Genomic DNA, 1,073,330 nt, shown 5'->3' with positions numbered 1-1,073,330 from the left:
ACTCGTCTGATAGTGCGGCTGGATCTGGCGTAGGGACAAACCCTGGTGCTCGCGGAACGAGCTTTAATGGGTATTTGTATGTGAGGGTTGTCAAGGTGGGGTTATTAGGCGGAAGTAAAGAGAGGACGACATGACCCTGGCCCGGCTTCGCGATTGAAGACTCAAAGGGCGAGCGAATGGGCATTGCTGGTTGTCGTCTCATATTGATGGTTGTGTGTGAGGTGGAATGAGAGGTCTTTTATCGGGAAACTTGGAATTCAAGTTTTAAGAGACGGTGGGGGGGTGAGCAGCGGAGTGGAGGAATTTAACTAGACGGGGCGGAAGGACAAAGAATGTGCCAAGACTTGCATGCACTCAGTAAGGTGTCGGGGCGATGTAAGAATATGCAGGAAGCTGCAGCATGATGTTTTGCAGAGGCGAGTAGAGTTTTCTTTACCCCGGAATCATGGGGACGTGACTGGTATATAATTTTAGCCCAAGGAATGATGGCATCCATTAGTCAATGAGGAGCCCACCTAGCGTCGGTCTGGGTGGCTCAACCCAAAGACTATGTGTCAAGCGGGGGCGCTTTCTCACCTCTTGTGCATCGATTTTTCTTGGCTTTGTTGGACCGGACAGCAATAGACTGGATGGTGGACGCGGCGGGTAGTTTCTATGACACACTTATTCCCCACAGTCCGCCAGGTCCTGCACCACGTGATGAGGTTGAACCAATCATGACCCCTGTTGACGTGATCGTCAATCCCGTGACACCCCACTATAGGGACTTTATGTAATTTGTTGGCCTGAAGGCCCAGGCATCAATGCTCTGTGCTGCTGATTTGCACGGCCGTCGGCGGTCATGAGCCCATCCACTCCTCGCCCCATGGCGCAATTACACGCTGGCTAAGACTAAAACGATGATGAATATGTGGTCATTTGGCCATTTGAATCTAATTTTAAAGTGGCCTGGAATAGACTCATTCTGACAAGCGATTCATAATTCCCTGAGGATTCAAATCAAATATCTCGGCTCACCTGACACTATACACAGCCAGGTCCCGTCTAGCCCTGGCGATCTTACCGATCAGCAAAGTCCTTCCGAGGTCCGATCCACTGGCAGAGATTCGGGGTAAAGGGATTTCCTCCTGTGAGGAATTGTCCAAGATTTACGGAGGATGGACTTGAGTATGAGGGTGAGTAGAGGGGTAAGTTGGATGACTGGGGACAGTAAGTAATATACCAGATGCATGATATCAATTGATATTGTACTGGTATTTGCAAGATACTCCGGTACACTTGAAAGACTGGCTGCGATGAGCCGTCTCATAATTGCAGTACTTTCCCGAGCATAAGTATAAAGAGGTATCATCAATTAAAAATGTTAAACAATATTATGGTGCAGGTAACATTAGGCTACAAGCGCCCATACGAGTAGGTCACACAATTGCTCGGGAAATTGAGTATTAACAGCCCAGGTGGACATCCCCAGCAAATCGAATGTCTACCAATGCAAAAGCTGAGTGCTGCCAAGGTGGATATGCATATAGTGTATTGCGTTTACCCGCAGCTGATGATGCACTACGTACAGTACTTCCAAGATTCGGCAAAAGTTAACTACTCCCTGCATGTGTGAGATGTCCCCCTACATGTGAATTGTGCCTAGATATGCAGACTGGCCATCAAGGTCTTCTCCATTGTTTTTTGTAACAAAAACAAATGCGTGAATAGAAACCGGAAAATTGATAATGGATTCCAAATTAATAATTAAATAAAAAAAAAAAAAAAAAAAGAAAGTGACAAGAGGGGGATTCGAACCCCCGCCCCGAAATCGAGACACGGATGTTTGGATCAGGTATACCTGAACCGTGCGCCTTGGACCGCTCGGCCATCTTGCCAGAGACATATTTTAATTATGTCATATTAACTACATATGCCTAATCTATATTTAGTCCCAATGTTAATTTGATGAATCCAGGCACCAAGGCACTCAAGCGCGTCCACCTCCTTTCGTACCAGACCCCCCACCCTGAGTCTCCATCGGGCGCTGTCTATTCCCTCGACATTCTCATTCTTTCCAGCCGAGCTGTGGGGTATTGATCAGCTTCGAATTGTCCCCGGTCGCCAATATCTCACGCGGATTCCTTTCCCCCCGCTTGACGATCTATCTAAAATTCTTTACTCCCCTCGCACGGCGCGTTTCACGAAGCGCGTGTCTATCTGACGTGCGCTGTCGCGGCCTCAATCTATACCTCCGAAACCTTTTATTTTGACCGAATATTCCATCTGATTGTCACTAGTAACTTGCCTGAAATATTTTATTCATCATGGACATAGACAATGCCAGTGACCCTTCATCCACCCCCGCGGAGGACCGCCGCAAATCCGGTCGAACGACGCGACGACCAGACGTATTTTCTCAAAGCAATCATTCCGGACGCGAACAAGCACTCGGTGGGAAACGCAAGCGCGGCGATGCGCATGACGACGAGGACGATGACGACTTGTCTTCCGATTCGGAAAGCGATGAATCCTCGGATGATGCCGCGGACGAGGAAGAGATAAAAGCAAAGCGACGCGCCGCTCGCAAGACCAAAACGAAGAAAACAACATCTAGAAAAAGGGCTCCTGCATCGAAAAAGCCAAAGGTTGCTACCAATGGAGTCGGACGACAACTGGCCTTTCGGCCCGCCCTCAATGGCCGCCTATTGGCACCGCGTCCCCGGAATCCCAAGGTACGGCCTAGTCTCGCGGCGGGCGAGCGTGGTATCTATGGTAAGTGATCATCAGACGTGCAACCTTTTTCTTCTTCATCTAATCAATTCATTTGCAGCGGAGGTCTTTGGCAAAAGTAACAACGCCGATACCGCGGCCGCACAATGGCTGAATCTGTACCAACGCAACCAGTGGCAAGCTGTCCGGGATATTGTGAACTTTGTTCTGCGATGCACCGGCTCCGACCTGGAGATTACTACAGAGGAAGCCGAGGACATCGACAATGCGGCTGCTCGACTCACAGACCTCCAGAGCACATACCAAGACCAGGGCATCGCAGAATACCCTCTAATATCTCGCGCGAAAAAATATCGTGCATTCCAACCTGTTCTGGAGGAGTTCATGGTTGCTCTTATCCAAACATTCCACCACTCCTCAGTATTGTACACGGATGAGTCTCTACTTGAAAACATCCAAGTTTGGTTTACTCCCATGAGCACGGCCAATTGTCGCCCAATCCGGCATACGGCCACTATTGTATCTCTGGCGATTATGAACGCACTATGTGAAATCGCTCAAGAGGTTGCGACGACTCTGACTACTTCTCGTAAGCAGCTTGAAAGCGAGAAGAAAAAGAAATCTGTGAACAAAGGCAGAGTTGAAGCCATCCAGACGGCCATATCAGAGAATGAACAAAAGTTGCAACAACTGGATGAATTTATTCAAGACGGATTCGATGTAATCTTTGTCCATCGTTACCGCGATGTAGATGATAATATCCGTGCCGAATGTATCGCAGCTCTGGGCGGCTGGATTCGCTCATACCGAGAGCTTTTCTTTGAAGGTCAATATTTGCGATATATTGGCTGGATTCTCTCAGATGTCGCCCCGAGCACACGGTTGATTGCACTGTCACAACTGCTTCCCCTTTATGAGAAGAAAGATAATGTGGGTGTTCTCAATTCTTTCACAGAGCGCTTCCGTCAGCGTATTGTGGAGATTGCTGTCCAAGATGCCGAGATCACAGTGCGTGCGACAGCTATTGAGTTATTGATGCATCTTCGTGATGGAGGCCTACTTGAGCCCGATGATATTGACGCTATCGGAAGGCTCGTCTTTGATGTCGATCCTCGCATTCGGAAGACGGCAGGCCAGTTCTTTGTTGCCAATGTTCAGGATGCACTCGAGTCGATGACAGAAGAGGTGGAAGATGAGGTCAATGAAATGTTCCCTGATGATGATGAGGATGATTTCGAGTCTCCTAAGCGTTCGTGGATCAAGTTCAAATGCCTAGCCGACATCTTCCACGCCTACGACGAACAGGAGGTAGAGCAGCCAGAAACTACAGTTCCATCCCGTGGATTACTTCTAGGAGCGCCGGCAGATTCGCGATTCGTTTTGGCGACTGAAGCGATTTATCCTCATATGGAAGAACTCTCTCAATGGCAGTCACTCGCTGGCTATCTTCTTTACGACCACTCCCAAATTGACGATAGCCCAACCGAGGATGACTCCACTGGAGTGGTTCGAAGTCTGTACAAAATGCAAGAGGGACAAGAATCTGTTCTACTCGAAGTGCTTTGTGCTTCTGTCAAACTTCAGGTGCTTGACATCGCCAAATCTGACATCGATAAGCGGGGCCGTAAGAACAAAGCTCTAACGGCCAAGATCCCTGAGCTCCAAGAGGAGATCTCTCACAACCTGGCACAAATTATTCCCCAGCTTCTTAACAAATATGGCTCTTCCCCAGAAGCCGCATCTGCTGTTCTTCGACTAGAACACTTGGTTGACCTAGACACAATTCAAGACCTTCAGAAAGATGCTACAGCTTACTCCGCTCTGCTGAATGATATCAACAGGCAATTCTTGACGCACTCTGACCAGGATGTCTTAGCAGAAGCAAGCGTTGCTTTCTTACATGCCAAGAGCTCCGAAGAGATGCGAGAAGCCCTTGAAGGCAAGGTGCAGGAGCTGTGGGATGATCTCGTGGAGGCACTTGGAGCTTTGTCTCGCAAGAAGGAGGTCCAGAATGGCAACTCCATTTCCGACCCAACCCTGACGGAACTCACCAACGCTGTAACTCGAATTTCAAATCTTGCCGGCATCACAGACTGTACAGCAGTTTTAGAAACAGTGCCCACTTCTCGCTCAAAGTCTAAGAAGGATCACCACGAGGCTCCTTTTAATACATTGATTCACCTCACTGAGCGTGGCACTCTCGCAGAAGACGATGATGAGGATGTTGCCAGGGCAGAGACAGAGCTGGTCTCTAGTACCATCCGCACATTGTTATTCTACTTCATGTGGAAAGTACAGGCTTTGTCATCTGCCCTGCGGGAAGGCAAGGCCTCGTTCAGCACATCTTACTTTGAAGCACTTACGAAAAGTCGAGAAACTTTCTCATCTTCCCTTATTAAGATCATGAGCGAGCGATCCAATCTTGATGATCTGCGCTTTACCGCTGCCACCACCTACCTTGATCTCCAAACACTATTCAGCACCCTTCGCAACCTAGGGCAAGGCGTCGGAAACGACGAAGATGTCATTTTCCAGGCTCAAAGCCTCGTTCATGAAATACCAGCTGAAGCGCAAGCTATTCTCCTTCAGATCCACAGCATTACCGAGCGCACCTTCGCAAAGAAATCCGGTAAAGACCTGGAGCCCGGTGAAGACGATGAGCCAGAATCAGAAGATGAACCCGAGGACGATGAGGATGATAACTCTGACGATGAGGCCGTGAACACCGAGCGCCTACGTTCAAGCATCATCGCCGAGCAACGCTTATGCGAATTGACTGGCAAGATCGTTCTAGCCATTATCGGTCGAGTAGCCGATGCCTCTGGCTCAAAACGCGGTACCTTGAAGAAACGTCTGCTTCGCAATAAGGCTGGCTTGGGTCAGAACTACCGTGAGGTCTTATCATATCTTGAAGAGCGGAAACCTCGTCCTCCCCGCAGTAAGGGCAAACAGCCCGCAAAACCAGCTGGCCAGGGACAGACACCTGGTGCTGGTGCTGCTAAGGACTTCAAGTCTACAGAGCGTGTGGATGATGACGATGAAGAGAGTGATGCCGATGGTGCCGATGGTGCCGATCATGCAGAAGAGGATGATGAAGAAGACCTGCGTGCTCGGGAACTCGTCGAGGAAAATATTGATCGTGAGCATGATGAGAATGAAGAGCTAAACAATGGGACACCTGAACCGGATGAGGATGAGGTGATGGGTGACTAAATAATCCATTATCTGGTTACTATTATTTCTGTGCTACTTAGCTTGTTCTTTTCCCTTTCTGTTTCCCCATTTAAATTCTCAATTGTCTAAAATTTTCTCTTCTTTTTAACTTGTTCTGGACGGATAAGGATATTTACTTGTGTATGTTACTATGACTGATTTCTCTTTCTATTTTTTTCTTACCTCTGTATGGAGTAAATGGTACGTTCCCATCTCATTCTAGACCTGGATCTTCAGAGAATTGGTGCTTTCTAGATGTCCTTAGGACAACGTCGTATTGGTCTGGATGAATATCTGGCTAGATTAATTTGTGTGGCTAGGACGAGATGTCTTTTAGTTTGCGGCTTATGCCATTGTCCCTTATACTAAAAATTACCTATGCCAGAGATGAACGAAAATCTATAATACGTAATCTCTAGTTTATTATGAGACGATAAATCCGTCTTAAAATCGAAAAAAATGTTTTTACTTGCTCCGCGAAAGGGGAGATATTTGATGAACATATGGAAAGAAGAATTGGCTTTTTTTCTCTCTGGCAAACTGTGATAAATACGAGGAAACAGCGTATTCGACAATCAAGGAACAGAACGAACGAGACTTGGTTAGATTATCGGCGAAGCCTTCAATCGACAGGATAACTCGCTCCTGCTGCCAGTGAGCCAGTGATTTCCTATAGGCAAAGAAGAGCCAAAAGGAAGCCACTCGTAGTTGGAGAGGGTACGGGCTGGGGACATTAACATAAAAAGTAATAACGGGAACCGATCTTGCAAACAAAATACGCCTGTGTATGAGAATGCTAAAAAAGGGGGTGGGAAAGGGGGTTACATGACGGTGAATCTTATTTATCGTGAATCACAAATAGGATGAGGAAGAAACAGAGGATAGGGGAAAGTGAAAATCGTGACAAGGAGCTGAGGCGAAAAGGAAGCGGGGAGAAGATGGGGGAAATAGAATAAAAGCCCCTTGCCAATGTACAGCACAGGGTTAGCGAAACTTGGGAAATGTGATATGGGAGGAGTATCCAGTTCTTTACATGTCCATGGAGTCACCACCGTTAGCGAAGTTGAAGCCACCAGCGGGCTGCTGCTGACCAGTGCCAAGGGCGAAACCGGTCTGGGTCTGTTGAGGTGCGAGCTCATCAATGTCACCAGCAGCCTCATCCTCATCGGAGAAGTACTTCTCGATGATGTTGTAAGCCTTCATGTAGATCTCCTCGTTGGCATTGTTCTGGCAGTCGTGGATCTTCTCCATGCCACCGGCCTCCTCAATGAAGAGGGCATAACGGTTGACACGGGCCTCACCCGAACCAGCCTCCTTATCCATATCACCAACCTTCAGGATGTTCTCAAGGCCGTCCAGAGCAACTTGGATGATCTTGTTATCGGGGCAGGCGAGAAGGTCGCAGAGAGGCTTGATACAGCCTTGGGAGACGAGGTAGCGGATCTGATCGGGTTTCTGCAGACCACCGGAGGTGGCGTTGGAAATAGCCCAGCAGGCCTCCTTGCGGGTCTTGAAGTCACCGTTGGCGAGCAGGTTGATCAATGGAGCAACGATACCAGCATCAATGACGGACTGAATCTGGGTGGAGTTTCCAGCAGTGACGTTGGAAATAGTCCAGCAAGCCTCCTTACGGATGCCATCCTTAGTGGAGCTCAGTAGGGACAGAAGGGCGGGGAGGGAGCCGCAGTTAATGATGACCTGGGTCTGAACATCATCACCGGTGACGATGTTACCCACGGAGCGAAGCGCAGGGGTTTGGACAGAGGTGGAAGCGTGCATAAGGAGCTCCACAAGGCGGCGGGGGATGCCGGCCTCAATGACGGCCTGAATTTTGTCGTTGGCACCATCGGAAAGATAGGAGATGGCCCAGCAAGCGTCAATCAAAACTTCATCGTCAAGCATGTAAATGAGCTTAGAAAGAACGGGGAGAGCAGGGGCAATAGTGTTCCAGTCAGGCTGAGGAGTCTTGCCACGGCAGAAGTTGCTTAGGGTCCAAGTGGCGTTGCGGAGCATGCTCAGCTTGCGACCATCGTTAATGAGGTTCAGGAGCGGACGCAGAGCACCGGCACCCAAAACAAAATCACGGCAGTGAGGGCTGTCACCAGCAATGTTACCAAGGGCCCAAACGGCTTGCTCCCGAACATCAGGCTCCGGGCTAGCGAGAAGCTCAACGAAGATGGGCACAGCGCCAGCCTCGATGACGACCTGGGTCTGCTGGGCCGAACCAGAAGCAATGTTGGTCAGGGCCCAGGCAGACTCGAACTGAACCAAGGTGTGAGGGGAGCGAAGGAATTCAACAAAGCGGCTAACGACGCCGGTCTCGATAACACGCTCGATAGGAGGGTTGCGCTCCTTGGAAAGCAATTTGCGGAACTTAGTAGTGGCCTGGATTTGCTCCTCAACCTGTTCGGAGAAAACGCCCTTTACCATCTGGGGGAGTTCGACGTTGAGCTATAAAATCCAACATGTTAGCTTCGTGTTCGATTCTTCTTGTTATCGTGAGATCTCGATAGTGGGGCTGTGAATAGTAATGGTCCGCGTTGGAGGGGTCGGCCCCATGGCAACAGGGCGGTGAAAAAAAATTCCATGTCGATGATCGCATTATAAAAACAAAGGGCGAAGAGGAGTACGTGTACCAAAGGATGGTACTACGTTTCACCATAGCCCATTAAAAATTTCAAGTATGTGAAGCATAAATGGTGGGGGGGCTAGAAGCACTGAAAAAAAAATAGTAAAGCTTACCTCGCTCTCAATAGCACTGGCCTCATCGTCACTCTCAGTGGCGGCCGCCATGCCACCGATACCGATACCACCATCGCTAGTCTGAACACCGCGACGCTTGGCCATACCCTCCTCGCGCTTCTGCTTGCGAATCTCCACCTGCTGCTCCTCGCGGCGGCGGCGGAGTTCATCAGGGCGGAACTGGCCCTTGGCCTTGAACTGTGTTCGGCGGTGCTCGGGGATATAACGATCTGTCATGGTGGGTGTTTTGAGATTGTAAAACGAAACGCGCCTCGAAAATAATCAGTGAGAAAAAAAGGGTAACAGGGTTTGCGGCGCGCTGTTGATGGGAAGGAGAGAAGGGGAGGTAGATGTGGGGGGAAGAAGAGAAAGAAAGGATTCGTGTGTGAAGGAGGGGAAGATCATGTGACAGCTCTCCCCATTATTTACTGTCACCAACATCAACTTCTACGGGCTTTGTAGAACGAACTCTGGATGATTCCAGAAGAAAACGAAATTTGCGAGCCTTTGAAGATATTCTTTTCCTTTCTTGCAGTTCGGTTTGTCTGTTTTTCCTTTGAACGTGTTTTCTTACGATCTGCATAATGGAAATCCTTTGAGTGATCAACTGCTTTGCTTTGTCGCGTCCTTTTCAGCCAAACGACAACTAGCTTTGATCCAAAAATTGAAAGTCTACACCCAAAGGAGCCTCTTGACAGGCCCATCTGGTTTAAACAAACTGGCCCATCATGGCACCCGTCGAAGATTTGGTGGATGTCGCCACTGCATGTGCTAGGCGCGAGCCGGTCAATGTAGTCGGTGTCGTGGTCGACCAGATGAGCGCCATGTCTACCAGAGGGGGTTCATTCTGCATCACATTCGAGATAAAGGATGAGCATTTTGATGATCGCGCCTGGGAGAATAGTTTGAAAGTCAGGTACTTCGCCGACAATGAGAGTCATCTACCGCATGTACTTCTTAACGATGTAGTTTTGTTCCGCAACATTCGGGTAAGGTTTCCGTATAGTGATGGAATTTGGGAGTTCATGCTAGCAAGACACTGACTGGTGATGTCTAGATCACCAATTACCAAAATAGGCCACATGGAGTTGTTGGTCAAAATCAAAAAGTTTCCTGGGCAATCTTTCGACCAGAGATTGATGCCAGCAAAGACCCCGCTATCACCACCGGACCAAATGAGTTTTCTCCGACTTCAACGGAGAAGAAAAAGGCATTGGAACTACTGGACAAGGCTGCGCCTTTCCTACAGCTTCCCCTGGCCCGGTCTAGTCGACGAAGTGATCTTCCAGCCCCATCTTCCACAGTGATTGAGGCTTCCATCTCTTCCAAGAAATCGCAGTTCACGAACGTGACTTTGATAAAGGATTTGCAGCCTGATCGTTTCTGTCGGGTAGTCGGGCAGGTGGTTAAAGATCATCACTACGAGGGCGACAAGAGTACTATTTGGATCACCGATTACACAGAACAGGGCGACCTCCCTGATCACGAAAAAGACGGGGAAGACACCGGTAGTCATGGAGATCCCTACGGCCATTTGTCCAACAAGAAGCAGTGGCCTGGCCCATGGGGGAGGTTTACATTGCAGGTCACGCTTTGGGACCCACATGCCACTTTCGCAAGGAAAAATGTTAAAATAGGTGACATTGTTCTCTTGACCTATGTTCGACCCAAGTTCAGCAGCTATGGCGGACTCGAAGCTGCCGTTCACGAAGATAAAAGGTTTCAGAGAAATATTCATATCCAAACCGTTTCACCCGATTATGATAAGGACGCGCAAGAGCTCATGAAGCGTCGAAAGGAGTACTGGAAGATTCATGGCACAAAGAAAGAGGAGACCAGGCCCGCGAAAAAACAGAGGAAATTCCAAGAGAAGGCCAAAGAACAGCGTAAAGAAGAGGGTCAAACTGCACTGCCGGTGAAAGCAGCAGCAACAGCCCCAAAGACACAACAGAACCCTAATGTCAAGCCCCGTGAATATGGAGTTACAGAAACCTCAGTGGATTCCCTCCTGTCTGCTGAAACCCATATCATTTCACTCCCGGGTGGTGTCAGCTACAAGGTCCCCTTTCAAAATGTCTGCTACGCTCTTGTTGTCCGGGTCGTCGACTTCTATCCCCCAAAATTGGAAGACTTTGCGGTGCAAGTTCAATCAACATCTATTGTCGACCGAGACAGCGAACATATGGCCTGGGATTGGCGTTTCTGCCTTCTAGTCGAGGGTGTTGAACCTCTTATGAGCAAAAATCAACAGCGAGAACGAGTAAAGATATTCGTCTCTGGCGCAGAAGCTGAACATTTGCTATGTCTCGATGCCACCAAGTAAGTCTACAGACCCGGCTAAATTATGTCATTGTTAATCACCGAGATTTCTAACGTGAAAATATACAGTCTCCATCTAGATAGCGACCGATTAGATGAGCTCCGGGAGAAGCTTGCAATTCTCTGGGGTGATCTCGAGGAGAAAAAAAGGGGGGAGCCAAAGGATATTAAGGGTAAGCCATGGGCGCCGGTCAAGTGTTCAAACTTGCCTTTCAAGTGTTGTATCAAAGAGTACGGAGTTCCCTGTCGCCATTCGGAAGACACGGACGCCATGGCTATTGATGAGCAACTTTGTGTACAAAAGGACTGTTTCGGATGGGAGCGACGATTTTCCCTTTACGCGACGACGATTCATGACCAATCTAAATGATGCAAGAACTTCCTGGTGAATAATACTTATCTACATATGTCCTGATGTACACTATTACTACGAAAGCAGACTGCATGATAGCAGGTGATAATTCAAATATTCCGGAATTCTTTAATTCTGTTAAAGTATACAGTCCATACTCATAGTCCATACTAATACAAATTCTTATAGAAAGCAGTGCGTGCTAAGTCATTCGGACGATTTGGTCCAAACCCTGATATCCCTCCATTTGCCATGGGAAGATAATAACGGTAAAAAATTCAACGACCCTTGAAGTCCCGTTCGCCTCGCAACCCGACAACTCCGAAAGAGAATCTCCAAATCTACCATGAGTTCCCTGGCAATCTCTTAAAGACACCGATTTGAAAGCCCCCAACCCAAATGGCCCTAATTTAAGAAGAAAAAGAAGAAAAGCATAAAAAATCCCCGGATACAATAAACCAAAATTGCGAAACCTTTTGCCCGCCGAAATTGACAAAAACAAATCCGTGTATGCCCGGTCACGCTGAAAATTGGTTAAAAATGTACCCTTCGAAACGATAAATAAGACAAATAACGATAACGATGGTGGTGATGATCCGAAAAGAGAATATCAACTCAGTTAGAAAGATGGACTTAGATTTTAGTCACTTTGACGATATTGGTGTCTATTCCGTGGGCCACAGGCTCAAAGCGACAGGTATCGCCTCGGAAGCAGGTCTTTTTGCCTGGTTCACTCTGTGGGCAACGGTGACCATAAATGCATTCGGGATCATCACACTCCAGTCCGAAGCGGCAAGGAGTCATGCGTGCAATAGCAGACAAGATATGAAGCTCTTGTTTGGTAAGTTTGCGATCATGATCATGATAGCAGTTCTCCTCGTTAGGGCATTCCCCGAGAAGGAAATAATAATTGCACAACTTGAGCTTCTTCAATCTGTTCAAGTCATCCCGAGGGATGCTCTTGAAATCAAGACGATCCACACGCTGACCGTATTTATTTCGCTCAACTGATCTAACCGGTGTCGATCCAGAGGTTTTGGAGCGAACCACTTGGAAGTCTGGCGATTCATTTGACTTAACAACCGGTGGCGTTGAAATGGAGAGAGGAGCACCCAGACCGGAGGCACTTGTATTGGTGGAAGTGCGGGACAGGGGTGGAGGATTCGACAGTTGCTGGGATGGAGATGGGGTAAGCAAGCTCCTCGAAGGCAAGCTAGTCTTCCAAGGCGCAACATAAATGGGTGCTATTTTGGATGAACGAAAGATTTCTGGGAATTTGGCGATCCTAAATGATCCATTCACCGCATCCAGTTCCTTGTCAAATGTAATACCCTCCACGAGCGAAACACGGCCAGTCAGATCTCCGTCACTCAATGTATCTTGTAGGAAAGTAGCGTATTCGGGATTCGAGGCGCATCCTACAAAAACCTGGTGGCAATGGCAATTGTAAAGGAATACTTGGAACGTCTCTGCAAGGGAGGAAAAACGACAGGTGTTAGCTCGTGGAGGACTCCACTGTATAACGATTTGATGTCTGACAAACCTTGAATCTTTTCATTGGCCTTGTTCTTGGCTGATCCAATATCGACAATCTCCGAATATGACATTGTTTCATTGAATCCACGAATAAAATCATGAACCGTGGCAGGATCGGAGATGGTGCCACTCCGCACACACGTCTCCACAAATCCCTTCACATTGAGATAAAGCTTGACAATTATCTTGGGCGTCGTAATACTGGAGAGATTGTTCACCAGATATGTGTGCATGCCTGTGCAAAAATGTTTCGCGGCCGAGCGGCCACCTTCTTCGCCTAATTGCAAGAATTCATCCTTGAAAATTATTCCTTCTCCGTCCAAGAGCACGACGACAAACGGTTCTCGGTCCTGTAGAGAATAACCTCATGTATCAGTTCCATGGCCTTGTAAACCAGGGTTTATTCAGTGTCGCCCACCATAATAGTCTTGATCTGAGATATCTGCTGCATGAGTTCCATCTCATGCAACTGAATATCCCGGTTGAAGCGAGTTTCGCGTTCATGGTCCAATTTCTCGCGCTGAAAGGAATTCTCAAGGTCGGTTACTCGTTGTAGGAGGTCCTGTTTAGAAGCGCATCCGATTAGCTTTTTGGTCTGAAGCAGCACACAAGAAGGGATCAAAGGTGAAGCCAAGCTAACCTCAATGAGCTGGTTCTTCTGCTGGTCCACAGCACCTATCTGGTGATAGCGGTCCAGATACGGGGTAGAATCCATAGTGGAAAAAAATTATGAGGTTGTGTTGAAAAGAGGTGTAGAAATCGAGGTTGAAAGATCGAAGGAAGTTAGTTCTTCACATGAAGTTAAAAGAGTAAGAAGTTTTGGTGCGCGTTGATCGCGACGTCTCCCTTTTTCTCTGAAGGAAGAAGCGAGTCAGGCAATCGAGTCGATGATGATCCCACACCAGTAGATCAGATGAAAAATCTGATATATAGATTAATATAATTTTATCTGAAATTTAATCTTGTCGTATTCTCACTTTTGATCTTGATCTTGATCGTCTTAAAATCAATTTAATTTTTTTACTAAAAAAAAATCGGAAATTCCAACAAACGCGCTGGCTGACTCAGCTTCCCCGGTGTCCAAGTGGACCTTCACTCTTTCCTTAACTGCAACGTGTGATCACCCCTACTCGACTTCCTTCTCTTCTCTATATCACTCTTTCCCTCCCTCCCCCCCCCCCCTCCCCGCAAGATGACTCGCTTTGGTTTCCTCTCTCTGGCTTTGCTCTCACTCCAGGCCTTTGTTGGCACCGGCTTCGCTGCTGTAAGTTTTGACTCTTTTCGAATGAAACTTTAAAGAGTGCGTGTCGAAAATACAAGCAAACCTTCAATTAATTAACCATTGTGGACTTATAGGATGCTGAGAAGGCCGCGGAAGAGACCAAGTCTTACGCTGTTTCTGCCGAGGCTTCTTTCCCTGCCTCTGAGATCTTCGGCATCAAGCTCGTCAATGGTCACCCGACCCAGGCGATCATTGCTATCACCAACGATGAGCCCAACCCAGTCACCGTGAACTTCCTTGGTGGTGGCTTGTGGACCCAAGAGGAGGAAAGCAAGGCTGTCCGTAACCTGACAGCGACGCGTTATGGCGTCGAGATCCCCGCCAACTCCAAGGAGAGCGTTAGCTACAGCTTCGCCACCGAGATGCACCCCCAGGATCTTCGCCTGCAAATCGCTGCCATCATGGCTGATAGCGAGGGCAAGTTCTTCTCCGTTCAGGCCTTCGATGGCTCTGTGAGCGTGGTGGAGCCCGAGACTAGCATCTTCGACCCTCAAATGTAATTCCCTCTCCCGATTTCCAGATTCCCATACCGTGGTTATCATGACCAATTGGCTGACTTTGCATCTTTCCAGCATCTTCCTCTACTTGTTCCTCCTGGCCTCCTTCGTTGGTGTTGTTTACTTCTTCTACACTGTCTGGGTCGCTCCCTACTTCCCCCAGAAGCGCAAGAGCGGCAAGCCCACCGAGAAGCGCCCCTCTGCTAAGCGTGCCGATAGCGATGCTGTTGAGCAGAGCCCCAACCCTGCCGTCTCATCTGCTACTACCTACAACGCTGATTGGATCCCCACCCACCACATCAACCCTCCCAACGCCCGGAAGGTTAAGGGTGCCGGCAAGACCAAGGTTCGGGCTTAAATTTCAATGTACGATAGGGTCCTCTGCTCCGGTTATAGAAGCAAGGATTTGAGATGAGGGGAGGTGGAGAAGCATAGGGCTTCTGTCTTGAGACTTCTGGTATAATGGAGGAAGCGATACGCACAAGCGTTAAGTGCTGAAAATGCATGCCAACGCATCGGTTCGCCCTTCCTATTCTATGCTAGAAGCAATGTACAATGTTTTTAAGAAGTTGGAAATGCCATACCTTCTCCCTGGGCAGCCACTTTGGAGGCTCCTGGGAGACAGTAAGCTTGAATACAAATTTGAAATCCGCTTCCTGTCCCAAGACGTGATGTCTGCACAGGTCCGCGCCTTCATCGGTTTTAAAGTCTCTTCCATTCCTCAAACTCTTGTTCTAGATGCTTCTTCAACTCCACAAACTTATTCCCAAACCCCTTCCCGCAGCGCCAGCATACGAAATCACGCTTTAGATAACCTTCCCGTGTAGGATGTCTTCGTTCATCATCTGGCGCCAGAGGGAAATCCCCAATCGGCACCAAGAAAGGCGTCGCAAAGCTGTTGTAGTGCTTCCGATGCTTAAGCCGCTCGCTATACCTATCTACCGCAATAACATGCACATGTAGGTGGTTCATCGACGGGACCGCGTGGACACCACATATAATCTCTTTCTCCCAGTCTCGCCCTGCCGGCAATTCGTCTGGTGGTGGCTCCAAACTCAGCGCTTCTTGCCTAGCTTGCTCTTGTGCAGAGCACTTCCCGTACTTACGTCGTAACTCTGCAGCGGCATGAGAGCGTAGCTTATAGACCTGTGCCTTTACCTTGGCGAGGAACTCGGCGTCTTCGAAGGCGTCGAATGGATGGAGATGGGTTTTTGTTTGGTCGCGAGGGAGGAGAAGGAGATGCAGCGAGGACTTGGGGAACATATCATGGATTGCGACGAAATTCGAATCGTGAGATATCACTACACTTGACGGATAGCTCTCGGGGTTTGCGATATAAGCGCCCAGTCCGTCGCGCGCTGAAAAAGATTTGGGATTTCTCAAAGAGGATGTATGAGGCTTAGATAGTTTTTCCGGAGAAGGTTTTCGCTGCTTGGGTCGGGAGGAAAGGAGTTCTGTGACTTTGTTAAGTGTTAGCTTTGTAGTTCTGAATAGTATCGCGTGTATGATGATCTCACAGGCATCTCTCTTCTCCGAACCACCAGGTTTGATCTCTTCTGGTGAGAGTTCGCTGTCTCCTTGATTTCCAGACATCTTTGGAGCGTATATAGCGACAAAACCTGGACAGGACAAGAGCAGCCTTGGAAGTCGCAGGTGAAGAAGCAGAAGTCGATCATTACTTCCAAAGCTCCCCGCAAGCTGCTCAAAGCGGTCTAGTGCGGGACAACCCGCCCGATTAAATTGTGGATTTCAGACTTCAAACGCCGCACATCTGGGCAGACAATGGGTCCCAAAAAGAAAGCAGGGAACCCAGGAGGTCCGAAGCCTGGTACGAAACAAGCCAAAGCTGCGGCTGAAATCAAAGACAAGAAACCTACGCCAGCAGTACCCGAAGAGCCAAAGAAACCAAGTGTGAAGGAGGTGATTGGCGGCGCATCATGGACGGGCAAGTTACCAGTGAATATGCTCTCAGAGCATTGCCAGAAGCAAAAGTGGGAGAAACCAGAGTACAGCATGGTAAATATTATGAATCTTCCTAAGTGGCCCTTCAAGATTGAACAGAATGATTTCATTCAGATGCTGACTACAATTGCGATCAACAGATTCGTACCTCCGGTGGCCATGTATCCTCCGTGACGCTGAAGCGACTCGATAACAAAACCCATGAAACTATAGTCCTTCCTCCGTTCAAATTACCTCCATCGCATAAAGAGCTGGCGGCACAACCAACTGTTCTAGAGGCTCGCCATTTTGCCGCCGCGTGGACCCTTTTCCGGGTTTGCAATATGCGCAACATTCATATGATGATGCCACCGACATATCGAAAGCTCTGGAAAGAGGATTTTGCCGAAATAAAAGCAGCGGAGACTCGCGAGGGTAAAGGCTGGCTGTATGAGGCGGATCCATTCTTAGCCAAACAAGAACGAGAAAGCGCGGCTGCGGACTTGGAAAAGAAGAGGGCTGAGCGTGCGAGACTACAGGCTAAGGAGAAGGTTTCTTCAACAGATCTTGGTCTTGGAGGTGGTGATACCAAAAGTAAACGCATTTGGTCGCAGGCACCCAAAGTGGACATGGGCGCTCGTATTCGACGTGATATCGAAAATCTCTTGCGCCAGCATACTGTTTGGAATCCTTATGCGGTGAAAATCCCTGAAAATGAGAGAAGAGCAATTATTGAGGAGTTCTCAAAATTGGGGTTTCGACGGAGCCATGTGGAGGAATCTGTGGCCGAATGCAAAGATCGCGAAGAAGTCTTGGAATGGCTCTTGATCTATGTGCCCGAGGATGATTTGCCTCGGTGGAGTTTGCCTGAGAGATACTCTGCTGGCGTCACTCTTGCTGCTGGAGATCTTGCACGAGAGGGCAAGATCAAGCGACTTGCCTCTATCGGTTATCCCGCAGATCTGTGCACTCAGGTACTAGACAGCAAAGCTGGTGACGAATTGGCAGCCGCGGAGTATTTACAAACTACCCTGGCTCATGGCTCTGAACCCATATCTGATTCGATTCTTGAGGGAGATCCAGAGGCATGGGCAGAGGAGCAAAGTACGCTTGAGGCCATTTTTGGAGAGCGTTACAACCGCATTTCACCCAAGGTTTGCGAAATCAAGAGCGAGGCGCCTGAGATGCCAGATGGCACCATGTTCCGTTTCCAGGAACCCGCCTCGAACTACCCATCCACGACACCAATCATCTCAATTCTGGGCAATGGCTTTCCGGCTTATATTCGGCTTAGTGCCATCCGTCGAGCCGTGCAGCATGCTGAAGAACACTTCTTTGGGGAGTCCATGATTTTCAACATCATGGATTGGCTAGAGGTGAATCTGCCTAATATCGTGGAGAATCCAGGCAAACTTCGTGAGATCTCCTCAGTGACTGCTTCTCCTGCTGCAAACACCCATGAGATTCCAGTGCGCTCCTCTCGGAAACAGCGCCGGGGTATTGACTGGAAGGCTTATACGCCTGTCGGCATGGCGATTCGAGAAGCCTGGGAAATCAAACAGGATACTACGGCACAGATCGATATGTGCCACAAAAGACAATCACTTCCTGCTTGGAACACCCAAGACGCTATTATTGATGCTGTGAATTCGCATCAGGTCACGATCATCTCTGGTGAAACTGGTAGTGGTAAAAGTACACAGTCTGTTCAGTTCGTACTAGATGATATGATCAAGCGAGGCTTGGGAGGTGCTGCAAACATCATCTGTACCCAACCTCGTCGTATATCTGCTTTGGGTCTTGCTGATCGTGTCAGCGATGAGCGTTGCTCTACAGTCGGTGATGAAGTTGGATATATCATCCGTGGAGAGTCCAAAGCAAAACAGGGTAGTACCAGAATCACTTTTGTGACAACTGGTGTTTTACTTCGTCGGATTCAATCCGGAGGTGATGCAGATGGAAATGTTGCTAGTTCGTTAGCGGACGTCTCACATGTGGTGGTTGATGAGGTCCACGAGCGAAGTTTAGATACCGACTTCCTTTTAGCGTTGTTACGAGATGTACTGCGAATTCGGAAAGATTTGAAGGTCATCCTAATGAGTGCTACGCTCGACGCGGATATTTTTATGAACTACTTTGGTGGACGGGGATCCGTGGGCTTTGTGAATATTCCCGGACGAACTTTCCCTGTTGATGACTACTACTTGGACGATGTCATTCGGGAAACTGGATTCGCTCCAGAGCTGAATGAAATGGAAGATGACTTTGAAGACTCCCCGCGAGGCGAAGAATCATTGGGTAAGGCCTTGCGCAGCATTGGAATGGGAATCAACTATGAATTGATCGCATCTACCGTTCGATACATCGATGCTCAATTGGGAGATCGCCCAGGAGGCATTTTGATTTTCCTACCAGGAACGATGGAGATTGAAAGATGCTTGACAGCCATCAGGAGGATTCCACATGCGCATGCTCTGCCTTTGCATGCGTCTTTGCTTCCAGCTGATCAGCGCCGTGTGTTCCAAAGTCCACCCAGGGGCAAGCGAAAGATTATCGCAGCTACGAACGTAGCCGAAACATCAATCACCATCGAGGATGTAGTCGCCGTGATTGATACCGGTCGAGTCAAAGAGACTAGCTACGACCCCAAGGACAACATGGTTCGCCTCTCAGAAGTCTGGGCGTCACAAGCAGCCTGCAAACAGCGCCGTGGTCGAGCTGGTCGTGTACGCGCAGGTACATGCTACAAGCTATACACCCGTCAAGCCGAATCAAAGATGGCCCAAAGACCCGATCCAGAAATCCGCCGTGTGCCTCTCGAACAGCTCTGTCTATCTGTGAAGTCTATGAAGGGCATCGACGACGTCGCCAATTTCCTAGCCAACACAATCACTCCACCAGAAAGCATCGCCGTCGAAGGCGCACTCAGCTTCTTACACAGAGTCGGAGCCCTAGACCATTCCCGCCTTACCGCGCTGGGCCGTTACCTCTCCATGATCCCCGCCGATCTCCGTTGCGCCAAGCTCATGATTTACGGGTCGATCTTCGGTTGTATGGAGCCCTGTCTCACAATTGCCGCCATCCTAACAGTGAAAAGTCCATTCGTGTCTCTCCGTGACAAACGCGACGAAGTAGACGCTGCGAAGGCCTCCTTCTCCCGCCCCGGCGATGGTGACCTTCTCACTGACCTCTCTGCCTACCAGGAGTGGTCTGAGCGAGCCCGCTCCCAAGGCTACAGGCAAACACAATCATATTGCAGCGCCAACTTCCTGTCTCATCAAACTCTCCGCGATATCTCGTCCAACCGCGCCCAGTTCGTCACATCGCTCAAAGATGCCAGTCTTTTACCAGTTGGATATACCGACGGCTCGGGTGCTTGGAACCGCAACGCCTCAAACCGGAATCTCATCCGTGCGCTCGTCGCAGGTGCCTTCCAACCGCAAGTTGCGCAAATTTCGTTTCCTGATAAGAAGTTCGCTAGCTCGGTTACTGGTACTGTGGAGGTCGATCCGGATGCCCGGACAATCAAGTACTTTAACCAGGAAAACGGTCGAGTCTTCATCCATCCCAGCTCTATGCTCTTTTCTGCGCAAGGCTATCCTAGTTCGGTGGCGTATCTAAGCTATTTCACAAAAATGGCAACGAGCAAAGTGTTCGTCCGTGATTTAACTCGTAAGTTCAGCCCTCAATCCCTTCTATCTTATGTATTCTCTGGACCTTTGTGTTGGATTCTGTTGCTCATATATTCACTTCTAGCGTTCAATGCCTATTCGCTCCTTCTGTTCTGTGGATCGATTACACTCGATACAATGGGCCGTGGGCTCGTCGTAGACGGCTGGCTCCGGCTACGTGGGTGGGCAAGAATCGGTGTGCTTGTTTCACGACTCCGAACGATGCTGGATGAGGCGTTAGCTGCTCGGATTGATAACCCAGCTTTGGAGTCAGATGGAGGAGCTGGGGATCGGGTGATCGAGGCTGTGAAAAGGTTGATCGAGTTCAACGGACTGGATCAGTGATAGATTTTTTCTAGATTTATATGATGGTTTATGACAACTAGAGTGTATATTGCAAAAAACGAATTGACGCAGATTTATCTCATCTATGACAGCCTCGCACATGGTTAAACAAAGTTTTAGCAACGAACAACCAACACTAAGGACGAACAACGGCGAACCGGCTGCCAACAGCAACATTCCCCGCTCCCTCTGGGAAGCCGGTGATATTAACTTCTTTCTTAAAGATCAAACAATGGGTTGATCCTCCGTAATGAAACATTCCTATCTCATCTCCCTTCTTCACATGTTGCCCTTCTTGGACTGTGACCTCACATGACGACACTTCTACCATTCCAACAGCAATAAATGCCATCAAGCCAATGGCAGGATTGTCCGCATTGATCAATGTCACTGATCTCGTTGACATGGCTGAATTGTATGCTGGAAAGTTGACCAATCGTCCATTGCCGTCGTCGATGGCTCCCGGTGTAGAAAAATAAGTGCCCTGAATTGTGTAGGTCTTGACAATCGTGCCAGAGACTGGAGCATGCCATCGATGATAGTTAAATGCACTCAGTAGACCCTGGTAAATCGTGCCGCCAACAAATTCACCGGAATAGTTGGTGCCTAGCATCTGATCCAGTGAATATGTTCGACCCTTCATCCAGAAAGTGTCTTGTGCCTTTACATCTCTCGCCAATTGAGTTGGCTCGGCTTCGCAAGCCCCAACGATAATATTATCATCGTCCCCTCCTGCAATTGGTCTCATGCCGTCTCTGAATTTACGAGTGAAAAAATCGTCCCAAGACCGGAATCCGTGATACGGAACGTTCGGGTCGCAATCAAATATCTCATGAAATTGATACGTAGATCCATTTGTGTTTCCTGAAGCAGCCAGAGCCGTCAGAGATGAATTACTGAACCAGCCCTTTGATGGATCATCCAATGTAGCAGCAGATTCTGGTGTTTGTAAAAATTCACCCCATGCATCAAGCACCTTTTGGAAGATCGCGTTGACCTCCGGGTCGAGGAATGCAGCGAATCCACTCGGTGTGGCCATGTAGTCTCGAAGAAGAGCAGCCATTGGTAAACCAATCTGGTGACCTTTGCTATGAAAGGGAGGTGGACGGCTGATAATGCGGTTGAAAATCTGGAGCATGTGTTGATAATCCTGGATTTTGGCTTTATTTCCGGATTTTGTCGAGTGGCCTTGGTGAAACATAGATTGGAAGAGCAGTCCAATGCGATCGTTGGTTTCGATCAGATTGCCAAATTCCTGCAGTGTAGGATGTAGCTCTTGAGGCTTTTCCGATGCCTCTGTAATAATGTCCCATACCCACGCGACAGGGTCTCCATCATGAACGGATTGTTTGATTTCAAGTCTTCGCCATAGCTTAAGTTAGTATACAGCAATATTTACTCGACTCATATCGAATTGGACCTACCTTCCAAGTAGTTTTTTGTGGCTTATATGGTCCTAAAAGACAGTCAGTTTTCAAGAGTCGTGCTAACTTGAGAAAAAAGAATTCTAACGTTTGAATAAAGAGCGTAGGCCGACACAGCGATTGATAGCGCCCCAAGCGCAATTATGGTGCCATCGTTGGCCCTATTCCACAAGTTCAACATCTTGAATCCCGGCAATGGAGAAGATGGCGCAGGATTGCAGGTGAGCCCTGGAGTGCGCCCCGATATAAATTCTCTAGAGCCTAGTCAAAGTAACTTCTGGAGCAAATCCAGGCGATCACTAATTCTGTAGAAAGAGGACTATGGAATTCCTCACGCCGCACTAAAGAATCTCCCCTCTGCATATTGATCAGTATCCACACTTGAGCTCAGCTGTGTCTGTGGCGAGCTTTGCAGTACTAGTGCATTCCAGCTACATACATATGATGTATTCAGCTCCACTGATCAATACTTGCATACTAAATTATGGTATAGAACTTGTTCTACAAGTATTTTCGTATTTTAATTTTTTTCATTACGACTATTCATGCAAGGTGGATACCGGTTCATGCGGGAAAGTGGATACCAACACGCCACATGAAGGCTGGAAGGGACGGGTCCCGGGATACACGGGCTGTAAGTGCCACGTACGATCGATCTAGACGATCTACAAAAGCCGCTTGTCGCATGAATTTGTAGAATGTCGATCGATCTGTGTAGCTGTACCGATCAAATGGCACGGAAGCGAGAAATATCCACTCGCAGAAAGTCGGTGACAGAATTTGCAAGTAAAGCCGGGGATCGGCGCACGAACGGAGAATTGGAAAGCTACCCCGATCTGCCTTTACAGGGTAAAATTGTGGCCCACTCTGATATACTCAATCCTTAGATTTTCAAAGAATACACGTATACAGTACAAAAAATTGCAGGCACCGCCCAGGTAGCTTTAGAGTAATTTGAAATAATAACCAGCATACATCTTGTCCAGCTAAGACTCTTCCATTTAACGCCTTCCAAGGCAAATTGACATTTCATGGACAGACATTCGTAGATCTGCTCAACACCTCATTTGCGTGAAACACATCAAGATTCAGCCAGAAAGAAGGATCTTTTTCAACCTGTTCCATAGTCGGGCCCTCGCGACCAACGATCCACTCCGTAGCTTGCTGCAAGTTCTTGCCCAAGTAAAGATTTGTGGGCTCTCCACTAGCTTCACCGGGAGTCCCAACCTCTCCGTTCTGGAGATCCGAACAAGTATTTTGTGGGAAGAGGGTTCCACGGCGATCTTGCAAAGACTTCAAGGTCTCCTCTAGTTGTTCTATACGCTTGGTTGCCTGGGTCATCTTTCGCGAAGACTCTTCCCACATTGCACGTGCCACGACGAGCTGGGTTCTTGCCATCTTCTCTTCACGCTCCAACTCCCCATAATCAACATACGGCTCTTCCATTTTTGCGACGGACAGATTATAGTCATGCGAGAGAGGACTAGGCATCGTGGTTGGCTAAATTTTAAGCTATCATTCTAGTCAGACTAGTGCACGGCATGATGGGACTTTTAATAAACATGAACGGAGGAGTTGAAGTTATAAATATTAGTACCGAGTTTCACTCACCAATGTCGATTGAATGGGGCAGATCAAAGAGCACACAGTGGGGACACGCAATAGAAACCTTTGGAATTCAAGTTGGAGTTGATGGACGGACCAAGAGAAAGAGCTTCGGCTATATGTTCAATTGAAGAACAAAAAATATCGAGCCTCTCTACCTACCCCTCTTTGGCTTGCATCGAGCGTAGTATCCGCTTCTGCACATTGAAATAGTTGTTATTAATACAAGCATAAACAGTGATATATCATAAATACAAGGTTTTATTTTCCAACTCTTAACTAATATACAGCAGACACAGTTAGGCTCAATTCCGGATACTACGCTCAATGCAGGCCAATTCTGAACTGGCCTGAGTCTGGCCAAGAACTCGATAGGTCGATTCAGCCGTAAAGAAGTGGGGATTCAGCCGCAGGGAATCTTGGAAGTGGGTTTTAAGGTTGTTACCGATACTGTACAAACCTTGAAACATGCGGATAAAAGCTCCACTTGGCATTTCTATGTAATTGTTCTCTCGTGTTTTATTTTATTTTACCGCTATGGGCCGCTCGGCCTCGACGGAAATTTATGAGAAGACACTAATGTACTGAAGATTTTCACCTGTATTGAAGCAGGAGCTTCAAAAATCCATTTATTACGAAAAGCCACTAGTACTAGTGAACAGGAGAGACATACATATATAGAGGGGAGATCAGAAATACTAGTACCTTTTGCTTCTTGATCGGTCAGTTGTTCAGCTCCACTCGTTCGAATTCTCTTGCGGACCACGCGTATACTACGTTGAGCGCTCAAAGGTAAACAAATATCCTCTAATCTCTTCTCTTGTTAGAACATTGCTTAGAAACAAAAGCTTACGAAGGACATTAGTTATAGAATACTATTAGTCAACACCATGACTGCAACCAACCCACTGAATGTTTTCAAAGGATCAGATTCTTTAGCACAGTACTTTGAGCCTGACAATGCTCCTCCAGTTCCCTTGGTTGAGTTGCCCGAAAGCCTTAATCCACTGCGGGCAGATGGAGTCAGGATCTATGCGAAGATGCTCACGGCACTGCCAGCACAGAATGTGAAATCTTTGCCAGGTACGGCAGGCACCTCTACTACATCAATATCGCAACCCATGAGCTAACATACTGGAAGCACTAAACATGCTTTACACTGCGGGTGACAACATACATGATCAGCAAATTGTAGAAGCAAGCTCTGGCTCAACTATTCTGTCCCTTGGAATGCTCGCAAGAGGACTTTGGGGCCATGAAAACACAGCTGCTTATGTGACCAACAAGTCGCGTAGATCGCAGCTGGACATGCTACGATTTTTTGGGATAAAATGGTGAGTTAATGGTATCATAATACTGGACAAAAATGATATGGTCTGACAACGTGAATCTAGCATCCTGTACGGCGGCATTTCTCAGCAGAACCCAATGGATCCCAGGGGTATTGTGCAAAGGCTACAGCGTCTGGAAGCTGAGTCTTCAGATGTATACAATTGTAAGCAATATCACAGCGAAAAGGTATGTAGAAACGAGGCCAGCATGCTCCTCCTTTGCTCCCATATATTCACAACTAATCATATCTTGGAAAGAACTGGGAATCGCACGTTCGATGGACAGGCCCCCAAATATGGAAACAACTGCCCGAGATTACCCTCTTCTGCTCGACTGTTGGTACTGCTGGCTGCATAGTTGGGGTGGGTAAATATCTCAAGCCACTGAAGCCATCTGTCAAAGTCCTCGGGTGAGTCTCAATCATGAAGTGATTATATTGTGAGCAACAATAGTGAGCTGACACTACTTGCCTCAGTGTATATAATGTGCAGGGTGATCATACTCCGGGTCCTCGGGCCCGTACTGGATTTGAGCACAATCCTTTTCCGTGGCAGGGAGTCATCGATGATTACCAAGAAGTGAAGTCTGCCGACGCGTATCGGGCGTCGATGGCTCTTTCACGTCATGGAATCATCGCCGGCCCCTCGTCTGGACAGGCACTACATGGCCTTATAGCTCATCTTGAAGAAATGAAGGCCGCTGGTCGACTGAACGAACTTGTTGATGCGGAGACAAAAGAGATTCATTGCGCTTTTGTTTGCGCCGATCTCCCCTACCAGTACATCGACGGATACCACGCGAAGCTGGACGAAAGTGAGTTTCCGACAGTTTCAGATGAGGTAAGTTGGTCTTCCCGTGCATATGGTCTCGCATTATCTGATACACCTTTTTTACTAGCATCTTCTGGATGTGGATCAAGACTACTATGACAAGGCTTGGTTCCTCATCCCAGAGCACGCCATGGAATTTTTCTCCAAACATAACGTCACCAGTCCATTGTTTTGTCCCAGTGCACCTACCAAGGATTCCTTGTGTCGAGAATGTCACTGCGGCTCACACGTTGCAAATGGAGATAGTAGTAACAGCGATGGGTTAACCTTGATTGATTTCCGTCCAAAGGCAGCGTTTGACCAAGGTCATGTCAAAGGCTCGAAAAGCCTGCCCTTGTCGGAGACGATCGACGATTTCTTCGGCGATTCTTACGCTGTCGAAAAGCGGTGGCTGGAATTGTCCGATTTACTGAAACGGGAACCATGGTTATTGGAAAAGAGCTCTGGGCCTGTGCTGATAGTATGTACCGAAGGAGATACAGGGCGCATGGCAGCCTCGATGTTACGGGCCCGGGGACGGGAGGCTTTCAGTCTCGAAGGTGGATTCGAAGCAATTACTGCTTATGAACGGGGCGAACGACGAGTTTACTTTAGATAGGAAGGGACAACGCTGAACAATCAATGTACATGGCTGAGCTCGTGAGTATTTGGATGTCAAAATACAATTTCTGATTTCGCAATATTAGCCCACGGAAATACGATGTACCTTTAAATTGTTACCCAGGCTGCGCATGCGCGGAAAAGTGTAAAAAACAAACCCCCCCCCCCCCCCCCGCGTAGTTGCTACTCCCTCTAGCCTGTATCGGGCGTACGTACTAGCTGCACGGTGGCGATGTGGGTTTCCAGATCGACATTTCAAATCTTGGAAGCCCGTCGGCGGGGCGCACCACCTGAAGGTCTATTTGTAAATTAGCGCCGGAAAGGAGCCGTGAAGGTAAGCTCCGTGAATAAGGGTCTGTCTAAAAACATGGGAAAATGATTGGTTCTACTTTGAAGTCGTATCATACCAATACCCGATGTGTAAGTTACCTATACGTAGCAACTGGAACTTGAAATTTACTGTAAGAGAATGCTAGAGAGAACAGTCTTCTTCCAACTCTGAAGATAAAATTTGATAGTACCGAATCTCTTTCTTTGTAGGTCTTATAATGATCTATTGGACTATTTATGTTTCCCGCATCTCGCTTTGAATAACATGAATACTAGATATACATATGAAAATCAATTGGGCAGAGTGAGTCTTCTCGCCCACATATACTCGTAATCAGGCATAGCAGCCTGCACCCACTGGACAAGCTTTGCCCCTTCAGCTTCACCGAATTCTTTTTTCCATTTGACAGCTTCTTTTGCGAGCGAAAGACCCGCCGCAAGTTTGTCCTGTCTAATCCCATCGGATGCATGGAGCGTGTCCTTCATCCTGAGGAACTCCGGGTCCATGGCGTCCATCTTGTCGCTGCTCAACGGCTTCCAGCTGAACTTCGCTTTCGTAGAATCGAGGCCAACAGCATTACAATATTCGATCACAACTTCGGGTTTGGTCATAATATCATCTGCGTCTAACACGATTGGCCCCTTGTTCGTACCATGCTCGCGGCACAACGATTTCTGTTTGTCGTACCAGTCGTACATCATCCTAGACCAGCGGATAGTCATGTTGAATTTCAAATAACTGTTTCCACTCTCTTTGAAAGTTTCTGCAGATCCGTACCAGGAGTCTCGCATAGCCCGATAATGAGATGGAAAGGAAGCAATGGGGTTTCGAATGAGGAATGTCGGTGATACTTGTCGCAGGAATTCATTCGGGAGGATTGTTGGATTCTCGATTGGCATAGGGATCTCATCCTTGTCGTGAGAATCGTGGATCCATTCCGACTGTATCGCGGGATCGATGAGCCATGGAGCATGCTCTTTCACGAATAATGATTTGCCCATCGCATTGGCAAATTTCAAGTGACCGTCTAATTCTTCAAAGCAGTCTTTGAAGCATTGACTCAAGAGCCGTGAGTAGTCCTGCTCCCAGAGGGCCAATGGCCTGTCAAACATGCCCAACTCATGTCTCAATTTCAATGGTGGGTGAAAGTAATAACCTTCCTTGGTCTGAGCCGCAACGTCTGGTTGTTCAGAAAGGTTCAGGATTTTCAGTAGAAGGTTTGATCCAGTGCGAGGGTATGTAATCAGATAAATCGCATCTGGGCACGTATTTGTTTGTCGCATCTTCGTAGACGGAAGTCGAAAATCGTGGACAAGGTTATGTTTCAGTACAAGAAGAATTGAATCACGGGGATGATTTCAGTTGCCAAAATATATGAGATCACTCGAGCACAAGGTGCATTGCGACGGCCTTTATCCGTTTATCAAATGATTCTCAATGGAAACAACACAAATTTCTCAGGGTATTTACCCTCTGTAATGCATTTTCAGCGTCATTTTTTCCATCATCTTTGCCAAAAACGTAAATTACGAATCTCGATCGGCAATAATTTCAGCATATACCAACTTCATCAATCTGATTGCGCCTTTGGTATTTCCATGTACAGTACACGCACACCGTACAAGACCTTACAGCCAGCCACTGCAAACGGAATCTGCAATCCCACTTGCATATCGTCCTAGGTAAGTACGTATACATAAATCGGCACCTATGAGAATCATACACTCAACTCTTCGGTGATAATGTACCATATAGATCGAAATTTCCAATTTTAGATACATCGACAGCAGTATATGCATACCTGTACGACATTAAACTTTTATTCCCTGATCTTCGTGAACCTATGTAAGGATCCTGTGAGTTACATACTGTACCGTACGGACTCGGAGTACGTACCTTTACCTAGATTCTTCTTCCCGGGTTTATTCGGTAGTACCCACAAAAGATTTTGAAGCTAAACATGTGTTGGCGATCGGCAGGCCGAACTTGTGTAATCTTGGGTTCTTATTGTCTCCACACACCCGTGGATCAAATCTTGAGACTAACCGTGCACGCGCCCCCTTTGCGCACCGCCCAAAGGGGGCGTACACGGTTATTGATAAATTGCAGATCCAATGTGTAACCTGCTCATTCGCAAGTGTCTCCACATAAAATCTTGAGACTAGTGGTATTCTAGCTGTACATTTACAATTTTTCATGATATTGGTATCTTGAAAATCCAATGTGTTGCTCATTCGCAAGGGTCTCCACATAAAATCTCGAGACAAGTGGTATGTTGCAATTTGTCATGGTAACCCCGATTTTTTTGGAATTTTTTTTTTTTTGGATTTGTTAAGCCTGTTCCTAACAAGTAAACCCTTGCCTGGGAGTAGACTGACAGTCTCCACCCTTCCCTTCTTCAAACTACGGATGTGCATCATGATTCATGAAATCTGAATAGCTTGAACTACCGCCTCCCCCCAACTTGCCTCGCCTGGAGAGATTTTTTTTCATTTTGTCTCTTCTCAGCCAGTGCCTCAAGAAAGACAAAATGGAAGGCAACGAGCGAACGCCGCTTCTCCGAGAGGCGCGAGAAGATCCCATCCAAGAGCCCCGCGAAGAAGAAAATGCGAACTCTAAGAAGTCAACTGGCAGACTTGTCATCTATGGCTCTTTCATGGGTGAGTAGCATTTCCATTTAGTGCACTGTGATATATGTTTAACGATTGTATCTAGGTGTTTTCCTCGCAGCTGCCGATGAATCCCTCCTTCTTTCCACTTGGAGTATGATCGCATCCGAATTCGACGCGCTCTCGTATGGATCATGGCTATTAATGACTTATAACCTTGGATACTGCATGTCCTTGCCTGTGGTGAGCTTCCATCTATAGATGGCGTATGGCGCTTGTTCTCCTCCGCTCACACCTACCACTTTCTACAGTATGGCGTCTTATGTGGTTCGTTTGGCCGCAAAAATGTGCTTCTCGGTGCCTATGCTCTTTTCGCTATAGGATGTATTGTTTGGTACGTTATCTTCAGATCGGCACTTTCAGGCAGTACATTGATGGACAACTCAAAACAGCGGCACGAGTATGACATATACTCAGTTAGTGCTCGGAAGATTCATTGCGGGAGTTAGTGGCGGTGGGATGGTCTCACTTGTCTCAATTCTCATCACCGGTACTACTTCCAAGCCTATCCCCAACCACTCCTGGTACAGCTTCGCTCACAATTCGAATAGATCTCGTCCCCCCTGACGATGTACCCGTCCTTCGAGGCTACGCTAACGTTATAAATGCCACTGCCCGAAGCCTTGGTGCCCCGCTGGGAGGTATTCTTATCGATTCCATTGGATGGCGATGGTCATTCCACGGTCAACTACCTTTAATCGCTTTTTGCATCCTAATAACTATACGCGGCATCCCATCCGACTCCAATACAAGCAACAATAAGGGTGAACCGGAAGGAGAGACTCCTCGCCCTAGTTTCTCCGGTTTTGATTTCAGTGGCCTCATCAGCTTTTTTGCTGCCATAATCCTTTTCTTCGCAACGCTACAAGAGTTAGAGTCTGCAACTTACCAGTCCTGGCGTCTGGCGACTCTAATCTCTACCTGTATCATTGCGACTTTAACTTTTATCTTTATCGAGACATATTGGGCAAAAAGACCATTGATCAAAGTATCCCTATTTCGAACATCAACAGGTGCATACCTCGCGAATCAACTGCTGCTGTTATCTAGTCACTCAGTCGTGAGTTGGCCTCTTTCCAGAATCGACCCCCCCACCCCCCCTGTAATGTCACAACTGACACACGTCCATTTTAGATGCTCAGCAACTTTGTGCCGTACATCATCAGACTTCAGAATACCACGAGCCTTTTCGCTACGTCCGCGTTCATTGTAGGGGCAACCGGGGTTTCTGTTGGGTCCATCATTTCAGGTTCTGTCGTTAAAAGGCAAGTGGTTCCAATACTAACGAGAAAGACTTTCTAATTTCTAATTTACTTTTTATATTAGGACAAGGCGATATAAACCTATAACGGTCATTGCGGTCTGCGGTCTAGCGGCCACCTTCCTTATCATGCTTCTTCGCTGGCGAGTTAGCTTTGAACGATGGGAGCTTGTCTACTTGTTCCCCAGTGGTATTTGCCTCGGAATTCTCTTCGTGACGCAATTCACAGGCATGACTCAAACCGCCCCGAAGGAAGAACTAGCAGTGTGCATCACCACATACTATTTCTTCCAACAACTTGGTACCATTATCGGACCTGCAACGAGCGTAGTTATCGTTCAACACAGTTTCCAGAAACAGCTCGAAAAAGCCTTGAAGGGACTTCCGGCAGAAAAGGTTTGAATTGGTCCCTTGACCCCCTTGGCCTTATGATACATTCTTGCTAAGATGGTTCATTCTATAGTTAATTTCCAAGATCGTCAACGATGAAAGATTTGCTTGGAGCTTGAGCCCTGATATTCTGGCTATTGTCCAACGGACTTATAGGAATGCTTTCCAGTTCGCACCATGTGAGTAAATTGCTAGAAAGTGTATACACATGGATGGGATGCTAACCATATAGTGATCTCGATTGCGTGCGCTTTGGCCATGCTCCCTAGTGCCGCATGGTTGAAAGAGAAAGCGCTCGAATAGGATCAGATCAAGGATGTGTATGATGATGAAGAGAGAGAGAGAGAGACAGAGGGAGCTATAAATATGGAGGAAGGCGACCAGATGAACAGGCACCTCCATCTACTATCGACCCGAGGTCTCAATGTTGGTTCGATTCATACTATTGTTTTGGTGGGTTTGCATACTACCGACAGCCCTTCAAGAAACTTTTGAACCCGCTGAGAACTGCAAACATCCACTAGAGATATACATACTATCCAGTCGGACCACGCCCATTGCCACTCAATACATGTATAATATTATATACCGAGGTCTACGTCGATGTAATAACAGGCCAGCTGCAATTCATACGTGAACAAGTTAAATCTTCCAGTGTAGAAGTTTGTCATGGCAACCATATGCAAGTTGGTGTATATGTGGCAAGCATTGGCTCAAGATGAAACATCGTGATTTTCGCCATACCGAGACAGAAACGGCAATTGTTCTTATCCGAGTCTTTCATGCGAGTACATGGTTGCCGTAGCTACTAACGCCGCTGCCAAGATGTCAAACATATTGCCCTAACATTACAAACAACCTTGGAAACTTGGAAACTTGGAGAATTACAATAGAGATAAGCCAAAGCTATGCTGAAACCTAATTGATTCATTCTAACATATCTCCATGTGCAATAGCTCATAGCAATAAATGCATAGGAAACCGTAAAAAAGGACAGTATGGGGCTCAGCGTATGTTAAAAGCGTAAACTCAAGTAGAAACTAGAGAAGTAAAGGATTGTGATTAGTGCGGTGGTGAGAAAAGACCATGCTGCACGGATAATAGGACGAAGAAGATGCAAGATTCTCATGAGCAGAAGAGGTATGTATCGTGAGAAAGAAAATAATGGATCGAAAAAAGAGATTATGTGATGCCGAGAGAAACAGACCAACGCCTTCCGACCCATCGAACTCCCACCGCGTCCGGAAAAATGGCGTCAAGTCATCTCGGGATCGTGAGTTAGAAAAAGGGAAAAAAAGAAAAAAAAGAAAAAAAGGAACCGCCGCGAGGGTTAAAAAAACGCCAGCCAATACCCATCCATATTCACTCCGAAAATGAGATTCCCAGGAAGCACGATAACACAATGAGAAGAGCGATAACGAAGGTGGGGTATTTGTGGTTGAAGTAGTAGGCAATGTTGAAGCACTTTCAACTTGCATGTAGTTAAAATAAAACGAAAAATCTCAGTAGTTGGCCGTGCCATCTAGGCGTGCAGGATTGCGGAGGGAGGTAGGCGGTTCAAGAGCAAACTCGTTGCGAACCTCGGCTTCCACGAATAGTGAGGCACGCTTGAAGCGACGGTCGAGGTATTTCTCGTAGATAGCCTGATGGTGGCTTTGGGGGCTCTCGCAGCACTCGAGCATGGTGGTCATGACAGGAAGCAGCTGCTCGTAGGTGTATCCAGCATAGTATGCGTGGGCAGGAGTCTATCAATAATATTAGCAAAGGTTGGAAGACGCAATAAGCAACTAAATAGAGAACGGGATGGATACATACCCAGAATCCTTTGGCCAGCATCAAGCGGGCCAAGCAATGGGCTCCAGCGGCGGAAAAGCTAGGAGGCGTGCAGACAAAGCGCTCATCCATGATAGTGATCTCAATGAAGTACTTGGCTACTGTGCGGGTCTCGAGGTCGTAGTCATCAGCCTTACTGATGCGGCGCAGAAAGCTCATCGGGCCGGGCCATCCAAGCTCAAAGTCAAGGATAGTAAGCATGAAGCGTTCAGCCTTCAGGATTTCATCAACAGTGTAACCTCCATCGACCATGTAGACAATCTCCCGCACGGCGGGAGCATTAATTTCCTCATACTTGGCAGCGATGAAAAGTGCAGTGGCGCCAACCAGTTGAAGCTTGCCAAGGGAAACGATCTTGTGGGAGAGGAAGCGATCGATGTAGTTAACGCAGATATACAAGGTCTCAGGAAGCAAATTAAAACGGTGGTGCACTTGCACTAGCCAGTCCATGAGAACAGAACGCATAGACCATTGAATCTCGGCCTGGTTGGTCATGTAGTCAGCAACGGGAAGCATTTCGGCTTCCTTATTGCGCATGTGGAGAAAGATTTCGGAGCTATATTCTGCGACCATGGTAGAGTCGTAGAAGTCTTCGATTATATCTTCCTCGGTGCGCGTATCTTCGACAATGTGCTTAGCTTGTAGGATCTGGCGTTTGGTGGCTGCCGAGAATTGTGGATAAATTATGGTAGTGGTGCCACCTGTGGTATTATCTGTTCGGGAGAGAGAAGGGGCAGTTTGGCTATCTTCTTCTTCCCAGTACTCCTCGGGTTCAGAGGCGATTGGGGCGAGTTGCTTGGCTGAGGCAGCAGCCGCGGGCGCCTTGGACTCGTCGATACCATCAGAAAGCGTGGCATCCGACTCTAGTGAGGTTTTCGCGAGTTTTTCATAATTGGTATCTGCCTGCTCCGAGACAATAGCATTTGATTTCTCGTCTGGGATCGTTTTGATACCCTTTGCTACAGGCTGTTCCTCGATGGTTGATTCACTTCCGCGAGTAGAACGAACGGGCGCGGCTTCCCTATATGGTTCCTTTTCGGTGACGGGTTCCAGATGATTGTCACGGAAGATTGGATTGCTTCGCTTGGCAGACTTAACTGCTTGCGCTTTGCCGGCAGGATTTACGGGCTTTGTGGTGACATTGTTTAAGGCACCTTTGACGCCAGACACTGACATTGGGCGCTGAGCAGGCTGTGAGAGAGCTGGCTTCTCGGATACCTGCAAGGTCGGCTTGCTATTGAGAGCCGAATCGTCGCGACTGGCACGAGAAAGCTCCTTGGTATTGCTCACATCACCGAATGCCCGTCGATTTCCATTCTTCGCGCTTTGGGTCACGTTCAATGCTGACATAGATTTGTTACGCTGATGGATGGTTTTATTATTGTGAATGGCAGGTGGAGCGTTTTCGTCTCCGCGGACGCGGATACGCTGAGGCTATGGATCCATTGTGTCAGTTTGGTTGCGATGAATGAGCAGTGAGTGGTGGAACATCAGATAGGTCGAGTCGGGGCCCTTGATACCCATACCAACAACTCAAGGCTCCAACGGACTCGCAGTGAAGAATAAACAAGAGAAAAGAAGAGCTGAATACATACCTTCGCATCCATGATGATCGCTTCCCAAGAAATTGTTGTCGGGTTGGCGCGTAATTGTCGGGTGGGAGCGTGGAAAGAGGAATTGTTTACGTTTTGCTCTGTTGAGGATGAGAAAGGCTGCTGCAAGGCCAGTAGTGCATGATTGGCTATGCCAAGCAAAACAAACAGTCGGGGGCCTGCGCAGGCACAGTAAGAATCGGTAACGGGTACATACACGTAAAAAATGGAAACCCGGGCGACCAGATGCAGGCCTTACCTTGGCTTAAGCTGATTGAACTTGGAGTTTATGAGACCGAAAAACACAAGTAAGAAAAAGAATAAGGTTGCTTCGGCCTAAATGTAAACCGCGACAAACTAAAGAAATATCAATTCACTCGAAGTGAATATTGGGGTGGGTTCAAGAGATGCGACAGTACAATACAGTGACAATACAGCTATTTTGGGGCTGGAAGGAACCTTGGAATGACAGGCGGAGTTTGCAGTGTTTGCATGGTCCCTCGATTCCACGGGTGCCAAGACAACCTTATCGGTTTATCAGTGACGTCAGGAGCTTATCGTCACGTCTTCCCCAAGTCCCTCCATTTTGAATTTTTGCGAATAACATCTTCAACAAGGTGGAAAAGAGAGAAAAGTTTTTTACCCAGAATGTGCCACTATATAACCATTCTATTCCGATTCTTTCGCCCCATTTCCCCTCATAAATGGGCCCACAATCGCCATTGCTCATGTTCCACCCTCTCCAACGCGCTAGTAACGCGGGCCCACGTGATCTACACCGCTTTACAAGGACCCGGATCGAGCGGTAAACGGTTTGGCACTTTCTAGATCAGCCGAAGCGCATCCGAACTCGCTCATCATTGTGACAAAGTTGGGCATCGTTTCTGTGACCCGCTCCGAAAATCGAAGTGTGCGGGGTCCTCGCTCAATTCGGGTGTCCGCCTTTTCACTGGTTCTAAAAGGTTCCGTCAACTGCAATTCCCCTGCACGTTCTGAACAACTTTTTCGTAGCACGTTCCCTTTGGAGTCTTCTGAGCCATTCATATGCCGTAGCTTGTTCCTGCACCCGGAACAACCCCAAATTGCTAAACGCACTCCTTTTCCCGTATAGCATTTAGCATGATACGTGTAATGCGACACCGCTATCTGCCAGACTGCCCGTCTATCCACAGATGTACCTACATGATTCAAAGTTTATGCCCAAGAAGTAACTCGGCGCAATCTATATATCAAGTCTCTATAGGAGCTTAATTAGCTTAGGGTGTTTTAGAACCGTTAACTAATAACCTCTATTACTGCAAAAAAAAATAACCAGTATATTATATACTGTAATACGGAACACATTGCGCCCACTCTCAAGAACATGCGCCCCGAACCACCATCTTTCTACGCTTTGAACCTTCTCTATTCTCTCTTTGGTCCCTTTTCTTGTTCCTGCAAGGTTCGAAAGATCGGGAATGCTCTGAAACCCTCCCCCCCATCCCTTTTCTACTCTTACGTAGGTCCCGAGGAGGGGTAAACTCAGCCGGCGCAGATCATGCGAAACACGCCGTGATGGCCCTAAGTCATGCGATGGCCTTTCTTGGAGGGGGATTTGACTTCCTAATCTTTTTTTGGGCAAATGGGGGCTGCGCGATCGATCGGTTGAAATGTAATTTCTGGAAACGCCGCAATGCTGGGACCGAATCCCCGCGCTTTGCGATTTATGCTGGATTTCAGGGCGCTAAGCCTGGTCGCATCGAATTTTAGTCTTCCGAAATGTCGTGATGTTGTTCTGGGTAATGCGACAAGGATCTTCATGAATCGCATGAGGATTATAGTCGCCAATGTGCGACAGATGGCCCTTAGTTCCCAAAAGACTTTGAGGGGGGTCTGTTGCGAATCATGGGCCTTTCGGACCGTCCATCGGCTGTAATTTGTTGAATCTTATTCGGGCTTAAGCTGTTAAACAGAAAAAGGTTTGATTTCCGACAAGGTACTTACTGCTTCGGTACCCGGTGCGCAGATGAGCGAAGATGAGCGCAGAACATGGTGTCGCTTCCACTTAGAATTAAAATAGGATTTCACTCTTAAAACAGCTTGAATTCAGTCTTCTATGGAAGCTCTGTCGGATGGTTAGACAAGGTGTTCGGCGCAATAGCATAATAGTATCACCGAACTTGCGACAGCCTTGCGCAATGCGAAAATCTTGGCCTAAATGCTTGAGAATGAATGATTAAAAAGACTATATAAATTCCAAACTGATCAATTATTCTATAAACCTGGTTCTTTAGTTCGTTACCTTCCTGATGGGGGGGCAAAATATGGAATGTGATGAGCAAGCTTGAGCGGGAGCGCAAATCGCCATGTCACCGACCCAGACAAGCCGTTTCTCGCTTTAGGTGAAACCACATCGTACACACCCACTTAACCTTCTTCCTTCTCCATTTTCAACTTCAACCCCCGCTTTATTAACGGTGCATACGTTCCATTTTAGGTATTGTCGCTTTTCCTGTCGTTGAGGGTTTCTAGACCTTATCTCGGCTACTGGAGTCACCGCTGACATAGCCCACCCCCAAGAGCGCTTTCGTAGAAGTTGAACGACAACCCTCCTCCCACCCACAACCCTCCACCGCCACTCATCGTTCTCCATTTCGCTTTGCAGTAGACATTTCGGAGTCTCTGCGATCCAGTTGGAATCATTCAAATCTCTGCTAGGTGCGTCTACGCTTCTCTCCACCCTCTTCCGAGTCTGCTCTCTGCCTCTCGTCGTCTCCTCCCCCAAGGTTGGGGCCTACTCGGCTAGTCAACGATCATCTTTCCATCCTTCGGCGTCAAATATCATCTTCAGACTACATTCGAATACTTGGGATACCATTGTACTGATATTGGTTTGTGAATTTGTTCTAGGTCATCATCCTCTGCCTCTTCCGGTTCATTCTCGGTTGCGACGCCCAACGTTCCCCCTCCATCCCCATCGAAAAGCCCTGTGTCCACCCTTTTTCTTCATCGTCAACCCGGGGGTGGTACATCCACCTGCCAACCTGTCCGAATTCCTATAATTGTGGTAGGTTAGATGGATCCTCTCTCCCCTCCACACCCAAAAAAACCCTTCCTGTAGCCCCGGCCATGGATCCCATCCAAACTCGCCCCCCCTCTCCCTCATCCATCATGCGAAACAGTGGGTTGATGCAGTCATCGCTTTAGCAGCAGAGGACATCCTAATATTCTGGAACCGCCTATCATGCAAACGGTCCAGCGTGAAGGATACCCTGTTCTGGCAGAGCACCCGGTTGTAGTGGATGCCTCTCGGGAAATGGCGCTTAAAAGCCCCGTGCCTAAGAACGTCGCCTTCGAGTTGCTCTTGGACGAGAACTCCAAGGTTCGAGCTCGAATTCCTATGCGCGTGCAAATATATCCCCATGATACCACGGATTCGATTGTGACCACGGTCAAAAATTTCTATGGGATCTACGACGGTACCGCCAGTGGTGTAAGCTTCGAGGATGAACATGGAACCACCCTGATCGCAAGGTATGAGAACCTGAAGAATAACATGACGGTATATGTACGAGTCATTCCCATTCAACCGTATGCGGATCACTTCTACGCTGGTTTCTCTGTTGAGCGCAAGCGGCCGAGTCTGGGTGAGCCTTTCGGGATGGATTCTGTGGCGCCAGTCCTGGAGCAACCATCGCGCCCACCCTCTCGCCTTGCCAGGAAGCGCAGCACATCCCCATCTAATCGCAGTATGCGGAGCGCTTCTCAACACAAGCAGGGCTCTCGCAGTGGCATTAAGAGTCGTGGTTCCAGCCATGCTGGCTTCCCTGATCATGATATGCTCAGCGACAGCGAAGACAGTTATAGTCACAGATCTCGAGGCGACGCATTCGCTAGCTCAGAGATAAGTATGGAAAATATACTTCAAGACGGTCGTCGCAAACGACCAAAGTTTGACAGTTCGGTGAGTATCGCGCTATGGTTACACTACCAATTGTCCCTTTTCCATTGCTTTTTTTTTCTGTATTTTTTTCTTCCGTCCTTGGCTAATCATCTCAATATGTAGGAACTCCCACTTTTTGCTCCTCCTCAAGTCCCTCTCATTACCTCGACCTCTTCCATCTCTCCTCAACGTCGATCAGTCGGTCAAGAAGGTGCCGGCTCACCTTTTGCTCGTCCCACACATCGCCCATATAACTACCAACAAGCTTTGCCATCACCGCAGAGTTATGGCCATAGTGAATATGGTGTGCACTCTGGAAGGAACTCAGTCTATACGACGCCTATAGTTCCTGAAAATGCGAACCGTGTACCATTTAGCAATTCGGCTCCTCGGGTCAGCGGCGCTGGTATCCTGCCTACTCCAGACCCGACTATAGCAAGCTGCATTTCCGATGAAGATGTCGCAATGCAATTGATCCGCTTAGGTGATGCGTCCAACTTCTCTCACGGTCGCACATCTGCATCAACACTTGACGACGCATTTAGCGGTGCTGCTGACGCTGCCTCGTCGACTGGTGCCACTAGCGACGGAGAGGACTTCAGCGAGGAAGAAGATGACTTGCCAGCTCGTCGCAGACTTGAATCAAGCCCAATGCTTCCTCCTGGGGCCATCAAGCGTCACCATAAGCGCCTTGATGACATCCTGCCTAGCGCGGACAGCAGTGACCATAGTTCCGATGGCATCGAAGAGGGCATTAAAAGCGAGGCCGAGGATGATGCTCTATACAAAGATTTTGCTCCCAAAGCTAAGAAGCCCAAGAGCAGCCGCCCTATTTCAGTCAAGCCTCGTAGCCAGAAGCCTACGCAGAAGCCAAAGATCAAGACCACCTCAGCGCCCGCGCCCAGAAAAGCGTCTGATAAATCGGCCGCGCCTATCCCACCCCTCAGCCCAAGCTCCTCCCGCAAGGTATCTGGAGGTTCTGTTAACTTTCAACATCAGCTCGGCGCTGATGAGGAAGATCTCTCTACCAAGCCTCGCTGCCAACGATGCCGCAAGAGCAAGAAGGGCTGTGATCGACAGCGCCCTTGTGGTCGCTGCAAGGATGCCGGCATTGGCATTGAGGGCTGCGTCAGTGAAGACGAGGGTAATGGTCGCAAGGGTCGCTATGGGCGCCACATGGGTGTTCCCGTCAAAAAGAACGGCGACTCCCCGGACGACGAAGACGAAGAGGAGGAGGAAGCAGAAGAAGAGAGACTTGAGTTCCCACCAATGCCTGGTACTCCCTTGGCATCTGCTGTTTTAGCTGATAAGAACAAGAAGCGGAAGCGTTAGTCTCTGTTTACTACGTTGTCCTACCCACCTACACTACCTCTCCTTCATTTACCGATCTCTCTCCCTGCCTCCACCTCTACCCTCCTTTGACTTTCCTACCTCGCACATACAGGGAGATCCTCGACACTCCTTTCATCCTCCACCACATCCTATCATTTTACACTCTTTCTGTCCCGATCTCGATTTATACAAAGTCTAGCGGGTTGATTTCTTGTCGGCGTCTACGTGTTCGCGGATATTTTATTTTTTTTCCAATCACTCTCTTCAGACCTGTAGCTGCCTATTGTCCTTGCTAGTATCACTTTTAGTTGTTGTTTTTTTTGTCTTGTTCAAAGTTGTGTGATTCGAGCCGATCTTGACGGGGTGGTAAGATATATATACTTTGAAGGCTGGCATGCGACCAAGGGGCTAGCGTGGGCTGTACAAGATGTTATGGACTTTTTGTTCGTTCGCATGAGTAGTTTGGGAACCAATTTTGTTCTTCTATTATCTTCCTGTTCGATTTTCTAAAATTTGGCCTCAAAATTCAAAATCCTTTGATTTCTGCTGTATCTTTGTAATGCATGCCATGGCTATTCTAGAATTGTTCTTCTATATAGTCACGTGACCAAAAGCGGTGACAGGGCCCCGCAACATTTTTGGATCAAAGCTCAACTTTTTGCCCGCATGGTGATACAACGAACTCTACTTTTTTTTTTCTCCCACTCCTACACTCGTTAGACCTCAGCTTCAACGCCAATTACCCGATAATAACCTGTTCCGAACTAAATAAAACCCTACATACCGTTATCGAAACTCCTTCGCGGCACAGTGCCGCCCGCACAAGCACATAATGCCTCCCAAAGCGAGCAGTAGACGAACAGCCGCAAAGCCCGAAGCCTCAGCAAGCGGGGAATCATCACAAAATGCACCCGCAACCACTCAAGCACCCGCTCAAGGGACCAGCGCTACTCCAGGTCCCTCAGGACGACCACCTGTGCAACGACTCCAGACCTTGAAAAAACGAACTCCAGGTGGTAGCATTACACCCAGTACTACACGCTCACCTTCAGCGTTAGGCGGCGAGCCAGCACCCAAGCCATTCAAATTCCGCCCTAAGGCCGTTCAGCGAAAGACCAAAGAAGAGCGTGAGGCCATCGAGCGGGTTGAGCAGGAACGAAATGAAGAGCGTATGCGAGAAGCTGCTGCTATTCAGCGCGGACGCGGAGGCTCAGGTCGCGGTAGCCGAGGTTCTTTTCGTGGTCGTGGTGGTGCTGGAGGAATGGGCGCTGGAGGCCCATTGGGATCTGGATTTGGGGGTGCGTTTAGAGGTCGTGGTGGTGGTTTTGGTGGAGGCGGTAGTGGCAGTGGAGGTGGAGGTGGAGGCGGTGGTGGACGTAGTCGGATGCGATCTGGATTTACGGCGAACTCTCGTAATCAGGAGTATGATTCTTCTGATGATGAGTTGCGCGTCAGTATTGATAAGATCAATATTGATGAGGATGAGGATGATGACTTTGCGGATGATGTGAAGGGGAAGATGCCTCGACGACGAGAAAAGGGATTGCGTCCTGTTCGTGTGACGCGGCATGAGCATGAAGAGAGAACGGTCCATGTTAACATGGAGTCGAGCTCTACTAAGGCGGCTGAGATTCGAGCGCAGGCTCAGAAGGACGCTGCAGAGGTTGTTGATGATAAGTCTAGTCCGGAAGAGGATAATGTGGAACAGCCTCGGGTTAAGGAGGAGCCTTCAGACGACAATGATACACCCATGGAAGATGTGCCGGCTGTCGATGATGATTTCCTGCCAAGACAGAGATATCGTGTGCGTCGGAAGACTTCAGATCCATTGGAGGCCGAGGATCCGAAGAAGGACAAGAAAGAGCTTCCACCTACGGCAGTCAAGCGGGATCCTCGCGAACTACTGCGCACTAAGGAGGAGACTGATGAATATGATCGCCACGAGGAGGATTTGAAGCATGTTCTAGAGCTTCTCACCCATCAGGAGCCGGAATCCGATCCAGAACCGGAAGCAGACACAGAGACAGAAAGAGAGAAATCACAGGGCGCACCAGAGACAACTACCGCCGACGGTGCAGGATCAAATGAAGACGATCCCCCAATTGAAAAACTCGCCAACCAACATCTCCTTGGCCAACTGTTCCTCATGCAATTCCCACCCATGACACCCAACCTCACTATTCCCGGCTCTAAAGATGCCCCAGCATCAGGAACCACCCGACCTCAAACACAAGATCAACCAGATATCAAACCAGAGATTGGTGACCAAGACGTCGAAATCACTGGTGAAGGTGCAGCAGAATCTGACAGGCCATCTGAAATGATCACCGCTGCTGCGAATTGGTCCCTACCCGCAGGCCGTGTGGGCAAACTGAATGTCCACAAGTCTGGCCGTATCACTATGGACTGGGGTGGTGTCAGCTTTGAGCTCGACCGTGCTACAGGTGTTGATTTCGTCCAAGAAGCGCTTATTGTCTCTCAACCCGAGGCTGATGCATCTGGCCAGCCTCCAAAGGATGACAGACGGCACGAAGCTTGGTCTATGGGGCAGCTCTCCGGAAAGTTCACAGTTATGCCGAACTGGGATTCCATCCTATGATAACATGTTTATTTGATTGATCTCAAGATACTCATTTCCTTCCCCAAAACCAATCAAGAGAGCAAAAGCCGAAGACATGTACGCAGATTTAGATTTCACATACAATCCAAGATACCAATACCGTTCGGAGTTCACTTTATCACAATAACTTTTCCGGTCATATGGATTTGGCTTATTGGTCGTAAAATTTGATGGCGCGCATAATAGGTAGGCCCAGAGCATGGCGTGGTACCTGCATAACTGCATAACATGTTCGATCTCAAATTCCAAGCAAATAAGCATGAAGGTAGTTTATTTTATATGCACAACCTCGAGTAAAATTATTCTCATCCAACATGTCCATAATAATAGACTCAAGAATCCCCTACCAAGCCATCCAGCGCCATATTATTCCAATGTCCCGTCACCCTAAATCGACAGGGATTCACATCCCTGTCCATATGTCCCTCCGACAAATCACAAGTCTCAAATTTCTCCTATAGCAACATCCATTTGAACCTTCCAATCCCCGGGCCACCTGGTATTATTATCCACATCGTCGTCGTCCTTGATGTGGACACAAAATCACCACCGCCCAATTCCAAGATACCCCGCCATCATCTGAACAGATGCAACCTACAAGACCAATATATTAAGTCACCTACACTTGATAGCTCGGTGACAAAATCTATTGGTTTGTAGATTGCATCAATTTAGAGGAAATAAGGGTATCTTAAAGGATACCTGTTGAAACTTGAGACGATGAAGATCGTGATAGAATCATATGTTGTGTTGCGGGTTGAACGAATTTCAGCAGAAAGTATTACTAAGCATTCTCGCTTAGGGTGTGCGTCATTGGGTATTGATTTGGTGGTACGATTTACATACTATACTGGACCCAGTGGAGCCTTCAATATCATCGATCTTACTTGCTCCCTTGGGCCCTTGGATAATATGTAGATGTTTCAAGGTCTATAACATCTCAAGTCCAAATGCGTGGTTATTTTTGAAGGACAAGCCGGCGCTTGACTACCGCTTCTACCAGCCAAGGTGACCAACCGGCTCCAGTGATCGAATTCACCTCTATGGAGTATATTGACTATATTACCCTTCAAGTTAATATCTAAGCGCGTGAAAGGGCCGCTTATGATTTCAAATTGCAGGAGCAAACAGATACCTGTGCCCTATGAAAGCGCCAGTCCAAGGATGCCAACTTTAAATTGACGTCAGTTCCTACTGTCTAGGTACGGCGCACAACTATATCGGGTGAAGCAGGAAGAAGCATGCTTCGAGATACTGCTCACTTGCTTGAACCTATCGTCAGCCAGCAATCTCGCAGTCGATCCTTGTGAAGTTTCGAAACTTGCAAGATGTTTTGTGATCGATAGTTTATGCTCCCTACTATATTGATTTATAGCGCTAATTATGATTACAACTTTTTGAACGTCGGCTTTAATTGCCGAGACACTTAGATATGTTCCCAGTCTTTCGGGTCCCAGCTAGTGGGCTCGTGATCTCAGCACATTGATGTCCTTAATCATGACAGCCGGTTCTACATTTACTCACCCTAACGAGCATCCCTTGAGCTACTAATCTAATTATCACCCAAAACGGCGCTTTTCGCGAGGCCATAGTAAAATTGGCAGTACAGTTTAGCCAATCCAGTCTGTTCCAGCATTCTGTACGCACATAACTGTTATCAGATGGCAGATCGAGATCTAGTAAAAACATGATGGCCGCACTTAGTGCCCCTTTAAGCATGTATTTAGTAGGTATGTAGCACCTTAGTCCCAGCATGACACGGACCACCCTAGTATATAACCAGGGGATACAGTATCGGAGACGGTGCACGTTCAAGTTCCTAGAAGCATCTAATTCGTTACTTTACGAATACCGAGACGCTGGAGCCTCCGCTCCTAGCCCCTGTTTGCTAAGTATGCTAATTAAACCAAACTTAAATCTAGCTTGCTTCAAGTAGCTTGTATGCGCTAACACTAAAAACCGTAGACAGGACCCCGTATTCCTTATTTGGAAGAAACTCCGTGGACCCTGGGGCTATGTATGAGTTGCAATGTACAGATATGCGGCAAAGGAATAGAAGAAGGGCCAAATGTCATCATTTCTTTGAAACGCTGTGCCCATTAGCCTTCTTCATTGTGTTGGAATCGGGGCCGGGGTCACCATGGCATTTAGCTTGGCCCCGCTGCCCCACTGTATACTGGCCATGACGGATACCAAGACAAGACGAGACAAGATGAGACAGCTATGCATGAATGGATCCCAATGGAAAATTCCTATTAATACTTAGCCCCCTCCAATTGAGTCACTAATCTGTCATTTCAAATTGCCATTCCATTACCTGATCATACCCTATACCAAAACAATCGATATAATGTCCAACGAACCCGAACCCAAACCCAAATTTGAACCCGAACTAGAACTCAACGAACATGAGCCCCCCCAAGTCCAAGACCCATCCTGGCTCTACAGAACCATAAACGCCCTAAAAGGCTGCAACTGGACCACCCTAAACGAAACACACGTCCCACCCGTCAACCTCCAGGGAAACTGGATAATAATCACAGGCGCAAACAACGGCATTGGCTTCGAAGCTGCAAAAACATTTGCTACATGGGGCGCAAACCTTATACTTGGATGTCGGGAGCCTCCGGAATGGGAAACTCATCCCACGATTGCTGTTGAGGAGATTTTGAGCGCGGCGAGAGCTGCTGGACATGAGAATGTTGTTGAGTGGTGGGCTATTGATATGGGGGATTTGGATAGTGTGAATGCGTTTGCGAAGAGGTGGGTTGAGACGGGGAGGGCGTTGGATGTTTTGTGTAATAATGCTGGAATGGCGCCACATTCTGCTAATGAGCAAGCTGCTACGAAGGATGGAATTCAGATTTTGCATCAGGTGAGTTTTAATTTTTTCCCCTGCATAGATACTGTATAGCTTTGCTATATCTATGGTATCTATATTCAAACGTGATAAAGGTGTCATCCCGCTAACAACTTTGATATAGGTTAACACAATCTCCCACATATTCCTAACCTACATCCTGCTCGACTCCCTCTCCCTCTCCCCTGCACCCCGAATAGTCTGCACAACATCCTGCCACCAATTCCGCGGCTTCTTCACCCCCTCAACAATGAACGACTGTACAATCCGCCCAGTCCATCTCCGCGGTGACATATACGCAAACAACAAACTATACTTCCAAATGTGGGTAGCAGAGATGAACAGACGACTCCTCTCAAGTCCCAAATACAAACACATCACAATCAACGGGTTCAATCCCGGGTTTATCAATTCTGGCTTGTGGAAGTTTTCACCCGAGAACCGGGCTACGGCCATGGGAAAGCGGATGGAATGGACTTTGAACTTTTTTGTGAGTAGATTTGGGATTTCGAGTTATCAGGGTAGCTTGGGAATTGTTTATGTTGCTACTAGTGGGGAGTTTGGGGGGAGTTGGGTGCGAGAGGGGGGGGAATTATGTTAATCGGATTTGGAAAGCAGAGGCTATGCCTTATGTTGAGCATGAGAGGTCGAGGAGGGTTTTGTGGAAGGCGCTTAATGGGGAGGTTAGAGGGGCTAGGGCCGCGAAGATGGGTGATGAGGAGCTTGATTTGGGGGGACTTGAGGAGTTGGAGAGGGTTGGCGCAGGTGATTGTGGGAGGGAATCTAGACTTTAGGAGTAGGTAGTAACCTTGTATGATTTGATTTGAATGGGAAAAGTTGGAATTATATCGTGATGGGTCCTTTTATATTGTTCTGTAGCCATCTACTAACAAACGAGTGGTATGTACAGCTGGGGTAAATTCTATATTAAGCTGTCCAGCAGCGGGAAAATGAGACAAGAAAATCCTTTAAACGCCCATCTATGCAAAAAAAAAAAAACAATGAGTCTGAGCCGTATCTATCCTAGACGAAGACGGCCAGGTGTTGCACGTCCACCGAATAGACGGGTGACGCCATCATCTTCCGTGGTGTTATTGTCACCGGACATCCAACGAGGGAAACGAAATTGATCTCCTTGGAGCCATTGGGGCTTGTTGGTTGTTTCGAACGTGTTGCGAACACGATGAGCGAAGGACTGGAAGAAATTCTCCTCTTCGTCTTCTTCGCCGTCGACAATTGTGGGTGCGGCGACGGGTCGCTGGGAAGATCCAGGAGATCGAGAGCCCTCGCCACTAGAGACTCGGAGACGTGAAGAACCACGGGAGTCGGTCTCATCACGGTCAGCGGCCCATGTGGAGCGGGTACCACGCGAGGAGACGGCTAAGGAGCCGAATCCGTTTAGTTCGCGCTCAATCAGATCTCGACCTTCACGCCAGCCACCCATTCCGTATCCAGAGGGGTTGCTTTCGACATCATATAGTTCATCTTCGTCTGCCATACCGAAGCCGAAGACGTTCTTGATTCGGCCATACAGGTTGAATAGAGTGGCGCAGATGGGGAACAGGATGAAAATTGGGAAGATGAAATCGAAACCCGTACCAATGTATGTCAGGTTGATGAGACGACCCAGGAATTGATCAAAGGTGGTGGTTCCACGGAAATCTTTCGGCAGGAAGGTCAAAAAGTTGTACGCGATTGGTACTGTCAGGCGGGCAACTAGACTGGCGTACCAGCATGCACTCTCGCCGTATGTATTACGGCGCACAAGAGCTCGATTGCCCCAGACCTTGACGTCATTGACACCAACAAGGGCCGCAGAACACATGTACAACAGCCAAGCAGACGTTATGACCTGCTTGCCGAATCCGAGGGGCTTGGGATCTTTCCAATTAGGAACTATAGTTAAGCTCACGGCAGAGAACTGGGGCGCCACCGACTTGATCAACTCAGACCAGACAATACAGACGGAAGCGACAGAGAAGAAAGCTCCAAAGGCCATTCGGACCGATGGAATAATGTTCGAGTGCAGTTGGTAACGCAGATAGGGTGTTAAAACCTTGACGCGAGACCGACGAGGCGCCTGGGCAAACTCAAGTTTCTTGGAAGCACTCGAATTGATGATGGCTTGAAGATCCCCGGCGAGTTGAACAAGGCGATCCCATTCATCCACGAATCGGGCCTTCATATGCCGGGCGCGTTGTAACCGCCTCGTCAGATCAGCCAGATAACGCTCTGTAATGACGGATGGAACTGCACTGGCGGCTTCTGGTGTCTCCAAGATTGGGACTCGGACATCAGCAGAGCCAGAACCCTCGGAGAGATCCTCGATCCATTCTTGAAAATCGCGGGCAGTCCCGGTCTTTCGCTGTTGGAGCTGGGCGACTTGTGCATTGAGACTTTCGAGTTCATTGACAGCGTCCATTAAGCGATCGTGTACCTTGGGTGCCTGGGCTTGAACCCGTCGCAATCGACTGCTCACGTTACCGTTGCGGAATAGATTGCGGGGAATGGACACGAGACCATGTCCCATCAGGTAAATGGCCAAGACTAAACCCCACGCATACGCTAGCGCCATCGCTAGACCCTTGATGGAACTGAAATGGAAACCGTTGGATATTATGACATAGACTAGCCCCACCACGGCACAGGTCAAAACAATCAACTGGTAGCGGGCGTTTTGGCGGAAAGAGTAGATCAGGCGAGCCTTGGGTTCCCGGTATCCGGAGTCGACGTACTCGCCGAGTAAGGGAAGGATGGCCCTAATTAGTTGTTAGTTATGTCTTCAATAGTCGGTTGATTCAGGACGGAGAGAAATCTTGTACCAAGTTAGCATGAAAATGAGCCAATAGGCAATACGCCAGCAGACCAGCACCACCCGATCGGGTAACCAGATGGCTTTGGGACCGGTGCCGTCATCGCGCGAGCTGGACGCTAAATCGATTGGCACGAGTAGCACTACACTGGCTGGGAGGGCGAGGGCCAAGAATATAGGAACCAAGAGGTAGGCGGGTGTGGCTCGAAGGGTCAGAAAGCGGCGTAAGAGGAAGAGAACGATGACGGAAATTAAGATGAGGGCGAAGACGAAGAAGACGTTGGAGCCCACGGAGACGGGCGGTACGGAGACCGAGAACATGATTTAAAAACCAGGATCAATCAGACGAGAAGATAAGATTGTCATTGCGCGATCAAATATAAGGGTTCGAGAGAGGTGAGGGGGGCAATGTTGGATTTGAGGGACGGGAGAGAATCTAGTGGTGATGTATGGAGTGGGAAGATCTAGATTCGCATGGGGAATTATGGGTTAGGGGATGGGCTTTGTATGCGGGCGGTGTACGCTGTACCCGATACGCACTAGGCACTTACGTATGTGCCGTACTTTTTTTGGGGTTCAGGTACTTTGCAGCGTATGAGGCTGGCAGCGGATAGTGGAGTACGGGTATGTATATTCTACCAGTCACAGTACTGAAGAGAGTGGATGAGTCAGCACTTGAGCTTAAGGGGAGATTGACCAAGCCGATCCCGTCAATCCGTCAAATCCGCATTAAGCCAGATTCATTTAGCCCGGATTTGTATAGATCTATAATCTGCTCTCTGTGTATTTATCTTTTTGGAATTATAAGTTTAGATTAGAATGACCACGTCTGCATAATAGATATACATTTTGTGTTCACCCCCTCTACTATTACTACTCTTCTATATATACATGTACAGTACCTACATTCTCGGGGCTGTGAAACGAGATCCACAGTTATGACGACGCTGTGTTGGGAACTTCATTTGAGGGCCAAAAAGACACCAGTTTTCAAATTCAATTACTAGTAATTAAAGTAAAGCGTGAATCCAAGGGTTTACTACTACCCCAACTGGTCAAACTCTGTATAGTCAACTGGCAATATTGTCTTGCTGACCAAGAGTCACGAGATCTTCGAACCAGACAGAGACAGACAGTGTGTGCCTTGTGACCAGGCAATGCATTGGCTCCCTTCAATAACTTCAAACTTGAGGTTTACAACAATTAATTCTATTCTTTGTTGTTTTCAATTAACACCCGCATTTGGAGAATGAGAGTCTTCAACTTTTGAAGTTATTTTGGTCGGATCCCATTACCAGTGCTCATACATACAACTTTCCCGTCCCCAAACTCACTTGCTCCATCGCTTCTCCACCCCCCTTCTCTAAAAGCGTCCTGTGCGCGAAACATCCCCCCCCCCCCAACCTCGGATTGAATCTATAACTTGGGCTTCGTCTCATTCACCATCTGCATCTTCTAAGGTTATTTTTTATTCATCCGAATATCACTCATCACCTTTCTACTGATCTTTGTTTTATTCTTATTCCCTTCCCTTCTTTCTCCTTCATCTCCCCGAATTCATTCCGTCCTTGCTCTCTCTCTTGCCGTGGTGCAACTTGCCCAGCTGCAGCATCCCTGTCACGGATCCCAATAACCCTACGATTGCGCCCACTATTCTCATTCGCTGCAAGCCACGCCCAGGCTTTTGTCAGCGAATTGGGTCCAATCGACGCTGGTGCCCGAACGCCTTGCTTGTCCAGCCGTGCTGGTCTCTCGTTGCTCTCCTCCACTGATTTTCCTCCGTTTGGACCATTTTGAATTCATCCCCACCCTCCCTGATCGACTCGGCGCCGGTTCCACCCCAAACCACCGTTGTCTTTTCCTTTTTATTTTATTTTATTTTATTTATTTCGATTTGATTTCGATTTGATTGCGTTTTATTTTTTTGACGTTTCCATTCTCCCATTCTTCCTCTTCGGCCGATCTGCGACCTGGGTCACCTTTTCCACACCTTACCCACCCCGTCCCTGCATTCGCCTTTTTCGGTTCGAAACAACCTTTTGGAAACATCAGCAGGCTCTCTTTCTCTTTCCTCTCCCCTTCCTTCTTCCCTGACACGACAGCACCTCGTGACTCTACAATAGCGAATGCTGGTCGTCACACACGCCTGTGGATTATTCTCAGACCCCCATTGATGGGGCTCTCGACATGAATCCCAACCCTCAGTTTCCGAATGCCCCAGGCGGCGGGGGGATGCCCGGTGTCAAGCCCGGCATGCAGCCGCCCAATAAAGAGAATCAGAATATTATCATGAGCCATGTCGCCCAGGCGTTACAAAGTCAAGGTCCATTCAGTGGATGGAAAGCCGACGTTCTCTTAAAAGTTCGTGCCGTGAATGTTTGGCAAATGTGCGTATAAATTCGCCCCTCTGGCGCGCGGGCGCATCCTTCCCTCCCCGATCCAATTTGAGACCTTGCTGACGGTTTGGTTGCCTAGGATTACCTCACTCCGCCTAATCCAACCTCGTATTGATATCCAAAACGCCGCCAACGCTGCCTTGAGTTTCGAGCAGAAAGCCTTTATGAAGGCAAACGAAAGAGTTCGTTTTCGTCCGATCGGCGTTTTCTTTCCTTTCCTTAACCTTCTTTAAATACCTTATTTCAAAAACCCATACTAATCTGAGATTCTTGTCTCGTAGAGTGATTACGACCGCGACTGTAACGAAAAACTGAACCACATCAAAGATACCCGACAAAGACAAGCTGCGGTCGCCCTGAATTTTAACCCCCAAGGGGGCATGATGCAAAATCAGATGCAGGGTGGTTTCCCTCAACAGATGAATCGAGGCATGCAGTCGTCCCTGATGCCAGGTCAACAACAGATGGCGATGGGAATGAATGATCCAAATCAACAAGTCGCGATGCAACAGCGCCAGCAACAACAATCTGCCCTTCTTCAACAACAGCAACAACAACGAGCACAGCAACGCCCTGGGAACGGGGGGACCATTCCTGACGATCTAAACAATCTGTCGCCACAAGAAACCGATCATGTTTCTCGACTCGCCAGCCAAATGCTAGCCAAGACCTCTCCAGAGGATATGGAGAAGATCAAGCTGAACCTTTCGAATATGAGTCCCGAACAACGCCAATATTTGGCTCGCAAGAACATGGATCCTATGACATATTTCTTTCGCTCACAGGCTTTGAATCAACTGCGGCGTCACCGACGGGCGCGTATGGATAGTATGGGTCGAGGAAATAATCCCGGCATGGACCCCAACGGCGCCATGATGGGAGATCCTAGTATGATGAATCAACGTCAACTCTTTCAGAACATGATGAATCTCCAGCGTAACTCCGGTTTCTCGGGGAGCCCCGGCCAAGGGTTGGAGCCGAATGCTTTTATAGGCAACGTGGAAAATATTCAGGGCCAACAGGCAGACGGTCTGCGGTCGCAGGAAGCAGGTCAGCTAGTGGTCCCTGCGAGCTCATCACAGATGAACCAGCCACCCTTCCCCAACCAACAACAAAGCATGTTCCCGCAGCAGATGGGCCAGAACGGCCAAGGTATGAACAACGGTGGCATGAACCCTCAGCTCTTTAGCCAGCAACAATTCCAGAACGGCTCAAATGGAGCTCAAGACAGGATGCAATTCCAAGCTCAGCAATCGCAGGCCCAGATTCAAGCTCAGGCTCAGGCTCAGGCACGTGCTCAAGCTGCTGCAGCACAGAAGGCGCAGATTGCTTTATCAGGTCATGGCGGGCAAGCAAACGCCCAGTCACAAGGGCATATGACGCAGTCTAGTCCTGTCATGCCAATGTTAAACCAACCTATGGCTCCTAGCCAGATGTCCCCCGTTCAAGTACCTGGTGGTCAACCTCGTCCTCCATCGCGCCCACCAAACATGGGTCAACATGCTACTGGTTTACAGGGCCAATCTAATATGCAGGGTCGACCCGCGATCCCACCGGGCCTTCCACAAGCAGTTCAAGAACAACTTGCACAGATGACCAACGAGCAGCTACAAGCCTTCTTCATGAATCAACGTCGTGCTGCGATGGCGAGCAACATGGCCCGAAATGGCCAGCAACAGCCTGGCGCTATGCAGCAGGGGGGTTCGCGTCCTGGACAGGGTCAGGCCATGTTCAATGGCCAAATGGCTAACAATTCTGCAATGAGAAATGGGATGAATATGCCACAGGGTATGAACCAGACAGGATCCAATCAGCCACAGCAGATGCCAAGCCAGGGCTTGACGCCGCAGCAACGTGCTCAGCAGCAGCAACAACGTCAGCAAGAGCTCTACAAATCGCAGCTTCTACGCGCACAAAATAACGGGGTGGAGATGACTCCTGAGCAGGCCAAGGAAATGGATCGAGCTGCTTTCCCACCGTCTCTACTCAACAACCAGAACAACAACCCTGCACAAGTGCCCAAGCAAATCAAGACCTGGGGTCAACTAAAGCAGTGGGTTGCTGCGAATCCTCAAGCTTCAATAGGCGTTGACCCCGCAAAGCTGATGGTACTACAAAGGCTTCATTTTGGACATATTATCGCTGCTCGCACTGGGGGCGGGGGCGATCCAAATAGCCAGGGCCAAGGCATGATGTCACAGTCTATGCAAGCACCTCAAGGCCAGATGTCGAATAACCCGAACTTTGTCAATGGGCAGATGCAGGGTCAAGGCGATATGATTCCTCCAGTTCGACCGATCACCAATTCAGATGTGCAAATGGCTAGAGTGAAACTCGGTACGAATTCTAATAATTTCACCGATGATCAAATTCGCGAGATCTTGCAAAACCGCCAGAAGCAGATCTTTATGCAGAATATGCGCCAACGACAAATGAACGCTGGGCCTGGTATGCAGCAAGGTGGTCAAATGGCCCACGCAATGCCACAACCTGCTGCTTTTCCTCCTCCTCCACCCGCAGCTCAGCCGAAACAGCCAGCTGCCCAACCGCCACCAGTAACCACCGAAACACAGGCATCGAATACGAAGGCATCGACTGGAGGGCCCACGAAGAATGCGAAGTCTTCTGCCAAACAGGGTGCAAAGAACAGTAAAGTCAAAGTTGAAAATAATGAAGACACTCGCGCGTCAGCTACTCCCCAACAGCCTCAGCCGGCAGCTACTCCGGCAGCAGGTGCTCCTCCCCCTCGACAAATGCCTCAACTATCTCAGGAGCAACTTGCTTCAATGACACCACAGCAGCGATCGCAGTTTGAGGCCCAAGTACGGAGGCAACAACAAGCTATGCGTGCTGTGTCTATCAATCGGGCTACTGCAGAAGAGAACTGGAACAAGAATCTTCCTCCTCATATTATGGAAGTTGCGAACGAGATTTCCCGTAATGCTCCTCCTATTAAGCCCATCCAATTGACTGCTGAGCAGAAAGCTTTGATGTCTCAGCAAATTATGGAGAATTTGGATGTGATAAGCAGGATGGATGCGGTAGTCGTACGCGGCTTTGCTAATTCACCTGGCCACGAGAAGCACATCAGACATCTTCTTGCTATGCGTTTTCAATTGATGCGACAGTTCAAAGACACCCCAGAGTGGGTTCTCAATGAAAATTTCACCATCCAACCAGAATGGCTACAGGGCACCATTATGTTCATTCGGAAGTTTTTCCAGCTAATGATTATGAGCATGAGTAAACAGCGACCTAATCCCAATCAAGCTCCACAAGTTCCACCGGCTTCTGCTGGCCAGCAAAGCCCTGCGAATCCCAATGCATTGAACTCGTCGAATCTTAGTGCCTTGCAAAAACAAGAAGATGCTCTCCAAAACGCTCGACGCTCGTCTACTCAATCTGGAGCTAATGCTGCGCCCGCGCCATTTGGAGCACCTTCTCCACAGGGTGTTCCACACGCGTACGGCCCAGGCGGCCTTGTTGCCGAAAAGCTGAAACTCCCTCCACCCAAGAAACGAAAGCAATCCCAAGCTGGAACAGTTCTCGACTCCCCCATACAATCTAGCGGCCCTCCGGTACCTACAGCAGGTTACCAAAGAGCTATGGCGGATGCCAAAATTGCAGGCGCAGCCTTGGCTGGTGCTTTCAAGTGCAGCGTCGTTGAGTGTCAACACCATTTCCAAGGATTCCCGACACAGGTTGCCTTGGATAAGCATGTGGAAGAGAGCCATCAACCCGAAGAGGAAGAAATCATTGACAACCCTATGCAATACTATCTTGATGGTGTTTCCATTGGCCTGGGATTGACTACTGATGGCCAACAACCCAAGCAACCAATTGATCCTGCTACTGCTACCAATATCAGCACCAAATTGAGCGCAATGGCCTCCCCTGCCAAGCAGGGCATCCCCACACCTGTCACCTCCGGTAACACGCCAATGGCACGCGTTGCTAGTCAATTAGATGTCAAGGCGGCGTCTCCTGCTATGTCTGCTCAGCATATTTCCCCTCATCAAAACACCAATAAGAACATGAAACTCTCTCCCGGCAAACAACCTGGAAAGCGCACTCTGGATGAACTTGAAGGCAAGGACCCTTGGGCAGATGTTCCAATGAATCTCGAGAAGATCCATGACACATTCGAGCCTATCTTTGCAGGATGTAACGGGCTAGGATTCAGTCATGGTTACGACGCTTTCGATGAGTTCATGAATACAGAGATGTGGCAAGAGCAGGCGGCGGATAACACTCCTGACTCTCGTGACATCGCTCTGGCAACTTTGACTCCCACGGATGACGACCCTAAGGCAGGCCCCAAGGATCTTCCTTGGTATGATTGGATGCCATGGGATGCTGAGTCCACGAAGGAGGCTGCAGACTGGATGCGAATCCCTGCCGATCCTTCTGACCCGCTCATCTCGTCTATGTTGGACTCCAACGGAGGAGATGCTATGCGAATTGATTGGTCGAACCTCGAGCAACAACAAAAGGAAATGAACTTGGAGAATGGCGGCATTGCCATCGCTGCTCTGTGAGGCAGTATAATCCGGAATTTGACCGACCCATCTTACGACTTATCTTTTCTTCTTCGATCTTCTACTTTCTTTATCTCTTTCCTTTTCTTCTCTTCTCTTTTTCACCTCTTTTTACTTTGGTGGTTGCTACCGGCGTACATACGGATTTATGTCTCTATCTATTTTCATTTTGGGGCGAAGCGTGTGTACCATACCCGACACAGGAGTCCTGTTTTTTTTTCTTCTCAATTTCTTTCTTTCTTCTCTCTCCATCTTTCATTATTTTCTTCGAGCCATTTTCTTCTTCCCTACTGTTTTTATTACCCCTTCTGCTTGAGCCTTATAAGGCTAGGCACTCATTTTCTGTGATTCTCCATCAAGCTCAGCGGATGGCGTTCAGAGGACAAAAGATGGGATTGATACGCCGGAAAATTATGTGTGCTTCTTACTCTTCAGTGACTCTTTCAGCAAATACCTAGGTATCATGAGAAATGAATAAATCCTGGTTGTTAATATCTGAATCTGCTTTTCTCCTATTTCTTCAAGTAGTCGTACTAATGTACCCTGTACGAAGTAAATACCGCAGCAATGCACTGTAGATCCCGGTACATTCCCGATATCCAGTCGATCATCACGCGGCCAATCCCGCCTTGTCCCCCACCCACTCCCATCACGTCAGCTTATCAGCTGATCCTTATCAGCAGATAAGGATGCACCTCCGCTTTGTTCAACCCCGAGTTGAAACTCTTTCTCCTCATCGTTTGCTCTCCTCAGCTTCAACGGGCAACATGGCGAATCGCGCTTTAATCCCATTCCTGGTCACGATGATGCTCGTGACCGGGGTCTGCAATACAATCCTCAACAAATACCAGGTATGTTGTGCCTCATGTCGAGTCAAGTTGGCCCTGGCCACTTCACGGCAGCAGCTAACAACATCTTCTACAGGACATGCAATGTGTTCGAAACTGCGACTCTCCGGATCCAAAGGAGCATAAGCTTTTTGAGCAGCCGGTTATTCAGACGTGAGTTATCTTATTCTTAAATCGACAAATGCACCTTCACGACATGCAAAATGCATTCCCCTCTTTATTTCCCATAAAATGGCAGCAGACCGAGCGCTAATGACATATTTGTTACATCCAGAGCCCAAATGTTCATCGGTGAAATGGGCTGCTGGCTAGTCCTCGGTTTATCAATCCTCTACAAACGCTTCGTTGCTCCCCGTCTTTCTCATGACCCATCACCCCTCTTATCAGGCGGCTACCGCCCCATCCGCGGCGAAGACGGAGGCCTAGAAGACGACGAGAACACACTAGACGGCCACGACCCCGAATACGACGCAAACAAACCAGGCGAAGATCGAATTCTCCTCCGCGGATGGAGAATCTTCCTCCTCGCCCTCCCATCTTCCTGCGACATCGCAGGCACAACACTAATGAACATCGGCCTCCTCTTCGTCGCAGCAAGTATCTACCAGATGACCCGTGGTGCGCTCGTGCTATTCGTAGGCCTCTTCAGTGTTCTTTTCCTCCACCGCAAGCTCTTCCTGTACCAGTGGAGTGCTTTATTCGTTGTTGTTCTGGGTGTTGCGCTCGTTGGTCTTTCAGGTGTTTTATTCAGTGGAAATAAGGATGAAGATCTTGCGCAGGATACTGCTGCTGGTTCTGTTGATCCGGTTCAGACTATTGTTGGGGTTCTGTTGATTGCTTCTGCGCAGATCTTTACGGCGACGCAGTTTGTGCTGGAAGAGTGGATTTTGGAGCATTATGCTATGGATCCGATGGAGTTTGTTGGGTGGGAGGGTATTTTTGGTTTCTCGGTTACTTTGATCGGGATGGTCATCTCGTACATTGTTTTCGGGAGTACGGAGGCGGGAAGATATGGATACTTCGATATGGCTGAGGGGTGGCGTCAGGTTATCTCTGTTCCTACCGTGACTCTGTCAAGTTTCCTGATTATGATCAGTATTGGGTATGTTTACTTCAACTCCAACTTCACGATACTTTCTATCCAGCGTCGTTCAATCTACTAACATTGTATCCGTCAGTGGCTTTAACTTCTTCGGTCTCTCTGTCACCCGCACCGTATCTGCGACTTCCCGAAGCACAATCGATACCTGCCGAACACTATTCATTTGGCTCGTTTCTCTAGGTCTAGGCTGGGAATCATTCAAATGGCTCCAGGTAGCTGGCTTCGGTCTCCTTGTCTACGGAACATTCATATTCAACGATATCATTCAGCCACCCTTGAAAGCCTGCCTCCCCCGCGAACCTAGAGAAAGCGAGGCTCTTCTCCCCGAAGACCCAATTGAGCATATCTAGATTCCTTGATGATTGATATACTATTACAACTTGGTTTCATCTGGGTATTGGGCTATCTATTCAGTCTAGCTAGTCTAGTCTGTCCGTCCAGTCCAATCAAATCTTCCTCGGCACCCGGCTTTGTCTATCGTTACACTGCATTAGGTGCAGATGTATTGTAATCATTTGGATTCCGAGCGCTGCCGTGGATGATTCTGCATTCAATTTGTTGCCGGAGTACTGAATTCTGGGATATACATGCTTTATTTTATTTGCTTCATGCTTGTTTGGCGGCGTCATGCATTGCGATTCATCAGATCACTTTGCTTTGCTTTACTTTTTATTTCAGGGATTTTTCTTTCCATGATTGTTCTTGCTTGCTTAACTTCTAGACCCTTTGGAGCATTGCATTGGGATTCTTTATACTGATCATCTGCCGCTCATTCATTTTCAGCTATCAGCTATACTGAGAATAAGATTCATCTATCCAAATCTAAATTCAAGTATACACTGTAGTCTATCTATTTACATCATAATAAACCTTCTAAACTTCTTAATTGGAGCATCGTATGAACTTAACTAACTGATCAGGGCCTCCCATTTAAACAAAACCACATAGATTGCACCGTAACACTTGCTATGCGCGAATCATCTACTAGCATGTACAAGAATGTCATCAATAGATAAAACAAAGCAAGAATCAAAAATCTCTAAAAGGGGCATGGTGCATGAAGGGAAACTAGGTAAAGTAGGTAGGTAGGTAGATAGGTAGATAGGTAGGTGTATAGAACTGGGTTGTTGGGATTCGGGGGCGCTCAAGAAAAAATTAAATATTTCATCCGCCGACTTTTTAGAAATTTCAAAAGCCCATAGAATCAAATGCAAACAGAAAGAGAATTCGTTTTATAGGCTCAGGGTTCGGACCAGTCTACTTGATCGGTGACTGGGGCTGCTGTATCTTGGGCAGATGTGACACGCAGACGGAGACGGAGTTTAGGTGGCAGAGACTATGAGTAGGTTAGTGGGTGTTATAGGAGGTGGGATTGAGTCAAAAACTTACCCCGGTGACTGCTGCAATTCGTAGTGTTTGGGTGGCTTCTTCGCCAGACTCGATTTCTGCTTTGCTGATACCGCTTAGTTGCAGACGCTGGCTCTTGGGTACAGCAGCTTGCAGACCGACATTGGTGAAGCGCTCGAAGTTGGAATCGTTTCGGAACCGAGCCAGGATCTGAGCGTTGTTTCCGCTTCGTTGAACTTGGAGGGTGAGCACGAGACCGTTCTTGTTCAAGGCTGTGTGGGCTGGGGTCGAGGCGGAGACAGGCGCAGGCGATATAGATGGTGAGGGTGCCGATGCTCCCATTCCGCCGCCTAGAAGGTCCAATGAGGCCGAGGAAGGCTGTTGACCGGATTGAGGGGCAGGAGAACCACCGTTTGAGGAGAACATGTCCATGAGACCATTGTTGCTGCCCATGGGGTTCTGGGTGGGAGCTGGAGATGACATGCCTGAGTCGCCGCCAAGGATATCTGCCAGCAGATCGGCGGTGTTTCCTCCAGCTGATGACGGGCTGGTCACAGGTTCGTCGGAGCCACCGACCAGATCAAGAAGCAGGTCATGCTCGGCGGGCTTGGAGACCTTGGTGGGTTTGCTGCGGAGAACTTTGCTCTGGCGCTTCTTCGCAGGGGCGCCAAACACGCGCTGCTCCTCACGGATTTCAGGTGGAGGCATTCTCTCGAGTACACCTCGGCGAATTTGATCATAGCCGAAAAGGTTGGTATATTCAACTGCACGTTGCTGGATTTCGACGCTTAAATCGGATGTGCGGCTGGTGAGGAAGAGACGCAGGCGTTCGATCTGGGCAGGGTCGGACATGCGCACTGTCAATTTCATAATGGCAGTAGTGATATACTCGATGACGGTTTGAGTGGCGTAAGTACTGTTAAGAATGTTGGTGAACAGGTCGACGATGTCGCTCTCGCGGACTTCTTTGACTAGTTCTTCCTCCTCAAATTGACCACCCTGGAGCAGACTATCGGCGTATTCACCAATAGACCAAGTTGCTGCCAAAGTAAGACCCTCTTGTGAGATGTCCTCCTTCAAAGACGAATAAAGTTTTTGAACGGCATAGGTCTGCAACTCTGGAGTAGTAGCAATAAGACGGACAAACGACGACAGAATCTGTTCCTTGACGTAGTTCCCAGCCAGCTTGAGAACACGAAGGATGGTATCCATGTGCCAGCGCTTGTTTGGAGCGAATCGATCAGCGGCGATGCCGATCTGTGTTGTCATACTAGGCTTGAATTCGTTGTCCGCAACTTCCAGGAAAGCGAGCAATTCACGAATAAGCACTCGCACGTTGTCTTCATTAATCAGCATGAAACTGAGATCAAGCGCTCGCCGGCGAATGCTGATATCAGGATCCCGCAAGCATTCCAAGATAGTGTTGCGATGTCTCTGTACTGCATTGGGCTCGATCGCTACAACCTTGTTCAATGTATTCAATGCAACATAGCGGATATTGTTATCCTTGTTAGACAAGAATTTACCCAGAATGTTAACACCCAGAACTCTCAGGCCAGAATCGGCTTCGATATCCAAGATGGTGAGTACAGCCTCGTACAGGATAGCATTACCCACGTTCTTGGAGGAATCGGTGTTGGTAGCCACCTGGGCCAAGATATCGTTGATCATTTCACTGGTGGCAGCATCACCACGCGCCAATACTCGTAAGAATCGAAGAATCTTCACCTGAAGGAACGGATCTGTGATTCCTGACACATCGTGCTCCGGGGCATATCCCGATGTAGTCAGGCCCTTTAGAGCACGAACGAGTCCACCGGCGAGAGGTCGGAACATCTCAATCACACCTTCCGGGCCTTCCTCTTCCTCCTCCTCTGCCTCACAGAGATCCGTTGCGAATGTCAAGCCACACAGCAGGACACCATGGTTTCGGTCTCCAAGTAACGTCTTGGCCTTCTCGAGGAAGTGCTCGTGCAAGTCAGGGACCTTGCGACATATCCGCATGGCACAGATGGCGGCTTTTCGGCGAATATAAGGGTTGGCAGTGGACATAAGGTTTTCGACTTCGGGGAAGAGGTCACGAGACATTTCGATGGAGGCGATGTTTCCAAGGGCGCAGAGCGCAAGACCGACGATATACTGGTTTGAGTGATTGAGATCACTGCGCGAGGTTAGCATTGAAGCCGCATAATAATAGATCTATCCTTTACATACTTCTTCAATGAATTGGTGACAAGTGTCAAAACTTCTTGATTCTCATCCAGTAACAGCATCGTACCCAGGTAACCCAAACGCTTATCGGCGAACCGGTGGGAAGCGAGTAACTTCAGACATTCGATCTGACCAAAGTGAGTCCGCTCACCCAGTGTAAAGAGGTAAAGTAATTTGGCCACATTGTTCCTCCTAATGGGATATTAGACAACGATGTGCGGTGATTGGGGAAGGAGGTTGCGGTGTAGCTAACCGGATATTTGAATCATGACTTTCTTCTCTGAATGATGCACGAATGGCAGCACTTTCCTTCTGGATCACGGCTCGCTCGTCGGCAATAGTCTTTGCGGATCGGACATTGCGAATAAACTGCTTGACTGTTCCGGGGGTGGTGGGTTAGTCGCATCTTCAGGGGAGGAGGGGCGGCGGGCAATAATAAACTCACGAGAAGCCATGATGTAAAACAACCCCCGATCGGGGTTCAGGGGAAAGAAGGAAAAGCAATGAATAGATCGGAATAAGGTGAGGGAAGCAGCCCCAGGAGGATCAGGATAATTAGTGAAGCTGTATGACCTGTCTTCGTGAACTGGTCTGGGCTTAGTGATTTTGGGGGTCTTTTGGGTTGTCGACCTGGCTTCTTGGCAGCTAAGGGTGCGCTAAGCTCAGATTGGAAAGTCTTGGATTAGCTCATCATGGAGTAGTGGCCTGAGGCATACACATTTAGTTATCAAATGATCTTGGTCATGTGACCCCCACTGACCTGTGTTCACCATCAAATGACACGTGAACTCTTGATGCCTGAGGCCATAACATCAATTAGGCCATCTGTCAATGACCTCATTCTATAGTTATTTAGCATCCACGAGGACATCAAAACACGTTGCGGAACAGCGGGGTGTTGGGTTTTCTGACTCATTGTAGCACAATATCCCCTATGGTTACATGTCAGTTTGAGACTAAACTTTATAGAGAAACAGCACAAAGAACACGTCTAAGCTTTACAGAGTCGAGGGTCTCGGGTTTCAGGCTCTGTGTTCTCCAGGCCCTTGATTTGCACCGACAGGAACCGGTTCATCACGGAAGGATGGGCCAAGTGATCGAAAAGTGATCCATACTTGAATTCCCCGATATCTGTATCTCGATCTAGCATCAAGCCATAAGATCTGGAATCTTCACGTCCAAGTCCAACTAAAAAATTCTACATTACAAGATGGCCACTGGCATAGACTACCTCCAACCTCTAATGAAGTTTCCAGCTGTAAATTCCAAGAAAAATGGTTTGGCCCTGACCATTATAAAAGAACAACTCATACCTTCCCTTCCGTTCCATGGATGTATAACGTCCCAAGAAACGGAACTCGGAGCCCGGAGACTTGCTTAGATTCCTACACCTGAACATTCAATACTACCTACCTTGTAAACCCCCCCCCCTCCCCCCCCGGGAAACACCGGGAGAAACTTGCAGACGATAAACCCTGCTCACAATCCCCTCGACAATGAATCATATTATAAACGGTTCGTGCTAAAACTTGGCCCCGTCGCGCGGGTCATAAAAGAGTTGTAAGGCTGACCGTTGACGTAGTTAGTCTTGGCCCCCGAATATTCCACGTCGGCACTTCCCCATCTCCATCCACTTTTATAAAACAAAAAATACAACAAACAATTCCCGCTTTAAACTCTCACCCCCACACGGTCTATGTGAGACTGAATTACTTACACACGCATCACCGCAATTGCGAGCCTACAGGATGTCCAGCGCCGTTTCTCAGAACGGCTCTTCCACCCTGCGGCCGCGTGCCGTTCCCCTCCCTGAGAAGTCCGATGTGAGCCTCACCCCGCCGGCTTCTCTGCTGCCCGCAGATACAAGGTAAGTGAAATGAAATGAATTGCATATATCTATCAATTTGTATATTTTGACGCATTGGCTAATTTCTTGCCTGAATTGGTAGTGGTCGCTCTACGCCTGTCCCTGAAGATGCTCCTCCCTCAGCGCATTCTATCTCAACCGCCCGTAAGCAGGTGCGAGCTCGGAATCGCCTGTTTTATACCATCGACTATGTCCCGCGGGTATCTCACTTCGATCCAGATAGCGACTATCATAACTTTCGGGGATTTTTTATTCTTTTCTGGATCTCTCTTGTAATCATGGTGGTTACTACTGTGCTGCGCAATATCAAGGATACCGGATACCCGCTGCGCGTGCAGGTGTGGAGCTTGCTAAGTGCCAACGTATGGGAGCTGGGAGCAAGTGATCTAGCTATGGTACTTAGCTCGGGTCTTGTTCTCCCTTTGCAGAAATTGTACCGCAGCGGTCCACGCTGGATCCAATGGTCTCGTGGAGGAATGATCATCCAGAGTATTGGCGAAGCTATCTGGCTAGCAGTTTGGATCAAGTAAGTCATTTTACCCTCTAGTATAAATTCTCAGCTCTATACCATATAAAGCAACATCGCTAACGAAAGAACCTACTTACAGCTGGCCATTTATGCGTATCTGGACCTGGACCGCCCAGGTCTTCTTCACTCTTCACGTCCTCACAATCCTCATGAAACTCCACTCTTACGCCTTCTACAACGGTCACCTCCAAACCACCGAACGTCGCCTCGCAGACCTCGACAAAGAAGGAGAAATCTCTCCTAACGCCCCGGAACCCGAACCCTACCCGGAACCACACCGTCGTCGCCGTCCCTCGATGAAACACCTCTCGCACGAGGAACTCGATACATCAGATATAGACTCTCTCACCCGTCTTCGCGAGCACCTAGCTACAGAACTCACATCCCCACTGGGCAATATCTCATACCCTCAAAACCTCCACATAGCGAACTACGCAGACTTCCTCTGCTGTCCAACCCTTTGCTATGAGCTTGAATACCCTCGCCGACGAGAGCGCCGCTGGTCCGAGATCTTCTACAAGACTCTCGCTGTGTTCGGTTGCATCTTCCTTCTCACACTGACAAGTGAAGAGTTCATTGTTCCGGTACTCAGTGATGCAAATGTGCAGCTTCAGGCTTTCCCTAACATTGCGGATAAGGCACTCGTCTTGTCTGAGACGATTAGTATGCTCTTGTTTCCGTTCATGCTTACTTTCTTGCTTGTTTTCCTCGTTATTTTCGAGTATGTGCTTGGTGCTTTCGCGGAGTTGACTCGATTTGCCGATCGCCACTTTTACTCTGACTGGTGGAACTCATGTGATTGGTACGTTTCTTATAAAACACTAAATTCCTATGTCCCTATCCATATCTTCTATACAAACATCCACCTCCTTTACAAACTTATGCCTCATATATAAACCTATATTGATAATGTGATGTGTCTAGGATGGAATTCTCTCGTGAATGGAATGTCCCCGTCCACCACTTCCTCTTCCGCCACGTCTACTTCCCTGCTCGCTCGAACTTCTCAAAACCAATTGCCATGTTCATCACGTTCATTGTCAGCGCTGTCTTCCACGAACTTGTGATGGGCTGCATCACAAAGAAGCTTCGCGGGTATGGGTTCATGGCGATGATGCTGCAATTGCCCATCGTTGCAGTACAGAAGTCTCGTTTCTTCAGGGGACGAACGACCCTAAACGTGAGTTGTTTATATTTACAAGATTAATAAGTATTCTTGAGTTCTGACGATTATTTTTCTATCTAGAATGTGTTCTTTTGGTTCTCCATGATTTCGGGACTTTCAATCGTGAGTTTTTTGGGTTCCCTTTACCTTCATATTCAATCTATCTAACATACATATACAGATGTGTGTATTTTATGTCTTACTTTGAGACAGTGCGATTGATTTTTTTTCATTCTTATTGCTGGATGAACCCTTTGGAAATGATGTAGAGTATTTCTTTGCATATATTATATGGACTTTGTGAGTAGGATGTGATTGGGACTGTGTACCGGGTGAGAGCAAGCCTGAGGTTGATCAAGATACCCATTGCGGTTACTTTTATTTAATGTTATTCATTCTTGAAAACTTAGTACTGTATAGCTACTTAGTTTGCACATACATAGATAGTTGGTATATTGCGAATAAGGTTACATTGAAAATTTTAACATTCCAAAGTTTCTTATACATATATCTGTGAAACTGTCTAAATCCAAAATACGGCATACGCCAATAAGATTCTCTATTTTTGTTTTTATTTCCATTTTATAAAACAGACAAGGATTGTAAATACTACAGAACAATCTAGACTTTAAATCCAATAAAATATAAGCCAAAGAAAGCTTAATCATGATCGTACCAAGAGAGTTGACATAAATTCATAAGTTAGGATTCCCCTACGGTCCACGGGTATCTAGGTGATGTGGAGCCCGGGAGGGGGTAGATAAATCCCGAAGAAAAAGAAGCAGGTCTAAATCAACAAAAAAAGCAACAAAGGAAATAAAGGTCATCAATGAGCAAATTTGCGCCTCGTAGATGTGTATGATATGTTAGATGGCATGGAAAGACGTGAATGATAAGATAACACCGAATAGCTCTTCCCCCATGCGCCGACATAGAAAACAAGCCCCGGCCGTGGGGCATCACACGAACGGATGCTACCGAAACCATTTGAATGCTCAGAGTGTGCGGGGACTGGTAAATAAACCGCATAACGGAAATGATCATGGCTAGAAGCCTGAAGATTCCACGGTAAAGAAAACTCGAGCACAGCTCGTGTCAGGTATGGACAAGAAGGGCAGTGATAATATGGTATGTTGGATGATTTGCTTGATGCTGAAGTGACAAAGACGCAGATAAATCGATAGTGAATAAAAGATGCTGAAGAAAAAGTGTTGCATGGTCGTGAAGCTGTCGTAAAGGGATCGCATTACGCGGTACCCGCTGCAGTGCGGCGGGGGCGAATGTGATCAGTGTAATAGTAAGTTCGGCCTTGAGACATGGTGGGTTCACCAGGTCGGATCTCGGTGTATTTGATGTCTTCGTCACGAATGTAGGGGGCGAATTCCACATTGTCGTAGGTTCGATTGGGTCGCACAGAGCGGATCTTGATATTGGGAGATTGTTGCTCCTTAGTAGAAGATGGCTGGTAAGTGCTTGATCGTTTGGGAGTCATACGAGTATGCTCTCGTGGGCGCTCATCAGTCGACATGGTGCGGTGTTGTCTAGTCCTGGGGCTGGCAGCACTGGCAGCTGGGGTTTCGACTACGTAACGAGCCGTGACCTTAGGCGAGCTGGTCTTGAGGTTGACTTCTGGGGTGCTGGGAGAAGAGTAGCCAGAGTCATACTTCTCGCGTGACTTGGATGAACGTGAGGGAATAGGCTCGGCGGCCATCTTGCTAAGAACGTCCCCACGGCTGGAAGATTCGCCTCGCTTGGGACGCACAAATGCTGAGCTGGAGCGAGATCCACCGAAAAGTGAGGGGCGAAGAGTTGACTTGGAACCTGGCATAGTAGTTGAGGTGGGCATCTTGGGACGCTCATAGCGAGGCTCTAGGTCTTCAAAAGAATCGTGACGAGAAGACGAGCGGTTGTGGTTCGCGCGGGAGGACCGTCCCGAACGACGAGTTTCTGGTTCGGGCGAGTCGTAACCACGGCTTCGATGTGGGGACGCCCGAGTTCGATAGTTCTCATACTTGGAGCGTTCAATGTGTTCCTTGGAACGTTCGATATGCTCCTCGGCTCGATTGAGGTTTGCTTCGTAGCGCGGACGGTCGTGGATCTCTTCCTCTTCGTAGTACTCGGGTTCTCGCCGGCGAGAAGACTCTGTAGGACGGGGTCGAGATTCCCGAGCGTGTCGGGTGGTCTTTCGATAGTGAATTTCAGAGTCGCTTGAGTCGGAGGAGCTATGATCGGATACCACAAATGGACTAAATGTCTCGTACTTCTCTGACTGTTGTCCTCGTCGTTCCTTGTCGCGGCGTCGTTGTCGTTCCGAATGGGAAGCCTTGGTGCTATCGCGGGATTCCTTGGCAGCACGTTCACTACTCATAGTTGGGTTGGACGCTTTTTTCTTCTCTTCCTTCGCCTTGGGTCGTTTAACATATGCATCGGCCTTGCGAGAGGAAGATCGGGGCTCCTCGTAGACTCGGGGTTCTTCGTAGATCCGGGTCTCTTCAAAGTAATTAGAATCGAAGGGGACTCGCTCCTCCACGATGTGGCCATCACGGAACTCGCGCGAAGAAGCGCCAGATCCACGTGCTGAGACCTCGGCCTGTTTTTTCTTTAATAGGTCTCGTTTCTCTTGGGCGATGGCGGCGAGTCTGACTCTCTGATCGTAACGCTCCCGGCGAGTCTCATCAGAGAGAATTTCGTAGGCATATTGGACCCGTTGAAATTCGTCCAGGGCGACCCTTCTAATGGCCTCATCGGTGATCTTATCTGGGTGACATTTGAGGACTCGTTTGCGATGGGAGGCTCGGATCTCGGCCAGGGTGGCATTTCGGGAGAGACCGAGTTCGAGGTACGGGTCTGCCTCAGGTGGGGAAGAAGACATGATGTAAAAGATGGAAGGGGAATGATCATCAATAGCGATAACCCCAGGCAATTGGGATGAGGAGGAAGGGAAATGGGGTTTACAGGTAGTAATAGTACTGTTCGGAGGAAGGAGGGGAAAGGGAAAGAGGCGGTGGAGGTATGCGGCCAACCTGACGTTGACGTTGATCAAGAATCCACACTTGTCTGATCCAGAATGTACTGGGGCGATCAAGAGGATTCCAGAGTGGGAACGGGAATTTCAATCTTAAATAAGAATCTTCAATTCTGGGTGATTTCGGGGTAGTTTCATAAGGTCGGGCAAATCAAAAAAGCGAGGTACGACATCTGAGACGAGTTCAGTAATACTTGACTGCCGATAAAACCGAGTAACGAGTCACCATTAATCATAAGCTGGGGGCAGTCTGATGTTTTGTAATGCGTAATCCAAAAACGGGGAAATCGGTAATCAAGTGATCCGTAACATTGGACTTCTCTCTCTCTCTCTCTTTTTCTCTCAGGGGGGCGAAAATGGGCTAGGGGAACATTGTACTCCGCCACTTCGGGAAAATTCTAAATTCTAAAAATGCCAAAATGCCAAATGCCAAATGCCTAAATCAAATCCAAAAATCCCAAAAAAGTGGAATAAAAAAAAGTGGAAAATGGTAGGAAAATCGTGGCGTGGAGAGAGTTCAATTTACTGTTCAGGTACCTTTGCCAATCACTCTATGTGTGTTCCCCCCCGCCTCACTCCGATGCCCAACGGAGATATCTTCATCTTAAGTATTATGACTCTTCTTTGCAACCAGAATCTCTTTCAACTGAATTATCATTGAAAAAAAGTATTGAATAAAAGAAAGCAGATAATATAGAATAAATAATAATACTCAATAAATACAAATACAACACCCCCAAATCCGCATGATGACATATGGTCTACATGTTGTTTTTTTGGCCTGTGCGCGATATCCGATTCGTTGCCAGACCCAGCCAATGATAATGCCTCACTTTCTTTCTAAACCAAACAGCTTTTTCACTGTGCATTCTTGGTCATTCTTGGTCACTCTTGACCAGTGCAGACTGTGCAGTCTGGCTGTGTCTGCGCTTTCCTGCACTAAGAACCAAGAAGGTATAGAGCTGCGCAAACAGCGCAACTCCTACTCCCTCAGTGGGGCCATCAATCATCGAGACCCCAACAGGTATGATCATGACCAGTGCTTTTCGCCCCCTTGTTCTCCCCATTCATTCGCTCTACGCTATTGCGCTCTTGCGCTTTCTTACCATGATTTGCTGCTTTATCTCTTTGGCTTTGACTAGAAGCCCTGTACAGATGTACCCTGTACATTATTGCTCTTGATCTATTGGTCTATTGGCCCTTTTCCATCTTCCAATAGCCCCCAACACTTGTCCTGGCCACCCCCCCATAACACCCGCCCCAATGACACCTGAAGGTTGTTTGTAACCGTAATGCGTATTGATTTCGCATCTCTAGATTTCTCCGTACATGTACTATACACCGAGACACTTACCCCGTACGGCCGTAGATAAGTAGCTGATGTACTTACATCTGATTCATGACTATAATCCATCGAAATAGAATTTATCTTCCAGGATCATCCTATTGGGGTCTCCAGGCGTGCCCTTTCCCGCTCTCACAGCTGCTCAGCCCGGAGCCTGCGTACCTGGATTTCCGCGTGGATACCCCATTAGGTCTTGTCTGTGGAGTACGGAGTTACTTGTACACAGTCCAAGTCCACTCACTATGGAGTAGGTATACATGGATAATGTTTTGGTCCAGCCCTGACATGGACCCAAATATAGAAAAACAATTCATCATCGATTAAATTCTCAATTAAATCATAGTCAGAGTCATACTTCATCATATCCATACCTAACTATTAACGCTAAGATTTAACTCTTACTAGCCACGTTCGCGGAAAGGATTCCTTTCATGTCTACCTAGCCGCGGCTTGGACATGTACACGTACGTATCTAGGATACACAGCCATACTCAGCATCGCACTCCTAACTCAACTCAGAGATCACATCGGAAGACCGGCGATGGGTCTCTCCGCTAACCCCGACACTACACAGAACAGAACACAGAACACAAAGCACTAGATTTGAAAGAAAATTAAATCATCTGCCATCGGTCTATCCTAGTTCAGGGAGAGCAACGATCTCCCCACCCCGACACTAATTCAGCGCTGTCATCGGACCCGATTTAGCCCGCGGGGTCACCATCACAGTTAATTCCATCCCGTCCATATCAGCAGGCAAGGCTAGCTTAGCGATATCATGACTAGACATGACTAGACTGGACTTCATAAAAACCGAGCCTATGATTGTAATTGTGATTATGATTCATAGTACGGAGACGCCGTAGTTAATAAATCAAAAATGACAAATAACTAATGATGTACCAATTACCAATCAATTAATTGCTTCGAGTCCATTTCATCCATCCATTCTGCTTAACCAATCTATCTAGATCCAGATAGATCAAACCAGAACACCCGAGGCTCTTCAATATTCTTCTAGACAGTGAACCACAAACACAACTTGAACACAACACCAAGTTAGCACCTAGTCTAGTCATTCAACAATATCCCTTTCGCCCGCCCCAGTCCTTGTCATTTGACTAAATGTGATAGGAACTGCATTCACCAATCCCAATCCCAATCCCAATCTACTCCAGCTTTTCCATCTGAACCGCTTCACCCTGGCCTCCTCGTAATCCTCCGGTCCCAGTTAACCGCCTCGCTCTGGTTCCACGAGAGGCCCGCTGCCGAGACACTGGGTTCCAACCTTAATCCCTCATGTGGCTAGGGTCGGTGAATTCGCTATTGGACGTACAAGGCGGCTGTCCAGGAATATGGTCGTATTGTGCCCACTGCCCAGTGGTGGATATTAGCCATCCAGAGCCCAGAACGAGCTTTTTCTTGTTTGGGTAGATTGTGTGTACCCATCTTCCACTTACTATTACTATTATTTTGAATACTGGTAATATTGGTTGATAGGATTTAATTTATTCTTCTATTGGTTTTATTGTGCTGTCTGCGCATACCTGTGACAGCTATACTACTATGTGGCGGGGATCACTGGTGTTGGATGTATCTAGTGCCCAGGTACTAGGCGGGGTAAGGAATGGAGGAGGAAGGGGGTTTCGCGTTTCGCGGCTTCGGCTTCTAACGATGTTCTGCAGAGGAAGCGGGGATCGGATCGGATGCAGTTCTCCTGCGTCATAGATATTTAGCTCCTTGTTTCATAGAATTTTGGGAAGAAATATGATAGGACACGCGATGATCATGGAATCATAGAGGGAGAGGTATGTTTGTGTCTTTTCTAGTATCCCTGGCATTTGGCATTTGACACATATCTCCATTTTTACCTAGGTAATGGTGATATAATAGTAATAGTAGATTGAATTCAAAAGCTGAATCTATTCGATTTTATTTTATTTCCACGATTTACGAATTCAGTATGTGCGTATGACAACCTCGATAAATGGGATTATAGCCTCGGCCTCGTCGTTTCCAGACTTTAGCTCTACCATTCAGCCTTGGAATCCACTCCTAGGTAGCACGATCTACACACTAGTAACACGCATTAATTATCGAGACCCAATAATCAATTCTACATTATCCCAATATCAGTCAGGAGGATCAATATCGATTTAGTGTATGTAATGGTGCTTCGGAATGAATATTGATTGGTTCATACACCCTAAAAATCAAGTTGGGAACCTCCCAACATTTACCTGGACAGCTCTCTACGTAAGGCAAGACCAGTGCCTAAAGTCAGTAGACTAGTCTAGTCAAACGGCCAGGTGGGAAACGACAAACTCCCTGAAGAAGATCCCTAATGATCGGCCTCGAATGGTCACATCCGGTGTGTCAAAAAAGATGGTGGGCGGCCCGAGGGTTGGTTCATGGCTCTTCTTATTCCTTCTTCGCTCCACTCACGTCGTGCGAGGAAGCGCTTGCAGATGTGATTCGGGTTCTGGAACCAATATTAACTTTCAACAGGGAGCTGTTGCAGATGACTGAGATCCTGGATTGTGGGGATCCTGATCTCATTTCTTGGTGCGTTATTTTATTTTATTTTCTGTGGAGCGATGTGTCAGATGTTCGCTGAGATTGTACTCTATTGGCATGCGGGGATGGATGATGTTTGTTGCTTTGCATCCGAAGTACTTACTTAAAAGTGGAGAAGTGCCTCAGTGTTTGTTTGAGAACCAAGCTGGTTGGCTAGTTAGGAAATTTGGCTTCACTGGTTGCTTCATTTTACTCCATGCTTTATTTTGTTTGATGTATGCTTTTAGCTTTGAAGCTAGACTGGGCTTTTTGCTTTATTCCATCATAACATAGTATCGACTTTGGTGAAGCGAGCTTGAAAGGATCATCAGAGCCCGGTCGCATCATCCGGGTCCATTAGCCAGTCCTGCGGGTCCAGCATGGACCTTTCCCAAACGCTCTGTCACTCAAGGTGATGTAAGCGTTGTGCGGCTGCAGGTGGTGGATGCACAATGAGTGACTATCCGGCGAATCTCATGGGCTCATGCATCAAAGCGCCCAACCAGCTGTCGATGCGGCCAAAGCTACACTGGGGATCATGCACGATGGTGGGAAAGGATATTGGATCAAAGCAAGCCACCATGCATGGGCCATGCATTTTTTCATTGCCGTGCACCGATAGTGGAGGATGTCGGGATAAAGACCCCGTATCCAACTAGGACGAGTAGTTACATGTATGGGTATGTATTTTCGAGAAGAAAAGCATGGCAGGGAGCATTATGAGACGAAACAAGGCGGAACGAGATGAGATGGTCAGATGGGATGCAAATCACTTGAATCGTGATGTGGACGCGTGGTCGTCTTGTCGTACTGGGAGCTCTAGATCAATCACGATAGGTGTATTGAATCGCTTACCTCCCTGGTGAGGCCAGCTTGTCGCCAAGATGGCGGAATTGACGATGCAAGTCTCCCTTCTGAGCGTTTGCATTTGCAATGCAGGGCTGTCCGCCCTACCACTAGTACTAGTCCTAGTACTATACCCATGTTCATGTTCATGTTCATGGCTAGCTGCGCTCAAGCTCGGAGCCTGATTCAATGTCTCCTTCGCAGCTGATCTGAGCGAGAGAGACGGTGTCATCGACGTCTTGGTCTCAGGATTCAACGTGGAAGGCCGCGACAAGGCAGAGTAACCAGTGTTATCCAATCTTTTCTCTCGTTTACCTGTTAAGTCAATCAGGGCTTGTTTCTTGCTGCCCGGCGGCGGCAAAACCCCACGAGTGATGTCGTTGTTATCAATATCTGCATCTGCGACATCAAGTGTTCGCGATTGCCAACAAACCCGTTCGTAACCTCGACCTTCATGCACGTGGCCGCAAAGAGCTAACAGTGGCCTGATGCGGCTCAGGGTCTGGCGAAGCGCATCGCAGCCGTGATTTCTACCCGTTGGCTTTTGGTCACAGTGAGAATATGGCGGCGTATGCGTCACTATAATATCACTATCTATAGGGATCTGGTCCCAAAGGGCGCTTGTATCCTTGTCATTATCATATCCGAATGCCCAGTTTCCATCAAATTGTGAGTATGGAGACCCAAATAGTTTAAAAGTGGTATTTGGACCATTTTCGTGAGTCAGGTTGATCACTGCGGCCTGATGTCGGAGATAGATGACTGAAGGCGCTGCGTTTGTGACGATTTCGAGACATTTCACCGGATCCTCGAGGTGTGAGCTGTGAAATTCCTGCCCGTGTTTCGCATAAAACTCGGGATCTAAGGAAACGTCGTGGTTCCCTGTTGAAACTGATTAGGAAGAACGAAAGAAATAACAAGCAGCAATATTATATCGCTTAAATCACGCAAGTTCTTGTCGTGGCATGCAGATATCCACAAGAATCCAAACAAATATTAATGGATGCTGAGCACAGAGCCATTGGGCATCGTGTTTTTATGAATAAAAATAACCACGAGAGATAAACTGACCAGCCACGATAATTTTAATTTCAAAGTCGGTGTTTGATATCCAATCCATCGTTCGACGCAGCTCGGTCAAGCTTCCCTTGTTAGTCAAGTCCCCCGCGTGTATCAATACGTCTCCTGCCGGAATCTTGAACCCTGCTTCCATTGGCGTATAGCCATGGGTATCGGAGACACAGACGAAACGTGTTTTGCGCAACATTGCTCAGATGCTTGAGAATGAGACAGCTAGACTGGCCTGTTTTTTTCTTTCTTTCAAAGGCGCTTCCAAGATTTTGATCAATTATTTCAATCGCAGCTATGCACTGCGGTTTATGGTATCCGGTGGTGGCGCTTGGATTGCGAGCGAATGGGCTACACTGGAACCGAAATTCATAGGGCGCGCACAAGTGAATGCATGAGCTAAGGTAAACAAAAAAACACAGTTTAGATTTGATTGATGTGCACATGTGGTGGATATTAAAGCTTAGTCATCGGACCCAGTCTAAGTGCTTCGAGTTCATTTGAAGAACATTGAAGATATCCATAAATGATAGAATAATAATGGGCTTCTATTATCCTTTAGTGTTGATTTTGTGATCCAGGCCTCTGGCTCACGCATTAGGCCGATTCTGCGTTCTTTTCAGTTGAGCTCTTACTACCTCACCTTGGTTTTTGTCAATATATGGCCCGATACAATCATCCCCGATATCGACTTAACTGACACGCTCAACCGCTATAATTTCCGGTCCCACTGCCAAGACTTTAGCGCAGATCATCAATTGGGCGGGTCGCAATAAGTTAAAGACTACGTTAAACTACTTGAATAGTATTATAAAGCCGGCCCCCTGGAGCCTTGCAGTCTGGCCAATCAATTTCAAAAAGATGCTTTCCAACCACCAGAGGTAAGATAGAATGGAGGGATTTTGGAGGCCTTAGTAGGATTCAGCCGTTCAATTGGCCCGTGCATTAGCGCAACTCTCATAGATTAATGTCCTAGACATGTCTGGTAAGCACAAATTTCATTTGAGCTCCATGGGGCCAAACTGTGGGGCTTGAGATATGGCGACATCGTCTTTGGACCCTCGATGAATTGTTCTGTTGTTACTGCCAGAAGTAATTTGATCGGAAAGCTGCCTTGTCTAGATGGATATGCGTGGGTATGCGATTTTTAATTGCTACTTCCAACTTCTTCTCTTGGCATCTGAGCATATCCTTGGGCGAAGATCCATGTTGCATTGAAAACAAGTCTTGCCATGTAGTGAAGAAGCTTACTTCCAGAATAAAGAAACTGTAAATACTCTTGTCTGGTCTCAACTCCGAGTCTGTTGTCTTCACCCCTATGCTGTGGCTTGATTTACCAAAAACATTAGAAAGTCGCCAGCGCTAAGGTATGTGATAAAGAAATCCAGGTCTATACTATATCCATCAAATAAAAATTGTGCATTGTTTCTAGTGTATCTCAAACTTTCGCTTTCGATACACCCCTTGCTTCAATCATTCTTGCCATCAATTGGATACTTTTGACAGCAGCATCATGCGGCTTTCTTACATTGGACACCTACTTTCATTTATCAGCTACGGCACTGTCCTTGTTGACGCAATCGCTATTCCGGCTAGAATGAGCAAGACGACCTCAGTGAATTCGACCAATAGCACCCATGTAGAACTGCGGAAAATCGATTGGAGTGTCTCCAAAGGGGGTCTTGACGCAAGTCGAGATGTTATATTGGCAGCGTCAAGCTCTGTGCCAGCCATTGCTACAGTGCTTGGTTTGGTTCGGAAAGATAATGCTAAGAATTCTTGCGCTCCTATTAAAGCAAGCGGAGAATCCAACAACGGGCAGCAAAAGTATAACTTCAAATACTGGGTCACTACTACTGGGAAGAACTGCGACACCACGGCAGAAACCAAGACTGTGGCTGCGGCTCTGGATGGTGCTTGGAATCAGGTGCACAAGGACAAATATAACTGGGCTTGCATTAAGTTGAGCCATGGGGGTACTTGGCACGGGCATCTCGCTGTTGCTACTATCGGTTCTAGGAAAAATATCAACACCATGTGTAACTAGGGGATAATATTGTAATTCCATTTTTTGGAATTTCGAAGAAAGGCTGTTTCCTATATAGATAGAGGTATTCTATTATAGTAATACATCGGGATGAGTCCTGATGATAGCCGGCCATAGCTGTACTACAGTAAATCAGACAACATTGCTTCTACTAGTATAATGAAGAAAAAAGAAAAAAGAAAAAGGAGAAAGGGAGAAAGGGAGAAAGAGAGAAAGAGAGAAGGAATTGAATGATGCTGGTAGATCAGATATATTCGAAATATTCCCGTCCTTGAATCGGTATATGATAACTAATGGGTGTTAGGTGGTGCAAAATAGCGATGGTGCTGGACGGTGGGCCATGAAGTGCGGCTCGCCATCCATGATAGCTACTACGAGTGGAGAAGCGACATTTTGGGCATCAATTCGCAGACCCTCATATTCTTAATGTAATATTCTAGATCCTTATGGAGAGTTGGTTGGTGTTGGACATTATAGTAGTAGAATATATACCGGAAAGAGATCAGTGTATGGCAAACCATTGCCACTTCTACCTGTTTGCAGGCACGAAAGCACCGCATAAACCAGCCGAACCATGATCACATTTCCACGGTCACTAGGCTTTCTAGAACTTTGGTACGACCAGCCCTAAATCGTTGCCCTAAAGGTGGAAGCCCATTGGAGCGGCGAACTGGAGAGTCTGGTTTATTAGTCATCACCACGTTATCGAAAGTGGATCTTGGCAGATCACCTAATCGTATATCATTGGTTCACGTTAGGGCTATCGCCCTCCCGGCTAGTCCACACACAGTAGGCTCTGAACGGGGCTCGCTTAGCCCCTTCGCCTGAGATCCATCCGACTTCGTTGTGTGCGTGCCTTTGACTCCAACGACAACAACCGCCGACAACCATCCAACCCATACACACGGTGCAGAGCAGGATGTCCACCTTCGAATCTGTGGTGCGTTTTCACTTGTCTACACTTCTTTCCCGCGCCGACTACACCGTCAAACGCAACCTATCTCGAATCTATAAAACAAATCGCTGACATGAATGGTATTGAACAGGTCGTCATCGACGGCAAGGGACACCTCCTTGGTCGCCTGGCCAGCACTGTTGCCAAGCAGCTGCTTAACGGCCAGAAGATCGTTGTCGTGAGATGTGAGGCCCTCAACATCTCCGGCGAGTTCTTCCGCGCGAAGCGTACGTTTCAACCCTCCACTTTTTTCGTTCGGTTATGATGTCCAGCATGGGAATAAGATTGGTTATAAGAGGAGGATTACTGGGAGAGAGAGGAAAGGCGAAGGGAATGGATCAATCTACAATTTTCACGACTCGGACATACTGGAAATTTGGATTTGCAGAAACACCCACTGACATGAAATTCGACCTACAGTCAAGTACCACGCCTACCTCCGCAAGATGACTCGTTTCAACCCCACTCGCGGTGGTCCCTTCCACTTCCGTGCTCCTTCCCGTATCCTCTACAAGGCTATCCGCGGCATGATTCCCCACAAGACCGCCCGTGGTGCCGCCGCTATGGAGCGCCTTAAGGTCTTCGAGGGAGTCCCCCCTCCCTACGACAAGAAGAAGCGCGTTGTCGTTCCCCAGGCTCTGCGTATCCTCCGTCTTCGCCCCGGTCGCAAGTTCTGCACCGTTGGCCGTCTGAGCCACGAGGTCGGCTGGAAGTACCAGGACGTCGTCTCCAGGTGCGTATCAGCAATCCCCAATACCGGGATAATATCGAATCACATCATATCTTTTCGATGAAAACTAACTTATTTTGCTTTATAGACTCGAGGAGCGTCGCAAGGTTAAGAGCAAGGCTTACTACGAGCGCAAGAAGGCCGCTCGCCGCAGCCTCGCCAAGGCGGAGCAGGGTGCGAACGTTGACAGCAAGACCAAGACCCAGCTTGCTCAGTTAGGCTACTAGATACCAAACAAAGTGTGGCCGGTTGTTGTGTCTTGAGTGACGGGTCAGGGTTGGGATCGCGGACGGTTTTATTTCAGCGAATTTGAACGGCAAGCCGGATCGACCTTGTTCTTACGGACTCGGTTCCTTGTTTCCTTCCCATGAATATCCACATTTACTTGTGATGCACCATGAGTCGGAGACTCGGGGGACTGAGTTCCTTCGGAATTTTTCAAAAAGCAGAAAAAAACGGAGTCGCGGGACGAAGGGTTGTTCAAAATAGCTGGCTCCGTGGCGGTTTAATCCAAAATTTCAAAGTTCAACATGATCTTATGATGATGCAGGTTCATTATACTATATCACTATCTGGTCTTCCTCGTATTGATGCCTCCAGGCCTTCTAGGGTATATTACTATATTACAGTAATTAGAGAGGGTTTCCTCTCGACAAAATCCATATTCGACTTGGATATATTGGTGTGCGATACTCCACACTTACATTAATATGCCCAATGCATCATATTGCCAAAATTGCCAGTTCCTCACCCTCTAGTCATTCACTGGTGTTGTTGACTGATCCAACGTCCATCTCACAAACTGGCGTCGTAGAGCCGTAGAATGCCTCAATTCGATCGCCTATGACAATCTAGAACTTAACATTGCGAAACCTGAACGACCTACCCATCATGTGAATGGCCTAAATTAAGAGCGTAATTCGTGCCATCTGATTGTGTGGTCCATTGTGGAAGATCCACTAGTTCCCGAAGTCCCGCCTGAAGTCCCGCCTGTGATCCGCCTGCATAACCTAGGTTAACATGACTAAAAGGCGCTCTTCAGGGCTCCCCCGCATTTCTCTAACTGCGAAGGTAAAAGACTTTGCCCACTGCATTTTCCTCTTCTGATCGACTGCATTCCTTTCCTGCATTTTCCCCCTTGTGTACACCAAAGACCCCTATTTCCCGGTTTTCAACAACGATCGACATCATGTCTGGCGTCAAGTCTCGACTCTCGAGTCTTCTCGCCCATATCACTCCGCAATCCAGCTCGGCTCCATTCGAACACAATTTCAACCGCCATACGCTTTCGCCCACGTTCTTTCTGCCGAGGGCAGCTAATATCGAGCCTGATGTAAGGAATTATTGATTTTTTACTGAGATATTATTGTATATTTTGGCTTTGTCTTTGCTTTTGGGGCATAATGTTGTATGGTTCAAAGTGCTGACATTGGAAAAATGTAACTTAGGCAGAGGCAATTTACCATTTGACGGCTGATAATAAGATTCTGAGACGAACTTACAGAGAAACGGCGGCACATGTCAGTGGTTTTGCGTACTATATCAAGAAGCATGGGTTTCAGCGGATTGGTATTCTTGCGCCTAATACCCCCGCGTTCTTAACGTCTATTTTTGCAATTGCGGCCGCTGGGGCTGTCAATGTTGGTTAGTGATTACGACATACTTTTTTGAATAGACTTCAAAAGCTGATGATATTTGAAAGCGGTCAATTATCGTCTCAAAAAGGATGATATAGCCTATATCTTCGAGCATGGCGACGTAGATATGATCATCGTGGACAAAGAATTCGAGCCTCTCCTTGAAACATATCGATTGCAGAACCCCAATATTCCATTCCTTGTCGATGACGATGTCTACAGTGAACCTTCGACGCCGGCTGGAAATCTTGGTGCTGCTATCCAGGAGGGGTGGGAGTATGACAAGGAAACCGCACAAAATGGATGGGAGGGGCTAGAAGCTCAAGCGCCCGATGAAGATTCCATTATTGCCCTCGCATATACTAGTGGGACAACCGCACGTCCTAAGGGTGTGGAATATACTCATCGGGGCTGCTATCTTGCGGCATTGGGAAATGTGACTGAGTCGGGTCTTAATTTCCATGAAGGACGGGCTAAGTATCTATGGACATTACCTATGTTTCATGCAATGGGTCAGTGGTTTCTTCTGAGTTGGCATGGACTGCTTAGAGTCAACTAACAGTTCTTCATAGGTTGGACATTCCCATGGTCAGTCACTGCTGTTCGTGGAACACATTACTGTCTTCGCAAGATTGACTACCCGGAGATCTGGAGATTGTTGAAGGATGAAAAGATCACCCATTTCAATGCCGCGCCGACCGTCAACACTCTACTTTGCAATGCGAAAGAAGCTGAGAAACTATCGCATTCCGTTCGTGTTACGGTTGCTGCTAGTCCTCCAACGCCTCATCTTTTTGAGCAAATGACAAATCTGAATCTCCACCCTGTTCACACCTATGGTATGACAGAGACCTATGGACCGATTACTAAAGGCTACTATCTACCTCAATGGGATCAAATTCCCTTGAAGGAGAAGTATCAAAAGATGGCACGACAGGGCCACGGGTTTATCACTAGTCTTCCTGCTCGAGTAATCAAGACCGACGTACCTGAAGGGACGGTCATTGATGTTGAGCGGAATGGCCAGGAGATTGGTGAGGTGGTGTTCGTGGGCAATATTTGTGCTAGAGGATACTACAAAGATCCTGAAGCTACTCGAAAATTGTTTGCTGGGGGCTTTCTGCACTCTGGGGACCTGGCTGTATGGCATCCTGATAGGGCAATTCAAATCCTCGACCGTGCCAAGGATATCATCATCAGTGGTAAGTCTGACCATTCAGTCATGCTTCGTGGATATGGGCTTAGCAGGACTAATCAATTTTTAGGTGGAGAAAACATCTCGTCAGTGGCGCTGGAATCTATGCTCGTTACTCATCCCGATATCCTTGAGGCTGGTGTGGTCTCCGTTCCGGATAGTCATTGGGGTGAGCGGCCCAAGGCATTTATCACCGTGAAACCTGGGAAACAACTAGAAGGCAAAGACGTTATTGACTGGGCTCGTAACGTGAGTGATATTAGTAAATTCATGATTCCCCGGGAAGTGGAGGTGGTGGCCGAATTGCCCAAGACTAGCACCGGCAAGGTTCGAAAGAACGTGTTGCGTGAATGGGCTAAGGGATCTGGGCGAAGTGACGATTAGAGGTTTATTGGATTCTTTGTACATATGAGTCAGGGGTTAAAGTGATCTTATTTGCCCATATGGGCTTATAGAAGTGTAAATCGAGTTAGTTGGGTAGATTTAGAGCTCGATAGAAGCACTTCCCCATAGTCCGTTTTATTATGGAAGATCTCGGCTCATCTGGGCTGCACGAGATCACATCAAACGGATGCACAGCTGATCGTTAGATAATATCAGGTGGTAACAAAGCCATCCTACAAAGAGATCGCCTGAAATGAGACAAGAACCTTAGAATCTATTTTTGTCCTTTCATAGGTCTGATCTTCACCCCCCTCTTTCATCTGCAGTAGATTTTCCACCCTGGTTAAACCTGGGTGAACTTGGCCCAGCCCTCATCTTATCACCGCAGATAAGAAGTGGCTCGGCACCCACTCCGCGCTTGAACCCCATTGCCTCATCTCCTCCCCTCTCCCCTCATACTCATCTTGAGGTTCTCTCCCCTTCTCTGATCTCGCATTCGTCGGAATTCGAGAGGGACCCATGTGCAGGCTCATGCACGGTTGCATCCTTTCGTATTAAAGATATCCGAAACGCCACTCCCTTACGAGTTTTGCCTTTCCCGTGCGACTAAGCGCTGCGGATCCCACGCTACGCCCATCACCTTCTTTCTCGCCCCATCAAGCTTGAAAGCAGAACCCCTCCACATCCATCAGTTCCTTTCTATAACCGGCGGAAGATTTCGGGGGTTAATTCATCTTTCTGGTAAGGACGGGCGGTCTAGGTTCTTCCCTGAAATCTCTCGAGTCTTCGACACACCGCCCATGCAGCCTCTCTACAAGTAATGAGACATTGGCCCTGTGACGACGACCACCAAGCCTCCCCCCCATATTGAACCCTCATTTTTCAACATCTTCTTCTCATCAACGAACACATATGGCTCGTCAACGACCCGGGGCTCGATTAGCGAGCGAAGCCCCTTCCGAAACATCCTCTTCAACATCACCAGAACGCGCCGCAGATGACGACACGGACTTCTTCATGCCCCTGGCGAACGACTCACAATCCTCGATCGGAGTCGCGAATTTCCGCGACTCACACATGCAGAACAACCGAAATGTTTCCATGCCTCCGATGGGCCGTCTCCCGCCCGAGATTTTGATCGCGATATTTTCAAAACTGGTTTCCCCCGCAGACATGCTCAACTGCATGTTGGTCAGCCGCAGATGGGCCGCCAACTGCGTCGGGATATTATGGCATCGGCCATCTTGCAATAATTGGAACAATCTGAAGAGTGTCGCTGCGTCCGTGGGGAATCCAGATAGTCTATTCCTTTATGCAGATCTCATAAAGCGACTCAATCTATCCGCATTGACTAATGATGTCAGCGACGGGACGGTGGTCCCCTTCGCTCAATGCAAACGGATCGAGCGACTAACTCTGACCAATTGCTCCGAACTCTCAGATAAGGGCGTCTCAGACCTCGTGGAATGCAATCGGCATCTGCAGGCTTTGGATGTATCGGGCTTGGGTCATTTGACTGATCACACCCTCTACACAGTATCAAGAAACTGCCCACGCCTGCAAGGTCTCAACATTACTTCTTGCACTAAAATCACCGATGACGCTATCTTTGTCGTGTCACAGAGCTGTCGTCAAATCAAGAGATTAAAACTCAACAGCGTTGCCAATATCACAGATCGATCAATTCTTTCCTTCGCAGAGAATTGTCCTGCGATTCTGGAGATTGACCTGCACGATTGCAAACTCATTACGAGCCCATCAATAACAGCACTTCTTAGTACACTGCGTCACCTACGGGAACTTCGTCTCGCACACTGTACCGAGATTGGCGACTCGGCATTCTTGAACTTGCCGGAGCACCTTACATTTGACAGCCTTCGAATCCTTGACTTGACAGCATGTGAGAGAGTGAAGGATGACGCTGTAGTGCGCATTATCGGTGCCGCGCCTCGTCTACGCAATCTGGTCTTAGCCAAATGCCGCTTCATCACAGATCGATCTGTACAGGCGATTTGTAAGCTGGGCAAGAACCTTCACTATGTGCACCTGGGTCACTGCTCGAATATCACGGACACGGCGGTTATGCAGCTAATAAAAGCTTGCAATCGAATTCGATACATTGATCTGGCATGTTGCAATCGCCTGACCGACATTAGTGTACGGCAATTGGCTACTCTACCCAAGCTACGACGTATTGGTTTGGTCAAATGCCAAGCCATCACGGATGATAGCATTAGAGCATTTGCACTTCCTCCCCGATCTAGTCATCAACCGATCAGTAATCTTGAACGTGTTCATCTCAGTTATTGTACCCAATTGACTATGCAGGTGAGTTTATCTATCCTCCTATGCGAAGACTGCCGTACTAATCTTCCACCTTTCTTTTAGTCTATTCAACCACTGATCAACAATTGCCCCCGACTCACCCATCTGAGTTTGACTGGCGTCCCAGATTTCTTGAATACAGCCCTCACGGCATTCTGCCGTGAAGCCCCAGAAGAGTTTACGCAACAACAGCGAGACGTTTTCTGTGTGTTTAGCGGCGAAGGTGTAATCCGACTGCGAGACTACCTGAACCAAGACATGTCCATAATACCAGATGGGACTGAAGCTACCATGTTTGATGATGGCGAGGAACACGATGAAGATGCAGGACGAATGACCGGCCTGATGGACGCCACAGGCATCAACGACGAAGATTACATCGATGTCGAGACTTTCCAATGATTGATACGATACCCTCTATTTCATTTTCAATTTCAATTTCTGTTTCTGTTTCTCTCATCTATTATACAGGAGGCCCTTTACGATTCTGACTGTGATGGCATTGTTTTGTTTCCTGTTTTCCCCTCTTCTTTTTTTACGCCCTGTCTCTCTCCTTGTTTCTTCTGGAAAATGACTCCCCAGTTACATTCAAGCTTTGGAGTCGGGATCAAGTCGAAGTCGCAAGCTATCATATTTCTACCTATATGAGCGAAGATTACCCTCTACCCTTCGGTATTCTGTGTTAATCTTTTTTCTTTTTCTGTTTCTTTTCCTGGAAATGCATATTCTCGTTAGCGAAACGGGAGCCTCTTCACATTCTCAACCTGTGTTTCATTTACCTGTCTTGAATTACCTAGTATTCACGAACCCTCAACGACCTTCATGGTATGCCTTGATTTTGAACTTGTGGTGCATTATTTTTGTAGCTGTGGCTGTAGATGTAGGATCACAGATCGATCAAGTAGGAGCACGACAGGTGCAATGGAGGGGTTTGATCTGTAGCCTGGAAATAAAACATAGTTTAGATGTATGTGTCGTATCTCCAGGAATGACTGCACAATCCCGAGGTCTCTTACGTAGTACCAAGTATGGTGTATGTGTCAACCATTCGCTGCTGAACCTGCGATTTGCTTCTACAATCTAGATTAAGGTTACTCTGGCGTACTGTGGACTCCCTTGTCTCCAAGGTTTAGGAAGTCACTGGTATTCACGGTATCCATGAAGATGTCTGCATTGTATGTATAAATTTTATCGTGCAGATCATCTGTCTTTCAAGGTTCTCGCTATAAAGATAGTAAGTACCTGCTCGGGTACAGACCGTACATTATACTAGCTCTCTAGTATTTTGGTGGGGCTACATGCAACCAAAAGTTGGTGGCAATATCCAAGGTATGTAGGCGAATCACGTTAAATTACTAATTAATGGGTCTAATTAACAATAGTGTTGATTTATCTAATTTATTGAAATACAAAATGCAATCTTTGCAGGTCCCCCGCAGACGCGTTGCATTCATAGTCAGGTTCCTCGGATGATCGATGGTGCAACCTAAGCTCAGATAAACGGCAACTCCGAGCTCCCCGCATTCAAGTTCTTTGCTCCAACTTCACCCAACGCCACTCGGTCTCCCCCATGCCTTTGCCCAAGGCCAATAACCCACTGGCTTTTACGCCGTGGCCAGTCACTATCATTGTGACCGTGGTGTACCTGGCCCTACTAATCCCTGCCATCGTCATTCACGAAAATGTCCCGCCCGCACCCTCGACAAGCCCCAAAGGTCTGAACCTGACCGAGGCATGGTCCGATCTCAAGTCCTTGACCAGTGGCTTCCACCCCTACAATTCGCATCAAAACGATGAAGTTCGCTCATGGTTGCTCGAGCGCGTCAACGCGATCAGCCAGTCTTCCATCGCAACAGCTGAGGTGAAGACACCAGACGTTTTCGTCTTCGACGACCTCACCTCCAACTTGACCTCGATCGATGGACCAACCGGCGTGTACTTTGAGGGAAACAATATTCTTGTCTATATTCGTGGCTGGGAAGATAGTCAGGAGAACTGGTGGGAGACACCCGGGAAGTCACCTGTGGGCAAGGGTGGGGTGTTGGTGAACGCGCATTTTGATAGCGTGTCTACTGGATTCGGTGCTACGGATGATGGCGTTGGTGTCGTCACTTGTCTACAGCTGGTGCGATACTTTACGAGGCCTGAGAATGCGCCGCGACGAGGTCTAGTTGTGTTGTTTAATAATGGCGAGGAGGACTATTTGAACGGTGCACGCGCGTATAGCCAGCATCCGATGTCGAAGTTTCCGCATACGTTCGTTAATTTGGAAGGTGCTGGTGCGGGTGGTCGTGCTACTCTGTTCCGTAGTTCGGACACGGAGGTCACGGAGGCTTATGCTAAATCGAAGTATCCATTTGGGTCGGTGTTGAGTGCGAATGGATTTGAGAAGGGTCTTATCAAGAGTCAGACGGATTATGTCGTTTTTGACGGTATGTTGGGTCTGCGCGGACTCGATGTTGCCTTTTTTGAGCCCAGGGCGAGATACCACACCAACCAGGACGATGTGCAGCATACTAGCATGGGAGCGCTGTGGCATATGCTCTCTGCCGCAGTTGCCTCGACTAAATACCTCGTTTCGGACTCAACTGACCGATTTGATGGTCATGTTCGGGATGATGGTCTTGTGCCCAGTGGTACGGGTACTCGAGCTGTCTGGTTTGATCTTTTTGGGAGCACTTTTGCCGTGTTCCGACTCCATACGCTCTTCGCATTGTCCGTGACTATTCTCATTGTGGCGCCTTTGGCGCTGTTGGTGACTAGTATTGCTTTGTCGAAGGTTGACAAGATGTACCTTTTCCGCTCGTCTATGCGCGCGGAAATCGGCGACGAGAAGGTTTCTCTTCGAGGCTTACGAGGATTCTTCCGCTTTCCATTTCTGCTTGTTATCCCTACAGCTGTCACGGTTGGACTAGCGTACCTGGTGACAAAGGTCAATCCTTTCATTGTGCATAGCAGTACTTATGCCGTATGGAGTATGATGATCAGTGCCTGGGTGTTCTTGGCCTGGTTCGTGTCTTGTGTTGCTGACTTTGCTCGACCATCCGCATTCCACCGTGTATACACTTGGACCTGGATTTTTGTCCTGACCTGGGCTATGCTGGTTGTGGCTACAGTTTACGAGAACGAAGATAGCCTGGCTGGGGGATACTTTATGTTCTTCTATTTTGCTGGGGTTTTCCTGGCAACGTGGATCTCTTACCTTGAGCTGTTCTCTCTCCCTACGAAATCAGAGTATCTCGGATACTCCTTCCCCGGATCTCGACGACCTAGCGGGTTCAGTGGGGTTGGAAGCCGACCTGGTACCTCCTCTAGAGACGACCACCACGAAGATGAGAACGCCACTGAAGAAATGCCTACTGAATCTACCTCGCTGCTGCATGGTCAGCAAAGAACTACATTTGCCAATTATGTCAATGTATCTGGTGATAATGCAGATGAAGGGGATGATACCGAAGAAGAAGATCCTGATGTCTATGGACGTGAACAATCATGGAGCGCTTCGATGCCACGCTGGACCTGGGTCCTACAATTACTTGCTACAGTTCCCGTTATTCTTATGCTGATTGCTCCAATTTCACTCTTGTTGACCAGCGCCCTGCATCAGACAGGTCAAGATGGCAACCCGCAATTATTTGTGTACATTTCCATCGCTAGCTTGACAGCTGTGCTGTTCATGCCGATGCTGCCATATATACATCGCTACACCTATCACATTCCGATATTCTTACTCCTTGTATTATTTGGTACTCTCATCTACAACCTCGTTGCATTCCCGTTCTCAGACGCCAACCGCGTGAAACTTTATTTCTCACAGCAAGTCGACCTCGATCAAGGGAACTCAACCGCATACCTTACCGGTATGCCCCCATTTGTGGAAGACGTGGTCCGCAGCCTCCCCAGTGCAAACGGCCAAACACATTGTACTTGGAACGACGCTCTATCTCGTGCACAGTGCTCTTGGAATGGTCCCGAGCCTCAAGTTGTCCCTAATGATGGCACTTCCGATATCTCATCCAACCCTTCAGCCGACTGGGTCTCATTCAGCACCTCCAAGCCTAACAATATCGGCCAGTCTTCGGTGCGCTTCGAGATTTCAGGCCAGAATACTCGATCCTGCCGCATCATCATGGACGATCACCGTATCACAAACTTCAGCGTCATCGGTGGCTCCGCTCATGACAAGCGCTTCATCAAGAACTCCCGTGATGGCATCAAAGAAATCCGCCTATGGAGTCGTTCCTGGCAGAACAAATGGACTGTTGATGTTGACTTTGCTGAGCCAGAAGATGATACTTCCTTCATTGGCGAATCTACTTCAATCAAGGGGCGTGTTTCCTGTATATGGAGCGACAATAATACCCCTGGACTCATTCCTGCTCTCGATGAATTGAAGCATTATGCTCCTTCTTGGGCGGCTATTACAAAATTGAGCGATGGTTTGGTCGAAGGCTACCGCTATTTTGAGCTTTAGTGAAACTTCATCGACGGCTTTCGTGCTTTATTCGGAGTTAATCTCTAAGTTTTTGTGTCTTTTTTAGGGTGATATGTTCCCCGTCTTTATCTCGCTTTCTCTTAACCTAGGAGTGAACTGATGTGTATTTAAAATATGCCATATTCATAGCACAGTGATCCTACTTTTTCGGTTTCTGTTATGATTTCGTTTTATTTTTAGCTTTCCATGTCCGGAAACTTGACCCCGTAACTGATATGGGGTCACTGGCATAGTCCTCATCTTATCCAATTTGCGGGGAGAGCCAATTAAGTTCATTTAGGATACCATCGTAGTCATCTGCTGTATGATTCCTAGACAGAAATTCAACTTCCATACATTCATATGCATGGATTTGTATAACTAGCCAAGCCCCAAATTCTCTGCTTGGAATGTTCATGTCCGAGCTCAATCATAGAATCAAACAAATAATAAGCCCACGAAGATCAAACTCCCCCGATCCACCTAGCTTATCTATAATCTTCATTCCTCGAGACAGCCAAGAAAGCAAGCGACCAAAGCTGCCTAATATCCGATTCTGTAGAGTGAAAAGTCAGTAACAAGAACGGACTGGAGGAATAAATTAACATACCAGTCTGACCACTTAGACCCGGAGGCGCAGGCAAATCCGTCAACTGCGTAACCTGATACGTCCCATTCCGATATACCCAAGACCACATCTCCGTCGAAAGCTGCTCACTATTCTTCTCAATAGAATCCCAAAGCTCATTATAAGCAGCCTTAACATTCTCAAAGATCGAATCGTCCGTGCAAAAATCCGGCACAGCAGCCTTAATCTCCCTTCCACTCTTCTTCATCGAAAAGTTTGTCGAAACTTCACACCGTCCCATCTGCAACTCAAGTCCCTTAGCCATCATAGCTAGTTGCCAAGACCAAACAACTGTCCCATGGTATGCACCCGTAGTCCAGTTCTGGGCGTAAACGGAATTGTCCCCGAAAGCGGGATTCGATATCAACATCCCCACATCGGTCATGAGACCTGCTGGAAATTGGCGACGGATATTAGTAGCGGTTGAATTGATGAATGTTGATAATTGGGCATTGTTTGTTGTGTTTAGGAGGAAGTGGCGGAAGCAGTCGTCTGTATTCATTACTTCAACTTTGGATAGATTGTTGTATCCATCTAGAGCTAATGAGTAGAATGTTATGTCTTTGTCGATTGAGGAGGAATGGTTTGGTCCGGCGAAAGAGGAAATGTTTGCGTATGACTTTACGAGCTCTTGGGCCTTTGACTGGGACACGTTTACTTCGAAGAAATGGAGTGTTTTGTCTTCCCATATCTTGGCGTATTGGTCTGAGAGCTTGCTCCAGGATTTTTCTTTGTAGATTCCTTTTTTGGCGAGTTTGGAAATGGAGCGAAGAGCTGCGGGGACGAGTGCGGTGTTTACGTCGAAGGGGATGCGACCTCCTCCGATGCCTGGATTTGTTAGTTAACTGTCTGTGGTTGATAGTTAGAAAGGGGAAGTAAATTTACCGTATTCGCTATCTCTCCATTGACCGACAACTTGTCCTTCTTTGAGGTGAATGAGGTTTTCTCGGGTTTGATTCTTTGTAAAGGGCTCTGCTAGATGCATGATGCGCTCTGCGTTTATGAGGGCTAGTTGACCCCATGTCAGATTCTGGTTCGCTGGATTAATAGAGCCCGCCGTTGTGCTGGAGATTTTCGTTAATATTTTGAGTTAAATCAAGGGTCATTGAGGAGCTCACTTGAAGAATAGAGATACACGAGTCCTTCCGATTGGATTATCTAAGAAATATCGCTGCATCAAGATGGGTAGATAGTAGTCCGAGTCGATCTAAAATCATGTTAGTACTAGCTCACTTGTTCAATTGGGACTGTTGATAGAATACTAACCATCTTATAGTCACAACCCATAGCAGTACTGGTGATATTGCTCTGTAAGTTGGTCCAAGTCGCGTAGTCCCTGACAGTAAAAAGTCAATATAAGATTCAAAGAGGCGATACTAGCGTGAGGCGAAATCTCCAACTCACCCGATAGTCTCCTCATGACAAACACTCCCATCTGTGCGATTAACACGCTCCAACACAGCTCCAATAACAGCCTCCATAGCTGTACCATTCCCATTACTCAAAACAGGCTCCAGAAGAAGCGCAGAAATCATAGAGTCGCGCCCAAAGTAAGTCAAGAATCGCCAAGCACCCGCAAGTAATTTCTCCGAATATGACAAGAACGAAAGTGCAGTTGTCTGATCAGGCATGGTTTGAGTCAAATTCGCAGACGCCGCATTAAGAACAGCATTTGGCTTCAACGGTGAAAGCTGTGGATAGTTCATTTCTGCTGAGAACAGATACTCGCCTGTCTTGAAGGCTAATGTACGGTTGGTCACTGTCACCTTGCCACTTGAGCTGTTCCAGGGACGAAACGAAAGACTTGTCGTGGTCACATTGTCTAGCCATAATCTGTGAATTGATGCGCTGCCATCGCTGCTGGATGTGTATTCGAGGGCACTCTGGATTTCAGGGTATATGATACTGGCTCCTTCGACGAAATCACGAATTGTACGGATACTTCCTAGAATCGGCAAGGAGAGGATCGCAGAGGAGTTAAATGTTAGTATACCTTGGATTCCGACACTTGGGATCTGGGTTCCGGTAGATGAGGCATTGTAAACAGACGCTAATGGTTTACCGATAGTTGAGTTTAGTAGTTCCATAGAGAGAGTGCCATTTGGTCCGTCTTGAGGTGCAAAAAATGCACATACACCACTGTTACCAGCTGGCCATGCTACCACCAGTCGCGGGCTGATGTTAGACAGATTACTGTCTGGTAGAGGAGTAGTAATCACTGCTTGGGCAGCGACGTTGCAGTCGGAGTAGAAGTAGTTCTCGTAGGGCGGATCACTTAGAGATAATGTTGCGGGCGGATTAACACACTTTGGCGTATTGGAGCGAGTGCGTAAGTGCTTTGAAATTGTCAGTTTGTATGGGGTTGTTGGGCGTTCGGGGCTTGCGCCACTTACTACATCACCACTCGCGGGTGCGGAGAGCAGGACTCCCCCAATGAGGGATGCTAATCCCAGATGTGATTTCATGGCGAGGGACTTAGGAAGAGAATCTCGTAGTTAGATATTATTGGAGTGGACTTGAAACATTTATATTCAACTTTGAGCTAGGGACCTTCCTGAAGAAGAACGGAGAAGGTGGTTGACATTCTTAATGAAGTTCGCAGAAATGTGGGTCGTATATCCCCGTGGGGAAAATGTGGAGTGGATGACAGTTCAAGGGTTATGATATGTCCCGACCACCCTCCTATCTCCCGACGATTTGCCGTGAATTGATGTCGATCACGGATATAACTCGTGGCTACTTTCCTTACAGGCCATTCTTCCGCATAGGCATGAGATCGGCTGTTCAATTTTTATGCATCATGATCTTCTAAGTACGAGTCTTACATGCAGGAACCATGAGAGGGGTGACTTGGTACTTTTCTTCCTACACATATGTTCCGCGTACTGCACTACTTCTCTTTTCTACTTATACTTAGTCTAGAAGATATCAGAAAGAAATCGTTTGAACAGAAAATCAAATTGGTATATTGAGTGGGTCCAAAATGGACAAAGAACGAAGATCCCTCCCGGGAGCTGAATCGATAGGTATCATGTGCTTGTATGTACAGAACAGACCCAAAATAACATCTATATTCCCCGCGATTAAACCGTGCTATGCGCACTTCCAATGCCTCGTTCACAGTAAGCGTATATGTAATATTCTGTGTACCATATAGGTAGAAGTATTGGGGATGATCCGGGAATCAGAGGGCCGGGCGCGAAATCCGAAGGTAGAGAAGTAGCACGAATGAAGAAAATCTCCATTGTATTCATACTTCGAGCGACGATTGTGTTGAAGAGGTGATAAGGTTGAGGGTGAATATCACATGTCTCAATAGCAGGGACATATCTCATAAGCCGTGAATCATAAGAGGTAGAAGATGATGAAAGGTTCTCGCAAGCGGGTTCCTACCATCTTTATCCTGGTTTGTGTGGTTTCTCAGATAACCTCGAGGAGTGGCGCTCATATCTGACGAATGGGTTGGTGAAATCTATCGGATGAACGGCATGGGTATCGCTGGAGGCATCGGATGTGTTGGTTGGTGGTGAGTGTTCGAACATGGCGATTGAGATGTCGTCGGCGTCCATCCATGTTGGTGCGCGTTCGCGGTGGCCGGAAGTTGGCACGGCGTGGGTAACGTCCGAAGTGACACGGGTTGCATCGACGAAGTCGGGGAGGTCTTGGGGTCCTGAGAAGGATTCGGGTTTCCAGACATGGTTGTGGACGAGGTGGACTAGTTTACCGAGGACGGCGAACTCGAGCTTAAGCTTGATACTGTAGACTGTGCCTTTGAGCATTGTTTCCATGATGTAGTAGTTCATGAATTCGGCGACGAGTAGGCCCAGATCAAGGATGATGATTATCGTGTTGATTATGATGAGCTGCCACTGGATCTTGCGCTTGGTCCGATCTGGGTCGAGTCGAAGCATGCGCACAGTTTCCCAGATGTAGAGACCCGATATGATAAACTCTTGAATACAGAAGCCGGTCATTTGAATCTTTTCCATAATGTTGTATCCATGGACGTAAATTTCACGGGGCTCGGCCAGGTTAGTGCCAAATGTCAGGACGGTGGTTGGGATGTGTAGAATGACAGCGTTGATCATAATCATTGCTAAGACGCGCCGTAGAATCCGTTGATTGGATATAACCAGATGAAGACGCGAATATAGCACGAACGACTGTCCAGTAACCATACACCACCACCCAATAGTGAGCAAGGTAACAGAAAACCAAGTGGCGGAGGTCAAGTTGAAGAACTTCAGCAAGAAACCTAGAGAATAAGGGACCAGACCGATAGAGGACGAGATCAGTAAACTCCAGAAGTATAGGCCGTGGTACTGCGAAAAGGTGACAAAGACCAGGGTGACCAGCTCGAATGCGTTATACCAGGTAACACCAGCGAGGGTTGCGATGGTTATTTGCATACCCAGTGAGGTGCCCGTATAGCCGCCGGTGATTCCATCGCCGGCGGCAGTGCTATTCGCCATGGCTAAAGAACTTATGGTAGACGTAAACGCATACTGCGAGAAATTGGGAAGATTATAGAGGGATTTCAAGAGGGAAGAAGAGATCAGGTGAAGAGGCTGGCCTGATATGGCATATAGGTGCGAGAACGGGGCACAGAGTGGTTGCGGGGGGCTTGTCGATCGTGGGCTTTGAGTAATAAGAACGAAAGGACCAAGAAAGTGGGCCGTAGCGTAAAAGGAATGGATTAAATTAAATTAAAAAAAATGAAAGAAAAAAGAAAAGAAAAACCACTTTCTTCGCACGGAGGATCCATCTGGTCTACGGAATAGCAAATGAACGGTCGGAAATCGTCCGGGGGGTCTTTTTTCGCTGAGGGCGCAGGATTCGATCCCTGCGCCAACCCAACGCGATCCATGCTATTCTTGGGTCTTGGGGTCGTATTTGTTGCTCGTATTTTACTCAAAGTTGAATCTGCAAGTATGTTTTCCCTTCTAATTTGTGGTATTATCGTACAAGGTCCGGTACTGAAGTTCATTACCAGATCGACTGCGTCCACGTATATCGCGTCCATACTATACTCCGGGGAAATATCTCAAATCTCTCCTGTTTCCGATGTCTCAAACGTCGCCGAACCACGAGTCAGTGGGTCAGGGGAGAGAAAGGTAAATTATGACAATTACCCGATTGTCTTAGAAAATGTCATAGGCCATGGAGTATGGGGCATAAACGGATTACTATAAAGTTTAGAACCATTGTACAGTATCGAGTCATGGTCACCCAGTTCAAGGCCCTATTCAACCCCAGGTCAATTTGTTCGGTGACTTCATACCTATAGATTACCTGTATGTGCGCCCCCGAATCAGGGCATGTATGCGCGTGAATGGATGAAGTAGGGAACCTCCGCCCCATTGAATCCTGAGCAGCCCAACCACCGTTTAGCGCAAGGATCCGGGTGGGGCTTGAGCGCCTCGTCCATGCGGTCGGGACTCGCTCTCTCCCCGTGGAGTTTAAGCGAAATGGGCAACTTAAGGTTATCCTATTTCCCGTTCTTTCATCGTGGGAGAAGTGGAACAAAGACGGTAGGTATGGACGGAGCCCGCCGTACGAAAAAGGAAAAACCTATGATATGCCAGTTTAACAGGTCCACGGTTAAGGTGCCAGTGTCAGTGCTAGTTGGGATGTCAAAAAGCTGGAGAAAAGCGGTCTGCCCCACATAGCACCTGGTACAAATCATATTCGTGATTCCAAATTAACAAGGATCTCTATGGTTACTCCAAAAAGCTACCGTGCCTACAGTAGGTATTATATTAACTATATTGAGATGCCTGAGGCTCTTCTGAGCCGCCTGATCCGATCCATCTCATGCTTCACAAGTACCGTACAAGGTACATCCTCCGCCTCCTCGCAGCCCGCATTGGCCTCCACTGGAGCTCCCCCAGCTTCTCCAGTGGGGAGCAGGGCACGGTCTTTGTCACTCGTCACAAGCATGGTAATTGATCCTGTGCCCCAGTCTGAAACCTGAAAGACGGACACAAGAATAAAAAAGCCATCTATGTCAATTTCAATTCTTTGTTTTCTACTTTATATACAGGTAAACTTTCAAGGTCAGACTGTTGAATCTATTAATCGGCGAAGATCGGAGAGCAAAAACTATCGTAGAAACCTAAATACTAAACGCCTCGCTTAAATGCCGAACGGGACACTCCGTAAGGAGTAAATGGTAATAATAAAAAGAAGAAAAAGAAAAAGAAAAAGGCTCAAAAACAATAGAAAGGCCCAGACTGGGAGAGGAGCGTTACCCGCAATAATTTACCACGCCGGGGCGACGCCGTAGCGGAGTGGGTGCCCGTCATTCCCCGACACACCGACCCATATACAATCTAGTACGAAGTAAACCAGGGCATAATCGCCACCGCAATTCATGTCCAAGCTCAAATATTCTCCGAAATGAGCATCGAGACAGAAAACTCCGTGGAGTACGAACACATCGCTATTTCCAGTAACATTATGTCCTGAAACAGCCTTGGAATAGTCCAGCTGGGGTCCAGTCCACCGCATGACGATCACGATCATGATCATAGCTTTTGCGGGCCGGGCCAAGGCTGTAAGTGCGAGGATGAAGACGAAGACAAAAAAATGTCCACATCATAATGAGATCAAACAACAACCCCACGCCAAGAATAATGGCCACCCTCGCCATGCTTCTATTTCGGTATTTCAGTTTTCGGAGCCAAGAGATAGATCATCGTTATGATGTAGTCTGAGCCTAACATTGTCCAGCCATAGGCATACAGAACGATCTCTTTCGATTGATCTTCACTGTATCGTCGCTGCCTGCTCATACACATAGCTGTATGTAAGGCCAACCAGCTACTCGACTCCAACCCGTAAAAGACAAAGACAAAGTAGCGGTAGACTTGGCTTCGTTGTAACTGCACTTCGTATGCAGGGCCCCTACCTAGTGTCCCTGTTCTTGTGTAGCTTCAGCTGCGTCCTCTCGATCGACGCTTCCTCCCGTGGCAGACACGACACGGTCCACTTCGCCGCGGCACTCGGGCATCGCACTGCGCATCTCACGGGCCAACACATCCCGGAACCCGGCGAAAGCCTCCCGTTTCCCCTTTAAATCTTGGTTTCCGCGTTGAACTAGCTCGACGAATTCACGGGTGTAGATATCTGGGTTGCGAGCTGAGTCTACGTAGTCGATTATTTCGGGTGGGAGTTGGACGCCGGAGAGCGGTGGGTTGGAGGGGTCTGTGTTGGTCTCTGTCTGGGAGGGATCGGTCTCTTGGGTATGTGTTGAGAGGGTGGAGAGGCCGATTGTGAGGTTTTTGCTAGGGGGTGATCGTTAGTTTGGTTTCTCTCTCTCTCTTTTTCTTTAGTGAAGGGGGGATTGGGGGGCTTGGATACATTTTGCGCACTAGTTCTTGTTGTGTTTCTGGACCTAGGTAGCCGTGGACGGCGGATTGGATTTCAAAGAGGTGTTGGATTACATCTTTGAGGTCGTCTGTTTTCGCGATTAGTGCCGGTTTGGGGTGGTGATTATATAATGCGCATACCATCAACTGTCTTTAGTGTCACTGGAGCCATTTTGATCAATTAATGGTCTGTAATTGTCTTGATGCGCGCGATGAAGTTTCACCGTGGAGAGATCGATGTTGGAGAAGGCGGTGAGTAGTCGATCTGAGATGATCGCGATAAGAACAATCTTGATAAGGATATTTTTATTATTCCTGTTCACTTTATGAAGTATGCTTGCTATTATATATGATAATGATTAAAGTTGAGAAGATGATGAGTTATTAAACACTTCGATTCACTTTATAAGGCAGACGCAGAATATAATAGCCTGCTAGGAGCAATCCAGATAGTCCGGTCATGTCCAATATGTCACTATCTCTATATGCATCACTTCCGAAAATAATACCTTCTCGCGGCCCAAGGACACGCCCATATAGGGTCAACACGCTAAAAACCACACTAAAAGCACATCTATCGACATATCTTTACAGTTCCCGTGTACGCAGCTTCGGGTATTTAGCGACCTCAATCTCTGTCTCCATTTCGATCCCAGAAAGACTAGGAAATCGCTTGCTGAAGTTGGCCTCCCAATCCTCACCCTGTGGACTAATTGGCGTGCGATCTTGGCTAGTACCTGTTCCTGGCCGGGATGTATCTTGTCCGCCTACGCGGAGATTCTTCGGCTTAGGCGGAGCAGGCGGACGCGATGCGGCGGGTCGAGCCGCTGAAGAGGCAGTAGCCTGTGGGATTCCTGCAGGGGCACTAGCTCCATCCCGGCGATCTGGAGGAGCCATAGCGACAGCTTCACGACCACCATAAATAGGAAATCCACCCGTGGTGGAGGTTTGCACACCACCTTGCTTCGCCTGCAAAGCAGTGGTGTCGGTGTATTTTCCGTAGCCAGTTGCAGTCTTATTAGGCACAGGCGGTTTCTTAGTCTCGCCAAGCAATGTCTGTACTCGATTCTGTATGACTCGAGAACGTGGTCCATCGCCACCAGCTCGTCCGCCTCCTTCTTCCGCTGCCCGGCGTCGGAATTCAGCTGCCGCACTGGCCACTCGCTTCTCCTCCTGGGAGAGTCGGCGGCGCTCTAGCTCACGGCGCATCTCTGGAGAGATGTCCTCGCGTTCTACATCATCCAAGGGGTCATCGTGATAAGGCGAGAAGTCTTCAGTAGGGGAATCCAGGCTCTCCGAACCGATGACTTGTTGTTGGGAAATGGTCTCCTCGACAGATGGAGTTGTAGCTTGCTTATCCGGGTTACTGCTTTCAAAGCGGCGGAATGCTTCCCCAAATCGGCCTGCCAACAAGGTTTTGCCTCCAGAGAATGACAGCGTAGACAAGCTGCTGCGTTTGCTGTGCTTAGCTCCACTGCTGGAGCGTTTCTCCCGCTTTCGGTTGCTTTCTTCCTCTTCCTTGGCTCGTAAATAATCCATATCCGAAGAGATGTTGGCCTGTTCATAATCTCGGTCTATATCTGTGCGAACAGAGCGAAGTGGTGCTCCACCCTCGTATCGCGAAAGATCCAAAGATGAACGTGAAGGCTCAGAGTCCTGTGGCAACTCATAGCGAGATGAGGGTTGAACAGAGATAGGACGAGCTTTAGCAACTGCGGACCTCGAGCGTACTGCATGCTCATTTACATCCAGCGTACTGGGTCGTCGCAGTGTCTCCATGGAAGCTCGTGCGGAGTTGGAGTGGTGAGAAATCCGATCAGATGACAACCGGGGGCTCGGCACTGGCCTCAAATTCGATGAAGGAGGTGATGGTGCCTTCTTCTGCTCCTCTTGTGCCCACGGCTGGCTTGAAGGTCGCTCCTCATCTGAGGCCGGGAATCGGTAAATTGGCTGACTCGACAGTTTCTGCTCCGGAATGCGAGGAGTCTGAGCAGGAGAAGTCATTGTTCCCGTTGAAACCATTGCAGGCCGCGTGGGGGCTGGCTGATACAACGGGGCTGATTGACGAGCAGAACGCTCTTGAGAAACGGGTGTTCGAACAGGCGACGCTTGTAAGTGCCGATTCGGGGCTGGCTTCTGTCGTTCAGGCGATGCCCGTTTCGCGAATGCATCATCTGCCAAGGCGTTGGTGAGTCTCTGAGAAAGATCATCTTCCTCTGGTTTTGTTTCGTTGGCACTTGGCTCAAAGTCAAACCTGTCCCCTTTTTCATGCAGTATGTCGAACTGTTCCAATGACGGGAAGCGCTTCTCTGCCTCCTTCTTCCGAGCCGCACCATCTAAGGATGCAAATGGGTCTGACGACGTACTGGGCGAGCCACGGTAAGGGGAAGGACTTTCTTTGGAAGAATCGTGCTGGGAATTTTGTGGCCTTCCAGGGCGCCCTCGTCGCATGGGTGCAATCTCGGGAATAATTTGCGTTTCTTGCATAGGAGGCGAGAACTTAGCACCGACTGCAGGGGCCTCTACCGGAGTGGGAGGCAGTTCCTGATACTTGCGTGCTTCGGAAGCAGAACGATTAGAGTAAATCTAGACGGGTTAGCTTTTTGATCGTCAATACTCTCGGGGTTGTAGTACGAACATCTCGAATAGGAACCTCTTTTCCTTGCATCTTGCACGCTTCCTGTACTACTTGATAAATATTCGGACGTTTCGAAGGGAGCTCCTTCAGCATAGATGCTGTTACAGTTAGTAAAAGGTACTGGTTTGAAACTTGCGGGAATTGATTGCATATGTTTCGACTCACCGATCAACATCTTCAGCCGATCTGAAAACTGTGGATAAGAGGGGAATTTGAAACTGGCATTGAGAATGGCCATCTGTCCCACTTCCTCAAATGGAGTTGTATAGTAACATAATTTGTACAATAGCACACCCAAAGCCCAGATATCGCTCTTCTCATCAATGGGGTGCTTGCGATAGACGTCAATCATCTCCGGACTTCGGTATTGAAGAGTTGTATGTCTCTGTACATCGTCCTCGATAAGTCGACCCTCCGCAGCAGAGGTAGCGGCAGGGCGAGGTGGAGCTGTTGATCCAAAGTCGCATAGTTTATAAACGGATGAGCCTCCCGTCCGCGAAATCAAAACGTTTTCCACTTTCAGGTCGCGATGCAACAGGGGCGGCTTGAGATAATGCATGCAGGCTACACCCTCGGCCACGTCTGAGAAGATCTTGATGATCTCCGGCTCTGTCAATCGGTTTTGCAACCGGGTATTCATGAAGTCTATCAAACCGCCACCCCCGCAGTATTCCATGACTAAGAACACTTCGTAACCACCTCCACGCAGCTGGGAGGCATGCGAATCAATGTATTTCACAATGTGCCGATGACCCTTGAGCTTCTTCATGGTCTCTACCTCGGTCCGCATGCTGGCCAGAGCGGACTTGTCAGGTACAGCGACCCGTTTCAGGACTGCGGTCTCTGAGCCATTGATCGCCTGCGGCAACCGCACCACATAGACATGAGCAAAACCTCCCTCCGACAAGTATTTCTCTATCACAACGCGATGCCCGCCTACTTGGACTTTAGTCCCGGGGAGGAAAGTCCCTGGGGGAGCTGAAGCGGCGGCGACTGGATTGTACGCGGCGAATTGGCGAGACTGACCAGCATGGCCGTGATGGGGCTGGGGTGATGATTGGAAGGAGGACATGGCTGTTCGTATCGTAGGAGGAGGAGATGCCCTTGAAGGGCAGGAGAGTTGATGGCGGACGTTTCGAACTATCGATGCGGCATAAGAGAATGGGGGATGGATGCCTGGGATGGGGCCAAGGAGGACGGTGGAGTAGAAAAGAAGGGCAGTGCCTGACTACCGCGAGCAAGAAGGAAAGTCCAAAATAAAAAACCACAGAGCCTCCAACGTTTGACGGAGTGATTATGCAGACACAATGCAGAGAAGGGAATGATGGAAAGTCGGGGAATACGATCCAATCATCGGGCGCGGGTCACGTTGTGGTTCCTGTTTCCTGCTGGTGCACGTTTGGCTTCCCCAACTACGTATGTGGTGGCATATACGATACTCTGTTTGATCTGCTTCATGGTCTTGGTTTTTTGGCCTAAATAATTTTTTCGGACGATCCCTGAGCGACCATGTTCATTATATCTAACTGTATAAAGGCTTCCTTTATGACTTTTTTGACGTCGTGACCCCAAGCTGTCTTGATCAGGGTCCCCACCGCCTGCCCAGATCATGGGACATATACGAAGTATACACGGAGGAAATATGTGCACACATGAATAAATAGGACTATAGGTAAGTTCAAACGCAAGACTACGTTACATATATGTAGAATGCAAACTATGTTTAGCAAGGCTCGGTTGGAAACCGTGTCGTCTTTGCGGTCAACTTTGCGGTCAAGCGGGCGAGGGACGATAGTTCATATAGTGAGTGGGTCCACCATGCCGAAGTCCAAATTGCGAGGAACGGAAGGATCATGAAACTGGCTTAGCATGAATGACTACAGGCAGCACCCAATATGAAGCTGGCGGTTGATGTAGTGCTAAGTATAGGTATCTTGCAGTGGTAGACCATACACAGGTGAGTAGCCACCACGCCGTCATGTCATGCGTAACATATCAAGACTTTTACCCCTCCCCCTAGATAGAACTTCGCCCCCAAGAGTTTGGGGGTTGTCGCCCGCAAGAATTAGACCCCACATCAATGCTCGTATCTCCGAGGCACAGCAAATGATTCTGCATGCTCAAAATAGATGCCTGGATACGAAGCATGGGACAGAAGAGTGTACCAGCGGGGTGAGATATGAGAAATTCTTATGGAACGATCCCTCGGACCCCAGCACAGAGCAGGGAGTGACTCGAAGTAAACTTGTGAGCCTGTGTTAAACTAGTCTCAACTGGTAGTTAAGAGTGAAAGTGGCGCCGAAATGGCCGAACTTATCTGCCTGAGGCTCGCAGATCCTGCTGAGGTAATACATAGTGCGCTATCCCTCTTTTGGTAAAACCAAAACAAACATCTTCGAGTCCTTTCAGGAAGGTACATACCCCATAGAGAGGGCAAGAGCGACTCGAGATACAAGAACATTGATCTAAAGAGAAGCCGAAGGTTACTGATACATAAATCTCAACATCTAAGATACTGAAAATCATGTAAAATGCCATCAAAATAAGCAATGTTCAGACCAAACTGGTATCCCTAGACGCTGTGCCACTGGCATCCATTGCTGCCCACTAGACGTTGAATTTAGCCCCGCGTGGCCATGAGAAATCCGACATTTCCTAATAAGTGCCGAAAGATATTAAATCATTCAAGAGAGAAAAAGACACCTTAATCAAAACCCCTCTAAGGTGACATCGGACCGAGGTGCACCCTTCTTTCTGCTGTGTGTGATGGCCACGTCTTCACTGCATGGAGCCGCCGATCGTTAGCGGCTCCCACTTTCTCCTAGCAAACCGCTTCCCCCCCATAGCAACGCTCCCGGATCTTTCTTCTCTTGCGATCTCCCATACTTTCTCATTCCTCGGTTCCTTTTTCCTTGATCTCGAAATTTTTAATTGCCGACAAAACATATATACACATCTTTGCTTCCAATTCAACCTCACCTCCCATTTGACTCGGCTTCCCGCGCACTGAGTGGCCTAGCGCCTCAGTGCAAATATCGCGTTGCGACGAATATGATCTGGTCATCGACTTACTTTTGCGCTAAGAATTTGTCCTACTAGGACCGGCCAGGCCATTTGATCTCAGGAAAAAAGAGATACGACACGCCAGCAGAAATCGGGGTGCCACAGGTGGGGGAATTATAGTAGATTTGGGATATCTACTCCGCCCCAGGACGAGTCGCGACTGTTTCAACTCTTCGCATCTGCCTATATCCTTGAAGCGCTACCTTCGCCGCTATGGATGGTCCCCCGCCGCCTCCGCCGCCTCACGGCGAGAATCCTCATACTACTGAGGGCGAATACCGAAAATCTTCCGACCTGCCAACCGGAAACTACGATATCTTTGTCGTGCCACCGCACTCCTCTGGCTCCGGCTTCCTCTATCTACCCTCCCTACAAACAAACCGCAACAGCTTTCTCGCTGGAGCCGTAAGCACGCTACTATTGGTCATAGCCTGGTCGTTGATCTCACCAGCAGTCAAGACCTGGTACATTGCCGCTGTATCATCCAATGGCAATGGAAACAGTCCTATGGCTATGGTAGTGGTAGCTTTCGGGGTAGGTATTGTAGGCTGGGCCCTTGGAATATCGCAATCGAAAATGGATGGCTTCTTTGGTTTTGGCGGCAATTGGGGAGGTGGTCTTGGTGGTGGTTCTTCGGGAGGACGTGGAGCGGGAGCTGATGGAGCCAATGCCAACTTTGGTCATGGACAGCAGAGCAAAGGAGGTGGAACAGGACAGCAGCAGCGACAGCAACAGGGAGGGAACTATGGTGGAGGAACGAACTCAAACAATCAGTATGGTGGAAATCAACACCAAAATCAGGGTGGGGCTGATTCGAAACCAGATAAAGAGAATGAGGAAAATGAAAGAGAGAAGGAGAAGGAGAGAGAGCGTGAGCGTGAACAAGAACGGGAACGGGAAAAAGAGCGAGAACGAGAGAGAGAGGAAAAGGAAAGAGCTAGAGCAAAGGAGAAGGAGAAGAAGGATGCTGCGGAGCGTGAACGTGAGCGCGAAAGGGAGGAGGCTAAGCGTAAAGAGGATTTGCGTCGCAAGATGGAAGAGTTCAAACGCAAGCGAGAGGCAGAAGCGAAAGAGAAGCAGAGAAAAGCAGAAAGAGAGGCTATGGAGAAGGAGTTGAAGGAGCGTCGTGAGCAACTCGAGCGAGAAATGGCTGCTGCCAAAGCGGCGGCAGAGAAAGAAGCTCGCGAACGCTTAGAGAAAGAGGTTGCCGAAGCTCGTGCTAAGCATGAGAAGGAGGCTGCTGAGGCTAAGGCTGAAGCCGAAAGACTTGCCGCTGAAGCCAGAGCAGAGACTGATCGGATAGCAAGAGAGGCAAAAGAAAAAGCTGCCAAAGAGGCTTCCGAGAGGGAGGCCGCTGCAAAGGCTGCTGCTCAAAAAGAAGCCATGGCTAAGTTTGCGGCTCTCAAAGAGGCTGCCGCAAAGCGATACGCGGAGAAGAAGGCTCAGGAGAACAAAGAGAAAGCAGCCAACAACAAGCCTGCTAGCCCTGCAAGTGCCACAAGTGCACCACGTACACCTTCACCCAAGAAGCCTCCCTTCCCAACAGCGAGAACATCGGTTGAGGAAGACGATGCATACTCATTTCGACCCTATGATCGTCCAAGACGACCATACGGTGGTGCATCTGGGTCTTCTGCTTACTCCGAGTCATCATATGCCCCATCTCAGTCAACGGCTCACACAACACCTCCTCCATCACATCGTAGCTCATACTCAACCAAGGATCCTGACAAGATCGTGATCCAAGGAGTTTATCAATTCAACAACGCGTTCATGAAAACTCCAGTTGCTCAGCTGGTCTCCGGCCAAGGAATGGTGACTGATGGTCTCGTGCTGCGAATTACCACAGAAGGTCTCTTCGTCGATGATGATTTACGCGGTGTTGGTCAGCGTGAATGGGACGTCAAGGCGTGGACCCTAAAGCTCACCGAAGTCTGGTGCCCCCAGATGGGCGCACCACCTGCCAAACCCGGCTCCAGCAACCCCTTTTCCTTCCGTCGCGGTGCCTCCGCTCACTCAGTACCAACGACCGAAGAATCCGATGCCTTCGTCGTCAATTTACTCAAAGTCTGCAAGAACACCTGCCGTCTCGCGTCCCCAAGTGCATTCTTTGCTCGCAGTGCTACTGCCAGTGGAGTCAATGAAAGTGTACGCGCTCCTCCTCAATCCGAGTTCCGTGGCCTTCACGTTCTTCGCGCCAGCCTCCGTGACCAGGAGGGTAAGCGCTATGTCTTCGTGTTGCAAGACACCGAGGCATGGAAGGTCGCCATTGGTCTCCAGCGGCTCCGTGCTGGCGCTCTCGTGCGCAACCTGGGTGTAACCCACCTCCCTGTCCCAGATTGCAAGAGCGTGCTCAACGGACTTGGTTATATTTGAGAACAGATTGATCTATACTGGCTTCTTTTATGGTCTTTTCGTCTTATCTGCGATTGGCTACTGACGATTGGCACTTGGCAATTGGCATTCCTCCGAGAAACATCCCCCATTGGACTATATTGATCTTTCCCCATATTCCGTGTTTTAGCGATTGGTTCTTTTCATGTTTCATTCTTATTTTTATGCACTCATCCCTGCACTTTCATTTCCCATTAGCGGTGGAGTTTGCTGCATACTCTTCTTTGATACATTCATTCGCTTTTGGCTATGTCCTCCACACACATTTTTGAGATTCCCCCCTACATTTTGTTTATTGATGATGTTTTTTTGTTTTAATATTTACCCTATATAGTACAGCTGATGAGCACGTGGATGATGATGATGAAGCTTGAGTTAATTGGGGACGTACATAGCACAGACCATTATTGAAGTGAATCAGCGATATCGCTCTTATATTACATACATTCTTCCATCTGGCCACTCAGAATTAAATAGGTTTTACTAGAGATTCGGGACATTGAGATTGATAGACCTCATCTCACTTGTGGATATGACCTTTACTGAGCCCTTATACAAGACTAATTGACAGCCTGCAATCGAAATAAGTATAATCATGGATGAAGAGAATCCTCAATTCATTCAAACAGAAGCACCCGAAGAAAGATGTAATTGTAAATAAAACAACAAAACGCCAATTATGTTTGATGCATGGTATTCCTGTGTCCAGGTAACACACATAATCAATCCGAATGCATGCACCGCGCTCATTTATTCATTTCCATCCAGCACTCATGTACAAACACAGGCCACAGTAATGGAGGGCAAGGAAGAAAGAATAAGATGCGGATAGGATAAAGGAATAAGTGTATAACAACCAAGAATAACGGGGGTAAATAGCATAGCATCAAATCAGAAACATGTGTCTATCGTTGGGAATCATTTTGCTTGTTAAGCACAAGTAGGATAGGTGAGGTAGATAGTGTAGTGTAGTGTAGTGCCCCATGCCTTTTTTCGTCGAGAATACCGTTCTCGTCCAATACTTCTTTGACTCAAAGGGTAAATGTTCAATAAATATTCGAGCTGATCGCTTCCCGGACTAAAGTAGTCCAGGCCACTATGAGGATGAAGTGTGAAACTGTAATCGATGGTGTTGGAAGACAGTTCGTATGATCGTAGCCGTGGCTCATCTCATCGGAAAGGTATACTATCCCAATTATCCATTTGTTGGACGGAAGGCGTGGTAATAGTCGTAGGAGAGGGAGGTTGCGGGGAGGTGTTCACTTCGTTTAGAAGGGGAAGCCTCCGGGGAAGCCACCACCTCCGCCGCCGCCGCGAGACTGGCCTCCGAAGGAGTGGCCGCCGGCAGAAGCAAAACCGCCGCCGCCACCACCACCGCCGTTCATCATGTTGAAGAGGATGTTGGGGTCGATGTTGATATGGCTGCCGTTCATGCCGCCCATACCACCCATGCCGCCCATTCCTCCCATTCCACCCATACCACCCATGCCTCCCATACCACCGCCGAATCCGCCGCCGCCACCGAACATGTCGGAGGGGTCGATCAGGTCATCCCCGTTATCGTAGGCAGCACGCTTCCTAGGGTGTGTGTTAGATATCTTGTAATCAAGAGCAATTCTGGTAACAAGAGAGAAAAGACTTACTGTGGGTCCATGAGGGTCTCATAAGCCTCACCAATTTCCTTGAACATCTCATCACCTTGCTCACCATCCCGGTTCTTATCAGGGTGGTACTGGATAGCCATCTTGCGGTAGGCCTTCTTAATCTCGTTCTCATTGGCATCTTTGCCAACCCCAAGAATCTTATAGTAGTCCTTGCGCTGAGCCTTCTTCAGCTCAAACTCGGCCCGGCGGATGTCCTCCTGAATGCCCTTCTCAGATGGGTTCTTCTCGGCGACAGTCTTGTAGTCTCGGGAGGCATCCTCCCACTTCTCAGCACCACCGTAAGCCTTGGCACGCATCTTCAGAGCCTTCAGGTAATCAGGATCCAGACGCAGAGCCTCAGAGCAGTCATCAATGGCTGAATCGAACTCCTTCAGGTTAATGTATGCCTGAGCACGGTTCTGCAGGATCTTGGAGTTCATATCCTTGTTCGTGGGATCAACTTCCAAAGCTTGGCCCCACAAGTCGATAGCACGACGGTAATCCTTAGCCTTGAAGGCAGTGTTACCCTCTTCCTTTGTGCGGCTCAACTTCTGCACAATGCGCAGAAGCTTAATGGCCTGCTTCATATCCGGGTCCAGCCCGAGACACATCTTCAGCAGCTTGAGCGCCTGCTCCGTCTCACCGGAAGCATAGAATGCACGAGCACGAATCATCATGGCATCGGGATCCTGGCTGTTCTCACGCAGCAACATAATGGCAAGATCCTGCGCCTTACCCAGCGAGTTACTGTTGTTCATCTTCAACTGCGCCTCAGCGGTCAGCAGTGTCCACTTGCGAGGCTCCTTCACAGCGAATCCGAGTCCCTGGCGGGCCTGGTCAAGACAGAAAACAGCCATAGAGCCACCACGATCCTCGGCGAGAGTCTCCTCGGCTTGGCGGACGAACTTCAGCATCTTCTCGGCGGGGGCGCGGTCGGTCGCGGTCGCAGCAGGCTGTACCCGAGATAGCACATCAAGGGCCTCAGTGGCACGTCCCAGGCTTGTCAAGATTTTAGCCCAGCGGTGCATGATCTTTGCATTGTTGGGATCGAGCTCGTTGGCTCGCTCGATATCCTCCAAGGCATTGAGGTAATTCCTGGCGGACATGTGGGCTGCCGCCCGGTTGGACAGGTAGGCCGATGAGGTAGGATTGATCTCGATGGCTGTAACAATGGATGAAAAATTAAAGTTTAGCTTCTTGTCTTGACATGACAGGGCACGAGGGCGGAAATTAAACAGGTAATAGAATAAGGTCGCAGAGAAAGAAGACGAAAAGTCTTTGATGAGGGTTGGGGGTTGGATTAAAGCATACCCTTGTTGTATTCTTCGATCGCGCGAGCATAATTGCCATCCTTGAAGAATTTGTTACCAGCCAACTTGAACGAGTCGGCCTCACCAGCATCCGAGTTTGATCGGTGCGGAGGAGGGGTAGGACTGCGCTCTTGACCATTCACACCATTCTTCTGCTGAGTTTCCTGAGGATCGATGTCCATGGAACTCCGTTGATCATCCCGAGAGGCCGCCATAGCGGACAGACGACGGCGCAACTCGTCCGGAGGAAGATTAAGCGGGTGAGAGTCCTGGTCTTTCGAAGACCGGGTACCGAATTTGAAAGGAGGAACAGTTGTGTTAGACGAGGAGGAAGACCGACTGTGAGCGAAACGATTCTTTGTGGGTGACTTGGAGGGAGACTTGGAGGGGGAAGATTTGGCGGGATGAGATTTGGAGGGAGATTTGGATGTGGAGAAGGACGTTCGGGGTGAAGAGCCGGTACTGTCGAGGTTGTCTGTAGTCTTCACGGGCTTGGTAGATTTTGTAGATTTGGATGATTTAGAGGATTTTTCACTGGTCTCTTTCTCCTTATCCTTATCCTTTTTGAAAATATGGGCGAGTTGCACCATTGGGGGGGTAGGAAATAATAATTTTTTTTTCTGTGATCGAAGGACAACGAAGGCGGTAGAAACACCGAATCGGGGCGAAACCACGGTTACTTCCCACGATTATAATCAACTTTGTTCTTTACAGATTTCACTGAGCATAGCGTTCGAATCAAGTCATTCTTGAAAGTATTGAAGTCTCAGGGGGTTTGTTTTCTCGGAATGTCAATTTCGTCTGGGTTTTGGGAAAGCAGAAGCAGAGACAAGGTCTCGGGAAGGACAGTGGTAGAAGAAGGAGGGGAAAGAAAGAGGAAGAGGAAGAGGAGAGAGACAAAGTACGGGTTATTTTCCACTTCTATCACAGTCTCTCTAGACTCGTTTTTGAATTACTACTGGTGGACTGTTATGAAATATTCCCAGAGGCTGGAGAGCAGCTGGTCTGTGTTAGCGCGCAAGAGAACTGGAGACATGGAGTCACTAAATCCTCCCGCAGGATGACGCTGCACGTTGGGTCCAATGTGAGAAATTACTGAGAGGGGAATACCCAATTCGAGAAGCTTCTACATATCCAAACGGATGTTAAGCGGGCACCAGCCTCCCTTTTTATATCACACTGGTCTCCCCTAGGCCCGTCTAGTATGTAGGCACGCGGCCCGGTCATGCCAACGAGGCTATTACGAGCGGTGGAGAGATGATGTGGATCCGAGATGCAGTTTGTTTTTACTGGCCATGACACGCCAGCACTTGGACCAGGATGTGTCTCTTCCCCCTAATCCTTGAGAATAATCAAATGCAAGACAGGGGGGGAAAAGGAGGGGAATCCTGGTCGGGTCTACAAATGTTCAAACAGTGAGATTAGAATTATATTCATGCATTATCTATAGAAATTGGACTTTTTCGATGGTAAAAACACGAGAAAAATGGGCCGAAAATCCCGACAGAGAGAAAACCAAAAAAAAGAAAAAATATATTAAGCAAGATCGTCCCCAATAAAACTCTTTTGAGGGTAACTGGGTGGGGAGATGAAGGGGGGTATCAAATTGGCGCCTCATCGTCCAGGCACACTATGCAGGTTGTTCTCGTGTTGGAATGTGGTTGGATATTGATTTTTGCTTGCTGCTCTGATCATGGAATCCCGAGGTCTGTTCTGTCGACGTAAAATCGTATCCGATATCGTAATCCCGTACTCATTGATGCACTTTTGATCGTTCTATTCCATATTATCTGTCAGCATCAGCTGAGTCGTTCTCAGCTCGTCGACACATCAGGCACAAGACCTGAAACTGTCGCGAATCCGGGTATCGGTCCATCTTGCATTCGCATAACATATGTCGGACTAAAAGCATGACTGTCGTAAGAAGGTGGTGGTAAACCTTCAGCGCTGTCCGTATGAACACGGATATTAGCGTTTTGAACTTGGTTGAATTGATGAATCCATCCATCTGGGATAGCGCTAAAGGATGTCGACATAGAGGATCGACTCAGACTTCGGTATGAAGGGTTGCAAATTCGTGATGGCCATCGACGTGGAACCTCCCATAGACCTTCTTCTTCCAGCCAACTAAGCGGATCACAAGTGTGAGATCGTTTTGGTTGAGGTGCAGCCACTGGTGGCGATAACGAAGTAGGTGATCGTGAATGGCCACGATCAAAGTATTCCTGCACCAGAATCAACTCTTCGGGAGGGCTGACTCGGCCTCGTTGAGCGGGGGCACGTCTGAGCCTATCGGAGGATCGTGACGCTGTATCATGATCGGTTGTAGTATCGATATGGAGCCTGATTGGCTTCCTCGGTATTTGCCGTGAAGAAGAAGGATCAGCAGTGGCTGGCCTGGGCGGAAGAGGTTTCGAAAGTAGGAAATAGTGTGCGTCAGACTGAGGGTCTGGTGCGTCTTCTCGGATTGGAGACAGTGTGGGATCTGGAGGGAGATGGATCTCTGAACTTGAGTTGAGAATCGGAGGGCCATCGAGGGACGAGTGATCTACCAATGTTGGGACATGTTGGACTGTATTTCTCCGATCAAGAAGAGGCGGACCATCTAGAGACGACAAATCCATTATAGGAGGTCCTGAGCGAGACTTGGCAAGTCCGAGTCCCAGATGGCGTCTCTGTAGAAGCGCACAGAAGGGCATCTTATGGGGATTCGCCGGGCACTATATGGTCACAGTGCCCGGGCGCCAGGTAGGTAGTAGATCTGAGTAGGAACAGCCTTGGGAAGATATAACCCCTTCCAAGGTTTGCGACAGCGTAAATAGTGGAGTGTAGTAGTGGAGGGCTTGTGTCTGAAACCAAAAGGCTAAATGTTGAAACGAGCACTGAGGGTGTTAAGGCGCACACGACCATACACTTGACGGACCATGGATTTGGTATACAAAGACATACACTCGGAAGATGTGGATTATCTGGGTGAAAGTATAACCTTAATATTGCGACAAGGGGGATCGAATTTTCTTATATGAATGAATGGAGTCAGTCAGACTGCTGGTTGGCTTCTCAGGCCACCAGGGGCCGATCCTTAGTTGCTTGGTAGTGATCCTTGGTCGAGCGGGCCACTTAGAGCCTTATGAACCCCTCTTTCTGAATTCACCTTCCCAAGCATGGTTAGTGAATGGATAGGATAGAATCCTTTGTTTGCGCTGCGCAAAATTCACCGCTACATACCCACCCTTACCTGATGGAGCATGTCATCCAAAATAGAGTGCTTCTTTCCCGATTCTACGAAAGGAATACTAACCGTTGATTTGCAGCGGCGCCTCGTTCATAATTGGGGTCCGGGTATCCACTTCCCATGCCTCTACTTGTTTATGAGATGCTTTTGCTTTGACTTTGACGGCCTCTGCGGGGGTGTAAGAATTATTGAAAGCTACTCCGTATAGCCGATCCGATCCTTTTGGTTGCGAGTCGTATCTTGGAATATTTCCCGTGCTTTAGATCCTTGCTCAAGTGCTAGTCTCGCTGTGTTTCCGCAGATCGCGCGCTCCATAAAGCGGGGGCTATGGGCTACCGTTCCTGGCCTCAAGAAACAAAGCAGCCTTGGGGCTCGCCCTTCCTCCCGAAACTATACGAGTGATATGGTGAGACGTTTAGTCAAGTGAGTTTGTAGGCTTCATGATCTTCCTGAGCGAAGAGACACGTAATGGTGTAAAGGTTCGTGGCTCGTACTTCGCATTCTCGGATGGCTATCGCCGAATAAAATAGTATCTCACACCGGCCGTGTACAATGGATGTAGAGCAAGTGCGAAATGTTCAAGCAATCTTGGAAGCGGGCACAGTGACCCAGGCGCAGGAAGTGGGGCTGGCTATTTTTGGCGCACCAGCAATCTCCCCGATATCTCATCAGAAACTTTGTCTTCCCTTTAATATAATCGAGAGTTCTGTGCTCTACTACTGTTTCAAAGAGTCTTAATGTGCAGACCGAGTCACGGGATACGTTGACAAGCAATACGAAAAAGCCTTGCCACTATTTATACATATTATCCCGGACTATGGGAATAGAAGGATCTCATTTTACCTGCTAGTGCCCGCTGTACTCCGCTGTCTCCCACGAAGGATCAAGCTAAGTCCAAGGGAATTTTAGTAGGGATGATCATAATAATCAGGAATCTATTGAAGAGATTGAGGACATACAGCATACATAATTATGCATCAAAATGACGCATATATAGAGCGGGGTTTATTTTAATTTCCAAATTTATAGCAATGGGGCTAGTGTTCACGTCTATCGTCCGTCCTCCGAATAGTTAACCCACTCGGGCTGGGAAAGGGTGGCGTCGGCAAAAATCCCAATATAACAATCTACTGTACAAAAAATTCAATCTGATGTTAGATGCAGCGCATTCAATGACCTCATACGGGGCTTGTCAGATAAAGATCTTACAAGGTCATGGGGTCACATCTGGCGCCAATTTTAGCGAGATCCTCTTAGGCGCACTATATGCCTTAAATGTGCAAGTCAGCCCCTTTAAGTGGAAAATGCATATGGTGGCCCCAAGGGGTCTGAATCAAATAATAGTATTACTATAATTATGGAGTTTAGATCACTTATGCACGATATATCGTTTTATTTTTGTCATTGAGATGTCTTTCAACTTTTTTTCTTTCGTTCAGATCTCTGTATAGTAAATACTTCTCAGGTGGATCTGTCTGTATTAAGGAGGGGAGAACTCTGAGCAAGACTGACATAAACAGAAATATTCTCCATGGGGTTCTATACTGGATTTGTGCTATAATTCAGTCTTTTTCTTTCCGTTTGTGTCCTTTTTTGTAATCGGTAGCTCAATAAGTATGTTTGGATTGTCTGGGCATTATCATTAGTAAAATTTGTTCACGCGATATGTCTATTTCTTTGTATTCACGGAGGTTCCTGTTTCAAGTTGTTTGATTTACATCTCACTTATTTCTTCCTCTCTCCTCATTCATTAACTCTTTTTTCTTTCCTCCTGGGATCTATTCTCTATTTTATGCATATAACCCTTTGATTCGGTACAACTTATTGTTGCCTTCTATTTCCATCATTGCTTTCATCTGCATCGTTCTCGAGGCTTTTTTATATTGTTCAAATTTCTACGATCACCACTATGTCTATCTCGGGACGAAAGCGACTTGGAGAACACTTCACGCCCCTACATGTCTGATTCCTATGCCAATTCGATTCCCAAACGCATCTTTGCTGATTCTTTTCACAAATTAGTGAACGAGAGCGCATATCGTTCGAATACAGTCGATCTCGATCGACTCCGAGTCCCTACGAACCCGTTCCTCCCCGGAGTGGAGACGACCTAATTCATGAAAAAGTATACATGTATATCTTTTTTTATTCGGCTTCAGGAACAGTCTAGCCAAAATTTAAGACGTGCTGCTAGGATTGCAGCAAAACTGAGCCCAGTGTCCTCTGGATATTAACACAACTACGTCGGTTCCACAAGCCAATAGAAGGTCTCGCCCCGCCTCCAGGGCTCCCTATATCACGAGGAGTGAAAAGCCAGATACTGGAAAGCAGCTCTAAACAGGATACTGGCCGCTGTACACTCTCCCGACACCGGATTTCGCTATACAGGATCAGAACTTGGTAAATAAATGACAGAACCCAAAGGCCAAAAAGAGTAAAGCGGTAATGCTTCCACTGACGAAATCTAATGTCGAGAGAAGACCTGGAGAAGTTCTCAAGTCAGCATATATACGACGATATGCAAATGGCCTTTGACGACAACCCATCGCCTTTCACATTTCGATCATGATCGCCAGACGAAAACCGATCGCCTTTCGTTGAAAATCTGATGCAGATTCTCTGCCACAGATTGTTGCATATTGGTTTCATCAATGTCTTCGCGAGCTTGATCCTATTAAGTCGAACTTATTAAGCTGTAGACTGCTATATGTAAGGATGATCTGTCGATAGCGATTAGTGAGGATAATCAAAGAGTCATCGGAAAATTCCTCGATCACGGTCATCAATGCACGGAACAGATTGACTTCTGTCATCACCATATCCGTGAACATGTTGAACAGCGCCGTGATTGCAAGAACTGCGTGTTTCCCAGATCAAGATTCGGATTAACGATCAAGCTCCAGTGGATTTGATCAGACCAGGATCTCCAGCATGATCGTTTTCTTATCTACTATACTGGAAATGATTGCTCTAACAGACCTCGAAGTAAGCGATGGTTGGCGACGTACTAAGGGTGTTGGTTTTCATTCACTTATTTGAACTATTTTCTGTTCATGTTTTTGCTTAGTGTCTGCCTGATTACGCATTTTCTTTGTACCCCGAAGCCTGATACTGGCTTGGCTATTTTCTCGTTGTGGTTGAGGACTGTGTTGATGGTACAGTCTGTCCTCGAAGGTATACTGTCATCCACATCATCCTTACCCTAGGTAGTTTAACCTCAATGCCATACATATCCAGTTTTATCTTTCCCGATATCTATCTTATGTAGTCATTGTAATATTAGGTCCTAGCAACTCTTACTATCACTGGAGGGAACTTTTTGGATGACTGTGACGAGTTTATGGGGTACTTGGAAGGTATGATTATATGCAGCCTGGTCAGTTCAAGCTAAGCAGATACTGCGCATACTAGAAGTTCAATATCTTAATGCTAGACTAAGCAATGATGACAGAGAAAGATTTTCGGGCTAGTGAACTGTAACGCTTTAAGCGGGATGGCTTTCGGGCTTACAAGAGAATGGCGGTCTGTTCGATATCACGAATGTGAATTCCCTTGTGCTCGACGATGAGCCATTATGTTGGTTTGAATATTTCTAGTGGCATAATTCTTGCCCTGGCACGTTTGAGCGAAGGCATCATGCTGTAGCACGATCGCTCTATTTGGGCTTGAGTCACAGCCACTTCGACTGGAATTGAGTCTTAAGTTCAGCAGGAACATCAATGTCCTCGAGAGACAATATGAAACCGTACTAGAATTTAGGGCATACAAGAATTACCTAGATCTAGATTGTTTCACCTAATTTCCAGACAGGACCTTTAACGTGGGTATCGTGCCCCGGAGCCAGACCTAAAGAAATGACAGAGGATTGCAACACCTCACTAGGATTTAGTGCGATCCACTACACAAAAATAAGGGGCACACTACGTGTCAGAAAGCCGTTAGTCCAAACTAATTTCAATTTCAATTTCAATTCAAGAGATAAAGACCGGCATTCACACGTCTAGATTAAATTAAAGGAAAATAATTTGCAAAGTGGTATGGATACATTCAAAAAGGGTTACGGGAACGCTGGAAAGCGGAGGAAATGGTGAAAGCTGTCATGGTTTACATTAAGGTCGTGCTCTAGCCACCAAGCGCTTCACACAACTCCGAAGCTATCCAGGAAGCCCAAGAATAGGAAATATGTATATCAAGAAAAGCATGAAAAAAGGGGATAAAAGCATATCCAAATCAGAAGCAAGTAACAACAAGATATCGGTCAGGTAAATCACCAGAACCCAGTTAAATCACAAAGAAGCTCTCTCCGTTTCCACCGTACCGAACGTACCATAAAACCAAGCCATTTTGGAATAAACTACACACTAATGCCGCTATGCGACGCTAGCATGAGTAACCCATCACGGATGGAGTTATTTATGCCAGGAAGTAGGCGGCGGCAGCGGCCAGACCGGCGAATCCCATGGAGCCGGAGACAGTGCCAGCGGCGTTGAAGGGAGTGGCGGAGGCGGAGGGGCTGGAGCCAGCGGAGCTGTTTGAGGGGGTTAGTTTATATGCTTTCTTATTGGTTCAATTGAGGGATTCAAGTCTTACCTAGCACCAGCGGGGACGCTGGAGGAAGCGACGGGGGAGGGAGAGTGAGGGCCGGAGCCACCACCAGTCACAGGGGAAGTTCCGGAGGGAACGGGGATGGTGGAGTAGACAACGGTGGGCACACAGGTGGTGTGGGAGATGACGGTCCAGGAGGACTGGCCAGCGGGGGGACCAGCAGGGACGCTAGCGGTGGTGGGGGCCACGGCGGGAGCGGAGGTGGTCCAGCTGGGAGCGCCGGAGGGAGCAGGGGCGCTGGAGGAGGAAGGAGCAGGGGCAGGGGAGGTACCGGCACCAGCACCACCGCCGGGAGCGGAGGTGGTCCACTCGGAACCGCCGCCAGGAGCAGAGGTGGTCCAGGCAACAGGGGCGGTGGTGGAGGCGTGGGAGCTGGCGGGGCAGTTGGTAACCTCAGGGCCGCAAGAGGTGATGGTGACCTCCTCAGTCTCGTAGACAGTGGTGTCAGGGTTGGGGGCGGCAATGGCCAGGCCGGCGAAGAGAGCAATGGTAGCAGTAGTGAAACGCATTTTGAATGTTTGTGTACGGAAAAGGGCCGTTAAGGTAATTAGAAAGCGTAAGCTTTGTAAAGAGAAAGAATGTGAGTTGGTTAAAGAGTGGATGACCGAAGTCTAGAGAGTGACTGATGCAAATTGGCAACGAAGAATGGACTTGAAGAAGGAAGAAAGGAAGACGAATGGCACGGGGGAGCCAGGGGCCCTTTGTATGAACAGGGAGATTAGCCTAAGAGATCAGCAAAAGCCTCTTACAGCACCTGGTTTTCCTATTTCGCCCCTAAAAAAGAATAGGAGAAAAATAAAAAGGGGGGGAATAGCTGTGATGCACGTCCGAGTGTATGTAATTACTCCTCAATTACCAGAACTCAGTACATTTAGTGTCATCGGTGGATGCAGGTGTGGATACCTCATACAGTGTGGGAGTGGTGGGAAAGTGGAGTCATAGTCATCTATTCAGGTACCAGAATGGCAAATGAATGGGGTCATGGCAGAGTATTGGTGACTTGATCTATAGGTTGCCTCCACACTATTCTTGCAAGTACCCAGTACTCGAAAACTGGGGCTAAACATCGTTTGCACAGCCTGTATGGCGAAACTCCCCATTGCTTCATACTGATTGGATTAGGCCGGCGTTTGGAAGAACAGTGGTTTCATTGTGACCAACTTTGTTCCTGTAATTTACTTTGCCGCTAACGAGTGATTAGCGTGAGAACTGATGCCGATCCGCGCTATTTACTTTGACCCAAGTGGAGTTGTTGGATGAGACATAGACCTTACATGGAAGGAGGAAAGATCTCTTTTCTGGACAAAAGAAAAGATATTACTGTTTCTGTTCCTGTTGTTATTGATATTTTGTTATGTCTTACTCTTTCTTTGTCACCTCGAAATCCAAACCCATCTTGTCATCCACGGGTGGCTTGTATAATTGTATGTGCCGAGGAAATGAACCCGTTCTTAGTTGGTTTCAGCCCGCTTGCATTACACCAATCCACTCACTCACCGCTGATCCACTTGCCCGTTCCTGATTTCTGTCCACCACTTATTATCCTCTATTCAACCCCGATGGATCTTTCAATCTCCACTTTACCCCTGAGCAACCCGTGGTGCATTTCCACTTTGTCTTGTTCGGGACATAAACAACTTGCGCGCTCTGTGCCTGGGTACACAAATGGCGGCACGGTCTCCCCCGCGACGGTTCGTTGTAACCATGAATTGGACCATTAAATCTGATTTTCTACATTTTCCCCGGTCCAAGGAAACCGGTACGCCCGGCAAAGCCCAAGGTTCAATATCCCTAATAATAGCCACAGCCGATGGATATTAATGGATACAATATTCATAGATTGGGAGGAGATGAGGCCCCCCTCCTAAATAACCCCTGATCCTAATGATCCTAATCATTACGGATTGACTACGGAGTACACAGGTAACAAATAAGCTCAATTCCAAGCTTGTTCTTCCGTATGCCGTATTTAGATTCCTTATTCGCGTCTCAACACCGAGACCCTCTTCTTTCTTGTCCGAGTGGAGCCCCCACGATTGCAACCCGGTCTTGTCTTGTCTTGGACTCCGTCATACACCGAGTCTCGCTTCCTTGGAATTAAAAATTATGAAAATACTGTAAACCCCCCAATCCCCAATGTGATTGTTAAGCGAAACAGAGCCTATCAATGCATTTGCCGTGGGCCTAGCCTACTCGTTACGCCGAGCCTTCACCCTGAACGGCTAGTAAAGTTACTAGATCAGTCCGTTGCTTGACGGTGCTTATCCAAATTAAATCCCGATTAAAGGAGGAGCGAATCAAATCCTGCGCTTGTCATTTCAATGAGATGGCTTAGTCTAGAATGTAAGCTTGTAAGCTTTGATCTCTTGATCTCTGGGGGCGGAGCGAGTACCGTACAGTTAGTCTCTCTCAGTCGCAGTGTCAAAGAGTGGATTGAAGCCAATGGGCATTGCGTGCGCCGATCGGGGGTAACGCGTGATGGTCAGGTCCCTGCAGTGTGCATGATTTGCGTTCCCAGTTAGGTGATTTCCCCTTACCCTTACCCATTATGTACCTACACGGGGCACTTCCGCTGTACAGCACATCCTACCTAAAAGGCTAAATATTGAAAATCTCAAAATCCAAACTGTGCTGTTTGTAAATGTGTAACAATCTGGTAATCTGTGCGCAATGAAGATCTTCATCAGCGTGTTCGGCTGCTCGAGTCGAGACCTTCAGAACCGAGTCTGTATCCGACCATAGCCTGCAGGGATATGATTCACCTGCCAATCGTGGTCTCGTGCGCGTGCGCGTTTGCGTTTCTAAAGTTCATCGTTTTGTGTCTTTTGTCTAGTTGGCTCCATGATAGGGGAATGTTGTATTGTAGTTCAAAGAAAGCCCGAAGGCCTCGTGGCGCCCCCAGACTCCACATTCCTCAACTATTGATTTTTGTTCGATCTCACTGGATTGCCGTTGACCCCCTTTTTCATTGATAGCGCTGATTTTGAAAGACTTCCGGGCCTCGATCCGGTCTATTATTCATTTCGTTGACCGATATTTCCTTCCCAAGCATCGTACTTTATTTGATGCTATGTTTAGCACTGCGGAGCCTAGCCAAGTATTGTTTAATTGTATCCGTACATTTACTTACACTGAAAAAGGGGGAGGTAGCATTAAGGGATGGATAATAATAGTCCCGAGTGGATCTCATACTCAAAAACAAAATCGTTCGAGTTCGAGATCTAGCACAGACCTTATGGCGGTTTGTCCATGCATGTACGGTGTGGAAAGACTGTACCCCATATCCATATCGGTGTGGCTGCCATGTCTGCTAAAGAAGAAGGGGGTAAGTGCCGTCGGCTATGTACACTTGACATTTCGTGAATCCGTAATGGCCCTAGTTAGTTTTCTTTGTTTTTGTTTGTTTGTTAATACGTACTCCTGTGCGGAGTACTTACGAACCCAGCGGGATAAACTTTCTTTTGACAACACAGCGACCATGGAAATCGATGTGAAAACCGGCATTCAAAAACCAGTTTATTGCCATTACGTTTTGCGGCCCATTGCGCTTGGTTCTTGGCGATGGAGAATATACATGCGTGAAAGGAGATGAGGATCATTGCTCTGCAGGCTTTGCAGATCAGGTACGGGCGCGACCCAGGTCCGGTACCCGACCATGTCTGACGAGGAGCGCTTGCTGGGTTTTTTTTCCACCATGGATGCTTTTCACTGCAGGAGCAGAACATGATCCAAGTTTTGATATGGTGATGTATGGTATCTCAATTCGCAAGGATTGACCTTGAGCAGAACAGCAGAGACAATGATCGTTATTCAGGACCTCGCACCCGAACACGAATACTTTCTACCGATGATCTGCCGGCGAAATCGAATCGAATCCACTTGTGTCGTCCACGCGTCTGCTTTCCCTCCGTCGCCATATAGAAAAACTGACAACGCGGTTCTGTGCATATTCGATGTCGAGGGGAGCAGTTGAATGAGTATGCACTGGGAATGATGCATCACTTTCAATAACGCAGTCGGCTCTGAACCTGAACCCCTTAGCACCTCTGCATGCTGTATTCAGAGACACAAGAGGCCAGCCTGTGATTCAGCGAACCCTCCTCGCAAGCACAGCAGCGCATGGCCAAAAACGCTTAGCTCCTTGGTCGAGACCTCCAGCCTCACATCCGAGTAAGGCGTGCAGTGCAATCAAGGTACAAGTACCCTCAATGCGTCATAGCCAACTCTTTGGGTATCGTGACGGAGGCAAGGTTTGGTATAGCCAGACGAGGCTGCAAGGGCTGACGTCTAGAGCGAGTGTGGCTTCCCTTGCTCTATGGCTTCAGATGACCAACGGGAATTGCTATTTTAGATCTGTGGCTGTACATGTACCGGTATCCCGAAGAGTGGATTATGCTTATCGATTACAGTAACTCCAGCCCCAGCCCCAGATGAAAGTGGAAAGTGGAAAGTGGAAAGTGCCGAGCGTCCCAGCTCAAAGTTCAACGGTCTTGATCCGAAACCTTGGCCGTGCCACACTCAGCCACAAGATGTTTCATGCAAAGTAAGGTTGATTTGATGGGAGATTGATTGTAGTAGTCTAGCACAGCCATTGTAAGAGGTCGCAATGCCTATACGGTGTACAGTATGTCTGTGATAGTAGTAAACCGAATGAATGGATTGAATTCTGAATCCTACTTGGCTCAGTCATAGTGACGCATTGTAGGAGGATCAGCGGCCCTTGAATTATACCAAGTATGTATGTGCCCACGATGCAACTGATCAAATTACTTTCGCTGTGTCAACAGCAGCTCAGGCTCAGGCTCAGGCTCAGGCTAAGGCACAGGCCAGGCTTAATTAAGTTTCGCGCCTGAGCTGACTCGCCCCCATCAAGGGGTGTTGGACTTTGGTTCCTCAAATTCAATGTGTAGAAGGATTCTGAGCTGTCAGCTTGGATGTGCCAAGATTTTTCAGCCCTAGAACTCAGGAGCCAAGTTGTCTGTCTATCTTATCTACTCTACTGTACATGTGACAGCTACTGTTGGTACGTCTTATGTACGTCAGTTGGTTATGTGAGCTCAAACTAGCCCAATGCACATAATCACACCGGGCAAGAGGGGCCAGATGTACATGTACCGTGGTACCTCGGTACAACATGGTGAATTGTTGGTTTCTCGTGAACTGCGATTCGAAGACGGCTTTGGTATACTGTAATGATAATTGTTGGTTTTCCCTTTCTACGTGTAGAGTAAGTGGGGACTTATATCCTGATTGTGAGTTAGCAATGATGTCGATGAGCGCCACCAATATCATAGTGGATGGTGGTTGGCCGGGGTCAAGTGGGGATTTTACCCGGAGAAGAGTATTTGCGGCTTCAAGGCAACCATATATTCCTATTGGTTCTGGTGCCCAACTGGTTGTGGCTTGTTTGCTGCTATTTGGGTGATTTTGCATGCCGCTTTTTACATCAGGGATAAATAGGGATCATGGACTGGTACTTGGTTGATTGTTGGTTGTCATACCTACTAACTACTAGTATATACTCGGTAGAGACCTCGGGATATACCTTGGAACCCTGTTGAAGCTTGACTTGACAATTAAGACTGTAAATTCACCGAATTTTCTCAAAGCCTTCTAAAGGAAAGGAGACTTAATCAATTGTCCCCGCTGATCTTGAATTCGTCAGGATACATGTGTAATGCTGTGCATGCACATGTCCCTCTCTATCACATATCACGTGATAAAATACGCATCCTTGAGAATACCCGGACTGGATTCTACACTATGTATACAATGACTGTCTATCGAGAGTACAAAGTCCATTAAAGCGGCAACTTGGACAGCAAAGCCACAGCTAGGCATACATGACAGCACTCGCAAGGTGAGTATTGGATTTTAAAATTGCAAATTAGATTCGATGCGGTAATGCAAGCTGGAATCGTTTGGTTCCAGGCCTACATGTATATCCTCTCATACGTCCAATTCGCGGGGTCCGATCCATGGTTCTTAGGGAGAATTTAGTCGTTAGGGATCCATGATTGTTGGAAATTAACGTCTCTTTGTATCCAGGTACATACGTAACTCAGGGTCCAGATTACTTTTGCCTCGTAATGGTACCATATACATCGTCCATTCTATCATAAGCGAGAATAAGAATAACACTCCAGATGTCCGTAGACTCCGTAGACTCAACTCGTCTTCCTACTTTCCCGTCTCTTGTGCTTCTCTACATGTTTCAGCTGAAGGCGCCTTCTGAAACAGCCCCACCATCGCCCGTAGGACCCGATCTTGTCGTCGCCCTGTCCCACTCGGCGGCTGTGTTGCCGTCTATTAATATTCGTGGTGATCTTGGCTATCAAGGAAAGAATAGAGAAATCTGGACCAAGCTTCATGCTGAAATATCGTGAATCTTGAATCCATCATCCTCTCCATCTTCTCAGATATATCTCCGTGGTTTGGCAGGTGGAACCAAACAACCAAAATCGCGTTTTTTTTTTTCTCCTGCGCATTTCGCCCCGAGTCACCTGCTTTCCCCTCTCTCTTTCCCACCAACCCCCCCTGCACATTCGTTCCGCTCGCCTGTCCCTTTTAATTCCTCCCCAAACGTTCGCTACTGTCCAGGGAATTTCAAACGTCCATCGACACTGTGGCTACCCTGGCTGACCCGAACGAGTTGTTCTTGCCTGGCGATAGGCAGAACAATCTCGACATGTCGTCCTCCGTGCCGCTCTTGCGGACCCCGGTCCCTAGCAATCAGCGTAACAACGGCACTCCCCGAGCTCCCAAGCTCACACTGGGCATTCCCCCTTCCCCCAACGTCAAACCTGTCAATGGCAATGCTGTCCCCGTCATGACTGAACCCGCGCAACCGATCGCTGCTCCCTCCCGCCCTGCTCTTCGTCCTGCTCTCCGCCCTGCCCTTAGTTTGGCAACTCCGATGATCACCCAGAATGCCCCGCAGCAGCCAAACTATACATCCACCGGTCGTCCTGGCCCTCCACAATTATCTCTATCAACAGGGAAACTATCTACCGGCCGTCCGGGTCCTCCAGCATTATCTCTGTCTACAGGAAAACTGGGCGTGCATAGTCAACCTCTCTTAAATGGGAATGGTGCTGGTAATGGTCCGATCTCTGCCAACTCATCCGTATCGACGGCTGATGTCGCGAGGGGCCTCCGTGAGTCTGGCTCTGATCCTTCCTCTGCGATCAGCTCCTTCAACTCCGATAATGAAGGCGGTTCACAGTTAGAAGGTGAAGATGGTGCTAGCGCCATCACTTTCGACTTGGAGAAATTGAGCATTGAGAAGGGTCGACCACTCGATGTCGAGGATTTGGATGATAAGGGTTGGCACGCAGCTAGTGAACAAAAGAAGGTCGTTGAGTTGGGCAGTCTGGGTGAAGGTGCTGGTGGCGCTGTCACTCGGTGTAAATTGAAGGATGGCAAGACTGTCTTTGCTTTGAAAGTAAGTGGCTCTTGCAGATTACTCTCCAATTTGTTCAACAATGACTAACCCCGCGTCGCGATAGATCATCACTACCGACCCTAATCCCGATGTAAAGAAGCAGATTGTTCGTGAACTTAACTTCAACAAGGATTGCGCATCAGAACACATCTGTCTCTACTATGGTGCCTTTATGGATAAGACATCTGGTACAATCTCTATCGCCATGGAATTTTGCGAAGGTGGCAGTCTCGATAGTATTTATAAAGAAGTGAAGAAACTGGGTGGCCGAACTGGTGAAAAGGTTCTTGGAAAGGTTGCAGAGGGTGTGCTTAATGGATTGACCTACCTGCATAGCCGCAAGATCATCCATCGAGGTATGCATTCCTTTTCTCAAAGGAAGATAATCGCGATCAAATGACTAATGCATTCTCTAGATATCAAACCTTCCAATATCCTTCTCTGCCGTAACGGTCAAGTCAAACTCTGCGACTTCGGTGTCAGCGGCGAGTTTGGCACCAAAGGCGACGCCAATACTTTTATCGGTACCTCCTACTACATGGCTCCAGAACGAATTACTGGACAATCTTATACCATCACTTCCGACGTCTGGTCCTTGGGTGTGACTTTGTTGGAAGTTGCGCAGCATCGATTCCCTTTCCCTGCCGATGGCACTGAAATGCAGCCTCGCGCAGGTTTAATAGATCTCCTAACCTACATTGTCCGCCAACCCATCCCCAAATTGAAAGACGAACCACAGAACAAGATTAAGTGGTCAGACAACTTTAAATATTTTATTGAATGCTGGTATGTTTCGCTGAGTTCATGTTCATATCTTTCCCTCTCTAACTCAACTTCTCATAGCCTCGAGAAAGAACCTCCTCGACGAGCAACTCCTTGGCGGATGCTGGAACATCCTTGGATGCAAGATATGAAGACCAAAAAGGTCAATATGGCAAACTTCATCGCACAGGTTTGGGACTGGAAGAACTAAAAGCACTTGCTCCTGCTACACCTTAGTCCCTGTCTTGAAATTTTGTGTTTCTAGGATCCCACCTTTTGAATACATTTGAGCATGAGTGGCTGGACCCTAGGATTGACCTGGCTGTCAAGAACGAACTCAAAAACAACCTCCCCCCTACATCCCATCCCAGCATTTTTGTCTTCTCCTTTGCCTTTGTTCTCTGTTTTACAGTTGGCGTCCATCCATTTGGTCATGATGCTTCGTCCGGGCAGGAACTCGATGAAGCTGACTATCATTTTTGTCTCCTCATACCATACCCTGTCATTGCTTTCATCTCTCAGCGACATCGATATGAATTTTGATCTGGCTATGCTTAACCACGTACGATCCTTACGGCCCGATACCTACAATTATTGTCATTGCATCTTCTCATGCTTTGCCTGTTCTCTTCAATGCCTTTTCCATTCCAATTTCCATAACTTCCATAAGTCTCCTTTGACCTATATTGTTCCTTTTTCGCCCCCTTCCAAATCATCATCTCTTGTCATATTTCGAGCCTGGACATATCATTCTTCATTACCGCCATATACTGCTTTTATCTCTTTTTTCACCGCTGAATCTTTTCGTGTGAACATCTTGATTTGGGCATTAGTAAAGAACGATCTTTTTTTATTTTTTACTTTTGTTTCTTTTTGCTTGGGCCAATGCATATCGATAATTGGATGCTTGGGTACCTCTTTACCTCTACGCCATGTGGTGATATCAATTTGCTACTTGCCACCTACTAGTGTGTAAGTAATGACTGGGGCCTCGGTACTGTAGGTCTTGTAAGAGCTAGATAGGCTCAGTAATCTCGTGAAACAAATCAAACCAACTCTAGAAGCATATTGAAGATTCATGATCCAATATAAATTGATGTATGTCTTAAATTAATGACTCTCATCGCAAAACAAAACAAGCGCTAATATCATCGTCGCTATCATGATATACCTAAGTACAAAATACAAATGGCATACGGCACTCCCTCACCAGAAAGAGAGAGAACTAAAACAAAATCTTAAATAAACCCTACCGATTCACCGGGTCGGCACCCAAAACCCATCCAATCCCACTCGCCAACCCCCCAGTAACCATATTACTAACCATATCTCTCTTCCTCACACGTCCTTCACCATCATCCATAAACGCATCTCCGTCACCCTCACCACCACTAGCTCTAGCAGGACCAGAACCAGCACCAGCATTGCCTCTCAATGAAGACGCATTCTTATGCAACGCCATCGCCGCACCCCTCGCAACTTCAAATAGGCCCATAGGCGCCTCATGAGGATGCGAATGCGGCATTGCAGCTCTTGCACGCGCCCGTCTAGCCGCACGCTGCTGCGCCGTATCAAATGCATCGCGCTCTGAGTCTGAAGGCCCAAAACCACCCGGTACAGAGGAGAGGCTGTCGCCCTTTGCGTCCCAGAGGTCTTCCTCTGTTTGTTCCCTGGCCCGAAGAGAGGATATTTCCTCGTCGCAGCGGCGCCAGGCGCCGAGGATTTCGGGCAACGGATCCGGTGTTGGAGTTAGTGTTAGGGCTAGGGAGAGGAGTTCCATGCGTTGGGAGAGGTGGTGGATTTGCTTGCTTAGAGGTATGCTTGCGTTTGGTGTTGTGCAGCGGTAGCGGCCTGCATTATAGACTGCGCGCCAGGTTATGTCATCGGGATTTGAGGATGAGGATGGCGGTGTTGTGTTTGGGGATGTTAGGCGGGTGAGGATGTAAGAGTAGGCCGTGCCGAAGTCGTTGGATGTTAGAGCGGAGGAGATGGCGAGGGAAGTTATGCGGCGTTCGGCTGTTATGCTTGCGTCTGAGATGTTTTGGGGTTCCGAGGTTGGTGGTGGTGGTGGTGGTGGTGGTGGTAGGCCTGCTGAGACTAGGTTGCGGCCGATGGAGAGGAGGTCGTCTAGCTTTGTGTAGCTTTTTTGGTTTTGTTCGAGGACCTTTTCTACTAGGGAGATTGGGTCGTGGTGTACGCGGATGCTGACTGGTTGGAAGGGGACGCCGTGTTGGAGTGTCAGTGAGTAGAATGATAGAGCGTGTGTTGCTGCTATGAGAGCGTTGATTTGCTTTAGAGGGGCTGATTCGTGGAAATGAGGTTGGAATGATTGAAGACTATTGATTGGGTAAGTTAGCTTGTGTCAGAGATTGGATAGAGGGTAGATGGCGGATCACATACATGTCTTGTGCTTTCTTCATGCCGCCTCGAGTTCGGTTGCCATTGCTTGCGTTGTCATAGGCTGTGAAGATGGCTTCCACAACTGCAGCTTCCACTTGGGTAGGTGTAAGTGGCGCCTTCTCCGACGAAATGTATAAATCAACTACCAATTGATACTCTGCAAACAAGTTAGAAATGTATACATGTGTATATAGGATGTTTCTGATATTCATACCTTTGGCTTCAATGAGGGCTTTCAAGATTTCTGTTTCAACGATATCGTGCGATAGTTGCCAGAATAGACCTTGGTGAGTAAATGGTCCTTCCCAGCCATTATCGGAGTCCTCTGTTTGCCAATCTCGGAGCCATAATAAGTTCTGGCGAACAGTCTGCCAATCATTAGATGATCGAGGCTGCTTCACCGTAGATGCCACTACGCTCTGCAAATCCGCCATCTGTATCTCCTTACTGCTGTGAAGACACATGTTCGCTAATGCGCGACAGGGAATAACGTGGCCCAGGTCTGTCAGTATGCGCAAAGAGAGAAGCAAAGCGCTGGCAAAAGATATAGAGGAAGGCGATGGTGTCGTTAATGTATTTTGCGGCGCCATGAGGGCATTTTGCAATAATGAAGCTCGTGATGCGGAGGAAATCAACTCGGTGTCGAAATCGACAGTTGGAAGGGCAGAATCAGTTGTCGAAAGGTATGAAAATTCCTCAAGGCCAAGCAGCTCAGCAACTCGCGAAAGAATTTTAAATGATCCCTCGAGTAGATCATTGGATGAATTTGCCTGTGCATAGATCACAGATAAACCGGACTGGCCGTACCGATTCAATAACTCTTTCGACGTCTCTGATGAAATTCGACCCGCATCTTCATCATATCCACCCATATCAACATCTTCAGGTCCGCTCCAATTGATAAAGGCATTGACCACACTCTCATAGTCCACCAGACTGCGCGATAAAAGCCACAGGTTTACATGTTCCCAACCGGCCACCTCAATAGCCTTGGGTTTCGGTGTTTCCTGGATGAAAGAAATCGAATTTTCTTGAGCTGCTTCATTCAATCTGCGTCGCTTTGATCTGTTGCTTCCATAGAGCCAGGGGCCAATAAGTCCTCTTAAGTTGGTAACGAGATCCATATCGTTTCTCTCTGGGCCAGCGATAGACAGCAAAACATTGACCGCGGTCTGATCATCCAGCGACTCCAAAATTTCCAGTGATAATGTCTCGTCCCGATTCGGATAGTATTCGTAATTGAGTCGAAGAGCCGGTAGCAGGCTTGAGATCAGCCACGTCCGAAGCGCTGGCTGTTGGTTGTAGAAGGGGTGAAGAAGATCGAGGACGAGTGGTTGGAGGGAGGTTTCGGTATCTATCAAATGCGCGCGGTGAATTATAAATTGAGTCAAAGGGTCAGAGACACCCTCCTCCTCTTCGCCGTCCTGCTTAAGAGGTCGTAGACGGAGCTTCCGCACACGCTTTCTTGCTTCTAACTCTGTGAAGTCTTTCACGGCTGATGTATCTATCTCTCGGTCTTGGTCCGCATTATTCGATTCGCTGGTCAGCTGCTGAAGGGTGTCGACATATTGCGAGGGCTCTATGCTCTCAGGCAGGAATGTTAAGATGATGCGTAGGAGGCGTTCCAAAGGAAAACAGTGGGGGTATTGCGCTCGTAAGACGGGGAGATCGGTTATATCACCGCTTGTACAGAGGTGTGTCGCAAGCAGTATCGCATGGGCATCTGATAACCCTTCCACAGCCATGGCGATTAAGGGAGAGAAGTGCAATAATCCGGAGGTTCAAAGTGATCTGTATACGTAGCTGAGGATGCGGGTAACATGTACGGTGGAGCGCACGGGCCATGTCGGAAACGAAAGGGAAAGCGTCGCATCCGCGAACATCTAACCACCTTCTCTGCTGTCTTTCCGCCCACCACCTTGCCAATTCCTTTCTCTAACACTCGAAAATGGCTTCTGGATACGGCTTGAACGGCGGTACGTACTAACATTCCATCCTTATCTGCCGTGCGGACCCTGCGCGGGGGTCATCATGAGCCGAATCACATCTTGACGAGACCCTCTTCTCCCCACCAATTCACCTTGACTGACCTGTGATGTTTGTTTTTAGGTCAAAACCGCTGCTACCCCTTCTGGCAAGAAGTTCTCGGATGCTACGTTGTCAACTCCGGCGAGGGTGAAGCCGGCAAGAAGAAGTGCACGCCCGCTCTGGAGGATTACTACGAGTGCCTTCACCACCGCAAGGAGGTATGTATTGCTACATTCGAAGGGGGGATACGTGAACTGTTTGAAGATATGAAGGACATTTCTGATTGTTGGATTTGAATCTAGGCCCTCCGTACAATGAAGATGCAAGCCGCCTACCGCAAGGCCGAGGCTGCCCACCCTCGTGAGAATGCCCCGAAGGCAGAGCAGATTCGCAGCCTGGGTCTGCTTGGAAAGGAAGAGGAAGCCGCGGCAGTGCTGGCACAACGGTGAAATGGATAGCTTTGAAGAAAATCCAAGGGCGTGATATTTATCTTTTTCTCTGATGCGTGTGATTCCTTGCTTTTGCCCCGGATCATTCGTCCGGGTGCCTGTGACTGTACAGAAATACTCAATGTTGGTGACCAGTTGGTCTCGTGTTTGAAATGATACTCCGGATCCATGACAAGCTGTGTTTACGTATTACTTTTTAGGTCTTTATGTGTAGATTCTGTATCAACTTGAACCTCTCCCTCGGAACAAGCTCACAGAAGACAACCTTGCATTCGTAGGGAACCAGATGACTCTGCAATCAATTTATGGAAATCGATTCACAGTATACCGCTTGTTCAATTGTGCCTTCATATATCAAGACCTAGAACTTGCGAGGTTCTAATCTTGTACTAAATGTGGATGAAGCTTGGAACAGCTTTAATTTCAAGGTTTCGATGCAGGCGGAATGATGCAACCAACTCTAAAAGTCAGTGCTAGAATAATCCTGCCTAAGTAAGAATTTTAAAATGATAATAAAAACAATTGTTGATAGGTAGTTATTGAGCATCTATGCCGAAATTCTGGGTGTAACCTCTTGATTTATGTCATGTATATGAAAATATATAGTTCCCGCATTTGCAATATATGCCTGTTCATTGGTGAGGCACATAGTAGCTAGTAATGGGTATGACAGCTTACTCCATTAAATCAAGTTGATGCCGTGTACTAGATAATATTAGTAAACGTGTCTACATGAATATGCCACACACATATAGGATGTCTACACGTATTTTTGGGCGATCAAAGACATTAAATTATTGTCGTTGAATGACATGCTCGAGTAATCCCTTACTACATAGTAGCGATCATCAGGGGGATCCTCGAGTGTCCTAAGGCCATCTGGCATGTCTTGGCATCTTCGATGCAGCATTTGAGGATACCAAAGGGTTTAAAATTACGATGGGCTATGTAAACATGTTCAAGTCTTGGGAATAAAAGTGTATTGGAGGCTAGGATAGAATAACCGAAGCCAGAAAAAAAATCTCTATCACTGTCCTAGAGCAGCTAAAATCCACCATATTAAATCTCTGATCGAACGCGTAGACCACGTGATCCGAGCAAACCCGGGAGTGGAGGCCCAACCACGACTATACCCGATTTGGCCTAGCACCACACACCCAAACATGGACCGGCGCGCGAATCCAGAGCCCCCCAATGATATAAACCCGGCTGCGTGACCTCGAATCTCGCTCTTGTGTACTGAATCTAAATCCTCACTGCTGAGTCAGCTCCCGGCTTCCGGTGTTGGGCGTTGTCTTTTTTTTTTTATTCATTTCATTTCGCAGGCCAAGGAGAGGAGCTGAGTACGCTTTAATAATCATCAAGCTCCTCACCTCTTAGATTTCCTTTCATTTGTTTCATTTCATCAATTCTGGCGGTGCTGTTCACTCGGGATCAGAGTGACGGCCCGCCATGACTTCCCGGTAAGTTCATACAGCCAATGACGACGCGTCAAACACGTGATACTGACCCACATCTCTACAGACTCGACCGCTTGGTCACGTGAGTAACTACTCTCATCGCAGTGTATGAATTCTTGAGAGGATTCTCTGAATGCTGACTTTCTTTGACAGTTTACTTGAGACCGGAAGCACTCAGTTGATTCGCAATACAGCAGCTCAACAACTAGCCGATGTACAAAAACAACATCCCGATGAGCTCTTTAACCTCTTGGGTCGCATTCTCCCATATTTGCGATCCAAGTCCTGGGATACCAGAACTGCTGCGGCTCGGGCAATCGGTTTAATTGTGGCAAATGCAGATGTGTTTGACCCGAATGAAGACGATGGCCTGCCGTTAACATCTGCAGCCGACGACGAGGATGATGTGGAGATCAAGTCCGAAATTAAGTCAGAGGAGACTTTTGCCCTTGTGGATGGGTTCCTTCACTTTGATACATTGGACATTGGCTCCGTTCTGAAGTATGGAAAACGACTACTGGGAAGTGCCGGAAAAGAGTATGAATACTCACTGGCATCGATGGAACCTGCTGCACGTCTTCAACATCAGAAAAAGACGCTGACAGGCCGCCTAGGCTTGACCGGAGAGTATATCGAGGATGAAATACTTGATATACCAGAGATAGCCCCCAAACTCGCAACTCCCGCCCTACCAAAGCGAGAGTCTACAGTAGCTCCTATTTCGCGGGATAATAGCATCCCTGATGTGCCATCTCGGCAGCCTGCATCACCAGATTCCAAGCAGGAAGACTCGGGGCTCAGCAAGCGCCAATTAAACCAGCTCAAGCGAAAGAATAAACAGAACGCCAAAATGGGCGCGAGCAAAGTTCGTGTAGTAGACTTATCTTCCCGACGACCATCAGAAAACGTCTCCGCCCCCGCAACACCCCACCCTGTTAAGACAGAAAACGGCAATGATCAGAATGGAGAAAGCAAACCAGACTACTTCAACTTTGAAAAATCGGCCGAAGACGACGATCAAAAAATTGTCACAGAGTTCAAAGGCGAAATCGCACCCGAGCGACCTGTTATTCAGCCCGACCTTGTGGACCAAGGCTCAGGCTGGCCTTTGGAGTGCATGTGCGAATTCTTGACCATCGACATCTTTGATTCGAACTGGGAGGTCCGGCATGGTGCAGCAATGGCTCTCCGTGAGGTTATTAGGGTTCAAGGTGCAGCTGCAGGTCGCATGGAAGGCAAAACTCGGGCTGAAAACGACACGCTGAATCGCAAATGGTTGGACGATCTCGCCTGCCGCTTGCTCTGTGTTCTCATGCTAGACCGGTTTGGTGATTATATTTCCGACAATGTAGTTGCTCCCATTCGAGAAACGGTGGGACAGACACTTGGTGCTCTTTTGTCTCATCTGTCACCAAAGTCTGTTCGACTAGTCTACCGATCACTTTATAGAATTATCATGCAAACTGATCTTGGACTGGATCGACCAGTGTGGGAGGTTTGTCATGGCGGCATGATTGGCTTAAGATATCTGGTGGCAGTTCGCAAAGATTTACTTGTGAACGATGCCAATATGATGGATGGAGTCCTCGAGGCTGTCATGAAAGGCCTAGCCGACTTCGATGACGATGTTCGTGCCGTCAGCGCTGCCACCCTTGTTCCAATCGCCGAAGAGTACGTGACATCACGGGCCGGTACTCTTGGACCTTTGATGCATATTGTCTGGGACTGTCTTTCCAATCTTCAAGACGATCTAAGTGCCAGTACAGGATCCGTCATGGACCTGCTTGCCAAGCTATGCACATTCAATCAAGTGCTTGATGCCATGAAGGCGAACGCAGCCGATGACCCGGAGGCTTCCTTCGGCAAGTTAGTCCCTCGTCTATATCCCTTCCTCCGACACACCATCACAAGCGTTCGCTCAGCTGTTCTTCGAGCCCTCATGACCTTCCTGAAACTAGAAGGGGAAGACAGCACAAACTGGGTAGATGGCAAGGCACTGCGCTTGATTTTCCAAAATATGCTTGTGGAACGCAATGAAGGTGTTCTCAAGTTATCTCTTCAAGTCTGGTCAGAATTGCTCAAGGCCGTCGAAATCCATGGGTGGTTCAAAGCCGACACTGAAATTGCAAGCTCCATCGAGCCCCTTATTACGCTTGCGCTTGGTCCTTTCGGCGTTCCTCGAAGCCCCATTCCAATCAATGCGACCCTCTTCATCAAACCATCTGGCCTCCCCTTCTCTGTTGCCGCACCACCACCGCCACCGGCAAAAATATCGCCCCCTGCTACTGGTGGACCGGAGCCAGGCAAACCCGGCCGGCGTCGCAAGTCAGAAAAGAAGGAAGCCCCTACTCCCTCCACCCACAACGTGGATGGCCACATGTTGTCTGGAGACATCGAACTCATCGGAGCGGATACCATGCTTCGATCAAAGATCTTTGCTTCAAGAGCCTTGGGAGAATTGCTTTCTGTATGGGATAAGCACGAACTCCCAAGTTTCTGGTCTGAAATCATGGATGGCCTCAGTCTCTCAGCTTCTACTTCCCAGCTTTGCTCGGCTATGATCATTGAAGAATATGCTCGCTTCACTGGACCGGAAAGCAAATACACCTCCTCACTCACAGAGAAGATTCGCCCAATTGTTGAAGGCGACCGCCCATCATGGTATTCGGACATTTCAAGCTACCTTACGGTCGCACGAGCCCACTGCCACTCTTTGTTGAACATCTTCAGAGATCACGCACATGTAATGCCATCCCGCTTGCCAACCTTGGCTGTCGTGGTGCAAGGCGATCCCGAGGCTGGTCCTAATGCATTCTCACTCGCCGATGCCGTGAAGCTCGTGGGCCCAGACTTTGACCGCCTGAAGAAGAACTTGACACCTGCTCAGCGTATCACTGCCACTCAAGTGTTGACTGACACTCGCAACACTGCGCAAACCGCTGTCGACGATGCCTCTGGTATCAAAGACCAGCGTGACATGCGGGTCATAGCAGCTGCCGCAGGTGCATTGGTCGCCTTAGGTGATATTCCCAAGCGCCCTGGTCACATAATCAAGGGTATGATGGATAGCGTGAAGAAGGAAGAGAATATTGAACTTCAACAACGGTCAGCAACCGCCGTTGCAAGCCTCATCGAACATTATACTGCAGCTACCAAACGTGGACCTGTTGACAAGATCATCGGAAACCTCGTTAAATACTGCTGTGTGGATACCTCGGAGACCCCCGAATTCGCTCACAATGCCCAGCTAGAGAAATCAATCTTGTCCTTGCGCAAGGAAGAAGACCGACGCGATCACCCGGATGCTGCCAAGTTCGAACGCGAGGCTAAAGAAGCTCGTATCATGCGCCGTGGTGCCAAGGATGCCTTGGAGCAACTCACTGTCAAATTTGGCGCTGAGCTGTTGGAGAAGGTACCAAACCTTGCGGCACTGATTGAACGCCCATTGAATGATGCCTTAGCGGGTGAACTGCCTGAAGACATCGCGAACCCCGAGAACGAGCTCGGCCAAGAAGTTGTGGACGGTCTTTCTACACTCCGTGCCCTCCTCCCCAAATTCGATTCTGGTCTGTATCCTTGGGTCAATGGTCTCATGCCACTTGTTGCCAAGGGCTTGCAGTGTCGTTTGTCGGTGATTCGTTACGCAGCGGCTAAATGCTTCGCTACAATCTGTAGTGTTATAACCGTGGCAGGTATGACCATGTTGGTAGAGAATGTCCTCCCAACAATCAATCGCGCTTTAGATGTTCATCATCGCCAAGGAGCGATTGAATGCATCTACCATCTTATCCACGTCATGGAAGATGACATCCTCCCCTATGTCATTTTCCTTGTCGTCCCTGTTCTCGGCCGTATGAGCGACTCGGATAATGACGTTCGTCTGCTGGCAACCACTTCCTTTGCCACACTGGTCAAACTTGTACCACTGGAGGCTGGTATTCCAGACCCACCTGGCTTCTCTGAGGAGCTGCTCAAGGGTCGTGATAGAGAGCGGAAGTTCATGTCCCAAATGTTGGACGTGCGCAAGGTTGAAGCCTTCGAGATACCCGTCGCCATCAAAGCAGAGCTTCGTCCGTATCAACAGGACGGTGTCAATTGGCTGGCCTTCCTCAATCGCTATAACCTTCATGGTATTCTCTGCGATGATATGGGTCTTGGAAAAACACTTCAAACCATTTGTATCGTCGCTAGTGATCATCACATGCGAGCGGAAGAATTTTCAAAGAGTCAGGCCCCCGACTCTCGCAAACTTCCCTCGTTGATCGTTTGCCCTCCTTCCCTCTCCGGACATTGGCAACAGGAAGTCAAGCAATACGCCCCCTTCCTGAAATGTATTGCCTATGTCGGACCTCCAGCAGAACGAGCGAGACTCCAGCCCCAGCTTGCTACAAGTGATATCATTGTGACCTCCTACGATGTCTGCAGGAATGACAATGCAATTCTCAACCCCATCAACTGGAATTATTGTGTGCTTGATGAGGGTCATCTAATCAAAAATCCCAAGGCCAAAATCACGCTTTCTGCTAAGCAACTACTGAGCAACCACCGCCTTATTCTCTCTGGTACACCTATTCAGAATAACGTTCTTGAGCTTTGGTCTCTATTCGACTTCTTGATGCCTGGATTCCTCGGTACCGAGAAAGTCTTCCTCGACCGATTTGCCAAGCCAATTGCGGCAAGCCGCTTCAGCAAATCCTCATCAAAGGAGCAAGAGGCCGGTGCTTTGGCAATTGAAGCGCTTCACAAACAAGTTCTGCCATTCCTCCTGCGTCGTCTGAAGGAAGAGGTGCTGAATGACCTGCCCCCGAAGATCATACAAAACTACTACTGCGATCCCAGTGACCTCCAGAAGAAGCTCTTCGAGGACTTTTCGAAGAAGGAGCAGAAAGAACTCCAAGATAAGGTTGGCAGTACGGAGCGAAATGACAAGGAGCATATTTTCCAGGCCCTACAGTACATGCGTCGTCTGTGTAACTCGCCCGCTCTGGTTGTCAAAGATGGTCACAAGCAGTACAATGAAGTACAGACGTACCTCTCATCTAAGCGGTCTAATATCCGTGATGTATCACATGCTCCGAAGCTCTCTGCTCTTCGTGACCTGCTAGTTGACTGTGGCATTGGTGTCGACAGCCCAGCTGAGGGCGAACTCGATACCGGTGCCAGCTATGTCAGCCCACACCGTGCACTTGTCTTCTGTCAAATGAAAGAAATGTTGGACATCGTCCAAAACGATGTTCTTAAGAAATTGTTACCATCTGTTCAGTACCTTCGCCTGGATGGTGGTGTTGAAGCGACCAAGCGCCAGGATATCGTCAACCGATTCAACACCGACCCCAGTTACGACGTCCTGCTTCTCACCACTAGTGTTGGTGGTCTAGGTCTCAACCTGACAGGAGCAGATACTGTTATATTTGTTGAGCATGACTGGAATCCACAGAAGGATATTCAAGCCATGGACCGCGCTCACAGAATCGGCCAGAAGAAGGTCGTTAATGTATACCGTCTGATCACAAGAGGAACCCTTGAGGAGAAGATCCTGAAGTAAGTCACATTCAAGACACAATTTCCGTTCTATTTTACTAACATACTACTCTTCAGCCTACAACGATTCAAGATCGACGTCGCCTCCACGGTGGTCAATCAACAAAATGCCGGTCTAGGAACAATGGACACAGACCAACTGCTTGATCTGTTCAATCTAGGCGAAACGGCAGATACAGCTGAGAAACCAGGTGATCAGACCGGCAACGAAGTAGACATGGTCGACATTGATGGTGAAGTCAAGGAGAAGGGCAAGAAGGGCTGGCTAGATGACCTGGGCGAGCTCTGGGACGATCGTCAATACCAGGAAGAATACAACCTGGATTCGTTCCTGGCGACTATGAAAAACTGATCCAAGTCGATACATTGATATTGTGGTTCTTTTCAACTTCCCGTTATGATACCCCCAGCTCGATAAGGAGCATCTTGTCATCTTGTCTTGTCCGTTGACCTTGTCTCTTATCCCAACGATTTCATGTCATGTCTCACGTCATCATTCACTTTGCTTCTCGAAGAGCAATTCGCTAATAATTGACTATTAATCCTCACCTTCCCATTCTACGCTTCTAGCCTCGTGGCTGATTCAACTTTAACCATGCTGTTTGCGCTTTATGCTACTTTGAACCTCTTCGTGTATTTTTAGCTTGCCTTGCCCCCATGACCAACGAATTTTGCATGTAAATAGAGAAAATTTCCTCTTTACGCTTCGGTGTTTATCTGGATTCCTTAAATGTATTTCGTCCTAATCACGGTGCACTTAACCCCAAAAGATGTGTAAGAAGTATACTGGAATAGCGGTACCATCTGTCTACTGATAGATCTGCGATCTCAGCGGACTTCGATCTACGAGGTCTCCCTTAACAACAATTGACTACATACTACGCGAGAAAGAAAAAGGTTTGATTTTAAAGGCAATTAATTTGCAGAAGGTCATTATGTCATACATAAGCAGAGACGATGCATCCCAAGCCTTCTTGTTTCAAGTCACTCCCAACTTAGCATCTCCCGAAGCATGGAAAGCCCGGCCGAAAGATCATGGCTCTTTCTTGGAGCAGGATGACGCACAGGCAGAGCACACAGAGCCAGGACTGCAATGGGACTTCGCTTCTCGCGAATGGAAAGAAAGATATCAAAAAAGGCAACCCAAATGGGACTTTGAAAAAACAGGAACACCACCGATCATGCCTAGATTGAATGTTGTCTGGCAAAAGCAAACCATAGATCCACACCTAGGCGTCGAAATGATTCAACACCAAAAGACACAAACCAGGTGAAGCCGAGACAAAGGAACCGGAAAGAAGAGAAAAAGAAAAGAACCATGGCCTGAAGCCATGAGAGGTAATAAAATGATACATAGAACAAGAAGATAGAAAAGGCCCGCCTAGAGGCACAGCAATAGGCAGTGAAAAAAGTACGACGGAGGAAGAAGAAATAGTCGTTTGGCAAGACATCTTGTCAGGGACCACATGCTCTGGGATCAGATAGCAGTGGCCTGGCTCATTTTGTCCGATAGTCACGCACCAGGCGTTATGTCATTTGTACCGGAATGAGACCTAGGAGATTTAGGCTCGTCCCTTGGGCTTGGAGAGCATATTCAAGCGACTCAGACTCAACATTCCCGGACGCTTCTTAGCACTTGCGCTTGCGGAGTTACCGACCCGACCAGATACGGAGCGGACAGGTGTCTTGATAGGGCGAGACTTGACAGGGCTTGGAGTTGGTGGGTTCGCCTTCATTCGCTTGGTGCTGCGCTCGTCAGGCTGGGCATCGGCGGGAGGAACATTCTCAGTATCCTCAGCATTTGGAACATCGTCATCATCATCAACGTCGGATCGACGTCTCTTCTTGTTGCTGAGTCCATGAGAGATGCCGTGTGCCACCACAGGGAGCTCAGGATAGACATTGGCAGAGTCACAACCTTCGGACTTGCGGACATGGCGAATCGTGGGAGACTGGGCTTCGTTGTCGTTTGTATCCTCAGCAGTGGATTTTCGTTCGGGAGTGAGAGTAGGAAGAGTTGGGTAGAAAATCTCGGACAGATTAGAGCGAGACGGAGTGGTAGGAATCTTAGAGCGGGATGGAGATTTCTCTAATAATTGATGACGAGATTTGACACTTGGGGTGAATTCGACGTGCTTCTTCGGCGAGGGGGAGAGGGCGGCACCCGTCGATTCAGCCTGTCCGGCGAAGAGTAAATCAGGATTGAAGTCTGGGGCGGCTGCGTGAGTCCCAGCAGCAATCTTGGCTGGATCGCGAGAGAACAATGGCTGACGTCTGCGAAGAATCGACTTGAGATTGCTGATACTTGGCAAGTTACTCTTGAACCGAGGATTGAACTCAGTTCGAGGAGTCCGTGGAGATGCTAATGCCTGTGTAGTGGGGGAGCGCGCCAACGAGGGAATCAATGATGTTTTGGGAGCCTTGAGACTAAGAGAAACGGAGGCGGAACGTGCCATCGAGGCCCTGGTCGGCGTCATGAGAGAGCTTCGAATAGTGGAGCGGGGCCGTGCTGCATTAGCCTTGGGAGTGGCGGCCTTCTTGGGCGTAGCTTCTTCCAATTTAAGAACGGCTCCGTTTTCAGGGTGATCCTCTGGTGCATCGTCTGTTGGGTTGGGTTTGGCACGCTTGGCGGTGGCGGTGGCAGTAGGCGTAGGCACCGCAGATCGCTTTGCGGAGGAGGAGGATCGTGACGGAGACGAGTTTTGGGGCTCCGGTTCGTCCAACTGAGCCTTGGACTTTGTGCGTTTCAAAGATTTCGTCACAGGCTGGAATTTACCGGGACTTGCCCTGAAAGACGAAGCGTGATTGGCGATCGAGTCCATTTTCTTGAATTCGGCCATGTGCACATCACTGAAACGTCCGGCTTGGCCTCGTGGCTTTGCGATTTTCCGCTCAACCTGGGTCTCATGAGTCTCTTCTTCTTGTCCGTTCGAGTTTTCCAGTGCCATCTTCGCTCTAGTCTGCTTGGCCTCTTCACGAATTCTGTCCATCAGTTGCTTCGCCTGATCGCTGAGTTGAGACTCTTGTCCAAACTTGAACTCATATCCAGGCGTGCCGTACTGACTAGCAGCGGGAGAAGGCTTGGTCTTAGAGGGGGTGTTTTCATTCACGCCATCCTTCACGACATTTCCATTGGCATCTTTCTTAATGGGGTTGAAGCCGAGAAGGAGTCCAGAGTCAACTTTCTTGGTGGTGCTCTGGTGTGCCTTGCTGGGATGCATATCTTCTAAAGATGGACGAACAGCAGGCAGACCTGTTGGGGTTCTGGCCTCGGTGACCTTCTGATATGACTGTGTGGAATGGGGTATCTGGGTGCTTTTCTTGGTGACAGGCGTGCGCATGATGGGCTGATCATTGCTAGACGTCTCGTCGCGTTCCTCAACAGAGAAAAGTCGCGTGGTCCTATCTGGCTGTGGGGAAGATTCGTCACTCTAATAAGACATTGTTGTGTTAGTTTGCATCATATTCAACTCCGGCGACATCATCAGCCCCTCTCTTCGGGCGTTGCTAGGGCACGCACATCGGGAGACGCCTGGGTACGCAGGCGAGCGGAACGCCGAACCGCCATGGCAATGGGGAGGATAAGTAAGATTTGAAGATATTTGGAATGGGATCAAATGGAAGGTCGAGGGAAGGTATGGACAGAAGGAGTGGAGCAGAGATTGGGACAAGTGGTTGGATGTTGGGCTTCGGTCGAAGCGAGAAGTTCGAAATGTAAACAAACGCGCTTGACGTCACATGACTAATCAATAAACAACAACACTGGAGCATCAGGCGTATATTAGATGAGATAGAGGACAATGATTCTATGGATTTTCTAGTACTATTGAACATTTACAATAATCTTATTATCCGTACGAAGCTCCTTGATATTTCGAGCATATTGAGCTTCAGGCTAGAAATCTCGCTGTTGCGCTCCCCCATTAATCTTGGCAGCGCTTAAGCGGTCAAGGTGGAGATCAGTGCGGCTCTTGTCCCTTTGGCATCCTTCGGGCACATCGTTTGGCGCTTTCTACATACCAGTACGCAGTTTAATGAACATATTCAACTGCTTGCAGCTTGTGTACCTAACAGTGCACTTCATATAATTTTGATAAGATTTCGAGAGAGCTATAGCTTAGGCTTCCAGATACCTCGATTCTCTGCTCCATCTATCTCTCACACAAATTCACACTGCCCATACAGCATACAGCTACATTTCATAACCACAGCGCCGATATGCATTTTCCTGAGCCTCACATTCAACACCCGCATGGTGAACATATCCAAACAGCAATTTTTTTACATGGCCGAGGAAGCAATGGGGCCGAGTTTGCCGAGGACCTATTCTCTTCTGTGAACTCGCAGGGCCAAACTCTACCAGAAAGTCTACCACACATGCGCTGGGTCTTCCCGAACTCTGGCTCGCGATGGAATGTACGATTTCAAGAAGAGATGCCATCTTGGTTTGACGCATATTCGCTCGATCATATTGAAGAAAGACAAGAGTCACAAGTGGAGGGTCTCCGAGAATCGGTATTCTACATCCTAGACTTGTTGAACCAAGAAATTCAGCAACTGGGCGGGAAGTCTCATCGTGTTTACCTTGGGGGAATCAGCCAGGGGATGGCGATCGCACTATGGTCACTCATTTGCGGACCAGCAGAGCTTCAGAGTCCACTGGGGGGTGTCTTGGGATTTTGCGGCTGGTTGCCATTTGCTGGACAGGTAGAGGACCTATTGAAAGGATATGATGATACTTTTAACGTAGTGGACGCGTTAAGTAAACAACGACAGGCCTCGAAGTTACTTCTGGACGTCATTGCTGAATTGAACACCCCAAAATTATGTGACGATGCTGATATATCGGTGCTATCTACTCCTGTTTTTTTGAGCCATGGCACTGATGATACTTGGGTTCCCGTTGAACTGAGTATTCAAGCAACCCAGATACTTCAGAACCTTGGGGTCTCTATAGAGCGGAATGAATTTACTGGAGCGGAAGGAGATGGACATTGGATCAAGGAACCCGAAGGCTTTGACCAGATCACTAAGTTTCTCCAACACCAGATCGAGGGAAATGATTGAATAATGCCCAAGAAAATCGGTTATTATAGCTTCTAATGGGCTAAATACAAATAATATGGAACGAATGTACGTCTCATATACAGCCATGATGATTTCTAGATCAGAGTCCATCGTGTCGAATATCCATAACCGCATCGTCAACAGTTGGCGGTCCAACGTATTTATTGCGTCCCCACACCCAATACCATACTGTAGCTATCAAAACGAAACCCACAAACACGACTGGTGCATAGTTGACAGTTTCTGCAGTAACGGGGATAGCCGCGGGCATACAGAAGAGAGGCACCGCCAGGATGCTCCAAGCTGAGATTTGGTTTGGTCAGTCATTTCTAGTATAAGTAAAGGATCCATTACTTTTCAAACTCACCTAAAGCGACAATGTTACAAACGACACCGAGTGTTCCGAGATCGAAATTTCCCTTCTTGATTTGCTGGCGGCCCCCGAGGAATGACACGGCGATAGGGCACGCGTAGCTCACTGTTAAAGTGATGACACCAACTCCAGAGAAAGCGTTGAATGCAGTACTTGAGCCGAAGTAGATAAGACCAAGAGCAATCTCAACTACCATACCGAGCATCATCGCATTAAAAGGAACATCCAGAGTATGATTTACCTTTTTCCATTTTTTGGAGTAAGGGATACCACCGTCTCTTGCAAAAGCCCATACAGATCGCGACACAGCGGTGGTACATCCGATGCCACAGAGAAGAGCAAGGACGGCCAGTGGGAGAAGAAGCAGGAATGAACCAGTTGAATTGCCGATGGCAGATTTCATGATACTGGGGACAGGTTGACCTGATGGAAGTGCAACTAGCTCTGGGATATTTGGAAGCACAAAGACGATTGGGATCAGGAACACGAGACCCGCGATCGTGTTCAAGATGACTGTGCCGATGATGGCTTTTGGGACTTGACGAGATGGCTCTCTAACCTCTTCGCACATCCTGTGAAAAATGAGTATAGTCTTCCATATAAGAGGCAGAGAAGACAGGGAAATACGCACGATATAACCATTCCAGTTGATGATGTAGTATATGCAGCTTGTAAAAGTCCGACGCAGAATGACCACCCGACCGGCCAGCCTGACCGAGGCTCGAAACTTGTGAAGACGTACTTGGCGTCGTGTCTCCCGTTTTTCGCAATCACTAAAACACAGATAATAATGGCTAAGACTCCTGCAAGAGTCCAGAAAATCGCGAATGTCTAGTGACGGTGTGAGTTGAGAAATTAAATTGAAAGCCGAACAAATCTTACATCGAGATGGGGCAGCCATTTATTCCCAAGCGCGGAAACTGCGTTGCATAGGAATGTGATGGCTAGGAAAATCAGGAAAGTTTGATAGGCTGAAGCTTCGAAGATTCCTACACCTGGCGATTTCTCGAAAACGTTGACGCAGGAGATTATGAACTGGGCGGACCCAAAGTTCACGGCAAGAGTAATGGTGATATTGCCGACCACGTAGGACCAACCACATGTCCAAGCAACAATTCTTCGGTAACGAACCGGAGAAAGCATAAATGACTGGTAGTACACACCTCCAGCTGTCGGGTATACAGAAGTAATTTCACCTAGAGAGGCAGCCACGCAGAGAATAATCAAAGAGACCATCAGCCAACCCCATATGATGTTCACGGCACCACCACCCTCGAGAGGATAGATAAATGTCGTAGATAGACCATAAGGAATAGATGCAAGGACAAAAGACATAAAGGCGACTTGGAGCGTTGACCGATTTCTGGTAAGCTCGGGCTCGTAGCCCAATGCCTCTAGATGGCCATTTGCGGCTACCGGGTCGGACTGGTAGGGTTCGCCGCCATCGTGTTTAAGACTCTTTTGATTGGAAGAGGCAGGGGAATCCCGCTGATGGGCGTCCAGCATGCTATCCATTTTGTTCAGTAGACCATGAGGGGTTGACAGAAAACCTGGGAAATGAAATGAAATAGGAAAGCGGCGAAATCGAAGGATATTATATCCTCCTTCTGGAAAGGTTCCAAGACTCCTTTATGTACTGGTATTTCAGAACGAAAAGGAAAGTATATTATCGATTTATGGAAACTCTACTCCGTACTTAGGCAGGCGCATTGGGGTGAATAGATAATCTCTTGCATTAGGGGGCAACCTGCGGATAATGTAGGACCCCAACTGATCACATGAGCCAATCGGACTTGGACTAGATACCGACATCATGGCAGTGACAGTGACAGTGACATTGGGGCCGTCTTTCCTTGGGTAAGATTGAACGATAAAGCTGCAGCAAATCAGGAGTTTCCATCTGGTAATCAGACTAAGATAGGCTGTACTAGCGGTAATTGAACACTTGAAACCTTTGGCCGTTCGTACGCCCCATTTCCAGTTCCGTAGTACGATCGGCGCTGGAGACGAGGGACCGCGGTAATTACCAGTAATCTGATCACTTTGATTGGGCCAAACTTAATGACGTAGTGTAGAATGCGGGGAAATGCGGAGATACGGGAGCTTGGCGCCACTCAGTATGCATAAGCCGTCTTGTATTGGCGATCTTTTTAAGCGGTACACGTAAGATGATGGTTCAAACAAGCGAGAATACTGTTTTAAGTACTAAATCTTATAGTCTGAGAGCATTTTCGGTCTTCAGAAAGTTTGGAGGCTTGGGAGAATGAATACTGGCAGGTAGGTTAGCGATATGCGATAGAGGCTTGCGATAGAGGTCTGGAAAGCATTTATCGAGTCTGGAGCCCGTCAAAACCACGGAAGGTATTAGTTCCATTGCTCGTAATTATAAAAGTATATTTCATAATGCGAATAAAATACCACCAATAGTCACCTGGGTAAGATACAAGGTATCAAGTGCTTTGCTAGGATTATTTTTCTCACGTAGTCAATGCCTGACATTCTGTCGATAGAGATGTTCCAGCCCCCTTTCGGCTTCGATAGCGGCATAAACAGATATGCATGGGTATAATTGTAACCTGTGGGGCCGTATAGTTTGAAACTTGATTTGGAACCAATCACTGAACGCTTCTTGGGTCCCTGTCACTTAGATGGGCATCCTTGGAGACTAGTGCTGGCTCAGCTGAAAATGTGGGGAATGATATCAAGATCACCCAGTGCAGTGCCTAGATAAAAGGCTTATCTTTGACATGGATTATTCTCGGCACACGGCTGGTGCCCCAATTGGTCACCAATGTTCCGTATATCTTCCATATCAAATGCGGAGATTGTTTATCCCTCATTCATTACCTTTAAACTTTGTATGCTTATAGTTCATATCCAAGGAACCCAAGAATACGCTAATGCACCGCGGCTACGCTAAACTAGAAAAAGAGCCCCCTTAGGTCCTATCATGCCATATGTGGGTCCACCCTGGTAACAATTGGAGTAACCGGGGACTCTTCGGACATGTTCCTATCGGTTTCAGGTTGAAGGAAGCCAATGTTGAGCCCCTTAGTGCTCGTCGTTGCCTATGAAAGATAGGGTTTCGGGTGACTTGGAATTGACTCGCGAGAAAATTCCTGCGCGGGGATATTAAAGAAGGTCCAACTATTTGTTTGGCTGTTCCTGCATGAATGATAAGGAATGAGGGGGTTGACCCATTATACTGTGTATCCCCTCTTTCGAGTTCGGGTGTCAGCGATGCATATAAAGTACTATACATTATGTCAATTTTTCCTATTAGGAGATCTCCATCAACCCTGAAGTTCGAGCTAACATTGATAGTGATCGGCTATACCATTGAATGACTGCGAGTTACGATGTTAATTTCAAGTTCTGCAGACATAAAATCATGTATTATTATCCCATCATCGTCTCAAGATTATTTTCAAGCATTATGTCCAACCAAAAGTCACCAATTCCAGCATCCGCTCTACTCCAAGTTTCATGCACAATTCGAGACATGCGTTGCAATCGTAATTTTGGAAGAATCAAAGTGAGCTCTGACAACCAAGTGCTAACCTTCCGACGTGCCTGAGCAATTTCGACATCTAAAGAGTTTAAACAAGCAATTGGATTTGCCGCAGGACCGAACAAAGACTCATTGGAAAAAACAAGATCGCTTGAAATGCAAGTCAAAACTACAGGATGCATACATCTTGTTCCGGATGTTGGGGGAATCTGATCAAGAAGCGAAACAATGTGAAGTGCTAAGATTCGTCGTCCCTCATGAACAGACGGTGGTGTGGCATTTGCCTCGAAAAGTAGGGAAAAGAGAGCTGCTGGCTCTTGGTCAGATCTCTTGTTAAGCTGGAGGCGCTCCTCTAGAATGTCTGGGAAGACATGGTAAATTTGAAGTAGAGCAGTGCAGCGGTATGCCTCTGCGAGAGTGATAAAATGTGATGGGGGTGTGTCAGTGTCACCGATGTCAACTGGTCCACAATAGGAAGAGATACCAGTAAAAAGCATATCTTCTTCAAGCTTTTCGGCGGTTTGGTGTTGATCAATTTCTTCAACAAGGGAATTAAAATCGATATTTGTTACGTCAAGATCATCTCCGTGCGTGCGCTTAGAAATGCGGACGACTCGGACCAATTTCGCAACTTGATAGAAAAGGCTTATTGATTTGGAAAGTGGTCCAGTCCATGGGTGTGGAAGAGCTTGACCATCCACCAGATACACCGACATCTCATCATCCGGTCTTTCTAGAACCTTTTCTTCGTTCAGAAGTAAGGAATCCTCCGCCACGAAGGCCGCCATCATGTTCCAGTACAGTAAGCACTGTTGGAACAGCGGGTATTGCTTTGCAAATGTAGATTCTGGATTCTGACACATTCGTTGCTGGCTCACGAGATAGTCCTTCGCCTCTTTCAAATATTCCAGTCCTAAATCTGATGCATTGTGCCAGGCCGTTGTCAATCCTATCATAAGGAGGGCAAGGAAGAACTCGTCATCATGATCATCTCGGTGCAAGGAGCCTATACGAGGATTGTTTCGAAGACAGGATATGGCTTGCTGTTGGGTCTGAATCCCGATAGCTCTCATTCCCGGAAAGTCGTTAGCAAGAGATGCTGCGGCCATACTCTGGATGGCATAGTATATTGCTGCATTTTGACTCCAAAGACGACTGACAATAAGCCGGAATGGATTCAAAGGCGAATCAAAGGAGGACCAAGACTTGCAGACAAAGTCGAAATAATATTGGACTAAAATGGCCGGCATATGAATAAGAAAGGAGGGTATTGCCGTATTTGTCAGTCGTTGATGAAGACTTGCCAAACTATCCGAATGTGACGTAGATCTCGTAGCAGCTATATCATTCTGCCGCATACCTGTCTTGGTCCTGATATCCATTGATGCATCAATCGCTGGAAGCTGATCGAGTACTGTAGAGTTCGCTTCATTCCAAAGCTCCTGCAGCAAATTGGTGCTATCTGTGTCTTTCTCAATAAAACTATCATTCGTTTCTGGAACGATCGGTGACACTGGCGCTTCTCTCATTGGCGGAGAAACGCTTTGGCCTTGATCCTGGTCCTCAGTTTGAAAAACATGACGCCATTCCAGAGGCTTTTTCTGATAGCCAGGACATACAATGCCTTTTCTGACACATTCTTGACAGCTGGGCCTAGATTCATCACATCTACGCTTTTAAGGTAAGTTAGCAATGATAGCCAAGGCTGGGGCCGTGCATTGTTACCTCAACTTACACGCCGTTCCTTGCATTTCTGGCAGCCTCCTTTAGATTTAGGTCTGCACCGGTTCGGGTTTTTCTGCCTTTTCTGTCGAGCCGTGGGCTCACTTGAAGTTGGAAGCATCTTATTGTCTCTCCCAGAAAAAGGATGTGGGATCTCAAAGATTTTCGCATATGGGCAAGAAACACGCCTTATCATTATTTGAAGGTCTTCAGGTGATCGGGTCGGATGTCGCCTCCACCGTGTACCCCGCACATCAATTCCCGGATCGAGAGGCGTTCCCAAGAGTTCTTACACAGCTATGCCCAACGATCTCGGGCAAAAACAAACAAACCTGACCACAAAGAATGACGCCACCACATAAACATCCCTGATACTTTCTTAATTTTCTCTCGATTATTCTTCTTAACTCCCCGCAGGTTCGATGTCGTGGCATCACTCCGACCTCATCCCCTGGCGTTTTTAGCTGCCACATTCGGTTATCGAACCCGCCAAATAAGCTCCACCTAAGCGTTGGAACTAGTCCGAAGATAGCAGCTGAATTGAGATTCCGCTAATTAGAATACATACTAACTCCTTCAACTGTACTTTTGGGTTCTTTATTGGATAAACACACGTGCTGATCTACAAGGATCGCCATCCAAGCTTAGAGTAGAGTATAAACCTGTAATTTCTTGACTCGATTTTGAATGGTGCATCATCAAGATAGAGCGATAACCTGATGAAAAAAATTACAATCTTGCTCACTATTACAACTTACAACTAGCCTAATAGTGGTTATGAAACAAACGTGTTTGATCTCGCCACCATGTTGTCCAATCCAAGTGAATAGTCATAGTCGCTACGATTATACACCAGACCAATTCCTTTCCATCACGTATGAATATTTACAAGTCCATGGTAAACCCGGTCTAGAACATAGAACTGAAGGATTAAGTTGCAGCATGATCACTTTTCTCAAAACGCCTCGATGTTAGTACCGCCCTTATTGGAACAAAATTCTGGTGTTTTATAGCGACCAGAACCTTACCGAACAAAGAACCTCGGAGTAGTCATGTACGATATGAATCATTAATGAGCCGAACAGAATGTTCGGTCGCCGAAATTCCACAACCTAGACTCCATTTAAGCAAGGATATTCAAAGTGGCTTATCTTTGTTTCTCCGTATCTTCCGAGGCGTGATATCAACGGTGAGCTATTCCTGAATCGGCGACCTAAGGCTAGTCATGTGGACAAGTCCTTATCAGGCTGTCGTGGCTCCCGCAGTGTTACCGAACATACGCGCTCCGTACTATCACGACGATTACACAATGTTTGATTGAATATATGCATTTTTTCTTTGTTTGGTCAGACCGAGTGAATTTATCATTATGATACATTATGTACGATCTAGCAAATCAGAGGTAGGTTATTTTGGTTCATAAAGAACGTTCCGATATCATCCTCGCCATGATTTATTTGCCAAGCTTGCTCTAGTTGTGCAAGAGCGGTGGACATGACCCCCATTCCAAATATACTCACCAATGACTGTAAATATGATCTGATAAGCTCCTTGAAACGGTCATGATGCGCCATCATGCCAAAAGCAAACAGTGGCCAAGTCACCGTGGTGGACATGGGCGAGCTGGGAGATAAGCGAGATAGAATCATTTTGAGGTTCAGAAAAGATGCATCGAGACTTTGTGATCTATGACCAGAGAAATGAAAATCCAAAAGCAACAAAAGACTTTGCTGATAGAGCTCTGCACATAAAACCATGTCTTTTTCTTGGCTTTGTGGCCTCCAGCTTTCGATCTGGGCCTTGAGATAGTGGTATTGGGCTGTGTAACGGTCCTCTAGTGAGGCGATTTGGTTGGATGCCAACTCCCATAGAAGTTCTGAAACCTTTGGCACGTAAGTAAAGAGTTCATAGGCACAGCCACACATTACCCCAATATTGCTGCCCGTGAACACATTGGGATTTATTGTTAAAGACATAGGTAGTGCTGTAGGTTTATAATTCGTTGTGAACGATGCAAGAGATGCATTGTACACATATAGCTCCATGGTTAATGAAACAATGTTAGTTTGAGAAAGGCTGGACTTCGAACCGGACAAATAGCCCATCAAGTGATGTGCACCATCGAGATGGCCTTGCATTGCCTTCGGGTCATTGCCTCTAGTGGCCTTTATCTCGGTAAGTTAGTTTGATGGCTGACAAAGGAAAGTCCGGGCTTACCTCCAAAAGATAAAATATCAAGACGACTAGTAATATGTTCCAAATATCCTCGTCATTGCGACGTTCGCCGCGCCCACCAAACGCCATAGACAAAGCCACTCTAAGTTGTTTCAAAGCTCGGCGATAGCTTGACCAAGTCAAAGTTTGGATTTCTCGAGATAAATGGGGATTCCGTTGCATCAAATGTGTGCCAGACAGTGCCAAAATGGAATTCATGAGGAGCTCATCATCGAGAGCGGCTGGGAGTATCGTGTGCAGGAATGGGTTTCGGCTGTCCTGTAAACATGCCAGATGATTGGCAGTATCTTTCAAGTAATGGTCAAGAAGCGTCCAGGTCTCAGACACCGGTGACACTGACCCTGGTAAGACAAGATGGGAAAGCGACGAGGGAATCGTTGTGGTCGGCAAGTTCGGGCGCGCCCCAACAAATGCAAAGGCCCACGCATCCGATTCAGCTGCAGGCCGGGTGCTCAGTCCATGCAGTTGTGATGCAAATTGACCATCCTGCGTGCTCGGGTCAGGCCAAACACAACCGAGATTATTGCGCAAACAAGCCGTGCATATTGGCTTTTTTTCATCGCATTTCTTCTTCCGACGTCTGCAAGACAAACATCCAGAGCGAGATCGAGCCGCCCCCATGTCGACTATGCGTGAAATGAACACTTTATTCCATCGCGATCACTTTAAATCAATGACCAATTTTCAAGTGATTTCGCTGAAGAATGATAGATATCTTTATGACAACATCTTTCCCCAGATTCATAAATTTGGATCCATGGTCCGGTACAACCCCCACGCGAGCACCGTCCACGTGATCGGGAACAGCTTCCAACATGGAAAGACAAAAAGGTTTCGAGCTCCCAGAGGCCCACGGGTGCGAAAGGAGGCGGAGCTTCATGCAGGGGGTACTGGCCTCTGTGAGAATGTAGAAAAACAAAAAAGGTGGCTGCCTCATGTGACCCCTCTTGCATGGTCGCGCCTCACCTGACCGTGATCAGCAAGACCAAACACGTTCTATGTGCTCAGACATGCATTTGAAGTGTTTGGCGAAAGAGTTATGACCCCTTTTTACTTTCAACTGATCATTGAGCCCGATTTCCAAAATGGGCTCAAATTTCGCGCGTGCCCCTGAACGCGGATCTAGAGCGCGGATCCCGCGAAAGAGGGGAGATCGCCCAGAAATGTGGGGAAATGCTACATTTTGTAGCGCTTGCAGCGCGATAAGTGATGGCACTGACTTCAGAACTTTTGTAGATTCTTGCGAAAAAAAGCAAGTATATCGGAAACACCCGCCGCCGGGCTTCGAATGAATCAAAAGCGTCGGAGAAGCCTCCGGGCAACGAATGAGATGACATTCTTTTGAATCCTGAACTCAAGAGACGAAGAGAGAACAGTCTGGGCCAAAGAAACTATGTTTGCTACACTTCTCCGCCATATATATTATCAACCAACTTGAACGTAGCGTGACATAAACTACACATCTCATCGAACCTTAGAAACACCCATCACAAACTTGAACATGCCATTCTCACGCTCTTTAACCGTCGTCGGTTGCCATTCCGAAGGTGAGGTCGGCGATGTTATAACCGGAGGAGTCCTTGATGTGCCAGGGAAAACGATGTACGAGAAGCTTGTTCACATCTCTACGAAAAAAGATTATATGCGCCAACTCCTTCTCAACGAGCCACGAGGCCGAGCATCTATGAACACAAACCTTGTTCTTCCCCCTTGCGACCCCAAAGCAGATGCCGGATTCTTAATTATGGAGAGTGAGGAGTATGCACCCATGTCTGGATCCAACATAATCTGTACAACAACTGTGCTTCTGGAAACTGGGATGATTCCCATGAAAGAGCCCATAACCGAAGTCTCTCTGGATACTGCAGCAGGACTGGTGACTGTTACTGCAGAATGCGAGGCGGGAAAATGCAAGAATGTCGAATTCAACAATGTGCCCTCATTCGTCCTCGAGCTTGATTACAAACTCAAAGTTCCAGGCATCGGAGAGGTAGTGGTCGATATCGCCTATGGAGGAATGATGTATGTGCTGGTCGATGCTGCCTCTCTAGGCCTCAAGGTTCATAATCAGCACGCTCGCCAATTGGTAGAAACTGGGGAGCGCATTAAAAGAGCACTTGAGGCCGCTTACACGCCTGTACACCCCGATAACTCCGGGATTACAGGTTTCAGTGTTCTGGAATTCACAGAGCCATTAAGAATCGAAGATGGCTGCAAGGTCGCTGCGAATGCTGTAGTGGTTTCTCCGGGCAGGTTCGACCGGAGTCCTTGCGGCACCGGGACGTCTGCTCGATTGGCGGTTCTGCATGCCCGAGGCCAAATCAAACAAGGCGAGAACTTCAAGCATCGGAGTATCCTGGGTACCGAGTTTATGAGCCGAATTCGTGGGACATCTCGGGTTGGGTCTTACCCGGCTGTTCTTCCTACTGTCAAAGGTCGAGCCTGGATAACGAGCTTCAAGCAAGTTGTTCTAGACTCCACTGACCCGTTCCCAGAGGGATTTCGTGTGGGAGACCAGTGGCATATGCCACCAAATTGAGAAGGAAGCGCCTTTATTTGAGCGAGCCGGTTAATGGATTACAAAAAAGACGAATGTACGCTCAGTATTTTTCGTTCGATTTTACTATCATACTTGGAAGGGTCGCGAAGAGACCATGTAAAAAGAGGACAGTGGACGAACATATTTTTGTAATCTCTGTTTTCAATATAAATTGATGTTTTATTAAATGGACATGAAGAACTTCGCGCCGGGTATCGAATCAAAAATTATATTACTCTCCCTGTTGAGGACTGTGTTTCATCAGCGCAGACTCATTGGGCGAATCATAGGATGTATCAGGCGATCCCTGTTGAAGTGCCTGTTGTTCGGAATGATTGGAAGGATTTTTGTTGCGTTTACGAATATACCACCTAGATAAGGCATGTCAGTCAATATGAAATGCCAAACGGAGGTTTATGAAGAGCGCTTCTCTTACCCGAGGCCGATTAGAAGAGCTGCGAGAAACGGCACCCCCAGGCCAACAGTCAATCCAATAATAAGTTTGTTGCTGGTTCCATCGGTTTTCCCATCAACAATGCTGCCTCCTCCATCCCCACTTCCACTTCCAGTTGAGGTGGCATGAGATGTAGGAATATAAGAAGTGGGTGACCCAGATGTTGCAAGAAGGCGTCTAGCATTAGTTCCAAATTCTATAGCACTGGAGACCGTAGATAGTGCAGTCGGAGAAGTTGTCACCGTAGATCCTGATTGAATGGTGAAATCTGAAGTCACGACTCGCTGATAGGAAGTAGTATTCTGGAGATTGATAGGGCAGTTGATCAGTCCAGAAGAAATACAGTTAACGATTGTAAAGGACTCCGTTGAGGTCATGGCTGTTGTGGAATAATCATTTACCCTATCAAGCTCTGCCCGAGCAGTTATTTGGGCAGAAGCTGTTGATGTTGAGGTTGTCTTGGCCCCTGCACATATACTAGCCAAGGTAGTGTAAAAGACGGGAACAGTCGTATTGGGAGAGGGTCCCCAGACATAGGTATCGACAGCGACCGTCGCGCCAGCGGCAGCTCCGACAGCCATTGTGTACTCAGCAACAGCAGCTAATTCGCAGCCATCCTCCTCACCACTGGTGGACGAAGAGCCATTAACTTGCAGAAGAAAGTCGGCGACGTAAGAGAAAACATCAGCCTCAATACCACCACTGAAAGTGAGTACATCTTCAATGCTATTAGAAGATACTTCAATTCCAAGGCTTGCCTTCAAGCTCAAAAGAGCTTGTATAGAACCTTCGCCCTCTATTGTCACCGGAAGAAACTCATACATTCCACCCGGACTTTTGAACACGGTTGTCAGTAATATCCCGAGATCAAAATTATTAAAAAGTAGTAGAGATGACTGACAGTGATATTTTCGACACATTCGAATTGAACATCTCCAAGTCAAAAGCCAGACCATCTTCAAGCTTGATATGGATACCGCTTCCAATATCAATCTCAGCCTCCGCAATGAGAATTAAGTCCACACTGAATACAGCCCCAACTGTGAGACCGGGCATTGCAATTCCAGCGGGGCTTTCCGACGAGTAAATATTCAGTGTATAAGTAGAACCAGCTGACAATTTGATGTCAAGATCGAGGTAAAGTTCCAAATTGTCAAACTCAAAATGCACCTCGGCTCCTGGCAGACCAGTAGTGTTATCCAGATTCAAATCCAGATCGAGTGTTGGCCAAGCTGGAATATCTTCGATATCTAGAGTAGCAATATCTTTGACCACATCTTTAACGTAGTCTTCAATTTGATCGAAGGCTTGGCTGGTGATGTTCAGAATGTCATCTCCAATTTCATCGACCGTTTCTGTAAAATTAAAGCCCCCGGTGAGGGTAACGGCGCCATTAACTGTGCCATTGACATAGCATGTTGAACAGATGATACTGATAGAAGCTTGTGAGTCGAGTGATGCTTTTGCATTGCCCACGCTTCCACTCGTACTAGAGCTAGAAAATTTGAGTGATGATCTTTTGAACAAGTCTTAGAATTCCTCACCTGTCACCATATGTGAACAAAGTTGCTCCAGACCAGCTTTTAGCTATGGAAGTTGTGTTCATAGAATACACATTGTTACGAGATTGAAGTCTCGCCTTATGGAGGGCCCGCCCAATTGTATCCAGAGTGTCTATATCGGTCGCTCTGGGCGCATTCCTCGTTCGCAAAGCGACACTACCAGGGACGGCAGTCGCAATAATATCCAGGAAAGAAGAAAGACAAAGTATGCTGGCTAGAAAATATAGATTCATATCGATTACTGCTTGGAAACAACAAGATAGAAAATGATAGACCTTGGGGCATCCTGGTCCGCAGAGGCACCCTTTTTAAACAAATCTGGGACCCTGAGTTGGCGCGGATTCTATCCGGGGCTATAACCGTTTTAGTCAAATCCACCATCGTATCTGGCCCAAGTATCGTGATTGTGGAGATTTTACAGGGGGTGCGTAAGCCGTGGGGAGAACAGTTCGGGGGCGTGCATATCTAGTTCAAGACGGTTCACTCAGCTAGCAGGGATGTAGAATCCTCCGCCCCAGACAAAGTACGATTGAGAAAATATGGAGTCCACAGCATAAAATTCATCTGTAGGGAAGAACAGATAAACAAGCAACTTTTCCATATATCTAGAAGGCTATTTCTAGTGTGATCCTTGGCTGGAAGGGTTATCAAACTAAATACCTGGAGGTGAAGTTTATTAGATATTAGTCCAAGAACTACGCTAAGGGCTACGCTAAGAAAGAAGTGCATGGGGCATCCCGTGTTCACTACACCTAAAATAGCTTAGTCGGGGGCTTTGACTCAATCGTGAACCACAATCCGAGTTCGGCTATAAGAATTAGTTCATATCGGTACCCAATCTCCATGAAATGACTGAGAAAGAACCAATCAGGTCTCCGTCCATTCAGAAAGCATCTTAATACACAGCTTAGATAAAATCTCGATACAATACAAGCAAGTCAAATTATGAATGGAAATGAGGATTATGGATCTAAGGCGAGTGCAGCAATAGTCATGGAATGTCTGTTTAGTCACTAAAGAAAGAAAGTATCTATCTGTCAATAGACATTGTAGTGAGCTTCCATGCTTTATTCAAGTTCATCCACCCATCCATCTGTATCCCGCATTCCCCATAAGATCCCGTGAGTCCGCCAAGGGCATTGATCGATCGAAATGATCGCACGAGTAATACATTGTCATGTCATGTACATAGGCCGAGTTCCAAGTGACCTGAATCAATTCTTTGGTTAACACTGGCTCGGTCCTCAGAACGATACCTAATCACCTGGACTTACCTATCAGTTGCTCTCACATTGGTCAGCAAACTGCTTAATGTAGCCTGGGATGACCTTGTTCCAGACAGACTCATCAGAGTCCAAAGCCTTAAGTTTTTCACACTGAGAATCAGTAATCTTGAGAGCTCCAGCCAGCTGCTTCATGTGCTTCTGGTAAATAGGACCAGAGGCCTGCATCGCGCAAGTGCCCCATTCGAAGAGACCTTGGGGATCGTTGCACAGAGGCTGGTCACCCTTTGATTCACAGCTCTTTCTAATAGCAGCAAAAGCCTCGGTGCGAGTCTGGTTCAATAGCTGCTTGTTGCTGGTGGAGATATCCAGCTTCTTGTCCAAATCAGGAATGATCTGGGGGAAGACAGTGTTGACCAAGAACTCGTTGTGCTGGTTTATGGTGGCGCTGCAGTTCTTCACGCAGACTTCCTGCTGGAATTGATTCATAAGTTTAATGGGCTTGAATCCGATTGCCTGAGGGATTTCTAGACAGGCCTCGGGGATAGAGGGAAAGCCGGAGGGGATAGGAGGAAAGCCGGAGGGGAGGGGAGACTCGGCGGCGACAGAGGCGGAGACCAGGGTGGCCATAGCAAGAGAAAGGGAGAACTTCATTTTTGTTGGTCAATATAGAAAGGTAAAATTCAGTGAGAGGACGAAGAGTTGATCAGATGAATTGTGTCTTGTTGGTGTGTTTGATGATGTTTTGAGCGTGGAAAGCGCCAGGCTTTTTATACCCGTTTTCGAAGTGTATAACCTTCCCTACAACCTTGGAATTTGTATGAATACCTAGACAAGCATCTCCGGACCCACCTTAATGTTTGATCGACATGCCTCCAGAGACTCAATTCCAGGTCCATTCATGCACACCGCGCGCTTTTTGTTTTCTCGAACTCCTCAATGATTTCATAGTTGACTCCACTCGGAAGATCTCAAAAATGGGTTCTTTTGTGTTTTACCCGCCAGCCATTTCAAATAGACCAATCTGGTTGGGCCGAAGTCCTTCTATTGAGTCTTTCTATTGATATACTTGGTGTCCTATTTTTTTCCAATGCTCAATATCTAGCTCGGTGATATTGCCCTTGGGAGAAATTTTGTTGAATGGAGACCTCCCGATAGCCCGCGACAAAATGCACGTGGCTGATCATAAAAAGCCTCAAACTTCTGTTCTGACCTGGGTCATTTAATATTTGGTTTTACTTTGAGACTTTCTATCAGATATCAATAGGTAGATTCGTATGCTTTTCTAATGTTGCTTTAGATTTGTGGAATGAGCGTCTTCTCTGAGTTGATAACCTCCTCCGTAGGATAAAGAAATGGCTTTACCGATTGGAACTCTTGCATTGAAGCCTAGTATTTCGGTAAACGGTTGCCTAGATAAATACGAAAATTTGGTGGCGATTGATCTAGTAATCACCTAGTGTAACCACTTGGCTCAATCTATGAACAGCGTATGCAAGCGAATGAACATAAAAACCAGCCCAGATATTATAGATATTATGGGAGTGGAAGTTTAACAAGGCAGATAAAAGGGTAAATAGGTGGATCCGTTTCAAATGTTAGACGAACTGTAAATTAATCATTGAGAATCAGATGCTAAAATCCTTTCAAGTTGATACTGTTAATCTGGTATATTCCGCGATATGGATGGATAAGTGGTGTCGCGGAGCCTGTCGAAGTATACTAGATAGGATGCGTGGATAGAGCCCCACGGGAATTATACATGAGAAGAGATCCACTCAACTACTGATGTAGACTTTTAGCAGCTGCTTCCCTCATTGCCCGGGTACATGGGTCGGCTTCGATGCCTGCATGTGCCATTATAAGTGGTATTTTGAAGGATGACTCACAGAGCCCTAGAAGTAACAATTTTCCAATTTCGAATGGTGAGATTATAATCAGACATTTACAATATACCAGTTAAAAGGTGAGATAGTTGATATATGGAGGCTACTGCAGTTTGATACCTAATGATATATAGTGATGTCCTTTTCGAGAATTGTAGAGCGACAGGTCGGATGTGATTCACGCGCCAGAGAGGTTTCTGCAGGTTGATTGGTAAAAAGAAGGCTAAACTTACCATCATCTGGTTTCAGGGAGTAGGACTAGGGGAAGAGGGCAAAAAGATTAGAACGCATATAGCATTGCCTGGTTTCGATCCAGGGATCTCTGAAGAAGGGATTAGTGACTGTCTGCTGTGTGACGATCTTAGTTAGGATGACCTACCCGGGTTATGAGCCCGGCGCGTTTCCCCTACGCCACAATGCTGATTGGAGAAAGGGATTTCAATTTTGACAATATGCTTGGAAGGGAAACCGGACACTGTATCAGGATTCAAATACTGTGTTGATGGGCAGTGGGCACCTGGGCCGGAATCAAATGGTCTGGCTGGAGAAGATATGTAGTTTGATCGGTAAAAGATAGACCATATTAGACGTGGAAATTGGTCGCGCACGGCCCTCTGGGCGGCACTAGTATCAGCAAGTGTATAAAGAGTCCGGGTGATTGTGAGGGGAAAATGAAAAAATGAAAAAAGAAAGGCTAATAGCATTGCCTGGTTTCGATCCAGGGATCTCCGGGTTATGAGCCCGGCGCGTTTCCCCTACGCCACAATGCTGATTGGTAAGCAAAGATCCTGTTTTTGAAATCATACCTAGCCCCGGCAATAACCTTCAAGGAACTAACGGATTTTGTGAGCATCCAGAGTCAAAGATTCATTACATATCGAGAATTTCCAAAATTCTGGAATATTTCCAGCATTTTCGGAATGGGACTGGTATTCACATGATGAGTACAGCTTTAGCCTTCACCCAGTTTCACTCTCTCGGGCATGATGTCTGTTTTGTCAAAGCCGAATGCTATCCCTTTAATCGATCATGATGTCTAGAGCACTCAGTAGCCCTGCCTGCGAGGTGTCACTTGAATCTTATCACGACTGGAGTGGCAGATGTCCGTCGCAAGTCATAATATTTCAACTATTATTGGCCATTACCGAAGGGAGTGGCAATAGTGCTGTACGCGAGAAACTGCAAGAGGTTGGTCCTGGTTTGACAAATACGGAATTAGGGGCTCGCATCAGTCTTACTGCTGCTTTGGAGAACCTTGAAATAGGCTATAAGCCAAATTTCGCCTAACATTGGTAATAAATAGTTTATAGCCACCGCAAGAAAACGATTCCGCAGTATTGCCGTCCGCGCAGCCAAAACATACCTGAACCAATAAGCAATCGTAGTATATCCAAGTGGATTTATGGTCATATTGTTCTTTTTAAATCCAGTGAAACGAAAATGCAGCTTGGACAAGAGACGAAAGACTAGGACCGACTAAGTTGGAGTGAACTACAGGCATCTTGATTTTTCATTACTTTGGACCTTTGAACTTGAACTAATATTTTAACAGCGGTCGATTGGAAAATCATCTCGTTCAAAGAGTGACATACATGCGGTATTGATGACATGAATTTGGAATCTTTGAAAAGCAATTCAAAGCCCAAAAGGATATGTTTCTTCTTTTCCAAGGACAGTCTTTGGTTGGATGGTCTCAAGAGGCATAACTGCCTCCGTGCGATCGAACCAAACATATCCGTCAAATTGCTGATGAAGCAATGCTTGGGAATAATGAGATGCTCTCTCCGTTTCAGGACGATAAATCACCCCGATAAAGCGCTGAAGACGGCGCTCTCTAGCTAGAGCAGTATAGAGGGCAGTGTCAACGTAGCCCCTTCGAAGATCGAGAAGAAACCTCGGAATCCCTGAGTTATGCGCTATTACCTCCCAACTGTCATCTCGCGAAGGACGAACATCCATGATTTGCATGTCTTCATCCCATTCATGGGCTGCGGCAACGGTACCCGTGTGAGTACCACACCCAAGAATGGCAACATTTTCCCGTCCAAATTTCTCTCGGCATAATTGGCCGATGTTGAGTTCGCTACGGCGCATTCCCATGCTGGTATATCGAGCATCACCAACATGCGAGTTGTGAGCCCACACGATCGCTTTATGGGCTGGAGGTGGGCGATGCTGCATCAATCGATTGAGAGACTCGAACATGTGTGTATCTCTCAGGGTCCAAGAGCTGGCATAGCTCCAATACATTGCCTTGTAATATTTCTCTGCATCACGTACGAGATACGCGTTTTGCTTGACGCTGTGGTATTCGTCATGGTCACGAACGCCTTCAGTCACATATTCCAGTCGATTCTCAAATAAATTTCGCAAGATCTGCATAACATCGGCTTCGCACTCTTCCATTCCCTGGAGTACGGCCAGTCCATATGATGTGGGGTCTTCTACCCATGGGTCCAGACATCCATAGCGTTTCCGTGCCTCCTTGCCAGTTTCTGGATTCACTCTATCAAGATACTCGATAACTGCCCGGATCGACGTTCCCATGCTGTACAGGTCTAGCCCATAAAAGCCGACGCGCCGTTCAGGTGGTAGATCACTGTTCCAATTTCGCATCCACTCCACCAGTTCCTGCATCTCGCGGTTGCGCCACATCCAGGCTGGGAAACGATTGAAGGGCTCAAATCCTTTTGCTGTACCGCCTATTTGTGCTTTTGGGCCCGGTCGCATGCGAACATATCGGTCAATAGCTTCGGCGTCGGGCCAATCAGCTTCAACCGCAACCATAGTAAATCCGTGCTTCTCAATGAAACGTTTCGTGATTTCGGCTCGCGCGCGGTAGAATTCAGATGTGCCGTGACTACCGTCGCCTAGAAGCACAACTTGTCGATCACCATAATCGTCGAAGTAAGATGAAAAACTTCTATCCTCAATGGCTGGTAGTGGCTCTATGGCTCTATTGAACAACTCTTGTAGATCTGTCATGACCGTTGACAATCTCCGGACAGAGGCTGGACGCATGAACTGGTATCGTGAGGATGGGATCACAAGTTTCGATGTCAAATATGAGTGGGAACCCCTTGAAATAAGTAATGAAAGACACATGTAGATCTAAAAAACTTTCTGTACCAAAACATTAATGATTGTGAGGCGATATACTTCATGAGATCACACCGAGGTAACCGCCCAGTAATGATGACTTCACGTCAACCCCAGCCCGCGCCCAACCTTATTTCAATCACCAACAACGACTAGAAAGGCGAAAAGGCAAATACACTTGATGAGAATGACAGAGCACTTTATATGGTGTTGGCGACAAATACTTCTAAATATACCGCGAAATCAGTTGCAAGTGCACTTTCAAAGTGGCCCATCCGCACAGAAATTGGCACAAGCATGGCTCTCCCAATTAGCAGTCCATCTCCACGACTGGACCGCTTCCAACAAGCCATGGAATCAGTATATGGCAGCTTCAGTCTAATAGATGACCCGAAAAACTGGACTCCGCCATTGAAATCGGGCGGCCATCGCGGGCGATATTTGTGGACGGATGCATTCGGCGTGATTAATCTGTTAACCATGCACAAAGAGTACTCTCGCGCTGGCGGCGAAACTTGTCCTGATGACAGATATGTCCAGCTAGCTCGACGTCTCATCGAGACTGTCCACGATGTACTAGGTCGTACGCGAGATGCTTCATCGCGATTACCAGGTGCGACGGAATCGAATCCTCTTGGAGGTGGATTGCGAATCGGCAAGACGGATGAACACGGACCAGACAGTGATGGCCAATATCATCACTATCTTACGTTGTGGATGTTTGCGCTCAACCGGATGGCTTTGGCGTCTGGTAATATGGAGTATAACCGTCAGGCTGTTGAGCTGGCACGCGTCATTCACCCAAGGTTTTTTGTGGATCGATCAGCAGCCCGTCCGCGTATGATCTGGAAAATGGCTATGGATCTATCCGCACCTCTTGTCCCTTCCGAGGGTAATTTAGATCCGATTGATGGATTTGTGGTGTTTCGTCTTTTACAGGCGACTGCTCTTCAGGCTGGGGATGGGGAAGTATTGGCGGAAGAAATCGATGACTATAAGCGAGTAATGCTGCGAAAGGGAGAGCATTTTGTGTCTAAAGATCTCTTAGATCTGGGAATGACCTTATGGACGACTCATTGGTTCTCCGAGAAAGAGAACTGGGCATCAAATTTGGCAACAAGATGTTTCGAACAGCTATGTATGTTCCATCCCTTCTATTGACTGTCCCTACTCTAACACCTAGACAGACGATCTTTTTGAAATCGATCGGTATCTTAAACGGAATATCAAATTCCGTCTGGGTTTCCGTGAATATGGCACATGTCTTGGAGCTCAGTGCCAATCACAGCAAACAACAGATAAGGAGCGAGCTGTGGATTTTAAAACTTGGTCTGATGCCATCATCACGGCATGGGATCCGTACATGGAGTTTTCTATTTCCGAGAACTTTACCCCAGAAGACTTGCGGCCCATTACTCGTGTGATGTATGCAGCTGCTTTGACCCCCGGCGGTATGTTTCTCTTTTTCGACGTAGCATCTACATTTAGGGCTTGCTAATGTGTGTTTGAACACAGCATTCCATGCAGGATACTTAGGTCCAGAACCCCCATTCCCTGACAATCACCATATGTGAATACGCTAATTAAGCTTTACGATGATAGGAGGGAAAGTTACCAGCAGCGATGTATTTATAAAACAAATTAAGGAAAGTATTATCTAATAACACATTTATGGTTTAATGAACCTCTCAAGAGAGGACAGTGATCCACGAAGCAACGAGAATACCTGTACCAATGCAAGGAGATTGGAATGCATGGTTTTCACGCTGGTTACTCGTAGGGCGTAGATCTACATACATCAAGTTGCAAGTATAAATCGGACGGGAAGCCAGTAAACTTACAGAACCAGTCCATAGTGAACGGATCTTGAAGGATAGAATTATGCAGACCTTTGAGTACTTTCAAAGAGGGTAATATGCATGTGGGTGGTAAGTATCTGGACAGGCGCGAAGAGGGTATTTATTTCTTTTGTTTCCTCATTTATCCCACCGTCGATCAACCAAACTAGGTTTGATCCAATGTATGAGATGGCCAGTCAAAATCAATTTCTCAGACATATACAGTATACCATCACCCTAATGGGATGCATGGACGGTGGATCAGTGTGGCTTCAGCTGAGTCGGATAGCCTAGGGCGCGATATCATTTGCTCGAATGTTGCTCGAGAATCTACTAATATTAGCAAAGAGATGTAGAAAGACAACTTGAAGATCATTAGATCAAAATCCTCGGGTAGGTTAGATTCATACAAAATATTTCTCCACTTTCGTGAAGCGAGAGCTGCGGTTCTTCAGCTTACGAATTCACACTGTGGTGCGGCTATGCACCAGTGACTCCAATTAAAAAAGGCTAGAGGGTTTACTGGCACTTGAACCTAACCGGTGTCCACGGGTGACTGGATAAATTTGGAATGAAGCATGATTTAACGCCTGAGCCTATTCTTCAGAAAAGGTGTCTGAGAGTATGATACAAACTAGGTTCTCGATGAGCCTGAAAATGAGCATCCTCTAGAAGAGCGGTAATGATCTAAGAGGGAATTGCGCTAAGCAGATATTTTCGCGTATACATAAGTGCATGTTCAGAGGAGTATATGCAAACGTAAGAGTGAAATGTTGTGGGCCGAATTAAGCCCCGGGTACTCCGACAATGTCTCTCCAAGGAGCAAGTTTCCTCGGGAGTATGTAAATGGCATATACAGTGCTCAAGGCAACAGCTAAGCCAGACCACTATAAGGGGATAGACTGTTAGTGATAGATTCCATGTATCACAATAAGTACATCCGGGTTGCACAGATGACACCCAAATGCCTGCAGGATGGAAAGTCTTACCTTCTCTAGCCAAGTGTGGAACCAAATCGCAGTCATGAAAAGCATCCACCAACCCAGTCCTACAACACCCCAAACCAAGCGTAGTGACCATTTGACACCTACATCAGAACCTTCATCTTGGCCATTTGCCCTGGAAGAATTTGGATCGCTCGCCTTTCGCTCGTGTCCACTTTCCCCTAATGTGGACCAACCGAATGAAAAGGCCCCAACGCCGATTGCTTCAAAGGCGAGCAGTGCCGTGGCAAGAACAAGCATAAAAACATGTCCGCTTATATCGTGACCACCCCTCCAAGCCCCACCTGCCGCTTTGCAGGCCGCAGCAGAAAATAAAGTCTCTAGTTGGATAGTCGGGTTCGAATCCGCTTTCGCCTTCTCCACCTGCTTCAAGGCCTCCTGACACTTGCCGCCCGTGACAATAAAGCTTCGATCAATGATAGGCGCACCAAAGAACCACTGTGTCATCAAATACCAAACTGTCGTTGCGAGGGCATAGCGGGAAAAGGCTTGAATGGATCGGCGCACTCGTGTTTGTTGTTGGGACTGGGAGGAGGAGCGGTAGGCAGGGTGCGCAAGAAGGAGGGAGGCAAAAGCGGCTGTTGTCCACAGCCATCCGATCTTTACAAAATAAAGATTGAAGATATTGTTCTTCCGGGCAAAATAGTTGGCCGGGCTTTCAGATAGATGCAGGTCGGCTGCGAGAGAGGGTGCTAGGGCGCCGGCTGGCTGTGTGGATTGTGATTGAGAAGCTACTGCTGTTTGAGCTGTCGGCGAGATAGCAGAGAACAATGAACCCAGCAGCAAGGTCGCGGGGTATATGAGAAGAACGATGGGGGAGGGCGCGGGCCTAGCGGGTGTGGCCATTGTTGTTGGTTTAAGAAGACCTCAGTCGAGAAAGCCTCTTCGGGCTAAATCAATTCTTTTACTCGAATTCAACACAGAGAGGATTCAATTTTGGTCATGTCATAGGGACTGGGGGAATGGTCGAGTTGTGGTAAACAGGGAAAGTCACGGCCATGACAGGTGGAGGATGACATCAACTTCAATTTCGCCGAGGCAGAAATATTGGTGCCTGAGGCATCGATCGACAGCTGATAAGTTAACTATGGCTCATGAAATTTATGTCTCTATTCATTGATCTACTCATCATGTTCGGCGATTACTATATCTATACTATTGTTGGATACTATGGCAAGCAATTAATCTTGCTTTGAGTAGTAGTAATTTTATAGATACTGCATTTTACTTTTGGTCTGTCACTCATATTACAAGAAAGCGCGGAGTGGGAAGGAGTTGTACTTCACTAGCGCATTCATGAGTCGTGTATAACGAAACCAGGCTAGATGATATCGCGGCTGGATCCAAATTACCACCCTATGGCCATTTTTCGGGCTGCCATTTTGCCATGCCCATGCCGTGGCTCATATTGTATGGTAGAGCCGAAACCCGGCGCAGGCGGGCAGCAACGTGGGCGCATTAGGGCCCTATCCTTGCAGCGCGCGGAACTTGAACATGGATGATCTCCGCTTTTCGTTGTTATGAACCAGATTACCGGGATTCCCTTGGCAGATGGCTGATCAAGAGCGCACAGTATCCCGAAAACCATACGCAGAATTTTCTGAGCTGCGAAGCACCTGCCTTCGTGGCTCCAAGTATACTGTATATAATCTGCAAAACCCGTGCCAGATCCAAGCTAGATCTAGTAGTTAGTTAGTTAGTTATCGTTCCCTAAAATTTACATAAACAAACCCGAGAAAATCATTGTGAAAAGGGTTTAGTGCGGTGGATAGATTGAATTTGTGCATTGGGGCCTCCCGCATCGTCGGTATCTGTACCGTGTACTACGTAAAAGTCCCTCCAATCACTAAACGCAGAGTCCTGTAGGAGAGGAAAAGCGGTGGATCCATAAGTGAAACTCGCGTCACGACTTTTCTCATCTCGCACCCTCAGGATGGGCTTATTGGACAGGAACTGGCCCCCCTTTTTGTCGCAGTTTGCGGATCTGCATTTGACTTTGGACTAATCAATTTGGCAGACCCGATTATGCTCACCCTTAAGTAGGTTTGCCAGTATTTATCGGACTTTTGGCGAGCCTAACCCGCCAGCCTGGTACCGCGGCGGTTTCTTTGGGGCTAGGGCCACATATTACCACTTGTTCGGGGATGCGACAGGAATAGTTGAAGATTGCTGGACCCGACATTCTGGATCGCTCATAATTTGTCGTGTAAGTCGGAGGGGTCATAAGACTGAAGTCGGTGTGGGCTATTCACAGCTGCAGGCTTGCGATTCTGCAGTTTTATTTTCACCTTTCAAACTTGGATTCCTTTAGTTTTCTTCCTTGATCGTGACCGAAATCTCCGACCTGATCGTTTCATATCTGGAGAAAATAAATGCACGCCAGTATGGCAAACGGATCAGAACCCATTGAACCTGATGTTCGTCGACCATAGCATTGAAGTTAGCATAGTTTTATCAACTGACATATAAACAGCTATCGGATAATGACTCCTCATACCCGGGCTCGTAAGTGGGATGGTTATTGTGACAATACTTCGCAGTTGCTCACAATACCTTCAGAGACACGAGCTATACCAAAAGCATGACATCCTCGGCGTTAAACTACCAGTACGTTCCTTCAGCCCGTTTATCACCCCGCAATAAATACCTTATTTGTTTCAAGCGCTTATTTATCATGTTAGATATGAGGTGTGTCTAATTTATGCTCGCCTAATATGACCTTTGCTCAGTCTTTAGAACGGTCGCAGATATCATTCGTACCATGAAGGGGAATATGTTCTTGTATGTTGTTCCTGTCAATCCTTTTTTGACAGCGAACCTAATCTCGGTCGGGTTTAGCCTAACGATGAACAAGAGCAAGACCGCCTTGATCTGGTAAATACTCCCAGGTCCTATGCGTGTTGCACATAGACGACTGACAATTAAAACACACACAGAGTCATCATATTTATTCGATGCTTTTCAAAGGAGAGCTATACAAAGCGCCAATACAAAGACCCGGAAGAGTACTCGACCTTGGTACAGGTACAGGGATATGGGCAATTGATCTTGCAGAGTAAGAGGCCCATATAAAAACTGCTTTTTTTTCTCTTCAAAAAACCCCCCTTACTGACTCAACAAAGTGAATATCCCGAAGCAGAGGTTATCGGTAGGTGAGCTGTCTACTAAAATCCCGAGGACTCAGACTAAACTCGAACAGGTATTGACCTCAGTCCGATCCAACCCTCATGGTATGCTTTACAAAAGTCGGTCGCGATATAATATCCAGAACTGACTTCAGATGTCGTGTCCAGGGTACCACCAAATTGTCGATTTGAAGTTGACGACTTTGAACAACCATGGTCCTTCAGTTCTCTATTTGACTATATTCATGGACGAGAGCTCGAGGGAGCCATTCGCGATCACGACAAACTATTCCAGCAAGCATTCAATAACTTAAATCCAAACGGATGGTTTGAGATGGCAACAATGGCAGTTGATACCTATTCAGATGACGATACCCATCTGAATGCAACATGTTTACTCGATTTGGCGAAGCATTTGGACATTTCGTCAAAAACCTTTGGCAAAGACATGAGATCCGTCACTACGTGGAAAGAGCGTTTTGAACAGATGGGGTTTATAAATGTCAAAGAAGAAGTAATCAAGGTAAGAATATTATTCTCTAGGAGAGAATTCTATTTACTAACTTCAGGCAGCTACCCCAAAGCCCTTGGCCCAAAGACTCAAAGTTGAAAGAACTGGGCCGCTACCACCAACTTAATATGCTAGAGGCTATGCCAACGTACTCATTTGCATTATTCACTCGTATGCTTGGTTGGAAGCGCGTGCAGATTGAAGCCCTGCTAGCTGGTGTACGGCATGAACTGAAAGACCTCTCTAATCATTTGTACACGAAAGTGCACATAGTGTATGGTCAAAAACCAGCATGAGCCGCTACCTCCGCGAGTCTCTTACGATTGTATATAAACTAATAATTACGATGGAATGCCAATTCAGGAATACGAATAGAACTTTATAGACTGGTTTCATATTAACACTCAAACTTCATAATCTTGTTCATCAAAGTTGATTCCATGCAATGCAATTTATGCTCTTGGTATGCCGCTAACTAGTGAAGGGTATATAATATTCAACACACTAACATCAAATCCACAAAGAAATAAGGAAAAATCAAAAAAAGAAACCATCGAAAATTATCTATACAGCTCGATTGCTTTCCATGTCAGCCACAATACGAGCAAGTGACTCGGATTGATGCTTCTGAATATCAGTTCTCGTTTTTTCCCATTTCATCATCTCATCCATCTCTTGATTCTCATAACTTGGTTGTTCTCCCTCTTCCTGGTTCTTCTTTTGATCAGAGGACAAGTCTCCAGTGGACTGGGTCACAATGATTTTTGGTATGGGCTTGCGCTTGATACTCATCGAGCTTGCAGGCATCTCCGCAATTGGTGTCTTGTTTTGTAAAGATGAAGATATTGGTTCAGCAGGGAGCTCGAACATGACTGGCAAAGAAGCCGCTGCCTCCTCGTCGGCAGGAAGCTCCGTGAATGATTTGACTGTTGGTCCATCGACTGGAAGCTCCGACCGGTTGATTTCGTAAGTGCTGATCGGAAGTTCTGCAACTTTGACCGCAGGGCTGTCCATCGAAAGCTCTGCAAATGTATCTTTCGCTAAATTAACGGGAGACTTCGTTGCAGCTTTATCCACATTTTTTAAATGGCTAAGGACCTTCTCAAGTCGGCTTTGATATAGGACCAGACGAGGGTATTTGTCCCGGGCGCGTGCACAATCATGTTCCTTCCAGCGCTTGCGGCTAGAATAATTGAGATTGTGTTTCTTGCGCTTTTGCAGTACGAGGCGGTATGGCTCGAGGATTTGAGACATCCCTTCTACTGACTCTTCTGTGTCTGTGACGGTTGTGTTGATCCAGTTGTGTTCGATGTCACCTAGTTGAGCAGAGTTGGAGTCTCTTAGTCCTCTAGCTTGTTGCAATTGAGAGACAACCATTGAAGTCAACTCAAGCAGAGCCTTGGTCTGCGGAGTTCCCTCCTTTCGCTTTTTTATATCAAGGTCAATCGGGGGTGGCTTTGATGGGGCATCCGATTCCGATCGCGTTGTTAACGATGATACTAATGAAGGTACCGATGGGACTGACGGTTCGGACTGGGAAGACTCCGACGTCTTTATCGATTTTCGTGATTTCGATAATTTCGTTGATTTGTTCGATTCTGGTGATACAGTAGGCTGAGGTGGTTGTGCGGAGGCTGGGATCTGAGAAGGTGGTGGCGCTGGCGGGGGTTGAGATTTTGAGAGGGGTTCCGTTGAGGTTGAGGCAGGCTCAGCTGCTGGTAGATCTGATGTAGATTTATTTTCGGTGCTCTTGTCTTCGCCGGCCGTGATTGACAGCTTGTACAGCTGGTCTGTGGATTGGGATAGCATATTCGCTGAACGGACCAATCTCTCGGCAGTTGACTGAATATATCGGTTTTTTGAATTTGTCCATGAATCTGAAGAACGATGCCAAGCTTCCATCGTCTTTTGTTGGCATTTACCCTTCGAATCCGTCCACATATGCGAGGACCGACGCCACATATCGCTGGTTGACTGCTGCAACTTGATCGTGGATTGTTGCCATGATTCCGCTGGTCGGGCTCGCGATTCGAGTGGTGCCATGTCGTAAATATAAGGCCGCGAGTGTGATTACTGGCGTCGCATGAAAAAGGTTGAACTCGTGCACAATTCAGGGGCCAGGAGAGGCGGTCATGACAGGGGGAGCTTGAAGTTTGAAATCTCACAGGTGAAATTTCTCAGGCCGCCCACCAGGGCTTGCCTGTTTTATAAAAACATGAATTCTTCCACCGATCTACATACTCATTCTAGTGCTAGGGGTGTGCGGGCTGTCTTTATTGTATTTCTATTGGCTGAAACGGAGGCTGACGCACCTATTGGAGGCTTAAGGCTGACATATCGGTCAATGCAGCCCGAATCTATGCCAAGGTTGGCGTAGCTCGGGGCCAAAAGTTATATTAGATCCACATGTCCGATTTTATTGGATGTTCGTATATTTCGGACGAAGGCAGCTGTTGCGTGCTCCTCATTATCTCCGCAGTTACTATTTTTAATCCCGTGAAATGACTCGCTAGGACCCTGAAATCTTGGAAGATACAGGGTGCCAGCTCACCCCCTCTGTATAATCTTGGGAGTATCATATTCGACCAATCTGGAAGGCGTTCGGTCTACTGGCTTGATGTCATAACGCAAATTCTTGTTTTGAGATTCCGCGGGGTCTGCTAACCTTTTATCTGAGGAGCGGGTTGTATGCTATTGTTCTTTTCTACTTGGCCCCCAAACCCCCGACGGATCCCCGCGGAAATTTTCAACAAAATAACCAAGCCACCATCGTTATAACTTCGGCTCACTATTTTTATTGACCGGCTTCGCATCTTGTATGAGTCGCACGACGCCCTAGGCAAAGTTAGTCCCTATCAAAAATCGATAACCTTCGGATCAAGGGCATATCTACCTCTTGTACACATGTAGCAATTAACAGCCCACTTTGAGACCAACAGCTCTGATAGACCAAGCCTCGCCCTTCGCCTGCCCAGGGACTAGACATCTCAGAAAGCATCCAATCGTCGGCACGGAATGATTCTTGGTGGTGAAAATAAATCGAGTGAGACAAACTGACCATCATGCCCATTTGCTCATCGATAGGCGATAGAGATTCAAAATCTACCATTTCTTGCTCCGCCAAACGACGAAGAAACCTCGCTGCCTCCTTACTTTCCTCGTCAACCCCATTTTCAAGATCTTGGATCTTGTCGAATCCGCTGGCAGATGAATGACGAGGAGCTTGATGGGCTCGAGCCACTGTCCCGATAAAAAGACTATCAGACATGTAAGCCAATGCACATGAGTGCATCGAATGGTTTTCGGGAGTCGATATTTTGGCCCGAGCTCTCATCCATTGTCGAAATTTTCGGTCTTCTGTTCGGCAGCTAGATTCTGTTTCTATTAGCTGAAAGCTCAAGTGTGGTCATTGAAATTGACCATTTTCCATGCCGTCATTCCTTTGAGAGCGCGCGCATACCAAATGAAAGAGGGATTCGTATTGTCTCGAATGGACGATCTGCATCCCATAGTTTGTCATTGTCGTATTGAATTGTTGGGGGAACAAAATCTAGCTTCGGAATGCTATGAGTAATATGCCTCATGCTGGTCTGTGAAGATCTCATGAAACTGATTGTTGCTATGAAGATGAGACGTGTCTCTTGCTTAGCATGCACAACCTGCGTAATTCGATCACCAGCGTCATGAACGATTTTGACCTCATAAGTGACTGGAATACCGCCTGCCCCTGCAAATATAAACAGACTATGCATGCTGTGAACTATGAAATCGTCCGATATCATGCGCTGGCTTGCAGCCAGACTGTGGGCTATCAAGGCACCCCCGTAGACACCACGCGCCCCAGGTGGACTCCAGAGCGGACATGAATTTGTGAATATATTCTATTTCGGCAATTAATGTTTGTTCTCAGAGACTTCTAAAGTGTAAAAACCTTGCTTGCGCTCATACTTACTCCAGATTCATCGCTGAGCGGGGTAACCTCAATGATGTTTTCGATAGGAGATTTCATGATTCGAAGATCCCTTTCCTCAAAGTAATGGTATCTTGAGAATTCCTTTCTTTTGTAAGATCAGATCTAGTATCACAAAAAGAGAAGCTTCAAAATGTACAGTCTGCTGTTAGAAATTGAGTTGTACAAGTCAATTATTCAGGGGCCGAGGCTTGTCGCATAGCCCTCGGCCAAGATCGGCCAAAAACAATTGGACCCGTTTCCCTTATCCGCACTCACACCCTTCCATTATCCAACCAATTCACTTCGTACAATTTGAGAGATAAAAATTGGGTATTTTTTGAAAACTCATATAAAAAAAAACTTCAAGTACAGAAGTGGCATCATGTCGCACGTTCAAGTCACAACATTCTGAATCGAATCAGGCTATGCAGGGTTCTGGCGGCCTCAAGATCGGAGGTTTGTTAGTAAAAGCCATATAGCCCATAATATATGAATAGAAGGGCGTTATTGGTTAAGCTTCATCTCTGCATGATTCAGGCCAATCGATCTCTGGTGAAGAGTAATCCTTCATATACAAATAAATTCCAATAAGCGGGTCCAGCGTGTGACCACTTGTCCAAATTTAACGTCCATTCTTTCAATTTTACGTGTGTTTGAATGGACTAACTGCAGATGGGTGAATTTTAAATTTGGCTGAGAAAAGAACAGTATACATATATGAACAACCTGGAAAGGCACATAAAATCCTAAACCCGATGCAAAACATAGCGGAACAGAACTTAAAGCAAGAACACTCTCATGAAGCCCTCGTATTATCTATCTCAAGTCAAATCAGTAAACAGGTCGTTTTGACTTCGTCATAATGCATTTCCTTTAGTTCTGTTGCGGAGGCTGGTGTTGCTGGTGTTGCTGGTGCTGCTGGCCTTGATGGTGGTATGCGAGCGATTTCTCATCGCGGTTTTGAGAGCTCTGATGGGCGGGATGTGACTGGTATGGAGGAGGCGCATTTGCTGATGATCGCCCGGCACCCATGGGGGCATCCAGTTCGACACTGCGACTGGACTGTCGCGGAGGATAGCCACCGTTGCCGCCGTAGCCACCACTGGCATAAGCTGGGTAGCCACATGCTGGATCATAGGGTGGGTGCCCTTGAGATGGAGGTGGACCACCATAATGAGGCTCGCCATACATTGGTTGTGGTGGGTACCCAGCTGGAGGGTAGTAGTAATTGTTTTGAGGAGGCGGAGTTGAGTTCGACGATGAGTTATTGTTATCTTTGTTGTGCCTGAAACTCATAATGTAAGCTTCAAGAAGAGATATAAAGCTGACATCCAGGAACTTACTTTGAGCCCATCTTGTAGGCAGCACCTCCAATAAGAGCAGTTCTGATGAGACCCATGATAGCTGTTCGATGCGAAGTATTTGGGGTGGAGTGATTCGTAGGAATTGAGGTTTCAATGTTTGATTTGTGAATGCGGGGATGTGAGATGAGAATCTTCGATTACTACGTTATGAAGGTCATATTTATACTACTGAGAATTGCCAGTGCCTTACTATAATGATAACAGTCCACGGTAATTAGCGCAACTTCAAGGAAACCATTGACGGTGAAAGTCTCCACAGGATTAAACCTTAAATGAAAATAGTGGCTCATTCAGGCTTGAAATGGGGGACAACCCGATCCCGAAGTGCTCATTGTGGGGCTTCGTGGCCTATAAGCTTTCATTATCGTGGCTGAGATCCGCCACTGACCTAGCTGATTCCGCGTAAATTCAAAGACAGCATCTTTCCCGAAACCGAACCTCCCGAAACCGAAGTTGCCAAAACACTTCATCATATTGCACTGCCGCGCCACACGGCCCGAATATCAACTCTGCACTAGTATGCCCCCTCGCCTCAATCACCGTAAGTCAACCACAGGTTGCTTGCGGTGCAAAGCCCGGAAAGTCAAGGTAGGCAATTCCGATCTTTCGATGAGAGAAAATGGGACCAACAGGGACACAGTGTGACGAGAAGCGCCCACAATGCAGCCATTGCAATAGACATAATATAAAATGTGAATACCCATCATTGGCCACTAGAAACTATGACCCGACACATTCTAAGAGGTCAAATGTCCCTTTGCATCGGCAGCATGAGAGCCCCCGGCCTGAAATCGCGCCACATGGCGGACTGGCAGTTCTTCAAATGCGTCTCATGCATCATTGGGTAACATCAACGGCAGCGACTATGAGTTCCGCGCAAATCCCGGCCGTTCACCGGGTATGGACTGTGGTCGTGCCCGAAATGGCTTTTGATTACGAGCCACTTCTCCACACAGTGCTTGCACTAAGCGCTGCGCATCGCATCATTTTGTGCCCTGATCAGGCAAATTCTCTACGTCCAATTCAGCATGCTTACATTGACTCGTCTCTTCAACAACACCGTCCCGTTACTGCTCATCTGGATGGCAGTACCAGCGAGGCAGTCTGTGTAAATGCCATTCTACTTTCCTTCTACACCTTATACCTACGGTCGGAACCAGCCTCTGATTCCTATGAGCCCCCATTTCTGTGGCTATCTGTTGCACGTGGAATCAGGACGATCTTAAAAACGGTTTATGATCAGCTTATCGAATCAGATTCTAAAATAAAACCCTTTTTATTGGCCAAACCTATGGTCTTTCAAGGTGGCTTGGACATGTTCAAACCATCTGTTAACCCATTTCAATATATTCTTGAATATGAGAGAGAGATCGAGGATATCGACGAGAAGACTGAAGAGGCCTATTCAAAAACCGTTGAGTATCTGGGATACATATACACTGCTTCACAGGCCGACGAGCCTGCGTGGGTCCAGCGAAAAATATTTTTTGGATTCCCACCCATATCTCCTCGACGATTTAGTGAGCTTGTAACCGAGAGACGGCCACGAGCTCTTGTGATTTTGGCGTACTTATTTGCGCTGGGCAAAAAAGTGGACGATGTCTGGTGGTTTCGTGGAATTCCTGAGCGAGAAGTACGTGGGATCAATGGCATGATCCCTGCCAATTGGAAATGGGCCATGTTTTGGCCACTGAATCTTATCTCTGAGAATCCTGCGATGACACCTAGTGGGGCTACCACGCCGGGCGTTTGAAGAGTCCCCTCATGTTACTTAATTTAATTACACAACATAGCTCAGCGCTGAAAAATCACTCTTTCATAATTTTGTTTACTGGGAATACCCTGTATGGCGGAGTCGATTTGTCGCGGCCCTTCTTGAGTCCTCGAGTGCTCACGTATATTTTCGTTTTAGTACAGTACATTGAAGGACTCGCTGGAATTTATAGAGGGATGAAGGTGTTTCTCGCATGTTAAGAGAGTTCGAAGGGTGTAACACAATGACAACAGATATTCCCGTGGACTGCTGACGCAAGGAGAAGGAACTATTTTAGAGAGGCTGCAGGAGAAATGACACACGATCTAGACTCAAGCACAAGTTCTATTTTTTTTCTTCTTCTTCTTCTTCTTTATTATTATTATTATCCCTTCGCATGGTAACTAACGAAACGATTGCTGTATGGTAAGCTATATCAGATTCGAGACCACCCAGGGGCGTGACATCGTACTTATTTCAAGTGATTGATCGCTCGTTCTCGGTGTGGGATTTCAATATTCTACGGAGTTCTCCGGCATTTTTTCTAGAATCAAAACTAGGAGTGCAACAAGTTCGTACGTCAGAACGAAGTGAGTGATTTCATTGATAAGCTCGACACGGATCGGGACAGGGGGTCTTTACTCAAGCGCCCCCGCCAAGAAACTGGGGATAATCTTCGCCAATGCAGGTAGCCATCCGCTTCATATGGTTGGCTAGGAAGATTAATGTGAAGGGGGGAACATTCTCCCATTCCCCCCCTTTGTAGCCTGGCCCCGGGGATCTTGAATTAGACCAACCAAGCTCCTTGAAGACCCTGAGGGTCGGGTCTATTGGCCCCCATGAAGATGCGGCTTGACTTAAAACACTGGGCCCATAGCCAATGAAGCCCCTCGATACCCTTACATACGCATTTACCCAAAATACTAAACTATTCATGGTGATATTGTCCCCACATTGCACACAATGATTTGTTATCCCCCACTTCAGCCTTGAATGATCGTCACGCAAAGTTTTGATTCTTGGTCGTCTTCTTCCGATTCAACAAATCAAAAGCATCTACGACATTGTAGACCCACAAGATTATTTGAGATGTTTACAAAGGGGAATTCAAATTGCAATGACGGCGTAACACTCCTCACTTTTAAATTCTGAAGACTTTTGATTCTTCTACCCCTGCATACTACCCTGTCAGAGAATTTTCCCGTCAAGTCGTCCCTCAAGAAGCAGGCAGGCCTCTTCGTTGCATTCCTTAATGATTTGATTGCATTTCATCTCGCATCCTCGATCGGCTTCTCTCTTTACTCGATCTTCTACCAATCTTTTACACAATGGGCTTCACCCCGCCAACTGAAGAGGTCGCGTTGGCCAATTTGGTCTTCTTTGGGATCACAATACTTCCTGTTTGTTACTGCTTTTATATGCATAGGCTGAATGGTATCGGTCCTTGGCTTAATGGATTAATATGGAACACACTACGACTTGCTGGTAATGGCATTGCATATAAAGCACTCGTGACAACGGGATTGCCAAATATTATCACTCCTCTCGTCCTAGATGGGTGCGGTCTTTCGCCATTTGTGATTATGTGCTTGGCTTTTATGAAGGAATGGTGAGCAGTCCACTTCCGTGTGTCTCGATTGATGCTAATAGGATCCCGTTAGCAATGTTTCTATCCTCAAAGATCTTCCATGGTGGGTCGGTCACTGGGGCTTGCTGATTGCCCATGTATTATTGATTGTTGGTCATGCCGTTGGCATGGCAGGTCTCGCACGGCCTATCCTCTTGAAGGCCGGCTTTATCGTTTGGATCAGTGGGTGGCTTTACACAGGCTTGATGTTGGGAGGAAGCTGGTTCTCAGCCGCCAGTAAGCGAAGGCTTCCTGGTGAACAAATAGTAAGTGGCATGGCGACTGCGAAACATCGTATTCTCGCTATGAACTAACAATATCAAAGTTATTGTATGCTGCCACCATCGCTTGGCCTCTAGTTGGAGTCCGTCTTATCTATGTCACCTATGACGGCTACACATATGGCTTTTACGACCAGGGCAGTATTAGCGTTCAAGCCGTCTGTGGACTGCTTCCAGAGTTTCTGTGCATGACTATCTATCTGATCGCTGGTATCTGGACGCGGCATTTGTCTCTTGATCATCAGAGGCTGCGTCGGGAGGCGAGAGCAGCCAAGAAGCAGGGTAAAGATTTTCGGGATAATAGAAACGGGTCTGCCTCGTCAAGCACCGGGCCTTTGGACAAATACTCATCCCGCCCTGGCTCCGGAGATCTCCAAAAACCTGCAGTTGTTGAAAGTGTGACAAGAACAGTTGAAGTATAAATAATTTACTGTGATTTATTGTTATCTGTCTACATGATCTTATGCCAATGCAAAATTTATACATAAGCTCAGAGTGCAGAGATCTGCGATCGTACTTATTTGCTTTCGTCGAGTACATCCATATTCAACATCGAAGCCAAGCGTTACATTCGTGCAAAGTAGAACAACGGGAATGGCGAGTGAGATAAGCCTGTTGTTCTCGATCAAGCCTTCTTTTTAAGCACGCCCCAGACCCTAGGCAGAGGACTAAATTGTTCATCGGCTACTACAACTTCATCGGGATTCTCCCATTCCCCAGCTGCAAGTATATCCGGCAGGATTTCCCGAGTCAGCTGACAGCCAATAAATGTGCTCCATGCAGGGTTCAAGCAAGCTATTTTTCTATTAGCTCCTCCGCGCAACTTTGATGGCATCACCTTAGACGCGATACTCAGCACATACCTTGGGACACGGCCGTAAGTCTGTCCTTGTTCTTTTCATGCTCCCAGAAAATAAAGCTACCACCCGGTTTCAACAACTTCCATACTGCCTTCATCACGCCTTTGACATCTCCCACGGCGCATAATACCTGAATACTCAGTATAGTATCAAGACTGCCCTCTTCAATCCCCTCTTCTAACAAGATATCGCTATCTTCAACGCCACATTCAAGAAGCTTGTACTTATCCTGAAGACCAAGCTTTTTGGTCTTTGCGGCGATCTCGTCACCATAGCAAGGATTAGGGTCGACGGCATAGATAAATTCCACAAGAGATAGATCGAAGCGGTGGAGTTGATTACCTGGTCCGGGGCCAAGTTCAAGAATATTGCCTTGTGCGGAGCTAACAAGTGAGGGGACACAGGTCGTATCTTCATAAGCGATGAAGCCGCCCGCTAAGTATATGACTTAGTATCTTCATATAAGCAGAGGTATTTGGTTAAGGATAAGGAATTCACAGTTTTTAAGAAATAGATCCGCTGTAGCGATATTGTGAATTCGACGAGGATATTTCAGTGTGGCGAGTCCATCTTTACGAATGGCTTCTTTCAACGTGTGGAAGTGTACTAGTTTGGTTAATTAAGATGTATTGATATCTGGAACAATGAACTCACGTTGAATAGATAGCCAAATGAATTGAAGGGGCCGCAAGATAGCGTTAAAGCGGTCTTTCACACCCATAGTGCTTCGTGTATAACATGTCAGGACAACGAAAATCAGTCTATTTTTGTGAATGGTAGTGATGTATGAACTTACGCAATGCAATTAAAAATTCGTGTGGACAAATGTAAGTTAAGCGAGGCAAAATTACCTGATGGGGATCATAATATGAGAATATTGACCTATGTCAGATATGGAAAAGAGGGGAGAAAGGAAAAGAAACAGATATGAGAAACGTGTGTGTATAGTGTGTGGGGCACGTGGTGATAATATCAATCAATTGATATTGCTATCTTGCTTCGTCATCACGTCAAGATATCACGTTACTTCCATGGTTGAGTGGATATATGGGAAAACACTATAAGATGGACTATATGATTTTCCGGGGTTACAGCTGACAGGCTGCGATGACTCAAAGCGAGTCAACTTCACTCAGTGCAATCAGGTTGCGCATTAATTTGCGCATTAACCAGTCAGAGGCTTCGGCAGGCAGGAACCGGACCCACATTCGCAAGGCAACATCATGATCTATCCGCGCCTCGTCTTACTCATTTATTGGACCCTTTCTGAGTTTCAGTGGCTTTCATATATCAGGTTGTGTTCTCCAGATTCCTGGCCATTTCAATGGAACTAAATCTTGAATAGCGCCAATTGATATGCCGATTCTCAGCTTGGGAATTCCATGTTCCGTGGCTGACGAAGATACCTTCGGCCCAACAGTGAACAACTCGTGTCAGCATGGCTTCGATTTTACGCTATTATTCGAAGAGACAATCCTGACACTGCTTCCCCTGACAATATTTTTGGTTATTGCATCACTTGAAATCAGGAGACTTCATCATGCTTCCGAGAAAGTAGAGCGCTCATGGCGCTATGCGGCTAAAGGGGTACGATGACTCGATTATCTCAATAACAGCTATGATGTTGACTCAATTATAATTAGATTTTCCATTCAATGCATATCGCTCTTCAATTTATCATCTTGGTATTATGGTGTCAATCGTCTACTTCAAAAACTAGAGCGACCGTGCCAGCAGCAGTCGTATCTCTATCCGCATCCCTCTGTGGCCTCTATTTGTCTCATCTAGACCACTGCCGATCACTACGTCCTTCAACAATACTCGGGTTGTTTTTAAGCTCTACTTTGCTTTTTGATTTGCCTCGTATTCGGACTCTGTCATTTCTGCCTCAGAATGAAACGGTGACGTTTCTTTTCGTTACCACATGGGCGATGAAGGCTATTATTCTCACGCTGGAGTCAACCGAAAAGAGATCTTTATTGAAAAAAGCCTTTGCAAAAAGTGCATATGAAGATACAAGCAGTGTCTTGAATCGAAGTCTTTTCTGGTGGCTCAATATCTTCATGTGGAAAGGATCGAAAACTACTCTGACAATTGACGACTTGCCTGTCTTGGATGAAGACGTGAAGGCAGCTTCAAATCCCGAAGATCTTTTGAATAGATGGAACAAAGGTGTGATTGCGCTCAGAAATTGATTTTCATTGGATATTGATGACTAACATTGGATATTCAGCTAATAAACATGGGCCGAATGCTTTGCTATGGACTATGATAGCTCATTATAAATGGGCATATTTCGCGGGCTCATTGCCTCGTCTGGCTTATACTGGCTTCTCATTCACGCAGCCATTTCTTGTTGAGCGAGTTTTGAATTTTATGGAAGAGCCAGACCATGTCAACTCAAAGAACTATGCAAGGGGTCTCATTATGGCATATGCCATAGTCCATGTTGGTATTGCGGTATGTTGAAGTTCGATGGGCATATGTCTAGGCAAAATTCCTAACGTGATTACAGATAACATTTGCTGTTTACCAGCATAAAATCTTTCGTCTAACAGCCATGGTCCGAGGTAGCCTAGTGAGCCTGATATTTGACAAGACTTTGCGTTTGAATACATCTTCTGTATCGGATGCTACTGCAGTGACCTTGATGAGCACTGACATGGAAAGAATTCAAAACAGCCTCTTAGAGATGCATGAAGTCTATTGTAACTTCATAGAAATTGCGCTAGCACTATGGTTTCTCGCACGTTTACTCGGCATTGCAACTATTGCATCTTTGTCGATTGTCTTAGGTAAGTTGCTTCCATGGATTATTGTCTCCGAACCCACAATTGACTTCAAATAGTTTGTCTTGCTGCAACTGTGCCACTGGCAATTGCTTCTGGCAATGCACAGGGAGAATGGCTGGAGTCTGTTGAAGAGCGTGTTGCGGTGACTTCGAAGGTTCTCGGAGTTATGAAAAACATCAAAATGACAGGCTTGACAAACGTCGCAGCACGCACTCTGCGGAACCTACGATCAGATGAAATAAAGAGTGCAATACCTTTTCGGCTCTACAATGTCATCAATATCACAATATGTAAGTGAAGCACTTCTTTGTGTGGTTGTCAACTAACAAAAAATGCAGCATATGCCTCTTTGGCACTATCTCCTGTATTTGGTTTTGGAGTCTACATTTTTTTGGCTCGGGCGAATGACACAGCAACTATCACAAATGGACTTGCTTTCTCAGCATTAACTCTGTTCTTGCTTCTCGATATACCTATGGTTTCAATTGCTGATGGGGCAGAAGATCTCATCGCAGTTGTCAACTGTCTTCAAAGAATTCAAAAATATCTACTGGAGACAGAACGTACGGATCATCGCTCTATCGCCTATCCTGAAGAGCGCCCATTGATTAATTTGGATACCAATGAGGGTGGCGAGAATGGAGTTTCGCCCTGTGCCAAAGCCCGTGGCCTATCAGTATCATGGTCCATTGATGATGAGCCGATACTTAGTGATTTGAACTTTGACATCGATCACAACAAGATTACAATGATTGTCGGTCCAGTCGGATGTGGAAAGTCAACATTGTTAAAGGTGCTGTTGGGGGAGGTTCCAGAATGCTCTGGGCTTATATTTGTGGCATACCAGCACGCCGCCTACTGTAATCAATCACCGTGGGTTACTTTCGGTACTGTTCAGCAAAACGTTATTGGCGCATCTCCATGGGATCAAATCTGGTATGATCGTGTGATTCAAGCATGTGCCTTGCGGCTTGACTTGCAACAGCTTCCGGCAGGAGACCAAACAAAAGTTGGAGTTCAGGGATCAAGACTCAGTGGTGGTCAGCAAATACGGGTGGTAAGTTGAAATTCATGGATTCTCTCAATCAATTTTATAACTAACTCTGTGTCAGGCTCTTGCGCGGGCTCTCTATTCCAGGGAACCTGTTCTGATATTGGACGATGTTTTGACGGGACTTGACCGCGAAACGGAGAGCTTCATCCTGGAGTCCGTGTTTGGACGGAACGGCTTATTAAAACAAATTTCTCGAACCGTTGTACTTGCAACAAATTCTGGTGCGTGCCATTTTCACAATTAACAAGAGGGTTTCTGACCATTCAATAGCCCACCATCTCTTTTACGCTGATCATATCATTTCAATCGACTCGAAAGGGAAACTGGCCGAGCAAGGGTCTTACGAGGCCCTCTTTGTTGCTCGAGGTGCTGTTCCATCTATCTCTAACCAACCCGACGAGGAACAAGTCCACAGAGAACCAGAGGTTCTGTTTGACGAGGAAGCTCTGCAAGAATTGCATTTGGAAAATGACGAGATGGATCACGTCAGCCGACAGACTGGGGACTTTTCCGTCTACCTTTACTACTTCGAGAAGATCGGGTGGCGTTTGATGACTCTTATCGTGGCAAGTTCTGTCATGTTCACCTCTGGGTTCATCTTTCCTCGTATGTTACTACCCTTGACATGTTCATGCTTGTCATAAGTTGCTTACATCTTTATAGAAATTTGGCTTCAAAAATGGACCCAAGCAAACGAGCAACACCCTAACGAAAATATCGGTTATTGGCTCGGTGTCTATGCCGCTCTCGGCGTTTTTACGCTTTTGGCAGCTTTTTTTGGTAGCTGGTATGTAGACCATGAGTCTATTATTAATTACCACAATGTTGATTTTAATAGGGTCTTCGGTATGGTTATTGTTCCCAAAAGTGCACGCAAGTTCCATGAAGTCCTGTTGGAGACTACGATGAGGTAAGTGTCAATGAAGCATTAGACGCGACTGTACAATTCGGTTAACATAACCAAGGGCAACAACTTCCTATCTAACTTCGACGGACATCGGAACAACGACAAATAGGTATGGAACATGACCTCACTTGATGAGAAAGACAGCAGCTAATACCCCCATAGATTCAGCCAAGATTTGGAGTTAATTGACGATGAGCTCCCTTCGGCTCTCGAGTTAACAGTCAACGCCATATTGAGCTGTATCTTCGAAGGCTTTCTAGTCTTCGTGGGATCCAACTACATAATCGCAGCAACAATCCCTCTCTGTGCTTTAGTAATCTACTACGTTGCCAGATACTACGTCAAGACATCTCGTCAAGTGCGACTGCTAGATATCGAAACCAAAGCTCCCCTTTTCTCACATTTCCTCGAGGCGTTGAGCGGCCTAACAAGTATCCGCGCTTATGGATGGACTGAGAATTATCAACTACGAACTCAAATTGCCCTTGATACATCCCAGCGCCCATATTACATGCTGTCCTGCATTCAGCGCTGGCTCGGCCTTGTTCTCGACCTTATCGTTGCGGCTATTGCGGTCCTGGTTGTTTCAGGCGCCTTTGCGATGAAAGGAAATTCCTCGTTGAATCTACTCGGAATTACACTGTTCAATATTGTTAACTTCAGTTCAACTTTGCAAACACTTATCAAGGAGTGGACTGGTCTTGAGACCTCCATTGGGGCGGTTTCCCGTATCCGCTCATATGTGCGGCAAGCAAAAACCGAAGATCTGGATGGTGAAGTCGGTGTGGTCCCAGGATTGTGGCCACTGCATGGTAATGTTGAGATCAGAAATGTGTCTGCTTCATATGAGTGAGTAGAATAATAACCAGTATGGCTATAAACGGAACTAATATTTTCTAGTGGATCTCCGGAGCCCGTTCTTCGAGGTATCAATCTCAAAATTTCCGGTGGCGAGAAAATTGCACTGTGTGGAAGGACTGGAAGGTGGGTTTTCTCACGCAATATCTGTGTTCTGCATCTAACATTGGCATGTATAGTGGGAAATCATCGCTGATTTCAACGATCCTACGAACGCTCGAGATCGACAGCGGTGAGATCTGTATCGACGGGGTGGATATTTCCAGAATCCCGCGATCACACATTCGCTCATGCTTGAATACCATTCCACAGCAGGCTTTTTTCTTAGCTGGTTCAGTTAGGCTTAACGCAAACCCCCAAGAAGATGTCTCAGACGCCACTATCATCGAAGCGCTAGAGGCAGTCAACTTATGGACTTATCTCGAATCGAAGGGTGGCTTGGACACAGAAATGACCGACGAGTTACTATCTCATGGCCAGCAGCAACTTTTCTGTATGGCAAGAGCCCTCTGCAGATCTAGCAAGATTGTAATTATGGATGAGGCTACGAGCAGGTTTGTGCATTCGAATCTTAAACTCGCTGTACAGAAGCTAATATTGAGATAGTGTGGATTCTGAGACGGAAGTTCTCATGCAACAAGTTATTAGAACTCGATTCAAAGACCAAACTCTCATTACCATTGCTCATAAGCTGGACTCTGTTCTTGATTATGATACGATTGTTTTCTTGGATCATGGAAAAGTGATTGAATTCGATACACCACAAAATCTTTTATCGCGAGAAGACTCGGCATTCAAGTCTTTGTATGATAGTCTTCGGCGGCGACAAACCTGATAGATTTGGTCGGTTAGAATAGATATATTGATTTTGTCGCGAATTCGGTCTTACATTACGTTTCAGGCTACATTATGAGGACAAATTTTTAGATCAAGAACAGAAATGTTGTCATTAAAACTATATGCAATAAAAAGTAGATCTGTACAACTTAAGAAAGGGAGCTCTTTCATGAGTCTTGCTTCTTTATTGTAACTTGATTGTGCTCCTATTGAACACGAGGCAAGTCGGCCGAAAGAGGCAGCTTGCGGGATGAGTTACCAACATACACCTTCTTCGCGTGATCAGTGACAACCCAGTTCTGGGCTGGGACATCCCAGCTGGACAAATCACGGCGGGTCAGGGTAGCGGTCCACTGGAGCTTCTCGCCAGGGGCAATGGTAACACGGTCGAAGGCACGAAGGACCTTGGGTGGGTCGTTGGGACCACCGAGGGAGACGTACTATAAATTAGGCTGGTTAGTGGCTGGTGTATCAAGGACGTATTTTAGATAAGAAACTCACAAGCTGGGGAACTTCATCACCAGTCAATTTTCCAGTGTTGGTAACAGTGGCAGTGACCTGGATGAGATCCTCGAACAGACCAGAGTTGCCACCATTGGCACCGCTAGCGGGTAGAAGGGGCTGAGCAGAGCCATTGGTGGCACCGGCAGGAACATACTCATCGGTCTTCTCGCCGTAGTATGGGTCACCGGAAGACTCCTTCAGGTTGGTGGAGTTCAACCAGGGGTAGAGGTATTGGGTGACGCGCTTAATGCCGCTGGGGAACAGGTACTCGGAAACAGGGCCAACCTTGCCCAGTATAGGAGCAACCTTGGTCCAGCCGGTCGTCTTGACATACTTGTCGGCCTTCAGAGACTTAACTTTCAAGTCGGAAAAAGCGAAGTCGGTGTAACTCATACCAAAGCCGAATTCGTAAACAGGCTCCACCTCGTCCTTGTCGAAGCGGCGGTAGTCAATATAAACACCGTCGGTGAAGTCGTCCTGAGGAGCGTCCACGCCGTTGTTGGGCTCAGTAAGGATGGGAGCTCCGTAAGCCTTGCGGGACTTGCCCCAGGTGAATGGGGTTTTAGCACCGGGGTTGACGCGACCGTAGAGAACGTCCACCAAGCTACGGCCACTCTCTTGGCCGGGGAGACCAGCCCAGAGAATAGCGGTGATGTTGGGGTTCAAGTACCAGTCGTTAATCAGGACAGCGCTAGGGGTGTGCATAATGACAATGGTGTTGTTGCAGTTCTCGGAGGCAGCCTTGATAACCTGCTCGCCATTCTTCCAGAGAGTCATGTTCTTGCGGTCACCCTCGTTGCCGTCAACGTTGATGAAGCCCTCGCCGGAGTCAGCGTTCACAAAGACCAAAGCAGCGCTAGATTGGGCGGCAATAGCGGCGATTTGATCAAGAGCACCATTGTCAGTCACAGCGAAGACATTAGTCTGGCCATTGCCGTAGTTCAACACTTCGTTCTGAATGGCCTGCTCGGGAGTGATCAGGTAAGGGAAGTTAGCAGTACCACTGCCCCAGCCCATAGCCAAAGTGCCGTTATCGCAGCCACGGTCGGCGCAGCCGTTGGCGCCGTCAGGGTTAGATCCTGCATCTTCGCCTAGAATTCCGATGAACTTCTCATTGTGAGTCAAGGGAAGACCACCGTTGTTCTTCAGGAGAACAGTGCTGTCCGCGCCGATCTTGCGAATAACCTTGGCGTGGTCACGCTGCACATTGACACGCTCGTTAAGCTTGACGAAATTCTCATTGACAATGAAGTGCTCATAGCCATACTCGTCGCGTGTCCAGGAGCTGAAGTTGGGAGGAGTGCGGTGGCGGTCACGGCCGACCTTGTAATAGGCAGCCATAATGCGAGTAGCCATGTCGTCAATTCTCCATTCGGGGATAGTGTTGTTCAGGACGGAGATGGTCAGGTTTGTACCCCAGAAAGAGTAAGGGCTTCCCAGAATCACATCACCGGGCATTGACATATCCAGACCAGCAAGGGCATCACCAACACCACTGTGGTGAGCACCCCAGTCACTCATGACGAAGCCCTGGAAGCCAAGCTCGGACTTCAACAGCTTGTTCAACGTGTAGCTGTTGGAGCACCCATAGCTGTTGTTGATCTGGTTGTAAGAGCACATGATGGAGCCAACGCCAGCACGCACGGCATCGACGAAGGGCCAGAGGTAAAGCTCGTGCATGGTAGTATCGTCGATGTTGGAGCTGACACTCTCAGTGATGTTATATCCGTATCCTTGAGCTTCGCCAGCCTGGCGGAAATGCTCCTGTTCGTTTCCGATAAAGTGTTTTGCGCATGCAATAATACCAGCATCCTGCATTCCCTTGATGGTCTCGGCCATCATAACACCAGTGAGGACAGGGTCAGGGGAGAAACCCTCCCAAACGCGACCACCGTCAGGGTTCTTGCCGAGTGGGCCAGCGACAGGACCCAATTGCACATCCACACCCTTGTCCCGATGTTCCTCACCCATGGCCATACCGCGAGCGTAGGCCAGTCGCTTATCCCAAGTAGCGGCAACATTGATACCCGCAGAGAAACCGGAGTTATAGTCGCCTGTTCAATCGTTAATTTTCGAATCATCGTGTGGTTAGGTAAGATAGCTCCACATACTGTCACGAATGCCGAGGGGTGAGTCTTGCATGCACATGCCCCACATCCCAAGTCTGTAGCATATTGTCAGTCCGCGTTCTTCATGTGTACCACGCGACTCTTTTCTGGTATATTAAGCCTTACCTTGGAATCCCACCAGTTTCTCCGACACAGCGTTCTTGTTCCCATCTTGAAATTGTTAGTTATTCAGTAATTTTGCGAGGCTTTTTCGTGAATAGCATACCCAGCACCGGTTGTCAAGTTGACTTTTTCGGCCAATGTCAAATTAGAAACAAACTCGACGGCGCGTCTATGCGCCTCGGTCCAATCGCCAGCACCAGTCATCCATGGAGACGGGTAAAAGGGAGGAGAGTATGCCAATTCCTTTAGTACAGAAATTATTAACAACCTGGGCGAAAAAAAGCGGTATTAAAAATCATTTCGAAATGTTACCTTGGCACTAGCGACCGAAGCTGCACCCAAGAGGGTGGCTTCCAGCAAACCAAACTTCATGGTTGCGGTTTAAAGGAGAAACGAGTGAGATCCAGGGTCTCAAAACAATGAGGCTACTGAATGACACGGTGGGGATGGCGTAGGAGAGCACGGCTTCAAAAAAGAAGAATCCAGCCGTCAATGGGGGGAACCAGGCCAAATTTAAATGGTACCTGAGCTATTATTTACGGCAGACAGGGGAACATCCTATTTCGTAAATGCCCCCGCCCGGATTCCAGCACGGGGAAGCTGGGAAGTGTGGAAGTGTGGAGAAACCAGTAAGGATCGACAAATAGTCGGATGGTGCCTAGGGGCGTAATGCGATGTCCAACCCCATTTACTCACTCATTTTGGGCTTTTGTTTTTTTCTTGGCATTGGGGCACGCGATGGATCAGATCTACTGATTTGTTGATGCGTGTTCTCGGATTTTCCCCTTTGAAAGGGAGAAAGCAATGCGAGTGGCTGGACACGCGAGGAGATGCTTAAGTATGGACTGATGGACCCTGAAGCGCGTTCAAGGGGGAGGAAGGACTGGACTATGTTGATCCCTTGTATGCAGTCTTATCTTTACCACTTCAATGCTACAGTATACAATCTTTAAAATCTAGAAATTAACACGAACAGATCTCCGATTCATAATCCATCCTTCTCCATCCTAAGCAGCCAAGCTCTGGTGCCCGGGTAATGCTGTGCCGGACACTCTCCGCCTAAACCTCGGGAGCATACCACCTTCACCGCGCCACTCCTTGGCATACCTTCAAGCTCCGCTAATTCTCCGCCTCCCTTCACAAATTCCAGGAATGTTCTTGACAGCGGGTATATTATCTTCCACATTCCAAGGAGATTACCTGCTGCAAGGATGCGAGAAGAAAATACTGTATGTGTGCTCTCTAGACATCCGTCTTTGAAGTTTGCAAGAAAAAGTCTTGTATACCCAACAGATCAAAAGTGCCCAGATGATCTTCATTGATTTTACTTCATGCGGAAATCTCCGTAAGCCGTCATGGATATAGTTATGTGCACGATCCAAGCTCTTGGAAGGCGGGGCAGTAAGCATCGGCATGGAATACGTAGTATTTTCCTCCAAGGCTTCAAGTTGTAATTCCGGGTCCTCCTCGGGCGAGTCTAGTGGTTGAATTGATCTTCCGCTACTGTGCTTATGGAAGGTGGTAATGCTAGCGCTGACTCATCATACTACGTCAATATATTTATATACTACTATGTGTCAACAATTTCAAGCTTCAAAATTGACCCCCATGGATAACGTTGTCCGTCACACAATTTCCGGTTTGTATTCCGGTGTCCACCCGTGTCCCGGTGTCGGCGTGAAGTTGTGGAGACCGGGGTGCCGGGGTTTGTTGATGCGGGGCTCCATGTTTTAAGTTGCAGGCCGAATGTCCTCGGGATGAACTTGAGGAAATTCTAACTGTGGCGCCACATTTTGGACCTGTAGAAACACTTATTAATACTTCATAATGAGCCATAGAGAAGATTATATTGAGTTATAGGGCAATCACCATAATATAATAAGGATTTGATCTTCTTGTATTTGCTTTGGTATACATTCTGCTCACTTTGCTGGGCATTAGTATGAAGTCACTACGATTGATTCATGTTATAGCTCGGGCTCGGGCCATCGTCGGGCCAGCCCGATCCATTCACGGCATAAAAAATTTGCCGTGAGGTTGCCGACAAGGCCCAGTGTGTTTTTAAGATATGTAGTTCATGCTCGAAAATAGCTTCCATTGAAAGCTGTCTGTGATTTAGATAGCACATTCCACACTGCAAGCTTAACGCTGATAATCTCGTGAAAATTATTTTCTTCGCTATTAATCATTATTATGTTTAAAGCACATCGCATACGATTGTTAAATCTCCGATTATTTTCCCACCTTACTGTAATTAGTCGGACATTTGCTCGGCACAGAGTGGAGCGGCCTCCAAATTCCTCGCCTAAATTTCTCCGATGTACTGTATTCGTGCACGGCACACTCAAGCTAGATTACTCTGGGGTTACTCCGCACTAAAGTTTTTTTGATTGCGTGGTATCCACCACGAGTTTATTACTTAGGATTACTGGGCAATTTGGGGATATCCGGTGACGCTGAAGCCGATCTTTGCCTAATTGTGTAATTTGAAAGTAAGGTACCGGAGTCTGTCGCGAGGAAAGGCATTCGCTTTCCTCTTTCACGGGTAAAGTGACATATTGGTCTTTTCGATTGGGTTTCAGAACTTCAACTTGAATATTGTCAGGCAAATAGTTTAGAATCTGACTAGCCATCATAGTTTGGGAAACTGCTACCTCTTAAGAAAAGAAAGCTGGAAGAAATCAGCATTTACTCAACTTACCACTATAATTGTTGTCTGTGCCCAGAAGCTATATAGTTGGATTATAAAAATTCCTGCTTGTCAACCTGAAGATATACCCTTTCAAGTTCAAGTTCTTCATTTATTTTATTTTATTCTATTCAATGACCATCTACTCCATCCATGGCCCCAGGATTCACTACCTATATGTTGAAGAGGGGAAATAGGTCTATATTGGAGTACTAATTAGAAAAACCCATAGCAAAATATTAATATCTTTCTCTAGTCAAAGCAGGAAATTAGAATTGCAGAACACAAGTAAAAGAGTATAAGAAGTGTATATTTTCTAGAACTTATCGTAACGCGATGCTATATAACTACAAGAGATGAAAAGGGGATAATAAATCCGCCACCGCAAGGGTCATTTCTGGTTGGGTGGAGGTTTTCCCCATTTAAATATGAACCAAAGGAGAAGCATAATAGCCAGAACTGAAAATACCAGATATGGACTTCACGAGAGGATTCAGCAATATTTCTCCAGAACTCATCAGTCAGATCTTTGTGAGCATCCTCTTTTACAAAGAGCCCCAGTCTACATTGCCTAGTTGACCTTTTCATCAAGAGTTATCAGCACACGAGAAGACGCCTGATATGTCACCATCATCATATGCAGCTTGGATACTCAGCACAGTCGCATAGGTACCCCCGACAATGATAAAAGCTCCCGTGATAATCATAAACCATGCAATAGCAAAGGCGCAAGCCTCTTTTTTGCCACGCTTAGCAGCGGTGAAAGACCCGACTAACCAGTCCATTGTCGACTGACTCTCGTCAAGAGATGGTGGAGTCTGGCTCTCCACAGCCTTGATGGGCCTCTTCGAAATGAAAAAGAGCACCATGAATCCGGGAACCACGTTCGTGAAAATTGGATTGAAAAGTGCTCCCACCAAACTAAGGAAATCGCCGAAGAATGGAATAACATTAACGACTATAAAACCAAAAATAACAGTGACAAAATTTGATGAGGCCCATACAGCCCAATGCTGAGCTGTATTTGATTGTAGATGACGGCTTCCACGGAGGATTCTCACAAAAGAGTACTTTGCGGCAACATGGCTATATAGAACAGCTGTGACCACTAATCCCGGTAAGGCGATGCCGTACGATATCTTTTCAATCAAAATACCACCGGATCCTAGAGCTGGACTGGCAATGTAGCGGCCAACTTTGCCATATATTATTGAGGCGATTATGATATTTGTAAGAATGATGAAAATTTGGCCACATAGTAGCGACCGGGTAAAAAGATGCGGTTGCTTCATTTCGGCAGAGACCGAGAAAAATATGCCTGAGCCGCCCACGGCAAATAGCTGGTTCGCGACGGCAGACATTGCTTGGTAAAACGTCGTCTTCGGAAAGGCGCGAATCTCGAGGTCAATTGGGCCAGTTGCAGGTGCCACGGCTGGTCGATCTTGGGTAAGGCATGCGATTGCAGTTGTCCAAATTGACAAGATGATTCCAGCAACACCCAGCCAGCTTATCCATGATACCTTCTCTAGGGATCTAAATCCCGTGCCAATAATAAAAGACACTGCACATATCACGGCAAGGAAGACCATAGTACATGCTCCATGATTTGATAGAGCATTGAGGGCCACCGACACTGTCAGCATTCCAGCACCAGCCACCAAAGCAACATAGATATAATAAGCGACTCCAATGAACTCGCGGGCGAACTTTCCAAACAGTAGCTCCGCTGCGTCACTGATACTATGCATATGTGGAAAATACTGCCTAGCATTACCACAGACATACCCAGCGAAAGTGCAAATCAATCCCAAGGTCGTGAAGCAAAGTAGTCCTGGGAAGAATCCCAAGACATGAAAAGTCGACGGAAGGCTAAGGGCGCCAAGTCCAATCTGCAGCTTTGTGACTATAATCGCAGCCCCTTGCCATGAGACACCTCGAAAGTCAACGTCGCCATTTTCAACGTCAAATAAATCACCCGGGGCCTGTGTTGCAGGTTTATGGGGAGTTGCCTCAGCTACTGAGCCGATTTCAGGTTCATCGTGTTGGTCAATCATCTTTTCTGTCTTCTCCATGATAGAAAATTTGTCTATGAGAGCTGAAGGTTGCAAGGAAGTGGGCAGGTAGAATGAAGATTAGATTTTGGATTAAACATTTGGAATGGAGTTTTGGAAAGGCTTCAAGCCCCTGAGCTTCAACCACCTTATATATGCGGTCATAATATGACGATAAGTAACCGACGACTACTATTGGACGTTGGCCAAATGGCTTATCATCTCGGACCGGTCCAGTTTGACCTTCGAAGGATGCGGGGTGCAAATCTGGGGTAATCTCGGACGAGGGAGTTGACATCAGCGTATGTTATCTTTCCTGCTATGCCTTTGTACAATAAAAAAGGCGGTCAACACATCCACACGGTGTGCTTATTGCAATTAAAGCCTTAGGCCTGAATGATCACTGTTCGTTCCCATATGAGAGATGGGGTATCTCAGAATTGTCTCTTAGTTCCCAGGTAATTATGCGGACTGGGGCTAAAAATATCATTGGACTAGAACTGAGTGCCCTTGCATGGACCTACCCTTGCGAGAACGAGGTAAAGTTCAACGACCTTATCAGTTCAGCCGATTTTGTGAAAATTGTCCGAGCGCCGGATGTCTTGCCGAAGATTTACAAGGAAAGGAATCCCCAGATAGCTTTCCAGCAAGGCTCGGATACCTTTCCAGCGAGGCCATCTTCGTGTAGGTGGTCAGCCCTCACCGAATATGACGTGGAGGGACGGTTGGGTGGGTCAGATACATTCGGCCATTCCTTATGTTCCCATTTTGCTCTGTCCTATCTCTTTGTCAGACGAGGCAGTACCGGCGCTTCCGGCTGCCAGACAATTTAAGCACGATGCGACCGTTACACGCGTCAAGGTCATACATTAACAGTTTAAAAACATCAAGAGATTCATTTGGCGGGACTATATGAGTTCCGAGATATTCTCTTTCTATATGGTCCTCGACTTCAAGAGTGCGAGAACCTCTCATTGAATGATCACGTATTGAGTAATGACGTATTGAAGTGCTCTTTCTTCACGCAATTGTCAGCTGCAAGGTCCAAATTACTTTCCATAGTCTTTCAAGTTCCAACTTCTTAAAAGATGCCGCAGCATTGCCTTGAGATATAAAGGCGTTCAGAAGATGGCAAGTCAAAGCATAAAATCGGCAGTTAACCTTCTCTGGGTTAATTAAAGCAAATAGTGTGAGGAACGATGTTGCGAGAAACAGGCATTCTGCATCGAAAGGCAAGAAGCTATCTATTTTAATGTGAGAAAATCCTTATTATTATTACCCCGGGCGGCATACTTAGCTGCTGGTGTTTCTCTAACGCGAGCAAGATAGAGATAATGTTACTGGCTGACTTTGCTGCTGCATCAAGGAACTCCTGCAAAAGCGTTGAAAGCAATTCCTTGCCGTAAGGGAGCGGTGAATACTTCAATCTATATAAGACGATGGAGAATAGGGTTGATCTGGCAGCAAGGACAAAGCACTGGCGGGTGTTAAAAGGTAAGTCAATGAAAATCAATCGAACATTGTGAAGATACCTGGTTGTATGCTAGCATTAGAGATGCAAAACATCGAAACGTCTGTTTCTTTGGATTGAGAACCTGGAGAAGATTGACTGATTCGAGTTCTCGGCCCATTGCTGCAAGCTGTTTCAGGGTTGAGGGTAGTTTTTCAAAATTCAGCAGCAATTTCTCGTCGGAAAACTGTTCGTCTAGTAATGACATATAGAGGTTAGAAATCCCAATGTTGCGGTAACGTCAAAAATACTGATTAGCTTCAGCTTACCGTTTGATATATCACTTAGTAGAGATATCAACTTCAGATAAATCCCCATCATTCCATGGTAACCCTCAATGCATCCTTGGAAATTGCCCTGCAGGCCCCAGGACAAGGGTGACGCCATCTTTGTCACAGAAGAATAATAGACGCTCAGAATATGTATAGTAACCAAAGCTCTGTGACATCGGGGCGAAGCTTTCCGAACTGCCTGGCAGTTGAGTGTATCTTGCAAAAGATTACGAGATGCTGCAAATTGGCATGCAGCCTTGATCTGAGCGACACGGTTCCGGAAGTCAATATTCGAATTTCTTCTGTCGTTACAAAAAAAGAACACAGAAAACAGAAAACAGAAACAGAAGGTATAGAATCCCAACTTACATGTGAGAACGACTGATTCCAGTCGTTCAAGCCTTGGCAATACAAAGCAAAGCAACACCAAACTTCTATGGCGGTAAATGGATCTTCATACAATTCCTCGTCGGCAGGGTTTAAGGACATTGCTGCTCGGAAGTAGATTGATTGAGAAGAAGCGCTTGGGGTATTCTCATCATTGCGCGAGAAAGCAACTCCTAGAGCTAGAATAATATAAAAGTGGCGTTTCCATAAGGAAGGAGGTTGTGATTCACATTCCCAGTTTGCATAATAGCGATTTAAGCCTCGCATAAACGTATTCTCGTCAAAAAGATGCATCGTTTGGCCGATAAATAGCTGGACTTCATTTACCATAGTTATTGCATCCTCCATCAATGGAACGGATCCTGCGTCTGACGAATTGCCTATATTAGAGCCGATTGGTGTCACTTCTCTATGTTGAGGGATTGGCGATGAAAATTTCTCATTGAACAGCTCCACCAGCCTGCGAATGGAGTATTCGCTAAAAGACTCATCACGAGCCTGGTTTGTGCGTCGTTGATCTGGAGGGGTCAGTCTTTTAATCAGAGCATTTAAAGGTTCATTCAAGAAACCTACATTTTTCTTTGCAGGGCTTTCGCACGTGTTGAGCGTAGGTTTCCTTGCTCCAGTGATATCTTTTTGAATTTCCTCTTGCCCGTATATTTCGCTTCGAAGGGCGCATTGCAAGAGGCTCGCTAAATTTCACTTTACGTCGAGGGAGGTTGTTGGGATTCGATGTCATTTAGACAGTGTGGAATGCTGAAGCCTACCGGTTCCCAGACCAGCCCCAACTTCTCATAAGCGTAAAAATCAACGAATTTTGTCTTTCCTTTTCTTCTATATCACTATGTGTCTCTTACTCTTTTTTCAATCTGCTTTTTGTTCGGATGAGTTCATTCGGATAGGGTATCCGATGATTCGGGGAAAATGAAGAGTCGTAATTAAAATCCGCTTATCGCTGAGGGTACGTGGTACATACTATTATCTCGGCCCGAGAGCCTAAGAACGTAAACTATAGTAGTGAGGGAATGATGGAGTGTTGTGTGAATGGACACGTAGTTTTAAAATGTTGGTTTCAACTTCGAGTTCCAGGGTTGTCTATACGGCACAATGTCTTTTCATAGTACAGAATGAATTTATCGCTTTCTGAAGGCAAATCGACAATTACGGAATGCCACGTACATTTACACGTTTTTTATATAGTTCATCGGCTTCAAATGCAGTATATTCGAGCAGTTAGGAATTCTAATAGGGCATCAATACTATCTTACTGTCCAAGGTTCGACTCCAAGGGTCTGAGACTTTTCAAAGGCGTAAATGATTCTAATGTAAATTTGTGCCAGAGTCTCAACTATACTATTTCCTCAAAAGCGTGTAATATCCTAAGATGATGACATGCTCTTTGACTTTGCCGCAGCTGCAAGGATTGCCGTGGTGAAAGCAGATCTGACACCAAGTTTCTCAAGCTCTAAAAGTGCCCGAATAGAGCAACCACCAGGAGAGGCAATCTTCTCTCGCAAGACTCCAGGATGATCTCCTTCGGGTACAAGCTTCAACATTCCAATGGCACTGTTCACAACCAAATTTTGCACATCCGGTCTTTTTACGCCTTCAGCAACAGCAGCATCCAGTAGCCCGTCGATTGCGAGAAGCAGAAGGGAGCCCGCACACCCCACCAATACAGCACATATATCAAAGGAGCCTTCTGGCATTTGGTATGCGACTCCGACCTGATGGAATATCCAGTCGGCAATCTCCAAGTTATCCTCTGTGGTTCCAACCCCTGGGGTGTACAATGTCACGGCTTCGCGGATCTTGGCGGCCATATTAGGCATCGCACGAACAGCCTGCAATGAAGCTGTGTCCTCCGAGGCATTCTCACCAAATACGAGACGCCCCAACGCTGCGGTGGAAATACCGGCCATAATGCTGACCACGAATTTATCACGAAGGGCCTCTTTAAACCCAGACACAGCGAATACTTTAGCACGCTTAATAGGTTTCATAGCTAGTATAACAATCTCTGCGTCCTGGATTGCTCGCACATTTTCTTCTTTGGTGAGCACCGTAAGCCGATGCGAATTCACGCCCAAGGTTTCTTCAACGCGTTTCTTAGATGCTGGTGTACCAACGGTAGCGGTGAGGTGCTTCACACTGAATCCTGTTTCGCTTTTAGGTTCTAGTATTCCATTGGCAATTGCAGTCCCTAGAGTACCTATCAAATAAAACTTCATGTTAGACCGTCAATCTAAAGCGATGACTAAAGGGGGGTTCAATATACCACAGCCAATGATGGCGATTCGCAGTTGAGCGTCCATTCCCATTTTTGTCTTCGATCCGTTTGTTTGAAATTTCAAAGTTTTCGCAAATAGTTTTTCTTCATCTTTTTAACGCATTTTATACATGAATAATTTCTCCAATTTCGCCTTCCGAACGTGACGCTCCATGCCGCCCGAAAGCATAATAGAAGCGGGTCTCCATCTCGGTCCGAGAAGAGGGGTTCTACGAACCGATAATATTTCAAGTTGCTTGGTTGCGGCCGGACACCTATCCGAGAGAATTTGAAATTACGAGGTTTGCATCTAAACTGATGATTGGCATATCAGGTTGACACATAGAATTCATATACCACTTGGAGAACCTTCGAGTAGTTATTGCAAAGTCGACCGATGTACCGGAAACGATTAATGAAAGTGTTTCGGAAATGTTGATGGTGGTGCACAGTGCTGCCTAAGGCATCAACAAACATTTTAGCATCCTTCATCTGTAGATGGCTTAATTCATCCACGTTGATCGCTCCCTCCCATCCCCATTGGAATAGGAATGAAAAGGGCGAGTAGGATAGCTTTAAAATCTGTACAGATAGTATGTGCTGCAAGTATCAGGCATGTTACAGATAGTGGAAGCTTTATCAGAGGAATTTTGAGAACGGTTTCAAGATTCACAATAACACACTAGGACTAGAAAACTGCATATATCCGGGGAAGGGTTATTTCGACTTCGTTTTTTTGTTGTGAGTTATCGACGTCATTTTTGTTACAGTGCCGGTAGAACTATATTTTACTAGTAAGAATTACTATATGAGAAGAATATGACGTGCTTTTGAATCTCTTTAATTCTTGATGTCAACCTATAAGCCCACCGAAACTATTCGGGGATATGGCAAGTGCCTAGAGTTTCGCTGCTGCTAATATAGGACTCTTTGACGCAACGCAGACTAGAGAATCTCAAAAGGACATTTACTGAATTTGCCTTGTCGTTAGTGCCACTGGATCGAGCTCCACCAAATGGGTGAGCACCGATGATTGCGCCGGTGCTCTTGTCGTTGATGCAAAACATTCCAGCTGAATCTCGCAGCTGATCATCTGCAATTTGAATGGCCTTGCGATCACGAGCAAAAACTGAGCCCGCTAAACCATACTCGGAAGTCGTGTCGATGGTCTTGCAGATATCCTCGAAACCAGTCGGAGCGTTATCATCATAGATTTGAACCGTGAACAATGGCCCGAAAAGCTCTTTTGTCATGAGGTTCGATAAGTGGGCTTCATCAGACTCTTTCAACTCGAAAATAGCTGGTTGAACGAAAAGACCCTTTCTCCCCTCTGACTTGCCACCATAGATCAACTTATGACCATCATCTAGGGCACTTTTAACGCAGTGTCCAAATCTTTCATACGAGGCCTCTGAGACCATGGGGCCCAGTGGATGGTGTAATTCCTTAACATCCACACCATGTGTCATCTTATCCGCTTCTCGGATAAGCGCTTGTTTCAAACCACCATGCTCCCACATAGATTTGGGAACAATAAATCGTGACATGGCGCTGCATTTCTGGCCCTGGAACTCAAATGCTGAGCGAACAGCAGCAGAAGCAATCCAATCACAGTCATCCTGGCAGGAATTGTGAACAAGATGGAAGTTCTTACCACCGCTTTCGCCCACTATCCGGGGAAAACTTCGGTAGATATTGATATTGGTGCCGACCTTGGTTGAAAGACTCCTCAAAACAGCAGAAGATCCAGTATAGTGAAGTCCCGCAAAATGAGGACTGGAAAGAGCCGGCTCAACTACAGTTGTAGGATCTGCATGTGGCAAAAATTGAACAACACCAGGAGGCAATCCAGCCTCCTCCATGAGTTGATATATAATGTAGTTGGAGAGAACAGCCATTGGCGATGGTTTCCAAATTATGACGTTCCCCAATATAGCTGGTGTGAAGGCAATGTGAGCCCCCAAGGCCGTGAAGTTAAAAGGCGAAATCGCCAACACGAATCCTTCCAATGGTCGATAGTCCAGCCTACTGGTGGATGAATCATATTGCTTGATGGGCTGTTGGTCGTACATCTGCGCGCAAAAATAGACGTGGAAATTGAGAGTATCAATTACTTCGGCTATGCAGTCACCATCAGCTTGTCCACACGTCTTTCCTTGCCCGATCATTGTAGCTGCCATAAGTTTCCATCGGTACTTTGGGCTTTCCACGAGCTTCGCGGCTTTGCGGTAGATAGTAGCTCGGTCTTGGAATGTCATACTGGCCCAGGTTTTTCTGGCTTCGATCGCCCCTGGTATTGCCTTTGTCTTGATCGTATCCGAGTCTGCCTCGTGATAAACGGCGAGGGGAGGCCCATGACGATTCCAAGGATTCTTTTGTTCGCTTTTGTGACCGGTATAGATGCGCTCCCCGTTGATGATGCTAGGAACTTCAGCGATGCTTCCTTCGAGTTCAGAGAGGGCTGCTTTCAAAAGCTGCCTCTCTTCAGACCCAGGTCCGTATGCGAGCTGGAAAGAAATGTGTAAGTTTAGGATGCGATGATCACCTGTTCGACTGAATCGATCAAAGATACATACAGAACCGGCACTCTCGGGCTCTGGGTATTGAGCAAGGGGCATTGTGATTGCGATTGTGATGAAGGTGTTTGTCTGCTCTGCGTTCCTCTGAGATCAATGAGAATAGTATACATGAGATGAATGTCAGAGTCATGTCTGACAATTAAATGTAAATTTCTAGTGGCTCGGGCCGACAAGGTATACTGGTGATCAAAACCAGAAGATATCGGTGCCCCCATCCGGTCGCTGGCGGATAGGTCACCGGGCCAGCTAGGGCGCGGGGAAGCCTGACTCGGACCGAGTAACATTTGTTTGACAAAGGACCTCATACGGATCACCTCACCGTATCAAGGCTTTGAAAATTTATCTGTTAGATTTTTCCGACTTGGTTCGGGTGGGGTAGAGGAATTGTATCTGGGGTATCAGGGCTCAATACTACTGTACTAGTAGGGGCAACTCAAGTGGACGTAGTCTACGAAGTTGAATCTGAAAAGAACGCCCCATCTGCTCCCTTTAGTGACTAAGATGTTGTAAGTTCTACAAATTTATTTCAAATGGTCCTGGTCAGGGTATTCAATATCGTTGTAGTTTCCTATGCATATAAATAAAATACACATGCGCATTCACGGCTTTGGATATCTACACAAAGGGACTTGATGGACCTCCAGAAGTTCTTAGCAAATCATGCAAAGAACAGTTAATAAAACAGTGCTTCTATTATTTCGTCTATGGTTCTTCACGAGATTACTGTCGGAATGGAATCAGACGCCGCCCAATCTCCCGTCCCAATCGCCTCCTCTCAGCTGCTGCACCGCCTCGTCCTTCAAGAACGGCCTTATTCTCCGTGGCTCGTCTGGCTAAAAATGGAAGGCACTCCTTGAGATCTCCATAGCTCATTGACTACGCCATATAAAATGGGAGTAGGCCAATCGTTAGCAACGAAGTAGTGTGATGCGTGCATTGGGAACGTTTGGTGAATATTTACCTTGACAACCAGAGGGAAAATGTCTTGAGCCCGGATAGACCCGATGATTTTGTTCGTAAGATCATCTTTCATGCCTGAAAAAAGTAGTCATTGGAGTCAGAGACATGAACAGAAAATTGATCGAAGGTATTCCTTACCATAAAGCTGAGCAAAAGCAATGGTACCAGCAGCGGTATTCGAGAGCACAAGCCGATCCCCGCTACTGTCTCGCCTGGCTAAACCATATTTCTCTAACAGTTGAATACCAAGATCAACACTAATTGAGTTGTGTGTCGCCATTACAAAACCGACACTTGAGCGTCCAGTATGAGCGATCTCACCGGCTATGGTCGATATGGTTTTCTCGATACCGTAATTGTAACTGGCGTCGGTCTCCTCTTTGGTCGCCCAAACTGGACCAGGCCCTTGAAACCCTTGCTCTTTCCATCGAGCGCTTTCAGTAACCATATATGCGCCGCGAACCTGTTTGAACAGCAATACGTATCCTTTGTCTTTTGCTCGTTGAATCTGTTGGTCTAGTAGCTGAGGGTACCGCCGGAGATAAGCTTGAAATGAAGCGATGCAGGTGGCAGGGCCATCGATCGTGTTATACTTTTGCATAAGCTCATCTGTTAAGCTATCAATGACTGGCTGATACCAAGTCTGTTCAGCATCGATAACAATGCGTACGTTGTTGTCTCGAGCTTTAGTGGCAATGGTTTCCAGGACTTGTCGGAGTTGCAGCAATTCATTCCGGTCAGTATCGCTAACTTCCATTCCATCGAGTGCCGAATCCCAATCCCCATCATGTGGCAACCCAGGATAAGGAACATCTTTGTCAAGTCCTTTTTCTTGTCTGGCCCTCAAAATGGCCTTAGAACCGTTGTGAAGGGCACTTGGATTCGGCAGCAAGCCGGTAACCTTAATCCTCACCCAGCATCGATTATCCCCGTTCGTCGCAGAGGCGTAGGAATCAGGCCAAAACTGCCGAGCCAGTTGGGCTTGAACATCGATAGAGGATAGGACGTGCTGTGTCTGGTCTAGGATCAATTGAGTGTCCTTGCTGGATCCATTTAATTCAGCCTCAATGTTGTATCCCAATAAGGTGCCAATCTCTCCGTGTCGCAGATCCTTGATTTTAGAAGTGCAGTCGGAAGTACTCTCTCCCCCGAGAAACTGATTGAAGAATATTCGCATGACAACTGCATTTGCTATCGAAGATACAACCGGGACTTTTGAGAGAAGGTTGTAAAGGGGTTCGCTCAAGTCTACCCATGTGGGAGAGGAGCAAAAGGCAAAAGCGCTTCATATCGTCAACCATCGATTCGAACATCTTGCAAAAAGATCTTTGAAACACTTACAACCAACCGGAAAGTAGCTTCGACAAAGGAACAATGGAAAGCGCACTTCTATCGCGTGGGTTTTCTGAGCAATCGTCACTAGAACCTCGCCATAGTAGACCTGCAAGGACTAAGCCCGTACCACCCGCTGCAATAAATGTTTTCCTATGCTCCAATAGATGTCGAATCTTTGACTTCTCCGACCGTAAATCCGCTGATGAGAAGCGAACGTGAGAGCGTGGGGCCATCAGTAAAGGGCGTATCGTTGCCAACTGAGGCCCCTGGCGCCTCAAGAATAAGAATGAAGTCATAGCAACAGTCGCAAAATCTTATCGAAAAGAGTGTAGCAGAAAAGAAAGAGTTCCCGGTCACAGAATTTGCTGGCGGATGCAATTCCATAATAAGCTTGTTCGCGTAGTATCTCGGCCCGGCACAGTAGATGATAACCACCAATAACAAAGTCGCTAAGTAAAAGGAAGCTCATCGGTTAATAGAAATTCAGACTCTCGGTCCGATGGCTATCGCAGGCAGATATGCCTTGAGGTTCTGGTTCTAATCAGTCACTTCCATCGCGCATTTGCCAAACGGAGTCTAAGCCGCTATGCTTATCATGCGCCGGTGACGCCAAGAACCGGCATCTAAATGTCCGGTTGACATTAATGCAAGACTAGAAAACATGCGACATATTGGTTCAGTGACAGAGTATGATACTGAAAAGTGAAAAAAAAAATATTCTCCAAATGTGAATTGCTGGTCAAAGACATGGCCCGGGGACCCCGCCATCCAAGAACTTCCCTAGGATTCGTGGAGAATTCGAGCACCTGAACGGGGCCAGTGGAGACGGCCCGAGGAACCGCTGGATTTATGAGATAAGGCGTATTGAGATAAATGTGATCTTGATCTGCTTCATCTTCCATACGTACAGACTTCCCCCTCCCGAACTGCCCTCAACTCATGGCCATTGATATTCAGTTGTCTTCACCCACTACGCTCAACTATCGCAATGCAAAAATCTCAAGAAGACAACATCTGGGATCATCTGCCCGAGCAAAATATTGCTCTGGGTGCCTGTGAGGAGTCGAGCACAGAAGGTTATGATAAAGAGGGTGATCCACCCCAAGAGGACTTGTTCAATGCTGCAAATGCCGACGTCAACTTCCGTCAATTGAGCTGGCAAGGCGCTGCTGTTCTCATCGCCAAGCTTCAAATTGGTCTCGGTGCCCTCAGCCTACCATCAACATTCCACTCATTGGGATTCTTCCCTGGGATACTATGTTTTCTTGTCCTTTCGCTCATGACAACAATCGCCGGTTATGTGAGTGGTAATGCCCGCCAATATTACCCTCAAATGCATAGTATCGGGGATGCCTCGGAGATTATTCTCGGCAAAAAAGGCCGGGAGATCATTGGTTGGATATACTATATTTATCTTACTTTGGTTGCCGGCGCTGGCTTACTCACAACATCTGTTGCCCTGAACGCCATTTCCGACCACGGAACATGTACAACAATCTTCGTGGGGATTACTGCGGCTGCCACATTGTTCTTTGGAACTGTCTTCAGATCGTTGGATAAAGTCTCTTGGCTTGCTTGGGTGGGCGTGGCTAGCATATTTCTAGCAATCTGGATTACTGCCATCGCATGTTTGACTCAGCATACACCAGCAGCCGCCAGATCGTCTGGCGGCGGTCCGATAAATCTGAATATCCATGCATTTCCTTCTGCAGATTTCTCAACAGCTATGTCAGCGATATCCAGCCAGCTGTTTGCTGTAGGAGCTTCCGGTACCTTCTTCTCTATCTCAGCCGAGATGAAGCAGCCACACCTATTCACGCGATCACTTCTTCTGGGACAATCCTTCATTGTTCTTACTTGCATTACAATCGCCTCGATCATTTACGGGAAAGTTGGCCAGTATCTCTCAAATCCAGCACTAGGATCAGCAGGACCCTTGATTAAAAAGGTTGCCTACGGAATCGCTCTCCCTGGTCTGTTCATAACAGCAATACTGTGGAGTCACGTTGCAGCAAAATACTGGTTTGTAAGAACCCTACGTGGAACTCATCATCTACAGTCAAATACAGCGAGACACTGGGTGACGTGGGTAGGATCAATGACGGTTACTGTGGTGATCGGGTTTATCATCGTAGAAGTGATAAATTTCTTCAATGATTTTCTGAGCTTGGTGGGGGCTCTGATAAATCCCATATTCACTGCCATCTTCCCGGGCATTATGATACTGTTCTTTCTCGCCACAAAACCATCGCTATATAATCAAACAGGTCCGAATGACGGGCGCACATATACTATACGACATTGGCTGCCCCTTGCATTCAAGACATTCAAAGATGGTACCAGGGAGAAAGTTGCTGTTTTTATTGCATGTTTGATGATACTTGTTGGGGTCTTTATCACCATCGGTGGAACCTATGCAACAATTCTTAATATTAAGACCTCTTACAGCGAAGGTGTTTCAGCGGTCTTTTCATGCGCGGACAATTCTTAGGCTCTCCATTTTGTCGATCTTGCACCTATACCATGTACGCAAATATCACTGGCCTTAATTCTTCAACACTGAATATAACTTGAAGATGTCGACTTCACAGGAGATTTGCCTGTCGATATTGGTACTGTTTACCCGTGCGTGGGAATTGCCCCGCAGAGATTTTCCGATTGAGGATTCAATTTTTCAATTCCCAAGATGTAAGAGCTGAGCATTTGAGCTTCTTCATATAGTAATTGGTAGTGATGTTGTTAATATTAAGCGCATCATGTTTGATTAAGAACATTCTTTCCTCTCTAATTTTTGAGCAAGACAGTGGTGCAAGCTAATGCACCCTACTGAATTATCTAATACTAGCCTTAGAGTAGAACCTAAGAGTGAGGTGATAATATAACAATCTATATACAAGAATTTGTCAATTGATATTTCCCTCTCCGGTGAAGGATGGTATATCACAGAAAAACGATCCCTCGAGAATATTTGCTATTCCTTGCATATGTAAACTTAGACTCGGATCATTTGCCATCCCTATCAGTGGGTCGGTCTGTCCATTGTCGTAGGTATGCGTCGCGATCCCACTGGTCAGGACTTGAGCTGCTTGCAGGGCAAGAGAATCGTCATTTGGACCATCTGACCCCCTAGCTATAATATCCATGTTGATGTGCGATTGCGCTCTAGTGTCAGTGAATTCCGTTGTTGCCGGGGCCTTCAAGGGATCTAATAGATCAACAAGGGATTCCAGGTAGGCGGAATGTAAGGCAACCGTATCCTGTGGCGATTGGATGGACTGTCTGACCCTGTGAGCGATGTCTTGGGTTAAGCCAATTGCTGTGCTCTGAAATGAAGGACCAAGGATTCCATGTCCAGGAAGACAAAGCAACAAACAAAGAAATATTGCCGCGTTTGGAGCAAGCAGCAAAACCGCATCCGGTGCCCTTCTCAGGTCTTCGGTAGGAAATTCCATCAAATGCCGCAATACCCCAAACGCACTCTCAATGCTGCTTACAAGGCCAGGAGGATTTGGTGACAATGTTTCCTGAATTGTTGACAGGTCGATGTTCACCGGCTCATGTAGTTGTTCATTTGTCTGTTCCAGTGAAGAGGACACCGATGCCATCAGCGCCTGGCGAAATATTGCGGATGACACGTTCAGTTTGACACCATTTTCCCATACGGCCACCAGGTTCGTTAAATGAGCCTTTCCTGGATGTAGTAAATCAGGTTCAATGACCGAGCCATCGTGCCTCCTTTGAATACCTTCTCCTTGAAGATGATTGTTCCATTTCGCCCTCCATGAGATCAGCTCTGCATCCATTAGTTCCAATAGGCATGGCAACATATTCACAGAAGATCTCTGGACCAAATTTCGCATCTTAGACTGTATACAGCGTATATCAGCGCTGCAACATGCAGCAAAATCAAATGGCAGTGCATATGGCATCTTCAGCCATGCATCAAGATCACCAAGAAAAGATGTATCATCATCACCTTGACTGAGGGAAGCCCTTCGCATGAAAAAGAGACTCTGTTGCCGGTCCTGTCGAAACAATGCAAGCCAAATCCTTTTCTGCCGGGCCATTTGACGGCTATGGACGATACCGCGCTCCAGGTCTAGGTCGTGAAGGATGCGGAATGCGTAGCCACTATGGAGATATGAAACGTCGTCATCGGCATCCTTCCAACAGACGAGCAAATAAAGGGCTTGCATTATCTCTATGGACCTATCACCTTCAGCAAGGGCTCGCATAACCAAGTTTCGAGTCAAGCTGCAAAGTCGACTTTGCAAAAACTGGTCTGGAGTACGCTGTATCAAATTGTCGCTGAAGTTGGCAAATTTTGATGAGCAAAAGAGGATCGTGGTAAAAAGTAATCCATTCCGTCCTCTCACGCTATCGTGGGTATCGATGTGGGGATCTAGTACATATTCCCATTTTGCATTCATATGCACCATGAAATATTGAAACAAGGAACTCGAAGCTTCTGCGGTGAGAATTCCGCCTTCTATGGGATCCGTGATTGTTTGACCCAATGTCATGGAAGAGATATAACTTGGCATTTTTACTGAACCTGGAGGCCGCCAGTCTTCATCTGAACCTTCATGATGACTGTCCAATTTCAAAGGTCGTAGAAGTCTCGAAAGCTTTAGCGATGTAGGTGCCTCTTGAGACTGCCCAAATGAGTTCTGGTGTGCCGCGCTACCCGGGGTTTCGTTATTATAGTTATAGTCTCCTTGAGTACTGAATGAGGGACTATCTCCAGATGTGATAAAACTAAATGGAGACCCTCGTTTGCTCCTGACAGCGGCTAATGCGGTGACAATTCTTGCACGAACCGCGTTGGTGATCCCGGGGTGTTCATTCTGCGACCGCTGTTGCTGACCGTCGCCGAGATCAACTGTCGGGCTTGGGATGGGAAAAAAACGCTCGTCTGAATCGAGCCGAGGAGAAGCAAACTCGCCTCCAGTATACGTAGGTTCTGGGAAGGTGTGTTCAAAAAATTTGCTTTGGGTGTGCGTCTCACTCCCTGGACGTTGTGGGTATGGCTGAGCCCTCAATCTTGCTCTCTTCGACTGAGTGAACACACACTCGGTTTCATTTGTCCTACAACGATCACACCTGCCATTATTTGCGGACAGGAAACAGCGGACCTTTGCTTTTCGACATTCTAGGCAAGCACTAGAGTGATTTTATTAGAGATACAGCTGGAAAATGTGACCATCAAGCTACTAGCCCCATCCAGGTTTGACTCACACGGGCGCGCGACGAAGGTCTGTCGGATTTGAAGTCGATGGTGCCATTACTGCTACTTACTAAATCAAACGGGCCGAGATGAAGCGAAAGAAGACACGTCTGGTACAAATGGAGTGGGAGGGGAAAGGGCCCAACACGGATGCCATCCCCGAATTTTACCCCACGGATCTCGGTCCGATAAATTTGGAAGCTTATAATGCCCCTCCAAATTACTGATAAGATGCAGGTATAAGTACACTGACTGCACCAAGCCTCAAGATAATACGTCTCGCAGCTTAAATTCCGCGAACCATATTTTTTATCCTTATTACTCTTCATCACAACATGCCCGGTCGCCTTGAAGGAAAGGTCGCTCTTGTGTCCGGATCCACGCAAGGTTTCGGACGTGGCATCCTCGAAACATTCATCCGCGAAGGGGCCGTTGTCCTAGGATTGGACCTCCAGGCCAGCGATGGTTCTGTGTCAGGCTATCCAGAGCACCAAGCTTATCAAATCCAGGCCAATGTTGCTGAGGAGGATAGCTGGAAGAAAGCGGTAGGTTAGGCATGTTATTTGAAAAGTAGACAAATGTCTGACAGACATATTTTCAACTTACAGCTTGCAACATCGATAGCCAAGTTCGGCAAAGCACCATCGATCGTGGTCCACAACGCCGGATGGTCCTATCCGAACAAGTCGGGTCTTGATGTTACCGTGGAAGAATTCGATCGTCTCTTCAATGTCAATGTTCGAAGTATCTATCTCGCATCAAAGGTTTTTATACCTGAAATGAAAAAGAATGGCCCTGGATCTACCGTTGTTATTTCCAGTGAGAATGCCATCCGACCTGGTGCTACTCAAACTTGGTACAACGCTACTAAGGCTGGTGTATCATCAGCTACTAAGTCTATGGCTCTGGAATTTGCCAGAGATCAGCTGCGGTTCAACACTATCTGTCCGACCTCAGGAAACACCCCGCTCCTGAACAAGTTTGCCGGTATTGCGGACGGACCCGTACCAGCCGATATCATCAAAGCAAAATGCGAATCTATTCCAATCGGTCGCCTCGTTGAGCCATCGGATGTTGCGAATGTTGCTCTTTTCCTTGCAGAGCCCGCCAGCTCAATCATCAGTGGCATCGAAGTTCTTGTCGATGGAGCACGCTGTGTTTAATTGAATCATATATATAGATTCGAGTCAATGGCATGCTGAATCAACGAAGTGCACGCTAAGCATCGTAGACCTTGATTGCAGTTGGCATTTTCCAAGTTTTGGAATAATTACATACCAATGAAAAGCTGCCATATCAATAAAATCACACTTTTCAAAGCTATAAACAAAGGTTAGGAAAAAGATTGAGCGGCATGATAGTAATGTATAAAGAAGTGAGGCCTCAATTCCAAAAGCCCCCTCTGGGCCATCATGCACAGAGCAGTCCTCTAAATAAAGGGACGGGTAGATGCTGTAAATACTGGCCAACAAGAGCCTTCATGTTTCAAAACAATCAATAAAAACACGAACACTTCAAAAACTTCACATATCTTTATCTTCCCGTGGGTGTCCACCGAAGGAAGGTGGACTTTCCAACGGGATGTAGGGCTGTTGACGGTAAATGCCCACGGATGAAATTCAAATTATCGAACGGCATCCATTCAATTCATTGCTGACCCCAAGTATTGGCGCTGAAACCTTCTCGTGGGCGTTTTGGAAGTCGGTTCAATAGACCGAACTCGGATAACCTTCCGAGACCTTCTTTCTCATAAAAGACTGGTACAATCTTGTACTAGTTCGTTGGTCTCATGGCTTAGACAGAATTGCAACAAACAATTTTAGTGCCATTCTTACTTGACAACATGTCGTGTTCAGACTGCCTGGTCGCTTTCATTGGTTGCGGTAAAATCCCTCTAACCGGACCCTCTGTTCTTTACTAATTTTCCCAATAGGTAACATGGGAGGATCTATACTTCGCGGATTACTCGATGCTGCTTTCTCAAGTGGACAACACGAGAAAGATGAAATACGGCCGGTATCTCGCCTCATTGCTTGCACCAAGAGTGAGTCTTCCGCTGCACGATTGAAGGCATCTATCCCAGAAAATCAGCAGCCCTGGGTGAACGTAATCGCTTCACACGATGTGCCTATACAAGTAATGGCTGAGGCAGATGTCGTTATATTGAGCTTCAAACCTTTCATGGCCGAAGGTGTGCTCAGTTCAAAGGGTGTCAAGAAGGCATTGGCTGGCAAAATCGTGATTTCGCTTCTCGCTGGTCAAACAACGAAAAACCTTGCCAGAATTATTGAAAATGGAGACCCACATTCGAAAAATTCTCCTACAAATGTAAGAGTGAATCCGAAAATTGGAGCACGGTTCCGCCAATCTATGACGATTATTGAGGCATCGGAACCCCCGATTCCATCGACGGCCACCAGTAGTGTGGATTGGATTTTTACCCAAGTAGGTTGCATTAAATATCTACCTGAAGCCCAAATGAATCTCGGGTCAGTTCTTGCTAGTGCAGCCTTAGTTATCATGACTGTTCCAATTGAGAGGATGCTTTACGGATGTGTAGCGGAAGGACTCAGGCGACCAGATGCCCTAGAGATAGCTCTACGTTGTATGCGTGGGCTTTCACCTGCGTTAGAATCTGGTATTCAACCATCTGCTCTGCGGGAATGTATCTCATCTCCTAGCGGAGCCACCATTCAATCTTTATTAGCCCTGGAAGAGGCAGCAAGCCGAGTGGAGTTTTCTAAGGCAATCATTCCGGGGACGCGACATTTGAACAGCAGCTAATAACTTCCATCCATCACATGGAGACCAGCTGGCCCGCAATTTCTTCGATAACATTCATTCTCATTGTACTAAGATACGAGTGTAACAAGAAACATTCTCTCACGGACAAATTAAATTACCGGATACAGTCGACTCCAACATAAGCCATAGACGAGGACTTACGTAACGGACCTCGGAATATGCGTGTGTAAGGGGTCAGAAAGAGGTCAACAACTCACTTATTGTTATCGTAGGGTCTTGGGACGAGGATTTGAATATCTTTGAAATGCATAAATTGAGATCAAGGTGCATAGCGAGTTCCCGCGTGCGCACATGTGGGATGCGAAATCCCCAGGTGGCGCATACAGAACACATCAAACTTGGCGAGACAGGCTTTCCGGGTAGGTATCCGAGGACTCGTCATTCGAATCTGATCTATATAAATTACCCCTAATCCGTTTAAATATCGCCTTAATTGCTCATAAAGAAGCAGTCGTACTGATCTGTCCTCCTTTTGCCATTCATCAATCTCGGAGACATGCCTCTTGCACGACAATCGATCCGTTTCACCTTTCTCGGGTGTGGTAAGCAATATGTTCGGGTTTACTAGGTAGCAATCATGGAATCTAACTGCCATACTCTTCTAGGATTTATTGGAAGCTCCATTTTAAGAGCTCTCCTTCCATCGATCAAGCATGCTGGTAGCCCTATTTCTAAAGTCACCATTGCCTTGAATAACGAAGATGTTCAAGAACGACTCCGCGAGAGCTTCCGAGGCAAATTGGACCCTGCCACATTTTTGAGTCGGCAGAATGTGAAAGCAGTGAAGGACTCCGATGCTGTTCTTTTGGCGTTACCACCGGAGAACTTTCATGAAGTTCTAAGCGAGAGTGGAATGAGAGAGGCTCTACAGCGGAAGACGATTATAAGCATCTTGGCCCGTACAACAAGAGATGAGATCTCAAATATTCTGCAGAGCCATGGGAATTTCCAGTATTCTCCAAACAATAAACCTCGCATTATTCGCGCAATGCCGACGATGGGTGCTCAGTTAAAGGAGTCGGCAACTCTCATTTCAGATATTCGCAGTCCTGCTGAACAAGAAGCAATGGAGCTAGCAACATGGATATTTAGTACGATCGGTAAGGTATTCAACGTCACTGACGGCTATTTCGATGAAGCGACCGGCATGAGTGCTTTCACTAATGCAGTGACGACGGTCACTGTAAATGCGATCGCTCGACAGGCCGTATCTTCAGGCGTCCCGGAGGATCATGCTATATCTATTGCGTCTCAGTGCGTTCGGGGAACTGCTAGCTTGATGTTGGCAGGTATTAGTCCTGAAAAGCTACAGGAATCTTTATCGGCGCCGGGGAGCATTACTGGCCAAGCAATCTCCAGCCTCCAAGCCAGTACCTTACCATACACTCTTCAGAATGTACTTTCGACGGCTCTTGAAAGAGCAAGCGATCACTCAAAGTGAGAAGCGCCCGAGAAAAGGAGTGACTCAAGCCTTTCCAAAAAAGGGCAGGGTTAATCCAGACGTTATTAATAAGGAGATTCACTAGCAAGGTTCAATATATGTGACCAACAATTGCTGGACACTAGCGATTGAAACATGGGAAAAGCTGAGATAACTCTTGTAACCATATTGTCATGCGATAGAGATTTTTAGATAGACAGAATCGCCTGATATCCGCAGTTTCTTGGACCATAGTTCTGTCATTGGTAATACCTTCTACAATTCAGCTGGAGAGACAGACTCGTATAGTCGAAGCTACCCCCATGGGCCGACACGATACGAAAGAGCCTAGCTTCACTTAACATCCTTCTCGTATTTATACGCGTAATTGGGTAAAAATAAAGTAAAACTTCAGCCGCTTTTCATTTTGAAGTTTCTTCAAATTCTTTTTGATATTGTGATGTGATTAGATAAATATATCAAGTCAAATTCCCCGGTTGAACTCCACATTCTTCAACCCTGGATTCTCCCCCCGAATTTTTTTTCCCAGGCGATCTATACCAATCGACTGACGCTGTGGAAATACGCCAAGAGAGAAAGGTAGATTGATGAGAAACCTTCTTTATGGTCGGAAACTCGTAATACCCGCCCTGTTCATTCTTATATAAGCCCAGTCCAAGATCGACTTTATCCGGATGTGTGTCTGTATCCGCCTTATGCTTGAGGATATTCATGAAGTCTACAGGGGGCTTCTGGATAGAGGTAAATAGAGCCATTTTCGTCGTTTGTATCAGATTATTCGCGAGCTCGATAAGGGGCAGGATCAGCAAGAGAATGGAGGAGGAATACAATTCTCAAAAGCAATCGGATACATACGACACGTTAGGCAGGTCCAATCATCCGAGGAAGTTAAAGATTTTCTGACTCGGAGCAGGTATCCGAGTCACCGAGATGGGCAGCGTTCAGTATCCCCGAGTGTTTCCCCAGGACCCCCAACTTGGTGAGGATCTCCATATTGGGTTGGGACGAACCTCCACCTTCATTGTTACAAAAGCTATAAGAGCGTAGGCGTGACGGTCCGTGGCATAGGCTTGCAAAGCTCATCATGTTGTACTCTTTCAGAGCCAACCGTCCCACCCTTATCCGGTCGCTGCACCATGTGGTTCCTGGAGTTCAACGAGTGTCCTTGTCTCTCTACAAAGCTCCTCATTTTTGGAATGAGCCCGAGGTATGTACACTGTGCTATCCTGGCGTTGTTTTATCATGGAAGGGGTATTATGAATGTGGTCATTTGATCAAATGCTAATTTTTGCGATAGCAACAATACGCTCCCCCGAGCGAGCCAAGCTGACCGAAGCAATCTCCAAACTGAAAAAATCGCTTCCCGCAACCATCTCTTTACCTCAAAACGTAAGTTTTCGAATAAGATCACAATATCAAAGCCTATTCTCACTTGTTGAATTATCTAGCCAGGCAATTCCATCATCAAACAACTGAACCCCTCTGCCTACAAAGAGGTCATCGCGGAATGGCAGCCAGCAAATGAGCAGGATATCAAGAAGGCGATCGAAGTCGCGTTGAATGCACGGGAATCCTGGCAAGAAAGAACGCTGGAGGACAGAGCTGCTATTTTCCTTCGCGCTGCGGAGCTAGTTTCAACCAAGTACCGCTATGAGATTATTGCCGCCACTATGCTCGGCCAGGGAAAGAACATCTGGCAAGGTGAAATTGACGCGGGAGCGGAAATTTGTGGCCTACTCCGGTGAAGAATTCTATGAACGGAAATCTTGAAACCATGACAAACATTGTTCCCAAGATGGTATGTTCAATGCGCATTTGAATTACACGCCCAGCAACCACACGAAAGTCATCCTGGTAATTGGAACAGACAGGAATATCGACCATTGGAGGGATTTGTTTACTCAATCTCGCCATTCAACTTCACTGCTTTGGGAGCGAATCTCGCCTTCGGCCCTGCCCTGATGGGAAACACTGTGATCTGGAAGCCTTCCAATTCTGCACTCCACGCCAGCTGGCTTTTATACAAAGTGATGATTGAGGCTGGAATGCCACCAGATGTTGTTCAGTGGGTTCCTGGCGATCCTGAAATGGTAACTCGTGTCTGCCTCGAGAGAGCTTGCCGGTATCAGCTTTACCGGCTCTACTGAGGTTTTCAAGGGCCTTCTGGCTAAGGTCGGAGAAAACACGGGCAAGAACCTTTATCGTCAGTACCCTCGTATGGTTGCCGAGACAGGAGGTAAGTACTTCCACTTGGTCCACAAGAGCGCAAGTATCGACAATGCAGTCAACCAAACCATTCGAGGTGCCTTCGAGTACCAGGGACAAAAGTGCTCTGCTACATCTCGGGTGTATGCTCCAGAGTTAGTCTGGCCTGAGTTCAAGGAGAAAATTGTTGAACGAACAAAAAATCCGAAGGTCGGGAATCCTGAGCAATATGACAATTTTTTTAACTCTGTGATTCACGAAGCGTCCTTTGACAAGCTAGACAATGTCATTCAGAGTGCCAAGTCTGACCCTAAGGTGGAGCTTCTTGTGGGTGGTGAATCTTCTAAGAAAGAAGGGTTCTTAATACACCCTACTCTCAGTGCGAAACGACGGAAGACCCATGAAAGTTATAATTGGCTTTGACTCTTTTCGAAGTGCATTGAGTAATCGCAATCGTGGATTTTCGGACATAGTTTGCATCCCTGATGGGCATGACATCGTTACTTTCTGATCTCGCTCCTTAGTCTACTCACCAATCCGGGGCATGCAGTATGGTGACAATTAAAGCATACTAAGTAGTTTGAGAATTATATAACGACTTCGGACTGGAATCCCGAGCAGGTCTGAGGGGACTTCATGCTGCATGATGTCGGAGAATTGCCTTCGGTTATATTGAGATCCATTGTGAGACATATGTATTCATCGACCCGTCACTGAGGTCATTTTGCCTTGATCATCTGTTACGGGCATACTAACCCACAGAGTATTGATGGCCCAGGGAAAAACTGGAGAGGCCTACTATAGGTTCTTTCTTTCTTGGTGTGTCTGGCTACAAAACTACAAGTTCTCGTCTTGAGTTCTAACGCATGTAATCTAAAATGATAGTGCCCGGGCTCCGTTCATATGCATAAAGTTACACTCTGCCATTGTCATTTGGAACGGAAAAAGAAAAAAAGAAAAAATCGTTCTCCAGAAATAGTTTTACCCCGCGCCGGACGTGTCGCTCGCATGTACACACTGGGCACCACTAGTACGGACCCCGACCCGTAAATCAACCCTGTAGTGATATGCAGAGCACGGATGGTGATCCGTTTCCGTGCGTGATACATACTGTTACCTCAACTCTGCAAGCTCGCAACTTATTCTATTGCTTATCTTCTCTGTCAAACACGGTGTTTCTCGAGGTCAGCAAAGGTGCCGGGTAGGGGTCCGAATGACCTGCGTGCCGCGATGACAGGGAAGACTAGAAGTATATAGAGGTACCTAGAGATCAAAATAATATTAACCATTCTTTCTTGAAGCCCTTCTGGAAGCAATGTCTGAAGCATACAATTGCGAAATGATCAATATGCTACAGCTCCTGAGCCCACCCATTGAGACAAATGGAGTGGATTCAAAATTTTCTTTCGCAGTTCAAGAGCCAGACATGAACACAGAAGAACACAAGTATCTCACTCCATTCATTTCTGAACGTACGATCAATCAGTCACGTCCCCTCAAGGTCGTTTACATTGGCGCTGGAATATCAGGTATTCTGGCGGCGATTAAGTTCCGGGAAGCAGTACCAAATCTCAATTTGGTGATATACGAGAAGAATGCCGATTTGGGAGGAACATGGTATGAGAACAGATATCCGGGATGTGCATGTGGTAAGTAAACTCCCTTTGTTCCAACTCGCTGCCGTTGAAAACCGACTCATCGCACCCAGATGTTCCATCGCATTCATATCAGTTGAGCTGGGAATCTTGGACAGAGTGGAGTCATTTCTTTTCTGGTTCGAAAGAAATCCTCGAATACTGGCAGCGTGTTGCCCAGAAGTATGACGTTCGCAAGTATATGAAGTTTTCAACTCGCTGTGTTGGTGCGCGTTGGAACGAAACCATGAAGAAGTGGTTTGTCCAGTTATTCGACCAGATGACCGGGGAGACATTTGAAGACTCTGCTGATCTTCTCATGACTGGCACGGGACTTTTGAATGAATGGAAATGGCCATCAATCCCTGGGTTGCAATCATTTAAGGGTCAGCTACTCCATAGTGCATGCTGGGATGAGGATTGGGAGAGTCAGGTAAGGATTCCTTTGGCATGTCTTCATTTTACATTTACTGAACCATGGGCTAATCAATAAATCAAAAGGGAAAAAATATAGCAGTTATCGGGGCTGGAAGTAGCGGTATACAAATCGTGCCAGCTCTTGTGGACAAAGTCAAGCGGATGGACCACTATATTCGAAGTCGAACTTGGATCTCAAATCAACATGGAGGAGATCGACTCGCATTCAAGACGGATGGGAAAGGTGGCAACTTTGCCTATACAGAAGAAGAGAAAAAGGCTTGGCGAGACGATCCTGCAGGCTATATGAAATATCGCAAAGAGCTCGAATACGAGATGCAGACATTGTATACGAAATCGCAACGAGGTAGCGATCTGCAAAAGAAGACTCGCGCCCGGTGCAAACAAGACATGAAGCAACGACTCGTGAACAAGCCAGAGCTACTTGAACAGCTAATTCCTGATTTTCCACCCTTGTGCAAAAGACTTACACCCGGGCCAGGATACCTTGAGGCGCTCACTTCTCCGAACGTCGAAGTCATCCCGACTGGTATAAGGGAGATCACCGAGAGTGGAATAATCACGTATGATGGCAAGTTCCGTGAAGTCGATGCAATTATCTGCGCGACTGGTTTTGAAACAAACCCAGGTGGTGGATTTCCAATCATCGGCCGGGGAGGCGTCAATCTACGCCAGAAATATGCCTGTCGACCTGAAACCTACCTTGGGCTCTGCTCAGATGGATTCCCAAACTTCTTTCAATCACTAGGACCAAATTCTTTTCAAGGGGCCGGAAACCTACTGATTATGCTGGAGCAAGTTCATTCTTATGTGGCGCAGGTGGTCTCGAGAATGGCATTTGACAACATCGGATCCGTTGAGCCGAAAAAGGCTCAAGTTGAAAACTTCACAAAGTTCACAGAGCGCTATTTTGATCGAACGGTTTATAGTGAGGAGTGTGCGAGCTGGTATAAGTCCTCTGCCCCGGGATCCACTCTAGAGGAACGAAAGAGGGGACGCATTACGGCTTTGTGGCCTGGGAGCAGTCTTCATGCACTCCGCGCCCTGGAGAAAGTGAGGTGGGAGGACTTTGAAACAATTCCGTTCGATGGGAATGAATTCGGGTGGTTTGGAAATGGAATGACTCTTGGAGAAAAAGCTATCAGTGTAGACGAGGAGGCTGTTACCTGGTATTTGAAGTCTACCGAGTTTTTAGATGACATTGTTGCCCCAGGCGAACATTGAGCGAGTTAGTTGGATGGATTCCATCCGCCTTGATGAAATCAATCATTTTTCTTTCTTTTCAAAGCTCGTCAAAACTCAAACTAATTAGTTGGGAGGCTGATATCAGACCGTTATAAGATTGAACCAGAAGGACCAATCAATCTTTAGAGGAAATTAAGACTGATGAGAAAACTTTTAAGCGACATTTAACACTGATGCCATTTTCGATCGGTATAGGAAATCAGGCAAGCTTTTAGTGGATCTGAGCTCGATTGGGTCTAGTAAATGTATTTGAACTTCTAATTTGTACATTACACATGCAGAGAATATGGCTCGTTGGCTAGTGGTAAAGGCCAATTCAGTAAATCGTCTGCATCTAGCATTTCCACGACATCCATCAACTGAGACGGAGAGATTCTGTCGGCCCAAGTACTACCTTCTGTGAAGGGCTCTGTCTCCAGGGAACCAGGGCTTTTATCAAATTCTGGGCCTCTAAAATCCGATAGCTGCTGCTCGGTGGCTCTCTGGAGCGCCTCATTGAAGTACCGTGTGTGAGACTCGGTATCCGGCTGTTGCAATGATTCGTTCGGTTGAAACTCAAGTTCTGGAGATTGAAGCTCCGAAAATAAGGCTTGGAGGTGCATAAATTCAGTTTTCTGATCCACCGCAATGAGATTGCCCTCTTCAATCATCTTGTCCAGGATTTTACAAACGCTCTGCTGTGCAAAACAAAGGTTTTGATATGATGTGAGATTAATGGAATGAGACATTATAATGACCAATCCAGCTGAAACGACGCTCTCAAGGTCAAACGGTAAAAAGCTGTCTATTTTGAATGAGTGAGTCGCTCTGTGAAGGTGTTTGTGAGATAAAATACCTAGTATAGATTGACTGAGCAGTGCCATGAGGATATCGATAGTTCTCCTTGCCGAGTCTAAACAAAGTTGTAACAATAACTTAAGAGGAACTGGAAGCTGTTCATCAATGCGACCTTGCTCGATCCTGCCTTGTAAGAGACTGAATAGGAAAGGTCTGATGGCTAGCATGATACACTGGGTAAATATTTATCAGCAAAATCGGATTTGAGTCTCCCAGACCTGCAGCATACCTGATGATAAAGAAGATTCATATATCCTGCAACTCTTGAGATTCCACTCATAGCATCTTGCTCTGGGACAGGGAAATATGTACGAATGTCACATGCAACACTTGCCGCGCTCTGGAGGACTTCTTGGGTAGTCTTAAGCAGGTCAAACTTCAAAGAATCACTTTTGCGGTAAAGAGCTTCCTGGATGTTAGAATCTATCTTTCACCTCATGAGGTTCCCTAGACGTACCCTTGACTACGCGACCAATAGCCTGCGATAGTTTGACATGGATTCGAGCCGTGGCTGATTTGAACTGCGAATCGGGAAAGTATGGAAGTGGGGCAGTGATTTCCTGATCGCTCATTCCAAGAGGCGTCCCCATCAGAACAGAGAATTGGCGCTCGAGGATGAACACTGTCCACCAAAGGTAGCGACGCCGAGTCAATTCAGTTTCGTCATACGACCTTGCATTGATATTCACGTGGAAGCCATGGACTGTCAGTATCCGCTGTGCTTGGCTGATCTGGAAGGTAGATGTCAGTGAGATCATATCGAAATACCACTGAGTATTTTTGTCAAACGTACCATGTTATGAGCGGAGGTCCTCCAGTCGATACATTGGAGATATAATGCCATAGTGCATAGAAGCTCGCAGGCTTCGCATGGGCTTTTCCAAATGTAGCAATAATCTGGGAGTAACATAAACGCCTTTGCAAAGGTATCAGCCCCAGGAGGGGCATTGCCTTTATTTCTAGTTCCTGTAAACGCTTTCCCCAAAGATATAATGGTTAAGAAGTGAATAAACCACAGCCCCGCAGCCTGAATATTCTGTTCTGGGTTCTCATAAAACCAATGAAGTTGCCGCATGAACGAGGCTTTATCAAAAAGATGGAATAGTTGGCCAGTGTGGAACTCTGTGGCTTGTATAAGGTACACCGCATGATCCGCAGAAGGGAGTCCTCGAACGTCTGGTATGATTGGATTTCTCAGGCCATTCCACCCGAAATCGTATGTCATTGAATCAATATGATGAGCGTTACTTGGGAATGGACAGTTGTATACAGCTTTATGAGCCATTTGAAGAAGTCGCATTGTCAAGGACCAATTGGATGTATGCCCGAGGTAGTCTGCGAGTTGTTAGTGCGGCTGCTTGATTGTTCAATTGGGGAATGACCTACGAGAGTTTCCAGCAATGTCCATAACATATTGCGGCTTCTCAGTCAACAGCGGATTGACAATTTCAGCTTCATTTGAATCGTCTTGCGGTTCTTCAAGTCCAGGACTTGATAAACGTGAGTGACTGTCATCATTCGGCTCGATTGGAATGGGTGTTTGGCCAGTAATGTCACCAGCAGTGTCGAGAGAAAGATCTTTCTTTAGAATTTGTTGCTGCAGGGCTTGGTTCTGTCTTTCCAACTCATTTGCACGTCGTTTTAGCTCGGCAAGCCGTCGCTTTGTTATCTGTACCTTGGTTTCCTCTCCTGCAAAGGTGCACGTTGCTTGGCGATTTTCGCAATTGCTGCAGGGTGCGTTGCCCGAGCATTTGATCTTATGCCGCCGGCAGCGCACACAACTGAGTTAAAAGTAAAGTTAGCTCTGCAATCTTTCTCCCTTCATCACTTATCTCGAAAAAAAGAAAGAAAAGCAAGAAAGGATGAAGGTAAAAGAACGACCGACGCGTAGTCGTCATTCGGGCTATTGGACTCGGAAAAATTACTCACGCATTGACAACCCGTCGATGGGCGAGATTTTTCGATGGCTTGCCCATGCAGAAGGCCTTTAGATTGAACAAACTTCTTTGAGGTTCTACTGTGCGAGAGGGAGTATACACTAATACTGGCTTCCACTTTAAATGCGCTCGTCAATCTACCCCGCCTTTGAAAGCGTCAAGCACGAGACACGGTTGATCCAGCAACTCTAATCTTGGAAGATATCGGCAACACCATCCGAGCGCCCCGGTTGGTTTTGTCGCCACTTTGAACACCAGGAAAGCAGGACAGATAAGACAAGAATTATTGTTTCGAGCGAACTAGATTCCTAAGCTATGATAAAAAGGTAAGTGGCATTGATCTAGACGATTTGTGTGTTGTCGCACTAGCATCTATGTTTATGACTGACTGCTTAGGAGCCACTTGCCGGTCTCTAATCCCGGGCTCAGAGGCGAGCTTTAGCAACATCATTACTCCCAATCCAGCTTGTAGACAGTCCTTGATCAGAATTTCCAAAAATCGGGTCAAGCTTTGGTTTAGGAACCGACCATGGCTTCTCAAAATTTCCCCCCGTCGCGACAAAGTCCCAATCACCGCCACTGTACGCACCCATCATAGTGAACCCATCGAGCTTGAGGCTCGATAGCACTTCCCGGGGATTCTCAGTCTCGATACCATGCCCGCTTCCAGGTGATAGAAGAGCAAATTCGGCTTCGGGCTTTGTATTGTGTGTTTTGTGGGCTACACCCGCCGGGATTACGAAAACATCCCCTGCTTCAGCTTGCAGTACAACATCTCCAGATTCCCATGCGGAACCATGTGTGTTCTCATCCATATCTGGCGAAGTGTCAGCTACGCCGAAGCGTATATCTGCTGTGCCAGACAGAACGGCCATGACCTCATGTGCATTTGAGTGGTAATGGGAAAGCTGGGTGTGGCTGTAACGGAATATCCAGTGCACATTCCATCCGTTCTTCGTAAACTTGTCCCAGACCTCCCCAGGATCACAATGGGATGTGTTCGGCTTTTTCTTCAGTACATTTTTGTAGTGTAGCAACGGTCTGGGTGAGTTGGGGATCAGATTTGTCGGTAGTAAGTGGTATTTTCGAACTTCGATCGCCATTTTGTGTAGAAAAAATGGTCGCAGCACACGAATGATGGGTCAGAATTGATGTCTCACTAAATTAGAGTGTCGAATGAGCCCAGGTCTGCCATTCCACGTTCCGTACTTAAATAAAATCTGGAGAAACCGCGGGGTCAAAAAGGACTATGTGGGGTTCAGAAGCCGAAACATAGTCCTAGCGGGAGAGGCATCCGAACGGCAACGCTTCTTATTTTTTACTGGGGAGCCCACGATGGCAGAGTAAGTCACATTCGATTTACACACGGGGAACTCCGTTTTGGATCTATCCGACCAATCGTCAGCGAATACATAATGGATCGAAAAGCTGGAATATCAAGTTCCGTTCTGGCGTTATCAATTCACCGTCGGGTAGGGGGTCCGAGTGACTCTCCCTCTACTCAGCGGCTCGCGACCGAATAACGGAGGCCTTGGTGCCTGACTGATGTCTGGTTTAAAATTAAGCGGAATAGCGACACCGACGCGCTGAAAATTGATAAATGAGCTATTACGGTTTCTTCCATCGGCAATATGATTGAATTAGTTTCCATTTTGACGCTTTTAATGTACCCTATAAACTTGCCAGTCTACAGCACCTACCCTCCCACGCATATATGCAGGCTTCTGTCACGGAAATCTCAGGATATATCATGATGACGGGGCACTCATTGCAAAAGTGAAGCCATCAAACGCGCCGTAACCAAACCAGTATCGTTTTCAATAATACGATCACTCTCCAGGGGTATATCTAGGACATCAGGTCAGGTCCTGACTTCTCTGCTTATGTACCCAGCCTGGCTTTCAGTTTCCAGCCTGGTTTGCTCTTCTTTTCTTTCTCCGTATGTTTTCTTTCGCTCCGAATCTTATTTGCAGTCCCTTTTGTTGGCTTCGATCGTACAATTATCCTTATTACTATACCCGGGATGGTTACTTCATGTCACTTCCCTTGGACTTTGGGTATACTTGAGGCATCTTCGGTTTATCTTCATCGTGATGTCCCTCCAAGTGTGTCGAATGCCTTCAAGAGACAATGTTTCCAATACAAATGGGACTCGTTGCTTTCTTGACTGTCGCAGTTGCTTGCCAGCGAGACCTGAAACTACTAGCTTCCAAAATATGGTTTTGGGAAAATTCTTGGATAGATGTCCTGATTCCTTATGCTCTTCGGGACCTTTTTTTGTTTTCTCTTTTTCTTCTTTTTTGTCTTTTTTTAAAAGAATAGCCGGGTTTTTTTCTTTAGGGGGATGAAATGGAGTCTTTAAACTTAGCGAAGTGATGAATGTGGCTCTTTGCTCAGTCGGCCTGTCCAAGTCAATGGGATTCCCACAGGGTGCCCCCGTCCGGACCATTTCGATTGGGTTTGCCTGGCTCAAGCCAGAACCAGAAAAACAGGGGCTCTCTGGCTAAAGCCCACCTGTCCCTGGCGAGGTCCTCCGACGGCTTGTACGTGCAGCATAATCAGCCCAGCCCTTACTCCTATTCTTGGAGCCGCTATTATCTCGTACAGAGCAATGGCTTGCTGTATCTGGCCACTTGCAGTTTCCGCATGTTCCTCCCCGATGTCCAGAGAGGCGTGCACAGACCGGAAAGGAACAAAGAATCTTTGTCGATACATTCTTCGTGGGAGCGAACAAGAGATCAATGGTTCACCACGGGCACGCCGTTCTAACTTCCACGCGAATATTAATGATTCGGTAGACATTTATTAGTGATGAAGTGCGAGGATGCAAGCTGGCCTAAAAAGGGAAGAAGGCTCAGAAGCAGTTAAAGATTCCATTTAACGTAATATATTAATATATAAATACAGATGTGAACAAAAATGAAAATAAGAAAAGACACCGAAAATCTATTGTAAATGAGGCGCATGGAAATGCCAAGGCTACAATAAATCTTTATTTCAAAAAGATATACAAGTGCTTGCGTACGAATTATGACATAGAGATGAAAATTCTCGTTTGACATGGCGAATTCAACAGATCATAATGTGAAATTTTACTAGAGCATGCGGCGGCAGTATTTGAGGCAGCATGCCAAAAGTGGAGCACGCAGCTTATGGTTATGAACTAAGAAAGACCCAGAACAAGAATTGGAGCGTAGGTCGTAGGATCGATAATCTCATGTTATTATTTCAAGAAGAAAGCACAGTGAGGGACGACTGGTACGAGATCTATAGTGTTGAGATACTAAGCGTTGCCGAGAGTCTTGGTCCCGCTCCGGCAAAGTTTTAACTATACCCAGGAGTATAAGTTAGTTCCTGACATGTAGAATATGCCGAGCATTTATTTTATTAGAATACAGATTTATGTAGGTATAATCAATTTATTTCTCTAAAATTAAACGCACCGTTTCTAGAAATACAGCTGAAGATCACGCTCTCTTGCAGCAAGAACATGCATATTGCATAATGCAGATACGAGACTAGTTAGCCAAAACCGTGGTGGATGTAGCATTGCCCCGCACGGCACTCAGTGACGTGCTCAAATGTACTCAGTGAGCAAAAAGTGGCGAGGGGTGAGCACTAAAACAGAAGGGGAAAGCCAAGAAGTGGCAGAGGAAATCCGGTACCTAGGCTCTCAATAGTCTATCTTTAGTTCAAATACTCAGGTGTCTGAGACCGAGCGTTGCGAGCTATTAAGCGGAGGCCCCTCTATCTCAGGCTGGAATGGACCTAGAAGTGAAGCTCGAGTATCCCTTGGAACATGCTCCCCAGCCGGGACAGCAGAAGACGAAGACTGGCCAGCGTCACTTGGGCTTATTTGCGTACTAGCAGCCTCATGAGAAGAAGAATCTTCTAGCTCATGCCTTTCTGATGCCTGTAGCTCTTGTGGATGTATTCCCGACCCCCCAGACATCTCGGTAATATTTCCTGAGCCAGGTAGCTCGCCCACAGGCGTTCCGTGTAATTGCGATGCTTCTGGGCCAGCCAATTCTGCCGCTGGAGATTGTTTACCTGCACTGGTTGCTTTTTGCTTTCTCCTTCGATAGAAAAAGAACCAGGCACTGAGTGCAATCAAAATTACGCCCGCAGCCACTCCAATACCGATACCTGCTTTCGCGCCACTTGAAAGACCAGAAGAGCTCTCAGATGTATTTGTTGTCTGGACGGATCCAGAGTCAGAGTCCGAGTCACTCGTTGATGTCGGTGTTGCTGAGGCAACTTTCACTGTTGCAATATTGAGACCGGCAATTGTAGGCAGTGTGACGCTAGGATCAAGTGTCCAATATAAGCTGTTCGAAGTAGGACATGCGGGCGTCGGCTTGGTAATAGGAGAGGTTGTATTTATAGTGCAGGAAGCCCATTCTTTACTCAACGATGTGTAGTCACTAAGCAATTGGGGAGTTTGAGCACCGGAGGCTAATTTTGTAAAATTAACTAGACCGTAATCATTGCCGCTGCATAAAGTCAGTTCGCCAAACTGGGGCCCCAGGAAATATCTTGCCGAGTAATGAAACATACCTTTCGCGCCATTCGTAGATAACTGCACCACTCCAATTCCCAGACATCTCAGAACCAAAGAGAGCAGATTGATCCTTAAACTCGCGGGGTTGAACAGCATTGCATCCATCTTCGGAGAGAAATATCGGTACTCCCAGTACCCCAAACTCCGAATATGTGTCCTTATACCCGGAACTCGCGTATGTGGCATCGCCACACCAAGCATAAAGATTCAATCCGAAAAAGTCGATAGCCTCGCTGCTGTTTCCTCCGCATACTAGGTACTCCGCTACTTGTAACCTGATTTGTGCATCGTCATCCGTGGAGTACCCGAAAGGTATGGTGCGGTATTGCTTTGCGGCGGAGTATGCTTTCATGTCTCGAACGGCAGCTTTAAGAGACGGCGCGAGGGTATTTTCGTCATCTATTTTGGATTGTGAGAGAGTGAAGAATGTAAGATGATGAGACGCGGAGTCAAACCTTTATCAGAATCGTTGTAGTTAATAGATTCGATACCAACAAAAAACCCCAGCAAATTGTTGTACCCAGCAAATGCATCGACTACTTTGGTGAAACGCGTGTATTGTGTCATATCCCATCCTTCATTACTCTTGACCGGGGGAAAAAGTATCAGTATAAACCTCGATTTCATAACCTATTGGGCTCGAAGGCTCACCGTCGTGGCGTTCATGTCCGGAAGAGTCGCAAGGACATAAATTCCATTGTCTTCAAAACTTTGCATGCAATCATCATGATTCTTCGATGGATCAATGTAGTAAACGGTTATTGTGTTTGCGCCCAGTTTCTTCAGCAACGGCGCGTCGATCGCGCATTGGTCGGCATCGGTCAAGGCATCGCGCAGCGTTTTCACGTCTTCATATCCACTGTATGTGACACCTATCGCAAATTTTATGATCAATTCAAGACCAATGTCATTTAAACAAAAGAAACCTACCCACCTTTTATTTGCCATCGCTCCCCAGATTTTATAAATCCAGTTCCAGAGGTCTTGATCACCGGTAAACCCATATCTGAAGCAATGGCTGCAATATTCTCTGGTCAACAAACATGCGGAAGAGAATAATAGAAAGGGAAGTTTCGCGGGACATCATGGAAATCTCCGGATAACCAACGGGACCCCTATGGGATGCTCTTGCGCTCATTTTGACAAAACTCCACAGGGTGCTGCTCTTAGTGATATTTAGTTAGATTGGGATGGTTTTGATTTGTTCGACTCCTGCTGATCCTTCGCTTCGTTTGAGCCATCTTTTGGCTACGTGGGGGCGGAAATCCACCGCGGCCACGATGATCCCTGATCAGGGCCCACATATTTACAACGCTCATTTTGACAACATTTCGTAATTGTGCTATATCCAGTAGATGCATTTAAGAAAAATAAGCTGTCGATTCATAAGAAAAAAGAAATGAACATAGTCATCGTACTACTCCCAAGGAACTAAATACAGTAGGTTTGAAGAACCCCAAAGTTGCATGCACGATCACGGGTAGCCCCCGGGGCTAAGTCCAAGCCAGGGGAAGGGGCCATTAAAGAAATCTTGGAAATCACTGGGGCTCCACGGATTTTTGAGTACTATTTTAAGGTATACGGGGCTCCTGGATGTCTAATGCAAAGAAAACGATCAAGAATAAGTATAGCATAGAAGTTTAAGCCTCAGTACAGAGTTTTCAGGAAATTATGACAGTGTATAAATGACCACGTGTGATAGATTTGAAATTTTGAAATACTGTTGAGCCTGAAACTCGCGGCTTTGAAACACTAACTATACTGATGCTTCAATAAACCTGATGATCAGATTATTGCCCTACTTTCAAGCAAGTAAACCCATGCAAGAGATCACAATTGTAGGTTGCATTCTCAAAAAGCTAGATTATACTCGACTTCGCATTCAAATACTTATTTCAATGTGATGGTTGTTGTTATTGTGAGGTTGGGCCCTCTTGATGTGGATAATGAAACGAAATTGCTATCTCCGCCCGGAAAAGGGGGCCATTGTTCATAATAAGCCAAGATTGCCCTGTAGTCGCTCCACTCTCAACCCGCGCGGATAATATTTTGGCCTGTGAAAATCAATGAGAGCTTTGCAAAAAGCTTGCACTAAAACGGCTGATCCCAGATTGGCGCGCTCTTTTTTCCCTGTTTGTTTTCGAGTTTACTTTTCAAATCTAACGAGATTCGCATATTCCTTATGGATTTCCCGATCTAAATTTTTGACATTTATTGAGTGAAGCCAGCAGCAACAAGGGAGTTCGATTTAAATGTACATTACTACAGTGCACTCTGATTTGTTTGCACATAATGCGTTTTTCAATCTACATGGGGATCAGCCTTCTCTGGGCTGGATTCTCTTCCGCCGATGGTAAGTTCTTGGATAACTACCTAACGATCAAACCCAAAGATTTAACAGATATCCGCCCAACAGTATGCGATAAGGCTGTCAATATCACTAGTCAGTCCGACGCAGATGGTATAAGCTCCTGCACTACCGTTTCTTATATTACAATCGCCAATGATGTAATGGGTTCAATCGAGTTCCCCAAGCTTGAGAAAGTCACCGGCAATTTATCCACCAGCGCTGCGAACTTGGACTCACTTTCTGCCCCAAAGCTTGGAAGCGTTGGAGGCGCACTCGAGCTTTCGGGAACAGGCTCTCTCAAGAAACTGGACTTGAGTTCCCTGAGCAGTGTCGGTTCTTTCCTATGGTACAAAAGTGCAGCGGTCCCTTCGTATTCTTTCAGTGACTCTGGACTCACGACGGCTGGAAGTGTGTGGATAGTGCAAACTGGAATAAAGAGTATCAGTTGGCTCAAAGTGGAGACAATTGAAAATCTCTCGCTGGCATTGAATCCCGGCTTGGATACTGCCAACCTTTCTACGTTGAAAAATTTCACTGGTGAGATCGTCATTGAAGGCGAAGAAGCCGAAATCAGTATCAGTCTTCCAAAGGCAACAGCAGGTGCTAGTCTCGCGGTGGAGAATAGTATTCAGAGTTTTGAGTTGGACGTCATGCAGAATCTTACCAAATTGACAATGAATTCTACTTCTCTCACAGAATTCACGGCTCCAGAGTTGACCGAGATGAGAAGCATCGAACTTCACGGCAATGATCATCTTACGAGTTTCAGCATGCCAAAACTGAAGACAATCAGCAATATCACATACGACGACTACGATATTGCCACCAACTTCTCGTTCCCTGTGCTCAATACAATCGAAGAGAACGCAATTTTCTCAAGTAATCTTTCCGAGTAAGTTCCTTTCGAATCCTCATCATGCTCCCTTTGAGCCTCATTTCACTGAGCGGCAGTCAAACTAAACGGCAAATAGTCTTGTGTTCCCCGAAATCGAGCATATTTACGGGACTTTCAATGCCAGCGGCTTCAACTATGAAACAATGTCTTGCCCTGAATTCAGGGAACGTTATATTGCCTCCACTTACAAAATATACTGCAATCTCATCTCAGTCACTACCCGAGGCGGAGATTCCGGCTATTCAAGCACCGAATCCATCACAAATTCATCCAACGCCCGACCGACCACCTCGACCACTTCCAGTTCTTCCAGTGCTCCAGACTCAAGGGCCGATTCCGGGGAGTCTGGAAGTACCTCGAGCTCAACAGGCGGTTCTAGTAACTCAGGAGGTTTGTCCTCCGGGGCAAAGGCTGGGATTGCGATTGGTGTAATAGTTGGAGCGCTCGCCATTGCGGGAGCTGCATTCTTTTTCGTTCGACGGAGACGAGCATCGGGGGATAGCGAAGGATTCTTACAAAGCTCAGCCGCGGACAGGCCGTCAGAACTGTCTGCGCCTGAGACAGCAGAGGCGCCTAATACACAGCGCTTTGAGGCGCCGGGGTCACACTCAGAAATGTCAGCGGAGCTGGAGCAGCCTCGACCAAGGATGGAGCTTGAATAATTCATATACAAACAGGCGTGATAATAAATAATGTATAGAAGAAACACAATTTACAACAAAATTATTAGATTGAACTATGTCAATCGACAATTTCCCAATATCTCTGACTGAAGAATGTTCTCATTTGGCCAAATCTTGCAGAGGGATAGTGAATATTGCGCGATCCTCGTGGCAATCAACTCTGCAATGCAGATGATTCTATTTACCCCAGTTGCGATCCTTTTTATCCGCGTGATCGGTGGACCGGACAATGTCGAAATAAACTAGTCTCTCGCTGCGAATAGTGTGGGTGTCTTCCACTTGGTGCAGCAATTGTGGCACGTTTCTTTCTGCGGAACCACGTAAGTGGGAAGTGGTATGACGACAGATTTGGGGTATGTATCAGTCCACTATCGTCGATCGGATTTCTCTTCTCGATCTTGGCTCTGTTTGCGTCTCAGGGTCAGCATGTGGTTCATCAGGTGGCATCGAAGTCAGGGTGGGAGCACCTTTAGTGGTTCACTTCGCCACGATCTGCTCTGTGACATTGCTAGTCACTCGTCGATGTGGATTTGTTCACTGCAGCTAGTAATAGTCTCGAGCTAGCTATTGCTGTGGCAATTGCAACATTCGGGGTAGACAGTGATCGGGTCCTTGCAGCAACTGTTGGGCCTCTTAGAAAGCTCCTGTGCCTCTTGGAGTAGTATATGCATTCAAGTGGTTTGAAAGGTGATGCCAATGGCATCAATGAAATCATCCTGAATGGTACTGGGGTTCCAGAGTGACTTTGACGTCGATTGACAATATCAAATCCCGTTGCTAATATCATCCAACACTTGAAATAACATATTGTTTTGAACTCGACAACCTTCTCCTACTTGTCCTTTTTTAAAGCCAGCCCAAAGCCTTTGACGAATCTCGTCTGTGTCAATTCCCCGGGCATTGTACTGACGGACAAGATCTTCTGCGATCGAGCAAAGCGTAGTATTAAGGACATCTCCATCGGATGAGCATGAGTTTCCGATCTGTTGATCTGGAAAACATTCGCATAAAGATGGATTCTGAACCTGGACGTGAGAGGATGCTTTGACCTCCGGTAGTTGAACTTCTGGTGTTCTAATGCTTTCAGAAGGTGGCTGTAATCGAGCCTCATTAGAACTTGAAGCCGGCTCGGGCGATGGCTCTTCTTTTGGGCGTGGGGCTGCAGGAATTGCAACCTTTTGGTCTACTACAGTTCCTTGGCTGGCCAGATGTACGTATTGTTGGACTAGGTCGGGGGATACACCTAGAGATCCCAACAGCGTTTTGAGGTGGCGGTTTTCCGCCTCCAATTTCTGCATGGACAAGCGATATTCTATGTCTTTTTTATGGGCTTGCTCATTGCTGTCCCCTAATCGAAGTTCGAGTTCTCGAACATATTCTTGCTTCCTCGCTCGGCTTTTGCGCTGATTGTCGCGCACACGAGCCAACCGTTCCAGATTCTTTCCTACACGTCAGCACCCAGTTCACAGCACAGTTTGAAGGCTATTCCGTACCTTGTGGTCGTCTTCCATGTCTATTTCTGAGTGTCTGTCTTGTCCTTTGCTGCTCAGGAGGCACTCAGGGTCTGAAGTCTCTCAAAGTCTAAATCCACGCTAGACTGCTTTTAGGTCGGGTTTGATGCCTGAAACATAAGGAGTTAAACGTGACCGCCGTTCAGGTGTTGAGAAGAAAAGTCCCCGCACGGTGTACATGTGTTTCTACGCTATTGAATAGGGGCATCGGAGTCACCCTCGGTTGAATCCTGCGTGATTCAACTTTCCCAGCCTGCCAATACGATATAGGGAGTGCAGAGGGGATAAGATTTCCAATCTCACCAAAAGAGGGCTTTAAATTACGCCGATTGGATCGAGCCCCGGAATGCACGAGCCGTCTCGTGGGGTAAAGATCATGATACTTGTGTGATGAACCCAAAAGGCGAAGTGAACGAGAACTAACAGATAGGTCGAGTCCCACTTAACAAAGTGGTTGCTTTGTGGGAGGCAAATCTTGACCCAAAGCGTGTCGGTCTGCTGCATACCTGCCCGCAAACGAACACCTCGGGCGCTCGAACGACGTCACTGGTCGTCAATCGAGCTGTGGCATGCCCCCCCCAGCATTTCTCCCAGAGGCGCTAAAACAAACTAGTTAATTTCCTAATTTCTCGCACACGAACCTCTCTCCATTCTTTATAATCTTTGAACAGGATCCACCTGGTGCTATTCGCGATCGCGCGACTCTGTATACACTTGCGACTCGGTTGTGAACATCGCAATCCCCCTCCTTCATCCACCATGGTCTCCACTCGACATCATCCTAAGGAATTCCCCTCCCCTACGCGCGCCGCGAAGGAACTCGTCAAGTCCTCGCCTGCGCCGACCACCAACGGCAATTCGCGCAAATGGGTACACACGCCCTCGGTCGCGCTCACCCTCTGGCTTGTCTTCTCCGTACCGCTAGTCATTTGGGATGCTGGCTATGTGTTGTTGCGACCGCATAGTATGCCCGGTGGGCGCTTGCATTCTCCCCTCTGGACACCCTACGCGCTTTATGGGAGGATTGACTACATCTATGGCTGGCCCGCGTTCAATGCGCGCAATGGATTCACCGCTGCTCAAACTGCCCTGAATGTCGTCGAAACTCTCGGATACCTCTATTATCTGTGGATTGTATACCGACATGGCGCTACTGTTGCTAGTGGTCGCGGAGCGCAAAAACAGCAAAAGGGATTCTTATGGCTGTTGACGGGTGACAAGGTTGTCGCTGGTCGAACCGGCGCAATTGCGCTGATGGTTGCCTACACTGCATCCGTGATGACCCTCAGCAAGACCATTCTATACTGTAAGTACTGCAGTGCGCAAAATCTATTGAATCATAATTAATGAGAGCAGGGTTGAACGAGGTCTTCTCTGGATTTGACAACATTGGCCACAACGATGCTTTGACTCTTATTGCCTTATGGATTATTCCCAAGTGAGTTTCAGTTTCGCTCCCGTTGTATAAGGATTCTTACTCACAAAGGCTTAAACAGTGGTCTGTGGATTGTATTCCCAACATACAGCATCTACTCCCTCGGAGCAGAGATCCTGGCTTCGTTGGAACAAGCTACCCCCCGTGGTCGCGTGGGACGCCCCAAGGCCTCATAGTAGAAAGCCGAATCTCGAGAAGCGGCTAGTCAAGGTGGTCGACGGTATCAATGACCTGTAATTGAGAGGAAACGATGACTTCGAAAGTATTTGATGAACGGTTATGGTCACGACAATACCTAGAAATGCTATCCGACTAGCATAGGTGAGATATGAATAGCGTCGATTCAATCAAGTAACGGGACAATGGAATTTCCATCCTTTGTTGATTACAGCGTTTTATACAGTACCTTAGGTCAATTGCTTTGCGACTCGGGCCGAATGTGGACCACATGCAAGGAGCTCGGTTTTCACGCTAAGGATATGCAATTCATGATGGATATGGATAACCCTCGTGCTGTGTCCATATATAATGAATGATATAACGCAGCCGCAGTTTTACTGCGCAGATTAAGATTTAAAGTTCTCTTGAGACATCCATTTTTGTCACCATCGTACATAACCGAGTCCGGATGTAGCGTTGTAACCTTAGCGTGGGTCCCTGCACAGCTCTTTTTTTGTGACTTTTCTGCTTTGTGACTCTTAACGGCTTCTCTAATTCTCATAATCCGAAATTTGGAGTGCTAAGAATTAAATAACCAAAGGCGTGAATTCCTCGGTATCCGATGTAGGGTGTTGTCGAGCTTCAAATTGGTAATACTAAATCCCAGTGCTGCCAGTGGACGCTCAGTGCCAAGACCAACCCTCGCCGCCGAACCTTTCCCCATATTATTCGCCTTTTGCTCCTCTCCTCTCTCAAAAATCCCCCAACGCCCGACTCTGATCTGTCCCTGTATCCAACCCTCGCCCTTATCCCCGGCTACTCCCGCGCTTCTTCTGGCAGGGATATTTCCCCCCATCCTTTTTCCCCTCTACTCGCGCCGAACGATGCTTCGGGCTTGGGTCTTGGGGTACCCGCACCCGTCATGATCCCTCCGGACTCCGATGATTCGCCATTGAAAGCCTCTGGCATGGGCTTTGGCTTCACCCACGAGGACTCTACCGCTATATTAGATGATTTTGATACCCAAAGCCATGCAAGCTCCCGCGACCCCGGTAGCACACAGACCGTTGACCCCGCGGCGGGCCCCGACAACGGTACGCTAGACAGCCAACACGATGCCACTACCCGAGACGATGCGGGCGCAGACCCAAACTCGGCAAGCGGGGACCCAGCAGATAAGCCCCAATGGAGCGAACTGAAAACCAAAGCTGGTAAAGAGCGGAAGCGATTACCGCTGGCTTGTATCGCATGTCGGCGCAAGAAGATTCGGTGCTCGGGCGAGAAACCAGCTTGCAAACACTGCACGCGCTCACGCATACCTTGCGTATATAAGGTCACCACGAGAAAGGCTGCGCCTAGAACAGATTATATGGCCATGCTAGATAAGAGACTGAAACGGATGGAAGATCGCGTCATCAAGACGATCCCCAAGGATGAGACGAGAGACATGGCCTCTATCGGCAGGTCGGTGGTAAAGCCTTCTGCACCAGGTCAGTCTTCAAGACAACAGAAAAAGCGCAGCGCAGATGAGGCATTTGCCGCAGAAATGGATGACTGGACCCGTGGAGATCGCCGTCCGCCCCCGGATACGTTCCCCATGAATCGCGACATCAAGTCCACCGATGGGTCGGGACTTTTGACCGAGGGAGCGGAATTCTTGCCTTCGCTGGAGATACAGGAGCACCTCGCCGAGGTATTCTTTGATTGTGTATACGGGCAATCTTATCTCTTATTACACAAACCTAGCTTTATGCGGAGGCTCAAAGCTGGAACAGTCCCACCAGTATTAATTCTTGCAGTTTGTGCTGTCTCGGCTCGATTTTCAACGCATCCACAACTCAACTCAGAGCCCCCTTTCTTACGGGGCGAGAACTGGGCCAACCCAGCTGCAGCTATCGCGCTAAGTCGACATGACGAGCCTAACATCACCATTCTTACGGTCTTTCTTCTCTTGGGTCTTCATGAATTTGGAACATGCCACGGCGGAAGAAGTTGGTCATTTGGAGGACAGGCATTAAGGATGGCCTATGCCTTGCAGCTTCACCAAGAGCTTGAAAGTGACCCATTAATTGGCCAAGGCAACGGAAATTCGCAATTAAGCTTTACCGACCGGGAAATTCGACGCCGAACGATGTGGGCATGCTTCTTGATGGACCGATATAACTCCTCGGGAAGTCAACGCCCTCCTATTGGAAACGAGAAATTTTTACATATCCAACTACCCATAAAAGAAACTCATTTCCAAATGGAGATACCTGGGCCCACGGAGGATCTAGATGGGGATATCTTAAATCCAACACCCGAAGACTCCGGCCAATTGTCAAATGCCAAAGATAATATGGGCGTTTCGGCATATATCATTCGTGCTATTGTTATCTGGGGCCGCCTCGTTGACTACCTTAATCTTGGGGGAAAGAGAAAGGACACACAGCCCCTTTGGCATCCCGATTCGGGATACATGCGATTGAAGCGACAGATTGAAGAGTTCTCTGCTTCACTACCCGGGCATCTTATCTTCACATACGAGAACCTGCAGATTCATGCTGCCGAGAAGATCGCAAATCAGTTTTTGTTTCTCCATATAATTATTCATCAAAACATGTTGTTCTTGAACCAGTTCGCCATCCCTCTGTCCCCTGGAGGACGGCCACCCAGGGATATGCCGAAGCCATTTTTAAGCAATGCTGGCCGCGCAGCAGTTGAGGCTGCGCATCATATTTCAGTCCTTTTTGACCGAGCTTCAGCGTATCCACTTACAGTACCTTTTGCTGGTTATTGCGCATACACAGCTAGTACAGTTCACATCTGGGGCATATTCTCAAAAAACCCGCAGCTTGAAGCTCGGTCCAAAGAGAATCTCAGACATACTTATCGGTATCTCAACAAGATGAAGAAGTATTGGGGAATGTTCCATTATATGGTTGAGAGTGCCAAGGATCGGTATCGGCAGTTTGCAGATGTCGCTATTAAGGGATCTATAGCAACACAGAATGGTACTTCGCTCGCTCCAATGTTCCAATACGGTGACTGGTTTTCCAAGTATCCCCATGGCGTTTCACGACTACACTGGGAGGATCCAGATACCCGGCATAAGGAAACAGGCGAGGATGCAGTGATGGGCCAGAAGCCAGACCTGCAAAGCGTGGAAGATTTTTTCGCCAGCCTTTCACCAACGCCACAGCCCGCTCTGCCTCGCAAAGCACGATCACGAAAGAACAGCAAGTTGTCAGACAGTACTTCCAGTATCGATCAAACATCTCCATCACAATCTATGGAAGTCACTATGGGAAACACCCCGAGCATTCCAGGAAGCGCATTTCCCCAGCCATCCGTCTTCCCACCAAATCGGGCTATGTCATTCAGTCAATTCGACTTCAACGTCGCACCGGACCAACTACCACAACTTGATCGCCAATTTGTCTACGGCTCATTTTCGGACTTCGATCCTACAAATTTCATGCCTACCAATCCTCCGCCCATGCCTCCGCCACCTGTGAATGGAGTCGAAACGCATAGTGCAGATCAATCTCTTTTCAGTGGCCAATTAGATCCAGGTGCTCCATCTGGAACAGGTGAATACTATCAACCTAGCGCATGGTTCCTTCCATTCAATCTAGATCCTATGGGTAGCATGGGTGCTCCGCCTCCTGGGAATCCACCTCCACCAGGCCCCCCTCAGGCTTCGGTACCGGGTACCGCCAGTGGGGGTGGTGCTCCAAATGTCTCTGATATGTCTGGATTTGGCGGAGCCGGGAATCTACCCTTGAGTGCCTACGATCTAGGTCTGGGTGGGCCAGATATGGGTCAAGACTCGCGAAATGGATAATGTGAGCCATATATGTGTAATTAGCTCGAGGGATGAGATGTGATGTTTGAATATTGTTTCTAGCGAGCTGGATATTGGATTTGGGTTAATGGTTGGTGTCTATTGTTTGGATTTTTCATGTCAAAAACGGAGCTCACTCTTGTACATATTTCTGGCTCCTTTGTCTCTTTGAGAGATGTTTCCAAGGTTATGAATCAATCATTTCGAAACCAAAATGTCACTCCCTAGCACGATGAACAATGGAAGAGTATTATAAATGTGTAATGATATACCTTCTTTGTCAACTTGAATTGACCCTCCGGAAAAAAAAACGAAGCAAAGAGAAAGGAATCGGAGGATCTAAAGGCTTGCAAAGAATTAATCAAGAAGGTAATTCGTGAAAGCCGCCAATCCTTAAAAGCCGCTATAGAAAAGTTTGCGGAGAGGTAAAAACATTTGTTATTGCCAACTTGAAGAATTCTACTTTTTTTCACCTTCCTGTTTCTATCAGATTTCCATCAGAATTCACATAAGATTATTGCTTGTCGTAGGGGATATAATTACAGTAAGAGTCTCTGGTCGGAGCATTCTACTGAATAAGACATTGTATATTCTTACTATTCCTAGCTTCTATCTCGCTGTAGTATTACTTATCCGCCAGTAGATTCCCCTAATTGCACTATATTTACCGATCAAGTCATGGTCTGGATGCAACTTATGAATACAATTGGTACGAATTTGCATGAAAGACCCGAGCCACGGATACTAGTAGACTCAGAGCTTAAGATTGTCTGGTAATGTACCAAAATCTTTTATTACATTATGGCTCCGCAGGCCTAACCCGACACATCTCACGTACTATTCCAGCAACCTTGGAACATTCTAAGGTTCCAAGCCTCATTCTGATGTTCAAGTTCCAAGGCTCAAGTTGAAATGGAGCCCGAGTTTGAAGAATTTATTCCCGGCCCAACCTTGGAACGACTCGGGAATACTAGTACTAGTATATATATTCTAACGCTGGAGCTGGTCAAAAAGATCATGGGTCTGAGGGATCATACCTATTTCCAAGGTTGACAATATGATCACATCGATCACGATTGAATTAAAGCTCTGGGGCTATAGGATCTCAATCTTAAAAGTACCCGTAGCCGTCGCTGAAGGCTAAACCACATTTCTAAACAGTCCCTGTGTAGCGGGTTCTTGAGAGGGCGCCTGTTAGACAGAGATGTGGAGACACATCAACTTGAGTGGGGTATAGTGCCAAAAAAATAGGTCTCCACAACAACTAGCATCATTGGTCTAGTGGTAGAATTCGTCGTTGCCATCGACGAGGCCCGTGTTCGATTCACGGATGATGCATTTCTTTTTGCTCCTTTTGTAGTTCTTTTTCTTTGATGACCTCAATCAAGCCTTTCTCTTGTGGAGGATTTTCGGAAGAGCGGGAGCAACGGGTAGATCTTTGCGCAATTACAACCAGTAGCCCCATGCAAATACTCAGGAACTCGCCGCCGCCGGAATCCAGTCAACATCGTCCATAACATACCATATGCAAAATCTCGCATCCTACACTTACGATACCAAAAGAGCAGGCGCAATCCTTTTACCAAAAGAAGACAGGCCTTTGTCTATATCGTCCATTGTCCCCATTTGCAAAGCAGACTTCTTAGGCATATTTACTGGTGTAGTCCGTTTCTCAGAGGAGCTCAGTATAACCCACAGCATTCCTAGACCTTCCGAGAGACTTTGGCTTGATCATTCTCAAGTCACAGAGATACTGATCCAGATACAGGTGTCTAAACCTAGTAGTAAAGCAAACGTGTACCTTCATTAGGATATTTTCTACGGCGGCGTCGAGACACAGCCTGACATTTCGTAGCGAGTCTCTGTTAAAGCCATCAAACAAATTATGCCATTTAAGCCTCTAATTCGCAGAGCTGCTCAGCATGGGCAATATGAATTGCACTTATCGTCTGAAAATGCCGAAAGAGGCTTTCTCGAAATTGCTATACTATCAGCCAATAATTAACTATCGAAGCTCTGATTTGCTCTTCTATGGATTGTAGATGTGTTTCGCTCATATTAATTAGGGAAATTTAAGCCACTCAACGTCTAAGCGCTTTTCTCCTCTCTTATCCTTTTTGTGGGTTCCGATCGTACGCTACAGAGCGCACAGTGGTTGGGAGGCATGACCGAGAAAGAATCCCAATGGAGGCTTATCATTGAGGCCAATTGGTCGAATAAAGCTCCCCTGCTCCCTATTCGACTAGACATAGACAGCTCATTTACCCCGCTCGTTCCTCGTTTCGCCGCTCTTTTTTCCCTTTCAGCGCAACGTGGAACAGTCTCGCGTCGGCCCGGTTCCGTTCACGACCCGGGCGATCATCAGCACCACACATAAGCTTGTCGGATAAGTTATCTCCATGACCAAGGACCGAAGAGAAAGTAGTTACTCGTAGTAGTCCATCTACTGACTCATTGAATTTCAATGACTAACACTAAATTGCCATTCACTGCACAGATGACGTGTTCCGGCCGCTTTGCAGGACAACTCATACTTGCATTAATTACCCTGCTTCTCACCACTCCCGGCTATATTAGATGTAGTCAGGCCTTCTCTCCCTTTTATCTTTCATATAATTCTTCTGACATATTCAGAGATCACTTGATAGCCAGAAAAGTTAAAGTAGACCAAAAAATGGTAAAGAAGAAAACGAAACAGCGCAAGCCCAATGGGCTTCCCGGGCGATCCCTCACCCCTGAGATCTCTCCCAAAATTGACTATCATCGGCCTTCGTCATCGTGAGTTCTTTGAATCAGTAGCAACCAGCATTTTCTGACCTATTTACTGGCCCTACGAATCCCCTCTTGTTACCCTCATTATAGGAAGCAAGCGATATGACATTCCCGCTCATTTCCTTCGAAACTACCCAAAGTTTGCCCCTTCAAGACTTGGCATATCGACTTTTATCTTGTCCCATGTTGACGAAGATGTTGGGCATACCGTGATACACTTCTTATACACAGGTGGCTACGAGACGGTCAGCTCGCCTCTTGGCGGAGGCACGTCAGATCTCGCTAGAGAGTATAATAGGAGCGTTTTAGTCTACCATGCGTCAAGGGTTTGGGGTCTTACTGATCTTGAAGTCCTTGCTCAGCAAAAGATGCAGCACTTCGATGACGAGCTTCCTATTATTGAGATACTGCGGGTCATGAGGGGCGTTTTTTCAAGCCTCCCTGCTGGTGAAACTTGGCTTCTAGGTTACATTCAAGAAAAATTGCAGCGACAACTAAGGCCTAATGATCCAGGGCTTGATTTAGGCGAATTTTACGATATCATCGGCCAAGACCATAATTTGATAATGCGGTGATGAAATTGATTATCGAGATACTATCTATTCGTTTATCTTCTATGAAAGATCAGCGCGGTAAGCCACTTACAACAAATTAACGATATGCTGATCAGGCTGAACTAATGTTTTACGTTGTTAGTGAAGACACCGAACGGCATTATCTCAAATGAATCTCCTCTTCAAGGGCCTGAGCCTTCCCCAGCAGAGACTGGGTGTTTCCCCGAGCCTGCCCCCGAGCCTGCCACAGAAGAAACCGAGTCTTTCATAGAAGAGCCTGAGCCCGCTCCAGCAGAGCCTGATCCCGCTCCAGCAGAGCCTGAGCCCGCTCCAGAAGAGCCTGAGCCCGCTCCAGCAGAGCCTGATCCCGCTCCAGAAGAGCCTGAGCCCGCTCCAGAAGAGCCTGAGCCCGCTCCAGCAGAGCCTGAGCCCGCTCCAGAAGAGACTGGTGCTGAAGGAAATGGCGAACAGTGGAATATTCCCCAAGTGCCTGCTAATGCTGACGGCTGGCCACACGCTTCTTTGTTACCCGGGGGTACGTCTGACACCGAATTACTGCAGGAGGCTCCTGATCAGGGCCACATAGCGGAAATTTCATGCTCGGACTTAAGCCTGTACGAAAATTGGGGAAGCCTGTCTTCGAAGGAAAGAGCTAAGAGGGCTCGCAAGCTTAGGTCTAGAGGACTTCCCATCCCAAGCGAGACTGGTTTCATTTCTATAGTTGCAGATTGAGAGTGATTTAGGATAGCTCCAGCCAGGCAATCAAATCATTTACTTCCTATTCATAAATTTGTAAGGTACCAAAAAGGGGTATAGAGGTAATCCATGGGCCTGGGCAAATTGGGAGTTTTCGCTCTCCAGTTTAATGGAGGCACCAACGATCAGAAGCGGCGTCTATAAAGTCGATATGATTGGTTCGATGTTACTTCTTTCTCCACTTTGGAGTGGCTCGGTCCCCCCAAGCAAGTTAGGATAGCGAGTGCGGGTGGGTAATGGATGGTGGAGGGTAATAGCTAGACATAATTGGCTAAATAAGGCCGTCTTCCTCACTGAGAAAGGAGGTATTCACCAGATCGTGGGGATCGTCGCCGATAGCTCATACGGAAATTGAGGCACAGGTTAGGAAACGGGAGTTCAAGTGACCGTCTCCATCGAGAGATCTCAGTTGAATTCGAGGACCGCGGCTAAGGACTCCGGGGATCGTATACATCGTGGGTATTTTCGCTGGTGTGAGCACCGTGGCACATCCTAGGACATAGGAGTTCGAGAGACAATGTATATCGTGTGGCATCCACGTTGTACGACAATCGTAGCATCCTGTGAAATGTACCTTTGTTTTGCGCCTTTCGCCTCGGCGAAACGCTGACGATCAAGCGAGACGCCGACGAGCGCCCCACCACCAGCGAAAGTTCTACTAACAGAATATTCAGTAGGGAGAAGATTGTGATAGGTATAATTTTCTCGCTCCTGAATATTATAGAATTCTAATGTTATGTGGTACTGAAAGATATAACCCACAAATGTTTCACGTTGATAATTTCAAGTTCGGGTTAAAAATAGATGTCCCTAAAATTCTCAGCCAAAAATTTTCTCCCAGGAAAAATATTTTTGTCTCGAAATATTAAGCAAGGTAAAACTTTTCCATTTTATAATTTTAATGTCCATAAATATCCGCAGATCTTTAATAATATTCTCGTGAAATTTTGTAGATTCTTTATATTACGAGCTGAGAAGATTCCTACTCTCCAAAGATGCACATTCAGGCCCTCGTTGGAAAACTCCTGTCGGACTCGGCTCGTCAATCAGTCTGCTCGAATGTTCTAGAGCGGAGGACAGGCTAAATTTAAGATACAGGAGGGGGTATATCGTCGATTGTACTAGTATTCCAATACAGGCCTATTTCCCCTCTTCAATATTAATCGTCTTGAACATAAAAAATCATCCTTGTTTCCATAATTTCGCAGTAGTACAAATGTCAGAAATAATCTGCTGTGCCTTCTGTAACTCTCAATGTGTAATTCGCTCATTCTTTCTTCTTGTAACGTACAATTAATTCTCCGTAGCTGTTGATTCTTCCAACTCTTTTTGCTTCTTTCTTTCTTTAGCTTCTGCATCAGCTTGCTTCCACGAGCCTTCGTAATGATGCGTCACAAGAGCATCTCCTTGATCAGTCGGGTATCCATTTTGACGTGCAGCGAAGGAAACCCCCGGCATGATTAGAACGTCGCCAACTAATTTGGGGTGTTTGATACCCGAAAAGTCGCGATCATCGACAGTCCTGCCCAGCAGCTGTCCGAGACTTTCCAAGATAGCAATCGTCATGATCTTGGGACCAGTCACATTGACGACATCAAAGAGCATCTCCAGCTTGATCTCCGAAACAGGGATGTGGTTGGAATCGGCAATCTCTTTAATTTTGGCGATAACGGCATCGACAATAACTTGTAGATTGCGCGATGACGGCCGCGCTGAGAAAACCCAGTTGCAGAATTGCGATGCAACCTCCGTTCCCGGCCCTCTCCATTCAAAGTCAAATTCTAATCCGACTATCATATCGATCTTCTCATCCTTATATTCGAGAGGCACCCAATCGGACATTGGCTTCTCAGATTGGACATCTAAATCGCTCCAGTATCCGCCCTCAGCGAGGACGATCAGGTAACGAAGAAGGTCTGCCCGCAATATCGGTATTGGAAGGTTCTCGTAAACATCAACAATGTCCGGTCTTGTTTCCTGGTAATGTGCTCGAACGAAAGCCGCAGCCGAGAGATCGGTCAAAAGTTCGTTGCGGGAAGATGGATTTGAGACTGTCCAGCTGTCGATCCATTCATGTTGTTGCCCCGATAGATTATAAGTTTTGGCTGAATGCCACACTTTATCTGGAATGCCTTTTATGGAGGTATCAATGATAGTAGCTGGATATCCAGAGTGGACAGGTAATGATTTTTGAGGAGGAGCTGGTCGAGTTGAGCTTGTGTCACCCGTCGCAGTCGTATATGAAGAGGTATTGGGGCTAACTAGTGCCACGTGTATTGGGGCCCAGCCCGCATAAAATGAGCCAAAGAGGATCACAGCGATAAAAAAAGCGACGAAAAAGCGTATTGAGCGCGCAGACTTGGAGTTGGAGATTGAGAACATCGAGGCGGAGCTTCTGAAGGGCAAAGCAGCGCAGTGTATCAAGTCTAAATCACTGAGTCCCCAAGGTAGGTAGAAAAGAACAGTCCTCTCTCCTTCAGATGCGTAAGTAAGAGTCTGAAAATGAATTAACAAAGAGATAAAAAGGAATAATTGACAAAGAAGAAATCATTTCCCAGGGTCGAGATAGGGGGGTACCGTGAAGTTAGCGCTTTCAGAACTCAGCGCTTCGGACCGAGCAGAGGAGATAGTGGATTTTGCGAGTGGGAGACCCCACTGCTCACCATAACCCGGCGCCTAACATAAAATACGGGAACTATTTGACCCTCCACGGACCACAGTGGGGGATCGGTTCAACTGATTACTAGTGTATCACGAATCGACAGGGATGCGGCTTAGGTGCATTGGTCGTGCCGAGATCCGGGCCGCTGATTGGTTACTCCCTAGACCTGCGATTTAGATCTGCTGTTGATTGGAGGACTAACTATCCCTGCTGCTTTAGGTGCTTGGCAAGCAATTCAGAAGCCAGACAATCTCGGATTACACCGTAAAAACAGTAGGTAGTCGAACGCCTATTGAACTAGCTTGGTTGGGTGTAATTAGTGAATACAAGATTGTCCTCATGCCCATTTCCCATTCCCCCTTTCCACTTTTTTCGATGCGTAGTTCTTTTTTCTCGCAGTGCCCAGTATCGTGATTTCAATGATTTTGACCTCGTTCGCGCCATTTTCAGCATGGCTCATGATTGCGAGCAGCATAATATGGCCCGATGTGGTCTTGGGCCAAACTACCGCAGTAAATACGACACTAGAGAATGAAACTGGGTTCATCGGATGGTATTTAGGCCCCTCTACTAGTGAGTATAGCCCACAATCGCACTCTATCTCCCTTCCAGAAGGACTATAACTGAGAAAGCACTGTACAGCCCAAGCAATGACAGATCCACTTACATGGACTACATCTGGGGATTATGCACGTGGATGTTCCGCTACTGGCGCCTGCGCTTATGCCACAGACTGTGTGGAAAATAGCATTACTTATGATGACGGGGTAACATCTTCCTGGTGAGTCGCAAGAAGTCAAATCATGTTGGATACTAAGATTCGCCACTGACCTCGTATCTCTCTTTTCTCTGTCGAATCTAGCAATATATGTCGTACCATGACAATCTTCCAGTCAGAACCATATGCAACACCGTCCGCTAGCAATCTCTTCTGCGCAGAAGCCTGGGCCGCTTACACGGTATTTCGTGAATTACCAGCGACCTCAACCAGCTCAAGTATTTAGCCACCCAAAGTGAGAAGTGGTCGACTAAATAAACTGACTATGACTCTAGAATCTTCAAGTTCCTCGTCCACATCAGCGATCTCGCGCACAACAACTTCGCCTACTGCAACGGCGACGGCCCCATCCACTGAATCCCCTGCCACTACGGATGAACCACATAGTTCGAGTAAAGCCTGGATCGCGGGGGCTGTAGTTGGCCCTGTCGTAGGCGTTGCACTGATTGCGGCCCTTGGATGGTTTCTTTATCGTCAGAAACAAAAAAAGCTTCAGTTACTATCCGAGGATCCACCTATCATAAGCGCAAGATCTGGTCCATTTTATCAGCCGGAAGCATCGAATACAACTCCACAAGAAATGGATGCAGGCTATTATCCACCTGTTCATGAGCTTGAGCCGTTTTCTTACAAATAGGAGCGCCCCGATCGATTGGCGTGGTACTGGGGAACGGGAATGTTTGTATAATTAAATACGATGCTCCACGCTTTAGTTATGACCTTATGGGTTCTTAGAGATGGATTTGTGGCAAATTTCTTGAACAATACTATATGATTCATCATGTAAACCGATGCACCTGTTAGCTAGCCAAACTACATGTAAAATGTAGAGTATAGTATGAAAGAAAGAATATTCAACATAGAGAAGAAAGGGTCTAGTACTAGTACATAGTAGAATTCAATTATTCCGATCTAGCTATCGTAAAGGGGTCCCTTAAATCAACTTGATTGGACCTTTGAGGAATGAAGTAGTGCCATTATTTTTGACTCGACGCCAAACCGGTCTAAATATACACCTGCTTATGACACACACTATCCCACGTACTCGCTGCATGGTCATTTCCACCTCGAGGCAAGGCAACCGGCCAGGCGACACTTACTAGTACAGCCTCCGCATCCCCCCAGTCGGTTATGCCGGTGGCTTTACTCCAAGCTCGAGCTCGGCCACAAAACCATTCGAAAAGCCCCGCCATTTCTTTCTTACCGGGACAATTCACACACTTCATATCGATGGCTCTATGGTGGATTTGGCTCTTAGCCAAAGCCAAGGCTCCAATGAAGACTTTCCAGAACCAAATAGATTGACTGAGTTGGCCATTATCTCCACCAAGATCACCGTGAACCTGAGTAATGTCTTGTTTCATTATCAGAAGAAGGCGATAAAATAATCGGCACTCGAGCGGTTCACCTCCATCAGTCATGGCAAGAACACTGAGCACATATAGTTCCGCCGTTGCCCCTATACCACTCCACGAAGTGCGGGGAGGAGGAGGCTGGGATAAGTTTGTCTTGTCTGAAGATCGTACTTCGTTGTCATCAGATGCGAAAGAAGATACGTGAGCATCAACCAATACGGCTAGTAGCTCTGTCGGACCGCCTTCGTTCCACACTTGATTCAGATTGCGAGGTGTGGGATTGTTGTGATACCAATCCATCGTTGCAGTGATATACCTAATACAGTCAATGACTGGCGAAGGGTCTATCGTTTTCGGCCGACGGTCGATCGGAGGAAAGCTGAAGAAGTAAGGAAACATCCGCAGAGCTTTCAATCTCGCATGAAGGCCTCCGTGTTCCATTCTGTGCCATGTTTTAATTAGGCGTAGAGCCGCGGCCGAAGTCCCGTCGTCGTTTGGATCGACATCTTGGGCCTTGCAAACCTCTACAAAACCTGCCAGTCGGCTCTTCAAGCAGGCAACAAAACATGATACACTTTATTTGTAGTGAACGAGTAAAAGGTTAGTTTATGAATATCCTATCTCATAAATTGGAATACTTACAGAATAAGGTAACGATTAGTGAGCTCTATTGCTACATCATCAATTTTGCTCCAAGGGTCGTGCACTTTTCCACGAGTTTGAAAAAGGGCCATGACGCCATTCAAGTGAATTTCTGCTTCAGTAACATTGCCAAGACAAGCCTACAAGATGAGTAGTTAGGCTTTGAGTCTTTATGGTTGATTGCGAGGTATCAAGACTCACCTCAGCTAGACATATCGTTAAAATTTGTCGCACGCAAACCACGAATGTTTGAGAATCAGCAACTTCAAGCCATCTGTTGATTATGCGTATACTCTCAACCTTGTGGAAAAGAAAGGCAGAATCATAAGACCGCAAGTCACCGGTGTTCCAACAATAGTGTATTCCAGCGATTATAATAGTGCTTCGGAGTGCGTGTTTATCCAGATTGGCTAGGGCAAGGCTTTTGAAGTCCACTCAGCATAGGTCAACTTCAAAGTTAAAAGGAATGAACAGACCAGTCTTCTTTTGGATTTGACGGAGCTGCCGAGAAGGCGGCTCCACTTTGATAAACTGTATTCGAGCGGTTAATATTGACTGCATAAAGCATCGACAAAGGACCTACAGTAGTGGTATAGTTCTTGTGACTTAAATGGCATTTTCACGGGGAGCATGTCGAAGGGATCCAGCGCTGTGCTCGTCCTCAATTCTACACTGGTAATACTACCAGGTGTATGCACCGAAGCCCATGGAGCTAGCTGGCCCGGTGGGACCCTCTTATTTTCCAACATCCTTCGATCCCGAAGCGGGATAGTGACAGGTGGATATTTACATGATCTTTGACCAGTAAGACATTTTTGGCTGCCAAAATAGCGGTTAGCAAAGTATCCCGGTGGGTCTTTAATTGTCTCGCGGTAATATTTGATCATGCTCCCTTTACCAAGGCTTGCCCACGCAATCCAAACTTCACAAAAAAGGATGCACGTACCAATGTGGGCGTTGCTCATCGCATCGGATGTGGCGTTGCCTGCACGTTAGGCATCCCGTTCTTTTACGGGTATTCGGGTTTGGGGGCATTTCCACGGTCGGCTCTTTAGGGGGGAATTATATCCGCATTTAATAAAGACTGGTTAGATAATGGGCCTTTGAGTCTCCAACAAGTCAGCTCTAAAAACCTTTGACACGACGATATGGAAGCGAAAGGACACGAGTGCGAGTTTTTGGCCCCCAAACATCTGACAAAGGATTTTGCTGATTGAAACGCTAAGCTCGCAATCTCAAAGCAGTAACTGTTTTCGTGCAAGGTATAGTCACAGCTTTTTCATTTGTTGAGTGTATCTAGGGTCATAAGCACTTTTGTGGAAACACTTGCTTCTTCGCGTTATATTTTGGAAGAAGGTGGATATCGTTGGTTTGTGTGGAGCCGATCGACCATAACTTGAGATGGACGCTAGTCCTATTTTGGACGAATACTCGAGGCTGACCATGTAAGAAAGTATGGATTTCTGGGATATAAAGATCATCTATTGCCTCACATCATCGGCAAATAGAATTTCTTCTTATTTCTCTCTCAAATATTCTGTTATACTTTCCTTTTCTCCCTGGGATATAGCTGCTCCCTAAAATGTCTCATGAATTCCCACCATTGGCGGCTCTTCCGCACCTTACCCTCCACCAATCTGTGGAGCCGGAGCAGTTCGATGCGAGCAAAATTGTCAACGAGTGGCTTTCGTCTTTCACGTCAAATTTAGCCAAAGGACAGCCTGTTGATATCCTTGACCATTTTCTTGAAAAAGAGTCGTGGTGGAGAGATTTCGTTTCTTTTTCGTGGGATATCGCATGTCATAATGGAACCGAAGCCATATGCAGATATCTTAGTAGCTCAACGACTGGATTTGCAGAGGCGAAGGCAGACCAACCCGGCGTATTGCAATCGCAATTAGCTGATATGGGAGGACTGAGGTTCATCCAATCCGGCTTTACTTTTAAGAACAATTTCGGCACTGGAAGGGGTGTTCTTAGGCTAGCGAATGTTGGGCCTGCCCGATGGAAGGCATGGACGGTATTCACTATGCTTGAGCACTTGAATAAACCAGAAGCTCTAGACTCATCAAACACCCAACCTGACGAAGCCCTCCAAGTCTTAGTGGTTGGTGCAGGTGAGTTGGTCATGACCCCGCTGTGAGATAAAATTGCTAACCATAGTGTTAGGCCAATCCGGGCTTGCAATTGCCAGCCATCTGAAAGAGCTGGGCCTCAAGTATCTCGTGGTGGACAAAGCATCTCAACCAGGGGATTCATGGCTGGCTAGATATGAAACAATAAAGTTGCACACGCCTATCTGGACAGACCACTACCCGTTTATGAAATATCCAACCGACTGGCCTCAATACTTGGACCAGAAACATATCGCAAAGTGGATGGAGTACTATGAACATGCTATGGGTCTTAACATCAAGCATGACACTCTGGCGAGCAATATTAAGTACAATGAACTGGAGCAGCGCTACACCGTCGATTTGCAGGGCAAGAATGGCGATACCGTAACAATCAATCCCAGACATATCGTCCTAGCGACAGGGTTGTTGAGCGATATTCCAATTCGCCCTACATTTCCCGGCGAGGATTCATTCAAAGGGCAGATCTACCACACAAGAGAACATAAATCGGCGGCGTTGACACCAGACGTGCGGAATAAAAAGATCACAATCATCGGGTCGGGAACCAGTGCGCACGATGTTGCCCAGGACTTTGTTAGCCATGGCGCTGAGACTGTCACGATGGTGCAGCGCGGCTCTCTGTATGTGACATCTCTCAGCTCATTGGAAAACATCCAGCTTCCGCTATGGAAGACTCCTGGAGTGAGCACTGAGGATGCTGACTTGCTGGGAAACTCTATGCCAACGGCTGTCGTTCGTACTCTCAGTATAGGAGCGTCCCAGATGATGACCGCAAATGACAAGGTCCTATTGGATGGGCTGCAAAATGCCGGAATGGCTGTGAAACAGGGAGACCAAGGCGACAGTTTGGTTGATCACCAACTGATTTTGGCGGGTCATTTTTATATTGACCAAGGAGCAAGTCAAATGATTATTGATGGTCAGATCCAGGTCCGGAGATGTGAGCAAGGCGTTCAAGGATACTACCCCGATGGAGTTGTTTTGGGCGATGGGACGAAGGTTGAGTCTGACCTTGTTATCTTGGCAACGGGCTTCGAGCGTAACATCAAGGTTATCGAGCGAATTATGGGGAAGGATGTTATGGGTAAGGTTGGAGAAGTGTGCAGCTTGGACGATAGTCAAGAGCGAATCGGCGTAAGGTTTTATCCATTCGAAGAGCTATTCAGCCGGCTAACCACGCGTATAGGTATGGAGGCCGACCGGCATGCCGGGATTCTGGTACATGACTGGTAGCTTCATGTGGTCAAGGCAATTTGCTCCTCTCCTGGCCCTGCAGATTGCTGCTATAGAGCGAGGCCTGAACAGTTACGCCTAAGAGAAATCATGATGGGGTTGATGATGATGTGTTATATAGAGGAGGCCTCAAGAATCAAGGGATAGCAGAAATCTCTTGTCTGAGGCATCCATGTATCACCCCTACCGTGTATGTCACGGTTGAAGAATACAGGAACAAACTAAGATTGCGAAGGACCGACAAATGAAGGATGTAGTAAAGATACCATGTGAGCTAGAATGAGTTTTATCTACATGTGCAAGCTTTCTGTGACAGATGCAGAGCAATATTCAGTTCATAGTGATAATTATTATTTTTATTATTTTATTAATCTATACATTCCCATCATTTCCATCAAAATTAGTCGTCAAATATTATAAAAAAGTCCTAGCCAATGGTATCATCGGCATCCATGTGGGCCCGCCCAAATCTCTTAGACCGAGAAGGATTTGCCATGCAGGTTGACTTCAAGTTTGCTGACCCTAAGTGCGTTCGTTAGCATATATCAAAGAAAAGAAGTGCAGGAAGTAATCTTACTGTCGTTTGAACCAGGTGGGGCGGCGAGGGGTAGCTGCTGCCACGGAGGTTTGAGAGGCGTTGGCAGACTGGGCAACCGTGTTGCTTTCGGCAACAAGCTTGGGAGAAGTGAAGGCACCGATAGTGCTAGAGCGGGCAGAGCTCAGGTTGGTGCCGTAGGGGCCATCGCCGAGAGGAGGAACAGCAACCATCTTGTTATGTGAATTAAGGGTTGGGAGACTTGATTTGGTCTGGATGGCGAGATACCAAAGATGGTATTGTAGGAGTGAAGTGAAGAGTGAAGTGGATGATGGATGTTGTTGATGATATTGAACTTGCTGGTTGATCCAAGTTCTTTATATCTGTTTTCTGTTCCTCCTCTAGTATACTTCTGGTTAGGCTTTTTTTTTTTTTTTTTTTTTGCTATCAGTAGACGGCCATGCCGAAAATAACAACCCGGTGTATAACCGTGTGTTGACCCTGAATCGGCCCGTGGAATTGCCACCGGTCTAGGCCGATAGTAGCGTGATCGTCGGATCACCCGATCGAAAAATTTTCCTTGTTATCTTGACACCATCTAATCTGGGTTTAGCATCACACATTATTCTATGCGTGATTTTCGTTTGACAGGTCTCGAACCTTTAGAACAAAAATTGAATACCAATAAATCTCCGCGGATAAGGTCGGTTCGCACGGCATTCTGGTACTAACATGATTGGGTGCGAAGACTTGGCCTTGAGATAATTTGGCCCTACCTGGGCAATCTCGTTTAAAGAAAATATTTTTCCTAGCTAACGGGGAACCGTCTTCCACCAAACTGCCGAAGCAGAAAAGGGACCAACCCCCACTGCCTACTGTGGTTTAGTTTGCAATCGCCATCCACACATGTAGCAATGGTTTGCTATTATCACGATATTTGTTAGCCCTTAGCACACCACCTTATTTTCCACACAATCTATAAAATTAATTGCATATGGGATGCGCCCCTCAGTGCTCACACAATTAATTCCGTAGCATTACGAACACCACAGTTACACTAGACCAACATGTTGAATACTTGACTATATCAAAATCTTGTGAACCTACCCTAGTCATTAGAGATAGAAAACCGAATATTGTACATAATGAAATCAAACATTGGTTGAAGCTACAAGCTGATGGCTCCACTTGAGCAATAAAGATACATAGATGAGTTGAACCCGTGCACGGAAAATTTACACATGTGGGGCACTGCCCGTCCCTAGGTATCCTGAGGTATCCACTCTTCAATCAAGTTTCCCATCACTAGATGGTTCGCTAAATATTTTAGAAATCTGAACCATGCCCGAAGATGGCTTTCGGAGTAGCATATCCATGTCTAGCAGCACAATTCCTCGGAAGAGATTTTTCATTAACCATAGGCTCCATTTGAGTCATACTCTCGACGAATTGCATGGCAAATCCCCCGACTGATTCAATCCAAGCGATGTTAGATCGGTAGAGTTGAAAGCAGATTTGCGCTCCCCGAACTCATTCCGCATAATACTCAAAGTTTTTATTGACATTCTGCCAAGACTGTGTTAGCGGATGAGAGAAATTGCAACCACCTAGGATGCAACGGCGCCTCGAAACCTGGCAGTATCAGAATAATGTGGTGGTGATAGAGCGGGCCAGGGACTGATTGACTGAGGCTTTCAAAAGATACTGCGCACTTGTCAATTAGGATTTAGCATGGCTTGAAGGAACACTATGACCTACATTTCAACAGCCTTGGCAGTGTCCAAGTGTTCCCGAATTGCTGTAGTTGAAGGTGCAATATGGTGATATAATGATTGATGTCGGAGCTGAGATTGTGCTCTACCATGATATTAGTCTTTTTGTAGAAATCCAAGGATATCAGAGCCTTGAAGATAGTGAAAGAGATTGCAGGGTCCACGGTAATGCAGAAATTGCTATCCCATTGGTCTGTAACAGATGCAATACCTTGACACTCCTCAAGAACACGCTGCCAGCCTCCCCACCATTCGTTGCGTTGTAGCAAACCGGGATCTGCAAGCAAGGGAAGTAGCTGTGCCATTCCGAGTCGTAGCCCCATAAATCGCGACCTTCCAGTGGAGCTTTGTGGTACTATTAGTACTAGTAGAGCCACATACACATATGGATCTCGGCCATACCCGTGGTAGTAAATAGTCTTATCCGAGTCCTTGCGTTCTCCAGGGCTGCCTCTATAAACCCATAATATTGGCAAATCTGTCAAAGGCTTTTAGATCTGAATTTTCGAAATATACATGCCCAATACGACCCAACTGGACTTCAGATAGATGATCCTCGATAGTTGTAATAGTTAATAGTGGAAGTGTCCATTTTTGCCTTGTCTCGAGGAGAAGAGCAATCCAGTCAAGTATTCAAAGAGACATTGTTGAGAATTTTGCGACTTATGGCTTGTATGTTATTCCAGTTCGACTTTGGTTAAGAAGGACGGAGAATTGCATAGTTCATAAGGGCTATTTAATATAAATAAACTCGAACGGCGCCAATGATATTGCTCTATACTAAGTACAGTAGTCCATACACTCCGCGGAGGATCACAGGTGAGGCATTGCCCGGGGTAAGCAAAGGGCATCGTATTGACATAAGCTGTATAATACCTATTGATTCCCGCAGCCGTGGTATTAAAAAGTATTTTTCTTTTGATATTTGCCAAATTGAATGGAAAATTGTGAGACCGCGATAACGACGGGTGCTTAGGATCGTCCGCGGAGCAATTTTTGTGGTGGCCCCCAAAACCAGTACGTCACGGGCGTCAGATCGTAAGGGGCTTCATTCATGGCTTCTAAGCAAAATGAAACTTGGAAACTGAAATATTGCTCTCCCTCGTATTCTGTCAATCTTCCTCGCTAAAGAACCGTCTTGTCCATCTCTCTCGTTCCTGCGTCCCATATTTTCCCAGAGCTTACTATGTCGACTTTCAATTATCTTTTCCAATTCGAGGCAGATGACCAAGAGAGACTTTTCGCAAAATGCGATTCAACTGACCCGGTGATCGGGGCATCGGTCACTGCATATCCTGCCTTTGATGATTTGGTGGAGGATAAAAATTCGAGGACTGCGACCGTGGCAAAGGTTTCACCATCTTCCTGATCTAGACGACACCAATCCCGAAACTTACTTGGTATTTGCTAGCTACTACCCCCTCTTCCCAATATGAATCTTCCAATATACTGCGTCGGACTGAATTATAAAAGCCACGCAAAAGAGGCCAACGTATGTCATCCCGTCTCTACTAACTAGAAAATTCGGTTTAACACAAAATAGCTCAACGTTCCGGCAAACCCCCCATTATGGACAAAGCCTGCCGCATCATTATCAGCTCCAAACGAACCCATTTCTGTCAGTCGGTTTTGTGCTTCGCATCTTCCTGACTGGGAGGTAAATTTGACCGAGCCGTCCGAGTGAACGTAATTGATCACTAACGAATACTCGCCAGGGTGAATTGGCATTTGTCACCTCTCGCGATTGCCGAGACGTTTCACCAGAGGAAGCCGCACCCTATATTCTCGGTTATACTATTGGCAATGACCTTACGTGCCGCTTTTTCCAGCTCCCGGAACAGGCCGCTGGGCAGTTCTTTTTCGCAAAGGCATTCGACAAATTTGCTCCAATAGGACCTGTTCTTACGAGTCCAGATATCTTCAACAAGGGGCGAGCAAATGCTACACTGACCACCCGAATCAACGGCAAAGTAAAGCAAGATGCGATTATACAACAAGAAATGATATTTAACCCAGAGCAAGTGCTGAGCTGGATGAGTCAAAGTGAGTAGCTGCCGAGTCTTTTAATCGCATCCGATGAGGTTGTTTTGACACAAATACTAGGCACCACAATCCCAGCGCACACAGTGGTAATGACTGGCACTCCAGCAGGGGTTGGCGCATTCCGAAAGCCACGTGAATTTTTGAATGATGGAGATATGATCGAAATTGAAATATCTGGACTGGGCGTTCTAAGGAATCAAATAAAATTCGAGGATGGTCAAGATTCGATTATGTGAGAGTTCTCTCCTAAATCCTTGTTGCTCGAAGGAAGAGCACGGATTCCAATCTACTATCTACGATGATAAATCCAAATACTGATTCGGATCTCATTGGGTTCTTATACAGGTCACTTGCTTGGAAGCTAGTGAAAGGAAGGCTCTGGTATATGCTTAGCCCTTGGCTGATATAGACACCTCATATAAGGAAAAAGAAATCACTAGCCAACTACCAGCCTTCAAGCCCAAGTTTTATATGATAAACAGTATTTGTGATAATTAAGTATAAAGTTCTTTGTGCAGTAAAGGTGAATGGAAGATGATGCTTCAAAATATTTGTTTAATCGCATGATGTTTGGAGCCTGAGCTTCATTCTGTTTGAATGCACTGTTGAGACGCTATAACGCTCATTAGATGCTCCAGGGACCTTTTTAGATGGCCTACTGGCATTTAAAGTCTTTACTACTAGCTTTACAGACCCATCGGTGCTCTTGTGAGGTTGTATGAGCCGATTATCACACAGCAGATCCCGAAGCATGCAAATATCCATCAATTCCGTCTTGGATCCTTGGCCGCGCTCGGAACTTAAAAGGCGCTGTCCTAGCGTTGCCTGACCGTAGTGCGGATTCAACCATATGATAGGTACATCGGTCATGCGCATGATGTCGAGGTGCTCCTCAAGGAAGGCCGAATCCGTAGCGTTATCCTCAGCAAGACATGCCGTCATGAGAATGATATAGCCATTGTGTGCTCTTTGTCTGAGCTTCTGAAAAATGGGCGCTCTTATAGTACGTCGTAGCTCGTGATGTTTATCGCTGCGATCGGGTACCACTGCAGATACAGGGTCGATGAGTAGATGGTTGTCCAGCATAATAGTTCTGTCGACGGGCAATTGTTGTTTGACTTGTTTTAGTATCGTAAGCTTTCCCGTGCCAGGGAATCCGTTCAAAACTACAACAGCCCCCGTGCTGCGTGGTACACCGATGAAAGGCGATGTCGGAAGAGTATCCATGAGAAAATATTATTGACAGTTAGGATCTCACCTTGCTGGCGTATTTCTATAGTAGTACTTTCTTGAACTTCCGAAATGCAAGCTGCCAAAGGATTTATATCAGGCACCAGAATTAAATAAACACATGAGACAGTTTCATCCCTGTTCAAGTCTTGACATGAAGCGGAATCGTGGTGTGACTCATCGATACATTTTACTAGATTTAGTAGTATGTATTCCCATTTCCCCAAGGTTACAGCTCGAGATTCAAGTTGCGGTTATAAAATTCACCGCGACGGACCCTGTGGAAAATGTCTATAAAGATGATGAGAGCATATCTATATTTATATTATATTGAGGCTAACATACTAATCTCAAGCAATAACTTGAAATCGGCATGGATGGAACTCCGAGAGATACTCTTCTAACGTTTCAAGCTGACACTGCAAATTCAGGTACGTAATCTTAGTTCACCATCTAAAATTGGTAGGAATCAACTAGTATGTGTTGTTTTTTTTTATTCTCAAATAACAAAATTTTTTAAGACTTATTTTCTGACTATAATTCGCACGACAGTTGCGGGTTGTCAAGTGTAGCACTGTGAAGGCCTCTTTGCGAATGGATGCTCCCGAGCTTTCACCTTTTACACTAAAATCCAATTTAGAATGGAGTCGAATTCAGGTGTAGGCGCCATGCGATACCCGCGAAAAAGGGCGGTCACTGCATGTCAGCTCTGTCGCGCCCGAAAAACGAAATGCAATAACCAACGCCCCAGTTGCCGGGTCTGCCTCTCAGTCAGAGTCCCTTGTCATTATGCCGATAGAACTGATCATTCTTCGTAAGTGACCCAATACTATCAACAGCGCAATTGTTTAGCTAAAGTCTCATGAAAACTTGTAGCTTTGACCCAGCTAGTCTAGAGATTATTGATCGTTTGAATCGTATCATGACCACGCAAGAAGACGTACTGACTGCTGTGCGCAACAGTAACCTCGGAACATCTACAGAATCAAATAATTCAACGCCGGGGACTTATAGTCCTCTTGGAAGAACTTTTCTCTCCCAAATGACCATCTTTCTAGATTCTAAGAATGCATCGCCCTCGATCGCGTTTATCCTATCACATTCGGCGGTCGCTAAAACATCATGTAAATATGCACATGTGATATGTCTAAATGCATTAAGAGAAATGTACAATCCTATTTCCACATTTTCTTGAGTACATTATGCAGCTTCCTTAATTTTTTAACAAATATGCAAAATCGAAAAGCTTATATAAAATTTAACCTATAATTTCAATTTGCAATGTTCTTCAAATAACAGTTGTGATTGGAGTTTTACACCCTGGCCGTAAGGGTATTCTCAGATGGTGAACTTAGAGGCCACACGAATGTCTGCTGCTGATGCGCCGACGTGTACATTGAAAGTACCGCTGGGCGTAATCCAAGTTTGCTGCACAACATCCCAATAACTGATGTCTTTGCGGGTAGGATAGATCTTGCGATTCTGAGTCTCTCCATCTCGGATAGGAATAGCTACGAAGCCACGCAGAACCTTGGTCGGATTGCCTGCCTGCTCAGGCATTTAAAGATAAAGCTGTGCAATCTCTGTTCCGTCGTACGGACCGTCATTGGTGACAGTTACCTGAACAATGACAGCAACATTATACAAAGCCATGTCACCACCTGGTGCATTACCAATATATTCAATTGGCTTTTTCAAAGCCTTATCTAGCATGCCATGTTTAGAGACTTCAAGTGCTCCATAGGTAAAGTTTGAGTGTGACAGACCATGTCCAAACCAAAAACGAGGCTCGACTCCATTCTTCTCGAAGCCACGATAGTCGACTGAGATGCCTTCAGTATAGTTGATCTGCGGGTATGGCTGGGGATCAACGACTATATTGGGTTGTGCGTAGTCGGAGAGACTTTTGGCGATAGTGTATACTAAGCGGCCAGACGGGTTCACGTCACCATAGAGAATGTCGACAAGTGCGGGGCCAAGTTATTGACCACCGAGGTTCGCCCAAACGACAGCAGTCACATTTGGGTGTTCGATCCACTTCTGAATGATTCAATATGTCAGAAAGAGTACCGGTCATGGATGTTAAAATACCTACCTCCATATCAACAGGGCCAACAGCTTGCACCACGACAATTGTGTTATCGCAATTTTCAGCGACGGTGTTGATCAATAGATCACCATCATGCATCAATATCAGTTCCGGTCTAAGGATTCCCCAGACGACGAAGATACGACAGGAATACAGACTGTTCCACGCTGGGCAACAGTCTCCACCATTGTCATATTATGGCTGAAGGTCCAATCAACAAGCGTCAAGTCTTGGTTTGCTCGGTTGCGCTCAAAGGATCGACCAAGCGAGGGTCTATTTAAAACGCATCATTAGATAGCTTTGAATGAAAAAAGGCGTTGATAACTCACAAAAGGTTGATCCCGACCCAGAGCCCCCGGCTAGGGTCCCTTCTCCAATACCATGGTAAGAGGATCCATAGCATATCCATTTGCCGTTGACCATTCAATAGGCAGAATACCATCTCCATAACCATACTGATTAGGTCCGTACAGATTTGGCCCTGCAGCAGGTCCAAACAAGGTAATTGTAGTAGGCTTCTTCAAAAGGAAGACCACCTTTCCCTTCTGTGTTTTTGAGAAGAACTGTTCCAGCTGCAGCGATCTCACGAGCCAGAGTTCTATGCCGCTGGCTCTGGCTATTGACAATAGGCTTTCTTGGATCATCTACCAAATTTATATCCGGGTAGTCACGGTCTTGGTCCAGTTGGAAATAAGGAGTCATGATTCTAGTCGCAGCATCATTCAATTTCCATTCTGGAACGGATCCATTATTCACTGATTTGGTGAGATTGGCACCGTAAAAGCCCCAAGAACCACCGTTCACAGCTACTCCTGGCATGTCCTGATCCATTCCGGCCATGAAGCGTCAACGCCAGCTTTGAGAGCAAACCAATCAGTTTGAGTGTAGCCCTGGAAGGCCAAATGTGTTTTAAGGACGTCATTGAGTAAATCGGCATTTTGGCAAGACTGAGAGTTGTTGACATATGGGTAGCTAGCCATCACACAAGCAGCGCCTGCTCGTATGGCTTCAGCATAAGGCCATATCTCAACTTCATGCAATGTTTTGTCATCGATGTTGCTGGAGTAATAAGTACGATTGTATGATTGTCCATCATATCCTAGATACTGTTTTGCACACCAGCGGCCTGTTCTCCGATGACGGTCTCGTAACCAGCAGCACCAATCAAAAACGCGTCGTTACCAAATCCTTCAAAATTTGTCCCACCGCCAACAGTACGGCCGAGGGCAAGAACTGGCCCCAGAACGGCATGTGCTCCCTTGTTCTTATGCTCTGTAGCTATTGCGAAGCCACGGGCTCGAATAAACTCTCTGTTCCAAGTCGACGCAACTGTGACACCCGGGGGAAACCCCGTTCTGTATGAATGCGAATTGCCAATGCCTGTGTCGCTATCGATATAACAAAGTCCTGGGAAATTGAGACGGGGGATTGGCGCAGTTTGACCCTGACAAAGTCGGTTTGGGTTATTTGGGTCTCTGCGAAAACAATGACATTTGATTAGTCGATTTTATATCAATATAAGCTTAGGGTTGTAAAGCGTACGGAGGAAAGCCAGTGCCGTTGCTAAGAGAAACCTTCTCTTCCGTTGTCAACTCCGAAACAAAGAGCCTTGCCTTCGAAATGGCGACATCCCATCCACCAAGGCCAGTTATATTAGGACTGGGGTAAGAGTAAGGGGAGTCTGGTTCACGAGGGTAGAAATCATCTGGTTCAATGTCCTTCGGATCACCTTGTGCCGATGCCGAACAGGCAAGCCATAGAGCGAAAAGAGGCCTCAAGCAATGCATGGTTTGTTATAACTGTGATGCTATGGCTGGCTCTATATTTTCGAAGGCCATCTCTGTCTTTAATATACTGGCCCTGGAGGAGATGGTCATGTTGGAAGATCGCTCTTGGCCATATCGTTTCTCACATAAAGTTTGACAATATTACACTATTCCATCGTATCGACATCCCCAACTTGGCAATTCGTACCCCAGGTGCAAGCCTATGCCGATTCCCGAGCCCCAAGAAGCGGGGATGCGGGGAATGTGGAGTTGAAAATAAGGGAAGAGCTCAAGCGACACGGCTTCTTTGTTGAGCAAAATCTCGCAGCGGCAGAGGTATTCACTTGAAGTGGATCAAAACAATTAAGCTGAATGGCCAGTGGGGTAGAAACGCCCGGGGAGTTTCGGTCCTAAATGTATCCCCACTTATCTAAACACCGAAACTCCCCGGGAGCGATCGTCGCTTCTCCTCCGCCCACATGCCCCTCAGTGGCTCCGTCATAGCTGTTATTCAGCAAAATATTTTGATCAGAATTCTCAGCGTCAATATAACACACGGCATCTACCCTGACTCTCACTTAATTTCTGATATCGAGAGTCAACCCTTACGCTCACTGCTTATATTCAAAATGGCTGGCGAAAATAAAATTGTTCGCGTTGGACTCATTGGGTAAGTCTTTCATCTGCCAGCATGCCAACTTTTCCTAACTCTCTCAACCAGATGTGGTGAAATCACTCAAGTCGCCCATATTCCAACTCTTGGATTCCTTTCAGACTATTTCCAAATCACATTTCTTTGCGATGTCTCCCAGAATGCAATTGATCACTGCAAGGGTAAAGTTATTGGGCCAAGCCCGAGCACAACTCGCAACGCAGAAGATCTATGCGCCTCTCCAGACGTTGATCTTATTATGATTGCCAATAGCGATGCTTTCCATGTCCCCCACGCTCTATTGGGTCTCAAATATAATAAGTTCGTATTTATTGAGAAGCCTATGGCTCTCTCATTGAATGACGCAGACTCCATCATTCAGGCAGAGAAGGAGTCATCTAGCAAAGTGATGGTCGGATATATGAGGCGATATGCCTCTGGATTCCTCGATGCAATCAAGGAAATTGGCAGCTTGGACAAGATTTGTTACGCCCGTGTACGAGACATTGTTGGTCCCAATTCCTCCTTCGTCGGTCAATCTGGCACTTTCCCCAAGGTCTTCTCCGACTACAGATCGGAGGACTCCAACGAACTATTTGCCAGGACGAACGAGTTCCTTGAACAGGCGTTAAGTAAGGAACTCAATATTCCAGTCACGCCAGCTACTGCCCTTCAGTGGAGGCATTTGGGTAGCTTGGGATCCCATGATCTGAGTGCTATGAGAGAGGCCCTGGGTATGCCAACAGCCGTTCTTGGTGCTTCGCTATGCGCCACAAAGGGTCCCCCTTTCTGGAGGTATTCTAAAATATCAAATTCTTTCTGTGATCATTTCTAACGTCATTTGCTTCTAGTGCCCTTTTCCAGTACCCTTCTTTCGCTGTATCTTATGAATCCGGCATTGACGAAGTTCCCCGCTTTGATGCATCAATTGAGGTTTTTGGTGAACATAAGACCGTAAAGGTTTCTTTTGACTCTCCTTATGTTAAAGGACTGCCAACCACTATGCATATTCGCGAAAGACTTGAGGATGGATCTTTCCGAGAGTCATTAGTTCGAAAGACCTACGAGGATGCCTACACCCTGGAGATGAAGGAGCTTTATGCATTCGTTGCCGATGGAAAGCCGGCCAAAACGGACTGCGAAGATGCGAAGAAGGATATTGAGATCTTTGGTATGATTATGAAGGCAGGTCTTGCAGGCCAAGCTGGACAGAGCAACGGTTCCCGATAGGCCATAACAAGTGGCATGTTCTCTTTTCTTGTATGCTATCAATATATTTAGTTGATACCTTTAGATAAAAAAAAATTTAAATTTTGTTGGTAGCAATGAGAACTCGTCAACTACCTCAAATGATCCGTTTGCTCGACAAGTCCTAGGTAAAAATTCTAGTTCATAGTGAGATAAGATAAACTTGGTGCTCACAGAATCAGTATGGCGGCAACCTATATCTCCATTTGGCTTCACTACTATTGTATGCGGACTTCCAAAATCTCGATTTATTTCATAATTTTTATCTAATAATTCTTGTGTCACATTTTCTAGTTTGTACAAATTGACTTGACTTAGTGACAAGCATTCGAGACAGCACACCTAGGGCCGAAACTCCCCGTCCGAAACTCCGCGGTCTGCGGCAACGACTTCCGGGTAAAAAAACGCGGGGATGGTAGTTCTAACACTGTTCACCCAATAATCATCGATCTCCCTCAGCATTTGCAGCACTTGAGGGAGTCCCTTTTTGTTATACGTTACTCCTGTCCACAAGGGCGCGCAATAGAAATGGTCACTGGTCTGCCCATTATAATGGTTTATACATCTCTCATTTTCATACTGTTCACCTGCTATGAATTTCTAAATTTACGAATTCGCCTTTTCGACCGTCAGTTCTCGTCAAGCATTTTACATTCATTAGGCTGATTGATTTGGCTCGGGGAATTTACACTAGCTCTATTCCAACATGTCTGGCCAGCCCACCGTCACAGAAATGCGATTGCAAGGGGTCAGTTCGTCGGGAATCTCAGGCCTTCTACAAAACAAAAAGGTTTTCCTGGTTGCCTTATTCGCATCGTAAGTATGGTTTAAGAATTGGTATTTATTTAGCTCCGGCGGAGGACATGAATTGACAATTTCTAGTTTTGGTGGCCTTGAATATGGATATCAACAGGGTGTTATTTCGCAAGCCTTGGTAATGTCAAGGTTTAAGAGTGATTTGCCAGGTATCGTCAATTCATCGAGTGCTACGGGATGGTTGACCTCCATCTTGCAACTTGGGGGCTGGATTGGCTCCCTATCTGCTGGTATCTTGGCCGAGGTTTTCACTTGAAAACATACTATACTGAGCGGAGGCCTTTGGGTAATACTGGGGTCTTTTCTCTGTGCTGGTGCCCATAATGGGTCATATCTCTTTGCTGGGCGCCTTTTTACTGGCATTTGGGTTGGCACCTTTAGTGCTGTTGGGTACGTATTGCAAATGACCTCCGTCATAATTATGAAGATATTTCTGTATCTAACATCTGGATCTTTTAGCCCTCTATATAATGCTGAACTTGCTCCCCCTGAAATGCGAGGGCTACTAGTTGCTCTTCAACAACTGTCAACCACCATAGGAATTATGACTGCTTACTGTATTGGATATGGGACCAATTACATTGGCGGAACGGGTGATGGCCAGTCCGACTGGGCCTGGCGTACTCCGTTAATTGCCCAAGTAATCCCTGCCATTGTCCTTGTCCTGGGTGCTGCTTTCTTCCTCCCATCGCACATGCTGATCAACAAGGGGCGCGAGGAAGAGGCATTGAAAACACTTGCTTCTTTACGCAATCTTCCTGAAGATAGCATCATTCTTCGTTATGAATTCTTGGAAATCAAGTCGAAAGTGCTGTTCCAACAGAGATCGTTTGCAAGAAGATTTCCTCATCTTGCAGAGTCTGGCCACAGCGTTTGGCGCCGCGAGTTTGTACAATATACCAATATTTTTCGAACCAAAGCAAACTTCAAACGTGTGGCAATCGCTGGGCTTATCGTGTTCTTCCAACAGTGGAGTGGGGTAGATGCTATTATCTACTACGCCTCGTCGATCTTCCAAAGCCTTGGCTTAACTTCAGGCACTACTTCCCTTCTTGCCACTGGCGTCGTCGGGATAATTAACGTGCTGGCAACCATACCTGCTATTCTGATCATAGACAAGGTTGGAAGAAAACCCCTACTAATAGCTGGGTATATTGCTATGTTCTGCTCCATGATCATTGTTACTGTCATTGTCGCCAAGTTTCAACATGACTGGGAGCACCATGCCACTGCCGGATGGGCAGCTGTCGCCTTTATATGGATCTATATTGCCAACTTTGGATATTCGTGGGGTCCTGCAAGATGGGTGTTGATTTCAGGTAGGCAAAATCCCCCAATATCACAACATTCGACGCATGTTTATGCTAATCTTTTTTCCCGAAGAAATCTTCCCCCTTTCGATTAGGGCCAAAAGAACTTCAATTGGTGCATCATCTAATTGAATGAACAACTTTATTGTTGCTTTTGTTGTCCCACCAATGATAAGTGGAATATCTTGGGGAATGTATCTGGTCTTCGCAGCTTTACTTTTCCTTGGAGCCATTTTCATCTGGTTCTATGTTCCCGAGACCAAGAACAAAGCACTTGAAGAGATGGACGTGGTATTCGGCAGTGTCACGGCTTCCGAAGATCGGGATATCTTGGCTGAAGTGAGAGAGGAATTGGGCCTGTCACTTCTCCTAGATGGGGGTGGGTCGAAGAGTATTTCCGAAGACAATCAGAAAGAGGGTATCTCGGCTGGGCATTTGGAATCAGCTTAAAGTTACGCACTTTGGACACTGTGTCACTACCCAGGCTTGAGCAACGCGGGCTAAGATGAAACAGATATGTAGGGCCTCATTGCCTCTTCACTCCAAGTCGCTCTTCGAGGTTTGTCTAGGTAGATCTGCAAAATTTTCCAATCTATTTAAATAATTTCTTTGGATAACATGTGTTCAATCGTTTTTGAGCCACCGTAATATTTTGGATAATGCAGAGGCGTGAAAACGAGTTGTAAAATATTTTGGAGCTAATGGACGCTCTCGGCACAAAGCGCCATACCACTGGCATGCATTCAAACATTTTTGACAATGGTAGGTAGGCCGCCTTTAATGAAAAGAGCTATTGATATCGTAAAATGCTTTACTTCATGCGTTCCCCAAATTTCATATCTTCGCCTTATAGCAAGAAATTGAGTATCCACCATGAAATTACGTAGGTGGGCTTTTTGGCTTAGGGACATTATTCTACACGCCCGATTTGAGGGTAGAAATTGAGACTCCCGTTACGAATAAATATCTCCGGAACTCCCCGCAGTAGAATATTATGACCCACAATGGCAATCCGGAAGGTTGATTCTTCAGGAAATCACCGTTTGTTAGAATTAATGCGTGATGTGTAGTGCTCTGCTCACCCCACAGAGTCAAACAGCCAAACTAGATATAAAAGAGCTATTATCCCAAGAAAGATTTTTGTCATCCATCTCATCGAAAAAATAAGACTTTTAACCTCTTTTCCATCATCTTATTCTCTATGAAGCGACCACGCCTCTCTCAACATGGGATCTCTTCCAGAGCTGCGCTGGGGCATCGTTGGTGAGTTATTTCAATATTTCCACACACGCAAGCACCATAGTATAAGAAAATGCAACTAATAAATTGGATACACAACCACTGGCATGATTGCGTCTTGGTTCGTGGCAGATCTCAGTCTTCCTCGCAAGGATGCGCGCGCTCGGCACATCATTCAAGCTGTAGGAGCGCGGAGCGAAGCTAAGGCCCAATCTTTCGTTGAAAATTATGCTCCGGCGCTCGCACAATTGGAAGTAACATGTTATGGTTCCTACGAAGCTGTCTACAACGATCCGAATGTCGACATAGTCTACATCGCAACACCACACGCATTCCACAAGAAAAATTGCATTGATGCCATCAACGCGGGAAAGCATGTGATCTGTGAAAAGCCGTTTACAAACAACGCACGAGAAACCAAAGAAGTTATTGAAGTTGCTCGCCGGAAAGGTGTCTTCGTGATGGAGGGCATGTGGACAAGGTTCTTCCCCATTGTGGAAAAGTTCAAACAGCTTCTGCACGAAGCAAAGGCCATTGGAGAAATCAATCGGATGTTTGTGGATTTCTCTCTCGACATGCCGCTTCAGAACTTGCCATCGACATCCAGACTGCGAGACGTTGCGCTCGGTGCTGGCGCCCTATTGGACATCGGTATCTACTCTTTGACATGGGGCCTGTTGAGTCTGGAGCCCCCGGGTATCCGCGAGAAGGCAGAGATAAGGGCTATTCAAACTTTATCAGACGGCGTTGATGTTAGCTCTGCCATTCTTCTCCGGTATCCCAACGCCCCAGGTGGACGGCAGGGTGTCATTACCTCGTCAGTGCTTCACAAGACCGATGTTATCTTCGCACGGGTTGAGGGAAGTAAAGGTACCGTATTTTTAAGCGGCAGCGGCGCATCTACGCCGGATAAGATCACGGTCTCCCTGAAGCCATTACATGCTGGGCAGGACATGGCAGACAAAAGTTCAGAGGGCTTTGACATGCCGAAAAAAGAGTTGAGTTTCGAGTTCCAGGAGATGTGCGGTGGGAAAGGCTTTTACTACGAAGCCTATTGCATTGCATTGGATATTGCTGCCGGAAAGATGGAAAGCAGTATAATGCCTCTGGATGAGACTTTGAGGGTGATGGAAATGCTTGATACTATACGAGCACAGGGTGGTGCCAAATTTCCCCAGGACCCCCCCCAGCATGTAGGGTGAGGCAACAGATAATTCCGCCGGTACTAATGGGGAACTAATTCCAAGTTATGCGGATGAGGTCGGAAGACTAGCTCAATCATTTTATGCCGAAGTGGGACTTATTTCTCACTGTTCAAATTCTAGTCCGTCAATCACACCACCTAGCACATGCATGATCACAGAGAGTGGGGAACTGGGTTTCCTGTCTGCTCAGTTGTACTTCAAGCAAAAGCCATACAAAAATATCAATCCATCAAGCACACAAAACAACATTCAGATATGATACAGGTAAGGAGGTCAGAGTTTGGGGTTTCGCCAAGCATCCCTTGTCCCGTAGACTTCGGCGCCAAGGAATCCAAATCCAGCAACCCCGACCGAGATTCGGAATAAGACATAGAGCTGCACTTCACATATTTCGTTTCGTCTTGTGCTTCATCATACTTAAGCCGAGCCTGAACGCCCAAGGGGAAGCTCGATTACGATAGTTTCACTTCAGACATAGCTTAGTTGAAATTATTCAGCGCGTTTCGTAATGGATTAGCCTAGCTGGTCACAGTAGTCTCACCATTTGAAGGCAAAGATTTCATAACCTCCCGAGCTAGTCCCATTCTATACAGTGGTCGCAAGCGAAGGAGCTCATTGTCCAATCATCTTCAACAACCGGATATGAACTCTTCCTCTACGCTCTAGACACACAATTGTCCACCTTGACTCATGCTTCCCCCACCCCCTCATTCCCATATGTCTTGGTTCACCATTCACCACTGCAGAAAGAAAGCTCGGACCGTCTGACAGTTTTTGTCCAATAGGCCCACAAAAAAGAGCTTTGGAGTTGATAATGTTACATTAACCCCCTCATATTTCCGCGGATACTCGTATACTAACCTTCATCTGGCTACTTCCACTGCTCGGCTTGCCCGATTACACTGTCCACGACATCTGATAACAGTCTCAATGCCTGTCACCCTTAGCTATCGCTGCCAGAAAATGCATGTCTCCGCGGGGACCTCCGTTTACCGATTAGAATTTTCAATACTTACTGCCATCGATCGGATGAATTTGAGCATCCCACCCGCTGGGCTTGACTTCTTGGCGCATTGCCGAATGAACTAAGCTTAGTAAAATGGAGCTAACAAACCTTTCTCTCGGGGTTATCGACCTAATAGAGGTTATGAGCAGTTGAGCAGAAGTATTTAATATCGGTCCACGTATGCCGGGGGCATGCAGAAGGTTTGTGACGGATTCTCAATCACTGAACATTTTTAAAGGCAGAACCGATTTATTTGTCCTCACTATGTCTAGCGAAGACGACTCGATAACACCACAGAGGAATATCGAAGCACAAAGTGCATTTGCTTCCACTCTCGTGAATCATGATGATGTAGAGAAAGCCCAGCCATCGAAATATGGAGTTCAGTCTGAGCGGGAGCACAAAAGCTTGTTTGGTTTGAAGATCGCCACACCTGACAGCCATGCTGGCACGGATGCCGTATTTACCGCAAAGGCACAACTCCTTAACCAGGCGTTGTTGGACGTCGGCATGGGAAGGTATCAGTGGTTTCTTTTCTTGATGACGGGTGTAGGATGGTTCCTTGACAGCGTGAGTTACTTGCCATTCTTTGCCGCAAATATTGCAGAATATAATTAATGAACCATGGTTTACAGTTCTGGGTTATGTCTTTCTTGGTAATCGCTCCCTCTGCCAGTAACGAAGCCCAATTTTTCTTCTCTGGCAATAATGAAGACTACCTATTTATCAGCCTGTTTGTCGGTCTTACTGTCGGAGGTACAGTTTGGCCAATGATGTCCGATGTACTGGGTCGAAAGTGGATATTCACAAGCACTATCGTACTGATGGGGATGGGAGGATTAGTTGGTGCAGGCATGCCATCATTCACTGGCCTTTCTGTCGTTGGCTTTGTTGTTGGCTTTGCAGTAGCCGGTAACAAAAGTGTTGACGCTATAATACTTTTGGAATCCCTTCCAGCGTCCCATCAATATTTGGTTGCTATACAGGGTGTGTTCTGGGGTTTGGGACAATTAGTTGCTTCCGCCGTTGGATGGTGAGTTGAATCAAAGGAGGGCTTAATATATCCTTACTAATTTATATTGACAGGGCTTTCATCGAGTTGTATACCTGCGGTACCGGACCGGGTGAGAAAAGTGGTGCTTTCTCCGTTAAACGTGCACACACCAGCAGTAGCAGTTCCTCCAGCAGCTCATCTAGCAGTAGCAGCAGTGCATCCTGCCACTACGTCAGCAATAAAGGCTGGCGCTACGTCTGGTGGACATTTGGATGTATCACTCTTTTCTTATATCTTTGCCGCTTTGCATTCGCATTCTTCGAGACCCCTAAGTTCCTCCTAGCCCGTCGCCGGGATGCCGAGGCAACCCAACTGGTCAAAGATATCGCCCAGCACAATAATCGGCAAACTTGGATCACCGAAGCGTCTTTCGCTCGAATTGACTCTATCATCGATGGAACTGAAGACGAGCTTCGTACAAAGTCCAGGACCAAGTCCTTGTTCTCATCCACTGGTACTGTAGGCACCTTGTGCCTGACTCTCCTTTGGAGTATTATGGGCCTTACCTTCATCCTATACAAAAGCTATGTCAGCAACTACCTCTATCAGCATAGTGGCGTAATGAAGGTGAACTCGACCTCGGTGAATACTCCGTATCTTTACAGCCGCTATGTGTATGTTGCTATCTGCAGCATCCCCGGTCCATTATTGGCAGCCATTTTCATGGAAGTCAAAGGGATCGGACGCAAGTTTACCGGTGCCGGGGTAGCCCTCCTAACTGGGCTTTTCATGCTTGTCTCAACTGTTTCAAAATCACCAAATGCTCTTTTGGCATTCGAATGTATTTTAAGCGTTTTGTACTTTGCACAGCTTGCCACCTTGACCATCATCACCATTGAGATTTTCCCAACTCCCACTCGAGGGTTCTGCCTTGGATATATGGGCTTCTTTTGGGGAGTATTTGGAATGATCGCATGTGTTATTACTACATTTGATAGTACTACTGTTGCTGGTGGTGGCCCTGTTTGGTTCTGTGGTGCCATTTGGATCTTCATGGCTGGCGCTTGGGTCGCTTTGCCTGAAACGCAAGCGAAGGCCGCGGCTTAGACTGATCTCAAACCTGTTGCCTCGTGAACCGCATATTGACTCATTTTAGTACGTTGCTGGTTTGAGAGATGGACTATGCAAAGTACGGTAATTGTCGCAAGGGGCTTTTCGGATGAAGGGTTTAAGGTACGCTCGTGCGCTGACGCCTATTGCGAATAATATGTGGAATCATCCCAATTTAATTATTTGAAAATCGGTTTCATTTTTCCCATCAAGGAGCGTGCACTCCTATAACTATGTGAAGAAAAACGAATGTCTTTTTTGCTCATGAAAAAGCGTAGAATAATAGAAGTCTAAACGCTTGTGATTCCATTGCGAGCGCATGGTAATCCCCATTGATTGCAAGGATTGGGCCTTCCTGCGAGCATTTGATTGCTTCCGAGAGAGGTGGAGTCGGAGATAATTCATACCATTCCGGCAACAAATATCCTACTGGATGTTGGGTTTAGTTCCCCTTTTTAGTAAGCATGTCTGAAAAAGCGATTCGACTGCACTTTGCAAGAAACAATAGCACAGCGGGAATAGGTTGAAGCATCATTAATCATTAGGTAGGAAGCTATGGCCGCCTTGAGAATTCATAATACTCCCTCTGATAAGTCATATCCTCCGTCGAGGTCTTCTTCGCAACATCCATCCGTATATCTGTCTTCATCATAATCCCATCATGATCGGGGTCGGTATTACCGGCGGTAACAATGGCATCCTGGCTACCCAACGTCGTATCACCCAATCCTCGACGACGATGGCCTTTTCGAGGGTTTATTCGCTGCAGGTTGCTTGTCCCGGGCGATTTGGAGGTGCTTTCGTATTTGGCGGACTTCGGGCCGAAAAGAGAGGGGAGATAGGTTTTGAAAAGTATTGAGAGGGAGGGGGCACAACCACAGAAAATGGCTACAGGCCGATTGTTAGATATAATATAATAATGAGAAGGAATATACATACCGACGTAACCCTCGATTGCGCACCAGTTAAGAGAGTCAGCCAAGACAAGGTAGTAATTCGAGGTGGCGGACGTGAGTTTTGTGACAAAGTTGTATCGAACGCAGGCAGCTAATTATGGTATACACTTAGTCGAGGCCGAAGAGAGGATTGAAGGTAATACGCACCCGCGACAGACAAAATACCCAGGCCAAAAATTCCCAAAATCGCGGCCTTCTTGCGCCAATTGAGCTGCAATCCGTATATCATTGGAACTGGCAGAAGACAAGTCAAGATATCCGTCACAATGTTCAAGGCGCCATTAATTTCATAGAAGCTTTGCTGTGATCCCTCTGACATACAGTTGGGCGAGGTTGGATTAGTCCAAAACGTATGCACAGGGTGACATCCCGCTAAAGTTATAACAGTACTTGAGAAGGACAATCCGAAATTAATAAACATGACTGAAAAGACGGCCCAGCGCATATACTTCCGGGGATCGAGACGAAGATAAAACCACAGCAAGGACATTTTTATCAAACCTATTGCAGTCGTGTAAAGTACTCGCGTAGCATAGATGCACTAGCTTTGGTTAAAATTTTTATTTTTTTTTTGCCGAAGAATACAGTGCATACCTGCAGCATAGGCACGGTGTCGCTGTCCTTTATGGCGCTCGCGGGCTTTCCAATTCCATACTTGGCTCCGATCATGGTCGCTATTGATAACCCAAAATTGAGTATCTGATTGAATAACAGTGAGTAAGTGTCATTAAGAGTCGTTCCCGGGGTAAATTGTCACTCACGGCGCCAATTATCATCAAAACTAGACATTTAGTTAGCTCGTCCCTTGAAATAGTTTCGATTGACTTACTATCATCCGTCCCCACTGCGCGCAGCATAAAGGCGCGTACATATATGCGCAATGCAATGACAATGGAGTCAAAAACGATGAAGCCAATACCCACGCCGAAAATTGCCGCATGTCGACTTTCGGAATCGTGTCCTGCGGACGCCGTATTCTGGGCATTTGCCATCATCGACCTGCGATTGAGGGTAAAAACCGAGTGTGGGTAGAGGTATCAAAGAAGTCATGTGTACTTTGTAGTCGATCCCCTGAAAAATAGTTTGCCAGTGGAGGCAGGATTGCCCGCGGCCGGAATAACAATTTGAATCATCGTTGATTCTAGGCCAAAGGATTGCCCCAGCAGCTAATTAAGCACAACGGCTGATCGGCTGGGGCTAGTTACCACATAGGGAAAATACTGCGGCCAACCGTACGCGACTTAAAGGACTTAAAGGATTCAATGGCACTGAAAGCAATCGACCTTCTCATCAAAATGGTATCCACCTTCAAAGCGGAGTACGCAGCAAATAAATCGTCCTCTAGCGATCATTGGGGGGCGCTGCTCCATTGTGCCCAGCGATTTTGCTAAAACTGAATATCGATAGATACAAGTCCTCACATCGTTTGCTATCCACTCCACTGCGCGAGCGTAAGGTGGGCGACGCCGGTGCGTACCGCGGTGGGTCGCTGCCACCTGGGTACAAAAAGGAGGGCTGGGAACTTGGAAGGCACGATACATAATTCGGCCCCAAAACTCCACAAGGGGCGGGCGCACACCTGGGCATAGGGTGGGCGATTGATCGGCGATCCTTACGTTGGTTGGGATTGGTGCGGACCTCGGCTAGTGGGTACATTGTCTTCGTTTCGAGATTGGCGTTTAAAAAAAATCAGGATTTCGCTAGTCTTTGTTCTGCACACAGTAACCTAAACGATTCGGTAACCCCTTGGCAGCCTTAGGCTCAGAGGGTGCCGAACAAACTTTGTACACCAACAAAAAAAATATGCCTGGAGCAGCGACAATGGCGTTTCTCAAGCGATTTCCCCACAAACAAAATGATAGCCAATGACAGTGTTCGTGAAGGAAAGATGAGGGGTGTCTTAAATGGGCATTTACCTGTCAGTCGCCCAGGAGAAGGAACCTCTGCCCCGCACACATCGATGCCCTCTTGAACAAAACGATATAACTGATCAATTGTCGCAATGACTGAATCCAAGAATGTTGCATTGGTCTTTGGAGCCAGTGGTATCTCAGGCTGGGCTGTCACCAAATGTTCTCTCTCGTACCCCACACCTACCACTTTTGACAGAGTGATCGGCTTGACGAATCGGCCATTGTCTCTAGAGAAGAGCGGTTTACCGCAAGACCCTCGACTGGAGTTACATTCCGGGATAAACTTGCGGGGAAGTCTCGATGAAGTCCTCTCTCAATTGGAAGACGAAATTTCCAACTTGGAAGAGGTCACTCATGTATATTATCTTGGTGAGTAACGGAACTGCACGCACATCTCATAATCTAACCACTGGCTTATCAGCCTACTCCAATGCAACGGCATACTCTGTGGATGTGATGGCTATTCGAGATATCAACGAGGGGATGACTTATAATGCCGTGCATGCCGTCGATAGACTGTGCAAAAATATGAAGTTCTTCGTACTTCAAACTGGAACAAATGTTTGTATCAATCCATTATCTGCAAAATCATTCAGCTAATCCACAGTAGAATTATGGAGTAGCTGTGTTTCGCTTCCAAGAACATATCGAGATTACCCCTCCTTTGCGCGAGGATAATCCACGCATTTCTTCTCCTTGGGGAGACGAGATCTTCTACTATGCACAGGTTGATTTGGTCAAGGAAGCCAATAAGGGAAAGTCTTGGAAATGGTGCGAGGTTCGACCTGATCAGATCGTTGGTGCGTATCCCTATCTTTCATCTTTGATCATGCTAACATGACAAGTAAATAGGGCACGTTCCAATTCCTACAAGCATGACCTTCGTCGAACCTCTTGCGCTCTACTTGGTTCTCTATCGTTACGTGAATGGTCTTGGTGCCACCGTTGCCTTTCCAGGATCCTATGCGACCTACATGCACACATTTACGCCATCATCACAGGATATAATCGCCCGCTCGGAGCTCTATTTGTCTGTCGAAAAGCCAGATCAAGCTCATGGAGAGGCATTCAACACTGCCGATAATGACACTGCTGCACCATGGTCGGTCGTATGGCCTAGAATGTGTGAATATTTTGGACTCAATGGCCAAGGGGCAAGCCCCGAGGAGAAGATCTGGAAGAATATTGACAAGTGGTGGATCGCACATCAAGATGACTACGAGAGAATGTGTGAACAGTACGGACTGCAACTTCGCAGTATTTCTGAGTATACATGGATGTTCCTTTCAGTGGCTGTTGCTATGTTGGACCGCAACCGAGAGATGAGCTTGAATAAGATTCGAAGTGTAGGTTTCACTGAGGAATATCCAGTTGCGGATGGATATTTTAAAGTCTTTGATCATTTTGTCCAAGAGAAGATCATTCCTAGCAAGGAATCTTGGACTAAACAGATTGCATAGGGCAGAGAAAGCATCCAGGAGAAACCCGGTGTCCGCGGCTCTTTCAACGCGAGTATCAGGAACTTCGGACAGCGCAAATGATAGGAAAGCCCATCCATCTCTTGCCAAGCTATGCAAATAATACTCATAATCGGGGTTTTTAGTGACACCTACATGTCCAACTTCCCCAGTTTACGTTTCTTTATGTAATATCACTTATCTAGTATATCTAGTAGTCATATAAAAAGTCCCGTTGTGAATTTCGTCTAACGTGTCATACTTTTTCAACAATTTCTTATTTACAGCAAACGTCCGGCATGGATACCACCAGTAATCAAGAGATCGTCAGATGTATGATAAGCACTTGCGTCAGAAAGGAGGTATACAATAGGCACCTTAAGGTCCGTCCGATCACCCATTCGGCGCATAGGAGGCTCGTTGCTCATGATTTCTCCTAGGACTGGGAAACGACGACACTGGTCCAGAGTCATGTCCGTGGCCATATAACTAGAACTGGGTCAGTCTAAACTCGACAAATATTCAGGTTATTTTACTTACCCGGGTGATACACTGTTCACTCGAATATTTTTCGCCGCAAGCTCAACACCTAAGGACTTTGCCAAGGCTACAACAGCACCCTTACTAGAGCAGTAGTCACTCGTGGCTTGTCCCTTACTGGCAACATATGCTGCAATTGATGCGATAAAAACAATGGATCCCTTGCAACCGGAGTGGGGAGAGGGATCCTGCTTGTCCATCTGCGCTGCTGCAAGCTGTGCAGCATAGAATGTGCCGAGAACATTCACATTGAAAGATCGGCTGACAGACTCTGGTGCTCGCTCTAAGAATGGCTGATCGACACAAATTCCAGCTGCGGTGACCCTTGAAGGGTGAATTAGTACTTTTCCATCTTAATGAGGTTATTTAACGACATACAAGCCATGAATGCCACCAAAGTCCTTCACAATTTCATCGAAGCTCGCTTTGAGAACATCAAAGTTTGTAACATCACTCCTACGACAGATGTCATATTAGCTGAAAGATTCTTATCTTTGGTTTTCATATGTGAATACTTACTTGTAAAGCTTCACTTTAACCCCGTAGTCTTTTTCTAACTTATAGTAATGCTCGTGGGGTGTGTCAATGTAATCGATAATGGCCACATTGCCACCGGCTTCGGCGATCGCAAACGCGAAAGACAATCCAAGGCCACGACCACCACCTGTAACAACGACCGTCTTTCCCTTTAGAGAAAGGAGGTCGTGGATGGTTCGGGTGAGGTAACTGTCTGGACTTTGCGACATTTTAGACTGTATAGTTTTCGTGTGGCAAGACTTGAAAAGGGAAAGAAGGGTAGAATGATATATCAAAGTTGATATTGCGAATGGAGAAGAAAATGCAGAGTGATATTGTACTTAACTTGACGTCGGTTCACTGATCCCATAAACCCTCAAACGCGGAATCCTATCACCGCGGGATCTAAAATCCGACTTCGGGATCTCCACAAGAAATTTGCGGGGTTGTTTAGTCGGTACCGCAAGTTCCAGGTGAATACGGCTCAGACTTGTCGCACGGAAATTGGGGCCGTTTTAGATGTTTATTCAAGTCGGAATTATTGATGAAATTTACTAAATGTCGGAACAAATGCATGTGGAGAAGGACTCCAAGTCTCGGAGTGGCGATGACCGGCTTCCGAGATGTATTTCGAAGGACTACAAAAATGACATAGGCACCTGCAGTACAATATGAGCCTTATTTCCCAATTTCAAAAAGTTAGTTTTAATTTCGAACACTACTCTGATCGAATGTCTTAAGAAAGGACATATTCACCATGACTGTCACAGAAACCAAAAATGGGACGTTGCTAGCCAACGGTCAAGTCCACTTGTCAACTGAGAGCTTGAATGAAGATGATCGCGCCGTCTTAGCTTTGCGAAACTTCATCTTCGATATTTGCAACCAAAATGGGGGTGGCCATGGCGGTTCCGCTATCGGAATGGCTGCTATCGGTGTCGCCCTTTACAAGTACGTGATGCGATACAATCCATCCGACTCTGAGTGGTTCGATCGCGATAGATTTGTCCTCTCCAATGGTATGTTCTACAGCTCTAGCTTTCCGTTCAATTGATTAAGAAGCTGACTTCTGTCATTTCAGGACACACGGCGATGTTTCTTTATGCCCTCAATCACCTTACTGGCTTTGATAACTGGACTATGGAGGAGATTAAAGGATATGGAAGTGCCAAAACAAATGGCTATAAGACCATATGCCACGCTCATCCGGAGATTGAAGTACCAGGAGTTGAGGTCACTACAGGGCCTTTGGGACAAGGTATCGCCAATGCTGTTGGTCTAGCCATCGCGTCCAAGAACATGCAAGCAAAGTTTAATCGCCCTGACTTTGACCTCATTAAGTCTCGTGTCTATTGCATGACTGGTGATGGGTGTCTAATGGAGGGAGTGGCCCTAGAGGCTATCTCTTTGGCTGGTAGTCTTGGGCTCGACAACCTGGTCTTGATTTATGACAACAACCAAGTCACTTGTGACGGTCCGCTTGATTGGATCAACACAGAAGATATCAATACCAAAATGCGAGCAAGTGGCTGGCATGTTCTGGATGTTGAAGATGGCTCTTATGACGTAACAAATATTGTCACTGCGCTAAAGCACGCAGAATACTTGACCAAAAAGCCGACCTTTATCAATATTCGCACAGTCATTGGGCTTGGGACGGAACTAGCCGGTACTTTTAAAGCTCACCACGGGCCCATTGACAGGGTCAGCGTTGAGACATCAAAAAGGCTAGCCGGTCAAGATCCTGCTGTGACGCACGAGGTGCCACCAAAGCAATTGGCATACTTTCGCGAACGAAAGACGCACGGTGAAAGGTTGCAGAAGAGCTGGGACTCTTTAGTTGACTCTTATCGACTTCAATATCCTGACCTAGCCCAAGAGATGGACGCTCGGCGCAGCGGAGACTATGGATCAGCCTGGCTTCAGTCTCTCAAGGACATAAGCTCAAGCCAGTTTGATGGAATGGCAACTCGTGAAGTAAATGGTGTCATCATTGAGAAGCTCTGGGAACTGTATCCAGCATTGTGCGGCGGTGGTGCAGACCTGGTTAACTCCAACAAGGTGCCGTATGCTGCCAATGACGTTTTCCACCCTTCTGTTGGATTTGGCGGCCGCTATATTCGTAACGGAATTCGAGAACATGCGATGGCCAGTGTGGCCAATGGACTTGCAGCCTACAACCCAGGCACATTTCTTCCGTTGACGGCAACATTCTTCATGTTCTACATTTATGTGAGTCTATAATTTCGATACCCTAAAACGCCCCATAGAATCGTTCCAAAACTAACAATTATTTTCGCTAGGCTGCGCCCGGTGTACGCATGGGTGCACTCAGTGATCTTCCTGTGATTCACTGTGCGACTCATGATTCTTTTGCTGAAGGTCAAAATGGCCCTACGCATCAACCTGTCGAGCTTGACTCGCTATACCGTGCAATGCCCAACCTTACATACATTCGCCCTTGTGACCCTGAGGAGACTATCGGTGCCTGGATTCTTGCAATGTCAAAGCGCCATGGACCTACAATGCTCTCTCTGGGCCGAGATGCAGTCAGCCTCGTCTCAGGAACAGATCGCTATAAGGTTTCCAAGGGTGCTTATGTAGTTTTGGAGGCGGAGAATGCTCAGCTTACTCTGGTTAGCTGTGGAACAAACCTACACTATGCCGCTGCAGCTGCCAAGTCCTTGACTGAGTCTGAAATTATTACTCGTCTTGTGAGTGCGCCTAGTTTTGATCACTTTGATCAACAGGATAAGAAATACCGAGAGAGTGTGTTCCCATTGGATGGAACACCTATAGTTAGCGTGGAGGAGTATATCGCCACAACATGGGCGCGGTATACGACTGCAAGCATTGGAATGACCGGATACGGATACTCTGCCTCTAATCCCAGCAACTATGATCGATTTGGTCTCGATTCGCAGGGAATTGAAAAGAAGATTCGTGGGTATCTGAAGGACTTAGATGGTGGGAACGCAAGAATGGCAGGGTGGAGGCAGCTCTAAATTGATATAGTATATGTTTGTATGTAGTACTTTCATGATGTTTTTACAATTTAACCCAACACTACATTATACAATGAAAACTACTTTACCTGAAAATTCGTCACCTTTTTCACAGGGTAAAAATTAGACTACATTGTAAACTAATCGTGGGGTTTCAGTGAATGCCTAGTACTAAATAAAAAGGAATTTCTCCCCAATGAATGATAAAAAAGACTTTCAGAACATTCAAAGGCTCAACAATTTAAGATCGTACTATGAACATCCGATGTAAAACTAAATCCATGTACTGTAACTGCATATGATATTGCATCTAACATACATGGCTTGAGTCTAAAGTTGCTAGGCTACTTTATGACTCCCTGCTAGTCGAAATCAACAACTTGCTCAAAATATTCGAGGTTTTGTGGTCAACGGTTAGAATACTCTTCAATGCAAGAACAATTCGAAAGCCTTTCTGATTCGAGAGGGAAATAAACGTGAGAGGATTTGGATCTGCACGGTCGGACCTCCAAGTTCCAATAACTTGCCGCGACACTTCCAGTCTCAGCAACAGACATTCCGAATATTTTTTTCGGGATCGGGAATCCATCTTGGCGTCTTTTCCTGAAGATGACCCGGAAATTCATTCCGAGCATGTGAGGTAAATCACAGACCAGCATGCCCCGGAATGTGGATCCCAGCAAACACGGCGCGAATTTCCCCATGCTCCACACTTTCGCCCACTCGGACTTCAAGAAGCCAAGATCAAGCTTCCCCACAATTACGCCTCGGGGTAAACCTTTCTAGCCGTCTAAGAAGAAGGGGAGCTACAGAAACGGCTAAGTGTACAATGCTCTACACACAATGTCTCATGGAACTGGCTCAGACCGACTGTTCGGCATTATCATCCTCAAGACCACCGTGATCTGAATTCCGGAAATTGAAAGCCGCTTTACTACTCCGTGCTATTTCCTTCAGAACTCAAGATAAATGTTTCATTTCATTATTCACTCTTGCACTCATTTGAAATCTTTTTCAACAGTAGGAATCATTTCACAATGTCTGCCTACGCTAAGGAGCTCAATGCTATCATTATCGGTGCCGGTCCCGCCGGGATCGCTATGGCATACCGGTTGAAACATGACCTGAAATTTGAGGACTTCAGCATCTATGAAAAGCTGGATGGTGTTGGAGGTACCTGGAGAACCAACACATACCCTGGATGGTATGCGAAGCCCGTTGTATTTCTATTTCGAGCCAATACTAACTTGACAACTTAGTGGTTGCGATTTACCTTCCCATCTATATTCTTTCAGCTTCAACCTGAATCCAAACTGGTCCAAGGAGCTCTGTGAGCAACCTGAGATCCTTCAGTGTCAGCCCCGCCCCCAATCTAGTCCCAAAAATGGATAATTTACTGACTGATCGCGGCTTTAGACATGGACGATACCGTTGACAAATTCGACCTACGCCGACATGTACAGACCTCAGTTGAATGTATTGGTGCTACATGGCATAGTGACAAGTCCAAATGGGAGGTCCATCTGAAGGATATCCAAACTGGTCTGGAGTATGTGCGTTACGCTTCGGTCTTTGTGTCTGCTGTTGGGGCTATCTCATTTCCTCGTGATGTGAAGTTTCCCGGCATGGAGAAATTTAATTCGCCCATGTTCCACACTGCTCGCTGGGATCATTCTGTGGATTATAAGGGAAAGCGCGTTGCAGTAATTGGAAATGGATGCAGTGCTGCTCAGGTTGTTCCTGCGATCGCAAAGGATGCCGGCTTTGTCAAGCAATATGCCCGCAGTGGTCAATGGTTCCATGCTCGTCCCAACCATGTCTACTCTGAGATGGAGAAGTTTATCTTTCGCTGGATGCCCCTTCGACAGCGTTTGCTTCGCTTGCAGATTTTCCTTGCCGCGGATGAGGAAACGACCACTTACTTCCCGACTCCCAAGGGTCAGAAGGCGCGACTTGCCGTGGAGGAAGAATCCAAGAAATACATTCGCTCCATTGCACCTAAAAAGTATTGGAAGCACATTATCCCCACTTTCCCACTAGGTTGCAAGCGCCGCATCTTTGACCCAGACTACCTCGAGTCTCTGAATCGTTCCAACGTCGAACTCCTACCCGAAGGTATTCAGGAGATGACTGAAACGGGTATTATCAGCAGCTCTGGAATTAACGACGACTTTGACATCATCGTTTTGGCCACTGGTTTCCAGGTCGCCAAGTTCCTAACCCCCATGCAGATTAAAGGCGCAAATGGTGAATACCTTCAAAAGCAGTGGGACGAGTGCCGTGGTGCTCAGGCCTACTTGGGCACACATGTGCACAACTTCCCCAATCTAGCAATTATATTTGGACCCAACACATTCCCCGCAAACAACTCCGCGCTTTTTGCTGTCGAGACACAGGTGGCTTACGCTGTGGAGTCACTTTTCAAGCCTCTGATTGACCGTCGTGTCAGTATATTGGAAGTGAAGCAGGCGGCAGAGGACAGAGAGACAAATGCAATTCATGCGGAGCTGGTTAGCACAGTATTCGCTGGTGACTGCTCAAACTGGTACATTGGTAAATTCGGCCGCAATGCCGCATCGTGGCCTGGATTTGCACGTTCCTACTGGATGCGGACATTGTTCCCAGATTGGTCTGCGTTTAACATGATCGGTGGCAGCATGTTTTGGCCCTTCTACCGCGTCCGTAGGCTCATCAGATGCCTTTCACCTCTCACCCAGGCTTTACTGAGCCTCTTTGTGGTTGCTGTTGCTTCTCGACCGTCGGTCGCAAAAACGATCCCCGCTGTCATCCAAAATTTACCGGCCGTGGTAAAATCGTGGTTCAACCAATACATCCAGGCTTAAATCAACCTGGGGATGGTTCACCGCGGACCACTGTTTTGCCAGTTTTCTTATTTATTGGCTTGTTTCTCTTTTCGGAGTCACTGTTCTTTTCCTGGCGCCATTGTGTACTTGATTCCAATAATACTGCGGTTTGATCCATTACCTGTCATAAATATAAAGATTTTTTTCCATTTCAGATTTCCCTCCCTGCATATACTATTTTGGACCTGGTGTTAAATTATTTTTAACACGTGTCGGCTCTAAGTTTGCTTTTTTTCTCTACGATTCTTTATCTGCCCAACAAATAATCCAACAAGACCAGTGTTCAAGACTCTGCATTACGAGTCGCCCCCTGGCAAAAGTTGTGGACAACTTGCTGATATCTTGTCTAGGTAATCCCATGGGTTGTAGCGAGCGCTACAAAGATAATCATAGTCTTTCTCTCCCTTAGTGAAGAAAATCAATACACTGAATTTCTAGGTTCCGTCACCCCCATACAGTGTATCATGCTGCCCTGAGGAATATTAAGGAATTTAATTTATAGAACATTCACTATGACCAAGTTGAATGAGTACGGCCAAAGGGTCGATACTTCGATTAGAAAGTCTCTATATTATGCATGAGATGTCTATAAATCAAGCATATTTATCTATTCCACCAAATAGTAAACTTGGTGTAGTTATATCTAGGCTGTTGGGATAGTATTCAAAATAATTGGGGAATGTTTGAGAAAGAATTATCAATTTAGATATTCATTGCAGACCCAAAATGCAGATTTTTGCAATATCTTTCTGTCCAGACGAAACAAATTTAGAACTTGACAGAGCTAGTGTATAATTTTGCTTGTTGGAAGTGTGGTTTTACCAATAGGGCAAACTCTTTCAATCGGCTTTAAACTGCTTGGCCGGTTTGCTCTGTCTCTCATGGAATAGATGGAGATCAGTTTCCATTCACTTAGATAATTGGAGCTAGTGGAAATTGATGGGAATGTTGATAAATGTGGCTGATCCTTGAACATCCTGAAGTCTTGGCTCGGCCCCGCACGGAATTCCCATCCGATACTATTCACCATGCCGAGCATAAGCAAATATTCACGCAAATCAAAGTCCGTGGAGTAGAAGTCTCATTCCGAGTCGGATTCAAGTTTCAGATAGATACAACGTATAATAATTAGTACAATTAACGCGCGGGGAAAAGTGTATTTTTCAACATTCCAGAGGTTGTCCTTCATTGTTCAATACATCAACAAATCACAATGGGTTCCACGACTGTTTATCACGAACAAGCTCTCAGCAAGGTAAGACTTTTTGGCTTTTCTGAGAAAAAGAGATTTACTCTAATATATTTGGATCTTCAGCTTCAAGATCGCTCCCTGTTCATTACGGAGGCCTTCATCGATGGAAAATGGACAGGCAAAGAGAAAACATTCGACGTCTACGGTCCGTGCTCCCATAGTTTACACATTTCACACACGAGCTTTGCTCATACTTTCTCTAGAGCCATCGACAGGTGCAGTGCTGGGCCAAGTGGCCAACTGTGACCTGGAAGATTTCCAACGAGCCATTCAAAGCGCCGACGAGATCCAACCCATTTTTTTCTCCACGACAACGGGAGCCGCCCGAGGCGCTCTACTTCGCAAATGGAATGATTTGATTATTGCGAACAAAGAAGATGGTAAGATACTATATCTGGTCAATCAAAGACATAGCTATATCAGGCTAATCACGCTTTCTCACAAATAAAGTGGCCACAATTCTGTGCCTCGAGAACGGCAAGACATATGCTGAGGCTTTGGGTGAGGTTACATATGCCGCAAGTTTTATTGCCTGGTTTGCCGAGGAAGCTACACGTGCCTACGGAATGACTATACCATCATCGACACCCCGAACCACATTGATGACGATCCGCGAGCCCGTCGGAGTGTGTGGCATTATAACCCCATGGAATTTCCCTGCTGCCATGATTACACGCAAAGTTGCACCAGCACTTGCTGCCGGATGCTCGGTCGTCATCAAGCCACCAAGCGAAACACCGTACACTTGCTTGGCTCTGACCAAGCTAGCAGTACAGGCTGGCATTCCTCCAGCTCTGATCCAAGTGTGCCCGACCAAGAACCGTGAGGCTGCCACCGAACTTGCAACAAATGCTCTCGTCCGCAAAATCAGTTTCACTGGATCAACCAACGTTGGAAAGATGCTAGCCAAGCTTGCCGCTGGCACTTTGAAACGCGTCAGTATGGAGCTTGGAGGCAATGCACCTTTCATCGTCTTTGACGATGCCGACGTGGATCTCGCGGTTGAAGGAGCGATGTTCTGCAAATTCCGTTGCTCTGGACAGACCTGCGTATGGTATGTTATTCAATCTGAACAATCACTTAAGGAGACCCATGGCTCTAACTTCATTACAGTGCCAACAGATTATATGTGCAAAAGGGCATTGTAAAGGAGTTCACTGCAAAGCTTTGTGAAAAGGTGGCAGCCCTCAAGCCTGGACCTGGACTTGATCCATCCACTACCCAAGGACCACTTGTGAATAAAGCGGCGGTAGACAAGGTCGCAGAACATATAACAGATGCAATTTCCAAGGGGGCAAGGGTGGAGACAGGTGGAAACAGTGTTTCATCTCCAGGTTTCTTATTCCAGCCCACCGTTATTTCTGGTGTCCGACCGAACATGATTGTGAGCAAAGAGGAGACTTTCGGGCCTCTTGCGCCTATAATTGAGTTTGAGAGCGAAGATGAAGTGATTTCTCTGGCCAACGACACTGAGTTTGGCCTTGCCGGTTACTTCTTCTCCAAAGATGTGAGTCGAGTAATGCGCGTTTCTCAAAGGATGCAAGTTGGCATGGTTGGAGCCAATACTGGAAAGATCAGCGCCGCTGAAGCACCATTTGGAGGAGTCAAAGAAAGTGGCTATGGAATAGAGGGCAGCGCTTTGGGTCTGTCAGAGTACCAGAACGTCAAGAGCATTACTGTTGGAAATTGGTGATTCCAAAGCTCCTAGGTACTCCGAGTCTTACATACTATGACAAAGTGACGATACCTAGTACTAGTACTAGGTAGAGTCCAAAGCAAATATAAATTGGTCTGACATGTTCAAAGTTTGCATACCTTCAAGGTGAAATTAAAATCAATTGTACTGAAATGTTACACACTTGGCTATTTCCATTCACTACTAGTACCAGCTCGCTAGAAATGTCCGTCGAAAACTGAATCTAGTCATCCCTCATAGCAATCTTCCTTGCTGGTAAACTTAATGTGATGTTTCCAGCCCCGCAACTTGGAATTAGTGCGCGAGCATTCCTGGGGCCATGCTTCCTTCGCGGAGATAGTCCTTGAAGAGGCAGCCATATGTCTCACTCAATTGCGGGAGACCAACTCTATGGAATTCCATTCCGAAACGGAAACATATTGCCACAAAGACCCTTGTCAGAAAACAATTTAAGTTCAGCCGCCACTCCAAAGCTAAATTACCCCGGAATCCATATTCCAAGTTTCTTCGATCATCCATCTCCCCGCATTATTCAAGTTCCCCACGGGGTATATCTTCTAGCGGCACGACATCATTGGCATTTGTATTCTCTACCTCGCCCATCTCACGACATTCCCAACCACAAACAACAGGCACCACCTCATATCACTCTCTCAAGATGGAGAAAGACAAGCCGGTTCAGGAAGAAAATTCCTCAATCAATCTCGGGGAAATTCCTGCAGACGAAATTCGCCGGAGCTCTACTGTGTCGGCGAACTCGGATGGCCAGGCACCAGTCTGGGAATTGCGACGCACATACACTAAGAGTGGAATTTCGGGTCTTTTTGCCTCCAAATATGTTTTTGGGTGTGCTCTTCTCGCGACTCTAGGTGGTCTACTTTTCGGCTACGACCAAGGAGTGGTTTCTATCACACTGGTTATGCCACAGTTTCTGGATTCTTTCCCTGAAGTTTCTGCAGATGCGTCAGGGTCAGGTTTCAAGAAGGGGCTGATGACCGCCGTTCTTGAGCTTGGAGCTTTCGTTGGTAGCTAGACCCAACTCTCTTTGTTATCGTCGAAGCAGAACTAACATTTTATAATAGGTGCTATGAATCAAGGCTGGATTGCTGACAAGATCTCTCGGAAATGGAGTATCTTTGCAGGTGGTTGTGTCTTCCTGCTTGGTGGCGCGCTACAGACTGGAGCAAACTCGTTTGGTATGCTTACCGGGGCACGATTTGTTGGAGGTATTGGAGTAGGAATGTATGAGCGAATTTATTCCCTCCCTTGCGGATTTGACTAATTGGGACTAGGCTTGCTATGGTTGCACCTCTCTACATTGGCGAGATTGCACCCCCTGAGATCCGAGGTACTCTTTTAGTCCTTCAGGAGCTTTGTATCGTCACAGGTATCGTCATAGCGTACTACATCACTTATGGTACACGATATATTCAAGGATTTTGGAGCTGGCGTCTTCCGTTTTTGATTCAGCTAGTTCCAGCGGTGATCATGTGCTGTGGTGTTTTTCTGCTTCCGTATTCACCTCGATGGCTATGCCAGCAGGGTCGAGACGAAGAGGCTCTTGAGACCCTTGCCAAAGTTCGAGAGCATCCTACCACTGATGAGCGAGTATTGGAAGAATGGCTCGAAATTAGAGCCGAGTGCGCATACCAGAAGGAGGCCTCCAGCAAAAAGCATCCATACCTTATGCAGCCTGGTTTGTGGAATGCTTTCAAGTTACAGATCATGCTTTATGTCGACTGTTGGAAAATGCCAATCTACAAGCGAACCCAAGTGGCAGTAGGCTTGATGTTCTTTCAACAATTTGTCGGGATCAATGCTCTCATTGTAAGTCACTGCAAGGCCAACCTTATTTTCTTTCGCTAACAATTTTCAAGTACTATTCGCCAAGTCTTTTCGAAAGCATGGGATTGGATTACGAGATGCAATTGACTATGTCAGGTATCATGAATATTTGCCAGGTCGTCGCCTGCATCTGGTCTTTGTGGGGTATGGATCGCTTCGGTCGCCGCAAGCTCCTATTGGGAGGCGCAGTATGCATGTTTATTGCCCACTTGATCATTGCTATTCTTGTTGGGAAATATGAAGATAACTGGCCTGAGCATAAAGCGGCCGGCTGGGTATGTGTGGCTTTTCTTCTCTTTTTTATGTTGACATTCGGAGCTACCTGGGGTCCCATTCCATGGGCGATGCCCGCGGAAATCTTTCCCTCCTCCCTCCGCGCTAAAGGATGTGCGTTCGGAACCATGTCCAACTGGGGTAATAACTTCATCATTGTAAGTGATCATTTTTACGCTTCGCTATTAAAAAATAAATTACTAATAAATATAGGGCCTGATCACACCCCCGATGATTCAAAATATCCGTTACGGCACCTACATCTTCTTCTGTTGCTTCTGCGGTATTGCCCTCGTCTGGGTGTACTTCCTTGTTCCAGAGACGAATGGACGTACTTTGGAGCAGATGGACTCCGTTTTTAAAGATAAGAGTACTTTAGAGGAGGCTGAAAGACGGGCCGAAATTACAGCTGGCTTAAGACGTACTCCTGCTAGCCAACAGGTCACCCTTCCAGCCTAGGCTTCAATATCCCCTACGTTGGAGGCCAAGGCCTGCCCATGGCTAGGTTTCTGTATAGTCTGATTCCATCTTGTATTTATTCGTGGAAAGCCGACCAGCATTTTTTTATTAAGTAAATCAACTTACATGTCAATTTAAGTTAAGAATTCTGTCATTTTCTTCAAAACAGTATTTATTTATCTTGATTGGTTCAGGGATCCTTTCTGCCGTACAAGTAATTCTATTTGAGAAACACTGCAAAAAACCAAATGAATTTCTACAGTCATTGCGCTGTGATTTGGACTATTAGAGAAATCTACAAAATTATCCCATAATTGAAGAACTTCTAATACAGTCTCGCATAATCCTGATCCTTTATTTCCGTAACCTTCAAGTTAGTTGAATGAGGTTACCCACCCGTTACCAAAAACGGGGGATTTGTTTTCATCGATCTCCAGCGCTACGGCATTCGAATTCCGAACCCCGCATTAATTTATGGCCCGTGATTGGTACACTTAAAGCTTGTCCATGGTACCAGGTCCTGCACATCTGCGCGTCAAGTATTTGAGAACTTCTTATTATCTCTTTGCGCTGGAATGAATTTCTTCTATTCAACTAAATCATAGTTATAAATTAACATGCCACCGTCAATAACCCCTCCTAAGAGGAAATATGTCACGACAGCCTGTGATGCTTGCCGAGAGAGCAAAGTAAAGGTCGGAATTCGTTTCCCAGCAGGTTTATGCGAGCGCGGGCTCAATTTTACAAAAAAAAAAAAACTTGAATATTGAACATTTGAGCTGATTATTGTATACAGTGCGATGGAGCGCGACCGGCCTGCTCAAACTGCGAAAATAAAATGCGGGAATGTAAATACCAAATTGGATCTGATAAACGGAAGTATGTCTCACTGGCATTCGTGTTTCATTTGGATCGTTGCCGAGATGGAATTGATCGACTAATTGATTTTAGAATATCACTTCGTTTTGTTGTGGATTTGCTCGTCAATAGAGTAGATGAGCTATTTCAGTTTATCGTTGACGAAGGGCTCTCTCCTCCACCGATGTTCAACGAAAATGATACAGCTTTGAAAAACGCATTAGAGACGCTAGGCCTCGGCCATATAAAGATGGCACTAGAAGCTATCGAGACAAAAGAGAGACATCCGTCAGATTCCGACCATCCTGGCAATATTCAAACTAATTTAATCGATGAGGTCCCTAATTATGACGTGGACATCGGAGAACTGGACCCTGACATGAATCTGTTGATACAGCCTTTCATATCTAACATTGAAAATCAACCTGATCTACATCCATCTGATACAGCATCTTCTCATGGGGCTGCTTCTGATGGTTCATTCGAATTACTGGATAATTCATCGCCTGTCAATCTAGTGAAATGTTCAGAGACAGTCGCAAAAGAGCAATTTCCCGGTAGTGGAAGCCCTAATAACTGTGCTAACGCCAACGGTGTCCAAGTAGATCGCGAGAATCAGATCTTTGGTGCATCTTGGTCACGAAAGACTTCGAAACCCAGCATGCGTAGCGACACAGTATCCCCGCGTGCTGATCATACATGTACAGATTTTAACGACGGTAGCGAAATGGAGGATATCGTTCACCGACTGTCAAACAGAATGGGAAGTCTTCAGATCGGCACCGATGGCAACGTCCGGTACTATGGACCGACATCACACTTTAATTTGCTGCGGATGCCCACGCCGGATAATTTGACTGTGCATCGTACTGTCAGAAAGGATGGCCAGGATATTTTGAACCGTCTAAGCATTGGGAAGCATGTTCCGAAAGAGCTCGAGAACCACTTGCTCAACTTATATTTCACGTGGCAAAATCCAGCGATCGATGTTGTTGACAGGGGGATGTATCAAATGGCAAGGCAACAATGGCAAGATCATATGGAAGACACACCATACTATTCCGAGGCTCTCACAAATGCCATGTGAGTACTGAATGAGTCAACAAAAAAACAGAAGTTCTCTTGTTCATGACAATTGACTTTTGTTAGGTGCTGTCTCGGGGCAGCGTTTGAACCTCGCTATCATCCAGAATTCATCACATACCCGAAGTCAGTAGCCGATTTCTTTGCAGATCGTGCAAAGGCGCTTCTGGATATAGAGCTCGATTCTCCATCTGTAGCTACCATACAAGCTATGGTTGTTCTCAGCGGTCATGATATTGGATGCAAACGGGATTCACGAGGGTGGCTTTACAGTGGTCAGTATAGAAAGGCCATTCGCAATTTTACGTTTTAGATCACTTACATTTTTTTTATCTACAGGAATGGCCATGCGTCTCGCCTTTGATCTTGGCTTGCATATTGACATGTCATCCCATGTAGCTGATGGATCGTTCAGCCCAGCTGCCGCCGCGTTACGCCGCATGGTCTTCTGGGGGGCCTATAATCTGGATCAGTGAGAGAGAATTCGCGTCCATATACCTTATCTTTTGTAGTACTAATATGATAAATAGTCATTGGGGCTTTCTTCTCGGTCGCCCTTCCCGAATCAGCGTCGAAGATGTCACAGTGGAGATGCCTGGTCACGACCCGACTTGGGCACAGTCAGAAAGGTGGAATCCCTACGGCCTGCCATATCCAGTTGAAATTTTACAAAATGTGACTATTCCGAACCCTGTTACACTCATCAGCCAATACCGTGTCTGGCTTTGTCATATTATGACACCGTTGGGCCATGTGCTGTAAGTGACCCCAAAGGAAAATCTCCGGAATGGCCATGATTGACATGTCAGCAGATATGGAAGTTCGAAGATCTTGAAAGAGGAGCTTCAAGCCTTGAATGAAGAAACAACCAGTAGACTTGTGCACTGGATGACCAGTCTTCCGGCACCTCTACAGGTCAAAGCTGATGATTTACAAACACCTTATCTTCCCCATTTACTTTTACTCCAGTATGTCTCCTCTCCATGGCTAGGACTCCCCCCCCCCAAAGTACAAATGTCTGATTAAAATCTAGCATGCATTATCACCAAGCCATCATCCATGCACATCGGCCTTGGATGTCAACAGAATCAATTCAGCCACAACCTCCTAGGGGACCAGGATCTAGCCATGCACGGAAAATGTGCATTGATTCAGCAATTGCAATTGCTAGACTTCTCCGTATATACGAATCACACTACACCTTTCGCCGCATGAATATTCAAGCTGTGGCGATCACCTGTTCAGCAGCACTGATGCTTATATTTGCATTGGTTCTCCGTGGCCGTGACGACTCTGATGACACTGTTGCCCATTTGCATGTATGTTTCAGGGCCCTTGAGGAATTTGGATCATCGTGGGAGAGCGCGAAAAGGGCTCAAAGCTTTTTGCTGCATATGCAAGGGATATGGGAATCATGCATCCGGCCGCAGCGCTCCGGGAAGCGCCTTGCTTCCCAATCACTGAGCGATGTTTCAAGCAATCCTTCTGGGCCAAAGAAATATCGTTTATCCACGAGCCCTCACCCTGCGTTATCACGTGGAGGTGAAGGCAATCTGGTCGATTCTGAAACGGAGCAGTTTAATTGGCTCTGGGCTGCGAGCGTCAGGGAGCAAAGTCGCCAACCCATGACTAACTTCCGCCCATGATGAGAGCATCTGCGGCGTGGATTCTATAGAAATAAATATTCCCCAGGCATCAGGTTCTCAATCAGTGCTGGCCCAGCGAGTTGTTTTTTAACTCCTGGAATTATCAAGTTCGCAGTGAAAGTTAGACGCGTATTGACCCGTAGCGACGCGGTGTACATGCTACCGTCGCCCGTAGCGGTGTCCAAAGCAAGGCACCAGCCAGTAAGGCACCACACTATGAAATTCGAGGGGAAGAGCCGCAGGAAATCAAACTGAGGAAAAAAAATGCAAAATATCTACATTTTCGAGACTTTAGAGAACCTCGAAACAGCTACTACATGTATATACTAGTATCTGGTGCATTAGACTAGTATTTCGATATCAATTGTAACGGCATTTGGTCCACAGATTAAACCCAATTTGAAAAGACTCCGAGCTCTGCCTGTTCATATACTTCGAGACCTAATGGCAAAATAAGCTTGTTCTTCAACAAGTAAATTTCAAATGTTGGGCCGGCGGAGGTTTACGGAGAAGCCGATTTTCGCTCCTGGGTGTAGACCTGCAGATCAGTTGCGGAGACTAGTCCCGACTCATACTGGGCTCTTGGGGCTTACTCCAAAATCGCTCAATCGGTGTGTAGTTGAAACTGTATACTTGAAGAAGTCAGCGTGGCTTGATCCTTTACCTGCTCGATTCTTGTGGTGTTTCTATAGAGTTGCAATTTTCTTGACGGATAAATTCTTTACCTCGTCGATCCTTGGGCCATAGCTAAGCCAGATTGAGAAAACACCCTTCGTTAAGCCCATTAATTACGTGTTTGGACCGTGCTTTTCTCAAGTCAGACGAATACTGAGCGGAGTGGGGGCTTTCCCAGTGGTATAAAATGTCGTGTTTTATGTCTGGCTGTAGACAATCTCACAACTTTATTTTCATTGAATCGGAATATCAATAATAATAAAATGAGATTTGGTCTATTCTTTAGGACTGTTGAGCATTTTCGCTCTCTCCGTCGCAAATGCCACATCTGCATCTGTGCTCGGGCTCGAAGTGGCCTATTCGTTAAAGCGAGCTACACAGGGCATCAGTATCTCTGGAAACGGACGCAAGTTCCTGTCACAACGCTACTCCACAATGGCCGCACCCCAAATCGTGGAGCTTCGCGACGACAATTCTACAGTGTTGTACCCCAACACGGAATGGAATTCATATAACTCGAGCGATCCTAAGTCGATTCCTCTTACAACCTTTGTCAACGTTGACGGTGCGCGCCTTGGTCCGGATGGTCGCTACTGGGTAGAGTCGACGGCGGGGCAACTGGTATAAACGGTTCAGCAAAACTTGTCGGCGTGAATTTGACCACGAATGCTGTTGATAAACTCTACTACCTGGACGATACACAAGCCATCGACCGTGGACTTGATGATGTCCGCTTTAGCGCTTCGGGAGAGATCGCATATCTTAGCGACATAGCAGGTGCTCTCATTGTACTCAACTTGACAACAGGGCATAATGTCCGTGTTCTGACAAATTCCACCACGGCTGAAGCCTTATTTCCGATTATGTACAATGGTACACTGGTTCCTGGTAGCGTTGGCCCAGGAAGTGTGTCGACAGCTGGTCTAGATCAAATTGAGGTCTCCCCCGATGGCACTTATCTATACTACCAACCCTGTAATGGTGGTATGCACCGTATCAAGACATCCTATGTCGACTCTGTCTTAACCAATGCTACCATGGCTGCAACTCTTGGAGCCTATGCCGAGCCTTTTGCCCTGACACCTTCCACTGGGGGTACTACTATCGACGCTGATGGAAATATTTACGCTAGCGATACCAACATGCTTGCCATTTGGAAGATAACCCCATCTGGCCACTGCAGTATCCTCTTTCATAGCGACAAGCTTCTCTGGACCGATCTCATGTGGATTACAGCCGATAAGAAGCTCTGGCTGCCGGCTTTTCAGATGCGCCCTGGCGGTGACGGTCTTATGGCCACGGGCCCCAACTATATTTTTACCTATTCAATTAATGCAGGGCCCTCGCCTATTGATCATGTAGAGCTCGTCGGCAATCCACGGCTTGTGGTGTGTACTTAATGCTTGCCAAGCGTGGGTTGGGTGGATTCAAGCTCCCTGGTGCATCCTATGGACCTTCTGTCGATATCTGAGAGTACCGGAATGTTCACCCTTTTGTTGGGCTGCTTTTCAAATATTTATGGCAATTCAAAGATGGCCTTGCTAGGAGAGATCGCACTGCAGTCCAGCGATTGGTCTGTAGATGTCGAATGGTAAGCTGCTCTTTCCGCGTTCACGCGCAGGTCCCTACTAGCATCTTATACAATAAATTTCAGCTCATTATTGATTCCAGGTTTGACTAACTTTATCGTGACTGACTAGGCTTGCGACCGTAATTGCGAGAAGTGGCCGTGACTACTCCGAAATATTGCAAACCATCATTGACAGCGAGTTCCTCGGAAAGGTTGATCGATCTAAATTTGATATGATACAAGCCCGATACCCACAGTTCAATTTTAAGCAGAAGCCTCTAGATCGAGAAGGATCCTTGACAACAGATGGCAAACTTCAACCGAACAATAACACCTTTGGATTCTGGCTTCCGCACGGCGTGGATTCGGAAGAGGCGAGTTGTTTCACCAAAAGTGGACTTGGAAATTTCTTCGACCGGTTTGACGAGGCTGAGCGCATCTTTGAGGCTAAAGGCATCATAAAAGATGATGATTGTATCGATGTCGAGCTGGAATTCGAGGAGTCCGCCAACGAGGAACCGGAGGATGAATTGTCCCTGGCTGGTTTGCTGTAGAGTAGATGGAGATGAAGTTATCCAGACGAGTTTTAAAAGTTCGTTGGTTATGGGTGCATTTCCTCGGAAAGAAGAATTATGTATCAGGGTTTTCACTTCATTTCATTTGTATCTGCAGTTAGCGAAATGTTTCATTGATATCCTCTCTCCCCACCCTTCGAGCCCCAATAAATTCGACTCTCCCTGGATTCAGTACTTCTGGGTGCATGGATAAGAACAATACAATATTGGGTATCAACGTTGTGATTGCCCAGAGTTGCATGGGTGGGCTGAGATAGCAAGATGCCGTTGGTAAACCAAGCTTTAATGGAACTAAACCCTAGAGTATACTCTGCGCAAGTACGGGGGCTCATAGCGATCATCGAGAAAAAAGCCCACTTGCCCATACTAGATAACATCTAACGTCTATTACACCGCTACCTGTACTATAAGCTCTACATCGATAGAAAAAACAACTTGAAGTGGAAATGCAAATGGAGAAACTTTTATGGTCCAAATATTTTAGATTATACTAGTAAAGTCATTTAAAAAGGAAGAAAAATCATATCCCGAAGATATAGTATATCCAGATAGCAGGATTGAAGCTTAACTTCGAGTTGGCAATATCACACACATGCATACCGATCATACTATATTGCGGTTAGACTGGAACCCGTCTATTGTTCCGGCACATTCAATGTATTTGGTTTTAGACAGATCGATGATTACTAGAGAGTTTTTTCTATTACCGAGGAATCTTTGCCCTCAATTGCTAAACAGCTATGAAAGATTGGAGTCTTAATCATCCCACTCTTCATCCAGCTGATCTATCAAGCGGTTTTCGGCATCGACATCGCCTCGACCACCAGATCCTCCGCCTCTCCGGCCACCAATTGCACCGATAAAGCCCCCTCGGCTATCAGATCCAGCACGGGTGTAGCCTTCACGGGATGGCGAGCCTCTGAGACGAAGGCAATTGCCCAAGGATGAGAAAACTATGATAAACATGTCCTGTTTCCAGAGATGAAAAGATTAGCACATCATTAAATTGACAATGCATCCAGCAACGAATAAGAACGATCAAGTCTCTGGTCATGGATAGAGCAAAAAGTGGCGTACGCAGGAAATCGACTTCTTGGAGCGATGACTATCTATGTTGCATCCAATGTCCATCACAGCACCAAGTAGGAAAATTCAGTTCATCTGAAATGTAACAGACCCATGGCATCTTGCTTTGACCTCATGACAAATATACATTCTGCGATCAACACAAGGAATAAAGGAGACAATCGGCCAACAACAAAAAAAGCCGCACTGCGGGCCAATTGGTAGGCGAAAGATAAAGACAAGACCAGCTTTTAGATAAATAGCGACGGAAAGACCAATCGCAATCACTTTTGCGCCACACGTGTGACCGCCAGACCAGCTGGGGGACCTTTAATCTAGGCGAGAAACAGGCAAGCCACTGGAACCTTTGTACTGGTGCGTAGGCCCCAAATCACCGTATCTAGACCTTGGAGACCGACAGGGAACTAAAGCCAATAGACATACCTTGACAAAGTCGAACATGCCAGCCCACAAGCTGAAGTTAGGACATTGACGCCAGCCGCGTTGGTGCATAACGGTGCGTTGGTAAGCACAGCCACCGACCAGGTAGACGGCCACAGCAATGAGCATACTGAAAGTTCACATATTAGCGGGTATTCTTTTCCGGGGTCGCGATCGAATTTGCAAGAGGGTCCCTACATCACTCCAAATACGCCTGCGGGGCCCATTCCACCAGAATTGGGATCCACGGCAATTCCACCACATGCAGCAGAGCTGCGAACTTCGAAATAGTATGAGCAGGAGTCCATGGTACCGACAAAAGACACAGTTGCCTGGTTCTGTGGAGCATCGCGATCGCAAAGGAAGGACATCAGTGTAGACTTGGTCCGAATGGAGGCGTTTGAACCAGCACCGTTGTAGTCATCGGTACAAGGAGAGCCGTTCGTATAATTGAGGACGAGTTTGCGGCCGCGGAAGAATGGTTCAGAGGCTTGTTCACTATCGTGCAGGAAAAAGAATATATGTTAGCGCTCTGCATGGGATATAATTATCCCGAAAAGCCGACGTACCCCATTGAATATATCTTTCCATGTTGTTCGTAGAACGCGCTGATATTCGACCATCGCGACGACGGCACGCCCTCCACTGTTGTAAAGTTCTCCATCACTGGAGCGCATACATTCAATGTGAAATTGGCGGGGTAGTCATGCCCCTTAGCTGTCCAGCTTTCATCGCGATCGTCCGGCGATATTTTCTTGCCATTCTTCATTTCTGGTGGAGATAATGAGATAGGGTTCAGATCGTAATAGAGACCGCTAGCGGGTGAATGAGCAACACATGGCGATTCATCGTTCAGATGAGAAGAGCCCCCGGCGGCATAGGATAGTCCCAAAATGGACGATAAGAAGAAAAGCGAGTAAGGAGCGGAATTAGAGAGTTTCATGGTAACGAAGGAATTGCCAAGTCTTCGCGAAGACTTGACAGAAGGGATCAATAACAAATAAAGAACGAAATAAATGTCTATTTCTGAATAAGTAATTGATTGGGAGACCAGCTCTCGATTGATGTGGGGAGACGTAGTGGATTGTTGAATAGGAGAAGGGGGTTTGGAGTGGAGAGGTTGAAGCCTGAAACGAGATGCTAGTTGCTTACGTTGCATCACCTGCAGCTCCAAACTACCAAGCACGGACGGGATGCGGAGAAACAGGCGGGAGCATGGCATCCGACATCGTACGCGACTTGGCAGAAAAAAAGATTTGATATCCGCGTCTATTTATTCGCTGATTCTCCCCCTCCAGCTTTGGGATTAGTTCAGGGTTCATTGTTCTATTCGATCTACCTTTTCACCACCCCATATTGCCAATATGGCTCCTAAAAAGCTTTCCAAGTCGCAAGCCGGAGTCCAACCAGTTCCCGAAAAGCGCGGTTATGAATTCGGTGGACCGTAGGTTTACACCTGGATGACAATGCCAATGGCTTGTGCTGACTTATATAATAGTCTAGGTGCCTTCGGAATTGTCTTCGGACTGCCAATTCTCGTTTATGTCTTCGCCTTCGTCTGCAATGATGTGACAGGGTGCCCCGCCCCCTCGCTCCTCAGTCCCTCAACCTTGACCCTCGATCAATTGAAACAAGATGTGGGATGGCCGGAAGAGGGTATTACAGGACTCTTTGATGCGCAAGTGACATTGTGGACTTTGAGCTACTATGCCTTCAGCTTGTTCTTGCAGATCTTCCTGCCTGGCCAAGTTGCGGAAGGCGTTCCCCTGGGCTGCGGGGGCAGACTGAAATATAAGTTCAATGGTATGAACAAGTTCAAACTAAACCAATGAGCCTGTCGCATATGCTAACTGTCACCTTTTTGATTAGCATTCCCATCTGCTCTCATTATCCTCACCGGTCTGGCCACTGGTACCTATATTTCTGGTGCTGATTTCGTGGTGTGGACCTTCCTGTGGGGCAACTACATCCAAGTCATTACCGCAAACCTCATCATCTCTTCGTCAATCGCACTGTTCGTTTACGCCAAGAGCTTTTCAGTCCCTAGACCTGGCACGGCCAACCCTACCTCCCGAGAGCTAGCCCCTGGCGGCCACACCGACAATGTCCTCTATGACTTCTTCATTGGTCGCGAGCTCAACCCTCGTGTCAAACTGCCTATTCCATTTGTCAGTGAGGCATCGCGCACCATTGATATCAAGGTGTTTATGGAGATGCGCCCAGGTCTGCTCGGATGGACAATCTTGAACTTGTCCAACGTTGCTCATCAGTACCGTACCCACGGCTACATCACCGACTCAATAATCCTGGTCACCATTTTCCAGGGCTTCTACATCCTAGACGCACTTTACATGGAGCCTGCGATCATGACCACTATGGATGTTATCATGGATGGATTCGGCTTCATGTTATCCTTCGGCGATGTGGTCTGGGTCCCTCATGTCTACAGCATCCAAAGCCGCTATCTTTCCATCTTCCCTCTCCAGCTGGGTTGGTCAGGCATCGCTCTTGTTCTAGCTGTTACTGCCATTGGATACTCTATCTTCCGTGGTGCTAACAACCAAAAGAACCGATTCCGTACTGATCCCAATGACCCTCGCGTGAAGCACATCAAGTTCATTGAAACCGCCAGTGGGTCTAAGTTGATGACCTCCGGCTGGTGGGGTATGGCGCGTCACATCAACTACCTGGGAGACTGGACTATGTCTTGGGCGTACTGTCTCCCTACCGGGATTGCTGGCTATGCCATGATTGAAGCCGTTAACCCGGTCACTGGTGTTCTGCAGAAGCAGGCTGTGCAGACCCCGGAGGTTCGCGGCTGGGGAATGGTCCTTACGTACTTCTATATGCTTTACTTCGGTGTCTTGTTGATTCATCGCGAGATGCGTGACGAGGAGAAGTGCAAGAAGAAGTATGGCGCCGACTGGGATCGTTATACTTCCTTGGTCCGCAGCCGGATCATCCCCGGAATCTACTAGGCAAGACACGAACTTTCTATGGCCTTTCTTGCTGGTAGCCAATGAATAGGAGCTCTGACACTCCTGGCTTCAGACTCAAAAACTTCATTTTACATCAAAAAGGGTGGCTCTGTACAATTATTATGCGATTCAATGCCGCAATTAAACACGAGGAAAACAAACCCCGCCTCCATTATAGTATTCTATCGCTAGGCACTCATAGCTTACTATTTTAATTTAATATTTATCTTTTTTTTCACTATTCATCGTTTCCGCTTCTTTGGGTCAATGAGAACATCCAACTTCCAGTTCTCATCTCCCACATTTCGTGACCATCCCTTGAGAATGAATCTAGCATCCCGTATGGCTTCTTCGCGAACTCGAAGTGGATTAGATGGCTCACGTAGGGCCTCTTTTTGGTCCTTATAAGTCGTAAGATTATGATGATGTGGATGGGGTCCTTCATGAGCTTCGCCTTTCGTAGTGTCTACTTGTTGCGTTCTCAGCTCCTGACTACCATGGACTTTACTTTCCAGTGCCTGGAGGCTTTGCAAAAGAGCCCATAGTCTTGCCCGGGAAAGTGCCGAAGCACCCCGCGCAACAGCCGTAGAAATTTTGTGCCCTTGCTTCACGCCTGCAATAATAGTTTCATGGAGGCCGGTCTTGGAACGACGAAGCGAAGGCAGCTGCTTACTACCAGTGTTTGATAACACATCACAGATATGTGAATATGTCGGTGCCGCTGTCCAGACCGCGCTTGCACTTCCTGGCTTGCTCTTCTTCGGTATGGTAGAATTCTCGGCAGCCTCAGCCCGTTCAGGCAAAGGTGTGGACTTTGGCTTAGAAAACTTCCAGCGCGTCTCAGTTTCTTTTGCAGAAACAGCTAGAATCTCGAATGGACGGAATCGATACCCATATGAGTTTTCAGTGGTCTCGCCATCCCAAGAACGCCCCTTCAACTCTTTCATACGACCGTTCTCTCCAAAAGCTCTCTCGCATGCGATGTTACTAATCTCATCCTCTGGAAGAATGAGACCAGCCAAATATGCATTTTCAGTCGGGGCAATCAAATGGGCAGCCTGCCATGAGAGCAAAGAGGAGACCTGCTTTAATGCTAGTTTATCCGAACAAGACTTGCTGCGCGTCGACTCTGCATCTGTTCGTGCTGGTTTACGCCGTACAATTCCCAGTAATGAAAAATGAGCTCGCCCATCAAGAAGATCATCCTCAGCTGGGACTGCCCCTTCGTGTATTTCTGGATCTTGCTTCGGTGGGCGCTTCACCTCCCATGGTGTTGCATCTTCTTGTGATCCCATGCATAGTTCCATGCTACCATCTCCGCAAGGCGCACATGTGCAATACATATACAGCCTAACATCAGGTTGGAGCTCGAAAAGTGGCCAGTTTACTGATGTCAATGAATTCTTATGTTCATTTTTGACCTCCCTCCTACGAATAAAGGGTGATTGTGGAGGTGTAACATTGGTTTCGGCCTTTTCTTGGGACATCAGACCGTGGCATTCCGTCAAGAGCCAGTAGTTGAAGGCACGAATGGCTAGGATTTCTGCATGGCAATCGTGGAGAACAAGTCCCCGACAACGTGGCATATGAGATGCTGAGAGACATTTCGCTCCACTCCTTTGGGTTTATTAGTCAATGTAAAGTTATGCCTCTAGGGATAAAACTTGCGTGATAGCGATGCAATGTAAACTTTCAGAAGCTGTATTTTCACCTATGTTCAAAGTAAATTTATGAAATTCAAACTATTTACCATGCAAATGAATGAGTATTAATACGTACCCTTAACAGCTACTATACCCGTCATGGGAATCCACTCCCTCGAACCATCGGGAAAAATAGTTGGTTTACTGCGCGCGGGCAAGGCATCGAAATGCCCATGCACCAACACAGCAATCCTTGACGCCAGCTGTGTCGTACATGTCAATTCAGACATATGTACTAAGGAGCCCACTTCGATGATTAAATCCCGGGTTCAGATATGACTAAGAACGCGTTCTATGAGAGAAAAATAGGACGTGTGAATATGAAAAATTATTACATAAACGTTTCGGTGTTTCGACAATGTACCAGTTGACCAGTGCGACTTGAATATACGGTCACGTGCAAACCATTATCATAACTCTCCCCCGGCTCCGACCTCTATCTATCCACTTTGCCCACACACCCCAATCGGAATTTCCACCTTTCAAAATGGCCGACAAGCTCCGTACTCTCCAGAACCTCGAGGCGCTGCAGGCGCGCTACATCGGTACCGGCCACGCCGATACTACCAAGTACGAGTGGACCTCCAACATCATCCGCGACAGCTGCGCGTCCTACGTCGGCCACAACCCACTGCTTTCTTACATGTCTGTCGGTATGGGCGACTCAAAGGAGAAGGTTCGAATAATGATGCTGGAGAAGATGGTTAGAGGTGCAGGCAATCCACCGGAGGTATGTGTTTCCATGTTTCTTCCAGAACAAAGCGCAAGTGTCGATGCTAACCATTCTTCCTGTTTTCAGACTCAAGAATAGTATGTCAATCTGAGGATAATGATACCTACAAATCCGAACTTGCGACAGTTCCCATGCCTTACAATCACGCTGGACCCCGTTATACCCTACATGCGAGCTCGCCCACCAATAATATGATACCCGTTTTGATCTCTGTGGGGGAGGCGTACCATCCCTCAAATCTAGAATGGTCCTATATGACGCATCACCTTATTACTACGAGGGTAATTTCAATTATTTCAAGGGAGACTGAAAACGAAAGCAGGCCCAAATACCCTGGGTACTCCCTGTACAGGCGATTCGTGCGTTACGACAGTGAATCGGACCCTTGTACAATTGGAATACCGCGCGTGGTGGATTGAATGCCATAATGTAATGGATATAGGCCCAATACATTCTAAGTTTTGCCTAACCATACGTTCCATGCGTGTCTTATTGATGACAATGCCTACCAGAGGACGATCCCCTCTACTACTAGCGACTTTGTTGGTACAATAACACAGAAGTTATTCATATCTGCATACTCGAATTTATTAACATTAAACTCCAACGCTCTAGACGCCGAATAGAAATGCGTAGAACCCCTTGTAAAACACTGAGTCATCGAAGACCCCGAAAGAGCAAATCGCTGTGCTGTTCAAGACCCTTAACTAGTCTTCCTTCCTTGCTGCTACTAACTTCGTATTCTCCGCTTGCAAGGATGCAACCAGGTCCACCCACTTCTGGCGCTCAGAGCGCAACTTGTCCACTTCTTTCTTCAAGTCTTTGACCTCTTGTCGCAAATTGTCGGCCTCAGATCGAGACTTGGATTTTTCCGAGCGTTCAGCATCCTTACGCCGCCGCGTTTCAATCTTTGACGCAACCTTCAATTGACTGGCCTCGATCTTACGCAACTGCTTCAACAGCTTAGCTTCGTCGTTGAATAGCTGCGAAGCCGCCTTGTGCATATGAGCCGGCAATTCAGATGTGGGGGTCTGTATCTGGGAACCTCCTTGGTCTCCACTGCTACTGCTTTCCTGTTGACTTTGTTTTCCGGAGCTACTCGCCGGTGTTGCAGCTCGATTTTCCGCCGCCTTCTTGAGCATACCGCTCGTATCACTGTCTATTTCACCATTGAGCCCTTTCGTTGGTGTTGAGGGAAGGCTATGTGGTACGAGATGAAGATTGTCGATCTCGGAGCGAATCTTGTCAAGCTTGGACTCGATATCTCGTTTGCGGAGGGCAAGCTTTGCCAATTCTTTTTCGTTTGAGGTGAGCTTTCCGTTTTTCGTCATTTCCATGAGTTCGGTTGGATTGAGGTTGTTTTGGACCATGTCTTCCGCTATCGGGGTGACCACTCCAGATCTTCCAGAGGCTACTGAGGCTTGCTCGGGCTCTTTGCCAAGTGACTGAGTTTCCTGGTATTCCTTCGTGGTGGCTGATTTGTAACTGCCGCTTTCTGCGTCATCGATAGGTAGTTCCGATGCGTCAAATGCCCCTGGTGCAGAGCGCGGTGACCCTTGAGCGTGTGGCATGTAATCATAAACGGCTCTAGGAGCGTATCGTTCAAGGCTGGAGCTGATCAGACCGGAAACACTTGCGATCAATCCATGGTGAGATATATCCGAGTCCGTTAGGTCCGATTCCGAATCGCTATTCTGTCCTTCTTCTTTATCATCCTGGTGAGATTCTCTGGTCGACTCGCTTGATTTTGTGCCGGAACAATCATCCCCCTGGCTGGAAGTATCTTGCCCATTGCCTTCTTTCTGCGTAGCTTTATCATCCTGTATGGCCCAATCAACAAACTTGGCGGCATCCGCTCCTACGCTTCTTGGGGTGCCTTTATCAACCATCCACCTTGGAATGCTCCCGCCAGGGTCACTCCTAGTAACCATGATCCATTCAACTGGATTGGAATCATCCTCTTTCTCTTGGGCTTCTTGGTGCTGACTTTCGCCATTTGACAGTAGATCTTCCTTATTGCCATCTTTCTGCTTCCCGCTTGCACTGGATACACTGCTACTGCTGCTGCCAGTTTCCTTGTTCCTGGGGATCTCACGGATGAGCTCAACAGACTCATATTCACCCCGAGTGTATCCCTGCTTAATCGGAATATCAGGATGATTGCAAGGCTTAGAAATCATCAGCCAGCTGCGGCCAGTCTGCTTACTTCCACCAATCTGCAACCCAGAAGCCGATGTAATCATAAGAGTCACGAAGTCTCGCGGTGCTGTCGGTTTTGGAAATTGCGCGGAAACATGATAAAGCGTTAACTGGGCAATCACCGATCCATCTTCCCCCTTCACCTCCATGGTCTCGACTTTCTCCTCCGCTCCAATGCCGCGGATGCACTTGTCGGGCGTCTGTCCCTTCTCGATCTTCTTCCGATTAACCTTTAATGTCTCGTCGTACTCTGAAGATATCTTCTCCTGCCATCGAGTGAATGGCATACCCTCGTGGACGCTTCGTCTTCCGAACCATGACCCGCCTCCGTCATTGGCTGATAATTTCCACACATGTATGCCAAGGGGGTTGTCTCCACCCATCTTGATTGGTTTGCCCCATTGCTTTTGTAGAGATGTGACATCAGGATCTGTCTCGCCTACTCGAGCTGATGAGGGAATTACTCGAGGCGTAGACTGGGACTCGGCGCCGGTTTTTGTGCCATCGTCGTATGGCGGAGGATCTGGGAGTGACTCGGCTACCAGGCGACTTTGTTTGAATATGTCACTTACGTACTCGCGGAGCTCGTCTGGTGACTGGGGAACTGTGTCCCATGTCGTGGGCTTGAGGCAGTGTAGCGCATCGTGTAGAGAGGCCATGAGGGCGTAGAGGGATGGAAGGGCGGAGTATTCGGAAATAGGGAGAGAAATATAATACAGCTATCGCTTCGCAGCCTTTACCAAGAATAATATTAGCAAACGCGTCCATGGCATTCAGATGAGTCGCCGGTGGCGGTACAAAGTACGAAGCGCAGACATCACGCCATCTTGGTCTCGTCAAACAGGGGAACACTTACTATGTGGAAAATTCAAAGAAAATGCCTATTGAGATAGAATACCCTCGAATATTGGTAAGCTATCAATGCATGGAAGAGAACCGGTGCAAACAACAGGCGGTGCTGCGGGGAGTGTAAGTGGGATATGCGGTTGGATGTCCCGAAGTTGGTGCCTCGGAGGAATGCAAGCCCAATAAAGCAGCACTCAAGTAGCCAGACGAGATAATAAACAAATAACAAACTCGATTTCGCCACTGTTTCATCAATGAGCAGAGGAACTTGGACCTTGACTTGTGTTCAGAGCCGATATTCCAGTTTGCTTGGCGACCCCGGAATTCTTGACGTCATACCATGAGTGGAGCAGCCGTGCCACGAACTACAATACCGGTTACTTCACCATTATTACCCCTGATTTTCTGTAATACAGGGCTGATTTCATTCAAATGTTGTTTTGGGCTTGATCTACAAAGTAGGACCAGGTCTTGTTTTACGGACAATTCGGGGGATATGCCTATTCGCATATTTCAAATGTTCCGGCTTCATTACTACTATATCGAGCATATAGATCCTTAAGGAAATATGATACGTACCACGGATAGATCAAAGAGTAATATAACATTTTTGACTAATTACTTGATTTACATAACTGTGGGATCTGTCAAGGGGTCGAGGCCAGTATTCATCTTGTACCTTACTCGGAGAAAGGACAATGTGGTAGTATGCACCTTTCAAAGGGTTAACTCTAAAAGATACATACAAATTGGGGTTGACAGTTGACAGGTTGAAAAAAGAAGACAAGAGAAGAGATAGTCAGCCAGTGCGGGGGTCTTGCCTCCCGAACTTGACAAAATAGATAAAAATCCTGCATCTGATTCTCGGGGTCAGGAAAGGAATGAAATAAGCTCCCTCAACCTGTGAGAGAGCTCCCGACACACAAGCTCATCCAGTAATGCTCAAAGCCCAGCCTGGATGGTATAGGAGATGACCCTAAAGTGCTAACCAAGGTGTGTTATGGTAGAATCAAAAGAAAGAAAGAGCAGACCTGTCATTGAGCCATTCGTCGGAAAGGATGGGAGATTGGAATGCTTCCGGTCACAGACCTGAAGTTCCAATGCTCCATCCTTTCGCGCCCGGTGTTCGCCCGTGGCGAACATTGCGGGTCTAACGAGGACAATGATATGGGTTTGGTCTCGCTTCGCTTGCTCGAACATCGCACGCCATGGCAGGCGGAAAAAAGAGGGATGATCAACATCCCTGTCACATAAACTCGTCCCCCGACCGTCTCAATCAAGAGCAGGTGGCCAGTCTAGTACCCTGTACCAGAAGGAGAGTCTTTCGATGATAACCAACACGAAGGACACATGACGAATCCAGTCGACGATGGAACTTGACCGTTGTTCACCATGGAAACGTGACAAGAAAAGAAGACATAACGATGGGCATAGCACATCCAAATTCATATCCCGGCCGCGAGGCTTCCTGGTCTTCATGACATATATTTGGGACATGAAAAAAAAAAAGAAAAGAACAAAAGAGCCGACCCGCGCTTCTCGATGCAAAAGAAAGTTGCAGAGTAGAACAGAACGCTGACACTGGCTGAAAATAACGCGAACATGAAAAATCAAATAAAAGATCAAATGCCAAAAAGGATTATTCTGATATAATGCAATGCCAACGAGGTGGAGTATCACAGATGCACACAACTCAATCGAAGAACGCCGTCAAGAATGCCAATTAGTGGGAAAGTGAGCTGCAATCCATATGGCTGGGATTGCGCTTCCACAAGGGAGGTAGTCGGAGGTTTCCGAGTCGCACGAGGGAGGTCTGAGGGGAAACGATCCACGTTTTAGAACTCAGGGATAGCGACTCGGAGGCGGAGGGATGTCATCAGCTGAGGAATATATCGACGCAGTTGAACATGGACTCCCGGATTGTAGGATGTCCTAGATCGTGGTGCCGTAGGGCAACGGAGCGAAGTCTCCCCAACCGAACCCTCCCATGGTGGCTGCCGTACTGCATTGTTGTACAAGCATGCTAGGGAGTGGGAGCGGTGCCATAATCGCCGATGTGGTTACCATGTTGTCGTACGATGGGTATGGCTCGGTGGTGAACGGCTGGCAGTAGGATGGGGTCGGCGACGGCAACTGAGCATCACTGAAACTGAGACTAGCCCAAAGATTCGGGTTAGAATCATCCGTGCTGGCTGGACTGGGCGGCAGTACTTTCCACGACTCGATCGGTGCGGATGGTGGCATGGCAGAATTCCACCAAGCTTCAGGGCCAGTCGAACTAGGTAGGAGAGGGACTGGGCGCATCACATCCACCACCCGTGGTGGAGGTGGCAGCAGCGGTACGAACATGTTCGAGATAGAGTTCTTTGCCTCTTCGCTCAGTCCACACAGTAGCTCTCCGGCACCGTCCTCCTCCAATCCCTCCAAGGCTTCGACGTCGGTTCGATAAACAAACTTGTTGGCGGCTTGGACGAATTCCTCCTGTAACTTCTTCAGCTGGCTTTGCTTACCGGACCAGTCCCAGGTGTTGGCGGCGGCATCTGTTGAATAGATATCCTGGTGGTAGTCTATCAATGATTCAATCGTTTCCGGTGTAAGCTTGAAGGCTACCTCGTTTCGTGAGACCATGTCAACATGTACCACGTAGGCTTCGATATGAATCATCTGGTAGTTGAAGAGACCTTCCATGAGTGGGTTCTCATCCTTCCGCAACTCCGCTTCGGGAGCCTTGGTGAACATCATTGAACACAGGGTCCAGATCGCATTTTGCGACGATAACGTCTCTGTCAAGCATCGTGTATGTTGGGTGACATTGTTCAGAGGACGCTTGACCCGATTCACTCGCTTTAGAGTCGCCGTCAACCATGGCGCAACCTTTTTAGTCAGGACCACATTTGGGGAGGAGCGTGGCGCAAAGGCAGCGGCCGAAGAAGGAAGTAAGACTGTTGGCATTATGATACTCTGCGAATAGGTATGGGGATACGTCCGGCGTTGGCAAAGAAAGATATAAAAGAATGTAGTAAATAATCGAAGGCAAAAATCATAAAGGCAACATTCGCCCACACAATGTAAACACCGAGATAGTTGATATGAGTTGGATCAGTACTGGTGAAAGTTGTCTTGGAATGATAACTCGTTGAGTTAGATCGATCGCATACTCGGGAGGGCACGACAAGTTGTAGCGGTTCTTGGTGGGGCCAGAAAATTGGTTTGTTACTATTAATGTGCGGGCGAATGAGCGGAAAGAAAAAAAGGAAGAAAAAGAAGGGAAAATTAAAATATCAAAGGAGAGAACATGAACCGTGACGGATAATATAGAAGAGAAGAAAAGGTGGAAGAGCAGAAGGATAAGAATAATAATCGGAGGGGCGGGATCCGCGATGCCTGGAAGAGGCAATGCAGTGGAGATTTGAATTCGGTCTCTATAGAAAATGTGCATTAAGGCTAGGGCTTGTCGTATCTTGATGTATGCAGCTCGATGGAGCCGGGTATGATACAAGTAATAGCCACACCCTCGGACTCCCCGATCTGCGGCCTCCAGAGTTCGGGGGTTTCGGGTGGCGAATGCGCAGCCAGTACGGAGCAGTAGGAGTTGAAACCAACGCTGCACGGTGAGAACCAACCGAATTTTGAATGGATATAACGATTGCAGCAAAGAGAGATGGGAACATAGGTAGTAAATAACTGATTCTTATGGAGTTTATCTCATCTAGAACAGAACCTTGCAAAGATTACATAGATTACCCAGAAAAACACACCTAGGCACTTCCTAATGTTTTTTTTTCTTACTCGCACAGTATTTCCCAGTCTCACCTTGGGCCTGCGCGTTGCACGTCCATTTGGTGGGAGCCATATGCAAGCTGCTCCAAACTGCAAAAGCTAAGCCCCCGGTGATCCGCGCTGCGAAACAGAGACACCTTCTGGCCAGGTTAAAATCTTCCGAGTCAAGAAACTAATAGGGGCAAAATCTAATTCAATTTTATTATGGCATCCAACTAAAAACGAGGATATGGCGTCTTGGCCTGCATGTATCTACCATGTATCTCCTCCGCAGATTAATTTTTTTCCTACATGGATTTCATGCACCCCAACCTGTGCCTCTCTTCTCAGCTGGGTACTAAAAATTATCTTCACAAAAATACTTGGACTGTGCGATGGAGCAGTTCTCAAAGTTCGACTGCTTCTATCTTGGTAAAGAGAAACAATGGCAAACCGTGGAAACCTTGAGCGCCCATTGATGCCGCTAGTTATTACTCCACAAACCCTAACCACAATGATCTTACGCCCTATCGCACCCACTTAATGTATATGCCTGGGATCCCACGTTCCCATCTTTCAAATTCTAGATGTTTCAAGTTCCAATAAATAGTTAGGGGGAAACGTTATACATCAGAAAAAAAAAAAGAAGGGGCCAACAAAACATAGGGGTTGAAAAAATAAAGAAATAAAAAGGAGGTTACAGTAGATTATTCCCTGTTTGAACTTTTTTTTCCCTTTTGGACGAGTCGAAGGCCACTAAGATGGTGGGAATGGGACGACCTCAGCTGATGGAGGGTCGAGCAGACGTGGGGCAAGTTGGTCTTGGGCCGCTTCTGGTCGCGGATTCGTCGGCCACGACCGAGTCCGGCCGCTGCACTAAGAGCTGAGATCCCGGCTACGATCTGCGATTGGGCTGCACCTCGATGACCGGTCATTGCCAGACTTTTGGGGAGGCGCCCACTCGGCCTACGACCAGCGGTACGAAGTAACAATACCGGTTTTGTTGGTTCTTCAGGGCCCCGACTCCTTTGTGTGAGGGCCACATGATTGGAAGTGATCTCATCTCACAGAAGTGGTCCTCTTCCATGCGCGAGATGGCTTCTTTCGTGCAATCAGCGCCTTGGATTCCCACAACCTAGCACAACCCTAGAGCCTGGCGGCATATGATTTCAGTCATGTGGTCTGGGTGTCGCAAGGGGTGGGGGGTTTGTCAAACGGTTGGAATCGGCCTTGATAGAAGTTTCCAAAATTATTCCAAGTAAAATGGTGTCGGTTCAACAAGAATATCCAATTTTTTGCCATATTTTGCTACGCTTCGCTGGCAGATTTGTTGGCAGGTCTCGGAGAACGCGATGTCTGTGTGGAGTTTTCCTAATATAGGACTGTGTTGACTGAACTGCGCCTCACTCCGGAGCCGCGCCACGTCACTCGCCACTGACCCCACTGACCTGTGGCAGTGCGCATAAACACTATGAGCACAACTCCATGGATCTATACAATCAATGCATATGAGTACCGTTGAATTTTAGCGCCGAGCAGAGTTTTCCGTTGCGCAAAATGTTGCTAATTTCCAATCAATTATGCTCGAATGCTTGTTCTCAAAACCTCCTTCATGCACGTATACGCATCAAGTCCAGCTGATATGCAGCCTGAAATGCAGTATCGTGTGTCTAACTATATCACCGAGTATACCGTCCTGGTCACGGATCACTTTAACTTTTACTATCCTATAGTAGACTCTATACCGGAACTTCTACCAGCATCACTTGACAGCGTATGAGTCATTGAAGTGCCGATAGCGGCAAATTCGAAACTGAGCTGCCGTCATTCTCTTCACCGACAATGTACCCAGGGAGTTTTCGGAGCGATGCCCAACTCAATGTATAACCTGAACAGTTTGAGAAGCTCAAAATATTAACATTTTAAGTGAACGCTCCAAGTCTGCAGAACGACTCATTGTCTCAAAATCAAGATTCGGAATACTTGTCATTTCAGCACGGCACGTTCTCACGACTAGTCAATACAAGTTTTTTTGCCTTACTGCCTAGATAGGGACATTTAATATAGACGGACCACATTCCGGTATGATGTATCAAATTGTGTTCAACATGTAAGAATTCCTTGGGATTACTCTATTAGCACTTCCGCTTCTCAGGCCGCTCTACGCCGATCACATCTGCACATGGGCAAATTTGTGCATGGTGGCCCAAACTCAACTTCCTCATATTGCAGAAGCACATGCATATGTTCGTGCATTCTTTTTTCATTGATCTCGTCGGCAATTGTTGAAGGTTTTAGTCTGCGTTGCCGATAACTAGATGTAAACTTTCTTTTCTCGGGAAACAATAACCTGTACTATGTGTATGATTTTAGATCCTTGAATCCTTGTAGTCACACCCTAGAAGGTTATGGTCTCAGATAGTCACATCTGTTCACGTCTTTGCAGATTATGGAACTAGAAATCATATTACCCAATACTATAGGAGTGGATCGATAAACAAAAAATACCTGTGGGTATCTAATTTAAGCGTTGAAACTCGCTGCATGCTGATGCACGTTATAAAATTGCCCCTCGTGGAAAGATCGATAGTATTTGGGCATTCACTTGAGACAAGGCTGTGACCATATTCCTTGGACTCTTCTAGGCCCAAACATTACAATTACTGAATCTAAATCTAATTTTTTTTATCCCATAAGAAAACAATGTCATTGGGATTGTAGGTTGTGATTGGTGATAGCATACGGGAGGAGGCCCTTGCTGTTTACAGGAATAACATGCCCTGAATACCATGCATGCCAGAGAATTCAACCCGATGTAAGTTTTCTTCACATCATCTGGAGTGAGATCAAAGTTGAAAGTTTGATGAAGCGCTTGGGTGACGACATGCAGCCCCTTGGGCGGCTACAATAGAGTTTGTCACCCACCCTTGAAACCATCGCCCCATCTAAATCCACAATGTCATTCAATCTATAGAATCATAGAATTTCAAGAATTGCTTTCTTCTACGAATAAGCCGCGTCATATGAACCAGATTATCGAACGGCATATTTGTGGACAATCTGTTACAGTTTGTCATTGCCTCACTCATGGAAGCTTCACTCCGAACATCCGCCAATGTTTCTCAAGCTAAATTTGGTAACACTGAGGTCCGAATTGTGCGTAGAGATTGCAGGGCATCAGATTACCTTATTGGTATTAATATGATCATACCTTTAAAAATAATTATGTAACCCTTTTGTATACATCCTATTGTACTATGGCTCTCCGATATAGATTCAATTATGGATGCTGTGGCTTCAGCTGTTGCCCGGGTGTCCTAGGTACCAATGATGTACATATAATAATCCCGCATCATCGTGACAGTCGTTCTCTTTCTTTCATCGTGTTGGGAAATTTTCTGGGGCTCCAGCGCAAAACTTCCAATGTATATAGATAAGTCGTTGTTGGACATGATGAGCCATAAAGTAAGTTGTTGTTTTGAAGGACTCATATGTTCTGTCTAGTACTGATACTCGCCTTCCTGGCTCATGATAGCCAACTTTATTCTCTTTTCCTACACACGCCCCTTCTCACCCCCAGGTCAAGGTATTAGGAGAGGATGCGATACTATATATTATAGATGAGATAAACTCAGCTGCGGTGATATTTCAATATTTCAACGCCATCGATGACTTGTTTCTCTTTGTCATCATGTCAAAGTTAACAGAGCGGTAAAATATCTCCGTCGGATATTTTGTCGCGGTGTATTACCGAACCCTGGGACGTTTCCAGGGAAGTTGAAGAAATTGGTCACCTTTAATACTTGGAACTTCGGAATGATCATAGTCAAACTTACCATTGATTGCGACATTATAAGTGACTCTAGGGCCCAGCTCTTTGATGTCTACCTCAAACTCGACAGACATTGCCAAGCCAAGGTTCTTCCTCAAGTCTTGTACGCGAAATCATCTAATATCTTCGACTATCAAACTATCCTTTATGAACTCTCCTACCTATTCATGAAGGAGCAAGATGCAGAAGACCGTATTCTCTCAATCAAGCAATAATCAGATCCTCTCACGGCATATATCGACAGGTTCGACCAAATTTAGTTGAATTTCGCGGCCAATTCTTGTTCCATTCGGAAAAGATCTCTTCCTTCCGAAGGGGCGTGCATCATAAAGTTGGGATTCACCTGAATGAATGTGCTGTCTATGGCCTTCCGAAGACGATCCGGAGTTCATTTGCCTAGTCCAAGGGCTTTCTGGAATCCCTGAATCATTCTACGACGACCAATTGGACACCACCAAGTCTGCCACTACAACCCATTAGGACGTAGGACTATTCCAAGAAGTATCTGTATGTGACACTTCCAATACCCACCTATCTACTCTATCTGGGATAAGAATTAACTGAAATCGGCTTGTATGAGAAATATACAGACTAGAGTGGCTAACATCACAATGGGTGCTTCTGGTTAATTTATTGGCGGACTAAAGATACTATGCACCAAAAACTGTCAAAAAATGAATTTTTTTTAAAGAATGGAGAGAAAAGAAATTTCGATTTGTTCTTAAACTAATTGAATCAGAACTCTACATTCAAGCCCTTTTTTGTGCTGCGTAGTACTAGATCCTCATATGAACGTTTAATGGAAAAGAGGGGTAAAGCAAATTTAGAATTCCTAGACGAGGCTGACTTCATCCTATATGACATGTCCGCAAGATGTTGGCTTTCCTTGATCTCCCACCTGAAATTCGCCTAAAAGTATACGCTTACTCGTTGAACCCAAATGAATACGTAAAATGCTATCGAAAAATCGCAACAAATCCTATTCTCGGCTCTGCTTTCACGAGAACCTCGAACACTAGGTCTCTAAGCCCCCCACTATGCGATACACCTCGTCCATATGTTGAACGACATACGCCGACTATTCTTCTACTTAGCAAACAAATCACGTATGAGGCACTTCCGGTTCTCTACCGGATACCGTTGACGCTCCATGGAACACCGCAAACATACTTCGTCATGCGCCAGATGGATATTGCGGAATTTATTTCCGAGCATCTCCTCCAGAAAATTGAATATGCGATCCTACGCCTGATTACGCCTGAAAAGTTCTTTGTTCTATCGCTTCTGGATATCTGGGGTGCAGGCAATCGACTCAGAAGGCTGGATGTTTATCTCCCCGAAGAGGCAGAACGCAACAGCCGACATTGGGAAATAGTTGGAACTAGGGTATGGTTTGCATTCCATTTTTTCCAGCATTAATTATCACACATGCTAAATAGGTGATATAGCTCCGGACCTTTTCTAAAATGGTCCACGTAATGTTCCATGAAGCTCCCAATCCCCTAAGAGAGGATAGGGGATCTGATGGTGGACCTTGACAAAAGTCTAGTTAATTCCAGAGATTATATGCATTTCTGGGCACAGCTCCAGCAAAACTATGCGACCTCAATGGATGCGTGCTAGTGTTTGAATGAGACTACTATGTATTGCGGGTGCAACTACGAAGTAGATAGCGTCATATAGTATAACCCTGGAAATAACCTAGTTCAAAAGTCTGCTATGATACCAAAAGGTTTTGAAGATCGATATGCCGATCAATATTCAGGAACAGGAAGTCAGTAGCGAGATTTTTACAGGGCAATAATTGAAATCGTCCAATGAAAGTAAGTTAGTCTAAGAGCCACAACGGAAATGATTGCCCAATTTCTCCGATGATCTTTCTTCGGGGCTCGGCAACCATACGAACAACGGTATCTCATCACAAGAGAACCTTGGAACAACCCCAAGTCCGGGGTTAGTGAGTATGGGGGGTTGGCATTCCTCAGTTGAGAGGCTCAGCCCTCTATTCAAGATGTCAAGGAGGAACAAAAGAAAATGCCGAGAAAAACTGCGTTCTGAATCCATGAGTAAGGATGTGTTTATTTACGAAGATCGGCCTAGAACGCAAGGGTCACTTGTGTTAAAACGTGACAGTGCTCGATGAGCCACTCCGCATTTTGAAAAGCAGAAGTAAATTATTCTTTTGGTCACGCGAATATGGAAAAGGCTTGGCCAAACCCCATTGCACAATCCATCAAATTGATGATTTTTTTCTAATCCGGGGAATCGGCTCCAAATGAACCCCGACATTCCATTACGCGAACTCCACGGCGCCGATCATCATTGCGCTAACAGCGCGTGTGCCCCACTAACAAACGAGAACGAGGGATTTAACTGCTTTTCCAAGGTTTCGCAACAAAATACGGAAAATTCATAGAAGCTGGCCTTTTGTGGAAAATGGATGACATCTTATTAATTAGTCGAGGTTGAGCAGATATGGGCACTGGTACTAGGTAGCTGTTGCATTGGCCAAGTTCGGGAGTTCTGAGTCAATATATATAGATGAAATGCAAGCCACCCGAGACCCAATTGCCTAGTGTATAGTCTAAACATGTGTCAAACGATCTTGTAGTATATGAGGTGACTACCACAGGTAAACGGAAAGTTAAAATATTGGGGTTTCAACATCAAATGGGTTTATTTATATGATAATTTAAGCGAGCAATGCGGAGAGGACCTATCGGGATAGAGGCAGCCCAGATGGACCTACAAAGTCACGATTGGCGAATGAGAATGGAGTCGAAATGATGACCCTTTAGCACGGGCCTATTCAGATATATCCACCACTGAGACAAGATCGGCAATTCAATTGGTCCGCTCACCTGCCTTTCCATGCTAAACGAATGGAATGATGAAGATTCGAGCTACTGTTACATGCGGACATGCAGATCCCTAACACTATGGACAGTTCCTGACCCGATACATGAACTAACAGGGAGGCTAAAGCCCCCAGTAGCGAAAAGGCCAAGATATTATTGGTTGTCCCCGCAAGTCCAAGCCACTAATTGCATAGTAATGGCATAAAATATCCTTCTATCGGCAGGAAAGGGAACGAGCTTTCATATCGCGCTCGTCACGTTTCATCCCGCTCCAAGACCCTTGGGACCCGCCTTAGCCAAGGACCCATACATCCTATATATGAAGAAGCCAAAAAGGGAAATTGAGTCGCTGCAAAGGGAAAGGCTCAACCGCTGTTGGGAACTGACATCAGCGCAAAACACGGCATGGCTATGGATAGAGTCCGATCGACTCACATGTGGAGTATGGACGTCCTCGGCTCAAGCCATGGAGTGGACCTGGGGAGGGGAGTGTCAAAGACATAAAAGGGGCAGCATGTCTCTTTGTGCATTGAGATTGATTCTGTCAAGAGAAGGTTGCTCATCAAGCCAGCTAGCAACTCGTGTCTCGGAGACTAAAGTAACGGCTCAAGATGCGTTTCTCAGCTGCTTTCGTCTCAACGCTTGTACTATCTGGTACTGCGTTTGCTGGAGCTGGAAACCAGACAACTTCTTTGGAGGCATCTCCTTCGGCCCATGCAGATGCGGAGACGCTGTCAGTTACCCAGCATAATGCCAAAGCCGATACCGGGTCAGACGTTACTTCGCTAGCCAATCCCAAGGACGATACTTCTATCCCTCCTTCCACTTCTCCGGAATCACCAGAAGCCACCCCTCATGTCACAGCAACAGGTAACCCTAACGGGAATCAAGATAACGACAACGGCGAACCGACCGAGCCTCCAAATGCTGTATCATCGCAACAGACCATTCATTCTACCGCCCAAGACCCTGCCAGATCTACTGGAAATGGCAATGGTTCCATGAGCCCCAGCAGCACCGGTATCTCGGACTCTAGTGCTAGCACTCAGGATTCCCATGGTACTACGAGCCCGGGCTCAAAAACCTCAGGTACCCTTTCCACAGAGACAGCTACCGTGACTCGTACTGGTACTGCTGCAGGAAGTAGTAGCACTTATGACGGTGATCAAGATGACGACACTCTCTTCAGTTCTTGGGATGACTTTGGTGATTTTTTTGAAGGCTTGAAAGGTCTTTTGTCGCCCACGCTCCTGGAAGATATCGAATCTTTCTTTCATCATGTTGCTTGGTTACTCGATGATCAGACAACGACGAACACCAAAAATTTGATCAACACAGCTTCTGGTCTTCTCACAAAGAGCTTGATCAACAAGCTGGAGGGACTTTTGGACAATGCCAGTGAGCTGCTGACCCCTGAAGTGGTTAAAAATCTCAAGGAATTACTTCCAGAGCTTTCTCCTCAGCTTCTGAGGGAGGCTAGCAGTCTTCTTGATAACGCAAACAAACTGCTTACCCCAGAGACTACATCTGAACTTCAGAAGTTGATCTCGATGGTGGCACCAGTTATCAAACCAGAGCTCTTCCAAGAAGTCAACAGCTTGCTTACAAACGGTAACAAGCTTCTCACCCCCAAATTCATCGACGAGACTCGCGACCTGATTGGCACGGTGGCACCAGTCATCACTCCCGACTTGCTGAAGGAGGTGAACTCTTTACTTTCAAATGGTAATAAACTGCTCTCCTCGGAGTTTATTGATGAAACAAAGCATCTCATTGGAACTGTGGCACCGGTCATTACGCCTGACTTGCTGAAGGAGGTGAACTCTTTGCTTTCAAATGGCAACAGGTTACTCTCATCGGAATTCATTGATGAGACGAAGCATCTCATCGGAACCGTGGCACCTGCTATTACCCCCGAACTCTTGAAAGAGGTCAACAGCTTGCTTGGCAACGGTAACAAGCTCCTCACGCCTGACTTCATCAACGAGACTCGTGGTTTGATCAGCACCGTGGCCCCAATGATCACCCCAGAGCTTTTGAAAGAGGTCAACTCCCTGCTTTCTAATGGTAACAAATTGCTGTCGCCGAACTTCGTCAACGAGACGAAGGGATTGATTAGCACAGTGGCTCCCTATGTCACCCCCGAGCTCCTCAAGGAAGTGAACTCGTTGCTTTCTAATGCAAACAGTCTTTTGACTGAGAAGACAACCAAAGAACTGACCAACCTTTTGGATATGATTGGACCAGCCTTGACGCCGAAATTGTTGCAGAATGTATCCTGGTTGCTGGGTAACGGTACCACTTTACTCAGTCCGAGCTTTGTCAATAAGACCATGGGATTGATCGATGGAATTGCCCCTGTCGTTACCCCAGAGCTTCTGAGCCAGGTGGGAGGCTTGTTGAACAATGCAGATGAACTTCTCACCAAGAAGTTTGTTAACGAGACACAAATATTGATCGAGGATGCTTCTGACGTAAGTTGGCTATCTTCGATGCGAGATGACGTTTTTCACACTAACTTTGCTCCTTACCTAGATTCTTCCTCTGGTTACAAGCTTGTTGGATGCGCTCTAATATTCAAGTTTGAAACATTAGGTTCGGATCTATATAATCCACGTTCACTCATGATTAATGTTTGAGTACGTCTAATACGATTTAATTGATTGGAATTTCCGGATGTTCCACTGGAGGAGTTGCAAGACAGATGGTAGATCGCTTGTAGATCCGGGTGATATATTCGTCATTGTAATCATGAAATATATGAGTATCTGAGTTCGAGGTGATCGATTGGTGCGGCTCAGATGATACAGAGCGTGGCCAAGGGTGACCATCTCGAGAACGGTAGCGATGCATGCCCATTGTCATGGGACAAGTTCAAGCTACCATAGTTGGCCCTGGTTTGCTGTCTATAGCCCCAGTGATATACGACTGGCTTGTATATGTCGATATTGGGATCGATAAAAATATAGCCTCTGGCTATGTGTGACCAGTGGGTGGTGTCTTAGCCAAAAAAATTTGTTGGAGGTGCCCAATGGGATGAAGCCAATAAAGCTTTTTCGCGGACTGGAAGCGAGACGAGCCTGTGAAGTGATCGCTGGCTTTCGCCGGGATTCACCGGGGTGGTCCCAAGTTTTGACTCGGGTCATTTGTCGCTATCCGAATGTCAAGGGTGTCAAGGATTTAGATCAGAACGCTTTGTCGAAGTTGTTTCAAGATGGAATGTCCGATGCCTTCACTTGGTGGTATTTGGAGACGACCTTAAGCTCGGTATCTCTTTCCTTGTTCTTCTTGTCCATTTCTCTTTGGATATACTCTCTCTTCTTCTCAGCTTCCTCGATTTTGCGCTTTATTTCCTTAGCGGCCTGCTCCTGTGCTCTCAATGCCGTCTCGCGAGTCGGGAAGTCTTGTCGCAATTGTTCAAGTTCAGAATGCACATCTTGCTCTTCAATCGGTTGGCAGGTGATCGGATGGTAGCGATAGACTGGTAACGGCTCACTTGGTACCTGAATTTCAGGGAGATCGGGGTGAATGGCCGTAGTCCGGATTGGTGAATCAAGTGGAATGGCGGAGGCAGCCTCAGACGGCGGAGAGAGGAGAGAAGTTTCCGCTTTTTCCATGGTTAGGCTTTCGCTACCAACCCTAGGCTCGTGAATTGTTGTGAAATATACTAGGATTATAAATATAAGACGGTAAAGGTGGTAGATAGACGAGTGAAGATGAGAAACATGCGCAGGCAGGAGCGGGTTCCCACGGCTTGGAGATTCTGCCATAATCCCCACACCGCCCCATTTGCGACGTATGCGGGGAGACTTGCTAACCCCCGAACTTTCAGGCGCAATGAGGCTTATGCTGATATTAAATTTTTCCATTGAAACTAAAGTCATAGTCTTGGGCAGGGCATAAGTGGACGCTGTTTTACCTTTGAATTCAGCCTTGGGCAAGGTCACCAGCTAGCCGCGGGCCATTGCATCAGCCATAGGTCCTTTGGGCTCGTTTGCATACACATAGAAATTATGCAGGCCTTTGGTGAGTCTTTCGTCTCTGGTTCTTGGCTACGGTGCTTCCTTGCTGTTTTTCCCCAGTTCTCTTGGAAACTTGCTAATCATGTTATGGTACATAGTCCCAAAGAATCGGAGAGTAAGTTCCACTTTGAACAACTAGATGGAAAACGAATACTCACTAATATAACTCAGCCCCGGTTTGAGCTTGTTTTGAGAGTATGTTTCATCTGGATTCTTTGAAGGCATTCAAATATTGATATATCAGCAGATAATAGACATCAACAATGTTCCATTGGGCAATGGCACTGCGTCGGTGCGATGGCGTCTACCATCATCAAGTGCTGCCACTGAGAGCCAAGGCCACACGGACAAGGCACCCCTAGTGGATCATCGCGCATCGTGGAATTATGAAAAGACCTCTCTTATAAGGATTACTATTGACAGGAACTCGATGCTGCAAGAATGCGACATTAACTTTGAAGTCTTGCAAGAGTTTCATTCCTCGCCCACCAATGAAAAGAATTTACTTGGAAAGATCAAATTGAACCTCGCCGAATACGTGGACAAAGTGGAAGAGGACGAAGGTGTCATCAGGAGATATCTGATGTTCGACAGCAAGGTCAACAGCACACTTAAAATAGGTATTGCTATGCGTCAAATCGAAGGGGACCGCAACTTCACAACGTACGTCATTTCGATATTCCTTTAGTTCAACTACTAACCATCAACAGACCTCCATTGAAATCAGCCACTGTCTTCGGAGGCATTGCAAGGGTTGTCCACTCTGGAGAAGGAGGCGATTCAGATGATTCCGGTCATTTACCATCAATCAATACCAAGCCCAACGAAATGGCAGATATGCAGGATATGTACCGACGTACATTAGCCGCCTCATGGATGTCTAGGCCATGTGATTTACCCGCTGATAAGTTGATTGAGGACTTATTTGATGGCAGTTCTTGCTGGAACAATGATTCGCATAACAACCTACCTGACGGGCACCCGGGAGATGATCGTCAGAATAATTTATTAGGTGCAGAAGCCGCCGAAAGACAAACTCGCTCCGCAAAGAGGCTCTCGCCTAGTTTTGAGCGACGTCCCAAGAGTTCTTCTAGCTTCCATTCTGGGGGAAGCCCAAAACCCCCTGATTCCCATTCTACCTTGGGGTCTTCTTCTCATCATAAAGATGCCGACCTAGAGCATCCTTTGTATGATGGCAAAGGGCGGAGCTGGAAGAGCCGGAATGCTGAGCATGAACGTTCTGAGTTTTCAGTTCGAGAAGATTTGCGCAGCTGGGAAGTGACATCAAAGGAATAAATCCGTTCACACTTGGGTATCTCCAATGGTGTATACATAAACTAAAAGCAGACCATGTCGTGATCGCAGTACTGTGAATTAATCGCACTCTCATACATTTTGTTTGATAATAGAACATTTCTTCAAAAGAAATAAAATCATTATAATAGCGCTTGATTTCATCTTTAATCGGGAACATGATCTACCTATAAACAAAGTGCTGCATATCCCATCCAGAACGGGTGGGAACCAAACATGACGCCCTGCTGGATCTAGCCCCACCGGACGAGTCGGGGAATTGGGGAGCCGAAGCTGACCGTGATGTGCAACTCTTCCTCCCCAACCATCGGCTCCCCGCTGCCCAATAATTCTTGGCCCCTGGGGAATCAACATATTTGATCTGAAAAAAAGATTGTTTTCTTCTGGTACCTTGAAGCCCCACCCTTGGCTCGGCGTTTGCCGTCTTTGAAGTTGCTGTTCCCCTCATTCATTATGAAGGTCATGCGCGCATAGTGATTGCACCTTCGACGGCATGGAGAAAACACGGATTGCTAAGGTAAGTTCTCGATTTACAACAACCTCAACACTTCAATACCCACGAATATATCTAATAGTAATACTCTCATGGCGCAGGTTGAAAATGTGACCTTGGCCCGCCGGGCTGAACAGGTGGATGGCAGCCTCCACCTCACCCCTCACCACTTGATATTTTCCCACTTCCCGCCTCTCTCCAGTGAGGACCAGGCCAAAGGTGTCACCGTCAGACCAAGAGAGCTCTGGATTACCTACCCCATTATCGCCTTTTGTACCTTGCGACCAGCTCCCGCTGCATCCCGCCAACTCTCCTCCATCCGCCTTCGGTGTCGAGACTTTACCTTCGTCTGTTTCTATTTCACCAACGAGCAAAAAGCACGTGAAGTATTTGATGGTATTAAGCAGTGGACATGCAAATCAGGTCGCCTCGATAAGCTATACGCGTTTTCATATCAACCACCTCCGCCCGAGAAGGAATTCAATGGGTGGGACTTGTACAACCCGCGCCAGGAGTGGGTACGCCAAGGAGCCCTAAAAGAGAACTCAGGATGGCGTATATCCGAAGTCAATACCGACTATAGTGTAGGTTTGTTTAAAAACATATGCGTGTTCTATCATACTAATATTCTCGCTAGTTCTCCCCGACATACCCCGCATTGATTCCCGTGCCCTGTTCTATATCCGACAATACCATCAACTATGCAGGACGATACCGCTCCAGAGCAAGAATTCCTACTCTCACATATTTCCACCCCGTGAACAACTGCACCATCACAAGAAGCTCCCAGCCACTGGTAGGCGTGCGCCAACATCGCAGCATTCAAGATGAAAAGCTTCTGGCCGCTATCTTCTCAACTTCTCGATCAGAGCGTCCCTTGGCCAGTTTTGCTCAATCTCATTTAGAGAGGGAAGCATCCGATTCAAGCCAGGAAAGCTCAGGGTCGAATCAAACAGATCCAGATATGTCAAATGCTGAGGAAATCGAAGATGATATGCTAGCTGCGGCCCACGGGGACCCTGAGGAACAACGGCGTTTGATCTATGGTGCACAGCAGCAAAATCTTATTGTCGATGCCAGGCCAACCGTCAACGCCCTTGCGATGCAGGCAGTTGGGCTAGGCTCGGAGAATATGGACAACTATAAGTTTGCTACTAAGGCGTATCTGGGAATCGACAATATTCATGTCATGCGTGATTCTTTGAGCAAGGTGGTAGACGCCTTGAAAGAGACAGACGTGACGCCGCTTGGACCTAATCGAGATCAGCTGGCACGAAGTGGGTGGTTGAAACACATTGCCGGCATTCTAGACGGGGCTGGGTTGATTGCTCGTCAAGTTGGACTCCAGCACTCTCATGTGCTGATCCACTGCTCTGATGGCTGGGACCGGACAAGTCAGCTAAGTGCACTCAGTCAACTTTGCTTGGATCCTTACTTTCGCACTTTGGAAGGTTTCATGGTTTTGGTAGAGAAAGACTGGCTTTCGTTTGGACACATGTTCCGCCATCGATCAGGTCACTTGAACAGTGAAAAATGGTTTCAGATTGAAAATGAGAGAATTGGCGGCGACAGCAATCGTGGATTTGAAAGCAGCGGAGCAGGAAAGGCCATTGAAAATGCGTTCCTCAGTGCTAAAGGTTTCTTTGGTCGAGACAACAATAGTCGTGATTCGTTGCCAGATTCTGATGGGGAAATGCAGAGTTACGATTCTGACAGTCCAGCTAAAAAGCCAAATTCTGCCCCACGCTCAATTGTGTCTGAGAAAGAAGTCACGAAAGTCAAGGAAACCAGCCCTGTTTTCCACCAGTTCCTTGATGCTACCTACCAGCTGGTGTATCAACACCCAACTCGCTTTGAATTCAACGAACGCTTCCTGCGACGCTTGCTATATCATCTCTATGCTTGTCAATTTGGAACATTCCTGTTCAATAGCGAGAAGGAACGATTGGATACAAAGGCGAGAGAAAAAACTCGGAGTGTATGGGACTATTTCTTGGCCCGTCGAGAACAATTCACCAACCCACAATATGATCCTGAAATTGATGACCACACGCGCGGCAAAGAAAGATTGATCTTCCCCAATGCGAACGAGACGCGCTGGTGGAATGAATCGTTTGGTCGTTCGGATGCAGAAATGAATGGACCTCGACCTTCTGACGCCTCGGGCGCAAGCGAGAGTGAAAGTCCTGTCCCTCCTAGGACTTCGGTGCTGACAGGCATTGAAACTGCGCAGGAGCCAGTAAGCTCGGGAATTCCAGGTGCCAATGTTTCCAACGTTGCGGCATCGGGGCTTGCTGCTGTTACCTCTGGCATTTCAAGTCTTTCCGTCCTAAAGAATAACCCATCGGAACCTAAAGGAGAAGAGAACCAGAAGCAAATGGAAGTGGAAATGCAATGAGTTACAGAGGAGATTGAAAGGATCATGAACGACTGTCATTTTCTGGTCAATTTCGATATGGCGTACGTCGAAGTTATTACGTACGGAGCATTCTAGGATTACAAAGACACCTTCATCGAAGAATATTACCATTGAAAGCGATTATATACAAATGAAGAATGTTTTCCTCGTCTCGTCTTAATTCGTACACCCCGGATCTGAGACACATGGAAAAAAGAGATGTGGAAGGAACTATACGGTAGGCCACATAAAACCCTTAACTATACGTCATTGATGCCTTGGATTTTGAGGAGCTCCGTTTTGACACCTGTCCCTTAAGGTGTCAACGCTAGTCTTGATTTGTGCTGTAAAGTAAGCGAGGGTTGAGCCCTATCCCGATTGGGTGTGGAAGCCCTACGCCCAAAAATTCCCCACTAAATCAAACTCGCAACCGAGCGACCAACTTTCGACCTCGACCACGCCCTCCCCCTCGTCGACAACCCCCAATTCCACCAACCAGGAACGCAAAAATGGCCGCTGTCCAGGGTGCTATCTCCAAGCGCAGAAAGTTCGTCGCTGACGGTGTTTTCTACGCCGAGCTGAACGAGTTCTTCCAGCGCGAACTTGCTGAGGAGGGATACTCCGGTGTCGAAGTCCGTGTCACTCCCACCGTGACCGACATCAGTACGTTCGCCCTTCGATTTTCCCTACTGTGAATGAATATTGGGTAGAATTGGAGATATACAAGAGGAGGGAAAGGCTAGAATGTCTAGCATCGGAAACATCGACAATTTTGAAGATCCATCATTTGGAGGGAACTTATGCACGAATTTCGTGACCAAACGCTGACCGGTCGTTTCTTTCTCAACAGTCATCCGTGCCACCCACACCCAGGAGGTTCTCGGTGAGCAGGGTCGCCGCATCCGCGAGCTCACTTCCCTCATCCAGAAGCGTTTCAAGTTCCCCGAGAACTCCGTCTCCCTCTATGCCGCTAAGGTCCAGAACCGCGGTCTCTCCGCTGTCGCTCAGTGCGAGTCCCTCCGCTACAAGCTCCTGAACGGTCTTGCCGTCCGTCGTGCCTGTTACGGTGTCCTCCGCTTCATCATGGAGTCCGGTGCTAAGGGTTGCGAGGTTGTTGTGTCCGGAAAGCTCCGTGCTGCCCGTGCCAAGTCCATGAAGTTCACTGTACGTTTACACCAATCATGAAAAGAGGAATGAGGGGAACTACGTGCGGGCTTTCAAGGTTACCGATACCTTTTCTATGTTGAGACCGAGAACCCGCGCTCTTTTCTCTCACGTCCGCACACGATTCGCGCAAGCAACTGCTCGTTCTCTGCGAACATTTTACTAATATACTGTTTACAGGACGGTTTCATGATCCACTCCGGTCAGCCCGCCAAGGAGTTCATTGACTCCGCCACTCGCCACGTTCTCCTCCGCCAGGGTGTCCTTGGTATCAAGGTTAAGATCATGCGCGGTTCCGACCCCGAGGGCAAGTCCGGCCCCCAGAAGACCCTCCCCGACTCTGTCACTATCATCGAGCCCAAGGAGGAGCAGCCCGTTCTCCAGCCTATGAGCCAGGACTACGGTGCCAAGGCTCTTGCTGCCCAGCAACTCGCCGAGCAGCAGCGTCTGGCCGAGGAGCAGGCCGCCGAGGCCGAGGGTGGTGCCGAGGGTTACGCTCAGGAGTAAATGTTTTCTCTGCATTAAAACTGGCTATACCTTTTCCTTTCTTCCTGTTCTAACCTAACCTCATACTCTCAACCTCACGCAATCAAAATTACATGAAGACTTCAAAAAATCTTCGCCTTGACGATACCTTGTCATTATAACTATCTGTAGTCTCTTTCCTCGTGAATATTCTCGTACGAACCTGCGTAGGTACTATGCCTCTGATAGTACATAAATTTGATCTTGAATTACCTCTTCATTCCCACCTCTTCAGTCCCGCATAAACACGAAACTTACTAGAGCGACTCAAATGCTCCAACTTGAACTTGAGCAAACCCAGGAATATTCATGGTCCACAGTGCCCACGCAATTGATTCTATTTCTCCGGAGTCCGAGTCGAGAGGCCTGGGACTTATCCACTATGTACAACTTTAAACTAATGTTCGAGATCCCGTGGTCGAAATTTTGCGCATATGCCACCTGGGACCCGTTCATACCTACAATTAAACGGTTCCAATAGTACTGGACCGATATATATCTCAAAGACTCAAAGACTTTCCAAAGTTTGATCTTGTTAAGGCCATTAATTCCAACTTGAAGGTTTCAATGAATGCTCAACTAGGTATACCTAGGTATATCTCAACCCCCGGGCCATGATCGTTCGTGAATTCAATTATTTTACATGGATTTTTGAGATATATATTCCAACAAGCCATTGAGGTAGGTGTCATGATATAAAATCGTTTACATCCAGACCGAGTCTGTACTATGATACTGCATTTTGGCACAAGCCTGAATGAGAGAAAACTTAGATACTTGCATGAGACAGCTATACACCGCGTAGTCAATAAAATTTTAATGTGTAGTGCGATCTCGAAAATCCCTACTTCAAATAAATTTTAAACTCGACTCCACGTGGGGCGGTTATCAAAAAGTGGGTCCGGGTATATCGTGCGCTGGGTTAAGGGTGTGTTGGAAAAGAAACGTCATGGGAGCCGCAATGTAAACTTTGAAAATAATATGTGGTGTTGAAATAAAACCAGGAGTTGGGTAGAATTAGGTGGTATCGCGATATAGGTCACGCAGATGAGAGAAGAAGGTACGAGCAAGCGGGCTGGAGGGCCTGCTAACATTGATGTCATACATTGGCCCAAGACAAACAGGGCTGTCACGAGGAATGATGTTTAATTCAAACAGGAGGTTCAAATATGGAACAAGCTGGAGTCGAACCCTTGAAATAAAAGGGGTGGTTTTTCGTAGGGAACTGCTTCCCAACTCACTTTCATCTCTGACTCTTGAATACTTTCACTTTCATGCAAAACGGATTGTCATCCAGCACCCATTGCAAACACAAACACCCACCATAAATCCCAAAAGACAGATATAGATTAGAAGAAATAAATTTTGGCTTGTAAAAAAAAAGATGCCCACAAGCCACGTGGTAGGTCCGTTGCTAGCTTTGTAACGGCGCCATCCCCCCGCGTGGGCGCAGACTTATACTCGCCGTACCACTCCTGACTCCCACATTCATGGGTCCCTATGTACCTGAAGTGGGGGCTCGCAAACTCGCATTGGAACGACATAGGGGTGGAAACAACTGAGCTACGGGGCGGGGCTTGGATGCTAGGAGGCCATAAAAGCAATATTTCTGTTTAAAAGTTAGGAATCAAGGCATCAATATTACCGGATACACTGGAAATAGACAAACAAGGGCTATGCGTGCAATCCTTCAAGTGCTTTAAGCATGGTTTTCAATTCAATCATGTGGCCAAGTGAATAGCCTCAGTGAGCTACAGCAAAGGAACAGATAAGTAATGCTTAAAACTTTATTTTATTTCTTTTGGATTCTCTGTAGCTCTAATCAAGACATTGCATATCAACAAAGAGCACTCCTCATCATGTCATCATCTGCGTGAATCTTCACAGGGCATAGCTATATAGCCTACAGAAAAGGCTCGATGTTGATCTCAAGAGTGCTGACAGGTAACTTAAGATCGTACTTCTCCAGCACAGTAGGGTGCAGGATACCGAATTGACCAATAACGTGTTCCTTGCCGCCAATGCGGGCATGGATGGTGGCAGCATGGCCGGCGAAGTAGGTAGGGTCTGCAAACGGGGAATTAGCATCTTGAAAGTTAACGACAGGCAATATTATGAAGTACTTACTATCAAATTCCCTGATGAAGTACTGCGACTCAGCGGTAGCAGGGTTATCGAGTCCTTCCTCACCGATGATGAAGGCACTCTTGAGCATCGCCATCACACGGTCCAAGAGACCGTGAACAACCTCGAAACCACTGGTACGTCCGTACCAAGCAGCAGCGAAGTGTCGCTCATTGCGACTTTTGCGCTCCAGTGTCACATCCTTGAAAGCGACATCACTGACCTCGAAGATCTTCATGGGGACAGTGTGACTCTTGTTCTCACGGATTGTCTTCAGCAGACCGGGAAGCAAGCTAGTACGGACAACCTGGAACTCCTGAGTTTTAGGATTGGCCAGCTTGACAGCAGTGTTTCCATCGTCCTTGCGGTTCAACCAAGCAAAGCTCTCATCGTGTGAGCACAGGATCAGAGGGAGAACCTCAGTCCAGCCAGCCATGGCAGCCTCGACACGAATGATGTCAGATAGCTTGTTGATGGGGAGGGGCTGAGCAACAGTGCCAGACTTGCTAGGGAACGAGCGAGGAAGGCTGTTGAAACCGTAGGCGATGGCGACATCCTCCATGATATCGCACTGGTGAAGCACATCAGCACGGGTGGGAGGAATCTCGACCTCAACGATGTCAGGCTTGGTAGCGGAAGGCTTGGCACGGAAAGCCATCTTGGTCAGTCGGCTGCTAATATCGGCGGCAGAGAGTTCCAGTCCACAACATTGGTTGATGTAAGAGACCTCAGCCTCGGCAACACGAGGGGAAAGGTCGGGGGTAACACGAGACTCGTTATTGTGCTCTGAGACGATTCTGATGGGCTCAATGCTATGGGGGAGTTAGTGTGTCCCTTTAGAATGTTGAATGACATGCTACTTACGTGAAAGGCTCCGCAGTGTATTGAGAGAACATGGTAACTATCATGCGGTTCACAATCTCAAGTTTTGTGCGGTCAAGGGCGGTGATCTCGATGAAAACATTGGTGGTGTTGACGGAGATTTTGGAGTGATCGCCGTTGATAATGGGAGGAAGAGAGCAGACTGTTCGCTTCGAATCGTAGATGACGGGGTAAACTGGGGAGTCGCGAATGATATGCAAGTACTTGCCCAGCTGCTGGTGTTTCTGTTGTGCGGATGTATGAGCATTTTGACGGCATCCAAGATTTATTAGATTAGACAAACCTCGTAGAAGTTCATCAGCTCTTCACCGTCCATCTCCTTGGTCTGATTCAGAGGAGTGAACTTGATATCCTTGGGAGGCAGAGCCTCGTAAGTGAAGGGCCCTTGAATGGTGTCTAAGTCATGGGTACCGATGGAAACGAGGGTTCGTTGACGAGCCAAGTTCTGGTGAAGCTTGTCCTGTAGAGCAATGAAGGATGCGTAGCGAGCTTCGTCGAACTGAACATTTCGCAAGATGGCACCTGAGACGTACGGGCGGATCTTCGTGGTCTATCCGATAGGTTTAGTATTTGATACTAGCAAGAAATATCAAGAGAGACCTACATCTTCCTTAACGATAATCTCCTGCAGCTCTCCACTGGGTGGGGAAACCAGCTTGTACTCAGGCAAGGGTTTCTGGCCCAGGAAAATGTTGAGCATCAATTGGATACCCTCGAAGCAAAGCAAATCATATCTGTACCATATCTCAGTTTCCTTTCCAATTATGTGTGTGTGTTTCCGACGTACCGGTTGGCGGGGATTTCAATCTTAAGCTGTGGAGGCTCCTGCACGCCGTCGACGATCGGTCGCTCGGTATTGGTAGTCTAAAAGATGTTAGGACCACAGGCATTTGCAAATATAAGGATTTAATCAAGTCGTACATCTTCGTCAAGTTCAATGCCTGAATTATCTGTTAGCGCATGCCCCGCAAGAAACATTTATGATTTGACTCACCAAACTCGAAGCACAATTCATCGAACTCCTCCGTGGTATACCTAAAAAGAAAATGACAAGTCAGGATATGCAGGCAAATCCAGGGCGGTTTCCTTCCAGGTAGAAAAACATACTCCCGGCCTAACTCCTTGAAGAGAGCGGCCTTGTCGACTGAAATAGTGGGCATGGCGGGGGATGTTCGCTATGCGATGCGACACGAATCTGTTCGCAAGGTTCACTTCGGATTAGCAAATGAATGTTCAAATTGGAGGCAAGAAGACCTCACGAGTCTTTCTGGATAAATATAATCAAAGCACGTACCAATTCCAAGTCACGCAAAGAAACACACTTAGCGAGGGGAAGAGAGAGATATGACTCCGATCGGATAGAAATTCTGCCCGTCAAAGCCACCACCGCCACGGTCCCCCCCTCTTTTCTGATAGACGGTATTGTATGGTCACACTTCCAAGCACTTTGACTGACGTGGTGGGATGATTGCGGGTGGTGGTCTGTGCAGTACTGTATGTAATTTACACCAGCCGCAGTGTTTGGTCACAGAAAGCTCAGAGCCAGCACAAGTGGGCGTAAACCATTGCACGATCTCAGGGATATCCACGATTTCCAACTCAGCTACCAATTTATACCAGGGTCAGATAGAATTGCTTACGTATTGATCAACTGGAGGTGTGTTCCTTCTACTCTCATCCCGGATTTTGTTGCTTCCTTCCATCCCAGCTTGGTAGTCTGCGGCCCAAAACCCCACGAAACCTCGCTCCGGCCGCTCTCTCCAACTACCACTCCCTTTCCCTTTTCATTTTTGAAATCATCTTCACCGCGCGCGTCGGGACTAATTTTGCTGCGGACTCCAGTGCATTCGGTTTATGTTATCATACCACCTTTGAACGCAATTAATTTTTGTTTCGCTGGGTCGAACCAACCCGCTTCCGATATCAACCCTGCCCTCAGGACTGGGACCTGCTCGCTCCGACTCCCAGAAACGCCACTTAATAAACACAAGCTACACCGATACCCGTGATGGAGGGCCAAAATGAAAATGACGAGCTTTACCCTATCGCGGTGCTCATTGATGAGTTGAAGGTATGATGGATGATCTCTTGCTTCCCCCTCCATGCACCGCTCCGGTGGAGGGGCTATTCGTATGTGTCAAAGCTCACGCTCCAATCTCCTAGCACGATGACGTCCTCCTCCGCCTCAATGCTATTCACCGTCTATCGACTATTGCTCTTGCTCTGGGCCCCGAACGAACCCGAGAAGAGCTTATTCCATTCTTGGATGGTTGGTCCCCGCTCACCGACTTCTACCGCCTGGATGCGCCTAACATAAACTGTCCTTAGACTCCGTCGAGGATGAAGATGAGGTCTTGACTGCCCTCAGCGAGGAACTCGGTAACTTCACAGAGTATGTGGGAGGACCGGAACACGCGCACGTGCTCTTGTCCCCATTGGAGAACCTGGCAGCCATCGAGGAGCCCTTGGTTCGGGAGAAGGTCGGTGATACGTCACTTAGCGTTCGCCATGCGATTTTGCTGATTATAAATATAGGCTGTTGAGTCTCTCAACAAGGTTTGCGAGCAGCTAGATGAAAGCCAGGTTGAAGAACACTTCGTTCCCCTTGTCCTCCACCTCTCGAAAGCCGACTGGTTCACCTCCAAAGTCTCGGCTACCGGGCTTTATTGTACACCATACCGAAAAGCCACCGCGGCGACCCAGCAGAGCCTCAGACAACATTTTGGAGCCTTGGTACACGATGAGACCCCGATGGTGCGCCGACAAGCCGCGAACAACTTGGCCAAGTTTGTCAAGGAGATGCAGGCTCCTGTCGTTATCGATGAAATGATACCCCTTTTCCAATATCTCGCAAGCGATGACCAGGACAGCGTTCGCTTGCTGACTGTGGACATCCTCATTGCAATCGCGGAGGAAATTCCCAAGGAGCAACAGCCTAGTCATGGAGTGCTGTTGACTTCGCTGCGGAATCTATTTGAAGATAAGAGCTGGAGAGTTCGATACATGGTCGCTGATAGATACGAGAAGGTTCGTGTGCCGATTGACAGTCGGTTGCGGGACTTAGGGATTTGGTTGCTGATTTCATATATAGATCGCCAAGGCAGTGCACGAAGAAGTTATCACGCGCGATATGGTACCGGCCTTTGTGAAGCTTTTAAAGGATACCGAGGCTGAGGTTCGCACGGCGATCGCTGGACAAATTCCTGGTATGTAAAGCGTTTCCGTTCAGGCTCAACAATCATTAACACAATTTTCAGGATTCTGTACATTGATTGACCGCGACACTCTTCTCAATGAGATCATGACGAGCGTAGAGGATCTCGTTTCGGACCAGTCTCAGCACGTTCGAGCCGCGCTTGGAACTCAGATCAGCGGCCTCGCGCCTATTCTTGGAAAGGAAGAGTTCGTCACTTCCCACCCACATGAGAGAGACCATCACTAACATTTGATTATCAGGACAATCGCCCACCTTCTCCCTATGTTCCTTTCGATGCTCAAGGATGATTTCCCTGATGTCCGCCTTCACATCATCTCTAAGCTAGAGCAAGTCAACAAAGGTATTACTCGGTCTTCGTATAATTCAATATTGTGTGGCCGAGCTGACGTTTTACTCCAGTTATTGGCATTGATCTTCTCTCCCAATCTCTCCTTCCCGCTATTGTTCAGTTGGCCGAGGACAAGCAGTGGCGCGTCCGTCTTGCTATCATTGAATACATTCCTCTCTTGGCCAGTCAGCTGGGAGTTAAGTTCTTTGATGAGCAGCTGAGTGATCTATGCATGGGATGGTTGGGTGATACAGTCTTCTCCATTCGAGAGGCCGCAACCCAGAACCTTAAGAAACTTACAGAAGTCTTTGGGGTAGAGTGGTCTCAGGAGTCTATTATTCCCAAGGTGGTAGCTATGGGACAACACCCTAACTACCTATACCGGATGACAACATGCTTTGCTATTTCTGTGGGTTTTATTGACTTCTATAGTAACCTCTGGATTGTGCTAATCTTTTGCAGACCCTTGCCCCCGTTGTCACGCTTGATATCATCGATACCTCCATTCTCCCCATTCTGGACCGCCTGGTAGCGGATGAGATCCCTAACATCCGATTCAACGTTGCCAAATCTTATGCTGTTCTTATCGATACGCTTCGTCGCCTGCCGGCAGATAAGACCTTGGTTGAGATTGAGAAGTCTGGAGAGACAGTGACCCCTTCACCCCGGAGCCAAGAGCTTATCCAGCAAAAGGTTCTGCCTAGCTTGGAGAAGTTACAGGCAGATGATGATGTCGATGTCCGATACTTTGCTACCACTGCCGGTGGTATCCAGGATGAGGTCATGCAGACTTCTCCTTGAGAATATTCACAACAGGGAATTTGATTTCCATACAAATTTACTACTCTCTTCCTAGAGGGCTTCCCCTCATGTGCGCAAAGCGCAAACGCTCATGTGGATCATGGACATGGGAATCCTGTCAGCCTAGAGAATAGCCAGCTTTTGGGATGAGATGTCTTGACGGCGTTTTCTTTTCTTTTTTAAATGTAGAGGCTTTTTTTTGATCCATACATAATGGTCTCTGCCAGTCCGAGGTAGTCATAAAAGCAACGACGACAGCATTAATCTTTTTTTTTGGTTTGCTCATAGAAGTATCAACCCCTCTTATTTATTGTAGAGACCATTATATTTGATTCTTGAGTAAATTGGGCATGGATGTGTTGTTTGCAGATATCAACAATTGAACTCTACGTATTATGTAGCAATGGGCGAGTCAAATCCTTCTATTTGTCAGCGACACCGGGGATAACGTGATTCCCGGCTGACCGGGCGCCCCGGCTGAGCGAGCGACCCCACCAAAATTCAAAAAACCATCAATTTTCAATAACTATTAAAACAACAAAAACAATAAAATATTGACTATTTAACACGTGTAGGGCATTTAGTATAAGTATGACCTTTAATTCCACATCTAGAACACGTTATCTGCTGACGTATTGTAGGCATAGAAGGTAAAGCTGGCTCAGCCTCAGTTTCTGCAGGCACGTCTGGCAAAGATATATCTTTGCTTTTAGTCTGATTCTCAATCACCACATCATCTTTACCACTCTCCAAACCTCCAAATAGGCCTTTTTGAGTAGTAAATATATGCTTTATAGCACGTTTTTTGATTTGTTTTTTGTTAGTAGCTTCCAATTGGCTACAACGATCTTGGAGAAAAAGATGGTGATGAACGATTTTGATAGTCATATTACATGTCTTCTCAATCTCTCGTTTAATCGGTGACGATATGATTGATGACGATGATTCTAGACCTTTTTTGATCGAAGATTGCGATTTTGTGAATTTTGACAGAGTCTAAAGAGTATTGGGGTCGCTATCGCTGCCGGACGATATTGGTCGGTAATCCAAGATCTCAAGAGTAGGAAGAGACTCTAAGTATATATTCAACTTTTCTAAGACCCTATTAGGATTAAATGGTGCTAGTCTAGTAGCTAAAAAGCTATTCTGGATAGTAGAGCCTTTAAAAGTCTTTAATCTTGCATCTATAATCATTTCAAGAAAGTCTTCTTTGTCGATAGAATTGACTCTATTCCGCATCAAGTTTAAAACAGCTCCACTATAAAGCTTTTTTAACACTGAAAAACAGCCTACATCCAAAGGCTGTAAAAGATGGGACGCATGTGGAGGCATACAGATTGGAATAATCTGGTTTTTCTCGCAAAGTTGGTCAAATTCAGGGGTTAAATGACTTCTATGACCATCGAGGACTAGTAAGCAGTATTTCCCAACTCTTTTCCCAATATTTGGGATAAAATGATGCTCCAACCACCATAAACCAATTGTATTGGTCGTCCAACCATTTTTACTTATAGTTAAACGAGAGCCTTTTTGGTTTTGAAGAAGATAAGGTCGTAAATGTTCTGGAAACATTTTTCCTTTGAAAATGAAAAGTGGAGGCAAAACACTTCCGGAAGCTCGAATACATTCAATTATAGTGACCCATTCACGATTTCCAGCTTGTAAAAGATGTCTTTTACTATGGTATTCTGCCGAAGAAATAACCTTTTGCGTTGAACCAATACCCATAGCAAAACCGCTCTCATCAAAATTAAAGATATCGTCCGAAACAATACCCCACTTTTCGATTGTTCTTTGGACCAAATCAAACCATGGTTTAATAATTCGAGGATCTTCTGAAAGAGCTCTCTGATAGTCATATCGTCGTGAAAATCGACTAGAGAGGTTTGGACGTCGTTTAATAAACTCTGTAGGCCAATTTTTACCAATACTAGGCAGTAGGGTAGTAGAGAGTGTATTTTTCTGCGCATGGAGTAGAATATTGGCCATATCTCGCAACATAGAGAGACTAAGAGCTGCACCTCTTGAATCCATAATTAAACGCCAATCTTCTATTGAATTTTCTTCAATTTCAGAGAAAATATAGCGATTATGTCGTTTTTCAACACATGATTGACGTCCATTAAGCCGGGCCTTCAAAGTTGAGACCGGTAGTTGAAAAGACCGCGCAGCGGCAGCAGCAGAGGGATATTTACCATCTTTTATAGCTTGTATAGCTAATAAAAGACGACCCTCCTGTTCGACAAGCTTTTTTTTCCGATCAGAGCGTTGGGGTGGCATCTTTGTTGTGATTAAAAAAAAAGTACTGTTTTGAAAGTGGATTTTGATGGGGCCGCTCGCTCAGCCGGGGCGCCCGGGCAACCAGGAATCACGTTAGCACAAGTACGCCAAATAATCCAAACCGTACACGTCACCTTCTAGCATTTGCCAATTCTCCTCGATAAGCCTTATCACAGTTACTCGTACTAATGGATTCGAAATAAACCATTTGGAAGGCCCATCTCGTACTATTCCAACACCTCAACGACTGGAATATCCATCATCGGTAGATTTGAACCCCGGCAGTACCGCGGAACTGCATCTCATACAGGACCACCTTCAAGGAGTGTATTAAATCGGTCAAGATTATTATCTATTTTAATTCGCCACCCAAATCACTTTTACTCTCATACGATGGTGTTATCTTGGCCGTGGCAGTTTGTTTCGCTCTCCGAAGAGGAAACGATCCGCCGGCGAGAGCTGCTTGATCTACGAGGCGCCTTTGCACAATGGTCTGTCATGTTGGTCATTATGCTCCTCCGAGTCACATATCAAGGCTGGAAATCCATATCTCAAGCAAATCACGGAGCAGATCAACCTCGCCCGCCTATATCTTGGTGGAATCGGCCTCCCGTGACAGGGTGGCTTGAAACCCGGAAACAATATGCTGTGTGCGGCCTGTGGCTCTCATGGCTAGTAGACCTTTCTGTGTGGAACAGTGGAAATGGTATGTTTTGACATCTTGTGTTCTTCTCTGATCTCCAGGACTAGGCCTACTAGGCAGAGTGCAACCCATACTTACACTGTGATCACCCTTGTTATAGATTATCTCCATCTCACCAAGGCTCTGGGCCATGTTGCTCTCTCCCAGATACCCTTCCAGGTTTTGATATCGCCAGTAGCATACATATCGACCTCTAAACCTTCAGCACCATCTATCTTCTCATTCTTAACCACCGTCCCTCAGGGGACTCTCACACCGTATCACCGCCTATTCGGCCGCGTGGTCATTTCACCTCTGCTTTTCGGCCATGCCATTCTCTATCTTTCTTTCTTTGTGCAATCTAGTCACCCGGAGTTTGGTTCTCTCTTGGCAAAACGGATCCAGGATCTCGATGTTCAGTGTGGTCTTTCGGCGTTGACTGCGGCGATTGCTCTGCTGTTCTTTGTTCGTCCTCGTGGGTCGGCTAAGAAGGGAGTTGCTCGTGCCTGGGATGGAGGGTCTATGCAGGATCGTCGAAGAACTTTCTATTTCGGTCATATCTCGCTGGTTGTGGTACTTTGTGTTGCTGCTTATTTCCATGTTGCACAGGCACAGAAGTATATGGTCCAGTCATTAGGGGCGTTTATGCTGAATGGGTTTGGATCTTGGGTGATGGTGAAGTATGGGAATTAATTATAAGTTGCAGGTGTATCTGTTTGATAGAATGTTCATTTTGTGTTGTCCTTGGGGCGGTCTATATACTTCGTCCATAGCATTCATGAGTATCGGAAACCTTGGGAAGGACGCCCGGGTGCCAATGACAGGTTTTGTAATTTCTAAAAGAAGAATGACCATCGGCAGCTTCGACACCTTCAGCTACTTAGTCCTAGCCAGTTATGAATGGGATCGAAAGCCGGTCGAAGACCAGACCGGAAAGTGGAGAGGGTTAGAGAGAGGCCCGGTGACGGCTAGGTGGATTGGTACATTGTGCTTGATCACTAATCATGAATAAGAGATGGGTCAAAACAGGGGTACAGCTGGCGAATGCGGATATAAGTGCCGTGAAGATAAATGATTCCAAACCTTAGGATAGAGTGCGACCAGATACATTGCAAGCCTTATACGTCAGGTCCGAAAATGATTCCCAACAACGAAGGATTTGCCCAACTGGGTGTTGACTTTGTTCTGTCGTGGGTTTTTTTTTCATCAGCACCTGAAAGGTTTACTACGTCTAATTCTGCAGGTTGGAATGGCCATGTCTTTTCCACACGCAACCTTTGGGTGTACAAGAGCCGTCAGGTCATGCTATGTCTATGCAGCGGCTTTTACTTTCAGGTGCCCCTTTTGAACTCAAAGTCGCTCTTCCTGGGAAGTTCCTGCTCAGTAACTAGATAAACTTTTTGAACTCTCTGGATATCTTGGATTAGATGGAGACATTACCTCTATTCAAGCATGGAATAGGATCTGTCGCCGGTTTAACATCGGGGAATTGCCAACAGGAAGCCTGGACAGGTTACGATCTGCCATGCTTCCATGTATCCAGTGTAATGGGTAATTGTTACCTGACCGTCCAATGCTCGTTCATTGATTCCGGCTTGCAGAGTCGTAAATTGGCGCGGTCGTGATACTAAAACTATATGTTGGAACAAGACCGACCTGAGAAAAGGACAGACAGTCATGTTTTATATTCACCTTCAAAGTTTCTTACCTTCACTGTATCTTGACCAACGGCTACGTCATAGTTCCATGGAAATATAGACGATCGTTTAGATAGAATATAATGTAGAGTATGCGTTTCAAGCCACCCCCCCTGCGATATAGCCCATCCGCTACTAGTAGAGGCGCACTCTTGTATTAAATTCCAAAAAGGTGTCCCAGGAGTATGATGAAGGCACTCAGGGTACGCACAGCGGAAGATGCGGACCTAAATGACACATCTGGACTTCCTTAAGCAGGAATTGAATTTTGTGCCTTTCCTTCAGTCGAAGACATGACATGCAAACCATGGATTCAGCTATGTAGTTTCGCCAGGGGCCTGCCGCAACCCGCGGTCATTGTGAACGCAGAGAGCTCCCGCCGTGGAATTATAACGCCGATGGTTTTCTAATCCGAACATAAATTAAGGAAAATGAAAAAAAAGAGGACTACGCGTAGCAACCGTCAAAAGTGGGCAATCATGTATGTCAAGTGGCTTGGGACCATTGACGAGTAAACTGGGTCTGGAACGTCAGTGGGTGCTAGTCCCGGTTCCTCTGATGTACGTACCGTAGACTCGCATCACTCTGTTTTTCCTTTGCTTCCAACCACTCCTCCCTTCACTTCCCCGATTTATATATTATTTCTGGGTTTCCCATATTTTATTTTCCCAATGCCTTCCCCAGATGGCAGGATGCGGTCCCAACGCCTAATTCTGTTGCTCGCCATCCTGCTTTTCGCATGCCTCTCCATTGTTTACATCCGCCCGCCTGCAACCCCGGCAACCGCAGACTCCCCGCAACCACCAGCAATAGCTCATCCTACCCCCGATCGGATCAAGCATACCATACAACATACATCGCAAATCCCGTCGCAGGAAACGAAACATCCGATTGCAAAGCTCATCGAAAATGCCGGTCAAAATTTCGATCATACGCGATCGCGCCAATCTACTTCGTTGGCTCAGGCTGTGAAGGAATACAAGCGCCGCTACAATATGCACCCGCCACCTCATTTCGATAAGTGGTTCAAATTTGCTCAATCGAAAGGCGTTCAACTGATCGATGAATTCGACTCGATTTATCACTCTCTTTTGCCTTTTTGGGCTGTAAATCCGGCAACTCTTCGCAAGCGTGTTCACGAGACCCTCGGATTTGATAATGCTGTACTGGGAGTACTGATCCGTGATGGCAAAGTGACTCTGTCAGAGGGTGGCGGGGAAGATCGCCAGTGGCAGCGCGAGGCTACAGTGGCCATGATGGCGGGGTTCGTGAAATACTTGCCGGATATGGACTTGGTTTTCAACAGCCACGATGAGCCACGGGTTATCGTGCCTGGAGATGATCTTCAGCGCCTTGTGCAGATTGCTACGAACAATGTGATTCCTGCCGCTTTCAGTACCAAGCCCACGAACAAATGGTCTCCTCGCGCAACCGATTTAAACAAGGGAGACCGTCTCGATGAGGTCCGCGCGACTCAATTCGTTCGCTTTTCGCACCAACCCACATGGACACACTCCCGGACATCGTGCCCAGTTGACAGCCCCTCACGATCACTTGACGATGAGCCAGTAGATGCTACTCACTTATATGCCTACGGAGACTTGGGTTTCATTGCAAATACTACCGCTTTCACTGATATCTGTCTCACCCCATCCCTGCGACAAAGCTACGGTTTCTTTGACCGCGCGAACGCTTTCGATATCGTGACTGAGCTGTTCCCTATCTTCTCACAGAGCAAAATATCTAGCTTCCAAGACATTCTCTATCCAAGCCCTTGGTATTGGGCCGACCAGGTTCCATATACCCGGGAGAGGGACATGGACTGGGCAGCCAAGTCAGACCGTATGTACTGGCGTGGCTCCACAACTGGCGGCTTCTCGAGAGCAGGTGGCTGGCGCAGACACCATAGACAGCATTTTGTCGGCAATGTCAACTCCCTGGGCGCAGCGAAGACTCTCGTCCAGCAGGCAGACGGCGCATGGGTCCCGCAAATAGTTCGCCAAGAAGAATTCAAAGATTCCTTCGATGTCAGATTCACCTCTGTCGGCCAGTGTGATGCTACTGATTGCCGTGCGCAAGAACAATATTTTGGTGTGGTAGAGAGGGCGGATCGGCAGGATGCATGGGCACACAAATACCTCGTTGATATTGATGGTAATGCTTTCAGTGGACGATTCTATGCTTTCATGCATAGCAAAAGCTTTGTCTTTAAGACTGCACTCTTCCGCGAATGGCACGATGAATGGCTTAAGCCTTGGGTGCACTATGCTCCTCTCAGTTTGAAGGGTGATGAGCACACTGAGAGTATGCGGTATTTTTTGGCTGAGGAAGAGGGCCGGAAAGCAGCGCCGAAGATTGCAGCGCAGGGTCAGGAATGGGCGCAGAAAGCGCTACGGAAAGAAGATTTAGAGGTTTGGTTTTTCCGATTGCTCTTGGAGTAAGTTTTTCACACCTAAATAATTCATATTAGTGTTTGCTAATAACTCATTTTCTCAGATATGGACGTCTGGTGGATGATAACCGAGACAAACTTGGTTTCTCGCTATGATCGCAACTTGGAGTGCTTTCTATCTGCATACAAACCGGTGTTTATTTGTATATATCCCGATTTCCTACATCATCACGCATGCTGAATTGACTCAGAGATGTGTGGGAACTCAACACGATCATGGCGTTTTCTTTTTGGGTTCATTGTTTTATGTGTTATTATTCCTTTCCTCTCATGCCGTCATGTCGCTGTTATGTCATGTTTCATGCCCTTCTCTTATTATATGTCTTCCTCATTCCCGCTATTCATTCATGCAGCGTGCTCTTTTTCTTGCTCACCCAGCCTGTACCTACTTTTGACAACATTTGGAGATGGACAAGGCGTTTTACGGACTAGGAATTTGATTTGATCCGCTAAGGTGGACTTTCTGTTTCTCACGGTTGCTGAAAACCCCACATTTGGAAACGCATAGGCACCATTCAACCATAAGTACGATAAACTGCAGGTTTGGTTTATTGTTGTTTGTCGCTCTTGCTTCAAGTTGTACTCATACGCCCGGCCGAACTTATATTAGAGAGGATCTAACAAAGGTTTGTTGGTACCGACTTCATCTGCTCTACACCCTCCCAGCCTTGATTCAGATGTGAAATTGCTCATTTAACTTTATTTACCTACCCTCGTGGTTATAATCTTGACTTCTTCCAACCCCCCTTACTCTTCACCTCACCCTACTACTACTGGCCCACTTAGTCTACAATCATTTTCCCCAACTTTCTGCCAACCCCATTATCTGCATCCCTGTGGATTCTTTCTCTGATACCATTACTAGCTACATCATCCTCACACCCACGCCGGTTATTGTGTCGTTACTCAACCATACCATCGCCGACTTGTTCTCCCTGAATCTCTTCCCGAGAATTTTCCAGTCACTAGGCATCAAAATGGTCGACTCCAAGCCAACCCCCACGGCCTTACCTCACCTTCCCGCCGAAATCATCTTGTTCATAGGTGATGTTCTCCCCTATGAGGATCTGGTCTGCCTATCGTTCTGCAGCCGTCGACTCTTTGGCATTCTTTCTCAACTCTATTCTGCAGCCCCATCAGGACGTGATAGGCTCCCGTTACTGCGCCGCTTGGTGCAAGATAGTCCTCAATTTTACCCTTGCCATGTGTGCTTTGTGCTTCACAGATATGAGGGATTAGATTACGGTCTTTCTAGTCCTATCGACCGGAAAATTTGTGAGCTACCATGCTGGTCGAATGTATGGTGGAAAGCCGACTGGCTGAGATTGAAGACACATTGTGATGAACAGACGTGGATGCATTCCTATTACGATTTTTGCTTTCTTCACCTACAACTTGCCATACGAGCCGCCTGCTACGGTCCTCATGCTGGTATCAGTACCGATTCTTTATCTTATGTCCAAGTTAGACATCACCCAGAGAGATTGGCAGACTCCAACGAGGTCTCATTGTTTTCTGTGGATGCAAAGATCTGCTCCGAGCCTCTGACTCTTGCCTTGAGAATGCAAGATATAACTTACTATCGAAAATTGCGTCCAGATTCCTCAATCACTTGCCCAGGTGACCTGAACAAACTCTAGCTGCCAAGTTTCCTCTATCTTTGCAAACATGCACGCGTATCTGAAATCTACAAGGACAGCATTTCACCCGCATGTGCATATGATGACATACTTTCTTCTGCTTCTAATAATTGTCATCAATGCAGTACGGATTACCTTGTTGAAGTCCGCAAATGGGATTCAACCCACATTCTCGTCATAACAAGATGGATTGACTTAGGACCTGGATTTTCGACGGATGACTACCAATGGAGCTCCCATGCTGGAGATCCTAAGGAGAAGCGTGAACCAAATCTAGAGGGCCAGGATCTTAAGAACCGCCCTCAAAAGCTTTTTGACCCTCAAGCATCTGGACAGTCTGAGTCAGCGAGTGAGCTACTATCACGCAACCTTGCTTATCTTACGGATGAACGCTACAAAAAGGTCATGAGAAAAAGTGTCTCTCGGAGAGCTATATGGTGTTTGCCATATAACAGTGGACCCAGCTGCCGTTGATACTTCTCTATCAATTGATTGAATGCGAAGAGTGGACTAGCGTTATTAATCTAGTCTCGAGAGGCATCTAGAAGGATATCTTGAAAATATTCAGAAATAAGGCATTCATCAAAAGAAAATCTAGCAAGGAGGCTACCTATACTGGCCTGATATGATCCATTCTGTACGTAGATACTATGGTAGAGACATAGATTAATGTAAGGCCCGAGGAATATTTCAGATAAATTATAATAATATAATTTACCTAAGATATAGCGTGTTTTAAGTCACATCGATATTGACTGCAGGTGTCGTGCTCACGCAGTAACTTGTCCCGGGTGGCGTTTTTCCAACCCCTGACAGCCAACCCGGGCTCCGACAAGACAATCAACTGGATAAACCAGCCAATTTGCTCTTTTATGTAGGGAGAATTGCTTTCGATTAAATTCAATATAGATAATACAGCCAGTGACATAATTTAGAATGAATGAATCTCCAATTCATACCAGATTCAGGTGATTCTTCACGATGGAAAAACCCCAAAATCTCCGGAATCGTAAAAGTGGGGAGCTCAACGACTCAAGGTACGAAAAGCTCGGATCACCCGTCTCACCAGTGGATTCTCCCGATGAGGGGGAACATCCACTTTCCCCTCGATCGCCACAGCTTTTTTCGACTTCGCCATTGCTTCCCTTCTCTTTTATTCTCCGCAGCGGTGATCATTTTGAACTCTTCCTCCTTTCTTCCAAGCTCTCCTATCTCCCCTCTTTACCCCTGATTGCCACATCGACCGACACCTCGCACGACCTCTCGGCAGAATGCTACAGCGCTTGTGAGAGCAAGTCGTTTTCGTCCTGCTCGAACCTGCGTCCGGTCCAGGTACCACAGTTGCTCTGGGACCCGCCTTGCTTGTTTACTTTTACTGGCGCGGACCGGTCTAAACTGTCATTGGAGGGCAGAGCTGCAGAGTCGGCGCCTTAACTTGTTAAATATAGTCGGAGTTTTCTTGGAGGGGTTTTCTCTTTTTTCCCTCTTTTTTCCTTCGTCTTCTGGCTAGGTGATTTTGCGTGTTTGAGATCTACACAGCTCTCCCTAGAACACAGGTTGAATTGGAAGGAAAGCCTACTGTGTTTTCTTGTCTCTGGTGAGACACGCTTGGCAGAATGGGTTCCGAACACATGGGCGTTTATTGCACGGTTAGTTGAAACTGGGAACACAAAAGCAAATATGGCGCTGACGGTGAATAACAGCTCCTACTGAGTGACAACTACTTGCCAGGTAAATAGTGACATTTTATCCTGGCCGTGAGACTTGATACTGACTCGAGCTTCGTTAGGTGCTATGGTATTAGCGCATTCTTTGCGCGACAATGGCACATCATCCAAGCTAGTTGCGCTTTTCACACCGGATACCCTGCGGTCGGAGACAGTGAATGAGCTTCGGGTACGCGCCTATCTTGAAAACTGCCATTGTAACCTCGATTTAGACTAACATACTTATCTATTCAAGACCGTCTACGACGAACTGATCCCCGTTGACCCTTTCGTCAATGGAACACCCGCCAACCTATGGCTAATGGACCGACCAGATCTAATCGCGACATTTACGAAAATCGAGCTTTGGCGCCTGACACAATACGAACGGATAGTCTACATTGACTGCGACGTTGTGGCTTTAAGGGCACCGGATGAACTCTTTTCTTTGGATGTGAACTTTGCTGCGGCGCCAGATGTGGGCTGGCCAGATTGCTTCAATAGTGGGCTTATGGTTCTTCGGCCAAATATGCAGGACTATTATTCTTTGAAGGCACTGGCTGAACGGGGCATTAGCTTCGATGGAGCTGATCAGGGATTACTGAATATGCATTTCAGGGATTGGCATAGGCTGAGCTTCACGTATAATTGCACTCCTAGTGCGAACTATCAGTACATCCCTGCATACAAGCATTTCCAGAGTACCATCAGCCTCATTCATTTCATTGGTTCGCAGAAGCCGTGGAATTTACCCAGGCAGGTAGTTCCGATGGAGTCGCCGTATAATCAGTTGCTGAACAAGTGGTGGTCTGTTTACGATAGACACTATCGTCTACCTTTTGTAGGTGCTTTCGTTCTGGTGGAAGGGGCGCGACTAACTATGGAAATAGGTTTCATTTTCCCAGTCCGAGGGTACTCAGCAACTGACACGGACTCCAGGTCCTCACGTTCATTTAGTTGATCAACTGGAAGCTACCTCGGCTAATAACCAGATTCCAGAGATCCTCTTCTCTCACTATGATGAGAACGAGTCCGTGTCATATCGACACGAAGAATTCGCTTCGAACGAGGGGGTTCCTGCCCTGGTCTCTTCAGAGACTGTTCATGTCCAGTCACAGCCGGACACATGGCAACCGCCTTCCGAACATAATGAACAGTCACACCACGACCATAATGCACCACAGGACAAACCCTACACTACTGAGGTACCGGTCATGAGTGCCGTACCTCAGTATGTACGTGGAGAGGAGCATGTTTCAACTTTCATCCCCCCTGGGCCTTATGCACCACCTCCAGCGACTTATGTACATCACCCAACGCATGGAACTCAACCAGAAATTCAGCATCATCAACCGCAGCAGCACCATCATCATCACGAACATCACAAAGAGCAGCACCAACAGCATCAAGCACCCGATCACGTTGAACCCCACATCTATCAACCTCAACCGGTAGCGCCTCCGCCAGCTGTTGAGCATTGGCAACGTCCCCCCTCCCCCGAGCCTGAGATTCCCACTTTCGAGGCACCACAAGCGGAATGGGATGCCTCACGGTAAGATTTTGCTTTTTGTTTTGTTGGCAATTAACCATTATTTGAAGATGCCCTGCTTACACAAACTAGAGAACCACCACCACTCAACACCAAACCTGAGGGAGGCAGCCTCGAAGAAAAGATGTACACCATGTCCGAGGATACAAATCTGTTCCAACCACCCCAGTCGTACCCTGAACCCCCAAAGAATATGTACTACCAACTTCCCGAAACAAAGCCCGAGCCACAAAAAGCGACTTCAGTCTTCCCCTGGGAGAACCATGCACCTGCGCCAACTCGAGTCTTCGCACAAGAACTACCTGTCCCCCGCATTGACTCCCCAGAGCAGCCTGCACCGCAGAAAGTTGAGTTGCAGCAGTCCCCCAAAACCCCGCCACCACGTGCACTTTTCGAGCCTATAGCCGAATCATGGGAACACTATTCTCGGTCCAACGCTTGGGATGATGACCCCCAAATTCAGCGGTACATGGAGTCCATGCAACAAGCCCGCCACGGAAAACCCCAGGTAATCTCTGGCTCTGCACATGAAAGCTCAAGCCACAGCGCAAATACTAGCATCAGCACAAGCAACTTCTCATTCTCTTCTATTTCCACTACAACGGGTCCATCCTCTGGCCACCGGCCTAGCCTCAAGCTCACTGACTTCCCGACTGAATTGGAACGCCCCAGTCTCCCAGTTACCCCGGCACCGATTCATCGTAACAGGGCACTGGGGGAAGATTACGATACCTCTGATACCGTCCTCCCTACAGCAGAGGGTGTCCCGAACCAGGAGGATTGGGTGGGTGTCACAGTTGATGCATTTTCCCAACTCCTGAGGGCAACATACTTATTGTGGCGATCTACAGAATCCCCTGGCGCAGCTCGAAGAGCTCCGCCTTCGACAATCCGAGGCTTTGGAGGATCCGGAGCTCTTATTTAGAAGACTTTCTGAAACCCAACTACCGGATACCTAGGTCCCGAGGATCGAAGATCAAAATTCCTCCTGTCTTTTCCTTTCCCTTTCCCATTTCTTTTCAACTAACTTGGACATGATTGCACGGAATTCTGAATGATAAATCCTACCCCATTCCATTCCATATTCCATTCTGCCTTTTTCTGCTAATACGAATCCCCTGTCGCTATTACACTTGGTGATATACTACGCACTGAGCTCGTTTCCCTCGTTTTCCTCGTTTTCTTCATCATCTTCTCATGTTCTGTTTTCAATAAGTTGGACCCGCGTCTCTATCGCGTTTTGTACACTGCATCTGCATATTGCATTAGCTTCCCCGGAAATTGAGTTCCTTTCTGTATTCTCCACATGAACGTTCATAATAAACAGCACGTAAATCCCGAAAATCATTTCCGAGTTCAGAAGCATTATTCCGTACAGAGTTAACGCGCGTCAAATTCTATCCCGTGAATAGCGAGTCAGATCGGCTAGAAAAGCCCCATCAACAGTCCACAATGCTTAGTGACCTGCCTGTTCCGGGCACATTTAAAATTTGCTCTAGTGCAGCCGCCACAGCAATAAGCCAATCAGAGGTCGGGAATACGAGATTAAAGCCATTACCTAAGCAGCGCTATAACTTTAAACCGGTGAACGTAAAAAGGTTAATTGTGGGATCGCGAGAATAATATGCCAACCACGCGAGACTAGGGACCATTGAATGATCATTATTTGTTTGTAATAGGTCTTAGTTAAGCAAGTGTGATGCGTGGAAAAGAAGGAAAGAAAAAAACATGATGCTTAATTCCAAATTACTTATTATTTTTGCGGATGCATGCATACAATAGTAATGTACGCGCCAGATGGATAAAAACAGAATATGGACTGTGTAAGGCTTAATGAGAAAAATTGAAGTATTAACCGGGTGCACTGGATGGATTCAGTACGCGTCGGACGAAGTGTTGAATTCCTTCTAGAAGTATTTTCGGGGTGGTAGGGACCAAGTCCGGAGCCGCGACAGGAAGAAAATACAACCGTCGCCGTAGGTTTCACCCAACGGCACCTCACCGAGGCCACCACACCGGGATGAAAAAATGGGATATTTGAAAGCGAGAAGAAAATTTCATGCTGAAAATTGAACACAGAAGACAAATCATTTACATAATAGATGATTTGTATAAAGCACAAAATATCTAGTACATATCTCTGTGCTATACAGCTGGGCAGTAGTAGATTTGCCTCCACGCCTGCTCATCATCTAAGAATCATACGATAAACTCCATACAAAGATTAGCATAGCCGCAGCCTTGAGCGCCACAAGCCCAGCATGAAAAAACACACGAACTCAATTAGTCAAGATTGATCAATCCCGGCACGATAATTGGTTCTTCGACCGATTCTCGGCCCGGAGCCACATCTAACAACCAATAAGCGTCGCATACGGATCTTTTCGGCGGGTATTCCATGGGCCTTCGACGCCAGTCTTGTCCTCAGAGGCAAAGAATCGGCACGCGGAGATTTGGGGTAACCGAAAACTGAAAGCGGGTCTCTCACGTTTCTTTTATTAATGAAATACTACCTCGCGTTCCCTAGATCTTACCTTCTTCTCTCTCTCCCCGCTCATTTGGCAAATCCCCGGATTCTACCTCTTCCTACTTGAGATTTGATCTACTTTGTCTTGTTTTTGCTTCATTATGGATTCCGTTGCACCCCAGCCTCCGGCTTATGAGAATGATAAGATTGGGCAGCAGGAGCATGAGGCGAAGCGTGAGGCGGGTTTGGAGGAGGATTTGAATGCTCTTAAGCATGGGGAGGTTTCCGATGCGTTTGGTAATGAGGAATATGCTGAGATTAAGTATAAGACTTTGAAGTGGTGGTATGTATTTGGCTTCGTTTGGGACATCCTAAGATCGCGTGGCTAATCGTGACTTTATAGGCAATGCGGTCTTCTCATGATTTGCGAGTCTGTCTCGCTGGGTGTCCTATCACTACCCAGTGCCGTTGCTACTGTTGGTCTGGTTCCGTAAGTCCAATTCAACAATACCTCATTCACAATTGTTCAACCGGTTACTAACATATCTTTTATAGTGGTGTCATCCTGATTGTTGGCCTCGGTCTTCTCGCCACCTACACCGGATACAATATCGGTCTCATGCGTGAGCGATACCCTCACATCCAGAACCTAGGAGACGCCGGCGAGATCCTCCTCGGCCCAATTGGCCGTGAAATCTTCGGTCTGGGCCAATTTCTCTTCTGCATCTTCGTAATGGGCAGCCACATCCTCACCTTCCGCGTGATGATGAACACAATCACAAACCACGGCACCTGCTCCATCGTCTTCGCCCTAGTCGGCATGCTTCTTTCCCTCGCCCTCTCTATCCCCCGCACAATGAAGGGAATGACCTGGATCTCCTTCGCCTCCTTCGTCTCTATCTTCAGCGCCGTAGTTATCACCATGATCTCTGTCGGCGTCGAGTCCCACCCCGGCCGCATCATCCAAGCTACAACCGAAACAAGCCTCTACCACGGCTTCCAGGCTGTTTCAAACATCGTCTTCGCCTACTGTGCCCACGTCGCTTTCTTCGGCCTCATCGCTGAAATGGAGTCTCCGCAGGATTTCAAGAAGTCCCTTTTTATGCTTCAGGGCTTCGAAATCTCTCTCTACCTCACCGCTGCCGTTGTCATTTACTTCTACGTCGGTAGCGAGGTTTCTTCTCCTGCCCTTAGTGCTGCCGGTCCACTCATGAGCAAGGTTGCCTACGGAATTGCCATTCCCACTATCGTCGGCGCAGGTGTGGTAAATGGTCACATTGGTCTTAAGTACATCTACTTCCGTCTCTGTGCTAAGTCTGGCCTTATGCACCAGCGCAACTTCAAATCCATTGGTATCTGGATTGCTCTCGGTGTTAGCTGCTGGGTCGTTGCATGGATCATTGCCGAGGCTATTCCCGTCTTCAGTGATCTGAACAGTTTGATTAGTGCTCTGTTCGCTAGTTGGTTCAGCTATGGTCTTAGCGGTATCTACTGGCTACACTTGAATAAGGGACAGTGGTTCTCTTCTCCTCGCAAGATTGCTCTGACTGTGCTTAATGTGGCCATTGCCCTCTTTGGTTTGGCACTTTGTGTGCTGGGTCTGTATGCTTCTGGTACTGCTATTCATGATGATACTAGCAGTTCCAGCTTCTCCTGCAAGAATACTGATACTTGAGTGGGGTTGTTATATATCTTTTATTGAATTTTTGGCATGGATTTTGACGTTTTGCATTTGCATCGCATCATGTTTTGCATAGCTTTGACTCTATAGACTAGAGGATGCATACATATAGATTACTGGTTAATCAATTTATTATATTATTACATTATCTTTGAATATGACGCTCATTTCTGATAGAATCACTAGTGCGGGTAGGTTTGCAGATAGGTACGATGGTGCCAACGCATCTTGTTAGTATTTCGATTATGTCTGCCTATATTACTGCGAAGGATTTATCATTCATAGTAGGCTGCCCATGAAATGTATGAGATGATCCTTGTAAATCGATAATACTATAAATCAAAACCCTGTGAAGAAAACATGCCCTGGCGAATGTCCCAAAGCGAGGGTATTGCCATGTACAGCCGAACACTGAGGCCAAAACGCCAGAGGAAGCCAAAGGACCCATTCCTCTCCCAATCATACCCATTGCCCCTCTATCTTGATCTTGATATATGCAAGATGTATCCATGGGAGCTTTCTCATACCTAGACCTAGAGTCGATGAAAAAAGAGCCCAAGTTGGTGCTCAGATACAAATTATCCATCAGATGAGAAGGCCACGAACATCACTGAGCCTCCATGACCTTCCAGAGTTCGTATTTCCGCGCTCTACGTTTCCATAACCTCGGGTAGCTGGTGTATCCAACCAGGGAGCTCTTCGTTGGAGATTTTGCGGATAATTGACCCTCGTGGGGCAAATATCAGGCCTGCGCAGTATATCTGAAGGGGGCACTTATCGGCTCTTCCTTGGTTTTCAATAATGAAACGCTTTGCATCATGGATAAAGTCATGAATTTTATATTGATCTTCCTAGATACAACTCTGTAAGCAATAGGTAAAATAGACATATGCATTTGATGATGTGTTTTCATATAGCCGTGACTTACTGATAGCACATGCGTGCTGAGAAGATTAACCATTTCTAATGCTTCCGACGCAAGAACCACAAGACACATTGCCTCCAGCCTGTGTAAGGAATGAATTTGGAGAAATGAAAATGCATTTTCCACCATATTAGGGCTGTCAATACACTTTACTAGATGAAATATCCAGTACCTACAAGCGTACTGCAACTCTGGAGGAAGAAATTCATCGAGGGTTTGACGAGAAATATCTGCCCGCTCGGCCCCTTCATACCGAAGTCTACATATATTCTTTTGGAGCTTTTCGCACATATCAAGACAACTCTTTGTCAATTGATAGTGCGCGGCCAATCGCTTTATGTAGAAAGGAGTTTTTTGACGAGCTTCTCGATCAAGGAGGAAGTCCTGAAACGACAAGTGAAAGATTCGTATCGGGAGATCTTTGTCGTCAGGGATATTAGAGACCGAGTGTAATAGGCTTATTCTTGAAATGATCAATCTTTCTGAGAGTTTCAGAAGCCTTGCAATTGAAGTCACCGAAAGTGGGTTCTCGAGTACCACTATTGCACCGATGACTTGTCGAAACTCTTTAATTAATTGCTTGGTCTGATTCGTGTCCTGTCCATGAAGAATATGATTCAACACTGGAAGGTATGTCCCGTCTAGCTTTGACTTAGTTTTCTGATATGCAAGAATCCCCGGAAGAGTACCCACTGGGTCCCATCGGGGATCTTCAAAAACACGACATACAGTTGCAGCGTAAATGAATAACGGCACAGACATTTCAACCAACTTTTGGAAGGTCCTTTTACCAGGCCAGTCGTCAGGAAAGGGAGGCTCATGTTCTTGTCGTGTTTTTGACAGCCGGTATTCCAAGAAAAGTGATAGGTCATGCTGAATAGATTCTCTAGGATTGTCGTGAAGAATCAAATCTTTGTAGGCGTGGCTCGATATCTTCTTGAAACCCAGACGAATTGGAAGTTTAGGCCGACTAGTTAATATAATCCGGGGACGTAAAACCTGGCACTCTTGTAGTTGCGGTAGCAGTTCAAGCAAAAGCCGAATATCGTTCTCCACATCACATTCATCTAGTGCATCAATCACTATGACGACGTTGACAATTGGGTCCAAGAGAACGGACGACTCAACACTCAGCAATAACTGAAGAAGTAATGTATCAAATTGTTCCCTTATTCCCCTACTTCCAATATCAGGGTCGGCGTCGATCGCTTTTCGAGCCGCAGGGGCCAGCTGAAGAATGTTTCTCGCTAGCTATCTTATAATTGTCGGAAAGAGCTTTCTTGCGTTTCCACGATCTTTCTCGCCTCGTTTGAAAAGGAAGCTTGCTCCGAGAGTCTTCTTTCGTTTCAACCGCCTCGCCACGGTACGGGAAATCGTCGACTTGCTTGTCCCAGCTCTTCCGTTGAGCCAGAAAATGTACTTTCCGTCTGGTGACAAAGCCCATGCCCAAATATCATCTAGCAGTCCTACTCTCGTCCCTGGAAGACATTCAACCTCATCCCCGGTCGCATACGAGTCGAACTCTGCTCCAATAACCACTGGTAGTTTATCCAAAGGGTCTGCGCTTGATCAGCTAAGTCCGCTGACAAGGTAAGCTGACTACTTGCCATGAACGTTGGAGTGAGCATTAACCGTGCCACTGTTGAACCCAATTTCCAATCCAGTATTATCACCTTGGAAGTTTATCTCATTCGGCATCGCCATGGCGGTGAAATATCAAGAGTTGGAACTGAAGAGTACTCCGTGAGCGGGGTATGCGGCGGCGCGTGACTGCTTGCATTGACACGCAATAGCCCATAAACTTCTCACTGACAACTTCTGCCTCGTGGGGATGACACACTCTTTTCAGCGATGATTATTATGATGCTTACCGACCTGATTTGCTCAATCTACTGGAACGGACTTTCCTGACCTATTCATAAGAAAGCCAAGACTTTGATATAATCTTCTATAAATGATCTAACACAATATGACTCGACAAGTGCAATGGAACAGAAAATTTAGCAAGTTGTACTATGACCAGAAAAATGGTTACTGAGCAGTCATATTGAGATCATCCGTGAGTATCAGATCAAAGGGAAGCGCCAAACTCTTGCTATCTTGCTTGCCAATTTCGTGCGCCTTGAACATCTGTTTCCCCGGGTAAAGCAAGTTCGTCGTGAGGAAGTAATCCAATGAGTTCCACACAGGTATCTCAACTTTGGGCACTGGAACGTTGGTTGTGAGAATATTGGGAGGGACGTAAGACGACTTGGAGGTTTTAATGAAATTTTCGAACATCCGCCACGCGCCTATACTACCGCCCTTTGCCGTCCTTGTGCCGCTGATGGACCAGTTCTTGTCATTTTCCCAATCAAGACTGATAATGTTGGGGTTTGCTCCGTCGTTGACACCATTCGACCATTTCCCTCTGATCGCCCATTCAAAAGTCAGATAGGCAGTTCCCTCTGTGGCATACTTACCATACATCTCCGTCCGATTGACGGTCTGAATGTCGCTTTTATACACAATAGCTGCGGCATGATTGCTACTTGTCGCTATCCCACGATGAATCGAGACCTTGGTATTTTTTTTTGCATCTTTAGGTTTTGCCGAGAACTTGATTGCATCGCGCGTTCTCTGGTGTATACAGATACCTATGGCCTCCCCACATTCTTCACGCGGCTGGTAGTCTGCTGAAGCGACAAATTATCATAGACGTTATCCTTTCCCGTTAAGGTATGTATAGTAGGTTTTTGTTCCATACATTACGTCAAGAGTGATCGTATGCAGGGGTCAAAGTCGCAATAAATACAATAAGAGTCTTGGGACAGTTCGTTTCGCTGTAAGGTTCGAAAATCAATTTGTGTGTGATTAAGATGGAAGCCAATTTCGAATCTCGCTATTTGCCACATTATTGGGCTAAAACAACTGATAAGCGATAGCGACCTGAGGCAGTCAATACTTCTGCCCGATATTTCAGGCGGTAAATGACATAATTTCCCACTTTCTTGCCTCAGGCCCACACCCCGCCCTGACTAAAATTCAAAGATTGTGGTCTCCGCGGCCCTACAATTTTGTTCGCCACAACTTGCGCCTCGCATTTTTCTTTGTACAGGAATTATACCTCACGGAGAGCGTGACCTGTATAGCACCAACCGGGAAATCCCCCCTCTTATATTTCTCCGTCATTGTCGTGATTGCCATCAGCCAAAATGTCTACCACAATCGATAAGGTGAGTGCGACACTCGGTAACCTTCAATTTGCAATGGAAACATTACTAATGAGATTTTTACTGGGTATAGATCAAGGAGGTCGAGTCCGAGATGGCTCGGACCCAGAAGAACAAGAACACTTCTTTCCATTTGGGTATGGAACCCCGAACGAGCGAACGATCGAGCAAACAATGACGCCATGACGACCTTGAACAAAATTGACATTCTATGCAGGACAACTGAAGGCCAAGCTTGCTAAGCTCAAGCGAGAACTTTTGACCCCAACTAGCGGAGGTGGTGGCGGTGGTGGTAAGTCGCCTCATTCAGGCACTTGAGAAGATTTTGGTTCAATCGCTAAAGCGGATTCTTCTAGCCGGTTTCGATGTTGCACGTACTGGTGTTGCTAGTGTGTAAGTGACACAATTTAGTGCTTTTAAAATTCAACTGCGAATATATGCTTACAAGCGAATGCAGTGGTTTTATTGGTTTCCCATCCGTTGGAAAGAGTACTTTGATGAGCAAACTCACTGGTCAACATTCTGAAGGTTCGTTCGCTTTGCCCGTTATGGCATCTTTGCTAGAACAGTTTGAATACTGATTCAACTTTCAGCTGCCGCCTACGAGTTCACAACCCTTACAACCGTGCCTGGACAGGTCCAGTACAATGGTGCCAAAATTCAGATTCTCGATCTTCCCGGTATTATTCAGGGTGCCAAAGACGGTAAGGGTCGTGGTCGACAGGTTATTGCAGTCGCCAAGACTTGCCATCTGATTTTCATTGTTCTCGACGTGAACAAGCCCCTGGTTGACAAGCGAGTCATTGAGAACGAATTGGAGGGCTTCGGTATCCGTATCAACAAGTCCCCTCCCAACATCAACTTCAAGAAGAAGGACAAGGGTGGTATCGCGATCACCAGCACGGTTCCCCTGAACAACATTACCCCGGAGGTCGGTACTATAACTTCTATTTGCGAATTCAGTTAGCATATGTTGACACCCAGGAATAGGAGATCAAAGCCGTCATGAACGAATACAAGATCTCTTCCGCCGATATCGCCATTCGATGCGACGCGACTATCGATGACCTCATTGATGTTCTGGAAGCCAAGAGCCGAAGCTACATCCCCGTTGTCTACGCACTGAATAAGATCGATGCCATCTCCATCGAGGAGCTGGATCTCCTGTACCGAATCCCCAACGCCGTCCCAATCAGTTCCGAGCACGGTTGGAACATTGATGAGTTGTTGGAGATGATGTGGGAGAAACTCAACCTGTGCAGAGTCTACACCAAGCCTAAGGGCAAAGCACCCGACTACACAGCACCCGTCGTGCTCCGTTCCACCGGATGCACCGTCGAGGACTTTGTAAGTTATCTAGTCATCCACATGGGGTATCTCCTACTAACAAGACATAGTGCAACGCTATTCACCGAAGCATCAAGGATCAATTCAAACAGGCCATTGTCTATGGTCGCTCAGTGAAGCATCAACCCCAGCGTGTTGGTCTCTCACATGAACTTGCTGACGAAGATATCGGTACGTACTTTTGCTTCTTATTAAAGCATCTGATACATCAAATAAAATAGATTAAAAGCTGACGACGCTCGCTATAGTTTCCATTGTTAAGCGGTAATGGATTTCATTACAATGCCTAACTATTCCAGCCCGCTGCGCGAAGTGAGGGAGTCGATCCTGACCATGCTGAGGGAAGGCAGTGGTAGTTTGGCCTGTGCTGGAATATACCTACCCCTGTACCGCCATGCTGACAGGTACGGCTTTCGGGTTGCAGCCATATTCCCTGTAAGACGCCACTGAACCTCGTTGTGGTTTGGTCGCGAGAATCACTCTCGCACGGACAACCATGCCTATCGAATAAGGCCTCAAAGAGTTGTTTTAGGGCTCTTGGAGTGGAGATTGATCGCTGGGCTGTGAGCGAACATGCAATGCGCATGCGCTACTTGCTTCTTGCGGTTTTCAATCTTATCCCCTGGTGCCTTTTGAATGTATCGCCACCTGAGCCCACGAGGGCCTCGTCAAGTTGGAGACTTGCCCAAGAGGGTCTCAGGGGCAGCATCGAGAAAGTCCATGGGTGTCTTGTTGAGGGTCTTGGCGGGCGCCATGTTTCAATCTTGTTATTCATCTCAATCTTGTTTGTTTGTTTTTTCGACCCTTGTTCCCTTGTTTGGCCTTTGAAGCGACCGGGCCACATTGTTATGATTACCCATTATGATTATTTTTTTGTTGGGATGTGAGGGGAAGTTCTTTGTTCTCATGGTTCATGAGCGTCATTCAACAGATGAATCAGGCCAAAAACCAGAAAGCCCAAATCCAAAAAAAAAGTTCTAGATCCCAGTCTTTGCATGGTCATCAAGACCAATTGATGCATCCTCCCCAGAGTGGCGCCGCCTCCACTAGGACAACATTTAGATATGACGATGAATAGTCTCGACTTTTGTTTTTTTAGTGTCCCGAGTATCCATCCCCCAGGCCCTCCCGTCCGGCATCGAACAGCAATCAACCAAGAAAGAAAACCAAGCCACATTTCCCACCTTTCTAGGAGCTAATATGCGACATGCATGGATTGCTTACGCAGGGCCAATGGTGCCCCGGGTTTATAGTAGGAAGCGTCTATGACACTAGCAGACTTCGATATCCTTATCGGTACCAGCTATCCTTCTAGGGTTACCAGAGCATGCAAGCATCCCGTGCGATGCGAGTAACAGTAACAGCGAACTCCCAATTGGCGTTTCGTACTTCTCTTTTCGTGCCGTCCTGCACCATATCCCTACTAGTAATGATCTCGCCACTGGAAACTATGGTATTAAAGGAGGGGGCTGGATAGTAAGTTTCCCCCCTCCACCTCGTAGCCAAGTTTCAAGCCTGGACAAACCCCCAGTTTCCCTTTTTGCCGATCCACAAATTGCCACGAGTCGAGCAGGGTCGAGATGGTCAGCCCAGGTCAAAGCTCAACTTGATAGCTTCGACCCGGTCCCAAAGGTAATTATGGTGTGCATGCGTTGCAGAGAATAAAAGAACAAGAAAAGGGCCGCGACCTCGTGCACTGACCTGATACTACTACTAGCAGCTACCCACATCATCAATTTCATCTCATTCCCCCCGTGCTAATTCGGCAACGGTGATCGTGGTCATCTCATCCCGCTCTAGCATTTCGGGGGGGAAGCGTACACCCGCTAGCTCCACCAGGCTAAGGACTCCGAGTAACGATGATTTCCGATAGGTCCCCGTCGGGATATTGGGGCCAGAAGAGGGAAAACCGAAAATCGAAAATCATAAATGATATGTCAACCAGGATGTAGTAGATGAACCAGCCCCTCAATCTGGACCTCTTCCCTGCTCGGTACCAAAAATTGGATCAACCATGTCAAAAGTACTAGGCGGCCGTGCTTGAGCTTTGAAAACGTGAAAGATCTGCAAAGTTCGCTTCCGCAGGATTGACATGGTGCATTTGAAAAGAACGCCCAGTGACAAAATAAATTAAAAAAGGGAATGTAATCCACCAGGAACGTTGTTCGGGATGGAAACAAAGGAAGCAGGAAGAGAGGCACATGGGATGAAAAAAAACCCCACACTAAAATAGAATTCAAATAAATAAAATACACAACGAACTACAGCCTGAGTATGAACTATGATGGCATGAAGTGGGAATTTCGAAATTCCTTCGCCAACAAGCGGTGAATCCTGGTTGTAATAACGATGGTTATCTGATTTTACTCCTCCCCGTATGGGAACCGGTGACTCGCGAAGTACGAGGATTCGGGTATCACAGCAGGTGTATGGTCAGGTCTTTTCGAGGTATCGCCCAATAAGGGCGTGGTCTGAGCATTGATTTGGCTCTGAAATCCGTTCCTTGCGGAGACTCGCGGAGTCTGAGGGCCCAAGTGGAGTATCGCCCGCAAATCGACGATCTCGATAGGATATGCCCAGACCACACGGGGAGCTGTTCACGATCTGGTCCGTCCATGTCGATGCAAGATCGGCAGCATTTTCTAGCTTGCACTACGGAGTATGGTGCAGTTTTGGGTATTAAGGATGACATTCCTTTTCTGTGTTATTTTTTATTTTATTTTCTTCTCCGGTGCGAATTGAAATCCTACTGTATAATTGTACATGTACTTCGTGTTAGTAGTATATACGCTTCTTTCCATCAGGTGACTGATACAGCACCGATGCCGGGCATGTGGCTCTACTTTTCTCTCGTGGAGGATCCATCGGTCGCCCCCGTTGCATTGCATTGCATTACATTAGGCGGGCCTGCGATGTATTTCCCCCAGAATTGTTAGAGTATCTTACAGGCATGTACATGGGAATGAAATGGGTTCATGGCTTGGTGGAAACCTTGTAATAATAAAAAGATAGACCTAGATGTCAATTATGTCATGACTTTGACAAATTAGGGCTGTTTCGTCTCTTTTTTCTTTCTTTAAATATCAAATGTAAACCAAAAGAGAAAGGTCTCCACCATAGACCATAGTTCCTCCTCTATCATGCTTTTTCCGAAGAAAGTCTGCGATCGACAGAGCTTTGCAACTGAGCTTCCGAGATTGCAGGGAAAATCCCGCGGTGTGTGTGCATTACCGTTTGAGAATAATTAACCATCTTCTTCTTATTATCCTATTCAGGCCGATCGGTACCTGACTCGACCCAACCATCAACCCTGTTCCACGCAGCCGTGTGCACCTTGTGTTCCCCGACCAGTGTGTTCCTGAGTTCAACGGGGTTTGTGCTTCCTCGGAAATCTTCCCTTATCACGGCGTTTCCGTGCGATGATAAATTCAAGATTTCAAGGAACGGGCATATGACTGGCGAAAAAAGTGGATATAGATGCAGAAGCAATTATGGTAAGCCCGTGCGGTCATAGGGTATCTGATATTGAGGATTTTAATCCTGACCAGTCTAAACTCGTTTCTTCTTCTGCTCCGAAATCATCTCGGTCCCGTACGAGAAATCACTCCTGGCAGTATACTACCATTACAGACCACACAGAAAAAAGCCACCCCGTACTCCGTTCTCAAAACAAAAATAAATAAACAAAAGCACGATCGGCTTCAAAAATTTCCCATTTTCTTCGGAAACGATGGCGTCAGCCCACTTGGTGCTGATCTGAACAGATTCCACTCCCAGCCAAACAGCCTTGACGAGGCGAGAAAGGATGCAGGCTAAAGAATAAAAAAAAGAAAATCAATTAAAAATTCCCCAGTCAAGAACGACATGACTGGCGTAAACTAGCAAAGACACCGACGGCTAGAGACCGTCGCATTGGAGAAATGGACAAATCAGAGGCTTGGAATGGCCGTCAGCGACGGTTAAAATTCACGCCCCTGACGGGCTTGACCGTCAAACTTGGGGAGAGTTGGCAGGGAATTTGTCACTGCCGAGTTCCATTGTCGACTAGACATTCCAACCCCATTGAAATATTTGCATGGCATACTCGTGGGGAATTGATTTCGAACTTTTCAATAATTTTCTCATCCCTAGTCCAATTTTACATTTGTATCCCTCGTGGAGGTGGGAAATTTAGTTTGTTATACTCGAACAGGCGGGGGGAGACCATGAATTTGAGTCTTTCATTTTAGTAATTCTAATTCTGATATCAGCCTTCCTTTATAGTTTAGTCAACGTGGAGACCTAGACCGCATCCAAATTTTACTTATGAGAGCAGATCCTGATCAGTATGGGGGAACTACTATACAGCAACAGGGCCGCGGGTCGCGTAATCGCCAGCCTCCGAGCTGCACTTGAACTTGTATTGAATGTGTCTTATGTCTCATCGGTGTATTATTGCTAGAAGTTCATCCATAGTTTCTTTTTCCTTTCTTCAATCAGTCAATTTTTTTTTGCTTTTCTCCCCACCCAGGTTCCGTGGAACGGTGAACATCCGTGCAAAAAACTGTTAGAGAGGGTCAGACTATCCGCTCTTGACATTCTTGTTTACTGAAGGTTCCCGGGCCGGAGAGGACCGCTGTGGGTCGCGCAGGGAGAAAGTGGAGAAGACAAAAAACGAGAGAGAGTTAGCGCCAGAAAAGCACGATCGCATCATTGGGGAGTTCCCCCTCTTCGCCGAGAGGCCATCTCTGCCCTGTGATAGGGCCAGCCCCGGCGACCATGTTCGGCCCTTGTATTGAGCCCGTATCGCTCATAAGCGAATAAGAATAGCGGATTCGTCCAGATGAAGAGGGTCCACGCTGCTCTTCATTTGCCTATTTGCCGTGTCATCTTTCAAGGATGTCTGATGCGTTCGGATCCTGGTCGAAAACTTGGCCCAAATTAGAGAGATCAGCACGTCCTTCAGAGATCCCAGCCTACTCAATACGGTAGCCAAAATCTAGGGATTTGCGTCTCTGTGTGTCTGTTGCCCTGCTACTACCCCAATAATAATCGGTCCAGTCATGCGAGAGATCATTGCTTCGGCCTTCTTATTCGCAACTCTCATTTCGACCGAGGCGATGCATCCGTGCCCCTGGCAGCATCACATGGTGTGGTCCAGAAACTGGGATGCCACGCTCTCTTTGGCCGCTATGGTAAACTCGGCCGTTGAAGCTTTCATCCGAGTATGGGCTCGATGAAACGATAGTGAGCACCGCCGCAATCGCCTTTGAGGGCTATCGGTCCACTAAACTGTCCTGCCTGGCCTACACAGCGGATGTCATGCGGACTTTAGGTTCAGCGGTTTATCGATCCGCTATCTGGCCCCTAGCAAATCATGGGAGGAATCTTGGGGGTGAAGCTGCGAGTGAGTTCAGCATCACTTTCCTCCCCGCGGATGATCTACCTCTGATTGCTCGGTAGTGTGTGGATGCATTAAACTCGCCTCCCTGACAACGGCCAGTCAGGCTGCAGAATCCGACAGCCGTCAAATGGAGTGAAGAAAAGCAACCCGACTGAAGAGGTAAGTCCTAAATACAGCTGAACCACGGATCCCCTTGAGAACTAAGATGGTGGGGGACCCTCATAGTACCAAGGGTCAAGTATGGAGTTCTGGGGGCGTGATTGGGTACCCAACAGAATTGGGGAGGAATAGAGAATGGAACTATACCCAAGCCGCAAATCCCGGCCAAGTTGGATGAGAAAGATGAAGCTGGAAGAAATTAAAGAAAAAGAAAAAGAAACGAGAGATTTTTTTTAAAAATAATAATAATGATAATACTTATCATTATTCCCATTATTATGAACAGAAAAAGAAAAAAGACTCAAAAAATACATGTTACCATGCACGCATGTCCATGAAGATCGGACGTCCCGCGTTTGCCCTTAGAGAAAGCAACTTAAAGAACTAAATTCTGAGCATTTCGAAGAATACAATACCATGACCTGGTAATACGTTAACCAGGCCCCAAACGCACCTAGATGCAACCTCCGGCCACAATTATATCTCACATTGGACCAACCATACGCCGTTCCCCTCTCTATTACAGGGGCATTTTCGAAATTATTGCTGAACGCTGAGAGTTTTTTATTATTTTTATTTTATTTTATTTTATTTTATTTCATAATTATCATTTTCTTCTTTTTTTTAGTATTTTTAATTTTCTAAAATCATATTTTCGAAGGTCCCAGCCAATCAGCCCATAGATCGACTGATTCTTCTCGGGGCAAGAAGGTTATCATGGATTTCTCCGGACTGTGCCCTTCTCGTGCCAGTTGCAATCGAGATTCAACTCGCTGTGTCAATCCACACAATTTGGATCGCCGTGTGGTCTCGGTGGCCCTGGTTTTCTTTTAACTCCGTCCATTACCTTACCCGCATGCTGCGCACCCTCAACCCTTTCCCCATCCACCTTCTGCATATTGTATACAAACCTTCGCGCCCGTCTCTCTAGTACTTGACGACCTAGTTTGTTGGGTCTTAAGAGTCTCTTGTCGGCAATTCCGGGGATCCTTCACTCTTGATCTCTCATACAAAGCTGGAAAGCCCTTTTCCTGGCCCCTCATCTGTAATTTTATATACAGTTCGTTGGGTCACTGTGGGTGTGCGTTGTATGTGGAACATGCATTATTCCTCATTGTTTCACCTTTAGAATTGTCTCATTGTTTCTATTACCCGGAGATACGTCTTATCCTTATCTCTATCTTTATTCTTATTGAATTCTCCATCCCCGCTAGCAGCGCTGGAACCTATCACCCTCATTATCCCTCGGGGTGACTTCCCACAATTTTGGTTACTACCATCCATGGAGGACTCACCCGCCATGGAAACGGAAATTCACCATGCGCCAGAAGGCGAATTCCCTCATTCTCCCTGGACAGAGTTAGGCGCATTTACTTCCCCTCAGCATTCTCCTCCTATGCCCGAATATAATGGTTTCGAATATGGTCCTTCGCCCATTATGACCGTGGACCCCTCTTATGGCATGTCGCTACCGCCACCTTATGCCTCGATGCCTCTACCGATGCCCTCGCATTCCTGGCCCAGCATGCTCACTCACCAATCTCCTTTCCATGAAAATGGACTTCCGCCTACCCCAATGCCAACTGCCATCTCACCTTCTGAGCCTATACCTCCAGCTCCGAGTCGCAAGGCTTCTACTGGCGGCTCGACACCACGCAAAACCTTGACCGATGAAGATCGCCGACAAATGTGTCTATATCATGAGGAAAATAAGACTGCGAAACAAACAGATATTGGAGGTAAGATTGCAAAATCATATGTGCATTTCCTAGGTACATAAAGTGGGGGCTAGCTTGGCTAACATTGCATTAATGCAGCCTTATTTGGAGTTGAAAGAAGGTAAGACTCATCATGGGTCTCTCCACATCTTCTTTTTAACCTTTTTTTTTAACCTAACATGTATCAAAATAGTACCGTCTCCAAAGTTTTGCGCCAAAAGGAAAAATACTTGAATCCTGATGATGGAAACCGGTCGCCTATCAAGCGAACTAAGGGTCGAGTTCCCGATATCGAGAAAGCTCTATCAAACTGGGCACGGAACTACTCGCGCCGAGGCTTACCTATCAACGATGACATGATCAAGGAGAAAGCCCTTTTTTTCGCTGCAACTTGCGGCTGTCCTCCTGAGGGTAAGGATCGAGTACTGTCCACAAGCTGGCTCGAGAAATTCAAGCAGAAGAACAACCTGCTCGGCGCCAAGTCACGCAAGGGCTCTTTAGATGCTGGCCGAAGCGGATCCGTCAGCCCTACTTGCATCGACACCAACTGTGGCAACGTATCAGTCCTTCGGAGTCCTAACAGCCACTCTCCCATCTCGCCAACAAATATGTTTGGTTCGCCCATCTCTCCTCTCCAGAGCCCGGATGGAATCAAGGAAGAAATGGAAGCACTCCCTGAACTCACAGGTGGATATCTACACAATCATTCCAAAAGCACAACTTCCCTGGATACTAGCTCGACTGGAATGACGAGCCCAAGCTCAACTCTAATTTCCGATAGCCCTTTTACGCCGACAAGCCAGTCTCGTCTTCCATGCTCGGGTCCCAACACAAACCGACCGCGCAGCTCTACCTATCCTCTTGCACCCATTGACCCTACCTTGATCACTGCGGACCACTCAATGGATAGAGAGTACACCAAGATCGAACCAAACCATCACGTTGCTATTCTCGAGTCACCCTTGGACTTTGGAGATGAGGAAGCCCGTGCTGCGATCAAGGGTACCGATCCCAGGAAATTGATAAAGCGAAATCGCAGCAATCCCGAGATCAAGACAAAGTCTATGCAGCCACCTCCTATCGTTTCCAAATCCACGACAGTTTCCCCGATTAGTGCACCCGGGTCTCCAACTCAAGATGAAGCCCGCAATGCACTGGAGCTAGTAATGAACTACTTCCAACACCAACCAGCTGGTCTTGCAGCCCAGGAATATGTCACCATTGGAAAGTTGATGGAGCGTCTTGAGCTTGCCAAGAGCCAGGGACATCATATTCTAGGCGGTCTTTCTCGAATCGATGAATACGACGATGTTCCTCGTCTTAGCAAGAAGCGAAGCATCCACAGTCTTGGATGAGATATACTTCTGGCCCCCCATTTCGCACATTCGATTCCATCCGACCCGATCGATCCATTTTTGCATTTTGATTTTCTATCCACCCACTCCCACTCCCACTCTCACCCCTTATGCCCGTCCCGCTCCCCTATACTCTCTTTCAACGCTCCCACGACCCCTCTCCCTCCTTATCACGTCACGTTTCTTCAATATTCTCCCGGTGGATTATTTGTTTATCTTCATTTTTGATTTGTTGTCTCCCTTTTTTTTTTTTTTTTTTTGCATCTATCTGTATTCCAGTTTCACGTCGACACCTGGAATCGGCGAGCATGGAACGCCCCAAAATATCCAGAACATACATTAACAGAGGGCGACCTCGATTTTGCTTTGAATGGGGCTTGGACTGGCGCTGGTTACAAACAAGCATACGGCTTGATGGGATTATTACACGATTTCTCATCGCTTGCCTTTTCATGGTACAGGAGATATGGCACACGGGTTCACCGGTATATGGTACATGGTACATGGAATTATGAGCCTGGAGGCTCTTGGGCCATCTCGTGGAGTTTTATATCTGTTTTTGATTTCATTTTGATTGATTTCATTTTTCTTTGTTCGGCTTTTGGACCTTTGTCTCTTCTTTCTTTCCTTTATTATCCTTTATTTCTTTGTTCTTTGCTTCCCATACGCCATACCCATACCCCCCGCTTTATTTTTATTATTCCCCTCTCTTATTGTTTATTATTCTTCTTTCTGGTACTTTCGTATTGGCCCCTTTTTATTTTACTCCTTCTGCCTTCTTTCTTTCACTCTCTTAATTTTTTCTTTTCTGAATCTTTTAAACTGGGCCGCTCGCGCGGAAAGAATACTCTGACTTTACTGGGATCACCTTTTATAAGATCCTATCTGGTCATTCATGTCAGATTAATCACTTTTCTTTGGCTTTCTACCCTTTTTCATTGCTTTGCTCTTGGATGCATAACTGCTTGGTAGATTTGAGTTCTACTTGGTTTTGCTATGTATTCGGATTCGGAGACTTGTTACTAGTAGTTTATATTATACCCCTTGCCCCTGGAAATGTCTACTTATCCTTAGTCACAATCTACCGCGTGATTTGAAAGAAGAAATAAAAACAAACTTGAACATAATTACAATAATAGAAAATAATATGTGTTCCATAGGCATTATGGACCTCGGAGGATATATTAATCGAACTATTATAGCAAGGAAAGGAAGTGAATACTTCATTAGGAATATCGGCCGAAAAGACTTTCATAGAGGTATAATGCAGGTACAACACTGTACAGGAGTAAAGGCAAAATGCACTATATACAGGAAAGGAGGGAGTTGAACTAATTAGAGACTACTAGGAACTGGAGCTAGACCGCGGTCTTCCATCAACTCTGCCACACTACGCTCTGCCAGTTCAGGCAAGACCTTGACCAAAACGGTCTCTATGATGGAATATATGAGGTGTTTGTTGCAGTACTCATCTGCGAGAAGGTCCAACAGGTCCGTCTCGATCGTCTCAAGTAGGTATAATTCGTCCGGCCCAATTTCGGCCTCGTCATCCTGGTCGCCTGTGCGGGGAACTTGCTCCGCAGCGGTCACACTCCCGGGCCCTGGCTTTGACAATGTAGACGCCGGCAGGGATTTAGATTGTAGTGGCGAGGAAATTTTCTGTTCCCCAGGCGAAGGCGAAGAACGAGTCGCCTGGTCTCCGCCACCCTCGTTTTTCAAAGCGGGTGGGGATTTTCCGGAAGAAGAGATAGTGGTGAGCGAGGATGAACTCCCAGTGGTGGTGCTGCAGGTACGATCATGCCTGGAAGAAGCCGGAGCGCCGAAGAAGGCTCGTGCGATATTGAGCGGAATCAGACTCAGAAGGTTAGCTGCACATCGACGCTTGATTGCGGCGATCTCCGGGGCAAAGAGGAAATGTTTTTTCTCCGATCCGGTCGGTGAGGCTGTTGGGGGCGTGATCGTATCCGCCGTCACTGTATGCGATATCGTCAATCTTGGCGATAGTGTTGCTGTGGGCAGGTGATCGTTGACGCCACCGGTGATGTTACTAGCTAGTCCATTTGCACTAATTTGGGTGTTGTTGCTGCCGGTATTAATTTTATCAGCTGCGCTATTTCCAGCCACCACAGCAGGGATAGCCTTGATTCCTGATAAATTGGAGACTGGAGGAACAGGAGCTGTAGTAGCGGCAGCTATCGTGAAGGCTTTCCCGCTGGGCGTTAGTGGTTGCACGGACGAATGCGGAGTCGAAGCCGGGGCACCCGTAATTAGGACGGGAGCTGCTTGGGATACTGGACGGGCATTGGCTGGGAAAAGAGTAGACCGAGTTACCATAAGAAGGTTGGGCAACAAAGTGGGGGGCAGGACGTGCTCCTCAATGGTTTCTCGGATAAATCTGTGCGAATTCAGGTCAGCCAAAGATCTCAAATGATGACATCGGTTGAGCCGAAGAGACAAAAAGCAAAGCCAAGGGAAAATCCTTCAACTGCCCCTCTCTTGCCCGTGGAGCTACTGAGCCGGAACGTTATGCCGCTGGGGGTGTTGCTTCATTGAGAGTCCCACCGCTAGAAAGAGCTCCTGCTTGATGCCCATTAAGGCGATAGTAAAGTGGGGTTGGGGGCGGAGTAAGATCGGCTTAGGGGTGTGGGCAGGAGCTTGGGCCAGTTATCTGGTGTGTGTGACAAGGATCTTGCTCCTTCAACAACCTCCAGGCGACCCAACAAGCAAGAAAAAAAGTAAATGTGGAGCTCTGCCATTTTTTCTTATTGAAAAACTTTTTTTTTTCTTGCTTGGCCCTCTTCCCCTCTTCCCTCGCTCCCAGCGGTAAGATCCCAGTAAGATCCCAGTAGCGTGCCTGGCCCTGACACCAGCAGCTGCAGGCTTCATGCGCCAGCCTCGGTCAGGCTGCGAATTCGAAATCTCGCCATCAGGAATTTCGCTGATTGGATAATGAGCAGAAAATTCACTAGCCTCGGCGACGGGGTCTTCTTTCCATGCACGTACCCAATGAGGCATGGTTATCAATCGGTGGGCGATGGATCGGCATCAGACGGTTTCTGTTCGTGCATGCGAATTGCCTTGTCCGGCCGAAAAAGAGTTTGAACGTCCTTCGGCAGCCACAAACTTTCAGTCTTTTTTGGGGAATTTTTTTTTTGATGGCTGTGGCTTCGTTTGTTTTTTTCCCACCCCCACCTAGTTCTGACTCGTTGACAGCCATCGCAAAAAAAAAAAAAAAGAACTAGTTTCTGCAGATCGCAACTTCAGAACTCATTTTAGTCGAGCCAATGTAGTTCGCCTTTCACAGTCAACAAAGAGGAGCGGCACGGAAAGGGCCGGGCCCCGGCGCTATCACCCATTGCAAGTGGAAAACCAGACACTGTGGTGGATATGGGTACGAAGCAGCAGGACATAGGAGATACTCCGTGGAGGAATCCCTGCAATGCAAATCGACAATTCGCTCGGACCAGATTGGGGCAGCCAATCCGAGGCCAGAACGGCCCCGTCAGCCAAACCGGTAATGACAGTACCGGCCAGTAAGGGTCACCGTACGTTACCATCTCGGTTTCGTATTGGCGTTCGAAATATTTCTTACAGGATCAAGTGATCGCAGCTGCATGCGAGAAGGATGCCTCTTCGTCGCACCATCACTCGCACCAAGTGACATTTGTTTGATCCGAGTAGATCGTGGTTCGGAGATCGCAACAGTAGCTCCACAGTCGAGAGTTCATGCGGTCTCGGGAGGCCCGAGCCCGGATGTACAAAGCAAACAAAATATCAAGGAAAATGCTCCGGGTGTAAATAGACTAATAGACTCACCTGTCAAGGACCCCGTCCGTGTCACCAAGCTGACCTGGGCCTGCCAGGGTCAGATGCTGGATAAGGGCGAGGAGGCCGGATACCCACGGCATTCTTTGCGATAATCCAAGTAATTGCGAGGCCATGGAAGCCATCCGATATTCGAGAATCGGGCGCTTATTGGTGACGTTGATTGATGGCGACGGCGCAACACCCTCCTTTAGGAACTCTGGCGTTGCAGTGGGAAATGAAACACTGGCTCCGTGCGAGGATTCCTGCTTTGGATTCGATGCGACGCGGAATAAACCCGTCGCAATGAAACGTAAAGCAACGTAACCAAGATATAAGGCTTGGAGAACTTGCCATATCCATGCTGTGACTTGTGATTGGCTAGATGGTGGTAGATTAGTAGACTCGTCGTTGGCCGACAGAAGACCAAACTTCTCCAACCGGTTCTGAGGAGCCTTATTCGTTGTGCTCGAGTCCGCGGGCTTTCTACGATCTTTCAGCATCACCGTGAGCTTGGTAATGATTTCGTATAAGAAAGCTCCTTCACAAACCCTGCCACCAATTTCTTTGCCGAGTATCAAATCACCGATGACATCCCCAACTAGCGTTCGGAGACTGCTATTCTCAAGGTCTTCCGTGGGCAACAAAACCGACAGGGCTCCATGCGCCAATAGCCGTCGATATATGGCCTCGTTTTCGGACTGGGCGGCAATTGTATCAGGGTCTTCGAAATCGGGGACTGGTGACAGTCCAGGATGAGGGTTCAGTTCATGATAGAGTGTACGATGTGACGTCGGCAGTCCGGATAGATACGACTGTTGCTTGGATAACCTGTATGCTATAGAAATCGCCGTCAAAGTTAGCTCTTGTCTTGGTATGGTTTCGGCTGGATATAGCTGGTTTCATCGGAAGAACAAACGCCTGAGACAGTCGGGTCTTACAAATAATGTGTGCTTCCACCAAAGCTGGGATTTCATCTAGAACCAGTTGTATAGCATCAATCTCCCGGATTCTTTGTTCCAGAGCACGGGTGCAATGTGCAACAACTTGTATGATCTCATTGACGAGTGCTTGGTCCGAAGTGATCTTCGAATACCACGAATACAAAAAATCTCTGATTATAATAGCAAGTATAGCGTAAAGTTGAAAGTCGATGTCATTGGAGCTCGTGAGTGGAGGTAACAGCTCTTCCAGAGGCTGAGGAGATGACGCGCCGTGACTGCTTGTTTGGGGGCAGAGAACGCGTCGTATGAGGGCAGTTGTTGCTTTTTTGCTGGTTCCATCTATCTTCTCGTCTTGGTGAGACGCTCGGTCTGACTGCAATGAAGCAGAAGGTCGTTTAGAGGGCTGGTGGTTCTGTGAAGGCAGTGCTGTAGACCTGGAGCTGGAGGTAGTCGGTCCAGCTTTCAACTGCGAGATCGGCTGGAGGCCGGGGCGGAGAGAATCGGTCATGGCATCGTAGATACGTGAGGCTTTTTTGGAGATGATTCGGATGGGGTTATCGAGACTGATAATCTCAAGCTCCAGTTCCCTATGGGGTCTGGGGAACAACAGCTGTCACGTCACCGCAAAGTCGGCCTATCTGGGGTTTCCTGATGTGGATAGTAGGGCTTAGGGCCCAAAGATAAGGTCCTTATCAGGTGCGGGGATAAGCCGTGTTGTTACCTGCCGGGCCCCAGGTCGAATGCTACTTGGCCCCTTTGACTCATCAAATCTCCTAATAAACACTTTAACAATGACAGCCAGTGTAGAAATTGAAAACCCGACTCCATTATGGCTGGATTGCGATCCTGGTATGTCAATTGAAACCGAACAGCGAAGTATATAGCAAAACTAACTCTTATCAGGTCACGATGTATGTCTTGTTCTCGTCGTATGATTGTATCTATGGTTGGAAATGATGTATTGATGATTTACTCTTAGGATGCCTTTGCTATTCTGATTTCTGCTCTTCATCCCTCATTGAATCTGCTTGGAATTACGACTATCCACGGAAATGCATCTCTAGCGAAAACCACAGCGAATGCTAGCAGTGTTTTGGAAGCCATTGGCCGGCCCGAGATTCCTGTCTACCCAGGAACTTCAAAGCCATTCTCACGACCTGCTCTCCATGCTCCCGACATTCATGGTAAGAAAACACTCGGGAGACCGTGGATCGTACCATATTAAGTTATTTCATAGGTGAATCGGGCCTCGATGGGACAGATCTGCTTCCTAAGCCCTCCGTGGCCCCGATTACAGATAAGAACCCGATTTTGGCTATGCGAGATGCCCTTTTAGCCCAGCCAAAGGGAACTCCTTGGGTCATTGCCACGGGAACTTTGACTAATGTTGCTCTATTATTCTCAACCTTCCCCGAGGTTGTAGAGCATATTGCTGGCTTGAGTATTATGGGAGGTGCCATCGGTAATGGCTTCACAGCCGCTCCAATGAGCAAAATTCCCGGCGAAAAGTCACGTATTGGAAATGTCACTCCTTGGGCAGAATTCAACCTCTACGTAAGCTGTTCTTCCACGAGAGTCTATCTTTGGGAAGTAATGCTGATCCCCGTTATCTCACAGTGCGACCCTGAGTCATCCGAGGCAATTTTTAGCAATCCTCTATTGGCATCAAAAACCGCGATTATGAGCTTAGATTTGACTCACCAAGTTCTGGCTGATAAAAATGTTCAGACGCGCATTTTACATGGCTCCAGTGACCCGTCTAAGAAACCAACAGTTGTTCGACAAATTCTTCATGATCTTCTGCTCTTTTTCGCAGGGACATATGAGAAGGTCTTTGGCTTGTCTACGGGGCCACCTCTACATGATCCTCTTGCAGTCGCAGCCATTTTGTCGAATCTGAATCCAGTATTTGCCAAGAAGAATCCCGAGAAAGCAATCACATTCGACGACAAGGATGGTGAACGATTTGCTATTCACATCGTCACTGATGGTCTTCATGGCCAAGATGTGTCAGTTACTGGACAATTGGGTCGTTCTATTGCTACTCCTGTCGAAGGGGCCGGTGTGGCTGTTCCCCGTGGTGTCGATTTGGAGGCATTCTGGAACTTGATTTTGGAGTGTGTGCAATTGGCTGATGACTGCAATGTGGCTCGCGGGAAACTCGAATAGATGAGTGATTTATGTCAGCTTGAACAGTATGTACATTGGCTATCTGTCTGGTTTAGAATATAGAGTGAAGGCACTTGTACATATCCAATGCAAATGGGGACAAACTTCTCTTCTAATAGTAGCACGAGGCTGCGCATTCAACCTTGGAAATCGAGTGTCATGTTCAAGTTGATGACTCTAATTTCGACTACCCCCAGGGCTCGGTTATTGCAATCAGTTTATGATAACAGTAAATCATGCGATTCAAGGTATTGCACCATATTAGTAGTAGCCACTCAACAATACTACCATTTCTACAAGGTCCCACTTAGGTAATGTAATTGTCCATCTAAAGTCGCCCCGACATATTTCCTTCCAAGAGCGCTACTATATCCATGTTACTTTCTTTTCTAGTATAGGCCACCCATTTATTAACCACCAAAGTCTTAAAGCCCTCTAAATAAGCTATTAATTCCCCGAAGGATCAATAGACTAAGTTAAACATGACATGTAGGGGTCTAAAATGCAGTATGATGGGTGAGATTGGGGGCCGATGTTCTGGACCATGAAGGCCACTCGGAATTGCTCCGGAAATGGAGACAATCTTATAGTGACCAAGCTTTCCAATTAAGGGCAGATCACATCTAACTTATTTTTAGGCTTAACGGGCGATCCGCAGTGGTGGTTAAAGGCCCCGCCCAGGGCTGGAAGATCGACTGTAGTACTTAGCAAGTCGGAGAAACTGATAGATCTATGAGTCAATTATGTATGAATTGCAGGCGTCTATGGGGTTTCATATTACCCAAATGACTCACATGTATGCGTTCCAAGGTTTCGTGGACTGCTGTAGCAAATAACATGATCAGATTCACTGTTTAGTATATATATCGAAGTGTCTCCGCATTTATCCCTATTAGGCATCATGATATACTACTACCAAGTAGGGAATCCGCAGGGCGTCAATTCCCTAGTAAACAAACATTAACCAACAATATCCTGAGATCAAAACTTGAAAACTGATTCTTTATTGACAAAGCTACACTTACTATAGCTCCTTTGTTCAAACATTCAAGCAAGTGGCGTTTTAGCCACCAATTTTCCCGCGGTCAAAGCGAGGCGGCGATCGGACAACTGGGCGATTCTTATTGACTTTCCGCATTGCATGAACAAAGGCCCCTTTTAAGCATTGTGAGCTGAATCATAGCAATAGATTGGAAAACAACAGTAATCAAGTGCTCGCAATAATGTTTTCCAGTGGCGACATACATTTGTCTTCCGTGTCGCCTCGGCAGAAAGGAACCAAAGATCGTCCCTTAAACTGCGCTTCTCCACATTTTACGAAGATACGCATCTTCCCTTTACCTATCGCATGGTCTAGCCATATTCATCTCCATTTTCATCTCGCATTTCGTATTTGCTTTTTCTTTTCATCCCTATCCCTCCAAAATAACCTGTTACCTTATGTCCATTTGTTAAATCTCAGACCCCCTTGCTCTTTGCGCGGCGGATCCCGACTCACGAGGAGATGCCGCCTCCTAACTCCGCAACTGTATGTTAGAATCTTTTTTTTGTTCACCTACAACACTCCAACATCTCGCTTTCTACATCACTTTCTACGTCTCTCCCATCCCAACCCGTACTAATCCAAATCACTTCAGCACGGCACGCCGGCCTTGTCGCCGACAACGCCAGCTCCTGAATCGTTGTCGCGACGGGTCTCAAGCTCCGATCTCCCCGTCTTAATCGATGAAACCGATAACGCACACGACGAGAATGTAAACTTCCTTCGGTCTCGCTCCCTTTTGTACAATCCATTATTACCATCACTCAGTCGACATCGTCGCCGCAACTACGCAACGTCCCCTTCGGATCCTATCGAGGACGAGGAGGACCGTATGGACCTGGACGACCCCAGCAATTTACGCCTCTCAGTCGAGATCAACCGTCGTATCCCTATTGTCCGTCGCCAACGCGAAGAACCCAATCCCACAAATATGCCCACTTATGACGGTCGTCGATTAACCTCCCGGACTTTCTACGGTTGGGCACCCGGGTCAGATGATGAGGACGAAGCCCATCACCGTGGCGAGGAATCAGATGACGATCAAATCCAACCATTCCTCCATGCCGTGTCGGATCGCAACACATCATCGAGTCGTCCCCGAAGACATGAATCAACGACTCACTCAGTAGCTATGGACGTTGGGGATAGACACCAGTCATCAGAAGGGGTTAATCGTTCTCAAAGATCGAGCTCACCCATCTCCACTATGGAAGCACTGTTGCAGACAGCGAGGCGACAACCCAGGTTAGCTCGAACACGTACTCTCGAAAACTATCTTTTGGATAGATGGAACCGACCCATCGATGAACCAGAAGAAACCGAACGACCAACAGGAGGATCGGGCTCCTCTTCCTCCCGCGCGTACCGATACCGGCCTACCAACCGAAACGAATCACATCGGATGCTCACCCATAGCGACTTGCGAGCTCGAGCTACCGCACACAGACAAATACACTCTGGGGCTGCTGGGGATTCGCTTTTGAAGGACACAATAAACTACCTCGATCGCTTGCGGTACTCCAACTCGGTACAAGAAAGCATCAACTCAGCCCACGCGAAGGGGTTCCTTTCAACAGAGAACTTCTCCAGTGATTTCATCCTTGATACATACACCATTGCCCCGCCACCGCCATGTTCTTGGCTCCGGCCTGGGGTAATCTTCTCGGGTTGCCAGAGAGCAGCGAATGCGAGCTCTTCGGTCTTGCCACAGCGAATACCAAGTCCCCATGCTCCTAGTGAACCAGTAATCGTCAACGGAAACGATGGCCACAGTAACCCTCGAATCAGTGTTTATACCACCAGCGGACGTCGATACATGGCGAATAATACCCGGGACGAAAACTGGCCTGTCAAGGTCACCATCCACAATATCGACTACGACGAGATGACACTCTCTGGCACAATGGAGGCCTACAACATTCCCGATAAGACTTCTCAAACTCACGATGCCCATATTGTGACCTTCTTAGAAGGAGAAATAATTGACTTCAATAATCACACCCTCGAAACAAAAAACTTTAAAGCCGATGCAGATATCGATAGCACTTATTGGCGAGAGTTACCACCGTTCAAGGATTTATCAGATGCCGAGATAGCCAGAAATCTTGTCAGCCGGAAATGGATTACCGAGGAGCTGGCGAAAGGGTGGATCTTGATGCGATGGAAGGGTAAGTTCCATGCGATGCGTCTCCTTTCTTTCTCCCCATATTCACGATGTACTAACTTTTATTAGAGCGATGTTTCATTACCCCGACCGATTCGCGCCAAGGTCTGACAATCTCCGGCTTCTACTACATCTCTCTCCGCCGCGAAGACGGCCACATAGAGGGTCTTTATCATGATCCAGGCAGTTCACCATATCAGCAGCTATGCTTGAACCCTGAAATGGTGAAAATGAGCCGCCCGTCTTATTCTTTCCGGTAGGCAGAGCCGACTCGCGAGCCGAAATAAGTGCCGACTATCTCGCATGCTTTGCATCTCTTTTACTTTTGACTTTCATTTCTTCAGCGGTGTCAAATAATCCTCCGGTTCCGGTGCCCGGTGGGTCTGGGAAATTTTGATTCTTTCCACCTCAGCTTGGCGTTGGATCACTTATCTTGGGATGAAATTTGATATGATTCTTTGTCTTGTTTACTTGCATAGCTGGACGGTGTTCCATTCTACCTGTCACTTGGTTACTTTTTGGGGAATACCTTCCAGCGTCTTTCTACCTGCGATTTACCTATGGAGACAAACTCCATTATCACGGCTTTCTTCTTCTTCATTCATCAATTTATCGATTGAAGCTTTTCGATCAAAAATGAATTACATTATCGCATGGTCTTGTCGGTCTCATCTCGCTTCTAGTTACTCGTAGATAAAGCCCATCAGTAATACAAACGTAATGAGATCCACAATGTCTTTCTTCATTATCTGGGGTGCGGGGGAAAAGACCCTCTTCCCCATATCAGAGACTGAATGTTGATCTCCAGGGGGTATCCCTGTGGATGATCAAATCCGTAGCGAGCCTGTTCCGCTTGGACCTACCCGATCCCGCAACGGCTACACCCAAGATCTAAACAAAGGTTACATGGCCGTGTCGATCTCACAGCCACGAGCTTCCAATCTCGAATGTCGTCACAAAATTGGTGCAGCATAGTTCACAAACATGGTAAATCAATTATACATCATTATCACGTTCAAAATCTATTTATTTGCCGCGATGGCCACCAGATTGTGTCCCTCAATCAGGCTCGAAGACATCTTCAAGCGTAATGCATTTACATCATCTTGCTTTCTTGGCGGCTTTGGCTAGTCAGGCAGTTCCAGCTACTGCCCATGTGCCTCACCAGTTAAGAGATGAAGGCACCTGTAAAAAGACGACTGTTGCTATTCTGTACGTATCGGATAACCTTGGAACACGCTTCATACTATACAAGTTCCAAGTAATAACTTTCAAGATAGCGGTGGTGGCATTGCAGGTATAACGGCTGCAGTGAGTTGTCTCCTCGTCCAGTCTCTGCGGTATTACTTCAAATGCTAACTGCTCATAGCAAGCTCTTTCCAATGCCTCGGTCCACGATTTTGCTATTCTCGAATACCGGGACACCATCGGAGGCCGAGCTTGGCATAGACCCTTTGGCAAGAACCCACACACCGGGAAGCCATATACGATTGAGATGGGCGCAAATTGGGTATTCATGAACTTCCGTGGTAACGTGTCAACACGGGCTGAATTTCTTTCTGATTAGGTGCAAGGTCTCGGGAATCCAGGTGGACCCCAGAATCCTATCTGGACTTTGGTACGTCTACACATCGTGACTTGGTGACCTGTTCATGAACTAATCGATACAATAGGCCCAGAAATATCATTTGAAAACTCACTACTCGAACTACGACAATGTTTCAACATACAACGAGGACGGCTACAAGGATTACAGCCATCTTCTCACTGAGTATGACAACGCGTACGATATCGCCAGTATGAAGGCCGGTGAGATCCTCAGAAACAATCTTCAAGATCAGACAGCACAGTCCGGTCTGGCTTTGGCTGGTTGGAGCCCCAAGAAGCATGACATGGAGGCACAGGCAGTTGACTGGTGGAAATGGGGTAAATATCGTTTCGCCCCTTTAGAAGAAGATATCCCATCTGACAGGTTTCTTTCTCCTAGACTTCGAAGACAACTTCAACCCTCTAGAGAGCTCTCTTGTTTTTGGCTGTGCCGGTGACAATCTCACCGAAAACGTATTTAGCGACCATGACAACTTCGTTGTTGATCAGCGCGGTTTTAACACCATCATCAAGGGGGAAGCCGCCACATTCCTCAAGCCGAATGATCCACGACTGCACCTGAATACACAGATCAAGGAGATATCATACTCCGACGATGGAGTAACCATCCACAACAAAGATGGCAGTTGCGTAACAGCCGCATACGCAATCTGCACATTTTCCCTAGGTGTTCTCCAAAGCGACGAAGTCAAATTCACACCTACCCTACCTGAATGGAAACAAACCGCTATCCAAAAATTCACAGTGGGAACATATACCAAGATCTTCATGCAATTCAATGAAACTTTCTGGCCCACAAATACCCAATACTTCCTCTACGCTGACCCAGGTCTCCGAGGCTGGTACCCAGTCTTCCAATCGCTCTCAATGCCAGAGTTCCTACCAGACTCGAACATCCTCTTCGTCACTGTAACAAATGAGTTCTCCTGGCGCGCAGAGCGCCAATCTGACGAGAAAACCAAGCAAGAAATCATGGATGTTCTTCGGAAGATGTTCCCAGAGAAAAGTATCCCTGAGCCAACGGCTTTCCACTATCCACGCTGGAGTACCGAGCCCTGGGCCCATGGAAGCTATTCTAATTGGCCACCTGGAACAACTTTGGAAATGCACGAGAATCTACGCGCTAATACCGATCGTTTGTGGTTTGCTGGTGAAGCGACTAGTCCTACGTACTTTGGCTTTCTGCAGGGAGCATGGTTTGAAGGGCGGGATGCTGGGAGACAGATTGCTGCTGCTATGCAGGATCGATGCATTCATGCTAACTCGGCTAACTTGAAGGAGTGTGGTTCTAGAAAGCATTATGAGGTTTTGCATGGGACTTCACCTTTTGCTGATTACTCGGCTGTGAATGGTTGGACGGCGAATAGCTTCTTGGATAGTAACTCGGATTAGATTTATTCGGGAATATCCATAGAAGTGTCACTTTCTGTCTGTATTATTAGCCACACTAATTTTTAGCTAAATATACTTCTTGGATTTGGGTCCAACACAACAATTTACTCGTATAACTTAACTGAAAATATGTGATTTCCTATCTCTTATCTCCGGCAATCGTTTCCCTCGAGGTAATTCTGAAGTCCAATTCTCTGTAATTTTAGTTTGATTGGGTGAAACAACAAAGCTAAGACCAAAATCCAGCCCTATCAAGGATATCGGCTTTTCGGATGCCGCTACATCGTCTTATCTATAGCTTGGCCCAGGAACGGGGGCGGGACCGGCCGTCGCCCCCAACCCCACATCCATACTTATGATCCCCATTACTTCCATATCTTCTAGGTGGGCAAAGAAAGTGCCCTATCAGCTTAGCAAACATTATGGCTCCCGAGAATAATAAAGTCAGCCCCGATAGCATCACAGCTACCAGGCCGACAGATGTTGAACTAGCCCAAATATCCAGCCATCCCAGCAAAACCGAAAACCCATTTCTAGTAGCTTTTGCCGAGCCATTCGATGCTGACAATCCCAAAGACTGGCGTACAGGCCGCAAATGGGCCGTTACAGATGTACTATCCGCGACAGGATTCAATCGCATAATGGTATCAACAATCATGGCCCCTGCATTAGGAACTATCGCGAAAGAATTCAACATGAGCTCGGCTGAATCAGCAATGGCATTGTCTATCTACCTATTGGCTACTGCATTCGGTCCTTTGATTATCGGCCCACTGTCAGAGGTATATGGTCGAGAGTATATTCTCCATGCTTCTGGTGTTTGGTTTTTGATCTGGAACATGATTTGCGGATTTTCAAATAACAAAGAGATGCTGATTGCTTCTCGATTCCTGGCTGGTTTTGGTGCTAGTGCAATTTATGCATTGGCTAATGGGGTTTTGGGTGATGTGTGGAGGCCAGAGCAGCGTGGACGCTCTCTTGGCGTCTACGTACTCATTCCTCTGCTAGGAGCGGCAGTTGGTTGGTTTTTGATCTTTTTAGACATTATTTTTATCTTTGCTAACTTTGTAACAAGGTCCAATTATTGGGGGATTCATGGCAGAACGAACTACCTGGAGATGGATGTTTTGGTCAACTTCAATCTTCCAAGCTGTCATGATGGCCGTATCGTTTACGGCATTCCAGGAGACTCATGAACCTCTTATCCTACACCGTCGCGCGGAGCGTATCCGTCGCGAAACAGGTGACTCGAGATACTATACCATACACGAACATATCAACGCAAATCGATCAACAGTTAGAGTTCTTGCTAAAGCGCTCAGTCGACCAGTCCAGCTTCTAGTCTTTCATCCCGTTGTGCAGATATCCTCACTCATCTCTGCATTCTACTACGGGATCTTGTTCATTGTTCTCTCTACATTCTCCGATCTATGGACGCAAGGGTATCATGAATCTATCGAGATCAGTGGATTGCACTATATCGCCGTTGCACTTGGACAAGTCGTCGGTAGTCAACTTTGCGGAAAGATGATGGACAAAGTATATCAGAGACTTAAGGCTCATTCTAACGGAGATCCTGCTCCAGAGCTTCGCATGCCCTCTGTATTCCCTGGGTGTCTCTTCGGGTCACTGGGTCTATTCTTGTATGGATGGGCTGCTCATTACCGCTTACATTGGGCTGTTGTTGATGTTGGAGTATTCATTACGATGCTTGGGCTGCAGATGACTGGATTGCCGCTGCAAGCGTATATCATGGAAGCGTATCCGGAGCATGCAAGCAGTACTGGTGCTGCTCAGCAGTTTATGCGAAGTCTCACGGCTTTTCTATTTCCTCTTTTCGCACCGAAGATGTATGATACACTCGGCTATGGTTGGGGAAATAGTACCATTTCGTTGATTGGGATATTCCTTGGACTTCCGGCTCCGTTGATTATTTGGTATTTCGGTGCAAAGTTGAGGGCAAAGTCAGGAACGTTGAACTAAGTGAGATGTTTGCTTTGAAGGAGGCAGAAAACTTTGGTCTATTGATCTAAGTACATGTCTGTATGTTCAAACTGGCTTTCAGGGAGTGTTTGGGTCTGATTTATTTGAAAAGCTTGCTTTTGGCTCTGAGCTGTGGGCCATATGCCCTGAAGGCAATCGGAATCGGAATCATTATTGCGGCTAAGCATGCAAGTAAAGTGCATGCCCACTGGATGCCCATGTTTTCGAACATTTGCTTAGTGAATAGTGGAAAGCCTGCAGCGATCGACGAACGTAATATTATGTTCGCAGCAACAGTAGACGCTGCCCTGAAGTATATTATTAGCTATCAAACCAAACTGATATAGGTCCCCCTTAGAACACTTACAGTGGGAGATATGAATCAACAAGGTAGTTGAAACACGGAAGAAAAACACATAGCACGCCGAATCCGATGAATATTCCTGCCGCTGTTGGGGCAGCCCAGTGAATTGCAGGTGTGAAGCCTGTCCAGCCAAACCTATCGTATCGTAATAGGTGTTAGCTCAAATGTATAAAGAGAAAAAATAGAGGAACCTACCAAAATATGCCAATCGTAAAGACAGGTGCTCCCAAGATGGTAGGCGACAGGCGCCATTCAGGTACCGGTACATTTTTGTTCTCAGCAAGCTTCCGTGCGTAATTCTTATGTTGGGAGACAATAAATGTACATGCTAGCACCTGTCCGATAATCAAGCCAATAAATGGCAGTCCTTCAACTCCTAAAGCCATGCCATGGACATGTTGGAAGACGTAGGGATATGCCTCAAGAAGAGCATAAACCAAGCCATAGATGAAAGACATGTACATCGAAACAAGCAGAATAATAGGTTCTGTAATCAGCATTCTCAGCGGTCGTGTGAAGTACTTCTCCATAAGCTGCATGAAATCAATTTCGATCTTTTCCTGCTTCGCATGAATTCCCCAGTTCCCCGTTTGGCGACGAATGGCCACCGCCTTAGCGATGAGCAGACAAGGCGCATATGTCTCTCTCAAAAATACGACTGATATGACCCCATTCACAAAGCTCAAAATAGCCGGAAGATAAAGAGTCCATCTCCACCCCAGGTAGCTGGATGTAATAAACCCGCCGATGAAAGGTGCTGTGAACGGCCCAACGAACACCGTCAGCGCATATACTGAGATTGCCACGCCCCGATAGGTATTATCGAAGACATCTGCAAGCACACCGGGGACAACAGTGAGTTGGCTTGCTGCGCACATCCCGGCAAAGAATCGACAAATGATTAGTGTCTGAATATCCTTGGCAACGGCTGAGCCGATGGTGAAAATGCTACCACCCAGCATGGCGATGGTTAACGGCCATTTCCTTCCTCTTAGCTCGGAGGCAGGTGCCCATATCATCGGACCACATGCAAATCCGAGGACGTATAACGAAGTTGCAAGTGCTCCAACTTCTGAGCTGACGCCGAATTCTTTACTCGCGTTATCAGTCCCGGGCGCAAAAACAGCGCTGGTGAACGAAACAACAAATGTTCCTGAACAGACTAAGATTGATGTAAAAAGTCTTTCTTTCCCTCAGGCGGTTAGCAAAGTCAGCTAATTCATCATGCTAGTGTAAAACTTACTTGAGAGATAGTTTCCAGTTGTAAGGGTGTGTAGGATCGTCAGGTCCATCGAATTCAACGGCATAGCCGTCGGAGCTGGGCAACTGCGGTGGAAATACCTTGCCCTGTCCTATGGCCTTTTTTTCACTCATGACTCTTATCCTCTGAGAGCAAGTGTTTTGTTGTCGCGACAATACTGCACAAATTTCAGATACAGATTGGATTGGACGAGTTCATGGAGTTGGAACTTAGAACTTTCCCATGAATAAATAGTAAGACTCGATTTCCAAGTATTTCACGTGTGAGAAAAGAGATTTTACAAGTTTCTGCAGATCAATTTCGATTTGAAGTCATTGTTGGTCGCTGCTAGTAGCATCCACCCGTAAATCCCGCAATACCCGCGGATGAGCGATCGCACCCACATACTAAGAGATCACATTTCACTGAAACAAAGCTGAAGGTATAGCTCGGCATTCAGGTAGGTGAAGGCGAAATGGTCTTCCGATACTAATGTTTATCGAAGCCCAATAGTTACGGGACGAGTACCCAGCGTAAAACCGCATTTACGCCTTTTTATTTGTGATCAAATCAGAAAGTATGCAAAAAACAATGGGCCAAAGTGATTAGGACTATTTCATAAGAACTATTTGATAAAATCTAAACACCCCCGGTCCAAAGTGAAGACGTATCCATCATATCGGCATTTAAAAATTGATCAAGGTCAACGCGTTGCAATCCAGGTAAATCAGCAACAAGCGCTCCTAGCCAAGAATACTCCTCGGAGCTAGGCTGAAATTCAGACTGAGATGGAGTACGACACTCCGTTTGATGAACGCCAGAGCGGAAATTGAGTGATTCGCCCAAAATAGCAATGTCATCTTTTCTGCGCTGCTGATGCAGCATGACTAACAAGCAAGCAGTGCTGTACGCCTCTGCTAGTGCATGAGTGTCGTATATTGATGCTACGAGACTCAGCGTTTTCATTGCTTCTGGGAGCATTGCAAGTGACGATCGCGTATCCAGTGTCAAAAGAACACAGATTATTTGGAATGGAACATTCGCAACTTGATGCCATGGCGAGCAATTTGATACCATCTTAGAAGCGCAGTCTAGACCTTTCTTCAGAAGTTTCAACACTCTTTCTGCTAGATTTGATGAAATATCCAGGTTCTGTGTATGAATACGTCGCAGAACGCAAAGGACGAGATTGCATTGTGCAAGAACTGATGGAGGCTCGGTGTGAGTCCTGTCTAGGAGCTTGGGCAAAGTCAAAGTGAGATCGACCTCATCCTTCAATCCTCCTGGATCTAGACTAACGGATACTGGCAGGAGACCGAGAATTTCGTCAGTATAGTCCCCGGGCTTGGATAATGGTATATCCGGTAGATCACTTTTCTGAAATGAGACTCGAGATAGCCCTAAGTCAAATGACGTCCAGATATTTAAGTGATGGGCCACTCCTACTAATCGCTTTTTGATTTCCGGGTCGCAATCGTCGCTATGTGGAAGAATTGAATACTCCGATGGCGCGGGGTGGAAGCCCGAGGCCTCGAGCAGGTGCATGAGAGTGGAGCTGGCTATCCAGGTTGTATGTGGGGTGTCTGTAAGTCGAAGATAGATCGTTCTCAGAGTCCATCCAGTCAGAAGATCTACAGAAGGAGGGCCTGCTAGATGATACCTTTCTAAACAGTATCGCGCCATTCGAACTAGCTGGACTTCTGTGGGTGTGGCGGGTAATGAAGAGAACAAGCAACCAATAGCAGCAACTCCCGCTAGGACACTATCGTAGATATCCATCGAGGGGTCATACATGTTAATTGGGGAAAGGGCCGGCTGCCGCCGAGCGTCTAATCGTGCATAGAAGACACGCCGATCGATAAATCCGTAACAAGGATCCACTTTGTCGAAATAAAATTGGGCCAATTCTCTCATATGGGCAAGAGAAGTAATTTCATTGATAGATATATCAATTTTTGCAACGAAAGAGCTTAGCTTCCGAGTCCCAATATTCCAACCGAAGAGGTTAAGTTTTGGTGCCTTGGCTGGGTCGATCTTGAGGCCCAGTTTCCTAACGAATGCAGCGCCAGAATTCGCCTCGAGACGGCGAACCAGTCCCGATTGATCTGACTCCATAAGACCATCATCCTGGATGGATTTGGGAGACGACAGAGGCTGAGATTGTTCATTCGATGGTGACGGCTGGGCGGTTTGGGACTTTCGTTGTCGCGTTGGATAATAGCACTGGTAGCCCCATTCGCGGCAAGTAGCGCAGGGGTCCCCTCCCTCGCATTTCCTCTTGCGCTCTCTGCAAGGCTGACAAGCTAATATAACGCGTTTCCGCTTCAAACCCTGCATAGTTGTTCGAGCGACTCTGATGGCGGTCGGGCTCTGGTGGATGAATGGGAAATGCGGAAGTTGCGGAAGTTGTGGTAAGAGAGATCAGAATACTGTCAGCGTGAGGCAGACCAACAGTTACAACCTTGTCAATCCGTCTCTCAAATCCGAAGCACACTATTTAATAATGAGACAAACTTTTTTTAAACATTCAATAATATTTCCGGATCAAAAATCAATATGACTAACTTTTGGAACCGCTCATTGTTGAGGTTTTCACAAGTCACTCTGCTGTGCAGAAGCGGGTATTGCGGAAAGCGCCCCCTCGAATGACTTCATCTCTCAAAGCCTCGGTTTATACACCACAGAGTCCAGACATATCATGTGCAGCTAACGCAAATTCCAGTGCAATCACCATCGCCTTCATTTTATCATATCGTTCAACAATCATGGCTGCCAAACTATTATCCCATTACCCGTGGGCATCAAGCCCGTTTCTTGTTAGCGCGCCGATGCGGGTCTTCTCTGGCCCAGCACTTGCTGTCGCTGTCTCACGCGCCGGTGGCCTGGGCTTTATCGGGCCCGGGGTCAAAACTAAGGATGTTGGAGTCGATCTCGAAGAAGCATCGGCTTTAATCGAGAAGGCGCGCGCGTCGACAACTGCCTTCAATTTCTTGTCATCGGCAACCCCTTCTTTGCCAATTGGAGTAGGTTTTCAACTCTGGGGAGATGACCTAAATACCGCGGTCGCTTCAATCGAGAAATTCAAACCATGCGCAGTCTGGCTTTTTGCGCCCAAAGATGGCCCAAATGATTTTGACCAATGGTCACGCAAAATTCGACAGGTATCTCCCGAAATCAAAATTTGGATTCAGATCGGCACGCTAGGAGAAGCGAAACAACTGTTGCAGATATCCGAGAAGCCAGATGTTATTGTCGTACAGGGAGCGGAGTCGGGTGGCCACGGTCGGGCAGCAGATGGGATGGGCATCATGTCATTATTTCCCGAGATCGCAGATGCAATCGCAACCAGTCAAATTCCTTTAGTCGCGGCAGGAGGTATTGCTGATGGGCGAGGAACAGCAGCGGCATTGTGCTTGGGGGCTTCTGGTGTGGCGATGGGGACTCGGTTCCTAGCTTCCAACGAAGCGCGGATTAGCCAGGGATACCAAAATGAGGTTGTGCGCGCATCGGATGGGGCGGCGAATACAACACGAACACTTCTTTACAATCATTTGCGAGGAACCTTTGGATGGCCGGCCGAGTACAGTCCAAGGACTATCATTAACAAATCATATATCGAGCACCAGGGCGGTGTTGCCTTTGACGAACTCAAGAGGCTTCATGATGAAGCTTTGAAAGCTGGAGATGACGGATGGGGACCAAATGGCAGGCTTGCCACGTATGCAGGTGCCTCTATAGGATTGATTAACAATGTGGCCAGTGTAGCAGACATTGTACGAGGAGTGCAAGAGGACACCGTAAAGAGGATCCAAGGGACTGGACTTTATGGGCAATAAACAGATCCGACGTTTCTTGAAATCACGTCAATTGCAGGACACGTTCCTCTACAATTTTAGGTCAAAAGTTGATTACGAGGCCTTCAATCTTAAAATAGCAAATGAAGTACCTAGTCTATCTCAGAGAATTGATTCTACATTGCCAAGATACTTTTGTAGCTGGAGAAGACGATCAATAATGAAGATCTCGGCACGGCGGAAGCCGGTATTATAGATGGTTACTAGTACGAGTCCATCTTGGGTGCTTGCCTGTGCATTTAGTAACCATCAAGCGACGTGGTAAATGGACCTCAGGGAAAAATTTAAGCATGCTCATTAACTAGAGGGATAAAGTTCCAGTAGAAACTGCTGTATTTTCTCAATATATAGATACAAGTTGTAAAAGAATGGATCTCAAAGTTAGAGAGAAGAAGAAAAGACTGAAATAGGTATTTTTATCCTTGTTGGCCTCGGGATTTGGACGGGGTCGTGATAAAAATCTCATTCAGGGGCTTAATTGGAAGTCTGAGGAGCGTCACAGACCTTGTTGCCCTTCTGTTCACCCAATAAATTGATTGATTAGCACCTTTCATGATGTAGAAGAAATAGAAAACTCACAATAACCTGGCAGGTTTGCTCCTTGTGGCAGTCATCATCAGACTGGCACTGGTCACCGACCTGGTTTCGTAGTTAGTTTCCTCAATATTTCGAAGTAAACTAGATAGATTACTCACCTCACGCTTGTTCTGATCCTTGTTCTGAGGGGCAACGCAGGTGTCTTTGTTGCAAGTCAGGCCCTTAACACAGTCACCGGTGACCTGGCAAGGTCCGTTGGCCTGAGACTTGGAGTTCTGTAAAGTTTTGCGTTAGTTCCATGTCTTGATTTGATTTGCTTCTTTTCATTTCTAACCTCGCGCTTGTTCTTGGGTGCAATGCAAATGTCTTTCTCACAAACCAGACCCTTACGGCAGTCACCGGTGCTCTGGCATTGCTCGTGGAGACCAGCATCCTTTTTCTGCTGTCAGCTAGTAAATATGCTTTCGGTATTATCGTACACAACTTACAACATTACGCTTGCCCTTGGGGGCAAGGCAAGTGTTCTTCTCACAAACAAGGCCCTTCTTGCAGTCACCAACCTTCTGGCATTCCTGGCCAATCTGAGCGTCGGAGACATCACGCTGCTGCTTGGGGGCAACACAGGTGTCATCCTGGCCACAGACAAGGCCCTTCACACAGTCACCGGAGACCTTGCACTCTTGACCAATTTCGGACAAAGTCTTTTATTGATTAGCTATAATGAAACTTCAAAATAATAAAATTAAAACTCACGTCACGCTTGTTCTTGGGAGCAATGCAGGCGTCCTTCTCGCAGACCAGACCCTTAACACAGTCGCCGTTGGTCTTGCAGTCCCCGTTAAGGTGGGCAAGTGGAGTATCACGCTTGTTGTGAGAAGAGACACAAACATCCTTCACACACTTCAAGCTCTCAAGGCAGTCACTGTCGACATGGCAAGCTTCGTTCAGGTGAGCCAAAGGAGTGTCACGGGCGACCTTGTTAGCAACACAGTTGCCGTTCTTGTCGCACTGCTCGTTAGCCTTGCAGTCGGTATCGACCCTGCAGTTAGGAGACTGTTGGAAAGGAGAAGCCATAGCAAGACCAGCAAGCATGGCGGAGACAAAGATAGAGGTCTTCATTTTATCGTGGTATGTGGTAGAGAAAGAATAAAAGTGGAAGTAACGATTGAAGTGGTCAGATGACAAATCAGTAGAGAATGAAAGTTGTGTTTGATGAATAGTTTCAAAAATTCTCCAGAATCAATGAGCGTTTTATACCTTCTGACTCTCGCTGTAGCCGCATCTTCACTGGAAGGTTTTGCTGAAGCTCGATGATCTCAAGTTATATCCCGTGCCACGCGTTGTAGATAGCGGTTCCATGTTCTGCTACACGCGTACAAGCAATTCCCAAGTGGATTGCCGTCAATATATTGCAGGTGATTGAGCCATTCTTCACGACAAATCGTTGCCTGGGTCCACTACTCCGTATCAAATATCTGTCGAAGACCCAATAACCCCAAGGATAAGTGGATCATGGGTGGACATTCAAGAGCCTGGATCCCAATGGTTTCACCTGTACTCTGCAGAGGATTCATTTCTATATCCTCAGATGTATTTCATTAGTACTAGATAGAATGTTCAGATAAACTCTCATGCTTATGCTCTCATTGTGTTCCAAAGATTGCGAAATGGTGAATTTTGAAGTCACTCAACCAATGGAGATATTGAGTGGTGACAGTGGTCTCGGAGATGAAACTCCGAAACTAGATCACAACTTTAGCTAACCCCAACAAAAAGATCTGGAACTATAGGCTTAGTGGCTACATCATACATAGCCAGTGTACGTTGGCGCTTCGAATCCAGAACACCTGACTGGGCGAAGCTTATTTTAGAACGACGATCCCGCGCCAAGAGCCGGGCCACGACTCCACATTTCGGCGAAGCCAGGCTATTAATTAGGAACGACCCCACAAGACGGTCGTCAATAAAGGTACGTAATCTTCTTGGCTGGACCTTTTACTCCGCGTTAGACCTGGGCCAGTGATGATCGCTCCAAACATACGTGGCCGACTATGTACTTTATCTTGTTTCCTTCCCGCAGGGCTGATCATCATTGCCGATCTCATATGAAGCCAACTGGGCGCTTTTGGTACTCGTGGCTTTCGAATCAACCTTGTCCTAGTATATGCGATAAGAGAGTCGGCAATCAGTAGAATTTAAATTGGATATGTAGTAGTGAGTAAGCACATTAGAAGGATAGCATCGAAAGCCCATGGCTGCTGAGGATTGATTATTAGAGATAGTCAGGTGGATAATTTTGGTTCGAAGAGAATATCTCAAACCAGGAAATAGGAGAGTTTGTGGTGTTCAGCATACTTTTGGATGTGTTTTAAGCATGAGAAGGTTGGGGGTTGAGAAAATTGATATGTACAAAAGGGGATCTACATTGAAGAAAAAAGGCAACACCCATCACTGGCCATATTTGAAGAACGCCAAAATATGGAAGAATCTTTTACAACCCGTTCAAACCTATAGGTACACATTATAGATATCAAAGATCATCACATTAAAGAGATTGGTAGAATAAAGAACAAACCCATCACCCTTGACACTATCCAAGGATAATTGAAGCTCGGGTAGCGGACTTCCTCGAGTTTTGGCTCCCAGCCTTATTTTATCGATGCCATTATTTATATCCTTTTATCAAATATTCTCTTCACACACTCAAGGACCTTTATGATAAAGTTTTGTAATAAGAGTTCCTTGGATAGACAATATAAATTGGGGGGTCAAAAGCTGAGCGACATAACTCAAGGGTAAACTAAGTATACACAACGCGAAACCACTTTGACACAACCCCATTTCTCTGGCGGGTATTATCAAGTTGGAGTTGCAGGTCGTTGCAGCTCACCGAAGTCATATTCCCTAAGCTTTCTACTATCCTAAATTTACGTAGCTAATAATGTCGTGGTCGCAAACCTGCGTATCCAGAGAATATAAGCAATATTATGTAATAAGAGCAGTAGTGCTCCTGCAACGACCAGGCTTGGAATAATACTATAGTAATTACATACAAGGTAGGAGGGCTCATGATCTAACATATGAAGCATTCACTTGAGAGAAAGCGTAATCAGAGCGATATACTAGAGAAAGAATACTAGTATCTTATACTATAAATAGATCTTACAGGCCTACTATAATTTGCAAGAAAGAATATCAAAGTAGCCGATTATTGATAGTTATATAGACCTCATGATGTAATAACAAATCAGGCCGAGCCTTCTTGTTGCGTTTTCTGGAAGATCGCCCTTCAATTAGCGTCAACGGTTGCGTCGCTTTTTTCATGGCGATTATATCTCTAGTTTAGGCCAATCGAGCACCTGGGCATGGAACTGATGGATTGGTGCAAATTCGGATATTCGCGGGGGAGGCTACCAGTCTCCATAATATTCTCAGGGACCTGGGTAAACCGTGTTTATTTTGGGGGCTAATCCTGCACAAATTTCGGGTGGAAGTAGCGATCTTGGGGTTTGACGGGGCCATCTCCTGGCCCCCTACTTTTAGACCAGCCAATACAGCCCCAGATGAGCCTCATATCCTGAGTTTGACGGGGAGAGACCCTTTGCCAAGAGCTTGGCAATCATAGGGCTATCTTATAAGGGGAAGTGATCTGAGGGCATTGTTACTTGGCGATTTTTAGTACAGCAGGATTTCAATTTCGCTTGTGTTTCGGCCTTTTTAAGGATTTAAAAAGCGCCAAAACCCCTGGATTATAATTTCTTTTGCCCTGTTTTTCTTTATTTCTTCCCAAACATCGACCGTCCACTTTGACCATGTATCGAAGTTATCTATCATCTGCAGTTCTATGCGTTCTTGCCGCACGTTTGGCCTCTGGTTCAGACAACGAGTTCCTCCGCGAGAAAGTTGTCAGCATATTGCAGGAGAAGCTTACTCAAGACCCAAAAAATTTCACTCCCAGTATATATGAGTTCACTGGATCGTGAGTCAAATATCGCCATAATTAACTGATAATCAGGACTGACATTCGTTTTCTCTAGATATTACAATGGTACCACAACCCTTGAATATAATTATGAGGCCTTGCCGGAGTGTGAGAATTATAGCAAAAACGGCACCATCACTAGTACTTTTCAGAGTATCTTCTCCGTGGGACCATCTGTAGATAATACCACGAGCAGCAAGAGCCCTGTCAACATGCTTTGGGTTATGTGGGACGAGGACTTTGACATCGCAGACCACTGGCAGGGCTTTTCCGCCGTAAATGCCACTATGTGGGGGACCCCTCAAAGCGAACATGCAGCTCTAAAATGGCTTCTGCCGTCGTTTTCGTAAGTCAAGGGCAATACATCCATGCTTTCGATGTGTGATGAGACATGTAAGAATAGAGCAGCTAATTGATTAGAATTCCATAGAGTCAACCAAGATGATTGGATAATAGCAGACAAACTCCCAGATGAGAATTTTCCCCTTTCCATCATTGATACAGATGGCGACCACTACAAAGTCGAGGGCAATTTGACCTCTGAGCAGTGGGTCGGGATATCTCCAATTGCTACTGGTCCCTCGAAAATAGGCTTCTTCAAAGCTCCCGCCTGCAACGGATCTGAAACCATTTCAGCTTACGTGGACGTCTCGATGTTCTTGCAAGTGCAAGATGTCACCCATGTTGCGCCACGGGTCGAGTTTGAATTCGACAGTGAGAGTGCAAACGCCACTTTCAGCTACAATAAGTTACAGGCCATTGGATATTCCATGCAGTATGGATATCCTCTTTCTCTGGATACAGATGGGAATACCACCATTCCAGGCACTCTAAAGTTGGGAATGTCTGCATCAATCGATCCCTGGCATTCGGATATCTTGATTGGTGACAATGATACACCATCATGGAAAGCTACAGTTGGCTACAATGAAAGCTACTATGCGTACCCTGTCGATAATAAGAGTAGTGCCACTTTACACTCATCATCGGGTATGATGGCTGCTCTATGGGTGGCCGTGATGTCCACGGTCTTTATGTTGTCTTAATTGGAGAGCTGGTACTGATGGTAATTAATTCCCATTGATATTCTGGTTTCTTCGTACGAACGAGGGAGTCCACGGCGACGAGGTTTAAGGTATTTAGCTATAGATATCTTCATATTGATCTACATGCGGCACGTTATATTTCAAGGTCTCGAGCAAATTTGCTATTAGATGTAGTTTGTAGCCATGGTCACTTTAATATTGTACAGTTATTTTATCGACCTTTTAACAAGGGTCTTGCATCAACTCGAAACGAAGTGGTGCCCCAAAACCGGGGAAGAGGAGATCTTCACTGAAGAAAAAAGCTAACGCCCGCCGCCCGCCAGACGTGAAGAATGCCAAGATATGAAAGAATTTTTTACAAAGAACCAAAGACTTCCATCATCCACACGTCATCAAGACCAAAAGGTATCATGTTAGAGAGATCGGTGGCAGGTGCAACAAACTCGTCGCCATTGAGACCACTTGGGGGTAAACTTGGGTACCAAATCTCCATTAGTTTTGGTTCCCATCCTAATTTTATCGATGCCATCATTTTCATTCCTTTGTCGAAGATTCCCTTGTCAAACTCGCGGAGTGCCGGATTGGCTTCGGCAACCATGTTGGCACATTTTTTCATGTTGTAAATAATTCGTTCGATAATGTCAAGAATGTTCGCAGTGCTCCGGACCATGTTCCTGTCCCAGCCTGGATCCTCGAGGGTTGACAGCCTATAAAGGCTCACAATATTACGAGCAAACTGGAAGAACAATGTGAAAGGAAGTCCTTGATAAAAATCTGGAGAGAAAGATAACCAGACGTCTAACCAGTTCTTGGTGGCTTGTAGGGCTGTATAGAGGCTTTCAAGTCGTTGAAGCTCCGGGGAATATGGATAAATAGGGGTTTGTATTGCCCAGTCATGAATGACGAGTTCTGTACAATACAGATACATCAATATGGTTTCTGTGGTATGCAGTTAGTGTGGAATCTCAAGAAGAACTTGAATATAAATGTATTCTTCATTGATTAAGTGAGAGCTTACCATCACGTTGCAGATGCAGTGGAATTTGTTTTCGAATTGCATCAAGTTGGCCCTCAAAAGATTTGATGTAGATGCGAGCCTGAAATTGGTCTTCGCCATCGCGTCGGGCATGGTAAACCTTGTCCATTACTAACTGAATCCTGACAAGGTTCACCAGTATCTCATCCTCTGGGCACTCTTTTGTGTCCGTCAAGACGGCCAAGCACTCATCCATGTACGGATTCCATCTCAAAGCGTCAATTCTAGACATTGCCAACGCAACACTAAATAAATAGTTGAGATCTTTAGCTGGTTATGAAGCAAAAAAGGAATGGGGTTGGGATTGAAATATCTTACCCAGAACTGATGAGGAAACATCCTAGCACGGCCCTGCGCTCGTCTAGTGTTCTGGTAGGAACATTATTTTGTCGCCAGCCGACAGCGTATTTGAATGCCTGCATTGTCGAGAGGTCTTTTGGGACGGCCTTATTAATTCCCATGTCACAAACGATCCCCATGACAACATGGCAGTAAAAGTTCAAGAATGGCTTCTTTGAATATGTTGTCCTATGGATATAAATAGATTAGTACCTTCATGTATCTATTGCGCACTCTCAACCCCCATGAATTAAAGGGATAGAGCTTAGCAACCTACCATGATATAAACACCATGATTCCTTGGAGCATGTCCATACTTGTACATGTTCCAATAAAGACTTGTTGATAAATCAAATCGGTGATTCTTCCAAAGATACTTTCTCTTTCCTTGCAACCCGGAGTAGTGACGGCCATGATGCATAGCCAGAGGAACGGTTTATCATGACGAAGTTGCTCAGAGGTGACATTAGGCGGAATATGAATAATGGGAAGAGTTTTCAAATTCATTGATCGAAAGTCTTCAATTGTTTTTTGCGCTTTTTCAGGTGTTATCGGCAGGGAATTGCAGACATCTATAATTGAACTATTGGGTGTAGATGGAGCTGTCAGTTGTGGAGATGGCATTCCCCCACAATTAGGCTCAAGTCTAGAAGGCTGCTTTGAAGGTAGATTCGCTACTTCCCAAATCTCCGCGGGGATGGTAGTACTTGAGCCGGTAGTTTGAAGCAGCGAAACAATATTATCAAGCTTTGCTTCAAGTTGGGCCGTCTTTGAGGCCCCGGCGCGACCGTTTCGCTTTCGCGCCGATGATGACGGGCGACAGTCTTTTTTCAGTCGTTGACATCTATGTACAGTGAGCCACTATTTCGCGAGAAATTCGTATTCGAATACAATGAGTACTCACCTCTCGCATCCTCGTCCTGTTGGAAGTAACATGCATTTGCTTTTAGCTCGAGAGCAGTTCAAGCATGCTCGCCCGTAAGGCGCCGGGGTCCCACTTGGGCTAATACTAGATTCCATCTCCATACCCGTATATGATCGGGGTTTCACAGTAACAAACGGGATTCGTTCTTCGGAATATCTGCCGGTTGGGGTTCAAGTAGGACATATAGCCTGAATCCGGAGAACAAAATGAGATACGGTGATAAAGTGAGGCTTCGTCCGGGTCTCGTCCGGGTCTCGTCCGTTCATCACGGAGTTAGGGATTGGGATCATGAATCCCGATGAAAGTGATAAGATTTATGCATGACTCATCAAGGCCACCCTCAAATGGCCAATTACATATCAGGCTGCCTTTAGTGATTACCAATATGTATTCATAACACCCACACAGTGAACCTCGAGGATTTGAGCTTGAATAAAAAGCTGCACATCTTTTTATCACTAGATTTTTAGTTAGCCTGCGCATAATCTTTAACAATCATGAAATATATTTGGCTTTGAAGCGTAGAATAATTTCCATCAACTCGTTGACGAGGAGTGTACGTATACGAAGCTCATTGATGCCTTATGGCTGGAATGCGCCCGCACTTAGCGTCAGGGATTCGGGATTCGGGTTTGCGCACAGCCCCTATTCCCTGTCCATTATTGAGCTCCACGCAGTCCCCATCTATTGCATCTGGTATATCCACTCGCACAATAATGATTGTTGTAATTAAAACTTATAAATACATCCTGTAATTTTTATTTGTTAGACAACTGTCCAGATTTATTATTATATGTAGATTACATGTCACAGGAATACTATGCATCCTCAAGACAATAAGAGGTTAGCTTGGTGTGGATACTTGGCCGCAAAATGCAGGCCAGAGGGGTAAACCCCTAATCACGTAGATCTACCGGGGTTACGATTAAAAAAGCTGAATGGAAATCTCACTCGAAATCCGATCTCCTTCCGTGTCTTTCGTGATTTCTTTTGCGTCCTTTTCGTCCGTTTCGTAGGAAATTGTGAGCCTCATCACGTTCACACATACATAAAATGTTTTGAAAGTGCACTTTTTCAGATCAAAATTCTCCAAGAAGCGAGAGTTTACCATGAGTCAACAAGCTATAGAGAAAGAGTGGAAGGTAGAGTCTAACTCTATTCCTGCTGCTTCTGATTCCTCTAGTGCTACGACGGATCGCCCCTCCAATCCGGAGTTTTTCTCCAAAGAAGAAAATTTTGACTCCGGTGCTTCTGCGATGGAGCAACCAACTGAAGAACCTGGTCAGGATAAGCTTTCAAAGCAGGCATCCAAGCCTGGAGATCCTATTCCAGAGGATGAACGGGTATACCTGACCGGCTTCGAGCTTGTTGCCGCGATGGCTGCTATTGTCCTCGTCACATTTTTGATGCTTCTTGATTTGAGCATTATTTCTACAGTAAGTCTTTCATCTATGCCGAGACGTGAACATTTCTAACGCCATGTAGGCAATTCCCACCATCACAAACCATTTCCACTCCCTCGCTGATGTGGGGTGGTATGCCAGCTCATATCAAATTGCCAAGTATGCTTCTATGGATTGCTTTATCGTCGTTAATATGGATCTAACTCTTTAGTGCATGCCTGCAGCCTCTTACAGGCAAGGTGTACACCCACTTTAACACAAAGGTAAATATCTAAACATGCGGAGCTTATCGCAGCTCATCCAAGTTTCAGGTTGATCCGGACTAACTTGGTTACAGTGGAGCTATCTTGGCTTTTTTCTCTTATTTGAGCTAGGCTCATTGCTTTGTGCCATCTCCACCTCTTCGAAGATGCTTATTATCGCCCGTGCAGTAGCTGGTATGGGTGGCTCCGGGATGATGAATGGTAGTATAACTATCGTCGCAGCCTCGGTGCCACTCCACAAGTCTCCGGGTATGTGACTCGCCCTTCATTTCTTCGGTACCACTTGCTAACAAGTCTTAGCTATGATCGGAATTCTGATGGGCCGTTAGTCCTCCTTCGAATGCCCCACAGTAGCTCAGCAGTTCTAACAATTTATAGTCTCTAATATTGGTGTCGTTGCTGGGCCTTTGATTGGAGGTGCCTTGACGGAAAAGGTCTCTTGGAGATGGTGTATGTTTCACATTCTGTCATTGGATCTTAAATGGCATTTCTAACGTAAATTATTTAGGTTTCTATATCAACCTCCCCGTTGGAGGCTTAGTCGCATTGATTATGGCTTTTATTCGAGTTCCGGAGCCCCTGGTCAAGCCTCCTATTAGGCAGGCCGCTGCCACGATTCTTCAGGAGTTTGATTTAATTGGCTTCGCTCTTTTCACCCCAGCGGCCATTCAACTTCTTCTCGCACTTAGCTATGGCTCCGGGGGTAACTTCGCATGGGGTAGTGCAACGATCATCGGTCTCTTCTGTGGATCAGGCGGTACATTCATTGTTTTCCTACTCTGGGAGAATCACAAAGGGGCTAAAGCAATGGTTCCTTTGAAGATGATTGCGAAAAGAAAGGTCTGGTCAAGCTGTCTTCTCATGATGGGTCTTTCGGGGACAGTGATTATCTCAAGTTACTACTTGCCTATCTACTTCCAGTCTGTCCACAATGATTCCCCAATCAGGAGTGGAGTATCCATGTTACCCCTTATGCTTGGGCAGGTTGTGTTCTCAGTGGTATCTGGACTTATGAGTAAGTCAGAAAATATTCATGTCGAGTTTACATACTAACTAGATATAGTCGGAAGGGTAGGGTACTACATGCCGTTTGCTATTCTCGGAGGAGCTCTTGCCGCCATCGGCGGTGGCCTCCTGTCCTCAATGACACCCAGCACATCCACCGGCAAATGGGTTGGGTACCAACTCATGTCAGGTGCTGGTCGTGGATTTGCCTTTCAAGTGGTAAGAATATGCTTCTTTTTCAAATATTGGGTCAACGCTTATAGGATCAAACTGGCTAATGTTCAAATCATGCAGCCTATTATTGCTATCCAAAATTCTCTACCTTATCAAGAAATATCGATGGGGATGGCAATACTTGTGTTCTGTCAAACAATGGCTGGTGCTGTCATCATCACCATAGCGAACGTCATTTTTGATACTGGCCTTAAATCAACCCTGGTCACATATGCTCCAAATGCGAATTCACAGGCTGTGGTCGCAGCTGGTGCGACGGGATTTAGATCTGTTGTGTCGGAAACAGACATACCAGGTGTCATCAGAGCTTATGCGAAATCGTTCGATTATACTTCCTACCTGAATGCTGGAGTTGCAGCGGTTATTTTCTTATCTGCATTCGGAACAGGCTGGGTCGATATTCGAAAGAAGAAGAAGCCTTTGGAGAAGGTGTAGTAACATGCTCTTCTCTGATCATTTTTATGGCCCCGTACTTTATACGTTGGGTCATTAAATGAATGAAATCTCTACTTTTCTTTACTATGAGCGTATCTTTGGGCGGCGGGACTTATTTTCTCTCAATTAGATTTGTTTTTCTGGTTGTATGTCGCTAGACTTTTAATGCAATAAAACATTGAACACCTTTCGGTCTTAAACCAGAGTCTTTCTCAGGCTTTTTCCAATACATGGTTGATTGAGATGTCTTCTATTGTATGGATCTCATGTGAAGATGAATTGTGCGGGATAAAGATCTACACATCCGTTTCTTTCCTTCTATCGATCATGGCTCAGCGGTGGTACAAAAACCACGAATGTTATTGATCATATCTTAAACTATGTTGATATTTGATGAATCATATTTTCCTTCCCAAATTCGAATGGTCACCTGGATGTTATTGGAGATATTTGTTAACCCTTCTTGTGTGTCAAGCTCGTCAATTCTATTGATCAGCATTCGGTGTCATGATCACTTGCGAGTTCACTGGCTCACGTTCCTACTGTAGATCGATCGAGTTCAGAAGTCGCGGTACCCTAAAGCTAGCTCTGTTTGAATCAAATCTTCCAATATTTTCTCATAGCCGACATATTTGTGCTGTACACTTCCCAATGGTTGATTCCAAGGCTCACTGGCATATCTAATGATCGGGGCTACATTGTTGTGTGCAGAAGGTTGTTCTAGTATGTCTTGAAGCTGAGACCCTCGCAAATATTCAAGTATAAATAAACCCACTAGAAGCTTCCAAGGTTCAAGTTCAGGTTCAAGTTCTTCCATCTGCTTCATAACTTTAACTACAAGTTGAAAATCTTGGAACTTTGGCACTCGATGTTTCTTTCAAGTTCCCAACGCTATTCCTCATTCAATCTTCTATCGACATATTTCGCGATCAACTATCATTTAACTCGATCAAATATCCATTTTACGGACATCCACATTCTTATTCTCATCAACCACAATTTGATCACCATAATGAGACTTTGGAATTCCCTCTTGGTATCAATTGCAATTCTGATTGCTAATACCGACGCCAGCCCTGCTTCAAGCTCGCCAGATCTCTCTAAGAGAGCAGATAAGGGCATATTCTGCCCTTCAGCGTCGAAATTTATAACTTGCTGTAACACAGGCGCCGGGTGATGTTCCTCTGGTTACACTGGAATGCCCTACTGCGAAGCCAATCATCAACCATTGGTCAAATTTTGCAAAAAGGAATGTACGAAAGATGACTTGAAGCAATACTCAGAATATCTCTGGGCTGGGGGGTTGGGCCCTGGAGATATGAGGAGATTTTACCTAGGCAATGTTGCAGCAGGCTACATACTAGGCGTTTCAGCTTGTCACAGATATTATGGAACCCAATAAATATCATTTGTTAGGGTTAAACCGAAATTTCAAGTTGAACTTGGAAGGGTCAGTGGTACTCCTATTCGATATAGCCTTTAGCCCTGAGTATCTCTGGAAAACCCACTTTTGGGGTAGCCCTATCTATATCCAGGCTATAGGAAGAAAGGAGTCCGTGCCATTTTGGGTACCACTTTTAGGGCCATTTTCGTGATAGTCAAGATTTAGTATTCCGTATCTATGCAAATGTTGCCTGCTCACTGATCTTGGAAACCGTCGATCACCAGCTTTATAATCCTTCGGAATTCCACAACGAATCAGTCCTCGCATGACGCGAATAGTGGGACCGTTGCGTCAAGCTGCGGAATTCCGCAATGTCGAAACAGGACAATTTAAAGTGCATGTTGAGGCTTATTGAACTTTTTATCTTCAATCATCTCATATCTGAAAGTCCTAAAGCTTTCTCCAAATTGTTGATTGTTTATACTTGCAAATCTCCTTTGAAGTCCTCCAATCTACCTCCTTCCTCACAAATCGCCATGTCAAAAGAACTGTAGGGAAGCACCGCCCCAGTGGTCCCCACAGGGCCTGGGCTATGACACAAGCTAATCCTTACCAGAAATGTGGATGTCCTAGTTATTGGCGCAGGACCAACAGGCCTAGGAGCCGCCAAACGACTAAATCAAATTGTACGTGCGAAGTACCTATAGGAGATACAAGTGCGTGAATTTGAGAATCTTACTAACTTCATCTCCCACATACTAGAACGGCCCCTCTTGGCTAATCATCGACTCCAACGAGAAATCCGGCGGTCTTGCATCAACAGATACAACACCAGAAGGCTTTGTACGTTCTCACAACACTACGCAAATCAATCCCATCTATTCTTTTCTATTTTATTTTAATACAATATGATCAGTTATACGACGTAGGTGGCCACGTCATCTTCTCGCACTATAATTACTTCGACGATTGTCTCAATGAAGCCCTCCCAAATGAATCAGACTGGTTCACTCACCAACGTATCTCCTACGTTCGCTTCAAGGGTATCTGGGTTCCGTACCCATTCCAGAATAACATCTCTATTCTTCCCAAAGAAGACCAGGTGAGATGCATCGCTGCCTTGATCGATGCTGCGCTCGAAGCTCGCGTTGCAGATACAAAGCCTGCAAATTTCGATGAGTGGAATATTCGGAATGTTGGTTCGGAAATCAATGATATTTTTATGCAGCCATATAACTTTAAGGTTTGGGCTGTGCCGACTAGCAAGGTATGTATGACTTTAATTCATTACTGTCTGACTATTGTTCAGTTTTTCCTGTATCTCTACATTGGGTATATATCGGATTGAGCTAATTGTGGGATCAGATGCAATGTTCCTGGCTTGGTGAACGTGTTGCGGCTCCAAATCTGAAATCCCTCGTCAACAACGTTATCATGGATAAAGTCGCTGGTAACTGGGGTCCTAATGCTACTTTCCGTTTTCCTGCTCGTGATGGTACGGGTGGTATCTGGACAGCTGTTGCGAAGACATTACCTGATGCTAACAAACGGTTTGGAGAGTCTGGTAATGTTACCAAGGTCGATGCTGCAGCGCACAAGGTTATACTTCAGGATGGGACGATCATCAAGTATGGCAAGTTGGTGTCGACTATGGCTGTTGATGCTTTAGTTGAGAAAATGGGGGATGAGAAGGGAGTAGATTTTACACGGGATCTGTTTTACTCCAGTACTAATGTGATTGGTGTTGGTATTCGGGGACAGCGGCCGGAGAGAATCGGTGATAAGTGCTGGGTGAGTAGAACTTGTAGCTGTTTACATGATATGTTCAACTTTTTGGACTTGACTAATTTGTTGTGGTTTAGCTTTACTTCCCTGAGGATAATTGTCCATTTTACCGCGCTACTATCTTCTCGAATTATTCGCCCTATAACCAGCCCGCGGATGACGTCTCCCTTCCTACTATCCAGCTTGCAAATGGACATAAATCCAATGATGGACTCAAACCCGGTCCCTACTGGTCCATCATGTTGGAGGTTTCAGAGTCACCCCTCAAGCCTGTGAACCAGGAGACTATACTCGCAGAAAGTATCCAAGGATTGATCAACACTGAACTGTAAGTTTTGTTTCCAGTGTTGACTGACTAAAGCACGCTAATATTAAGTATTAGTCTCGATGCCAACGACGAAGTCGTCAGCACCTACCATCGTCGTTTTGATCATGGATATCCTACTCCAACGCTGGAACGTGATGGGGCATTGAAGGACCTCTTGCCTCATCTTTATAATCAGGATATTCTTGCAAGAGGCCGATTTGGATCCTGGAAGTATGAGGTTGGGAACCAAGATCACTCTTTTATGCTTGGTGTTGAGGCTGTTGACCATGTTGTTAACGGGGCTGTGGAGCTGACGCTTAATTATCCTGATTTTGTGAATGGGCGTCGGAATACGGAGAGGAGACTCGTTGATGGGGCACAGGTGTTTAAGCAGAAGAAGCAGAAGTTGGATATTCGGTAGATGCTCATCGCATGCGGTGATTGATTGGTTCAAGCTATTAGAGGGGTTCATGAGGGACTTTATATACGAAGTATAAAGCTAGGTAGATCGCATAACTAAGTGCACCACAATATCATGTTGCAACAGTCACTTTTTGTGCTCAGTCTACAATTGTTTCTTAAAATCTTAGATTAGATTTACGTGATACTACGCAGCAAAAAAAAAGTTCATCACATCATCGTGTTGATTTTGTCCATGGAAAAGACGCTCGAAACCACAGTACCGCACACCCGAGCAAACGGGGCATGACACAGAACCGCAAAGCGGTAAAATCTCACAAAATACAGATACAGAACCAAGAACCAACAGGACCATCCATAATTAATATCCGATCCCAACCTCGATTCCAACCTAAATAGAAATAGAAATCCTGATTCCGAACATCCTCCCCACCGTTGCACGACTAGTTCTGTTCAATTAAGCACAGAAACTAATCTACTGCTCGGTCTGGAAGTAGTTAAGGAGAACGGAGCGCTCCTGGGACTCCTCACCCCAGTCCTTAACAACGACGCAAGAGCAGTTGACGACCTTGCGGGCGTTACCCTCACGGTCAAGGGTGCCTATAAGCAAACATATTAGTAAATTGATCCAAGGGCCTGAGGCTGAAGTTGACAATGGTATGTCAGTTGGGTTGGGTGAACGTACAGAGACCGACCCACTCGCCCAGCATCTTTCCATCGGGAACCTTGATGAGGGGGATCTTGTGCTCGGAGCACAGAGCAATGACGAGCTTCTTGTAGGCATCCTCCTCGCAACCCTCGTTGAGGACACACATGTGAGCCTCACGGCGGTCGAGAGCCTTAGCGGCCTCACGGAGACCACGGGCAAGACCGTCGTGGATGAGGGAGATGCGGAGAACACCCTTCAGAGCATCGAGGACGGACATCTGGCCGGAGCCAGCGTCAGCGGAAACCTCGACCTCATCGGCGGCAACGGGGGGGTTGGACTGGGTCTCTTCTCCGTCCGACTGTGAAGAAGGTTGTTAGCATGGATGAGGGGCAATGAGGGGAACCCGGTCCAGCTTGTGCAATTGAGTTTGAGAATAGATATCAGAGGCAAAGGAACAGAAGCTGAGGATCTGGATGTGAATCTGGAGGTGAGGGTGAAACTGGAGGCCATGTTGTAGATTCGTGTTGTCGACTACGTTCGCGGTGGTGAGGTGTGCAGCTTGTCGTTTCATTGCTCTCATGTATATTCATTCTCTTTGCAGTTGCGTGACTGGTCGGGTTGGGCGAGCTGAACGTACCATTTTGATTGCTACTTTATGATTTGGGTAGCGGGTATGTGTTGAATGTCGAATGATCCTCGAAGAGGTATTTTATGGTGTGGAGAATAGATGTGGAAAAACACTTTGGGAAATTTCGAGTTTCTTTAATTTCGATTTTCGCTGTGTGTGCCCTACGCTTATGTCACCCATTCTGGTTCGAAGAGTGGATCCGTGTAGGGTCATGTGACTAGGTAGCGGACATGCCGCCTTCCGCATTGGGACTATATATACAACTATGAGGCGACATTTGAAGAATACACCAAAACAAAGTGCCTACAGCGAGGAACAAATGATTCGAATATTTCATCACATTTTGACCACACAGGGTCAAGACTACTCCGAAGTGTAGTAAAAAATTCGTTACACAGAACGCAAGAGGTATCATAATCGTACAATCAGAATCCATCCTTTACGCCTTTGGATTTCTGTCGATCGCGCCGTAATTTGAATAGCGAAGACGCTGCAAATAAGGAAACAAAAAGAGACTAGAAGTATGTACCAGGTCGAGAAGAAGGATACATATGACCATTGGAGATTCCGGTGCCATTCATTTCAGCCAAGGCTGCCGGTGTGTGACCATTGAACTGAGGAGCAATCGCAGGAGCAGCGGATGGCTCTGGGTCGATATGCATAGCTAAGAAGTCGTCGAGCCTGAGGCCGTGAAGATGAGGGATATGTGGTACAAGGTCCATGAAATCGGAAAGCTAGAAATGAAGTTAGCAAAAACAGTCCTGATGGTGGTTTAAAGTGTAGAAGTTACGACTTACCCTAATCCAGAACACATGTTCCATACCGAAGTACTTGGGCTCCGTCTCAGAATCCAGCTGCATGATCTCTCCAAACGATGCATCGCGATACTTAGGATCATCTGTGGGAACCAAGTGACGACGTGTGCATCGCCAGAGGTTGTTACGCTGGGTCGGAGTGGCTTTGCGTTTCTCCCAGCTGGCATACTGCGACAATTGAAGATCGTTTGTACCCAACAAAGGCGCAACCAAATAGTTCGGAATCCATTTCTCATCCGCCAAATCCACAGCACATGTAGGTTCAAGCTGCCGGGTGAACACAGTAACGAGAGGGGTGAACTTCTGAAGCCACTCTCGGCTCTTTCCGTAAGAATCATTGGAGCCTACAAGGTTGGCAGAGATGCGAAGACGGCCTGGAAGAGCATCGCGACGACGTTGCTCCTGAGCTTCCCGGTCACGGCGCATCTTCATCATGCGAGCTCGCTCTAGTTCAAGTCGCTTCTGACGCTCATCCTCGGCTTGCTTGGCTCGGCGTTGTTCGGCTTCCTTGCGTTTGCGTTCATCCTCCTCGGCCTTCTCACGAGCAGCCTTGGCAGCTTGCTCTGCTTCTTCCTTGGCGAGACGTTCACGCTCAGCTTCCTCTGCAACACGCTTCTCTTCAGCGAGTCGCTTTTCTTCAGCTAAGCGCTGCTGTTCTTCAAGGCGCTTCTCCTCTGCCAGGCGTTTTTCCTCTGCGAGACGCTTCTCCTCAGCGATGCGCTTTTCTTCGGCGACACGTTTTTCTTCAGCAATCCGTTTTTCTTCGGTGATACGCTTCTCCTCGACAATGCGCTCCTGCTCAGCCTTCTTCGCCTCAGCTCGTCGCCGTTTCTCAGCCTCGACTTCAGCACGGTTCTCATCCTGGGGGATATCGGCCACAGGAGTTTCAATTGATTCAGCGGGCTCCTCTTTGACATCGCCATTTTTCTTGGGGGGCTCAGCGCTCACGTGGGGTCGAGCTGCTGAATGCGACTTCATATCTCCGGATTTGCGCGGCGGAACTTCGTTTGCAATGCTTGCAATGTCTTCGCGGGGTCGTCGGGGTTTCGATTTGTCACCCTCAGCTGGATCTTCGCCTTTTCGGGGATGGCCATTTGGAACGTTCGATATTTTGTCCTCTGCTAGAACTCGTCGTTTCTTCCGGGATTCTGGGGAGAGTCGATCACTGTCTGCGCCTCGCGAACGTGACCTTTCAGGTGATGTATCGGGACGGAATCGTTTGAGGGAGATATTGGATTCGGGAGCAGCATCATTGCGTGACTTGGGGGCTTCCTCTCGACCTGAAAGAGAATCGGACGAAAAGAGGCTTGCGCGTCGGTCAGGTTCTTGGGGGCGCCTCCCGGGTATTAATCGACGTTTGCGAATCTCATCGGGGCGACTGACACCACTGGACTCGCTATCTCTGCGCGCAGAGGCTGTTGGCTTCGGCTTCGCGTGGTCAGGGTGAACGGAATCTTGATCGGCAGATTTAGATAGAGCTTTCTCCTTCTCCTGGGCTTTCTCCTGGGCATCACGATTTAACTTGGCGCGAGCGCTAATTAACCCCGCACGTTCCTTCTCGCGTCGCTTCTCTTTCATCTCCTTCATCTCCTTAATAGAGTCAACATCTTTGGGAGGTCGATTTATTTTGCCAGGAGGACTCTCATTTGGTTTCCTCGGGCGGGCAACAGGAGATGATGATTCTCTTCGAATTGGTTGTTTATCTTCCCCCTTGTCTTTGCGTGATAGTCGCGGTGATGGGACGTTCTTGCGGCCTTTGCCGCCGCCGCCTGGATACCTCTCAAATGCGGATTTAAGGATATTGTATTCCTCCTCCCAATTTTCTCCTTGGCGAGATCGAGAAAGTTCAAAGTATGTTCGATCTTCAAAGAGCCGACGTGTAGGGTTGAAGCTGGGTTGGCTGAGAATGAGGTTGATCACTGAGGAATTGCCTCTGCCTATAGCAGCAAGCATTGGAGTGTTATAACCGGCTTTCAGGCCAGCGCCACGCAGTGGGTTCGGGTCGGCATCCGCATTTCCCATGGCGTACATTAATGATAGCACATCGTGATGGCCGCCCTTCGCAGCCGCAATTAAGGATGCATTGTCAGCCTTTTGTAGCACATTTAAGATGCTTACTACCCCCATTTCGTCGCCTTTAGCAGCAAAATTCATAAGATTCTCCGGTGTTGGTTGTGTCCACAGCAGGTCATTTCTTGTCGCCTCGCTTCGGCCCGTCTTGCGGCGCCCATTAGGACCTGCAGTCGGTGGAGGACTTCGAGATTGACTGGCGGCAGATGCTCGTCGAGAGGATGGTGGCTTGCTCTCTGATCCGACTCGCTCTTCTGATCGTCGACCAGGTCGCGCATTGGCCTTGGCATCCGCAAGAAGTTTCCTTATCTCTTCGAACTCATCGTCGTTCAAATCGGTTGATACCAACTCGTATGGCTCATCTCCGGAAGCGTTGACAGTTCGAGGGTTTGCGCCTGCTCCAAGCAATAGTTTAACAACGTCGACATGACCATTTTCCACTGCGTCAATCAATGGAGTATCTTTATCGATATTCTTCGTATTAATTTCACATCCTGAAGCCAGCAAGAACTTGACAATCGAGGCCTCTCCGTTCAAAGACGCAATTTGCAAAGGAGTATTTCCAGCATTGTCAGGAATATTCAAATCATCGGGTCGTTCACCAAAGCGCATGACCACCTGGTCATGCTTTCGATCCGCACAAGCTCTTGCAAGAGGAGTTCGACCACTTTTATCGCGCAGCTTCTTTGGTCCCATCTGCTTCGCGGGTGACGCCGAAGCGCCCACCCCGGAACCCAGCCGGCGCAAATGAGCACTTGGTAACGGAGAACCACTCGCAGACGATGATGTCGACTGCCTGTCTTCGGATGTTTGTCGGGGGAAGGCAGTTAGCACAGGAGTGGGTGCTTTCTTCTTGGAGGGAATTTGAGATCCAGACGCAGATCGCTGATGTGACTGACGGCTAGGAGAGAGAGATCGGGTATTATTGGTAGGTCGGGGGAGGTCAAGGTGATGAGAATGTTTGGTATTTGCGTGTGAATGTGAACCACGGCGCTCGCCTTTCTCGTCCAAGCTGTCGCTGAAGCTTCTCTTCCTGTAAATTCGCGGCTTCTCGGCTTGGTTCACACTAGTTTCATCCAACACATTTCGTGGAACCGACAGCGAATCCTCGGGTTTTTCAATTTTTACGACGGATGGTGGTGATCCCGCTCGCTCCGAGGGACTGGGCGACCGAGAACCCGAATGCCTCCGCTCACCATCCACCAAACGTGGTCGCTTCCGTTGCAGACCATCGAGACCGTCGATTCCTTGACGCAGGGGATCATGACGAATATGTTTTCGTTTCTTTTCGGGGGACAGCGACTCTCGACCAGATTGAATAATTGTTTCCGCTTCTGAATCCGCCTTGGGACTTGGGGGGCCTTGTTCATCGTTATCCGACGCCCCCGGATTCGATGCCTGACTCTCGCGTCGTGAAGGTGAAGCAGACTTCGCAGGGGGAGCCGAAACGTCCGACTTCACGGGCGCAAGAGGTTTGGTACCGACATCCAGGGCAGCAGGCAATGAGACAGCCTCGACATCACTCATAGCGATAGCACTCGATGTGTGTGAATTCCGCTCGTCATTTTGGGAGATCAACGATAAGGGACCGAGAGTCGGCAACGCCAGCTCAGGCAGACGCTGATCACGCGAAGAGGTGAAACGTGGGCAAGACCGGCTTCCCAGCGACAAATATCGATGGATTAGGGGGGTTGGTTAGACTGGTGGCGGGAGTGGAGAGAATTTGGTTGGCAGTAAATATTATTATAAGGGTTGAATTATACCAGACAAAAGAAAAGAAAAATAAAAGCGGTGGAGGAGGAGGTGGAGGAGGTGAGGGTGAAATTAGAGGAAATTGAAGGTCGAAATTGGAGAAGGGGGGGGGGAAGGGAAGACGGAACAAGAGAGAGTAGGAAAAGGGAAAGGGAAAAGGGAAAAGGGAAAACGGGAACAAGTGAGGGAAAAGAATGGGGCTCTTGATGGTGGCCACCTTGAGATAGATGGAACTTTGGGATTTATTTAATTTATCATTTTAATATTATTCTTATTTTTGACTCTATTTTTTCCCCTCAATTTGTCTCATATCTTCGCCATGATTATTCTTGAGAAATAAAATTTTCCCTCCTTGAAATCCTCAAACCCTTTCCCTTCTTCTCCCCCCCCCCCAGAACGTCTGCGTCCACGGCACGGACCTTCTTCATTCCGGACGCAGCAACGGAGCACTTGAGAGTCAGAAGCCAACTGGTCTCCACTATTGGGTGGCGATCGCCTCGATGCGGCCACTCAGCTTCTTCCCAGCTTCGTTGCTCTTATCACAGATCCCACACCATGCGAAAGCCTGCAGAATCAAGATTGGATACGCTTAATTCCCTCTTCCCGTCTTCAAATACATCAAGTCAAGCTAAAAGCTAAAGTTAAGCTAGGATAAAACAACATCCGTTTCTAATTGAGACCTTAGAACCTTGGATATCGACGCCATAATAAAGCGGGACCGACCGGGGCGCACTTTTGCTCCCAGGGAAGGTGCAACTTGGAGGTCTCCACCTTCAGCTGGGATGCACCTGCCCATCACACAGTGCTCATGCATGTGACTTCCTTTCTACTGTACACTATACCTACGCTACCTACACTACTTACACTACTCTAAAGCCTAGACTTTATTTGTTTAGATCAACATTTCGATGATTCTTTTCTTATTCTTCGTTTTAAACGGGTATATTAAGTGGCGACAAACAAGAATACTGTATAAAAATAGTATAACCTCGGAATCCAGAATCAAGCTAAATCAGTGCCATCTTGATCACCATTAACCTTGACACTCACTTAGTACCACCCAAAAACTTCAATGTATTCCCCATCTTGGCAACCTTCAACACATCCCGATACGTCAAGCTCGTCCTTGTCTCTCTCATAACCCATCCCCCCTCATACGGCGCCTTCTCTCTCAACAAATCCCAATTACAAATAGAATGCGGGCCCAGATCCTCATCTCTCGTGCTCTCGGCGATCCCATGCAAAGAATCAGTATACAGCTTACCCCTCATAATCAGCAAGCTTCGTCGCTCTTGTAGAATTCGGAATCGCGGTCTGCCATGAAAATCCATAACCCCATCCGTTTCCTCTGCTCCCTCCCGTGGATTTTTCTCGTATATATCCAGGACTATTGGTGCGCCGAGACTCACAGTTGCCACGAGTGGGTAGTATGCTGCGCCGTCTTCGTGGGGCATGATCCCTTGTCCGGGCTGATACTCATTGACTAAGACATGGTTTGGTGTGCTGTGTGGTGCGTTGGCGAATATGCCTAGTTCCTTGAAACGAGGCGATATAATTGGATCTGTGAGCCATGATGGTAAGGGTGAGGAGAGTAGAGTGTTTGTTTTTGTGAGTGCTGATGGCCATGTTTGGAGACGGCGGTGGGAGAGGTGTGTCCAGCGTGGAAGAGGGGCTGATTGAACCTATTTATATCATGAGAATTCAGAATCTCTCTCAGTACCTAGTACCAGGTGGCAAAACTTACTTTATGCATCAGCCAAGCTTCCTCGTCCTCGGACACGAAATCAGATATGTAGAATGCATCACCAGACAACGGCGCAATGCGCGCCCCATCTAGATCGTAACTCATCAATCTGTCCCAGTACCTCTGGCTTGGCTTGGAATGAAATGAAATGGAACGAAAAAGAATATATCGGCGAGATCGTATAATGAAAAAGCAAAGAACGTTCTTTGCTGTAAAGACACAAGGTACATAATCTACAAGTTAATCCCATGTAGATGTGAGATGTACTGTAATCTGATTCCCCACGTCACATCCTGCCTCAGGCACAATGCCCCACCTCAAACAGTCGAACCCTTCACAACACTCTCCATATCCAACACACTACTATCCACCATGGCGCCGAAAAACAACGCCAAGGGCGGTGACAAGGGGAAAGCCACGAAAGGAAAGGCTAAAGAAGGTGGCGATGATGCTGCTAAGGGGAAGGGTGGGAAGGGCGCCTTGAAAGCTGCTACTTCGATCAATGTGCGGCATATTCTTGTATGTTTTTCCTTCGAGTTTTGGGTTTAAAGAGTATTCGATCGGCTGTTGGTTATATGATGGATTGTATTTGAAGGGGTATTCTGATTTTTTTTTTTTTCTGTTTGTTTTGTTTAGTGCGAGAAACACTCCAAGAAAGAGGAGGCGCTTGAAAAGCTGCGTGATGGTACAAAGTTCGATGAGGTTGCACGTGAGTTCTCGGAGGATAAGGCGAGGCAAGGTATGTCCTGTTACTTGAAATTATCCTTGTTTTTGTTTGGAATTTGCTGTGTTGGTTCCAGTGTGTTTGGTGCTAATGGTTCTTTATAGGAGGTTCATTGGGATGGAAGGGCCGTGGGAGTCTGGATCCATCTTTTGAGAAGGCTGCTTATGAACTTGAGCCTAGCACGACGGGAAATCCTAAATATGTGGAAGTAAAGACAGGATTCGGGTATCATATCATTATGGTTGAGGGCAGAAAATGATTGAAAAGTACTGGATGTGGACGTATAGCTATCTTACATCTTAGGACTCCAGCTGTATGTATGAAACAAATATGAATGATGATGCATTTCAGATTTCTCTTTTCGTAGATCAGTCAAGTTTATAATCGCTACTAATGTTTCTAATCAAAATCAAAATCGAACACGCCATGGTATACTCCAACAAAGAAAGATACAAGATATGATACCGAGTCTACTGCTCCTTCTTAGCAGCTTCGTCCTTCGCACGCTCCTTGGATTTCTTTTCCGATCTTTGTACAACAGCTTCGGCACCAATGCCGCCAAATACTAAGGTAATACCGAGCCACTGTCCGGCAGAAAGGGAGTGGCCGAACCAAAACACGCTCAGAAGCATGGTAAGCATCTTGCGGGTGACGGTCACAGTAACGAGAAGAAGAGACGAGAAGCGAGACAGTGTGTAGAAGATAAACAGCTGGCCCACGGCACCACAAGCAGCGAAGCCAAGGACATTCTTCAGGGCCTCGGGGTGGCGTTGAAGGAACGAGATGGCAGACCAAAGTTCTGTCTCGTTTGACGGAGGAATCGGGAAGGGGAGCAAGTTATGCAAGATACCACTCTGGGAAATATACGGCATAACCAGAAGATAGGCAGCTGTCAAAACAGTTGAGAGCACGTTCTGCGCAACCATCATCTGCGGTCCAGTGAAGCGAGTGTAGAGCTTTGGAGAGGTGAAGACGTGGTCTTGAGTGGTGTTGGTCAAACCATCCAAAAGAAGATTGATAGATAGCAAGAAGATACCCCACATCGAAGATCCGGAGTTATCCTTCTCTGCAGCTGCGGCCACCTTCTTGCTCGTGCCGGGGTGGTGTAGAGTGAATGTCGCAACGCCCAGAGTAACCAGCAACACGACGCCATACTTGTACAGCGGGTATTTCTTGCGGAAGATGGTCAAGTGCAAAAGCATGACAGGGAGAAGCTTGCAAGACTTGGCGAGAATGAAGGTGAGATAGTCGATGTGGGCAAGACTAGCGTATCCGAATGGCGAAGCGAGAGACGAGGATATACTGACTAGCAGCAAGGGGAAGAGGATTCGGCGTGTGGGGAAGATGGATGGGACGCTTTGGCCTTTTGGTGTAGAAACGAGGAGGTACACGAATCCGGTGAATGCAGCGAAGGAGGACTGAATGGTGTTCAGGACCAGGGAGTAGGTAAATCGCTCCGTTTGAGGTTCTGGGTCAGCGGCGCTGGTGGCATGAACAGGATAGCTGGTTGTTGTGATTGCTTCCTGAAGAACACCCCATGAAAGGCTTATAACAAATTAGATTCTGTAATTCCATAATATAGACATTGGACTGTAGACCTACAATGCAGCGTATATACCAAGAACGCAAATGAGCAGTTGCATTAGACCCGGAGTTTCGGCCACGGTTTCGGCCACGATTTCCACTGCTGCAGAGACCTTTGTAGGCGCATTTTCTTGTGGCTTGGATTCAACATTGGCATTGCCATTGCCATTGAAATGCTGGTTTTGTTTCTCTGGTTCGTTTTGCATCAACTGCGAAGAAGGGGTGCGCTGAAGTGGCGTTGTTTGCTTTTGTCGGCCCATTGCAGCAAATTCACGATCGAGAATCGGCCTCAAGATCAAATATAATGTATGTGTAAGATATATGCAGGATTGTGTGCACCTTATCTGACAGTCCGAGGGTATTTGAGAAGAGTGGGTATCCCTTGGACCTTGTTGTGTAAACTCAGAAGAGAAAAAAATAAGATGCCATGTGTTCTTAGTTCTCACGACTCTTATCGGCAATCAGTGATCGCCAGGGGAGCCGGCCCCACTCAACCCTGAAGAACACAGCGGGAGAGGATATGATTGGGACATGCAAGGTTCTCAAACCAAGCTTGAGCTACAAAACATTTAAAGTTAATGATATCGCGAAATTGTCTTGAATCTCAGGAATGGCACGATCCGTTCTCTCCTAGAAGTTTGTTCGTACAACATACCACTTTATTGGGAAGGCGGTCTATTATACCGCTCCTTCAAGTAGGCGGTGAATAGGCTCCGGCAATTCTGCAGAACTTTTGATAAATGTGAGTCGCAAATTCAATCTCAATTAACCCAATCTACCAGGCAAAATACAATAACCTCGTCCCAAAATGCCAAGCACACAAACAGTAGCTCCATCTACGGAGCCGTCAGCTCTCACAAAATTGATCGAATCTGCCTCTGCATCTGGAAATCCCGTCGAGGCAACCACAATCCAAATCCTGCACAACCTCCAACAGCAACATTTGTGGACAAATGTGCAACTTCACCACATTTCAGCGCCAGAGACCTCTCCTGAAACCCCTGTTGTCCCATTATTGATATCCGGTATCCCGCCCCATCGAGTCTATACCCATCCAGATGAACAACTGTACATGTTGGAAAAGGGTATTCGTGAAGACGATCTTCGTTCCGAACGGTTATTTGTGATTCCTACTGCTCAGAACCAGTCGTGGAGCTTGCGACGCATGGCTTCTGCATTCGATGCGATGTCGGGAATCGAGGTTGTGGAAGATAAAGAAAGTGAGCCTGAGGAGGATGCGGAGAAGACGAAGAAATTGAATCAGTACTATGAGAAGAGGGAAGAGGCCATTGCAACAAAGGAATGGGGCTCAACTCGCATGTTACTAGCTGTGGTGGACAAGAATATGGGTGGTGATGGGACGGTGGTTTATTATGTTGTGCAGGAAGGCGAAGTAAAGCCTCGGCAAAACTAGATCAAAGTCTATATATGAATATAGTATTACTCGACATGACACTGCAAATGTACTGCTACTACGTTCAAGGTATGTATGTTGTCCAAGTTGATTATTCACCTGGAAATTGTTTGCTCACAAAATATCTGCTCAGAAGTGAAGCGCCATCATTAAGTATTTACACAAAACATCCATCAAAAATCATGGGGTATAGTGTTTTGTCCCAACAAATATCAAGTTATAAAAGAAAAGGACGGGAGGTAAATCGAGGGGGAGCAAAGGCAACGTCAAAATTCATGGCCTTCTTCATCCCAGCAAGTTTTCGCCCTCGTTATTTCGAGCTTGTTCTTGTTCTTGTCGACAGCTTGAACAATATCTGTCGTACCATTGCTTTACATTGTCCGTGTTTTCAGCGAAGATACGTTGAGCCTGCGCTTCTGCTTCGTCTTGTTCGCCGCTACTGCCACCTCCAAGGAGGATCTCGACTTGGCGACAACGACGAACTTCCTCGCCGAGCCAGCGCTCCCATTCGGTCTGAATGACCTCCTTCTCAATATTGTTCACAATGCGCAGCGACACCAGGAGATTATGGCGATATGTTCCAAGTCGTTCACGAGTCTGCTGGAATCGTTTCGTTGCACTCTTAGTGACTGCATCTCGAGGTCCTGAGGTACTCAGGGACAAGGGTAATTCCGCATGTCGCATGGTATGCTCGTGGAAAGCTCCGAAGCAACTGCTAGCGTTTCCGGTCTGAGACCAGATCGTCGTGTTTGCAACTGCCTCATCAATGTCTCGGATATAAATGGATTTGGTCATGACCATGTTAGGCTGAACCCCAAGTCTAGCCATGAAATTCACTGCGTGTCGCTCGTGCCACCAATCCCAGCCATCGCGTGATGTATAATAGCCATTCATGAGCGCACTGGTGAGCAAAAGCACCAGAATGATCTTGTGTGCGCTCGCGGTCTTCCATGACCAGCGAACGACATCGATGAATCCCATCATAATCATTGACAATGTGCTTTCCAGGAAAGATAAGGATGTCTCCGTGACCATCTGAGGCAGAGTACGCTGGACTCTTGGCCTTCGGGGCTGCAGTTTCGCGTTCGTGCCCACACCATTGAAATGAGAAACATTTCCCTGGCGTCCAACATGACCAAATATGGTGATGGCCTTCTTGGTCCGACTATGTGCACCTAGACGGCGTACCTGGTCACTTGCCAAATCGATCAAATCCAATGCATCTTCTTTCAAATCGTCATTGGCCCTTACGTCGATCATACCTGGAACAGCATATTAGCATATGAAGTAATTTTTCTTTGACGAGGAAACTCACCTCCTAGACCGTAACTGGACTTGAGCCATTCAACCTTCGTGTAAATAGCAAGCTTACACTTCGACTTAGCAACAAAAGTAATCACAATCTTGCTGACCAATCTGAAGTGTCGTCGAAGAGGAAGATGCCAGGGAGTGCGCTTATCGGTGATCACATAGCACAGATGGTCGTTGAGCACGTCAATGATTTGGTAATCCGAGACTGGGTTATCCCGAGTTTGACCTGGATTATTGTCAGTAAATGACCTTGGAGAATCACAATCATGCTGAGCATACCGAAAACGTCTGGTTTTGCAATGTTGTAGTGGAGGTCTCGTCTGAGGTGGTGTGATTCGTTACTTGTCCAAGGGCCTTGTTTGATATCTTTAAAGAAAAATGAATTAGCATTGGGTCAAGAAAAGGCGATTGAATGAGGGTAGCATACCTCTGGCTTGTCTTTCATGAAGCATAATTTGCCAGACGGCACCTTTATCTCCAAAGAGGATGTGGAACAGTGCCTTCGGGCTAACATCAAGCACCTTTTCAGCTGTGAGTGCAATATCGCCCTGAGGCACATACTCCACAGGCTGGGTAGGAAGTCTGAACTTTGGAATGTCTCGCCCTCGCCCATTTTGACCTCTGTCCAAATCAAGGTCTTTGTCAATGTAGATAGGAGCGCGAATGTCACGGCCAACGGTGGCAAGGCGTGGATCATTGAATGTATCAGATGAAATATCTTCCCAACTGTCTGCGCTTGGCGCGCGATTATTGCTTCCATTGTCCATTTTGATCAATTCTTTCAACATCTCCTCGAGGCTTAATTGCTCTACAGAAATGGATGCGTGAATCAAAAAGCTTAGACGTTTCTGGAGAAGCTTGAGCGGTTCGAGGAACGTCTTGATTGCGATTCGGCCAGGGGTATCACTACCCAATGGTGGGATTGTGTGGAGGAAGAGAAAATCGCAATCTCGACCAGTAGCCGCTGTGACCTCTTTGATACTGTCTAGGCTAACACTTGTTGTCAATACAAGTCCAAAATGATGACTGTAGAAATAGATGTTCGTAGTTGTGACATAGGCTCTTCCAGGGAATTCCTGTGAATCGTTTGGACTCCAGGTTGCTCTGAAAACGAGGACCAAAGATTCCTCTGGCTTGACATCTGGGAAAAGCAATCGGAACTGAGCATCCTGAGTTCTCAATGTTTGGGGGTAAATGGCCGGAAATCTTTCTCGTGCATTATTCTTGACTGCATCTTGGGCCGCTTGTTGAATCTTAGATGCAGCCTCGCCGTCAAGACTGACAGTCTGTCTGTGACGCGGCCCAGACATTGGACGAGAGGTGTCAGTTTGGGGAACAATTGTTCGTTTTGATGAGTCGCTCATTGGAGAGGAGGGCATATCATCATCCATATGATTTCCATTGGCCTGTTGGGCCCTTTCCCACTGGAATTTGTTAAGGAAGCCCCAATTGGAACTTCCCCAAAGATTTGCCATCATTCCACTCGGCATGCCACCCGAGCTATCAACCATGCCTAGTCCAATGCCCCTTTCACCACTCACAACCACTGCAGCTTTGCTCATACTTGTGGGAGCTGGTGGGTTAGCAAGAGTTGGCGGGGCAAGACTAGATCCAGGCTCATCTAAATTGCTCAGGCTTCGTCCTCGGCCGGCATCTCTGTCTTTCACGTTGGCAACGCTAGCACCATTATAGGGCAAAATATTATGACTGGCCGAAATGAGGCTGGCAATTCCACCCGCAGGACCCGGTATCAAGGGTGATGCTGGCGGGGCGTTATTCGACTTGCGATGAAGGTCCAGCTTCTGGATAATGTGTGCTCTCGTAGATCCTTCGCTGTCATTACCAGTGAGTCGTCGACTACTGATTTCAGTGCTAGCTCTGTAAGCAAGACCATCACGGTCTGGGATTGGAAGTGTTGCACTGCGGTCCGGCCCATTTGACTCGTCGTTTGGATGAGGTGTGAGGGAATCACTTGGGTCGGCCGTAAACTCGGGAGCTGGGGGCTGTGAAATGGCAAAAGCAGGGTCTTGCACTGTCATCTTTCCAGATACAGACAAGTCAGTGCTGCTCGGATTCTCAAGAGCCTTTCGTTTGGCGGCTTCAAAAGCACCGATCCACTCAATCAATTCCTTCTGTGTCTCGGCTTGCAATATTATGTTATTGTTCTTGGTTTTCACTTGGAAACAGAATCGTCGCTCCTCTTGGGATGCAGCACGAACACTGCAAAGTAATACGCCGATGCGTTCACTTTCCTCGACACCACCAGTACGTGCACCTTGAACAAGGCACCCAAAAATGCCATGTTTCAAGAAGGCCCATCGTCTCACCCAAGCTGTACGAGTGGGCTTTCCGGACAAGGTTCTTAGGTTGATCCAGCCTTGTTTTTCTGGCTTTGCTTCCTTGCTCATGTTGAGCGCTGACATAGGACGAGAACCAAGGTAGGGAACAGTGGAGACAGAATAATCCTCTAGTTCGCGAGAGGGCCTTGCCACAATTTCAGCAGCCTCTTCAATCTGCTTTCTTGTCGCCAATAGTTCCTTTTTAGAGGACCTATCGCTTCCTTCCATCTCATGGACCCAACCCTTGACACGTTCCATCTCATTCGCCCACTTAGAGAAGGTCGCATTGTTGTTGTTATGGAATCCTCGGAACTCTCGCCATTGATCGAATGAAACACGGACGAGAAGTTTATCCAGGGCATTTCGAATTTGAGGTGTCTGGACGGAAAAGTCCATTGACGCTCTGAGGTAGGCCTTGCGGGCTTCATGAAGTTGGAATGCGTCCTCCCGTAGAGCAGATGTATCTTTTGATTTTGACTGGGAGGCATAACGCGCTTGCAAGTAGTCGTACTGTTTCTGGGTATTTTCGAGGGCACGGCGTGTATCCTATGCCGAGTTCACAGTTAGCCGCCCCGTACACAAAGACAAGTAAACAAACGCAGGGTATAGAGATGTCTATGAGTACCTTGAAGTGCCGTAGATCCTCATGGATGAAGGTAGTGATGGGTTCAGAAATTAATTGTCCCATTTTCTTAGTCGTTGTCACTAACCCACTCCACAGGTCCTTTGCGCTCTCCCCGCACCTCCTCATCGCCAGCAAAGTATAGTCGTGATCAACCACCGCTTCGGAGACTACCAAGGGGTGAGTGGAGTAGGAGAGGAAACTGCTGACAACATTCTCCAGAGCTAGAAGCTCAGATGAGAGTTTCGTTGCAGCTCTGGCATATCCGTCCAGCCATTTCTCAATGAACTCGAGTTGGTCACAAAGGTGGAGGGTCGTAGCGCGAAAGGTCGGGGAGTCGAGCGCAGCTTCTTTCAGGCCGACGGGACTATATCATTCGGCATTATATTAGTATTGGAGTCTGCAGCAAGCAGGTACATGCAGCCAAAACTCACACAACGCTCACAAGCTTCCCGACTTGCGGCAACGGGGTCTGTAATTGAGCCGACATCTAGTGCATGCCTCCGCCCATACACCTGATGCGGGCAAGGAAGGATTTGGGTGAATACAAAATCAATGATGGATTTCCGTACAATAGAGGCGCGTCTAGCAGGTAAACAGATGTTTGATGAGCCTAGAGAAAGCTGTCCACGTGCTGGTCAGCCGGGATTGAAGCCTCACGGTGAGATGATCTAATTGGCTACGTCAGGTTGGGGCTAAACGCCCGGGTGTCACGTGTAGATCTTACCCAAATTGTGGAGATCAACACTATCAACTGGAGGATGCACCGAGGTTGCGGTCGGGCGTTTTATTGCATATTATACAGTATGTTGGTAACTTAAAATCAAGATCTGATTTTCTGAAGCTTTGATATCTTCATAGGCTTTGTGAAATAATAACTTTGGAACTCCAGGGCTGTCGTTTGAGCGGCATTGCGCCTGCCCAGGTGCAGAGGCACTACAAAATACCGGTTATATATTTGATCCCGAGGTCATTTCCCTTTGGCTTCTAGATGGTACTTAATGCTCTTTTTAGCCCTACTAGGTAGGTTTCAGCCCTGGAACCCTTGGAAGTTAATAATAGAACCGTGTGAACTACGCAAAATTCATCTGCAATTTAATTATCTCAGACTAAAACTCGTGGACCTTATAGAATGTCAGGAATTCCTCCCAGGGTTTTCCTGTGGATACGCTCGTGCATACATACACCCGCCAATGCGATCTCGATTTTTTCTGGAATGATCAATTTTTCTCGACTGCCTCTATCGATGGAAAAATTTCAATCGTTTCAGTACCTAATGTTCTAATGTGTATACGGTGCTGGTCTAAAGTTGTGGAGTGCATCGATCAGTTCCCACTGTAGAACATAGTTAACTAGTTAAGTTAGTGAGATCCATGGGTCTGCTCACACCTGGTAATTCAGGCAATATACAGGCACCAACCTGGGCTGGGCGGCATGTATGAGGCGGTGTGAGATTTTTTTTTCTGCCAACCAACTCTTGCCGCAAAATAGGAAAGCGAGGTCAACTTTTTTGAGAGCAGTCTCATTTTACCACAATGGAGCCCCCTTCAAAGAAGATGCGCAAGCTTCTGGATGACGATAGCTCCAGTGACTCTGGCGATGATGCCGGTGGTGTGTCAATCACCAAGTCACCAGCCACAGATTTCAAAATCAACGCAGACTACGCCAAGCGATTTGAGTATAATAAGAAGCGCGAAGAAGTTGCAAGGTGTAGGTCTATTTCGAACATTGATTATTCGAAATGTTGTGTCTAACTTACTTTCTATTAGTGGAATCGAAGTATGGCAAAAACACTAGCATGGGCAACCGCCGCGCCCAAGAAGAATCCGAGGAAGAATCTTCATCTGATGAGGATGAGGATGACAACGCTGAGCTTGCGACAGTAGCGCTTGATGCAGAAATCCAGGCGACCTTGAATGCCATTCGCTCCAAGGACCCCCGAGTCTACGACACCAACGTCACGTTCTACACAAAGTTCGATGAAGACGAGGCCAACGCAGACCCCAAAGCGAAGAAGGAGAAGACTATGACCTTGCACGATTACCACCGCGAAAACCTACTCAGCGGTGCCCGGCCTGATGAAGAGGAATTTGTCCCTAAGACTTTTGCACAAGAGCAGGCCGATTTGAAAAATGATCTGGTCAAGGAGCTGCATGCCTCCGACGATGAGATGGAGGATGCAGATGATTTCCTGGTTCGCAAATCTGAGCCGGAAGTCTTCGAAAAGCCCGATGTCAAGTTAGATATCAAGAACGCCGAGAAGGATCCCGAAACTTTCCTTTCCAATTTCATGTCTTCTCGCGCATGGGTTCCGGAAGACAGACCAGAGCTTCACCCATTTGAATCCGAGGACGAGGATGAGGCAAACCGAGCCGATGCCTTAGAAGAAGCATACAACTTCCGCTTTGAGGACCCTAACAAACTCAACGAAGTGCTGGTCACCCACTCTCGTGAGGCTACAAACAAACAATCCGCCCGACGAGAGGAGAAGAGCTCTCGCAAGAAGATCCGTGATGCTGAACGCCAGCAAAAGGATGACGAGAAGAAAAAGCGTGACACTGACAAGAGTCGTCTGCGCAAATTGAAGACCGAGGAGCTTCAAAAGAAGGTCGAACAGATCAAGGAAGTCGCTGGATTCAGAACATCTGATTTCACGGATGATGACTGGTCTCGATTCCTCGACGATGCCTGGGATGATAAGGAATGGGAGAAAGAGATGGAGAAACGATTTGGCTCAGATTACTATGGCGAGGATGCCACCAAGGATAGCAAGAAGCACCCCTCGAAGCCTGAATGGGACGATGATATTGATATCACGGACTTGGTCCCAGACTTCAAGGACAAGGAAGACGATTCGGAAAATGAGAAAGATGATGATGATGAGGAGGAGGAGGCTCCTCGCCCAAAGAAGAGCAATACCCAGGATAAGCGTGACCAGAAGCGAGAGGCTCGCAAGGACCGCATGCGTATCGAAGAGGCCGTTGAACGCAACCTGGACCTGGACATTACCATGCTTCCTGGCGCGACCAAGAAAAACGCCACCAAGTTCCGTTACCGCGAGACTTCTCCCCAGAGCTTTGGCTTGACAGCACGGGATATTCTCATGGCCGATGATCAGCAGCTTAACCAGTTTGCCGGTCTTAAGAAGCTTGCTTCGTTCCGTGATGCTGAATTGAAAGCTAAAGACGAGAGGAAACTGGGTAAGAAGGCTCGTTTGCGCCAATGGCGTAAGGATACTTTCGGTGATGAGGAAGGTCCTGCCTTTGAATTTGGATCAGGCCCGAAGGAAAAGCAGGCGGAGGATGTTGCTGAGGATGGCATGAATGTTAATATTCGTGAGGGTGATGGACGCAAGAAGCGCAAGCGTTCCAAGAAGCACTGAGCGATGTTACAAAAAGTATTAAATTTTTAGCTCCTGTATGTATGCACTAACGGAGTATGGAGTTTCATGTCAATGACAATGTTGAATTCATATACAAATCAAACTTCAATTAACATGTAGACATATTAGGCAGGGCTTGGACGACTAGTTTGGTAATCTGTAGTATGCACTTATGTATAATTGATCCAGGTTTGAGGCATAAATATTGCCATACCAGTGGTAAGCGGCCTTGAACCCTGGACAGGCAAGTTGTTAGCTAGGAGCCCTTGCTATAGAATATCCCAGAGATGCATATCAATTGCTAGTACTTCACAAAGGATACATCTGAGTGCACTGGCAAAAAGAATCACCCCCTTACCAGTCCAATGGACTCGTCAATGTGATCCAAATTACTCCGTATGCAGGTTTTTCTCCGAATCGAAAAAAGCAAACAATCTCGCGACTAAGGGGTATCCCAAAAGCCAGCCGTGCTACTAAGACAATCGAATATAAGTAAACGGTTTAATATTACAACGAACACTCTTGACATAAAATAAATAAGCATATAGAATCAACATAATGCTCTTGATGTAGCCTTGTAGCATCAAACCAATAACTGCCATTGATCCCGGGATCCAAGCAGGGAAGTGGATCCGAGGCCTACCTATTATTGGCACTGCACGGAGTACCTGGCTATGCTTGGGTACATCGCATATGCGGCTCAGTTCCACTCTGAACCTTGTACTGGGTACATAAAAAAAGCACCGAAAAAAAATGTCTCATAATGCCAGTGGATTTCGTGCAGGAAAATTCTTTCGGTTTGCGCTTTGAGTATTTGGGGGCCCGAAAGAGAAGCATGTTTGGATCTTCATTACCGGGTTGTGCCATACAGTTCTTTGTTCTCTATTATGGTTATACTTAGGTAGTGACAAATTTTGAATTGACAATTATACTTGGGTTCTATGTATCTAATTATATGTTTCCCGCCTCTTCTCCGGGCTGGCCGAGTTTGCAAAGCTCTATGTTGACCTAGCAAGTTCAAGGATCCACTATCACAATACAGTTGAGCTCTGCTGGCCAAGTCTTCTCTTGTTAGGGAGACTTCTCCCCCACAGCTAATCACGGGTGGTGGATTCTTAATCTCCTCAGGGTGCCATTGGGGATTTATCGCCAGTAGTCTGTGGCAACCTTGGACGTGAGGTCGGGTCGCCTCCATCGGATACTCGGGGCAGGTTAAAAAGGAGTGTTGCCCCGGCGTGAGAGTGGGCCGGCTATGAACGGGGGTAAGATACGCTGGTACCAAGGCATGACGGTGTCCACCTGGCGCTTGGACACTCGCCGTTGCTCCGGGCTACGTGGTATAGGAGTAATTTGCATGTTGATATTGGGGGTTGAATAGGTGGATAGAGTGGGAAGAAAAGAAATTGAAAAGATCGTAGATATAGAATAAGGTCTCAAGATTATTTCTGTATGATTTGAACCTAATATCCAAGTTCTATGACTGTTCTTCAGTGTATCTTGGTGTATCTTGCTCTCATGCAGAGATTTTTTTTTCTTTCAGGCCGATCGGGAGATATCGGCAAGGCGAGTTGGCAATACAAGGCCAATACGGTAATACAGCTCCTGATTGGGCTTTAGTGTGCTGTGTTTCGCTTCTTCCCGAGTACGGCAGTATTTTTCTTCCCCCTTCCGCCCCTTCTCTCATCTCTTTTTCTTCTTTTTCTTCCCTTCCATCCCCGTCTTTCTTGACATCTCCCCATCTCCTCTCTTTTTTTTTTTGCATCTATCTTTTTGCAACCTTCAAAATGGCCGCCGGTGATGTTAACCAGGGCGACAAGTCCGTCTTCGGCATGCCCGTAAGTTCCTCTTCAACCTCCCTGTCACTCAAGTGAGCGAGCTTGTTCTCGTCGCACGCGCGTCACGAGACGATATCCTGGACATCCCATCCAGTGAAGAATCCCAGAGTGCATGCGTACAGAGCAAGGTTGTGTCTATTGAGATGGCAACTCATCAAATCACGAACAATGGCTAATGAAGAGTTTTCAGGGATTCGTCGTCGACTTCCTTAGTATGTGACACCTATGCAATTTTTCAGCCCCCGACTGAGAACTTGTTTATCATTTTCAAACCTAATTCGCCTCGAAAATTTTACTAACTGTTATAACAGTGGGTGGTGTTTCCGCTGCTGTCTCCAAGACCGCTGCTGCCCCCATTGAGCGTATCAAGCTCCTGATCCAGAACCAGGTTGGTCTACCCTTTCAAACTCTTAAAACAGGACATGGATCGATTGCCATGGATTCTGAATCATGGATTTTGAATTCTTAAATCAGCGGTGATTGCAATTGACAACTCGGGGTAATGTGCCGACGTTGTTTGTGACACCCCCTGATGGATGGAAATTTTTTCCCTCTTCGGTCCATGACGGTTGGCGACCGTGTCTTTGTATTATGCCTGGACAGTGATTAACATATAATTCCCTCTATAGGATGAGATGCTCAAGGTCGGCCGTCTCGACCGCAAGTACAACGGTATCGGTGACTGCTTCAAGCGCACTGCTGCCCAGGAGGGTGTTGTCTCCCTGTGGCGTGGTAACACCGCCAACGTCATCCGTTACTTCCCCACCCAGGCTCTTAACTTCGCTTTCCGCGATACCTACAAGTCCATGTTCGCTTACAAGAAGGAGCGTGATGGATACACCAAGTGGATGATGGGTAACCTTGCCTCCGGTGGTGCCGCTGGTGCCACTTCCCTCCTGTTCGTCTACTCTCTGGACTACGCCCGTACCCGTCTGGCCAACGACGCCAAGTCCTCCAAGGGCTCCGGTGAGCGCCAGTTCAACGGTCTGGTTGATGTCTACAAGAAGACCCTCGCCTCCGACGGTATTGCCGGTCTCTACCGTGGTTTCGGTCCCTCCGTTCTCGGAATTGTTGTCTACCGTGGTCTGTACTTCGGTATGTACGACTCCATCAAGCCCGTTCTCCTGGTTGGTCCTCTTGAGGGCTCTTTCCTCGCCTCCTTCCTGCTCGGCTGGACTGTTACCACTGGTGCTGGTGTTGCTTCTTACCCTCTGGACACTGTCCGTCGTCGCATGATGATGACCTCCGGTGAGGCCGTCAAGTACAAGTCTTCCATGGATGCTGCCCGCCAGATCGTCGCCAACGAGGGTGTTAAGTCTCTCTTCAAGGGTGCCGGTGCCAACATCCTGCGTGGTGTTGCCGGTGCCGGTGTCCTGTCCATCTATGACCAGGCCCAGCTCCTCCTCTTCGGAAAGAAGTTCAAATAGATGACTCGCCCCTAAAGCGATAGTCTATATCACCTTGTAGTTATACTGGAGTCGGGGGTGTTTCCCTGCCCCTAGTGTAACCACTGGGCGCGGGAAGTTGAGGTTGTGGGAATGGCAAAAGATAGATGCGTCAAGAAATGGGTTCGGGGGGATCTTGAAGCATAGAATGGTGTGATTCTTCCCTTTTATTGCCCGATGTACTTTACTGCCTGCAAGCTCTTTTTCTTTTTTCATTCAAAATCTGTACTTTTCTTCACATCTGTCTCCATCGTAAAGACCTTCCGATCGTATATTGAGTACCGAGTTCCCTGTTTCATCGAAGCTGAGGCCATGATGCTAGTCGACCATCCGTCAGCCTACGAAACCCTTTACTTCAGTTTTTGTTGTGTTTATCATGTCGCGTCATTGTAACGTGTCTTCATCTTCCCTCCTTTCCTTCTGACTCCGTGGCTTCTAAAGCATGCTCTGTATCTCCCTACATATTTTACATTCGCGACATGAGCTTACTACGGAGCTCTGTTACTACGCTTCGCTCTCCTCGCCTTGATAAGTTCACCAAGAAGAAATCCATAGTAAATTTGGCGGTAAAAGCACCATCTTAAATCATTCCAAGCCATGCTGTTACACAGCATCAATAAATGCGATATAGCGTGCATGCAAATAGGCAAACATCAACCTCAGCTATGGCCATAAGTCCCAGCATCTTGGAGGCGACTAAATTGGCAATGCTTCTTGATTTGACTATATTCCACTGGTTTGTAAATAGGTTAGTATGACAATACTAGTATAAAGTTACCAGTAAAACAACATTAGAAAATCCCAAGTCTACTACCTAGCTAACCACCCTATATTATAATTATTCCAGTAGACTCTAACCTCTCTAACTACCCTAAAGTTCTCCAATAACCCCCCTAATATCATGGGTTAGAATACAGCATGAATAAGGGATGAAATCCACAGCCCCATTCAGCATATTTTCCACTTGAATTTCAAGGCTCTCAACTTGAAGTCAAAACTCATCAAGATGCAATTTAACCTCTTGTCCCGCTATCAGTGGCCGTGATGATTCTCCCTCAGACGGCGGAGTATCGATTGTTGGCTCAACTTTGGTAAGCCAGCTATAATCATACATGTACATGAGTCAGAACTAAAGCATAAGCTAATGTCAATTTAGGAAGGGGTAGCTAAGACCCAGGAGAAGGTTGTCAAGATAGTTGACGAAGGTTCAGGCGATGTTTTCATCCATGAGCCCAATCTTGACCAAGCTCCCAATTAGTGAAGCAACGTCGCTTTAAGATCGTTGTGATCTTGTTCTGCTTAAGTTCAAATCAAGGCGTGATGTAAGTCAGACCACTGGATACTCCCAGTTGATGAGATAGAGACAAAGGCCCTTACGCTTAGATCTATGATGACTGACTGAAATTTATTTAGAGGTTGATCAGATATGCATGTTTATCACGGCTTGGTGGTGCCGAGAAGCTGAAAGAACAGAAAAAGCACTGTTCTCAATCTACGCGTCTATCAACATGTTCTTGCACATGTTCAATCCCTCCAGATGTTACCTATTCCCAGGTCTTCCCGATTGCATTTCACCCACTGGCAGTGAGCCATTATTACACCCATAGGTCTCGAAATGTTCCTAATAAATAATGAGTATTACTATCAGATAAACTTAGTCGAAGTGATAAATCAAAATATAAAATTGACCATCCTGGGTAAAAGACGGTATTTCTAACTGGCTTAACTAAGTATCATGTAGATCATAACTATTCGATGACCACGACCCTGAACACCCTCCAAGGCTGTAACATGACTCTTCCCTCACATATATTATCCTAGAACTATTCTAGATATACATTTCATTCATACCAGCTCATCCTGACTTGACAACCATAGCCCCTGCCATCACAGTGAACACGTCCCGCACGCCCCACACCTCGAACCGCACGCATGACGTCGAACCTAGAGCTTCTACTTCAACTAAAGCTCCTTGCCCCATACTTCCTCCTCCCACAACACTCATCTCCAAAAAAAAACAAACCCTCACCATGTCAGGAATTCCAACATACACCTCTGCGCCCGTGAATCCAAACAAGGAACACGACACAACAGCCGCTAAAGCCCCCGAACCTGAACCCGCCACCGCAACGACCGATACTTCAGTCCCTGCCCCAGCCCCAGTCCCAGTATCAGCAACAGCCACTGCACCCTCTTACTCCCCAATCTACGCAACAGCCCAAGACCCACAACCAGCCACCGCTGCCGCTGCAAGCTTACCAGCTCCAACAGCTACGGCTGCAGCCTCGAACACACACGCTCCAACCGCAACAACAACGCAGCCTATCCCTTCATCCTCAACCTCAACCTCAACTTCACCCCCAGCACCACAACCGGGCGCAATCCCCACACCCCCAGTAGCAGGGTATACACCTACAGCTGCATCGCCTGTCCCCCCACCTCCAAAAGCAGGACAGCTGCCACAGCCACAACCTCAATCTACTCACGCCGCACCTGCAGCATTCACCCAATCCTACTCCTACCAGCGTCCCTCCGTATCAGGAGCCTCTACAATCCCAAACTCAACCTCAACACCCTATTCGTCTGTTTACCCTGAACAACAACCTCAACGAGCAGGAGCAGGAGCAGGTCTACCACATCACTATCGTGGTGGAGGTGGCGGGGCGAATAATATTTTTCCCGATGAGGAAGAGGGATTCTTGAGTTCGGCGAGGGGTTGGATGCAGAGTGCGGGTAATAAATTGGCAGAGGTGGAGGCTGAGGTTTGGAAGAGGATTAATGATGCGCATGGGGGCGAGAAGGGGAATTGAGATGTATTAGGATGAGAGATATGGATTTGTGTTTGCTGTTTGGTATGGATGGTTGCTTTCTCTAGGGCTCTGGGTTAGTTGATGATTGTTTGTATCATGGCTTTAGGAAATATTTGATATGTGATTCGCATCGTGTATTTATGGCGTTATAGGGATATTGGAATAGTGAATACATTGGGTGGTTCAAGTTTATATGTATTGAGTGATGTGTCGTGATTTGTAGATTTTCATGGGTAGAAGCCTTCAAACTGATATCTTAAGTTGTGCCAGTGCCATATGGCTCTGATATAATGACCAAAGCGTCAAGCACCTAAGATCATGATGCCAGAAGAATCTTAGAATTGTGTACAAGAAAATCGACATTTACTACTGTAGAAGAAAGCCGAAGAAGTACATTATCTGAATGAGAGACAGTAATCTCACTTGATTTGTATCAATATCTGCTGAATTCAAAATTCCGATCAATCGATCGAATATCCAGAATCCATCAAAAAAACTACCTAAGACCAGGCCCTATATACTTCCTGGCCAAATCGAATAATACTATGAATAGGTATTATTATTCATCATCATCCACCCAAAATCTCGATCCCACAGAATGATCGAGAATAAACAAATCCATCCACAAATCAGAATCAAACCCCGGAACAGACCCGGAACCACAAACTCAGTGAAATCAATAAAGATGACCGAGAGCAACAATAACAACAGGTACTGAAGGAACCATTCAGCGAAAAACGAGAACCAGTACAGATCAGTTAAGACGACCGACGCATCGCATTCGCAGTGGTTACCAATCGACATTCTGATGGTAATGGTATGGAACCAGGAGAGACCCAAAGAAAACCAGATTGGAGAGTTGAGTTCAAGTAATTAAAAAAGTAAGGTAAAAGTGTGGCGAGTTCCACGGATAAAGGTTGAATCCGGGACTCGATGCGAAGAGGAACGAAGAGAGAGAAAAAGGGACATAACATGTAAATAATTGGAAACTTGTCGTGAAACCAAGATATGGATATGACGAGTCCCTGATATTGGGTATAAGCGGCTGTTCATTCAAGCCAGCTATCGTGTTCATGGGACGGGTCATCAGATCAGATCAGATCAGGTTGCAGGAAAAATTTCGATAGTAACGCCAGAATCCAACAGAGGTAAAAACTAAATCCGAACGTCGAATGGTATCCCATTTTCAGCGTCGTAATGTTGAAAGCGTTCCAAAATCAAATCAGAGGGAAGTTTGAATTGTCTTTTCTGATCGGTCGTAAGAAAAATAAGAACGTCAAAGCGGTCCGGACCAGCCTTGACGACCTCATTATGGAAAGAATTTATCGCACGAAGGGGGTTGAAACAATAAATAAAAAAACAACAACAAATAAACGCCAGCCCATGAGTATGCGAATGTTATAGAGCTTTACATAGAGCCCAAGCGTAGAAGCGCCTCTACTGCGGCGCGTTCCTGAGTGTCGAAGTGGTGGGGAGTGGATTTGGCCATGGTGGAGGTAGTGGGTCCGTTGGCGTTGGCGTGACCGAAAAGCCCAGAGGGAACCTGAAGAGGCTTCGCTCGAGCGGCAACATTGCAGTTTTGCAAAATACCCCCAGTGTTGTTGACGGACCGGGCGAGCAATGCATCCGCACCGATATGTGCCCAATCTTCTTCGTCGGTGACATCGCCTTCATCCCATTCATCATCCTGCAGGTCGTCCGGCGCCTCAGAGGAAGAACAGTATTCCCGATCGTCGCCATCTAGCGACATCTTATCGGCCTCATGCTCGAGCATGTCGAGATCCTCATATTCGCCACGAGCACCATAGTCTTCCCCATCGGCATATGAAAACGCGATCGAGTCACGACCCATACTGGCACCGTACGGATCCCGGCTGTCACGACGATTATCCCAGCCCGAACGACCTTCGATCTGCAGTCCACGCTGCTGGAATGATCCAGCCGTGCTGGATGGGGGCGATGACACGTTGAAGTTATAGGCACGGTCGCTTGCCGCCTGGTCGCGTCGACGCGCATCCCAACGTCCCCAACCGATCTTCTCAAAGACAACATCTCCTTCCTTACCACCTGCCTCCCCGCTGCCACGACCCTCGAGCGCGGCTACGACGAGCCGACGCGCCTTTGCAGGTGGAATACGCGAGAATCCCGGCACCGAGGTTGTCAAGTAACCCATGACATGGCGGATGGCCAGCGGGCCTTGCTGCAGCAAGATATCAGGCAAGTGGCATTTCGCCAGCATGGCAGGGGTGATGTCGCCGACACTGTCGAGATCAAGTGTCGACTGCAGATGGCTCTGGCTGTTCGCGTGTTCAACCGCGTCTTCCAGATCGATATCAGAGTCGAGCTGGGGCACGGTGGATAGTGGCGAGCCTGGCGACAGCGCACGACGGCCCTTGAATGCCTGTGGGGGAAGTGTAGGGGAAATGGAGTTGGGTGGCGTTGGGAGCATGGCCGGCTGTCCTGGGCGAGACTGGGTCTTGCCTATCTTGCCGGCACGAGTATGAGGGATATCAACAGAAGCGGTCTTGCCAGCAAGAGCCATCGCAATGCTGGAGTTGGACTGGAAAGCCATGATAGAAGATTGATGAAGAGGAAATGGGGGATTTGTCTGAAAAGTTGCGCGCGCATAGTCAGTATATGTGAGTCAGATGAGGACCATACGAATGCGACACAGCCGCACCCATGGTATTGGGTTGGGGGCACTTTCAAGTGGCGACCAGGGGGGAGGGTAAATACATTGGTTCTATTTCCAAATGCGGGATGTAGAATGAAAGGGAGAAAGAAGAAACAGTCACAAAGAACAAAGACACGACTTACTTCTTTTTGACAAGAAACAAAGAACCTGAGTGGTTTAAAGAGACACGCAGGTACGCGCGACACCAGTTTTCCACGTAACGGGAAATTAGGGTACGATTGCGACGCGGTAAGGAGTGTCGATCTAGACAAAGGATGACAGATCAAACTACAAAGAGGTTGCGGAAGAGCGTAGTTAACGAGGAGGGGTAGAGTAGAAGAAAGAAAAAGAGAAGTTCTTGGATGAAATGTATAGAAGTAATAAAATGGATTTGTGTGACTTTCTAGTATAGAGTGCCCCTCTCTCTCCTTGGAAAGGGAAAGTATGGATCTCCTATGACTCCGCAGGTGCTGCCCAGGCGCTGCGCGTGGGCGGATTGATTGGCGCCTCGTGGATCGCCCAGGGCCCGGGTGGTTCCGGGGTTCAGTGAGCGACTTACTATATGGATTTTTGCTTTATACTGTGGGACAAGTATAGATGGGCTCAGAATTAAGATATCTATGTCATCTTGACATCTTTTTGATGTCTTCCTTTTTTATCCTCTCTAATAGTTAGGATCTAATTAGGATATTAGATCCTGATTAGGATTCCTCTTCCCTCCACTCTGGTAGGAGGGAAACTAACCAGGGGCCCAAGTTCCTCAACGTACATCCGAGATCGCAACCCCCTCACGACGTTATCGTATATCCCGCAGGGCTGTAACCCTATACATAGTTATACATAGATATACATAGATAAACGTACTAGATCCGGAGGTACCTACTCTAGTGTATGTAGATACCTACCACGTACGTTGCAGAAGAAACCTTCTTCCACTTCGAACACTTGGTTGCGTACTGATAAGCCTCCTTCCCGGCACGTGCAGTGTCCTCTCACCACAGAGTGTAGTCACCTGGTACTGATCCCGACTGTCACTGGATACCACATTTCACTCTTCAACTTCATCTTCATCGCTTCACAATTTCAATCCCACAATAGATTTTCAACCTTTTATTCCAAACCAATTACCCCTCCAAAACCCACTTTCCCTTTGCATCCACTTTGCCGGCTCTTACACTATTATCACGGTCTCGACCAGCAGCACTTTGACGTCATCCCGGTACCAAGTACTTGACTATCGTGTACCCTGTACGGAGTACCGCCCCATAATCAATGGATCCAACGTGCCCAGATGAGTAAGGCTCCCACCACTGGCATTGGCACTGGTCAGCACATTCAGCTGGCCTGTAGTAAAAGGTCCGCTCGCACCTGCTCCACACTGCACTGCACGGCCACCAAAATACAATACCACTCCGACGCGTGTTCCGGATTGCGCTCTTAGCGCTGCCAATTATAATTCTAATCACGCGCAGCTGTGATTTACTAGTACAGCCAGTACATTAACTTTATCCAGTTATGGGAATGTGCGATGCGCATTTTCTCTCGCCTTCGGTCCCCGTGCTGAGGTATGTTGCCCGGTGGACCGAGCCCGAGGGAATGCAAGGCCCAGCACAGCACAGGTACCGTCAATCAATCTTGTTAAGTACACGTATACCGGAACACTTGTTCATAACCTTGGAAGTGGATGCTTAGATACTATGCGTGTTACTACATATCCATCCTCCTAGATTCCGAGGCTATCTTTCTTGTAAAATGACGCATTTCCTTGTTTTATCTCGTTTGGTCCGCTTAGTGGGGGTAGCCGTCGTGGGGTTCAAGAAGCCACTCCACAATCGTCCTAATGTCCTCCTTAGTACTGTGTGTGACTCTGACTCTGACTATATTACTTCGAATATGACTCCTCCGTATACCCACCGTACTCCGCACCCTGGACGTCTGCTGATTCACTTCACTCAGACATACTGAATTCCATATTACAACACGTCTGAGTTGTCTGTTTCGGACTATCCAGCCGTAAAACCCATCATTGGCTCTCTAGACTATTCAGGTATACAGTACGTACCTATAACTATCTATAATAGGTCACCGTAACACTTAGTTGTCATGATAAGACCCCGCGGAAATCGCACCGCACCTACAACAAACTTTCATCATGGAACATCCTAGAATCAATCTACAAAAATCCAACACAATCCAACACAAGAAACAACGCCCCTCCACCTGGGCACATAGTATTGTACAACTGGAAACTCGGGGTCCACTACCCGCTCAATGCACGGTTTGGCCTCCAATTGCTCCAACGCAGCAAATCTTCCAACCCGCTTCAACCAAACCCTCAAATCAAAGACCCCATCACTCAAATCTTCCCCATAACCATCAAAAAGAAATACACCCCCCACTCCTTTCACAGGATTCCCTTTCCCTTTCCCGTCCTCATCCGTATCCGTAAATCGAAACTCACACTCAACAACCTGATAATTCACCGTCTCATACGCTGCTAATTTCTCCGCATGCTCAATGCAAGTCACAGTATACACTGCTCCCTCCACATAACTATTCCCAGATCCTGAATTTGAACTCTTCATAAGAGCCGGATACTGTCTCCACATCTTACATTCATACCCATCCCTAGTGAGGCGGGCCGCAGCTCAGGCACCTCCTGGTCCCGATCCAGCTCCAGGATCTCAGTAAGCATATTCGGATCCAGAAGGGATCCATAGAAGAAGTAGGGGCCTATTGGGGCTGGCCGTGTCTCTTTGGGTAAGTTTGAATTGCGGGCTAGGCGCTCGTGTGCCTTGGTTTTTAGTTTGAATGCGGGTGATATCTTGCGCGGGTCTATTGGGGGAGGAGGGGGCGGAGGCGGGGGCGCTATTGTTCCCGTTGTTCCTGTTGATGCAGGTGGCGGGGGGCTTGGGCTTGGTAATGGGGTCATTTTGATGATGTGATGAGATTAGTGAGGGGTTGATGAGGTAAGGTCTTGGTTTTGGTCTTGTAGTAATGGATTGATTGAGATGGGGTTGAAATGATGGATGACACGGTGAATGTTTGTTTGTCTTGGGTAAAGTGGTGGACCTTTTGAGCCGCCTTCAACTAGTGTGGCTGGTATTGGTACTTCCCAACTTGGATAGGCCTATGTTTTTTGAGACAATGTCTCTTCAAGGAGCGTTTGTTTGGATTATCCGCCAATCAAGGGCCAGCTATCGTGGTTCAGCTTATAGCTATAGCATTTATCCTTTAATGGTAGCCATACTAGTTGTAACTTGTGTGGGTATGCGCTGACTGAAATAAGTACCGAATAAGTACATACTAAACACAAGTTCATTCAATTGATCATACTAATGGCTTATCTATATCAAGAGCTTCTCCATTAGAAAAGAGTGCGTAACGTACTTCGCATGATATGGTTCTAAAATTTGCATCAAGTAGTCCGTCCAGTCACTCTGCCATCCAGTCGATGATAGCAGCCACACTCCCATTTCTGACTATGATGTTTGGTGGTCGAAGATCACCGTGGGTGGATACAATTTTGTGAGACTTGGAAAGCATTCCATTGAGAAAACTTTTGATGTGGCGTTTTGGTGCACGCATTTTATATGTGTCAATCAGTGCTGTATTGAAATCTTTCGCGGAATTAAAGGATCCTAATGGAGGGTTATCAGTCTTGGTGAGAAAAAAGGGGAAAAGAAAACTAAACTTTTGGTCCCATACCTTTATCGTCAGGAGGTTGACAGGCTGTGGTGAAGGACAAGGCCTTTGTATATGGAAACAATATGCTCAACACTATTCATGTGTCGAATCTCCTCGATGTAGTTTGTGAGTTGTTCAAATATACGACATTTGGACGATACGTCAAGAGATCCCCAAGCGTTCTCGAGTATTTCGCCCCCGACAAAGCTCATAAAGATATAGGCATCGTATAAGCTTCCATAGTCACCAATGTCATGATCAATAGGCCCGTATGTTGAATAGGCGAAAACTTTCGGTACAGGTACCGCGGTGTTTTTTTTGCAACATACATCATGTTTCTAGCCTCAATATTATTGAAATCGGGTCCAAACTTGACAACCACTTCCGGTGATATCTTGACTACTGTGACAGCATGACAAAAAACTACATTATCTGGATCTTGAAGTAGCTTTTCCACGGCGTCGAGATCCAGCACGTCAAAGCCAGGTGCAGTGTATTCGTTATGTGTTTGTGGCTCGAGTCTCGAATTGGTCTCGTTTTTTTTCTTCATTTCAACGGGAGACATTGTGTGTGTAAAGTTTAGGAGAGTCACAACTTGAAAGTGCGCAGCATGCAATGTGATCTCACTGGCATTGAAGCAAATTACTAAGCTATAGAGATGTCTGGTGGTATTTATCCATTATCTACCTCTTTGCGCTATTGAAGGCTACTAATTGTAATGGTGTAATTTGAAAATCAAACAAATCAACCTTGGAATGCCTTCTGAAGAAGTTTGCTTCTACGACACCGGCTGAATATAGGACAAGCTTTACTCCTTTGGGTAGACGATTTTCCCGGCGCGGGGTTGACGACCGTGGCTAATATGCTAATTACAAGTGCATTTACCCCGAAATATCTTAAAAGCCCTGGGGTAATTCAAGCACTTGTAAAAATGAAGATCCCGATATTTTATTAGTTTTGGTTTTTCCGCAGTATTCGAAATGAGGAAGATCTTTGGTATTGGTCTGTTCTTGGCTACCCTCGCAAATGCGACGGTAAGCCCTAGCTCGATAAATTCGGATATCTCAATCATTATTCATAATGATTTGATGCGTAGGTATCGCATCTCTGATTGGAGATGAGTGTCTTGGCTGATTAAAACATAGAGAATACGAGCTCATTAGCCAACTCTGGAGTCCTGCTGCTTGACCCAATGCCACTACAGAAAGCTATCGAGACATGTAAAAGTCTCAGAGAAACGCTGTGGACATATCAGACAGGATTTTCAGAAATAAAGAGTGATCTGGATTATCTCATTTTTCAGGGAAAGTATGCAAATAGCCAGGACTATTGGATTGCTCCTGTCCATAACACCCCATCCACTATCGACGTGAATGGAAAGGTTCAGAAGGCATCTGCCAATTCCAAACTTCCAGCAATATGTACTCAATCTGCACCGTACTCCAACTCAGAGATTCAAGATACAAACTCGACCTGGCAGGTTTCGGTTCATTCGAACAATGAATATTTGACAGGGTAAGCTGGTGGCTACCTTCAAGGCAGAATAGAGACTACGCTGACCTCATATCAGATTTCGCGATCGGTTCAGTTTTCGCTTTCTTGGAATAAGATATGCTCCGAATCCGAAACGGTGGACATATTCCCAGCTCTATGAAGGAAATGGAGAACATGTTTCAGCCCTCAACTACGGTTCCGAATGTGCGCAGCTTTCAAGCGGCGCAGAAGACTGCTTCTTCCTCAATGTTTGGACTCCATTTTTGCCAAAACCAAACAATAGGCAGAAGAAGGGACTGAAGCCAGTGATGCTCTGGGTCCATGGTGGTGCATTCACAAGTGGCACTGGAAGTGATCCTACGTTCGATGGGGGTAATCTCGCTTCACGGGGAGATGTGGTTGTAGTCACGACCAACTACCGCTTGGGAAATTTGGGATTCCTCGCCCTCGATGATGGAACGACTAATGGAAATTATGGCATGGCAGACCAGATTACTGCGCTAGAATGGGTGCGCCGTAATATCGAGGACTTTGGCGGTGATCCAGACCGAGTGACTATATTCGGACAGTCAGCGGGTGCAGGCTCAGTGAGAGCATTGCTTGCCTCTGAAAAGGCTCGGGGACTGTTCTCGAACGCAATCATGCAAAGTAATTTGGGAGGTGTAGGATATGGGACGACATACTCGAAATACTATACTATTGCCGAGGAAATGGAGGTTGTAGGGAACGCCATTCTGAAGGAAACAAATTGCACATTTGCAAAGTCGAGAATCGATTGCATGAGAGAACTTCCAGCATTCACAATCACAAATTTGGCGGACAGTGCCAGATATCTTGTTGTCGATGGCGAGTATCTTCAAACTTCCGAACTGGGTCTTACAAGTCCAAAAACCACAGCAAACGTACCTTTACTTCTTGGGACAACGAGAGATGACGGCTCACCTTTCATTGACTTCCCTTCAAGCGATGAAACGATCCAAGAATTCCTGAGTGAAAATGATCTTCCTTCGAATGTAGCGCCCAGCGAACTCTTCCCAATTCCATCAGGTGCAAACTACACGCTCGACATATTCAACACATCCTCTCGAGTAGCTACAGACGGTATGTTCCGCTGTATCGATCAAGCAACCGCATATGCAGGATACAATAACAAGATATTTCCGAAAATATTCTTCTATGAATTCAATCGTACCTACCAGATGCCAGGGTGGTCGCCGAATCCTCCTCTCTGCCAAGCACCGTCCACAGCGGAGTCTCCGGATGGTGATCCAAGCCTGGAGTACTTCAAGTGTCATTCTGGAGAACTGTATTATGTGTTTGGCAATGTGTTGAGGATCGGACTTCCGTTTCGGGATGATCTTGATTTGCCGTTTGAGCAGTATATACTTGATTCCTGGGCGAGTTTCGCTCGTTCTGCGGATCCGACACCTAGTTTGGACTTTTTGGAGGCAAGAGGGTATGTCAATACGACTCGGCAGATTGAAGAGACGGAGAAATGGTTGCCGTTTCAGGGAAATCAATATAAGATGAGGAGATTGCAATGGCCATCGGAAATGGTGCAATTGGACGAGACCCTTCAGTGTCGGGCTTTGAATCTGTCGCTGAGTTATTATATATGAGCTGTGCAGGGCGCGTATGCTTTTTGTTGTTTCCTTATCATATGTGAAATTAAAGGAACATACTTTCACAACAAAATGTCATGAAATGGGAATACTTGGAACCATTGAAGTGTCTGGGGCGTAGCGTCTTGTCATCAAAACTTCTAGGCCCGGCTTGATCGGAATGAACTTCGCTGCTGAGCTTATTTAGGCAGGCACCCCCTCCTTAATCTATATACGTCGCTATGACAATCTCCAATGATCCGCTCTAGGAACTAGGACAACTTGGTCGAACTCTATTATATGCCCATACTAACTTGGATAAGGCCAAGAGGTTTCCAGATGGTTCCTTTCCTCTTCCCTCTCTTCTCTTTCATCACCTCGGATCCCAACTGCCTCCATATTTCCTTGACAACCTCGAATCCTCATGTTCCGCACACAATGTACTCCTATTGGGAAGGATATACCCTGTCCGACAGACTTGAATTTTCATTCGTCCAGATAATCAGCATACTCGCGTTTTTGGCTTTTATTGGAGGTCTTACTTGGGCTTCTATCGCGGTTTTGATTCCTCTTCTGCGCAACTGGGAAGAAGAGTCTGGGAAGAAACTCAAGGTCGTTCCCAAAGTTCTAAAATATGTTGCTCCACTGCTGCCAACATTGCTTGTGACTGGGGTGTTAGCGGTGGTACTCCTTTCCTAAATGTTGCTGTCCACTGGAATTTCGTTGAGACTCGGATGTACTAATTATGATGATTCATTGGAGTCTGAGGTTGGAAGTTGTGATATACCCAGATGTCTGTTTCAGGTTCAGCTTTCTTACCTGTGGTACAAATCTTTACTGTGATATGCTTAGTGGCACTTACTGTAATACTTATTACTGCAGGCATTGGGGTGCTCATGATGCCTCTTGCTTTTTGGGTGAGGGATAAATATGGGGAGACTTCCGGGGTCATTCTTTTCTTCTGGGCAAAATGCTGCGTTGGCGAAGTCGTAAATATGACCAGATGACTGTCTGTGTTCGGCTTTGGGCGCTAAACTTTTTTGGTACAACTTTATTCGTTGTTGGATCATCAGGCCGGGGACTTGAATTCCTGCATCTTTCTTCTTCTTTTCATCCTCTCAATGTTCTCGGCCTAAATGAAATTGTATATTTTTTTGGAACCACGAAGGAAATGGATATCAAACGTGCTGTCAAAAATCTTACTTCTGTTTTCTTACATGTGGTAAAATTGGTCATTGTGGTAAGCTCGATGGTATCACCTGCGCTACCTATGACTGCAGGTCTGTTGATTCTTATGGTTCCTTTGTTAGTCACCTGAGAAATGAGAATGGATGGATGTACATGGTCCCTCCGGTGTGTTTTATTGCACTGACGCCAATCGTGTGTGTGGTTGCGCTGTTGATTTGGGCCTTCGATCATCATATTGCAAAGAAAGGCCAGAAGTCGAGCTCCGATGATGCAAGTGCTAGGCTATGCTAGGCTACGCTAGTTTCTAAAATGCCGATCATATTGTTGGCTCAACGAGGCCTGTATCAGGTCATAATGCGATGCACGTTTGATATTTGATATGCATGTGTACGTGGTATCACAGTGAAAATTCAATATCAACTGCTGTGATGCTGCCGTGGAACGTGGTTGCTCGGAATGATGTTCACCGCTACTTTTGTATGGTAGCTAGATCTCGAGTCTTCCATGTATTTAGATGACGTCCTTCTCCCGGATCTTGGGAAGGAAACAGCTCTTCTTTCTTGAAAAATCTACACAGCTATTCTCCTCATATATTTATATGCTACTTTGCCAATTCCCCCTAGCTTAATTACAACATTCGATACCTGAATATTGTTGTCTTCGGAAACGGATTTGGCCAAGTTGCACTTATGGCCAGATGACTGTTCCAAGTTCGGCTCTGGGTGCTAAGACAATTTGGTCGAACTTTATTAGATAGCTAAAAATAAGAACTTGAAAGCTTTTTAACTACTTCTCCCTCTTCATCTCTTTCCAGCGACCCGAATTTACACAGTATTTTTATGTTCTGCCAGATAACAAATTGACTCACGAACGTTTCCTTGTCAATCTTTCATGGATATGCCATCGCGAAGGCAATAGAACCAGTTACTATATTTGCCCTTGTGCTATCGACTGCGGAATACTATTTCAAGTGCTGATCTTCACTGGGAATAGCTAAGACTGAGATACCAGAGGGTGGTAAGACCTAGGGCAGTTTAGGGAACGGTGTTGATCATGTGAATTGGGTATTAGCGCTCGCGCTGAGAGGCCAGTCAATCAAGATGTTCAAATGTTCCTCATCAAGTGTTCTCTCTCGTGTCGCGATCATATGCTCAAGCTCAAGTAGGTCCACTTCTTGCTTGACCTGCACGTTCGATTTATATGCCCGCGCAAGTTCATGCTGAGAAGCCGGTTGAGAGGGATGTTCTTCAATTATAGCAATATTTATAAAAAATCCCTGCTCTACACACCCTGTGGTCCTATGTACTGGACAAGCACAGACAGGAAAATGTATAGGCAGTTGTTTGTAAATCTGGAAATACTAGTAATATCCGGATAGTAATCCGTATACCATCCGTCGCGACTAAGTGCTGCCACTTTTTTTTTCACATTAACGCGTGGATATGATTAATAAAATATTACATGTGTCAATAATAGCCTGCGCGAAAATTGACAGAAATTGACGTCATGGGCTCAGCTGAATAGTATTCTATCCCATACCACGAGTGGTAGTGTTCGCTAGAAATCCAAATTGATATACCCTGACACCGGTCTAACCGGATTAGGAATACGAAGATCAGTACTAAATATTTAAATATCGAGGACTCGCTTGATTTTTTACAATACAAAACAGTGCTCCTAGGTAGGAAGGGATATACTTGATGTTAGGGTGGATACCTGTTTAAAGCTAGGTCGACCTGCGCCCTCTTATCGCACTACCCCGCGCCCGCATATAAAAATCGATTGTGATAACATTTTTTCATTAAACAAACATCAGCCTATTTTATCATCCAACAAACATGTCTAACCCAGTTGTCTTTTTCGACATTGCAGTCAACGGCTGTAAGATTCATCCCACGATTGTCCATACAACTAACTTTGCTGATACACAACAGCCCCTCAGGGACGCATTATTTTCGAGCTCTTCGCCAACGTCGTGCCCCGCACAGCTGAGAATTTCCGTGCCCTTTGCACTGGTGAACGTGGATTCGGATATAAGGGAAGCTCTTTCCACCGCGTGATTCCGCAGTTCATGCTCCAGGGTGGTGACTTCACTCGTGGAGATGTAAGTTTAGTAAATTTGTCGTGGATGATGATTGATATTAATTAATATTTAAAGGGCACCGGTGGACGATCCATCTACGGTGAAACATTCCCCGATGAGAACTTCAACTTGAAGCACACCACTCCTGGTCTTCTCTCTATGGCCAATGCTGGTCCTGGCACGTAAGTTGTCAGACCTTCTTTTTTGATGTGCTAGCGTATGGTGCTGATATGGCCACTAGAAACGGCTCGCAATTTTTCATCACCACCGTTGTCACTGATTGGCTCGATGGAGCTCACGTTGTCTTTGGACGTGTTATTGAAGGCATGGACTTGGTACAGAGCATTGAATCTCTTGGAACCGAGTCGGGTACACCCCGCGGACGTGTCCAGATTATCGAGTCTGGTCAGCTTCAGTGAGCGTAGTGAAGTAGTTTGAGGGTCTGGCATTGATGATGTATCCAATATAGTCGGTAGACATTCACTCATGAAAAATAAAGGGGAGTCGACACTCCCTAAGTTATACCGATTCCTTAGACAACAATTTTACTTTTAGAAAATTGACTGTTAGGCATCTTTTTATCTAACAATATTCTCCTTAAATCTTGAGAGAGAAGAAGATTTTACTTACATTGTATCATGTAGGTTCGCGTCCTGTCTTAATGTGTCTATCTCATACCAATCCCCGATAGCGGTCTTGAGACTGAAACGACAGTATCATAACTATGTTGACAATGTAATTGGAAGGCGTTCCCAACCTGGTCGTCGTTTCTAAAAGAAAAACCTTTTTATTGGAACTGGCGAGGTTGTAAGATAGAGCATGGAAGCTTTAGATAACCGACAATAAGAACCTAAAGGCTTTTGATTTTCTTCCCTCTCTTCATTTCCTGCCAGATGAACAAAATGGATTACGACCGTGTTGTCGACAACCTTCTTAATGCTCTCGCTACGGTATTGGGATGGGTTGTTATGATCGGCCTTGTGTTATTGATTGTACTGGTTCTTGGTGGTGGTGGCTTTGCTCTTGCCGATTTTGTTGTTGAGTATGCAGAAGAAAAGTGTGAGCAGCCGCTGAAGGGTATCCTTATTGTTCTAGGATATATTATTGCACTACTGCCAATCGCGGATATGGCTGCGCTGTTGATCTGGGCATTTACACACTGAATACTGTTGGCTTTGGAACCTCATGTAATGATGATGATTTGAATATTTATGACGTTGCTTATGTCTATTCTGGGGTTCGGCTTGAGGTGTCAAGCCAATTTGATTGAACATCTCTATTTTAATATGCGTCTTTCTGAAGTTTCTCCAATTCCGCTTACTTCTTCCTCTCTTCCTATTTTCATATCGAGACGTATTAAATTCTCACAGCCCCGGGGAAAGAGCTTCTTTGGAAGTACTCAGTACAATGGATGCGGATCAAGTTGTCACGAATCTTGCGACTGTTCTCACTCTACTGCGGATCACGACGGGCATACTAGGTATCACAGCGATTATTAACACAGCTCTTTTCGAGCTAGTTTCATTTTCCGAAGATCAGCAGCTCCTTAAGAACCCTCTCAATGCGTTGTCAGTGCAGGTTGTGATTCTTTTGTTGCCGACCCAGATTTTGATTGCGGCTTTTATGTGGACTTTCTTTTGGAGGAAGGTTGACCATTGCAACTCATGTCCACAGGTTGGTTGAAGGGATTGTATGCAGGCCAGGAGGCTCATATGGCTGTTCAGTAGCAGGATTCAACTTGATTACTATGTTTGTTCAACATCCTGGTATGGAATGATTGAAGGGTTGCGTGTTCGGCGATATGAGAAGGAGAAGTGGAAATCTAGGAATCTTTCTAAATCCTCAAGTTGCACACTGGCAGCTTGAGAGACTGTACGTACTTTAATATGAATCGAGCAATTCACTAATTATCTCTTATTATCACTCGTTTCGAATGTACCCTCGCTATGCATGTTAACCAGGAACTTGAAATCAATTCATGACATAAAGTTCAGCTCTCCATATACTATATGCTAAGACCTCGGGACCATTTTCAAGCATTTTTCAAACATATCTATTTTTCGGTCAACGGAGAATTGTGGAGAATTGTATCAGCTGAAAATCCCTACCTAGGTACTATGCACGTAATAATTAATAATTAATATATCTGACAACCAGCATTGACGAATAAGGCGAAAAGTCCGATCCGGAACCGGGGGAGCCACGAGCTAGTCTCAAAAAAAGGCGTGGACACCCAAGGAAAAGGTGGTAGAATATGGCGAGCGCTGAAAAGCGGAGACCAAGCCTCGAGATGTCATTGCACGATTGACAAAACCATGACACTAGATTTCTGCTCCACAAAATGAGTTCTATCGTGGCTGGTAGGGGCAATTCACTAGCCGCGGCAAATTTTTACAATGCCACTTCGCTTAGAACCAAAACCGCCAATAATTTCCCTTTACATACGAGGACAAAGCCATTGATAAATGAAATTTTATGAAATCACAATAAAAATAGGACCAAGAGCCCGGTACTCTTACGCGGCCCCCTGAATTTTCTATATTAAGGGTAAAAGGTAGAATTTTGGCGAGGCGAGATGGGCTAGAAGAACTATGGAAGAAATTCATCGCGTGTTCGTGGGCTGTTTGACTTAATCGGTCCTTCCGGCTCCACTTGTAAGATCTATAGGCTCGCAGCCGCCACCCAGTACCCCTCGTTCTATGGTTGCACCGGCCCTCTCCACCTGAAACTGATCCAAAAAGTGAAAATAGCCCTTTTGATGGTGCGATTCATCCGATGGGTACCGAGCCTTCGCTTTTCGGAGTTATATATGCGTGGGCGCCTATTCACGCCCACATGGTTGTCTCTTCCGGTGTTTGATCTCTGTCATTTTCAACATCATGGGTCTCCATGATCGCTATCCTGCGTACGGTGGCCGTGGCCCCGGCGATCTGCGACTAGGAATTGGTCTTGGTGTGGTGGCGACTATCTTTATGGCTATGCGAATTTATGTTCGACTCAGAATTAACAAGTTTGGAACAACGGCTTTGATCTGGTCGCTTGTCGCATGGGTATGGGAACATGAATATCCATTAATGATTATAGGAAACTCGTACTGATTCTCGAATAGTTCCTTACTGCTATTACGCAGACCTTCGGTGTTATCTCCATTCTCCACGGTCTCGGAAACAAGCTCGAGGTCGTGATTGCTACTAATCAACTTGGCAATTACCTTCTTTTCACATGGATAACGGTATTCTTCTTCAATATGGCCATTCCAATTGGAAAGGTTGCCGTGGCTGCATTCCTAATTGAAATGAACAAGCAGGGCAGTACGTTACTCTTCCCCGGCCTACCATACTGAATACACCTATCTAACAATTTCATTTCCAGATCCAAAGATCCGCCGAAGTCTCGTCGCCGTTGCCGTTATCAACATCGTCCTCAACATCCCTCAAGTCATCCTCCAATGGTTCCAATGTTCACCACCCTCCGCGTTATGGGATGCAACAAGACAAGACCAGTGTAACCATACCACAAGCGTGCACTACACTTACTTCGTCGGAGCAGTAGCCGCCCTATCAGACTTCTACCTCGCCATCATCCCCGTTACAATGCTCGCCCCTCTCCGGATAGACCGCAAGCTGAAATGGGGGTTAAGTTTCCTCATGGGCTGCGGTGTTTTCGCCGGTGTAGCAGCCATAGTCCGCACATGGGCTGCAAAGTTCATTCTAAGCGATGACCCACCCTGTAAGCTCTACCTACCCATCTCTTATCTACTTACACATTCAGTATTCTTGAAATCAGTATGCTAATATTTCCACAGACGGTGTCGGTACCCTCTTCCGCTGGGGTGAAGTCGAGGAATGGGTCGTTCTCATCACAATGTCTATTCCACCTGTCTGGCCTTTATTCCGACCACTGACTACCCGCTTTATCAAGTCGGGAGGCTCCTCCAGAAGTCCAAATCAGTATATGCAGTATAACCAGTATGGATATAGGTCTAAGAATGGGGAGATGGGATCGACTGCTGAGCCGCCAATCGTTACTACTACAATTTCTATCTCGTCGACGAAGGGTGTTTCGGCGGCTGTGGAGCCTGTGGGGGCTTCTTCTTCGGCGGATTCTATTTCAAGATATGATGAGGAAGAACCGGAGACGCCACATACTGTCTTGAGTCACGGTGGTGATCCGGAGGGGTGGGTGGAGTTGTCTCATTATAAAAATCGTCACTCATGATTGATTTGGGTGGATTGTACAGTGTTCTTGTCTTGCGTTATAGCTCTTATGTCTTAAGATGAATAAAATAATTATAATTATACTTATGTTGTAGTCTCCGTTAACTAGTAGGCCGATGTGTGATCGCGAGTTGGATTTGTAGGAATGGTTGACGACAGCTCTACCTGCAGTTCATGCCAGTGCTTTGCGCATGGCCTTTGAGGCTGCTATGTATATACATATTAAATATAATACATTTCCCATTCCTCCTGGCTTTTTCTCTTGTCGGTATTGCAGTGACCTACTTTGTGCGGTTTTAGGATTGGTAGGAAGAAGGCAACGCCCCAAATGTGCGTACTAGTTATAATATCTGGAAAAAATGCCAACCACGATCTATACATAAACACATGGATTTCACATATCTACAAACCCACAGGAATGCGCATGCCCTCTACGAACCTACATTATGACGCAGATTGAACGGGTTTAAAGTTTTAGTCAGACATGCTCTTTATTTCCAGGAGACCGCGAGAGAAAACAGGAACGAGACGCCGGGGTTGGTCGGGTCAAAGAGGCTCAAGAGATCAAGATATAGGAAGAAAAAAAGAAACTCCTATCTCAGCCAAATACAATGTTCTCACATCATACTGACAGGAACGGAAGTAATGGATGGAAAGAAAGCCAGTCTCGTCCTTATTCTCTCTCGCTCAGACTCTCAAGATAATCCTCCTCATGCATAAACCGTCTTATCCGCTAGCCCCATCTGGTCGTCATGATAAAAAAAGTAGAAGAGGGATGGTGGGAAATAACAAAAGGAAACGTATAGAATCGCCGGGACCTAGCTCCGAATTTTTTTTTTGAACGTCATCTCAATTTTGCCCTGCTAAGCAGATAATCTGATCTGATCTTAAGCAAACCAAAAACGACCCCCGAAACACATTAAGCCCTGTTTGGATTCCGTTTACTCCTCATCAGACTCCTCCTCGTCAACGGTGGTCTTGGCAATACGGTCAAGATCACGCTGGCCGGACTGGGTGATGCGGCGGCCACCCTTGTCCTCGTCGGTCTCAAGGACACCGATCTTCTCGAGGGCCTGGAGGGCCTTGCGGTCGACGGAGCCGGAGGCATCGACGTGGTGGGCGGGGCGGGAACCGCGGTTCTTGGTGGAACCGTGGACCTTGCGAAGACGGCCGACACCGACGGTCTTGCGCATGTAGATGTGACGGGCACAGGCGGCAGCGCGGACGTAGAACCTGTGAGAATTTTCGTGTTAGATTTGGTGTTTGTTGGCGTAAAGATCGTTTTTTGATCGTGATGCAGATCTTACCAGTCAGCGTCCTGGGGAGGAAGCTCGTTGGAGGCAGAGGTCTTGACAGTGTCAACCCAGCCGGGGATAGGGAGCTTTCCCTGACGCTTCAGGAAAGCAGAGTAGGCAGCAATGAACTTCTGCGCCTGTTGATAGAAAAAAGAATACGTTAGCTTCGCGTGTTCATGCACAATATCTGGTCTTGGCGAAAAGGGCGCAAATTTGCATATCTGTGTCGGGTTCGTCTCCGGTGGCAGGGCAGTAACAGTAGCAGTGTGCGTGTCATCTCTTGTCGTGGAGGCTCCCACTGTGTGCGAAATACATATCATTTCATCTTCATGTTACGGATTCAATATCGAAACAAGTTCAATATCACCCCCCGTATCAAGTCAAGAATTCAATGCCACAGTTCCCCATATCGCAGCCTGTATTTCCTGACAATTTGCCTGCTCTTACTGCTGTTGCTGTTGCTGCCGATCGCAATCCTCCATTTGGCAGAGCAATCCCCTCGGAAACGAACACAGACACACATATGCAACGGCGAAGAACCAGGTAGACGAGGGGTTGATCCTGGGATCAGCGAGGACACTTACGTCCACATCGCGAACGGAAACACCACCCATTTTGGCGACTTGTAGGAGGGCGTAGGGATTGAGAGAGGCGTTGGGCGGGAAGTCGAGGTGGGCAGGGTCGAAGTCGAAGAGTCCAAAATTTCGAGACACACACTCTCTCGCCCTGGTTGGGTTGCGCTGGCGTCTGTGTGGTTCGCTTAGCCTGTTTGGGTTTAGCCGTACCCTAAGTGTGGGTGCCTCAGAAACATGGTTGGTAGATCACATGACCAATCCCGATAGATGTAAGGCATTAAGGCAGAAACTATCTCTTGGCATTTGGCTGTTACTGTTAGTTAACTAACATCTACTACAGTCACCCCAATAAATAATCCTGCTTGCTACTTAGGTAGAAGCGGTGGGTTTTGAATACACGTCTTACATCATATTCCACTTCACGTCTTTCCAATGGTTGTTCCACACATTGGTCCAATTGTCTCTCGTAATACTTTTACGAAGATAATTCTAGAGGCTTAGATGATATTGTAGTTAAACTCCGAGGTGTATATCATTAGGCTTTTATGAAAGCTCATAGGGGTGTGATTCTATAGGCAGACGGTAAGGAGTGTAAAATTCAATGTGGTTGGATGAAACAAGTCAAGTACTTAGGATGATTCGTTCATCATTAAATTGTTATTCACAGGTTGGTTGGTTATGTCGTTTCTCGTAATTGCGAAGGGAAAAAAAAGAAGCCAGAATACAAGAAAACCCTTCGCCAAATGCCCTCAGCCCATTGAGTTCTCCTGTCCATTCTACCCGAACACCAAAAGCCAGAGAAATAAAACGAAAAAAGACGAAAGAAATATGCAAATGAGAAATGAGAAATGAGAAAGAGATCTACAAAGTGGGGGCTCTCTGTATACCCAAGTGATAGCGAGCATGAAGCTCGTCAATGAAATGCCCATGTCGAATACCGGGAGGTCGACACTGATTGAACTCATTGACCGCATCTTCAACACTATATCCAAGTTTCTCAATCAAATAGCAGACAATAAGAAATCCTGTCCGGTTATAGCCATAGTGGCAGTGAACGCCAATTAATGGACGTGGCAGAGACGGGTCGTCTCGTTTTTCCATTTTGTCATCGATATCTTTCTGCAGGCGATCAACTAGTGCGATGAAGTCACGGGCTTCGTCGGGTGTCGGTGGAAGCTTTGAAACGGTAGGATGCTTGCAGTAGCGGACGCCACCTTTCTCCATTTGTGCGGGGCTGTAGACTGGGCTCTCATGGCTGATGTCGATTACGGCATAGATGCGATCGCGGTATTCTGCAGAGAACTTGACTGGATTGTGCTCATCGTCTACCTCGCGGAGCATTTTCATGGCGCGGAAGGTATTGGCAATTGGGTGAGAAACTGGAGCGACCTTTTGCCATTTGGCAAGGTTCTTCACGTCCCATTTTCCTGATGTGTTCAGGTGTTGTAATTGCCAGCCCAGTCCTAAACGCTTGTCGATGTTCGAGGAGAGGAAGTCCTGGATGAGACCTGCTAAAGTTCGGTATGTTGCACGGTCGTAGAGAAGAGCATGAGATGCAGGAGCCGGGAAGATGGCTGACTTCACTAGTCTCTTGCGTTCGTAGGATGTGTGGACAAGGGCAGGTTTTTCGCTATTATAACCCTGGCTGAATGATATGTCCTGAGTGGGGGAACCATTGGCTGGTGTAGACAAATGGTCATGGACTCGTGCAGCATCTGGAACAGCACTGCTTCCAGTGGTATCAATCTTGGTATGGGCAGATGCGTTGCCAAAATAATTGAGAAGCTTTTGGATCTCCTCTGGCTTGGTTACCGCATCTGATTCTCCGCCAACCAAGAGGATTGGTATGTTAATGCCAGACCACATTTTCTCTCCTGGCATACCTCCAAAAGGTTCTGTTTCCTTGTAAGTGGGAAGGCAGCCCCAAAGCATACGGCGCCATACAGGGGTCTTGCTTTGTTTATTGAAACGGACCTGAAGATCTCGTGTCTCTGCATCTGCATCACTGCCTACCAATCTCATCACACTATTGCTTTCCATACCACCACGTCGATCCCAGGCTCGCCACAAATCAATTATGGGCCCAGGGATGTGGAGAAGACGAGACAGGGTCTTTGTTTCCTGTTGGGAGGGTGGTGATCCTTTCGGGCACACCGCAATCAAACCAAGGATATGCTCTTTGAGAGATGCACCAATGGGTGAGGCCGAAGACGCAAGCAGAGCAGCCTGAGAGCAACCCATACTGTGGCCGATCAGAATCACGCCTTGATCTGGGTCTCGCTGTTGCTCAATTGCCACTGCCAATAGCTCCGCCAGGGCCTCTATCGTGTATGCACTCCAATTGGTTGGTGCAAATTTGGAGAGGCCGCATCCAGGCAGATCGATACCAAAACATGACCCAACGTTCGACAAACTTGTAAGAAGGTGATGAAACTGCGCGAGCGATCCACCGAGTCCATGAACAAAGACGAGCAAAGGAACGGGGGAGGGTTTAGTGGGAAGGCGATCTAAGTGCGGGTGTCGGCAATAAAATGTTCGGACTTCGGGGTAGGTAGTAACGGATGTGGTGTAGGATTTGTAGGACGTGAATTTTTTCAGGATACCCGGGTCTGTTTTGAATGCTATAATCAAGTTAGATGCAATCCGAATTTCGTAAGCGCAAACTTCGACTCACCATCCGAGCTTTGCTGCTCAGGCGGAGATGAGCGCTCCTCAGCTGCCCGAAAAGGCTCTGTCCCATGTCGTAAGGATCCGTTACTTTCATATTCATCGTCTTCGTAGTCATCGTCAGAGGAAGTGAGAGTCTTTGAGGACGACTTGGTCGAGGTCTTGCGGATGGACCTCTGCGAATGATTGTCTTTGCTTGACGAGCGTCGCCGCCCCCTGAAAGAAGACAAAATTCCACACCCGGCCATCGTAAGGATACAAGTAATGACAGCTACTTGACTCCAATTCACTGAGTCATTCTTTGTGGGAATGCGAAAGATGTTTGCGATAGAGGCGAGAGATGCCTGTTGGGCCGTCACTCGCGCGGAATTGCAGAGCTGCACAAGTGCCGCGATACCCGATGTGGTGGCCGAATGGGAGGAGATGGACTCGTAAAGAGCAGAAAGGGTGCTGGGCGAGCCATCGTTCCCCATGGCGACTGAACAGGTTTATATCGGGGATCTGTTCAGCAAGGAGCCCCCAAGGTTCTGGGCCCCTGGGGATCTCACCCACGCGACGAGACAAAAGATCCTCTTTGGATAGGAAGTGAGTGTTCAGTGCCCCGGAATCCACCAAGACCAATAATCGTGAGTCGATCAGCAACGTTGAAAAGAGGTTTATGGATTTGTGAAGAAGATAAAAAAAAAGCAATTAACCTCGACCAGTCAAAAAGCCGCTCAGTACCCGTGGGGGAAACAACGTGACTCAGAGGGTCCACTTGGGGTGGATGACGCGGTGGCTCAGATCCAGTTTCACAACAATAGGGGGGAAGAGATAAGGGGGGATAGATGTTCCAGGGAACAGGATCAGCACTTGAGAGACTCCTTCTCATTACGAGACCTTCTAGAAGGCGGGTTTCACGGATCGGATTCAGCCTAGTTCCACGATGAAGATTGATTGGATGATATTTGAAGTGTATCCGTCAATAATGTTCCGGATCGACAAACAGCAGTATGTACTCCGTACACTATGTACTACTTAAATCAAACCACAATAATATACTCTGTAGTACCATTGGGAGGTTCTACCCACATCCAAGGTTACCAAGGCTATACGGAGTACAGACTCCAGGGCTACTGGCAAACCGGATACTCACATCAGCACCATCTGTGTAGGGTATACCAGTCATATGAGAGGTGTTCGATCTTGTTACACGTTGGTCTTACTATGGGCCACACCTATCCAATAATTGAGAACTGATCGTCAGTGGCCGGCCTCTCTCCCTGACCTTGTCGGTGAAGCGCAAAAACATACGAAGATCCACATTTGACCCCTGATTAAATAATGCTTCCAAGTCCTGAATATTCCTTCCATATACAGAGTATACTGTTACGTATCATATGATGTAGGATATATTCTGTGTATTCTGCATAGCAAATACATATGTACTCTTTATTCATAACTTCCTTAAAACAGATCCGTCATAGCTCCATGCGACGCATCACCCACCAAACGTGCATACTTAGCCAGGACTCCCCGGGTAATCTGCGGCTCCGGCGGTGTCCACTGCGCACGACGCTCCTTAAGCTCCTCATCTGACACCGCCATTGACAACTCATTCGTGTTCGCATCAATAGTAATCACATCCCCATCCTTAACAAGTCCAATTGGTCCACCAACAGCCGCTTCAGGCGTGATATGCCCAACAATAAATCCATGACTAGCACCCGAGTACCGACCATCAGTAATCAGAGCAATATTGTTCAGCTTAGCTCCCATCAGCGCGGCACTAGCCTTAAGCTGTTCCGGCATACCCGGGCCACCCTTAGGACCCTCATAACGAACAATTAGAACCAGGTTTTCGCCACGGGGAATTCGGCCCTCGTCAAGCGCATCGTTTAATTCGTGCTCTTTGTTGAATACTCGCGCCTTACCGGTGAAAGACAATCCTTCTTTTCCGGTGATCTTGGCAACTGCGCCACCGGGAGCGAGATTGCCGCGTAAAATCTGCAGGTGGCCTGTTTCTTTGATGGGGTTGCTCAAGGGGCGGATCAATGTCTGCTCTTGTGGCAAGGAGGGCCATGATTCCACGTTCTCAGCGAGTGTCTTGCCTGTAACGGTCGGGATGCCACCGTCTAACAGACCCGCGGCGATGAGAAGCTTCTGAACAGAGGGCACACCGCCGATCTCATACAGATCGGCCATATAGTACTTGCCACTGGGAGACAGGTCCGCAATAAAGGGGATTTTATTGCTAACGCGCTGGATATCATCCAGTGTCAGGTCGACCTCCGCTGTGCGCGCCATAGCTAGGAAATGAAGCACACCGTTTGTGCTACCGCCCAGCGCCATAGTCATCACCAGAGCATTCTCAAATGAGCGCTTGGTAAGGAGATCGCGGGGAAGAATGGCCTTTTCCATGCAGACCTTGATGGCGTCCGCTACTTTGACGCACTCTCGCATCTTGGAAGGCGAGGAGGCAGGTGTAGATGAGGAACCGGGCAAAGACAATCCCATAGACTCGATGGCCGTTGCCATAGTGTTGGCTGTGAACATGCCACCGCATGCACCTGCGCTGGGACAGGCATTCTTCTCCAGATCGTCCATGATCTCGTCCTTGTTCTTGCTTGTGTCACCGCCATCGTCGGGTTGGCTGAGGGTGTCATATGCGTATGCACCGGCTGCCTCGAAGCAGCTTGATACATTGATAGGTTTGCGGAGGCACTCGGAGTATCCGATATTGATGGTTCCACCGTAGATCATGATGGAGGGTCGGTTGTGACGGGCCATCGCCATCACGACACCGGGCATGTTCTTGTCGCAGCCGGGAATGGCGATACAGGCGTCGTGGGCCTGGGCACATGTAACTGTTTCCACGCTATCGGCGATGATCTCACGAGTCTGAAGTGAGAATCTCATGCCTATAGCCCGACGTAAAAATGTTAGTCTAGGCTATTATTGGGACAAGTAGTAGTGTCATCAGCTTGTAGAACCTACCGTCATTGCCCATGGTAATTGCATCAGAAACACCAATGGTGTTATATTGCCATCCCAACATCCCCTTCTCCACAACGGCCTTTTTAACCGTCTTTCCCAAATCCATCAAATGCATATTGCACGGGTTACCCTCCCACCAAACAGACGCAATGCCCACATGGGGAGATCTCGCCATTGTCTCCTTATCCGGAATACCGGCCGCATACAGCATAGCCTGTGATATATTAATATGATTTTACGAGACCAATTGGCAAGAATATAACACACCTTTGCACCGGGGAAATCATGGCCCTTGGTGATCGTCGAAGACCATCTGTTGAGTACTGGCGAGCCATCCGGATGCTTGGAACCAGCCGGTAGGTGAGGGAAACTGATATATTTGGGTTCCGACATGATGAAGATCAAGAGTAAAGCTATTCCTGAGGGAAAGAAGATCAAGATCAAACTCCCCAAACCTTGGGGAAGATATAATCAATTGTGGTGCTGCCAGTGTGGGGTTCGCACTTCAGTCCGACTTGTGGACCCCGCGTTCCGCAGACGCTGGCCACTCAGTGATGCCGGATTTCAGAGCTCGGAGTTGCGCCTAAGTAACCGATTCTTCCATGGCTGGGACCTCGGGAACTATACTGTAGATCATGAAGTGGAAGCAAATATTGTAGGAGATACCAATTCCGTCGATGGTAACGTCATCAACGGTTAAGCTCCGCCGGCCATGAAAACCGATCGCATATTTCATTTTGGTAGGCAATTCGACTTTGTACCTATACTGCTAGATCATTGAAATACTATAAAAAACTTTTGTGTCAAATCGACTTCGAACCCAAAATATACTTTCGCTCACAATGGGTACGGATATCATCGTGGCTCAAATGATCGGCACGCTGGGCTGCGGCATTACAGCAGGTAACATTGTCGTCCCGGTGTTGTAGAGAAAGGATGAATGGCCCCTAGACTATACAGGTACTAAATATTACACAGGTGGAATCATGACTTTATCAACAATAAGCATTCCCAGCCTAGTCCTTCCAGCGCGCCAACCCACCTCCGCCACTATCCCTTCCCACGAACCCGGAACACCGATCCCCCATTTAACCCACCAATGGCTTGACCTCTATGAGCGTGGAAAGAATACTTTCCCGCTAATAGGTCTAGGCGCGTCGATTGCAAATGGATACCTTGCCTGGGTATTGAGAGATACCCCTGCGCCCGATTCTGCGCTGATGGGATATGGTTGGATGGGCTGTTACGTCACAGCCATCGCGTCGACGATGGGGTTGGGTGTTTGGACGCTCACGGCGATGAATGAGACGAATACGAAATTGACAGCCATCGCAACTCGGGATGATGCTGCTGTTGCGGAAGGGACGAATGAAATGGTCGTGGGTGAACAGGAGAAGGTTAAGCGGGCGAAGGAAGAGTCTGAAGTGCCTGCTTTGCTAAAGAAATGGGCGGAGCTGAATCTGTGTCGAGCGGTATTTCCTTTCGCGGGCGCAGTGATTGGTTTCTATGGGGTTGTGTTGTTGAAGTGAAGAGTCATTTGAAAATGTATGAGTATAATGTATGTAGTATGTACAGGGTAGCTCCGGGGTGAGCGGGTATCGTTGGAGCTTTGTGAGTATTATGTATGACCGCACTTTGGACATGTATAGTAGCTATACAGCCCGAAAACCGTATAAATAAACAAGATAAAAGAATCAAAAGATTCACTTAAAGGTGTGATATCAGAATCAACTCTTCTCAGAGTGTTCCTCTGAAAAGCCAGAGTCGCTTTCGACGGCGTGTCCATTCTCGGTTGGTTTCTCTTCAGTGGACCATTGGTTTGAGTGTTGCAATGCCTCATCGGCACTGATCTCTTTCAATGGACTCGCCTTTTCGGTATCTTCGTGAGTGTCGAGTTTCTCATTGAGATCGTGGTCTTCATCCATGGCGAAGCCGACAATCTTCCCTGTACCAGGTTGAGACCGGGCTTCTTCCAAAACATCGCCGTTCCAAGGCTGACATTTCTTGACAACCTCACCGCAGCGAAGGCAAACCCATCCTTGGCCCTCTTCGCCTTCCAGCTTTTGAACAACGCAAACAAAGCAGTAGATACAGCCGCATGGGACGGTTTCATAGGGGTTGGTAATGTCTGTTTGAGCAGATCCCGAGATGCCACCTGAAGCCGAGGCTGCTAGGACATCAGTTTCAGAGGTAGATGTAGGGTTTTGGTCCCGGTAGCAGATGGCGCATGTACGTTCAGGCAGGAATGCCAATTCGCCTTGCTTTTCACTAGACTCTTCCTCATCTCCCTTTGATTTGACCGCGTTTACCGTCTTTCGCCATGCTCGAGAAATCCATCGGCGCCAGCGACTGATTCCGACAAGAGGAAGAAGGAACAACAGGAACTCGGTGAAAGCATGCCAGACCAATTGTCGGTTGAGGTATTCGAATGAGACCTCTCGACTGGCCTGTGCGGATGGTGCTGCAAGACGGATTCGTAGGATTCTGTCGACTAATGTGCGATAACGGCCATTGACCAAGAATACAAGGAAGGATGCAAAGGCAGCGATTGAGTGTGTCGTCGAAGCAAGATCCGTGAGGCGGGAAAACATCCGAACTTCCTGGGATGGCTGAAAAAGAGCTGTTAGTATGAATCACGTCCAAAAGCCAAGAAATGAAAACAAACTTCTTCGTAGCCACCTTCTTGCCCAATCAACCAACTCTCCCACTTATCCCACGCATAGCGACCACCGACAGTCAACAGGCCGTACGTCGTCTTTTGCCATTTTGTGGGAGGGGATTGTACAGCGCCGCTGCTGCGACTATCGGTGTATCGGAGACCCTGGAGGGCAGCACCGTATGACGCGTTATGATCCCATATCGATAACTTGAAAAGAATTGCTCGCAACGCAAATTGAATCTCGTGTGACCAGTCGTCTCGCATCGATGACTGTTCTCACTGTTAGCAACAGCGACCTGAGTTACCAGGGGACTCGAGCTCATAGCATACCCCAAAGTATTTTAAAGCATCTCCAACCTGTCCCTTCAATAGACCCAGTAATTCTTCATCCAGCAGTTCGGAATCAACCTGACCCACTCGAAACGCCGGCTTGGTTCCTTCTCTTCCCTTCACTGTGTTCCAGAGCGCCCATCCTGAGCCTGGTAGTTTGTTCAACGGGTACGGCAAACGTTGGACCGTTTGCGGACTGATCGGAGAAGCTCGTTGTTGTTCTGCCCGTCTAGCACGGGATTCTGCCTCGCGTTGACGGCGTCGTTCCAGCACCCGCTCCTGAGCAGCTGCAAAGTTCGTTGAGCTCATCGTGTCATCGTGGTTCGAATGATGCGGAGGAGAGAGATGGCGGAGACCGAGTGGTGGGCGGGAAGCGGGAAGCGCGCGTGGGTCTCGGCTCCCCCAGTTTCGGTGCCGAGGTACATTTCACGTGACTCTGTGTCTATAGATCGATGCTTCCATATTGAGAATATCATAGGTTAAATTGCCTTTTCCCTTTGATGATTTACTAGATTCCACTGATAGAAAGATAACAAAATAATAATCTCTTTCAAAGTTATACTTTCCTTTGTTCATGTATACATAGAGGCTGCAGAGGTTGTACCCTCGGTCAGCAAGCCATGGGAGATTCTCTTGGTCGTTTCTGTTGGACATGCGAGAGTTTGATCGTATTATTTCATCCATATATGATATTTCCTAGTCATAGATAGACCATACATCTATCGGGACAAGCTCTACAATTATCGACTGCCATGTCAGCATCTAGACTTTATGAGACCTGAAACCACATCAACATCTAGAGAAGTTGCATCAGTACCTATTTAAAACGATCCGAGGAGTTTTAGAAAGTTCCCGGCCTATTTGAAAGGAGGGACTAAGACAATTGTTGTTATTATGATGTGTTCCGCCCAGTTTCAAAAGAAGGACAAAGCTAGTCAAGGATTTATGGATTTACTACGGGAAAAGAATGCGAGAAATGCGAAGTTGTATGTCACAAGTATGATAGACAGGGCATTTATAGTCGCATGTTGAGCCCCAAATAGAACTAGTAAATCCCTTATCCTCATTCAATATCATTGCTCGATCTTCCACTTCGATAGTTCCACTTTATACAGCTTCTCTTATCCATCCCATCCTATCACCATGAGCCCCACAGGAGATCCAAAGAGTACCAAGAACAATTTTCCTATGAAGGGATCGAGTTGCAAAACTGAAAAGTCAAATTCGGGAAAATAATTCTGAGAGAAACATCAAAAGAGCTGCTCAGTGCACCCAGATTCGATCTATAAGAAGACGGAGAAAAGGTGCAAAATATGCAAAGAGTAAGATCCCTTATCATGAAGCTCCACATTTCAGTTAAGATGATGTCCCTACAATTACATGTTCTGCATAGGGACGTGAAGGGAGAGGAGAAGAAAAAGAAAGCAGAGGCAGAGAAGCAATCTAAGCAGAAGAGTAGGGAAGAGAAAAGCGAAAGAGATACATTTATTGATGCGCTTTGACGATTTCTACTTCAATATGATCTGACAAAGTAGTATAACTGTTGTTTTCTGATGAGATCTGAGGCCGAATGAGTTTGGGGACACGTTTCTTAGGATTGTTCAAGGATATCTTTTTGGAGGCTGTGTACATGATGTGACCTATTCTAAAATTCATACTTGGATCTCCACTGTGGAGTTAATTCAATTCGTTTATGCTCGTCCCAAGTTTGATATTAAAATATATCCAGAGAAATAGTAGAAGACCAAGTTATAGAACTGGTACTAGATCCGCAGGACCGCATTATCCAGGAAGCGTAAGAACTTTGTTGGCATTCAAGGTTAAGATCGGGGTCATGTCTTGGCCATGTTGCCTAGAAATGGCGCTGGCTTTGCACAATCTTATTCCAAGTTATCTTATGCCAGTGAACTTGTTCATTATTTGCTGTGACTCACAGATGACCAGATAAGAGGCACGCGAAGGATCCGGAGCTAGAGCTAGGGCTGTGGCGGGTCGGGTCGGAAGGTGAAGTGCACTATCCGCCGGCCCCATGGGGAGAGAACGATTGAACGTTAAAGTGAAGATCTACCCCGACCTGGTAAATGAAACTACTATTACTATTTTGATACTCGCTCAGTTCCAATACTCTATCAAGTCAATTCAAGCCACTTACGCATTTCTCACTCTGTCATCTTATGGAAGCGCCTGCGACTCATAAATTTTATCCACCGACGAGTTAAATTTACTGAATACCGCTACCTACTGTGCCTTCGCAGATTGAACAAGATGTCAGACAAAGCAAAATCTCACTTCGAGGACACCCCCAATGCCGAAGGATACTATGGTCTATTTGGCGGTAATCATTATCCGGAAGAGCTTCGATCTGCACTGGAAGAATTAACAGCCAGTTATCAAGAGCTCCGTCAGTCGCCAGAATTCCAGAGTACTCTAAAGAAGGCCCAGATTGGATTTCAAGGACGACCGACCCCAATTCATTACCTTGAAAACATCTCGAAGCAAGTCGGAGGCGCTCAAATATTCGTCAAAAGGGAGGATTTGAACCACACAGGTGCACACAAAATTAACCACTGTGTTGGCTTCGGATTACTCGCCAAACGAATGGGAAAGACAAAGTTGATCGCTGAGACTGGTGCCGGTCAACATGGCCTCGCACTAGCATCTGCAGCTGCATACTTTGGTCTCGAATGCGAAGTTCACATGGGAGAAGTGGATATCAGCAAGCAGAGCTCTAATGTGGGGAAGATGCAGCTCCTCGGTGCGCGCGTGGTGCCAGTGAAAACTGGCCAGTCTGCTCTGAAAGATGCTAGTGATTCTGCATTTAATGCATATTTTGAACAGCATGAACATGCGCTTTATGCCATTGGCTCGGCTATTGGCCCGCATCCTTTCCCGATGATTGTTCGAGATTTTCAGGGTGTTGTTGGTAGAGAGGCGCGTGAGCAGTTTACTTCCCTTACAAATGGAAGTTTGCCTGAGCATGTGGTTGCGTGTGTTGCTGGTGGTTCTAATGCGATGGGTATCTATACGGGCTTCATTGATGATCCGGAGGTTGTTTTACATGCTGTGGAGCCTTTGGGTATATCCGAGGAGCTGGGAAATCATGCGGCAACGTTATCGTATGGACGGCCTGGTACATTGCATGGTGCTGAGTCGATTGTGATTCAGAATAATGATGGTACGCCTGCTAGTGTTTCTTCTATAGCGTCGGGACTTGCGTATCCGGGTGTTGGGCCGGAAATTGCGATGCTGTATGAAGCTGGGCGGTTGTCAATTGGAAGAAGCTTGGATAAGGAAGTTGTCGATACATTTTTTCGTATGGCGAAGTTTGAGGGGATTATTCCTGCGTTGGAGAGTGCGCATGCCTTGGCGTTTGCGATTCGGTTGGCGGCGGAGCGTCCTTCATCTGAACGAATACTTGTTAATCTCTCGGGGCGTGGTGATAAGGATGTTGATTATGTGCTTGAGAACTATAAGCCGGCTGAATTTGTTTGTTGATATTGATTGCTGTTTATGTATCTCACGGATTGGTCTAGAAAGATATAATACAGTTGGTAGGATATTGGACTGGAGAAGGTAGTATCTACTCTGCTGGTTCATATGTGACTTCCAAGGTTACCGCGTTTCTGTAATCATTGATTGTCGTTTGCCCTAGGCTGCCAAGTTCTATATAGGTCCGTAACACTGCAGGCTCAGCTGACTGCCAAGGACTATGATACCCCTCAATAACACTTCATGGATATTGTCAACACAGCTGAATTGGCCTTGGTAGGGCTGGCGGGGTATTTAAAGTCGCGTGTCGAAGCCCCCAGTCAAATTTGAACCAGTAAATCATTGTTCCTCATTTTCTCTCTCAAGAAGTAAGCTCAAAACCACTATGTCTTTCCATGAAACCTGCTTAGATATCCGCGTCGAAGTCCGCGGCGATCACACTGTTCTTCTCGCCGGTGCTGGAATCGGTGACGATGCATACGAGCCAGCAGAGTTGAATCTCGACGAACATATCGGGAACTCAGATGGTAGGTTCCGGCGATCAGAATATCAATCTCACAAAAAATTGACTTTTATACTTCCTTAGGGTTCTTCACCTGGGAAGGTGACAGAGTTACCGAAAGTGCCGAGAATATCGAGCTGAGCTTCTGTGACGATGGTGTTTGGTTGGAGGCAGATTTGCCTGAAGTTGATGGCGGGGAAAGAGGCCGCCAGGCAATTAACTTGTCAGAGCATATTGAGAATCAGAATGGCCAGCTAGTATTTGTTGGGTTCTAAATGCGGCGGAAGTTGTACCTTTGCATACATGAATACTTTGAAACAGCTTACTGCAAGTATGGACCGGAGTGACCTTATTTGTAGTTATGATTAGTAGAGTAGTAATAAGTTATGGCATGAAGTGTCCCTTAAGGTAGCAAATTGATCCATGGATGCAATTTGGTGATACCTGCGGTACCTGTGTTGTCCTTGAATATAGATTATGCGTTAAGTAAGCTCTCTTAACTTTAACCTGGAACTTTGCTGGATAGATAATTGATCTTAAACCAAGGATGCAAATCACGTTAAGTATCTATCTTCCAGAGTAATTCCAAATATGCATTAGCCAATAACCATCCTGGTATAGACATCGTGCTTGCACATGTGCTGGGAGTGTGTGACGAACCCTTGAGCACTGCACTTGTTGCCTTGATGTTTACCGGGGAGTACAAGAGATTTAAGTGTTTCTATAGTTACAGAGATGGATGCAGCATTATAAACATCATAGTAATGAGGGATTGACTCAACTGACCCAGGCTCCAGGGCTTTCCCGATCTGACCACCACGTGCCCTCTGTGTTCACTCTTCTTCACTTCTCGGATTATTTCCTCGCCTCTTTTCTTCCCTTCCTTCACCTCCTTTCCCCATACCCCACGCGTCTCACTCTCCATTTCAACATACCACCGTGGAAATTTGCAAAATTTACAATTATTATGATCGCGCGGCTTGCTCCTCTAGCTTTGGCCGTGGGAGCTCTGGCTAGTTTGGCTACTACCTCAGAGCCGGCTCTTTCTGAGATCAGAGAGGCCCAGGCGACCACTCTCCCTGAAGTCTCCACTTCCAATTTCGAAGGCGTCGCGTTCAAGCGTTTCTATCAGATCTGGCTGGAAAACATTGTAAGTGGTACCCTTATATGCGTTTTCAGTTCTTCAATAATGACTTTTTCCAGGACTTTGAGGATTCTGCCGCGGATAACAACCAGGAATGGTTTGCTTCTCAGGGAATTCTACTGTGAGTAAAGAAAAAGAAGTTTGGACTCAATGCTCAAGATGCTTATCCACCGGACCTAGGTCCAACTTTTACGCGGTTGCTCATCCTTCAGAGCCCAACTATTGTGCTGCTGCCGGTGGTGACACCTTTGGAATGGACAATGATAACTTCCATCAAATCCCTGAGAATGTTTCTACCGTTGCCGACTTGCTCGACACTAAGTCCATCTCATGGGCCGAGTATCAGGTGCGAATAGTCCGATCATGTTGATTAATTATCTGAAAGCAATGCTAACCAAACCCTTCAGGAACACTCCCCTTTCCCAGGCTATCAAGGATACAACTTTTCCAATCAAGAGACCTACGCACCCGACTACGTGCGCAAGCATAACCCTCTGGTGCTCTACAACTCTATCATGAGAAATGACAGCCGCGCGCGTCAAATCAAAAATTTCACCGACTTCGATAGTGACTTGAAGAACAAGAAGCTTCCTCAGTGGGCATTCATCACTCCCAACATGACCAACGATGCGCATGATACCACCGTCAGATTTGGCGCAGCCTGGGAGCGGAGATGGTTAGAGCCTCTCTTGAACAACACCTATTTCATGGAGGATACCGTTGTCCTTCTGACTTACGACGAGGACAGAACCTACAACAAGACCAACCGAATCTTCAGCGTTCTCATTGGCGGTGGTGTTCCCGAGCATCTCAAGGGTACATCAGATGATACATTCTACACGCATTACTCCACCATTGCTACTGTTTCTGCCAATTGGGGTCTTCCCTCTCTAGGCCGCTGGGACTGTGGTGCAAACATCTTTGAGTTCGTGGCTAACAAGACCGGCTATGTGAACTACAAGGTCGACACAAGCCATCTCCATCTGAACAATACTTACCCTGGCCCCTTGTCGGATAATTCATACTCCAAGTACTCGAATGTTTGGCCAAATCCGGTCACAGAGGGTAATTGCTCTGCTGGCCATGGTGTCTTGGAGGCTGTTAAAAAGACCTATGAAAAGACAAAGCCCACATACAACTACACCTTCCCTTTCCCATGGAATGAGAAGTCGAAGTACAATCTCAATGTCACTGCAACTCGGAAGGTGAATGGAACTTCCACCAATCTGACTTCCACTGCAAATAAGACAAGTGCCGCGGCTATTACGACTGCATCTGCCCATAACGTTCTCTCTGCAGGACTTGTGGCAATCTTTGCCTATTTGCTCCTCTGAAATGTCATGGGTGACAGATTAGCCTGCATATCTGTATGGATATTGCTGGTGAGATGGTCGATGTTATTGAGATACTCAAGCTTCACTGGGCTGTAACGCCATATCTTCTTATCTTTTAATGGGCTTCTATCTTTCATTGCTTTCATACTGATAGGGAGTTGAGGAAGATGGATGAGTTTTCAACGTATCTCAGGGACTATGAGCCACAGTTTATTAATTGACTAGCTACGAGGAACGCAGTCATGAGTTTACGAATTGCAAAAAACAAAAGAAGAATATTTCTTTGAAACAATAAAAAGTATCATTGTAAAATCTTTCCTGTATTGAAAAGTCTTTAATTCGATTTGATGACAATCCGTTTTGTCTGGAGATACTAGTAGCTCTCAACAATATCAAGACATTCGTCGCAACAAGAACTAAATTGAAATATCTTGAATCTTTCGAATATACCATTTTTCATTAAGCTAATACACTTTTGATTAGGTATAGGCACCGAAATATCTTGTGAGGTACTAGTCTCGAGGTTTGTCTGACCCGACCAGGCTTGTACTACGAAAGTCTCTTCGATCCAATCGAAACTCATGAAATATGTGATTTTAGGCTGTAGAACATTGGCAGTGTTTAATTTTTGCTTATTCGTTATACAAGGCAGCATATTTCTTGCACTGCTGATTGGTTATCAAATTCAGGAACACGCCTCCCGAGGCCCAGTCATGATTATTGAAGTATATGCTAGAACTATGGAGAACAAATAACCCGAACTAACATTAAATTAAAACTTCCGATTGGGAGACTTAGTCTTTAATGAACTTCCGACTCCCATATTCTGTTATCTGAAGGCCAAAGTTGTTGCGGCGACATTGCCGTGAGCATAGGGTACAGTTCCGGTAGAATGGAGTCGACGGCGACTCGAAAATAACCGGAGTATTCCCCATTTGGGACTCGGATTCTATGATCAAATGACAAGTCCAATGCATAAACCCACGGTTTATTATTTGCCATAGACTCCATAGCGACTCTATCGACGACTAGACAGATACCAGTGTCAAGGCCTGGTGGCACTCCCTCGTTATCCCAAAATCCTTTGAATGCTCTGTCGTGGTAAATAGTCAACACATCTAGAAACTAACATTAAATAAATAGAGGGGAAGGAGAATGGCCTTACCTTTGAATTTGGTGGTAATCAGCATTATGTAAATCCTCATCTTCATAGTTTGGTATAAGGCATTTGTCTTCGATTTTCGTTCCTCCACTAGCCCTCTTGAGCGAAGCATCCAGTCTCTGGTGAAATTTCTTATCCCACTGCTCCCAACGCTGTGCATTGGAATAATCGGTTCGGAAAACCATGAATCCAAAATCATCTAATCTGTTTCGCTCCACGACTTCCACGACTGGGTCATCATTGCTCTGAAGAGCCGGTTTTGTCCGCTTTAGTGATAAATAAGCCATTTCAGTGTGGATTTGGACTGGCATGACCGACAGTAGAGCGAAATCAGGGGTGGGGGATTAGTTGCCGGTATTAATTTTGCAGGAAAAAAACGAATGGAATTGAGAAATTATGGGGTTTCTGGGGTTTAAACGCGGGCCACTCCCTTTTATTAAAAGCTTGGTTATGTTGCTATTCGGACCAGCGGAGTTGGAAGAAAACAAGTTACTAAATAGACTAAATCTGCGACAAGCCAGAAAGAGGTTTTATTTCGCCTGTCGCGGTAGTATAGTCCTCTGAACTGGCGAGAGTAAACCTGGCTTGGGCCTCCACTGGGCGCCAAGGCTATATAATAGCCTCTTTTATAGGTTAATTAGGCTTAGGGTACGGAGCAAAGTACCGATCTTCCCTGATCTATAGTCGTGGCCATTACAGCCACCACTCGAAGTTTTCTGAACATTTGGCCAGAACATCCATTTATGAAGGTCTATTCTTCTGATTTGCACAGGGAACCGGAAATCAATTCCTTATAATGCCATATTTGTATTCATACATCGTAGCGACCAGGGGTTTAGAGGTCAAGGCTTCATAACAATAATAATACAAAACTTTTACTCCACAACACCGCGGCGCTTCATGTCTTGCAGATTGAGGGCATCTTGATCACCGGGGCGGTTCTCTGAGTCGATCTTCACGTTGTCTTCGGGGCCTCCGGTACCGTTGAACTGGCCAGCAGTTGGGAGTCTAGATGGATCGGAATCGAGATTAGAATTGATTATGATGTAACTGTGGTACTTTTGTCAAAAGAGGCGTACCTTCCGCGGTCATCACGAGTGCCACCTTCGTCTTCGGGGATCTTGCGGTGGTCGCTGCCAGATGCAGTAGAGCCAGGTCCGTATTTCACATCGGCACCGTATTCGGCAAATCGCTGAGCAGCATTCTCGTTGACACCGGACTCGACGGCTGAGATTTGTTAGAATGTATGCAACATGATTTCATGTGTTTCCCTGGATGGATGCTCACTAGAGTCACTCTTATTTCCAAGACCTTGCTTGGCCTGGTAGGAGTTGAGGTCTTTCTCAGCATCATATGCGGCCTTGCGCAGTTCTTCGAAGTGAGGAGCCATGATTGTATGTTTTTTGAATGGAGTTAAAAATTCTGAAAATATAAATGAAAGAGGGATTATTGAAAGATGTTCGTGGATTAAATTCGAGTATTTTAGCTCTACACTTTGGAAGTCATTTATACTTGAACCAACAGCTTTTAATTTTAGTTGCATCATGTAGATATCATAGACATGGCTTCTGTTCCGCCAATGAGAGTGATGAATGCGACAGATATCATCCTGGCAGAGACAAAGCTGAACCTGTCAATGAGAACCCTCGAAAACAAGGTTAGGAGCTATGATATCGCCAGGACCCTCTCTTACTCATCGCAGTGACTTCATGGACTCCATTTGTCAGTCTAACCCGATTTGGCCCTCAGTTAGGGTTCAGACCTAGGGCTTCCGCCGGGCAGGGAAAACTATACTTCCGGTCCCGCGGAGGGGAGGATCGCGGTCAAGCTTAATTGTAGGAAGGTTGGATGCGTTTGTTGATTGTCGCACCGAATCGCTGCAGATCATCCGAGGTCCTTATTTATGGACGACCTCTTCTAACATCGATCTATACTCCTCGCAGGCTCTACTGTAACACTTTTGAGCTGGTCGTATCGTTGATCTCAACTTTTCTTTTTTCTCGGCTACCGCCATCATGTCACACGCGATCGAAGTGCCGGGCGAAGCAAGCCCATTGAGCTACCAGAATGTAGTAAACACTCTGGTCATGGCTGCTAGCTCTAGTCAACAACAGTTGAAGATGGGAACTGCGCAGCTGCAGGCCTGGCAGAAACAGCCCTCGTACCATTCTCTGCTCCAGGTACGTTCGTCGTCGACTTTGAAACAAACCCCGTGGCCCGACATTAGCTGATCTCCACGATTAATAGGATGCGTTCTGCGATCACTCCCTCCCGACCGAAGTTCGATACCTTGCGATTATCCAGTTGAAAAATGGCATCGATAAGTTCTGGCGAAAAACAGCAACCAAGTACGTTCCACGATGGGCTTCCCAGGACAGGGCCCGAATAAACACAACTAACAGACAACGAAGTGCGATCGGAAAAGATGAGAAAGAGACGATCAAAACGCGCGCCATGCAGGCTGGCATCATGGAACCGGCCCGTGCTCTCGCCCTTCAAAACGCCTTGCTGATTGCTAAGATCCTTCGATATGAGTTTCCTCATGACTGGTGCGAATTTCTTTAAATGAGGTTACCATGATGGAGTATATTTAACTGACTATGTCAAGGCCCGATGCAATCTCTACCGTCATCGAATCCCTCCGATCCTCCACGCAACCTGGCGCCAACCCTCTTCAGCTTCCTCGCACGCTCGTCATTCTTCTACAGATCATCAAAGAATTATCTACGGCGCGGATACAAAGAACCAGAGTGCAGCTTCAGTCCGTCTCACCCGAGCTGTTCCATGTGCTGGGTAATATCTATGTGGAAAAAGTCAATACTTGGGTGTCAATCTTAGAACATGGAAGTGGCGATGAATCATCTTTGCTGGAAGCAATTGAACAGAGTCTAGTCTCTCTCAAAGTTCTGAGACGCCTCATCATCGCTGGATTTGAACATCCTGGTCGTGATCAAGAGGTTCAAAACTTTTGGACTTTGACCTATGAGCATTTTGTAAAATTTCTCTCGTTGGTGAACGAATCAGGAAAATTTCCCGACTCCATCGAAAGAGCGATTCAGAAGCATATTCTGCAGCTCTCTAAGCTTCATGTTGAAATGGCCAAGACCCATGCAGCATCTTTTGCGCACTTTGCGCACAGTATTGACCTCGTAAAGACCTACTGGAGGGTGCTTCAAAAGCTGAGTGAAGTCTATGTAAGTCTTGGCGTTGATTCCGAGACTGAAGGTCAATCTTTACCAGAAAAGACAGGTCTTCGGGCCTTGCTTTTGATTAGAGCCTGCGCACAGATGGCTTTCAATCCGGTGCATACCTTCAAATACCAGACTGCGGAAGATAAAGATGAAAGGAAACTGGCAGTTGAGCGGATCAAGACTGAGCTCTTCACTGACAAATTCGTCTTGGATACTATGGAACTTCTTGTTACGCAATTTTTCAGATTCCGAAATATTGACTTTGAGGAATGGGAAGAGGAACCCGAGCAGTGGGAGAAGCGCGAGGAGACGAGCAGCGCATCTTGGGAGTTCTCGATCCGCTCATGCTCTGAGAAGCTATTCCTCGATCTTGTTATTCACTTCAAGGGTCTACTCATTGATCGCTTGCTTGATGTATTCCATTCATTCGCAAGTAAGTTTCTACCATTCAGCTCCTTTGACCTCCTAGATCTTTCGATTCTAACTAAATATTGCAGGAACCGATAACCGCGACGTCATTTTGAAAGATTCGTTGTATTCTGCGATCGGACTAGCCGCAGCTAGTCTTGAACAGCACTTGGATTTTAATACCTTCTTGGAAGGCACTGTTGTTCCTGAAGTCCAAATCCAAGACCAAGAATACAGACTCTTGAGGAGACGTATACCCATGGTTCTTGGGCAATGGGTGCCCATCCAGTACGAGAAACTGAATATCAATGCTGTTTATCAGATCTTCCAGCACCTCTTGAACAAGGAAGACCCATTGAATGATTTAGTTGTTCGCATCACTGCCGGTCGGCAGCTGAGCCAAATCCTGGAACCGTATGAATTTACACCAGAGTCCTTCATTCCATACGCACCGTCCATTCTAGGCAACCTCATGTCTTTGGTCCAAGATGTCGACGTTGCTGAAACAAAAATGGGATTGCTGGAGACTGTCAGGGTTGTTGTCGTGAAGATGGAACATCACGTAAGTCTCTCCAACCTTTTTTTGATGATTACGATGCTAACTATTCTCATAGATTGCTCCATTTTCGGACGCCATCTTGTCACTGCTTCCACCCCTTTGGGAAGAATCAGGGGACGAGCATTTGATGAAACAGGCTATATTGACACTCTTGTCGTCCCTCATACATTCGCTAAAACAGGAGTCTGCTCGATACCATTCACTTATTCTGCCTCTCATCCAAGGATCTGTAGACCTCAACTCTGTGAGTGTGGAATATCAAGAACTATTTTCAACTTGAATAAGAATGTCGCTAACATCGCATGATATCCAGGAAACATTCATATACCTAATTGACGAGGCCTTGGAGCTATGGGCTGCTATTATCATGCAGACACCCACACCAGCTTCGCCTGAGATTATCTCGTTGATGCCTGCAGTTCTCCCTATCATCGAACAAGGAACTGACAGTACACCTCAAGCTCTGAGCATCATGGAATCGTACATCTTCCTCGCACCACAAGAGGTCCTCCGTGATGGAGTCCGGGACCAGCTATTGAGCTCCTTGAAAGAAACACTTTCCTACACAACTAAAATGCGGACCGGAGTAGTTCCTCGCCTCGTCGAAATGATGATTCGAGGTGCTGCGAGCGTCGATGGCGGAAGCGAGTCAACATATAGTATCATTTCACGATCACTTCTCGAGACATCCTTCCTCCAGTCCCTTCTGGAGGGCTTGTACTCCGCCTACGAAGCTAGTCAGACATCTGGACCCCATAGAAAGGTTTCAAATGTCGTTGGTGTCATCGAAACAGATTACTTCTCTGTTCTTGCTCGCTTGGCGCTCGGAAACCCTACCATCTTCGCCTCTGCTGTTGCAGCCGCAACAAACTCCACCGAAGAACAAGCTTTCCAATGGATTCTCACCGAATGGTTCGCACATTACGATAACATAGGTAGCACCAACCAGAAGAAGTTGCATGCCTTAGCTCTTACCCAGCTTCTGACTCTGCAAGGCCCACCTCCATTTATCCTGAATCACTTGCAGTCCTATTTCACCATGTGGACTGATATCATCGTTGAACTCGCTGAGGGTGGCTCAGACCCCAATGCAGATTACCTTGTTTACTGGAACGCAGCCAAGGGCTCAGAAACCGCCAACCCAGAGAACACGGAGGAAGTCGAAACACCCGAAAATCGCCGACGAAATGAATGGGAATCTGCGGATGCAATCCACCAATTCCCAATGCGTGATTTTGTCCGTCAACGCCTGGAACAGGTTATCCATGCGTGTGGTGGTGCACAGCGCTTCCAGGAAGAGTGGCTGGTCAACGTTGATGGTGAAGTGGTCTCTGCTTTCGGTGCTCTGGGATTGATATAAGTCAGTGTATCTTTCCGAGGGACGGTAGGAAGTTTTTGATAACCTCCATTGTTTTTCTTGCTCTGCATTGCGTCTTTGCATACATACGTGCGCGTTGGCATTTGCATTCAAAATCTCCATTTCTTAGAATATTCTAGCAACATACCCAATTTAAATCCATTTCTGATCATTTCTGAGCCTATTACGCCAAAAGGCATACTGTGATAACTCGACTTCAACTAACAACTGCCCACAACCATCCATCATAGCCCTTCTCACCGACTGTCTGCAAAAGAACAGAATCAACACCAGGCTCTTTCCCAGCCTTCTCAATCATCTCTCGACTCCCCTCAACAGACGGGTCAGAATCATCAAAGTCTACCACCTGACTATCTTGAACCACACCATCAACACATATAACCGAGTTCGGCTTGACAATCTCCCGCGCAAGTTGAAAATACCGCCAATCATTCCCCTTAAAATCATCGATGAAAAAAAAATCGTACAGCGGCCTCGAGCCGGCGAAAACCTGTTCACGAACCTGCGTCAGAACATCGACTCCATCACCCTCAAGCACTTCAATCCTATTCACTAATCCCGCATCCTCGATATTTGCTTTTGTCACGTTGGCACCCCTGGGGTTCATGTCTATAGTAGTCACTTGTAGCTGTGGATTCTCGCTCGCCATCCAGATAGCAGAGTACCCGCCCAGTTTTCGACTTCAAGGACATCCGTCACGCCAGCTACCCGACAGTGTAGAGCAAGGGATTTCCCCCATGCGGGGATGAGGGAATATGACGGGAGTGAACTCATCCAGGATCTTCCTATGGTATCTCGGAGCGCTGGAATATTTGTTCGTGAATATGGATACGTGTGAAGAAGTCCATATTTTTCGACGCCATACCGCTTTAACTGCTCTGGCGTGTAGTATAATCTGAGTTTTGCGCCTAGCATACTTATGGATAAAGTATACTTGGACAATCTGGTTGTGGTTGAAATGGGTATTTCGGTGACTGAGAGAAAACTGTAAGGGAAGAGCTTTGAACATGGATACTATGAGAAGTTTTCTAGTATTTATAGCTGTCGCCAGACAACGTCCAGAGATAATTGATGACTTTGAAGGTCTTTGTTCGTATTGGGCGGAGATTGCCAATTCGGGGATTTCCACGAATGTCGGTATTCTCCGTATTATGCCTGAAGATCATGTCGTAGAGCACTTAGTAGTCTAGCGGCCGGCCTACTATGAATACATATAAAACTAGGCCAATCAACTCGATATTGAAAGTCTTCGAAGCTTGGCACACCACAACAATGGAGTCCATTAAAATCGATCGCCAATCTAACATATCCATAAGACCCAAGAGCTAGGTCCTGGAAGATTCCCTCTATTATGAACATGCATACTTTTTTAATACACATCGACCTAATCTGCACCCACAAGACTCTCCATACTGCTTGTATTGGTATGCTGCTCCATACGAGCGGACTTATCCCAAGTAACCTCCAACTGAGTAGTCATTGTGATTCCATTTTTTGTATCCCCTCGTGTAGGTCCGTAGCCCCCCTCCGCATCATTAGCCTCGACAAGAGTAACGTTGCGTTCATGTTGGTTACGGCTGAAATTCGATGCATCGTGAAGATTATACCCCTGTCGAGCACGACCGCTGCGGCCAGTAGAACCATTTTGGTAGCGACCTGAAGCACCGAAGAGTTTAGGCAAGAAACGTGCGACTAGGGGTTTGAAAGATGGTGCACACGTGGCGACAAATGATAGACCGACTTCGATTGTTGAAACGCAGAAGAGGACTGTGTGGGTGTAATTTTCAGGAATGTGTCGATCGTAGTTATCGAGGAGGATCACGCGGACAACACCTGCAGTAACGGTTCTGGGATTGTAAGAATCCTGTTGATAAAGCATGACTTGATTACTTACAAGAGACCGAATGATAGAATCCCGATTAGCATTATCTTCTGGTTCCATCGCATTTGAAGCTCGTATACGATCCATGTTGGCAGCATTAAAGCGAGAAAATCGGTGAATATGGAGACCGAGGCTGTTCCGGTAACAAAGTTGGCGAAGTTAAGACATTTTGCGTGAGGGTACGCGGCCGAATTCCAGTTAGAAGCGATAGGTAAACAGTGGAAGACTGTGATGAAAAATGTGATGGCAGCTGAAACTCCATTCAAGATCAACAATGCCCAGATGGCCTGGCGCACCAACTTTTTCTGACCGGTGAGTCGAAGCAGGAAAAGAAGGATAGATGTTTTGACGAGGGCTAGGATTGGATTGTAAATGAGTTCAGTCTGTTCAGTTTTAGCAAAGAAAAATTTTCGTCTCCTTTGAAAATCCTGGTTTGTTCTCATACCGCGTAGGCGTATTTTGAACCCAATATAGTAGGGGCATCTTTTGGAATATCCCCGACGTTGTATCCAATGTAGGTATAGATAATTACTAAATGATGATAAGTCTCATATTGCACCACCTGTCGAAGTGGCCCTGTCGTGCGAACCTTACCTTTATAAGATGTGAACGTCTCCGCCCAGTAAAAGATCTGCAGATCTATCAACCTACCGAACCCAAAATCTGAGCAGTTCGAGAACTTACAATTGCAAGACAGATAACCCAGTCATCTATTTCGAGTCAGAGTACTCCTCTGAAAAGCACAAGGGGAGAGATTGAGCCTACCTGCACCAAATGATCTTGTCAACGCTCGGCTGTAAATTCGTAGCACCACAGCCGCAGTTGCGACGGCAGGAAAGCCAAAGATCAAGCCAATAGCTTGGGGTTGTAAATTGTCGCTTGAACCCATAATTAAATCTCACACTTTACTCTGTATGAACATACTAGTATATTCAAATTGTAGCTGGCGATAGAAGAATATTCGACTCGGCGGCGCCGGGCTCTGTACATAAGCATCAAGCCCCTATGCAATGAACTACAGTCTTGTCTTACTTAGGTACATGATTCAAAAACCTGTTTCTTTTCGCATACTCCAATATCTGGACCCAATCGCCGCATCTAATCCTGGGGGCAACCTAATTCTTCCTTCAGGGCAATATCGGTAACCCATAGTCGATGCTACTGGAAATTTATGAAACTGCCAATACCAGATTTAGCCAGATCTCATGTTAATCGGTCAGTATGTGGTATTTTAAGTGGTGGTGGGTCTTGAATACAATACCTTACGCCGGTGCACTACGCCTGAATAGGACAAAGATCCATATGAAGACCACATCCGAGTGTTAGTCCGCAAAATTCCACCACTGGAAGGCCGTATTCAGGATCAGTGAGTGGTAGGGTTTCAAATCCTGCGTCCTTTCGACCTTAATTTCCTCGGCATCTCCCCCGTAGACGCTAAATAAATTGCGTGCCGTTTGAGTTTCACCATCGTGTTTACTGATTTTCTTAGATTGGGGCCGGTGTTCTTCCGAAGCAACCCCAAGAAGTCAGGAAGAACAGATTTGACTATTTATCGATCTTTGGGTCGATCTCATGATTTAAGATCGACTGTTTATCCAGATGTATCGACACTCTGGGTTCAGAACTAAATTGATCCAAAAGACTTTGAAACACTCCAGAAATAACTGGATTGTGGTCATGTCGCGTGAGCCTCGAGGATTCTTTTGCGCTAAATTGCGCTAACGGGATAATGAGCAAGGGTTGCGATTGCGCTGTCGGTAATAACAATTCTAATATCATAATACTAGGTCAACTAATGTATTCATCGAGAGTGCCCCCGCATGCGGCGTACACTACTAGTAGCTGCGGGTTATTATGCAAGGCAATATACTGTGCCGCGTTGAAAATTTCTGCGGGTTCAAGTTGCACTGCACGCCTTGGGCATTTTGCATGCCACATATGCATTGATTGAGAAGAAATTATGAAAATCATCTTAGAAACTTGAGACTTAAATCTCAAAGCACAACCCTAAAAGGTACTAATGACTCGCGAGAATTCCAATTATCTCGCCTGACAGCTTTGCTCATTTCTCATGGGCTCTAACAACCAAAACAAAGTACGAAAACACGGCCTTGGGAAATGTGGCTGGGGTTCTTTAGGAGACTAGATCACGCTAGAAAAAAAAAGAAAATAGTAGGCGGCAAATTCAAGGGATGAAGCATGCGAGGTTTCTACCGACCATGCCTAAGGAAGTATAAGCACCGTATAAATGTTAGACAACCACTCTATAATCCGTACTAAAGCGACGGGGCAATGTGGCGTTCGTCTAGCCCTCCAATGAGCACTATTCGTACACTGGATCCTGCATGGTTGTCGGCACTGGTCCTTGAAGACACAAAATGGCTTGAACCTATGGCAAATCCAGAACTCGGCCGTACACACTTAGAGTTCGGTTCCGTTTCCGCGTGGCCAGAAGTGCCGGTTGCTGTTAGCAGATTCAAGCGGTGGTCCCGCTCAACCACGTTATTGACAGGGGCTTTATTACTCCTTGGCTCTTTACATCCTATTTATTTTGTTTCATTTTGGTTCTCTTTCCCCCTGTGTTTATACCTTTCAGTTTGATTGTGATCATCAATTGCAATGAAGGGTATCTGGGGTCTTGGCCTTGTCGCCAGCGCATCGCTTGCTGCTGGGGCAGCAGTAAAGACTACTGTAGCAGCCACATCTGTATCGGATGCTTCATCATTCTCATATGAGTCAATTCAATTGACCGACGGCGTTCTGAACGATGTCTCGACACAGCTGCAAAATCAAACTCTGGCGAATATGTTCGCCTTTGCGAACAACTCCGATTCCTCCAAGCAGACTAAGCGAAGTCTTTCCCATAGCTGCAAAGTGATGCCCGGTGATTTTCTATGGCCTATAGATCTAATCTGGGACATCTTTGATGCCTTGCTTGATGGAAAATTGATCAAGACTGTTCCACTTGCAGCATACTGCTATCCAGACTGGCCAGAGTATGATGCTACAAAGTGTGAGACCATCACTGCCGACTGGCTTACTTCAAATTTGCATATGTCGGATCCCACTTCTATTATGTTGCCGCTATACGAGGGTCGCTCGTGCTTGCCTTCGCCGTATAACTATACTGGTACTTGTACACAGGGCGCTTACCCAACGTACGCTGTTAATGTTTCTACCGTGGCTCAGATCCAGCTCGCGGTCAACCTTGCTCGCAACTTGAATCTGCGTCTAGTTGTTAAGAATACCGGACATGATTTCAATGGAAAGGCCTCTGGGAAGGGTGCTCTCACTATTTGGACTCATTACCTCAAGGACAAAGAGTACTATCCGTCTTTCAAGGCTGCCAATGATTATGTTGGTCCGGCTGTGAAATTTGGCTCCGGTGTCCAGGTCTGGGAGGCTTATGAGTTTGCCAAGTCTGTTGGTCACTCGGTTGTCGGTGGAGAAGCTGTTACCGTTGGTCTTGGTGGTGGCTACACTGCTGGCGGTGGCCATTCTCCCTTGTCCAGCATGTACGGTCTGGCAGCTGATCAGGTCCTGTCTATGCAAGGTGAATGAATTTTCCCCCACTCCACTCTTCATGTTTGAAAAGGTTTCTGACTTGGTAACACGCAGTTGTTCTGGCTGATGGCCGCTTCATCACTGCTAGCTCAACTGAAAACTCGGATGTTTTCTGGATGCTTCGCGGCGGCGGTGGCAGCACTATCGGTGTCGTCACCTCACTTGTAGTGAAGGCTCTTCCCAAGCTCGAAACTACCTCCGTGACATTCAACTTCACAGTCAACGACACCCCAGGCCCGGACGCCTTCTGGGCTGCTGTGAAGTCGTATCTTGACAACTTTGAGACATTTGTTGATGCTGGTACTTACGGTTATTACTACATCGGCGCTAGCTCGGCTGAGATTGGCACCACGTATGCTGGCGACACAGACTACTATTTCCGCATGGAGTCTTTCCTCGCTCCAAACATGAGTCTATCTGAGACCAAGGCCCTTGTGGCTCCCTGGTTTGAAACTCTTGACAGCCTCAACGTGACTTACACCCCTTGGTGGAACACTGCCGATAACTTGTATGATTTACATGCTCCCTTTCGTGATCACGTTCTCAAGCATCCAGCTAATAATCTTCTAGCCATGACACCTGGGAAGTGTCTTTTCCACAGGAGTATGTGGGAACAGATGTTGTCAAAACTGCATCCCGCCTGCTACCCCGTAGTGTGTTCCAGTGTGATGACCTCCTAAATCAAACCTGGGTCGCTTACAAAGACGGCGTAGACAAGGTACGTAAAGAAAAACAAGAAAAAATAGGGGAAAAAATAGGGGAAAAAACTTACTAAACAAAAAACCAGGGCCTGTTCATCGCCGGTTTCCACATCAGCGGTACCGGTATCGCCGTCGAGCCACCAAAGGATAACTCCGTGCTACCCGCATGGCGCGATACCCTGACCCACGTAATCTTCGGCAGTGAGTGGAATTTCACATCTTCCTGGGACGTGGTGAAGAGCAGATCGCTCTTCGTTACCGAGTGGATGGATGTACTGCGTGAGATCGCCCCAGACTCAGGCGCATATATGAGCGAGGCAGATCTTCTTGAGCCAAACCAGCAGGAGGCTTTCTATGGAGTAAACTATCCTCGCTTGTATGAGCTTAAGCAGAAGTATGATCCTACGGGGCTTTTCTTTGCTCTTACTGCTGTTGGTGCTGAGGATTGGGAGGTTCAGACTGTTGATCCTCTGCCGTACTCGTGGAACAATAATGGGCGGCTGTGCCCGAAGTCTTCTTGAGGTCATTTGGGGTTCAAGAGGGTGACATAAATTTTAGTCTTGGTATATTTGTATCATATTGTAAATTTGTACCTGAATACGAAAGTTTGTCCGTTCTAGTAACCTCCAAACCAAATAGACCACTACTAGCATGGTCTATAATTTGTTTCTGTCTTAAGTTATACCGGATATTTATGAAATTTTCCAATCCAATATTTGTTAATACCCGATTACCGGTTGAGAAAAAGATGTCATCGTGTTTAGAAGCCTTATGAAATAACAAGTTTAATTCCGAATCAAGACCCTTCCAAGTAGGGTTGGGCTAACTATACTCCTAAAACTCCTAATGGCTGATTAGCTTGCAAAACAAGCTCGAAAAGTCCCAGCAGCCTATTCCGAACCAACTCCAAACAAAGAAATCCCAATTGAAAAATATAAAACTGAAACCGAAAAGAGAATTAAAGAGGAACTCGATCTGATCTAGCACTGGCCGGGGAATTGACGGCTAGTAACGGGGTTGGGGAAGACTCCTCCAGCAATCTGCTGTTGCATATCCCACTCAGGAGCACCTTCAGTCTTCCAGGTCCAATACAACCAACCAGCACCCTTCTCATAAGCATCGAGCTGGGCTTCAATAAACTGGCGAATGTTGTCGCGGTCCTGCTGAGCCAATCCATCAACAGTTCCAGTAAACTTTCCGTCACAACTTCCGATTGCCTGGCTGCCCTGGTAGCTTCCGTCGTAGCGAGCCCCAATTCCCTTGCCATTGAGGTACTTGGCACAGTCAGTCATGGCACCGGTCCATTCGCCGACAATGGTCCACTTATCACTGGTGACAACGTGCTGGTTGACAAAATTGCAGACATTACTGGCGTGGGCATTGACATCCATTGCAAGAAGGCTGCTGTCGAAGACCTCGTAGTGGTGAGTGTCCATCATAACATACCAGACACCAGTCGACTCGCTCATAAATCCGTTCCATGACTCTGTAGGCACAAATCCGTCGTGGAGAACAACAGTAGTGTCCTGGCTAGCCTCACGAATAACTCCCCAGGAGTCATAGTAGTATTGCTTGAGGCCATCCTGGTTGACACCTCCTGGAATACTTGGTTCATTAAGAGCCTCGACAGCAGTCACAACATCGGTATCTCCTCCATAACGCTTAGCCAAGGCCTCCAGGGCAGGCTTGGTGTTTTCCACATTGCTTCCTTGCTGCCATCCAATGGAGCCTCGCTTTCCACTGTTGTCAAAGCCATTCTGGGAGCCAGGGGCTGAAAAACTGTTAGAACAAGATACGATCTGCAAGTAGGATTGTGATGTACTTACCACCGTGAAGATCAACAAGCACCTTGAGGCCGGCACCTCGTGCCCAAGCGATCGCATTATCGAGATGCTCCAGCTGGCCATCAACATACGGGTCGCCATCCAGCCGCTCGAGGGCCCAGTATCCAACAGGGATTCGAACATGGTTCATACCAGTGGCAGCAATCTGGTTGAAGTCGTCTTGCGTGATGAAAGAACTCCAATGCTGCTCCAGAACAGCGCGGCATTCATCTTGGCCCAAGACAGAGCAAAGAGACCATTCGTCAACTGCTGCTGCACCAGCCGCATCGAAAATTGAAGGTGTAATCCAGGGCTCCAGAACAAGCCAGCCACCCAGATTAACACCACGGACTTTGTCACCAGTACCGTAGCCAAAGAGAGGGCTCCTATTCCATGAATGTTAGACTTTGCGATAATACAAATTACTAGAATATGCCAATGTAAGGCCAGATCTGCAGTCACTCACACTTCCTTGGATGCTTGGCCCAGTGCTGCCAGCAGAGACAAGCCCAACAAGGTCTTCTTCGAGAACGACATTCTAAAATTCCACAAACTTAGTTAAGCCCAAAATTCAGGAGGCTGGGATTCAGGAATGAAATGAAGAAAGAATTGTGTGAAATGGTATGGCAATCGGCTGCTATAAGTAAATTCCATGTCGATAGTTGCATCTTGAGATGGCCGGGTGCAGTCTGAAACGCCGGGAACAGATATATTGAGGAATGGGGATACGAATCATCACACACCTTTCGCTGTTTGTTTGTAGATCTTTTCTTGACGCAGTATCTGTTGTTTTCTGACGGTCTTCCGGAATAGATGGAATCTCTTCACCGGAAGCAGATGAGAGTGGGTCCGGGGAATGTGGAGATGGAGTTGGTAAAAGAGGTCCGCCTTCGCACTAGGTTAAATGTCAAGGAGTCAGCCCGTTTCAGCTTGTTTGGATATGTGTCAGTCACTATTGTGAAAGCTCTGGGTCCGACGGAAGGATTCATCGCACATGCAGCTTGCAGCAAAGTGGACCTCAGGGCTGATGACGGAAAGAGGCAGGTCACAATTTGTCGGGGTAGTCCCAAGTGGAGCACAGTGATTTGAAAATATTGACAAGAAAGTTGTTTGTATGAGAGAGAGGGGGGGGTTGTGATGCTTCAGTGTTGTGGTGTTGCAAATGGTGCCTGCCTTATTTGTGAGCAAGCGCTGTCCACTTGAGTCGCTCTTGTCTCCTGCGGCTCTCACGGGTATTACTAGTACTACCACCCACTATATAAGTCTGACAGTCTTACTGTTAAACGCTTTAGACTCCTTCTTTACGATCAAACAAGACGAATACCAATACTATTTCCATGTTGAATATTTTGTTCGAGAGTAGAGCTAACACCCTCATAGTCGCAGTGTTGAGACTGAGCGCTACCGTTTGCGGCATAGAGAGTAAGCCTGCAGCCTGTCAAACTTCAGCCATGCGAGGGCGATCTTCCGAGAAATGTGAAGATTTAGCTGCCGATCAGCTTTTGGTCCATTGAACTAGATCTTTTGATCTACAGTTCACGAATTTGCTGAGCTAAATTGGGTTTCGGGAGTGTCTGCGAGAATCCCGATAGTTGTACTTATGTACCTCTTGCGGTCGCCTTGCTCTCTGAATCCGATAAAGTTCCCGATAAAGTTCCCCGCTCTGCAGATACACATCTCAGAATAATAACATTGTTATCCCAAGCTGTATGGTTTAATCTTGGTTGTGCTCTAGGTCATATCCATGGGTAGTTCGGGTATTTCCGAGCTGGAGTTGACATCCAACGGGCTTTTCCGTTTCCGGCAATCTATCTATCATGTGTTTGACGGATGGGATGTACTTTTGAGGGGTACTTTAACATACTCGGTCACCGTGACACTTGGATCCCATATAGAGGAGGATCTCGCTGATCAATCTTGGTACTATGGTATCGTCTCAGAGCCAGGTTCCTCCGCGGCCGAGATTTTGCAGGGTGGGGGTTTGCACCTGGGGGGTCCTCGCTTGTAACGTTAAGATTGCAAAGAATGCAGGTCAGGAATGCACGTGTCCTACGTGGCTCCACAGTCAAGCTTGATTTGGATGTTTATTGGCAAATGGGTACTGGAATGCTACAATCTAGGGATCCAGCATCTCGGGAAGAACAACCATTGGAGGCTATCTCAGAACAGACCTTTCTCCATTTACTTACTCTTCACGACTCTAAGATGCACAACAACCTTGAACTCTCGAATAGTTCATTGTGCACGCGATGCACGCGACTGATTTTTGATTCTCAAGAAATATAAATATTTGGCCATGAAAGATTTATGGGATTCATATATCTCTGTTCTTCCTTACAACCTTCTAATCACCAAGACAATTCACAAACACTAGTATTATTCAATCTTTCAAATCCAATTTCTTTTTAAGTTTGTGAGATTGACCTCTATCTACTATTTAAATCCCATAGAGCTAGAGTTGTAAGTTTAAGCACACTTTTTCCTCTCCCGGCTGAATGGGACTTCTAAGGTCCTTTAGAGGGGCTTGGCCCACTATACTACCTCCAGCACATGGACTCGGCTTAATCGGAATAATACAGGCTAAACTTTCGGGCTTTATAGTGTTCCTATCCAAACTTAGAATCTTTAAATTTGACAAACGAACCACCTTCTAAATTCGGCCATATAAAACGTTGGAAGTCGGATATGATACGATCCAGGTAAATACACAATCTGCATAACTATATTAATTATACATTTAATTCCGGATGCTCGAATCAAATTGTTCTGTTGAACGAGACTGAGAATTGGGGTTCGTATACTTCGTATGCACAAGGTTTCTCGGGTTGGGGATAGCGCGGGCACTAGTCCCTCGCTTATAGTAATAGCCCACGCTAGTTGGTCCAATTCCCCCTGACAAGCCCCATCAGTCCCGTCGTAAGATTGCCTGCTCCCCACGTGGTGAACTACTTGAAGGTGATTGAAGCCAGTTGAATCTTCCATTCAAACGGCTTCTCTTCATCCGATTTGCCGACAGTCGTTTCTACGCCACAATATTTGCCGACATCTGAGCGGTGCAATGGAATTGAATCATCGAGCAGGGATGTATTCGGGTATAAGAGGACTTCCGGCTTCCACAGCAGGCTGATGGTTTGAGACGACTTAATTGATCCTTCAAAGATGGGTGAATTAAAGGCTGCTGTCGTGGCTTCTCTTGCCGTTGCCTCAGTTGCGCAGGCAAATGCAGTTCATCCGCGCGCATCTCAGACTCAAGCCAACTGGTTCCAAACATCTCCCGATAATTATGCTGGTCAGGAACTGATTTCATTTTGACAACTGAAAAATCGCTAATCCTCTTTTCAGGTACAATTGAGACTGGTGCTGCTCCCTTCCTAGCGCAGACCAACCCAGCACAATTCGGTCAGGCTACTTATGTGCCTAATGCTCCTCTGGAGACGTCGGAGCCAATCCAGGGCGCTAATGGCCGGAACATCTTCCATCTGATGGGTGATCAAAGGTAGGATCAAAAATCACATTTTTCGTGGATATCACCAAATATCTGACTATATATCAAAAGCCCTTACTTCTCGCCAAAAGAAGGTTTCGGAGTAGACGAATACCCTCTTCCTAAGGGGGCTAATATCACCCACATGCATATGCTTCAGCGCCATGGCTCCCGCTATCCCTCTTCATCCGAGGGTTTAAGCTCGTGGGGTGTAAGTATCGCCAGCGCCATAAAGAATGGCACTGTTTTCAAGGGCGGGCTAGATTTCTTGAATGACTGGACCTACAACTTGGGCGAAGAGATTCTCGTTCCTGTCGGCCGACAAGAACTCTTTGACAGCGGTATCCTCAACTACTACAACTACGGTCATCTTTACGACAACTCCTCTAAAATTGTGGTTCGTACGACTTTGCAATCTCGCATGTTGGAAAGTTGCGAAAACTTCCTTGCCGGTTTCTTCGGCCTCAGTTGGCGCGATAATGCCAATATTCTCGCTACTGTTGACTCTGCGGTCACCGGTGACTACGCATGCACGAAGGAGCTTGAGAGTTTGGAGTCGATCGAGACTCCTGTCGGTACATGGATGGAGACATACTTGAAGGACAGGACTGCGTATCTCAAAACTTTGACAGGGTCTTACGACTGGACTGTTACTGACACTTACCACGCTCAAAGTTTGTGTCCGTATGAAACTATCAGTGTTGGCTATAGTCCGTTCTGCGAGCTATTCTCATACGAAGAATGGGAAGGGTATGAGTACCTCATGGATATTGAATTCGCTGCTATGTCTGGCTTTCTCAGTGCTACCGGCCGTGCACAAGGCAAATACTGGGTTGAGGAATTCTTGGCTCGAGTTGAGGGACACTTTGTCACTGCTCCTGCAAACCAAACTGGATGCAACATGACTCTCGATACTAATCCTGTTACATTTCCCCTCAACCAAAGTCTGTACCTTGAATTCACTCATGACGCAAACATTGTTTCCGTCTTGACAGCCTTCGGACTCACTCAGTTCTCCGATTATTTACCACTTACCGGGCCACCGAGAAACCAGCAATTTTCTACTAGCAAGCTTGTTCCCTTTGCTGGTCGACTGAATATTGAAATCATCAAGGCACCACATGAAGTGTCGACTAAGCGCTCTAAGAAGACCAAGACTGCTGATTATGTTTCCGGAAGTGGAGAAACTTACTACGTGCACTTCATTCAAAACCAGCGAACCATTCCACTCCATGCCAGCTTTGAGGCTTGTGAATACCGGGATGATGGTTGGTGCGAATTGTCCACTTTCTTAGAGGTCCAAAAGAAGTCTCTGGTTGAAGCTGAGTATAGCTACGCTTGCTTTGGAAACTGGACAATGAAGAGCTACGGGACAGTGAGGAATGGTGTTCCTGCATAATTTGTCAGATCTTTCAGTCATTCACGGGGAGCCATAGCGGCCAGCGAGAAATAACCCCCTTGGCCCTATATTAACATTTACCGCATAATACACCGCTATCTGTACTGTAAGCTCGACACAAATAGAAAAACAAGTAGAAATACAATTAGAAAGACCAATGGAAAGATAAAGATAAATACCTTGTATAAATGTTCCATATTATACTAGTAAGCTTGTTTCAAACGAAAAAAAAAAGATCATATCTTAAAGATATATCTCAGAAAGAAGATTCGAAGCATAGTTCGTGATATCCAGGACCTATAGTTGGAGCCCTGGGTGTTGCTGTATTACAGGTATCGTGGTTTTCTGCCGACTATGAGCCCCCGTAGTCACGCACCTGTACGAACCAAACCCTAACATTTGTATATAAGAAAGATGTTATCACGTGCTTCGGCTTTGGCCACGATCTCGCTTTCTCCGTCTCCGATGCTCATAACAAATTATCACACCGCCGGAACTCAAGCGGCCCCTATGCGGGGAAACAAAGAGACCTGGAGATCCAAATGGCCAAACTCCGGTACAGAAAAGGCAATCAGCCAAATGCCAGCGGAGCCGTGGACCCATACCTCCCAGCCACCCAATCACACCAGACCGATCGTCGCGCCAAGTCAAGATGAGGGGGGACGAGGTCAGCTTTCACTACTCTGCTTCATTATGTGCAGCCGCTTATACGACAAAATGAGACCCAAGCATACCACGTCTGTGCGGGAATAACAATCTGTCTTGTGCGGGAGAAAATGCCTTGCTGTTGGGTCTTAAGAGCGCTTCAGCCCGCCGAGACAGAGATGATCTGTGCGGCTGCAAGGGATTCCGTGGGGATGATCGATCACCTCGGCGAAAACAGAGTGCCGAGAATCTTAGTCACGAAGGATTGAAAAAGATCCGGGGTCTACGGCTCACATATGTCATGATGATCTACTGGTGCATGGAGTCAAAGAGAAAAAGGATAAAACCTGAATCAAATCACGACGGAGATGCAGATGCCGTGCTACGGCCGATGGCTCTCCACAATAAAAAGCACGCGACCAGGGCTAGGGAGCGAGTGAGATTTGCATTCCAGATACCATGCGTTATTGAGTTTCTCTGCGCTGCATTTCCGATGCGCTCTCATTCGTCGTCTCCTGGCTCCGAAATCTGGTCCAGAGGTTAATGAGTCAATAGATCCGGCCGATAATTACTGTCAAATCTTTCGGCTTGCAATGGAATCAACTATTGTAAAAAAAGCGGTTGAATTGCTTGTGTTTGAATCGGTGAGAATATCAGTATTTCTCCGGATTTTCCCCACACCGAGCCATCGTTACGCTTGTTTAGTTAGTTGGTTTTCAATTGGGACGCACCTTCCAGTCTGGGCATTTACTCCACCATGCCTGCCAAGCAGAAGTCGCCCTTTCGAATACTTCCTTCTTAGGCCCACTGCACACCGTCAGCATTGTGTTTTGGTCTGGAGCGGAATCCCCTGTAAGCTCTTGTGCGGGGCTCATTGAGTTAGTTTATGTGGGGATTATATCCCTCGCGAGGCTGGGCAGAACCAATACACATACCTTGGAGTGCTGTAATAGCTCATAGGGGTCTTTGGTCTCCTTTCCATTCCTATCCTAGTTCGATGCGATGGACCGACTTCTCGGTATTCTCGGCTATATTCAGGGTCCGGCATAATGTAGCATTGAGCATAAAAGCCAAGAGAGCGCGCTACTACGGGTAAAATGTTTTCTTTTTCTTTTCTGGGATAGTTTGTTGTAGCCATCTCTTCTTTCCTTGCAGACTTTAGTCAAGTTTGTCAATAATGCATATCCTAAGGAGTGTTGCGTTGTCCCTGTTGGCGGGCACTAGCCTGGCACATCCAGGAGGCGATACTGCAAGATTATCGGCGAAGCAGCCTCGTGCTGCTGGATATTCTCTCAAAGAGCCGCCTTTGACGACACCATGGACAGATAAGGTAGGCACTGATCCATGGCCTGAGTATCCACGTCCACAGTTGCAACGATCCGAGTGGCAGAACTTGAATGGTATCTGGCAGTATCAGAATGCGTCGGGTCTTACTGCTGTTCAGAATCCGCCATTCGGGCAGGAACTTGCGCAGGAAGTTCTTATTCCGTCATGTCTTGAGAGTGGTCTTTCTGGTAGGTTGCTCAGTGATTTTTCTTTCTTGTTCGAACATGAAGTTGACCATTCTTCACAGGTATCATGGGTGAATTCACTTTATACTCCTGGTTCTCGACAAATTTCAAGGTCCCATCAGACTGGAACGGTCAGAACATTCTCATCAACTTTGGAGCTGTCGATTATGAAGCCACAGTTTTTGTCAATGGAAAAAAGGCAGGCTTCCATCGCGGTGGATACTTCCGTTTCTCGCTTGATGTCACAAAGCTCTTGAAGTCCGGTCAAGAGAACGAGCTGTAAGTTTCTGAATGCCACAGAAAAAGAATAAAGAAACTCACCTCAAATTAGGCTTGTCTTTGTCCACGATCCCACTGATGATGGTGATAATGTTATTCCCATTGGAAAGCAGACTCTGCACCCAAGTCACATTTTCTACACCCCGTGCAGTGGAATCTGGCAAAGTGTCTGGATTGAGCCTGTGCCTTCGAACCATGTTTCCCGACTTGACATCGACGGTAACATGGAAGGACAAGGTCAGTTACCCTAGCTAAGTCCTAGGCTTCACATTCTAACTCCATTCAGTCAACATGACCGTACACACTTCCTCGGTAAACACAACGAGCAGTGTGCGAGTCGCAGTGCATGATGGCGATAAGGTGATCGCGACTCACCGCGGGCCGACAAATCAGCCATTCCAATTCAAGGTTGACTCTCCCAAGCTTTGGTCTCCTGATTCGCCCAATTTGTACAACATCACTGTTGAATTGGGCAAAGATCAGGTCCAGAGCTATACTGGATTCCGTACCATCGAAAAGGGCACAGTCGACGGTGTTGTTCGACCATTATTGAATGGAGAATTCATCTTCATGTTCGGCACCCTTGACCAAGGCTTCTGGCCAGATGGTATTTATACCCCACCTACCAAGGAGGCGATGGTCTACGATCTTCAGGTGCTGAAAAAGCTTGGATTTAACATGGTCCGCAAGCATGTAAGTTAATTCTGTCTTGACGAGTTGAGCAATTTTGCTGACAACTCCACAGATCAAAGTCGAGAATGAGCTTTTCTATCGTGCTTGTGATGAGCTGGGTCTCCTTGTTATTCAGGACATGCCTGCTCTGCGACCTTTGCAGAGCAAGACCCTGTCTAACTGTACTTCCCAGACTTATCTTCCAAATGCCGCACAGCAGAAGGAATTCACTCGCCAATTGGAAGTGCTAATTAATCAGCATAAGAGTTTCCCTAGCATTGCAACCTGGGTAAGTCTGCGCAAAATGAGAAAGACGCCATGTTGAGAAATAACTAACAATGTTCTAGGTTATCTACAACGAAGGCTGGGGTCAAATCACCAGTTACTACCCCGAATTCGCGTTGACCGACCTTGTTCGGCAGTTAGACCCGACCCGATTGATTGATTCAACAACTGGTTGGTACGACCACGGTGCGGGAGATTTCAGCGTAAGTCTAGCCTCTTGACACATCAACCCCGTATCATATTGAAATAACAAGATCACTAACTTCTTTCTAACAGGACAACCATCACTATTCTGACCCGCAATGTGGTACTCCGTTCTACTCTACCGCCTCAAGCCCCTACGATGATACCCGGATTGGATTCCAGGGTGAGTTCGGTGGACTTGGCAACAATGTCTCCATTGAGCAGTAAGTTTATGATTAATTAATTGCAACCCTCCTCAGAAAACAATCTAACAAAATTCAGTCTCTGGAACAATCAAGCCGCAATTGACTCGATCAATCAGACGTATGAGCTGGATCTTACTCTCGAAGCCTGGAACTACCGCAGCCACATTCTCCTCAACGAATTGCAGAACCAGGTTCGACTCTTCGCTTGCAGCGGTGGCGTCTGGACACAGACCACCGACGTGGAAGGCGAAGTGAACGGACTTATCACCTATGACCGTCGTCTGTCTCGAGTTGACGAGGACCAATGGAAGAAGGACATCCAGGGTCTTTATGATGCCGCCAAGGCGCGAAGCAACTCGACCATGTCTACTTGAGCGGTGTAAATAGGTACAAATCCATGCACTGGTAGGATATACAAGATGTTAAATACATATTCGTGATTGGTAGCAAGAGCGATCAGAAATCTATTTCTTTATTGTATACTTTTAAACTTTCGCCACTTTTATCTCGCGTTGCAGAAATGTGATGTTTAGATTACCTGAGAGATGTGATGGATAGCTCACATTGCAGATTTTTTGATACATCGGATCACATTTCCAGCATTACCTACAAACTCGACTTATATCCAATCATGATGGTTGAGGTCTGAGAGATCTGTTTCAGATGAGAATGGCTGCAGCTGTCACTTTTCACCCGGAAGTCAATTAGATTAGCCCGGCAGTTGTTAAGATCAAAGCTCCTCTGCCGTGCTGTAGTAGAACGCGGGGCAAGTACTGGATTGGAATGGTCTAAATTGCAATCAGGCGTCTAGGCCATGAAAGTTTAAGTGATCAGCACAGGGATTGATCCTCGTCTATTGCGTCTGTCTGAGAACGTCCGTAGCGCGTCTCAGGTTGAGCACTAAGTGGATAAGATGAGGTCACGATATCAGAAATTCGTTTTCCGTAAATCTATCACCAGAACGAGACAAGAAGAGAGAAAGAAGAAAATGAAAAGAAGAAAGAGAAAAGATCAATGGCTTTTCTACACAATTTTATTTATCCATTCCCCCTTTTCCTTATTCCGCCCAACTCCGTGCCTCGCGTCCAACCGGAACTGACCCGTTTGATCAGGCAATCTAACAAAATCCACCGAGTCCACCCGGACTCTCTTAGAGAGTCAGGCCACGCCATCACACGGTGAGAAACCGATCCATCGAGTCTAAGTCGGATGCCCTCCGATACTATTTTGTCCCCATAATTGCCCAAATAACCCGTAGTAGCCCCTATAGCCTCCTAGCGTGGCTTAACTACTGCATTTTTTCACAATCTTATTTTTTCCATTTTGGCATAGGACCCACCTAACGTCCGAACCATTTAGCGCTTTTCTTTTTTCTGGAAGTAATCCTTCAGGAGCATAATTTGGTTATCAAAGGGCCTAAGCGGCAAAGGCGTTTTTCTGACGTTTCATCATCCTTCTGATATCATGCATAACGGATAATTCTACATCACATCATGATATTTGGATATCCAATTCATTCCTTCCCCCTTTGAAGTTAGAATTGAGGGAAATGAAATATGCTTCACGCGAACAAAGCGAAATAATCTAATGTAAGACTTTCTCGCCCCGACCCGTCGGCTCCGAGCTCAAGTGGGACTTTTCTTCGTCTCGGTTGGAAAACCGTTGGGTCCGCTGTGGAGTTTGGGGAGACAAGCCAGGTTTTTTTTTTGTTTACTGTGATGCCTGGCTGCATCGGGATCTGCTTCATGCATGATTCTTGTTCTTTTCTGTCTTGGTGTGGGTTTTTATCAGGGATTTAGTTCCGATTCGTGCATGTGGAAAGGCAAATGGGAAATGCTGTAGAATGCAGTAACCTTCTACGTGCTGAAGAAAAAAGAATACGAAATGCGACCAAAGCGCAGCCGCGCACCATGTAGATTGGTAACAAATAATGCACCACGGAGATGTTGGTTGCTTGATCGCCGCGTCTACTGGCACGTGGAAACGTGGAATATTGTTTCACGCTCGACTAGGTTGCTGTATGACAGGAATGGCGGTCCGTGGTCCTTTTCCAACCCTGTCACGTCCTGGTGGAGGAGATTGCAAGGATCAGCCCACACTTGCCGCTGCCTTGTTATGTGTGCCGCGGCTTATTGCCTGGGTTTCTGGGTGGTGTGATTTGATAATACACGCTGGGGAAATCACCTCCATTTGGAGATGAGTTGACGTACTAGATCGGGCTTTTTCGCTCATCTTGGTTAAAGTGCCGCTCCACTCTGTGTGGCAGAGATGGGGACCCCCTTGTGATCGTTGGGATTTCGTGTATGTATTATTATTATCATTTTTTAATTTTTAGTTATTTCGGGAGCCGATCGGATGGTTTGGATGAGAGAGCTTAAGGTATAAAGGAACTGGTTATCCTGCCATGCGACAGCCACGAGGAGCCCCAGTTTTCTTCAAATCGTCTTCTATCCTATTTCTATCCAATTAGTCTTTTGTTGAGATCCTTCTGGAAAAGTTCTCCGGTGTTCAAGCTCACTCGAACTCGAACTTTATTTGCATATTCGTTCATCACAGCGCTGCAATGCCTCACGATTATGGACTAGGTCCTGGCTTTGAGCCAATGCATATTGATCGCAAGTCACTATATGTCAATCTTGAAGAGCGAATCAAGTATTTACACCATTTTATTGAGTGGTCCTCCGGTATGCCTATGATGATATACTACCTACTACAGCATGATGAAATAACTAACATTATCTCCTAGCTGATGTCGAGGCCCTCCAACACGGAACCAAATACCTCAAACAACTCATCCCGGCCGTCGTCAACATGGTATACAAAAAGCTATTAGTATACGATATCACCTCGCGCGCATTCCACACCCGCACAACCGCCGACGAAAGAGAACCAGACGAAGACTATCTCACAGAGGAGACACCACAAATTAAGCGCCGCAAGATGTTCCTTCGATGGTACTTGACTCGTCTATGTCAAGATCCCACTAGCATGGACTTCTGGCGATACCTGAATAAAATTGGGTCAGTCATTTCTACTCACCCTCAAGGCCTTTTTTATATGGAACATAGACTTGAATTTCAAAGTGAAACTTGAATTGAACATCCACTAATGCATCCCCCAGACAAATGCACTGCGGTCAAGAACGTCTCGCCCCTTTAAACGTGGAATACATCCACCTCGGAATCTGCCTAGGCTACATCCAAGATATCTTCTTCGAAGCCCTAATGTTTCACCCCCAACTCTCCATGCGCCGCAAAGTCGCCCTCGTCCGCGCAATCAACAAAATAATCTGGATCCAAAACGATCTCTTTGCCAAATGGCACGTCCGCGATGGAGAAGAATTCGCCGACGAAATCTCAATGTACAGCTTTGGGTCCGGGAATAGAGAAGGTTTTCTCGCTGGAAAACGTATTATCGGTAGTAGCTCTGGTAGCTCTGTTGATGATGATCGCTCCAGTATTGCCGATAGTGCTAGTGTGGCACCGTCAATGCAGAGTGTTGCGCCTTCTGAACAGTCTTTTCAGACTAGTGCTAGTGTGCAGTCGGATCAGACGGTAAATACTGCTAGTACAGCTACAGGGAGTGGACCGCAAGATCCTGCTGCTGCTATGATTTCGGCGTGTCCTTTTGCTGATTTTGCGAAGAAGAGTTCGTCGACTGAGACTAAGATTTGGGCCAATTGAAAATTTGCTAGTGGGGGTTTTAGCAATGATTTGATTTTCAGGGTTTATTAGGCGTGTTGGATATTTTTGAGATTGGCGCTGGGGGATACCAGTATATATGATTCAAGTTTGCGATTTGCATTGATGGTGTTGTTGGTTTTCTTTGTTAGGGTACTTGGTCTGAATCCCTGCCCAGGTGGACAGCATTTCTTATAATTCAGAATCTTGCATCTTTTCTCTTCTACCTCTACCTCTACCTCAACCCTAAGTTTCTTTCTTCCTCGCTCTATCTCTTTCGCGGAAAGCCTCCGGTCCCCTTTTGTCAGCGGTTAGTGATTCCACCTCTTGAACATAAAACTGGTCCACATCCATGGATCTTCATGGAAAGAGATTTCGGGTAGGTCCCCCCACTCCGGAACTAATTCCAGGCAATTAACATGTACCAGCGAATCCAAACCACTACATATTTCCCCGGCTTTACGGCGTTCCAAGAACCAACCAGACGGAGATAAATCTCGGTTTACGTCAAGTTACACACACATTAACTGCTCCACATCGCCGCTCCACATATCCCTCAATTGGGCAAGATCGACTTCCCGACCAGTGCGACACCGAACACCAACCCCTCCAAACACCCCTCAGCTTAAATCAGCTTCAATCTTGCAAAACCCCCCACCAAACCAAATCAAGAAACTTATCCCGCTTTGCGCTGCTACTATAGTCTATCGCCATGTCTAATATTGGTTCTAGACCCGTGACGCCGCTCATTATCAATAATGAGTCCGTCCTTACAGACATCAAATTTGATGTCCAGGCCCCTGCTACCGGTGAGCTGTCTAGCTATTGTGCCGGTGCTTCGGTTGAGGATGCGACTCGCGCTGTTGATAATGCCCACTCTGCTTTTCCGGCGTGGGCTAAATGGAAGCCCTATGAGCGTCGCGATATCATGATGAAGGCGGCTGATATTATGGAGTCGAGAAAGGAGGAGTTTATCGGGTACCAGCGTGAAGAGACTGGTGCTGGACGTCCTTTCTCGGAACACACATTTAATCTTGGTGTGGCTTTTATTAGGGATTTCGCTGCTCGTATCTCGACTATCGAGGGTGTTGTGCCTAATGTCACGAGGGATGGTGAGGGTGCGATGGTCTTCAAGGAGCCATATGGTGTTATCCTATCCATTGCGCCTTGGTGAGTTTGATCATTTTTTTTCTCTCCCCTGTCTTCCTTCCTTGCTACCCACCTGCAACTGCGACGTATACTGTTTTCCTATCTTTGTTCCCCCTAGCCCAGTTCGCCACCTGGCTCGTATTCAAATATGCCACGTTCCGATCTGTGTAACACGACGCAACTAACCACCTTGCAGGAACGCACCCTTTGTCCTTGGTACTCGCTCCGTGGCTCTGCCTCTTGCTGCTGGAAACACAGTCGTGCTCAAAGGCTCTGAACTTGCACCAAAGTGCTTCTGGGCTTTGGGTGATGTCTTCCGTCAAGCTGGTCTACCTGCTGGATGTTTGAATGTGATCTATCACCAGCCCTCTGATGCTGCTGCTGTTACGAACGCGCTCATTGCACACCCGGCTGTTCGCAAGATTAACTTCACTGGTAGTACGATGGTTGGATCGATCATCGCATCTACTGCGGGTAAGTATATTAAGCCTGTGCTGCTTGAGCTGGGCGGAAAAGCATCGGCTATTGTCCTTGATGATGCGGATTTGGACAAGGCGGCTATGAACTGCGCGCTTGGATCATTCATGCATGTATGTTGAGTATCCTTTTTTTTTCTCTCCCTTTCGTCTGATCCGAAACTGTAATGGGACACTGCTGACAAAAATACCAGTCTGGTCAAATCTGCATGTCCACAGAGCGTATCGTGGTTCAGCGTGGCGTTGCGGATGAATTCAAGACTAAGCTCGCTGCTACCGCTGAGAAATTGTTCGGTAAAGATGCCCCTGCTCTGGGTCTTGTTAATGCCGCCGCCGCGAAGAAAAACAAGTCTCTTGTTGCGGATGCTGTGTCTCGTGGTGCGAACGTACTGTTCGGTGATGCAGGTGCTAACGAGAGCCGCGATACTCTGATGCGACCTATTGTTGTTGAGGGAGTCCAGAAGGGTATGGACATGTATGCGACCGAGTCATTTGGTCCAACTGTCTCACTCATGGTGGTTGACACTGAAGAGGAGGCTGTGGCATTGGCAAATGATACCGAGTACGGTTTGACATCGGCCCTGTACACAACTAATCTCTTCCGTGGATTGCGCGTTGCCAAGCAGATCGAGGCTGGGTGAGTTTAAACAATACTGAAACTTCTCTGATTATTGGTTTTTCTTTCTAACAATGTTTCTCTTTAGTGCCGTTCACATCAACGCTTTGACCGTTCACGATGAACCTGTTCTTCCTCATGGTGGATGGAAGAGTAGTGGATTCGGTCGTTTCGGTGGTATTGCGGGCTACGACGAGTTCCTGCAGACCAAGACCGTTACCTGGCATGAATAAGCAAATAGTTCAAAGTTTTCTTTTTTGATCTAACTGGACACATGTGGCGGTGTTGGATTACATACATTTCGGTTTGATTTGGTTACTTGATTCACGAGGCTTGCATTCGTTTACCCATCTTGGGATGGGTCATAAGGTCGATTACCTATCGTCCTGGTTGATGATAGAGAGTGGTAGTAAAGCCTTGATTGGCAGGGTGAATGGATACCCAACTCTACTGTACAGAGTACACGAGATATTGATGAAATAAATATGACCATATACCAAACTATTGGCTTGGTAGTTTGTCTACGTGCAGACAAGCTGATCAATAGGAACGACAGGAACGTTACTGTTAGTCAGAGGGCTTCAAGTTCTTGTTTGTCGAGCCTACGTTAGCGCTGATGTGATGCCAGTAGTACCTACTGTACATAAGACTGTACATAAGAGGTCGGCAGCAGACTATGTACTCTATACCTCCTCCTGCTATTAATATCCTCACATCCACCAGCCAGTCGATTCTGTCAAGCCATTTCGTATTCAAGTGACTAGTCATGCGGGCCCACCAAGTCGATTCGAACCGTGGACAGGTAAGAACCGGGGTAAGACCCGATCCTTGGAAGTCCTCGTACTGGGAACGCAGAGTCCAATGTCTTCGCCTGACACCTCATTCACGAACCAAGATTCAAGAATAGATTTATGAGTCCTCGCGCCGTTGATGGCCTCGTTTCGATAGTCACTAGACCCTCGCACTTATCTTCTCATCTTTCGAACTGGTCACTCTAGCGGACCCCACCGGAGACTAGTCAGCCGGTGTTGACCGAGGCGGCTTGGCAAGGCTTCGGACCCTGTACAACACTGTGATCGATTTACCTGAATGGGATAATAGGTACATGTATGGACAAAGAAAGGAGTCAAAAGGAGTGATTGCAGACTTTTAATCTGATTTTAACTCTAATCTCCCGATCGGAGGCCTAATAATCCTTTGTATTGATAGATTCTCAGTATACAGTATAGGTCTAATTTGGATGAAAGAGGGGCAAAGCCACAGCTGAGTCACTCCGTACACCGTACTGTAGACCATCTCAATCTTGTTCTTGTTTGATTCAGGGATAAAAACGAGCATCATAATAAGACTCAGATCAAAAACAACGCGGATCCACACCCGCGTTCTGGCAATCAGGAACAGGAAATGGGCAAGTCAACGTGGCGAATCAGCGCGTTTTAGCTCGTGCAGTGAGACAATCCAAATTTCCCGTTCAAAGTCTGTCTCAATCACCCAATCAGAGAGTTAGAAGAGTGTAAATTGGATTTGTGCCGTCATCGCATCGGTATTTTATTTTCTTTCGTTTTTTGGTTTTTTTTTTGGGACCTGACTTGGACTTTCGTACCCCTGATCAACTGTTGATCTTTTCCAAGGGTATCGAGACTCCGAACCAGTGGGATCACCGTGTTGGAGTTGATGGGTTCGTCAGGGTGGGTTGTGGGGGTTCGGCCGTGATCGTCTGGATCGTCTAATCGAGCGGGATATCCTGGTTACAGTCAGTATTGAAGTATTCTGTATTTGTGGCATTGGTGTTAACCTTGGGAGCATGAGAGGCTTTTAGACAGTCTAGATGAGTCGAGTCTAGAGTATGATTGGATCAGGAAGAGGGCGGAAATTGCACTGAAAGCCACCTGGCAGTGTTGTTCCTGCAGCTGCAGGTACAGGCACAGGCACTGTGTGCCTGTGCCTAGTTCTCCCGGATATTCTCCGGTGGACGTGCTTCTCTGCTTCTCCACTTGATTTATTTATTTATTTATTTATTTACAGTACAGATGTACAGTGTATTTGAAGCACACCATCATTAGACTTATAACAAGATGGGATCAATCATGAAATCATCTCGATAATACTTTCCTCACAAAGTAGGTGTAGATGATTCACCTGGTCCAATTCCAATGTATAATGATGTATATCTAGTCACCGGTGGATTCTTTCTCCCTAGTTCTTCCGCACACCGTCACCTTAGTAGGGCTCGGCATGGCACATTTTTCAGGGCATTCCAGGGTCTAGACAAGGAATGAGTGCGATGTTTACTTTTATTCTTTTCTATTTTCTACTTTACCAAGAGTTCAGAACTCAAGGCCCCAATCTTAGACCTTCTTAGTCCTCGTGAGTCCACTATGGGTCGTGCAGCCTTACCATACACGAGCGTAACCCACGAGCCCCCGGGGCCGCCCCCCCCACGAGGCCGATGTACCGTCTATGGTTACCGTCGCATTTAACCCCTGTTCTTTAGGTGGGATCAATTGTATTCTTGTGAAATTAGTTTAAAAAAATATATTCAGAGTAATAATAGACACAGAATAGCTGGGTAAAACACAACAAAATTAAATATTCCATGGAATACTTCAGACACTGTCTACAATGGCACATGGTGAGAGGCATGTCACCACCGAGACACTTCTGTTTACCTACAGGTACAGATATCCTATATTTACTTTTCGGATCAACCAAACCTTCCACAGTTAGCTTCATTCAAATCTTACCTCTAGTAATCACTATACACCCAACTGCGCCCCAAAAAGCCACCGTTTATAGAACCCTCGCTTGGAACATCCCATGTAATCAACCCCACTATACCCGCAGATTCCCAAATCTGGTTGGTCCTGTACATGCTTGGCCTTGGGCCCTGATGGGGCTCTGAAATGCTCTCTCCACTTCATTTCCCTTCTCTCAGGGACGGACGCATTGGCCCTGAACGGGCCTTAGGGGCGGATTGAGGGGAGATTTGGGATTGGCTCCTTCGAGTGAGAGCAAAACATAGTTCATCTCCTCCTTTTCTTCCCTCTCTTCTCTTCTTTTTTTTTTTCTTCTTCTTCTTCCATCACTCACGTTCATTCACTCTTTTTTCAAAGTCATTCTTTGCTTCCCGGCCACTCTTTTGCGCCATAATTCCAACTAAGTCATTCTTTTCAGAATATTAATCAACAATCAAAATGCGTTTCTCCACCGCCACCGTTTTCTCGGCCCTTGTTGCCTTCGCTTCGGCCTACACCCAGCCCGACTACAACAAGTCTCCCGAGGGTAACCCCATCTCCTCCCCTTCTCTCCAGGAGCAGGTTCAGGAGGGTAAGCCCTTCGAGATCAAGTGGGAGCCTACCACCTCCGGCAAGGTCTCTCTGGTTCTCCTCCGTGGTCCCTCTACCAACGTCGTGCCCATCCAGACCATCGTCGAGGACATCGAGAACACTGGCTCTTACTCCTGGACCCCCTCTACCAGCCTGACCGCCGATACCACTCACTACGGTCTCCTCCTCGTCGTTGAGGGTACCGGCCAGTACCAGTGGTCTACCCAGTTCGGTCTCAAGGCCGCTGAGGGTAGTGATGACGCCGCTACCTCCACCATTGTCGATGGTACCACCACCATCTGTCCCGAGACTGAGACCGCTACCCCCACCTCTACTCCTGCCGGCACCATCGTCACTGTCATCGACAACGAGACCACCACTATCTGCCCTGAGACCGAGAGCCAGACTCCCGCCCCTACCGCCTCTGCCTCTGCCACCCAGTCTTGGTCCACTGTCTACCAGTCCACTGAGATCACTACCACCATCTGCCCGGAGACTGAGTCCAGCGCTCCCACCGTTGCTCCTACCACTATTCCCGTGGTGCCTTCCAGCTCTCTGAGCCGCCGTCCTATCCGCCCTACCACCACTGCCCTCGCCAGCAGCAGCGTCCCCGTTGTTCCCACCGGAACTGCTGCCGTCTCTCCCTCTGCCACTCCCTTCAACGGTGCTGGCCAGAACACCATCAGCTTCGGCGCTGTCGTTGCTGCCATGTTCGCTGTCATGGCTTTCTAAATGAAATGTCTTGATTGAGATTGAGAGTTATGTCATGTCTGTCTCTGGCGAAGGTCCTGTTTTTTTTTTATCTCTTATCTTTCTGAATGAACATCTCTTGGATTTTTTCTGGCTTTTCTCACCTATCGGATGGGATATAGTTAGTTTTGTCTTTTGAGTTCTTCTTTCGATCTTATCGATACATATTGATATGGACCTGTTCCTTTTTTCTGAATTCTTTTTTCACCTAATTTTCTCAGCTGCTTGTATTGTTTCATACCCTGTTTCGTTCTTCGATTGTATGTGAATGGAATTCAAGTCAGCTACGCTTGTAATGTCAGTTCCATCAATGATGCCTTTATGTTCTGCTCTGCTTTTCATTGGGTAGAATTGTACTGTAAATGAATTGGATTTGCTTTGTTCATATTGAAAGTGATCTCTAGACAGACCAGACCAGCTTAAACTGTATTCTCTGTATACCATACCTTATGATCATCTTATCATACCTAGCGCTGGAAAGTTATAGGTGATATCAGGTTGAGTTAGCCTGTGCTCAGGTGCTTGCCGGTACTCCTGCTTCTACCCGTATCTATACCTAGCTCCCAACCTTGGAGTATACTCAAAGATACATGATACATGATATCATGTGTTGCAATCCTGGTAACCTTGGAAGTAGCAGATGATATCAGAACTTAGTAGCATTCGCAATCGCATTGAACGAAAACATGAAGCTGGAATGGAAGAAGAGAGAGAGGATAGCTGCATGGTGAGATTACTAAAACTCTCTTCTAAAAATCTCTGCATCGAGAGAATCAAGAAGACAGAAGCTCCATTCCAGAGACGTGGCTCATATAGAACCAGTGTCAACCGGTTGCGTTTGCCCATCAGGAGACACCCTATGGGATATTTCCGAGTCTGGTAGGACTGGGATTCATCAACCACATCTAATGTCCTCAGTCCCTTATATAGTGATACATCCACCAATTAAACACCTGGGCAGGCTTTTTGGCCTAGTGGTATATTCGAAGAGGGTAGCAGACCTAACTAGAAAGATACATAGGTACGACGCAGCCCCTTGGGTTTGAAACCGACTGGGAGATTGTTATCTGGACAGGGGAATTTTGAGGTGTTCCCTAGACCGCAACCAGGCAGGGCTTCAGTTGATCTTAGATACGGTGGGCCTCAGAACCATGCCAGACCACCAATATGGTGCATTCGTGGCTTCAGGGGCGCATAGCAATAAATCTAGAAAACCCACCAAGGGAGCACCTAGACTGGCTTTTTGGCTTAATGGGATTATCCAACATATTTAATGTCCTCCGAGTCGATACCTTATCTGGGTTCCTGGAGACCCTTGTCCTTCTCCCTGCCCCTCTTCTCCTCCTTCAAGTTGTTCTTGTATTCGTCCTTGCCATTGTGACGGGGCTTTGTGTGAAATCGGTGCTTTGGGGATGAATGAGGGTCCACCGAGCCCTGTTAGTGACAGTGATTTTATTTTATCTTATTTTGGATATTGGTTTGGGTTTGGGTCTGAATTTGGAGTTGAGTTGGTGTATGGCAGCTGCAGTTTATTTTTATTTTCTGACTGCCTTTGGAATTTCACTTTCTCGATTCCCTGTCATTTCTCCAGAGCTTGTATCTCTTATTTCTCTACTATTCTATTTTTGTTGGCCATCCAAGTTGTTTCCGGACTTTTTCGAAGGACTATTGGGTCTATGCTTGTCCGAGCGCTAATCATATCAAGTCCTGAATTAAATCGAGAAAATATGGATGCAAATCAACAAATATGCGAGTAGGAAAATAGAATCAACCGATGCCCCACTACATGCCTACTTGCTGTACTTTTTTACCTTGTACTTTAACAAACTGAACCTCGGGTTCCAAGGTTGTTGGAAAGAACCTTAGAAGGCAATGCTGGAACACTGTATACTTCTACCCCACTCTAATTGGTCAACCAAACCCCACCATCCCCACCACGTGACCCCGATAAGTCGATAAGGAATTTTCCCTGACAACGAGTCTTTTCCACTATTTTCCAGACTCAAACCCTCATCCTCAAAGTTTCTCAACCGAATATCCCAAGTGTACTGCTGGCAGTGCTTTACCATTCATAAATACATTATACACCAGATCTACAATACACATCACAATGGCCCAGGGTGCACTTAAGAAAATCAAGCCTTCCACGGGTGGAACGAAGCGGTACGTCTGATCCGATCTTCGGTCAAGAACAAGACGAAAAACAACAACAGTACAATATCGGGGAATGCTAACTTATGTATAATTAGTGGTGGACTCTCAGCCGCACGAACAAGGCCCGGTGTCCGACAGATTGCGCCTAAGAAGGCGGGACTCGTCAAGACTGCGAAATTGACTAAGGTATGCATGCCACTCGATGCCATGCCATTTATGTCTATGAGACTTCATTGGCTTTTTTAGATGGGCATACGGCTAATAAGACGACTTATAGAAACTTACTTCGGGTCTTGTTACGAAAACGGAACGCAGTCTTGCGTCGAAGGCGGGACATTTGGAATTGTTGGCTGGTGGAAAGAAGGATAGGTTGGAGAAAGAAAGGAAGGCTGCTGCGGCCGCGGGGAAGAAATAAATCAGTTCTTTTGGCTAGCGGTTAGGAAGGAAAAGAAAATTCCTACCAGGTAGTACAACGAGTGTTGTGCTGTACTGTTCTGTTCTTACGTCGCAGATAGCGATTTCATGAATTCGATACCCTGTTTTTGGCTTTGACAACTTTAGTCGAGTCTATTGAATTGATTCATAATTCTAATCATAATCACTGCAAGGCGATAGCGATAGAAGCTAGTAAGTAAAATAAAATAAAGTAGTAAAATAAATATATAACAAGAAGCCCATAAGTCCATGTGTAGAACATTCCAAACAAGCCGCTATTGTTGAGAATTAACATTTTTGAGTTTGAGCGGCGGTGTCGTCAATCGTTAATAGTTGTAAAGGTGTAATATATCGTGATCCATCGAGTCACAGGATTTCCAAATGAGAAACAGCCAAGGTAATGAAATAAATGGGGAAGAAAGAGGAGAAGGTGGGGAGAAAATCAAAATAAATGAAACACGAAAGAAAAAGAAAAAAAGAAAAAGGGTATCTATAATTTGTCCAACTCCTGTCCCTGTCACATCTTGCCATATCTATGATGTGCGAATATTTCTCCAATTAGTGCTTGGAGATCTTGCTGGGAACGCCGGCTTGCTCGATCAACTCTTGACCATGCTCCATCCAATTCTGGAAGCCAAGGTCGGTTGGGTCCGAGGGGAAGTCGTCCCACACTGCGTTCTCTGAGTCTGCATATGAAGACCATGTGCCCTTGGGTACATCGGTGGTCGACCATGAGGGCAACTTGGCTAGAACGCAGGTGTAGTAGACATACAGGATGCGACAAAGTAGCTCAACACGGTCAATGTAGTGTTGCTGACTGGGGTCGGGAGTTTTACCACCGTCACCTAGTTGCTTCCACCAAGAAACACGCCATCGCAGTGAAAGCAGGATGTGTCCTAATTCGTTCAGGAAACGAACATGGGTCTCGTGGGAAATCTGCTTCCATTTGATGTTGTAGAAGTCTCGCTCTAGCTTGCGGAAACCTTCGACTTCCATCATACGGCAGACGATACGTGACAGCTGTGCTGCGAGAAGAATGTCCCGTCTATCGTCGGGGTTGTTGATGTCCATGTCCCGTTCTTGGCCATTCTCGTCGAGAGGGACAATGGTGTATTTCGCACGGCTAGGCATGTTGTTCCATTGGGAGAGCAAGGACTAGATGAATGGGATATCTTGTTAGGTTGGAGCGCAAAGGAGGTTAAGGACTAATTGGAAACTCACGTATGCTTGCGTCATTGGGTCACAGTCCTTGACACAGGTCAACCAGTTCTTCGACTTGTCCTTAGATTCAACAATGCGACGATCAATGAACTCAAGGAAGGTTGACTTCGAGTTGCCATTATATTCGCTCAGACTCTTCAGGAAGCGGTATGTCTCACCAAGGTCAAGAACATACAAAGAGCCCCAAGCCTGACTGGCGCGGATGTTGAACCGCCCCTGGCGCTCACCAAGGAAAGACAAAAGTTGACTCATATCGAACTCCGAGGGAATTTCCATTCGCACTCGGCCACTGCCATCCAATGTCGGATGGTTCACAGCTCGTTGAGAGATGTAGTTGCAAGTTCCGAATTCTACAATGCTGGAGAAACAAGCACGCGCACACGGTTGTTCATGCAGTGTGGGACGACAAGCATCGCAAGGCGAGCTTCCATCGCACTTGCGCTTGTTCAATCGGCATTGGACACAAGTATCCTTGTTCTTTCGGCGCGCACCGGCGTTGGCCCTTCCAACCATGCTCAGCGGACCTTTGCGACGAGCGCCCCGTGGGGGCGAAACGAAATCCGCGGATGCAATAGAACCACCTTGGCCATCTTCTTGGACAATCTGTAAAGGCTTTGATGGTCCCTGGTCGATGGAGCCCTGGGCGTTTCGGTTCTTGCGCTTCCGAACCGCTCCTGTGGACTGCATAGCAAGAGGCATAGGCCGACCAGAAGGACGCGGTGCAGTAGCCGACGAATTTCTTGGCCGCGAAGGCATAGTGCTGAGCAGTGACTCGGAGGGAGACTCACTGACCATAAAGGCCGTGGCCTTGGCTGTTCCAAAGTGCGACTGCTCCGGAGAACCAGAGTCCGGTGTAGGAAGCGACCACTGAGCAGTATCATTCAGTTGGTGCTCTGCAAAAGCGGGCGGGTCCTCACTTGTCGCCGAGAACGAGCATTCGTAAATCCCCGACATATCCCCGGAGACCGAAGAGTTCTCTGACTTGTATTGGAAGCCGTCGGGACCAGTCTGAGTACGCTTCGGCGAGGAAAGCAAGGATGGAGGGGTCATCTGGGTAACAGGTAACTGCGATTCCAGATTATTCAACCAGCGTGACTCAAGAGACCGAATAGACGGCTGCTGAAAGTCACGCAGCGATTGATCCTTGCTGTTATTCTGAGGCTCAAGCGCGAGTTGAAACGCGCTTTGTCCTGGAATGTCCTCCATCGAGATGCCATGAGGAATCTCCCATTGCTCTGGGATCATAGGGAATCCCTGTGGCATTTGTTGAAACATCATGGCCTCATTTGGGGGGTCCGAAAATCCCTGATCCTGGGGCATTTCACCTAGATCTTCGACGATAACAGCACCATTCGATTGTGTCGGGCCTTTACTATAAGGGTACATCATAGCCGTGTCGAGGGGCATAGTTGATCCTGACGAGCCGAACAGCTGGAAATGAGGCCATGTCTCATCGGTGTGAAAATTGTCATCAGTCGAGGAGGGCTGAGTCCGAGGACTAACGGTGCCACTTCCCGTGCCTTCAATAGGAGCGTCAACAAAGTTGAAGTTCTCTGGATTCTCTGGATTCAGATCACGCTTTCTAAACAAGGATGCCATAGTGGTTAGCACAGGATACTTGAGACGACGAGACTTGTATAGACAAGGTCTAGTCTATTATAGGACAAGGCAAAGCGAACCTATTCTCCGGGCGCTGGCGATCCAGCAGCGAGGCGGTTAGCGGGTCATGGAAGGCCCCAAGGTCCGCAACATCGGCGCATTGGCTAGAGTCCTGGCTGGTGTCCCATTCGGGGGGTTGTTCATATCCTAGATGTTCCCACGACGCGACTGAGAAAGCACCGTTGGTTTGCCAATTATCGAGAATTTTGGGGTCAATCCCCGCAGCTGTTCCGGTACTTCCACAGTCCATACAGGATATGCAGGATGGAAGATGATGGTGGGCGGAGACCAGTCCGAAGAGCAAAAGTCCCAAAAAGATGAACTTTTTGCGACTTTTGCGCGGTCGGTGATGTTGGAGGAATGGAAGGCGAGGAAATTCGTAGTTGCGACGAGCAACTGGGAGGTTTTCGATGAGGATCTGATTTGGGGCGTATGAGAATGGGAGTTGTCGAGGGGAAAGGAAGAAGGCTGACGGAGTTTCCCCACCTACAAAGTTTTGCGAGTTGCGATCGCCTTTAGCGTGTTTTCCGCACAGACCGCCCGTTGAGGTTCCTGGGCGCTGATGGATTTTAAATGCGAGGGAAAGAGGGGGGTTAGTAGTTTGGATTATGGTAGATTTGATGAATAGGTCTTTTTTAAATTTTTTCTCTATTTTAAAAATGCTAAATTTAATGATGATCGTGGTTGACCATCAGATCCTGGTGAAAATACACATAGTCAAGACACGGACTGTCGATCGCCGAACACACGAGGTGGACTGATACGCGAGTCCCTGAGAGGGTGGGACCAGAGTGTCTTCCAAGGTTTGAACCAATTGATAAGTACCAGGTAAATGGTCTTGGCCATCAATCATAAGTCATAGGTATAAGTCAGACTAATTGATCATCAGTCCCACTTGTACACTGTGAATAGTGTAGTGTTGAGTATAAGTCAACACTAATTATGTACATTGAGGTCATACAGTACATTGGGGTGCATACAATTCTGCAGCGATCCGAAGTACCTGGGCCCGTATACTGTACGGAGTAAATTATATTAACCTCTTAACACTCAACCAGGATCACTGGAAACAAAGAATATAGATCACTGGTCTTTTCAAGTATATTCTTCTCATCTATGCTCCCATATTATTATTCTATTATTATTCTAATATTATCTCAAAATAATACTCTCCAATATATCCCACATACACTGAAATCTCTGCATGACTAAATCTGGCTCACCGAGACTGCCACTTCCGGCCAACGAATGCTTTTACCGCTGCCTTTACCGTTTCCCCATGAACTTCCATGACCTCGGTGACCACTCCGGGAATCGTTGATGATGGCTCAATGCTTACCCAGTATCTATAAGTTTGGGGTAACCCGATCTCGTGGGGTGCATACTTGATTTTTGCTTTTTTTTTTCTGTTCTGTCCTTTTCATCTCCATACAAAATATACGTTCTATACACCATACACCTGCATTGGAACATTCAAAAAGCCGCAAGGAGGAAAAAGACTCCCCGGAATCCCACCGATATTCACTTATATACCCCGAGAATTGCTGCATTTTACTTCATCGCACCATAGACACATCTCACAATGCATATCCTGGTAAGCAGCTCCAACATCATGATGAAATAGGCCCTGGTTTTCATCCGATACCTGGGCACTAGTACCCCCGGGGCTCAGCTCTATCTTACTCCCCCGCCTTATCCGAAATCCCTCATTGGAACTCCCAGGGCTTGGCTTGGAACTTGAAATTCCAATTCACTGTCGCATGACCTGAAAATCCCATACGATCGTCCTTAAACAAGCAAAAAAATTACCTAGCGACTTACACTGCCCCAACTCTATAGGTTGTCAACGACGATGGCCCCCCAAACACCCGCCTATCACCCTACATCAAACCCCTCGTGGCCCAACTCCAAAAAGCAAATCACCTAGTCTCAGTCGCTATCCCAGCCGCATCCCGCTCCTGGATCGGCAAAGCCCACTTAATCGAAGCCTCCCTCACAGCCAACTATATCCATCCTGACTCTTTCCGCCCCGACGGCACTTGGGATGAATCCTACACAGACTCCACCTCTACCTCCGAAGCCGAAGCCGAGAACTCATGGGTGGTAATCAAAAATGGTACACCAGCCAGCTGTGCCCAGCTAGGTCTGTACAATCTCTTCACTGAGCGCCCACCCATTGACCTCGTCATCTCGGGCCCGAACCATGGCCGCAATGCCTCGACTATCTACAATTTGTCCTCGGGGACAGTTGGTGGTGCTCTTGAAGCTGTGTTCTGTGGGAAGAGAGGTATTGCGATCTCCTTTGGAAGTAAGGATCCGCAGACTGATGATGTTATTGCTGCTGCGGCGAGATTGGCTGTGAAGGTTGTTGAGCATTTATTTTCTGTTTGGGATGAGAGAGTTGAGTTGTATAATATTAACATTCCTATGAGGGAGGATGTGGAGAGTAGGCCTGTTCTTTATACGAGGACGTTGCCTTATTATTGGTCGAGGGGGTGTTTGTATGCTGAGACTGAGAAGGAGGAGGAAAAGAAGGAGAAGGTTAATGGGACGACTAATGGGGTTGTTACGAATGGGGTGCATCATTGTAATGGGAATGGGAATGCAGAGGTTAATGGGAATGGACATGTTCATCCTAAGCAGCAACAGCGCCATTTTAAGTGGTCTGCTGATTTGTCGGATATGAAGAAGAGGTTGCAGAATAGTGAGGAGGGGACAGATGCTCATACGGTGTTGAATGGGTCGACTAGGTATGATTGTGATGGTTTATCTTGTTTTTGAGGTCTCTTTGCTAACTTGTCTTTTTTCAGTGTGACTGCGCTGCGGGCCAACTTCTGGCATGTCCCTGGTCTTGAGGGACCGATTTACCTGGATCAATAAGCGGTGACATTGGTTCGGTTATGCATAATGCATGTCATGATTCCATGGTTTGTATTTCGGGCGCTAGGCTTCAAGTTTTCTATTGCATTTAGGAGCATATATCAATTCATAATTTTCGTGGGTTGAAGGGAGCAGATATATAGACCGACGGCGTTGTCTTTCAAGCTGTATATCAACTACTTTGGACAAAGCGAAGACAACCTTATGTATACACCATGAAGCAGCATTGACAATTATCGATGTGATGGTTATGAGCAAAACGTATAATCGTACGCCTTGAAAAGTTCGAATGAAAAAATTGAAAAGAAAAGAAAAGGGTGTATCACATAAAAGTCACGGCAAAAAGAACACTTTGCATGAAAATTCTAGACCGCACGAGCAGCTTCACCAGCGCCACTCTCAACAGTAGTTGCTTGTTCTGCGCGCATCTTGCCCTTCCCAATACCACCCTCACCAACGCCCATACGACGAGCAACGTAGCGCTGTGCAACAACACCAGCAGCTAGCGACAGAGTCTCTTCAATCCACTCCGCGACCCACTCACGAGGATCGACACCGCCGCTCTCAATAATCTCCGCAATAGCCTCAGGAACTTCAGCATGTGCAACGCCCGCATCTTCAGCTTCGAGATCCTCAGCCGCCGGAGCCGAAGCATCAAGCCACTCAATCCACTTCGCAGGGACAGTCTGGGAGATCGTGTGGAAAGCAATTCCATGAATAGGATCATGAAGGTATAAAGCGAATGAAATCACTTCCTCAGGCTCATCAGTCTCAACAGCACCGGTAGAAGTCTCCTTCTCACCTGAAGCACCAGCCTGGAACAGATCTGCCGAGACAGTCTGGCTAATAGCCTGGATAGCGAGGAAAATATCACTGCTGCGAACAGGGTTCGACTCGCTTAGTACTTCACTCGCTTGCTTCGCTGCTTCTTCGAGTCCACCTCGCGACGAGAAGTAGTCTGTCGCGTAGGATTCGGCGCTGGCGCGCACTAATTTAGATCCCTCGACTGTGCCGGGAACTGCGTTGATAGTGCGAGGCTTTCCAGGTGTCACGGTGCGCCACCAGGGGCCGTCGTTCCAGCCTGCACTGGATATGTAGCCGCCGTCCAGACTGCGCTTGGGAGAGGACTCCTGTCCTCGTTGGATGACTAGTAAGTCGCCGCCTTCGACTTGGGCCATTACTCGTGAGAAGACGGCGTATACGAGCGGGTCGACACCGGGGTATCCGGAAAAGTCGTGAGTCACATGGATCTGGAGACGTTCGTGCGAAGAAATAGGAGGGGCAAGAGTGTGGATGAGGTTGGTGAATGTTGGGATAGCCATTTTCTGAAGCTCGCCGCCTATATAATAGTTAGATCAACGATTGTAAATCGAACCGAGAGAGCAAGACAAAGAGAGTGTTAATAGATAAATAACTTACCGAAATCACGAAGAGCACCAACATTACCCTTTACCTGCTGAGCCCAGCGCTGCGCTTCCTCGTTATTTTGAATTTCCTTAACTGCGGCCTCAGCCTGCTTCATAGCCGCAGTAGCTGTCGCACTAGCCGTAGCAAAGATACTAGTTCCCATACCCCACCATCCACCACCCTGCTGCTCCTGCTGTTCTTCTTGCTGTTGCTGTGTTGCCGGTGCAGGTGCATTCTCCTCTACCTTAGACTCCTGCTTTGCTCCAGCACGAGAGGTCCGCCCAGTCTCCTCGGACGGCCGAGAAGCTTTTTCTTCGGTTCGCTCAAGTGTTGCACTAGGACGAGGAGACCGAGTCATTGATCGGGGCTTATCGGCTGAGAGACGCGGGGTCCCTGGTCCACTGCTTGGTCGCTGTGCAGCAAGGTTGTCAAGCTCAGCTAGGACATCTTCCTGGGCCTTGGCGTTTGTGGGGGTTTGGGAGGTCTTCGACGCTTTTTTGGATTGGTTGATGCCTAGGTTGTCGAACTGAGCGAGAAGCTCATCGCTGGTGGGCTTTGCACCCTTTGGAGGCATTGTTTCTGGTTGGGGAGGGATGTGTTTTGGTCAGGAGAGGTGACGACACTGGTGGGAGCTCCCGAGGCGGCGTGTGGAGACTCCGCCAAGACTATGTTGCTTTCTATGGTATGCGGCAGTAAGGTTAGATTGAGTAGTGAGATTAATAACCTCGAGTCTTTGTATCTTCAATAGATGGTAATATGATTTATAGCAGATGATCTTACTACTTACTAGTTTCTTCTTCTTTAAAAAGAGGGAGATTGTAGTCAAAAGAAAGTCTATACCTATCCATGCTTCCTATCAAGAACCTTTAAATAGGGAGTAGGTTTCCAGACCTCAAGCTCTGGAGGATTTGATTTGACCTTCGGGGCTTGGAATTCGCCTGTGGCTCCAGGCTGATGTCGGGTACAAGATAGTAAATAAATAGTATATACATGTATGATATCCGTTGACTGGCAGTGGTGAACTTAACCCCATAGTAGTAGATTGAATCCAAAATCTTCCGGCCATCTTTCAGGTACTAACTTAGCCTAAATGGAATGAGGCTTTATATTACATGACGCGGTTTTGTCTAGGCTTTGAAAAAAAAAACTGTCACCTCACTTTTACGGTGTTTATTATTGAGTTTTTACCATTTGATTTGCCAGAATTAAAAAAGTATGAGTATAACTGGGGATAGCTTGCACTGGCAGGGACCGCGAAGCTTTCAAGTTCCAAATACATAGAAAACACACGATCGCTTGCTCTCTGTCTCTCTTTTCTTCTGATTTAGCGTAGTGTTTATGATCACCATGTCATTTTCTCACAATATGATCGATATTACTGTAAGCTATACCCAAAGTTGTGGGGTATGACATTGGCAATAGTGCATTATGCTTGGGTTGACGTGCACGTATACAACCAAGAGAAGAGAGAAACCCTAGAAATAGTCCTGGGTAGGTATGCTTTCAAACCCTTGCCGGGGAAAGTATCATATTTAGGACCTTCTACAGTATCGGTCTTGATTCCAACCAATTGGAGTGGCGGTGTAGATGGCAGAAATCTGAAGCAACAGCAGCCACCCGAGATTCCAATCAACGTATGGGGTAGTCATTTCGGCATCTCGTCCCGCCAAAGGATGATCGAATTATCTCATATCGACCCGACAGCATGGTTCAGATGCCTCATGTCGATCGTATTATGTGCTTTACAGGAAAATCTTTTTGTTCAGTGTTGTTGAGGTTGAGTATAACCCGCGAATCAGAACCAAAAAGTAGAAAAGTTGTTGATCCCGCCAATCACAGGCTCTGAATGTTAAGTACAAAATCAGGATACTAATCAAATAGTCCCAGGTACAACCTTCTAGTTCTTTCCGCAAGCATTGTGTCATAAAACTCAGATTTTGAAGCTTCCATGGTAGTAAAGGCGGGAAACGAACCTACCGGGGTATGTTTTATATACTCCTTCGTAAAATAGTTGCTGTTTGTCAAGTAGGTCATCGACTTTGTATATATCTCGAGGCTTAAAGATACAAATGAAATGAGTACTAGAAGCTAGGGCCAGAGGGCCGAATGTGACATTGTCGATCTTTTCTCTAGCGAAGTTTCAAAATTCCCAAGAAAATCCCTTTCGCGACCGTAGTACAAGTGTTCACGAGTCATGATCTTGAATCTCCCTTGCTTTGCTCTATATTATGGGTAGAAAAAATCCTTTCCCAATGGGGCGTGGAACGGTCAGAACCTGCGATCATCGTAGTCCAATACTTTACTAAATCTCCACTCTGAAATACGAAGCAGAAAAAAACACCAAAATATCGGCAAACTGTCCGTGAATTTAGTGTATACTACATTATCGGCAAACAATCCACTGATTTAAAGATGAAATATATAGAAGGAGTGATCTACCATATTCATATCATATATATTCTACGGATTAACTGATCTACCTATCAATGTAGCTCGATCGGCGCGTTCAGCTGTCCTTCCAGCAAAAATCCCCACCTCTCTGCACTTCCGCAAATACGGAACGTTCATTGGCGGTAACTCAGGCCGGAGAGCCGACACGACCGCACTGGGAATTCAATATGTTAAAGGTCAACAAGCCTAAGTAGTTTAGTTGTATTTTCTTCCGATATGTCTTTTCGACAGACTTGCGCTCATGATTAGCGATAAAAATCGAAAAGAACCTATCGACTCTTCGTCTGGGGGCACAACAGCTCAAAATGATGATCCGGGGAATCAACCACATCGGCATAGTGCCCCTGCAACGCCAAAACGGCATACTATTATGGACTCTTCATCAACGAAATCAACAAGGGGCGTCAGACCAACCCCAACACTAGGAAATATTAGAGTCAATTCGAGTTCCAAAGTTGCAATTCCTCGTCAGAGTACTGGTTATACTCCTCGTTATAACCGAAGAGTTCCTCGGGCTTGTGAGTCGTGTAGACAACGAAAAACGAAATGCAGTGGAGATACCCCTGTATGTCGACAATGTCGTGAATTACGCGTTCAATGCCAGTATCCCGTGGGATGGAGGGACAAGATGAAAAAGTTTGTGAACTACAATCCCTCTCAAATCTCAATATGGGAACTATATATCTATGTACAATGAATTAACAATATGCTAACCTACAATTACAGAGAAGTCGACAGACTTGAAGCAGAAGTGCAGGATTATGAAAACTTCCTGGAGGATCTACGATTGAGTGCGGAATCTCGAACAGCAGAATGGGTTAAGAGCCTGATGGACAAAGTGTGTTTCTTCTACTATACTCTGGGGCTGTACTAATATTGTCCTTGAAGTATGGGTTAAAAGGGGATCACAAAGAGCACAACCAATTTTTGGCGGCAACCCCCCAAAATGAGATGGAAGCCGATGAGCCATCGCCATTATCATCAATCGGATCTTTAGAAGCCATCGATCGAGTAGACGAGGACCCTAATCGGTCGGAGCCTACTCGAACAACCGGGGTGGTGGGCAAGAGTTCTGAAATAACGTGGATGCAACGAGTTCAACAAGAAGCAGAACAACGAGCCCAAGGACATCCGGGAATAATGGAAAGCCATCAAGCTGACGAAGAGCAAAAAGAAGCATTTTCTCTTCATGCATTGAATTATCACCTTGACGACCTTGATATCTCAGTTTCGGAACCTGTTCAGCTATACGCACTGCCACCTCGACAACTAGCCGATCGACTCTTTGACGAATATTTCACCAATACACATCCTTTCTTCCCTATTCTCAGCAGACCCATTTACCGTGTGCAATATCAAGCTTTTATCGACGCTTCCTCGACGCCTAACTTCACCCGACCTGGCGACAAATGGCTTGCCATCTTGAACATTATATTTGCCATTGCGGCAAAACACGCACATCTTACGAATGCTCCATGGTGTGGAGAAGATAATGATCACTTGGTATTTTTGACTAGAGCTCGACTTCTCAGCATGAATAGCGATGTACTGTTCAGTCATCCTGATCTTCAACAAGTCCAGGTCGAGGGTTTGATTGCGTTTTATCTTCTTGCATCTGACCAAATTAACAGGTAAGTCGAATTCTCTAATACGCTTACAGACGACTGGGAAAAGTGAGAAACATCAGTTCGAGACTAATTTTGTTTTTTACAGGGCATGGAGAATTTCTGCGCTGGCAGTACGGTCGGCAATCACCCTTGGCATCAACATGAAAATTACCAGCACCAAAACATCCAGTGTCACCAAAGAGTCTCGGTACAGAGTATGGTGGTGCCTATATAGTTTCGAACATATGCTTGGCATCATGACTGGCCGATCGATTTACAGCTTAGACGGAGGATACGCCACACCCTTACCACTCCCATTCGAAGAAGAGCAACTACAAGAGAATCCAGCAGCTGCAGAAGTTCTCAACAACCCGACATTACGAGATGCATTGATAGGAAATGTGATGGCGAGTTCGTGGATCCGACCGACCGATGGCAAAGGCGATTTCCACAGGACTCGACTTCGCGACCAAACGTGGCTTAAGAATCTTCCCATCAATTTCGGACTCTGCTATCTCTACCATAGCGACTTGACGGTTGTCACCCAGGAAATTCTCAACAAAGTATACACCACCACTGCTGTTTTACTTCCATGGTCAGATATTGAGAACCGACTCGAGGACTTGAGATTCCGTATCGATTTATGGAAATCAAGTCTACCTATCTCTCTCGATTTTATGCAAGAAAAGAATGACGATAGCCGAGATCAGCTTCGATGTAAACTTTTTCTCGCATTCCATTACTACAGTGCTCGGATTACATTGGGAAGACCGTGTCTCTGTCGACGAGATGCAGGACAAAGCAATGCGCCACAGACATTCAGCCACACAATGGCTCTTGTTGCGTTAGGGTCAGCTAACGGCATGCTCGACTTGATTCCCGACAAACCGGATGTTGTCCAGCTTTACCAAGTTTGTCCATGGTGGAGCGTACTTCGGTACCTAATGCAAGCGGCAACCGTCATTCTTCTTGAGCTCTCATTTGGCTGCGTTCATAGTCCAGAAGAGGAAAAGAAATTCGTCTCACTCTCAAAGAAATCCATTCGTTGGTTCTTCGCCATGTCAGAACGTAGTATTGGTTGTCGTCGCGCGTGGCAAATTTGCGACTCTAGTTTTCGCAATCTTGCTACTGGCATGAAATATAATACTGATGATCTTCCTGGTCAACCGAATCAGCAGGAACGTACAACTACTGATGCTATGCCTCAGTATAACGCTGAGTCGAGTCAGAACGTGCCTTCTGGAGACTACTTTACTCAACCAACGGAGGATCTTCATCTATTTGATTCTGTTCAAGTTCCTGAGGCATCGGATTTCTTGCCGAGCTATTTTAATCTCTCGACGCCTGATCTCATGTCAACGACAAATGGTCATACTGATATGACCGATGATTCATATTTCCCCTACGACCCTCTCAGCGGCGAGTTTATAAGATCTTTCTTTCCTTCATCGGAGGAAGAGAGCAAGAGCTAAACTCCGCGGAAAAGCTTGCATCGGATTAAGAAGATGGGATGGATAGTCCAGTAACTGATCTACATAATCTTCTGATATGAGCTGCTTAGCTGCTTCTATTGTTTCTTTTTCGTCATGGCGGTTTTTTGTTAGCATGATTGGTCTCCAAGTGATAAACGGTGATTGGATGATTGTCATTTAGCGCATTAGCATTCCTCGGGATAAAAAAGCATTTGCATAAATTTAAAGATATTAGCATTCACTCTACTCCAAATTTAGTCTCTAAAGTGGTTTTTATGATGGATATCGTACATTAGAGAAATCCCAATTAATTCAACAAGTTCTTTTCCGAAAGAAATATCGTTGATACCCATCATTATAACTGTAGTTTTATAGATCTGAAGTGGGGCATCTGGGTGGGACCCAATAAGCTTCCCCCGACGACTTGCCGACTTGACGACTACATCTAGACTAGAGACTAAAAAATACAGATAACTTTTCATGGTATACGTATAACCTTCTTCACGTCAAACCCATTCTCTGTCTTCGAATTACTCCAAGGCAGTACATATCCCCGCTGATTACTCACAACCCTTATACCATTCTCCTTAAAATCAGTAGTATAATGAGTATGCCCGAATACCCAGACTTTCACCTCGCCCATTACCTGCGATGAGACATCAGTCCCAAAAGCAACACCCCAAGGATTCAGAGCATGCTGCGGGCTCGACGTCCCCTGCAACAAAGGAGCATGATGTGTCACAACAAGAATATGCTTTCACTTCGCTTTTCAGCCTTCCCATTCTCATTCTCCTGATTTATCACCTGTATCTCATTCAACAACCAAGAAAGATCTGAATCATGTCTTGTATTATGGTCATCAACAGATCAGTCTTCAATTTTTTGAAAATCTTTCACTCTGCTTCGGACAATATCTGTCAATTCAAGAGTCACTTTTGACCAAAGTGTACAGCCTAGAATGGTCACCGAGGAGTCTGGGATATCGAATCGTTTCTGGTGAAGAATGATCAATTTTCCATTGAAGCAGGGTTCTCGTTCAAGTTGTTTAGCTTTTTCTAGTTCGGATGCGAAAGTATCGTTGTAGAACTCGTGGTTTCCGGGTATGAGGAAAATTAGTTTGAATTGGTTTGTTTGATTTTGGAGAAGATTGCGATAGTCTTCGAATAGTCTTCGTTGTTAGGCGACAGATGTCGTCTGCGAGGATGAGATGATCTGCACATTTAGGAATTTCGTAGGAAGGGTACTGTTGTTTATCTCGAGGTGGAGGTCGGAGAGGACCTGGAATGACGTGGAAGACCGGTTGAAGGAAAGGTCGTGCTTTTTGGAACATTGCGTTACTCTAGGATAAAGTAGAGCTGGTTGACGCGGCAGGTGTGGCTATTAATGGGAGCGGTGTCTTTGGGCTTCTGACATCTGGAGGTGCTGCCCAGGTGATTAGTCTCATGTTATTGGCGCTGCATAGGGGTTGAATGCATACTATGGAGCCCGGTGGCCAGAGATCGGCCCCTTCCTAGACAAAAACTATCAACTTGCTCCAATTTCGACGAATCTAGATTAACTAAAATACCTACTAGCTGTTTAATCAGTTAGATCCGGTCACAGATCATGTTGATCATGATCTACTGTATTACATCATCATTGGTTAAATATTGTACCATGTTAATTATGAATCCAACCGTTTACGAGTCAAGTTCCCAATGTTTGTCAAAATTATCCGGCCAGGAACTGTTTATGCGGTCGGTATCATGCAGTCGCATCTAGAGGACATATCGGAACACATCCGTTGCGGGTACCGGCTTCGATGCTTCGGCCAATGCTGCGGCCCGCGGGACTAACGCGGGGTCGGCGATAAAACAAACTAGACACTCATGTGCTGTCTTGCCTATTCCAACTCCAACTCCAACTCCAACTTCAAAGAATTGAGTTCCCGATACACCAATCCCTTCAATAAAAGTGGGTGTCTCCCCCTCCACCTGGGACTGGGACATGGTGTACCAACTTGTCCAGGCCCCTCGATCTGATCTGATCTGATCTAACTGATCTACTCACTAACCCACCCATGATAGACCCAAATCCTACCCACAAAAATCATCCACAGAAATCACCCACACAATGCGTCTCCCATACGTCCCAGACCCCCCACCAACCACAACCTCAGACGAAGCAAGAATCCTATCCGCCGTCCAAGCTCGCCGTGCCCCTAACCCCCTCCTCCCACTAGACCTCGCCCTCCTACACTCCTACCCCGTAACAGAAGGCTGGAACTCATTCATCGGCGCAATTCGTACCAAAACAACTCTCTCAACAGTTATTCGGGAACTGGCAATCTGTCGCGTGGCAGTTGTGAATGGTGCGCTGTTCGAATGGGAACAACATGCCCCGCTATTGCGGGAGGGTGGATTACCTGAGGAAGCGATGAAGTTTATTGGTGATAAGGAGGCCAGCTTTGATGATGGAAATGGTGACTGGCGGGGTTTGTTGAGTTTGGATCAGAGAGCTGTGCTGAGGTATACGGATTCTATGACGACGACTGTGAAAGTGCCTGATGAGGTGTTTGGGGGGTTGAAGGAGTGCTTTTCTGAGCGGGAGGTCGTGGAGATTACGGCGACTGTTGCGGCTTATAATTGTGTTAGTCGGTTTTTGGTTGCGTTGGATGTTGGGGAGAAGAATCATTTGCATTAGCGCTGTCTTGGTGGAAGAGTTCAAGTTGTTCAAGTTGTTGTTTGGGGATATAGAGTATAGATAGCCTTGAAGAACTTCAAAGTAATTGGGGATATACATGTATAGTTTAAAATCCAAGGCTCCATTTCAAATTATTTTGTATCGCGCTCCAAGGTGCTAGTACTACTAGTACATATATAGATGCATAATTGCTTTTAGTTCAAGACCTACTGTGTAATGGCAAGATAAAAACAGTTCCATGACTTCAGTGGGAAGTTGGTTATTTCTATACATCTTAGTAAGTACTTTGTCGCGTGCAAAACATTCAGTGTATTTCCTTCTTTTCTCCTTTCGGGAAATTTATTTCATAAGAATAATTGATAAAGTCAACTCGAATTTTCTCGTGGCACAACCGCGGAGAAATAAAATATCGAATGTTGGACAAAAGACCCTCGCAGTCATGGGTTCGCGATGTCAGAATTCGAGGACTGAGTTCGGCTCAAGCGGCTCAGACTTCTTGTATATTTCTACCAGTTGCTCCACAATATTCCCCAATTCTGGAGAAGGACTCCATAGGTCAGTTGATTAATTTTTGACTCGATCTTTTCTCATCAGCTACGTAGACTGCCCTTGTTATCTTGGGTGGTCACGGTGCACAACCAAAACAGGACACCTTATATTGGCGGTCTGTGCTTTAAGACAGTCGAAGATCCGGAAGTACAGTTTAAGGGGCTAACAAAGGAATCTAGAAGCCCGGGACTGAGACTGATTGGGGTGGGAATCTCTTGTATGTTATTGTTTTGTGAATGGAATATCCAGACTCGATGATTCGAAGATGAATTTGTTTTATTGTCTTTCTAATTCTTTTACTTGTACATGAGTTGGCTCATGTGGTCCTCATAGTTCGTTAATGATGGTGGAAAACCCTTGCAGCGGCAGGGGCTGATTTTCCCGATGAGAAGCAAAGGACTCCCTACTATGTTCAAAACCAACGAGTGTTATTCCGGGACTTTTTATATGTTCAATGTATACTCTTTAGAAAGCCATTGAATTGAGAGATGGATAAAACTGGGATTGTCATTCCCCTTTTTGCTAACAGGGATTCATGCCTGAAATCGCCCGCCGAAAATCTAAAATCTGATTTCGTCAGGCCCACCCGAGGCCGAGAAACGGGCGGATGAAAGGAGGTAGTTATGGGGGGAATGCAGACGTAGAGAATAGGTAGATCTATAGAGAATAACCTGAAATATACATCGGTCGCGATCTAGTATAGTCATAGTCTATTGTATTTTCACTAAACGGGGGCGATTCAATTATTCTGACGTCGCGGCTTACAGTGAAGTTGGCCTAGTAGATAACCGGGTTGTGATTGGCTGAATCAGGCAATAACAGTGGGACCCGCAAGTTGTAATGGTCACTACAAACTAAACCACGCTTCAATCTCTTTTCTTTTCTTCACTGTTGCCCTTCATCATTAACTGCCATCCATCTCCTTCTAACTAATCCCCCGAGGCATCGTCTGTTGGGACTTGTCAACTTAATTTCTCTGTGCCTGTTCTGCTGTTTCCCCCCCCCTTTCCCGGTGCAAGATTCCTCATCGTTTTTTTCTCTTTTTTTCATCTCAGTCTTTACTACTGCGCTGTCTTGCATCCTGCAACCACCGCTCTATCACGGCATTGTCTATCTCTAAGATCTGATTCCTGATTTGCGCCGTGTTTGATTTTCCCCATTCTTATCTTTTTCTTTTTCTCGGAGGTTGTGGCCGTGAAGCTGAAGGGGAATTCAGTTTATCGCCCAGCCTTGGTTCTCCCAAAGTACACATCCCTGGCAGCCGCTCTCGCGACCAAGCGCCGTCTGGTACAGCGCCTCGCGTCCGGCCAAATTGATGTGCCTCGGAATCATAGAGACCTTTGCGATCCATTCCATTCCGCTGTCTATCTTATGGTACGTATTTGTCGCGTGTGCGATTACTATTTCCTCTCCGTTTCTTTGATTTTCCTTTTTTTCTTCTTCCTCTTATGTATCTGGCACATGTACACTTTCGGGTCAGATCCACACAATTTGCCGCGACCGTGTCTACACCTACTTCTACTCTCTTCTTGGATGAAAACATGTTTAAAATATGGATGATTTAATCGTCTTTGTTTTATGTCATTTCTTCCTCGACGATACTCTTTTCTAGGCGTGACTGAAACCTGGTGGATGTACTGATCTCACCATATGTACCTCCTGATCTGGAGTTCCCGCACCTCGATTTACCTTAACTGGCGGGCTTGGCATTACAAGCGAATCCGGCTAACCAAACTATACAGAGACTTTGCATCCATTCTTCGATCATCATAGGGTTTCGATCTTTTTTGATAAACCCCTGTGCGCCTTTGATTAGATTTTGACTTTCTAAATTTGTCTACCTTTCTTTTTTTAACTTCCTTCACTTCTGCCAAAAATGGCCCCCATTCCGCGGGGCGATTTGGACATGGACAACCCGTCCTCCGACGTGGGTGACAGCCAGGATCAGGACTCGCCCATGCGCCGTCAGTTTTCTGAGCCATTCCGTCCACAATCCACATCTACCCAAATTTCACAGTCTCCAGAGCCCGTGGCTAGGAAAATGAAATGTGATTGGTGTGGGAAACTCCTTGAATTGCCCACTGATCGATTTATGTCTGCCGATGATTTACTCATGAATCACATCGCTGATGCACATCCTGAAAACCTTTCATTTAATTATGATGGGGCGGAAGATGATGTTGAGGTTGATGCTGAGGAGCTTGAAATTGACGACGAAGGTATGAATGACACGGCCAATTTTGACGAAACTGAAGAGGCCTACCAAGCCGAAGAGGTTGATGATATGGAAGGCGTTGAAGAGGTCGAAGAGGCTGAAGAAGGCCTAGAAGGCGAAGAGGGCTTAGAGGGCGAAGAAGGAGACCTGGCTGAGCTGGTTGAAGCCGAAGAAGGCGAAGAAGATGAAGCTAGCGGAGATCAACAATACCAAGAACCGGAAACTGCCGCTACATCACAGGTCAATGGTGACCATAGCGAGGCAGATATCGATACCTCCAAACCATCTAGCAGTGTGAATTTCCAGGTTGCGCCCAAAGCTGAAGGGAAGCTGGACCGACTTGAGTGGCTCTCTAATCCCAGAACTGCATTCTCCGAAGACTATCGTCGACGCCTGGCTGAATGGCAAGAGTCTGACATAAAAGACCGCCTGCCAAAAGTTTGGACTGTCCACAAGGCCGCAAACTTTTCACCTGACTACGACCAAGAGATGGCCAAGGCTGAGGCAACATGGCAACATGTATTCGGCGACAAACCCAAGAAGAAGGATGTGGCGTTGCCAACCGTGCGACCAAGCCCATACAATACATCCGAGACTACCAAAGGACAATTTCTCGAGCTTGCTTCATTCGATGACTTAATTGAAATTCTTCGAAAGCCCGATAACCTTTCACCTGACGAGCTTTATGCAATGACCGAAGCTGCTGCAGCTGCGATGAAAACCTGGCAAGACGAATACATTGCTCTCGACAAACTTTACACTCGAACACATCGACACCACCGAGCTCCGCTCACCAACGAAGCCAAGCGTGAGCAAATTGCAGGCAACAAGAAGCGAACAGGACAGCCACTTGCTCGAGTTCCGGAGCATGAACGCGATTTTGAAGATAAGAAGGAATCAATTCTGTATGGCTACAAGCATAATGTTTTCGCCCAAAACATCAGCACTGCCGTCAGCTGGGTTCCTCAGAACCCTTTCGTTCAAGGCGGCTTTGTTCCCACTCCAGCCCAGTCTCGAAAGATGGCTGCGAAGGTTGCTCCTGAAGATCGTAATCCTGATGGCTGGACAGTCATCCCGCGTGATGGTGTAGACCTTGTTCCGAAATTGTGGGAGCCCCGACGAGAACCAGTGTTAAAGTTCACTCGCAAGCGCAAAGCTGTGGAGACCGAGCCTACCAAAACCGACGCCGAAGAAACACAGAATGAGTCTGATAATAACAGTGAGGCGACAGAAGAGGATCCTCATCCATTGAGACGACGCACCCGCGGCCGTGGTGGTCGCCGTGCTACTTTTGAACCTTGTCAACCTGTCGAGACTGCTCCAATCCCCACCCCCCGTGGCCGTGGGGGTTCCCGAGCCCGAGGTCGTGGCCGTGGCCGAGGAGGACTCGCGCGAACAGCATCCTCGCGCGCCTCTCTTGAGACGACTCCCCAGCCTCCAACATTCACACCGGTCTCGACTCGCGGCCGCGGTCGCCGAGGTGCGAGCAACATTGTTGCCACGCCACAAACAGCACACATTGTCGAAGAAGCAGTTCTACCCCAGCCCGAAATCTCGCCCATGCCAGAACCTACACCACCCCCTAAATCCACGCCAACTTTGAAGCGAGATGCGACAATGGAAGAAATCGAAGAGGCTCGTCGACTTAAGATCGCCAACTCCAAGAACCCCAAGCGCACCAAGGCTATGTTAGACCACTGGGAAAGGTTCAACCGCGAGGGCCGTATCCGCAATCCCAAGCGGTCAAAAGCACAAATCGAACAGGATCGAACAGATGACGATGGTAAACCTATTGAAGAGCCGCGTCCTGTAGGCCGGCGCCGAAAGTCTCCGTCATTGGCACCAATCCCCACTGGAAATTTGGCTCCGAAGGCCCCGACTGTAGCTCCCATGCCCGGTCATTTGGGACCTGGACCAACCTTGCCATCTCTTGGAAGGATTCAGTACGCGCCTCCCAATCCGTTTGCACCGCACCCACAGCCGCACCCGCAAGCGCACCCACAGGCCCATCCACAGGCCCATCCACAGGCCCATCCACAGCCCCATCCACAGGCTCATCCGCAGGCCCATCCGCAAGCTCATCCCCAAGCTCATCCCCAAGCTCATCCTCAAACCCATCCACCGACTCACCCTCAAGCTCACCCTCAAGCTCACCCTCAAGCTCACCCTCAGGCTCATCCACAAGCCCATCCGCAGGCTCACCAGGGCCCGCCGCCGATGTCGCATTATGGGCCATTCCTGTACAACCCTTATGGCTTGCCGGGTCCAGTACCGGGTCCGCACGATCATCACCGCAGATGATCGCTGTTGCGAAAGAAACGTCCGGGAAACTGAGTCGAACTCCCCACTTGATATAGACACGGCATGGCAAAGTTAAGAAATAACCTATTGGGTTATTTTCCAGATGATTATGGACATGGGATCCGATTGCCTAGTGCCTGTGAAGAGACACATGCGTCTACATTCGAAATAAGTGGACAACAAAGTTCAACACTCTTGCAGAAATCACAGCCTTCTGCAATGTATTATTCTTGAGATACATTATTCAAGCCGTCCAATTGCCTGTCATTCCATGTTTTTGAATGGATTGAACACATCATTTTGTCTTACTGGAAGGTGGAAGGATTTACGTGTTTTCACTTCTGGTTTCAGAAGACCGCCAAGGTCTTCTTCAGACTCTTTTTCATTTTTTTGCCTTTGAAATCATTTACTCTTGCCGGGAAATTTGCGGGTCGGCGTTCTGGAAAAGATTCTATGGGAGTCTTCATTCTTTGTTTTCATTTTCTCATCTGGTCTTGGGATACTTCAAGCACTAAAAAGGACCTGTACATTCTAATGGGAAAGCTGGCTATCTGGGATATGGTTCTGATCTCAGGAGCCTTGGCTGAGCGTGTATTCTATTTAATTATTTTCCGTGTATGATAGGGCATCAAAGCAACAAACATTCATGAATATTGATAATTATCTTGGCAGCCTGAGGAATCAACTATGTAGCACGTGCCACCTTGTCATGTGACCGATTCCGGTTTGCATCACTTCCAAGTCCAAAGCTTCGGACGGTCGCTTTGCGACGATCTTCACGTATACTATTGTATCTTCTACCCTCCTCTTTATTTCACCATCTCGATACTTCGACCCCAACTCGCTATTCTATTTACTTTCGCCCGCACGCATCACAATGGTGAAGAAGAGACGCGGTCCCTCCTTGGACGAGCTTTTGTCTCGACCATGGTGCTACTACTGTGAGCGCGATTTCGATGACTTGAAGATTCTGACCCTACATCAAAAAGCCAAGCACTTTAAATGTGAGAGATGTGGACGTAGATTGAATACTGCCGGAGGTAAGTCTTTCCCCGAATTCCTATTCATTCAGTAACATTATCGAATGTGACTAACATCTCTGCGCGCTTAGGATTGTCGGTGCACATGAGCCAAGTCCACAAGGAACAACTCACGGAAATTGAAAATGCATTGCCCAACCGGGTAGGTCTTGATGTCGAAATCTTCGGCATGGAGGGAATTCCAGAGGATGTCCTCCAAGCGCACCACCAGCGTGTGGCCACTCAGTTCCAGCAGGCTGAGACCGAGAGGCAAGCTGCTACAGGTAATCCCCCTTCGGGAGCCAGTACAGGCGGACAACCAGCAGCCAAGAAACCGAAGCTTGAAGCTTCATCGGACCTGAAGAAGCGATTGGCTGAACACCGGGCAAAGCGCGCCGAGGGAGCTGCTGGTGGTAGCAGTGGAGAAGCAACGCCTGTGGGCGCAGGACAGACTCCAGGACAGACACCGCCTGTATCAACGCCTACGCCTACGCCGGGCCCATATGTGAGTACAAAGCCTTCTTGGTTTAGCCATTTTCTTCCGATCTCCAGAACTAATAAGTACCAGGAACAATCTTCCACCGCTTCTACTCCTGCAACTATACCGACTATACCTGTTCCCACGCCTGCACAGCAGTACTCTTATCCTCAACCATATGGAGGCGTCCCAGCGGCGGCACCACAACTACCTTATCAGCAGCCCGTCAATCTAGGTTATCCACCATTCTCGCCAGCAGCCGCACAGCCAGTCCCCGGTGTTCCAGTTCCAGCTTATCCTCCTACTGGATTTCCACCTCAACCATTTCCTGGCCAACCTGGCTACGGGGCTCCTTCTCCATACACCCCACAACAACAGCACACACCCACCGAATCCATCACCCCCCGCTCCGGCAGCTTACCAGCCCCATCCGGTCTACCACAACGCCCATCTTTCGGCGCACCTTCAGTCAATGCACAGCAAATGCAACAGATGCACATGGGTCATCTACCCCCACACCCAACAGCCGTACCTGGCTATTCCAATGGAGAAACAGCACAAGTTCCCCCACCTGCTACTGATACTCAATCGGGCGCGGTAAAGGAGGCAGAAAAGCCGACTGACGGAACGGAGAAACCTAGTAAGAAGGAGAGATCCAAACCAACCCGTATGATTTACTCGGACGAGACGACTAGCCCCGAAGAAAAAATGGCTCGACTCCCTCGATACGCATTCTCGCGCGATCGATTTCCGGCGGAAACGACACTGGGTGAACTACAAGGTTCAGCGGTGACGGGAACGATTCGAGACCAGGACACGGTGGTCGACCCTGCGCATTGATTGATCCGATATCAGTCATTACCTCCTTGATTGCGTTTTCTATCTTTCTTTTCCTCTAATTCCCTCGATGGGAGATTATGGATGGATGTCTAGAATGGATAAGGACAAGATGGACAACGGACTCCAGCTAAGTTCGACACATACTCTAATTTCTATGAGCATTTCTTTCTATGGCTGGTTCTTTATGTTCTTTATGTTCTTCTTCTTCTTCTTCTTCTTCTTCTGCTATTACCTGCCCTGATCTATCAGTAGTTCTGGCGAACAATTTCCCTACTCCTCCCAAGAGCCATCCCAAGAGCCAATCAATGCAAGAAAGAAAAGAAACTGGTTTTCTTGTCTTGTCTCGCTGGCGATGTGCTTGATGATCCTCGGTGAGTCCTATCGCTGAGCGCGATGGGCCCTTCTCCCTTTTGTTCTTGGAGGTTCGCCGGTGCTGAGCGGGTTTCATGGCTATGAAGGATTTGACTGTACGTTATCTGCCCTGATTCTCATTTTCATCATTCTGTCCCTCTTCCTTTGTTCCTGTGGCTCTTATGAGTTCTAGGGTTCGAGGATCTTCCCAAGATCTCACGATGTCATTCTACTCGAATGTAAGTTCTTTATCTCGCGGTTACAGGTAGGGAATCAAGCAATCGTGATTTCCATGGTCCAACTAAAACAAGTTCAAATTTATATTCAAAGCAACCTTCCCTCTCAATACGTATCAAATCAAGCTGTACTGTACAATCATGAACTGAAACAGATAACTAATTTCATCCATTGTAATAACCTTGGAACAGAGTGGAGTATCTCGCTATAGTACAGACAAAGGGTCAAAGAGTCGAGCAGAGCAACCAGCCTCAACCTCAGGCAATTAAGTCTGGCCCTATAACTCCATAATAGACCCATAAGCTACTAACAACACAAATAGAAATATCCCAGAAGCCTAAGCCCTTCTATCCTTCCACGCAAGCGCAAAAGTAATAATTCCATAAGTAGCCAAAACAGACAATCCAACAGGAACCGCCTTCCCACCCGTCTTAATAGCACGAGGAATCGAGCTTCCACCTAGCACAGTCGAGGCAAGGAGACCGATTTCCTCGCCCCGGGATTGTCCATTGCTAAGACGGTAGTATGAAAAGGCGTAGAGCGCGCCGACAGAGAGTCCTGCTGCGATTGAGGGGATAGAGCCGGTGCGGGCGTAGCCGATTGCGCCTCCAAGTGAAGTGAGGAGGGAGAGAGCTAGAGCGGAGTTGAGGGGGGGTTGTTGGGTAGACTGGGTCCGTTAGCGATTTTCTGGGGATTGAGGAGGCTTGCGCATACCATTTTGTTTTTGGAGGAGAATTGAAGAAGTGTTTGGTTGAGGTGGTATGTATGGGGTGATCGTTGGATTTGGATGGAGCTCTGGTGGAGGGATTAGTAATGCCAATGACGTGAGATTAAAATTAAAATTATGGGCCGAGGTTTTGTATACGATGTACATGTTAGACAGTATCGTACGATTTGGTTATGAATTACTGTGTTTCTACTAATGTGGTCTTATTTAAATTTTCAATTTTTTGTTCAGACTTGAAACAGGTTAGTCTAAAAATAATCTTCAGGATATCAAAGGATGCACAAATATTGTACCGAAGCTATCAAAGAAAGATAGATATTAAAGGATGAGGCAAAAGTATCCTTATTCGAATAAAGAGTCTATTTTCTTTATACTCTTCATATAAGTGAGCCTTGACTCGAGGATTTCTGTCTTGTAAATTTCTCTCCCTACATAGCTCTTTTGCTGCTAGAATTCACCAAAACCAGTTGTCTTCCAACATGCCTACCAATGTTACTCGCCATCCAAGTTATACTTGGTATAAGGGAAAGACTAAATATGCTTTGGAGCTTCCATGTCTTCCAGTAGAGGTAAGTTGGCTATCTTGTCTTCCGAAATTTAGTTATGAACTACTTGTTATAAAGTGCTAATTCGTGAGCTTGAAGAAGGGCGTTGCTGAGATTTATGAATCAGAGCTTTTTTGCCGTGTATTTGGTTGCATTAATTCTGTAGGTTCTACCGTGTTTCTAAGTTATGCATGAAGTTGTTAATATGTATGAATTATTATCAGACAAGATTCAGTAATACAAATAATCTACGCCATCATTATCAAAGAATACATCCCGAAATTACACTTCTTGCTTCTCCAGGTCGTCCAGACCATCAAACAGAGGCTAGGGCAGTTGGTAAGCTTTTGAAATGTTGATATTTTTGCTTTCGAAATCCTATTTTAACATTCCATTCTTAGCGTTCTATACCATGCTACAAGATGCATTTAATCAACGTCGCGGTACTCAGCCTGCTAGTCGTATGTCATCTCCAAGTCCGAGTCTTCCTTCGATCCCGATCCCCATGGGTCCAGATAGAACAGTGCGTTATATACCTTTTCAATCTATACGGATCATTAGTTAATAAACTGTTTAGAACCACGTTATCCAGAAGCCTGCCCAGAAACGAGTTGTCCAGAAACCTGCTCAGAAACTCGCTATCCAGAAGCCTGCTATTCGGAGGCCAATTATCCAGAAACCAGTTGTTCAGGAGCCTGTCCTCCAGAAGCCCGTACCCGAGGAAGTTGATCAGAAAGCTGCTATCTTGAAGTCTGAGATCACTCAAGATCAGAGCGACCCGAAGACTTCCGGCCACTCTCCTCCCTCGATAAAACAAGAGTACCATAACCATTCCCTGTTGATTCACCATGAATCTGTTCCTCCTCATCCTGATCTTGCTGCTGCTCCTGCTCTTCCTCCTCCACATCCTGATCATCCCGATGCGGACCATCCTGCTCCACAATCCAAAAAGCAGGAACAACACTCCATAGAGCTAAAGCACTTAGCAGCCACCAAGGAATTATAACATATCCCCGCTTCACACCATAGGAAAACGCAGCTCCAATAACTGCTGGTCCTGCCGCGCGACCAAGAGCACTCACACTAGTCCCGACACCATTCAAAGTACCAAGAACAGACATAGAGGTAGCAGAGTTTGTGAGCAAAATTGTGCAGCAGGGGATTCCGAAGACGACTGTGCATAGCTTCGCAAGCATGATTAATAGGACAGCGGGGATGCGGAAGGGATCAGGTACGAGAGCTGTGAATGGCGTAAGGAAGAATACGATTGGCATGCCGATTGCGGCGGTTTTGAAGCAGCGGAGGATGCCGAGACGCTTTGCGATGGGTGGGAAGGCGAGGAATTGGATGACCATGCCTACTATTCCGATGATAGTGTAGTAGATGCCGATAGTTTGGGAATCTGTTATGTATTTATTAGTTCATGTTCAGTTTTTAAGTGTTTTTTTTATAGCAAGGGTCTGTTTGAATTTGATTGAATCACTTACCAACACCAAATCCACCCGCAAACTTAAATGGTAGTTGTACGTCGGGGTTGTCTTTGAAATCTTGCACAGGGTAGTTCAGGAAGGCAGGGAAAACTGCATCAAATGCCATGCCAAGTCCTGAGGTCAGCGTGTACGAGGTGAGAATTAAACAAGACTGTGGTGTAAAGATTTGTGACCAGCTAGGCCGTGAAGCAGGCTTAGATATCTTCTTCTTCTGATCTCGAGGAAGCAAAGTCGTACGCTCTTCATCATCATTCTTCGCCTTTGTACTTCGTTTCCTCCCCGAGGTACACGGACGAGTAAGCGCCTTACCAAGCTCAAGCCCATAGTCTCGACGGTTCTTTTTCGTCTCCAGCGTTTCCTATATCCTCATTAGACAACATAATCCCAACTAATGTAGAAAAACCAACTCACCTCCAAGAAAAGAATTCCATTCGAGATTCCAACAACGAAGAAACAAGCCGAGGCAATATTAGGCAGTGCAAAAGGATACTTCTTCAGAAATCCACTATGCCCAAAAATACCAGGATATTTCTCTGCAGGCCACGCCAACGCACCACCAAATGCCGGCCCGAAAATACTTCCGATAGTCCATACCAGTGGCATAATACTGAAAGCTCTCGGTTGAAGCTCGCGCTCTGGTACAATCTCCGCCACCATGGTGCGGATAATTCCCACGTTACCGTTCATGAAGCCGATAAGCGCACGGGTCGCGAGGACCATGGCCAGGGAGTTTGATAGACCGAGTAGAATGGACAGAATCATTGTGCAGATTAGGCCGCTGATGATCACTGGTTTGCGGCCTATATAGTCGGATAATGAACCCCAGGGCACGGCCATTATGGCTTGACTCACCGATGCGACCGCAGAAGTGAGACCTGCCCATTTGGCGACTTCTTGCTCGGGGACGCCGACATGTCGAATTAATTCAGGCTGTTGGGGGTATTGTTAGTATTCTTCACATATGGAGAATTTGGAAAGAAGGAAAATTCGAGTTGCTGAGAGCGGTATAGAGTGTGGGGTTGGTTGAGATGGACTCGAGAATCGAATTATGCTGTATGCTCCTAACGAAGCGATACACGCTCAAGGCGGGACTTACAAGATACGGAAGAATAGACGTAAAAACGACTGTTCAGACAAGACTCTTAGTAAATGCTTCTCAAGCACGATTTCTCTTGAAGAAATCTCTGCAACCCGGTAATAGACCTACTAGGCTCAGCGAATCGGCATATTGCTAGATGATAGAACTTATAAGCTTCGAGTCATTTTATTAAAACCGAACGGAAAAAAAAACACATACCCAAAATCACGAGCTGCTTAATAGGCAGCCTGGGCTTCTGCATTCTCTTTTTTCCTCTTCTCGTTCGGCGTAAAACGTCGAACCGAACCAAACCAATTCTATAATTACCCCCAGTAAACACGCGAAAAAATTAGACTAGAGAAGGGGAAGAAGAAACAAACGACAAGCCGAAGATTCGGATCGATAATCCGCAGATCGGCAATGGACTGCTACTAAGCAGTACGACGACAGGGGACGTGGGCCACTCAGAGTGGGGTTCTGGTGGGAATTCAGCCACGGCTAGACGCCCCGCAACCGGACTTGTCGCCGTTTTGCTGGTCAGCGGATCTTGGGTGTATCTACCTCGTTTTTTTGTCCAATTGTGTGCTTTTGTTGGTGTCTGTGGTAGATCACGAGCTCTTATTATGTATGGTATTTTTGATTTGTGGGTCGATGTGCATATGTTTTTACTCTACATGGTGTAGATGATTGATGCATGGGCTTATCTAGTCCTGGATAATTATCCGATATGAGCTATATGTATACGAGAGAAAGGAAATGAGGAAGTGATTGAACTTATATTCATTTGGTGTGAGTAAAGATTAGATATACTGTGGTATCAAGCCAGCAACGTATGCCCATATGCTGAGGGGGTATAGGTGATGTAAATGTCTTCCGAGGTTCAAATGTTGTCTATACATGCCCGGGTCTGCTTACTTTAATGCCTATACCTACAATATGCAGGATGTCATCACTGTCTTACCATCGCATCGCCTAGGCAAAATCATATATGGAACTAATGACAGGTGTCAGGCTCGACGCTTGCTTCATGTAGAAAAGATCTCCCGGAAAAGAGTATGCACTAAAAGAGGTATCACGATAACGAAAATACACAACCGCTGAAAGAAAAAAGATGTATCTTGTAGACCCAATCGCAAATGCCATATCAAACAATGGTAGCGTAATATATGTGTATAAGATATCCCTATACCATGATAATGTCTTCGGGTTCTTCTAGAACAGGCACCACATCGTCTTGTTGAGGGTTAAGTTTTTGGCCGATATCAATACTCTCGCGCATAATTTCACGCGCGACATCGGTCTGGACATCCATATCTTCCATGATGAGTCGGAGAGCAAGTTCAGGAACAAGCACGGACTGTGCATATCCCACAACACCAACTTTGGTAATGAGGGAATCGTCTTTCGCAAGTCGACGTAGTTTGACAGAGAATCGGTGCATGACTGCATCCAACCTATCATAGTCTGTTAGTTTGTCCGAAATAATCCAATAGGCGTAGCTTTGCTACCTCAACTTACATCTTCTGAGCTCCTTTGGTTCCATAGTATCCACAGGAAATCGCCTCGATATTATTCCCCGTAAGAGAAAGGCGAAGAGCCTGTCCAGATTTCTGTGCACTTTCCAAGATATTCCGATAATATGATGGTGCTTCAGCATTGAGATACTTTTCCAAACCAGGGTAATGCCGTTGTAAGCGCTCTTCAAAGTTGGTCCAATCGATCTCGGGATACCCTTGTGCTTGCCATTCTTTTGTAGCAGAGTCTTGTTTATGGGAAGCGCAGAATCGTTGCTGTTCCCGGAGACGTTGTTTAGGTAGAGCCTGAAACTGTTTAAGCATCTCGGGGTCCACTTCTGCTTTGCACATGGGACATAAGGCCTGGCGGGGTGGTAGTGGGTCTTCTTCAGAGTAAGGTAGATCTGGAGAGCTGGGTAATGTACTGAGGGATGAATCGGAGGAAATGTCGATTGGTGCGAGTTGGGCGTCTCGCGAGGAGCCATCCAAAGGAGAGAAGGATCTTTCGTCGAAAATAGGCGGGACTTTGAATTTGGGCGAATCGCCGCTCCTTTTCTTCTTCTTTGGTTTCACGGGACTAGGCACGTCGATGTTTATAGGTTCCCTGAAGGTAGGCATGTCTTCTAATTCTGAGTCCCCGGATGATTTGTCTGCTCTCTTGGCTTTCTCTTTATTTTTAGATTTCTTCATAGTCTTTGCACTCGTCTTTGGAGAAGGCTTCTCTGGTGTTGGAGCGGATCGAGCGCTAGATGTAGGCGTCCTTATGAACGAAGGCTTATTGCGCATGAATGATTTTTGCTTTGCTCGCTTGGAGGTTTGGGATTGAGACCAGGAAAAAGGGCCTTCCTCTTCCTCCTCACCACTCTCTCTCGTGCTTGAAGTTCGTGCTAAGCCCCCCTTCTTGTTGAATGACTTTTGCTTTCCTGAACCGTAACCGCTTGGCCCCGACGCTGGCGACGAATTGGCATTCGCTGCGAGCTTTTCTTCCAATGTTGGCCCCTCAGGCGCAATGGGTCTTCGTAGTTCGTCATCGTCGCTTGGCTCATCCTCAGTACTAAGGGGTTCTGCGTCGATCGAGGGCTCACGCTCCCTGCGCTGCTTCGTCTCGGCTGGAGGAGATCCGGTGCCTGATGGTGAGGACTCTGGTTTGTTAAATGTTGACAATAAGTGCCCTCCTTTCAGAGTAACGTTCTTTTGTAAGGATACCGACGCATCTCTTGGCGTTCGTATTCGTTGAGCGTTCATTATAAGAGTCGAAGGGCGCGAACTGCCCAGGTGGTTGCGGAGGGAGATATGGCGGAGGTTGGAGGTGAGGTTGGGGCTTATGCTCCGATCAGCATAAAACAGCCCAATCACCGAGAATGCAGGATTTATTAAGAAATTGGAAAACTAAAATGCAATCAGACGCACTTTTATTAAAATTCGTGACGTCTTACCGGTGCAGTCCGATTGACAATTAATTGACGGATTGGGGAACAAAGAGATGTGAGGGGAAACGCGCGACGCGCGCGACTTCTATGGGGACTTGGCTCCACTCTGGACCGTTAAGCTCTGCTATACATGACAGCCGTCGGCCGGAAACTATACAAAATTCTCCTGCGCCTGTGCAAATAAAAAAAAAACAAAGCAACAAAAGAAAAAAAGAAGAAGAAAAACAGAGCTGTACTCTATATCGTGGCTTTAGGTTATAAGAGGCCTGTAACATGACCAGACAAACAAAAACAATGAAGAGCCAATATTATACCTGTCGTTACTCAAATGTCATTGAAATTTCGCCATCTCCATGGTCGTCAGCCCAAGCATTGTGCTCGAGCGCTATATCACCAACTGGAACGTTACCAGAATTGCTGGTGTTAGGTAGGCTGGTTGTAGATCTGAACCCCGGGCGGTTGATAGGCTCAGGAGAGTATCGCGGTGGTGGTTCATGGTATGAGGTGTCAAAGGTCATTTCAAGTTCGTCTTCTTTGTACTCCGAAGGTTCATATGGAGAATGACGGTCTGTGTTCAACCTAGGCTCTGAGGCAGTTCGAGTGACCGGAGGAGGTTCGAGTGTATCGGCCTTGCTCTTTTTAGACTCTTTCTCGTCGGGCGGAGGCACAGGGTCCGAAGAAGATACTGGTTGCGGCTGAGGGTTCAAGTCGAGTTTCATTGGCGGCAAAGTGGATTCTAGCTGTTTCACTTCGATGGCCTCTGAAGCTAATTCGGCTCGGATTGCTTCGATATCGAAAAGTACAGAGCCGGGAGCACTACCAGCCTCGCCAAGGTCACGCAACGGGGAATTTCGATCAACATCGTATGTCTCCCATGACTTCTTCTCTGCCATCTTGCCTCGTTTGAAGAGACCAAATCTTTTCTTTTCTGGCTTCGCTTCAGCCTGTCGTCTTGCGTCGTCGATCTCACGGATCAACTCTCGCTGCCGCTCGGCATGATTGTCAGGGTCCGGATCCTCGATCTCGGCAAATTCATCATCCAGAACTTCCCAGCCAACCTCTCTGAGGAGACGGGGCATGGCAGCTCGGTAGTCCATGTGACCATTGACAAGATCGGTTAAGTCGAAGTTCTCGATTCCAGGAATGCCCTCGATGGGAGCGATGCCAGAAACACGCATAATACCACCGCTGGTAGCTCGGAAAAGATAACCCAAGATCCAATCGTTAGTGGAATATCCATTCACAAATCGACCAGATACCACGCTGCGGGCTTTAAGATAGTCATCTTTATTCGCCACGACCGGGGATCCAAAAAGATAGACATTTTGAATCAGACCATGAGCGCCCTTGTCTGAAAGTTCTTTCAAGCAGGAAAAGATCAGCTTTGCACCCAGCGAGAAGCCAAGCAAGGTAATAGGCCGGTTCCCGAGATTTCGGTCTTGTAAAGAATCAGCCATGATTAAACCTGCGTAATGGGAACGAGCCAATGAGACGTTCCAGGGGTTATCGATGAGATAGGAAAGTTTCGTAAGAACAAGGGGCAGTTGCAATGATGCCACGAGGGCCATTAAAATGGTATTACCAAGAACTTGTTGCAGACCTTGGGTCAAGGCCTAAAAAGTCGGAAATACGTGGTTAGCATAAGAAAGGGCAAGGGAAAAGAAGAATTTGGTTGGACCACTCAAAGTTGGTGAATCTTACCTCCGTTGCAAGGATGTTAATCGTGTCACCCATGCTGCGCAGCATTTCAGGTTCCCAGAGAACGGAATAAATGTCACCCATTATAGGGTCCACAGTACTGTATGGCAGCCGGACGTCATCGACCTTTCCAGTCATCCAGCCAGAGACAGTCACAATAAGATTAAGCTTCTTATTGTTGTGGAGGGGCCGGTATTCAAATGTTTGAACTGCTCCAGTACGCCGATGTGAAGCCCTCATGCCTATCACGCTTCCACCGACAGTAGCACCTGAGGCGATCAAGGCAGTACCGCCTACACCTCCCAAGAATGTACTTGTACCGCCAATTCCCACAGTTGTCAATCCAGCAGCAAGACCAGCTCCAATAACTGGGGCCAGTAATCCAGCAGATAAACCAATGACCAAGCCACCGCCTACCGTGGCTAAGCCCATGAGCATATACTTGCGTTTCTTTGACATTACTCGTCGTTTTTCCATATGATCCGTTTCATCCCAGTTCTCCTTTTCTGCCTGTTCTTGCATTTCGAGTGCATCTGTCACTCGTTTTTCGAATCGAGAGATCTGTAACCATGTCACATCCATGGCTGCTCCGACTCTTTCTAGTAATGTTCGCGATCGAGCATCGTAGGCTGAGTCTGCAATGAGCACAAGAAACAGATCACACAGTACCGTCCATCGAAGATCAATGTCAATTTTATCAGACGTAGGCATTTGAGACGGTGTCTGGACTTCAGGGACTACACCTTCGCCTTCGTGGGCCTCGTATGGGGGAGGAGATCCGGGTTCTGACGAGCCTGCAGTATCAGAAGACATTCTGAATCGAGGATCCGATTTGAGTGCAGGAGATGAAACTGAAGATGTTGATTGTCTCGTGTCACTCTCTGCCATAGGGTTCTTGACTCGTGCATTCTGCATAAGTGGTGGGACTAAGTCCCCAGGCTGGACACCATGTCCCGCAAGTTGTTCAATCATGATTTGCTCAGCAGAATTGATATCCATATGGGCATACAATCGACCCATCATTGCTTGTCCCCATTTTCTCATGTTTTCGGAAGCCTTCTGCAGGGCCTTCTTAGAGCTCTTCGTCTTTGGTAACGCGGCTAGTTCAGAGTTTAGAACATGTATTGCGAGTCTGACCACGCCAACATAAGCAATCTTTTGAGTTTCATTGAGAAGATCTTTTGTCGCTTGTAACTGGTCCATTGTATCTCGAAGTTCTTCACCTTCAAAGCCTGCTGAATTGCCTCCAGGATCCCGGAAAAGGTAACTCGTATCCTCATCCAAACTGGTCGCGGACTGAGCATCTTCGTCTAGCTGGACTCGAGTGTAGCCTTTCCCAGCGCCACCTAGGCCTTGATAGACAGCTTCATCATCCTCCTCTTTTGCGCCACGAGCAACCAGTCTTCCGTAATCGTCATAGTAATCAAGCTCTCCAAGGGCGGGCATAGATTTCCAGTCTTCGGGCTCTTCTTCCTCTTCCTCGTCGCTCTGGTCGTGAGCGTCTACGGGTTGAGCCAAACGCATGTGCGACCATTCCGAGATCTCGGCATGCTTTGGCTTCGAGGTCGAGGTTCGGGATGTAGGAGGTTCATTGGAGGCTGGTTCGACGGGATTTGCTGGAGATAAAGTCTTATTCTGTTGAGCTTCAGCCTTCGTCGCTACGGCTGCATAGGTTGGTGGTGGTTGTTCTTCCACGCCAGTAGCTCCAGTTGTGGGTTCAGCTTTTTGGCCGATCTCTGCCTCTTTATTGTCCACCCCATCTATATCTTGTTTTGTTTGCGTATCAGCTTCCGGACTGTTATCAGCCTTTGAGGCATGTTCCTCCTGGGCTTCGGGGTGATCGTCGTTATTTTCGGAGCCGTCGGGGGGCCGTTCAAGTGCCGAGCGTTTTCGAATGGGCAGGCCGAAGTCGTCTACTTCTTGTATATCATTTGGAATTTGGGCGTCTCCCTCTTTCGTGCTTTTCATATTGTCCGCCTGGGGGTTTATATTTTCGTCCTTGTTCTGTTCGGAGGGGTTCGTCGCTGGTGGTTGCGGTGTGTTCGACGGGGTGGTTGCAGTGGTTGCAGAAGCTACAGGCTGGTCAACAGTACCACCTGCAGCGGACATGATTGCATATGGGCCAAAGATTTTATAAGTTCAGGGTAGGTTGAGAGTATATAAATCGGTTTAAGATCCTGATTCGTGATGCTGTGGTGCTTCCTTCGCACGTTCCTCATACAAGCTCGAGCGGTCACCCATTCGGACCGAATCTCGAAGCTCCGTAGCTTTCAGGTCGTTCGTTTTCTTCAGTTCATATAGACTCCAATCATGGACCCAGTGCTGGTCATCGGACTGGGGAAATCTCTCCGCAGATGACGATCGGTATTTGGCCACGCGGAAAAAGGAGGTCGCGAGGGGCGGAGACCATGCGGCGGGGAATGCCACTGACGCACTCAATCTTCAGGGCGGATCAACGAACAGCCCTACAGCCAACGAAGAAGCAAAAGTAACCCTCAAAAACAAAATAAGATGTTATTTTTATTTTAGATAGTGATCAGGTGAAAGAGAAAATACAAAACAACATTGAATAATTGCTAACATGAGGAATTGGACATTATGGGTCCGAAAGCGGAAGTGGTGGCCAACTGGAATGCTACAGACACTGTATATTAAGGAGCCAGGTAAAATGCAAACAGAACATGAAAAGTAAATCATATACTGTCATATATTAGGCCGTTAGTTTTGTCAAGAATAAAATCAGGATTGATCTCTCGCTGTTGGAAGTAAATCGCCGTGTTCTAGTACTACTCATCATTGATAACACCGCCTCTGTTGAAGTATGCCCAGGTGGGAGATATGGAGACATCTATGAATCCAAGATATACACACAAAAGAAAGCCCATTTTAGAATTGACACAAAAATTTTAAACTTTTTGGCTTATTGCCGGAGGAGTTGGCATGATTAGTGCCTCTCTAACTCGATCCATACAAATACAGTACGAGATATCTATCAGCGACTACTACTATCCTATCTCCGAGAAGACTTCACGAACATGATTCTTCGGCCCGGGCCATATGCATCCAGTTTGGCCAGATAAAAATTTGCAAAGCTACTGGACATCAGAATACGAACACGCTGTGGAACGGCCGCCTACTTGTCGATCCTTCAGCGCAAAGGCCTCCAAGTCGATGACCAAGGCAGTGCAGCCAATATACTTTTTGTACATTTCGCCCGGGTTTCTTTGATTTGACGGGGAACACAAACAAGGACCCCCATGACTAGTGCTGAATAAACTCAAGATCGGCTCTTTTGACCCTTTTCAGGGCAAAGTAGACCAACCATAGCCCGTGTAGGCTATCGGCGTGGCGTCATAGAGGGGCTTTGCCTTGCTGACGGGCGTCGAGTCACTTGATATGCATACACAAGGCTTGCGGCTCAATCTTTCCGCGTCAATTAGTAGCTCCAGGTTTGCCGATGCATCGAACATGCATATCATACCGACTTGGGATCTGCTGTGGCAACTTGACTTGACCTGAAACCCACTTGAGTTAGTTACTGTGTTCTCTTGACAAGTTACATCTACCTATTCGCGTGGGTGAAACTAAACACACTTGACATTTCTCACTTGGTATAATGACTTCATGTATGACTTCTGACTTCTGACTTCTGACCTCTTTACTAACCACAAGTTCCTCATGACAGACGCCGACGCTTCGCTCGTCCAAGTCGCTGGTGCGGGGTTTCGCCTATCTCTTCTTCTTAATGCTGCAGCCTGCCAACTAGCACAATCAAAGATCGAGATTCACAGCATCGCCAAGGGCATTTCGCTCTTCGCGTCGACCCTCAAACATGTACCACAAAGGTTGGACGCGTTGAATTTAACCACTTCATCTGAGTTTACCAAGAAAACACGTGAGATCGCGAGTCAGGGCCAACTGGTGTTCACCGATATCAACCAAATGCTGGATAAATTACAGGTTACTGATGCCGACGAAGAACTGAGAAATCTTCCCGTGCAAGAGCGGCTGAAGTGGTGCTTTCGGAAACAACACGTCACATATCTACTGGCATCCCTCGAGTCTCTTAAGCTTAGTTTGATTGTGATGCTGCGGATATTGGAATTGGCACAACTGACAGGTTCGAATATTGAATCGACTGGAAATGGACTTGCGCCAATCGAAACAGGAGATGCTATTGCGCAGGAGAAAGCAGAAACACAGAACATGATCATTATTCGATACTGGTCCGTCAAACGTCTAGATAGAATGTGGGACTTGGTGGAACAAGAGGCCCTTGATGCTGCCAACAATCCCACCAGCCAGAAAATCAACTATTATCACTCTTCCTCCCCTAATACCCCGTCAGCAGTGAGACCATTGGTTGCTACAGCCAGGGGTCCCGGTGTTACTAAACTTCAAGCTTTGACATTTGGGGATATCGATATAGGACTCAGCAATATCGAACGATCTCCTAAAGATATGGTTCAACTTTCTGAAAATGCAATGAACCGGCTTTTGTCACTTTGGCTACCACCATTGGACACCTCGATCTCGCGAAGTCATGAGAGATTTGTTCACTATTCTGACGAAAACAGCCTACCTCAGGTTTCTATCTCCTCTGATAGCGATGATGAGTCTCAGGATCAAGAGCTCGATGGCAGGGCAATTCGCGGTTACTACTTGGAGGGTACTACGACCGACTGGAGAAAGCCTCAGTCCCAACAGGCTCGATATGAGGCGGCTCAGAAGCGCCAGCAATACTCTGGCTATCAAGCACATGTAGAAAATGATGACTCGGAAGCAGAAGAAGCTCCGCAACGGCAGGAATCTGTTGAAGCAAGCCTTCGACCAAACCTTGCAAGCGATGGAGGTGAACCGAGATCTGTTCCATGCCAGCAACCAGGCTCCAGTCACACAAATGGCGGACGTGTACACTCCAATAGTTTCTCATCTGGTTACCCAACTTATCAATCTCAGGGTCCAGATACCAGAGCACAACCTTACGCCAACACTAGCTTCCCACCAAACCAATCTATCCCACGTTCTCAACCCCCACCGCCTCCATCGCATTCTTCATACGCCCCCCAAGCCTCACCAGGCCACCCACCGCAACAGTATAGATACCTTGCGAATCAGGAATATTATGGAAGCGCCCCACGAACTATCCCAGTCAACCCCAATCGTGCCAGTATGCCAGGCCATTCACCAAGAGGTGGCTCACCCAGTGCATCTGAGCCCCCCTGGCCGCCCCGGTCACAGGGATACAACAATGGATCACTCCAGCCTCGGCACCGCCAGTCTCTTTATCCACTTTCAACATCGTCCCCGGAGTCTACCCTCCGGCCATCGCCGCCCCGTTCGGCCCAACGGTCCCCGACTCATTCCCGTCGATCTTCACGGGAAGAAACGAGAGGCCGGAACAAGGAGCTGACACGCACCGCAACTAGAGGATTCGCGGGGATCGGCGCTATCGGCGCATTCATGGATGCGCTAGAAACGTTCGATATCCTCTGAGCCGTTTAACAGATGACATGCATGTAGTTCTATCTTCTTTTCTTTCTAACGTGAGAAGGTGAGGCAGGATTTGATTTGATTTTCACACACAATGGCGCCTTTAACGAAATTATGACTTATGATTCATGGCTTTTCTTTACATTCTTTCTATCCGTGAATTATGGCGTTTTCCCCTCCTGCTCTTTCTTTACTTTCTGGATGGACTCCGATCGAGCTAATGCCAAACTGGATCCCGGCTCCACCTTCTCGGAGTGAACATGTAACTGTACAATCGCAATCCCTGTCGTTACAAAAGCTTTTCTTATTACAAATTTTTTTTTTCGATTCTGTTTCTCTCAAGTAATAGAATGTACATGAGCATTTATTGAATTTTGACCCAGGAGTTCTCCGTTTTATAACTAAGACTATCTTTACCCTCAAGCCTGTATCTAATAGCGGTTCGCTTTAAAGACCTGCCTATAGAAGTAATAAGTCACCGGATACTTCCAGCGCCGATATATCTGAATACGCCAAATACGAAATACCATATCTGGAACCATAGAATCAATAATCAATATTATCCACCTGGGTACCTATAAACTGTCTCACTTTTACCCTGCATATCGGACTGGAGAGTCAATCCGGTAAACCGTTGTTCTGCGGACTTCCGCGTCCGCCGATGCTGACACATTTGAATATAGCATTGTACTATTCCAGACACTATGACATACTGGAGATAGGTATTATCATATCATTACTTATTTAGTCGTTATGTGAAGGTCTATATTTGAATGCATTCATAATACAGCTAGGCTTTTGCAATTTTGTGTCCTAGAAGCTTCCCTGAAAGCACATGTTAAACATATATGCTGCATATGGTGATAAACTTTAGACCAACTCACAAATCTATATGTAATTTCAATTTGATATTGTTGGCAAGTAGATCCCGACGCTTTCTATACACTAGATTCATCCTTTTGTGGAATCTGCTCTAAAGTGGCCCCTTCTAGCAAAAAGCGCATTCTCGACCTGCCGATCTGTTTTCTGAATTGTTACCTACATTATACTACCTTTTATGCAACTTACAAGCATGTGGATATCAATCACAATTCACAAATCTATCTGTGTCAATTCTTAGATATAGAAGTAAGTGTACCATCTATTGAACAGCTCTTGCGTGATCCAGACGTCATGATACACTAGGGGATCAATACTCCCCAAGTGCTGATTCATATGATTGGTGACTAAATCCTTAAATACCTAGAGTACGGTTAGCCCTGGAGCATAGGAACCAAGGAATCCAACAGTTTGACACCGTATCGAGCTCTTGTGGGTCTGTTGATCTGCTGAAACTAAAGACCCGTCGCCGTCGAGTATCATTGCGCGAACTCCCGACAATACTGTAGGTATCGGCCGATTGTCTGAGATTTAGGTACACCCCCACGTTCCCATCACCGCAATGTTTTAACACTGTCTTGACTTGCCATGGATCGTTGATCTCAATTCAGAGTTGAGTGCACGGTCTTTATCTTTCATTTGTTTACACTGACTGGTATAAGTCAATGGTTTAATTTTGATTGGTGGATTAATTGTGTGGAGTTCTATACTTTTTACACCCATGGACAGAGTCTAGAAGATATCACATTTACTCTACGTACACAGCCTGCGTCAGATTTCACCCCGCATAGCACTGTATCTGAAGCTCAATGCAATCGAATCGATTTCTAATGGCATGCTTTAAACTTTATTCAGTTCAAAGATTGTCCGAGCCACCATCGTATCGCAAAATGTAACCTATCTCGCCTCTTTAGCTCGGCAATCAATTTACTAATATTTACATCTGCATATGTACCTTGGAACTAGAGGACCCAAAAAGCCTTTATAATCACGACATCGAACAAAAACACCGACATATTGTACAGTGTGTAAGTATGTATCTTCCAGCCAAGAAATTGGTGATATCAGGACCCATAACAAGTAAGATTACCCACCGCCGGCCCTTTTAGCCTGTTCTCATTTTCCCGTCTATTCATCGGACTGGACAATCAGCCCGGTTAACCGCTGCGAACGCGGAACTTCCGCATCCACCGACCCTCCGATGCTTCGGGCCATGTACGTTTTGGGTATATATAGGTCTTAACTGGTTAACGGCCGGACTGGTGATGAATGGGGAAAATGGTGGGTATTCTATTGCGAATCCTGGTTCTGATTTTGGGTTTACGGATTGGGTTGTTGGTTTTCTGACTTATAGTTCGGCTGGTTCGCTGTGGGGCCTTGGTTTTGTTTCTTTTTTCTTTCTTTGTTGAGGTTATACTTGAGGATCTTGATTTTCTTGTGAATGATATGCTCACTACTCTTTACGTCTTAGGCTTGAAAAGATCTTCGAGCTTGGAGATTATTTCCTTGTTCGCTTTGAAGATTGATTGGCTGAAACTTGAATTTGCACTTGAAATTTGCAATATGTGTGAAGTATGTGTAACCGACTTGTCTGTTATATGCTTTCTTCCCTCTCGTTTGCCAGGGATTCTTTCTTGTTTTATTAACATAGATATGCGTATATTCATTTCTTTTACTAATGAATCTGCTAAGCAGCAAACACTCTCGTGTTTCCACCTCAACATCCTCCAGTGTCAAAAGTCCGGAAGAGGAGGCATGCCAAATATACTTCCATCCGGAAGCCATCCGTCCAACTCCATGCCCGTCCCAGGCCCATGGCTAGCACCCTGAGGAGGGAGTCTCTGTGGGTCATATGCAAACTGTGGCGGCAGTGAAGCTGCCTGCGGATAACCACTAGGAAGGGACTGGAAGAACTGATTTTGACCATGACTACCGTCCATGGGCCACATGCCCACACCGCTCATCGCAACATACCCATCACGCATGTTCTCAATTGGTGCCATATTCGGTACACCGGGCGCCACAGAGAAAGAGCTATCCATATGCGGACCGGTCATGTGTGCCGGGGTCATTGGCTCAGAGCCTGCTGCCGGGTGATCGGACACTGTAGCTGGAATATTACTACTAGGCTCGGGTGATGATCCAGAGTACCGTTTCTCCAGACGCTCGTACCAGTCTCGGCCCTTGACTGCTACGACTTGATACCACCGAGTGGGAATTTTGTATTTACCGCCGCCGCTTGCTTCGCCCAGTTTGTTCGACATTGCTTCGAGGTAATAGCCCACGTTCACGGCTTCCGGTGTGACAACTTCTCCTAATGCTCCTGTCCGCACTGAGAAATGGATCTTCAACAGTGATGTGACTGCCATTGTGAAACGTGTGTACATCAGGTTCGGCAATCGGCGCATCGTCTCAGCGCTACATGTCAGGATGGCGTCTAGGAGTTCGTGGGCGGCGTTCATCCACTTCACATTGATGTCGATGCGGATAACGCTCATTGGTGGCTCTTGTTGTTTACGGTTGCCGTCGTCGTCGAGTGTTGGGAGGGTGAAGTATCGACGCTTGACAGCGTCGGGGTCTCGATAGCCCTCTCCGACGCCTAGTTCATACATGGCAAGGACCGCAGATCGATATTCGAGGATCATCGGCACTATGGAGGGAATGTTTCAGTGGGGAATGTTTCAGTGGGATACAGAGCAGGTGTTAAGATCTCCCTTACCGGTGAGCATGTTGTTCGGAGTGTGATTCTTCCATGCTTCCATTCGCTTATCAAACCACCGCAGTACAGCCTGCACGCGTGATTCCGTCAACGGAGACGAGGCGCTGGTGTCGTCCAGGCCAAACGAAGACATAGCTTCGTCAGTGATGCGTTGAAGCTCAAACCACACGGCTAGTCGTTGGTCTGTTCGGTGGGGTGATCGCTCCAGTTGATCTACGCACTCGGCCATCCAGTCGTTGAACTGGAGTAAATTTGGACGGCGAGTCTTCATCGCAACACTATTTACAACTCCAGTAAGACATTGTACCATTGTTGCTACGAGAATCAGAATCACTTACGTTGATCCTAAATGGTAGCATCCCAAAACAGCCCTGGCCTGCTCCGCCAAATGCTCATCATGCGGCTCCGACTTTTTGCGATCGGACTTCTTCTTTGTGATACGCCTCTTCGCCGCAAGCCCGATCTCCAGTGCCATCGTCGATGCGATATGAGTGTACTGGTAAAATTGCAGCCTCAAGGGCGATCCAGGCGGGAGGTAGAAGATAATCATCAACAGCAATGCCTGGATCAACTCTAACGATTTTTCTCCCTCGATGAAGAACTTGTCTGCATACAAACGAACCATTTCACGATTCAAAACAACCGCTAAGCCTGCATCGATGGAAATGGCCGCCGCGGAGATCACGGAAAGAAACAGTATTGGCTTTGCCTGTCGGAGCTGAGCTGCAGTGGTATTTGAAGGCAGAACAACCAAGGGGAAAATGCTCGACAGTTCATGGATGAAGAATGCCACCAGCTGCTCTGCATCTTCGATAGAGATGATACCCCGATCGATGACATCGTCGGCAGGTGGTTCGCTCGACTCCGTTGCAAAATTAGCATGCAGTCCCGAAAAGGTCGGAGGTGCTGAGAGTGGACCACTCCCATGCATGCCGGGATGCGAAGTGTCGATGAAATTCGGGGAGTATTCCATGAACTGGGCAGAGTCGGACGTATCCCCGGCGGACTCCGGGATGGGTCCTAAGCTTCCCTGAAAATCCATTTCGGTGGACTCATTGTCCTGAGAATTATCGCTGTCATCGGGAGATCCATGCTCGCTTTCTTCTCGAATCTTATCCTTGAGCAGGGATCGCATCATACGCATCTCTTTCTCAAGTTGGGCCACTCTGGAGTCGGTCCGCTTGCGCGGCCGACGCCTTTGCGGTGCGACGAAGACACATGTCTTCTTTCCCTTGGCGCAGCGCTGGCATTGGTTTGGCGTAGATGGATTGGGCAGACAACGGACTTTGAGACTTCTGCAGGACTCACAGGACCGGTTGAGTTGTTGTTGTTGCTGTGATTGTGATTGCGGGGTCTGAACGGAGCTTGCTTCACCATGTGGAGTGGTGGATGACTCTGACATGTTCACACAACAAGGAATAAGAAGATAAAAGAATACCACTAGCACTCAAAATTGAGGAACCGAGAAGGGGGGCCAGGGATGTGCAATGCACAGATATGGAAGGGCAAAAAAAAAGTTGGGAGTCAAAGTTTGTCAATACGTGTTATTCGGCCAAGGAATTTCGACTCATTGTATCGAATGCAGATGAAGATGTCGGGAAGAGCAGCATGGATATGATATGAATTGCCAGGACCAAGTACCGAGCAGAGGTATAATCGGACGACAATCTTTCACAGGGGATCATAGATGACACAGGATTCTCACAATGACGGCCTCTTCCGCGCAGATGAAAAAGAATAATAAACTCGAACAGGGCGAAGTACAGCCCGGCTTGACCGCAAGCATGTGCAAAGTCGCCAATTGCATTCGAGGGCCGAAGCTTAAAAGCGCGAAATGTTAGGTAAGTCAAATGGATTTCAGCGTAGAGATCAATTGGGACAGGTTCTTTAGTTTCCACTTTTTTTGCATGACACTCCACTTCAACTGTCACCCTCAGAGCTGCCTGGTGCCTATGAAGAGGCTCCGTATGGGATAGCGAGGTCGTGTGTGGGTATTTGGGGCTATTTGTGGCCCCTCTCTCCGTCCCCAGGGATCCAGTCATCCAGGTACGGAACTAGAAAAATTCAGGGTCCAACGGGTCGGTGGCTAGATTAGGGAGGAACAGGCACCAACCGACATAGTCGCATGGAGTTGCGAATGAGAGGTTGTCAAGGACGGAGTCGAACCCTAAAGTTAAACCTGACGAATCAGGCTCCTTAATCTCCACCTGCAATGCCTCCACTCTGCCATATTAACTGGGGCCCATTGGTCATGAAGGCACCAGGATTCGACGGTTCCGACCGATTATGCCCAAATCGAGTGCAGGTTTCAAGTGGGAATTGCAGTCATTCTGTGCCATGCAGTGTCATCCAGTGGCACTGTGTGGCACTCGCTTGGCTCAAACTCGCTGTTAATTGCCTGATCAATTCCGCGAATTTCCCGGACGTGAAACAAGTATGGGAATCCGGGAATCTGGGGGACGTTTGAATTTTCGGGGTTTTCCCTTTTGATGCCTCGGTATTTTCTGAACTGAGTCAGCATCAGACCGGGATATTCAGAATTGTCCGATTTCAATTTTAGAGATAATAACTAAGATAAGTGAGTATTTGTAGACAACATGCCTACTATTACTAGTCATTCAAGCTATATCAAAATGAAATGTCCAGAATTCACCGAAAATCACCACCACAAATGTTCACGTATAAAGACGTAGACCTGGCAAGACCATCTCGATATGAGTACAAGTCTCAACTGTTCAAAACAACAGAATAATTATTATTCGAAAATCAAGGCTTACTGCTTGCGATTCTACTCAACCGCGAATGGAAGAATTGAGATCTACGAATCGATACTTACATACAAACATCATTCATCATGAGCGTCGCCGATTTAATAGACAAAATCAACGCCACTACCGATCTCCTTCCAACTCTTCCAGACGCCGAACGACGACAATTACTGCAAGCGTGTGAAAAACTCAAGGAAAAACTAGAAACTCCATTCGAAGCTATCGCTCGCCTTGTTTTTTCGGTATGTCGCACTACCCATAGTGCAAAACTGTATCGAGTCACCGCTTCCAACATCTAACCATAGTAATATAGGGCCACCAAGCGATCGCTGTGAGACTAGGTATCGATTTTAAATTATTCGACGCGATAACCGCCAAAATTGGCCAGCCTGATGAGTCGATCACGATACCTGAGCTTGCAGAGGCGACTGGTGCAGACCCGCTGCTTGTCGGTGAGTCCTGCATAACACCCAAAAGCGATATCACAAAAAAGCTTACAAAAATGGATAGTGCGACTATCGCGGTTCTTGACTGCCATTTCTGTGATCAAGGAAGTAGCTGAAGGTCGATACAGCTCGACGCCATTTTCTAATGCACTGGTATCAACTGCGCCTTTGTCATCTGCTGTGATCCATGGGTAGGAGATAGTCCCTATTATTTAGTCAAAAGTTCAGGTTTTTTGTTGACATGACTATGTAGTACCCATTTCATGTCGGTATTGGCCAAGCTTCCTGAATATTTCAAGTCAAAGGGTTTAGAAAGCCCCGGCGATGCTTTCGACGGACCATTCCAATTTGCCATCGACTCTCCGCATTATTTCGACTTCTTGAGCACAAATGCCTATTATGGACAAGCATTCAACACGACAATGACGATGTCTTTCCGTCGGAGAGGGAAGGACTGGTTCGAGTTCTTCCCGGTCGCTGAGCGACTACATGTCCCAAACGATACCGACACATTAATTGTCGACATCGGTGGAAGCCAGGGAGAGGATCTTAAGAAATTCAAGGCCCATTTCCCTACCCTACCAGGCAAACTGATCCTACAAGATCTACCAGCAGTGGTTGAAGGCGCGCACGACCTACCTGCAGGAATCGTGGCCCAAAAGTATGATTTCTTCCAGGTGCAGCCAGTGAAGAACGCCAAGGTTTACTTCATGCGAACTGTTCTGCATGACTGGCCCGACAAGCAGGCTGCACAGATTCTGAGCCAGATTCGCGATGCAATGGGCCCCGACTCTGTGTTGCTAATTAGTGAAACCATGCTACCGAGAACAGGTGTATTGCTTTCATCTGCTCTGTCCGATTTGCAGATGATGGGTTCGTTCGCGTCGTTGGAGCGGACTGAAGCACAGTGGCGGGCGCTGCTTGAGATAGCTGGCTTAGACCTCGTTCAGACTTGGTTACCTGATGATTGTGATGGAAGCTCCCAGGCGTTAGCTGATCAGCCGGCTCTCTTTGAGGCTCGAAAGAAAGATGTAATGGAATAAATTATGTACTATGTGAGCATAAAATGTATACTACTATGTGGAGTGGAACATCATCCAGGACAACTTACGTATACGCCCTCCGGTCCAATAAGAAGTTCGCCTGAGTCTTTGAATGATGAGGATTTTCGTAAAATTTACTCTATATGGCGTTATACAAACAATCTACACAGTATATTGGTGGAGGCAAAGACCAGGCGGGCAAGGGGCCTGGCGAACCCGTGGATGGACGGGACAACTAACTCCGTGCGGAAGTCGTGGACATTTAAGGGGGGACGCGTATGCAATTTTACAAGCTTGAGCCCGGGGGCTGACTAGAAGATTTGTTTGTATTTTTTCTTTCTTTTAGCGGTGATTTGTCCGATGGCTATAAATTAAACCCCATGCGATCGAAATGAATATTCATAATTGTAGCACGCGACAGTACAAAATGCGTCATGACTATTCGCCATGTCGTATACAGAGGCTCACGTTGATCTTTTAAACCGTTCAGTGCCAATTTCAGCCTCTTTCACACTGGATCGGTGGACGTGGACAAGCCTCTGCGATGTGGGTCCTGGCACTGTGGCGGGCCACGCAGAATCTGTCGATTCAACCGTGGAAACGCCGGTTTCACAGCCACCATAGGTAATGAAGGCGAATACGAAGACAGCGGACGTCAGCACTTTTCTTAGCGTATATTAGAAATAATAACACAGGATATCAAGATTACCTAGCTAAAGTATAGTTTATTGAGGTGGCATTTAAGAACAAAAAGTAGATTTGCAATCATGAGATCAATTTCCCCATCAGACTCTTGTAACATGTACTTCGTACCTACTCCCTATAGCGGAGGAAGACGGAGCGGACCCTAAAACCCTGCTAAACCAGCGTTTGGATACGACATCGTACATCTGATACGTCCCCCTGGCCCGTTGATAGGATGGGAAAGACGATCAGAACGGGAATCATGTCCAAATGTAATCCCCCAATGGATTTTTTACAGCAAAATTAGAAAAATCGCTTTAATTGGTAACTGTCCACACGAGATTATCGTCCCTCCCCCTCCCCGGCCCCTCTCCACCCTGCTTGGCCCTGAGACGCCCCATAATACCTCGTCTTCTTTCTACTCCGTATCTCCTTTTCTCCTTTGTACATTCATTACTCGCCGTCCTCTTGGGGTGTATATACTCGAATTTATTGGCACCGTGAAGCCCTTCTACGCACTACCCCCTTTTACTATCTGCGTCGCACTCCCGATTACCCGCCCGGCCCGCCGCGCACAACAGCCTTTGCAATCCTCCTCGTACCACATCCGATCTCGTGTATATAAGAACGAGCGGACCATATTTGGACATATTGTACAGAGTCGGTGAAGGATACATACTATTAGCGATGCGATTCTCGGCCCTGGGCCTGTTGGGGCTCTCTGGAGTACTGTCGGCAGCTGCAGTCTCCTTAGTCCATGGAGAGGAACAAGATTGGAATCGAGACGAGTCCACTCAGGAACCCAACTTCTTGAGTTTGCGACCAAGTCTGGCCCATCAATACGATAGTGACAGCAATATTCCCAAGGAGAAACATTTCGGTATGTACCACCTACCCCATCGATATAGATTGATCGACCTGGGAAATCTTGAGACCGTCCCAATCACGCAATTTTAGCTGACTCGTCATCGCTTTTAGTGGAATCTAGGTATTTCAACTTTGCATCAATTGGAGACTGTTAGCCTCAGATATACTAACTTTGAATTTTGTGTAGCTTCCATTACCACTATGACGGTCGGTATGTATTTGTCGCACATTCCGATCCACATCGTCGCAAATGCTAACATTAATTTCTCCAGATTCGCGAACGAGACCTTACCGGACGAAAAAGTCGCTCCTTACCTATCCAACTTAATCCAAACCTACCTTGCGACAATGGACTCGATCGGCGCCGAGACATGGATTATGCATGGAACCCTCCTCTCCTGGTGGTGGAATATGAAGGTACGATGCGACCGCACATAGCACCAGGAATGCCTGCTAATAATGGGAATTGTTTAGATCTTCCCCTGGGACAACGACCTGGACGTTCAAATCTCGGAACCAACAATACACTTCCTAGCCGAATATTATAACTTCACCGATCACCATTTCGAAATTCCCGGCGTGGAAGGTGGTCGCACCTATCTCCTCGAGATCAACCCCTTCTATGTCGTCAAAAGCACCTTGGACAGGTTGAATGTGATCGACGGGCGATGGATCGACAAGTCATCGGGACTGTTTATCGACATCACGGCTGTTCGCCCAGATGATGCAAAGCGCCAGCGCGGACATTCTGAAGCATTGATGTGCAAGGATAAGCACCATTACGATGAGAGCGATATCTTCCCTCTTCGCGAAAGCTACTTTGAGGGGGTGCCTGTCAAGATTCCTTATGCTTATACCGAGCTGCTTGCTGAGGAATATGGTTCTTCGTCCATGACCAAGACCACTTTCAAAGACCACCATTTCAACGATAAGACCAAAGTCTGGGATCGTCTTACTTCAAAGGTGAAGCGCATGCTTCGACGAGGCTGGCGTGGTGATGACCTGCCCAAGAGAAGCCCTGGCACTGAGCCTGCTATACGCATGGATGCCGTTTGAAACACGATCTTCGTCAAGGCATTTGTTTTTTTCTTTCTTCTTTCTTCTCTTTGATACTCCAGTCTTTGGACTCAGCGTGACCATCTGGGAGAAATCCCTACCTTATCTTTTTCTGCATTCGCATGGCGTTGGCAGTCATCGTTTTGGATCTGGACATAACACTTTTGGCATTTCTTGTACCAACATGGTTTTGCAATGTGCACATAATTTTTCTTCTTCATGAATATCCGGACATTTTCATCCATGGATCACATGTATATGAATTTCGTCATATTTACTCAAGAGCTGGGGTTTAATGATTCAAATCCCTCTAAAAATCAAATATACTGTGTTGATCTATTATATTAGCGATTCCTTTTTTTAAGTGATATGATATTCACCGACTTGTGCAAATTAACCTTCCCTGTGGAATCAGCAGCGATTAATCTTGTTGATTTTGTAGTTTCGTGAAATAAGGTTGAACAATGTCTTACTTCGGGGATAACGTCTCCACGCCTAATCTGGTAAACAGTCCCGAGCTGACTAGCTGAGTCATTTCTAACTTTCCAAAGTCACATGGCGCATTTTGGCCCCTGCTATTGCAGCCTGAGCCTAGAATCTTAGTTCAGGCCATTTTTTTGAATCCCTGATCTCTTCCTTATCTGATGGGAGAATGTGGCAAGCGAGATCTGACTCTCTTGCACCATGTCGTTCCACTCAGCTTCCCCGGAAGGGTTGAACAACTCATCCACCAGTGATAATTCTCCGAACACCGTGCAACATAATATCCCCGCCACCGCCCCGCGCCCGTCAACCGACTACTCCACTTCGCGAAGCTGTGTAACATGTCGTCGTCGCAAGGTTCGCTGTAACAAGCGCTCGCCTTGTTCCAATTGTGTGAAGGCTGGTACCGACTGTATCTTTCCTCCGCCTGGTCGGGCTCCGCGCAAATCGAAGCGCCCGCCCGATGCGGAGCTTCTGTCCCGGCTGCGACGGCTGGAGGGTGTCATTGAGCATTTGAGTGGGAAGAACGGCGAGACGGGTTCAAATTCTAGTCTGTCGCCGACTCAGATTCTTAATTCTACTTTTCCGAGTGCGCCTCAAACCAATACTACTAATACGACGACATCACCACCACCACAATTTTCTCATCTCCCTACAACTACAAATACAAATACAGACCCGGCTTCCTCGGCGGATGCTAAAGCTCAGAATGGCGTTTGCCCCTTTGAAGATAGTGATCCTAAGAAACTTGCACCGCGCAAATTTGAAAATGAGTTTGGAAGACTGGTGATTGATGAGGGCCGCAGTCGCTATGTGAGCAATCGGTTATGGGCCAGTCTTGGGGACGAGGTATATACATTTCAGCTGCTAGCATTTTTATATGTGTGACATTCCGCTGACAAATTCAAGGTCGAAGAACTGCAAGATATTTTGGATCACTCCTCGTCCGAGGAAGAAGATATTCCATCTCCTGAGTCCTCCCACTCGGGCTCTCACGATGGATTCCTTTTCGGATACTACTCCCTAGCACATTCTCTACGAGAGTTCCACCCACCACTCCCAAAGGTCTCAAAATTCTGGGAAATTTACAAGGAGAATGTTGCACCTTTAATTACCATTCTCCACAAGCCGACTGCTAGGAATCTTTTAGTCGAAGCCGCACAGCACCCCGAGGCCCTGGATAAAAACTCAGAAGCTTTGGTGTTCGCCATCTATCTGTCTGCTATTGTCAGCTTGAAACCCGATGAGTGCCTTGAGAAGCTTGGAGAAGATCGAAAGGCGGCAGTCAAACGTTATCGATTCGCTGTGGAACAGGCGCTGTCGAAAGCAGGCTTCCTCAACACTCAAAGCTTGGTACTTCTACAGGCCGCCGTGCTTTTCTTAGTTTGTGTCCGCCGAGAGGATGATTCGAAGTTTGTTTGGTCTATGGATGCTATCGTTCTTCGACTTGCACAAGGTCTTGGTATTCACCGCGATGGAACTAATTTTGCGCTGAAACCATTCGAAACGGAGATGCGCCGTCGGCTTTGGTGGCATATATGTCTCATGGATATCCGATCCTCTGAGGATCATGGAACTGATCCGCTCATTCACGAGAGCATGTATGATGCGCGAGTACCATTGAATGTGAATGATGATGACATCTATCCTGAAATGACCGAGGCACCAGTGGAGAAAGAAGGATGCACCGACATGACATTCTGTCTCATTCGCTGTGAAATCACAAGTGCGCTGAGACGGGCAAACTATACCTGTCCTGGCAGCCGATTCAGGATGGGTGAATCCGCTCCATCCACCGAGCGTTGTGAACGGATGATTGAGATCATCAGTAACCGGGTAGAGGAACGATACATTAAGCATTGTGATATGGATATTCCTATCCACTGGGCAGCTGCAACAGTTGGGAGGCTCATTCTTGCCAAGCTGTGGCTAATTGTGCATCATCCTATGACCCGGAAAGATCGCGCCACAAACGTATCTCAAGCAACTCGCGAGAGTCTATTCCTCACCGCTATCGAAGTTCTTGAGTTCGGTCGACTTCTCGAAGCAGACCCCAAAACAGCTAAATGGGGCTGGCTGTTCAGGACCAACATGCAATGGCACGGAGTCGCCTTCATCTTATCCGAAGTATGTGTCCGACCAATTTGCCCCATTACAGATCGAGCTTGGAATGCCATCAAGTCCATGTATTCGGACTGGAAAGCTCAATCAACTCACAAAAAAGGCATGCTCTGGCGTCCACTCGATGCCTTGATGAAACGTGCTGCCGCTACTCGAGCCAAACAGCAACAGGAACTGCGGCAAGACTTCGGAGTAAACCCACCCTCCCTCAATAGGTCTATACCTGATTTCGCAACGACACACCACCACACTCTCCCACAAATTCATATGCCCTTACAATCCCAGACTGTAACATCTGGTCGAATCAATAATATCCCGGTCGCTGATACTCCTGCTAATATTGATCTCAGCGTTGGTCCATGGGATGCTTTGCAAGGCATCTTCCATGACACAAATATTCTGGCTCCTATTTCCATGGAAAATTCCCAAATGGCCTATCCCTCTACAAATTCGCTTCCATCGGGGGTATCATTCAATTTTAATACTACTCCTTCGATGAATAATCCTTTCATGACCCAAGAAAACCTTTCCGACAACTCTCCACTGAGCTGGGAAGAATGGGACAAAGTCATGCGAGACTTCCAAATGGACGTTGAAAATGATAATTCTGCAGCTGGAAATGTCTCTAGTGTTACGGAATGGTTTGCTTAATTGTATCATTTCTGGTGTTCTTCGAGGGGCATGTTTTAACTCGATTCCGGTATGGGCGTTTTGGTAAAACACCACGAGGATCTATCTCTCATACTCATGCTTGTTTATCTACGACGATTGATGATTCATTTGGCCCGTGGCGTCTAGTACTCTGACTTCCCTTTTCTTCACCCTACTCACTGTTTACATATTATGATCTTCTCTCTTAAAGATACCACTTCTTCCAGATCCTGTGTTATACATAACCAATAAAATTACATATGATCTAGAAATTTGGAACTCTTCCAATAAAGCTTATCCCAAATTCACAAATTGATCGTTTAGGGATGTGCAATTCTATAAGCCAAGGTAGTCAAACTACTTCTTTAGCTTGTCAGAGTCTTCCGGTTGAAGTAGCAATTTCAATACATTGCCATTCTTGCCAGGCGGCTATACATCCGCTACCATTGGCCACCTCATTTCATATCTCCCATTAATATGGACTGGCATTGTAGACTAGAAATTTTCATACATACTATATACAATCAAGAAAAATTACGCTCAACAATAAACACAGTAGATTGCCCAGGTGCACTTGCCAAGTATTGTATACTCCGATGTGGGTCCAGCCACACGTGACTTCATCGATAACGAAGCTCCCAGCTGGCATCATTGATATCCCCGATGGATCTTCCACCCCACGCCATTGTTTCCCCAAACGACTCCCAATCTTCCTAAAACACATATTCGCAGATACGTGGCCGCGAAGCTCCACGTAACTCTTTAAAAAGTCTCATACACCTCGAAATCCACTCAATTCCATCATCATGCCCGCCAAACGCCACGCGGCCTCATCTACCGCCGCACCAGCACCCTCAACAACTGCATCTCTCTCCTCTGGCCCTGCAACCCTCAAATCCAATTCCTCCGTCTTCGACATCGCCGGCCATGTCTGGCAACAGTACACCGCCAACACTTCCCAGCGTACATTGCTTCTGGATGCTTTCATGGCCTTCCTAGTCCTTGTCGGCGGTATTCAGTTCGTATACTGTGTTCTGGCTGGAAATTACGTACGTTGTCCCTTGTTTATTTCCCAGTACCATCGAGTTCAATATTCAGCCCCTGCATTTATATCTCAATTATATCTATTTACAACAGGACTAATCATAATATCTACCCAGCCCTTCAACGCCTTCCTGAGTGGCTTCAGCGCTGCAGTCGGCCAATTCGTCCTCACAGCTTCGCTCCGTATGCAGACTAGTGATTCGGGCGCTACCTCTTCGTCAAAGCCTAGTTCGAAGGGGAAGAATGCCCGTTTCGCAGATGAGGAAGAGCAGGAGGAGGGCATTTCGCATGAGCGTGCATTTGCGGATTATATCTTTGGTTCTCTGATTCTACACTTCTTCTGCATTAACTTCATTAACTAGAGGGGTTTTTGTGGATATCGCCGTTGAGGTGAGCGAGAACACTGTTGGTGTGAGATTGTTGGATAAAACTTACCCTGTGGGGATCGATGTATCCCGGTTTTCTGTGCTAGATGACTTCTGATTCCTCTGATTAACGCTTCGAATCTTTGGCGTGCATGTTTCCTTTTGTATACAATACCAATGCAGCATATTAAGGCTTCATCTTTTGCTTAGTGTTTCTGTAATTCTTGTAGTTGATAGCCTACTATATGGCGGTGTATGTTTTCAGATATTGTAGTATGTCGGCTTTTGGGAGTATCTTTTGGGTATCTTGTTCAATTCAGGGTTGACACCTGATCTACATAATTCAGGTAGACTTTTATATTACACCATAGGTATAGCAGAATCGACTAATGGACTCTATTCCATATGTTCAAGTGGGTGACTCAAAATGTTCGCCCTGGTCTCCGAGGAATCTGAGGCTTTTTGACCACACTGCCTCCTGATCCACCGCCACCATTTATACCGGGTCGAGAGGAAGAAGAGGCAGATACGCCTCCGACTTTACCTGGTCTCTTGATGATCGGACGTCTTACAGCAGACCCTCCAACTTCGATTTCTCTCTTGCGTCGAGTGGGATCGCTGCGCTCTTCATCGCGTTTCTTCATAGCTGCAGCACGTTCACGATCCGCCGCCATTTGCTCTTCAATTTCCATGCGCTTGTTGAATTCTAGTTCTGTAACACGTCGGTCACGCTGGGAGTAACCCTTTTCCTTGACAGAGTAGAAAACACCACCAAGCTCGGCGAGCCACTAGGTTTGAATTAGTTAAGGATTCGGGATGTAGGTTTAGAGGAAATGTTAGAACTTACATGTGGGTCAACTGCTGTTACAGTAGACATGTACTCCTTAGCGGTCAATATTAATTCGTGGTAAACGACGTATTCAGGCACATAACCGAGCCCGTACAAGGCACTCGTTGGATGTAAAGCCATAGTCACGCTGGTGCGCAGATTGATGAATTCACCAATTCCCTTCACACGTGCGGCTTGGTGGTAGAACCCAGAGCAGATGCATTTCCGGATGACATCCCAATCAGTGCCGCAGCTGGTAAGAGGCAGTTTTTGTTGATTCATGATATCGTACAACTGGTCGCGAACTTCCTTTGCACGTCGAAGTGTTTTTCCATGGAGGAAGTGACGGGTACACCAACCATCCGAGAAGCCGTTGGATTTCCATTGAGAATATACGTGAAGTAAAGTAAGATGGTCTGATTCTGGGACAAAGAACTTCTCACGAGCTGAATCAGACTCCTCTTGTCGCTCTTTGGGACGGTAGAAAACATTTGGCACAGAAAGCATGGAGACAATAGTCAGCATTTCCTCGCTGCAATCGTACTCATCTGAGGCCATGATGAGAAGCTTGGCAAGAGGAGGATCCATTGGAAAAGGTGTCATTTGACGACCTAGCGGGGTTAGGTCGCCCAGGTTATCCAATGCCCCGAGCGACCAGAGCTCGAAAAGAGACGTAGAAATCGTTTCCTGGGGAGGTGGGTCCATGAAGTCAAAATCCAAGAGGTCCTTCACTCCAAGCGATTTCAATAGCAAGACAGTGTTGGACAGACTGGTGCGCTGAATTTCGGGAATTGTTGAGATGTAAAGCTCGTTCTTATAAGCGGTTTCGGTATACAAGCGGTAAGCTTTTCCAGGGCCTGTTCGTCCAGCACGTCCAGATCGCTGGTTTGAGTTGGCCTGAGAGATTGGTGTTATTTGGAGGGTGTCCATGCCCATTTTCGGATTGTACACCTTAAGCTTCGAGTATCCGGAATCAACGACAAACATGATACCGTCAACAGTTAAACTAGTTTCTGCAATGTTTGTAGCAACGATAACTTTGCGAACGCCCGCGTCCGCTCTTTCGAAAATCTTTGCCTGTTGCTCTGCTGGCATTTGACTGTAAATCGGTAGAATACTGAGAGGTGAGGGATCGTTCAGCAATTTTAAACGCTCAGCAACAAGTTCGCATGTTGCTTCGATGTCTTCTTGACCAGTCATGAAAACTAGAATATCGCCCTGGCCTTGAGAAACGTGGATGGCCAAGACCTGCTTGACTGCACTGTCCACATAATCTTCACAAGGGGTTCGTGAGAAATGTGTATCGACGGGGAAAGTTCTGCCGGGAATAATGAACTCAGGAGCTCCACCGTAGAAACGCGAAAATCGATCTGCGTTCATGGTCGCGGAAGTAACGATCAGCTTGAGGTCCCTTCGCCGTGTAAGAACCTTCTTTAGAAGTCCCATCAAAACATCTGTATTCAAAGCACGTTCGTGGGCTTCATCCATAATGATACATGAGTATTTATCCAAATCGGATTGTGTGAGAGACTCTCGTAAGAGCACACCATCGGTCATGTCTATTTTAACAATGTTAGAGATGCTCGAAATGTTTAGCAAATGAGTTTGTTAGCACGTACACTTGATCACAGTTTCATCACTAGTACAATCCTCGAAACGAATGGCATATCCAACAGTGCCTCCTAGGTCCACTTCCATTTCCTCACTAACACGTTTTGCGACACTCATAGCCGCCACACGGCGAGGCTGTGTGCAACCGATCATGCCAAGCTTCGAGTAACCGTCTTCGTGAAGGAATTGGGTCAACTGGGTTGTCTTTCCTGAACCTGTCTCGCCAACTACGATCACAACCTGGTTGTCACGAATGACTCGCAATAGATCCTCGCGTACCGCAAACGCTGGAAGGTACTCTCGTTGTTCACGCAAAGTTTTGCTCCTACTAAATGAGCTGGCACCGCCCTCCTCTTTCTTCAAGTGTTTCGCAAACTTGTTACCTCCGCCTTTATATACTTCCTCCACAGGCATGGCGACAGCGCTGTCTCCTTCATCTTCCTTGACTCCCATCAGGTTTCCCAAAGCTGTGCCGGCCATGTTCGTAGCTTCCTGGGCCTGCTTTTGGCGTTCGCGTTGTTGTCTCCGTTCACGAACGACTTTGCTTCCCTTCCGACTAAAAACCGCCATGTCGCTCTGCGGATCTCGAATGGCGGAAATCGGCTCCAGCTGCTTGGTGAAAATCGTGCGTCCATCGAGAAAGGGTGGTCGAAGGTCGTGGACTAACAGGTGAACTCGAGTCGCCTCCTCATCATCTGGCATGAAGTCGCCTTCCATGTTACGCCTCTGCGCAATACCAGACGTGAGCATGCGATTTGTCTCCCAGTCGTCATTTTCCTTGCGCCTAGCATCTCGTATTTGATGTGGGAGGTGCGAATCGCCTTTTTGTCTTTTGGCCGGTGGGCCCATATCTTGACGAGACATCTTGGTGTATGTTCTCCTGACCTCCGGATCAGGGCGACTCGAAATCGGACTCAAAAGCGCGCCGGGGTAGAATGTTAAGCTCGATCAAGTGCAGTTGAAATGTCCGATCAAACAGTGCAAACTGTTATCAGTCACGTGTTATGTACTAGTAGACAGGAATCTGTTGACCGTCTAGAGATGGTAACGAGATTTTTAGATTTTTATTCTTTCTAAAAAGAGAAGATAATAGTGAGAAGCTATGTTCATTATTCTAGTCAGACTCCAGTGCTCCGTATGCTGCTTCGTACCCTAACTGTATTTATACTTGAGTAGGAACATTGATCGCTTTATCGGAACACCAAGCAGCGGCCCCGCATCGTCATTTCAACTTTTGAGCGTCCTGTGCCGCATTGCTCCAAACCATCCTCAAAATCCCCCATCGCCACCATGTCCAGTCAAAAGCAGATTGACCCCAAGAAGCAGCAAGGTGAGACTTTCTTCTCATGGTATCATCGAGACGACTATTGCTAACACGCGTTCCTCGCTCCAGAGCTGCAGGTCCAGTACACGACCTTCAAGAACACCCTTCAACAATTAGCATCGAAAATTGGCGATATCGAGCAAGAGGCTGAGGAGCACAGACTGGTCATTGAAACCCTGAGCCCTCTCTCTGAAGACCGGAAATGCTTTCGCATGGTGAATGGGGTGCTGGTCGAGCGCACTGTTAAAGATGTCCTCCCGAACCTCAAGACCAACTCAGAGGGACTGCAATCAGTGATTGAAGATATGTTGAAGCAATACAAGTCTAAGCAAGGGGAGCTGGATAGCTGGAAGGTGAGTTTGTCTAGATCTTTCCGCCAATATATATTTATGTCAACAGAACAGTGCTAATCTATCCTGTCACAACATATAGAAGAAGAACAACATCCAGGTTGTCCAGCCTTAAAAAGCATTTGATCAAGCTGTATAATTTGATTCACGCTTCCTCCAGGGCTTTGGGCCTAGCTGCTTAACTGGCGGTCTATGCATATGGAAGAGAGGTATCACAGGCGTCCAGGGATACGAGACAAAGACTAGAGCCTAGCATAACTCCATTTTAATCATGACGGAATATGAAAACAACAATGACACAAGCCCATATACTATGTTTGCTGGGGTCAATGCAAGCCTAGATGCCTGACCCTCAAGAGGCCTATGCGTCGGGCCTTGAAACTCAAGCGATGCAGGGGAGTCAACTATGCCGTCATGACAAGTCATAATTCAGCAGACAGGGCTTGCAGATGGCAACCTTCTTTCTTTCTAAGGCGAAAAGGTAAAAAAGAAAATAAGAAAATCGTGATGTAGTGTACTTTTTACTCCATAGTAGGTGTTTTATATTCTGTTCTAATGAGTCCTCAAGCACTTTGGGGCGGGATACGGAGATGTATCATAAATACCGTATATTATTTTGGTCCAGTGTTCATCGCTTGAGGAGAGCCGTAAATACCCGTAAATACAACACTCCCGCAATCGACCGGAAGCTCGTCGCTCGCTTTCGACCCTTTTCTGCTTTCTTTCTCCTCAGGGTTTCTTCAACTCGTCATCCTTTCATTATCTTGGTTCACAGAGACTGAATTTTAATTAAATTTCCGATCCTACAATCCGGTGACTGTGGTGGTCGAAAATTCGATACAAAGGCCTACATCTACATTATCTACTTGGTAAGTAGCCAACCCGGAGGCGTCCTTCGATCAGGGAGTTCTGGTTCGCCAATTGACCTCAGCGTGGACGGGGACCCTCTTCAACACCATTCGCGCGCTCTGACCTTTAACCATAACCCCAAGACGAATCGGAATAAAATAAGTTTGACAATCCAGTTCTTTGGATCTCCTCTTTACCCAAAAAAGGTAGCTTGACATGCCCCCATCTTCCCCCTCACCCCTGCGCAACGTGCGACCGTCGGACAGTTGGGCTCCTCCCCCAATCCGACCCACTCTCGACACTTTCCGTGTTGCATCCCGCGTCACAATCCAGCTGGCTTTCGCGAGGCGCGCATAATTGTTATTTGGCACTGCAGTGACTGGTGCAACGCGATCGCATTCCGCTTGACCGCTGAAACCCTCCCTCGATTTCTAATCCTTTCCTTTTTCGGTGCACAAGAGCTAATCGGGTGTCATTGCGCGCGTCGCCAGTACAGGAAGCCACAGCGCATTATTGCCAAATCCCCCACTTGGCTGACGTTCCTGCCTTGAGTTTGCTGTGTGTGAAGCGGTTCGTACCCAGCCAATACCTTATTCCCTCCTGTTTCCGATCCTGTCATTCGTGTCGGGCTGTCTGCATCGGAATTGATCGCGCGCCGGGCATTCAGATCTGACGTGGTCCTGCCAACAGAGCAAATATACGCCCCAGTTGTTGTCGCCCGATCCGAAGTCTAGCGCATTTTTCAAACCACTCATAACCATGTCGTCGGCCTCACCATCCAAAGAGCCGGAACTTGACCCCGAGGTTCAGTCGGGTGAAGAGCAAGACCAAATGGACAAAGACCAGCACGATCCGACCGGACAGGGACAGGGCGAGTTTGAAGTGAAGGAGCAAGATCGGTGGCTCCCGATTGCAAATGGTTAGTTGCGTCTTCGTGCATCTCTTTTCTGTTGTTCTGATTTGCGCGTACCTTACTGCTGGCCGCTGCCGGTTACTTTTGGCCTTCCCCGCCTTTACCATACACACGCCCTTTCACAAACCCACCCAACTTTATCTCCAGAATAGCGGACTTTTGCTATTTACATCTCCTCTTTGCTTGTGTTTTGAACCCCGCGCCATATACTGCCGTATTTTGAAAGATATAATACCCCTCACGATTATTCTCTTCATATGACCTTTCACTCATCGCATACGATGACTCTCGAGTGTCTCGCTGTGGGTTCATGATGCTAACATGCGATTATCATAGTTGCTCGTATCATGAAACTCGCTTTGCCCGACAATGCCAAGATAGCAAAGGAAGCAAAAGAATGCATGCAGGAGTGTGTGAGCGAGTTCATCTCGTTTATCACCAGCGAGGGTAAGTCACACCCAGGAAACCGCTCGTTTTGTTCTGATATTGACTCTTCAAAAAGCTTCCGAGAAGTGTCAGCAGGAGAAGCGCAAGACTGTTAACGGTGAAGATATCTTGTTCGCCATGACATCCCTTGGCTTTGAGAACTACGCTGAAGCTCTTAAAATCTACCTTTCCAAGTACCGCGAGGTAAGCTTTCGTTTCCATGAATGTGATGCAAGTGCATGCGCTAATGTTTATTGTAGACTCAATCAGCCCGTGGTGAGAACCAGCCCCGACCTGGTAGCAGCGGTTATGGCGGTCCAGGAGGAGGCGGTTCTCAGGGCCGCCCTGGATTTCCAGAGGCAGGAGATGGTGCCAACAGTATTCTGAACCCCGGTATTGATCCATCTGAACAAGACGCATCCGCATATGGGTACCCTCCCATGGTAGGCCAACCTCACAATGGTGCTGGTGACTCATACTAGACGTTGAGTGTTCAAACAACGGCGTCGTTGACTTTTGATTATTGATCTAAATGACCGCATTGTGAGATGTGCGGAAGTCCTTGGTGTCGTTCTACAGTGTCAATTCATTCGCGCTCTGTACTGATATTGTGTTTTTTGAACATGATGTACTGGGCACAGGACTCGGATTCGGCTTATGCGTGTTGGGTTTTTTTTACTGTTTTGAATCACTTTTTTTTACCCTTCTTTTTTCTGGCGACATGTTGGTTCCTGCAAACGAGGGCCACTTGTCTGGTATGTTATGGAGTTGTGATGGGAATTCATGGGCGGATATATGATCTGGGCGACCTTGTATTTATGATGTCTTTTCTCTCCAAGTCCACTAGGGCCGCTTAGAAGCAAGACAAACCCCCTGCGGTTACAAATCCTCGATAAGCCCTGTGATCAGCCCTGTTAACCTCCAGTATCATGATTGGCCATATAGTTGCAGATGGACCCAATTCTCACGCTACTGTACGGAGTAGATGTTTGATACTAGTTAAGGTTCCTCCTAATCCTTCCGTTCTTATCTCTTCGGCAAAATTCTCTACCTCTTTGTTTTGATTTTGACTGTGACTTGCTTTCCTCTAATTACTGCATTTCCTCCTTACAATTCATTAGTATAGATGCAGTTCTAGGGTTTCTCCAACGCTTTTCTATTTGTTACATAATCCCACCGCCCACACAAAGTTCTCCGCATCCACGTGAGCTCCACCGGACCCGATCCCGCAGTTCTCGCTTTCCCAAACTTTTTCGCTTTCGTTGTCGCATGGAGAGTTTCTTTAACCTCGGGTAATCGTCTTTGCTTCTCATGATGCCTTGAAAAATACAGGCGTGATTTGTTTCTTCATCGAAGAATGCAGATGTTTGGTCGATCTGCACATGGGATGATGCCAATGATCCTTCTACAATGTCCACCCCCAACGATAACGCCTCCTCGCCGCTCCCGGGCGATGGGGTGAGCAAGCGCAAACAAGGTAAGACTCACCTCATGAGTTGATTGTAGGAAGAGAATTTCATAAGGAGTACCTGGGTTTCCCCCCAGGTCATACAATCCCCACCTCTGCCATTGAATTGCATTTCGAGTGACCAGAGATAACGGACTCGCTAACCGATGACTCAAAAAAAGCTCTAGGTTCCGCTGCCTGTGTTCACTGTCACCGGCGCAAAGTTCGCTGCGATGCCCGAGTCGTCGGAACCCCTTGCACAAACTGTCGCACCTCCGGCAAGACTGATTGCCGCATCCATGAAAAGAAAAAACGACTCGCTGTCCGCTCGATTCTTGATCCCGTTCCGATCCGATCTCGGCCTTTACCGACATCTGATCATGCAGCCAACCCTACAACTTCAGCCGGCACGCCGCTGCCGCCAAGCTTTCCAACTGCATTTGGAGGCAGCCCTGCGATTGGAAATAACCCCCCGCAGCAAACCTTCTTGTCCAATGCTACAGAACCATTTCGCCAAGGCCCAGACCTGTCACACGCCCACGAGGCTCACACAGAGATGGAGCAACATCTTGTGAAACTGATCGATGAAGAAGAATCTGGCCAAAGAGAAATCCAAAGGGGTGTTCGCGCTTTCTATGTCGGTCATGAACATTCGAACATGTCATTTTTGATTCGGCAGCAGCGAGATCAAGATGATGATGTATATCATTTTGCCAGCAATGAAATTCCTAGGAGGCAAATGAAGACTGGTCATGATCAACTTTTGATGGATGCGCTTACACTTCCCGAACCGGCACTCGCAGATGAGCTGGTTCAAGCATACTTCACCTATGTTAATCCAGGGTATCCAATTGTTGACGAGGATCTGTTCATGGCACAATACCGAAATCGGGACCCTTCAGATCCCCCTCCTGTTTTGTTGCTTCAAGCTATACTTCTTGTTGGAGCACACGTCACTCGCGGAAAAGCGGAGCGCGATGCTTTAAAAGAAATATTCTTCCGCCGTACCAAATATCTGTTCGATAATCGCGTTGAGCGAAATCGAGATATTTTAGTCCAAACTGCCTTGTTATTAACTTGGCATTCGGATAGCTCTGATGATGATGTAGCTGCAGACGCTCACTTTTGGGTCGGCGTGGCTGCTCGAATTGCTACTGGCTTAGGTATGCATAGAAATCCAGTCTCAAGTCGCTTTGTCACTCGAGACAGACGAATGTGGAGACGATGCTGGTATATCCTGGTCCAATTTGATGTGATGGTCTCTCTTTCATACGGACGGCCACAAGCTATGTAAGCAGTCATGCTTTATCTCTAATTCTGGATTTTCCACTAATTTCGTTCTTTAGAAATCTCGATGACTCTGATGTTTCGCCTTTAACACCGGCTGACTTTGAAAATTGTGGACCCCGTGTGCAAGCCGAGTTTGTGATTCACTTCACAGAACTATGTACTATGATTTCCTACTTGATAAGGGATCGGTTCGGACTCCGGGCCAGCGATGAGCGACGAAAGGCCGTTCTTCAGGAAGCCGATGAATCTCTCGCAAATTGGTCGTTAAAACTCCCTGATAATTTACGTCTTCGAGCATCCGACATGGACCCATGGTCTGCTATGCTACATCTCACCTATAACAATTTCTTAATTCTCCTTCATCGACCTCATCCAAGAGCATCGGCCTACTCTGATGACTACGGTCCGCACGACGCAGAAATTTGCAGTGCAGCTGCTGGAGTCATTGCTTCTATCTTTGAAGAACTCAGAATGAACGATCGACTGAAGTTCCTGTGGTACACCGGTGTCCACAATCTGTTCACAGCTATGATTCAAGTTCGTGTCGAGCTTCGCTTTTCCAATCCTGTTCTTGCAATCAACGCCTTGCGCCGATTCGACTCCGCATCTTATTCCTTACGAGAACTGGCTCAGTACTGGGTTCATGCAGGCACAATTCTGCGACTCTTTGAAAACTCCAAACGTCTCCAGGAAGATCTTCGCATGGCGACTACTGACCGATCCAAGTCATATAATGGAATTTCGTCTTCCAGCAAGATTCCTCTCACAGCCGTCGAAGCAGCAGCAGCCTTACAAGCTGTACATACACCACGCCCCATGTCATTTGGCGTACCCACCCCCGAATCAACACATACTCCTATACAGCAGTCAACACTATCGCCGCAACCTACTCCACAATTCGATAATTGGATTACAGCACCTCTTCGACTTAATGTTGGTCCATTGGAAAGAGACCCATACTCGAGTGCTTCGAATGCTATGCAAGTGGATCAAATGGATCAAACTCGCGATTATCCCGACTGGAGACAACTCTTTTCCTTCACGGATTCTGAACTCGCGATGCCGATGGCTGGAGATGGTCTTCTTGAGTTAGAAAACGAATGGAGGCAGATTTATTGGCAGGATACGCCGATGGCAGATCTCATGCAAGATGGAAGCTGGATGCCGCCTGCCTAGTATCTCTTCTTGAGAATGTACATGCAAGACCGGGATATATCCAGGCTAATTTCGAAATGTCTATCAACCTCCTCTCATCATCTTATATCTACCTAAATACCCCACATTCTCCATCACACACTACTCGTGACCTGACGACGAAACGAGACTACGCAAGGCACGGATGACCGCAAGGCTCTCAAAAGCTTCACCACGATACCATGTCTTCATTATATACACCGTTTCTTTTCACAATTTACTTCATAGAAATACATAAAGATGTTTATAAGACAGTTGCGAAATATTTCCGAGCGTAATCACCTTTAGTTCTCTGCAATTCTAATAATGACTGAATGCTCCCCGGCTATGCAACAATGGGACATGTACATGATCATAATCCTCCATCCTGAGCTGCAGTATGCCAAGGGGGGATATAATGAAGGCATCGTATCTATTAACCAAAGATAAACCGTTTCCAATTATCAGCGAGCTGCTGAACACCTTTTCGCAGCTCCCAGCCTCGGATCTCACACACTTGACGTGCAGCTTCCTCAAGTAATTCATCCATCTGCGTACCAGCTGTATGGAGATCACTCTCGATCAAAATGCGATCTTCAGGTAACATCTTAATCACATCACACACCTTCCGTAGCCCCGCCCCAGTAAAATTAATCACAGCAGAAAAAGAGAAATAGACATCAGAGGGGTTCTTCTTGTTCATATACTGCCGAATAGGCTCCACAGGTCCAGAATACGAATGCATACAGATGCGTGGAGGAAACTGCAGCGGCTTCAAATCCTTCAAAGAAGCTTCTTGTTCATGCTCCGAGTCTTCTGAGAGCGCCCCTTCTGCGTCCTGACGCCTTTCCCTTTGTCGCCGTGACAAGGTAACTTTTTCATGGCCTGCCCATAATTCCTTCAAGACATCGAAGACAGCACCATGGGCTTGTACACTGTGTACCGAGACTGCTCGCTGCATCTCGCCCGCGAGCTGAAGCTGGCATTTGAGCAATGCCTTCTGATGCTCTAGTTTCACTTTATACGGGGAAAGAGGTCGGCCCTCCCTTGATCCGGGCGTAAGTTGTTCGTCGCGGCTACCTAGTTCTTTCACGGTCCATGCACCAGGTAATCGGAATGATTTATCAAGGCCAATCTCTCCAACAAGGGCATAGGGATGAGATTCCAGCCGCTTCTTGGTGTCGGCAATAAGTTGTGAAATGGGGATGGGTGTTGATAAGAAGTTGAGAAATTCTTCATCCTCAACTACCGACGGTGCGAGGACAGCTGTGTAATGTTTCTTCTTTGCATCTATATCTGTCTCTGTCTGTGTCTGTGGCTGCGGTTGTGGCTGTGCATCTTGTGATGCTGAATCGGTCCCCTGGGTATTGTCGATGAGTATTTGATGTGAGAACCACGGATGCCAGCCAAAGCAAGGTATTATCCGGTCTTCTTGTAGTGGATTCTGTGCATTGAGAGACTGTGCGGTTTGCTGTACAAGCTCTTGATCTTCACCCCGGGTACCCATGACGGTCAGTGCCCTGGCCTTCATGTGGGGTATACTGGCGATAGAGGCCATGGTGTCGGTGGGGTGGCAGTGGGCGTCGTAAACGCCGATGTCCCATGGAAATTCATTGTTGGAGGACATGATGAAAGGGCAAGTGTGAGAGAATAGGTTTATCCATTGACGTTATGCGCGTTTGGGCGGAGTTTCAAGGTTAAGGTTGCTTTGCCAAGTCGGGTGGGGCTTCTTGGTCGGAACTGCCGCCGCTTTTACAAGGATAGTATTTACTAGAGCCTCATGAGCCTCGTTATAGTTCTGACGCGCATCGATAGCCCATTATATTGCTCAAAGATACAACAGTTTGGTATACTTAAATCGCTAGTACCTTGAACCTTCTTTTTATCTGCATCTCTACTTTGATACCCATTCCACCGGATCTAATATCTAGATTATGGTACTAAGTCAAAATTGCTCATCATTTGGCCATCTCAAAAGACGACTCCGTTTCCCCATCTGGAGTATGCCAACCTGCCAATCTGCCAATGGGACACTTGCAAAACTGAGGGTTGTCTTATTAAAATTACAGTATAATGGTGAGTATAAGTAGAAGGAGAGCGGTTATTTTCCGATCATTTGCTTACTTGGTCATTGATATTCGGATTAGAAGTGCAATATAGTCCAAGACTACAACTTTTGTGACACTACGAGAATCTTTGGTAATCTAGGGGACAAAAATTTATTACAAGGACACGTAGCCGAGCTCATAATTGATAGTCTAGCCGGCGCAGATAGTGAAGGGCGACCTCAGTGTAAGACAATGACTCGGTAGTGGTGCCAAATTGGGGCCCATGGTTGAATCGCTGCATCGCGCCCTGGAGGTGAAAAAGTTGAATCACCATAGAAAGGGCCATCAGGGTATTGCACTATGCATTTCAGCTCGGGCTCTTCATTCAATCTTTGTGTCCTCCATGTTTCCTCCTGATATGAGATATCTAGTAGGGCGATGTGCTTCCAAAGATAGAGGGGCCAGTCCCGAGAAAGTCGAATCAGCAACTCTGGGTTTTTTTTTTCGTTCGCTTGTGTTTGTCATGCTGAAATTTATGCGGACGATATTTGGCATGGTGAAAGAAGACTTCTTGGTCGAAGTAATACATCAGAAGGTGATTGCATAACGCGAGAAAAGCTAAGTCGATGGGCGACAGGAAGTCGGCTACCATGAGCAACAACTCAAGAGGAAGGCCAGTCAGCCCCATCTTTAGCTGCGTCTGTCTTGGAGCGTGTCTGGCTTGAAGCGTGTCTGGTTTGGTGGGTTAAATGAGATGGCTTTCCAGGTTTATAATACTTTGAAAGTCTTTTAGCTAAGCCAGAGATGGAAAGGAGAAATTGTGAGAGATAGAACACGCGATGTGATGAGGCGTATCATTATCACTAACATCATCACCACGTGTCGGTTCTGATCATAGCTACACGTATATATAGAGATCAGAATAACTTTCTATAATATCAGGCTCCTGAGTTCTAAGGCTAATAGCTTTATGATGCGAGTGAATGGATTGAATACTATACAGGTGTGTCTTTGCTTGCCCAGGTGATCAGGTGAACTAAGCGAAATGATACGTTTGTGCCAAGGATCATATTGGTTGATTGATGATATAAGTTGTTTGTATTTGAGTGTTTGAGTTTCTGAAATAGTCGCTCCAGTATAATGATTGAGGTTCTCGAAAGAAGATACCTCGGGATCAAAGCCTGTATGTAGCGTCCGAACGAAAAACAACCGCGCCGAAGCCCTAAAGAGAAGAGAAAGAGGAAGGAACCTTCGTTAAGCAAGCAACATGATGATGTAGGCACCTGTATTGGATCACGGGACTTCCATATTTAGCCCTGGAGATATCCTCAAGTGCTATTAGTTGGACTTTAGTTGATATTCACACCATCACCCTATTTTGCACAACTATGAACCTCACAACCCTCGAGAAAAAACACAAATTGCCAACAAACCAAAAACATCTGAAGATGGACTTGACGAAGCTTCCTCTTGAACTCTTATGGATGATAGGCGGCTACATATCGCCCGTTGACTTGGCCTGCCTCGTCTTATGCAACCATCATATGATGTATTGCTTCAATAACGATGTTTTCTTCCACAACGATGCCCCGCGAGAACAACAATATCAACGAGCGCCAAAAAAATAAAACTTCTCAATCAAACGAGATCCAACTTCCCCGCTCGACTTTCTCAGAATCTGCCGTTATACTATCACTGCTATATCTGGCAACGGTTTCATTTTTGGCAACGGGTCAGACGACCAGATCTTCGATTCAAGTTGCCAAGCTGTAAACTGAATCCAAATAATTGGAATTCAGATTATTGGAATAGGTGTCTGGGATATCCTTTGCTTCATGACCCTGACCCTGCAATGATATCTACCAGATCCACTTTGTTCATGCGCATCTTGTTATGCGAAGATTCTTCTATGGCCCACAATTCGGAAGGCCCATTGAGTCACTATTACACACCGAGGTCAATACTCATGATCCAGGAGAAATATCTAGATATCATGGTTCACCTGCTATGACAACTCTCATGTCGGTTGACGCTCGGATCTGCTCTAACAAACCAAGTCTCTGCTTGAGAATACAGATGATAGCCATGGCAAATGCCGATGATTTGCGCAGTATGGTCACTCTCGGCCCTATACCTGGCTTTATAGGGGTATGCCAGCATACTAGTAGCGCCATTCTCGAGACTCGAAATGAATCGTCACACCAGCAACAACGCTGTATAAAATGTAGAGTATCGTGGATGCTAGAGAGGGTTTATCTGGGGAAAGAGGAATTATGTCTTGTTCTCACCCGGTGGATTGACCTAGGGCCATGCATGCATGAGCTTAGAAGATAATCGGTGGAAGGTTCAACATCGCTTTGGGCCTCACATTGAATTGGCAAAACATAAGATGGTGAAGAATACCCGGTCACGATTCGAAAATCATGATCCCAGTCTACTGTCAGTGGCAGCGCTACGTCGGCGCAATGTGACACTTCTTCGGTGGGGGGGGGGGGGGTGAAAGTATCAGACTGTTATGACCAAAGTGGGAGATCGGAGCTGGTTCGTCGCTGGGAAAAGAAGCAAGCAACTGTGAGGATGGATCAGGCATTACAAGATGACCTGCAGAGATCATATTCCAGAATTCTCTTCAATTGCTAGTAATCAAGAGCGGCTAGAATATCAGTACTGAATGTGACCTTGAATAAATTAATGGCCCGTTAAAAGCAAGTCGGATGATGTAAGTGGGGGATTATCACATGCATGTTTTTAGAGAGTCCAGACAAATAAAATCCGAGAAACCGCGACTGAAAACTGTCGAATCAGAGTCAGAAGATTGTGCATAAAGACCTGTGCAATTGCCCTTGGAAAGACTTCTGGAAAGACCTGCACATAAGCATGAGAACAAAGCTAAATATGGAACTTTGTGTACACTCAATGCGGGGGCTTTAAAAGGAAGCTGCGACCCCAGCCTCCTTCCCCATCTACCCCAGGATGGACTTCGTCTCCACCGTATTAGCACTACCAGTGCTCATACTTATCTCAATCCCCCTCGTCACCTCAGCATGTCTAACCATCACATTCGCCCTTTTCACTCTTCTCCTCCGACTATCAGTCGTCTACCTTGAACTCGGTTACGCAATAGTCGCCAACTTCTTCACCCTCCCGACATCTACAACAAGTTCATTCTTACCTTTCGCCCCCTCCGAACCACAAACACCAGTATCCGGTAATTCGAGACGAAACTCCGCCTACAGTCTCATTCAGTCCCGTCGAAATAATGATCCCATCTCATCATGGACTTTCAACGGACTTCAAGATGATTATTCTAAACGCAAAAAAAAGAAAAATTACGCCCGGAGTATGATCGAGGCTCATCATCTTGCTTCATCGTCGTCCTCGGTAGAGTATACTCGTATCCCTGTTAGTGGGGATGAGAAAAGGGATTTCGAAGGTGTGGGTGGTTGGCGCTCGTACCCTTCATCGCGCTCGAAGCCGCGCAGTGTTAATGGGGCTGAGAAGCCTCTTAGCTCGGCTTCTTCTTCATCTGCTCATAGTATTCTTGGGGAAGGTGAGGGGGATGTTAATGATGAGATAGATGCTGATGAACGCGCTTGGATGTCTTTAAATGATCGCCTTGAGCTTCCGTCTCAGGTTATCACTTTTGGAGCTGGATCTGCGACGCCATCGGCTATGAATAGCCCGCGCACCGGGTCTATGAGTAGCTCATATGCACTTATGTCGGCTTCTTCAAGCTTTTACAAACCACCTTCGCATTCAAATGCACATACACATGTCAATACCCAATACCCAGCGCGTAGGCATCATCACCGCTCACATACAACCTCTGCACTCTCTACGGCTGATCTTCGGAATGGAAGCGGTCTTTCCCTTTCGCTGTCTACGAGACCAGACCATATACCAAGTCGGTCGGTCTCACCGTCAACAGTACGGCAGTCCTTCATGCAGCCTTACTCTCCTATGCAACGATCTTCCATGCGCCCGCTACCGACTCGCACTGCGTCGCATATAGCTAGCTATGGCGCTAGTGAGGTGAGTGGAATGACCGGAGGAGGTGGTTATTTTGCATTTCCCAGGCCTGGTGGAGCTCCCGTATCGTCCTATTCGACTATGGCGAGTCCTATTTCTAGTCGAGGAGCTTCGCCTGGTGCTGGAGATCGTGATTCACCCTCACAGCTGACTCGTTTCATGGCACATTACCCTACTAGTGTGAGACATCGGAGGCGGAGTCTCTCGGGTCCTCATGCGTGGGGTGATTCTATTGGGGAGCGCCTGGCGTGAGGGTCTAAGCTGAGAATACTGATCTCTGACTATTGTTGCACGGCATAGTAGTTTGGGATGAGGTGCATATGTCGTACCCAAATTGTCTATTTTATTTTTCTGTACATATTGAAAGCACATATGGCTGGAGAAGAAGATTGTAGATATGAAGCATCACGATGATGCTGTCTCAATGTTTGGATCTATGTCTAGAGAGAAGATATACAATATATAGGAAACAATCTTGGGAAATCACACAATCTCCAAGGTTCCTGCACCGACGCCGTAAAACAGTATGAAAACACCCCACTGGGACACGAAGGGTTCCCAGTTCCCGCTCTAAAGTCAATTATTCGTAGATGATCATGCATCATGATAATGTACAGCCAACAGGTACACGCATGTTCATGATCGACATAATGGGCTTATGATGACGCCCTCTCCCGCAAATCAACATCTTCCATCTCGGACAAAATCACCCGATTGAAATCTTCCCATCCATCCAAGTATAGATGATGTCCTGCTCTCTTGATGACAACAACCTTAGCAGATCCTTGTTCTTTCTGTCGTTCTTCAGGTGAAGCATCAGCCAGTGCCCGGCGCTTCTCTTCTTCTAAACGAGTTACAGCAGCATGGCCACCGGAAACATCCATCCAGTCGTGGTCACCATACATGAAGACAATGGGGAGACCAGTTTCCCGTCGAGCAGCTGGAGGCTCAGACGGGGCATTTGAAACAGAGACAGGAGGAGGAGTGGATGCGTCTTCTGGTGTGGCCTTTTGGCAAGCAGCCTTTGCGAGGATAGAGCACGGAGAAGAGGTAGCCATTGTAGTGGTTGGAAGTGGGCTATTGCCCGATTGAATCAACTGGCGTCCTACGCCATCGATGCGACGAATGAGAGGGCTGCGTGCAAATGCGCCAGGTGCGAGGATATACGCCAGCGCATATTCACCACTTCCACGAAGACTGAAGATAGAATAAGAGTAGTCGTGCAGTGCCTTAGCTTCTTCAGCGGGGAGATGTGAAAAGCGACGCGACGTCCAGCCTGATACTATACGTGGACCGAAAGGACCTGTCCAGCGCACAAGACTAAATGGGGAAATATTAGCTTCCCATAAATAAGCGAACCATTTCGGCATATTCCGGCGTGGTGGCTCCTTTGTCTTTGGATCGGGGTTTCGGCCCGTAATGAAGCTTCCATCGCTGGTCTTTGGTGCTGTGCCTGGTGTTGCTGCTGAAGCTGTGATTTCTCGTTGGTCCTGGGTTAGTTCATTGGGGAGTGTGGAATCAGATGGCTCGGTCACGTCTGCAGTGACTGCGTATGGGTCCTCGGGGATACCGACGGGGGACGCAAGGATGAGCTTATTAAGGTGGCCGGGGTACTTAAGAGCGTACGCAACGGCCATGTAACCTCCAAGACTATGGCCAAGGAGAGTAAATCGATCGATTTTGCGCTTAATACGCCATTCTTCTAGCGCGTCGACGAACCATGCTTCAGCTTCACGAATAGCTTCTTCGCGCTCTTTGGCTTTAATCTTGAATGGTGGACGAGTGCTACGGCCCATGCCTAGCATATCGAGCGCATGAAGTTGCCATCCCTTCAGACGACTCAATGGTTCGAAGTTCTTGTAGAAGAATCCCAGACCAGCTCCGTATCCGTGTAGCATTACGAGGTGCTGGTCAGCTTCTTCACCGACTCTCTCCACTGAGAATTCGTTTAGAGCCCGATATTTCCCGCTTAGCTCCACCATGCTGGAACTCCATCGGCGGGGGCCGTAAGGATCATCGCGAGAGTTGGTGGATATTTCGCCTTGCTGATTGTGGTCTGCGGTTTGGAGGCTGCTCGGGATGCTTCCATTCGGGAAGTCTGATGTTGTACCTGTCTGTAGGTGGGTCGGGACTTGCTGACCTAGGTACGGTAGGTAGGAAAGAACTTTGTGTTCCGCGTTGGCGGCAGGTATTCGAGCCCACTATAATCATGAATTGTTTGTTAGCGTTACGTTCGGATCAAAAATGATCTAAATATAGGTATAACGTACCCATTGGCTGAAGCCTTCTTTGTATCCCAAAGGGAAGAATGCGCTTGCGGCTTTTGCCCCAGCAGCGGCGCGAGTTGCATATGGGGTACCCTCAGGACGCTGTGGAGATGAGCCGCGATTGTTTTGGCCGCGGACATCTGCCTCAGACTGGTTAAGCGATTCGGACGCCATTGAGGAGGATTTGCGACGCCCAGTCGAGTAGGTGGCAAAGAATGTCAGAGGTGGAGTATAAGCCCTCCGTAGTCGTAGGCGGGGAAGATGGAACAGTTTGGCTGGATGAGAACCAAGCTGATAGATCTTTACTGTCGCTGGAAGAATATAAGGCACAGTGTTCATGGACAGGTGGTTGAAGAAGTCGACAGAAGGCAAACGGCGAAACCTTAGAAATTCCCGGAGACAAATGGGCCACGCCGCTTAACCCCGACAAGGCAACAGACGCATACGTTATGGAGAGGTATGAGCTATAGAAACCGGATTTCGTGAGGAAACCTTAAAATAAAAAAAAATGACAGCTAGACTTGACAAGAGAACGGCGTAGAAAGAGTAAACTCCCCTGGTTCAATCTATACCTCGGTATATAGCGGAGTATGCGATAGATGTCAAGGGGAGAGAAGTGGAAGGCGGAAGCCGAGAAAGCAATGATGTCGCGATCTGCAGATTCCACTTCACACTTCAACTTCCCGAACTCACTCCTTCTCCTCCAGTTCCTCAATAAATTTGCGAGGATGACCGCACTGGGCCGCGTCGGCCGTTAATTTACACGGATCGTTGTTATCTGCGGGATTATCGTCTTATTTACCATGACAACTCCTTTAGACCAGATTGTTAAGGGCGCAGCGCCCGAAGCCCGCGCTCCTACACCAGAACCCATGACGAGCAACTCTACACAAACTACTTCATCTACAAACCGACCTTCGACCCCGGACCCCCTGGCAACTCTCCCCTCTTCGCCGCCCCAAATCTACTTGAACCTATTGATCCTTGAAGCATCCCTGCGCGCACAGTACCTGGCCTTACGTGAGCGACGTCGGCAAAACACCTTCTTTCTGTTACTCCTGGCGGCATGGATCGCCTATTTTGTCTATGCATTGTTTCTTCGCCCGCGAGAAGATGGCCGCGGAGTTGGTGGCTCGGTTTATTGGGTGGTTGAGATGGGAGAGAAAGTCGCCCTACTTGGTGGGGTTGTAACTGCTCTGCTTGTTTGGGGAACAGGGCAGTGGGAACGTGGAATCCGCTGGCCACGGCGCTGGCTCGCTGTTGCCAATCGTGGCCTGCGCAGCATGAATACAAAGATCATCGTCATACGAGGACCATGGTGGCAGGAACTGTTATCATATGTGTCGTTCCTATTTCCATTTTCCCTCCCATTCTTCCCCTCCCCCTCAGGCAACTTCCATTTCGTCGAGCGTCATCCTTCCGATAAGCGCGGTAGTCGGCAGCATTATCAGCAGTATTACAATGGTGGGGATAGTGAGACCGGGCTGGTAGAGGAAGATCTCAGTTCTGGAGGTGACTATATCCGTCTTCTACTGCTGCCTAAGTCTTTTTCACCGGAGTTTCGGGAGAATTGGGACGACTACCGTACGGATTTCTGGGAGAAGGAGAATGAGCGCCGAATTCAGCTGCGTCAGAAACTGCGCGAGCGCGAGCGCCAACTTGCTCAGTCCGAAGGCGGATGGCTTTGGCGGCTTGGTTTGGGATGGCGTGCTTCTCAGCGTCGACGTCTGGTAGCAGCGACTTTGCACCGGTCTTTGGACGGAGAACCGCCGAAACCTCGCCATCAGCATCATTCATCTATTTCTTCTCGGCTTAGTCAAGATCATAGACCTGTGCGCCGTCCTGAATCTACCCATTCTCGTACATCATCTTGCAGTCCTACTCCTGAGGATCGGCCTCCTTCGCGATCTGGGTCTGGACGGCCCCGCCGTGGAAGTACGACTCCGTCTTTATCGGGTACTGAGCAGACCCCTCAACAGCGAAAGCGAAAGGGTTCTAGGGCCTCGCGACGTGGTCCATCGCCCCTAACTCAGGCACAAGTCCGAGAGGGTATACGGACGCCATCATTCTCATCCGAAGAGTCAGGTATTTTGCCCATGACGGAGAGGGATAAAGAGACTATACCAACTTCTGTACCTTAATTGAATCATACTATCTATATCACAAGAAGCCAAGGCTTTATATTCATGCTCTTTATTCACTATTCCATTTGCATGCGACTAGTCCCTACCCTGGTCTACTTTGACTACAGTAACTGGAGATTTGTCATTAAGCTAGCACGTGCAAACCACATGCATTTAGATCGTATTCCGATGGGTCCTCATAGATCCGATAGGTATTGCAAAAGATCCCAGGAGGCAGCTGCAAGATCCTTTGTCGAGTTTCTTTATTCACTCTGCACCCTTGCAATGAGGCGTATATCCATTTGTTTCAGTCTGCATATAATGAAAGGCTGATATAAAATGCAAAGGTTAACTCACCCAATGACTAGCAACAAAGAGAGGCCGCCTATTCAGAGACCTAGATGCACGTCATGACCTATCAAGGGATCCTATTGAATAGGCATCATCATATGTCAAACATTATGCTCGCTTTGTTATATAAAGGGCTAAAGAGTACAAGACCTATCGCGCACTATGCTCCTGTTAGAGCCAAAATCCGATCTTTCTATCCACTGGTAGATACCCAAGCCATGTCTGATATAGACTGGGCCAAACTGGCCCAGTACCCCTTCTTCATTGATCGAAAGCATCCAACATCAACACAATGCGACGATATCGCAGAATCCATCACAGGCGCTACGCAGATCAAATCAGTAGACAGCCTCAGTGAAATGTCCTACTCTGTTATCTGCAACAACTGTTCCTCGCTTCCACTAGACCGCGTTGTGGTATTCCGAGAGAATAATTCCAAGGCGGAACTTATCGACTACATAGTCAAGCTTGCGAAAGATACTTTTGGGCCCTTGGCGCCTGAGTCAACCTACTATGGTAAGTTGGCGAGGGCGAAGCCGTCACTCTCGATCTATACTATGCCTTGTCAGCCTGGGATATCTCTTCTCGGTGCCTTACGGTGCTCGGTAGAGTTATCTCGACAGCAAAAAGCAAAACAAGCCAGTTTTATTCGTGATCTTGCTAGGTATGTATGCCCTTTTCCCAAGTGTGTTATTTGGATATCATTATCATATACTCATTTATTTTAGGTTCTTCGCTTTATCTTGGTCCAACAAACAACCTATGAAACCGCAAGAGCTGCTCTACATACGGCAAACAGGTATCCGCCACCAACTACGCCAATTCAAGCAATTTGCTCCCTCTATTTTACCGACTCACATGGTCGATGGACTCATCGGTCTGCTCCCTACGCTTTTCAGTGAAGAGTACGGTCTCGTATTGACGAATGGGAATTTATCACTTACGAATATCCGAGTTGATGAAGCGACCTACGAGATTACTGGTATCGTTGACTGGTCCCTCGCTAAGGTCTTGCCATTCGGTATGGATTTGGATATTCTTTGGCTTACAACAGGGTATATGGGGTTGAGACAATGGAAAAATTATGAGTGTAAAGCGTTCTTTCTGAAGTGTTTTTGGGATGAGTTCTGGACGAGCGTGGTGCTTGAGCCGCATGTTGATCGGATGAGAATGAGGTTTTTGGCGGAGCAGGCTGCTAAAATTGGGGCTTTGTTGAGGTATGGGTTTGTTAGACGGAAAGATGGGACATCGGATAGTGTTGTTTCGGTTTCTGATCGGGATGGTAGACAGCTTAGGGCGTGGTTTGGGGTTAATGCATAGAGTTTTGATATTAAGGATTATGATGGCTAGAGACCTTTGTTAGATAGATTCTAAATTGGTAAAATTTGACTGTGCCAATTTTACATGGATTGATAGATAATAGATACGGGGATGAACTAGGAACTGCTCATATTAAACATTGAAATGCATATATCCTTAACACATCGACTCTTTAATCCTGAGTCGATTGACTCCATACTCCGTACACGAAGAGAACTATGATATCATCCCAATGCAACGACTACAAAACATGCTCGTTAAAAGACCGGTTTGGTCCAGATTTTGCCTGTGGTATGCAGGGCTTAGATACGGAAGACATTCTCCTCTTCCTCGAGGAACCTATTCGATAAAAGTTAGTTTGTGATAGGATTATCAATATAGGCATTGGGTAACTCACATCAGGAGATTCTCGTCGTTCATCTTCGTCAGGGCCTGGAAAGCCTCCACCTTGGGGAATACATGTGCAACACCATGGCTGGGAGACTTCTGAATGGCATCGTTAACCTCCTTGATGAGGACATCAACATGGGTCATGTCTTCGTCGCCGAAAACACGGTTACCCATGAGAGGACCCAGGATCTGTCGGAAGACTGCATAACGGGCAGGAGTGATGGGAGCGGCTGATGCCGATGTGGACTGTGAGTTGTCGGTCTGGGACTCCACAAGCTGTGAGGCAGGTTGGGAAGATGCAACAGACATCTGGGATTCAGTTCCCTGGGTGCGCGTGTTTTGGCTAGTGCGAGTAGTGCGCGAGGCACGTGGACTAGCTGTGAAAACGCTTGAGTCTTCTGTTGTTGCACCAGTGCTGGCGGCACCACGGGTTCGTGTATTAGAACGTCCTGGTGTGGTGGATGCTTGGCCTCGGAAGGGTGTGTCATCGTCATCGTCATCATCAAGTTCGGGGTCGCTATCCTCATCTGAACTATCCTCGTCAAATGTCTGGACCTTGCGACGCTTGCGCCGGCCGTCTTCTTGCAACTCCTTGAACATAGCAAAGCGCAGAATAGCTTCGGCGTGCTTAGCATCCTTGTCGTCAACACGGTTGGAGAGACGAGCCTTGGCATGAGCTGTGGACAAACGAATCAAAGTTTCAAGAGTACGGGGGGTGATGGGGGAGGTACGACGTTTGTTGCCGGAGATGTCCTCATTTCGCAGGGCAGAGTATGCGGCAATGATGTGGTCGGCAGCACCCTTGGTCAGCACAGGCTTGACTCGGGACTTGGCGTACTGAATATATTTCTTAATGAATGGAATGCTGATGATTTCCACGTTCTTGTTGCGGTTGCGACCAGTTGGGATCATGCCACCGTGAAGCATGACATTGAATTTTTCAAAGACCTCTGTTGGTTGATTAGCATCTCCACGGTCCTCGATACCAACGCCCAGAGTCTGGTTAAGTTGCTCGCGGACAGGAGCACCTTCTTCAGTTCCAGGCTGGCGGTATCTGTGCATGCGCAGCACATGCTCAGAGATTGTGCGGTCCTTGGCGTCTTCAATATCATCTGTCACCACGAACAGCAAATCGAAACGAGAAAGCAGGGAGTCTGGCAAAGCAATGTTCTTGTGGGGATCTTTGTGGGGGTCATATTGACCAAAGACAGGGTTAGCAGCTGCCAGAACACTGCATCGAGCATTTAGACTGGTATGGATACCGGCCTTGGCGATGGTTACAGTCTGCTGTTCCATGACTTCGTGAATAGCAACACGATCGACATCACTCATCTTATCAAACTCATCAATACAGACCACACCACGGTCACCCAGAACCATAGCACCAGCCTCCAATCGGCGTTCGCCAGTCTCCTTATCGGAAGTGACAGCGGCGGTCAAACCGACTCCGGAGGAACCACGACCAGTCGTGGCGATAGCCAACGGGGCAGTGTTCAACACGAAACGGAGAAGTTGAGACTTGGCTGTTGAAGGATCACCAACCATCAGGATGTTGATATCACCACGCAAGTGAGTTCCGTTATCCAAGTTCTTCTCCATACCACCGAGCAGCATCAGCAAAATAGCTTTCTTGATGTAATCGTGTCCGTGAATACTAGGTGCCAAAGACTTTGACAACAGCTCAAAGACGTTCTTCTTCTTCGAGATTTTATTGATGTTTCGGATATCAGTATCGGTGATCGTAGCCTGCGCAATACCTCCTCCGGATTTAGACGAAAGCTGGATAATGTTGTTGGCCATAACAATTGTACGGAAAGTTGACGAGCTGCTTCCAGCATTGCGGTTTCCAAGTGTTCGATAAGTTCCGACCAACTGTATTCTGTCGCCAGGCTTGGCCTTGTCGACCAAGTCATCGTCCAGAATAACGTCCACGCTTCGGGGAAGCTGACCCGCAGGGGCTCGCTCGGGCATTTCTTGGATCGAAATGGACTGGTGGTCCATATAGGTCGAGTAGCCGTATTCGGTGATAAGGGGATTCTTGTCCTCATCTTCTTGGGGGTAGACGTTCAAGCTCGTAGCGCCACTCGCGGTCATAGTCTGGTCCTTGTATTTTCTCGCTAAGAAACGATCTTTCTTCTCGCTGTAGTGCACACTCTGGATAACCTTTGGTCGGACCAAAGAGCATTTTGTGACAATTCCCTCGAGAGATACCATACGGTTCAAGTGGATGGATCCCAATGTGCGGGGATTACAGGAAAATTCTCCGAACGCTCCAACGTATGCGCAGTAGTAGTTCTATGATCAAGTATTGAGTCAATTGGTTGATCACTCCGAAGCACATCTTCAATTCCGAAATACTCACCACCTCGTCTGCAGTCTCCTTGGCTGGCCTTTGGGGCATGGTCTTCACGACATCTTTCAGTGCTCGGTCAAAAGCTTCTGAGTATTCGAATGGGGAGGTGAGAAGTCTGCCACCAGTGAAAAAATACAATTAGCAAAGAAATCCATTATGATATGAAAAATGGCTATGCATACCCTTCAGCAAGTTCCTGGCTGTGTGCTCGAATTTCGTCGATGCTGACCTGTAAAAGTCATCAGCAATCAAATGGCACCATGATAAGGGGATGACAACAAAACGCACTGTCAAGCGACGCAAGCCTCGATTCAACATCACCACAATGTCTGCTCGGTAGCTAATTGTATTAAGGTCAGAATAATGTTATTTCAGCGCAATTTCAATGAACGAACCTGCGCGCCCGTGCATCATCTAATTTTCAAGAACCATGCTGTTAGCCAAAAATTTCCCTGGGTTTGTTTTCCGTCTCGGTTTTCTTTTTCGGGCACATACTTGGATCGAGAAATTCGACAGCTGCGCGCACACGATCCTGCGCGAGCTCATCGTTTAGTTGAACGCCTTCCATTGTATCTGGTGGGGGTCTATGTGGTTGTGGGATGCACCCGAGTCGAGGAGGTTGGAAGGGGAGAGATGAGATGGGGGGTCCCGATCAGGTAAAATTGAAACGCGTGGATCCACCGACACTTTTGCACTGCTGGAACGCGTTCTCGCGTCTGCTTATGTCATGCGACGCGGGGCGCTCTACATGTACCAGTTGACTTAGAAACATTGGAACGTTGGAACCCCTAGTAGAATGATTCTTGTCACTATCCAACTTGAAAGTTGCAAAACTAGACCTTAATTACTCTCGTACAGCCAACTATCGTGCCATTGCTTTCCAGAATTCCGCGTATATTGACTCCGTTTCTCTACGTTGGTATCTTATGCATCTAAACACCCCAACCCTTTATCCGGGTATGTGTTTTGCTCTGCAATTATTACAGTCTTTATGATCAGATTTTTCATAATTCTACTCGTTTCTTCTCATAAGCTTATTTGAATTTCGGTTGTGTTTGCTTGGCAAGAAAGTGACTATCTTCGAAGTAAAGTATTGTTTGATTGTTTTAGATTTTTCTAGCAAAGGAATGACAAGATGAGACAATATGATAAGTCCCGCAATTCAAGTTTCAGCAGCAAACAGACGTGTTGAGAATGTCTGCATGGAAAACAGCGAGGAAATGGGCGAAGCCATGCCGCTTCTCTTTCATGTTGTGATGTGATACTGATTAGGTCTATGGCATCACTTGTGCCCTGTTTGCAGAATTGTCAACAGAGCCAACGAACACACCAAAGAGATATACTTACAATGGTCTCGATCTTAAGGCTATTTGACCCAAGGGTACCAAGCTCTTATGTAGCCGAGGATAATACTCGATAGGCCTCCAGCGGTCTCGATGTTCCAACCTTTCGTGGGGATAACAAGGCCCGAGGGAGGATCATTGGTGATCCTGCCGTGGCTACTCAATGCCAGCGGGCTGATCAACTCCTGATTTGAAGCGATCTCGTTGGTAAAATATCCTTCTATTCTCCCTGTATTGGACTCAAACCATGCATTCTGGGCGGCATTGTAAAGCCAAGTTCTGCAGCAAAATTTATAGCGTCGTTTATAGACAAAGATAGCTGACTCGGACGGACAAGTGTAGGTATCCGTAACTCTCGTCAATGTCGAAGTCTCCATTGTATTGAATGATTTCTCCTCTATTGAAGCATTCACTTCTGCAGAGACTCCCCAGCCACTGAATCCCGCGCTGGCCGAGACTGAAGTAGAAACTTCTTTTCCGCTTGTGGTCGTCATGCCGATCTCAGTCGTCATTTCCTTTGTTCTTTCGCCTTTGCCATCATTATCAATACTGAATTGAAGAGCCCACTCTGCTGAAAAAAGCTCGACATCGACGATGACATTGGACTCGGTTCCGTCGTCCAGGATCTTGCGGGTCTGGCCAACTAGAACAACACAGTCCGCAACATCCTTGAGGTTTCTATTCGCGGAAGTAAGTTCACTGGGATCAAGGATAATTCTGTCAGCAAAGCTCCTGGTTTGGGTCATGATGCTGGTAAGATAGAAGTAGTAGAAGTTTGAAAAATAAAGGAGAAGAGTAAAGGAGAAGTTGGAATCTGAAGTACCTCTGGATGGAAGCCCTGCCAGGTATTTAACTATCTTGGAAATCCGGATGTTGATAGATTTGACTAGCTGCCAACGCGATCTAGTTAGCTTGTGTCAGGAATGAGTAGTCAGCAGTTTTTTAGTAAAATTGCTTTTTGAAGGTAGTCTTTCATTGCCCAATTGGCGTACTTGGACATCAATTCGTGTCCACCACGGTGGTGTTGTGACAATATCTCACAGCCTTGCAGATATTCAGCTGCTGTGGATGTCCACTAACGTATGTGGAAGATTTGGCAAGAAAGATTCCTTTGATTTATATCTATATCAACCCATAGAGATGCGGTTGGTAAGGGCTGCCGTATGCCTTCGTACTATCCAAGACACTTGATTATTGAAGTGACAGATTAGCATAGTACAAGGCTAAATCTTCAAATCGATAGGTGTATTGGAGATTAATCCATCGACCTTGCAAAGATAATTTGATTCACAATGCATAGGACACAGGTTCTCGTATAAGAATTTATCATGAGGTTTAAAATTTTCATGTATGTACACTATGGATCGAAATCAGTTTCACCACTTGCATACAGAGATTCTTTCTCGAACCCTCCTCCGAAACCCACTATACCTATTGCAGTTACTGCACCCCTGACCCAGCGTCTTGGCGGTATTTTCATACAGGCGTAAGTAACAGAATAAAAATAGATGGTGTATTAAACTTGTATGGCTTCAGCAACTTCTAGAATATCCATCTTGCAAACAAGTCAAACGGATTTCCCCTTCGGTCCAGCTACACCCCCTAGAGAGCAAGCGCAAAGATTTTGGAATAAAGGTCTGGGGCACGGTAGGTATTAGGAACCGCACGGGACCTGTTGAATTGCATAGTTCCTGGAAGCTAGGTGGCCTATCGTCGAAACCTAGGTCCTCAGAAAATGGTGGTAGTAAAAATTGAGGTATCCTATGCTAGATCATTCACAGTCATAAACAAATGGCTATATGATGTGTAGTTTGAACCGGTGGACAGTGACATACTGTTTAGATGTAATTCTAATGCTTCTCTCTATAGTATCTGGAGAAGCTTAGCTGAGCTGATCTGACCGTCTGGCTCGGGTCGATCTGTTTACTAAAAGTTATTAATCTAGCCCCGTATGAATCTATAGCAGTCTGATCCCCACTTTTAGCACCGTAATTACCTGATGATGACGTGGGTTGTTTGTCTGTTTATTCCTCCTTGAGCTGAGAGTCGAACCACATCGCTTCATATGAGATGTGCGAGATATATAGTTATTGATATTGTATATATACAATCGGTATCATTCGGTGGGAACAATCATGGGCTTCAGATAGGGGATAACCACGGCTCAAGAGAATTCTATGCTCCTGGTAAACATAGAAACTCAAGGTTAGCCTTTATTGACTAACTATCCTCTCCCTGACTAGAGCGACCGGAAACTCCGCCCAGCCCCTTATTAACGGTCCTATTCCTACGTGATCCAGATTTTGTCCGTCGCGACACATTAGTTGATCGGATTTATTACAAACGCTCGGTCTCTGCGTCGAGGACAGTCCTGGTCGGTCTCGGCGGTATCGGGTAAGTGTGGAGTGACTAATAGTACGACCCCTTGCTCACAGCTCGAAGGAAATCCCAACTTGCTATTGAATACTCCTATCAGGTCCGATCTAAATCGTCTACGACGTGGGTTTTCTGGGTCCATGCCAGCAACGAGGGCTGTTTTGAACAAGGTTTCCGGGACATCGCAGATCAACTTAAACTCCCGGGGCATCGAGACCTTAGAATTAATATATTTTAAGTAATCGAGAATTGGCTTCGCGATGAGAGAAAAGGAAAATGGATTTGTGTTCTTGATAATGTCGATAACGAGTTCCTTTGCTCACTTCCGGCGGATAGAAAGGACCCGGTGAAAGCGCCAATGAACGCCCTGATTAAACTACTATTAGAATATATTCCCAGGAGTCCAAATCTGTGTATATCGATAGTAGTAATTAAAACAGAACAAAAACAACAATTACACTACAAGTATTTTCTTAATATATGGCTTTATATATTACTGATATAATACACTAGAAGGGGTAGGGATATTCTTTTGTGTGCTTTGTTCCAAAACTTCGGAAAGATATTATGGGAGAAGACGTTATTGGCCCCTGGTTGGCCCTAGTTTGGCCCTAGCTACGCCTCAATCAATTTTTTTCTTTTTCTTCTGCTTTCTTTCCTTGCGTGTTGGCATTCTTTATCTAATTCCCTTGGCTGCAACCCCTTTCTGATCCTAGCGGTGAATATATAATGTTGACCCCTGGATTTGCGCCTCAGATAGTTAGTAGTATTACAATATCTTATATCCTATTTATAACCCTATGGACCGCACCAGCTTCCTGCTCCAGTCTGTACTTAGGTGAAACCGGCTTTAATACCTACGGCTCCGCTACCCTCGACTACCTACTAGCATATGCTCCCGGATATGGAATAAATTACAATAGAAGTATCACCTGTATGCCACCAGAGGCGACAATGGCTTATCAGATGGAGGTATTAAACCCACAGTTTATGGTCGTTGAATATGGTCCTTTCAGTTGTCCCGGGTCATGGTTTGAGGCCCATACAGAAGTCGGGACTTCGTCAAGTACTACCACAGTCTGCTGTCCTTCGTAAGTAATCTACAGCGCTGTAGCTTATCGGAAAGCATACTGATTGTACAAAATAGAGGCTATAGTTTATCAGTAGGAACTGACTGGGATACTGCGACTATTACAGCATGCTCATCGATGGTGATTCATGAGACGGTTACGTATACTTATGATAAAAACGGGACAGAATTCATAACCAACACCACAGTTCCATCCGTACATATGCCTGTAACGGCCGAATATATGCGGGGAGTGAATGTCGCATCTGCAACAGCTACCCCGACTTCTTCATCAGAGAGTTCCTCATCAGACGATTCGCATTCATCTAATCATTCCCTCAGCGGTGGCGCTAAAGCAGGGATCGGTATCGGTGTTGCAGTGGGTGCTATTACTATAATTGGCATCTTAGCCTTTATCTATTTCCATCGACGACGAAAACAGCGTGATGTGCCAGGAAGTAAGGATCAAATTACTGAATTGCCGGAGTCTGGAATTCTTCGAGTTCCCCCGCAAGAAATCCAAGGGAACACCAATCGCTCTGAACTAAGAGGAGATATACATCAGGTCCACGAAATGCAGAATAGTCAGGTCCGATCTTTCTCTCCTCAGGAGCTTGACGCGACAGCATATGACGCCGAAGAGAAAAGAGAAGATGAAACTAATTGACATCTGATCATCTGGTCTGCAGGGGGTATCATTATCACTATGAATATTGAGGTTAAGCTCAATTGAACACTTGACCAGATGTGTCACATCTTACCCCTTGCGATTCGCCGTTGTTAAGTGTTCAGGTGTCCAAGCTCGATCTACTGTTGAATGACAACATCAGATGCGACATTTTCAATGTGGCAATTTCGGTTACATTGATTGTGAAGAAATGTTATGGACCTGGGAGTTCGGGGTGCCTCAGGTGTCTGACAAACTACTCCGGAATGACCGGAAATCGGACAGTGGTGAAGACGCTGGTTACTACGATGGGAAGAGGTTCCGCCATCGAGAGGTGGAACAAGAAAATCATGTAAATAAGGAATTCTTTGATTGCTTGGAAGCAAGAATTACGTATGGGGTGGTGACAGAGTGGGAGCAGACGAGGAAGCAGGTGCGCACCGGGGTCTGGGTGCGCGGGGAGAGGCGTGACTCGCATTCTTTTGGATTTTTCATTTTTATATGGGTTTTTGGCTTTGCGTATAACTTCATTTTTACCTGTTTAGGCAGCTTCATCTGCCTTCTCCTTTGTCAGCTGTGGGTTTACTGTTTACTGGCGTCTGGCTGATTCTTGCTTCCGACGGAGGAAGCGCCTGCATTATCATTGCGACTATAGCTAGATAGCATCAGGTTAATAGAATATCATCATCATCATCATCATCATCATCATCATCACCTCAGGTGTCTGAGGGGTTGTGTAACAGGTTGAGCTGGTGGTGTGGACTCGGAGTTCGGAGATTTAGGACTGCGGGGTTTGTTAATTGCGTTTGATTGCGTTTGTGCTGTTTGCTGCACGTTCTATTCTCTTCTCATAACCCTTCACTTTACATACAACTCAGGTTGCTTCCAATAAAATTTTGACATTTCTATTTCACCTTTATTTCAATTCTTCGTCTCTCGTTTCAGGGCCGATGCGCGCGACGCGCGTCTTCCAGTTCAATACGATTCAATACTTGCAACCCTATGAATCCAGAAATGGAATAGCGTGCTTAGGGCTAGGGTTCGAGAAGAATTCCATAAGTACAAAGTGGTGAAACTGATTTCGACCCATCCTGTAGAAAGGGATGGATATTGTACATTGAGGTGATATAGATACAAATGCTTAGCTATACAAAGTGACAGATAAAAGGAAGAGGAAATGGGCCGCGGGGAAATTTATAAATGTACATGAAAGGTGGATATCAGCCAACCTTCTCTGTGCGGGCTAAGGATAGCTCAACCGTTCAAGGTATTCGCTCTTTGTTCACATTAGGTGTGTTCTTCGGTGCCTCAGGTTTCTGGGTTTGACTTTTGAGAGGGGGTTTGCCGTAAGATCCGTCGTCGGAATGAAACTTTCCGAAAGTTTGGCTTTCGGGGTGTTGGTCTTGGAACTTTGAGAGAGCTGAGTCGTCTGCTATGCGTTTTCTGGTAGCCAAGTTGGGTCTGGAAATCAAGCATATCTTCCCTTTTGAGTAGGTTCTCCCATTTCTTTGCGCCGGGGGTGCGAGATAGCAGGTTGGGTTGAGTCTTGGCTTTGGTACCAAGCTTCGCCGCCTTCTGGTTCAAGAGCTTATCGCTTTCATGCCCCTTAAGTGTATCCACAGTCTTGCGGCGACGGAGACGGGATGGGGAGCCAAGGATACCGCCCTCTGCGATGCCACGTCCCCTGGGGAATGGTTTCCGCTCTTTCTCAGATTGCCTCTCACGCTTCCGAATAAGAATACCTTGGAACCAGTCACGCAGATATGGCATTTTACTGATTGCCTCAACCGTCATCGGTGCGATGGCAAAAAGGTCGTCAAGCTGATGCCCGCCCTTTGTGATAGTAGTCTCACGAATTTGCTCTAAAGCAGCAGCGAGGTACACCACCATTTTGTATGTGGGCTGCATGAACTCCGGTGCGACGCCACTCCAGTACTTGGTTGCCTTGCGCCCGAGGAAATGTTTCGAATGTTCTGGTTCTGAGGGATTTTCAAGTAGGTATACGCCTCTTGGGGTTCCAGGGGGCTTGTAAGTCTGCCCCCTTTTAAGTCGCTTCCACCCTGGCCAATTCGGCATGAATATTTCCTCGTTCAACCGGAAAGCCTCAGACACGTTAGCAAATTTATCGGAGTCGGCAAGCATTTGGACATAAGTTGTCCAATTGAAGGTTGATAATTCAAAGCCAGCTGCCTGAACTTCAGCGACAACTTGAGCAATTTTCGGGAGCTTATCTCGGTAAGCCAATGAACGCATGTAAATGTTGAGGGGCTTCGAGAGAGTGAAGCGGCGCGCAGGTATGATTTCTGACTTGTGTCCTTCGGCAACGTTATCAACAGGTGCCCTGTTTTTGTCCGCCATTGGCAAGAATAGAGATGAGTCAGAGAAGAGATCTTCTTCAGAAACAGGCTTTCCATCAGACGCCAAGGATCTCAGAAGAGGTTCAACGTTGATTCTGCTGGCCAACTTAATGGCGCTTGACATTGCAAGTTTCCAACACTCATCAACTTCTTGATGTTGGTCCGCCCTTGAATGCGTGATCATCATAGCACTTATCAGGCGAATTGGAGTGGGCATGTTTTCTCCTCCATCCTCAGCACTTGTCGGCATATAGCGCTCGAACATTTCACGAGCTAGGTCCATGGCACCCTTGGAACCGTACCGTTTGATAAGGTACTCGTGGTTCCAAGTGTCAAAGGATTTGGCGATGGTCTCCTTACGGCCTGCTGCTGATGGAAGCATGCTTACCAGCGAAGTCAACCCACGCTCGGATATTGACTTAAGGAGCACCTCTTCCGCTGTCTTCAGGCGTTTTTCATGCTGGGTTGACTTTGAGTTGACATGAATCGCTGCCTCGAAATTTCGAATGCTTGAGGCTATGCCGGAGTCAGGGAAACGTGAGTAAATCTCTCTCAACAAGGCTTGGGCCATCTGAAGATTGCGGACTTTGATAAACCCAAGCAAAACTATAGCGTAATGGACCTCTGTAGCATGGATTACTCCACTCTTATGCATGCGACGCAGGGTCCTGCGAGCCTTGTCAGCAGAGCCAATCAAAGACATACGGAGCAGATCAGCTGCATGGGTTGTTGCATCTGGCGTAAATCCAGCACGGTCCATATGCTCCATCACTCGTTTGAAGGATTGATGATCAATCCTGTACGCATACTGCATAAGTAGCGTGTTCAATAACTGCATAGGAGAGCCTTCAACCTTGGAATCCAAGCACGTCATAGCTAATTGTTCAGCCAAGTCCACACGACCACTGCTAATATATGCCTGAGCAACCGTGCCAAGCATCGTCATGGTAACAGGCACCTTCTTTTCTTCTGCTTGTTGTAGAAGTTGGCGAACGGCAGCAATGTCACCTCTGTTTGCACAAAGGCTCATCATGATGCCGAATGTATGAGAGTTAAGCTGGACCCCGGCCTGAACCATTTTTGAAAAGTGGGAAAAGGCTCCCGCCAAATCTTCTTTAGCCGCGTAGGCTGTAAGAACGACATTCCAACAGACTGTGTTCGGCTCAAGGTGAAATTCGGCTTGAATTCTTTGGAATTGATTGAACGTCTCCGGCACATTGCCGAGCACCGCATGCACATGAAGCAGCGGAATCAACAATTTACGGCTCTTTGGCTTACCATAGTCTGCCACCAGCTTGTTGAATACAAGGGTTACTTGCGACACATCTCCAGAGCGAGCGAACATATTCATGACATCCTTATACTGCTGGATATTTGGTTTTCCATAGAAGTGCGTTAGTTCATTTAGGAAATAGAGGACATTTTCTGCCATCTCAAAATGGATAAGCACTTTCAGTTGGCGAGACAAAAGCTCTTTCCGCGCGTGATAGTGCACATCATGTGTACGCAGTTGTTTGTAGAAGAATACTCGCATCTGGTGGTAAAATATAAGGGAGCGCGCAAAGTCCAATCTGGCGGTTGACGACTGGAGGGTTTCGATGATATTAACATAATGCTGGAGGCTCGAGAGACCCAGACGGCGAGACTTTTGCATAATCGTGTTTAGGACATCCATTGGGGTGTCCTTCAACATATTGAGAGAAGTAGACATGCGACCTAATAGGAATTCGGTGACATCTCGAAGATTCTGAGGGTCAAAGTCAGATGCACTCTTTTTCTCCATGAGATATGTCATCAAGCCTTCTATTTCTTCAGGGGCTATTCGGATCTCATTATTGGGTAAAACAATCTGCGCGTCCTGCTCGTCGTTGAATTGAGAACGAAGGATCCATATCTTCTCTGCAAGGGCCCATTCATGAGCCCTGAGAAAATGTGTGAATGACAGAGCAAATATAGGTCGCCCACGTCGCATCTTCAAGGCATAAGAACATATCTCAACCAACTTTTTCGGCTCTTGGGATTGAAGTTGAGAGTGAGTGATATTGAGAAAATCCTCATCAGAGGGATTCTGCAATTCTGAAAAGGCTTCCCATGCCCGGTCCAGATCTGTAGGTTTGCTTGACTTGCTCAAGCAGGCACAGAGCTCAGAAAGGGCCTCTCGAGGGCGGCCGGCTGCGATGAAGAGCACCCAGGCATTATCAAAATGTTTTGGTTTCCTTCGCCGTGCCCTCAAGTGTTTCCATAGATCCTCCGTGGCTTTTATGGGCTTGGGAGATGCATATGTATGATTGTCCTGCTCTAGATGCGTTCCTTGTGGCTGGTAGTCGAGTTCAACTGGTTTCGTAAGACTCGAGGCCTCTGAAACGTACGTTCTCCGAAGACTGGAAATCGTCCTTTTTCGCCGGCGTAATCCCACTCTCTTAGGAAGACGACACAGACGAAATTTATTGGATTGTTGAGGCGTCGGAGGGTACAGGAAGTCAAGGAATGGCAAGTTGGAATCGGCAGGACTTCTGCTTCGAGGTGAGATGTTGGAAATCAGATTGGTAGGTTGGTCCGGCGGGTGTGTAAAGGCTAAAAACCAGTGGGTGGCATCTCCTCCGGTATTATGTTTCCAGAAATGTCGAGATATCGATTGCCTCGTTTGAATGCCGGCCGTAGAATCTCGAAGGAAACGCCGACCCGCGGTCTCGAAGTAGCCAGTGGCACGTTCGAGCATTACCCCCGATCGTCACGGCGTGAAAACACTAAAACCACCAGAACAATTCACCAAATCGCATCATATCGTGTCCAGAAATCCTCTGTATGTCGTAATTAAAGAGTAATCAAAGATTAGCAGGCAGCAAATCGAGGTGGTTCTGCGGATGCAGACGTTTAAACAAAGCTGTTTGGAAGGTGTCACTAACCCAATTCGCAAAGGAAAGGAGACGCGATGAATGGAGAGGATGCGCAAATCTTAAAGTTCCTTCCTCTCAATTTCAGCTTCCAAATAATAGCAAACGCAATGGAGTTGCTGACCCAATATTTGCTAGCAAAGGGGGTCAAACGAAAAAGATCCGTTGAAAATAAGAAGCTTCCGCAATGGAAGAGGAAAAACCCCGGCACATCGGCCCATCTCGTTCTGCCCACCGCCTTCGTCGCAACCCACCAACTGTCTACTATTCTTGCTCGGTCCTCCCCTTCAATTTCCAACGAGAACACTCAACGAAAAAGATGGAGATCACCGATTATATCTTCAAGGAGCGAGAGGAGGTGCTCCTCGCTGGAGATTATAATGCTTACCGGGCCCACGCCACCCGCAAGTTGCACAAACTGCACAAGAAATTAGGCCAGGCCACGGCTAAAGGCCGCAAGTACACTGCCAAACCAGCAGTGACTGCTGAAAAGGTTGGCGACAATGTTGCGTAAGTATATTTCAATTGTCAGCTGGTGTCTTTTTATTGTACTCATTGGGAGTTTTTTTGTTTCGTATAGATACGCACATCTGCTGCTCCTCAGTTCCGAAAGAGCATGGGCCCAAGCTATGCATATGAAGTCAACACACTCCGCAGACCCATCGGCCAAAGGCATCTCTGGTGCTGCCCGACGCCATATTATCTCTCGGTTGCAAAAGGCCTCTGGATACGCACAACAACTTGTCTCTTTGCTTCATGACCAGTCGACCTCTGGGGCAAATGATATTGATATTCTTGAGGCACGAGCCTACCTTGCCACAATATCCGGTGCTTTGTCCCTCGAGAAGCGTAAATGGGAGCAATGTCTTCATGATTATGCCATCGCAAGGGTCATCTACACGACTCTTGGCCAGAGAGTCAAGAAGGATGCCTTCCGGGATCTTCTTACGGGCACTGTTGACCCCAGTTTGCGCTACGCCGCTTACCAGATGAAGCTTCCCCGTTCGAAGCCAACTTCCTCGCTTGCAATTGAATATTTCCCGTCCGATTCTGAAATTCGGTCTGAGGTAGAGAAGATTGATCCCGCTTGCTTAGCCCAAGAAGCGGCAGGCACACGGAGAACCGCAGATGGTGAGGTACAGAAACTTCCAGAGTCTGTCACCTGGAGATCACGGACTGTCCCATTAGAAGATGCGTCAATCTCCCAAGCCTTGGCCTCGGCTTCAGCTGCTCAGGCACTCCTAGGTACTTGGTTGAACGAGGCGGGTCGCTCTGCAACAGCCAAGGACCAAGCTGCCGAGTACGACAATGTTATCATCGCTAGTCAGGATGCCGTCGATGCCACAAAGTCTGCCATTGATGATCTCGCCAATGAAGGTGTTGATGCTGGAGACAAGCGGATGCAAGCCCTGCAGATAACCCGAACTTCTGTCAATTACGGTCTTGTCGGATGGCGAATTGGTCGCAACCGGGTCTTGTGTGGCAATAAGGACGGTCTGGCCTTTGAAGATGACCAGGTCTCTGCGGCCGGCAAGAAATCTAACCAAACCGGAGGCAATGGCAAGAAGTTGAACCAACTTCGGGAACGAGTTGTGCTATATGACTCGACCTTGCAGAGCTTAGAGTTCATTTTAGAGTTACCAGGTGTTGCTGCCGATTCAGCTTTTGTTCAGGATCTCAAAACCAAACAACACTATTTCCGTGCTCTCAGGTATGTTCATAAACTTAGCTACCTCATTCCCTGATGAGCTTCTTCATGTCGTCATGATCTGTTTGAATTTTTCAATCCCTGGCTAACCTGGTCTTCTCTTTAGGTGCTTGGCCGTTGGACGTTCTCACGGTATTCTAGGTAAGACCACTGAAGCACTGGCACTCTTTGCGCATGCTTTTGATCTTATTAAATCCGCGACACCTCAGTCATCCGTCGAATCGGAGGGGCCACCACGACTTGATGTTTCCCAAGCACAGTTTAATGTCTTGTGTGCTACTCTCCAGGGACTGGTTGCCCGGTACCGTGGGCTTGCTACTCTGGAGCGATTTGATAGCGACTCCAGTGCATCTCAGCAACGCCCTCTGGTTGAGCGCCTACATCAATTCGGCGCGAACCCAGATCTGAGCAATCTGGTACCTTATCCCCCACAGATGCAGGCTGTTCCTGTGAAGCCGCTCTTCTTGGACGTGGCATGGAATTACATCGACTACCCACGTGTCTCAAATGCTGAGACAGAAGCTCCTGCTGCGACTGCCGCTGAGGAGAAGAAGGGTCGGGGCTGGTTCGGCTTTGGTCGGTCTTAGAGGTATTAAATGTACATAGTGAAACACCCTCGGGGGTCAAAATGATAATGGCATAACTATACATTAAATGGGAACTGCATATCTCCACCCGGGCAGCATCTGTACACTGTAATCTGCATAAAGCGCAATTATCCAATGAAAAGCAGTGTTAATCAGCTATGTAATTATGCACGTGCCATGCGAACCCTCATGCCATGCAGCAACCAATCAACGAGCTCGGGATCTCTCTAGCCGAGTCACGCTATGGCTGATTCTGATGACCAAGAACTAATGTAGGAGAGTATTATGGAGTATACAATTGAGAACTCTCCGTATGAAGTATGAAGTAATGATGGGTAGGGTAGATTGACTACTTGAGATCGATCACTTTTACACGGCATAATTTGGGGACTAAATATGCATTGACGCGCATAACAATGTTTGTTCAGGTTGAACCAGCTGTGATAGGATCTACTCCGTATTGATAGGCATTAAGAAATTTCTTCAAGGTCCGTATAGATCACTCGAAAAATGTCGGTAATGAGCAACATACAATGAGAATGAAGTAAAATGAAGATAATGAAAGGAATAAAGCAACCTGACAATCATCATTCATCTTAATTAATAAGTAATCATGCCTTGGCAACCAATAGATGTGGGACGAGGCGCATCATTGTCCCCCCAGTGGGAATTGGCGCCGGCATTATTGGCGTTCCCGCCCCTGACCAATTTCTTCCCCTCCCAATCTCCGATCTGCACTCCGGAGTCTCCTTTTCCTTCTCTCTTTCTTTTTTTTTTTTCTCTTGTTTCTGTCTTTCGTTCCTTAAAATAGAAACCCTTCAAAAAAAAAAGAAGTACCGGGTCTCCCTCACTGGTGACCACTTCAGACAGTATGGTCAACATCACTGGGAGTTTTATCTCGCCTTCGGCGGACGCGACAGTATCTCCCCAATTGATCGCGTCGGCGGGTTTCTTGGCCGCCATTCTGGATGGCCTCACTATTTGGAAGCTGCTAGGAACTCTGTTCCTTGCGGCCGTTGCCTACGATCAATGTGAGTGCGCCTATTCTCGAGGCCTCTTGAAAGATTTCATATTCCTTTGTTCTGATCTAACAATCCCTTGTCAGTTAAATATCACTACTATAAGGGAGCAATTGTTGGCCCTTCCTACAAGATTCCATTCATGGGACCTTTCCTCCAATCCGTCAATCCCAAGTTCACCGAATACAAGGCCAAATGGGACAGTGCCGATCTGAGCTGCGTCTCCGTCTTCCACAAGTGAGCAAACCCGAAGGATCCGCGCAACCTATTTCTACATGTTGAATCTTCAGCATGTCTGTAATTATGGAGTCTTGCTCTATTCTTTAATCTCAACTCTCAACCCTGGACTCGATATACTAACAGATCACAATCTAGGTTCGTCGTTATTGCGTCTTCCCGTGACATGTCCCGCAAGATCTTCAACTCTCCCGCATACGTCAAGCCCTGTGTTGTCGATGCTGCGCACAAACTTCTCGGCAAGAGCAATTGGGTCTTCCTGGATGGAAAGGCGCATGTTGACTACCGCAAGGGTCTTAACGGTCTGTTCACTCGCCAGGCTCTGACCATGTACCTTCCCCGCGTTGAGGAGGTCCTGAACGACAGTTTCAAGCGCTTCTTGGAGAAGTCCGCTGCCCTCAAGCACGAGCCCACTCCTTGGATGCCCGATTTCCGTGAGCTCATGACTGCTCTCTCTTGCCGTACCTTCGTTGGTTACTACATGTCCGATGAGATCGTTCAGAAGGTCGCTGACGACTACTACCTGATTACTGCCGCTCTGGAGCTGGTTAACTTCCCTATCATCTTGCCTTACACCAAGACTTGGTACGGTAAGAAGGCTGCTGACATGGTTATGGCTGAGTTCGCCAAGTGCTCTGCTAAGAGCCGTGCTCGCATGGCTGCTGGTGGTGAGATTTCTTGCATTATGGACGCTTGGGTCAAGGCCCAGCAGGACTCTGCCAAGTACCGCGAGAAGGTTGCCAAGGGTATTGAGGTTGACTCCTCCGAGAAGCCCGCTCAGGTTCTGCGTGACTTTTCCGACTTCGAGATTGCCCAGACTATTTTCACCTTCCTCTTCGCTTCCCAGGATGCCACCAGTGCCGCCTCTACTTGGTTGTTCCAGCTGATGGCTGATCGCCCTGAGGTTTTGGACAAGGTCCGTGAGGAGAACCTTCGTGTTCGCAACGGCGACCGCACTGTTCCCATCACAATTGAGCTGCTCGATGAGATGCCCTACACCCGTGCCGTTGTCAAGGAGACTCTCCGCTACCGCCCCCCCGTTATCATGGTTCCCTACCTGGTCAAGAAGGATTTCCCCATCACCGACAAGATTACCGTCTCTAAGGGCTCTATGATCATTCCCTCCGTGTGGCCCGCCACTCACGACGAGGAGGCCTACCCTAACGCTGACTCCTTCGAACCTGAGCGCTGGATCACCGGTGATGCCGAGGCACAGAGCAAGAACTGGCTCGTTTTCGGCACAGGTCCCCACTACTGTCTGGGTCAGACCTACGCTCAGCTGTCTCTCATGGCCATGATTGGTAAGGCCAGTATAGAGATGGACTGGGAGCACACCCCTACTCCTCTTTCCGAGGATATCAAGGTGTTCGCTACTATCTTCCCCCAGGTATGTTCTCGCATAATAAACCACTCCATTTTTTTCTTTGGTCTGAACAATTACTAATAATCTACTTTAGGATGATTGTTTGCTCTCTTTCCGTCCTCGCCCATAAATTCTTTTTCATTCCAGAGCAACCCCCAAAAGCCCTGAAGCTGGAACCAGGCCCCAACCTCCGGATAGAAGGGCTTAGGTCACCCAGCTGCGGCCCTTCTATCCTGGAGATGGAGCGGTCCTTTTCACTTCATCATATGTTCTCAAGTTCATTTTAACGGGTCAGGTCGCATCACGGGTTGAGATGGGGGATAACCCCCATGATTGTTCATACACCATGCGATTGCCATAATTTGGAACAGCTGGAAACTCTGATACCCCATGCTTGTTTTCACTTTCACTTTCCTAAAATTCGAGCAACCCCGCAACCACCCTTTTAGAATAATATTAATTCACGTTTTCGTCATTTCATGATCTGATATGCCTATCTTGCTGTGTCTTTCTGTCCTCAATCTAAAGTAGAACCTCGAGAAGTTTTTCCACTGTCTCTTAAGTTATCGAGTTCTGCATTAGTGCGATACTCTGTGTACATAGTACAATCGAGAATAGTAAGTAGAATGATGGGTAGAATGATGGGTAGACAAATGTGTATTAGTAGTATGTGACGGCGTCCACGGGTGTCGAAGAACGTGGTGAACTTTGGAAGAAGTACTAGAAAACTCAAGTGCTCAGTAGGGGCCTTCAAGATATTTCATGTCTGTTCTCTACTATGCATCAATCAATTCTATAATGAGTCTTTGAAAGGGATCATGTGATCTAATTTCTAACTAATCATTCAATCATCTTCATGATATTCAAGTTGCCAGGGACCAGTATATAAAAATAATTCGTACCGCATTCTACCCTCACTACAACAAGTTTAGTTCTTAAACATTTCCTTTGAATCCACACATATAATTATACAGCCTATACCCAAGATTTCAAACATCCATTTCAAGAAGTTGCGCATTGTGAGGCTCAACTTCAGCATATATTATATATGTGAATCAACAAACTTTGAACCCAACCAAGCAGGCGGTGTCCCCACTGACATCACGACCTCGGGAGTTACCTTGAACTCCGCAACTCCCGGTGCCTTGAACCTCATCCACATCTTGACTCCGAGCAAGAGAATCCCACAATGGCAACCATGCTACCATCCACAATGAGACGCTCAGCCACAAGTATCTCATATTCAGCCCTGAAGGCATCCACTCGCCAACCACTCCTCCAGCGCGGCTGTCTCTCCACAACAACCCGAGGAATCAGCTCTCTACCACCGAGAAACAGCCTTCTCACAAGTCACTCATCAAGCTACAAGACCAATACTCAACTCCAAAACAAATTCCAATGTCAATCGCGCCGCCAAATCCGCTGGAGTAGCGATGAGTCTGCGCCCCAGCCCTGGCGCAAATGGGGGTTTGAAGAGGTAAGCAAATAAGCAAATACTCATCTCATACACCCGCACCATTTCGGTACAAATTTATATAAAGATAAGGACTAACTTAAGAAGATCAACACCGTTCTCCCTAGTTCATCATCCAGTGACCCATCCCACAACCCAGTTATTCTAATCGATGTCCGTGAACCGGCCGAACTCAACGGAACGGGTATCATTCCTTCGGCAATTAATATTCCGCTCGCGTCCCAGCCTGATGCGCTCTATCTCGAGGCTGATGAATTCGAGACTCGCTTTGGATTCCCTAAGCCAGTTATTGAGAAGGATCAGCAGATTGTGTTCTATTGCAAGGCTGGTGTGAGGGCTGAGGCTGCGGCGCAGTTGGCTGTGGCGGCTGGGTATGATGCTGATGCTATTGGCATCTATTATGGGAGTTGGTTGGATTGGGCGAAGAATGGGGGGAGGGTTGAGAAGTGGGAGGGCGATGATTTCTGATCGTTCTGATTGCTTGTAATTGTTGGGACTGGATCATGAAGTGGGCGATTGATTGTACATAGATAGATTTGCATAACTTGCTTAGTTAGTGACTGACTGTATGCTAGTTTGAGAATCTAGATCGAGATTCAGATCAAGAGCGATGTAAAGATAGAGGGAGGATGCTCTTTAAATCAAAATCTAACAATTTTCATTAAAGAAACTATAATAGGAAACAAAAAACATTGCTGGTATAAACCAGACCCTTCTCACATTGATGACATGTACAGGCGACTTGTATTCTCCTTGCCTAGTCTAGGTCGTGAATGGTATGTCCATATCATGATCAAAAACATCAAAAACTTTTGTGTCGCTTTTTGAATATATGGTGTCATTGCATCAAAAGAAAAAGAAACTTCATAAGACATGCCACATTTTCAAAACATGTTAACTATTTGCCGACATAGCGAAATAGGAACAAAGTTCAAGTAGGTAAGGAAGGGCTGTCAGACAAGACGAGATGTGAGCGTATTTGAACATCTTCGGAAGGGATCATGCCCTTGTATCTCCTGTGAGAATTGGTGCGTCAAGCTCAAGGAATATCGAAGACGGGCTTGAGCCTCTTCACCAAGCCCCACTCTTCCATCGTCACTTCATCACGGTAGAACTCCTTCAGTGTGTCGATACTCTTACGGGAGATCTTGGAGTAGAGGTGGTCCTTCTCTTCAAGGTGACGGCCATACAGCGGTTGGTTGGGACCCTCGATCTTGATGGCAACGGAGGGTTGACCCTTCTTGCAGATGGGGATGGCCTTGTGGTCACGCTCGATAGATGTACTGTAGATAAACGTTAGATCAAGTCAAACATTTCATGGAAGATGGGCGGGGAGACGAGAAAGCAAGACAGAAGAACAGAAAGCACTTACACTCTACCAAGGTCGATGACCTCTCGTTTGCCCTCAGCATTGGTTCGGACAGCAGACAATGGAGTATGCATGCGCAGGGCACCGTCAAGAACATCAATACCAATGACAATAGGATCCTTCTTGTTGAAGATGGCAACAGGGGCGATAATACAGGGGAAGACAGCATTCAACTTGCTCTCTTCCTTGCGCTGCTCGGCCAACTCGGCCATGTGCTTGGTGAAGTCATCGAACAGGTGGTAAATGATGTCAGCAGTGAAGATCTTGACACCGACATCAGCGGCATAAGCAGCAGCTTCCTTGTCAACCTTGACATCGAAACACAGCATGACAGCAAACTCCTTAGACTTCTCCAACATAGTTCCAGCCATCATGACATCGCGCTTGTAGACGGGACCGATGGAAATGTTGGCCACAGGAATCTTAGATTGTTTCAAGAACTCAAGCAGAGCCTCCAGGGAACCCAGAGTAGAAGCTTGAACAGTGACACCACGGTTGTCAGTAGCGACACGGCTCAGCAAGTTCTCCAGATCGGACATGACCTCTTCCTCTAGATCCTCCTCGTCATCATTAGGACCAACGACCAACAGACGGGAACCGGCAATGGCGTTCTCCAGGTCGTTGGCGGCAATCTTGACACCAAGAGCGGCCTTGACCTCCTTGTTGTGCACATACTGAGACTTGAGACGCAGTTCCTTGAGGGGCGCGGGTGTGAGCAGAGCTCGAATATTTGTTACAATGGGACCGTTAAGACCGCAAAGTACGATTCGGTCACCCTCACGCAGGATACCGTTGTTCAACACAACGTCAATAGTGGTACCGAGACCCTCGATGACCTTGACTTCCAGAACGGTACACTCAACCTCAGAAAGGTACATAAGAGCGTTAGTCATACGCTCCTGGGTGAGAGTAGTGAGCAGCTTCAGCATGTCAGGAATACCCTCACCAGTGTGAGCGGATGTGGGGACCAGAGACACGTATTTGGCCATGGACTTGTTCTCGTAGAACAGCTCGGAGTTGAAACCCTGCGTGGCAAAGGCAACCTTTGTGGCTTCAAGACGAGTACGGAATTCGTTCTGAACACCCTTGTTCTGCATAGCCAGACTGTCCTGGAAACCGTTGTTGTCAATCTTCTTCCAGCCGTACAGACGATCAATCTTGTTCAGGGCCACAATGAAAGGAGTCTTGCGGTCACGCAGCAAACGCATAGACTCTAAAGTCTGGGGCTCGAGACCGTGCATGATATCAACGACCAGAATGGCAATGTTACAGAGAGAAGAACCTCTTGAACGCAAGTTGGAGAAGGACTCGTGACCAGGTGTATCAATGATCAAGAGACCGGGGATCTTGAATTCAAACTTGCCATCCTTGTTCACAACGGCAGTCTTCGTCTTCAAGGCATCGACAGGGAAGTATGTAGCACCAATCTGTTGAGTAATACCACCAGCTTCTCCCTCCTGCACATTGGTCTGACGAATCTTATCCAGCAACTTAGTCTTACCAGTATCGACGTGACCCAGAATACAGCAAATGGGAGAACGAAGGTTATCTTTCGAGCGAGCTGCAAGAGCCTCCTCGTGCTGCTTCTGTCTGCGCTCGGCAGCTTCGGCCTTTCGCTGAGCGACAAGTTTCTGGGCAGCAGTCTGCTCCTCGTCCTCGGAGTCATCTTCAGAGGAAGAGTCATCCTCAGAGTCATCCTCGAAATCATCCTCGCTCTTCTTTTCTTCCTCGGAAGCACCCTTGGTAGCAGCAGCCTTGGGCTTTTCTTCTTCGTCATCAGTGGGGGCATCCCAGCTATCTTTAAGATCATCATCTTCCTCCTCGGCGGCCTTCTCCCAGTCATCAACATCTGCCTCCTCCTCAGGTGCCTGAGCAGCAGCGGCGGCAGCGGCAGCTTCAGCCTTAGCCTTCTCCTCGGCTTCCTTTTTGCGGCGTGCATCTTCAGCTTCGCGCTGCAGGCGAGCCCGCTCGGCAGCAGCTTCAAGATCAACCTCCTCTTGTTGTTTCTTACCGCCCTTCTTCTTACGGTTATCATAAGTAGGGCGCTTCTTCTCTGCGCCGCCATCCTGAAGTCCAGCAACTGCAACGTTACTACCGGACGCAAGCATCTGCTGCAGACGCTTCTCGTTGCGGTCCTTGGCCTCCTTCTGAGCCTTGGTCAGAAGCTTACCCTCCTTACGCAGCTGTTCCTTGCGTTCACGCTCACGTTCCTTCTTTTTCTGGCGGGCCTCTTCACGCTTGGCTTCTTCCTCGTCGTCTAATTTCTTCTGGGCTTCAGCAGCCTTCTTCTCCTCCTCGGCGAGGCGATCCTCCTCTTCACGCTGTTGACGGAGCAGCTCTTGCTGCTTCTGGAGAGCGGCCAAATGAGGGGGAAGCTTCTTCTTCTTGCCACCGGTTTCCACAGGGGCAGCGGCAGCAGCCTCTTCCTTCTCAGCCTTTGCGGCGGGCTTAGCGGGTTCATCCTTGGGAGCGGGGGCGGTCTTCTTCTTCAAAGCGGCCTAGTAGAAGTGCAAATGGCGAGTTAGCAAACCAATCAATCAACGAAAATGATATTTCCCTAGATATAGCACTAGGTAGACGTACCTGTTCCTTCTTACGTTGCTTCTCACGCTCCTTCTTCTCCTTCTCCTTCTCCTTCTTTGACTTCACGCGGAACCCTTCCTCCTCGGCTTCTTCAGCAGGAGCAGCGGCCGCCTCCTTGACAGCCTTCTTAGGCTTTCCAGCAAACACATCGTCCTCATCGAATGTACCTTCCTCGGGTTGCTTGCTCTCGAGGTCGGCAGCAGGGTCCTCACCCTCAACAAAGTCGTTGGCCTTTCCCTTCTTTGCCTTCTTGGCCTTGTTCTTTCGCAAAGCAGCCATCAGACCGCCCGCAGCAGGCGCGGCCTCACCATTGTCCTCTCCAGCCTCAGCATCATCGCTGGCGGGGGTTTCAACAGCGGGGGCAGCCTCTCCAAGATCGGCCTCCCAGTCTTCATCCTGGCGCTTGTTTCCCTTCTTCTTAGGAGCCATCGTGTCGGTCGGCGGGGTTTTAGTTTTAAGTGCGTTTGTTTTTTTTTTCTTCTCTTGCGTTATGGGTGTTCCGAATCCGGGAGGCGATCGGATAGACGCAGCGGGCGCACAAACGGAGCTAACCGTTCACTTGCGGAATAGAGAAAACCGGGGTGGAATAAACTGCGGCCGCGCAGGGACGGAGAATAAATGTAGAGGAGGGAACTGGTGACGTTGTTCCGTTTCCTTTCGAGCTCGAATCCCCAAGAATGAAAGACTGGTTTGGGTGGCCCGAGGGGGATGGTGGGTGAAAAAGATTTCGGGAAGAATCACTTTTGGTGGGGAATGTAGCCTGACCTCACTCCACGGTTGCCACTGGCCTTTATTTATAGATCGGCTCTACAGTTTAGAACCATATCTGCATTTTCTTCCTTATTTTGATCTATATGATGAATTATTATATTAATACTACTTGAAGATACCTTTTTTAGGCTGTTTTTGGGCTTTGAATTCTTGTGACCTCCTTTTTAATCGTCTCAGGCATATTAATTAATCTCTAACTACCGTTTGAACTAGTCTCTCCTTCTCATTAAGAAGAGCACACAATAAAAAGTAGACAAGTGACGAGAGGACTGCTTCTAGGAATTGCTTCTATATCTTAGAAAGAAACGTCTAGAAGTTGCCGAAGCCATGCAATGATCGCTTCAACCGACGAGCCTCCTACTACTTTTGGAGCAAGGTCGCGAAGAACAACATCCATATGATTGGATTCTGAACCAGGTCTGAGCGATGCAATAAGTTGACCAAGGTATTCTGGGCTGAGCTTGGAAAGCCTCACAAGGACATCACCATCAACATGCTGTTTGCTCAGATCGTGAAGATTCGTTCGCCGCACTCGCTTTTTAAGGCCCGGACAAATGGTTTCATCTCTGTAACACAGATTCTGCAGAACTCTGAGCAGATCTAGTTGGTCAGGACTTGGCAGCACAATCCGATAAACAGAGCCATTAATGGTGAGTCCATAGTAGGAACCATCACGTTGGCCTCCAGGAGCAAAACGCAGGACAGACCCAGGAAGATTCGCCTCCAGCCCAGTCTGGCGAGGATTGGTTTCCTCCAAGCTTCGGCGTTCTTGATCAAACTTGGAAACACTAATATGACCGCCACGGTGGCTTATAAATAGCACTGGTTTGTCGCCAAGGCGAGTTAGGTGTTGAGTCAATCCATCGCGCAGAACGGAGTCCCAGGATCGAATTGCGAGAGTAGACCCCTCGTTGCTGAGATTGGAGGACGGAGAAATCACTTCTAAAATTGTCCAGGAATGTCGGGAAGTTAGGACAAAGATGAAGTTCTCATGGGTGGTTATGGAAATTGCTGCAGATGGAAGCTGAGTCAAAGCACTTCGGTGCCATTTTTGAGTTGCATCTTTGGCCGCTATTGGGATGAGACGGTTTCCAGCTCCAATGATAAGACTGTCCCGATAGGATACCAGCGCACGAACTGGGGCGTCCATTTGTCTAATAAACTGAGTCGTGCAATGTATCTGGGATGGATCGGCTGGGTTTCGCCGAGGAGATAGCAAAATAAGATTCCCCTGGTCGGGATCACGATGGTGAACAGCAGGCATGTGTGTACCAAGTGCGACCATGTGATAGGTCTGTCCATTTCGTTCAAAGACCCAATCTAGGATGCAAGTAATTGATTCACCAAGAGCTGATACTGGTCTCCACGGGTCATGGGGTTCGCGTTGTACCACTGGGATCTGTGAGTCCGGGTCGACAATCTGTATATGGGATCTGAAGGACTTTGCAAATGGCGTTTCGGGGTTATCGGAGTCGGGAATTTCAAATGACACGATAAGGCGTTGTAAGAGAGGTGAATATGTGAGTCTACGCGGCGTACCAGGCAGATCTATACGTCGTGGGACCATCTTGTAATCCAGCTCTAGGGAGCAAATGAGGAGTTCGCGGTCTGCGAAGCAAAAGAGTGGCCCAATAGGAACACTTGGCTCAAGAGGTTGAGCCACGACAAGGCCGAAGCCATATAGCGAGGTGGGGAAATAAGCAGGCTATAAGAGCGTCATCAGTGACTTGGACTTTTTCTCAATGGGAACATCGATTGATATTTATGATTCAGGCTTACCAGATCTCGATCTGCGATCCACACTCGGCGGATGAAACAGTTCGATGGAAGGCAGTCGGGGTTGTATGAGACGTGCCAAAGCTCATTGCCACATGTGAATAGGGCAAATGAGCCTTTGTCTTGAAGATGGATGGAAGTGGTTCCAATACGATGTGCTTCCTTTTGTTGCAAGGCTACACAATTTGCAGGTATTAGCAGTGCGCTTGACGGATAAATACTAAGTAGAACAGCCCAAGAAGGAAACCAGTTCTTACCGATCAAATTATTAGAATTAAAGTCAATCTCAAATGAGACAAGAATTCCACTTCGTAAACCGCAAAGTAGGAAGGCCCGTAAAGAGCCATTTGGAGGTGAAATCCGTATGGTGGCAAAGCTTTCAACAACAGTCGAAATGTCGGTCTCATTGTTAAGAGAGATAGAAGTCTCAAAAAGATAAGTGATCTTGTCGTTTTCCAGAAGGAAAACAGTTATTGTGCCGTCGCTATTTCCTAGGAAAATGAATGACATGTCACCAAGCTTTTGCAGGGAAAGGCAGATGGGCTCTTTTTTGATTTCGATTGGCTCGCTAGCGTTCAAGCCAACATGATCATTTTCGAGCACGACGCGGGTGGCGTAAAGATACGCCTTGTCCGCCTGTCGAACAGCAGTAAGGACAGTTGAACAGGTTCCTTCCACGGTCACTGCAAGTATATTCATTTGATCGCCAACAGTGCTATGTGGCATAGATTTATTCATCTCAGTATTGCGAGTGACAAACAAATGCGTACCAGTCTCCGTGATTTGAATGAGGATTCCATCTGGTGTGAACCCCGCTGCTAAACTCGGGCCACTATGCAAGCCTGTCTGATCCTCATCTAGGGCACTGATACCTTGGATACTCAAGTCTGTGTGGAGAACTAGAGTTGAAACAGGGTCGCTCATGAGGACATAAATATTGCCATTTGTGTGATCGAACATGGTCCACATATCTCTGATACTTGAGAAATGTTCAAGTGGCACGGTAGTTCCCAACTGAGCCTCAATGCCCCATCTAAATTCATGAATAGCTCCGCTAAAGGGAGCGGATTCAGAGCAAGTAAATAGACGATTCTGTGACATACCATGGAGAGACACATCTCGAGTCTCTGGAGAGATAATGTCGGCACTTGCGGCCGGAGCCCAATTAAGGAAGCGCTGGAGACATTGCGGGCCAGCTCTGGCTTCTTGGACAAAAAGTCCCGCGTCGCCAGTGCTACCTCCTGCAAGAATGTAATCACCACCTTCGCCTTCGCCCATATCGAGAACGTCAAATGCAGTATCCACGTCACAGTGGATTTTACCAAGTGAAGTTTCTGATTCCAGAGTGCCTTCGTTGCCGAATTCCAAGAAGTGAACCCAGCCGTCCTCCCGGCATACATAGATCCCGTCATAAGCTTGACTGTATAGCCAGTTGCGGGCTGGTCGGGCCCAACGGGTCCATAATGCGGTAGCATTAATATTGGAGTCGGGGGCTGGAATCTGATACTTTGTGGGACGAGTTGAGCCATCCGAGGGATAAACTGCCATGCCTATCGGGCTCACAACCAGAAAAGACGATTCCTTTGTCAGTGGAATAATCATGGTCGGAGCCTTTTGCTGCTTCCTTAATTTGAACTCTCCTATCTCCGGGTCTGAGGCATGAAGGGCTTTGTCATCCTTCCAGGTGTACGTCACAGCATACGAGACGCCATCTCGTTGTACGATGAGAAGCAAGATAATATTCCTGTCCTTGGCACTTCTGGGATAAAGAAACTCCATGAACATAATAGATCCATCAAGTCCGAAATAACGTTCCTGTGTTTTGATATCAATATGCATGTTCTTTCCCCACCTATGAAGAGCTACTGTGCAAGTCATACCTCTTGTATCGGATCAAGTTCTCCCTTTGTCATTTGCTTTTGGGCCTCCTCGGGAGATATAAGTCGCAAAATCCCAAAATAGTCCCTTGACGCACTAACAGCGACTGCGCGAGACCTGTATTTTGGTTAGCATATATCATTTGGGAAATATGAAACAGATTACAAACTTTGGATCAACAGCGATATGCTTGCCGAATTTTAAGCCAACAGAAACTCCTTGTGGAAACGGTCGACGGAATGTTACAAATTCTTTCCGATTGAATGGCGAGCAATACAAGAACTGTAGCTCTTGCATGTCCACTGAGAGAACAAGAACTTGCGAAGGGCCATCGTATGGATCATCCGATCGGATCTGCGACTCCAAGGGAAGCTCGGCGGTCACATTGAGCACTTTTGCCCCAAGAATAGGACCACGGAAATCTGTTTTTTGTGCCACATCCGCAAGATAGCTGGCCTGGACGGCTTCTTTAACTTGCACGCTTTTTTCGCCTACAAAGACGACATCGTTGTGGCCTTTGCTTCGAATGCGAGCAGGAAGAATCCATTTGATCACTGGGCTGGATAAGATAGTTTGGGTAAGAAGCCCTTGAATTTCACCGCCATCCAAGGGGCTCAGGCTCTCCTTGGGCAACGTAGCGCCGTCTTTGTCGCCGGTCATTTCTAGTCTTTTCGTACACTCACTTATGGGGCCGGTCAGAGAAATAAGGAGTGAATAGTTGTACAAAGAACAAGTAAAGAATGAAGGGACTTGTTCACTTATTGGTAGTGTTGTTGATGTCAATGCCGCTTAAATATTCCATGCAGGTTTTATGTTGCATTCAATCTATGGCAAATTCAGGGACATGCAAAGCTGACTTTCTCTCATTCTGTAGTAGCGAATAGAATGCAGGAGTGATATGTAATGAGTTCTTAAGAGCGCGGAGCTTAGTAGCCGTTAGGCTCAATGAATGCCACAGCCTTCAGAGCATTGAGTTCGCAAGATGCCAGTATCTTGATGTTGGCTAACAGAGCTTCTATAGCCATGTTAGTACTTTAACAGTCTACCTTGATCAAACATATGCGAGAATGATAGAAAGCAAGCAGCAAAATATAAGCCTGAGCGTATACCACTGGGATATGATCCATTCATGGATATAGGGGATAAGTATGACCGACCTTGTTGACGCTCAAGTGTAAGAATAGCTTCAAAAGATTGAATATCAGCTTCAGATATTGTAGCAAAAGAGTGAAGATGCCAGTTGAGGTAGGCTGAGAATATAGTAGCTGGAGATCATCAAGAGCTGTTGGCACCAGCGGGGTGATTTTCCGATTACTGCTGGGACAAACACAAAGCAAGTCGGCGGTGGATGTAGCCTGAGGTTAAAAGGATACCCAGATCCTGCCCGATGGTGTATAATTTTCCAGTCGTTTTCCCCTACAGTGGTGAGATCTGAAACAGCAGAGGTGTATTTCACAGGTCGAGTTGTTCAAGCTCCAAGTGGGAGGGATCACGTTGGGCGTGTGGTCATGGTGCCTCAGGCCACAATCTTCGACCGCGCTTATCTCCTCCACCTGTCTTGCATGTCAATCCTCCTTTAATGATCAATTCTAGTGTAGAATCCAAAAACCTGAGTCAGAATTTCACTTTTATCGCGAATACTGACCTTCCTGGGGATCTGCAAAAAGATTGTTTTTCACCACTCTTGGGTTTAATCTCATCACCCGTATCCCTCTCACTGGGCCAGGATACATAACATAAATCCACCCTGATTCGGAACAGATGGCCTAACTTCAACTTGCCACCCAATCCACGAAATTAAGTCTTTTCCTTTGTCTGAGAATCAGCGGTCTCTGGGCAACCCCTTTGCTTCCGATTTGTTTGATTTCCAGCAATGGCGCCCGCGAACGATGAGCATATAGTCACGAGCTCCGCGCAGGGGTCTATCTCTCACAATGACGACAAAGACTCAAATCATCCAAGCGAGCTATCCAGCAAGGTCTCCAATGAACAGTTAAAGGAAAAGTTCCACTCGGACAAGGCAAACGCGATCCGCCAAGCTTGCAGTGATCGAGATATAGAAGCCTTAGCTTCTCATGCAACAGGCGAAGGTGGCCTGCTGGAGGATGAGCTCCGAAGAATAGCTTGTAAGACAAGGCGGTCGATTCACTCACTGATTGGAAGGTGGCTAATAATGTAAATAGGGCCAATCCTGTTACGATGCGATGGAGGTATGCAAGATGACGATCATCTAAAACCCTCAGGTGACCTGCCACGGCATCCAGACGAAGAGCAGGTCCATTTAGACGTCAACCGTGCATTTGTGTATTATCCAAATGATCTTTCGAATCAGGCAATTGCCGAAAAGAAAGTACAGTTATCGGATCTAATCACCAAGATTCTCCGAAACTATCCGATGTTATGTTATTTCCAAGGGTACCATGATATTGTACAAGTATTCCTATTGGTTCTAGGCAACCAAGAAGCGGCATTGGCAATGGCTCATGTTTCCCTCTTTCGCATCCGCGACTACATGCTCCGAACATTATCTCCCGCTGTCAAACACCTCCAGCTCATCCCCGCAATCATCGAAGCTGTTGACCCCACCCTGCGCCAACATCTCGCAAACATTCAGCCCTTTTTCGCACTAGCAGCCACCCTCACCCTGTATGCCCATGATATCCAGGAGTACAGTGACATTGCCCGACTTTACGACTTGTTGTTAGCGAGAGAACCGGTGGTTTCAATTTACCTATTCGCGGCAATCATCCTGCACCGTAAAAAAGAGCTCATGGACATCCCACTTGATGAACCAGAAATGCTCCATTTTACCCTTTCCAAACTGCCCCAGCCATTGGATTTGGATGGACATATCTTGCACGCTGAGAAGCTTTTCAAGGATCACCCTCCGGAATCTTTGCCGTCTGGAATATGGAAAAGCATTTCTCGATACAGTGTGCTCAAAACATCACGGAATTATTTGTCTCGGGGGTGTACTGTGCAAGAGGCAATGCGACTATTTGAGCAACAGGATCGACAGCTTCGGAATGAGGAACGCCGGAGGCAACTTGTTGAAATTGTATGGAAGAATCGGAGAACGATGACTTCTATTGCGGTAGCTGTTTTGATCGGCGCGGTGTCCTTTTACATTCGCAAGAAGGGACTGGATACATCAATTTGGGCCTGTTTTCGTCAAGCTAAAGCTTTTGTCTCCGCATTTGTATAATTCCCTTTAGTTTTGGACTGGAATTGCGGTTGGATTTGATGCCTGTATGTATAATGAAGAAAAAGCTGGTTTACTTATGAGTTATGTAGGATATATCTAATTTGTTGGTAGTGTTTCAAAAAAAAAAGTATTGTAAGTAACAAAAAAAGAGAGTGCAACCGGAGGGATTCGAACCCTCGCACTTTCGTACTGCGGAGAGATATTTCCAGAAATAATTCTGATTACCTAAACACAGCGCCTTAACCGCTCGGCCACAGTTGCTTATTAAGGAAAATTATGCTATATGATAATATGAATTTTTCCGAAAATATTAGGCTATTAGAGCTAAAATAGGCATTTCTACCATCTAAATAGCATCTATATACTATTATATAAAACCCTGGTTCTATAAAGAGAGTGTATTTAGTCTACCCTAGGTTTCTTGATTCGATTGAGCTATCTTCTAGGGTGACTAGGATGTGCAATTCAATATCAGTCCTCTAAGCGGCGTCTGTCTATGCTCGGGAATATGGCCAAAAGTTGATATGCAAGATTATCGGGGAAAAGGTTCCAAAGTGTAACCCCCTGTAACATGAAATGACTCGCTCTGTGGAAGATTTCTTAATATTGGCCACCTCCCTCCATTACGAGGAGTGCCATCTTGTAGTATACACATATTTAAAACATTGATATGGAGTACATTGATGGATATAGTACAAACCTGGTCACGTGGTAAAGTACCTCAACCACTCATATGGAATCCTCATAGTGCCCAGGTGTCCACCAATGAATGGCGCTAGTAAAGCTGATGTGTACACTTCCACCTCCCGAAGCACAACCAGCTCTCACCCCAACTCAAACCATCCACCATGGCGAATCGGGGCTATGACGTTGTTGTCGACGTGGACGCAGAGGTAAATTCCCTGCTACTTAATTAATGAAATCCATTCTCACACTCCAACAGGGCGACCTCGGTCACACCGACTTACAAGAGGACCTTGAATTCCACCCATCCAGTGAGCAGCACCCCGATGCATGAGCGCACAAACACCTCACAAATAACGCTAGAAACATCTTCCTAACAATTCTATATTTCTCTCCGCGCAACAGATTTCGAGAACGATCAACGCACTGCCAAAGTCCAAGGCGACTCTACCCCGTTCCTAGGTGGTTCGTCATCCCGCGCCCGCGACCGTTCCCCTGGCGGCACCCCAACCAAGCACACCTGGTGGTCAATCCACTACTACGAGCGATTTTTCGATGTCGACACAAACGAAGTTTTCCGCCGCTGCGTCGCAACTCTCTACCCGCGCTCGAACTTCCTTGATGTCCTTGAAGGAAACGCGGACCTTTACGGACCCATCTGGATCGCAACCACGGTGGTTGTGATTCTCTTCTTAACAGGAACTATCTCACAATGGCTATCGAATAATGACGATAAGCATTTCGAGTACGATTTCACTTTGCTATCTGGTGCTGCGGGTTTGATTTATGGGTACACTGGTATTCTGCCCATTGCGCTTTGGGGAGCTCTGCGCTGGTTCGGGAGCTCAACGGCTGATCTGATTGAGTGCTGGGCTTTGTATGGGTATTCGAATTTGGTCTGGATTGCTGTTGCGCTTGTTAGCTGGAGTCCCCTTACGGCTCTGAACTGGGCTCTTGTTGGTGTTGGGTTTGCCTGGACGGTTTTCTTCTTGTTGCGCAATCTGTACCCTGTGCTTAATGCTACTGATGCGAAGGCGAGCAAGATTCTTTTGATCTTGGTTGTGGTTTTGCATGCTGGATTGGCTATTGCGATCAAGATTCTCTTCTTTGCGTGAGTTACCCTCTCCCTCCCCTTACCACTGCTCATTCGGATATGGTGCTGAGCCTTGGTTTAACTGTGGACTTTTTACTGATTTATACTCCCTGTACAGGCATGCGAGCCCCGTCTCTAAGAAGAACGAGAACAAGGGCGATGACAATAACGACAACACGCGCCGTATGATGTTTTAAGCAAGCATCAGTCATGAGAGGAGGGGTAGAAGGACTTTTCTATTACTTGTGTCCATCCAATATGTTGAGTTCTGTGTTTCTTATAGTGTGGCCTAAACTGTGCCATGCATGTATTGTAACTGTGTCCATAAGCTGTTGACAGCTTGATCAACCGCAATATACTTCAATCAATCAATTGTTCCGATAAAAATGTAGCGGCAGTAGTTCGATAATCGGGCATATACGAGAGGTGTCATCATAGTGCGGGAACTGATATGTATGATGGGCGGACCCGCGAGTCTAGAATTATAAAAGTACCCTTCAAGTCTAACTAACCAGAGTTAGGACGTCAGCGGATCTATCCTGATCTTCCATGACCTCTACCCCACTATCTCTTAATTCTAGCAAATGGCACAAAGTAGAGTGTATGGAATAATGGAAGTTTTTGAACTTTTACTTCAATTCATGGATTGCGACTGGACCCAAGAGGAGCCAACTAACATAAGTATGACGGTGGCTGTGATTGTTTCATCATTTCTAACGCCATGTAAAAACCTCTCCATGTCGCATCCCAGCCAAACCCCAGACCTGGAATCTGCACCACAACACACCGAGCACAACACCGAGGAGCGAGTCGTCTATTTGAGCTTCTTCTTGGGGCGGAGCTGGTTGGTGTGACCGCACTTCTTCTTACGGCAGTTGGTGGCACGGGGAGGGAGACGGGCCTAAAGGTATAATGTTAGTTAATTTAAACTTGATGGGTTGATTTCGTTATTGTTAACTGAGCATCGCAAAAAAGCGATATCAGGCAAACAAAGGAACAAAGAAACGGCGTCCTGGTTGATTTGAGGGTTCACGTACGTAACACTTGCGGCAGATGGACTTCTCGCAGTTGTACTTGGAGGCAAGGGCCTTCAGGGAAGGCTCAATAATACCACCACGCAGACGGAGGACAAGGTGAAGAGTCGACTCCTATAGATCATGTTAGTGGTTGTTCGTATTTCGCAGTTCATGTCGCACAGGCCATTCTGTTCGTAGACGCATCGAATCATCGGCGGCATTGGCATTCCTCCTCTTCCGTATCCTAGCAATCATTCCCAATCAAAAAGATCTTGAGTAGAGCGCAGTTCCGATCGATCCGATTCCACCATGGATACACAGCCCATACCCCTCCAAGCCAACCGAATTTCGAGCGAAAAAAAGTATTGAATGCCGATCCGGAATAGGAAGTCCTCGTACCTTCTGGATGTTGTAGTCGCTCAGGGTGCGACCATCCTCGAGCTGCTTGCCGGCGAAGATCAGACGCTGCTGATCAGGGGGAATGCCCTCCTTGTCCTGGATCTTGGTCTTGACGTTGTCGATGGTGTCGCTCGACTCGACGTCGAGGGTAATGGTCTTACCCGTCAGGGTCTTGACGAAACTATATCGGCCGTATTAGTGGCATGTTCTTGCTCCATTCTGCTTGTTCTTGTTGTTTCCGTGGGGATCATCTCGATTCAAGATTGGCGATTGGCGGGCTATCGGGAGTTTGGGATGACCTACATCTGCACTGAAAGCGAGGAAAAAGGTAAATGTTAGCTCGTTATGTTCACATAGTCTTCGGGAATACATATAGACGGGATTCAGGGCACGTACTGGTTGCGAGTTTTCGTTGGTGTCGGCGGTCGGTCGCTGGGTTCGAGGCGGAGGAGGCGATGACAATTTGAGGAATTCTCGCTTAGCAAAGGTGGGCGGGCCGCATTTACCCTAAGCCCTAGTGTTAGCAATGCAATTTTGCCTTTTTCGGAACAGTCACGTGAGTAACCGCGCCATCCTTGTTTGGGTCATTTAATCTCGGTGCGTCATGTACCCACTTTGTACTATGGACTATGCCCAAGGACTCTTTAGTGTACGTACTTCATGGAGTCGCTGAGGTTCAAAGACTTGTTTACCCATTTGATTATCCTCTATTTTCTCCACAATTTTGTTGTTATACTCAAAAAGAGCGAAACTTGAGGTATTATTTCATTAAACGTAAATTATAAAATATAAATCGCGCCTTAATGCATGCCATAGCCTATCATAGCCCTCCTTCAACGTCCAATCCTGATAATTGTGCGGGGAGTTCATCCATATCGTTAAAATACCCCTCACCATCCCCAAAAGGATCTTCTTCTTCCTCGTCGTCAGACTCCCGTCCATGTTCAATGTAGTCTGTCCGTCTCTGGCTATTTTGCCATTTCGAAACTCGCCATTCAGCTCTTGAGACAACTCTAACAAGATATGGCAATGAAACACCCCCAAGCTGAGCAGCTAGCTGGTAGAAGACTCGCGGTGTCTTCGGAAGACTGGATTCCCATCGGTATCGTTGAAACCACATGCCTGGTCTGGGTGTCCTCTTTCCTTCTTCAGGAGGAATCGGGGGAATGGCGAGTATACTTTCATTCACCGTTCGCCCCATACCGTTCAAGAGTTCATTTTCATCAACGTTATTTTGCGAAGCCAAACGATTGTTGTTAGAGTTCGATGGATCTTGATTGGCTGGGCGAGAGAGGGGGAACATGTCGGCATTTGGATTCTTGCTCGTGGTTTTGGTTAACCAGTTTTTCTCATACCAATCCATGTAGCCGTCTAGTTGCTCAGGTTCCATCTTTAAGACATCTCTTTCGGTCACTCCAATGACCTTTTCTTTTCCTAGTATCCCATGGGGGTTGTTTTGGGAATCAAAGTTCTGCTGCGCTTGTAGCCACTTATCCCAGTCTATACCCTGAGCAGCGGGTTCGAAGGCCGTGATCGGGTGTCTCTCTAGATCATCAAATGGGAATAGCAATTTGGTTGCTAAGACAATGAGAACCACCAACTGAACTTCTGGAAGATGAAGCCCATGTATCCGCTGCTGTTCTGGAGGGATATTTGGGTACGTGAATTCGAAGTCAAGGAGGGTTTGCAATGTTTTGGTGATCTCATAGACATCAACTGCCATCGCGTTAGTGTCTGCACATGGGGATTTTCAGAAAAGATAACATACTTGGAACCCCTAATCGTTTGATATGGCGATATAAGATCAAGGGGGCGTTCAATGGTGGAAGTTCAATACCGAATTTTCGTTGGTAGAAGACCGCATTATCTCTAATGGCCCGATGCATATAACGCATGTTGGGGATTTTCTTATTTGGGATATATTAGCGGGGCTCTTTAGTGAGCGTTGAGTCCGTTTCTTGGATGGCTTACCTTTATATTAAGTATACCTAGAAACTCCGATGGCAGTTTATTCCTGATCTCCCCAGGGACATATCTGAGTGCCCGGATATAAGTAATTTCCTGCCGAACAATTAAGCTGCATGGTGGAAATAATTAGCATATCGTAAAGAGAGAGAAAAGCAAAAGAGAAATTGGGCTGAGAGCAAGCAAGATGTCCACATCGACTATAGGAAGCAATTGGGGTTCAAGTGACATACCGACGAAAGTCGTAGATGCAAACTGGGAGTCGCATCAAAACTGCTGCTAGGTAGCACGTAGCAATGGAATCAACCATTCGTGGCCATTCGAGAAACCTTGAATTTGACTTGAAGGATAAATTATCGGAATCATCCGTTTCTGACGGTGAAGCTTGGGAGCTGAAGAGCTCAGTCTCACTCTCCGGATCCTCATCCGCTGCAGATTGATTGATTTTCCGTGCAAGACCCTGAAGCCTCAGAGCCCAGAGATCACGAACTACTCCCTGTACAGTGTGTTAACTCACTATATAAAGCCAAGTGTATACTTCATAGCTGATAACTACTTACCTCGAATTGTTCTGGAAACCCGTGCCCATGAACTAACGTGTGGCATTGTTTCCACAAAATCAATTGATATCCCTGCAGTAGAAGGGTACCTGCCTTTCGGCCCTGAGCAGCTATATGCAGGATAAGTATGTGGCATAGCTATTTCAAAAGGAAGTGGTGCATACTTCTTCGGGACTTTGCTTCTTTTTCACGTTTCACTCGATGCGTTTTGCCCTGAGTTCCAAAATCATCGGGATCCTCTTCAATTTGTTGGCCCTAAATAATGACTTTAGTTTGAATTCTTATCACCCAGATTTCTCTCTCACTTCTCGAGGGCTAGAAGAAGCAGATAGAACCCATGCATACCTCTTGCAAGTGTCCCCGGCGACAGAACGTGAGACCGTTATCAAGATAATATTTTCGTTCACGACATGATTCTTGGCCGCAGACGCCTCTCGTGACATACTCCATGCCGAGGCAGTAGGGTCATGCTGGTTGTGAGGATGTTGGGGTTGACGGTCGGAACATAGAATTTTTCTGCCTTTTCAGCGACCGCCGATTTAACGTGCACGCATGCACAACGTCGTCGCATTTATAGATGGCAACTCGAGAAATAAAATAGCTACAAATATACTAGCCAAAATACGTCTTGATCTACTTTATTTTGAGTCTTTACATATAGAGCTTACCAACTTGTAATTAATTTTGAGCTGGTAAAGTAATTAATGGGTAACCAATGGCTTAGCAAAAGTTTACTTATTTAATTCATTCGTCACACTATCATGATATGCTGAGACTCAGAACTGATCTTCGGACAACACGTATCATGCCAACCAAAGCAATCCTTGTCGATGCAGCCTACATTCCAAGGCTTAAGATGATGGGAAATAAGATCCGGAAAGCAAAAAAGACTTTCTGTCAATTGGCCAACGAACCAGAACCGTCATTGAACCATTGAAGATGAATTTTAAGGGATATAAAAGACCCTTGTTTTTTAGGGGGTAAACGTAACGGTTGACATAATATGTGAAGATCCCAGGATATGGCGTTTATTTGGGAGCCTCCTTGGCATCAATGGCACACTCCTCACCCATGGCGGTCTGGATGATGACGTCTGGGAATGGAGAGTTAGCGGATTTGGTTCCTGAATATAAAAAGAGAGAAAATCATGCATGTCGCATAATTCGAGGCTCTACTTACTGACGTCCTTGCCCTCATCCTTGAACATGCGGACAATTTGCTTGCCAACATCACCATCGGGGACCTTGACATCATCCTTGGTGTCACCGTCATCCTTCAGGAGAGAGAGGAAGTCATCATCGGTGATGTCCAGCTAAGATTAGAAAAAAGCCCGATTAGCTCAAATATCCTCGAATATTCTCAAGCGCAACAAGAATGCATAAAATAGTTAGAAAGACTCACGAGCTGGTACTCCTGACGCTTAACGTGGGGAACGTCCATGTTGTGGGTGGAGGGAGAGAGATCCTCGAGCTTCTTGCCAGTGAAGATATCGATGGCGACCATGTGGACCTTGGCGTGACCGTGCTTGCCAGTCTTGGAGGTGGACATGTCAACGATCTTGCAGGGGCGGTTCTTGATGACGACGTGACCGTTCTTGCGCAGAGCGGAACACTGCATGGGGTAGGTGGTCGAGGCACCGGCATCAGCGGAGTCGAACTCAACATCGTGCTATTATAAAAATGTTAGTTATGAATCGCATTATATACGGGTTTCGTCCGCAAGTCTCTTGAGAGGGGGTTGGTAGCGTGGTGCGCTGGTAAAAAGAGATGTGAGCCCCTCTAGATGCGGGGCTCACACAGGTGGACTATGATACAAAGGTGCATGGTGGGAGAAAATCAGAGGGAAAAGTTGCAGGGGGTCGATTCATACCTCGTCAGCCATTTTGAAAGAGTGGGAGTGTTTTGGGGGGAAAGGGATATAGAGAAACAAAAAAGATGAAAGGGTGGAAGGGAATGTAGAAAGAGGGAAGAGGAGATTTCTCGACAAGAAAAGACAGAAAAAGGCTTTGTGGTGGGGGGCTTCGTCGCTATTCCGCTTTAGGATTAGCGTGCCCGGGGCGCGGTTTGGCTGTTTGGCTTCATCGTGACTGGATCAATTGCTGGCCCCGGACAACACCGTGCAACCTTCCCTTTCTCATTTGACTCCAAATCCAACACAGTTTCTTATGTGTATTCTTTCAGGTCTCGATCATGTGGCGTGACCGCATTTCGGGTCAATCGACTCCCTCCGGAGCTAATCGCAATCTCTCTTTGCCTCGGCGCTCTTCATCCCAATTGTCTCAAAGCCCTTATAACGCCCGTCCCAACGCTACCTCGAGAGCATCCTCGACCTCATTACTTATATCTGCAAATGACTCTACAACTTCTCTTCCTGGAACCGCCCGGTCGCCCAGTGGGCAAGGTGTGAGACAGACGAGTGCACAGCGATCACGCCCAGCAGTTGTCCCCGATCCCCTAGAGGTGTTGAATGGAATTATTCGGAAAGAGACCCAGGATAAAGACGTACCGCAACTAGGCATAAAGCCATTCTCACGCCCACCAGAGCTGTTGGAAATAATCGAATTTGATGGACTGAGCTTAGAGGAGTTTTTGGCCACAAAGGAACAAAAGCCGACCAGAAAGTCCCCTAGCAGTGATGTCAATGCGCAAACCATTCAGCAGTTCGAACAGGAGCGGGATAAATTCCAGGATCTTCATACATCAATTACCGGCTGTGATGATGTCTCAAAGTCAGTGGAATTGTACTTGAATGATTTCCAGAACGAACTAGGGGCCGTGTCTGCGGAGATTGAAACATTACAAACTCGCTCTACACAGCTAAATGCAATGCTGGAGAATCGCAGAAATGTGGAGCGTTTGCTTGGTCCAGCGGTAGAGGAGATTAGTATCTCACCAAAGGCTGTTCGGGCGATAGCTGAAGGTCCCATGGACGAGAACTGGGTACGTGCTTTGAATGAAATTGACGCTCGATCGACAAGTATTGAAGCCAAGGCATCCTCGTCAGCTGGCTTTAAGGCGATCGAAGATGTACGGCCACTTTTGATTGACTTGAGGAATAAGGTAAGCTGGCAAACCCAAACAAAAACACCTTGCATTGACTTACCGGTTTAGGCGGTTGAACGAATCCGGGACTACTTGGTTTCTCAAATCAGGGCGATGCGATCACCCAATATCAATGCGCAACTCATTCAACAGCAGCGGCTTGTGAAATTTAAAGACCTTTTTACCTATTTATCAAAGGCTCATCCAAACCTCGCAGAAGAAATTTGTCAGGCATATATCAATACTATGCGTTGGTATTATACATCCAATTTCACTCGTTACCTTCAAGCGCTTGAAAAGGTCAAGGTATATCCTAGTGACCGAAACGAAGTGCTCGGAGGCGACACCTCTTCGCACAGAACAGGTAAGACCACATCCATTTCTCTCCCCCCGACCCTGCGATAAGTGCTAATAATTTAAAGGGAACATCCTGCCTGGCGGCCGAGCTGGCTCTGCTGCCCATGATCCCTTTTCCTTGGGCCGACGAATTGATATCCTCCGGAATGGGCACCAACCGGCCATATCATCTTACCTCGCCGAGGAGAATAACGCCTTTCATGGAATCGAAGTGCCGTTTCGGAATTTCAATACTGCTCTGGTAGACAATATCTCTGCCGAGTACTCATTTCTTACTGAGTTTTTCTCTTCCTTGACATTTCACCAAATCTCGCGCAGGGCAGCGGAGATTTTTGAGCAGGTGTTTAATCTCGGACGAGCCCTAACCAAAAAGCTCATCGACAGCACTACTGACTCGCTGGGTGTACTGATGTGCGTTCGTCTGAACCAACACTCAGCCTTTGAACTTCAGCGGCGTAAGGTTCCCGTTGCAGACTCATACGTGAACGGTATCAATATGCAGCTGTGGCCTCGTTTCCAAGTAATTATGGATCTTCACTCAGAGTCTCTCAAGCGCGTCGGATCAAACACTGGGCGTAGCGCGATGTCCGCTCTTTCCATCGCTGGTGGAGACGATTTGAAACAGTCATCCGCACCTCATTTCTTGACTCAGCGATTCGGCCAGCTTCTTCATGGTATTCTGGTGCTGAGCACCGATGCTGGAGATGACGAGCCCGTGTCGAACAGTTTGGCTCGCCTCCGCACCGAGTTTGATTCTCTCCTGGCGAAGCTGAGTCGAAATGGGATGGACGCCAAGCGTAGAGAGCGCTTCCTCTTCAACAATTATTCGTTGATCTTAACCATCATTAGTGTATGTTTCTCCCTTTCCCATGTCATAGTTTACTTGAGTGCTTATAGCTTGTTTAGGATACCCAAGGAAAGTTAGCAACTGAACAGCGAGTGGTAAGTTCTATCTTATCAAGTTGTCTTCTACCCAATTGGCTAACGTCTTCTCAAGCGTCTGAATGAAATGCTGGAAAGTTTCAACAAGCGTTAGTTGATTGTATAGCGGTACCGGGGCAATTTGGACATCCCAGCTCCGAGGTCTGCATAAGCGTCTAGATTTTTCTTCTCTTGAATAAAATATTCTTAATCCCTACTACCATTCCATGAGAACTGTAACTGTCTCAAATTTGGATGATTTAATCCGGATTATTTTCTGCCGCGACATACGATAATAAGGCTCGCGCGCATTGGGGTGGAGACGCTCGGCGATTCTGCGGAGACAACCCGTTGATTCCTTATTCCCTCGGGCGATGCGATCCCCCACCGAACCTCTCCCATTCTATACACCTTAAAAATGCTGGCACATGGAAAGCGAGCACCAGCCCTTCGTCGGTTTTTTTCAAGTGCCAGAACCTGTAATGCCGACTTTACCCATGCGGTGAGTTCCACCAACGATCCTCATAGGCCCTCAATTGACCCAGATTAGGTTATTGGCGGCGGCGTCGTCGGACTTGCAGCTGCTCGCCAATTAGCAGCACGCGAAGGTACTTCGACTCTTCTTCTAGAGAGACATGGAATGCCAGGGATGGAGACGAGTAGTCGCAACTCTGAAGTCATACACGCAGGATTGTACTATCCTCCAGACTCCCTGAAAACGAAACTTTGCATTAAAGGCCGAAACATGCTTTATGAGACATGTGCCAAATACGATATTCCCCATCGCAACACCAAGAAATGGATTGTTGCCCAAACAGCTGAAGACTGGGAAGTGTGTCTCCGACTACATAAACATGCTCAAGCTTTAGGCGATGCACCAACTCGATTCGTCACCGCCGACGAGGCAGCCCGCCGCGAACCAGATGTCAAAGCCGACGCCGGTATCGTCGAAAGCCAATCAACCGGTATCGTAGATAGTCATACCCTAATGACCTTTTTACGCGGTGACTTTGAAGATCGCGGCGGCGACTGCGTGTTGAGAACCCGTGTCACAGATGTGGAGTACATCCCCGGTGAGGGATATAAAATCACCGCTGTCTCAGACGAAGACGGCTCCGTGACTTCCATCACAACCGAAACACTTGTAAACAGTGCCGGACTTGACGCATGCACCATTAATAACCTCGTCCTCCCAACAGAACGACACATTAAACCTTACTACGCGAAGGGAACTTATTTCTCATACGCCTCTTCTCGTCCTCGTACCAGTGTTCTCGTTTACCCTATAACTAAACCTGGCCTTGGTGGGCTCGGTACCCATCTCACTTTAGATATGGGTGGTCGAATCCGTTTTGGTCCTGATGTGGAATGGGTCGATAATCCGCATGATTTGACCCCTAGCTCTGCGCGTTTGGAGCAGGCTCTTCCTGAAATTTTGGCTTATATGCCTGGTGTGAATGTGGGATCTATTGCGCTTGATTACTGTGGTATTCGGCCTAAGTTGAATGACGGGTCTAAGTTTCAGGACTTTGTGATTCGGGAAGAGGAAGGGTTTCCGGGTTTTGTCAATTTGTTGGGTATTGAGAGCCCTGGGTTGACGAGCTCGTTGGCTATTGGTGAAAGGGTTGGTGATATATTATACAAATAGTAGCCTAAGATAGTTAAATGGTCATATCTAAAACCACTCGGAGCTGGTGATAATCATTACTATTTCAAAAACAAGTTTTTATGGGTGTATGTTTTAGAGACAAGCTAATATACCACGAACTGAATGATCCAAGTTCTAGGATTTGGAGAAAACAGCTAGACAGCCGAAATGTATCTATGTGTAGTAGAACTTATTGATTTGAAGTTTCAAAGACAGCTCGATTGCGAGTCATATCTGAGGACATGGGTAAAAAGTATGTATCAAACACGAGGTATCTCTTCCATAAGCACATCGCTCATTATGTGCAGAATATAAGAGAACTTCTTGACGGTCCACCTCTTCCCAGAATCCTTGAGCAAATTCGCGTAATCAAGTAGAATCCTGCGAGCAGACTGGTATCCGCCATGAAAAGGCACACCCCGAAGAAATATCGTAGATCCATTGCGAATGAAATTTATCGTGGGATCATTAGCTAATGAGGAAGATTGGCTCCCCCTAGGTTCCATAAAGGAAGTAAACCCCTCCAGTCCCACTTCCTTCCAGTCAACATCATCCATCAACTCGATGCTCCCAGCACCGGAGGGTATGACCGGAGAATCAGGAACCATGAACGTATACAAGCCCAGTACAAGGGCAGCAGAGAAGAGAGCAAAAACCGAGTGAAAGGTTGGATGATCCGAGGCTCTACGATTGGTCATGGCTTTGTAAATATGAACTGCATGCAGACAGGCTCGTCTGGCTGCTGGGGTTTTTGACCACTCCGCAATATCTTGTAGTGCCTTTCGTGCTGGCTGAGGACCACCTCGACCAGCTGCAAGATCGAATATCTGGGGATCGGCCGTCATCCCCATACACATGTGGTGCCACATTATCAGTGCATTGGGATTGAGCTGTTGAAGGACATCGCTGTATTCTGTTGCGATTTGAGATTGAAGAGATGGCAGGCATCGAGCCCGACCATCCATTGCGTATGTATGGCACGGTGCGAAGGGCCAGTGGGCGCGGTCTGAAAGAAGGCGGTAGTATGCTTCTGATTGGCGTAATTGAACCATTGAAAGAACCGCTTGCATGCCGAATTCGTGCATTGGATCCTCTAGAGTGGGTATTTTGCTGATCTCTGACGGTGCAGGCACGGTTGACATGATGATTCTTTTGCCTTCGCGAATGAGCTGTGTCCAGCGTATTGATGATGGTGCATTGAATAAGGCCTCGTTACAAGGCATGATGATTTCAAGTGAATCGGGTGCAACGATTGGATTTGTTGAAAGGAGGGACGAGAACCAGGAGTCCAAGAGAAGAAGGCTGATGATGACCCTTTTCGTGGATTCTACCTTGCTCCAGGCCTTCCATCGCGTTTCCACGTCGGGAACGGCTTCGAAGAGACTCATGTCAAGTATTTGACCTTGGGACGCTGCGAAAAGGCCATGTCGTTGGGCGGTCTATAGAACAGAAATTAGCAAAGGGTGCGACAGAAAGGGTTTCAAAAATTGATAAATACCGAAATAAGGTTGACGTATAGCATTTGGCTTTGCTCTAAATGCGATTTTTCCTATGGATTGTCAATAATTATCGCGCATGATGGAACCGAGAGTGAACTCTTACTCCTGTTAATACAGCGAGATTCAAGAAGAGAAAAGCCGTCGAAAAGGTTGATATCACATTAGCAGGAGATTCAGCATATGTTGTGCATCTCTCTAGCTCAGATGCAATTTGTTGCTGAGTATGTGTAAAATTCTTCAGGACGTAAGTGGTTGTACCCTTTGTATTCATCAACATCATCCCAATGAGACACATCACATAGAGATAGGGCAGGTCAATATTCTTTGCATCGAATGTTGGAAGATGTACACAAGGCACGAGGGGATGAAAAGTTCTGAAAAATAAGTCCAGTGCCATATCTAAGATCTCCGCGGGGGGAAGGAATAGGCAAAAGTGGCCGACGTAGCAGGAGACACAGCGTGTGTTTGGGGATAGAATAATTCTTCCTGGGCAAAGGCTGCTTGAAGACGACGCCTACAGTCATCATCAATTCCATAGCGTGAGCCTTGGAGAAAATGGGTTTCGTTGTGAAGGTCATTAGACTCTTTAGCAAAAATATTATCACTTCGGGTCTGCACAACATCCTTCCACAGACTGTTCATTAAGCGGTCGGTTTGATCAGGCACAGGCCAAAAACGCTGCACCTTGGAAAAACGCTCGCTGGGGATATTGTCGCCCCCAGATTTGCTACTGTCAACCGAGTGGCGATGTTGGTCGGTAGACATGGTTATGGTGTCTGCAAACGAGAGATTACCCAGATCCATTGATCCATGATTCGAGCCTATATCGGTTTGCGGCTCGAGCCATAGCTGCAGCATCTCAGTACCATTTCGCTGAGCAGCTTGCTCAGCAGGCGTCACTTCGTTCCAGCCGAAGTAAGGCTGTGGTTCATCAAGCAGCATAGGGTGGATATTGGAATCGACTCGGCCATGCTGAGCAGATACATTTGCTAAAAAGTCCAATGGTCCTGTCGTAGGCAGTGGTGGTGTTGGAGTTGTAACATCGCTTTGGTTCTTTGCGACATCCTTTGGTTTAGTTTCTTGGTTGTGGCCTTTTGCATGCCGGCTTAGGACGTCACTTAAAATTTGTTAGAACTTCCTGTTTCTTAGACCATATCCATTTCGTTTGAGATTTACCTTCGTGAGAAGCGCTTTTGGCACACAACACACTCATAGGGGCGTTCTTTCGTATCTAAATCACGCGTCAGAGACGAACAATTTTGTCATAGGATTGAGGAATTCTTACGACTTCTCTCATGGCGTTTCCAATGCTCAGTCTTTGTAAATTGGCGAGAGCATACGGTACATTGTTTGATGGGCATGATTAAAGATACATCATTACTACTTGTACTCTTCTGAAGACAACGGTGGCGCAGGAGACGGAGGAAAACCCACATCCTGGACGTGCAATCCCCGTACCCGCGAGCTTCCCCGCTTATCTTAGTCATCGGGATCTGGAGCGACCAATCATCAAATCACATTTATTTGATGCATTTAGCCATGGAACTATACACTTTAATTATGAATACGGTATTCAAGATAGGTTGCAAACATTTCCATATACGATCAAAATATATTCGTCATTCATCTGGTACTCACTACACAGGGATAATTATTGGGGAAAAGATGGTAGACTAAGGACTGCATAAGTAGCTTCATGGCAGTGATAGATCCTTTTGTTTTCACAGTGAACCTATAAAGGAGAGGAATCCAAGCCCTACAACATCGTAAGCTGCGTTTCGAAAAGCTCACAGACCAAAAATACGTATTGTATCAATATACCCAGTCACCATACTCATTATGAAGGTAAGGTCGCTGATTGTTGTTTAATCACTCTGAATATCCAGATTATTCGATCGGTAAGTATAGGGAAATTGCGCCTAGACCCTTGATCAATCAGCACTATATCAATACTTCGCAGTGCTATAAGCATGATGATGTGGTGGAGCCTAGGCAGCCTTACTATAGAAGTCACTTGCACCCATACATCTCCACTAATGACCAACAGAGCTCTTGCACATCATGGATCCATTCAATAGTCTGATAAGGGCTCGTTTCGCTCTCTCCGATAACTTTAATATTTACAGGATGGTACACATGGTTTAAGTAGTGACGCCGAGCCAAATCAAAGCATGAAATGAAATTTTCAATCTATTTCGACCTTACTGAACAAGCTCCTTTCTTAGGTTGTGTGAAAAGAAAGGGAAACGAAATCCAATGTTCAGCTAATTAAGTCTTTAGCTTGATACTCCACTCAATAGAAGAAAATCATAACAAGGTGCTGATGAAATTGTATACGAATAAGAGGGACTGGCCTGGTGGTGTCAAAGTCACTAATAAAGAGGCGCTAGGCACCATAATTATGGGCAAATTGTACTTGTCTTTGAAAGATCCCGACCCAGCCACCTTCAAATTAAGATTTTTCGAGTCAACATCTATCACACGATATGCAGTAGTTTTTGTCACGTACACTATGGACGAAAATTTCTTTATCTGCCCAAGATGGTCGAAAATAAGAGTACGAGATGCTAAGCCGCCCCACATCGATCCAGTTATTACTATTGGTCAAAATTAAACTTCAACGGACTCTACCCGATAGACTATTCTGCTTCGGGAGAGAAACACGAGTACGAGATCGATCTAGCGACCCTGTTTGTGTCCGCAAATACTCCTGAAATAGACTACAAAATCCTATATATTTGTCTCAATCATCTCTAAAAAGTTTTGATCTTCAATTACTTACACCTGTGTTGATTCTGCATTCAAAAGTTATTCAACATGATGGACTTCGTCTTTTATTATTACAACCCGTCAACGGCAGCTGCTGTCATCTTTTTGGTTCTATTTGGCATTAGCGCCGTACTGCATACCTACCAGCTTTTCCGCACTCGAACATGGCTCATGATTCCATTTTTACTCGGTGCTTATAGTGAGTTCAATTCGACTTCCTTTTGCCTATCATATGAATGTTGCTAATCATCTTTCGCTATTAGTGGAAACCATCGGTTACATCGGTCGTTTACTATCTGCGCAACAGGCGCCCGATTTCACCAAGGGTCCTTACATCATTCAAAGTCTTTTGATTCTGATCGCTCCTGCATTCCTCGCGGCTAGCATCTATATGCTCCTTGGTCGAATTATCCGCATGATTGAAGCCGAAAAATACGCGCTTATCAGAGTTTCATGGATGACGAAAATATTTGTTGCTGGAGACGTACTCTCTTTCCTAATGCAGGCATCAGGTTAGTGCAGCTTTCGCATTATTTATTTTTATTCGAATTAAGCAATAGCTAACATGAATTCAAAATAGGTGCCGGTCTCATGGTATCAAGCTCAAGCGGCCCCTCGCTCGGTGAAAAAGTCATTATCGGCGGTCTGTTCGTGCAAATTATCTTCTTCGGTTTCTTCACAATCAGCGCTGTTATCTTCCAGACACGTGTCTCTCGATCTCCAACTGGTCGCTCGGCCGAACTACAAAAAGTTTGGACTAGTCACATGGCCACCTTGTATACCACGAGTATCCTCATTTTGGTCCGTTCCGTGGTCAGGGTCGTGGAGTATATCCAGGGCTATGATGGATTCCTGATGAAGCATGAGGTATTCATCTACGTGTTTGATGCTCTCCCCATGCTTATCGCTGTGGTGGCCATGCAGTACGATCATCCATCTGAGATTAATTGTATTCTTGGTCGTGGGGAGGTCTACAGCGAAAAAGTCATCAAGACACGGAAGTATGTTCCTGCTTCTGTTCTTGAACTTGGTGAAGAACGAGTGTAAGAACATGATTAGAGCATGTGCTTGATGTCTTTTTGTATAAATTTGGGAACGGGTACACGGTCTTTTCTTTTGTCGGTTAAATTCATTTCCAAAATTCAATTTCATGCCGCTATGATTATCAATTATTCCAGTTATAAAGCTCTAATCCGGATTTTATGTATCCGCGCCGATTATATTGAGACTTGCCCATTGTATATGGGGATGCCAGACGGGATCTAAATGATCCCTGATGTCTAAGAACACCCTCCTGCCCCATGATGATATGCACCAGTTTTCTCGGGCCATGTGGAGGAAAACACAATAATGAGCCAGAACAACGAGCGCAAGGGGTTTCTGGCTTTGAAGGTCCTCGAAATAATCTTGGGTCAGTCGAATAGCCCAACCACCCGCCATAGTCATAGAAGTTGGCTTATCATATGTGAAAGGAAGAAGTCCACGCATGGATTCAATTTCACGAATGTAGGATGGGGAGCCAAGACCGCCGGCTTGGCTGCATTGAATCAGTAGGTGCTCAAGTTGATCCAAGGCACCAAGAGTGTCCATCGGGATAGTGACTTCGGGGCGGAAGATGCTGAGAAGAGGTGCAAAATTGCTTTCCCGTAAAAACCCTTCTTTCGTAACCATCACTGCTTGAACCCCACGAGCCAGATAGAAGACATCAGTGAGAGAGCTCAAACTAGGTCCATCCTCCTCTGAATCAACATTAAGAACACTTGCGAGGCTAAATGCGAATGCCAAGCTAGCAAAGGCCATCATGGCTTTTGCGTTTGAAAGAGCAATGTTCTGGAGTTGAGCTGTGAACATAGAAAGAGCTGTATTCTTGTGCGCTATGGCTAAATCAAGCCACATTACACGTCGACCGTCTTGACGTAGGTAAGCGAGATGCAAGGCCGACAATGCTAAAATTCCATGCATGAGAAATGGTTCCTTCAGGCCTTCCTGTAGCACAAGCATCTCCCAGACTTTTCGGGTCTCTTCATTGCGCGCAAGCAGTCGATGAGTATGATTAATCCATTGCAGAATAAGCTCAAAATGATCCATTTGTAATAGGGGGCCCGAAGTTTCATCTGAGCTTGCTGCTCGAGAGGAACCATTTTGAAAAGTTTCTTGCGCTTCAGAGCCCCTTTGTTCTGGATCTTCTGATGGCGAATGGGCATCCTGGCGTTTCCGACGTCGATTTTCAGTGAAAACGAAGGGCCCGTTTCCAGAGTAGACACATGTCTCTTTTCTCTCCCCACAATTCCCGCATATTGGTCTCTGTTCATCACACTAATTTGTGCCGAATGTCAGTGTCCACAGGTCAATGCTGTAGCCTGGTAGCTACTTAGTAACCGAATGGATAGTATACCTTGACTCTTCTGGTTTTGCAAGTTTGGCAACCATGCCGAGATTTAGTGTGACCCCGGCGTCGATGCATCATTGTAGCGCGGTAAGTATATAAGCTGGGTATCTCAGTAGATCAAGCCAAAGGCGACATGAAAAGCGTGCATGTATAAATGATGAGTCTTTGACTGAAGGCGGGCCCTTCTGTGGTTTCATGACATTCTATTGGCGGACCTTATCTCACCGCTATCATTCTGCCATATGATTTACCCCCCAGTTAAAGGATTTTTTGTGGGTATGAATAGAGAAGTTGTATGGTGTGATATTATTAGGAAAAGTGATCTCAGTCTAGAATAAACGGACAAATCAAGATGTGAGTTTGAAAGGTCCATTCTACTAGGCCCTGCATTGGTACACAATATTCCCGGACTTATATCTTATATGGGCTAGAAGCCTTTAAATATGTCATATAGCTGGATTGAACCAGGTTTTTTTTTCTCGTAATTAAACGTACAATCAAACGATAGACGTGATATTAGAGCTGCTTTGAGAAAAACTCGGAGGTCCAATCGCCTGCGTATGCGACCAATACTAGTAAACCCAACCCTTGTAAATGATAGTGCCTTTCGCCACCTGTTAAGCGGGGGGAGGAGACGTAGTAGTAGTGCCGTCGATCCAAGAATCTGGGGCCCTGGGGAAAAACACGGATGGTTGAGGATATCCGGGTCGACTAGAGTTCGGATGTTGTCGTTTGATGATAAGTGCAAGTGCCGACACCGACAATTGCGAATCTTCCGTGGGCCTATAGGTACCGAGCCCGCGTTCCGGCGTAAATTACGCGTTAGATTACCATGGATTTCCGACCGGATTTCAGCAGTTCAGGAGACAACGTAATTTTCGCTGTTCCCGTGACTTGATGACTGAGACAGGTTCAAATGTTTCTGCAGGGCAAACAGGGAGTCTTCATCTTTATTATATGTTAATCTCTTTAGGATCAAGGTCGCATGATATCCCGCTTGTTACCTCCACATTTTCTTAATGGATTTTCCCCCAAATCCCCCCACACGGAACACTTTGTCCCCCCTGCTTTTTTCAGTCCGGCGTAGTGTGGAGAACGGCATCCGATGCGGCAAAGCAACAATCCGAGATGTGGGGAATACGGCCGGCTAAGCGTTTTTTCGGCTCCTCTGGATCAGTCCCTAACCGAAAAAGTTGCGGGTTGGGGCAATGGGGTAGATAGCTTCGCGAGGATGCTCATTTCTTCTCCTTCTTCTCTCTCTTCTTTCTGCTGGCTCAGAAACCACTCGTTTTATCAAGTGATTTTTCTTAGGCAGTCGACTCATCATGTCGCGGCCTCTCGCCCCTGTGATGTCGGTCTTCCGTCCCATCTGGCGACGGAACTTCTCTGCTTCTACCACCAAGAGCGCTATTAACAAGCTCTGTGGCTCCGCACAAGATGCCGTCAAGGAGATGAAGGGTTCCTCCACTCTCCTGGTCGGTGGATTCGGTTTCTCTGGCGTTCCTCTTACTCTGATCAACGCTGTTCGGGACCGTCCTGATGTTACCGATCTTACCGTTGTTTCTAACAACGCCGGCATGCCTGGCGTTGGTCTTGGTATGTTGAGTGGAGATGTCTCAATTGAGTGAAGAAGAATTGCCACTAAGAAGCATTTGTTGGAAATAGGTCAATTGCTTGAGACTAAGCAGATCAGTAAGATGATCGCTTCGTTTATTGGCGAGAACAAGGTGTTCGAGAAAATGTATCTGAGCGGTGACCTGGCTCTGGAGCTTACTCCCCAGGGTACCATCGCTGAAAAGTGCGCCGCTGCTGCAGCTGGCGTTCCGGCTTTCTACACTCCCGCGGCTTTTGGAACTATCAGTAAGTTTGGGATTGATGACACAATGGCTTTGTACTTGAGAGCCGGAGGCTGACTTTCGTCTGAAATAGTTCAAACTGGTGAACTTCCAGTTCGGTACAACAAGGATGGCACAGTGGCAGAAATGTCCAAGCCTAGGGAGACTCGCGTTTTCAACGGCAAGGAATTTCTTTTGGAAGAATCGATCTACGGTGACTACGCTCTGGTTAAGGTTCACAAGGCCGACAGACTTGGCAACTGCCAATTCCGCAAGTCTATGAACAACTTCAATGAGGCTATGGCCAAGAACGCCAAGGTTACCATTGTCGAGGCTGATCACATCGTCGAGGTTGGCGAGATTGACGCCGAGGATGTTCACCTGCAGGGTATCTACGTCGACGCTGTCATCCAGTCTGTCGAGGAGAAGCAATTCGACAAGATCACTTACGCCAAAGATCCTTCCGAGCTCATTGCCGGTGGCAACAGCGAGGCTACCGCCCGCCGTGACCGCATCGTCAAGCGTGCCGCCAAGGAGTTCAAGGACGGCATGTACGTTAACCTCGGTATTGGTATCCCTCTGATCGCTCCCTCCTACCTGCCCGAGGGTGTCGAGGTCGTCCTGCAGGCCGAGAACGGTATTCTGGGTCTGGGTGGTTACCCCAAGCCCGGCCAGGAGGACCCTGACCTGATCAACCCCGGCAAGGAGACTGTTACCCTGAACCCTGGTGCCTCTGTTTTCGGCTCCCACGAGAGCTTCGGTATGATTCGCGCCGGTAAGGTCGACCTTACTATGCTGGGTGCCCTCCAGGTCAGCCAGTACGGTGATCTCGCCAACTTCATGCTTCCCGGTAAGGTCAAGGGTGTTGGTGGTGCCATGGACCTGGTTGCCAACCCCGAGAAGACCAAGGTCGTTGTTACCATGGAGCACACTGATAAGAAGGGCAACGCCAAGATTCTTCCTGGTAAGTTTCATCTAAAATAATCTCTACTGTATCGCAAACAAAGTCTAACAAACAATTTCAGACTGCACCTTCCCTCTGACCGGTCCTCGCTGCGTTTCCACCATCATTACCGATCTGGCTGTCTTCGATGTCAGCCCCACCGAGGGTCTGACTCTGATTGAGCACGCTGAGGGTGTCACCGTTGAGGAGATCCGCAGCAAGACCGTTGCTCCCTTCAAGGTCTCTGCTGACCTGAAGCCCATGCAGCTGTAAAAATTGCATCTCATAGATTTATACGATAGAAGTGGGTCTGGAACCGGTATCTTGTTTTATCTGCGAATGTCAATATTCCCAACTTTAGATTGAAAATTGATTTTTTAATACTATTTACGTGCCTTTCTAATCTGAGGAACTGAGCGGACTGGGCTACGACACTCCCACAATGGTGAGTATTAGTGCTGAGGTGCCATTGATACATTAGGACCGAATAAATTGAACGGTATATCCGCCTCAACTGCCTGGGTAGATTCGAGGCACATTGTCTCAGTAGAACAATTCCATGGGCCATCTAAGCCATGGGGTTTGCTCCAAAAGGAGACAGCGTAGACAGGACAGCCATTCAGTGTATTAGACTGAGCTTCTACCGTAAAATTATGAATCCGAACATGTTCCGGAGGTAGACAGGTCTCATCAGTCTCCCACTTCAGGGGTAGACTCAGGTGTTCCTCTTCCTTTTCTTTGATGCGTGCGAATATTTGATGGTAATGCTTTGACTCGAAGAACCATTCACGCTTAGGAATCCGCAGTAGTAAATCTAGACCACGCTGGCGCAGTTTCGGCCAACGACACTTCCAAGCACCGGCATGGAGTGCAAATATAAGACCACAGTCTATATTCATTGTTCTGGAGAAATCATCTCCAGACTTCTCGTGATCCAATACAATAGCTTCACAAAGTCGAATTAACTCCTTGTAGTCTTCGTAAGACTTGTCCCAATGACATTCTGTTTGAGCTTGATATGCGATCATGCTGAGCTGCGCGCTTAACTTGATGAGATGTAAAGCATTCGCCGATCGTTGTTCTTTCTTGCCCCACGAGTGGCTATTCCGATAGACCAAATCGTCAACGCTTCTATTCCACTTTTCCATGGCGCCCTGACCAGTGTCCGATAATAAAAATACTTCAATATCTGCTGCACTTTTATTCTCGCACTTAATTTCGGGATTGGCTGTTGCTGCAGCTAGCATGTCCAAGAATGCATTTCTAGTCTCTTCTAGTCCTTCGAATTTCTTGGCCAGATGAAGTATTCCATTAGAGACGGGATTAAGCATAAATTGAACGCGACCCCCATTGCAAGGTTTCATTATGCTAAGATTGAAGAGACTTAGGAGTGGTGCAACTTGTGTTTCCATAAATCGCGATTCGGATGATGGGTACCTTCTACCCCAAGGGCTTTTGACTCGCTTGGTTTTGTCGCGCCATGAATTTAGAAGGCTTATTCCACTTTTGATATGTGTTTCTGCAGCGATTCTATTTCCATGGAAGACCTCGAAGCAGGCAAACAAGACACTTGCTGTTGCGACAAAAGATAATTTATCGGGGTCAGATGACGCCTTTAGAACAGAGTGAATTGACCGGTTATATAATTGGAGATGAAGATTGGAATTCGAGAACGATGTATCTCTGCTTTTTGAAAGCTTTCCCGTTGCTGCGCGCTCATGTAAAAAACCGATGGCCCCAATAGCTTGGCGGATGGCGGGCTCTGTAAGGCTGAGTTGCAGTACACTCCCCTGGAAGAAGGCCTCGCCAAAGAAGCCCGCTAACTGGGGGGCGGTCTTGAGAAAAAAGAACTCTAAGGCCTGTGGCTCAGCAGCAAATTCTACCGCAAGACCGGGCGAAAGGGCTTTGGGTAATAATGCTCTGCTTGCCTGAGGAAGAGGAGTAGATGGTTGATACCCCTCACATTGTCGATTGGTACTTGTACACCTGTGGATGGTTTAGCTGGGAAAATGCTAGATCGATAGGAACAGAAAAAGCTACCGAGCACAGCATGGCTTTCCCTCATCACATTTGACTCGCCGCGCCCTGTGGAGACCACGTGTCAGTCAGGCTTTCAGTAGAAGAGTGCTGGTGTTTAGTGTCACTGACTTGCAGGTGATGCAGCCCGAGCGTACTTTGGGCTTACTGGCGCGTTTCTTTTTGATGGGATCTAGAAGACTTTCTTGGTCCACAACCAACATCTTAAAGCCACTTTTGCTCATGGGCTTCATTGAGAAAAAGCCCAGTGATGCCACGGAGGTGATCACCCCTTCATTGCGGCTGAGCCTAGAAGTGGGGGCCAGAATTCACGTGCAATGAGGCATCACAGTTTATTCACAGACGTGATGCAGTTTTTCAGCTTCCCAGGTGAGTTTATCGTGGCTGGCCACTTCGAAATTGCGCCATACTGCTTGTAACTCTCCTATATAGAGATGCGATTGGTCATTGTCATTAATATAAGAATAATCAAGACTTGCCCGGCTTTCTCATCATTTTGAGCCATTCAAAATTTAAATAAAAAGAACAGTAGTAAATAATTTGCCACTTAGATCATTCGAAATTCAATCGAGACAAATCATTTAACGGCTCAGAAACAAGACAGGCCTATTATTCAATGGAATTTAAAATTCCTAGGACCCTTATATCGCCCCACAATGGAAGGTCTTAATGAAGAAAAAGCATAGACCCCTGTCTACAACGCTACTGCATTAGCCACTGGCATGCTCTATGGCTGACACAGGTTAGCGAAGATTTAGGTTTAGACTCGGGAAAACGACATAAGTACATAATCCGGGGTTCGTTCTTCACGAACTATCTCCAGAGGGGCATGTGTCTTTCAATACATTTCGGGCAAATTCTATCTTGGCCAAACCCATTTAATGACGATTCTTCAAGCCAGTGACGTACCTAATTTACCATCCTTTTAAAAACACCAGTATTCTAAAAAGTGTGGAGTTTGACTATGCCGTTAACAGGTATTGGAGATGGCACGGTGTGGGTCCAATTCTATCATGGCGTTGCAACCAACCCGGGTGGATATACCCCGATGTAATATAGAGTGGGCCAGATGCTGGTCCCCGTGCGTTGTTCACATAGACCGTTGGTTGGCCGGATATAGCAAAGCGGTCCCTTTAGTTCACTGAATTTTTCAGAATAACCGAGTAGATCGGCAATGGCATGCCGAGCAGAGAATTGGTGCAATCTCAAGGACAATTCTCCATGTCACTGACAAAATTACCACGTATATCACGTTTTTGTTAGACTAGACTCTATTTACATTTGTCAAATAAAATGATATGAAGCTTAGGATTTATATGATTCAATTTCTTGGAAATTTGTGCGTTTTGATTAATTTGTCTGTCATGAAGGGTAGACTGAATTATATGGCGGAAGAAATGGCTGATCCTCTATATATGAAGAACCAAGATGTATACTTTGCCCATTATGATTCGAGTATTGCCAATCACTGGAGAACAACTCTGGGACATAGAACCTCTCTGAGAATTGATACTGGGTGATGGTCCCGATTCCTTGGAATGTTGAATTCCCATCCGGCGATAGTGCAAACGCACTCGTGTCTTCCTCTCCCTCTTGACCGGACCACTGAGAAGTCTCATCCCATTGAGATATTATTGAGCCTTGACGCTGAATATCTTGTAATTGGGGTTGGGAATCTGAGCCCGGAAACGACATCGGTGTTATTGCGTGTGCTGGTGATGCAACTGATGAGCTGCCGTTGCTTGTAGGTGAAAGTTCTCCCTCGAGTTTTGCACGTTCCAATAAAGCCTCACGCGAAAGCCCTCGGAGGGATTGTATCGATGAATTGGGGAATAGAAGCTTGACAATATTTTCACAATCTTCCTTTTCGGTGGGTTTGGCTGTTTGTTTTTGGCTCCTGCATCGTGTCAATCTCTGCGAAAGCCTTTGGAGGTGTAGACATCACATACTTTCGACCTCTTCGACGAAACTCGGGAAACACACACTCAACGTTGCAAGCTATGCAGCCTGAGCAAGGGTGGGTTCCAATGCATTTTGTTTTCCTTCGTCGGCACTCTACACAAGCTTTGGAGACGATGGTTCGACGACGCTCCGTGGGATTGATACTATCGTCTGGAATTACTCCAATGAAAGTATTGAACATCGTGAAATGCCTGAGAAATTATTGATGTCAGGATGGATATTAGGTAAAACATCTAGTGCTGACAGACATTCTGAACCAGTGTCGCCTCCCACGACCGATAATATAGATAATCCGGGGCCCCGCATACAAAGCTTGTGGGCTGCCCAGAAGAACTCAACCACGGATTTACTATATTTGCTGCCCAGGCGTGCATTGACCATAGGGTATAAAAACCATTACTTTCCGTTGACGTGATTGGATGTCTCTTCCGATTCGTCGTTCTATGTGGATATAGGTCGTTGGCACTTTAGACAGAAAGTGGATCTTGGCTCCTCCAATGCAACCCTCTGATTGTGGTCTCGTATGTTTCCATTTATCATAAATAGCGCTGTAAGACGTGTTGTTATACACCACAACCTGATCATGAGCCCTACACATCAAGCTTGGAGGTAAGCACTACAAGTCCAAAGATTTGCTACTCCACTTACCTCAATGCTCTTGTAATCAACATATTAAGAAATTTACAAAATGACGGGAGGGCTTGCGTGGTTTACGAGGGTTGCCGATCGCTTGCGCTTGGACATTCGCCCCTTTTACCATGATATTAAATACGGACTTTACGGTGATATCGGTATACTTCATGCCGATTGTGATGCACAATTCACTCGGCTAGATCTATATTGATGCTGGTTTGTTTGAAGGGTTGCCGAAAACTTAAATCTAGAATGCCCGGTGAGTAGATTTAGGTAAAGTTTCGGAACAGCCCGCACAGCGCATGCATAATACCTGCTTTTATAAACCAAGACCCTGCTCGATACAATATATTGGCTCCAAGGTTATTGCAAGGAGTGTTGGTGACTTATGGTAAGCCCCTCTTTTGCGTATAATCCCGTATAATCTCGTTTGATGTACTAGGAGGAATGATCGTCAAGCTACTATCAGTTTACGGCTGAGACTTTGTGGTGTAGATGTGGAGGAGTCAATATGGTTTGTACTATGTAAATGCCGAACGATACCACTTGATTTTACTACGCAAATTTGAAGCTTCTACTCTAGAAACCTTGGAATAGTGTCGCTCTATTAGCTTAGATATCTGGAGAGTTCCCAAGGTTCCCAATAGATACATGATTCCTCGACTTTGTTTGGAAAAAACTCGAGGCATTCAAGTTGGTTGAATGCGGAAGAGCCACTGGCAGTGAAATCAGTGCTGAATTGATACAGGAAAAAGTACTTACGTATTTTAGTATTGTTGGAGGCTGGGCCCTGAGGCACTATGATCTTAGATGAACGCGAGCCTTTTATGCTAATCAATACCAATGTTTCCTTTATAAAACATGCTGGCAATGTAATTCGTTGAGGTATAATGAAGATAATGAGCTAACTGATACGAATTAGTATGTCCAAGTTACTATGTATTGCTTCGTGCCTGGGCGGCGGTATAGCCTCGCCCATACTAATTCTAAACTAGTAACCGATAATGACTAATACCCGTCTCCTCGATCAATTGGATAAGCCTAGTACTATTACGAAGCCTTTGTATACTTCATACTTGAATACGAATCATCATGTCTAATCTCTCATGACTTTTTGGTGGTTTGAAAAAAAAAAAAAAGCAAAAAAGATGCCAAAGGAGGGAATCGAGCCCCCATCTCCTACAATTCCATTCCTGGCGTTGCCTTGGATTTTCTACCAATATGCCACAAATACCAAGGGCACCATGGCCATATGGAGTAGACGTCATACCACTAGACTACCTCGGCTAATTTGATATATTACCTCGGTTTAACTATTTATCCATGCCGGTATTTTATTACCGGACTAATACCGAACTAGTCTTATACTGGAACCCCACTAATACCGAATTAATACCAACCCAATACATTACCAATTTCATGTAGTTTGGAGAGGACATCCACCCATGCGGCTTAAAGAGTATAAGATCCCAATACCTTCCAAGACTCTCAATAATCCACCCTCCGAAAGAGTTTTTTATTCATATCGCATTATTAATACCAGTAACTTTCTATCCTTGTATTTCTAGCTTTGTCTCTATCCTTCACGCAAGGCTGTAAGCCGGCCTTGAATGGGTTCGGCTACGAATAAATTCGGATCCGAGATCTCCGGATCCGAACACGTTCTATATCGAACTAAACTAGACATGAACTATATAAGAACAATAAACTATCGACTTGAGATGACTATCAACAAACAATCTTCTTCAGCAAAAGATCCTATATATCTTCAAAGTCTATATTCCTATCTTTTTATTCAAAATGCGTGGACTTGTAATTGGCGCAAGTGGCCGAACAGGCAAGCTGGTTATCGATGAACTTCGACACCGAGGTAAGCACTTTATGAGCGAGATAAGACTCCTGTCTATCAATTCCCAATATAGCAATAGCTAAAATGTTAAAAGGTCATCAGGTTACCGCCTTGGTTCGCAACCCAGACTCAATGAATGGATACGACGTCGATATCGTCAAAGGTGCGTGAAAACAACAAACTGAAGGCCTCTAGAGGCAACATCTAACTCATAAATAGGTACACCGACTAATTTAGTCGACGTGAGGGCAGCTTTCAAATACGGACACGCAGACTTTGTGATCGTTACTCTTAGCGCACCTCGAGCCAGTGATAGCCCATTCGCTGCACCAATCTCTCCACCCCGACTCATGGCTGACTGCAACGATAATATCACTACAGCTATGAATGAGTTTGGAGTTTTCAAGATCGTCGTTCTTCAAGCACTTGGCGTCGGCGCATCATGGGACAATATGTCCTGTGTCTTGCAGTTGTTGATGAGCAAATCTAACATGCGATTCCAATACGATGACCACAACCACACCGACCGCGAGGTCCGCCAAAAGGGAGTCACATTTGTTTTTGTTCGGCCCGCCAGGCTCGTAGACAGTGATGTGATGACAATCCGTGATTGGGCAAATGATGGGAAGGGCATACCCCTAATGGCATCCTGTAGCAGGAAGAGTGTGGCAAATTTTCTGGTTGACGCTGCTCTTGAGATCAAATACGACAACAAGGCGCCTGTGATCTCAAATTGAAATTTAGATTGGATTGAGAACAAAAGAAATGGAGAGCTCGAAGCGGCTCCATATAGGCGTGCATGGGGATTACCAAATTGTATAAGAAAATTGTTTCCTCGTTGGTTTGCATACGTTCAATTGCCATTTATTTTTGTATACAGCTTCAACAAGTTAATAACAAGATGCCCTCAATTTTTCTCAATTTTTCTCAATTTTTTTTTTTCAAATTCTAGTTCCTAGCCTTGTGTTAACGCACTCAATTAACATACGAGACTTTAGAGTTGGGGCCAAATATGGCTTGGCATAGCTTGGCGTCGCTTACCTTATATTCATGACCTTGATGAATGAGGCTCACGTTCCCCATAATTTTGCATTTTGCACAAATCACTTTTTGATCCTTTCATCATAGTGGATACACAGCAATGGACATACCACTCTCGCGTAAAAGACCGCGGCCAGTCGTGTCATGCTTACGGTGTAGAGACAAGAAGCTGAAATGCGATAGGGTCCAACCGACATGTGGGAATTGTTTCAAGGGGCGCCTGGAATGCGCATTCGTCGATTCGCAGCATATAGTGTCGAAGCGCGTTCAAGTAGAAGCCGGGCTGCCGGCACACTCGGAAACGAACCCAAACATTGGCATCATTGAAGATCTGCAGCAGCGGATGGTTAGGCTGGAGTCTATGTTGGCGGTCAAACCTCACACTAGCAACTCAGTACCCGTGCAGGAGTCTTGGTAAGATCGAAATCCTTTTTCCTATTTCAAATCTCATTAATTCATCATTCCAGGCCCCGGACAGATACATCTCAGTCGAGTGCAACCTATCTAGGAACTTTGGTGTTGAAAGGGAATCGCTCTCGGTACCATGGACAGCAGGATAGAATCACGCTATTGAACCAGGTAAGTGTCTGGTTCCATAAATCTTGATCTGAAATTGAAAGCTTATTTTTTCTTGGATCAAAAGTTTCCGGAGGCAAAGACGTTCATTAACCAATCTTTGACTGATTCAAGCTTGGTGGGACTAGCCAAAGAGGTTCAATTCCTTAAGAACAAGTCCCAGACCCTAGCGGAAACACCAGAATCCTTCACAGGCCCGGGCATGGAAACTTTTCCTGAACTTCAGGAGTTGAAGAGCAATTTACCTTCAAAGTCAGTCTGCGATCGTCTTGTCGCGATCTACCAAAGAAACTTTGAGAAGGTCCATAGGATTCTCCATGTCCCTTCTTTTGTTCGTGATTATAACAATTTTTGGGCTCAATCAGGCCAGGATATTTCATTTTTATCCATGTTTCTGCCCATTGTGACATCGGTGCTTTTGGTGTCTGTGGTTTTCGATGGGCAATCTCCTTCTTCCCCGTATTCATCTACGGATTGGGATTACCTGTATCATAACGCGATCGCTGCTGTTCAAGCCTGGATGCAAAAGCTTCCCAGAAAACAGAAAACAGAAATCGCAACATTGCAAGTTGGAGCGCTCATTTTACTAGCCCGTCAGCTACATTTAAGACCGCCTGAGGAAATATGGAGCGAGAGTGGATCATTGGTTCGATCAGCAATGGTCATGGGCCTCCACGTGAATATATCGCAGTGGAAGGGCTCTACCCCCTTACACGCGGAATTGAGACGTCGTTTATGGATTACTATTGTGGAGATGGATCTCCAAGCCTCGATGACAGCAGGCATGCCTGTAATCACACCAGACATCCCTATCTCATCTCTCATACCATCCAATTTGAATGATGCGGATTTTGACGATTCAAGCAACGCGTTACCACCACCTCGATCACTGGATGAAGAAACAGACTCTATTTATCAGATTATACTATCCAGATCTCTTGAACAGCGCATCAGAGCTGTTCGCTATACACACAACACAAATCCCCAGGATGATATAGGAGAACGCCTGAGACAGGGTGAAAGGATGCAGGAGGTCTTAGACCAGATTCCCGCCTCTCTTAAGCCAGATCACGATTCTGAAGACGTTGAACTTAGATCTTCTTTGAATCGAGTCCTTCTAAGCGTGTTCATTCGCCGCCCTCTCGTATGCCTCCTCAAGCCCATGACTTCCGGTAACAAAGTTCAAGGAAATCACCCTCTACTCCCCGAAGTCCAACGCATGTGTCTCGAGTCGAGTATGGCAATTTTATCATACCAAGATCTTTTTGATCCAAACCTCTTGGATCTTGATATAGCCGACTCGAGTGGATACTGGAATGTTTTCCAAAAATTCTGTCAAAGTGACATTTTCTGGGCAGCATTGGGTGTTTGCGAATACCTGAAATTTTTGAACATACAATCTTCGATCCAATCGCCTTCGAACGAATTCACGAGCGAGAAGAGTCACAGAACAAGCAATCACACAGGAAGTCAACCCCCGTTACATAATAAGGCCACTCTCATCCGCCAGATAGAAATCACACTCGACAGTCTGACCCGTCGGATCGGCGAAAAGGGAGCCAACATGAAAGATGTCCTCCTGCTATCCGTTGTTCTTCAACTAGTTCGTGCTCGCGGACCATTGAGTCAAAAGGAAAGTCGCATGTCTGAAGGTGCAAAAGATGCGTTGGCAAAGTGTAGACAAAATCTATTGTCCACAGCCAATGAAGCTATCCTTCCTTACTTTGATAACTCGATACCACAAATCGTATGTTTAAACCCAAGGAATCGTATGAGTCATGCTAATCTGTTATTATTTAGTCAACTGAAATACATGAGAGAGTGGGAACAGCATCAGACTTACCTGACTTCTTGCAACAGTCTGCTGCACTTGCTGCTGAGTTTGACACTTTCCAGAGTGATCTTTTGGCATTTGATGATGCTTCTTTCATGTGGAATATGTGAACGGTGTAAATCATCTAACATAGCTCCAAGAGATGTCGGAGGTAGCCGCTCAGTTTTGCATAAGGAAAACAGAGGACCCAATTCCATTGTCTGAATTATCGCATCGTGAATTGGTGAAAGTACAGCTTCATAGTAATGTGGCAAAAGGAGCTCAGTCCACAATCTCAAATTTTGTGAGATGGCCAACCAGTAAAACAATGCTCTTCTTTGCGGGAGCAGGGTATATTTCTCTATGGAATGTATCACAGACCTCCGAGTCGGGCCCGAACTGCTTCACAATTCACCAGAAGAATTGCGAAATCGTCTTCGGTTTGGTCGGAGCAGGCGGATCACTGTCAGGCTGCATTTCCCAGTGGAAAGGTTGAGAGGATTGCGGTAGCTCCTCGTGAGAGTTGGAAAGAGTTCTTTTTTTTGGAATTGAGCCCTGATCCGCTTGTTTAAGCCCTGCAGGCAAGATCTCCCGTTTTTGAGGAGGGCTGTGACTCTCAATTTCCATGGGTAATTTCCTTTTGATGCCTCGAGACGCCCTGGTCTTCGTCGAAGTGACAGGCTCGTGGGGATAAATATTATCGTCGCTGCTCTGGCCGATACATGCTTGTTGCCACCCCCGAATATTCTTGAAAGAGTCCAGCGGGTACTGGGACCAATCTTCTATTCCTCGTTTTTCTAATCTTGCCAGTGGCGCATATGATAGCCCACTGTTCGTCTGGTCAGGTAGAATAGACTTTAATCGTGCATCTGATATTTCAGGAAGAAGCCTTAATAGCAACCCTTCTGTAATTTGAAGCCTATGTTCCAATGATTCGACATGTCCCTTTGCGGGTCCTCTATATCAATTGTGAGTGTTTAGTTACCCATATGAGTGGGGGCTCCACTTACTTACCGGCGTAATTGTTCAGGCCATTCACATGGCCGATTGTATTCGAGACACTGTCGACAGACTGGCCTTTGTGCTGTCAGTCAATATTGCATCATTGAATTTTGCATAGATGGATTACCTACTTTTCTCCGCTGCACTAAACTTGAAGGGTTAGCATTTCGCCACGGAACGTCTTGGAACAAACAGCACCCACCTTTTGCTTTTTGGTTCTGCAAGAGCCGCATGCGACAGTAATCCTGGAACTTCTTTTCTCGTTCGAAGGCATTCTATTCATCTGGTAGTATGATTGTATGTGGTAGCGAGAGGGAAAAGGAGGAAGATGGCAAAGCGGCGAGGCAGTTTCCTTCGCCTGAAAATTTAGCCGAAATTTTATCCCGGACGCGGGGAACCGGGTCTACTACGTCTTCTATGGACACCGACGGGTACATATATTAGATCGTCGCTTCGTGGAATATAAGTTCTTGGTTATTTATTATTGTTTATCTTGACTTGATTCAATCTATCCTTTTGTCTACATCTTCCCAAATTATCTTCGCCCAAAATGCCCTCCTACAAAATTGCTTCTATCCCGGGCGACGGAATTGGCCCGGAGGTAACAAGTGCTGCTGTTGAAGTCGTGGAGAAGTTGGCGAAGAAATTGGGAACATTTCAAATCGATTTCACACACATTCCATGGGGAACAGAATATTACAAGAAGAATGGTCAATATATCTCCGATAATGCACTGGACGAATTGCGTCAATTCGATGCTGCCATTTTCGGCGCAGTAGGCGCCCCAGGTAAATAAAATGCTACTCCCTTCTACAATGGACTTCATATCTAACATTTCATAGATGTACCGGATCACATCTCTCTCTGGGGTCTTCTGCTTGCTATTCGAGGTCCATTACAACTATACGCCAACGTGCGTCCAGTTCGAACATTCCCAGGAACAAAATGTCCTCTCAACACGGCAACCAAAGGCATCGACTGGATGCTTGTGCGCGAGAATAGCGAGGGAGAATATGCCGGTCAAGGCGGCAGATCTCACATTGGTCAGGAGTGGGAAGCGGCTACCGAAGTTGCGATATTCACACGAGTTGCCATCACGCGCATCATGCGATTTGCGTTCGAAACGGCTCAATCACGGTCAAAGAAGCACCTGATAGTTGTCACTAAGAGTAACTCCATGCGAAATGGCATGGTTCTCTGGGATGAGATTGCTACCTCAGTATCCAAGGAGTTCCCCGACGTGACCTGGGAGAAGATGTTGGTGGATGCTATGACCGTGCGAATGGTCTGGAAACCAGAGTCTATCGATACTATTGTCGGTACCAACTTACATATGGACATCTTGTCTGATCTTGCTGCTGCGTTGGCCGGTTCTATTGGGATAGCACCATCGAGCAACCTCGACCCGACTCGAAAGAACCCATCTGTGTTCGAGCCTGTTCATGGAAGCGCGTTTGACATCACCGGGAAGGGCGTAGCGAATCCAGTTGGAGCATTCTGGTCCGCAGCTGAGATGCTGACTTGGATTGGTGAGAAAGATGCGTCTGATAAGTTGATGAGTTGTATTGAGAATGTTTGTGCTGCTGGTAAGGTGACAAGGGATTTGGGGGGTCAATGCAATACGAAGGAAGTTGTTGAGGCTGTTTGCGCTGAGATCGAGAAACTTAAAAACTAGAAATGTTCTGGACCGAAATTCTTTATTTTTAGCTTAACTTATTACCATGAATAGACTTTAGAAGTTACTACCAGTCCTCATGAAATGTTCCGAATCACCAAATCACTAGTATAATCGCGTCAATCGCGTCAATCGCCTAATATTTGCTTTCGAACGGATACCTGCATCTTCAGTCCGAAAGTGAATAGTCTAATCAAACAATGAGATCATTAGCAAATTTTGTCAAAAGAAATCTTTCTCATGACAATCTTTCGCCCTCCACATATAATCGTGAACTGAAAGTATAGTTCTATAGAACCCGATGTCAGCCGATGGATCGATTGGTCATCACGTGATTCACGTATGGGGAAAGAGAGAGTTACACCTGCCGCTGATGGTAAACTCTATACAATGCCCCGGTCACAATGGAACGACCCGATTTTGCTCCGGGGACGTCGGAGATTGGCTCTTTGACGGCCCATTCCAATGAGGACTCACAATTCGTCGGAAGCTCCAGCGGCATCTATTTTATTAACACAGTCAAGCGGGCATTCTCCAACGGCCTAGACGATGCGGGATCTCAAGAAACCGAGTTCCCCAATGCCGAGTCTACACTCGTTGGTGCAGAGGACTCATATCTAAATAAGCGACAAAGAATGGACTACAGAAGTCTTCCAGGTTCCTCCGCAGGCGGCGAGCCTTTTCCGCCGTGGAAATATGACCCAGCTGTCGCTTCTTGTTTGGGAGCCGCACCATCTGCCACTATTGCCAAAGAGCTGATGGTTCCATATTTTAAAATATGGCATTCTCTGTTTCCATTCTTGCACGGTCCGACCTTTCTGGATGCGTTTGATAAATTGTATTCCAGCACGTCCATGGAGGAGCACCAGTCTGCTGATTCTACTTCTGGTCACCGCAGTACTTGTTGGACTATTATCTTGCAATGCGTGTTCAATCTTGGGAGTATTCTTCGACCAGACTTGGGTCTTCCTTCTGAATCGAAGATCAGGTCACCCAGTGATGTGAATAACCTCCTTTCAACATTAGCGCATAGGCATGATATTGTCTCCCTTCAAGCAATGCTAGCAATCCAAGTCTACCTTGTTGCAACAATGTCGTTACGGCTGGCATCCACATTTGGAGGATGTATACTTCGCTCCATGCTACATGCAGGTCTGCATCGCTGTCCGTTCAGATACAGTCAACTCTCTTCGCATGATCGACAACTAAGGAAACGTATCTTCTGGTGCGCTTATGCGATCGATCGATATCTCAGCCAGGCACTTGGATTGCCACTCGGTGTTCAAGACTCGGATATTGATGTCTGTCTACCATTGTCACCGGAAGTTCATTCGCCACGACTAATTCAAGACTTGAGCACATATTCCTCAACTCCGAACGGTCAGATGGGTGCAGTCCCCCGATCTTCTTCGCTACCGGAAACTCCCGAAAGAGATCTAGAGGTGACTGAGCTACAAAAGAAAGAAATCATTATAGCCAGCTACGTCGATTCCGGGACTTTGACAGGGCGAGCGCTGGAGTTATTCCATAAATCGATTCTTGTTCGCTCTGTTCGTCGCAGCTCGGTACTATTCTTGGTGACGGATGTTCATAAATGGTGGAATAGCTTGCCGCATGATCTCCAAGGGAAAGGTCATGGACCAGGCAAAGAAGACAAATCAGATCAAGCCGAGACCCCCTTTGATTTCGGTCCGTTTTTCACTGTGTTATATCAGCATCTTATCTTGATCATTCATCGTCCATCATTATCATTGGACCCATCAAGCGCGGAGTTTTGCTCTGGACTTCAAACATGCATTGGCGCTGCTCGAGGAATTATCGCTGCGTTAAAAACTCAGGTTCACAATCAACAACCTCTTTTTTGGCCGGGTTTCCTATCTGCCGCATGGATGTCAGGGTTGGTCCTGGCCTTTGCATGTCAATTAAACCAATACGTCCTTATGAAAGGGTTACAGTGAGTTAGCGTTATACCCGAATATTCTTTTTCATATTTTGTTGGTCACAGATACTCATTCTTTACAGAGAGATTGACGAATGCTCCTTATTCCTTCTTCGCATGTCTAGCCAATGGGAAACAGCTAGACAATGTCACCAGGCATTATTGCTATTGTCTTCTAAAGTAAGACGTGATCAGCGCAACATGTCTAATCCCCACGCATATGCCTTGAGGACACCCGACAGGGAAGCAGCTTCTGCGGATCAAGATGAACTCCGAGATCAGGAAAATTACTATCAAACCAACGCAAGTCCCTATGACGCGTTTGTTCCGGAGCCACGACCAGAAATAAATCCAATGCCTGCTCGATACAATGAAGGTAATACACATTCTACTGTAACCGAAGAGCTAGACTTCCAAAGTACGGAAGCTGGGTACTTGGCTGGAGGATCTAGTTTTGACTTGAATATGGTTGACTTACTTGACGGAGCCAATTTTGATTCCTTATTTGATCTTATTGGGCAACAATATCCCAGCTTCTGAAAATTACATTTAAGGTTCTTGCTCGCAAAAGTATTGCAGCGGCTTTTGGAGAGGAAGAAGCTGCCAGGTTAGACTCGCTTTCCTGGTGGTTGAACATAACGGGACAAAAGCTGTATACTAAAGTAGCTAGGACAGTATGTCGTCTCACTCAATAGGCTGGGACTACATGACGATGAACATAGGGATGCGAAAGTGGAATTATTGCAGCAAAGCGGGCCCAAGGCCATCCCATTCAAACCAGTTTAAGGTACTGCGACCTCAAACATGGGTAACTCATCCATAGCTCTATGTTACAATTGTCTGTAAAATAAACGAAAAAAGAAAGTACGAAAAAGAAACTCCCTCCCATAATAAACGGTTCAGAAAAAAAGAGTAGATCATAAAAACCGCAGATCCAGCGCCCAAGAAAACTTTTACCGACCCCAAAATACAGTGCCGGTTTCCCTTGTGCATACGTGTGGCTGGATTCTCGTCGATCCAAGCAGGGGAAGGGAAAGGAGCTCTGAGAACCGGAGATGTGTACTAGGTGGATAGAGGAGCGGGGGAAAATGGAAATCAATGTCGTGCCGCGTTCCTAGACACCAGTAGGTGACACTGCCTAACACAAGAGAAACTTTTCAAACCGAGGGATATCAGGGTGTCGATGTAGAAAGGAAAGAGACAAGAAGGAAAAAGAAAAAAAAAAGAAATAGGTCATCAAAACGTGCATCCAGGTCTCCGAGCGGCGATGCGTAAACTGAGGAATTCAGTCACGATCGTCGGTGATGATGCGGTGAACCATTCGCGAGAAAGTCCATTTAGGACTTGTTCTCCTCCGAGGAAGCCTCCTTAGCGGCCTCCTGGGGCTTGGACTCGCCAGTCGCCTCACCCTCGGTACCCTTGTTCTTCATATACTCGTCATAAACGTTCAGGGCCTCGTCAACCTTGGCGCGGAGAGCATCCTCTTCGTCGAGCCTAGTGGAACATAAATGTTAGTTAAAGGTTCAAATTTGAGATCAGATAAGGGGTAAAACTTACAGTCCAAGGAGCTCGTTGTTGTCCATCTCCAACAGCATACCAGTAATCTTGCCAGCAAGCTCGGGCTGCTGAGACTGGATCTTGGGGTAGAGAGCCTCGCCAAGCATCTGCTTCTGCTGAGCGGCGGGAGCGGCAGCGAAAGTCTGGTGGTTGATTCCGCTGGGAGTAGCGGCGGCTTCCTGGGCGGGCTGACCGGCAGGAGCGGGCTGGCCACGGCCACGACCCATCTGAGGACCACCACGGCCGAAGCCAGGACCACCACGCATCTGGCCCATAGGCATACCAGGCTGGCCACGGCCACCGGCACCACGGCCGAACTGACCCTGCATGGGGTAGCCCATACCGTTAGGCATGCCACCGGGGATCTGCATACCCATAGGCATACCATGGAAGTTGGGGGGGATTTGCTGGTTAGGACCCATACCGCGGCCACCCTGCTGGGGGAAACCGCCGGGGTACTGTCCGGGACGTCCGCCAGGGACACCCATAACCATACCAGGCTGAGGGAAAGGCATACCACCACGCTGGCCACCGGGCATGAAGCCCTGCTGGCCGGGTCCGTAGAAGACGGTAGGCTGCATGAAAGGCTGGGGCATACCAGCGGCGGCAGCGGCCTGCTGCTGACGAATGGTGTTACGGGCCTGGATGCTGGCCTCGAGCTGGCTGCGACGAACATCCTTGCGCTGGGCAAGGGCAACGTAGAGGGGCTTGCCGTTGATCATACGCTGGTTCATCTCGGTAACGGCCTTGGAGGCCTCATCGGGGCTGCTGAAGCAAACGAAACCGAAGCCCTTGCTCTTACCGAGAAGCTTCTTCTCACCCTTCTCGCCCTCCTTCTCCTCGTCTTCCTCACTATTCTCTTCAGTCTTCTCCTCGCTCTCAACCTCCTCCTTCTTCTCCTCTTCCTCCTTCTTCTCCTCACCCTCCTCCTTGATCTCGCCCTCCTTGACCTCCTTCTCCTCAGAGTCGGGGGTAGAGCTGCCGTCGGTCAAGCTGTCACGCATGACCTTGGCGGAGGTGATGTTGCCATAAGTGCTGAAGAGGTCACGGAGCTTCTCGTCGTCGATGTCATCAGCCAGGTTCTTGACGTACAGGTTGACACCCTGGTACTTAGAGGCCTTCTCGACGCGAGCAGCCTCGTACTGCTTGCGGAGCTCCTCCTCACGCTCGTGCTTCTTCTGAGCACGGCCAACGTAGAGCTTCTGGGTCTTGATGTCCTTCTCGTTCATCTCTTCAACGGCGGCCTGCGCACTTTCGTGGGTAGAGTAGTTGACGAAACCGAAACCACGGCTCTTACCCTCCTGGTCGTGGCTGAGAGTAGCGGAGGTGATCTCACCGAACGCCTCGAACATGATGCGGAACTCATCATCACCAATCTCGGTGTCAAGGTTCTTGACGTAGATGTTGGTGTAGTTAGCCTTCATCTCCTCGAACTTGCTCTGGCGGTCCTTCTTGGAGATGTGGTGACCGACGAAAACCTTCTTGTCGTTCAGAAGCATGCCGTTGACGTGCTTGATAGCGTTGTTGGCAGCCTCGGCGGTCTCGTAGTGGACGAAGCCGTAACCCTTGGAGGTAGCAAACTCATCCTGGGCAACCTTGCAGGACAGAATGTTACCGAAGGCAGCGAAGGTATCGTGAAGGGCCTTGTTGTCAATGGCATTGTCCAGGTTCTTGATGAAAACGTTGCCCTGGCCAGTCTTGCGCAGAGCGGGGTCACGCTGGGACCACATGATACGGCAAGGCTTGCCCTTGATGAGGGTGTAGTTCAGGTCTTCAAGAGCGCGCTCACCATCGGCTGTGTTGTTGTAGTTGACGTAGGCGTAGCCGAGGGAACGACGGGTGACGGCGTCACGGCAGACACGGATGGAGGCGACCTGGCCAATGGAGGAGAACAGCTCGTAGAGCATGGCCTCGGTCACAGAGGGGTCAAGCTCACCAACGTACAGCGAAGCGGAGTGAGGCTGAGCGTTAGCAGCAGCGGCCTCGCTGGCGCTCTCGGCGGTAGTGGAGGCAGCAGGGGCACCGTTGGCCTCGGGGGCAACGGCAGCGGTGCTGTCAGCAACAGCGGGGGTAGTGGTAGCTTCGGCAGACATTTTGAAGATTTTTTGTTTTTACTACAAAGAAAAGGTTTTAGCAAGCACTCACTACGTCAATTTCAAGACCGTGATGAATGAGGTGGGGTGAGAAGGGGGTCGTTCCCCGTTACACGGCATTTCCCTTTGCTGGGAAGCCATGTAGAGATCAAAGAGGGTGCGAAGTAGGGGGTAAAAGAGGAGATTGCTCATCCAAGCCACGAGACGTTGTTTGAGGCAACAAAGGGAACTTCTCGTGTTTTCCCCCATTCTTTCCGCGTGCTCTTGATAGAGGAATCCACATAGCTGATCCAGGAATGAAGATTAAGAAAAGAAAGCAGTTCAAATCAAACTGCTAACTCCCAATTTCTTCGTGGCGTGGGCAGAGGGGTCGCAAATAGGGAGGGCTGTATTTCCAGGGCGTCACTAACCTTGACGGGTGAATGAAATTCGACACACCGCACAATGGAGGGGGAGATAAGATAGATTTAAATTTTTTTCGAAGTTTTTCGATTTTTTTTGGGGATTTTTTTTAGGCTTTCGAGAAAAAGATTCGAAAGGAAAAAAGGATTCCCTAGAAAGAGAGGAAGAGAGGGGAAAGCAAGAGGGATGAGGGAGAAATTAAGTGAAGAAGGCGGTTTTTTTCCAGAAAACTCAGAATGTGAGTGCCCCCACTATGCTCAATCAGGCAGGCGGTGGGATGCTGCTTTAAGGGTTTTTCTTTGTTGGATCACGGGATCTGTACCTACGTAGTGTTTGATAACTATACTCTATTATGGAAATTTGGATAGCACTTCTTCCTGTAAAAAGTTAAAAATGATTCAAATGAATACAAAAGACACGTCAACATCCAAGTCACAACCGAGAATCCACCCACACAAACTATATACTGCGATTTCCAGTTGTTTGTGTCCACCGGCATTCCTGACCCGCGGCAGATCCTCGTTCTGCAACCAATGAGCTGCCCGATATTTGCTCGACGCCAATGCTATGCATACACGAAACACAATAAGCAACTGTGGAACGTACATACAAAGAAAAGAAAATAAGAAAATGTGAAAAGGCTGACAGAAGCAAAGATTCATATCAACTCAAGTCAAATCCGGCCCCCGCACTAACCGCATACAGTAGTTTGGTTCGGAGCGTCTCGGCAGTTGCGTACCGTGGCAGTTTTAACAGGTTCACACACGTACTTGTGCTGGGAAGTCGCTCCTGATCTTCACTTGAGTCGCGAATGCTGAATCGTGGGTGTAGATGACTGAATCCGAGTAGCGGGGCCCGTGGAGTGGAGGTCACAAACCGGAGCACCTTTTGTCGTTCCTCGGTAGTCATCTCGTGCAATACTTTCCAGAATAGTTGGATTGTAGGGTGCTCTTGATTATCATCTCCGATAACATACACCCCACCATACAGTGTGTTTCGTCGGAGATCCTCTACATCGATATCTCCGGTTTCTCCACTCACCAACGTCTGCAGCTCAGACTGGTTGAACATGGATAGCCAGGAAGGTTGGATTATTTGCCCCAGGCCCATCAAAAACGCGTTTGTTTGTTGCAACGGCTGGGCCTGTAGGCGATATCGTGCGATGTATGATATATAGACAAGACGGTTCTGGTTCGTGACGGGAATTCTCGAGCCATCGGGTCGCAAATCCTTGGTGACAGTGCGATTATTTGATCCCGTCACGGGGATGGTGTCGGTGACAGTAAAATCAAGAGCAAAGTCCTCCACCTCGCCCGAGTAGTTCTTAAGTTTCAGCTAAAAAAAGATTATAGTCAGCATTGCGATTTCAAAGATCCAGCTGTCGTGTAAAAATACTCACCAAACCTTGGTACAAGGCTGCATCGAGGTCTTTCAAATCATTCAGATTGGCACGGTAGGATGACTCTTTCAAAGCAGATCCAGTGCCGCCAGTCAAGGCCCATTTCAGAAGGAAGAAAGGCGCGAAATTGACATCAACCAAGATCCCTTCATACAGACACTTGCCAATGACACGACCAAGAAACTCGTAGCGCCGCAGCATTTCCCGTACACTTCCTGTCCATTCCGGGGTCCCTTCGTCTATTCCATTGCCTCGTAACTGGTCCTTGCATTGCTCAACCGCGGTAGGGTTGGGATACAATAAATGCTGATCATTCTCTGCAAACATTCTAAGCCCGTCGCCTGTCTGAAAGGCTTCACTAGTGATGCTAGTTAAGAATTCCTTCGTCACACCACCGCCATCAATACCGGCCTCCATAGTTCCGAAGCGGTCGATGAAGCTAATTTGGATGGGCTCCTTCAGGCCGTCACCCAGCGGATAGAACTGATCTAATGCGTCATCAAAAATATGTTCTCGTCGAATATCAGCTTGGTGTCGAGCAAGGATGTCTTGGAACGCAGGGTGGCCGTTCATCATCTGTCCCATGGAGGCCTGAGCGATAGATGCACGCCAAGAGTCTGGCTCCACAAAACCATGTCGACGGCGGTGTTGATCATGGTAGATGAATTCGCGGAAAATTTGAACACGAGTAGCAAATGGAATGAAAAACGGCATGTTCCGAAGTATTTCGAGTCTAGGTGCAATGGCTGCCAAGATCCGGCCACGCGCAGCTCGCTGTTGATGTCGTCTTAAAGCCTCGAAACGAATAGTCTGTTGAGCATGGCCTGTTCCAGCCAAGCCTGATGGCTCATTAAATCGGCCGCTTGATTCATCGTCCATAATATCGGCATCCTCAGAATCCTCTGCCCGGGCTTGGAATTCGTGTCTCTTTTCCTCTTCTGCAACGACGGAAGATATGAAGCCTTCCATGTCAAATCGGCTGGTCATGAGCCAATGATCTTTAGGCAAGAACTTGCGACGCGAGCTGGAACAATATCACGTCAGTATATCGTTCTTATTATCATTGAAAGGGGGTAGAATTTACTCTCGTTCATGGAGCATTCGCAGCAATCCTGTGACCAGACCTTTGAAGTACTCAAGTGGGATTCCAGTGACCCCATGAAGATAATTCGTTTGACCTTTTGTTTCGAGATCCTTGGTACTTGGAAGCGGGGGAACATCGGATGCTTGGCTGGTGCTATTGAAATAGCTGCTAAGACTAATGGCAGTGGGCTTAAACTCCGGTTCACTCAAGTCGACGGCATTCCAATAGAGAGTGAAAGCGAGATTCTTAAGGAAAATCGTCATATCCTTGATGTCATTCAGAGGAAGGGCACTCTCCCTTGTCCATGAAATTTTGTCATCTTCTGAAGATACGAAGGAGGAAGTGCTTGAGAAGAATTCATCGTCATCCATAACTTTCAAAACAAATGTATAAAGCTCGAGGAAAAGAAGTATGGTTGTCCACTCTTGATCCCGCTGAGCTTGGGGCATATCCACGGGATCTTTGGCATGCTGAGGTAATTGCAACAACGGCAGCACTTTTGTAGAATCACTGCTGATGACCTGGAAGATGCTACTAGATTTGGATGCCTGCCAGAAATATTTGATTGCAGGCACTTTCGCATCTGGTTGGCCAGAGACATGTTCTCCAGATGGTGCCGAGCCTAGATACAGCCACATTCGGATATCATCTCCACGTCGCGGGAAAATCCTCAGCAGATTTAATGCATATGTAGCAAGAACTCTAGCTTCTTTGGATGCGTCGGTTTCTTCGGTCGTCAGATCGGGCCGGGTGAAACGAGATGATCTAATAGGCGAGAGAAGCCCAGTAACGCTACTCTGATTCACTAGGCCGGTGACCTGTTCTTTGATAAATGGGTGCAAAGAACGAGCACCAGTAGGAGTGTCCATCTCATTTGGTTCGTCAGCCTCTAAGCCTTGCATGATCTGTGTCGCCGTAAATGTGAGGAGATCAGAGATCACGGTGACAAATTCTAGCTCCGGCGCTCGAGTGTTGACTTCGGCGCCCAATCCATATCGATGAAAGAAAATGAGGTATGCAAGTAACCACATCCGAGCGTGTACATCGTCTATGGCATGGGGTTCTTGGGCTATTGAGCCAAGGCGGGCCGACACGGCAAGTGCAAGCATGCGGTAGTTTATTTGGTGGGCCAGCCCTTCCAATTTCCCTAGATGCGACTCAAGGTCGGGGATTGTGAGATAGTGCGTTGCAAAAGACTCATATGCTGATATCGTTTCGGAGGTTATTGGTCGCAGAAGAGCAATCACGCCATCCTTGAGATGTTCAGCGTCGATAGTTGGAATCCAGGTTTGGTCAGATTCGTTGGAAGGTGTCAGATTGGTCGTCAGGAAGGCCATAGTATCGTAGTAGGTATCTGCAATTCTTGCCATTTGTTTAGGTATTAACCCAGTCAAGAAAACTGCTGCACGAAGCAAAGGCTCAATAACATGTGCAGGAACGGAGGAGTTCGAAGAGTATTTGAGCACACGCAGCACAACGAGAGCCAACCGTTTAAGAAGTTTGGTCCATTCGCCCTCACTAGCAATTGTAGGAAGTGTTTGAAAAGTTCGTTCGAGTGTATCGACAAAGTATACGAGTCGGAACACATCATCTGTCTGCCTCGCAGAGACGAACTGCACCAATAGCCGCAGTTGGCTTAGGCACTGGTCTGCAGTCGCGTATGGGGCAGGACGGCGTAATGGGGTCCCAGGTTTGATGTTCATGTCACCTAGCATATCTCGCTCGTTCCCATCCCACTCTAATCTCCAATCTCCATATGTTGTCCTCCTATTGCTATAACCCCTCCATACCCGCTGAATGGTCCGGATGGCATTCTGCTTCTCCCTATCCCGCTGTCTCTGTATTCGTTCCTGCTGCGCAATGGCGACAGCACTCTGTGGGTTCGAAGCATGCGGGGCCGGTCGGCTGGGGGAGCTACCGGGGAATGTAGCGAAAGGGTTGGAGGTGCGGCCGCTCAGGTTCACCTGCCGTGGGCGACGAGAGCTACCAGTAAAAGACTGGAACATGGTGCGAGCCAGTTGCCTTGAGGCAAGGACTGTAGTGTAGATAGAGATCTAATGAAAATCAAACCGCTGTAGATGCTAATAAAAGGAAGAGATGCAAGCCCATCTCGCAGCGTCGGCAATGAATGCGAACGTGAAGAACTATGACATATCGGCGATCGATATGGGCGAGCATAGCGACCTTATCGGATCGGATTCATGGGCACGGGCCACGCACCGAAATTGCCGGAGACAAGCGGGATTTCCACACTAATGCGACGCACCAAGAGAAGTTCTTGTGAACTAGTAAAAGAGATACATTTATTCTAATTGGAAGAAGAATAAAGTAGGTAAAAATAATTACGAGACTTATTGTTATGCATTGAGATCAAGCGCTTTAAAAGAGATGTTCTATAAGATTTGTAAGAGATCGCCAGATATCGGGCATTCCAATTTCATGATGCTATAGCCATGAAAACCGGAGCACGCATGAGGCATACATCCACTGGCGCTTGATGCTGCCCTTAGAAAAGGCCTGGTCGAGGCCTTTTATTCAATCAAGTATGCTGTACATATAATACATAGAATGTGCGATCGGCCAGCGAGCGGAGGAGGTGTAGATCAGAAGATTGGCCGTTCAAGAGTAGGGTTGAAGGAGGAGGGACTATGTTGTTTAATCCCTGCAATACACTGTCAGCATTCTGAGACTGGGTGATTATGAATATGAACTCCATCGAACTCACGATTGAGGAAATGAAGGATTTGGTGCGCAATGTATTTATTGGCTGGATTGTCCGGCGTTCTTCGCTGCTTCGCTCTGGTTTACGACATTCTCGGCGGTCTCACGCTCAACAACCTCCTCGGCGTTCTTGTCTCCCCAGATGTTGAGATAATCTTGTCCCTTCAAGCTATCAACCACTGTGACCGTGCGGCCATTGCGATTGATCTCCTTGAAGTATTGATCGCGTTTGGCCTCCACTTTCCTTGAGACGAAAGGTGTGAGCTAAATTTGAAATTAGCAATGGCTAAAAACCGTTATAGCAAGATCGATACGAACTCTGAAGCTTGTCAGGTCATCAGGGACGACATATGTTCGGACTTTCTCCCAGTTGATCACGTAGTTCCCCTGCTTGACAAATTGACCCATAGACCCTGTTCGGGTACCCTTATAGTAGCCCTTGTTGGTCGCCTTGGTAGTTAAGCGCAGACGCGCCATCATGGGAGCTGAAGGTTTAACCATATTGACGACAATTGGAAGGGCGTAGACACAGCAAACAGTGGGCGGAATGATGAACGGTTGAGCATGAGAAATCCCACGTCCGGGCGGTCAGCCACCGCCAATCTCCGCGCCGAGAACTTTTTCGCAGCAAAAAAAAAAATTGGACGGAACAACCAAACCAAACATCTTTGAACTACGCTCACATACAGAGCCATTTTGGGGCTCAAATATACGAGGATCACACTTGTGGAATCTTTCCTTTATTCATAATAGTGACTCGCATATAATAATCCCACCATGCCTCGCCAACAAACGATTTCGCGGGGTCCGAAAGACCGAGATGCTGCTCCCAAGCCAGCCCAAAAGCGCAAAAATGGCCGTGCCATAAACGCCCTCTCAATCGCCGAAAAACAAATTCCCAACAAGCTGGGTGTGCGACGAACTCGTCTTGGTTACTACGATGACGGCTCGAACCCAAAAAGATACTCAAACCGTGACGATGACGAAGATGGTGATGAAGAGGGGGATGTACCAGACTACAAACGCCGCAGATTCAACACCGCCCCCGATAATGAAAGTTTGAATGGTGGCAGTGATAGCGAGGGTCACGAGTGGAAATTAGGACAAGTGGACAGTGACGACGACAGTGAGCTAGACAGTGATGAAGCTCTGGGAGAAAGTGACGAGGAAAGATTCGAAGGCTTCACATTCCGCGGAAGCTCGACCACAAAGTCTAAATCCAAGGCAAAGAAACCTACAAAAAAGCGCGCGGATGTCAACTCATCCGAGGAGGGCGAGTCTGACGAGGATGATGATCTTGGTGAAGACGCTGTGGATCTCTTGACTGCATGGGATATGAACACTGCAGAGGAAGAGGCCGAAGCAAAGAAAGCTGCCACCAAATCTAAAAGGCCTTCTATGGGAGAGGACAGTGACGAAGACTCAGGCTCTGAAGGCGACAGCGAAGAAGACGAAAGTGATGATGATCAATTGTCTTTTACTGACGAGGACGCCGATGATCAGGGTGATGGCCTATCCAAGCTTCAGGACTTTGTCGATTCCATGGACACAGGGCGCCGTACGAAATCCACCCAAAAGTCGCAAGAACAAGGCAAGCCTTCCGAGTACGGCTTGACCTCATCTCGAAAGTTAACTGTCGCCGATCTGTTGCCATCAATCACAGACTCTCGTCTCAAGGGCTCTTTGAAGCACGTTGACGCTGCTCCCAAGGAATCTAAGGCCGGTATCCCAGGAAAGCTGGATGCACCATTAGCGAAGCGCCAACAGGATAAGCTCGACCGCTCCGCAGCCTATGATAAGAGCAAAGAAACCCTGGACCGCTGGATCGAGACTGTCAAGCATAATCGCCGAGCCGAGCATCTGGTTTTCCCCCTACCTGATCCGGATAATGAGCAGGTCCACCGCATGGATTCTGCCAAGCCTGCCAACGACCTGGAAGCTACTATCCAAAACATCCTGACAGAAAGTGGCTTGTCTCAAGCAAATGGCCAGTCCAACGAAGAAGAAGTCCAAGGCTTCGAAGAAATCCAAGCTCGCACATTGCCTATTGAAGAGATCCAGGCCCGGCGTGCCGAATTGCGCAAGCGCCGTGACTTGCTTTTTCGTGAGGAAGTCCGTTCTAAGCGTATCAAGAAGATCAAGAGTAAGGCCTACCGTCGTGTTCACCGTAAAGAGCGTGAGCGTCTTGAACTGCAAGAAAAACAAGCACTCCTGGAAGCCGGTGTGGACCTGGATGAAATGGACCAGGAGAAGAATGAGCGACTCAGAGCTGAGGCCCGTATGGGTTCCAAGCACCGAGACAGCAAGTGGGCTAAGAGCTTGAAGGAGACCGGGCGTACTGCCTGGGACGAGGAAGCTCGCAACGGTGCAGCAGACTTGGCTCTCCGCGAGGAGGAGCTGCGCAGGCGAATCGAAGGAAAGAGTGTCTCGCGCGGAGATGATACTTACCTTGAATCATCTAGCGAGTCAGAAGGCGACGAGGACCCCTGGGCCTCTGATGCTTCTGATGTAGAGAAGCGCAAGGTGCAGAAGAAGCTGCGCGCTCTGGACAAGGAGGCCGATACTGAACTTCCCAAGGGCCAGCATTCCAATCTCTTCTCAATGAAATTCATGCAAAATGCTGAGGCGGCTCGCAAGGAAGAGAACGACGCGGAGGTCAGACGTCTTAACCGTGAGCTTCACGGCGAAGGCTCAGAGTCTGAAGCTGAATCGGACGTCGGCCGACGAAAGTTCGGTCAGTCCAAGAAGACCGACGCCAAGCCTCAAACAAAGGCCTTGCCCAAGAACGAGCTCGAGGAGACAGCTGGCTCAGATGATGAAGATCAAGATGTTGATATTGTTGTCGATCGTCCTGTCAAGCAAAAGCCTGCCACTTCCGCCCCATCTAAGCCAACTTCCAAGCCTTCAGACAAGATGTTTACCCAACAACCAAAGGAGACTGCCGTCGAAGAAAACCCTTGGCTGGTTTCAACTGAACGTACCAACCGTCGCCGAACAGGTACAGATGCCCACGAGGCGATGGAGATCACGCTGGACGATGAAGAGCCAGAAACATTACAAGCGCAAGTCTCATCTAAGAAAACCAAGCCAGCCAAAAAATCTCAGCAAACTTCCGCCAAAAAGGCTTCTTATTCCGATGCCCAAAACGACAGCGATGACGAAGATAACGTCCCTGTCCTGCTCAAGAACCATGATCTTGTTAAGAGGGCATTCGCTGGCGATGAAGTTGTCCAAGACTTTGAGCAAGAAAAACTGGACACCATTGAAGATGAAGGAGACAAGGTTATCGACAACACCCTTGATGGCTGGGGAAGCTGGGCCGGTGAGGGCGTGAGCAAGAAATCCCAGAAGAACAAGAAGCGCTTCCTGACCAAGGTCGAGGGCGTTAAGCCTGAGCAACGAAAAGATGCCAAGCTCGATCGTGTGATCATAAATCAGAAGCGTGTCAAGAAGGTAAGGAATTTGTTCAGATATCATAATATTATGGCCACATACTAACAACTCTTCTACAGAACGCCAAGTACATGGCTAGCACATTGCCTCACGAGTTTGAATCCAAGGCCCAATATGAGCGGTCACTACGCATGCCTCTGGGTCCGGAGTGGTCCACGAAGGAAACTTACCAGAGTGGAACCAAACCTCGTGTCATTGTGAAGAAGGGCATTATCAAGCCTATGGACAAGCCTATGATTTGATGAAATCTTACAGCGCATTGACATCATGTAAATTCTTTATTCGGTTAGCATCTACATGGGAAGGGCTGTATGGAACTGCCATTTCCCGATCAAAATATCACGTACATAGATTGTGTTTCTTTTATAAATTCTAGTTCTGGTGCTACCTAATATAACCTGTGGAATGTCTGCCCAGGTGTTTTTTTTGGTACTACATTTTTGGAGGAGAGGATTGCCAGCAATAGAAATAAACATATATCTGTGTTTTTAATGTGTTGTTTGGTCAAGCAATTTCTAAGCCTATCAAGGTTTCATATCTCGTCAATTCATTGTACCATTGTCCCGCCATTACCCGAATATGTAAACGCCAAAACAGGAAGGTTAAGTTCTCATCCAACGGAGAGTCCATCATTTCTGCTCCGTATTGTCTTTCCCAGCCTGCGCCAGATCGTCTGTTTCAGCCACAGGAAGATCCAAATCAATGACCCAAGGCGCGTTCGTTGCCCTATACGAAAGCGTACAAATACTTGCATTCACAAAAAGCGTTTCCCCACCAAACTGCAATGGCCTATCACTTTCGGAGCTTATATCATAAAACGCGCCCCGATTTGCTGCCATTTCTTCTTGTGGCAGAATAATAGGCTCCTGCTTGACTCCTCCATTGGCGAACATATCCCAGGTACCACGAACAGCACCCCATCCCTCATGAATATGTCCAAACAGATAGACACGAGGACGAGATCTTTCTGCAGCACGAAGAAGGTTCTTGCACCCAACGTGGCTATCTGTATCAGATTCTCTTTGATAATTCACCGAGTCGTCCCCGACACGATCGAGAATACCATATGGCGGGCCATGCGTGAGCATAATGTCTATGTTTGGATGATCTGGAACGGGATTCTGAGGAGGGGGGTCTATCGAGCCTGGACGGGGGAGGTTGTAGCGATCTTCTGAGCGATTATAGGCAAATGCCCAGCGAAAAAATTCAGGTTGGTATGGAGATGCGTATATAGTGAGCTTGGCGCCATTTGATAAGATGAATGAGTGGACTCCCTCTTCCAGATATCGGATGCCTGCGTCTCGGGCTGACTGGTTTGTCCATAACTCCTTGACGTGACGGGTATATGATTGAAAGGCCTCGATGCGAGGAACATTGCCAACCCGGATTGTGCGCATAAGAGATTGCTCCTCATTTTCGAGTGCTGATTGTGTAGTGTCTAGCCGTACTGGTATGCGGTGCCGCCGGTAGCCGTAGCTTGAGTAGTATTCTTCGTCGAGGGTGAGGTCGTGATTGCCAGCAATTACGAGCTTTAGTTCGGCCTTCGCGGCCTTGAGCATCGAGATGGTCTTCTCATATTCGGCGGCGAATCCTTTTACTGTGAGATCGCCTGCGTGGATGAGGACGTCGGCTTCTGGAAGCGGGTTTCGAAATGGGTTGGATGTGAAGGATGCGGGGACGGGCGTGTTGGTATGGGTGTCTGAAATCATGCAAATGCGGGTTTTAACCCGCTCAGGCATGGTCATGATAGGTAGTTCGATTCTCTATGTGATGGCTTTGGACGGAAAGGTAGGGTTGTTGAGAAGGGAGAGTTCAGCAGAAAAAGAAAGATTGGGATTAATGTGACTCCTCGGTCGAAGCTACCTGGAATGTTTGCGGGGGCAAAACGTCAGCATCAGCCGGCCCCATCTCTACTGCATACGTTTACATGGAGAATTACAGCTACTGTAGATTTACAAGGGAATAGAGAAGAGAGGTGACAAAAAAAAGAACAAAAATAACGTAAAGCAGGAAATCATTCCTATGGAATAGACGGCTCAGAGCTCTACAGACATTGCATCCGCAGATGCCCAGATCATGAAAGTTTTCTGGCAAACATAGTCGAAACTCCGATAACCACCCGTGCAACGACAACCCATGCGGCACCCAAACCGATGGTTTTCCCTTTTGTTTTTTCGTTTACTTGCGGATCGCACGCTGGTAGAAAGCCAGCTCCTCACCCTCCAGGATGTAGCCGTCAACACGGCCGGACTGGCCGGGACGGGAAGAGACAACAGCGTACAGACGTCCGGACTCGAACTGGCGCTCGATGGCACCCTCAACCTTGCCCTGCTCGGCGAAGCGGGCAGCCTGCTTCTTGGTGACAGACTTGCTCTTCTTCTCCTCAACGACATCGGTCTTCTGCTGACGACGACGGCCGATAGCCTGGCCGTAGTGGGCCTCGTACCATTGACGGAAAGGAGCAGCGTCGATCTGGACAACGGCGGAGCGGGTCAGGGTGTTGGTGCGGACCAGCTCGTTGTTGGAGGGGTGGAAGGAGACACCGATGACACGGGTCTTGCGGGCAACGCCCTCGGAGCCCCAGGAGAAGTTACCGGACTCAAGACGGAGGGCACGGTACTTCTGGTTACCACCACGGGTGCGGACAAGGTGGATACGCTTGGTACCGATACGAGTGTTGGCGGGCTGGCGACCCTTCTCGAAAGCTCTGTTGGGGAACAAGTCAGAAAATTGCGGTTCAAGATGTTGATAAAGTTGAATCGCTGGTGATCCTCCGTGTTCTTCCAATGTGACTTGAAAGACACACAGAGAACACATGAAACACGCCACCACTCCGTTCCATGCAGACAACACCGAGAGAAAAAACTTTCGAACTCAATTGACAGGTGCACCGTACCTCTTCTTGCGGTAGAAAGCGCGCTTGGCACCAGTGGCGCTGCGCTTGTGGCGAGAATCACGAGAAATACCCATATTTGCGGTTGATGAGGGGGTCTGTTGAACAGTAAAAAATTAGAACTTTTGCCCTTCGATATATGTACCTCCGACAATCCTCTATTTCAAAACTTCTGATAGGTCTCGAGCGGAAAATTCAGGGCTTAATTCATTGTGTCTGGGACGGGTTGGCGATGTGTCGAAGGGTTGTTGAGGTTGATCGTGGGCAATCTTGAAATCGAACAAGTCCCGGTCGATAATTTTTCTTCGAATGGCACCCGATTGTCGACTCGGACGAAGCAGAAGGAAAGAAATGAAGGTTGCAGAGCGGTTCGAGAGGAAAACTCACCTCTAATTCTGCGTCCCTTCACCAAAAGCAGAACTATTGTCGATAGGGTTGTCGTTAGGAGATGCTGTCGTGGAGTCCGTCGAATTTCGCAAGGCGCACTGTGTCGCTCGCTTGTGCGGTTGCCCTAACTGACACTAGTTCGTAATTGGACTAGCGTGGCTTATCTCATCGCATCCACAAGTCCCGTGACATGTGCCCTCGATTGATTACTAATGATATCTTATCTGACCCTAGCCAAAGGCGGACGCGGTTGTGTACTTTCATGCATAATTCGAATTTACTGCCATCAGGGTCATTGATTTAGAAGAGCAGCATTGGTCTAAGACCCTTTGATGTCACTTTAGGTGGCCTATATGCAACGAAATCACATCCACTACTCTTTCTTTCCGTCCTTCTTCGCCTCCTGCTCCTTCACAAACTGATCAATCCGTCGGAAAGACCCATACCCCTCTATAAAACACGAAGCCGCCCACTTGCACCACAGCCCAGACAAGACCGGAACGCCGTGCGGCTTCAACTTAAGGACAGCGAGTAAAATTGTCTCGAGAGTATGAATCACCGTGACAGCAGGGAACAAGAATGGCTGGATATTGTAGACAAAGTGGGCGAAGTCAGGGACGTACTTGTAGCCGAAGTTTTCGTAAACGAATGCGCCCGGCAGCAGGTTGCTCTGCTGGAAACAAGTTACGTATGTGAAAAAGGTAAGCCCAAAAATCGCGATTTGGAGGAATCCCTGTGGAGCCCGGTACTCCGTCAGGGTGATTTCGGAGCGGCCCAGGCGGTAGAGGCTTTCCTTGTGCAGTGCGACCAAACGACCACGGGCTTCGGTGAAATCTTTCATGGCAGGCTCGATGGGGACGTGGTAGCGGGTGCCGTTGGCTTTGAGGATAAGGCTGGAGAGGGTGAGGTCTTCGATCTGAGCGTTGCGCGCCTCGCGGGCACTGATCTTGTTGAATGCTTGGAGATAGAGCTGCAGAGAATCGCCATGATCGGCGTTCATGTGCTTGATAATGAACTCCTTCGACATTTTTGCGAACAGCTTGTAATAAGAAAAAAATAAATTACTGGAGGTCGGTTGAAGCGATGAAGATGAGCGTGAGGGGTTGCGCTACTAGGTAACTAGAATTGTTGTCTAGGCAGGTGGGTTAGGGGCAATTGGGTGTTGTAGAAGTTCCCATTTGAAGGATGGATGCGCTGTTGATCTGCGCCAAGACCTAGCCTCGGCTTTTTAACCGTGCTCAACATGTGTGTACTAGAGTCCACCTGGGCACCCAGTTAGAAATTCTATCCACATTTTTATTACAATCGAGTTATTTCATTTTTATCTGATATTGAGCTTAGAGCTAGTATTGCATCCGATTTTGTTCATATCTACGTTCCAGCTGTCCAGGCAAACTCAATAGTACTGCTACCTCTAGGGCTAGTAGTACGTGTAGGTTGTCTTTAATGTATATTTACTATACGTAGCACCTAAATCTTCAAGTTGGAATCGCAAGATGGATACTTTTTTTTTTTCAACATTTGAAGGTTGAATGAATAGGTAGGTGCTACATACTATATAACACTATGTAACAGATAGTAAGAACTTGAAAGCCTCTAGACACAAATTCTGTTGGGACTTTTCATTAGGTTCAAGTTCACGATAGTAGTTCGGTTATGTAGTTCGCCCACGCGTTTTCACACCGCAACCTTGAAATGCTCCAAGATCTCGGTCCAAAATTCAATCATCATGTAGGTACGGATGTAGGTGGAACAATTATGATTTGACACTAACGATGGCAAGGTTTCTTGGCTCGGAGGGACATCTCGGACCAATTATCAATTCAAACGGGAATATATACATTTAGTTACAGAATCCAAGAAATGGAAACCGTGTGCCACGCCGACAATAGACCATAAGATTCAAAGCAATCCGAATAGCCAGAAATAGAACGGGGATTAGACGTTTCGGTCGTAGCTCTATGGGAAAAGAAAAGAAAAAAACGAGAAACTAGATGCGAATCAAATGCTGCGAAGAGGGAAAACATGGATCGTGACAATCATGAGCATCCATCCAAAGGCGAGGAATACTCCGCGAGACCAACGGGAGATAGGAAATATAACACAGTCGACTTGGAAGGTTGGTGGTACGGATCCGTTATGAGGATGATTTATGCACTGCGCCCAATGTGATCAACTCCTAGTCTCGGTTGAGCGCGATTCATTGCAAGAGGAAGAAGGATAGGGATTGAGAAAACTTACATTAGAGCAATGGTCAGATCACCGTGGATTCGGGCCTTGAGCTCGATTTCGATCTCCAAATTCAACTCGAGCTTCAACTTCATACCCTCCTCATCATCGATACTTTTCTTCTTCTCATCAATCACGTTCATACCACCGCTGGGGCTCCAATCGTCCTCTCTGCGCTGCATGATTCCGTCATCATCGTCGGAGTATTCATCGGAATAGTAGTCGTCTTCATCTGAGAGCTCTTCCAGCTCATCTTGTTTCTTTGGAGGCTGCTTTCGACGACGTTGCAGTTGTTGTTGGTTCTGAACGGGAGCCTCCTGCTCTTCCTCCTCCTCTTCATCCGAGTAATCATCATCGGCGCTATCGTAGTCCTCGCCTGACTCGTAATCTGGCACTTGGAACTGTTTCTGCTTTTCCTGGGTCTTCTCGGCGGTAGCCATGGCGAATATTTACGATGACCCTGGAAAGTCGGAGAGTAGGGAAGTGAGTAGGTAGAAGGTAGTAGGAGGTTGGGAGGTGTATAGAATATATTCCGGGGACCGAAATAGAAGACTCGGGCTATGGAAATAGAACAAATGTTGAACTTGAATAAAGATTGAAAGAAAGAAACAGAAACGCTAATATGATTTCAATCTAATGGGCAGCTAGAGCAGCACAAATTAACTCGAGAGGGACAGCATCATGATTTGAGCAAATGACGTTGGCGGCGGATGGTCTTCTACTGTTGTGTATTTTCCGTCATACACTGACCCTTTGAATTTCCACCTAAACCCACCCTCGTCATGCAGTTGGCGTGTTCCACTTTGGGGATGTTCCGTGGTCATAGCCAGGTCTATTTTCTGACACCCATATACGGGAATAGATCTACTCCGCCGGCCGAGAAGAAATCAACATTGACAGACGCTACCAAGGGTATTCTACGCCACCTGCCATGGCATGCTGTGGCAACAACGGTTTTTCCTCGTGGCCTGAACCATTTTTTAATGCGTGCTGACGGTTCAACTGTGGCTGACCCAGTAAAGGAAGGGTCTATGCAGAGACCGTGTAGCCTGTGGTACAGCCATACAGCCAACAGGGAAGAAAAAAAGCAGGCTTGGACCGTCAGTGGCGTCATATGCCAACTTTTACACTGATTGCCGCGACACGATGGAAACCTGCAACGGTCTTACGTCTACTTAATATATAAAAGTGGGGCACATGGAGGGGCTGCCAATGCCAAATTTGCTCCGTGATTGTCATGATTGGCTCCGGTGGGTGTGGTGTACACCACCGCTTTTTGACATGACTGCTTGTACAACTCGGACTGGAAAATTCAATTAGATTAATTCAGATCTAAGGACCGGCCTGAAACATTATACTCCCTGGACTTTCTCCAACTTGCGAAAACAAGTCGCTTGCTCCAGACGGAGAGGTTCCAGCCTGATCCCTGCGCGGCACCAACGTCATACCTCAGCTTCCTCCCCACATCATCGCGTCAAAATCAACTTTCCATGGAGTTCCCAGTATAGATTGCTTGCAATTGGGAACGGTCGTCGTACTTCGAGCCATACAGTAATACGCCTTGAGCCACACTCTGTACGTCCCTGGCCCAGCCAACCCTGACGTCGGAGGCGGCAGGCAACACGCTCATCGGTGCCGGTTTTGTGCACTTGGGTGGCTCCATGATATAAACGACAAGCGTACAAGCACTTTGTCCCGTCCTGTATTCCACATACATCATACCTCATATGGTTTAATCTTATCCTAGTTACTTTACGCATTCCTGCAGCCCGCCCACCCTCGCACCAGTGACGCTTTGTCCCTCATAACCCACATCTTCTGCTACAGATCACTTCATATTTGCCCCTCATCCCATCTTCCCCTTCTTCTTTTCTTTCCACTATGGCTGATCAGGAAGCACAATCTCCTAACCCGGACTCTACATCTACCCCTACCAAACAGAAGCGTACTCCTCCCAAGCTTGGAAAGAAGTCCCCTGCCAAACAAGAACAGACTCCACCTCCTTCAGAGCAAGGACAGGACGAGAAACCAGAGTCCAAGGAGGATAAGACCGAGGATAAGCCCGAGCAAGAGCAAGAACAAGAGCAAGGAGAAGAACCAGAGCAGGAAAAAGAATCAGAGGAAAAGCAAGAACCCGAACCTCGCAAGCAAGAGCCAGACTCGGACGACGAGAAAAACGAAGACCAGAACAACGCTCAGCCTGAACCTGAACCAGAACCTCAGCCTCAACCTGAACAACGTCGTCGCCGACGTCCCCGTCCTCAGCGTAATCAAGAGTCTGACGTCGAGTCTGTCAAACGCAGCGATATGGAGGGTCAACAACAACAACCCCGTCAGCGCACCCGTCGCACCCGTCAACCCCAGCAACAGCAACAGCAAGGTGGAGGTCCCCTTGACGCTCTTGGTGGTGGCGGCGTAGACCAAGCAGGCCAATTAGTCCAGAACACCGCTGGTAATGCTCTGAATGGTGTCACCGGGTCAGCAGGCAAGGCTGTCGGTGGTGTTCTCGGCGGTGGACAAGGACAAAAGGAAGAAAAGGACGACGGTGGTCGTGACGAGCAGCTGCGTCTGCGACTGGATCTTAATCTGGATATTGAGATTCAACTCAAGGCGAAGATTCACGGTGATTTGACTCTAGGATTACTGTTAGTATTCTCCCATTCCATTTATCCCTGCGTGACGCATTTTCCAGAAGAAAACTTCCTAACTGACCCTACAGTAATTAATCTGACCTGGCTCTAGCGACTAGAGAAGCATTTCATTATCAGCTTCTTCCTTGGTGATCTTCGAGTCTTTATTTATTATTTTGATCTCAATATATTCTCGCGACGAAACGACCTTCACGCTTACGGTGATGCAAGATGCAGGATATGCATGGCTTGGCCTGGCTTGTTTTTGATTTTTGATTTTTGATTTTTTAGTTTCTCATCGTCCCTTTATACCTACACTAGTGGATCGCCAGGCTATTCTGCTCAATTCCCTAGATATGGTTTCCATGTGTGTTTGATATTGAATGTACAGTACAATATTCTCCCAGACATAGTAGCTGGATTTGGCGAATGGGATAATGAAGACTTTACACTTACAACTTCGATTTTGTCATCATTGATCGATGGCCTGTTATGTGGGTAAACTACCTGGTATTAGGTATATGTAGTATATGCGCTGCGACGTAATGAGATCATAGGTAATGGTACAATATACATTCATAAAGGGTATAGTAGATGTATCTAGTGACATGTATTGATACGTAGTTCGCAGATCTCTATTGAGTTGCCCCTAGGACTGTGAGACCCGGGTACTCATGTGGAACCTCATTGAAGACATGCCCCACCTTACAAGCAGGGTTAGGCTAGGTAAATCGCTTGATTATATTCTCATCTAGGGTCTCTCGGCATATTTTGAAATGGACTGATTCTATTCTATTTCATTTTCATCAATTCAAAAAGGAGACATAGTATATACAATGCCATGTCAATCTATTAAACTTCGCGAATCCTGAAAACATGAACCATGAGACTTATATTACGCAGCCCACGACTGAATCAATCCACCTCATAAACGAACAGGGTACCACCAAGAAGTTCTGGTATATTCAAATGAATGACCTCCAAAGTCAAACGCACAAAATCACAGAAAGGAAAGAGAGAAGAATAAAAAGGTGAACGGCACCTTTCACAGAAAGATGAATGAAGAATATTCAGAATCCCATAGTTTACAATCCCGCAATGATCATCAAGCCGTACCCAAGCGTGACAATCACCACGAAGGACATGATACTCGAGGGGACACCGCGAGTAAGGAAGTGCCGGACTTGAAGGTATCGCTGACCTGTTTGCGGGACTTCCGCCATGATCGCAGCTGTGAAAAGTAAGTTAGTATCAATATATGGTAGGAAGGTGTAGACGAGCACATACTCATATTGGGGAACCCGCTAGTTGGCAATCCCATGGCAACAGAGCACATCAAGGCGCTTGCCATGACGAGCAAGTTGGGGTGAGGATCCTCCATGCTGACGCCGATTTGACGGACAAGAGGCAAGATGATCAATGCTGCAACGGTATGCGAGATGAAGGTGGCGATGACAAGAATGAGGGCGCAAACGATGAGGAGCACAGTATATAGACTGAGATGTTCAACGCGAACCGTGATTCCGGAAGCAATGGTGTGTAGGAGGCCAGATGAAGTGACGGCCTTGCCCAGGCAGAGACCACCAGCGGCAAGGATGATGATGGTCCAGAGGAAGTTGTTAAAGTCTTCTTTGTTGAGGATACCAGTACCGAAGAACAACACGAGAGGGATGATAGCGATCACACCCATGTCTCCGAAGATATGCTCGAGTTGGTGGCTAACACACCAGAGCACAATAGTCCCAAGGGTCACTGCACTAATAAAATACTGGATGCCAGTGAACCGATCCTTAACGGGGCGCATCGGAATAACAGTTGTATTGCGGTTGGGATGGAACGTCACCAACAAAAGACCCCAGATCAGTAGGATTGAGATGATACAGACGGGCAATGCGATAAAAAACCAAGTACCCCAACTGATGTTGGGGTGCATATTCTGTAGCGCAATGATGTTCTGGGGCGATGCAATTGGCGACGCTGCTCCGCCAACATTGGCTGCAAGGGCAATACCTAAAACGAGTGCCTTGGCGAAATCTGATTCCGCAGGCAAATTGCGCAAGAGGGGTTGGATGATAGAGTAACAAAGGACAGGGGAAGCCACATTACTGATCCACATACTCAAAAACATGCTCACAAACATGTTGGTCAGCAAGACAGTATGCGGTTTAGATCCGGCCTTGCTGAGCACAAACATAGCCATACGTCTGGCGATGTCATATTTAGAGAGCGCTGCAGCAATGGTGAAGCCACCAAGAAGTAGCATAATGACGGGAGTCCACATCGCACCGAATACCACACCAGTTGCCTCCTTGGGGCCCAATCGTTTTGGCGGATTGTCGGTTGATCGCATAATCCCAAGAACCACAACCAAAAATGGGATCAAAAGAGATGTAACGAAAAGAGGAATGGCCTAATGAGAAGAAAGTCAGAAACAGAATAAACCAAAGTTGGGAGTAATAAGGGGTGCTCTCTCACCTCAGTGGCCCACAAAATGCTCACAAGCACAAGCATTGCCAAGCAGTTTTGCTGTTCAGCTGTTTCCATAATCTGCAGTGAAAGCAAAGCACCGAAGACAGCAAAACTGAGAACCAATGTACCAAAGCTCAAACTGCAAAACCACAGTGGGAAGTGAATTCGACCAAGGGGTGTTGAAATCTCCGTTGTCTGGATTTCTTGCTTGTCGCCTTGACGACGCGCGGTTTCTGGGTCTTCGTCGGCTCCAAGTAAAGTTTGACGAATACCAACATTTAAGGCTTGACCACGACGTTCAATCGCAATCATCTCGCGCCATACAGTGTTTCGCTCCCACACCACATGTTCACGTAGATGTAAACGTAGCTCTCGATTAGCCAACGAGCGATTACCCTTTGTGACTATATCAGCGTACACGCCCTCGACCTTGTCGATATACGAATCAACAGTTGCCATCGTGCTTTCAGTGAAAGGTTCCGCTGAATTCACGACAGAGTTGAGATAATCCCGGCGCAAACTGCGGAAAAGAGTCTTATCATACTTCTTCAGGGCTTTGGCGAATCCGGTCTTGTTCAATTCGATGAAAGATCTGAGCTCACGAAGGGTGACATAACCTTCAACGAGACGCTTCTTTAGATCGACACCAGCATTATAAAGAGCAAGGAACGCTTGGTCACCGATTTCAGAGCCCGCGAGTCCTCGACTGCTTGCCTGTCCAAAGTACGCCGAATCTGATAGGTCACCGGGTTGCACATCCGTTGTTGATTCCCCATCTGTCGACTGTCTTCTGTTTCGCAGATTTGCAAGCGAAGAAGACGGTTCATCATCACTGTCTCCATCTTCATCGCTAGTAGCGCCAGTCTGACGTGCTTGGGCGAAGCCGCCACTCGTTCTTCCACGGCGAGAAGTGGCCTTGACAGTTGTCTCGCTAACAGGATCCATATTGACACCGTCCGTTTCGTTGAGATATACTATGGCATCTCGCATCAATTGTTCAGTGCGATCAAAAATTTCCGCTTCTTTCTGGTCATAGAATACGAGAACCTTTTGCAGCTCGGCATCGAGGGCACGCTTGAAAATACCGTCCGGGTTGGTGATTTGAGGGCCGAGCAATGGTGCCGACTCGACGTCTCCATTTCCTTGGCCTTCAGGTCGGTTGACTTGTTTCTCAAGTGTATATATCCTAGAAGAAACAAATAATTAAGTTCCGAATCAGCATTCGATCAAATTCTCCATCCCACGCTTCGCGAACATGCATAATCCTGTGCAATGTGACACCCGCACCCGGTGCATCAGGAGCGGTACAAAATAACTCAAATGATGACAAAGAGATATTTAGGTGAGGTGCGATAACCCCAAACTAGCTGTTTTGAGGCCCACACCACAGGAAAGGGTATAACCCTGAGATGAACTTACAATTTCTTGAGATTGCTATACGCAATATAATTATTGCTCCAGTCGGGCACCGCATTGAACTGAATACTATGCGAGAACTTCATTTTGTCTGCAGTCTCAGGATCGACCTGGTCTTGAGCCTGATTTGCTCGGTTTGTTCGATTCGCCCGATTGTGAAGCGCCTCTCGCCAGAACCTGAGGGGAGTAGACCGGGCGCCACCCCCAGGGAGCTGATTAGGTGAAGATGCTTTCTCCCACGCTGTGTCTTGTCGTGCCCCAAGTCCGTCGAACGGCCGTGAGTCTGTGGAGGATCGAGATGGCCGTGAGGCACGCGGCGGAGGGTGAACACCGGCCGATGTGGAAGGCGGGACTCTTTCTCTAGAAGACTGGGTGACGCTGAAATCGGCGAGCTCGAAAGATCCACGACTCGAGGAGGAAGCCACTGTCGCAGAGAATTAGGAGGGGTATTCGGTTATGCGCAATTGTGCCAGCAAGAGGGGCCCGCTTGAGTCAAATGAGTAGGTATTGCGGGGCGCTAGATAAATCGAGCTGTGGTCAGCTGGGGCCGCTTGCGTGGGTTGCACTGGTGGTCAGGCTGGCAATGAGCAGTGCACGGCAGATCGAAGCTGGGATTAACGCTGAAATATTTAGTCTCCGAGACACCAGCCAGATTATGATACCGTCGGCGAGGTTGTATTCTTGCAGGAGCTTTTTTTAAAGATGTCGCGATGAGCTCAGGGACCGTTGCTTGCCTGATCGGGAATGATCTCTGATAAGCTGAGTAAGCCATATACAGCCTATCAGGCGCAGGCTATAGCAAGCATTTTAAATGGCCATAGCTGAATACAAGTAAATTCATGAACAGGCCTAGAAGGTTCTTTTCTCATATGTGAGGGTATCGTGATCTTTATTCTGGAGGAAATGTCTGAAAAGGTAGAAAATACCCAGGAAGAAAGTGTACAAAAATGTACCACTATATGGATCACGTCAAATCAAATGCGGGCAAAAACTAGATATACTACATGTACAAAAAATGCCGAGGAAATAAAGTGCTGATACCCAATTAAACATACATATATGTGAGCCTTATTATCTCACATGTGATTGGACTACCGGCGACGAGGAGCAATACCCAAGTTTGCACGGCCAGAGATACCAATCTTGTGTTGCTGGTCTCGACGTTCCCATACACCACTACGACCCTCTGCAACAGCCACCAGTTCGTTGGCAACACGGTGGGCCAGTTGCGCATCACGGCGCTTGTTTGATCCATCAATGATCCACTTGATTGCGGCGCGGCGACGCTGGCGCAGGGCGAGCGGAGCGGGCACCTGTACAGCTGTACCACCACCAGCAATACCCTTCTGTTGGCGAATTCGGAAAAGCGGTGCCACGGAGTCAATAATCAAGGTGAGGTAAAGAACAGGGTCGAGGGGCAACTGAGGGCCGGGAGGGCCACCAAGGAGGGGTCGGCGGGGATTGATGTTGGGGGGAGGTGCGGTACGGAGGTGATCAAGAATAATAGACATGTTCTAAATTGGAGGTGTTAAAACAGATCTTGCCAGAATGAACAGCTTAAGATATTGAATTTCAAATTGACATACCTTCTGTGCCCGAGCTAGTTTGCCATCATGCATCAACATCTTTGTGAATTGATCCTGCAGCGAGTCGTAACGCTTCCGAAAGTTGGCCTTTTTGGTCGGAGCAGGTGGTTCTTCAAACTTGAGGCCCTCTGGAATCTTCTCTGCGGCCTGCACATTGAGTTGTCCGATCATATCGGCAAGGATGGCAGCTGACATATCGTCATTGGCTCCAAATTTCTCGGTCTCAGGGAGGTAGCTGCGAGCCGATGTTGAGAACGATCTAGAACCACCCTTCTTCTTGAATTGTTCCTGCATAATCTTGGGCATGAGCTTGCGGGCCTTCTCGTCGCGCTGGAGAATCTGTTCGACGGGAGTTCCTTGCTCCAATTCTGGAGAGGAGGGCTGTCCATCACAACTCTTCTCCTTCTCCATGATCCTCGACATTTCTGCGGCCTCCTCTGTGACAGATGGAAGAGGATCTTGTGTGGGGAACTTCTGCTCATCGGGCTGGATATTCTTCGAGTCGTCCTTCGACGAGTTCCATCTTTTCTGGACTGGGGTAGACTGCTCGGCGCGGAATCGAAGAGGCAAAGTGGTACCACGGGGTACGCCGGAGGGCACGCTCGATTGACGGAGGGCATTGGCAGCCCTGTGGGCGGCAAATAAGTTGAGTCGGGGAGGCATTGTGTGTGGCTGTGATCCGGTTGACCACCTTGAATTGGAGTGATCAAAACGAATGATGAAATCTTGGCTAAGCTGTAGGCGGTCTGTAATTTTGCCAATCAATTTCTATATGCTTACATACGGGTGACCACAGCGCCCAGAGGGAAAAGCGCATTATGGCCTATATTAGACGGGCAGAAAATAACGATACCTGTAATACAGTAACACCCTGATTGGCCCAAATGTCCCGAATATCACTAAGTCAAGCTTCAATTCTACTGTCTTAAGATGTATCTTCGAGATGTAACCTTTCTTCCTTTTTAAATTAATTTACGAATATATTTCAAAGTATCTATGAAATATGTTTCTCTCTTTGCCTTTTAAATTGTCTTCCTACTCGTCTTTCTGCTTGTTTTTCTATCTATGTAGAGCTTACAGTACAGATAGCAGTGTACTAGGCGGTAAACGTTAATATAGGGCCAACAGGTTTTTTTTCCCCGCTAGCCACTATTTGGATGGCCTGGCTGGCCTTAAATAGGGAATTATGATGACTCATCTTCGCCGCATCCTGCGATGAAGAGTGGGCAATGAACAATAACTAACCATATATCTCTAATTCGGCTCACGGATTGGTTTCATGATTCTGGTTCTCTATTGAGAAATTCGATTCACTCTTTCATTCTATACTTGAATAAAAGTTTCATTTCAACACTTATACAACGGGTACATGGGACAACAACTCTCGAGGCATCGGGAACATCGAAAACTACAGAATTTCGTCATGCTGCATATTGAAAATAGTGTTAAGCCGTTGATTAATCCAAGTCACACTTAAAACTATTTGCTAAAGTCTACTCTTGTGGCACAACCGCACAGGGCTCAATTGCCAGTTACCTATTCATTTGTTGCCACCCAGGAACTTGAATGATTACTATGTTGTCCGACCTGCCCTCGGAGATTGTGGTGCATATCACTATATACCTTCCCACAATCAGTGGTGTGACCAACCTCGCACAAACCTGTCAGCGACTGTATAAAATTATCAACACGGAAGAATCATCAATATTCCGATCTTTCGTTCAAAATAAATTTCCATGCATTGAAACCCCACCTTTGTGGAAAGATGCAGCTCGTGCACTCACATCGCGATCACGAGCCCTCGACAAACTTGGGATTATTGGCCGATTCGTGATCCCACCTCAAGCTAATGCAACAACCCGAATAGGGTTTCAAGAGCCAACCCGTAGGGACAATCCCACTCTCGGGTACCGACCAGCTATAGACTCATATGAAGTCTGGCATGGCGAACGCTGGACCGATCGACGAGAAGTGCTTGCGTGGGGTGCGGGCCACCAAATCGTTTTGCGATCCAAACAGTCTGGAATACAGTCTAAAGAACAGTGGGTGTCCTTCAACGATGTTGAGGAGGCAACTAGCTTTGATGATGTCTGTGGATTGCATCTTCTCAGAGATGAGAAATGGAGACAGGATTCCGGTGTCGAACATCTAGTTTTTGGCCGCTTGAGAGGGGAGCTTGCGCATGTTGAACTTTCTCTAGACACAGCCACTCATGAACATAAGCAGAGATTCAATACAAATGGGCTTAGTTTGGAACAAACAGATCTAAGCGGCGATACTCTGGCCGCTCATTTTGATAATGGATCTGTTGCTCTATACACACTGAATAGTGATGAAAGCGAGATTGAGCCATTCGCGTGGGCTGGCTCCGAATTAGATCCCTTGATCAAAAGTCGCTACTCGAAGCTATTATCTCCTTTAAAGCTAGCTATTGCGACTGGTCGACTTGAAAACTCGCTCTCAATCAACATAATCTCGAATGATGGCGCATGCATATACAGAGAAATAGGCGTTGATTCCCTTGATCTCGAAGACCAAGTTGGCCGATCAGTAAATGCGGCTGTTACTGCCATCGCTCCTCTCAATACAATTTCATGCAATGGCTCTCCGGGTGATGTATTTTTGGCTGCATGGGGTGATCGTACAATAAGGTATGTCGACATCAAACCTAGTTTGATGTATCCAGAGACACAAGCTAATCTTTTTGTTCACAAGACTTCATGATCTTCGCTCACCGCATTCCAACGAATCAACATATAGAGATACAACCGACACCAACCTCATTTACAGCGTGCAACCCTTTGGCCACGATCGTTTTCTAGCTGGGGCAGGCGGCAATGCCGTCCTCAAAATCTTTGATCTGCGCATGAGTAAAATTTATAGTTATCTGGATGCACAAGTCCCACCCATCCAAACCCAAACCAGCATCTCTCCAAAAAGGGCAGAAAGACCTGCACCTCACGGGCCTCGCAAAGACTTTTCCCTGTTCCTCTCAGCTCAGCTCCCCTCAGCTACACCGGGTAATCTTCGTGCCCGTAGACGCGGCCCTTACCGAGGCCCAATTTATACCATGTCCACACCATCGCCATCGTCACCAACAGTATACACAGGTATTGTGGATGGTGTTGTTCGACTGGATTTTGCTTCGACGGATGATTTGACTGGGCCATCCCGCGAATGGTTTGATTATGATTTGAATATAGAGAAAGGAGGACAATCCGTTCCTGTTGGCACGGAAAATGTGCTTAGAATAGCTGGGTATGAACGGCCGGACCAAGATGATTTTACGACTACTTCTAAGCTGCGAAGGCAGCATGAATGTTGGTATCTCGAGGACAGGCATGCAACCAATGTGGCAGAACCTGGCTGGGATCGGCGATGGGAGGCCCTTGAGCAGTCTGGCGCCTGGAGAAGAAGGGACGGATAGGTATAGGGGGACCATGGCGCCCAGCGGGGAAAATTCCCTTGGCTCTATATTGGTTTCTACCTTCTAGTATACCGCTATATGTGCTCTAGGCTCTACATAAATAGAAGGTCACTTGGAAGGTCAATTAGAAAGACAATTGGAAAGACAAGTGGAGATTCCCACTCTAGGACATCATAGTCTTCCGTGGATAGGACGCAAGACGTCACGACAGTAGATGTAGATTGAACGATCAGTATATAAAAAATGTTGGCTCTGAGCTAGATTGAGATTGATCCTGAAGGCTCTAGTTGGTCATACGAAGCACAGATTGTATAGTTCAGCGGAAAGTAATTATTAATAACTTTAATGGTATTTTGAAGAGCGAATATCTTAGCAAATAGTAATCGTAGAAAAACCGTGTCATAGCTCCGTATGCGCCATGCTGAGCAAAAAGGGGTGGAAATATTGAGAGGATAGTGGATATCGACAAGCCTCCTCATGTGTAAATGCGATGGGAAGAACCTTTCAGCTCGGAATAGCAGGCAATTATGCCCAAAAAAGACTTCTTGCCAATGGGACTGAGCGAATTTCCGTGCAGAATGATGAACACTGTCCGTCCGGAGAGGAACACCAGACAAGCCAAGCATAAATTAATGCAGCGAAGAGCAGTCAAATAATTTAGTCATCGAACTTGAAAGACTTTCCACCACCGATATCGATGGGGCCACCACGGTAGGAGCCGCGCTTCTTCTTGTTCTTCTCCTTTGTGAATCCCTTTCCACGGGTAACAGAGAGGTCGGCAAAGGCACGGTCGGCATAGGCGTAGGACTGGTAGTCGTTGTTGAAGCCATCGAAAGGAAGGGCACTCAGAGCAGCAAGGGGAGTGGGGCGAGCACCGACGTGCTTCTTCTTTGTCGAACCATTGCCGGGGACAGGGCTTGCGCTAGAAGAGGAGGCACGTGCATCTTCAACAGCCTTGTTGGCGGGAGCGTCAGACGCGGAAACAGTAGCACTTGAGTCAGAAGCGCTGGATACGGTGACGCCTCCTGCCTTCTCATCATCAGAGCTATCATCCGACGAATCGCTGGAGGAGCTCGAGTCAGACGACTCAGGGAGAGGAGTCTTCTTAGCCGCCTTCAGAGCCTTGGCGTCGGTCTTCTTAGCAGATTCCTTCTCAGACTCGGAAGAATCGCTAGAGCTGGAAGAATCAGAATCAGAATCAGAGTCAGAGTCAGAGCCAGAATCGGAGCTAGACTTCTCAGACTCAGAAGAGCTAGAAGAATCGGAAGATTCAGAGCTGGACTCGGAAGAGGATTCAGCCTTCTTGGTGGTCTTGGCCTTCTTAGCCTTAGGAGCGTCACTCTCAGAATCCGAATCCGAGCTCGAATCCGAGGAAGACGAGTCGCTGGACTCAGCCTTTCGCTTCACGCCTGCTGACTTCTTTGCAGCAGGTGCAGGTGCAGGAGCTGCCTCTTCTTCATCCTCATCATCAGCATCGCTGTCAGAGCTAGAAGACGAGGAAGAAGAGGGGGAAGAAGAGCGGGTCTTCTGTGCCTTGGCGGGGGTTGAAGCATCTTCCATGTCGACATCAGAATCACTGGAGTCGCTGTCTGAGTCCGAGCTGGAGCTGCTGTCACTCTCGCTTTCAGAGCTGCTACTAGAGGCGGAGGCGGAGGCCGAGGTAGATTCAGTAGAGGAAGCCTTCCAAGTCTGGAACATCTCTACTAGAGAGGGAGCATTGTCGGCATCAGTCTTGGTTCCGGCCTTCTTCAATTCCTTTTCAAACGCGCTGTTGGTGGTAGCAAAGCCATTGGTGGACAGGAAAGAAGAGACAGACGCCAGAAGCTGCGCGGGAACAGACTTGCTGCTCTTGGTGGGCTCGGTCTATCGATTGAAATGTTGATGTTAGCCTCACTTGCCAGATCTTAACAGTGTAGAAATTATATCTTTACCTTCTTGACCGAAGTCTTCTTTTGTGATGAGTCTTTGACCATGATCGCGAATTTATTAGGATTCCGTAGCAGTGTATCCTGAGGTGATCAAGCGGCAAGCGAGCCAAAATAGAGTGAACGAACGAACCTATTTACAGGAAGTTGCCATCCAGGAACAAGAAAGAAAAAAAAGTCAAAAAGTTGTGCCAAGGCGGTGAGCGCTCAATTTAGATTGAGACTTGTGATTGGCGGACCTAAATGGGGATATCGTCGACCATGTGGAGTCACCTGGCAGTAATTATGCCTCAGGCATCAGTGCACTTACTAAGTTAACTACTTGATGAGTGGGTGCCTGCTATTGAAAGTTGGTTATTAACGTTTGACAGCAAACGGCGATAGATTCATATAGCTCAGTAATTTATTATTATTTATTTTTGAGTTTTCCAGTTTGACATTACTTGAGCTACAGACCTGGCCAGGACATATTGTACGTATAAGTATATGTAGCCGTTGCAGCCGGATCAACTTGATACTCCGCTCCCACGAGCTCTCCCTCCGCCTTGCCCGCAACCCCAAACACTGATGAGCTAATGCCCTGTAATCACCGACAGCCATCTCTTAACACCACAATCGACCGTGTCGCCGGCTCCGACTCCCTTTTCTCTTCTACGGGAACACTGCTGCTTCATTTTGAAGCTACTCGGAGCTGTTCAGTTGAATTCAGGCAACGTATGCATGCGGGACTTCCCGCCTTCACTTGGCCTGCTCCAAACATCATACTATAGCCATGATCCTTTGATTTCGCCAACTATACACATCAAGCTTAGTGTCGCATCAAGAACAGGATCATGAGTGCCCGGGAGCGCCCTCGCCCTCCGCCCTCGGGCGACCCCCGCCGCGGTGATGCTCGTAATGGCTCTGGTGATGGGTCCGCAACGAGAGCAGAGAGGTTTGAAGATGAGAAAAAGCGCATTATTCAAAGCTGCTATTCAAAGAAGGACACGGATGGAACATGTATGTGATCAAACCTTGAATTGCCCCTTGAACATTGCAAAGAGGCCTTCCACTATCCCGCAGCCAGGAGATGAGTTGAAATCGCTTGGCCCCCTCCTTGGATATCCTGAATTGAAATTAAGATACGAAACACAATGTCCATAGGCTAATCGATAATCTCTCTAGTGGTCGAATCATACATTACACATGTCCGAATTGTCGAGGACTCAGCACACCCTTCAGCCCCTGCCCCGCCAACGTCGGCACCCGAGAACAAGAAACCGCGTGTTATAATTGTTTCGGTCCGGAGATCTGGCAGAGTACGAATGCACAAAGCTCGCGAAAACAATGATGGCACATTCTCTATCGGCAAAACCTGGATGCTTGACGATTTATCGGCAATTCAGTCCTATGCTGCGTTGGTACCAAAGACGCCGGCTGATCAACAACATAAGGAATGGGCGGGAAGTTCTGGGTTTGTGGTTACCATAGGCAAGCCATACTACTGGAATGCCCGAAGCTCCAAAGAGAAGGAGTTTTTCATTGGCAGCTTAGTAAAGATCTACAAAAAGTACACAGGAGGCAAATTACCCAATCTAATTGGGTTTGATGAGAGAGAACGGCAAGTTCTGGCAGCAGCAGGAGGCCCCTCAAGCTCTTCAGGCCCACCCCCACGCGCTCCTGGCGTGACGCCGCCCCCGGATGTAACGCCTCCTCAGCAGGCATCCTCATACGGATATCAAGGCCGCGACCCCAGTCGCGATGGGGCCCGGGATATTGCGCGGAAGCCTTCCGAAGACCCCATGCCGCGGCAAAAGAGCCGTGAGCAACTGCCCCGTCCGAGCACTGGAAATAATAGACCGGCTCCATCTCCTTTCAACCTGGCATCGAACCCACCACCCCCCGGACCGCCTCCAGCCCTTCCTCCTCCACGCAAAGAATTAGAGAACAAGGACCCATCAGTGAAATTACCCTTGAAGGACGATTCTAGACCGTCCTCATCTCGCGGCGGTGATGGCCGCCCTCCCAGGACTCCGACGTCTGAGTTGGCAGCTCAATCCGCCGACAACCTTTCGCTCCACCAGAAGCGTAGTGTAGATGGGCTGCGGCCTACTACACCTGGATCATTCACTAGTGATATTAGAGGCGCGCCGGTAAGCCCCAGCAGCAGTCTTGGCCCAAAATCGCCATACCGGGAAGTTGATCAAGCACCAACTCAAGCACCAAATCTGGAGCCTTTGCCCCAGCCTGTGCAAGAGAAAATCGTATCTGACGAGCCCCAGCCGGTTGTGCCAGCCGAGGAACCCGTCAAGCCCGTGGAAACCGACAGAACGCCATCATCGCCTGTTATGGTCGATCCGATAGTAGCCGCGGCCGCGGCCCAAGTTCCCGAGCCTACTTCAGCCGCGACAGAAGAACCGCAAACCGCGGCTGACCAACAAGCTGCCGAGGATGATGCTGCAGCACATCGACCAGGCCTCGGCCCCATGGTCAAGAAGAAGTCTGCCATGGAGATTGCAGGCGCGTTCCGCAAAGCTGCAAATGCTTATGGCGCTTTCAAACCACGCCCTGGAGGCGCTGGCCAGCGCCTATTAGCGGCGGCAAAGAAGCAGCAAGCTGAACAGGATGAGCCAGATGGCATTACGGGTGTTGTCCCAGCTCCTTCACTTAGCCGATCTACAACTGAGGTACCGAGAAGCCCTATTGATGAGCACATTGATCGCCAAGCAATCCCATCATCTGCTCCGCCGGCGGAAATACCACCAGCAATCCTCCCAGCTATTACACCAACAGTTGAGGTCACTCAGCCTGATATTGAAGTCACCTCGCCTGCCCCTGAATCTGTTCCTCTTCCTGAAAGAAGTCAAGATTCGCTAGCCGACATCGTAAAAGTTGACGACCGCTCAAGATCGCCATCCCCAGCAGCCAGGGGCCGTCGACGAAGACGCGAAGACAACACCGTCAAATATTGCCAGGCGCTGGGGATTGAGCCCAGCGTACTTGATGGACGAGGCATTGATTTTGATGATATTCTCACAGATCTTGGGTGGAATGGCCGCCTTAACGACGAACAAAAGATTGAAGATTTGGAAGCAGACGTTCGACGTGAGATTGGTCGCGTTGAGGCTACCAGCTGGCTTGGTAATCTTGAACAGCAAGAAGGCAAAGTGGAGCAACTCGCCGTTCTCATTGATAGGACCATTGAGGAATGCGAAGAGCTGGAGGGTCTTCTGACCTTGTACTCCCACGAATTAAATGTAAGTCGCCAAAAGCTTTATAGTCTAAGAGACTCATCAAAATGCTGACCCAATTGATACTAGACCTTACACGAAGATGTGTCGTATATTGAAGCCCAATCCCAAGGTCTGCAAGTTCAAACAGCGAATCAGAAACTCCTCCAAACCGAGCTCCAAAATCTACTCAAAACACTTTCTATCTCCACCTCTGAGCTTAGTCCACTCAAGGAAGCGTCCCTCAGCAACCCCGATGGATTGAATGAGACCGAGAAAGCCCTCTCCACCCTTTACAAAGCCATGCTCATGATTGATGCAGAGATTGGACAAAACAAAAAGCGCCTGGTCGATGCTAGTGTTGGAGTCTATGCTAATACGGAGATTGGCCAAATGCGTGCCATTAAAGAAAAGAAGGAAGAATACCGCAATGCGGCTCTGGAGTTCCTGCAACAGCGTCTGAAGCAGTTTATGGCTATGGCTTTCAAGATGGCGGAGCAAAAGCGGGCAGATGCAAATACCTCTGCTACCAAAGATCCCATGAAACTTGATGGTTTTGCTCGCCAGCAATTCCGCGCAGAAGTATGGAGATATAACCCCTTGATGATGTTCACCAAGGAAGTCAGCATGTCCGAGTGGCACGCTTTGGTGAGTCTCTACGAGCAACAATCTAAACCATCCTATCAAAGTGAGTTCCGCGAGAACAATGCGGCCTGGAAGAAGGCGGCTCGCAAAGTAACGGGAGACGAGCAGGAGCTTCTGTTCACACACCAAGAAAAGGAGAAGGAGGGAGAAGGAATCACTATGGCGGCTCGCAAGCTTACCGTCCGACGAGGCAAGACTGTCCGGGCAGCAGCTGGTTTCCGATTAGCGTCTGGTGGGGAGAAGAAGCCCAAAGGGAAGGTCGAGCCATGTGAAGCATTTGCTGGAACGCTCCGCGAGACCTTGAATATGATTACTGACGAGCAGAATTTCGTGGTGGAATTCTTCCACCTGAATTCTCTGGCCAATGTTGACTTCTCCGACATGGTGGCTGCCGCTTCGCCCGAGGGTCGACAGTGTCCTGATTTCTCCGCTAAGCAGTCGCATGATCCTGATCGCGATATGGCTAAGCGGGTTGAGCATATTATGGACGAGGTCTATTCGTTCTGGCCCAATGACATGCAAAGCATGGTAGACTGGGCTATTCAAGCGGACCCTCTACAAGGAATTGGAATTATATTTGCTTTGGAGTCTGCTATGGGTGATCTTGACGATACAAACCAAGAGTTCATTATCCATTCCTTGCAGAAAGTACATTCTCGTCTGATGGGCCTGTACAATCGCTTTGTGGATGAACAGATCCGAGGCATTGAGGACACCAAAGTCAAGATTAATAAGCGCAAGGGTGTAATTTCCTTCATGCGTGTGTTCCCCAACTTTTCCAATGCTGTTGAGACCATGTTATCGCACCCAGGTGGGGATATGTGTGATATTCGGATCAGCGTCAACGATGCCTATGACCGCATAAACCGGGCGATGTGGGAGTCCCTCAAATTTATTGCCAAGGAAGCACCCGGTCAACCACCCGGTGTGACAGCCACAGCCGGCGACCCCGAAGACAAAGAAGTCCTCAACTACCACATCCTCTTGATCGAAAACATGAACCACTACATTGAAGAGGTAGATGTGCATACCCTGCCCGTCCTCGAGCGCTGGATGGCCCGAGCTCATCAAGACTTTGACGAGCACATGAAATTGTACCTCGATGCCGTGATGCAGCGACCTCTAGGCAAACTCCTAGATTTCATCCACTCGCTCGAGAGTCTCCAATCATCCGGCAACGGCGCCGACATCGCCACCCGCGCCAGCCACTCCCGCATGGTTGCCAAGAAAGTTTTATCATCATATGACTCGAAGGAAGTCAAGCGTGGGGTTGAACTGCTCAAGAAGCGCGTTGAGAAACATTTTGGTGATGCAGATGATCCCGGATTAAGTCGTAGCTTGGTATTGAAGGTATTGCGAGAATGTGAGCAACGGTATGAGAATGCGTGGGACCGGACCCGACACTTGATTGATACGGTGTACGAGGGACAATTGGAACTGGAATGGCGCAAGGAGGATGTGAGTGCGATGTTCCGGAAATGATTGATGCCACTGCCACATGCAATTAATGTTTCTCTTCTTTTTATTTTATTTTTTTTACTGTGGACATGGAGCATCAATCAGCAGGGCGCTTCTTGGGTTTCACGGCGTTTCAAGTTCCTCTCTCTCCCCTGTCATATACATCGATTGCTGTCATATATAGCCTGGAGGAAGAAGATATCACTTTTAGCATTACCATTCCTCTTTCTTCCTTTTTTTTTTTTTTTTTTTTTTTTTTTGGTGTCTCAGTCTGATACTCTTGTAGTTCCTTAATTTAACCCTGAACAAGGTTATTATGGGCAGAAAGTGGGTGAATGCATGATTGGTGCGGGTCAGGGAGAGTGACCCACTGGTTCGAGGCCAAAGATGAACTTGAAGTTCATTTTAACAACTTTTTTAACACTCAGGGGCACGCGCTGGTCTGTGCTTGACGAGATCGAGGATCGTGTGATTTGATTTACGTGACTGATATTTATTTAATTGTTTATCACTATTAGTACTGAATCTGTAGCTTGATCTAATTTCCCCCTTAATTCTGGATCCCGTCAGTGGCTTGAAGCTTCCCTAGGATAGGGAACCAGACATAGATGAACAGAAGCTGCTCACAATACAAGATAGATGACTCAATTGATATAATACCACATGATAAAATATGACAAAATATTGTAAAATATATCATCAGTATTAAATATATCAGTAAATACTCCATTTACTCCCACTCACACAGTTACAGCTGAAATGAATCCTTGGAACCCCGTATAGCACCCCCAACGCCAATTGGTCCGGTGGAGAACAGAGAGTGTGAACGAAAGAGAAAAAACAGCTGGACTTCCATTTTCCTTCTGATCATCATCTCCTCTCCCTACCCTTTAATTCTATTCTTCTTCTTTTTTTATTTATTCGCATCCTCAATCCCAGGTCCCTCTTTAATCCGTGAGTTCCTCCCAAAGCCCCCTTCCCCACTGTTCTCGCCAACGCCCAAAATCGTCTCCACCACGCGAAACTCCTCGCAAGGGGCGGGCACGGTTGCTCCAATCGCGCCAATTTGAAAGACCCTGTGAAGCTTGCGCCTGCAGTTGCATTGTAACAGACTTTCTTGCGGTCTGCGCCAGCATCTAGCCTTGTCTTTTTATTTTAACAAGATTAAAAGAAAAGACAGAGAGAACACCTTGGCCCCCAAGACCAGACCGTTGCGCAGAACATGGCCCCTAGTGCTTCTTTTTTTTTCTAATCGTGAAACCATTTAGTTGTCGCATTCCTTTTTCTCCATTACGCATACGCATTTCTTTTTTTAATTCTCCTCCCCGGACCCGATAAGGTGGATCCTCAATTGAATGTCGCGTGTCATTGAGACAGAACATTCTTGGCTGTGATTCCATTCCTTCCTCTCTCCGTCCCCCTCATCCCCCGAATTCTTTCGATCGGATCTTCAAGAGCGACGTGGGGGAGATCTGGCAGCACACGACCCATCCCGGCTTAAATAAATAATTACCTTCAGCCTCTGCTGAATCGGAATCGACTCCTCAATTCTTCCGCAGCCATGCCCTGGCGGCCGCTGCCTCGCATTGCCTTTGCGGTGGCCATATACCCCTTCCACCCTTCCTCGCCCGCGGACCTACCCCTCGAGCTCGGCGATGAATTGTATATTATTGAGCAGGGAGGATCAGATGGAGAATGGTGTCGCGGATATCTAGTTGCGCCGCCCTCGCTATTAGCGGGGTTAACCAGCACCAAGGGTCAAACGCTGGAGGCCCGTGTCTTCTCCGGCATTTTTCCACGGAACTGTGTTGAGATTCGCGAAGTACTCGGTGATGGAGATGGAGTGAAAGCATTAATGAATGGCAATGGAAATGGCGACCGGAAAAGCATGGATCGATTCACACCATTGGCGTTAGATTTTGAGGTCCAGTCACGGAAAAGCGTGGCCTATTCGATGGGAGAGTCACAGGCTGGCGGGGAGGTGTCAGATGTCGTGGTTGCGAAAAAGGGCAAACCGGCACAGATTGTGATCCAAAAGACTGATGAACTTGATTTGACGAGTCCAAGATCCCTTCAGGCTTATCCGAATAGTTCGATTCCTCATACGCCGGTTTCTTTTGCGCCGAGAGATCCTGATGCGCCGAAGCCTGCTGCGCCCGTGCCCATGCTTAAGATTGGTGATGAGACTCCGACTTCTCTTACGGAACCTTTGGTTGATGAGATCGCTTCGTGTTTAAGGGAATGGCATTCCACTAATTTGCATGAGTTGCTTTTGGCGCGACAGTATGATGTGTTGGAGGAGATGTCTACGATTGTTCAAGAGTTGGATTTCGCTAGACGTCAATTGCTGCATAATGTGTTAACTGGCAAGGAGAAAGAGACCCTTCGTGATGAAACGGTGTGGAAACTTGTTAAAGCGAATAAGATGCTCAGTGGGGATATTATCGTTCGCGATCCTGATGAGAGGGGTCGACTGTTAACTGGTGAGGATTCGGCTATTCGTCTCGCCAAATTACAATCTGAAATGAGCATGCTGGATAGTCAACCCACTAGCTCTTCAGATACTACGGCCTTACATCACCTGCTGCTGGAGATTAACGCTGTGTCTGGAAACATCCCTGGTCCAGTTTCCCTGGCCATTCAGCTCTTCTCTCGATCTGACTCTGGCACATTCAGCCCGCTTTCAGAGACATTCAGTCTGGATATTCCGTCACCAGAAAAATTCGTCAGCTTGACACAAAGTAATAAGTTAAAAACACTGTTCACAGAACTGGCCGCTACAGATATTGGTGATGGCTCCGCAAATGGTCGCCAGCTTTACCTTGCCACCTCTGTTCGGGCTGCTGAGATGCGCTCAGCTACTGAGAACACCCCTGTATCACGATCATCTATGTCTAGAGAGAGTCCCGTTTCTCCAAAAGCGGGTAACGTTGGTGGTATCCAGCCATCAGTGAAGGGAAGCTTACGCACAAGGCGTAGTATGATGTGGAACCAAAAGACTCGCGGCAATACCAGCATGGACGGTGCACCAAAGCCTAATCTTCAAACAGTCCCCCGATCCTCCAGCAGCACATCCTCTGCCAAAGAGCCGGCTGCTCCACAACCTGCATCTACAAAGGAGTCCTCGACCATCCGAACTATTGGTGTTGGTATTCTAGAAGTTTCGCCAATTCTTCGACAAGATCGCGATGCTGAGCAGATCATCAATATTTGGTCCCCTTCACGTGAAGGTGAAGAGGGGGAAGCAAATGCTGATGGATTTCAGAAACTGCTTAATGTTCTCTTACCCAGCCATAATGGCCGTTATGTGCGCTCCGATTACGCTGCCCGTCTACACCTTCATCTTCACCCCTTTGCTAGCCCTGACCCTGAAACGCTTGTACGCGAAAACCCTACGATATTGCATGATGTTGTTCAGACAAGACGTATTGGGTTCTCCAAGGCCCCTACAAAGCCCAGATCCGATATCTATGTCTCTCTATCGCAAGCTGTTTTCCCAACAGATGCCTTACTGTCCCACCCTACGGCCGGTCAGATTCCCCTGCAAACAATGACGGGATTGCAAAACCTGCAACTTACAATGGAAGTTCGCGATGCCGCTGGGGCACGCATAGACAAGAGCATTTTCCCATCATCAGCCAATGCATCGAGCACGGCTTGGCGAACTACGGTCGCTGCTAGAGGCTCGCCTTGGAACCAGACCATTCGTCTCAAGATACCCACAGAACAGATACCCGGATCGCATATTATTATGAGTGTGGCAGACGCACCCGAGTTCCCATTCGCTTTGGCATGGATGCCTCTTTGGGATCACCAAGCTTTTATCCGTGATGGCAACCACTCGTTATTGCTTCATGCCTACGACAAGCAGACCTCAAGCATGGAGAATGGAAAGGGGGCTTATCTGAGCCTTCCTTGGAGTGCGCTTGGTAAGAACGAATCCGCCAAGGATGAAGCTCTCACGGGCCCATTGGCTACTTTGCGTCTGGAGACACATTTGTGCAGTACCGAATACTCGCAGGATCAAGTCATCTTGAGTCTGTTGAACTGGAAGGAGCGACCAGTCGACGAGGTGCTTGACACTCTTAAGCGACTGCTCTTTGTTCCTGAAATTGAGATTGTTAAGCAGCTGCGTGGCGTTTTCGATGCACTGTTTGGTATCTTGGTGGAGAATGCTGGCAATGAGGAGTATGAAGATTTGATTTTCCACAACCTAGTCACTGTGTTGGGTATCGTTCACGACCGCCGATTCAGCCTCGCACCATTGGTTGACCACTATGCCGATGAGCAATTTGACTTCCCCTTCGCCACGCCGTGCCTTATTCGAAGCTACCTGCGCCTGTTGAATGCCCCCACAGATCCCTCACAGTCTCGTAACTTGCGTGCTGCTTTCAAGGTTGGCCGGCATTTACTCAAATTCATTATCAATGCTCGTGAGCAACAAAAGGCCAAGGAAGAGGGCATCGGAATCACCACAGTCCAGTCAACTTTCAACAGAGATTTACACACCATTTTCAAATCAATGGAGAACCTGATGAAGAATTCCAATCCGGCATTGGTCGGCAGCAAGACTTTGATTGTCCAGCACTTCCACTCATGGCTACCAGAGCTTTCCAAGGTCTTTGGACGTGACGAAATGATTATGATTGCGTTAAGTTTCATGGATTCATGCAAGGACGTAACTGGCATGCTTGTATTATACAAGTTGGTGCTTATCCAGAGTTATACCCAGTTTGAGATTTTCGCATCTGGCGAGGAGAGACAGACTCTTATCTCTAGCTGCGTGGGCTGGTTGAAGCCATACTGGGGTTCTACCGCAAGTGTTTCAGATCAATATCGTGACCAAGTTCGACTGAGCAGTTCCATCGTTGCCCAGCTACTTACACAACAAGATGCAAGTCTGTACGATTTCATGCCGAGCATCGTTTCTTCTTACTGTGCTATTTCTACTGAAGGAATCGAGGACACGGAATACCTGTCGCTGCTTTTCAGCAAGGCCTTCCCCTTCCAAGTTAGAGTTTCTAAGACACCCCAGAGATTCGATGAGTCTTTGGTAGAGCTTTCGGCTCTTATGGCGGCTTTGGCCAAAGTTCTGTCGCCCAAGACTCCTAATCTTAAAGAACTGGAGCTTGCAACCTTTATCGCTCAGGCTTTGGAGGCCCACAACTCTATTCTTGATTGCGAGGCGTACCCGGAAAGCTGGTTCAGTATTCATGTTTACAACCATCGCGCTGCTATTAAGAGCTTGGAACATTTGGCTTTAATCTTGATTGAGAAATTCCTTCCTGCGGATGAGGATGCTGATACATTCGACACTAAGCTGTGGGAAGCATTTTTCATCACGCTGTTGAAGGTTATCTCTAGCGAAGCGCTCGCTCTTGAGACCTTCCCCGAGCAAAAGAGACGTGCTGTTTGGAAGATTGCCGGCGATGTTCGCGAGCAGGGAGCTGATCTGCTGCATTCTACATGGGAGGCTATTGGCTGGGAGACCACTGACGATGAGAGAGAGAGGTATAACCTGAAGCGGATTGGTGGATACCAAGTCCAATATGTGCCGAACTTAGTACCTCCTATTATTGGCTTGTGCCTCAGTGTTCATGAAGGTCTGCGTCATGTTGCTGTTCACATTCTCCGAACAATGATCTTGAGTGAATGGGACTTGAACCAGGAGATCTCGATAATTGAGACCGAAATTATCTCTAGTCTTGACTCGCTATTCAAGTCTAAGCACATGAATGAAAGTGTCAGCCAAAAGATTTTCATTGGCGAACTACTGGATCTTTTCGAGGGTGATGCCGAATCCGACGAGGAATTGTTCAATGCCGTTAAGAGTCTTATTTCTACTGTTGATGAACTTCTTGATCTTTTGGTTGCTTCTCAGAGTAGCGTTTCGGTTCAAAGTCTGCATGCGCTGAAGCTTATGGAGTACATGAAGGATATGGGCAGAGAGGATATCTTTATCCGTTATGTGCATGAATTGGCTGATGGACAAGCTGCTGCTGAAAATTTCACGGAAGCTGGCTTGGCACTTCAGTTCCATGCTGATCTTTACGAATGGGATGCTATCAAGCCTTTACCTGAAATCATTACACCGACCTTCCCTATTCAAACAGCATTTGAGCGGAAGGAGGCATTGTACTTCTCTATTATCCAACACTTTGAGAATGCGATGGCCTGGGCACCTGCTTTGGCTTGCTATAAGGAGCTCGCTGCTCACTATGAATCTACGACAATGGACTTTGCGAAGCTTTCACGAACTCAGAACTCTATGGCTCGAATTTACGATTACGTTGCTAAGGGTACCAAGCAGTTTCCTCGATACTTCCGCGTTGTTTACAAGGGTCTTGGCTTCCCTCCTGGCTTCCGTGATAAGGAGTTTATCTTCGAAGGTTCAGCGACAGAACGTATGGCTTCGTTTGTGGATAGAATGCAGCGTGACCATCCAACTGCGCAGATTATGTCTTCTTCTAGCGAGATCCCTGATTATGAAGGCCAATTTCTTCAAATCAGCAGCGTTACTGCTCATCGCGATGTTTCTCATCCCGTGTATCAGCGATCGAAGGTTCCTCTTTCTGTTCGCGACCACCTGTTGATCTCCAATCCGACTCGATTCTCCGCCACGTCAAGGAGGCATACGACGAGCTCGGATGTGCGTGAGCAATCTGTTGAGAAATTGATCTTTACCACTGCCGATCCCTTCCCGAACATTCTTCGCCGAAGTGAAATCATCTCGGTTCAGGAGATTGCCTTGACTTCCTTGCAGACTGCTATTGAGAGGACATGCCGCAAGACCCAGGAGCTGCACATGCTCGAACGACGTGCCGCTTCTGGTGAAGATAACACATTGTCAAATCTCACTGAAGCGTTGGAGCAATTATTAGATTCGCGATCTTCATCTTCGAACTGCGTTGCTTCGTACCGGAGCTTTTTGAGCGGTGCACAAGGCGCCAAGGACAAGCTTGATGAGACAGATGAAGAGGGTCTCGAAGACCAGGACGAAGATGAAGAAGAAGACTTGCCCGAGACTATGGACCCAATGGAGAATGCACTTGCCGTTGCTCTGATTGACCATGCCCTGGGAATCAAGCATGCACTGGCACTATACCAACGACCTGCCCAGCAAGCAACACAAGCAGAGCTTCTTCGCCGATTTGAGAATGTTTTCGAACCCGAGTTAGCTTCCCTAGCCTCATCACCACCTGAGCATCAGTCTCCCTCTCCCTCTCAAACAGCCCGCCAATCCCCTAACTCAGAAATTCGCCGAACCCCCGCTCAGCGATCCGTTAGTCCTGAACAAGAGCTTATGCGCCAATCCCGTACAAATGGTCATACTCGCAAGCGATCTGAGCGTCAGTCAGTCAGCCACCGTATCAGCATCATGAATCCCTTCAAGCGCCACGGAGGCTCAAATTCCATCTTCACAATCCAACAATCAGATATCAAGGCCCAGAATACCAATACAGCCGAACAAGAAGACAGAGACGACGACGACGACGCAGCAACTATCCACAGTCGCGCTACAAGCCACTCACGTGGTGGCAAGAGTGATAAGCGCAGAAGTTGGTTTGGAGGAGACAAGAAGCACGGCTCTTCGCCTTCAATTGCAGGCGTAGGAATAGGCATAGGCATGTCTGATGAACCTACTTTGAAAAAGAAGCCTTCCCGAAGTGCATCCCGTGATACAGCTGCTCAATCCACTGATGGACGCAGCCGCGCAGGCTCTCAGCATCGTGCTGCCAATACCGCTACCGCTACCTCAACTACTACTACTTCTGATCGACCTGCCGCTACCGCGAGTGGTGGCTGGTCCACATTACCATCTACCCGTGATTACTCCCGTCCTCCAACGAGGGATAGTGCACATGCTCCTCGTGAATTATCTATAAATCCCAATAAGGCCAATGGAAATACAACCCGCGTCTCGTCGATGCCGATTAGTCCTACGAATCCTAATGCAGGTGTTCGCGACTCTGTCTTTCGACGATTTAGCCTTCTCAAGGGCGTTGGTCGGAAGAGCAGTCGGATGGATTTTAAGGCGAATGGTAATGGCACATTACAAGAGGAATAAACCACCACCTCCTTGCCATATCGACCAATTCTGCCGTTTCTTTCTTGTATTCAATTCAACTTAATTCCTTGATCTTGAATTTCCCTTTTCTCCTTACAATTTCTTCCTATCTTCCTTCCTTACTCTTCTCATGTGATTCACTACTTAATGTACCTTGCCACTTCTTTCCACTTCCACTTCGACTTATGTTCACTTTCTCTCCCTTACTATTTTTTCCCTTTCCTTCCTTTCCTTTTTTGTCACCGTGGATCGGGGATCTGTCTTTCAAGTGATTGTGATTTTTGGTGTTAAGAGATAGATACCATGTGTTTTAGTCTTATCTCCGCATAGTCTATACAGCTTTTGATTTTCGACATTTGTACACTATATTGAATTCAACTTTCAAGTTGGCTTTTGTCAACGTTTCTTTGAATCTAACTAACTAAATTATGTAGTAGAAGAAGTAGGTAGTAGAAGTAGAAGTAGAGCTATTGTTTGCGTTGTAGGAATCATGATTCTCCATACTACTAGTAGCCCTGGAGATATTGTAACGCGAAAGGACGTTAACGGGCTTCACGGTACTATGTATATAAATGGATGATATTCATTCAAGTTCTCAGCTATAGTGTCTATCAAATCCGCCTCAAATCAGAACATAATGTATAACAAATAAGCTCATCATCCGTCTGGGCATCATGCTAGGTTAAAGCTACTGTGTGGTCACCTCGCCATCCGCCTCGATAAACTCAATGTGCTCATGGTTGGCGAACATAGAGACACGGTCCTCTGGAAATTCAACTCTAAATAAATAACCAGCATATTAGTATCAATTATGCTATTAAGATACCGTACTTTCAAGCTTGATATTCCGTAGCGCCTGGGATACTCACCCAAAGCCCTTGATAATACTGAAATCTTGTGTAATATTTCCTCCTTGCTCTTCGATCTGTTTCTTGAGACTGTCGTTCACATGAGAAAGTTAATCATCTTTCATTTATAGGGAGGGTCAAGGTGAAGGTCAAGAAGTGCGTACGTCTGGATCTGATCATCGGAGACTCCCTCGTGGCATTTGACCTATGACGTTTTAGAGCGGAGGTTAGTAAGATGTTCATCATGAGTACCTCGGGAGATGAGGATAGGATAGAGTAGGTGATTTAGATAGGAGGGTGAGAGGAGCTGCTTACGATGAAGGACGGCATTTTGAAAATGGGTACTGCTTTTCTGATGAATAATAGATAGATGGGTTGAGACCTCGAATTGTAGGTATGTTTAGTAGTTGTACTAGTTGTAAGTTGAATGGTGAGGGTGAGGGGTAGAGTGGAGTGGAGCGATAAGCGACCAGTAACTTTATGCTGTTCACAGACCTACTATGATGACATCGGAAAACCAGAATGATGAAATCTACGTGCATATTGCTGATTCCTTGGAAATTTAAAAAAGAAAACGAGTTTAGATCTATTATCTCTATTCTGTACATATACGTATACCTCTACATAGCTAGGCGTGATGATCAGACCGGTCTACTGCGTAGTTTGACTACGAGTATGTACATCCAGGACTGGATTGAAGTTTATTCAACTTTAGAAAGGGAGTTGAACCATAGAAGATGGGTGGAGTATAGTATACGCATTCATTTTTTTAGATTTGTATGTATATCTTTATTTCATAGTGCATCAGCTTAGGCTTTTGCAACTTTCCAATGTTACAATCGAGATTCCAAAGTTTTCGTCAGAGACTCCAGTGACTCGAATCACTGGTTACGTCAATATTTAGAGATGGTATTCTATCATACCGTTTATCTGAAACTAATACAGACAGAAAGAGAGAAAGAAAGGATAAGTACTAGTGAAGCAAAAGTGCAAAAATTGCCAATTTATTCTGTAACACTGGGAGCACTACTATATATCATGGCCCCTGAGTATGCATATCAACTACTACATACTCAACGTGTGCCACCAAATATATTGCCATAATGATTCCAGTATGAAGCAGGCATGAGGTTGGAGCTCCTAGGTATTCATGTAGATCCCGAGGTTTACTACATTGATACCTATGCTATTGCTGCTCCCGCTTAGTTCAAGTTCAGGTTGGCAGTCAGCTATAGAAAGATACTGAAATACTTCCTGGGGTTTTGACGCTTTCTCCCCAACTTGACTATTCCTATTTTCTCAATACGGGAAAGCACTTGCCAAGGGCTTTCGGCATTTTTCTTTCACAGATCCAATACTACTAGTAGATATAGAACCAAGAAATTGTTTGGAACTTATACTCCCTAGGAGTTATACTATATGTAATCTTAAATGAATACTGTGTAACGCGCTTTCCTCTTTGGATTTGTTAGCGCTCATTGTTATTGGCTATTGGCTATTGGCTAATGGCTATTAAAGTTAAGATGCGTAGAATAGGGATAGATTAGATGATACTAGGTCTTTGCTGTATTAAGACTGGCGATGGTCATTGTGCGACGTGGGTGTGAAGGGTGGAAGGAGGGGTAAAATCAGAGAAAAGGCGGGACTTTGAAGGTACCAAGATGGTATTTACTTGGATATGCTCATGGGATATGGAGTAGATAGCCTGTCTTTAAGTTTCTACTTGCAAGGGGTATAAGTGCACATACAGATGTAGCTGGTTTGGTGGTGAGAGATTGCCGATGCGCTTGTCAATGAGGGGCTAGCTCCACCTAGACAAAAAGGCGGTCATATTATTTATGAGTGATTTGAGCTATTTCCCCAGCTCCAATTCCAATGCACTTATCCTGCGACATCCGTGAGCTATTGTGGCAGTGCATTGTCTTGGCCCCCAGCATGAACGAATCATGACGCAGCACCGAGGAATGAAAAGCGGAGAACTTCAACCTTTGAACGCCGAAATCAGCCAAGCTCCATTGCCAAGGTCTTATGCTGTCTGCTGCTCTCTGCTGCTACTCGAACGTTGAAGAATTATTGAGGCTGTGCTTGTCTGTGCTCTCTGTCTCTACAACGTTTGACTTTCTTGCTCGTTTCATTCCACTGGCACCACGGATCACAACCCCGCTAGCCACCTATTACGTCGCGTCAACCACGGATCCTGTGGCTGGAAAACCCCGCTAATTCATCATTCTCACTTGGTTCAAAGCTTGGCCCTGAAGAGAACTCAAGTCCCAGATGTGTAAGTGAAGAAGACTGCTTCCCTCTTTCCCCGCCACCTTCCCATTACCCTCTGCTCTCTGCTCGCTGGTTCCTGAACCTCTACTGAACCATTGCAGCTTCCGTCCAATTCCGCAAAGAGTTTCGAAGCCATACCTTCGGCTCGGACAGAAGAATGAGCTCTGGAAACGGCCCGCTTCAACCTAGTGAGCACACGTCATTGCTCTCTAGACCTTCGTTCAATGGATTATCACCCCATGAACATGAAGACCATGGCAGCCACCACCATCACCCGAAGGACAATCGCGTCTGGGTCCGATGGCCCTTACATGTTGTTCGTTTGACCTGGTTGACCCTGGTTCGTGATTATGTCAATGTACTACTCATCTTTGTGCCCCTGGGTATCATTGCGGGAGCCCTGGGGTGGGATTCCTCCGCCGTTTTCGTTCTGAATTTCTTCGCCATCATCCCGCTCGCTTCTCTTCTGAGCTTTGCTACGGAAGAACTGGCAGCTACGATGGGTCAGGCGCTTGGAGGCCTGATGAACGCCACATTTGGTAATGCGGTGGAACTCATTGTAAGTTGTCAATCATTGGATGCTCCCAGTTCTATTGCTCTCAATCGCTAACCGTGGGAATTATTTTCGCCGGATTATAGGTCAGCATCATCGCACTCAAGGATAATCAGATTCGCGTCGTCCAAGCTAGTATGCTGGGCAGCATCCTATCCAATATTCTTCTCGTCTTGGGATGTTGTTTCTTTGTCGGTGGTCTCCGATACTCTGAACAATCCTTCAACTCAACTGTTGCCTCGACAATGTCCTCCTTGATGGCCGTCGCGTCCGCCTCGCTCATTATCCCAGCTACCCTTTATGCTGCACTGTCCCAGTCCTCCCACAACGCACAAGATAACATCCTCATCTTGTCGCATGGCACCGCGATTATCCTCCTCATCCTCTACGTGATGTATCTCTACTTCCAGCTGCGATCACACGCTGATCTCTTCGAGGAGGCCAACGGCAGTGACACCGAGAATGGCGGCGGCGCCGAGGAGGAGGAAGCCGAGGAGCGCTTGCTGACTCCATGGGCTGCTACTGTCGCCCTGATCGCTGTCACTATCCTCGTCGCTATATGCGCAGACTACCTAGTAGGCAGCATTGACGCAATCGTCCAGAAGACGGGAATTAGCAAGACATTTATCGGTCTGGTGCTGATCCCGATCGTCGGTAATGCAGCCGAGCACGTTACCGCCGTCGTGGTCGCGTACAAGGATAAAATGGATCTGGCAATTGGCGTAGCGATCGGTAGCAGTCTGCAGATTGCCCTTTTCGTGACACCTTTCCTGGTTATTCTTGGATGGATCATGGGCATTGAGATGACCCTGCACTTCCAGACTTTCGAGACTGTCGCCTTCTTTATCTCTGGGTTGGTGGTTACCCTGCTGATTCAGGATGGAAAGTCGAACTATCTCGAGGGTGGCATGTGTCTAGGATTGTATGTTCCTGAACCCTTTCTCAACCCTCTTTTTACCCGTCTAACCTTTTCTTCTCCAGATATGTTATTCTCGCTCTTGCCTTCTACGTTTACCCTGACGATGTAGGTGAGGGCGCTAGCGTCATCAGCAACATTTTCAGCTGAATTGGAAATAGTTTAGTGTACTAAAGCAAACGGACCTTCGCCTGCTCATGGCTCGGCGGTAGGATCTGCTGGGCAGAGTATGTCTATTTTGGATTTTTCAGCCACCACTATGCAGCCAGGTGCTTTTCTTGTTGATATCCGTTATTTTCTTTACTTGTATCTGTCATTTTTATTAAAACATGTTAAAATGCCTCTCATATTTCTTTATGCTTGTATGTATCTACTCATTGATCTCATCGCACAAATCTCCTACCTATTCCAATCTTGGTCTCATTGAGGCCTATATTTGGCAATTCTGAGTCACGAAAGTCTTTCACACCCTCGCCAAGGCTAATAATCCAGCCGAAGAAGCTCTCAGCGCGGTAATCCGAATTATTCCCTCCGCGGAAAGCATCCGATTCTCCATTATGTCATTTGGAGCTTATCGTAAACCCTTATCTCTTTCGCGGGGAAGACAAGTAATATCTTCAATCTGGTTGGATACACTTACATCTAGCTCATTCATCTAAACCCCATCCATCCCACTTGATCTGCTCCTCGTCTACAACACCACTTTAGGCATCGTTCGGCAATTCGATTTCCCCTCGCGCGGGGTTAGGATTCAATTACCTAAACCCAAGAAATTGCGGAAAAAGATAAGTGTCCGTGGGTTCCACAAAGCGAGCAAGCACCACCATAAAAACCATCAGGTATAGGACAGCTTCCATACATAAGGTGTTTGCGCCTATACCAAGAAGCTCAGATGACCATTTCCATATCTTCATTGGTGGCCGTTCTCGGTATCGCCTTCATCATATACAAAGGCATTATCTACCCAGCGTTTGTTTCGCCGTTGGCTAAAATCCCAAATGCACACTGGAGCGTTCCCATATCGCCGGGATGGATGCTCTGGAAACGGTTTCACATGCGGAATAATCGGACTATTCAGGCTGCGCATGAGAGGCTTGGTCCAATTGTCAGACTTGGACCGTCCGAGCTCTCTGTCAATTGTGTTGATGAGGGCATCAAGTCTGTGTATACGGGTGGATTCGAGAAGCATGAGTGGTATCCTCGAGTCTTCGGATCACTTGGGTAAGTTAATACACTTCTTTGCTGACTCGAATGGAAGAAACGGTCTCAGCTAACCCGACCATAGGACGGTGAGCATGTTTACCATGGTGGACACGAAGACACATTCCACGCGCAAGAGGATGCTTTCAAATATCTACTCGAAATCAATGTTACAGACTTCGCCGCATCTGAAAGTCGTCTCGAATGCTATCGTTCATGACCGTTTGCTCCCAATTATTCAGGAATCAGTCGAAAACGACAAGTCAATCGATGCCCATGATTTGAACATGGGTCTTACCCTAGACTTTGTTTCGGGGTATCTCTTCGGTCTCAGGAACGGCACAAACCACCTCCAAGATCATGCATTTCGCAAACACTGGCTACATCTCTATCTATGTCGCAAGCCGTTTGAATTCTTCCACCAAGAAGTTCCTAGTCTGAACGGATGGATGAATTGTATCGGACTGCGCATTATTCCGAAATACTGCGACTCTGCAAACGCAATGCTCGATGCCTGGGTTTTGGACCTATGCGCCAAAGCAGTTGAGTCATTGGATTCGACAGATCCGGCCGTTGAACCTCTTGTATACAAGCAGTTGAAACAGGGACTAGACAAACAATCCTTGAAAGAGAATGACTCCAAGCAAGATCCTGAGCAGCAACGTATTGACATTGCGTGTGAGATGTACGATCAGCTTACAGCAGGTTTTGAAACTAGTGCCGTGGGACTAACGTATCTTTTCTGGGAATTATCAAAGCACCCGGAGGTCCAAGAGAAGCTGCGCGAAGAACTACTGACTCTTGACCCACCGATCTCTTTTCCTCAGAAGCTGGAACTGCCATCTGCCAAGTCGATCGATAGTTTACCGTTGCTTGAAGCTATTGTTACTGAGACGTTGAGGCTACATGCCCCGATTCCTGGCATCCAGCCTCGGGTTACTCCGTCGCCTTCTTGTTCTCTGGCTGGACATGACAATATTCCACCTAATATCCGGGTTAACGCACAGGCGTACTCTCTACACCGCAATCCGGTTGTATTCCCTAGCCCCGAATCTTGGGAACCTAGAAGATGGGTCAAGGAAGAAAACTCCACCGCTGAGCTTGAGGAACGCCGCCGTTGGTTCTGGGCATTTGGAAGCGGAGGTCGAATGTGCGTAGGAAGTAATCTTGCGTTGCAAGGTATGTTTCTACTCCCGTTAAGATGCAGCATATGCAGTTGCGATACTAATGAACCCAGAAACGAAACTTGTCGTCGCGGCGATTTACTCCAATTTCCGGAGCACAATAATCGACGACACAGACATCGAAGCAATCGATGCATACACAGTGCATCCCAAAGCAGAGAAACTGATGCTGAAGTTCCACGCTGTATAGCTCAAGGCAGATCAAGAAGAAGTTAAGATAATCATACAATTGATTCTTTTGAAAAGCTGAAAGCTATGCCATATTCAACACGGTAAATACTGTACAGATACGCTTAGTGCGCAAAAACAAATCCAACTCCATGCAACAACCGTAGCCTAGTGCATCCTATACATAGTCAAGTCATAGGACACTGCAGTGTGGCTGAGGTACTCGCAAGATACATATCCCAAACTCCTGTAATAATTCCGTCTGGGCTTGTTTTAGCCCAGCACACCGTCCTTCTTGCGGGGTCCGACGACCTTGGGGTACATTCTCATGAGGTGGTAGTTGACGGTGTTCTTCTTCTTTTCTTGCGATTTCTGGATTGGAAAAGGTGTGTTAGTAAATTCGTCTCTCTCATGGGGGTAGAGTATGGGATGGGATTGGTTGTTTCATACCGGCGCATCGGCGCACTTGCGCAATTGCTGCTCCAGACCGGCGCAGGCCTCGACTCCGTATCCTTGTGAAGCCCAGCAGTCTGTTATCTCGTTAGCTTATGGTCTGTGTGGCCAATCGCAATAATAATGCTGATATAAGCGCATTGCGAATGTTCAGATCGAGAAATGTCAGGGCGAGACGTACTCAGCATGGAGGACATGATAGTCGTGCAAGCGTTCTGCTCATTCTGGTTCGGACGGCGGACGCGGAGGTGGTTGATGGAGTTGAGGCGGATGGGGTTGAGACGGGTGCTGACGTTCTTGGGAGGCATGGTGACGGTTCCGAGTACTCTCAAAAGTGAGGAGAGTGGGACGTTGTGAAGAGAATGGATAATGCTTGAGGTTTGTCGCTGGCACAAAATCCCTGGAAGTTTTGGACTCCGCGGAAGTTGGTGACTAAGCGGGTTTTTGTTCATTAACTAAGAGAATCTACATGTAGTTGGGTGAGATGATTGTTGCTACTACTGACAGCGTGGAGGACGTTGGGAGCTCTTTTTAGCTAAGTTTTTTTTTAATGAATGAATTTGATTTCTTGTGAATTAATTATGCTCGGTGAGTATCTCTATGGTACTTGGTACTCATCTTCTTTCCGTGCGCGTGGAACTAAGTTCCGTCACCCCGTCACCAAACATTCAATTTGAACAGCCATTAAATACCTAGGTCTTTCATAAAAACGTGCATTACACGCTTCACGCTTCCAAAAATGACTACCTCCCGCTGTGTTGCCATTCAATATGGATTTGGTGACGACAAATATCTCGAGAATCTGCGTACATCGACCAACAGGTATACCTATCAGCCCGGAACAGAGGAGTTGGATGAAATCATACAATCCCAAAAATCTCACCTAGAAAACTCCCTGCGCCAACTGCGCCAACTGCGAGATACTGCAGATAGATATGACCTTCGTGGTAACCGTAAACTTGGAGGATCAGAGTATATCGTCTTCTTCATGAATAAACATAATTTCGAGCACGAGTTTCTAACCCAGCTAAACATCCAAACATCGGAGTCCGCGCGGCTTCAATCCACAAATCAACATTCTCATCCTTAAAATGGTGTGGCGCCAGCACACAGGATTAGTTATGGGATTCAAAGACGATGTGATCCTGCAATTGACAGACATGGGCCTGATGTGCTCTGTCCATCAGTATTTAGCTGTTGATATGCATGTAGGTGGTGGACGAATTAAACAAGCCGATTGGGGAGTTGGTCCCACGCCCAAGAAACAAATCAGCCTCACCGGCCTACAGTTGTGATGGTGGTTGGCCTGTCAGAGGGTCAATCGCGGGAGGAAGCTATGCTCTGGCCTAATCCAGACCAGGGCGGTGCTCAAATCTGCTTCACTGGTACAGTGCAGTATTCCTTCCATCGACGCGAACTGAAGATAGATAAATGGCAGCGGGATCGAGGTCAATCGTCCAGCGCTACAGTTACCGAAAGCACGGTTATCTCGGAAGATAAAGTAGATAACGTAATCACTTTTTCGGCCTCTCCGTTCACCATCCATTTTGACATTTTGTTTAACCGCCGACCGAACCGGAATGAATCCGATATCGTTGTCGAGGAATAGGAGCTTCGTGAGATTGCGAGCCTCGTGTGGGATTCAACATGACCGCGTTGTCACCGCCCCCACATGCCGGCGCTGTGTCCCAGAAACCCATGGCCGATACACTAGCTCGTTGACGAAGCAAGCGCAGAGTGGTAAAGATGATAACGAAATGAATGATAAGGAAGATGGGGAAAAAGGTGCCATGGCGCGACGGCTGTCTCAAATGACAGAGGATGCTTTATTAGAAGGTGGAAGCTCGGCGCGTCGCAATATACAGCACGCGGGTTTCTCGGAGGACCTGAAGAAACAGTTAGAAGAACGAGTCAAGGCGGCATCATTCAAAAGTGAACATGCTGCTGCACACTCAATTCTCGATATGCCTGTATGTTCGTACCCCTAACGTCACATTTGAAACATGGTTTACCCACACGTCTTTCTACACTAGTCGTCTGCAGGCCAAGGCACACGGGAAGCCGCAGCAGCTCCTACATGGACAGGCACCGAGAGCCTACAAGACTCGGCTTTACGCATGCTTGACGACGCAAGCAAACCCATCCGCACACCATTCAAAATACCCAACCCGGTTAATCTCCAGCCCGCGCCGAAACCGAAGCATTCCCCCGGTGTCCGTATAGCCAAAGCGAAAGAGCGCACATCCAACTACGCAATGAGCCAAACACCAGGTCTCTCAGAAGAAGAACGAGAAGAAATCCGTAACGAAATGCGAGAAAAATTAAATCCTGGTGCGCGTAATATGCCCATATCCATACAAGGTCTTTCGTCTCTCGCAAATGAACGGATAGAAGATGCCATAGCACGAGGACAGTTCGAGAAAATCCGACGTGGGAAGGGCGTCAATACCGAGACGGATCATAACGCGAACAGCGCATATATCGATACTACGGAGTATTTTATGAATAAGATTATCCAGAAGCAGGAGATTGTACCGCCTTGGATAGAGAAACAACAGGAACTCGCTACGGAAATTAGTCGTTTTCGGCAGAGGATACGGGCTGAGTGGAGACGTCAAGCTGCACGACTTATTGCTAGCCAGGGCGGGTCCTTGGAGGCGCAGATGCAGCGGGCAAGAGCTCATGCTGCTGCTGAAGCTCGTTTATTAGAGAAGGATAAGCTCGAAGCTGCGCTACGAAATGAGACTACAAGCATAGACGGCGAGGCTGTTGTTTCGGAGATAGCAACCGATGGCCGCATTGTCTCGAAAATAGAGCCTGATGTCGCTGCTGAATCTCAGGTCAGCGAGAAGGGGACTGAAGAACTACCTCATTTACCTCCGTTACGAGATCCGCAGTATATGAGTATCGAGCGATCATATCATGAGCTTGCCGTGAAGCGGATAAACAGCATCACACGATCTTATAACCTTCAAGCGCCCCGTTCGGCACAGAAATCCTATTTCAATCTTGAGCGGGAGCTGAGATCTTGCTTTGCAGATGTCGCGCCTAGTCTGGCTGAGGAAATAAAGCGACGTGCAACGGAGCGGACTCGTGGGCCGGCGTCTGCCGTTGGTTCCTCGTCTAGTGTATTTGGGTCTATTGGACCCAACCGGCCAGTGGTTCGGGTGTATGAAGAGGATAAGACCAAATCTTATGGTCTTAAGGAAATGTGGCGCGATATCTTCTCTAAGGATGGCTAGTCGTGGAACTTGAATTTGTCTGACAGGATAGACATCTTCGCAGACATCCCGAAAGACATCATATAATTACTATCAAATACAGCGATGGCTGCCAGTATTCGAAAATCTGTATCAGAATTGAAAAGCGATATATCCTACATACTGTCATGAGTAGCAACTTGAAACTGTCTTCGTTTCTCTTGATACTAATTATAATAAAGTAGACGGGCTTCAGACTGTTCAACTATCATCGATGAAGTAGACCTCGCTAAAGTCATAACACTGATTCACAATATTCACAAAGTTCCTTCGAATGCCGAACGCAGCATAGTGCAATGATACGTCGTGCAACCTTTCAATCCAATTCACCCTTCTCCAAGTCGATATCTCGTCCTCGATCTGTGGTACTTCGCCGTTTCCAAACATTCACAATCCAGATTACAAAATAGACTAAGTCGAATGTCGCAATCATAAGCACGGCTGTAACATGCAAATATCCGTATTCACCAAAGAAACCGAACGAACATCGTGGGGTTGCCGAGTTGGCTGTGTGGGTTGCGCTTTCTGGCATCGTGTTGTTTGAGAATTGAGTGAGGTCACGCTTCAATGGAATGATAAATTGATGCCACGGTATTTTGGGCCAACTCCCCTTTGGCCAACCGGCTTGGCCCAGGTCTGAATCTCCGAACGGTAGGCGTGAGATCAATTCCACATCATCCACCCATATCTCGTTGATGGCATTGCCTTGTTCGTAGAAATTGGGAGACTTGACACCGGCAATGGCAGAGACGTTGTGTCCCATATCAGGCGAGGGATATTTCTGTAGAGTAAACTGATAGAATTGGCGACGAATGGGACGGTAGAGTAGAGTAATCTAATGGGATTCGCGATGAATGAGATGGCAGGGTTAAGAGAATCATGATGTCTTGAATCAAGTAGATGTCGGTATGCTTTGTTCATGGGTGGTGGAAGGAGCGAAGTCTGTTGGTGATGGAAAAAAGGAAAGAGCGAATGATGGAAGTAAAGGGCGGATATTATCACGTGCCCGCAACTATATAGCTCACATCCAGATTTCAGAATACTGAGGCTATACACAGATAATTCTGGATCACGGAATACACTGTAGACTCAACTTATTCATAGATCAGTCCGAGCGCATCTGTATGGTGCCAAGACCAGTTTTAAGTGGAGAATGCCGATCCACTTCGGATCACCTTCAATCACCTCTTTACCGATCCTGATTGGTCCCCACCGAGTGACAACTGTGCATCCCGGCGCGTATTGACGGCCAACGACAGGCTCTCGCTCATCGCATTTTCGTAGTTTCACCTGCAGCCCCGAGAACTGCCTTTTACCTCGTCACACCAGAAAGTTCATGTTTTATAACCAAAACCCCCCCTCCCCTATCGCCCCATCACCTCCTGGAACACAATGTGCTCTTCGCTACGTCCAGATTCGCTGACATTTCCACGCGGTATGTCGATCAGACAAACAGTGACCTGCACCTGCACTTAAATTTGGGCACTTTTTTTTCTTTTCCCCACTACATCCTCTCCCTGTCACAGGAACTGGAGATGACTCCTCCGGTAGCCTCTTTCTCTTCCCTCCTTCCTGCTATTTCCCTCCTCCTTGTGCACATTAGTCCTGTGTCTGGTACAGAAGCACATATCCAAATCCACAGAAGTGGGATCATCCATCCTCCTGTGGACAAATCGCTCCTTGCTATTCAAGTTGGAAGCATCGTCGCTTCATACGTGATCTTTGTTGCTATCCTCTTAGGTCTTGTGTTGTTTGTTGGACGACGACTGCGTCGAACTGTCCAGTCATCCAACTTCTCACTGCAGATGGAGATGCTAAATCCTGTGAAACCACCTGTTTCTATGGACCCAAGCCCCATTACTCCCATCACGCAGAATCTTCCTAGCCCAAGCAAGTCGAGTATCTTTACCTCTTGGGGTAGTATTCCTAGAGGAAGCCGCCCTTCCCACGCATCTATGAACGGCAGTATGGTTACCGTTGATGAATCAGTGATTGCCTCTGACCGGCAAAGGGCCGACGACGAGATGGAGAGGCTATATGCAGCTGTCATGGAACATGATGCTCAGAAGGCTGCAGGTGTCAATGTTTCTTCCGTGAGACACTCGGATTCACAGACTGGATCCCCAGATAGCCAGTACACCAATCCATTTACCGACCGTGCAGCTTCACAAGTTTCTGTGGCAGCAGCGCCTCCCGTTCCACCAAAATCCCCAAGACATACAAACCGTCTGTCCAAGCTGTTTAGCTCAAAATTGGCAACACCTTCCAACCCAGATGCTGGAAGACTCAAGTCACCTAGGCTGCCTATGCCTATTCGCAAGCTTGGCATCTCGTCTCCTTTGGCATCGCCCGATGTACATGCAAGCTCATCGTATGCAAATGATCAACAGCCTCTCTCACCAAGGCTCTATATCCCAGGCCCCCCTCCTAGTGCCCCAAATGCCCCAGGCTCTTCTTTTGCTCCCCGGCAGGGTATTCCACTTGGTCAAGTCATGTCTCCAAGGATTCGTACACGAGTTCCTCCAGCTCCCCTTACTCTGACTACTACTACTCCCACTACCGCATCGCCCTCTCAGCCCAAGTCATCATCATTGCCGTTCCGTGATGCCTATCCTCAACAGAGTGCGCCGGCAACAAAGACGACCTTCCTGGAGCGACCTGTTAAGCGCAATGGGCCGGTCACGGGCATGCCTACTCCTTATACCCCGTATATGCCCTTTACTCCTGTGACCCCATTCACACCCGGAAGAACAGTGACAAGACGCCAAAGAAAGCGCGAAGAGAAGGGTAATGGTCTTCGAGTCTTGCATGAGGATGACTTAGTCAAAGACGAGGGCGATATGTGGGGTTAAATTTTGGACTTTCTATTTGGTTAATTGGCGTAAATGGATGGAGGATTATTCTATCATTTATATACACTGGCTGTATTTTCCATTTTGTTCTATCAAAGTCACCGAGTCAAACTCACTTTTGATCTATTTCTATTTTCAAATTATTTACTTTTTCAAATGCTCAGTCCCCTTAATGATTGCATCCGCATAATCCGATCTACTTCCCGCTCTCTCGAGAGCTAAAAGTGCCTGAATAGTACATCCCCGCGGCGAAGAGATGCTTTCACGAAGCACAGCTGGATGTATCCCCGCCTCCAACGCAGCTAATAGCCCACGAAGACCATATAGCGTCATCTCCATAGCATCAGGCCTCTTAATTCCCTCAGCAACACATCCATCCAGAATACCCTCAATCGGCACCGTCATAGCTGCCAACGCCGCACCAACCAATACAGATCCAACTGGCATCTGACTCTCAGGCAAATACTTCACCCACCCAACCTGGTTGAACATCCATTCCAGGATCTCCTTAAACACACCCGATAAAGGCTCATCAGGCTCCCGAATAATAGTCATCGACTGCCGGAACTGCGCACCCATATTTGGAATAACCTGAACAATAGCCGCAGCACCGGCTAACCCCGATGTACCTTGGATAATCCGATTGAGGTTTTTGGGCGACTGTCCAGCGAGTAAACTGATGACGAGCTTTCCTTTCAATGCTTCTCTAACGCCCTGAATGCTTAATACATCCTCCGCCATGAATGGCTTAAAGCCCAAAACAACGACATCGGCTTCCTTCATTGTCTCGACGATTTGGCCGGAGACAACCTTTACGTGGGGCTTGTGTTCCTCCCGAAGCGCGGCTTGGAGACGGTCTGCCGAGCCAACTGATTTAGTGCATGCGATGAAACGGGAGATTGGGCATGACTCTGAGCTTGCGGCGCCGCCGGAGAATGCTGCGTCGAGAATGCCATGGAGAATGGCACCGCCCATATTTCCTAGTTGCTATTAGTTGGCGTGGAGTTTGGGGCAGAGAAAAAGAGATAATTACCGCATCCGACGAACGCGACGGATTTCTTTTGGGTTGACATTACGCACAGATGCAGTGCTTTGAAGTTATGAATGAAGCTTTAAAAAATTCCAAGAAGCGGAGGAATTGAGCTGTTCTTGTAGCGTCGGGGTGGGCCCCCGATGATTCGGCAGATCTTGCCGCGGGGTAGGTGTCGCCGTGGGCTGCATAGGATGATGGCGTAGCTTTTAAGTCTTCTTACTCAAATTGAGCCTTATCTTCTTGGGATGCTGGCAAACACCCCAAGTCTACTATTATTTCAGAAGAATATTTATTGTAATAAAAGGCACTAGGTATTGATATATTAAATATTCTGTTAATACCAAGCAGTCAATTTGTTGATGTCGGTTGCGTGGACCGATGCCGGAGTGGGGTAACTTAATCAAATCCAGAGGTTGAAGGGCTATAAATTCCATTGCGCCTATTGCTCGAAAGACTCGAAGTACGTTGCCGATGTGCAAGTGGATCTTGAAACCAAGCCAAGTCGCTGTTCCCATTGTGGTCGGTCTATTTCTCATTCAACACAGATTCTTGAGCTAGAAGCATTGAATTGAGCTTATGATTTGCAGAGAAAATGCGTTTTGAGCCTTTTAGTATTTTAGTTGCAGGACAAAATTGACACTTGACCTTACCATTGAACAGTTGAAATAAATTCGCTTGCTTTAATCGTTTAGTAAACCAAAGCAGGAGGCTCAAAATTTCTACTCCACAGATATAACATATGGTGATTTCTAATTACTATTTGATTCAACTATAAAACATCGCTGAGCGGATAATTTGGCATAATTCAAAGACCCTGAATTACTATCCAACCGCCATCTACACGGCGATGGACTTTGCAGCTAAATCTTTCCAAGCTCAATGTAAGCGATATGCCGATATTTTGGAAAGCGAGAAACTCAAGGGTTACCAGATCTATTGTTTGGAAGCTTTGGAAGCTTTAACCTATGTTGTACTAGTGATTTTGCTATTGTGTTTTGAATTAATGTTAGAATTTTGTTCTGTTTGTGATTGAACTGTCAATCCTTGTGAGCACAACATCCCATAAGAACCACCCAGCCTCCTACGTCGTTGAAGTGAGATTAATGTCTATATAGCAGTTATGTCTCCTGAGAATTCACCGAGCATGGAATATGAACGACAGAGCTAAACTGAACAAAAGATGCTTTGAAATAGGGTATGGGTATATAGCTGGCTGTATTTAGCAAACCACAGCTCCCAGGCGCCTGACAATGAGAGGTCGTTAAATAATCAAAAAATGAACTCTTTCGTTGTGAAACCGTAGGTATTATTGTATATGGTATTCTCGAGGAGTAAATTTCAACGGACTTTATGTGTCTTCGTAATACTGCTCGGGTGTAAATGATTATCGCGTTGGAGGCAAAGAGCCCATAGTCACAGCCCAAAGCCAATCAAGTTGTTCAGATTCAGATCCCATCTGTACACTATCTTCACCATGCGAGCTCATAGAGCCCATGCCCACGGCAGAACTAAATGAAGTTCTGGATCTTTTAGATCCAGGCGAGTTTGAATGGTCTGAATGAGCAGCATCCTGTGATTGAGAAACCACACGCTTGCCTCCTCTGTAGTGCCGTGAAGACCTCTCCCAGAGGCCCTGCATATGGAGCAAAAAGCTTTGTGCTCTCTTCGCGCTTTCCCAGGATGACCCGAACTCTTCTAAGGCTCGGAAGCAGACATTGAGATTCTCCAAGGTGCTTTGGTCGTTAGACGAGTTTCGATAAAGGGCTTTTGTGAATATAAGCATCAGGGCTGCGGAACAGGTGATTGCAACCGCTTGAACGCTTATCCTCTGGAAAGTGTAGTATTTGTCGTAGATATAGAGAAGTCTCGAAATCGCAGTGGCAGACTCTACACACATTTTTCTTGCGTGTACATAGCCTGCTCCCTGTTGAGGCTGTGGTTGAATTCCATTTTTGGACATCCATGGGCGATGGGCGTGGATGATGGCTTGGTGGTAGTAAAGACTATATGAGATTAGTTTAGTGTGACACTGCTTTTAGGTTGAGGCCTTTCGTACTGGAGCATCAAGATGTGAGGTAGTGGAGGTGAATTGCACTCTGCCACGTTTACCTTAAGGCATTCTGGCAGATTCTCTTTCCAATCAAGAAGTCTCTGTGTGGTTTCCGCATTCAACTGTTGAAGAGCTTCTCTGGAAATCTTCGATGAGCCGTAGCTAGATTTCAAGTCAGCCATAGAAACTACATTGATTTTATTGTGCCTTACAGAACATGACCGAGGGGTGTCATGATTTCCGATAACCTGACTCTGCTCAAACTCAACAGCGACGCTGAGTGGGAAAGTGACAGACCTGCGGGGAATGCAGTAGGATGAGGCAACCCGTAAGGACTCCATCGCTGAGGCTCCACTCCTCGTGAAACATGCCCGGGCTTTGGAACGGTAACATCTTCTAGATTCATCCTGATTGGACGACCGAGAAGGAAACCCCAATGGCTATAGCACGATAGAAAAAAAAGCACGTTAGTTTTGACCAGACAAGTTAAAGCATTTCACTTACTGGTCTAGCGTATAGGCACCCCAAAAGACCATGCTTCGTAAATCTGCCTCCGCCTCACTGATAGACCCGTTTGCGACATACGTCGACATATCCAAATGCAAGCCGAGATCAAATGCAAGGCGCATCGCCATACCTAGAGGTTATTTATTAGCATCACTGGCATATCATGGTGGGTCGGTAGTAATCTAACCGCTATAAAGCCATCCCCTTGCATCTCTTCTGCATCCAATGTCATGTCCGCTAAGAACAACCATAGCCTGCACTGTTGCAACTGTAGGGGAATCGAGTTCAATTTCGAGAAGAATCTTCGCCCGATCTGCGAAAAAGTCGGACAGTGATTTTGGATATGTGATAAATGTAGGATGGTATCGTGCCTCGAAGGCAGCACCGAGACAGCACCTGAATAGTTAGCACTATGTGAAGAAGTCTTAGTTTTCATGTAATGAAACATACATAGCATTTGTTAATGCGTCGGAGTAGTAGGGTGTGTCTTCCATATGATTATTCCACTGCTGCTTTGCCATCTCATACATATTGCGGTCGACCACGTCGATAGAAGGACTATGCCAGGTGAAAAATAAGTTCGTCAGATGCTCTTCCATACCGGGAGGAACTTCCAGATCAAGTCCCAGGCGATGCAGATAATCCCAACCGTCTTTTCGAACAGTACGATGGACTGTCATGTTATCGGGTGTAGGCATTTGTAACAGATTGAAGTGAGATGTGGGTCCGTAGTATCTGAATCGACCATCTGAGCCAATCTGAAGACTCCCCATCCGATCGGATAGTCTGTGGACAATATCTTCTAAGTCGTCGCTGTCCTGAGGATTTGTTTGAAGGATGCTGCTGCCTTCTGTGCCTTTAAGTGAGGCGGGTTGGACCGGATTTGACTGTGGTATTTGGCGATTATCATGGGTCGTGCTCGAGTCGCAAGGTATACTTGTATTTGATAGGGCTTGAAGATCAGATTCGCCCGTCGAGGTCAGACTCGCCTGGGAATCATCAACTGGATTGTCCGCAGTGCGCAGAAACGGTTCGTTAGAAGTCCCAGGAAACGACGAAGATGGATCAGAATGGAGTTGATAGGAGTCTTGATGTTCCAAGACCATGAATGGCTCTGAGAGTAAGTCTATTGTTGAATCAAGATGGTCCATATCTAGGTTTTCAACAACGGTCGCTTCGTTTGAATCGAAGACTTTATGGTGCTGTGCTCGGAGTTCATGAGAGACGGGCCTATCTCTCGTCTCCATCTCCTTCAATGTCATTTTTATGTGACGAAGCCCCAAGGTATCTAAAGCATGTATTAAGGCTGCCTCATTGGCATCGAACATGGATGGCGGCGTCAGTTCATGATAATTGATAAACTGGTGGAGCTCATCTATACGCTTCACCAACAAATCAACCACGAACTTTAGTGATATCCTATCATACTGTTAGCCGGAGTATCTAGACCAAGATCTTGAATATAGCGCTTTCTCGTCTTACTTTCGCTTGTCAGTTCCTGTCGAATAATTACACGGTCGCATTTTGTGTTGACAATTATAACAAGATGGACGAACTCCATCGCACTGTGATTGTCAGTATCATTTGTATCCTGGTGGGGGTGTTCCCTTGCAGTTGTGGAAACCGGTTTCTAACCTTCACTTTGCTCTCCCGACATGTGTCGCAGGCAGTAGTCACATATTTACGCTTGCTGGGGAATTTCTCTAAACTCATCCTGTCAGGTTTGTATTGGGTGTTTCCGGTATCCGGCGACAATACCGGAGTCAGTGAAATCAAGAGGCAAAGCTGGTCACGTTCATCATCGCGGGGGTAGGCGTGCGGCGGCGGCGGTGGATCTTTTTACCCCACGGGGATAAGCTTTTAACCCAATCAGCAGTCAGATCCAGCTTTACACTCGTCCGTACTCGCCACGAGCAAAATTAGTAGCGAAACTTTGCATAGGCGATCGTGTATTGAATTCACTGCGCTAAATAACACTACATAGATAGAAAGGCTAGTGAAGACACTACTGAAAAGACAAGTAGCGAAGTATCGTTCCTGAATACTTGAGATTATCCTAGTAAGTTTACTTGAAAAAGGAAAATGGGTGAAATTCGTGAAGGACGCAAGATATTAAACCAAACAATTTGTAAATTCAGTGACACGAAAAGTGAGAGGCAACAGCCGCAGAAAGTCGGTCACGAGCACTGGGTCCTTTGGAAAAGAGACTTCCAGTCGCATTCATTGAGCCCTGAACACGGGCACCACCATTGAACATAACGTCTGCAGCGGACGCCAAGGCAGTCTCTTGGTCGACTAGGTTATCGTACGTGTAGAAAAGACGAAATTCAGCTGCTTCGTGAATGAATTGACGCGGAATGCGGTCGTTGGTATGCCTAAACGCGTTGAAGAGGTTGACCGAAGCAGATGATATTGTGAGAGGCGCACCTGAGTCGTCACCACAGGAACGAATTCATCGCAAGCTTCGACCTGCTCTTAATAAGGCAATTGAGCCGTTCTTGATAAGGCTTTCCACAGCCTCGATTGTAGCATCCAAGCCAGCTAGTGGTGCAGCAGCCACCCTTGATACCTTCAATACCTTGCATCAGCCCTTCGATAGGTCGACCGCCAAATGCAATCGTGCGTAAGCCCTGAGCCTTCATGAGTTTAGCAAAGATGGAACAAGTGGATACACAAACTTCACCGGTGAGCTATATTACTGTCGTTCAATGAACAGACGCAAAATAGTCAACGATATTGTACAAGAATGATATCTCCGGTAGTCCAGCCTTGAGTCTTTGGATTGAGTGGAATTTCGCCACATCCACATACTATCTAGACGGTACACCTTCTGAAGGTTTCTATATGACCACATGTGTAACTTGGAGTACTGGGTTCTTTGTTGTTGGACGCGATCCCCTCAGCCCACATATTTCATACCGCGTTGGATCTGGTCTGCCAGCCTCAATAGGGCATGAAAAGCAAGGCTAGAATTCTATATTTACTCTTTTTATCGCAGTTACTCACTTAAATCACGGAGCGAAGAGAACAGATTGTTATTATCACGCTGATTTCCATTCCCAAGTGCCCATTTTGCCCGTTACATTAAAACCCGAAAACCCCGGTCAAGACTGGTATCCAGCTGTAAGAAGTCTGCCATGCGACCCAAGTGGTCTATACCCCAGAAACCTTCCTTGCTGCCTTCGGCATTGGCACATTCAAACCATGGCAGCCCAAAGGCTCCGGAATCGAAAGCTCGCTGGGTGTTGTTGAGCGGCAACTCTTTTGCGTCTGGACTAGCTAACTAGATATCGATGTTAGAGACCTCAATTATTCAGTAGAGAGATTTCCGTACCTTATCCTTGATGTGATTTCTAATTTCTGGAGTTGTCTCGTTCTCAATGACGGCCAAGAATCGCTCCGGAGTAGTTATCTTTGTGTCTCCTTCGGCCCAGAAGACATGATAGAACCTTGCGGAGATTTCCAAAAGTTTCTCTGGTACTTCTTCGTCAATCAAGCATAGTGCGGTCTGGATATCGATAGTGGAGGTTGGGAATCCTTCAGGCACGGCCTCAGTCACCGGAACGCCAAATCGGTGGCTCCAGTACAGCCGCTCCCGCTGAATCCACTGCAGCTTGTCTTCATGTTCATGATATTATTAGAAATATTTCTAATGATGAATACGGTTTGGAGCCATAAAGGGTCAACATATTACTCACTTTTTACTGCTAGTGGTGGAGTATTCTGGCATTTTTGGAACAGATCGCGGAGCAATACTGGAACGTAGTCGATTTGGCACTTGGAAAAAACGGGAGAGTTCTGCCAACTATGTCAATTATGCTGTCACTTCACTAAGATAGATGTTGTTTCTTACCTTCAAGACGTACAGCCCAATATAACTAAAGGGGCTTCCGATGTCGTAGTAAAATGTAATGCGAGGGGATGCCATGGTGAATTGCAATTTTGAATGCTATAAACTCGACATTAGAGGGACCATAGACTTCATTTTATAACAATTTACATTTATTGATTATCCATCAATGCTACTCTGACTCACCAACAGCCATTCTCAACATCTGTAGGGGAAAGATAGTTCAAGGGATCTTCCTGGTGGGCAACGGTAAATTTGTTGAGCTTCGGGATTTGTGGAAGGAATTATCCCCGACGACTCAACAACCATCCGCCTTCGGAACCATGGAACTTTCTAGGTTTCTGCAGGATCTTCCAATAAACCCCTGATCTACTATGCCAATCGATTTCGTGTAACTGATATGTAACTGATATCTAGATTGACTAGGTTATGATTTCTTTTGCCCTTTCGTAAAGAATTCGTGCGATGTCTGAAAAGGAGATTGACTTTATTCTTGTATACATTGCGCAACTATTAATTTCGACCAATTACAACTCCAATATTAAAGTCTTCTACTAGAACCATCTAAAATATTTGTATTTATCACCCCGAATCCTCAGCCACTTCGAATTTACTCAAGGCTCTCAATCTCTTCCCGGTCAGGAAGAATACCCATGGTACTGGTAAAAGTGCGATAGCGATAAAGCCAAGTAGGCTCGACGCCCATCCAATATCGAGCTTTGTAAACACTAATGAGGCAGTTAGCTTGAAGTATCTATGGATGGCGTCGTAAATTTGCTTACTTTGAACGGTGAACAGCGGGAATGCAGCCGCAAGTCCATATCTCGCCAGGCTATTTGCGCTCATGGCGCTAGCTACGGTCAACCCATGGTAGGTATCAACGATATATTGTGTCGTGCTCACGAAGACACACAGATTTCCCCACGCAAAAAGCATGATTGCGACAGTCGGGCTCGCCCAGTTAATGCTTGCCTTGGCGGTCCAACCAAACCAGAATAGACCGATCGGAAGCCCAATACTCCCAATCAAAGCAGGATAAAGGCGAAATTCAGCGGGGACCTGTCGTCCCTGAAGCTTCGCTGCTTTTCGACGGTAAAGAAACACGTCACATAGTAGTACCGTGACAACCCCAAGTAAGCATCCGACCACTATGGCCAGAAACACAAGTCCCGAATCTTCTAGACCAAACCCGTAGACTCCTCCGAAAACCAAGGGGACGGCAGCAAAGAAGCAGAAAAGTGTAGCGAATTCACATGCCACATATAAACACACAAAAGCCACGATAGGCTCAGTAAGGAGCATTTGAATCGGACGAAGAAGAGCGACCGTTGCAAAGAGTCGAGCCTTGGATGACAATGGTTGCGATGGAGGGAGTGGTAAGCCAAGTTCCTTAGCACGCCGGTGCTTTAGTACTGGGTGAAATGTCTCCCGAGCCGTAAGGATGGTGATCATTGTAAATATAGCGAAGAATAACAAAGTCCACTGCGTCCATTCCCAGCCCTTGCGAGCTACAACAAAGCTGCCGATAACCGGTCTATTTCATAGTCAGCGACCCATTCCCATTTTTCTTCAGACTGTAGGAGAGACTTGCCCTAAACCAGGACCCAAGAATGGTGTCAAAATGAATATCGTCGACGGAATCGCGCGTTTAATTGGCTTGAAGGTTTCGTTTATCGTACCAGCAGCGATGGCTAGCGACGGCGCGAAGCAAAACCCAGAGAGAAATCGCAAGACACATATTCCTGCGAAAGTTTTGCTAAATCCCACACCGAGCGTAAAAAGACTACCAAGTAGTGTTGTGCCGATGTAAACTGGGTATCGCCCAATCGTCTCGGAGAGAGGACCTCCCACGATAGGACCCAGTCCTAAAGCGAAAACATAAAGAGACAATGGTACAATGGCAACTGTGCCACTAACTTGAAATTCTTCCATGAACTGTGTATGTGCTGGCGTTAATATCGATACACCAACTGACCTGCAGATATTGTCAGCAATGTGCCAAAGGGAAAGTTCCCACGAAATCTTTTGTCAGAGTTGCACTAACGTCGTGAAGGCCGCCGATGCGATCATTAGGATCTGTTGAACTTTCCATTTTGTCGGCCAGTTATACGGGTTGCTAGGATCTTCGTCCCAGTTCCATGTGGAACTGTCCCCAGAGGATTGGGTTTTCTCTGGTGAAGCTCTCTCGATATCTGGTTCAGATTCTGAACGTGGCGATGTATCGCTCAGTTTCTCTTCGGCTTCTGATAGCCCAACAACTCCTTGAAGTTTAGGCATCTTGCGAAATGTATCACCCTTCACAAAATATCTGAGTAAATAGGCTGAAAGGGACTGAAGTTATCGTCCAATAATCGATAACGCAAGTCTATAATTCCGTGTTCCAAACTTGAAGCCAGCACTAGCACTACTATTAGTACTACTAACTTTGGAAGGGTGCTGGCATGTACTATTACATACCTGGATCGCGGCAGACGGCTCGGTCCTCCATAGGCGCGAGACGGCATCTATCCTTTAAGCACCTGATCAAATACGTGCCGTCTCATCTGAAGCTGATAAATCAAAAATAAATCGAGCGCCGTTAATACATGTCAAAATTCGACCAAGTCCTGCAAACAGGAGTGTTGTTTTGGCTGCGAATATCGGATTATTCAACAACGCGCGGGCGACGATACTGATTGGTCAGATCCCGCAAACAAACCGAGGAAAGCAATATTCGATTATTCAACAGTTTGTTGGGTCATAATGGGTCTGAAGTTTACGTTCTTCGAGAGTGGAAACTGTTGAGGAAGAATAATTCAAAGGGATGACATCAAGCAAAGAAACTATGGAGCCACATAGGCTTTGGGCGCGGCTCCTAGCCTCCACCTGGGACGCGTGATAATTTCTATAAGACATTCGATACCCCTTCATTATCATCATATATCATTCAAATCCTAGCTGTTGCAAGGCTCTACTTGAGCATGTCGAGTTTGCCCTGCTGCACGATGGCTATATCGCAGCCGTCGAAAAGAGGGACTAATGTGTTGCTTGTGTCCACTTCGGGCCTCATTCCGGATTGAAGTATGTCAGAGAATGGTACGGGGACATGAAGGTGAAAGAGGGATGGGAATTAGAATATATTGACCCATCATCATGTACTTAGATTCTTAACAGAGAGTATCGCTCAATTCAGGACGGATTCTACTCTTGTTTTTTTTATTCGCAGAGCTTCCAAGTTTACTTGTCTGTCATCCAAACTCCTTGTCAATTGAATGTACAGCTTCCTATTGGTTGTCCGGACTCTATCTCCACTTTCATCCTTGACGGCATTTTTGCCGTGGTGGGTCTTTGCCACCAACAAGCATCTGCTCTTCGAGTGTGACTTACTTCCTACTGTTCCCCGAGTAAGATCATTTTAATTTATTGCCTGTACTGGAAAATCATATCCAATGACTTCCAAATCAGCAGCAATGTCACTGCGTGAGTCCTTCGGGGACAGGAAGATTCCGGATATCTCCCGCAAAATCACAGCATGCGTTTCTTGTCGGAAACTTAAGGTACATAACCTCCAAGCCCATAGGTAGTAAGACAGGCAAAGAGCAAAAATGGGGCTAATTCTATAGATCAAATGTCATATGACCAATAACAAGCCGCCTTGCAATCGTTGCAGATCACGCGGGACTGACTGTACGCTCAACAAAAGTTTGCAGACACTACTAGAAGGTGATGCTTCGTATGTAATCATTGATGGAAGATGGATTCTAATTCGAGATACTAACACATGGTTACAGATGGAAAGAAACGATGGAAAGGAGAATGAATACGCTGGAACGATTATTTCATACACAAACACCGAATACCCCCGGTTTTCAAGCGTCCTCTCATCCATCACAGTCTTTTCCCATTGCAGAAGAACCGGAAAATAGCCGACTTGAAACAGCCACGATCCAATCTTCAAATCCTGTGGATCTCAACTTATCATGCAGCTTAGGCGGCTTTCCTGCTTCCTCCATGACTATCTTCACTTCCAAGAGTTCTATTCCCAATTCAGTGCCAGGGGCCGATTTAGTTTCTGTGCAGTTGATTCCAACCGAGACACTCGATGATCTCTTCAACTATTACAGGGAGAACATGGACGATCATATTCACCAGATTCTCACTGATACGGATACATTTGGTTCCATCCGTCGAAGATCGACTATCCTTGCCTCGGCCATTTGTACCGTTGCTGCATTTTCATCGGGCTCCAAATATTATGAGAACTTCTTGAAAGCCTTCAAATTAGAGGTATCTGGAAAATTATTTTCGGATTCTTACACATTCGATGATGTCCGGGCTCTCTGTTTAGGAACTTTGTGGCTCCGTGATGTCTCAAATTCACTGAATGGACTAGGTAAGGTTCTTGCCTGGTTGTATTCGGATTAGTATCCCAATTCTAACAATTTCAAAGCCGTTCGCATAGCTACCGACTTAGACCTTCACAGATGCTTAAGCAAAATGCCTCATGTGAAACGGGAATGCTACGATCGGACACGACTTTATCTCCTCGTTTACCTGTGTGATCATCAGTGCTCTCTCAGCCGGGGCAAGCCACCATTAACTCAAGATTTTCAAGAACTCAAATCCCCCGGAGACTTTTTAAAATCGGAACTTGCGACTAATTCCGATCTACAATTGATTAGCCAGGTCGAGCTTTGGTCGATAAGTTCCCGTGTGTTTGGTTTGTTCGGCGCAGATGTGGATAATTGCCCTTCCAACGAGAGGCTTGCTGAGATACCACAGTTCGCCAAAGCTTATGAGAAGTGGCATCATGAATGGTCGGATCTGTTAAAGATTGAGAACAACCCGAACAGTGTCTCAATCTCCTTGTTCGACCACTATTATCATTCTGCAAAGCTTTACTTATTTTCACATGCTTTCCGTGGCCGTTCATCTCGGAATTTGGAGCCACCAGGATACTCTTTTTTTAATATTGATCTACTGGAGCAGCATGCATTGGAAAATGCTCTATCTATAATATGTGCTGTTGGAAATGAAAGTCATACCTGTTTACAAAATCTACCCTACTATTTCGGAGCTGTGACCACATTTGCGTCCGTCTGCCTCGTGAAAGCCGTGGGCCAAGGAAGATCAATAATCTGTCAGAAAGATGGCCATAATGCGACGTACCATTTGCGGAATTTGGTAGATACTTTTCGGTCTCCCTCCTTTTCAAACATGGTCACGTATCCATTATGTGGGATGGCAGATACCCTTGATGCAGCCTTGGGTGGCTTATCTCAGCCCGATCAAACCGACCATTTAGACATGGGATGGAGTGGGGTTTTTGGGTTCGATTTCACATTCGAGGGACCTGATATTTTTACACATGATTCTACGCATGCCGGCTGCGACAGTATAGACCCAAACGCCCTTTCATTGAATTAAACTAGTGGTTCAATACAAGGTCAAAGATATCAAAGTTCCTCCATCTCTTGCCCTGGAGACCGTCTCCATCGCAGATGGGAGTCGACTTCAGTAATGGAATCTCCTGTTCAGATAATCCTCCATGAGAACGCAATCTGTGACCGCCCAGCTGAGAAAGATCATGTTCATCGCGTCTACTTCCAATGACAAAGTCCGTCTTAGCTATCACAACAATGTCTCCCTCCCGATCCAACGGCATCTGAAATAAGCCGCAAGCTTCCTTGCCACTGAGTGCAACTTCCACCCCAGGCAGATCTCGACAATCTGCGATCATGTCATCGACAGCAGACTTCTCTTTCAAGTGCACGCGTACAAATCCACCCAGAGCCCCATGGTGCTTAACGAATGGATCTGCAATTGGGCAAATAACCCTAGCACCGCTATTTGGCCACCTTGAAATCAAAAAGTCTTCGAGGAATAGGACATTCGGATTTCCGTCCTTGTCGGACTTGTCGTTCATTCCATGATCACCCGTTACAGCCACATTGGCTCCAAGCTTGACGAAATCGCGCAGACGACAATCAATGGCATGCATGAATTCATTTGCTTGAGCGGAATTTGGGGCATATTTATGCTGAATGTAATCGGATAACGTAAGATATAACACGTCAGCCCGTTTCTCCTGCAGAAGCTTCAGTCCTGCATCAAGGACAAAGAGAGATAATTCGCCGGAATATTGTGCGGGAACTGACTTCCCTAGCCATGATGAAACATCCTTGATACCGTGCTCTCTCTCCGTGCACTCATCCGCACATTGCGCAGAGAAGCATATTGACCGCTTTTTGGGACAAAGACCATGGTTGATTATCTTTCTCAATTTATCCTTGGCCGTGATGGCTGTTACTCTAACTCCAGCATCTGCTAGCTTAGCTAAGATGGTTGTTCCGCGGACCATGGAGTCATCGAGGATCATATGTTCCTTCCCCGTTTCTTCGTCGAGGTAGTAGTTACCAGCGACTCCGTGGGTAGCAGTGGGTGCACCTGTTATGATTGATAGATTGTTGGGATTGGTCAAGGATGGCATGGCACAGTTTGCTGTGGTGTGGAACCCGTGTTTTAGGAAAGATGTCAAGGTTGGTAGAACGCCATTTGCAATGCCTGCTTGGAGATACTCTGGGTCGAAGCCGTCGATGCAGACTACCACTGTTGGTTGAGTTGGGATCTTGTAAATCCTTCCGTGAAGATCAACGGTCGAAGCACTTGCTGTAGCGATGGACATTTTTGTTTTTTCGAAAACTTGAAGAATGAGCTATTCGATCCAGGTTTCAATGATTTATGGTGGTTGTGAATAATAAAAAAGAATTTGAATTGAGTTTTGAAGCTTCATCTCTTTATACCAAACCATACGGCTTATATGCCGTGTAACGGCATGAGTACCGGCTGTTGAACAATAGTTTGAGGCGGCATTCTTGCCGTCAGTCCTGTAGACATCTCCGAAGACTGCTATTAAACCCCGAATATGCACACTTCTTTTACCTCTTTGCAGGAGTTCAACTGCTTATTGCTTTGGGGAGCAGACGCTGGACAGCGTATAGGAGGTAACACTAGTCCAAAGACATAGCGGGGTCCGGGTCTTGGCAATTGAATCAGCATTAATATGTGAGACCTATAGACCCAACAGAATCCTGTGTGATACTACTTCGACACTTAGTCTAGACCTTTCATGCTGTGATCGGATTGGTGTTACTGCTGGTGAACAGTATCCATGGCTTGCATTAGCGTTACTGCGTCAGGCTCGAGCGAGTGGGTTCATGTGACGAGACTTGCATCCGCATATCCAATTAAATTGCATATTTGGACGCCAGACTAACATGTCGACGAGAGGGAACATTGATGGAGATTGAGAATATGAAAAAGAAAATATAGTAAATATAGAGGGCGGACATTGTAAGTATGCAATAATAATGACTCTGTAAGCTTCCTGGTTTCATGCGTTGATGATTGATGGATTTTCAAATGTTCAAGTCCCAAGGATGTTTCCAAGATTAGGATGACCATGATGTACGTGTATAGATATGCAGGAGTCTTCTAGAATGTTGACAGAATGCATCCAGCAACATTCCGGAAGCTTGAAGGTTGATCCGGATCTATGTAAGGGATGGCTGCCTTAGGCTGTCACGATCGGCAGATCGGCATCGCATGGCCGCTTTAGTGTGCATCGCTGGATGCGTCTTGCAAAGAAGAGCAACCCGTTTGTTTATCTGTCATGTAGAGATTACAATATTTTCACCCTCTCCAACTTGCACAGACCCTTTCAAGTCATTCGACAACTGACAATTTGTGCCTTGTGGGTGGAGATTCATTTCTATTGCACCATCGGCGCTGATCACCCCCCGCTCCCCGCCTCTAAACGACGCGGCTGTCGTCATCTTCGGGAAATTCGATTCGGCCTCAACGAACCGGAACTGTTAGAATCGGAGACATACCCACGCCTTGCGCCCGACTTATTCTTAGCGTGACTAGGCACACACCCCTGCGCCAAAAAGCAAAGAATAAATCTAGACTTGGCGGATTAGACCCGCCGTTGTATGTTTCACTTATCTTGGCGGCCTACGCGGGCAAAGTGGCGGCTTTGTTGACGGAGATAACAGGATAACAGTTTCAATCCCAAAAATTTATGACTCTTACACTTCACTACACTCTCTCCTCTCACCAAATATCTACACTCGCTGAAATTGAATCGAAACCGCCCATATGCCACTCACAGTTCTTACTCGATCAAACCTCCGCGAATTACTCCAATCCCTCTCCCGAGACGAAATTCAAGACCTTCAGCGAAACCTCGCTTCAGCGCTGCGGGAATACTCGACCGGGGCTCAAGATAAGGGTTGCTCAGCTACATATCAGCCGCAGCGAACGGCTATCACGCGTCAGAATGGTTGCACAACCTTGTTCATGCCCGCCACCAATGGAAAAACAATCGGAATTAAGATGATTTCTCTACAAGATGGCGGGGCAGCGGGGTGCCAGGTCGAAAAGCCTGGCTTCGACGGCAACGAAAGCGACTCTGGCTCTGGATCTCGGAGACGAGGTTCTGCCCGGAACTCGGTCGCTTCTCTTTCTTCGGACATGAGCGAGCTCTCAGTGGGTTCTTCCCAAGAAGATGGAGGCTCCATCAGCCCCATGGCCACGCCTGCAAGTGGGGGTAGTAGTACCGATAGCTCAACACTTCTCTCTGGTTGCGTGAACCAACAACCCGTTATCACAAATGCAAATGTCTCCAAGACTCTTGGCGCTTGGCCCGGGGCGGGGACTCGTGATTCGTCTCCGCGGGGCAGTGTAACCCTTCTCGATGGGGAAAGCCTGCCATTCGCCTTGATTAATGCGCATGAGCTTACGGCGTTCCGGACAGCGCTGGCTTCGCTCATGATTTTTAACAAGCGCAAGAAGGTCCGCACTCTGCTCGTATTCGGAGCTGGAAATCAGGCTTATTGGCATATTCGCTTGGCGTTGACGCTTCGTGGGGATGATATTCGGAGAGTTTACATTGTCAATCGGTCCTTTGACCGCGCTGCAAAGCTGCTTCAAGATATCTACTCACCTGAGAACGCTTCTTGGCGCGGAGATGCGAAATTCTCCGCAATGAGCAGTGACTTTGGAGAATACAACCGCATTCTGAAAGAGCATGTTCGAAAAGCGGACGCGATTTTCTGCTGCACCCCATCCGTGAATCCATTATTCCCGGCGGAGTTCCTTACCTCTCGTGAAGGACGTCAGAAAGGACGTCTCATCATGGCCGTTGGTTCTTACAAGTCCCATATGACTGAGATCCACCCCGACATTCTCCGCGATGAAGTAAATGTAACGCCTCCTCACAGACATTTCCACAAGCACACTCAACGGAGTGGAGTAGTTGTCGTGGATAGCCTAGACGCAGCTATCAAGGAGGCTGGTGAGATTGTTCAAGCTGGTATCAAGCCAAAGCAATTGGTTGAACTGGGTGAACTACTGATGGTGCGTCATGCCACGCTCAATGATGAAGGTGAAACCGAAGACAAGGGTCTGCGCGAGTGGGCGGAGAAGGGCAATGTCATTTACAAGAGCGTTGGGCTGGGTTTAATGGATCTTGTCACGGGAGGTGATTTGGTGAAGTTGGCTCGGGAGCGTAATCTGGGGACAACAGTTGAGGAATTTTAGGTTGATTTTATGTTGTGGCTTTTTGCATTTGAGTCCATGGGCAATTCGGATACCCCGCACCGTTTTCCAGTTGTTTTATCTCTTTAATTCTAATTAATGCATCTCAGCTGATTCAAAATACTGGACCTTCATATCTTCCTAAAATGATAAGCCTCTCAAGATACCGAGCATTGACCTAATTATTCCCTGGTATAGTACATTGAACTCGGAGCATCAAAACTCCCCTTCCGTAAGGGTACTTGGAAGCTCACCTGCTCACGACCTCAAGTCAGGCTAGAATAGCAGGTAGTTGACTGCATCATGATGTTTAAATGCATGTGAGCTTTACAGTAATATGTTACTCTTTTCTATCAATCCGAGTCCCCACTGGCAGCCCTGGAGGACTCGTGACCTTATGAAAATCTATACACCGGAGCATTAATTTCTACTTCTATACTACATGTTTGCTAGATTGATTATTAATTTGATTTCAAATGTTCCATAATCTATCTCCTAGTCGCACTTCTTCATGAGATTTACGATATAGCCATTTCAAAGTGACAGGTGGGACTTTCCTGTGTCTCTTTTGTTGTTGGGCAATGTAATCGTTTTCAGAGTAATGACACCGTTTTGAGAGCAGCGACATCGTTTAACAGCAATGACACCGTTTTAGCAGCGTGTTGGCAGCGTGTTGGCAGCAATGACATATGTTGAACGTATTGAGAGTAATGGTATCGTATTCAGGGCAATGACATAACCGTCGGAGTAATGACACAGTCCTTACGGCAATGGCATAGATACTTTATTTCCTCAAGTCCTTCCTAGTAGCCAGATGATCTGCATCAATCCTCACCATTGATATATCTATATTCTCAATCCTAACGTGAAATGTTCAATTACTAGTACCTCATTTATTCCACTATGCCCTACTAGACTTCTTCAGAAGCATCAAGTCAACAAAACCTGCTAAATGGGATGAGATGGCTTTGATCTGTAGCATAGTCTCGACTCTATCAACTCATTTGACGATTTTCTTTAGCACCCTTAGATCCTAGAACCAGAACCCTATTTTAACCAAATAGTCTACATTAAGATATGCCGAACCCTGGTCCAAATCTGGTGTATTTTAACCTACCACTCAAAAAGCTATACACAACCGAGGAAGAACAATGCCGACCTCTGGACGATCATGCGGGGTCTTCCCCGCGTTCTAGTTCCATAAGTCGGTGATTCTCGGTCTTATACAAGCTTTTAGACTATGTTAAGGTTCATCCTCTGCAAACTCTTTGAAATATCTCCAAATTCGAAAAATTCTGAGTAGCAACTATGGCTACCAGCCCAGCCACCATTATCACAAACATCACCCGCCGAAGAACTGGCACAATAGCCCATCTCACCATCTCTCGGCAAAATAAACTAAATGCCCTCAACACGGCCCTCCTTGAGAAATTGCCCAAAGCAATAGAAGATTCCGCGTTTCAAAATGCCGATCTTCTCGGCATAGTTCTTACAGGTGCAGGGAGTAAGGCTTTTGTTGGTGGTGCTGACATCGCTGAGATGGCAGCGTTGAGCTCCCCTTCTTCTGCCCGAACGTTCATTTCTAAGGTACATGAAGCTTGTGATAGTGTGAGACAATGTCCTGTGCCTGTTATTGCGCGGGTAAATGGCTATGCACTTGGGGCGGGGTTGGAATTAGCTGCGTCGTGTGACTTTAGAATTGCAGGATCGAATGCTGTTTTTGGGATGCCGGAGGTATGTATAGATGCTTCTCTTCTCCAGATCCTCATATGGCCATGGCTAATTGTCACGATGACAGGTTAAGATAGGGATTCCTAGTGTTGTTGAGGCGGCTTTGTTACCTGGTTTGATTGGGTGGGGTCATACGAGGCAGCTTCTTATGCTGGGAGAGAATATTGATGCCCACGAAGCATTACGATGGGGCCTTGTTGAGAAGGTCACGGAGCCTGATAACCTCGATGAAGGTGTGGAAGTCTGGCTGCGTCAGCTTGAAAAGAATGGACCATTAGCTGTGAGGAGGCAGAAGACTCTCATGCGAACTTGGGAGAACGTATCTATGGATGAGGCTATTCGCGCAGGCATCGGTGCATTCGGGGAGGCCTTTCTAGCAGCGAAGGGAGAGAAGACGGAGCCAACAAGAATGATGGAAGCTTTCTTTCAAGCCAAGAAAAAGGGTAGTAGTACATGAGCATGATGTTTGTTCATATTCAACTATTCTTTAATCCTAACACATTAACATGGTTCAAGTTTCTGAAAACCCAATCTAAACAATTATGCCAATAACCTGTACAGGTTAATTGTACAACCCATCAGACTCCGTCTATCCAGAAATACATATCTGTAAAGTACAAGCTGTCTCACGACATTATAGAAACGAAAAAGTCCACCACCACCAAGGTTATCATTATGTATGTACCCCTTACAGCTTGAAGCGCAGCAAGTTGGAAATCATCTCACGACCAGTGATGCGAGTTGTAGCCCACAGGGTGGGGAAGTCCAGAGTGCTGGAGAAGGTATCGGCGTATCCGAAGAAGAGCATGGGAGGGATCCAGCCGCGAGCGTACTCGAGCGCGAAGCAGGAAGAGTCCATCTTGTACTGCTTGACCTGGCCGCGCTGCAGGTGGTGGACGCTACCGGCGGGGTAGACCTCCGGCTCGAAGGAGCCAGGGACGTAGGCCAATTGGGTACCGGAGAGGATGTTGAAGTAGTCATCGGCAGTGTGTCGACCGGTGTGGCCCTCGGTTCCGATGGCAGTTCCGAAGATGATCAGGTACTCGGTGATACCTAGTGAAGAGATAAAGTTAGCCAATTGCGACAATGGAAGAAATAATTGCTTCGGCACGGTCGCATTAGACCAATGAAACCGCGCCCGTATAGAATTCACATACTGGCATGGATAATGTACATAGCGCCCATAGCACCACCAGCGTTGTTGAACACCCACTCCTCCTCAGTGCTCAGGTAGTTGGGTCCAACCTTCTCCTCCAGCTCGGAGACAATGTAATTGACGATGGAGCGGGTATCTTCGCCATGGGTCTTGATCGCGCGCTGAGAAAGTTCGTGCAGATGCTCAGCGTCGAAGATGTAGAACTGCTCCAGGCGCGCGTCGAGGAAGCTGTAGACGGCGGTGAAAAGGGCTAGGAAGATGGCGAGGAAGCTCAGGTTCCGGATGGAGAAGCAGCAGCAACCGCAGCCGGAGGCCTTCTTGTTGGAGGAGGACTTAGAGGGCATTGTGAGGGTGGTTGGATGGGAAGGGGAGTTGAGAGACGCGAAGAACCAGAAATTTAAATTCTCGAGAGAAAAAAAGCCAAAAACTGCCCCTGGCGACCCCGGAGTTCCACTGTGGGGCTCTCTCTGCAATGTCCTTGCGAACAACAAACAAATAATTAGGAGAGTGATTCAGTGCCTTGATTAGAGGAAGGGTGTTGGAGAGTAATCCTGTGTTTAATTTCAAGAAGCATTTTAGTCTTCTCTAATCCCTTTTATATCATTTGTAGTCTCAATTAATGCGATGTTGCCTGCAATAGATTGATGCGCCCGCGGACCCCGAATCGTCCACGCCATTTCGGATCGCCTCAATCCGAATCATATTGTAGCTCATTGGACGTTCATACAATAACATACGAAGACATGATCTTGGATCTGCACTTAGAAAATAGCTCGATTTATCAGCAATCTGGCTCTAAGATTACTGGTTGCCTGTTCATGATAAAACAAGTGTATGGCCTTGGCCTCGAATCTATTCTTTCCACTACATTTCCATAACACCAGCACTGCTTCCCCATCTTCTAACAATCATGAGAATTCTCCAAAGACAAATCAACAAAGACTTTTTTGGCCTAGCCACGCGTGTCATCTTCAACCGAGGATCGGTATCCCGGAGAAGGTTCTCCCAGTCCAAAAGTGTCCGCTCCTGTGCATTCGTGAGGGCGAAAATATAAAAGTCGAAGTCCCTATGACTCTGTTAATAACTTGAACTGCCAGTGGGCATGATAAGAAGAAAAGATAAACAAAGTAATTTCAAAACGTACCGAGATTCACGTTCTAGAAGATAATGTGTCTCGCCGAAATCTGGAATTATTCTGTCGTTTATGACAATCTTCGATCCATACTTCAATGCGGGGATCAAACCCTTCAGAATCTTTATGGCATACTTGTTTGACCAGTCATGTAGAGTGTGCCGCAGTAGGTAGACATCGGCATCCTTGACGGGCTGTTCTTTAAAGAAATCATGCACTTTGAATTGGACACGACCTTTAAACTCTTGGCAAATTTTCTTCTCTCCTTGAGCCACGGCTTCACTGAGCTTGACTATTTACTTGGTATGTATAGGAAAAGTGAGAAGGAAGTGACTTCAAGTTGTACTAGTACTTGCCACCTTGCATGGATAATGGTTTATATCGTCTTACCGGTTCACTGGGGCAAAAAAGCTATTTCTTAAATAGTTTCCTTGGACCTTTTTCTTTGTCAAAATCACCGGGGTATACCCAGAAGCAGGCTTGAAGATCATGATGAGGCAGAATTTGATGAAATTCGAAGACTATGCTCTTTCCATACTTCCAAGTTCATTCACCCCTCTTACGCATTTAAATGGACAAATTATACTTTCCTGACATATTCTTCTGCTTTTATTGACTGGTTTTCACGGGCGCCGCAAGATCATTTTATATGATAAAGTTGAAACAGTGCCATATCAGAATTTACTGATCTTGTACGCGAGGTTGATCCACTAAATTTAAGTAGTTAACTATGGATCTAGCTGACATAAATGACAGGGATTATGTATCAAATTCCCCGTCAAATTTGTGGCTTACATAGTTCTCTCATGTGATTCCGGGGTACGTCGCTCTAAAGTATTAAAGGTTGGTTAGCCTTGCTTTCTACCAACGACACTTTCTGGGGGAAAGAGAAGATGGAATAGAAAGGAAAAATGCCATTTATTCCAACAAATCCTAGGACAGCTTGAGATGAGAAAATAAATTCCCACGCGATTCAACCCTGTTCACATTCCTAGTGTCTCTCATATACGATTGGTGGTATGTCGCTTGCCAATATGTCCTTCTCAAGGCGTTAGAAATACAAGTCTTTGCCGATAATAAGCTTTATGCCTGAAGAATACATCGCTTTTTACATGAGCAAATTATTCGACGTTTTATATCCTGCTGATCATGGCCCACTAGAAAACGGGCTCTGCTCCGGATCAGCATCCGCTCACAGCATATAGCCTAAAACCCCATACAAAGCCATCAAGCCACGATATAGCGATGATTCAAGATTTTACCTCATGTCGAAGGTGTAAGCAGAGGTTATGATGATAATGTGGCTTGAAGATTCGTCACTAGATTTCTTTAGCGTCGCGTAAAAAAAGCTAAGCCTGCGCGACATTACGTAGGTTTCTTCAAGGCCATTTTCGGCCAAGTTTCGCAGTGAGATAATCCACCACTGGAGATCAAGATTCTTTTTCACCTTAACTTGTGGAATGCACATAGATGTTCGTAGCCCCTAAAGCCCACAGACTAAAACCCCCATTAATTGACCTGCGAATGAAGGAACTCGGTCTGGCCAATCTAGAATATTCGACTTGCATGACAATAATTCCCCTGTAAATATTTGACATCGGTCGGAAGATCTTCGGAGACGTCAAATATGAACAATTTGACCCTGTTTCTCCATCTGTACTTTGGTCCGTTGCGGGCCGCCGCCGTCGTCTCAGGTTCCCCACACGTCCGGAAATATGCCACAAACTGCAAAGTGCGCCAAACTCAAATCCTCCCCCTAGGGATGAGCCCCAGTCGTGGAAAAATAATCCTCAATATGTTACAATGGAGGGTTATCATAGGCTAGGGGTTTGGAAATGCAATTGTTTTTCCAAAGACTCCCTTGCCTGCTATTGGCGTGGTCTGCGTTGAAATGGCATGGACCATGTTTTAGGTGTTTCTATTTTGCCTAATGTTTCTTGTGGAGCTCCGAAGATGACAAGATGAGACAGGACTGCTCCGTGCTTTATACGGAACACTGATTGCGGACGACCTTCCAGATGCAATTCAGACCCCGGAACTCAGGTATATTCGAGTATATTTAACCTCCCGTCGATCCCCATGTTGATTGACACTGATCATCCGTCGATACTATCATATCTCTTCTTTGGTTTACTTTATTCTGAGACTGAATCGTCACCATGAAGTCCTTCCTTGCACCATTATCACTTCTTGCACTACTTCTCGCTGGCGAGAGTGCTGCCGCAGTTGTACCTACCAAGTCCATCTCCAAGCGTGCCGATAGCTGCGGTCAATGGGACACCATCACCACCGGTAGTTACATCGTCTACAATGATCTCTGGGGCGAAGCCGAAGCCACCAGTGGCTCGCAGTGCGTTGGCGTTGACTCGCTAAGCGGCACTACTCTCGCCTGGCATACCGCATGGACCTGGGCTGGTGGCTCGTCCGACGTAAAAAGCTATGCCAGCGCTGCATTGCAATTCACCGATAAAACACTGAGCAGCATCAACACTATCGAGACCACTTGGAAATGGAGGTGAGCAAAGATAATACAACACCCCGATATGGTGCAATTGGATTGTTTTCACTAATCTTATGATCTCCTACACAGCTACTCTACCACCAGCATTGTTGCAGACGTCTCATACGACATGTTCCTTGCTGCTTCCTCTGGTGGCTCCAGCGAGTACGAGATTATGGTTTGGCTTGCAGCTCTGGGTGGTGCGGGTCCCATCTCCTCCACTGGCTCTGCAATCGCTACAGTTACCATCGGCGGTGTGTCGTTCAAGCTGTACAGTGGTCCCAATGGCTCTACTACTGTGTACAGCTTTGTCGCTTCTTCAACTACTACCAGCTTCTCCGCTGATCTGAAGGAATTCTTCACTTACTTGATTGACTATGAGGGTCTTAGTTCGAGCTTGTACTTGACTGATGTTCAGGCTGGTACTGAGCCGTTCACTGGTAGTGCTACTCTGACTGTCTCTGAGTACACTGTTGCAATTGCATAAATGACTAGTTGAAGAGCAAGATACTTTTCGTTTGCCGGTGTGAGGTGGATCTTCAACTTCTATTTGTGAATATGCATTTTTTATGTACAGGAAAGGATCTGGAATCAATTCTGTTCAAGAATACATCTAAATTTTAGTAGTAAATCGTTATACTTTATATTCGGATTATAACCCCTATTCTCAAAATGGTCGTATATTATACTAGTAGTATAAAGGTTATATTGTCAAAGCAGGTTTCAAGGTACTATAAAGCTGTTAAGAGCTTGAAATTTATAATACCAGCTCTTTCAAGAAACAATTCAATTTTTCGTCTCAACAATATTCTAGTACAAAGTTTGCAGTGTTTGTACATTCTTTGGTGCATCAAGATAAGTAACACTTAAACACACTCGGTCTTGAGGCTAACAAGTGTAGTATCAATCTCAAAGCATTGCTTGTCGCTGTCAACGTCGACAGTCTCATACAGAGTGGTATCATCGCAACCAGAGGCAGTGTAAGTGCTGAGAACAGCGGTGGTACCGTCAGCGCATGCACCAGACTCGACATAGGCAGTGAAAGACTTGACGGGGAAGTTCTCAACGTTGACGCAGGAACCGGCATAGGCATTGGCAGCGTCAATGCTAGTTGTGTTACAGCCGGCAAAGAAGTAGGCAGCGTAGCCGACAGTGGGGTCAGCAACAGCAACAGCCGCAAAGGCGGCAATGATGGACGTGATCTTGAATATTAAATTAGCATCATCATGCACAAGGTATGGTAGATAGCTCAAAATGTAATCTAATATACCTTAATCATCATATTGGAAAAGAGAAGGTTGGGAAACTTCTGTAGGAGTACGATTGTAGTGTAGTTGTTCCTTCTGAAAGATCTATCTTCTATCTAGAAGGCCAGATGTGTGCCTTTTTATAGTCTTCATATTGTACTCGCCTAGACATCACAGAAACTTCTGGGTGGTTTCAGCTGATGAACGGGTAGTATGCTTTTAAAGTACTCTAACTGCATTTAGGTAGACACCTACGTATGTCCTGGCCTTGGCGTCTATGCAGTAGCCATACAACAGGTTAGCGTTTCGGGGCCTACAGATCTACTAGCCGCTGTAGTCTAGTATTTCCAACAGTTCTGTCAGCTTACAGTGGGCACAATAGACCCTGATCCCTCTGTCTGATCGGAGTCGATTTTCGGCAGTTCTTTCACATGTCTCAGTCAATTCTTCTTCAATGTAGTTCAAGTCCCTAGTATCTTATATTCATTAAGATTCAATGAATTTTCTATTGTAGAGTAGAATTGCTTATCGTGCACATATGATGCATGCTAAAAATATTCCCCGTTGCTATGCTTCATCGATTAGACCGTAGCCGAGTAGGGCCGACCCGGGGGCCATAAACTCCGAATCAGCACAACGCTCTCATAGGAAATCAACATCGGCAAAAAACACTATATAAATATCCGTTACCACTCGTAAGAACTATGTAATGATTATATAGACACTCTCTGAGTAGTAGTGGAGTCAATTCGTCAGTTTCCAGTACGCTGCCTAGCTTTCAAAAGGAAGTGAAGTGTCTTGGCAAACAGCTAAAATCATAGTAGAGTAGCTGGATAGGGCTAGATCGAATAAATTCGGGCCTGACACTGATGATTCCCGAGGCTAGAAACTGCATCAAAAACAACCCTTCTCAGTGCATGTTGATTTAATCAAAAAACGGACAATCGTGGATCTAAAAGCCCGAGTCTGTCATTGTTACGTGAATATACTAGTCTATTTTACAATTTAATATTGGATCCCAGTTTATCTTCAGATTTCCCCATATTCGAAGCCATACGTAGCGTTCCAGCTGCGACCCACTCTAGGGTTCCTGTCAGCAAAGCCACCTCGAAAGAGACTAACGATGATTCATTTTTCGTCTTTGTCCCATGTTCACCGTGTATTGAATCAAAACTGTCGTTCTAACTAGCTTACTCGCTTCAATTTGCCAACCCTAGGAATAATGTGAGATCCACCCACTAGTAGAACATCTTCAAGGGTTGACCTTGTTGCTTTTGCCGTCTATTGCCATCCATTATGATCCTGTCAGTTTGAATAGATAGCTATAGAATCACCGTATACAGCTTCAGGAATTGACTAAACGAGTATCAAATTCCGCGGTGCAATGTTGTCCCAGAACTTCTTGCCGCCAAGTCCTTTATTTTCGGAGTACCACAGCCCAATTCTCTCATACTCGCCTTCTGTTCCCATGACCGGTCGAACAAGAATGCCTAGCATTACCTCTTGATCGTCAATGTTGTAGCTACGGAGCATAAACGGCTGATCGAGAGTGGTCCTGGTGGTCAAACCATCGATAATTGACCGATCGGGCCTCGGGAATATCCAGTCTCATCATGAAAGCAAGATTGGTAGTCCCAATCCAAGTATAAGTGGGCGATGTACTCGCCTTCTGCAGACAATAGACTGTAGTTGAAATTAATACCTAGAAATTTAGACATGCCCAAAGATTCGAGTCCCTCGGTGGTAACCCTGGCCTTGCCTGTCTCGTCGACGGGTAATTTGAAAGCTTTGGCTGAGATCACAAGTCGCGCCTTTGATACACAGCCATATAGATTCAGCTTATCAGTCACAATGTCGGCATGCTGGAGGTGCCCAACTATTGTGTTCCACTCGAAAACAGCAATTTTCCTAGCGAAGACGCTGATGTGGTTCAATTCCATTCGTGCGTACAAAATCTCAAAAAGAGGACTAGTACATTTAGCGCAAGGCTGGCTGCTTCAATTATGAATGTTTGACCATGCCCACTATTTGCTTTGTACTCGCCTCAACAAATACCCCTCCTCCCACCTGCTGCTATTTGCCTTGGCACCAGTCGATAGTCTTTGGTCGGACAAAAAATTGAATATTGATTCTGGGCTCAGTATGGGGGACGGTAGTCATATGCGTTCAATGGCGTCTCGGCCAATATATCTATCCAAGGTTGAAAAAAGAGAGAAATATATGGGTGCGGTTTAACAAGATGTCGGACGGTCGATTAAATACCATGAATCAACTGCTCTAACATGATAACTGGGTCCAGGCCCTTTGATTGAGAAAGGCCAAATTGCATTAATGCTTGCAGTCAAAACACAAACGGTCGAGGCATTTCGAGTGTTGGTGAATACCAGCAAATGGATATGTATCGGTCGCCGAGATGCGGAATGTGTAGGTGATCTTGTGTACACTGTATAGAAAAACCAATGATCCTTCACAGAAAATAAATGAGCCCTGGATGTCTTACCTAGACATTATCTATACATAAGTCCTTCCATGTTGCTTGACAAGGGATTTGACTTTTGACTGGTTTAGCGATAGTAAAAGGCTATAGAAAGAAGATCTTAAAAGGAGAAGCCCTGGTATGTAGGCACAAGGGGGTTTTCCCAACAAAACTCCACCAATCAATACTCGTACCTCTCAATCGTGTTTTCCGCCACAGCGATCTTAATTTTACGAAAGCTGCATTGAAATCGTCACCAGCTTGAGCTATTCAGGGCCGCAAAATGGAATGTTTTGGACTTCTCATGTTGGGCTCGGGCTGTGTTGACTATTCCAAGCTTTGTAGACAGTAAATCACGGCGTTTGAACGAAAGGAAACAACCTCTATGCCAGTGATAACTAAATGTTTATGTCTATTTCCATTCAAATGATACTCTGAGTAGGATCGATATTATATGTTTAGTTAAGTTTCTTGGGTAATACTCGGGTGGCAGTCTGGTATTTTGAGCTGGTCACTTTTATCTGCGGATACCTTACCGTCCACACAACAGATGCTTGACATGTGTAGAGGCCAGCTGCGACAGTAATCTCAGCTTTATCTACCTCATTATAATCCATCATTCAATATTCTATAATTGTGTCCAGGTGCTTACTAGAACTTGAATCTCGTAATTCTTGATTCTTCGAGTTGGACGTTACAGTTTTGCCGAACATTATAGTAATATATATTTAATGTATTTGGTCACGATAAATTTGTCTTCAAAGTGATAATTTCTTTTCAAAATTGTTCGCAATTGATTTATTATGTCCACGGGTATATCCAGAGAGCAATCCGGCCACGCAATTAGCCCTTATGTAGCATTTGGGCATATATTGACTGGAAAGGTGATTTGTGTCTTCCTCGGTTCTACATTGTCTACTACAACTTGCGGCTAAACTCCCTAGACAGCTAAATCTGCTAATTGAATTTCATGTACAAAACTTCGATTAAGTAGTTATTTACTGCTAGACTTCTATTTCGTACTCATATAGTATTTCTAAGACAAATTTTGGTTATGGTCTTGGTAGCAGGATGATGCATTTGCCGGTCGCAACTACGGAGTTGTGGATCCTTATGTCTAGCCGCTGGGAACTTAACATGAGCGTTCCTGAAACCAAGACTTATGCCACTCTGAAACCACCTTCTGTTTCATTAGCACCACCGCTCGTCATCACTGCATTGAAAGCAGCTACAATGCGGACCTAGACAAAGCCCACCCTCAACAATGACGAAAAGAAATCCTAGACCCACCGTGCACGAGCGACACGCTCATCAACCCAAAACCTCCAGTCTGCGTCGGCCCCTCAATGCAATGCGATTCAAACCCAGGTCAAGTTCCCGATCTAGTCTTTGTCCGATTCCTTTCCCCTCATCTGTAAAACCTTCGCTACCAAGAACCGACGTCAATTGTAGCTTGTATTGCATCGTTAGCGGGGAACCTGGTCTTCAGAACTGCCGGCGCGTAGGGATTTCTAAGAATAACATCAATTCTATCAATAGATTTAGCATTCCCGTGGGTCATTGATAAAATTAGTAGCTTCCTGCATCGTTGAGACCCGACATGGTGGAAAGAGAGCGCTTCGTGATGTGAAGAGCTCTGTAAGCGCTGGCATGGAGGGGACGGGCGGTTATATAGGTACTAGGACGAGCACCCAAAATAGTAAACAGTGTTACCTAGAGTTCGCAGTTTCTTTTTTTAGATCCAGCCTACATCTAAAGGCTTTACAGGTCATAGCTTAGCCAAGGAAAGATGCTCTAAAGTCGGAACATTGCATGCATCAATAGCATGGAACAGAGTTCGGGAGATGATAGACTATGCTGTACATGCATGCAGAGTGCTCCGTCTGCAACCTGGAGGCGGGAAGAGGTACCTAAGAAAAAAAGGAGGAAACACAAACCTTGGAAGAGATGGTTGATTGAATCGATAGATCGAGTGTAATGCAGTATTCCAGTATTTCGGTCGCTAATCCATCTAGGTTTCCTTCCTTTCTTCCCAACCCCTCTTAATAATGGGTGGGAATAGTATTAGGATTAGGATTAGAATTCCATGAACCTACGCACAGAATACAATCGAGGGGAAAAATTGATTGCCCTCATGCGAGGTGAATACGCTATTGTAGCACCTATCCATGGGTCGTGTAGCCCTGTACATAATTAATTGAACATTGATCGCGATCATTTGGTATGTTCTTTTTTCTTTCCCTTTTTTCTTCTTTTTTTTTGTTGCTCCTTTGCGAGTCCGGACCCCCTAGAACACGCTTCGCGAGACCCACTACTCGTGGCGCCGTGTGACAGGGGTCATTTGGCATCCGAGGCGAATCCTCCGCACGGACATCACAGGCACAACCGTCACAGTTGGAGATTGTGATTGGGTCAGGGGGGTTGTCCACTTCCAACACAGCGCCAAATTGAAACGCGACTTGCCACATTGTTCCATAGGTCGATTTGGATTTGGGGCATGATGCCGCGATGTGCTACACTAGTTCGTCTGGGTTCAGCTGAATGAAGGTGTTGTTGGTTTGTTGGTGGATTTCTATGGAGTACCGGATTTGTGTCCAGGATTGAAGGAATGGTTCCTTGGTTGGGTATTCCCCCTTTCTATTGGGTTGAAGATACGCCATGTAGATTAAATTCAGGATGTGTATAGTGTATAGGGTGCATTGCGTAGGATGAGGTTGGTTAATATTGCATCCTAGAAGGGAAGAGGGTTCCAGGGCCAGGGCCAGGATTCAAGGTTTGATTCAATCCTGGCATCCTGTGGTCCGTTCTCTATGGTGGGCTCCATTCTTTCCGGACGTGTCAGAGGGTGGGGAATCTGACCTGGCATTTTCATGGAGCGGATGGGATGATGGGATTCCTTTCCCCCGCGTCTCGCACCAGGAGGAACTTGAGACGGTCGCGAGTTTCATCGATGATCTAAAGTATATCGAGTGGGAAGGCTGGAACCTTTCGGGTCCCTTGGACGTAATGGGTGGATTGATTTGTTGGATGAGTAGCCCTGGGTGCTCCGTAACTCCACGAAGAGACTTTTTGTTCCTTGGTTTTAGTGGGGCCCGGTTGATCTCCTCGCAGGGTGGAGCCTACTATGTTGAGGGATGTAGGTGGATTGGCGATCGCCCCTCAATCACAGGGATCCTCTTTTTTCTTTGTTTCCCTTTCTCTGGGTTATTTTTGTTGAGGCCAGCGCGTGTAGAGGTTACTAAGAATAGCAGATTGAATTTGAAGTGGAAATACAGTGGTTGGGAGAGATATAGAGGAATGAATAGCATCATTGTACAGTAGAATGCGGTGGTACTTTGTTCAGGCAATAATATTAAGTTATGGCAATGTACATCAAATGAATCTAGGGATAAACGAGCACAGACAAGTTTGATAGCAAATAGTACATACCCGTAGAGTAGTAAACTTTGTACTCCGTATCGTCCGACAACTAGCAAGTGTACATTAGATACATTAGTTTTCTCAGCCGTGTACACATTAGCTCCACTACATTCCAGACTAATCACGTCCCACCAGGAGGTAAAGTCTCACACTCCGCGCGCCAACAGAAGGTTGATGTCAGATCCAACTATGCAACTCCCCCTGTTACTTCCTTTTCCTCCCCCAAGGCGCTATGACTGGCCCAGGGTCCTTGCAGTTGGCTCCTATCCAGCCGCCTTGGATCTTGGGGCATTTTTAATTAGAATATTAAATTCGACGAATTATTATTTTCCTATTTTCCCTGGCGCATACCGGAGCTATATCTAGTCCTAGGATTCCCCTCCAGATTCTTCACGGGATTCATCCACATGCTCAACGTCGTCACCCTCTCTTTATCGTGAATTATCTTGTTGTTTATAATACCTCTTTAATCATCCTCCGATTTCATTTTTCGACTGTGTTTCGCAAAAAAGAAAGATTCACTAATTATTTCCCTCCCCTGCAAAGATTTCCGTTCTATTGCTTCCACCAACGTATTAAGAGTGGGCTTTGTCTCTCGGCTTTAAATTCTCCGCATCGACAGGTTTCAGTTGGAAAACTCCATCTCTGTTAGGGCTATCGATAAGAAATCAGGTTGACACGACAACCTCATCCTTACTCCAACATTCTTTTCCTCATTTAACCACGACGACTTCTCATTTTTCCTGCTGGTCCAGGAATTCATCTGATTGTGCTTGATTATTGTCTGATTTATTGCCTGATTGTTTTGTCTGGTCTTCCAACTTCTTTGTCTTCCACCACAAAGCAATTATTGCCTTCGACACTTTCGACAAAGACATTCACTTGAATCTGTCTCAATACGTTTCCGTCTCCTACTTTGCCAATTGGAATATTTTATCTAGTCATCCAGCTTCTACCTTATCCCGTTTGATTCCTCTCATCTTTCCGCACGACACGATCAACCGAGCAGTCTCAACTGCTTCCACATGTCAATTCACATAATGCAAAACAATACCTCAGCGACAATGTCGCTCAACCGAGCAGCTTTGGACGAGTTCGTGAAGGAGAGAGTCACCCGTGACATGGTGGCGTATTTGGCCAAACAAGCTTCACAGGTCATCCGATGTGAGAGCCATGTGACCAACTCACTCAACCAACATGGCCAGCCGACTCCTCCAGCCACCCCTCCTATGGACCCAGAAGACAACCTGCCTCCATTACCCTCTACCGAGGCATTCATTGCTTCTCTCGTCGCCCGCTCGCAGGTCCAGGTGCCCACCCTCATGAGTTCACTCGTTTACCTCGGTCGTCTGCGTGCTCGTCTTCCTCCCGTCGCTAAGGGCATGCGATGCACCGTCCACCGGATCTTCCTCGCATCGCTGATCCTCGCCGCAAAGAACCTGAATGACTCCAGCCCCAAGAACAAGCACTGGGCACGATACACTGTGGTCAAGGGATTTGAAGGGTTTGGTTTCTCCTTGCCAGAGGTGAATTTGATGGAACGTCAGCTGCTCTTCTTGTTGGACTGGGATACTCGTGTTACCGAGGAGGATCTTATCACTTATCTCGAGCCCTTCCTGGCTCCTATTCGTGGACGTCTTGAGTTACAACAACGCCAACGCGAAGCTGAGGAGGAACACAAGCGCAAGCAACAGCAACATCGGGAATGGTATGTCTGCACCTCCCACAAATCTATTCACCACTTTACTCATATGACTCTTAGGCGCCGTTTGCATTACTCTGCGGATCTGCTGGCCAGCCGCCTCCGTCGCCAGAAGGCTGAAGCCCGTGACAACAGTCGTCGGGCTGGAGTTGTTGACAACTCTTCCCGCCGTCTTCCCACCCACGTCTCATGCCCAAGTGTTCGCGACGTCCAGTCTACCCAGTCTCTTGCTGAGACTGACCGATACAACCCCTACAACCGTCACCGCACATCGCCTCACCGACCCACTCGTTCTATCTCTCCCCCATCTATCCGTGACGTCCCCGCCCTGTCTCACGCGGAGACCTTCAACTCGCTCTGCTCTCGTTCATCAAGTGTTGCTCCCAGCTCCCGTGGTACCCCCGGAAGTATCAGCACTGTTTCATCCCATGGCGCTGATGACGTGATGCTCACCGATGCCAGCTCTAGCCCATCAGTCACTTCACTGAACTATAGCTACGTGAATGTTGCCGCACTCGACCACAAGCAATCGTTTGAGCCCATCCGTCAACCAAGCAAGAAGATGAAGGTCCACGGTCACTCCACCGGCGGCTTCGTAGCTCGCTTTCTAGCGTCCGCCACTGGCTCCTACATGGGTGGACGTATTGCTCGGCCTCACAATTAATTTCGAGCTGGTCTCGACTACCTGTGACTGGCGTGCCAATTATACCCCGCACCTGCTTGTATACCCAAAGCAGGTGCAGTTTCCTTGTGCTTTTCGTCTCTTTGTTGTGCTCTATTTCCCTTACTCCCCACAATTTATTACATTTTATTACCCCTTCTTGGCAAAAAGCATTTCACCCCGTTGATACGCATATTGTGACAATACCATTCCATAACTTGGCGGATCCTTAAACTGGACCCGTCATCCCTTCCCATGTTCGAAATATAGACATGCTTTACATTTATTTCCTTCCTCAACATCCTTTTCTGCATGTACTGGACCGGTTTGGCGTTCTTAGGTTTATTTCCTCGTCTGGTTTTGGCTCTGGTCCCGGTTTAACTTCAATGACATACCCATAGAAGTTGATTTTGTTTACCTGGATGTACTTATCCACATTCCGCTTCGCGGAAATTCCATAATGCAACTGCTACCTACTCATTTCAAACTGGCTCCACTTAACTCCACCTCTTTTAATTAAGACACGAACATAAGTACTGCTCTTCAAATTCCGAGATCCCTGCAAAATAGATCCTTGCATTACCCGTTCCGAGGAACATCGGTACCGGTAACTCAATAGCACGTCTCACGAGGCAAAGAGCTGTATGTCTCAACGGCCCTGCAAGGATGCCGCCACCGGCTCACCGTCGCTCTCGCGATAGCCAAGAGTATTCAGGTAATGCAGTTATAATTGAAACATGCTTCGCCTACTAGTACTTTTATTTACTAATGCACAGATCCACATTTTATTGGATTATTTCCTTGTATGTCTTGCTAGTTGGCGGTGTAGATATATTAACATTATCGGGACGCCTTGCCAGACTCCCCCTAGCACGAGGGAATAAAGCTGCATCTGCAAGCTGTTAGTCCTTATGTTCTTTCTTTTTTGTCTTGAGAGGCACTTACGGATAATATTGGGTTGATGCTTGTTGCGTTTATTATGGAGTTCATCCATCCGATGGCAGTGGGTGGTATTGATAGAGCCCTTAAGTGCATTGTTGATATGTGGGGACCTTTTGGTTTTCGCGAGAATGTGGCGATTAATATCCTATACGAATTGTATGTAGGCTGTGGTGTAGTGCTTTCTGATGTATTGGAATGATTCTGGTGGTTCGCAATTGATCTATCAGCGATCATGATGTCATTCACACTTTTTTGCGATCGGCGAGCGATCGCTGTTCTCTTGTCTTCTCTGTTCTTACGTACCTTGAGGAGGCTAGGACTGCTAGAATGTTCTTTGAGTATTGAGCTACTGATATGAATAGGAAGGTAAATGAAACCGAAAGTTTGTGCCTCGGAATGTCGGGTTATAAGCTACTCAAACCTTCCGGCCGGCGATATCGGATCGGCACTTTGTTTCAAGAAGCTAGTTTCCAGGACGGTGTAAGATAAAAGGCATGAGATTAATCAAATATGTGCGTGAGCTCAAAAATGAGACGAAAGGCCAAGTTATGGGGACTGAAAGCCTTTTGTGCCTCGGCGAAAGATATGAATGATATGTGCTGGTGCTATCGGTCGGTGTGGCTGCGGGGCAAAGGTTGGAGTTGTTGGGGGCGATCGTTTTTGCCAATGTTGGCTTTGAGATGGACTAGTCATTGTAAGTGTACTTAATACCATTTTACGCACAATTCTCTAGTCGCCTGGAAAAAATATCCTAGTTCAAAGATTGCATTAGAGGGATGCAGAAGAATAGTGACTACATTGTGACACTGTGGCGGGTTATCCGGCAGCGGCCATATTGAAGAGAGAAAACGTTTTTTTATTCCATTTTAATGTCTGAATACTGCCAGATCTATCTCATTCCACCTGGACTTATAACTCTGTTTATGCTTTTATACTTTTATACTTTAAAATTCATTTCATAGATGTGTAACGTGGAAATGGACAGAGATGAACCGCGGTACCAAGAGGTACGCCCCACATCCTTAGCCTCTCAACATACATGAAAAAAACCAGCAAAAAAGTCCACTAAGATGTCATAGTGTGTTCGATATACCAATCAAGAGCGCCTTAAGCATGATAGGCGATTTATTTCTGCAGACCTGCACACCACTATGGGTCTTCGCTAATATCTGAACACCATTTCTATGTCATTCATGAAAATAATAGGACAGGCCATCTTGTTGATCCCTACTCCACAAAACCGCTCCCAATAACAGAAGAGATTCCTTTCCGCTGCAATATGGCGAATGGGATGCAGTCGCACAGACAAAGCCTTCATAGTGGGTATTCTGTCATAAATATGAAAACTTTTCTGGACCCCAGTTCAAAACTGCAACACCTGCATCTTGCATCAGATCTTAAGTTTATACCTAAATAATCGCTCAACATGGTCAAAGTTGCGCTTATAACGGGAGGGAGTAAGTTTACTTAGGGACTAATACGTCAAGAAGGATCAGACTGACAAATCAAAATAGCAAGTGGCATGGGCCTCGATGTCGCACAACAGCTTGATAAAACTGGTGCCTGGAAAGTCCACATCATCGGGAGCAACAAGGAACGCGGCGAAAATGCAGCAGCTTCATTGGAGAACACCACATTTCATCAAGTGGACGTGAAAAGCTACGACGAGCAAGGCGCCGCATTTGATGAAATCTTCAATGAACACCAACGCTTGGACTTTGTTTTTGTTAATGCCGGCATAGCCCAGAATGTCAACACAATGTATACATACCATGATACAACTGGCATTCCTCCACGGCCTATCCCATCTTCAAATGGCATCGAAGGTGTACTTGATATAAACCTTACAGGGGCTATCTATACCTCTTACCTGGCTATGCATTATTTCCGCCGATCGCCAGAAGAAACGAGAGGAGAAAGACACTTGATTCTCACATCAAGTATTGGTGGGATATACCCATGTGTCCATACACCGATTTACGTAGCAACGAAACGTGAGTATAAGCTTCAAGCTACTCAGACTCGTACCTCTGGGTGCTGAATCGTATGGCTAACCTGACGTGTTTTAGACGCGATGATCGGATTCACTCGCTCAATGGCACCTCGTTTATGGCGCGATGGTATCAAGATGAATGCTATTTGTCCTGGAACTGTGATAACGCCCCTATTGACAGATGAGATTAAAGCTTTTTTTGATAAAGCGGCACTCATTAAGATGAGCCATGTTACGGACGTCGTGTTCAAGTGTATTTCTGGGCATGAAATGACTGACTCAAAGGGTGTTTCTGTTCCGGCTGACGAGCTTTTTGGAAGATCTATTTTGATTTCTGTGGAGAGATTCTTTTTTGTTGAGATGCCTGAGCTGTTTGATGAGCCGATGCGCATCACTTATAAAGGTATGGTCGAGGGATGTCTTTAACGGGAATTTGGAGGGACATTCTGTGATTTAATCAAATATGAATTTCTCTTTCTATCTTTCTTGAAATAAAGGAGTCTTCGTCTTTGTGAATAGAATGATCTCTCATCATCTACTTATTCAATACCAAGCCCAAGAGATTCAGACTCTTCCCCCCCCCCCCTTCGAATTGGACAAAAGTCTCTCTCCGTTCTTCAGAAAGACTTCGGTAGATGCCGACCCAAAGCATTGCCTCAGACCATATTCTAGTTCTTCGCTCAATGACTTAACAAGAGGAAATGGTGTATATGGATAGTCACTGCCATAAAGAAGTCGCGAAGAATGGACAACTCGGAGGAGCCCATGAATTTGATCCGGAAAAGGGAATCCAGCTAGGTCAAAGTAGAAGCGGGTTTCAAGCATGCGCTTTATTTCTTCATTCGAGACTCTATCTTCATTCAGAAAAACAAATGGAGAGAATCGCGCAATCCGAGACAGAACGGGTGGAAACGTTCCCCCACAATGAGTTATGATGAACGTTATACCAGGACACCTGTCAATGGTACCAGATGCTATGATACTTGTCAATGATCGGGTTGTGTCGAACATGAATTCCAGTACGGGACTTGCTACCCCGGGATTTGGAGTGACTCGGGTCACGGAGCCGTCTTCACTCCGTAAATGACAGCTAGTAGGGTGAAAGAATACGATTGCCCCTCGCTCGCTTAGTTTGTCGAAGACGAGATTGAATCTTGGATCCCCTGGGTAGATTCCGTGGGAATTGGTCAGGATTTGAAATCCGACTGCACCTAGGTGATCAAGCGCGTAGTCGATCTCGGCAAGGGAGCCTTCGACATCAGGTAGAGGAAGCGATGCAAAGAATAGGAAATGTTCACTGTGGTCTTTGCATATTTTTGACATGTCTTCATTCACTTGGCGGGTTAAGGCTCGAGCGTCCTGGTCGTTTCCTGGTGTCAGGTGTGTACCTGGGGAGGACATGCTCAGTACTGATTTTTTGATGTTGAGACTCTTCATCATGCTAATGTGGGAGTTCACATCCCAGGCCTGGAAACAATCAGAATACTTCACTATGCATCCATCGTCAGCTTGGAACTTACAGGTATTGCTGGCATTCCATCAGGATGTCCTTCCCCCGCGTATTCATTTTTCAGGCAATATTCGCGGTATGAGGGAGGTACACAGTGGACATGGAAATCGATTTTCTCCGTACTTGATCTCATGGTGTCATACATTTTGACGATCTTCGATCTTTGAAATTTGATGTTGCTATTGGCTGCTCATTTGTTGTAAATCTGCGGTTGATGGAAAGAACCGGTAATCCCTGTCGCCAGTCATCAAGGGGGTTGCCGGTTTGTTTTGGCGTGAGACGAGCTTACCGAGTACGCGAGTGCTATTCATGATCTATGCATGTCTCTTGATACTTTAATAGCCCACACTGAAATATTCTAATAATAATTCTATTTCGCTATGCCTTTGTATCCACTGCTAATATGACTGTCTTCTATGATCGACTGCAGGTCCACCCGATAAATAACCCTGGGCCCATATTGAGTGCTATATGAAATCAGACCTTGGCACATCCATCGGCTCACTTATATGTCCCCTTGCAACTAGTAGGCGTGTCTGTATCAATTTGAGAAATCGATATGTGTTGTCCAGAATAGGCGTTTGGACTCCTTTCTCCCGAGCGATTCGCAAAGCATTCCCCAATATGACTTCAACCTCAACTGGGTTTCCTTTATCAATGTCAACCAACATGCTGGGTCGGAAACAAAGTTCAATGGGCGTCTTATTAACCATTTCGTCAACGATGTTCTCCCCCAAGTCATATCCGTCGGCTTTGGCAATAGCCGCCATCTCAGCCATCGCTGGCCTAATCAAACTGTATTCCCCGCCACATCGTCGAACCGCAGCATTGTCAAGTTGTGTAATAGCGCATATGGGGTTATAAGTGCCATTCCAGATGATCTTCCTCCAGCGATATAGCATTATGTCATCGACTGGAACTGCATTAACCGCTTTGCTTCCATTATAAGCTGTTGTGAATGCTTCTAGCCTTTCCTTCTCATGCTGAACATCCAGCCGTGGATTGTGAAACGCGCCGATGTGGAAATGATCTGGGTCATCGTGGATAATATGAGCGTTTCTTTCATGAGCACCAATGTAGCTTGCGCCAGATAGAACCACATTTGTTGGGAATGCTTCGATGAATGGTGGCTCAAGGTACATTCCATTTTGCATAAGGACAATTGTAGTATGGCCAGGTGTTATACTCTGAGCGATGATCTTGGAGATATTGCTGATCTCGGGTACTGTCTTCATAGACACTACCAAAAAGTCGAAAGGGTCATTTGTATCAGCTTCCGGTACAGCATTGATGACTGAAGATCTGTTAACATCGTAATAAACAGGGGGCACGGATGAGAGGTCCTACTCTGACTTGGTCTCCATCCCGATAATTTTCCATGATCAACAGATTCGATCTCAAATCCGTCACCGGCCACCTTTTCGTAGTTCGATCGTAGCACGAGAGTAACATTTGCCATCCCAGACCGTTCAAGGGCAACACTTGCCATTGTTCCGACTCCTCCAGCCCCCACGACTAGCACTTTGAGTTTTGACAAGGACATTACTGTTGTCGTGATGGGCCTAGGAATATCGGAATTCCTCACAACAATTGTCGGTTCTCAGCATTCAGTTTCAGATGAGTTGAGAGGATGGAAAAGCCAGTTAATGTTAATTCTCCTTTCTTCGATGTCTTCTGGTGGGATGGTCCATCTTTCCCCCCCCCCCCCCACCATGATAAACTTCAAGTTCATTATGTAAGTCCGCGTAAAGCCGACACGGAAGCCGCATTCAATCGCGCTCATGCATATATCCAGGTCGGCTTTTTGTAAAGGTAATATCAACGTGTAGCCGGAAGAAATTCCTTTGTACCCTGCCTCAAAACCATACAGCAGCATTGAAGTGATTCCCTTTTATTGCTGGCTAGCCAGCATGTAGACCTGGACCCAGAGGGACTTGCACAGTGCACATCGGAGACGGAAGAGAGAGCTCGATTCCTCCACTTTATACAGCGGCGAAGTTAACTGGCTGACAATTCAAAGTATAGATTCATCTTCTCCACGCGTCTGGATTTTTCATTGCGTAATCTTGATCGGCCGCTTGTTGGGATCATACTGCAGTCAAGATACAATACAGCACAAGAGGAGTCTGCCGTATTGGGACAAATCAACAATACTGGCGGACTCTATTCCGCTCGTCGTATACAACATTCAGTCATGACCAGCTGATCGGTTCTAATCAGCCACCCAAACGACTCATTGACAGGCCAGATAAGCGGGGGTGGGGAAGCCCATCGCGTTTCCCCAGTCAACAGTGCCAAGCCGGCCCGTTTCATTGATTCTAATTGGCCCGTCCCTATCACCTTCGTTGATCTACCCCACACGCTCAATGGGATACAAGATAACACCCTCGGTCGCCAGTATCTCCGCACGTCAATGCTCCAACTATACTTTAAGAACATGGCCGACCTCCTGTCGTCCAGAGGTGCCGCCCTGAGAAATTTCTTCCTCTCAGAATCCCCTTCCACCAAATTGAACCAGACATGGTGAATGAGCAGCACGACAGGGATGAGACCTTCTGGGCCCCCGGAACGGTCGCCCTTGAAGATGGTAAGTGTGATTTCAATTCATGGCGCATCAGGGATGGCATCTGATTTTTACAGTCCATCGCACCAGAGATCAACTAGTTTTGTTCCCGACTCCTTCCTCCGACCCCAACGATCCCCTCAATTGGTCTACAGCTCGCAAAGCTTTGAACTTCACCTTGGTTAGCTTTTTTGTCTTGTGGACTTTCGTGCAATTGGACATTGGGTTCACTGCATGGGGCCCCATGGAGACTGAGCTAGGCTTCTCGGTTGATATTCTTAATGCCGGGGCAGCTGTTAATTATGGTGGTCTCGGAATTGGATGCTTCTTCTTCATCCCTCTCGTCCACAAATATGGTCGCCGCCCAATTTATATTTTTAGCGTCGCACTTCAACTTGCATCCTGTGTATGGCAAGCTGAGATACAAAATGTTGGGGGGTTCATTGGTGCCAATTTAATCTCAGGCCTAGGGGGTGCTATCAGTGAGATTATCGTGCAGATCACCGTGGCGGACCTGTTTTTCGTGCACCAGCATGCCACTATGAATGGATGGTTCGTCATTTTTCAGTCTGCAGGAGCTTTCCTTGGACCCGTTGCCTCTGGCTACATTGTTGACTCCCAAGGTTGGCGGTGGATGTGGTGGTGGTGTGTCATCTTCTTTGCCGTGACACTTGTATGTGTTTTGTTCCTGTTCGAGGAGTCCAAATATATCCCTGTCATTGACGGCCAAGTCGTGATTCCTCAATCTGATACACGAAAGGATTCCATCAAAGATAGCAAGGCTCCGAATCAGGCCGACGACGATGCTGAGGTCTCTCATCCTGGTGTGCTCGCTAGCCAGGCTAGGATCAACCCCAACATCAAACCCAAGACATACTGGCAGCGGATGCCTTGGGTGACAGTCTCCTCAGAGTCCATGTGGCCCCATTTTACACAGCCTATTGTGACTCTATTTACCTTTCCGGCAGTAACATACGCTGCCATCACGTATGGATCGACCCTGGCATGGTTTGCTATCATGACTTCGCTCCAGGCGTCGTATATGCTATTGCCTCCGTACAATTTTAATGCGATTGGAATTGGCCTGATGAATCTTCCTCCCTTCATCGGAGCCATAATCGGTTTTCCAGTCGGTGGATGGCTCAGCGACAAGTCAATCCTATGGCTTTCTAAGAAAAACAATGGTATTTACGAACCAGAGATGCGTCTCTGGCTTGCCTTGCCGGTTGCCATATTCGGCCCGGCTTCACTACTCATGTTTGGTTTGGGACTTGCCTATGTACGTTGATATCCCCCTTTCCAGCTTTAAAGTCTATATATGCTAATATAATCTAGGGCGTTCATTGGTCGCTTTTGGCTGTTGGATTTGGTGTTTACGGCTTTACTCTGGCCTCTGTCAGTGGTATCTCTCTATCCTATCTTATGGATTGCTATCAAGATGTTTGTCTCCCATTTCCATTCTTTACCTCTTTTCGACTTAAACACTAACCTCAGCCCAATATAGGTTATCGGAAATGCCCTCGTGGGAGTGATCTTCATGCGCAATATAATTTCAGTCATCGTTCTGTTTGTACTAACCCCCTGGGTCAATGGTATGGGCATGCAAAACCTTCATGTTCTCTGTGCCATGGTCGCGTTTGCTATATATCTTATTCCCGTTCCACTCTTAATATGGGGCAAGAAGGCAAGGGTTGCAACTGCAAAATCATACCGGGCAATGGCCGAGAAGCAAGTAACTCATCGTGCTGTTTAGTGTTATCTTTGATCCTCCAGGCCAAACTCGGATGTCACTGATCACTGGCAGAAAGCATGTTTGACGGAGCTCACATCAAAGGCTGGCTAGGCTTTAAAGTTAAAGCCTGAGTAAATGTGTGATTTATAGTGGTTTTTTGTTATATCTTCCTTATTCATGTCCCCTCTTTCTCACCATATCTTACAGCCCTGATCTACTATTAATCTCAGATGAGGTTCTATCATCCTGAGGAAAGTTGATGAGATACTAAATCGTATTATACCCATACTATGACTCATACCACTATATAATATCAGACTTTTGGCAAATACCGAAAAGCCATTATAGATATTAGAACAAGGAAAATGAACATGGCATGAGTACAATAAGAAGGAACGTAAGTAGTATTAGTGAGCTGCACTTCATTATAAATGTAATCTTGTGTTCTTACAGCAAATATGTCGTTATTTTGCTGTCACCCTGAACCGATATCCGAGTCGCAATTAGAAGTACTCTCCTAACTCGAACCAATAGAACTGGGTTTGACAATCTCTTAAATCCCACATTGACTTTAGTAATCTGGCAGTCTTTATCTGAGCCTGTTTTGAGAAAGTGATAACGGATGGAATTTGTGCCAAAGCAGTTTTTCTCCTGTCGTCTCCAAAGGCTTCAAAGCAGGCGGCTAAATAGGCAAGCGATGTACACGGCACGGAACGCTCAGTAATTCGAAGCACAGTGTTGAATTCCGAAATCATGTCCCTAGATAACCTCTGTGCTTCATCATCGTGCTGACCAAATGGGTATCTCAGTCGATGGATAATGAGCAGTCCAGCTAAGCGCAGTATCCTGGCTTGCGTCATTATGGTGACGACCTCATCCCGAGATAGTCGTACGAGGAAGTCCGCTTCAGGTGATGGATACCACTGGTCTACCGCGGCCTTTGTCTCCATTAACCGAACAAAGATTCCATCCCTTTGGTTGATTTTGCAGTTTCGAAGCTGATCAGCTGCCTCGCATATATCAAAGAAGAGAGGGAAAAGCGGGTAGCTTAGGCCGAGATATCGGTCAATGACATTGCCACGTTGGCTGGTATCTAGCCTCCAAGCTGGTGTTTTGGATCGGAGTAGACATTCAAATGTCTCCGTGCTGACAAGACACATGAAAAGATCCATCATTGGCGATTGGAAATTGATAAGGCTTTGGTATTGCGATTTGATGATGCTCAAAGTGTATTGGGCGATAAGATAGGGCTGGCCATCTGTAACGTGCATCGCAAATGTTATCATTGCTACACTGAGAATGAGCATTGTGGTAAGGTCCTTTTCATTGGATATTTGGAAGCATCGCAGAGATGATACAGCTAAAGCTGCCCGTTTATGTCCGATATCCATGGTCTTGTTCGTATGTTCTGCGAACCGGTCGCTGAATAACACAGCAGCGCAGGCTACAGAAGCATTTCGTAGCTCCGGTATGGGTTGGATGAGATTCTGCACAAAGGAAGTGTGGTGTGCCTCGTGGAAGCTCGGACCCACTAGGAATTTATCTAGAGGCGAAGGAGCAAGAACATCTTTCATGAAATTCAAGAAGTGTTTTTCCCATTCATCGAGGTCGGCAAATATTGTTTGATTGCTGCTTAGCCCGGCGTTATACGGTGTGGGTGAATTGGCTAGAATAGCTTTTGAAAGTTGCAGTGAGGTCCCAGAACAGTTCGAGCTTTGTGCGACTGGCAAGCTGTATGATATTTTCTCTGCGGCTCGAGGTTTTCTTCCGGTCTTGGCTGGGCTCCGTATCGTTTGGCATTCCTGACCAAGGCGTGAACATCTTTCGCATGGCGCAGAATCGCTTATTCGTCGGCACTTTTCCTTCACTGCGTGGCATTGGTCGCATGCTCTCTTGGGAGGAGAAGTAGCAGGCATCACTGCCTCCTTGACAGGTGTGGATCTTGTAGTTTCTGGTGGATGCAATTTTGCGACATGGTATATTTTCTGGTGTTGGTTAGGCAACAACTGTATTGTCCTTTTGATAAAGCAGGTGGGCCTGATTAGTATTGAGAATGATCTCATGGGGATCCTTGAATCGGTAACATGAAAGGTTTCAATGCCGGGCTTCACGCCATGAATAGCTACAACTGGATTTAGCTTTGGAAATACGATAAGGTCGTGTGTACCTGCCTGTTATGGCTTAGCCCTATAATAGCATTTGCGGGGGAACCGAATGAAAGATAACAAGATGGAAACATCGCCATGGATAGTCATGACTTTAAATGCGTCATTTTAGGCCCACGAATTAAATTGAAATTTATCATTGGAGTCATTCATATATTGAGAGTGTTGAAAAATATGTTGATTTGACCATGATTGCTGATTGCTCTTCATTTTCTAAATTACGACTTAAGTGGATTCCAAACATCCTGAATTGGGACCCACTAAAGGTATGCTGCACTTCTTACACACGATATATGAGGAAAAATCAGTAATTTGCGTTTAATTACCACGAAGCTCTAATAACACAGCTCCCAAACGATCGATCACTTGTGTCAGGCATCTAAGGCAATCTCTTCACCGATATACTCAGCAAGCGTCAACATCTTCTCTTCTTGCAATCTCCTGCCCAGCAATTGAACACCGACCGGGGCTCCGTCATAAGTATCGGCATCATCTGCGGAATTGTCAGATACCCAATCATCTATGTAAAATTTAGAGGTCAACTCACAGCTCCAATCGATATAATCGTCCGACTTGGATGTGCGATCATCGGACTTCACATCAACCATTTTATCGGCAAATGTCACCGGAATCACCACACTTGTATAATCTAGGACATTCACGAAAGCTGTATAATTGACTACTTTATAGTGATTAGGGATGGCCGCTGCATGTGGTGCCACGGGAAGCAAAACTCCGTCAATGGGGCGCCCGGTGCCAGTCAACCTTGCCGTACTGTTCCAGTAGTCCATGTATTCTTTTTGATAATCACGCTTGGACACATTGAGGGCCGCGATTTTAGACGCACTCAGCTCATTGCCACCCTGTTTAACAATTACCTGTGGGGCTTGCGGCTCTCCGGATAAACCTAGATGATGCTGAAGGTTCTTTCCTCCGTCCATGCCAAATATTTCGCCCTGGGAGAAGTTAGGGATCGGTAGCATCTCGCTTTCTCTTACGGATGCTCACATACAGCTATTTTATTGCCTCTGGAATGGGACGGCGGACTCCAAGAGATGACAGTATGACCTAGTCGTTTCAAAGTTTGCTCAACAAGCCTCATTGCCCTCGCGACGGGCGGGTGTACACGGTTCATGCCATCATGAGGCATGAGCCCAAATGCTAGAGTTGATTTCCCTGTCTTCGCTTGGTCAATGAGAGAACGTGTCTCTTTGGTTATAGACTCTCGCCACGGCAATTCTAATACAAGAGGATCATGGTACCACGGTTGTGCCACCAGTATAGATTTGAAGATAAATGATAAGGAGCGTGCAGTCTGCGCAAGTGGGCCTATTACCGACAGAATCGAGCTTTGCCCATCCATAGAATTTGCAGCACCTTGATACGGCATTCTTCCTGACGAGGGTCGCAGTCCATAGAGAAAATTAAACCCAGCAGGGGCACGCACACTGCCACCTATATCAGTCCCGATGCCAACAGGGGATCCCCTTAAGGCGATTAAAGCTCCTTCCCCACCGGAACTTCCACCGGAAGAGAGCAGTCGATTCTTGGGGTTCCATGTATAGCCGATGATGTTGTTGACTGTTTCACCAGCCATGAGTGTTGCTGGTACGCTAGTCTTGCAGTAGAGTACTGCGCCGAGACTACGCAGCTCTCTTGTGAGCTCGCTTTCTTCGGACTTGTAGCGTGGGTCATCTCGCTGGCCTTCGAATGTACCAATCCAGCCTATGTAGCCCATGGTCGTTTCAACGCTCTTGATGTGGAATTGATCTTTCAAACTGACGGGCAATCCATGAAGCGGGCCTGTGGGGCCTTCATGTTCTGCGAAATATTTATCGAGCTTCCTTGCATCTTCGATCGCTGCTTCGAAAAAAACTTCGTGTAGACAGTTGACCTTTTTATGGTTAGCTGAAGGTTCTTTTCTTATTATTCACCGTCTCTTCATGACTTACCAATTGATGGGCCAAAGCCGCGCGATGACAGAAGGCTTCTGTTACTTCAACGGCGGACCAACCGCCAGATGTGGTTTGTTTGGCAATATCCACGGCATCGGACTCAGTAATCTCAATTTCTCGCTCGTTCAAGTATTGTTGAATATAACTTCCAGTGACATCCCGTATTTCTGTTGCTGGGGGAGGCGGGGTTGCCAGTCTCCACTTTTCGGGGATAGCTTTGAGGATGGCTTGTCGTTTAGCCTCTCCTTTAACACGCCAGTTTGGATTGACGGTCATATTAGATTTGGGGCAAGAAACGATGACCTGTTTGAAAATGATATCGACAAGTGGATTGTCTAATTGGGTTTGGTAAGTGCCAGTGGGAAATGTTGACTCCTCTCATCTTTCATCACAACCGAGGTTGAGGTTGTCTTGATCGAAGATTCAGTTTTATCCAATCACAAACATCACAGCCCGACCGCTGGCCGGGCTCGAAATACATCAACCAGATAGCCTTTTTGAGAGAAATATATATATTTAATTCAAAATTGAAAGGTTTAGTAGCATGAATATCGTAAGTAGTAATACTAGTAGACTTTGGCGCGGTCCATGAGAAACGGGGCCCGCCTGGATAGTATACTGTGCTTTTCTAGAGTCTTTGAAAAAGTCTTTGCTCAAATTAGGCTTGTGACTACTAGTAGATGGAAAGCTCTTCGCTCTCAATAGGAGTAATCTTAGTAGGTAAGACATACTAGTATTTCGCTGAAGGTAAAAATATCCTTGGAATTGCAGGTCTGATGTTATACTAGTAGAGAGAAATGAACATGGTACCTTTATCTTCCGATCCTTAGCAGGAGATAAAAAGAAGTGATAAACACCAAAAATGGCCCACTATTTACGCATCATTCTGATGCCGCCCGCGTTCAATTATGCAACAAGGAAAAGGAAGGGAATTTGCCCCCAGAGTGCCACTCCCGACAGTCTATCTATATAGTATTTTGCCGATAGTGTCACGTGATCCTGTCGCATGTTACTATATCCTGCTTTCCCATAACAGATGACACAGAGAATGGATTGATAAAGATGCTAAGAGTTTGATTTGCTTAATTGGAATGCATTCGAAACCAATTTCCAAGATAACAGATCCAACTTCTACCGCCGCGGTCGGCCTACCTTGAATTTCTTAATTACCCTTGCTCCAGCCCAACGACAGCTCCAAAACAATCCATTTTCACCGATTGCTCCCATCGTTAAACATGGCTGTTGAGGACACCCCTTTGTCAACCTTCAATGTTTTCAATCCAAGTACTATTTCACTGCCCGACACAAAAACCTCGAAACCGGTACTTCTGGAGCCTTATCATGTGGACTTGCTCCCTGAATACGGATACTTGAGTCAAGAATTCTTGATTTCTGGGGTAGCTCATGGCGAATCATTCTGCACGCGCCTGCTTCTTCGTCGTCCAGCAGATGTTAGCAAGTTCTCTGGGTTTGTCGTTGAGGAGCCGTCTCATTTGTGGGGTGGAACAAGCATTTGGCGTCACATCAATCGCTGGCTTATGCGCAATGGTGAGTGCAGCCCAAATTAATTCCCGAATAAAATGGTAAAGAATGTCTAATAACATTTGCTCAAGGCCATGCTTGGTTAGAAGTTGATTCACAGGCTCCATCGGCTATTGGTAAAATCAAAAATGTCGATCCTAAAAGATACGAACAAATGCATTTCATTTCAGGCCCGACTTCAGATGAATTCGCCGACAGTATTCCATTCGTGACCGATGTTTCCAAAGAGATGCTGACGGAAACTTACAATGCCTTTAAAGCCAAATGGTGGCCCGCGACCTTGCAATCCCCCGAGATTCTGGCAGCTGCCTCCCACACTTTGAGATCAGGACAATTAGGCATAAATGCCCGTTGGGTCGTTCTCAGTGGGCTTTCTCAAACAGGTGGAGTCACAAGACGTTTTATCACTCATTGTTCGCACTTGCGCCTGCCAGATGGCGCATATCCCTTTGAAGGTTATATTCCTTGCCAATCTGGCGGTGGTGCGCTTCCGGATTGTGCGTCTGCCAAAATCATTGAGCTGCTGGGAGAATCGGAATTTCCATCTGTCCGGCTACCATGTGGTGTGAGCGGGCAGGTAGATGGTATATCTCACCGACGTCCGGACAGTGATGGTTTTCGGTTGTACGAAATTGCGGGAATGGCTCATCGCGAGTCCCGCTATGCTTCAGCAATTGATCTGAAGCGTTGGTCTGTGGCTAATCTCAAGGGAGCGAAATGGAGTACCTTTGCGAACTCTTTTATCTATCATGCTGTCTTTGAGTCCATGTTCACCTGGGTTTCCAGAGACATGGCTCCACCGGCTAGCTCTTACATTGAGGTCATTGGAGAGACGGATGAGATCAGGCGGGACGATCATGGGAATGCAATGGGTGGCGTGCGAACTCTACATACGGATGCTCCGCTATCCCGACTTGTCGCTGCAACACCGAAAGGCCGACCAAATTGGTACTGGGGTAGGTGAGCTGGAATCACGCTTCGTCTAATCAAAGCGCTAACATTGTCCCAACTGCAGGGTCTGAATGGACATTCTCGGAAGACAAGTTGCGTAGTATCTATGGATCGGATTTATCGTATCGATTGCAGGCTGGTACTGCTGTTGCAAGCCAGGTTCAATCAGGCTTCTTGCTTCCAGTAGATGCAGAGGTCCTTCGTCGGGAAACAGTGGAAATGGTGAGCTTCTCATAACATGGATAGTATATCACGATGCAGACAAGAATTGTCCTTAGTAACCTCATCTTTTGAAATTATTGATTAATTTGTTTCTCAACAACTTTGAATAATAAACTTAAGGTGTCAATCTTCTGGCATTTAATACTGGAGTATATCACAGCCTTTTCAACTCGGCGCCATCTAAGTAGCTTTGCCAGAATATCGGCAGGTCTTGGTGAATCTATCTGTCACCGACGAATGTCTTAAGGGAAATTCTCTTCCGCATTTTGGATAGTATATGTGAGAAACTAAAATGAGGGATCGAATCTATTTCAAGATTAATAGTGAATTTCAGAGATACTAGTGCTTATGGGGTGAGGTGCGAAGGTAGCTCAAGATAGTCGGTCGTGAATTCAAGTTGCAAAACCAAAAGAACAACATCTTCGTTTACATAGTGTATCTAAAAGACTCCCATTGCTCCCAGTCGCTTCTGTCACTAAATTCCGGTCTGCCGGAAATTGAGGACTCTTGATTGCCCTGGCAGAGCCGTTCCCGTCGCCTATTCTCATACTTGTACCAAGATAGCTGGAAGATCGGCACAACTATCATCAGGGCATAACATCCCACTAGAATGACAGTACCGGTTAATTTATGACTGTGATGATGAACGGGGCTGTGTAATTACTTAGCATCTTGAAGGCGAGCTCATATGTCGGGGCTTGGCTGTCGAGAAAGAATTCTAATAACAAAATCAGATGCTGTTTTATATTATATCCATAATGAGATACTTACGAGGCCCTGCGACAAGTCCTGCGGCCCAGCCAGCGAAAATGATACCGTTGGCCGTTGACTTCTTTGTATTTCCAGCATAATTCGAGGCCATTAGGCCGGTATTCAAAGTAAAGGACATCGTATGTCTGGAACAGTTAGCAATCATTTTCGGCGTATCCAGAAATAGTTCACTTACGTGTATGTCAGGTAATATCCAGCTAACCTTCCTGCCTGGTTTGATTGAGGCAGCGAGTGAAGCAACGATGCACCAATCAACGGTGGCACGGAGACAAGCATAGAAAGATAAAGACGGAGATCCTTCTTGTGGGACGCAATATATGAGAATATCAAAAATGTTGAGAGCTGAATGACAGCGGCTGGACAAGTAGAAACAAGCGTAGTTTGCAAAGTCGAGAAGCCAAACCCTTGCACAACTTGACTCGAAAACTTGGCTGTGTTAACTTTCTATCCACGAGCCTGAGAAGGATGATCCATGAACCTACCTGGCTAGCGAATGTTGAAGGCATTGTATTTCCGCTATCATAATGCGATTAGAAAGACAATTTTGTATATATGGCACGGCACTTACACTGCAGTAATAAAAAAGAGAATCGTTTGAGGATCGCGCAATGCCTCCCAAAATTGCGGCCATTTCCATTCATTATCGGATGAGACGGTTTGGTTTTCTCTGACTCTTTCTAAGGCTATTTTCTTTTCTTTCTCGTTTAGCCATCGCGCATTTGACTGATTATCGGGCATCAGAAAAATGAGGGAAAGTGAGAAGGCGAAGCTAAGTGCGCCGAAGAACACAAAAAATAATTTCCATGTAGGAAATGAAGGGTGCACTGGGATATTAGTAATTGCCAACTATAAGCATATTTTTGATGTACAAACTTGATCCAAGTCCATACGAAATCAGTCCCCCGAAGAAGTTTCCAATCTACGAGGTGTTAAAATCTCTCCATGCCGCGACTAATTGATTTGAGGACAGTCACTCACTGGAGTTCCACCAAGCCAGAATGCAGTTCTGAAGGCCTGCTCTGGACGGGTCCACCAATTACTTGTTACAATGACAAATACTGGTCCGATGATGCTTTCCACGATTCCGAGAAATAATCGAACGGCGACTATTCCGGCAAAGTTGAAACAGAGAGCTAAACATGGCGATTAGATATAGCTCAAGTACACTCGTCATGAAAGATGAAGAGAACATACGTGTGAGGAGCGTGATACAAGACCAAGTAAGCACCGCGCCTGAAATAAATTTTCCCGCGTGTTCTGGGAAGCGTTGTACCTAGCAAAGTAAAATGGTAAGCTTCTTGTTGTCCTAGCAGGAGAACATAGTAGTATTCTAGACGGAAGGACTTACAAGTTTTGCCCACATCATAGACCCGACCATATATCCAAGATAAAAGACGCTAGACGGTCAGCTTCACATTAAATTCTAGAGGTACTCGTGAAAGTCTTCTCACCTTCCAAGCCAGCTATAATTAGACCCTTCCAAGTGCAATGCTTCCTTAATGCCAAATATACTGCTGTAGTTAAGAAGGGTTTTATCAAGGAACTTCGATGGTTAGTCTTTTTAACGGAGAGTTTGATGTCAAGAGTAGTAATCATACCGAGAAAACATAGCACATGCATAATAGCGGTAGAAGGATAAAATCGATTTTTCTCTTTGTTCGTTTTTCCTCATCTTGAGTGTACAGAAATAACTCATTTGATTCTTCAACGTATACATCTTGAATTTCAGGATCTTTCAATGTACAGATACTCTTCTTTTGTGGCGACTCCGTCTGCCCTGGGTAGGCATTCTTACTTTGAGCCATTCTCGGGGAAAACGGCATAGACTCAGATTTGGGCGGAGAGAATTGAGGGAGTAGATCTTACGACACAAACCCCGGTAAAGGGGCCTGTTTAAGGAAACCCATGGAGGTCATATCTGGGGTTGTGGGGTTAAAGTTCGAGATAATCAGTTTGTCGAGCCGATAGTGTCGGATATGTCATGTGATACTGTCGCATCGGCGTATAACGAGGACTTTCCGACAGACATGGCAAACCATGGGCCTGTACGGGTATGTACCAAAGGAAGTATTGTCCTGGAAATTTGTGTCCATTCGAGGTGGATTTCTTTAATCGCTGTATTGAGTCAAGGTTGAAGGTGCCCATGGCATGGATTTTATTGCTTGTCGTTCTCGAAATTGTAAGAAAATTTCGACTTGACTCTATTTGAAAAATCTTATTGTATTGTATCCCTTACGAGGAAATTCAAAAGGAATATTCGAGCGCAGAGGGCGCCTGGATAATAAAGCTGGGTCATAATTCGAGCGCTAGACTTCATTAAATGAGAAATTTTCCCTTGAGGCGATCCATCAGAAGGCATACATCAAGTTCGTCGTTAGTAGATCGAGCCTTGACTATTGATTCGAGGAGTTCATGAGTTCTACCGACATATGTTCCCCATTTTTTACCCTTTTCGAGGCGCTCCAAGACCCAATTGCGGTGAATAGGGTCCACAGTGCAAATACCGGCGAGGAAAAGGGACGACGGTATCAAACAGGATGGAGAGTTGCTGCGAGAAGGATCTTGTTGTAATTTCAATTGACAATGTAGAACACGAGATACGGAATGCTCCCATCGAATGGACTTGAGCGGCTAATTATTATCAGCTTACTGCTCTGTAGGGACTCCAAGTCAAAAAGAAGGGACGCCGGTGAAACTCACGTATAATAGGTAAAGATACAGTACAGAAGAATGGAGAGCTGCCATAACGAGATATTGAGCATACGTTGACGCTTCAAGGACAGATTCAGTTATCATAACTTCATCTAGGTCATCACCCCTGCAGCTCATTTGATATTCCCATTGACGGATCTCGTGCTCGATATGTCTATGCAGCGAGCGTACCTCCTCTGTACGTACCGGAGAGCTGATAAGATCTTCACTCTCTGTCTGAAGTCGTAGACGCAAGTCAAGCTCCCCGACCTTCATTCGTAGTATATCAGCGCGAAGCAAACTCACCAAGGCATTTGATGTCGATCCAACATTCTTGTCATGGTCAAATATAAAGGACATGGCGGGTATATTTCGTAGAGCCTTGATTAACTTTCCACCTCCGAGTCGATAACATGAAGCTCGCGCGTCTAGAAGAGCAAGTCGAATCACAATTCTTTGAGCAAGGGAGAATGGGTCGTTTAAGGCTTTTTGGCCCTTCTCAGATAAGGCAGTCTCGGCAGCCTGGTCAATGAGGCTATGTAATGAGCTGATATCGCCCGCGAGGAGGTGTATTCTCTTAGCTCGAACGAATAGGGCCGAGAGAAGGCTATCAGGCTCTGAAACCTGTCTTTTGCAGGCCTCAAATGAGTCGTGTGCTAGTTGCTCGAATTTGGATGCTTTTTCAAAATATTTGGGATATTCCAGGGCCAAGTGAGAAGCGGAAAATGCCAGAATTGCGTAGAGAAGGGGCTTAAAGGAGAGTGATTGTGAGAATGCAGTTGTGTATAAATTGTTTGCACCTCTCGGATAATCATCCACTTTTGCATAGCCTGTCATAGTCGCGAGGTAATGTTGAATCAGATGCTGTTCATCAACTCCTAGGCTAGATAGATCACCGGAAACCGTAGCATCTGTTCTTATTTCGTCGGCAAATGGAAAGGATTTTCCGGGTGTTTGAACATTGTTCAAAGTTGGAGGTACATCTCTTGACATCGTCTCACTCGCCATGTCGCCATCGGGTAATGAGAATGGCGTGTTGAAAGAGGGTAGTTGCGCGAAATCCAAGCCCTCCCCGTTAAAACTCAGATCGACTGGATGAATATCTAGGTCAAAGTCAAGGTCGAATGGTAAGTCTCCGAGCATATCGACATAAGTATCAAGTTCAAACGAGGCAGATTGGGCAGAGGATGCGCTGCCCTGTTCGGATGATCTCAGCACATTGGTGCGTGTCACAGCGTCGTCGTCTTGTGATTCAATAGCCTGAGATGGCCCATGAGGCTCGATATATGAGGCTCTTGGGCTCTTCTTATTGATTTGAGAGCGTTCGCGCCTTATTCCAATTGTTTGTCGCCTTTTGGGGGGTGGGTTATAACCCTCCCCGTTCAATGGAGCGGTCCATCGGCATTCGAGCCCCAGGCGCTTGCAAGGATAACAGCTGGAGGCCTCATCAAGACTTTCTTGGTTATCCTTGTCTTCAATCTTGCATTTCACTTTCCTAATTTTACACGTGTAACAACCTATCGATGGTCAGTAGAGGATAGATTTGAGCCCATATCAAGAAGGCTTACCGGTGCGAACTCGCTGTCGTGGGGTTGAAGCCTTCGGAGGGGGCATGGACATCGGGCTCTCTAAATAAATAATGACCCCGAATGGTTTTCCAATATTTTCAAGTCAAATTTGACAAGACTTGGGCAATTTTGGATTGATTTCAGTCAACTAGAGCATATAGCACAACTGTGAACAGATGACGGAGTCCCGAATAGCCTGATGAGCCACGGTGGTCACGTGCACACGATGTGTATGGGAGACAACCCACGCCGCGAATAAGGTATATCAGAATATATATGACGCTCGCGATGATTTTCGTTCGTTTAAACTAATGAGCGACCAGAAATACTAGTAAGGCATGACAAACACATGGTGTCTCTAAGCCACTGATCGCCTCAAGGATTAAAAGCGGCACCCCGGATGTTTGATCAATGGCTATTGTTCGCTTTTTGTTTTCGTTTTTTTTTTTTGGCTTAGCAGAGACTTGGATCTTGGATCAATCGCTCGTCTGTGCCGTAAAGCATGAAATTTGTCAAATCTTGTGTTCATTGGTGAGTGCCTCTTTCCATAGAATCCACGGTTATGAGCCCTGCAGGATGTCGCAAGTGAAATACGACGAAGCAAGAAATAAGCTTAACCCAAACTCGCCATCACACCATCACATTCTGAGAGTCAAGGTCCACTCGCTTCCATTCGAAGATCTTGCACTCTTGGAGCGAGACTTAGAGTGACCTTGGAAGGTAAGATCCCATGAGCAGAATTGGTGGAACATGAGAAGTCAAGCCCTAGCTGCGTGTTTCATCTTCCAAGCATATAGGTGGGTCATATGCATCGTGTCTCGTTTACTCGCGGGTACGTGGGTAACCGAAAAGTATAGAAAAGAATTGGGATATGATCTTCATTCGTGTTCAACTTGCTGCTTTTCCAAGCATGCGAATATTCAAGCAATAGCCTCCAAGAAACCCTAACTCTTCCGTGATATTCCATGGGTGTTTTCGAGAAATCGCGTGTTTGCTCATCGGCCTGTTTTTCAATTCGCTCGATAAACATGTGCAGTTTTTAGGTTCGCTGAAAGTCTTCGAGACCAGGATCCTGCATGAAGCGGTGTGAAGCCACTGAAAGAATCAACTAATGCATTCGTATTCCTGGCAAATAATTGCAGCGCGTGTGTCCATGTTTCGGTCAGTGCAGCCCGCTCATTATCATATTGATGCGAGTTAGAATGATGAACATGGAAGGAATTTCATGTGGAGGGCCGTAGCGCTTTGCACAACCATCCCGACCAGTCTAGTCCCTCGGAGTGGAAGGGAAATCCCAGCAATGCAAGGTAAGATAGGACACTGCCACAATCAAGCGTGCATGGAGACTATCAATTGCCTTTTTCACTTACATCCAACCGCTGTCAGTGATTGCAGTGTTTGATATGAATGGTTCGTGGAGCTGGTGGTCCTTGCGCTGGTGGTTGCACAACAGGAGGTTCCCCTCACCTTAGCTGCATGTTCCTGCACGCGCCCAAAAATGGGCACAAAGCACCGAATATCTTCATGTTCGAATCGAAAACCCAACAGCCACTTCGGCATTTTCTTCACTTTCGTCGCTATTTATTACTTCGGTAGACCCACCTTGACCTCCTATCAACATGGAGTTTTTGGCTATGCATATTTTATCCCTCGCTTCTCCTGACAAGGTCAAAACCACGAGGCCAGAAGACATCTTCTAGGAATTCATGATGATATGGGATTACTATAACGGCAAGACTCTGTTCATTACAGGGGGAACAGGGCTTGTTGGTACAGCACTTTTGTATCGGCTGTTAACTCAGTCGTCGCCGCAGCATGTATACGTATTGAGCCGAGGCGGATACTCGTGAGTTCAACACATTCTTCCTCTTTTTCTTCAAAAAGATTGTTTATGCATAGTACATAAAAATCAACTTTTAAGGCCGCCTATTAATGATATGCTGTTTAGAAAAGCAAAGGCAAAATGGTCCGAAATGCTCCCACCGCATCTTGCAAAGGCGCTCTACGAAAGCAAATGCATGACCATTATGGATGGCGAGCTTGGAGACACCGCGACAATGAATCTTTCCGATGAAGAGTTACAGATGCTGAAAAAGACTGTCCATATCATCATCCATGCCGCGGCATCTATCGAGCTCAAGAATTCACTTCGCGAACTATCATACACAATCATTGCGCCTACATTGTGTCTAACACAGTACGCCATGAAGTTTGTCAACCTAGAACGCTTTGTCTTCGTTTCCACGGCATACGCCAACGCTCATCTATGGCAAACAACCAAATCCACCGACGTCGCCGTGGACGAGAAAGTATATCCATTGAGCAACGAAACAGAAGGCGAAGCCTATGCAGGAGCACTAGAGATATGGAAAAATGTTCAGAAGACGGGCACTTCTGACGAGTACAACGCCCACAACTTTCCATGGCCATATGCCTACGCCAAGCACCTGGCAGAGCGTCTCGTCTTAGAAAAGGCAGCCCAGAAGAATAGCCTCGATAAAGTTCTTATAATTCGGCCTTCAGTCGTAGGACCAGCCGATAAGTTCCCAATGCCAGGCTTCACAACCTCATACTCGACCCCATCCACAGCCTGTGCTGCAGCTTACGCAATACACCCAGGTCGAAAGATTGTTCTCTCGACCCGATGCGAGAATCCAGATAAAGACGCAACCATCGACGAGGTCCCCGTTGATGTTGTGGCAGATCGACTGCTAGCTCATGTGGCATTGGGTTCGAGTGGATGTGTCCATGCTGTCAGTGGGGAAAGAGGGAGACTTCGGCTCGAGGACTGGTGGAATGCGTTTAAGAATGAAAGAAGGCTTCCTTGGAATATCCATCCTGTTTGGACTTCAGAGGACTGGCACTCCAAGAACTTGCATCATATAGCGCGGAATTTCAAGATTATTGGGACGTCCTTCGCGTTTGCTGATGGGAGGACCGATGCAGTGGCTGAGCAGCTTGATTCTGAGGCGAGGGAGGGACTTCATCTTTATGCCGATCGGTCGAAACCGTATCATCATTCTTTAATTCATCGTCGACATCATATTCACAATGCGGCGAGGCAAATTGCGAGGAAGAGCCGGTTGCCGGTTTGTTCGGTTGGGCTTTTTTGTCGGAAGGGGAAGCATCCTGCCACTTTACAGCTGAGTGAGAAGGCCGCGTGATACTGTGGATAACTTGGAAAAGGATAATAAGTTTGACTTGAACCTGTGAAGGTTTTCAAATCCCGGTAGAACGAGGACTGTCTTTTCTTGTCTTTTCTCGGTCTCTTTCAACTTTGTTGCCTGCAAATAACTATCTTCTCTTCCGCCGTCTATACTTCAACATTTTTTGCCAGCGATATATTTACATGTGCGATTTTCAAAAACATTTCTCTGAGATATAGTAGTAAAGTAATCAAAATGTGCCATCAGTTTAATTTCGAAATAGCGATCTCACGACAAACTATATCCCTCTACAGCGTTAATCTAATCACTGTAATCGAGGCTCTCCAGTTGGCCGCGGCACGGGCCACCGCGGGGAAAAAATAAATTCTTTTTTGCCCCTCAACACGAACACGATCTTGATCTTAAATTCTTTCTAGAAACACACCCCTTCAATACCCAAACACCATGGCACCAACAACATGCTTCAACTGCAAAGAAGCACGAGCAGTAGTCATTCGACCGAAAAACCGGCACAAACTCTGCCGATCCTGCTTCATCGAGATTTTCGAAACAGAAGTCCACGAAACAATCACAAGCTCCAAACTATTCTTCCCCGGCGAACGCATCGCAATCGGCGCATCTGGCGGAAAAGACAGCACTGTCCTCGCTGCCGTCCTGAAGACTCTAAACGAACGATACAACTATGGTCTTGAGCTAAGCCTACTCTCTATCGATGAGGGAATCCGCGGATATCGCGACGATAGTCTTGAAACTGTGAAGCGCAATGCGGTACAATATGATATGCCGTTGACTATTGTTGGATATGGAGATTTATACGGCTGGACTATGGATCAGGTTGTGGAACAAGTGGGCAAGAAGGGAAATTGCACTTACTGTGGTGTTTTTCGTCGCCAGGCGCTTGATCGTGGTGCTGAGAGGTTGGATATCAAGCATGTTGTTACGGGTCATAACGCGGATGATGTCGCTGAGACTGTTATGATGAATTTGCTAAGGGGGGATCTACCGAGATTATCACGGGGAACGAGCATTATTACTGAGTCTGGGGCTTCGGATACAAAGCGCAGTAAGCCTTTGAAGTATGCGTATGAGAAGGAGATTGTTCTCTATGCGCATCATCGACAGCTGGACTATTTCAGTACTGAGTGCATTTATTCTCCTGAGGCGTTTCGAGGTAGTGCGCGCACTTTGATTAAAGATTTGGAGAAGATCAGGCCGAGCTCTATCTTGGATATTGTGAAGAGTGGTGAGGATATGGCTGCGCTTGTTCCGGGACAAACGGGTGGTGGGAAGAGTTGCAAGTCGTCTGCTCCTGCCGCTGGGAATGGGACTGCGGACGAGGAGACTGGTGGATGTGGAAGTCAGAATGGTCGATCGAGTGGTGGTGAGATGGCTGCTATGGAGCAACAGTTGGCTTCGAATGATGGGGCGGAGGCACGGGAGACAGAGATCAGAATGCCTAAGAAGGGCAAGGTTTCTGTGGGGGGGAAGAAGATTAAGACTCAGACGCTTCAGCACTGTGAACGGTGTGGCTATATCTCTAGTCAAACTATTTGCAAGGCTTGCAATTTGTTGGATGGCCTGAATCGCAATCGCCCTAAGACGGCTATTGAGGTTGGGATGGAGGATGAGGAAGGTAGTTCGACGTTAATGAGGCAGATGGAGCGTGTTCAATTGACAAACAGTTGAGTTTGTTTCTGTCATACATGCGACCAAAATACCTGTCAAATCTACCACCCACCTAGCCATTAGCGGCGTCATTCCTCGGCGTGCGGCTCAACAGCTCCCTGCAACAACGCAAGCCGGCCTGGCATTTGCCTGTCAAGTGAAGTCTACCCCAACTGCTTCGAGTTCTTTGGACGATGAAGACCGTCTCTTCGGTCACTGTCAAACGCTTCAAGCTAGAAAAGTCGAACAAAATACGGCGACCCGATAAATTGGGCCACTCATGAACGACTGTATAAACACCTGTCACAGCTATACCACGGGTCACATATCTAACCCATGACTTCGAGAATACATAGAAGAGACATAGAAGAGAATCCATATGATGTTACATACTCCATATTTTATACAAGTGATCGAAAGTAGTATACAATCTGCCCCGAGGTAGCCTAGTTCAACCTCAAGCACCACATCTCCCTTCGCACCAGTCCAGTCAATTGCACCCACCCGTATGCACATTCCTTCCATATAAATCTCAGAAACCAAGCAGTAGCCATACACCGAGTATCAGTTCGAGCACAACATTGATCAAAGCTCAAAGCTCAGGAACCTCAACAAATTCCGTTCCAACTCATCAGACAAGGTCCTGTCCCAGTCCACACCTCAATAATGAACGATGATTCCATCAACTACTCCTTCCCCTCAGTATGCAACTCAGGTAAATTAAACCCAACCCGTCTAGCAGTAAGACGAATCCTCTCCTCATCATCCATATCCATACCGGGATTATATCTCCGCAAAAGCTGCACGTATGTTCGCTGCGCGCGAGCGTATTTGGCCATTTGCTCCGCCTCCTGGAAGCGAATGGAGCTCTCTTCTGCTGAGGATGGGAGCGAGAAGGGGATCGTAGTAGATGTGGATGAAAATGCTTCTGTGGGCTCGTTTGTGTTTGTGGAGGGATGTTGTTCTTGTGAGCGGAAGAGTGTTCGGAGACGGGTTTGGAGGGGGGAGGGGCTGGCGAGGGTTCTGCTCCGAGCGGGGATTTCGCGGAGGAGAGCGCGGTAGGTTGCGCGGATTTGGGAGGTCGGTTGTGTCATTTTGAGGTTGGTGGGTGTTTATGTTATGTTCGTGGTTCTATGGTGATGGGTCTCGAGACAGTGCCGGCTTGGGATTCTGGAGGGTATCACGTGACTTTTATCGGTCGTAGTATGCGGTACATGTTAAATAGGGACTGATAGTTCATAGCACTGGGATTGAGTTTGTATTGCTTTTTTCGGGTCTTTCGGAGTATGTTTAATATTCTCCTTCTAAGGTATTGAGGTTTAATTATAAGAGTGTAAAGGGATGGGGCTTTCCGGCTGAAATGGTGGCTCATCAAAGCTGCGACAGCTAAGAGGGAATCCTCGAGTCGCGATAGAAATTCGGTACGTAGAGCTATATAGCTACTTATGTACAAATGGATGGATCTCTGCCATTAATTGGCACCAGGCATCATATCAATCGTGACATGGATCCAATCCGACCGAACGTAAGCAAAAACAGGTAATATATCAATCATATAAGCGTATCAACGTGAGGAGGGGTATGGTAGATGGATCAAGGGTAGAGAGAGATGAGGATGTGATCGTCTAGTCTTGACATTAAGTCATTGTTCTCGGGGAGAAGTAAGAGTCGAGTCGAATATGTTTCTTTAAGCACGCAGCCAGCCGAACTTCTTTCGGACGGGCTCGCCACTTGTGGACGGCTCAACTTGTAGACTGCGGGCGTACAGGTCCTAGATAATGTTAGTTGGAGCTCGTAAAAAGAAAACAAAGAAAGAAAAATGCTTACTTCTTCGTCGCCGGAGAGCTTGCAGTCTAGAATAAGTCGTTCCACGTCCTCGGATTTCTGGGCTTGAGGATGCGGCGTCTTTTGGCTTCGTTGGATACCAAGAACTACCTCACCCATAACCTCGAACTTCTTCCAGTTGATGCGAGATTTGTTTTCCCCGATAAAGGTCTTGTTTCCCTCTTCTGCGGAGACCAGATCGCGGCGATGCAACGGGAGGAAAGGAATTCTTTCGGAGAAAGAGTTTTCCCAGGCCAAACGGTAAGAAGAGTGACTGCGCTGAGTACTCATGATAATCACAAGTCGCATGAACTCCTTCTGCGTTTGGACAGGGATCAATTCTCGGGTTTGGGTCAACCTATGCACAGGTGTACCGTTGATGGCGGCGATGAAAGCACCGAGGGCATTGTAGTTATTGTGACGGCGGAGTTTCTAGAATGCAAAGTTAGCTAATTGCATAAGAACGCATATTGGGTAAGACCTCACTATTGCGATCATCATGAACTTTTCGAGACATCTGGCTCGGTGTTTGGGCTTATCACGGAGAAGGATCATGCTTGCCACAAAGAAGGCAAGGTGATTGAACTGCTTGATCATTCGGTTGACGTTGTGCAGGCTTTTAATTTTATCCTTATCCACGCCTGAAATGCTCACATGGCGTACGAGATCTCGTGGTCGGAAGGAGTTATACATGACCCAATCGAGACGGGTAAGTTGCCGCGCAAAGTCTTCTTCTGGAGTTTCCATGAAGAATCGCCATTGGATCTTGCTAAGGGGATTCCTAGGGTGTAGCTCAATTCGAAGAGCTTCTTTCTGTGCTGCTTCTAAAGTCAAGACGGTGAAGGATTGGTTAAGTGTAGTAGAGGGTTTGTCGGCATTGGATGAGATCGACAGGGTTCCTGAAAGGCGAGATGTTGAGTCGTGTGGTCCATCGCTGAGGTCTAATGCGCTCATGCTGTAGATGGGATCTTCTTCCTCTTCTTCTTCTTCGTCATCATATGTACTGTTTAGGAATGGCACCGGGGAGCTTCGGCCAGAATTGTCGAAGAATGTCTCTGTAAGACTTGAGTCATCTACATCGCCGTCTCTGAAAGCCCAGCCAATATCGTCATCTTCCGCATTTGTGTCAAGGTATGAGCCGATCTCTTTGGCGGCGAACATGTAAAAGTGGCTTTTCTCGAGGGTGGTGACGAAATCATGGACCCGTTTTCGTGTTTTGGGGTGAGCGAAATCTCCGGGGTAATCAGAGGCCCATTGAGCGATGACATTTAATAATCGCAGCTGGTCTGCCATGCGAGCAAGCTGATCTGCGTTGCTTGTTTCGTTTTTCTCGAACCGACTAATCAGGGCATTGAGGAGAGTGGCAGGGGCGGCGAATTTTCGATAAAGGCAGAGGAAAATGACTGCAAATTTTTGGTCCTGCTTGGACATAGGTAAAGCAACAAGGCGGTCGATCAGGTCATCTAACGAGAACCCAGCGTCCGCGCTGGAGCTGCTCTCGCTACTTGGCTTGGGCCGAATAACACTGGTAGGGCTCTGGGGAGCCGACTCCGCTTCGTCCTCCATATTTAAAAAGCTATGAAAGCCGTCCGTGCCTCCACTGGTTCGCCAGGCGGATTCCATACGTTGCGAAAAGCTTTGTTGCTCCTTACTTGGAGAGGTCTCTATTTGTTCAGACGGTCGACGGGTATTCATCCGCGTCCCGGAAGGAGTTTGCGGTCGCACCGGTTGTGAATTACTTCGAGCATTTCGAGACGAACTGGAAGCATGCTGTTGCGCCAGATTGGAAGGCGGAGCTTGATCGGTGGGCGGTCGGTAAACCCCGTTCCCCTCGACGGACCGCTCCAAAACCGACGTTATCGAGCCGCCAGCGGCTCCGGTTAAAATGGCGGTAGGGATTTCTGAATTGGCTCGAGAATGATGCCAATCATGGGGTGGGGTAGGTTGAAAAGACTTGGTGGTCGTCCGAGGCGGGGGAGGGGCGGGAGGAGAATTAGTTGAGGTGTCAGACGGTGCGAGGTCTGGGGGGCACAGAGACACGAATTAGCTCGGGACCAGGAAGGATGGGAAAACGCCACAAATTTTTAATCCCAAAGTCTCTTTTGGTGCTGCGGACTCTGTGCTGGCTTCGTGTTGGGGCTCCTCTGTCGATCGGTGGACTCTTGACAGAGGAAGGAAAAAGGGTAGCGAGATGCTACTACCGCTGACCCACTTAGTTCACTAAGGGTCATGGCTCCAGCAACAATCCTTTGAATTATTCCATTGTTGCCAAGACAAAGAGGATCCCCATAACAAAGCCAAAAAACAGACAAAGAAAAAGAAAACGCAAGGAAAAAGAGGAACTCACCTGCTCGAGTGGAAATTACAGCACGCAAAACAAGAGCAATGCACATTTGTTGGGATCGGGGCGATTCGGGCGAAGTACGGTAGATCTCGTGTCGGTCATGAATAGCACCAAGCTCACCATCCTCTGGGCGGAGGTCACATTTGCAGGCAACCAGCAAGAATGGCAGTGGGGATGCATCAAGACAGTCTAAAACACACCGGGATTCCAAGTCAACATCGGTAATTCCGAGAGGGTGAACGGGGAGCTTTTCCTAATTACCCCGGATGTTCGGGGAGAAACATGGAGAAGCACCATGACGTTCTACTAGGGATATACCGGGAATTGTCATTCCCAAGGTCCAATAACCTACCTATGAGTTCGGTTGATTCCGCCAGCTTGTCCGGCTGGGTTGCATCATGCAGCACCAACACACCATCCACATTGGGAGAAGAAGCATCCTTTCCCAAAGGTGGCCAGATGATATTCTGCTTCTCGTCGAACTGGACTCGTTTCAGATCAATTTCCAGTAGTCGCACAATATAGACAGCTCCATCTAGGGACATCTTCTTTTTGGTCGAGTAGGAAGAGGGGTTACTCTTCATGTCCAATGCCCATTTAATAAAGCTCGTCTTGCCGGCATTATCTCCGCCTACGATGGCGATCGTCACTTCCGGTAGGTTGGCCCTGGAGGAATCCTGTAGCTAAGTTATCGGTACTTGTTAGTAATCCGAAAATTAATTCTCCTTCCATATTAGGATGCTGGTATATCCTTCCTTCACAACAGACATTCGCTGTGGCTCCCTAGAGCCTCGGTTCAATTTGGGATAATGTTCACACGCACCGACTCTCTAGAATTTCTTGACCGAGACCGCCTGGGTGTTTCGCTGCTCGGAATTTCCTCTTCCTCCACCAATGTCTGATCCAATTTAGACCCAGAACCTTGCCTGCGATTTGAATCCACCTTGCTTAGGCCCTCAGATGGGGCTGAATATGTACGGCCACCCATATTAGGCCGTTGTGGAGCTGGACCTGAAGCTGTAGATGCAGCTGCAGGCATCCCTCTTGTCCTGTCGCTGGCAGCGCGCTCGTGACGGAAGTGCTGATAAGCCATGGTATGTGGATGACGGTGGGCCTAATTGGAAGCGATTGAGGGGATGCGACGATTTCCGAGGGGGTAGAGGAGCGTTATTGTCTTTGTTCGAGGAGCCCGCACTGCAGCGCATCCATTGTTGCCTTTTCGTGGGATAGATCAGATTCGTGGGGCGACCCGTCAGAGTAAGGCAAAAATGGCGAGCAACTGGTCCATGCAATAAATTCTTATCACGAAGCAGCTGTCGTTAACAATCGATTGAATGACATTGAAACCCGGGGAGGGGGATAAGGAGTGGTAAATCACCTCGGAGATAGTGGTTTGGCGGGCAAGGATGAACCGTGGTACGTGGTACGGAAGCTCTGCCCCTAATATAAACCGAAGGAATACAGTAGGGCAGTACTAAGTAGGGAACAAGCAAAAGATCAAGAAACAAAGAAAAAGAAAAGAAAAAAAGAGGTTATTCCTTTTAATTGACAACCCCAAGGATGGACAGATCACAATAACACGATTTACTGGAATTATCTTATTGTTTTTCCCTTTTGTTTTATTATTTGTATTTTTATCTTTTTTTTTCTTCGGATCCAAATCCTCGTTTCTTATTGGAGTCGGGCATTCGCCGTAGTGGCCCCCGTTCTCCGGATCGCAAGCCCACTCCCCATCTGACTTCGAGGCTTCCGAGGTAATCATTCGTGCTGATGGGTCCTGGAATTTCAAGCTGAGCTGAAACCCGGCATTATTGTACAGCTGTTAAACTACAAGATCGACGTATGGAGTCACAGAGCCAAAGCCCACAGACGCTCGGTACGTGGCGCCGCCGCGACGGAATACTAGAATTGACCTAACTCAACATCCCAATCTATACTAAATCCTTTTTATCCCCCGGAATACGGGGGACGGGAGGCTGCGCTCCTCGCTTACAGAGGACAAAGATGTCCATGTTTCTACATTATATCGTATCCGTTCAATGTCAGGTGCTTGATAGGGAATATGAATAGGTATTGTTTATTCAGAATGAGAAGTGTCTAGTCCAATTATGCTGCAGAAAGAGTGATGCGTCGTCGGATTCGTTCAATTTCCAACGACGAATCTCAGTCCAGCTGCAGGCCCGGGCTTACTATGGCCTCTCACCGTGCATGATGAGATCAACAACTCCTCACGGTCCTTCTGAGAGAAAAAAGCGAGGATCGGGTCGGGGGAAAACGACCAAATCCCCCGAACGTGATGAACGTGCAGTGCAGCACCACTCACTGTTTGTGTCTGGTAAAAAGTCCCTTCGTTGAAATGAAACGAAAACGAAAACACGGGCTGTGCGTGTTCGACTCTATTCCCCATGTGTACTCCCTAAGGCAGGTTCTTCTCCCCAATCGTCTTGGTCCGTCAAGGCCTGGCCACTAAGCTCCGCTCTAAAGGGGGGCAGCCTTGTTAGTTCAAGTATTGGGCCCGCTAAGGAATGCGCTATAATGGCGCTTGCTCAACCGGGAACCCGGTGCTTTGGTTGCGTAACTCGGCTTGGTTTTAGCCTGGACAAGCCCCCATAACTACGCAGTAAGAGACCTAAAAGTGCCTAGGTTACTTTTGATCCTCTGTAGATCTCTAGTCACGAGAAGTGGCATATGAAGATGTCCTAGTGGAGGGGTGGTTCTCATGGATACTTCCAGTCACCCGAAGTCAAGATACTCAAAAATGGGACCTTGTTTCATGAGTGCAAATTATCTGTTCACATCTTGGTGGATTGGATATAACTGATGTCACTAGTAATTAATCATACAATTCATTGTCCCGCAATGACTCGGCAGATAAAATCCTGCTAAATAATATAATCCCAAAAAGGCCCATGAACCCGAAGCCTCTAGATATGCTTTTGCTTTGGCTTTGACTTTAACGACAAACATATGCTTATCCTTATTCTAATGACTGTGCCGGTGTCTGTCCCTGTTCCTGTGCCGAAGGGATCTGACCCCCCAACCCACTATTAACCAGGTTCAAAAATTGCATAAACGCCTCGGCAGGCACCCCAGTCTCTGTTCCATCTTCACAATCCTGCCTCATCTTCCGCACCTTCCCCAAAGCACGATTAAATCCTTTCTCGGCAGTCCAAGGTCCCCGACTACGACGCGTAGAACCCTTCCCTCCCCGACCATGCCCGCCCCGTCCTCGAGTCGGCGGATTATACCACTCGACCCATTCCTCTTCCTGGGCTGCACGGTAGATCTCGGCTAACTGGGTACGTAGCTGTGGGTAGCGCTGGAGAAGTGTCTGGATCTCTGTAGAGCTTGCTATAGCTGCAGTGGAGGAACCGGAACGAAAACCACTGTGTGGACCTTGGCCTTGGCCTTGGATTTGGTCTGGGATATTACCCGCTTCAGGGGTGGTGTCACCATCTGCGATCGAGTGTTGAAGATTTGTGGCTGAGGCTGATGTCTCGGTTGTTTCCTCGATCGTGTTCGCTGGGGTCGTTTTGGGCGCGCAATAGATCTTATGGGATTGGGTACATGCAAGTGAGCAGCTGTTTCGGAAAGAAATCAGTTTCAAGTTTTCAAGTTGTCAAGGTTTTTGGAGCTTGCCGAGGCTAGCTTTGGCTTTGGCTTTTTCGCAGGGTGTAGTCGTACCTCATTAGCCCGCATGCTGGGCAGCGGTATTTGGATGGTTCCGAAGAACAAACCTCGCAGGAACCAGGCATTTTGTTTTATTCAGACCGGGACCCTGTAGCAAACACGTTGCCCATCATATTTGATCCATAGATCTTGTTTGATTTCTGATGAGGCGGTAGGGCAACAAACACCGTGTTTGATTGCTGGAAGCTTGCTTGCGCTTTAAGCTAAATTTTTAATTTATTTTATTTTCAAGGATTCTGCCATCGCGCCCCGCACACCCTTGGTTTCTTTCCCTGGAGCGCAGATCTCATTTTCCACGTGACGAGATCGCCAATGAGAAAAAGAAATATTTAATTTGTATTTGATCCACCTTGAGTTTAGAGTATTCTGCTGTTCAAGACGTTCTTCACTATATCTCAAACCGTGGTGGATGGATAACATCTTCACTGGGTTGATCTCCCGCAACACTCCAGATTGATGTCGATGGGTCCTAGCTACAGAACCAACCTAAGCCAAAAAAGCCATATCAAACATGGAAAACGCCCCATATAGAACCAATGCGTGCAATACGTGCCGACGATGCAAATTGAAGGTACCAATAACCTATTATTCATACCCCACCAACACCAAATCATTGGCATAACGTCGCGCATAAAACCAAAGTGTAAGTGCCCAATCTACGAAGCATCCAATCCTAAGCCCTGTCTACTCCTACATAGTGCGACGAGACCAAGCCCATATGCATTCGGTGCCTGAACAACGGCCACGTCTGTGCTGGATATGAAAGGAATCGTATATTCATTCACAACTCAACTGATCGTATGAAAGTTCTTGCTCAACGGCCTCGACACCAAACTACAGGCACAGATACGCATACAAGTACAAAAACGCCGATTGGAACAAATGGCACGGCATCTGGACCGGTCGATATTGAAAACCATCTCCGTCACTTTAACACTAATGCAGAAATTAGAACGCAGGTCGTGGCGAACTTTCTTAATTCCTTTTCTCCTTCGCCGTTGATTCGGGATGGGAAAGTTGGCGGCGTACTGCATATGGGTCGTACTTTTCGGATTTTTGTTGGACAGAGTCCTGTTCTTGATAAGGCTGTTACTGCTCTTAGTTCGGCTTTTCTTGCTAAGAGGAGTCGAGATTTTCCGCTTTTGCAGTATAGTGCTAGGCTTTGTGGGAAGGCTTTGCAGATTGTGCAAGGGAAGATTCGCTCTGGACGTCGTTGTGGGCAGGATTCGTTGTTTGCTACTGTTTTCTTTCAGTTTTATGAGGTGAGCTTAGTTTAATTTACTTGGCTTTTATGGGCGTTCTAATTTGAAAAGCAAAGCTGATTAATTCCTCGCCATTGGGTTTTAAGGCGTGGACAGCGCATGTTCAGGGAAGCAATGCCATTCTGGGCCAATATTCGGATTCTAGTCCCCCACTGTGACGGATCATTTGTTTTGGCGTTAGTTAAAATTTGTTACTGTATGTTTGTCCTCTTGGAAAAAGAAAGCTCACTTTTACTGTCTGGCTTGTGTGCTAATGTGGTTGATAGCGACACCATTGGATTGCGGAAGTGCATATATTCCTACAGTGCTTTCTGGAAACGTCCAGCTTTGCATAATCCATGGCGAGAGTCGGTAGATGTCATTCTTGACTTGATAATAGAATGCTCTGCCCTTATAGAGGCAGCCGACTTCTTGATACAACATGGACACCGGGATCTACAAGAAGATATACAAAATGGAGAGCGATTGCTTCATGGCTGTTTACAATTGAAAAATCACGTTGATACCAGCTTCTGTGAGATGCAAGGGAGATTAGGGGTCCCTTATTCTTCTCCAATTCAACAACCTTTCTGGGGTACCATTGATACCTCCATTCCAAAGGACATGTTTCCTGATGCTATCGAATACCCATTAATAGACCAGTTACTCACGTTCCTTGGCCGATCAAGGAGCGAAATATATTTTAGAGTGTGGGATATTCCATCTTCATCCACGACGGGGACTCCATCATATGCTACCTGGCCCTTTGCGCTCCCAGAGGAATTCCTTGGGGTTGCCGATCATTATGCAGTTTGATATGCCGGTCTGCGAAGTTTCTTGTCCAGCCCGAGACAAAGGCCATGGGCATTCGGATTCTTCTCGTGCCGTTTAGCCAGGTTACTCAATTTTATCATAGTCGAGAAGCTATTGAGAAGTATAGATGGCGTCAATCGGTTTTTATGGTGTTTTCCCGCTTTGGTTTTGGAATTGCGCCATTTTTGAAGGATATGATTTGGCCTAAGTATGAGGCTGCAACTAAGAAGAGGCTGCCTTTGTCAGCTTCAAGTTGATACCAAAAAGCATCTCAACTCAGTCCTTCCTCAGCGGCGGGACATCGGAATCCTGACTTACATTCGCTGCAAACCATGTATATACCCATCCGCTGTATTGATTCCAAAATTTTCATGTGATAATACAAAATACTCTCAAAATGCAAAACTTGAATATTTTCACAAAACACAACCAACGGGCTCGTCTCATTTCTCAGCACGAACGCCCTTCCGAACTTCGGAACATTTTGGTTGCAACACCTCGCCACTGATTGGTCGATCTATATCCCCATTTGTCATCTCAAATCACCTGACTTTCCCATTGCGTCAGACCCCCGGGCCGCGGCGATTCTTTTCAAACATAACTTAACACAACATATTAGCCACCCCATCTTATCTTTATTTTGATCGGTCACCCCAATCGAAAATACAAGTTAAAAAAGATGTCAGTGAGCTCAACGTCCACAGCCATGCTTCGGCGTGCGCTCTCCAGCACTCGAGTGTCAAATCCTATGGCCAAGTCCAAGTCCATGCGACCTGCGCTTTTCAATTCATGCAGAAATGTCTCGAGCGCTGCTCGCTTGCCTACTATTACAGCTTCAGAGTCTCGTCGTCGACCGACAGTGCGACCTTATCAGCAGCCTATCGCGTCGAATGGAGTAAATGGTGTTTCGCCAACGAGCAAGCGAACTATTTTTATTCAGACGGAAAACACTCCTAATCCCGATGTATGTGATGAATCCTGTCTAGCACCACGCACCCAGTGATTGCGCTTGTGATTATGATTCGAATACTAATCGCTTCAGGCCCTCAAATTCATTCCCAACCACCGCGTCCTCCCAGAGAACTTCCCAACATCTTTCCTCGAATACCTCTCTCCCCGCTCTACTCTCGCTCCTCCCCATCCCTCTCCCCTCGCCGCAAAACTCTTCGACGTCGAAGGCGTCACATCTGTCTTCTACGGCGCAGACTTCATCACCGTAACAAAGATGAGCGAACACAACTGGGCACATATTAAGCCCGAGGTCTTCAGCTTGATTACTCAAGCTGTTACATCGGGCGAGACTATCGTTTCCGTTGTTGAGGGTTCGGATGCCGAGTCCGGACAGGAGGTAGAGGAGGATTCACTCGCTTATAACGAGGATGATGATGAGGTTATTAGTATGATTAAGGAGTTACTTGAGACTCGTATTCGTCCTGCTATCCAGGAGGATGGTGGTGATATTGAGCTGAAGGGTTTTGAGGATGGGATTGTTATGTTGAAGTTGCGGGGTGCGTGCAGGACTTGTGATTCGAGTACTGTTACGTTGAAGAATGGTATTGAGTCTATGTTGATGCATTATGTGAGTTTTGGTCCTTTCTCTGGTCAGGTTGGGTTGAATTGGTTACTGACGATGGTTTACTACAGATTGAAGAGGTTAAAGGTGTTGAGCAGGTGATGGATCAGGAGGAGATTATTTCGATGCATGAGTTTGCTAAGTTTGAGGAGAAGTTGAGAGAGCAGAAGGGAGCTGCTGCTACGGCTTCTTCTGCTTTGGATGCAGCTCCTTGAGATGGATGATCTCATGCCCAACATTTTCGCTTGTAATTTATGCTACATACCACTCTTTCTAGATGATTGATAATCAAAATGCAATTTGGCGTTATTATGGTCTGAATTTATGCGTATCTTAGTATAGGTATATTCTATCTCAAAGGTTTGGCTATACAGTATGATAGATAATCAGACGAAAGTTCAAGTTGTTTTCTTCTATTCTTTAAATGAAACAATTGCACGTCCATTATTCTTCAGCTCACCTAGTAAAACATATCCTTTACGGTCTAGAATCCAATAATTACGCACATATGATCTATGATGTAAACGCACCGATTCAAGTCTCTGAGTGGCCGGGAAAGATTAGGCATGAACCGAGGTTGGTGGGATTGGGTACCATTTTAAGATTCTTACACATAGATCTGTATATGTGAACTTTCAAACCTGTTTAAATGACACATGGTCAATCATACATCCATGGATATATACTAAATGGATCCATCTGAAGCAGGTTTCTAACGTGTGGCAGATATAAAACACCAAGACATAATCACCAATTAGAGTCTCTGGCAAGCTTCACGGATCAGATGTCAGTCTCATTGAACCATTGAACCTCACTCATTCCAGCGAATCCCGACGCAGATGGAATCTTTTTCTCCTCGCCCCCTCACTTGGTGGCTACGATTGCGGGGAACTTTGAATCACCAAGTGGGTTTGGGTTTAAGCCCATGGCCCAGATGCCTTCCCGCCCGTTTAGCGTCTCTTTGTGGTGCTGGGATCCCGTCATATGGTACTTTGGATCTATCGCTTAGCTGAATTATAATATTGCCCCCCTCTTTTATCTTTTCTTTCTGTTCTGTCTCTGTAAGTAAGTAAGTAAGTAAGTAAGTAGATTGATATTTCTTTGTGAGCGGGGAACTGCACGCTATTGCGGCTGTCACCCCACTTACGTCAATGACACGACCAACAGCGTGTGTCAAATGAGCCAGCCGTGCAGGACATGGAAGTAACCCGGAGGTCCGGGGCGGCTGGTGATTCGTGCCCAGTTCATTCCATCCCAAGTTAGGTTCGGGACTCCTTGCACCTGTATCACTTGTATGGATTTGTTTTGTGCCACTTGCGACCGTTGAGACTTGAGATGCTCGAATAACTTCTCTATACTGAATGTGGGTTGGGTTTATGTGTACGGGACATCTTTGTGTGTGTAGTGCCTTGATCCAATTTCTCCCTTCCCCCGTGCATCTTGCAGAGGCCGTGCCCGCGGGGTGGGTATCGCGTGGGATTTGAGGATTGTACGTTGCCAAGTTCGTTTGATAGCGGGGCGGTTAATGCAGGTGAGCTCTCCCCGCAAAAAAAAGAAATACAGTAGAATGAGGATCAGCCCCTCCTTGACCTTGTGGGAATCCATTTGTCCCCCACCTTTTCTGGGTCTCTGGGTCTCTCGTTTAGTGAAAAATCAATATTATCCGGGGAACCAGGCGAATCATGATATCAACCCTGTACAGTGTGCAACACTAGGGGCATGGGCCGTGCGAGGTAGCGTCTCAGTAGATTAGGTATCGCATGAGTATTTGTGTGAGTGCGTACATAAATACTTGGACTCTCGGTCTCGACTCGGTGGGCTGACAGGGGTTGCATAGCGGCTTGAATGACATTGAATGGAGTCGCTTCCGAGGAAGGTCGCTTCATAGACCAGTCAAAAGCGCAGTTTGTTCGGCATCTACCTCCACTTGCTCAGAAGTCAAATCGTCCAAATATTTAGAGAGTGACATTGTATCACTAGAAAATCAACCGTGGTCCGTGTCCACTGAACTTATTCGGGGCGACGTTGCCAGATCCGGTTCCCCCCAGTAGAGAGAGAGCACTGTAATAGACAGTAATAGACAGTGTTACTTATGTTACTTATGTTACCCCAGTTTTCTTCTCTCTCATTCTTCTTCCTCTCTCTCTCTCTCTCTCTCTCTCTCTCTCTCTCTCTCTCTCTCTCTCTCTCTCTCTTCCTTCCTCTCTCCCCTCTTCACGCCTGTCCTTTCTTTCTCTTTCTCTTTCTCTTTCTTTTTTTAGTTTCCTGTTTCCTGTTTATCTTGCTCTTTTCAACCATGCACCACATTTAGAAGGGATTCGGTTGCTCCACAACGTCATCCCGTGGTCACGCTACCCCAGCTCCCTCCAACCTCCCCGAACCAATTTCCACTCTCCAACCCGGGGTGGCGATCATTCAATCTTCGCGATCACAAAGAATTCCCTCCCTCCCCGCCCCCTCCGAAAGCTTTAATCTCATCTCTTCCTGGGTGTTTCTGAACCCCTCCCCTCACATCTTGACTCTATTCTCCTCCCCCCTGCTTCTACCCCCTCCTCCCCGCCCGATCCACCCTATCCAACTGGGCGATCAGCCCCATACTACCCCCCCTCCGAGAGCTTCCTCGGTCGCGGCCCTCTTGTGGAGACCTAGGCCACCATCCCAAACTGCGATCCTGACGAGACCCACGATCACCTTAGATTCCTTAGAGTGGTGAGTCGCAACTTCTTTTTCTGAATTGTGCGCGCGCGCATCTGATACTTATTCGATCCCGGTCGCGACAGATACGATTACGATCACAACTGCTTTTCCGTTTGTTCGTCGATTCTATACCTGTTTCCGGTTTCCGATCACTCAAGGCGCTTCGTGGGGAATTCACTTGGGTCCAAGTGTAGACGCATTCTAGATCATACTATCTCAGGTAGGTCAGAGTCGCTGCCGCTTCGCTTTTCTCCTTCTCCTGTCGCACATATCCGCCACTCCTCCCTCCTCTCTGATCGTTTTCATCCGTCACCACAACATTGGATAAATTTGGATGGAAATCAATGCTTGAGGACACTTGTCAGGGCTTTTCTAAGTGCCATTCGGTTCAGTTTGCTATAATACTGCATATTGCGCCGGGATCTTCCCCGCTTTGGCCACAATGAGGTCGCAGTCATGCCACCCACAACTTACACGTGCCCCGCGCATTCGTGGATTATCTATGCCTACACGTTCTTCTACCGCCATTGAAATTTGTTGTTTTTTTCTCCTTCTCGCGCATGAAGCTGACATGTCAATTTCTAGTGTTGCACATAGCGCATTCGGCTACACACCCATTGTGTCTTCCTTAAGATCGAAATTGGCCTTTCTCTTCCTCGCTGAGCAACAAGGACAAAGACTGGTGCTTTGTTTCGAATTCTCATTGCCTACCTATAGGTTTTACACAATACATTCGCAATTAGTTGCTCCCTAAATACATCACAGGTGAGTCGAGGCTCATATATCTCGTTCGGCGTTCGAGATGCGCGACGGTTATGTTGCAATGCTTTGACACTTGATACTTCGCACATATGATCGCGTGTGCAATTGAGAAGGATTGAGCTGACCCCTCTCCAGTTGATACTATTCAGACACCATGACCGCGCCATCTAACAAACAACCCCTCGGTTCGCAATCTGGCACGCTGCCAACCGCGACTGCCACGGCAAGGCTCGAAAAGAGCCACCCCGGAGTCCGCCGCTCCACCCCAGATTCAGAAGCACTTGCCTCCTCTGACGATGACGGAGACCACACGTTATCACATCCTATCACAGCACCCCATATCAAACCAGTGCGCCGGACATCATGGTTGAACGAGGTCCCCATTTCAGTGCAAAGGAAGCACTCCTTGCCTGGAGGTCCCCTCTCTTCTGCTCCCTCTAACCCCGCAAGCCCTGCAACTGACCAACCGCCATGGGTTACGAACCCAAGTCCGGGCCTAAGTGGATCATTCAATTGGAACCAATCTGGTAACAGCTCGTTCCCTTGGGGATCAGGCATATGGAATTCAGAGTCCCGCAAGGAGCCTCCGTCGCGTCTGTCCGAGATGGTACCCTCTCCGACCATGACCAATCCTCCGCAGTCTGCTGGTCCCATGGGAGATGAAATGCTCAGCCCTATCACTCGTACTATCTCTGGCGAATCGGCCATTCCTTTCTCTATCCCATTGCATCCTACTCCCAAGACTTATCGCTCTCAATCATACTCCGTCGGGCAAATGGACCCTGAATATCTGGGGACGATGGCGAAGGCAGGAGGCGGTGCGCAATACCCCAGCGGTCGTTCTCGAGGCCCCGGACAAACATCTGCCGTCCAGCAGCGTGGACAGCGACCAAGCGTACTCGGCGAACTGGGACATGATCCCGCCATGCTTGGTCGTGTTCGCGAAGACGATGATGGAGATGAGAGCCTGAACGGTTCCGAGGGAGATATGAGCTACTCCGCCAGTCAGGCCCGACAAATCGAGAAACTGGCGCGCGAAAATGCCATACTGCGTCAAGCTGCGGCCGCGGGCCAACTCGACAATCGGTACCGTGATCGTGCTTCTTCTTCCGCCTCAAACACCGGGATTCATTCAGTCCATCGGATCCAAGGTGGTGTTCCAGAAGATGAGATAGCCCCCGATGACCTTGGAGAATTGCGCGATGTGCACTCGTACAATGTGCTTGGCCATTCTAATACTAGACGTCGATTCTCGGAACATTCAGCAAACATCGATCCGCAGTTCTCATCATTTGCACCTCCCTTGGAGAATCGGGCACTAGAAAGTGTTCGCAAGGCCCATTGGCAAACAACGCTTGGTTTTGGAGGCACTGGTGATATGTCGCAAAGCCGTCGTCATTCGTTTGCTGATATTCCAATGCGCCATGACTCCGTGAGCTCAGTTGACTCCCACAACACTGCAACACCTCGTCCTGGACTTGCAGACCGCCATGACGGTTATGGGAATGTCAATGAGTTTGGAAATCCCATGCAGTCCCAATACTACACTCATGATCAGACATTACGCGGCGATGGCTCTTCTGGTCTTCCCACTGCTCTCAACCAATACGCAATGGCTGGAGCCTACGGTCGTCAACCTCCAGCACTATCCCATGCTCATCAAAACCAGCTTTTGTACATTGTCACATTCAAGTGTCACCGTGCAGACGTCTTCTACATTCAAGAAGATACCGGTTTACAAGTTAAGACTGGAGATTTAGTGATTGTAGAGGCAGACCGAGGAACGGATCTGGGAACAGTCGTGCACGCGAATGTTTCGCTCCAGAAAGCCCGCGAGCTGAAGCAACAGTACGCCGAGGAACATTACAAGTGGCTTATGATGTTTTCTCGTCAAGGTCAGCTCGAAGGCGCTAATGTGGCTAGCCCGGGTCTGAATACCCGGAGTGCCACAGGCGGAATGGGGCCCCACGCGCATGGCGTCCAAGAGACATCCGCCGATATCAAGCCCAAGCTTATCAAACGTCTCGCCCAAAATCATGAGATCCTGACCTTGCGTGACAAGGAAGGTAATGAAGCTAAAGCTAAACGTGTCTGCCAGCAGAAGGTTGTTGAGCACAGACTAAATATGGAAATACTCGATGCCGAGTTTCAGATGTAAGTATTATTTCTATTGTCGTGTTCAATTCATGGCCCGTGTTCATCAACTAATCTGCTTATACAGGGACTGGAAGAAACTTACTTTCTACTACTTCGCTGATTCTTATATCAATTTCAATTCCCTGGTCACCGATCTCTTCAAGATCTACAAGACCAGAATCTGGATGTCTGCCATTAACCCCGCTTCATTCGTGACCCCGCCAGGTGCTGGTCTCCCTGGACCAGGTGGAATGGCCAACCCCCTATACAATCAAGATCCCCCTCATTCGGATCGACGTCACCAGCAGGAGCGAGGATACGGGGCCCGAGACCTTGATACAGGCCGGGATATTCCAAACCCCGTCGGCGTCCTCCAGAATGCATTCACCGACTCTTATCAACCATTTGGTCAACCCTCCCGTCAGGATAGCGGCCAACCCGACCCATTTGCCCCATACTCGCCTACGAGCTATGGTCCCTTGGAGACGGGATTTTCCGACTATCCCCCGGGAAGTTCTCCTAATGCCCGTGTGCACCCAGGACAGAGTGAATGGGCCAGCCGCTTCCAAGGCCTGTCGCTCAACTCCTAATTGTCTCCTCTCTACCTCTACTCCCCTTCATTCAATGTACAACTTGAACATCAGGGATGTTCTTTTCCCCTGGCTATTTTCTAGTTTCCTTATTCTACGAAAGAGATTCACCCGCTAGACCTATTCGAACTTTTTGCTTATTTTATATTTGCTCTCAATCCAGTATTTTCTCTTGCTTTTGTCTTGCCCTTTTTTATCTTCTTTGCCCTCCATATTTATCGTGAGTTTGTTTCGAAAGACTGCTTCTAGTACACGGTTCGAGATTTGCCTGTTCATTGTTTGACTCTGTACTACTTTTGTTAAGTTAGAATTCATACCCCGAGCCGACGCAACTCACAACGCTCGCACGGTCTTTACTGTTCTCATGCCTTTTTGACCTTCACTGCGCTTTCCGATCTTTCGCTTTATTCCATAGACACGGTTATGACCAACAGATTTATGTTGACAATCAAAACTGCCCTGGTGGTTTGCGCTGCGCGCGTCGTTTCAAGATTTTGCAAATTCTTACTTTGAATATTAATTGATTTCCATATTCTGAAGATTGATATTTCTTTCTTTCCTTCGCTTGTGGTGGGATTGCTAAAATGCTTTTTCCTTTGTATCTTTCTTAACTATACTTGATGCTTGGTCCATGCTTTATCTATTCATAGCCTTCTTGTTCCCCTTTTTTGTTTTTCTTGAAATTCAAAGTTTTTGTTGTCTGTGCTATACAAATTGTGGGCAACGGTTGTATGTTCAAAATGCAGGCAAACGACAAGATCAGATAGGATATAGGTATAGTAAACTAGTTAACAATAATTGTATCTCAATTCAGCGTTAATCAATTAATCTACATCTACATCTATATCTCATATGAAAAAGAAATTATACTACAAAGATACAAATAGCCCATGATAAATCAATCTATCAAAATTCCAGACGTTATACACAATCCATATCATGAATACTCTATCAACAAAATAAAATGCCTCCTCCATCCTCACTCTACTCCACATCAAGCAACCCCCCAACCCTAATCGGCTCAATGACAGGCAACTCAATATTCTCCATCAAAACATCAGGAGCCCAATGCACCATCCCAAACCTCAACCAATCCCCATAAGTGCCACTCACAACATCACTCCCCTCATTCCCCCTCCACAAAGACCCAAGCGTACACTTAAAAACCTTCAAAATCAACCCATGCGCTAACTTAAACGCAAAACTCCTCTTCAAACACGCCTCAACAATCTCCCTCGCTGCTTTCTGATCATCATTCTCTTCCTCTCCAAATCCCGGCAAAGAAAGAGACATCAGATCAAACGCTCTCTGTCCATCCCAGTTCGTAAACTCATTAATAAGCTGCGCCCCATCCATAAACGGTAATGCGTAGAAATGCTTTCTGCAATATGCCGGTCCATCCCAGTTAGATGCTGGATCGACGATTCCCATAACAGCCGTAGCTGCTTGTCCCTGGATAATATAATCCGTTAACATTTTCCCAGCGTCTTCTGCTGAGATTACACTTCCGTCGTCGTTTGTTATTGTAAATGTTCCTCCCATTAGGGGTACACCGCGTAGTAGTGGAGAAGAATGTGTTCCTTCTGTACTGAGTCGACCACCATTTTCGTTCCAGATGCCAAGTAATAGCTCATGACAACGAGTAAAAAGTTCGTTTCCAGGCGCACAGCCCATAAAATAATTCGCAAGCGTATATCTATCCTCTTCACCCGTTGAATAGGAAAGAACTTCATATGGTGAATTCTCATCGGCAATGGTTTTGTTCCAGAGCGCGTCCAGATCACCGATTTGCATTAAGCCGACATCGGCGTAGACCCCTCCGTATTTTAGTAATAGGGGCCAGCGAACGAGATCAGATGTATGTTGTAGTGCGTGGGTTCCAGATAGTCTGTTTTCGACGAATGCGGAAGGGAATATAGATCTATCGTGCGTGTCGAGGTAGTTTTTGACATTGTTAGGTGAGTTTGATAATTGGTCGAGGACTCGGATTGTCCAGCCTTTTTTTGTGAAGCGACGGTGCCAGGCGCGGACTGTTCGTTTTGTGTAGGGGTGCATTGTTGGATAGCCGGAGTGCCAGAAGAACCAGATGTTTTTTATAGATGTTATTGGGGGTGGATTGAGGATTTGGTGATCTATTAGTTCGTCTGGGCGGAGGTCGAGGGATTCGCTTGGGAGGGCGTGGACTCCTGGGGGAATTGGGTAGGGTAATGGACTCATGGTGGGTGATGTGGTTGTGTGAGATGCGAGCATTGGTTAGGTTTCCAAGGTTGTTTGGTTTGATGAGGATATGATAGTTTGGTTTTTGGATAGAAGTGTAGGTTTTATAGTTCTTTTTTTATATGAAGCGTGCTTTCTAGTCCGTTTATCGCTGGAATTGGTAGCCAGTGATATTATCTGTGTCACAATGAGTAATAGTGAATGTGCGATTTGATTGATTCATTGAAGCGATTGGGTCCACTTATGGAGCCGCTAAATAGCTTAGACTCGGAATTATTTGACTGTCCGTATCATTGCCGCGTCGCTATCGAGATTACAGTGTGTGATTCATAATGGTTTGTGAATTCCCAAGATAGTTGAGATATGATTGAACTATGGAAGATAGAGGTATTCAATATAGGAAAGAATTATGAATCTATGCATAGATAACGAACAGCATCCCGAGGCTGCTCCAATCGTGCAAATGTTCTGTGCTTAGATACTACTTGCTTTACCTCTCACCTGCAACTCTCGTGAAGTCGTTTAGTACTCTACTACGTATAAGGAGTTGTGAACATGCACAAGTCAGCTGACAATAGTGAACCAGGTAAGTTGAGGTAGCTCAACATTGAAGACACCTCTCACTGTCACCATTATTATCTTTCCGTCTCACACGTCTTGAACTTCTTGAACCCGGGTGACAGGCCTCCGGCGTAGCCGGCGCTAGGCTTACCTAGTCGATCATAGGCTCTAGCCGCATGCCAATCCTATCAGCGGCTCAACCAGAGCTGTATCCGGTGCTAATACAGTGCCCATAGCCGATGTTTGTTGTTTGCTATATGTGCGCGAGCAGGATTTCAACGACTGATCTTTGGTCGCCTTCTACGTCATTAGTCACGTACATCAAGAACATTGAATAACCTTGTCCAAAATGAAATCGAAAACAGGCATCAAAGAAAGTACTGGCGCCATGAGATACCGAGATACCCTTGGAAAGTTCTCGGCTGATATCTGGGGGTTTTGAGTGCGTTCGCGGCTCTGGAGTACAGTCGGCCTTTGAATGAAACGGTGGTGTCAGACGGGTACATAGACCTGGAGATATTACCACATCGCTGGCTACTATCCTTATATTCCTCTTCCGTTCATCGCCCGAGCCACAATTTGATTCAATTATAGATTCAAAGGTTATAGCTGCCAATAATAATCAATCTCAAGCCCATTTATCATGCTTCCCTTTAACCTTTACATCCAGCATCTCCTCATGGAAGTTGCCCTCTCGTCTCGCCCTTCTTAACCTTTTCACTTCATCATCTTCCAAATTCCTTCCAACAAGCTCCTCCAATTCCTTCTTGCTAATCTTTTCGTATGCCTTTGATTCCTTTGAGGCCCGAAGTCGCGGCTTGAATCTTGCCTGCATCCGAATCCGCACACCAGTCTCAAATGAAATTGTCTCCGCATCACCACGGATCTCTACGCCAGAAGATGCCTTAGAGCTCTCCTTAACGCACAAGAAAGATTCGGCGTCACCACCACGCGTCTGCAGATAAAATGCACCACCAATATCGGGGGAGGGAATGACGATGAAGGATTCGTAGTGTCCGACGGCGGAGGCAGTAGCGGACATGATGCCGTGGTTATCGCAGCTTAAATACCTAAAACGGGAATATTAGCAGCCATTCAAGAAGTCCAGCAAATAAGTTACTCAGTTCCCTTAGCCAGACAGGGGGAAATATAAAAGACTTTTCAACTTACTTTCCATGGTGTCCCTTAAAACTATATCCTTCTGTCCCTGCAACCTTCGTCACAACCCAAACTTGTCGTACATCATGTGGCTCCGCTGTCTCCGCATTCCCGTCAATGAGGTTCTCCAGCTCACTCGCAAACACTACCCCATTCGCATCGCTAGCCACACATGTAGCTTTATCAGATGGTAGAACCAGCACAATTGGGCCGCCTAGATCACTTGGCGCATCTGCGGATACCCAGCTTGTGTCGTCGGGTGGGTTTTCATTGTCGGCTTCGGGATCGGGCCCAGTGGTTTTGCGGGTTTTTGTGCTCGATTTTTCGGGATCGTCGCTGCGGACCTTGCGCTTCTTAGGCTTGTCGCCTTTAAACGTGAGGGGTTTGACCATCTTTGCGGCCTCCGGGGTATCTTATGAATTTAAGACTGGTTGGAAAGGGAGATTCGAGGTAGAGCTTTGGGCTTATCGTTATCGTTATCGCTATCTCTATCGCTATCTTATCGCGAACTAATGTGGGTCTGATGAATTTCATTTGACGCCTTCTGTAGACTGTCGTTCATCCTTCTTAAGATTAAATTTCTTGTGAGAGCTACGGAGGTGGAGAACTGTAGCCTCCCAAATAACTACGCAAATTGACTTGTGCTCGATAGGGGTTGTCTCTTGTAGACTTGATGGAGGATGGTGTCTCTTGTAGGAATGTCTCTCGGAAGGGCCTCACACCCACCTAGATGCCTGTGAGCGAAGCATCAACCTCAGAGCACACACATGCAGCCCGCCAGTGACCAGGCAGTCGCACACAAGTGCGAAAGGGATTGCGCTGGTGGTTAGAACACCCCACACATTCATGCTGGAGCAGTTTACCCCAACTTTAAATCAAGATTGCGTTGGTGTACGACGACGGGGCATATTGGGCCTCCGATGACGGGACCCAGAACGAAGGCGCGATATCGATAATGTTGTAGGGGAGAGTGAAGACCGTTCGCTGCGTGTTATTATAGTATAGGGCAGCGAAGACTGGCCCGCTGGGAAAGAGCGGCTACTAGGAAGAAGGTTGAGAGTTGCTAGAGGACGGTTAGCCGAGAAGTCAGACACAAAGAGCAAAGGGGAAGTTACTAGCGAGTCAGCGAGTCGTGGCGTTCAAGCAGGTAGAGAAGGATATAGCGCCGCTGGAATGGGGAGAATTCGTGTCTCCCGCGTAGATGCCAAAAGGTAGCGAGGATATAGTTGTAGTTAAAGGGGGCAATCGACGTGTAGAGAGACCTATACTTGCGGCTTTAGGTCGTCCAGCATCGCTCGCATAAGCTATCGACGTAACCATTGTGAAAGTAGATATAGAGGAGGACCTCGATAGGGTAGGTTTGTGAGGGATCCGGGTTAACGGGGGGGGGGGGGGGGGGCTCGGTGATATCCTGAAGACAGCCCACGCAGAAGGAGGGTAGGTAGAGTATTGGCCAAGGAGCTGCGTCGAGGCGAGCACTTGAGGGTCTCAATGATATTCAATTGTGAAAGGTTCTATATATAGTCGGATCCTCGGGGGAAACACCCAGAGGAAAAGGTTGTATCCCGATAGGAAATGAATGGTAATCGTGGTGGGATCCGGGGAATAGAGTAGGTAAGTAAGGTAGGCGAGGAAGGATGCTGTGGAATCTAGTGACTTATACGGTTCTAGTAAAAGAGAGCCAAAGAGGTCAGTATAATGCTAGGAGACTTCACACCCGTATAAAAAGAAGTGCACTCGATCCATGGATAGTAGTAGCAGGTACTATACCGGGACTCGTAACCTGATGGGAGATTGGGTGTAAGGAAGAGAGAGAGAGACGGCAAGAGGAAACATGGCTACCTATATATAGTGAGGTACTATTAGTACTAGTGGTATGAATGAAAATGACCCTTCAAAATTGTATTGTCATATCAATTTCCAGGACGGGACTAATAGTTCGAGTCTAAACTTACTCTCATCAGAGAAACTTGAAATGCCTACATAGTATGTAGTAGGTATATAAGTATTTATTGTAACTTTATCGAACATCAGTCTCCGTAAAGCATTCCTCATCCAATTACCCATCATCCTCTTTTGCAGATAGTATGCGAGAAATATAAGGTTTCAAAGGGTTATAAATATAGTGCAGAGAAGATGTATCAAACAAAGTATAGCTGGAAGGTAGAAAACGGAAAATAGCAGCTTGAAGGCTGGTAGGATCTCTAGTGAAAGAGCAGCATTAAAGGAACGAGGGGATTAGTAGTCCACGGGTATGCAATAGTGGCCCAAATCGTCAAAGAACGACTGGAACATTCCCAAAGTCTCCTCATGAGCTACCTAAATCATATAATGATATTTTACAACTTGAAAAAAGAACCTGCAACTTAGCCACCAATGCTAAAGACTTTCTGCGCCTCCCATAATAAATAAAGACAGCTCAAATTTCCGCACCACCAAACAACTCCCCTCAACTGACTCCATTTCGGATGATCAACAAGAATATAAATTGCCCCATAAGCGAGTCTGGCAACGGTATAAGATAATCCAGCCGTATTTATAACTCGTGTAGACACACCCGCTACGGACGCAATACCCAACCCAGCAACAAACAGCGAGAAACCCTCAACAGAGTTAGAATGAGCAGCCTCATTTCGCTTCAGCATATCATATTGACGACGTGTAAGTTTTCCTTCGCGGATAGCAGCTTCTCCGTATTTTGCGAGATCTTCGCGAGGCGACACATTGTGGTCTAGGCCGTACCATTGCTTTAAGGTACGGGATGACAGGATCCCGTAAGCATAGACAAATTGGAACCCTAAGAAGAAGGGACTGTAGTTTGGTACTGAGTCGGCTGGGCCGAAGAGGCCGAGTGTTGTTAAGAGAGACATGAATTTTTGTATGGAAGATCGAATCCAGGATAGATGTTTTGGGGGAATTTAGTTATATTTCGAAAAATTCAGACTTATTTATATGGGCAAGCTAAGATTTGGGGTCCGAAAGTAACAAGCGCCACCCTCGCGCTATTTGTACAAATCGGGCCGAATAGAGCCCGACTATTCCGAGCTTATGTTCAAGAAGTGGAAAAACTATTTGGTTACTGTTCTTGTTTTGACTTATGATTCTTTGGACTATTGATGCATTTGTGGCACCCAAAAAGGAAGAATATCGATAAGTAATTAAATGATGCTTCTTAATTGAATCACGATCTATAAAACGTTCTCCGTCTACTTAGAGCTAGCGGTAACCTTGAGAGTAGATTTGAGTGGCAGATCCCGACTGGATGAGCCCACGTAGATCTCATAATTTCCACTTTGCAATTCCCACTTCTGTGCAGTCACATTCCAAGTACTGAGATCACGTCGGGTCAGCGGGAAGGAAACCTGGACCGATTTACCTGCAGGAACAAGGACCTTGTCAAATCCACGAAGCTGCTTTACAGGACCTCCTGGAATACCGACGTAGATCTGAGCAACTTCAGCTCCTGACCTGCGTCCTGTATTCTTGATAATGGCAGTGACCTTGGTCACAGTATCCCACAAATCGACTTGACCACCTTGCTCAATAACACCGGTAGGATAGGCAGCGATGCCATTCTTCACGGAAGAAACTTTGAGGTTTGAGAAAGAGAAAGTGGTGTATGAAAGACCATATCCGAATGCGTATCGTGGTTCAATGTTCTTTGCATCGAACCACTTGTAATCGGGTAAGCACACCTTCGGTGAAATTGGACTGGGGGTAAAGCTCGTATGGTGTGACAGCATAATCATGCCAGTATGCTGGGTAGTCAGTCTCGTTCTTGGCGACAGTGTATGGAAGCTTGCCGCTGAAGTTGCTGTCACCGTAAAGCAGAGATGTGATAGCGCGACCTGAGTCTTGACCGGGCAGATGGGCAAACACAATAGCAGTAACGTTGGGGTTCTCAACAAATGATTCGACCATGCGAGTTCCAGCGTTGTGGATTATGACAATAGTGTTGGGGCAAGTCTTTGCTACCTTGGCCACTAAAGCGTCTGAGTAGCTGTCGTAAGTTCCAGAGCGGTCCACTCCCTCAGAAGCAAATGCGTTAATGAAGACGAGACATGCATCAGATGCTTCCATAACGCCAAGTGTGTTTGGGTTAACACCTGTATCCCACATAACGGCAGTGTTGTCTTGATAGGCGCGTTGCTGAATGGCGTCAAGAGGTGCACTGATGTATGGGCCTGCATTTGCACCCGAGCCACCACCAACGCTGAGAGTACCATTAAAGGCTACCTGGTAGTCCAACGGTTCATCGATATATTGGCCGCCAGAGCCGAAGAGACCAGAGAGCGCCTCTATCTCAAAAAGAACGGGCTCGTAACCCATTTCCCAGGCATTTGACACAAGGACATTGTTAGGCATGAACTCTTTAGGAGCGGTAGCATCCCATCCAAATACCGAAAGCAACTTCGGTTTGCTCAGAGGCAGAGCGTTGTTCACATTCTTTACAAGTACATGGCCTTCCACGGCACCCTCAAAAAGAACGGGCTTAGCTTCTTGGGTCAGCGCATTGACAATATTATGGGGCGCGCTAATGTTGGGCGGCATTCCAATACCAAGTTCAGGGTAGCTAGGTGCATCCTGGTTCATTTGGTACCATGCTGCAACAATTCTGTATCCAACTATTAGTCCATTGGAAAAGTCAGTATCGCATGGGGCAATCGTACCTAGTTGCCATGTCATCTAAACGAGAAAGAGGAACGCTGCCATTGGTGACCGCTTCGGTGAAATTAGGTCCCCAGAAAGTCAGTCCATTGGGCATTGCCATGTCCAAGCCGGCCAAGGCAGCGCCGACACCAGAGTGCTGACCGTACCAGTCAGTCACGACGAAGCCGTTAAATCCGAGCTCTTCCTTTAGCAGACCGTTCAAGGTCTTGCTGTTTTGGCATGCGTAGGAATTATTAATGCGGTTGTAGGAGCACCTGGTTTCGTTAGCTTAGCTTACTATTTTGCTGGAATTGCAGAAAATCCTACATGATATTTCCGGCACCTGCCTTCAGTGCATCTTGGAAAGGCCATAGATAGGATTCATGCATTGTCTTATCATCAATGTTGCTAGACACGGACGCAACAGTTTCATTGTCTGAGTTGGTGGTAGGGTTTCGATAGGCTTCTTGTTCGTATCCAATAAAGTGCTTGATGATGTCAAATGTCAATGACAATTCTACGGATTGGATACCAGGGGTTATTTTATTCCTCGACTCACCTTGACACTGGCAATAACACCCTGACCTTGCATACCATCTACCGTAGAGGCTGCGAGTGCGCCACTCAGATACGGATCACTAGCAACACCTGAGAACCATTAGCACGGTAAATGCAAATAAGCTTGGAGTACACAAACCTTCCCAATTTCTTCCATTGGTGGTAGTTCTTCCTAACGGGGCAACTACAGGCCCAAGTGCGACATTAATACCCTTAGTGCGGAACTCTCCAGCCATATGCCAGCCGCGATCATGGGCAAGCGACTTGTTCCAACTATCAAGATATTATTAGATGCAAGTTTCGCAATAGGGCTCATTAAACCTCTTACCTAGCACCGACATGGATTCCACTTGGATAACTATTAACAAAGTCTGCCATGCGAACTCCATTACCCGCATCCTGCATACATAGTCCAGGAAATCCAAGACGTTCAATAGCTCCAATAACCCCAACGCAACTGGTAGTATCTGATGTGATTCCGTATGTGAGATTGTTCTAGCCTATGGTCAGTTTGTGAACATGCGCTAAAATTTTCTTGAACCCTTACCTTCTCTTCTAATGTCATCTGAGCAACCAGAGCTGAGGCCTTCTTATAAGCCCCAGCCCAGTCACCAGATCCTGTACCATTTGCTATACCTCACATTAGCTTTCTCAATGCAATGCGCGTTGAGCAGAGAATGGACCTACGTGAGGGGTACACAGCCGGGGACTCTCCATAGAAATGAGTGTCAGAAGTGATTTGGCCCTCAGTATGAGCAAGTCCACAAAGTGAAAAAACGGCCAAAGCCAGAGCGGCCTTCTCTGTAAACATCATGATGGTGTTCTGCTAGCTAGCCTGGACTCTTCGAGAAAACCACCTCGGTAAGAGGTCGTCATCCCTCTTTATATGCATTTCCGATCCCGTTTTGTTTCTTTTCCTTAACTCCGCAACAAAAGTCAATCTAGTGCTGTCATCGGTCAGCTCATCGGCGTAACATCCTGAACGGACTAGGGGATCTCCACGTTGGTTGCCTATTTGATCTATCTGGGATTGTCCATGCGCATGGACACTCGCCTAACATCTCCCGCAATAATTGATGAGAGTTCATTTGTGCAGTGGCTAACCCCACATTTGTGTTTATTATGCTCAACTCTATGGTTTCTGTGGGGTTCGCTCAGTCCTCCTTCGGTGACGTTATCGGGGTAGGGGCTGGGTAAACCTCGGGAGAATGCAGCCCATGGGTACGGCGTGTTTAGAGTTCTGAGCTTGATTGTTGGGGATGCCATCTGGAATATTCTATCAACTAGAGTTTCATCTTGGAGTATTGATCCATCGCCTTTTTTACGGCGTACCCGAGCACTTGTACTGTGTTATCTATATACATTCTAACATGAAAGTCCCAGTCGAATCAAATATCGTTATTTGGGGAGATACACTCCGACCAAACAAAGAAAGGCAATCGACGGAGAATTATCGGATATGTAAACGAATCTTCCAGAGAACTGCCATGTCTAGCTGCCGAAATCCCGCTTGTTTACGCCGCAGCTGACCCAAAATGTGGAGAGCATGTTCCGACTGCACACCCTGCATGCGGGGAGGAGAATGTGGGGCCCCACGAAATCCGGGGTTATAAGCGAACATGTGTGCATGGATTAAATTGCTATGGAGGATGTTTTAACATAAGCAAATTAGAAGAAATATACCTGTGGGCCATATTCTCAGAAATAATGATCGACTTGTCGTCGTGTCTGTGCAAAAGTTATATTGATTTCGTACCTAGTAGTATTGCAAGACGGCGCGCGGGAAAAGAAACCAAGGTTAGCCAGAGCTTAGCAAACTTAGTTCTGGCCCCTCCCCGCTTAGAGTTGCCCCGGCGAAGGAAAATAACTCAAAGGGGTGGGTAGATCTTGGGCTGTAAGAATGCTCTAGAAATGCTTTGACATGTCTTTGCAATCAGATATATTAAAACAAGATTAGGCTCGGGCTTTGGGCTTTGGGCTTTGGGCTTTGGGCTTTGGGCTTCGGGCTTTGGGCAATAAAGCCGAACTCGGTCGGCTTGTTTCCTAGGAGAGTCTTAGAAGAAGCTTTCGATGACTTGGTCATTCGACCGGCCGCTCGCCGGCTTTGTCGGCTAACTTGCCGGTAGAGCCATGTTTGTGCACACTCGGTGAGAGAAGCTTGAAGAACCACCAGCCACGTATTCAGGACATTACGGGGTTTCAGACTCGCTTTTTGACCAAGCCCCACGAGGCTCTCGTGGCCGTACAGATGTCATGGGCGGCAAAAAGGCAGACCACCAGACGCGAAGATATGGCATATTGCCTCCTATGATTGTTCCAGGTGCATATGCCATTACTGTATGGTGAAGGCAACAAGGCCTTTGAGAGATTACAAGAGGAAATTATGAGATCAAATGACGATGCCTCGATACACATCTGGGGTAACAGGGCTATTCCGGCTATACCAAGTTGGCAGAAACACCGGAATAACAGTTCGCACTATATTCTCTGATATCGTATTCGTTCACGACACAAAGGTGGCCGCATAGTTTCCCTTTGATCTTTTGACACGCCACCTTGGATTCTAACGAGTTCCCTCTGCAGGTCAGAACTCTGTACACAGGACCTTCAGCTTCCTGGGGTAAGGCTAAGGTGCCGACCGCAAGGGCAACAATGGTGGCTAAAATGATTTTCATAAAACAAGAATAAGAAAAAAAAAAAGGTAGTTACGGAAATTCCTTCTAATCGGGCATTTATTGACTCAGACCTTTAATGCCCGAGTGACTTTAGTGGATGGCTTAGTGAGGTTTGAGCGATATGATATATTGATGGGAGCACAAGTGAGCAGAAGATTGATGAGAGGAGAAATTTGAAAGCTTGTTGGTTAGCAACCTACCCGGGGACGAGCAACAATTATAGTAGAGAGAAACGCAGGGCAGAATTAGTTTCATACAAGGATCTACATATATATACAGATTAGTCGATACATTCGACAAAGTGGGGCTCACCTAAGACATACCAATGGGAGGTCCCTAAAGATGTGTAACTCCCAGGCATGCATAGGTAACGTCACGGAACTTGGCAGAGATTGCCAGGTAAGCTTTGGGCTCCCATGACGATTCGGATGAAGTAGGTTGTCTGTCATTTATGCCACACACATATAACTACCTGCATTTACCTAAACTTGCCGTTCCTTCGACAAGTAAATATTGGATTCAGGATGAGGAAAAGATGGGAAAACTAAAGACTTGTCCATCATCAAAATATGCTATATAATATAGCCGGGCTATGGTGGCCAGTTGTTCTGAACATTTTGTGGCAAGGGAGTGCACCTATTCAATATGCGATCATAGTGGAGATCATCATGCAATAAATGTCCCAATGTGGAGCCTGCCCAGGTGCGCGTACAGTTTCGGGAATCTTCGGTGATCTGTTTTTCAATACCTACAGTTTAGGCACCTTGTCGATCACTTATCAAAATCCTGGGAGCTGCGGGTTCACGCAGGCATATCCACTACATAAGTTAGATGTGAGTCTGACCAGGAGAACCTTGTTTATCGCTTGAAACCCCAGAATAGCGCGATGATCTGTAGCACAGAGCTCAACATTAGCTTCAGCCGTAGATCTACATCTATCGGTGATGTAATGTGTAACGTGGAGCATAAATGTACAACATGAAGAACCTGATCTTGAGATGAAGATCTCAGTGAACCTACCGTCTAGACTACACCTGTAGTATATACCTGAGCAGGGTAGGTAGAACAGGGTCCATCACGTGGGGAATGAAATCGATAAAAGTGATGTAGTAGTTATTCCTTGCCTTTGAGTGGCTAAAGTCCTAGCCCCTTGCATTCGAAGTATGTAGTGTTTGACCTAATCGGGTCTAGTGTCTCGGGGGTTAGGCTTTATGAATGATGCGGATACTATAGGTATGCCCTTCTTTTAGCCAACCAGCTATTAATAAAAGTGGATTCTAATATATCTAGGCTAATAGAATGTAGGTTTTCTATAATTATTATAATAAAGTCAGAAAATATAGCCCACATTAAATTAAGACTTTTGTAGTATAACTGTAGTATAACTAGGGAGGAAGACTCGGGACGGCTATGTTTGCACTGTTTGCATGTTTGTGCGGTTTGACCCACTCTCGGATGCAGACCAATCAGTTGATTGGTCTGGAGAGTGGGCATCCGCCTACATGTATGTAGCATAGCTCATAGCTCTCTCTCTTCTTCCCTTTCCCTCAACGTTGTTATTCGTTGTTCTTCGCACTTTTCTCTATCCTGGTAGACCATAGGCACCTCATCACAATAACTAGACCTGGCAAATAGGCATACCGCAGGGCAGCTTGGGTAAGGACCAAGTCTAAAATTTCAATCTGTTCAACTATTGTTCAATACCTACCTGCAGGGTGATGATGGAAGCTAGGTCAAATTTGAGTCAAGTGTTTTGCTTTTACGCGTAATAAGTTGTATCAGTGGAATATGGTCGTTGCTGCTATGGCCCTCCCTTTGAACCCATCCGAGACCGGGACAAGTTGCTCTACATTGTTGATTCCGTGTTACTTGCGCCGCATCCAAAGTTCTTCCGCACTACTGATTCTCTTGAGGTAGAAAACCTACTTCATTTCAAGCCTCCATCCTTCATCAAGGGCCAGAGAGGCCCGACTGCGCATCTACCGGTGAAAGCCGACCCAAACTACGAGGGACTTGTGTACGCTATTCTAAACATGCTCAGCAAATGGGAGTATCTGGCAATACCGTTGATATCCACCAGCTGTGGGACTGACTTCAGCGGAAAAGATACCCAAAACGAATACTGGCGGCCACTTTGGTGCAAACCCATCATACTGGTTCGGGGTTATTTGGAAGACGCATGCTATGAGGAAATGCTCATTCGCCGTCGCCCCAAAATTGCGACCTCCTTCTTCAATCTGCCATTCCAAATGGATATTAGGTATTCAGAGAAGCTCATTCTAAATGGTTGTTACCCGCCCAGCCCTGTCCGCAACATGTTAGTTTTGCTCTCAAAGGATCCATTTAAAGTATATAGAGAGGGCTTGGTTGAGAAAACCGAATCTCTTGTCGAGCATGACAGACACGTTGGCAGACGGTTATTTTACATGGATGTTAGTGCCGCGGGTGAATTTGCCCCTGTACTACTTGTTGTGGATTATCGTCTTGACCCATTAGACCAGACTACACCCTGGACTTATACAGGAGAGCCAACCTGCGCTTGTACCTTGGAATGTCGCCTCTTTCAATGTCTAAGCGGTACGATCACGATACAAAATCTGCTTTTTCTCATGGAAAGAAAAGGTCCGGACGAATGGAAATATTGGAAGGAGATTCCACATATATGGCACGGAATTCACAAATACTACAGTGTGAAAGGCTGTGATGAATTGTTGGATATTCGTGTTAGACAGGCTTGAACTGAAAAGATGCCATCTATCGTGGTAGAGTTGGTCCCTCGTGAGTCAGTGAATATTGGAGGAAAAGACCGATCCGATAACTCCAAGCGAAAACCATGGCGACTTTTCCCGTCTTCATGTGGGAATACATTCAAGTTTGTGGGCATCGAGAGTTGGGCAGATTATCTCAACACCTATCCTGACAAGCAGTACAAGGACTTGGAGAATTTCAGAATACGCATCGATAGTATGCGTGGCTCAAGGAGGAAAGGGTTATTTAGCGATAGGGGTCTCGTTGAAAGGCCTACGAAAGGGGATTACAAGGGATATATTTCTGATGAGGATGATCAGAGGAGCTTTGAAGATGATCAGGAGAGTCCTGAAGAGGATGACGCTGGGGAGTGAGATCAGGATAGCGACGAAGATTTTGAGCGAGATTGGAAAGACAGAAAAGCCATGAAACACCGGTACTCGTCATCAAGTGGTGGTTGTTAGCCTTATATCAGGATGGAATACACTCCGTACTAGACGTCTATACTATCTGCCCCCAGGTTCTCCAGGCATGAATTATGTCTGGTTTTTATCTTATTTGCTCTTATCCGGAAAAGGAAACCAAGAATCGTCAAAGGAAATCCGGTATAGGTAGTTTGGACACGCTGGGGTAAACTCCCTTACTTAGAAAACCTGGTCATCGAGAACAGACGCGGTGTGCCGAAGTAGAAATGCTATTTACTCATGCCAATACGTTGAACAGAAGGATGTATTTATCAAAAAAGGTTCTGAAGCCCAAATGTTTGGATTGGAGCTGGAAATACACTCTCTACTAAGCGATAAGCAAAAATATGCCTGGTGTGGATTCCAGAGCGGTATAAACTCCCCAAATGCAGTCTCTGTGTAACAGCAAAACAGAAAACAATCGATAATCCGAGGGTAGCCCACCAGTGGGTATTACCAGGGTCCAACGTCACTATCAGCCATAATGGATCAAAGTCCAATGATTGTCGAGATGGGAGAGGGGAAGCGATATCATTTCAGACCAAAGCCTTCGCTGTTTGTAACTGCATCCCAAAGCAGTCTTTGAAATTTCTCACGGCTGGCATATCGATATAAGCTCAGTGTGTTGAAGCACGTTCGTGCTGTAGGATATCGGGGTGAGTCGTCACCGAGGCAAGCGAGACGAATCGAAAGACTTGTAGCACCCATGGCGGGGATGCGATCACTGCCAGTTATGAATGACAGTATCTTTCGCTGTGATGCGGGTGGGGCCGTTTCGAAAAGGTCCCAGAACCATTGAACCACAGGGATGGTTTCAGGGTGGTGCGATGACCAGTTATCATATGATGCAACAGCTCGTAGGGATGTTACATCGAGTGGTTCGTCGGAGCCGCGAACAAGTAACTCAATCTCTTCAGCTCTGAACAATGATAAGGCATTGCCGCCACAAACTGTGAAAAAGCCTCGCTTGAATGGTTCGTACTGCCTAGCCACAGCAGTGTCAAGAAGGTAATATATGTATGCATCAACAAATTCACGGCGATTTGAATTGGTGACTGGTCTCTTTTCACCTCCAGCACAAAGAGGCACGTTGATAATTTCACCATATCGCTCAACCTGTGCAACAAAGTCATAGCAAAATGTCTCCGCGACATCTCCTTCATATTCTAGGAGCATGCGGAGTCCTTTTGCAAGTGCAGGGCGATACTCAGCGAGGTCTTCCAGTGTACACTTGAACTTTGGACGCTGGAAGGTTGCCGTCTGTGGAGCATTGGTTTGTGGAGCCGACGCTAGCAATTTCCTGAATGCAAATGGCGGCAAGTCGACGTCGAGAATAGTCGAATTGTAGATGGCGAGGCCAAGCAGAACTCCAACTAAGAAGAACTGTTCGGAGGACTCAAAGCAGAATGGGTTGAAGTAGCAGTATTTAGAATCATCGTCGTATATAAAAAGCCCTATATCCAGTCAGTTCAAAGGTCGATCAAACAGAGGTATTAGGCGTTTACTCACCATGATGTGGATCAAAGACCTCTCGAACAAGTAACAAGAACCACTCTTTTCGGAGACCTCCTGCATCGATACCTTCTTCTCCAACGAACTCAATTCGAAGTCCCTTCTTGATCTCCTCTTGGCCCGAGCCCACAACCTCACTAACGCCCCGTAGGCTGTCTTCAGCCAGACATTCTCGCCGCACTTTCAGCACAAGAAACTGGCTAACTGGGCGGGAGTTAAGTATGCTGTTGAAAAAAGCCTCTCGTGCCTTTACCTCCATCTGGCGACGTGCATCATGTTCAAGAATATGGATTTTTGCCCAAATGCTGAGGAAGAATGGATACTGACAAAACGAGAACTTTGAACCTTTCGACTCCCAAATTTCGAAATCGGATACAAGATCTGAGTAATCCAACAGTGTGTTATAAAATGAGCTGATGGGAATCATATATTCTTGATCGCGCGCAGAATTGTTCATAGGCTCGGCGAGACGGCGCTCGCTTGGGCCGATATCAGGTTTGCGCGATGGCTGTGAAGTGTTCGCTGTGAACAGTAAAGACATTATCCTTGATGCAGCTCTAATTTGCCAATCTTCAGCATAGATTCTAGGGGCCTCAGTCTTCTTAGGGGGCGCTTTGTTTGGCTGCCGTCGACTGATAGCAGCATGTAATTCAGCAGGCGTGTTGCCCGAGGCACTAGCAAAGCTGGGTATCAACTCGTTCCCATCTTTCTGGGGCGCATTGCGCTTGCGACCATGCTGGCGGATTAAACGGTATGTTACGAACCCACCGGCCAATTCAACGAGTCGTTCAAATTGATTTGGTGTAAACCGTGCAAACCATGAGACGAAATAGTGGTGGCAATCATTAGGCAGATTAGACATCAGACCCAGGATTCGTTTTAGAATGCCGTAATGATGATTGGAACTTCCAGGGCGGGCAACTGTTGCAGAGGCATCTTTACGAGAAAACTTGCCATCCCTTGTTGTTTGTCGTTGAGTATTCTTTGGATGAGATGGACGTCGTTCATCCCTATGCGGTTGTGGAGGTGGTCGGGGCGCAGAGTAGGCGAGTGGGGAAGACAACAGAGGGTTCGCTAGTAGTATAAGCAAGAATCGGGTATCCTCTGGCTTCTTGAGCTCTTTTCGAGGTCGCTTCAAAAGGTTTTCGCTAGCTTTCATCAATGCTCGTTGGAGATGCAATCGAGATGCATAAATATCCTTTTCGATCATGGAAGTATCAATTGACTCCCATTTTCTGTATCTGACTGTATCTGCTTCTCCGCGTGCTGAATTCGGTCTCTTAGAAGCCCATCGGTCAGCCCAAGAGCTACCTGCGGTCAGGACTAGCTGGTACCACTGGTTGAGTTCAGTCCAATTGATACGAGGGCTTCGAGAGGATACCGATCGAGACTTATGCGGCGCTTTCTCTTTACCAACGGGAGGCGCCTGTCCTTCCGCGTGCCCCTGTGTTTGAGCCCACTCATGCATCCACCAAGTTGAATTTTCTCCCACGTCTCCCAGGAGTAGAGTTTTCGCGTCAGGTTCGAACACAGGCACGTTCAAACTAGGTTCGTGTATAGTAGTGGGGTCCAATTTCATTCTTGGAGGGTTGCCACTGCTCGCAGATCGGACTGACTGCTGATAAACAGGGAAGGACACATTGACAGCTGAGCATCCTTTGAAAGCTGAGATAATGTAGTTTTCCAAGCGCTTGAATATCAACGGCTGGTCCTCTTTGTCTTTCGCATCCGGATCTGTATGTCGCGCCGGCATTTGCGGTCGGTGATCTGGGGTTGAACCTTTCTGTAGATCCGAATTTGCACGTGTCCGTACTATTGGTTCATTTCCTGTCCGCTGAGCAGCATTTGGTGTTAATAGGTTGGTATTCTCCCTAGATCCATAGAATCGATCGCGTTCATTGGAGATGGACGTGCTCCGGCTGCGAGGGTCTCGCGGCGCTGGCGCTGAGAGGAAATCGTGCTTCGGTCCTGCCGCGAGCGATGATGGTAACGATTCTCCATCAGGGCAATCTCTTTCTGTACGTTTGTCATTTGGTGCTTGTTCTAAACCAGAACCATCAAGAAGGCTCTGGAAGTACGCTGAGAGACATCCATCTATGAGACGCCTGGTATAGCCGATTGACAGAGGAGCATCTATACTTCATTAGCTACATTCGAGCAAAAAGAGGCATCCATGAGCAATTACCCGGTCTCGGTTCATTTGGCAGGCGTTGAAGCTGAGCCTTGGGCGGGTCTGGAGGAAGTGGTTTTTGTAGTCGCTTTTCCAGTTCTGGGTCCACTCGATTATTTGTCTTCTTCGGTGGCTCCGCGTCAAGATCTGTCACCATCAAGCAAGTAGTGCAGCGATAGGTGTTCAGATGACGCGGCCAGCGGACGGTCGAGTTACAGGTCTGACATTTGCCCTCTGCCAGGTCACCTCCAAGTCCGCCTTTTGGTACATCCTTGCGAGGACTTGTCGCTAGTGGTTGAGCCGGGTAGGTGACCTCGTCTGAGTCCGAATCCGAATCCCAGGTCGCATTCTTCGGTTCGGCCTTGTCACGCTTCTTCCCAAGCGTAGCGAAAGGGAAAGGATGGCTTATAGAGCGGTGGTGAGCACGGCGGAAGGGACTTGTGGGCGATGTGCCATTCATTGGAGGCATGATTTGGTCATTCTGAGGTTGCGATGGACGTCGCAGAGGGGTCGCTGAGGTGGAGAGCAGGGAAGGTTTCGAGCTGGATGGTATTGGCGGATTACGTTCAGATTGGGTTGGCATAGGAGCACCTTTGTTCGATCTTCGCGGAGTGAAATATTCAAGATGGAGCACGGTAGGTAAGGAGCTAAAAGGTGGAGCTTGGACCTTCCGCTGAACGCATCCAAATCGATCGTGGGGGAGTTGACGATAGCGAGGGACCGAGGAAGGAGGGATAGATTCTTTGTATAGTTATGTGCGTCTTCCAAAGCCAAGTACCTAAATAGATAAATCTCTTATCAAGCACCAGGCTAGGTCAGAGGAATTTAAACAAAGAATGAAAGTGAGACGATTGTAAAGTGTATGTTCATAGTCCTTGGACGGATTTGGAAGCGACTAACGACATCTCCGAGGTGGATGTCTTAATCAGCGGGCACCCTTGCGACTACATTAGGTACCGACATTTCGATCAAGGAATCGATTGATCTACATCTGACGCGTGGATAGAAATGAATCCTTGTAGAGACTAGTCCATTTTTAGTGCCATTTCATAGTAACAAATACCCACTCTAAGTCGACTTGGGTACTTCACGCTAACTAGTGGGGTACGCATGAGATTGTCCATGTGCGGCCCCGGGGGCGTTCTTTTTAGGTTTCTTAAAATTGATCCCGGTAGACCCTAAGTGATACAGCATACAAGAAACTAGGTGAGACTACAATCACCATGCTACCAATAGTAGCTCTACAATACCGTAGTACCAGCATGGAGGTGAACCAGTCATACATACTTCGTTAATCAAGGGGGAATTCAACATAAAACAAGATGGCTTTTTGGCTAAAAACAGAGCCTTCCGGTCTGCATTAAGGTCGAGCCCAAGGCTGATGACACAGTCTGGGTAAGAAGTGATCGAAGAGATAACCACATGCAGCCAATATCCTCCAGCCCATACCACTCCAGTGCACTAACGCACTTAACGGTAACGCCAGTAGCTCTGGGTGTTCTGGCGCTTCCAGGTGTGGCGGCGACCGGACTTGGTGTTGTTGTAACGGTGACCCTTGTTGATACCACGGGACTTCTTGCCGGTGGCAGTGAGACCACGAGACTCACGGTGCTAGAGAAAAAATTTTCATCAGTATGGCCGTTCCAGATATCGAATTCGAATTGGCGTGTAGAATTTTGTCTTACCTTGTGGACGGGGTTGCAGATCCAGTTGATGCGGGCATCACGGCGGATAGCCTTGTGCTGGGGGTCAACGAGGATGACCTCGAAGTACTTGTAGGTGGAGTCCTGGTTGATCCAGTAGGAGTTCAGGACACGCAAGTTGGCGCAACGGCGGCCGACACGCTCCTCAGCAGTGGCACGCAGAGCACGCTGGTACTTGAGCTGGTTGACACCGTGGTTGGTGGGCTTTCCGTAGGTGGCACCCTTGGGCACAGGGCGCTTACGGCCACCGCGGCGAACACGGACGCGGTAGACGACGTAGCCCTGCTTGGCCTTGTAACCCAGACGGCGAGCCTTGTCGGGGCGAGAGGGGCGGGAAGCACGGTGAATGGCGTTCAGCTGGCGGAGCTATATTGATGCACTCTCAGCAAAGTTCAACGAGTGTATAGCAAGACACACGACCATAAAAAAGTCGTTTGCGTGCCACAACCATTTCCGCCGCAGATTCGTTCAATTCACCCAGTAATACCAAAGTTCAGGCATTTCCTTTGGCTATACGGAGACGAAGCGCTCGGCGGGAATGTTAGGCAATCGAGGATTCGGGGGGGTTTATCTCACCTCCCAGCAGCGAACGCGGAGCAAGAACCGAATGACATCGGACTGCTTCTTCTTCTGGATCTCTTCGACGTACTTAAGGGCACCCATCTGGAACGGATTGAGAGTCAGCGATTGGAATTGGATTGTAAACGATGCCGTATGCGAATTATGGATAATTCGTACCTTGTCGGCTTCACAGGGTCGTCGGTTGTCGTTAGTCGCAACTGCAAAGAAAAGTTCAAGCAGAGAAGAGGATTGAGGGTTGTGTGTGGGACGCTAAAGATTAACCGAGTGTCGGTTTTGCGCCAATCAGATACAGTGACCCATTTATTCCTGAATTCGGAAATTTTAATGCCTCAGGCTTTACTATTGCCATCCAACCATGGTTATGTCAGATTGTGTGCTTAACGAAACCAGTTTCCTGCAAAAGTATGCCGATATTGATATGAGTGAAAAGATAATAAAATAGTAATAAAATAATATGACACTATGACACTATGTACTTATTCATGTTCGTGATGATGAGCTTAAATAACACACATATGCAGCTCCTAATATAGCCTCAAATCCCGCTTGCCATGCAATCAACAAAATATCTCCCATGGGATCGGGAGGTAAAACACATGAAAAAACTGAACACTGATTGACTCCATCGCTCGAATTCATGACAATATTCAACAGATCTTCCCAAGCAACTTGAAACACTCAGCTGTAAAACTTATTCAGCGCGGCGAATAGCCCGAACCATTTCGTTTGTTACAACAATATTTGTCGATCCCAGTGGCAAAACACTTTCTTTGCACAGGGGACACCGAGTACTACGCTCAAGGAGGAAAGGGTCGATACAATCCGAATCAAAGATATGGCCGCATGGTAGCTCACGCACAACCGAGGAGCCAACAACGAAATCCTCAATGCAGATGGCGCAAGTTGTCTGAGTATGGCTCATCCGGTAGGGATGAAGGCTGGGAAGAGGGTAAGCTTCCTGCTCATCGGTGCCTTGGTTGATAACAGCAGCCTCGGGTTTCCTTATTCCAGTCACATGAGGAGAAGGTGATGGAGTGTTGAAGTCAGGCGAAACTGGCATTGGTGGGATGCTGGGGTCAGGCGAATGAGAGGTTGACGATGAATCTGTACTTTGATCGTTCAGCTCGACCACTTCCGTCTGTGCCTCATCTTTTGCATCAGTCGCCGGGGAGTGCGGATAGGTAAACAACGGCAAAGCTTCCACAACATCTCGAGGCACTGTCAAAGGTACTGCCCGAGACACTTGCCCTCCCATGCTATCCAACGGCAAAGCCTCGACATCCAGTTCCCCAGCATCAATTCGTCGTTGAAGTTCCGTCCGCAGCTTTCGTTTATGCCAATTCCACAAAGCCCAGAATATGAAGCTCAAGGCAATTATTGCTCCTATGACTCCGACCAAAAAGAGCGTGAAGTTTGGTTTGTCAGAGCTCAAATGCACTGTGCCGTGTTAGCATTATGATCCGAAATCACAAACCGGGCTGATAATATCATCACCTACCACGTGGAAACATAACGAATAGTCTTTTGTCGGGAACTGAGGAATCGTGCGTCGACGAATTGGTCGTGTTGCTTGTTTTATTGTGTGATGATCCGTATGATGTGAGTTCGTGCATCAGGGTCGCCCCGGCGGGGCCTGGCACACCATATACAGGAAAATCATTTTCAGATCTCCATCGCCCACGGTCATGCAGACTCCAGATCGGATCACTGGGTGGCGGAGGTATTCCAGTATTGTTGCTAAGTTGGAAGAATATGGCGGCGTCGGTATGGGCCTCCCGCGAGGCAGCCAAAAAGGCCTGAGTACATTCTGACGACACCCATGGGGCGATTCCAATGACCGGATATCCAAAGTCTGACACATCTTTGTAACGTGTAACGTTCTCTGGAATAAAAGGCTCTACAATTTTATTGCAAGGATCTTGAGGCGCAAGATCCGGAACAAATAACAGACCAGAGAAGTTTTCAGAATCTGGCAGCCCATGGTCGGAGAGTGTCTGAACGGTTCGATCTAGGACGAAACGAAACCCAACATTTTCCTATAAACAAAGATCATTAGATCGGGATTCTGAAACCTGATGCATTCCAGGCATCGGGTAGATTGACACTCACATTGACTGAAGATGAGGAATTGGAGGCGCTGCCGGGGCCCGCAAATAGCGTGGCAACTCTCCCCTTACCATGCGATGAATATGACATGGCTGTTGTAGATCGGGATCGAGGCGTTTTATGGTATGCGGAATCCCCTGCTGACTATCAATTTGAACACTCCACAGGGCCAATGGATGAGAGAGACCTGGGGGTGCTTTCTCATAGTGCTCTTGCTGGAAGAGAAGGCGTAAAGAGAGAACGAAAATTAGAAAAGGTTCATGACTACGGCTGAGATTTTATTCAAAAGTATTCTGGCTGTTGGACTTGATCGATCCCGGCGACTAAAGCCAAACATAGAGCCCAAGATGAATTCCCCATCGGTTACGGCCAAAAGAATGCAAAGGCAAATCGGGACCGGCTCAAGAATGCAAATAGATCCCTAGCCACGCGACACCAAAGTAAATAATTTCCCTAAATCGGACAAATTAAAAATTAGAAACATGAAACCTGCAAATTGCAAATTACTCGAGAAAGGAGGGCTTAACCTTAACAGAAGATATATAGGGAGATCAGGCCGGATTAGGGCCAATGTTGCCGTTTGCGGATTGCCGGCTGCGGCCATGCGATCGTCATATTACGGCTGTGTTAATGAACTTGATTTCCTGCTCGGCGTATCTACAAAATGAATATATCTTAAGAAATCTTTGTAAATATATGATGAATTTACAAATACTTGGTGTAAATATTAAAATGCCTTGCTACCCATAAAAATTCGAAAATTGTGGTTGAACTCGCAGACAGATGGGCTAGTATATATCCATGCCAACAACACCTAGATACGAAGTTCATATCCATGCAGGAAAACCTAAAGTTACTTTTTACAGAGAATTACTCAAATCTCGATATTGTACCAATAAGGGACTTACTCAATAGGCGTATTTCTAAGCCAGAATATCGAAGATTACTTCCATAACTACACGTACCTATGTGTATAGATTTGTGTAGCGCCTTGGCATCAGAGTAATGCACATCCACCGCCTTATGTGCTAGTTTTAGTGACCGCCTCACGTGCCGTAAAAATCACGTGCTATCATCCCCAGATCGAAGTGTCGCGACTCATGGCTTTGATCTATGTCATCTTTGATTATCCAAACCACATTTCCTGTGGTAGTTCCAACTAAGTTAGATCGGTGGAACTTCTCTTTTTATATTCTTTGATCTGGGAGTTGTCAGCATGTGTTATCCCATCCTAATCGATACCTGAAGAATACCCTATATCAATACCCTCGGTCGTTTATCAAGTACAACAAACACCTTTTATCCCCGAGACAAGCCGTTGAAATCGAATCGTGAAAATGCCATCCGCATATAAGAGCAAAGGGAAAGGTCGCGATGCGCGCCGATCGCGTAGTCGCAATACGACACCCTCCAACGCGGGAGGTGCACCGGCACTCCCAAGCTACCTCGAGACCGATGTAACGAAGCTCATTGATATGGCCCAGGGCCAATATACGGACCTCCTAGACCTTGTTGCTGGACCGAACATTCCCGACTCAAAAACGTTGGAAACATTGGTGGAGCATCTCACTAGTCTTAGTGACATGGCAGATAGCCGGGGTGAGGTGTTCAATGCAGGAATGCGAGAAATGTCACAGAAGCGAAAGGACGTAGTGGAAGACCAAGATCTCAGTCGTGAGGTTGAAGCGCGTGCGAAATTGAAGAGAGAGACCGAGGAAGACGATGATACAATCCACAAAGCGAAGCCGAAGAAGCGGAAAGAGCGCGCAAGCAAGGAAGAGCGACCGTTAAACCATGGGGCACATGAACTAAGTCGTCAAGATGGAGCCGAAACGAAAGTAGAAGGTGGTAAGTCAAGCATTGTGTCACTGAGGCTTCCCTTGTTTTTGATGCCCGCGCCGCCTCCACTCCCACTTCCATTTCTGTCCCCTACTCCACCTTGAACTCCCTCTCTGTTCAAATCTCTTCAATTCAACCCAGAAACTGACCCAACCCCAGCTGCTTCTCCAGTGTTTAAAAATTCGAAAAACGCTGCCTCCGATGGGAGTTCCTCCCTTTCCCCTCCCTCAATGTTATCCCCGAATGGCCCTGCGGGTGGGAACGATGGCGCTGCACCTGAGTCCCCCGGGTCGGACTCGAGTGATTCCTCTCACCAGCCCGAGCCCCAGCCAGCAGTACCACAGGTTCAAGTGTTTGGTAAAAACCCGTTGAAATTCGATGATCCCACCGTCTACCACATCCGCGACATTCTCCCACATATGACCGACGATGACAAGAAGGAAATCTTTAGCGTTGCTCGCTTCCCCAAGACCGACCTTGCTCATATGATGGCTGGTATTGCGCCTGATAAGGACTTCAGTAACGCAAAACCTTCCAATCAAGTCAGCGCAAATACCTTCCAGGCTTACATTGAACCATATGTTCGACCCCTCATGGAAGAGGATATCGCGTGGCTAAGAGAAAGAGTAAGAGCTTCAATTCTACTGCCATTCGGATGGCTCTGGGTAATTTCTTTGACTAACTTTCTCACTTCTTCTAGGGAGATCGTGTGTCACCTTTCATCAACCCGCGCCGGGGAAAGAGAAGCTATCGCCAGGTCTGGGCGGAAGAAGATGGTGTATCCTACGACCAAAGCCAGGACGAGAAAGATCAACTCCCATTGAACCAAGGACGCGGTAGTGTTGAAAACTTGACAGATGAAAAACTTGAGACCAACGAGGTTTCCATCGGTCCGCTTCTTAGCCGTCTCTGTTCCCTTCTACGATATGAGCACCGGACTTTACCCGAGGATACAGCCACTTCAACAAATGGGGACTCAGTTGCACCAAATGGACTAGGAGGTGGAGAGGCAATGGACTTAGACCAACCTAATGGTAATGGCGAACCGGATACCACCAAGCCAGAGAATAAAACTCTTCCACCAGCAACAGCCTTCCGCGACGCCAATCCCAACGAATTCAAGACCTCGGTTGCAAAGCTCGATCACGCCCAGCTTGACGAACGTGCTAAGGCAGAACTGCGATACATCGGGTTCTTGGGACCCGATGATAATCCCGATTACGATGCTCATTATGACGACGAGGTATCCGAGCGTCTTCGACTTCTACAAAGTGAACTCAAGAAACAAATTGTCACGAATAATGCGCGCAAGGCCCGTATCCTCAAAATCGCCCAGGAGCACATGGCTCTTCTCGAGTTCACTACTATTCAGGATGACCTTGATACTCAGGTTCAGCAGGCTTATCTCAAGCGCACCCGGACAATGGGCAAGAGTAAAAAGGGAGCGCAAGCTAAGCACCGCCCCGGTGGTGCGGGTGGTGGTAGCCATGTCGCGGGTGTATCACGGCCTGCTGTAGGTGATCAGGCGAAGACTGTCATGGATCGTCGCAAGCGTTGGAATGATGCTTTCTTGCCTATCTTCGAAGATATCAAGACTACGATTCCGTCAGAAGGAGAAACAATCTTCGATCCTGCGACCATGGCCGAGCATGAAAAGGCCGAGCTGGAGAACTGGGACGAAGAATAAACTTACTTCCCTTCTTATTCTCCCTTCATCCTATCTGTTTGTTATCTTCTAGCGGCTTTCTTTGCTCATACTTTGTTCTCATCCTCACATGATATGATACGACTGGAATGATGGGTTGGCGCGGCGTTTGCGGATTCTTGTGTTCTTTTTCTGTATCTTTTCTTTTCACCGCGGTGCTGACAGGATTGTAATCCAATCCGATTCTTGTTCTGTTGCCAGGGTGAACATATTCTGTCCTCTTATGTCTCAAATATGGTGGAAACACGTGTATCTACATGTACTCGACTTTCACAACCCGCAGATACCAATTTTCAATGGACAGAAAGTTCAATCACTATCTAACTCTACGACGACAACTTTTCTAACAGCAATGAAACAATCCATAATGATCAGGGTATCTAGACGTAAAACAAACAAAATCCATCACCGATGAACAATCAATACCTCCCCAGGATACCTCTTCAACCTCACCGTCAACTCCCTCTCACTAACCTCCAACTCCGTACAAATCTGATCCAAACAATGTTCCCCATCAAGATACCTTCCAAAAACCCTCTCATCAAACCAATCCTCTTCATCCTCCTCAAAAAGCCCTGTCAAGGGCACATTCCCACTCCTCCCCCCACTATGAAAGCTCCCCGCACGCTCATGGCTCTCCACACCCTGTCTCCCCATCGACGCAATAGGCGCCTCCTCCCCAACACTAGACGCCGCATACGGCGTATTATTCCCTGTCGTCGTACGGGATGACGGGCCAGCTGATAGCTGCGCTGGTGTGTTTGCCATAGTCCCTGGCGTGGAGAGAACATTACCACTCCCATTTCCATTCGGCCCAGGAAGAAGCGAGGAATTCCGTGGTCCTGCTGCGGGTTTCCCAGTTGCTATCGCGTACTTATGTACACGGTATAGAAAACCCTTTATCACACCGAAGGTTATGAAGCGTCTTATGTCGATATTTGCTAGTTCCCGACTATGTGACGAGTACCACTGCTTTATACTTTGGCCTTGTTTTAGAGCTGCGTAGAGCTCTACAATACCCACACCATCGACAACAGGTGTAGCCTGTGGAAGCGTTTCGGAAGGATCGATATCAAGATGATGCGCGGATGTAGGTGTTGTTGAGCTTGCTCTCGCTCTTCCTCCAGGTATGTCTTCTTCATCGCCTAGTACGGGCCAGATTTCCTCTGCATCGAACCGGGATTCGTCACGGGAGACTGAGATGCTCGAGGCCGGATCTATTAGTTGGCTTGGAAGTGAGCCTGGAGGAATGCTCGGTGTTGTTGTACTGATGCTTGTGGCGAGAGCTGCTGTTACGGGTGGTAGAGATGTAGGTGGGGCGAGAGGGTTCTGGGGAGCGAAGCGTGTGTTTACGTAGCGGGCACATTCGAGTTGCATTGCTTCGTCTGAAGCGATTGTTGTGCTGAATTGGGCTGTTGGGGCATATATTGCTGAGAAGGAGAAGATGTCTAGGAGGAAGACGCAGCCGTAGTATAGGAGGTGGCGGATTGCGCGACATGTTAGGGAGAAGTCGGTATCTGCTAGGGTGGATATTATGCGGATGCTGTTCACGCCGTTGATGTGTGGGACGACCTGGGTCGGTTAGTTGGGATTTTAGGTGCAGGAGGGGAGGGGATCGTACTCGTTGCATGGTTAGGTCCCAGTTCTCGTCCATGAAAGCTTGATAGCGTACTGTGAAGAGTGGGACGTACCAGGCCTTGACGGCTGGTGGGGATGGGTATATGGGGAAGAGCTTTATGTTCAATGTGTTAAGCTCGTCTGCGTACTACCGGTTAGTTTTTGGTTATGATAGTTTGTTAGCAAGGAGAGTACATACCGATAGGGATCATGCACTCGCAGTAATTGTTGAGATCCTCCATCAACATCTCACAGAGACTGTATACTTTGCCCTCGCCGCTTTTTGAGAAATCGCGCGACAAGAACCCACTCTGTTCTTCTAGGGCATGCATCAAGTCGGCCAACTTCTGGACCACACTCTTGTATGTACTGAAGTCATCCTCTTCGGAAAGCACCAGACAGAAATTGAAAATAAACTCATTTCTGTCATAGCGAGGAGACTTCATGCAGATTGGGTATCCCAGAATTCGGTATCCATTTGTGCAGACCTGGAGCAGATTACCGCAGAGCTCCTGGCGGGGTATAACGAAGAACGAGATATCGGAGAAGGTGAGATACAGATCTTGCGACTGGGCTGTGGCGGACGGAACGATCGCTCCATCGGGGACTTGGTGAACAACCTTGGGACCTAAATATAGACAGAAATACAGTTAGTATAGAGCCCTTCCTACGCGTCAAGCCCTGGGTTGGGTTGGATCTCTTACCCTCCTGCGTGTCGAATTTGCTGTAGAAGATTGCCTTGATCATGGTGGAGCTACTTGGCACCGAGACTAGCAATCACGCCAACGGTGGATAATACGAAACACCTAGACAGCTCTCGACACAGGTCTAGTGAGAAGTATTGGCCTTGGTGGAAGGACTGCAAGACATGGCGCCGTTGCAGCGATACGCGGTCAAGCTGGGAGATGCGGGAGTCCAATCGAGTTGCTTATCGGCGGGTCCACGGAGCTCCACTTTCTGTCAATCACCTTGATACATAGAAATACGCAGTCACAGATTACTATTTGGTAAGTGACGATTTTTACATGATGAATTATGGGGATAGAACTATGTTTTTGCATATAAAATAAAATATAAATTTCGATTTCGAACAAGTAAACTTGATAGAAGCGGCGTAGATCTGTAATCTCCGACGAATTGGAGCCAGTCCGTATCAGCAGAAGTGGTGATCATTGTTGGTCGTTTCATGAAGGCTAAGAAGGGTCAAGAAAGAAACGCGGAGAAAAAAGCGCCGGGACATGCAACCCATTATCGTGATCTCTTGAAGGTGTCTTTTTTTTTGGTGTTTTTCTGCTTTGGTATTTTTGATTTAAAAGCCTGTCGGAGCCAAGATGTAAGTCGGCTCAGCGCGCCTCGCCAGGAGTGTGATTCGAGGATTGGGGAAGAATGGGACTTGAAGCGTAAAGGTTCGAGGTCGTGTACAGGAACGATTCTGCAGAAAGAGTATTCGCCAGAGGCAGAGGAGCCTCATTTGTATGCTCTTCTTCATATCGTATCGCAGATATCGGTACTTCGGGTAACAAGCTCAAGTGCGCATCGGCTCGAATCCCATGAAGCATATCGCTATACGATCCTCGTTCCCTGGATTCCTTCAGCCATTGTTCCCAAGCCGCATCCAGCGGCACGTCAGCACCCTGATCGCGTGCCTCCACGTTCGCAATCAATTGGTGTTGTAGTGGAAGACCACAGCTGGTCACCTCTTCGTCGCTAGAATCTTCGTCGTGTTCGTGCGATCGGTAACCGGAGAAGACACTGGAACTACGGGTGTCGCTCGCTCGTACTGTATCGTCGCTGCGTGTCTCAATAAGTTGGTCATAATCGTCTTCTAGCCCGTAGAAGTCATCGTGTACTGTGATCGAAGGTAAAGGGGTTGGGGTTGGTTGCCAGGTGCTATGGCCGATCGTGTCCCGCACAGTTGTCCCTTCCATCAGCTCATACCGCGCCCGCGCTGATTTTGTGCCCTCCCAGCAACACATATCCATCATTTCATCGTTGGTCAGACCTAGCTCGTCGAAGGTCTTGAAGAGTCGTCTGTGCCACTGGAATCGACCGAGTCGCATGCGGTGCGGACCATAGGAATAGTCCAGGCCTGGATATTGTGCTTCGATGCAATCGAGATGTCCATAGAATCGACTGGTTTCCAACCTGACTTCCGGTACTAGCTTTTTAACGACAAAGGCGGCAAATGAATCTGGGTCATTGGCGCTTGGATGTGGGAAAATCGTGTTGTGCACGAGCTGAGGGAGTGATGGTTTGCGCATGGTGGCGGGTAAGAGAGAAGAGGGCAATAGAGGATTAGAGAAGGGAAAAGGGAAGGCTGTATGTAAAGAAAAGGGTCAAGGGAGAAGCAAAATTCAACTAGAAACCCAAAGCGCTGGGCAGGCGCTTCAGCCTCTAACAGCCGAGGGGGGGGGGGGGAACAAAAGTGAAGGCGATGTGAGACTCGGACTCCCGCAGTGGGGAATGTCTAGATGGCACTAAGTAAACAAATACATGAAAATGGAATATGGGATGGAGAATGTTTTAGGATGTAAATCAGGGATGAGAAGAAAAGGAGAAGGAAAAGGAAACAAAGAGAGAAAGATTATATTAGGCAGTATTGGTGTCACGGTGAGTTAATATGATGTGTTGTCGCTGCACGAACAGCTGGTTCGGGTTCTGCTGATTCCCAATCTCCACTCTTTCTCTCTCTTCGCCCTACAATCCTCTCTCTCTCTCTCTCCCCCTTCATTCCTCTCGAATCCAATGTCGACTTTCGATGGCATTGTCTCAGGTAAGACAATCTTGGCATATTACCTTCAAAGCTGACTTGCTATTTTTATTTTATCATTTTCTAGAGTTCCCCGAAATTCAAAGTAAGACTCAATTCCCATCAGCACAAGTCTCTCATACTAAGATGCATTACTCTATACAGTTGATTACTTTCGGCAGAATCCAAATCGGCCAGCACCCCTGGCCTGTTTCCTAAGCCATGTGCATAGCGACCATCTACAGGGTCTAGAGTCCTTTCGAGCTCCATTCATTTACTGTTCCCCGGCCACTCGTGAAGTAAGTTCTGCACTCTACTACTACCTCTGATTCGGATGTACTAACCATGGTGACAGCTACTACTAAGGATTGAAAAATACCCACATCGAATGAATTTCCAAAAAGGTATTCTAGAATCAAGACGACTACATTACAAACATCTCGGGAAAATACTGGTCAGTCATTTATTTTCAAGGCAAATATTAAGAGAATACGAGATCTGAGATCTGACGCTCCACATAGCGTCCCATACCACTTAACACACCAACAGATATTGAACTCACACCCAAAAAACATGTCAGGGTCACTCTGTTCGATGCAAACCACTGCGTGGGAGCTGTCATGTTCCTAATCGAGGGGAGTGGCAATGCTGTGCTCTACACAGGGGATATTAGAGGTTAAAACTTTCTTCATTGGATCTATCACAAAATTAACATTTGACAGCTGAAAAATGGTGGACCGATGCGCTGATCCGACACCCCCTCTTAATACCATACACCCTGGGGAAAAAGCGACTGGACAAAGTCTACCTCGACACAACTTTCGCTACTAAATCAAATCCCCTCCGAGAGTTCCCATCCAAGGCAGAAGGGCTATCGGAGCTTCTTACGAAGGTAGAAGCTTATCCAGCGGAGACGATTTTTTACTTTCGGGCCTGGACTTTCGGTTACGAGGACGTTTGGCTCGCTCTTTCGGCGGCATTAAATGCGAAGGTGATTAAGGCTTTGCTTTATTTTGAAAAGTTTTCGCAATCCTCTGAAACCCAGACTAATCGTCATTTAGGTTCATTTGGATCGATATCAACTCGGTCTTTATCGTGCTCTAATGAGTACATCTGGAGGAAAGGAAATTAATGAAGCCCATGCGCTTTGTGGGTTCGAGCTGGGTAACAGATCTGTCGCTGGTTGTCTAAGCGATGACGATGCCAGCAGGATTCACAGCTGCGAACCGGGTGTCTCGTGCAAGGCTGCTCGTGGTCCTAAGACAGTATACATCACCCCCATCGTGAACCGTACTCGGGAAGGCGACGAGATCCCAGAGGCCGGTGCTGGTGGAGGCGCGGGAGATCTATATCAAGCTCACGAATTAGAACTACCGGATGAGTCTGCCCTCGCTAGGCTAGAGGAACTTTGTGCCCGGCACATTCACGACCCGGAGGCTTTATCGAAAACACGAACTGCATTGCTAGAGGCGTTCCGGTCACGGAAACGAACATTATCTCTTGATCGATATGATGTTCACGATGATGAAATTCCTCTAGAACAGCTGGTAACGAAGCTCAGCCATAGAAGTGGCGATAACAAAGACACCAAAACCGACTCTGATCTCCCTAATACAATTGTGAGTCTCACATTCCCATTCCGATATGACCCTTCCTAGTTCTAACTTGATCAGAATTTCCCTTACTCCCGCCATTCATCCTATTCCGAACTGTGTCACCTCATTGCTGCGCTGAAGCCAAAAGATGTCCATCCCTGCACGGTAGATCCGTCCTCCTGGTCCGAATCAGTCTCCATCCGGTACCTGTTTGGTCACCTCTGCTCAGGAGAGAAGTTTTCCCATGATGATCACATGCACGATATACTAGATGCTCAATACGACGAAGAGCATCATGCAAGAAAGCGAGTTCGGTACAATAATCATGATGGTAATGGTAACGAAAACGGAAACGAAAACGATATCGACGACGACCTTGCAACCCAGTCTTCCCAACGAAGCAGCATGCCCGAAGAGCCTACTTTAAATACCAACCGAACCCCTCTCGCCCAATATCCAGTCGCAACCACCATTTCAGACAGAGCCGCAACCAGACACAGTGAGATTCAAAAAGCACACCGCTACCTACATGAAATTGCCGACTCGGACTTATTACAAATCGGTCCTCTGCCTTCATCTTTTCCTACAGAAAAAGTAAATGCTTCCTTTGTTTCCAACACCACTTCCAACGGGCACACAGACCAAGATACAACTACATCCCAGGATCTACCGCTCATCCCAACTGATACCAACGAACAACAACAATCACAATCACCACTAAACGAGAGTCAAATAACAGATACCCTCACATTATCTATAACTAAATCTACACTCGCTCCATCATCGCCCGTAGACGCCGATGCTGCTCTGATGGCATCTGATTCTGATTCTGATTCTTCTCCGGAGATATCTCCAAATGGAACGCAGGGGTCTAAGATACGACGAAGTGCTGGGCGAAGAAGAGTTATGGCGCGTTTACGTGGTCGTGTCTCGGCTTATCTTGCTGCTTCAGATGGGTCTTATTCGGCGTGGGAAGAACATTCGCTTGTTTCGGCGGGTGATAACCATGCTGAGGAGACGGAGTTATGAGGATTGTGACCTGTGAGAACACAATACAAGACAGAGTGGTGGTGACTTGGTCAAGATACTTTGTCAGTCAGTCAGTCGCTTATGGGCTTTTATTAAATTTTTTTTGTCTTGTCTTGTCTTCAACCTATTTTCCCCCAAAATGGGTGCATGCGGTGGTGAATTGCTCTTATTGACACCCTGCTGGCACGGGCGGTTTGTATGCTACTTATTTCGGTTTAAATTATCTACATATCATACAGTATACCCTATTCATATAATGATTAACAAGGAGAAAATAGGTTTGAATTTAATCTAGTTATTATACCCCGTACCTACGTTCCAGCCTCGTCCTTATAGGGTGTAGGTGGGCGGATGCGACCTAAATTGTAGGTACGGCGAAGTCCGCCGTCGTGGGTCCAGTTTGCCGAAAGCCAGAACGAAGCCGAATCCCGGCGATCTCCTTGACATAGCGTCGTATTCAGCATATTAGTAGCCTAGTAATATGTAGTCTAGAAGGTCGGTATAGTATAATCAAAATAGTGGAGCTTTTGCCAGTAATAGAATGAGAGGGGAAAACTTGAATAGATTGAATAAAGTCATCACTTTCGTGTGTAGCTCAGCTACCTACATGCAAAACAAACTCTTCGCTATGAGAACATAACAACATGAAAACGTGAACATGAACATGGGAACTCCCCGAATAGCAGACGCTCTAAGGAGGTATATAACGGGGCAATGCTGATGGTGAAATTGGGGTTGCGATCAAAGGCAGAAACAATGGAGGGGAGGGGATATGAAGAAGAAAATGAGAACAGTATAGCTAGCATCAGGGAGATTGGGGATGGGATAGGATAGGAGAGGGTGTGTAGGTGTTACAAATGTAACAATTCCATCCTGAGCCCCATATCTAGAAGATGTAGTATGCCTGTGTCAAGGGTAACTCGGTTGAGGGCTCAGCGTCGCAAAGCATATTATCTGCTTCAACAGTCTAGTATGTTGCATTAGTATATTGAGTCATATATTTTTTCTTCAAAGAGAAGATGTTAAATAGAAGATGAATACTCACATAACTCTCAGGATCGACCTTCATCTTCGGCATCGCATCATTAAACTTCATATCCTTCTTCCCCACATTTCGACAATTTTTAACCGCTTCAATACGTTTCTTCAGACCGTATGTTTGAACAATTCCTTCATCGATAGAAGCCTGGGAAACGAACATAATAGATCTGCTAGGCACACGAGCACCGAACATTGGGCGTACAATCATAGGCTCGATGGTTGGGATTGAGGCGTTGGGATCACCCATCTCAGCAACGGTGATCATACCGCTCTTTAGAACTTGAACTGGCTTTGTACCGAATGTGCTTGGGTTCCAGAGAACAAGATCCGCGATCTTCCCCACCTCCACACTACCGATTAAATGGGCCATACCCTGTGCCAAAGCAGGGTTGATGGTGTATTTGCTAATGTAGCGCTTAACGCGGAAATTATCGTTGTTTGTGCCTTCGTCTTGGGGTAAAGGCCCACGCTGAGTCTTGTTCTTGTGTGCAGTGTGCCAGGTGCGGAGGATCACTTCACCGCAGCGGCCCATGGCTTGTGAATCGGAGGACATCATGCTGATTGCGCCTAAATCGTGGAGAACGTCTTCGGCTGCGATGGTCTCGGCGCGGATACGGCTCTCGGCGAAGGCGACGTCTTCGGGAATATTCTTTGATAAGTGGTGGCAGACCATTAGCATGTCGAGATGCTCGTCCAGTGTGTTGAGGGTGAATGGGCGAGTTGGGTTGGTGCTACTTGGTAGGACGTTGGGGTGCTCAACGACGGAAATGATGTCCGGGGCGTGGCCACCACCAGCACCCTCGGTGTGGTATGTGTGGATTGTACGGCCCTTGAAGGCTTCGATGGTCTGCTCTACAAACCCGGACTCGTTTAATGTGTCGGTGTGAATCATACACTGCACATCATAGTCGTCGCAGACTTCTAGGCAGTTGTCAATCGCGGCGGGGGTAGAACCCCAATCCTCATGCAGCTTGAGACCAGCTGCACCTGCCTTGATCTGTTCTTCGATGCTAATGCGGCCGCAATCATTACCCTTTCCTGTAATACCAATGTTGATGGGCAAGCTATCGCATGCCTGCATCATCAGACGGAGATGGTTCGGTCCCGGCGAACAAGTAGTAGCATTGGACCCGGTACTAGGGCCTGTACCACCACCCAAGAATGTAGTAATACCCGAAGCCAGAGCCTCGTCCACTTGTTGCGGACAAATCAAATGAATATGTGTATCGAATCCACCAGCCGTGATAATCTTGCCCTCGCCAGCAATCACGTCAGTTGAAGCACCCACAACCAAATCGGGGTGTACACCGTCCATGATATCCGGGTTACCAGCCTTTCCAATTCCAGCAATCAGACCATCCTTTATACCAATATCAGCCTTGTAGATACCAGTATAGTCGATGATCAGCGCATTTGTTATAACCGTATCAACACACTCTGCAGAAGATCGCCCTGACGCTTGTCCCATTCCATCACGAATTGTTTTACCACCGCCAAACGCACACTCGTCTCCATGGCTTGTCATATCGTTCTCAACTTGTACCCATAGATCGGTCAAGCCAAGACGCACCAAGTCACCTGTTGTCGGTCCAAACATGCGAGCGTATGCATCTCGTTCCATCGAGAATCCAGTAATCAAGGTAGTTTCTGCTGTTGGCTCGGGTATATGCGCAAATCCAGCCACTTGAAGCTTTGATAGGATCTCATCTGCACGGTTCATGTCCACAGGCCCATTAGCCAGCCAATTTCCTCCTCGAATGACCTTGTGGCCGGCGATTTCAACCAAAGTCACGGTCTTGGTGTCACCGGGCTCGAATCGAATCGAGGTACCAGCCGCAATGTCCAATCTATATCCATACGCTCGAACGCGATCAAAATGCAATTGAGGATTTGTTTCGATAAAATGGTAGTGCGATCCGACCTATGAAGAGTACCACCTCTGTTAGTCCATCGTATTCATAATGTGTTCCGCGGAGCGTTTCACTGGTACATACCTGGATAGGTCGGTCTCCTTTACTCATAACCTTCAACTTAATGCGCTTTCGCCCATCATTCATGAACACTCGTGCATCCTTTACCGGAATAATCGCGCCCGGCATTTTCTCTGGCAGGTAATCTTCGGGATGAGGATCCGGGAAGGCTTTTGGTGAGGGAACAGGCAGGAAGCTGCCATACAAGGCACGTTCGAGGTCTCCTTCGTCGCTACTGATGGGATGGTGCACAGTAACCAAATAGGTACCTGAACGGAAAGTTCCTTCAACCTGAAGCTCGACAAGAGTGGCGATGACAGAAGGCATGACATGTCGGCGACCGAGCAAAGTCTTTCCAATAGACATCAGATCCGCAACGGAGTAGTGGCCATCACGAATGAGCTAGAATAGCACAACACAATTAGTTAGCTACATTGTCACATCATCTCGGGCTTGCAATGCCATTGGCTGGAATAGAAGAATTTCGATATTGTATCGATATCCAAGACACAGCCCAAAAAAAGTGGGGATCGCGTACCTCGTGCAGGACGGATGAGATCAAGGCCTGCAGGCAATAAAAATTAGCGTCGGGGATTCCCACCACATTTGGAATCGATAACCCATTTGCACATTGGAAGACACGTACCACTGCCTCTGCATGATTGAGAACGACACCCCGAGCCAGGCGCCTTTGTGCTAAAAACCCAAGGTTCGCGATGGTGAGCTTATCCAGCTACATAGAAAAGCGGTGGTTAGTGGGCACTTGAACTTGAAATTTCCGGGACGTTTGGAGACCAATTTTTGAAGTTGCTTGGCACAGCGATAGACCTACCTCCTTCGGAACAAGCTGCATGATGCAGTGGAACCCGAACCTCTGGCTTGGCGTACAGAACAAGGGGATAGGTGTCAAGAACAGAGTTTCGTCCTGAAGAGATAGATATATCTTCGCACCCCCGGGGAAGGTTGGAAAGGGTGGCTAGGGATGTGGGGAGGGGCGGACGCGGTATATTTCAAGTCGGAAAGTCGTGCAGATAACAGTTGATAAGGCTCTGCCGTGCTGGCCGATTGGGTGTCGAGCTCGGCCGTGTTAGTCACGGTTTTGCTAATGGTTTTTTGTTTAATCCGGACATTTGGACCCGCTGGAGAGGCTAGGTAATTTCTCGAATGAAAATTGTGGATTCGATTTAGAATTAGAATTAGTGTTTGGCCCGTCTCTGGTAGGCTACCTCGGAAGTATATGAATATTGTGATTGCCATTAAAAACCCTACACTTTTTCATAATCGAACACGAAAGGCGCCTCCAGGGAAATAGTTTCCGTTGTAACAAGAACAATAACATGAAAAGAAATGAGAGAAAAAAAAAACAAGAGAATGTGAAATGGTGACATGTCCACGGAGCCAAGAGCAAACGGTTTCAAAATACATCATCGCCTCATCCTGTTCACTTAAGCCTCGCTCTTGCGCTTCTTGCCCTTGCCCTTGGTCTTGGCCTCGGGGGCGGTTGTCTCCTTGACGGGCTCTGCCTTCTTGCGTCCCCGCTTAACTGGTGAGACCTGCTTGGTGGCAGACTCTGGCACCTCCTTCACGACCTTGGCGTCACTGCGGCGGCGCTTGGTGCTGCGAGGGGTCTTCTCTTTGGGAGGGGGAGAGGGGGAGGACTCCTCTTCCTCTTCATCCTCGGAAGAAGAATCGGTCTTGTCGGCGTCGGCACCAGCGAAGTCCTGCTGCAGCTGTGAGGCGGCAGGGTCAAGGTCATCCTCTGTCTTGCGATCACTGGTCTTGGACTTGTAGGCAGCGACATCGCGCTTGTACTTTTCATAGTTCTCAGCGTAAAGGTCCTTCCAGATCTATTGCATATTTGGTCAGTAAAATTCTTCCTCTTCCTCTTTTCTTTCTTTCTGTTTTGTTTTTTGGGGGGTAGTGAGGTGGTGGGGAAGTCATGGAATGGTTTACTTACAGCCTTTTGGGGCTCGTCCATCTCCTGCCAGCGCTTGGTACCCTCATCAGAGACATCCTTTGGCTTGGTATCGGATCCCATTTCACCTGCAATTTTATTACGGTTGTTGTGCATGTACAGGAAGTATGGGGTCAGAGGGCGCTTAGGCGCATTAGGGTCAGCGGGGGTGCGCTTGCGCTTCTTAACACCGGCCTCAGACTTGGCTTCGGGCGTACTAGCACGGAGAAACTTGCTCGGCTCAAGATTAGGAGGCGCAGCTGGGATGTTGATCGTGGCGGGGCCACCAGCAAGAACACTGGTGGTGTGCTCAACATAAGCCTTGGTCAGATCATTTACGTATGTCTGAAGACCCATCAGACGCATGAGAACCTGGATATGTTATTAGTCTTGATATTCAAGGTAGAGCTAAAAGTTTCACAACACGACGCGACAAATAATTTCAAACATTGCAATATTGGGCTTGGAGCTTGGAGCTTGAGCTTGGGCTGTAGGACCAAAACGGGCGCATGGTATCTTCAGACGCGTTTCAGATGAGGTTTTCTTCGAAAAACTTTCTGCCGAGTCGCGATGATATTGCGATGCACAATTTAGTGTTTGGCTATACTCAGAGCCGTGAAGGCGTGGATAGCAAGCATCTGGGCTAGGTGCGACGCGTGTGGATGGGCGCGTTGGTGGGCGCACCACCGGAACAACAACAAGCCCAGTATCGCAAGCACAAAACAAGCGCGAAAAAAGAGATAATTTCAAGGACCAAACGGACGAAATAAAAACTTACTGCATTGTTTGCCTCTCGAAGTTCAGAAGCGTTAATCGAGACCTGTTCGGCCTTGGGATCTTGAGCAGGAGCCATGGTGATGCCGAATGGAAAGGTATGCCGGGAGTGAAAAAAAAAATCTTGGGGGCGAAGAGGGGGGTTGGAAGTGGGAGAGGGGCCGAGAGGGGAGCCAGAGGAATAGGGGGGGCCTAGGGTGACGAACGGGAAGCACGGCCACTAAATACCCGGGGCCTGCTGGAATATCTGTGTGTCAACTGTTTAAGCCCCGGCATGCTCGGTCATGGGTCACAGCCCGTCGCTGTTTTGGGCTTAGGGGCCCCCGGTTCTCACAATGAGTTGGTGTCGCCTCACCCATGCGGTAACCCGAAGGCCCTGACATAATGGACTTTCACACCACCTGGGCGTCCTCGTTGAATCTAGAACTAATTTTGGGGTGGGATCTTCTTCTTTTGGGCTATAAATATCCGGCTTATGTAGCCAACTGTCTTCATCTACTTGAAACAGACTTTTCTGGACGGATTTTGTTGCTTTTTTCGACCTCCAGGCCTGTATGAATACGTATTTTTGTTGTCCTTGTAAGCTACGAACATGAATATATATTTTGGCACCACCTCGGGACAGCCCGGGCCCCGAGTAACCCCTCCTCGAGCGGGACCTTGGAAGCCACCTGCAGCGTCCTTGGGAATATTTGCGACCGGCGTAACCACAACCTCAGTACTATTGATACCTAATTAAGGATACACATAGATAAAGATAATACACATGAAGCTAGTACATCTATTATTCAAGAAAGAAAAAAAAAAAAAAAAAAATTTAGGTGTAAGAATATCGTTTGCTATACCTAACCGGCCCCACAATTTTTCTTTCACAAAAATAATGAACCCTCGCTTACGAGGGTCCGCCACCCATATGGAACAGATCACCCATATGGAACATTTTTGCTAAATCGTACTACAACTACTATTTACCACACCACCATATAGTTAATTAATTAACTAAAAATAATAAACAAATCAATCAGCCATTTTAATATTAGAATACAAAATCAAGTTAATTTCCCCGGCGTTTTTTGGCTCTTCCATGCTTCCTAATTTCAACCAATATCTTCTTCCACTTCCGCTTCGTCTTTTCTTGATCGGCTTTTTCAGTCAATTTATATTCTTTTAGCTTCATTTCTTTGATCTGGCTTGAATTGATAATACCAGTGATTTGCGTATAACGGCGAGAAGCATCATATCTAGCGTGACGTGCTCCCATAATAGCTTGTGTAGAATCGAATTCCCGTTGCAGTTGGACAGCCAACATTGCCTGAGTCTCAGCACCCTTTACAAGCTTTGCTAGCCCTTCTTTAAAACGTTGAGTAGTAGGATCATATTGATTAATACGATCGCTAATTCTTCGAACTCTCTCAGCGGTTTTTGGGGTGCTAAACTCAGTATTTTGTGAGTTAACTGATGGTGTATCTTCCCGGGATATATTATCATAATATGGATCGTACGAATCCAATTCATCGGTAATAAGCTTAGAATTAATTGGCCAAAGGCCAGTTAATCTAAACCCAAGCTTGATTGTATGTGGCCGGAAGGTTTTGCGTCTGATTTCACTGATTGAATGTAGGAATTCATCCTTTGAAAATTTACGGCATCCAGTCATTGTAGCCGCCTCAACTGCCTCACTATGCCAGTGTTTATATACACTAAACACTCCAACATCGAGAGGTTGTAGTATATGGCTAGTATGTGAGAGTAAGAAGAATAGAATGATATCATTCTTCTCACAAAATTCAACAAATTGACGCGTTAAATGTGATCCAAAACGATCGCATAAAACTAGCCTCTTTTTCCCAATGGTACGAGAAATTGTCCATTTATGAAACAGCTGAATCCATTGATATGCTAATGTATCATTGATATAGCCAGTATCAGTTATAGCAAGATGCTCGTCGTCTTCAATTTTATCAAACCAACGTAGTAATGCTTGTTTAGCGCTTAGAATAATCAGCGGTGGGCATGTAAAGCCATCAGCCGAAACAGCCTCTAAAACAGTGACAGACTCGCGATTGGTAACTGAGCCATTAAATAGCTTCTTTTTTGGATGTCTTGTGATAATAAATTGATCGCGACCGACGCCAATTTGGAAGCCAGTTTCGTCAAAATTGTAGATATCTTGTTGACAGATGCCATATTTAGCCACTATACGTTGATAGTCTTGAAACCATCTCTCTATAACGGATTTATCCAGTGCAGTAGCTCTTTCAACATCAAGAGCTCGCCGACGTCGTATATAGTACTCAGGATACCGTTTAAGAAAACGCTTTAGCCAATGGTCGCCAATTTGTGGGGGATCTGTGGTGGTGTCGGTATGATCTTCTTCCAGAATTGAATCGGCAGCAATAGCAATTTGACGGCGATTTATTGATGCTCCGACCGCATCAAAATAATCAATATATTCACATAAAGCCTTCTCCTGTGCAATACTAAGCTTCCGGCCATTAGGTTGTCGTTGGAAAAGCGATTTTCCACCTTGCCAGCGCCGACGAAGACGGCCTTCAGGAACCGCGAATTCTCGCGCAGTCTTCCTAATATTAGGCTTAGATTGCTCAGAGAGAGACTCTATTGCCAGCTGAATCTGGTTCTCTATATCTTTATTGGTTTTAGGCATTGTTGGTGGTGTGGTAGATGATAATAGTGGTTGTGGTAAGATTTAGAAAAAATGTTCCATATGGGTGATCTGTTCCATATGGGTGGCGGACCCTCGTAAGCGAGGGTTCATTATTTTTGTGAAAGAAAAATTGTGGGGCCGGTTATATGATCTCAAAATCCTCTAGCGTACAATCGCGCTGCGGCGGGGTGGACACGGCAAGAACACGCTAAAAACCAGAAATACATCGAAAATGTACACAGCTATGATATGCAGTCTATGCCGGCTCTAAATATTCTACATACACGTAATCTAGAACTTGAAGACTTGGTCCTTGTTGTAGCCAAGCTCCGACAAGACACCGCTGAGCTCACCCTGGTCCTGGGGGCTGACCTTGGCGCCAGAGATAGCCTTGTAGAGTCCGGGAGGACCGCAAACGAAGAGCTTGACGTTCTCCTCCTTAGGCTCGGGCAGGACAGTCTTCAGCAGCTCCTTGGTGATGAAGCCCTTACCACCGGCCCAGTCCTTGGGGGGCTGGTCCAGAACGTAGAAGGCGCGGAAACGCTGGGGGTAGGTGTTCTCCAACTCCTCAAGCTCCTTCTTCAGAAGGATGTCCTCCTCCTTGACGTTACCGAAGACGAGAGTCACCTTGGTGCGGTCATCGGGGTTCTTGAAGATATGGCGGGCAAGCTGGTACATGGGGGTGATACCAGTACCACCGGCGATCAAGGCAATGTGGTCGTGCTTGTTGGGGGTCCAGGGGTACTTGACGATGGGGCCCTTGAAGGCCAGAGTCTGACCCTCGCTCAGTGAGTGGATGTGCTCAGACATAGGACCGTTGGGGTAGGCCTTGACGACCAGCTCGAGGTAACCGGGTTGCTCTGTGAGAGATCTAGTCAGCTGTCTGATGGCATAATTAGAATGGGAGGGGTAAAGTGAGCTCACCCTCATTACTGGTAGGAGTGTAAGGGCGGAGTGTGAACTTCTCCTTGCCCTCAGGTTTGAAGCGAGTGAGAAGGGCAGCTGTAATATCCGACGTTAGTAAAGATCCCTCCCTCCAGGAACAATAAGAGAATACTAACAGGCAACAGGGAGACCACCAATGGCCTCCTTGTCGTCGAATTCGAAGCGAACTCTCTTGGTGTTGTGGCTCAGAGTCTCGACAGCTCCAACCTTAAGGTCCACCCAGTCCTGGCCGTTGAAGACCTTGGGGCGGTCCTTAGGCTCAGCATCAGCAGTGGTCGAGTAGCGATAGACACCGGCACCAAGACCAGCGAGACCCACCGCGGCGTAGATGGGGGTCAAGTTAGACTTCTTAGGAGGAGGGGGAGGAGGAGGAGTGGCCTCAGCAGCCTTGGGAGCGGCCTCTGCGGAGTACTTGCGGAAGCTCTGAGACAGGATATTAGTTTAGACCGGAGTGTTTTGGAGGGTTCAAGTTGTCAACAAACCTGCTTCAAGGGCTGCGCGCAGCGGAAAGCTTGACGAGCAAACATTGTGGCGGATAAATTGTGGTTTGGGGTATGTCAATGGGGAGGTGAAGGAGTGTAAGAGTTGGAGGTAAAGAGGGAAGAAATCGGATGCGAAAGCGGACAGGGTTGCTCGGGTCTAATCGCATGACGCAAGACGGTTCCTGGAACGTCGGATATACGATATTCGCCATATTGCGTAACCGGTCTTGATGTGAGTAATATTGCAACTGATCTTCTTGATTAATAATTGATACTAACTTTGATGTTTTAGAGCAATGTGTTCTTAGTTGTCTAATTTGTTGTATAATTTTAGCGATACTGGATGGGAAGGGCGGCTGTGGGTTGGCCTGTTATAGGCCCCCAAATCTGCCCGCTCACTATCTCATGCGGGACCCTGGAGGCCCCGAAACAATGAATCCAAACTCCATGTGTTACTACTATGTATAGCGATATTGAGGGGTTATCTACGTGTTTTTAATAGCGTGAAGTAGGCCCCTGGGCTATACGGGTAGTGAGCGTAACAAACTGTCACATTGAATAAACTTTGGAATATCATAGATAAGTTCAACAGCATGTCTCCATCTCGCTTATCAAGAGCCTTCTTTCAGTATAGTAAACTGGCACGAGTCTCTATTTGGCCATTCTGGGTGCTCGGTAGGTCATGTTGATATCCCGATGAAGAGGCATTATACCTCTTGTTCGAGAGGTCCGATTAGACCAAGTAGTGTTTAATTGTGCCAATCTACAATCCAGTAAAAATCATAATAGGACCTGATTGCTTCCGCCTACGGAGTGCAGAATGGGAGAAGGAAGAGAACCCGATAATTTTTGTAATTTAACGTCAAGATGCCACTAAACGGGACTAGAGACACCCTCCCATTTGACTGGGTACAAATAGGCCGTTTCCGCGCGACCACTTTCTTTCATGCATGCTATGGCCATGTCGCAGTTATTCATCCACACTCCATCCCAAAAAACCCAAACATCACATTTAAGCAAAGGTGGAAGGACGAGAGTAGGCAAACAGCTTCTTGCCGGGGTTGGCAGAGCGGTGGGGCAGGGGGAACTTGAGGTTCTTGCCGAGGAGCTGCTTGATGTAGGGGCGGCGGATGCTCTCGGGGTCGGTAACCTCGACAACCTTGAGGATCTGTGACGGGAATTGTTAGTTAAAATGATACAACCGACTCCAGGTGAAGAGATGAAACATACGTGGACGGAACCGAAACGGGCACGGTGACGAGCAGCCATGTCCTGGTAGAGAGCCTCGACGGCCTCGGTACGGCTCATCTCACGGAACTCCTTGTACATGTTGTGAGTACCGGAGCGAGAGTCATAGCGGAGCCAGATACCGAAGTTCTTGACCTTCAGAGGACGCTTCTCGGTGATCTAGAAAAAGCGATCAGTAGTTGTTCACTGATTTGAGAGAGTATTCAACACATACGATGTTCAAGCTGACGACCTCACCGTTGGACTTCTTGAGCTTACGGAGCTGAGCCAAGAAGTACCAGAAACGGGACTTAGCGACAACATTGTTGGGCGCAAAGATGCGCATGCGGTACAGCTTGGGGGTGGGGTTCGCCTCGGTGGGCAGGTGACGCCCGATAACCTGGTACTCGTTAAGACGCCCTATTGAGAACCCGTCAGTTATGGCTCGGGATAAGTTTTGCGTTCAGCGATTCTCCTCGAACGTGATGCGATGATATGCGATTGCGATTTATGAAAATTTTGGTGTTCGAGAAAGGGGGCGGGATTGTCGTGTAGAAATTGGAGATTGGGATTCCGATATATTTTTTTTGTTCGAGATTGGTCTGACCACAAGATGAAAATCCCCCAACAGTCCGGTCGCTCATTCGTCATATGTTCGTTTCCCTTGTCGCTTTGAAGTTTTGCACCATTGTTGAAAAGTTGTCGGTTCCGTATCATATTTCGTTCATTGATCGCACGCACACACCGTAACCGTTCGAGAAGAATGCTGGAATAAAATCGTTGGAAAAATGGTCACTCACCCATCTGGAATTCGAATGTTAGCAAAAGGGTTCGATCGAGGTCAATATGGGGGTGTACTGACTGTGATTGTCGCTGTGGTGGTTGAGTCGTTAGTGTGCCGGGGAAGAGTAAATCTGGAAGTGTGTTGCAAAGTGCTTAGGGCTATCGCCCTTCGGTTAAGCGAGTGGATCCGGATTAGTCAATCTAGTCCCAATCGGGAAGGGACCGGGGGCTGTTCCTTCCGCCACAGCTCACCAGCCACACCGCCTTCGCCCCACGTTCGACTGTTTGACTTGTATTCCCGCGGTGAGTCTCAAGGTACCTGAGCTGGGTCATTCTTTGATCGGTCGAAGCTTGCCAGAAGTACCGAGTCTGAACGTTTTCCAACAACACTCCCGAACCCCTCAGTGTATCCGTTTCCAAGCGAACGGGTTACGACTCACCATGAACCCCCTTGGGCTCGATTTTAACAGTGCCTACTTCGATCAGTCTGGCCCGCAACTGGCGGCAGTATTCACCCCAGACATCTACAATGGCCGGATACAAACCTTCTACGATAGATCCGACGACGCGACTTTGCCAGTTTCATTCAAAGAGGCCGCCTTCTTATTCAACAAGAAACGTCTGAAGGTGTCAAAAACCGAACAAAATGCTTGGGTGGAGGTTGCTGTGGAATATTGGAAAGCACTGGACGAACTATTTACGTACCAGAATCGCCAGCCCGGAGCTAGTGCGGTTGTGATATTCAATGCCTGGAAAAAGTTCGTCAATGTGCTGATCAGAGGATACTCGGGCTCCTCCTCTTTTCCTGCCTGGACCTTGCCATTGTTATATATTAGCGGCAAGTACTTACGTATCTTTGCGATTAAGGCCGATGCCGAAGTTGTCTCCCAAGGCTCAGCAAGCTTTGGGTTCCAGGATGACATAGCTGCCGATTTCGAGAAGAATGGGAACTTGGAGGAGGCTGCGCGAATTATGAATCGCATGTTCACATTATGCTTGAGTGACCGGTCAGTATCGACTATCTGGTAATGGTGAACTTTATTACTGATACCCGCTTAGTGCACCCATTGAAGATTCCCGCAAATGGGGCATTTACAACACTACAAATTTGCTTTTCAAAACATATTTTAAGGTTTGTTTGCAAATCAAATTAACACCGACATGTTCTAATTTGATACAGATCAATTCGGTTGGCCTCACTAAGAATCTCCTCCGCGCAATCAATGCCCAATCGCATGACTTACCGCCATTGGAGGCATTCCCAAAGTCTCACATCGTGACTTTCGAATATTATGTTGGCGTCATTCACTTTTTGGACGAGAACTATATCGAGGTTAGTAGCATGGTATCCCTTACATGTGACCTAACCATGCTAATCGAGTGTGGTAGGCGGAGACACACCTGACATCTGCTTGGAGGATGTGCCACCGACAAGCTCTCAAAAACCGAGAGTAAGGATTTGTCCATCCTGCTAATTGAACTCTCACTGATCTGTATAATAGATTGATTCTTACATACCTCATTCCTTGCCATTTGGTCACAACCCATACTCTCCCCAGTCACCGCTTACTTGCTCAATTCCCTCGCCTCGAGGCATTTTTCCGCCCTCTGTCCAATTGCATCCGAAAGGGTGATCTCGTCGGCTTTGACAGAGCCATGAGTGCTGGCGAGGAAGAATTTGTAAAGAGGCGCATCTACCTACCTCTGGAACGTGGACGGGATATTGCCTTGCGCAATCTGTTCCGCAAAGTCTTTATCGCTGGTGGGTTTGAACAGGCCAAGGATGGGCAGCCTCCCATTCGTCGAACCCGTGTACCTGTCGCAGAGTTCGCCGCAGCATTACGTATTGGGACCCATGCTACAGCTCGGACTCGAGTTGATACTGATGAGGTTGAGTGCTTATTAGCCAATCTCATCTACAAGGTTAGTCACAAGGTAACTTAGCGATGAAACATCAAATACTGACAAAAATAATAGGGTCTGATGAAAGGATACATCGCTCGTGAACGAGGCATCGTCGTGTTAAGCAAGAACAATTCTGCTTTCCCCGGGACTGGTGTCTAAGCGGGCGCCTGACCCATATTGAATTCACTACCATAATCACGAGTCCCAACGCATGAAATTTAGAGACTTGCCTCCAGCGCACTCCTACAGGCTTTCGCAGATACTTCTTTCTACACATCGACCTAGCCAAAAATTAACCGATCACAGGCGTCTGACTAGCGCCCGCCTTGTGCTGACTACTTGATACACCTCTAATTTCAGATCCCATAAAACTAACTCTTATGATGCCCACGATTATTCTATCCTGGGGATAATAAAGAGAACGATCAATTGGATATGATCCCTCAAATTAAAGATACCACATTTTATCACTGCGACTGTATTATGTTGAAATACCAAAAGACCTTCAATAGGATTGAACTTTCAGATTACAATTAGCGTCATCCTTCAAAAGTAGTATTAATAGTACATGGGTATAGAATGGAGTAAAAAAGCGAAACAAAGCCGCCAGCAAACAAACAGTAAATAACAAGCACATCCAAATAAAAACCCACCAGCAAAACCATCCACTGAATAGATCACCTAATCTTTCCTAGTCGCAGCGGAACTATAAGTCGACAAAGCCCCAGGATCAGCATCATCCTAGAAACCAAAGTTAGAACGAAGCTTTCACGAAACAAGATAACCCTGTAAGGCTCTCAACCCCCCTATCAAAGCAGTGCTAAAGAGAACTTACCATATGGTTACACATAGCAACAAACAGATCGAAAAACAACTTCCCACCCCGTTCCATTTCCATCTGCATAGTCCCACTTCTCTTAAACGTTCCCCGGCACCGAATAATTAGCGCAAGATAATGGGCTCTGAGCTTCGACTCTGTATCAGGTGTATTCGCATACGCGTACCGCGCACTCGCGAGAATAGTGTTCACCGTGATTCCCGTGTGAAGGCCCTGTTTCCGAAGTGCCAACCGCTGAAGGGAGGGAAGGTTGAATTTCTCTGCAGCGCAACTATATCCAATCATTAGCATGAGCTTTCATCTTGGCAATTCTTTCTCGTTTCTTCTTTCTCAAGATAGGAGTTGATGGTACTTTCAAATACAAACCACTTACTATATAGCTGTATCCCGTAGAATAGTCTCCCTGATACCTTGATGCCAAAGTGTAGCACCTGGGGTCTCTCCGTCTGTCTCTTCGGGTCCAGACTCTAGCTCCCATGTCTTGCGGAGTGCATTGTGGCGGAGACGGGGATAGTAGTCGCCTTTGTATAGATACTCAAGAACACAGGATAGAACCTCTGGTTCTTCATCTGGGAGATGGATATGTTTTCTGGGAGTCTGGACATGGGCGTTCGCCCGAGATGGAGGGGAGGGGGTTTGTGAGCCACATTGGGCTGCGAAGTAGGATGATGAGGTCAGGATTGTTTCGTGGGCGGCAAAGAGGCGGTTTGATGGACCGACATGGAGGAGGACGACTGGGGATGTTGAGGGCGTTGGTGAACTGGAGGGTTTTATAGTTAGTTAAAAACTATGGATTATATATTTTGTTCACGGCTGGGTGAATTGGATGTGTATTGGGAAAAAGAAAAATGGGGTTTCAATGAATCGTCCTCGTGGAAGAAAGAAGGTTCACTTACGATACATCTGGAGGGTAAGTTGGTTTCCGTCGTGGCTCTACCTCTATGCGCCTTGATGCGCTGCTAGAGCGGGAACTATCCCTTATATTTCGTCGGGACTTATGAGCCGCCGAGGAAGCTTTCGTAGCGCGATAGCGAGTGAAAGCATTGGATGGAGTCTGGGGAGGATTCCGTTTGGAAAGCATCATGGAATTGTTTCTTTGAATTTTTGTTTTCTTCTTCGTTTTTCTTTCTTTCTTTTTTTATAAGCGAGATGCAAATAGCAATGGGAGAGTAGTGGGTATAAAAGGTACCCAGACTCGATTGACAGATAGAAAGAGATAGAATCTGAATCTGTCCGAATCAGATTCAGGGGCTACAGAGCTCTATTTATACACAAGTTTCAAAGATTGCACCCGGGTAAATAATTTCATGGGGTGAACTTGTACGCCCGGGTTGGTCACGAATGTACCTGACAGGATCTGACGGGGAAGTTATGACGCAAATACGTGTTTGACAGGGCCAATATTACCCAAAATGGAGACTGTTCTGACTACCTGACGCGTCATGACGAGGTTCAAACGCGTAAAGGGGCAGTGGAGTGTCGCCAAATGAGCGCGTGGTCACGGGACGGAGTGGACCAATAGGGGAGGGGATTCGGGTTAGTGCAGGGAGAAGTGGAGATTTGGGAAATTGGAAAATGAGTTCTTTGTTAAGTTGATAATACGGGCTAGGGAAAGTGGAGACTTGGAAATTGGCATAGACACTAGAGAGTTCTTTGGGTGCTGAGAAGGTTATCGTGCACGTGCATACGGAGTACGGAAAATTGGGGCAAAGGAAGTAAAAGAAGGTTAAATTCAAAGCTGGGTGCCGATTCCGTAATCAACACCGAATCCTAACGCCAGTGATATGTCCGTAGAGTTGCTCAATATGATTGTGCCTGCATCAGATACTGGAGGGGGAAAAGCGAGAGAGATAGAAGGGGGAAAAGAGGCGTAAAAAAGTGTGCAAAACGCTCAAAGGAAAATCTTCCGAGCATCCCGCGGATGGCTTTCATTGGGACAGTAGGGACACTTAAAGCGATTACCCTTGCTGAGTCGACGCAGTGACTCTTCGGCGATGACATGCCCGCATGGCATCATCATTGGTGGATTCTCATCGGTCGCCTGCTCCTTTGACACGGGACAGACAAAGATTGAGTGAAATAGATAAGACGGGGGTAGAGGGATTTCGACCTAAAACGGAAATTAGTACAAGGAAGTAACGTAATGATGCGAGGGGATGGACAGGGGCAGAAATGGCATACTGGAAGCTCATTTTCACTGGTCCATTCCGTGTGCTTCGATTTCATGATGGTCTGTAACTTCAAAAGTGTGGGCAGCGCAATCGCACCCGCCGTTGCAGCCACGTAAAGTGGCGAGTCGGCTGAGAGACCAAGTAATGAACAGAATTCACGGGTGAAGAACTGTGCCACATCATCCCATGAAGAGGGATTGTTAAATATGTTTGCATATGGTGATCCTCGAAGGTTCTGAGTGAAGGCCATAGCTCCCATCAGCTGCTGAACTTCCCGGAGATAGCGAGGTATAAAAGCGTGAAATTCCACCCGCGCATAGGCCATGGCTGCTTCCAAATTTCGAATACTTTGGTCATCGGACTCGCCATGGAAAAGCCACACGAACTGCAGGCGGCATAGCTCGAACTCTAGATTGCTGCCGCGAGACTCGAGAGCTTCGCGATTTTCTCGGGACCATTGAATGGCTGGAAGGAGGTTCTTCTTTTCTTTAAGCTCGTGAAGGATGTAATACATGGAAGAAAATTGCCTCCGGATCTCGTCGGAGGGGACCTCATCTAAGAGGTTGGTTGCGCTCTCAGAGGTTGAACGACTTGAGTCAGAATCGGACAAGTTTTTTTGGTCTGAGATTTCGGATAGAAATGTTGCAGCAACTGAAAATTGTCCTTCACGGAGAAGGTGCATCGCAATCGCACGGTCGATCAAGTTCTCTTGCTTGGAGAGGGCATCGAGCTCGGTACTGGGGAGAGGTCGGTCCTTAAAAAGCTGCGGGGAGAGAAGAAAAACGGTGTGTTAGAGAGAGAGAAAAAGGGAGAGAAAAAAAGCAGAGGGTATATCGTCAGAAGAACAATAGAAGTGAATGCTTACCTTGTCAAGAGACTTGGTGTACTTGTTCAGCCCGCTATGAGTTTCCTTCAGATTATCATTGAGAGACTCAAAAGATGCCTTAACAGGGTTCTGTAATTTAGCCAGGGTTACGGCTGCTTGGTTTGGGTCTACAATAGGCCATGGAAAAGGTGTCAGTGAGGGATACATTGGGTTGATTATGGACCAGTTTCAAGTCATCCGGCGCTGTTACTTCCAAAGTATCAAAGATTGGGTCACAGAGCACTAACCAGCAGCAATAGTATCCCGGGCTGATTGTAGCATGTCAATAGTGGATTGCACATTTTTGAGACTCTGAGCTCCCTTGAGCTTCTTTGAGAGCCTCTCATGCTCTTTCTGTACGAGATCCATGGCGTATGGATGTTGGTGGGTACTCAAATGCGGAGGTGAATTGCGATTACCGCCCGAGTCAACCGGCGGCCATATGTAAGCCGGCAGGCGAGGGGCTGGCTTATGCTGTTTAAGAGCCCCAGTTGCCCGGGTGCTGTAGCATGGGGTGTATTTTGCGCTGATATGACGAGGGGAAGTCGAGAACCCACGAAGCTTGGTGGAACATTGGAGTTGGACTATTCCGGGTGATCGCCCGCTTTACGCCATTGGGATACACGTGACTGTATCGGGAATCAACTGATCCGTGGATGAGATAGCTTATCACCAAAGACTTCACAGAATTGAGATAGATTTGGAAAAGGAATGTTGGAGCTTCACTAATCCCGTAATTCCGATAACCTACAAGTTTGTAGTGAGAGAGTTAGAAGTCATGGTTGATTCCATGCGCAATCAAAGCAACCAAGGGCACGTGAGAGCTTCCAGACGTACTATTCCTCTTTGGGATACTTAAGAAACGATGACTCATCTTCTTGGCAACCCGTCATCTGTATTCCAATCAAAGCCCATCCACAGGCTACGCGCCCCACTCTCGCTTCCACTAGCGCCTTTAGGCTCCGGGTATAAATACTTTCTCCCTCCCTACGCCCTTCCTCTTCTTTCCTTTCTTTTCCATCCTAGTGCACGGGTTTTACACGCATCAGTGAGGAGACATCCGAGATCGTGTTTTTGCTAGTTGAAAACTACCAAATTGACTGCTCCATCTGGTCCTTAGGGATCGGATGGGAATTTTTGAAAAAAACAAGATACCTGACCTCCTTGGTTTTCCCATCGAGTGTTCACCTTACTCGCAGTACCCTCGCGTCTGCGCTGGACTGTTCGCGTTTTATTGCAACGTCCTCGAGTAATGCTTGGTCTTCTTTTCACTACTGCTCGTTACCCTTGTTGGTGGCCTGTAGAGAAGAGATTCTCATTCTTTGCTTCTTTCACTACCGTATCTTAATTATCGTGTAACTTGAGCTGTACTCAGAAAATAGCCCCTCTGAATCCATATTTTACGCGTTCTCTGCGCGCCCATCGAGTTGGCAACCAACCCGTCGACAGAGCCCTGATCTCCAGCACTAGCATATTGCCGACAGTAGTGGTCGGTCGCAAAACACTCCGTAGCCCGTCTTCGCGGGACCCCTGCATTGTGGTCCCTTAATGTTGAACCCTAGAAGCCCCTGATTGATGCCTGATGGTGACTTCACCGCCTGGTGACGTCTCCCATCCTACAGTATCCGGGATTGTAGCTACACTCAGTACAACGACGGTTAAGATTTACTTTACTTCACTTTGACCCTCTCTTCTCCTGTCGCTGTCTGAATATGGCTCAAATGCCGTGTCTGGGCCCCTGACTTGCGCTGCTCATTTAGTGCTATATCAACTCTAACACTCGGCGGCGCCTCCCTAATCTGGGCCGAGGCGTGGCTTGAGCTGCGTGGCTCAATGGTACTCTCTATTCTACTTACACTCTGCTCCTTTGGGCTGTCTCCTCGACGCCCTGCGTCTCGAAGTGACAACCAGTCGTCATGTCGGTCAGCGCAACGGCCACAGCGGCCACAAGCCATCGGGAATCCTCCAAAGCGTCGGACCTCATCGCAAGCCCCGCCTCGAATACAAACGGCCAAGGCCTCGACCGATTAGTGCCGCAGGGCCACCAGAGATTCGTCTTCACCGATGCAGTCGCGCTTCGCTATCTGGAAGAGGACCCCTCTACCGATGTTCTTCACCGCCGAGCAACCCTGCAAGGCTACGAAATCTACATCGTTGAACAATGGGCTTGTTCTCGAGTTCATCCGACCTTCGTGATATCGACATATACCGGTGACCCGTCACATACTGTTATGGTTGGCGTGTTAAGTGTCCCGAACGACGAAACTACGTGGTCTCCTCGACTTAAACTTTACTTCGACGCTGTGAAACAGTATCATGCCCGCAAGAAGGAAACACCACTTGGAACCGTCATGGTGACAGACCTCGGTTCTTTCCCGTCAGCTCTTACTGTTATACCAGTTCCGGAGGGAGACCTCAAGAAACACAGAGAGGAATTCATCGTCAATGAGAACTTAAAGCGACTGGGTTGCGCTGGACGAGCGGGTCTCAAACTTCAACCTCCTTTACCGGCCACCGAAGCCAAATTCTATCAGGTATATCGAGCAAGTGAGCGGGTGCCTCTCTACAATGCGGTGATGGAGCTGGTGAAACAGTGCCAAATTGCCTTAGTGGTGTTCGACAAGCTAGCCCCTGAATATGTGGATGGCCTTCTGTGTGATGTGACCGAGGCAGCTATCGGTGATTGGTGGGGTGATATCGGGGCTGATTTATACAACATCGAGCCAAGTGACGGTGTCCTTGGCCCAACGAGTGTCTCTGCTATCTTGGGAACGCTCCTTGGGGCTCGAAACCGGTTACACACGTATGGCGCCCAAGTGGGCAAAGATGCCTTTGATATCGACAATCTCAAACGTGGTATTGGAGGATTTCAAAAATCACAAAAAATGGAACGATCACGGAGGCTGGACCGAAAAACTCTAGATCGTCTACATCGCGCGACAGCTAAGGCTGCCAATGCCGAAGGGTGGACGGACGCTGTCAAGTCTACCATGGCTGAGCTCAGTGGACAGGGTGGTGAGATGGTCATGGGAATGGTTCGTGGCCGTGAAAAGGGTGGTATTGCCGACATTGAAACCCTGGATATCGAGACATTTATCCAGTGTTGTTACGGATCAAGAGCAAAATGGCTTTGGCTTGGGAAACATCGCAAGAGTCGGCCTGATCACTCTTTCGTTCGCGCATCAACATCGGACATGATGTTCACGACTGATGACCAAGGCGGTTATCTTTGGACAAGCCGAAAAAAGCATTCTGCAGAGGATTTGCCAGCTGAGCGAACGGGCTCCAGTCACGACCGGCTGGGGAAGTTGCCCGAAACTATTCATACCGAAGAGAAGGACATTCGCAAGAAAGGCGTGAGTGGGAGAGTTTCGGATGCTCGAGCTGGCTTGGGTCGTTTCAAGGATGCAGTTGGGCTCCCCGGTCTACGCTCACATCATAAAAACCCTCGTGAAGGCCCGGAACTGACCCATGATATTGCCTATAATCCATCTATTGAGAGTGATACAGAACAATCTATGTCTAAAACCAGAACTACTACTGGATTAACGTCTGACTCCAAGCTGGATGGGGATCTAGAATCTCGACCAGAGGATGACCAGAGCACTCACCCCTCCGCTGGAGCCGATTTGAATACCGAGCTCAAGCCCCCTGAGATCCACATTGACCCTGTACCTACAAATGTAGGAAATGAGCCAAATATTCAGCAAACAGACCATCTCCCAGCCCCACAACCACTCGCTGGGGTAGAAGAAGAATCGGATCTGGAACGCGCAAGAACACGGTCTACAGTGGCCTCAAGTGAGCAAGGCGACGCAGATGACCCAAAACCAATATTGGCCTTTATGGCCCTTCGCCGCGCCCAAAGCTGTACAGAGCTTCGAAGCATTGAAATTGGCTCCGAGCGACGTAATGACCGATGTCCAAGACACCTGTCCTTCAGTCATGTTGAAGAAGTAGTGCATGCTTCTACATCATTGACCCAACCACTAAAGGCCAATGAAAATTCCACCTTGGATGACCTAGTTACTCAAGAAGACATTCTGGCATCAGATGCCCGTATATGCACTTCGCGAATATTGGAATTGGATAAGCAGACTGCTCCATGGGTTGAACGCCAAGTGGCATCTGTGGATGAATTGACCAGCACCCTCCATGACCAACACGAAGAATTGCACTCGATCTATCTGGAGCGCTTTGGTGATTATCAGCGTCTACGAGAGAGATCCAGCGATCTCCTGACTGACGAGAATTCTTACCTGCACGACAGTGTTAAACGGGTCGAGCTACTCGGTGCCAAACTGGACTATGAGCTCCATGTCCTCGAATCTAAAGTTGAAGACATGGAGGAAGGCTTGACCGATTTTGAGCGACACATAGTCAATGTGGAAACTCGAGTTAAAGGTCTACTTCAGGGCGAGGAAGAACAAAGCACCTCTTGGATGACTTGGGTTCGGCAATCCCTCGGCTTCCCAGTCTCCTCATAATAACCCTTCATGCGAGGAACACGCGTGTACGATACATTGTATTCTTTTCATATCCTGTTGGATTTGGATTTGCTTTTTTTCTAATCCTGTTTCCCCCAATTTTCCTATTGTACATAGATAGACCGGCGTTCCTCGCCTAATCCAAATGTGATGATATTAACGTGTCCCATCACGAAACAAAAACAAAACGACCTCCGATGAGCGACTTCCTCCATCTTGGTATAGTATCCAATATATGCTCTCTAGAAGGTTTCAGGGGTAAATTGCATTGCGATGAATTGACCAACCGCATTTTCTGTCCAACACGTCATGTAAAGTTGTTGCTAGGTGGTACTTTACATGAGACCCTGCTGCTTCTGAGCAGCCTCGCCCTGCATCTTCTCGGAGACCTTGATGTTGACGTCGAAGAACTTGGAGACACAGCGGTCGAGGCAGACGGACTCGCCCTTGTTCAGGTCGCCCTCGCGGTAATCGACGGGAACACACTTCTTGGTGCAGGACTCGCTCAAGCTATTGATGAGTAGTACATGTTAGTGCGTCATTCAACAAACAGGGAGGGATTGAGAGGGATTGAATATCTATTTCTCTGTGATTTATTCGGAGCGTCTTACCGGGAGAACATGTCTGAGATCATGTCAACCTCAGTCTCGGCCTGAGCAATCTTCATCTCCGAGGACATCTTGGGCTGACCGCCGAAAAGGAAAGACATGATGAATGAATATAGAGGTTAATAGTGAAGTAGCTATGTCAGTTTCTGTTAATAGGCTATCTTCAATTCCAATGATAGGGGATACATACCTTTTGAAGTTGATAGTGATGATGGTGGTTGTCAGGGTCGATGCGGACCGGAAGTTCCCAAGTCGAGTTTGGAAGCTTGGGCCACCCGAGTCTTGTCCGCCCGAGTTTTTCCTTTTCTCCCGCTTTTTCCACAATTTTTTCTTCTTTCCTTTCTACTCTTCTTCTCTTCTCATTCACGCAATGTGAACTGCGAATCTCGATTGCAAATGCATTCAATTCGCTCATGGGCTCTCTCCCATGGCTTGGAGGGGCTACGATACAGGTAAGAACTTTGATTCTTGTTATTTTATCTTATTCATTTCTTTTCCACCCTATCATGATGATATCTACCCTCTGCTTCAGAACCGCTGCAGTTGATGCTCTCACGAGTATATGAACGCAACGTACCTAGACTGATCGATTCAATTCAATTGCTTAACACTTGTTTCACAATTATATTTGTTTGGGACACCAAGCTGACCCATTTCAAAGTGCAGGACGCCGTTTTCAATCCCGTTTCCAGCCCATTATCCGGGCTCAACTAACAAAACAGTCTCTCCGAAATAGTAGCTCTGTTTCATCTTCGTCTCCGGAAAAGGCTTTTCAGGAACGATTGCAGCAGGTTAGGTCTGCTGTTAAGGACCCGTACCCTCGATTGGCAGTGGATCAGCGATCTTTGAGCTGTGCAGAATTTCGCTCGCGCTATGAGGGATTGGCCAACAATGATTCTGTAGAAGACACGGTCGTCATCTCTGGTAGGTCGCGCCCGTTGTCCTGGCCAACTGGCCTTTCTGTCCAATGTCCATTGTACTTAGATTAGATTAGGTAGAATACGTACCTACCGCCTCGCGGGGAGCAAATTGATTTTCTTCGATATCGTGCAAGATGGCCAAAAGATTCAAGTGATGTGCAACAAGGGTCGACTCCAGAATATCGAATCCCAAGAATTTAAAAAGTTGTATCGTCTGCTTCGTCGCGGTGACGCGTTTAGTATGTTTTTTCTTTCTATTGTTTATCTCCCCTTGCCATGCAGAATTTTCTGGGCCTGGAAGAAATCTCCAACTAAACGATTTATCTCTAGCTGTAACTGGAAACCCGCATCGTACTGCCCGTGGCGAACTTACCCTCAACGTGACGGAGTTGCCTCAATTGCTAGCGCCATGCCTACATGATGTTCCTGTTCATGATGTTTCTCATGAGATCTCGCCGTACCCCCGCCATGTCCAGTTCCTAGCTGATCCTGCGACGGCGGATATTATTCGTGCCAGATCGGTTTTGACTCAATACCTGCGTCAGTTCTTTGTGGATCGCTCTTTTATGGAAGTCAGCACACCTATCATTGGGGCTGTGGCGGGAGGTGCGATTGCCCGTCCCTTCGTGACCTCTGCAACGGAGTTTCCAGAACGCGAATTATCACTGCGTATTGCGCCGGAGCTGTGGCTGAAGCGATTGATTGTGGGTGGATTTGATAAAGTATTTGAAATTGGCCCGTCGTTTCGCAATGAAGGTATGTCTTATGCTTGCTACTGCAACGACATGAATATCACTAACTAACTACTGGTATCAGGTCTTGATAAAACCCACAATGCAGAGTTTACAACCTGCGAATTCTATCATGCCTACGCCAACCTGGAAGATCTAATGCGCACCAGTGAAGAACTTCTCTCCGGAATGGCAGCTCGCATCCACGCATTCAACAAAGATAATAATACCCTTAACCCTACTAAGGTCAACTTTGACGCACCATTCAAGCGTATCGACTTCATCACCGGCATCGAAGAAGCTATCAACCAGAAGCTGCCCGATCTGAGTGCCGCGGACGCTCTCGACCAAATCCGCTCCCTGTTCCATACTCTTTCCCTCGAGATCCCCGAAAACCCTACCCTCCCCCGTCTCCTTGATGAACTTTGCAGCGTCTACGTTGAACCGCAATGCATAGACCCGACCTTCATCATCAACTCACCTGAGTGCCTTTCTCCACTCTCCAAATCATTTACTCATCCTGTAACGGGCCAATGTGTTGCCGCGCGCGGCGAGCTCTTTATCGAGGGCAAGGAAGTGATTAATTTATATGAAGAGGAGAATTCGCCTTTTGAGCAGCGCCGCAAGTTTGAGGACCAGTTGCGATTTAGTCATGCAGTTGGTGAGACTGGCGAGATTGATGAGAGTTATCTTGAGGCTTTGGAATGGGGACTCCCTTCAACAGGAGGATGGGGATGTGGCATTGATCGCCTTGTGATGCTGTTCACGGGTGCTAAGCGCATCGGTGATGTATTGGCCTTTGGGAACTTGAGGGCTGTTACTAGACGTCCTGGAGTGACTGCGGCATAGCCTTTTTTAGCCATTGTGATAGCGTTTGTTTAGTACGATAGTCTTTAATAATGTATCAACAACATCAAACTCCACTCATCTTCATTGGCCATTATGATTTCTTTGACATACAACCAGTAATAAGTAGGCAATTGTAATTGCCCACTTGTCCACTTGCCCGATTTATCAACCCGTTGCTAGCCGTACCTTATCGGTAGCCCCCGTTAGCATGAAGCGGGGAAAAAAAAACATGGCACTTCTTCCCTAACCTCAACAACCTTGAAAATATGAGTGTCAATCAAGCAACCGTGGCCCAAGCGGTCACTGTTAGTCTCAAAGATCTTGAGAATGGTGAGAATATTTCCTGTATTCATACATTTATGCGACGACTAGCTAATTCGTAATAGGGACCGTCTCTTTCGATACCCTCACAGAGGCTTTCGGACCAGCATCCCTGGGCATTATCGTCGTGAAAGACTTGCCAGAGCACTTTGCCGAACTGCGTGCTAAGGTTCTTTCAAATGCATCTTATCTAGCAGCTCTTCCGGAAAAAGAACTAGGTATAGCCCTCTGACTCCTAGTGCTATCAATGCTGTCACTACATAGCAATCATAAAAGAAATTTAAAACTAACAAAAACTAACAATAATAGAATCCCTCGAAAGTCCCGAGTCAAAATATCTCGTAGGCTGGTCCTGTGGGAAAGAAACTCTCAAATCAGGTCACTTCGATACTCTAAAGGGCTCATACTATGTCAACTGCGCCTTCTACCAGGATCCAACACTAGCCAGCGCACCAGCAGAGGGATTCCCCGATCTACCCCAATACACAGCGCCAAATATCTGGCCAGACGCCGGAAAACTTCCAACTTTCAGATCAAGCGCCGAGGATCTCTGCTCGCTAATCATTCAAACTGCAACACTTGTAGCGCGCGCCTGTGATAAATACGCCGAGGCAAATATCGACGACTATAAGCCTGGTTATCTGCAACGAGTCGTTGAAACAAGTCTCACGACAAAGGCTCGCTTACTTCATTATTTCCCTGCTACCGAACAGGCCGAGAAACAGAATAATGATGATGATGATGATGATGATGATGATGATGACTGGTGCGCTACACATATAGATCATGGTTGCTTGACTGGTCTTACATCTGCGATGTTCCTTGATGAAGCAGCATCGCCGCCAATACTTGATTCTATCTCTACCTCTGACTCTGACTCTCTTCCCATTTTGCCTGAATTAGAGAAGTCTCCTGATCCTGCGGCTGGGCTGTATATTCGTTCGAGAACAGGTGATATTGTTAAGGTGAATATTCCGAGGGCTTGTCTTGCTTTTCAGACTGGGGAGGCGTTGCAGTTGATTACGAGGGGTAAATTCCGGGCTGTGCCGCATTTTGTTAAGGGGGCTAAGACTGTGGAGGGAAGGATTGCGAGGAATACGTTGGCTGTTTTTACGCAGCCGAATTTGGGAGAGGAGGTTCAGGCTGGTTTGACTTTTGCGGAGTTTGCGAGGGGGGTTGTGCAGAAGAATTATTAGGTTAGATTATGATCCTGTGGAAGTCTTTTTGGTTGGTATCGTTCTATTATCAGATACTGGGATGAATATCATGTAAATTCTTTCTAGATTTGGGAGAGGACATTGATCAGATATGATTAGGGGTTATGAGATACAACGCCCGCTCAATACAACGCCCGCTCAAGTTGAAAAAGATTAAAGAACTAAGTAAAATACCGAAAATTCGATTGCAGAGAAATATAGTATTCTGGGAATATGGCGAAGAATAATATATGAATAAGAGAAAAGGGAAGAGAAAAGAGAAAAGGAAGGAAGAAGCAAAATGGAGAGCGAAACATGAATGGAGGGATGATCACATTCGGCTTCTATGGATGCGGTGTATATGCTCTTCCAGATTGTCTTTCCGGTTGAAGCCTCTCTTGCAATGAAAGTACGGACACTTAAAGGCACGCGGCGTGACATGTTGAGTTTTGATATGTCTTATTAGGGAGCCCTCTGAACGAAATGTTGTAGGGGACCGGCAATCCTTCCATCCGCATTCGAAGCTCCCCGAATCGTCGTCGATGTAGCTTAAGGTCATTGTCAACAAGAATCCCCCAAATAGATAATATCAAGACTTACTGCGCTTTTCTCTGCGTATGATGGATCATTGTTGGTTCCTTCTCAGCAATACGAGCTCGCGATTTCGTGATCTTTGTTGGCGGAATGGAAAAGGCAGCTGTGGGCTGAGGGCGACTTTGCATAGAGTTCGTAATCATTGGCTGTAGAGGGCTGATTGAAGCCGAAAAAGGATTGGAACAATCAAGGATGGTATGGTGGGAGTAATCTTGGTGATCTTGTTGGATAGTAGATACTGGTTCGGTTTCTGAAGATGGCCAGGAATAATTCAAAGAAACATTTGAATTTGATTGGTCTTCGAGTGCGTCTGTAGGCAATATGCTTGACCTTGCCAGCAGATAGGGTGGAACGAACTTAGATGGAGACTGGAGATTCAAACGGTCCTCATGAATTTCATGGTTTTGCAGATTGAATTGTCCCCAGTTGTTTGAAAAGCTATCATCTTGAGACCACGCCATGATGGAACTTTTATGAAAAGTTCTTAGCCAATATGGTAGGGATGAAAGTTTGAAATAGCAAGAGGGTATACGGTAACTTCAAATGTTGAAGTGCAATGCTGAACGAGTGTAACACTCGAGGTCAATATATTGATCTAAAGAGATGTCGTCACTCAAATCTTGGAGCTGGAATTGATATTCGTAAAAGGGAGAAAGGAAGAGTCAGGAAGGATCATGAAGAAAGTCGCTTGGTAGATCGACGTGTTACCGAATTATGAATATAAAGAAATGATAATGGAGAGAAGAGGCTATGATATCCCAGAAAAAAAAGTGGGTAGATAGCTGGTTTAAGTATTGGGGAGAGAGATGACTTTAGGAAGAGAGATGGCACTTCTAAACCACCACTAACCCCTAATTATTTAACAGTCATAAAATAAAACATGGTGGAGTGGTGCAACAGCCCAAAAGACGAGGTTCGTATCAGAAACGACCGGACGGGTTTGTATGGCCAAGGATCGGCGCGAGGAATGATCACGGCCGCATGCGGTAATTGTCAGTGCTTGCCAGGTCGCAGGATGGATGGATTCGTGGTCGACGCGGCGTAATGAAGCCACCTAGCCCGGGGGAATTACAGTAATTTTGTGGGTGTCGGTCAATCACCATGTCTACTCAATGGTAAGCGAAAACGTATTCTACAAAATGTCACGAAATATGCGGCTGAATTGACGGTTTTCTTGCTGTACAACTGTTGTGAATATTACTTTGATGGATCCAGTGAACTTGCACCGTGTATGTTATTCTAAAACCTTGTAATCTTCATTTGTTTGGGACCCCAGATTTATTACAAGGAGTTGCCAAGGAAAGGAAAAAAAGAAAAAAATAGAAAGAAGAGACAGGAAGTGAAAAGAAGAGAGGAAAAATATGAAGAAGAAGAAGACCCCTTATATTCGTGGAATTTTGATACTAGCATAGGATATCTATTGGGTACTGACTTTGATTCCTAAAATTCATGTTATTGCTAGCAACAAAAATCGAGATTAGATTCTCTACAAAGGTATTACTGTGCTCGCTATCTCGACTCCCCGCAGTGACGTCCAAGCCAGAAGAATCTACTTAGCTTCAAAAAACCCGAATGGGGCAAATATACCGATCGTCTATACGATCAAATAGCATTAGAATCGAAATTGTAGATCTGATATCGCTGATTACTCTAGAATGCGTATTTCCACCTCGGTGCTCGGCAACTTAAAAGGTCGAAAGGGAAATAGGTATGGAAAACGCCCCCATTACGCTGAATTTCAAGTATTTTCATACCAGGTTTAGGCCACTGCGACGTCTTGAAAATCTCTGCGTTCTGCAGCTGCAAGCCACCGAGAATACCCAATCATCATTCGACAACATCTGAAGTTGGCTGCAGCAGGGATCGAAGTTGGATGCAGCAGGGATCGTTGGGAGTGGAAACACGGCACGCATGCCGGTCGGATCTCTGGACTCCGGAGAAATCGGCAATTCGGGATGCAGCGAGCTAAAACTCTTGGAGTAAGTCTTTGTACTGTATAGAGTCTAGCGGGAAAAACCCCCTTGGCCGTACATTAACTTTTACTGCCTAGTATACCACTAGATTTGCTGTAAGCTCTACATAGATAGAAAAACAAGTAGAAAGACAAATGGAGAAATGTCTTTGATGATAAGAATCTCGCGGGATTATACTACATCTTAGAGAATAATCAAGCCGGCTAAAGAGAACAGAAAACATTGATAGACTTCTTCCTCAAGATATTGAGTAAATTTGGTCGAGGAGGTTACAAGAGACAATGGTATAAAATTGGTTGAAGAATTCCCGAGGTCACCAAGCTTCAGATCTTATTGACTAGCAAATCATTCACTTTCGTGAAAAACAACACAAAATGCCAGTTTTTCCAAGAAACAACAATGATCCTAGAAACCGAAAAATTGATAGACCCGAAGTAACCAGGAGAATCACTTTGAAGTACCATGCCGTCCGGGTAGTAGAAGTGCTCTATTCACACTGTTAGTATGCCTAAGTCAAAGGGAAGAAAATAAATTCTCCACACGAGTCAAAAGAATGGAAGTGGGTGATTTACCGTTAGGCACAAGTTATGCACGGAGGCGTTGTTAATCATAAGCACCAACAAGGCATTTGACAGACTCCATATGAGGACCAGATTCGTGCGGAAAGTTTTGTAAGAGTCGCTCAAGTCAATCTTCTCCTGCTCGACGGGAGGCTTGAACGGTTTTAAAGCGCGCTTGACGGTCTTTTCAAATTCAGTATCTATATCCGCCTGTGGTTGATCGGCCTCCTCGACGAAATTGCTAATTGAGGGACGAGAGGAGATATGAGTCTGTGCCGAGGGAAGTGCGGACAATTGATCGGAGCCTTTGGTACCCCAAGATACATCGTGCCAGTTGCAGAAGGCATACACCATCAGCACATTGATTGAAGAGGGCATACCGAGGAAGTAGGCCCACGAAGATGTGAAAATATGCCACGGATCAGCGTAGAGGATGCTCGCAAAGATATAGATACCATATGTTGAGACCAAGGCGATCAGAACCAGGCCACTTGTTGAAGCGAAGAGCGAATTCAGAAAGCCACCCACCCCATTGCTGATGTCGAGGCTCAAGCTTCCACCGGAGAAAGCTTGTGCAACAAGATAAAATGACAGAGTCAAAATGTATAGCTGCACCAGGGCAAAATATACCAGTGCTAACAAGTATGCAAATTTCGATCTGGTGATAATAGTTAGCGGTCGTTGAGAATCAGCATGCTGCCCCTCGCTCGCCTGAGCACAACTTCTAGATCACTCACCCCTTTGGTCGATTGCCTAGTGCCAGTACATATTGCTGGATGAGGACAGCTAGATATGTGGCTTTGACTACATTGTTGAAAATTGGAGTCACCTCATTACCGAAGGGCCAGCCGTGATATTTGTTTGTCGAACTGGGAACTCCAACAATGTCCATGATTACCGAGGTTGTTAACCAGTAGGATGCTTTAGTACGGTTAGTCGCGACCTTGAGGCTATTCCATCCATGATCAACTTACCAAGAGAGAACCAAGTCATCACGAGCTGGAGGAGATTGTAGGTAAGCTGCACATGCAACCATAACAGTCTTAGGGAATTGTGACCACTTTTGTAGATCCTGGTGAAATGCATGATCGAGTAAAGACCGGCAGCAAATGAGCCATTGAGCCACCGTCGCCTTTGACCAAGAAACTCTGACGGGGCTATATCATCTCATTAGTTTTGATACACTTCTCACCTGTGTGTTTGAGGGAAGGTACTTGCCTTCCGGTACGTCGGTCTCCCCCTTTGAAGCCTTCACATAGGTCAAGTGCCAGCTAAATCCGGCTTTCGCAACAAGCTCGAAGCATAGAATCCGGTCTTCCGCAAGAAACATATTCTTCTTAAAAATATTCATACCCTCGATACCCTTCCGACCTAGCCTCGCAGACAGTGTATGATCACCATGGAAATATTGCTCTAGCGGCCGGCCCATGATAGCCCGATAACGATACGCCGAGAAGGCGCCAGGCAGAACACTCACATAGCCAAAAACGCTTTCCAAAGGCTTATCCAGGATGTTTGAAATCTTGTACTCGAAGTTTTGCGCCGCAACGATAGGATTGAGGACCTTTTCCCATCGCCGGCCAAGGAGTGCATGGATCTCTCCACATGCGCCCCCAAGATGCTTATCGTTATAGAAAGCCTCCCATAAAGCAAGCAGGGATTTGTGGCCTGGTTTGGTCCCTGCGTCGATGAGAATACACACTTCTGGATTTAGGATCCGACCGAAAGCGTTGAATAGCCATCGATGTGAATTGATCTTTTTGCTGTTCTGCTGTTTCAAGCAAAATATCATTTGGACGGGCGATAGATTATGGATAGACTCATCGCCCATGTGCGGTCGGATAAGCTCTTGTGATGGAGTGACAGACAGCTGTGTTGTATACTCAAACTAGAAAATTGTCAGTCTTTAAGTAATATAACCATGCTTATAATAACCCAAGATTAGGGAGTTCTAGACGAACGATATGGGCCACTGTCCCCCTGCCATCAATATCTCCCTTCATTATTCCATCCTGGTAGATGCCCACAGTAGCCAAAACGTCCAATGTGTCTTTATCACATGGGCCGATCCCATCAAAAACCAAACATACGACAATCTTTTGCCATGCAGGACCCCCCTTATTCCAGAACTGAGTCTTCTTCAGATTGACGATGTCGCGAACATTTTGCATGACCCCGTGTAGTGTCCGAGCGGTAAGCACTTTGTCTTCGTTGTAATAGGTAATGGCTATCAGGAGCTCGGTATACCGATTATACATAGCCGCTCGGAGATTGTAGCCTTTGTTAAGAGTAAATTCATCAGGATCGCAAGTTGCGGCCGTATCTGGAGTGTATCAGTATGGGCCAGTAAATCTAACCTCGATCCTCTATATAAGACTGACAACGAAGATGAGTAAATTCTTCCGGTGAACTTCCTGAGTCATTTAAATACTGCGGCTCGATTGCGTTTTGGATCGCGCTGGGAACTGGATATTCCACGCTCAAGACTGTACCACGAATCAAGTTGATTTTGCGGGTTGGATACCGTCGAAGCCGACTGGCACCAATTGTTTGTCGCTGTAGCCATCCTTGAGATATTGTGTCTTGCGTATCTCTAGAGCGTGGAACGGAGATTCTAGAATTACTTGGATGGAGGCCATCCGCATGATTCAGAAGAGATTTGCTGGAGTCCGTCTCTGGGTATTGCTCAACAGTTCGATAAACTTGAGGAGGCTTTAGAGATGTAGTGTTGACTGTCGAGTTGTACAATGGAATTTCGTGAAGATGCGAGGACCCGGTCAATTCCTGTTCTTGCTGTGAGACCACATGTCAGAAAATGTGCTTCAGCCAAGACTTTAATTGTATGGGTGTTGCCTGAAATTTCGATGAGGAAGGAGGCAAAGTTTCACTCACCGGAACATAATCATCCTCATGACCAGGAGATACAAGATTCGAATGAGTGTCCCTTGAACCTGGATACAGGGAGAGAGGATAAGTGAGATCTGGATCTTGATCCATCTTCAGCCCAGCAGTATGTTCATTAGAAAGGGGAAGTTATTTGAAGAGAATGATGAAAGAATGATAAAATACAGGTGAGGGTAGATATATGAAAATGACAAGTTGATGAGAGCCTGAGAGATGTGAGGTGCCTGGCTTGGTAGCTCAGATGATTCAGGCGCCCTGGAACGGCAACATGCATGATCATTCGAGCTCTAGCCGGTCCCTTTTCAAAGCATGTATCTTACGAACAGGGAATAATGGGCTTTACTTCCATGTACTCGGCGATCCTGCATTTCTCTACCATGAGAGACGCTTCATTGGTCAATGAAGGCACCGCTATCGTACCCAGCCAGTCAACGATGACCTGATCCACTCTTGATTTATGCTGGTAGCCCCAGGTGGTCATTCGAGAGTTTCGATTCCCAGTCTACATTTTGGCAACTGATGCCATAAGCTACGACACACAGCTACAAGCGAGCCATACAAGAGCACATTCGGCGAGTGTGACCTCAATGGGGTCCAACCATCTGGGTAATAAGAAGAAATCCGACTGTATGTGGATGGAACGCGCAAGAGAGTCCTGAGTGGCTGTAGAAGTTGTACCAGTCCAATGCTTCAAGTTTACATGACATTATTAGTTGACATATTATTGGTTGCGAATAAATGGAAGCTCTCTCTGGATGCACATGCATGAATTATAGTTAGAAGAACCGCTGTTTAAGTTACCATATTAAACCTTGGCTGAGCCAGGCCCTGCTGAATAGCATACCCTTCATCCCGAATCAAATAGACCAAGTGCCCCTTAGATAGGAATCATGAATCTGTACGAAGATAACAAGGAATATTGGTAGACCCATACCGAAGTATCTTGAATAACGAATTGCGAAAAATGGTATACCATATAGTCCAAGCACAGTGGTCTCATGAGGGAGCAAGAATAGCCCCGAATGGAGGTTCTGGGGTAAACAGCAAAGTACCATCAAGACGGAGGTCACGATCCCAATTTCTTCACTGTATGGTTGCGAGGTTTGGCTCCGTGTAAAGCTCAGGAGGTAGACGGCAGCGAAGAGGATTCGAGCTATTATTGAGTGAACTGAACTAGGCTGTGCGTATCCGATTGCACCTCCAGATACAAGAGTGATTGAAATGGCCAGGGCTGTATTTGATGGGATATCGAATGGCTTTAGTTCACCCGTGCGTATATAGCCAGTTGCAAATGTGACCACGATGACGGTCGTGAGATGGATCGTCCATCTTAGAGAATGGGGTCGGTCTGGTAACTGGAGACCTTGTGTTACCTGTTGTAATCAGTTTAGCTTCTTTTCAGGATATTACTATATTTGAGATGAAACCACTCACCATGTTCTTCTTCTTCTTCTTTGCTGTGTTATTTGTAAAAGAGCATTTAGCAAGTGATATTCAGTCGGTTGCAGATATTTGAATGCCTTGACTGCTGGGGGCCTAACTTTGGATACGTCACATCTGCTCTGTAGTGATTGATTGTGTTGAAGCCCTTACCCCGCATCTGGGTGGGCCATGATGGGGCTCTGTGCGAAAATGAGAGAGATTCATCATAGAAGGACCCCGGGCTACATAAGCGAACGTATATTCATAAAATTCAAATATAGTCAAATTAAGTGCTTTCCTCTCTTTATCGTCTGATATGACTAAAACCTTTCGGGGGGTATATTGCCAGTTTGTTCTTTTACAAATGATGTAGCATCGTTTTACTAGTTCGGACTCGTGCCATTCAAGTTGTTTGTAAGGATATGTCAGAAGTGATTTAATATAGAAAATTCAAGATAGTATGAAGCCAAAACAGCTAGACAATACGGCTCTAGTCGACAATTTCGTGTATTTGGTCATTCATAGACCTCTAGGCCAGCCTCACGTCCGGCAAGAGCAAATGCCGGAAGAGCAGAAAACCAACCTGCGCGTGGCGTACCAACACTTTTGTAAGTGAACTCTGCATCTTCATCATCAATCACTGTGACTTTAATCCCACGCCCAGTAGCAGCGGCGTCCGCGAGAAGTTGAACGCGGCAACAGTTTTCAAGGGTGTTAAACCAGAAAATACAGCCCTCGATGGTTTGACCAACGGTCAAGATACCATGATTTTGTAGAATTATGGCTTTTCTATCACCAAGCGCTTTCGCAATAGTGTGGCCCTCCTCCTTTGCCAGGACAACGCCTTGTGATTTATAAACGACATGATCTTTGTAAAACGCACAGGAATCCTGAGTAGATATATCTATTTCCTGACCAAGTGTGCTGAAGGATCGACCATAAATGGAGTGCGAATGCGCTGCACACAAAACATCCGGTCGAGCTTCGTGTATAGCAGAATGAATCATAAATGCCGCAATATTCAGTAATCGATTATTGCCACCGTCAATAACGGTCCCAGCATGGTCCACCAGAATCAGATCAGACTTCCTAATGTGGGAAAACGGCATGCCAAATGGGTTGACCCAGAAGTGATCCGGTTTGACGGGATCGCGGAGAGTGATATGGCCAGCAACACCTTCATCGTATCCGTTTCGTCCGAAAACGCGGAAGGCTAGGGCTAGGCGACCTTTGAGGTATTCGCGCTCTTCATGCTTGTCGCTGAAAGTTGGCGGTCTAGGAAGTTTCTGAAGGCTGACTTGGACTCCACGGGTAGTGGCTGTAGCTCCTCCGTCTCCATGATCTACATCGTTGAACTGGATGGCCTGATTGGGCTCCGTCACAGGGGCTGTTGACAGCGAAGGCGCCATTATCGCGATGAAAGATTAAGGATATCTTTTGAGATCTCAGGCTGTACTTAGGAATTTATTTTCTTGATATCAAGAAAAGATGGAACACTGCACCTATCCCTGTGCCTGAGTGGAGCTGAGTTATAAATGACAAGAAGTGATTATTTCTAGATATGCCCCTCCTATTATGAATCTTGTCTCCGAGGCATGGACCTCGGCAATGACAAATAAGGAAGTGCTCAGACATCAGATTGGAGACTGACAGTCCATGGGCTTAGACCTCATACAAGAGTTTGCTACACGAGCCGATCATCCGACAGCGATAATGTGATCCCCGCAATCATTTTTACTGCATTGATTTGTGGTGCCCCATACTGAATTTCACTATCGGCTATGAATATCTGTTTTCACCCTAATTTCACCCCGAACGAAAACCAATGGGCGTTGCTTAATTGCAAATGATCTTCTACTCAGCAATTCCAGATCGGAATTAAAATTTAGCCCAATGCAGCATGCGCGGGGTGTAGGCGGGGTGTAGGCGGGGTATGGCAAGCAATGCAGGCTTTCAGGAAACACAACCTGGTTTATCGCAATGAAGTCCGAACAGTCGTCTGGGCTTTTTGAGCGGGGTGAGTAGATATTATGTGGGGCTACGGTTTTCCAAGGTTCTCTTCGGAAAATGCAGAGTATTTCCTTTTCTGCATCTTATATTCTTGACCTCTAGCCTTTTGAAAGCCGTCTCCTTCTTGGGGTAAATACGGTGGCCATCAGGAAACATACGAAGTTACTGGATTTTATCATGTTCACTCCGCGTCTCAAATGATCTTCCTACCCCCAAAGTAGATCCATTTCTACGATCTTCACAGTTTAAGCAAAGGGGGTGCCCAAGAGCTCCTACTGTGAGCCCCAGCCTCTTTTCGTCTCTTAAAAGTGGTTGTTCGTTTAGAATTAGGCAACCGAAGCCCGAATGTGGCTCTGGATTTTTTCCTTCTAACGCTATGTCCAAACTCATCTAATTGAGACACACTCTCCTTGTTATAGCCAATGATATTTCGCGAACGATATTATCGAGTTCTCTTTCAACTTTCTACCCTATGATCATTCATATTGCTGATAAATATCGAAATTAGAGCGCTATTATCTCTGGAAATTTTGGTTATAATTTCCGTAAAAAGCACAGGGTGCTAGTTTTGCTGAGGGTTTCTTCTTTAAGGACTCTGTACAAGTCGGATGCCTGAGCGTTCCATACTAATATTACGTCTGAGATGCCTGGGATACTATGGTAAAGCCCTGTTTTTGCGACATTATGTTTAATATATTTGTACCAAAACGCGTGAAGAGGCTAGAGAAGAAAGTAACACCACGCTTTGAAGTAATAAGCGGATGAAAATGTTATATTTTCCTGACAAAAAGAAATATCCGCCATCAACCTCATCACGCTTCGTATGTGGTAGCAAGTTCAATCTCTTGATGAACTTTTGTATCTGGGAGGAAGTCCCGAATGCATTTCCATTTGGCTGCTGAATTGAAGTAGTCGAATGAGCCATAATTTGCTGGGAAGCTTGATTTGACCCACAAAGGGAGGAGTTCCCCTTCCGGAGCCGATATAGCAGTGATTTGTGGCTTTTGAACAATGTTCTGGGCCCGCAAGGGTGTATGAATGATGAGGCGAGGCTGCTTTTGACGGATCGTTTCTTTCTCTATGTCCAACGTCTTTCCTTTGTCATGATCGTCCATAATTTTGTGTCCAAGCACCGACTCCATTAGGTCCTTTCGGGTAATGATGCCTAGGACTTGATTTCTTTCTTTTTGGCCCACAAGAAACATTGTATATTTCTTTTCTTGGAAAATCTTCAAAAGATTCAACGAAGTAGTCCTGGCATGTATAACCGGGATGGGGGTCCAGTCGAAGTTGTAAACCCGGCGACAGGATTTTGGGTTGTATTTTAACAAGAGTTTTGTGGAAAGTACTCCGATGATATCCTCGTGATTTCCGGGCGCATGTACTGGGATTTGGGAATATCCTTCCACTTTTATACGATTGATTGTATATGAGTTCACGACGGAATCTGCGGGAAGAGAGAAGACATCGTTTACAGGCGTCATGATGCTTGTCGCTACCTTATCCATCAGACCAAGAGCACCATGGAGCATTCTCACTTCGTCTTCGTGAAGGCATTCTTCTGGCTTTCCCAGTCGCTGATGAAGCGAGAAGAGAGTCAACAATTCGCTCCTTTTGTAGCTTTTCAAGTGGCAATCGCCAACAAGGCCATCTAATAGCTTTCCGATTGGCCATGCAAGCGGTGCAAGGAGGTACATGGACACTGATACGAAAGGACCCATATATGCCCCGATGCTGAGAGCGTGGCGAGCGCAAATGGATTGCGGGATGATTTCGCTGAATATCACAATCAAAATAGTACTGCCGAGTACTGCTGATAGCCCGCCACCGACGACTTGATCTAGTATAACAGGCAAAGCTTCACTGGCGATAGAGTTTCCCAGTAGAAGCGTTACCAAAAGCCAATGCTTCCCCTTCGCCAGAAGGGCGATCACTTTTTGCGCGTTTTCCCGATCGACAGCGTCGCCGGAAAATGTGATCACTCGGAGAGAGAGTTCATCTTGAGTCATCAAAGCGATTGTGAGACCTGCGAATGCCCCACTTATAAGGACAAGTGTGGCTGAAAGGCATAAGTTGAGCCATAGGTCTATGTCTGCCATATGCGTTTGTCTTCTTCGATGAACAAGAAGCGTAGCGGTAGTCACATTCGGGCGTTGGAATTGTCACTTAAATTGAGATTGAGAAAAATCCATTAGACAAACTGCCAGTCCTAACATGTGGAAAACAATCAAATGCCGTTCTCCACGGTGGCGATCGCTGGAATGCCATCGTGCTAATTCTACCGAGGGCTAACCAGTTGAGGTTAGATAGTTTAGATTCGAAAAGAATATGAAACCGTATGAAGCAAGTGATCTCATGTCGAGATAGATTCATAGCCCTGGCCGGCATAGAAAGTCTTCCGTGTGGATCGTCCCTTTTCGTGCTCGTTTTCGTCGGCGCATAACGTCCGCTGGCTCACGTTGCTGAAAGTCAATGATAGCCAAGAGAAATGCCACGGGGTGTTACAGTCAGCGCTGAATGGTTCACGGCTCGGGAGATGTGGATATCTGTGGGGATAATGGAGTGCGGATAATAGTGTGACCGGGTTACGACCTCTATAGTGTTCGTTGTGGCCCAGATTTTTGATCCGTGTCAAGATCCACCCATTCCGAGCAACAACTAGGGCTCCGGTATTCGCAATGCCAAGGGACTGCAGACACGTAATTTGAATATGCAGTGCGAAGAGATGCTATATTGTTCAATCCATCTGATCGACAAGGGGCCTCAGGAGAGAGAGACTGGATTGAAAAGACAGAAAGCGTAAAGTTGTGAGGTATTACAAGGTACATGTCACGGTAATATCTCCAATCAAACCGACATCTACAACTCCCGAGGTCTCTTTGGAAAATCCCCTTGCAGAGGCCGAGGCTCTCGACCAACGACAAGTGGCATATTGCGCAGGTGCTACATTTGAAATGTCTTTATACCTTACAGGTTATACCAGGAAACAAATCCACAACACTAGCTCAAGTCACTCATCTAACAACCCCCTGGGCAAAGAGAGTGGATGGCTTTCGCTCGATTTTCGCTGCCGAGGTGTCCACCATTCTGAGCTTGGCCCCAGGCTTTCCAATTATTAATATCAACATGAAATTCTTCAGTATCGTCTATGACTGGTACATGTTCCCCAATCGTTGTGTGCTTTTCCAATTTCAAAATAATTCAAAAACCTCTTATAGTTTAGAAAGTAGAATGGAATTAATTTAATACATGCACTTCACCCTACTGATCAACATACATTATGAAACCCCTCGGAGATGCCCCACTATGAAAAGTCTCGTCGGAGTAAAGCCTGCGGAGCAAGGTCAGAGTAAGAAGCACCAATGACTCTGCTCTTCAAAATTAGAAAGTGTCACGTTGAATGCACAAGTGGAAGTCTCGGTAGAAGGATCAGGCGAGTTCTTCTCAGCCCATCAGCTCTTATTTGACAAGTCGATTTTTTGAAGTCGGGCTACAAATCTCGCATATCCCACTGCGACTTTTTCAAACCATATATCCGTGACAATAAAGTAGTCCATAACATTGAAACTAAGTGGCAGTGTGCATCTTAGAAGAGTCTTTTGATCCCCTAGATGGTTATATTAACACGATAGTAAGTACCTAGTTCGGATCTGGGGCCATTTTGATCCATACCGATAATAACTCCTGCGGGGACTCGCTGGTCTCGGGAACCCACCCATGCTCGTACATACATATTACTGGCCTCATTCTGATTACCATTCATTGTATATTTTCCCCTTCCAACGATCTTGAATTGGCCGCCACTAATAATCTATATGATTAGTGGAGCATTTTGATGGACAGGGCTGAGTTGCCAGCGTATTGTAAACTTACGCTGATTGTATGATAACTTCTTCATCTAAATGTTGACAAGCATCATATTTATCTATTAATATACCACGGACTGTCTGTTTCGTGGTGTGGGTGATTTGCAAATAGCCGCTGCCAAACCATGGAAGTGTCTCGCAAAGATCGGACCGAGTCTTATAAATAGTCAGTACTACAGCATAAATATAGTATTATAGAATGCTCAATGCTTACCTGTGCCCAAGCAGGAGGCGCACCGGCACATTCTATCGGTCCTCTTCTTGAAGGATCAATCTCGTCAGCATTGACGAGCTTTCTGATCTCTGGCTCCGAAGACCCTTCGTCGTCAGCACTACTGCTCTTTCACTTCGAAGACTTTTTGTTAATGTCCATCTGATTCATCTCGTCCGTCTGATTTATCTGATCCGTCTGATCCATTTGATCCATCTCACTTGCGCGATTTGAAAGCTTTGATCTACTATCCACTTATCAACTAAACATGAGCTGACTGAATATGTCAATTCAAATCGGTGAGTATTCTATTTATTAAAATAACGATTAGGTAGATATATATGATAGAGGTACTATGTCAATTTATAGATTGAGGTGGATGATACGCTAGGCCATTGTACAAAGCCACGCTGAAACAGGGAATATTTTTTTTTCATCGTTCCCGAAATAGGCGAAGCCTTCAGATCACCATTGCCCATGAAAGAGAACGGACAAATACCACATAATATCTATGGAACTGTCTCAAAGAGACCCATACCTCTGATTTTTACAGTACACAGAAGCCTCAATATTCCTTCGTCGCCAGATGAATTGAATTACCTATCAGAGACAAACATTGAATAGGATACCTTACCTACGGCCATACGCCAAAGAAATCAATACATCTCAAACTGATTCCAAAACCCTCGAGATGAAGAGGTTAATGCGGCTTTTGTTCATTCGTGAAATGATTTCCAAACCCCTGCTATGAACTCGGCAGTCATCTTGGTAGCATTCCCTGGGTATTGTACGAGAACTCATTGACTCGGTTTATAATGCGACATGAGCTAGTAGAATGAGCAGAATGAATGACCTATAGACAGCTCTTGATCGTAAATGTAAAGTTGTTGGTGTTGAATCGCTTCAGTCTTTCTCTTTTTTGTCACCAGGGCAGCCATCGGCTACAGTCTGTAAGTTACTTTTTCCGATACTAAAGATTTACCCCTCTAAATGCTCTAACTGAGAGAATCACGGAGAAAATGCTGGTGCTCGCATAAATGAACAGAGACAGTGCTCTAGGAAATGAGAAAAATTGCCACGCCGCTGCTTTACGATCAATGATTCGGCATCAGGGGAGGAGTCAATATTCTCTTGCTAGCTAGCCCTCTGACTGCTGCATCTTTCGGAAGCCTTGTATCTGCTGGATGGCATTTTGCAATATAAATAATGGGGAGGTATTGCATACAGAAAAAAAGATTATAAAGAACGAATGGTTAGTGTAATGGAAGTTACATCTTGAGGCTCGGGTATACCAGAACGAACCGTGTGCGCTTTGCTTGCAACGTAACTGCCAAATTACCTTATTTTATCAGAACACCCACCCCCCCGGATCAGGTTTATAAGATTGTAACAGCCCTTTTGGCTTCTTAAGATAGAGCTTTAAGTACAGGGAGTAAATAAAAGAATGAAGTATGCTGTGATGGTCACAACGAGAAGTTGAGCTTTATGAGGCGAGTCTGAAGATGACGTTTGCCAATATACAGTCACATACGTCGCATCAGTTGGTTGTGCTTATTTGAATAAACTATTTTATATGCATGGCTCTGTATTTAGGATCGAGAGGCATATTTTTCCAGAATTGAAAGTTGTCTGATGTTGCGTAAGTTGGCAAATCGGATCCGTGTTAGTAGTCTCCAGGAAGGAGCCAGAAAATTCCCGACGGGCAACAAAGTGACATTTCAATGTTTGTTAAAGGGGTAAGCTGGACTCAAATCTTAGTGATGCGCTACTGTAAAGTAATGGGTATTTCGAATATTTCGTCGGCGGGACTTGTTTGGTAGCTTCAAAAGCTAAAGTACAGTCTAGGCAGAATCAGTCATTTTTTACGAGAGGCAGAGGTGTCAGCCTCACAGAATAGCACGCGATCGGACTGTGAAGGACATAATGACGAAATGAGACACTCAAAATCGTTATTATTTCAACTTTCTTTCCAACCTTCTTTGCTCCGGGAATTCATTTTCTCGCTATTCCTCAGTAGCTCGACACGTCACGCAGGATATTGTTGACACATACACAACATAGGAGTCTTTCACCAAAATAAGGAACAAAAGCTGAAAATAGAAGGAAATTTTTATGCGCTGCAGGAATATCGCGTATATTCGACTGCATCGTAACTTGGGACCATCGTGCCAGCTGCAGACCCACGATCCAATTGTGATTCCTGAAGCTTTCCACAAAGCCCCGCGCCCAACTAGATTGCCAGACATTAATAGAGCTGTTCTACAGAGAATTCATTCGCTATTTATTCTGGTTCGCGAAGGAATTGAAGTTGTCTCCAGGACCCTGATCTTGACGTGGTCATCATCCATAGCCTATGTAACCTCGAGTGCGCAATCTTCTTAACTAAGTGGTTACAACGAATTCAAGGTGTCCAAGGTCTTCATTCAGAAAAAAAAAAAGGTTGATGAGCACGGTTAAAAGTATTATTGCTGAAACAAAGCTTGTGCATGTTGTACACAAAGCTCCCAATGAGGTACTGCGAACGAAGCAACTAGTTGTGGCCGTCATAGGATTACTTGCCGAGACACTCAAAGGAAGCCATGTCTTTGAGCTGGCCGATATCTTCTACAAAAGCCTGGAATCTTACGCGAATATGATATATTCTACTTGGGACATAACCCGTCCCAATGGCATTCACAGCCCTCAGAGGCTACGTCTTCACTGGTCTGTGACAGCTACAGGGGAGCATAGCGGCCAGCAGGAAATGTCACCCATGGCCCTATATTAACTTTTAGTACACCGCTATGTGTACTGTAGGCTCTACACAGACAGAAGAACAAGTAGATATACCAGTAGAAAGACCAATAGAGAGACATCTTATATAAATACGTACTTTGTATTATACTAATCAGCTTGTTTCAAACGAAAACGAAAGAATATAGTGAGTATCTATGTTAATTTGAACCGGCTCACCACGTCACTCAACAAAGGCCAGTAAATTTAAAGCCAGGTAAGCTGGTCTCCGTTATGACTTAGGAGCAGACCGCTATCCTTGGCATCCAGGTGCTCAATCACTCGAAGACATTTTCCAACACTCTCTTCAGGTAAAATTTGCGCCTTGCATTCAGGTTCCCATAACTGGAATTGCTTCAGCATCGCTTCGTCTGCTTGAACCACTTCAGCGGGCTTCTCTCCTACAATGTTGTCAGTATCGAAATTGTTCATTCTGAGACAAAGAGAGCTTACCTTCCCATGTGTCTACCCATCCAGGGCTTAGCGCCAACACCTTGATACCTTTCGGCGCAAGTTCTGCTGCGTATTTGGCGACCTGAACATTCATTCCAGCTTTCGTGACAGAGTATGCAACAGCATAGCTGACTCCAGTCTTATTGATAAAAGTTACATCAGCCATAGCAGTGGATATGTGTACGATCTTCTTCTGGGTTCCCTTCTCGACCAAGGGCAAGAAGGCATTTGTCGTCCATAGGCCGCCGTAGATACCGGTACTGAATGATGGTTCAAAGATTTCCCGGATAGCCTGAGCATCAAATGGTAGCTGGGACGGGTTGTAGCCCATGCTGGCCATGTCAACGGCGTTGGAGTTGTGGATAAGCACATCTAGTTTACCATCTGTGATAGCGGCGGCGGCTGAGGCTGCCTCAAGAATGGATTTTGGGTCCGTGACATCGCCCTTGATGACGTGCAAGTTTGGATGTTTAGATGCCAGCTCAGAAATGTCGCGTGATGCGGGGTTTCGCACGATAGCCAGGACTGTGTTGGCCTCATCGGCAACGAGTTGACGGACGAATTCTTGGCCAATACCCTTGGAGGCTCCGGTGATGGCGTATGAAGACATATTTGTTGTTATTTGAGATAGATAGACTATGGTCCAGTTGATGTGGATTTATTGACTGATTGATTGTTGATTTAGTTTCGATGTTTGTTCACTTGAGCTACCTTTATACTTCCCTCTATACTAGAAACCAGCGGATTACCAATCGGTCCAACCGGACGATCCGTTCCATCCGACCCAACTGATTAGCAATCCGTGGCCACTTCCATGCAAACCAACCGGGTGTTCCGTTTCCCCCGCAAACCCATTTGAGCGATAATGAGCGACACAGCATCTACTGTCAAGAGAAGGGCATGTGTGGTGTGCACGGCCGCCAAAGCAAAATGCACGCCGCACAGCCTGAACCTGTGCCGGAGATGCGCCCGCCTGGGGAAAGATTGCACATACCTTGACCTTCCACAGACGAAGCGTAAGCACAGGACAGGACCGAGGTGAGCATACCAAACAGATAGTTGTCCTTGATATTGATTATGGATATAGCCGCGTGGAGTTGCTAGAGAAGAAAATCGACCAGCTGAACTCACAACTCGCTGTCTTCTCCCGACCGACCGACCAGCTATCGCCTGGTATTTCCAATGAACTCACCAATGACTTGAATTCCCCAACAAATAATCCAGACTCATCTCGTTCTTCGCAGCTCGACCCAGAAGACATCTCCGCGATGCTAGATGCTGCGAATGAACCATCTCACGGTCGCGATCCGCCGACCAGATCTGCCCTGGAGGGCCAGCCGTCAATCGTTGATCGAGGCCTTTTGAGTGAAGCTGAGGCTGACTACTTCCTTAAAATATTCCAGCTGGAATTAGTCCCTAGGTTTCCCTTTGTGTTGCTTGCACAAGGTGAAACAGTTAATCGCCTAATGAACCAACAGCCTTTTCTATTTTTGTCCATTGTGTCCGCGACCATGCGCAGTGGGCACCCTCTGCGTACGACTGTCGCGGAGGAGATCATGAAGCATGTCACTATGAGAGTTGTGGTACAATCGGAGAGGAATCTCGAATTGCTTCAAGGTCTCTTAGTCTGCAGCGCATGGTATTCGTATCCCGGCGAGAAACACCACCCCCGGCTTTTACTGTTGGTTCAGTTTTGTGTTTCCATATTATATGATTTGGGCCTCCACAAGAAACCTAATTTAAAGTCTGATGAGCGCCAGGCCCTGCTTGGTACTTATTGGCTGTCAGTCGGGTAAGATTCTCGTTTCTAGGGGATGGAGTTTCGGCTAATCATGGATCAGTCTCTACGGTACGCTCGGTCGGCCAATTACTATGAAGCACGATGCTCAAATCAACCAATGCCTTGATAGTATCAGGTCTACTGAGCATTTTTCAGACCGTTGGATTGCACCATTTATTCACCTCCAGTCCTTTTTGGCAACAATGGATGAAGTCTACGCCTTAATGCAAGCAAGTGGCGGAAAAACACTCGTACAACTTACACACGATTCTCTGCAGCGACAGTTTGATATTGTGAAGGTGCGCGTAGAACAAGATCTTGAAAGCTGCCCGTCGTCAACAGGTTCGTTTTGAATATACCTTCATTAATGATGATTCACTGACCGTTTTAGGGAATGCAATACGTGTTGAAATCAAATACGTGGAACTGCGCCTCGAAGAGTTATCGCTCCATGAGCAAATGTGGATTGCAGAACCCGACTGTGCAGTTCGAATATCAATGCTGATGGCTGTTATTCAACAGAGTAAGGAGCTCATTCACACTATCATAAGGCTGCCAGCGTCGGATATCTCCCGAATAACTATACCTGCATGTGCACACATATGCGCCGCCGTTGGTTATATGCCCTCTGCGGTATTAATCCTTCTCAATCTAATTATTGGCACATCTGACCCTGGCGTGGAATCTCAGATGAAGGATGTTGTTGATTTAGCAGACTATTCAAACCTGCTTACAGAACTTACAAATGCGATGGAGGCACAATTCGATGGGGTGTCTGCCGAGAACAAAGAGACGGATGTTGTTGGTAGCCTTTGCTCTAAAATGCGACTTCTGTCACGTTGCTACCCATATCAAATCAGAGCGGTTGCTCGGAGCGCGCCGCGACAGACCGCAAGGGACGATACTACAATGATGACAGTTGATTCCAGTCATGATCCCATAGAATCTCAAGCGTCAAGTTGGCCATCCATATACAGCGATCTGGAAGACATTTTTTCGATCGATGATATAGATTGGGATTCTCTGTTGAGCAATTTTACTGGTTTTACCTAGAAGAGCGCATATGCTGTCTTTGAACTGTGATTAAGGTATCTTGATGATGAATGCTCAGAACTGCTACGAGCAACCGCTTGTATATTTTATACCCAGAAAGAATAATCAAGGGAATCAAACTTGAAACACATACTATCAATTGGAGCAAAGGATAATACCTACATCTGGCAGACGTAGGACCTTTGAAATGTTTGCTGAGTCTAAGTATGGCATGGAAATGCATCTGTCTCATATAACCGAAGTTTTCGCAAGTATGGTCTCCAAAGTATGTTAGTCTGTTAGTGACATTGAGAATCAGCACCAACAAAGCATATCTATCGCATATCTAGCATATGAACGATCGGGCCCGACGGGCGGAACGGATGCTCCGGTGCCGACCGGGAGTTTTAAGGAACGGAAACTCCGCTTCGAAATTTGGTTCTACTCGTTCGATCATGCAAACATGCATTTTTGTACCTTATACCGTGCCTTTTCGAGGCGCTAGTGACTCTCCTATTCAGTTGATAAAATGGCGTTGGCCTATGCCCTTAGCACTTTCTCGGTATTATTATTGGTCTGGATTGCTGCTCGCACTCCGAACAGTGTGCTTCCGTTCTTTACCCGCGCACTTTTCGGTCCCCAATAACAAGTAACCAATTAAAAACAGCTTTTCCCCGCGACGCATGTATATTTAGATTTTGGGGAACTTTTCTCTCATTTTATAAAACATTCGAGGTTAAGTAGAACGAAACTCAAAGGTGCTTATTATAGGTCTTTTGGTCTCTGACCGTGAACGATCTGCGCCCGGAAAGATCCTATTTCACAATGAAAAAGAGTATAAACTCGAAGGAAAGCATTCGTAGTTGAAAAATTAGAACAGAGTTAGTCACCTTCAATGTTCAGTACCAATGAAATAGCAGAGAGAAATGTTAGCGTTTATCTCGTAAGAAATAAGAAATTGTTACAGGGGATGGCATCAGCAAATCAACCCCAAAGAAAAGTGCGAGAGCTAAACGAGGTCTTGTACAGAAGAATTTATTTTAATTTGACTTCAACGAGAAGAGAGAACCAAGAAAATGGAAAGATCTTATCTCACAATGAAAAAGGGTAGACACTCGTAGGAAACAATTTCACGTATGAAGTGGAGTCGCCTCTGTAAGCCTTTATTTCCATGTTGCAGCCACTGTAGCTGTTGCTCCAGAGCATCCGGTTGGCACAGTATAGCTTCGATTGGGATCACTTTCCCAAACAATGCTTCCATCTGTTTCTTTCTTGATGAACTTATACTCAAAGCTCGTACCAACAGGAAGGCTGATTGTACCTGTCCAAAGTGGATTTGAGGATGTGTACGAGCTTGCAGAAAGAGCGATAGCTGACGATGTATCCCATGATCCAAGTTGGCTAATAGATCCTGCGATATAGACGTTCTCTCCATATGTAGTCGTTACCAGTTCATTGAACTTAACGGATATACTTGTTGCTGCTGTGCACGTTGAAGTTGTCGTAGTAGTCGCAGTACTGGTCTTGCTACTACTAGTGCTGCTGGTACTGCTTGAGGAGCTAGAGCTGGAACTTGAGCCCGAACCCGAACCCGAACCAGACCCGGTGATGGCTATGTCTGCGCAGTGTAGATACACCTGTGTTGTTTGGTACGAGTTCCATCGGAAGCGTAGCAATGTGTGATCTGAACCATAATCTGGAATCTTGATCTTCTTCGTCACCGTATAACCACCCGAGATAGTTGTTGTGCAGGAGAATTCTGCAGCACCATCGACGCCCTCGCAGCCGCGGTTTGTATCGGCTGAGAAGGCATTGCAGGTAAACCAATCATTTCGATAACATGCTTGGTCAGAAGTACAATCGGGGTTATACCCACATGTTTGTCCATCCACATCCGTACATTTAAGTTCACCCGCTAAGAAACAATCTTCCGCGGCTTGCTTCTCATCATTGCTGGGGAGATAGTCCGGATCAAGGAATAAATCAACAAGCGTTTGGTTTTGGCAGATGCCGTAGGTGAACATGCCGCCGTGATCTCCATTGTTGTCAACACACCATTGAACCTCTACAACATCTCCACCAGTATAAGTGGCGACAACTGAATTTCCCCAGTATTCACCAGGCTGATTATAGTCCACGCTGACTCGCGCATTGTAACCGCAAGGTCCACTTCGGCCGACTTGTGCTTCTTCTAAATCAGGCCATGCCGTTACTGGTTCGAGGATAGAGCACTCAGGGCATGTGTCAATTCCAGCCTGCGAATTTTACATGTTAGTAAGTGGATGAACCGGGCCTGGTATGTGACGGGTAACAGCAAGGCATACCTCGAATCCGAGACGTGTACGACTGGAAGGGATTGTCAAATAGCCATGGGCATCGACGAGTACCAGGACTTCAAGAGCAGCAAAAATGGATGTCGCCTTCATCATGGAATTGTTCACGCCAATGGGTTATTTGAGGTTCTCAGGGGATCTTTGGGGCATTGGCAGTATTCCATCATGGAAAGGTTAGTATTTATAAACCCGGCAGTTTCATAACAAATCAAGATATGTGCCATGATCCCATGTGCCACGGACATATACCTCGTCTCAGGAGTTCCAAGACCTTGGCAGCCTCGCTTATGCACACCAAGCATTGCTAGTCGTGTAATTTCCTTGAAGAAGCCGATAAATTTCCGGTAATCAGCCAAACAGCCGTTGACGAAGTATAATTCTAAGTAATCCATTGAATTATCTCGACTTTGTATATTCCTGTGCTCGGCAAATGGAACGCCATGCTTCGGCTAAAGAGGAAAAATGAGCAGGGTGGCTTGGTATACAATTGCTTGGCGAATCCGACAAATCCCCGCTATCCCGTTGCTCCACTTCCCCGGGTTTAATGATTGTTGAAGAAGTTGGCAGGCCATTCAAGGTCGAAAACATGTGGGTTGAGCTTTCTCTGTACAAAGTAGAAAACCCAAGGTCATCAGAGGATTCAAGGTTGACGGTCGGATTCACCCGAGCATGATATCCACTTATCACTGCCGTCCGATCAAGAAAAATCACTGGCAGGGAATGACACAGATTTTGTCTTGCTTGGTATTTTCCAAACAGCTGAAAGGACTACCCACCGATGAACAGGCGTGGCATTTAAATCTTTAAATCAAGGCCATTCATTGGTTTAGTGGGAAAAGCAGAAAAAAAGGGGAAGATGAAGGCAAAAAAAGACAATGCAAAAAAGAAACTCCGGTAGGGGGAATCGAACCCCCGGCTGCTGTGTGAGAGACAGCGATGTTAGCCACTACACCATACCGGACCGGTATATATTATTGACGACATCTATGCGTATATGGACCAAGGCTAAAATAGCAAGTACAGTATCGAGAGTAGTAGAGTCACATGATTTTTTACTCCTCCCACTATACATTCCCGACTTTTCTGTTTGTTACTCTCTTCCTAATAGGTCCTAAGTTCCTCAAAGCAAAACTGATGCTCGATTCGGCCTTCTACTAATACAGCAGCTACATCGCATTACATATTCTCCTTTTTTTTGGAGCCCTCCCAGGATGACTTCGGAGCCGCAGCTTTCTAGACGAAGGATTCAAGTCATCGGGGTGACGGGAGCAGGGAAGGTACGTTTAATTATAATCCTACAGAAATGTCACGTCGCTGTATTTACTAATATAATACCGCGCCCTCATGCTAGAGTACTTTCGCATGGCAACTAGGAAAATAGCTTTCCATACCGGTATGCGAACTGGACCCTCTCTTCCACAAGTCCAGAGCTGGTGGCACCCTATCAGAAGACGACGCCCGACGTAGCATCCAGTTCTTCGTCGAGTCGAACGACGAGTGGATTCTTGATGGCAAGTATGTTTCTTGCGGTCGACCTGAGGAATTGGTACTTAATTAAGGCACAGTCACTGGGATCAGTTGAAAGACATATGAAGCCTTGATAGCCCTGTCTTTTCTTCACATTCTGAGTACCTATTGAGCTTTCCAACTATAAGGTAACGCTTATTGTGACCGGTGATAGGCTCCTAGCTACTGCCTTGATATACAATATTCGTAGCTCCGAGGCTTTCATCGTCTCGATACACGTGGTAAAGTAACCTCTGAATTCAGGTCTGTGTGATCTACATGTAAGGTTAACTTACTAATATACAGCGGGAAGGATACGCCATGCATGGCGAATTTGCTAGTATATCATATATTTGAAAGTCGCCAATCTTTGAAGCGATTCACGTATATAATACTGGATACTACTATTACCTAGGCACTGACCGCTAAGGTGAGTCTTGAGGCTCCCTAAGGCCTACCTTGTGCTGCTCTACCTAATTAGGATACCTCACAACATCCATTCAATGTTTCAATTGTTTCCTTTCAAGTTTACGTTTTACCCTTCCACCTTCCAGGGCTCCCATCCACTCTCTCGGGCTCCTCTCTATTCACCCTCATCTTCCGACTCTGATTCATTCTCTTAAGTATATATATATATATATATCTCTCTCTCTCTGTCTGTCTCTTCTAACCTTCACCTCATATCAGAGCTACCACGGCTTCAAGTTCATCCGCACAGTGATATTACGCGTCAAGTTCACACCACATTGAATCTTCTCGAGGTCATCCTTCAACTGCTAGTATTAGTCACCTCAACTCCAAGTCGGACTTTTACAAAATCCCACACCAACTGATCCTGCTCCTACCCTCACCGTGACGATCTTCCAAGGTTAGTATTACCTTTCACATCCTAGTGCACTCTTAATCCTTCAACTGTTAGTTTTATTGGCCCTGAGTTTGTGACTCTTGCAACCTCCTGCTCTCAGGCTAGACTTACTATGATTCGCCTGAACTGACACAACTTCCTTTTGCCGAATAGCCACGACTGCCTTCAGTTTCTTTCTTTTAATCCCACACCATATTTCATCTTCCTCATCGACGAAACAGTTTTCAGCGAGGAATTTACAGCATTGAAACGCAGAGCACGGTTTCGTTTCTTCCGAAAAAACACCCTTCTTGCCATGGCACCACTACCCGAACACGGATTTACGGCCGGAATCTTTGATGAAGAAGTTATTGAGTGGGTTCGTCAGATGAACCTAAGGGCACAAGTCCGTCGTTGGCTTGGATGACCTACACTTGTGATCGAAGTTGGCAATGCGATCCTCGGATTCGCTTTCGCATGCCCCGAGTGGTGGCAGTACTTCCAGTTGCTGAAGCGGACGAAAGATATGTAGAACATGTGATTAATATTGCTCGGGCATTCCAATACGTGAAAATTGCCAGAATTGGGCTTTGGAGACGTCAAACTACGTAGAGGCGCGCGGCCTCGTGGTCCACATTTGACGAAGTGGCTTGGGCGGGCATGGAAGCCTACCGGGGAAGAATATAAGTACCCAAAGCCGTTGTTCTCGCATCTTCTTTTTCTACCCTTTACCATAAAGCATCATCTTCTAATTACAAAATTTGCTCCAAGGGACTTGAGGTACCCGGTGATTTATATCGTGATGGGAGATACTAGTAGTACGTGAAAAAAATTCATAGAGGATCCTGGCTGAGTAAGTTTAGTTGTTGCGGTCGGAGATGACCGAGCAAACTTATCCCAAAACATAGCTGCTCTAGGTGAATTCAAATATTCCTACAACTTCAAGTTATCAAGCCGAGTATGGTCAGCTGTCCATGTACTCTTCACCTCCCACATTCTTAGCATTATCGGTGAAAAAGACTAGTTTGTCAAGTGGTTCCACCCTAAGATCCCCAAATCTTTGACAATGTGGAAGTATCTTGTACCCGGTTATATATCGCATTTGATTGGCTGGCTCTAGTCCTCCTCCTGTGAAGGTCTACTATGGGCAAAGCAGCCGAGCTAATTTTTGCTATCTATAACTGAGAGTATGGCAATGTCGTTCTTCACGGGAAACAAAAAGAGCAAGACTGGCTTTTTCTCTTCGCGGAGTCATGCTGCCACTATCACGTCCCACTCCTCAGCGGGGTTTGGACCCCCAAATAGGGGGTTTCAGCTCCACAGAGACATTTTCAGCTCGCCTCAAGTTTTGATTTACTCAAATCGACATGCTAAACATTGGAAATTGAACAATTCCACGAGGTATAAAAAAACACCATGCCCCAAGAGATAGAGCACACGCAATACCAAAGATAATTCAAAGAGCTTCATTGACTCCAAGTCTTGGAACCACTATCTTCTCCTATACCAAATCCTCTAGTTATCAACAAGAACTTGAAAATGTCTGCCGAACTTCCTCTCAGTTTTCTCGGAAACGTCAACATCGCCGTTCGTATTGTTAGAGAACAATACCCCGATGCGGAGCTGTATGAAGTCGAAGCTAAAAATCTCAACCCCACGGTATACATGCACATTCCTACCGACGTGACCTTCATGAAAGTCGTCTTCCACGTTGGCGAGAACTCAACAGCCATCATCTCCACTGGAATGGTTTGGGGCCAATGGGGCGCGATTCAATACATCCCGGAGCCTTGGATGGAGGATGTGGTAATCCCTTGGCCGCTTGGGATGGATGCATTGGAAGCAGATACTCTGCTTAAGGCCGCCGGGTACACAGGCGGTTATAAATCCATCACCTTGCGTCATCCCCTTCATCCTGATTTTGACGAGCCATACTACATCTTCAATGTTGAAGGTCAATTCGTTTTTATAGGAGTGGATGATCAGAAGGTATTTGTTGGAGATGAGGAACAAGTCGAGAACTTGAAGCTTAGCAGAGATTAGCTTTGCTGATTGAAAATGTTTTTCTAATAATGAGGAGGATTGAAATTGATCAACATTCTGTGTTTTGACTTTTCGCGATGCTGCCTGACGGTATGGAATTGGATCTTTTTTTATGGAATACATATGCTGCACATACTATACTATATCATATTCTGCCCGGCAGTGATTCAAAATATCAATAACTCATCCTGAGGTTGTCCTTCTCAGACTATGAAGCGAAAATATGCACGACAGAAATAGTTATCTAGCTGAATTTCAACGATGATAACTTGCAGAGGCAACGCAGGGATGATCTTCGCATTCGTATTCGCATTCGCTATCGTAATGACATTCACTGCACTCGTACTCGCACTCGCACTCGCACGTACTAGTGCATCATGATATTCCCTACAAGAATATAAGAGTGAGGACTACTTGTTTAACTTTAACATTCGAACGCTCTGGGCTCTCAAAGAATAGATTAAAATCAATCACATCGATATAACAACAATGAGTACTCAAATTCCATAAACTACACCCATTTTACTGCGAGCATCTCATCTCCCAAATTGGCTATCCACGGTGCTGATGCATCAAGTATATAGGCTTCAAAGCAGAGTAGAGAATCTTCCAGTCGGCGGATTAGCTTTCTTGTTAGCCTTTATCGTTTAGCTTTGACTAGCAAGGCCTCTTTTCAATGCACTAATTCAAACTCGAAACTAGAAAGATCTACAAAAGCAACCCTTTTGGAGAAATTGAAAGCCGATGACATTATTCAAGTTGTTGTTATTTGCCATGGAAATATTAGACGTGCTTTGCATTAGGCTGATAAAATTTTTGTATTAAACCAGGCAAACCGATACCAACAAACCGAAGGCAACCAAGAAAAGGCTGCCTGTTTCTTTGGTCGCTGGCGCGGTCATTATGGGAGTAGTACTCGAAGAGGGACTCCAAGAAGGACTAGGTGTGGAGCCGGAGACCAGAGCAGTACTAGTACTAGGAGACGAGATATCGCTTTGAGTCGCTGATATAACTGACGAGATGGGCGTGGAAGACGAAATATAACTCTCAGTCGGCGTTACATCTGACGATGTAACTGTGGTAGACTCGGCTACAACTGTAGTTTCTTCATCGAACGAGGTAGAATCTTCAGTGGTCGTTATCAGAGTGGAAGTACTCTGCGCCTCTGATTGCGTTGTGCTTGTCGTTGCTGTTGGTACTAGACCTCCAGTAACTGTTGGCACGGCATATGGTGGATCGAAGAGACCAAAATTTCCGCAAGCATTGCATGGAGAAGCCCAAGACTTGACTGGCTCTGGGGCTGCAAGCACCGGGTCACACCGTCCGTCGGGGGCAGCGGTCGCAATTACTGACGCGTCTTCAGACTGAGGGCAGTCCGTACCCAGGTCGTTGAGTGTGAGCTGACGAGTGGCCGACACGGTTGGAACGATGGTCGAAACCTGGTCTAAGTCGAGAGGAAAGACCACACTAGTGCCCGAGGGCCCAACGCGACCGGCGGTATTGTAGCCATAAATTGTGTCGATGACCATATACACGGATGGAGAGGTACTGTTTGTTGCGACACGTATTAGCAAATTTGAAAATAGGCGGAAGGGGCCTGCAAGATGGGTGTCACTCACAATACATAGTCAAGGTGTTCATCAAAATAAGTGGACGGGTATGTGTACGTTCCGTTTGATGGCCAGTAAAATAGATTCACGGTTCCAGCGGAGCTTGTCAAATGAGTTAGCAGAGTTGTTCAAGTTGTTTGCTGTTGTTTTCTTGTGACGGAACTCGTGACTCACATGGTACATGTTGTTGGGCATGGATTTGGAGGAGGTGTGATAGTTGTCGATGGCACGTACGTGACACTCGGCACATCCGTAGTGACAGTGGTGGAAATTGGTATGACCGAGGTGACCGTCGATGTAAAGAAAGAAGTCTCCCTCAGAGGTGGGAGAGTGGCTGTTCTAGTACTGGCAACAACAGTACTGCTGATATTATACCATGCGATGACTGTATATGTAGAGCCAGGAATGGTTTCCCGTAGGGTTCCAGTGGTCGTGCTGGCAACGGTAGTATCACTATATAGGGTGATAAGAGAGGACGAGGGGACCAATTCTTCGGAGGCAATTATGGTTGAGGAGCCGTGAACTGATGTTGTGTATAGCGGAGAATGTGGTGTGCGAATAGCTTTACTTCATTAGCCTTCGTACTTGGATCTCTGGCGGTCGGTTGACATACAGGATATGCTTTTGGCACTCGATTCAGCAACTAACAACCCAAGGGTAACCGCTAGGTAGGAAGAGAGCAACATGACTATAATACCCTTCAATTAACCACAGAATGGTGAGGATTGAGCGAAAATATGCGAATTTCAATAAATTTAGTTGGGAATACTGGGGCTCATATATTAAAATCAATGTATTGGACCGGGCAGATAATACTATTTTAAGAACCATCACCAAAACAAAACAGAAGATCTTCAATGAGAACATATCAGCATGGACAATTCGTGAAAAATCTTGGTTGGATCAAATGAGGTATTGCATGGCGATGACATGGCAACCTTGGAAGATGTCATGGTGCGAAGGGTGGGAGAGCCTTTACTACGAAGGGCAAAGATAGTTGTCCCTGGATCCCAAAAAGGTAAATGATCTTCAAATTTTAGAGCTAATTGCCGTTCAGCTCTGCATCATCCCCGAGCTCGGTTCCTGATTAGCACATGGAGCAGGTTTTCTCCGCGCAACCAAACTCAAGCCGGTTTTTGTTAACGTTGCTCCGTGCGGGAGGCCCTAGCGTGTTAGAGCTGGGGGTTACTAAAACGCGGACACTTTTATAGTCCATCAGATCTATAAGTAGATTTTATCTTACAATATTATGATAAAATGATTATAAAAAAAGGAAAGAACGTATATAGAAGTTGTAGAATCAGTAGCCAGTCTGGATATATAAATAGAATATTTTGTCTATGAAATACCTCACTGCTGTCAGTGCTGCTGACCCGAGCTCAAATGTGTCTGCATTTTAGTAACCCCGGAGCATTTTAGCTCCGCATAATAACGGCGATCTCAGCCTATTATGTACTCGGTACTTGATTTTATTGACCAGACATGTTGAAATTGTCAGAACGGTGTGGCTAATCTCGCGTCATGGTCTTCGTTTAGCTCTCGTATCGGACTGTGGCAAAATCTCCCCTGGACACTAGCCACCTACATAGAGCCGGTTCTTGATTTCATCCATTCGGTCGCCTACCTTTTTCAACGATGGCTTTAACTCATTCAGACATACTCTGTTTTCGAGATGCTTTGGGCCGTTTGGACCTTTGCGCTCTTCTGGGTGCTGCAATTTTCAGCATCTTTAATTGCACGTTCTCCATCAGCGCTCGTTATTTCCCCCAGTGAATATTTGTAATACTAAACCCTGAGCATTGAATTCGAGTGGGTAGCACCTACTAATCTAGTATTTAGTGAGGGTAACGATGGGCCATGGAGTAGCTTTTATCTTTCCATTGGAAATCCAGCACAATCTGTTCGAGTACTTGTCTCTACAGCCGCGCCAGAGTCAATGGTTGTCTTGTCTGATTATGGTTGCTCGTCATCTGTTTTTGATACAGTCCCTTCGAATTGCGCAGTGTCCAGAGGCACACTGTTTACTGCAAATCAGTCTTCAAGTTGGAACGAGTTAGGCCTTTATGAAATAAACGGCGATGGGGTTGGGCTTGAAGCCAACCTTGGATACTCCCAAAAGGCAGAATTTGCTCTTGATACGATGGGCGCTGGTCTCAATGGACCAAGACTCTCAAATCAGACAGTCGCTGGAATTGAAACCCCCGAGCCTTTTTACCTGTACATTCCCTGCCAACATCATCGCAAGTGTGTGCTAATTCGAAAACACGCAGTGGAATATTCGGTCTTAACCCTCAACCCTTGAACCTCTCATCATTGGGAAATTTCTCTTCCCCTTCATTTTTCACCACATTGAAAGATCAGGGCCAAATTCCAAGTCTTACCTGGAGTTATACAGCTGGGGCAAAGTACCGTAAGCACCTTTTCCTTCCAACATTACTTTTCAGTTGAGAGATAGAACACTCCCTAATTTCCTATTTGTTTCATAAGGCCTGAAAGAAGTCTACGGTCAATTAATCTTCTCCGGATATGATACATCGCGGTTCACATCGAACTCGGTATCTTTTACCATGGCAGATGACATAACTCGCGACCTTGTCGTTTATATTCAGTCTATAAGTTACAGCGGATCGACATCTACCACTTTACTCTCAGAACCAATCTCAATCTTCATTGATTCAACTGATCCACACCTCTGGCTTCCAGAGAGTGTTTGCGATGCGTTCGAAGAAGCATTTGATCTTGAGCTTGACAACGATAGTGATTTGTATCTAGTCAATGATACCCACCACACTGACTTACTCAACTCCAACGCCGAAGTTACCTTTCGCTTATCTGATGTGAGCTCTGGTGGAGATACTGTCACGATTACGCTTCCGTATGAGGCATTCGCGTTGACAGCCAAATCCCCTTTGGTCGATAATACTAGCTATTATTTCCCAATTAAGCGTGCTGCCAATTCTACGCAATACACACTGGGCCGAACATTTCTACAAGAGGCGTGAGTTACAAAAGACCACTTTAATACATCTAAACACTTACATTTTATTAGCTATTTATCAGCTGACTATGAGCGTGGTATATTCAATGTGTCGGCATGTGCATGGACCGAAAATGCAGAGCAAAATATTGTCACAGTCTCCTCCAAAACATCAGACTCATCGAGCTGCTCTCAGTCTTCATGTTCATCATCTGCTAGCTCTGGAAGTGCTAGTTCACCACTCAGTCGTGGCGCAGTAGCTGGTATCGCAATCGCAGCTCTAGTTGGGGTCGTTGTTTTGGCAGTGGTGCTATTCTTCTTCATCCGTCGCCAGCGCCAAAAGAATACATACAAGGCGACACCACCTGAACCAGATACATCAGTTCTCTCTGGTCCTGTACAGAACCCTTTTCCTCCTGAACCATCATCCTCGTCGAACGACCCCTCCCCACCGCAGGGCAGCTTTTGGTCTCCTGATACAATTTTCCAAGGCAATAGTGAAAGTTATAATGGGGGAAGTAGCGGCGATGGTGTGCAAAACGAGAACAGTGTCAATGAACAGGGGCTGGAGATAGATGGCCATGAGGTTCACCCAGTTTATCATGAGCTTGGAGGAATGGAGATTGGGAAATTATCGGCTAATCCAGCTCATGCTGCTACGGATGAGCAAATCCGTAGACCTGAGACCTGATGCATATTTCCTCACTGGATCATGGAGCTCAATTCGAATACGCGCTATTAGCCCCTCCTAATTAGGTAGTATCTACTACTAGTATACTATAAATCACATCAAACACTCTTGCAATAACCAAGGACATGCTCTTAAAACATGTGTAAATTCGAATTTGGGGCCATATGTTCCAAATTTCTTCACGACCTAAAGCTATCCAGCACATCCATTTTTTTTGACCGAGACTCCCAGTATAACTATATATTTGGTACAGCCTCGTATAGGGCCTTTGCAACACCTGGATTATTCTCAGACCTCCAGATTTTGACAACTTCAAATCCACCTCTTTCAAGGAGGGAGATCCACTGCTTCTCCGTTCTGTCCAGCGAAGAAAACGCTTCCATCATGTCCTGGTCAATGGCCGTGGAAATCCTCGAAACATCTGATTCAGACATATTGAACTCATTAATGAGTAAAATGGAATCCTCAACCATCGCTTCCCGGATCCTTGCCAAAGCTTCGATTGCTTGCTTATCAGGCCAGTCATGCAAGACGGTCCGCATGTAATAAGCTTTAGCACCCTTGACTGGCTGCGGTTCAAACATATTGTGTGTCATAGCATTGATCCCTTCAGGTAGTGGAGTTTTTATATCATCAATCACGCCTGGAAGGTCCTGGACCACATACTTCCCAGAAAGAAAGGGAAACTTTTCTTTAAGTTGTACCATATCATGACCAATTCCACCTCCAATGTCAACAATGAGAGCCCTGTCAGCGGATACCTGAAGCCTTTCTTCAACTGGAAAGATGTCAAACCACTGGGTCTCGCCCATTTGGCGATTCATTGTCATCACCGAGTTAAAAGCCTCTTGGTCTGCTGGGTTATGACCTAACCACTGGAAGAAGTGCTCCTTTGTTCCATGTGCATATTGAAATGGAGCGTCATAAGCATCACTGGGATTGGCGTACCCTCTCTCTTCGAAGTATTCGTTCAAGAAACTGGTAGCTCTCATATTAAGATAGCTAGAATATATATGTTAGCCAACGGAAAATGCCCAGGACTTCCTCAACAGTCTCGTACAAATGTTTGACGCAGTCACCGACAGGCGAACCATCTGCTAGTTGTAATGCGAATGCTGAAGGCCGGTATTTATCGCCCTTCACTTTGGTGAACATATCCAACGCAGAAAGGTGGCGCATCACACGGACTTTACGTATTCGCTGTTAGCAGAAAAACATTATTGATCAAGGGAAGGCAAGGTCGGAATTTCCACATACATAAGAGCTCCTTATCGCCTTTGGTTTTTCCGTCAAGCTCCTCTAACGTCATATCCTTGCTGCCATCCGCGCCAAGGAACGCATTGAAAATACCCATTCCCTGAGCGACTCGTGTGCAGCTGAGTGCGTATGGCTGAGAGTAAAGTTAGACCATCAGGATCTACTTGGATTCCACGACCAGTTTTGTATTTTCTTACAGCAGTGCAAAGCTTGACGACAGCGAGGTTGGGGGGCTCAAGCATAGCACGGAGTTTATCCATGGCCCCCAACAGCTGCATTGCCGTCTCCATTTTGATGTTCTCGGGAGATGGAGGATTTGATAAAGCATCTGTCACTGCGGACAATGCTTGAGAGAAGGTATCGGCCATTTTGATTATGATTTAACGAAAACGGTTGAAAAAGAAAATTGTCGTTCTAGCATCATGGGGAGGTGAATTTATGTACCATCTTATACATCGCTCGGTTGCTCGCTGAGGCTGGATGGGGCCATATCAATGTACCCCGCACGGTTACGCTAATGAGACGGTTGAACCAATGAAACTCATCAGGATGAGATGATAGTTTTTCGCTTGCAGGTCGGCGTTGCGGATCTTCCCTCATATGACTTAGTTCAGTATTTCAAATACCTCTGGGACAATGGTTTCAGACCTATCCTGGGTAAAGCTTTGGGGGCATGCCGTATTGCTGTTACTGCCTTAAGCGATACCTTTGTCCTTTGAGATAGAAGGTGTGGTCTTACCAGCCTCGCGTGAGTCTGCTAAGCCTCGTGGCCCCACTTCTAGGTTGGGGGCCAACTCTGACGTGTCAAATCCGATATCCATGACCCACCAAAGACCTTTCCAGCCTCGTTCACTATACCCCGTACTCCGTGCTCCGCGCTCCGCGCTCCTTCTCCGTACTCTGATCTCATCGCCCTTAAGCCAATCCAGTTGTTAAAAGCGTTGACCCAATTAGGTGACTAGATTTTTGTTGAGTCTTATATGGTGAACAGCCTCTAGAGCTCTGACTAAAGAGAGCTCGGGATAAATAGAAAGGATCAACATTCATGATGCTAAGACCCTAGTAGTGAGCAGAAAATTCGAAGGTTATTACGAAACATCTGATTTGAATTGACCACATTGTATTTGTTGGCATTCTATTTTCGCATACTTTGTTCAATATTTCCCGGGTGCGTTTCCATTATGTGTCCACCATTGCAGATTCAAATTGGTTTTCTATTGCCTTCTTCCTTTTTTTTCTTCACCTGGGCGGCTCTGCCTGACCACCTCCGATGACCGAAGACCATCAACACATCTAGCTAAAAAAGAGAAAACAAAAAAAAAGTTATAATATAGCTCCATTGGCACAATATACAGTGAGTTACTAGTATATCTTGCTTTCCAGCTGTCCACCAACTGAAAAGTATCAAGCAAGGTCACGGTATTATGAACGTCGGATCCTAGATAGAAAACCCCTTGCAAGCCACGGCCCCGAACTTCGCGCCTTCACCGAGCAATAGGCAGCCAAGCGATACGCTAATATACAAATGTACAACCCTACCAAATCTTGCCGGAGTTCATCTGTCATATTGTAGATTTTTAGCACCTGCTCGCCTGTTTGGATCGGACATGACCCATTTGGCCCTCGCTGTGTATCATCGCAGGTAAATTCGAGGTTCTGCATGCTGTAATCCAGAATTGCCCTGATCGCGTACCGCGGTGGTGAGATATGGTTGAACGCCCGTAGAACAGGCGGGACGTTCAAGGAAATGACGCCACCCAGCACTGTAAATATTCCAAGAAGTGCATACGTTGCGCTAATTGCTGCGCCTGTGTGGATGAATAAGGTATTGAAAATGATGCTGATGGATTCTCCACAGTTCAAACACGCGAATGAAGCAAGGAGAGGAATTCCAAACTGTGCAGCTGTTGGGTTGAGTTGCGCTACGTGTGACGTGAAGACTGCGAATATTGTGCATGAACTTAACTCTAGAGGGAGTTCAAGCAAGGTGTGTTGCAAGATAAAACATTCTGCACCGTACATGCCCTCGGATGTGTCGCGGTAGAACACGTCTCGCTCGCTGGGGTATATGGCCATGTTTTGAATCATTCCTAAATATATTTTAGTAAACCGCCATCCACGGGTATGGTTTTGAATCTTCGCGATGCATTTAACTTACCCATGAAGCTGAGACAGGCGTATTGCGGAACAAACTCCACGCGTGATTGTATGGCGAGGAAGTCTTTTTCCAGAGGAGCGAAAAACAAAGCCATGAGTATTGCCATTCCTGGTAGCTGGAGTGATCTTGCAAAGAGAAGAAATGGCTGACTGCAGATATTAGCAGTGGACCTTTGAATGACAAGTCTAAATGACTTGGTAAACGATATTCGAGCTGCGTGTGAAAGTGGACACCACTCCATGAGTGACTAGAAGCCCCCGGGAGTTCGACAGCACTATCAAATGGGCTTGTAATTCATAGATGGGCTCAACACTGTCCTTCGCATGCTTTGTAAGGTGGCGGAAGCGCTGCTCGTCTTCAGGATTGTTTAGATCCGCGTTCTTCTCACCATCCGATATTGAATTTGGTAGAGTCATATGTGCAATGAATCGTAGGGTAGCTCTCACGGCCAGGGATGGTAGAAGATGAATATCTTCTTGATGTACAAACGACGCAAATTTCCGGATCTCATCTTCCGATACACAAATATCATTGTATAAAATTGATCCAGTGGTATGGTATCGCGATTTGGTGGAAGACGGGAGTCTCCCGGATGAGGCTGACAAGAGGGTCGTTTTACCGCTGCCAGACGCACCCATGGCAGCAACTAATCGCCCAGGATGAAATTCTGCAGATATTGGGCCAAGCAAGTTGTTTCACTGTCGTTGAGGCTTCCCCGTCCTGATAAACCGTAATCCTGCAAAGTGATAGTGACGGCTTGCTCACTTGGTATGGGACTGGAGCGTGAAATCTCTAGGGAATCAATCCGTAGAGCACTTTTTGTCTTGGTCCCGGAAATTGTTTCAGGTTTTGGTGGATTCAAGTGCATTAAAGCTCCAGCGCTGATGTAAATTAGGGAAGCAATGGCACATAGAATAATAGCGGGCTGCCATATCCAGTCGTGGGGAAGTCCCAAGCTATTCATGGCATAAGAGCCCGTATACTGTTTACAAGATGGATCAGTAGGGTCTTTGGAATACGGACAGTCATAGAATTGCCCCGGCCCAAAAGGGCTTTTTTCACCAATGAACTCGTTTGTGCAAAGAGCACCAAAGGTGTAGAAAGTGTGAGTAAGCCATCTCAACCAACTCACGTACGGTGGCATCTGATTAGACGGAACAAAATATCCAGAAGCCACCATTTGCATGGTAAAATAGATGTTACCCAACAGCCCAGCTACTAGAAAGTGGCGTGATATGGCAGTCGAAAGCGTCGCAAAAGACACGGCGTTCAAGTGGGTCAAGAACATCATGGCCAGGAAGACGAAGAACTGACGTGCGCATTCGCGGTAGCCCGCAAGTAAATAGTATATTATTGTGAAGATCAGGGGAATCGGCAGGTCTTCAAGTATTAGTTTCGCTGCCCTTCTGCTTAGAAGAAAGCCCACTGGTGTCGTGATGCCGTCCTGGCTCTCGTGATCGAATAATTGAATATCCAAGTTCATAAGATAGAGGTCATTGACGAGGATGAGATATCCATATAGCTCGGTCGCATTCCATAAGCTTCCTTCGCGAGATCGAATTCCTGATAAGCTTCCATCCGTTTTCGAGAAAACCCACCCGTTTATCACAGCCATGGCTAGGGCGCCTCCCCATGCGCCGGCGAGTGCGTTGTGATCGCGCCAAAACATCTTCATATTGCGTGAAGTTAATATCATGACCTGTCTCGTAAGGCCCAGTGCGCGCTTTGGGCGATGGAATTCCGAGTTTGCGCCTAGCATGGGAATTTCAGAAGCCTCTGACATCTCAGACCTTCGTTGATATGTATACTGAGAATTATTCCAGTGAGACTCAAGATAATTCAACCGATTGGTAGATTCTTGCTGGGGCTCGTCTGTTCTTGTATCCAACGCCGCAAGGTCAATCAAATATTCAGCCGGCTTGACGTATTGAGGCATATCAAATCCACAGCGACTAAAATGTGGGAGTGCCTCATCTCTTTGTCCACTGAATAAGACAGAGCTGCGAGCAAGCAGGACTATATCATCGAACTCCGGCCACATATCTGAACGGGGAGCGTGAATCGACATCACCACGGTCAAGCCTTCTTCAACAAGTCCCTTCAGCACCCTAACCACCTGGCAAGCCGTCGCTGCATCCAGGCCTACTTGCAAGTTAGTCCTATATGTAGGCTAATGCATCGATCGGGGCTGCTTACCGGTTGTGGGCTCATCACAGAATAGAACGTCTGTATTGCCGAGTAGCTGTATCCCGATGCTCGTTCTCCGCCGCTCCCCACCGCTACAGCCTTTTTTTCCGTTCATCTCCCATTCTGGTATTTGCACATGATTCCAGATTGAGCCGGTGCAAGAGATGTTGGATAACGGCATCGCATTCTGCAGGCGTGTCGCGCGGGCGGCGTAGATCCGCCGCATATCGTAATGTCTCCTTGGCAGTCAACGCGCCTGGAAGAACTTCGTGCTGGGCCAAATAGGCGGTACTGAGAGAAAAGGAGGAGACATGGCCGGTCAGTGAAATTTTCTTGGGTTGGACCCTTTCGGCAAGCACGCTGAACAGAGAAGTCTTTCCTGAACCACTGCCCCCAAGAATAGCTGTTAGAGAGCCCTTTCGTATTGAAATAGATACATGATTTAAAATCATTCCATCTTGACGGTCAGTTGACTTTTTCTTGCCTGTCAGTTTTAGCCATTGTTCAACAAGATGCGAAATCCAGCCCCTGCGGGTTTCGCCGATGCTCATACAGATATTATCCGCCCGGATTATACGTGGCTCGGGCGTTAGAGACGACCGGGAGGCGCTTTCAAATTCTTAGAGCTGAATCTCGCCCATTTTCTGGTTATTGTTGGCCAGAAGCCCAGAAGCTTCAAGGTTCCAATCGAAGTTTTGATGTTCGTGTTATCTCAAGGACCCAGAGCACTGGAATGGGCATGCAAGGGGTAGAAACAATCGTCATACTGCACATAAAAATAAGTTTAATACGTATTAGGATAATTAATTTCGTAGACATAAGCTTATATTAGTAGCTTCATATACAATCAACAATGTGATAACCCTCATCTAACTTCAAAATGTCCGCGTATCCTCATGCACAAAATACTCATGTGTAACAGCAATTCCAGGCCTCGAAACCGATGCCGGATCATTCACCAACCCATCCTCAGAATCATGAAACGAAAGATCGTCTGCACTGCGATCGACACCACTCCGTGTTGCAGAAACAGAAACAGAGGCGTTGTGCTTGCCAGTATCTGTGCCGGTATGTCCACCAGAATGCGAGAGCTCGTAGCCGCGGGGGCCACTATAGGTTCCGGTGCGTGAGTGTGAGCCGAATACCAGTGTGCGAAGGACGGGGAGACAAGATGCGATGATGGCGATAGCGGTTTCGATCATGGAAACGGTACAGGTGATCATTTGTTCGTTGCGGTAGGAGTAGATTGCACGGATAACTGGCCACATCGTGATTAGTTAGGAATGGGCCGAGATAACATTGAAGTAAAATAGGGAAACATACTGCTGGCGATCACTACGAGGCCACCTAAGAGGAAGACGGAGATGACGCCCCACTTTTGTTTCTTAGGCATCTTGAGTCGCATCACTTGGAAAATAGGGAGACAGATAACTAATCAAATCTGGTTAGATAGGGCGATTGATATGATCAAAATCCGTTTGTATGGGAATCTTACTGAGAACATCGCTGAAGATGTTGACTGAAAAGGTTAGTTGATAGATCAAATGAATCAGGTAATAAGATCTTACAGAGAATCGTGAGCCAGTAGTTGACCGTAGACGGTCCTGCGGGACATGTTACTAAGACAGAGGCATTAGTCTTTGGCTCCGTGGAAGTTAACATATGAGCATTCTCACATTCAGCATCTGTAATTCCTTGCCACTGTCGCCGAGGCGGATAACACTTGAAGACGATATCGAAAAATAGCACCAGCCATGTGGCAGCTAGGAATCCAAGCGCGATGTTATAGACAATCTGATACCGAGTGCGATCTGCAAGCCGCTTATAGAAGATCACCATGCTAGACTTGATCAGCCACAGCGAAGTCACATATAATGTGGACCCTGGGATGATCATCTGCTCAAAAAGTTAGCTTGGACCAATTCTACCCCAATAAATCATTGAGTTTGGACCGGTGCGACTCGGGCTATCATACCTTCGCCATATTAATCATCTCATCCACGCTTGCATTCTCCATTTCAGACATGCCTATATCCGAGATTGTCAATTGATGTTTCTTCAAGTTTGATTTACCATTTCAACACATACCCTGGTTGAACATATAATGCTGGATCGCCAAATCTCCGATCAGACACAGAGCAGCCAAAGAAACGAAAAGGTCATCGAGATAAAGTCGCTTCAAAAGGCGCATGCGGACCACAAGCCTACAAACGAGGAATATGCATGCTGCCACTGTACAGATGTACCATGCCACCTGAGAATCGTTAGAAAGCCATAACGATAACAGACAGCATTTGGTTAAAAAGGTGCCCATACCACTTGCCCTAAATCGGGCCGAGCCATATTGACTTGCCTCCGTCACAATCACGAACACGCAACGATGGTGATTGACAAGGCGAAGTGAGACGAAATCAACTTTGCGACTGTCGGTCAGCACGGTAGTAGTCATGATGAAATATGTGGACTAGGGTCGCAGAAAATCGGGTTCATGGTTTCAATCCTTCTTTTACTTGAATCGGGTCTCAGCTAGACCCACAACTCTCGTATGGTTGGGTGATCCCGATAGAGTTTAGAACATTCGAAGGAATGATGTATCGATTCCAAACCTTGACAAAAGTGCGAGAGCCAAGGACTGCCAATTTAGAATGGGTGGATCTGGGGCCCTTTTTCGTTACCTAAGTAATTAATTTCTCACCATATAGGACTTTTTTAGTGCTGAAAGTTGTTCACGAGGACTTTTCATGATACCATTCGGGAGACATACGGCCGAATCTATCTCAAACTAGTGCTCCACAGTTAATGGCATAACGTTAACGGCACAACACAGTCGAATGATGCAAGGGTAATATTGTCAATTGCGCGATGCACTCTAGTCTTGAAATATGAATTTTATAGGTACGTTGTGGCTAAAAGGGATAGAACTTGGAATGTACACCCGATGCAAGAAAGCCTTCCAAGGTTCGCACTTCTGCGCCCGATCAGAACTTTAAAACCCTAGAAATATCCAATGTCCCGAAGATTTCCCGCAAAAGCACTATTTAATTTGTGGCGCGGAAAATCACCGCGCAATATCCACTATGAAAGCCAATACGATTGCAAATCTTGTTTACAGAATTTGATTTCCTTGGGGCCATTGGTGCTGTTCTCAAGATGTGGGTACGATGGTACCTGCATTCCGGTCATTCTGCTGCCTCCTGCATGTGCACGCCAAGCATGATCCATGATTATAAAGAGATAAATTATATACATTAATTCAGATCTATTTTATTATCGGATTATACAGTATGACTCTCTCTCAAGCATCCTCGGCCAGCAACACAGGGTTCTGCACAACTGGGTAGTAAGGATAATTGGGCTTGTACACTTTTTGGCAGCGACCGTTGTACATGCCAGTCGTGCTCATCACGATTTCTTCCTCGTGTCCAGGCACACCCACGCGCGCTAGAGGGCCAGATTCAGGCCAAGCCTGATCCCAGCCAGGTCCAGCGCATGGATTGCGAATCCATTCAATAAACCAGTGGTTCATGTAGTCCGCCAACTTTTGCTCTGCATCGGTAACACCGTCCAGAAGTGAGAAACACTCGTTACCGCCGTGGAAAAAGGGCACTTCGCTGCCGTGCGAGGGACCAATACCTGGGACTCCAAGAACGTTGGAATAGTTACCGAACCAACGGTAAATCCAGGTAGGTTGCTCAGCAGAGCGTAGGTCTAGAAAATGGTCGGTCGCGCAGTGAAAGCGCGCGTCTCCATAAGAGGCACCGCTCATGAGGGAGACAGTTTTATAGTCGGCTTCATTGTAGGCAGCAAGGAGCTCATGGGAGGGCACAAATGCAAGGTCTGCATCGAAAGTGTGGATCCAGGACGAGAAATTTGTGTTCTCGCTGCTGTAAACTAAACCGAAGATCTTGCCCTCCTGGTCGGAGTTTCCAACGATCATCGGCAGCGATTTGGGGTACTGGCCTTTGACGTAGCGATCGGTGTAATTGGAGAAGCGGGTGAGCTCGTCCATTGAAGGTGAGAACCAGGTGTTCGAAGTAGAGTTGAAGTAGGTCGTCTGGAACTCGTAGGTGTCTGCAGCGCGCAGGCAGTCAAGAGTATAGTCTTCGGCTGTGCAGCCCAGCTTCACGCCAGCATCTAACATGTCCTGGACGACTTCCTTCAGCGCGACACCAACAGGTGCAATAGCAGGACCAGATTGAGCGTTGGCAGACATCTCAATAGCACCGGCCAAGAAGGTCTTGGGGTGGTTCCAGAGGTAGTGGTCAACATGTACGCCACCGGAAGAGTGGCCTCCCAGTACAATTCGCGACTTGTCACCTCCGAAAGCTGTAAGTTAAGTTAGTTAGATGTCGCAGGATCGTGTTGCGAATTAAAAGGAAGCACTTACCCTCGATGTTATCGTGAATCCATTCCAAAGCCAATTCCACATCCAAGATTCCAAAGTTCTGGACATCCCCTTGTAGCTCAGGAGCATTGGGAGAGGCATAGATGCTCTCACGATAGTTGAAGTTAACGTAGATAACATCCTTACGAGCAAAGTTATACCCTTGCCATTGAGCATTACTGCTACCACCGGTAACCATGGCGCCACCGTAAATATAGACAAAAACGGGAAGATCAGCGTCCCCTTGGCGTGGGGTCCAGATGTTGAGGCTCAGGCAATCCTCACTTTGATTAGTGATGGCCGAACCAGACATTACCTGGGCGCATGATGGACCATAAGCCGTAGCCTTGAAGGTATCTTCAGGGAACGAGCAAATAGCCTTCGGTGCCTTCCAGCGGTTCTCACCAGCGGTGCTCTCAGCAAAAGGGATGCCCAAGAAGACATTGGTGTCATTCTGAACAAAGCCCTCAACGACCCCTTGGTCGACGGTGACCTTGGGGGATTGCGGAGGCGAAGGGCATGCAGCGGGCTCTGCAGCTACAAGGCCCATAGCCATAGCCGTTAGGCCCAAGGCGCAACGGAGAAGGCCCATGATCGCGAAAAGTGATTTCGGGCGTAGGGGAAAGAGATTGTCGTTGTCGATAATGACAGCAGACACAGAGTTTAAGTGACGGACCACGCGGTATGGTACATACGCGGAACCACGCCGAGAGCCCTGTTGCCGAGATTCTCCCAGACAAGCGTTAGATGTCGGGTCTCAGATATCTATGGAGCTCGTCCAATCAAATCAGCCCAGTGGAGTATAAATCTGAGAACTAGTTCAACTAGTCATTTTCTGGAATGATTGGATTCTTTGGATCTTACATTTGCTGCCAAGAAATGCACATAGCCTTGAGAGCGAACAGGATCCTAAAACGCCACTAAATATCTGACCTTCCATATAGGATACTTGAGCGCAATTTTCCTCAAATTGATGACATCTTATTATTCAACGATAATATTCGTTTGGGTATTCAAGCCGACGTTGAGAGAATTAAAAAACCAACATTTAATCACACTCAAACCCATCTCCACTTCCTAGGAGCTTGGATCAATACAGCATCTTTTTACGATGAAACAAAACTTGAATGTGATTTCTAAACAACTTGCCTCTAAAGAAATATTCCATATAAGATAAGAAGATCACAAAGAAAAAACATTAGACCCAGAACCTCGCTTTAGAGTTCCTAGTAATCATTAACATTGTACCTGATGTCATTTTTGAATTGTGTTTGGCCAGCATTGACTGCTTGTGAATCGACTCCACGATCTAAATATTGGACTATATACTTGATTGCAATATGTATCAAACTTGACACCAAATTTCTCTTGTCTTCATTCTCTTCTGGAATTGATTCCCGCTGGTCATTTTCTAGTATAGTAACCAAATAAAATGTCCCAGACGCTAACCTAAAACACCCCAAACCTCCATCCCTCCACCTCCAAATCCTCACCATCACCATTACCATCATGATCACCAGCAAATCCCCTCTCCCAAAATTCGACTACACCCCGTTCTTGAACCGTCTAGTTAGAAACAACAATAACAATAACAATAACCACGAACCCCCCAAACTATGGCGCACCCACCCAAACGCCAACTGGGTGCACACCACAAAACCACCCCTATTCTGGGAACCTCTCTCCACAAACTCCATCGAGCTAAAACTCCAAAATATAAAAGAAGCACTGATATCAGGCGCGAATCCAAATGAAATGGACCATGAACCAGATCCCCGCCGCAGCTATGGGCGTCCGCTACATTGTACTATTAATGATTATTATGATGGTGGTTTATACATGCGGGATAATATTCCTGTTATTGAACTTTTACTTGAATATGGGGCTGATCCGAGGTTATCGGGACCGATGGTTTTACCGGTTTCTTGTTCCTTGGGGTCTCCGTTAGATTATGCGAAAAAGATGGCGGAGAGCGAGGGTTGGGGGTGTGAGGAGTTGGTTAGGTGTGGGTTTTATGGGGAGGCGTATCGGGTTATGAAGGTTGCAGCTGGGGAATTGGATAGTATGTATTTGAGCTTTTGGTTGTGGATTTTTGAATTTGATGGATGGTTTGCTGATGTTTGCTTTTAGGGCGTGATGCGGCGAAGAGGAGGAGGGAGTTTGTTGAGTGGATCTTTGGTTTTTTGAAGCTGTGGTGATGGGTGCTTTCAAGTCGTTCTCTGTCCATTTGGGGCTGAACGGGAGTTTGTTTTTCATTTTCATTTTCATTTTCATTTTCTTGGCTATGTGATATGTCTAGCTGCTAGGCGCGCATGTGCTAAGACGCCACATTCAACTTGGGCGTTCTGCATCGTGATATGGAGTACGGAGTATCTAGATGCATTCAGGAAGGGGGAGTACATATTCATCTTGATGCATGTAAGCAGCTTAAGTGCTGCTGAGATTCGTTACGTGTCATTTATCAAATTCATATCTCAAATTTTTGCATTCAGCTCGATACTGTTGTACAAGGGTTCGTTATTCATTAACTCCACATCAAGTCCACCATACCTATTCACTCCATCCCCCCATCTTTGGGTATCACACGCTTCCCCGAAGCTTAGCCATAGAAGAAAAAGCACAAAGAGAACAAAGATAACAAAGATAACAAAGAGCAAAGCAAACGAAAAAAAATTCTAGCCACCGCAATTCTTTCTTTTCATATGCAAAGCATGCTCATTATTCACCGGGAGGATGATAGTCTCCCCCTTCTGTCTCTTTAGTACCACCATGAAACGGAATAGGCGCTAATAGCTCGCTCAAAGTAAGACCCGCCTCAGATGAATTATCATCCATGCCATCCATCATTGAATCTTCCACCAGATCACTAGATGCCGATCGAGAAATTTCCCCAAGTCCAGTGCTGACAAGACTACTAGTCTTCCCAACATTTCCGAACTTCTTAATGGAAGGTCGTCCGACTCGGCGTGGAAACTCGGCTTGTTTGATATCCTTAGCGGAAGAGGAACCATCGAGAATTCGAAGAATAGCTTGCCATCGCGATGGATTCTCGCGCTGCTCGGCAGAATCACCGACCTCGACCCCGTTCGATGTTGCAAGGCCAAGCGTCTCGGCTCGGTAGTCGCCCCAAAACCAGTCTACGCCTTCAGGGATTCGTGTGTCCACTTCGCTGGAGTAGCGACGTCCATTTAGGGTTCCGTGGAGATCATAGTCGAGCCGATAACTTCCGAAATGAAGCATTGTAGCTTCGGGTTCGTAGCATCGTCCTAGAATCATCGGTGGGGTAACGGCGCATGTCTTTCCACCTGCGACACGATACCAGTCGCCGTAGTTGCTCATTCCGACTTGTCTGAAGGCGTTTGAGACCTCGTCAAATGTCATTTTCTCAAGCGGGTCATTCTGGAATGGCATGTGGCGGGTTAGCCGGTTTGGATCGCGCGTGTAGACCTTGCCTGCGATCAAGGGTGTGCATTCCTGTGCGAGCTGGGGATCATCGGGGGTTTCGTTGCAATTAGTGAGTTGTAGCCATATTTTTTCAATGATCATCACATCGACGGGGTCGTGTTCTGGATGTTTGACGGCTCCATTCTCTTCCATATCCTCTTGTTTAAATCTGAATGGCTTGAGGCGCACAGCGTCTTGGATGGCACATAGTTCAGCGCCGATAAAAATTCCCCGACTGTAGAGTCTGGCATTGGGCCAGGTCCCTGTGAAGCGCGTGTGGGATAAGAGACTCCACGAGGCCATAGTTGTCATGGCGTATTCAATGGAAGGGTGAAGAGCCCCACGCGGAACTCCGTACAGGAATCTTTCGAAAGTGTTAAATGGTTTGATGCAGCTGAGTGGGACGTATTTGGACTGCAGGGAGAGAGACTTGTCATCGCCAATAGGATCGGGGAGGGTTTCGACGCGAAATCCCCAATAGCTAAGTGAAGCGTTCGCTTTGCTGGTAACTTGGGTTATATCCAAGAAGCTTGTAGTTTCTTCTGGGATTTGGGTGACAATTCCGGCACGCCACTCGGGAGCGATCCATTTATCGTCTTCGTGGACCATGTAGCATTTTGCTTCTTGGTTCCACTCTAGTTGTCCCTTAAGTTCGTGAGTCCAAAGTACGACCTCGCCTCGTCGTGGAATAAAAGCAGCTTGGAGCTTCAATCGAACGAAATAATCAGTTAACCACTCATGCGTCAGGACCCAGTCGAAATTGCGGGGATGGTGGATCACTTCATCCAGCTTGGTTTTCTCTTTCAGTCGATTGATATGGATCTTCCAATAATCAGGGCCGTCTTTATGATGGGATTCATTTGTTTCATCTTCCTCGGAAATGCTATCTTGTCGGCGGGGGACGCTAGGCATTGTGTCTTGATTCCCTGAGGCCCTGGCAGCTTCCATTTCAGCTTTGGTGCGACCTGGAAAACCGTTAGACCTGGGGCCATTGAGAGTAAATCTATGGGAGCGCTTATACTTACGTCTTCGTCGCTTTCCTTTTCCTTTTACCGGACCCGGGCCCCCGTTAGATTTCGAGCAAGGCACACACTGGCAAGTGCCACTTCTGCCACTCATCAACCAAAAGAAGTGGAGAAAAAAGGTCACCCGAGACTGGAAGTAGAGCCCACTGGGATGACCGTAGAGAAACGAGTCGCGCTAATGTAAGATATGAGAAAGATATTTCTTTTTTCAGGTTGGTCAGACAGGGAAAACTCACAAATGCTGGGTTCGAAACTCGCATTCGGTCAACAATCCCGTAGCCCTCTGGCAGGTTTTCAAGAATGTATGAGATACCTAGGCGATATTGGTTAATTTATATCCCATGAATGCAGGTTAACAACGACGAAAGCGCAGATAATCAATGATGATCAACAGGAAACCAAGAATCAGCATGTAAGATATATGAGATAAAACAAACAGTTTCAGGAAGCAAACACGCGTGTCAGATTGAAGATACGATTGAAGTCCCACGCGGGACTGGCAACCAGATCACGCAGACCCTGAACAGAACGATTCCGTGAATAATGAGATTAAAGCTCACCCTCTTCTTGGGCCCCCGTCTTGGTTACCCACATCGTAGCGAGTGCCATTCTCCACTTAGTATCATCGATTACACGATAGTCCAGGGGACCACCTAGAGGAGGCCATTTTGATTTGTCGCCATCGCTGAGATAATTCTCAACCGGTATGACCACCAGATTCGGATCATCCGTTTCATCAGCGCTCGACATTTTGAAACGTCTGAAGGTTAATCAGCTTATCGTGGAAAGCTGCTGGGGCTGGAAGGCCCCAGTTGAGCAGGTAAGAGACCAAAGCACACGATGGGTGACGAATTGGGACGTGTTCAAACGGAGTTGAGCGCTCAATTGGAGTACCTGGTGAGACAAAGAACTGAGTTAACGGACGCGAGGTGTATGAAAGAACAGTGTGGATCCATCAATCAATAAAATAGGTCACATGGTGATAAGGATAAGGATACGGGCTACCTCCAAAAGGGGGAAAGAGTTATTTGGATATATTAGGAATAGCGTCAACTGGTGGATTGTAGCCCGTAGTGGACATGGTCATTTTGGATTTACAGTTGGTCTTTCACAGCCAACAAGAGGACTTCTAGAGGCTTGTTATAGGGAGTACCAAGGAGATATTGAATCAAGAAAATCAAAAGCCACGAACCCAACAGCTTGGCTCTGAGCAGTTGGTTTTCTAACGGTCGGAGCCAAAAGTATGATCGACTGGGGTTCAAAGACCAACAAGTGATGCTGGGCGCTAAATAAAGTATCACGTTCTTCGAAAGTGTTTATGTTGGAAAGTTCCCCCCTAGCGCCGTGTGCGGATGGTGTGCATGGTATGCATAAAGCGTACCAGCGATAAACCTTGCGAGTGCGGAGATGGGCACATGCCCCCGGGGAAAGCTCCTGCCGGCGGGACTTCGGGAAGAGCTGCGCAGGTGGAAGGTGGAAGGTGGAAGAGCTGGGAAAATGTGATAAGGTAGCAGTGAACGAGTAGGGATGTGCTCCGGAGCAGATCACCACTCAGGACTGGTTGGTGAGCTGCATGATTTTCTATTTTTAAGACTAGTCTTCAAGGTAATATGTAGCTAACGACTCTCTATCACATCTCACAACTGTTCGGGTGTACCGAGGACATCACGCGGATTGGTCCATTTCCACCTCCAATCCGATCACGTTCTTGCATTCCAATTTCCCGCCAATCGTACTCTGGTGCTAGCACGTAGTTTGCACATGGGACACCTGGACATTCATTACTTCTAAGGTTAGTAGCGCATCTTTCTGGAGTGCCCGGCTGCAAAAAAAAGGGGGAAGATGGGTTATCCGCTGCATCAATTGGGAGCAATCACCCTACGAGCGGATCAGCGTGAGTTTCTGCAGTCCAGGCCCTGCACTAGTTGATCCAATATCTGGACCCATGCGAAGTCGGTCAGGTAGGGCCAAAGAGCGAAGAGGGGCCCACTAAACCCAAGGGAGCAGGAAATTGGAGTGTAGCCGCCGAGGGCTTGGAGATGGAGTGTGAAGGGGTTTTTAGTGTGAGAAAAGAAGAAAGAAAGAGAAAAACACTATCACACAGATTAATACTACTCCAAGTTCAATGTTTGTAGTGTAAATGAAATAAAAACAAAATAAACCCAGCCACGTGACTTCGACTCCTCTTTTCCGACTTTCAGTCAATTCACAATTTAGCAGAGAGAGAGAGGGGGGAAGAAGAGAGCATTCCCGACTTTTTCGAATTTTCTTTTTTCACAAAACCTCAACATTCTAAGAGTCTACCTCTATCTTCTCTAAATATCGATCCCATTAACCTTGACCTATTGTCTGTTACATATACGAACCAACCCAGTCAATACATTGTTATTCTGCCCATAATCTGTGGGCTGGGAGTTCCGTAAGCCTTGGCGCAGTCTTCGAACGTGGTTGGCTCGACTTGGGGGCCAAAGGCGGTACGTGCGAACCTGAGCTTCCAATTCCCCCCAAAGGGCCCAGGGCGCTTGCTGATCCAGGAGGCCGTGTTGACATCCTCTCAGTTGCCGCGCTCTTTTGCATTTCTTTGGAGGTGCTCTCCACCCCCTTTTTGGTCGTGAATATCCCGGAAGTGTCTGGTATTTCGTTGTTCTTTTAGTCCAGGTGATCCCTCGCCTCAACAGCTTCAACCCCCGATGCGTGGAGCGAGCACGGGGCAAGATCCCGATCTTCAAGCTCCCCAGTCTGCGGGCACGGCGCCCATGAATTCATCGGAGCGACTGGAGTCTTCTGGTAAGTCTTCTGCGCATTGCTATTTCCATGCGCATTGTATCGCAAATCCCCGTTCGGTCGCTGATGAATGAATCCTTTGTTTGTTCCAGGTCCGGAATCAACCCCCGATCAGAAGGCCTCCGATGTTGCTGAAAACCAGCAATCCAACCCAGGAACATCCTCTCAACAGGCTTCCTCATCAATCGCATCGGCCTCCGATCCTCCCAATGCGGAGGGGGCGGATGCGCCTCGGAAACATCATCTGTTGATTCCAATTCCTTCGCGCCGCTCTTCCAAGACGGAAAAACAATCAACAACGGAAAAGACCGAGGAACAAGCACAGGAGGAACCCGCCAGGCGAGGCTCGAAGGTTAGCATCCTGAAAATACACAGGGAGCGTAGTCGGGCAAGTAGTAGACGGTCGCGACGGACGCAGGATGTGGCAAATGCCGAGAAGTCTCAAGGATCCGCCACCCCAACTACTCCCGAAATGAATGGCCCCCCGCAACCTCAAAAGAAGAGTAAATTTTTGTCGTTCCTCAGTTGCTGCTCATCTCCGGGGGTGGATGGTGACGATGACGCGGTTCCTGCAAAGAAAAGCGCCAAACAACAACCTGCTCCCAACCGACTGCCAACCCCCGACAAAGCGGAAGCCCGCACTGGTGACTCAAGCACGGCTGAGTCTAGAGATCCGGCATATTTCGATAATGAAAAAGCAAACTTGACTGTGAGCGATCAACCTAAAGAGGAAGGAGTTGCTACTTCTCAGCCTTCAGCCGATGCGCCTGGTAAAGAAATCCCCGCCGTGCTGAGCCAGCCTGAGGCCTCAAAACTTCCTACAAAGGAACATGAGGACCAATTCTCTTCTGAGAAACCAACCATGGCGAACGGTGTCGTTTCTGAGCCAAATGCTGAGGACCGTGCGCCTGAGGATCAGACTCAAACTCGTTCTGTAGAAGAACCCCCAGCAGTTGAATCCATGTCTAAACAACCGATAAATGGTGAAATCGAAGACCACTCACACGCAGAGGAGGTTGCTCAGCAGCCACCTCAGACTACTGTCATCCTGCCTCCCCCACCCCCACCACCTGTCCCTCCCGAGGTTCCTTCAGCACCTGAGACGAATGAGCAACAGTGGTTACTCCCACCGGCTGTGCCACACCTATCAGGTCGCAAATGTCTTGTTCTCGATCTCGATGAAACTCTAGTCCACAGTAGTTTCAAGGTGAGATCACTTCCTCAACTCGATTATATTGACCACTCACTGATTCCTTTTCTCTAGGTTCTTGAACGTGCTGATTTCACCATCCCCGTTGAGATTGAGGGTCAATACCACAATATCTATGTCATCAAGCGACCGGGTGTTGATCAGTTCATGAAGCGAGTTGGTGAATTGTATGAAGTTGTGGTATTCACCGCATCTGTTTCTAAGGTAAGTTGATGGTTCCTCTCACAGCTTTGAATCAAGACTGACTGGATATCTTTAGTATGGTGATCCTTTACTTGATCAACTTGATATCCATAATGTTGTCCATCACCGTTTATTCCGAGAGAGTTGCTATAACCACCAAGGAAATTACGTCAAGGTCAGTACTTTTCCTCTTTCTCTCACATGCCCCACTTCCCACCGATTCTAATATCATTGCAGGATCTCTCTCAAGTTGGCCGCGACCTCCGTGAAACAATCATCATCGATAACTCCCCTACTTCGTATATCTTCCACCCTCAACACGCGATACCCATCAGCAGCTGGTTCTCTGACGCACACGACAATGAACTGCTGGACCTCATTCCGGTTCTCGAGGATCTTGCTGGGGCCCAAGTCCAAGATGTCAGCATGGTCCTGGACATCACCCTGTAAACGCCTCGTCCAGAGATCTTTCTAACGCCCCAGATTCCCCCTTGAGCGCGTCTTTCCCTTTGTATGTTTTTCAGTTTGATTTTTTGGTGCGAGAAAAGCCTTTTTTCTTCTTTCCAGCATTTCCCCATTGATTGGCCACTTGCCTTTTGTCTATCTGTCCCATTACCCTGCCTCTTCCTCTTCGCTTCTTGATGTGACTATGGATCCAGATGGGAACTGGTTCTCGAACTGGACATGGCCTACTTGATGCATTTATTGTTTTCTTGCCTGAATAGCCCACTTAACACCCCAAGCATATTATCTCCTGCTGTCTTGTTTTTTAACCTTCTCCATTTGGCATTGTGATCTTACCCGACCTTGCTCCTAGCGAGCCTTGTTTCCTAGCCTTTTTTCCCTTCTCCCTTTTTGATTATTCCCAGTCATGTCCTGATCTCTCTCTCTCTCTCTCTCTCTCCTTGTCCGTTTATTATCACTAGTCCGCATTCTCCGATGCATTATGCAGGCGTCTGTTGGTTATCATGCTGCCACTGTATCCCCCTATGCGATGTCCCCGTTTTATTCTTCGCCTCGCTATTCTGTCTGTTGGGTCTATGTAATGTATACGACCCTCTGATCAGCTGCGATGTTCTAGTATATAGCCCTCGAGAAGTTGTCTCACTGGAATACAATGTAGCTTGGCACATTTCAATATTTATAACATACACAGTAACAGTACATACTTAAATCCGACGCAGTAGAGCGAAAATAAACAGAATCCAAGGTGGTTAATAACTCTATACCTATCAATCTGATATTTGCACATGCAAGCTGCCTCAAGGTTCAGCTAAGCTGCAGCCGCGCGCATTAGTGAACGATGAAGTCAGCAACAAATTCAAGGAACCAAGCATTTCCTAACTTTATCAAGTCAAACAAAAATAAACCCCCCCCCCCCCCCCCTAATTAAATCCTCCAGGCTCCTCATTACCTATTAAACCAAATTATTCCACACCGACGATCTTTCTTACCCCCGCACGAGACGCAAAAAACAAGCTCCCCGCACTCGCAATCGCCACAATTTCGCTCCCACCGCCTAAAACCTACCACTCCCGTACCCTTACCATTCCTCCCACACTCAACCATGAAGAACTCAGAAGGCTGGGACGGCAAATTACGAATGGAACCCAAGGCTGTTATTACGAACCCGGAGGCGTTGGAGGATTCGGATTATTCCGACCCTGAAGCCCCGCCGGTAGAGGAGATTGATGCGGATGAAGGTACGAGATGGTACAAGTAGCTTGTTGGACGTGGTGAGCTAATGCAGTGCAGATCTATTGGAGGGTGAAGATTTGAATGTTGAGGTATGTCTATGGATATTTTATCCTGGGTCTTGATCTGCTCTTGACCACGAGTGACGTGACATCGAGTGTAGATGTCACCAATCTGCAACATGCTGACATTTTTCTTCCATCTAGGATATCGACCTCGTCCATTGTCGCGTATCATCGATTGCTGCGCTGCACTTAGAACGATTTAATAAGCTCCAAGTAAGTTTTTCTTCTCCCCTTTTCGCTCTCAAATGCTCGACTTGTATACCATTCGGATCGGATACCTCGGAATTCATTCCACAAGGGAATGTATCCTTAATGGATAGGATACTGGCCTCTACCTACTGCAGATACACCGACATTCACACAGATAGCTAATACCTGTGTTACTTCACAGAGACTATGTCTGCGCCAGAACCAAATATCTCGCATCGATTTCCCGTCCAATGTCGCGGCTACCTTGACCGAACTGGATCTCTATGATAATTTGATCTCCCACGTGAAAGGCCTAGATGAGTTTCATGGCTTAACAAGTTTAGACCTGAGCTTTAACAAGATTAAACATATCAAGAATGTTTCGCACCTTGTTAAGTTGACGGAGCTGTTTTTCGTGCAGAATAAGATCTCCACGATTGAGGGGTTAGAGGGGTTGAATGATTTGAAGAACTTGGAGCTTGGAGCTAATCGGATTCGGGTATGTCCTGCTCTGCTCTGCTCTGCTCTGCTCTGCTCTATATCATACATGATGGCAATTGTTCATTTTCTGAATTGTCTAACTTGTCGTTTCATTATTAGGAAATTGAAAACCTCGACCATCTATCCGCCCTCGAAGAACTCTGGTTAGGAAAGAACAAAATCACCGAGATGAAGAACCTAGACAGTTTATCGAACCTTCGAATCATCTCTATTCAATCCAATCGCCTTACACACTTACACGGCCTCTCCGCCCTCCCAAATCTCGAAGAGCTCTATCTATCCCACAATGCTGTGACAGATCTCTCAGGTCTGGAAAAGAATACCACATTGCGCGTCTTGGACTTCTCCAATAACCAGGTCTCTCATCTGGAGCATCTTTCTACATTGAAGAATCTGGAGGAAGTGTGGGGTTCTAATAATCAGCTTGCTAGCTTTGAGGAGGTCGAGCGTGAGCTGAAGGATAAAGAGAAGCTTGAGACGGTTTACTTTGAGGGTAATCCGTTACAGACTAAGGGGCCGGCGGTTTATCGAAATAAGGTCAAGTTGGCGTTACCGCAGATCTCGAAGATTGATGCCAGTATGTTGATTCTTTCTTCCTTTGTTTCAAATGTTGCCTTGGAAGGACCTTGCTAACTTGATTCGTTCTCTAGCTTATGTGCGTCTATAAACTTGAAGTTTTCTGTGGACTTTGTCTGGTTGGCTGCTCTTGTACTCGGTCATTATAATAGGCCCCGGCAGGGCAATGAAAGCCTAATGAGATACGAATTAGGCCTTATGTTTTATGCATTATTTCTTATAATGTACATGTATATGGAAATGCGATATCGTCAAGCTGTACAGATTGAAGCAGTAATCCAGACTGTACATATCACGCCAAATGTGATATCAGGGCCCACAATCAGCCGATGGTGAAGAAACAAGAGCGAAACTCTTCATAAAGGTCGCTCAACACCCAATAGGCTAAGCATGGAAAGACCATCAGAGCCAAAGGGACAAGCACCCATCCCAAACTTGACTGCAGCAACGGAGGAAACCCCAAGCGCACGTTTCCAAAACTTAAACCACGAACATCCCCATGTTGTACATAGGTCATGCAGACCAATCCTCAATCCCCACCCATCACACCTTATGAAGTTCCTCGTTCGCCGAAACAGGCGGTCCCTCCCTCTCCCCTTCCTCGGAATGTACCCCATCCCTCCAAAGATCCATCAGACTTTCCGCCCCCATAACCCTCCTCTGTCCCCTGATAATACTCTGCGTACGAGAAGGAGCAGATCTCTTCCTCTGCTGTATAATGTCTCCAAGCGCCTTAACAGGAACACCCGTCTGCGGATCCGTCATGTCCTTGTAGATAGGAGATTTCTCGTAACAGAGATATGGTAGATTGAAGGGGTTGCGACGCATAGCATTCTCGTTATTATGTCGCGATAAGCTAATTATACATTTTATTGTGCCTGCTTCCACGTCGTCGAATATTGGGTCGTGGTTTGCGGGGGTGGGGGTTTCGTCTTTGGTTCTGGATGATGGGGATTGGAAAGAGAATGAGGTTGAGGCCGAGGATTGATCCGAGTTTGCGCTATGTGTTGATTGTGGTATTTGTTGTGGGTGTGGATGTGTGTGTGTGGAGGCAACGGAGGAGGAACAGTCAAGCGCGACGACTAAAGGTGATGAAGCGACCGCGCGTTGCGCTGCTTCGGTAGATTCGAATATTGCGATAACGGGTCGATGTTGATTAGGTGAGTTATTTGATAGATCATACTATTGCAAAGATATTAGTCAGTATGAAGGTGTAACCTGGAGGCATGTGAATTAGTTGCCCGGATGAAGGGGCGCAAATTTACCTTCAGATTGCGAAATGTGGTGACTTCGCCGAATTTCTGGAGCGCAGCTAGGACCTGCCTGCTGTCGCGTAGTTTTCTGGGTGTTGGGATCATTTGGATGTGGACTTGATTTGGGACGAGACGTCCCATTATCCTTGAGGTGGTCATTTTGGGGTGTTGAGGAGAAAAAGTGTCGGTGCTGCGATGTCCGGTGGAGATGGAGATGGAGATGGAGATCGTCGGGTTGGTCTGTTCTCGGCTTGGCGGGTGAAGTATATTTTAGTTTACGATGTTGAACACGTTCCCTTGAACCGTTTCATGTGTTATTGTGTAGATAATTTTTTTCTGTTCATATGGGAGTTTAGATATTTATGAAGATATTTTATCGAAATTTGGTTCATTAATCGATTTTTTGGCTCATTAAATAACATCACAGGAGTAGGAGGATGGCCTTCTAATAAGGCTTCATTTCCTACAAATAGGTATATCCATCCTTTAGAAGATGGGGATTCCAAGACCGTACTAGAAGAATAAATTAGTTTCACAGTAATCGTACTATAAAAGAGAATATAATAACTCACAGCAATAGGGTCGTTGAAGCGAAGACCCTTGTCCAAAGCACTGATAGCCTCAAGCTCACCAGCCTCCAGATCAAAGTCAGTCACCTGCAAGTTCTGAGCCAGCCTTGTGGGGCTGTTACTCTTAGGAATAACAGCAACCTTTCTCTGTGTAGCCCAACGCAGCAGAACCTGAGCAGGTGTGCGAGAGTACTTGTCCGCAATACCCTTGATAACATCATGCTCAAACAAAGGACCAACATCCTGAGCATCCTTCAGGTTCAACTCGAGGAAGCTCAAAGGTCCAAATGAAGAGTATCCAGTCACAGCAATACCTTCACCCTGGGCATAGTCGACCAGGCGAGTTTGGGTAAGGTAGGGGTGGTGCTCAACCTGCAGAGTAGAGGGGCGGATGCGAGCATAACGGAGCAGATCCATGAGAAGCTGGGTGCTGAAGTTGCTGACACCGATGCTGCGGGCAAGCTTCAGGTCAACGAGGGACTCCATTGCGGTCCAGGTCTCTTGGATGCTGGCCTTGCCGAGCTCGACTTTGCCGTCGGCGGTGGTCCAGCTGGGTGGGTAGCGGACGGATGGGTCGAGGTATTTCAGGGAGATGGGGAAGTGGACGATGTACAGGTCGAAGTAGTCTACGCCCCAGTCGGCGAGCTGCTTGCGGCAGATAGGCTCGACTTTGTCGCCGTCGTGGAAGCTGTTCCAGAGCTTGGAGACGATGAAGAGCTCCTCGCGCTTGACGAGGCCGTCCTTGATGGCGCGGGCAACACCCTGGCCGCACTCGACCTCATTGCCGTAGTCTGGGAGATAGTTAGTTGACTTGTTTTTTTCCCTGGGGTCTTGTGCTTGGTTAATGAGTTACTTACCACAGGCGCCGTCAAACAGGCGGTAGCCGGCCTTGATGGCGTTGTAGACCTGGTCTGCGCAGGTGTCGTTGTTTACCTTCCACAGACCGAAACCCACGAGGGGCATCTCATAGCCGCTGCTCAGCTTAACAGTAGGAGTAGTCATTTTGAACGAGGATGGAGGGGTAAAATAATTCTGCGGAGGGGCGGAGTTAGTCCGTGTTTTCCAAGATTATTTGTAGGGACCAAAGCTGAGGATATCATGATGGTCACAGATTGTATGTATAGATCCGACTCTGCAGTGGGATTCTTAATACTCACCAGAATAATTGGCAACACAGATCACTCTCAATTAAATCACGTCCCAAGGCCCGGACACCAATGTCTTATACGTTTCAAATTGCAAAGCCACCCGTGGAAAATCAAAGTCCGCCGCCGAAGCCACAGGCTAAATGCGGGACTTCGTACAGAGGAACAGCCGGTGTTCCACTTGCCTCTGTACACTACGCAGGACTGGTCCGGGGCCCCACCTAATGCCACCGGCTAAAAGCGGGTAAAACCCTGAATGATTTATCCATACGGACCACGTAGGACGGACGAGGAGCGAGTCCAGAAGGGAAAGGAAAATAGATTGAGTAGATATGGAAGAATAGAAGAGAATCGGACACGGGTTCCAGTACTAACTAACCCCATAATGTCCCAAATGGGGAAAGAATCCGCCTTTATCCCGCCACAAGAAAAAGCCACCCATCAGACATATAATAGATAGAAATAAATGAGATAAATGAGGAAGATCGGATAGGAAAAAAAGGGAAATCACAGGTATAATAGTATCGAGATCCAGGATATGATTATCATTACGAATAGAAGTTTTTGAGTTGTTGGTTATTTGGGGTCATTAAACTGCGTCCACAGCTCCATTGTCTGGGTAGCCAGTATTCGCATGCTCGGGGCCTGCCCCGTGCATACTAGGACCGTTGGACATGCGTCCGACAAGATTGTCCATTAAGTCATCAGATGGCAGAAGGCCATCGAAATGGTGCGATTGTTGGGACTCACGCGGGACAGGGCCTTGTTGATCTTGGAATGGAATGTGGTGATATCCGCCGGCATTAACGTGGCCGGGGATCGAGGTAGAGTGTGCTCCCCATGATCCTTGGCTGTGTCCAAGGTCATCCAGGGATTGAGCGCCAGGTGTAAATAAGCCATTCAGAACATTGTTGTTGTCATGAAGGTTGACACCGTGCTGCTGAGATGGCACATAGTGGTTGGCATCATGGCTCATATTGTAGCCAAGAGATGGATGAGAAAGAGGGATGTCGTGCATGTTCATCATAACGGGCCCACCGCTAGTGATGCTGAGACTGGTGGGTTGAGAAGTTTCGGGAGCAAGACTTGTTGAGAAAGAGTCTAGCACAGAGGTGACTGCTGTTTTGTCACCAAACCCATCTTCGGGTTTTGTGATCGCGGTCATGAAGTCAAGGTGACCCGATGAATTAAATAGATTAGCCACATTATCGTGGGAGGATGGATACATAGGCCATTGCGATTGAGGTTGGCCTTGGTGAATTAGATCATGAGGGTGTGGCGCTTGGTATACGCTTTGAGAAGGCTTGTTGAGGAGGATGGAGTCCAGGGAAAGAGGAGGAAGATCAATACCAGCAGCTGGTCGCGGGCTGTTGGTTTCAGTGCGATCAGGTGGTGGAATCAGACGGCGCCAAGTAGTTGTGCCGACTTCTCCGGGACGTGTCTGACGGAATTTCCAGACTAAGATAGCCATCCGTTCACTGTCATCTTGTTGGCCCTGGAATTGATTGGACAGACGCCTGGAACTTGGAGGAACGGCACGTAGTTCTTGAACTGCGGAGAGTGAACGCAGATATTGTCGATTGCGACCGTCGGTAGTTTGAACAGATTCAGGATTTCCAGAATCTTCCGCAATGCGCTTGTCTTGGGTCAATTCGGTGAAGAGTCTGGCCCACCACTGTGATTCAAAGAGAGGCTTGATCTTGGTTGATTGAGGCTTTGGTAGATCATGATTCGATTCCCATAATACCCGCCCGCCTTCATACATGTTTGTGTTGCAAGTCCAGTTTTCCATCTGGTTGACCATGAGGACATCTCCAGCAGTAGGATGAGCAAAATCAAGATCTAATTGAATACCCAGGCGAGAGCCTGAAGGAGGGAAGTCATTCATGAGTTGCAGGTTAACTTCCAACATAATTATGTCACAGTCAAGAGGACCACTGGACTCATCCATGATGGAAGCTAGTTGAGGGAAGGATGTCCGCCAACCATTGACATTTTCCAAAGGAGTTGGGGCAGCACCAGGGTGATGAAGATCTCCTTGAAGACGAGTATAAGCATGCAAGGCTTTGTCAATGCGGTTAGCCTGCTGAGGCGCGCTAACCCACATGTCGAAACTAAACCCGTGTATGCCTTTTGTGCTCGCTTCCTGCATATTGGATCCCAATGTATAGTGAGGCGGAGGCAAGTCTCCAGTATAGGGGTTCATCGATCTCATAGGGTCATGATAGCTTGGGTGCGCTGGGGCTCCATAGTGACTAGACCCTCCATCAATTGAAGATCGCCACTTAGGGCCACCGGATTGAGAATGCCCACTTGATCGATCTGTGCCCTGTTCACGAACGAGACGCTCCCCTGTAGGTTTAAAATTAATAAAAGCAATATTGCATTTTGACCACCTTGTACTCACAGTCCGGGTCGCCCTTAAGAAACGAGTCAAGTACCTGGAGGTGACTTGATACCTGCTTCCGGGTTCGTCGCTTGCCAGTCAATTTGGCAATATACTCAGCAATCAACTCGTTCCGGCCATATGACTTCCCTCGCTCAGACCACTTTCGTCGACCCATAGGTGGGTTTGCTTCGAGGGCTACAATTATCGATCAGTGAGAGCCTCAACGATATGCATGATTGTTCAAAAAGAGTGACTTACCCTGCTGGAACGCATCCTCCAACTCGTCAGACCAGACCGGCTCCCCATCCTTGCCAGTATCCCGTCGAGGACGCGCTCGATATTCCAGATACTTCTGAGACTTAAGATAGCTTCGGCCTCGGCGAGGAGCTACATTAGGGCCCACTGAGTGAAGTCGACGAACCTTACGTGCGTGGAGCCGGGCAGCGATAGCTTGTTGATGCTGTTGTTGTTGTTGTTGGTGCTGGTGCAGGCCAGGAGGTGGTACTTGGTGAGGCACAGCAGATTGAGGATACTTGTATGCCAATTGCTGGAGATGTTCATCACGAGCAATTATATCACCATGTGCTAAAGCATCGGAGTATGACTGAACATTCCCCGATGTGTTCTGCAAAGCCCGATCTGAATGGGCTCCTACAGTATCGAGGGACGGCTGGTTCTGAGGCACAAGGCACTCTGGTTGCCAGTCAGTAGCCATGGAGCGTACCAAGGACGGGCTTCTCTGAAAAGAATGACAGATTCCAATGAGGAGGGGGGTGGTTGAGAGGCACCGTCAAATGCTTACTGCCTGGCAAAGAACGCAGCACAGTCACAAACACAGCGACCCAAGAACGCAGATGTTTGAAGAGAATGTCAGAGCCTGGGAAAGAGAATGTGAGAGCGAGCAAGAAGATGTTTATAGGGAACCATAACTCCCCTGGGAGAGGGGTGTTGTAGTCCCAGTAGCAACATTGCTCCGCCAGGTTTGATTTGCCTGCACCACGTCCCTCGAACGCCAGCTCCATACTCCTACGCAGGTGCCAGTTCCTGGGTCTTTGCGCGTCCAGGCACTGTGTGGGGAGCAAAGGACGGCCAGTAGCTGTCCTTGCCGCGACAAATCAGGAGTCAAGAAAGGGCACGATATGAAGGAAGAGTTGCCGGATGCAAGGGATAGTACAGCAACACGATCCAGTGATGAGCGACTCGGAGATTTAGTGTTGCCCGAAAAGGCTTCAAAGCACCATCATCTAGCCAAATGTTGACAACAAGCGACCATCATCAGTGGCAATCGCGGGTTGGTAGGAATGTTAACTGTCCAACGACGTTGCGGATTGGGTCGGATGAGGAATGTTCGACCACCCCAACACCACCATGACTGGAATGTAGGTCAAGCTGATCTTTAATGAAGACCAGTCCATCGTGAGAAAAATAATAATAAACAGACATCATACAAAATAACTCGGTGAGTACTGAGCGTCCCGAAGTCCATGATGGTTGAGGGGATGTTACTTTTGGGGGAGAAGGGAGGTTGTATACTCCGTACATTAATGTGGAATAGGGTTATGGGAGAGTTTCAACCTAGAATGGGAGCCAACAAGTAAAAAATCAAAGAAAAAGCACACGAGCACTGCACGTTACCGTGTCTGCAGGGTACATTGACAGCCGCATGAACGTGTTCGGGGTATCTATTTTACTACTCTCTCGTAGGTAATCAACAAAACTAAAAGGCCGTATGCAAGTAATCGTACATCGTTTTCCACTTAAAACGCAAGGGATGGCCGAGGGCCAATGGGCTTTTCGCCCTTCGTGCAGGGAGGCAGGAGCTCAGCACCTTCATGCTCCGTCGTCCTCCTGGCCTCCTACAGTGAACTTTTTGCGCCCAATGCCGGTAAGCTGTTGGAGCTTGACCCTGTCCACCTGCTCTCCTACCTTCTTCTCTATCTTTGCGATCTCCTCCTCGGGATCGACAGCCTCCTCGTTCACGAATTCCAACACCAACCGTCGGCCCAAAAGATGCGTGTTTTTCAGCGCGTCCATAGCATTTTCCGCTTCACGGGCGCTGATAAAGTCGGCAAAACCGAAACCACGGGCCGAGCGATCGAATTTTTGAGGAACACGAACAGAACGCAACTGACCATATGCACCGAATAGAGATCGAATGTCCTTCTTGGTAGCTTGGAATGGCAAGTTCTTGATGATGATCTTTGTTCTTCTCGCCGCAACCTTCTTGGCGGTATCTTCCCGTCTACGTTCCTCGGCGGCATCTGCCGCCCTGTGAGATGCACGGATGACAAGTTCATGTCCATCAAGTTTGTAACCATTCATAGCTCCAAGCGCAGCTTGAGCTTGAGCCTTCGACCTGAATTCCGCAAAACCGAAACCCATGCTGAGTGTTTGCCCAGGACGCTTCGGGTCGGGCTTGGTTTTGATGCGTCCAGTAATGAAACCATCCAGCGGTCGGAAGACCTGCAGGAATTTTTCGTTGTTGGTTGAAAAGTCCAGGTTCTTGATGAAAAGTGTTGATGTGATTCCTTCAGGCTCATCTGTCGCATCCGCTGCAAATGTGTCGGTGGTAGAGAATCCCTGGCCCTTGCCCCGGATCTCAGGAGCAGCTTGGGGAACTGCTGAACCATCGAACAGATCCTTTGGTGCTTTCTCCAAGAAGAGGATTGAGTCTCCCATTTTGCGGTACGCAAGTCCCTTGAATGCTTTTTGTGCTTCGTCGGGTCTTCCAAATTCTACAATGGCAATAGTTCCGCTTGGTGGCATCAGTAGTCGGATGATCGTACCGTATGGCTCGAATAACGACCTCAATTCACCAGATGTAACACCATACGAAAAGTTCTTGACTAACATGGCCGTGTTTCCACGTTCACGATGTTTGAAAGCATCAATGTTCACTCCGTTAGAAGCAAAGTAAGCTTTGGTCTCTTGAATGACATGCGTCTCAGCATGTGCTTGTTTCACGGCAGCATCGGATGAGGTTGGATCCAGCAGCTCTGCCTTGGAAATCCCTAATCTTTGAGATACAGAAGACATGACAGCATCGGCCTAAAAGATGATTAGTGATCATGTTGTATATTTTGGTGATGTTGTTTGCAAAGAGAATAACTCACATTCATGTAAAGAGAATTCCAGCTAAACGACGAAGATGTAGAACCCATCTTACGCTTGAGCTCTCTCTGCTTCTTTAAGGGAAGCTTTGAAATTTCATACTCATCAATTTTGTAGCTCTTCTTCGCCGCCGCTGGAAGAATATGCAAAATGCGGCCTTGGAAATGTTTTCCATCAAGAGCTCGATAAGCCTCGACAGCTGCATCTGCATCATGGTATTGCACATAAGCAAAGCCTTTGCTAGTCTCAGTACGTGTGTCGAAAGCAATATGAATCTGTATTCCATTAGAAATTGACCCAAGAAAAAGAAGCAACTGTAGTGAATGGAAGTTTGGTGTGACTCTTCAGATAATCAAGAAGCATCTACTAAAATCTCTTGCCTGTTGACATCATCTGCGCTTTGGCATCAGATGTCCCTATCAGGATAATCATCATGCGAGTATTGCCGGCATAGGTGCTATCAAAGCACATGCCAGCTCATCGGGGGTGGTGGAGGGTGGGTGCAGTGGGAGGATATAGGGAGTAAGTACTAACCTCTTCAGTTTTGCCAAATGGAGCGAATAGAGGCTGGAGGTCCGCTTCTTTGAGGTCGTATGCAAGATTTCTCAAGAACAACCGAGCAGAATCCTTAATCAGCTCAATATTTTTAGCCTTTTCAGGAGATATCCGATCTTCTTCTGGTGAGTCCTCTGTTTCATCAACAGCGTCATCGACAGCATCATTAGTGACAGGCTGAGGACTGATATTCTCAGGTTCCGCACTACGAGGTTCATCGTCGATGGGACTCCGAGACTTAATCGGCTTCGACTCAATCGGTTCCTCGACCTTTCGGTCATCAAAATCGGCCTGCTCATCATCGTCCAAGAGACCCAGAAGACGACTCGTCTTCGACCGCAGCCAGTCCATATCTGACACTGGGCCGGCCTCTTCTTCACCTTGATCATCCTTTGTATCCTTTTCCTCATCTTCAGTCGCTCCGCTGTGGTCCACCAACATGGGCTGGGTGTCCTCATTACTAGCAGCAGGTAGGGTTTCTTGGATGCGAGGTTTTTTGGGCTGAGAAGCCGCCTCTTCAACATTGTTGGTCTGAGGGGTTGGATTAATGGCCATCGCAGATTGCTCCGCAGACGCCTGTTGTGCCATGGTATCATCGTTGGCCCATGTTCTTGTCTTTCCCGATTGCATCAGGGACATATACTCCTGTAGCTTAGGGTCCTGTGACTTTTCAGTGTCCCTCTTACGCTTGAGTGCACTGTCTGAGGATGAAGTATCATGGGCTGCATCATGATGCCGTGTGGGGTGACCTCTTTCAATAGGCTTAGAATCAATCTACAAATATACTGGTCAGTCTCAAGACCAACTGAACTGGTCAGCTCGCACGAAAGCAGAAAGGGAAAAAGCCAAAAAAAAGACAAATTCAAGACAAAAAAGCAAGGCTTTACATACCGGTCGAGCAATATCTACCGAGATCTTCGACATTTTCAAGAAAGTCTTGTTGAAATACTTGACAGCATCTTGAGCTGCCTCACTGCTCTTGAAGCCGACGAAGCCCATGCGACGCTTAGGCATGACATGGGCATCCGTCACTTGAAAGCGAGCAGCGAAATGATTGCGAAGCTGGTCATTTGAGCAAGTGGGTGGAAGCCCACTGACAAAAACCCGAGTATTTTCCATGGTAGAGTTGTGGCTGGAAAAGCCTCGAGTAGTGTAAAAAACTTTTGATGTAAATTTTTTTTTTCTGATCTTTCATAGCTGCCGAGGCGGTGGGGAAAGCGGTCCGAATTATTGCATGGAAACTACCGGCAATTCCCGACTGGGGTGAAGGCGGTAAGCTTTGTAATGGACGCGCCCTCCGTTGCGGCACTGCCCTTCGTCAGTTTCCCCCCCTCGTGTTCACGCCGAGTGTTGCTACTTCTGAATAAAGAACGAGATTCCCGCCAAGATGACTGCCGAAAACAAGGAGAAGATGGAGGGTAAGTCCTGGGAAGCTCTTCCCCAATAAATTCATATGTTTGGCTAACTCATGTGCAGCGCAGATTAAGTCGGTGGACATGGTACGAGATACTCGAATGATTCAAATACGACGATTGATAGCTGACGCAGTACGCTAGACTGAGGATATGCAGCAGGAGGCTATCAGTTTAGGTATTACACCTTGGTGACTGGGTTGGACGAATCTATGACTGACTGTTTTTCTCAGCCATTGAGGCCATGGAGAAGTACCACATTGAGAAGGTATGGAAGATTCACATAACAATTCGCATAGCTGGCATAATACTAACGATCAGTAGGATATTGCGCAGTACATCAAGAAAGAAGTCAGACCTCTCATCGAACCCATTCGTTAGCTTGAATCACCAATACTCATATATCCTCTAGTTTGATTCACGGAAGGGTGCTACCTGGCACTGCGTGGTTGGACGAAACTTTGGCAGCTTTGTTACCCACGGTTAGTTCCCAATGCATACCTATTCGCACGTACAAAGCCCTGTACTCACTATTTCTCTCCAGAGACCAAACACTTCATCTACTTCTACCTAGGCCACTGCGCCATTCTCCTTTTCAAGACCCAGTAGGCGGCATGGGCACGATACCAATAATTGGAACCAAGAGCAGGGGTGAAATTTTTTTTCAATGTTTTTGAATAGCGGTCTCTTTTTTCACTTCATACCTTTCTGGTTTTTGATGGCGAGTGCTTTCTATCTATATGCAAAAATTGCCGCATTTTGTAAACAGGCTCGTTCTAAATACTATACAATTCCCCCAATTTTCGGCTTTCAAAGTGGCTTATTTTCGGTCGGAATAATTAGTATACTATAGGTAGTCTTGTAGATATAGTTGTTGATTGTAGCTCATTTGTACCTGATCAGATCACATGGACCTCACGTGCTCTGCCAAGGGCGAAGCCAAGGAACCAAGCCACACCCAAACGCCGCTGCCTTCTGCTCTGTTGACGTCGATTCCTCGTCTCGGAATTCTACTTTTCTTTGTCAATCAACAACATTATGGCTTTTTGTCTTACATTTGGCACGCATGGTAAGTTACTATACAAGCGAGCTACAACCCGATGAATCGATGACCCCGGTGTGGGGGCCGCCCGTTCCAACTGGTCGCGGATGTTTAGTCTGGACTCAATTCCGGGGTACACCCTATCTTGATCCAGCATGATACTAAATGGGATTATACAGAGTTCACCTCTATGCTAGAGGGATATGAGAATGTCCGTGCTTACTGCTACAATTGTAAGCTTCTCATTTGATCGGAATTATTACAACATGAAAAATAATTAACATAAGATTGCTTCGTCTGCCAGGCCGGAACTGGAATGGACATTGCATCACCCGCTGGTATGTGGCTATGTCTATGTGCACCTTTGATTCCGAGGAACCCAGCTAACAATTACCAACTCCTTATAGGCCTTTCTTTACTATCTGCTTCATTGTATGGTTTTGTTCTTATTTTCAGATGACACATTTGATCTACTTCCATTTAATGAGTTTGCTAATGTTTATCTAGCCTTTGATCCCTCTTTCCACCCATAAATACAAGGTAAGTCACTATTGCTGTTTTTTGTCTACATACTACCCTATAACCCCCAAATGATTATCACCAGTGTTATTCTTCTTGTTTCGTTATATATTATAGCTTTTCTAACAAATTTTACAGGAGGTGATGTGCTACACCTGTCGTTTCTCACAGGATCTTCGGTAAGATACATTGACACACTAAAAGCCCACACTCGAATCAAATATTAATAAGTCCAAGTGATCGACCTGATATCACACCTGACACACGGCCACCTCCGACGCCAACTTATCCATGGGCACCTCCGGGACCGCACCCACCCCCACAAGCTCATGGCGCTGCTGGACCCCAGCCTGAAACTCAGAAAGGCCAACCGGCACCACCACCACAGCAACAAGGCCCAACTGATTACAAGTGAGAATCAAACTTAACTTGAATAGAGTCTTGGCGGAACTTTTCTTTTGCGTTGCCCCGTGGGGAAGAAGTGCAACATGCTGGCGTTCGGGGCCTTCTTAAAACTGATCGGCTGCTTTAATTTCGGCAAATTTTTATCGGCGCTCGGGTTGTTCTCGGTTGATCTCTTCGTTACATCTCATTGAGAAGTCGTTTCGCAATGTTTTAATCTTCTTCTGGTCTATGCGCGATCCCCGATCCTTTATTCTTCGTGAAATCAAGTTAGGTAGTATACGATCCCACGAGATTTTATTCATATCCCCAAGTCAAGGTTATATCTTACTACACATTTAAACCACATGTGCGTCTATGTCGAGAGTATTATAAAAACACATCATCGTAGACATGAATCCGGATTTCTGTCTCCAATATACCTTAAACATCCCGCTCAATTATCTTCCTGTCTTCCTTGCACTTGAATCTGACTACTACAGTCCTTCACAATGCACCTATTCCGAGGCCTGCTTTTAGCTTCTTCACTGGCTGTCGCCGGTATCTATGCACACGTTGATATAATGGGTTCTTGTCATCGGTCGGGTACATATGACTGCGCAGAGGATGAAAGTGTGATTGCAGTTTGCAATGGCCATATCTGGCAACTGGCAGCTGACTGCTCAGGAACACGGGGCTGTCACTGTGCCTGGCCTAAGCGTAACCCTACTTCTTTTTGTGCTTGTAAATAGGGCAATACAAGGCAATTCTGTCTATGATACCGGTACTATCAACTCATACGCGGGCCATAACGTAAACTTGACTAACTGTAAACGTGATCAGAAAATGAGTTGCGCAGCTACTGATCTACCTATCACCGCGATTATTTAGCGATTCTTATCGACAACTACATGAAATATAAACCTGTGAAATATCTTGAATAATTGCTATGGCACCTTTCATTGCGCTGTTGTAGTGGGCCTTGGAATGGGACGTTCGCCTGTTCTAATTAGATCGGACAGTCCTGTAGCCTACTAGTAGCACTTGAGCCGAAAGGTTCGGGCTAAGCAGTTTTAAAGGAATAGTATTTATCTATACCCCCGAGTCCTGATCAAGCATTTTGACAAGCACTGAAACTATATTTTAGGAAACGAAAAAAAATTGTTTTTTATCCATGATATTAAATTTCTAACAAATAGTGGGTATAAATAAATCTTTCGATCCAAACACAAGCAAAACAACCTTAAGACCAGTCCCGTTTCCCAATAAACAAAACATACAGCATTAGAGGTAGATAGTAAAGTGAAATCATTCAACAGAAGACTCTACAACCTTCTCATCTTTCTCGGCGATTCTCCCTGTTGGCGTAACAGCACCAGAAGACTGCATCCCATCCACTTTCCGTCCACGATAAACAGCAGGCCGAGTACCCATCACATCATACGCCATCATCTTCACGACTCGAGTAATGCTTTCTCGGCCCTCATAAAGCGGGAAAACAACAACACCAAATAGCGTACAGAAGAGCCATAGAATTCCAACGACAACCCAGCCAGTGAAGAACTTTTTGCTGAATACGTACGAGCTACCGTACATTGGGATAGGCCAGAGGATTAGCAAGGCAAAGGCCATGAACACAGTTAATGTACGTGAGTACAGGGCTGCTTTGTTGAGTTTGCGGGTTTCTTCTTCGCTTTGGCTTTCGTCGGGTGTTGTTTCGCCTGGGACGAGCTCGATGTCGATGTGTGCTTCTGTGGCTACTTCTGTGTCGTCGACTTTGCGGATTTGGCGCATGGATTCGTAGTCGTAGTTCTGGCTGCCGAAGAGTAATGTGAGGACAGGAGAGATTATAACTGGGCTTAGAAGCGCGGCGACATTGCCTGCTAACATTGGGTAGCTGGATATGATGTTAGCACCATGTAATATATAGTAGATCAATTTGTTAATGGGATTTGAAAACTTACTTCTCTCCAGTGGTAGTTACGTTCAAAACACCATTATACTGCTTGCTTGTAGTCACGAGCCAAGCGATCAATGAGATAGCAAGACCGAGAGGTGGAGAAACAGCAGCTGCAATGCTGTTCTGGCCCTTCCATAGCAAAGTCATGGCGCCGGGGAAGACCGCGGAGGAAATGATAACGCCCATGAGCAAGTATAGGTATCCCATACCGACGCCGGCGTAGTAAAGGCCTGTCGCAAAACTGGCCATGATAATGGAGTAGACAATACAGGACATGTGTGAGATCCAGACTAGTCTCTTGCCCTTGGCTTTGGGGTCGATGTATGCTTGGTAGATATCGTAGGTGAAAATCGAAGAGACGGCAATCAATTGTGCGGAGAAGGCGGATGTCACAGCCATGAAGATCATAAGAGTTGTTGCGACGGCACCGCTGTAACCGAGGAGCTTGACTGCTGCGAATGGCAGAACCAGACCGGCTGTTACGTCGTCGCTGCTTAGGCGCTGGGAGCCTTCGAGGGCTAAGGCTGAGATCCCGAGGGTACTGGCGCAGAGCCAGGGGATGGCGAACCAGCAGAGACCACCAATTACGTATCCGGGGAAGGCGTGGACGGGGCTTGCGGCGATGGCTGGGGGATGTTAGTTGATTTGTCGTACATTTGGAATTTGATAGTGAGATCGCGACTTACCCTTGTTGTAGTAGCCGTTATCAAGGAAGACAGTTCCAAAGTTACCTATCCTCTTGTTAGTACTAATTGTTGACATGTTCAAACAAGTTTGCACATACCAATCAGGTTGATAATCCAGAATATTCCACCCTCCTTAGATCTCATAGTCAAGTAACTGCCCTCAGCATTACCCTCAACAGGATGCTTCTTCGCAGCCTCAACCAATGCATCATAAACTCTAGCCGGCGATCCCAACTCAGCATTAGTAGCATAAGCTGAGAACGCGAACAGAAAGATAACAACCAAAATAACCACAGTGTGTAGATAATCCGTGATAAAAGTGGCTTTAATACCACCGAACAAAGTATAAAGCACAACACCAATGGGAAGCAGGAAACAAGCTGCCGGAGTCGATACCCCAGTTAGAGATGTCATGACCGCCGATCCTCCAGTAAGCAGCATAGCAGTGACAAGAATGTTCGTCATGAGACAGAAGACAATAAAGACCACATGCACCATTGTACCGTAGCGCGCGCGGATAACTTCGAGGAATGTATGTGCGTTCGGGGCTCGTCGCTTTAATTCGATGGCTATTGTTGCGAAAAGGAGGATTTGAACTGTTGCGCCTGATGCATAGAAAAATGGTCCCGAGACACCGTACTTGTATGCGACTGCGGAGGATTGGAGGAGTGTAGCGGCCCATGTCCAACTACTGACGACTGCGGCGGCGACTAGACCGGACTTTACTGAGCGGCCGGCTGTTGAGAACATTTCGGAGGTTTGAACTTCATTTTGGTATCTGATTTTTATTATTGATGTCAGATTGTATGTCTAATAAACGGCTCTCGGTTTATGTCAGAGTCTTACCGTTTCAATGCCCAAGTGATGAAGATCATTAGCAGCGCAAAGGCAAACCCAAGCCCCAGGATAATACCATATCCGAATCCCTGGGACAAGGGTGCCGTGAAAGTGACCGTGTCAGCCGACGACATGGCTATAGATCAATAAACCGAATTGATCTAACCGACAGCAGCGACTGTGGTTTAAAATAAAGAGAAAACAGGAGTATAGTAGTCTTCTCGACACGATCAATGTATATCGTCGAATAAGGTCTTAAAACTCAATTCAGGTATGATTGTAAAAGAAAAACTAGCCCTCCAAAAGAATGGGTTATGGAATGCCAGTGTGATTTCGTCTGAATTTTCTATGTTACAATCCAAGCCTCGAAAGGCCTGGAACAGCACATTGATATAAGTCCTCTGCAGAGTACAGGCTATAGGCACTCTCCGACCTCGCACTGAATTAACCCCAGAGAAACGCATGCCGATCCCTGAGCTTAGATAGGACAATTCCTACGAATTCAGATAAGAAATACATTATGACAACCTTCTAATTCCATAAGAATTAGCCAAGAATGGCCTATCGCGAGGCTGTTCGACTGAATGGTCGTAGGCTTATCAGTGGTTGAGATGCTGCTGGGATGTGATTGGCTAGATTGAAGTAGAGATAAGAGCTTCCGATTCTGAATCGTCGATGTGGGTGGAGTCTGGAGAAACGGGACAAACGGGAGAAATTGGGAGGAATTGGGAGGGTCCGGGAGAACCCGTGGGTATTGGTTGATAAAGAGTCTACCAGTAAATGGGTTAGATGATATGCTTACTCGATGCTTATTGTCATTGGGGAAGGGGTGATTGATTCTATATTATGCATGTCAATCTGCTGTCAGTCTGGGGCTCTATGTATCCTTAATAGTGGAGTGGACTTAGCCTGAGAATTTGATTTCACGCTAACCTTGGAACATTTCAAGCTGGCCGGTTTGTTTTATTTTATAGTGAGCTTAGTTAAAATTCATGTTCCGTGTTAAAAAAAGCCTGGCTGGACCCTGGCACACTTAGTCTAAAGATTGTACCCGTGTACCTCCAGGGCTACAGGCGCTTCCAAGGTGTCCACTTCTAATACATAATCTATTATTGGAATTACCTGCTTTGCTAGCTTTGACCCTATCTGATCTCATTTTGACTTTACGCGGATTAACCGCCCAATAACTTACTACGGTGACTAGGGCGTTGACACGTGCTCATGAAAATCAACAAGGAGCGACTATGTATGCATACGGAATACTAGCAAGGATAAGTTCAAGGAACAAGTCAATTAATACTTGAATGCAAGACAGTGGACACGTTTAGCTTGAATATGATACACAGCATTCGGATTTCATCACTGCTCAACACAATCCCACAGTACTGGTGACCAGCGCCTCCGCGCTTTATATCGCAGAGAACATAGCCATACACAGGACAGGGAGTGCATCGACACCAACGATAGACAATATCGAACAACCTACACAGCGGATAGGTTCAAGGTGCTCCATCAGCACCTACGAAAACGAATAACACCACACATGTTGAGAGAAAGCTCTGAGTTTAAAAAAAAGATATCACCAGCGAAGCCAACAAAACTGGAGGTCCCAACGCTGTTTTTTGCACACAGACGAAGGAGGAAATGTCACGGGGTATAGGAGAAGGTTTGAGAGATGGAAGGTAAAGGGTAATTGGAGTCGATCAAATCGCTTATGCGGAGAACTTGCGGGTGACCTTGGCGATGACTAGAAACGAACACATGTCAGTAAGTCATTATTATAGGTTCATGAATCTTGCAACACGCGCAAACGAGATAAGATAGGGTGTCGAAACTCACCATGCAGACCAACGACCGAGAAGATGAATCCCAGACTCAGAACCAGGACAACAACGGGGTCAACACGCAGACCGGGGCTCTCATCGGTGTAGAGCTTCAGCATGGTGCCGGAGGAACCACCAGCACCGGCGGAGCGAGTAGAGCTAGGACGAGCATTTCGCAGAGTCTCCTTGTGGTCGGCGGCGGCACGGCGGCGCATAGCAGCGCGAGGGCCACCGGGTGGAGTGGGCGAGGAAGGACGGCTGACGGAGGAGCCGGAGGCAACGGCGCCAGAGCCAGCACCAGCGGACTTGGACTCGGGGCCGGACTCAGCGCCGGAGGTGAGAGGGGAGGCGGGACGAGGAGAGGCCTAGGTGTATTGTTAGAGATGGATTTCCGTAGTCGTCGATGTGTAAGGGTGTTGGGAGGAAAGGAGGTGGGAGGGATAGGCGTGGAGGGCCATTGGGAGTGTATATTGGTTATATTGAAGCAATTGAGGTTGAGGGAGCTTACCATTGTGATTAGTTGGATGTAAAGGATTGAACGAGTGAAGGAATGAAAAAGGGTGAGGGAAGGGGAGGTTTGCGGAGTCGAATTGAGGCCACGATCACGGTTTCCTGATTGATACTAGCGTATGTAATGTATGGTCATAAACAGCTTAAACTGGAGTAATTTACCGTATATATGACGGAGGCTTGGCCAATGATACTCTCTGGAGCTCTGTTTTTTGGTCCGCCGGAACCCCATATTCGCCTCCACCCAATTAGACTCTTCCTACTGTAGCTAACCCATCAAATGTTCGACAGCTGCTCAGGTCAAATGGTTGGTCTTTGATATATGTTTTTCATCAGTCAGTATAACTAGTTAGCTGGCGTGCTTGAAAACACATTGATAGAATCAAGGGTGTATGTATCTTCCAATATCTCTTTAAAAGAAATAAATGGCCTATTGCGCCGTGTCCAGTACCAAAGTTAAGACAAACAGCTCAATGGCGGTATGTACTTATCAATATTTCGATGAGCAAGATAAAAGTCTTCTTGCGTATGGCTCAGGTATGAGAAGTTGATAGTTGTTCTAGCCTACTAGATAGCTTCCAAGGTTGATATCATTGTGAGCGCCACACCACTGGTACCCATCAAACACCTGGAATCTTAGCATAAACATTAGCCATATATTCAAATCTCCGCTTTTTTAAAACCCACCATTTGCTCACTGAATGAAAGGTATTACTTGAGACACCCTGCTGATATTCCTCAGCCGGAAATATGGATATTGAACAATGGGGCCCCGTGACCTCCACCAACACATAAACGGGGGTTTCTTACTGAATAGGTAGGCCCGGAAAAACAACCATGGAAGAAGTTATCTTTGTGTTTCTTGCAGACACTCGATTGCACAACGGCAAATTTGGTGCTCAAAATACCGCACAAGTGAGTGTATATGATCTGATCTGATCTGATATGAGTCGGTAGAAGCCATACTAACTTTTCTTTCGGCGAGACCTGATAAACACAATTACGGAAGCCAAATGCCTTCATACGCTTAAACATGTTTTTAGAATGTCTCTACGTTCGTAATTAACGAAAATATTTGAAAAGTCAAGTCTTTCGATGCGAGACTAAGTCATTATCATTCGAAATATGGATAAGGGTATAGGGAATGCCATAAATGACATGAAGAAAAAAACACTCCGCGTAAATCGCACCTAGATAGCGCCGGTCCACTCGTAAAAGCTATGTAAATCAACAAATGTAAAGTCACAGGAATTTTATGCCCAAGCTGCGGAGGCAATGGGAAGATAAGTAAAAAGGAAGGTCGCAAGTGAGGTATCATATCAAGAGCCCAAAAACCCAAGGCTTCAAGAAAAGAGAAACAAAAAACGCTTGTCTAGGACACAAGTCCCAGATGAGAACAGGAAGAAGGGAGGAAAAGAAAGGGAAAAAAAAGAAGAAAAAGAAAACAGGATAAAACGCTTGTGCTGACAACGCCTACATGGATCATTCAATAAAATACACCGCCTCGTGGTCATGGGAATTAGTCGATCATCATTCGTGATGGGACCGTTTCACCAGCCATGTTGGATGAAAGCTCGGTGGTCTTTTCTTCGGGCTTGGCCTTCTTCGTGGTGATGTGTGGCTTGAGACCGCGGTGGAAGTTGTTCACGCACATGCAAGCATTGATGATTGTGACGACGATCAGGATGAGAGTGATTATGGCGAAAAATGTCATTGAAGCACGAGCGGGAGAGTACATGTCTCGAGTGGCTGCGTCGTACATGCGGAAAAGCTTGAAGCAGAAGTAGGCCATGGCAGCGAAGAAGAGTAGGATGATGACGATCATGCCGGTTGTTGATTCCCTGCGTACAAAGAGCGCACCGCATAGAAGGATGAGGATCGTTACGGGAACAGCGATGATTGTGAGGTAGAACTCGGCATTATGGTTGGGAGATACCACGACCAAGAACTGGACTGTAAAGCCTAGGAAGAAGAAGAAATCGAACTTCAAGAGAGCAATGTAGATCTAGAACAAATTAATTTCACTGCTAGCGACTGTAAAAATCGGTGAATCATACCTGATAGGTCAGATAACGTCGTTTCATTCGTAGATCCGCACTGATGTGCTTGTAGATTGTCCATGCGAATTCGTCGTATAGTTTCCACGCCAGAAACGCGATCAAAATTGTTCCCAAGGCCACAATGCACGGGATGGCGATGAGGAACGGTTCCGATTCAGACCAGACAACGGAGTCGATTTCGTTCATGAGAGCCAAGGTGTTGACTGCAGTGCGGATCTGCTTCACCTGGACCGCGCCATAAACCAATAGTCCGACGTTGCACATGCAGAGACCAATAATTTGGATAGTGTTTTTCATTTTCAGCGCATCGTAAACCAAGACTAACTCGTAGAGGAAACCGAAACTGTAGAGGGCAAGGAAGGTCGGAATGGTTTTCGAGGCAGGACTGTCATTGTGTTTTTCTTGGATCTGGAAGTTCGCGAAGACATAACTGGAAACTGTTAGTTTGACATTCTTCCGTAATATAGAGAAAAGTCATTTTTTTTCAACATGGGAGGGCTCCATACATCTCAAGCGCAAGAACCACTAATGTCTGACAAAAGGTGACGATGGCGAAAGACCATGTCCAGGTCGTGTTAGGAATATACATGATCTTGGAGCGCGGTGTCGTTGCTGCAGCGGCACCTGCATAACCTTCGCGACCGCGAAATCCCGGACGAAACGACGGATCCAGCGGAGCTCCTCCTAATAACATAGAAGAATCCGATTCATGAGTTTGTACCTTGCCGAAGTGTTCCGACGCGGCACTCGGGGCCGCTGAGTGCTGTACGAAAGACACAGTGACGGTTGTGACCACCGGAGGTGGATTTGTGATTCTTATTTAGTTGGAGGGCGACAGAAGCCGCAGCTGAGCGAAAGTCGACTAGTCCCTGATACGTTGAGACGTAAGAGCGAAACACAAGGGGGGCTCGTGTGCCGCAGATTTGGACTTGGCAAGTTGCACGACAGACTGGGGTTGGAGAAAACGAGAGAAAGGGAGGTGAGTTGAGATTATGAGAACATGAGATGATGCAGGGCGATCCTCGCAGTTGAGATTGAACGAGTGTTGCGGAAGGGAAAGAAACACGATCGGGAAAGCTAAATTATTCTTTCCTTCCGAGGGGACGTTATTTGGGTCTGGCGGGGCGTAGCGTGGTCGGATCAGCGTTGCAGGCAACAAGGCTTAGAATCATCAATTTGGGGCTGGAAGTGTAGAGAGAGGGAGAAAGGGTAATTAAGGGTCAAGGGGTGCATTTGTATTATCTGGGGTTCTTGTCCGTGGTCATCAGTCACGTTCACACATAACTTTCTCCTCCTTCTTACTTCCCGTGTACTCCATACACATACCAAAGCTCTATTTATTTTATATTTATTTATTTCCTGATCCTCCCGGAGGCTGACACTGGAATGGGCCTTCTTTTCGAAAATCTAGACAAACCACCATTCGCCCCTGAATAGGCAAAAACCGCAACAGACGTGGCTCAAGTGGGGCCGACTCCATCTCATCCAGACGAGGCTCATTCAGGTCCAACCAAACTTTGCGGCTGGTCTCGAATTGTCGATGTACAGGTCGATATGAACACTATCCACTAGTTCGATCGCAGTCACGGAGTGCAGTGCATCCTGTACATGTACAGACATGCACGCTGCAGACCGACTCTGCTTTACTCCCAATCCTGACCCTCCTAGTTGACACATGAAGAAACCGAATTGGTTTGGCCGATTCAGCCTTATCCACTAATTTGAAACCGCGGAACCCGTCATGCAGATGAAGCAGAGTTGGGGGGATTGCGGCACACGATACTCAGCCACACCATTGGTCCACCGGTCGCATATGTTTTGCTCAGGACTGGTACTCTCATGCAAGCATTTGCATTCTGCCAAGGGCCTGTGGCTTATCTCCATGGAACTTCCCCCCCCCCCCCCCATTGCAATGGTGGTGGCTGGGATCTTACTAGTAGCACTGGAGAAGTCGGACGGGAAGGGGCGCATTCCACTGGGTGTGGTGCTTCAGGCAAGCCACACTGTGGCCTTTGGCCCCCAACTGATACTGGGTTTACGATGGTGCCATGTTTATTTATGGGACCAGATCATCCAAGACATTACTAATTATCCCCTAGTGAATGACTATAAGGCTTGTTTGCTGACAGCTAATGGCCTTCATAGCTTGCGACCGTAAGTATTGCCTCATAAGTACAGGGGACTATACCTAGCGTCCAGAGGCTATTCTGGCCTGTTTTAGACCCGCAGGAACTACGATACCTCCAGCTGCAATAAGGAACACCCCTATAGGCCCCGGATATCGCCAAGTTGAGCTTCATGCCTACTATCCTAAGGGATACTATCTTTGATGTCATAATATAACCATCCTTTCTTTTTAAATGAACTTAATGGTATGATATAAAGTATCCGTAAAAGACATTTCTCCATCTATCTGTCTTTCCAATCGTCCGTCTTTCTAATCGTCCATCCCCACCAGTCAAATGCAACATAAGAAAACGCCTTGCAATTTGTCTTTCTTTAAACCTTAACTAGTATAAAGCTTACAGCCCTGGAGTACAGTGGTATATAAATACTATGTACGGTAAATTGTGCTTCAATAGGTAAGTATGTATTGTCTGCCTACCTACTAAAGAGGGGAGTTGGTCCCCTCTCGGTGTGACACTAGTTAAAATCTTTTAAGTTCCATTGGGATGGACGCTATTAGATACTCCCGGTATATGCAATGCTCAGGATGGAAGTGTTCTCTGACGGGTATTTTAAGGCGCTATCGATGCCGATGTTTTTGAAGAATTTATCGAGTAATTTCTGCAGTATTGTAACAGTTGGCCAGAGCCGGAGTCTGTCCTTATTATGGATAATGCTTGTCTTCACCGCACCGAGAAGATTCAGCAGATGAGTTCAATTGGATAGAAAAGACATGCATTAGGGTCCAGGTCTACGGCATATAGTAAGTAGTATAAGAAGCGATTAGTACACATAACAAGGTTGTAATACTGTATCTTTTTACTTCGCCTGGGTGTTCTGTAAGATATTCTTCATCCGATCATACAGTCCCGTATCTTCCGTCGCCCACCGATGACCATGAGGGAAGACTGCCTTCCTTAGTGCGTTGACGCATGGAATCAGTGGCCGATAGTACGCGGTTCAATGGTTATTCGCGGACTTCACAAAATCAGCTTCATCTATAACCTCACCTTTCTTTATATTAGCTAACTCTTCTGTGTCTATATAATTCTACTTGTCAAATCTTGCAACAATCCTTCCATTACCAAGACTATCGTAGTGAATGTATATCCAAAATATTACCCAAAAAAGGATTCAAGATTATGTATAAAAGAATACTTCTCTCCTATGTGTGAACCAATTAATATAAAGGCTCTTGTACCAGCTTTTCTAGTTACTCCCGTAACAGAGTTATATTATTCTTTAATAGTAAGATCAATATCAATCAGGAACAGCGGTCACAAGGGATTCTCTTTATCTTTGTTTGTAAGAAGATTATTAATAGAAATATCTCAGTGAAGAATTCCTGCATTTCGCAAGAACTAATATCCTGCCATATAACCCTCTAAGACAGCAAACAGGGCTACACAAGTAATTACCTTTCTATAATTCTATATTACAATACACCAATAGACTTAGTTTAGTAGTAGGTTACTAGATACTTTAATAGAAGATATTAAACAGGATCGCTTTTTTTGCTTTTAAGACAATAAAGATACTCCAATTTCACTAGAAAAGCACCAAATGCTATCCCCCCCCTGTTGAGAACCCTTATACACACTTATATCGGAAAAGACAGTCAAACATGCAGGTTAATATTTACTTACATTCTATATATCTAAGCTATTTCAAATATTTCCCCGGATATCATTAGTCTTACTATAAATATAGACTATTAAATAGTAGTAATACTATACAACATTAATCATACCCCTCTCGGTAGCCTCTTAAAACTCACCCTCTTCATCGCATTCTATATATTACCAAGAATCCTTAACAACAAATAAAGTCCCCGGATATATCTTATTATATACTTTCCAGCATATTGTTGCTCAACCTACAACACAAAGAGCCCATTTCATTAGCCTTCCAAACACAAAGTGCTTAGTATAACCATTTTACTATATTTCAATAATTCACTAACTATATTATCTTATACTTATAAGGTCAAACCCATAGTCAAACTCACTTATTCGAAGAAATATAAGTATAGTGAATACAAATTAAAGCCCGTCTTTATTAATATTAAAACAATTAGAGATAATTCCACTAAGCCCCTAAAACCTTATAAAAACTCCATATAATATAAGCCCTAGTACTAAATTTCATATATCTTATACTACCAGGACTTCCTAAGTATATCTACCCAAGCCAAGTCATACTTTAGAAGCTATATCAGCTACCAGACTACTTTTCAGCTCTCCGAGCATAAGGATTTATAACCACTGGCATGAGGTATCCTTTCCAGCAATAGTATTATCTACAAATCCAATATCTAGCTTCCGATCTACTATAGAACCTTAAAAAGGTTTATTAGATAGTACTAAAGATCTATATAATTACATCGGCCTAGGGTTATATCATATTAATATATACACCAATATTTCGCTTAAATCTATAAACCAACTAAGGACATCCTCCTGATTTACATCTCTAGACCATCCTTTCCATCTATTAACAAAAAGTACCTTAGTAGCTTCAGTATATCTTTTAAAAACCGCGTTCGATACATCTTTAAGACTATCAGTAACCCCAAGAGATATTGTTCGTAAATAAGAGAGTCCAACATATAGAAGGCCCAATTCAGATCTAAGAACTCTATCAATATCTTAGCAATAGTCGGAAGAATTAGCAAAGCTACTTATTTTTTAAACCCATAGTATTTATTATAGGGAGGATACAATCGTTCGAAACGGCGTAGGTTCCGCTACAGCAGCATCGACAAGACTCCAAGTAAGGTCATCCGTCGAGGCATTATTGAGAGAGACTTTAAGTAGTGGCTTGACTGGTTCGGGATCGAAGTCATCCGATACGACAGCCGATGTAAGTCGGAGCAGGTCACTTCGGATGGTCCCTACAGAATGAGACGGCAGAAGGCGAGCAGCAGGAGGGATCTAAAGGCTGACTAAGAGACTGAAAGCAAGAGATTACACATATAGTTTCCAATCAGTAACGAAGAACTTGAAGGGATATGGTGAATCCTCGTGCCCTACCCTCTAGCTCCAGCTGATCGATGGCCCCATCGAAGGGAGGCAAGTCAGTAGGGTGCATCCATGCGCGGGGGTAGGCCGGGGGTGCATTCTGCCCGCCATTCGGTTGTAGCTAGTGAGAGATGGGAGGAAAAGCTTCCTCCCACCACCACCGTCAGAATATAACAGTATCTTCCTCGTTCTTTCTGTCCCTACACACATGTTTGGTACATGCCTGTAGCGTCATCACTTTAGTAGGTAGGTAGATAACATATACTTACCTATTAAAATACTACATATGTACCTACTATATATAGTACTAGTATACTACTATCTATACTCTAGGGTTGTAAGCTTTATACTAATTTAGATTTAAAGAAAGATAAATTGTAAGGCTTATTCTTATATCTTATTTAACTAGTAGGGATAAACTAGTAGAAAGATAATTAGAAAGATAATTGGAAAGATAATCGGAAAGATAATTGGAAAGACAAATGGAAAGATAGACAGATGGAGAAATTTCCTTTTATAGATACTCTAGATTATACCATTAGGTTCATTTGAAAAGAAAGAAAGACTATGTTATGATATCAAGGATAGTTGTTAAGACGGCCAAACTACTGGGATGTAGTGCGCTCAATATGGTAATATTGCTATGAGGAGAGGGCAGAAAGCTACAGGCAACTATTCGGACGTGAATGTGTGGGCCGGCGGCAGTTCTGCTACTGCCCTCCGTCCCGGCTAGTACTGCCGTGCCTTACCGCCCGAACCTCAGGGCTCATAAGAGTCATAACAATAGTATCCCTCAAGATAGCAGGTATGAAGCTTAACTTGGCGATATCCGGGCCTATAGGGGTGTTCCTTATTGCAGCTGGAGGTTACCGTAGTTTTTGTATCTTCCTAGTAAAAGTTTACTATGAGAGACTAGAAAAACAATTTCAACCCAATTTCAACCCAATTTTAAGTGTTTATTATTCATTTAATATGCTTTGAACTCTAGAACGGAGAAGATACAGACAAATTCTTCTCATGTTATGTTTTAAACTATAAGGATTACTTATAAAAATAATCAGTTATTCAAGATTTTTCAAAAAGCACAAATAGGTGTCTTTTATATGACACATCTATACAAAAGGTACGTTTTCCCTTACAGTGATATTTTCTGTTACGGTGGGGGACACTAATCCGGCACCCTGGATTAGTGTCCTTCGGCACGGCTAGTGGCAGATTGAGAACTTCCGAGAACATTTGTAGATAGAAAAGTTTCCCCTTGTAAATCGAACTGGGGGTTTCCGGAAGAATATTTTCCAGAATGTACAATCTGTGGAGAAGGGATCGACGTCTAATTTTCCTGTGTAGGAAAAAAAGCCGTGCATTGCTGGCATGTTGTGGGCGGATGAATCTACTCGGTACGGAACGCCGACGCCCTCCACGCCCTCCCATTGGCATCACACTCGAGAATCAAATCCACTCGGGTACCGGAAGTTATACTAAGCTCCGACCGAATGTTACCCTTATTTTCTCCGAATAACAAACCATCGATGCCAAGATGCCAAGACCACTAAGCGAAGGATATCAAATGACGATCCAAACATTGTGGTCGGCTATTGATTGAATTGTTGGTATTGCTAGGGGATGGAAAAACTATTCAATATAACGTCTCAGCAAATCAGACACTAATGCCGGAGCTGCGTACCACAAGTGATGTCAGTGGACAGAATATGGACGTGGAGCACGATAAATACCACGTAGTCCCATTGTGAGTCTTCTGAAAATGTGAAGGACTTCGATCTTGTAAGCTTATTCTATCAAATTCGTTATGAGAGTCTTTTCTGCCCTGCTGGCTGGCTTGACTGCCAGTTTTGCTATAGCTGGGTGTCCATATGGCTTTGACAAAGCAAACGATCTCGACGATTTTGCAAAAATAAAAGCCCACGCCAATATTCCTCGAAGTCTCACTTCTCCAGGTACTCCTTCCACCTCTGTGGGTGAAACTGCTGGCAGCAAGGGCGTGTTTTTGATGAATCGGATTGCTCCCGACACTTCCACACTTTATATCTCCAACACCGATGGCAGCAATGAGCGAGAGCTTTTGTCCGATTCCGTATTTGAGTACCATGCATCTTTCTCTCCCGATGGAGAATGGGTGACATTCACCACCGAACGGAATGGCGATGGAAATTCTGATATCTACCGAGTCCGCAAAAATGGTTCAGATCTAGAACAAATGGTTGCCACTCCGTCGGTGGAAGATTCCGTGGCGTTGTCTCCAAATGGACGTCTAGCTGCCTATGTCTCCACCGCAAACAACTTGAGAGCGAACATCTGGGTCATGGATATGGTGACAGGAAAGAAATGGAATATCACGGATACGCCAATTATCGCCTCCAATACCAATTCCTCTTTAATGAATGGGTATTTCCGACCGGCTTGGTCTCCTGATGGAGAATGGATTGCATTTTCATCGGATCGTAATTCACAGTACAGTGGCCACGGTGAACCGACATACCTTGGCCTTACTGGATGGGAAACGACACAAGAGCTTTCCATATACGTGATTCGTCCCGACGGATCTGGATTTCGCCGGGTAGCTACTAAGCCCTACTACTGTCTCGGATCTCCAAAGTGGTCGTTGGATGGTAAACGTCTTGTCTACTACGAGATGACTCGTGAAGACACCTACAACTCGCACAGCGAGTTTACACTTTCGTCGGCAAACTCGTCAATTATCTCGGTAGATGTTGCAACGGGCCAAGATAGACGAGTAGAAGTTGGTGGGGCTGGTGTCAAGATATTTCCTCAATACCTGGACCATAATGGTACAATCGCTTATCTTCTAAAAAGTGGCACAAGTACTGAAGGATTCTATACAACATCTGGCCTCTTTTCCAATAACACTGGTACCGTGCGTTCACCCTGCTGGTCCCCAGATGGTAAACAGGTGGTGTATGAAAAGACGACGTGGGGGATCCGTGATAGCTATAAACAGCTTTATAGTTGGGACCCTGAATGGGACTATCGATTCAATGACGTCTTCCCGCAGTACTCCTCTGTGGATGATCGGGTTGTAATTACGCAAAAGCAACTCGGAAACTCTTCAATTGTCACGCTGAACACGACTGGGGGTGACCTGAAACTGGTCTATGACCCCAGCAAAGCTGATTTTCTTACCTCGTCACAATCTTCTGGTGTCGCTGCATACAATCCAAATTGGTCTCGCGATGGAGAGTGGCTCGTTTTTGGGGTTGGGTTCTGGTTTGAAACTCGGGAAGCGTCTGGTGGATGGATCGTGAGATCAACTGCCAATGGCTCTTACTCCGAGGTTCTAGTCGATAGTGCCTACTCCATTACGAACAGTACGCAACTCAACAATGGATACCCTAGCTTTTCACGCGATGGGAAAAATGTTGTTTATCGTGTCTGGGGCGCCGATACTGCAACCTACGGCAACAAATCAGAAATCGGCCTACGTATTCTTGACTTGGAGACAAGAAAAACGACCGTTTTAACAACGGAATGGGATAACTTGCCAGAGTACTCACCCGACGGTGAATTGATCCTCTTCACTCGGAAAACCAACGCGTACAATTATGACGTTTGCACAATTCGCCCCGACGGTACTGACCTCCAGGTCCTCACCAGCAGTGGAGCCAATGATGCCCATGCTGTTTGGACTCAGGACGGCCGCATTATGTGGTCAACCGGTATGAATGGTTTCCGATACGAGTGCGCATTATATGATAATACTTTCCAGCCTTATGGCCAGATCATGATCATGAACAAAGATGGCTCGAACAAGACCGCCCTGACTGACTCCATGTGGGAAGACTCCATGCCTCTTTACCTTCCGAAGTCTACTCTTTGAGAACCGTGATCATCTTATCCTGAAGAAATGTCATTGAAAACCTCCTCCAACGTACATTGATAGATAGGTTCTTCCGAGATAGACAATATCCGGACTGAGACCTGAAGGAATGCAACCATTGGCCTGCTGCACTTGTCTCGACAGCATGGACGTAATTCAATATTGTCAAAAAGCAATTGACTGAAAAGATTCAAATGTTCTTAATGATTTCTCTCCATGTCCAACAAAGAAATGAGTATGTATTCGTAAAAGACCTCATAAAGCTTGGAATAGTCCTTCCATAAACCTTTGTAGACCTCCGGCATCGGCTCACACTGATAGAATATTGATGTATGAGGCCTGGCTGCAAGTCATTTGAGACTTTAATGCCGGCAAAAAAAATCACTGATATACCACATCGTTAGATAGATCATTATTGAAGGTAGAATGCGGGGCGAACCCCGCATTCTACCCGAGAGATGAGAGTGGAGATTTGATTTGGGGGCGAATTCTTGACTTGACAACTATCATTGGAATTCTAAGGTAGATTTTGTATGTGCCAAAAACAGTCTCTTGACCTTGATTGACTAGCTACAGGTATGATGAAAGGCCAGACAGAAATTAGCTCCAATAAGCACAGGGGTCTGCAATCCGTCTACATCTCTGATACTATACGACGCGGCAACCGCATTTTGCTCCTGCATGGCTCACTTCATGCCAGTTTCTGGCCTTCCCTTTTTTCAATCTCATAAATTGGAAACGTGATACTAGAGTTCCAACAACCAGCCTCAAGAAAGTCACCGGTAATATTTCTCACGGTTGTCTGATTCCCAAACTCGAGGATCAATCCACCATTTGGCTCACTGGCATGGAAGACGGGCCAACCGACAGAAGAGCTGACGCGTGAGGAATCCTTGAGAAAAGCGAGAATATAGTCCTGCATTGTTTCCGACGTTTGGATCTCAAGTTCAGAAATTTCACCAGCGTCTGTCATATAAGTGCCGAAGATCATTAAAAGATCTGACCAGTGGAATGCTCCGAGATACGGTACTGGGCTGATGTTGGAAAAGTTACCCGCCCACAAATAACGATATGTCTCGAGTCCCAACGACGCCCGGAGGAGGGAGTCTTGATATGCTGTGCAAATCCATTCACCCTCCACCTCCATCGTCACACTTTGGTTTGTGTTGGCTTGCTCCCTTGAGGCATCCGATCTAATAGCTGGGCCTCGAGCGACCTTGCCTTTGCGGTATCGCTCGGTTTCATCTGAGAATATATATTTCTCATCCGCTAGTATGTCATTAAAAGTTAGCGCTGCTGATTCAATCATTACAGATCTAGTAGTATTCATAAGGCATACTAGTAGATCAGGTAGTATATGCCAGTGTGAGACGAACGGATGTAATTCGTGAATGCAATTGATGGAGAGCCATCATAGCGATTGATGTATTCTTCGATTTGTACCCAGGAAACCTGGCGCATACACTCAAGTTCGGCATCCCAGTCGTCTCCATAGTTGCATCCAAGACCTTCTGCTACAATATGGAAGTCTTGGTAAACATCGTCTGTCTCGGTGAGATTTATAGTCACAGTCGGTGGTTGGGAAATAACACCGAACTTTGCCACTAGTGGATCGTCTGGGAAGGCAAGTGTGTATAAGTGCGTAAGAGCTGCCCCTTGAGATTGCCCCCAAAGCTAAAGAACCATATTCCAGAGTCAGTAATAGTCATTATTTTCACTGAATTCCGGAAAGGATTTACCATAATATTATCCGGGTTACCCCCAAAAGCCGCAATATTCTCCGAGACCCATTCTACTGCAGCACGCACGTCCAGCAATGTCAATGAAGTCTCTTTCATTGCCTTTGATTTGGGATCTAGACAAGCGCTCGTTTAGTGACTTCATCTCAATTCAGTAGGCTGATTAATCGGATTACTTACTTCCAAATATATTGAGTCTGTAGTTAATTGTGACCACGATATGCTCCTGTGATCGCGCAACCCAATGAGATGGTAGCTGCGATGGGACCGTAATGCCACCAGTGACACCTCCACCTCCCGTGACAAATAATGCAACAGGTAGTTTTGACCAATCTTCCGCATCAGCGGGTGTCCAGATAGCCAGTGAGAGGCAATCTTCGGAAGAGGACCATGCTGTTGACCCCTGGTTGTCGGCCTCGCCAATGTTGAGCAGAAGACTAGTGGGTTCATACTCTGACCACATGCCGTCACTGGTGGCCACATATTGGGGGCACGCTAGAAAAATTAGCTTTGATGTTACAGCAAAAGGGGTTCGAAACCTCTTTGAAGTTTCTCGGGAAACATGAACGAATTCCGTCACTCACCGGGGCCATAGCGAGTAGAATCAATTCTTTTCGACGAGTCACGTAGCCGCTGTGGAGGGAGCCATCGTAGATCACCGACGGGTGGCTAGAAGTTTGAGCTTCTTGTCAATTCAACGTTTCAAACGGAATGAAAAACACTTCTTTACCTGAGCAAACGGAATACGCAGGAACTGTCGGACTTCGGGATATGTATCGTTAAGGCTGCCAATGAAAGTGCCGGTACGTGTCTCTACAGTCAAATTGGCCCAATTAGATATTGAACGAGCGGGTTGCCATGTTAAATTCGCGTAGTATGGAGGATTCAGATCGCCCCAAGCGAAGGCGGCCAGCCCTAAGACCCAAAGTGAAGATAGGTGAAACATTTCTTTACTCATCGTGAGAGCCTGAAAGATACCGCAAAAATGTCAGTTGAATTCAAGCGTCATCTCCAATTTGGTCTAGCTTTATATTTTTTCTATCAACTGTGAATCTTATGACATAACGACAAACCCCACAGCATTTTACAACCAAAATGCTCATACAGGGCAATTGCGGGGGTAATTGCGGGGGGTTAAGCATTTATCCAACCGAAATACTGGGGTTGGATGAACGGCTCTCGGATGATATAACAAGTTCCGTTCCCGAAAGTCTAAAGTTAAGACAATGGAACTAAGCCACATGCACTTCACTTTATTCTTCAGGATTTGGGAAACTTGAAATTTTGAGCGAAGGCCATTTCGAGGCCAATTACATGACTTTTGATGGTCATGTATCTAAGAGCATGCGACGAAGTCTATGTGTTGACCTAGATTTTGATTTTATAATTTCAATGTTGCCTTTCGCATGTATGCATATATGCCAGACTCTTCCATAGAAGCCGAGCAAGCTCACGCGGACTACTGAGTCAGTTAAGATTCTGTCACGATAACTCTCTACATTGCTGCTGCTAGAACACTTGCACGTTGATCTAATTATCTGCAACTTATTTCCGACACCTAGAACTAGATAGATCATTCTAGCTAGTTTCAATTGGACCATATAGAAAGAAGAAAAGCCCCTCTCCGAGGTACCGCTGCCAGGTTTCTAAGATATGATAGTTATGTTCTTTGAAAGATTGGTACAATCTCTGATCATAGTAAGAATGGGACCTTCGCCTTGAGGTGCAACAGTATGATTGTAAGTTGGGTTGAGAGCCATTAGCTGGCCTGGTGTAGAACCCAGTTTGGCCGCCAGATCCTTGAATGTGCCATAAATAAATTCTCCAGGTCGGATAATGCACTGACTTGGACTGCATTGCGGTATCTTGATGGTTTGACCAACTTCAACCGTATCATTCACAGATCCCATATTTGGTACCCAGGCAGTGCTCATCAAGGCATCAATCGTGAGATTGAGCTTCAAAGCAATGTAGGCCATAGTGTCACCCTTGAGGGTGAGGTAGGTGTGCGGTCCACCTACAACACAGTTCGCATAGGTGGCATTTGGCTCGGACACGATCAGGCATGTCGAATTGTCTGGCTTGCAGACCTGGGGAGGTATGAGGATTTCTTCATCGGTCGTCAATGGAATTATGGCATCCGCCATGCGATTGTAGCGCGCGATATCGCAAACTCCACGGGACACAACATCTGCGATATCGAAGAGTGTTTGGTTCTCCTGTGCATAATACACACCACTGGTGGTATTCAGGGTAGAGGGATCGCAGGAAACATTTGCTGAGACAGTACATCCCAAGGAAAAGGCCAGAAGAAATGAAAAAAGCATATGAAGAGAGCTCATTTTGAAATGGCAATATAGCTGAGGTCGATGAAAAAGAAGCGGAAATTCGAATGCAGATGAGTCAATAGACTGGAAACTAGTGCCGTTATGTAGGATTATCTTTACAGTGCGAGCCCCTGATGGTTTCACCAATCGGCCGCAGTCACTAAATGACGAAAATTTGTGCGTCCCCTCTGTAACCATGTCGATCCTGCAATCATATCCACATGATGACGAGTCTGACTCGAAGTGATGTCACATATTGTGCCATGTTGTGCCAAACAAAATTAGAAATCTGATAAAGCACGGATAAACAAATTTGATAGAGACGATACGGATTTTTGCATCCTGTGCTAGCTTGGCACCCTTCAGTACGTTGTTACAGTGTCCAGAACTAGGCGTTGCTATAGACCCGATAATTATATTGTTGACACCTAAGTTGGCTCATGATGCTGTTTTGAGAAGACAGAGTAACAAGCATCTAATCTTCTTTGCCCTCTCCCTCCCCCGCGCTTTTTTTTTCCAATTTAGGGAAAGGTAAACACTTAAGTGTCTTCGCTTCGAAATTTGAAACGATCCCTCCGGGGAAAGATGGACATGTTGATGCGGAGAAGCTATAAAGTCCACGGTGATACATCAGATGTCTATCTACAGTGATTATTAAGAAAGTGGCTATTATCAAAGCTTGTAAAGGAAGACTGGGCCCGTTTGAAGCTTCCTAGCGGTGTAGCCATAGGACCGAGGAAAACTAGGACTCCAAAATGGATAATTTTGAGAAAGAAAGGAGGGTTCTTCAGGACAGAAGACTGGTCGGAGGCAAGGAGCAAAATACGGTTTGTCTGGATCGCGCGTAGCATGAGGCTAGAAATCGGAGTGGGAGAGAATGCGCCACCTGAAGGTCACTATACATTCTAGCTGATCAGAATTTGAATGTGATCGATCCTACCTAAGAACCGTCATTAAGAGCACATGCGGACTCTCATTAATCATTACTATTGCACCTATTGCACCATTGATTTTGCTGCAGTGATACGCCTATTCCTAGCATCATTGCCTGTTTCATTTCGTTCCTGCTGAAGCTTCTTATCCGAAAACTCTTTTATAGTGAGAGATTGCGCTGCGGGACACCAAATGCCGCTAGTCGTATTTGGTGTCCAGACCGTAGGGATAAAAATCGGAATTTAAAACACTTTCCGATCTCCATGCCAAGCGGATGGCACCCGTGAAGATTCATCTTTCCGGATATCGCGTATCCGACCCTTTCCGCTATCCGGCTACCAGCTGCTAGCTAATGTTTGAGCTGAACTAACATATACCAGGAACATTAAATTGAAACCATGACACCTTTCGTTTGATAGCCCTGTATTGTTTGCGAATGAATGTTAAAATTGTTGTTGGTGTGGTTTCATACTACCCGAAATGGAAGGCCATGTGTACGTAATAGATACAGCCTTAGTCAGAAATGCACTACACCTACCCGTCGCGACTAACAAAAGAAGATGTTCAAAAATCCGAAGTCAAATACTTCAATCGCGATGGAAAGAGATATCACTTTACCATCAGGACGGGCAAACAAATCATGTGAGAGTTGCCGAGCTCTTAAAGTCCGCTGTAGGCCAAATTTGTCAACCCCTGACCAATGTGAGCGATGCGTAAACGCGAAAAGACACTGTGTCTTCAAACTCCCAAGAATACGACGTCCACGCATGCGAACAGGATCAAAAGTCGCTCGACTAGAGGGAGAAATGTTGGAGATGCGCTCTTTATTGAGGAATATCGGTGCTAAGCAAGGTGCTCAAGGGGAAGGAAGGGAACCATGTTTCACTGCTCAGAGCAATGAGCAGACCATTCAATCGTCTCCTCTCATTGAAACCCCGAGTTTACCGAGTGCGAATAGTGATGTCACTGATATCAATTGGTTAGGAAAATCGCCGATCGAAATGGATGTCATCGATCGTGGGATCCTACCAATAGCTACCTCGCAGAGCTTGATGACATTTTTTGCAGAAGAATTGACTGATTTCTTCCCACTTGTCCTGTTACCTCGTGACATGGAAGCTTCTTTTCTCCGCCGGCAAAAGCCTATACTATTTCTTTCCATCATGGCAGCATCCGCGGTCACTTTGGGTCTGGATGTAGCGAAAACGTTACATGAAGAATTTCTGGCTACACATGCTAGGTCATTTTTCTTAAATGGAGAGAAGTCCTTGGAGTTGATACAAGCTCTTCTTTTGGCGGCGGTATTTGAGTACCCCCCTTCGTCTAGGGAGCGCCTTAGACTTTGCCAGTTCACCCACATCGCATGTACCATGATTTTGGAGCTAGGTTTGCATGTGCGCTTTCAGGAAAAGGACACAGAGCTTTTCATCGATGACAGAACAGCCCAGGCAAGAGCTATTCTAATTAGTTATCACCTTGCTTCAAGGTATGTTCTGCCTTGATGTCACATAATGATTTTGGTGATGAATAACGTCTTTATCTTGGTTCTACAGTATTGCAGCCAAATCTGGCGGACTCAACATGCTTCCACGGAACGATTTTCTCAAAGATTGCGCCGAAATTCTTGATGGCTCTAGAAATGTTCATAACCAACAATTGGCATGCTGGTTTCAACTTCAGAAAATTATTGATGATACGCTGATGGCTTTCAGCGCCGATAACACTCGTTACAAATCTCCAGGTGAACGGCCTCAATTGCAGCCAATCTTGCGATATTTTGGGACCCAGATGCGGTCTTGGGAAGGAAAATTAATCAAAGAAACCACGACTAGTATGTTGCATGGTGGATGCTTCGTCCGACAAGATCCCAACCGCTAATCCCCATATAGACTGGATGATGCTGGAGTATTACTATACACAAGTTGTGGTATACGAAGCCGCAAACGGCGAGGCTTTTCGAGATCCTGACTCTTTGAACCGCTATTTTTACATGCTTCCCCCTCTCGGAAACGGCCATCAGAGGCCTGGCTCAAATCCACCTCTGAATGCTGCTTGGGTAGATATATCAGCGAAGTGGATGGACGCTGCTCAGGGCCTTTTGAATGCCTTTCTCGCAATTGATATTCCTCAAGTGCGAAAACTTCCTGAGAGAGTTTTCTCCCGAGTCTTTGCTGCCATCACATCTCTGTTAAAAATATATGACACAGCCCGCCGCACGGCACTGGGCACGATTATCCAACTAAACAGTGTGGTAATATGGACCTACATTGACTCCGTCACGCAAAATCTTTTTCTTGCTGGACTCGATGGACACTATAAGGTACCTAGTCGATGGTACCGTATATGTTTGAAGAAGCGAGAATGGTTCCATGGGCTAGAAGCAGAAGATCTGAGACGATGTGACTCACCGTCGCTGCTCCCGCTCCAACATAGTGTTACAGGTATGGACCAGGCGCCTAGTGCACCAGAGTCTTTCAATTCCTTTCCTATCACAGGGAGCTGGGCGTCAGGCTTTAGAAATGAAGTAAGAGCACCAGTATATGACATAGTAAACGGGGCCATGGCCACAACTTTGTCTACTCGATTCCCTTACGCAGATTCGTCAATTATGGAGGAGACACATTCCAGGGTACCCGAGTTTCGGCATGGGCAATGGCAGTGATTCGACTAGCTGTCATTAACCTTGTTTTTGTATTTCTTTTACAGTGGAAATTCCTAATTCAAACGTATGGGCCGAGAGAAGCGACTATCTAGACCCTTCAAAAGCTCTATCGCGATTTTTCCCGCTTACTGACGTGATACTGCGCTTATAAAAATCAAGGTTGTCTTAGAGGGGATAGTTGATGACAACTTATGTGATTTTATGGCTGTCTGTTACGCTTACCAGACACCATGCGAGCACCCATCAGAACCTGTGAGTCAAAGACGTGTTTCTGACTGGTCGCTTCTCAGCGGAGGGCTCAATTGTAATGACGGTAGCTAATGCAGCACATTATGCCTCGTAAGAAAATGTGGCAATAGGATGATTCATTCCGATAGTGCTGCTTCGTTACCTGATCTCCGCCAGCCTCGTCTCATATCATTTACCAATCCTTCCCAGGTGTTGCTCAAATGGTCCAAGGAAAAAGAAGCCGCCGGGTTGGGTTCGCATGCAACCGTGAACATCGAACAAACACCAGAACCAGACAATCTCCCAACACCTAGAGCAAATGCCAAATCTACTTTCTGTCGATTCAAGCATAATCAAAATAAAGCGAGGGAAGGTGCAACCTTGACGTGATGATGATAGAACATGTTCAATTTTTGTGGTAATAATAATCGTCTCGCTATTCTTATAACCTGGCCCCAGCGAGAATATGGGATCATTGCATCCAGGATAGTGTCCTAAACATTTTAAGATTAGAGCAGCGACTCCTTATTCAAATAAACAGAAGATCACGAACCTTCCATCGTATTCTGGTTATGCGTAGCAAGGACTGGATTGGATTGATAGTCGCAATTTTTCTCCCAAGTCACTGGATTTTCTCGAATCAAACCGAATGTTGAAAGGAGGAAATCAAACTGCGTCATACTAGTACTATTCAACTCAAGAAGCAAATAAGAACTTGAAATATAGAATGCCGCTACTAAAAAGCCGCTCCAGGTTCAGTCACCCCCTCTGTCAAAGCAATATAACTCCACAGGTGTGTGATATTAGCTGAGCTAGTTATTAACAAAATCGATGTTTGCTTTTTTGTTTACATCTTGAACTTCAAGTTATTGGAAGGCTCATAGTTTAAGAAAATACTGCATTGTGGCTGGAATGGCCAATAATGGTTTTAGATATTACAATGTCCACACACTCAATTTTTCAATCAGATGATTGTCCCATTTGACGTCCAATTTGAAGTCCCGAGTCCATGTTGTCGTTATTGATTGGCCAGCATTACAAGCTTCAAAGGTTTGCGCATACGAGGGCCGTATTTGTGAAGCAAGGCATAACCCGGAATCAATCCCAAGGTACAGATGATCCCCTGTGCTGAAAAGGTCCAAGCCCAACCTAGAGATCATAATTAGTAAATAAAACTTGCTAAATCGTGAAGACCAAAGCTTTGGGAGCGTCAAAATTGCATACCCGATTGTTCCACCCATAGATCGATGAACCACGGGTTAATAAAAGCGGACATCTGTAATTCGTTCAGTGTCAGTTTTGCGCCATCTACTGGTAAGCAAAGGTCAAGCACGATGCAGATAACTCACATTAATGACTACCGAATAGAACATAATAATTTCCATCGCGTATTCGGGGTAATTGTCCACGATATAAGTTGATAGCACGGTATTTCCAACCTGTGTGCCCGCAGCATCTAGGTAAGAAAGTTAGCATGGAAAGCCAATGGAAATCTAATTGTACTCACAAAGAAAGAAAGCTACTTGACCAGTCATCCAGTGCCAGTTGCGCTCTACAGATATACTCCATATAATAAGTCCAATCGAAGCCACCAGCGCTGCAGGGTATCCAAGCCATAGTCGCATTTCGGGAACGCGCCGCTCGTCATTCTTACGAGCCAAACGAGCGACTATCCAGTCGCTAAGTCGACCCGAACAGAATACTTCTGCAAATACAATACCAACAATGAGCCCTATGAAGAGAAGTCCTTGTATTTCAACGCGGTGGCTCGAGTAAGCCAAGGGCTCCATTGTCATAATGGAGCAGATCCTGAGAAGAAGTTAACGTTGGGTCATGGAGATGGAATTTTTTGAGCACGAACCACCAGTACTGGAAGAACACGTAGACGCATACACTGATGGAGATATTTGGGTAGGTCCATAGTTTGCAAAACTCGAGTATTGCGTCCCAGCTTTTTGGGTGTCGCACGCCAGGAATAGCTTGAAAGCGCTATAGAAAATCATTAGAATTTCAACTTCAAGTTAACAATTTTTAGTAGCCTTACCATGAGCCCAAGCTGTTTTGTCCTTTTAATACCGGGTGAATAACCTCCATCAGATGATTCGGACCTTTCTATCTGGGATTCGTACCCCAACATAATTTCTCGTGGGTAGTGCGTCTCTGGTAAGAAAAAGCATTCACAGACTAACAAGAGCCCAAACAAAATCGTGATATGATAATTGATCCAATATGTCGAAACAGATACCAAAAATCCACCAACTGTATACTCTTAGTTATACAATTCAACAGCAACAATAGCGATCGATATCTCAAGGACATACCTACAGCCCCAAGAACTGTCCCAACATTAGCAGCCATAGCCCACAATCCCACACGGAACCCCCTCTCATGTTCAAACGAAAGATCATTGATAATAGTCAATCCAATATTAGCCGATGGCCCAGCACCAAGTCCCTGGAAAAATCGAGCGGCCATATACCCCGACAACGAAATATCGTTTAACGAAGCGCATCCGCTCGCAAGAACGGCCACAGCCGTGCTCACTATCAACACAATCCGTCGCCCATAGGTTTCCGCTAGGGACGACGTAAGAAGTGGACCGATGGCTAAACCGAGACATGGTATCGCGAACGTCCAGTTGGTTTTATTGTATGTTGTTTGAAATTGTACCTCGAACTGAGTGAATGCTGGTACAGGGGCCGTGGTGAAATATGTCATTAGACAGTATGCAAAGCAAGCTATCACGATGCATGTGTATTTCTTAATGAAGCTCCAGTTCAACGGATCCAATGGATCATTGGTTACTGCTGGGATGAGTGGATTGCCAGTAGGACTAAGTCGAACTGGTTTGGACTGGCCGGCTTCGGCGAGGACGGCCGACTCTGCATGTCCAGCGACCTTAGCAAGCGACATGATCGTTCACAATAATAAAACAAAACAATATGATATAATTAAATAAATTATGCTATCTAGTAATATAGCCCATGCTTTGCGATCCTTTATGTGTTATTTCATAGTATGGCGAGACTTCGATTTCCGGACCCGATCCTTATCTCTAAGCCTGATTTCAGCCATATTGTCTTTATTCGATATCAGCTATAGATAACCGGCGAAGCAGGGATAAGCTTGGCCTAAAACGAAAGCGGGCTGGTTATCGCACGCTTCCGACTATCTCTAATCCTTTCATCTCCTCAGCCTTCCCTTTTAGTCTCAAGTGTCAAATTCTATTGAGGTCCCTGCTGAGTCCGTTCGATTTCCCCGCACGCCCCACTTCACTGTCACCTCGCTGCGCTCTGATATCGATTAGTTGGCGGATCGGCAAATTCTCTATCTGAGTCAAAGTAGTTGAATGGCAATAGTATTATCTAAGAAAGTTCGGGGTCCGCGGGATCAATCATATCTTTGGTATAAATAATCACAATCCATTGCAACGGGCTAGTACTTTCTAACAATTACCCAGATTCGTATAATACGACCGATCGATCACCTACATCTTGAAATTCGAGGACTCAAGTCCAAATTGATAACTAATATGCTTTTGCTGTGGATAGGAGTTATCCTTCTGCTGGGATATTTCTTGAGTTGTGGATTCACTTCACCGATATCCAAGGTGCCGGGTCCGTGGTATACACGGTTTACCAGTTTCTGGATCAAATATCAAGAGTTCACAGCAAAACGAAGGGAATCCGTGCATAAACTTCATCAGAAATATGGACCTGTTGTTCGCCTGGGACCTAATGAGGTCTCTTTCACGAGTCTTGATGCCATCAAGGAGATCTATGCTTCTGGGGGCAGTGGCTATGATAAAACCGAATTTTACAGTCTTTTCAAACAGTTCAAAATCACGTCAGTCTTCCTAGCTCCCAATAATCTCCTGCTTATTTCTAACTATCAAACAGAACAATGTTCTCCACATTGCCCAAGGATGAGGTAAAGGTCCCTGATATTTCCAATTTGAGCCTGTCTAACAGTAGTATAGCACAGCAAAAGAAAGCGTATCTTCGCAGAGCGCTACGCCATGACCAATGTTATGAAAGCAGGACCTTTAGCTGCTATCAATGAGCGTGCAACGGCATTTGTGTCTCAGTGCGCTGCAGCGGGCAAGAAGAGTGTCGATGTCTATGTAAACCACCTCATTCCATAATTCTGAGAAATATCACTGATCACCGATCAAGGTACTACTCCACTGCTATGCTGTGGACTGTGTTACTCATTTTATGTTTAGCCCCGGCGGTCTCAAGTCGCTCAATATCCCCGAGGACTTCGAAATAATGCAGGAATTGACTTACCACCAAAGTCTTCAAAGTAGGCAGTCCATCTCTTCCATTATAGTACTTTCAAATATCGGTGGCAAGTTTCTAATAAACTACGACGAACAGAAAGTCTTCTTGAATATTATCTACCCTCACTGTCACCTTACTTTCCCAATTTCCTGCACCCCAGAAGCGCTCCCAAAACAAACCAATATGTCCTAGACATGGTCAACCAAACTACACCGGGGCTAGAAAGCTTCACCCTCCTTGAGAAGCTCAAGCGCAAGGAAACCGGCCTAGAGCTTCTACAAGCAGCAGCCGAATGCAAAGACCACATGGCAGCTGGTATTGACACTACAGGCGACGGCCTCTGCTTCCTGATGTGGGAACTTTCGCAACCACACAATCTCATCTTCCAACAGAAACTACGACATGAACTAATGTCTGCGCCGCCCGATGCGCCACTCGATAGCCTTTTGTATCTTGAAGCTGTTATCAAAGAGGCTCTGCGTTGTTCCCCGCCTATTCCTATGTCATTGCCACGCTATGTACCCGAGGGCGGAAGAACGATCGATGGATACTTTATTCCAGGCCATACTATTGTGAGTTGTCAGCCGTATACGGTGCATCGAGCCCATGAGAACGTCTTCCCGGATCCGGACCGATTTTATCCTGATCGGTGGTTGGGTGAGGATGGGGCTGCGGAAAGGAATAGACATTTCTTTGCTTTTGCTGTTGGTGGGAGAGGATGTACTGGGAAAAAGTAAGTTCTTGGATTACACTACCTATATTAATTAAGGCCTTTCAGGAGAGTTTGTCAGATGCTGATTATCTCATTGAATAGCCTTGCCTTGACTGAAATGCGCATACTGCTTCGGGAAGTATATTCCCGATTTCAAACAACAGTGGCGCCAGATATGGATGGGTCTATGAAGTTGGATGATCAGATTATTTCTGCACGGCCTGAGGGACAAACATGCAAGTTGATTTTTTCATCCGTTTAAGTGAGTCTATAGCATGGGGATCTAGATTTGGATGAATGGAAGGAAACTTCGAACTATCACATAATAATACGAAAGAGTCCATGTGTTTTGATAATGATAGATTTGGTTTCAATTGAAAATACCACTAAGTTATCCATACCAATCGATTATAATAAAATTAAATTTGGACATACATACCGCAGCCTTGGAAGGCATAGTCAGAATGGTCGTGGATATGCACAGAAAAGGATGCTCCAGCCGATGCGGGGTTGTGAGGGGAAACGATAAGAGCCCGTGTTGATCTGATCTCATGCGCGCCCACAAATTAACGGACCAACTCTTTCTCTTCCAACCCTCCAATCCACCCAATCGATTCCAAAACTTAATCTTACCAAGCGCACTACTGCATCCTCCGCATTACCTCCATACAATCGGATTTTAAGAACCTCCGACCGGCCCATTTACCAAAACGACACATCTACACTGCGCCATAGCCAACACCCTCCGAACCACGCCGAACCAAACCACAGAAAGAAGACAACTGGCTCTATCGCGGCAATGGCAGATGATGATGTTTTCGCGGCTTCATCATGTCGCTTCTCAACACGTATCTCGATACGATGGGTCCCTGAGCCCGCGTTCGAAAATACAGACACAATCGTCATGTCGGTTAAGGACTGGTACCTCGATTTACGAATGGATAAGGAGACCAACGCAATTGACTGGGCAATTGCTGGTCAAAGGCTCATTGAGAGTCAGGATCCACGTATGTATCTCCGCCATGCATGGCAGCCGGCTTAGCTTAGCCAATCGAGAAGTGAAAGGTGCTAACGTGTCCAGTTCGAGTATCATTCACACACGAACTAGACTCGCACAATGCATTTGAAAGTGCAGACTGCGGCACATTTGTCTCCCTTCCGAATGGCGACGACCTCGAAACAGGATCCATGCCTCGTCCTGATGTACCTGGGGCCCCGATAAGCGATTATGAGGAGATTTGGCGGGAGTTGCCGTTCAGGGAAGGTCCTGAGGGATCTGGGAATGGAATGTCCTGGGTTCTCGAGTCGGATGATGGTGACCATGGAGAAGAGACTGGATCGAATACTGTATCCAAGACATTTTTGGGTCGGATCTGGGGGACGTATCTCGCTTTGCAGCAGGATCAAACTGTTGTTCGGGAGAAGGATGCGTCGGGGGGTTGGAAGGTGAGTAAGAGTGGGAAGAATGTTAGTGCTCGGAGGGAAGATTTTGAGTCTGGGTCTGGATGGCGGGAAAGATATGTGGTTGGTGCTGCTGGGAGGGAATTGCCTTCGATGCTTGCTGGGTTTGAGGGGGAAGGGAAAGGATGGTGGAGAGTGCCGGGGGAGAAAGTCGTTGTGGCTGGGAGATCATATATTGTTCGGGCTTTCGAAGAGATCGAGACTTCGAGTAAGCTGTAGAAGGAATATCTACTCTGGCAGGTCATATTCAAAGACTTATATTAATCCCCTGTATTGTCCAGTTACATGGAGGTGCACGTGAAGGAAGGGTGTTGGTCCTGTTTGAATGCACTTTGGCTGGTCCAACCAAGTGCGTTGCCTCCTTTTTGTCTTAAACCTCTAGATGTCACTTCAATGTTGTTATCGTCCGCACTTTGCATCTTTTCTTCCTTCCAAGTAGCCCGGGAGGCAGTACATCACAAGTTATTATATCTATCATCTATGCATTTTTGAAATATCTCCCCTATTATGTATATATACTGGTCTGATGGTGAAAAACCCTGGAAGCCACATTGAGCTAAGTCCTCAGCCGAGAGGAGATTATGCAGTACTAGTATCGAACATTGTAGCTTTGCTACCGGCACGCAGGCCATCTGCTTGTCATTATAACGTTGTATCAAAGCACATCGTGGAGACGCCTCAAACAAAATGATCCACTGGCGGGGGGCTGATGGCCAAGGCAAGAGCTTCGGTTGACCTGTGACTATGTCTAATATGTTGCTTCAGAGCAACATTTGAAAAGCTTAGATTCAAGTTGCCGCCCCCCATTCCCCCTCTTCAAGACTTCAAGTTGATTTCTTCGTGGAAATTGAAGTTACATATCAGACCCTGTATAGCGGGGTCGGCTAGGGGATATGGAAAGCTAGCTATGGCCTCAATGTGACTCTTCACAGATTTGCACGCCTGAGCTTGACGCGTCGATTCTTCCGGTTACCGAAAAGCATCTTCTATATCTTTGTTCCAATCTCTGATACACAAGACGTGGGGTTTTCGTGACGTAACTAACGCGCGTAACAGGCTAGGAAGCTCCTTGGAACTGGAGCAGCGCGAGAGCAGTTTATACTCATGGCAGACTTTACTCTTGCAACTTAGCGCTTTGCTTAGCCTAAATGTTATTATTCAAACCAAATGTCCAAGACAGGGCTGAAAAGGTTCACGGCTACGAAACTGAAAGGCACAACAAAAGTTAACTGCAGAGTGCTACAAGATACAATTAATCATTTGAATAGGCTACATCGGTCACGCAGTATAATGTAAATAATAATTGTCCCACTGCCTGGAGTAATGTTTCCTATATCCTGAAAGGCGAGGATCAATAGATACATTTACTCCTGAAACTTTCGAAGGCTTTGCGGATGCTTTCTACTGGACACACAATCATGAATGATATCTTACGAACATTTCACATTAGATATCTGCCCACAAATCTGTTTTCTAGTTACCCATACTACTATTTCCTGATTTTAGACATACAAATCGAATTCGAAGGTCGTTCGCGCTTGTTTGGGTTATTCGCGATCCATATTAAATTGAGAAGCCTTTGAAATGTATCGGGAAGACTTTTATTGGAGGAAAGTGCGATCATATTTTTCACCCAAGCACACTCGGATATATCATGAAGCACTGTCTCAAGCTAATCAACTGGTTCAAAATGGCACTACGGAAAGGTTGGAAATTCCTCAGGTCAGTGTTGTCTGATGTGGACAGATAATACGTATTTTGTGCCAAAATTTGAAGTCACGGTACCTACCAACTTCAAGGTGGACTTGAACTTAGATTCGAATGTTTCGAGCGGTTTTAGAACTACTACTAGGTTTATCGGTGACTGGCGTCTTCAAGCTGGAAACCTTGGAAGTAGTATCTCGAGCGAAAGATACTCGTGAGAGATACTCGTGAGAACATTTTGAACAGAACTAGCATTCAAGTTTCAAGTTGGGCAATATCTGGATCCGAGTCTCTTCAAGTTTTGATTGACGAAGCAATTGCCAATTTACTTATGTATCGCTTGGATGTAGGTACGAAATCAAGACAAAGGCACCTACTAATACAGACGCATTTCTATAACTTATTTTACCCTGCTATTGAGCGGCGTACTATTCACATGCAATACCCCCGAATGTAATATTCTGGTTTATCTATCACTACCGAGGTCGATTCGTTACTGTGGAGCCGATGATCCTACCACTACCAGAGCCCAGCGGGGTAGTACCTGTTTGAGCTAGGAGCAAATGGTTCTATATTCTCGAGGTGTTCGTATTCGTCAATGGCGACATGTAATTGGCAATATCATTGATGACGAGCCAGCCCACTGTCACCTACACTTATCCCTGAGGCCAAAAAGCCATTCGATATTTAGTCTTCTGCGGGAATCATTATTATAAATCGGGACAGTAGCAAAGCGATGATATTACCCCTTGGCCAAGAAGACTCTTAATAAGGAGCTCACGGAGCATGTCTACGCAATCCCACAGAGAAGCGCTCGAGTTGACACTCCGGTTTCAGAAGCTAGAAGCGAGAAACCTGTGTCTACAGGTGCGAGAGGGAAAAACGATAGACGATGTGCAGAAATATAAGACTACGTGGGTTGCGAGGTCTGCACTTAGACATAGGAGAAATGTTGAATAAACTTCTTAAAATATCTCTGTCTTTGAGATGCAGCTCTTCGAAACCTCTCCTGCGGTAAAAGTTCTTACAGCATTATACTCGTGGATCCAGTAGAAAGGGAGAAGAAGCCTGCGAAGCGACCGAAAGTTCAATTTGTCAATACTCCCGAGGTCGTTCATATTCAACTTAATCAATTAAGTCTTATATCAATTGGGTTACCCATGTTAATTACTCATTCGAAGCAGCTAATCTAGATTAACGTTTTTGGGATCAGTCTTTCCAAACGAATAGTACTAGTATCTCAGTGCTAACTTGACATTCAAGTTGAAGAGATCCTAACCGTGCCATAGTAACGATATATTTAAGCATTGAACCTATTATCAAACTAAGCTCTACTACTAGTGCTACGAGATTATTTTAACTTCGGCTAATATAATATTTATTCTATACATGCCCAGGGGTCTATCCTACGTTTCTCCCGAGGTCTGTCTTTCTCTCCTCAGAGCTACCTCTCCGAGTCTCTCTCTTAGATAGATCATGTCACGGTATTTCCATACTCCATCTCTCCCCCTTTAGTTACTTGTCAGAGTATTGACGGGCTTCAAGTTAAAGCTGTTCCTCTTCAGAACCACTCAATGGAGGTCATGGTCTGGTCTGTTGTTTCTATTTGCAATTTCTGCTGGATGACAGTTAAACTTGCTAATGGTTGTACTCGGGTTGTCACAGTTATGATTATTGACGACTGCCTTTTGTTTTCACTTATTCTCGGAAAGCACAGGATGGGATTCGTGTCTTTACATAGTTGAACGCCAAAAGAAACGAAATACGACTATAGAGCGTCTCATTAACGACTACCAGGGCTTGCGCTATTTGTTCGGATTCGACCGCTTCCAAACTGCAGTAGCGATGTTTTCCTCTGCTGAACTGGCACACGAATTACTAATAGGAGCCACGGAGGTAGAGAGATATAATGCAGTGTGAAGATACTTTGTTGATCTATCCAATAGAGAAAGAGAGGAAGAGTAAGAAAGGAGTAGAAATATAGTGGGATTGAAGCTCAATTTGGAAGGGGTGTTACTGTATTACCGGTATCGTGGTTTTTTGCTGGTCTAAAATAGGCCAACCTTGGAAAATGGTAGTTTTCCTGTTAGTCACCCGAACGCGTCGTAATGTTTTTTTTTCTCAAGTTGGCACGCCCATACACGTCGGCACTTGGGATATATTGGTATTTGTTCTCAACGGTCGCTGTTTTACTAGGTAATTCCTGCGGGAAACTGTACCTGTAGAGGTAGCTGAACAGAAAAGCGATAAAGAGCTAATCGTGAATGTAGTTAACAAATTAACCAGATAGACTTCGAGTAAACCATGCAAGGAAAGATCTACTCTGTCAGTTAAAAATAGACATGATATGATAATTCAAATTAAATTCCATTGAGGTCCGTAGACTCTATTTTGGGTGAGATCAGATTCAACCCCCTTTCTACTCAATTGACTTAGATCAAGCTTGGAGTCTTAGAATATTCCATGAATGGATCGACATGATTTAGATTGATTCTCCCCACTTCACTCACACAAGCCACAGCTCCATTGTTTTTATTGAAGAAGTTGAAATTGAAGCCAAAGATAGAAAAGGGGCTTAGCTATTATTGCATCCATGCATATCCACCGACATGTCCAGAAAGTTACATTCGGATATTCGTATAATCCATACGACACCCAGCCACAATTCTCCAATCATAAACGACCGCCATGGATCCAATTGACAGAGATTGATGAATTATTCGATTCTAGGCTCCCAAATTCCCCACTTACAAGCCTAGTGGCCGATAGACCCGACAGCTCATCTCGCGTTTCATAGCTGCGGCTCCACTCCACATTGCCAGCAGTACGTAAACACTTTCTTGTCCTAAACATAACTAACATGAGCCTTCAATATTTACTGTAGCTGTGGCTCGTTTGCCTGTGCGACAATTGATTCCCCCCTCTCTGGCCCTGCTCAGCTCCATGGCCTTGATCCAAAATGCCATCTAATGTGGGAGCCTATGCAGCTGGTCCCACCCCTATCCAGACTGCTTCAGGGAGGACCCGCCGCAGTTCTGCTTTTTTCTCCACCCACAATAACGGCCAGTATATTGAGCTCGACGATTTAGGTGTGGCGACCAGTCCGATTGGGGAGGAGGCGCGCTACGCTTCGGCTCCGAAGGCAAAGAGCAAGAAATTGTATATTCCTAATACCTTGTGGACACGTCTCTTCGCTATTACAGGTATTATTGAGACGCTCGGCACGGTCGGGATTGAAAGGTAAGCGAGCTTCAGAAATGCAATTGGAATTGTATTCGTATCTAGATCAGATCAGGCGATATTGACCTAGTATCTAGCTGGATCTTTATCAGTATCTCCAACCATTTCGATGATGAAGGAGATGGCAGTGGAACGTTGCGTCTCCGATCATTTCTCGGTCTTTACATCTTCGCCCTTCTCTACGAGCTTGTACTCGCCTATGATGCGTTAAGACGGAAGAATACATTCCAGCTAATGGGTCTTTGCATCTGTAACCTTGGTCTTTTGATCTATGGCGTTATCCAAACGAAAGAGATCAAGGATACTCTGACCGGTCTAAGCGGAACAATCTCCAATGGAGAGCATCTTTGGAGTCAATATCGCATCGCGCTGATCCTGGTACCGGTTGTTCTAGCCGTTGGCACTATTTGTATGTCAATTGTGACATGGAAACTGCGCGCAGAATTCTCTTGGACAATTTACAAGAGTATCAGTGCGGATTTACAGATGAGTTGGCGATATACCACATACCAGGTTAGTATCCCTGTCAGATTGGCAGCACGGTAAACTAGCTAACCCCACGATGTAACAGGTCTATATTGCCCTGTTAAAGTTTGACTTTTTTTTTATCTTCGGCACCGAGTTGCAGGTTATCCTTGCGGTACAACATGTTGTCAACCGAGAATTCATCCTTCAAGCAGCCATGATACCCGTAGCCATCGTGAGCTTGATCCTAGCCGCTCGCTTCTGTCGACTGGAAAAGAAGAAATCCCTTATCTGCATGATGGTATGATTGAAACCTTATTCATATCTATATAATACTTTGGCCACTTATTAACTTCGTGTTCAGATTCTCATGGTTATCATGATTGCCAGTTTTGTCTACACACTCCTACGCATGTTTCAGGGGGAAGAAAGCGGTCTTCTAAACAGTTACCATGTTTCTTTGACTCTATTCGCTGGATTAGCTATGCTGCTTCTGGGAGTCACGCTCGTTAACTCCGTGGTATGCATTTGCAATTTCGGGAAAGGATTGAAGGAACATATCGACAATTCCAGGAAACCGAAGGCAACGGCGGATCCAGAAAATTCTTGGACAGAAGATACGAAATCACGATTTGTATTAAATTAAGGACAATATGACGGATGGGTGGGACTGTGACTATCTGGGAACTGGGTATAATAAAAAAATGATAATAATGTGCACATGCACCAGTTGACCATCTACCACGGTTAGACCTTAAGCTTAAAGCTCCAACATGGAAGCTACCCTACCCGCAAAGCGGAAACAACCGGCAAAAAACCCAAGCTCGCTTGACTCACTATTTAACCCACCTCAACCTTTTCCTTTTTTTCTTCTCTTCTCCAGGACCATCCCCACCAATGCTGCGTTTCTTTGCTACACACGATAGAATTACGGTTCTATCCTCGGTTCGCCGAGACCTATCGCAAATGAGAAATTCGGAGGAATCTTCAACTACCAACCCGCTCCCTTCTATATGATTGGAGTCGGTGCTGCCCGCAAGGGTCTGGTGTGATCTCACCTGCACTCCGGCATCAGAAACATCGGGGCCTCCGGCTTGCCGGTTGGGTTTCCCCTTGGGAGAGTCGGTGCGAAGATTGTGCGTGAAACCACTTTAGTGCAATACGCAGCATGCCTGTCTTCTCTTTCTTTGGGAGGGAAGATGGTATCATTCGATTCCGATTATTCTGGTGTGGGGTGGTCCTCTTCTTTTAGGTGAGTTTTCTATTTTTCCTCACCACTTCTTGTGTCTGGTTGCTTTTGTGCACTGGGCTGGTGTTTGAAAAGGATGGGTTTTGTGACTCTACTAATTGTGGGGCATTGACTTCGGAATCGAGGTCGTTTAGGTAGTTGGTTTTCCTCGTCTCGTCTGCCCTTGAGGTGCTTTTGGAAGTTTTGGAGGGCATATAAGTTTGGTTATTAGTGTGGTCTATTCACAATAGAAGCATTTCGGACTCGAATGAAATTCAGACAAATAAAGCAGAACTTCTCTACTACGTAAAACACTGTAATCTAAGATTCGATCGTTGGATCGTTTGATATATTGCTAGATGCGATTGCACAAAAAATAGTAGCGTTAATTTTTGGGAATTTCGCCATCCCTTCTATTGCGGGATAAATTTCAAAATAAAGTAAAGAATTCATTGCCTCCGTCGACCGTCAGGCTCTCTCCATTATCATAGGGGAATCGTTTTGTATTTCCTGAATCAGGCATCATGCTTACTCGTCCTCACCGATCTGTGGAATTGGCTGGTTAGTATAATTTAAGAGGAAACTATGGGCGGAGTTGTATCATACCTTAGGGGCCAGGTAGAAGCGGAGGTGACCGCTTCCGAGACCGTACTCCACGAGGAGGGGCACCTCCTGGGAAAGGTGCAGAGTAACCGACGAAGAAAGGTTGGAGGCCTTGCAGAAGTTGACAAGGTACTTAAGGGAGAAGGTCAGGGCAACGGGTTCGGACAGCTGAATAGTGACATTCTGTTCGGGCTTGTCGACGTTGGTGTGCTGGCGGATGGTGACAGAGCCGTTTCCAATGTCACCGGAGCAGGAGAACTTGACACCCTCCTTGTTGGCCTCAATAACAACTAGAAGAAAATGGTATCAGTCTGGTTCTAGAAATTCTGGTCAAGGGCTACGGCTAATAGCTTACCGGACTCGGAAAGTGCGTTCAAGTCACGGCAAATACGCTGGAACTCCATGGCGGGCATCTCCACGGTGGCAGCATACTCGGTGTCAGGAATAGCCAGGTGCTCCTGGTCAATGTCCATGAGCTTGATATCATACTCGCTTAAACGGTCGGTCTCGGGACTCTCGAACATCAGGTTGACGGCATCGGGGGAGTCCTCGGCCTTCAAGGTGAGGATGTCTTCATTCTGAGCGGCACGCAGGACCTTGGTCAGGGATGCGAGGTTGATACCGAGAGCAATGTTACGGTCGCAGCGGTATGGGGAGAAACCCTCTGCACGGAGCAGCATTGAGACGAGGGCGACGTGAGAGTTATCCATCGCCTGGAGGGCGATACCGGAGTCATTGCAGTCGAAGTTGCAGTCCTGGACCAAGTCCTTGATGGCGTCGACAACCTAGAAGAGATTCTTGTCAGAGGGCATTGCAAAGTTTTAGAATTTGGAGCCGGAATTATAGGCATACCTTTTTCAGAAGGGCGGCTTGCTCCAATCGTGCTTCAAGCACTGTGTCATGGGGTCAGTTTGGTTTCTTTTCTCGTGGTAGGTTAGATTAAAGCGTTGTGAACTTACTGTTGACGGTGTGTTAATTTATTAGTTAGAGAAAAAGTGAAGAAAAGGATGGCGAGATAAGAAGGAATATTATGGTGTAAGGGTGGGTGGAAAGGAGGAATCAATGTAAGTTTGCGACAGGCAAAGGAGACAGAAGAGACAGGTACGAATATAAAGAGAAATCGCGTTAGAGGGTTCAGAGTGGGGAAGGAATACGCGTGAGCGCGTCTTTGGCGATATGCCCTAGTTAGGCTAATATGATGCCTCAGGCGACAAGGTGTCCGGATCACAATCTCTACAAGGGAAGCACTGGGATAATACGAATTCAATAATTTTGTACTCGACAACACAATTCTAATGACCCGGTGATCTGCCAGAGGATTAATAAATTGATTCAGAGCAAGTTGCCGTTAAGTAGTTTCATTTGTACTATAGAAGTAAAAGTTTGTACCGTACAACGAAGTAGAAACCCAACCAAATGGGCAAAGGATGCCCTTGGATCAAGAAGGGCAAAGCCAAAAAGCAACCGAGAGTCCCTGCTCGGGGTAATAAAAAAAACAAGAATGCCAGAATTCCATGAACGCCATAAAATCAAGATGCCACTGAAAAACCGAGACACCATATACGCCGGTTCCTTCTATTTACATTAGGGGTATCAAATGCTCGACGGTCAATCTGTTTAGATGCTGGTCACTCGCTTGGATTGCGCATTGCGCGGTCTTTGTTGAATGACCATTTCCAATTCCTTGAGCATGTTAGTGTTAGCGTCCACCTTCTCTCTGGCGACAGCCTGCCGGGCACGGTCTTCTCGAACACGTGCCAAACGCTCGTCTCGAGTTAGCGAGGCTCTTTTATTCCTGGCAGCCGGAAGAACGACTGCCTCGAAGATTTCTTCGTCGTCAAAGCTGTGAGTGAGATCGGGTCGACCCTCGCCATTCAAGGCCTTCAGAGCATCGGTGGGACTGCCTTCGACCGCCGTAGTGCCGCCCAAACTAGGGGTGGGAGACATGGGGAGGAAGGTACTTGGAGGTCGAGAATTATCTGTAGCAGTAAGGCGGTGTTGGCTGTTTGCAATTGCAGCTTTACCCATTTCCCAATCTTCAAGGAGCGACCGAATGTCATTACCAATTGAGTCGTATTGGGACAGAAGGGTAGCCTCGAAATCAGTGATATTAGGTTTGTCGAGATTGGCGTTGGTCTCCTCGCCGATTATGTGCATTTTGGCATGCAAGGCACGCACTCCCTGAGATAAAGAGTTCAACCTCCGGACCTGCGCACGAAGGTGATCCTTGCTTGGAGATGCGGACGGCAGAGGGGATGGAGGAATGGGTGCTTCCCCTGCAGAGGTTTTAGTAGGCGTTTATTGTTTGGGTGGAGTTGACACGGGAGATTAAACAACTTACTGTCTTCCTCGTTGAGGATATTGGCCATCTTAGTCATACTTGTTCCTGTGACAGCAGCAAGCTCTCGCATCTCCTCTACTGCAGAACTCCATCGTGCAATGTCAGAGCCGCCGCCATCAGCACTGAGAGCCAATAAACAGCACAGTACACTTTTTCTTGCAATGTACAGTTTTCCAAACAAATCTCGTAATGAGCGTAGGGAATACTGATCATCCAAATGCTGCTGTAATAATGTCGACTCAAGGATTTCAACATCTTCCAATGCTATATCATATATGTCGTAATATTTCGCCAAGTTGATGTCATCGGTGAGTGGGCGAAGCGTATTTTGCGAGGAGATATATCGCTTCAGCATCGATAAAAAGCATTCAGATACTGCTCTACGGAGCCGTAGGCAACGACGAGTTTGTACTTGATCTTCCAATCGACTGATCGGGGGTAAAGGCGTACTTCTAAAGCGATGTTAGTACATAATTCCTCCATTTAGAGTAATGATAAAACTCACATGCGATAGCCTCTTGAAACAAGTTCTACCTCCTGTATGAAAACCACCGAGGCGGAAGCAGCGGAGTCGAAACCTTGAGCATTGCCTATAAATGTACCTGCAGCTTCCACAGCCTGGTGCCGGAGATACTTAAGCCATTGTCTTTTGGCAAACGCATAGAATACAACGCCCAGAACCGGAAGCAGAACCAATAGAATACCGACCCTCTTGGAATTGAAGCCAGACCCCGTTCTCGAGCGACTCCAATGAAGTAACCAGGCGATAGAGAATGATGTAGCCGCGGTGACGAGGGCACCATGTAGTCCAAATGTAGTCGATAAGGAGGGAAGCTCGGCGGGCTGTGATGCTGATACAACGTCCGCGGCCGAGGTGTAGGAGGGGGCGCTGTGTTCATTTAACAATTGCGAGGCGACGATCACATATCCGAACTGTTCGAGAAATCGCTCGTTGTCTCCGCGTCCAATTCGTGCATTTAAGGCAGACTGCAATAGTAAGTGAATTATCAGTAGTGTTCCGGTGGCTATGAAGGGGCCTAGTTGCGGTCGTACCGAGCATGCGTTGTATATCGTCCCCACGACGGCCCCGTGGCGCGTGTCACTTAAATCGAGAGGTTTTGGCAGTTTATTTCGGACCCGCTCTTGAAATCGTGAAGCACCTCGAGGGGCAAAGTTCGAGGGAGGGATATCGGCGTCATTGTCGCTGTGTGCCTCGTCGACAGGCCAGTTTTCTTCGTGTTCTCCTTCTCCTAATTGTCTATCGTGAGTCGTGTGACACCCAAGAGTTGTGGTATAGAGTACGAACCTTGGAGGTAGTCGGCCAAAGGTGAATCTTCATAAACTATAGACTCCATGGCCGGGGATCATTCCGGAGCAAGAGGCGAAGAATGGAAGCGGAGACAGTATGTGGGTTCGCGAAATGGCCGAGGGATGAAGTTGAGCCGGCGGGGAGATTAGAGGGCGAGGCTGGCGCCTAGCATGTCGTGGGACGACCAACACTCTCACCAAAAGTTCTATATTTCAAATACCATTCAGTCCTGGAGGGTATGCGTGTTATTGAAACTCGCAAACACGGCCACGTTTCAACGTTGAGGTCTGGGGAAAGGAGAAGTCACGAGAGTCTAATTTGAAGTGGAGACCCACTCGCCTCCTTTTCGCGATGACATCGGCATGCAGACTAGACCAATAGTCTTTTATTCCGGGCCCAGACTTAATATACAGTACTTTGTTCAATCCCAGTACACTACTACTTGAGAGTACATATTTCTTGCATTTTGGTATTGGAAAAAGAACTACAGAGTCTCTAAAAACACACCCTCTTTGCATAGTCAGGAGTATATGAGGCGTAGAGGGCCAAACTTGCTAAACAAGAAATAATCAAGGGGCCAACTGTACCTACATCCATCGTACAACTCATAAAGGAGAATATGATCTCAGTATGATACCTTGCTGTTCAAGTGGGACGCTTATTATGATGTGCACAGATACACAGATCTGAGCTGCATGAAAGTGTTTGTTGCTTCTGCAGGGGCAAGTGAGCCAGCTCTATTTTGGGAAAGAGCGACACGGAAAGTCACATGACATAAAGCCCCGCGATGATGACATAAACAATCAGTTGCCCTAGACAACGCGTGCGTCAACAGTAACCACGATAGCAGCTGTACATGCCTCCGATAGTGAACGTGGACGCGAGCGTGGCGCGTGTCATTCAAGTACTCTAAACTTCAGCGCGTTTTCAATCTCTATTTTCCTTAACACGATTCGCCAAAATTACTTTCTTCGCAAATCACCCTATTTTGTTCCACACCGCTTATCTGCAAGGGTCACTTCACTTTGGTCACAACGCTCTCTCACACTTATGAGACCTATGCGACTTTAGCACCTTCGACCTACAACTTTGGTCCCGTCACCAAGATGTCTGGAATCCTCGGAGAAGCCTTTACGCCATGCCCATTGAGGCTGAGATCATCTGATGTCAGCAGCTACGGTGGAAATAGCACTCTAGACAGCTTTGTTGATAGTGACGAGCCATTCGAAGCTACCGGGAACATCGAATTCACCACGGAGATACGAGCACCAACTCTGACGGGAGTACGGCCTCGCCGAGCAAATCGATCTGGATCGGGGTTTCAAATTCACAATGACGGAGAAAAAGAACCTACGCCCGCAGAGAAACGGCGAAGACCAAATAGGCCAACAACCAAAACGTCAGAAGCTCGCAAGTCATCGCTACTGGCTCAACCCGCCCAACGAATCCGACCAAATAATAAAGCCCCGCTGGGCTCATCTCAAAGTATCAACCAAGAGACGAAACCGCCGCAAAAGACGAGCCGCCTTGAATCGATTCCGAAGAAACAGCCATCGCACGGAATGCGAGCACTGTCCAACGAAACAAGCCAACCAATTTCTAGTCCCGCATTGAAAAATAAGGTACAACAAAACACCCTTTACATTCCACTAGACGACAGCACCGTCCCAAATATGTTTATGGACCTTTTCAGCCCTTTGAAAAAGCAACAAGCCCAACCTCCGCCCCCAGTGACGGACGGTACGCTGTTCAATCCTTTAGAGAAACGCATTGCAAATCAACAAGCCCGAAAGTCTTTGACTGTGTCAGCCCGTCGAGCTCCGCTTCAAGCGAGCAAGAAAGTTGCACAGGAAAGTGTCTTCCGAGTCGATATCGCTGGCAAAAATGGTGGCAAAGAGAATATTCCCCCTGGCATGGTTTTTGAATCTGAGACGAAAGGCAGTCCGCCTTCCAAAAAGCCATTCAATTCCCATGCCAGCAATCTCCCACTTAAGGATATCGCTCCTCGGAATGTCACTCGTTCATTGAAGAGCGTGAGCTCTCTGGAGATCGCTGGAGTCGTCAGGCCAGTGCAGTCTAAGCGCAGCGTACTTGAGGAGACTCGGAGCAAGACCAAGCCATCACCGGCTCCTGTTGAACGCCGCAAGCCCGCCTTATCCAACTCGAAAGGGCCAATTCAAAGTGCGTACCTCAATGCTCGTGCTTCAGCGCTATCCGGTCGTCTTGGTCGCTCTGGATCGAACAATGCCTCTTCCAATGCACGGATTGAAACTTCAAATTTAAAGAAGCTCAATGCCCAGTATCCGAAGTTGACTGAGGACATTAAAAAGCCTGCGCTATATGAGGACAATTGGCTCTCGCACCAAGAAACTGTGATTACGCAATTAGTGAATTCATTGTTCGAGCATTCGAATGGAAGCACGAAATTCTATGACCAGAACACCCTTCGATTGGAATTTCTTGAACTTTATCATACTGACATGTTTATTCACCTGTACCGAAAGCTCCAGGCTTCTTTGTCATGCGGTACTTTGAGTATTCCCAAGCAAGTCCTCTCTCGAAGTTATCGCCTCAGGCAAGATATTGGTCTTCGTCGCAGGTTCCTTGATATCTGGATGCATTCATATGACTTCCATGCGCTGGCGCCAGCTGCAGAGACTGTCATTGGTCGAAAGATCTCTATTGATTATGATTTGTTCGAAGACGATAGGAAAGCCGCCGCTAGCAAACTAGAATGTTTCCTGGACACGTTTTTGTTGCGAAATGAGGACCTCAATCAATTTGCTTCTGATTCCAAAGATGCTTTAGCTGTTGATCACGCCAAGGCCTATCAGCGTACAGTCCTTAGATGCATAGTGCTTGTCACTCTTTTAGACCAAGCACGCCAGTCTCCTGGGTCCATTGTTCCTCGTCAGCTTTTTGTATCTTCATCACAACTCAAATCATCAGCCGGTGTGCTTCAAGCTTTGTTACGAGTCTTGGTACCCTCTTATGGGGACCTTACAAAGCCTCTCGCTCACTTTGGCTGCCGTTTGTCCTACAAGCAGCATCAGCTACAAGAGTACAAGTACCAGATTGAAAACATTGCTGTCGATTTGAGAGATGGTGTACGTCTTACTAGAATTGTGGAAGTCTTGTTTTTTACACCTAGCCGTGTCGGACTTGACGACCAAGATCAAACCGAAGTTACTTTGAACTCCGGGCAGACTCTCTCTCTTTTTGGTGAACATGCAGATGTTCCACTTTCCAAACATTTGAAATACCCTTGCGTCAGTCGCGCAACAAAACTTTTCAACGTTCAGATTGCTTTGTCGGCGTTGAGCTCTATCAAGGGCTCGAGCTCAGTCTTCGTTGATATGCGGCCCGAGGAAATTGTTGATGGTTACCGTGAGAAGACCATCGCTATTTTGTGGGCTCTTGTTGGTAGTTGGGGCTTGGCCAGTCTTGTTGACTGGGATGATGTCCAAAAAGAGATCTTACGATTGAAGCACAAGGCCCTTACGATTTTTGGAAATGATTCTCCCAAGAACACAAGTTGGTTTACCGGGAAGCAATTTAATGATGCCGACAACCATACACGACTTCTCCAGCAGTGGGCTGCGCTCCTAGCTGGTCTGAAAGGCCTTCAAATTGATAATTTGACAACCAGCTTTGCTGATGGCAAAATTTATGAGAGTATTGTCGATGAATATGAGCCATATCTCATCAGCAACTATCATTCTGCCAACGCCAACAGAAACAGATATTCGAATTCTCGATCTCTACAAAAACGACTAAGTCTATTGGGTTGCAGCTCTCAATTTGCACAGCTGGTGTCTGCAGACTCATCGTCTTCGAACATCTTAGACCGTGAATGTACCCTCGGGTCACTTGCATTTTTGTGCTCTCGACTACTCACTGCCTCGAAGCGCGCTCGGGCTGCCACCATTCTCCAACGTGCATGGCGAGCACGCTTAGAGAGCCGCGACATTTACCGCCGCAGCATCGCAAAGATTCTTGCTACCCACTGTGCAGCTGTGGTCCGAACTCGGATTGAGATGATGTGGGCCAAAGATGTGATAATCAGGTGGTGGAGACTAAAGCTCGCGCAACGAAATCGAAAGCTTGCCACACGGCCCCAGGCTTCTGGAAAGCCTCGTCAGAACCCTTCCACCCACCGCCTGTGACATCAGATATGATCCCTCTACATTCGTTCCTTTTGCCACGGGATGATTATCCTAGCGTGGTGTACCCCCACGAACATGACGATTACGAATTCAACGAGACGCTCTTTTAATTTTTCATTTGCGTTTTGAGATCGGAGTTAACAGGACATGAATTGATGCTATCAATTTGCATCATTTTTTTTATCGATTCAGCGCTCAAAAATACCCTTATCCCTTTCATTCAACTTCCTGTTACTCGATCAAAGCTACTTTATTTTAAATGCCAATCAAGCATTCAAATGGTACAGCATCCATCATACTTCGGTCTCATATAGTAGACAAATAAGTAACCTCGGCTACTCTTCAATTGCATATAAAGCACTAGTATTTAGACAGCATATCAAGAATCGTTGCATCCTCTTGAAACCATGAAGCCGCTCAAGCAGCTAACCAATCTTTCCCAGCAAGACTAGTCTGATATAAACTGAAATTTCCAGCGTCGTGTGTGTATGTGTTTATCCGTGCATGTGCGATTGCGAGCTTACCATCCGCCGTGCTATTAATCTCACTGTTAGCAACTTACTTTCGAGATATTCACATTCTTTGAGCGGGGTATCTTACCTGACCGCCAGGTCCACCTTGACCGCCGTGACCACCAGGACCACCACCATGGGGACCGCCACCAGGGCCACCGGGACCACCACCGTGAGATCCTCCAAATCCTCCAGGACCACCGGGGCCACCACCCTGAGGACCGCCGGGACCACCTGGACCACCGCCATGAGGGCCACCACCCTGAGGTCCTCCGAAACCTCCAGGGCCGCCGGGACCACCTGGACCACCGCCATGAGGGCCACCACCCTGAGGTCCTCCAAATCCTCCGGGACCACCGGGGCCACCACCCTGAGGTCCTCCGAAACCTCCAGGGCCGCCGGGACCACCTGGACCGCCGCCATGAGGGCCACCGGGGCCACCACCCTGAGGACCGCCAGGGCCACCAGGGCCTCCTTGGTGAGGACCCTCTTCGTTATGGTGATGATGACTGAAAAGACCCATTTTGGTATGTGAATGTGTAGCTTGGGTATGCGTAGGCTTGAAAATCGATAATATGAGATTTGATAGGATGTTGATTTGATTTGGTTTGATATGATCTGAATCAACTGGATCAGATAGCCACAACGCGGGGTGTACTTGTTTAAATAAGAAAAAGGGGACTCCAAAAGCCCAAAAATAAGACCCCATCTCTTTCGGGGTACGTGGATCCATGCCATCGTCATGTTCATCTTTCTAGAACCTACGCCTCACATTGTGGCATGGTTATTAAACTACTCGCGCTGCCAAGCCACAACCAAATCCCTATAGACCCATACCAAGCCTCAATTGTGATTAAGCTGATATTGAAATGACTATTGAACGTTGTTGCCTAGATTAGAATTGCAGTGTCTTTTTTTGCTTTAAGCTATTGTCGATCATTGATAGACTTGAGGTTTAAGTTGGCTGCAAGTTAAATTGGTCCGTATCTACACAAAATTCCAACTACTTAGACAATTTTCTACACAGTGAGTCCATTTTTACATAATTTCGAAGCGGATAATTCTCCTAAAGGAAAACCAAAAGAAGAACCTAGCGTACTTCATCGTCTACGCAAGCGATAAATGAGCGGCGAACCAACACAGCCCTACCGGGGACTCGGCTTGGCATAGCTCCACTCAGCTTCAAACGTGGCTCTGACTTACGCGTCCCGGCCGCCATTATTGCCTATAGTGAATAACCACCTTTTTGAACCCGGAATATTAACACTATTGATTTGGGTGACTGTGGATAAATCTTAATACTGCACGCGTTTGCTATCGTGGCCCTGCTTGTGACTATGGCTGCCTGAAGCATCTGGGAGATATTAAAAGGGCCGTAGAGTACTAACTTGAAAGTTCCAGTTCTTCGATTTTCACTAACGAGGACATACATCTTCGTATTCTTTCTTTCTCCACAATGTTCGAAGTAATCAAGAGCTGGTTTCAGCCCGCTCAAGAGCCTATCAGTGAGGGCAAGTGGGACGCCAATACCGTCACCATGCAACAACCTGACAGTCCTCCTTCAATGAACCAGACTATCACTCAGCAGCCCGTACGAAGTCCCCATTTCATGACGTAGTTCCCTCTAGATTGAACGGGTTTAATGAAGATCCACCAGTGCTGACGATAATCTTACTGTAGGGCGGCCCTGAGAGTATGAGTGTCCATGTACGTGGAGGTGGCGGTGGCGATATCTGCTGTGGGATGTGAGTTCAGAATGATTTCAGTTCATTTATGTATGATTGTTAACTAAACCGGTTATCTTCATTTAGCTGTGCTGGCTTTTGCTGCTTTGAATGCTGCGAGTGTTGCTGTGATTGTTGTGGGGATGACGGTCCCCCGGGACCTGGAGGACCACCGGGCCCAGGATTTTAGATAAAAAAATCGATATGCCAATAGATCATAGACATCAAATTTCTACTGCGCTTTTTACCTAGGAATCTTTTACTTTCTTTTCCTTTGTACAACATGTCGATGATATCGACCTCGAAGCTCCTTCTTGGCATTGAAAGATGTATACCAAAGATAGTATTGCTTTGCCTGGTACAGCGTGTTCCTATTTTGAATCTGATTTATTATTCTACAGTTCAACTGACATATGCTTTATCCATCATTCCATTCATTAATATCCGATTCTCTCTTAACACAATGGGGAGCTTTGCCGGTATTTGAATGCAGTAACCAGCGCACCAAGATGACACGCACCACCAATAACAGCAAAGGTATGAAAAAGCTGATACGAATGTCCAAAAATATCGAATGGCCCTGGGAATAACCTCTCAGGGACTCGACTAACGAAGAATCCCACGCCAACTAGTAAAGAGAGCGCCTCGGCTACAAACCATCCAGATCCTATCTCAATACATCCGCGAACCCAACCTATTTGGCTGAGACTATGAAATATGGGCAACATAGCAGAGAGACCAAGAGCAGTAAATACACCTCCACGCATTTCTCTCATCTTGCTGCCTCCGCCGCCAGTATCGAACAGCGTCACCGCTGCACCTACAGCTGAACAGACATTCAAGCCCCAGTAAACCTTTTGGATGGTAGGCTGGCAATAAAATGCATAATATGTCATTGACACACCACAGCCAAAGGCGAGAATCGAAATTCCCAGAATATCCATTCGTCCCCAAAGATGATGGATGTTGTAGGAATGACTTCTTAATGTATGAAATGTTGTGCTGAAGGCAAAGCATGTGGCAGCTGAAGCTGTAAACGTTCCAAAGGCGAATATATTACCGTATGTAATATTGAGGCCACTGTTTTCGGAAAAACGATATAGAGCGATACCAGAGGTGATGAACGCGGCCGAGCCCAAGAGGTGTGTCCAGATGTTCATAGTCTCCATGTGCCAACAGCGCCAGAGGCGAAAAGAGCGTCGTGTATGAAAAAGTTGGTATGGGATGGCCTTCCACAATATAGTCATTGTCGCGAAGCCATCCTGGAATCTGATATTTATTCGCAGCCCTTGGCCAGTAACCGTGAGGGGCCTTTCGATCCTCGGCATCAAGAGACATTCCAGTCGTCGGGTCTCCAGCGGATGGGGGCTTTGCAGCGTTTGAGACCATCCTAGACTTGATAACCAATATTTTCCGATCTCAACAAATTTTCATAGAGCGTCGGTTTTTAACTTGATTGAAAGTCATGAGATTTCCTCTGCGGTCCTCTGCGGGTAGCGATTTTAAATCAGGGGCAGGAGATTTAGGCGCTCTGGTGCCCGCTTGGTTAGCGATCTGCGAGGGGATAGGCAGCTCGGCCCTCTATTCGTCGATGGCATCAGGGCGGACCGCGCTTCAAAACATGGCCTGCGGATTCCGCACACTGGGTAGAAGATGTTTTTGTGGTCATTGCTTGAGTACTTCTTTTCTCGAAGTAGGCAGTTCAACGGCCCGCTCCAGGGAAAGGGAGAGAGAAACCGGCGCATCAGGGAAAAGATGAGCATCTGCGAGGTCCGCGAGGACTATTCTTGATTGGTGACATATTCCGTTCAAAAGATCAGCACATGCGTCCAGCAGCTGAGGGCATGAGATGATTGGCGACAGTCCATCAATCCTTGTTCAGTTGGCTTTATCTGTGAACTCCTGCATATTGCAGAACTTGGGCGTTTCGGACGCTGGCCTCCTGCCCGAACCCCTCCTCATAGTAGACCGTTTTATTTATGTTAAGTTGTAGGATACCTATATTACCATTTTCAACTTTTCCAAATTGTTTATTGCATACTTCTAATCCTACTTCGCTTCGCGGTCATGTCAAGATGAGCCACACTTCTAATATTCCGACCTCATCTATTTACGGGTGGACATCAGGACCAAATGAGCGGGGAACAATTGACATAATATCGTCTTCTTTTTCGGCAATCGGACTTTGCACTTGGACCGCTATTTGTCTAAATATGCCCCATCCGATGGAGCTTTTCAGATCGTTGTTTGCCGGGCAAAATGGATGTTTTGGGCCTTACTTGGCCAAGAAGTAGTTTTGACCGTAGCTATAGGTGAATTGGCCTCGGCTCGAAGATCTGCTCATCGACTCAACAGACTAGCAGAGAAAGAACAGACGTGGACTCTTCGACATGGTTTCTATACAGATATGGGTTGAATGCTACTACAGCCCAAAGATAGTACCCCGTTTCTCATCAATAGCCGACAACTTGCGTACTTTGTAGAGAAAGAATACCTTCCATACCCTGAAGTCACAGCTCAAGAGATCTGGGATAGATCTAAAACAGACTCACTTGCTAGAATTCTTACTGTTCTACAAGTCAGTTGGTTTATCATACAACTATTTGGTCGTGCTGTGCTCAGTCTTTCAACAACCACCCTCGAGTTATCCACGGGCGCCATTGTTCTATGTACAATGGGCACATTCTTCTGTTGGTTTCATAAACCCAGAGATGTTCAGGCAAGCATTATTTTGAGAACAGAAGCATCGACGGCCCAAATATCAATTCATGCTGGAGACGTTGCTGCGGCTCCTTACAAAAACACACCCCTTGATTTTGTCGCAAAGGAATCACCTACTTGCGGATGCGATCTTATGAAATTTTTTTAATATACGTTTTGATGATCGAGAAAGACCATTGCGTCGATTCCCTAACGATCGATTCCCCGATATCGGTACACTGGAAAAGTTCGCCCTATTTATCTTCACGTCGATGTTCGCGTCTTTGCATTTGATTGGCTGGGATTTCAACTTCCCATCTCGAGTTGAACGGTACTTATGGCGGGTCTCAAGCGCAATCGTGGCTGGAGCACCTGTTTCATTTTGGGTTCTGGAGACTATTGCGGCTCGCCAGAGGTTTGGAAGATGGGACAAGTACTTGATATGGTTGAAACTTAAAAGGCAGATGGGCAGCTGAGTGCGCTTTGCCGAGAAAAATACTGTGGATCGTCTGAATGCATTTGAAAAGGAACAACAACAGGCTAAGCCCATATTATTATGGGAGGTGATGTTAATATCCTTGATTGCTATTCTGTATATCACCGCGCGGACATATATGATCGTGGAGATGTTTGTTGGCCTAAGTGCCCTACCAGCAGAAGCATACCAGACCTTTGACCTAGTTGACTTATTGCCTCACTGGTGAGCTGGCTGTAATTTCGCGAATTGATATATTAGAGTGGGGAGTATCTCGATCATCATATTATTTACAAGTACTATTGCACACTGCTCCAGTTATCACGTAGCCTTGCCTAGATAGACATCACATGTTTAATTTTGTGTGGCATTCATTTCCTTTTCTTGAACAAGTCGGATCTCATCCAGGAGAGCTCTTCCACCGTTCTCTTCCAACCTTTTTGCAAGTGTTTCTCCAAGAGCCTCGGCTTCTCTGTCACTTGCCACGTCTGCGACCGCAAATGTCGAAATTTGACTAGAGCCATGGGGATGGATTATCGTGCCGTCAAGTCGTAAACGATGTGTTGTAGAAGACTTGTCATCACTGCCCTCGATGGTACAGTTAACAGCCACGGGGGATGAGCATCCGCCCTGAAGGGTGCGCAGTAACGATCGTTCTGCTAGGCAGATCCATCGCGTAAGTGGCTCTTCGATTTGCTGAACAATACTCAAAGTCTGAGTATCGCCTTCACGAATTTCAATTCCCAGTGCACCTTGTCCAATGGCATAGGGAAATTCGGATGGGGGTAAGTGCTTTGCGATACGGCTATTTAAGTTGATTCGGTTCATTCCAGCGGTTGCAAGGATAATTGCTGAATATTCGCCCTCGTCCAGCTTGCGTAGCCGGGTATCACTAAAATGATCAGCCGATTTGTTCATATCTTATCCTCTGATATGGTAAATCCTTCATCATCGAGTACTAGGTGGGGTCTTACATGTTACCACGGCATTCTTGAACCTTCAAATGGGGATACTTCCATTTGAGCAAAGCCTTGCGGCGGGTCGAACTAGTGCCAACAATTGATCCAGGAGGTAGTTGAGATAGATCCGTATACTGGTCTTGCAAGCTTTTCTTGATAACCAGCGCATCGGTAGGGTCTTCACGGTGAATAATCGCACCCAAGACACACCCGCTTGGTAAACGAGTCGGCATATCCTTGAGGCAGTGGACTAGCAGATCCAATTCGCCAGAGCTCAGTTTGGCCTCCATCTCCTCAGTCCAGATATTTTTGGCCGCATCAGAGGGCCCTCCAAATTTGAGAAATGGACTTGTTTTATCCACATCCCCGCTCACGGAGACGGTCTGCCATGGAAACTTAATGTGGGGGTGGGCGGCGTTTAATGCATCGGAGACCCTCTCGGCTTGGACTAATGCTAATTTCGAGTTTCGAGTTCCGATCGTCAATTGTGTTTTATCCATTTTAGAGCTGTTGTCATAAGTGATCTGTAAGGGAAGTTGAAGGTAGTAGTAGTGGGTGGTGTGAGAGAGAACAGATATTGCATGGCGTCGGTAAGATATCGCTCTGCTTACCCGATTGGGCCGAATCTAACACTAGTCCTTATTGTAGTGGGAACTCGACATTTATTTACTTAGGTGTTTATTTTGACAAAACATATATGTCATTGATGACACAGTGGCATACCTGTGGTTTTCTGGGCGATATCTTCATTCGATTTACTGATAACACTCAGAGGATGCAGCATCTGGATTTTAGCATGAGGCTCTAGGGTAGTAGCTTGTCCGGGGACTGAAAATTCAATTTCTCCAATCTCTCTAATATCGTATCAAAGTACTCTCAGAAGCCTTCTAGAACATTTCTTTGGATAGAGTATAATTTTGAGTTAAGAATGGGGATATAGTTCATGGAGAGGCTCCGTAATTTCAGCGATCGATCTCACATTCCGATTGGAAGAGATCTGCGGTTCGCCCCTGCTACTCCGTATGACTTCACAAGTTCACATCTGCCCGCCTCCGGCTCAATCCAACGCTATCCACGATGGGCGGGGCTCCCCTAAGATCCAAAGGATGCAATACTTGCAGGAAACGAAAGGTTAAGGTGAGTAGGTTCGGATAGCAAGCCGTGCGCCATCAGTCCCTGACTCGCCCCAGTGCGATCTTCAACGGCCCGAATGCGCCCGTTGTCTCCGAGGAGGCCACCACTGCCAGGGATACGAAAGAGCGCGCAGGTTCGTCCATACCTTTACGGAGCTAGCGGATAATACCGAGAATATTATCGTTCCTCAAAAGAAATGTGAAGATATTCAAATAGGAGTTATCAATGTCAATTCGCAGATCCGGTCTCAACTTTTCTCGCTCTTCATTGACTCTTACATTCCGTCTCCGCCTGTGGGGCACATCAATTTAAGATGTCAAAAGGTGACTAATGTGATTGAGGACTTTCCGTCATTAATGGACGGGAAGAATAGCCAGTTGTTTGATCGAGCTATCTCTGCACTTGCTGCGGCTTTTGTCGGCAAGAAGTTCAATGATAGTCGGTTGACACATCACGGTGTGAAACTGTATAACCACGCTATACAAGCTTTTGCGGCCTTGATTCCTCGCACTGGACTTCCAGTTCAAGAAGTTCTTTGCGCGAATGTTGTTTTTCAATTATACGAGGTGTGTTGGTACCTTTTGATTGAGATTTGGGTAACAGACTAACGAATCTAGGTCATTAATTGTACGTACGGATTTGCGGGTTGGATGGCACACATGCAAGGTGCAAATGCCGTCCTTGCTCTACATGAGAAATCGTTAAAGAGAGATCAACTTTCTACTATGCTTCTTCGACAATTGAAGTTATCGAATGTAAGTAGTACCTGCGAAATTTATGCTCGTTCGCAGTAATCTCACTCCAACAGATCTTTCACGCCATCGGAAAATCCCAGTCCGCTCTTTCCTCTTTCCCAATGTGGAAGATGTTGTCACCTCCACGAGTTGATGATCCATTAGATGAAATAATCGACATTCTCATGGAATGCACTGCCCTTCTTGAAAAGGCAGGAAGCGTGCAAACCACCCAAGACTTGACAAATACGAAATATCTATGTCATGAGTTAGAATGGCAAGCGCATTCATGGCATACGCGACTGACGAATGTCTCTGAATGTCCCCTTTATACCCTTGTTCCTGACGATTCCGGAATACCTCGCCCCAAAACGAGAAATGCGGTCTTCCCGGAAAGATTCGACTTTATATCTGTTGATATAGCAGAAGCCTACATGCTATATTGGACTGCCCTTCTGGTTATATCTTCAGTTCTATATGAATTTGAGTGCCAAACGATTCTTCATCAAGGTGTCATCGTCTCTTCTCATCATGTGGCTGATAGCCAAAATGAATATACTTCGTTCTTCCATGAAGCCTTATTCTACGCGGACCAACTCTGTCGTGGCGTGGGTTACTTCATACAACCGCACATGCACATACTTGGGGGTCATAATCTCCTTTTTCCTGTGGCAATGTCATCTCAATTCTTCCATAGAAATGGCTTCTATGATCGTTACGACTGGTGCCAGGATGTTTTTGCTACGTTGGAATCGATGGGACTGGGGCTAGCCAGTGTCTTGCAGGGCACTCCGTGGCTTACGTATAAGTCCGGCGAGAGTGAAAATTCTCCATGTTGAGAAGTGGTATAAAGAGATTTTACAAACTACCGAGCAAAGTATACGACTACTACATCCTGCTTGTCAAGTTTACCTCTCTGGGGGATACTTTTATCATTTCGCTCGAGACTTTACCAAAGTTATGGGGAATTACTGCGACAAGCCATGGGAGAAGTCTGAAACCAGATGTCAACTACGGAAATATCCATTTGCAATGAGCTTACGGGCTTCATAGTTCCAGTGGAATAATATACATGGCCATTACTTTAGCTGGTCAGCAGTGATTACGGTGATACTAGGTCCATCTACGTCCACCTAGTTTTGGCAACTGGCTCGACTATGGGCGACTTACAGCATATTCGAACTCTCCCTCATAGCTGCTCTATGAAATACCAATGACCCGAAATCGACCAAGCTGCACCCTATGACAAACTCTCATGCCGAGTCTGCGGGACGTCTTCGCCCGTAATTTTGCCGCAGCCAGTCATCATTCATATCAATTGGCATCCTTTTACCAAGCAAAGAGAGGTTTACGAAGCGACGACCTCGCTCGCGGCAATATGGGACGTGTGAGAGGTCATGGCCTTCTCACTCTCGGGTTCTCGCGTTTGTCTCGATATTAAGGGATGTGCGTGCTCGTGGGGGTATCGCAGGTGATTCGGAGGACTTGTGAAGGCTATCAACAACTCAGGAGGGACAGAACCATGACGTTCTCTTGTCTTTATTGGGTATACTCATCTCCGACTAAGCATGAGAGAATAAAAGAGCCATCAAACGAATCCGCGATGACGATTTAGGGCAGTGGTGACATAGATGTCGGTCGCACTGACTTCTAAATCAAAGTGACGATTAGGTTCATGTTGTCATTACTCTGTCTAATACTATATAAAATGACATCACTTAAACAACAAAATAGATTGAAATACTCAGACAAAATCAATAAAACCTCATCTTGCATATACTATAGACCTGAACTAAATCCCTCACCTACAGCCTGAGCATCATCTACCTCTTCCCAGACCGCTTAATGCACCCGAGCCCTCAAGCTCGTCATCTAGAGGCCCCAACACAAACGAAACAAAAATGGAAGTGTCAAGCCAGACGAATAAGAAAAGAACAAGTAAGACCAACAGTAAAGTATCCTATTCAAACGGATACTACAATTTAATTCTAGAAATATTAATTTGAATGCATCCTCTGTACTGGATTACTACTGCAATAATATTCCTTCTGCAATAAGCATCCTTCTGCAAGATCCTGTAGACAAAAAGAAAGGAACATCCTAGTTAAAGCCCGAAGTAAGAATAAGATGTTCGCATACGTCGTATATCTAAGAACTATATCCATAAAAGGCAGACTACTAGATAAGGTGACGCCGGCCCCAGAGATGGCGCTGCCACCATGCATTTTAGCCCCATTTGGATTTCCAGAATCAGACAATGATATCATTACAGCATAATTCACAGAAGTAAGACAACATGAACTAACATTACTACTGTGCTTTCTATGATTTCGATTATTATGCCGAGCTGAGCGGTAATACTACTAGTACTAATTGTGGAGGTCTTGAATAACAACTTGAACTTGAAAGGTTCAAGTTCAAGCTGGATACACACATACTACTACCCGGCCCAACGTTGTCCGCAACTAACTAGCAGATGACAGATGTGCTCATTACGGGTCCGATCGTCAACATCAGGTTGCGAATACTAACTAACCAGCACAGAGTAGAGCGAATAATATTCAGATATTATCCCGAACTTGCCCGGTACTGTCTGTCTATGCACTGTTCTTTCTTGTGCGGGGATTCGCGGCTGTTATTGGTACATCGCCATTGTCCCGCTGACCTGGTGCTGCAGGCTAACCATGTTTTGTGCTCGGTGATCAGTGAAATGTTCGAGAAGATCGGCCTTGCTTTTCATTGGCGATACACTAGGATGTATGTGTACCCGTGTATCCGATGCTATGGGTGTGTGCATCATAGGGTTGCCCTGGAAATACTATGTGTATGCAACGGTTTTACTATTATCGGACCGGGTAGCCTGATATGTTCGTTTGAGCTAGTGTAGGGTAGGGGGGGTAGCATGTGGATGGGTGCAGGTGATCAAGTTTTGATTGGGGTTTAAGATAGTTTATGCGTGATTGTGGAAAATTCCTGATGGGAAACTAAGACCAGAATGAATATGGTTTACTGAGCTTGTGCTTATGCAGAGGGCCGAAAGTTGGATAATTTGTATGGTCTCTGTATTGCTTTTTCAAAATCTTCAATTTTTTTTTCTCTGGTGAATGTTTCAGGATTGTATGTTAGTTGTTTTGATGTACCTGCTTGGGTGCTCTATGTAATGAATGCTGACAGTAGATCATCCACGATGCAGGGGAGATGGAGTGAAATGCACCTGGGCAATTCACAATCCCCGTCGGTGAGTTAGGGCCGAAATTGCGCAACCAGGCGACACAGCTGCAAGAATCCGTATCGCGTAAGAAGATAATAGAAACTTCTTCCTAAAGTGTATAGTAATCAGGCATATTGTCCGCACGGGGGACACAATTACAATCTACAATGTACTCGATCGGTCCGGACCGAGTCAACCACCACAACATTTCAGAGCCAAGCCAGTTCTCATGTAGCCGGTCGATCCCGAGGGGGGCCGAATAGTTTCATAGTTTCATGTGTTGTTTTTTTATGGCCCGTTTGTCGCACTGCCACTGCAAGGTTCTTACCTCGTCTCGTCTCGGCGCGGTCTGGATTTCTTTTTCTTATATTTCCCTTTCCTCTTTCGTTTCCCTTGGCCGGAGATAAAGGGCGTACTGTACGACGTCTTGGCGCCAAATTCAATAGACGCAATAGTTTGCTTTGTTGCCAAGACCTCCTTTATGCGCGCAGGCTGAGTAGTCGGATCGTCATGATCGCCCTTGGCGGCATTATTTGCAATTGTTGTACTGTAACGCCGAGCCTCAGGTGGAATTGGGTTTGTGGGCTGTGGGCTGCGGGCTGTCTCCCTTTGCATTGCTGTGTGATGATGATTGTTGTCTTGTCTTGAAAGGTGGACTGGGCTTGGCGCCGAGAGGAACAGGATAACCTTACTGATAGTCTTGGCTTGGCTTCCAATAGAGGAATTGCGTTGCCCCTGAAACTTTGTTCGGGGAGGAGAGATTAGGCGTTGAGTCTGTGGGGGATTCAAAGGGGTTCAGGTGAGACAGGAACAGGTGTTCGTATCGGTCCACTTCTTCTTCTCGACCCCAGAGTTGCGGATGTGGAGCAAGTTAGTATCGCCCCCTTGATGATTTGTTTTTCGTTTCTTATTCTATTGTACTTCGTACAGTATTGTATCTCCATATTCCGTGCTCTGGAGTCGATGACAGCTCCACGATCATCGGCTGAGTCGCACCGGGCGCATTCTGAAGGCTGCACTGTTTCGAGCGCAGGGCTTGGCAGTCAGAATCGTGGTGATCGTGATTCTTTTTTTAAATTTGCCAAGCGCTGTTGCAGATTGTGTCCACCCTCCTCATCGCCCTCTCTCTCGCTGGCTTTTGAGTTAAGTGATCTTCCGCCCCAGCCTACCTGAGTAGTTGAGGCTTGGATGTCGTCTCAAGGAGTTCTTGGCAAAGAACATAGGAGTAGTGTGGGGGGTCTACTGAGTTTCGTGAGTTTCGTTAGTGTTTCTCATCTGGTCGATCTCTGTATCTGATCAATCTCCATGATTTTTATGTCATATGGCTGACTGTAAGATTCGGGGGCTGTCTATCTCGCCCTCTGTCTTCTTACTGCAGCAGATCAATGTGAGCCATTACCGCATTCGGTCGGGGCGTTCTGGTAGGTAAGCAAAGTTGACACCTCAGGCATCAACCCTGGCCTCAAGATCCGAGATGAATAAGTGTTCGCCACAATAACCAACATCTTGTGGTGGCAATGGCGGCCACCTAGGCAGCACATGCCCGAAAAAAAAGATAACCAAAGATATCATCCCAAGGTTGAAAGGATGCTGGTTGGGTAGATACATAATCCGAATATGAAATCGCAAGACTGGGCCGGTTTTGCCGGTTTCGCGAGGTATGTTACGTGGATGACCTGCTGGCTTATGGCTTTTGCAGCGCCGAGAAGAAAGAAAGAGAAAGAAATTGTCCATGAACTTGTCTTGGTCGGGTCTTGTGTCTTATGAAAGAAGAACTGTATCACCAATAGACAGCACAAGAAAAGCCATAGAATTCGCCCACGGCATTTTCATCCGTGTATTATTCTTTCCCCTGCGCGCGCTGTATATTCTCGTATTTTGAACTTTTCTTTCGTATAGTACATCGAACTTAGTCAGAGCCAGTAGTAGAGTCATTCTCAGCACCCCGTGTTGGGGACTGGGTATCGAGTCAAGTATTGGAGTATATTGTAGGAAAAATGAGTAATGCGTGTCAAACCAATCGATCGCAGGCGATAACAAAAATCAGCACATTTAGTCACATAATATGAACAATTTACATTGCACAATAGAAACTAAACACTAGCACCACTAACCCCAAAAACGAGACTAAACCACCCGTATAAACCCGAAGCCCGTCAAGCCAAGCGAGACAGCCGCTGTCAAAGAAACCCCCAAACCACCACCAAAACCGTGACCCCCAAGCTACTAACCACAACTAGCATCGAAGCCAGGAACCCAACTTAACTCAATTCGGCCGACTTCGCAGACTCGGTGGGGAAGCGGTTAAAATCCCTCATATTAACACAGAACGCCAACTCATGCACGACTAACAAGCTAGCGCTCATTCAATGCCAATTCAACCGGACGATCCCCAATAAGGTCTAAGCTCGACTGAACTGCATACATAAGTACATTAGCTGGGGGATCCACTTCCCCGGTTGATGCTGCCGGTCAACACTTGCGTTGTGTTTTATTTATACTCGTTGTTTGGAGGACTTGCTCCAATCGAAGGATCGTAAGTCTGGCAGTAGTGCCGCCTCCACCTGCACAGTTCACACCTTATTGCGGTGCTCCGTACGGAGTATACGGGGTGTGATCAATTTGCTCCGTACAGTAGTCTGCTTTGCGGATCCAGACGGCAGAGTTGTCTCTCCCCATGGGCTTGAGTTCATGATTCTTCTACTCCCCCCTCTTTTTTTGTCTGGTGCCACGAGAGCAATATGGGGACGTGATGAGTTTCATCGTTGACTTGTTTGTGAATGGGTCCTGACGATCGTGACTTGTTCATTTCGACCTCATTTTTCTTTCTCTGTTTCTTCGGGATAATTTTTCCGGGCGCTACAAGGAGTTTCTCTTTCTTTGTTTGGCCCGCTTTCTATGTACACCTGGACAGTATTTCGGGTATGTGTGTACATGTATACAGTAGTAGATTGGTGGGAAGATTCACCGTAAGATCATCATTACTTTTTGATTTTCTTTTGCTTTTCTTCTCTTTTCTGTGGGGGCTGCTGTTGAGGGTTGAGGGGCCGCTAAGTTAGGTTAGGATGTTTAATGTTATGTACGGAGTACCGTATGTATAGACGGAGTCTTGCCGTACCGCTAATGTACCTGTACCCCTCTCCGGTTGTTAGACCGAGCAACAAAAAGGTTGTCCGCGCGAAATGAGACTCGAAATGCCCGAGAACAAGGATAGAAGCTACAAACAAGGGTTAACTCGGCGGCTTAAGCCCACCATAACTTACGTTATACACCAATCAAAGGAGCAAAGCGATACGTCCGCATGAAAGAGGAAAGACCCCGATCGACAGAATCTCGTGGCACAGAGCGCCGTCCTGCTAATGACACTGACGGTTACGACCCGTGGAAATCGTTCATGTGCCGTGTTTCGACTTTATTGGTCTTTAGGTAATGTACTCGTACCTATTCTGACTAAGTAGTACATACTCCATACAGATACATACTATCCTTATTTGTTCTCATTTATCTCGTACTCGCGAAACTTTCTCCATGTCTGCCGCTCGTAAATTCAAAAGCCGATGCGTAATCTTAGTAATGTACATACAAAAAGCAGAGGGGTATGTAGAGCACTGTGAGAAGATCCCCTTCTTCTGTTTGTACCTGGGCTATCCTGGGGCTATGACGCCGTTCTACTGCCAACAAGCTTTCGCTGGGATTGAGATTCTGCCTGGATACTGCGCCCTCCGTTGACCGGTTCATGGGCAAATCTGCAGCCCAGTGAGCTTGCCCGGTGCTTACAGGGGACATGCCTGTTCAGTACCGATGTGCTGCAGTGTGGGGTTGTGATCCGACGATTCGCGAAGCTTGTCGCGATCTTAACGCTGAGTTTGAGAATGTTTCGACTCTCAATTCGCCCTGTCCTTTTCTCTCTGTATGTTGGTCCACAGTTTTTTTCTGGTTCCAGTCAAAGCTTGTTTGAGGTACAGTGACTTTACTACCGTAGGGAATTAAGGACTGGAGATACTACTGTACCCGTATGGATGTAATGTTTGAATCAACATTGTATACGTTATGTTTTAATTACTCTGCCGCTTTCTCCAATCTCTACTTTATACTGGAACTTGAACTCGGGGAGCAACCGAATTGTAATCCCAACTGACCGCTTCTCTGGCTTCAACTCGGCGTCCTAGTCAGCCAACTTCCTTGTAAGCGATTGGTGTTCCCGTGAGATCATATCCACATATGCAGACATAATCGGAGAACAAAGACTATGAGCAAATTTTTTTTTAGTTTCGCTTTGGTTCTTTTTTTTCTTTGCCATTATCTTTTTAGGAAGATTTTCCCTTGTTGCCCTACGGTGGACTTTAGTCGAGTAAACGTTTCACCGCAGGTCGGGGGTACAGCGTAGGATGAAATGTTTATCTTTTCTTTTACTGTCCACGCGACAGTTGGACGCATGTGGCTCCAGGGCTGAATCCATAGTTGATGCTTGCAGGTGTGTACAAAGTACGTACTTTGGAGTGGATTGGACTTCGCCTCGTAGTATAATGAATCCCCAATGTACCAAATTTAGATATCTAGGCTTTCATGTTTAATTTGGGCTCAAGAGTTCAATGTTTCTTTTCTTGGCTCCATTGAAACTGAAAATGAAAGATCGGTGCTGCCTTCGCATACTTGGCATGCTTGGGCAGAACATGCATTGAGGATCATATGTGCCAAATTCTGGGGCCTGTTTAGCAACGTATACTGGCATATACCAAGACATTCCCAGTACAGTAGCGGTGATCTACCGAGTGTACAGCCCAGTGTGTGGGGGATGTGCTTTAGGTACAAACTGTTAAATGAGGGCCAAGTAACTATGCGCTGTACACATCACACCAAGGATTCTATCTACGGAGTACGGAGGATACTCAATGAAGTGGAGGATAATCCACTTAGAATCCACTTAGGTTAAACTACGTCAGTGAGGGTATAGCGTACAATAATATTGTGGATAGTTATTAGTGTATTTGTATTAATTGAGCAAGGGCAACCCCAGACATTGAAGACCAAGCATTCCAATAAGTGAGAGCTGCACTGCCAAGATGTATTGGTATTGGTATTGGTCTTGGTTGGCCAAATGGTACAAGGGTAGGTTTGGCAAAGCGCGCAGAGCGCGTTTATAGGATTTGTGGGAGGGGGGATGACTGGCGTTTTGTGGATTTGGTTTAGCTTCTCTCGTTACTATTACCAGGTCAGTTATAGTTGGTCCTAGAGCCCTGGTCTAGGGCAGGTTCACCAGTTAAAATGCCTAGGGCCTCCCGTCTCCATGTGTGTACTGTTACGGGAGTAGGGTTCGGCCAAAAGCGGAAGCGGGCCTGTGCCTGAACCCTTACGATACCCTGGTAATACAGGGCTAAATGCGCCGGGGAGGGGGAGAGTGGAGTATGATGACCGTACTATTACGTGATAGTATTGAAACTTGGAAATATTGGAAATATGAAAACGTCGGCAAATTCACTGATCGGCGAGAGCGTGACTGGAGGAGGATAAAGAGAAGGCAAAAACAAGAAACAAAGGGCGATCGGAGTACAGCTGTAGGCAGAAAATAGAAGAATATGATTCATTTAAAAAGATACTTCGATGACTCAGATGCATTATAGGTATTTATTTTTCTTGATGTTTCTTGTCGCCGAGGAGATATCTGCAGCATAGGGGAGGTACAGGTACATCGCGTACGGTAAGTTTAAGAAAGCGGCAGGTTTTTTTTAGCGGGCCACAGCAACAAAATGCCTCATAGAAAAGAAAAAATACAACCAGCAACTCAACACACAATAGTCATCAGCACGCTCCACCTTGAAAAGAAAATCAAAATGAAACCCTTCATGATTTGAATGGAAAAGTAATCGAAACGTCGTGTAATATGTGAGAATTAAAAATAGTACTTTTTGTATATTTTTAATATTTTTAGAATATTTTTTAAACAATTTTTTGGTTCTTCTCTGATTTCTTCTTCTTTCAAACACCATGATTTCACAAGTGCTATGCTCATCCATACTGGTTTGAGGTGCAGGAACCCCCCGATTGCAGATGGTTGTGGGGCATCGAAACAGCGTGGAAGGGGGGAAGTGTGGCGAAGGGCCAAAAGGGAAAATTTCGAAGGAAAAAACGGAAAATTGAAATTTTAAAAATCAAATGGTAAAAAGAAAAGTTGAAAAAAACCCCGATTTATTATGAAAAAATCTTGAAATTAAAAAAAATCACAACTTTTAATTCGAAAAAAGAAATTAAAAAAAAAACTAAATTCAAACCACGCTAAACCTAAGCCGATCGTGCCGCCGCTCAGCGTCACTCTTCCCTACCACTGCATCCCCCTCCAAATCTATAACCTACTTCTATTACTACTACACTTCTCTTCCTTTTTTTAATCCCCCATCTTCTCGCCTCCCCCGTTAATTCTTTATTTTTCATTTCTTGATACACGAAGATCTGAAGATCTCACATCCTGCCCAACGCTTGGCTTTTTGCCAAGATCCCATTTCGTGCCACACTCGAATTCGAAGAGAGGCTGTACTTCAAAGGACGACTATTCCCTCTTGGCGGCCCTATTCATTCTCGCCATCTATATTCTCCTGACGCCCCCCTCCATTCAACAATGCTCTGTATATCATGACAAGTGTCCTGCGCGGGACTCCTGCTCTTCAACTTCCAAGTTAATCATACTCCGTGATTGACTTCGAGCGAAAACGTCGACATTCGATCCATTTATTGAACCCTCTACTCGTGAAACCTCTCGCATCTACGAAAAATAACCTCTCGAATGTTTTTACTTTCTATTTTAGATTGAAAACGCTATGGCTCAACCCCGTGGGGAACGATTCTCTTTTCACAGTCTATTAAAAATGATTCTCGCTCCGAACTCGTCTACTCAACCGTCCCATGACGACGCCGATATGGCTGAGGACCTGGATGAACCCCCCGATCACATCAACGTGCATGATGACCCCTCGTCATTGCACCATGATGTGATTTTTGCTCGACCTACTTTTAAGCACCACAAAGAATCTTTGCTTACACGCGCCTTGAAGAGCAGTCCCGAACTGTCTCCTACCGAACCTCACCATGCTGATCTACATGAATCGACATATCTCTACCGCTCCTACCCCCACAGCAACATCTCTGGACTTTCAACAGCTGAGCTGACCAGTGATGGTGGCTTGACTAGTCCTTCTCTCTCCAATACCCCTAGCCCGCCACTCCCCCCGCAAATGATGGGCAAGATGGGAAAGACTACTATCGCCAGTCGGAAGGAAATCGCTCAGCGTGTCAAGGTCGTCGATACGAACACCAATGAGAACTCCGTTGAGGCTAATCTTGGACGTAAGCGTTGCATCAGCTTCGCTTGTGGTGGAAAATCTCAACAATCCAATCAACCTAAGCCATCTGCTCCTCAGAACGAACAAACTACGTCTACGCCTAAGAAGGATACTCTTGAACCCACAAAACGCAAAACCACTCTCACCTTTGTCTGCCCGGGTCGACAACAGCAACAACCACAGCAACCTGCAATTCAAAGGGAACGTTCACCAGCCCGCAAGTCTGCATTCCGGACTCGGTGCCGGGGTTCCCCTGCTCCTGTCTCCCGCAAGGCTTCCCCTCCGACTACTAAGTCATCCGAAGAGCCTAAGACATCCACAGCTATCACATTGCCCAAGGGTGTTCCTACTAGTGGCCTAGGCAAGTTTGAAGAGTCCGAGGCTACTCGATTCCATGAGTTTGCTAGTTCTGTTGAGGAGGATGACGAATGGGTTAAGAAGACCGGCGAATTCACCGAAAAGATTACCTTGAACGACTGTATGAAGAAAGAAAACGAAATTCGCCGACTTGGTCAAGAAGCTGAGGACGAAGCCGAAGATGAGGAGGATGACGACATTGAAGATCTTGATGATTCAACCATTCACGACTTTTCTTCTGACGATGGAAACGAATCTGATAACGAGGCTGGCTTCGCTGACTCTGACGATAGCGATGATGATGGTTCGGACTACGAATTCTGGGCCCCATCAGCTGCTGCTTCAGAGACAATTGTTCCAGCTATTGATATCTTCCCTCCTACGATAGAACGCCGTGCCTCGAACACATCCTTCGACTCCATGACTGATGATCACCAAAAGTGGCTGCCAGCGCCCGTGCAGAAGATGAGCACTCGTCGATCAGCTCCCAGACCTATCAAGATGCGACCGGGTACTCCTAATCTGCCCGATAGCACTGATTTCGTCTGTGGCACTTTGGATGAGGACCGTCCTCTCGAGGCTGCCTACAAGTCTTGTATCGAGCAACGTCGTATGTCTAAGCACGTTCCTATTCCCCAGGACATCGATCCCAGCTTCCCAACCAGCGACCCTGAGGCCGAAGAAGACCTCGAAGATCTATCTCAGGAGGATGTGGATGACTTTGTTCTCGAGCCAACTCGCGGCAGAACACCCGACGAGGCTCAAAAATCACCACGACACTCACCCAAGCGCATGGTATCACCACCACCTCGTAAAGCTGGTCGTGCTTCCCCCAAGCGCTTGAAGTCACCACCTCCCCGCATCCGGACCAAGTCTCCCACCCCTGAGAAATGGACCGATATGCCAGTCGTGGCATCTCCCCGTGGTGTCAACATCAGCCATCTAGTTCAACATCGTCAACCTTTACTTCGTACCAAGTCTTTACCTCGTACACCCAACCCGTTCTTTGCCAAAAGACACAACCACCAGTGGCTTGGAACTATCACCTCCGAGTCCCCTGAGCAAACTCACACTCACGTTCGTGAAATGCACACCCGTGGCCCTATCGACATCGTCGAGGGTCTTGAAAAGAAGCGCCAGAAACGAAAAGAAAAATTCTGGCGCCAACATTGCCGTAAAGCTGCTAAGGAACAGGCAGTGCGGCGGCCGATTCCCGGCAAGGGAGCCGAAAGGATGAAGGAGCTTGGCCTCGAAGTTGCTGAGAGGTGCAGAGCTTATGGTGTCGCTCAAGATACCCAGCTCGTCCTATCCGTTTAGGCTACCCCATACATTCAAGGACATGAATGCTTATTTTTTTTTCTCCCCATACCCCCTTTTTCGAACTGTACATACATTACACACTTTTCTTTGAAGCTGCTCGGTCCGTCATCCGAGTGTCATTCGCTCTTACATATCTTTTAACCACCAACTTCATGTCATCCACTTGATTGGGCTTCCTTTTTAACCATTTTTTCTACTTTCCTCTTTCTTCTTTTTAAACGTCACCATGTTCTAATCGTCCTGGGGAGGATCAGTCCTTGCTTTCTTTCTTTTTCCCATCTTTCTTTTCTTCCAACCGATCATATGTTTTCCTCCAGGGAGGTTGCTTTCCTTTTCGAGTTTGCATGGTTGCGGTGCACAATACCCCTTATCTGAGTTTCTTGCATTCGTGAATAAAGCAGGCGGGAACAAGTCGATTGACTTAGTAGATATAAACCAATGAAATAAATAACAAATAACAAATAACAAATCACCTCCTGGCTACTAAACAAGACAATAATTAATACTTAAGATAAGACATTCCAGTCGTGCCGCTTATCATCCATAATGACATTGCTCAATCTCTAACTCGATAATTCGATTCCGTCAGTCCGCCACGCATAGACACCTTACCGCCTCAGGCACCAAGGTTTGCTCAATCCCGAAAACAACATCAACCTGTCTTCTACCTTTCTTTCCCCTCCATCCACCTCGCTATCTCCACACGCTACCTTCACCCTGCATCCTTCGATTCATTATCGTATCTGCACCTCCCCTCCAGTCTCGCCATGTGGATCGTCAACTGGTGTAAGTGCCTCCTCAACTCGACCCTCGCCGAGGCCCAACCACACCACATCCGCAGTCCGCAATCGCATCCGCATCCAGCCAGCAAAGGAGCTATAATTCGTTCTACGCCTAAGTTCGTTTTGACTATAACTTGAGAAGGAGAGAAAACACAAGATACACGGACAAGAAAAGAACGCCTGGAAATATCGCAGAACGAATTATGGACCCTTCGCTGGATTCGAAATGCCGCGGTTCTTGTGCGGCCTGTGATGGATGGTTTTGGTTATGGTTTCGGTTCGCCGAGCTGATCATCGACGTTTACTGATCATCTTCTGTTTTAGTCTACGATGTCTTGGCCTCGCTTGGTCTGCTGAACAAGCATGCTAAGCTTCTTTTCCTTGGTCTGGATAATGCCGGAAAGACTACCCTTCTCCACATGTTGAAGGTGAGTTAGTTATCTTGTCGTGTGATGCGGATGGGATGGATCGGATATCTGTTACGATGGATTATGTTTGGAGGTCCATATTCATCCATTTCATTTCATTCGAGATCAATCACGATGATTGGTGTATTGGGATTTTATTTTATTTTATTTTATTTTTATTTTTGTTTTTGTTTTTGTTTTTGTTTTCTCCGCAAAATCAGATCAGATCACATCTCCGACATCATACGAAAGGCATGGCATGATCGCAAGCATGATAACTAACATGATTTTCCTAGAACGACCGTGTCGCCGTCCTCTCACCAACTGCCCACCCTACCTCCGAAGAACTGGCTATTGGAAACAACCGTTTCACTACCTTCGATCTGGGCGGTCACCAGCAAGGTGAGTAAAAACACAACAACATAACCCACATCTACTGAACAGCGCTAATATCATTCTTGTTATTTGTTTGTTTCCAGCTCGCCGTCTGTGGAAAGACTACTTCCCCGAGGTTAGCGGTATTGTCTTCCTTGTCGACGCTAAGGACTATGAGCGTTTCCCCGAGTCAAAGGCTGAGCTTGATGCTCTTCTGGCCATGGAGGATCTCGCTAAGGTCCCCTTCCTTGTTCTTGGAAACAAGATCGATCATCCCGATGCTGTGAGCGAGGAAGAGCTTCGTCATCAGCTTGGTCTTTACCAGACTACTGGTAAGGGTAAGGTTCCTCTTGAGGGAATCCGTCCTATTGAGCTGTTTATGTGCAGTGTTGTTATGAGACAGGGTATGTTCAAACTTTCTAGCTGAATATTGGTTTGTGCTAATAAATTCTAGGTTACGGTGAGGGTATCCGCTGGCTATCCCAGTACGTTTAAAAGCCGGATATCTCTTATATTTCTGTCCTTGATTCGATTCCGATTCCGATTCTATCGAACAATCTCTTTTTGCGCCTAGCATCTTTCTCTTCCTTTCTCCTCTTCTCTCGATTAGACTGGATGAACTGGACTGGATTGAATAGATGGATGGGATGATGGATGCTAGGTCCGCTCACATACCCCCTTTGTCCAACTACATAATCTATCTACTCTACCTACCCCTACTATCACTAGATAGCTACTACCTACATACTTACTGTTGGTGTCTGCTATGAAATAACCCCAATACACTGACGCCTTATGTGTCCCTGCCTCTGCTTCGGTTCAGCTTGTACCCCACCCCAATCAATGCATGTTTTGGCTTTAGCTTTCTATTTTCTACTTTTTTCTTGGATTGTATGTTGTTTTGCCTAGCACGGCGTAGTTGGTGATTTGATTTGACTTGATTTGCTAGTTCATGCCCAGGTAGTGGATGTTATACTATCTTATCTTATATTATACTTCGATTCTGTAGTGTATACATACTAGTTATGTATCTAGTACTTGCCTGGGCTGCTGAAGGCTGCTGCATATCGTGACAATGCAAATGGTTCCTATTCATTCCTCTGGCCATATCGAGGGTGTTGACCTCTACCTTCAAGATTCCCAAGTTGTCTTAGGATGCCAAATAGTAGCCATAATCGGCTACTATAGTTCAACTCGATACAATTGTATATCAGAGTTAAAACAGAATAAATCTACAGTTCATATCCATACAATTCACTAAATGGAGAACATATGGTGATCAATTCAATTCAAGACACAACCGATAAACAGAAACAGATAAAGATAAGATAGACCTGGTTCCCAACCCCCTTCCAGGATGCCGAGAATAAACATTCCGTCCAGATGGTAAGAAACAAAGCAGGGGAATGACAAGGAAAAAGTGAAAAGGAAAAGAAAAGAAAAAGTGAGAAAAAAAGAAACAGATAATGGAATCCGCTCCGGAAATACAAGGTGCGCGTCGGCCAGAATAGATTGTGATCGAGGATTTCGCATGTCGCACGGGGAAGGAAGCCTGAATGGAAGTCAAGTCGAATCGAGTCGAGTCGAAAGTATGAGGTGGAGGGATCGTCAGGATTGGATTATCTCGGAGGCCGTCAAGGTTGAGGTAAGTGTGTTGTCTATATCGGTTGGCTGGCTACCCCGGTGTGGATGAGGCTTCCTCGGTCATTCATCGATTCGTGGGTCTGCGGCGGAAGTCGTAGAGGGTAGGTAGGATTGGGTTCGAGGGGATGTCATGGCGGGAGGGGTTTGTTGTCAATGCGATTTGATGTAAAAAAAGGCTTATCTCCGCCCGAACCTGCTGCACATGGGGAAGCTCGTATCGAATTCTTTATTTGGTTTATTTCTTCTTTTGCTTTCGCGGAGGAGTGGTAGACCCGCCGGAGCTCATGCTCCCGTAAACGTACTTTTGTTTCTTTTCGGCTGGTTTCAAGATCTGCATGGAGGGATTACAGGTTAGATGATGTCGAGGAGAAGAAGAGGATTGAAAGTTTGGTTTCAAGTTCAAGGAATAACTCACCTGGAAGGAGCAGAGCAGACTCTCGTCTACGCTCATCATGGCACCCGCATTATCGAATTCACCACAGTAGTTGGGTGCGCTGAATAGCGTGACCAGTTGACGCTTCGAGAAGAATTCATACCCGTCTTCCACAACTTGATGCGCGCGACATATCAAGTCCATGTCGTGTTTCTGAAGGAACCGCGACACTACATCGGGTCCGAATGTGAATGAGACACCACGATCGTTTTCGCTCCAGCCGGTGATATCCTTGTCGGGATCGGACCACAGAAGGTCGCAAAGAAGACCGCAATCGGGGATCTGGTCTAGTCAGCAAATTCCGCTCTCGCCAGAGAACTTTCATATCACAGTCTCTTTTGCCCGGTTTCTTTCAATGCCAACATGACGACATTTTCCAGAGACGTAGAGGAAATCTAAACAAAGTGAGATAAGAAATAGAACTTACATCAGTAGGACGCATAACGCGGCGGATCTGCTCCATGGAGTTCAGGTCGGGGCTCAGACCACCGTGCATAGTGAAAATCTTCTCATCAATGATGGCAGCAATGGGGAGACAGTTGAAACAGTCGGTGAAAGTCTTCCAAAGCTTGATGTTGTATCGGCGCTTGCACTCATCGTAGAAACCATAGATACGGTTAATAGAGGCGCACTCGTGGTTTCCACGCAGAATGAAGAAGTTCTCGGGGTACTTGATCTTGTAGGCCAAGAGAAGGCAGATAGTCTCAAGAGACTGCTTGCCACGGTCGACGTAATCACCAAGGAATAGGTAGTTAGCCTCCGGAGGGAAGCCGCCGTATTCGAACAGACGCAAAAGATCGTAGTATTGGCCGTGGATATCACCGCAAATCTAAACAAAAGCCTAACGCGTCAGATGTCTAACACGGACCACCCGAAGATGGAATGCTGGGGGGAACAATAACGCACCTTGATGGGGGCTTCCAATTCTAGCAGAATGGGCTGGGAGATGAAGATTTCGCGAGCCTTAGTGCAAAGGAATCGGATCTCCGATTCCAGCAGTTGGACTTGCTTGCCCGGCCGGCTGCCCCTCACCTCCAGCAGACGGTCAATGATGGAATCCAAATCCACTTCCTGTTCGGCCATGTTGTGCGGCCTTTAAATTAAAGGAAAGAAGAAAAATAAAGAAACGACTGGAAGAAAACCAGACAAGGAAAAGAAAAGAAAAGAAAAGCACGCGCGGGGGGAAGGGATTGCTTCCGGAGTAAGTGAAGTATTGATGACGCGGCGAATATGCTCTGCAAAACCCTCAGATATTAGTGATAGGTTCAACAGTGACTAGAGAGGGCAGTTCGGTTCTCGAATCTCGAATCAGTGCCAAATGAGATAGGCGCGTTTCCGATGACAAAAATTTTCTTGGAATTTATTTTTTTCAGGGCAGGTTTTTTTTTTTTTTTTGCCCCATCCACCACGCTCCAGTGAGAATGATGATGAACAGATAGAGAAGAAGTAAACATACCAGGTTAAACTCAATGAGACCAAAGACTCAAGGACAAAAGGGCCCTACGGCCGCGAAAGGTTGAATGTGTCTGGCAGGGATGCCAGAGGATGACGAATGGGCAAGCTCTCCTGTTTGGGGGACTTCTTGAACTTCCGAACAAAGCCAAATGATTAAGTATTATCTTTGGGGTCGCTTGAGGATAAGAGACAAGCACGTCGGGAGAATCAGAATCTCACGTCGAGGTTGGATTCGAGCGGGATGGAAGGGAGGGGGAAGATCCGAGATTAGGCGATCGAAGTTTTCCGACAGGACTGGGAAAAGGGAGGTAGATGGTCTTTGGCGAGGAAAGATTTTTTTTCTTCTTCTTTTCTGATCTCGACAAGAATCACGATGCGAAACTGGTAGAAGTTGAAGGGCGATGAAGGGAGTAGAGTCTGGGATGGAGAGAGGGAGAATCTTGCACAGGGAGAAGAAACAAGCGGGAAGTTTCCCAGTTGTGTTTGCAGCTGTTTGGCTTCCCCGTTATAGATGGGATCACCCTCAACACTTGTACTGGTCACTATGTTGATGTTATTTCATTATTATTATCTTCTTATAATATGATGCCTTCTAATTTATTTTTCTTTAATTTATTTCATTTCTGTCCCCTGCTTTCTTTCACAGACACCACCAAATCTCCCCATTGCCACTTCTTCCGGTCTCGCCGTGGAGGGGTTGCGTTGCCGCCGGTCGAGACCCATACACAAAAATAGTCTGAGGACTCGGCCCCATCGCTCATAGGCAAATCACCCACCATTAGTCTGATTAGACTCAATCTACTTATCATGCTTAGATACTAGCCCATACTCCCCATCTAAGTCATTCAAGCGCCCCCAAAATCACAGAATGTCATCGTCTCTGCATTATCCCGCCATGAAGCTAACGGCCCTTGCTTCCCATTGGATATCTCTCTGCCTGGACCCTGACGACAACACACTAGGGCCGTTGGCTCACGCTACCAACTACGTAGTAGGCTGAACTACGAACGCCAAAGCTACTCTGAAAACGGACTGAAGATTGTATCATGTAAATATCTTGAACCGGTTCATAGCGTCATGCTATACACATCCTTCCCTCAAGCTATTATGAGGCCACAGAAAAACATGTTCATCAGAAGCGCAGAACAAGACTCGAAACAAGAGGGGAATAAGAATAGGAAGAAATAAACATCATCAAATCGAATACCTCCAACGCCAACATGCAGAGCGCCGTGCAGAAAAGAGAAGAAGAAAAAAATGACAAGAATCGAGAACCGAGAAATTCAAAATCAAGAAAGGCAAAGCAGATCACGAAAGCATAAATTACACGCGCTTTATAATCGATCTTTCATGATGGCCTCCCAAAAAGACGAGACAGGAAAATGCTGCAAGATCGGTTTTGATGGGAAAAATGGCGCGAAGAAACAGAAAACATCGAAACGAGAACAAACCAATAAAGCAGAAACGGCCGTAAATTGTTCATACATCCAGCCCACCATGTCTCATAAGTCATCCAAACGCCTTAAATAATGCAGAGAGAGCACAGCTGAGATAGCTGGCTGACGAGGAAATATCAATTCGGGAGAGAAGAGGTTCTTGTTCTTGTTGTTGGGGATTTGAAGTTGTAGATGGGGTATCGGTTTTTTGTAGAGGGAGAAGAAATAATAATGCAGGCACCCAAGACTTTCGTCAATTGGAAACAAACATTTATCCACCCATTGTGTGGCCTGCACTCAGAATGGCATGGCTACTTGTTTGCATGGTTGGAGTGGGAAGTGGAGAGTGATCCATGCCAGGTCCAGATAAATGTCCGCCAAGCCCTGTCTGAGGTGTGTCCCAGGGATTTTCTCCTAAGACGGTAGTAAGCCAGTTATGGCCCACATCACCGCGAAGAGCTTCCAGTTGCTGGCGGCAAAGTTCTTGATCCAGCACCCAATCCTTGATGGAGGTGGTCTGCGCGACGGTTGGTTGCAGCAGAGGCGGACTGGCGGAAGGGGCATGTCGGAGGGTCATAGGGGTCTGGATACTGGATGATCCGGAGTGTGTTGCACTGCCTTGCTTCCACTGGTCATGCGGGAGCACAATGGATGTGTGAGTCGGAGCATGGATTTGCTGCGTTGGAGGTGTTGGAGTCACCGTGGGACCTGGGTCACCAAGGCCATCTGTGGTGAATGGATTGTCTGTCGAAAGGTCCATTATTCGACGACGTTGCGTCTTTTTGCGACGGTTGGTGCCCTCTGTGTCGGCTTGGGTTGCGGCAGGCTCTTCTTCGTCAGGAGTCTTAGGCAGAGGTTTGCTTTGAAGAATTGCGGCAATGGGCTTGTGAACAACTACCGACAGGTCTGCGGCACTGGAGCGGACGACTGGGGCAGCTTCGGGCTCTGCGACGCGGTCCACTAGTTGCTTACGCTCAGTGTAGCCTGGTCCCCGTCCATCAATTATGATGTCTTCGGAATAGCCAGGAGTGCGACGGAAGAGGTTCATGATTGTAACGCGGTAGTTGGAATGGGTCTTGACGAATGGATTGCCAGATACCCAGATCTCCCGTATTTCAGGGAGACTGGTGAGCCGGGCCATCTCGGTCGGATCCATGATGTTGTTGTCGCGTAGATCCAATCTTTCCAAGGACAATAGCCGTTCAATTCCAGCTAAGGATTGAAGTCGATTGCCACGGAGGTTCAAAGCTGTGATCGCTGGTAGCGGATTGCGGGACAGGGAATGCATCGATTCGATCATGCAGTGCGACAGGTTCAAGGAACGGAGAGCCATCAGAGACGATAAGCTATCCGGGATCTCGGTCAAGAGATTCGAAGACAAATCCAATGAGTTGAGGGTGTTAGCCACAGGAGCGAGGCTAGCTGCGGAAACAGAAGTCAACGAGTTCTCAGGAAGACCAAGATGACGCAAAAATCGCCATTTGTTCGGTGGTAACACTCCCGGTAACAGAGTCGACGAGCTTCCAGTCCGATATCCACCCGATGTATCACTTGAGTTCGAACTTCCCGAGCCGGTACGTCGAATTCGAGCAGATTGTCCACGGCGATGGCCATGCTTTGTAGGAGGACGGGGCGGCGAAATGCTTTCGGCTCTTGCGCGACGGATCTTTGCGCCTTCAGACCCAGCTCGAATCATGGGGGTGGATTTAGGGCTGGTGCTGCTGGCAAGTGCCGTGTTAGCGACAGGAGAACCGGGCGCAGAGAGGGACGTATGCTCAGGGGCGTGGGCAGGCTGAGTACTGGAACTATGGTTCCACCCAAGAGGTGGAGATTGTTGTGATTTCGCAGAACGTCGTCGGCGCTTGTCCATGTCATCCAGAACAATTCTTGTTAATAGGTCAGCTGGATCATCCAGATGAGCTCGCTTGATAGACAAGGTGCGGAGCTGCTCTGATAAACGATCCCAGCCATAGAAAGAACGGTAGTCTATATCAATGATCTCTAAAGCACTCAAGTTTTTGAAGGAATGAAGCGGCACAGCCGTATCGAAAGGGAATTCTTCATATCCACGGATCAGACAGGCTCGATGATCCGGGGCCAGACGCAGGCAGGGAATTTTGGTAAAAGCAGAATAAAGGTATTTTAAATCAGCCTCCAAGGCGAGTTTAGCCCTTTCCGACTTGGATGCCGAGTCCTTGGATCCAAGGCCGAACGAGGACCAGAGCCCACTCATACCCGACATAACGCTACGAACGCTTGATACGGAATGAATGGAGGCTCCATCGCCACCCTTGGATCGTTGGGGTTTGTTCAAGAAAGATACATAGGATTGAGAAATCTCTGTGTGGATATTTTCCAGTCGGACATTCATGGGCCCCACGGCAATAGAGAGATCTTCGAATTGGGATAGGAGGTAGAAGAGGTGATGAGGGGTGAGGGTCAACTTCGCAGGCTTGATGTTCTGTGAAGCGAATTTTAAGGCGCCGAAGGATAGGGCCGAGGCCAACGAAGTCGAAGAGAAGGCACCTCCCGAGCTCGGGGCTGCGCCCGTGGTTGACTGTGGGGTCCCGGCATTGGATTGGCGTCGAAGCTGTAGAGCGTTTGCGAGAGCTTTCTCGTGGGTGCGTACGAAGCTGGCGAGATTCTATAATGAAATGATGTCTCAGTAACCACGCGAGACTTGTTGAGGTGGTACGGAAGTGGGTCAGGGGAGGGGAGGGTGGAATTTGGGGGGGGGATCAAAAAAAAAAAAAAAAAAAAAAAACTCACTTTTATGAAGAGTTGTCCATCTTCAGTGTTCAGCTTCTCCATGGTGAGAAAAGGGGGAACCAGGCCAAATAAAACGACGATCCAGCCTGGAGAACAATGAAGATGGGTCGATTAACAGAAGTTGCCAGGAACGGTCGACATTGTGGTGGTGCGACCAAGATATGAGATCGAAGGAGTGTCGCCTAGGTGATGCGAGGAGTCAGTCAACGGGAGCGAGAGGGAGAGTAAGGCGGGAGGGTTCAGGGGGGAGGGAGGATATTCACCTCGTGCGAAAGGAATGTATTGACTCGATAGATCAAATTGAAGCTCTTCGAGTGGGCAAGAGAAGAGCAGAGATGGTGTAAAAGGAGAAAATGGGAGAAGGAATCGCAAGGTGGCACAGGGTAACCGCTAAATACTGGCCGAATACAGAGTCTGATGATCGATAAGGAGTTACGGGGGGGCAGTACACTATCTTTGCTAGAATGGGAAAATAATTAAATCAAATAATTAAAAATCATTAAATAAAATCAAATAATAAAAATCAACGATAATAAATTTACTCCATATACGAAACAGAAAAGAATCCATCAAACCCTAATATAATCAACATTAACTCTCTTGAACCATGGTCTGATCACTACTGGTATTTCCTATCTGGTGCATCTTTTAACCTCCCCTCACGTCCATCACGACAATGTCTCAACATACTATGTAATATGGGATAGGAAGAGAAGAACATCCTCAGGGGTTCAGGTATCAGAATACGAGAAAGGACCATACAAATCCACTGGTCATATCATATTCCTCCGTCTAGAAAAAGCCAACGCTAATACAATATAAGTTTGCTAATAATCTCCTGCAGCAACTAGGTGACCACTAATACTAGTCCTTTCTCAGTGGCAATCTACTCATGCACAGTATAATGTACAAAGTGGAATCCGGGAGGGTCAGTCTGGGATTCTACTCCGTCCTTAGTGTCCATTTAGTTCACTTTTTTCGCGTCTATCAAACCCTTCGGTTGGATCGTCCGAATATTCATCCCAATAGGCAACTTCCTCCAACCTAGTCAGACACTGGGAATGCTCCATTTGCCATGGCCATGGGCGCATATCCTGCATTGGCTTCACCCAACCAAACTCATCGGTTGTACCAAGATGGGTACTATCAGCATTCTGAGGCGATCACCCAAGGTCCCATCACGCCCGTTGTGGGTCCAGAGACCTTTCCCCTCCTCCTTGGCCCCGATCGACAAGAAGAAAAAAAAGGTAAAGAATAGGGTGAGCGAGTAGAAAGAATCCTTTTTCTGTTTTTTTCTTTATCGGCTTTTCGTCATGAAAGAGACTCTTCCATACAGTATGTTCTATGTTCTGGGGATACATGAAATTGGCCACTTGATAATGCAACTTTTTTTCTCTTTGTATCGTTATTCGTCCCTCGATCTGGGAGAGGCAGCCACCAAACCCAGCCGCCCCATGCAGCCCGGGTGGGAATGCCGAGAGGCAGAGAGCGCAATGTTTGACTCAAATTGCCCCGTGCTCTGACTGGCCCGCTTTTTATCAAGATTTTGGTATTATTATTTGTGTTATTTAGGCAGGATACGGAATTTAATCTGTGATTCATACTGTGATTTCTATTCTACTGGGACTGGCACTGGTGCTAGGGAATAAGTGCTGAGCTGAGCTAGTGTACGCCGCTTTTTTTTTTTTTTTTGCTTAGTTCGGCGTGTTCCTAGTCCTTACCTGCAACCTGTAACCTGCGACCTGCGACCTGCACCGATAGCGGATCCTACGGTTGGTCATCTGCAGTGTACACTTTTCTCTCGTGCAGCAGATCAAGCCTCTGACGCCTCAGATCTGTTCAACGATTGGTCAGAGACGAAACCTCATATCTACATCTGATTCGATTTACTAATTCTGACTCTTGTTTTGTATTTTGTGTTAATGCCTAGTCGCGCAAGACGGAGAATGAAGACGAGCGCGGGCCGTTTGGTGGTGGATGGCGACTCCATGAACCATCGCTTGGGCCAATGACGAGTTAAAGCGGGCCATGCACTACGCTATCTGGGATGATCCGAGTCAGCTCGCACTGACATCTGACATTCCCACTGGGTCGGAGTGGAGACAGCCCCGATTTTAGGAGCGTCTCCAGCAGATAATCAATAATCAACACGGGCATGACATCAAAGAAAATCTCAGATATGTCAAAGTGGTGATCATGATCATGATGGTGGGATGTGAAGCATTCTTTCTCCGTCCAATCCTTTTCATGCTTCATACTTCCCCACCACTGGCATCAGACAATGGGATCACACCGCTACTGACATTCTTAGCCTTAACTTGTGAGGCGGACTCGAGCCATGGTTCGATGTGACCCCTTCATCTCGGGTGAAATTAATCTAAATCTAAATCTAAGTCGCGTAGTAAACGGGTGTCTGCGTTGGAGTCGGAATGGATAGATCGTGTCGCCTCGGGTCGCTCGAGAGAGTATTCCGAGCGTTTCAGAACTGCATGAAAATCATTTTATGTACATGCGTCAAGGTTGATGACTATTCCTGGTAATGAAACTTGAACTTGAAGCGCGTGCTTGAAGCGAAACATGTTTGACATGTTTTATCATGATCATCTACTAGGTAGTATCTACATAATCCATGTCATGTACGGGGTAGATGATGCGCGTTATGTATGGGGTATTAAGAACCGATCATGGCGTACAGACATTAACATTCCTGAACCTGACTGACCCCGGATGTTGAAAACGCTCGGGTCAGCATCGGATCCTAGCCTACTTTTATGCAGTTGCAAGGAGCTCATATGCAGCCATCCTTGCATATGGGGAGAATAACACAGATCCTTACGGCTTATTTCCCGTCCCTCCTCAACTGTGTCCTCTTTCTCTAAATTTTCTTTCTTTCATTATGATTATGCCCCTATGTATCTTGTACACCCGTATTTTGGTTATCTCCCCCTCTCAGATGAGGAATGTAAAACACATGGACAAAACTTGGTAATGAAGATCAAGGGGGGAGGGGTCAATTCAATCCACCAAATGATAGTGGGATTGGGGGCCATCCACATCGAAAGTTGATAATTGCCCCGCCCCCTTGAAAGTACATACGTACGCAGCAGAGCAGAAAGCACTGTAGATAATTTGACGTTTTTCGGGCGTGTACCGGACTTCTCCACACCCTGGACGATCCTGCACGAGGAGACGATAACTTAACTCATCGTGGGCGGGATTCTAATTGGTTAAGATACAGAGTCATTTGCAGAGTGCCAAGCCCAGTGGCTCGCTGAACCTGCATCTTTGCTTTTGACATCGGGGAGTACTCACGCCACAACTACGTCCTTTCTTGGTATAGTGATCTGCAAAGGGCCAAATGTGGATGCGGCTAAGGTTGGGGGCATGCTGGTTCTCTTTTTTTGCCTTTTTTTGCCTTTGTTCCTCCAGTTAAGTAGAAGTGGGGTTGCTGTTCTCTTCTCCTATTGCTTGCTGGTGACGATATATACACACCCTTGTCGCTTTTTTCGGACTTCGGGTGTATTACGGACTCCCCATATTGGCGCTAACCTATACATCCTTAGATCCGTGCTGGAGTTATTTGCCAGTGGAATGGAAGGTAACACTCGCTTCGCTGCGTTTTTGGCTTTCATTAACTAAATAAACTAATTTCCGGTTCTGGTAGCCTTGAAAAATGGTCGCGGTTACCGCGCGCCATATACATTATTCTTGAATGCGACGCGTAACCTCCCCATGACCGTTGTTCAGCCCTGAAGGCTGTCGCGACCATTAATTCTACAGGGTAGAGGCTGGATGGTCGGCTACACTTGTCAACAGTCTTATAAACCAAAGCTGAGATGGAAAGAGAAAGCGCTGCATAATGATCATGTTTACTTTTTTGGAGTCTTTGCTTTTTTTTCCCTCTCGTTTTCGCTTTGGCTTCAATCACGAATATCATTCGAGGACGATCGGCATTGATCAACAACAAGGGGTGGCAGTGATTGGAATTTTCAGAGGCTAATTTGTATTAGAAGAGACTTATTAACCCCTCTTACTTCACCCCCTTCTGCACATCATTTGCTATGACAGTCATGTGATCTTTGGGGTCCTTATTGGATTGGGATTAGTTTGACGCTGGAAAGTGCTAAGTATAGGTTGACTCTATGTCGTGAGACTCGGTAGTGTTTCTTGTGCCGCGGCCGTGCCAGCAGGCGGTTAAAGAGGGGCTCCAATTAGCCCATAGGGTGCTTTCCTGGACCTCCATCTCGTCTCCGATTGAACTAAAATCCAAATCCTTCAACCTATCACCATCCGGAACCGGATATGTGTGAGATCTGAACGGCTCGCAGGTAGCGGTGAAGCTCTGCCGTGCTTTTCGGAGACTTTAAAGTTTTCAATTCCTTGGTAGGGTTCTATATAGCCTCTTTTTTTGAGAGCATTGTTCATGGGAAATGTATAGTATGGAGGAAATCGGAACATGATGCGTGTGAGATAGACTTGCTGTTGGTTACACGCACCGGTGTGCCGAATCTAACTTAGCGTCGCATGATACGATAGAATTTTTCTCGGGGATTATTAGGAAGATAGGAAGATTAGCGCTTTGAATTGTTGCCCCGCGCGAACGAGGGGTAAAAAAAATACTAAGAAGATAGAAAAAAGGGAGGAGAATAGAATTGACTTCAATAGTACTGATAAAACCCCGCTAAAACAATTGCAATGTTGATCTGGTTGATCTTCTCTAAACCATGGGTCCCTTGTCCTTATCCTTATCTTTGCTGCGGGGCACCTCACTAGCCACATATAGTCAGCCGTTTTCGAGTAACCAGCCACAGAACCCACACTGCTTGTGGCGTGTATCACCTCCTTTGATATGTCATGTGACACTGACGTCGACACGTTTGGAAGCTGCCCCAACCGGATTTGGTTGGTACCTGGACTTAACCCCTCTACTATCATCATGCGTTGAAGATGCCGGAGGAGAAGGCATTACTGTGTGATCCATATGATCCAGCCGCATTGCCAGACTACGATAATGATTTCATCGATCCCGACGAGCTCGACCGTTTCGAAAGAGCGTTGAATGCACCCGAAGCTTCTCCGCTCGTAGCTATCAACGACTGGCGACCGATCAACCAACGAGTCCGAAAAACACGAGGCCGTCGCAAAAACCCGAAACGAAGCAAGGATGAAACTAGGGAGGGCGTTCTATACACCGTGCTCAAGTGGCCGTTTCTGTTTACGGTGTTCGCTTGGATCGCTTTTCTAAGCTGTGGCTATGTGCTGGTGCGCGTGTACATCTTCCTTTACGAACAATGGGTTACTTGGCGAGGCAAACGAGAGAGGTTGCGCCGAGATTTGTCATCGAAGAAGAATTATCTAGACTGGTTGACGGCGGCGCAGGCGTTGGATGTCCATCTTGGGAATGAGAAGTGGAAAGAGGAAGACGCTTACGCTTACTATGACCATGAGACAATCAATAAGGTTGTGTCAGAGCTGAAAAGAGAGAGGCTGAAAGCTGAGTCCCAACTGTCTCAGGGTAGTGTGACCGATGGGGAGCCACCTGCTGTTGAGGATTTGCGGTCCTTATTGGAGGCCTGTGTCAAGAATAATTTCGCCGGAGTCGAAAATCCTCGGATTTATAGTGAGACTTACTCAGGAACCAAGCAGCTGGTTCAGGAATATATTGATGAGGTGCACGCTTGTATCAAACTCGTCTTGGGCTTGGACAGCAATACGATTGATACCGACACTATGAAGAAACACTTCAAGCACCTCGATACCAATTTCGGCCGAACAGCGCTTTGTCTTTCTGGCGGCGCTACCTTTGCTTACTATCATTTTGGAGTGGTAAAGGCGCTGTTAGATAATGATGTTCTACCCGAGATCATTACGGGCACCTCTGGTGGGGCATTGGTTGCGGGCCTTGTGGCGACTCGCACGGATGCGGAGCTGAAGCAGCTGTTGGTACCCGCTCTGGCACATCGGATTCGAGCTTGCCATGAAGGGATCGCGACTTGGATTCGTCGTTGGTGGACGACAGGCGCTCGGTTCGATACCTTAGACTGGGCCAAGCAATGTGGTTGGTTCTGTAGAGGTTCGACCACCTTTCGAGAAGCCTACGAACGAACGGGGCGCATATTGAATGTGTCATGTGTTCCGTCTGACCCTCACTCGCCAACCATCTTGGCCAACTATCTTACTTGCCCGGATTGCGTCATTTGGAGTGCTGTGCTTGCCTCCGCAGCTGTTCCCGGTATTTTGAACCCGGTTGTGCTTATGTACAAAAAGCGCGATGGGACTCTTGCACCTTACTCCTTTGGGCATAAATGGAAGGATGGCAGTTTGCGAACTGATATTCCCATCAAGGCCCTTAATTTACATTTCAACGTGAATTTTACGATTGTTTCTCAGGTATGAATGGAGCTAGCGCTAGCTGACCTATCAGCCTTATATTGATTATGCTAACATGATGAATAGGTTAATCCACATGTCAACCTGTTCTTTTTCAGTTCACGGGGAACCGTTGGCCGGCCAGTCACTCATCGTAAAGGTCGTGGCTGGCGTGGTGGCTTCTTGGGTACCGCGATCGAGAAATATATCAAGCTAGACCTGAACAAATGGCTTCGGGTTCTCCGACACCTCGAGCTTCTACCGAGACCTCTTGGCCAGGACTGGAGTGAGATCTGGCTTCAAAAGTTCAGTGGAACAATTACTATCTGGCCAAAGTCCATCGCTTCGGATTTCTACCACATTCTCTCCGACCCGACACCAGAACGGCTTGCGCGCATGATTCAAGTCGGTCAGCAAAGCGCATTCCCGAAAATTCAATTTATTAAGAACCGTCTAAATATAGAGAATGCGATCATGAGGGGACTCCAACAAACCTCTGGTGCTGGACGTTCTTTGTCTCCTATTCTGTCCCGCCGACTTCCATTTCCAGAGAATGAGGACCCGCTGGTCGAAAGATTGGATGATAATTTCCCTGAGCGCCATGACAAAGGCTATTATACCGAGGATACCATGTCCCAATCGACAGCCTCCTCGCGTCCACACACCCCAACCTCAGGTCAGAGGAGGGGTAGCCTTATGGAAGAAATGCGCCGCCAGTCGGCCGTTTTCTTTGACGACGACATATTCGGCGATGACGGCGCACCACCCATCACCTGAGAATATCGGCGGCTCAAGCGCCACCTAGACCCAGCTTATACTATCAGTTCCCATGACGTTGGACAAGGTTTGTCTCATTCCGGACACCTGCAGCCCCGCTTTCCGTCATGATACTTCCCGCTACTATAAGGATATATGATATGACAGGCGGCTACTGCCGATCAAGTCAACGCTACGGGTACTTTCGGGTTTTTTTTTCTTTTTACCCTATCCGGAAACAAAACTTACCGTGTCTTTACACTTTTTATCTCGCATACAGTATTTCCTCTTTCTCTTTTATGCCCCGCTTCCTGTCCTGAGAATACCACCCACCGCATGCCAAGGAGTTTCGTCTCTAGTCTGGGTACTCGTTCTAACTTTAAAGTTTTGTGCCACTCGCATTTTTTACGACTTACGATTACCCCATTATTGGCTTGGTCTTTCTTTTTTTTTTCTATCTCTTTTTTTTTTCTATCTCTTTTTGTTTTCGTGCGTTTGCGCTTGAGAGATGGACGATGCGGGGAACCACAAATAGGTAGTCAACATCAACTACTCAATTTAAAATACCTTTCTTATTCAAGTTATTATCATAGCACCTGGAAATCATGGGCATTGCACGTCTACGTGTAAATGATGAACATCATATAATTATGGGTGAAATTCAAAATCATCCTTTGGAATACTGTAGTTATATGACCCTGTATCCTATATGCATTATATGCATGATGTTATTTTTCTTTAAACGTACATCACTAAGTAGTGTCATGATCGACGGCAGTAGGTAAGAGGCGTCTGCAATTTATTTGGTGGCACTGGCACTTTGCAGATGGTAGAGGCAGGATGACGTCGGGGTCGGGTTCTACTCATCCTTCGTATCCATTTATCAGACACCGAGTTGCGCTAATGCACCGCATGTCTTCGGTATACCGTCATTGATATATTATTGATTTGCTTGGATATTAAGGGTTTATTGAGGTGTGTGTGTATCCAGTGATCTTATTTGTTGGTGCTAAATTGTGGTAAATTTACCTTCTTCGTTGACTCCGAGTCGGAGGTGTATAATGGTGGAGTTATTGGGGGCCCCGGGCTAAAGTGGCCTATTTACTACATTTATGCGTATACCTTTATACAACTTCAAGTTTAAGGTTGCCTTATCTAAATGCCTATTGGCTGGTATTTAACTTCGTAGTATGCAGACATGTTTAATGACATACTACTAGCCGGTGGCCCTAGTAGTATACTTCAAGTTACTCTTGACTTTGGGAAATGCCGGCTTCGGGCTTTACGACTTCTGCATGGTTTATATATAAACCTTTTTTAAAAAAAAAACTAGTACAAATTAAATGCGAGCGATAAAGAGAACCAAATTCTATTCTTGTTAGTATCTCACTGCATGTACCGTTGGGAAAGATAAACCAGTGCAAGCTCACTGTGTCATCGGACTGTTGGCGGAGGATAAGACTGTCAATGAGATTCAAGTTCTCAAGCTCCAATAATTTGAGAATCTGCAGAACACACTAGTATAACAGTCGAAGGTAGCGTGCTTATCAATTCCGAACAGAGTCACGCTAGCTACATACAGTTTGATTAAAGATATACATGACATTGAATTGCACCAAAATGATGGCAGGAGTCCACGGATGTGATTGCTGGCTAGAAGGCCTTCCTTGAACAACTACTACCTATGCTTGGAGCGCGCTTGCGCGACCTTGTAGGGATCTGCCGTTGTCTTCATTGTCCCCGCTGTTCCTGGCCTCGTGATCTTCCTTATCCGTATCATCGTTGTGATGTGCGGCGTGCCTCAGGATCTTCATCATCTTTATCTCTGTTAATAACCTCCTCTTAGACAGAGATGGCTTGCTCGACTTGACTGGCAGGCAGGGCTTGGATAGTAGAGATGGCTGAGATGTGAGAGGTTCCAGATCTGATAGACTGGTGGATTGGTCGGCGGTACATGTGTTGTTACCGTGGTGAGCTTACCGGTCGGTAAACTGGGAAACTCTTTGATCACCCAGGTAGTACCTGATGGCAGCACTAGATAGTGCGTGAAGGCAAAGAGACGTGGGAAAAACAACTGTATTCGACACTATGGATGGTGGTGGTGGTGGTGGTGGAGGGAGGTTAAGCCTCCTATCCCTCTGACTATCTAAGCTAAGCGAGAGGCAGGGTAGAATACCACGCCGGCCTAAACGCCGTGTATGAGTGACCTCCCATCCCATCAGTACCTGGATATTCGCGGTAAAGAGTGTTCACTGAATGGTCAAAAACGTTAGTTCACTTGCAACCCTGATAATTGTGATTGAGAACACTAATTTGAAAGAAGGGTACCACATACCTAGGTAAGCTGAATAACACTAGAGCTGAATAACACTAGACATTGATGGGTTGGGTATGAAATAGAGGGAGATGAACTTCAAGTTGAAGAGAGCAATGGCAATGAGAACTCCATGGAGGACAGAAGAAGACCATAGGAATGTTGCTCATAATATATAGAGATCAATTGATGCCAGTTATCGAAAGATGTAACGTCCACGGGTCGAGAGAAATGTACACAGTAGAAAGAAAGGTGAGGAAACAATAGAAAGACGCTGGAGGGCTAATATTAGAGAGAGGATAGATATAGCACAGGTGTGAAATATCAAGCCTCTATCATGATGAGAGGGGGAGCAATAGAGTGATTGAGTATTGCCTTGTCAATAGGTATGTAGTTCCTGGAAAATTGGGGTCTGCTAGTGGGATGGAAAATATGCTTATTATCTATGATTTTTTAATAGAGGCCGTCTTGAATACGTAGTGAAGAGCACTAATTATTAGTATCTCAGGCGCGGCGCTCGGAAAGACGCTCGAAACGACGAAGAGTTGTATTTGTAGGCTACTTTCGTGTACCCTATCTACCCGCCTGGCGAGGGGTCGTACTTATTAGGAGATTGCGCTCCAGTATCCTATTCTCTAGTTTATATATTTTTGAAAAATATAGTACTAAGTAGAAATTATATACCTCCTACTATCCTTTGGGCTTTACAATGATTTTGGAGTAAGTATTAAGTCTATCGATATAGCCCGAACCGGGTATTGAGCGGCGCCTGTGTGATTCACGTGCCGTGAATATTGTCAGCACCTCGTTGTAACGCTACTTGAATTCAAGAAGGGTCATTTCACTTTCGGAAGTAAGATCCTGCTAGGGAATCTTTGCAACGGCTGATGATTAGTTGAGGCCTGAGACCGTAGGAGCACATCCAATTGTAGCTTGGATGTTTAGATCTTGCGTGATTGTGGCGGTTCTCTTCAGATATTGCAGGTAAAGGTCCACGGGTTGGTTTCTAAAGGTTGATACTAGGCGGCAGGCCTTAAGATATACTATAACTTGAAAAAAAGGGTTATAAGCCTTTAAGTTCAAGTTGGAGCCTTCAGGGCTTGGCTCATGATCCAAATTGAACGTGAAGAAATTCAAGTTGAAGTAAGCCTCTCCCTGGCACTGAGTTCCAAGTTTGTGAAATCTTATGTACTATTTATCAGAGACACCTATATAGGAGTCCTGATTCAAGTTGATCATGTGATGATCAGGTCTCTTAGTATATACTAAGAGGCCTCAGCCTTTGGCATGGGCTTCCATTCTTCTTCTCTCCATTTGTTGCACATGTATGTCGTCAGTAATATCTGTTTATGATATACTGCAAGCTAAAGTGTCATCATAAAGTACATGTGATTCTTTGAATACGAAACTAGAGGTTGACAGACAATCCTGTCCCCAACAGGATATTTTAAATATACTACTAATACTTCAATATAAGACTAAAGGGGATGTTTTTCACTTGGATGTTCAAGTTTTATGCATTTAAATATTCGCAAGTATAATTTGCCACATGATTAGAGACTTGGCCTGGGGTGGACAGGAAGCAGTTATATTGGAGAACTAGAGAAGAAAGCTGGGAAAGGAGAATGGAATTCAAACAGACATTTTATTTGCTACAATCCGCGGGCAGATTATGTAAAATTCTAATCTACAGACCCGCGAAAAGGTTGAAAAGGCTTTTCTCAAGTTCATTACTCCGTAATTAGGGATCTTAACTTGAGAGATATTACGTAGTCGTGATCTACCCCCTCTTAGGTAGATTATGTTATGTTGTGAAGGGAAAAACTAAGGGATTATAATCCATAGATGGTAGATGAATGACAAATAGCATCCACCCATCATTAACGGAGCTGCATGTAAAAGTGCCGGGAAAGATATAGCCGACCAGGAGGAATCCTGTGTGCAACTTGGGATCTTCGCTCGACTTTAAATCCAAGCCATCCAGTTGCCTATCGACAACCCAGGTGCATTGAACAGCCAAGAAAAATAAATTTAGTCATTAGATCCTGCATGCAACAGATTGAAGATACGGGGCTCTCGTTTTCTGTGTAGCCTATCATCCATGTGGTCATGCAAGTTGTTTCTTTTGCCATTGTCATTACTTTTCTCCTTTAATCTCACGTCAACCAAAGATGTGTATATCAGGTAAAATAAAATACTAGTACTCCGTAGTAGAGAAAACAGATTGTAAGCTCCAATAAAAGCTTATCAAGTATGATCGGTGTTGAGATGTCGTATCTCCCTTTAGCCTTCTCTCAGCCCGACGATTCTTTGGCCCCCGTTCTTAGAGGGATCAGATCCTCTAAATTGGACGTACGGGACTGGCCAGCTCTATGATTTTGTTTTGATCTCACGAGGTCTGATTGTTTTTGAAAGAGGTTCCATAAAAAAACCTGTTTTCTGCCCTATCCACCAAAAACTTTGTCGATAGATTGTGGGGGCGCTGAATGAACACACAGCGGAAACGGGAAGATCCGCTGAATTGATCTCCCACCTGGACATTTACGTACCTAGTGCCAACTCAGAGGAATATGCCCATGTACGGGCTTTGGCGCTTTTGCCTCCAAATTTTACTCCGTATATCAAGTTGACTGCAGGTTCAGGGGCTGACAGCGGATGGAAACTCTACTTGAAACTCAAATGGCGAACCTATATGTTCCACATCTCGAACGCGTACGATTGGAAAATAAACAGCTTTCTAACGCGTGATTCCTTGAAATCCTCCATGGAAATTCTGCAAATACATGCATAGAGACTATAAAATGCCCCCATTTGAAACTTGTATTTTCCAAAGGTCAGGGCTTCATAGGCCTGGTCCTTGCGGGGGGTTGGTGGCGAACCCTGATGGACGGTGGATCTGCAGCACTAGTGGATGAGCTCGATAGGGTCCACTTAGAAGACCCTAGCACAGCAACTAATGCACTTGGCATAATACTCATCACGAACCTGATAGGAATTCAAACACGTTCTCCACAGCATATCAACAAAGACCCGGGGCTACGACAGTAGAAGAGGTAAGGTTTCCCCAGCGGTGAGCTGTTGCGCTGTCAAGCAACCTTAACTCTGGATTTTTGGGTTGAGTAATTGCTCCAGTCTATCAATCCAATAGTACGAACTTAGGCTTGCAGAACAGTGTAGAAATTTCTAACAGTCATATCCCAAATGTGGGCTTAACTATCGTCCTTGACATCAGAGGTGGGTAGTCTTCAAGTAAAAAATTGTTGTGGCGTACCTGAGCATTGAGCTCTCAATGCTACCCATTCCTTGATCCAAATCCATGCTGCATGAGCTCAGATGTAGATCTGTATCTCCTACCCTGTAGTTCGCCCAGGAACGAACAGGTGATTGGAGATCCAACCATGGGGCCTAGCTCAATCCATGATAATTCGAGTGAAGGGACCACGTTCTTCGCAGATCACCATACTATGCGGAGCTAGCCAGCTTGACTGGAGAAAAACGACCCACTGAACGAGAATAGAGACCATAATCACCATGGCAAACTTCCCTAAGTAGCAGAGCTTGCAGAGTGGGGAGGATGAGGTTGATGATGGCTATCCTGCACGTATGGGTGGATTTATGTGATGAGAGTTCGTCACATACCCTCTAGACTTCAGAGCCCGGAAAGATAGGAGAAAAAAATAACTCACCACTCCAACTTATTGAAGAATAAAAAGGTACGAACACGAAGAAAGCAGGTATAAAAGCCGCGCCGCTCCCCCGTTATTTCATTCTTCTTATCAAGCTTCTACGATCTAGTAACAACTTTTTAACAGTCTTTTTACTTCACCTCTTTTCAACCTTTTATCTTCCTCCTTGCAAGATGCGTTTCACTTCTGTTGTTTCCGCAGTGGTTTTGGCTGGTGCTGCTACCGCTGCCATGCCTGCGCAGGAAGTGACCACCAACATCGACAAGATCACCGAGTTGTCATCTCAGACCAACGATATTGCTGAGAAAATTGGTGTTACCAATTTCTTCTCTACTGCTCCTGTAAGTCTAATATTAATAACAGCAATGCAGTCAGTCAATTGCTTGCAATTAAGGTCATGCATACTAATAACTCTACAGCAAGTCGTGAACAACTTCAAGGATATTATCGAGACTGCCACTAAAGATATTGCCGCTATGAAGAAATCCGACAAGAGATCTCTCAAGGCCCGTCAAGAATGCTTGAACCTGACCAACCCCGAGCAATGTCTTAATGACCTCGAGGACATCGTGGAAGACCCTAGTGAGATCCTGGGATCTAAGAAGAAGCGCCAAGATCCCGGCTACAGTGATTCTGACCAAAATGCTATCTGCACTTCCTTCCGTGGAGTAAGTTACCGATAACCCCTTTCTATTATAGTCACAATTCACTAAACTTTACCAATAGTTTGTGCAGGTTCACCAGCAACTTCTGTCTACTGTGATCGGCAAGCATGGTATTCTCAGCTTGACCCCTTTCACCAAGCCAATTGCTGCTGTCCTTGAGCAACTGGAAGGTGGTGTTGATACCCTCGCTTTCCTTATTATCGATAGTGTGCCCACTTGTGCCGAGGATGCCACTTCCAACAAGAATATGCTGGATAAGTCCCTTGAGAAGGCCCAGGACACCTACAAAGACTAGATTATTCGTTTGAGGGCTTCAGATATTGATTGTCTCAAACACTTGCTATGGCCTAACTTTCATGTCATGAGTTATACTGGACCATTTAATACGTTTGACTTGCAGCATCAGATAGTGATATAGAGATAAATAATTTGAATTGTTAATGGTATATTTGATACAAAATTAGATGTTATAAAAAGGTTCAGCAAAAATAAAGATAGCAGGGAGAGGGAGAGAGAAGAATAAATCTTATACTCTCGGAGTCGTGGGCCTTTTTGCCTCAAGCTGCATCATGCTATGAGATTTCGCACCGAGGCGTCAAAAACCAACTACCGCTGCCCAAAGTTCCCTAGCAGGCTCATTTGTTGACCGAGGCACAAAGAAAAAGCGCTCCAAAACAGAAGAAGCCCCGTCAAAATCGATGATACTTGCCTTCTCGGCACATGCCTTCAAGCAGCCTAAGAACCAATGACGGACTTCAAGCCCTCGAGAAACCAGTCCTCCCAAGAATAATGCCCAGAAAAGAAGATCCGGGGCGGTTTGATCCATATCCTCATAGCACACCTCTATGAGAAGTCGAAGATTCTGGGAAATAAACTCCAAGCAAGGCTTCCCATGGAATCCCCAGATCCGAACAATTGAATAGACAAGCACAGAAACGCAGATGGTGTCTTGGAAAAAAGGTAGTTCCATTTTGTATCTCAGCGAATACAATTGGTGCACAGCGAAAAGTAAACAGTCGTTCTCTACCGGCATTTGTCGGCTATCAGTCTGTACCATCTTCTCATGGCAAGGAATTAGAAGTTGGAATATTTCAAGTATTGTTCGAAGCTCCTTTGGGAGATTCCCAGACCACGGGGAATTGAAAAATCCTTCTCCAAGGGATGAGACTGCTGCATATCGGGCATTTACGCCAATGCATCTCGAGTTTTCTCGTATCGAATTTTCCCATTTCGGGGAGATTTCGAACATCGGAGGCGAGTCTTGGATCATTCCTTTCATCACGTCACAGCTTAAGATAAAAGCACAATTAGAAGGTCCCAAAACAAACAATCATCACTGGCCTTACGTGTATAGAGTGGACAGCGTCCGGATACTCATGTTATCTAGGCCGCCTAAGCCCTTGACCAAGTTCTGCAGTCCGTTAAGATGAGCATTGACAGCCTCGGTATGAGCCTCAGCGCACTATGAAGAGAAGAAGTTAGCAAGAGCTACTATGTTGGAAGAATGTTCCTTACTTCGACACCTAAGAGATGCGCTACGACTAGGATTGTCCGCTCGGAAAACACCTTCGACGAGCTCATCAAGAAACTTTGGAGCGATCTGACTGCCCGTGAGCGCAGCTGAATAGAGTCCTGAACGGTCCTTTGAAGTAGAAGTGGCGAAGCATTTTCGAATTTTAAAGTTGATGTGCGACTAGCTGCACTCATAAATAAAAGGGCATCAATCAAAGCCGGTTGCTTCATGGCTTCTTGGAAAAAGTAGACCGACATAACGTCAGAGCTCAGGGGAAAACTTCCAGTTGAGGCATATACCCGATCTATATAATTTTAGTCAGTATTTAATGTATAGGGTTGAGAAAAGTCAAAACTGATGTTGGGTAGTATGAAGCTACTCACAATAGTGGTAGTAAAAGCTTATACTCTGGTTCGTGTTGGGAGACACGAAAGGGAAAGCTTCAATCAAGCCTGCCTGGGGATTGATTCTAATAGAAGACTCATGTAGATGCTGTGGATTGGTACAATGCCATAGCTGGCACCGCTGGCTGGATGTGGTCAACTCCTGGGCAAAAGGAGGCTGTCCGCCCTGGAAAGGCTTCACACTCGTCTTCAGATTATTCAATCGCGCTTCTCTCCGTAGTCGATTGTTTCGAGATCTGACAAAAGATAATTTGCTGCCCGCAGATAAAGCATCTAGCCCTTGGTCTCTTTGATCATTCACCCATAAAAAGGAGCCTGATGGTTGGTCTGATTGCTTGTCATGTGCAGGGCCTTTAGACTTCCCTTTTCGGCCGTCTGCTTTTTTGGACGGATCATAGGATGGCATTTTAGTTCTCGATATGGCACTGGATAGTCATGGGCCCTAGTAGCCGTCAGCAAGGACTAGGAGAGATACATTCCGTTCAGAATCAAGATGTTCCATACCCGCTCTCCGCCCCCACCTCATATTCGCCCCCAACTTCTTTGTTGAAAGCGAAGGCCCCCCGCACCCAATTAGGTGTGATTTTTAAGGTATGGCGGGTCACATAGATAAATCTAGTGAAATAGCTGCAAATAATCTGGTTTTGTTGGTTTTATTTTCGTACAGCTCATAATTGCAGGTCAACCTTGGAGCCTTCCTGTTCGTGGGGTTTGAATGAGAATGGAGAACGCTACTGGTATAAGTGGGCCAATGAATTATCTACTGAGGTAGGGGCAAATCATGACTGGCATCCCCTAGATTCCCAGATGAACGCTTTCAACTCTATATTTGGTTCATGCTGTAGCTCAAAGACATTCAAGTTGAATCCAGCTTCCTCCAGATTGTTATCACTTTATTCTACGAGCAAAGAATGTGTACATCATCTACCTCCTCACTTCTCTGAAGGTTATTGATTAATTCAATACGATCATATATCTCAGTGGACAGCTATACTAGGATTCAGGTCATGTCTTCCGGGATCTTAGAACAAACGCAACGTCGTGGTTATCGCCGCGTCTATCATGACACTCGAGCCACTGATATAGCTAGCAGATGGACTCAGTAGATAAGCGATAGTATCGGCAACCTCTTCACCCTCTGCAGCCCGCTTAAGGGGCGAAACAGCAGAGATCGTGGCGCGAACCTCGGGGTTCCTCTCCAGCTCTACGTCCAACAATGGTGTTCGGACCCAGGTCGGACAGACTGCATTGCATCGAATACCCTCTGCCGTATGATCAATGCCTGAGTTAGAGTTCAACCATTAGCCTCATTGACGAATTTGATTTTCTTGTTTTGTAATACACACACTAACCTGCCATCTTCGTTACCGCCATGCAAGCATGCTTTGAAATGGTATAAGATCCCTTGCCAGGCAATCCTGCAAAACTGTTTGCAGAACAAACATTGACTATGGCCCCACGCCCAATATCACGAGTTCCACTCCGACTGGTGAAGGATCGAGGATCTTGTTTCTGCATAGCAGCCGCCTGTGCACGAGTACACAGCAACATACCACGGGCATTGGTGTTCATGATATTGTCGAAGCTGTCGATTTCAGTCTCTGAAAGGGGACGGTGAACACCATTGTCGACCTGGTAGACACGTCAAGTCAATATTCTATTTGGTGAATATACTAGAGCTCTGAGGACAATGATTAACTTACTCCTGCAGCATTGACGCAATAGTCCAATCTGCCAAATTCTCGAACGACAAAGTCCACCATGTCTTGAACCCCTTTTGCGTCTTTGACATTCATGGTGAATGTAGCAGTTTGATATTCCGAGCTAGTAGCGAATTTCCTGCTTTCGATCGAGGAAGATTTGGCCGTTTCTTCATTCATGTCCGCAAATACCACAACTCGGGCACCGGCCTCTGCTAGCGAGAATGCCGATTCGCGGCCAATGCCTGCACCTGCCTGCTCTTGTGTGGTTAGCTTCCGGGGATAGTAGTAATGTTTTATGACTGGGTAGGCAAAGGACAACTAACGCCTACTACCAGGGCAACACCGTCAAGCTTGGTACCGGAAAGCATAATTGGTTTTGGTTTTGGTTTTGGTTTTGGTTTTGATTGGAAGTGCTTCGAGATCAACTTGGATTGAATTTGCGATGAAGATAAAATTTAGATTCGGAGGAGTTATCAGAAGATACTTATAGCCTTTCCCTGGGAAACTTGTAGCTATCAATGCGAATCTTGCTTTTCCTTTTTCTTGCGCTTTCGTGCTGTACTCAAACAATCCTCCAATGAAATCATTTTGTGGTATGTCCTAATATGCTTAGCGCCGTGTATATACCCCACTTTAGCTGTCCGAGTCTCCACATTTCAGCCCCATTATCCTTGCTTAACTGGTATAACCGTGCTGTGCTATGTCGCCTCCATGGGAGCGCACGTCACCTCATTCATTGTATGTGAATCTAGAGAAAATGTGTCTTGTTTCTTAATTTTACCTTTTTTGGTATATTCGCACTTCGGTGTGTTCTGTCTAATAAAACTATTTTCAACGACACCTTGGTCATTATAGCCCAGCTTTCTAACGCCGATCCCAGATTGCCCATAGACGAGCGAATATTTAAGTACTAGAGTGGCTACACATAGTATGCAGTTTCTATTTAGTAAGTTTACTATGAACTCGTAATCAAATAATATGGTAATGCTGTTGAATCTTCCACCTCATAAAGTTGAATATGGCATTTGCGCTCAAAGCTAATCATGAAACTTTTCCAAAGATGGAGAGCACGGATCTAGTGGAGTAAAGCTGCAATGATCTTTTTGAGAACCATGTTCATCGCTTTCGTCAGTAGCCCAATTGCTTGGTGAGTCTGCCTATATGAAAGATCACAGTAAAATTTCCAATACTGTGTATTAGTTCAATTTTATACGCGCGGAGCGTCAGTGATGATTGTTCAAGTTGCTGTTACCTTTCTTGCGTCCCTATAAATCCCCCCCCCCCCCAGCTTCGAGCCATCACCACCATCTTCATTTCTATCTCTCACAACTTCGAACAATAAGCAATATCCATCGAAATGTCTCGATTACGTCAAACAAGAGGATCAGACTCAGAGCTGGCCTATGCTTCTCCGGCTTCTCCATTCTGGACCGAGGTCGAGGTCATTGAAGATGAGAACCAAGTTCCACCGCCATATCATGAACAAGACCAAAGTCCTCATGCCTAGCGGAACGAGCCTGGGCGTATGGGAAATGACGGACGCAAACGAAGATACCGCGGTTACGCCGACGACAAAGGTGATACTGTCGATGGATTCATCACAGAAGTTGACCGAGCAGATGGCCCATACCTATGCTCGATTCCCATCGAAACAACCCCTGACTTTCGTCCACGCTCCCTCACTGCGCGTGTTTGGATACCGAGGCCGCGTATCATTCAACGAATTGAAGACATTCTACAGGAATTTGGAGTCGAATATTCGCAGCCTCCCAAGTTCGTGGGTAGACAATCTGTCTTAAACCCAGAGCATGTACCAACTTTCACTTGCGTTGTTTTTTGTGTCGGGAATAGTTCTCAGTGGCTTGGTGCAGCGAAAAAGATCTTGAAGCTCATTAGAGAGGATGAACAATTGACTGAGGCTTCTGTGGAACTATTGAATCCTTCGTTAAACTATGCTCCGGTCGAAAACGCACGAATATTGTGAGAAGTTCCAGCCTAATACCGATTTACTGATTCACTGATTTACTAATTTACTGATTTACTAACGATCGGCAGGTTAATTGTTCCATCTTGAGACAAGTCCCAGAATCCATGGAAATGGACCTCAACAAGGAATTCGCTAACATAGTCGGATATGGAACTGGTACGCGCACGAAGGGCCATTTAATTTCCTGCCTGACTTCATGTTGGATCGTCGACGAGTCACGGACAAGTTGATAGGCTGCAGAAAGGGAGATCTATCTAGTATTTTGGGGTTTGATGGGCATCCTTTTTCTGGACCGGGGGATTTTGGATCTTGGGTGTTTACAAAAGATAAGTATGTGGTTGGGATGGTCTATGCCTGAACATTCTTCAACCATATTACTTATTTTATTCCTATGGAATACTTTCCTGGGATATCATGGATAGTATAAGTGCAAGGGTGTGCGGATTTTTGAAGGTTGATCTACTTGAAATGGAAACAAGTCGCACTGGGTGAGATCGAATATGGGTTTTCCTGTATGTCAAATCGCTGAACTATGAATCGATTATTGAATTTCATTCTTTTCTCTCTCATCCTGTAAGCAGCTAGAGAAATCCGATTAGGTAGCAAATGCTTTTGATTTGAATGGCGCAATTCAATCAATCATGCGTTATCGTACACAGCATCATGTCTATCCATATCACTATTAAGTAAGACATCACTTTGAAGCAAGAAGGAAAAGATCTCATACAGTCACGACTACTCAATATTAGATGACGAGCCATTTCTCGGTGACATCCTTCGCAAGCTTCGGGTCACCACCCATGACATGGATACATTGTAAGGCGTAGGCCGCTTCTCGTGTGAAGTCTTCCACAAAACGGTTCGAGGTCTGATTCTGATCTATGACCCGAGAAGATTCATCTGCTCCGTCCATATCCACATCAGTGTCATCTTCCGGGGCTGCTGACGCGATGGCCTGTTCTTGAATTTCCTGGCCGATCTCGAGTACTTTCTCATAGGCGGGAACAGCTAAATGTGCCAGTCCAAGGCCATGCCACGCTCGCGCAAAATTAAATTCCACTTCTTGTCGCTCGGGGAGCGAAGTTCCGGGTTTTATCCGTACACGACGATATTCATTTAGGAAAGAAAGCCCTTGCATAATGAGATAGTGTCGATTGTCGGATTGTCGCTTGAAAGAGTGCTGGATGTAGGAAAGAGCAATAGAAAGAAGGCAAGCTGGATTTTCGGGGTCAAGGGCATATGCTCGGAAGAAGTAATTCAGGGCTGGGTAAAAACTGCCTCCTGAATATAGAATGTGGCCATAAAGGATGAGAAGGGCGATGTCAAGTGATTCGGCCGGAATTCGCTCGCCAAATTCGTCTTTTGTTGAGAGAGATGCACGTTCTTTGTAGAGAGATTGGCGAACAGGTTGAGGTTTGGCTGGTTCGTCTGGAAGGGTAAAGTCCATCGCCTTGATTTGACGAAGCATGAATTTCATGTTCGGTGAGGTGTGGAAAAATGGTTTGAGGGGGTCTGCAGAAATATGGCTGAGCATCGAAAAGAGTCGGTAGGTATCTGTAACAAATTGATATTCCTTGATAAACCAACGGGCTTCATGTGCCAAGACCTCCTCGTCACGGGCTCGAAGCGCGCAAGTAAACCAGCAGACATGGATCAAGCGCGATCTAGACTTCGAATGAATCCAGATATTAGCAACTGAGGCAGAGTCAAGTGCTTGATATGCGTCTTCGACCTCTCCCTGGTCCGCGACAATAAGGGCATATTGGAGGAATATGTCTAGCCACTCATCAAAGGGGATATTGTAGTATTCATTGGGAATGCTATCGGATATGGGTTCATCGGAACGGCCAGCACTCGCACGGCTCAGGAGACGGCCTGCCATTGCTTGAGCCTCATCGAGCAAAGTAAGATTTTTCCCTTTTTGATCTTTCCTAGAGTATCCCTGGAATTCCATTGTGCGTGCGATGGGGTAGAATACCTTGTTTGACCGGAAATCGCGAAGCAGTGCATCAGCAATGTCAAGCCAATCTTCAGTAGCTTCAGAATCGCCTTCTTTGACAAAAGGTTCGAGCTGTTTCAATTTTCCATATAGAAACTGAGCGTTCTCTGCCCTCATGCTTTCTTCTGAAGGCCCTGTATCGCCGTGTTTGAGAGTCGAAGAATCCCGGAAAGTAAAACCGGCCGTTGGCTTGGGGGCAAGCGGCCGCAGAGACTTAGTATTATCACCCTGTCTGAACTCATCTGCTAGCTGCTCAAGTCGAGTGTCTTTTCTGCGCCTCTTTCCACCTTCCTGGCGCCCAAGAAGAACAGCTTCATTGGCAAATTTCATTGCCTCGTCACTCATATTGAGACATTCGTATAGCTTAGCAAGTCCCACTCGCGATTCCATGTTTTTCGAGTCGTGTTCAGCAACGGTGAGGTAGTAGCCTTCCGCGTCATCGTGCTTCTCCAATTGCATACAGCAATCGGCCATTGCTATGAAGTATCCAATATCTGCATACTCCGAGGTGTTTTGAATTGGATGGTAAAAGCGATAGGCTTCTTCTGGCAACCCATGATCCTTGAGCGCGTCGGCAACCTCCCTGAAAAGATCGCCATAATCAAAGATCCGGGCGTTTTCCGAAGAGTCTTCTGGATTCAACCATTCGAAATGATGTAGGGCTTCATCGTGGTACTTGTAACCCATTTTAAGACGAAAGATTCCCATCTTTATGCGTAGCTCAAGTGGAAGCCCAATGCCATACGATTCAAGCGGCCACTCTTCAGGAACGAAACCGTTGGTTTTGATGCGACGTGGTGAATCACTGGGATCCCATTCTCGATCGTCTTCGTCAAAATCATCCCATAAGGTGTCATCTCCACGCCCAAGCAACCATCGAGCAAGTAACCCAAGGGCATGAAGTCCTTCATCAAACCGACCCACCATACTGTAAAGTTCGACATAAATGTTCACTTCAGACCAAGAAAAGCGGACCTCTTCAGGATCGATCGATAGAAAGTGATCTACACTTTTCTCCCATCGATCGATTGCTGTGTGGACTTGATTAAGATCAATGTAGATCTCCGCCAGATGTCTCAGGGCCTTCGGATTGTGCGGTCGATCTCTCAAGATGCGCTCATATTCTTTGGCCGCTCTGACATTGTAACCGTACTCACGGTATATTGCGGCCCTATGGTAGCGCACTGTGTAATTTTTAGGTTCGATGCCAAGGACACGATTGTAGCAATAAACAACGTCCTTCAAGAAAGCTCTGCGATTATCACCAGCACGTTGCAAAATGAGCCGAGCAATTTTGAGCCAAACCGACGCGTCCTTAGGTCGAGTATGAGCACCATTCCACAAAGCAGCCAATGCTTTGTCTTTTTCGCCTTTAGCCAGGAAAATTTCAGACAGGAGAGAATGGGCCGGGAACATTTCAGGGTTCATGTGGATGGCTTGTGTCACACGATTCATAGCTCGGTCATAATCGCCATCAATGAAAGCCTCGGTAGCTTCTGAATGTAGCATCTTGAATTCGGGACCTGGTTCCAAGGGTTTGCGAGGTCCTCTTTTGATGCCTTTACCACCGCGGGCGCCCCAGCCACGGGAGGGTCGACCGCTTGGGCCTTCATTATTATCAACATCTTCATCATCTTCATCCTCTTCGTCTTCTTCATCTTCATCGTCACTAGGATCGCTGTTAGTCTCCATATATGGGGGGTATCAACTGCTGACGGGAAACGAACTCTCCACTTTGTGCTACATAGTCCGAGTCGTCATCTCCTGCATCAAAGTGACCAAAATGACGTGGAATATCTCGTTCGTCTTCAGATAAGTCACTGGGATAATAGCCCTGAGCTTGATCGAGCTCCTCTTCAGCTCCGACGTTCGAATCTCCACCGTAGAGTCGAGGATCAATCACAGACGTATCAAGATCGCCGATAGAAGGTTGCTGGTTTTCATGACCCTGCCATGGGTATCGTACGTCTTCGTCGATATCTGGATAAGCCGAATACTCATCTGGAGTACTCATTGGGATGTCTGGATCACTCATGGTGGTCAATGCGGCGGAAAGGATATCCGTTGAAGTGCATTGAAGAAGACCGTTTAATGAGCAAAAAACCCAATTTTTCCGTTTCAAACAGACTTAATGGCCTCGCAACGACAATGCAGTGCGATCAAGACAAGGATATGTACGATATGTTGCGTCTGGGGCCAGAGCGCTGGGACCATGGCCCAGACCGCAGATTAGAAGCCCGAAGCGCGTATATCACTGCTCAGACGCAGGGGCGAATGTTCATACTCAGCAAGCTCCACTTTCCAGACGGTTGAAAGCAGAGTTACTCGATGGAGATGTTGATGGGCGTTGGGAATTAAAGACTGGAAACTGAACAAAGGTTTAAAGAGTAACAAGTTGGTAGATGTTGCTTTGTCTCGAAAGGTTTTTATTTTATTTTTTCCCTCATTCCACCGGAACCCGTGATCGCCTTATGAGAGAGAGAGAGAGAGAGAGGGAAAGACTCCTCTTCCTTTCCCGCATTGGAATTTCTTCTCTTCTCCCCACCCCATCTCTTTTCCACGATCTCTCCCCTTTCCCCTTACACCCTTTTTTCTTTTCTTTTGGTACCAGGACCAACTCGGGCTTGTTGTGTTTGACACACTATTGCCTCCCTGGTCCTGATTTTCCTTCGTTCGGACCTAATACCGACCGCAAATCTCCACTGTCCATTCTGGCTATCCGCTTCATCAAGGTGCAGCCCACTGGACTGGTCTGTGCCCCATTTTCTGTCGCCTAAAAGCTGAGATTTGGGCTTCGCGGTGTTCTGGACCTCATCGAGATCCCCCCACCTGTATCTGGGTCCTTCGATTTGGGATATTTGTTTCAATCTTGTTACGCAAACTCAGCAGGTGCTGCAGGTGTTTTGCAGTAATATTTTCCAACCCCACTGTATTTACTATTCCAGACCTTTGCAACCCAACCCCATCATTCCCTATTAGATATGGCTAGCCATATCATCGGGAATCGCAACAGCACTCCGGAAGCCGCTCCGAATTCCACTCTGCGTCCTCCATCGTCCGCTCGAACCCTCGGATCACACCAGCTGCGAGCTTCGGCTGACATGTCGGGTTTCCCCTCGCCGCTGTCATCACGCAGCATGCGTCCATCTTCGGAGGTTTTTTTCAACCAACAGTCGCAGGGTCAGAACACTTCAGACGATGCGTTGGATCGGGCTGCTCAGCAGTGGCTGGCGGATATTGACCAGAATGAGACTACATTGGAAGAGATGGCAGCTGCCACCCTCGACCAGGACTTTAAGGATGAACTCTCGGCCATCGAGCAGTGGTTCCGGGTTCTGAGTGAGTCGGAGCGCACGGCAGCCTTGTATGCGTTGTTGCAACAGACAACTCAGGTGCAAATCCGGTTCTTCATCCAGGTTCTGCAGCAGATGTCCCAGTCTCATCCTATATCTGGCATCCTTTCACCAGCCAACTTTGGTGAGAAAGGTTAGGCTCACTCCTACCCTAGTATTATGTTGCGTTCGGTTTAAGTCTCAGCATACTAATGTATTTTGTGAAATTTTTTAGATGCCATGTCTAGTCGCTTGAACGATGCCATGTCCAAACTTAACATGGACAACACACGGAACTCTATCGGCCGGCCTCCACCATCGCCTGGTGCCAAACGGAACTCGGCTCTCGATCCCTCCACTATTAATGCCATGTTCCCTGATGCGGCTGCGGCCATTGCGAAGAAGAAGGCGGAGTTCACTCAGCAAACAGGAAACGCCCCTCCTTCGAACCGTAATAGCTTGGTTTTTGGTGACCGTACCTCGTTTGTTGCTCCCACCATCTCAGCCCCGGACAATGATACCTTGAGCCAGCCTCCGGCATCTCCATGGGCTTCACGTGGGGGACTATCCGACACTCAGCCGCCGATTGCCCGTCCCAAGTCTTCTTCTGGACATCAACCCATGGGCCAATTTAGCCAGCCATCCGCCTCCGGTCTTCGTTCTCCTCTCCCCCAGACCGCCACGATTCCCGCTCCGGATATTGAGCCACCTTTGCTTTCGCCGTACAATGTTGGAAATCACAGCTGGGCCTCGATGACCAACACTCCCATGACCGCAACCTTCGGCCAACAGCAACAAAACCAGAACTCCCATGCGGATATGGTAGCCAATGCGACCGCCATGAAGCTAGCTGCTCTGTCAACCGTGAACAACCGTATTGCTTTGGACGATGCCCGCAAGTACCGTCGCGCCCGGTCCAATGATGGTCAGGGACGAAACTCTAATATCAATGCGGGTATTCCTCAAGGCTTGGCAAGCCCTGGTCTCCCAGGTTCCAACCATCTGGCCGGTCAGCTTCTGAATGCTCAACAGCTGGCTGCTCTCCAGGCTCAACAGCAAGCTGCTATGGCTGGTCATCGCTCTCGGCCTACATCTCCTGGTATCGCCATGCAGGGCGCCAATGGCCTTGGTGGTATGAGTTTCACCTCACCCCAGAACAACGGCTTCCTCGCAGCCTATGATCCCAACAACCCTCTCATGGGCAATGGGCTCAGCTCTCTTGGAATTGGCCAGTTTGGCCTGGGTGGTGAAGGTTATTTGTCTGACCATTCCGAAGTTACTCGTGGACGTTCGCCCCGTGGTCGTCGTGGCAGCTCGAAGCCGCCAGAGGACCCTACCGACCCTGCTCTTCTGAAGGATATCCCCAGCTGGCTGCGATCCCTTCGCCTACATAAATACACCGATAATTTGAAGGATCTTAAGTGGACGGATCTGGTTGAGCTTGATGACCAGGCATTGGAGGACCGTGGTGTCAACGCACTGGGTGCCCGGAACAAGATGCTCAAGGTAAGATTTTCTCTGTCTTTCTTCTAGACTTTCCATCATAACAATACTAACTATGTCAACAAATAGGTCTTTGAGCAAGTCAAGGAAGCTCGTGGTGATGGCAAGCTTGAAGGCCTCGAATGATAAGAGTCTTTTTGCATGAAGCATGGCATAGTGACCGTTTATGAGTCTCCTGTGGAAACCAAGACGACCTCGATGCCCAGCAATCTCATCGTATTGGCATTTATATTCCATCATCTGTGCCTTTTTTTATTTCTTCTATTCTTCACACTTTTTTCTTCTTTCTTTTTTTTCATCATTTGTTCTGTGATCTTTTGGTTCACCCTAATATGATGATGGATGTGGGATTCGACATGTATCAAACGCAGTGATGTCAAGAAACGGATTCATGAGGGAACTTCGGGAACTTCGGGCTACTGGACATTGAAAATGGCTGGGGGTAATCGTAGATATGAACATTTTGTTCCATTGTTCTTTTTGTTTTGTTTTTCTCTATTTCTGATATATATAATCCCAATGATGTGGTATTGTGGTATTATTCAATCTGAGGGTTCAAAGCTCTACTCCAGGGCTCCCATGTATACTTGTGCTGTAGAAGATGTGGTCCGTGCATTTATCAGCCCGCGTCAAACCTCCGCCCCGACGTCGCCTTAATATTCCCACCTACACCTTCCACCAGCCAACCTAGCACATCCATTGTCGCTTCCACGACTCAGTTGAATATATCCTACGGGCTCATTCATATTCTAGCCCACGCTCCAAATCCAAGCCACCACGTACCGAGTCTATCACCGTCACAACCGAACCGAATCAAGTCCATCACCAAAATGGCACCTACAAAGCAGGAACTCTCCCTGCTAATCAACCCTCTCGTCCCAGAAGCAGTCCAGCACAATAACCGGGTAATTACCTCCATTCCCACCCTCCCTACCTCTCCCACTTCCATCATTCCCTCCTACAAGCAAAGCAAGCATCAAAGCAAAGCTAATAAAACATAGGTCCTCTCCTCCCTCCACAGCCTAACGGCCTTCCTCCTAGGCCTCAGTGCCGGAATCCTCGCCCTTCAATCAACAGCCGGCTTCACATTCTATTTCCTCGGCACAGTCCTCGTCTCAGGATTTTTCCATATAGTCCTCCTTCGGCGCTCAGGTGGTGCAGGCGCAGGAGCTTTCTTTCCAGGAAGTAATGGGGAGATTCAGGGATCTATCGAAATGGATAAGAAGGGTGTTGTGAAGATGGATCTTGCTGGTGGATCTGGAGCTGGTGCGAAGAAGAGAGGATATGTGCTTAGGAGTGGGGCTTGGAGAGATCTTTGGTTTGGGGGTGGTGTGCTTTCTGAGGCTTTGAGTGGGTTTGTACTTGGGTGGGCTGGTGTTGGGGGTGTGTTGAGGTGATTAGTCGTTTGATCTACCCTGGCTTGGTTGGGTGGGATTATTAGGTTGTTGTTTGTATTGAGTGTAGATGATACTAGGTGATACTTGAATCATGATGAGATTTGCATATCATGTACAACTTACTGGTAACTTGAATGAGTTGAAATTATTATTGTAAAGATAGTTGGAATGAAAGTACAAAGCTTATGATATGATAATAATTATGGACGTCTACATTAATGTGATATTACGAGCACAGTACATAATTATAAGAAATCAACGCAATCTATAAATTCAGGGTATCCCTAGTAAATATTACTTCAGCCTGCCAGTATCTGGCAAAGACTAGATGTAATGCCCAAACCAAATCCTCCTTATTTCCCAACCAAGACGCCAGAAGATATGAAAACAGAACCGGACTCCCTGCACCGTGAAAACCAAAACTAAACCAAGTGCAGGTCGGACAGGAAGACTGGAGTCAAAGGGGAAGAGGCAAGATTAACAAGTCATAATTGGCTGATCATGTGGTCTCCGACCAGGGATGGACCATGCCGAATAAAGAAGAGCATGCAGTGAAGATGAGAGATGGGTATGTAGATGGAAGGTGTGAGATGGGAATAGGAAAAGATGAAAATGAAATGAAATAAAATGGAGTAGATCAATCAATCAATCAACACGCTTAAAGAGGTGGGATATCATCGGATGAGTTTGCAACGGCACTTTGGAGAGCGCTTGTCAAATCAATGTGGAAGAATGGTCTGTTCATGCCCTGCACAACAGCCACCTTGCGTCGGCCCAGGTATGCCTTGCTGGTAGTCAAGTCGCGCTGCAGCTTGTCTTCGGCAATGACACCGCTTTCCTCCGAGGAAGTAGTCTCAATAGTATGTGTCTCGTGCTCGGTTGTCTGGTGTTGTTCTTTCAATCCGGACTCGACATCGTGATGCTGAGCCTGCTCGCGCTGGTTGTTGATCAGTTCCGCATGCGCAGCGGCAGATGCACTACCCTCGATCTCGGCAACGGAGAAAATAGGCTTCCAGCGGTGGAAACCATCGCTGGATGTTGGGGTTGGGAAACCGAAACCAGCTGCTGCGAGGGCACGCTTTGTCCAGCGGTTGTTGATGTGAGCGAAGTGCCATTGGACGGAACGGGGGGAGGCGTAGAGATCCAGTTGGTTGCGGACATCGATCAGGTTCTGCACAGAGGTGGTGTCTACGTTGTTGACAGAGGAAAAATCCAGAATAACTGCTTGGAGAAGTGGGCGGGTATCTTCTGTATCTGCGTCTTTTCCGCGCTTGGCACCTGCGTCGTTCCAGGGTCTGTCGCCGGGGTTTGCGAAGGCGTGTGGGTTTGTCCGGCGAGTCTTTTGGAATACGTTTTGAACCAGGTTGTCTGTGTAGTGGTTTGCGTTGGGGTAGTTGAATCCTTCGGAGAAGCGGTAGATGAAGATACCAGGGTATGGTTGCTCGAGTTCGATATCGGGGTTTGAGCCGTCGGCGTGGTTGGAGGGAAGGAAGATGGAACGGTGGTGGTGCTCGTCGTCGTCGGAGGGAGCCTTGGCTCCGCCGAATGAACCGTATTTTCCATCGCCGTCTAGTAGGTGGTCACCTACTACTGAGTGGATCTTCACACGGCCGAGGAATTGGCCACGGGCTTTGGCGACGCGGAAGAGAAGAACAGCGGCGGAGACACTGATTGTGCAGTAGATGCCGTCTTCGATGGAAGAGAACACGGTGACGATGACACCGACGAAGAAGATGATGACATCGAGTGGGGACACGCGCCAGAACTGGTAGACTGTGTTTGGTGAGGTGATCAGGTCACCCACGGCGTGGATGATGACACCAGACAGAGAGGCGGAGGGGATGTAGAAGAAGACTGCGGTCAGGGCGTAGATGGCAAGAAGCACGACGATGGCGGTGATCAAACCGGCTAGGGGGCTTCGGACACCAGCCTTGGACTTGATGGCTGTTCGGGAGAAAGATCCAGTTGAGGGGTATCCGCCGAGGAAGGGACCGAGAAGGTTGGTCACTCCGATACCGATGAATTCCTGAGAAGGATCAATGGTGTAGTTGTTCACACGACCGAAAGATTTGGAGATGGCGATGTGCTCGATCAGAAGGACAATCACAGCAGCTGGGAGTTGGCTGGAGAAAGCACTGATGATCTTGGGGTCCATCTTGGGCACGGCGGCGTTTTGGAAACCGCGAGGCACGCTACCAAGAACCTTGAACAATGGATCATCCTTGCGGTGCAGGTTCACTGCGGCACTGATCATGGTGTAGAACAGGATAACGAAGACAGTTCGAAGAGTGGAAATGAAGAACCAGATCTTTGCGCGGTGAGGCTGCTTCTTTGCGGCGAAGGTGCAGCCAGAACGGATGATGTATAGCATGGCGCACGCGGTGACACCCATCGCAGCATCAAGATCCGAGGTAGGCAGATATTTCAGAGTGTTGATAATGACGCGGTAGGTCGCATCACGGGTGGAAAAGTCAGCAGTTTCACCGAGCATGGTCTTCACTTGTCCAGTTGCGATGTTGATGGCCGAACCGGTCATGAAGGCTGAAATAGCAGGGAGAGGAATGAAATCCACGATGAAACCCATGCGGATCAGACCCAAGAAACAAACAATACCACCTAAGATAATGGCCAGGCATGATGCAATCTCATGTGCTTCGGCATCAGGAATCTTATCCTTGACTTGAAGCACGATCGTTCCGGTGAGAGTGGACATAACAGCCACGGGACCAATTGTGATGTCCTTGGAAGTTGCAAAGAACCAGTAAACCAAAACACCCATGAATGAAGAGTAAAGACCAAATTGAACGGGCAGCTCTGCCAGCTGAGCATAAGCCATACCCTGGGGCACCACAACGGCACCGACAGTAACACCAGCAACCAAATCACCAACAAACCATTGCAGGTTGTAACGGCCAATCCAGTTCAAGAAAGGAAACAGACTAATCAGGTAGTTGACGAATTGAGCACCGGTAGGAGTAACCTCACGAACCCAATCGATACTGCTGGGCTCCGGCTCATTGTAGGAGTAGGTTTCAACGGTTCCAACAGAGAAAGCGGACTCGCCACGAGTGACGGGGTCACTGGCACCGAGAGGGTCTCTATAGGCGACCTTGATACCAAGGCCCTTTGCCAGGCCATGGCCAATTTTTGTGGATTTCTCACCCATGATTCGGATTCCGATCAAGAGAAAGAGGAGAAAAGGGAAAGGATATCCCAAATATCCAAATCACCGCGAACAACGGCGATCTCGGCAGCGAGCCGGTATTATTTATGGAGACCGGGAGAGAATCGAGAAATCGAAGAATGGAAGGAATCGAAGAAAGAAGAGAAGAGAAGGAGAGTCAAGTTAGAGAGCTTTGAATGACAGAAGCTAAAATGCAAAAAACGTGGTGGATATTTTCCAGAATATAAACGTTCGAGTAGTCCAGAGCTGACGATCACGCACTCCCCATGTCGACAGCCACACAGAAGCAAAGAAAAGCTAAACGGACGAGATGGGTCGAATCGGTAGTGGAGAATAGGTAATAGGGGATGTGGAGGTGTGCGTGATTCGAGGGTCGATGGCGTAATATCTAAAGTCCCCAGATTTCGAACAATTTGCGTTAGTTGCGTTAGTCGGCCACGCACAGGTCGCTTTTTATGTACAAGAGAAGTGTGAGAAAGTTGAGAAAGAAAAAGAAACCAGCAGTTCCTCCGTGGATACAGTCCCGTCCGTGTCAGTCCGTGACGCTGCCAGTGTCCACCGATGATCCAGGTCGATCCCCAAAGGTGAAAGTGCCGGGTGGAACCATTGCACGGGCTGGAAGTGAAGTCGGATGACGAAGGAGCATGGGGCGGGTATCTGGTTAGTTCTGGTAGAGATCCGTATGGGGGGTCTTCGGGGATACACTGTAATTGTTACTGTAGAGTTATTATTACAGAGATTTCAACTCTAGTCTATTCCACTTGATCTCGTATACTCTACTGTCCTTTTCTCCTATTTTTTTCTATTTTTTGTAATTTTTTTTGGCCTCCATTATCTCGCAATTTCCATGCCATACTCTCTCTCTCTCTCTTGCAGGGAATCTCAAGCTTCTTCCGCCAAGTCTCTGCGGTGACGAATCACTGCCTCCACGGAGGCGTGGATGATCGGCCATGGGGCGCAGGGGCCAATCAGCACCCCGCGTGATGGTGAAATCAGCCCGAGCGATGGTGACAGACAAAAGAAATTTCCTTCCCGTTCCACGTTTCAACCTTGCTCTCCTCAAGTTGTCTCTTGTCTCGCTTGTCTTGCTACCAGTAAAGTACGGCAGACTGGTTCCTCTATTTGGGGAATCAAGTCCGAAGTCTTGGGTCTGGACCACTACTGTATGCCCTTGTTCGCTCGCTCTGGAATCCTGTACGTCTATACTCCACTATAGTCCGCGCTTGCACTAATCTGTTGAAAATAAAATAGTAATAAATAAGAAAAAAATCTAAGTGTGCGAAATAATATTATTAGTAATAAAATAAATGTAAACGACAGTGGGTTCCCTTCCTTCCCTCCTATTCGTCCCGCGGAGAAGGAGGGGGCTCTGCGGTTCATCTTCATCTTCATACGATTCCTGGGCATTCTCCTTCCTGCACCTCAACTTCTCCTTCCCTGTTAGTTCTCAGCCACCAATATCTCTCCATCCTTCTGCATGAGCTGGTCCTCTTTCTGTCTCAACTCAAGACTATTGCGCCCGACGGCAAGATCCACCGACCGACCCACCAACAAGCCCCTCCTCTCCATCTCAACTCGCCTCCTGCTCCATAGATGGAGTACATCTTTTCCATAATCCATATTTCGCGCAGGATCATCCGACTCCCCCTTCTCATTTGGGAAACTCTGATCCGCGATGGAGCACCCTGCAACAACCTACGTTTCTAACTTTTGTATAGAGTATATAGTATTTAGTATGTACGCCGTAGACTACGGGAGGAATCCGAGCCTCAGACAACACGGTGACTACATCCATATCTTTGCATAAGCGCATAGCTCAGTTTCATCTGGAATGCCTGAACAGGCCACTCGCACCATCTACTATTCATAACCAATTATAGCCAATAACAACTGAACTCCCTCGTAAAAGGATTGCGTTAGTCAAACTCAGGCTCTTCTTAAGCTCCACATTTCTATATTACTTCGTATACTCTATATGCAGCTCAGTCTTAGCATCGGCTTGACAGCCTTCTTTGCAGCTTCCCGTTATCTCGCCATCCAGATCTAAATCACGTCATTCAAGCTTATCGCGGCTGCACCTTTAACTAGCTACAACTTAAAAGTAACGAGACTGTCCTGCTTCAGGTCTAGTCTGGCTCTAGTCTGCTTTCTTCAATCGGGTGATTGCTCCGACTGTGAACTTTTCCAAAATTCTTATACGGGTCATTGAGTTTGAAGCTGAAACTACCGATTCCACTGACCATCTTCGTGTTTTCTAGTCCATCTATAGTATGCCTTCTATGGACCCATAATATTCTGACCCAGCTGCACCCCATTCTCTTTGCTTTTTCTTTCTCGTTTTCTTGTTAATTGCTTTTGTCTTATTCGTAACTTTGAGTCTAACTGAGTCAAAATAGGAGAATACGGATTACTTTCTTTTTGTTTCCCACTCCGTCGGATACAACACGCGATGCGATGTGTTCGGGTCGGTTCACGTGGTATCAACCTAACAAAAATGCACCAATAACAAACTTAATTTATTTCTAGGAAACGGCCAACTTCCCTATTAACCAAATTTCTCGGGGTTCAGAATTTTCACGGCTCAATGTCATGTGCAGCCTAGTACAGCCATCTCATCTCGCTTAAACCAATCGATCTCATCATCCTCGGGTCTCATGGCGTATACGTATGCTTGGACGCCTCTACCGAGATCCTGGCTCTGGGTAGTATATCCATGTATCTGATCGCGGCCAGAAAAGAAAAGGGGAAGAAAATATAGAAATAACCGCCAAGAAATGGTTTGAACTACACATCTCTTTCTGATGGTTCGCGGTAGGCTATTTGTGCATCTTGTGCGTGCATGATGTCAGCCATGCCGTTTTAACGCGGTTGTTCTCGGTCGCCGGCTGCATATGCAGGGCCCGGACGCTTTGTCCTCGGGGAGTCGATCATACATACTCGTGATGCTTCCACTTTCGTCATTTCTTTTGTTACGCCGTGTCGGTGAGCTGTGAACTGTGAGCTTTGAGGTATGAGCTGTATCTGTTTGGTCTCGTGGGTTATGATGTTATGGGAGATGCTGCCAAGATGTCGGTGTTTGGATTCGGTTGGAGAGGGATGGGGTCATTGCGATGGGATACGGTACGATGAGATGGGATGGAGGTAGGGATAGGTGCCTGTTCTATCTATCGGTGATCTTTGCTTACTGACGTTTAGAGGACCGCTTCCTTCTACACCGACATTCGTAGCTTCAAGACCGACTTGGAAGTATGGATATTAACATGTAGCAGCTCTGTTATACCTCGGCAAATCTATAGGCCACCATGTTTAAGCCATGCTTATCAGATCTATACATACATGTTACCTATCCATATATCTTAATTATCTTAGTGTAGCTTCATGACTTATTTGTTCAAGTTATCGCTTTAGCCTAAGTTACCTACTACTAGTAAAAATTAATATTCCTTCCCTCTTCAGGTATCACTTTACTTTCCATTCCTTAGACATCGACCGGGCTGCTTATTTTTTCAAAGCTTGGAAGCTACATTTAACTGGGAAATTCTAACATTGTACTCATATAGAACAGCCCTGGAGTTTAAACATATACATGGCCTATACTGCCAGATGTTATGTATACAACTGGGCGGAAGGGGGTATGCATAGTATGTATCTGTGAGCTGCTTTCCTGATCTTCAAGTTATTGTCCGCAGGAAGTAGCATGGAATCTTAGGCTCTACTACTAATTAGATAGAAATATATGGTACTAGTATCAAAATGAATCAATAGTGACAATAACCTACGTGGGCAGTCTTTCCAATATTAGATTCAATGATTCAGTAATTGAAGTTATCAGTCCTATTCAAACATCCTTGATAAAGGATTCAATAACCTAGTTTAAAAAAATCATAGTGTAAAACGCCTGTTTCTGGGCACATTAGTTCATAAGGTCAACACGGATATTATTTGTCAAGCATGATTTTCAAGGACTTCCAGATGTTTATTCCAGCCGCACAGGAACATCGTCTTGATTTTGAACAAACTTCAAGGAGTTGACTCGGATGCGAGAACTACTCCAGGGCTTTAGGTAGGACTAGTAGGACTCACGGCCGGGACGTGAAGGGGTCGGGCTCGGATGCTCTACCGTGCATACCCAGGAACATTGTAACTTGAAGTCAATAATAACTTCTACGATTTATCTTAAGCATATGAACTAGTATGATCTATCTAATGCACGTAATTACCTAGTGAGAATAAGCTATTCAATAAATATAAATGCTACCTCAGGCTACTAGTAATTCTGTGACTAGCTTACGCGCCACGCGGGCAGATTTGATGGTCTCGGGAAGGATGTCCCAGATATAAAGAACTAATATAAAACACTGTCGATCTTATACTGAAACATGTACGTCATGATCTTCTAGATATCCAATTGACAGTAGGCGAAGTCAATGTATAAAAAATATTTTATTCATTTAGTAAAACATTCCAGGTGGGAATTGGAACGTAGGCTCCAAGTCTGGTCATGATCCCTTAAGTGAGGGGAGATCAAAGGCTTCACCACCAAGGTCGGGTCACAGGGTCCCTATGCCGTTTCTGCCTGCTCAAACTTCTGAGATCTTTGTCCAGTCTGCACCTTTCAATCTTAACATTCACACAAAACTGACAACTCATATTATTATCATGGTTGGGGATGTTTTGACCCTTGCAGATGAAGTGATAATACGCAGTCGACTGCCAGTGACAGTCAAAATGACCACAACCCTCTACTTGTTCTTGGAACTACAACTGAGCAAAGCTACACTACAGATTAAAAGAATCATGCTAATGAAAAATGCATTTAATTCAGAATCCACGCAATGTCTATTCAAGTCGTCATCAGTGCAGGCTAGGGAAAGAAAAGACAAACATAAGAAAATAAGAAAACCATCATGAATCACCACAATTCCCTGAAGACCGAAAGGAAAGGAAACAAAAAAGCAATGGAGTTTTTGGAGCTCACTTTGCAATCCGGGACTGCTGCTCGTGGTCTCATCACGGCTTTTGCTGTTCATCATTGCAACTCCTACCGCCGTCCAGCAGATGTCCTATGAAACGAAAAAAAGAGACATAAGCAACGGAAAACATTCAAAGCCAAAATAGAATGAAACAGGGAGATCGAATGGATGAATGGGATTGGGGGATATAACATGAATGGACGGGTGATCATGGTCAAAGGAAATTACACGAGAAATAAAGAAAAGGAAGACATCAAGTATGACAATGGCAATTGCATCGAATTGGCATCTTCCCAAGTCTTCAAAGCAACGCCATCACAAAGCAAATGGAGGGAAACGGTATATCAATTTCCACATGATCACGTAGGGAAAAAAGGAATCGGTACGGTATGTCATTGGTCGAATCGTGTCTTTTCCTCGGTTTCATCAGAGGATACGTGAGATCATTTCAATCAACCTGATCTATGACATTTTGTTTATTCCTACCATCGCTTACTGCGAGGCACACTGTACCCGCTCAGCACCGCCGGGAACATCATCGTCATCCTCGTCCATACCACCGGCGGCACCGTGGGCGCGGGCCTGAGCAGGCTCGCTGCCTTCGATACCCTCGAGCTCAAAGTCGTCAACCATAGCATCGGGTGGGGGCTGGGTTTGGTGGACGCGAGGGGGGAGAACCTTCTCCAGGAGTTCGAGGTTCTGCAGCTGCGAGCCCTCGGGGAACTTGACGTCGAACTTGATGTACAGGTTGCCGTGGTCGTGGTGACGGAAAGAGGGCATACCCTGGCCGTGAATGACCTTGATAGCGTCTGCAGAGAAAAAGAGATTGTTAGCAAACGGTAAAGATAATGGAACAAGGAGTTGGGGGTAACATACCAGGAACGATAACCTCGCCGGGGGCGATGTTGACAGTCATCCATCGGTCATCCAGGTGCTCAATGTGGATAGTGCCACCAGCAAGCGCGGTGAGCAGATCAATCTCAGCCTGGTAGAACAGGTCGTCGTTCTTGCGCTGGAAGCGGGCGTGGGGCTTCTGCTCAATTTCGAAAACGACATCACCAGGAAGAACACCAGGCATCTGGTCACCCTCACCACGGAACTCGATCTTGTGGCCATCACGAACACCCTTGTCGACGTGCACGTGAAGAACCTTGCGCTCAACAATGGTCTTCTTACCACTACACTTCTTGCAGCGGTCCTTGTCGCGAACAATCTCACCCTCACCGTTACAGTCAGGGCAAACAGTCTGGAAGCGCTGAATCATAGGACCCATCTGGCGCATCATGGTCTTCATACCGCTACCTTGACAGCCTGTGCACTCCTTGACAGCACCCTCCTTGCCACCGCGGCCATCGCAGCCAGCACAGATGACCGACTTCTGCAGAGCAAGCTTGGAAACCTTGCCCTTGTAGATGTCCTCCAGGTTGACCTTGTGAACATGATGGATGGTACGGGCCTTCTTCGGGCCGGTATCACGCATGCCACCGCCGAACATGCCACCGAAGGCACCGCCGCCGCCGAAGAATTGAGAGAACAAGTCTTCGGCGTTCATACCACCACCGGCACCACCGTGCTCCAGACCCTCCTCACCAAATTGGTCGTAGACTTGACGCTTCTCGCCATCGGACAGAATCTCGTAGGCGTGGGACAACTCCTTGAACTTCTCGGCGGCTTCGGGGTTATCGGCGTTCTTGTCTGGATAAGGTGAAAATTCCTCCGTTAGTTTTTTCTCTTTCCTCGTTCTTCTTTGAAGTGATGATTTCACGCACCTGGGTGGAACTTGAGAGCACCCTTCTTGTAGGCAGTCTTCAGTTGGGCATCAGTGGCCCCGGGAGCAACCTGATCAAGAAAAAAGAAAGCAGGTTAGTATTTTTTGGTCTTCTATATCAAGGATATAAAATAGATGATCGTACCCCCAGACACTCGTAGAGTTTGGTATCCTTGACCATTGTGATGGGATGATTAGGCGAGAGAGAGGAGGGGTCGAGGAACCGTCGGAATCAAAGGGGAAAAAAAAAGAACGATTCAAAAAAGAAGCGACACCGGCGTCAAAGGGATGTCGCGTATGGGTGTGAGTGGGGGGAGGGGAGATAAGGAGGGGAGAGGTTTTATGAGGAAGATTGAATATCGCGGGATAAGAATAGGAGCCCAGCAACACTTTGGCTGAGTAACTTTTTTTTTCTGCCAATTTCAGGTACACCAGTTCACCAGGGCTGGATGTATGTACGGACTTTGTAAAATAACCGAAAAATAGATTACCAGATGATCAGCTTCGGATCTTATGAAGGTGTTTAAAGTCCTGCTTTTCTAGGAAGATATTCCTATTATATTATTGTTCAAATGTCCTATTATCTATACTTGATGATGCCTGTCTTATTTCCTTTCTGCCCGCTTCTATGCCTTTTTTTATGAAAGAGTCAGGCCCGAGCGTCATTTCTACGGAATTCTGCGGCCTTCGATGCTCTTCTTTGGTTTTCTCCGCGATTCCATTGTTTTGGTCTTGTAAATGACCGCTGAGTAAGGGAGATCAATGGCCCCCATTGCCTTGCTGATTGGAGATGGCGATCGGAGGCGAAAATGAAAAAAAAATACGAAACCAATGATCCTGGTTCTGAGTATCCAAGGTAGAGGGGTGAAGTTTCTTTCTAATTTGTCTTTTTGCTTTATTACAAATATCTTGATAGAAGTGAAAATTTCCTTTGAAGTGGACAGAATGGGGAACTCCGTATTGACCAGTTGACTCCCGTATTCTTCTATTCTACGCCACATTTGAGCCTCCTTATCGATAAGAAGGAGGGGAAAACTTTTGCGCTCCACTTGACACAGAAGAAAGTGCTCAACATCAAATCGTCACAAAAAGCGGGACTCGCCGACTGGAACGACCTGCCGTACTTAGTAGATAGCGTCGATAAGACAATGTTGCCGGTATCCGGGATCTGAAGCTTCACTTAGATTCAATCCTATTCTATCTTTTCTATCTTTCACATATCTCCAAATCTTTAAAAGTCACTTCCACCATGGAACAGAACCCCGGTTTCATTGCTGCCGTTGAAGAGGCCAAGATGGGCGCTGCAGAGGGCGGTGTCCCCATTGGTGCTTGTCTGGTCTCGAAGGATGGTAAAATCCTGGGCCGTGGTCATAATATGCGCGTGCAGAAGGGTAGCCCTGTTTTGCATGTTAGTATTGCCTATATATGGAGTCCTGGATCTATAGAAGACAGAAGACAATCGCTAACCCGGAAATCCCTGTTAGGCCGAGATGTCCGCGCTGGAGAACTCCGGCCGCCTCCCCGCATCTGCTTATGAGGGTGCTACTATGTTCACTACCTTGTCGCCTTGCGATATGTGCACTGGTGCTTGTCTTCTCTACAAGATTGATCGTGTTGTCATTGGTGAGAATGTGAACTTCATGGGTGGAGAGGAGTTACTGCGTAGCCGTGGTAAGGAAGTGGTCGTGGTTGATAACCATGAATGCAAGGAATTGATGTCCACTTTCATGAAGGAGAAGCCGGAACTCTGGTAATTTGATGCCCCCTTTCTCTATTTCATTTATCTTGATCATCATGCAGAAAACTTTGTCTGCCTCGAGTAACTTATGCTGATTATCTGCTGTACAGGAACGAGGATATCGCGGTCTAAGACCAGTCTGAGATAGATGTTGCATGTAAATAGCCCAAACTTGAACAGTTGCTGTGATATTTTGTTTAGCTCCGCCGGAAACAAATTTTTACCGCAATGATACAGCAGATACTCCAGTGTACCTTGAAACTTTTAAAATATTCGCAGACGTGGGTTAGAAGCCACTTTAAGTCTTGCGAGGTTATTATTTAGTAAGACGGTGAATCTCCTGGAAGAAGAATTTGAGGTTCTCTGGGTCCACGAATGGGGTGACACCTATGAAAGTAAGTTAGAATCGTACTTGCAAGCTTCAATAAGCGGTTCACATACCGTGTCCGAGATTGCAAATCCAGCCCTGCTTGCCCTTCCGGAAACCCTCAACCATCTTCTCCACGGTAGGAGTGATAGCCTCAGGACCGCCATAGAGCATACCGGGATCCGCATTACCTTGAATAGTAACTCGGCCGTTGGCAACACGCAATGCCTCGGCAGGATCGTGCAACCAATCCAGACCAACAACGTTGTAGCCGGAATCACAAAGGTCATCCAGAGCGTACCAAGCACCCTTGGCAAAGACAGTCATGGGGACTGGCTCCAAGCCCATCTCCTTCAAGCGCTTAGGCAGGTTAGCGGAGATGTGGCGCAGGTAGGGCAGAGAGTGCGAGGCGAAAGTGGCGGGCGACAGCTCGCCAGCCCACGAGTCAAACACCTGTACCAGCTGGGCACCGGCAGCAACCTGGAGAGCCAGGTACTCCACACAGATCTCAGCGATCTTCTGCAAGAGAGCCTGTGACTCCTTGGCGTACTTGTACACCCACTTCTTGGATTGCACGAAGAGCTTGCTGCCACCGCCTTCAACCATGTAACATAGCAGTGTCCATGGTGCACCGCAGAAACCAATGAGCGGCACACGGCCCTTCAGTTTAAAGCGTGTGAGCGAAATTGCCTTGTAAACGTAGTCCAGCTCCGCCTTGACGTCCACCTTCTTCTCCATCACCCGAGCATATTGTCCATCGTCCGGCGATTCAAGAGGCTCTGGGAAGTGAGGGCCCTTCTTATCGACCATTTCCACAACCATTCCCATGGCCTGTGGGATAACCAGGATATCGGAGAAGATAATTGCCGCATCGATGAGGCCCTCGTATCGGTCAATGGGTTGGATAGTAAGGGTCGACGCAATTTCCGGTGAGCGGCAGCATTCGAAGAAGTCGCGGCCTCCTTTGGCTTCGTGGTATTCGGGGAGATAACGACCGGCTGTGAAATCAATCAAAATGAGATATTGGAAATCGACATTGTCGAAGGACTAAGGCGTTGCAAAACTCACCCTGTCGCATCACCCAGATCGGAGGGCGCTCCACCTTCTCGCCTGTTATTGCTATTAGTGGTCTGTCGGTATCCAAGGGAGGAATGGTAAAATACCCCGGGCGGCTCTCAGCAGCAGATCATTCTTTAACGGTTCAAATTGCGTCTGCATGATGGGTGATTGAATGCAGGTTGGAGGAGGGGGAGTGGGATTCTTGGACAGCCGAGGACCCCGCTGAAGTTTGATCCGGAAACCCTGGGCGGCGCCCGGATGTTCTACGCCTCAGCCAACATGTGGCTCCTAGCTAGAACAAGCATCAAGCAGCTCACGTATGTACCGCATAATGCTCAGAAATATCTTAAAATTCATCAATTGGGTTCCAATGTCGCTTCCGAGTCATTAATACTAGTCTTTATAGTAATTATTTTCGAAAAGCCTTTTATTATTCAACCATTGTCTTACCTCGGGCAGTCCGATTGCGTAGGTAATATTGTCCAGAGGAAGTAGGTTTGGTCGCATTCTTTCAAGTTACAATGCTTGATCTTATTTTGGCGAGGCCCAACGTACAGCAGAGCTATCCTAGCGTAATTTTGGTGAAAATTCATTGATCGTTGATTCGCTTTTCTCTATTTAGTTCATGTATCCACATATCCTCATTTATTCGTCATACGACTTTTTCTTCAAATTCTCGAAATTGTACAACAAATTGTTCATATCCTGCTGTTGCTTCTCATTCAGTCCTGCAGGAATCCCACTGGTGCCCTCCAAGTTGATGTTAGCTACCATCGGGTGTTCAGCCGGGGTACAATGGATACCATCCGGACCGATATTAATTTGGAAATATTCGAGAAGAGCCCCGGAGTTGGAATTCCAAGAATCGGTTGAGTTAGCTTGACGGACAGTATCGACAGATGCGATAAAAGAGTTTGACTTGATAGCAATAATGTCAAGCACATTGCCAGAAAGTTGAACAGTAGTTTGAGCGCGCAGAGTATTCTCTTCAATTGTGTAGCAAAGCAGCTGTGAAGATCTATGATGCTTGTTAGATAAAATTATACTCATACCGGACAGTGATACATACCCTTCCAAGCTGATCAAAATCACATTGACCTGGCCAATAGAAATGTTCCAAATTCCACGAGGCATGACTTCTGATTGCAAGGCTTCGTGCAGTGAAATGTGCTGGAGAATCTGGCCCTGCTTCCAGTTCCACACGAATAGGTTCCCATCAAGGTCGCCGGAAATGAGAAGATGAGGCAAGTTCTCAGGAACACAGAGCTTGCTGACGAGAGAAGTGTGGCCCATGCAGAACTGTTCAATCACATGGACCTGGGGAATACCACGAGACACGCGGATATGCTCATCGCGATCAGCAGTCAGGATATACTCCTTCCCAGCAAGTGACACATTGATCACATCAGTCAGCACAGAAACGTGGCCGAGAATGTTATGGTGCTCAAAGTTGCGAGCATCGTTTCCTTGTCCGGCAGCAGCCTTCGCCGCATTGATCTCGGCCATCTGCTTTTGCATCTCTAAGGTTCGCAAATTACCCTTCGTATGAACGGTGAGCGGGGTAGCTGATGGGCCAGCTGGTTTTGTCTCTACAGCCTTTTTCACATAATCTCCAGGAATCAACGGCATGGAGAAAGCATCACCGAACTTATCCGCAGTAAGGATAGTTTGGCTGTCTGTAGTCAAGGTCAGAGCACTTATTTTCTTAGGCAGCACTCTATTTAGGTATTAGTAGAGCTTGGTAGGCGATACAGAGATACAGAAACACTTACCGAGAGCTCAACTCCTTCAATTTACCATCATCGCTTAACTCAAAGACGCGGACCGCTTTGTCTTCACCAGTGACCGCAATTATATATTTTCCATCAGAGGAAACGGTGACGAGGGGCACAGTGGTCCATGCCGGGGCCCTTTTAGCGGAAGATGGCTTTCTCTCTTGGGGCTCAGGTTCTGTCGAAATTTTTCTCTTTTTCTCTGGAGGTGTCTGGTCTTCTGTAGTCGCGCTAGCACCGGATGCAGGCTCTGTGGTCGACTCTACATCTTGTGGCCAGACGTCCATGCGCTGACCATCGGTGGCATTGTATGAATAGATATAACGGCCAGCGGTACCAATTAAAACATCTGAAGAGCCTTGCGCCTGCCGACTGGCATATTGCAAGCGCTGGAATGGGTGCTGGAGGCTAGCCATGGCGCAATTCGGGGAGCTCTTATTCTTCGATGTTCTCCAGATGCGGCAGAATTTTGATTTGGCGAGCGGATAGTAGATATGGGTGGTGGTTTCGACTAAAATTGAGAACCACCCATCAATTGCATGCACTCAAAGCGATTTTTCAAATTGAATGGATCAGAATCAAGAGGAATGCTTGATGCTGTCAGCCATTCTTTCTTTCTAATTATTAAATTTCAAATATACACCGAAAAATGCTATATATTGCCAATTGCGCTCGCATATCCTCCCTATCGAAGCAGTGACCCACTTAGCACGTGACCCACTAGCGAACGCACCAAAAAACGAAAATGGAAATTGCGAGCTTCACTCTTTCCTCTTTATTCATCACTACAACACACCTTTTTTGCCCTTAAATAACCTCTCTTCAGAGAAGCAAATAAGAAGAAATGGGGGGCAAATCAGCAACCAAGTCCGCTTACTTCGATAAGCTCAAGGAGTTGCTCGAGGCTTACTCGAGCATCTTCATCGTCGGTGTCGACAATGTCTCGTCTCAGCAGATGCACGAGATCCGTATCGCCCTCCGTGGCGAGGCTGTCGTCCTGATGGGAAAGAACACCATGATCCGTCGTGCTCTTAAGGGTTTCCTTACTGAGCACCCCGAGTACGAGCGTCTTCTGCCCTTCGTCCGCGGTAAGCTATCCTGATTAAAAAAATTCGAATACTCACAGCAAGAGGCCAATCGAACTAATTTTCGTCTCCTGTAGGCAACGTTGGTTTCATCTTCACCAACGCTGACATGTCTGCTATCAAGGAGAAGATCCTGAGCAACCGTGTCGCCGCTCCCGCTCGTGCTGGTGCCGTCGCTCCCAACGACGTTTGGGTCCCTGCCGGTAACACCGGTATGGAGCCCGGCAAGACCTCTTTCTTCCAGGCTCTCGGTGTCCCCACCAAGATTGCTCGTGGTACCATTGAAATTGTTTCCGACCTTAAGCTCATTGAGGGTGGTAACAAGGTCGGTGCTTCCGAGGCTTCCTTGCTTAACTTGCTGAACATCTCTCGTAAGTCTATCCTTTACCCTGAGATCTTGTTACCATAGGATTCGGGATTATTTATCTGCCATTGAGCCAATTCACTGACTTGACATTCAGCCTTCACCTACGGCCTCTCCATTGAGCAGATCTACTCCGAGGGTCAGACCTTCAGCGCTGGTATCCTTGATATCTCTGATGAGGATCTCTTGAAGACCTTCAGCCAGGCTATCGCTACCATCACCGCCATCTCCCTGGCTGCCAACTACCCCACCATCCCTGCTACCATGCACTCCGTTCTCAACGCCTACAAGAAGGTTCTCGCTGTTGCCCTCAGCACCGAGTACTCTTGGGAGGGTATTGAGGAGCTCAAGGACCGCATCGCTAACCCCGATGCCTATGCCTCTGCTGCTCCCGCCGCTGCCGCTGGTGGTGCCGCCTCTGGTGATGCCCCCAAGGAGGCCGCTCCCGCTGAGGAGGAGGAGGAGTCTGACGACGACATGGGCTTCGGTCTGTTCGACTAAGCGCTTTCACAGCCACCATTTACGAACGCCATGTATTAGATTTTTTTTAACTTGACCCAGACCCGAAAAGGATGGGGAATGAAAACGACTATGATGGCAACGTGAAATATGCTATCTGCTTCTTTCTTCCAGACCGTAATGGACGTAGACTTACGATCCATTACCTGTCTTGATTTCAAAAAGTGAGTTTACATCGGTTCATCATTTCTTTGCTTTTGCTTTATCTTGCACTGCACCCTTCACTTTCACACAACCTGGCGGATGATTATACCTTTTTAACCCCGAGCAATGGCCCCGTGGCCGCGCTGACGATTAAAAATTGCAACAACAACACTCTAATTTTTTGCTGACGCCCTAACCTTACTTTGCCTTTGCCTTCCATTTTACTATCATTCAAGTCTTTGGAAGCAATTGCTAACTATTCTGAAGTCAACAGGTTTTTCCTCATCCGACGCCTCGTAGTAGTCTGGTGTCTCTACATTATCGTAGTCGTTAGTAGTTGAGATATACCTTGTGATTCGATAGGAGATTTTGGGCTATGGAGTTACATGTTGGATAGGAAATAGGATAACGTGGCTATGATACATAACGCAATGAAAGACGATTGGCTGGCATAAACCATTTATTTGACTGTAATAGTTCTACTATGCCCGTCGTAAACATGCTGCTTGACACATTCAAGTTCTGCTACTTGGGCATGTAAATTCCGTCCACGGGTCTTGACCCAACCGCAGAATCTAAGGACGGTCACATTAGATAAAGTGTTGTACTACAACATTGAATAGTAGATGCTAGTAACAAGTCCACATCTAGGCGGAATCTATACAAGGTATCGATGTTCAAAACCAAGTGTTTACATATAAACAATGACGCTCCAAAAGTTAAAAAGAGAAATAAGAAAAGCCATTCCAACATGATAAACCTACGCCGTGTCTTCGGTACCACGTCCGAACCGACCTCCAAAGCCACCCAGATCACGACGGAAGAACTTCCCAATATTCTTCAAGTTCTCATTGAGGTTATTCGCAGCACTAGACTCAGACGGACTATGCATGTGGCTCACTTGCTGCGCGGCGGCAGTCGGAGCAGGCGACGAGGAACCAGATGTCCCAGCGACACCGGCGGCCGAGCCCGTCCCAGTGATACCAGCAACACCCGATGCCAAGCTGGGATTTCCGAAGCGGTCGACGCCATCTTTGGCGGCGGAGATGATGGCCGAGCCGAGCATTGAGGCGTCAAATCGAGATGGCATTGATGAAGTACTGCCTAGACCGAGGCCTTGGGATACAGAGCCCGTTGTGGTTGCTGCTGGGGCTTGGATGGCAGTGAGCATTGGGTTGCTTTGTTGGAGGTTTGAGGCGTAGCGGTCTGAGGCGCGGTGGAGCTGGAATAGTTCCACGAGGTGGTTTTGTTCTTGTCTGTTGCGGATTCCTTTTAGGTCGAGGATTTTGCGGAAATTGTTGTTGTTGCGGTCCGCGATGTGGATTAGGTATGCTTGGACGAGAGCCTCGGGGGGAGATGGGCGGACTTGTAGAGTCTTGAGGAGCGTTTCTATCTTGTAGAAGCTGTTGTTTACTCGTTTGACGAATCCTGCGGGTGCGGGAGAGGGAAGGAGAGATGTAAGACCACTCTTCAATGTGAAGGAGTCAAGGAGCATCTTTTATTTGTTAGAATGGGGTAAACAAATGGTGGGATATCTGGAAGGGAATATGGGACGTACCTGTTCAGCACCGGTTTCTGAAACGGGCTTGCACTGGAAAACGTTGGCGATGAACATGCTTGAGACTAATTCGACCAAGTGGTCTGCAAAAGCACGCGCGTATTGTTGCTTGTGTAGTAGTTGGAGAATCTCTGCTGCTTTGTCCTTTGTTCGCGAGAGTAGCTCGCTCACATAGGAGCTTTGGTCACTGACGGCTTCAATCTTGCTCCATGGAGTGTTGCGCATTTCTCGCCATGACGGTTCTAATTCAACCTCCACTTGTCGGACGAGTCCTCTCACGGCAGCGGAAGCAATTCCCATGAAGGAATCTGCTTGGCTTTGCAAGTCTACCGACTGCTTCACACTTTCGTCAAGACGGCCCTTGATCTTTTCTTCCAATTGATTACATGTGGTGTAACAATAATCAGCGGTATTAAGAACGGAGACTAGGTCTTCGATCGATGGTATTTTAGCTGGTACCTGTCCACTGGGCTTTTCGCTTATATAGTCCAGAAGGACTTGCTGTGCATATTGATCGAGGTACTTGGCGAATACCTTTGCTAGCTCTGCAAGGCTGCCACCGGTGGATAGTTTGGCGCATTGCTGCAAAGAGTGTCGATAAAAGGTAAAAAGTTCAGTTGATGACGAGATCACAGTATGTGAATTGAATTCATCATCTAGGGGCCTCAATGGTTGCTGGCGGTATTTGGGTAACAGAGCAGCCAATTGTTTGTCCTGTGCTTCCACCCACACACTCAAATACGGCTCGAAGGCCTCGGAAATAGACTGACCGAACGTGGGGTTCTGGTTCTCTGTGGAAGTGAATGTATCCGTAGATGGTCGGGAAGGAGGAGCAAAGCGGCGTTCAAGAGAATGTTCGAATTCAAGAGTTTCTTCCAAGCAGGAGAGTAACAGGTTAACGTCGATGGATTGGCCGCTGCGAACAGATCGAGACAGAATTCCTTTATAATCATCTCGAGTCCCTTCACAAAAGACATTGGCCAGAATCTCGTTCACCCGCCACGAGGCTGGGAAAATAGCAGCGTTCTCTTCATCGTAAATCTTTAAGATTCGTCGGAACCACGAGTATCGTCGAGAGATATTGTCCAGAGATCCTGCCTCTTCATTGTTTCGGAATACTTGGCGATATTCGCGTAGCTGAGTATTGCAGTACCAAGTGACCAGCCTCGACCTGGCATGTTCGCCCAACGCATCAACCACCAGACAGGCCTCCGACAGCACACCCCGCTTTTGAGACACCTCTCCCTTCGAAAATGCAATCTCAAAGTCCTCACACACTTGCTCAAGAAGATCCCGTTGGATGTCTGCCACATTCCTGCTCAGAATCGCAATCTGGTCAATCGATCGGTATGATTTGAAGTGGGCCATGAGCTGGATCACAGCTTGTAGGAGCTGCGCGCAATCGCGGTATTGTCGTGTCCGACTGAGCGCTTGTAATTGATCGTAGGCGGTAGTCAGCATCTGAAGTCGTTTGAGTGCAGTCATCGACAGGGTCAGGTTCTGTTTTGCGTTATCCAATTGTTTGATGTCGGCCGTCATATCTGTGATCGCCTGTTCGGTATTCCTTGCGCGCTCGCGTACGTCGTCGATTTTCTTAAATAGTTCTGATAGATCGGCTTTCGCTGTTTGGATGCGTTCTACGCTCTCCGCATTCGATGTGACCTGGTCCTCGACCAAGGCGGCAATGTCGTCGTCCAACTCATCTTCGTAGGTTTGGAGGCCGTCGGAGATCTGGGAGACGGAGGATAATGTGGAGGGGTGCGAGAAGATAGCGTTCAGGTGATCGATGGGATCGTAATCGACTATAATGATTTATTGTTAGTATTTCGACTGTGTAAAGCAACACCGCTGTCGGAGGTCACTGTCCGTACCTGCATCCAAGGCGTCGAGGGGCTCCTCCCCGTCTGGTGCCATATGGCCGGTGGTTGGGACAGTAATTGTCGTCATTCCATTAGCCCATGAGACTTATCCCGTAACCAACACAGAGCAATTGCGTAATAGGCCCATTCCACGAGTGGTTGTCGCTAGGGGATTCGGGGCGAAGTTAGATCGGGGAGCGGAGCGCATCTCGGGCCAGCTTGGCAACTTACGCAAACACACTATGCCCGCAATACGGAGTTACTATAGGCCACAAAAAAGCACCTATTTTCGCACTCAACACTACACTGAATTAATTTCAGTTGATAAAAACAGACAAACAAATTAATACAGGGTAAATGTCGCTTTTATATTATAGATGAATATAAGAATCACAAACCGAGGGCCATTTTGTTGCAATTCATAGCAGTACTAGTGCATCATCAAGACAAATACTATAGTAGTATCTTGCTAGAGAAATAATAGATATATTGAATGATGAAAGTTATAGGAGATACATGAGATCACAGCTTGAGGCGTAGACATGAATGAATAAATCTTCAAAGTCTCAATGTTCATTGTTGCTCCCCCAGAGCGCGATCTTCTGCCACACTGCCATTCGCAACAGGGACAAAGCTTGAAGATCTTGTTTGAGACATATCTCCAATATTTTGATCTTTGTACTCTTTCTTGCCATAGCCACCACCTCCGGGAGTTTCAATGACTACTCGATCCCCTGGCTCTACGTTAACTGAGCCCTTCCCTCCAATAGAGCATGTCAATCCAATGGCGCTACTGATCCAAGTATTCCGACCTCGTGATGCGTCTTCTCCGCCATCCATCCCATAAGGCGCCAGGCTTCGTCTTTCAGACAAGATAGAAGCAGACATAGCAATTCGAAACTCCACATCTCTCACGACACCCTCGCCACCGCACCAAGCACCCAACCCACCGCTTCCCTCTCTGAAGGAGAACTGCCGCAGGATGACAGGATACCGTTGCTCAAGGGACTCGGGATCCGTAATGCGCGTGTTTGTCATATTTGTATGAACGCCGCTGGTACCATTCCAACCAGGTCCGGCACCGCTACCACCGGCAATGGTCTCATAGTATCCGAAGCCATTCTCGCCATCTATGCCAAATGTGAAGTTATTCATGCACCCCTGGCTAGCTGCACAGACGTGGAAGGCCTTGAAGATAACATCAACAATCCTTTGGGAAGTCAAAACATTTCCTGCGCATACAGCAGCTTCTATGCTTGGTTTGAGAAGTGTCTTGTCTGGGATTACCATGGTGATAGGCTTCATACAGCCTTGGTTAAGCGGAATATCGGAGTCTACCATACAGCGCAGAGCGAAGATCACGGATGCGTTGCTGATGGCGACAGGGGCATTCCAGTTTCCTGTGAGAACATTAATTAGCTTCCGTTCTGGAATCTTTGCTCGGATCTTGAAAACCCACCATATACTTCCGGGCCTGTGCCTTGGAAATCAAATGTGGCAGACCCATCGTCGCTGATTGTCACCTGTAAGTGGATTGGGGTCCCATCATCCATGTAATCAACGGCTGAGATCTTGTTGGATGCGAATTTCTTGACAAGTTTCTTGAACAGGTTGCGAACTGCAAGTTCTGCCGAGTCTTGAATGGCTCCCATATACATCTGGTATTTGTCAATATCATCTTTAGCACGACATAACAAGAAAGTAGACATTCTTACCTGCACCACGTCCATGGTGTATTCCTTGATCAATTGTCGAACAAGACGGATACCGCAATTATTAGCTGCGACTTGAGCTTTGATATCCGTCACGTTGTCCTGGAAACATCTGGAGCCACTGCATCCTGGAAACTTCGCAGGCTCGTCACACAGTATACGTTTGAGTTCGCACTCTGCGAATTCGCCATCGCGGACAAGAAGGAATGTATCAAACACTGCACCTTCTTCTCGCAGACGCTTAGAGTGTGGAGGCATGGAACCTGGAAGAATTCCACCGACCTTGAGCATCAAGTCAGTATTTCATGTTCAATGAAAGGAGAAAAAGAAGAAGAAAAACCGACATCAGCATGGTGGCCACGAGAGGCTGTCCAGAAGATAATCTCTTTTCCTTCGGAATCAAAGACTGGTGTTATCGTGGTCAAATCTGGAAGGTGAACGCCTCCATACTCTATTGAAAATAAATTAGCACCATTCGCAAATTCTCTTTACAAACGGCCGCTAGAGAGTTATTCAGCTTACCAGGTGAATTTGAAAGCAGTACATCACCATCTCTCAACTTTCCTGCCCACTGTTTGATTTGCGATTTTACTGCAAATCCCATACTACCAATCATAGCTGGTACATGAGGAGCATTTGCGACCAGAGATCCATCAGGTGAGAATATCGCACAGCTGAAATCCAATCGCTCCTTGATGTTCGCACTGACACTGACCTTTTGTAGAACACGTCCCATTTGCTCGGCTACGCCGTAGAAACGATGACGGAAGACAGACAGTTGAACAGGATCAATGGCAGAAGCGCTGACGAGCTTTTTCTCAAAGCTGACGTCTAGTAGTAAAAGATCCTTGGTAGCAGTTGCAGAGCAATGAGGGCTAACAATAATTGTTTGTGTACTGTCAACCACAAAAGCTGGACCTTGAACGGTACTACCCTCTAGTAGAGAACCGAGCAAGTATACAGGAGTATCTGTCCACCCAAGTGACTTGAAGTAGACGGAATTTGTCGAGTCTGCCTTTGGAGTTGCAAACTTCTGGTTGGTATTCCGGAGGGCCTGCAGATCAAGAGGCGCATCTTCACTAAAATTGCTATGTCCGATAGCCCGCACACGAATGTTATCTACGAGAATCTGGCGATTTACTGGGGTGAAGCCGAATTGTTGATGGTGAGCATCGATGAAGCTTTCTCTGGCATCACACTCTTCCGTGACTGAAATGGGCATAGCTGTTTCACTGCCGTCATATCGCATGAACAAATATCGATGTCCCTCAATACGGGAGAAGTGGGTCATAGAAGGATCATTTTGAGCGATAGTTAACAGATTCTCAAGATCTGCGACTATTTGGTCCTTGGTTGAATCGTCAAATGCCTTTGCGTACGGTCTTTCTTCGTCATGAACAACATCCGCCAAGCCAATGCCATATGCAGACAGAATAGAAGAGTGTTTATGAATAATGACACGTCGAATACCGAGTGCCTCAGCGATTGCACATGCGTGTTGACCTCCGGCACCACCAAATGAAGCCAGATGATGTTTCGCGGCATCATGACCTCGTCCTTCGGTTAACTGACGGATTGGGCCACACATGGCTGAATTTGCGACTTGCAAGAAGCTGAAAATTCATTAGCTTAGGATAGATATAACACGAAACAAGAGATATACACTTACCCATCTGCTACCTCAGCCCATGTGAGCGATTTATTGGTATCGCGGTTGATGATATCTGTCAGTTCCTGGAATTTGGAGAGCACAATTTCTCGATCCAAAGGCTCGTCTTCATTGGGTCCAAACACAGAAGGAAAATGCTCTGGAATTAATCTTCCCAATGCAAGATTGGCGTCTGTAACTGTCAAAGGCCCCCCCTTTCTATAGCAAGCTGGACCGGGATGCGAGGAAGCACTTTCAGGTCCCACAGCCATTAGTCCATCCTTCCATGCTAGAATACTTCCACCTCCAGCAGCGATGGTATTTACATTCAGCTGAGGTGCCTGAATGGGGATTCCGGCCGTGGTGGTCTCAAAAATATGGTCAAATTGGCCATCATATCGGCTGACATCTGTACTGGTTCCTCCCATGTCGAAGCCAATGATGGGAATTTTTGACTTCGAATCATATGATGTACGTGCGTAGCCAACGACACCTCCGGCAGGGCCAGAGAGTATAGCATGTAGCCCTGATAATTTTGAAGCAGGCACAAGAGCACCATCTGACTGCATAAACTCAAGTTTTGTGTGGCCATCATCAAAGTTGGGGAAGCTTGCGCTGAATTGGGAGAGGTATTTTTCAATAGTTGGGGTGAGATAGCAATCGATGACGGTTGAGTTTCCCCTGGGCACAATTTTAGGACGTTGAGAAACACGATGAGAAACCGAAACATGTTGAAAGCCGATCTTTTTTGCTAGTTCTTGAATCTTGAGTTCGTGATCTGGGAAGAGATAGGAGTGCATAAGAGAAACCGCTATAGATCGGAAACCTTCCGCATAGATTTTCTGTAAGTATGCGCGGGTGCTGTCCACATCAAGCCTTTTTACTATGCGAAATTCTTCCCCAGAAGTGCCGACAACAGTTTCAAGTGACTTTGGATGCTGCATATCCAGATGACGAAGCTTTGAGTCACTGCATCGTTCAAGGACAACTCGCTCGTCAACTTCGAACACATCGGAGTATAGCGGCTGAGGTCGTCGGATAGCTAAATCGAACATATAAGGCCTGGACTGATTTCCAATCTGTAAAATATCCTTGAAGCCTGCTGTGACTAGAAATGCTGTGCGTTCACCCTTGCGTTCTAAAAGTGCATTGGTTGCAACTGTTGTACCCATTCGAATCCATTCTGCAGTAGAGGCTTAGTAAATGTGTCCGCACTCATTACTGGAAAGTGGAAGTTTTATCCTTACCGACATCTTTAAGATCTAACTGAGTACCTCTTGGGATGGATTGGGCGTAATATTTCTCCAAAACTCGCCGAACGGCCTCGGTTGGGGCATCAGGATAGTTCTTATTATCCACCGAGAGAATTTTGACTACAATATCATCTTGATCTGAGACTTTACAAACACAGTCTGTGAACGTTCCGCCTCTGTCTATAATAATAAAGGTTAATAAAGCAGTAAGCGTGAAATTAGATTTCAAATATCATACTCACCAATTGAGATTCGCAGCGGTCGTTGTAAGTAAGCGGGAGACATCGCAACGGCATATACTAGGCCAACAACACAGACCTGGTATTTGCATCAATTTGTATTGATTTCAAAATCGTACTTTCTTGAATCCATTTAGCCCGGACAAGGAGTATTTATTACTCATGTCATCATTGTTATCTCCAAAGCCGGCGTGCGGGGAACTGGGCGGGCTTCGGATCTAGGCCGATTTGGCCCCGATTAGGTTGAGTGGGGAACAAAGAGAGGAGGGGTTAGGGGTTAGATTGGTCCTATCTTATCCAAATAACCATAACCTAAGTCTCCCTGGAGGAGCTCCAGCGGTGCTTTCAAATTTAACGGGAAGAGCTTCCGATGACGACGCGGTGGAGCTCCACCACTGGATCGTTTACGTGCAATCAGAGTCGCGGGCTCGGCATGAAGGCCGAAAGTTCTAATGGTTGATAAGATGACTATTTAGTCTCATAGAGACCATTCGATATCCAACGATAAGGAATTTGAAGTCAGAATAAAACGATAACTCAGCCTTCTCAAGTATACTGTCCAAATCTGATTTTCTAGAAGGGATTTCTCTTCATTGCTAGACACCAAAGACTCCCCCGGTTGATCTTCGGCTATTGCTCACAATCCATCACCAACATGACGCATACTTTTGACATCCTTCTATCCAATTAACCAATTTAATCGATATTATGAGATCGATTTATAGAGATGTCAAGACAACGGTCTTCATGCTGCATAAAAGTAGATACAGAATCCTGGATATAAGACGATCATGCCTGCTTTCGCTATGCGTATCGACGTAGGTAATTCGGCAATCCGGTGACTCACACGCTCCACTGAGCAGCTATATTTGGATGGTCAATGCCACTCCCGCGCAGAATGTGGGTATACTCTGCATCATTTATTAATAATTGACCTGACAGGACCCCGCTCGATTGTCAGTCACCGCAGCCTAAATTTCCCCCGTGGGCAAGGGTCCGTCAGATGAAACTCTGTAGTTGAAAATGATGAATTATTAAGCTTTTCATGAAAACTCATCTTCACTCATCTCCATACCTATTTTGCTTATCCTCTTATCCTGTTTCGAAATTCTCTAGAATTCGATATTTATGATTCATTATGGAGGGCCCGGCATTACATCAACATATCGTGCCTGCTGAGACATCATCAGCTCATAATGCTATATTTCCTTCTTCAAGCAAGAAGTTGCAGCCATCACTGCGGCCCATAGACTATGGCCCCTCTGATGAACGTATTCAGACTGTGCCAGATGACCCAGCAGCAAGTCAGAATGCCTTTGAACAAGTGCCTTCATATGGAACAACTCAGTTTCGGAGGTTGACTGTTACCTCTTTGCTTCTTCTTGCAAACCTTGTGCAGGTAATTCAATACACATGTGAGCAATATATAAGATAAACTAACCGCTTTAGATGATCGTGAACTTTGCTGGAGTCGCTGGTGGAAGCAGACTCAGTCGTGCGATGGGCGTGAACGATTCTTATTCCTCGTGGATGGCAGCTAGTTACGCGTGAGTATCAGAATATCACAAATATACTATCCATTAGCTAGATATATCCGTCTCTAAACCAGAGAATACGCTGACCATTCAAGTCTTACCCAAGGTTCATTCGTCATGATAAGCGGTCGAGTCGGCGATGTTGTCGGCCACAAACAGCTACTTTTGATTGGAGGGGCATGGCTCAGTATTTGTACTTTGATTGGAGCATTTTGCAACAATTTCTTCGCTTTCATTACAATGAGAGCCCTTGCTGGCGTTGGTGGTGCAATCATCATGCCTAACGCTGTGGCGATGATATCAGCGACAAATCCACCGGGTCGTATGCGGAACCTCAGTCTGGGGTTGTTCGCTGCTTCGGCGCCTATTGGTGGCTACTGTGGAGCTTTGTTTCTGGGTGCATTTATAGTGCATACTGAGTTTAAGTGGTTTTTTTTGTTTATGTGGGTTGAGACTTCCCTTCTTCAGAAATGGTTCGGTAGTTGGAGGAACTTGGCTGACGGTTTCTAGCTCTCTTCTCGGTGTTGTAACTTTCATACCTCTTTGGGCACTTGCACCTTCCGAATCGCCCGTGGACAAAAATGGAAAGATTGATTGGACTGGATCGGCATTAGGCACGAGTGCGTTGATGCTCTTTAGCTTTGTGTGGAAGTAAGTAATAGCCCGACTTACCTTTTTCCTCTTCTCTGAACATGTAGTTATGTTTTGCTGACCTCATGATCTTAGTCAAGCGCCAAGTGCTGGCTGGTCCAGTCCATATGAAATTGTCTTATTGATAATTTCAGTCGTTCTTTTTGTTGCCTTCATCTTCTGGGAGAAACACATGGCATCTGAACCAATCATGCCACTAGATGCTTTCAAGGCTCCAGGGTTTCAGATTCTCCTCCTAGTCATTCTACTCAACTTCATGGCTGTCGGAACTTTGATCTGGTACCAAGTACTCTGGCTCCAAGAAATCTGGCACTGGTCTACTCTCCATTTCGCAGTTGGCTGGAGTCCCTTCGTCGTCTGTGCCACTGCCGCGGCATCCCTTGCAGCATGGCTAATCCCCAGACTAGCAGCGCAGTGGATACTTGCCCTAGGCACCGTGGCAATTCTAGTCTCGAACCTACTAATGGCCACTCTGCCGGTAAAACAAACTTACTGGGCACAGGTATTTCCCTCGGTTGTTCTTTTCTCGTTTTGTCCTGATTTCGTATACACGGCCGGGCAGATTATTGCGAGTAATTCCGTTCGAAGACGCCAGCAAGGTGTTGCGGGATCTATTATTGGGACGCTGAATTTGTATGGAAATAGTTTGGGCTTGGGCTTTGCATCGACTATTGAGGTGCAGGTTGCGAATCATTTTCAGAGTCGGATTATGGGCATTAGAGGGGCTTTGTTCTTTGGTGTGGCGGTTAGTGCTCTTGCGTTGGTTTTGGATATTTGTTTCGTGAGAATGGTTAAGGATGAGAGGGAGGGGTGGCATGAAGAGGACCAGGTATCTTTGAATGAAATCGAATTGCAGGATCAGGCTGCGGCGACTGGATCAGAACTTCCGGCTATTTCGTCAAGAGCTTGATATAATGTGTATGAGTTCTATCATCCGCAAGGAAAAAATAGTGCAAAAGTTTGGGAAAGGGAAAGTTGGATGAGATTAGCATATCATAAATTGTTCATAGCAGGCACAGATCCAAACGAACTATTTAATCATCCTCAGTCACCATTAGAGTAGAATACGATCGCTTAACCCAACAGTACATCACACTTCTTAATCATCAACAGCACTCCCCTCGGCGAACCCTTAAGAACCTCCTTCCCCTTCTCCACTCCAGCCTCATGAAGTAGCTCCTCGATACGCCTCCTAATAACTCTCACAGCATCCTTCTCAGTCCCCACAGCATCTGGGTTCGCCTCCCGCCATCTCGTCACAGGACTCCCAACCGCAATCATTTTCTCAAGCTGCTCCATCCCAACAACAGGCCTGACAGCAAAGAAATCCTCATCCACACCCCAGTCCTTTCGAATGAAGCTCCCCTCCTCAAAAGCAGTGACAGGCTCATCTGCCATCCACGGAAGTACCAGATCAACATAAGCATTCCGAACGATAATATTGCCAGGCTCAAGGAACGGAGCAAGATACTCCGTTTCCCACTCTTCAATCGCTGCTTCGATTTTGGACGCATTTGGCGTTGAGCTGCTCATGAGTGGTCTTCCGGGTGACCAGAGTGCAACTGTGCCTTTTGGCTTCAGGACACGGGCGGCAGTTGCCCAGAAGCGTGGCATGTCGAACCAGTGGACCGCGTTTGCGGAGATGATTAGGTCTACGCTGTTTTCTTCGATGGGAGGTGAGAGGTTTCTCCCTAGGTCCTCGGCGGTGGAGACTTCGAAACGAACGTTGCTTGTTGGTTTGTTCGCGCTCTGTGCACGGGCAACAGATATCATACCCGGGGATGGGTCGAGACCAAAAACTTGAGTGAACTTTGGAGCTAAGGCGTGGGTGGCTGTTCCGGGACCGCAGCCTATATCTATGAGGGTATCGAAGGTTCCTCCGGTGGAGGTGTGGTGATTGACTATGTTTTCGTATACATTTGGATGGTACTCCGGGCGGAATTTGGAGTAGTTTTCACCCTGGGCTTCATTGTAGGCGCTGAAGGTTTTCTCCTGCACATGGGCAGTGTTGTTGGTGGTTTTAGAAGACATTACTTTTTTGAGTAAGGCTGAGAGCCAAAATTGATGTAATGAGGATTGAAATGCTGTGTTCTTGAGAAGTAGAATGTTGAGTGGAAAGCTACTCTTTATGTACCTCACGCAGGGCAGTGGTATAGTCCATCAGTATGGCGGAGACAAGCTTCGGAGTGAACGAAATGGGTAAGATGGAGTGAGTAATGGCCAATTGGAAAAGTGTGATCCACTACGCTAAACCTATTTCAAGGTAAGACTGCGAGAGTCGATTACCCCGAATCCCGGTTTCGGGATTGAAGCAAGGATTTCGGGATTGAAGCATGGATTTGATCTGACGCGAACTCTCTTCATAGTTGTTCATCTTCCCTTGAACAATGGACCCATGGAGGTACATCAACGAATGAAGTCACTTTGATCCACTATTTTCAATATGGCCTATTAGGCAAGCTTAGGCAAAGGATGCCAACGCTGTCATGTAGCCAGGGGGGAATCAAAGTACGTCACGCAGTGGCCTTGAGACATTTCGAAGTATTTCCAGGCTACAAGATATTTATTTTACTGCCTTATACTCCCGGTGTGATCAGCGAAAGTCGGAAAGCCTAAGTTTCTCAAAACCAGCAAAACCATGTCCAAGTTATCAGAATCTCAACGAAGTCCTGTTTTGGGATGACACTCAGCACATAATACAAAATACTAACCTAAAAACCCATACATTAAGACTCGGAGGACTCTTTGAAGCGCTAAGAGAACCAGCTCTGAGTTAGCTCCATCTGCATATATCGGCCATCCCCATCAACACACACATTTCACTTCTCAAGTAACTTCTCGAATCGAACTTGAATGCCCTGGGGTTATATATGCCTCCCACACCATCACGCGTGGCCTATGTTACACAAGGTGTTTGGCCATGGCATATAAATGTTTCATGCTGTACCTACATATTGTAGTGAGTAAAGACACCCACACCGAACATCTTGTCATAGGAGATGTCTTGTCTGTGAAGTAGGATCGTCCTCTAGCGGATAGTAGGAATACTAAGATAGAGACCGGTAGGGTAGTCCGAAGGAGAAGAGGTCTTAATTGCTAGAATATTTGATCACATCTTAAATACAGAGTATCGTGCTTTTTGGACCGCTTTATAATATTACCATGGAAAATAGAATCCGTTACAATACGGAGATTTGCTAGTGGGCAACTTAAAATTCATCGTATAGGGTTCGGAGAGCGAGTATACTAGTTCACTTGGAAGTCTAAGGCAATATTCGTTGATGGTTATGTTGATGAGACTTATGCCATCTGTGCATTTTGATAGGGCGTGATTTGTCTAAATACAGAAAGGGAAAAGGAAAAGGCTATTCAGACCTAGAGGAAGTGATTGGAAGTAAACCGAATACATAAATTGGAAAAAAAAGACCCATTGCGCCGGACCATTAGCAACTCCAGTTTAATGCGCAATGCAAATGTGACGAACAATGAGTGTTTCAAAGAGAGGTAGGGAAAAGGAAGAAAAAAGAACGGAACCAAGGCAAATGTAGAAGGATCGTCATAAACCAAGAGTCAGTCTAGGCTCTAAACGGTATTTATGCGAACGTGCAAGTTGGGAGAGACATAAGGAGATGATCAGATGAGAGCGATCAGAGAGTGAGGGGTGGGGGTGAAAAGCAAAAGCAAAGCAAAGCAAAATGAAAAGGAATATAGCATGATTATGCTAGTAATGCATGTTGACGTTGCCAGGGTATTGGCCGTGTTGGTGGGCATAGGTTTGGCTTTGTTGGTAGTTTGGTGGGGTTTGAGGTGCTTGGGCAAGCTGGCCATACCAGGACGAACGACGGGTCTCATCGGGGCGGTTCATTTGATGGACTGCATCCCATGTACGGTTTGCGCCGGGCATGTTGTACATGGCCTCCTGGCGGAATGGGGCTTGGGGTGGATAGACCGGGCCTGGAGCATATCGAGGATCATTGTGTTGTTGGTTCATCATATGGTGCTGGCGCCGAGCAATTGCATGTTGAACCATATTGTTTGACATTCCCTCTCTCATCTCACGCTTCTCTCGCTCGCGAGCATCAATGGTGGATACAAGACCCCCTGGTTGGACGGGAACTTGAGGTCTACGGGTATCTTGAGACATATTGAAGAAAGTGGAGTTGGTCATTCGTGCAACATGTTCTTGTTCACGAGCAGAGAGATGATTTGAAACGTCGTAATTCAACATCGGGCTGGTACCGCGTGAGGAAGGGCGGTAGTTGGGATCTGGGTGGTTGTTCATGCGGGAGCCAGAACGGGCATGGTGTGCCCAGTCTCCAGAGATGGGACGCTGTGGTGGTGGAGTGTTGTTAGATGATGATCGGTGGTGCATATGCATTGGAGGACTAGGTGCTGCGCGTTGCTGGACATACTGTTCCGGGGTCAAACCTCCTCCAGGGGTGGTAGGACGGTTGGAAGCCATTCCTGGCTGCCATAACATACTCCGTCTCTGATCCTCCTGGCCGGTTGCCCGATGGTGTCCATTATCCATGGCACCTGTTGGGACAGAAAGTCTGTATCGCTCCGCTTCTGAGTCACTCCGTTGGTGAGATGCTTGCCGCAAGGCTTCAGCTGTGGTTGGGCGTCCGGTAGTTGGCATGTAAGTCATTGTTGGTCCAAAATCGACGTTCGGAATGTCGGGGTTATGCTCTTTAGATTCGGCGGTAGAATAACGAGCGTCTCCGATGACAAGGTCGTTTCTGGTGGGTTCTCCCACGGTCTTCTTTACACCCATTCGTTTGGTAGACTTTTGAGACGCCTTGCTGTAAAGCGACTCTCGAGTGCTTGCATAATCAGGGGAGACTGTAGAGGCTGCATCGTCGTAAACACTTTCGTCTTCGTTTCCGGTACGAGACACAGGAGATGGTAAATGAGGCGCGATTCGGTTGAGTGCATCCTCATCCAAGGTGTGGCGAAGATCCTCCAGACTCGGCTCACCTCCATTTGGGTCTTCGTATCCAAATATTTGTCTTTGAGGAAGCGGTTTGCGCTTGACTGACCTTGTTGAATCAAGTGGAAGATTTCGTTGAGGCGACGGGGTGCTGGTAGTGCTAGGTGTTGGAGGCCGGTCGTTTGTATTTAGCGAAGCTCGCATAGCCATGTCAAGACGTATCTCTTCGTTACTAGAAACTCTAGCCGGCTGTGAGCTCTGTGAGCTTCTGGTATTCATAAATTGCGCAGAAGGTGTATTGCTAGATATCTGAGAGGCCTCATTGTAAGCTTGAGGTTGTCGATCAATGCTGCTATTGGATGAATGATCATGGTAGGCGACTGCTGCAGCTCCAGCCATCGCACCAACAGATGTCATCTGAGTAAGCGTTGCGTGGGACATGCGGTTGTTGGCCAATCGCTGTTCTGTAGTTGCGTATGGACGGTTCGTGGGCATCTCACGAGGGCCGTGTGAAAAGGCTGGCGGGCTTGCGACAGGTGAAGGAGGCGTGCGTGGAGGAAGCTGCTCTCCGTGTTCAATCTCAGAACTCTCCATGATGGGGCGCGCGAGAGCGGCCTGTCTGTCACGTTGCACAAAATCTTGGGCGGACGAGTCAGGTGAGCTGTTATTGAGGGATGCATAGCCCGGTCTAGGCCCGTTCTGCGTAATTCCCGTGTCCGACATTCCACGAGCATGGTATGGGGGAGGTTCACTCTTAGGAATGTCGCGAACGACCGCATCAGAAGATCGATTGAATTCCGGATTGTGTAGCGGAGGAAGCTGGCGGCGTGGAGACCCAATTGCGGGAGAGTTAACGTTGTTGATAGAGACACTAGAGCGATATCGCTGTTGGCTGCTATTGACACTGTTGGTTCTGCTGCGTCCCGTTGAAACCCTCTTTTGTGTCGCTTCCTTCAACTGCCGCCTCCACTCGGCTTCACTCCAATCTTGACTTCCAGGAGTCTGGAGCAAATTGGTGATGTCCATTAATTCTAGATACCCGAAACGACGATCCTGTGGGAATGCGAACATGATGCTTTTAACGTGATTAGTCTCAGCCACGAGACGAGTCGGGCGACCGTATAAATTAAAGGTATCGAATGTTGGGAAAAGGAATCGAAGCATGACTTCTAATCCAGTGACCGCCGCGTGCAGTTCTGGCATGACAAAAACAAAACCCTCCGTAGTGGTCGAGGTCGGTTTCTTCTGATTTTGTCCATGCATCGTGATTCGGCCTTCCATTTTCAAAAGGGATGATTGATCCATGAGGGCCTTGGATTGGGGATAGATCGCATATGCTGAGTAGACGTGGCTGACCGTCGCGATTGGTGTAACTTTTCTGGTCTTCGAAGTCTCGAAGAACTGGATATTACCGGTGATAGGTATGGACAGACGATCGTACGCTGATTTCTTCATCGCCTTGCGAGCCCTAGCGATTTCCTTATCATCTGGTGGGTTGATCACGAACCAGCATCGTCTCCATGGGCTTCCTGCCCCAAATCGCACGCGCGCCCAGTCTTCGTGTCGGAACTTCGCCGGAGCTAGGATAGCTGAAATCGAGTTCAAATACTTACCCTTGCCCGCGATGAGGGCACCGGTGTAGGCTTCGTACAAAGAGGTGTGTTCATACATTGAAAGACGAACGGCGGCCGTCCATTGGCAGAGCGAGTGGAAAGAGTTGAAATGAAGGAGATATCGGTTCTTGCCAGCGGAGCACAAGCTCAGGACGTTGTTCAATGGCGGTGCACTCCCGTTCTTGATCGGCAGGGTTTCAATCTAGGGGCGGTTCGAGTTAGTTTGTTCAATGATTTTGACCAGCAGAGATAGAGGTGTATTCCAATGCGCCTACCATTTTGATTGATGCGTCTGCCACGTTAATGAAGGTCGGGGTTACATTTTGCCCTCCAGCTGCGTCCAGCGCAGTAGCATCCCAGAGAGAAAGAACTGTTCCCACCAATTGCGCATAGCATTCTGTCCATTGCCGATCATTTGTCGGTCGCCCATCTGTCAATTAATATATTAGTTCATTATATTCCCTCCTCAAGGCAATTAAGGTATCATATTTCCTGAGACGTACAAGCATCCTGATCATTGAGCTTCAAAAAGTATCCTTCGTGGTAGACTTTGTTAGTGTGGATATTAAGGAAGGAAAAGATCGGCGATAGCTCTGGTGGGGTATCGTCCGGCTGGGTCATAAGCGGAGGGTTGCGCGAAAAGATCGTCGATGCAGGTCTCGATCCAATTCCCTGTCCCCTTGTCGCGGAACCATTTACAGGCGACAATTCTGAGGGTGGCGACGGGGTATCCGGTGAGGGTGTCTGCCACCGTGGTGGGGTTTGAGAAGGCGAGGCATTTCGGGCGAGCTTTCGAGACTCTTTCGCGTCATCGTGATTTCGGGAGCCTCCTAAATTGGATATAAAGGAACGAACTAAGCTCGGCGCAAGGGATAACTGATTAGCATTCAATTGATTTCCCCCATGCATTTTTGTGCTTCTCAACGGCCCGTCGCGGGACGATGAACTCACCACGTGAACGACCCATGACGTCGGCGAGCGATCAATTACTTCGCCCACGGTAGAAACTGGTAGTGTATGAACTGGTGAATGTCGAGAATATCTCGAACTAGACCGAGGACACCAAATGGCCTCAGGTGGAGGAATTTCAAAAGAACACGGCAGCGGTCAGGTCCGTGGTGAAGCGGGTCAAAACGAGAGAATCGGCCGTAAGAGTTGGCGTTGGGTTGGTTAGGAAAGATTAATCCATGGAGTAAGAAGCCAGTATGTTTGAGAGTGATTAGAGGAAGAGGGAGAGGGAGCGTAAGGGAGGATGAAACGAGAGAACCCAAAAAAAAGATAAGAAAAAAAAAGTTGAGAATAACCAGGATTCGGGAGGAAGCAGGTTGGCAAGAGCGCAATAGCCAAAGCGGGTGTGGATGTGGATGTGGATGTGGATGACGTTACGAAGGAAATTCCCCCTGTAGTGGATAAATCTCAACTAGTGCACCGGAACTAGCTTAAACTTGGTGGAGAGAGAAAGATGGTTATTTTAAGAGAGAGGAAATATGTGTAAGAAAATAAAAATCAAATCATAAAAGGGGAATCCCAGCATGACACGACTAGAATAGATGAGGCGAGCAATTCCCGTGGGTCTCTGTAGCTGTAGTCTTGGTCGCATCTGGAGAAGGCAGAGACAGACAGTTAGGGGACTACTGGTATGGACACGCCATAGTGGAGATGTCCCCCAATATACCGCGTCTTTGCCCCCTTAATAATTCGAATCTTGATACATACTATAGTATACTTTACCTATTACCCTAGCCTAGTACCTCTACTATACTATAATCTATTCTATTCTATTCACGAGACCAAGTTGGACAGTAAAACCCAGTCTGTTATCCCGTGCAACCATTGAAGTTTAACTGTTCTCCAAGCTGACTATGAAAGAAATATTAAAATATTGAAATGTGTAATAGTTAAAATTTAGAAAGTAAAATCATTAATCTTTTAGGCGCCTGCGTCATCCCGGGCCACTGGGATCAGCAGTGGAGAGTCCTTGTCTCACCAAATATAGCAGATCTAAATCCTAAATCTGGTACGGTTTCAATATCATTATACAATATACAGTGTCTACAGAAGATATGAAATATCAAATCGAATACTTTATCTATATACTCTATTATTCCCCTTTCTACCCCCAGCCATTTTCTTTGCCACTAACCACCTTATGCACAATGTATCAAATCCATTACTAACCTTGACGCCCAATGGGTCCTTGTTCTGCCAGGCCACGCACATCACTTCCTCATTCCCCATTGGTGGAAATACACACACCGCCTATTTCCCATACTGTGACCAGTTCCCGTGGACCCCATTGACCCCCATTGACTCCATTCCTGTGCAACTAACTCCATAAGAACTGCAAATCTAAGATCAACAAGATTTCGATATGCATGATAACTGATCCGCCTATTCCCAAACCCAACTCATTCCTTCGAATTACTGTCTGCCTAAATCAAGTTTCCCTCAAACGACTAATGGCAAACCCGGTTTCTGTCCCAACTCATTTACAAAGCACAAAAAAGCATACGTACCCCTCAGGCTCGGCACTCAGCCGGAAGAAGCGGACTAAGACCGCATCCATCCGCATCGTCAGCCACACCGAGCCCTGTTGTTTCTCTTTCGCCTCCCCGCTTGGAGTCCGCTTGGTCACAAGCGGCCCTTGGCACGAAATTTTGATATCGACTCTACCCTAATGCCCTGTTCCTAACCTCTTGTTTACGGTACAGATTTAATATGCCCAGGTGCCCAGGTGCCCAGGTGCCCAGGTTCTTGTTGGCATTTTCGTTTTCGTACTTGGCGGTCGCAAATTCTCCCCGCTTAAACTGTATCTGAGCAGGCAACCGTGGCTGTGCAAGATAAATTCCGTACTGTATACGCTGACATTGGGAGTAGTCAGCTAGGACTTAGAGCGTATCCGTAATCATCGCAAATGAAAATCTTCTCCTATTTCGCTTATGGTCAAGGATTCAAGCCGAACTCGGGGTTTAAGGGAAACAGGGCACTGCACAGGGTCTGATCTGTTAACAAACATACTCCTCCACTACGGAGTACGCAGGGTCAAATCCCCAGACCTTGTGGCGCCACGTTCCCCCATTCTAGTTAGGCTGTGTTTTGTTGCAGCTGGGCACAATCTATTTTCATTTCCATTCAATCCACCCTAACCGAGACACCGCTTGGTCTGGTCTCTTTCATAGTGGGGCCCACAGTCTCTATTGCTATTTTGTCTTGCTGCTTTAGCCCCGTTTACCTTCTTTGGTCGTTTTGGTTGTTTTAGTTGTTTTTTAGCGTGGAATTTTGGTCGTCTGGAGGAACCTCGTGGTCTTGTTCCTGGTCGTTTCGTGATGCGATTGGTTGGGATAAACAAACTAAAAGCTTGGCGGGATCTGAGGTCTGTGTCCTAAGACAGTTATCTGATACAATACAACGTTGGGTTTTTAGGCACTACTAGGAATAAGATAGGCAGCTGTCTTTGTTGTGGAATGGAATTCTTTGCCCTATTAGCCCCGTGGGGTTTGAATTGTCATACCTCTTGCTCAGTGCGGGGCACCTGATGTCCATATACATACTTCGTGTATATTATAGAAAGTTCTATGGTACTGTATAATTATGATACCTTCAACGAGTCTGGTGAAAGTACGATCGCCGAATTTCGGGTAACCAACAATACAGGGGTGTCGCTTCCAAGATTGGGGTAATTCACGTTCACACGCTGGTCCTGGACCAGGATTCGAAAAGACAAGCAGTCCTCCTTGCTAACAGCAGAATGCAGAATCGTATATTACCGATGCTTAATAGGGTACATGACTGCTGTCATGCCTTTGCAGCACCGATCATTGACATCAATATCGGGCTGCTGAAGTAATTGTCTGACTATAGCGACAACGCCATAAACAGTCGCAAGGAATAGAAGGCCGCGGCCTCTTAAATCGCAGTAATAGCGAACCTGCGCTTGGTGTTTAAGAAGCAAGACCACCGCTTGCGGGTACCTCAGCTCAATAGCCAGAAGGAGAGCCGACTTTCCGCCGTACTCAGAGTCCACACTCGTACGATGTTGAAGGATCAATAATTCTGCAACATTCAGTCTCTGATGTAGCACAGCACGGTAAAGTGGCGGAATTCTCTCAGAGTTCAGACAACGATTAAGTGCCGTGGTGACAACTGCACACGCTGTGCTATGTAGGAAACATAGATTGATTAAGGAGGCTTTGTCGAGATAAGCACAAACCTGGTAAAGCAGCTCGGTTGGAAGTTGATGAAGTATATTCGCCGCAGATATTTCTTGTCAACGTTTGACGCGCCTTTAACCCTTTGAAACACTAGAGGAATGTATATATTTGCAAAACAGATATCAATTGGGCTGTATGCACGAAACTTAGGCTTTTAAAGTTTGCGGCAGCCAAAGATGTAGAAATAAGTCTTTTGCCGTTTCACGGTCCTCTGGCTTCCAGCGCAGCATCCTTGAAATGAAATCAACAAATTGCGGCGTATCATTATCTTCATCGATTTCTTTAGCCATGAAGACCAGGCCCTTGCCACTAGTAAGCTCGGGGAATTTGAATTGCCCTGTGCAATTAGTTTTCTGTATTAAATAAAGGGAAAAATCGCGTACTTTGAGCATCGAAATATCGAGATGTTTCGTTTCCTTTATGGAGGAAATCTGGCGGAGGTGGTCCTAGCAGAGAGATAATCTGACCCATATGGACTTCCTCTGAATATTCAGAGGCACGTGAGTCCGAGGGTATGTCGAAGGGTCCGCGGCCATAGAACAGGTCCCAGAGCTAACAGCGCTATTAGTGATATTCGCGATTACAATTTGGGGTGATCGGACTTACCATAACTCCCAAGTTCCAAATGTTAACTATGCCTGATGATAAGAGAGGGGTCAACTCATTAAGTACCTGTATGAATAACGTGGCATTCTGTATGAAGATACTGTAGCCTCTCCAGCATAAGCTCGGAAAGACATCGAGAGGAATGATATTTCCTTCGAAACGACGCTTCAACATCCACAGTGGCTCACAGAGCGGATTTAAGACCATGCAAATATGAGAGCCGCTCGGGCTTGTAACACAAAATGAATCTAATAAGGTTGTGACAAAGTTGCAGCCTATAATATGTTGGGAAGCTGAGCTGGTTATGTAATCGGTAATGCGCAACTCCTTCTCTGCAGACTCTTGTGATTCATAGTTGTTTGCATTCACTTTGATAGCCACATAACGAGGTGGAAGCCATCACCACCTATGACATAGTGAGATAAGGCTTGAATAGATCATCAGATTATCTTCACATACTGGTGTAAATCCCGTGCCAGTCATACTGTCGAACTTTTCCCCCAGCCTATTTTTGCTGCAATTTGGTATCTGCTGTGGAGTATTCATGAAGCCGAACTAGATAGAAATGGCAAGGCTGATTGATAGTGGGGCGTGTGCTCTTCCTCGACCAAATTTGATGTAGGGAGCAATTTTGCGGGGGTCGTCTGCAAAATCCTTCTAAAGTACATGGCGAGATAACAACGAAAAAAGCTTGCTGTCCACTTTCGCTTTGGCTGTTTCTACTAGTCGTGTGGAAAGCAGCGTAGGTGGAATTTTTATTAGGGGAAGATAAGAGACGTGCAAAAAGCGGCAAGGGGTGAACACTAAGGCGAGAATGGAAGTTGAGAAAAGTACTAGAATTTCCTGAGAATATCATATGCAATTACCCAAGGAAACATCTAGATCATGCATTTATAGGTCCCATTTTTTAAGAATTGTAAACTCTGGATCATTTCCAGAATCGTGTTTTAGGATAAATCTAAATCGGTTTTTTGACTTCGATGTCGAGAAATTGTGTTTCAAGTTCTCGTGGCGAGACGATTCGTTTATAACAGAAAAACCGCATCTAGAAGAAGAGGACAAAGCTCCTGCATGAACAAACACACCCCTCCGAGTCATTACATGATTCAACTAGGTCAGTACTGTACATAGCTTATTCTATATAGGTGTACGTCTGAGTATAGATTTATAAGTACTATATGTAGAAGATAGGCCGTTATTCATGTCCCATTCCATCTATAGGAACTGTGGAATTGAAGTGCAGAAATTTTTTTCGTATTGCAATGAGCGAACCTCAGCTAAAAAATCAAAAAAGTCCAAAAGAAAAAAAGAAAAAAAGCCAAAAATGTTAAAAAATTTCGAAAGAAAAACCAGGGTCTTTGTACCAATGAGATCGAGACATGCCAGCTGCAATTTAGTAGCAAGAACGCACAAAGGTCCAATTTAGGGAGACAAGTGCAACGCAAGCAAACATAAGGAAACCACGGTTTCGTGCCAAAGCCTGTAGGGATAATTAAACAACCTACAAGAATTTTCTGATCACTAATCTAAAGTAAACAAGAGGCTTGAGAGACGTATGTTCCCCCTATATGTTCGGTGTCTACTAAGAAAGCGGCTGTGTATCTGTGAAGACGAGTCAGCAAAATATCAAAAAGCCAAAAGCAAATATGCAGTCTCAAGGCCCATTCCATGAGTGGTTGTATTAAAACCTTAGCCTAGTTGTCAAAGGGTCCATCGCGGTCGTGAGGGGCGTCGCCGCGGATGTTTGCAAAGTAATTCTCGATAAACGAAATTTCCCCAACTTCTGTGCGCGTTTCTTGGGTGTCGGGAGCCGAAACAGGCGCAGGCTGCGCAGCGATTGGGCTGTTAGACTCGTTCTCACTCTCATGATCATCTTCCGGAGACGCGTACTGCGAAAGATGTCTAGCGAATGTAGACACAAGAAGCCGTTCACTGATAGCACTGCTATCTAAATCCGAGTTAACCGACGATAGAGAACGTTCACGTTCGATGGGATTCTGAGTAGAAGGATCCTCTGCATTACCTTGAACGACCTCATTAGGTGCTTCTACAAAAATCCCTGTGATACCAATCTCGGAGATTCGAGCCAGAGTAGCGTTTCTCTGATTCCGATCAACAGCGGCCTGGGCACCAAACCATTGGGATAGCCAGGCACGAGCAAAGCCGCTGAAGCGTAGAAAACTACCACCCGGTAAAGGATTATAGTACTCAGAGTCGTCATCCTCTGTTGCCTCCTCTTCTGGAGACTGGTAACCATGCCAAATCCAAGGATTGATGGGATAATCTTCGGCAGTAAGTCTAATGAGTGGCACCTGGGAAAAGTCATTGCCATAGGTAGAGTTAACATGAGCAATTGCTAGAGGGTCCATAATGAAATAGCCACTCTGTTCAACTGTCCGATCAATTGGGGACTCAGGACCGCCATCATCCTCCATATCAGGGATATGCGCCAAAGGGTCTTCTTCGGGACCAAAGACTGGTAAAGGAGCTGGGACTACCACGTGTGGCTCAAGAGGTCTACGACCGAAAGGCAGAAAAACCACCAGAGTCAATGGACGAGGGAGTCTAAGCCCCCCGAAGGTCCAAATGCGGAAGCTTCTGAAAGGAGGAAGATTTCGGAGCCCTGGGGCCCAAAGAGGGGATGTTCCAAGAGCGATACAAATAGTAGTGCCGTAGAAAAGAGGTGAACGGAGAAGCTCCTGAGCCCACTGAGGCAGGTGGGCGAGCCAATCCGATGGAATAATGTAAATCCGATTCATGATAGCCATGTGTGTGAAAAAGATGTAATGGGGTGCCTCGAAGGAAAAGAAAATCTTAAATGATGACATCGTGGCTCTTATAGATTTCCAGTCCGAGGGTTGTCTTTGGGTGTATCTTACAGGGTTCTCGAGGTCTTTGAGACGGGTTGTGGATGTATTGCTTGGGCCGGTTCTTTATTTCTTTATAATTAAAGCGGTTCTCGAGTCAAAGGCGCCTTTATATCGGAGAAGATTTTCGGTTTTGCATAAAGAGAATGCTAGGTGGATTTGTGCTGAGGACCTTGCCCTGAAATATAGTAGCTGTGAAGTCAAAGGTTATAGAGTCTTTCATGGTAGTTCGCCCTTTGTGAAGATGAGTACTTACTTATACTCTGGAAGAGGATTTTCGAAGAGTAGAGAAGGGGTGTCCGGGGGCAGAGTCCTGTAAATGCTTTCTGGGTATGAGCTATTTTGATATGAATGGATTTCTTAGAGAAATGGTATACCGTAACCACAAACGACATGGTGATAGGAGCAATCATGGGGAGGATCGCTTGTCTATGAGGGATTTTCTGTCCTGGCGAAGAGAAGCATAAAGAAAAGCATGGTAACTTGAAGCCTGAGGACACTCGGCTCTTGCCATGTAGTTTTTCACAAAAATGCTTCCGTGATCTCAACTGGTGTAAGAACCTCAGGGTGAACCGCTCTGGGTCGGCATTGGGTTTATCGATATCACCCCTGATACTAGATCCTAGCTCAAGCTTCCATGGAAATGATTGATCTGTATGTTCTTTCATGACAGAATCTGGACAGTCAGAAAAATGGTTGTGGATGCGAACTCGAGAGCTTCCGTGGTGATAGACATAATAAGCCTATGCACTTCACATAAGTGCCATGTTCTTCCGACTTCCACAAATCACAGCACGTGCTAGGCAGTAATGAGGCTGAAGAATTAACTCATTGTAAAATGATTTCAGTTCCAACACTTTCCTTCTCCTTACTCTAAGCCTTTCTGATTGACCTCCGCTACAACAACAGGCCTAAGCCAGCCAACTACCACCATGAGCATCCTATTTTTCGATTCCTATCCAAGCACAGAATCGGAGGAAGAGAACCCCGATCTTTTCCCGATGTTCAAACTTGAAATGGAGAAAGCACAACGTCCCGTTACAAGGACAGAGGAGAATGGAGTACATACATACTCCACTACGAAGCTGTCCCCGAGGAACCCTTCTCGTCATGACAGTCCCCCGAATGAAGATCTGAAATTGCTCGTCGACTCGATAGCAGACTACGCTGTTAGTTTTGAGCTCTCTGACTTTCCTGCTATCGTCGCAGACTGGATTCCTCGTCTTGCTCAGGACCCCCTCCCTGGCTCCTATCAACATCTCCTCTTGTTAATTTTCGCTGAGGGCCGCTACTGTGTCAGTATGCATCGTGCTATGGCAGATGCTGCTAGCATTCCTGATTTCCTGTCTACTCATCGTCACAGAATACGGCTATTTGAACGGACTCGGAACATTGATCGCCAATGGACCTTGAGGGAGGAGCCGAAGAAGGCTCCACGGCTTGCCACTCATCCAGACTATACCGCTGAAGGTTGCAGGATTGATGAGTGGTTTTTTGAATCGGACCTGGCTACCTTGAGGGAGCTTGTAGGTCCACTTCGGGACGCGGAGCATCCTGTTTTATGGATTACTGGCCGCACAAAGAGGGCGAAGGAGATGCTGGAGCAATGGGAGGCGTCTATGGAACGAATCAAGCAGTTCAAGCAAGAGCTTATTGTAGGCCAGTTCAATCGAAAGATAAATTGTAAGTGGAGATGTTAGTGTTTTTGTCATGTTCGTCGCTTATCCAATTCCAAGCTACCTATATTGTCCATGCTAAAGTAGCGGCTGTCGAGCTGTTACTCGTTCAAGCTCCGGTTCAGTGGATTCGTTGAAGCCGTTACATTACATTCAATACGTTATCACCTCGAGTGCAATTTTGTTGACCGGTGAATTTTTGTGACTCTAGGGACGATCTATGATTCTGCCAAACCGAAAACCGAGGAGCGTGAGGATTTAATGAGCATGCGCCAGTCTCGTATTGATGCATGCAAGGCAAGTACCGTGTGGGGTGAATACCTTCCAGACGAGTCCCAGCTCTGGGAATCCAACAAGTATGCCCGGGGGCTCCATATGAAGAACTTCAATCGACGCTCTAATTCAGAAAAATCCGTGGATCTGAACTATATGCCAAAGCCCAACGTCACCAAGAGCATGGGTTACTATCTTGGCAGCATCATTGTCCCACAGACACTAGAGGAATCTCTTCTCAACTTCATCGTGCAGATTGCCGAATGGCTAGCTCTGGCGAGAGGATTTCCGGCTGTCCACCTATTCATTGATATGGTACGACTTTTTACATCTTACGGTGTGGACCTTGCAAACGCAACGCAGGTGCAATACTGCAGGTTTATTCCTCGTATGCGTCCTTCCGCTTGTACGGATCGTCCGCTAAGACGGAGAACCAAGTCACTCCTCAATTTTCAAGAGAAAACAGGCGCAGGCAATCAGCAATACTTTGCTGATGTGAAGGAACATAATCAATACCTCTTCTACATGCTATTCCAACGGAACACTCTTCTCTTTTTTGATAACGAGTCTATCTCTTGGGAAGGGCCACTTCAGACATTGGAATGGGTGAATAGACAAGGCAGGAAGGTTCTGAATTCCAAGGGTTCGTGTCCACGACACCAAGTTGGGTCCTCGATTGTTCCGGATGGGGCATGGCAAGACATCATCAAGAGTGATCGTCCTAGCGATTCAGGTCATGAGATTTCTACCAAGAAGGGCTATGAGGGAAATGACAGCCAAGCACATAAGGAAAAGATCCAAAAGGAGATTATCGATGCCAATGGGAGTGCTGGAAGAAATAGCTCAGCTATACTTAGGCTCGACACGCTCGCCGCCGTGTTAGACACAATGGAGAGCGAGGGGTGGAAGCACCGCATTCGAAAGCGTGGTACTAGAAGTGAATGAAAATTTGCACAGCTTTTTTTCTTAGGGAGGCTTGTGGTCTTCTTCCGGGTTGGACTTGGACTATGGCATCCAATAGCGGCCAAAAAGTGACAATAATTACATTTTCACTTTTTGGTTGCCATTGGCTTTCATACTTGGACTACATGAAGGACATCAAAAATATAAAAAAAAAAAAAAAGAAGAGACTTTCAAAAAGTCACATGGGAATATCTCAACTCGATTGAAATTTGATTCTTTGAATATGAAAAAAAAGGTTATCTTTGACCGCTGCAAAGTTACTAAATCAGGTCATAGCTTCGTAATTGCGTAGATTTGTCTTTTCATCCTTTCATCCTTTCATTCTTCCATCAGATGATAAGCAAGAACGGGATCAATCATACCCAGTTCGTTGGGGTTTGACGTCATGGTATTATTATTCTGCTTAGTCTCTGCAAGAAACATGTCTTGCATCACGAAGTCAGATTCCTGATCAGGCTGCGCATGGTGGTAAGGTGCATCCTGGTTTGTCGAAAAATTATTTGAAGTGTTCTCTCCAAGAACATGTCCATCTTGGAAGCTCATGTTGGCATCGTCAAACTCAAGTCCATAGATACCAAGCGTGTTTGGTCCAGACTGATCTCCCAAAAGAGCACGTTGCATGAAAAGTCCTTGCACTTCGTCTTCAGTGCAATTGTGTTTGGCAGTCATATGAACCCACAAGTCATAGTCACGATGAAAACGATGTTGGCATGAATTGTAGAGACATGGGATATGACGACCTGTTTCTTCAGCATAGCCTTGGCCAGTAAGAGCTGCTAAGGTTGACATTTGGTTGCTAGCGGCTATGTCCTTTGGGCTCTTGTTAGAAAGACCCTGACGCTGGCGCCGCTCTGCCTTAGCATTCTGGAAGCCGAGATGAGCTGTGCGAATATGCTCTTCGAGTGCAAGTTTGCTGCCGTATCTTTTACCGCAACCAACTCCATCCCAGCCAATAACTTTCTTCGAATTGGACAAATCAGTTTCTCCACACCCAAATCGCTTTTCGCCTTCATGGACGGTGCGGATGTGGACAGTCAAATTTCCCTTTTTCGTAAAGCTGCGATCACAACCAGGATGTGTGCAGTCAAAGATTTTTCTGTCTTCTAATCCGACATCTCCGTGCGCAACTTCAAGGTGACGTCGTAATTCTCGTGAGGTTGAGCAAACGATTGGACATTGCGGACAATTCGGTGGATGAACTGTTCGAATATGTTCTTGTAGAAGAGCATATGTTGGGAAACAGACTAATTGACTGCCCCCTTCTCCAGATAACCCCATTGCAGAGGCTTGCTCCTCCATATGCTCGGTGCACTCTGCGCAGCTGAATCGATTGTCGCTGTGGACTCGATTCTCATGGGCTCGAAGATGACCAGCAGTATCAAACGCCATTTGGCATTGCTGACCAGTCGCTTCATCGATATGTGCGCACGGAAATGGCTTCTGATGCAAGTGGACTGTCAAGATGTGTTTCTGTAAAGTGGAATGCTTTCGGAATGTCTCGTTGCAAGGTGGATAATCATGACAGCGGTACTTGTCCTGGCCCTCATGCGCTGCAATGTGACGGCGGAGACGGGATCCAGTAACAAAGCTCTTACCGCAGCGATCACATTGATAATCGCGGACTCCAGTGTGGGCGCTTTTAATATGGTGGTTGAGATGAGAAGGTCGGAGGAAGGTCTTGTCGCATCCTTCGAAGGTACATTGGAAGAGTCGTTCATTATTGTGGGATCTGATATGTTCCTGGAGCCGAGCAGGGCGATTGAATGCCTTGTCACATCCTTCGAATGGACAGCGATGGGTCTTGAGTTCGGATGGATATCGACTTGAGGTGGTAGAATAGGGCGTTGTCGGAGTGTCATTCATATCGTCGCTCATAGCACTAGGTGTCCCTGAAGCAGAGTATCCAGCTTCAGAGTGATTCTCCTCATAGATCGGATCTTTTCAAAGGATGTTAGAAACTCCACCAGCTTATCGGACCATAGGTATCTGCTCACCATCAATGTTCAGATCATTCCTGTATTGTCGTTTGGCCGGTGAAACCGACCCAGGGGATGCCTTTCGTTTTGGGGCCATGATGAAGCTTCCCCAGATAAGACAGAACGCATTCAAGAAAGGAATAAAGACTGAAACACAACGCTGGGAAATGAAATTAAAGCTCAGAAGAGTGTGACGCACTGACGTGAAATAAAATTAATTTTGCCGCAAGCAGAAAGGCGGTGTGACCCAGGACGGACTAGCGTCGTGGAAGATTTTCCGCTCTTTTTGCATCCCGCGAGGTCAATCACTACCTTAGGTAAAGCAGTCCCGCGCTCAGGGCTTCTCTCTCCTTGTTTCCCTAGGACTACGATTTCAGCGACTTCATCATGTCTGACTACGGCGGTGATGATGGCCACGAGCCCGAGAAGTAAGCTTTACCAATGGAGTCCATGCAGTCGGCGCAACGAGAAAAAGAAAAAGATCCTTGCAGGTCTGGTTTTGGAGCTCGCGCACCTTCACTGCACGACTTTGATGAGAGGCTTTTCTAACCTTAAACCTTGCTACATAGCTACGACTACGAGCCTAACGAGGAGGTCTTCGATGACAATGAGCCCGAGGACTTTCTCGACCAGGAGGGTATGGAGGGTGAGGAGGGCGCCGATGACTCGTACAACCCTGCTGTGAATGGCGAAAATGTTGTCGTCTCAGGAGATCCCAACTCTGGCTACTCGGGCAAAGTCATGGAACAGTCCCGCGAAAAGAAGGTCCCCAATGACCAGCGTACTACCACCCCATACTTGACCAAGTACGAGCGCGCGCGTGTCCTCGGTACCCGAGCTCTGCAAATTAGGTGCGTTGTTCTTGCGATACAGCGAGCCAGATCAGACAAATGCCTGGGAACCCATTCAGCTAACCAATTGCTAGTATGAATGCACCCGTACTTGTCGACCTTGAGGGCGAGACCGATCCCCTGCAGATCGCCATGAAGGAATTGAACCAGAAAAAGATCCCTCTTATCGTGCGGCGATACCTGCCCGACGGATGGTAAAAAGATTCTGCAACAGACATATTGACGAACTTTCAGCTAATAATTTTGTTAGGTATGAGGATTGGTCTTGCGAGGAGCTTCTGTGAGCGGGTCATTATTGTCCTGGACTCGAAATCGGGGGTTTTCTCTTTCTGCTTCAATGGATCTTTGGGTGGAATTCAGCATAGCGTTCGGAGTTTGGGATATTGAAACCGTGGCTCCATAAGAAAAAAAGGCGTGAGAACCTTGGAAACATCCATGGCCACGGTCCAACTGTACATGAATTTAGAAAGACCAAAAAATTATGACGGTTTCTGCAATAATATCCACTTATCTATATGTTTACCATGTGTTTGAATTAGAAGAAAGCAGAGTAGCACTATTCATTATGTTCGTTTTATCTGTATTAATCAATGATCGCGTCTTTCAAGGCCTTACCTATACTTTAAAGCTTCGAAGCTTCGAAGCTCGTTGAAGTGCAGCTGGTCCGACTTACTATTCATATCGTTTCTATATCGTTTCTCACGAGAATACGGGTTGGCCACTCCAATGTATGTCTCAAGTAGTATGCATTTGATATATGGTATGTCTAAAGTTGTATTTACAAATTTTAACCCCACTCATCGATGTTTAGAATGAGGAAAGGGCCCAATTTGACCGATCCCCAAACGCTCATTAGGATGCATGTTATTAAAATTATGCAGCGATAGCTGAATAGGACTTCGGTGATAATCTCGAAGCCATAGAGCAATGTGAAGAGCTTTCGTCTCTGTAAAGACAGAGGAAGCAAGGTGTCTTTTGGCACCAAGACAGGCATTGATCATGTTTCATGACATGCAATGTTGGATTTTGGAGGCATTGGAGCCTGAATTGCTGTAGCATATGAGGGAGGAATCTCGACTTGCATGGATCCCAATGTACGCAAATGGGAACCTCAAGTCTTATAAATGAAATGGGGACCAGATCGCATAACTCGCAACGACGCAAAGAGGACGGCAGATACAATGAGGCAACAGCCGGTGAAAAGCTGAACTCCCAAGTACGAGCCAGTTTTGCTTAGAATGGCACCACCAATAGGAGTACCAATCAGCAGAGCAATGGAGGTAGTAGCAAAAACCTGACCAAGGCGAGTACCAAGATCACGAACATCGGGTGTCATATAAGCCATGACAACTGGTGGCATTGACACGAATCCACCGGAAAAGAAACCGTAAAAGACGGCCAAAATGATGATTCCCGGGACGGTGTGAACGCTAATCCACACAAATGCTAGAATGGAGGTGATGGTGACAGCTGGAGTGAGCATGTTAAGCGGGCCAGTGTGGTCGGCAATGAAGTTCGGTCCAATACGACCGAAGGTTGAAGCGGCGTTGAGCATGGAGAGTAGGTAGAATCCCAAATTAGCATCCACAATACCATTGTCAATGGCAAATGACTGGACATAGAAGAGGAAGTTATAGAATCCAAGAAATCCAAAGAACATGGCGGCTGTGAAGAGACAGTAGGCTGGCTCCTTGAAAGCTGATAGCTGGTAGAGCTTGCGCTTCTCCTTAGGAGGAATACGAAGGCGCATACAGCTAAGAGAGATGAGGATGGTTCCAAAGCATAGGAAACCGATTGTTCGAGTAGCCCAAGCAAACCCGACTTGCTTCTGCAGCTGATCAAACATGATAGGGTAGACTACACCACCAATGCTACTGCCGCTGGCGGCTAGACCATTGGCGAGACCTCTCTTTTCCCGGAAGTATTGGGGCAGGATAGCTACAGATGGCACAAAGAGACAACCAGCACCCAGGCCGACACAGATACCCTGCGCGAGAATCAACTGCCAATATTCAGTGGCGAGACTGGTCATCATCAGGCCGAATGGCAGCATAAAGTTGGCGAATATGATCAGTTCTCGGAAATAACCAGCGTCGAACAATGGGCCGGTGACGACTCCGATAAGCATTAGAAGGAATGATTGGAGAGAACCGATCCAGGCAATTGTGGAAGAAGACGTTCCGGAGAGTAAGTTGGACTCATAGTACGTTTGATATGCACCCCATGTATTGATAACACCCCTATATGAAGAAATGTGTTAGCGATGTCGATGAATTCTTTGCGTGCGCATATCAGAAATAACGTTTACCATGAGTTGAAGAAGAGGAAGAATGAGCCGAGCACCTGGAGCCATGCCCTCAAGCCTGTGTCGAATGTAAGCTCATCTTGAGGCTTCACGGCAGGTGAGTCAGTCGCAGAGTCGGTCACATTTTCCTCGTCCTGGCGGGCAATGTTGCTAGGAACCTTCTGCTCTAGCTCCGCATTAGTCGAACCCATGTTTAACAATCACACTCTCGTGGCAGACAGACACTGGAAAGGACCGTGTGGGGAAATAACACTCTCAATAAACAAAAGTGAAATGCGCGGTTGTAAAGCAAACAAGTTTGAGTCAACCCCAATCTTTAAAACTCCACTGGGGAAGAAAAGAATTTTTTTGATTATAAACCACATTAAAGGACCACATGGGTCGGCGGGGCCAGGGTAAAAGCTCAGGAGGGCGGAAAGGACCGCAACTCAAGCTGGGATTTGGGCATGCCAGGCCCCACTGGCACCCACTAAGTCCATCCTTAGGGTGGTAGATGGCTTTGATGTTGCGTTTGTAGAAGAACGCAGGCTCTCGAGTAGAGGGCGTAGCCAATAGCATTCTCTGGAAGGCGTGCCGGTTATCCAGGTGAGGGGGCCAAGAATCGACCTATGCACGGCTTTGTGCTAAAACATAAGAGTTAATAGGGAATTAGATATCTTGTCGACTCATGTCGTCCAATCAGGGGTATAAAAGTGGGGCTTTCGGGGTGAAAAAAAGATTAATCGGAAAGAAAAACCAAATGTGTCGAGTCATATTCTTTATCGCAGTACGTCGTGCATGAACGCGGTCTGCAAGACCACGTCGATTGGGAAACCTGCCCCCAAGGCCAAGGAAACTCAAACGTTTCTATAACTAATGAATTGTAGATATGTCGAGTCAAAATCACTCGTAAGCAACCTATGAGTGAAGTGGATTCGGCGAAAATTTCTGGTTCGGCGAGGGTCTACTTAAGTTCGACGCTATTCTTATCTGATGCCATATCCACTTCCAACAAACATTGATAAGCGCAAAGGCTTGTGTGACTCTTCTCGGGGGCAGAAACGCCTGATCTACGTATCCATCAAATCCGCCCCTGATAAACTTGGGCAAAGCAACAGTATACATGCGGGCAGGATCTTGTTTCTGTGGTTCTTTACCCGGTCGATCAAGGAAAATTTCCAAGACGCGATTCCCCGTTTTTTCGTTGCCAAGTGGCTACCATACGTAGACCAGCTATCTGAAAGAATAGTCCGTCCATATGCATGTCACCGACTGAGTTTTCCATGGACTGTAGTATGACACTATCCTTGATGCTTTTTAACAGCAAGGATTTTTCAAAGGGGCATATGTCTGAATCGTCAGCTACATTTCTCTTTCGAAGACGAACTAACTTACTGATAATGTCTTTGACCAACAACGGGGAGCCGCTCGGCATAGTTGGAGCAAGAAGTTGATTGCAGCGAATAGACCCACTGTTGAAAAGCGCTATGTCTGTATCATAGAAAGCCTGGATTGTAGTTGCTAACATGTTACCTAGATTCGTTTCTTGGCTGCGGGTGACTGAGCCACGGCCATCGAGAGAGGCATATGAGTGCAAGACGGGCTCCTGGACAAGAGCATCGACACGACTAGTATGAATTGAGTCCAGTAACTGGGCGATTTCGGGCGTTATAGTAGCGACGGGCAACTTTGCTGCATCTATATTGCTCCACTGCCTCACTGTAAATTGGGCAAAGTAGATGAAGAGCAAATAGATGGCCTAATTGAGCTCGAAGTCGAGGCACTTACCAATTGTGGAAATATCAACACTTCCTTTATTGTCTTTTTCTACAACCATTCGTACTAATAACAAGCCTGTCCAGTCTGCCCCACTTTTGATAATCCGAATGTCACCCTGAGCGTCGCGTATCAACCCTTCAGCTGTAATATCCGCGTTGTCGTGGCCCTGTAGAATAATTGCTGGGTCTCTATTTGTATCGCCACTGAAACGTCGAACGACTTCATGGTCATGGCCACCCAAAAGCAATAGACTCTACTTTTGCCCGATTTCGTAGCTTTTGCCACTTCTATATCTTCAGCGAGTCGCATGTGAGTCAATGCAATAACCAAGTCGCAACTTTCCTGAGCACGAAGGTGATATGCCACCCGTCGAGCAGTCCTAACAAGAGATTCGATAGTATGTGAGGGAGGCAGCTTTTCGCAATTGGATGGCCAATCTCTGTCATGCGTTGTCAGGTTAAGAACTACAGCGTGCAATTGATTTCAAAATCTGAACATACGTGCCAGCTAATCCAAAGAATCCAACTTGACGCCCATTGACATTCTTAATTGTGTATGATTTAGCACAGCCGAGTAGACGCTCATTGGGATTCTCTTGCTCTTTCAACGGTAAATGCCATGCATTAGAAAGCACCCAAATAAAGCGAACTTGGTTAGACAATTCAATGAGTTGCTCATCGCCGAAGTCAAAATCTATTATATTCATCAGCCGTTGATATTTCTTCAGGGCAAGAATGTTCACTTCAGACCACGGTTCCCATAACAGGCGATATTAACACCAACGAAGTCGAGAAGAGGTCCCATATGTTCGCCCCTTAGAATACTTGCCTCAAGGGACGGCGAAAAGGCATCTCCGGTGAAAACAGTCAAAGTTTCTTTGGTGATGAACGAGGTTTCAATTGCATAAAGCGCGAAAGTCTCTCTGCGGAGGGCTTGTGGTACTATGAACTGTGAGTATTATAATACGAAGTACTACTGGACCCAAACTGTCACTTACTACACCGTTAAAGTGAATAAATCCTAATCCTTTCGACTTCCTCGTAGGTGCACGAGGGGGCAGTAATCTTTATTCTTAGACAAAGTACGACTACTGCGTCCCATCACCCTTGGCATGCGTGAAAGATGAAAGAGAATGTCAAGAAGATCGAACCATGTTAGCCCGGAGCGAGTAAGAGTGTCTTCGTTGAGAAAGTGCAGGTAGTTATGTAGTTTGCCAAAGGATTCACTGTTACATCGTCCCTTCCAGTCCCCTGTAGCATGGTCTAGGCAGCCGCATCGCCATGGGTGTTCAGCCGGATCACCGCCTCTCAGCCGATCGTAGCCCCATGTGGGGGCGGCGGCTTGGGGTAAAGTTCAGTATCGCTCTGGATCCACGAGTACAGACTCTTGTCGAAAGTCTATCCCCACACGTTGATGTTTTATGCTTTGCGATAAAGCTTCTAATTTGCACAACACCGGGTACTAATAAGGATATTGTTGAAATTTATGCAGACACGTTGGTATCTGAGCCGAAAGGTCTCCTGAGAAAGGAGAGCGAAAAGCAGATAAAAGGAAGATTCCATATTTAGATCGTAGAATAAGTTCGATCGAAATATTTTGTTTGCTCTTGATAACTGATTTGGAAGTGAAAAAGACTACGAAGGGTCAAAGGGTTCATTAATCAAGTTATACATCCTATACATCCTATGTATTCTAAGGTTATATTTGTCCATATAGATGATCTATAAGACTGACTGCAGAAACAAACATTTGGTTTCTCTATTTTATTCCATGTACTAGTGCTCATAGATTGCACCGCCAGAACGCCTGTTAAACAATGCTTGATCCTTAAACGATCTTTGAATCCCACCTCGTTAATATGTATACATATAATAATGCATAGGGTGATATTCAACCGGTTATGAAACGTCCTCGGGGTTAACGAGGAAATCTTCACCCTTCTCCCGCACATGCTCTAGCTTTTTATCTCGACTGCAGGGTTTCCGCATGTCGAATGCGTCTTCTCCGGTAGCTGACATGCCGGTTGGGTCATCGCTATAATAACTGACTACTCGCCTGAAGACGGAGTATCTGAAAATTCAAATGTCAGCACACAGTATCCTTAAACATTGGTCAAAGCTCCGTTCGTTACTCACCCCATGCCTTTATACATATCTACTGCGACTTTGTTGCCTGCTCGGACATATAGATCCACGAACCAGGCATTGTTGATGTCGGACCCACGCTCGAGCTGTTCAGTCAGTCGGCTTGCGTGACCAAGTCGGCGCCAGGCAGGCGCAACAGTTAGGACTGTGATGTGGCCGTGCCAAGGGGTGTAGTGCTCCGATTGTCGCATAGAAGGATGTTGCTCTTCAAGTTTTCCCATGACTATATCCAATTAGCAAAGTGAACTCGTTTGGAATCAATTAAAAGAGAAAGGGAAAGCAGAAAGAAAGAAAGGCACATACTATAGCCAGTGACGCCCGCGTCGCGATCCTTCACCGCACTGAACAGTGACGGCCATTTTGTAAGGTAGTTTAGATAAAAGCCGAGGTCATAGTTCTCCGTAAGGGGGTCCAGGTTGGTCAAGTTGAGAGACAGCAAGTCCAATGGGGACATGCGCTTAATGGAACTCATCCTTGAATTGGGCCAACACAGGCTTCAGGCTAATATTGAGGGGAAAGAATGTGGGGTTTGGTTGATAGAAGCAGCTTCTTTTTTCTGCCTGGGGCGGTGGCCCTCCGCACGAGCAATACAACGTTAGAACTCGAGACTTCTTGATATCGTACGGTGTTCAACCACAACTCGCAGGCTGAGCTGGTCTGTGTTGGTCATTGTTTTCTGAAAACAACACTTTCTTGTGTATTTGCTTGCTTTGTATAGGCCATGACGTGAAAGACTTGATGCTACTCTGAAACATACTTGGGCATTGACCACACTCTACCGAGACCGCAGTACTGCGCGTTGTGCAGCTCTCTTTTCCCTTCATTTTTATTATCTTTTACTTGAAGAACGGACTTCTCTCCTTCTTTCTCTACATCCTAACAATTTATATCCTTTTCAACATTCGTATCAACCTTGAGCTTCAGAGCTCCTCCTTATCCGATGCCCCTCCCTCCGTCTCCCCTGAAATTGGCACACCGCTACCCCTCCAACATGGACGACTCTCCGATCTCTCCAGGGGCCCCAGGAGTTAATGTCTTTGCTCCTGGGAGTCCTGAATCACCTCAAACACCTCGAATGTCCGCACCTCCTTCTCCAAACACCACTCGACAGAACACAAATGGCTCCCACCGCGAGTCAGTAGATTTCTCCGCCGACACAGGCGGGGGCGGACTGGGAAATCTTGCCGATGAATTGGCAGATGCTTGGGAACAAGAAGAAGATAGCTACGGATATGCATCGGGGCAGGAAAATAGTCGAGCGGGGTCCCAGCAACTGGATCACAGTGATGTTGAAGAAGCGTACTTGCAATCTGTTCGCGATATGCGATCTCAATCACCACCGGATTCGCCGGCAAGAAACAGGCTTCGAAGCAATCAATCGAAACAACACCGAAGGCAGGAATCTCAGTACGATGGCTCAGACTATGGGAATGAGTCCGACTTGGACGAAGTGGCTGATTTCTCCCCCGCATTGGAGGCCCAAATGGCCGATATCGAGAGCCTCGTGCGGCGGGGTATCGAAAACAATGGTAGTGAGAATGATCTTGTTATCCAACGTACAGTGGAAGCGCTCCGCGATTTGGGTGGACAAAGTGGAATCGAGAATAGTGCCATGCGGTATGTATATGTCTACAACTATGTTCTAAGCCATAGAATTGGAACTCGAAAGCAGCTATCTAACAAACTTCTATATCAAGACTTATCACCGCCCATTCTTCAATCACATCTCATCTTACCCATCAAACCCGTATCCTTCAAACCCTCATCCACCCTCTCCTCTTTTCTCCTTTCCCTCTCTTATCCGAAGACGCCATTGACTCCCTTATGCCTCTTATTGACGAGGGTCTCCTGCCCAATCTACCATATCCATTCCCCGAACAAAATCGTCGAGACTCCAGGCCAACAACCCCATCACAAAACTCTGCTGCCAATCCTCTTCAATCTCTTCAATCTCTTATCTCTCAAACCTCAGACATCACCCACTCTCTCCGTGGCCTTAGCGACACACTCTACGAATCGCGTCAAATAACCGCTACTGCATCTCGCCGACTACGATCCGCACGAGAACTTGTCGCTGATCTACGACGCGAAGAAGAAAGTCTCGAAGAAGGCTCGCGATGGCTCGAAGTAGGCGAGTGGGATCGACGACTTGAAGATCGCGAAGCTGGGAAGGAATGCAGAGATGTGGTCAGTGGCTTTGAAGCAGTGTGTGGTGAATGGCGCGAGCGACTTTTCGGAGCTGCCGCGGCTGAAGTTGTCGCAGCGTAAGCATGCAGTAGCATTTCCTCACTTCTGCATCATTCTCTTTTTGTTTATTCATTCTTCCTCAATATTTTTACACCCCGTCTAGAAACGCTTTTGTCCAAACATCAACTAGATTGTTATGAGTTTTTTAGGGGCTTCCCCTTTGTCAGATATCCATTTGAACATTCTCTGTGTTTTCCTTTTGTCCAAAATGCCCAGGTGGTCTGCTTATATTCAGTGTTGGAGCTTACATGGACCTGCATATAATATAGCATTCAAGAAATACATATTATTTACATTTCACTCTAATATATCAGACACCTAGAGTCAACCGTTTTCGCAGGCATTCTAATGATCTGCGTGTAAGGCCTAGACCTGGATATATCAAACTTTGAAGTAAAACTTTCAGTTTGGAAGCTTATCTGTTCATTAGTACTGCCAGCAGTGTCTCGAGTCATCACTTCATCTTACTCAAGTCTACAAGTATAGTACTAATTATTACAAACCCCCTACATATGAAGCCTACTAGTATGTATAAATATTCGACTTTAATTGCCGAGCGAAACGTAACATCACATACCTGAATTTTGTCATGTCTACTAGCCACAACCACCGCAGTAGGCTTCTTGCATCTTTCCTTTCAGCTTGACTTCCAAGGTTACTTTCCGACTCCCCACTTATTTTGGTAGTAAATGCGGGATTAAGATTCTCGTTAATAAAGCTGTATAGATAGGTAGACACTGGACTTTAACGAGGTTTAGCTGAAAATTCGGACTTTAGGGGGTTTAGCGGGTTTAACGAGTTAGGGCTTGACTTGACGTACATACTTCCAAGGTCTAATCTAATGTTTCATAAACGGAACGCTCACTACCGATTCCTAGTCATTAGATGTATGAATAATTTATAACAATAGATCTAATGTTCATTGCGGAATTGGGCGTACCCGAACTATCTACATAACCTCTATTCTCTCTATGCCCTACTAGATGTAATAGGCATTGGAACTCTCACTCCATCTATAAAGTCCCTTCCAACCCACCAACATAACTGTCCACAGATAAACATTTCATCAACTTCAGTCTATCAACATCCATCTTCACCTTCACTCCACAATGCCTTCCCCCTCAAACCGCGCCGCATGGCAACAACAATGCCACACCCCCCTCCAAATCAAACAAACCCCCTACCCAGAGGCATCAACTCTCCTCCCAACCCACCTCGTCATAAAAGTTCACGCATGGGCCATCAATCCCGCAGACATCATCCTCCAAGATACCGAGATGGCTTTCGTCAAGTACCCTGTTATCCTAGGTGAAGATATTGCCGGCACGATCGTCGAAGAAGGAAGTAGCGTTACCCGCTTCACAATTGGAGATAGGGTTATTGCTTTTGCGTTGGGTGCTAGTGGGGGACCTGCTATGGGTGGATTTCAGGAATATGTTGTTGTTGATGAGAGTCTTGTTGCGAGGATTCCGGGGTGGATGGCTTTTGAAGAGGGGGTTGTTTTGCCGCTGGGCTTGACTACAGCGGCGCATGCGCTTTCTCAAAAGGAGTATTTAGGTTTACCGGTTCCGGGATCTGGAACTGCGAAGAGTCAAGCTGAGCTTCAAACTGGAGCTGAAGCCGGTGTGAAGGGGAAGGGAAAGAAATCCGTGCTTATTTGGGGAGCTAGTTCTTCCGTTGGAAGTAACGCTGTCCAATTAGCTGTTGCATCAGGCGTGGAAGTTCTCGCCACAGCTTCAAAGAGTAACTTTGAAACTGTCAAGAAGCTCGGTGCAAGTCTTGTCTTCGATTATAACGACACTGATATCGTTGAGCAGGTTGTGAAAGAGTTAGATATCAGAAGTGATGGTTGTGTGGGTATCTTTCAGGCTGCTGGGTATGCGGCTGCTTTGGAGCCGGTTTTGGACATTGCGAAAAAGATTGCATCTGATGTTTTTGTGGCTACGACTGTGCATTTGGCTGAGGGTGTGGTTCCGGAGGGTGTTAGGGCTAAGATGGTTTTTGGGTCTGGGCATGATAATGTTTTGGGGGTTTGGAGTGAGTTTTTGCCTGATGCTTTGGAGGAGAAGAGGTATCTAGCTGCGCCGGAGGCTTTTGTTTTGGAGACGAGAGGACTTGAGGGGATTCAGGAGGGCTATGATGTTTTGAAAAAGGGGGTTTCGGCGAGGAAGATTGTTGTTCTTGCGGAGTAGATTGTCATGTACTTCAATGGTGGTAGAGGTTAGAAGTTAATCAATGTTATTCGTTGATATCGTATCTTAGGATTGGATGATTAACTATAAGACCGACCCAGGTAGTCTTGAGACATTAGAGTTACTTTATTTCATGTTAGATTTAGGATGATTTTAGGATGAAAGGAAGGTTGAAAGTCTAGAGATGTTTTGATCCTATTCACTAGATCCCGACCAATTCGGGACCCAAAGACATGAAGCAGAGCATGATATTGTCATCACGGATGATAAATCATACACCCGGAGATAGGTAAAGGGAAACAAAGAAATTAAACACATGGAAACGCAAAGCAGAGAGTAAAAGAGGAATCGGAAGAGACGAATGGTGTCCCAACCGAGGCCACAAACGGCCGATGATACAGAGTCATTGCAAGGAGGTCGTGAGTAAAAAACATGCGCCGGATATCAAAATGAGAAAAATAAACATCCGATGCCACTTTTTGATGCCCTCCCTATAGTTGTAGGTGAAAAGAAGAAAATATTGTTATCCACCCATGCAGCCGCTTAGCTCTGCGATTGCTTCCATTTTGGAACCCACCTGCCGCCGGCGGGCTTAGACTCCTCAGCCTTGGGAGCCGGGGGAGCGTCGTCTTGGGCATCGGACTCACGCGCATGACGGGGCGTCCAGCGCTCGGTAGGTCCGTTTGAGGGGGGATCACGGGGAGGGGCGGAGCCAGAGCCAGCAGCGGCTCCAGCACGGAGGTGAGGTGGAACGTATCCGGATTTGCGGGGAGCAGCCTCCTCAGCAGCGGGGGGAGATTCGGGGGCAGCACTCTCGCCCTTGGCAGCCAGGCGATCTCTCCAGCCACCACCGCCAGAGGGAGCTGTGCGGGCGGCAAGGTTGAGACGAGGAGCAGAACGCTCGCTTGACTCTGCACCAAATCCAGAGGAAGCGGGGGCAGGGGCGGGGGCACCACCTCCCAGTTTCCGGGCATTGCGGCGGGCCTCTGCTTCGTCCTCGCGCTGCTTTTGGCGGGCAGCGATCTCGTCCAACTTTCCTCTCTCCTCGTCACGGCGGGCCTTCTCTTCAGCCAGAGCAGCACGACGCTCCTCGTCGCGAGCGGCACGTTCTTGCTCCTCGCGCTCGGCGTTCTCTTGCTCCTCCTTCAGACGGCGCTCCTCCTCCTCACGCTCCTGCTTCTCGCGGCGGCGGCGCTCCTGGACCTCCTTAACACGCTGCTTCTTCTTGGCCTCGAACTCGCGCTCAGCGGCCTTGCGACGCTTCTCAAACTCCTCGTGGCGCTTCTCGGAAACCTCGTTGCGGAAGGTAGTGAAGGAGGGAACCAGACGGCTCAGACGGTGCTTAAGGGCAACAGCTTCGGTGTGCTTCTCCTTGGCCTCCTTGAGAGTGTCGGCGTTCTGGGCATCGTAGAGCTCCAAGTCGGCCTTCTTCTGTGCCTCGTAGTCGGCAGGGATGTGCTTAACCTCCTCGCGACGGAAGGCACGCTCCAAGTGGTCAATACGCTTGGCGGTGGTGCGGACACGGTCGTTCAGCTCGTTCTTCTCCTTCTCAAGCTGGGCAAGCTTGATGGCACGCAGGCGGTTGCCATCCAGCTCGTCCATGTCGAACTCACTGATATCAATACCTTTAACACCGGTCTTAAGCTCCTCGAGTTGCTTCTTAAGCTCCTCTTGGCGGATGCGGTCCTGCTCATCCTTGATGCGCTTGCGCTCACGCTCCAGCTGTTCATCTGCAAGACGCTTCTTCTCGGCGTCCTGCAATTGTTGAGTGCGGATACGCTTGCGGGTCTCCTCCTCACGCTGCTTACGCTGCAAGGCGTCGGTGGCAGCCTCCTTCTTCTTGTCGATGACGACACGACGAGCAAGAGTCTTCTCGTGCTCCTCAGCAGCGCCAGCCAAAGCGCGAGCCTGGGCGGTCTGCTTGACCTGGAGACGAGCCTCATTGTATGATGGGTCAACATACATGCAGGTGGTGTGAAGGGTTTTAGCCAGGCGAGCAAGCTGGAAGCGAGCGATCTCAGCGGGGGTGTGCTGAAGACGCTGGATAGAGCCGACCTCGAGCTCGGCAGAGCCAGCAGAGCTGCCAGCGTGCATAGCCTTGGACGAGGAGAAGACGTCGGAGTCGAATGTGAGAACACCAGAAATGTGGTCGACACGGATGGCGAGGTCACCCTTCTTGCAACCGTTCATGATGAACTTCTCGATCATGGCGGGGGTGATCTGGAAGGGATCGGGGAACTGAGCAAGCTCGTAGACGAACTTGAGCTCAACGGACTCGTAGACCTGGGACAGCTGCTGGAACAGACGAGTAAGGATAACCTGCTGCAAAGGCACAACGTACTTCTCCATCTCGGGGTCGGCACCGATCTGCTTCAGGATGGGGGTGATCTTCTTGCAAATGGAGAGAGGGTGGAAGTCGACCTCCAGAATGTTGTAAAGCTCACGGATCTCAGGGCGGACACGCTTGAGGAGACCCTTGTTCAGAGCATCGCGGAACAGAACGGATCGAGATGGGGGCTGGGCCATACCAAGCAGGTTGGTAAGGCGTGTGTTCTTGTTCTTACGGGCCTCATCGACATCGACCAAAGCACCACGGGAACGGGTGGTGCTGATAACAGGGATGGATAGAGCGGAGAGCAGAACGAAAGAAGCAGCCTTGGTCATCTCAGGCTCGGTAACAGAGGGGTTGTCCTTCTTGGTGCTCTGGCCAGAAGCCAAGGCCACAGTAGACAGACGGAGCAAGTTGTAGTAGCGGTTCCATGCAGCGGCGTGGAAGAGGTAGTTCTCGCTGACAAGGAAGATACGGGCGAGCTTCTCGTAGTAGTTAGCCATCATAACGTTCTTGGCTGGGCGCTTGCTCAAGTTGAGCAAAGTGTGAATATCCTCAATGCTGCGGAAAGCCTCCTGCCACAGTTCCAACTCAACAGCAACGTTCAGCTGCTGGAAACGGGTGTCCAAGTGGCGCTGAAGGGTATCGGCATCGCTCAGGTTGATGGCGTGCATCTGAGAAGAGTACTTGGCGGCATTCTGGACGTGGTTGCGCAGAAGCTCACACAGACGACGGAACTCGGTCTTGCGAGTGTACTTCAGACAGAACTGGAATGCCTGGAGAGCGGTCGACTGGTACATAATCTCGAGACGGGCGTTGTTCTTGAGGATCTCGAGGACAGTACGGTAAGTCTCCCACAGGAACTTGAGCCAGGGAGTGACGACGGCACGATCGGTACGGTCCCGGGACTGTTCACCGGAGACGGTGGCCAGCAGGATGGTCTCGGGGGTTTCGATGGCCTCGAGATCGTCGACATTGGAGGTGGGACCAGAAGATTCGAGGGAAGACTGGATCTCATCGGCCTTTGCTTGGGCCTCGGTGACCTTCTGCTCGGCGAGCTCGATGAACTTCTTGAGAACAACCTCGATGGTACCGACGTTGGTGTTCTGGGCGATGTTCTTGTACTGGTACAAACCATCCTTGGCGGCCTTTCCTTTGCGCAAGTCGACAGACAGTTCCACGAAGAGGAGCATCACGGGCTCGAGCGAGGCGATGGGGCTGCTACGGGTGCGCTTTGAGGTGACATGTTCGTGGAGGACGGTCAAGGCAGCGGGAGCCTGACCGACGGCGATAAGTTCCTGGGCCCTCTATTGAAGATTGAAAAAGAACAGATTAATATTTCAAGTCCGATTCCGCATGCTATCTTATCGGGGCGATCGGAGACCAACCTTGAGGACATTCTCAGGCTTGATATGCGGTGGTGGCGGCATGATTGGAGATTATCCACCCCTTGGGGATTTTTGAGATTTCTTTTCGAGATTTTTTTTTCCGGATAAAATGAGGATGGCGGAAATACACAGGGGTATTAAAACACGGGCAGTGGTCGTAAAACCGAGTTAAAAAGCTGCCACGCGAAGTCCTGATCGACCTGGAGGGGAAGCAGGGCCTGTTGTGCGTGAACCGAAAATTCGCGGCTGACTGTTCCCACTCAGACTAAGCGATGGGGAAATCACGTGAGTCGATCAGTTAAGTGTTAAGTTAATCGCTGACACCTTGACACCTGGATTATCAGGCATTAAGGGATTCTTGTCTAGACACCTCAGGCATAAACCCGTTAATCTACTCCGTAATGATGATTGACTTCAATGTTCAATAGTTCTGCACATCCACATTAATTAAACTTCCTACTCCATCCACCGGGGCACATACTATTATTTACTCTGTACAAACAAGACCTCTCTGATCTGAGAGAATACAAGTGAGAATCTGAGAGTTACTTTCTCCTCGTATTTAGTAAGGCCCCCAAACCAACAGCGAACAAAGCCCATCGTGTGTGTATCTGTGTGTAATTTGCATTTGGACTTCCCAGGTGGATGGGTCAGATCCGCTCCGAATGTACATAATGTACCAGGAACTTGGACGTGCATGATCAATAGTGCGTGGATCTAAGTACCGGTGACCTGATGAATAAGCCCACGCGCCCCAGTTTCTCTCCCTCACAATTAAACCAACAAGAAACGGGGGAAATCCCTCTCTCTGACCCTTCCAGTCTTCAATATCCCTTCCTTTTGGCTTCCTGCACGTCCTTCTTTTTTATTTATTCTTTCTTTCTTTGTTAGGCTCTCTCTCATCAAATCCTCTGACTTGGTGGCCACCCTGACCTGCCCCTTCCTCCCCCCCAAAATAACTAACTGTATTGCCAACCCGGCCCCCCCTTGTGTGGACACTTGGCCCCGTTCCCGACCTCCCGGTTCCCAGTTCCCAAGTTAACAACCCCCTCTGACCCCCGAAAAAACCCCCCTTTCTACCCTCCTCCCTGCGCGACTCCATCCACCCTATCATCATGCCCGCCTACGAACTGCGATCCGGCGGTGATGTCAAGAACAAGAAGCAGAGTGTTGCAGACCTCAAGTACCGTCGATTGACTGAGCTCAATGCTCGGCTTAAGGAGGATTTGGATCGCCCGCGGGTGAAGGTATCCGAGGCCGCGCTCTCGTGAGTTCCCCCTGTGTCGCACCATCGCCAACAACTTCGTCCAAATTCATTCGCACAAAGATGAAATAACCCCCCTAGAACGCTTTCTAACTTTTGTTTTCTTTTTTTCTCGTCATTTAGGCTCATCAGCTACTGCAATAACACTCGCGATTTCATGGTGCCATCCGTATGGGGTCAGGTATGTTACCGTCTTTCTTTTTTCCGAGACGACTTCACTTCTCCCTCCTCTCCTGAGCGCATCACTAACCTTGTCTCTTCTTCCTTTAAACAGGTCGATCGGCGCGAAGACCCTTATGCTCCCCAGCAACAGGGAGCTGGCTGCTGCTCTGTCATGTAACGGTCTTATGACGATATTTTCCATCGCCACGACACGATTTCTATCTGTTTTTCGTCTTCTGTTCTTCTCTTCCAACTTCCGCTCTTAATCCTTGGAATCTTCAATCTGAAGATCGTCTTTCTCATCTTCCAACATATCGCTCCATCTGGATTACGACCATACACAACCCCGCGACCGCTTACTCACCGGGCGTGAATAGGCCTCCCGCGGCCCCGTTGAAGACCACGAAATTGTTTTGAAAGTCCTCCAGCTCTGGCTCTGCTCTATCCAAATCAGCAACAGCACCGCCCACTCGGAATTCTCTCTAGGCCGCCTCGACCAGTTTCGTGGGACCTTCAACTTTGGCTGCAGTGACGTATATCGATACGCACTGTTTAGCCCTGTCTCTTATAGGCTCCTTTTACTTCCTTCTTTTCTTCTTGTTTGATCTGTCAACTTTCTACGTCAACCTTTCTACTTCTATCTACCTCTACTTCATATCTTTTCTGTTTTGCACCATTCCCCATATGTCGCCTTGTGTTTTGAAGCATTTCCTTTGTTCTGGGTTCCTCTCAAAAACCTCTCTGTCTCGCTGGAGACATGAAGAGTCGGTTGCCATTCGTGTATCATAGATTCGATTTGCATCCAATGACCAATACAATAGTGTTCTAATTATTTATCGCTTACGAGACTAACTAATGTATGCTGCAGTTCGCATTGAGGCATCTGTCTTTGGCATTCCGTAGATACGGGATATATGCGTCACGTCGTGACCTTGCAGTATTATAAACATAGGCACTTCCAAATTTCATATATGTGTAAACTGGACCCGTGAGTTAGTTTATTCCCCTTCCCCCCTCTCTCTTTGTTTCAGCCTCATTATCAACTCAGGCACCATCTGCCAGATGCTGCACGCCATCCAAAGCTTCTGCGACCTTAACTTTGTCCGGGTAGATGCAGTGCAGATTAGCCAGCCGAATCAGGCAATCCCCGCTGACATCATCCCACCATCGGAACATTGAATTTATCGAACATCGCGCCATACAGCTGCTATTGACAAGTAACTTTCTCTCCATCCATAAAATACCCCTGCCTATAGGCTATTCTTCAAATCTCTTCTTATATCAATACCACTTGTTCACCTACCAGTATCACCGCCGTTTCGTCTTATTTCGTTTTCGCCTTCACCATGACAGAACCCACTACCACACAGCTGGCTAGGCAAACAGAGAAACCAAAGCCAACCCCTACTGATGAGAAGCCCACTTCTCTGGAACGAGTCCATCTACCACGCATCTCTATCAAGTTCTGTACTCAGTGTCGATGGATGTTAAGAGCTGCTTATGTATGTCTTCCTCTTCCTCTTTCTTTCTGGCACTACCTATCAAACTAGGTTTCAAGCCTTGGAATCATTTAATCCTAGAAAACCCTGAATATGATGAACAATATACAAGCGATTGATCGAAATCCTTCTAACATTAACATTGAAAAATTAGTTTGCCCAAGAACTCCTATCAACATTCAATACTGATCTAGGCGAAGTAGCTCTCGTCCCAATGACAGGCGGTGTATTCACAGTAACGATCTGGCATGCTGAGAACTTGAACTCGAACTCTGATTCAAAGGATGTGGAAACAAAGGAAATCATTCTTTGGGATCGGAAGCGAGATGGTGGATTCCCTGGTATGTTCATATTCTTTACTATTTATGCATTTCATACTACTATTGTGCAGTATGGTTTCATATTCTATGTGTCTGTTTGTATTGTATTCATTTTGTGATATACTAATGCTTTTATAGAGGTTAAGGCTCTTAAGTCATTGGTTAGGAATGTTATTGCTCCGGAGCGCGATCTGGGACATACGGATCGTGCTTTGAAGAAGGAGCAGGATGAGAAGGTGGAAAAGTTGAAGAAAGAAGATGAAAAGCCTGACTCGGAGCAGAAGGGAGAGTCTGGGAAGAAGGAGTGTGAGGATTGTATATAGGATTTTCTTCTATTATACTCTTGTTGATTAGCCCATGTGTTATGCACCTGGGGATTCACCTCAATCGTGATATCCAAGATTCCAAATCAATCTTTGAATATAACTCAAATATAATCTCATCGTTACTTGCAGTGTTGTTGTTCATACCAAGTCCGATAGTGTGGCTTAACTAGTCTATTTTCCTGAACTAGCAATGTTGTTCAGAGCAACTACTAGATTCTACGAACGTGGAATAGATATAAACTGACAGTTGTCATAAACTCGAAGCTGAGTAGTGTATAAACATTTATTTCGAGAAGATAGAAGAGATACATAGTCATCATCTTATCTCGATTCAAGAGAGGGGAATAACCCCAAAGAACAAAACGCCACCACCCCAAACCAAATTCTAATATGACCGCCCAAAATCCAGATACTGTCCCGCGGCAATAACAAACAAACGGAAAACAAAATCAAGAGTAAGAAAAGAAGGGAACAAAACATCGAACATATCCATGATCATCACGTAGGGAAGCGGGTTTGGACCCGATGCAAAGTACCATGTACTTGTACTTGGTACTAATAGTGAATGGAGAAAATAACTGAAACTGAACAAAAGCCGCCAGCGCCGGATCCGTGGGACGATCGTACATTTTCATTTTTTGTAGAAAGAAAAACGTGCGGTATAAACATCCTTGAACCTGTCTTGTGCTGTGTGGACATGGACAGGGACAGGTAATCGCATTCGCCCATCTTGTGTTGGTTGTGTCAACATCCTTCGTTGATATCATTTGGATCGTGGAGAACAGGAGGTAAGGGTAACAAGAGTAGGATAAGATGTCAGGAGCCGTCATATATGCGTGATTGCAGATATAATCGTGGACTTCAGGATTGATCATGAAAATCAACGCTCATCACAAAAATAATAGTAAATAAAAAGAGAAATGCACCTTTCATGAGACCATGGTCACATAATACACAGCTGGGGGAGATGCCAGCAGGAGCGGGGAGAGCAGGAGATGTAACAAAGGAGATAACAGCTATCAGCTTTCGCCGTGGACCTCTTGTTGGTGGTGGTTACGGCGCTTCCAGAATGCGAGACGAAGACGACTACGTTTCTTTGGAAGTTTGCGAATCCCATGTTCACCATGGTCACCGTTTGCGTTGCCGTTGCCGTTGCCATTTCCATTGCCGTGTGAAAGCTCATTTTTGATGCTTTCGCCTGTTGTCGTAGAGTGCGTTGGGCTCCGAGTGCCGTTGAGAGCAGCAGAATGATGAAAGTCCTTGACGTCCTCTGCTCGGGAATGACCAGAGTTACGATCGGGACTGTAATTGCTGCTAGCTTGATCTCCTGCATGAGAAGCATATGAGGTACTTGGCCGAGTGCTACTATCATCAGGACCACCAACGTCACTCTGGGGCGCACTGTCGTCGGAGACACGCTTTTCATCACCACTATCCACAGCTAAGAAGCTGGTTGCGTTGGTCACGGGAGATATAGGCGTCATGTTGTTACTGTATGCGCTGATGCTTTGCGTGCGCGTACAGCTGTTGCGGTTAGAACTAGACGGCCCAGATGTGCGAACGGATGAGCTATGGTGGGTGTGGTGCTGGAAACCCTGGGGTGCTTGACGGGAGCTCCCAGGTCGCTCAGCGGCGGTAGCGGAGTCGACAACATGGCCATTCTCGGAGGTGTTAGGTGCTGAGGTATTGCCACTTTGAACATTGGATGAATTGGCATAGTATACAGCAGCTAGAACAGCAGGGTCGGTCCCAGGTGAAGCATCGACGTCTGTAAGTTGGTTTTGGAACTGGATTCCTCTTGGCCCCCGGGCTGACTGAGTCGCGGCCGGAGGATAGGAGAAATAGGAAAGATCCGGCATGGCTGACGAAGACTTCCGTGATTGGGTGATTTCAGGCGCTACAGCGGTTCCAGTGATCTCAATTTGCGGACCGGGGGTATCTGGAGACACAACAGGCTCAATAGTATTCTCGTTGTAGGCATTGCCTTGCGAGACTGTTGAGTTTGAAGAACCCGAGGATGGTGGATCGGCTGGTCCTTCTTTCTTGGGCTCTGTCGGAGTATCGTCATTCTCCGGGCTAAGACCTGGACTGGGAATTGGTGTGCGAGCCGGGCTTTGAGAGCGGGGTGACACTCCCTGCTCCTTGTTGTTTTCTTCGATTCTCAAACCTTGCTTCCGTAGTTCATCGTTGGCATGTTTCTGCCACAGACCCTTGTTGCTGCGAATATGATCCGCAGTAAATTCCAACTGAGGCAGTAGATCAGAGACACCTTCAAAGAGTGGAAGCGCAAAGATTGACATGAACCCAATTTGGCCAGTGGCAAGTTTATAGATGTTGCCCAATTCCGGGGGACCACCAAATAGCGCTGTTTCCATACCCACTTCTTTCTCCATCTCGCCTTGGTTCGCAAATTCCTCCTGTAAGATCTGCGTCCACTTCTCCGCAATATTCCACGGCCTGGCGACGTTGCTGATATCCGCACATTTAATCAAAAGACCACAGACAAGAGTTTTGTACATTTCGGCATCTTGAGGTTTCCAACAATCCACAGCCTTTCCGCTCTCGTAATACTTTTCCTGTAACGTTCCCATTCGCTCCATAAACTTTTGATGCACACCCATATCAGTGGCCAAAATAGAGCTAATTAACAGTTTTCGGAGTTGCTTGTCCTTGAAAGCCGCAGGCCAATGACGGCGAAGGATTTGAGAGAAGGCGGCACAATGGAATGCCTCCAGAACAGAGTTATCGTTGTAAAGTTGGGCAAGGGGAGCATTGAGCTTGACAAGGAAGAAGTTGTTAACGCCAGGGTGGCCAACATCGTGTCCAATAGCTGAAATCAGAAGAGTTAAAGAATCGAAGGGGGAGAGAAGAGTGGCGATGGGCGATTTTTCAGTGACAGGTGCCTGTCCGATCGGCCCGTAATGCGGCAAAGCTCCAATATGAAGTAAGAAACAAAAGACCGATTGCAGTACATCAATGGCATGGCGGAAGTTGTGGTAGAGAACGAAGGAGTTGTAAGCTGCACGACATGCAAGTAAAAAGGTCTGGAGCTCTCCCGATGTCAAGTGCCAATGTTCTAGTCCAGGAAGAGTGAAAGCATGTTGGAGCATCTGGCAAGCAGCAAAAACCAGCTCATCTTCAGAAAATTCGTGGGCGCAAAAATCCCAGCTACCAATCTTCTCCTTGATGAAGGGCTCCCGTTCCGACGTGATATCAAGATCGCGTTGCTGAAACTCGTCAATGATGTCCTCTGGGTTGCAGATTCCTTTCATTAACTTCGACACCATGGCCTCCCGTAAATAGGCGTATGGTTGTTCATTATTCACGCCCACCCAAGATGTTTTCCGCAGCTTCTTCCGGGCCAAAAACCGAGACATCTCCTTTTGTGCTGTGCGACGAGTGCGATAGGCGTGGACGACCAGACCTTGAATACGGGAACGATCGAGCGGTGTTTTTAGAACGTCTATCGCACCGGCATCGAGACAACGGGCGATCTGCTTGTGTTCCAATGTTACCGGGTTACGATTGTTTTGCGGGTCGCTCGTCGTCTCGGCTGGGGGCTCCAACGGTTCTGGGCCGGAAGTTCGTACGATAGCGACTGGAATGACCAGGTTGGGGCCTTCCTGCATTTGAATATCATTGGAGACGCCGGAAAGGAGTGAGACACCGGGGGCTTCGTCATTATGAGATGAAAAGGTGAAGGTGCGTTGAATGGCGCCTGGCGATGGGGGGCCATTATCCATCCACGAGGCCCGACTGGCTTTTCGTCGAGCGACATTTGATTCGTCGCCACCGTAATCGATGCCGAAGAAGGCAAATATCGGGGTACAGTCGCTGCCTGAACGGTCGCTCAGCTCGGCAAGTTTATTCGCAAAGGAAGATCCACTCTGGCATAGATAGACTTGATTAGGATTAGCGAATGTTCCACAAGGAATTGGAAATTAAGCATGGCAGGGGGCGACGGAAAGATAACGGGCTTGCGGAAACATACTCTTTTTGCACACTTCCATTAGTTGTTCTATATCGGCCTGTAAAGCCTCGGGTTCTTCCGGTACAGTGAAAGATGTGGATGAGGTGGTTGAGGCTGCGATGGAGTTCCTGCGCACCCATCGCTCCGACCGGACTCGGTCGTCAATGTAGACGCCCGAGCATTCCACACGGTCCATCATTGTATTACCACAAGGATTGTAGTCAACAATCCAAACCACTAGCGTCACAGGAGCGTAACCACGCGATCAGAGAAAAGGAAAGCGAAGGGATGTGAGCTGAAGTTGTTTGCATAAGGCCCACCGGTCAAGGGGAAGTGGCCGGGGGAAAAAAGAGGGTCTTCCAAGAAGAGTGTGGGGGAAGAGGCGAAAGGGGAGAGAGGGTGAAGGTTGGCAGGATAAGCAGCAGGATTGACGTTTGATGGATAGGGAATATCGAATTTAGGGATCGCCGGGGTCCAAGGACGTCAGAGAATCTTCCGAAGGGGAAGGAGGGGAGAGGAGGAGAGACCGAAATAGGAAATTAACGAGCGGCGAGTGGCGGAATATAGAGTTGGAGCGGCGGTTGGGAGATGAATTGGGGGAAGAGACTAGGTCAGGAACGAAATCTGAGAGGATGGAATCTCTCTAGAAGGAACAATGCAGTTGTGACCTGCAGCAATCCCGAGTGTCGCGTTGGCGGACTGCACGTTCCGAGACAAACCCCCCAGCGTCTTGCGTCGCGGTTGAACGGGGGTAGTCGAATCAAGTTCTTTTTCAAGGGTCGGAAATTCGACAACGCCACAGATGACGGCACGTGAGGGGCTCAGGGTGACAGGGCGGTCGAGAAAGAGAAGGGGGGTAGACAGAGTGGGAGAGGAAGAGTCCAAAAAGAAAGAGAGGGAAGAAAAGAAAAAGGGAAAAAAAAAGAAAGGGGAGAAGTTTAATTAGGAGAGAGTTCTTTGTGTATAAGGTCGGAGACAAGAGAAGAGAAGAATTAAGGCGACATGGCAGATTGTTTCAAGTGGATCAAAGAAAAGAAGAAAAGAAAAGGAAAAAATGGGGGAAACGAGTCACGGCCAAGGTTCTTTCTTCCTTCCAGAAGGTCTAGTGTCAGCCCCCGAGCGGGTAACGTGAGGAGTTAAGTGGGAATCGAATCAGTGTGGAACTTGGATCACTGCACAATTACAGTATTGTGTAGGGGGCCGGCGATGATCCTCGTGATTCGTCATATTCTGTATTCTGTACTGTGAGCTTATATAGTATACCTTGTATGCACTATCTGTGGACCTTCTCCGTCTTATTCGGATTTTTCTTTCTAGAAGCTCCACCACCATTAGGTAATCCTCTTCTCCCCACTATGATAGGTCATATTCTGCAGGATCCCGTCGAGGCTCCGAGGAATCCGTCGGGCGCTGATGGGGTTCGCAGACACTCCAGATGATTGGGCCTAACGGAAATTGGGGGCCTGGGATCGCAGGGATCGGTCCAGTAGTTTCAGAGTTGGCTCTGATCTCATGGCTGTGTTTTCTTTTGACTTTTTTACCCGGAGTACTTAAATACTTTATGATACAGACTAGGTAATAGGTAACGTTCTTTTTTGCCATCAATCCTGCCTGTGTGAGGAAGGTGGGGAAGAAATCTTCCTGAAAGCTTGTTATGTAAATGTAACTCCAACATTGATCGCATGTACGCCGTACTGTATTGGCCACAGCTGCTCACCTGTGTAGGCTGGTTGGCTGCTTACCTGCAGCTGCCCAGCCCAGCCCAGCCCAGGTCACTGTACTAATGGATGGATTCCGAGTCGGGGAATACTTTCGGGATAATATTAATAATGTTAGTAATGTGTCAGTCACATAACATAATATTTCCGAGGCTTGTATCCCCGATGATGCTTATCTTAGAGCTGAGACATGAAAGTAGATTTAATTCTGATCCGTTTGCAAGATAAGCTTATTATTATGTTTCGGACCCGGTATTATATTTGTGCGATTATTTACCTAGAAATGACTGCACTTAATAAGTGATCAGAAGGCTATTTCACGTGACCGCTTGATGCAGGGAGAGATCGTACTTGTCTTTCTCCTCCACTTTCTGTTTTAGAAATCGAAATGTATTAAATCCCCAATAAGGCATAGTGACCATCCAAAAAGTTTCATCGTTGTACTTCTCGAACTTTGCCTGAATATGATGATAGAAGATCTGAAATAGGCCAGTCGGACTCTCCAACGCTAGTGAGCATCATGGCGGCCTTCTTCCCATGTTGTAGAAAGCATTTTGCCCTGGGATGGCTGATCATAATCAATCAATATGTACCCTGCACTAAGAGTATGTGCCTAGAAAAAGGAACATATTGAAAGGGTACTGTGTAGCCGAAACATCTTAGAGTCCAGCGACGAAATTTCTCAACTAAGCGCGAGAGGAAAGGCAAAATCTCTAGGGAAATCGCATATCCTATCACGTGTACTTTGTGTGGACATACTGTTTGACCTGTGCCTAGTGCAAATCCATGTAATAGCGGATTCGGGATGTCTGGTCAATTAGCCTGAAGCCACGCATATGTTCCTGCTTCGCAACGGATCTTCTCGTCGGAATTTCCTGAGAGAATCTGCTCGCCGATGCGATATGGTAAAGGGAATCGAATGATGACTTGTTTCTCAGGCTGCGTGTCATGTCGAATGTCGACTTGGATGCAAACATTAAAAGTTCCACATAACCATTCTCCCGGGTTAGACACATGGCAATTCTTTGCTGTTGAACCTGAATGTTGAGCAACAATGGAGCTGATGGAGTGTCGATTACGATATAGATAAAACAATAATTTGTGTTGCTGCTCGCAGTAGGTCAATTCTTGGAGAACATTCCTTTCGCGGCGTTTGGCTGCGGAATATGTGAGATCTCCGCATAAGACGAAGAATCTTTGAAGGTTGCTCGACTTCAGGTTCCGACATCTTGACCTTGTGACATCTATGGATGAATATCAGTAGTAAAAAGGGGCTGTAAGCTCGTTTGGGATGATGGAAATTATTTTTTCCGATCCAACAGGTGCGTAGATGCAAGGGTATAGCGATCCCCAGGTCGGCGTACTTTGTCTACAATAACAGAGCGGTAACCAAGGCAGTCTACTATTATGCATTGATTCGGCATCAAGATGACCAAAATAGTACACCTTCGACGCTGGAGCCACTATACGGTGTGTATGCGTACAAATGCGTATGTCGGTATCTCATAGCTTTAAGATAGTCAATAAGTTGTGGTTGGTCTTCTTATTGATTGCATTCCCCATTTCATTGTTCAAATATTGTTCAAATAAGAAACATGACTTCGGAGGTACAAATAGCCTCTCGAATCAAAAAACAACCCTACCTACCTACTCAAACACACAAATAATCTTCCCCTTAGTAGTATTACTCTCCAACAACTGATGCGCCTCAACAATCTTCTCAAACGGCAACACCTTCTCAACAAAGACCTTAAAGGTCCCATCTTCAAACTTAGGCAGCGCATGCTCAACAAGCGTATCCCTCAACTTAGCCTGATAATCCTCATCCCGACTCCGCAACGTACTCCCCTCAACCCGGATCCTCTTAAAAAGCAACGGCGCAATATTAACACCATCAGGCAACTTGCCCCCGCCCATTAATCCAAGGAGAACAACTCTTCCATCCTTAGCTGCGACGTCAAGGTTTCCTTGGAAGTATGTTGCGCCGATAAAGTCAACTGTGAGATTTACGCCGGCACCATTTGTTAAGCGGGAGATTTCGGTGGCCCAGTCTTCTGTTCTGTAGTTGAAGGCTTTTGTTACTCCGAGTTCTTTTTCGAGGAAGTCGATCTTTTCTTGCGAGCCGGCTGTGGCGTAGATTGCGGAGGCGCCGGAGGCTTTTGCGAGTTGGATTCCGGAGATGGAGACTGATGATGCGCCTGCGTGCCAGAGGACGGATTGGTTGGGTTGGAAGTCTCCGATTAGGAAGAGGGCTTGTGAGGCTGTTATCCAGGTCTATATTTGGATTAGTTTCTTTTCTTTTCATTCCTCTTCGAGGTTTCGTGTTGAATTTTGTGCGAAGTGACATACCTCTGGAACACCAGCTGCTTCTTCCCATGATAGATGCGCTGGCTTATGGACTAGCATCTTAGTCGAGACGACAATGTACTCCGCATAAGCACCTATATAGTTTAACATTAGCATTAATACCAGATCAACCATCAAGACCAAATAAGATCTCGGACATGAACATGAACATGAACATATTCAAAAACATTTGAATGTGTGATATGTAGACATGGATACATACCACCATACGCAAGTCCAAAAACCTCATCCCCAGCCTTAAAATCGCACGGTCCCTCCCCACCAAGCTCCTGAATAACACCAGAGAACTCAACACCAATAGTCACAGGTGCCTGAGGCGGAAGAGGATAAAGACCCTCGCGCTGTAAAAGGTCCATGCGATTTAGACCGAACGCCCGGATCTTAACGAGGGCTTGGCCTTTTGCTGGGGTGGGCTTGGCGATTTGGTCTACGAATAGAGATGTTGCGGGGCCTTTGCCGCCTTGTACGCCTGGGAGGTGTTAGTGACTGACTTGTGAAGTGGAAGTAGTACATGATGAATAGGGAGGTTTTGTTGGGATCAGGGTTTATGGGGTTCTTTAATTTTCTTTTTCTTCCTCTTTTCTTTTCGTGCAGCTCGAGGTGAGATTTGAGGTGTGATGGATTGATGTGTATGATGTAAGAGGGGTATGGGAATGGAATGTGGGGCTTACTGATTGCGCGCATGGTTGCCATTTTGTCGGGGGAATTGTTAGGATGGAAGTTTTTCAAGAGACTCGACAGGGAGAGATGAAGTGAGTGATTTAACGGGGTAGGACGGTCTTTTAATATTTGGTGACTGAGTTGTGGAGACTTGGAGTGTGAAGAATGAAGAATGAGGTGGATTAAGCTTGTATTGAATTTGTCAGCTCTCGGATGCACACGCACATGTGTACTCCACTTTTTGATTCTTCGCTTTGTAATTTTTAGGGACTTGACTGGGTCAGCCCTTAATTTCAATTGACAGACTAGAGATTTATAAAACGATAATGTTATGGATATACTGCGAAGCAAAAGAAAGAACGCATACGTATAAACATAGGACAAGAGTAAGGTGATATAGTATAATATAGGTAGTATAGCAATGCAATCAATTCTTCTAATGTGTAAACTAAGGGGGAATGTAAATCATCATTAAGTCCAGCCTACTCCATGCAATTCATCGATTCGATTCGACTCCTGGACCACCGCACTCCGCGTGCTTTTTCCGCCGTAATCGAGACGCCAGATGACAATGACAGAGGAAAATGAGAATGAGAAATGAGAAACAGAAAACAAAGTAAAAAGATAACCAAGAGAAATAAAAGGAACGAATAACGACAAAATCATCAGTGCATCAAAAGCACAACCATAGTCCATGGTTAATGGGTAGGTAATATGGATAAAATAAAATAAAAGTCTGAACTCGAAATGTTGGATAATATGACACTTCGACGCTTTTGAAAACAGGGGTTCAGGGGTTCGGTTGGGTTGGGTAATTTTTTCTCCTCAAGATCCATCCAGGTATGCAGCAAACAGGGGAAGAAAAGAAGAAAAAAGAAATAAAGGAACAAAGAAAGACATAGCTATCATACATGTAGTGAAACAGAAACTTTGCCTCAGTCCCTGGTGACGGAGGAAGAGAAGTGAGACACTGCAAGTTGGGATCAATTCAATCCAATTAGGAAAGAAGGTTCTTCAGCGATGGGCTTGCACTTGCTCCTGACCCGGCGCTGGCGGTGCCATTCACGGCAGAGTGTCGACTCGCACTAGTAGGCCCTGCCATGAGAGATGGTGGTGTGTCTGCTGGTCGTGTGGGCGGCGTAGCTGTAGGCCCGCGTGGACGTTGGTCAGGACGCGCATGTACTACCGGTGGAGAGTGTGAAGGGCCACCGAGACGTTCAACTGCAAACATGCGTGGTGGAGGTCCACCGTTCAGGGCACTTAATGCTGTCTGTGGGGAGCGGTTGACTGTCGCTTGCACAATTGGCGGGGACGCTGATGCTGCGTATGGCCGAGGAGGAGGCTGTGAGAGATGTGGCGACCGTGCAGAGATTGGACCATATGGACTTTGGTGAGTCTGGTAAGGCTGTGGTGGTGGTGGTGGACCAGCTGGAGGGTAATGCACTGAAGTTGGGGGCGGAGGATGATGATGGCTGACTGGATGAGGTGGAGGATAAGGGCTAATATGATGCGGGGGCGGTGGGGCTGAAGCATGATATGCCGGGGGCGACATGCCATTGCGCATTTTAGGATCGCTCCCTGGTGGCCCTGGTGGCCCTGGTGGACGTTGCTCGTATCGGGACGGATACCCTGGGAGAGCACTGTGCGAATGGGTCGGGGGTAGGGGCCGCCCGAGAACACCAGTTGGAGGAGCTGGAGGTGGAGCGGAATGTTGGGGCGGAGGCACAGGAGGATGGTTGTGCTGCACGAATGGATGGCCCATGCTTGGGGTCGGAAGCATATGGCGCTGAGCGAGATAAGGAGAGGGCCGAGTTTCGGGAACGGGAATAGGTTCGGGAGGGGGCGGATTCTTCGTGTAGCATTTATGACACTCGAAGGCTTGTTCTCCAGAATCACCGTTTACGTGGGCAAAGGGCCCTGGTCCTTGTGCAATTGGAGAAGGATGATGGGGGTGAAAGCTAGGACTTGAAGCGCTGAGTCCAACTCCGTTCGCCAAAGGTCCTCCTCGATGATTCGCATGTCGTACACTGGGCCACCATTTGGGGCTCCAAATGCTAGCGCACCGAACACATTTCTTAGACGTTGTTGTTTCAACGGCAGGGCTCTGCTTCGGTGGTGCAGAGTGTTCCTCTGTATCGATATCCATAGCATCCGGTGCATCCTCGCTTGGCGTCGGTTGGCCTCCTTTCTGCAGATCCTTAGCAGCTGGCAGTAGTCCGTTGCTAGTTGAAGCCCGACGGGGTCCACCGGTAATTGCAGGGGATTGTGGCGCTACCACCGACTGTTGCACGTAAGCTGCCTTTCTAGACGTCCCGGTAAGAGTGAGATCAGCCTGCTTGTATGTTCGAGCAAACAATTGGAGAACATTGGATCCATCTTGTCCAGTCAATTCGCCAAGGTTATGAGTAGTAGCGGGCACAGCGTGATTAGGACAGTAAACCACAGGAGTAGCTGCACCAACTTCACCACCGAGGCGGATAGTTTGGACGCTGTCTTTCCGCGAACCCTTCACAGGCGTCACATCAATGCCGAATCGATACTGCGCTTTAAAGGCACAGCCGACGTGAAATTGAGAATTGCATCCTGCAAAGTGACAGGGGATACACGCACCTCCCTTGGAGGACTTGCAGACCTTGCACACCTCTCTCCACCGATCCTTGGGAATAGAACCAACCCCTTCTGCAGGCTCCAGCTCTTTCGCATCACCAAACTTGATCTCTGGGTTCCAAAGAGAACACAAAACGTGAGCCCAGTTATTACCAGCAGTACGCTTTAAAGGCTCCCGAGGACCGACAGGCTTGCCGACCGCTTCTTGTCGCTGGCGATATAATTTGATGGCCTCTACAACCATCTCCCTCTCGAGTCGTTCCTTCTCCTTATCACGATCCGACTTCTTGCGACTGGTATTCTTGGTAGTTTCCATCAATTCGTGCTCAGTCCAAGTTACAGGACAAAGTACACATTCGTAGTTGGTTGAAATTGAAGGACTCCGGTCATTGGAACACATGTCGCAAAGCCATTTGTTCGCAACGCGAGTACCCCGTACCCCGTAACAATTGCGATGGACAGTGAGACGACAGTCACGACAGGAAAGGTGATCGTCTCCAGTAGGCTCGACTTGGTTGCAAACAGCGCATGGAAGAGTTTTTGCTTTGGGAGGATCCGGGGCAATCGGAGGGCCCTCTGTCGCAACCTTCTCGGGTCCGGTCTTCTTTTTCACTACTACGGGCGGCATCGGCTCCACCGATGATGCAGCTGTCGAAGTTGTTGTGCTTGGAACATCCGGGCGAATCTTCTTCTTCGCTGGGTCCAACTTGTTCTCGTGTTGTAATTGCGGATTGCTGTCCACTGCGATCCCCATCGAAGTCGCAGTAGCTGCTGTGGTGCTGTTAATGGTGAATGGAGTCTCGGTAGCCAGTATCAGCTGCACCAGCAGTTCTTCGTCGATTCGCCGCCTCCAGGACTTGTTTCCACTAGTCGCGATGCGCTTGCCGAGTTCATCGACATCCTCATAGTGAATGCCGTATTTGCGCCACAATAGAGCACAGCGGAGACAAAGGGCGACAGTCAATAAAGGCCCTTTGTCCTTCTTTGCCGACGGATCAGAGGGAACGGTTGTGCCGGGCGGAACTAATGGCGCGCGTCGCCATTGCCGTGAATGACGCGTCGAACAGAATTTGCATTGGAAACCTTTCTTAACTGTCAATGCCTTCTCATTATCAAAGGCTGAGTCATCATGGTCATCGGCGACGTCGTCGACAAGTTTCGAAGAAACAACACTTTGTCGTCTAACCTCCTTTTTACCGCGCCGACCTTCATAGGTACCCCAGACTTGCTTGCCACGTGGTGTCTTTTTCCACATGTAGTAGAATCGAACAATATCATAAATATGAACGGTCTTCACATGCTTTGCGATGAGGCGCCACTCAGATCCATGCTTGGCGACACCTTGCTCAAAAGCCTTGACCTCTTCCGGACGTAGATGCGGCTCCTTGAGATCTTTGTATTTATTAGCCTTCTTGAGCTTTGCGAGGGCGGCCTCGACATTGAAACTCTCGGAGTACAGAAGCTGGATGGCCTTATCCAAGAAATTGGTGCAATGTTTCTCGACTCCGAGTTCAGGGGCTAGTTGTTTCGCTTGTCGCATATAGTCATCGATAAAAGCTTCGCGGTCAGCATCACTCAAGTGAGAGCCAGGTGCATCGTCTTCGCCGCGTGCTGGCATTTGCTCCGCTGTTGGCATTTTAAATATGAGCTCGGCGCTGCGCTCCTGTTTTCCGTTGACGTTGACTGGTTCATCTCCACCACGTTGAATATAGCCTGGGGGCTCATCTTGAACCCATTTCGGTCGGTTGGCGCGTTCAATCTTTGACGCATCCAGCGCGGCCTGGGACTCCTTGGTAAGCTTCATCACATTTCGTCCACCCGATACCTTGACCGATTTCTTTTTCAACTCAAGAGGCTTGACATATTCGACTGTGCGTCCAGGCCATGCATTAACGATCGCTTGGTGTCGAGGGCCGAGTCGGGAACTTGCACGGGGATAAATTCGGTCATCGTAATCAAGAGCATCTTCCGGTCGGCAATGGATACCCAGATAGCGAAATGGCCACATATTTGCATGCGCTATTTGCTCTTCTGTTGCTGGTTGGGGCATCGAATCCTCTGCAGGAGTGCTCGTACCAGTTCCATTTGTCGCACCATTGTTCAGATGTTCTTCCTCTTCCTCCTCCATGACCTCATCTTCACCTTCACCTCGCCCTTCAAGGATACGCGGGGTGTTGCGCGCCTCAAGCTTCCGTTCTTGTGCACGACTGCAAGCAGCGCAAGCCCAAGCAAAACCTCGAGCTGGCTTTTTTGTCAAAGCAGGCCGAACACAGTGCATGTGGTAGGTTGAAGAACAAACCGCACAATCCACAGACTCCGAGTTGGCGGCAAACGAGCGACATCGTTTGCAAGTCTTGACGGCGCCAGTCAATTCCTTTCCCTTGCCTAATTCGACTAAGATGAACTTCCAGCGATCATCTAGGACTTTCTTGACATTTCCGGGTACATTAATAACATCCTTGGTGGGAATGACGTCGTACAGGCGATGAATATAGCGATCGAACATCTTATCGTACCAGAAACTATCACGAGTCTTCTTATAGGCAGTGATATCTTCAATTTCTGAAGAATGGCGGATTTGGCATTTACCACGCAATGAAGAAAGCGGACAGGCGTCTGAGTGCATTGAAGCGTATACATATCGAGTGTCTGGACTGTGGTGCTGGATATCTCGTGGTCGATAATACCAGTTCACTCTCAATGCTTCGATCGAACCGTCGTCTTTGGTTTTGGAAGGCAAGATCTCCATAATTCGAGCCAAGTAATAAGGCTCCCCAGGAGGCTCACATATTAAATAAACATGATCTAAACAATAATGTTAATAATCTGTCTCAGTATGAATGAATAACACCATGAGAAAGTTGTTGCGTCTTTTTGTTGTTGTTTTGTTGCTCTTTTCTCGAAATGATGATGGCAACGCAGAAAAAAACCGAAGCATCAAAGAGTGGAGGGACCAACCATTTACGGCAAATGTGGTACCATCATCAGCAATTAATTTGCCATCTTTGAGATGTGGCCCTGTGTTCTCAAAGCTGACCATATTGGTGAAATACCCGCCGTCGGAATCCCCCGGGGCGGCAGTGAATATCTTTTTCGTAACATTTCCGGTAGATCCTGCATTGGGAGCGCTAGCCGGTTGTTTGCGTTTTCTCAAAGAACCCCCCGATCCATTAGTAGCAGCATTAGTTGGGTTTGGTGAATTTGATCCATTAGTCCCATCGACCTCGTCAGGACGTGCTGAAAAGGATGATGTGCCTGGAATGGATTCTTTGGGAATTACAGTAACAGCGGTGCCATTGGTTAAGCTTTTCCGTGATTGGACGGGTGAGGATTTCTCGCCGTCAGATTTGGAACCGTTGACAATGTTGTTAAGGGCCACGCCGCTATTCCGCTTTGCAGCTTTGTTAGGGGCCGGTTCGAATTCCATTTCCATGTCCCGATCTTCCGCATAGTTGGGACGAGGGGCGTTGCGGCCTCTCGATCGCGTGCCATAAGGGGTCGCGGCGGAGGAGCTGGCCGGATCGGCCACTGCCTCCGGAGAGTTACTGGTCATTGAGAACGACCCTTAGTCATCCAAGGAAGGCATACACGAGATATGTGTGTGGGGGAATTGAAGCCCCAGAAGGAGTGTGAATGACCCTCCGTGTAGCGTGTGGATATAATCCAGATACTGAGTTGGGAGTGGTGTTAGTGGTTAAAAAGGCACTGGGATAGAAGTGGCGCGATGTATGTACGTGGATGGTGCGGGTTTGGTATGTGGAAACACTAGGGTCCGCGGGGGGGGGGGGGCGAAAATATCCCACAGGAACAAATAAAATGGACAGAGTTGTATGGAACAGAGAAAGTGTAAGGGGTGGGGGAGAGCTGGAACACCAAAACGTGGAAGATATCGGGAGTGGGTTGTGGATTGGATGGGGGAAAGAAGAAACTTGGGGGGAAGGAAAAAAGGGAGGAAGAAGAAGAAGTAGAGGAAAAGGGAAAAAAGAGAGAAAAAGAAAAAGATACAAGTGGAGTTGTGTCAGATCTGATTCACTGCAGGGGTGGGCAAGACGTGAAGGGTGGCCGGGGGTGGGAGAGCAGATATCAAGGTGGACCAAGTGTGGCCCGGATGCAATGACCAGGGGAGAATGGGAGGATTCAAGGGAGAGAGAAGAACACAGATATTGGGATATTGAGGAATATCGGGGAAGAAAAGGAAGTTTACATACCCAAAGAATCCCCAGAGTACTCAAGGAGAGGGAGAAAAGGAAGAGATGTGGATGGCGAAAAGTAATGGGGAAATGGGCAGATGACGCAGGGAGAATGGGGAGAGAAGAAGAAGTCGAGAAAGAGTGGAAGAGTGGATGTGGATGTGGAAGAGAGGAAGAGAGGAAGAGAGAGAGAGAGAGAGAGAGAGAGGAAGAGAGAATGGGCGATACGAAACAAAACAAGCGCGCCGGAAGAAGACAGTAGATCCGCAACCCAATATAGTGGCACACAGGAATACAGCCCTGGGGATATAAGAAGATGGAAGAAGAAAGGAAAAAAAGCGTCGAGGATCCCGAGCTTGGTGGCCCCCTAGTCCCGATATGTTAATATGACGGATCCTCACAAAAGCCTGGGAACCAAGGGAATCATCAGATTGGGTCCGATGACTTGGATGATTCTATGCAGAAGACCCATTTACACTACGAGTCTTACGATTATATTCGATTCGAGTGTGTGTGAGAGAGAGAAAAAGAAGGCAGATATCATATGCTAGTATTACAAGTATTAGGCATTATGGGTTATTCCCCAGAACGAGTCTGTTAAATACGAGGGAACGAGGCGCAAGGTCTGGAAGACACAGAAAAAAAAAGAATTATGGAGTCGCCAATCCTTTCTGTGAGAGAAATAAAATAAATTAAGACCAGCGAACGGTCCTAGCGGGTCCCTTAAAATGGTATGAACGCTCGTAATGCCGATTAGGAATGCTGTCACGATACAACTGCGCGCGTTTGGGGGAAATAATAATAATTGGGGAACTGAAGAAGGAGGGGGAAGCGATCAAACCAGGGAAATATGGGAAATAATTGCCCCGGATCTCTTATAGGTAGATACGAATTGGTGCAGCTAGTCATAAACGAATGGCCGTTTTCTTAAATAGGTGCCAGCCAGCCTCTCCGATCTGCTTGATTCCTAAAGTTTGGACGGAAATCATGTTGTGCGAGGGTGTACCATATCCCTTAATGCATACTTATTCTTTTAGAGGGAAGAGATCATAGCTGCCTATACTATACTAAACATTATACTGATTGTATGCCTTTGATTCTAAGGCTCGGCTAACACGGAGGAAATAAATGATCAGTGATATCGGAGTCAGTTGTGGTAAAGGTAGGTGAGAAGGAAAAAGGCACTAGTCGCCGGACTCCACCAGCTCCATCCACGATCCCTGCGGAAAAAAATACGTGACGGGAACTTTGAATCTGGGAATCTTGGCGTACCCTACACTTCGTCACCTTGTGCGTTTTCGTTTGGGACTGGGACTGGAACTGGAACTGGAACCTGGAACCTGGGGTCTCGCTAGACTCTATAATCTTGGAGAAAATTCGTATACATTGTATGGGTTAGTCCTGGGGGAACTTAAATTCAATAATTAATGACTTGAACATGTTAGTCACCCTCATCTGGATTCTCTTGTACTACCACGAATTCCCGTTCATTTCCCCCCGACTCTGGTCATCCTGGTGTCGATTTTTGATATATTCCTGCACGCGCTCAAATACTGTAAAATGCGGAATAAATTATAGACCATGATCATCCAAATTAATCTCTCGTCTGACTGTATAAAATATTCTACACTTCCAGATTTATATTCCCTCGATCTACGCGAGACTTTCTTTGTACATATATTTTGTAATTTGGGGGGAACGATGTGACCTTCCTCCTGCATCATGACGAGAATTTGGAACTTGAACTGTAATATTGGGAGGGGCGAAAACAAAACCAAAGGGAAAAGAAAGAAAACTAAAACCTTGGAATAAAAGACACTATTATTCAGTATTGAGTATTGCCTATCACGACAGATGAGTTGTCAAATCGATCTTGGGCTCCAAGCCAGTACGGAGTCATCAAGCATAAAATAATAAAAAATACAAACTAATTGAATCGAATTAAATTAAATTCAAACCCAAAAGACATACACTATGTACATATTTCTTCGGTTAAGCAAGGGCCTAATGATGGTTTCGTGCATCTCAAACCCAGCAACCGATCTAATCCTATTAGGATACAGGTGTAGGCATAAGAGAAAATAACCTAACCTTTCCTAGTACAGTAGGGAGATACCTAGATTAACAGCCCAAAAAAAATGAATTTTTAAATTACTGTATATCACAAATTGAGTAATGTACACTTAATCTCCCTATGTAATTTAAACTTCTACCGCCCACTCGGTCCAATGACGATCCAACGCGCCGAGAACTGTCCGCTGTTGGCCGAGGATGATTTGCTCCCGGCGGCTGTTGCGTGTCGCCACCTTGCATTACCAGGTCTAAGCTCAGAACGTGCCGCTCCAACCCTTTCAAGTCGAAAATTAC

The 1,073,330-nt window shown here is 46.9% G+C and overlaps 402 protein-coding genes across 402 annotated transcripts in view; 194 read left to right on the top strand and 208 right to left on the bottom strand.

The window, feature by feature from the left end:
- N7478_004494 (urease accessory protein UreD) overlaps positions 1-202 on the bottom strand; it is a gene marked incomplete at both ends in the record, with an annotated part of 1,206 nt that extends 1,004 nt beyond the window's left edge. The window contains one exon of the mRNA XM_056920708.1: positions 1-202. This exon is cut by the window's left edge and continues 1,004 nt beyond it. Coding sequence (XP_056778745.1) covers positions 1-202 — 202 coding nt within the window.
- Positions 203-2,306: 2,104 nt separating this feature from the next.
- N7478_004493 (cohesin subunit IRR1) lies at positions 2,307-5,925 on the top strand (the record flags this gene model as incomplete). The annotated part of the gene is made up of 2 exons (XM_056920707.1): positions 2,307-2,754; positions 2,813-5,925. The coding sequence occupies 2 exons, from the start codon at positions 2,307-2,309 to the stop codon at positions 5,923-5,925; spliced, it is 3,561 nt and encodes a 1,186-aa protein (XP_056778744.1).
- A 1,029-nt stretch (positions 5,926-6,954) lies between these two features.
- Positions 6,955-8,904, bottom strand: N7478_004492 (karyopherin alpha; the record flags this gene model as incomplete). The annotated part of the gene is made up of 2 exons (XM_056920706.1): positions 6,955-8,376; positions 8,668-8,904. The coding sequence occupies 2 exons, from the start codon at positions 8,902-8,904 to the stop codon at positions 6,955-6,957; spliced, it is 1,659 nt and encodes a 552-aa protein (XP_056778743.1).
- A 491-nt stretch (positions 8,905-9,395) lies between these two features.
- On the top strand, positions 9,396-11,356 carry N7478_004491 (uncharacterized protein; the record flags this gene model as incomplete). The annotated part of the gene is made up of 3 exons (XM_056920705.1): positions 9,396-9,656; positions 9,725-10,986; positions 11,056-11,356. The coding sequence occupies 3 exons, from the start codon at positions 9,396-9,398 to the stop codon at positions 11,354-11,356; spliced, it is 1,824 nt and encodes a 607-aa protein (XP_056778742.1).
- Positions 11,357-11,971: 615 nt separating this feature from the next.
- On the bottom strand, positions 11,972-13,589 carry N7478_004490 (CCCH zinc finger protein; the record flags this gene model as incomplete). The annotated part of the gene is made up of 4 exons (XM_056920704.1): positions 11,972-12,756; positions 12,882-13,224; positions 13,293-13,436; positions 13,515-13,589. 4 exons carry the CDS (start codon positions 13,587-13,589, stop codon positions 11,972-11,974), a joined length of 1,347 nt encoding a protein of 448 aa, XP_056778741.1.
- A 477-nt stretch (positions 13,590-14,066) lies between these two features.
- N7478_004489 (putative translocon-associated protein, alpha subunit) lies at positions 14,067-15,011 on the top strand (the record flags this gene model as incomplete). Its single annotated transcript, XM_056920703.1, has 3 exons — positions 14,067-14,138; positions 14,231-14,652; positions 14,729-15,011. The coding sequence occupies 3 exons, from the start codon at positions 14,067-14,069 to the stop codon at positions 15,009-15,011; spliced, it is 777 nt and encodes a 258-aa protein (XP_056778740.1).
- Positions 15,012-15,355: 344 nt separating this feature from the next.
- On the bottom strand, positions 15,356-16,246 carry N7478_004488 (DNA 5'-adenosine monophosphate hydrolase; the record flags this gene model as incomplete). The annotated part of the gene is made up of 2 exons (XM_056920702.1): positions 15,356-16,113; positions 16,171-16,246. The coding sequence occupies 2 exons, from the start codon at positions 16,244-16,246 to the stop codon at positions 15,356-15,358; spliced, it is 834 nt and encodes a 277-aa protein (XP_056778739.1).
- A 189-nt stretch (positions 16,247-16,435) lies between these two features.
- Positions 16,436-20,610, top strand: N7478_004487 (RNA helicase; the record flags this gene model as incomplete). The annotated part of the gene is made up of 3 exons (XM_056920701.1): positions 16,436-16,669; positions 16,756-20,266; positions 20,351-20,610. The coding sequence occupies 3 exons, from the start codon at positions 16,436-16,438 to the stop codon at positions 20,608-20,610; spliced, it is 4,005 nt and encodes a 1,334-aa protein (XP_056778738.1).
- A 136-nt stretch (positions 20,611-20,746) lies between these two features.
- N7478_004486 (Phophatidylserine decarboxylase-domain-containing protein) lies at positions 20,747-22,215 on the bottom strand (the record flags this gene model as incomplete). Its single annotated transcript, XM_056920700.1, has 3 exons — positions 20,747-21,971; positions 22,035-22,066; positions 22,123-22,215. 3 exons carry the CDS (start codon positions 22,213-22,215, stop codon positions 20,747-20,749), a joined length of 1,350 nt encoding a protein of 449 aa, XP_056778737.1.
- Positions 22,216-23,063: 848 nt separating this feature from the next.
- Positions 23,064-23,480, bottom strand: N7478_004485 (uncharacterized protein; the record flags this gene model as incomplete). Its single annotated transcript, XM_056920699.1, has 1 exon — positions 23,064-23,480. The coding sequence occupies one exon, from the start codon at positions 23,478-23,480 to the stop codon at positions 23,064-23,066; it is 417 nt and encodes a 138-aa protein (XP_056778736.1).
- Positions 23,481-24,529: 1,049 nt separating this feature from the next.
- On the top strand, positions 24,530-26,399 carry N7478_004484 (uncharacterized protein; the record flags this gene model as incomplete). Its single annotated transcript, XM_056920698.1, has 6 exons — positions 24,530-24,722; positions 24,781-24,973; positions 25,034-25,157; positions 25,229-25,380; positions 25,447-25,810; positions 25,869-26,399. The coding sequence occupies 6 exons, from the start codon at positions 24,530-24,532 to the stop codon at positions 26,397-26,399; spliced, it is 1,557 nt and encodes a 518-aa protein (XP_056778735.1).
- Positions 26,400-27,022: 623 nt separating this feature from the next.
- N7478_004483 (uncharacterized protein) lies at positions 27,023-28,015 on the bottom strand (the record flags this gene model as incomplete). Its single annotated transcript, XM_056920697.1, has 1 exon — positions 27,023-28,015. One exon carries the CDS (start codon positions 28,013-28,015, stop codon positions 27,023-27,025), a length of 993 nt encoding a protein of 330 aa, XP_056778734.1.
- Positions 28,016-29,262: 1,247 nt separating this feature from the next.
- On the top strand, positions 29,263-31,355 carry N7478_004482 (major facilitator superfamily domain-containing protein; the record flags this gene model as incomplete). The annotated part of the gene is made up of 9 exons (XM_056920696.1): positions 29,263-29,392; positions 29,448-29,584; positions 29,653-29,735; positions 29,794-29,891; positions 29,953-30,461; positions 30,536-30,636; positions 30,728-31,058; positions 31,126-31,231; positions 31,285-31,355. 9 exons carry the CDS (start codon positions 29,263-29,265, stop codon positions 31,353-31,355), a joined length of 1,566 nt encoding a protein of 521 aa, XP_056778733.1.
- Positions 31,356-32,554: 1,199 nt separating this feature from the next.
- On the bottom strand, positions 32,555-34,492 carry N7478_004481 (cyclin family protein; the record flags this gene model as incomplete). The annotated part of the gene is made up of 3 exons (XM_056920695.1): positions 32,555-32,797; positions 32,868-34,319; positions 34,481-34,492. The coding sequence occupies 3 exons, from the start codon at positions 34,490-34,492 to the stop codon at positions 32,555-32,557; spliced, it is 1,707 nt and encodes a 568-aa protein (XP_056778732.1).
- Positions 34,493-37,700: 3,208 nt separating this feature from the next.
- N7478_004480 (putative C6 finger domain protein) lies at positions 37,701-39,731 on the top strand (the record flags this gene model as incomplete). The annotated part of the gene is made up of 2 exons (XM_056920694.1): positions 37,701-38,420; positions 38,523-39,731. The coding sequence occupies 2 exons, from the start codon at positions 37,701-37,703 to the stop codon at positions 39,729-39,731; spliced, it is 1,929 nt and encodes a 642-aa protein (XP_056778731.1).
- An 832-nt stretch (positions 39,732-40,563) lies between these two features.
- N7478_004479 (putative DNA-directed RNA polymerase III RPC4) lies at positions 40,564-42,330 on the top strand (the record flags this gene model as incomplete). Its single annotated transcript, XM_056920693.1, has 1 exon — positions 40,564-42,330. The coding sequence occupies one exon, from the start codon at positions 40,564-40,566 to the stop codon at positions 42,328-42,330; it is 1,767 nt and encodes a 588-aa protein (XP_056778730.1).
- A 2,371-nt stretch (positions 42,331-44,701) lies between these two features.
- On the top strand, positions 44,702-45,812 carry N7478_004478 (uncharacterized protein; the record flags this gene model as incomplete). Its single annotated transcript, XM_056920692.1, has 2 exons — positions 44,702-45,226; positions 45,336-45,812. The coding sequence occupies 2 exons, from the start codon at positions 44,702-44,704 to the stop codon at positions 45,810-45,812; spliced, it is 1,002 nt and encodes a 333-aa protein (XP_056778729.1).
- A 417-nt stretch (positions 45,813-46,229) lies between these two features.
- Positions 46,230-48,344, bottom strand: N7478_004477 (LMBR1 domain-containing protein; the record flags this gene model as incomplete). Its single annotated transcript, XM_056920691.1, has 2 exons — positions 46,230-47,970; positions 48,034-48,344. The coding sequence occupies 2 exons, from the start codon at positions 48,342-48,344 to the stop codon at positions 46,230-46,232; spliced, it is 2,052 nt and encodes a 683-aa protein (XP_056778728.1).
- A 1,866-nt stretch (positions 48,345-50,210) lies between these two features.
- On the top strand, positions 50,211-54,957 carry N7478_004476 (uncharacterized protein; the record flags this gene model as incomplete). Its single annotated transcript, XM_056920690.1, has 3 exons — positions 50,211-50,410; positions 50,499-50,601; positions 50,701-54,957. The coding sequence occupies 3 exons, from the start codon at positions 50,211-50,213 to the stop codon at positions 54,955-54,957; spliced, it is 4,560 nt and encodes a 1,519-aa protein (XP_056778727.1).
- Positions 54,958-55,724: 767 nt separating this feature from the next.
- On the top strand, positions 55,725-57,257 carry N7478_004475 (putative nucleotide-sugar transporter; the record flags this gene model as incomplete). Its single annotated transcript, XM_056920689.1, has 4 exons — positions 55,725-55,808; positions 55,882-55,958; positions 56,080-56,907; positions 56,984-57,257. The coding sequence occupies 4 exons, from the start codon at positions 55,725-55,727 to the stop codon at positions 57,255-57,257; spliced, it is 1,263 nt and encodes a 420-aa protein (XP_056778726.1).
- Positions 57,258-58,147: 890 nt separating this feature from the next.
- Positions 58,148-60,920, bottom strand: N7478_004474 (AP-1 complex subunit gamma; the record flags this gene model as incomplete). The annotated part of the gene is made up of 5 exons (XM_056920688.1): positions 58,148-58,243; positions 58,297-60,415; positions 60,469-60,657; positions 60,719-60,842; positions 60,911-60,920. 5 exons carry the CDS (start codon positions 60,918-60,920, stop codon positions 58,148-58,150), a joined length of 2,538 nt encoding a protein of 845 aa, XP_056778725.1.
- A 1,293-nt stretch (positions 60,921-62,213) lies between these two features.
- N7478_004473 (putative sterol o-acyltransferase (APE2)) lies at positions 62,214-64,234 on the top strand (the record flags this gene model as incomplete). The annotated part of the gene is made up of 6 exons (XM_056920687.1): positions 62,214-62,332; positions 62,415-62,858; positions 62,941-63,663; positions 63,786-64,041; positions 64,108-64,149; positions 64,208-64,234. The coding sequence occupies 6 exons, from the start codon at positions 62,214-62,216 to the stop codon at positions 64,232-64,234; spliced, it is 1,611 nt and encodes a 536-aa protein (XP_056778724.1).
- Positions 64,235-65,272: 1,038 nt separating this feature from the next.
- N7478_004472 (J domain-containing protein) lies at positions 65,273-66,898 on the bottom strand (the record flags this gene model as incomplete). The annotated part of the gene is made up of 1 exon (XM_056920686.1): positions 65,273-66,898. The coding sequence occupies one exon, from the start codon at positions 66,896-66,898 to the stop codon at positions 65,273-65,275; it is 1,626 nt and encodes a 541-aa protein (XP_056778723.1).
- Positions 66,899-71,721: 4,823 nt separating this feature from the next.
- Positions 71,722-73,065, bottom strand: N7478_004471 (metallophosphatase domain-containing protein; the record flags this gene model as incomplete). The annotated part of the gene is made up of 2 exons (XM_056920685.1): positions 71,722-72,680; positions 72,870-73,065. 2 exons carry the CDS (start codon positions 73,063-73,065, stop codon positions 71,722-71,724), a joined length of 1,155 nt encoding a protein of 384 aa, XP_056778722.1.
- Positions 73,066-74,379: 1,314 nt separating this feature from the next.
- On the top strand, positions 74,380-74,913 carry N7478_004470 (uncharacterized protein; the record flags this gene model as incomplete). The annotated part of the gene is made up of 1 exon (XM_056920684.1): positions 74,380-74,913. The coding sequence occupies one exon, from the start codon at positions 74,380-74,382 to the stop codon at positions 74,911-74,913; it is 534 nt and encodes a 177-aa protein (XP_056778721.1).
- Positions 74,914-75,832: 919 nt separating this feature from the next.
- Positions 75,833-76,825, top strand: N7478_004469 (60S ribosomal protein uL13; the record flags this gene model as incomplete). The annotated part of the gene is made up of 4 exons (XM_056920683.1): positions 75,833-75,853; positions 75,960-76,095; positions 76,289-76,601; positions 76,687-76,825. 4 exons carry the CDS (start codon positions 75,833-75,835, stop codon positions 76,823-76,825), a joined length of 609 nt encoding a protein of 202 aa, XP_056778720.1.
- A 962-nt stretch (positions 76,826-77,787) lies between these two features.
- On the top strand, positions 77,788-79,814 carry N7478_004468 (putative AMP-binding domain protein; the record flags this gene model as incomplete). The annotated part of the gene is made up of 5 exons (XM_056920682.1): positions 77,788-77,931; positions 78,047-78,242; positions 78,301-78,747; positions 78,808-79,437; positions 79,501-79,814. 5 exons carry the CDS (start codon positions 77,788-77,790, stop codon positions 79,812-79,814), a joined length of 1,731 nt encoding a protein of 576 aa, XP_056778719.1.
- Positions 79,815-80,726: 912 nt separating this feature from the next.
- On the top strand, positions 80,727-82,541 carry N7478_004467 (putative ubiquitin ligase complex F-box protein GRR1; the record flags this gene model as incomplete). The annotated part of the gene is made up of 2 exons (XM_056920681.1): positions 80,727-82,142; positions 82,203-82,541. The coding sequence occupies 2 exons, from the start codon at positions 80,727-80,729 to the stop codon at positions 82,539-82,541; spliced, it is 1,755 nt and encodes a 584-aa protein (XP_056778718.1).
- A 1,168-nt stretch (positions 82,542-83,709) lies between these two features.
- On the top strand, positions 83,710-86,613 carry N7478_004466 (M28 family metallopeptidase; the record flags this gene model as incomplete). The annotated part of the gene is made up of 1 exon (XM_056920680.1): positions 83,710-86,613. One exon carries the CDS (start codon positions 83,710-83,712, stop codon positions 86,611-86,613), a length of 2,904 nt encoding a protein of 967 aa, XP_056778717.1.
- Positions 86,614-87,101: 488 nt separating this feature from the next.
- Positions 87,102-89,706, bottom strand: N7478_004465 (uncharacterized protein; the record flags this gene model as incomplete). Its single annotated transcript, XM_056920679.1, has 7 exons — positions 87,102-87,169; positions 87,224-88,069; positions 88,127-88,305; positions 88,360-88,448; positions 88,508-88,577; positions 88,646-89,577; positions 89,635-89,706. 7 exons carry the CDS (start codon positions 89,704-89,706, stop codon positions 87,102-87,104), a joined length of 2,256 nt encoding a protein of 751 aa, XP_056778716.1.
- A 933-nt stretch (positions 89,707-90,639) lies between these two features.
- Positions 90,640-91,713, bottom strand: N7478_004464 (uncharacterized protein; the record flags this gene model as incomplete). The annotated part of the gene is made up of 1 exon (XM_056920678.1): positions 90,640-91,713. One exon carries the CDS (start codon positions 91,711-91,713, stop codon positions 90,640-90,642), a length of 1,074 nt encoding a protein of 357 aa, XP_056778715.1.
- Positions 91,714-94,151: 2,438 nt separating this feature from the next.
- nut2 (mediator complex subunit NUT2) lies at positions 94,152-94,783 on the bottom strand (the record flags this gene model as incomplete). Its single annotated transcript, XM_056920677.1, has 3 exons — positions 94,152-94,527; positions 94,604-94,700; positions 94,753-94,783. The coding sequence occupies 3 exons, from the start codon at positions 94,781-94,783 to the stop codon at positions 94,152-94,154; spliced, it is 504 nt and encodes a 167-aa protein (XP_056778714.1).
- A 416-nt stretch (positions 94,784-95,199) lies between these two features.
- On the bottom strand, positions 95,200-98,321 carry N7478_004462 (putative serine/threonine protein kinase; the record flags this gene model as incomplete). The annotated part of the gene is made up of 3 exons (XM_056920676.1): positions 95,200-97,197; positions 97,250-97,347; positions 97,415-98,321. The coding sequence occupies 3 exons, from the start codon at positions 98,319-98,321 to the stop codon at positions 95,200-95,202; spliced, it is 3,003 nt and encodes a 1,000-aa protein (XP_056778713.1).
- A 2,204-nt stretch (positions 98,322-100,525) lies between these two features.
- Positions 100,526-102,688, top strand: N7478_004461 (uncharacterized protein; the record flags this gene model as incomplete). Its single annotated transcript, XM_056920675.1, has 1 exon — positions 100,526-102,688. The coding sequence occupies one exon, from the start codon at positions 100,526-100,528 to the stop codon at positions 102,686-102,688; it is 2,163 nt and encodes a 720-aa protein (XP_056778712.1).
- A 1,286-nt stretch (positions 102,689-103,974) lies between these two features.
- Positions 103,975-106,249, bottom strand: N7478_004460 (DnaJ and TPR domain protein; the record flags this gene model as incomplete). The annotated part of the gene is made up of 3 exons (XM_056920674.1): positions 103,975-104,284; positions 104,350-105,511; positions 105,661-106,249. 3 exons carry the CDS (start codon positions 106,247-106,249, stop codon positions 103,975-103,977), a joined length of 2,061 nt encoding a protein of 686 aa, XP_056778711.1.
- Positions 106,250-107,473: 1,224 nt separating this feature from the next.
- Positions 107,474-108,358, bottom strand: N7478_004459 (uncharacterized protein; the record flags this gene model as incomplete). Its single annotated transcript, XM_056920673.1, has 1 exon — positions 107,474-108,358. The coding sequence occupies one exon, from the start codon at positions 108,356-108,358 to the stop codon at positions 107,474-107,476; it is 885 nt and encodes a 294-aa protein (XP_056778710.1).
- Positions 108,359-113,307: 4,949 nt separating this feature from the next.
- Positions 113,308-114,008, bottom strand: N7478_004458 (GPI anchored serine-rich protein; the record flags this gene model as incomplete). The annotated part of the gene is made up of 2 exons (XM_056920672.1): positions 113,308-113,422; positions 113,485-114,008. The coding sequence occupies 2 exons, from the start codon at positions 114,006-114,008 to the stop codon at positions 113,308-113,310; spliced, it is 639 nt and encodes a 212-aa protein (XP_056778709.1).
- Positions 114,009-120,187: 6,179 nt separating this feature from the next.
- On the top strand, positions 120,188-121,916 carry N7478_004457 (dual-specificity mitogen-activated protein kinase kinase; the record flags this gene model as incomplete). The annotated part of the gene is made up of 4 exons (XM_056920671.1): positions 120,188-120,943; positions 121,008-121,299; positions 121,360-121,729; positions 121,787-121,916. 4 exons carry the CDS (start codon positions 120,188-120,190, stop codon positions 121,914-121,916), a joined length of 1,548 nt encoding a protein of 515 aa, XP_056778708.1.
- Positions 121,917-122,954: 1,038 nt separating this feature from the next.
- N7478_004456 (secretory pathway Sec39 family protein) lies at positions 122,955-125,850 on the bottom strand (the record flags this gene model as incomplete). The annotated part of the gene is made up of 3 exons (XM_056920670.1): positions 122,955-124,041; positions 124,106-124,262; positions 124,320-125,850. 3 exons carry the CDS (start codon positions 125,848-125,850, stop codon positions 122,955-122,957), a joined length of 2,775 nt encoding a protein of 924 aa, XP_056778707.1.
- A 203-nt stretch (positions 125,851-126,053) lies between these two features.
- N7478_004455 (uncharacterized protein) lies at positions 126,054-126,582 on the top strand (the record flags this gene model as incomplete). Its single annotated transcript, XM_056920669.1, has 3 exons — positions 126,054-126,081; positions 126,215-126,351; positions 126,436-126,582. The coding sequence occupies 3 exons, from the start codon at positions 126,054-126,056 to the stop codon at positions 126,580-126,582; spliced, it is 312 nt and encodes a 103-aa protein (XP_056778706.1).
- Positions 126,583-128,034: 1,452 nt separating this feature from the next.
- Positions 128,035-133,935, top strand: N7478_004454 (DNA-binding ATPase; the record flags this gene model as incomplete). Its single annotated transcript, XM_056920668.1, has 4 exons — positions 128,035-128,045; positions 128,107-128,124; positions 128,196-133,583; positions 133,641-133,935. 4 exons carry the CDS (start codon positions 128,035-128,037, stop codon positions 133,933-133,935), a joined length of 5,712 nt encoding a protein of 1,903 aa, XP_056778705.1.
- Positions 133,936-134,518: 583 nt separating this feature from the next.
- On the top strand, positions 134,519-134,857 carry N7478_004453 (uncharacterized protein; the record flags this gene model as incomplete). The annotated part of the gene is made up of 1 exon (XM_056920667.1): positions 134,519-134,857. The coding sequence occupies one exon, from the start codon at positions 134,519-134,521 to the stop codon at positions 134,855-134,857; it is 339 nt and encodes a 112-aa protein (XP_056778704.1).
- Positions 134,858-135,145: 288 nt separating this feature from the next.
- Positions 135,146-137,151, bottom strand: N7478_004452 (uncharacterized protein; the record flags this gene model as incomplete). Its single annotated transcript, XM_056920666.1, has 2 exons — positions 135,146-137,014; positions 137,104-137,151. 2 exons carry the CDS (start codon positions 137,149-137,151, stop codon positions 135,146-135,148), a joined length of 1,917 nt encoding a protein of 638 aa, XP_056778703.1.
- Positions 137,152-137,801: 650 nt separating this feature from the next.
- On the top strand, positions 137,802-138,650 carry N7478_004451 (alpha/beta hydrolase; the record flags this gene model as incomplete). Its single annotated transcript, XM_056920665.1, has 1 exon — positions 137,802-138,650. One exon carries the CDS (start codon positions 137,802-137,804, stop codon positions 138,648-138,650), a length of 849 nt encoding a protein of 282 aa, XP_056778702.1.
- A 100-nt stretch (positions 138,651-138,750) lies between these two features.
- Positions 138,751-140,538, bottom strand: N7478_004450 (uncharacterized protein; the record flags this gene model as incomplete). The annotated part of the gene is made up of 4 exons (XM_056920664.1): positions 138,751-138,953; positions 139,018-139,595; positions 139,655-139,854; positions 139,906-140,538. 4 exons carry the CDS (start codon positions 140,536-140,538, stop codon positions 138,751-138,753), a joined length of 1,614 nt encoding a protein of 537 aa, XP_056778701.1.
- A 1,884-nt stretch (positions 140,539-142,422) lies between these two features.
- On the bottom strand, positions 142,423-144,063 carry N7478_004449 (uncharacterized protein; the record flags this gene model as incomplete). The annotated part of the gene is made up of 1 exon (XM_056920663.1): positions 142,423-144,063. One exon carries the CDS (start codon positions 144,061-144,063, stop codon positions 142,423-142,425), a length of 1,641 nt encoding a protein of 546 aa, XP_056778700.1.
- A 1,581-nt stretch (positions 144,064-145,644) lies between these two features.
- N7478_004448 (Zn(II)2Cys6 transcription factor) lies at positions 145,645-147,112 on the bottom strand (the record flags this gene model as incomplete). The annotated part of the gene is made up of 2 exons (XM_056920662.1): positions 145,645-146,421; positions 146,474-147,112. The coding sequence occupies 2 exons, from the start codon at positions 147,110-147,112 to the stop codon at positions 145,645-145,647; spliced, it is 1,416 nt and encodes a 471-aa protein (XP_056778699.1).
- Positions 147,113-147,992: 880 nt separating this feature from the next.
- N7478_004447 (proline racemase family protein) lies at positions 147,993-149,030 on the top strand (the record flags this gene model as incomplete). Its single annotated transcript, XM_056920661.1, has 1 exon — positions 147,993-149,030. The coding sequence occupies one exon, from the start codon at positions 147,993-147,995 to the stop codon at positions 149,028-149,030; it is 1,038 nt and encodes a 345-aa protein (XP_056778698.1).
- Positions 149,031-149,262: 232 nt separating this feature from the next.
- Positions 149,263-151,038, bottom strand: N7478_004446 (uncharacterized protein; the record flags this gene model as incomplete). Its single annotated transcript, XM_056920660.1, has 4 exons — positions 149,263-149,401; positions 149,467-150,318; positions 150,386-150,881; positions 151,029-151,038. 4 exons carry the CDS (start codon positions 151,036-151,038, stop codon positions 149,263-149,265), a joined length of 1,497 nt encoding a protein of 498 aa, XP_056778697.1.
- Positions 151,039-152,323: 1,285 nt separating this feature from the next.
- N7478_004445 (uncharacterized protein) lies at positions 152,324-152,923 on the bottom strand (the record flags this gene model as incomplete). The annotated part of the gene is made up of 1 exon (XM_056920659.1): positions 152,324-152,923. The coding sequence occupies one exon, from the start codon at positions 152,921-152,923 to the stop codon at positions 152,324-152,326; it is 600 nt and encodes a 199-aa protein (XP_056778696.1).
- A 2,264-nt stretch (positions 152,924-155,187) lies between these two features.
- N7478_004444 (uncharacterized protein) lies at positions 155,188-155,442 on the top strand (the record flags this gene model as incomplete). Its single annotated transcript, XM_056920658.1, has 1 exon — positions 155,188-155,442. One exon carries the CDS (start codon positions 155,188-155,190, stop codon positions 155,440-155,442), a length of 255 nt encoding a protein of 84 aa, XP_056778695.1.
- Positions 155,443-155,790: 348 nt separating this feature from the next.
- N7478_004443 (putative erythromycin esterase) lies at positions 155,791-157,140 on the bottom strand (the record flags this gene model as incomplete). The annotated part of the gene is made up of 1 exon (XM_056920657.1): positions 155,791-157,140. One exon carries the CDS (start codon positions 157,138-157,140, stop codon positions 155,791-155,793), a length of 1,350 nt encoding a protein of 449 aa, XP_056778694.1.
- A 411-nt stretch (positions 157,141-157,551) lies between these two features.
- Positions 157,552-158,828, top strand: N7478_004442 (uncharacterized protein; the record flags this gene model as incomplete). Its single annotated transcript, XM_056920656.1, has 3 exons — positions 157,552-158,392; positions 158,442-158,705; positions 158,770-158,828. The coding sequence occupies 3 exons, from the start codon at positions 157,552-157,554 to the stop codon at positions 158,826-158,828; spliced, it is 1,164 nt and encodes a 387-aa protein (XP_056778693.1).
- A 1,049-nt stretch (positions 158,829-159,877) lies between these two features.
- On the bottom strand, positions 159,878-160,942 carry N7478_004441 (putative inositol phospholipid biosynthesis protein Scs3; the record flags this gene model as incomplete). Its single annotated transcript, XM_056920655.1, has 2 exons — positions 159,878-159,979; positions 160,082-160,942. The coding sequence occupies 2 exons, from the start codon at positions 160,940-160,942 to the stop codon at positions 159,878-159,880; spliced, it is 963 nt and encodes a 320-aa protein (XP_056778692.1).
- A 1,526-nt stretch (positions 160,943-162,468) lies between these two features.
- N7478_004440 (class I SAM-dependent methyltransferase) lies at positions 162,469-164,028 on the top strand (the record flags this gene model as incomplete). Its single annotated transcript, XM_056920654.1, has 9 exons — positions 162,469-162,513; positions 162,570-162,601; positions 162,656-162,703; positions 162,833-162,877; positions 162,935-162,970; positions 163,219-163,244; positions 163,296-163,326; positions 163,390-163,744; positions 163,795-164,028. The coding sequence occupies 9 exons, from the start codon at positions 162,469-162,471 to the stop codon at positions 164,026-164,028; spliced, it is 852 nt and encodes a 283-aa protein (XP_056778691.1).
- A 268-nt stretch (positions 164,029-164,296) lies between these two features.
- N7478_004439 (uncharacterized protein) lies at positions 164,297-165,775 on the bottom strand (the record flags this gene model as incomplete). The annotated part of the gene is made up of 1 exon (XM_056920653.1): positions 164,297-165,775. One exon carries the CDS (start codon positions 165,773-165,775, stop codon positions 164,297-164,299), a length of 1,479 nt encoding a protein of 492 aa, XP_056778690.1.
- Positions 165,776-166,577: 802 nt separating this feature from the next.
- N7478_004438 (thioesterase-like superfamily-domain-containing protein) lies at positions 166,578-167,741 on the bottom strand (the record flags this gene model as incomplete). Its single annotated transcript, XM_056920652.1, has 3 exons — positions 166,578-166,972; positions 167,193-167,613; positions 167,685-167,741. The coding sequence occupies 3 exons, from the start codon at positions 167,739-167,741 to the stop codon at positions 166,578-166,580; spliced, it is 873 nt and encodes a 290-aa protein (XP_056778689.1).
- An 816-nt stretch (positions 167,742-168,557) lies between these two features.
- N7478_004437 (uncharacterized protein) lies at positions 168,558-169,083 on the bottom strand (the record flags this gene model as incomplete). The annotated part of the gene is made up of 2 exons (XM_056920651.1): positions 168,558-168,969; positions 169,028-169,083. The coding sequence occupies 2 exons, from the start codon at positions 169,081-169,083 to the stop codon at positions 168,558-168,560; spliced, it is 468 nt and encodes a 155-aa protein (XP_056778688.1).
- A 584-nt stretch (positions 169,084-169,667) lies between these two features.
- Positions 169,668-170,801, top strand: N7478_004436 (Zn(II)2Cys6 transcription factor domain-containing protein; the record flags this gene model as incomplete). Its single annotated transcript, XM_056920650.1, has 1 exon — positions 169,668-170,801. The coding sequence occupies one exon, from the start codon at positions 169,668-169,670 to the stop codon at positions 170,799-170,801; it is 1,134 nt and encodes a 377-aa protein (XP_056778687.1).
- Positions 170,802-172,129: 1,328 nt separating this feature from the next.
- N7478_004435 (uncharacterized protein) lies at positions 172,130-173,131 on the top strand (the record flags this gene model as incomplete). The annotated part of the gene is made up of 3 exons (XM_056920649.1): positions 172,130-172,410; positions 172,463-172,694; positions 172,754-173,131. 3 exons carry the CDS (start codon positions 172,130-172,132, stop codon positions 173,129-173,131), a joined length of 891 nt encoding a protein of 296 aa, XP_056778686.1.
- Positions 173,132-173,334: 203 nt separating this feature from the next.
- Positions 173,335-174,290, bottom strand: N7478_004434 (uncharacterized protein; the record flags this gene model as incomplete). The annotated part of the gene is made up of 4 exons (XM_056920648.1): positions 173,335-173,504; positions 173,573-174,004; positions 174,068-174,175; positions 174,224-174,290. 4 exons carry the CDS (start codon positions 174,288-174,290, stop codon positions 173,335-173,337), a joined length of 777 nt encoding a protein of 258 aa, XP_056778685.1.
- A 1,655-nt stretch (positions 174,291-175,945) lies between these two features.
- Positions 175,946-180,015, top strand: N7478_004433 (uncharacterized protein; the record flags this gene model as incomplete). Its single annotated transcript, XM_056920647.1, has 13 exons — positions 175,946-176,029; positions 176,085-176,364; positions 176,418-176,651; positions 176,700-177,418; positions 177,474-177,636; positions 177,686-178,021; positions 178,079-178,202; positions 178,254-178,325; positions 178,381-178,431; positions 178,485-179,171; positions 179,223-179,306; positions 179,360-179,734; positions 179,787-180,015. 13 exons carry the CDS (start codon positions 175,946-175,948, stop codon positions 180,013-180,015), a joined length of 3,438 nt encoding a protein of 1,145 aa, XP_056778684.1.
- Positions 180,016-180,223: 208 nt separating this feature from the next.
- On the bottom strand, positions 180,224-183,124 carry N7478_004432 (beta-glucosidase; the record flags this gene model as incomplete). Its single annotated transcript, XM_056920646.1, has 6 exons — positions 180,224-180,457; positions 180,519-182,575; positions 182,633-182,685; positions 182,756-182,800; positions 182,856-182,995; positions 183,065-183,124. The coding sequence occupies 6 exons, from the start codon at positions 183,122-183,124 to the stop codon at positions 180,224-180,226; spliced, it is 2,589 nt and encodes an 862-aa protein (XP_056778683.1).
- Positions 183,125-186,028: 2,904 nt separating this feature from the next.
- Positions 186,029-187,513, bottom strand: N7478_004431 (uncharacterized protein; the record flags this gene model as incomplete). The annotated part of the gene is made up of 1 exon (XM_056920645.1): positions 186,029-187,513. One exon carries the CDS (start codon positions 187,511-187,513, stop codon positions 186,029-186,031), a length of 1,485 nt encoding a protein of 494 aa, XP_056778682.1.
- Positions 187,514-188,512: 999 nt separating this feature from the next.
- Positions 188,513-189,389, bottom strand: N7478_004430 (uncharacterized protein; the record flags this gene model as incomplete). Its single annotated transcript, XM_056920644.1, has 4 exons — positions 188,513-188,736; positions 188,786-188,912; positions 189,025-189,197; positions 189,272-189,389. 4 exons carry the CDS (start codon positions 189,387-189,389, stop codon positions 188,513-188,515), a joined length of 642 nt encoding a protein of 213 aa, XP_056778681.1.
- A 1,651-nt stretch (positions 189,390-191,040) lies between these two features.
- Positions 191,041-191,982, bottom strand: N7478_004429 (pyrroline-5-carboxylate reductase family protein; the record flags this gene model as incomplete). The annotated part of the gene is made up of 2 exons (XM_056920643.1): positions 191,041-191,873; positions 191,940-191,982. The coding sequence occupies 2 exons, from the start codon at positions 191,980-191,982 to the stop codon at positions 191,041-191,043; spliced, it is 876 nt and encodes a 291-aa protein (XP_056778680.1).
- Positions 191,983-192,805: 823 nt separating this feature from the next.
- Positions 192,806-194,548, bottom strand: N7478_004428 (delta-1-pyrroline-5-carboxylate dehydrogenase protein; the record flags this gene model as incomplete). The annotated part of the gene is made up of 1 exon (XM_056920642.1): positions 192,806-194,548. One exon carries the CDS (start codon positions 194,546-194,548, stop codon positions 192,806-192,808), a length of 1,743 nt encoding a protein of 580 aa, XP_056778679.1.
- Positions 194,549-195,566: 1,018 nt separating this feature from the next.
- Positions 195,567-196,646, bottom strand: N7478_004427 (uncharacterized protein; the record flags this gene model as incomplete). The annotated part of the gene is made up of 1 exon (XM_056920641.1): positions 195,567-196,646. The coding sequence occupies one exon, from the start codon at positions 196,644-196,646 to the stop codon at positions 195,567-195,569; it is 1,080 nt and encodes a 359-aa protein (XP_056778678.1).
- A 1,146-nt stretch (positions 196,647-197,792) lies between these two features.
- Positions 197,793-199,295, top strand: N7478_004426 (uncharacterized protein; the record flags this gene model as incomplete). Its single annotated transcript, XM_056920640.1, has 1 exon — positions 197,793-199,295. The coding sequence occupies one exon, from the start codon at positions 197,793-197,795 to the stop codon at positions 199,293-199,295; it is 1,503 nt and encodes a 500-aa protein (XP_056778677.1).
- A 412-nt stretch (positions 199,296-199,707) lies between these two features.
- N7478_004425 (Zn(II)2Cys6 transcription factor) lies at positions 199,708-202,089 on the bottom strand (the record flags this gene model as incomplete). The annotated part of the gene is made up of 2 exons (XM_056920639.1): positions 199,708-201,967; positions 202,043-202,089. The coding sequence occupies 2 exons, from the start codon at positions 202,087-202,089 to the stop codon at positions 199,708-199,710; spliced, it is 2,307 nt and encodes a 768-aa protein (XP_056778676.1).
- Positions 202,090-202,366: 277 nt separating this feature from the next.
- On the top strand, positions 202,367-203,194 carry N7478_004424 (uncharacterized protein; the record flags this gene model as incomplete). The annotated part of the gene is made up of 2 exons (XM_056920638.1): positions 202,367-202,576; positions 202,640-203,194. 2 exons carry the CDS (start codon positions 202,367-202,369, stop codon positions 203,192-203,194), a joined length of 765 nt encoding a protein of 254 aa, XP_056778675.1.
- Positions 203,195-203,874: 680 nt separating this feature from the next.
- N7478_004423 (NADP oxidoreductase coenzyme F420-dependent) lies at positions 203,875-204,815 on the top strand (the record flags this gene model as incomplete). Its single annotated transcript, XM_056920637.1, has 2 exons — positions 203,875-203,914; positions 203,965-204,815. The coding sequence occupies 2 exons, from the start codon at positions 203,875-203,877 to the stop codon at positions 204,813-204,815; spliced, it is 891 nt and encodes a 296-aa protein (XP_056778674.1).
- Positions 204,816-205,332: 517 nt separating this feature from the next.
- On the top strand, positions 205,333-206,277 carry N7478_004422 (pyrroline-5-carboxylate reductase family protein; the record flags this gene model as incomplete). The annotated part of the gene is made up of 2 exons (XM_056920636.1): positions 205,333-205,378; positions 205,442-206,277. The coding sequence occupies 2 exons, from the start codon at positions 205,333-205,335 to the stop codon at positions 206,275-206,277; spliced, it is 882 nt and encodes a 293-aa protein (XP_056778673.1).
- Positions 206,278-207,413: 1,136 nt separating this feature from the next.
- N7478_004421 (uncharacterized protein) lies at positions 207,414-208,905 on the top strand (the record flags this gene model as incomplete). The annotated part of the gene is made up of 5 exons (XM_056920635.1): positions 207,414-207,484; positions 207,575-207,666; positions 207,730-208,018; positions 208,073-208,367; positions 208,435-208,905. 5 exons carry the CDS (start codon positions 207,414-207,416, stop codon positions 208,903-208,905), a joined length of 1,218 nt encoding a protein of 405 aa, XP_056778672.1.
- An 892-nt stretch (positions 208,906-209,797) lies between these two features.
- On the top strand, positions 209,798-211,778 carry N7478_004420 (flavin-containing monooxygenase; the record flags this gene model as incomplete). Its single annotated transcript, XM_056920634.1, has 3 exons — positions 209,798-210,131; positions 210,191-210,549; positions 210,618-211,778. 3 exons carry the CDS (start codon positions 209,798-209,800, stop codon positions 211,776-211,778), a joined length of 1,854 nt encoding a protein of 617 aa, XP_056778671.1.
- A 290-nt stretch (positions 211,779-212,068) lies between these two features.
- On the bottom strand, positions 212,069-214,612 carry N7478_004419 (uncharacterized protein; the record flags this gene model as incomplete). The annotated part of the gene is made up of 6 exons (XM_056920633.1): positions 212,069-212,476; positions 212,866-213,041; positions 213,094-213,367; positions 213,430-213,971; positions 214,023-214,417; positions 214,566-214,612. The coding sequence occupies 6 exons, from the start codon at positions 214,610-214,612 to the stop codon at positions 212,069-212,071; spliced, it is 1,842 nt and encodes a 613-aa protein (XP_056778670.1).
- Positions 214,613-214,998: 386 nt separating this feature from the next.
- On the bottom strand, positions 214,999-215,676 carry N7478_004418 (cupin domain-containing protein; the record flags this gene model as incomplete). Its single annotated transcript, XM_056920632.1, has 1 exon — positions 214,999-215,676. The coding sequence occupies one exon, from the start codon at positions 215,674-215,676 to the stop codon at positions 214,999-215,001; it is 678 nt and encodes a 225-aa protein (XP_056778669.1).
- A 2,597-nt stretch (positions 215,677-218,273) lies between these two features.
- N7478_004417 (uncharacterized protein) lies at positions 218,274-220,138 on the bottom strand (the record flags this gene model as incomplete). The annotated part of the gene is made up of 5 exons (XM_056920631.1): positions 218,274-219,066; positions 219,131-219,533; positions 219,590-219,719; positions 219,786-220,006; positions 220,069-220,138. 5 exons carry the CDS (start codon positions 220,136-220,138, stop codon positions 218,274-218,276), a joined length of 1,617 nt encoding a protein of 538 aa, XP_056778668.1.
- Positions 220,139-221,426: 1,288 nt separating this feature from the next.
- Positions 221,427-223,041, top strand: N7478_004416 (GPI-anchored cell wall organization protein Ecm33; the record flags this gene model as incomplete). The annotated part of the gene is made up of 3 exons (XM_056920630.1): positions 221,427-221,487; positions 221,551-222,376; positions 222,456-223,041. The coding sequence occupies 3 exons, from the start codon at positions 221,427-221,429 to the stop codon at positions 223,039-223,041; spliced, it is 1,473 nt and encodes a 490-aa protein (XP_056778667.1).
- Positions 223,042-223,826: 785 nt separating this feature from the next.
- N7478_004415 (bZIP transcription factor) lies at positions 223,827-224,573 on the bottom strand (the record flags this gene model as incomplete). The annotated part of the gene is made up of 2 exons (XM_056920629.1): positions 223,827-224,501; positions 224,556-224,573. 2 exons carry the CDS (start codon positions 224,571-224,573, stop codon positions 223,827-223,829), a joined length of 693 nt encoding a protein of 230 aa, XP_056778666.1.
- Positions 224,574-225,332: 759 nt separating this feature from the next.
- N7478_004414 (uncharacterized protein) lies at positions 225,333-226,245 on the top strand (the record flags this gene model as incomplete). The annotated part of the gene is made up of 2 exons (XM_056920628.1): positions 225,333-225,879; positions 226,070-226,245. The coding sequence occupies 2 exons, from the start codon at positions 225,333-225,335 to the stop codon at positions 226,243-226,245; spliced, it is 723 nt and encodes a 240-aa protein (XP_056778665.1).
- Positions 226,246-227,089: 844 nt separating this feature from the next.
- On the top strand, positions 227,090-229,993 carry N7478_004413 (putative C6 transcription factor; the record flags this gene model as incomplete). The annotated part of the gene is made up of 1 exon (XM_056920627.1): positions 227,090-229,993. The coding sequence occupies one exon, from the start codon at positions 227,090-227,092 to the stop codon at positions 229,991-229,993; it is 2,904 nt and encodes a 967-aa protein (XP_056778664.1).
- Positions 229,994-232,701: 2,708 nt separating this feature from the next.
- On the top strand, positions 232,702-233,340 carry N7478_004412 (uncharacterized protein; the record flags this gene model as incomplete). The annotated part of the gene is made up of 2 exons (XM_056920626.1): positions 232,702-232,771; positions 232,856-233,340. 2 exons carry the CDS (start codon positions 232,702-232,704, stop codon positions 233,338-233,340), a joined length of 555 nt encoding a protein of 184 aa, XP_056778663.1.
- A 41-nt stretch (positions 233,341-233,381) lies between these two features.
- On the top strand, positions 233,382-234,051 carry N7478_004411 (uncharacterized protein; the record flags this gene model as incomplete). Its single annotated transcript, XM_056920625.1, has 2 exons — positions 233,382-233,397; positions 233,462-234,051. The coding sequence occupies 2 exons, from the start codon at positions 233,382-233,384 to the stop codon at positions 234,049-234,051; spliced, it is 606 nt and encodes a 201-aa protein (XP_056778662.1).
- A 1,317-nt stretch (positions 234,052-235,368) lies between these two features.
- On the bottom strand, positions 235,369-236,457 carry N7478_004410 (uncharacterized protein; the record flags this gene model as incomplete). The annotated part of the gene is made up of 1 exon (XM_056920624.1): positions 235,369-236,457. The coding sequence occupies one exon, from the start codon at positions 236,455-236,457 to the stop codon at positions 235,369-235,371; it is 1,089 nt and encodes a 362-aa protein (XP_056778661.1).
- Positions 236,458-237,387: 930 nt separating this feature from the next.
- N7478_004409 (uncharacterized protein) lies at positions 237,388-237,872 on the top strand (the record flags this gene model as incomplete). Its single annotated transcript, XM_056920623.1, has 3 exons — positions 237,388-237,518; positions 237,631-237,696; positions 237,791-237,872. The coding sequence occupies 3 exons, from the start codon at positions 237,388-237,390 to the stop codon at positions 237,870-237,872; spliced, it is 279 nt and encodes a 92-aa protein (XP_056778660.1).
- Positions 237,873-238,519: 647 nt separating this feature from the next.
- On the bottom strand, positions 238,520-239,170 carry N7478_004408 (uncharacterized protein; the record flags this gene model as incomplete). The annotated part of the gene is made up of 1 exon (XM_056920622.1): positions 238,520-239,170. The coding sequence occupies one exon, from the start codon at positions 239,168-239,170 to the stop codon at positions 238,520-238,522; it is 651 nt and encodes a 216-aa protein (XP_056778659.1).
- Positions 239,171-241,094: 1,924 nt separating this feature from the next.
- N7478_004407 (flavin-containing monooxygenase) lies at positions 241,095-242,965 on the top strand (the record flags this gene model as incomplete). Its single annotated transcript, XM_056920621.1, has 3 exons — positions 241,095-241,629; positions 241,682-242,784; positions 242,837-242,965. The coding sequence occupies 3 exons, from the start codon at positions 241,095-241,097 to the stop codon at positions 242,963-242,965; spliced, it is 1,767 nt and encodes a 588-aa protein (XP_056778658.1).
- A 391-nt stretch (positions 242,966-243,356) lies between these two features.
- N7478_004406 (uncharacterized protein) lies at positions 243,357-243,651 on the bottom strand (the record flags this gene model as incomplete). Its single annotated transcript, XM_056920620.1, has 2 exons — positions 243,357-243,405; positions 243,461-243,651. 2 exons carry the CDS (start codon positions 243,649-243,651, stop codon positions 243,357-243,359), a joined length of 240 nt encoding a protein of 79 aa, XP_056778657.1.
- A 1,093-nt stretch (positions 243,652-244,744) lies between these two features.
- Positions 244,745-245,495, bottom strand: N7478_004405 (uncharacterized protein; the record flags this gene model as incomplete). The annotated part of the gene is made up of 2 exons (XM_056920619.1): positions 244,745-244,887; positions 245,177-245,495. The coding sequence occupies 2 exons, from the start codon at positions 245,493-245,495 to the stop codon at positions 244,745-244,747; spliced, it is 462 nt and encodes a 153-aa protein (XP_056778656.1).
- Positions 245,496-246,622: 1,127 nt separating this feature from the next.
- Positions 246,623-247,469, top strand: N7478_004404 (fumarylacetoacetate hydrolase family protein; the record flags this gene model as incomplete). The annotated part of the gene is made up of 4 exons (XM_056920618.1): positions 246,623-246,682; positions 246,734-246,847; positions 246,906-247,233; positions 247,294-247,469. The coding sequence occupies 4 exons, from the start codon at positions 246,623-246,625 to the stop codon at positions 247,467-247,469; spliced, it is 678 nt and encodes a 225-aa protein (XP_056778655.1).
- Positions 247,470-247,788: 319 nt separating this feature from the next.
- N7478_004403 (uncharacterized protein) lies at positions 247,789-248,460 on the bottom strand (the record flags this gene model as incomplete). The annotated part of the gene is made up of 1 exon (XM_056920617.1): positions 247,789-248,460. The coding sequence occupies one exon, from the start codon at positions 248,458-248,460 to the stop codon at positions 247,789-247,791; it is 672 nt and encodes a 223-aa protein (XP_056778654.1).
- Positions 248,461-249,801: 1,341 nt separating this feature from the next.
- On the bottom strand, positions 249,802-250,651 carry N7478_004402 (glycoside hydrolase family 3 protein; the record flags this gene model as incomplete). The annotated part of the gene is made up of 4 exons (XM_056920616.1): positions 249,802-250,007; positions 250,065-250,385; positions 250,452-250,503; positions 250,559-250,651. The coding sequence occupies 4 exons, from the start codon at positions 250,649-250,651 to the stop codon at positions 249,802-249,804; spliced, it is 672 nt and encodes a 223-aa protein (XP_056778653.1).
- A 260-nt stretch (positions 250,652-250,911) lies between these two features.
- Positions 250,912-251,392, bottom strand: N7478_004401 (glycoside hydrolase family 3 protein; the record flags this gene model as incomplete). The annotated part of the gene is given in 2 exon segments (XM_056920615.1): positions 250,912-251,097; positions 251,117-251,392. The coding sequence occupies 2 exon segments, from the start codon at positions 251,390-251,392 to the stop codon at positions 250,912-250,914; spliced, it is 462 nt and encodes a 153-aa protein (XP_056778652.1).
- Positions 251,393-251,651: 259 nt separating this feature from the next.
- On the bottom strand, positions 251,652-252,339 carry N7478_004400 (glycoside hydrolase family 3 protein; the record flags this gene model as incomplete). The annotated part of the gene is made up of 2 exons (XM_056920614.1): positions 251,652-252,027; positions 252,095-252,339. The coding sequence occupies 2 exons, from the start codon at positions 252,337-252,339 to the stop codon at positions 251,652-251,654; spliced, it is 621 nt and encodes a 206-aa protein (XP_056778651.1).
- Positions 252,340-252,947: 608 nt separating this feature from the next.
- Positions 252,948-254,200, top strand: N7478_004399 (Gfo/Idh/MocA family protein; the record flags this gene model as incomplete). The annotated part of the gene is made up of 3 exons (XM_056920613.1): positions 252,948-252,988; positions 253,040-253,765; positions 253,822-254,200. The coding sequence occupies 3 exons, from the start codon at positions 252,948-252,950 to the stop codon at positions 254,198-254,200; spliced, it is 1,146 nt and encodes a 381-aa protein (XP_056778650.1).
- A 724-nt stretch (positions 254,201-254,924) lies between these two features.
- N7478_004398 (uncharacterized protein) lies at positions 254,925-256,794 on the top strand (the record flags this gene model as incomplete). The annotated part of the gene is made up of 3 exons (XM_056920612.1): positions 254,925-255,034; positions 255,494-256,353; positions 256,574-256,794. 3 exons carry the CDS (start codon positions 254,925-254,927, stop codon positions 256,792-256,794), a joined length of 1,191 nt encoding a protein of 396 aa, XP_056778649.1.
- An 896-nt stretch (positions 256,795-257,690) lies between these two features.
- Positions 257,691-258,785, top strand: N7478_004397 (Gfo/Idh/MocA family protein; the record flags this gene model as incomplete). The annotated part of the gene is made up of 1 exon (XM_056920611.1): positions 257,691-258,785. One exon carries the CDS (start codon positions 257,691-257,693, stop codon positions 258,783-258,785), a length of 1,095 nt encoding a protein of 364 aa, XP_056778648.1.
- A 1,273-nt stretch (positions 258,786-260,058) lies between these two features.
- On the top strand, positions 260,059-261,895 carry N7478_004396 (uncharacterized protein; the record flags this gene model as incomplete). Its single annotated transcript, XM_056920610.1, has 3 exons — positions 260,059-260,364; positions 260,430-260,827; positions 260,881-261,895. The coding sequence occupies 3 exons, from the start codon at positions 260,059-260,061 to the stop codon at positions 261,893-261,895; spliced, it is 1,719 nt and encodes a 572-aa protein (XP_056778647.1).
- A 556-nt stretch (positions 261,896-262,451) lies between these two features.
- N7478_004395 (uncharacterized protein) lies at positions 262,452-263,849 on the bottom strand (the record flags this gene model as incomplete). Its single annotated transcript, XM_056920609.1, has 6 exons — positions 262,452-262,786; positions 262,838-262,945; positions 263,002-263,065; positions 263,449-263,553; positions 263,616-263,635; positions 263,684-263,849. 6 exons carry the CDS (start codon positions 263,847-263,849, stop codon positions 262,452-262,454), a joined length of 798 nt encoding a protein of 265 aa, XP_056778646.1.
- A 1,007-nt stretch (positions 263,850-264,856) lies between these two features.
- On the top strand, positions 264,857-266,227 carry N7478_004394 (SDR family oxidoreductase; the record flags this gene model as incomplete). The annotated part of the gene is made up of 4 exons (XM_056920608.1): positions 264,857-265,136; positions 265,189-265,328; positions 265,378-265,567; positions 265,620-266,227. The coding sequence occupies 4 exons, from the start codon at positions 264,857-264,859 to the stop codon at positions 266,225-266,227; spliced, it is 1,218 nt and encodes a 405-aa protein (XP_056778645.1).
- Positions 266,228-266,505: 278 nt separating this feature from the next.
- Positions 266,506-267,510, bottom strand: N7478_004393 (uncharacterized protein; the record flags this gene model as incomplete). Its single annotated transcript, XM_056920607.1, has 4 exons — positions 266,506-266,713; positions 266,765-267,088; positions 267,143-267,220; positions 267,284-267,510. 4 exons carry the CDS (start codon positions 267,508-267,510, stop codon positions 266,506-266,508), a joined length of 837 nt encoding a protein of 278 aa, XP_056778644.1.
- A 527-nt stretch (positions 267,511-268,037) lies between these two features.
- On the top strand, positions 268,038-270,285 carry N7478_004392 (uncharacterized protein; the record flags this gene model as incomplete). The annotated part of the gene is made up of 3 exons (XM_056920606.1): positions 268,038-268,299; positions 268,362-269,512; positions 269,584-270,285. The coding sequence occupies 3 exons, from the start codon at positions 268,038-268,040 to the stop codon at positions 270,283-270,285; spliced, it is 2,115 nt and encodes a 704-aa protein (XP_056778643.1).
- Positions 270,286-271,322: 1,037 nt separating this feature from the next.
- N7478_004391 (flavin-containing monooxygenase) lies at positions 271,323-273,128 on the top strand (the record flags this gene model as incomplete). The annotated part of the gene is made up of 3 exons (XM_056920605.1): positions 271,323-271,489; positions 271,545-271,639; positions 271,702-273,128. The coding sequence occupies 3 exons, from the start codon at positions 271,323-271,325 to the stop codon at positions 273,126-273,128; spliced, it is 1,689 nt and encodes a 562-aa protein (XP_056778642.1).
- Positions 273,129-274,362: 1,234 nt separating this feature from the next.
- Positions 274,363-276,094, top strand: N7478_004390 (NAD-dependent succinate-semialdehyde dehydrogenase; the record flags this gene model as incomplete). The annotated part of the gene is made up of 5 exons (XM_056920604.1): positions 274,363-274,404; positions 274,465-274,546; positions 274,605-274,781; positions 274,852-275,455; positions 275,515-276,094. The coding sequence occupies 5 exons, from the start codon at positions 274,363-274,365 to the stop codon at positions 276,092-276,094; spliced, it is 1,485 nt and encodes a 494-aa protein (XP_056778641.1).
- A 661-nt stretch (positions 276,095-276,755) lies between these two features.
- Positions 276,756-278,674, top strand: N7478_004389 (sugar porter family MFS transporter; the record flags this gene model as incomplete). The annotated part of the gene is made up of 5 exons (XM_056920603.1): positions 276,756-277,122; positions 277,180-277,339; positions 277,390-277,924; positions 277,975-278,373; positions 278,429-278,674. 5 exons carry the CDS (start codon positions 276,756-276,758, stop codon positions 278,672-278,674), a joined length of 1,707 nt encoding a protein of 568 aa, XP_056778640.1.
- An 838-nt stretch (positions 278,675-279,512) lies between these two features.
- N7478_004388 (fungal specific transcription factor domain-containing protein) lies at positions 279,513-281,641 on the top strand (the record flags this gene model as incomplete). The annotated part of the gene is made up of 6 exons (XM_056920602.1): positions 279,513-279,553; positions 279,626-280,615; positions 280,682-280,890; positions 280,955-281,087; positions 281,146-281,373; positions 281,428-281,641. 6 exons carry the CDS (start codon positions 279,513-279,515, stop codon positions 281,639-281,641), a joined length of 1,815 nt encoding a protein of 604 aa, XP_056778639.1.
- Positions 281,642-283,371: 1,730 nt separating this feature from the next.
- On the top strand, positions 283,372-284,336 carry N7478_004387 (major royal jelly protein; the record flags this gene model as incomplete). The annotated part of the gene is made up of 2 exons (XM_056920601.1): positions 283,372-283,501; positions 283,573-284,336. 2 exons carry the CDS (start codon positions 283,372-283,374, stop codon positions 284,334-284,336), a joined length of 894 nt encoding a protein of 297 aa, XP_056778638.1.
- A 132-nt stretch (positions 284,337-284,468) lies between these two features.
- Positions 284,469-285,060, top strand: N7478_004386 (uncharacterized protein; the record flags this gene model as incomplete). The annotated part of the gene is made up of 2 exons (XM_056920600.1): positions 284,469-284,527; positions 284,637-285,060. The coding sequence occupies 2 exons, from the start codon at positions 284,469-284,471 to the stop codon at positions 285,058-285,060; spliced, it is 483 nt and encodes a 160-aa protein (XP_056778637.1).
- A 777-nt stretch (positions 285,061-285,837) lies between these two features.
- N7478_004385 (uncharacterized protein) lies at positions 285,838-287,530 on the bottom strand (the record flags this gene model as incomplete). The annotated part of the gene is made up of 4 exons (XM_056920599.1): positions 285,838-286,050; positions 286,591-286,717; positions 286,786-287,085; positions 287,157-287,530. 4 exons carry the CDS (start codon positions 287,528-287,530, stop codon positions 285,838-285,840), a joined length of 1,014 nt encoding a protein of 337 aa, XP_056778636.1.
- Positions 287,531-287,951: 421 nt separating this feature from the next.
- Positions 287,952-289,565, top strand: erg24B (uncharacterized protein; the record flags this gene model as incomplete). The annotated part of the gene is made up of 3 exons (XM_056920598.1): positions 287,952-288,031; positions 288,086-288,390; positions 288,457-289,565. The coding sequence occupies 3 exons, from the start codon at positions 287,952-287,954 to the stop codon at positions 289,563-289,565; spliced, it is 1,494 nt and encodes a 497-aa protein (XP_056778635.1).
- A 242-nt stretch (positions 289,566-289,807) lies between these two features.
- Positions 289,808-291,151, bottom strand: N7478_004383 (tRNA-specific adenosine deaminase; the record flags this gene model as incomplete). The annotated part of the gene is made up of 1 exon (XM_056920597.1): positions 289,808-291,151. One exon carries the CDS (start codon positions 291,149-291,151, stop codon positions 289,808-289,810), a length of 1,344 nt encoding a protein of 447 aa, XP_056778634.1.
- Positions 291,152-291,755: 604 nt separating this feature from the next.
- Positions 291,756-292,079, top strand: N7478_004382 (splicing factor 3B subunit 5 family protein; the record flags this gene model as incomplete). Its single annotated transcript, XM_056920596.1, has 2 exons — positions 291,756-291,998; positions 292,068-292,079. The coding sequence occupies 2 exons, from the start codon at positions 291,756-291,758 to the stop codon at positions 292,077-292,079; spliced, it is 255 nt and encodes an 84-aa protein (XP_056778633.1).
- Positions 292,080-292,708: 629 nt separating this feature from the next.
- On the bottom strand, positions 292,709-294,859 carry N7478_004381 (uncharacterized protein; the record flags this gene model as incomplete). The annotated part of the gene is made up of 1 exon (XM_056920595.1): positions 292,709-294,859. The coding sequence occupies one exon, from the start codon at positions 294,857-294,859 to the stop codon at positions 292,709-292,711; it is 2,151 nt and encodes a 716-aa protein (XP_056778632.1).
- Positions 294,860-296,978: 2,119 nt separating this feature from the next.
- N7478_004380 (uncharacterized protein) lies at positions 296,979-297,998 on the bottom strand (the record flags this gene model as incomplete). The annotated part of the gene is made up of 1 exon (XM_056920594.1): positions 296,979-297,998. One exon carries the CDS (start codon positions 297,996-297,998, stop codon positions 296,979-296,981), a length of 1,020 nt encoding a protein of 339 aa, XP_056778631.1.
- A 5,512-nt stretch (positions 297,999-303,510) lies between these two features.
- N7478_004379 (uncharacterized protein) lies at positions 303,511-304,085 on the top strand (the record flags this gene model as incomplete). Its single annotated transcript, XM_056920593.1, has 2 exons — positions 303,511-304,023; positions 304,077-304,085. 2 exons carry the CDS (start codon positions 303,511-303,513, stop codon positions 304,083-304,085), a joined length of 522 nt encoding a protein of 173 aa, XP_056778630.1.
- A 2,021-nt stretch (positions 304,086-306,106) lies between these two features.
- Positions 306,107-308,069, top strand: N7478_004378 (uncharacterized protein; the record flags this gene model as incomplete). The annotated part of the gene is made up of 2 exons (XM_056920592.1): positions 306,107-307,969; positions 308,031-308,069. 2 exons carry the CDS (start codon positions 306,107-306,109, stop codon positions 308,067-308,069), a joined length of 1,902 nt encoding a protein of 633 aa, XP_056778629.1.
- Positions 308,070-308,704: 635 nt separating this feature from the next.
- N7478_004377 (uncharacterized protein) lies at positions 308,705-309,112 on the bottom strand (the record flags this gene model as incomplete). Its single annotated transcript, XM_056920591.1, has 1 exon — positions 308,705-309,112. One exon carries the CDS (start codon positions 309,110-309,112, stop codon positions 308,705-308,707), a length of 408 nt encoding a protein of 135 aa, XP_056778628.1.
- A 396-nt stretch (positions 309,113-309,508) lies between these two features.
- On the top strand, positions 309,509-310,813 carry N7478_004376 (N-terminal C2 domain-containing protein; the record flags this gene model as incomplete). Its single annotated transcript, XM_056920590.1, has 5 exons — positions 309,509-309,521; positions 309,616-309,632; positions 309,689-309,712; positions 309,765-310,180; positions 310,228-310,813. The coding sequence occupies 5 exons, from the start codon at positions 309,509-309,511 to the stop codon at positions 310,811-310,813; spliced, it is 1,056 nt and encodes a 351-aa protein (XP_056778627.1).
- A 511-nt stretch (positions 310,814-311,324) lies between these two features.
- Positions 311,325-313,722, top strand: N7478_004375 (phosphatidylinositol-3-phosphatase YMR1; the record flags this gene model as incomplete). Its single annotated transcript, XM_056920589.1, has 3 exons — positions 311,325-311,348; positions 311,426-311,908; positions 311,962-313,722. The coding sequence occupies 3 exons, from the start codon at positions 311,325-311,327 to the stop codon at positions 313,720-313,722; spliced, it is 2,268 nt and encodes a 755-aa protein (XP_056778626.1).
- A 509-nt stretch (positions 313,723-314,231) lies between these two features.
- On the top strand, positions 314,232-315,393 carry N7478_004374 (40S ribosomal protein uS3; the record flags this gene model as incomplete). Its single annotated transcript, XM_056920588.1, has 3 exons — positions 314,232-314,385; positions 314,573-314,886; positions 315,067-315,393. The coding sequence occupies 3 exons, from the start codon at positions 314,232-314,234 to the stop codon at positions 315,391-315,393; spliced, it is 795 nt and encodes a 264-aa protein (XP_056778625.1).
- Positions 315,394-317,314: 1,921 nt separating this feature from the next.
- On the bottom strand, positions 317,315-319,577 carry N7478_004373 (phenylalanine--tRNA ligase subunit beta; the record flags this gene model as incomplete). The annotated part of the gene is made up of 9 exons (XM_056920587.1): positions 317,315-317,478; positions 317,539-318,347; positions 318,400-318,641; positions 318,701-318,967; positions 319,022-319,151; positions 319,205-319,281; positions 319,339-319,358; positions 319,412-319,452; positions 319,525-319,577. 9 exons carry the CDS (start codon positions 319,575-319,577, stop codon positions 317,315-317,317), a joined length of 1,803 nt encoding a protein of 600 aa, XP_056778624.1.
- An 848-nt stretch (positions 319,578-320,425) lies between these two features.
- N7478_004372 (protein phosphatase 2A structural subunit TPD3) lies at positions 320,426-322,763 on the top strand (the record flags this gene model as incomplete). Its single annotated transcript, XM_056920586.1, has 9 exons — positions 320,426-320,488; positions 320,581-320,686; positions 320,746-320,897; positions 320,953-321,444; positions 321,509-321,623; positions 321,675-321,819; positions 321,874-321,974; positions 322,034-322,371; positions 322,425-322,763. The coding sequence occupies 9 exons, from the start codon at positions 320,426-320,428 to the stop codon at positions 322,761-322,763; spliced, it is 1,851 nt and encodes a 616-aa protein (XP_056778623.1).
- A 2,673-nt stretch (positions 322,764-325,436) lies between these two features.
- Positions 325,437-326,418, top strand: N7478_004371 (ferric reductase-like transmembrane domain-containing protein; the record flags this gene model as incomplete). Its single annotated transcript, XM_056920585.1, has 2 exons — positions 325,437-325,749; positions 325,847-326,418. 2 exons carry the CDS (start codon positions 325,437-325,439, stop codon positions 326,416-326,418), a joined length of 885 nt encoding a protein of 294 aa, XP_056778622.1.
- Positions 326,419-328,093: 1,675 nt separating this feature from the next.
- Positions 328,094-329,970, top strand: N7478_004370 (putative capsule-associated protein CAP1; the record flags this gene model as incomplete). The annotated part of the gene is made up of 2 exons (XM_056920584.1): positions 328,094-329,859; positions 329,919-329,970. 2 exons carry the CDS (start codon positions 328,094-328,096, stop codon positions 329,968-329,970), a joined length of 1,818 nt encoding a protein of 605 aa, XP_056778621.1.
- A 1,572-nt stretch (positions 329,971-331,542) lies between these two features.
- On the top strand, positions 331,543-331,988 carry N7478_004369 (uncharacterized protein; the record flags this gene model as incomplete). Its single annotated transcript, XM_056920583.1, has 2 exons — positions 331,543-331,550; positions 331,640-331,988. 2 exons carry the CDS (start codon positions 331,543-331,545, stop codon positions 331,986-331,988), a joined length of 357 nt encoding a protein of 118 aa, XP_056778620.1.
- A 1,142-nt stretch (positions 331,989-333,130) lies between these two features.
- Positions 333,131-335,694, top strand: N7478_004368 (uncharacterized protein; the record flags this gene model as incomplete). Its single annotated transcript, XM_056920582.1, has 6 exons — positions 333,131-333,163; positions 333,218-333,245; positions 333,304-333,410; positions 333,477-334,061; positions 334,111-334,772; positions 334,842-335,694. 6 exons carry the CDS (start codon positions 333,131-333,133, stop codon positions 335,692-335,694), a joined length of 2,268 nt encoding a protein of 755 aa, XP_056778619.1.
- Positions 335,695-337,397: 1,703 nt separating this feature from the next.
- On the top strand, positions 337,398-338,911 carry N7478_004367 (uncharacterized protein; the record flags this gene model as incomplete). The annotated part of the gene is made up of 3 exons (XM_056920581.1): positions 337,398-337,579; positions 337,640-337,726; positions 337,792-338,911. The coding sequence occupies 3 exons, from the start codon at positions 337,398-337,400 to the stop codon at positions 338,909-338,911; spliced, it is 1,389 nt and encodes a 462-aa protein (XP_056778618.1).
- A 2,345-nt stretch (positions 338,912-341,256) lies between these two features.
- Positions 341,257-341,612, top strand: N7478_004366 (uncharacterized protein; the record flags this gene model as incomplete). Its single annotated transcript, XM_056920580.1, has 2 exons — positions 341,257-341,432; positions 341,507-341,612. 2 exons carry the CDS (start codon positions 341,257-341,259, stop codon positions 341,610-341,612), a joined length of 282 nt encoding a protein of 93 aa, XP_056778617.1.
- Positions 341,613-341,873: 261 nt separating this feature from the next.
- Positions 341,874-342,311, bottom strand: N7478_004365 (uncharacterized protein; the record flags this gene model as incomplete). The annotated part of the gene is made up of 1 exon (XM_056920579.1): positions 341,874-342,311. One exon carries the CDS (start codon positions 342,309-342,311, stop codon positions 341,874-341,876), a length of 438 nt encoding a protein of 145 aa, XP_056778616.1.
- A 725-nt stretch (positions 342,312-343,036) lies between these two features.
- Positions 343,037-344,669, top strand: N7478_004364 (GTP-binding protein RBG1; the record flags this gene model as incomplete). The annotated part of the gene is made up of 9 exons (XM_056920578.1): positions 343,037-343,057; positions 343,128-343,191; positions 343,272-343,346; positions 343,411-343,447; positions 343,512-343,582; positions 343,648-343,985; positions 344,045-344,401; positions 344,452-344,572; positions 344,650-344,669. 9 exons carry the CDS (start codon positions 343,037-343,039, stop codon positions 344,667-344,669), a joined length of 1,104 nt encoding a protein of 367 aa, XP_056778615.1.
- A 6,556-nt stretch (positions 344,670-351,225) lies between these two features.
- On the top strand, positions 351,226-353,016 carry N7478_004363 (uncharacterized protein; the record flags this gene model as incomplete). Its single annotated transcript, XM_056920577.1, has 3 exons — positions 351,226-351,682; positions 351,761-351,782; positions 351,855-353,016. 3 exons carry the CDS (start codon positions 351,226-351,228, stop codon positions 353,014-353,016), a joined length of 1,641 nt encoding a protein of 546 aa, XP_056778614.1.
- A 1,335-nt stretch (positions 353,017-354,351) lies between these two features.
- N7478_004362 (uncharacterized protein) lies at positions 354,352-355,350 on the bottom strand (the record flags this gene model as incomplete). The annotated part of the gene is made up of 1 exon (XM_056920576.1): positions 354,352-355,350. One exon carries the CDS (start codon positions 355,348-355,350, stop codon positions 354,352-354,354), a length of 999 nt encoding a protein of 332 aa, XP_056778613.1.
- A 1,478-nt stretch (positions 355,351-356,828) lies between these two features.
- N7478_004361 (PXA domain-containing protein) lies at positions 356,829-358,272 on the bottom strand (the record flags this gene model as incomplete). Its single annotated transcript, XM_056920575.1, has 2 exons — positions 356,829-357,658; positions 357,762-358,272. The coding sequence occupies 2 exons, from the start codon at positions 358,270-358,272 to the stop codon at positions 356,829-356,831; spliced, it is 1,341 nt and encodes a 446-aa protein (XP_056778612.1).
- Positions 358,273-358,555: 283 nt separating this feature from the next.
- N7478_004360 (uridine-cytidine N-ribohydrolase) lies at positions 358,556-359,933 on the top strand (the record flags this gene model as incomplete). Its single annotated transcript, XM_056920574.1, has 5 exons — positions 358,556-358,613; positions 358,668-358,675; positions 358,744-358,948; positions 359,002-359,318; positions 359,382-359,933. The coding sequence occupies 5 exons, from the start codon at positions 358,556-358,558 to the stop codon at positions 359,931-359,933; spliced, it is 1,140 nt and encodes a 379-aa protein (XP_056778611.1).
- Positions 359,934-361,437: 1,504 nt separating this feature from the next.
- Positions 361,438-363,208, top strand: N7478_004359 (uncharacterized protein; the record flags this gene model as incomplete). The annotated part of the gene is made up of 2 exons (XM_056920573.1): positions 361,438-361,461; positions 361,571-363,208. 2 exons carry the CDS (start codon positions 361,438-361,440, stop codon positions 363,206-363,208), a joined length of 1,662 nt encoding a protein of 553 aa, XP_056778610.1.
- A 1,426-nt stretch (positions 363,209-364,634) lies between these two features.
- On the top strand, positions 364,635-366,139 carry N7478_004358 (uncharacterized protein; the record flags this gene model as incomplete). Its single annotated transcript, XM_056920572.1, has 4 exons — positions 364,635-364,649; positions 364,707-364,757; positions 364,813-365,065; positions 365,127-366,139. The coding sequence occupies 4 exons, from the start codon at positions 364,635-364,637 to the stop codon at positions 366,137-366,139; spliced, it is 1,332 nt and encodes a 443-aa protein (XP_056778609.1).
- A 422-nt stretch (positions 366,140-366,561) lies between these two features.
- Positions 366,562-368,122, top strand: N7478_004357 (MFS transporter; the record flags this gene model as incomplete). The annotated part of the gene is made up of 2 exons (XM_056920571.1): positions 366,562-367,159; positions 367,215-368,122. The coding sequence occupies 2 exons, from the start codon at positions 366,562-366,564 to the stop codon at positions 368,120-368,122; spliced, it is 1,506 nt and encodes a 501-aa protein (XP_056778608.1).
- A 100-nt stretch (positions 368,123-368,222) lies between these two features.
- Positions 368,223-369,860, bottom strand: N7478_004356 (MFS transporter; the record flags this gene model as incomplete). The annotated part of the gene is made up of 4 exons (XM_056920570.1): positions 368,223-368,430; positions 368,490-368,621; positions 368,682-369,614; positions 369,730-369,860. 4 exons carry the CDS (start codon positions 369,858-369,860, stop codon positions 368,223-368,225), a joined length of 1,404 nt encoding a protein of 467 aa, XP_056778607.1.
- Positions 369,861-370,365: 505 nt separating this feature from the next.
- Positions 370,366-372,063, bottom strand: N7478_004355 (Zn(II)2Cys6 transcription factor; the record flags this gene model as incomplete). The annotated part of the gene is made up of 1 exon (XM_056920569.1): positions 370,366-372,063. The coding sequence occupies one exon, from the start codon at positions 372,061-372,063 to the stop codon at positions 370,366-370,368; it is 1,698 nt and encodes a 565-aa protein (XP_056778606.1).
- A 428-nt stretch (positions 372,064-372,491) lies between these two features.
- Positions 372,492-373,562, top strand: N7478_004354 (nitronate monooxygenase; the record flags this gene model as incomplete). Its single annotated transcript, XM_056920568.1, has 1 exon — positions 372,492-373,562. One exon carries the CDS (start codon positions 372,492-372,494, stop codon positions 373,560-373,562), a length of 1,071 nt encoding a protein of 356 aa, XP_056778605.1.
- Positions 373,563-374,054: 492 nt separating this feature from the next.
- N7478_004353 (uncharacterized protein) lies at positions 374,055-375,236 on the bottom strand (the record flags this gene model as incomplete). Its single annotated transcript, XM_056920567.1, has 6 exons — positions 374,055-374,096; positions 374,160-374,219; positions 374,276-374,392; positions 374,452-374,556; positions 374,606-374,818; positions 374,871-375,236. The coding sequence occupies 6 exons, from the start codon at positions 375,234-375,236 to the stop codon at positions 374,055-374,057; spliced, it is 903 nt and encodes a 300-aa protein (XP_056778604.1).
- A 2,693-nt stretch (positions 375,237-377,929) lies between these two features.
- Positions 377,930-379,145, top strand: N7478_004352 (uncharacterized protein; the record flags this gene model as incomplete). The annotated part of the gene is made up of 3 exons (XM_056920566.1): positions 377,930-378,096; positions 378,155-378,445; positions 378,530-379,145. 3 exons carry the CDS (start codon positions 377,930-377,932, stop codon positions 379,143-379,145), a joined length of 1,074 nt encoding a protein of 357 aa, XP_056778603.1.
- A 355-nt stretch (positions 379,146-379,500) lies between these two features.
- Positions 379,501-380,934, bottom strand: N7478_004351 (uncharacterized protein; the record flags this gene model as incomplete). Its single annotated transcript, XM_056920565.1, has 4 exons — positions 379,501-380,054; positions 380,164-380,426; positions 380,500-380,709; positions 380,798-380,934. The coding sequence occupies 4 exons, from the start codon at positions 380,932-380,934 to the stop codon at positions 379,501-379,503; spliced, it is 1,164 nt and encodes a 387-aa protein (XP_056778602.1).
- Positions 380,935-382,554: 1,620 nt separating this feature from the next.
- On the top strand, positions 382,555-384,785 carry N7478_004350 (MDR family MFS transporter; the record flags this gene model as incomplete). The annotated part of the gene is made up of 9 exons (XM_056920564.1): positions 382,555-382,881; positions 382,931-383,007; positions 383,060-383,111; positions 383,186-383,360; positions 383,412-383,435; positions 383,490-383,561; positions 383,620-384,126; positions 384,175-384,335; positions 384,411-384,785. 9 exons carry the CDS (start codon positions 382,555-382,557, stop codon positions 384,783-384,785), a joined length of 1,770 nt encoding a protein of 589 aa, XP_056778601.1.
- Positions 384,786-386,705: 1,920 nt separating this feature from the next.
- N7478_004349 (protoporphyrinogen/coproporphyrinogen oxidase) lies at positions 386,706-388,682 on the top strand (the record flags this gene model as incomplete). The annotated part of the gene is made up of 7 exons (XM_056920563.1): positions 386,706-386,719; positions 386,786-386,855; positions 386,932-387,012; positions 387,086-387,436; positions 387,535-387,960; positions 388,032-388,282; positions 388,337-388,682. 7 exons carry the CDS (start codon positions 386,706-386,708, stop codon positions 388,680-388,682), a joined length of 1,539 nt encoding a protein of 512 aa, XP_056778600.1.
- A 474-nt stretch (positions 388,683-389,156) lies between these two features.
- On the bottom strand, positions 389,157-389,970 carry N7478_004348 (40S ribosomal protein eS12; the record flags this gene model as incomplete). The annotated part of the gene is made up of 3 exons (XM_056920562.1): positions 389,157-389,281; positions 389,367-389,688; positions 389,968-389,970. The coding sequence occupies 3 exons, from the start codon at positions 389,968-389,970 to the stop codon at positions 389,157-389,159; spliced, it is 450 nt and encodes a 149-aa protein (XP_056778599.1).
- A 503-nt stretch (positions 389,971-390,473) lies between these two features.
- Positions 390,474-394,370, bottom strand: N7478_004347 (putative histone deacetylase complex subunit (Hos4); the record flags this gene model as incomplete). The annotated part of the gene is made up of 2 exons (XM_056920561.1): positions 390,474-390,692; positions 390,756-394,370. The coding sequence occupies 2 exons, from the start codon at positions 394,368-394,370 to the stop codon at positions 390,474-390,476; spliced, it is 3,834 nt and encodes a 1,277-aa protein (XP_056778598.1).
- Positions 394,371-395,641: 1,271 nt separating this feature from the next.
- Positions 395,642-396,444, bottom strand: N7478_004346 (uncharacterized protein; the record flags this gene model as incomplete). The annotated part of the gene is made up of 2 exons (XM_056920560.1): positions 395,642-396,277; positions 396,340-396,444. 2 exons carry the CDS (start codon positions 396,442-396,444, stop codon positions 395,642-395,644), a joined length of 741 nt encoding a protein of 246 aa, XP_056778597.1.
- A 267-nt stretch (positions 396,445-396,711) lies between these two features.
- Positions 396,712-397,322, top strand: N7478_004345 (peptidylprolyl isomerase; the record flags this gene model as incomplete). The annotated part of the gene is made up of 3 exons (XM_056920559.1): positions 396,712-396,858; positions 396,976-397,078; positions 397,168-397,322. 3 exons carry the CDS (start codon positions 396,712-396,714, stop codon positions 397,320-397,322), a joined length of 405 nt encoding a protein of 134 aa, XP_056778596.1.
- A 211-nt stretch (positions 397,323-397,533) lies between these two features.
- On the bottom strand, positions 397,534-398,907 carry N7478_004344 (UDP-galactose transporter HUT1; the record flags this gene model as incomplete). Its single annotated transcript, XM_056920558.1, has 2 exons — positions 397,534-398,608; positions 398,666-398,907. The coding sequence occupies 2 exons, from the start codon at positions 398,905-398,907 to the stop codon at positions 397,534-397,536; spliced, it is 1,317 nt and encodes a 438-aa protein (XP_056778595.1).
- A 548-nt stretch (positions 398,908-399,455) lies between these two features.
- N7478_004343 (uncharacterized protein) lies at positions 399,456-400,061 on the top strand (the record flags this gene model as incomplete). The annotated part of the gene is made up of 1 exon (XM_056920557.1): positions 399,456-400,061. The coding sequence occupies one exon, from the start codon at positions 399,456-399,458 to the stop codon at positions 400,059-400,061; it is 606 nt and encodes a 201-aa protein (XP_056778594.1).
- A 285-nt stretch (positions 400,062-400,346) lies between these two features.
- Positions 400,347-404,823, bottom strand: N7478_004342 (uncharacterized protein; the record flags this gene model as incomplete). The annotated part of the gene is made up of 6 exons (XM_056920556.1): positions 400,347-401,323; positions 401,377-401,598; positions 401,652-401,738; positions 401,800-404,257; positions 404,337-404,700; positions 404,768-404,823. 6 exons carry the CDS (start codon positions 404,821-404,823, stop codon positions 400,347-400,349), a joined length of 4,164 nt encoding a protein of 1,387 aa, XP_056778593.1.
- A 1,045-nt stretch (positions 404,824-405,868) lies between these two features.
- Positions 405,869-407,715, top strand: N7478_004341 (KRI1 family protein; the record flags this gene model as incomplete). The annotated part of the gene is made up of 2 exons (XM_056920555.1): positions 405,869-406,043; positions 406,103-407,715. 2 exons carry the CDS (start codon positions 405,869-405,871, stop codon positions 407,713-407,715), a joined length of 1,788 nt encoding a protein of 595 aa, XP_056778592.1.
- Positions 407,716-409,499: 1,784 nt separating this feature from the next.
- N7478_004340 (putative mitochondrial ADP,ATP carrier protein (Ant)) lies at positions 409,500-410,977 on the top strand (the record flags this gene model as incomplete). Its single annotated transcript, XM_056920554.1, has 4 exons — positions 409,500-409,550; positions 409,741-409,762; positions 409,862-409,938; positions 410,180-410,977. The coding sequence occupies 4 exons, from the start codon at positions 409,500-409,502 to the stop codon at positions 410,975-410,977; spliced, it is 948 nt and encodes a 315-aa protein (XP_056778591.1).
- Positions 410,978-411,660: 683 nt separating this feature from the next.
- N7478_004339 (uncharacterized protein) lies at positions 411,661-412,253 on the top strand (the record flags this gene model as incomplete). Its single annotated transcript, XM_056920553.1, has 3 exons — positions 411,661-411,743; positions 412,002-412,086; positions 412,152-412,253. The coding sequence occupies 3 exons, from the start codon at positions 411,661-411,663 to the stop codon at positions 412,251-412,253; spliced, it is 270 nt and encodes an 89-aa protein (XP_056778590.1).
- Positions 412,254-413,025: 772 nt separating this feature from the next.
- On the top strand, positions 413,026-413,805 carry N7478_004338 (uncharacterized protein; the record flags this gene model as incomplete). Its single annotated transcript, XM_056920552.1, has 1 exon — positions 413,026-413,805. The coding sequence occupies one exon, from the start codon at positions 413,026-413,028 to the stop codon at positions 413,803-413,805; it is 780 nt and encodes a 259-aa protein (XP_056778589.1).
- A 1,408-nt stretch (positions 413,806-415,213) lies between these two features.
- Positions 415,214-416,377, bottom strand: N7478_004337 (uncharacterized protein; the record flags this gene model as incomplete). Its single annotated transcript, XM_056920551.1, has 1 exon — positions 415,214-416,377. One exon carries the CDS (start codon positions 416,375-416,377, stop codon positions 415,214-415,216), a length of 1,164 nt encoding a protein of 387 aa, XP_056778588.1.
- Positions 416,378-418,647: 2,270 nt separating this feature from the next.
- N7478_004336 (uncharacterized protein) lies at positions 418,648-419,411 on the bottom strand (the record flags this gene model as incomplete). The annotated part of the gene is made up of 2 exons (XM_056920550.1): positions 418,648-419,045; positions 419,102-419,411. The coding sequence occupies 2 exons, from the start codon at positions 419,409-419,411 to the stop codon at positions 418,648-418,650; spliced, it is 708 nt and encodes a 235-aa protein (XP_056778587.1).
- A 963-nt stretch (positions 419,412-420,374) lies between these two features.
- Positions 420,375-420,731, bottom strand: N7478_004335 (uncharacterized protein; the record flags this gene model as incomplete). The annotated part of the gene is made up of 1 exon (XM_056920549.1): positions 420,375-420,731. The coding sequence occupies one exon, from the start codon at positions 420,729-420,731 to the stop codon at positions 420,375-420,377; it is 357 nt and encodes a 118-aa protein (XP_056778586.1).
- Positions 420,732-421,146: 415 nt separating this feature from the next.
- N7478_004334 (uncharacterized protein) lies at positions 421,147-423,279 on the top strand (the record flags this gene model as incomplete). Its single annotated transcript, XM_056920548.1, has 3 exons — positions 421,147-421,258; positions 421,312-421,681; positions 421,737-423,279. The coding sequence occupies 3 exons, from the start codon at positions 421,147-421,149 to the stop codon at positions 423,277-423,279; spliced, it is 2,025 nt and encodes a 674-aa protein (XP_056778585.1).
- A 3,008-nt stretch (positions 423,280-426,287) lies between these two features.
- Positions 426,288-426,951, top strand: N7478_004333 (peptidylprolyl isomerase; the record flags this gene model as incomplete). The annotated part of the gene is made up of 4 exons (XM_056920547.1): positions 426,288-426,330; positions 426,384-426,553; positions 426,608-426,714; positions 426,774-426,951. 4 exons carry the CDS (start codon positions 426,288-426,290, stop codon positions 426,949-426,951), a joined length of 498 nt encoding a protein of 165 aa, XP_056778584.1.
- Positions 426,952-427,434: 483 nt separating this feature from the next.
- N7478_004332 (uncharacterized protein) lies at positions 427,435-427,695 on the top strand (the record flags this gene model as incomplete). Its single annotated transcript, XM_056920546.1, has 1 exon — positions 427,435-427,695. The coding sequence occupies one exon, from the start codon at positions 427,435-427,437 to the stop codon at positions 427,693-427,695; it is 261 nt and encodes an 86-aa protein (XP_056778583.1).
- Positions 427,696-427,939: 244 nt separating this feature from the next.
- On the top strand, positions 427,940-428,215 carry N7478_004331 (uncharacterized protein; the record flags this gene model as incomplete). Its single annotated transcript, XM_056920545.1, has 1 exon — positions 427,940-428,215. The coding sequence occupies one exon, from the start codon at positions 427,940-427,942 to the stop codon at positions 428,213-428,215; it is 276 nt and encodes a 91-aa protein (XP_056778582.1).
- A 1,196-nt stretch (positions 428,216-429,411) lies between these two features.
- Positions 429,412-430,750, top strand: N7478_004330 (uncharacterized protein; the record flags this gene model as incomplete). Its single annotated transcript, XM_056920544.1, has 4 exons — positions 429,412-429,582; positions 429,642-429,843; positions 429,905-430,261; positions 430,338-430,750. The coding sequence occupies 4 exons, from the start codon at positions 429,412-429,414 to the stop codon at positions 430,748-430,750; spliced, it is 1,143 nt and encodes a 380-aa protein (XP_056778581.1).
- A 940-nt stretch (positions 430,751-431,690) lies between these two features.
- N7478_004329 (40S ribosomal protein eS19) lies at positions 431,691-432,658 on the bottom strand (the record flags this gene model as incomplete). Its single annotated transcript, XM_056920543.1, has 3 exons — positions 431,691-431,982; positions 432,057-432,181; positions 432,629-432,658. The coding sequence occupies 3 exons, from the start codon at positions 432,656-432,658 to the stop codon at positions 431,691-431,693; spliced, it is 447 nt and encodes a 148-aa protein (XP_056778580.1).
- Positions 432,659-433,480: 822 nt separating this feature from the next.
- N7478_004328 (RNA 5'-triphosphatase domain-containing protein) lies at positions 433,481-435,759 on the bottom strand (the record flags this gene model as incomplete). The annotated part of the gene is made up of 2 exons (XM_056920542.1): positions 433,481-435,240; positions 435,294-435,759. 2 exons carry the CDS (start codon positions 435,757-435,759, stop codon positions 433,481-433,483), a joined length of 2,226 nt encoding a protein of 741 aa, XP_056778579.1.
- A 973-nt stretch (positions 435,760-436,732) lies between these two features.
- Positions 436,733-438,655, bottom strand: ilv3B (putative mitochondrial dihydroxy acid dehydratase; the record flags this gene model as incomplete). Its single annotated transcript, XM_056920541.1, has 3 exons — positions 436,733-438,186; positions 438,263-438,476; positions 438,530-438,655. The coding sequence occupies 3 exons, from the start codon at positions 438,653-438,655 to the stop codon at positions 436,733-436,735; spliced, it is 1,794 nt and encodes a 597-aa protein (XP_056778578.1).
- A 1-nt stretch (position 438,656) lies between these two features.
- N7478_004326 (uncharacterized protein) lies at positions 438,657-438,962 on the top strand (the record flags this gene model as incomplete). The annotated part of the gene is made up of 1 exon (XM_056920540.1): positions 438,657-438,962. One exon carries the CDS (start codon positions 438,657-438,659, stop codon positions 438,960-438,962), a length of 306 nt encoding a protein of 101 aa, XP_056778577.1.
- Positions 438,963-439,104: 142 nt separating this feature from the next.
- N7478_004325 (anthrone oxygenase family protein) lies at positions 439,105-439,791 on the top strand (the record flags this gene model as incomplete). The annotated part of the gene is made up of 2 exons (XM_056920539.1): positions 439,105-439,165; positions 439,241-439,791. The coding sequence occupies 2 exons, from the start codon at positions 439,105-439,107 to the stop codon at positions 439,789-439,791; spliced, it is 612 nt and encodes a 203-aa protein (XP_056778576.1).
- Positions 439,792-439,989: 198 nt separating this feature from the next.
- On the bottom strand, positions 439,990-441,560 carry N7478_004324 (pex2/pex10/pex12 family protein; the record flags this gene model as incomplete). Its single annotated transcript, XM_056920538.1, has 3 exons — positions 439,990-440,871; positions 440,928-441,191; positions 441,252-441,560. The coding sequence occupies 3 exons, from the start codon at positions 441,558-441,560 to the stop codon at positions 439,990-439,992; spliced, it is 1,455 nt and encodes a 484-aa protein (XP_056778575.1).
- Positions 441,561-443,516: 1,956 nt separating this feature from the next.
- Positions 443,517-444,746, top strand: N7478_004323 (tryptophan synthase subunit beta; the record flags this gene model as incomplete). The annotated part of the gene is made up of 1 exon (XM_056920537.1): positions 443,517-444,746. The coding sequence occupies one exon, from the start codon at positions 443,517-443,519 to the stop codon at positions 444,744-444,746; it is 1,230 nt and encodes a 409-aa protein (XP_056778574.1).
- Positions 444,747-445,125: 379 nt separating this feature from the next.
- On the top strand, positions 445,126-445,517 carry N7478_004322 (CVNH domain-containing protein; the record flags this gene model as incomplete). The annotated part of the gene is made up of 2 exons (XM_056920536.1): positions 445,126-445,267; positions 445,327-445,517. The coding sequence occupies 2 exons, from the start codon at positions 445,126-445,128 to the stop codon at positions 445,515-445,517; spliced, it is 333 nt and encodes a 110-aa protein (XP_056778573.1).
- A 692-nt stretch (positions 445,518-446,209) lies between these two features.
- On the top strand, positions 446,210-447,720 carry N7478_004321 (acid phosphatase PHOa; the record flags this gene model as incomplete). Its single annotated transcript, XM_056920535.1, has 4 exons — positions 446,210-446,392; positions 446,446-446,507; positions 446,567-446,732; positions 446,794-447,720. 4 exons carry the CDS (start codon positions 446,210-446,212, stop codon positions 447,718-447,720), a joined length of 1,338 nt encoding a protein of 445 aa, XP_056778572.1.
- An 801-nt stretch (positions 447,721-448,521) lies between these two features.
- N7478_004320 (uncharacterized protein) lies at positions 448,522-449,169 on the bottom strand (the record flags this gene model as incomplete). The annotated part of the gene is made up of 2 exons (XM_056920534.1): positions 448,522-448,813; positions 448,886-449,169. The coding sequence occupies 2 exons, from the start codon at positions 449,167-449,169 to the stop codon at positions 448,522-448,524; spliced, it is 576 nt and encodes a 191-aa protein (XP_056778571.1).
- A 588-nt stretch (positions 449,170-449,757) lies between these two features.
- On the bottom strand, positions 449,758-450,272 carry N7478_004319 (uncharacterized protein; the record flags this gene model as incomplete). The annotated part of the gene is made up of 3 exons (XM_056920533.1): positions 449,758-449,890; positions 449,962-450,109; positions 450,170-450,272. 3 exons carry the CDS (start codon positions 450,270-450,272, stop codon positions 449,758-449,760), a joined length of 384 nt encoding a protein of 127 aa, XP_056778570.1.
- A 625-nt stretch (positions 450,273-450,897) lies between these two features.
- Positions 450,898-454,400, top strand: N7478_004318 (putative importin 11; the record flags this gene model as incomplete). Its single annotated transcript, XM_056920532.1, has 7 exons — positions 450,898-451,062; positions 451,130-451,230; positions 451,294-451,431; positions 451,491-452,506; positions 452,571-453,043; positions 453,096-453,284; positions 453,354-454,400. 7 exons carry the CDS (start codon positions 450,898-450,900, stop codon positions 454,398-454,400), a joined length of 3,129 nt encoding a protein of 1,042 aa, XP_056778569.1.
- Positions 454,401-454,614: 214 nt separating this feature from the next.
- On the bottom strand, positions 454,615-455,067 carry N7478_004317 (O-methyltransferase; the record flags this gene model as incomplete). Its single annotated transcript, XM_056920531.1, has 1 exon — positions 454,615-455,067. The coding sequence occupies one exon, from the start codon at positions 455,065-455,067 to the stop codon at positions 454,615-454,617; it is 453 nt and encodes a 150-aa protein (XP_056778568.1).
- A 735-nt stretch (positions 455,068-455,802) lies between these two features.
- N7478_004316 (uncharacterized protein) lies at positions 455,803-457,189 on the bottom strand (the record flags this gene model as incomplete). Its single annotated transcript, XM_056920530.1, has 6 exons — positions 455,803-456,265; positions 456,313-456,683; positions 456,746-456,831; positions 456,895-456,931; positions 456,985-457,010; positions 457,066-457,189. The coding sequence occupies 6 exons, from the start codon at positions 457,187-457,189 to the stop codon at positions 455,803-455,805; spliced, it is 1,107 nt and encodes a 368-aa protein (XP_056778567.1).
- Positions 457,190-458,919: 1,730 nt separating this feature from the next.
- Positions 458,920-461,086, top strand: N7478_004315 (FAD-binding oxidoreductase; the record flags this gene model as incomplete). The annotated part of the gene is made up of 4 exons (XM_056920529.1): positions 458,920-459,853; positions 459,919-460,372; positions 460,435-460,582; positions 460,652-461,086. The coding sequence occupies 4 exons, from the start codon at positions 458,920-458,922 to the stop codon at positions 461,084-461,086; spliced, it is 1,971 nt and encodes a 656-aa protein (XP_056778566.1).
- Positions 461,087-461,545: 459 nt separating this feature from the next.
- Positions 461,546-462,925, bottom strand: exg1 (glucan 1,3-beta-glucosidase; the record flags this gene model as incomplete). Its single annotated transcript, XM_056920528.1, has 3 exons — positions 461,546-462,336; positions 462,392-462,774; positions 462,855-462,925. 3 exons carry the CDS (start codon positions 462,923-462,925, stop codon positions 461,546-461,548), a joined length of 1,245 nt encoding a protein of 414 aa, XP_056778565.1.
- A 1,207-nt stretch (positions 462,926-464,132) lies between these two features.
- Positions 464,133-464,396, top strand: N7478_004313 (uncharacterized protein; the record flags this gene model as incomplete). The annotated part of the gene is made up of 1 exon (XM_056920527.1): positions 464,133-464,396. One exon carries the CDS (start codon positions 464,133-464,135, stop codon positions 464,394-464,396), a length of 264 nt encoding a protein of 87 aa, XP_056778564.1.
- Positions 464,397-465,547: 1,151 nt separating this feature from the next.
- N7478_004312 (histidine phosphatase family protein) lies at positions 465,548-467,271 on the top strand (the record flags this gene model as incomplete). Its single annotated transcript, XM_056920526.1, has 3 exons — positions 465,548-465,677; positions 465,731-465,884; positions 465,945-467,271. 3 exons carry the CDS (start codon positions 465,548-465,550, stop codon positions 467,269-467,271), a joined length of 1,611 nt encoding a protein of 536 aa, XP_056778563.1.
- Positions 467,272-469,093: 1,822 nt separating this feature from the next.
- On the top strand, positions 469,094-471,426 carry N7478_004311 (putative hydrolase; the record flags this gene model as incomplete). Its single annotated transcript, XM_056920525.1, has 8 exons — positions 469,094-469,430; positions 469,490-469,706; positions 469,759-469,943; positions 469,993-470,399; positions 470,452-470,667; positions 470,726-470,866; positions 470,940-471,070; positions 471,129-471,426. The coding sequence occupies 8 exons, from the start codon at positions 469,094-469,096 to the stop codon at positions 471,424-471,426; spliced, it is 1,932 nt and encodes a 643-aa protein (XP_056778562.1).
- A 2,189-nt stretch (positions 471,427-473,615) lies between these two features.
- N7478_004310 (protoglobin family protein) lies at positions 473,616-474,735 on the top strand (the record flags this gene model as incomplete). The annotated part of the gene is made up of 3 exons (XM_056920524.1): positions 473,616-473,736; positions 473,799-474,072; positions 474,174-474,735. The coding sequence occupies 3 exons, from the start codon at positions 473,616-473,618 to the stop codon at positions 474,733-474,735; spliced, it is 957 nt and encodes a 318-aa protein (XP_056778561.1).
- A 709-nt stretch (positions 474,736-475,444) lies between these two features.
- Positions 475,445-477,206, top strand: N7478_004309 (aldehyde dehydrogenase; the record flags this gene model as incomplete). The annotated part of the gene is made up of 4 exons (XM_056920523.1): positions 475,445-475,902; positions 476,078-476,471; positions 476,552-476,994; positions 477,062-477,206. 4 exons carry the CDS (start codon positions 475,445-475,447, stop codon positions 477,204-477,206), a joined length of 1,440 nt encoding a protein of 479 aa, XP_056778560.1.
- A 2,961-nt stretch (positions 477,207-480,167) lies between these two features.
- Positions 480,168-481,031, top strand: N7478_004308 (GPI anchored serine-threonine rich protein; the record flags this gene model as incomplete). The annotated part of the gene is made up of 1 exon (XM_056920522.1): positions 480,168-481,031. One exon carries the CDS (start codon positions 480,168-480,170, stop codon positions 481,029-481,031), a length of 864 nt encoding a protein of 287 aa, XP_056778559.1.
- Positions 481,032-483,159: 2,128 nt separating this feature from the next.
- N7478_004307 (DUF2462 domain-containing protein) lies at positions 483,160-483,618 on the top strand (the record flags this gene model as incomplete). Its single annotated transcript, XM_056920521.1, has 3 exons — positions 483,160-483,212; positions 483,299-483,389; positions 483,481-483,618. The coding sequence occupies 3 exons, from the start codon at positions 483,160-483,162 to the stop codon at positions 483,616-483,618; spliced, it is 282 nt and encodes a 93-aa protein (XP_056778558.1).
- Positions 483,619-484,196: 578 nt separating this feature from the next.
- On the bottom strand, positions 484,197-486,768 carry N7478_004306 (Zn(II)2Cys6 transcription factor domain-containing protein; the record flags this gene model as incomplete). The annotated part of the gene is made up of 3 exons (XM_056920520.1): positions 484,197-484,793; positions 484,860-486,441; positions 486,539-486,768. 3 exons carry the CDS (start codon positions 486,766-486,768, stop codon positions 484,197-484,199), a joined length of 2,409 nt encoding a protein of 802 aa, XP_056778557.1.
- Positions 486,769-488,100: 1,332 nt separating this feature from the next.
- N7478_004305 (5'/3'-nucleotidase SurE) lies at positions 488,101-489,398 on the top strand (the record flags this gene model as incomplete). The annotated part of the gene is made up of 3 exons (XM_056920519.1): positions 488,101-488,112; positions 488,358-489,268; positions 489,329-489,398. The coding sequence occupies 3 exons, from the start codon at positions 488,101-488,103 to the stop codon at positions 489,396-489,398; spliced, it is 993 nt and encodes a 330-aa protein (XP_056778556.1).
- Positions 489,399-489,763: 365 nt separating this feature from the next.
- N7478_004304 (DUF5427 domain-containing protein MTC1) lies at positions 489,764-491,379 on the bottom strand (the record flags this gene model as incomplete). Its single annotated transcript, XM_056920518.1, has 2 exons — positions 489,764-490,737; positions 490,818-491,379. The coding sequence occupies 2 exons, from the start codon at positions 491,377-491,379 to the stop codon at positions 489,764-489,766; spliced, it is 1,536 nt and encodes a 511-aa protein (XP_056778555.1).
- A 2,583-nt stretch (positions 491,380-493,962) lies between these two features.
- N7478_004303 (fungal specific transcription factor domain-containing protein) lies at positions 493,963-496,335 on the top strand (the record flags this gene model as incomplete). The annotated part of the gene is made up of 3 exons (XM_056920517.1): positions 493,963-494,094; positions 494,145-494,887; positions 494,970-496,335. The coding sequence occupies 3 exons, from the start codon at positions 493,963-493,965 to the stop codon at positions 496,333-496,335; spliced, it is 2,241 nt and encodes a 746-aa protein (XP_056778554.1).
- A 1,757-nt stretch (positions 496,336-498,092) lies between these two features.
- Positions 498,093-498,323, bottom strand: N7478_004302 (uncharacterized protein; the record flags this gene model as incomplete). The annotated part of the gene is made up of 1 exon (XM_056920516.1): positions 498,093-498,323. The coding sequence occupies one exon, from the start codon at positions 498,321-498,323 to the stop codon at positions 498,093-498,095; it is 231 nt and encodes a 76-aa protein (XP_056778553.1).
- A 124-nt stretch (positions 498,324-498,447) lies between these two features.
- N7478_004301 (carboxymuconolactone decarboxylase family protein) lies at positions 498,448-499,017 on the top strand (the record flags this gene model as incomplete). Its single annotated transcript, XM_056920515.1, has 1 exon — positions 498,448-499,017. One exon carries the CDS (start codon positions 498,448-498,450, stop codon positions 499,015-499,017), a length of 570 nt encoding a protein of 189 aa, XP_056778552.1.
- Positions 499,018-501,442: 2,425 nt separating this feature from the next.
- On the top strand, positions 501,443-504,082 carry N7478_004300 (uncharacterized protein; the record flags this gene model as incomplete). Its single annotated transcript, XM_056920514.1, has 1 exon — positions 501,443-504,082. The coding sequence occupies one exon, from the start codon at positions 501,443-501,445 to the stop codon at positions 504,080-504,082; it is 2,640 nt and encodes an 879-aa protein (XP_056778551.1).
- An 877-nt stretch (positions 504,083-504,959) lies between these two features.
- On the top strand, positions 504,960-506,419 carry N7478_004299 (putative C2H2 finger domain protein; the record flags this gene model as incomplete). Its single annotated transcript, XM_056920513.1, has 3 exons — positions 504,960-505,122; positions 505,194-505,606; positions 505,670-506,419. 3 exons carry the CDS (start codon positions 504,960-504,962, stop codon positions 506,417-506,419), a joined length of 1,326 nt encoding a protein of 441 aa, XP_056778550.1.
- Positions 506,420-507,344: 925 nt separating this feature from the next.
- N7478_004298 (TMEM14 family protein) lies at positions 507,345-507,724 on the bottom strand (the record flags this gene model as incomplete). Its single annotated transcript, XM_056920512.1, has 2 exons — positions 507,345-507,674; positions 507,722-507,724. 2 exons carry the CDS (start codon positions 507,722-507,724, stop codon positions 507,345-507,347), a joined length of 333 nt encoding a protein of 110 aa, XP_056778549.1.
- A 1,313-nt stretch (positions 507,725-509,037) lies between these two features.
- Positions 509,038-510,606, bottom strand: N7478_004297 (glutamate carboxypeptidase; the record flags this gene model as incomplete). The annotated part of the gene is made up of 3 exons (XM_056920511.1): positions 509,038-509,681; positions 509,767-510,127; positions 510,181-510,606. 3 exons carry the CDS (start codon positions 510,604-510,606, stop codon positions 509,038-509,040), a joined length of 1,431 nt encoding a protein of 476 aa, XP_056778548.1.
- A 1,424-nt stretch (positions 510,607-512,030) lies between these two features.
- N7478_004296 (RTC4 family protein) lies at positions 512,031-513,606 on the bottom strand (the record flags this gene model as incomplete). The annotated part of the gene is made up of 2 exons (XM_056920510.1): positions 512,031-512,301; positions 512,366-513,606. 2 exons carry the CDS (start codon positions 513,604-513,606, stop codon positions 512,031-512,033), a joined length of 1,512 nt encoding a protein of 503 aa, XP_056778547.1.
- A 505-nt stretch (positions 513,607-514,111) lies between these two features.
- N7478_004295 (TMCO4 family protein) lies at positions 514,112-517,598 on the bottom strand (the record flags this gene model as incomplete). The annotated part of the gene is made up of 2 exons (XM_056920509.1): positions 514,112-515,404; positions 515,493-517,598. The coding sequence occupies 2 exons, from the start codon at positions 517,596-517,598 to the stop codon at positions 514,112-514,114; spliced, it is 3,399 nt and encodes a 1,132-aa protein (XP_056778546.1).
- Positions 517,599-519,167: 1,569 nt separating this feature from the next.
- On the top strand, positions 519,168-520,985 carry N7478_004294 (uncharacterized protein; the record flags this gene model as incomplete). The annotated part of the gene is made up of 1 exon (XM_056920508.1): positions 519,168-520,985. One exon carries the CDS (start codon positions 519,168-519,170, stop codon positions 520,983-520,985), a length of 1,818 nt encoding a protein of 605 aa, XP_056778545.1.
- Positions 520,986-523,594: 2,609 nt separating this feature from the next.
- On the bottom strand, positions 523,595-525,982 carry N7478_004293 (uncharacterized protein; the record flags this gene model as incomplete). Its single annotated transcript, XM_056920507.1, has 3 exons — positions 523,595-524,511; positions 524,581-524,858; positions 524,919-525,982. The coding sequence occupies 3 exons, from the start codon at positions 525,980-525,982 to the stop codon at positions 523,595-523,597; spliced, it is 2,259 nt and encodes a 752-aa protein (XP_056778544.1).
- A 1,452-nt stretch (positions 525,983-527,434) lies between these two features.
- On the top strand, positions 527,435-528,837 carry N7478_004292 (uncharacterized protein; the record flags this gene model as incomplete). Its single annotated transcript, XM_056920506.1, has 4 exons — positions 527,435-527,590; positions 527,662-527,800; positions 527,859-527,985; positions 528,048-528,837. 4 exons carry the CDS (start codon positions 527,435-527,437, stop codon positions 528,835-528,837), a joined length of 1,212 nt encoding a protein of 403 aa, XP_056778543.1.
- A 1,371-nt stretch (positions 528,838-530,208) lies between these two features.
- On the top strand, positions 530,209-531,444 carry N7478_004291 (uncharacterized protein; the record flags this gene model as incomplete). The annotated part of the gene is made up of 3 exons (XM_056920505.1): positions 530,209-530,401; positions 530,576-530,805; positions 530,863-531,444. 3 exons carry the CDS (start codon positions 530,209-530,211, stop codon positions 531,442-531,444), a joined length of 1,005 nt encoding a protein of 334 aa, XP_056778542.1.
- Positions 531,445-532,128: 684 nt separating this feature from the next.
- Positions 532,129-534,699, top strand: N7478_004290 (putative C6 transcription factor; the record flags this gene model as incomplete). Its single annotated transcript, XM_056920504.1, has 2 exons — positions 532,129-532,776; positions 532,837-534,699. The coding sequence occupies 2 exons, from the start codon at positions 532,129-532,131 to the stop codon at positions 534,697-534,699; spliced, it is 2,511 nt and encodes an 836-aa protein (XP_056778541.1).
- An 806-nt stretch (positions 534,700-535,505) lies between these two features.
- Positions 535,506-536,105, top strand: N7478_004289 (putative oligosaccharyl transferase subunit Dad1; the record flags this gene model as incomplete). The annotated part of the gene is made up of 2 exons (XM_056920503.1): positions 535,506-535,748; positions 535,860-536,105. The coding sequence occupies 2 exons, from the start codon at positions 535,506-535,508 to the stop codon at positions 536,103-536,105; spliced, it is 489 nt and encodes a 162-aa protein (XP_056778540.1).
- Positions 536,106-536,530: 425 nt separating this feature from the next.
- Positions 536,531-539,412, bottom strand: N7478_004288 (putative mRNA splicing factor RNA helicase (Prp16); the record flags this gene model as incomplete). The annotated part of the gene is made up of 3 exons (XM_056920502.1): positions 536,531-536,896; positions 536,956-538,496; positions 538,557-539,412. 3 exons carry the CDS (start codon positions 539,410-539,412, stop codon positions 536,531-536,533), a joined length of 2,763 nt encoding a protein of 920 aa, XP_056778539.1.
- Positions 539,413-539,838: 426 nt separating this feature from the next.
- On the top strand, positions 539,839-540,337 carry N7478_004287 (putative prefoldin subunit 2; the record flags this gene model as incomplete). Its single annotated transcript, XM_056920501.1, has 3 exons — positions 539,839-539,878; positions 539,942-540,225; positions 540,305-540,337. The coding sequence occupies 3 exons, from the start codon at positions 539,839-539,841 to the stop codon at positions 540,335-540,337; spliced, it is 357 nt and encodes a 118-aa protein (XP_056778538.1).
- Positions 540,338-541,830: 1,493 nt separating this feature from the next.
- Positions 541,831-542,892, top strand: N7478_004286 (nuclear transcription factor Y subunit beta; the record flags this gene model as incomplete). Its single annotated transcript, XM_056920500.1, has 4 exons — positions 541,831-541,990; positions 542,321-542,431; positions 542,487-542,614; positions 542,671-542,892. 4 exons carry the CDS (start codon positions 541,831-541,833, stop codon positions 542,890-542,892), a joined length of 621 nt encoding a protein of 206 aa, XP_056778537.1.
- Positions 542,893-543,820: 928 nt separating this feature from the next.
- On the top strand, positions 543,821-546,323 carry N7478_004285 (Zn(II)2Cys6 transcription factor; the record flags this gene model as incomplete). Its single annotated transcript, XM_056920499.1, has 3 exons — positions 543,821-543,887; positions 544,046-545,147; positions 545,204-546,323. The coding sequence occupies 3 exons, from the start codon at positions 543,821-543,823 to the stop codon at positions 546,321-546,323; spliced, it is 2,289 nt and encodes a 762-aa protein (XP_056778536.1).
- Positions 546,324-546,756: 433 nt separating this feature from the next.
- N7478_004284 (TatD family hydrolase) lies at positions 546,757-547,947 on the bottom strand (the record flags this gene model as incomplete). Its single annotated transcript, XM_056920498.1, has 1 exon — positions 546,757-547,947. One exon carries the CDS (start codon positions 547,945-547,947, stop codon positions 546,757-546,759), a length of 1,191 nt encoding a protein of 396 aa, XP_056778535.1.
- Positions 547,948-551,341: 3,394 nt separating this feature from the next.
- N7478_004283 (uncharacterized protein) lies at positions 551,342-552,649 on the top strand (the record flags this gene model as incomplete). Its single annotated transcript, XM_056920497.1, has 1 exon — positions 551,342-552,649. The coding sequence occupies one exon, from the start codon at positions 551,342-551,344 to the stop codon at positions 552,647-552,649; it is 1,308 nt and encodes a 435-aa protein (XP_056778534.1).
- A 404-nt stretch (positions 552,650-553,053) lies between these two features.
- Positions 553,054-554,838, bottom strand: N7478_004282 (putative alpha/beta hydrolase; the record flags this gene model as incomplete). Its single annotated transcript, XM_056920496.1, has 2 exons — positions 553,054-554,598; positions 554,668-554,838. 2 exons carry the CDS (start codon positions 554,836-554,838, stop codon positions 553,054-553,056), a joined length of 1,716 nt encoding a protein of 571 aa, XP_056778533.1.
- A 629-nt stretch (positions 554,839-555,467) lies between these two features.
- On the top strand, positions 555,468-556,805 carry N7478_004281 (Spo7-like protein; the record flags this gene model as incomplete). The annotated part of the gene is made up of 1 exon (XM_056920495.1): positions 555,468-556,805. One exon carries the CDS (start codon positions 555,468-555,470, stop codon positions 556,803-556,805), a length of 1,338 nt encoding a protein of 445 aa, XP_056778532.1.
- Positions 556,806-557,356: 551 nt separating this feature from the next.
- On the top strand, positions 557,357-558,458 carry N7478_004280 (uncharacterized protein; the record flags this gene model as incomplete). The annotated part of the gene is made up of 2 exons (XM_056920494.1): positions 557,357-557,802; positions 557,867-558,458. 2 exons carry the CDS (start codon positions 557,357-557,359, stop codon positions 558,456-558,458), a joined length of 1,038 nt encoding a protein of 345 aa, XP_056778531.1.
- Positions 558,459-558,760: 302 nt separating this feature from the next.
- N7478_004279 (MCM DNA helicase complex subunit MCM3) lies at positions 558,761-561,769 on the bottom strand (the record flags this gene model as incomplete). The annotated part of the gene is made up of 7 exons (XM_056920493.1): positions 558,761-558,797; positions 558,856-561,143; positions 561,211-561,316; positions 561,384-561,430; positions 561,490-561,541; positions 561,597-561,615; positions 561,697-561,769. 7 exons carry the CDS (start codon positions 561,767-561,769, stop codon positions 558,761-558,763), a joined length of 2,622 nt encoding a protein of 873 aa, XP_056778530.1.
- A 798-nt stretch (positions 561,770-562,567) lies between these two features.
- N7478_004278 (uncharacterized protein) lies at positions 562,568-563,290 on the bottom strand (the record flags this gene model as incomplete). The annotated part of the gene is made up of 1 exon (XM_056920492.1): positions 562,568-563,290. The coding sequence occupies one exon, from the start codon at positions 563,288-563,290 to the stop codon at positions 562,568-562,570; it is 723 nt and encodes a 240-aa protein (XP_056778529.1).
- A 2,584-nt stretch (positions 563,291-565,874) lies between these two features.
- On the top strand, positions 565,875-566,656 carry N7478_004277 (uncharacterized protein; the record flags this gene model as incomplete). Its single annotated transcript, XM_056920491.1, has 2 exons — positions 565,875-566,011; positions 566,077-566,656. The coding sequence occupies 2 exons, from the start codon at positions 565,875-565,877 to the stop codon at positions 566,654-566,656; spliced, it is 717 nt and encodes a 238-aa protein (XP_056778528.1).
- Positions 566,657-567,964: 1,308 nt separating this feature from the next.
- Positions 567,965-571,732, bottom strand: N7478_004276 (putative translation regulator (Cya5); the record flags this gene model as incomplete). The annotated part of the gene is made up of 1 exon (XM_056920490.1): positions 567,965-571,732. One exon carries the CDS (start codon positions 571,730-571,732, stop codon positions 567,965-567,967), a length of 3,768 nt encoding a protein of 1,255 aa, XP_056778527.1.
- Positions 571,733-572,094: 362 nt separating this feature from the next.
- On the top strand, positions 572,095-574,202 carry N7478_004275 (signal recognition particle subunit SRP68; the record flags this gene model as incomplete). Its single annotated transcript, XM_056920489.1, has 3 exons — positions 572,095-572,417; positions 572,488-573,618; positions 573,722-574,202. 3 exons carry the CDS (start codon positions 572,095-572,097, stop codon positions 574,200-574,202), a joined length of 1,935 nt encoding a protein of 644 aa, XP_056778526.1.
- An 871-nt stretch (positions 574,203-575,073) lies between these two features.
- On the top strand, positions 575,074-576,951 carry erg5 (C-22 sterol desaturase erg5; the record flags this gene model as incomplete). Its single annotated transcript, XM_056920488.1, has 4 exons — positions 575,074-575,233; positions 575,308-575,458; positions 575,597-576,845; positions 576,916-576,951. The coding sequence occupies 4 exons, from the start codon at positions 575,074-575,076 to the stop codon at positions 576,949-576,951; spliced, it is 1,596 nt and encodes a 531-aa protein (XP_056778525.1).
- A 1,059-nt stretch (positions 576,952-578,010) lies between these two features.
- N7478_004273 (uncharacterized protein) lies at positions 578,011-578,763 on the top strand (the record flags this gene model as incomplete). Its single annotated transcript, XM_056920487.1, has 2 exons — positions 578,011-578,298; positions 578,383-578,763. 2 exons carry the CDS (start codon positions 578,011-578,013, stop codon positions 578,761-578,763), a joined length of 669 nt encoding a protein of 222 aa, XP_056778524.1.
- A 571-nt stretch (positions 578,764-579,334) lies between these two features.
- On the bottom strand, positions 579,335-582,676 carry N7478_004272 (putative mitochondrial translation initiation factor IF-2; the record flags this gene model as incomplete). The annotated part of the gene is made up of 3 exons (XM_056920486.1): positions 579,335-579,578; positions 579,668-582,162; positions 582,248-582,676. 3 exons carry the CDS (start codon positions 582,674-582,676, stop codon positions 579,335-579,337), a joined length of 3,168 nt encoding a protein of 1,055 aa, XP_056778523.1.
- A 637-nt stretch (positions 582,677-583,313) lies between these two features.
- thtA lies at positions 583,314-587,332 on the bottom strand (the record flags this gene model as incomplete). The annotated part of the gene is made up of 5 exons (XM_056920485.1): positions 583,314-584,723; positions 584,798-584,970; positions 585,052-586,609; positions 586,675-586,789; positions 586,842-587,332. The coding sequence occupies 5 exons, from the start codon at positions 587,330-587,332 to the stop codon at positions 583,314-583,316; spliced, it is 3,747 nt and encodes a 1,248-aa protein (XP_056778522.1).
- Positions 587,333-588,545: 1,213 nt separating this feature from the next.
- N7478_004270 (TBC domain-containing protein) lies at positions 588,546-589,877 on the top strand (the record flags this gene model as incomplete). The annotated part of the gene is made up of 2 exons (XM_056920484.1): positions 588,546-588,798; positions 588,856-589,877. 2 exons carry the CDS (start codon positions 588,546-588,548, stop codon positions 589,875-589,877), a joined length of 1,275 nt encoding a protein of 424 aa, XP_056778521.1.
- Positions 589,878-590,725: 848 nt separating this feature from the next.
- Positions 590,726-591,851, top strand: N7478_004269 (Yip1 family protein; the record flags this gene model as incomplete). The annotated part of the gene is made up of 4 exons (XM_056920483.1): positions 590,726-590,770; positions 590,821-590,872; positions 590,967-591,672; positions 591,773-591,851. 4 exons carry the CDS (start codon positions 590,726-590,728, stop codon positions 591,849-591,851), a joined length of 882 nt encoding a protein of 293 aa, XP_056778520.1.
- Positions 591,852-592,468: 617 nt separating this feature from the next.
- Positions 592,469-596,165, bottom strand: N7478_004268 (ubiquitin-60S ribosomal protein L40; the record flags this gene model as incomplete). Its single annotated transcript, XM_056920482.1, has 10 exons — positions 592,469-592,555; positions 592,692-592,802; positions 593,070-593,250; positions 593,466-593,576; positions 593,957-594,785; positions 594,838-594,938; positions 595,268-595,530; positions 595,595-595,704; positions 595,759-595,849; positions 596,040-596,165. The coding sequence occupies 10 exons, from the start codon at positions 596,163-596,165 to the stop codon at positions 592,469-592,471; spliced, it is 2,010 nt and encodes a 669-aa protein (XP_056778519.1).
- Positions 596,166-596,622: 457 nt separating this feature from the next.
- N7478_004267 (Eukaryotic translation initiation factor eIF-5A) lies at positions 596,623-597,475 on the bottom strand (the record flags this gene model as incomplete). The annotated part of the gene is made up of 4 exons (XM_056920481.1): positions 596,623-596,687; positions 596,774-596,906; positions 596,996-597,262; positions 597,464-597,475. The coding sequence occupies 4 exons, from the start codon at positions 597,473-597,475 to the stop codon at positions 596,623-596,625; spliced, it is 477 nt and encodes a 158-aa protein (XP_056778518.1).
- A 308-nt stretch (positions 597,476-597,783) lies between these two features.
- On the top strand, positions 597,784-600,028 carry N7478_004266 (putative GARP complex subunit (Sac2); the record flags this gene model as incomplete). Its single annotated transcript, XM_056920480.1, has 5 exons — positions 597,784-598,653; positions 598,705-598,999; positions 599,058-599,842; positions 599,899-599,934; positions 599,990-600,028. 5 exons carry the CDS (start codon positions 597,784-597,786, stop codon positions 600,026-600,028), a joined length of 2,025 nt encoding a protein of 674 aa, XP_056778517.1.
- Positions 600,029-600,331: 303 nt separating this feature from the next.
- N7478_004265 (NAD(P)/FAD-dependent oxidoreductase) lies at positions 600,332-601,561 on the top strand (the record flags this gene model as incomplete). The annotated part of the gene is made up of 2 exons (XM_056920479.1): positions 600,332-600,415; positions 600,464-601,561. The coding sequence occupies 2 exons, from the start codon at positions 600,332-600,334 to the stop codon at positions 601,559-601,561; spliced, it is 1,182 nt and encodes a 393-aa protein (XP_056778516.1).
- A 260-nt stretch (positions 601,562-601,821) lies between these two features.
- On the bottom strand, positions 601,822-603,337 carry N7478_004264 (fungal specific transcription factor domain-containing protein; the record flags this gene model as incomplete). The annotated part of the gene is made up of 2 exons (XM_056920478.1): positions 601,822-603,000; positions 603,164-603,337. 2 exons carry the CDS (start codon positions 603,335-603,337, stop codon positions 601,822-601,824), a joined length of 1,353 nt encoding a protein of 450 aa, XP_056778515.1.
- A 122-nt stretch (positions 603,338-603,459) lies between these two features.
- N7478_004263 (C2H2-type zinc finger protein) lies at positions 603,460-604,421 on the bottom strand (the record flags this gene model as incomplete). Its single annotated transcript, XM_056920477.1, has 3 exons — positions 603,460-604,177; positions 604,237-604,291; positions 604,346-604,421. The coding sequence occupies 3 exons, from the start codon at positions 604,419-604,421 to the stop codon at positions 603,460-603,462; spliced, it is 849 nt and encodes a 282-aa protein (XP_056778514.1).
- A 1,456-nt stretch (positions 604,422-605,877) lies between these two features.
- N7478_004262 (RTA1 domain-containing protein) lies at positions 605,878-606,876 on the top strand (the record flags this gene model as incomplete). Its single annotated transcript, XM_056920476.1, has 3 exons — positions 605,878-606,028; positions 606,093-606,341; positions 606,410-606,876. 3 exons carry the CDS (start codon positions 605,878-605,880, stop codon positions 606,874-606,876), a joined length of 867 nt encoding a protein of 288 aa, XP_056778513.1.
- A 153-nt stretch (positions 606,877-607,029) lies between these two features.
- On the bottom strand, positions 607,030-607,917 carry N7478_004261 (uncharacterized protein; the record flags this gene model as incomplete). The annotated part of the gene is made up of 1 exon (XM_056920475.1): positions 607,030-607,917. One exon carries the CDS (start codon positions 607,915-607,917, stop codon positions 607,030-607,032), a length of 888 nt encoding a protein of 295 aa, XP_056778512.1.
- A 1,626-nt stretch (positions 607,918-609,543) lies between these two features.
- Positions 609,544-611,269, top strand: N7478_004260 (3-oxoacid CoA-transferase; the record flags this gene model as incomplete). Its single annotated transcript, XM_056920474.1, has 4 exons — positions 609,544-609,814; positions 609,884-610,078; positions 610,148-611,017; positions 611,079-611,269. 4 exons carry the CDS (start codon positions 609,544-609,546, stop codon positions 611,267-611,269), a joined length of 1,527 nt encoding a protein of 508 aa, XP_056778511.1.
- Positions 611,270-611,448: 179 nt separating this feature from the next.
- On the bottom strand, positions 611,449-613,266 carry N7478_004259 (uncharacterized protein; the record flags this gene model as incomplete). Its single annotated transcript, XM_056920473.1, has 3 exons — positions 611,449-612,924; positions 612,960-613,081; positions 613,182-613,266. The coding sequence occupies 3 exons, from the start codon at positions 613,264-613,266 to the stop codon at positions 611,449-611,451; spliced, it is 1,683 nt and encodes a 560-aa protein (XP_056778510.1).
- Positions 613,267-617,428: 4,162 nt separating this feature from the next.
- N7478_004258 (uncharacterized protein) lies at positions 617,429-618,214 on the top strand (the record flags this gene model as incomplete). Its single annotated transcript, XM_056920472.1, has 3 exons — positions 617,429-617,498; positions 617,572-617,640; positions 617,697-618,214. The coding sequence occupies 3 exons, from the start codon at positions 617,429-617,431 to the stop codon at positions 618,212-618,214; spliced, it is 657 nt and encodes a 218-aa protein (XP_056778509.1).
- A 404-nt stretch (positions 618,215-618,618) lies between these two features.
- Positions 618,619-621,038, top strand: N7478_004257 (Zn(II)2Cys6 transcription factor; the record flags this gene model as incomplete). Its single annotated transcript, XM_056920471.1, has 4 exons — positions 618,619-618,932; positions 618,986-619,097; positions 619,162-620,841; positions 620,895-621,038. 4 exons carry the CDS (start codon positions 618,619-618,621, stop codon positions 621,036-621,038), a joined length of 2,250 nt encoding a protein of 749 aa, XP_056778508.1.
- Positions 621,039-621,318: 280 nt separating this feature from the next.
- N7478_004256 (uncharacterized protein) lies at positions 621,319-622,183 on the bottom strand (the record flags this gene model as incomplete). The annotated part of the gene is made up of 3 exons (XM_056920470.1): positions 621,319-621,863; positions 621,922-621,991; positions 622,112-622,183. The coding sequence occupies 3 exons, from the start codon at positions 622,181-622,183 to the stop codon at positions 621,319-621,321; spliced, it is 687 nt and encodes a 228-aa protein (XP_056778507.1).
- Positions 622,184-622,459: 276 nt separating this feature from the next.
- On the top strand, positions 622,460-623,584 carry N7478_004255 (uncharacterized protein; the record flags this gene model as incomplete). Its single annotated transcript, XM_056920469.1, has 2 exons — positions 622,460-622,697; positions 622,752-623,584. 2 exons carry the CDS (start codon positions 622,460-622,462, stop codon positions 623,582-623,584), a joined length of 1,071 nt encoding a protein of 356 aa, XP_056778506.1.
- Positions 623,585-623,988: 404 nt separating this feature from the next.
- On the top strand, positions 623,989-626,063 carry N7478_004254 (transcription factor domain-containing protein; the record flags this gene model as incomplete). The annotated part of the gene is made up of 2 exons (XM_056920468.1): positions 623,989-625,538; positions 625,607-626,063. The coding sequence occupies 2 exons, from the start codon at positions 623,989-623,991 to the stop codon at positions 626,061-626,063; spliced, it is 2,007 nt and encodes a 668-aa protein (XP_056778505.1).
- A 797-nt stretch (positions 626,064-626,860) lies between these two features.
- Positions 626,861-629,173, bottom strand: pab1 (polyadenylate-binding protein; the record flags this gene model as incomplete). The annotated part of the gene is made up of 2 exons (XM_056920467.1): positions 626,861-627,017; positions 627,081-629,173. The coding sequence occupies 2 exons, from the start codon at positions 629,171-629,173 to the stop codon at positions 626,861-626,863; spliced, it is 2,250 nt and encodes a 749-aa protein (XP_056778504.1).
- A 1,065-nt stretch (positions 629,174-630,238) lies between these two features.
- N7478_004252 (HECT-type E3 ubiquitin-protein ligase) lies at positions 630,239-634,064 on the bottom strand (the record flags this gene model as incomplete). Its single annotated transcript, XM_056920466.1, has 3 exons — positions 630,239-630,910; positions 630,975-631,998; positions 632,059-634,064. 3 exons carry the CDS (start codon positions 634,062-634,064, stop codon positions 630,239-630,241), a joined length of 3,702 nt encoding a protein of 1,233 aa, XP_056778503.1.
- Positions 634,065-634,818: 754 nt separating this feature from the next.
- N7478_004251 (mitochondrial 54S ribosomal protein mL41) lies at positions 634,819-635,280 on the bottom strand (the record flags this gene model as incomplete). Its single annotated transcript, XM_056920465.1, has 2 exons — positions 634,819-635,043; positions 635,098-635,280. The coding sequence occupies 2 exons, from the start codon at positions 635,278-635,280 to the stop codon at positions 634,819-634,821; spliced, it is 408 nt and encodes a 135-aa protein (XP_056778502.1).
- A 276-nt stretch (positions 635,281-635,556) lies between these two features.
- Positions 635,557-638,474, top strand: N7478_004250 (UTP14 family protein; the record flags this gene model as incomplete). Its single annotated transcript, XM_056920464.1, has 2 exons — positions 635,557-638,232; positions 638,292-638,474. 2 exons carry the CDS (start codon positions 635,557-635,559, stop codon positions 638,472-638,474), a joined length of 2,859 nt encoding a protein of 952 aa, XP_056778501.1.
- A 387-nt stretch (positions 638,475-638,861) lies between these two features.
- Positions 638,862-639,977, bottom strand: N7478_004249 (uncharacterized protein; the record flags this gene model as incomplete). Its single annotated transcript, XM_056920463.1, has 1 exon — positions 638,862-639,977. The coding sequence occupies one exon, from the start codon at positions 639,975-639,977 to the stop codon at positions 638,862-638,864; it is 1,116 nt and encodes a 371-aa protein (XP_056778500.1).
- A 433-nt stretch (positions 639,978-640,410) lies between these two features.
- On the bottom strand, positions 640,411-641,202 carry N7478_004248 (40S ribosomal protein eS8; the record flags this gene model as incomplete). Its single annotated transcript, XM_056920462.1, has 2 exons — positions 640,411-640,939; positions 641,129-641,202. 2 exons carry the CDS (start codon positions 641,200-641,202, stop codon positions 640,411-640,413), a joined length of 603 nt encoding a protein of 200 aa, XP_056778499.1.
- Positions 641,203-641,885: 683 nt separating this feature from the next.
- N7478_004247 (DUF2470 domain-containing protein) lies at positions 641,886-642,539 on the bottom strand (the record flags this gene model as incomplete). Its single annotated transcript, XM_056920461.1, has 1 exon — positions 641,886-642,539. The coding sequence occupies one exon, from the start codon at positions 642,537-642,539 to the stop codon at positions 641,886-641,888; it is 654 nt and encodes a 217-aa protein (XP_056778498.1).
- Positions 642,540-643,749: 1,210 nt separating this feature from the next.
- N7478_004246 (uncharacterized protein) lies at positions 643,750-644,181 on the bottom strand (the record flags this gene model as incomplete). Its single annotated transcript, XM_056920460.1, has 1 exon — positions 643,750-644,181. One exon carries the CDS (start codon positions 644,179-644,181, stop codon positions 643,750-643,752), a length of 432 nt encoding a protein of 143 aa, XP_056778497.1.
- Positions 644,182-645,622: 1,441 nt separating this feature from the next.
- On the top strand, positions 645,623-646,467 carry N7478_004245 (uncharacterized protein; the record flags this gene model as incomplete). Its single annotated transcript, XM_056920459.1, has 2 exons — positions 645,623-646,386; positions 646,461-646,467. The coding sequence occupies 2 exons, from the start codon at positions 645,623-645,625 to the stop codon at positions 646,465-646,467; spliced, it is 771 nt and encodes a 256-aa protein (XP_056778496.1).
- Positions 646,468-647,456: 989 nt separating this feature from the next.
- Positions 647,457-652,505, bottom strand: N7478_004244 (putative plasma membrane phosphate transporter Pho87; the record flags this gene model as incomplete). Its single annotated transcript, XM_056920458.1, has 6 exons — positions 647,457-647,602; positions 647,659-648,781; positions 648,847-650,026; positions 650,260-650,680; positions 651,371-651,770; positions 651,843-652,505. The coding sequence occupies 6 exons, from the start codon at positions 652,503-652,505 to the stop codon at positions 647,457-647,459; spliced, it is 3,933 nt and encodes a 1,310-aa protein (XP_056778495.1).
- Positions 652,506-653,408: 903 nt separating this feature from the next.
- N7478_004243 (F-box protein) lies at positions 653,409-655,269 on the top strand (the record flags this gene model as incomplete). The annotated part of the gene is made up of 2 exons (XM_056920457.1): positions 653,409-654,493; positions 654,558-655,269. 2 exons carry the CDS (start codon positions 653,409-653,411, stop codon positions 655,267-655,269), a joined length of 1,797 nt encoding a protein of 598 aa, XP_056778494.1.
- A 657-nt stretch (positions 655,270-655,926) lies between these two features.
- On the bottom strand, positions 655,927-657,242 carry N7478_004242 (nucleolar and coiled-body phosphoprotein 1 family protein; the record flags this gene model as incomplete). Its single annotated transcript, XM_056920456.1, has 2 exons — positions 655,927-657,132; positions 657,201-657,242. The coding sequence occupies 2 exons, from the start codon at positions 657,240-657,242 to the stop codon at positions 655,927-655,929; spliced, it is 1,248 nt and encodes a 415-aa protein (XP_056778493.1).
- A 785-nt stretch (positions 657,243-658,027) lies between these two features.
- Positions 658,028-662,530, top strand: N7478_004241 (GTP-Rho binding exocyst subunit SEC3; the record flags this gene model as incomplete). Its single annotated transcript, XM_056920455.1, has 3 exons — positions 658,028-658,193; positions 658,359-660,430; positions 660,494-662,530. 3 exons carry the CDS (start codon positions 658,028-658,030, stop codon positions 662,528-662,530), a joined length of 4,275 nt encoding a protein of 1,424 aa, XP_056778492.1.
- Positions 662,531-664,067: 1,537 nt separating this feature from the next.
- N7478_004240 (guanine nucleotide exchange factor DCK1) lies at positions 664,068-670,574 on the top strand (the record flags this gene model as incomplete). The annotated part of the gene is made up of 1 exon (XM_056920454.1): positions 664,068-670,574. The coding sequence occupies one exon, from the start codon at positions 664,068-664,070 to the stop codon at positions 670,572-670,574; it is 6,507 nt and encodes a 2,168-aa protein (XP_056778491.1).
- Positions 670,575-671,262: 688 nt separating this feature from the next.
- Positions 671,263-671,752, bottom strand: N7478_004239 (uncharacterized protein; the record flags this gene model as incomplete). Its single annotated transcript, XM_056920453.1, has 4 exons — positions 671,263-671,353; positions 671,444-671,512; positions 671,587-671,627; positions 671,738-671,752. The coding sequence occupies 4 exons, from the start codon at positions 671,750-671,752 to the stop codon at positions 671,263-671,265; spliced, it is 216 nt and encodes a 71-aa protein (XP_056778490.1).
- A 1,944-nt stretch (positions 671,753-673,696) lies between these two features.
- N7478_004238 (calcium/proton exchanger) lies at positions 673,697-675,315 on the top strand (the record flags this gene model as incomplete). The annotated part of the gene is made up of 4 exons (XM_056920452.1): positions 673,697-673,700; positions 673,798-674,255; positions 674,336-675,171; positions 675,231-675,315. The coding sequence occupies 4 exons, from the start codon at positions 673,697-673,699 to the stop codon at positions 675,313-675,315; spliced, it is 1,383 nt and encodes a 460-aa protein (XP_056778489.1).
- A 742-nt stretch (positions 675,316-676,057) lies between these two features.
- N7478_004237 (cytochrome P450) lies at positions 676,058-677,739 on the top strand (the record flags this gene model as incomplete). The annotated part of the gene is made up of 3 exons (XM_056920451.1): positions 676,058-676,386; positions 676,451-677,544; positions 677,603-677,739. The coding sequence occupies 3 exons, from the start codon at positions 676,058-676,060 to the stop codon at positions 677,737-677,739; spliced, it is 1,560 nt and encodes a 519-aa protein (XP_056778488.1).
- Positions 677,740-677,990: 251 nt separating this feature from the next.
- N7478_004236 (mitochondrial 37S ribosomal protein mS37) lies at positions 677,991-678,478 on the bottom strand (the record flags this gene model as incomplete). Its single annotated transcript, XM_056920450.1, has 3 exons — positions 677,991-678,089; positions 678,168-678,247; positions 678,352-678,478. 3 exons carry the CDS (start codon positions 678,476-678,478, stop codon positions 677,991-677,993), a joined length of 306 nt encoding a protein of 101 aa, XP_056778487.1.
- A 431-nt stretch (positions 678,479-678,909) lies between these two features.
- On the top strand, positions 678,910-679,465 carry N7478_004235 (uncharacterized protein; the record flags this gene model as incomplete). Its single annotated transcript, XM_056920449.1, has 2 exons — positions 678,910-679,142; positions 679,219-679,465. 2 exons carry the CDS (start codon positions 678,910-678,912, stop codon positions 679,463-679,465), a joined length of 480 nt encoding a protein of 159 aa, XP_056778486.1.
- Positions 679,466-679,479: 14 nt separating this feature from the next.
- Positions 679,480-679,716, bottom strand: N7478_004234 (uncharacterized protein; the record flags this gene model as incomplete). Its single annotated transcript, XM_056920448.1, has 1 exon — positions 679,480-679,716. The coding sequence occupies one exon, from the start codon at positions 679,714-679,716 to the stop codon at positions 679,480-679,482; it is 237 nt and encodes a 78-aa protein (XP_056778485.1).
- A 34-nt stretch (positions 679,717-679,750) lies between these two features.
- Positions 679,751-681,412, top strand: N7478_004233 (DnaJ family domain-containing protein; the record flags this gene model as incomplete). Its single annotated transcript, XM_056920447.1, has 2 exons — positions 679,751-680,140; positions 680,204-681,412. The coding sequence occupies 2 exons, from the start codon at positions 679,751-679,753 to the stop codon at positions 681,410-681,412; spliced, it is 1,599 nt and encodes a 532-aa protein (XP_056778484.1).
- A 334-nt stretch (positions 681,413-681,746) lies between these two features.
- On the bottom strand, positions 681,747-682,193 carry N7478_004232 (uncharacterized protein; the record flags this gene model as incomplete). The annotated part of the gene is made up of 1 exon (XM_056920446.1): positions 681,747-682,193. The coding sequence occupies one exon, from the start codon at positions 682,191-682,193 to the stop codon at positions 681,747-681,749; it is 447 nt and encodes a 148-aa protein (XP_056778483.1).
- Positions 682,194-682,965: 772 nt separating this feature from the next.
- N7478_004231 (uncharacterized protein) lies at positions 682,966-684,282 on the top strand (the record flags this gene model as incomplete). The annotated part of the gene is made up of 1 exon (XM_056920445.1): positions 682,966-684,282. The coding sequence occupies one exon, from the start codon at positions 682,966-682,968 to the stop codon at positions 684,280-684,282; it is 1,317 nt and encodes a 438-aa protein (XP_056778482.1).
- Positions 684,283-684,426: 144 nt separating this feature from the next.
- Positions 684,427-685,257, bottom strand: N7478_004230 (pyrroline-5-carboxylate reductase; the record flags this gene model as incomplete). The annotated part of the gene is made up of 1 exon (XM_056920444.1): positions 684,427-685,257. The coding sequence occupies one exon, from the start codon at positions 685,255-685,257 to the stop codon at positions 684,427-684,429; it is 831 nt and encodes a 276-aa protein (XP_056778481.1).
- A 1,442-nt stretch (positions 685,258-686,699) lies between these two features.
- N7478_004229 (fungal specific transcription factor domain-containing protein) lies at positions 686,700-689,395 on the bottom strand (the record flags this gene model as incomplete). The annotated part of the gene is made up of 7 exons (XM_056920443.1): positions 686,700-687,318; positions 687,372-687,527; positions 687,578-687,805; positions 687,870-688,002; positions 688,060-688,268; positions 688,323-689,291; positions 689,355-689,395. The coding sequence occupies 7 exons, from the start codon at positions 689,393-689,395 to the stop codon at positions 686,700-686,702; spliced, it is 2,355 nt and encodes a 784-aa protein (XP_056778480.1).
- A 611-nt stretch (positions 689,396-690,006) lies between these two features.
- On the bottom strand, positions 690,007-690,514 carry N7478_004228 (Interphotoreceptor retinol-binding; the record flags this gene model as incomplete). The annotated part of the gene is made up of 2 exons (XM_056920442.1): positions 690,007-690,247; positions 690,312-690,514. 2 exons carry the CDS (start codon positions 690,512-690,514, stop codon positions 690,007-690,009), a joined length of 444 nt encoding a protein of 147 aa, XP_056778479.1.
- A 437-nt stretch (positions 690,515-690,951) lies between these two features.
- On the bottom strand, positions 690,952-691,800 carry N7478_004227 (uncharacterized protein; the record flags this gene model as incomplete). Its single annotated transcript, XM_056920441.1, has 4 exons — positions 690,952-691,155; positions 691,207-691,490; positions 691,571-691,670; positions 691,726-691,800. The coding sequence occupies 4 exons, from the start codon at positions 691,798-691,800 to the stop codon at positions 690,952-690,954; spliced, it is 663 nt and encodes a 220-aa protein (XP_056778478.1).
- Positions 691,801-692,304: 504 nt separating this feature from the next.
- On the bottom strand, positions 692,305-693,999 carry N7478_004226 (MFS transporter; the record flags this gene model as incomplete). Its single annotated transcript, XM_056920440.1, has 3 exons — positions 692,305-693,256; positions 693,359-693,697; positions 693,767-693,999. The coding sequence occupies 3 exons, from the start codon at positions 693,997-693,999 to the stop codon at positions 692,305-692,307; spliced, it is 1,524 nt and encodes a 507-aa protein (XP_056778477.1).
- A 1,713-nt stretch (positions 694,000-695,712) lies between these two features.
- Positions 695,713-696,193, top strand: N7478_004225 (uncharacterized protein; the record flags this gene model as incomplete). Its single annotated transcript, XM_056920439.1, has 2 exons — positions 695,713-696,094; positions 696,186-696,193. The coding sequence occupies 2 exons, from the start codon at positions 695,713-695,715 to the stop codon at positions 696,191-696,193; spliced, it is 390 nt and encodes a 129-aa protein (XP_056778476.1).
- Positions 696,194-697,129: 936 nt separating this feature from the next.
- On the bottom strand, positions 697,130-698,386 carry N7478_004224 (uncharacterized protein; the record flags this gene model as incomplete). The annotated part of the gene is made up of 1 exon (XM_056920438.1): positions 697,130-698,386. One exon carries the CDS (start codon positions 698,384-698,386, stop codon positions 697,130-697,132), a length of 1,257 nt encoding a protein of 418 aa, XP_056778475.1.
- Positions 698,387-699,861: 1,475 nt separating this feature from the next.
- Positions 699,862-701,304, top strand: N7478_004223 (putative proline utilization protein PrnX-like; the record flags this gene model as incomplete). The annotated part of the gene is made up of 1 exon (XM_056920437.1): positions 699,862-701,304. One exon carries the CDS (start codon positions 699,862-699,864, stop codon positions 701,302-701,304), a length of 1,443 nt encoding a protein of 480 aa, XP_056778474.1.
- Positions 701,305-702,609: 1,305 nt separating this feature from the next.
- On the top strand, positions 702,610-703,489 carry N7478_004222 (uncharacterized protein; the record flags this gene model as incomplete). The annotated part of the gene is made up of 2 exons (XM_056920436.1): positions 702,610-703,035; positions 703,100-703,489. 2 exons carry the CDS (start codon positions 702,610-702,612, stop codon positions 703,487-703,489), a joined length of 816 nt encoding a protein of 271 aa, XP_056778473.1.
- Positions 703,490-703,720: 231 nt separating this feature from the next.
- erg2 (C-8 sterol isomerase ERG2) lies at positions 703,721-704,532 on the bottom strand (the record flags this gene model as incomplete). The annotated part of the gene is made up of 2 exons (XM_056920435.1): positions 703,721-704,085; positions 704,190-704,532. 2 exons carry the CDS (start codon positions 704,530-704,532, stop codon positions 703,721-703,723), a joined length of 708 nt encoding a protein of 235 aa, XP_056778472.1.
- Positions 704,533-705,052: 520 nt separating this feature from the next.
- N7478_004220 (O-methyltransferase family 2) lies at positions 705,053-705,811 on the bottom strand (the record flags this gene model as incomplete). Its single annotated transcript, XM_056920434.1, has 3 exons — positions 705,053-705,254; positions 705,333-705,602; positions 705,711-705,811. The coding sequence occupies 3 exons, from the start codon at positions 705,809-705,811 to the stop codon at positions 705,053-705,055; spliced, it is 573 nt and encodes a 190-aa protein (XP_056778471.1).
- Positions 705,812-707,479: 1,668 nt separating this feature from the next.
- xgeA (putative endoglucanase) lies at positions 707,480-708,307 on the top strand (the record flags this gene model as incomplete). Its single annotated transcript, XM_056920433.1, has 2 exons — positions 707,480-707,835; positions 707,911-708,307. The coding sequence occupies 2 exons, from the start codon at positions 707,480-707,482 to the stop codon at positions 708,305-708,307; spliced, it is 753 nt and encodes a 250-aa protein (XP_056778470.1).
- A 379-nt stretch (positions 708,308-708,686) lies between these two features.
- On the bottom strand, positions 708,687-709,102 carry N7478_004218 (uncharacterized protein; the record flags this gene model as incomplete). The annotated part of the gene is made up of 2 exons (XM_056920432.1): positions 708,687-709,022; positions 709,091-709,102. 2 exons carry the CDS (start codon positions 709,100-709,102, stop codon positions 708,687-708,689), a joined length of 348 nt encoding a protein of 115 aa, XP_056778469.1.
- Positions 709,103-710,423: 1,321 nt separating this feature from the next.
- N7478_004217 (uncharacterized protein) lies at positions 710,424-711,007 on the bottom strand (the record flags this gene model as incomplete). The annotated part of the gene is given in 3 exon segments (XM_056920431.1): positions 710,424-710,622; positions 710,636-710,750; positions 710,770-711,007. The coding sequence occupies 3 exon segments, from the start codon at positions 711,005-711,007 to the stop codon at positions 710,424-710,426; spliced, it is 552 nt and encodes a 183-aa protein (XP_056778468.1).
- Positions 711,008-716,027: 5,020 nt separating this feature from the next.
- Positions 716,028-717,329, top strand: N7478_004216 (cyclin family protein; the record flags this gene model as incomplete). The annotated part of the gene is made up of 1 exon (XM_056920430.1): positions 716,028-717,329. One exon carries the CDS (start codon positions 716,028-716,030, stop codon positions 717,327-717,329), a length of 1,302 nt encoding a protein of 433 aa, XP_056778467.1.
- Positions 717,330-719,694: 2,365 nt separating this feature from the next.
- On the top strand, positions 719,695-720,687 carry N7478_004215 (uncharacterized protein; the record flags this gene model as incomplete). Its single annotated transcript, XM_056920429.1, has 3 exons — positions 719,695-719,725; positions 719,783-720,262; positions 720,338-720,687. The coding sequence occupies 3 exons, from the start codon at positions 719,695-719,697 to the stop codon at positions 720,685-720,687; spliced, it is 861 nt and encodes a 286-aa protein (XP_056778466.1).
- Positions 720,688-720,825: 138 nt separating this feature from the next.
- Positions 720,826-721,916, bottom strand: N7478_004214 (amidohydrolase family protein; the record flags this gene model as incomplete). Its single annotated transcript, XM_056920428.1, has 2 exons — positions 720,826-721,728; positions 721,782-721,916. The coding sequence occupies 2 exons, from the start codon at positions 721,914-721,916 to the stop codon at positions 720,826-720,828; spliced, it is 1,038 nt and encodes a 345-aa protein (XP_056778465.1).
- A 322-nt stretch (positions 721,917-722,238) lies between these two features.
- N7478_004213 (ketopantoate reductase family protein) lies at positions 722,239-723,314 on the bottom strand (the record flags this gene model as incomplete). Its single annotated transcript, XM_056920427.1, has 2 exons — positions 722,239-723,065; positions 723,119-723,314. The coding sequence occupies 2 exons, from the start codon at positions 723,312-723,314 to the stop codon at positions 722,239-722,241; spliced, it is 1,023 nt and encodes a 340-aa protein (XP_056778464.1).
- A 977-nt stretch (positions 723,315-724,291) lies between these two features.
- Positions 724,292-726,087, top strand: N7478_004212 (uncharacterized protein; the record flags this gene model as incomplete). Its single annotated transcript, XM_056920426.1, has 4 exons — positions 724,292-724,358; positions 724,412-725,613; positions 725,670-725,774; positions 725,839-726,087. The coding sequence occupies 4 exons, from the start codon at positions 724,292-724,294 to the stop codon at positions 726,085-726,087; spliced, it is 1,623 nt and encodes a 540-aa protein (XP_056778463.1).
- A 482-nt stretch (positions 726,088-726,569) lies between these two features.
- N7478_004211 (Zn(II)2Cys6 transcription factor) lies at positions 726,570-727,982 on the bottom strand (the record flags this gene model as incomplete). Its single annotated transcript, XM_056920425.1, has 1 exon — positions 726,570-727,982. The coding sequence occupies one exon, from the start codon at positions 727,980-727,982 to the stop codon at positions 726,570-726,572; it is 1,413 nt and encodes a 470-aa protein (XP_056778462.1).
- A 620-nt stretch (positions 727,983-728,602) lies between these two features.
- On the bottom strand, positions 728,603-730,462 carry gmdA (putative general amidase GmdA; the record flags this gene model as incomplete). The annotated part of the gene is made up of 4 exons (XM_056920424.1): positions 728,603-728,724; positions 728,779-729,187; positions 729,244-730,125; positions 730,184-730,462. 4 exons carry the CDS (start codon positions 730,460-730,462, stop codon positions 728,603-728,605), a joined length of 1,692 nt encoding a protein of 563 aa, XP_056778461.1.
- A 959-nt stretch (positions 730,463-731,421) lies between these two features.
- N7478_004209 (uncharacterized protein) lies at positions 731,422-732,916 on the top strand (the record flags this gene model as incomplete). Its single annotated transcript, XM_056920423.1, has 3 exons — positions 731,422-731,734; positions 731,800-732,688; positions 732,721-732,916. The coding sequence occupies 3 exons, from the start codon at positions 731,422-731,424 to the stop codon at positions 732,914-732,916; spliced, it is 1,398 nt and encodes a 465-aa protein (XP_056778460.1).
- Positions 732,917-733,524: 608 nt separating this feature from the next.
- On the bottom strand, positions 733,525-733,948 carry N7478_004208 (MFS general substrate transporter; the record flags this gene model as incomplete). The annotated part of the gene is made up of 3 exons (XM_056920422.1): positions 733,525-733,619; positions 733,673-733,797; positions 733,848-733,948. The coding sequence occupies 3 exons, from the start codon at positions 733,946-733,948 to the stop codon at positions 733,525-733,527; spliced, it is 321 nt and encodes a 106-aa protein (XP_056778459.1).
- Positions 733,949-736,245: 2,297 nt separating this feature from the next.
- Positions 736,246-737,983, bottom strand: N7478_004207 (Zn(II)2Cys6 transcription factor domain-containing protein; the record flags this gene model as incomplete). Its single annotated transcript, XM_056920421.1, has 4 exons — positions 736,246-736,303; positions 736,373-736,443; positions 736,571-737,880; positions 737,932-737,983. The coding sequence occupies 4 exons, from the start codon at positions 737,981-737,983 to the stop codon at positions 736,246-736,248; spliced, it is 1,491 nt and encodes a 496-aa protein (XP_056778458.1).
- Positions 737,984-739,904: 1,921 nt separating this feature from the next.
- Positions 739,905-741,095, top strand: N7478_004206 (Male sterility NAD-binding; the record flags this gene model as incomplete). The annotated part of the gene is made up of 1 exon (XM_056920420.1): positions 739,905-741,095. One exon carries the CDS (start codon positions 739,905-739,907, stop codon positions 741,093-741,095), a length of 1,191 nt encoding a protein of 396 aa, XP_056778457.1.
- Positions 741,096-741,542: 447 nt separating this feature from the next.
- On the top strand, positions 741,543-742,784 carry N7478_004205 (putative PP-loop ATPase superfamily protein; the record flags this gene model as incomplete). Its single annotated transcript, XM_056920419.1, has 1 exon — positions 741,543-742,784. One exon carries the CDS (start codon positions 741,543-741,545, stop codon positions 742,782-742,784), a length of 1,242 nt encoding a protein of 413 aa, XP_056778456.1.
- Positions 742,785-743,449: 665 nt separating this feature from the next.
- Positions 743,450-743,857, bottom strand: N7478_004204 (LYR motif-containing protein; the record flags this gene model as incomplete). The annotated part of the gene is made up of 1 exon (XM_056920418.1): positions 743,450-743,857. One exon carries the CDS (start codon positions 743,855-743,857, stop codon positions 743,450-743,452), a length of 408 nt encoding a protein of 135 aa, XP_056778455.1.
- A 593-nt stretch (positions 743,858-744,450) lies between these two features.
- N7478_004203 (putative Ras guanyl-nucleotide exchange factor RasGEF) lies at positions 744,451-747,919 on the bottom strand (the record flags this gene model as incomplete). Its single annotated transcript, XM_056920417.1, has 6 exons — positions 744,451-744,534; positions 744,591-745,019; positions 745,074-746,608; positions 746,935-747,057; positions 747,284-747,608; positions 747,755-747,919. 6 exons carry the CDS (start codon positions 747,917-747,919, stop codon positions 744,451-744,453), a joined length of 2,661 nt encoding a protein of 886 aa, XP_056778454.1.
- Positions 747,920-749,908: 1,989 nt separating this feature from the next.
- N7478_004202 (zinc finger HIT domain-containing protein) lies at positions 749,909-750,686 on the bottom strand (the record flags this gene model as incomplete). Its single annotated transcript, XM_056920416.1, has 2 exons — positions 749,909-750,512; positions 750,616-750,686. 2 exons carry the CDS (start codon positions 750,684-750,686, stop codon positions 749,909-749,911), a joined length of 675 nt encoding a protein of 224 aa, XP_056778453.1.
- A 2,668-nt stretch (positions 750,687-753,354) lies between these two features.
- On the top strand, positions 753,355-754,463 carry N7478_004201 (NifU family protein; the record flags this gene model as incomplete). The annotated part of the gene is made up of 3 exons (XM_056920415.1): positions 753,355-753,639; positions 753,718-754,254; positions 754,320-754,463. The coding sequence occupies 3 exons, from the start codon at positions 753,355-753,357 to the stop codon at positions 754,461-754,463; spliced, it is 966 nt and encodes a 321-aa protein (XP_056778452.1).
- Positions 754,464-757,861: 3,398 nt separating this feature from the next.
- On the top strand, positions 757,862-760,433 carry N7478_004200 (PSP1 family protein; the record flags this gene model as incomplete). The annotated part of the gene is made up of 2 exons (XM_056920414.1): positions 757,862-759,861; positions 759,929-760,433. The coding sequence occupies 2 exons, from the start codon at positions 757,862-757,864 to the stop codon at positions 760,431-760,433; spliced, it is 2,505 nt and encodes an 834-aa protein (XP_056778451.1).
- A 984-nt stretch (positions 760,434-761,417) lies between these two features.
- On the bottom strand, positions 761,418-762,650 carry N7478_004199 (uncharacterized protein; the record flags this gene model as incomplete). Its single annotated transcript, XM_056920413.1, has 1 exon — positions 761,418-762,650. One exon carries the CDS (start codon positions 762,648-762,650, stop codon positions 761,418-761,420), a length of 1,233 nt encoding a protein of 410 aa, XP_056778450.1.
- A 1,189-nt stretch (positions 762,651-763,839) lies between these two features.
- On the bottom strand, positions 763,840-764,761 carry N7478_004198 (uncharacterized protein; the record flags this gene model as incomplete). The annotated part of the gene is made up of 2 exons (XM_056920412.1): positions 763,840-764,281; positions 764,382-764,761. The coding sequence occupies 2 exons, from the start codon at positions 764,759-764,761 to the stop codon at positions 763,840-763,842; spliced, it is 822 nt and encodes a 273-aa protein (XP_056778449.1).
- Positions 764,762-766,735: 1,974 nt separating this feature from the next.
- N7478_004197 (MAPEG family protein) lies at positions 766,736-767,239 on the bottom strand (the record flags this gene model as incomplete). The annotated part of the gene is made up of 1 exon (XM_056920411.1): positions 766,736-767,239. The coding sequence occupies one exon, from the start codon at positions 767,237-767,239 to the stop codon at positions 766,736-766,738; it is 504 nt and encodes a 167-aa protein (XP_056778448.1).
- A 336-nt stretch (positions 767,240-767,575) lies between these two features.
- On the bottom strand, positions 767,576-770,388 carry N7478_004196 (beta-glucosidase; the record flags this gene model as incomplete). The annotated part of the gene is given in 9 exon segments (XM_056920410.1): positions 767,576-768,043; positions 768,063-768,984; positions 769,040-769,294; positions 769,347-769,507; positions 769,579-769,667; positions 769,717-769,850; positions 769,906-770,072; positions 770,125-770,195; positions 770,265-770,388. The coding sequence occupies 9 exon segments, from the start codon at positions 770,386-770,388 to the stop codon at positions 767,576-767,578; spliced, it is 2,391 nt and encodes a 796-aa protein (XP_056778447.1).
- A 4,611-nt stretch (positions 770,389-774,999) lies between these two features.
- Positions 775,000-775,374, top strand: N7478_004195 (uncharacterized protein; the record flags this gene model as incomplete). Its single annotated transcript, XM_056920409.1, has 1 exon — positions 775,000-775,374. The coding sequence occupies one exon, from the start codon at positions 775,000-775,002 to the stop codon at positions 775,372-775,374; it is 375 nt and encodes a 124-aa protein (XP_056778446.1).
- A 621-nt stretch (positions 775,375-775,995) lies between these two features.
- Positions 775,996-779,729, bottom strand: N7478_004194 (HECT-type E3 ubiquitin-protein ligase; the record flags this gene model as incomplete). Its single annotated transcript, XM_056920408.1, has 3 exons — positions 775,996-776,918; positions 776,974-779,109; positions 779,162-779,729. The coding sequence occupies 3 exons, from the start codon at positions 779,727-779,729 to the stop codon at positions 775,996-775,998; spliced, it is 3,627 nt and encodes a 1,208-aa protein (XP_056778445.1).
- An 887-nt stretch (positions 779,730-780,616) lies between these two features.
- On the bottom strand, positions 780,617-783,627 carry N7478_004193 (60S ribosomal eL15 domain-containing protein; the record flags this gene model as incomplete). The annotated part of the gene is made up of 7 exons (XM_056920407.1): positions 780,617-780,757; positions 780,832-781,215; positions 781,426-781,512; positions 781,588-781,680; positions 782,291-782,868; positions 782,930-783,467; positions 783,541-783,627. 7 exons carry the CDS (start codon positions 783,625-783,627, stop codon positions 780,617-780,619), a joined length of 1,908 nt encoding a protein of 635 aa, XP_056778444.1.
- A 1,247-nt stretch (positions 783,628-784,874) lies between these two features.
- On the top strand, positions 784,875-787,063 carry N7478_004192 (histone acetyltransferase NGG1; the record flags this gene model as incomplete). The annotated part of the gene is made up of 3 exons (XM_056920406.1): positions 784,875-785,385; positions 785,536-786,002; positions 786,077-787,063. The coding sequence occupies 3 exons, from the start codon at positions 784,875-784,877 to the stop codon at positions 787,061-787,063; spliced, it is 1,965 nt and encodes a 654-aa protein (XP_056778443.1).
- A 423-nt stretch (positions 787,064-787,486) lies between these two features.
- Positions 787,487-789,445, bottom strand: N7478_004191 (nitrogen permease regulating protein NPR2; the record flags this gene model as incomplete). Its single annotated transcript, XM_056920405.1, has 4 exons — positions 787,487-788,653; positions 788,703-788,839; positions 788,898-789,326; positions 789,403-789,445. 4 exons carry the CDS (start codon positions 789,443-789,445, stop codon positions 787,487-787,489), a joined length of 1,776 nt encoding a protein of 591 aa, XP_056778442.1.
- Positions 789,446-790,041: 596 nt separating this feature from the next.
- Positions 790,042-790,959, bottom strand: N7478_004190 (uncharacterized protein; the record flags this gene model as incomplete). The annotated part of the gene is made up of 1 exon (XM_056920404.1): positions 790,042-790,959. The coding sequence occupies one exon, from the start codon at positions 790,957-790,959 to the stop codon at positions 790,042-790,044; it is 918 nt and encodes a 305-aa protein (XP_056778441.1).
- A 484-nt stretch (positions 790,960-791,443) lies between these two features.
- On the top strand, positions 791,444-794,071 carry N7478_004189 (uncharacterized protein; the record flags this gene model as incomplete). The annotated part of the gene is made up of 7 exons (XM_056920403.1): positions 791,444-791,471; positions 791,536-791,553; positions 791,613-791,746; positions 791,969-792,122; positions 792,170-792,438; positions 792,509-793,066; positions 793,121-794,071. The coding sequence occupies 7 exons, from the start codon at positions 791,444-791,446 to the stop codon at positions 794,069-794,071; spliced, it is 2,112 nt and encodes a 703-aa protein (XP_056778440.1).
- Positions 794,072-794,957: 886 nt separating this feature from the next.
- On the bottom strand, positions 794,958-797,935 carry N7478_004188 (urease Ure; the record flags this gene model as incomplete). The annotated part of the gene is made up of 6 exons (XM_056920402.1): positions 794,958-795,038; positions 795,117-797,033; positions 797,107-797,484; positions 797,621-797,647; positions 797,729-797,815; positions 797,915-797,935. The coding sequence occupies 6 exons, from the start codon at positions 797,933-797,935 to the stop codon at positions 794,958-794,960; spliced, it is 2,511 nt and encodes an 836-aa protein (XP_056778439.1).
- A 592-nt stretch (positions 797,936-798,527) lies between these two features.
- On the bottom strand, positions 798,528-799,889 carry N7478_004187 (High mobility group superfamily; the record flags this gene model as incomplete). The annotated part of the gene is made up of 3 exons (XM_056920401.1): positions 798,528-798,929; positions 799,040-799,408; positions 799,815-799,889. The coding sequence occupies 3 exons, from the start codon at positions 799,887-799,889 to the stop codon at positions 798,528-798,530; spliced, it is 846 nt and encodes a 281-aa protein (XP_056778438.1).
- Positions 799,890-800,864: 975 nt separating this feature from the next.
- N7478_004186 (uncharacterized protein) lies at positions 800,865-802,475 on the bottom strand (the record flags this gene model as incomplete). The annotated part of the gene is made up of 1 exon (XM_056920400.1): positions 800,865-802,475. One exon carries the CDS (start codon positions 802,473-802,475, stop codon positions 800,865-800,867), a length of 1,611 nt encoding a protein of 536 aa, XP_056778437.1.
- A 291-nt stretch (positions 802,476-802,766) lies between these two features.
- Positions 802,767-803,947, bottom strand: N7478_004185 (cytochrome b5 reductase family protein; the record flags this gene model as incomplete). Its single annotated transcript, XM_056920399.1, has 4 exons — positions 802,767-803,335; positions 803,400-803,477; positions 803,537-803,843; positions 803,903-803,947. The coding sequence occupies 4 exons, from the start codon at positions 803,945-803,947 to the stop codon at positions 802,767-802,769; spliced, it is 999 nt and encodes a 332-aa protein (XP_056778436.1).
- Positions 803,948-804,914: 967 nt separating this feature from the next.
- Positions 804,915-805,933, bottom strand: N7478_004184 (60S ribosomal protein eL20; the record flags this gene model as incomplete). The annotated part of the gene is made up of 4 exons (XM_056920398.1): positions 804,915-805,070; positions 805,133-805,309; positions 805,365-805,549; positions 805,930-805,933. The coding sequence occupies 4 exons, from the start codon at positions 805,931-805,933 to the stop codon at positions 804,915-804,917; spliced, it is 522 nt and encodes a 173-aa protein (XP_056778435.1).
- A 420-nt stretch (positions 805,934-806,353) lies between these two features.
- Positions 806,354-807,976, top strand: csn12 (the record flags this gene model as incomplete). The annotated part of the gene is made up of 6 exons (XM_056920397.1): positions 806,354-806,919; positions 806,972-807,044; positions 807,093-807,245; positions 807,302-807,363; positions 807,415-807,835; positions 807,890-807,976. 6 exons carry the CDS (start codon positions 806,354-806,356, stop codon positions 807,974-807,976), a joined length of 1,362 nt encoding a protein of 453 aa, XP_056778434.1.
- A 522-nt stretch (positions 807,977-808,498) lies between these two features.
- On the bottom strand, positions 808,499-809,736 carry N7478_004182 (BTB/POZ domain-containing protein; the record flags this gene model as incomplete). The annotated part of the gene is made up of 4 exons (XM_056920396.1): positions 808,499-808,558; positions 808,653-808,926; positions 809,029-809,415; positions 809,552-809,736. The coding sequence occupies 4 exons, from the start codon at positions 809,734-809,736 to the stop codon at positions 808,499-808,501; spliced, it is 906 nt and encodes a 301-aa protein (XP_056778433.1).
- Positions 809,737-810,546: 810 nt separating this feature from the next.
- On the bottom strand, positions 810,547-812,060 carry N7478_004181 (ubiquitin-protein ligase RMD5; the record flags this gene model as incomplete). The annotated part of the gene is made up of 4 exons (XM_056920395.1): positions 810,547-810,765; positions 810,837-811,589; positions 811,692-811,819; positions 811,940-812,060. The coding sequence occupies 4 exons, from the start codon at positions 812,058-812,060 to the stop codon at positions 810,547-810,549; spliced, it is 1,221 nt and encodes a 406-aa protein (XP_056778432.1).
- Positions 812,061-813,607: 1,547 nt separating this feature from the next.
- On the top strand, positions 813,608-816,178 carry N7478_004180 (putative Sin3 complex subunit (Stb2); the record flags this gene model as incomplete). The annotated part of the gene is made up of 1 exon (XM_056920394.1): positions 813,608-816,178. The coding sequence occupies one exon, from the start codon at positions 813,608-813,610 to the stop codon at positions 816,176-816,178; it is 2,571 nt and encodes an 856-aa protein (XP_056778431.1).
- Positions 816,179-816,513: 335 nt separating this feature from the next.
- Positions 816,514-816,887, bottom strand: N7478_004179 (Tim10/DDP family zinc finger protein; the record flags this gene model as incomplete). Its single annotated transcript, XM_056920393.1, has 2 exons — positions 816,514-816,688; positions 816,790-816,887. 2 exons carry the CDS (start codon positions 816,885-816,887, stop codon positions 816,514-816,516), a joined length of 273 nt encoding a protein of 90 aa, XP_056778430.1.
- Positions 816,888-817,860: 973 nt separating this feature from the next.
- On the top strand, positions 817,861-819,286 carry N7478_004178 (uncharacterized protein; the record flags this gene model as incomplete). Its single annotated transcript, XM_056920392.1, has 3 exons — positions 817,861-817,945; positions 818,037-818,462; positions 818,523-819,286. The coding sequence occupies 3 exons, from the start codon at positions 817,861-817,863 to the stop codon at positions 819,284-819,286; spliced, it is 1,275 nt and encodes a 424-aa protein (XP_056778429.1).
- Positions 819,287-819,552: 266 nt separating this feature from the next.
- N7478_004177 (uncharacterized protein) lies at positions 819,553-820,803 on the top strand (the record flags this gene model as incomplete). Its single annotated transcript, XM_056920391.1, has 3 exons — positions 819,553-819,616; positions 819,673-819,825; positions 819,917-820,803. 3 exons carry the CDS (start codon positions 819,553-819,555, stop codon positions 820,801-820,803), a joined length of 1,104 nt encoding a protein of 367 aa, XP_056778428.1.
- Positions 820,804-823,857: 3,054 nt separating this feature from the next.
- N7478_004176 (chitin synthase) lies at positions 823,858-826,927 on the bottom strand (the record flags this gene model as incomplete). The annotated part of the gene is made up of 8 exons (XM_056920390.1): positions 823,858-823,866; positions 823,943-824,588; positions 824,668-824,799; positions 824,905-825,002; positions 825,123-825,818; positions 825,892-826,253; positions 826,288-826,723; positions 826,823-826,927. The coding sequence occupies 8 exons, from the start codon at positions 826,925-826,927 to the stop codon at positions 823,858-823,860; spliced, it is 2,484 nt and encodes an 827-aa protein (XP_056778427.1).
- Positions 826,928-828,771: 1,844 nt separating this feature from the next.
- Positions 828,772-829,665, bottom strand: N7478_004175 (uncharacterized protein; the record flags this gene model as incomplete). Its single annotated transcript, XM_056920389.1, has 1 exon — positions 828,772-829,665. The coding sequence occupies one exon, from the start codon at positions 829,663-829,665 to the stop codon at positions 828,772-828,774; it is 894 nt and encodes a 297-aa protein (XP_056778426.1).
- A 1,413-nt stretch (positions 829,666-831,078) lies between these two features.
- Positions 831,079-832,365, bottom strand: N7478_004174 (uncharacterized protein; the record flags this gene model as incomplete). The annotated part of the gene is made up of 1 exon (XM_056920388.1): positions 831,079-832,365. The coding sequence occupies one exon, from the start codon at positions 832,363-832,365 to the stop codon at positions 831,079-831,081; it is 1,287 nt and encodes a 428-aa protein (XP_056778425.1).
- A 4,957-nt stretch (positions 832,366-837,322) lies between these two features.
- Positions 837,323-838,178, bottom strand: N7478_004173 (SDR family oxidoreductase; the record flags this gene model as incomplete). The annotated part of the gene is made up of 2 exons (XM_056920387.1): positions 837,323-837,516; positions 837,569-838,178. 2 exons carry the CDS (start codon positions 838,176-838,178, stop codon positions 837,323-837,325), a joined length of 804 nt encoding a protein of 267 aa, XP_056778424.1.
- A 255-nt stretch (positions 838,179-838,433) lies between these two features.
- Positions 838,434-840,271, top strand: N7478_004172 (uncharacterized protein; the record flags this gene model as incomplete). The annotated part of the gene is made up of 5 exons (XM_056920386.1): positions 838,434-838,606; positions 838,656-839,360; positions 839,410-839,690; positions 839,740-840,149; positions 840,209-840,271. The coding sequence occupies 5 exons, from the start codon at positions 838,434-838,436 to the stop codon at positions 840,269-840,271; spliced, it is 1,632 nt and encodes a 543-aa protein (XP_056778423.1).
- Positions 840,272-841,543: 1,272 nt separating this feature from the next.
- N7478_004171 (uncharacterized protein) lies at positions 841,544-842,806 on the bottom strand (the record flags this gene model as incomplete). Its single annotated transcript, XM_056920385.1, has 2 exons — positions 841,544-842,635; positions 842,705-842,806. The coding sequence occupies 2 exons, from the start codon at positions 842,804-842,806 to the stop codon at positions 841,544-841,546; spliced, it is 1,194 nt and encodes a 397-aa protein (XP_056778422.1).
- Positions 842,807-843,924: 1,118 nt separating this feature from the next.
- N7478_004170 (uncharacterized protein) lies at positions 843,925-844,271 on the top strand (the record flags this gene model as incomplete). The annotated part of the gene is made up of 2 exons (XM_056920384.1): positions 843,925-843,990; positions 844,095-844,271. The coding sequence occupies 2 exons, from the start codon at positions 843,925-843,927 to the stop codon at positions 844,269-844,271; spliced, it is 243 nt and encodes an 80-aa protein (XP_056778421.1).
- Positions 844,272-846,602: 2,331 nt separating this feature from the next.
- N7478_004169 (uncharacterized protein) lies at positions 846,603-847,106 on the top strand (the record flags this gene model as incomplete). The annotated part of the gene is made up of 1 exon (XM_056920383.1): positions 846,603-847,106. The coding sequence occupies one exon, from the start codon at positions 846,603-846,605 to the stop codon at positions 847,104-847,106; it is 504 nt and encodes a 167-aa protein (XP_056778420.1).
- Positions 847,107-847,927: 821 nt separating this feature from the next.
- N7478_004168 (uncharacterized protein) lies at positions 847,928-849,402 on the bottom strand (the record flags this gene model as incomplete). The annotated part of the gene is made up of 3 exons (XM_056920382.1): positions 847,928-848,654; positions 848,891-849,278; positions 849,330-849,402. The coding sequence occupies 3 exons, from the start codon at positions 849,400-849,402 to the stop codon at positions 847,928-847,930; spliced, it is 1,188 nt and encodes a 395-aa protein (XP_056778419.1).
- A 1,881-nt stretch (positions 849,403-851,283) lies between these two features.
- On the top strand, positions 851,284-852,384 carry N7478_004167 (uncharacterized protein; the record flags this gene model as incomplete). Its single annotated transcript, XM_056920381.1, has 2 exons — positions 851,284-851,714; positions 851,766-852,384. 2 exons carry the CDS (start codon positions 851,284-851,286, stop codon positions 852,382-852,384), a joined length of 1,050 nt encoding a protein of 349 aa, XP_056778418.1.
- Positions 852,385-852,620: 236 nt separating this feature from the next.
- On the bottom strand, positions 852,621-854,009 carry N7478_004166 (O-methyltransferase; the record flags this gene model as incomplete). The annotated part of the gene is made up of 4 exons (XM_056920380.1): positions 852,621-853,386; positions 853,445-853,571; positions 853,642-853,774; positions 853,839-854,009. The coding sequence occupies 4 exons, from the start codon at positions 854,007-854,009 to the stop codon at positions 852,621-852,623; spliced, it is 1,197 nt and encodes a 398-aa protein (XP_056778417.1).
- A 1,167-nt stretch (positions 854,010-855,176) lies between these two features.
- On the bottom strand, positions 855,177-855,893 carry N7478_004165 (ABC transporter permease; the record flags this gene model as incomplete). Its single annotated transcript, XM_056920379.1, has 3 exons — positions 855,177-855,200; positions 855,226-855,731; positions 855,800-855,893. The coding sequence occupies 3 exons, from the start codon at positions 855,891-855,893 to the stop codon at positions 855,177-855,179; spliced, it is 624 nt and encodes a 207-aa protein (XP_056778416.1).
- A 91-nt stretch (positions 855,894-855,984) lies between these two features.
- N7478_004164 (uncharacterized protein) lies at positions 855,985-856,437 on the bottom strand (the record flags this gene model as incomplete). The annotated part of the gene is made up of 1 exon (XM_056920378.1): positions 855,985-856,437. The coding sequence occupies one exon, from the start codon at positions 856,435-856,437 to the stop codon at positions 855,985-855,987; it is 453 nt and encodes a 150-aa protein (XP_056778415.1).
- Positions 856,438-856,445: 8 nt separating this feature from the next.
- On the bottom strand, positions 856,446-858,212 carry N7478_004163 (uncharacterized protein; the record flags this gene model as incomplete). The annotated part of the gene is made up of 2 exons (XM_056920377.1): positions 856,446-857,941; positions 857,996-858,212. The coding sequence occupies 2 exons, from the start codon at positions 858,210-858,212 to the stop codon at positions 856,446-856,448; spliced, it is 1,713 nt and encodes a 570-aa protein (XP_056778414.1).
- A 649-nt stretch (positions 858,213-858,861) lies between these two features.
- Positions 858,862-860,177, bottom strand: N7478_004162 (uncharacterized protein; the record flags this gene model as incomplete). Its single annotated transcript, XM_056920376.1, has 7 exons — positions 858,862-859,244; positions 859,310-859,417; positions 859,482-859,505; positions 859,555-859,605; positions 859,663-859,882; positions 859,962-860,014; positions 860,075-860,177. The coding sequence occupies 7 exons, from the start codon at positions 860,175-860,177 to the stop codon at positions 858,862-858,864; spliced, it is 942 nt and encodes a 313-aa protein (XP_056778413.1).
- Positions 860,178-861,281: 1,104 nt separating this feature from the next.
- On the bottom strand, positions 861,282-862,962 carry N7478_004161 (Carboxylesterase type B; the record flags this gene model as incomplete). The annotated part of the gene is made up of 2 exons (XM_056920375.1): positions 861,282-862,312; positions 862,374-862,962. The coding sequence occupies 2 exons, from the start codon at positions 862,960-862,962 to the stop codon at positions 861,282-861,284; spliced, it is 1,620 nt and encodes a 539-aa protein (XP_056778412.1).
- A 2,126-nt stretch (positions 862,963-865,088) lies between these two features.
- N7478_004160 (uncharacterized protein) lies at positions 865,089-867,589 on the bottom strand (the record flags this gene model as incomplete). The annotated part of the gene is made up of 4 exons (XM_056920374.1): positions 865,089-866,779; positions 866,840-867,014; positions 867,076-867,152; positions 867,400-867,589. The coding sequence occupies 4 exons, from the start codon at positions 867,587-867,589 to the stop codon at positions 865,089-865,091; spliced, it is 2,133 nt and encodes a 710-aa protein (XP_056778411.1).
- Positions 867,590-869,529: 1,940 nt separating this feature from the next.
- Positions 869,530-871,466, top strand: psrA (putative general stress response phosphoprotein phosphatase Psr1/2; the record flags this gene model as incomplete). Its single annotated transcript, XM_056920373.1, has 5 exons — positions 869,530-869,626; positions 869,716-870,830; positions 870,888-871,037; positions 871,093-871,191; positions 871,254-871,466. The coding sequence occupies 5 exons, from the start codon at positions 869,530-869,532 to the stop codon at positions 871,464-871,466; spliced, it is 1,674 nt and encodes a 557-aa protein (XP_056778410.1).
- A 1,117-nt stretch (positions 871,467-872,583) lies between these two features.
- N7478_004158 (putative protein phosphatase PP1 regulatory subunit Sds22) lies at positions 872,584-874,133 on the top strand (the record flags this gene model as incomplete). Its single annotated transcript, XM_056920372.1, has 6 exons — positions 872,584-872,719; positions 872,772-872,803; positions 872,918-872,989; positions 873,168-873,464; positions 873,566-874,043; positions 874,117-874,133. 6 exons carry the CDS (start codon positions 872,584-872,586, stop codon positions 874,131-874,133), a joined length of 1,032 nt encoding a protein of 343 aa, XP_056778409.1.
- A 452-nt stretch (positions 874,134-874,585) lies between these two features.
- Positions 874,586-875,454, bottom strand: N7478_004157 (uncharacterized protein; the record flags this gene model as incomplete). Its single annotated transcript, XM_056920371.1, has 2 exons — positions 874,586-875,224; positions 875,308-875,454. The coding sequence occupies 2 exons, from the start codon at positions 875,452-875,454 to the stop codon at positions 874,586-874,588; spliced, it is 786 nt and encodes a 261-aa protein (XP_056778408.1).
- A 327-nt stretch (positions 875,455-875,781) lies between these two features.
- On the bottom strand, positions 875,782-876,866 carry N7478_004156 (uncharacterized protein; the record flags this gene model as incomplete). Its single annotated transcript, XM_056920370.1, has 3 exons — positions 875,782-875,808; positions 875,868-876,655; positions 876,722-876,866. 3 exons carry the CDS (start codon positions 876,864-876,866, stop codon positions 875,782-875,784), a joined length of 960 nt encoding a protein of 319 aa, XP_056778407.1.
- Positions 876,867-877,598: 732 nt separating this feature from the next.
- On the bottom strand, positions 877,599-880,113 carry abaA (transcription factor AbaA; the record flags this gene model as incomplete). Its single annotated transcript, XM_056920369.1, has 3 exons — positions 877,599-879,361; positions 879,417-879,593; positions 879,657-880,113. The coding sequence occupies 3 exons, from the start codon at positions 880,111-880,113 to the stop codon at positions 877,599-877,601; spliced, it is 2,397 nt and encodes a 798-aa protein (XP_056778406.1).
- Positions 880,114-881,228: 1,115 nt separating this feature from the next.
- On the bottom strand, positions 881,229-884,183 carry mrd1 (RNA-binding ribosome biosynthesis protein MRD1; the record flags this gene model as incomplete). The annotated part of the gene is made up of 4 exons (XM_056920368.1): positions 881,229-882,446; positions 882,512-882,784; positions 883,044-883,838; positions 883,956-884,183. The coding sequence occupies 4 exons, from the start codon at positions 884,181-884,183 to the stop codon at positions 881,229-881,231; spliced, it is 2,514 nt and encodes an 837-aa protein (XP_056778405.1).
- Positions 884,184-884,451: 268 nt separating this feature from the next.
- N7478_004153 (dynein light chain DYN2) lies at positions 884,452-885,085 on the top strand (the record flags this gene model as incomplete). Its single annotated transcript, XM_056920367.1, has 7 exons — positions 884,452-884,482; positions 884,541-884,563; positions 884,621-884,654; positions 884,710-884,744; positions 884,801-884,827; positions 884,889-884,958; positions 885,021-885,085. 7 exons carry the CDS (start codon positions 884,452-884,454, stop codon positions 885,083-885,085), a joined length of 285 nt encoding a protein of 94 aa, XP_056778404.1.
- Positions 885,086-885,384: 299 nt separating this feature from the next.
- Positions 885,385-886,452, top strand: N7478_004152 (rhodopsin family protein; the record flags this gene model as incomplete). Its single annotated transcript, XM_056920366.1, has 5 exons — positions 885,385-885,545; positions 885,823-885,856; positions 886,026-886,058; positions 886,176-886,216; positions 886,275-886,452. 5 exons carry the CDS (start codon positions 885,385-885,387, stop codon positions 886,450-886,452), a joined length of 447 nt encoding a protein of 148 aa, XP_056778403.1.
- A 1,274-nt stretch (positions 886,453-887,726) lies between these two features.
- Positions 887,727-890,035, bottom strand: N7478_004151 (sodium:solute symporter family protein; the record flags this gene model as incomplete). Its single annotated transcript, XM_056920365.1, has 5 exons — positions 887,727-888,315; positions 888,383-889,004; positions 889,065-889,109; positions 889,163-889,842; positions 889,911-890,035. The coding sequence occupies 5 exons, from the start codon at positions 890,033-890,035 to the stop codon at positions 887,727-887,729; spliced, it is 2,061 nt and encodes a 686-aa protein (XP_056778402.1).
- A 1,578-nt stretch (positions 890,036-891,613) lies between these two features.
- N7478_004150 (SEC61-beta family protein) lies at positions 891,614-892,466 on the bottom strand (the record flags this gene model as incomplete). The annotated part of the gene is made up of 4 exons (XM_056920364.1): positions 891,614-891,648; positions 891,741-892,089; positions 892,233-892,336; positions 892,397-892,466. 4 exons carry the CDS (start codon positions 892,464-892,466, stop codon positions 891,614-891,616), a joined length of 558 nt encoding a protein of 185 aa, XP_056778401.1.
- Positions 892,467-893,753: 1,287 nt separating this feature from the next.
- On the bottom strand, positions 893,754-894,988 carry N7478_004149 (uncharacterized protein; the record flags this gene model as incomplete). Its single annotated transcript, XM_056920363.1, has 3 exons — positions 893,754-894,239; positions 894,292-894,724; positions 894,801-894,988. 3 exons carry the CDS (start codon positions 894,986-894,988, stop codon positions 893,754-893,756), a joined length of 1,107 nt encoding a protein of 368 aa, XP_056778400.1.
- A 4,177-nt stretch (positions 894,989-899,165) lies between these two features.
- Positions 899,166-899,715, bottom strand: N7478_004148 (uncharacterized protein; the record flags this gene model as incomplete). The annotated part of the gene is made up of 3 exons (XM_056920362.1): positions 899,166-899,393; positions 899,461-899,601; positions 899,689-899,715. The coding sequence occupies 3 exons, from the start codon at positions 899,713-899,715 to the stop codon at positions 899,166-899,168; spliced, it is 396 nt and encodes a 131-aa protein (XP_056778399.1).
- Positions 899,716-901,287: 1,572 nt separating this feature from the next.
- N7478_004147 (dipeptidyl peptidase IV/CD26 N-terminal domain-containing protein) lies at positions 901,288-903,333 on the top strand (the record flags this gene model as incomplete). The annotated part of the gene is made up of 1 exon (XM_056920361.1): positions 901,288-903,333. One exon carries the CDS (start codon positions 901,288-901,290, stop codon positions 903,331-903,333), a length of 2,046 nt encoding a protein of 681 aa, XP_056778398.1.
- Positions 903,334-904,024: 691 nt separating this feature from the next.
- On the bottom strand, positions 904,025-906,030 carry N7478_004146 (uncharacterized protein; the record flags this gene model as incomplete). Its single annotated transcript, XM_056920360.1, has 6 exons — positions 904,025-904,602; positions 904,710-905,007; positions 905,073-905,188; positions 905,253-905,567; positions 905,657-905,741; positions 905,803-906,030. 6 exons carry the CDS (start codon positions 906,028-906,030, stop codon positions 904,025-904,027), a joined length of 1,620 nt encoding a protein of 539 aa, XP_056778397.1.
- A 688-nt stretch (positions 906,031-906,718) lies between these two features.
- Positions 906,719-907,414, bottom strand: N7478_004145 (LysM peptidoglycan-binding domain-containing protein; the record flags this gene model as incomplete). The annotated part of the gene is made up of 1 exon (XM_056920359.1): positions 906,719-907,414. One exon carries the CDS (start codon positions 907,412-907,414, stop codon positions 906,719-906,721), a length of 696 nt encoding a protein of 231 aa, XP_056778396.1.
- A 1,685-nt stretch (positions 907,415-909,099) lies between these two features.
- N7478_004144 (uncharacterized protein) lies at positions 909,100-910,994 on the top strand (the record flags this gene model as incomplete). The annotated part of the gene is made up of 3 exons (XM_056920358.1): positions 909,100-909,818; positions 909,886-910,163; positions 910,222-910,994. 3 exons carry the CDS (start codon positions 909,100-909,102, stop codon positions 910,992-910,994), a joined length of 1,770 nt encoding a protein of 589 aa, XP_056778395.1.
- Positions 910,995-912,240: 1,246 nt separating this feature from the next.
- N7478_004143 (MFS transporter) lies at positions 912,241-914,135 on the bottom strand (the record flags this gene model as incomplete). The annotated part of the gene is made up of 7 exons (XM_056920357.1): positions 912,241-912,371; positions 912,447-912,498; positions 912,572-912,678; positions 912,730-913,031; positions 913,084-913,211; positions 913,267-913,382; positions 913,544-914,135. The coding sequence occupies 7 exons, from the start codon at positions 914,133-914,135 to the stop codon at positions 912,241-912,243; spliced, it is 1,428 nt and encodes a 475-aa protein (XP_056778394.1).
- A 619-nt stretch (positions 914,136-914,754) lies between these two features.
- N7478_004142 (Cytochrome P450) lies at positions 914,755-917,897 on the top strand (the record flags this gene model as incomplete). Its single annotated transcript, XM_056920356.1, has 7 exons — positions 914,755-915,068; positions 915,122-915,152; positions 915,202-915,308; positions 915,448-915,527; positions 915,602-916,238; positions 916,953-917,224; positions 917,299-917,897. 7 exons carry the CDS (start codon positions 914,755-914,757, stop codon positions 917,895-917,897), a joined length of 2,040 nt encoding a protein of 679 aa, XP_056778393.1.
- A 4,444-nt stretch (positions 917,898-922,341) lies between these two features.
- Positions 922,342-923,733, top strand: N7478_004141 (uncharacterized protein; the record flags this gene model as incomplete). Its single annotated transcript, XM_056920355.1, has 4 exons — positions 922,342-922,622; positions 922,673-923,135; positions 923,194-923,388; positions 923,452-923,733. 4 exons carry the CDS (start codon positions 922,342-922,344, stop codon positions 923,731-923,733), a joined length of 1,221 nt encoding a protein of 406 aa, XP_056778392.1.
- Positions 923,734-924,843: 1,110 nt separating this feature from the next.
- N7478_004140 (proliferating cell nuclear antigen) lies at positions 924,844-925,628 on the bottom strand (the record flags this gene model as incomplete). The annotated part of the gene is made up of 3 exons (XM_056920354.1): positions 924,844-924,861; positions 924,922-925,208; positions 925,274-925,628. The coding sequence occupies 3 exons, from the start codon at positions 925,626-925,628 to the stop codon at positions 924,844-924,846; spliced, it is 660 nt and encodes a 219-aa protein (XP_056778391.1).
- A 907-nt stretch (positions 925,629-926,535) lies between these two features.
- On the bottom strand, positions 926,536-928,614 carry N7478_004139 (vezatin family protein; the record flags this gene model as incomplete). The annotated part of the gene is made up of 4 exons (XM_056920353.1): positions 926,536-927,194; positions 927,260-927,708; positions 927,765-928,509; positions 928,566-928,614. 4 exons carry the CDS (start codon positions 928,612-928,614, stop codon positions 926,536-926,538), a joined length of 1,902 nt encoding a protein of 633 aa, XP_056778390.1.
- Positions 928,615-929,674: 1,060 nt separating this feature from the next.
- On the top strand, positions 929,675-932,734 carry sha1 (putative calmodulin-binding protein Sha1; the record flags this gene model as incomplete). Its single annotated transcript, XM_056920352.1, has 1 exon — positions 929,675-932,734. The coding sequence occupies one exon, from the start codon at positions 929,675-929,677 to the stop codon at positions 932,732-932,734; it is 3,060 nt and encodes a 1,019-aa protein (XP_056778389.1).
- A 417-nt stretch (positions 932,735-933,151) lies between these two features.
- Positions 933,152-933,769, bottom strand: N7478_004137 (uncharacterized protein; the record flags this gene model as incomplete). Its single annotated transcript, XM_056920351.1, has 2 exons — positions 933,152-933,187; positions 933,335-933,769. The coding sequence occupies 2 exons, from the start codon at positions 933,767-933,769 to the stop codon at positions 933,152-933,154; spliced, it is 471 nt and encodes a 156-aa protein (XP_056778388.1).
- A 1,656-nt stretch (positions 933,770-935,425) lies between these two features.
- On the bottom strand, positions 935,426-936,217 carry N7478_004136 (hemolysin III family protein; the record flags this gene model as incomplete). Its single annotated transcript, XM_056920350.1, has 1 exon — positions 935,426-936,217. One exon carries the CDS (start codon positions 936,215-936,217, stop codon positions 935,426-935,428), a length of 792 nt encoding a protein of 263 aa, XP_056778387.1.
- A 2,282-nt stretch (positions 936,218-938,499) lies between these two features.
- N7478_004135 (hydroxymethylbilane synthase) lies at positions 938,500-939,604 on the bottom strand (the record flags this gene model as incomplete). The annotated part of the gene is made up of 2 exons (XM_056920349.1): positions 938,500-939,037; positions 939,120-939,604. 2 exons carry the CDS (start codon positions 939,602-939,604, stop codon positions 938,500-938,502), a joined length of 1,023 nt encoding a protein of 340 aa, XP_056778386.1.
- A 577-nt stretch (positions 939,605-940,181) lies between these two features.
- Positions 940,182-941,811, top strand: N7478_004134 (uncharacterized protein; the record flags this gene model as incomplete). The annotated part of the gene is given in 5 exon segments (XM_056920348.1): positions 940,182-940,241; positions 940,260-940,371; positions 940,455-940,804; positions 940,856-940,993; positions 941,047-941,811. 5 exon segments carry the CDS (start codon positions 940,182-940,184, stop codon positions 941,809-941,811), a joined length of 1,425 nt encoding a protein of 474 aa, XP_056778385.1.
- A 2,696-nt stretch (positions 941,812-944,507) lies between these two features.
- On the bottom strand, positions 944,508-944,798 carry N7478_004133 (uncharacterized protein; the record flags this gene model as incomplete). The annotated part of the gene is made up of 1 exon (XM_056920347.1): positions 944,508-944,798. The coding sequence occupies one exon, from the start codon at positions 944,796-944,798 to the stop codon at positions 944,508-944,510; it is 291 nt and encodes a 96-aa protein (XP_056778384.1).
- Positions 944,799-951,043: 6,245 nt separating this feature from the next.
- On the top strand, positions 951,044-953,191 carry N7478_004132 (DUF2457 domain-containing protein; the record flags this gene model as incomplete). The annotated part of the gene is made up of 1 exon (XM_056920346.1): positions 951,044-953,191. One exon carries the CDS (start codon positions 951,044-951,046, stop codon positions 953,189-953,191), a length of 2,148 nt encoding a protein of 715 aa, XP_056778383.1.
- A 770-nt stretch (positions 953,192-953,961) lies between these two features.
- On the top strand, positions 953,962-955,253 carry sar1 (Arf family GTPase SAR1; the record flags this gene model as incomplete). The annotated part of the gene is made up of 5 exons (XM_056920345.1): positions 953,962-953,980; positions 954,301-954,404; positions 954,680-954,785; positions 954,863-955,162; positions 955,213-955,253. The coding sequence occupies 5 exons, from the start codon at positions 953,962-953,964 to the stop codon at positions 955,251-955,253; spliced, it is 570 nt and encodes a 189-aa protein (XP_056778382.1).
- A 1,384-nt stretch (positions 955,254-956,637) lies between these two features.
- glcA (type 1 serine/threonine-protein phosphatase catalytic subunit GLC7) lies at positions 956,638-957,918 on the bottom strand (the record flags this gene model as incomplete). The annotated part of the gene is made up of 4 exons (XM_056920344.1): positions 956,638-956,733; positions 956,818-957,117; positions 957,263-957,664; positions 957,742-957,918. The coding sequence occupies 4 exons, from the start codon at positions 957,916-957,918 to the stop codon at positions 956,638-956,640; spliced, it is 975 nt and encodes a 324-aa protein (XP_056778381.1).
- A 2,079-nt stretch (positions 957,919-959,997) lies between these two features.
- On the bottom strand, positions 959,998-962,537 carry N7478_004129 (leucine-rich repeat domain-containing protein; the record flags this gene model as incomplete). The annotated part of the gene is made up of 2 exons (XM_056920343.1): positions 959,998-962,370; positions 962,496-962,537. 2 exons carry the CDS (start codon positions 962,535-962,537, stop codon positions 959,998-960,000), a joined length of 2,415 nt encoding a protein of 804 aa, XP_056778380.1.
- Positions 962,538-967,442: 4,905 nt separating this feature from the next.
- Positions 967,443-969,641, top strand: N7478_004128 (patatin-like phospholipase domain-containing protein; the record flags this gene model as incomplete). Its single annotated transcript, XM_056920342.1, has 2 exons — positions 967,443-968,885; positions 968,952-969,641. 2 exons carry the CDS (start codon positions 967,443-967,445, stop codon positions 969,639-969,641), a joined length of 2,133 nt encoding a protein of 710 aa, XP_056778379.1.
- A 6,152-nt stretch (positions 969,642-975,793) lies between these two features.
- On the top strand, positions 975,794-976,580 carry N7478_004127 (uncharacterized protein; the record flags this gene model as incomplete). The annotated part of the gene is made up of 3 exons (XM_056920341.1): positions 975,794-975,961; positions 976,040-976,288; positions 976,347-976,580. 3 exons carry the CDS (start codon positions 975,794-975,796, stop codon positions 976,578-976,580), a joined length of 651 nt encoding a protein of 216 aa, XP_056778378.1.
- A 1,047-nt stretch (positions 976,581-977,627) lies between these two features.
- N7478_004126 (uncharacterized protein) lies at positions 977,628-978,608 on the bottom strand (the record flags this gene model as incomplete). Its single annotated transcript, XM_056920340.1, has 3 exons — positions 977,628-977,747; positions 977,801-978,102; positions 978,182-978,608. 3 exons carry the CDS (start codon positions 978,606-978,608, stop codon positions 977,628-977,630), a joined length of 849 nt encoding a protein of 282 aa, XP_056778377.1.
- A 616-nt stretch (positions 978,609-979,224) lies between these two features.
- On the bottom strand, positions 979,225-980,273 carry N7478_004125 (SDR family NAD(P)-dependent oxidoreductase; the record flags this gene model as incomplete). Its single annotated transcript, XM_056920339.1, has 4 exons — positions 979,225-979,484; positions 979,555-979,834; positions 979,906-980,157; positions 980,229-980,273. 4 exons carry the CDS (start codon positions 980,271-980,273, stop codon positions 979,225-979,227), a joined length of 837 nt encoding a protein of 278 aa, XP_056778376.1.
- Positions 980,274-981,262: 989 nt separating this feature from the next.
- On the top strand, positions 981,263-982,122 carry N7478_004124 (uncharacterized protein; the record flags this gene model as incomplete). The annotated part of the gene is made up of 3 exons (XM_056920338.1): positions 981,263-981,367; positions 981,413-981,885; positions 981,981-982,122. 3 exons carry the CDS (start codon positions 981,263-981,265, stop codon positions 982,120-982,122), a joined length of 720 nt encoding a protein of 239 aa, XP_056778375.1.
- A 515-nt stretch (positions 982,123-982,637) lies between these two features.
- Positions 982,638-985,926, bottom strand: N7478_004123 (tetratricopeptide repeat protein; the record flags this gene model as incomplete). Its single annotated transcript, XM_056920337.1, has 2 exons — positions 982,638-985,569; positions 985,619-985,926. 2 exons carry the CDS (start codon positions 985,924-985,926, stop codon positions 982,638-982,640), a joined length of 3,240 nt encoding a protein of 1,079 aa, XP_056778374.1.
- Positions 985,927-986,872: 946 nt separating this feature from the next.
- On the top strand, positions 986,873-988,852 carry N7478_004122 (RNA-binding protein VTS1; the record flags this gene model as incomplete). Its single annotated transcript, XM_056920336.1, has 3 exons — positions 986,873-987,377; positions 987,459-988,729; positions 988,796-988,852. The coding sequence occupies 3 exons, from the start codon at positions 986,873-986,875 to the stop codon at positions 988,850-988,852; spliced, it is 1,833 nt and encodes a 610-aa protein (XP_056778373.1).
- A 704-nt stretch (positions 988,853-989,556) lies between these two features.
- N7478_004121 (EMC6 family protein) lies at positions 989,557-990,123 on the top strand (the record flags this gene model as incomplete). Its single annotated transcript, XM_056920335.1, has 2 exons — positions 989,557-989,631; positions 989,728-990,123. The coding sequence occupies 2 exons, from the start codon at positions 989,557-989,559 to the stop codon at positions 990,121-990,123; spliced, it is 471 nt and encodes a 156-aa protein (XP_056778372.1).
- Positions 990,124-990,781: 658 nt separating this feature from the next.
- On the bottom strand, positions 990,782-993,289 carry N7478_004120 (SLC26/SulP family anion transporter; the record flags this gene model as incomplete). The annotated part of the gene is made up of 1 exon (XM_056920334.1): positions 990,782-993,289. One exon carries the CDS (start codon positions 993,287-993,289, stop codon positions 990,782-990,784), a length of 2,508 nt encoding a protein of 835 aa, XP_056778371.1.
- Positions 993,290-998,772: 5,483 nt separating this feature from the next.
- Positions 998,773-1,000,229, bottom strand: N7478_004119 (type I HSP40 co-chaperone YDJ1; the record flags this gene model as incomplete). Its single annotated transcript, XM_056920333.1, has 4 exons — positions 998,773-999,089; positions 999,157-999,975; positions 1,000,050-1,000,119; positions 1,000,194-1,000,229. The coding sequence occupies 4 exons, from the start codon at positions 1,000,227-1,000,229 to the stop codon at positions 998,773-998,775; spliced, it is 1,242 nt and encodes a 413-aa protein (XP_056778370.1).
- A 1,068-nt stretch (positions 1,000,230-1,001,297) lies between these two features.
- N7478_004118 (cytosine deaminase) lies at positions 1,001,298-1,001,918 on the top strand (the record flags this gene model as incomplete). The annotated part of the gene is made up of 3 exons (XM_056920332.1): positions 1,001,298-1,001,456; positions 1,001,533-1,001,798; positions 1,001,897-1,001,918. The coding sequence occupies 3 exons, from the start codon at positions 1,001,298-1,001,300 to the stop codon at positions 1,001,916-1,001,918; spliced, it is 447 nt and encodes a 148-aa protein (XP_056778369.1).
- Positions 1,001,919-1,002,102: 184 nt separating this feature from the next.
- Positions 1,002,103-1,003,371, bottom strand: N7478_004117 (uroporphyrinogen decarboxylase HEM12; the record flags this gene model as incomplete). The annotated part of the gene is made up of 4 exons (XM_056920331.1): positions 1,002,103-1,002,173; positions 1,002,228-1,003,151; positions 1,003,222-1,003,263; positions 1,003,317-1,003,371. The coding sequence occupies 4 exons, from the start codon at positions 1,003,369-1,003,371 to the stop codon at positions 1,002,103-1,002,105; spliced, it is 1,092 nt and encodes a 363-aa protein (XP_056778368.1).
- Positions 1,003,372-1,003,857: 486 nt separating this feature from the next.
- Positions 1,003,858-1,005,400, bottom strand: trm82 (putative tRNA methyltransferase; the record flags this gene model as incomplete). The annotated part of the gene is made up of 2 exons (XM_056920330.1): positions 1,003,858-1,004,884; positions 1,004,985-1,005,400. 2 exons carry the CDS (start codon positions 1,005,398-1,005,400, stop codon positions 1,003,858-1,003,860), a joined length of 1,443 nt encoding a protein of 480 aa, XP_056778367.1.
- A 428-nt stretch (positions 1,005,401-1,005,828) lies between these two features.
- On the top strand, positions 1,005,829-1,006,934 carry N7478_004115 (60S ribosomal protein uL10; the record flags this gene model as incomplete). The annotated part of the gene is made up of 3 exons (XM_056920329.1): positions 1,005,829-1,006,072; positions 1,006,147-1,006,440; positions 1,006,531-1,006,934. 3 exons carry the CDS (start codon positions 1,005,829-1,005,831, stop codon positions 1,006,932-1,006,934), a joined length of 942 nt encoding a protein of 313 aa, XP_056778366.1.
- A 922-nt stretch (positions 1,006,935-1,007,856) lies between these two features.
- N7478_004114 (putative GARP complex subunit Vps53) lies at positions 1,007,857-1,010,568 on the bottom strand (the record flags this gene model as incomplete). Its single annotated transcript, XM_056920328.1, has 3 exons — positions 1,007,857-1,008,591; positions 1,008,655-1,010,456; positions 1,010,526-1,010,568. The coding sequence occupies 3 exons, from the start codon at positions 1,010,566-1,010,568 to the stop codon at positions 1,007,857-1,007,859; spliced, it is 2,580 nt and encodes an 859-aa protein (XP_056778365.1).
- Positions 1,010,569-1,011,086: 518 nt separating this feature from the next.
- On the bottom strand, positions 1,011,087-1,015,411 carry N7478_004113 (uncharacterized protein; the record flags this gene model as incomplete). Its single annotated transcript, XM_056920327.1, has 8 exons — positions 1,011,087-1,011,913; positions 1,011,973-1,012,171; positions 1,012,229-1,012,507; positions 1,012,570-1,012,676; positions 1,012,748-1,013,838; positions 1,013,895-1,015,056; positions 1,015,121-1,015,306; positions 1,015,369-1,015,411. The coding sequence occupies 8 exons, from the start codon at positions 1,015,409-1,015,411 to the stop codon at positions 1,011,087-1,011,089; spliced, it is 3,894 nt and encodes a 1,297-aa protein (XP_056778364.1).
- A 1,092-nt stretch (positions 1,015,412-1,016,503) lies between these two features.
- Positions 1,016,504-1,018,461, top strand: N7478_004112 (uncharacterized protein; the record flags this gene model as incomplete). Its single annotated transcript, XM_056920326.1, has 5 exons — positions 1,016,504-1,016,764; positions 1,016,815-1,016,912; positions 1,016,996-1,017,343; positions 1,017,411-1,017,551; positions 1,017,627-1,018,461. The coding sequence occupies 5 exons, from the start codon at positions 1,016,504-1,016,506 to the stop codon at positions 1,018,459-1,018,461; spliced, it is 1,683 nt and encodes a 560-aa protein (XP_056778363.1).
- A 164-nt stretch (positions 1,018,462-1,018,625) lies between these two features.
- Positions 1,018,626-1,019,582, bottom strand: N7478_004111 (class I SAM-dependent methyltransferase; the record flags this gene model as incomplete). The annotated part of the gene is made up of 1 exon (XM_056920325.1): positions 1,018,626-1,019,582. One exon carries the CDS (start codon positions 1,019,580-1,019,582, stop codon positions 1,018,626-1,018,628), a length of 957 nt encoding a protein of 318 aa, XP_056778362.1.
- Positions 1,019,583-1,021,272: 1,690 nt separating this feature from the next.
- N7478_004110 (uncharacterized protein) lies at positions 1,021,273-1,025,003 on the bottom strand (the record flags this gene model as incomplete). The annotated part of the gene is made up of 3 exons (XM_056920324.1): positions 1,021,273-1,024,296; positions 1,024,370-1,024,524; positions 1,024,598-1,025,003. The coding sequence occupies 3 exons, from the start codon at positions 1,025,001-1,025,003 to the stop codon at positions 1,021,273-1,021,275; spliced, it is 3,585 nt and encodes a 1,194-aa protein (XP_056778361.1).
- Positions 1,025,004-1,028,451: 3,448 nt separating this feature from the next.
- On the bottom strand, positions 1,028,452-1,029,045 carry N7478_004109 (uncharacterized protein; the record flags this gene model as incomplete). Its single annotated transcript, XM_056920323.1, has 4 exons — positions 1,028,452-1,028,642; positions 1,028,689-1,028,857; positions 1,028,912-1,028,977; positions 1,029,013-1,029,045. 4 exons carry the CDS (start codon positions 1,029,043-1,029,045, stop codon positions 1,028,452-1,028,454), a joined length of 459 nt encoding a protein of 152 aa, XP_056778360.1.
- A 1,560-nt stretch (positions 1,029,046-1,030,605) lies between these two features.
- Positions 1,030,606-1,031,670, bottom strand: N7478_004108 (uncharacterized protein; the record flags this gene model as incomplete). Its single annotated transcript, XM_056920322.1, has 1 exon — positions 1,030,606-1,031,670. The coding sequence occupies one exon, from the start codon at positions 1,031,668-1,031,670 to the stop codon at positions 1,030,606-1,030,608; it is 1,065 nt and encodes a 354-aa protein (XP_056778359.1).
- Positions 1,031,671-1,031,887: 217 nt separating this feature from the next.
- On the bottom strand, positions 1,031,888-1,032,173 carry N7478_004107 (uncharacterized protein; the record flags this gene model as incomplete). Its single annotated transcript, XM_056920321.1, has 2 exons — positions 1,031,888-1,032,012; positions 1,032,035-1,032,173. The coding sequence occupies 2 exons, from the start codon at positions 1,032,171-1,032,173 to the stop codon at positions 1,031,888-1,031,890; spliced, it is 264 nt and encodes an 87-aa protein (XP_056778358.1).
- Positions 1,032,174-1,032,710: 537 nt separating this feature from the next.
- Positions 1,032,711-1,034,672, top strand: N7478_004106 (uncharacterized protein; the record flags this gene model as incomplete). Its single annotated transcript, XM_056920320.1, has 2 exons — positions 1,032,711-1,033,461; positions 1,033,666-1,034,672. The coding sequence occupies 2 exons, from the start codon at positions 1,032,711-1,032,713 to the stop codon at positions 1,034,670-1,034,672; spliced, it is 1,758 nt and encodes a 585-aa protein (XP_056778357.1).
- A 336-nt stretch (positions 1,034,673-1,035,008) lies between these two features.
- On the bottom strand, positions 1,035,009-1,036,763 carry N7478_004105 (C2H2-type zinc finger protein; the record flags this gene model as incomplete). The annotated part of the gene is made up of 2 exons (XM_056920319.1): positions 1,035,009-1,036,627; positions 1,036,685-1,036,763. 2 exons carry the CDS (start codon positions 1,036,761-1,036,763, stop codon positions 1,035,009-1,035,011), a joined length of 1,698 nt encoding a protein of 565 aa, XP_056778356.1.
- A 290-nt stretch (positions 1,036,764-1,037,053) lies between these two features.
- N7478_004104 (DNA-directed RNA polymerase core subunit RPO26) lies at positions 1,037,054-1,037,801 on the top strand (the record flags this gene model as incomplete). Its single annotated transcript, XM_056920318.1, has 4 exons — positions 1,037,054-1,037,094; positions 1,037,236-1,037,517; positions 1,037,592-1,037,711; positions 1,037,768-1,037,801. The coding sequence occupies 4 exons, from the start codon at positions 1,037,054-1,037,056 to the stop codon at positions 1,037,799-1,037,801; spliced, it is 477 nt and encodes a 158-aa protein (XP_056778355.1).
- Positions 1,037,802-1,038,628: 827 nt separating this feature from the next.
- N7478_004103 (MCT family MFS transporter) lies at positions 1,038,629-1,040,013 on the bottom strand (the record flags this gene model as incomplete). Its single annotated transcript, XM_056920317.1, has 2 exons — positions 1,038,629-1,039,757; positions 1,039,826-1,040,013. The coding sequence occupies 2 exons, from the start codon at positions 1,040,011-1,040,013 to the stop codon at positions 1,038,629-1,038,631; spliced, it is 1,317 nt and encodes a 438-aa protein (XP_056778354.1).
- Positions 1,040,014-1,040,966: 953 nt separating this feature from the next.
- Positions 1,040,967-1,042,286, bottom strand: N7478_004102 (5'-nucleotidase; the record flags this gene model as incomplete). The annotated part of the gene is made up of 4 exons (XM_056920316.1): positions 1,040,967-1,041,520; positions 1,041,590-1,041,746; positions 1,041,833-1,041,959; positions 1,042,081-1,042,286. The coding sequence occupies 4 exons, from the start codon at positions 1,042,284-1,042,286 to the stop codon at positions 1,040,967-1,040,969; spliced, it is 1,044 nt and encodes a 347-aa protein (XP_056778353.1).
- A 1,192-nt stretch (positions 1,042,287-1,043,478) lies between these two features.
- N7478_004101 (peptide alpha-N-acetyltransferase complex B subunit NAT3) lies at positions 1,043,479-1,044,196 on the bottom strand (the record flags this gene model as incomplete). Its single annotated transcript, XM_056920315.1, has 3 exons — positions 1,043,479-1,043,650; positions 1,043,716-1,043,947; positions 1,044,028-1,044,196. The coding sequence occupies 3 exons, from the start codon at positions 1,044,194-1,044,196 to the stop codon at positions 1,043,479-1,043,481; spliced, it is 573 nt and encodes a 190-aa protein (XP_056778352.1).
- A 468-nt stretch (positions 1,044,197-1,044,664) lies between these two features.
- Positions 1,044,665-1,045,992, top strand: N7478_004100 (uncharacterized protein; the record flags this gene model as incomplete). Its single annotated transcript, XM_056920314.1, has 2 exons — positions 1,044,665-1,045,341; positions 1,045,422-1,045,992. 2 exons carry the CDS (start codon positions 1,044,665-1,044,667, stop codon positions 1,045,990-1,045,992), a joined length of 1,248 nt encoding a protein of 415 aa, XP_056778351.1.
- A 1,088-nt stretch (positions 1,045,993-1,047,080) lies between these two features.
- On the top strand, positions 1,047,081-1,048,163 carry N7478_004099 (zinc-binding alcohol dehydrogenase family protein; the record flags this gene model as incomplete). The annotated part of the gene is made up of 1 exon (XM_056920313.1): positions 1,047,081-1,048,163. The coding sequence occupies one exon, from the start codon at positions 1,047,081-1,047,083 to the stop codon at positions 1,048,161-1,048,163; it is 1,083 nt and encodes a 360-aa protein (XP_056778350.1).
- A 543-nt stretch (positions 1,048,164-1,048,706) lies between these two features.
- tif32 (putative eukaryotic translation initiation factor 3 subunit EifCa) lies at positions 1,048,707-1,051,922 on the bottom strand (the record flags this gene model as incomplete). Its single annotated transcript, XM_056920312.1, has 2 exons — positions 1,048,707-1,051,799; positions 1,051,881-1,051,922. The coding sequence occupies 2 exons, from the start codon at positions 1,051,920-1,051,922 to the stop codon at positions 1,048,707-1,048,709; spliced, it is 3,135 nt and encodes a 1,044-aa protein (XP_056778349.1).
- A 1,073-nt stretch (positions 1,051,923-1,052,995) lies between these two features.
- Positions 1,052,996-1,053,484, top strand: N7478_004097 (guanine nucleotide-binding protein subunit gamma; the record flags this gene model as incomplete). Its single annotated transcript, XM_056920311.1, has 3 exons — positions 1,052,996-1,053,147; positions 1,053,226-1,053,325; positions 1,053,419-1,053,484. The coding sequence occupies 3 exons, from the start codon at positions 1,052,996-1,052,998 to the stop codon at positions 1,053,482-1,053,484; spliced, it is 318 nt and encodes a 105-aa protein (XP_056778348.1).
- Positions 1,053,485-1,054,652: 1,168 nt separating this feature from the next.
- N7478_004096 (Rdx family protein) lies at positions 1,054,653-1,055,448 on the top strand (the record flags this gene model as incomplete). Its single annotated transcript, XM_056920310.1, has 3 exons — positions 1,054,653-1,054,808; positions 1,054,960-1,055,146; positions 1,055,264-1,055,448. 3 exons carry the CDS (start codon positions 1,054,653-1,054,655, stop codon positions 1,055,446-1,055,448), a joined length of 528 nt encoding a protein of 175 aa, XP_056778347.1.
- Positions 1,055,449-1,056,470: 1,022 nt separating this feature from the next.
- Positions 1,056,471-1,059,620, bottom strand: pdeB (3',5'-cyclic-nucleotide phosphodiesterase PDE2; the record flags this gene model as incomplete). The annotated part of the gene is made up of 2 exons (XM_056920309.1): positions 1,056,471-1,059,352; positions 1,059,443-1,059,620. 2 exons carry the CDS (start codon positions 1,059,618-1,059,620, stop codon positions 1,056,471-1,056,473), a joined length of 3,060 nt encoding a protein of 1,019 aa, XP_056778346.1.
- Positions 1,059,621-1,062,786: 3,166 nt separating this feature from the next.
- N7478_004094 (NAD(P)H-quinone oxidoreductase) lies at positions 1,062,787-1,064,199 on the bottom strand (the record flags this gene model as incomplete). The annotated part of the gene is made up of 4 exons (XM_056920308.1): positions 1,062,787-1,063,413; positions 1,063,489-1,063,580; positions 1,063,709-1,063,975; positions 1,064,178-1,064,199. 4 exons carry the CDS (start codon positions 1,064,197-1,064,199, stop codon positions 1,062,787-1,062,789), a joined length of 1,008 nt encoding a protein of 335 aa, XP_056778345.1.
- A 964-nt stretch (positions 1,064,200-1,065,163) lies between these two features.
- On the bottom strand, positions 1,065,164-1,070,326 carry N7478_004093 (DNA-binding E3 ubiquitin-protein ligase SNT2; the record flags this gene model as incomplete). Its single annotated transcript, XM_056920307.1, has 2 exons — positions 1,065,164-1,069,578; positions 1,069,732-1,070,326. 2 exons carry the CDS (start codon positions 1,070,324-1,070,326, stop codon positions 1,065,164-1,065,166), a joined length of 5,010 nt encoding a protein of 1,669 aa, XP_056778344.1.
- Between the last annotated feature and the right edge of the window lie 3,004 nt (positions 1,070,327-1,073,330).

The sequence above is a fragment of the Penicillium angulare genome (genome assembly GCF_028827245.1).
Source record: "Penicillium angulare strain IBT 27051 chromosome Unknown utg000004l_segment0_segment0, whole genome shotgun sequence".
In the NCBI taxonomy this organism is placed as follows: Eukaryota; Fungi; Ascomycota; class Eurotiomycetes; order Eurotiales; family Aspergillaceae; genus Penicillium; species Penicillium angulare.
The sequence above is the reverse complement of the archived record's forward strand: the minus strand, read 5'-3'. Positions and strand labels throughout refer to the sequence as shown.